This window comes from Triturus cristatus, chromosome 4_1, assembly GCF_964204655.1.
Source record: "Triturus cristatus chromosome 4_1, aTriCri1.1, whole genome shotgun sequence".
NCBI lineage: Eukaryota > Metazoa > Chordata > Amphibia > Caudata > Salamandridae > Triturus > Triturus cristatus.
This window is the reverse complement of record NC_140585.1, coordinates 458,323,347-459,476,779: the sequence shown is the minus strand read 5'-3', so window position 1 is coordinate 459,476,779 and position 1,153,433 is coordinate 458,323,347. Positions and strand designations below refer to the sequence as shown.

Here is a 1,153,433-nt window from a genome sequence, read left to right as displayed (position 1 = left end):
GTACATTGCTCCTATGTGCTTATCTCAGATTCCAACATGGGCCTGCACTGCAACCCTTAGTCGACACTTCAGACCATCCACATGCAATCAAACAAACTCAAACATTTCCCAAAAATTCAGAAAATGTTGGTGCAGATCCTACCCTAAACATCATACATTTCCCAAAAGCATTGCTCTCAACTTCCTTAGTTTTCCTCTCCCCACAATGTTCTTTGTGGTTACTAGAACAGTTCCAAAGGGTAACAATTAATCACAAACTGAATTGTAATTGACTATTTGGTCTCTATGTTAAAAAAGAACAGCTTCTCACATTTGATGAAGCCTTCTAGCTTTGCTCCTGTGTACCAATCATATGATTTTCACCTGCAGAAAATATTCTGTATGCAGTGTGGTGTAATATTTTTTCAGTTTCTTTGTTATATTGCAATAGGGGAAGAGTGCTTCTCATGTCAATGAGGATGTTATTTCAAATTTTCTGTACATAGATAAAGAAGACCTATCTTCTGTGGGTTTTTTCTTGCATCTATTAATCTCTGTTTTGCTGATGTTGTGGCGTTTGCTCTTCTTCTGTCGTTAGTTTCTTGGCCACGTAAGTAGGATGCAACTTCTAAATATCTTGAAGTTGATGCACTGATCTTGAAGATGCTATTGACATGGAGGCGAAACCAGTATTGCAGTTGCCTGGGACAGTAAACATTCTGCCTCCAATGGATTAAGATGTCAGTAGATTTTTGACATTTAATTCTTGTTTAGCGTGATGTAGGCTTTGAAATGCTGAATGCCATTACCCTGTGAGATTTTGAGCAAGAGTTGAGATTGTTTGCATATTGATAGATTTATCCAAGGAGGCTCTATCTAGATTTCAAAGATGAGACTGGAGCCCTGGAGCACTCCACAGAAGGTGGGACATTTCTAGGATCTTTTCTTTCTGTGGTATGTTAGCACATGTGAAGGTTAGGGGTGTTCCTTTGAAGGATTTTGTTCAAGACGTCTATGCCTGTTTCAATGGTTCTTTGCTTTGTGGTCAAATATATTGGATGCTGCTGAGATGTTGAGTAGCATCAGGAAGCAGGGGTTGTTTCTGTTTTTTATGAGCATGACCTTATTGAACTTGCAGAGTAGCTGACTGCGCTGCTATTTGGATTGATTGATGTTCTTGTATGTGGTTGTTTTAGCTGACCTGCTTCTGCTTAGTATTAGGTTTGTCATGTTTTTGTCTATTAAGGTTAGGAGGGGGAGCTTTTATAGATCCATGTTCAGTTTCTTCAGCAGAAGGAGGACCTGTCTTATCTTAAAGGCATTGGGTAAAGTTCCTCCAGATATTGAGGAGTGGTGTGAGGGCATTCTCTCAAAGAGATTTATCAGTTATTGAATGTAAAGCTTCATCATTGTAGGAGTGAATTTAGGATGTTTGTATTGTCAGCATATGAGAGGAGGTTGCAATCAGTCAATTTTGGGTTGACTTGGTAGATAGTAGATGGTAGTGTGGATGGTAGTGTGGATGACTGTGGCTTATGTTCTTCCTCATAATATTGTTTCCTGTTTATTGCAGTTCCATAACGCCTCAAACGAAACACTTCTGCAATTATTGCTTTGCTAAATTTAGTAAAGATTTAATTGAATTGCATCACATTATTTTACAAATTCCGATGATTTTCATATATTTATTCATTAAAAATGTTCTTTAAATTTCACAGCTAATATTGTTCACTGCTTGTATTTCAAATATATTTCAGCATTATCATCTGGGAATTTCTCTTCCATACATAGGCATTTTCGTTTGAGAATCATGAAAATATATATTTAAGTTCTTTCACAACCATTATGTTTTAACTTTTTAATTTTCTACACATGCCTAATTAAAGCAGATTGAGACACATATATCTTCTTCATTTCATAGAAGACCTTCATCCTGGGGTATTAGATAATAAACATGTAATTCCTACTGAACACTAAGACCCTGTTTACAAGTTTGGTTGTACCAAGACCTCCATAATCGCGGTCCAACCGCCGCCTCCTTGTCGGTCTAGTCATCTGATTACGACAATGCCGATTACGACAATGGCGGTTGGACTGACAAAAGAGCGCTGTCACCGTCAGGATTCGGCGGTGGTGGGAAAAGCAACAGGGAAATGAGGGGGTGCCGATACCAGCACCGCCGTGCCTATTCCAACCTGCCTTTCTGCTGACCTTTTCATGGTAGGAACCTCATCATGGAAAAGCTGGTGGAAAGGCAGAGAAGGGGCCCCAAAAAGGGTCCGTTGGCATTTTAGCCTATTGAGCATTGTGGCTGGCGTCACATGTTGTGCCCCCTATGCCTGCTCTGTCGTTCATGCACGACAAGGCGCATGGCAAATGTGTGCGCACGACAGTGCAGGTGCTGCAGTGCAGCTGCATTATCTTCAGCCTTGCATTGTGAGCTGAAACATGCTGCAGTGGCAAGTCGGCCACGGCCCACTGCTGGCCCGACGGCAAAACCAAAATGAGGCAGTCAGGATGTCGCTGGCTTTTGTGGCTTTCCTCCGACCACCAAGATCGGAATCAGGGACTAAATATTTTCTGTCCACATTAGTCTCATCCACAATTTGTAATGGATCAGAGCAGTTTTAACTCAACAAAACATCTTACTTTTCAAGTCCAGCCCAAGCTCATGGCCTCAAAACAGAGGTGTTAATCGTGGAAAGGCCCCATCCATCTAGACATCGGCTTGGTAGCCTGAGACATTAGGCCAACTACCAACGTTGAATGAAGAAATAAAAAACCTTGGAGTGTGGTTCGACTCCAAACTGACATTTGAAAGCCAAATCCGGAGTGATGGGGAAATTGTAGTGTCTTGCCTTTCTGCTTAGCCAGTCTAGTCATCCTGCGGAATGTTGACGTTCATGTGATGTGTAGGAACCTGGGTTCACCAGGCCCTAAGGGCGGTAACGTGGCGCGAGCCGGTCAGGCAATCAGAGGGCTATGTGTTAAGCAACCATACACCACACGCTTCTCATGGACTAGAGTCACACACAATAAGGGACGCCACACCGTTTAAATTATGCAAATACTTCAAGTTTATCCAAGTATAGCTGGTCCGTTGCAGTTCAGGAAATAACAAGGTAATACATGAATCATAATACCATCGTTCAGTACATGCGACACTCTTGGTGATATCTATGCAGTGCCTAACCTCGTTCATGTACCCACGCCCGCGGGTTAAATGCGGGAGATTCTAGCGCTGTGCGCGCTTATGTAAAGTCTTTCCCTGAACAGGCCGTCTAACACAGCGCACTACTTGGAAGGGGGAACATTGGGTTCATCAACATGGCGCCCGTCGAACTGAGCGCTCCTCGTGACCACTGGCCCCTAGTACTGTGAAGCAAGGCATATAAAACACAGCGCTATGCGCAATCAGTTGCATATGGAAACGTTTGCGTAGAACAGTTATCACAACGCGTTACTCGTAATCAGTTGCATATCATTACCTTCGAGCAGAGCATATGACACAGTGCGCTACTCGCGTTCCTGGGCAGGTAATTACTTTCGAGCAGAGCATATAACACAGTGCGCTACTCGCATTCCTTGGCATGTAATCTACTTTCGAGCAGAGCATATAACACAGTGCGCTACTCGCATTCCTGGGCAGGTAATTACTTTTGAGCAGAGCATATAACAGTGCGCTACTCGCATTCCTTGGCATGTAATCTACTTTCGAGCAGAGCATATAACACAGTGCGCTACTCGCATTCCTTGGCATGTAATTTACTTTCGAGCAGAGCACATAACACAGTGGGTTACTCGCAGTCCCGGTCTCTCCGGCTGGGAAAGCAGGGTCGGTGGCGTGAAGCGCCACACGAGGGTAATGTCAGTCAGTTCTTTGGGCGGCTTCCAGCGGGGAGGGTGACCGGACTTGAGGAGCGGGTCCCTATGCTCCGGTGCAGTTCACAGAGCACCGCGCTCAGTATTACAAAAGGGGGGACACGGACAGGATCCCTCGGCGGGGTCTCTCCGTCGCGCAGGCAGGGGAGGGGACTCCCACGGAGGGGACAACCCGGGCCAAGTGCGGTGTGGTTTCCAGACCAGCAGGGGCGCACCAGGGGAGATCTCGGCCTCCGGGCTTACCTCCGTCTCGGCGTCAGCAGGCGTCCGTCCTCACGACGTTGGGGGAACTCGGCCCCGACCTTGCGCACCTCCTCACACGGCTGCGACGGCAGCGACGGGGCCCCGGGCTTCGCCTGGGCCTCGCGACACAGCAGGGCACTCCTCCAGGCCTCCAGGCCGCGGCGGTGAGCGCGCTGGCTTCGTCGCCGCAGGGGGGGGGGCTCAAATTAAGGATGGGGTAAAGTGCTCAGCGGAGCACGCTGCCGGGGGTCCCAGACCAGGGCAGGGAGCGCGGGGGTCACAGCGCTAGTACCTGGTCGATCCCCGGTGGCTTGGCAATCGGTTTAGCAATTAGTTCAATAGGTTAGCTTGGACACGCAGTCTCAGCTCTGGCATTCAAGGCTTACAGCTCGCTCTTGTCATGCAGTCTCAGTTCTTAGAGTTAGGTTTCAGTTCTCAGTTGACAGATGAAGTCTTTTGGCGCAGATGTATCTGGCGCCCTTAAGGGGTTCTGTTACAGGGGGTAGGAATGGAGAGGGCGACTAGGTCCTTCCTAGTCAGGCTGGCAGAGAGTCTCTGGGTCCTCCTACTACTGGGCAAGATCAGTGGGATTCACAGGGCACCTCACTCACTTAAGAGGCAGTACCTAAATCCTGTCACTCTCAGAGGCATAAGTCCCTGGCTAGGCCCTACCGCCTACACTCCTGGTGGATTCTTCCAGCTCTGCTTCACCCCATTGGCCAACTCACCACAAAAGTTTCCCTCCCACTCTTAAGTAGCCCTAGGTCAGGTGACCTCTAGCCAAGGCGGCAAAAGTAAAACCCCACCTCCCTTCTAGAAGGTTCCAGCTTCTTCCAGGAGCTTCCCCACTCTAACTATGGGACAAAAAGGCGGGCTGGTATCGCAACATTGTTGTGGGTCCCAGCCAGCTCCTGGCAGCTAGGGTGCTACTATGAAAAACGACCACCCTGCAGTAGCAGGGGTCTGTGGCAGCCATCTTGGGAGAAGTAAGCACCTGCACCTTAACACTACAAAAACGAAAAAAATGAGGGAAAAAGGGCCAAGTCCAACATAACCCCCTTCCAGCCGAAAGCCAGGGTAGACCGATCAATGCCTTGATGGTCTTCCCTGCTTGGGGCGAGAAAAGGTGGACGCAGGCCCGCAACGGCAGGAGCACCCGCAGGTTCTCCTCCGCTCTGGAACCCGATGGTTCCCTAACAAACCTCCCTGGACCAACGAAACCACCCCACTGGGGCTCCCTAGCTAGTTGTGGCCAGGACCGGCCCCTGGGCCGTCCAGATGTCTCTGGCCCGGGTGATCTCGCGGAGTGGGGGGCAGTAGCCCCAGGCCTGTAGTGCCTGTTGACCACTCCGGTCCTTCTCCTTGCAGTCCTAAACTGCCTCTGGTCCTTCCTCCTGGGGTTCACACCCTTAGGCTGACCAGCCTTCAGGGGCGAGGCTCTCCTCCCCCTAACTCTCCTTCTGGGGTTCCTCACCCTACCCTGCGAGGCACCCTCAGACCACCACTTCCTCCTCAGTCTAGGGCCTTGACCCTTCAACTGATTCCTCAACCTAGGGTCTAAACCCTTAGGCTGAGTCGGTGCCCGAGGCGAGACCTTCCTCCCTCTGCACCCCCTCCCAGAGTTCCGCACCCTCCCACCGGGAAAGGTACCCCTGGAAGTCAATCCTGGGGGGACACTGCTGATAGATGTCCCACCCGCCAGGTCAGGCAACCCCTGAGCCTGGCACCCCAGCACAGGATCTAAACCCTGAAACTGGGCCAACCCCAGAACCTCAGGCGCGCTGGTTACAGTCGCCCTGGGTCCTCCTGACACTAGGGGCTCCCCTGCACTGGATGGCACATCGGGACAGCCTAGGCTCCCAACCTGGGGCTCCCTTGCGGAACTCTCCAGGCCCTGAGACTTCGGTTGGGGCACCTCGGGACACCTCCCCGTCTCACGCCTTCCTACAGATAGGTCGTGAGGCCCTACAACCCTCTCTCCCTGGGACCTAGCTGGGCTATCTGCCACTTCTCCCACCTCGCTGGGTTGGGAGATCCCTGCACCACCCCCTTCAGGTTCACACCCCAATGCCTCCTCAGACACCCTGGTGATGTCATCCTGGGGTAAATAAACTTCTAGCTCCTGTGGAGCTTCCGGTATGCTGCCACCAGTGTCCTCACTGGACACACTCATCTGGAGGGCACGCAGCTCCAACTCCTTCATCCGAAGCTCGTGCGCCATCCTCCTCTCCTCCATTGCCCATTTCTTATTCTCTCTTTCCCTTTCTTTTTCATGCTCCAACTTGGCTAGTTCCCATCTTAATTGCCTCTCTTCCCTTCTGTCCTCATACTCCTTGGGAGACGCGCTCCTACTAGACCCTGTCCTACTACTGGCCCCAGAACGTCTCCCTGGGGGCACATTTTCAGACTCTTCTATGTTTACAATGTCTAGGACTTCTTGGGCGCTCTCCTCCTGAGGTGCATCTGGCGCCCCCTGTCCCTCATCCCCTCTCCCTTCTGGGTGGGCTTCTACCCATGCCCTAATGGCGGTACGGAGTTCCGGCGCTTTAGCCTTCCGCATCCCGGGCACCCCCAACTCCTGCGCGAACTCCCTTAGTTGCTTCACTGTGTACCCCTCGAGGTCAGCTAACCGGGATTCCATTCTGGCAGGTGGGGACCTAGACACTAAGGAGAAAATTCCTAGGGTATAGGCAACAGTTACCGGCTCACCAGGCTTCTTGCACTCTCAACCTGGACAGTGGAACTAACAATGCAGCAATCAAAGTTTTTAGAGCTTTGGAACACAACAGGCGTTTAATTGTGGCGCCCTTCGCCTCACGGAAGGGTGCTGTATGGTCACAAGTCCCAAGGATCCCACCGCTCGCCAACAATGTAGGAACCTGGGTTCACCAGGCCCTAAGGGTGGTAACGTGGCGCGAGCCGGTCAGGCAATCAGAGGGCTATGTGTTAAGCAACCATACACCACACGCTTCTCATGGACTAGAGTCACACACAATAAGGGACGCCACACCGTTTAAATTATGCAAATACTTCAAGTTTATCCAAGTATAGCTGGTCAGTTGCAGTTCAGGAAATAACAAGGTAATACATGAATCATAATACCATCGTTCAGTACATGCGACACTCTTGGTGATATCTATGCAGTGCCTAACCTCGTTCATGTACCCACGCCCGCGGGTTAAATGCGGGAGATTCTAGCGCTGTGCGCGCTTATGTAAAGTCTTTCCCTGAACAGGCCGTCTAACACAGCGCACTACTTGGAAGGGGGAACATTGGGTTCATCAACATGGCGCCCGTCGAACTGAGCGCTCCTCGTGACCACTGGCCCCTAGTACTGTGAAGCAAGGCATATAAAACACAGCGCTACGCGCAATCAGTTGCATATGGAAACGTTTGCGTAGAACAGTTATCACAACGCGTTACTCGTAATCAGTTGCATATCATTACCTTCGAGCAGAGCATATAACACAGTGCGCTACTCGCGTTCCTGGGCAGGTAATTACTTTCGAGCAGAGCATATAACACAGTGCGCTACTCGCATTCCTTGGCATGTAATCTACTTTCGAGCAGAGCATATAACACAGTGCGCTACTCGCATTCCTGGGCAGGTAATTACTTTCGAGCAGAGCATATAACACAGTGCGCTACTCGCATTCCTTGGCATGTAATCTACTTTCGAGCAGAGCATATAACACAGTGCGCTACTCGCATTCCTTGGCATGTAATTTACTTTCCAGCAGAGCACATAACACAGTGGGTTACTCGCAGTCCCGGTCTCTCCGGCTGGGGAAGCAGGGTCTGTGGCGTGAAGCGCCACACGAGGGTAATGTCAGTCAGTTCTTTGGGCGGCTTCCAGCGGGGAGGGTGACCGGACTTGAGGAGCGGGTCCCTATGCTCCGGTGCAGTTCACAGAGCACCGCGCTCAGTATTACAAAAGGGGGGACACGGACAGGATCCCTCGGCGGGGTCTCTCCGTCGCGCAGGCAGGGGAGGGGACTCCCACGGAGGGGACAACCCGGGCCAAGTGCGGTGTGGTTTCCAGACCAGCAGGGGCGCACCAGGGGAGATCTCGGCCTCCGGGGTTACCTCCGTCTCGGCGTCAGCAGGCGTCCGTCCTCACGACGTTGGGGGAACTCGGCCCCGACCTTGCGCACCTCCTCACACGGCTGCGACGGCAGCGACGGGGCCCCGGGCTTCGCCAGGGCCTCACGACACAGCAGGGCACTCTTCCAGGCCGCGGCGGTGAGCGCGCTGGCTTCGTCGTCGCAGGGGGGGGGGCTCAAATTAAGGATGGGGTAAAGTGCTCAGCGGAGCACGCTGCCGGGGGTCCCAGACCAGGGCAGGGAGCGCGGGGGTCACAGCACTAGTACCTGGTCGATCCCCGGTGGCTTGGCAATCGGTTTAGCAATTAGTTCAATAGGTTAGCTTGGACACGCAGTCTCAGCTCTGGCATTCAAGGCTTACAGCTCGCTCTTGTCATGCAGTCTCAGTTCTTAGAGTTAGGTTTCAGTTCTCAGTTGACAGATGAAGTCTTTTGGCGCAGATGTATCTGGCGCCCTTAAGGGGTCCTGTTACAGGGGGTAGGAATGGAGAGGGCGACTAGGTCCTTCCTAGTCAGGCTGGCAGAGAGTCTCTGGGTCCTCCTACTACTGGGCAAGATCAGTGGGATTCACAGGGCACCTCACTCACTTAAGAGGCAGTACCTAAATCCTGTCAGTCTCAGAGGCATAAGTCCCTGGCTAGGCCCTACCGCCTACACTCCTGGTGGATTCTTCCAGCTCTGCTTCACCCCAATGGCCAACTCACCACAAAAGTTTCCCTCCCACTCTTAAGTAGCCCTAGGTCAGGTGACCTCTAGCCAAGGCGGCAAAAGTAAAACCCCACCTCCCTTCTAGAAGGTTCCAGCTTCTTCCAGGAGCTTCCCCACTCTAACTATGGGACAAAAAGGCGGGCTGGTATCGCAACATTGTTGCGGGTCCCAGCCAGCTCCTGGCAGCTAGGGTGCTACTATGAAAAACGACCACCCTGCAGTAGCAGGGGTCTGTGGCAGCCATCTTGGGAGAAGTAAGCACCTGCACCTTAACACTACAAAAACGAAAAAAATGAGGGAAAAAGGGCCAAGTCCAACATGATGTATTTGAATGTTGGTATGCGGGGCTCTTGGAGTCAGTTGGGATTTGGGCTGAGCAAGAAAGAGGCTGCTCCTGGTGGATTCTCAACTTATGCTTCCATCTTCATACTTGGAATAAACATATAAACCTACTACTCGGACTGATTCTTGATTCATTCATATTCACTACAATTTTGGTGACGATTTGGGTAAACTTCCGCCTGCTACTTCAATGGACCTTCAACATTAATGTAACTACAAGGTGAATGAACCTCCTCTTTATCTAACTACTAATTCATAAGCATACTGGCCCCCTACAAGCCCCACCAGTGACCACTCCACCAGTTGCCCTGATCCCTTAAGTGCTAGTCCCTGCTGTAATTTGCCGGCATGCTTCTCATAATATCCGTGGAGGATTCCCCTGCCTTTCTGCCTGTTCTGTTACCTCTCTACTCTACTACTTTTTTAGGACCGTTTACTTCCCTGCTGCGTTGGAGGACTTCTCTCCAACCGAACCCAATTGTGCCTATAAGTCGTTGCTGTACCTGCCTACTGCAGTGCCCTTCTTCATGCCTCTACACACATTTACTGTGTCGCTCTGCAGCCTGTCATGTTTATTTTTGGATTTGATGCCTGAAAACTTTGACCACTGTGTTCTGAGATTTTGCGGTACCAACTGTGAGTTTTTTTTCAATCTTAAACCCTCCTTAAGCACGCTGTGTACAACGCAAAAAACGTTCATGTCTGCTGTATGTTTGATTCTGAGTTCGTGGATTTGGGGCTTCCCCAGAGGAACTTGTCGAGCGACTTAGGAGCACATTTGAGGGGGCAGAGACTGAGTGATGTCCGGTGAATTGGCATACTTTATTTTGCTGTTTTAGTTGCCTAAACTCAACTCTGCGCCATGGCAGTTGAACCGCTCCTTAATTATCTAAAAATAAACAGTAGTGCGTGTCACTACCAGCACGCACTTACCAGCACAGTGACATGGGCATCTCCATTGGATCTCCTGTGATGCCTCCATTTCCAGCTTTCCGCGATCCTCTTTTTGATGCCTGTTTCTGCTTCTGACGTTTTGGTCCATGTACGCACCATGAACCACCCTGCACCAGCGCTACACTACGTGCCTCCATCTTCGGTTTGGCACCACCGGAGCACATTAAACTCCATTTGTTTCGAGATTTCCTACTCTGCTACGCGTTGTGTCAACCACGAAGAAAATTATGTTTTCTTTAGCAAGTCATACATGTGTTCTCCGTCATTCCTCCATCAGCTTCAGCGCTTTTCTCTCTACCCATACATCGGATTGGTCCAGTGGACCGCTACAGGTATTGTTTTCATTTCAGTAAACTCCCCCTGCACCGGACTGTGAGTCTTCTACTTCACATTGCCTTCATTATAAAGGGCCCGAAGTTTGTGAGTACTTTATTTACACCTTTATTGTCTACAACTTGCAGTTTATGTAGTTTTCTTGAATCCCTGCCGTGAGTCCTTCTGCGTTGATTCGCACAACTTTTTCTTTGCATTTACATTATTCTGTTGTGTTCCTGCTGCGAGTCCTCTGCACTGATTCGCACAGCCTTTTACGTTCTCTTTCTACATATTTACGCTGATGGGCAAAGGTGACTACCTTATTTATTTTATTTTATTTTTTTTGGGACATTTGCCTTGTGATACTTGGTTAAAGTAATCTCCACTCACGTTACCACTGTGCCTTAACTCTTTTATTTATGTTCATGCATGATTTCCTTCCACAGTGCCACGTTCTTTTACAATTGTTTTCTTATGTTCTGCATAGTTCTAGAATGTGCTTAGTTTGCGCTGTTTTCTTGTACTTTTGATTACTCTTGATCCAAGATGCTATGTAAGCAGCGATCATTTTCTAATGGTTGCCTATTGGTTCTACTATTATGTTTCAATCTTAGTTCAACAAGTTTCATACTTTATGTTTACTTGTAAATGTTGTTTTTTATTTGCAGATTTCAGCTTTGTAACTTTTCATTTCTATGCAATATTTGGTGATACCTTGGATTGTTCGTTATCTGCATATTCGTGCTTCATATTTTATTCTTCTGTCTTCAGTTCACATGTTCTATACATTTTCTTGTGCATAGATGTTCGTCACCTACAATTGCATTCTTCATTCATTATTGAACACTCATGAGTTTTCACGGTTCTGCTCACGGAACCCCTTGATATGATTCTTTCACTATAGTTCTGCCAGATTCTGTACCACCTTTGCAAAAGTTTCATTTGTCATTTCTTTTCCCTGGCTACTGAGGTTTTCCCTCACATTTGTTCATACTCCTGTTGGGTGTTTTTCTCACCTTTCTTCTTGCTGCTTCTAGGAGATTCCTGCTGTTTTCTCCTGTTGGGAGTACTTTTCTGTATTTTCTTTTTGTGTGTGTTTCTTTCCACTTTCATATTAGTCTGGCCAACTGGTGTGCTTTGCTGTAACCTTGAACGTTTTGTTTGGTGTTCGTATTCCCCACATTTTGTTCTGTGTCCGTATTTCTGTTTTCTATTTTTATCTTTCGCTTTTGTAAATTTTCTTTGTTTCCTTTCTTGTTACTCTATTCTCTTTTGTCCTTGAAAGAGAAGATGTCTTCGTTCCTTCTTCCTTGCTTTGCTTCCTTTACCTTTTCTATCTTTTTGAATTGTGCTTCACATCTTTTTAACATAGTGTAACTTTTCACATTATGTAATTATTGTTCTCTTCCCTTCTTGTTCTTGCTGTTCTCATTTGTTGCTCTTCCTATAAGTGTTTTCTCATTGTTCACATTGTTGTTATTTTGTTATTGCTATGTTTATACCTTCCACTTTTTGATGCCATTATCAAGGGGAATATGTGTAGTGTCTTGCCTTTCTGCTTAGCCAGTCTAGTCATCCTGTGGAATGTTGACGTTCATGTGATGTATTGGAATGTTGGTATGCGGGACTCTTGGAGTCAGTTGGGATTTGGGCTGAGCAAGAAAGAGGCTGCTCCTGGTGGGGTCTCGACTTATGCTTCCATCTTCATACTTGGAATAAAAATCTAAACCTATCACTCGGACTGATTCTTGATTCATTCATATTCACTACAGAAAGGCTTTGGGACCCTTAAGTGCTACCCATCAACACAAGGAAAACGATAGTTCATGCCTTGGTCACCTCCCAGATGGATTATGGCAACATTTTGTATCTGGGGCAATGTTTTATATCTGGATGCATCCAAAAAGGGCTGACTAAATTCCAATCAATACAAAACCCGGCAGCCCGCCTAGTGTTGAAACTCCCAAAAAGAGCATCCACAACAAAAGCTCCGGCAAACCTGCACTGGCTACCAGTAGAGAAGAGAATCGTGTTTAAAGCAATGTGTTACTGTCACCGAATCCTGTTAAAGAAAGGGCCACGGTATCTCCAACAACTGATTACATCATATACACCAAGCTGAAACCTTAGATCCAAAAACGCAGGGCAATGGTGACGGTGCCAAGAATACAGAAAGCTAGAATGGGTGCTCGGTCCTTCAGAAATATGGCAGCAAAAACCTGGAATACTCTGCCTGCAGACATAAGAGCAGAAGCCTGCGAAGCCACCTTTTGCAAAAGTCTAAAAACATGACTGCTCCCACTACCAATCCAGAGCAGTTCCATAAGAACCACGACCACATGCCCCTAGATTCATGCAGAGTCTCCACGCCGCCTCATTAGGTGTCTGCTAGCTAGCGCGGGGATACACCGGTGGTGTAACCAAGCACTTTATAAATGGATAAACATAAACATTAATGTATCAATGTTTGTTCTAGTATAGTTCTTATTTCTCTAACCCAAAATTAAATCTTGTTGAAATTCCTCTTCGTGATGATAGTGGAAGTGAAGTGATTGATTTGAGTCATCACGGAACCCCAAAATAATGTGCCAATGATATAAGCATTTTGAGGGGAAACCATTAGACCACTCTTCTTAAAAGATGAGCCTGAGCACTAAAGATAATTCCTTCTTGAGCCCATTCATCTGCAATAGACGCATAGTAGAATCAAGCCTATAGTTCTTATATTAAATTACGTATGCCATTAATAAATGCATGTATGACCAGCTCAGCACGTTTAAGAGATTTATTTGTCATCTTATTGTCCTGAGTTCACCGTTACTTCCTGAGCTCATCCAAGTGCACCCCCTGCGATCAGGAAAGACCATGCGGGCAGAAGAGGGGTAGGACACGGCAGAGAGGTGCACTAACATTTTAGAGAGCGGTCCCAAGAGCGGCTCCTTAATGTGGGAAGCTTTCCTCAAGATCATATTCACCTACCTTCTCATATCTGAAAATTTGCATCTGGCGCCTTTGTCTCAGAATAAATGAAGGCATGCCTCAAGACAGATTATTGAATCTCTTGTGTCCAGATCTTTATAGAAATGGGTAAGTATACATAACTACCACAGACATACACTAAACACATCTGATTTAATAAAACATTCTACAACATTCTGGGTCTTTCAAGATTGTTCTCATATTTTAAGTGTATTTTATTTCTTTATGTTATGTGAATTTCTGACCAAAAATCCAACACTGGGCTCGGATTAGGAGGCAATACCCATTGCAATCAAAGTATATTAATGGCTTCGTAGACTTCTCTTCCCCTCTAATCAAAACAATGATGACTCTCCAAGCCTGCCAAACTCAGCTCTTTTTCATCAGCAACTTACAAATGCAGCCCTCTCTGCCTTTCGGTCTACCCACTGAGTTAAATTGTTTCAGTCAATTCATAACACTATTCGAAAAATAAAGTTAACATTATGTCCTAAAGACATAAAAAACGAACGAACATTTCTTTGAAACAAATGCAAATTATCGCTAATCATCTGCCGAGGTTTGTGCTGCACTCTAAAGTTATGTAATCAGCATGGACGCCCTTTCTAGTTTGGGATTTTTTATTCTGGTGCATAGCAGTCGAAATTTAAATAATGGTTTGAAGAATGACTCTGATATTAACTAATTAATTCACTGTCTCGGAAAAGTATTAACTGCCAGAAGTGAATTATGGAATACGAGGAGGATGGCAGGTTAATTAGGTGCAAGTTCAGGTTTTCTGTATGACCAGTCTGTGAAAAATCACCAGATATAAGTGAGCCACTTAACATTCAATTTAAATGAAACCGTGTAATTTATGGTAGGCTATCATTAAATTTGGAAAATGAAATATCTGTGCAAACCTAATTGTCCTTCTCCGTTTTTTTAAGAAAATGTAATATTTGGTGAAGGAGGTGAAACCCCTTCTCAAGCAACAACCACAATCCTTGTCAGGGTGAACCTCAAGGGTCACTAAATTAATGTGTGCTTAATGCGCTGGTAGCTTGGCACAAAAGCTTAATTTAGAGGCATTATGTAAAGTAATGAAGTGACAACACCACATAAGAAAAATACTAATCCAATTTAGAAATACTGAGACAATTTTAATAAATGAAGTGACACAAAATGAATTAAATCTAATCAGTAAAACCAAAGTAATGAATTTTTTAAGTGTACTGTAAAAATAGCGGCTAAAAGTTCAAAGCCCCAATCATGGGTATCTGGTTGCACAAGACTGGGGCACAATTAAAAGTTAAGGCTGACTGTGATAGAGCACAGTTTGAATACACTAAGTGGGTTGACCCAGTCTTGGCTTACCTTCAAACTTAGAAGACATTTTTGGAAAAAGTCCAGAGGAAGGTAAAGTTCAGAGGGGCAGTGGAGCAGGCTGTGTCCAAGGAGGAGTTGCGGTTGCCGGGGACCAGGTATCAGTGAAGCCGTTGATGATGGCAGAAAAAAGCTCCAAGCTGAAGAGGCCAAGTCTGCCATTGGCGTTGTCAATGGGGAGCATCTTGTTTATGATCACTTTGAAGATTTTTACCTTTGGACTTGAAGATTTTTACCTTTGGACTTAGGCAACAGTTTGAAATTCAAAAACTCCACCAGGACTAAGCTCCAAGCTTTAGAGGTCCAGCTGAACAGGATTTGCTGCTGCTCAGAAGAACTTAGAGGGAGCTACCGTAAAGCTAGGCCAACAAGCTATGCAACATGGGTGGATCTGCTGGCACGTAGATCCTTGTCTTCTATTGGGTCTTATGGCACTTTTTGGTGAAAAAGTCCCAACGTTTAGGCTTAGGCAGGAGCAGCACCTCTAACTTCACTTCCAAGGGTCCAAGAGCTGTGTGGGCATCACTATGTGTAGGTTAGGATCAGCAGAGGCTGAATGCAGGGTTCGAATCCCGGGAGCTTGTTATGCCCCAGTAGCTCACACAGGAGACCAGCAGATGGCCCTCTCTACTTCAAGCAGCAAGCCAAGCCTCAACCTGCAGGGCAGTGTTTGTAAGAACAAGGAAGGCCTCAAGCAGCAGGGCAGTACTCTGGAAGCAGCAGGGCTGGCTTCAAACAGCAGGGCAGGCATCCAGGGTACAAGGAAAACTTCTGAAGCCTTCCACAGGTCCAAGAGTATATTGAAAAGGTGGGTCAGGGGGTCCAGTATTTATACCTGAAGCCAGCATTTCAAGCGGGGCTGACATCCTGTCTACCCTCACATCTTGTTGTGGAAAGCTCTTTCCTTCCCCTGCCAAAGCTCCAAGTAGCCTGCGGTGACAAAAGAGTGGTGTCTGGTTCCTTTGTGTGAATACTAGAGGTAGCCCATTGAAATGTGGGGCAAGGAGCAGCTCCAGCCTAATCATCCTAGCAGGACTGCCCATCATACCAACACCTAGTCTCCCTTTGTCTCACTGTGTGGGAGGAATATACAAAGGTCAACAGTTCAGGTATGGACAGTCATGTGACACAGGCAGCAGGCAGCAAATGGTTAGGACAATAGAATGTCAGTATTCTAAAAGCAATAATAGATAACAAACGCACTCAAGTTTGTGAACAATATATACTGTTGGTCGTGGTTGGTGGTGCTTAAGGGTTAATCCTTCTGAAAGCAAGGATAAATGAAACAATAAAAGCGCTATCCTCCATGGAGGGGCGTCCCAGCATAAAAATAATTGTGTATAAATTAATGAAACGAGCAAACAAAATGCCAGAGTATTCTAAAAGCGGCATATTCAGAATTGTGACTTAAAATCTGACTTTACCATTTAAGAGGACTTTAATTTACAATTCATTTAAAACCAAACTTCACATCACTATCTGTTCCCAATTGAAAGTTACTGCTTATTAAATGTAAAAAGGTAACCCTATGTTATGCAATTGGATAGGCCTTCCCACTTCATAGGCACACTATCACGACACCTTGAACATTCAGTATAACGGATAAAGTTCCCAGTGCAAATGTCATTGTAGTTATTGTCTGATAGTCTACAAAGCTATCAAACTAGAATAAACTATTGAGGCCTGACTGGGGTTTTGACTTGGCCACTTGGGTGCTGTTTATTATATATACAGAACCACTTCCTTATTTAAGGGAGAGGAGCATTCAGCTGGCACTGCAAGGTCACTGCATGCTGAAATTCCAGCTCAGCTGATTTCTTTTTACTAACTTGAGGGATGTCCAGCTCTACAACAAGACAAACAGATTGATGACACTTACCCACAGGTAATGGGGAGTTAGACCACCAAGCAGAGATCAGCCAGATTACCCACCCCAGGCAAGACTAGGTTAGGGAGCGCTAGGTAGAAGTACACTATATGCCGGGCCTCATTTTTGAGGTTTTACTGTAGGGCAGCGCTGCAGGCCTTCCTGCTGTGCTGCCCTACGGAATCAGAAAAGGGCAGGAATGTGCAGTATTTATCAGATACTGTGAAATCCTGTCCTTTACCCCTGCGCCAACGCACAATGGGCTGCCGTGTGCCAACACAGGCACCTTTGCACCATGGTGCCAGGGTGTCTGAGTTGAAGGGATGACTATTTCTGTGTAGGAAGAGAAACCTTTCTGCACAGACACAATCAGAAGATGCTTTTTCCTCTTTCTATGTGTACTGCATTCTGCAGCGCACATAGAAAAAGGAAAAACAAGGAGAAATATAGATATTTATCCTCGTTGTGCCTCCCTTACGCCTCCCCTGGGGAGGCATACGTTTTTGGTGCTGCCTCAGATTTACGATTTCTCGTAAATCTGGGGCAGTGTCAAAATGCCATGGATGTTCCCAGGGACGCCCCGACAACACCCATTGCATGCCCTTTAACGCAGAAAACTGCGTTAAAGGGGACAATATTTATGAGGCAGCATTAAGCCAAAACAAGTGGCTTAGTGCTGCCTCGTAAATATGGAGCAGGCTCCTGCGCCACGACACGTCACAAAAAGGGACCCGCAGTATTTATATGCCAGCATAAATTCACTGTTTTAGCACAATGATTCACTATTCTCGTAATGCTAACCATGTTATTCTGGTTCATTCTACAGATTATCGCAGCGCATGTACTTTACTCAAGAATCACAATGCTTCAATAAATATCGAAACTGTAGGTTGTGTATTTCTTTGGTTATGCCTGAGCCTGGACAAACCGCTGACATCTCTAACAGGCAGAAACAGTAAACAGGCCAGATGAAATGATGCTTCTTATTTTGAGTAGAGCAGGTTAACCAGCAAAAAAGATTCTGCAACATAAAAGAAAAGAGAGTCTGCGATGAACCCCAAACAAATGGTAGCATAAATAAATTACAGTGACAGAGTGATTTTTACTAAATTAAGCATTCTATATTTTTCAGATACAAAAGTAGTCTATTACATATAACAAAGTTATAAAAGTTATAGGCAATTTATGGATTATTTTATTTTACATCTGTGTGCAAGTCAGGACTCAAGAACAGATTTATTCAGCAACAAGCCTCTCTGTGAGGAGTCAATTTTAAAGAAAAGTACAACTGTCTTGCCTTAACACCCCATTGTGTATTACATTCAGTATTAGGACGTCCTATGGGCAGGTTAGGGTTAGTACTTTACAACTTTACAACTTTTTTTGCTTTCCTCCTATAAAAGTTTGCATTGCTTACACCACATCTACTTCACCTAGTGTGAGATATTTTTATGGTGGGAATAGAAACCGCACAATATTTCTTACAACTGGGGAAAAAGTGTTAGGACACCAATCAATGGATGGGCAGGTGAAATTTGGGAAAAGGTGAGAGAGACAAACACAGCATTCAGCCACTCCAATAAGCATGAAGCAGCTGGCATGGACGGAAGATAACAAGTTAACCTATTCAGACAGTGTTTTCGCAGCCCATGGAGTCCCACGTTATCTACCTAGTATGCAAAATAGGAAGGGAACAAACAAATCAAGAATATGTGTAATAATTTCAATGAAAGCTTCATACAATGGTGCAATTGCATTCTGGTATTGTCTATCTTGGTAGAAGGGCGGAACTGCAGAGCTCCATAGAGGTTCCATGCAGATGGGAAGACCTGTTGAATGAGAACTAGAAAAGACAATATTTAAAAGTTGCGGTAAATGTGGTGCGCGAGGACTCATTATGAGGAGCTAAGCTGGCTACCACTAACTAAAGCCAATCAATAGCTAATCCCAGACAACTATTTGCATGCATCCTAGATGAGTGATGACCCAAATAATCAAATGTTAATTTTTGCTATGACCATCATCTCCACAACATTATTCTCTTATGATTTGCCTGACTAGGCATTAATATTATTCTAATTTAATCACCTATTTTTAGTCCATGGGGATATGACTCTTTGAGTCTTTTCCCATAGACATAGATAGAGACGGGACAGCTGAATACTCTTGATGGGACATACAGATTATACTTTCTTTCAAAAAGAGACAGATGTGTTGAACAAGAACTTGAAAAAATTGATTGAGTCAAAGTAAGCTAAAATGTCTCAAAATAACCAAGAAATGCTAGTTTGCCCTTTAGCTCTGGTGTCTTTGTCTTGCCTCCTCTGGTAGGGAAGTGACCCAGAGGAAGGTCATAGACAGTCTCCAGATGACCACAAACTGCATTCTTGGAAATTAATTACCCACAGTGTTAAAAGACCTGGGCAGGACGGCCTCCCAGGATGCCCTGAAACCTCTTATTTCTGGGAGTACTACTCCTAACAGAAAAATACAGAGGCCCAGATGGAGGAGCAAGAGATGGAAACAATCTACAGTGAGAGGACTAGTGGATCAGAAGATGCCAACTCTGAGAACTGAGCACCTAAGAATTGACCCAGTGAGGCCACTTGTGACCTGGGGGCATGGGGGTTCCTCACACTGTCACAGAGACAAAGTGCCAGAGACCCACACCAGGCATAATCCTACATGACACAGACAAAGTGTGTCACCCTTGAGGGGGTGTTGGTTCCCTTCTGGAGTCCTGGCTTGGCAGGCACCTGTTCGGCTACAGTGTATAGACCCTGGGCTGAGTGGTCTGTAGCAGGATGCCATGCCTGAACTGGTGAGAAGGATGGTGGCAGTAGGCTGCTGAGAAACCTCAGAGGTCTGGGAAACCTCAGGAACAAGTAGTGAGCCCCCTGCCAACCCCAAGATGGGAGGTGAGGCTGGCATGCTCCATCTAGCAGTAGATGTCCTACGGCCTAGCTCCTGACACTGACAGCTGTCAGTGGCCTCTGCAGGTTATTGTCTTAATGGGTAGAGTCTTCCTTGGGTCGGGGTAAGAAGTCTGATCCAAGGGGCCACATCACCTTGTTGGCCATGGTAGTACTGTTTGCCTACTGAGATGCATATGTGAGCAACTTAACATCAGAAGCTTCATAATAGTGTCCACAAATGAGGAGAAGGATTCCCCATGGGCTATTGTAGTGGCCCCCGTGGATAAATCCAGGGGGATACTGTTAGGGTTTAAAGGGCATACAACTGACAAGTGCCACTGCAAAAGAGGGTCATTGTCCACATTGTATCACCTCAGCAGGGAAGACCAGCAAAGTATTGATTAGTGTGCCCTAGCTTCTGGCTGAAGTGGAGTCACGCTGGACCTGGCTATTTTTGCAGGGTCTCCCTCTGATGTTTGACTTCTTTTGCTCAACCCATTTTTGTTAAAGGAACAAATGATGGATGGAATGCTGAACAATGCAAACATTAACCCCCAGCCATAAAGTTCTGGGTTTAATCCATTATTCTTTTGCTCACCACGCCACCCCAGTTTGGACCCAGCCATATGCAAATCAGTCTTGACCCTGATCCTCATGAAATAGTCTAGCACGAACTGCCATGCCATGTCCTCCTTGGACCGGAAACAAGGATCCTGGAACCAGATTTTGCACATCAGCCCTCATTTGCCAGGCTAGCTTGAATCCAGTGGCGCAGCGAGCACAGGACCCACGTCTGGGCATGTCCATCCCACTTCGAGCGACAAAACCAAAAGGAACAAATGATGGATAGAATGCTGAAAAATGCAAATCATCACCTGTGTCATAAAGATCTGGGTTTCAATTCATCTTTCTTTTGCTAACCACACTACCCCAGTTTGGACCCAGTCAAATACAAATGAGTCTTGACCCTGCTCATTATGGGAACAGTCCAGCCCGAACTGCAAAGTCAGGTCCTCCCTGGACCGGAAACAAGCATCCCAGGATCGGTTTTGGGGCATCACCCCTCATCAGCCAGGATAGCTTGAATCCAGTGGTGCAGTGAGCACACAACCCACATCTAGGCATACCCGTCCCACCTTGGGCAAAAAAAGCAAAAGGAACAAATGAAGAACACATTTTTGTTGACATTAGGACTCTGTATTTTACTACTGCTAAACAATGCTAACAAGTGTGTGTCTCTCCCTAAAACATGGTAAAAGTGGCCTGCAACTAATTGGCACATTTAATTTACTTGTAACTCATGGTCCATGAATTAATTGTTACTAGTGTATATACAGCTCTCTTTGTACTATAATAGCCTTTCAAAACATGTCTCAGGCCTGTCACTTAAGCCTAAGTTTTAAGTTGGCATTCCTACCTAGTGATATGAGTCTTTTGGTAGGCATAAACCTTCAGTTTTAATACTTTTAAGCCATCCCTAAAGTATGCTCTAAAAGCCCATATGGCGGGGTGCATGGTATTTAAAAAGTAGGACATGTGGGTTTAAGTTTTACATGTCCTGGTAGTTTAATACTCCCAAAGACGTTTTCACTGGTGTAAAGACTATCTCTCCCATGTCTAACACTGGGTTACCATATTACATTTAATACGTTATATATTTCGATTAGGGGCAGATAGATATATGATGTTTATACTCAAATGAATTATAATTTGAAGTCATCTTTATAGCCTTCAAGTCACAATTCTGAAAATGCCCCTTTTAGAAAGTTGGAATTTTCTTGTCTTAACCATTTGTGCCTTCTGCCAGTGTCCTAGTTCACATGACTGTGAATGGCCCTGCTATTGGGGTTTGTGTTTTCCTTACAGACAGTGACACAAAAAAGGAGTAGGTTGGGGCAGGATTGCCATTTTGCCAGGATGGCTGGGGCAGAGCTGTGCCCTGCCCCTCTTACACTTCAAAGGGCTTTGCTCCTGCACATACAAAAGAATCTGTCACTAGCCTTTTGTCACCCCAGACCTCTGAGACCGTTGACAGGGGAATGGGATAGCTTTACAGAACCAGATATGTGGGTAGCAATAAGAACCCCCCCCCCAAATCAAAGGCTGTCATCAGGTATAAAGATTGGACCTATAGCCACTCTTTAGAACACTCTTGGACCTGAGGAAATTACAGAAGAATCCTTGCCCGTCTGCCAGAGGACGGTCCTGCTCCTTGAGGACTGCCTTGCTCTCTATTAAGGAAAAGTGGACCTGCTCCCTTCATCCCAGACTATCCTGAGTGACGCCAAGGGTCAGTAGACTGACTTTCTGTATGAGTTTTAAGGACTCAATAATCTATATAAGTCTCCTTGCAACTGGATCTGTCTGCACCTGCAACTGGAAATGCATGAACCCTGATGGCTTCTGCTGGAAGGAGTTCCTGATTCCCAAGAGTTTCCTCCCCAGGTCCTAGATTATTGATGAATATCTGTGGAGCAACTACTGTGAAGAAAGGTGAAATCCTGAAGTTTTGGAAATTTTGTGACCTTGAGCAGGCCCATTTATGACTAGAGCCTGCTGCCTGCGCTGTCTGCCAACGCAAATCTCTGGTGAACCCAACTCTTTGAGCTACAGCACCAGCAGCGATGATGGGCAACACAAGATCTGCACTTTGTGCTACAGCAACTACAGCCCACGGTGTCTGCCAATGCAAAGCTCCATCAACAACCATCTGTAACCAACAGATTTTTGGGCTAAAGTGACAACCATCCACAATGCTCTCCCTGCTCCTCGCAGCCTCCTCCTCCTCCACAAACTGAACTATTGGCAAAGGACTTTTGGAAAGTAACTTTTTCAACTGGACTGACCTGGTCCCTGTATCTGGCCTGTGTTCCATCATATTCAATCTGAACTTGTGACTTTCCCCAGCCTAGCACCCCCAGATGACCGCGAGTGTCACTTTGTGCTTTTAGGCGTTATACCCCCTAATATTGGATATATCCAGTTCTGCTGGTTGGATTTTTGTCATTGTCATTCTGGTATCATTTTATTTATTACCATTTTCTCTAATTGTCTAAACTGTATGGTTGCTGCATAAATACTTTACACTTTGCTTCTAAGTTAAGCCTAACTTCTTTGTGCCGAGCTACCAGATTGTTAAGCGCAGGTTAATTTAGCGACTTTCTATGGTTCACCCTGAAAAGGATTGTGGTTGCTGCCCGAGTGGGATTTCCACCTCCTTCAACCAATAACCTGATTTCTTTCACTCGTCTACAGCATTGGCTTTGGAAAATGCAGCTCAGTCCGTGTATGAATAAGCATGCTTAAAAAGGTATGTATTTATATAAATTATGGAAGTAAAAATACTATTTACTATTCACAGACTTACTGAGGCAGATTTGCAGCACAGTACTACCATGTAGTCTGCTGTTGTAATTTGGGTATGGGAGACACTGCAATTTCAACACCGTAAAATTTACCTCAACAGTTCGGCCACAATTGGATAAATTAGAGACAGTGTTAAACCTCAATTTCATTTGGAAATGCATCCCCGAGGTAAGGCACCACAAAATTATCATAAATAGGTAAAGCTCCCACTCAATGACTGAGTTTTAGATCAGTGGAATAGTTTAAAAGATTTATTACAAATAAATTACAGTACAGGATAATTGCCATACAGGCTCATTAAAATAGAATATTACAGGGAAGTGCAAAATCAAAAATGTTCTAGGTCTCAAGAGAAACGGACAGCATCTCTATCAACACAGGAAAGATCTGAGGATCACCCCAAAATCAAGGGGTTTTGTACATTATTTTTGTATATGAAATTACTAAAACTCCAGATTCATTGTGGTCTGATCAAATATATGACATTCACAGCAAATCAGAGCACAGTGTCTGTAAGCGTCATATGTAACCCTGGGCGGTAAAATCCACTCCGCTCGCGGAGTTTGCAGATTTTTGGCAAAAACGCATTCCATGTAGAACGCAGAGTTACCGAAAACTCCACGATCCGCTGTGTAGCAGAGTTTTTGCCGCTTTCAAAATGCGTTTTCGCGAACGTGGTAGCGACTTACCTGGATCCCTGCGTTCGCCGATGAGTTTTCCTATCCGTTCGAGAGATTTTGGTAGCCGGCTGTGCGATCCTGCGAGAGTGTGCGATCGCCACAACATCATTTGGACGCACCATCGGACATCCGGCGGAAATTTGGTGAAGCTCATGATGCCGAATACGCAATATATGCAACCTGGAGAAGAATGTCTCTCGAGCAGCATAAAACCTTCTCGAAAATGATGACTTGGATGAAAAAACTCCTCAGATTGACATTTGGCTGTATTTTTTTGTGCAAGGGATCCTTTTTTAGGTCTCGCCTAGCTATTGCATAGCAATCGCTATGCGAGACTCTAGTAAGGGGCTCCCAAAAGTGGATTGCATGGCGAGCACGCGCACAATCACGTGCATCATGCCGCCATGCAATCCGTTTGGCATCGTACTCCCCCGCCTGGAATGCGCTCCCCCGCCCCCGCCAAGCGCGCGCGCCACGCTCCGCCGGGCTTGTCTTGTTTCTCTTGAAACATTCTTTCCGTCTCCTCTTGCTCTCACCCCCCACCTAGCTCGTTTTGTTTCTGTTTATTCGCTTAATCCATCGTCTCTACCCTGTGCTTTCCTCATTCCGTTTTCATTCTTCTGTCCCCTTCCAGAGCTGCCTTGGATTGCACGCCTCCGCTGGTCTCCTCTGACCTCCTCTCCTCCACCCCCCCGGCTCGTCAGTGATTTCCCCCGCCCGACTCCCTCACTTCCCTCTTGTTGTGCCTGACAAGTTGTACAGATATTCCAAACACATCAAATATGTAAAACAATGCAGTAATTACCGTCTCTACTGTACTCGGGCTCCCTCCCCCGCCCTTCCTCTCCATCTCTATTTCTCACCTTCCATTTCTGCTTTGTTGGTCTACAACTGCTGTCAGCATTTTGGAAATACCGGCCTATTTTGAGCCACGTACCTTTATTTGCAGATCCCAGGTTCCGTGCACCAGGGCAACTGTTCTGCTGCAGCGTCGGCTATGTATGTAGCACGTACGCCAATTAATTTAACGTTGTGTACATTTGTAAACAATTACACAATCAAAACTGGTACGCATATCAACCTTGGGAGCATGAAAGGCTGATTTGAGCTTACCGACTTCGAACTCCTAACCTTATGATCATGGACACAGAAGTGAAGGCTACAACTTCGTAAGGTATTTTAGCAGCATGAAAACAGGAAATTTCACTAGGGGTCACATTTACTTATAATTCATGCAACACAGTGCATCAAGGCAAGTTGCTGCGCTGCATTGCATGAATGGGAGTGAGTTATTGCTCCTCTGTACGCCTCACTTGGGAAGGCATAGCATTTTGAAACATTTCCAGTCTAATTAGCTGTAGTAAATACAGGAATGCGCCAAGATCCATGGGTGGGTGCATGGGAACGCCCATGCTCCACCCATAGACCGCCTTCCCACTGCAAGACAGCACTATGCGCTGCGTTGCATTACTCTGTATTTACTAAACCATGCAAAGCGGCTTTGCATGGCTTAGTAAATACTAAAAATGAATTTGCATTGGGGCAGCGCCACAAAAGTGACACAACCCCAACGCAAAATTATAGTAAATCTGCCCCTAGATGTTTCTATGATGCATCGCCAAAAGAAAGCGAATAAATGTCCAGGTGGGTCTGGGAGAGAGTAATGCTCCACCAAGGACAGTACCCAGGGCTTTAAGTGGAATTAAATAACTGGGGGGGTCTCTCAAAGGGGCGTGGCCATTGTAATTGAGGGTGTGGCTTAACCACACTTACGCTACAAAACTGTGCCGCCCAACTTGTATTTTGCTGTTTCTGTCATTGCATATAGACATATGATACAAGTAACATCATACCTACAACAAGTCAGGACTATTGGCTTTGTCAATCGTTGTTAGTTGCATAAGATAAATAAACAGCAACTATGCTTGTTATATATAATGTTGAAAAAGCTTCCACTCACAGCCCTGGTGACACCACAACAATGTTGCTGCTCCTGAGTTCCAAAAAGAGAAGGGAAATCCAGAGAGAAAACGACTCTCTTTAAAGGATTTCCCTTCCCCTACACCGCTCACCTGGCATTACGTAATGCCGTAACTTCTCCAACTAGTGAGAAGTGTGCAGTGTGAGCACGTGCACATCGATGTGCCTGCTGTCACTGCAGTCAGGAAAAAAACGGACCGCCTGTGCCAGGGCACAAACAGTCCAATAGAGATCCGTTTCGAGGCCCCCTTTAAACAAGCATTGGCATAGCCAATAGGTCTCGCTTTTGGGACCTTATAAGTATTTAGTTATGCAGCACAATATCCATGGTGCAACAACATCAACTGTTGCATGGGTAAACACTTATAAGGTCCCAAAAGCGAGACCTATTGGCTATGCCAATGCTTGTCTTTTTTTTACTTTTCTTTTGGGAGAGGAAGGTAGTGCCCCAGAGTCTCCAACTTCTTGTTCCTGTTCAGCAGGCTCCTCCCAGTGCTTTGTCCATATCCTGTTCACTTCTTATCTGTCTGCTGCATCGTATATCATTGGATTTGAGCACTTTTGGATTTGAGATTTTACAAGTAAGTTGGTGCTGTTTGTTTGATTGGGGCATTGCAGTTGCTGCAACTACAATTTTTGTATTTTTCATCATTTCTTTTTATTTATTGTGGGTAGCCAGTAGGCCCAGAGCTAGTCATGGTTGCATGTGGTGTGTGTTGAATTTAAACATCATTTAGGGCATGGATGGCATTGGATTGAATAGCAAAATGTGTATTTTTTTGTCAGGAATCGGTCGTAGCGGTGCCTACAATACCGATCCCCGAACTACAACTCCCATGATGCCTGGTACTCGGAGGGGGTATTTAGGCAACGTAGCGCAACGGATGATGTGCGTAATTATTGAACTTGACGTTTCTCTCTCTTGGCTGAGAGAGTTCAGAGCGGAAGGAAGCCGCTCTGAATTTCCTAGGATCTTGCTCCGTGGTCCTGCACTGGGATATATGTGGGAAGTCTGTGGAATTGTGAGTAATTGCTTGGGGTATCACTGAGAGGCTTCGTGAATACACCTTTACTCTGACGATATTGATCGGTAGCTCAGCTGCATTTGGAACTTCCAGTGAATCAGTGCGGAATGCGGTGGTGATGTTAACCACGCATTTCCGTGTCTGAAGTGTTTTCAGTATTGGCAATAGCAGCTCGAAGGAGTACAGAGCTTTCTCTTATCTGAGACCATAGCGGAATGCGGTGGTGAAGAAACCACGCATTACCGTGTATAGGTTGTACTTTGGAAATCAGGAATCTTGCTACTAATTACCAAAGCGGAACGTGGTGGTGTTCAACCATGCTTTACTGTGTCTGGGGAATATTAAGGAGACATATCATTTCTATTGACTTTGGATTTGTTTGTACACTGGGAATGGGCAGAGACATGCCAATGGAACTTCATAGCTATTAAGAACAGCGTTGTGTGGGGTTATTATTTTATACACTGGGACATATACATTACTTCTCTGTGCTGCCTATGAAGACAATGGTATGTATGGGGTATGCCTGGTGGAGAAATGCTCTGATGACATGCAAATGTACCAAGGTGTACTAATGTTTGAGAGCTCTCTGTTTTAGGTACCGTGCATAGCCAGAGTGATGTCCCAGTAATTGTAAGGATCAGAGGAACGGCTGTCTACTAGCAAGGTATAGAAAGGGCCTAGTGAGACTTTATGAGTGTAGCTTTTACTCGCACTGTTTATATCTTTGCTTTTGTTGTTACAGGTTCCTTTTCCTCCACTGTACCTTCCCTTTTCCATTCCCTCCCCTGATCGCTCAAACACTCTGTGGTTATATTAGGGTGTTGGTGATATCAGGAGGTGAACCCTTTCTTGCTGCAACTGGATTCCGCGGAGCGTAACCTCATATTTTGGGGGTATATCACTTTTTTGGTGCGTGTTAAATAAATGCCTTTGTTGTGTGTGTGTGTGGTGTGGTTGTTGTGTAACTTGCACACCTTGTTTAGCCCTGTGGATTTTCATTTGTGCATTTTATTGCATTAAAGCTGTGTTGTTTAGCATGCCTCCTTTCCCTGGCCATTATAGGCCTGTTTCATTGTATTGTTTTCCAGGCCTCCTGCTTGTGACTGTGAGTGACCATGTGGCTGGTGGCCATTTTGTGGTGGTAGTTTAAAAGTTTGCTGCTTGTGCCATATAGGCCTGCATGTGTTTCCTTTGATCCTTTTGGCCTAGGTTTCCATCCCCTTTGCCAGCTGCAGCTCCCTGAATGACTTGATGCACAAATTAATGCCAAATAGGTTCCGCTTCCATTACATTTGTATTTTTGTTTTTGTTCTTCTTATTTCCTATCCTTCCTGAGTGTACACAGTATACCATGAAAGCCCTTGTAGTCAAAATCTCACAAATGGTTACACTGTTATTTTTTTTTATAACTCACAATGAGTTAATAAAATGTAATAACATAACACTAACAAGTGTGACCACCACACACTAAGTTATATATTACATCTGTTTGTTTGTACTAGTAGTAATTGAACCACAACAACAAATGTAACATTTCACTGATGTTCTTCTGGCTTATTTGCTTTTAGGTGCACAAAAAGACTGAGGAGGAGGTGTCATCATTATCACCCGTTGTGCTACCAGACAGAAATCTTGCTGTGCGCGATGTCACGTGACGTTTGACCACAGAACTTTCTGCAACTTGTGCACCTGCGTCCTGCTGACATCGGAAAAAGATGGCCTCAAAGAAAGGTAAAAGGTCCTCCAGTATCAATAAACTTGCCAGTGAGAATAAGGAACAGAAGAAGGAAGTGGCACTGCCACTTACTAAGTATGGTGTGCTGCCCAATGTTTTTTGGGAAACAAAAAATTATGCCTGCATAAACGGTGTCCGGGGAACAAGCATGGAGCAGCACCTCCGCATCAGCGGGCCCACCCCACCAACCTAGGCCCAAGCCCATGAGTGTCGCAGAGGTAGTCGGTCTACTTGCGCAAACGCCGAGCAGTGATGTTGAAATTTCATTATTGCAAAGTAGTACCCAATCAACGCAGGCGGAAACTCAGCAGATAAGTGGGCAACAACAGCCAGAACAACAGCCGCAACAACAGCCGCAACAACAGCCCACAATAGTAGTTGTTTCTCCCGAAGTAGGGGCAGTTCAGGAAATCGAGCTTCCTGCAGACGAAGAAGAGCAAGCCACTCTTTCAGAAGATACATTGTCTTTCAGATCCCCAGCTACGAAAAGGAGGGTTAGTCCATCAACTTCCTCTTCAAGCCCCCCTTCTGATGATCTAGATACCACTTGGAACCCACCAGCTCAGCCTGAGAGTGAGGCACACCACTCGACAAGGCTAAGGAAAAGGAATGTTCCAGAAAGCCTTAGAGTTATGGAGGAAGATGTAGAAGAGGAGGATGATGATGAGCCAGTCATCATGAACGCCCTAGTGGAGATAGAGACCAACATTATTATTACCCCATCCCAAATTGCTGTGAGGGATGCGGCACGGATATCACCAACACAGGCAACATCAACACGACCTCCAACTTCGATATTTGCATTTGCAAAGGCCTGGCAGGGACCTACATCCAGCTCAACCGCCACCTCAGTAGGTAGTGGTACTGTAACTGCACAGAGTCAAATTCCAGGACACCCTCCAGTTCATCCGGCATTGCAAGTGGCACCTCCAGCAACACAAGAAAGTTCACCTCCCCAGTTTGGGACTTCTTTTAGGTCAGTAGTATTGTATTGTATTGTATTGTATTAAACACTTGTAAAGCGCGCTGTCACCCAAAAGGTATCTCGGCGCTGTCAAACATGTGCTCAAATCAGCCATGGATGGATAAACGGCCGTGAGCAGATTGATCGAGGCAGGCTGATTATGGGATGGTTCATTCCCTGGGAAAGAGCCAGGTTTTGACTCCTTTCCTAAACTGCATCAGATCTTCTGACTCTCTGATATTGGTAGGGAGTGTATTCCAAAGTTTGCTGCCACAATGCTTAAGGCTCTCCCACCTGATTTTATCTTTCTGAATTTGGGCACCTTAACCAAATTGTCCGAGGATGAGCGTAAGCTCCGGGTGGGGACATACCATGCGAATTTGTGCTGCATGGGTTTAGGTCCAATACCGTGCAGAGCTTTGAACACCAGGTATAGGGATTTAAACGTAATCCTTTCTGACACTGGGAGCCAGTGTAGCTCTGCCAGCGTTTGCGAGGCAGATGAGTATCTTGGTCTTGATAAAGCCAACTTGGACGCCATTATCTGAACCCTCTGCAGTGTCTCAATTAGGTACTTTGGGGACTCTAACAGCAGTGCGTTACAGTAGTCTAGTCTACTCAAGATAACGCTTCTAACTACCAGTGCTCTGGCCCGTGAGGGTAGCATCGGTAGGATCTTTCGGAGCACCCTGATGAGAGCAAAGCAGCATCCAGCAGTTTTGTTAATCTGGGTTTCCAGGCCAAGTTTGTCGTCGAACACCACTCCCAAGTTAGTAAGGAGGACAACGTTGCTATATGCTCAATTTGTCGACATGGTGTTAGTCGGAGTAAGCTTGGTACAAACTATGGTACCAGAGGCCAAACAACCCATCTGAAAATACACCACATGATCCAGTGGAGGCGCACCTACTTAGCGTACAAAAAAGTAAAACTGCACCCTTTGCTGTTGGTGGGGATGAAGAAGTAGAAGAAGATATGATCACGGTGTAAGGTGAACATGAGGGAGACATTTTCTCTGCTACACAAAGTAGCCCTGTCCCCAGCAGTGTAGTGGTACTGCCCACATCCTCAGCAACATCTCAGTGGCACCGTAGTAAGAGTCTGGCTGAGACACCAAAGCAACAGAGTACTGCAATGAAAAAAAGTGCGTTGTTGAACCTAACTGGGTTCAAGAAGTCACCTGCGTCAGCTGCACCAGAAAGGAAAAAAATCCAGTGTACCATTGTCAGCATGCTTAGGACGGAGGGGCGGTACGAATACAACCACCCAACGGCACGTTTGTACAATGTGAAGCTGGCTAAAATTTTAGCGCTGGACTGTCTCCCTTTTTCTTTTGTGGATGGGATGGATTTCCTTAAATTTATGACAGCCATCTGCCCAAAATGGAAGGTTCCCAGCCAGTCCTATTTCACCAGAGTTGCTGTTCCAGCACTACATCACGATGTGCTGGAATTGCTTGGACAAGCTTTACAGCAGAGTGCTGTTCACAATATCCACCTGTCAACATACATGTGGACCAGTTTCCAAGCCACTGACTACATGTGCATCACTGCACACTGGATCTCTTTTGTGGGGGTTAGAGAAAAGATATCTGAAGTAGGTGTTGTTGACACTGCTGAGATTTTTAATGCTACTCGGAAACATGCAACTCTAGCCATGTTCGCCATGGAGAAATCCCAGACTGCTGCAAACATTTTGGAAGAGTTTAACAGCAAGGTCTTTGAATGGCTGCGCCCAAGAGGGCTTAACATTGGTTTTGTTGCCACGGATAAGGGCAGTAATATAGTTAAGGCCATGCAGGATGGTGGCTATTTCAGGGTCCTGTTTTTGGCACACTGCATTAACATTATTGTTCAAGACTTTCTGAAAAAAGAAGCTTGAGTCAGCAACTTACTGACCACTTGCAGAGAATATGCACATATTTTAGCCATTCTTTTAAAGCCCGGAAGCAGCTGAGGATCATTCAACGTGAGCATAGAATGCCATTCAAAACACTCATCCAGAAGGTGCCAACACGTTGGAACTCAACCTATTACATGCTTGATTGTCTGTTTGATCAGTACAGACCATTCAATGACTATGCAAAGAATAAGGGATTCGACTGTGAAAGGCATGACCCTACAGATGGGGCCTAGTTAAATGCCTGACAGAGATGCTACTACCTTTCGAGCTCTTCACACGTGAAGTCAGCAAGGAGGACTGCACTATGGGCCAAGCTATCCCATTGTTGCACATGCTAGAGCAACAGCTGAAGGAGGTGTCTGAAACATACATAGGTGTGGAGGGAAAACATTAAGCATATGAGTTGGTGGAGAGCTTATCCCGTTGCTTAGCAGAAAATACAAGGGTAAAAACTCACATTGTTTCAGAAAAACATTAAATTTGTGCCACAATTCTGGATCCACTGTACAAATCAACACTGAACACTAAGACATTAATTCCTTTTTCAGAAGTGGATGTTGCCCAGTACAAAACTTAGATAGCTGAGGCAGCCAGTGACTTGGAAAATGAACGGCTGGTAATGAAAGCCCTGCTACTCAAACCTACAACAAGTACTGCAGCAGGGCATCCGGCATCAAGTTCAACTTCAGAGCCTGAGGGCAGTGCGTTTGGCTCAGAGCTGTCACTAACACTATCAACAACAGCAAGAATCGGATCATCAGCTCCAGTAAAATTGGCACGGGATTGATATTTACAGCAAGGGCTTGCTAAGTCCAGTGCTGATGCAAATACAAAAGAGGCCCAGCAAAGTGGAGCACCCCTGAACATTGAGCGGATGGTCCTGGCCTATCTGGATGGCCTGACAAGGTCTACATTGATCAAAACCCATTGCTGTATTGGTATGGGAAAAGAGGCCAATGGCCAGTGCTCAGCAGGCTGGCGATAAACTTATCTGGCTTGCCCTGTCGCAAGTGTCTCTTCTGAGAATGTTTTCAGTGCTGCTGGTGCCATTGTAACAGTGAAAAGGACCAGTCTCTCGCCCAAAAACGTGGAGAGGTTAACAATGATCAAAATGAATCACCACTTTATACCACCGAATTACGAAATATGTGAATCAACACAGGAAGATGAGGACAGCGACTTAGGTGATGGAAGTAGTATCTTAGATAATTACCTTCTTCTGGTTGAACCACCAGAGTTTGAGGACGAGCTACACTTCCCTGACAATTAGGCTTTGAACTTCTTACTTTCTTTCTTCCTTATATTACTTTTCTTTGTGTGTGTCTCTGTCTGTCTGTTTTGAAACTTCAAATCACAACAAATCCATCCCCACCATCTTCTAGTCTTTTTATTGCCATATTAGAGTTGCAGCTCTGTGCATTTAACTTAAGTCCACTCTTTTCAAGTCCTGCTCCAGCCTCCTGACTCACCCTAAATCAATTTCCCTCAAGCCAGATGATGATTGGATGGAGATTAGTACAAGAAAATGTTGCCTTGTCGAGTCCCTCCAAAATAAGTGGAACATGATGACTACTATAGCTATCTTCCTTTCCGAGCCCAGAGAGACTGCCCCTTAACTTAAGATGAGAACAAGGAACAGGTAATGATGGCATGCATTTGACGCTGACTCTAAGTGATTGGTGTTTGTGTTGTTGTTGTTTGTTGTGCATGAAGTAAATTCATTGTGTACTATTATTTAATCTACACACTAAAAGTGACTCAAGTCAATGTTTTCCTTCTTGTTGTTTAATAACAAAATTGTACTTCTACTGTAGGCCGATCCATTGCATTTTTGAATATGGAATCTGGACTCACTCGGTACACTGCAGACTGAGTTGGACAACACCATGATGATGACCACAGTGACATAATATCTTCGCAGTCAGTCAGTAGGATCGGAGATGATTGATGGAATAACTCAGGGCGTTTCATGAGTGGCATAAAAGGTAGAGAATTCAACAACAACCACAGCAGACCTACATGTCTGTGTAGTGGTGGAGTCGAGTCACGAGTGTAATAGTGGTGGTATGACTGACAGCTGTGCATGCCATTAATTTAGTTACTTACTTTGGAAAATGCTATGTTGCTGTCTATGTGACATGTGTGCTCTGTCTGGCTCAGTAAAAATCTAAGCTAAGTGGAGGTTGGGTGGGAGCTGTGGGCCTACTCTGTCCTGTTGCTGTTGTAGGTTAATGCTGGAAACAGACAACAGAGTGAACATGATTTAGCCATGCCGCTCTGAAAGTGTTTGCACTCCTCTGTAATTTATGCTTTTTTTTTCTACTTGATTTTTAAATATCCCTTTTATTTTACCATCCACACTTACAGGCCGGCCTTTACCCTGTGCTAAACAGAGAAAAGCAACTCACACTCACCTACCAATCCGCATCCGCCAGGCATTGCTAGCTTTAAAAAGTAAGCCGGTACAACAGAAGTGAAAATTTACATAATTTGGGTCTCTCTGAGGGCAGACAGGCATGGCAAATTACATAATAATGAATAATATACTGCTGACCTGTACACTAGTCTAGTTAGTAAGTACTACTTATCATTAACCATTAAATCATCATCATCATGCATGCATTTCCTTTTTCTCCCTTAACAGATTGTGATTTGTTGCTTGTCCATGCGTAATGTTTTTTTTTGTCAAACCTTTCCCCAAACCCCCTTTCCCAACCATTCATCAAACCCTAACCCTCTTCTCTCGGGCTGTGTGATTTTTATTGAGGTGTGACTAAATTAAATGTACACCAATAATTGATCACATCCTTGCTGGGACGGATATGGTAAAAGCAGCACTGATTCAATGTCAAGACAGGGCGAGGATCTTCTTCTGCTTGCCCACCCATGCTTAGTATATTTGCAAGTCAATTTTTTGTCCAAAGTAAGCTAATCCATCATAATAAATTGCCGGCATCGATTGCATTCATCATACTCCTACACAGCACTAAAGGTTACGCTTTATAACTCATTGTACTAGGCTAACCTCGCCACCATTATGTTTTATTTTACTTTGCTAATCAGCATTATTATTATTGTTTAGCAGTCTTCTAGGGTACTGTACTGTACTTTGTTCTACTACTCCTCCCAGAGTCTCTCTTAGGCGACTGACTGTCTCATTTTCCTTTCTTTGCAAATGCTACTGCCAGTGTCTACTACTACCAACACAGCCATGGCATCTTGGGAAATACAAACCATCATCACTATAACCAGCCATCGCTGTGCCTAAGCTTAAACCTCAATCACAGGTAAGAGAAGAAGTTTGGGGGAGGCATAATTAATAATGGAAATTATTTGGTTAATTAATTCACATACCCACACCCTTAAGTCCAGTGGCAGACTGCATAGACTAGGAGGAGAGACTGACAGTATTAGTAGGAGAAGTCACTCAGTGAAGGTACCGCATCTATCTGTTCGTGTGTTACAAAATTGGCAGATTAATTTGCAGCAGCAAAGGAAGGAAACCCTCTGACGTAAAAGAGTAACCCCCCACAAAACATTTACATTGTATGTAAAGTTTAAGTATAAATATAATTTAATCCCCTAACAAAATAAACTATTGTAAAAAATCCCACAACACCTGACCCACCCCTCTCCTTAACCCCAACCAATGTCCAAAACATCAAAAGATAGAGTCCAAACAAGGTCCGTGACATTGAATTAAAAAATTGTCCATAATAAATATAAACCCGAACGTTTCCCCAATGTAGCCCAATGCCCACCCACCCAAAAAATAATTAAAAAGGGGCAATCTAATAGGATCTCAGTCTATCGCTGGGCTCGCTGTCTCTTAAGGACCTCCTTTACCTGCTCCTCTGGGCTCGCCATTCGGAGGAGCACGCAGTGCTTAAAGGCTCGGCAATTGCATCCACAGGGGGGCAACAGTGCTGGATATAGTGTGGCGGGAGGCTGACAGACAGCGGCGCCGTACCACTCGAGGGCCAGGTGCCTGGCTGGGGCCTGGGGCATTGGAGGAGGCTGCAGCTGCTGCTGCCTCCTCCTCCTTCTCGGCCAGAGCCACCAGCCGTCGATGCTCATTCCGAATGGCCTCAAGCTTCCGGCGGCAGGCCATGGCTGCCAACTCCTTCCTATCAGGTCTTTTTGGTTGGGAAGGAGTACCTATATCAAAAAAGAAAAAAAGACTATTGTAATACTGTTAGCAAAACAGTAACACAAAATTAATTCCACACATAGTGGCACAGTAGTACTAGCAAGCACATGACATAACATTTGTGGTGGTATGGACTCGAGTACACCAGTTTTCTTCTTCTCTCTTGTTTAGCTAAATTAAGTAACGTTGTTGCAGCCGGCATGCCAGCTCAGTCAGTTGGTCATACTCTCTGATACATCAAGGCCAGGGCAACTGCTCAATTTCACTTTCACCCTGCCTACTATAACAAGGCAGATGATATCTTATCCAAAGGATCACTGCTTATATATATATATGTATGGGACAACACGAGGTATTTTGATTTGATTGATTGTGTAACCGTTTAGTAACCAATCCATGCAGCTGATAGGCCAGTGAAGGCCACCATGCCAGGCTGAAACAGTCAAAAATTAATTCACATAGGTAGTGAGTGGGCATCGGAGTCGGAGGGAGGCGCTTGATAACATACATACACAAACTACATACAACTTCTATTTTCCTTGGCTTTGCTTGCTACTCTGGAGTGGTTCCGTTTACATTCTCTTCAAAGACTCTTCATTCAGTGACAGTCTCCACCTATGCTATGAATATGATGTGATGAATACCATCCAGCCATCATCCCTTGAAAGTAAACATGTCTATCATTCTTCTTAACCTCTCAACAAACCTTAGTTTGTTTTAACAACAACAAACATTTTTTTAAATACCACCACCCATGCATCCTTCCTTCCTTCCTTGCTTGCCTTTGAGTTTGACCCATCAAACACCCCAAAGGATTCTTGCTATCACTCATACAGTTTCATCCACCCAGGCAGGTATCTTTTCTTCTTTCACCTTCTACCCATCCTTCAACCACCCATGCATCTGATTCCCTCCTATCAGCCACCTATGCATGCATCCCACGTGGCACATATCATTCTGTGCCACTTATATATATTTACATCTACCCGTCCTTCCATCCTTCTTTCCCTTTTCTATCAACCCATTCCATCAAGGTCGTCTGACTCTTAGTCTTCCCCATAAAACATTCCCAGCTGAGTTGAAGTTAGATTGAAAAGGCCATTAGTTACTCATCTACTCCTATTGCTAATGCTATTGCTCACCTCTAATGCTAGGTAAATTGTGTCTTCTTCTTCAACCGTTGTTCACAACAACTTAGGGGCATATTTACAACAACCGGCGATAATTATCACAAAGCACACTTAGCGCTAGGATAATTATCGCCGGCTAGCGCAGATTTTTATCGCTGAGATAGCGTGCTATTAGCAACGCTTATCTCAATAGCGATAAAAATTCTCACGCTAACTGGCTAACGTGAGATTATCGCTGGATACCCAGCGATAATCTCACGTTACCTTGTTGATATGGACTCACAAACTTAGCCATGACATCCTCCTTCCATAGGATATCATGGCTAAGTCAGTCCGGAAGCAGGTGTTAGGAAAGTAGCGATAACAGGTGTTATCTCTACTTTTCCTGACGCTATGCTTCATAGCGTGGGGCTTGATGATAGGAGAAATGTCGCTTAGCGACATTTCTCCTATCATGTCAGGTCAGGAACGCCCACTTTGCATCTCATTAGAGATGCAAAGCTGGGCGTTAGAAATCCCCACGCTAAAGCAAGGTTTCACACATTACCGTGACCTTGCTAATATAGCGATAAAATTATCGCCGCTTTTCGGCCGAAAACGGCCGCTAAAGCGGCGATAATTTATTATTGCCTCGTTGCAAATATGTCCCTAAGTCTCTCTCAGCATACAGTGTACACCCTTGCAGTGAGTGTGTAACTATTGTCAATAAGTAAAGAATATAAGTATAACTTACCACCTCCCGCAACTGCTGCTGCCTCACCCACGCCTGTAGCAGCTGCCGCATCTGCTGCTCCCTCCTGGCTGGCGTCGCCTACCCCGCCACTGGCCCCAGCACTGGTGGTCGGTACACCTAGAAAAAACATTACACATTTTTTAGATACCATATACGCCTCCCCCTATTTATTATTTTTCACTAGCAAGATTGAAAAAAATACTTAAAATACATATATATCCCACTTACATCACTAGTACAAACCGGGTACTAGAGTAGAGAGTAGACACTAGTAGGAGTATGTCCTATCCTAACAAAAATAGTAAAATATCTGGTTGGGTATTTTGTTGGTGGGAATTGTCAAAGCCTCTCAAGATTAAGAAGACTAGAATAGGACAACCCAAAGGACTGGGCTCAGAGGCTAGAGCTATTGGTGAATCTGAGTTTTAAAACCTTTTAAATGTGGCCAACTGGGCAAGCTTAACTACAGACAGACTAATAATATAGTAGTAGTACGGAGAGTCAGAGCAGAGGCAGTTAGAGGCAGGAACAACAAGAATTTAGAAAAAGATAGTCTAGATCGAAGAAGATTTGGTAAAATAGAATTAGGAAATGGAAATAAAAGTTCGGAAAAAATAAGGTGCAGTAAAAGTTAGGGAAATATAATGATTAATATTAAGAGGAGGAAGATTTACTGGGGACAGCAGCAGAGCCCTCAGTAGAGGAGCTGTCCTGGCTCTAGTGTTCTTCTCCAGCTGCTCTTGCCAACTCCGACCCCGTCTTCTTGCCCCTGGGTGCTGATCATGTAAGATATAATAAAGAAAGAGACAAACATTGATGATTGGTGAGAAACAAATAAAATATTTTTTAAAACGCTGAAAAAACATTTTTTGAAACAACAATTGCAATAAAATTAACCCATCTAATCTGATCGACTGGTAGTATTGCGGTATTCGCGGACCGTCTAGTTATTATTTATGAACACTAATCCAGTGTTCCATTCTGATTCCAGAATACTACGCCTAAGTACCACCTGACCTTGCCCACCTATTCAGACAGGCCAATTGTTCACTAACTCTGCATTTCCATTTATTTAAGTTCTCAAAAATGCATAGATGGAGGACACATGCCTACATTTTTGCATACACCAAATTGTTGGTTGGTTGCTGCTGATGTTCTGCTAAGCCTATTATTCACTCACTTAACAAAATACAAAAGGTTCTACTAAGGACTGGAGTAAGCAGCACTCAGCACCATGTGACGTGAGTCACATGACAGAAGATGTGTCACCATCAAGCAGACCGCTTAAAAATGACCAACTAATACTAAGTAACTAAACTACCTATCCACCACTATCTTACTGACAGGAGGACAAAGTAAAGACTAGAATCTCTCTAGCATTACCTAACTTAAGTTCTCTAAAGTAAACTCTTACATAATCAGCCCAAGCGAGCGCAATGTTGCAAACATGTAAGATTAGTAGCGCCAAGCACCTGTGTCTAGAAGAATAACAATCACTAAAGATTTTTAAACTTAAGTTTACCTGCAAATATTCGGAAAAAAAATATTAGCAATAACAGTAACACAGTCTAGAGAACACACAATAGTAATAACTACTCACCAAGCCCCACAACCTCGACACCTAGCAGGTCCAGCAGGTCCTGCTCCCGGTCCAAGATGTCTGACCACCGGTGGGCCAGCTGGTTATGGGTGCGCCGGACCTTAGATCAGCTAAACACTTCCCGGCGCACCATCACCCACCGGCGGTGATGCTCCTGGGTAGCATACCCAGAGCCAGGCATGCTGCCTGCTGCCAAGGTCAAGGGGGGGTAGCACTGCACACAAAAAAACAACGGCAGCCACCTCTGCCTCGCTGAATAGGGACCGGGCCTGATCCCCTGGCAGGCGCAGTCTGCTGGAAGGCAGGTGGCTCTTGGGCGCAAGCGCCTTGCCCTTGGAGCCGGTTCCTTTTACCTTGGCCATGGTTCTGGGGTGGGCGGGGGGCAGAAAAGAAAATTTAGCAGGAAAAATTAAAGTTAAGGGAAGAAGTAGAAGAGTAAAGAAGGAAGTAATATAAAACTGTAGAAAAGTGTTTAAAAAAATGGTAAAACTGGAAATAAAACACAAAATATAGACTTAGGGACAGAGAGGGATAGATGATAAATAAAAAAGATCAGAAAAACAGGGCAAAATACAAAGGATTGAAAAGATTGGAGCGGGATAGAAAAACAGGCCCTAGAACCATGCAAAAGATAGAAAAACAAGATGGCCGCACCCATTGGCAACCACGTGGTGAAGTTCGCGTGATATTTCCCCCGAACACGTCATCCGCGTTGCCGAACGTCAAAAATATCTTGCGAGCATATGCCAGAACAACACAAGCATACGAGAGACAACGCAAGCATGCGGAAACAAGCAATTCCGCATGCTCGAGTAGCTACATGTAGCGTCGCGGAGTTTTCATACATCTTCGCCAAGCCTCGCGTAGCACGGCTACGTGAACTTCGCCCAGGTTTACTTTATGCACCACTTGCGCTTCTTCCTGTACCCCTCTTCCCTCTTTCTGCACCCCTCTTGCCTCTTTCTGCCCCCCTGTTCATGCTTTCTGTTCTTCTTTTGTTTCTTTCTGCACCCCTCTTGCCACTTTCTCCATCCCTGTTTCCCCTTTTTGCATCTCTGTTGCTTCTTTCTGCACTTCTCTTGCCTCTTTTTCCATCCCTCATCCCTCTTTCTTCACCTCTGTTGCTTCTTTCTGCACTTCTCTTACTTCTGGACCTCTGGACCTCTGTTCTTCTTTCTGCAACCCTTGTGCCTCCTTCTGCACCCCTCTTCCCTCTTTCTGCTCCCATCTTGCCTCTTTCTGTACGTGTGTTTCTTCTTTCGACATTTCTTTTGTTTCTTTCTGCATCTCTCTTGCTTCTTTCTGTATCCCTCTTGCCTGTTTCGCCTCCCCACTTCTCCCTTTCTGCATCTCTGTTGCTTCTTTATGCAGCGCTTGTGCCTCTTTATACACCCCTCCTCTCTCTTTCTGCATCTCTGTTGCTTCTTTCTTCACTTCTCTTGCTCTTTCTGCACCTCTGTCCCTTCTTTCTGCAACCCTTGTGCCTCTTTCTGCACACCTGTTCCCTCTTTCTGCACTCCTTTTGCTTGTTTCTGTAACACTCTTGCATCTTTCTGTACCTCACTAGCCTCTTTCTGCACTTCTCTTGCTCTTTCTGCATCCTTCACACCTCTTTCAGCACTGCTGTTGCTTCTTTCTGCACTTGTCTTCCTTCATCCTGCACCCTTCCTGCCTCTTTCTGTACCTCTGTTGGGTCTTTCTGCACTGCTTTTGCTTCTTTCTGCACCTCACTTGACTCTTTCTGCACTTCTCTTGCTTCTTTCTGCACCCCTCCTGCCTCTTTCTGCACCTCTCTTGACACTTTATGTACCTCTCCTACCTCTTTCTGCACCCCTTTTTGCACCTTTGTTGGTTCATAAAGCACTTGTCTTCCTTCTTCCTGCACCCTTCCTACCTCTTTCTGTACCTCTGTTGGTTCATTATGCACTGCTCTTGCTTCTTTCTGCACCTCACTTGCCTCTTTCTGCACTTCTCTTGCTTCTTTCTGAACACCTGTTGCCTCTTTCTGCACTTCACTTGCTCCTTTCTGCACCTCTCTTGCCTCTTTCGGCACCTCTGCTGCTTCTTTCTGCACTTCTCTTGCATGTTTCTGCACCTCTGACTTAGCTGTAGTTTTAATCCCCCTGCCCTATTATGTACTAGGGCCTTATAGGGGAGGTCATGCCAATCACAGGGGTACCCCAACCCACAGTGTACTCTAGTGTATGTAGGTTTTTTTACTGTATTCAAAAGTGTCTTTCAGCATAGCACTGGCTCCGGGCCTGATTAGTCCGAGGCAGTTACCACCAGTACTAGTCAGCAAAATGTTGGGGGCACAGGATGACTGTAACGTGTTCACGTGAACAAGGCGAAAGCTGAAACGCGTTGTGTTTGCAGTTCAATAAACCAACTCTAAAACTGCAAATCTCCTTGGCGTCCGTGAATAATTTTGGATTCAAAAGTGTGGTGTTTCGTATTTGGGGCTATCGATTACCCCGGAACGGACCGTCCTGGCAGACAGCTTTCACCTTATCGGAACTGTGCTGCAATATATATATATATATATATTATCTACTGGCGGTCGCCAGTAGATAGTTATAGTTAGGACCGTGTTTCCATAGGAAATCCGCAACATTCTATTTGGAATAACTTTGGCGCCGGTTGACGAATCCTCTGGAAATTTTCAAAATAGGTGGGGCGCTCCGCTCCTTCCCTGAAAGTCTCGGGGGGATTCAACAAGCGGGGGCTGAGAAAAAGGGAGGGTCCCAAAACGCGTTTTCCCCATCCAATTTTCCATAGGGACCTTTAGTCCAAGGTACAGCCCGAACGGCTGAACAGAATTACTTGAAATTTGGCAGAGAGGTAGGCCTCAGGGAAGTGCCTTTTGCAGGTCTGGTGTCAATCTGTTCAGTAGTTCCTGAGAAAATCAAAAGTAAAATCATATATCTATGTGGGCGGAGTCTAACCACACATCTCATCCTGAGATCTAATTGGCTGTCAGCACTTCATCCAAGAAGTGTTGGCAGCCATCTTGGGACCAATATACATGATAGCACCTCATTAAAAAGCATTGCAGTTAATAGAACGTTTTAAGACTTTAGTTACATTATAAATCATTTGTCGATGGTATACTCATTTTAGGAATTGTGGTATGTTCTAAGGTGATTTCACCATGTGAAAAAGCCTTCTGCTGGGATATCATGATTGAGAGAAAAATATTTTCTCATGCTTTTCCCACAGAGGTTTGGAAGGTGATCTATAAGCTAAACTGAGAGCTTATTTTCTGTAAATTCACATTATCTTTCTCAGTCATGTGAGAATGAAGTCTGACATTCTCAGTAAAACATGTACATCCAACAAGGGCAGAGACTGTCAGTTGATTCCTTTGTGTTCTACTGCAGCTTCCCAGAGTGTTCCAAAGAACAACTAGAGCGCTAACAGTCCTAATTATGATAAACGTATGGCACACCTGAAGCCATCTTGCTTGGATTAAAGTGGTAACTCTTAAAACATTTAATTTAAAAAGGAACAAAATGAGGGGGTTCATTTTTCCATAAAAAGTATGATTAGTGCTGCAGAAAGAAAAATTAGGGCACATTTTGAGTGACTTCTCAAATCCTCTTCTATTTCATTAAAAAATTCTGACATGCTGACTGAAACATGCACTTTCAATACCAGCAGCAGTTTTCCCTGGTGAGCAGTAGCTTTACTACAGTGATCTAATGAGCAAAAAGAGTGCTAACATTCTGAATTTATGGCAAATGTGTGACACATCTGTATGCCTTCTTGATGGAATCAAAGTAAAAAACTGAAAGTATTTCCAACTGAGGAGACTGCAGTAAATGAGGAAATTAGGAAACTTCATAACAAATAAGTCTCCCAAGATGGCCACCAGAGACAAAAGAGCCCAAATGTAGCCCAAATATCACCCATATGTAGCCCAAGTATAGCCCAATGACAGAATGTCCCAGAGTGTTCTTAAAAATAACTAGAGCGCTTACTGTCTTCATTATGACAAAAGTATGGCACACCTGAAGCCATCTTGATTGGAATAAACTGGTAACACTTAAAGCATTTAATTTAAAAAGGAACACAATGAGGGGGTTCATTTTGCCATAGAAATTATGATTAATGCTGAAGAAAGAAAATGAGGGCACATTTTGAGTGACTTCTCAAATCCTCTTCTATTTCATTAAAACATTTTGACATACAGACTGAAACATGCACTTTTAATACCAGGAGCAGACTTCCATGGTGAACAGTAGTTTTACTACAGTGATCTAATGAGCAACTAGAGTGCTAACATTCAGAATTTATGGCAAATGTGTGACATATCTGAATACCTTCATGATGGAATCAGAGTAAAAAACTGAAAGCATTTCCTACTGAGGAGACTGCAGTACATGAGGAAATTAGGAAACTTCATAACAAATAAATCTCCCAAGATGGCCACCGGAGACAAAAGAGCCCAAATGTAGCCCAAAATCACCCAGATGTAGCCCAAATATAGCCCAATGACAAAAGTGTGCAAAACACTTATTATTTTGTGTTTTTGCAGTGTTATATAGTGCAGACTTGTCAGGTATTGGAGTGCTTTACATGAGCATTGGTTACATCACACAAGAACAAATTCATTTTGGTTGTAGACATGGGGAGACTAAGTGATTTGACCAGAATCACAGAATGTCGAGCTGAAGCAGAAACTCCAACCTGGTTCCCCAGTTGCAAAGTCTGCAGTTCTGGAAGTAACACCACATCCTCTCCCCTAAGTGCAACATTTAATCAAGTGGTCAACTGGATAAAAAAACATAAAGATAACAAATAATTTAAAAGTGCTTTGTCGCTATTTGAAAACTCAGAAAATATGTCCTTATTTTAGTCTTTTAGAGCACTAACCATAATTTTGATGCCAATAAGCCCCTCTCATATATGTAATTTCTAAAGGAAATGCTCTAGGTATTACAGTTTTGATTACATCAAGATGACGTCAGGCGTTCCACACTTTTGTAATAAATATAGAATGTTAGCAATCTAGTTGTTCATTAGGATACTGTTGAGAGGCAGAGGCCAGGGGCACGGACTCTGAAAATTGAAGGCAGGTAGGAGGGTGCAAAGGCAACAATTTAACCACACATGGCAGGCAGGAAGGGCCGTGGCAGCACAACAGACTATGGAGGGCAGTGGAAAGGGGGGCAGGGGCAACAAACCAACAATACAGGACTTGCAAGAGAGGCTGTGGCAATGTAATAGACCATTGTGGGCAGAAGGAAGAGGCAATGGTAGTACAACCATACATGCCAACAGACCCGATTCAGCCAGGAAACGTCCAATGTTTTTAAGCTCAAATGGGCTTTATTTGATATGTCTCCTGTCTACAATCTCCTCTTTTTCAATGTAACTCAAAGGGGAAAATCAATACCCGTTTTTTTTCAAAATCTCCCTCTTACCAAGTTCAAAATGTTCGCAAGTATGGTACATTGGATCATGGAAGGAAATGGGATAGGGACATGGACTTGGATAACAGAGGACAGGAGGGACATGGAGAGGTGCACCAAACTGACCCTGCAGGGCAGGCATCAGGGTTTGCAGCAGCACAATACACCACACAGGGCATGCAGGACGGGAGTGCAGCACAACAATCCATAGAAAGCAAGAGGGAGGGGACAGGACCATGCACATGGACAACAGAGAACAGAGGGGCAATTGGCAATGGTAGCTAGCTGACCATAATGGACAGACAGGAGAGAAAGCTGCAGCATAACAGACCATAAAGGGCAGGAGGGACGGATCAGGGGCATTACAATGGAACAGACAAGCCAGGAGGGAGGGAGTAGGGGTCTGCACATGTAAACAGAGGGCTGGGGGCAAGGGGGCAGGGCAGGAGCAGCAAGATAGCCATGGAGGTCAGGCAGGATGGGCACTCGAAGCAAGACAGACACACCATGAAGAGCAACAGTGAGACTGTGATGGCATACACACAGACCATGGAGGGAAGGTGGGAAGGGGTCAGGGGCAGCTAACTGACCACACAGGGAAGGTGGGAGGGGCCATGGCAGCACAGAAGACCATGCATGGCAAGTGGGAGGGTTAGTGGCAGCACAATGGCTATGATGGGCAAGAAGGAGGGTGCAGGGGCATGCACAAAGGACGATGGAGGATAGAAGGGAGGGTCAGGACCTGTGCACAGACAAGAAAGTTCAGGGGAAGGGGCCTCACAACAAACCGCACGGGGCAGGCAGGAGGAGCAGTTGCAGCACAACAGACCAGGGAGGGCAGAAGGGTGTGACAGTACAATGGACCATGTAGGACAGGAGGAAGAGGATAGGGGCATGGCATGTGGAGAGGCAGGGTGGAGGTGGCAGGGACAGGTTACAGTCATCTGTCAATGCTAGGCAGGTGGGAGGGGAGTGGCAGCTCAACAGAACACTCAGAGTAGATAGAATTGGCAGGTCCATGGAACATGGTGGGCAAAAAGGATGGAGCAGGGGCATGCACAAAGACATCGGAGGGCAGGGGGAAGGAGAATAGGGGCAGCAAGCTAAGCACAGAGTTTAAGCAGGAGGTCAATGATGGGGCATAGAATTGGGCAATGGAGGGCAGGAGGAGTGGACTGGTACATCATACTAAATTGAGGGCAGTGGCAGCACATCAGACCATGCATGGCAGGAGGGAGGAGGCTAGTCTATGGATTCACACAACAGAGGATAGGGAGGAGGGGTATGGGGCAGCAAGCTAACTGTTCAGAGAAGGCGGGTATTAGGAACTTTATTGTTTTTAAAACATGTGTCTGTGCGAACTACTTAAAATATGAACAAGTATGCAGCATAATCTCACTTTTATTCAGGAATAAGAGGACGTTTATGACTGTGACTCCGGGCTCACTTGGCAGAAACACCCCCTGACCCTCCACCCCCTATCGCAAAATGTAATGCCCGTGAAAAGGGTAGGTGAACACAGTGTTATATAGAACATAGTCCTGAGAGCACGATTGAAAGTGAAAACTAGATATAGTGTATGGTATAAACTATGCACCAAAAAGTGTGATATAAGATGAAGCGGGCGTGAAATATAATATGCAATACATTGTGCACAATGACAGATTCATTGGAGAGCGCGAGATAGCACAGGCACTAGCGCGTGCTATGCGATATGCGCCTTGGAGTGTAATATGCACAGGGCAGTGTTGTGTAACCTAGCTAGTCTCTAAAGTTGTAATATAAAATATGTGCTGGGGAGTGTAACGTTGCATATGCACTGTGACAAAGATATGGATCCCAGATTGTAATATGTATGGCATAGCACTGTGCGTTATAACATAGGCATCGAGGAAGGCACGTTAGATGGGGCAATATAACCCGTGCGAAGACAAGTGTGGCATGACATATTCACGGGGTGGTGTTACAGTGCACATGGGCTAGAGAGTGTCATATCATATGCACTAGCTAGTGGAATACAACACAGAGGTGTGTGGCACTCAGCAGGCAATGGTGGGTGTAACACAGCATTGGGCTCTGCCAGGAGCGCGCTGTGACTCAAGTGATGTTCGTCCCCTTTCCAGAGAGTAAAATAAAAAGTATTACACATTCGGCAGTGGATGTGTGTTTTATTAACCGTGGGGGGGGTTTCTTGCATAGTTTTGGTCGAATTTTTGTCGAATCCCCTTTGAATGGCTTGGTGTGCATGTGTATTAAATGTGCCCGTCAATAGCTACCCATGTTTGTATAAATAAACAACAAGGGTGTCTACCGGGATTAGGCACGGTAGGGCATCAGACATGTCAGAGCTTCACTAGTGGTGTAAATACATTCCACGTGGATTCATTGTATGCATAGTCACCTTTTAATGAATATCACGCAAATCGTCATGGTGATAGGTACGTACGGTTTGTCCAGCATGTCCTAGGTGTGTCTATAAATATATATTTTTTAAAAATAATAAAAAACAGTGGCCGGCCCTGGGGATTGGGGTCAAAAAAATATAATTAGGAGACAGGCCCTGGGGGATGGGGTCATCAGGGCCAATAAATTAGAATAAGAAGGGGAACCACACAGCCCCCCTTCTTAAAAAATTAAAATAAATGAAAGACTGGCATTGTGCCGGAGGCCACGCCCCCTCCTTGCAGCACTCTGCAAACGCGCCCCCTGGCGAGTTGTAAGTTGGGGAATTAATTCCTCTTCAATACTGAGGGTCCCTGAGGGCCAACTAGCCCAACAGGCATCTCCAGTATGTGCCAGGGAGCTGCGCTGCAGACAGGTGTTCTGAGGCCAAGCCCCTTTTTACACATGTCTGCAACACAGCTCTGTGGCGCTTACTGGAGGTACCTAGTGGTCTAGTTTGACCCTAGGGACCCTTAGGATTCAAGGGGACTTAATCTCTCAACTTAGAACAGCCACAGGGAGCGTTTACACAGTGGTGAAGGAAGGGGACGGGGCCTGAGGTGACTTGTGCAAACACGCACTATGGCACGTTTTAAATTGGGGATATAATTTCCCTTCAATACTGAGGGCCCTTGGGGGCTAACTAGCCCACCAAGTGCTTCCAGTAAGCGCCACTGAGCAGCATTGCAGAGAGGTGGTCCAGGTCGTGCCACTTTTTACACCTCTCTGCAACGCAGCTCTGTGGCACTTACTGGAAGTACCTAGTGGGCTAGTTGGACCCTAGGGACCCTCAGGATTCAAATGAACTTAATCTCCCAACTAAAAACGGACACAGGGCGTGTTTACACAGTGGTGAAGGGAGGGGACGGGGCCTGAGTTAACGTGTGCAAAAACGCCCTGTGGCCTGTTTTAAGAGGTAGTTTTAATCCCCCTGCCCTATTATATACTAGGGGCTTACAGAGGAGGTCATGCTAATCACAGGGGGATCCCAACGCATAATGTTCCCTAGTGTATGTAGGTGTTTTCACTGTATTCTAAGTGTCTTTTAACATGGCACTGGCTCTAGGACTGGTTAGTCAGACTCAGTTACCACCAGTATCCGTCTGAAAAAGTTGAGGGTACAGGATGATTTTGCAACAAGGCTTCTTTCTGCTCTTCTTTTTGTTCTTTCTGCACGTTATCCTTCTTCCTGCACTTTCCTTCATCTTTGAGGACTTCTGTTGCTTCTTTCTGCACTTCTTTTTTTTCTTTCTGTGCATTTTTTCTTCTTTCTTCACACGTCCTATCTCTGTAGGCATAGTTAGAAATTAGCATTTAAAAAACCTTTGAAATTCACAGAAAAAACCATAGGTTTCAGGCACGTTATAGTTAGGAATTAGCATTTAAAAAACCTCAGAAATTCACTGAAAAAAAACATAGGTTTCAGGGGTGTTATAGTTAGCTGGACTTTTCACTTGTACAAAACCATTGAAATTCCCCTGTTATAGTTAGTTCAGCTAACTATAACTCGCGCGCCCGCAATGCACTGCTGATGACGTCACATATTACATCACTCATGACATGGTCAGTGACATCACTCATGACATCACTGATGACATCTCAAATGACATCACTGATGACATCACTGATAACATCATCCTTGTGATAGTGGCAGACCTCCTCTCACCCTAATATAACCTTTGATACACACATTCAAAAATAGAGACTAAAATTTTCAAAACAATGGACATACCAATACCAGTTACAACAACCTCTTCAGTAATTCTAAGATCCACATACACATCCACTCATTCACCAACAGTCCTATACAGTCACTCATACATGTACTCACTCATCATATGTACTCATACACCTATACATCCTGTTACACAATGCCACTCATCCATAGAGTTACTCACCCACATAGTCACTCATGCTAATAAAGAATCAAACATACATTTACTTGCATATACAGTTATACACACACCACCACACTTACTTCTACGGAAACTTACACATACTTAGTCTTTTAAACAATCACTTATAGAAACACATACTTATTCATACAGGAACTCTTTCAATCTCTCACTCTAACATATACTCACTTATATACACCAATAGTCACATATACTAGTTTAAAACATATGTAGTTACTCATAAAGACACTATTGAGACAGTCATTCACTCACTAACACACCCATACACACACTCACCCACCCATACAGTCCTGCACACATGCTGTCTTCAACACATACAAACAGTGAGTCACTCATTCATGCACCTATGCACTACGTAATACCCCCCACCGAACCATGCAGACACTCAGACTGATACTCAAAAAAACAACTAATAACCTATATAGACACCCATGTAGCTACTCACCAACCCATGCAGCCACTTATACACAAAGTGAGAGACTGATACAGATATTTACATATTTAAACGTTACTCACTAAGCCATGTATTCACTATGATACACTTAATCAGTCAGTTACACAATCAATTTTTCAAAAACAAATCATCCATTTAGACACTTATATACCCATTTATTCTTCCATCGACCTTGAGATATACATATATAAAACATATTTAATTTTCAGAAAAACACACATTCACTGGATGATGTCATCAGTGATGTCATGAGTATTTAATAAGGCGCAGGTGCGCCTGGAACTGTTGATGCTAATCACTCAAGCCGACGCCAGTGATCCAGGGCGAATCTATGCCCGAAACATGTTTGGAAACAACTGAGGCTTGCTGAAGAAATGCTTTTAAAAGGACACTGTCTGCGAACCTTTTTGTCTGTCAATAAATGGATTAAACTTACAAGACGTGTGTGGCCCTCAACGCGGAGCAGGTTTCTTATGGATATATATATATATATATATATATATATATAGCAGTCAACCTTTCCTCGAACAATCCTCTTTGTCCTGGACGGACTCCAGTAAGTTGTACCCAATTCAATTTATTTTTTGTTTGTGCGCTCTGCCGCCATGACGCGTTTCGGGCTCAACAGCCCTTGATCACATATATATATATATCGCAGCAAACCATTCTTACACGCGATCGTCTTTAACATCGATCAAGAAGGGGACGGACTCCACTTGATTGTTCCCAATTCGTTTTATTTTGTTCGTGTGCTATGCCGCCATGACGCGTTTCGGGCTCAACAGCCCTTGATCACATGACGTGCCTCTTACTTTTCTCCCATTTTTAAAGTGACAGTGCATTGTTAATTGCCATAGACATAGAAAACATATAACCATGGTTTCAAGCGCTTTTTTTTGTGCGCAAATTCGTCTAATATCAATAAAATGGTTTGTTATAGCTGTAAAATACATAACATGATAATTGGCTACATAGCTACTGATTCTATATAAGTCGAGCTGATGGCTCACATATTGTCAAGTGCAAATGCTTTTGTATAAATACATAAATAAATAACTTGCACATTTAAAATCAGGTAAATGTATAAAATCATGTTAAAAACCATTTTATAGGAAAGTTTTACAGAGATCTCTAGCAGCATGGTTAAATCCAACTGTGCAAATACGGCAAATGAGTGCAAATTTGTGCAAACCTGTGCAATTTATAATTTGTGCAAAATCTGAATAATAATTCAGTAAAAACCTTGGTTTAACCATCTGAAACTTTTTGTTTATGCAGATGGAAAGTGAATCAAGGGAATAAAAAAGCAAAGGGGAGGGAAGGAAAGAAAGAAAGAAAGAAGGGGAGAAAGGGGGAGGGGAAGGGCATCATAGCAAAAATAATCACTGTACATTGCTGAAACGAATCTCATCATTTTTAAAAATTGATATTGGAGAAAAACTGGGACAGGGAAGTCTATTTTTGCTATAGCTAATTTGACTATTGTTGCAATGCTGAATTATTGTGTAAATAGACTTCCTAGAGCCACGTGTATAAATCTGTTATGTTGCCCTGGGGTCCTCTCCTCGGGATGACGATGATGCTAGTTATGGGTCCACCTCCCATCCGTCCCCAGTCCGGTGTATGTATAGCACCCTCGGACTTGGGAGACAGGTGGGCGAGGGAAGGAAGGGTAGGAACCGCAGGGAAGGAGACCTGAAAAGAGAGAAGAAGACCGGTTACTCCAAGGCGGTCTTTTCGGGTACAGTTCCCCCCACCCTGGGCCTGGGGCCACTGCTCACCTGAGCTCCTGTTCTCCCTGCGTGGGAGTACACCAGAACTGTTCAGTCCCGTGTGTGGACAGGGGAACGCCTCCAGGCATTCAGTGGACCGCGGAACTGGGTCCGATGTCTACCTCGTTACTTCACGGGTAGCCGGGTAGTGGGTCAAGGGTCTCGAAGAGGTGATTGTATTTGCTAGGTAGGCGCTGCCACTCTACGCCTCTTGGAGTATAAAGGGCGGAGGAGCGCTTGGAGTGCTCTGGGTTTCTACCGTTCCGTCACGGAGAAGCCCAGAGGTGCACTATGTCTGATCCTAGCGCTACGACGTCACGCCCTCAATCCTTGGGCGGAGGAGCGCTAGGAGCCGGATCGGGATTCTCCCGAGCCGGGAACGATGGAATCCGCAGGGAATGCGGTGAGGAAGCCCGGCGCTACTACGTCACGCCCAGAATCCAGGGGCGGAGGAGCGCTGTTTGGGCTTCTCACCCGAAAGCTGAAGGAAGCCGTGTTCACTTCTCGGTAACTGCACTGGAAGCCTCGCGGAGACAAGTTTTCGGTAGGGCAGACGGCGTCTATGGCGAAGGAGGGCCACAAGGCGCAGCACTCTCCGAAATCTGAGAACGTTACCTGTTTCACTCGCCAGCGGGGAGTCACTCTGGAAACGGAGGAAAGCGGGTAACCAAGAAAGCGTCCGTGTTCAAACGCTCAGCCTCGATGAATGGAATCATTGGCCCCGCCTCCTGGGAGGAGCCGCGTTATGTGCCTTTCTGGAGACCACGTGTTGTCGGCGGGCTCCGGGGACTCCGGATGTTGGTGTCCTAGCGCCGCTTGGGTGCGGGGCGCGATTCGAATCATGACAAAATCTTCAGTGGCGTTTAACCCATTCGGGTTTTTACTGTCCAAATCTAGTATATACTGTGTCTCCAATTTTCTCAATAATGCCTCACGATCCCCGCCTCTTCTAAGGGGCGGGATACAGTCAATTGCAAAATATGTAAGGAATTTCGTATTGCTTTTGTGACAATCCCTAAAATGTCGAGCTACCGGGTAGGATGTGTCAACATTCGAGATTGCACGTAGGTGTTGGAGAATTCTCTTGTGGACTGGCAACTTGGTGGAGCCCACGTATTGCAGCCCACAAGGGCACTCCAACACGTAAATAGCAAATTCTGTTTTGCAATTGATGTTTTTCATGATCGTGTGTGCTTTGTCGTCAAATGGTGTTTTATAGGAGAATTTGTTGATTGCGTGCTTACAAGCTTTACAGGTGGAGCACTTCAAGAAGCCTTTGCATTTAGATAGCCAGTTAGTACCTGATTTTATTTCTGGACTGCTGTTTACAAGAAAATCACTAGTGGAAGGAGCCCTTCTAAAAGTGATAGTTGGATTTGGAGGAAAAATTTCACTAAGTTGTGAGTCCAGATGTAAAAGGTGCCAATTGTCCTTTATGATTTTAACAAGGGTGTCTTTCTGTCTGTTATATGTTAAAATTAATCTTATTTCCTCTGTCTTGTTAGTGTTTTCATTTTGTGGATTAGATATAACTTTTTTTCTCTCTTTTTTTCTGGTTTTGGATGGCTTGAATAGTAATTCCTCACGGTTCATGGAACTGGTCTTTTGTATGGCCTCATCAATGCTTTTACTGTTGTAGCCTCTTTCCAGAAATCTGTTTTTACTTTCCTGTTGGGATATTGTTAAATCCTCATTGTTGCTACAGATTCGACGAATCCGTAACATCTCCCCGTAAGGAATACTATGAATGGTATGTTTGGGATGAAAACTGGAGGAATGCAGAGTTGTATTTCCTGCTGTGGGTTTACGGTACAGTTTTGTGTGTAACTGATTGTTGGTAACATATATCTGCACATCTAGAAAGCACACCTTTTTTTATCAATGGTACTGGTAAAATGCAAGTTTAAATCATTATCATTAATGGCCTCTATGAAATTCAGAGCCTCCCTTTCACTACCCCGCCAAATTATATATATATATATAATAATGCATTCTGTCAGTGGCAACTGCTAGTGTGAACAAGGCAGGTGTGCCAAAATGCTTCATAGCAAAGGTTTCGAATAAACACCAAGACTGAATGGCAATGCTACCCCTGTGTCGGTGTCCGATTTTTAAGGAAACTTTGGAAATGGTATATATATATAAGAGGGATTACCATGGGGGCTGGTTTTTCTCCCACGTATGCCTGCTTTTTGGTGGGCTGGTGGGAGGAACACATCCTCAGGGTAACCCACAAACAGGCTTGGGACACCCACATCAAGTATTATGGTAGATACATTGATGATATGTTCATCGTATGGGAAGGCTCTGAACTTGAGGCTTCCCAATTTGTTGATTCCATTAATGATAACAACATGAATCTACAATTTACTGCCGCCTTGAGTACTGAAAGGGTAGAATATCCAAATGTGGAAGTTTACGTGCGGGAGGACAGGATAGAGACCATACTCCATAGGAAGTCCACCGCTGGGAATTCAACGTTACACGCCACTAGTGCCCACCCTCCCCATCTTATTCACAGTATACCTTATGGTGAATTTTTGTGGTTACGACGCATATGTAGTCATGAATCTGACTTAGTGCATTGTCAAAATGAGGCGTTGAACCGTTTTTTGTCTCGAGGATATACACTGTTGAATTTGCAGGAGGCCTTGGACAATGCCAATTCTCGCACTCGTGAGTTGTGCTTAGTAACCAGAAAAGAACAGGATATAAAACTTATGAATGAGACTTCTTTGATTGAAAAACAACCCATTAGACTTATCACTACATTTTGTAAACAGGATAAGATTATTCGCAAAATAGTGTACAAGCACTGGCCTATTGTCCTTATTGATCTAACTTTACATTTTCTGTTACCTGATCTCCCTGCCATTACATTTAGAAGGGCCCCCTCTATGAGGGATGTGCTGGTGAAATCCAGTCCTGAACTAACTACTCACACCACTTGGTTATCCAAATCTGGCTTTTTTAAATGTGCTTCTTGTCGGGCATGTAAGTTTGGAATTAATGTATCCGAGTATTATACAGCATTTTGTGACATTCCGGTTCCAATTAAAGTGCACTACACATGCCGGACGGAATTTGCGGTGTACGTGTTTGAATGCACATGCCATCTGAAGTACATAGGCAGCACAAAATTGCCTGTTTTTACTCGAATATTGCAACACTTACGTGCAATTGTTAGCTCGGATTCGAACTACCCAGCTGCCTGACATATTAAAGCAATTCATGCGAACAGAGTCAGTGATTTGAAGTACTTTGTAATCAGGGCAGTCCCTCCGTCCATTCGTGGGGGCAATAGGGAAAGACAGTTGCATCAGTTAGAATCTACATTTACTTTAACTATGGACACTAGAATGCCTAACGGCTTGAATGCCAGTGAGGATCTTCACAATTATTTGTGAATATTGGATCATGAAGGCTTTTTTGGGAATCATGTGACAGTGTTCTGTTGTATCTAGCATTTGCACAATCAATAGCACTTTATTGCTCTTCCAGAACAGGTTTCTGTGGTTTCGTACAACATATCTATGTTTTTTTTTTGTTTGTGTTTTTTTAGAATAAATTTCCCCATTCTCTGTTTTTCATTAGTTACTTGCACTGATAAATCATTGTACTGTATTTTTGAGGTAAACTGGAATTTAAATTTTTGAACTTTAGTGGCAAATTATGACAATATCAGCCATCTCCTGCATTTGCCTTACCTCCATTTTTATCTGTGTGTTTTTATTAATTATTATTGTGGGTTTTTCAAGCACTTAATTGCACAAAATCTTTTGCACATGTTTTTATAGGGAGCGTCCATTTTTTTGTCTCATTTAGCGCCCGGAGGGCCCCCCTTTTTTTACGATTGTACATTTATATTACATCCATATCTATGATGCCTATTTATTAGTACTATTTTAACAATTTGATGTTCAGCACTGTATTTCATTTTGAATATGGTTATTCAAGTTTTGATAACCTTCTGGTTTAGGCACTTGCCATCATTTTTTTGCCCACTAGTGGTACACTCCACATAATTATAGATATAGATGTGATTGCTGGATTTAGTACCTGTCATATATGTTTAAATATAGAATTAATTAGGCACTGTTATACTATGTATTTAATCGTTTTGGCCCATATATTTCATTTGGGTTTTACTACTATCAAGTTTATTACAAACATTATGAACTTCGAACCAAGTTAAAGTATATCCTCTATAGGACTCTTTCTCTAGTTTACGCTCACCTTTATAGTATTTCTTCTATGTTTACCCTTTACTAAGACCAATCACTACGTTGATTGGGCACACTGTATTCAAAAGTGGTGGTCCGGCACCAGCACGTCAAGTGAGCAAGATCGCCGAGGCAATCGAAACGCGTCTGGGGCGGACACTTGTCTGCACTATTTATGGAATAATAAAATCTGCTATACATCCGTGAGCCCGCTTATCTGGATTTTGTTGAAGTGTGTGCCTGTTAGTGGTCCGGACCTGTGGTTTATCCCCTCCTAATACTTGGAGGATCAGGACTTTGGTCACATATATATACATATTCACTGAGTAACTGCATGTATAAGTGAGTGGACGCGAGTGTAGACCTAGGAAATAGCGGGTGGTATGCAGTATCTGGCATTGTTGTGTGTGTGGTTTCCTAAATAGTAGTCTGTATTTTAGAGTGCGTGTATCAAAGTTTATATTAGGCCATCAGTATGTGCATCAGATTATCAGGTGGATGATGTAATCAGTGATGTCATCTGTGATCTCATTTGAGATGTCATCACTGATGTCATCAGTGATGTCACTGACCATGTCATGAGTGATGTAATATGTGACATCATCACCAGTGCATTGCGGGCGCTCGAGTTATAGTTAGCTCGAATAACTAAAATGGGAACATTTCTCTGGTTTTATATGAGTCAAATGTCCAACTAACTATAACGTCCCTGAAACCTATGGTTTTTTCAGTGAATTTCTAAGGTTTTTTAAATGCTAATTCCTAACTATAACATCTGTAAAACCTATGGTTTTTTCAGTGAATTTCAAAGGTTTTTTAAATGTTAATTTCATATTTTAATATTTATAAAACCTATATTTATTCTATTTTTTTGTAAGATTTTGGAACTCTATTATCCTTTTTTTTATTTAAAAAATGTCATGTTTTATATCTTAAAAAAAAAGTATGTATATCGTTTTGTTTTATTTGTAGAAAACGGAAGTCCTGTACCAGTAGTTTACCAAGCTCCATCAGCACGCGAATCCTATCCGCCATATTGCTAAACTCTTAAAGGATGCGCATTTAACTATATCTAAATAAGTTTAAAGTGCATATGAGAACCAGCGATAATCTAAAATATTTTAAACATTTCTATATTTCTAACTGTAATAAACGTATATTATGGTAAATATATTTTCTTAAAATCGCGTCGGATGCGGCCTCCTTGCGCGCTCGGTGCGCGATTGCCATGTGACCTTAAAGAAAAGCATTTCATTGGTTCATAACATTTGCCATTGTAACAGTTGGAGGACCCCACCCATTTTAGTCATTCTCTCTACAGCGTTTGATGAGAGACTCCTCTTCTGCCTACAGAGCTTTTTTGAAAACTTTTTGCTATATACACATATCTGACACTACACACAACATGCAACCATCATCTTCATCAATGTTCATGCTCTGTAAAGTAGCCTTCCACCTGTGATAGCCATGCATGTAAAAGCTACATAACAGAACTTTTCCCCACTGCCAGAGTTAACATGGTTGCATACGCTGTCCACAGCACAATGTACTGTGGTATGGCCCAGGGGCAGTATCATGCATAGATAATGAAAACACGGACACAGATAGATAGTGGAAGTGGGTACGGGCACGTGCGCTCAACTCCTTTTTATTACCAGGGTCATATATCCAGTGACGTCTGTGCTGAATGCGTGTGGGGTGAGTGTAAACCAGCCCTCAGGGAATGGTTGCTGCTAGCATCAACTACAACAGTAATCATTGGATCACACACAGAGATTCAATAATAAAAGGGTCAATAGTTTGTGCTGCAGTAAGGTAGTGACACTAGATGTGAAATAATACAGAAAAGATTCTATCGTAAAAGAACCATAACTTGTGGTATACTGAGATACAGGCAGTAGATCTGAAATAATACACAAAAAGATTGTATCATAAAGGGTTCATCAGGTCTCGTGCACTCAGATAGCCACATCAAAAGCATTCAGCATGTGCACAGCCAGCGATAATGCGTGCTGCGGGCGGGCCGTACTAGGAGCAATGTCTGTTGCCTACAACACTACATCATCTGCAATAGCGACTCGATCTGAATTGTAAACACTGCTGTCTGCAGTGTAGGCCAGAGAGTGTTCAGCAAGGGCCCACAGCCACGTGGCATTGACTCGAGCTGTCCTGTTTGCAGTACGCGAAGCAAGAAAAACTGTGTGCGAACCCTGCGATGATGCGTATGCGTGGTGTGGACAGAGTGCACTGGAGCAATGTCTTTTGCCTACAGGACTGCGTCATCTACAATAGCGACTCGATCTGAATTGTGAACACTGCTGTCTGCAGTGTAAATTGAAGGCAGTAGTGAGCACAGTCTTCCATGAATACTTTTACTCACTTCCTCTTCACAAAATACAACAACATAAATTACACAAAACTCTGCAATAAATAAATCAAAACAATTCGAATTGCGATCTCTGCTGTCCACTGTGTACACTGTTATTCAGTGTTCTTTACCACTACCAAGAAGAATTTGGTCATTGTACTAAACCTATAAGTCATCTTAAAAAACTTCTTCAACCAAGTATACTAAAAGGCTATTGTGTATATTTCAATAGACGTTGTAGTTAGTTGCCTCTGGATTCTGTAATTAAAGAATCACCACTCGATCTGAATTGTGAGCCCTGCTGACCGCAGTGTAGGCCAGAGGCAGTGGTCATTAACGCCTCCCAACAACGTGCCATTGAATTCAGAAGCACGGAGTTGGTTGCACCTGATCGGAGGGGGTACACACAAATCCTCACAAACTTTAACTTCTGACACCCTCAATCACGAATCAAGACCCCGTTTCACTGTTCCGCAGTTAGCTACAGAAGCACAGAGTCCGATGCACCTCAACGGAGGGAGTTCTGTAAAAAGCAACAAGCAGCAGGTAATATCGTAGATCGTCCATTTTGAGATCAAGACACCATTCCACTGTTGGGACATAGAGTTGGACATAGAGTTGGTTGCACCTGGTCGAAGGGAGTACCTTCATCTCCACTCTCACATACAGTTCTAACATCGTCCATTGTGGAATCAAGACCCCGTTTCACTGTTCGGACCTGCTGTACCGCGGTGTACTCCACCGACTGCAGTCAGCCAACCCCAATAATCATGTGCAGCACTTAACTACGGAAGCACAGAGTCTGATGCACCTCAACGGAGGGAGTTCTGTGAAAACCAAGCAGCACGTAGTGTCGTACATCGTCCATTTTGGGATCAAGACACCGTTCCACTGTTGGGACCTAGAGTTGGTTACACCTGGTCGAAGGGAGTACCTTCATCTGCACTCTCAGATGCAGTTCTAACATCGTCCATTCTGGGATCAAGACCCAGTTCCACTGTTCCGACCTTCTGTACCACGGTGTACTCCACCCACTGCAGTCAGCCAAGCCCAATGATCATGTGCAGCACTTAGCTATGGAAGCACAGAGTCTGATGCACCTCAATTGAGGGAATTCTCTGGAAACCCAGCAGCAGGTAATATTGGACATCGTCCATTCTGGGATCAAGACACCGTTCCACTGTTGGGACCCAGAGTTGCTTGCACCTGGTCGAAGGGAATACCTTCATCTCCACTCTCAGATGTAGTTCTAACATCATCCATTGTGGGATCAAGACACCGTTCCACTGTTTGGACCTACAGTTGATTACAGCTGGTCGAAAAGTGTACCTTCATCTGCACTCTCAGATGCAGTTCTAACATCGTCCATTGTGGGCTCAAGACACCGTTCCACTGTTGGTACCTGTTGGACTACTGTGTTAGTAGTATACAGAGCACTCCACGGTGCTGGGCCTCAGCTGGGCGTTGTCTGCCTGTGTCGCGGTGGCCAGCGTTGATCTCAGGAGCCTTCCCAGCTCGCAGACCTCGGCCCAGGAGCTTCCGCCGGCACGTGGTCAGCCCTCTTTCACATGCGGCAGTGTGGGAAAGGTAAACTGTGGGGCATATGTGCGTTGCAGCGGCCATGACGGTTTCTGGGTACCAGCAGGCTGACAGCATTATTCCCGCAGCCACCTTCGCTCACAGCATCAGCCTCGTGGCGGTGTAAGCTGCGAAAACCTGACAGACATGTTCGCCATTCCAGAAGAGAACCACACCCATAGAATCGTGCCTTTTATTCATAACCCTACGCTAGCCTTGCATATGTCGAGCCAGCCCACTACGCTAAAGATTTGGGGGAAGGGGGCACGTATGTGCTATGTTTTCATAATCTTCCCCACTGACTCTACTATCATGGTTGCGTCCACTGTCCACTTCACTCAATAGACCATCAGTGTATCTTCACATGTACATGTCTGTGCTCTGCATACTCAAGTCTCTCCGACACATCCCCTCAACACTTTGCATTGTATACTTTTATAATCGAGAATCACTTGCCACCTTCACACATACTTTGCTCCCACCTCTCCCCGCATTATGCATTGTGTGGTGTACATGGATAGCCACGGTTCCCACAGTATGTAGTGTTGTTGTGTCTGCTAGGTGTACATGTTGTTTGTCATGTTGTATGTGATTAAATAAGGTAGCGCGTTTATTTACGAGCAGTGGTTTCTTCCATTTACATATCACTGTCTTAAAGAAGGTACCGAAGTTTTTCTCACAGGTGAAAAGTGGGACCACAATGGCAGTCATTCATTACAATGCAAGAATGTCCAACTGCACAACGCTTCTAATGTTACAACCCCCAATCTTGTTTGCTTTCTTAAAAGAAGCACGCCAACTCCCACAATCAGACCAGCATTCACACAGCATTCTAATGGCAGTTATCTGCTTCTTAATAACATGGACTGCTATGCATTGTGAGCTGGCATACCGTACGTCATTACTGTTTCAAACCTGATAACTTCCTCTGGCAATCTCTCTTCCCACCCACACAAAGTAACTCCCACAGTTCAACTTGGTCTTCAATACCTACTTTGAAAACCGATTTTATTAAACGGGGCAAACTGAAAGCTCTTTTGTTTCAAGCAGAAGTGTCCCTCACTTCTCCAAAAGTAATTTATCGACTGCAGATACTTCAAGTGAAATACACTCCCTTTTAAATACGAACCCCCCATTACACTTTGTGAATCGTTACACAATTTTCAACCCATCTGACATTTAAGGTCTGGCACACTTTTTTAACACTGTCTCCTCTGGCCTTCTGACAGGCTTTCAAACTGTTTTTAGTCTAATACCAGACTTCATTCATTCCATCATCTCTGGAATAACAGGAACAGTGCCCATAATTCTCGCTCTGTTTGCGGCCATCCTACTACTATTTTAGCTTGTTAAAAATGGCTGCGCTCCCTGTGGTACCAAGCATGTCCGCCAGAATACGCCTCTACGCGAAGCTACATCAATATCGTAAAAAAATGGAACAACTTTTTGTCTGCCTGCCTCTATCTATTATCGGAGCCAGCTAAAACATGACATTTATTTACGCATATACAATCTGCGTGCAACCATCTTTTTATTGCAAAACTTGCCCAATCGACTAGCGAATGGATCTATGCCTTGCCAACATCCCAGCAAACGCTCCAGATATCCAGCATGTAATGGAGTATCTTGAAAACCATGAACTTGATTGTTCGGGCAGTGGAGCAATGGCGGATGCAACGCAAAAAGGTATCCTGGCGGAGTGGGAAAGATCTCCTGCAACGTGCGACCTTTGACAACATCGCAGCTTGCCTGCCAATTCAAATTGCCGCTCCAACATTCGAGGAACATTACTGTCCCTTCGAGGATATGAATTGGATCGCTTCGCTTTTCTCACACGATGGCAACAATCGCCTCGCGGAACATTACGCATCTCAAGCCGCTGAAGAACTTCCGGACTGCAATCTCCAAGACTTGTAAGCAATTCACTTTATTCTTGGATTGATTTTTTCCAACTTTTTTGACTTTTTCCTATACAATTTTTTAATACACTTCAATTGAACTATTTTCATATAATAACTTTCTAAGTATGCTTAGGCATTTGAACTGTTTTTTCATTATTGGCCCTTACGTCTCCACACTAACCAGAGATGAATGATGTATGGCCTATGCAAATACGCTATTTACTTGCTAAATTAGCCTAAACCCGACATCCATTTTGAAACCATATCTATTCTTTGTACACACGTCTCTCTGCCTGCCTGTTATCCACAAAGCCCTTTCACACAAATTAGCTCATCCTCAGCCTCTGCTCATGAGCTGGCGATCAAGATAAAAAAACACGGCATTGTTTAGAAACTAGTTGGCACAGTGTGGTAACCCTATCCTACCTTTATTTTCATTCTACAATTTACAGTCATTCATGTCTAATAGGTATTGTTTATGTCACATGGAACTGTAACATGTAATGTGGAATTGACTGATGCAGGACCTTAGGTTTGAATACAGCAGAAGCGGTTGGAGTTTGCCTCAGCTGGATGCCCTAGCTCTTGCACCAGTGGTTCCATTTATGGCACTTAAATAAAGACACTTTTTATATAACTTGCAGACTCCATCAGTTTATCCCACACAGCCACTTTCTTAAACACATCGGATTTCACCATTTGTCTTCTGTGGCATTGCAACCTTCTGCATTATATTCTTCACGAATATTTCTTTATTCCTGCTTGTTAAAACACTCCATTTGAGTCTTCAGACCAGTAGGGGTGAGTAGTTTGCTTCCCACTCCCGCTATAGTCTAAACGCATACTAACACCACTTGCAGAGCTATGCTAAAGCGGCCAGTATGCTACAGTGCCCAGAGCACATCAGTTTACAGCAATCAGCTCACGGTTTCATTCCCGAGTGTACCTGCACCTCACCTCAGCACCATCTCACTCTGGGAAAAACAGGACTTTCACACTGGTAAGGATGAATACATCGCTTCACACTCCCTGTGTAGCACTCCCTAACCACCCCACAGACCTTACAGTGCTCCTACCCTCCTCTTTCCTACTCTTTTCACCCTTTTTCCCCTTACTCACTTCAATGGAATCACAAAATGGCTGTCAACACTTCCTAGTTGCAACCGCACACAGCCAATAAGCAGCAAGCTCGTGCTCATAACCCCTCAGCCAATCAGAAGGCAGAATTCCCAAATATTGATATCTGTAAATTTCAATATTTCTCCAAAACTACTGAACGGATATACATGAAAGACCCTTCTCCCTGCCAAATTTGGGGTAATTCCGTTCACCCGTTCAACCTGTAGCCTTGTCTAAAGTTTCCTATGGAAATTAACATGGAGAAAACATGTTTTGGTACCCCCCTTTTTTCTCAGCCCCCCGTTGACGAATCACCCCCAATCTTTCAACATAGGAGCTGATATGAACATGGAACTAGTTTGGGAATTTTCATGAAGATTCATCAAACGAGGCCAAACTTATAAGCAAAACAAAAAATGCTCTTCCTATGGAAACTTGGTCCTAACTATAACTACCTACTGCCAGTAGGTAATATTTATATATATAACTATATATCTATATATATATATATATATATATATATATATATATATATATTATCTACTGGCGGTCGCCAGTAGATAGTTATAGTTACAACCTAGTTTCCATAGGAAATCTCAAAATTCGATTTTCAATAACTTTGGCGCTGGTTGACGAATCCTCGCGAAATTTTCAAATCTAATGGGGCGCTCCGTTCAGCTCCTACCCTGAAAGTCTCGGGGTGATTCGTCTAGCAGGGGCTGAGAAAAAAGGGGGTCCCAAAACACGTTTTCCCCATGCATTTTTCCATAGGACCTTTAGACACAGCTACAGCCCGAAAGGCTGAACAGAATTACTTGAAATTTGGCAGAGAGGTAGCCATAAGGTCAAGGAAGTGCCTTTTGCAGGTCTGGTGTAAATCTGTTCAGTATTTCCTGAGAAAATAGCATTTAAAAGCATATATATATGTGGGTTGAGCCTAACTACACATCTCATCCTGAGATCTGATTGGCTGTCAGCACTTCATCCAATAAGTATTGGCAGCCATCTTGGGACCAATATACATGATAGCACCTCATTAAAAAGCATTGCAGTTAATAGAAGGTTTTAAGACTTTAGTTACATTATAAATCATTTGTTGATGGTACCATACTCATTTTAGGAATTGTGGTATGTTCTAATCTAAGGTGATTTCACCATGTGAAAAAGCCTTCTGCTGGGATATCATGATTGAGAGAAAAATATTTTCTCATGCTTTTACCACCAAGGTTTGGAAGGTGATCTATAAGCTAAACGAGAGCTTATTTTCTGTAAATTCACATTATCTTTCTCAGTCATGTGAGAATGAAGTCTGACATTCTCAGTAAAACATGTACATCCAACAAGGGCAGAGACTGTCAGTTGATTCCTTTGTGTTCTACTGCAGCTTCCCAGAGTGTTCCAAAGAACTACTAGAGCGCTAACAGTCCTACTTATAATAAACGTATGGCACACCTGAAATCATCTTGCTTGGATTAAAGTGGTAACTCTTAAAACATTTAATTTAAAAAGGAACAAAATGAGGGGGTTCATTTTTCCATAAAAAGTATGATTAGTGCTGCAGAAAGAAAAATTAGGGCACATTTTCAGTGACTTCTCAAATCCTCTTCTATTTCATTAAAAAATTCTGACATGCAGACTGAAACATGCACTTTCAATACCAGCAGCAGTTTTCCCTGGTGAGCAGTAGCTTTACTACAGTGATCTAATGAGCAAAAAGAGTGCTAACATTCTGAATTTATGGCAAATGTGTGACACATCTGAATGCCTTCTTGATGGAATCAAAGTAAAAAACTGAAAGTATTTCCTACTGAGGAGACTGCAGTAAATGAGGAAACTAGGAAACTTCATAACAAATAAGTCTCCCAAGATGGCCACCAGAGACAAAAGAGCCCAAATGTAGCCCAAATATCCCCCAGATGTAGCCCAAGTATAGCCCAATGACAGAATGTCCCAGAATGTTCTTAAAAACAACTAGAGCGCTTACTGTCTTCATTATGACAAAAGTATGGCACACCTGAAGCCATCTTGATTGGAATAAACTGGTAACACTTAAAACATTTAATTTAAAAAGGAACACAATGAGGGGGTTCAATTTGCCATAGAAATTATGATTACTGCTGAAGAAAGAAAATGAGGGCACATTTTGAGTGACTTCTCAAATCCTCTTCTATTTCATTAAAATATTCTGACATGCAGACTGAAACATGCACTTTTAATACCAGGAGCAGACTTCCATGGTGAACAGTAGTTTTACTACAGTGATCTAATGAGCAACTAGAGTGTTAACATTCAGAATTTATGGCAAATGTGTGACATATCTGAATACCTTCATGATGGAATCAAAGTAAAAAACTGAAAGCATTTCCTACTGAGGAGACTGCAGTACATGAGGAAATTAGGAAACTTCATAACAAATAAATCTCCCAAGATGGCCACCGGAGACAAAAGAGCCCAAATGTAGCCCAAAATGACCCAGATGTAGCCCAAATATAGCCCAATGACAGAAGTGTGCAAAACACTTATTATTTTGTGTTTTTGCAGTGTTATATAGTGCAGATTTGTCAGGTATTGGAGTGCTTTACATGAGCATTGGTTACATCACACAAGAACAAATTCATTTTGGTTGTAGACATGGGGAGACTAAGTGATTTGACCAGAATCACAGAATGTCGAGCTGAAGCAGAAACTTCAACCTGGTTCCCCAGTTGCAAAGTCTGCAGTTCTGGAAGTAACACCACATCCTCTCCCCTAAGTGCAACATTTAATCAAGTGGTCAACTGGATAAAAAAACATAAAGATAACAAATAATTTAAAAGTGCTTTGTCGCTATTTGAAAACTCAGAAAATATGTCCTTATTTTAGTCTTTTAGAGCACTAACCATAATTTTGATGCCAATAAGACCCTCTCATATATGTAATTTCTAAAGGAAATGCTCTAGGTATTACAGTTTTGATTACATCAAGATGATGTCAGGCGTTCCACACTTTTGTAATAAATATAGAATGTTAGCAATCTAGTTGTTCATTAGGATACTGTTGAGAGGCAGAGGCCAGGGGCACGGACTCTGAAAATTGAAGGCAGGTAGGAGGGTGCAAAGGCAACAATTTAACCACACTGAGCAGGCAGGAAGGGCCGTGGAAGCACAACAGACTATGGAGGGCAGTGGAAAGGGGGGCAGGGGCAACAAACCAACAATACAGGACTTGCAAGAGAGGCTGTGGCAATGTAATAGACCATTGTGGGCAGAAGGAAGAGGCAATGGTAGTACAACCATACATGCCAACAGACCCGATTCAGCCAGGAAACGTCCAATGTTTTTAAGCTCAAATGGGCTTTATTTGATCTGTCTCCTGTCTACAATCTCCTCTTTTTCAATGTAACTCAAAGGGGAAAATCAATACCCGTTTTTTTTTCAAAATCTCCCTCTTACCAAGTTCAAAATGTTCGCAAGTATGGTACATTGGATCATGGAAGGAAATGGGATAGGGACATGGACTTGGATAACAGAGGACAGGAGGGACATGGAGAGGTGCACCAAACTGACCCTGCAGGGCAGGCATCAGGGTTTGCAGCAGCACAATACACCACACAGGGCATGCAGGACGGGAGTGCAGCACAACAATCCATAGAAAGCAAGAGGGAGGGGACAGGACCATGCACATGGACAACAGAGAACAGAGGGGCAATTGGCAATGGTAGCTAGCTGACCATAATGGACAGACAGGAGAGAAAGCTGCAGCATAACAGACCATAAAGGGCAGGAGGGACGGATCAGGGGCATTACAATGGAACAGACAAGCCAGGAGGGAGGGAGTAGGGGTCTGCACATGTAAACAGAGGGCTGGGGGCAAGGGGGCAGGGCAGGAGCAGCAAGATAGCCATGGAGTTCAGGCAGGATGGGCACTAGAAGCAAGACACACCATGAAGAGCAACAGTGAGACTGTGATGGCATACACACAGACCATGGAGGGAAGGTGGGAGGGGGTCAGGGGCAGCTAACTGACCACACAGGGAAGGTGGGAGGGGCCATGGCAGCACAGAAGACCATGCATGGCAAGTGGGAGGGTTAGTGGCAGCACAATGGCTATGATGGGCAAGAAGGAGGGTGCAGGGGCATGCACAAAGGACGATGGAGGATAGAAGGGAGGGTCAGGACCTGTGCACAGACAAGAAAGTTCAGGGGAAGGGGCCTCACAACAGACCGCGCGGGGCAGGCAGGAGGAGCAGTTGCAGCACAACAGATCAGGGAGGGCAGAAGGGTGTGGCAGTAAAATGGACCATGGAGGACAGGAGGAAGGGGATAGGGGCATGGCATGTGAACAGGCAGGGTGGAGGTGGCAGGGACAGGTTACAGTCATCTGACAATGCTAGGCAGGTGGGAGGGGAGTGGCAGCTCAACAGAACACTCAGAGTAAATAGGAGTGGCAGGTCCATGGAACATAGTGGGCAAAAAGGATGGAGCAGGGGCATGCACAAAGACATCGGAGGCCAGGGGGAAGGAGAATAGGGGCTGCAAGCTAAGCACAGAGGCTAAGCAGGAGGTCAATGATGGGCCATAGAATTGGGCAATGGAGGGCAGGAGGAGTGGACTGCTACATCATGCTAAATGGAGGGCAGTGGCAGCACATCAGACCATGCATGGCAGGAGGGAGGAGGCTAGTCCATGGATTCAGACAACAGAGGATAGGGAGGAGGTGGATGGGGCAGCAAGCTAACTGTTCAGAGAAGGTGGGTATTAGGAACTTTATTGTTTTTAAAATGTGTGTCTGTGCGAACTACTTAAAATATAATCTCACTTTTATTCAGGAAGAAGAGGACGTTTGTGACTGTGACTCTGGGCTCACTTGGCAGAAACACCCCCTGACCCTCCACCCCCATCGCAAAATGTAATGCCCGTGAAAAGGGTAGGTGGACGCAGTGTTATATAGAACATAGTCCTGAGAGCACGATTGAAAATGAAAATTAGATGTAGTATTTGGTATAAACTATGCACCAAAAAGTGTGATATAAGATGAACCGGGGCGTGAAATATAATATGCAATACATTGTGCGCAATGACAGATTCATTGGAGAGCACGAGATAGCGCAGGCACTAGCGCGTGCAATGCGATATGCGCCTTGGAGTGTAATATGCACAGGGCAGTGTTGTGTAACATAACTAGTCTCTTAAGTTGTAATATAAAATATGTGCTGGGGAGTGTAACGTTGCATATGCACTGTGACAAAGATATGGATCCTAGATTGTAATATGTATGACATAGCGCTGTTTGTTATAACATACACATCAAGGAAGGCACGTTAGATGGGTCAATATAACCCGTGCGAAGGCAAGTGTGGCATGACATATTCACGGGGTGGTGTTACAGTGCACATGGGCTAGCATACGCACTAGCTGGTGGAATACAACACAGAGGTGTGAGGCAATCGGCGGGCACTAGTGGGTGTAACACAGCATTGGGCTCAGCCAGGAGCACGCTGTGACTCTCAAGTGATGTTCGTCTCCTTTCCAGAGAGTAAAATAAAAAGTATTACACATCCGGCGGTGGATGTGTTTTGTATTAACCGTGAGGGGGGTTTCTTGCATAGTTTGGTCGAATTTTTGTAAAATCCCCTTTGAATGGCTTGGTGTGCGTGTATCTTAAATGTGCCCGTCAATAGCTACCCATGTTTGTATAAATAAACGACAAGGGTGTCTACTTGGAGAGTACCCACGGGCTGGGGCGCCGGGATTAGGCACGGTAGGGCGTCAGACACGTCAGAGCTTCACCAGCGGGGTAAATACATTCCATGTGGATTCATTCTATGCATAGTCGCCTTTTAATGAATATCACGCAAATCGTCATGGTGATAGGTACATACGGTTTGTCCAGCATGTCCTAGGTGTTTCTATAAATATATATATTTTTAAAATAATAAAAAACAAAGGCCGGCCCCGGGGGGTGGGGTCCCCGGAGCCATAAGTGGCCTGAGGAGGGGGGCAACGCAGCCCCCTCCTAAAGAATTTAAATTAAAAAAAGTCCATGACCTGGGGGTTGGGGTCCCTTGGGCCAATTAAGGCCTTGGGAGGTCCAAATGTATTTTTTTCAACAAAAAAAATTAGGGTGCAGGCCCTGGGGGATGGGGTCCCCAGGGCCAGTAAATTAAAAAAAGAAGGGGGGCCCCACAGCCCTCCTTCTTAAAAAAATAAAATAAATAAAAGACCGGCATCGCGCTGGAGGCCACGCCCCCTCCTTTCAGCACTCTGTAAACGCGCCCCCTGGCCATTTGTAAGTTGGGGAATTAATTCTCCTTCAATACTGAGGGTCCCTGAGGGCCAACTAGCCCAACAGGTATCTCCAGTGTGCACCAGGGAGCTGCGTTGCTGACAGGTGTTCTGAGGCCACACCCCTTTTTACACCTCTATGCAACGCAGCTCTGTGGCGCTTACTGGAGGTACCTAGTGGGCAAGTTTGACCCTAGGGACCCTTAGGATTCAAGGGGACTTAATCTCTCAACTTAGAACGGCCACAGGGTGCGTTTAAACAGTGGTGAAGGGAGGGGACGGGGCCTGAGGTGACGTGTGCAAACACGCCCTGTGGCGCATTTTAAGTTGGGGAAATAATTCTCTTTCAATCCTGAGGGACCCTGGGGGCCAACTAGCCCACCAAGTGCTTCCAGTAAGTGCCACTGCTCTGCGTTGCAGAGAGGTGGTGCAGGCCGTGCCCCTTTTTACACCTCTCTGCAATGGCGCTTACTGGACGTACCTAGTGGGCTATTTTGCCCCTAGGGATCCTCAGGATTCAAGGGGACTTAATCTCCCAACTTAAAAAACGGCCACAGGGCATGTTTACACAGTGGGGAAGGAAGGGGATGGGGCCTGAGGTGACGTGTGCAAACACGCCCTATGGCGCGTTTTAAGTTGGGGAAATAATTCCCCTTCAATCCTGAGGGCCCCTGGGGGCTAACTAGCCCACCAGGTGCTTCCAGTAAGCGCCACTGAGCTGCGTTGCAGAGAGGTGGTCCAGGCCGTGCCAGTTTTTACACCTCTCTGCAACACAGCTCTGTGGCACATACTGGAGGTACCTAGTGGGCTAGTTGGACCCTAGGGACCCTCAGGATTCAAATGAACTTAATCCCCCAACTAAAAACGGCCACAGGGTGTGTTTACACAGTGGTGAACGAAGGGGACGGGGCCTGAGTTAACGTGTGCAAACACGCCCTGTGGCGCGTTTTAAGTTGGGGAAATAATTCCCCTTCAATCCTGAGGGACCCTGGGGGCCAACTCGCCCACCAGGTGCTTCCAGTAAGCACCACTCCGCTGCGTTGCAGAGAGGTGGTCTAGGCAGTGCCCCTTTTTACATCTCTCTGCAACGCAGCTCTGTGGCGCTTACTGGAGGTACCTAGTGGTCTAGTTGGACCCTAGGGACCCTCAGGATTCAAGGGGACTTAAACTCCCAACTTAAAACGGCCACAGGGCGTGTTTACACAGTGGGGAAGTGAGGGGACAGGGCCTGAGGTGACGTGTGCAAACACTCCCTGTGGCGCGTTTTAATAGGTAGTTTTAATCCCCTGCCCTATTATATACTAGGGGCTTACAGAGGAGGTCATGCTGATCACAGGGGGACCCCAACGCATAGTGTTCCCTAGTGTATGTAGGTATTTTCACTGTATTCTGAGTGTCTTTTAACATAGCACTGGCTCTAGGACTGGTTAGTCAGACTCAGTTACCACCAGTATCCGTCTGAAAAAGTTGAGGGTACAGGATGATTTTGCAACAAGGCTTCTTTCTGCTCTTCTGTTTGTTCTTTCTGCACGTTATCCTTCTTCCTGCACTTTTTCTCATCTTTGAGGACTTCTGTTGCTTCTGTCTGCATTTCTTTTTTTCTTTCTGTGCGTTTCTTCTTCTTTCTTCACATGTCCTATCTCTGTAGGCATAGTTAGAAATTAACATTTAAAAAACCTTTGAAATTCACTGAAAAAACCATAGGTTTCTAGCATTTAAAAAACCTTAGAAATTCACTGAAAAAACCATAGGTTTCAGGGGCGTTATAGTTAGCTGGACTTTTCACTCGTACAAAACCATTGAAATTCCCCCGTTATAGTTAGTTCAGCTAACTATAACTCGCGCGCCCGCAGTGCACTGCTGATGACATCACATATTACATCACTCATGACATGGTCAGTGACATCACTCATGACATCACTGATGACATCTCAAATGACATCATTAATGACATCACTGATGACATCATCCATGTGATAGAGTGGCAGACCTCCTCTTCCCCTAATATAACCTTTGATACACACATTCAAAAATAGAAACTACAATGTTCAAAACAATGGACATACCAATACCAGTTACAACAACCTATTCAGTAATTCTAAAATCCACATACACATCCACTCATTCACCAACAGTCCTATACAGTTACTCATACATGTACTCACTCATCATATGTACTCACACACAACGCCACTCATCCATAGAGTTACTCACACACATAGTCACTCATGCTAATATAGAATCAAACATCCATTTACTTACAGTTATACACACACCACCACACTTACTTCTACAGAAACGTACACATACTTAGTCTTTTAAACAATCACTTATAGAAACACATACTTATTCATACAGGAACTCTTTCAATCTCTCACTCTCACATATACTCACATATATACACCAATAGTCACATATACTAGTTTAAAACATATGTAGTTACTCATAAAGACACTATTGAGACAGTCTATCACTCACTAACACACCCATGCACACACTTATCCACCCATACAGTCCTGCACACATGCTGTCTTCAACACATACAAACAGTGAGTCACTCATTCATGCACCTATGCACTACGTAATACCCCCCACCGAACCATACAGACACTCAGACACTCATACTGATACTCAAAAAACCAACTAATAACCTATATAGACACTCATGTAGCTACTCACCAACCCATGCAGCCACTTATACACAAAGTGAGAGACTGATACAGATATTTACATATTTAAACATTACTCACTAAGCCATGTATTCACTATGATACACTTAATCAGTCAGTTATACAATCAATTTTTCAAAAACAAATCAGCCATTTAGACACTTATACCCATTTATTCTTCCATCAACCTTGAGATATACATATATAAAACATATGTAATTTTCAGAAAAACACACATTCACTGGATGATGTCATCAGTGATGTCATTTGAGATGTCATCAGTGATGTCATGAGTGATGTCACTGACCATGTCACTGACCATGTCATGAGTGATGTAATATGTGACGTCATCAGCAGTGCATTGCGGGCGCGCGAGTTATAGTTAGCTGAACTAACTATAACGGGGGAATTTCAATGATTTTGTACGAGTGAAAAGTCCAGCTAACTATAACGCCCCTGAAACCTATGTTTTTTTCAGTGAATTTCTAAGGGTTTTTAAATGTTAATTCCTAACTATAACGTGCCTGAAACCTATGTTTTTTTCCGTGAATGTATACATATATATATATAACATATTTAAACATTACAGAAACACAGCACAGTCATTGGATGATGTCATCAGTGATGTGATTTGAGATGTCATCAGTGTCACTGACCATGTCATGAATGATGTAATATGTGACGTCATCAGCAGTTTATTGCAGGGGCCCGAGTTACTGTTAGCTCAATTAACTATAACGTCCAAATTTCTCTGGTTTTGTACAAGGGAAATGTCCAACTAACTATAACATTCCTGAAACCTGTGAGGTTTTTCAGTGACAAAAACCCCAATATATATATATATATACCAAAAGAACGGAGTTCCAATCAAGCTCTCAGGTCCAATAATAATCACCAGACTCCGACATTATACCAACATTAGGAGGTTTATTAATCTCATAAACTTGTCGTGGCGCGTTTCGGCCCCAGAAGGGCTTGTTCACACAACATAGTGAGGAGTGATCGCCCATTATATCTTACTGTCAAGGTGGAAAATAGACATAGGACTGTGAAACAAGTACAAAATACAATTATTGAGTGCCATCATGCAAAGGGTTTAACTGTGGCTATAAGACTGTCACATTAATACAACGATCTGAAAAATTGTAGCCAAGAATGTACTTAAACCGAGCATGTGTATACAGTATGTACCCAGAATCGGAAAGTGTCTTTTCTATCCTGTTTTGTACAAGCAAATGTAAAATACAAAAACTAGTGTACCTTTGATTCATGCGGTACGCGTGGGAGGTATGTCTGTCTCCAAGTGCTGTATTGTCTCTCTATATAGATAGGAATGTCAGCATGGGTATCTCGGATGTTATTGCGGGCTCAGCAACCGTTGCCCTGCTGTAGTGCCGATGCAGTGTATGCTGGGAAATGTAGTCCAAATAGTGGACTACCTCACGGAAATCATTGTCAACATGAAAGTGGTGTAAAAGTTCCATGTACGTCTTGTTACAGTGAACTGCATGAGGTCGAATCGCTGCCATCGAGGAACTAAAGGCTCACGTCAATATATATGGAGACCGTGTTACTGTGCATAACCATGTGACACAATATTGCAGGCATTGGCAGACACATGTGTCCCCGATTGGTGGATGTACGTAGTAGGGCTGGTCATGAACAGGGAAAGTCTCTATGAGTCCGTCTCTATATTAACTGAAAAAACCATAGGTTTCAGGAACGTTATAGTTAGAAATTAGCATTTAAAAATCTTAGAAATTTACTGAAAAAACCATAGGTTTCAGGGATGTTATAGTTAGTTGGACATTTCAGTAAAACAAAAAACCTGAGAAATTCGGCCGTTATAGTTAGTAGAGCTAACTATAACTCGCGCCCCCGCAATGCACTGCTGATGACGTCACATATTACATCACTCATTACATGGTCAATGACATCACTGATGACATCACTGGTGACACCTCAATTGACATCACTGATGACATCATCCAGTGACTGTGTGTTTCTTTAAAGATTAAATATGGTTTATATATATGTCAAGGTGTATTGAAGAATGAGTGGGTGCATAAGTGTCTTGACTGAGGAATTTGTAGGTGGTGACTGACTGTATAAGTATGTGAATAAATGTGTCTTACTGAATGCATGGGTTAGTGCCTAAACTGTGTGAATATCTGTATCAGTTTGTCTGTTGTTGTGTAAGCTGCTGCCTGGGTTAGTCAGTAGCTACATGAATGTCTATATGGGTTATGGATTTGTTGCCTGAGTATTTGTATGGGTGCGTGAGTGTGTGTGTGGGGGGGGTGGGAGGTGTGTGACTGTGCATAGATGTGTGAGTGGTTGATTCACTGGGTGTATGGCTTCAAGACTGCATCTGTGATGGACTGTATGGGTGGGTGAGTGTGTGTATGGTTGTGTTGGTGAGTGAAAGGATGTCTCAGTGGTACATGTGTGAGTAACTACATATGTGAAATGCAGTATATGTGAGTGTTAGAGTATATAAAGGAATATATGTGAGAGTGAGTGATTGTGAGACTAGCTTTATGGATAAGTGTATGCTTGTGTTACTGATTGTAGAAGAGAGTAAGTATGTGTTTATTTCTGTATGAATAAGTGAAGTGGTGTGTGGATAACTGTATAAGTGAGTAAAATGGGTATGTGATTGAATATTTGCATGACTGACTAGGTGTGTGGGTAACTCTGGGTGAGTGGTGGTGTGTGAGTGTCTGTATAGGTGTATAAGTGCATATGATAGTGCTGTATTAATGAGTGACTGCATGTATGAGTAACTGTATGGTGAATGAGTGGACGTGTGTATAGAGCTAGGAATCAGTGAGTAGGTATGTTTTAACTGGTATTGGTGTGTCTATGGTTTCGAAAATAGTAGTCTGCATTTCAGAGTGGGTGTATCAAATGTTATATTAGGGTGTGAGGAGGTGTATCAGATTATCACGTGGATGATGTCATCAGTGCAGTCATCAGTGATGTCCTTTGGGATGTCATCAGTGATGTCATCAGGGATGTCACTGACCATGTCATGAGTGATGTAATATGTGATGTCATCAGCAATGCATTGCGGGGGCACGAGTTATAGTTAGCTCTACTAACTATAACGGCCAAATTTATCTGGTTTTGTACGAGTGAAATGTCCAACTAACTATAATGTCCCTGAAAACAATGGTTTTTTCAGTGAATTTCTAAGGTTTTTTAAAATGCTAATTTCTAACTATAAAATTCCTAAAACCTATGGTTCTTTCAGTTAATTTCAAAGGTTTTTTTAAATGAAAATTTCTAACTATAACGCCCCTGAAATCTATGTTTTTTTCAGTGAATTTCAAAGGTTTTTTAAATGGTAATTTTAGTTTATAATATTTATAAAACCTATCTTTTTTTCTGTAATTTGAATTTTTTTTTAACTTTAATGACCTTCAATTATTATTAATTTATTTATTTAAAGTATGTAATGTCATGTGTGTTCTAAAATATATATATTTTTTTTGAGGAAAAAGTGGAGTCAGGTACCCATCTTGTACCCATCTCGATGGGTGCGCGGATTCATGCTGCCATATTGCTAAAGTCGTGAAGGATGCGCGTTTGGTGTGTGACGGGTGAGCATTGCCCGGCCCCGCTTAACGTCATATACATATGGTATCGTGTCGTGTGTGCATTTGGTGTGCGACAGATGCGCAGTGCCCGGCCCCGCATAACATCATATACGTATGGGATCGTGTTGTGTGTGCATTTGGTATGCAACAGGTGTTCGGTGCCAGGCCCCGCGTAACATCATATACATATGTGGTCGCACCGGGTGCACGACTCCCGCAACTTTTTTTATGTTTTAGAACTATATGTATATAACTTTAATGTGTATTTGAGGGCAAGAGATTATCTAATCTATTTATAAAAATCTTATATTTCTACTTGTAATAAACTTATATTATTGTTAAATATATTTTCGCGAAGTCGTGTCAGGTGCGTGCTGGTTGTGCGCTGGGTGCGCGAATCCAATGTGACTTTAAAAGAAAGCATTTCATTGGTTCATAATGTTTCCCATTCTAGCAGTTCAAGGACCCCACCCATTTGTGTCATTCTCTCTGCAGCGTTACTGGAGAGACACCTATTGTCTTTTTGCAGGTAGTCTGTAAATCTTTTGGGTGTTTATTGGAAATTTTTGGAAATGGCTTCTTCCAATCCTGAGCAACAACATACTTCTGATGAAGAAGAGATATAAGAACCACCTCCCAAAAAGAGACCAGAATCCATCGTCTGGAAGTTGTTCACCATCCCAGATGGTGAAAAGAAAGTGAATGCAAGGAAGGTCAGCTCTACTCCCTGTCCACGGATTTTGTCTAGAGAGAGTGACAAAAAATACTCTTGTGGTACGTCCAGTATGTACAAGCACCTCCAGACAATACATCCAAGACATTTTGCACGAGAGCAGATGTGACGTGCACAACAAAATATGCAGCAAGGTGACCAGGGAACAGGTCCCAGCACTTCAGGAGCATCAACTACATCATCTCGAGGGCCGGACATATGTTCAGAATTTGCAAACTTAAAACAGCAATGCATAAAATGCAATGCCATACAATGTTGTGGTGAACAATCTGTGGATGCTATTTGTTCTGCAGCAAGGTACCATCGCTGCTAATTTTCTTTTATTTTTTTAAATGACCTTACAATTCAAAAAGCTTAGACTTTAGCCTGTTGCTTTTTTTGGTTTTCCCAAAACACCCAAAAAAATTACAAAATAGTTAATTTTAAAAACAAAAAAGAAGAGAAAAAAGAGTTCCTTTCAGAACTACCTTATCTGGTTTAAAAAGAGAATTAACTGCATGCTAATGTCTTGATGATTGCTGGAGTATATGTGTAGAGCATGATTTATTCAAAGAGTGCATGGGTAGTGCATGGTGATTGTATGAGTGCATGAGTACTGCCTGCATGATTGCACAAGTGTATTTGTAATCCCTGAGTTATTGCATGAGTGGATTGATAATGCCTAGGTGATTGCATTAGTATATAAGTGGTGGTTGAGTGATTGGAAGAGTGTGAATTAGCACTGTCTAGGTGGTTAGAGAACTGCATGGGTATTGCACATGTGATTGTAGCACTGCATGTGTTAGTGTCTGGGTCATTGCATGAGTACATGGGTAGTAACTGGATGATTACAGTAGTGCGAGGAGAGTGCTTGGTGAATTTATAAGTGCTTGGGTATTGGTGGAGTGTTTGCATTGGTACATGGTAGTGGCTGGATGACTGAAGGAGTGTACAGGGAGTGACACGGTGATTGCTTGACTGCATGGGTACTACCTGGGGAATTTAAGGTGTGAATGAGCAGTGTCTAGGTGGTTAAAGGACTTTATGGATAGAGCAGAGGTGAATGTAGTACTGCATGGACAGCGTTTGGGTTACTTAATCTTACCTTTTCGATAGTAGATATGAAAGTCTTTGAATCAATTTTTGCAGTTCTTTTTTATAATCTAAATTTTAAATACTTTCAAACTTTATAAATTTGGTATGTAAAAGAGAAGAAAAAAATACAGTTATGACATAATATTATAGTTTAAAGTACACAACATAATTTTACCATTACATAACATATTCAGTTTGCCTTTATTGCTGTTCTCAGAATCTATTGAATTTCACCATAGACAGTGATTTCAATGTTGCTCATCATGTAACAGCGGGCAAAGAAATAAAATCTATAAGATTTTTTTAAAAACAGATCTGTGTTCAAAATATTTACTACAAACTCAACTATGTTTTCAGATTTCCTAAAATAAACATCCTCAATAATGCATATAATACAAAGATCAAATATATGAAATGCTTCTTTCTAACACAATCGTATAAATAAAATATCAAAGAACAGAAAAGATAATTGAATCAGCAATTCTTGATATTTTCCCTATAGTCTAAATTATGTTTTTGAAACCATTTTCAGTGAGAATACCAAAAATAAACTTCTTAATTCATATTAACATCTTTCCAATAGGCCAAATGATGTTTCTGAAATCCTTTGTATTGAAAATCTCCAAATTAATCTTATTACTTCATAATGACATCTTCCCAATAGGCCAAATGATGTTCTCAGAACTTTGGCATCAAAAATATTAGGTATGAATTTGGTAATTCATTAGGTAACCGATATTTGAAAAGCAAATGGGCATCATTACAATATGTCCATCCTTTATGGCACTTTACATAGACAGTGTAGTGTCCAGATGTTATAGAAGGTCCATTGTGGAAAATATTTGCTACTGCTTTGAAAGTTCTTCCTGATATTGATAGATGACTTGCTACAACATTTTTTATTAAAGTTTCCAATTTTCTTCCATCTGCTGTACATTGTTGTATCATTAAAATTTCTGACTTGGAGTGACTACACTCCATATTTTGATTAGCTGATTTAACTAATTTGTTCAAAGACACTGTTTTACAATCTGGTATTGTCAAATATATGAATCTTACATGTGTCTATGTTAGTGGTAGAAGTAAATCTACAATTTTCACATTCCTGTTCCCATCTGTAACAAACTCCAAACAAATTTAATTTTGTATTCCTTCATCTTCCAATACTGCAAGCTTAAACATAAGAAATTCTTGGGCATCTTGCTGTACATTCTGTGTAAATTGTGAAGAACCAGAACATATATGCCAGAAACACGTTGAATTTTAGTTTCATCAGCACTCAATTTTTCAAAAATAGAATGCAACAAGGAACAAAAGGTTTTTTTTTCCGCTTCTCCATAATTTGTTGTTGGAGATTTTCTAGAAAAAATATGACATTCACAACTACATTAGCATAGCAGATGATACCTGAACTATTTTCTAACTGATATCCTACAATCTCTTCAACAGTGCCCTTTTTCTTTTTGTTTGGAATCTCAACATTCTCTTGATTTTTTTCCTTCTTTCCAACCTCACTACAGAGTTTCTCATATGTTCATTTTCGACCTACTACACGCTTTTCATATATAGGATATTCCCCTAAGTTCGGAGCATACAATCTTCTTAACCAATTATACTCTCTTAAACAATTTGCATCTGCACTAATCTTTCTCTCATCAAAATTAATCAAATACAATCCAGATAAACTTCTGACTCAGGACAATGCAATATACGCCATTCCCTCTTTAAACACGGTACTTCCAATGTTTACCAAAGCACTGTCTACACTTAAACCTTGAGATTTATGAATAGTCACCACATATGCTGAAGAAAGAGGAAACTGTTTTCTACTAACGTACAAATCTTTAACAAGCAAAAAACTAACAGAACAACGTGCAATATGTTTTACTTCTTCAATCTGATCAAATTTGATATTCAAAAATTCAATTGCATCTCTATTTTGATAATTAAAATAATCAACAACTTTTCCCATTACTCCATTCACTAAACCTTTTTCACATCCAAATTACGTCGTAAAATTACCTGACAGTTTTCACATACATATAAATTCTTTTCTAAATCAGCAGTCTTAGATAAAGTTTTTTCCACTGAATCCAATTTTGTTTTTATTTTTTCTGTCAAAATAATAGTAATTCCTTTGTGCTCTATTTTATCAATGTTTTAGTACTGATATACATCAACTTCACAGTAACGAGTCTCCAGCCAACTTGAGCGGAAGACGTTCACCGAGCATGGATCGCTTTTAAGCCTAACAGCATTCATTGCCTTGGCTCTATAAACACTGGGACTTACGGAAGGAGTTGCCCTACGAAATGATCCACATATGAATTTTCCTTTTACACGAGGTTGAATAACGGTCTACCTTTGCCAGCATAGTGCATCCCTTGCTATGCCATGAACTTCACTCATGGGAGGACGTACCCATTTGTGATTTATTCCATATGATGACTGCGCATCTCGTAGATACACTGTTGGTGTAGGACTCATCCATCACACCTCTCTAGGTTGTCCATCTAGACCTGAAGAAGACTCGCAAGGCTGAAGCCACGAACCCCCCCCCCTTTTAGCCCCAAGGTGGGTCGAATCATCGACACCCCCACTAGTGGCCTAGATCACTAGCTCTACTCTAAAATGTGCCACTCGAATAATACATTTCTGTGTCTACAAACTGTATTGTAAAAAGTGTTGATTACTTTTTGATGTGACCAGGTTTTTAGTAGACTGGAATGTATGACCAGTCCAATAGTAAATGTTTTTAAGGTCTTTCTCTCATCCTTCTGTGATTCCATTTTCACTTCCTGAGCATCCCTCACTTACTCTCTTTGCACGTTCCTATTGGAGCAACCAATCCTCCCCCAATTTGCTTCAAACAAGATACAGTGAATATTTAACTGTGTACCCTGTGATATATATATAATAAATACCGGGTGTGAGACATAAACAATGTGGTTGTTGCACTTTCTTCTCCCTCAAAACTAAATTCTGTATAATATTGATTACTGTGAGCTTACGCATTGAGGCTCTTGAATTTGTGTTTGTACTCGTTACTGTGAAGTTGATATATATCAGTACTAAAAACAGAGGTCCAGGACCATTGTATTCTGTATCATATTGAACCCAGGTCCATGACCATGATTGGGTAACCCCATTATTGTAATGGCTATTTTATCAATGGCTTCCATTTTTATTATTTGTTGTTTTTCCAGCTTCAAATGTTTTTCATTGAATGTAGAACACTCTCGCAGTGTTGGCATTAGGCAGATTATAGATATTGTTTCTACAATTTTTTTGCATATTATTTCTGGAGCAACATTTTCATTTGGAAACAAGTTTGTAAGTAGTCGACTTTGCAAAGCTTCTTTGCCACGTGTTGTCAATACACCAATTCATATATCTTGAAGAATACTTCCATAATCTTTATCACTTGCCTGTTACATATTTTAATAAGTTCTTTGTATTCAAAATAGGACCAAATGTTCACATTTCCAATACTTCCCAAAGAGTTTCTGATGTCTTCATGCACAAGTGTTTTAAAAACTGGTTGCCCTATTACAGGAGTAAGTTGCAGTAGATCGCCGAAAACTATCACATGTTTTCCTCCAAATACATTGTATTCTGTTTTTAAAATTTGCTGCATTCTTAAACGCACAAAGGCAAGCATTAACTTTGAGACCATGCTCACCTCATCAATAATCAGTAGTTTAAATTTCTTTAGTAATCTTGAAACTTCTAAACAAGCTTCTCCAGAAAGTTTGTGATATTCCAACTTGTTTTCATGTTCAATAGGTAGCATTAGTAAGCGATGTAATGTAATTCCTTTAATGTGCGCTGCTAACCCAGTTAGAGCGGTTACAACACAAGATAAATGAGATTCAGTGGTTTTCTGTAAATAACTGGTTAATGAAGAAACTTTTTCCTGTACCAGCTTGACCACTGATATACATTCTGATAGGTTTAAATGATGTACATCATTTATTTTCATGAAGTAAACCATGGTCGATCTGTTGTGTAATTTGCTGATATATTTCTTTCTGTTTAATATTTAGTTGCTCTTCTAAGTTTCCCAGCTCCATAATATCCTTTAGAGCTTGATGTATTGCCGTTTCTACTTCACTCATAGCAATTGCTGTTTCATTTTCAAGAATTGACTGAGTTGAGCAGAACTTTTACTATCTTGAGAACTGTCTCTAGCAATCTCAACTGCAATAATAGCTTCCTGTTCAATTTCTTCATTTAAAATTTGGAGATAATTTTGAAAAACTGTGCATTCAATGCTATCTTTACATGCATTAAAAGAATCTTCATAGCACTAAAAATCTCCAAGTAATTCCATTTCAGTACGTCAAGGCTTGAAGAGTTGCAGAAGTGCTAAATAGTAAAATTTCCTTTTATCAGGCGTATCACAACTCAGTTTCCTGTGATTAATCAGATTTCCTTTACTATGTTTCACAAAACATCCTTCTGAACCAATCGCTGCATATTTTTCTTCATTTATGTTCTCTGTAATATTTCTCATAAAACTGTAATATTGCAGCATTTCATAGAGACATATGTTTTCTAGGTGGGACTTCTATTTAGATAGTACTTATCCAATATGTTTGTTTTAACAATATCTGAGCTTTCTGGTTCATTTAATGCTAAATATTCTATTTCTTGTATAGATTTAAGTACTCTATTTCGTGTTGCAGCAAGACCTAGACTAACCCAAATCATTCCTCTTGATTTTTAATATAAACTTGAAGAGGACAACCGATTTGAACATTCATAGGATCCAATCTCTCGATGGGACAGCATCTTCCAACTAAGGCTGTACAATTTCTTACTAAGAGTCTTCTCATGGGAAATTTCTTCCCACATATCTTTGAACTCCGTCTTTTCAGATTTTGTTATGTATGATGTTGCATACCGAGCAACAGCAATGGAATTATCCGCAACATACTGAATATCCATATTAGCATTCCACATCGACAAAATAGCTGGATTATAGTCATTAATATACTTTGATTGTTCACTTCTTTTTAAATTGTAAGTGTTTTTGAGATTTTCTAGTGCTAGTATGCCTCACTGCTGACATGAAACTGTTGATTCTTCCTTTCGATATTTCTGGACGTGGAAATCCAAAATGACATTAGGTATAAAACATTTCCTTCGACTTGTATTTCCGTCGACAGTATTTGCCACATCGATGAGTTTGAAATCGTAAAGCTTGTTGTCTTAAGCTGTTTTCTTCTCTAGTTTTTGGTATAGCACATGTAACATAGTCTTCAATAAAAAATAAAACAGTCTCATCCGAATCAGTTCCAAATTTGGGTGCATCCTTGATCCATAAAAGCATATGTATATGAGGAGCACCTCTAGCTTGATACTCCTTTCTCTAAAAGAAATCAATAACTTCTCCAAGAGGAGGCTTGTTTTTATTGCAGATGAAAGACATCATAGCTTGAAACCTATGATTAAAATATCTGCACACATTTACAGGATCCAAGGAAGAAAGGGGCATATTAGCAAGACCGGTGATAAGATTATCGCCGTTTTAGCGGCAGGAAACTGCCTCTAAAACGGCGATAATGGGCTTGCTAATATGCGTTATAGAATTCCAATAGAAGCCCAGGTTAGATGTCCTGCACATAATTTTATCGCCGGTCTTGCTAATATGCCACACAGTTCTCCAGGTGTCTTGAACTCAATGTTTTTAATATTTGAATTTGCTTCTCGAAGAAATTCAAGTAAATCGTCCCATGCGTATTCAGCACAGCTTAGCATAACAAACCATGTAGGAGTTCCTATGTTCCTTAACATGCATTAAAGTTCTCCATGACGACAATACCAATACTCATTAGTAACACGGTGACACGCCATCAAATTAATTAATTGAGATTCTTAATGATCATCTCTTTGATGTACTTTTTCCATGATTTCCTTTGCAGAAACATTTTGAAGATGAACTCCTGTTTTTAATATATGGGTGATTGCATATGAAAGTCCCGACAAGTCACTTTCAAACAAAAGATGAAATATATTTGGGATACATTGTCAAAATCTTGGATCTTCTGAGTACAATCTTGTTGTACGATATTCTGATGCGGGAATCTGTACTGGTCATTTGTCATATCGTCCACCTTTTCCAGTGGGGAAGAGCTGTGGAAAACAACGAGCTTCCAAACTTTTTTCCCAAACACTCATGGGAGTCTCCTTCGCTTTCTTCACTTGGAATAATTCAATAGTATTTCCCATCACTTCTTTGGAATGTAAAGGATGTACACTATAATGTTCATAAGTTTCTTCACTTTTAGACACGTCCACTTTTTCAATTTGGCCACTTGAAATTTCGCTATCATCTCCTAAAACTATTTGTTCTTCTTCCACATACACATTTTTGTAGTAATCATTGTTTTTTATTAGATATAATGTAGCCTTTTGCACTTTGCTCACATCTACAAATTCTTGCCATATTTTCCGACTCTTCGTAGGAACACCATCCACTAGAATAACTACAGGTTCAGTTTCCTCTTTCTCTACACCAATAGTTTCAATATGTTTCTTTAAATCTAAAGGTGAGTACACAACTCTTCCTTTTAATCCTCTCTGTAAATCTGTGGGAGGCAACTTACCTGTTTTGGGCTCCATACGAACAATAGCCTGAAACGGGTGCACAGAGTAAATCAGAATGGACTCATAAGTACTTAAATCTACCAGCTCTGGAGGAATAGCTACCAACTCTAGGTTATTATGTACAGCTCTAGCTGGCATTTTGTTTTACTCTAATTTGGTATAACAATATTTACAAATACGTTGATCACTTCCCAAATCAAAGCAATCTTCTACCAACAAATAAGTTGCAAATTCCTCCCACTTATCATTGTTTTCTTTTTTCACTTTTTAAATACAGATCAATATTTCTAGTTTGATGTTTATAGTGAGTTCGTCGCCAACAAATTCAAACATAATTTGGTCTTTCACAACAAATTACCTTCAACTTTGTAATTTCTTCTTCAAACATTTCAGTACTACTATCTTGCACGTCTTCTTCTACACCTACTTCTATCAATGTCTCACTGTCCCTACACTCTTGTTCAGGACCAAGTACTGACCCATGCAAAAGAGCACTATTTAAATCACTTAAAATTATTTCTGGACTTTTTGCGTAGTACAATCTTCTGACTAACTTCAGCATTTGAGAGTGATGTGCTGCTAACATTCTGAAATTATGAAAAACACTTTGACACACTTTTCTACAAAGACAAGCCAGAGAATGACCTTGCAAACCAGTATTTTTTCTCACTTTGCAAGGATCTAGACTTTGCAGCATCTTTGGGGCATATTATCAAGGACGGCGTTAAAAGTTATCGCCGGTTTAGCAGCAGAAAAGCGCCGCTAAAGCGGCAATAATGGGCTTGATAATATGCCCTGGAGAATTCCAATAGAAGTCCATGTTCTGGTGTGAACATGGGCTTCTATTGGAATTCTCCAGGGCATATTATCAAGCCCATTATTACCGCTTTAGTGGCAGTTTTCTGCCACTAAACCGGCGATAATTTTAACGCCGTCCTTGATAATATGCCCCTCAATCTTTTGTTTAACAATTTTGTTACTGTATGCTCGTAAGAAATTTTGTAAAATATCAATAGACTCCTGTCGTATACTACAAATACTACTACAATCCCAAGTATACACTGGGGCTTTAGTACGTCTCCCTAGAACTACATCAGCTATCACTTCTAGGAACCATCTTTTCTTTCTCAATTGTACAGGATTTTCTTTTACACACAGTCAATATAAATCTAACCCTGGGCATAGTTTGCGTAGTAGCGCTACGCGTAGCTAAGCAAAGTACACTTCGCACTATGCGAGATACGCGTAGCGCTACGCGAACTGCGTAGTGCGCTGTTCCCGATGATTGCACAGTGCCGAATGCTTGTCAACACTGTGCAATCATTGAAAACGGCATCTTGCACAGTGCAAGCTGTCGTTTTCTGCCGCTCAAGTAGATTTTTACTTGACCAACAGTTTTCTCAAAGCGGACTGGTAGTTTCTCATTGCGAGCAGTCGCAAGCATACGCGACCACTCGCAATGAGAAACTTGACCTCCCCGCATTGAGATTCTCACCAGGGAGGTTTATTTTCCACGCTTGCGATCGGCAAATTGATGTTGCTGATCGCGAATGAGGAAAAAGTCTTGCCGAGATGTCATTTTGCTCGCTCGCGGTCACCAACTTTACGCTGAGGACCGCGAGTGAGCAAAAAATGCCAACTACGCTACGCTACACGTTTTTGCACTGTGCTACGTGCAATTCACGTAGCGCGAAGTAGCACAAACTACGCGAGCGTAGCGTAGTTGGCTGCCCAGGGTTATATAAATCACCAGACTCTGCAAGGCGAAACCAGAAATGGCAAGGTTTCCCTCTCTTTTTCCATACAAATACACACAAGCAACAAATGACTTTGCTTCCCAGAGATTTTCAAATTGTAAAACACATTTCCATTGGTCACAGATAATAACCCTTATCAACTGACTTCTTCACCCCTTCTGCTTAATGTCAGTTTCCATAGCAACAGGTCATGCAACATTCAACTTAACTGTCAGGTCCCAAGTTCACCACACAATGTTGCAAATGAGAACAGCATATGTGGTTGATGTGGTTGCCTTTGCAAAACATGACCTTATCCTTTCTGCTGTACCTTTAGAACATTTTCTACTAACCAATAAGAAACTTGCTTTTTAATCAAAGTAAAATGCACCCTATTTTTGAATGTACAATGTTCTTAAACAGCCTTTCAAATCTCTACTTTCTTAAAAACAGAGGGGCATATTATCAAGAAACGGCGTTAACATTATCGCCGCTTTAGCGGCAGAAAACTGCAGCTAAAGCGACGATAATGGGCTTCATAATATGCCCTTGAGAATTCCCATAGAAGCCCATGTTCTGGTGTCAACATGGGCTTCTATTGGAATTCTCTGCGGCATATTATCAAGCACATTATCGCCGCTTTAGCGGCAGTTTTCTGCCGCTAAAGCGGCAATAATTTTAACGCCGTGCTTGATAATATGCCCCAGAATCTTCTCCACCATTTTAGATATATCTCATTATACCAACTGACTACCTCAGCTACAGACATCTTTTCATTACATACAGTAATCCCTTCAAGATGCTTTCAGTGTGGATTGTTGGACACAGCTATATTTTCTGGTGCAAAAGGTATGCTGAACGCAGAGGTATTGACATAGACCTAGCTTTGCAAAATGTAGACATTAAATGGATTGGACAGAGAGGATTAAAGTGGCACCAATTGATGCCTTTGGTTAAAACCTTTTTGCATCTCCATGCCCCTGACCTCATGATAGTGCACTGTGGGGGCAATGATCTAGGCACATTGACTGGAGTAGGTCAGGAAATGCTAATGAAGGACACCTTTGCAGAATTGATGTTGCTTTTCCCCCAAACTGTCTTTGTATACTTTAACATATGCCAAAGACAGAAATGGAAGTGGTCCAATCAATGTTGTCCTCAGATTGAGAACACTAGGATAGATGTCAATAAAGCTGTTTCTGCTTACCTCAGAGACCATAGGATAGGCTCTATAACAACAATCTTCGTTTCAATATGGATGGCATCTACAGAAGTGATGGAGTACACTTCACAGATGAAGGCAACAGAGTGTTTCTCAACAACCTGAAGCTCTGCATCAATCAATCAATCAGTGAACTTGTAAAGCGTGCTACTTACCCATGAGGGTCTCAAGGCACTGGGGGGGGGGAGGGTGCTGCTACTGCTCGAAGAGCCAAGTCTTGAGGAGCCTTCTGAAGGTGAGCAGGTCTTGGGTCTGTCGTAGATGGGTGGGGAGGGTGTTCCAGGTCTTGGCGGCGAGGAAAGAAAAAGATCTGCCGCCAGAGGTTGTTCGTTGGATGCGCAGTACGGTGGCAAGGACGAGGGTATCCACACTTACACGTAGCTACAACAATCTCCCAATGAAAACAAGGGCTCTTTTTAGAGCCACTCAGCAACCCAACATATAACCTAGGTTTATATGAACAAAATTATTATTTTTTGCTTGGAATCATGCACCAAGCGCACCCCTCATGTTCACACTAGGGGGCTGCGCTGGGAGCCGCACACCCCTCGTGTTCACACTAGGGGGCTGCGCTGGGAGCCACACAACCCTCGCATTCACACTAGTGGGTCGCACTGGGAGCCGCGCACCCCTCACGTTTACACCAGGGAGCCGCGCTGAGCGACTCCAAGCTTTAGCGAAAAAAAAACCCATCTACTATTATTAATTTATATTCGCCCCGGAGACCCCAACACCCGGTAAATGTCCATTTTTTTTATAAAAAGGAAGGGGGACCACATGACCCCCCGCCCAGGCCATTTTTGGCCCTAGGGACCCCATCCCCCGGGGCATAGAATCACAGTTGGTGACCGTGGGGGGAGCCCCAATGCCCCACAGTCCCGCCGGCTCCCCGCTTCCTGCGGGAGCCGGCATTGCTTTTCCACAAGAGGAGCTGCTGCTGGCTCCCCTTGTGGAAAAGCAATCCTGATTTGCTTCGTAGAAGCAAGAGCAGGATTCCCTGCTCTCGAATCCATGAAGCAATGTAGGAGTTTGCAATGACAGGGCGGGAGCCCCACAGCTCCCGTCCTGTCATTGCGAACAGCAGTGTCCTGGGGGTGAGCACCCCTCGGACACTGCAAGAGCTGGCCCTGGGGGGTGGTGGTCCCCAGGGCCATCGAGGGCTCCTGGAGGGGGGCTGTACAGCCCCAGTCCCTCCTTTTCATTGCCCCGGGGAGGTGGCGGTCCCCGGGGCTGCGGGGGCTCCCATGGGCCACCACACATTAATTCATGAGTGTCCCCGGGACCTGGCCCACCAGGGGCCTTTTTGAAAACGTCAGTCACGTTTCTTTTTTTTATTTTCTCGGCAGGAGTCGCGACCCCAATGCGACTGCCGTTTTAAAATATATATATATATTTTTGTCCCTGTGGGTCCTTGTGTAACCCCCAAAGCAGCCCTAGGGGGTCAGGGTGTTTCTACCCTCGCCCCTTTTCTTCATTTTACATTGTTTTACTGTTTACTTGTGACTCGGTTCTACCGAGTCTCAAAATGGCTGCCAACACTTCCTGGTTTGGAGTGTTGGCAGCCAATCAGAGTGTAGCTATTGCTCGGGAGAGTTCGCGAATCCACCGCGTCCCTTGATATCGAAACTTTCTCTTTTTCAAATTTTTCTGGAACTACTGAATGGATTTACACCATTTAGCAAAAAGGACTCTTTATGAACCAAGGGCTACCTTTTTGCCAATTTAGTGTAATTCCGTTCAGCAGTTCGGGCTGTAGCTTCGTCTAAAGTTTCCTGTGGAAAAATACATGGGGAAAACACGTTTTGGGACCCCTCCTTTTTTCTCAGCCCCAGCTTTGCGAATCACCCCGAACCATCCAAGACAGAAGCTGACCGGAGCTGATCACTAGTTTTGAAAATTTCGCAAAGATTCGTCAACCGGCGCCAAAGATATTGGGAAAAAAAATGCTTTTCCTATGGAAACTAGGTCCTAACTATAATTACCTACTGGCGACCGCGAGTAGGTAATATATATACATACATAGCCCTTCTCCCCTTCAATATTATTATTCTTGAGCTATATTATTAATATCTATTATTTATCTTCACTGCTATTTACTGGCACTTCCACTTGTGTTTTCTCCGGAGATTCATTTAACAGTTTTATAAGAGTGGGTAGGCAAATATTCTCCTTTTGTAATTCAACAGATTATATTTTACAGCAAGGAAGCATGAGAATGATGATTTTTTTTCAGCACAACCAAAGCTTCCAAAATGTTTTTTCAAAGTCCCTTCCTTAAACAGAATTACCCCCAGTAGAGTGCATGACATTTTCGGGTTTGTATTTTCTCCTACAGTCAGTAAAAATGGAGAAGTAACTTTGGGGCTTTACCCTGCCACAAGATCAGATATTCCCAGTGCTCAGAAATGATCCTCCTTCGTGCTACAGGATACGCCACTGCAGACGTACTCAGGTCAACACAGCAATAATGTCAGCCTATAGGCAACCTTTAGCCTATAACCTTGAGAATAATCAGATATCACACCCATGCTGCTGTGTATTCACCAATAACCTTCCTTCTTCCAATCAACACTGCATTAGTGCACTCTTGCTATAGACGATGCCATGCATTGTCCCTTCTGCCCACGTGGCGAATGACTATTAGCTCAACTACATGATGATCAGCAGAATATTTTTTCGCATCCATATGCCACGTGTTTTGCTAGTGTTCTGAGGTGGCATTGATGTGGCAGGAAGTGATCTGCTTAGTTCCCAAAATGATTTACTAAACCCCAAAACCAAAAAAACAATAAAACAAATTAAAGAGTACTTAATTTTATCTCAGTTTTTATAACATTATATCAGATAATTTCTCTTTGCGTTTCCTGTGCACACTTTGAAAAGTATATTACTTTCAGAAGGCCTGGTACATTTTTCAAATAATCTTCATCATTTGACTTTGTCTGGGACATTTTAACAATTCGTCTTTGCATGTTTGCTATTTAGTAACCTTGATCATAAATGAAACAGTCAGACATTTTCTTATCAGAGATGTTGTCATTTTGTCAATGAGCATTTACTGTTCTGATCCCATAATCTAATGTCTGCTTCATAAACTGTTTCCTTTATAATCATTGTGATTAATTCGTATGCTGCCTGAAAGTAAAGCAGCGGGTAATCTAGAAGAAAGAACATTTCAATCTAGGGAACATTGTGTAACAGGATGGAAAACCAAGGTCAAACAAATATAAACAAAGTATTTAGACAATTTGCACAATATTCTATGTATTATTACACTATACTTTCAACTTTGACTAAATAGTAATACAATGAATTGCATTTATTTTCTGTACAGTACACATCAGTAATGTATTAGATTTCAAGCACTTCAAATGACTTCAACCCTTAGTTTGTAAATCAGCCCCACTGGTCCTGCAAAACAGTATACTGTCAATGTTGAACAAACAGTAGTGCATTAAATGGCATTTGTCTGCAATACATTACTCATATGTAGTGCATGGGATCAAAGGTGCTTCCATTCCACCTAGGGTCTGAACTACTAAAGGAGGTCTCTAAGGGCTGCAGCACAAATGGTGACACCCTAAGGGAACCCTCACCAAGCATATGCAAGTCTTTCATTGCAGGCCGCATGTCTTGGTGCAATCAAAAATGAAAACACAACAGGTCATACAGCCCTGTGTGCCAGGCCCTAACACTGCATGTTATATTTGTAGGTCACCCCTACTGCAGACCAGACAGCTCTAAGGCAGGGTGTTTAATATGAGGGCATTCCTTCATGAGCAGAATGATGAGCCCCAGTGCTGGTGAGTCCTATTACTTCCAGTACAAATGACCAGGGAAGCCATTTTAAAACATGTCCTGGATACTGGTGAAATCAAGTTCCTCAGATACATGATGGCTTCACTGAAAATGTGGATGTTTGGTATCAAACATCTCATATTGGTAAACCCACACTGATGCCAGTGTTGGATTTATCAATACATGCACCTAAAGGGCATCTTAAAGGTGCCCCCTGAAAACCTACCAGCCTCTGCTGTGCTTACTGACTGACTTCTGCCAGCCTGCCACCCGAGACACTGTTTTGACCTCCTAGCGTGAGAGCGTTGGCTCCCAGGAGGTCCAGAACAAAGGCCTATCCGGTAAGAGTGTGTAACACACCCTCCCACGGGATGACCTGCCAATTAGCCTGCTTCGGCTCGCAAGCTTCAAAGAACCCGACAACTTTGGAATGCAAATCTGGTTCCTTTTAAATGAGAGAAAGCCACCCCCAATTATGGGGCCTATGGGGCCCTGGTCTCTACGCACATTTGCTCGCAGGTGAAAACCTTGGGGAAATTCAAAATCGCTTACTGGTATTGTAAACAAAACTTTTCTTTGTTTGAAAAAACTCAATTCAACTTTCGGTGAAAAAATAAAATGAAACTTCAATCTGTCATTGAATGTCGCAATTTATTCATTGCAATTAAGTTCATTAAATGTCCATCATTTTCTTCATACAAATCCAAATCTTAAGAACTTTGCTTTATAAATGCCCAATGCATTTCGAGCCGAGGGGCTCTTCTTCAGGGGCTTGGTATCTAGTAAATAAACAGTGAATTTGTCAATGAATATAACAATGATGTTAAAGCGTCAATTAGCAAATGTACAGTCAAAATACAAATATAAACACGTTATAAAACAAACTGAGTCAGTGGGTTTAGTGATGCCACCCCCCACAGCCCAGAGCCCCCTTGGCACCAGGACAGGTAGGTAAATTAGCTAGTCAGGTAGGCGTGCCACCTCCAGGCTAGTACTACCCCTAAGGTGGGCAACAGTGAGCTGAACACGATTTTTCAGAAGTAGCCTTCTTTGTGATGGCATACCTATAATTTTGGAATACGATTATACCCACTTCCCTTAGGAAGTTGTCATATAGGGGGCATAGTGAACCAAAGGGTCAGTAGCCCATTGACTATTACCCTAAACTCACCTAACACCCCTAAATTCAGTATTTAGGGGAGCCTCTGGTACCAGGGAAGCAGATCCTGATGAACTAAGAAGAGAGAGGACACAGAAGAGATACAAAAGCTGAGAAGACTGTAGAGAGTACCTGACTTGGCCCCAGCACCCCCAGCCTGAATGCATCCCTCATCGAAAACTGTGCCAAAGTCTACTTTTCCTGCAGCTGTTGACTTCAGAAATCTGGGAAGGCTGCCTGCCTTTGAAAAGTGACTGATGACCTCCCGTGAACAGTGGATTCTGAACAAATTTCAAAAGAAAACTCGGAGACCTTCGAAACTCGCACAACCCGACACCTGAAGCAGCCACTGCACCCTTGCCTCCGGCCCGAGTTGAAGTGATCTACCGGTGTCATAAAGGTCCCCTAGCCCTACAGAGCTCGAGTCCATAATGGTTTTATCCCCTCCTGGACTCCCTGACATCGCCTGCAGCCTCTGTACGCAGGTCTCATGTGCCGCAATTGCTCGGGTAAGGAAAAACCGGGCGCCTAAAGACACCTCTGCATCCGTCTCCCTTGGGCCTTGGAGAAGAGGACCAAATGTGTACTCCCTGACCTTGCTCACCACTCACTTTAACTCCTGGACAGAGGTCCTGTAAGTTGATGTACTGTACCTCTTTGCAGAACTTGTTCTTCCTTCCGAAGAATAACATCGCAGAACTTAGAAATTGCACGGTGTTCAATTTTTTCAAGTGAAAATAAATTATATTTGAAAACAAACTTACCTGAACAATTTTTCTCTGATGCTTAAACATATATAAAGATTGCTGCTATTTTTATAAATTGGTGTGGATCTCCTTCTTGATTTGATTTAATTTTTTTAAAGCTCAACAATTACCTGAAGGCATGTAAGCGATGTAGCCGAACGTCCAAAACTGAGCTGTGTCAAGACCCACCATATTGAATAATAGGGGAAAACACTGCCTACATAGTGAAGAGACAGGTTTTAAGTGTCGTTCTAAAAGACAACAGCTCTGTGGTCACCGTAAGGCACTGTGGAAGGGAGTTCCAGAGTCTATCTGCTGTGACCGAGAAAGACTTTACCTCCCCAGTTTTTTCTTAGGTGTCCTAGGCAAAGAGACTAAATTACCATGTGCCGAGCAAAGGTTTCTTGCTGGTGTGTACCAATGAAATAACTCTTAAATACCAGCAGGAATAGGGAGATAAATGGCCTTGTGCACAGCACAGATAGCTTGAATGATAACGCGTTTTCTGATAGGGAGCCAATGGAGATCACACAGCCTAGCAGCAGCTGATTCACGCCTCGGAATATCAAGGCTCGCTCTGGCAAACGCGTTCTGTGCCACCTGCAGATTATGCTGAATGCTGATGTTGGAGTCAACATAAAGGGAATTACAATAGTCCAATCTGGACATGACCAGGGCTAATGAGAACTGCATCCCCTCGGGCAATGGGATTAAAGGGAAAGTTTTCCTAAGCATTCTTATAATCCAAAAGCAGGCCACCACAGTGTGATTAGCCTGATTATTAAGTGTGTGTTCAATGTCTAAAATGACTCCAAGATTATTTGACTTCTCAACTGGAATGGGACAGGTGCCTAAGGTACCCAGCCACCAGTTACTTTTCCGGTACTTTCTTGATTTGTGTTGTCATTTATTGATCATTGTGTGTATTTTTCATATGTCTTGCACTCCTCTGTGTTAAGCCTAAGTCTTCTCGACAACACTACCCCCCAACGGAGCACTTTGGTATTCCATAGCAAGCCCTGTCCACTAGTAAGGAAACCCCTGTATTCTTTAAACAATATATCATATTATTGAAATATCACATAAAGAACCAGCTTCCTACACCCATGTTATCTGGTAATAAGGTTGGGGCAGAAGTGAATATATTGCATGATGCTCATAGAGTGAGCAGCTGCAAAAATGGCCAAGAGCAATTTTGCATCTAACTAACACTGAAAGCAGATGGTGGGCGTAGGAAAAATGCCAAGAAATAAATGATATATACCAAAGAAGGAAAAGAATGGATAACGAGAGCAGTGTGAGGATGTATGGTGAAGAATGAAATGTAGGGGGCTTTAGGAAGAGAAGTAGAGGTGTTGCGGGAAAGACACAGAGAAGAGAATAACAGAAGGATATAAGGAAGGAAGGGAGTAAGCAGAAGGTAAAATGGAGGAAGGACAGATAATCTTATAGATAATACAAAGTTGAGGATATTGGAAAAAGGAGAGAGCATGGGTGAAACATGAGGAGTGGGATGGAGAGGAGGTATTGCAGAGAGAAAGAATAGGGAGAGAGGGGTACAACATTTGGTACAAAAGAAAGGGGAAGGTGAAAAGTATATGAAAAGTGAAAGAGGTGGAGGATATGGAAGGAGGAAAATGGGAAAATAGTTATGTGGAAGAGAAAAGCAAATGACTGAGGGCTTTGGAGTGAGGGAAGGGAAAGTGCATTTGGTAGACATAAGGAGAGATGAGAGAAAAGAAGTTAATAAAGAATGAGAGTTGAAAGTGAGTAGAAAATAAAGGAGAGTACCAATAGGAAAAGAGAATAAAATGTGAATGAAGGCAAGGCAAGACTAAATAAGGAGCTGTAAGAAAATATGCAAAAGAGAGCAGTGAGAAAAATGATGAACTGGTTAAGGAAGAATAGGTGTGAGAACAAAGTTTTGAAGTTAGATAAAAGAACAGGCAAGGCTAATATATAGCCACATCATAAAAACTTTAGTTATTGTTTTAGATGTATACATACACTAGACCTCTCTTGTTCAGTGTCCCTTATACTTATAGAATTCCATTATACAATATTTCAAAATCGATTCGGAGGGACATTTCAGAAAATGTGCAAATGTTCAGGGTGATGCAAAACAACCTTTTTCTAGGGTCAGGAATTGTGTAAACAGATTTAAAACATAGGATGATGTTTACTAAAACTGACTCAATGCAGTAAAACAACCAAAGTTGCTGCTCTGTGCTCCATCAAAGGGTGATAGGAAACAGTCCCATTCCTACTAAGATATGGCTCTGTTTTTCTCTCCCCCAGAGTTGGTGCACTTTAGGCTGTCATGCGCCAATGCACACACTCTTACACAACAGTAGAAGAGTGTGTTAGTTCTGTAAAACAGGTTTTTTTAGTGAAAGTGTGACCTTCCAGTATAAAAACGAAGCTTTATTACCTATTCTACTTTCTATGTAGGCTGTAAAGTGAAACACACTTGGAAAGATTTGGAGAGTTTTGTAAGATGTTGTGCTGTTATGCCTGCTTTCAGGAGGCATACTTGTTTTGCACAAATCCCTGTCAGCAATTGTTAGTAAATAGGGATTTGACTCAAAATGACTGGGAGATTGCATTAGAACACCCATGTACCACCTATGCTATGCCTTCTCAATGCAAAGTAGTGCAAAGTAGCAAATGGAGCTACTTTGCATTATTTTAGGCACGTTTCCACCACAAATCATGATTTGCTTTGGAATGTAAATCCTACAAAAATACTGTGTACTGGAGATTGCATCACCCAGTGTGGTCAGACCTATCTACAAAAAGTCAAATCTAGATCCAACAGATTTAGCTGACTATTGTCCCATCCATTATAGCAAAAATTAAGTTAATAAGCTACTAGATGATGCCCAGGTGGGCTTCTGTCCTTCCTGCAGTGCCGAAATTGCCTTGATGTCAGTGGTGGATGACAGCTGAAAAGAATGTATTGGTTGGCAACATGCTCAACTTGTGGGCATCACTCAAAAGTACTGATCATATCACTATGTATATAAACTTAGGTATAAATGGCCGCACACTGCTGGTCATACCAGCAAGTTGCCCCATGGAAATATGGGCGATGTAGTAGCGACGGCGAGTACGCCTATGCTACGAAGTTTAAGAATAAGTATGTGTCGCATTAGCCATCCCTGGACACGTGTTTCGAGGTAGTTGCCTCTCGTCAGCAGGGAGTAGGTAAGTGTAGAGGGGTGCCGTGTAGACTGCCTGCAATTAAAAATAGGTAAAGTACCTTTCAAGGCGCGCAGGTGCCGGTCAAAGACTCGTCAGTCCGGTAGCTCAGGAAAGCCGTAATGAATTAGGTATAAATGGCCGCACACTGCTCGTCATACCAGCAAGTTGCCCCATGGAACTATGGGCGATGTAGTAGCGACGGCGAGTACGCCTATGCTACGAAGTGTAAGAATAAGTATGTGTCGCATTAGCCATCCCTGGACACGTGTTTCGAGGTAGTTGCCTCTCGTCAGCAGGGAGTAGGTAAGTGTAGAGGGGTGCCGTGTAGACTGCCTGCAATTAAAAATAGGTAAAGTACCTTTCAAGGCGCGCAGGTGCCGGTCAAAGACTCGTCAGTCCGGTAGCTCAGGAGAGCCGTAATGAATTAGGTATAAATGGCCGCACACTGCTCGTCATACCAGCAAGTTGCCCCATGGAACTATGGGCGATGTAGTAGCGACGGCGAGTACGCCTATGCTACGAAGTGTAAGAATAAGTATGTGTCGCATTAGCCATCCCTGGACACGTGGTTCGAGGTAGTTGCCTCTCGTCAGCAGGGAGTAGGTAAGTGTAGAGGGGTGCCGTGTAGACTGCCTGCAATTAAAAATAGGTAAAGTACCTTTCAAGGCGCGCAGGTGCCGGTCAAAGACTCGTCAGTCCGGTAGCTCAGGAGAGCCGTAATGAATTAGGTATAAATGGCCGCACACTGCTCGTCATACCAGCAAGTTGCCCCATGGAACTATGGGCGATGTAGTAGCGACGGCGAGTACGCCTATGCTACGAAGTGTAAGAATAAGTATGTGTCGCATTAGCCATCCCTGGACACGTGTTTCGAGGTAGTTGCCTCTCGTCAGCAGGGAGTAGGTAAGTGTAGAGGGGTGCCGTGTAGACTGCCTGCAATTAAAAATAGGTAAAGTACCTTTCAAGGCGCGCAGGTGCCGGTCAAAGACTCGTCAGTCCGGTAGCTCAGGAGAGCCGTAATGAATTAGGTATAAATGGCCGCACACTGCTCGTCATACCAGCAAGTTGCCCCATGGAACTATGGGCGATGTAGTAGCGACGGCGAGTACGCCTATGCTACGAAGTGTAAGAATAAGTATGTGTCGCATTAGCCATCCCTGGACACGTGTTTCGAGGTAGTTGCCTCTCGTCAGCAGGGAGTAGGTAAGTGTAGAGGGGTGCCGTGTAGACTGCCTGCAATTAAAAATAGATAAAGTACCTTTCAAGGCGCGCAGGTGCCGGTCAAAGACTCGTCAGTCCGGTAGCTCAGGAGAGCCGTAATGAATTAGGTATAAATGGCGGCACACTGCTCGTCATACCAGCAAGTTGCCCCATGGAACTATGGGCGATGTAGTAGCGACGGCAAATACGCCTATGCTACGAAGTGTAAGAATAAGTATGTGTCGCATTAGCCATCCCTGGACACGTGGGTCGAGGTAGTTGCCTCTCGTCAGCAGGGAGTAGGTAAGTGTAGAGGGGTGCCGTGTAGACTGCCTGCAATTAAAAATAGGTAAAGTACCTTTCAAGGCGCGCAGGTGCCGGTCAAAGACTCGTCAGTCCGGTAGCTCAGGAGAGCCGTAATTAATTAGGTATAAATGGCCGCACACTGCTCGTCATACCAGCAAGTTGCCCCATGGAACTATGGGCGATGTAGTAGCGACGGCGAGTACGCCTATGCTACGAAGTGTAAGAATAAGTATGTGTCGCATTAGCCATCCCTGGACACGTGTTTCGAGGTAGTTGCCTCTCGTCAGCAGGGAGTAGGTAAGTGTAGAGGGGTGCCGTGTAGACTGCCTGCAATTAAAAATAGGTAAAGTACCTTTCAAGGCGCGCAGGTGCCGGTCAAAGACTCGTCAGTTCGGTAGCTCAGGAGAGCCGTAATGAATTAGGTATAAATGGCCGCACACTGCTCGTCATACCAGCAAGTTGCCCCATGGAACTATGGGCGATGTAGTAGCGACGGCGAGTACGCCTATGCTACGAAGTGTAAGAATAAGTATGTGTCGCATTAGCCATCCCTGGACACGTGTTTCGAGGTAGTTGCCTCTCGTCAGCAGGGAGTAGGTAAGTGTGGAGGGGTGCCGTGTAGACTGCCTGCAATTAAAAATAGGTAAAGTACCTTTCAAGGCGCGCAGGTGCCGGTCAAAGACTCGTCAGTCCGGTAGCTCAGGAGAGCCGTAATGAATTAGGTATAAATGGCCGCACACTGCTCGTCATACCAGCAAGTTGCCCCATGGAACTATGGGCGATGTAGTAGCGACGGCGAGTACGCCTATGCTACGAAGTGTAAGAATAAGTATGTGTCGCATTAGCCATCCCTGGACACGTGTTTCGAGGTAGTTGCCTCTCGTCAGCAGGGAGTAGGTAAGTGTAGAGGGGTGCCGTGTAGACTGCCTGCAATTAAAAATAGGTAAAGTACCTTTCAAGGCGCGCAGGTGCCGGTCAATGACTCGTCAGTCCGGTAGCTCAGGAGAGCCGTAATGAATTAGGTATAAATGGCCGCACACTGCTCGTCATACCAGCAAGTTGCCCCATGGAACTATGGGCGATGTAGTAGCGACGGCGAGTACGCCTATGCTACGAAGTGTAAGAATAAGTATGTGTCGCATTAGCCATCCCTGGACACGTGTTTCGAGGTAGTTGCCTCTCGTCAGCAGGAATAGGTAAGTGTAGAGGGGTGCCGTGTAGACTGCCTGCAATTAAAAATAGGTAAATTACCTTTCAAGGCGCGCAGGTGCCGGTCAAAGACTCATCAGTCCGGTAGCTCAGGAGAGCCGTAATGAATTAGGTATAAATGGCCGCACACTGCTCGTCATACCAGCAAGTTGCCCCATGGAACTATGTGCGATGTAGTAGCGACGGCGAGTACGCCTATGCTACGAAGTGTAAGAATAAGTATGTATCGCATTAGCCATCCCTGGACACGTGTTTCGAGGTAGTTGCCTCTCGTCAGCAGGGAGTAGGTAAGTGTAGAGGGGTGCCGTGTAGACTGCCTGCAATTAAAAATAGGTAAAATACCTTTCAAGGCGCGCAGGTGCCGGTCAAAGACTCGTCAGTCCGGTAGCTCAGGAGAGCCGTAATGAATTAGGTATAAATGGCCGCACACTGCTCGTCATACCAGCAAGTTGCCCCATGGAACTATGGGCGATGTAGTAGCGACGGCGAGTACGCCTATGCTACGAAGTGTAAGAATAAGTATGTGTCGCATTAGCCATCCCTGGACACGTGTTTCGAGGTAGTTGCCTCTCGTCAGCAGGGAGTAGGTAAGTGTAGAGGGGTGCCGTGTAGACTGCCTGCAATTAAAAATAGGTAAAGTACCTTTCAAGGCGCGCAGGTGCCGGTCAAAGACTCGTCAGTCCGGTAGCTCAGGAGAGCCGTAATGAATTAGGTATAAATGGCCGCACACTGCTCGTCATACCAGCAAGTTGCCCCATGGAACTATGGGCGATGTAGTAGCGACGGCGAGTACGCCTATGCTACGAAGTGTAAGAATAAGTATGTGTCGCATTAGCCATCCCTGGACACGTGTTTCGAGGTAGTTGCCTCTCGTCAGCAGGGAGTAGGTAAGTGTAGAGGGGTGCCGTGTAGACTGCCTGCAATTAAAAATAGGTAAAGTACCTTTCAAGGCGCGCAGGTGCCGGTCAAAGACTCGTCAGTCCGGTAGCTCAGGAGAGCCGTAATGAATTAGGTATAAATGGCCGCACACTGCTCGTCATACCAGCAAGTTGCCCCATGGAACTATGGGCGATGTAGTAGCGACGGCGAGTACGCCTATGCTACGAAGTGTAAGAATAAGTATGTATCGCATTAGCCATCCCTGGACACGTGTTTCGAGGTAGTTGCCTCTCGTCAGCAGGGAGTAGGTAAGTGTAGAGGGGTGCCGTGTAGACTGCCTGCAATTAAAAATAGGTAAAGTACCTTTCAAGGCGCGCAGGTGCCGGTCAAAGACTCGTCAGTCCGGTAGCTCAGGAGAGCCGTAATGAATTAGGTATAAATGGCCGCACACTGCTCGTCATACCAGCAAGTTGCCCCATGGAACTATGGGCGATGTAGTAGCGACGGCGAGTACGCCTATGCTACGAAGTGTAAGAATAAGTATGTGTCGCATTAGCCATCCCTGGACACGTGTTTCGAGGTAGTTGCCTCTCGTCAGCAGGGAGTAGGTAAGTGTAGAGGGGTGCCGTGTAGACTGCCTGCAATTAAAAATAGGTAAAGTACCTTTCAATGCGCGCAGGTGCCGGTCAAAGACTCGTCAGTCCGGTAGCTCAGGAGAGCCGTAATGAATTAGGTATAAATGGCCGCACACTGCTCGTCATACCAGCAAGTTGCCCCATGGAACTATGGGCGATGTAGTAGCGACGGCGAGTACGCCTATGCTACGAAGTGTAAGAATAAGTATGTGTCGCATTAGCCATCCCTGGACACGTGTTTCGAGGTAGTTGCCTCTCGTCAGCAGGGAGTAGGTAAGTGTAGAGGGTACCGTGTAGACTGCCTGCAATTAAAAATAGGTAAAGTACCTTTCAAGGCGCGCAGGTGCCGGTCAAAGACTCGTCAGTCCGGTAGCTCAGGAGAGCCGTAATGAATTAGGTATAAATGGCCGCACACTGCTCGTCATACCAGCAAGTTGCCCCATGGAACTATGGGCGATGTAGTAGCGACGGCGAGTACGCCTATGCTACGAAGTGTAAGAATAAGTATGTGTCGCATTAGCCATCCCTGGACACGTGTTTCGAGGTAGTTGCATCTCGTCAGCAGGGAGGAGGTAAGTGTAGAGGGGTGCCGTGTAGACTGCCTGCAATTAAAAATAGGTAAAGTACCTTTCAAGGCGCGCAGGTGCCGGTCAAAGACTCGTCAGTCCGGTAGCTCAGGAGAGCCGTAATGAATTAGGTATAAATGGCCGCACACTGCTCGTCATACCAGCAAGTTGCCCCATGGAACTATGGGCGATGTAGTAGCGACGGCGAGTACGCCTATGCTACGAAGTGTAAGAATAAGTATGTGTCGCATTAGCCATCCCTGTACACGTGTTTCGAGGTAGTTGCCTCTCGTCAGCAGGGAGTAGGTAAGTGTAGAGGGGTGCCGTGTAGACTGCCTGCAATTAAAAATAGGTAAAGTACCTTTCAAGGCGCGCAGGTGCCGGTCAAAGACTCGTCAGTCCGGTAGCTCAGGAGAGCCGTAATGAATTAGGTATAAATGGCCGCACACTGCTCGTCATACCAGCAAGTTGCCCCATGGAACTATGGGCGATGTAGTAGCGACGGCGAGTACGCCTATGCTACGAAGAGTAAGAATAAGTATGTGTCGCATTAGCCATCCCTGGACACGTGTTTCGAGGTAGTTGCCTCTCGTCAGCAGGGAGTAGGTAAGTGTAGAGGGGTGCCGTGTAGACTGCCTGCAATTAAAAATAGGTAAAGTACCTTTCAAGGCGCGCAGGTGCCGGTCAAAGACTCGTCAGTCCGGTAGCTCAGGAGAGCCGTAATGAATTGGGTATAAATGGCCGCACACTGCTCGTCATACCAGCAAGTTGCCCCATGGAACTATGGGCGATGTAGTAGCGACGGCGAGTACGCCTATGCTACGAAGTGTAAGAATAAGTATGTGTTGCATTAGCCATCCCTGGACACGTGTTTCGAGGTAGTTGCCTCTCGTCAGCAGGGAGTAGGTAAGTGTAGAGGGGTGCCGTGTAGACTGCCTGCAATTAAAAATAGGTAAAGTACCTTTCAAGGCGCGCAGGTGCCGGTCAAAGACTCGTCAGTCCGGTAGCTCAGGAGAGCCGTAATGAATTAGGTATAAATGGCCGCACACTGCTCGTCATACCAGCAAGTTGCCCCATGGAACTATGGGCGATGTAGTAGCGACGGCGAGTACGCCTATGCTACGAAGTGTAAGAATAAGTATGTGTCGCATTAGCCATCCCTGGACACGTGTTTCGAGGTAGTTGGCTCTCGTCAGCAGGGAGTAGGGTTCCGCGCCGCGAGAGGTACTATACCTTTAATATTTTTGGCAGTCTACTTGGCACCCCTCATACTTACCTGCTCCCTGCTGACGAGAGGCAATTACCTCGAAACACGTGTCCAGGGATAGCATTATTTTTTATACTCGTGGCATAGGCGTACTCACCGCTGCCACTACATTATCCAGAGTTCTATGGGGCTATTTGCTAGTATGACGAGCAGTGTGTGACCCACTCCGTTTTTGTATTTAAAGCTCTTTCGAGCGACTTTGGGCTGACGAGCCTGGGTTCCGCACCTGCGCGCCGCGAGAGGTACTATACCTTTAATATTTTTGGCAGTCTACTTGGCACCCCTCATACTTACCTGCTCCCTGCTGACGATAGGCAATTACCTCGAAACACGTGTCCAGGGATGGCATTATTTTTTATACTCGTGGCATAGGCGTACTCACCGCTGCCACTACATTATCCAGAGTTCTATGGGGCTATTTGCTAGTATGACGAGCAGTGTGCGACCCACTCCGTTTTTGTATTTAAAGCTCTTTCGAGCGACTTTGGGCTGACGAGCCTGGGTTCCGCTCCTGCGCGCCGCGAGAGGTACTATACCTTTAATATTTTTGGCAGTCTACTTGGCACCCCTCATACTTACCTGCTCCCTGTTGACGAGAGGCAATTACCTCGAAACACGTGTCCAGGGATGGCATTATTTTTTATACTCGTGGCATAGGCGTACTCACCGCTGCCACTACATTATCCAGAGTTCTATGAGGCTATTTGCTAGTATGACGAGCAGTGTGCGACCCACTCCGTTTTTATGTATATAAACTTATATCATGAGAAATTGATGGCACACCTCTTTTATGTTTTTCATCAGTTGTGAAAAACAGGTGACAAAGATCGTTATTGGTTAATTTTGTTCCTGACGCTCACTTAATAAACACCACAGTCCCACAGATATCCATTCTTTCTCAATTTCCCTTTAAAATGTGCAAGCTCCAGGGGGCATGGTTTGCCGCGCAGCAGAATGGCCCCTCTGTGAGTGAGCTCCGCCGGCCGGGGATTAATCCTACCAAGATCCTTACACATGGAGAGCTGCTGAGCTGTTCTACGCTACCTTCAAGCAGCGGAGTGTCTGCGGACACGGGCACTGCTGTTCCCGTAGCTGTTCCCGTAGCTGTCCCGTGCTCTGGGGCTGATCTATGTGGCGGCATAGAAAGAGGTCGGGCGCACGCGAATCTCTGGAGGTGCTGTGGGTGGGCGGCCCTGAAAATTGAGACCACGGCTGGTGGAGAGGCGCAGGCCGAGGACCTGTGGAGGCATTGCTGAACACCTACCTGCAGTGGGCTGGCAGATCACGGTACGGACATCGCTTGTGTTAGACCCGGCCCTCGTAACATAGCCAGACCTGACCCCTGCACCTGACACCAGACTTTGGGCTGACGAGCCTGGGTTCCGCACCTGCGCGCCGCGAGAGGTACTATACCTTTAATATTTTTGGCAGTCTACTTGGCACCCCTCATACTTACCTGCTCCCTGCTGACGATAGGCAATTACCTCGAAACACGTGTCCAGGGATGGCATTATTTTGTATACTCGTGGCATAGGCGTACTCACCGCTGCCACTACATTATCCAGAGTTCTATGGGGCTATTTGCTAGTATGACGAGCAGTGTGCGACCCACTCCGTTTTTGTATTTAAAGCTCTTTCGAGCGACTTTGGGCTGACGAGCCTGGGTTCCGCTCCTGCGCGCCGCGAGAGGTACTATACCTTTAATATTTTTGGCAGTCTACTTGGCACCCCTCATACTTACCTGCTCCCTGTTGACGAGAGGCAATTACCTCGAAACACGTGTCCAGGGATGGCATTATTTTTTATACTCGTGGCATAGGCGTACTCACCGCTGCCACTACATTATCCAGAGTTCTATGAGGCTATTTGCTAGTATGACGAGCAGTGTGCGACCCACTCCGTTTTTATGTATATAAACTTATATCATGAGAAATTGATGGCACACCTCTTGTATGTTTTTCATCAGTTGTGAAAAACAGGTGACAAAGATCGTTATTGGTTAATTTTGTTCCTGACGCTCACTTAATAAACACCACAGTCCCACAGATATCCATTCTTTCTCAATTTCCCTTTAAAATGTGCCTGCTCCAGGGGGCATGGTTTGCCGCGCAGCAGAATGGCCCCTCTGTGAGTGAGCTCCGCCGGCCGGGGATTAATCCTACCAAGATCCTTACACATGGAGAGCTGCTGAGCTGTTCTACGCTACCTTCAAGCAGCGGAGTGTCTGCGGACACGGGCACTGCTGTTCCCGTAGCTGTTCCCGTAGCTGTCCCGTGCTCTGGGGCTGATCTATGTGGCGGCATAGAAAGAGGTCGGGCGCACGCGAATCTCTGGAGGTGCTGTGGGTGGGCGGCCCTGAAAATTGAGACCACGGCTGGTGGAGAGGCGCAGGCCGAGGACCTGTGGAGGCATTGCTGAACACCTACCTGCAGTGGGCTGGCAGATCACGGTACGGACATCGCTTGTGTTAGACCCGGCCCTCGTAACATAGCCAGACCTGACCCCTGCAGCTGACACCAGCCCCCGAGCCCACGGCCTTGCTGATCCTTCCCACCAGAACACACACACACCCGACCCGGACTTCCCCCGTCCGTGGCATTCCTCCTTTCGGCCACCCCGGGCCCGCGTGCCCACTTCATGCACCAAGATGGCCGCCCGGCCCCAGCGCGACCCTGGCCTAGAGGCGCCACTCCGGCTGGAGGACATCGCGCTCCCCTTGGGATGAGAAAGGGAGGAGCAGTTTCCATCACACCTCTGCGCTTCCCTGGGAAGGTGGGTTTCGATCGACCCGCCGGCCTCCCCGAGGGCTGGCTCGCCTCCACGCCTGCTGGGTGTCTGGGACTCCTCCCGACCCGACCCTGTAAGGATCAAAGGACAATGGCAGGAAACCCCAACAAGCGACCCCCAGGTGACAAGACCCCTGCCTGCACAGACTCCGGACATCAAAGAGGAGTCGCCCTATAACAAGGGGGGCTCTGGGACTGTCCGACAGATTCGCTTTGGAAATACCTGAGCCCTGCTGAGTGACTCGCGGCTCCCTGAAGATCGTAAGACCCCCGAACTTGTGCTTGAGCCCTGCTGAGTGACTCGCGGCTCCCTGAAGATCGTAAGACCTCCGAACTTGTGCTTGAGCCCTGCTGAGTGACTCGCGGCTCCCTGAAGATCGTAAGACCTCCGAACTTGTACCTGAGCCCTGCTGAGCGACTCGCGGCTCCCACAGACTCTCTTGGTCCCGCCAGACCCCACGACGACCAGCGTATCCCCCAGCTCGAGGATTGTGAGCTGTGCGCCGGGTACGCTCCTGCCTCTGATCCTTATCCCCAAAGACTGTCCCGCTACCTCCTAACCCCCCTCCAAGACTTTGTGAGCCCGCGCTCCACTTGTATATATTGGCCTTGCTGATCATAAAGATCCTACAACTCCGATCTGATAAAGATCTATTCTTAAGAACTCTCGGTGTGGTGTCTCTTTGTCGTGTGGTGCCGAGTGTACGATCCTACATACGAGATTTCTCCCCTGAGGAGTCTCTCGCCAGCGCCCGGCTACGATACCTCGAGGGTGGGTCTCAGGACCGTCAGGGCCCCCTCTGGGCCCTTGTGAGGTCACCTTCTAACATTGGTGGCAAGCGACGGGATTCGGGCCCATAATCTAGAGATCGTACCGTGAACGGCTGACGCACTATCGACAAAGATGGCAGAAGGAAACGCCGTGGTTCTCACAGAAAACGACACCAGTACCGTGTTCCAGGTGGAACAGCTGGAAGAGTACACACACAAAGAACTGAAGCAATTCTGTAAGGAACTCAGAATCGCTACCACTGGTCTCAACACCAAAGAAGATTTGCAAAAGGCACTGAAAGCCCGGGTGGATTCTGGAGCCTCCCGCACAGAAGGAACAGGGGAGCCCCACGACGAAGCTGGACCCTCCCAAGGAGAACGCAGCAGCAACCAGGTGCGAGGCTTCGTACCAGACGGGGGCCCATCCCCGGAGGAACTCGCAGACAGAGAAAGAAGTCGCCATCACGAACTCGAATTAGCCAAACTCAAAATTGAGGGCGAGTTGGAATTAGCCGAGAAAAAGCTAGTGGTGGAACAGCTGCGAGTGCAGGGAGAACTAGAAGAGAAGAAACTCCAACGGGAACACGAAGGAAGGAGACTTCAACTGGAACATGAACGCAGCTTGAAGGAAATGGAGCTGAAAGCAAAAAGCGAAGAAGCGCGGCCCCCGGGGAACCGAGAGGCGGCCTCCCCGGCGGAGCAGAAGGTCCACATCCCCAAGGATGTGGTCAAAGAATATTACAAAAACGATGACATTCAACAGTGGTTCCGAGCCTACGAGGTCGCCATGACCTCCCATCGGGTCCCGCAGAAGGATTGGGGGGCCGGGTTGTGGGGACGATTCCTGAGCGAAGGGAGAGACACCCTGCTCGACCTACCAACCTCCATGCAGACCTCCTATGACCACATGAAAGCGGCCCTTCTCACAAGGTACGGCCTCACCCCGGAGATGTACCGCCAGCGGTTCCGGGACTGCAGGAAGATCCCGGGTACCACCTGGGTGGAGTATGTGAATTTCTTCAGCCGCGCCTTCGATGGGTGGATCAAGGGCAGCAAGGTAACCATCCTAGAAGAACTAACAGACCTTATGTTGTGGGAACACCTGGCTGCGAACTGCTTTGTGGAACTGCGCCAGCATCTGCTCGACAGCAAGCTCACGGATCCGAGAAAGCTGGCCGTCGAGGCGGATCGCTGGACCAACACCCGGGTCTCCCGGGGCCCTGTAGGAGAGTACCCCCGAGCCAGTCAGGGACCACCCCGCCAGAGAGGGGGGGAAAACCAGGGAGGGCAGAGGGAGTCCCAGTCTAGTCCCCCGAAGTCCCAACCTCTGCCTTTCCAGGCACCCCCACCAGCTGTACCCGGTGCCCCCCCCTGAGACGGGGGCACCGGGTGACCATCACTTGTTTCCGTTGCCAGAAGCCCGGGCATTACGCCAACGACCCTGAATGCCCCATGGCCCCACACACCACCCAGGCAGCACCCCCCGGTAGACAGATAGCCAATGTAGCACTGGGGGAGGAGGTTGAGGAGACCGAAGAGTGGGAACCCGCAGCCATGGCCCTAGTATCCTTAGGAGATAGAGAAATGGTCCCTGGAAGCCTCCTGCCCTCCAACACGAAGAAATATGGGCAGCTCGTAACGATCAATGACCACCAAGTAGAAGCCCTCCGTGACACCGGGGCCAGCATCACCGGTGTCCTCAGTCATTTAGTCCACGAAGACCAGATCCTTCCCAACGTCTTTTGCCCAGTCATTTCCGCCGACAACACGGAAAGCCTAAGTAAGGTAGCCCTGGTGCCTTTTGAGTGGGGAGGGGTGGTCGGTAAACTGAAAGTCGCAGTAAGAACCTCCCAGCCAGTCGACTGTCTCCGGGGGAACGACCTGGAAAGTTCCCCCTGGAAACAAGTCGAGTGCAAGACCCACCTAGGGATGATGGGCCTCCCTGAGTGGGTGTGCGCCACCACTCGATCCATGGCGGCCCGACTGACCCCCCTGAGGGAAGTCGACGACGCCCGACCACTGAAGATAGGATGGTCCCCGCCGAGGGTTCCCACCTCCCCCCACCAGAAGGGTCGGTCGCCAGTGACGAACCCCCGCCTTACGACTCCGCCCAGGTCACCGAGTTAGGCGATCTGCCCGAATTGGCCCAGTGGCACCACGAGGGGGGCCCCTCCCGAGAGGAGTTCTGCCGAGAGCAGGCTACCTGTCCTTCCCTGGTCGGACCCCGGCAGCAGGCAGAGGCCCAGGCCGCAGGCGACCAGACTGGGACGCACCGGGTGTATTGGGAGAATGACCTTTTGTACAGCGAGCAGAAGTCGGTGGAGCTAGGGTCCGGCCGGGTGCTGGTGGTACCCCTACGCTTCCGAAACCTCCTCCTGGGCTTGGCCCACGACGTGCCACTTGGGCCAGGACAAAACCTACAGTCGCCTCGTGACTCACTTCTACTGGCCCAGAATGAAAGCAGATGTAGAAGCCCACTGCAAGTCCTGTCCCACGTGCCAGGCCAGTGGGAAGAGCGGGGGAAAGCGCAAGGCTCCCCTCCAACCCTTCCCTGTCGTCAGCACCCCTTTTGAGCGGGTCGGGATCGACATCCTGGGGCCGCTGGACCCCCCAACCTCCCAAGGGCACCGTTTTATCCTCGTCCTGGTGGATCATGCCACCCGATACCCTGAAGCCATCCCCCTGCGCACCGTCACAGCCCCCGTGGTGGGCCGGGCGTTGATGGGAATCTTCTCCCGCATGGGTTTTCCCCGCGAGGTCGTGAGCGATCGCTGTATCAACTTTATCTCCTGATACATGAAGTCCTTATGGCAACAATGCGGGGTGTCCTATAAATTCACCACCCCGTACCACCCCCAAGGAAACGGCCTGGTAGTGCGGTTTAACCGGACTCTGAAGGGGATGATCGCGGGCTTGGAAGAGCCCCTCTGGCGTAAGTGGGACGTCCTGCTCCCCTGCCTCCTATTCGCCTACCGAGAAGTTCCCCAGAAATCCTTGGGGTTCAGCCCCTTTGAGTTACTCTACGGACACCCCGTCAGGGGGCCCCTCAGCCTGGTCAAGGAAGGGTGGGAGGCGGCGCCCCAAGGCCCCCCCCCCGAGATGTGTTCCGTTACGTCCTGACCCTCCGAAACCAGACTAGGAAGTTCCGAGAGATGGCCGAGGCCAACCTGGAGGCAAGCCAGGAGGAGATGAAGCGCTGGTATGACCAGAACGCCACTCTGGTCGAGTTTCAGCCGGGCCAGCAGGTATGGGTCATGGCCCCTGTGAAACCCTGCGCCCTCCAGGATAAATGGACCGGGCCCTTCAAAGTGGTTGAGCGGAAGAGCCAGGTCACGTACTTGGTGGACGTCCAGTCACCCCTGGACCCCCTCCGGGTCATCCACGTGAACCGCCTCAAGCCCCACTTTGTGCGGACGGAGCTGAGCCTCCTACTGGCCACGGATGACGGGTCCGAGGAGGAGTCGGATCCTCTCCCTGATCTCCTGTGCACCAAAGAGAAGGACGGCTCCGTAGAGGGAGTGAACCTCTCCCCATCCCTCACTCCCCAGCAACGGGAGGATTGCCGCCAGCTCCTAGGGCAGTTTTCTGACCTCTTCTCCCTGGTCCCCAAGGTCACCGACTGGTGTGTCCATGACGTGGATACCGGGGACAGCCCACCGGTGAGACACCGAGCCTACCGAGTCCCTGATCGGGTCCGGTCCTGTATTCAAGCCGAGGTCTCGAAAATGTTGACCCTAGGAGTGATCGAACCCTCAGACAGCCCCTGGGCCAGCCCCGTGGTCCTGGTCCCAAAAGCAGCTGCCCCCGGTGTCGCCCCAGAACTCCGCTTCTGCGTGGACTACCGGGGACTCAATGAAGTCACCCGAGCCGATGCCCACCCCATTCCCCGAGCCGACGAGCTCATTGACCGGCTCGGGGCTGCTCGGTTCCTCAGCACCTTCGATCTCACCTGCGGCTACTGGCAAATTGCGCTCACAGAAGGAGCCAAGGAGTGGTCCGCCTTCTCCACCCCGGATGGGCACTATCGCTTTCGCGTGATGCCCTTCGGGATGAAAAATGCCCCGGCCACCTTCCAGCGACTGGTAAATAGAGTCCTGGCCGGGCTTGATAAATTCAGTGCTGCATATCTCGACGATATCGCAGTTTTTAGCTCTGAATGGAGTGAGCACCTCCAGCACCTCCGGAGGGTGCTGACCGCCCTGCACCAGGCAGGCCTCACCGTGAAGGCCAGCAAGTGCCAGATTGGGCAAGGTTCAGTAACCTACCTGGGGCACCAGGTCAGAAGCGGGCAGGTCGCCCCTCTACAGCCCAAAATCGACGCCATCCTAGCCTGGGAACCCCCCACTACCCAAACGGAAGTCCGAGCCTTTCTGGGCCTCACGGGCTACTACCGGAGATTCATCCGGAATTACGGCAGCCTGGTCGGTCCCCTCACGGGACTCACGTCCAAGAAACAGCCCAAGAAAGTGCAGTGGTCCCCTGCCTGCCAAGAGGCATTCGATGCCCTGAAAGCGGCCATATGCACTGCCCCCGTCCTCCAGGCCCCCGACTACTCCAAGGAGTTTGTGGTACAAACTGATGCCTCCGAGCATGGCATCGGGGCAGTCCTCTCCCAGGTGAATGACCAAGGCCTAGACCAGCCCGTAGCCTTCCTCAGCCGAAGGCTGTTGCCCAGGGAACAGAGATGGAGCACCATCGAGCGCGAGGCGTTCGCCGTAGTCTGGACCCTCAAGAAGTTACGCCCCTACCTGTTCGGCACCCATTTCAAGGTCCAAACCGACCATCGCCCCTTGCGATGGCTCATGCAGATGCGAGGAGAAAACCCCAAGCTACTGCGGTGGTCAATCTCCCTCCAGGGGATTGATTTCACCGTGGAACATCGCCCTGGTACGGACCACGCCAACGCCGATGGCCTCTCCCGGTTCTTCCGCCTCAGCGAAGAGAACCCCCAAGAGGATGGGTAGTTCTCTCCGGCTTTCAGCTGGGGGGGACGCGTGTTAGACCCGGCCCTCGTAACATAGCCTGGCCTGACCCCTGCACCTCACACCAGCCCCCGAGCCCACGGCCTCGCCGATCCTTCCCACCAGAACACACACACCCGAACCGGACTTCCCCCGTCCGTGGCTTTCCTCCTTTCGGCCACCCCGGGCCCGCGTGCCCACTTCATGCACCAAGATGGCCGCCCGGCCCCAGCGCGACCCTGGCCTAGAGGCGCCACTCTGGCTGGAGGACATCGCGCTCCCCTTGGGATGAGAAAGGGAGGAGCAGTTTCCATCACACCTCTGCGCTTCCCTGGGAAGGTGGGTTTCGATCGACCCGCCGGCCTCCCCGAGGGCTGGCTCCAAGCCTGCTGGGTGTCTGGGACTCCTCCCGACCCGACCCTGTAAGGATCAAAGGACAATGGCAGGAAACCCCAACAAGCGACCCCCAGGTGACAAGACCCCTGCCTGCACAGACTCCGGACATCAAAGAGGAGTCGCCCTATAACAAGGGGGGCTCTGGGACTGTCCGACAGATTCGCCTTGGAAATACCTGAGCCCTGCTGAGTGACTCGCGGCTCCCTGAAGATCGTAAGACCTCCGAACTTGTGCTTGAGCCCTGCTGAGTGACTCGCGGCTCCCTGAAGATCGTAAGACCTCCGAACTTGTGCTTGAGCCCTGCTGAGTGACTCGCAGCTCCCTGAAGATCGTAAGACCTCCGAACTTGTACCTGAGCCCTGCTGAGCGACTCGCGGCTCCCACAGACTCTCTTGGTCCCGCCGGACCCCACGACGACCAGCGTATCCCCCAGCTCGAGGATTGTGAGCTGTGCGCCGGGTACGCTCCTGCCTCTGATCCTTATCCCCAAAGACTGTCCCGCTACCTCCTAACCCCCCTCCAAGACTTTGTGAGCCCGCGCTCCACTTGTATATATTGGCCTTGCTGATCATAAAGATCCTACAACTCCGATCTGATAAAGATCTATTCTTAAGAACTCTCGGTGTGGTGTCTCTTTGTCGTGTGGTGCCGAGTGTACGATCCTAGATACGAGATTTCTCCCCTGAGGAGTCTCTCGCCAGCGCCCGGCTACGATACCTCGAGGGTGGGTCTCAGGACCGTCAGGGCCCCCTCCGGGCCCTTCTGAGGTCGCCTTCTAACAGCTTGCAAGGTTGGGTGAAGCCGCTGCACATTCTGCTACACGCGCCCTGCTCAGAGCTGTGACACACGAGGGCGGAGGAGGAGGACAAAGGGCTCTGCGGGTTGCGGCCGCAATTTTGTGACCGCGCTGCATTGGGACTGGGCCCGGGCGCGGCTGTCCCCATTGGCGCTCTACCATTCAGCTGCGGCCGCTGCATATCTCGTCATGGACGCCTGGCTTGGTGTGGTGCGGCTTGGGGGCGAAGTGGAGAAACACGCTGCCCTGCATGTTGCTGCCGCCATTTTGAGGCCGTATTTCATCTGCACCGGACCCGGGCGCAATTGGGGAGGCCAGCTGGCCTTGCAGAGGACTGTCCCCTTCGCCGCTCTACCCCTCAGCTGTGGCCACTGTATATATCGCCACAGACAGCCTGCCCAGTGCGGTGTGGCCCGGAGATGACAAAAGGTGGTGCCCTGCATACTGCGACCACCATTTTGTGGCTGAATTGTGTATTAGCTTGGTTCGGACGCAGCTTGGAGAATTGCTGCCTTTGCGGAGGATTGTACTTGCCGACGCGTGGCCCCTTGGCTGTGGCACCTGAGGTGCCTTGTACGCGCTGTGCTCATCGCACTGCATTACAGTGACTGCCGCATCGCCCTTGTGGCCCCGAACATTGTGGCTTGACCATCCTGGCACAGTAGTCTTCAGAGGTGAGGCCTTGGAGGGAGACATTGGAGAGAGACATTGGAGATGTGCAGACGGTATAAGAGGTTACTAGGAGGTTTATGTGTATTGCTGAACCAGCTGGCCGTGGAGGAGCGTACTGACTGGTGGTGGGGAGGACGTGCTTGGCCGCGGTTGGGATAGATGGCGTTTTGGAAGAGAACTATAAGCGCATGCCACGCTGACTGCCGGGAGCTGTGCAGAGCTGTGCTGAGCTGGATCCTGCCAGGCCTTCCTTGAACTTTACACTTCTACATTGCCTTTGCACATATGGGAAAACAGGATGCTAAGCAACCGAAACTTACCTTTGAGAACAAACAAGCCACGCGACATACAGAATCAGATCCGGATGCACATTCGGAGAATCCAGAGGACATGAAAACGGAAGACCATGGCGAAGACCTACGGACCCTTATGTTGGAGATGCGCTCCAGGCTGCGGAATATTGACACAAAACTGGATACCCTTACTACACAGCTCTATTTGGTCAAGACCCAGGTGGTGGTGCATGAGACCCGCCTCGAAGTCCTGGAAAACCGACACACCGATTTCCACGAATTTCAAGTAGAAACAAAGGAACAGCTGCTGCATATGGACACGTTGGGAATTATCCGAGCCAAGAATGAAGATTTAGAGGCAAGGTTAAGCAGAAACAACCTACGCATTACTGGGATCCCGGAAATGACTGCCATATCTAAGATGGAGACCTTCATAACAGACTTACTTCATGAACTCTTTGATCTCCACCTGTCCTCCGTTTTCGTGGTGGAGAGAGTGCACAGATCTCTGGAGCCAAAGCCTCCAATTGGCAACACCCAGACCTATATTGCGAAGCTCCTGAATTATCAATACAGGGATCTTATACTTCGACTGGCTAGGGAGTAGGGCCAAATTTCAAACAAAGGCAATACCATATCATTGTATCCCGACTTTACTCCTGCTGTGCAGGCGGCACGGCGTGAATTCCTACCTGCCAAACGTATTCTCTTGCAAGCACAGATTCCATACTCCTTGCTGTACCCAGCCAAGTTAAAGGTCTTACACGACGGCACAACCCATTTTTTTACAGATGCGAAGTCCGCCTTGAAGTTTGCCAAACATTCATGGGAAAGAGAAACAAAGAAAACCGAGGAGCTGAACTGTCTGCAGCCAACCATCTTAGCGATAATGACTGATTATGGGTATCGTATTGCTACATAGTTTGGATCTTTAGAGATGATATGATGCAGGCTTGGGGGGTTCTGTATGATATGCTGCTGCTGGACTTGGGTTGCATAGTCCAATTTTGTTCTTGTTGGCTTTTGAACTGTTGACATGGACTTGCAGTACACTCCACAGTACTCCCGGCCACCCTGTACGAACGGGGTTGTTTGCCGGTGTTACTACGCCCCCATGGGAAGATTCCCTGTATTGCTATGTGCTTATTGTTTCTTTGTTTATTTTGGGGTGGGTATTCTACAACCTGATTGGGCGTTGGAGTGGGTGGTGGGTGGAGGACAGGGGTTGTTTTTTTGTTTACTGCCAGTATGATTGCATCTTTTTGGTTGGATTGCACAGTTTGTAATTGGATGATAACGCGTTGCCCTTGCTTACGTCCCTCTTTCCAGCGTATGACTCATGCCTTCACGCCACTGCACTAAAGTTTCTTACATGGAACATTAGAGGCCTAAATGATAGCAGGAAGTCTAGACTCGTTCATGCTTATTTATCCAGACACAATATTGACATGTGTCTTTTGCAGGAAACACATCTCAATGTAACACCATCTCAGAAGCTCCGATATACTCGGTGGGGGAACGTGTACTCCTCCATATACTTCAATTACGCCCGGGGTGTGGCTGTGTTGGTCAGGCGTGGTGTGGACTGGTGGGAGGGTGGGGTTCACAGGGATCCCGAAGGCAGGTACATCCTCCTACAAGGTGTCTTGGGCGGTGTTTCCCTAGTCATAGTAGCGATATATGGCCCCAATGTAGATTCCCCCAGCTTCTTTCAGGATATTTGGACCAGGGTTAGAGCAACTGGTTGCTGTACAATTTTGTGGGGGGCGATTTTAATGCTATTTTAGATGATGACCTGGACAGGCGGGGAGCGGCTCATTCCTTACATCCGGCTGCTAGTGCCGCCTTGAATGCTATAATCTCTGATGGGGACCTAATCGACATATGGCGTAGGAGACATACCTTGGTTAGGGAAGGCACATACATTTCCGATCATCACAGCACTTGGTCCCGGCTGGACTTCTGGTTGGTCTCACGGGATGTAGCCACTTGGGCCTCTGATGCCTTGCACCTACCGCGTTCCCTATCGGACCATGCACCGTGTCTGTTAAAATAGACGTTCCCAGGCTCACCTCCCCGAGCATTCTCCTGGCGTCTCCCGCCATATGCCTTGCTAGATGAGGCTTTTAAGGAGGAAATATGCACGAATATATCACCGACTATTTCTATCTCAATATGGACTCAGTGGATACTGAGGCCTCTCTCAGGGAGGCGTTTAAGGTGGTTATCAGGGGACTATGCATTGACAGTCAGGCGGGAGTATTGAAGGCCATTAGGGGTACGATTGCCTCACTGGAAGCGCAAATAAAAAGGCTTGAAGAGCAATTCTACTCCACAAACGACCCTGCCACTATGGCCCTCCTGAAATCCAAATTGTTAGACTATGCTGAGGAGGCACAGCGTGAAGTTAAGTTCCTGGAGAAATATGTGGAGGCGCCATGGTATGGGGAGGGTGATCGACTGGGACGCACGCTGGCTGGTATGATCAGACCCCCTAGATCAGCTGCTTATATCCATGAGCTGCTCACCGCACAGGGCACTGTTGTCAGGGGCCAGACAGAAATATTAGATGCATTCTCCACGTTTTATTCTCACCTTTATACTGCAACCCAAGAAGCATGCCCCGAGGGACTGCAACCCTTTCTTGATTCGATCGCACTCGTTTGGTTCAATCAAAATCATAGAGACAATATGGATTTCCCGTTCACTGTGGAATACGTCGCCCAGGTCATAAAAAGTTTACCACTAGATAAGGCACCTGGGCATGATGGTCTGACCACCTCCTTCTATTAAACATACGTGGAGGAGTTAGTGCCTCGACTGTTGGCACTGTATGAGGAGGCTCAAGTGGATGGCGTATTAACTCCGACCCTGAGGGAAGCGATAATTATCACCCTATTGAAACCCGGAGAGCCAGAAACTGAAATGGATTCCTGTCGGCCATTATCAATGATAAATGTGGATGTTAAAATTCTTGCCAAGTTGATAGCCAACAGGCTGCAGCCTTTACTCCCCATCATTGCTCTCCATTACCAGTCGGGATTTATTCCCGGGAGGTCGACTTCTCATAATTTGCGGACTGTCTTTACGGTACTGCACTATTTACACCCTGATGTGCGTGCCACGGTAGTTTTTTTAGACGCCACTAAGGCATTCGATACGCTTGAGTGGCCATATTTGTTTGCTATATTAGGCCGTATGGGGTTTAGCCGGCTCTTCATAAATCTTATTCGGCTGCTATACACTGTACCCACCACTCGGATCAGGGTAAACGGCTTACTCTTGGACTCCTTCACCATTACGCGCGGCACCAGGCAGGGGTGTCCCCTCTCTCCTTTGCTTTTCGCAATTGCGATGGAGCCCCTGGCTGCACGCATCAGGCAACATCACACAGCTCGGGGTATAGGGTTCAGTACGAGGAACCTCCTCATTTTGCTTTATGCGGATGATGTGGCTCTCTACATTATCGACCCCGAGGTGAATCTGGACTCCATTTTAAGGGAATTTATATGTTTCAGAGACCTGGCTGGTATCTTTATTAACTGGGCTAAGTTGGTGATATTTCCACTGAAGGATGACACATCGCAGATGACCTCTGAGTTCCCAAGTGGCAAGACACTGGTACAGAAGATTAAACTTTATATGTTCACGGACCTGTACCCGGGAGACACGGACAGACCCCCCCCCCAGACACAACTGAGGGACAGGCGGTACCAGTTGCTGAGCTATTCTTGTATCATAAGTTGAGCACAGCATGTTGTGCTCTATGTGAGGGCTTCCCGATGGCCCCACCGTCTCTGCCCGTATTGGAAAACCTGCTGCGATCCCCACTCCCCCGTAAACTTATTACACGCCTCTACACACACATGCAAAACACTGCCCGCTGATGAAATCTAGAGCCCCCCAGTGGTGGAATAACGAGCTTCCTACTCCGTTGACTGCGGCTCAATGGGACTTTTGCTGTGGGCAGCTTACTGAACTTTCCCCTAACTACAGGCTTCGCTTGATTCATTTCAAATATTTACACAGGTTTTATAGAACGCCTGTTGGTCTGTATCGTATGGGGCTCAGGGAAGATGATAGTTGCTGGCGCTGCTGGTTCGCCCCAGCCTCCTTTCTCCATATGGCGTGGGATTGTCCGGTGCTTGTTGCATTCTGGTCCACAATTTTTACATCAGTGAACCAAATTATCAGAACTTCACTTGACCCATCCCCCACATTGGGCTTATTTGGATATGTCAAAGACACCCCAGCTAAGTTGCGCAAATTACATGCACTTTTCCTTCTGTTTGCTAAACGTCAGGTTGTAGTACATTGGGGAAGGAGGAGGGTGCCCTCAGTTAAAGGGTGGATTAGAGATGTTACCTATGGCCATACACAATTAAATACTTTCAGGGAACTCATGCCCCCTACTTCAAGACCACGAGACATTTGGGAACCTTTTGTAGTTTGGGCTAGGGAGCAGCTCGAACCTACTGAGGAAGCACAGACAAGCGACACTCTGACTGGTAATTAGATGTGATTCGATAATGGTTTCAATCTGTTTTTGTCCCACTGCCTCTTTTTAAACCCAAGGATTGACATGCTTGGTCAGATATGCTTATTGGGTTTTAGACCCTCCATGTGCTACTTGGCAATGTTTATTTTTATTAGATAATGGACAAACAGTCGTGAAAAGATATGCTTCTATTGGATGTGGGCGTATGGAACGCGGGTTAACAGGGAAATGTTGTGTAATGTAAGAACTGTGACCATTTTCAATCCTGACGTACATTGCTAACATGCTGGCCTGTTGTGTTGTATGGTTGACTTTTTTTCAAAATGTCAATAAACAAAATTTAAAAAAATATTTGGCTGCTCCATCTGATGAGTCTGATCCGATCTTTCAGGAGTAAATTTTACACAAACAATATGATAACCAGATAATTTTCAGACTTGGTATCTCTACATCTGATACATTACTCAATTAGTTTCTAAGTAAGGTCAAAATTTGGATGGATCAAAGCTGCCTTAAAATTATCACCAACAAAATTGAGATATTCCCTGTGGATAAAAATCATGCAGAATGTACTGCTTCTTTTTGGCCTACATGCTGTGGCAGGACACCACTTCTGTCAAAAACGTGGGGGTTTAGTTGAATCATTATTGTTGACAGAAAAATACCTGCAGTAGTTTCCTGCTGTACCTACAACAATGAGGCATATTCTTCCACCTATTTTCACAGACAACCAGAAAACTGTGATTGCCGTTATGATTATTAAATGATCATTACGATTATTGTAATTTTTTTCAACTGGAAATTTTAAAAGCTCCATTGCCTAGTTAGACATAATTCAGACTCAAGTAGCAAGAATCGTTACAATGTCTCTTAATTTTTCATATCCGAAACCTCTTTTGGTTAACCTTTCATTGGTTACCTGAAGAACGCTGTCTCTCCTTTAAGGTATTATGCCTGATTCACAAATACATGTATGTCTACGCTACTTAGCTCTAAAAACATAATTCTGTTTTCCTACTCGCTGTCACCTGCTGCGATCTTCCTCCATGCAATTTCTGCATCAGCTGAAGTATAGAAAGTCTACCTTCAGACAAAAAGCTTTTTCTTTCTTGCTTCCTCATCTCTGTAGCAATCTCTCATTGGATGTTATATTGACTATCTCCCATCTTAAGTTCAGGTAAGAGTTAAAAACTATTCTCTTCAACTAATCTTGTCAAACAATAGCTTCATTTGAGGTCTTTTAAGAGCCATAAGACCCAGGCTAAAAGCTGCATGAATTAAATGTATTTAACATTAACATTAATAAAGTGGGATCCCAAAATTTACCCGACAGGGGTTGGATCATAAACACATCTATTTCAAAGTACTTTCTTACAATGCAATTATTTAAAATGTTTTAGCCACCAAACTAGTTTGTAGCAAGTATTAATTATTATTCAATTTTCACAATACAATATAGCTAAATAATCAAGACATTCATCGACCAAAATGATAAAGGGGTACCAACATCTGCATCATTTCGGTAATTATGAAATATATATTTATTATCATGTCTTCATAGTCAATGAAGAAATAAGGTTTTACCAAACAGAATCAAAACATAAATATTTCACATTATCTATAATGACTAAAAAAGGTTTCTCGATTGTCAAGAGCATGTAAAGATAGAAATGATGTTCCATACAATTCATATGTGGTTGTGCAATTGATGATTAACTTTTGAAGTTTTGGTCTCCTCCATTAATTTTCTTGGACCATCATCAAGACTATGGTGCTATCCCATAAAATTCAATCTCATTGCCACCCAGATAAGATTATCTTCCTGGTGATTAATTTTGCGATGCAGGAAGCCCATCAATTATGGCAGTGGAAACATGTTTCAAATTGTCCTAGCCTGAGCTCTAGCAGTTTTGTAAGATAAACAAGTGTAGTAAAGCATGCATTCCATCCTGGAGACACGGATTTTGCGTCAAAACACTCTTCAATGGCCAGTTACCATTTGGAAAACTCCTTTGATACTCTGATGCCTTGCATATTAGAACTTCACATCAATGAACGTTTGTTACAGCTGCTGGTATGTAGCAATCAGCTGCCCCTACTAGGTAGGGTTGTATTGACATGGACATCTGCACTAAAGCAGAAAATCATCATGGGTTTATGTTTTGAAACACCATGTCTGACTATTATTCGGCAAATCTTTTGGTTTCCATGAAATGGTCTCATGAATTTGATTGGGGGGAAGAAGGCGTTTGGTGGCAAAAACAGACAAGACATGTTGAAAGTCTATTTTTCCTATTTTTAAGATGGCTTCAACATTGTGTGATGCAATATGGCATGAGACAACATGGCAGCAATCTTGCAAGTAAAGAAAATATTTTTATATTTTCAAGATGGTCACCATGTAGCGTGAAACAATGCAATGCAACAAAAGCTTGGTGACCATCTTGAAAAAATGTAAGCATTTGTTTCTATACTTTCAAGATGGCCGCTGTGTTGCATCGTGTCACCTTGTATGACACAATCCATCTTGAAAGCATGGAAAAAAGTATTTCTACACTTTCAAGATAAGTGGCACATTGTTTAATGTTTCATTTCATCCTAAAGTGTGATGGCCCCATCGAAATTAAAATCACAACTTTTTGAATGGCTAGTCAGCCCAAATGCTTTGTCAATTCTTGCACATTTCGAAAGCATCCAGCAGTGGCAAAGCCAATAGCAGTGTCCAGCATGGAGTGAAAGGGAGTGGAATGGAAAGGGTGGCGGGAGAAGGGTGGGGAACATAGGTAAAGATATAGGAACGCGGAGGGGAGGGAGAGCCACAAGGAAGGCACCAGAGGTACATGTGGGTAGAGAACGAGTGCAACACCAGGTTGGCGCAGTGCTCAGTGCTGAACATTGAGATGGTGGTTGGGAGGCGACAGGCTGTGCAGGGGTGTGATATAAAGAGTATGAACAAACTTATAGCACACAGGACGCCACAGGAAAGAGATGGAGTTTTGTGGGGGGCTTACAGAAAGAGACTCCTCATGGGGAAAATATTTTCCTACTGGAGACTAGTAACAACAACAAAAATGCCTGTTTGCACCGAGAATTCTATTTACCCTGTCCAGAGTTCCCGGTTATGGGGAGCTCCGCACAAAAGGAATAGGTTCTCGATGTGAATGTCACATCGAGAACCCTTGCCCTTCGCACCTTTCCATGCTTATTATTGGGAATGTTTGTAAACTGTAGAAAGTCATAACTCTGCATGCCCGACAGACTGGTTCCAACTGGTCTGTAATGTCAATTCTTTCAAAGAAGAAAAGTTTCATGGATCTCGTCGACAGGGACATTTGGTAACAGAAAAGAACAGGACAGGAATGTCTTCACCTTTCCTGTGTGAGTTGGTCTGCTCTGCTGGAACTAGACTCCGTTTGAATGAAACAAGCAACTTTAGTAGAATGTATAATATATATTTCCTGTCAGTAATATTTGTTAATTAGTTACAAGTCACAAAATTTCATATCTACTTATCTACTAACTGGAGTTAATAAGAGAAGGATTTTTTTTTTTTTTAAATCAAAATCGAACATTTTTGTAAGAGTGCATCTGCTCAGATGTAGCAGAGCATTTTAACTCCTGTTGAATATTTAAATATAAGTTTACGCAAAAAAGATTTAAGCACTATCGAACTGTGATTAACCACCCTGGATAGGCTGTTTCTAAGTCACTTTTGAGAATTATGTTCTGTATGAGACTGGAGGAAACCATTCTTTATGCACACATTTGAGATCTGACATTAAAGCAGCTTGCTCCATTTGTTCACAATTTGTAACTGACATAAAAATGCTGGGGCAGATTTACAAGCCCCTTGCGCCACTTTTGTGTCACTTTTCCCATGTTAACCCCTTCAGCGCGGCGCGGATTACCGCGCCGTGCTGAAAGTTCGTTGCTCAGGCGGGGCCGTGACGGAGCGGTTCCGTCATATGCACAGCGCGACCGATGCGCATGACGGAACCGCTCCGTCATGCGCATCGAAAGGGTTAAAAGTGACGCAAGAGACTTGTAAATCTGCCCCGCAGTGTAGAAGCTGCTTTGAGTCAAAATAACAGCTTTTCAGCATATAAAAGTCAAAGAATTCAGGAGAAATGTGGCAAATTAATGGATTAATTTTCAAACAGTTATAAAAGATAGAATGCATTTAAAAGCAGAATAAGGCAACACTGCTAACCAGAGGCGTCGCTTACTGCAAACCATTCCGAAATCATCTGTGACTTTGACATCCTAACGGACAAACTAACTGCCTATGAACTGGTCCTTCAAAACAGTGGGACCTCCTCCTTATCAGTACATTGCACAATAGAATTAAGGTGTATATGTGATATCCGGCATAGATTTTGTTCTGAAAGACTATCCTTCCAGCACAAAATGTTATCCTTGTACTAACTTTAATATTTTTCTCACATTGTTGTAGAGTGCAGTACACATGGAGAAATTAAAAGATTTTCCTATTTTCACACCTGCCTCAGGGAAGCAGTATATATTGGTGCAGAGCCCTGTCAACAATTACTAGTAAGCAGATATTTGCATCAAAATACATGGGTGATTAAGAGGGAATGCCCAAGCACCACCCATGGGAATGTTCCCTGAATGCAAAGAAATGCAAAGCTCTATTTGCATCACTTCAAGACAACTTACCAGAACAAATACTATTGTGCGATGGAAGTAAATACTATATTCACACTTTACGGTGAGTTTTCTGGCAACATTTGTGATTTTGCACCTGTGCAAAGTGTTGATAAATCTGCCCCAAAGTGTGGATACATTCCACTACATGTTTAAAGGTTAAGGCACAATGATATACGTTTGTGCTCTTAGAGAAGCACTCACTCTCACATTGCCCTAAATTCAACTGGATGTCTAATGCTAATGATACTTAGAACATGGTAATTCTACCACCCAGTTATTTACTCATGTATAAGTCTGTAAACTCGGTGAGTAGCTCCTTGCATAGCTGATATGCATTCAGTTTATCTAGACATAAATGACAGTCTTTTCTGAATTGGTCCTCCTTTTAGCACACACAGACAGTCCCAAATTGATGTTCGTTTTACCTTCTTGGGATCATTCCCTCTCTTGAAATATGGGTGATATTACAAAATCCATAGATTATCCTAATGGTGGTTTTCTCCCATCATCTATGAAAGGAATGAAAGGTTGACTTATTGTTGGATAACCTTGTTTAAGCAATATTATCCAAGGAAAGACAGCACCAACAAGTAGTTATTAATCAGAGAGCCCCAGGCAAAGCTCTCCCCTTTGTATAGTATTGCTATTGTGCATCGACCCTTAAAATGTGATTTGAAGTTAGCAAAAGTGTTTGTCAGTTGTTTTTATTTTATGTTACTACTTAGGTGGAAGATTACAAGAAGCATGCCTTTTTTAATGATAAGGCTCCACCGTGTTTGTCTGATTGAAATGCATTGTAGTGATTACCTGGTTTTGATGGTCACAAAGAAAGAGCATATGGAGAGGTTGATAACAGGTTTTTGTCACAATATTAATCATTTGTTAGTGATAACATACCAACTTCAGGAATAGTGGTAATCCTAGGTGATTTACCCTTTTGGGAAATGCTGATCCTCTGGTGAGATGTGACCACACAGTGTGAGTACTTATTTCTTTATTATGGATTATCTGCAGCTAGCATGCTGTGCGTCCTGTCTGGTTCCTCGCTTCCTGTACTCTGCCCCTTGGCCTCCCCCTGACCGGAACTGGTGTCCGGTGACCTGTCCTGCCCCTCGCCCTCTCCCAGGTCCTAGTGTCCACTCCTCAGGACACTACATCTCCCCCCTTTGTCACAAAGACGTGACAACAGTAGCATTAGTTAGTAATCAGAAGTGGGACAGTTTGTTAGGTAGAGTCTGTTGCAAGATGTGAAGGTATTGATAGATGTGACCCATGAGATGCTGCCTAGAGCGGCATCTCACATTTCTTCTATCAGTCTCTTTGGTCTCACAATGTCTCTTCTCGGCCTCGTCACGAGTCCTTGGCCCTCCTTTGGCCTGGTGGCTTCTGCTGCACCTGCTCCGTTGCACTCCCTTTTTGTTGTCTCTTCGATGCCGGTCACTTGCTCTTCGTCCTTTTCTTCTTTTAGGCCTTTGAAATGTGAGCTGTTTCTTGTTATTCGTCGGCAGTCTTATTCTGCTGTTAACATTGTTCCTTTTACTTGCGTTATCGTCAACGGGTCTTGGGCGAATGGACTGTCCGACTTTCGTTGTTGTCTCTGTGGGACTACTACAGTGTCTCCTTCATGGAGGTGTGATTTGATGGCATGTCATCTGCTGTCAGCATATTCTTTCATTTTTCTCTTAGCCGCCTCATATTTTGCTGCCACGCTCTCGTGCCCTGGCGCGGTCAGTCCTTCTACCTGCGGCAGCCTCGTTCGACTTGTCCTCCCTAGTACCAGCTCCGCCGGGCATTTCCCTGTAGACCCATGGGGCGTGTTTCTGTAGTCTCTCAGTATTTGGCATAGTGCTTGGCCCAGGGAAATCTGTGACAGCTTCGCCCTCTGAACTGCCTCCTTGATGTTTCCCATGAATCTTTCGACCCTGCCATTTGCTTGCGGCCATAGTGGTGTTATCTTCCTGTGCTGTATTCCGAGGTAGGCCATGAACCTTCGGAATTCCTCTCCTGAGAACGGAGGACCATTATCAGTTTTCAATGTTTCTGCCGAGCCCCATGCTGCGAATATGTCATCCAGAACAGGTAATGTTGCGGCTGCTGATATTGAGGAGACTGATCTCACAATGGGGAATCTGGAGTATTCATCTATTATGACCAGTAGGTAAGTTCCCGCGTCTAGAGGTCCAAAGAAATCGGCAGCCATTGTTGTCCATACAGCCCTTGGCAGTTCCAACATGTGCAACGGTTCTTGTCTTGCTGGCGGACCTGTTGTTTGACAGAGGTGACAGGCCGCAATCGTATCTTCGACTAGACGGTCTAACCCAGGGAACCACACTTTTTCTCTCAGCAACTTCTTTGTCGCCACAATGCCCCTGTGTGACTCGTGTGCAATGCTGACCACTTGGCGCCGTAGTGAGCTTGGAATGACTATCCTGGTGCCCCGCATTACTATTCCACTATTTGTCTCTGATAGCTCCCCGCCTATTTTCTGTAGAGCCAGCATCTCCTCCTTGTTTACTCCTCCCTTCCATGTGCAGTTGTTGTTGACATGTCTCCACCTTTGTTGCCTCATCGTTTCTCTGGCCGCTCGGAGAGTGTCATCATTTTCCGTTTCTCTCTCTCTTTCTGTTAGAGTTACTGGTGCAGGCGTGCTTTGCTTTAACACAAAGTTTAAGTATTCTTCTGCCATTGAGGCCTTTTTTTCTGCATGTGGTAGTGGATGCCGTGACATGTAGTCTGCTGGATTATGTTCTTTCCCTGGTTTGTGGACAATTTTGAAATCTTAGTCCATTAGTCTGATGCCCCAGCGCTCAATGTGGGGCGGCATCTTTGCCGCTGGGTTGCCGTAAATTGTTACTAGTGATTGGTGGTCTGTGATGATGGTGAATGGCTTCCCGTACACAAACATGTGGTAATGCTCACATGCCAATACCACCGCTAAGCTTTCTTTCTCCGGCTGGGAGTATGCCTCCTCAATGGCTGTCAAGCTTTTGCTGGCGTATGAAACAATCTTCCTTGGTGACTCCTTTCCTGGCAAGTGTTGTGCTAGTATTGCTCCTAGCCCCACTGGGCTGGCATTGACCATCAGATCGGTGCAGAGCAGAGGGTCGAAGTATGCGAGGTGCTCCACAGTCATCACGGCCTTCCGTATTTCCTCAAACGATTCATTGCATTGTTGAGACCAGACAAATTTCTGGCCTTGTTTCGTTAGTTCTCTCAGCGGCGTGCTCACCGTAGCAAAGTCTTGTATTTATCTGGCACAGTAGCTTGCCAGGCCTAGGAATGATCTTATTTCTGCCACATCTGACAGTGGCTTTGTGTTCTTCAGCGTCTCCACTTTGCTGGGATCAGGCCTCATCCCTTCTTTCGAGAATATGTGCCCGAAGAATATCAGTTCTGTTCTCCCTAGCTCGCACTTTTCGCCATTCAGTGTTAGCCCGGCCTGCTTTAGTTGTTTGCACACTTGCCTTAGGGCGCCATCGTGTTCTTCGTCCGATTTTCCAAACACTAGGATGTCGTCACTGTAGTTGAAGCTGTTGTGCACTGGTCGTATCACCTGTCTTATTGTCTCCTGAAATATTTCAGCGGCCGACGAGATACCAAAACTGAGCCTTTTGTATCTGAATAGTCCTAGGTGTGTGGAGAGCGTCGTTATGTATCTTGACTGCGGGTCCAGTTCTAGTTGGTGATACCCTTTGCACAGATCTAGCTTTGAGAATCGGCACGCCCCTGTCAGCCGGCTGATCATGTCGTTCAGATGAGGTTCCGGATGACGTTCCCTCGATATTGCGGTGTTTGGTATACTCATGTCTACACAGATCCGTATTTTGGACGTGTTCTTCTTCGGGACTGCCACACTCGGTGACACCCATGGTGTCGGGCCGTCTGTAGGCTCAATTATGTCTTGCTGCAGTAGGTTGTTTATTTCTTCTTCCACTTGCGGTTGTAGATGAATCGGCACTCTCCTGTGATGCTGTGCCACTGGTCTCACAGCTTGATTTACGTGTAGGGTGATCTGTTGGTCTTTTAGCTTCCCCAGCCCTTGCAGTATTTCTTGATATTCTTGCAGTATGTTCTCTTTTTCTGTCATGTGATATGTCATAGCCAACAACCCCATGATTTGTGCCGTGACGTTGCTCAGCAGGCAGGGTGCTGTGATGTCCCCTTTCAGCACGTGTATCTCTTCTTGGCATGTCATGTCCTGATATGTCAGAGTTTCGGTGAATTTGCCCATGTTTTTACGGGTATCTTTGATCCCCACGTGAACACGTCTACTTTTGATGGCGATAACGTTGGCTTTATTCTCATCTTCATGTACTCTGACATGCACATTATGTTGCATGTTGCGCCACTGTCTAGCACAAATTTTGTTCTGTGGCGCCCGACGTCGATGTCTACTGTGGCCGTCTTTTTTATTTGCTGCTTCTCCACCAGCTGGACATGTTCCTGCTGTCTTCCTTCTTTTGGTGTGTCGGACACGAGGTATAGCCGTGCTTCCCTCCCGGCCGCCGTCGGTTCATCCGACTCTTCAGACGAGCCTCTGTCCGCTGTCTCCATGTGTTGAAGTACTGGGTTTTTAGAACCCAGCGGTGCAGGGGAACACACCCGAAGACTTCGAGTTCTTCCTGTTTCAGACCCACAGAAACACAGAGTCTTCTAGGTGAAGTCAAAGATCGATTTATTGGCTGCAGACCAATTACAGGTATCCGAGAAGTACAACACAATGTATGTTCTCAGGAGACTGCTTAAACTTACAGAAACGGGCTTCTCCTTAAATACAAAATATCATGCTTCAGGCACACATTCGTTTTACGATATGGTCATTCACATGTATTCATTACAAACGAAAAGGCAGAGTCATGATGACCATCCCACATTCCAGTTAAGCCAGCCCACAATTATTTACCCAGCGAGGCTCAGATCCCACATCAGATATCAACAGACCCCAATAAACACGGGCATCTCCTGTTTGTAAAACCAGCCATAAAGCAGGAAGAGTCAGGTGTGAAAGAGATTAGCCGGAGGCTTGTGTGGGATGAAAAGGCTTTATGGTGTGTCAAACCCTGATGCTAATCACAGGTGGCCGTAGGACGGGGAGTTCGTGAGACCGGACTGACCTGGGGCAGTGGAGCCAAGTCGCACAGGTCACAGAGAAGTCAAAGGAAGGCACATGTGTTCTAAAGGCCCGTACTTGTTCGTAATGTGTAGCCTATGTGAGGGCAACCATAAGATGGCCACCGCTCCAAGATGGAACCCACGAAGTCAATGTGTAACATCGTATCCATAGTGCATTTATCGATGAAATGTTATGCAAAGCACTTGTACATACTGCATTGACCATTCGCGGTTCGCTAATACCGGAATAGACAGGGTTAGGCCCTGCCTCCTACGCGGTCCCAAATTTTAAAGTACCACAGTGTCAGGCGTGTCTTGTGCCCGTCATCCTTGGTCTGGCTGTTCGTCCCCTCTCATTCCTGAATTGCCGGCTCATGCAGGTGCTTGCGAAATGGTTGTCCCTGTTGCATTTTCTGCATTTCTGGCCCATTGCTAGGCAGGTGCCAATGTGTGGGAATTCAAGGCCGCATCTGTAGCATGTGACCGCTTGTTTCCTGGGATGTTGTTGCTCCCTGTTGTCGTTCCTTTTAAAATTTTCCGTCATCCGATGTGCCATAGCTGTTCCTTTTTCTTTGCCTATTTGTATTTGTTTGGCCATCGTCAATATTTTCTCAAGTGTTGTGGGTTCTTTTAGAATGCGTGCCCTGAACTCTACTGACAGACACCCTACGATGAGACGCGTTCGTATTGCTTCTTCATTGTTAAATTTTTCGAATTCGCAATAGGTCACCAACTTCCGCAATCTTGTCGCAAAGTCATCCATGCTCTCTTCTGATTGTTGGCATGCCGTATGGAACGTGTACCTTTCAAAATCGATGTTGCGTTGTGAGGCACGCTTTCGCGCCGTTGTAATCCGCTGTTTTTTCACTCTGGAGTGTCATCATTAGGTCTTCTATCTCGTCCCCCGCAAGGTTAACCAGCAGATCCAGTTGTTTGCTCTCTGCGACGTCCGTTGCGCACATGTAGCGTTCGAATTGTCGTAGCCATCTCTCCCATCTGATGCCTGTTTGCGGTTTCAATATGTTAAATGGCAGTGGCCTGCGGAACACAGCTTGTATGCTCCTTGTGTCTTCGTCACCCATATCTTTTCCTTTATTTTATTTTATTTTATTCATTTATTTTCCTTTACTCTTCTTCCTTCTTCCTCTAGTGCTATTTTCTTTCTTTAGCACCCTTTCTTTTATTTCTCCTTTAATTTTGACCTTTTTCAGTCTGTATTTCCTTTTTGCCTGACTTTAAAATGGCCTCCCAGCCTTCCTGTGCTGTGATTGGCCCAATTTGCCTGACTCCAAGATGGCTGCCGCAATCTCGAGCGATTTCGCGCTGTCTGGGACTTTGCCTGACCGTTCAAAATGGCCGCCGTCTATCTTGGATGCTGATTGGCCCAATTTGCCTGACTCCAAAATGGCAGCCTCCTCTCGCGAGAGTTCGTTGAAACTCACGCGCGGGAGAGTCTTAATCTCCTTTCTCGGCTGCCTCGTCAATTTCAGTTTTGCGCTGCTCTTACTTGTGTTGGCAGCGCCGGGGTGGGCTCCCGCAACGATGTTCTTTTCTGCTGGGCACTTCGGACCAGGGTGGGCTCCTGGCTACGAGTTGATTTTCGCGACCAGGTGGGCTCTGACAGTCGCCGCGACACGTGGATTTCGATCCCGCCTCGTCGCCAGTTGTCGCGTCGCTTCCCTGCAAGGATCCCCACCACACAGTGTGAGTACTTATTTCTTTATTATGGATTATCTGCAGCTAGCATGCTGCGCGTCCTATCTGGTTCCTCGCTTCCTGTACTCTGCCCCTTGGCCTCCCCCTGACCGGAACTGGTGTCCGGCGACCTGTCCTGCCCCTCGCCCCTCCCAGGTCCTAGTGTCCACTCCTCAGGACACTACAGGTAACCCTGCAGAAAAGACAGGGATTTCTCTGATAATTCTCTTATTCAAATTACGGTAAGCAGTCCATAAGGTACAATAAGGAAATATTTTCTATAAATTCTCAAATATCCTTATCAGCTATGTGAGAAAAATGTTGACAGAATGAATGAAATGTGTGCTTCCAACAGCAGTGGCCTGCCAGTTAATTCCCATCTTCTACTGTATATACACTGGAGAGTACTATTAGAACAACAGAACACTAACACTCTACGTACCAGACAAAAGTGGTACATTCCTGAATTGCGTTTTGCTGGACTAGGAGGTATTGAATTTAAAGTCTTTCTTATGGAACATTCTGAAGTAAACAAGCACTGAGGTGGCAATACAGATATGAGAATAGCTGGTTAAAAAAATAAATGTGAGGGCAAGTATGGATTTCTAGTCATTTATGGTATAATATATTTTATAGACCGATAAATAATGAATTAGTGGGATCCTTACCTACGTTCAGCATCTCCACAACTGTCATGCATTCGCTCAGCTTTTTAATAACTTATTTTAAATTGTTCATTTAAATAGATGGGATTATTTCTTATTACAGGCACAGATCTTATTTGCAGACTGATCTAATATTTAAATGCGTGAATGTGTGATCCTCTGGGCAGTGAGGCCCTTCAAATGATTTGCTTTTAAACATTTACATTTTATTTTTATTTTTGCACACTTGCTTTTGCATCTCCCTTCATTGATATGAAGTGACTTTCAAATTATTTTGTATTATCAGGCAATTTTAAGAAAATTATAAACACATTTCAAACACTCAAAGCAGTCATGGCCTTCACCATTTTCACAGACTTGGAACACTTTAAATATTCAAAACAAAGAAATGAAAAAGACTATTTGTGGGACTCTCTCATTTCAGGAACTTGCAGCAGGATAGATAAGAACCATCTTCATGTACACATTCAACCTTCTGCACAGACAAATGAATGAGTCTACAACGGTTTCTTCATCCGCATATCTCCTACTGCAGATGTATTCTATAAGCTAGGTGAAGGCCTTTTTTAAAAAAAAAAATACTCTACAAATTTGATATAATAATACCATATTCGAACTCTATGATGTTCAAATACATATCAAATGGGAAGAAGGTGTACTGATGTGTGGTTTACTTCTATATCAAGGATTGCTCAGCCATTAGAAAAAGGGAACCAAGATGGCTGACAGGTGAGGAGCTCCGTCCGGGAGCTCCCTGGCTAGGGATTGCCTTTTTGGCTCTAATCCCCTGGAATCTACCCCCTCCTTGGACCCTTCCACACCCCTGGGGATCTATGGACTGCGGTCCTTTGATTCTCACAATTCCCGCGATCGACTTCTAAGCCTGCTTCAGCAACTTCTGAATAACCTTTAAATTCTACCGTCAGCAGAGCCCTAGCAACATGGCCGATGTCCGGTGGAGCTGCCTAGGTAGCTGTAGAGGAGATCTGATGTGGATCAACCCCTCGGGCGTGACCTACCCACCGGATATGGACACAGTTTCTCATCCCTCAGCTACGTCTCCTACCTCCCTCGCCTTCCGATGAATCTCCGAAAATCTGCCGAATAGTGGAGCCTATTCAACTCGGCCGATGCCCGGTAGAGATGCCTAGGTAGCTGTAGAAGATATGTGGTGGGGATCACCACTACGGCCGTCACCTGCCTTCCGAGCTTGACAACGGTTGATTGACCTCCTACTTCACCTTCCGGAATCAGCGGCTGGGACACATGAGTCTTGTTTCCCCCCGACAATGCAGAAACAAGAATACAGCGACACTGCTGTCCTGTGCCCTCGAGCTTGTTTTCACTTTTCGAGTCTGAGGAAGCGTTCCCTCCTGACCCCTGCTGCTACCTCCCTCTTCCGGGTCTGCTACCTGGGCGCCCGCACCGACTAACCCTGACATTACAACATGCTGAATGAAGACACTGCTGCCCCTGTAGCCCCGAGTGCTTGTACGTGACGACCCGATTGAGATCGGCAATCTCCAGCCGTCCTCCCTCATTGATCCAGTGGCTGCCTCCCCCATCCAGTCCTGCTCTGTGGAGTCAGTTTCCTTGTGGCTTTTGGATTGGATTTTTTGTTTATTTGCAATCCCGCCATCTTGTGATGATGTGACCGGTATCCGTGACCTGGGTCCTCCATCTTGGTGGCTTCGACCGATTCTCGAACTGATGCATGCCGCTGGTCTGCTCCCTGTGTCACCTGACTGACCCTTGCCTCAAGTCGACCCCCCCCCGGGACACCTCCACCCCTCTCATCTTGTTTAGTCACCGCGAGGCACCCTTTTGCCCCCACCCTGGGACCCGCTCCATATCCTATGTGATCCGATGCAATGAGGGAGTCCGGCACTGGATGCTTGTGTTTACTTGACCCCAACCGGTTTGTTGACTCTTTAACTCTGTCTTTTTTTGGTATTTCCCCTGAAGTACTATCTTCCATTGCCGGTCTGCCAGACCTGATCGACTTTCCAACCCCGTGATTGTCACCCACTACCTTCTATTATCCATGGTCTTGTTTATGAGTTATGCTATGCTCTCGTAATTGATGCAATTTATGTAACTCTGTTTCTATTTGTATTTTTGTAACGTTAACCTCATGTAAAGCACTCTGATACCTCCGGGTCTAATGTGCGCAATATATAAAACTCTTCAAATAAAATGAACCTCGTAAGTAGATATTAACCAGCTGCCATGCCCAGATCACTCCTTTGGTTTCTGGTGAAGGAGAGAGTACAATTTAAAACTCTTTGCACATCATCCAAATCCAAATCTACCCATATTATCTTATCATACATTTCCATGTGTAGGAGTTTCCAAGGTTCATGTGATCAGCCTCGCAGAACCTACTCTTCGTATGTCATTACAGGTCAAATGTTCTCCTGGAAACACCCCACCCCCTCTCTGACCCTACACTCTATTTACAAAGCGTAAGCCTAGAGAACTCCTCACCTCACTCATTGAGGACTGAGGTTCAAGAAGGAAAAATTTTAATTCCCTCCTTTTACACTGAACTTCTGGCCTGAACACTTCGGAATAGTAATCTAAGCACGCATGCTGCATGCATTCACCACACGTCTTGCCTTAGATGATCGGATTCCTTACACCTATTCTTGCCAACTGGAGTCCAATTGAAGTCCATTTCAATGTTTTTCCAACCTCTCTACATCTGCCAGACTGCACTCCTGCTATAGACTTAATAGCGCATGATCCCTCATGATTATCTGGTCCAATGCCATCACTTTGGTTCAGCAGAGCCTTTCATCTCACACATAATCCGTTTTTCTTGCTTCCCTCTTTTCCACCTGGGGTTGCGAGGTAACATTTATGCAGGATGTAGCGCCTAAAAACCCTAAAAATAATGAGAAATACAATATATTCAAGTCAATCCATTCAAGGGTAGATTATAATTTTTATGGCAAAAATATTTGGATCAGCCAGGTCATTTGCCATGCCTGTTCCTTACCAATGGAACATTTTGTTTCTTGCCTTTATAATGGATATTTAATGTTCATCTTTTTAAGAATTCTTCTTTCAGTGGTTGCATTTCTATAACTTTAAAGGCTTCCTCTTCATAAATGACTGATTCAGACCTTATCAAAAATGTTGTCATTGTGTCTTCCTAAAGAGCATTCACTGTACTCATCCCATGTTCGCTTCCTACGCTGTTGACTTTATAATAACTGTGATTTAATATTAGGCTGCCAATCTATAGATCAGCAGGAACTGCAGCAGATGGAATATTAAATCTGGGGGACATTGTGTTGCAGAAGAGAAACACAAAGTCTTATCGAAAAAGAAGTAAACTTTATTTTAAACCTAAATTCTGCATTTAATAGTTTATCCAAATGTTTAAATATTATCCATACAGTATAGTGTGCATTTCGTCTAAGCTGTCATTACGTGTGGTGGAATTTCACGTGGAGAGCTATAACTCTGTGTGAAATTCCACCACCTGCAATACTAAGCCTGGAATTATCGGGTTTTGCAAACTCCATGCCACATAATTCCGGGACAGGAGGTCTTTCTTCACTGCTTCCCGGGGCATGAGATGTGGGAGGCGCCACAGCCAAGTCCTTGCCTGATCTCTGTAGCAGTACAAGAGAGCAGAAAATGCCCCCCTTGTACAGACACAATCCCACCTTGCCCCCTCCCCCCCGTCTCTTACCCCAGTTCCCAACACCAGTAGCCTTTTCGCAAACATTTTCTGCCTGCACAAAACAGGTCATAAAAGAACCTGGTATTTCTATGTGTGTGTGGTTATATCCCATTGGCGGTGCGAAAAACTGTGATTGCTAGAAATTTGTACAGGAAAATCAGCCAAAATCAGAGACTCTGGCTCCAGTTACCCTGCAAAATGTTTCGGCAATCTCGCATAATTTCACAACTAGCCAAGGGTTCCTGCACCCGGAATCCAAAGAGCAGTAACAACTAAACAGATTCTATCTAGCCGGTAATAATGCCCGCTGGTAATATCCCATGCGATTTGGCTGTACCAGCAGCCAAGCCGCTGTCTCTGGGCATTTTTTGGCAAGGCAGGAGCATGTAATGTTTTACCACACCAGGGCACCTTTTCCCCCTTCCCTCCCTAACTTCCCCAGGGGCATATTAACAAGGAACAGGGAAAATTAACGCTAAGGGCGCTTAGCGGTAATTTTTTATAACGCCCGCTATCGCTGGATAATATCGCATGGTTATCGCGTTATTAACAACGCTAACCGCCTAGGCGATAAAAAATCCAGCGATAGCGGCATTTTGGGAGGTTATCGCTGGTAATGCAGCGATGAAACTGCCAGGATAGGGATTATCCTTGTTGATAGCCCATGGTGGATTTAGCCATGTTATCCACCTCCCATTGGATTACATGGCTAAGTCTGAAAATTAGCAGACGTAAAAAAAGCAGCGTTAACCGTGGTTAGCGCTGCTTTTTTGTCTCTAACAGGGTTAGCGTGAAGCTTGATAATAGGAGAAATGTCGCTTAGTGACATTACTCCTATTATTTTGCTCTGGAACGCCCACTTTGCATCTCATTAGAGATGCAAAGGGAAGCGTAGTGAAAAAGGGTGCTACCATGCGATTTTACATGCACCCTGTTGTTGATAGGGCAATATTTTTATCCCCGCTTCTTTGGCTATTAAAGCCAAAAAAGCAGCGATAAAGCCCTTGTTAATATGCCCCCCAGAACTTTCTTCTGGTAAATGAGAGTGTTAGTCCCCCTAGAACAGGTGAAACCATGTGAAATTCCACCTGGTAAAACTGGGGCTGCACTTGCCCATTCTAAGGTTATCTCATAATTGCACGGTAGTGCTGTGTTGTGCCTGATAGCAATTGTACAATGTTTGCATGCTGTGAGTACCGTGCACTCATAATGAGGGCCTGTATCAGTCTCTTCTACTTCATCTCACTCTTGCGATCGCCAACCCACCATTTTCCTCACTAGGTACCTCTCTCTTTCTTTCTCCCCTTCTCTTACAATCTTTTTTCTCTCTCAATCTTTCTTTCCTTTTGCCCTTTCTCTCTGCCTCTCCCTCTATTTGTATCCTCTCTTCCTTTATCTAATTTGTCTCTTGTTTTGAAATGTTCATCTCTCTCCTCTCTCTTTTTAGTTCTTTCTCTCTTCCCTAGTTCCCTCTAGCTTTCTTCCTCTCTGATCTTCTTTCTTTCTCTCATTCCTTTGTCGTTGACCTTCATGCCCGTGACTCTGTCCCTCATCGTTCTTTCCCTATATTTCATCTTTGCTCTCTCTTGCTCTCTCTCCCTCTCTCTCTCTCTCGCTCTCTCGCCATACAATTTTGGATAGGCGGTACTACGTCTCTGCTTTGTAGATATCGCTGAGGGGAGCATCCAATCTATAGAGCTAGGCTAATAATGTGTGTTCAGGTTCAGGCTGTGCACTTCTCCTAAAAAGTTGTTCGGGTGACTGGTACAGGAAGTTGTTGGTGGGATATGTGCTTGCTTGTGTGTGTTGCTTAGTTATTCAAGTGGACTCTGAGAAGCGGTGGGCTTTAAGGAAGAACAACAAATGCATTCTCTGTACATCCGTTGTGTGTTATTCCTCTTTTACCCGCTCTCCAAACTACTCTGTGCTTGTAGTAAAGCCTTTTTTAAATGTCCAGCTTAAAAAAGTTTAAAAATCTATGAATCAAAGCAAATAATGTTTTTTGAGTTAAAGCTTTAAACTTCTGGTGGGATGTTCTGCTTAGAGGTTTACGTGAGTAGGAGGTAGAAACCGTGTGACTTTGTGATCGGTGTGGACTTTGTGAGTAGCACTGGGGCTTAAGGGACAGTCATAAATGCATCCACCTTTTCAAACTTGCCTTCTTCTCGGATCTAGTTTCTCTTCTGCTCCTCTCTCCATAATCCTTTTTGCATGTAGTTCTGCCTCTCGTCTATGAGGGTCCAGCTGTACAGAGCTTTTGTTATGTAAAGCCAGAGCAAGTCTGCTACAGCAGAACACAATGAAAACCTTTGGAAAGGACATTCAAAATACAACCATCAATCATGTTGCGTTCCTGGAACTTCTGGTGCAGGAGGATGGGAGGTACATGTTTGTGTGCTTGTTGGTTATGTAGCGGATGTTAGTCTTCAGGGGTATTAACCCTGCCACCTGTGAGGCGCTACATGATACCTTGAGCCTTTGCACCTACTGCTAATTCTTTAATTTAGTGTTTATGAAAATATGACTTTAGGGTTTTCATGAACACTGCCAGTGTATAGATCAGCCCTTTAGGCCTCTGCTACAAGCTCCGGATGACAGGAGGAGGGGCTGAAGGGGTTGAGCAGCGATCTTCTACAGAGTGATGTTTAAAAAACACAGCGCTCTGTAGATGAATACCTGAATTGTGCATGTGAGGGCCGTAGTTTAACTACAATACCCTCATACAGGCATAATCCATATTATTTAGCAGACATACTGCGCATGCCTCAGGCAGCACTCTATATACCATGGATCTGTCAGGGCATACATCAGAACATCCCTGATCCAATGAGGAGCCACACAGAGAACCAGGAGCAGGATCTTCCGCCCGGTCCCAGCGTCTTCTAGGGCTGTGCTTCCTGTCTCATCACGAAGCTTGGAGAGAACTTGAAGTTGGCCTCTGCATAATCCTGGTCCTGCTGCTCTGTACGGCTCCTCGTTGTGAATCATGGCTTGCTGGGTCCAATGTCCAGCGCCAGATTCCTGCTCTGCTGCTTTCATGGAGCCTTTGAGGTGCCAGCAAAGGAAGGTAAGTAAAAAATACACTTTTTCTTTGAAAGTGTGTTTGTGAGTGACTGAGAGAGAGCAGGTTAGATTAAGAATGCATGTGTTAATTTAGTGTGTATGAGAGTGTCAATGACAGTGAAAGAGTGAGAATTAATGAATGGGTGTGAGCATGAGTATGAGTGAGGGAAAGCGAGGGTAAGGGATTGAGTAAAGCAGTGTAAGTAAGTTGGAATCAGTGAGTGAGGGGGAGTAGGAGTGAGTCAGGAGATTACAAATACTGGTGCAGCAGCTGCAGTTGTGCCAGGGCTAGGGGCATGTGGAGTCGACTGAAATCCATTTATTAAAGCAGATGCACCTGTACCCTTGGAATTCAAAGCAGATCTCCTGTCCCCTAGTAGTTGTCAAGGTCAGAGATTGAGAAAGAGTGAATGTGTGTAAGTACATTTATGAGTGAGAGTAAGAATGAGAAGCAGTGGGTGTGAGTAATCCTGGGCGTAGTTCGCGTAGTCGCGCTACACGTAGTTACACGAAGTGCACTTTGCACTACACACGCTACTCGTAGCTACGCGAACTGCATAGTGAGGTAGAGAAATGCTGTTCGCAATGATTGCACAGTGCCGGATGCTTGTCCGCACTGTGCAATCATTGCGAACGGCATCATGCACAGTGCAAGCGGTCGTTTTCTGCCACTCGACACGGACTGGTAGTTTCTCATCGCGTGCGGTCGCGAGCATACACGACCACTCGCAATGAGAAACCTGACCTCCCCGCGTTGAGAATCTCGACGGGAGGTTTATTTTCCATGTTCGCGATCGGCAACTTGAGGTTGCCGATCGCGAACGAGGAAAAAGTCTCGCCGGGATGTTGATTTTGCTCGCTCATGGTCACCAACTTGACGTTGAGGAATGCGAGCGAGCAAAAAATGCCCACTACGCTATGCGTTTTTGCACTGTGCTACGTACAATTTGTGTGACGCGTAGTTGCGCAAACTACACACACTCCGCGAGCGTAGCGTAGTTTTCATCCCAGGCCTAGGTGTGAGTGTACATGAGTGACAATGAGTGGGAGTGAGTATGAAACAGAATAAGTAAGTGAGAGAGAGTGAGTTAGAGTGAGGGAGGGAGAGAGAAAGTGAAAGAGACCAAGAGTGAGTAAGAGTGTGTTACAATGCTTCCTGCGTGTGAGCCTGCTGATTGTCATGGCGTACTCACAATAATTATTGGCTTATGGGGACACCCATGCTATTTCTAGGATATTGAATGTAATTCTTGGCATAAGGGAGGGCACCCATCAAAAAATGTAGGCCCTGACATACTGGTTATAATTCTTGCCATAAGGGAGACACCTATGGAAAAATTATGCTGCTAGCTTACTGGAGATAATGATTTGTAACCATGACACATTGCGGTGGGAGGTGTAGTTAGCAAAGCAAACCACGAGAAAATGCTGGCTCTGACATACTGAGGTAATATTTGACATATGTCTCACCCATGGTATATGGGCGGTATCAACGTCAAAATTCTGGCACTAACATATTGTCTGCAATTCTTGGCATAAAGGGGGTACTCATGTTGGATTTTCTGGCATTAGCGCACTGGGGGTAATTCTTATCATAAATAGGTCATGCAAGGCAAATTTTGAAAAGAATGAGGTGAACCTATGGCAAGTTGTGCCGCACCGTTTTCAGGGCTTAGCAGCTGCGGCTGTGGTTATGGGAGGAGACTCAGTGGTCTTTAAGGAAGAACCAAAAATGCATCCTTCTACATACTTAAAAACTTGAGGAACAACACTTCCACACTTCAAGTTAAAGCCACCTGGCACAACATAATGTCTTGCTAGAAGGGGCAGAAGCAACTACGTAGCTTCTCATTGCGCAGGAAAGGTGCTCAGTACAGAAACAGCTAACATGGAAGGGACAGGCCCTGTGCTTCCTCCTCTAATGATAAAAGCTATGATGCTCCGCTTAATATAAGAGCAAGCTCCCCAGCTCTGCTTTGCCCAGAATAAAGCTTCAATACAGAAATCAATCTAACAAGATAACCCCTCCCCCCCCCCCATATTTCTAAAGACATACTCAGTTTTGGGACATGTGTAACCATGTAACAGCTATATATTCGCAGTTTGTTCTATGTACTAACAAGATACCCATCGTTAGCACAGGTGCTCATGAACAAGGTGTATGGGTGTCATCCTGAGGTGTCTGTAGATTAATATTAAGATTATGGAATCCCTTACTTTGCAGTGGTAATACATCCCATTATCTGCACAGGCCTCGTCCCTGAGAAATACTTGTAATAATCGTTAAAATACTGCGCCCTTGTTTTGTACAGTCGGTACCCTACTTTTGGAAGCATGCCACTCTGATTACAGTTAATGTAAAGTTCCTTGGACGGTATGGCAGACTCGCGTCATCTCTTCTTCCATTCTGCAGCGGTCCTGTTGAGCTGTGCTCACAGTGTCCAATCAAACGCACAGAAGCTCTGCTGCCGAAGGTACTGCATTGTAAAATGGATGATTTTCATACTCTGAGCTGTCTGTACAGTTTGACTATACATATAGCAATCGAGCTGAGAAGTGTTTTTATTGTCCATTAAATTTACAACAGCAATATAGGGCCAGAGTTTCGTAACTAAATGTCATCTGACAGGAATACCGTGTCCTAAATATCGTTTACAAAAATATTGCCTATGAGTTATTAATTGAAAACCACACTGAATAGGAGAATATTTTTATGAAGTACATAACAGAAACAATATTTCGATCATCTTGTATTGTTATTGCGATATTCTGACATAAATACCATTGTAGCTCCACTGAGGGGTCGCTGTGGTGGTTCAGTTTAAGTATGGCCACGCTGCTGGCTACTGAGAAGTGTGGGACTCTGCCATTAAACGTCTGTCAGTCACGATAAGAAGCGCCAATGTGCTCTGACTGGAAGAGCCACGCCCCCTTTGAGGGAGCAAAGCCTGCCTCAGGTCAGCTTTCAGTGGCACTTGGAATGCGTTGGTTACTTTCAGATCTCTTCAACAGCCACATTGTTATACACGCTACCCCGCCAGGATTGGAACCAAGTTTCAACCAATGAAATTCCGATCTCTTGAGAAGGTGTATTAACCGACATGACTATTTTCTCCAACAGACCAGTGGATCCAAACAGGGCTCAAGGAAGAAACAGTTTCAAAGTGAGGCGGCCTGACTTGTTATTGACTGCCCAGAGCTACCAGATGCTGGAAAAACTATACTGAAAGGGGCTAGGAGTTAGGAGTGACATAATAGTAAAACAGAAGAAATAAAATATGCTGGATTATACCTTTTCGTGAGAGGCAGGCTGAAAGGAGAGCTTGGACTATGTTCATTTGATCCTTGGACTCTCAGGTGTGACTTCAATGAACTGTTGGTCTCTGTCATTTAAAGTTTATCAATGCTCATGGTAAATGCCATAGCATCCGATTCACTATAGCAGCCCTTGTCCTGGCGTTGTGTCATTAAACATAGAGCAGCACTACTGGCTGGTCTGGTACTGTCCCACTGAAGAGGAACAGCATTCCTCAGGAAATGCTGGTGATGTACTGCTGGCACAGGGCCATTAAACATGCAACAACCCTTATTGTACTGAGCTTCCTCAGGACCACCACGACCCAATAGCGTGTTTAGCATCTCATCAAGAGTGTGGAGGGTGTTGAGGGACAATGGGCATGTTTCATTGCCCGCAGGATTGGCCGGCACAGGTAAGAGCGTCAGGTGGTGGGGCGGGGGTGGGAGGGAAGTTGACAGATGATGGCATTGGTAAAATAAAATAAAAAATGTAATAAAATCACTTATCTTGCTTCTGCCACATCGCCGACTCGGCTATGCGGCGAGTGCAGGGTAACTGATTTTATTCATTTTTTATTTAATTTTACCTATCTAGTCTGTCGACTTTGCCCCACCCCACCGCGCCTCCACCCCGTGCCACCGCCTCACAGTTCTTACCTGTGCCGGCCACGTCTGGTCTATATATGTGGTGCTTCATACCAGTCTGGTACCAATTGAATTAGATACAAGAATTGACGTACACAGCGATAAAGTGATCTGTCCCGGACTTCCGTTTTACCAAATGGAAAAACCATGGATATATCCGGGGAACAAAGTAATCCTTGCACCTGCTAGTATCATCTTTAAGCACCGCGGAATTGGAACTTAAAGGGCTTAACCTTTGTGCTGGTCCCCATGTGATGAGAGAGACTAAAGATGCTATCTTGTGGTGATCGGAGTGCATCATCTGATGATAGGTTCTCCCTATGCTATCATCACATGGTTGGTGCAGACCAGCTGCACCAAAAGATATTTGCTGCACTTCCGGCTTTTTTCCTGCTAAGATTTCCTGTGAACGGTGCACACATTAGGCAGTCATTATTCTGTTTAGCGGTTTTGTAGCGTGCCCTGTTACCCTCACGGGCGTCCTGGCCATAGGAAGAAACTACACACAGATAAACAATGACCTTGGGTTAGTTAATAAACAGTAATGGCCTCAGTTCTTTCCCAAATGAAAAATGATCTTCGCTGCGGAAGAGAGAGTGGGAAAGTGCATTCCCGAGCCTAGCTACAACAAAGGGACATTCATGACCACCACATCTGGATCTGACAATTTTAGGAACCAACAGAATTGTTTTCGAGTCAGAGCGTAAATTACAGAGAGAATTGAAAGGATACTTTTCCCATGCATGCCCTTATGACAGACGCATAGTCTTTTGAATTGTGCTGTCTTCTTGAAGGGCAGCCAGTGAGACACTCTCAAGTGATCAGAGACAGCAGTCCTACTAGGGTGTACCAAGACTGCTTTGACCGAAAGACGTTCAATTATCTGGAGTTTCTCCAATTTTCATATAGTTAGGGCTAATTACAGTGTATTGCAATAATCAATTTATGAGTCAATATAGCACATATTAGTGGGAATTAATACGCAAGTGGCAAAAGGGGAGAGTCTTTCTTAAAACATTCATGTGTTGGAAGCATAGGGCTGAATGTTTGGTTATTTGAGCAGAGCTATATACCTTATTATCAAAAATAAAAACTAGACCACTGGTATGGGGCAGTTGCCTTACTCAGATGAACACCAGTCGATGGACCAGTTGACCTTCATCAAATAGAGGCTTCGAAGAGTCAGACCTCTGTCTTATCTTAGTTGAGTGTATGAAGGTTTCCCTGCTTACAGCCTCGACCAAGGAAATGTATACTTTAAAGTTGGCTTGATTCCAGTGTCCTGCTCCCTCTAGTCTAAAGATGACAACATAGCCTCCATATTCAAAGATCCCAATAGCTTAATGAGAGGAGCAACACAAATATTAAACAAGACACGGCTCAGTGACGAGCCCTGTAGAACTCTTCTGGCTATGTCCATAAACTGAGAGACTAAAGGTGGAGTGGTGAAATCTTGACTTTGTTTCTGTAAAAAGGAAATAAGCTAATTGTGTGTTGTGTCCTTTATGCTCGCCTCTGGAAGATGTGAGAAGAGGATGGCATCAGATACCGTGTTGAATGCAGCACACATAAGAAACAATGGTATGATTATGATGTTTTTTCTCTTCTATGTATCCCCCTACTTAGATTACAGGTATTGGTCATTATGTGAGTGTTTAATTTAGATTGCATGTTTACGTTATGTAATTTTTCTTTGCAATGTGATAATCAAGTCTGCTCAAGTATATTAACACTATTTATTCTGAGTTGAATGCTCTCTTCTAAATAATTGTTATTGAGTTATGAACAAAGTTTCCTTCAAAGCTGATAAATATGTTTCTCCTTTATTGTTATTGTTCAAAGAACATTGTCCCACAGAATGAACTAAGTAAAGGTGCATTAGGATGTTTTCTGCTAATTGTTTTTCTGAAATAATCGATGACTAAATATTATTATAAGCCAAGTCAGTGTGTGATGGGTAAGGGGGCCGTTGTGCTAAGTGACAGACAAGACAGGATATACTGAATAGTATCTACTTTTGTTGAAGGATAACAGAAGGCATCCTGCCTTCACTTTCAATGTTTATCAGCCATACTGCAAGTAAGGACGAGAATAGCAGACCTTGCTAATATATTTAACACATGCTCTTATTGTTCAAACAGGTATGCAGGTGTGAACCAAATCTGAAACTAAATTTTTATTTCCCTTTTGGTGCTAAGATTAGTTTAGTAAGTAAAGAAATTAGGGTAGAGATATTATAAAGTTATGCAGTCAATAATTTAGAGTATTTTGCTAAATGTTGCAGCTAACATTCTGTTTGTTTTTATTGTATTTACAATTAATATTGTGTGCAGTAGGATAGTGTTGGATCTGACAGTCTTTGCTGTGGTCTTCTCCCAACCTTTTTGCCTTCTCCTCTCCTGTTTGCTGAAACTCGTTTTGATTGGCCGTAGGACCATGTGCACTTTACTGCTGCTACTGTGCTTGTGCTTACTCCATCAAACATCGGAAAACTAACTTACACCCACCTGGCATCTTACATTTACATATAGGTCTCAAGTAAAGCGGTACAACATGTACCCAGGGGCTGTAAATTAATTGCTACTGGGGGAGTGCAGCACTTACTGTGGCACCTACTTAAGTAGCCCTTTAAAGCTTGTCTCAGGCCTTCCTTTGCAGGCTGTGTGTAATTTTAAACTATAATATATTCTCACTGTAGGGGTTCTTAATGGAGGAATTATTACCATCCATGGTACCATTCCATATAAGAAGAACTCACAAAAGGTAACCGGAAGGTGTTTCTAGCTACTCACCAACGTATCACAGCGAGTAGGACTGGGATTGAAGCACACATGTGTTAAGACGAGAACCCTCACTCACCCTAAGGTCACATGCTTCATCATTGGGCACCCTCGTACACACTGGGACCGCAAGGTACCCAGTATGGGCTACAACTCTCCTGTAGGAGAGGAGCACGAGGTGTTTTATATCATCCAAAGTAGGGCAGAGAGAGGGGCAGAGTGCAAAAAAACAAAATGTGAATTAAAACTATCTCCTGGTTGACAGGGTTAATCCTTTATTCGTGTCCCCAGTGGATACATTAAAATAAACTCAGTGAAAAATAGTGGTATGGAAGTTCCCTATTATGATAAGATCAACATGTTTCTGCCTCAATAGACCACATAGGTTCTTGGCATTTTTCAGGACCGTTAGCTATGTCACTCCTCTTGCTAAGTGTGAAAATAATATTAGAAAATTACCATACTTTTACTGGTATGGATAAAGTCAGTGGTACCAGCTAGTGGTCAGGTCCACATTCAATTGGAGACTACTAATCGACCTCCACCTTTCTGAGTCCTTAATGAAGCAGATCTCAGGACTCTCAGTCTCCTGGCCACTAGGACACACCTGAAAGGCTTGAATATTGTATTTTTAAACTGCCAGTTTGACCTGGCAAAATAACCCCAATAAAATATTTAAGTCACCCCTAAGGTAGGCCCTAAACAACTCATAGGACACCGTGCAGTGTGTTTAAAAAGTTGGACATGTACTTTTAGGTTTTACATGTCCTGGTAGTGTAAAACTTCCAAAATTGTTTCACACTACTGTGAGGCCTACCTTTCCCAATGAGTTAACATTGGGTTACCTATTGCATTTACAAAGTGCTAAAATGTGATTGGGAGCAGGTAGAACAGTCATGCTTGGTCTAAAAAGAATTGAAAGTTTAAATTCTCTTTAATTGTAAAGCCAAATTTTACGTCACATTCTGTAAAGGCCACTTTTAGAAAGGCAGCAGTTTTTTTTCTTAACCATTTGTTGCTTGCTGTCTGTGCCTGGGTAACATGGCTGTGAATAGTTGTCAGTTGGCCTTTGTATATTACTCCCAGACAGTGAGACAAAGAAGGATGTGGTGTTGGCAGGATGGGCCATCCTGACATAATGGGAGGGGCAGAGCTGTTATCTACCCCACCTGCATTTCAAAGGAGCACACTCACAAAGAACTTGACCCCAGTCCTTTGTCACCCTGGACCCTTGAAACCTGAGCAGGGAAGGAAAGGAAATTCCAGAACCTGATCAGGGGGAAAATGTAGACGTTTATCCCACTTCAAAGGCTGGTGCCAGGTAGAAGTATCGGGCCCTTAGACCAGCTCTTAATTTCACTCCTGGACCTGCGGTGGAACCCCAGGACCTTGTACTGCAGAGGACTGCCTTGCTGCTTAAGGCATTGCTGTACCTTAGAGGACTTCCCTTTTGCTTCCAGAGGACTGCCCGTCTGCTTGAAGCTTGCCTTGCATCCTCAGTGGACTACCCTGCTACTACCTGAGGACTGCCCTGTGCTTGAAGCCTGCCTATTACCCTCAGCAGACATCACTGCTGCTTGAAGCTGGCCTTCAAGCTTGATGCCAGGGTCATCAGAGTGAATCCAAGGGCTAGTTGGTTGGCTTCATGTTCTTACCTACAGGGATACAAAAAGCTCCAACCAACTTGAACCAGCACCTGGACCCTGCTTGAAGTGAGTCCTAACCTACAAGTTGTTCCCCATCAGTCCTGGACCCTTGGAAGTGGTGCTAAAGATTTCCAAACGGGCAACAACAGAAATGTAGGACTTTTCCACCAAAAAGTGGCCTGAGAACCAACAGGAGACAGGTACCTACCTGCTCATCCACTTAACTAACACAGAAATGTTGGCATGGCTTCGCAGTAGCTCCCATTACATTCTTCTCAGCAGCAAATCCTGTTCAGCAGCTCCTCTTTGGAATGGTATACGACCTTCATGTATGTACATATATTTTATATTGTGCACTGCATAATGGTGCTGTCACTCAATTGGGGGGTTAAATCAGGAATGGTCCACAGATTGCATACTATTGATATCATAACAATATGAGTGGACCTAGTACTGCAAGTAATATTCCCAACTGTTCTTTATGCCCAAAAAGTATTTAATGTTCATGTTATGATGATTGAATATGTGTGTTGAATATAAAAAAAAATACATACATCCTGTGTGAAGTCTCTTTTGTGACGCTCAGTGTATGTATCATGAATGGCTGCTGTGCATGTGCTTTACACATTGTCTCTGATATAAGCCTGACTCCTCAGAGTCAAGCTACCCAAGAGTGAGCACGGGTTGTGCAGTGAGTGTAATCACATGCCCTTGATGGGAGCGGTACGTTCTCCCTGACTGGGGGCATCCCTTCAGCCAACCACACAGAGCCGGATCCAACAACCATACACCCAGATAGTTGTAAGAGTCAGCATTTTCAATTTGTAGCAACCCCAGGCTCCACCTGAGAGTTGATTTTTTGGGCGGGTGACCAAAGACGAGATTTTTTGTCTTAGAACCATTTGCTGCCATTTTGTTAGACATGTTGTAGTTCACTGCATTCAGAGCTCCCTGTAAGCCAATTCTCGATATCGATATCGTAGCATATTATATTGTAGGAATCTGGGTTCTCCCGATCTTCAGAGAGATTGACATTTATTTAACCATCTTTTTCTCCTTATTCCATTAATTAAATGAATAACTGTCATGAATAGTATATTAAGTTGGGAGTAGTGGACTCAATAAACCCTATCTGCTTAGGCAGACACAGTTCTGATAGAATCTTTTCTCATCCCCTGATTGCTAATACCGTAATTTCGAGAGAGTGTATCAAAATACTAAAGAGAGAGAGAGGAAGTGTGTGTGTGTGTTTGCGCGCGCATGTGCCCACGTGTCCTTCAACACCCATGCCCCCGCCCAAGGGGACCTGATGCTACCAGATATCTGATCCTCCTCTCTTTTTGCTGCCTGTTTGCTCTGCCCTTGCTCTGAATTGATCAGCAGCCTCCTTAAAGAAATATTGACCTCATAGTAATGCTTAAAATAATAGAAGAAGGTACCATCAAATATTTCCAGTGTTAAGACATAAGAACTAGTTTACATTCCCAAGGGCAACCCTTCAATAAACACAATAATATTTTTTTGATATTTGTATAATTCCTGGCTTTAGCATGTTTCCAGATCCAGAGGTTTTATTTAAGCAGCAATATGTCACACCTGCGGCCCGGCGTCCTCGTGCTTTGATCTCTGGGTTTAAGACACGAATGCAAACCAGACACGGTAGTGCCTGCAAAAAATCCAACCCGTTGCATCACCGCCATGAGCTATAATTATATGTGGATGTGTTTACAGATGTTTGTTCTCTGTAATGTTGAACACAGCAGGCCATAATAAGGCGCACGAAGGGTTTATTTCTGGCCTTTCTAAATTGGAATTCCCTTTTCCACTTGATGTGATGCTGCTTCTCCTGTGCCGAACAGATCTCTGGCTCCACCTACTGGGTCATTTCAATAGCATAATTGGAGAATTGCAATACAATCCCAAGCCTAAAACCATTAGGGAGAGACATACTTGTATATGTGTTAAAAAAAAGCTTGCAATGTTGACGCAACAAATGACATGGGAAACCAAACAAAAACCATATGTGTTGACGTTGCAGTGAAGAAGCTGAGTAGATGCTCAGTCTAATATTTCCTTAACGTGTTGACGATGCTCTTAAACGATTATTTTAAGTTAATTATAAGTTATTACATTTAGCCGAAATGCTCTGTATATAATATATTCTATGCAAGTTGAGTTGTGAGCTGTGTACTATTTTATCGATTTGCATAATAGATCTAGCTGGCTGTCTAAACACACACAATATGAGATTAATTTCATAATATATCATTTAGGCCTATTTCATTTAATGAATTGTATTTGTATCTAAAATGTACATGTAATTTGTAGATTCTTGGTTCGTTAGTTTTATATATCAATAAAATGCGTGGAACCCAAAAATATATTTCAGCACAATTGATGATGGTCCTGTGGTGGTCGCCACTAGCTGTTGGTGAAAATGCTTGGTGATGCCCGGTTCTAGCTGGTCAGCTAGAGTAGAGCCAGATTATCGGAATGTTTGAACCCATCACAACTGCTGTATCCATGAAGAACTGACCGGACATTCAAGTGGGAGATAACTATGGAAAAGAAACCACGCCCCCTGCCATACCCCACACAATTTCAATGTTAACAATCTTTATTCGATCTTGTCGAGTAGATCATAAAAGATACGCACATTACAGATAAAAAAAAAAAACAATAAGTATAAAAGATAGTTTAAAAGGCATATTGAAAACATACCACAGTGTGGTACCTTTCTTAAAGTGCTACACCGACAAGAAATGAAACGTTGTATTAATCACTTGGGGCACTTATATTAAAACCAGGCGCATAATACAGCAGTGAGCTGCATACAATCGGTTAAAATAACATTCTCTTCCTCTGGGCTAAGATACAACTAAAACAATAACCACCTGCGTGCCAGGTATCATAGCCATTGAGTTGTTTTAGAAAGAGCAGAGCAGCTTTACATTTTGTAAACTTGCGCCTACGCAGCCAGGACAATAACAATCCCTTAGTATAGGGTAGATAATAATTATTAAAAAAGACAAAGTGCAATAAAGACTGAGCTGATTGCTCATCACATGGGCAAATACAAAGTATTGCCCTAGTGGAAAACATAACAGCCACCGGATGGTGCCTGATCTAAGTCGGGACAGTAGTGTTCGCTCATAAACATTCTGCACAAAGAGTAGGTGAGGCCGATCCTGGCTGACATCTGGATTACACAATAATCTCTCACATCTGGTTTCTCCACCTCCCCGGCCTGCCTAGTGACCTGCCTGTGCTTAGAAAAGCATTCCTGAAACCAGGTTTTACCTTTTTTTGCGATACTATCTGGATTCCCAAACATATATATTCACAACCCAAGGCCAAAGTAGTGTCTCATATACTTTAGCCATGGAATACTAATTCCCTGTTTACAAGAACGAGAGTCTCTAATAACAGCCTGGTTGAGCTCAGCTTCCTTGTTCGCCCATATTGAGCACCAAAGAACCAGAGGGGCTACATTGATAAGATCTTGGACGCACTCAAGCCAAAATCCTGGTGCAGAAAAACATGTGGTGTCAGGGGAACCCCCAGCAGGTGTCAAAAGAATCTATTCTCCCCCACTTGCATCACCCCAACATCTCTGCAGCCCCAAATACCCGGGAAGTATAAGCTACATCCTGTAGCATACATAACATTGGGTTCACTTTCCATTGCAATAGGATCAAAAATTGCTGGTGATAAAGTAGGCGAAGTACCCATCTTAGCACGAAAGTCGCCAGCCAAGATGAGATTGAAGGGTCTACCATCCTGTTCCTCCTTCTCAGCTAGGGGATCAATCAGTGAAAAAAATCCCTGAAAGTTTGAATTACCCTAGGTTGAAAAATCATGATTATAGATATTCACAATTAGACCCTGAATTGTTTTCCCCAGAAAAGGTTAAAAGCCTGAACCACATCCAATTCTGACACAATGGGTGAAATTGTGCAACCAATATTGACTTTGAACCAAGAGGCCATATTCCCCTTTTTGCACAACCCACAGGGGAAGGCAGAGCAAATGCGACCTAGTTCCCATACCAGGTTTCCTGCATAAATACAATATCATCATCTTTAGCAATGGATTGCCATCCCAAGATTTACATTTTTGAGGCCAAGACAGCAACATTCCAACTAAGGAGGTTTATGTTGGAGTTGCTCTCAACCTCCACCTTTAGGTCTTCATGAGTTGGCAAAACAAGTTCTGGGTCAGGGTCTGCATACATCAAGCCAGGTGTTACCGACAGTGGTCATGTGAGTGACACAAGCACTCTCCCTACAAGGATGTTAGTCATTATCTTCGATGCCTGTGAGGGCCGCAAACCTGTTTTAAGTGGTAGTGACAGGGGCAGACTGATAAAAGGTTGATTACAGGCTTGATTACCGCTAGACCTGGCTGTATCTGGGGCCAAATGCCTATAAAAACAAAACCAGTAGCAAATTCCTAATCGGGCTTGATTTGACAAAAGCAGCTCTAGCTAGCACGGAGACTTTGCCCAGAACCAAAGCGTTGCGTAAGTTGTTAACTATAATATCTCCCAGAAATTCGTTCCCCAGACTTCAAATGCCCCCATCTGCTGTGCAAACAGAATTTCATTATAGAAGTCACATTGTTCACTCACATCAATGTTCAAACAATGGATTACTTTGTTCATGAGGGTCCTTGTAGAATCTGTCAGCTGGCAGACTGGGTGTGTTGGCTAGCACAATAACATAGGGACATGATGCTGGTGTGAGGTCAATCACAGGAAGAGAGTCTGCACTAGGGCGTTCACTTTCATTTTGCTTAGCAGAAGGAACTAAAAGAGTCCAGTCACCATCCCTCTGTGGCAATAAAGATTGGCCAGTTCCTGTGGCTAGATCCAAGGATTGATTGTGTTGCTGTCCGCTCTGCCCCCAGTATTATGGGCCGGATGTTGCATTACTGGTGATGCAAGGTTAGACAAAGGATTAGCTCCAACACCTGGGTATGGCTGTGGCTTCTGAGGTCAAACAGGGCATCTCTCCCCTCCTTTGGTTAGCTGACACAAATTGGCCTCAATGGTAACAAGCCGGTTGTAGAGCGGGCGTAATTTGGTATCCAGCATCTCACTTAGATGTTTGCTCATGCTATCCCAAGGTTCGATGAACGAATGAGACACATTCCCTGGTACATCAATCCTACGAGTCGCTGGGTTAACACTAGTCTTCTGCAACTTGAAATCTTGAGCCTTCTTCCTACATTTAGCCATTGTCCCTGGGTCAGAATCAGGGTCTGGACGGCAGTCGTTGGTCATGGTTTCATCATTTGTCTCATCCCCATCCACCAGGCTAACACGAGCAGATTCTGGCCACAAATACTTGCACTAGATCTTTTCTTCGCAGATGGGTTTGGCGTTGTAGCCAGAGGTACTGGTCAGAAAGCTATAAATTGTGGTGTGGGACTGCAGTTGAGGGGCTATAGAGAATCCAGGGGAAAACTTCCACTTGCCCATGTTGGCCACAGAGAGGCCTTGAACAGTGAGCAAGTCAACAAAATGTTTAAAAACTCACAGTACCTTGGCAGATAACAAGCCTCCAGGCATCGCAATGTGGGAGATCAGGGAGCCAAGAGAATGAGATATTTGTGCAGCCAGCCAATCCTTCCACCACAGGGTGTTCCGGGGACATAGTCCCACCCCAGCAGGGTTACAGCAAATGTCACAGGTGATGTGGGCGTAGCAGGCAGACAACCCGGCTAGCTGACCGTTCGGTCTGTGGGAAGTATCCAGTGCTTTTCAACGCGTCTGTGCGGCCAGCCCCATCTTCAATCACAGGGTGTGCTGGGGGATATAGCCACAACCCAGCAGTGCCACAGCAAATGTCACAGGCGATGCGGGCATACCAGGAAAACAACCCGGCTAGTTGAGCATCTGTACCCTACACAACAGGTCACACAAGTCATGACATCCATTTGTTTGAGACTGCACGTCCTACTACAAGTATGACCAAGTGACAGACACTGCTCATTGGATTTCAAGAGAAAGCATACTTAGGATTCCAGGTAAGTGTTGAAATGGATGGCATAGGGATCGTTCCAATGCTGAAGCACCACAATACCAGAGGTAGAGGATGAGTTATCACACATTCTTTGCCCCTAAATGACATTACAGTTTTGATCCCCTTGACTCATCCACCATCATTATCCTGTGTACTTTGGTAATGGCAGGGTTTAAAATCTACAGAAAGTAAACCGTTCTCTTGAAGCCCCCTTCAACAGCAGCGGTCAGCGGCTATGGCTAATGAACAATGTGCAAGTGGACCTCAGGGCCCTGTCACATGTAGAAGAGCATCAGCTCTGATTGCCCTTTTCTCTGCTGACATGTGCCCTGTTCAGCAGCAGGCTGCATCAAATAGAAGCAAACTAGCAGGCACGGAGGCCCCAGTCTAAATGTTACCTTCACATATAGAAAGGTTTCTGGAGCTTTTTATTCCGATGTCTCTCAATCCTCCACAGCAGGCCAGATTCGGAGAGGGCTTGCTAGCATGAATCTCCACGATGCCCAGGTCAAATCCTGGAAGTCTAGAGCTCCGGAGCTTTTACGCGGGACGATCCTCAAATCCAGGAAGGGTCGCGGTTGAAGGTGTAGGCTTGCCTCTCGATGTCGGGTCGCTCACCTCATTGAGCTTTTTCACCAAATTTCTCAAAAGTTCTCCAAACTTCAGGAGGTGCATCCTGAAGGTCTCCTTGTAGGTTAAAAGTGCCCAAATCACCAATCCAAAGGTCTGGAATCTCCTTCAGGGTCTCTGGGATGTCTGAACCACAATTCCCACAATGCACCTGGTCAAATCCTTAAAAGTCCACTGGACACACTCCAGGATGGGGACTTTTGGTGGAGATTATGCAGGTGGGCACTTTTAACCTGTAGCCATCAGGGAGTCCACTCCATAATCCTTCAGGGAAAATCTTCTGCCGATTTATTCTAGCAACAAGGAACCCATGACCAGCTGGAGTTCTTCCTCATGGATGTCCAGAGTCAACTTCTCTAGGAATCAACAAGGATTCCATGAAGAGAATTCTGCTGGAGTGTGGAATATAGATCAAAACATAATGAGCAATAACAAAGGCGAAAGAAATCAACAATTGCATATTGGTAGATCAACTTTCCCCTTATAACAAAATAGACAATAGCAAACAGACATGGGTAAAGCACAATAAATTTACTTACATAGAAATCCTGGGCACATTATGTGAACTCCTTGCAGAACATAATTGTGCTGTGGTGTGAGTGTTATTGATGGGGGGCGGTAGTTGGACATCAGAGTGAGCACTCAATTTTAAGCGATTACGCGATGCATTGTTGGCAAAAATCAGGAGTGGATTTGGCAGGGAACAGGAAGAAGTAGCATTAGATGGTGATCTGAGCCTATGCAGTATAATACTATAACATAATGAAAAGGAATCCTGTGATTGAAGCCACCAAGGGCCATCAAGAGCATTGCCATGACATTGCTCTTTCTGGCATTCACATTTTTTTTCGCTTGCACAGTGACACATTTAACCAAACATCTCCTGCTCCACCAACCCTTTCCAGAATTTAGTGCATAACCTTTAGACAATTTCACCACTTTTACTGTGCCCGTGAATTTGGTTTCCCTCTTCCTGACTATGGTGGTTTTTTTATGAGGACCCAATCTCCCACACTAAGGTAGACCTCTTTGAAATGATGTTTTTATCAACTTTTTTCTTCATGTGAGACTGTAGCACAATCACTCTGTTAGTTGTGGCATCTATAGAATTTGCTGACACAGAGTGGGCGTGGTGGACACCCTTTCTAACTCTAAGATCCAATCCAGACACACACAGGTCCTTAGGTCTCTGTTGTGCAGCAGCTTAACTGGAGACACACTGTTGTTACTGTCTCAACAACTATTCAAAATCTTGTCCATTTGAAAGAGTAGTCTCAAATCCGTTCATCCTCTCAACTTGGCCATCCATGTGGGCGAGTTTAGAGCAACTTGTAAGTGTTTGATGTGATGTGAGTTAAGGAATCATTTTATTTGCACAGAGGTGAAATGGGTATCATTATCAATGGCAAGTTCTCTGGGTGCACCATCAATAGTAAAAATCCACTGTAGAAATGCAAAAACAGCATTATTGTTGGGTATTGGTATGAAAACACAGTACACTCATTTGGATAAGTAATCGACTAACACCAGCATATACCTCTTGTGTGTGGGAAGAAATGCAAAGAGACCAGCAAAGTCTATTGCAAGTTTCGGCCAAACATTGGAAGGCGAAGGGGCATGTGAATAAGTGTTTCCTTAGTTTTCCAATACCTGTCCAAAAGTAAACATGTGGTACAAATGTTATTATATTTGGAACGTGGGCATCCCAATGGCCAGAGCGATCCACCTCAAAGTTTTGGAACCAGATTCAAGTCTCCGCATGGATGTTCAACATCCTGTGATTCTGGGCAAATCACTTGATCTCCCCGTGCCTAACAAGATAAATATGTCTGTCTGTAACGCAACTAGTGCTCATGTAAAGCGCTCTGATACCTTTAGGTCGAGTTTGCGCTATATAAAACTCCCTAAAAGAAAATAGCCGCTCACAAATAAAAATGTTTTAGTACTTTGCACTTTGCAAGTAGAACTAATGCCCAAATGCCCTGAATGAGCTTCTATGATAAGTGCATCTCTGATGGAGACAAGGAGAACACGTATATCATGGTGTGATAAACCATCCTTTTGGACCGACCATTCGTTGGCTACCTGAATGAAAGGCCCTAATGCAGGTTCCAAATTTCTCTCTTTGGGCCAACCTTTCTTCATATATTTATAAACTGACTGGATGATGATATCATTTTCAGTTTCTTCAAGCCATTGGTGATAACTAATAACTTTGTCTTCAACAATATCACTCACAGAAGCCACAGCACATTCGAACTTCATCAGCAGTGATATCAGAACACTCATCAACAGGCATCCTAGATAGGCAGTCAGCCCTGAAATGCTCACAAAAAGTATGTCATTGACTGTGAAGCAAAACTCTGGCAACCATGAAAGCAGTCTTACAAGTCTAGCAGAAGCTTCACCAAGCCATTTCCATTAAGTAGATGTAACAGTGGTTTGTGATCGGTGTAGAGGTCATAGTGTATACTCCACAGGAAAGTTTTACATTTCTCTACTGCCAAACAACATGCAAGTGCTTCACACTAGTGCTGAACGTAGATTTGGGTTGTTTGAGGGAGCATGAAGGAAAAGCAGTGGTACACTCTGCTCTTTGAAAATTAGGACAGAACAGCTCATAGCCCAATTTGACTGGCATCAACAGTCAACAAATATTTGTTATCAGCCATGAAAGGTGTTAGGGCAGGCACAGTGATAACAAGCTGCTTAATTTTCTTACAAGCCTCATAAGCATGGTATGACTACACATACTTTCCCCCCTTTTTAGGTCTCGCCTAAGCTGCGCGCATGCGCTTCATAGGGGGGACCTCTATAATAGATCCGCTTTTGTCCCCAAAAACGTGCACGCGTTGCATTGCTTTCAATGGCAACGCGTGCATGTTTGGCCATTCCCTTGCGGGAGAGAGCTTTGGCGCCATGTGTTAGCAATTATCACTCCTGGCGCTGCTCGCTCCCGCAAGGGAAACGCTTTCACTTTTGCCGCCACTTGTTTTTTTAACTTCAAGGCGCGCACCCTTGTTGTTTCTTTGGAGGAGAATAACTTCGACAAATAGTGTGGATGACGTCACACCGCCTTTAAGTTACACAAAGCTTGGAAGGTAAGGTAAGTCGGTACTCAATGATAAATATGGACGTCTATTGTATTCCTTTGGTAAGAGTAGCGCTGGTGTTAACTGTTTTGAGCCCAAAGATGGAACAAAAGAACCAGAGATTTTTTATTTACTTCTGCTGCAGGCTATTTGGACTTTGAATAATGGGCAATGTCGAAAAAGTATAATTCTCCTGTAACACAAAGTTAATTTGCTAAGGGTTGTTGCCCATGCGCAGTGTAATTGTGCGTTGCGCCCGCAGGCATTAATAACGTGAAGTAAAACAACTCAGAGCTTTGCGCCCCTTTGCGCCACACCTGCACAACTCTCAATATATCTGGGTATTAATGGCATGCATTTGTTAGGCATATTCCAATAAGATGTGTAAATTCTATACAATGAGAACTTTTAAGCCTTCTCCTGCCGCGTTGCTGTCAATGTTGGCGCCAAAGAAACTCCCTACGCCAGAGGTATCTAGTAGCATCTCCACCAAACAAAGATACAGCAGTGGTGCATAGGTTGGGTTATTCAGTGCTCCAGCAACCCTTGGGGAACAAAGTTACAAATAAAAAAAGAATGCCAGAATTATGTGTGTGCTAAAGTACCAAGAAGCGGTGGATGTGGCAATCGCTGCTGACAGTGACACAAAGGAGGGACATTCATTCGCCTTAGTGACAGTACAGCTCAACAAACCTTTTCAAGCTCAGGACGGCGATTGTAACCTCGGGACTGGCTGTAAAGGCATTCCCGCTCTAAGGAAAGCACCCAGATCGCATTTAAAAGGGCCACTATGCGCTATACTAACCACAAATATTAATTATATTATAACGCAACTTAAGCGAATCCAATTGTACTCAACACGATAAAGTTTTCATCCTTAGTAGCTGCTCTGTACCAGCTGTCCTTACCTCTCGGATATCTGTATACACTGTTCTTCCTGGAGGGGGTTCTAGTGACTCTGCAGAGCATCAGACCAGCATCTTCTTGTTAGCATGCTTTCCATCAGAAGAACCAGAGCTTGTTGTGCGACCTTATCAGCAGCACGCAAACTAATCGTCTGCATCTGGCAAGTGTCTCTAGAAGGGACGGCCTTAAGCAAATGTCTATGGAAACCAGGTATATGCTTTGAATACAAGCGTCTAGAGTGGGTGTTTGAGCCCGGGTATAGAGCAAAGATTAGGGAAAGTCAGAAGTAAATAGTGGATTCATTAAATGACTGATTGAAAACGTATATACTGTATTCCAAATGATATTACTGTAAATAATATGTCATGAACAAAAAGTTCAGTAGCCCCTACTCAGGGGCCCATCCATTTTACAAATAAAGTTCTGAGTCACTTAAAGTGAGCACTCCAACAGCTGCTTTAAATCACTTCTCTGCCACAATTTCCCGCTGGCAGGAGTCATAAATAGTTGAAGTACTGGAGCTTCCATATTTTATCACCTTAGTGGAAAATGTTTGCTTATCAAGGGATTTCTTTTTTCTTTTTTAGCAGCTTTATAAAGCGCAAACTTGACCGAAGGTATAGGAGGAGGTATTGGAGCGCTTAATATGAGCACCTGCTCCTTTACACAAGAGCACATTCATGTTTGTTTAGTGTTTTAAGCAGGTAGAGATTAAGGGGCATATCATCAAGACAGGCAATAAAATTATTATGTGAAGGACATCTAACATGGGTTTCATTTGGAATTCCATAGAGCATATTATCAAGCCCATTATCGCAGTTTTAGCGGCAGTTTTCTGCCGCTAAAACGGCGATAATTTTATCGCCTGTCTTGATAATATGCCCCTAAGTGATTTGCCCAGAATCAAAGGGTGTTCAAATTTAAAGGCATGTGTTTCTTTTGCTGCAAATGTAACCTTGCTGATATAACTAAAGTAAACAACAGAATATAACACAATAACAGACACAAAGTAGCACAACAAGGGCACAACACTCAAATCAGTCAAAGACCAATGCAACACGATCATAGTACAACACAATCTCATCAAATTTCAATAATGCACCGCAAAATTACAACGGCACGAAAACAACATCAGCACCACAACAAATATGCTGAAACATTACCACCTTCAGAAAACCTCTTTCATAAGGCAGTGATGAAAGGTGTTCGCACCAAGTACTGCCTTAGCTCACCACCAAGGATATGAAATAGCACCAGTCAAAAGTACTTTGTGATCTGGCCCAAATGCTACAATCTACTAAACATACAACGGCCCCTGAAAAAAGTATTTAGAGTAGGCAATACCAGGGGAAAGAACACAGAAGAACAGACTGCCAACTCCACACATTTCACATAGATATCACTCCAGTTATTTCATTCAATAATATATATTCATGAATCAGACATTGTCAAAATTCATTTATTGTTAAAGAAAGTTTTCTTTTTATATAACATTTCATTTTTATATTCTTTAAAGCAAAAACAAATCAGAATTCATATCACAATAGTATGAATCACAGATTCAATTTGTCAAATACATACTTACAAGTATTTCAAAAGAAGATAGATTTAAAGCATGACACCCAACACTCCACACATGCTACAATTTCACATCCATACTGTGATCTTTCATACTTCCTTCACTCTACCTCATTCACGCCAAAGCACATTAAAACAATGACATTTTTACCAACCAAATCATGTCCTAAAGTACAGAATGAATTGTCTAGTATTTTGCTGAGTACAATCTAATTGCACAACTGACCATGAAAAGAAGATGCAATCTATAGTACACACACTTGAAACCTTTTTGATAATTGTAACACACTAGTTATCCTTTATATAATCTGTAGTCATTTGCTCTGGGTTGTGTCTAGGTTGCAGCTGCGTCGACTTGCGGTTCGTGAAACACCAAAATACGGACCACCTTCTTCAGAGTGCAGTGAGAAGGGAAAACCAAGGGAAAATGCCAGGCAAACCAAAGAAGGAGATGGGACCTGTCCGACGTATCTCTGGAATGTTTATATCTATGTACTTGGGGGGTCAAGATAGTCAACCGGGGATGGTAGTAAAAAACAGTGCACACTCCCCAAGTACACACATGAGTTGTCATGAATGGTGCTGAACCCTCTAGATTATAACTAAAATAACCATTTACAATGCAATAGGTCTCGCAATGACATTATTTTGAGCTATTAACATTGTAAATGGCAATGTCTTTAAAAAAATTCAAAGACATTGTTATTTACAATACTAAAAGTAACACCTATTGCATTGCAGAGCGCGGTGTCCGTGAAGACGGCGCCGCGCTTATTAAAGTAAAAAAAAAAAAGGAGTGTGTTGTGGGGCAGAGCCCTGTGGTGACTCACTGGTGAGCACCTTGAGTGCTGCACCTAGCTCGGCAGTGCCAATGCCACTCTGCCAGGGGCTCCCCGCACTTCATCCGGGGCTAATCTTATCATTTCTATAAGGCATTTGCAATTGCTTGTGTTTGCAAAATAAATCAAGCATTGGCATAGCCAATAGGTCTCGACCTTTGGGACATTATAAGTGTTTAGCCATGCAACACTTGATGTTGTTGCACCAAGTATATTGTGCTGGATAACTAAACACTTATAAGGTCCCAAAGGCGAGACCTATTGGCTATGCCAATGCTTGTTGAGTAGGTTGCATAGGTGCTGTAAAATAAAAGCATAGTCTTGCGCAAATCGCAAATACATTTCATTGAGACCCACAAAGGAGTGAAGAGTGTCCTGAATAGCTTTTATTAAAGAATTTTTAGGTCATATAACATTTACAATAATAGCGTACCCTAGGCAGTCAACTTCTTGCTCTAAAAATCAACATTTTCCACATTGTAAAGCGATACCGTACTGCGTGAAAACAGTAAGTACTTTGTCAAGAGTTGTTTTATGTTTGTGCATGCTGATTGCAAAAATCAGTACATCATCCTGAAAGGTGTGTGTTCTAGTTATGTTCATTGAAATAGTTCCATCAGTTTCTGAAAAAAAACTGGCAGCTGATGCTAAGCCAAAATGGTAATTTGCAGTACATGTAGGCACTGAATGGCACGATGAATGTGGTAAGTTCTTGAAATACTGGAGCAAAAGGAATTTATTGGTAGGCAGACCTCAGGTTGAGAAAGGTGAAGAATTTGGTGTGTTCTAAATTAGCTAGGACCTCATCTATTTTGGGTAGTGGGTTATAATCGATAAGAATGTTTTTGTTAAGGGTGCGTAGATCAGCAAAGGCAAATCTTTCCTGATTTTTTGCGCACAATGATAATTGGGATGACCCTTTCCGTTGAGCTGGTGGGCTGGATGATACCATCAGCAACCTGATGATCAAGCAATTGCTTGAGTTCTTCCCTAACACTCAAAAGAACCAGTCTAACCTTATATACCACTGGAATGGCATATTTCTTTAATCTGATTTCATTCATGCATTTATTGACAACCCCAATTTTCTCACTGAAGATGTCAGGAAATTTGTCAAGCATGTATGTAGCAGAATCAGAAGTGATGTGATCAACAAGTAAAATAGAAGCATACACAAACCTAACTTGTGGGGCAATGACAGTTGTAAGCAGGAGATGTATTTGTTGAGATCCTGCCAGCCAACACTGAGTCTACTCTTTCTGCCTACATATATTATAGTGATGATGATGCAACCAAGACATGTTAGGATGGCTTTAAAAAAGCCAAGCATATCAATGTCCTGTCCCCATACGCCATGGAATGAACATCAGGAGCTGTAAGGGGGAGTGGTCTGCTCCCCACTGTTGAAAGAATAAAGAATCAGAAATTATGGTAATGGAAGCAGCTGAATCAGCAAGCTGGTTAGACTGAGTGTGAAGCCATAGGTGATTTCACATACAGGAATTTTTTCTTTGCCGACATAAATGACAACTTCTAAGGTGTGACAAATCAACAGAACAATCCTCTAAAGTAGTATCTACACTATTGACCATAACTCATCTTCGGACCATCTGCAGACACTGCGAAAGTGACTGATGTTTTTGCACTAATCACAGCTTTTGCCTTGAGCTAGACAGTTGAGACTATTTCCAGTGTGATTTCTAAAACCACACCTAAAACATATAGGGCAAGATTTATCAAGAATTGCTGCAGTGCAAAGCAGCAAGACAACTTACTGCATTGTGCTGCATCAAATGTAGAGGGCAGGAATATGCCATAATAATATATGGCGTATTCCTGCTCATTCACTGTGCTGGTGCACTATGTACTGGCTAGTGCCGAGGCAGGCACCCTTGTGCCATGGTGCAAGGATGCCTGCATTGCAGGTAGAGTTGCTTTGTGCACAATACCAATCCTTAGAGGCTTTTTACTCGTTCTAAGTGTGCTGCAGAAACATCGAGGAGAAATAAAGATATTCTCCTCATTGCACCTCTAACAGGAAATCGTACAATTTTGATGCATTCCCACGTTTCCTTGTCTTGGTAAATCTGGGAATGCGCCAAAATACATGGGTGGATGTATGGGAACACCCACTCTCCACCCATGTAACACCGTCCCAGTGCAGAGTAACATGTGCTGCCTTGCATTACTCCAGATTTACCAAACAAAGCAGGGTCATGCTCGGTGGCCTTGAGTGGCCAGGATGACGTTGCCCTTGCATCACAGAAGGTGACACAAGGGCAACACAAGCATTTGAGGAATCTGGGCCGTAGTATTTGATGCTCGGGAAGCATTTTTACCACCTTTTCACAGACATGGCATCAAGACTATTGAGAGCATTTACCAGTGTTACAAAAGACATTGCATTCTTGAGTGATGAACCTGCAGCAAACAATGAAGTGTTCAATGTTCTTTGCAATGTCTATAACTTCTGTAAGAGTGGGAATTTCATAAGGCAGGAGTCTCACTTAATTTATTTTGTGAAAAAACAACTATAGAAAAATGAGTCTCTAATGTACACATCAAAAGCAATTCTAAAATTGCAAGTAAAGGCTAATGCCAAAGTGTGGTAATGTACCCCTCCACAGTTTTCTCTGGGCTTTGTTTCCTTTTGACGAAATTGTATTTTGAAATGTCCCAAATTAATCCTGGGTTGTTCAGGAAATCTCCTGTGAATTCTGGCAATGGTTTCAAACACTTGTCCCAGTCGCTAGATAATAAAGGTGTCCCTTTTGACCAAAGTGGCTGAAAAGTAATGGTGCTTTGTGTTTAGGTTCAAAACCTTCACTTACTATGGCAAGTAGAAATTTTTTAAAGGTATGTATCCATGCCTTCCACTTCATTATTGGTTTCCTAGGATGCTGTAGGAATGGTGTGATTTGGACTAAGTGATACGCAGAAGCCATCTTTAAAGGTGATTAATAACAGAAATAAAGGATGAGGTAATAAACAAAGCAGGGGGAGCAAAAGCTGTATATGTAGACAGGTACTTATAGATATCCAAAATAATGATACTTGTAGTAAGCAGCCCAATCCAAAATGCCTGTCGATAATTATAGTCTGTGTATTGAAAGTTTGCCCAATCCAAGACGGCGGACATGGCCACAGCGTGATGATGTCCACTGTCTAAAACTCAGTCCAATCCAAGATGGGTGACAGTAAACTCGCATGTGGGTGTCCCAAATAGTAGTGTGGGTGTAGCCCAAATAGCCCAAATCCACCTAAATAGGGATTGGTTAATCCAAATGTAGCCTGGGCATAGCCCAAATCGCCCAGGTCTGCTCAAACAGTAATCAGTTCATCCAGGTACCACAGCTATACGCAATGTGAATGACCAGGCATGAAGGTGTCTGTCTGGAAACGTGCAATGGAGGCCGTGTACACCCAGTGCGAGGGTGGATCTTCAGCTTCAAGCAGCGCTTTGCTAATTGCATGGATTAACAGAGTCAGCAGCTGCATGGTGGCGAAAGTAAAAGGCATTGGTGGCCTCCTGAATATCCATTAATCTCTAAATGTGAAGAGAGGAGGCGGAGACAGCAGGTAAAATTCTCTGAAGATTTATTCTAGAAAGAAGAACCAGCGATCGGCTGGGGTTCTTCTTCATGAATGCCTACGGTATATTGCTGTAGCAGTCTATAAGGATTCCATGAAGAGAACTCTGCACAATGTGTGGAATATAGATCAGAACATAACAAGCAAACACAAAGGAGAAATAAATAAACCATTCCACGTTGGTACAACTATACTTTAGTTCATTTTGTTCTGGCCATGGGACGTAGTGTATACAGTAGATAATGACCAGGAAAATGTCACAGTCTGATCAAGCACATAGCTCATAATCTGGCAATTCAGGTACTGTGTGGTGCTGAAAACCAGACCTAGAATGCTACCTTGGTTTCTGTTTTCTCCTCATTGTATTAGAATTAAAACGAACCTAATCATATAAATAAATTCCTGGAATAACAGATTAACAATATAATCAATCATTAGTACATTATACATACAGCAGTTTAGGGAAACGTCCTCATGTCTGCAAATGCAGATTGAGGCCTGCTCTGTGTCTACTGTGCTCATGGTGAGTAATTAAATCTTTCCAAGTAACAGTCCGGCTTTTGTTATAATTCCATCATCATTTCCTTTTACTAATGCGTGCAAAAAGTAGCACAAGAAATGTAGAGGTCTGATACATTATTAAACATTCTTACATTATTTATTGTTTTGCAGCAAAATGCAAGAGAACAAATCCAGAGATTTCTATAAAAAGAAAACCCTGCAAATTACAGTTCAAGAAGTATAAAATAATCTCCGGTATGAGATACAAGAAGAATTCTGATGGCACTGAAATGTTTTTCCAACAGTTTCCACAGTTGTTGCCAGAACATCAATTTGTATAATATCTGACAGTTTAATTAATCCCTCTGAGCAAAGGGTAAGGCACATTATTGGTTATACTGCATGCAAATTGATGCTCACCACACATACCTATGGTTGAGAAGGACATAGGTTCACAAAGATAGCCTGCTGAGCTTCCTGATTGTCACACAAGCGAACACTTCTTTCTTTCTCTAAGTATAGTAGTATACTACAATAAACAAACATTGACAAAGTCATTAGGTTTGACTCTGTACAGTATATCAATGCAGAGCCACACAAAAGATTTGCACTTATTAACACAATGCATTCATTTCTGTACACAGTTTAACACACCTGAAATATCTTTCTACACTAGCCAACAAAAGGCACTCAAGTGCACAAACCAAAAAAGCACGGGACTGATATACAGCAGGGAACCATACGATCAAGAGGGGAACAATTGTCTGCAAGGATTCACACCATATGCCAATTGCAGTTCCCTTAGTCGAGGACTAGCATTGTGGCACTGCGGGCTTTAAGCTAGGGATTGACACAGCACTTCTCAGAATACCCATAGAATACCAAAAGTGGGCCTTCTATACCAGTGTCACTGCTATACGATGAATATTTCTAGATTCTGACACTGGCTGAGGAGTACAGAAATATGGGCCTTAGTTAGGGTTTGACAGATGGGTTACTCCATCACAAACGTAACTGAAATCCTATCTGCCGTATTGCAAGTGTATTATATCCCATGGCACTTGTAATAAGGTATAGACAGATAGATAGATAGATAGATAGATTAGATAGATAGATAGATAGATAGATAGATAGATAGATAGATAGATAGATAGATAGATAGACAGATAGATAGATGATAGATGGATAGATGGATAGATGGATAGATAGATAGATAGATAGATAGATAGATAGATAGATAGATGATAGATAGATAGATAGATAGATAGATAGATAGATAGATAGATAGATAGATAGATAGATAGATATTGGTCTTAAAGGGCATTAGATCAATTGGCTTAAACACATTTTAGCAATTTCATTTTAGGGCCAGAGCATGCACACTGTGGCACTAGATAGCGGTGTTACTCTGCACATTGCCTTACTGCTATTAAGAATCAGGTCCAGAAAATGGCAGAAATTCTATGGTGGCTATGGATAAAATGCAAATTTGCTATAAAATTGATATATCTAGATGTATTGAGGCTAATCTCCCGACAATAAGCAAGCATACACCTAACTTCCACTGTAACTTCACTTCAACTGTAGTTTTTACAGTGACATATATATATATATATATATATATATATATATATATATATATATATATATATTATCTACTGGCGGTCGCCAGTAGATAGTTATAGTTAGGACCATGTTTCCATAGGAAATCTGAAAATTCTATTTTGAATAACTTTGGCGCCGGTTGACGAATCCTCGCGAAATTTCCAAAACTAATGGGGCGCTCCGCTCCGCTCCTACCCTGAAAGTCTTGGGGTGATTCGTCAAGCGGGGGCTGAGAAAAAAGGGGGGTCCCAAAACGCGTTTTCCCCATGCATTTTTCCATAGGACCTTTAGACACAGCTACAGCCCGAACGGCTGAACAGAATTACTTGAAATTTGGCAGAGAGGTAGCCATGAGGTCAAGGAAGTGCCTTTTGTAGGTCTGGTGTAAATCTGTTCAGTAGTTTCTGAGAAAATAGCATTTAAATCAATATATATATCTGTAAGTGCGCTCCGTGCGCTTACGGTAAGCTTACCGTACGCGTACGTTGACGTGCGCGAGCGTGATTCTGATTGGTTGTTAGATCAAAGTAAACATTCGAATCGGTCGAAACCAGGAAGTATCGGCCGCCATTTTCTGTCTCTCGCAAAGAAAAACAAAGGTTGATAACATGAAAAGGGGGCAACGAAGAGAGTTGCAGACCCCCTAGCATTCGTCAGGGGGTTCACGAAGGACCAAAAAGTATGAAAAATAAATTTAATAACTTTTAAAAAAAATCGCGGAGTGCGTGTAGGGTAAGCTTACCGTACGCGTACGGTAAAAAAAAAAAAAAAAAAAAATTAACAATCACATTTAATATATAAATCTAAGGACCCCCAAGGGAGAAAAAAACAATTGTAATTTTGTAAAAAATGGCGTGGCGTGCATGGTACGAAATGCGCAAGGTGGGCGCTCGGTGCGCGAAGCGTACCGAGTGCCCACAGCGCGCGCACGGTGCGTGAAGCGCACCGTGCGCCAAAAAATTAACAATAAATAGATAACTTAGCATTTAAAAAACCGTACAAATTCACTGAAAAAACCATAGGTTTCACACACGTTATAGTTAGGAATTAGCATTAAAAAAACCTTGGAAATTCACTTAAAAAACCATAGGTTTCACACAAGTTATAGTTAGCTGTACATTTCACTCGTAAAAAACCAATGAAATTCCACGTTATAGTTAGATCAGGTAACAATAACTTGCGCGACCGCAATCCACAATGTGTCATTTGAGATGTCATCATTGATGTGATGGGTGATGTCACTGACCATGTCATCAGTGATGTAATATGTGACGTCATCAGCAGTGGATTGCAGTCGCGCAAGTTATAGTTACCTGATCTAACTATAACGTGGAATTTCATTGTTTTTTTACGAGTGAAATGTACAGCTAACTATAACTTGTGTGAAACCTATGGTTTTTTAAGTGAATATTACCTACTGGCGGTCGCCAGTAGGTAGTTATAGTTAGGACCACGTTTCCATAGGAAATCCGCAACATTCTATTTTGAATAACTTTGGCGCCGGTTGACGAATCCTCGCGAATTTTTCAAAATAGGTGGGGCGCTACGCTCCGCTCCTACCCTGAAAGTCTCGGGGGGATTCGTCAAGCGGGGGCTGAGATAAAAGGGGGGTCCCAAAACGCGTTTTTCCCATGCATTTTTCCATAGGACCTTTAGACACAGCTATAGCCCGAACCGCTGAACAGAATTACTTGAAATTTGGCAGAGAGGTAGTCCTCAGGTCAAGGAAGTGCCTTTTGTAGGTTTGGTGTAAATCTGTTCAGTAGATTCTGAGAAAATAGCCTTTAAATCAATATATATATCTGAGCCAGCTTACGGTGCGCTTACGGTGCGCTTACCGTAGGCGTACGGTGGCGTGCGCAAGCGCGATTCTGATTGGCCCTTAGATCTTAGTAAACATTTGAATCGGTCGAAACCAGGAAGCGGCGGCCGCCATTTTCTCTCTCGCACTCTGACAGGGGGTTGAAAAACAAAGTGCAAATCATGTAAAGGGGCTGTTTACACAGCTCCCAAGCACCTAGCCATGTCGAGGGAGTCCCCAACGATCCCCCAAGTGAAAAAAGGCAATTTTAATTTTTTCGAAAATTTCGCCGATTACGCTTACCGTACGCGTACGGTAAGAAATAATAATAAAAAAAAAATATATCCAAATTCTCCCCACCCCGTGTGCAATAGGTGCCCGAAGGGCACCTTTTGTGCATGGCTCATCAGAGATAAACAAAACATATATTTTACCTGTCACAACGATGCTCATCATATGACCTCCATGTGCGCACGGTGCGCGAAGCGCATCGTGCGTTCATGGCCCATCTAGCGTAACGTGGGCACGCGGTGCGCGAAGCGCACCGCGTGCTCACTGTGCGCGCACGGTGCGCGAAGCGCACCGTGCGCGCACGGAACGAACTGCGTTAAGTGGGCGCGCACGCCACAAATGGCGTAAAGTAACTTAGCATTTAAAAAACCGTACAAATTCACTGAAAAAACCATAGGTTTCACACACGTTATAGTTAGGAATTAGCATTTAAAAAACCTTGCAAATTCACTGAAAAAAACATAGGTTTCACACATGTTATAGTTAGCTGGACATTTTACTGATAAAAAACCAATGAAATTCCCCCGTTATAGTTACTGTAGGCAACTATAACTCACGCGACCGTAATCCTCTGCTGATGACATATGTGTCTTTATGAAAAAAAAATATTTGTAATATATGTATAGCTAAAATTTAATGGAAGAAGACATGGGCAAATAAGTGTCTAAATACAGTATTAGCAGCAGCAGAGGATTGCGGTCGCGTGAGTTATAGTTGCCTACAGTAACTATAACGGGGGAATTTCATTGGTTTTTTATCAGTAAAATGTCCAGCTAACTATAACATGTGTGAAACCTATGGTTTTTTCAGTGAATATATATATATATAAGACCAAACGCCTCAAGCTTTCCAGGACGCACTCCCAGTCGACTTGAGCCTCCGGTCTATTTCATACGGCAACCAGCAGCATCATTCCAGCACAACAAGTAAGTGCTGACGCGTTTCGAGGCATCTCGCCTCTTCTTCTCGGGCAGTCTCAGGTGAATGCACAGAGGGGTCAGCATGCCGATTTTATCCCCGCCCAATGGGCGTCGCTCAGTGTTTCATTAATGTTCAAAGGCATGCTGGGAAGGGTAGTCCTTTCCATTGAGCAAATTACACCCACAGTGGGTTATGTGACATTCAGTGTGCAACTTTATTAATATCATATAGTAGGAGTCCGGAAATGGCGCTGGTTCAGATGTGCCAAATCGGCTGCACTGCATAGTCGGGTTAGATCAGTTCTTCACCACAGCCTCACCAAAATTGTGGGATGTTGCTGTCCTGCGATTAAATTAGCGATTAAAAACAAGCATAAATAAATAAATATGAATATATAATATATAAATATAAGCATATATATCAATCAATAAATAAATTCTAACTGCTATATATATATTGCAAAAGAACACAATAAATCGTACGTGATTCTTCTTCATTAGAACACTGCTACTCTACCAACGTGTTTTGAGCTCACAGGGTCTTACCTACAGTAGGTGAGTCTTTCTTCACAAATGTTTTTATACCTCTTCCATCATCTGCCCATTAAGAGGCATGACAGTAGTTGTAGTTACCTTATAACTTTCATAAATATTGTTATTTTGTTCACAATTTGTGCCATCTTGTTTATAAAACATATTCTTTTCAGTGTCTAATATACCAAACCAGCTTAGTATTATTAACAAATAGTTGTTGTGGTTCATCAATACATAATTTTCGCTTGTGTTCCATTACTAAAATTCACTGAACGTGCAATAAGTATTGCCAATAATTAATCACTTGTTGGCAAAGTACCTATGTCAAGCTTGGTGCTAAATTTAATACATTAATCTTGATGAACACTATCATGATAATATATAAGGTATATATTATCTCCAAGCATGCCACAATGTCCTTTTTGAGCAGATGTCTCATACATTTACATACAGCTCTACATCAGTGTCCAGGACTGTAGGTGTCTGTGTCCTGAGTCTTATGATGTACTGTGATTCAAGTTGTCTTACTTTTATAGTTCTATCTCCCCCACGTTCATTCTGTGGGATCATGTCAAGTCCGTAGAATCTCATTGCTCTCCAATCCCTGTTCTGACATTGAATCACTTCAATTGTACAGACACAAGAATTGATTTATACAAATGCATAGGCAAACTAAAATTGGCCAAATTCATCGTAAATAAACCTTCAAAATCAATCATTCGGATATCGGCCATAGACAAAGATAATGCATTAACAATAGAACAAATTCCGAATCTCAAAATCGTGTGTGATCTCATGTACGATCTCAATGAAGAAGATATGACAGAAAGCGAGATTTTGCATGAAATATCAATAGAAACTGATCAACATTCTTTCAGCAAACTTTAAAAGAAGTCAAAGTATTGTCCGTCACTATCGCCAGGAAACAAAATAAACCTCTTCTCAAATGCAATAATAATCAAACTGAAAAAATTGACTAAAATAAGGCAATCAAAAAGTGAAAATCTAACTTTGAAAAAACGTATAGCTCTCAAGTACTTAAATGAAAAGGTCAACTAATAATCAAACCAGATGACAAGGGAGGTAACATAGTCTTATTGAATATAAGTGATTATATGAAAGAAGCCTATGGAGAACTCAATGATATGACTAAATATGCAAAGTTACACTTTAATCCAATCAATCGGATTACAACGGTGGCATTATGTCAAATTAATCAATGATGATGAATATAATTTTTTAATAAAAGATCAACCAACTATCCCAACAAAATACTTTCTACCTAAAATTCATAAGGCTCTTTGTGATCCTCCGGGGAGACCATACATAAGAGACACTGGATATTACTTACGAGTACTAGCTGAGACTAAGTGGAATGAAAACTACATGATGGCAACCATTGATGTAGTGTTGGTTTATACTTCGATAGAACGCAAAACAGGATTGCAGGCTTGCACCTACCTTCTGAAACAAAGTAAAATCACAGAATTACAACACTCCAAAATGCCCATAACAATGATCGAAATATGTCTGACGAATAATGTTTTCCTGTTCAACCACGAGTTTTTTAATCAACAATGCAGTGCCTTGCATGTGCGTTTCCTTTTCAACCAAACTATGTAAATAGTAATGTGCTGGTGGGAAAAGGAAATAGTGTGGGGAACAGAACAAGAGGAACTGGAAAACATAATACTATGAGTCAGTTATATAGACGATTTATTTATGATATGGAATGGTAATAACAATGACTTCATTAGCTCTTGGACAACTAAATCATAACACCTTAGGGTTATTATTTACATGTACAACCAGTAAAGCGAATATTAATGTTTTAGCTACACAAATCTACATACATCAAGGTGAAATTCATTGAACCTTATTTAGAAAAGAGACAGCTACTAACAGCATACTTCATAGAACCAGTTTCCATCCAAAACTATTGATTAAGCGCATCCCATATGGAGAATTCATTAGAATGCTACTGAACTGTTCTAAAGATAAGGATGTGGAAATGAAATTTGCAGAAACAGCATCAAGATTAAAGAACAGAGGATACAAACAACTATATAACTATGACGTCCTTGTAACCTTTGTGTTTTTTAGTGAATTTCTTGGGTTTTTCAAATGCTAATTCCTAACTATAACATCCCTATAACCTTTGGTTTTTTTCAGTGAATTTCAATGTGTTTTTTTTTAACTAGTAGTCGCATTTGCAGAGTGGTGGAAAAAGGGAGCTGGGCATCTGACCAGCTCTCAGGAATCACACTGTGTAGGATTTACAGGAGGTACTAGGAGGGCTTCTTGGCCCCCAAGGTCCCTCAGGAGTAAAATGGACTTCATCCCCAGCTAGTGGTGCACCACGAGTCACGTTTGCAAAGTGGTGGAGACAGGGGGCATGGCCCTCAAAGACCTCTTAGCAATCCCACTGTGTGGAATTTACAGATAAGAGAAGTAGTTGGCCCCCAGGGACGTCCTTAACAGGAAGGAAGACTAGAAAACCCATCACAAGCTGCTCAATTGTAATACCAATTATGTAATTTATTGCCTGGTGTGTCCATGCAATCTGTTATATGTGGGCAGCACAGTACACCAATCAAACAAGCATTTGCAATGCAATCGGTCTCGCCTTTTGGACCTTATATGTATTTAGCTATGCAGCACATTAGCCTGAGTGCTGAAACATCTACTGTTCTGGAGTGAGGGAAAGTAAGCACCAAACTGCTTGACATGCCAGGTATGGGAACACATTGAGAGAAATATCGCTTTTCAGCGGGGAAATGGTATAGTCCAAAGCTCTGTTTTTAATATAAAATCAGGGCCTTCGGTGGTCATTTCACTGAAAACACAAGATTTGAAAAAAATATTATTGTCTACGGGTGCTCGTGGAAGACAATTTCTATGGACTGGAATCTAGATAATGCTAAAGTGATTCTGGTAGTTTACTGACCTCTGATGGTCGTTTTCTATCAAGAAAGTTAAATAGAGGCAGTTGCCAGAAAAATAAAAAAAAGAAAGTCCCTCACCAGAAAGCAATTCTGGTATTGTACTAACCTCTACATGTAGTTTTCTATCAAGACAGTAAATAGAGCCAGTTGAACAAGCAGAACGCAATTCTGGTAGTTAACTGACCTCTGCTGATCGTATTCTATCAAGACAGTTAAATAGAGGCAGTTGCACAGAAAAAAAAGTCCCTACCATTGAGCAGACAAGTCATAAGGCTGATCTCCAGAGCCCACAAAGTACATGCACATATAAGTATATACTAAAGTATACACAAGAGGTCTTGAATACTCCACCTAAAATGAAACCTGAAACATTCTTGGGCAATAGCCAACAATCATAACAGCTATCCAGTGGTGAGACACTTCGCCTCCTTCCACCAGAACAATAGGAACCTTTTACATTTTTATTGTATCGATCATGTGCCCATCTGCGAGAGAGGTGGAGTTAGAGTGAGAACTTTGCGTAAATTGGAGTCTAAATATATTATAGAGTCTAGGACCCGTACTCTATATGGTTTACACAGTGAAGAGGAAATGTGGATTCACATAGACTTAACATTATTTTAGCTCCACTGAACAGTATGAAGGAATATGTAGTCTTATCTGCTGCAAAACAAATCTCTCTCTTCGTTATAGGTTTTTTCCCCCCTTTCTTGCCCCCCTTTTTCCTCCCCCTACCTTACCTTTTTATAGTTTTAGGGGTTCTATTCACAGACTGTATAGGATAAGTAAAGCACACCGTCATTATCAAGGTAGGGGCACATAATCACTTTAAATGGCGACATTTGTTAGGCATACAATCATCTTTTCAGGAAAAAACTGTACTCACAGGCACTTTATTAGAGTTCACTGCCAGATCTGCACCATATAATAATAGAGTAAAAACAATTGTGAGTTAAATATTCATCAGAACTTATCTATTTGGATGTGTAATTAAAGTAATATGAAATTGTCTTCAATGAATACAATGGTTATATGCAATCTCTAACATTGCCCATACAGGGCTGAATTTTGCAGAACATTCTATTGAGAAAAATATGTTGGGGTAAATTCATTTTGATGCATTGATTGGGAGAATTACTATGATCATTATTTATAGAGAATGGCATTATGTTTGGGTTAGCATGTGGCACTGTGTAACATTACTAGGTTATTTGAATCTATGACCATTCCAAGATGGCTGAACTGGTATGCCTTTATTGTTTTCACTTCATAGAGGTAGTCCATCATTTATGACATTGACGACAGTAGGTGAGGTTTTTTCAATAAATAGCAAATTAGCTGTAAGTAATTCTTGGCACCTCCACCAGACTTAGGGGAAACTATTCCTCAAGTGGCAGGAGCTCTCCCCAACACAGCTGGAGAGTCGGGAGAGCCGATACTATAATATTCACTGCACTCTAGAATCTCGCCCCATAATGCTTTGAGGGGCCTTTGGTTGGCATCGTATGTTTGCCCATAACTTTGCTTGGGATGGTCCTAGGAGGGCGGGACCACCACCAAATCGTTCAGCATGATATGCTCTTTGTGTTCAAGGCATCTGCTTGGTCCCCCCCTAGGTTGGGGGGACCCCAAAATCATCACTTCTCTCACTGCCTAAAATGTTTCAAAGTTCACTTTTGGGAATTGGCTATATGCTTTTTAGCATGTAAAGGTAAAGTTGTTTTTCCAAAGGGATGTGGGTGGAGGAGCTAATTTATCTACACAGCAGAATCAGAGTTTTTGCCTGAACTTCATGTTCTCAACAGAACGCAGAGTTGGTAAAAATCTGCGAGCGGAGTTCACCACCCACTGCTACTTGTAAGTCCCTTGTAAATGTACCCCTGGTACCTAGGCATGGGTACTGAAGAGGGTCCACTGGGGCTCCAGCATGAATTGTGCCACCCCTGACACCCCTCACCAAGGCACAGCAAACTGCTACTGCAGGCTGCATGTCTTGGTGCAGAGAATACAAAAGAGTCAACATGGCACACAGCCCTGTGTGCCATGCCCTCACACACTGCATGAGATATAGGTAAGTCACCCCTACTGCAGGCCCTACAGCCCTAAGGCAAGGTGCATTATATCCCATGTGTGGCCATATCTGCATGAGAAAATATGCCCCTACAATATCTGAGTCATTCTTGTATATTGTAAGTGCACAGGGAAGCCATAAACAGTTCATGGACTGGACACTTGTCATTAAAAGTATCCTAGCTCTATGATAGCTTCACTTTACCCTAAGAGGTTTGGTACCAAACATCGTGTCTTAATAAATCCTCACTGATGCCAGTGTGGGGTTTATTAATAAATGCACATAGACAACCCTTTAGAGGGTTCCCTGAAAACCTACCAATCACTGGTGTGGTCTCTGACTAGTCATAGCCAGTCTGCCACCACCAGACATGTTTCTGACCTCATGGGGTGAGAGCCTGTGCTCTCTGAGGCCAGAAACAAAGACTGCTCTGAGTAGAGGTGCTTCACACCTCCTCCAGTATGGATTGGCCTGCCAGAGCGGTAAGCTTCAAAGGCGTTGCTGCCTTTTAAGTTCAGCCCAGGCTTCCCCAGATAGTAGGGAATGCCAACACTCCTGTCCTGCTCCACCTTTGGTGGGAGGACAGATGGGAAAAATTAGTTAGATGAGGAGGAGTGGCCATGTTCAGCCAGCCCCACCTCTAAGGTGAGGCAGGTGATGTGAACCTCTCTCCTGAAGATCCACCATCTTGAGGTGGTGGAGAAGCAATCTATCTGGGCCAGGGTAGATAGCCCATTGGCTACTACTTGTCTCCATCTGTAATCCCTCTAAATGTAGTAATTCAGTTTGATTTAGATGTCAGGGACAATAAGAAGAAAAAGGCAAAAAAGACTCGGTGCTTGAGAACTGAAGCCCTGATGTAGAATAAATTGGCACCAAACCCTCTGCTGCCTCTAGGAATCGACTCGACAGTTGTGGTATGCCGTGTTGTCCTGAACCTATGAAGACTCCAACTTACCTCTAAGTCCTCCTGAGCTGTGTCTTTCCAGGTAGCTCACTTCTTCATAGTGCACCTGCTACCAACACCTTCAGAACTCTGCTCCTGGCCAAACTGGGATACTCCCGATCGTCAGGCTGGAACTTTGGACCTGGTTGTGCTATCGACCTGAAATGAGAAGGTGAAGTTTGTGAAAGCATTACCTGATTTTTCTGCTTTTCTCCATTGACTTCAATGGGGGTAATTGCGAACAAAAATTATGTATTTTTCAAACTCCTAAAAATTGTAACTCCTAAAGTACTTACTATAGATCAAAGTTCTTGATCTTAAAAAATACATAAAAATTGATATTATTTTAATTGGTCTCAGGTTTATTCTTGAGCGTGTGTTTCATTTATTACCTCTGTGAGTACAACAAAAACTCAGCACTACCCTCTGATAAGCCTAACATCTCACCCACACTCGCACAAAAAGAGCACTAGTATTATCTGCTTTAACCTCTATATACCAGTAAGGGATCCACTGGACTCTTTGCACATTGTACTTCATTTTAGTACACTATATAGAGAGTAAGTTTCTTAAAATGAGTGACTGTCTGGGTGAATGAGTGTATGAGTTAGTACCTGTATGTGAGTGAATGGGTGTATGAGTATCTGCAGGGGCAAGTGAGTGCATGTGAGAGTATATGTGTTAGTAAGTAATTTGGTGTGAGTGAGTAGGCATATGAATGGCTCTATCAGTGTGTGTCTAGATGTGTCAGTGGCTCTATGACACTGTACCTTGGTGTATACTTTCACAATGTTAGTTTGTGGAGCTACACAGAAAGAAGTAATAAGGACATTACATTACTCCAATGGATGGTGTCATTCATCTGTTTAAAAAACATAACGAACATAAATATAAGGTAAGATTACTGTTTGCAAAATTCCATGCTAAACCTTTAGTTTCTGCAATGCATAAAATCATCATATAAACAAAACAGTAGACATTTTTTATGCTTTAATAGTGTTAATATGGATATTAATGCATTTATCGATAAAAATGAACTATCGTCCTTAATAATAGAATTGCCCCTGAACTTCACATCTACCTTGACACACATGTATGAAGTCAGGCACGCCTTGCAACGTAGGCCCAGGATTACTGATTTATTGTTGGCTCCCCAGCTCACTTAGGAATGTGTTTCACGCTAGTCTTCTCTTGCTAGAAGATAATATGTGATGAACGTACTAATTGTTTTGACAAAGACATTTTTTGGGCGATCATTATAGAACTGTATTATTGTATGGAATGATAGTGCATGTATTGTCATTGAAAGCTGTATTGTGTAAAAATGTGAATATTTGCCGGTTTTATTCTAACATATTGCATATTCGCCCTGTGTTCCAATCAGCAGCGGTCCGTGGAGGGAGTTCCGTGGGGCGGTGAGGCGGGGCGGGGGAGGGGCAGGGTGGGGGAATGTAAACACCGGATTATGGATGAACAGAGGTAAGTACACATTTAAATAAATAAAGCGAATTTCGTTGCGCGCGCTGCATCGCATTTTGCGATGCCGTGCGCGCAAAGGAATTTGTTTTAATGTGGTCAATGAAAGGACAAGCAATGATATTACAGTAGGAAATGAACAAATATAGATGAGTTGAAACAAATACAATATCAATAAGCGATCACCTGCCCCTCCCTTTGTAAGACGGGTGAATTACTGGGTTCGAAGAATTCACCAGATTCTCCAAGCTAAAAACCATATTATGGGAGTCTTAGAGCTCATTTAACTCCCTACACTCTTGGGAGTGAAAGAAGTGAAGACCTTTGTTCAGCCAACAAATGCCAGAAGGGGAACTGCCATCAAGGGGAGTAATACATAAGTGACAATTAAAATCACCAGCCAACACAAATTGGGCTTGGCCGTACCCCTTAGCAGAGCAGGAACTCAAGAGATAGTCCAAATCGGAAAGTCCAAAGGGCTCTAAACTCCTCCACTTGCTAAAGTAAAAATGAACTACCACCAACTAACAGATCCCAGGGATTGACAACCGTAGTCCCTGCGTTGTAGCACCATGCCAGTTAGGGTTCGCAATGTAACCACTCAGCTAAAAGTTGACAAACACCAATAAACCTCCCTTAGCCCTTCTTGCCATTGAGGGAACAGCTGGTACAGAATAAGTCACGTAACCCTCAAGGAAAAAGATTTTAGTGATTGCCCATGTTTCTTGAAGACTGATTATGTGAAAGGATTTTACATAACGCACCCACCTAGGGTCACTAAACTTTGATGAAAGACTATGGGCCACATTATCAAGAACGGCGCAAACAGTATCGCCGCTTTAGCAGCAGGAAACTGCTGCTAAAGCATTGATAAGGGGCTTGATAATATGCCCTAAAGAATTCCAATAGAAGCCGAGGTTCTGGTGTCAAGGACATCAAACCTGGGCTTCTATTGGAATTCTCTAGGGTATATTATCAAGCCCCTTATCGCCGCTTAGCAGCAGTTTCCTGACGCTAAAGCAGCGATAATGTTTGCGCCGTTCTTGATACTATGGCCCCTGGAATGTTCCAGGACAGCATCGTGTGACACTTGACTGCGGAGAAGGAACTACCGGGGACACACAGTGGGCCCTACTCCCCTGGGGAAAATCACATGGGTCCAGTAAGTTGCAGGTCTCCAGACCGCTCAAAGGAAGAAATCTATTGGAAGTGGACACTAAGTTGGTCGGCCTAAAAACCGAGTAATCAATAGCAGGGCAAGGCCCCCCAAGAGATGAGAGTCAGCTGAATTGGCTAAGCTACACGGTCTGTAGAAGAAACCCAAGGGCAAGGCAACTATCCCTGGTGAGCCTGTTGTTGACCGGTGGGTGGCAGCAATTACATTCCCAGCTAACTAGGGATTACCACACAATCACCTGCCCAGGGTTTCCAATCCAGCCTACCCTCCATGCCATGATAATGGAATCTGCAAACTCCCACCTAAAAGAGAGATGAGAGCTAAACCAATGCATCACCTTATTCTTAAGCTCCTGAAATGATTCCCCAGTGGAGCCAGAGCAGGATGGCATATTTCCCAAAACAATGATATAAAGTGTTGCTTCTGGGGGCAAATTTAATACCGTTCCACTTTTGCTGTGAGACATTGAGTGCCAACTCCCCCACCCCTCTCGCCCTGATGGTGGGGAGGGACATTAACATTAGCAGAACAATGAATGACTCCTGGAAGCCCTGGCTTTAATACAGCATGAATAGGACCTGCGCTCCTTTTGCCGTGGGTTAACGTAGAGTCCTTCTGGAGCCCTTTTGATTAACTGGACATCACGGCTCTTCTAGTAAACCCAGCTCCTGATCACCCCCGCACCCTGCTCTCTCCTTTTTCACCAGGGAAAGTAATTTGAAAACCCTATCCTCAATGCTAGAAATTCTCAACAGGATTGGGTCCAACTTGTTGTTTACTTTTTCCAAATCTCTAATCAAAGCAATACTGAAGGGAGAACGCGTTCGTCTCCTGCTGAAATTGAAGTAGGGCAGAACCCTGGCAGATTCTCTGTGAGGAGCTGGGTTGATATGCAAGACTTCTGTTTCCGCTAACACTTTGGGCTGATAACTGTGGTAGTGGGAGTTACGGGTCTGTCCAATCTCGGTGTTGTTCCTCCAAGGTCCTCACAATACCTCAATGGTCTCCTATCACTGTCAAGCCCCTCCCTACTATGTGAGCGAGCGTCCCGTGAGGCAGGGGATGGAAAATGTCTCTATTCAAGTTCAATTTCCTTAGATACAGTTCCCAGTGCCCGATGGAGAAAGCCTTCAATAGATTATACAGATGTGGCAGCAGAGTGAGGTTGTCGATTTAGGAGGGGGACCTTTCTTTTTACCCATTTTTGAGGTAGTCTTTAATACCCATTAGTCCCTAGTCAGACTGGATGCCAACAGACTAATTCCAAGCCGGGGGTACAAAAGAGAGGCCAACAGGGCTGACAGACAGATTTCTAATTAATAAATCCAAGGGACACAATACCTTACACCTTGGTCGTGTTCAAGGTGGTAGACTCCCTCATTTGCAGGTAGCAAATGGCCTTCACTCTGCTCACCAAAGCTCAAACCAAAGGGGGTGGCCCACCTCTTCCTGGTGCTGACGGGTACAGATGGGCCCTCTCTTGGCCAAGTAATCACCCGGGCCCGTGTCCCGCGCAGTGGGAGCCCCAAGCAGCTGATGTAGGCGCCTTCGGGCATGGGCTGTGATGAGTGGGCATCTTTGGGGCCTGCAGTCTCGCCTGCCCACACCCACCTCCTTCAACAATGCGGACCACCTGGTTGCACTTTTAGCTGTTGGGACCTCTATGTGTTGTGCTTCCTTCTGTCTTTGTTTCTGTGAATTATCACAGCATGAGTTTCCTCATTCAATGACCTCCTTGCCCATTATCAAAAGGCTTTACCAAGAAAGCAAGGGCGGTTGCCCTGCCCTGCCTCTTCCTGGCAATGGCAGGCAAGGACGGGCCTTCCGTTGGCCATTACTTTGCTAGGGCGTGTCCCACACAGTGTGACCCTTTCTTTTGTTATATGCACCTCTGGGCAAGACAAGATTGTGTCATCAAGGAGTGTAGTAGCCTGGGGGTTGGAGTCCTCTCCCCCTTTCTCAAATGGGTTCTGAGCAGTGGGACCCCTGCTGTGGTTATATGTGCCTCCGGGTGCGAGAAAATTGCAGCGGCAAGGAGTGGAGGAGCCTGGGGGTTGGAGTCCTTTCTCCTCTTCTTCAAACGGGTTGCACGCAGCGAGACCCCTGCTGTGGTTTTATGCACCTCAGGGAGCTAGACATTTGCGACAGCAAGGTGTGGAAGAGCCTGGGGGTTGGAGTACTCTCCCCCCTTCTTCAAACGGGTTCCATGCAGAGGAACCCCTGCTGTGGTTATATGCGCCTCTGGGCACGAGAAGATTGCGGCAGCAAGAAGTGGAGGAGCCTGGGGGTTGGAGTCCTTTCCCCCCTTCTTCAAATGTGTTCCATGCAGAGGGACCCCTGCTGGGGTTATAAGCGCCTCCGGGCGCAAGAAGATTGCGGTGGCAAGGAGTGGAGGAGCCTGGGGTTTGGAGTCCTCTCCCCCCTTCTTCAAACTTTGAAGTCAATTAGGTTACCCCAGTATGCAGTACTTGTCAGAATATGATTCATCCTTGACTTAATGGCACCCTTTTCAAAAGTATGTGCACATGGGCTGTCAGAAGGAAACCTGCCATTGCATGATCGCAGCCCATGTTCTACCACAAAGTGGACTAGTTGCATAACAGAAACCATGCAAGAAACAAGTGTCTATGTCCAAGTATGCAATGCCTCTAGCTGAATCTTCTTCCTCTAATACTGATTCCATTTCCACTACAGGCTTGAATCTACAGTTAAAATCTCCAAATATAACGGTGACAGCCTCAGGACTTACAGAATTGAGAACACCATCTAACAGAGTCATCGCTGGAGACTCCACAGTGGCCAACATTAGTCTAATATTAGACGTTGAACAGATATGCATCCATTTGGTTGCATGTTCTTATCTTTAGTCGTAGGATATCTGGTGAAGGGATGTTCATAATATCTACAGTTATGTTTAGAGTGATTTTGACTCAAACAAGTAGTCCCATAGTGGGCATCTCTTTTGTTGACTGTACTGCACCAACATTAAACGTCCTATACGCTAGTTTTTGTGGAAGCTCAATCAACCAAGTTTCCTGGAACAGCCAAAGATTAAATTGTTCTATATATTCCTGACAGTTCGGGTCAAACAGTTTTTGTTTTAACCCTGCGGTGTTCCAGGAAATTATCAAAATGTTTACCATTCATATCCAATAAAGTTCATCAAGGGTGCACTCAGCTTGTGTATTTCCTTCACTAGTTCAATCAGTGGTTGGTGTATCTACGTTGTGGAACGTGTAATTCTCAATAGAGCTACTCACTGAGAGATTGGGAGCTGTTTTGTAAGGGCTCAGCATCAGATCACTTCTAAGTCTGTTGATTGCCAGCTTGGGAAATCAATTGACAGATTCCAGGTTATCGGCAGTCTGGGTAGGGGAGGAGGATTAGATAGTTTCTGCTGTGTCCTCTGCATACGGTTCATTTCCTTATCGGGTCTATTTAGCTTAAATCTCATCACAGAATCTGAGAGTGGACTAGTCCTTATGTCTAATGGTATCAGGCAGTCAACAGTGGCCTTTGCCCCAAATACCAGCATTATATTGTTGGTGTCCCCACACACAGTCAACAAATGTTCAGCCTTGATTATGTCAGGTCGTATTATGGACAGACATTGGCGACGGTGTCTAATCCAGTGTATTGCCTTGTTCTTTAGGGAGCCTTCATCCTTCCTTCCTCCCAACTTTAACTTTGGCACATTAGTCATAATTACCATATACTCTCCGCATCTTTGTGTGTGCCTGTCAGAATGATCGATGATGTGTTGTGTTGGGTACGAATATCTGCTGTCTGGAAGTATTTGAGTTATTAGCAATTCACCGGCCTTTATTATTAAGTTCTGGTTCCTTCCTATGCCTATCAAGTGCTGGGAGTCACCTGGGAGTGGAGTAATCACACTTGCCCCATAAATATCAGAATCCCGCACCACTTTCCACCCTCCTCTGTGCTGTGTTTAGACAGTATTCTGATTTTAATAAATTGCATCACCACAGTTACAGAGTAGCAGGAGGGCAAGATAAAACAACATAAGCATAGCAATAAAACGTGTCTCAAGCCCGAGTTCACACAGTCTAAAAAGAGTACAGTGAATCGTTGGAGAGGGAACAACCAGTGGTCCTTAAGGCAGCTAGATTCTAACAAATATCCACATAACTCGCTCCAGCTCGGACACCCCTCATCCAACTGTACAAGCCCACCAATTCCCAAGATTCATCAAGGCTAGTCACCGTCTCAGCACTAGGGGTGTATCATTAGCAGTACAAGGAAACAATTCACCTACTTGCGAGTTCCTCCACCGGGCAAGTGCAGAACCAAGGGTGGTGGTCCTGACCTGCCTCTTCCTAGTGATGATGGGTGCAGGACGGGCCAGCCCTTGGCGTGGGAGATAATGAGGTGCAATAGCACAGTGGCAACTGCAGGAGGTGGCTAGTGATAGGCCCCTCCTCCTCTTGGGCTGTCTGGTCAATGTAGTTCCTCTAACAGGTGCACACAAGGGCTCCCCAACACACGGCATCCTGTGCTTAGGGAGATAATAAGGCACTTTAATAGCACGGTGGAAACTGTGGAGGAAGCTGGCAGCAGGACCCTCCTGCACTTGAGCCTGCGGTGTCTGGTCATTGTAGTTCCTGCAACAGGTGCATGCAAGGTCCTCCCAGCACATGGCATTTACTCAGAAAACCAAAGATTACAGGGACATTAAAGTTAGTAAACAACATTTGAAAAACCTTAGAAATAATGGGCTCAGACAATTATAACTGTTGAATATCTATGCTTTTATACTAGTGAAATCTGAGCCTAACTATAATATCCTGTAACCTTCTGATTTTTCAGTGAATGTATATATATATATATATATATATATATATATACAAAAAAGAAGCAGAGAACTCTGGGTTCCACCTAAACTTGAGAACTACCCAGAGTTCTCTGCTTCTTTTTTGCATAATTTATTCGTCAATCTATGCCTGAAAGGGTATTTCTTTGATATATATATATATATATATATATATATATATATATATATATATTCACTGAAAAAACCATAGGTTTCACACATGTTATAGTTAGCGGAAATTTTACTGATAAAAAACCAATGAAATTCCCCCGTTATAGTTAGTGCAGGCAACTATAACTCACGCGACCGCAATCCTCTGCTGATGCTAATACTGTATTTAGACACTTATTTGCCCATGTCTTCTTCCATAAATTTTTAGCTATACATATATTACAAATATTTTTTTTTCATAAAGACACATATGTCATCAGCAGAAGATTGCGGTCGCGTGAGTTATAGTTGCCTGCACTAACTATAACGGGGGAATTTCATTGGTTTTTTATCAGTAAAATTTCCGCTAACTATAACATGTGTGAAACCTATGGTTTTTTCAGTGAATTTGCAAGGTTTTTTAAATGCTAATTCCTAACTATAACGTGTGTGAAACCTATGGTTTTTTCAGTGAATTAGTACGGTTTTTTTCCCTTATAATAAGCCCTGTACATTTGGTGGCCTACGGCCACCAAAAGCACAGGGGGTGGGGTAAGTGTGGATAGTGTTTTTTTCCATTGTAATAAGCCCAGCACATTTGGTGGCCTTCGGCCACCAAAAGCACAGGGGGTGGGGTAAGTGTGGATAGTGTTTTTTTTATTTTTATTTTTTTACCGTACGCTTACCGTAAGCGTACGGTAAGCGTACCCCGCGAAATTGCCGAAAAAAAAATAAAACCGTTTTTGCACTTGGGGGATGTTTGGGGACTCCCTCCACATGACTATGTGGGAGGGAGTTGTCAAAACAGCCCCTTTACATGTTTTTGGGCTTCCGATTTTAAAAATCTCTCTCAGTGCGAGAGACAAAATGGCGGCCGCCGCTTCCTGGTTTCGGCCGATTCGAATGTTTACTAAGATCTAAGAGCCAATCAGAATCGCGCTCGCGCACGCCACCGTACGCTTACCGTAAGCGTACGGTAAGCGTACCGTAAGCGGGCTCAGATATATATATTGATTTAAAGGCTATTTTCTCAGAATCTACTGAACAGATTTACACCAAACCTACAAAAGGCACTTCCTTGACCTGAGGACTACCTCTCTGCCAAATTTTGAGTAATTCTGTTCAGCCGTTCGGGCTGTAGGTCGTTCTAAAGGTCCTATGGAAAAATGCATGGGAAAAACGCGTTTTGGGACCCCCCTTTTATCTCAGCCCCCGCTTGACGGATCCCCCCGAGACTTTCAGGGTAGGAGCGGAGCGTAGCGCCCCACCTATTTTGAGAAATTCGCGAGGATTCGTCGACCGGCGCCAAAGTTATTCAAAATAGAATGTTGAGGTTTTCCTATGGAAACGTGGTCCTAACTATAACTACCTACTGGCGACCGCCAGTAGGTAATATATACCTTACTATCGAACTATATCTATATTATCTACTGGCGGTCGCCAGTAGATAGTTATAGTTAGGACCTATTTTCCATAGGAAATCCGCAACATTCTATTGGAAATATCTTTGGCGCCGATTGACGAATCTTCGCGACATTCTCCAAACTTTTGGCCAGCTCCGCTCTGCTCCGCTCCTACCCTGAAAGTTTTGCGGTGATCCGTGAAGCGGGGGCCGAGAAAAAAGGGGGGTCCCAAAACGCGTTTTCCCCATGCTATTTCCCATAGGATCTGTTGTCGCAGCTACAACCCGAACCGCTGAACGGAATGACACCAAATTTGGCATAGAGGTAGTCCTCAGTTCGGACTCATGCCTTTTGCATATTTGGTGTGAATCTGTTCAGTAGTTCCTGAGAAAATTAGGGTAAAAAAGTTAGTGATATCTATGCTGCGGACCGTACCCGCACCGTAAGCGCACCCTCCCAGAACGGAGCGCGCACCCTCCCGATCGCGCGCTGAATGCTAATTGGCTGTCAAGCGTCTCTCTACATTCGAAACCAGGAACTGTTGGCGGCCATTTTCTGCCTCGGTAGAAGCGAGGCTGTAGATGGAAGGGGAATAAGTGTGTAAAAGATATAAAGGGGGCAGAGTGGAAATACTCTGACCCTCTAGATCTGCTTAGGGGGTCCCAGAAGGACCCCCTGTTGCCCCCCTTTTTTAAAAATAAAAAGTGGCAAAATGCGTGCACGGTGCACGCATCTTATCGCGTTGGATGCACGGATTCTCTTGCGGTGGGTGCGCAGATCCACAGCAACGTTTTTTGAAAAACGACAAGAAATCATTGGTTATATAACAACTTTCTACACTGAAAGGTAGGGTGTATATTTTTGTTTCTTAAAGGTATGATTGTTATTGGTTAACAAAAACAGATTGTAAGGAACATTATTTATGATAAGCTGATATGTTGAAAAGTCAAGCACACTTCCTGTCTTGTGTAGGAACATTGTGTGCTGAACTTGTGAGCTGTGAGCTCAGTGCAGTGTTCCATGACCTGTTTCTATGGTAACAGGCAGAAGGCAGATTGGGGGAAGGGTTGAAATGTATTTCAGTTGGAAAGGGTTGAAATGTTTAACCAATAGAAATGTGTGTTTGCTTTTGAGTTTATGTGCGAAGGATTGTGATTTGATGTTTACATGTATATGTGTGGAAAATGAAAGGGAAACTTTTCCATTCTTTGCTTTCGCTGAGAGGTGCACAGTGCAGAGATTCTGTAAAAGAAAATATGATGAGTGATTGATATACTCCTTAATCTACAAAAGAACTTGAAAGATGAGTATTTTAATTGTGCGGGGATGTATGTAGACTATTTTGATTTTAATCAGACTAATGTATTTTTCCTGCTAAAGTGTAGGGAGTACTTTTTATCTCTACAATGTGTGTGCATGTAGCAACCATTCTGTGATAGACATTTGTGTTTTTCATGTGTTTGTAGATAGATAACTGTGCAGTTTTTATATTTTGGTAGAATTAGAAACCAGTCATTGTTTATGAATTTGTGAAATGAGTTATGTTATGTTTCTATACTAAAATGTAGTACTACTTCTAGATGAAGAAATCTGTTTTGGTATAGTGCAAGGGATAGTGTTGTTTGTCTAGAATCAGTGAGTCTGTGTGCATTTGGGAACCACTATGAGAGAAGCATTTGGTAATATCGTGTATTTGCTGACAGATAACTGTTTTAAAACCAGTCAGGTTGTCAAGTTTTAGTAGCATTAGAAGACAGTTATGGCTTATGCTTTCATTAAATGAGTGAGGCATTAACAGTAAATTGCAGTCGTGAAATATGTAGATTGTGTGCAGTTCCCTTACCACTTGCACTGTAGTGAATGAGTTTTGGTTAGCCTTATAGGGATAGTGGTGCTTGTCTAGAATCACACTGTGAGTTAGTGTGTATTTGGGATCAGTGTGAGAGAATCATTTGGTAACATCGTGTATTTGCTGACAGATAACTGTTTTAAAATCTGTCATGTTGTGAAGTTTTAGTAGCATTAGAATCCAGTCTTTGCTTATATGTTGATTAAATGAGTCATGCTTTGACACTGATGTGCTGTACTTAAATATGTAGATTGTGTGCAGTACCATTAACTCTTCCAGACTAGTGAATGAGTTTTGGTAAACTCATAGAATACAGTTGCTTGTCTAAAATCACACTGTGAGTCTGTGTGCATTTGGGTAAGGATTGTGAGAGAAGCATTTGGTAACATCGTGTATTTGCTGACATATAACTGTTTTAAAACTTGTCATGTTGTCAAGTTTTAGTAGCATTAGAAGCCAGTCTTTGCTTATGTGTTGATTAAATGAGTCAGGCAGTGACACTAAAGAGCAGTCGTGAAATATGTTGATTGTGTGCAGTTCCCTTATCACTTCCAGTGTAGTGAATGAGTTTTGGTAAACTCCTAGGAATACTGGTGCTTGTCTAGAATCACACTGTGAGTCTGTGTGCATTTGGGAACCACTGTGAGAGAAGAGTTTGGTAACATCGTGTATTTGCTGAGAGAAAACTGTTTTAAAACCTGTCATGTTGTCAAGTTTTAGTAGCATTAGAAACCAGTCTTTGCTTATGCGTTGATTAAATTAGTCAGGCATTGACACTAAAGTGCAGTCGTGAAATATGTAGATTGTGTGCAGTTCCCTTACCACTTCCACTGTAGTGAATGAGTTTTGGTAAGCTGCTAGGGATAGTGTTGTTTGTCTAGAATCACACGGTGAGTCTGTGTGTATTTGGGAACCACTGTGAGAGAAGGGTTTGGTAACATCGTGTATTTGCTGACAGATAAGTGTTGTAAAACATGTCATGTTGTCAAGTTTTAGTAGCATTAGAAGACAGTTATGGCTTATGCTTTCATTATATGAGTCAGGCATTGACAGTAAATTGCAGTTGTGAAATATGTAGATTGTGTGCAGTTCCCTTACCACTTGCACTGTAGTGGATGAGTTTTGGTAAACTCATAGGGATAGTGGTGCTTGTCTAGAATCACACTGTGAGTTAGTGTGTATTTGGGATCACTGTGAGAGAAGCATTTGGTAACATCATGTATTTGCTGACAGATAACTGGTTTAAAACCTGTCATGTTGTGAAGTATTAGTAGGATTAGAATCCAGTCTTTGCTTATGCGTTGATTAAATGAGTCATGCTTTGACACTGATGTGGTGAACTTAAATATGTAGATTGTGTGCAGTACCATTAACTCTTCCAGAGTAGTGAATGAGATTTGGTAAACTCCTAGAATAGTGTTGCTTGTCTAAAATCAAACTGTGAGTCTGTGTGCATTTGGGTAAGGATTGTGAGAGAAGCATTTGATAACATCGTGTATTTGCTGACATATACCTGTTTTAAAACCGGTCATGTTGTGAAGTTTTAGTAGCATTAGAAGCCAGTCTTTGCTTATGCTTTGATTATATGAGTCAGGCTTTGACATAAAAGTGCAGTCCTGAAATATGGAGATTGCGTGCAGTTCGCTTACCACTTCCACAGTAGTGAATGATTTTTGGTAAACTCCTAGGTATAGTGGTTGTTGTCTAGAATCACACTGTGAGTCTGTGTGCATTTGAGAACCACTGTGCGAGAAGCATTTGGTAACATCGTGTATTTGCTGACAGATAACTAATTTAAAACCTCTCATGTTGTCAAGTTTTAGTAGCATTAGAAGCTAGTCTTTGCTTCTGCATTGATAAAATGAGTCAGGGTTTGTCACTAAGGTGCAGTACCATGTACTATTCTGTTCACTGTGGCAGAACTGAACATTTAAATGTTTTACCTAAGCACTGTCCTAGAAGTAGTCTGATTATTTAGTCAGTTTCTAAGTACCAAATAGATTGCTTCAAATAAAAGTGTTCTGACATACTATACACTTGTCTTTTAAACCTTCAATTCCCTAGTCAGTATCCATACACTTCCAGGAAACATCCTGTCACTTCCTTTGCAGTCCTCTAGAGACCCATTCAACAGCATGTACTATTCCATTGACTGTGCCAAAACTCAAACACTTATAAATTCACCTAGACACTCTCTTCCCAGTACTCTAATGAGTCAGTCACTGCCTAAGTATTCATGCACTGAGCCAGGTCTTAGCACATGGACTACGTCAAACCCATATCCACTATGCATGCAGTCCTCTAACCACCTACACACTTGTCTTTCACACCTTCAATTCCCCAGTCAGTATCCGTTCACTTCCAGCAAACACCCTGTCACTGCCGTTGCACTCCTCTAGTGACCCATTCAGCATCATGTACTAATCCATTCACAGCGCCAAACCCTAATAAATTCACCCAGGCACTCTCCTTGCAGTACTGTAATCATTCAGTCAGTACCCAAGTACTCATCCAGTGACCCAGACCTTAGTATATGGACTGCTTCAAACCCTTATCCACTATGCATGCAGTCCTCTAACCACCTACACAATTGTCTTTCTCACATTCAATTCCCTAATCAGTATCCATACACTTCCAGGAAATACCCTGTCACTCCCTTTGCAGTCCTCTAGTGACCCATTCAGCACCATGTACCAATCCATTCACTGTGCTAAAACCCAAACACTTACAAATTCACAGAGATGCTATCTTTGCAGTACTCTAATCATTCAGTCAGTGCCTAAGTATTCATACACTGAGCCAGGCCTTAGCACATGGACTGCTTCAAACCCCTATGCACTATGCATGCAGTCTTCTAACCACCTAGACACTTGTCTTTCACACTTTCAATTTCCTAGTCAGTATCCATACAGTCCAGCACTTGACACTGCCTTTGCACTCCTCTAGTGACCCATTCAGTACCAAGTACTAATCCATTCCCTGTGCGAAAAGCCTAGCACTTATAAATTCACCTAGGCACTCTCCTTGCTGTACTCTAATCATTCAGTCAGTACCCAAGTAGTCATGCAGTGAGCCAGGCCTTAGCACATGGACTGCTTTAAATGCATATGCAGTATGGATGCAGTCCTCTAATCACCTACACAGTTGTGTTTCACACCTTCCATTCCCTAGTTAGTATTCATACTCTTCTAGCAAACACCCTGTCACTCACCCAGTGTGTCTCCTTATAGTACTGTAATCATTTAGTCAGTTAGCATGTAGTCTTTTAGTGAGGTAGGCTTTAGGACATGAACTGCTTCAAAGTAGTATGCACTATGCATGTAGTGTTTTAACGATCGTCACACTTGTGGTTCAGGGCTATAGTTTCTTAGTCAGTTTTTATATAAAATGTGTTTGTACAGTAATGGAATAGTATAAATTTGAAAGTTATTAATATACATTTATTTGTGATTCTTTTTTACAGATACAGAACAGGAGTGTTTCTCATCTGTTTGCACTCTTCTCGTGCAAGATTGTTTGGATGAAGGGTCCTTAGGTGTTTCATCATACTTGCTGTGCCGCACAAGTCTTTTTTGTTAGGATCCCCTCGTAACAGAACTCTTTGGCAAATCTTGCGAGTGAAGAAGGTGGCATTGGTCTTTGTTTGCTCCTTGGAAAAAGTAAAAGATTTCCTCACCACTGAAGAAAAACGTTGTTGGTGTGGTGCCTTCTGCAAAACATTTTCTTCAGATTCGGTAAATATTTTAAAGCGGCAACATTCACAGTTTGTGTAAGTTAAACTTATAAAATGTTGTTAGCTGTATGCATTTTATATATCTGTGATTTGTTTCTTCTGGTATTTTGTTGAGAATACCATGTTGTTGTTTTTAACAATCTTTCTTATTTTCCAGGTCTGTCGTCGACATCCATTGTCCCCACAGTAGTGTTCTGCCTTGTTGTTTTTTGTTATTGTTGTTACATTTTGTTTATTAGTTTATTGTTCATATATATGTTAATAAAAAAATAAAGTTTGAAAATAGTTTTTCGTTTATATAGTTATTATTATAAAAAATTAAGTTTGAAAAAAAAATTAATAAAGTTTTTGGTTGTTCTCTAAACTGCTGTGTGACTCTTTCTTGTTCTTATTACTGTTATTTGATGGAGTCCACCATGGTGTTAAATTTTGGGGCACTTATCGCTGGAATACTGGTGATATCTGCAGTTTTCACCAACTTCTGAATAGTGTGTTAGATTTATCTCAACTTTACTTCCGTTAAAGTGCTGATAATGAAATGGAGAGTAGCCGTTCCCGTGCAAAAAGACACGAGGTGCACCTTTGCGATTTATTCTAAATACTAAAATCCTGTATTGTATTGCACTGAGGTATTGGCTGCACTTACAGTGTACACACAAAATCTATTAAGAAATCTCATTGTATTTATATTGATTGGGAATAGTGCGTCAGGTGCTGGATCTTGACGAGATACACTGCTCAGTTCGTATATTGTTGTGCACACGAGAAAAATCACATCACAACTTTCACACCAATTGCAATGCGAAACAAATTCCGGCGATAAGACACGTTAGCACCAGGGATTTTACACCTGCTTTCTGCTGGTGTTAAGCAGGACAACTACCTGCACCATGAAAGGGAACACAGCCAAGAGCCACACCAGAACACCCACAGGTGCCATAGAGTCAATGAGCATGATACAGGGATACCCATGAGGGCCAGAAGGCTCATCTCAACAACTCCAGGACCGCCAATGCCCCCCAAACCCACATCTTAGTAAGTGTGTCCCTGTGGTCATTGTCTTAGCATGATAGGCACGAGCCCTGCAACTTCACAGTGTGCTGTCACCTCAGCGTTGGCAGTGAGCCTGGATGTGTAGCTACGTACGCATCCTCCTGCATGCACAACTGGCATGTGCTGGTCTGTTGTTCACAGGTCAGTGCAGGGGTGTGCCTATCTGGCAAGGGGAACAGGGTGTCTCGGACATGTCCGTGTACAGGAAGTGCGGTAAGTGTGTCTCTGTGTTCTAGTGTGGCCTGTTACAAGAGCCGCAGCAATCGATGTTGTAAAGTGGCATGCACCACCTCCAAACGGCACTGTGATGTTGTAGTTGGAATGTAGCAGGACATGCGCAAATAAGCATTACAATGGCGTGCCGTACGAGTGCACGAGATACAACAGCTCACTGTACAAAAGTGTTGGGGCTCGTGGGAGGGAGGAGCAGCCGTTTGGCAACATAACACACAGTGAACTCGACCATCTGCCACATGCTGGGCATCTCATCCATGATGACCACGGTCGCAGACATCCCACAACACCAACGACTGGCCTGTATGAATGCAGTGTGGTTTTCACTTCTATGCTCGTTCAGTGGTGTGATGTTGGCAGGTTGTGTGACTTGTGCTCCTTGTTGGTGTGTTTCATTTTGGCCATTGTTAGTCTATATGTGTGTTGTACTTAATTGTGCATGTGTGCCATTCTGCCCATTTCCCCCCCCTCCCCCCACTCCCTGCTTCTTCCTCTTCCTAGTGCTGTTATGTCTATAATTTTGTTGCTGCACACATAAATACATGTAAAGAATAAATTAGAATAGTTCCTTGATTCTTTTAGGTTTCAAAACTTCTCTATTGGTTTCTTTTTAATTTTCCATAAGAACCGTTTTTTTAAATATTCAACAACACATAGAAGTCAGAAGTGCAACATATTCTATCAACACACTTTCTAGAACATTCTACAATACGTGCAGGTTAAAAGTTCATCAATTTTTTAAAACTTTACGATATTTTTTTGTAACATTTTCTTGAACATTTATGGACACGTGCAGGCTAAAAGTTGACGATTGTTTTAAGTTCGAACAGTGCCTTCCAAATGCAAGTAGCAGGTGTGGTTGAGCTGAGCAAATTTTATCCTATGATATATACTCCACGTTGAAACTGCTTTTTCTTAACCAATCACAAAGATGCTTTTCCACAAAACTAATGTGCACCCTACTTTTAAAAAAGAATGCTTTTCATGATATCTTCAGAGATAAGTTATAGATAGGAATTAGCATTTAAAAAACCTTTGAAATTCACTGAAAAAACCATAGGTTTCATGCACGTTATAGTTAGGAATTGGCATTTAAAAAACCTTTGAAATTCACTGAAAAAACCAAAGGTTTCAGGGGCGTTATAGTTAGGAATTGGCATTTAATAAACCTTAGAAATTCACTGAAAAAACCATAGGTTTCAGGGGCGTTATAGTTAACTGGACATTTCCCTCGTACAAAACCCTATAAATTCCCCTGTTATAGTTAGTTCAGCTAACTATAACTCGCGCCCCCGCAATGCACTGCTGATGACGTCACATATTACATCACTCATGACATGGTCAGTGACATCACTGATGACATCTCAAATGATATCACTGATGACATCACTGATGACATCATCCATTGAGTATGTGTTTCTGAACAGTTTTATTATGTTTAATATATATAGGGAAAGGCCTGTTGAAGAATAAGTGGGTGTACAAGTGTGTGAATAGATGATTTTCTAGGTGCGTAACTGACTCTATAAGTGAGTCATTAAATGTATCTTACTGCAGACTAGTGACTAAACTGTGTGAATGTCTGTATGTGTCTGTGTGTTGGTGTATAAGTGGCTGCATGGTTTTGTAAATAGCTATATGAGTGTCTATATGGGTTATTGATTAGTTGTCTAAGTATCTGTATGGGTGCCTGAGTGTTTGTGTGGGTAGGGTGTGTGTGACTAGATGTGGGAGTGGGTGATTCACTGGGTGCATGGTTTTAAGAGTGCATCTGTGATGGACTGTATGGTTGGGTGAGTGTATGTATGGGTGTGTTAGTGATTGAATGTATATCTCAGGTGTACATGTGTCAGTAACTACATATGTGAAACGCAGTGTATATGTGTGTAAGATTATATAACTATCTATATCTGAGTGTGTGAGATTTTGGGAGTGGCTGTATACGCCATAGTGCAAGGATATCTGTGTCATGTGCTGTTTGTTTTTTCTGCAGGAAGACACAGAATTTGTTAGTATTTTTATGTGTAAGTGAACTTGAGTGTGTTTAACTGTATAGGTGAGTAAATTGGACTGTGATTAATTATTTGCATGACTGACTAGATGTGTCAGTACCTCAATGGATGATTGGCGGTATGTGAGTGTCTATATAGGTGTATAAATGCACAGAGTGACTGTAAGTATGAGTGACGACTGTAGAGGTGAGTGAGTGGACATGTATGTAGACCTAAAAGTCAATGAGTGGGTGAGTAGTTATTGGTATTGGAGTATCTATGGTTGTCAAAATGGCCGTCTGAAATTTTGAGTCGGTGTATCAAAGGTTATATTAGGGTGTGAGAAGATGCACTAATTTATCACATGGATGACGTCGTCAGTGATGCCATCAGTGATGTCACTGACCATGTCATGAGTGTTGTAATATGTGACATCATCAGCAGTGCATTGCGGGGGCGCGAGTTATAGTTAGCTGAACTAACTATAACAGGGGAATTTCTAGGGTTTTGTACGAGGGAAATGTCCAGTTAACTATAACGCCCCTGAAACCTATGGTTTTTTCAGTGAATATATATATATATATACATATATATATATATATATTATCTACTGGCGGTCGCCAGTAGATAGTTATAGTTAGGACCGTGTTTCCATAGGAAATCCGCAACATTCTATTTGGAATAACTTTGGCGCCGGTTGACGAATCCTCGCGAATTTTTCAAAACTAATGGGGCACTACGCTCCGCTCCTACCCTGAAAGTCTCGGGGGGATTCGTCAAGCGGGGGCTGAGAAAAAAGGGGGGTCCCAAAACGCGTTTTCCCCATGCATTTTCCCATAGGACCTTTAGTCCGAGCTACAGCCCGAACGGCTGAACAGAATTACTTGAAATTGGGGAGAGAGGTAGTCCTCAGGTCAGGGATGTGCCTTTTGCAGGTCTGGTGTAAATCTGTTCAGTAGGTCCTGAGAAAATAGCATTTAAATCAATATATATATCTGTAAGCACGCTCCGTGCGCTTACGGTAAGCTTACCGTACGCGTACGGTGCCGTGCGCGAGCTCAATTCTGATTGGTGGTTACATGACTGTAAACATTCGAATCGGTCGAAATCAGAAAGTATCGGCCGCCATTTTCTGTCTCTCGCACTGAAAAACAAAGGTTGATAACATGAAAAGGGGGCAACGAAGAGAGTTGCAGACCCCCTAGCGTTCGTCAGGGGGTTCACGAAGGACCAAAAAGTATGAAAAATAAATTTAATAATTTTTACAAAAAATCGCGGAGTGCGCGTACGGTAAGCTTACCGTACGCGTACGGTAAAAAAAAAAAAATAAAAAAAAAGAATTAGCAATCACATTTAATATATAAATCTAAGGACCCCCAAGGGAGAAAAAAACAATTGACATTTTGTAAAAAATGGCAAGGCGTGCACGGTACGTAATGCGCAACGTGGGCGCTCGGTGCGCGAAGCGCACCGAGTGCCCACAGCGCGCGCACGGTGCGTGAAGTGCACCGTGCGCGCAAAAATTAAAAATAAAAACATAACTTGGCATTTAAAAAAACGTACAAATTCACTGAAAAAACCATAGGTTTCACACACGTTATAGTTAGGAATTAGCATTTAAAAAACCTTGCAAATTCACTTAAAAAACCATAGGTTTCACACAAGTTATAGTTAGCTGTATATTTCACTCGTAAAAAACCAATGAAATTCCACATTATAGTTAGATCAGGTAACTATAACTTGCGCGACCGCAATGCACAATGTGTCATTTCAGATGTCATCATTGATGTCATGAGTGATGTCACTGACCATGTCATAAGTGATGTAATATGTGACGTCATCAGCAGTTTATTGTGGGCGCGCAAGTTATAGTTACCTGATCTAACTATAACGTGGAATTTCATTGGTTTTTTACGAGTGAAATGTACAGCTAACTATAACTTGTGTGAAACCTATGGTTTTTTAAGTGAATATATATATATATATATATATATATATTCACTGAAAAAGCAAAGGTTACAGTGATGTTATAGTTACATTCAAATTTCAGTCAGTGACATCACTGATGACATCTCAAATGACATCACTGATGACATCCTTCCGCGATTGTGTTTTCTAAACGTTTATGAGTGTTAAATATATATACTAAGGTACTACAAAATAAAAAATGTGAATACTTTGTGTACTACCAATGAGTGGTACTATTTCTACCATGTATCATGTGACTGGCTGTGTGACTGTGTGTATCATGTTTGAGTGGGTGTGTGAGTGTCTGGGTGTGCAAATGGGTATGTGAGTGGTTATATGGGTGAGTGAGTGGCCGTGTAAATGTTTATATGGTTGTGTAAGTAAGTGCGTGTGGCTGTATGGGAGTCCTAGTGGCTGTGTGTATGCCTGAGTGAATAGATGTGTAAGAGGCTGTATGGATGAGTGAGGTACTGTTTGAGTGAGTATTTGGTAAACTGAGTGGGTGTGGGAGTGGCTGTATTGGAGAATGACTGTGAATGGATGTATGGGTGAATGTATGGATATGTGATTGGCTCTGTTGAGAGGCTGTATGGGTGAGTGGCTGGGTGTTCGAATGGGTCTGTGAGTGAATAAGTGGGAGTAGGTGTATAGGTGAGTGAGTGGCTGTGGGAGTGAGTGTATGGATGAGTGAGTGGCTATGTGAGTAGGTGTAAGTGTAACTGTAAGTGAGTGGGTGGGTGTGTGTGTGAGTGGGTGTGTGAGTGACTCTGTGGATGAGTGAGTAGTTCTATGGGTAGGTCAGTGGGTGTAGGAGAGGTTGCGTGGGGGTGTGAGTTGGTTTGTGAGTGGTTCTGTGGCGGATGTCATGAGTGATGTCATTTGAGATGTCATGAGTGATGTCATGAGTGATGTCACTGACCATGTCATGAGTGATGTACAATTTGAGGTCATTAGCAATGCATTGCAGGGGCATAAGCTATAGTTATCTATAAATGGTGAATCTCTATGGTTTTGTACAAGTGAAATCTGAGCCCAACTATAACGTCCCTGAAACCTTTGGTTTTTTCAGTGAATATACATTTATATAATTGTGTTGCAAATGTGCCTTACTACTGGCATTTAGCTCTATTTTCATAGCAGAAAATACTCTCTTGCATCCATAACGGACATGAGGATGCATTTTGCACTAACAAAAATAGCTATATACAAGACAACATGAACAGCAGTGGGATCAGCTGCTCGAGTTCACTAAATGTGGTGTTCATGTGCTGACTTTGTCCCCAAATTACTTTTATTTAAGTGAATGGTCATAACCGCGAACTTATTGGTGCTTGCACATCAAAGAATAAAGTCGAATTAACAACATGACACAAATTACTCTGGCGTAATTGCCATCACACCTAGGCCTAACCAAAATGCCAAAAGTCCAAAATGGGTACCGGAAGATATGAATTTTTAAAAATGTAAAAGGAAATAGTGTCAAAAGCACCAAGAGCTAATAGTAGTCAATGTTCACCGTAGGCCATGATGTAGCCACAATTTTAGGCTGCCCATGATGGAGCCTGGGCCAGATACACCAAGTGGATTAATCCTTGTGAACGTCTGAAAAACAAACATTTTGAAAAAGTACCACTTTAGAAAAAGACTGCGCCACTTTCTTTTAAGAAAAACATTGAAATTCTATCTAAATCCCAATGCAGAAGGAGAATATATGACATTTTGGAAAGAAATATCCATGCCTTGTGGGTGTCCTATAAGATTGTAGATGCAGCCATGGAACTAAAGGAAAGATACCCAAAGCAGTTGGTCCTGCTGATGCTCTGGAGCCCTGGGGATTTATTGCAAAAAAGTTTCTAAGTCCCAATGCAGAATGGAACCCAGATGTTTTTTTCAGAGGTGTGGGAATCTTTGAGAAGGACAAAGCTTTGTTTGGGTGGGGAAACGCCTCCAAGTATCCCCTCACACCCCCCTTACCAGAGGTCTGGACCCTGCAGGGTGCCTGGTGTCCAGAAGCCCGTAGGACTGACCAGGAGATTGCAACAAAGTGCTAAGGCTGTCCTAGGGAGGTCGCACCCAAGGCAGACAGGAAACCAAGGTAATCCTGGTCTAAGCTTCTTACCTACCTGAAAACTGGTTCCACAGAACCTTGTGGTGAAGCCCCTCCTCATGAAGAAATGTGTTTTCTAACTTTGCCTGCTCTGGAAAATGTTTTATTTCCATAAAAGCAGTTCCAGTCCCTGGGCGCTATCAGAAGGCATGAGTCCTTTAGTGGCTCATCTTCTTTCAGCAGGAGTCTTCTTTCTACTCACAAAACCTTCTTCTTCAGACAGACTCTTCGCAAGTTCATCAATGATCTTGGGCAGTTTTTGTGAGGTGCAAGGCTTATGCACTAGTCAGTGACTTGAGAGTTTTCCTTACACAATGTGTCCTGCATCCTCACCTTATGTCCTCTTCAGGTTACAGCACTTCATTTTCACCTTACTGTAAATTTACCATTTGGCCCATTTGAAAATGGCAATTGCCATCTGCCACTAGACATGTTTCCTGTCCACTCCCCTACTTCAATGAGCTTTCCTCACAACTTAAAGGGTTCAGGTTGGTTCACTTTCCACTATTGACAAGAGCCAGGCTGGTTATGGGGGCACTGGAGTTGTATAGGGGAAGCCATATTTGACATGTACAACTGACTTGAAGAAATGTTAACACTGTCTAACTCTGAAGGTGTAATGAATGGCAGAACTTATTTTAGCTCACTTCCATCTCAAACAGACTAAGATGCATTTATAAAAAGTTACTTTTCTACTTAAGTCAAAAATCAGAGTTAAATCAGATTTTTGAAACTTAAGTGAAACATAACTTTAATTATTTTTTTGAGCATTTTCCTTGGCAGAGATATAAAATAATTATTTAAATCACACCTAGACCTATTCATGGAAAGGTCTAGCACAGCCTAAACAATTAAAATAGCTTTGTGATTTATTTCTCTGTCAGGGCATATTAAACCTAATTTGTGGTGTGCCTTATTTTTATACATAAGCACCTAGCCCTGTGTGCTTACATGGCACATTTTAGGGATAATTTATAAAAATATGACAATAGACCATTCCACAAAGAATTTTCCTGCATTGTGGTACTGCAGTGCATTTAAACTGCAGCCTAGCTAGACTATAGTGGTGCTCCTGGCAGCCATGTAATTTTGTGTTACATTTGTGGGTGGTGTAAGATCACCTTGCATGACATTCAACTTTGCAAACAATAGTTGCATTTTATGCACCATTTACAATTAAAACAAATTAAATTACTAAATTAGGAATTCCAATGTCCAGCACCCATTTTACATAGGCCTCAGACGTCTTACTACTGTTTAGCTGTGAAAAGCACACAGTGTTCTACAGCCAGCAAAATAAGACCAGAAAAATGGGGACACCATGACAAAAATGATGTTATTCTCTACACAACAAACTTCAATAAGTCCAGATTGACAATGTCAGACAAGTTCATAGCCAGGACTGGCATGATCTCATTATCCCTGCCCTAAAGGCCCTGCCATGGCTATCAGATGCAAGAAGAATATCCTTGAAGTGTTCTACTTTGCCCACAATGCAAACCACAGCATTTGACCATTGTTTCTACCAACCAGCTTCATATTCTAGCAAAATCTCAGATCAAGGACTGCACTATTACTAACTTTCAGAAGAATAAAGAGAGGTGGTAACTTGTTCTCATTAGAAACATGCAAGCTATGAAACACCGTCCCAAAGAAACAAATGACAATCAAAAATCAACACTGACTGAGAAATACAATGAAAACACAGCTTTTACCAACATAAGACCTATCTCTCAAATGATTGAGATAACTTAAAACAAGCTAATGACAGTTTGTATTAACCCGCAGCAAATTTAAGGAAAAATGGTAATAATTTCATAGGGAGTTTTTGCCAAGTACTTCATAGAATGTGCCAAAACTCTTGGAATATTTGCCACTTTCTGCTCACTAAGGCAACCTTCAATGGAAATGAAAACATCATAAACAGCACAATTCATACTATAATCACAAAAAAGTGGATTATACCACTCTGCAACACTTATTATCACATGCTATTAACATCACTGTATATATCTACCTCCCTTCAAACAATATACACTAAACCTATTTTTCCCACATATTTGTAAATACATCCGGCACCTGTCCAACTATACGCCCAAAGGGTCCTCAGGAGCTTGATGAAAGTAAGAGTGCTCCAGTGACCTACTAGGAAATGAAGTACTACACGATGCTCATATAGTAGATAGGTACTCAACAGTCTGAAAGCTCGTCAGGCCTCGCAAAAGGTATGGATAGTTCTAAATACAAAATCATGCAATAAAATACTCTGTCCCTCCTCCTTTCTTCTGAATGTAAACTATTTCCACAGCAAGTTTGATCATTAGCCCTCCAGAGGCTATTTCCAGGCTAAGGCCATGAATCCGATTTTGTCAGAATCCAGGTGCTTTTTATCACAGCAGATAAATAGTGATTCCCCGGGCTATGTTATTTATCTGATGCAATGAATAACACATACTTAGGGGCAGATTTACAAGCCCCTTGCGCCTCATTTGCGCTGCTGTTGCGTCACTTCTGTGACGCAGCAGCGGCGTAAACCTTGCGCCACGTTGCACCCTATTTACAACGTGACGCATCTAAGGAGATGTGTCACGTTGTAAAGCCCTGCACCACATGAAACCTGCATCAGGTTTCATGTGGGCATTACGGCGCAGGGTGGGTGTTCCCTCGCAGGTACGCCTCGTAAATGTGACGCAGTGAAATCTACAAGATTTCACTGAGTCACTTTTATGGCCATGCTGCGTCAAAACCCTGCCCCTGCTTGAAGCAGGCGCAAGGAGTGAAGCAGCATGATAGGCATAGGGTGCCCCCGAGCCTTGCTGGAGCCGCGTCACTCTTGCGACGTGACTCCAGCAATGCGCCACCTTTACGACAGGGGATGCGACATGCATCTGCCCATCCGTGCGCCACGGCTCGCCGCATTGTAAATGCGGCGTTTCAGTGGAGGCGCATGGGTGGTTTGAACTGTCGCAAGTGTTCTGGCGCATCCCTGCTGATTTGCAGAGATGCCATGGCAAAATTGAAAAAATGGCCAGGAGGAAAAAATATGTAGGAAAAATGAATTCTCAATAGAAGGCTAAATATTCCTCCATTGGTAGTGCATAGTCCTATTCTTCGTAAACATGCATTTCAACAAAAGAAACAATCACATACCAAAGATTACATAATTTAATTAACGTAATCCAGGAGTTACTTCATCCGAATTTAAAGGTTTTTTTCATAATGTACAAAAGACATATTTTTACACACATACATATAACACTTGTATACAAAATGGCAAAAAAATATTATAATAATCGTTAATAATAACAATAATATCCAGTTCCTTACACCCAAATCGTTGGAAAAAGAGTGTTCACCTATAATCTATAGGTAATACACTAGGAGGAAGTCTTATTTGCACAATTGGCTCTATAAACTCTACAGAACCTTAATCAAAAAGTTGTGCATGAATTCTTCTTAGAACAAATCATATAATTTTCTCATTAGACTCCTCTAAACAAAATCTGTCGATGCGGGCACGTTTCAGCCAAATGAAACATCTCGGCCTCCTCAGGACAGGGGTGAGGAAAGCGACCTAAACAACAAATTTCAAAGAAATAAACAAACATATATGTCCATTTACAACAGAAACTATCTCTATCTCTGTGCCTAACACCGAAAAGCCCAACGTGACACCAATGAGTGGTATTAAAATAAAAAAAAAAGAATGAATCAAGAAAAAAGAAGGAAGATGGGAGAAACACCAATAGAAAGGAAAAAATCCACCATCTCCAGGGTAACAAGTGTCACACTCAAAGGTATATTGATACCAAATCAAGAAAGGGAGTGTATAATGATAGAGATAACAACCACTCACAAATCTATAGGTGGACCCAAACTAACCACTGAAAGTAAATCCCAAAAGTGTATTCCAAGTTAAGCCCGAGTAGGTACTCACATACCAGAACTTCATATGCCTGCAACAATCCAGACGGAATAAATCCAAATACGACAGAGGGATGGTGCAGCTTTGTTTCATAATCTGATGCGCACCTCCAAGCCCTCAAAATAGCAGTGTAGTGCCAACTTCATTAGAGGATCCAAATCTAAAAAAGCAATAACACAAAGGGAATACTCAACAATCAAGAAAACCATCCCTCAGAGGTACCTGTTATTGAAAAATCCATTCTCTACGGGTCTATCGCACAAATGCAGACTAAAAATCGTCATACCGCTCCCAAAGGTGGAGAAACAAAGACCCACTCTAATTCTTACCTTGACACAAACGGGGACCTGCACGGTCTTGCAAACCTTCATTCTTCGTATGGGCACAGGGCAAAGAACCCTCCTCGCGGTCTCAGTAATTACTGCAACTCGGCGTCCCACGTGATCGGGACCCGAAAAAACAACTAAAGGAGAAAGCGGACTAATCGCGCTACTACCGGCTTAGAAACAACATAAAAAAGGGACAAAGTAATCCCACTCATGGTATAGTGGATATATACTTAAAAATAATTTCAAGGCAGAATCTCCAGAGGTTTGCCTATCAGAACGCAACCAGTAAAGCGCTCAGAAAAAATAATATAAATAAATAAACGGACATCTCATGTGTAAAAAATACACCAAAAGAAAAGGGGGAAACCAGACCCATCACGTCACTGCTCGTGTTCAATCGCCATAAACAAAAGACTAAAGGGTTACTAAAACACCAGTGGTCCCATAATAAACACGAAGTACAATTAAACCCAAGAAAGAATATAATTAAATAGAAAAGGAAAAAACCATTGTGACAAGCAGGACAGTCGGGGTAGGCACAGAGAGGAGCTCACAATCTAAGATTCACATCAGTACCAAAAGAGAGGGAAAGATATGTACAAATATGTCTACCAAAAACATATTATGGATCTACTCTTAATCACCAAAATCAAAAAAATTAAAAATAATAATAATAGTAACTATACACAGTTTTATCAGAAAAAGAATTAAATATAAACATAAAAATATAAAAAGACTCATACAAAATATATACAAAAACTCAGACAGGTTGTGTCATGGGACTGTACAGTATATACATGTATACTAATCATTTTATACAAAAGTTTGGTTGAACAGGAAGGTACAGGGCATCCAAAGGACCAAATGTATAGAAAAAACTAAATCAATGCCCAAATTTCATCACGATCGTTAAGACCAATATTTGCAGTGTGGTATTTTTCGATCATACGCGCCTCAAGTTTGTTCAAAGAAGCCTGAAGGGTCAATTTATTGGGAGCTTTAACCACCAAAAGCACAGACCACCTAATGTCATTTTCATTATGATTACACTCCACAAAATGTTGAACAAGTGGAGCTCCCTGAATCTTGCAGTGTATTCTGGACTGATTCTGTATCACTCTAATTTTAACAGTTTGTGTGGTCTGCCCTATATATACCTTGTCAAACGGGCCCATGAGAAAATACACGACATTTTTTGTGTTACAGTTTGAAAAGTTATTTTCGATATTTTTTTTTCCATTCAACATCACGGATTTAGAATTTATCGTGTATGGACATACTGCACAGCCATTACATTAAAAATGACCCACAACTGGCGGCAAACCTAGCATGTTTCTTAGGCCTCCTTTAGGTGACTTAATACGAACAGCTGTCACCAAATGTTGACGTATGTTTTTACACTTACAAAATGCAAACAAAGGTTTGGGAATATTTAGATGTTCAATTAATTTCCAATTACGTAAAATGATTTGTTTGATTTTATTGGCCTTGGGGTTATAAGTAAGAACACACGTCATACGATTAGACTCCTGTTTTTCCTTAGGGGTTAGTAAACTTTCACGTGGTGTAAACCATGCTCGTTTCAGAGCAGTTCTTACCAATTTTTTCGGATCGCCTCTATCGCATAGTTTTTTTTGCAATCTCTCAGCATTCTCAAAGTAATCATTTTTATTCGTACAATTGCATCGAATTCTTAGAAACTGACCATAAGGTAACTTTTCCTTCAAATTTCTCGGGTAGCCACTTGAAAAATGTAATAAAGTGTTCCGATCGGTTGGCTTGGTGTAAAGACTTACTTCAAGCTTTACAATGTTGTTATGTACCTGTACGTCCAAAAAATTGATACTGGAGTCACTGTATGTAATAGAGAAGTTGAGGTCTATTGAACGAGCATTTAACCATCTGTGAAATTCTAACAGTTGTATGTCATTCCCGGTCCATATCATGAAAATATCATCTATAAATCGGGTCCACCGGGTGATGTTTGATCTAAATGGAGTGATTTCATAAAAAATATGCTGTGTCTCAAACGCGTCCATAACTAGATTTGCAATTTCTGTGGCGAAACAACACCCCATCGCCACGCCTTTAACTTGTACATATAAGTCATCTTTGAATGCAAAGAAATTCGTTTTTAGACAGATTTTAGCTAGGGCAGTAATACACTCAGTCGGTACAATGTGTGGTCTAGGTCTCCCTTCTAAGACCATCTCCAGGACCAGCATTGCTTCTTCCTGTGGAAAGTTGGTGTAGAGACTTTCAACATCGAAAGTGACCAACAACTGTTGGTCACTATCGAATGTCGAATTCTCTATCTTAGAGATAAAGTCCATAGTATCTCTAATTTAGGCCTGCGTGGCGGCTACAAACGGTTTCAAAAACAAATCAATGTATTTAGCCAAGGGTTCTAATATAGACCCACATGCTGCAATAATTGGTCGTCCCGGGGGTTGGTCAATGTTTTTGTGAACTTTAGGTAATACATCAATATTAGGGATTTTCTGTGTGGTAATGTTCAAGTAGTCAAATTCTTTCTTACAGATATATCCATCGTTTAAAGCTTGTGTAGTTAAATGTAAAATTTGTGCTTTTAAATGTGCAGTAGGATTATCATTAATCGGGCGATAGTGGTCCAAATTGTTAAGTTGGTTAACTATCACATTGTCATAGTCATTACTGTCCCATAACACGATACCACCTCCCTTATCAGCCAGTTTAATGACTGTAAGGGGATTATGGGTAAGTTCTTTCAATGCCATCCACTCTTCCTGAGTGAAATTGGGTTTAAAGTAACACCTTTTCTTGTTGAGTTCATCAACCTCTTTCAAAATTAAATCTTCAAAGAGGAGAATCTCATTAGGCATGGAACTACTTTCTGGGCAAAATGTGGATTTATTTCGTAATCCACTGATATGGTTCTCGTAAATTTCATCCTGATCTGTAAAAAAGGATTTTAGTCTGATTTTCCGCAGGAATCTAAGAACCTCTGTTTTAATATTGACTGGATCTAGTGGAGTGAGTGGGACAAATGAAAGACCCTTATGTAATACTTGCCGTTCCATATCTGTTAAGGGGTGCTTAGAGAGGTTGTAGATAGGAATAAGTTCCTTACTACTATTTTCTACTTCTCCAAGTTCCTGTCCTATCGGTTGTATGTTCTCCGTCGGGTCCTGAAGACCCCTTGTTCTGGTACTGGCATCGGAGCTCTCCATTCTCCCCTGTATCCCCTCCCTCTGCGTCCTCTGTCTAAAAAAGGAAGGGCTCTAGGGTATTGATAGTAAGTGGGAAAAGGTTGATAAGGAGGAAAATAAGTTCCTGATCCCTGGTCTGAGGAAGAGGAAGAGTCTGAAAAAGTGAGAAATTTTCTACGGGATCTACCTCTATATTGTAAATTCAAGGTACTGGGGTTGTTATTTTTAAAGAAATCCTCCTTTAAGTATGGATATACCAAATCGGTTTTGAAATTTTGTATAACTCTCGTAATTTTAGAGGTTTTGGGGTTCACTGTGTGTGTTCTAAAATCAATTATAGTTTTTTCAATGGATTCTAACCAAGCTTTAGCATCAATAATTGAAGTGTCTGCCCCAATTTCTTCCTCCAAGTTTTTTTATCTCCTTAAGTTCTTCCTCTCTTACTCTCAATGCAGTCTGGATTGAAAGCACTATCCAATCCCGGGAGTATTTAGTCCCTACTCCACTAAAGTCCAACGAGTAAGGTTTATCATTAACAAATATCACTGGAATATTCTTAACCTGCAGGCCTGCAGGGATCGTATTACTCTTAAGATGTTCCAATAATACTTGTGCGTGTAATTGTGTTCTGGTATTCTTTTTTCTTAATTGAATCAAACGTTTGCCCTTGTCTGAAGTGTAGGTGCCTGACGTTACTTGATCTCTACCCAGAAGGGAGGGAATTTGTAATAGTCTATTGATCTCTTCCTCCGAATATTGTACCATATGTGGTTCAGACATTTCAGTCCAGATGGACTAAGACACAACCTTGTCCAAGTATGTAATTGAAAAAACACAAATTCTATATGTCAAAAAACAATACACAAAATGTCTTCACGATATGTAAATGTAACTATCACTCATATAACAAAATCATAAAGTCAATACTATAATACAATTACAAAAAAGCAAAAGCCCTCACACTTAAAAAAGTGTAACAGATTATATTCAAATATATAAAGGGGTATACCCAAATGACCCTCCTGTGCCTGGGTAAAGTACACAATGGCAAAATTGAAAAAATGGCCAGGAGGAAAAAATATGTAGGAAAAATGAATTCTCAATAGAAGGCTAAATATTCCTCCATTGGTAGTGCATATTCCTATTCTTCATAAACATGCATTTCAACAAAAGAAACAATCACATACCAAAGATTACATAATTTAATTAACGTAATCCGGGAGTTACTTCATCCGAATTTAAGTTTTTTTATCATAATGTACAAAAGACATATTTTTACACACATACATAACACTTATATACAAAATGGCAAAAAAATATAATAATAATCGTTAATAATAACAATAATATCCAGTTCCTTACACCCAAATCGTTGGAAAAAGAGTGTTCACCTATAACCTATAGGTAATACACTAGGAGGAAGTCTTATTTGCACAATTGGCTCTATAAACTCTACAGAACCTTAATCAAAAAGTTGTGCATGAATTCTTCTTAGAACAAATCATATAATTTTCTCATCAGACTCCTCTAAACAAAATCTGTCGACGCGGGCGCGTTTCGGCCAAATGAAACATCTCGGCCTCCTCAGGACAGGGGTGAGGAAAGCGACCTAACTAACACATTCCAAAGAAACAAACAAACATATAATGTCCATTTACAACAGAAACTATCTCTATCTCTGTGCCTAACACCGAAAAGCCCAACGTGACACCAATGAGTAGTATTAAAATAAAAACAAAAGAATGAATCAAGATAAAAGAAGGAAGATGGAAGAAACACCAATAGAAAGGAAAAAATCCTTATTGATACCAAATCAAGAAAGGGAGTGTATAATGATAGAGATAACAACCACTCACCAATCTATAGGTGGACCCAAACTAACCACTGAAAGTAAATCCCAAAAGTGTATTCCAAGTTAAGCCCGAGTAGGTACTCACATACCAGAACTCCATATGCCTGCAACAATCCAGACGGAATAAATCCAAATACGACAGAGGGATGGTGCAGCTTTATTTCATAATCTGATGCGGATCTCCAAGCCCTCAAAATAGCAGTGTAGTGCACCAAAATGTGCATGTTACAGAAAATGCTATACGCTGCAGTCCTGCTAAATTCCAGTCGGTTTGACCTGCCGACTTTTAATTAAGCGTGAGATATTTAACATACCTGATACTTACTGAATGCAACAAATGCCACCCAACTCATAATTCAGACCCCTGCACAAACAGGGGTGTAAGCAGGGGTCAGAAAACACCACCCACTGAAGGCCTGTCTCTTGAGGTTTTTTTAAGCATGTTTTCAACTTAAGAAAAACATGTTATTGTTTAAATACATCTTCCACACACAGAAATACAGGTCTGGAAACACTTTATTAGTAAAGCATCAGGAAATGAAGAGCGACTCTACCTTGACATCCAGCTGTCAACTTTCTTTTCCCAGAACCTTCCTCTCTCACCATTCTATATTCTATGTTAGTGTATGCCAACACCCAATACATATTTCATGGTGGTACATGGCACACATTCTCCCCCTTTTATTAGCAACACAACAATACAAAAACCTTACAACATACTCTATTAGATTTTGACACAACCCCAACATACTATCATACCTTATACGTCAAGTCAAGAATAACTTTATTCAGTTTAAATAAACCATTAAAGTTTAACATACATACAAAATGCACACAAACTACATGTCGAATTAGTACAAAAAAGAATGTCACTTGACTCAATTACTCCACAGTTTATAAAAGAAATTTAAAAATTCAAGTTTCTAAAAGGGAAACACCAATTTCATTTACATTTCATACCGTTTCCTTACTAAAAGTGCGATCCTAATAAAATGTAATGCTGCAGTGCAGATAGCTTCAGTGGACAAGGAGCATAGGAGATTAAAACCCTCTTGGTTATTGCGTGGGCGAGTTTCTCTTAAGAGTGGAATAAGGAACCGTGCCCTTGGTTCCTTGTAAAGTGTACAGAATAGAGTAAAGTGCAAGGTGCTTTGTTGTGATGAGTTATTGCAAGGGCAAGAGTAAGGTTATTGCACCATCCAACCTGTTTGGGAAAGGCCATTAAAAAGTGCCATGTGCAAAGCCGAAGCCTAGTCAGAAGAAATCTGAACTGCGTGTTCGTGGTAAAAGACAAGTAAAATTGTTGATGTGAAAGGGGCCGATCAACATGAGGTTGCAGCCCTGCTTGCTGCCGGCGATTGTCAAGCTCACCACAATATGCATCTTTTATGATCGGTTTCATATTTGTATCTATGCTGGCAGGATTATCATAATAATGCCCTAGGCCTATTTCGTTAAGTTTTCCTTTCACATAGCGGAGTCATGGGATAGCCTCGGCATTATCCAGGGTCATACAATCCTTGATAATTTCCCTTGTGAGCTTTAAATCTTCCGACAGCCAGACTTTGGCTCAGAGGATCAGTGGGGCAATATTAATCCAGTCAGCAATAAAATCCACCCCTACTTCAGAGTGACAGAATGCTGTGGGGGCGCTTTTTGGGATCATCAACAATCTTTTTTTAAACTTATTTTCGAGCGTTTGTAGTTGTGTGCTTTTATAGTATCCCCATACTCCCGCCCCGTATGTAGCAATAGACAAACATTTTGATGCATATAAGGTAATCAATTCTGCTACTGGCTTGTGGCCCAACTTACATGCGAAGTGAAAGAGACCTTCCACAGCACGGCTAGTGTTCAGCACCCTAGATGTAATAAGATGTTCCCAGTGCAATTTATTATTAAAAACATTCCCCAGGTAAGTAAAATTGGAGACCTTGTTGAATGGTTTTCCCTTTACAGTAAATTTTCTAGATTTAGTGTGACTAGGACCACAGACCATGATGTAGGATTTGGTAAAATTAGCTTTTAGGTCCAAAGCTAACATAAAATCAGTAAAAGAATTCAGGGATTTCTGTGAGCTATTAGCAGTTAAAGCCATCAAAACCGTGTCGTCCGCATATGACAACAACGGAGTCGGTTTGCCCCCAATTCTGGGAAAGTCTAACTCCTGATCTATTAGGGCTGATTCTAGGCCGTTTGTGTACAAGAGGAAGAGAAAGTGGGCCAATATGCACCCCTGATCAACTCCCTCTGTAGAAACAATGGGCCCAGTCCTCTCTCCCCCAGTGCTGAATTGTATGGCTGCTGTAGTGGACGTGTGCCACCTACGCAAAAGGGTGATGAGAGGTTCCTCAAAACCCATTTCCCCCATCATGGACCACAGTTTGCCCCTGTTTACCGTGTCAAAAGCACTGGACAAGTCCATGAAGGCAAGGTGGATTGACCCCTTCCTTGCCTTCATGTACTTGCCCATGATCAGGGCCAAGTTGAGGCACTGTTCATTTGTCCCCGTACCTCTTCTAAAACCATATTAAGTTTGGGACATTAACCCTTTGGAATCTGCCCAGGTCTCAAGGCATGCTAAGATCACCCTTCCCAGCACATTCACCGTAGCGTAAATTAAGGAAATGGGCCTATAACAGGCCGGGTCTTTCTTCTTTCCCTTTTTGTACACAGGTACCACTATGGCCTCTTTCCATGATGTTGGGATAGGGCCAATTATTGCTGCTCTAAAGACATTTGTCAGGAGGGGTGCCCAGAGTTGGATATTGCTTTTAAATAAATCAAGGGGTACGCCATCCGGCCCTGGGGCTTTTAGGTGTATCCCTTTCTTGAGGGCATCCTCGACCTCGCTCACTGAAAGGGAGGACCTCCAATGGTGTGCAGTCATTGGATTTAATGAGGCGTCTTGACTTATTTCCTGGCTAGTGATACCATTCGGGTTGAATATACTTGTGTAGTGCGATTCCCACACTTTCCCTGGAATTAATGAGTCCATTCCCCTTGAGTCCTTTGAAAATAATAGGTGGTTTATTACCTCCCAAAAGCTCCTAGAATCTTTGAGTGTGCTTGCTCTCTCTAGATCCTCCCAGGCCAGCTTTCTCAGGTCTTGCTTCCTTTAAGCAACTATGCTCTTTTAAGCCTGCCTTGCACTGTTGATTAAGGCTTTATCTCGAGGGCTTGTATGTAGTGCCTTCTTTAGGTCCTTTTGGGCCCTTGTACACTCAGCGTTGAACCATTTAGTCCCCTTAGTTTCCCTTATTACTGATGGGTTTGTCAGGTTACTTGATGCGTCCCTACAAATTCCCTGAAATCCCTTTATAACCATTTCCGGGGGGAGGGGAGGAATCATGATCAAGGCATTTCAAGATGGAGCTTAAGTTTGCTTTAACAGTGCTCTCCTCAAATTGGGAGGGGGGGGTTTATCTTGTGCCATTTCATTCTCACCCCTTGGTTTGAATTATACTGGAGGAGGCGACCATCACCTTCCTTCTCCTGGGCAGTTAAATGTAGGGAGGCAGTGAGGGGGTTGTGGTCGCTGGCATTGTTTGGCTCCACCTCAAAACGGAAGTCAATAACACGTTCCCTGTCTCTGGCCATATAGGTAGGATATTGGATTTATGTGTTACTGACCAAAGTGTCAACAAAAAAGCAAATCATTCACAATAATAATATCATCCCTGTGGAGTATACCTTATAGACACTAGCACTAATACATAATAATAAATGCTAACAGTTAATACAAAATACAATATTGAACACTTTCACAAGATTTGGCCTACTACAATAGTGAAATAAGATCTCTACAAGCCAATGAAAGGCATATATAAATTTGTGCAAGTTGATGAGAGCATATATCCTTAAAATGTGCAATTAACCAATCACATAACCCCCCCAAATAAGGTGGTACCCTCTTCCCCCTTTCACTACGCCGTATCAAATTGCTCGGGCCACTTTACTCTTGCTTCTTGTACTCGTCTGAATACTAAGGGCGCCCAGCCCCATCTCCCTACATTCAATGTGGTCCATTTGGGTTCCTTCCCACTCCTCACTCCCAACACTTCCCATCATATAACCACCACATCCATTCTCATACTCTGCATCATCCATGGCAGATTCACATCTTCTCTCCTTGCACATAGCTTCACCACATATATTCCATACCTGGCCATCTTCTAGTTGAACTGCACTTCCTATAACCTTGACAATTTTCAATGGTTCTGAACAATAAGGTTTTCCTTTGTCCATAAATCCTGGGGAATTAACACTGTAAACACTGTAACCTTAGGAAACTCTACGGCTTCACTTTCTCTCTGATATTACTATCCTGTACAATACCACATGTGTCCCCATTGTTCTCCAATAGCCACCATGATACCAAGCTTGTAGAAGGTTTCCTTCCTCTTAAGAGTTCAAATGGCATCTTACCTGTTACAGGCTGCAAAGTTATTCTGTAGGACAAAAGCATGCTCTGTAAAGATTTCCTGCAAGGAAGCCCTAACTTCAACGCAGGTTGAATCACTTTGTTTATAACTCTATTAAACCTCTCCAATTGACAATTTTCTGAAGAATTGTACAAAGCTACTCTTGAATGTTTAATGCCATGTTTCTTCAAAAAGGATCTTGTTTTATCAGATGTAAGTTGTATCCCATTGTCCCATAACAACATTTCAGAAACACCTTCCCTAGAGAACACTTCCTCCAAAAATTCACAACATCAATAGTAACCTAGCCACCCATACAAACCTCTGGCCATTTGGAAAAATAGTCAATTTATGCAATGGCATAACATTAATTTAGTTGGCAATGTATAAAATGACCTCATAAGATTTAAAGCCAATTTCTGCCATGGCCTATCTTGTAACTCCACTGTGACCAACGGTACCTGACATAGTTTAGCACTCTCTGTGCAAACATTATAATTTCTCACCCATCGATCAATCATTACATCAATACCAGGCCACCAAACGTGTTCCTTGATTTTTCTCTTGGTACTGGACATTTCCCCATGACCTTCATGGCTTTTTTACCAACCTTTCTTGCACCCCTTTGGGAGGAATACTTTTATCACCTCTTAGCACAACCCCATTGAGTTTCCAAAATACAGATCCATCGCCTCTCAGTGTATGCTCACTGGGCCAACTATCAGAAATATATGTTTTCACCATTTGCATCTAAATATCTTTAGCCATTTCGTGGCACCACTCCTTGTTTGACATCGCTTCTTGCTCTGGATTCTCACTCGTGCCCCATAACACATCCTCATATGTAAAGGCAACGTCGCATTCTAGATTTTTACCTTCTTCATTAGCATTATTACCTACAGGCAATTGTTTTTTTTTTTTATATTTATATTTTTATTGAGAGTTCATAGGCACAAAAAAGACATTACAGGGCTCATCAGACGTAAAAATTAACATCAAGAATTAGGAATTCGAGAGATATAACTACATGTAATTATAATCAATTCATTATAGCATAGCAGCAATATAAATACATAAGCAATATATTAAACATCAGCAGCCATTTTAGTGAATAAAGTGCATAGTGGGGTAAATAAATAGAGAGAAAAAAGAAAAAAAAAAAAGGAAAAGTATTCTGCTGTGGGTTTCACATCTTATAAAACCTGTCAGAACATATGGAATGGAAAATGCCATTTACATAGCAGAGAGTGTCAATCCATTTAGCTATCGATACCTACAGGCAATTGTGACAATTCATCAGGGATCACATGACTTTTTCCAGGTACAAGCTCAATTTTGAAATTGTACATCTGAAGTTTAGAGGCCAACCTTGCAAACCTAGGGGACACATTTTTCCCACCCCCTGGATTTAATATGTTCACTAAAGGTTTATTGTCAGTACACATTTTAAACTTCCCTCCTCAGATGTTCAACCTAAATCGTTGCACAGTCCAAGATGCTGCCAACAAATCTTTCTCAATAACAGAATAACTTATTTCTGCCTTGTTTAATGTAGTGAGGCATATGCTATGATACATTTATCATTCCCCTTCTTCTGAGATAATACCGCACCAATACTACTCGCCTCCACCGAAATCACACAATCAACAATCATCTCAAAAGATTTCAGGCAGGGAGCTTGAAAAATCTCCTTTTTGATAGAAACAAAACAATCAAAATACTCTAGAACCCACTCAAATGTATGCTTTTTCTTGAGTAATTTCCTTACGTTCTCTACTTTCATTGAGAAATTCTCTAATAAATCTTGAATAAAAACCTTTCCTTCCATCCATTTCTCACACATTTCCTTCTCTACATAGATTGGTGGATTCCTTCTAGGATTTAATTTGATCCCCAATTTTTTAATATGAGGCCATCCCAATATCAATTCACCCTTATCTGCAACATATAACTTGTCCTCACATTTCCTACAATCACATTCGATTTGCACTTGTGCATAGCCTATCATAGGTATTTTGTGACCCAATCAACAATCATCTCAAAAGATTTCAGGCAGGGAGCTTGAAAAATCTCCTTTTTGATAGAAACAAAACAATCAAAATACTCTAGAACCCACTCAAATGTATGCTTTTTCTTGAGTAATTTCCTTACGTTCTCTACTTTCATTGAGAAATTCTCTAATAAATCTTGAATAAAATTCTGGGACACGCAAAAACAACAATTTTCGCTCCCTACACGTTGACTCAAGAGCATTCTCTATTCCTGCCACTTGACTGACCTTGGGACGAATTGCATCCTTAGAAATTACTTAGCCCAAATATTCCAGCTGGTCTTTGACAAAATTGTGTTTCTCACTTTTCACAGTTAATCGCTTATCACGGAGGATCGATAGTACTCATTCCAAAATAACATCAAGAGTACTCCTATCCCTGTCAAAAATCTAAATGTCATCCTGAAAGGTCTTAGCCCCTTCCAGTCCTTCCAAACTTTTTGTCATTTCTCTGTGAAATACTGCTGAAGCACTAGTGGGTCCGAAACACATTCTCTTGTATTGACAAGCTCCTTCGGTTGTTATAAAAGCAGCAAAATGCATGGAATGATCATTTAATTTAATTTGATGATAAGCACTGGATGAGTCGTTGGTATAGAAAGATGTTGCACAACTCACGGATAATAGTAATTCCTGTAAATTTGGCAATCGGACTGTATCAGTACAAAGAGTCTCATTCAAACAATACAAATCAACACACATTCTTAAGTCGCCATTCGCCTTGAGAGCTATCACTACTGGCAACATCCAGTCTGAGCACACAATTGGTTCAATAATGTTCCTTTTCGACAATTTGTCCAACATTTCCTTGATTGTAGAGCTATAATTCTCAGGTATATTATGTAACCTTTGTCTTACAGGATTCATATTTTCTCTTAGCATGATTTGGTGTTTAAATTCCTTCAGCTTGTCTAAGGGCTTCCTAAACACTCCAGGAAACCTTTCCTTCCATCCATTTCTCACACATTTCCTTCTCTACATAGATTGGTGGATTCCTTCTAGGATTTAATTTGATCCCCAATTTTTTAATATGAGGCCATCCCAATATCAATTCACCCTTATCTGCAACATATAACTTGTCCTCACATTTCCTACAATCACATTCGATTTGCACTTGTGCATAGCCTATCATAGGTATTTTGTGACCCGTATTACTTACAGTGTTAACCTCTGTTTGCTATAGTATCTTACCTAGCCAAAATTTGTCAAAAAAAACTTTTGTTGGTGATTTTGTACCAGACACAAGTGTCTAGCATGGCATTTATGCCCATCATCTTTAGAATGCAATAGGTAGCCTCACAGGTATTTCCTTACTATGTTCAATACCATCCTGTACAAGCAACACCACTCCTTGCATACTTCTCTCTTCCCCATCCTCATGTACCAACACAAAGTTCACATTTTTCTTTATGCCTTTACAAACTCTACTGAAGTGGCTGATTTTCTTACATGTACTGCAAATTTTCCCCACAGCAGTGCATACTTTGGAATTGTCTATATTATCACTTGAGTCACATCTATAACATTACTTAGCATCAGTTCTTTGTATTTCATACTTATTTCCCTTCTCCTTCGATGTTGTAATAGCATTAACAGTTTCCTCACTATTGCTAGGGGCCTTCCGGACTGTTTTAATGCATTTCTCAGATATTGCTATGCTTCTAGCAACATCCAGAGCAGCTTTTATGCTCACATCACTACACAACCACAATTTCTGTTGTATCTTCCTCAATTTAGTTTTCATCAATAATTAGTATCTCAACAATTGGCCGCATGACATATGCTCGAACTTACAAGTAACAGCTAATCCGCTGAGTGCCACCACACATTGGTCAATAGATTTGTCTTCCTGTTGACAACTAGAGTGAAATTTGAATCTCTCTAATACCACATTTATCTTCCTACCATACCGTTCTGGTAATTGTTTCTTTGCAATTTGTTACTCATCCCCATAACCAGGTTTATCTACTGGTGGTAGATTCTTTAATTCTCTGAGGCCAATCGCTCCAGTCTATGTTTTAATAAAGATAAATATCTCTCTAGAGAACATTTTTGTTCCTCAAAATCATCCACATATGCCTCAAACAAGTCCACCCGCAACTGCAAATGTATTGGAGGCTCTCCTGGCTCAGCCCAAAAGAATGGTGGAGGTTGGATTTGGGCCATGGTCTCTAGAAGAACGTACTCAACTAGCCAAGACTTTACAACTGACGTGTGAAAGTTACAGGCGATCCGCCAGTTCAATTGCTATTTTACTAAGGGTGTGCATATCACCGTAGATAACATATATAATTCAATCACATGTGCATAAACTATGTTACGAGGTGTGTAAAGATCACCTTAGTGACAACTACCCACTTATAACAAGTGGAACAATGCAGATTAAAGAGAGATGAATGTTGATGAAATGTACATTAGTAATAATAAGCATATTACCAATATAACAATGGTGTGCAAATCACTGTTGATCTGTATATCATCATTGATCCACCGATGTAGCTCACCACACGATGATCACCAGCTGAATTAGTCAAGGTGTATACCAGATAACAATTGAAAATGTACTGTTTTCAATGAACGGTTTGCGAATCACTCTTGATCTGCTATAATGGCTAATTACTCACTGACTCCTGGTGTTGCGACACAGTACACGGCATGGCGCTTTAATTGTTATAAAGTGCAGGTGTGCAAATCACTGTTGATCCGCTTCTTTTGGCCCACCCAATAATAATCAAGAATTGTGGCACAGATGTAATGTTTGGAGGACACAATGTCTCTTTGCACCATTGTATTAGCAGACAAACAAAGGATTAGGCTCTCCACCAAGTCACACACATCTTTTTTCCTCCACACGTGTGTACATTGCAGACACCTTTTTTACCTGTTCCTGTAGCATGTGCAATAATGGTATAGCTTGGCCCATGGTACTGTCCTCTTTGCTGACTTCCAGTGTGTACACCTCAACAGGATGCAGCATCTCTGTCAGGCATTTGACTAGGCCCCATTGGTCCATCTCAATGATCATGCCTTTCACAGTTGCATGACATATTCATTGATAGGTCTATACTGCTCAAACAGGCGTTCATGTGTGTAACTGGTGCTATGCAAAGCGCTCTGATACCTGATTGGATTCGGGTCAAGTTTGCGCTATATAAAACTCAAAAAATAAATAAATAAGTCGGGTTCCAGCGTGTTGGCACCTCCTGTATGAGTGCTTTAACTGTCATTCTATCATCATGCTGAATGACTCTCAGCTGTTTCCAGGCTTTAAATGAAATGAGTGCAGATTATACTGCAGGTGGACAGTGAGTTGCTTACTTGGTCTTCTGTTTTGGGAAAGTCCTGTAAAATTATGTTGATGCAGTGCACCAAACACAGGACTCTGAAATAACCACCATCACCCATGGCCTTAAGTGTATTACTGCCATTGTCTGTGGCAACAAACACAATCTTAAGCACTCTTGGTCACAGCCATTCAAAGACATTGTTGTTAAAGTCTTACAAAATGTTTGCAGCTGTATGGGAGTTCTCCAAGGCAAACATGGCTACTGTTGATGCTCTCGAGCAGCATTAAAAATCTCAGCAGTGTCAACACCCGCAGATAATTTTTCACTAGCCCCCGCAAAAGAGATCCAGTGTGCAGTGATGCAAGTGTAATCATTCGCTTGGCAACTGGTCCGTTGTCAGGTGACTGTGAACAGCACTCTGCTGCAAAGCTTGTTCAAGAAATTCCAGCAGATAGTGATGCGGCGATGGAACAGCAACTCTGGCAAAATAGGACTGGCTGGGAACTTTCCATTTTGGGCAAATGGCTGCCACAAATTCAAGAAAACCCACCCCTTCGAAAAAACGAAACCAGGAGTAGATCCAGCGCTAACACTTTAGCCATCTTCGCATAGTACAAATGTGCCATTGGGTGGTTGCGTTCATACTGCCCCTCCAGCCTAAACATAGCAGGAATAATTGCCTGAATATTTTTCTTTCCTGATGCAACTGATGCAGGTGGCTTCTTGAGAGCAGGTGATGGTAGGCTCAATGTGCTTTTCAGCTGGACAGTCACTGTCCTCTGTTGCCTTGTGGTCTCGACATGAGTCTTGTGCCATTGCGATGTTGCTGATGTGGGTGATACTACTGCACTGCTGGGGAGAGGACTGCTTTGCGTAACAAAGTTGTCTTCCTCTTCTTCTCCTTCCAACGTGATCAGATTTTTATTCCCTGCTCAGCCGGCTTTCACCCCCTTCACCAACAACACTTGCAGTTTTTTGTTTGTTAATGTGTGCCTCCCAACGGATCATATGGTGCTTTCTAAAATTGGTTGTCTGGCCCCCGGTACCATAGTTTGTACTAAACTTACCCCGACTAACACTTGCTCCGCAAAGGAAGCATATGGCAATATTCGCCTCCTTCTGGCTAACTGAAAAGAAGTCCCAAACTTGGGAGCTCAACTTTCTGATGCAGGTGCCACTGCTAATGTTGAATGAACTGGCGGTAGGTGGGCATTTTGACATTTGACTCTCTGCAGTACCTACTTCTACTATATGGCAGCTGGAGGTGGTTGGATCTGTGGTCCCACTGTCACATCCCCCCAGGGAGTTGGAATGGATAACATCCGTCTCCACTGTTGCTGGGCTAACTTCCATGATGACTGGCTCCTCCTCTTGTACATCTGCCTCCATAACTGTAAGGCTTTCTGGAACCTTCCTTTCCCTAGCCTCATCTGAGTCATCTGGTGGCGTATCTGACTCTCAGACTGAGGCGGATGTCTAGATCATCAGAATAGGGGCTTGAAGAAGAAGATGATGCACCACTAACCCTACTTTTTCTTGCTGGTGATCTGGCAGACAATGGATCTTTTGGAGCAGATTGCTCTACTTCCTCAGCACGAAGCTCAATCTCTTAAACTGCTCACACTTCGGGAAGAACTACTATTGTTGGTTGTGGCTGTTGTTCTTGTTGATGTCCACTTCTCTGAGGTTCCTGCAATGATTGGGTACTACTTTAATATAGATATAACTCAATTTCAACATCACTGCTCATCGGCATTGCCGTAATTAGACTGGCTGCCTCTGTGACAGACATGGGCTTGGGCCTAGATTAGGGTGGGTCCACTTATTTGGGGGTGCTGCTCCCAGCATTCTCCCCAGAGGCCAGTGGGGCAGGCACAGTTTTTTTGTTCAAAAAACATATGGGGTGACATACGAGTGGTGGTGGTAATAGTATGATCCTTCAAAATTCACGGGCCATTTTCTTGGTAGCTGTTTTAGCACCTCTCTTTGGACCCATCTTGAAGCTGTCAGTTAGCAGTGACACTTAACAAGTTGAAGAGATGTCTGTGATGTGTGGGTCACTCACGCATCACACCGTGCACAGGCTTTCTTTCTGGCAGTACTGTGGGTGATGTTGTCTCTTGTTTTCTACACCTAAAAGAAAAGAATCAGGAAGGACATCAGTGAAACGTGGAATTGTTGCTGTTCAATTAGTAGTTCAAACAAACACAATATCATTTAGTGTAGTACCTGGTTACTACCTGCTTTATGTGCATCAGCTGGTGTCACTCACATGTGATGTCTCACTCAGGGAGGTGCAGCTGACAAATGACAATACAAGGAATAATCCCTAGACAATGAATGCTGTTGTGCACCTATTACAGACATGGGGTTGTATTGGAAAATGGTGTGAACAAAACAAAAAGAATTATACAAAACATTTTAAAAATGAATGCAAAATATAATTTACCAATTAATAAAAAAATGGAAAAATTTAAAAAAACATGTTTCACATAAGTAAAGTTATCCTCATGCATAAATTAAGTTATTAAACTGATATCTCATTGCTCAACCATCCATGCAGCCTATGGCAAAGAGCTGAATTTGGTTGGACGCACAAAATGGCTGCCAGTCAGTGCCACATTGTCATCAATAACAACACTGAGCAGGAAGGTATTGGGAACAAAGAGAAGACATGCAGGACTATGGGGAAAGCACACTGGCTGGATACACAAAAAGGCCGCCAGCCACATGGTCACAACAACAACAACCAGCAAGAAGGTTTGGCCACAACAAAGAAGACATCCCCGCCTATGGCAAAAGCACACTGACTGGATACATAAAATGGCTGCCAGCCACATGGTCACAGACTAACAACAAGAAGCAGGAAGCCTAGAAAACAATGAACACATGCAGGCCTATGGCAAAAGCACAATGGCTGCCTACACAAAATGGCCTCCAGTCACATGGTCACAACAACCAGTAAGAAGGCATGGCCACAACAAAGCAGACATGCAGGCCAATGGCAAAAGCACACTGGCTGGATACACAAAATGGCCGCCAGTCACTTGGTCACAGACTCACAACAAGAAGCAGGAGGCCTATGAAAACAAAGAACGCATGCTGGCCTATAGCAAAAGCACACTGGCTGTATATAAAAAGTGGCCTCCAGCCACATGGTCACAACAACCAGCAAGATGGCATGGGCACAACAAAGAAGATATGCAGGTCTATGGCAAAAGCAAACTGGCTGGATACACAGAATGGCCGCCAGCCACATGGTCACTCACAAAAGGAGGCAGGAAGCTTGTAAATCAAAGAGCACATGCAGGCCTATGGACAGTCTACTGACTATACAAAAAGGCCCCTGACCAGTGGCCACAACGCATCTGGAACAAAGGCAAATGGTGGCTCATGGCAAATACACAAACACACACTGGCCAGACAAAGAAGGCATGGTAAAACAGAGAACACAGCATTAATTCAGCAATGCCAAAACCGAAAATAAACAGGGCTAAAAAAAATGTTTACAACAACACACATCTTTCAAAGGTATTACCCCTATGGCCTTTTGTTATCGATGACCAAATTACAAATCATCAAAAAGACGATATGCCTCCAAATATGAAAAACTTAAAGATATCTGTCCTACACATTATCTATCTTTGATTATATATTATGATTGCCGGAAATGAATAGTGTGCAACAAGAGTGAATGATGACATGGTTGTGGTGTGTCTGTGTATTGTTTTACATTTGATTTGTATATATATTTATTGTCTATTGTCCAATAAAAATACATTTGTATTTTGCAAAAGACACAGCTTGTTTTTGTCCCTCCTTATGCCAGAGAGTGATTATAGTTATGTTGTTATGTTTGAGTTGCCCTAGGAATTTGCATTGTGTATTATTTCCCTGGCTAGAGGAACTCCCTATTAGTAGCAGGGGCCCTTTCTTATTTACGCTCAACGACCCTGAATCAGCCATCATACTAATGGTAACTCCGGCCACATCGACCATGCATTGAGGCTTCTTGAAGACCTGGCGGGACACTAATGATACCTCTCCATTCTCACATGTGGCCTGGCCATCTTTCAGTTGCTCTTCACCCACCATGAGTACCACATTACCTTTATCAGAATCTGATTGGCCGGACAAGTCTTGACCATTTTCAAATGAGTTTACACTTTTCAAAGGCTTAGACTCCTGAAGCAGGACAACTGGAAGAATTTCCTAAATTAGTTTTAGTGCCACATCGATAATACTCTCATAGTTTTTTTTCCTTTCCTCATCTTTGGGCCAGTTTTTCTTTGCTTTATCTTCACATTGCAACACATGCACTTGCGTACTTATGGACATTTGTTCCATGAACTAAGCTGTCGATTCAATCCCATTCGCTATTTCAATAGCCTAATCCAAGGTAAGACTTTCCACTGTCACCGACTCTTCCTGCGCTTTCTTACTATTAGAATTCTCCACGACTTGATCACGCGTGACCTCTTCTTCAAATGCCTTGAAGTCACATGTGGAGGCCAATACACTAAGATCACTCACAGAATGTTCTGCTGACTCACCCGGCATCTCTCCTATAATATTTATGCCGTTCCATAATGACACTTCTTATCTTTATAAAATGCAAATCTAACACTTTAGCGGCTAATGCTTACACATCAATCACATCACCGTCGCCCAACACTGTTGACACTGGTAGATGTTTAATACCTTCGTGGCCTCAGTGCTCAAAGAGTGACGCAATATTGCACATCTTTTCATTTGCGTTAACACATCACCACGAATGCCTTCCAAATGTGCTTCAAACACTTATTTCTATTGCTCCCAGTCTCCAGGAAGTAAACCCGGAGATGAAAGACAAGCAGATGGGGTGATCATACTTTGTTGCATGGTACCCACCCAAAATGCCAGATAGGGGATGATAAATGTTTGCAAAAACACTATATACCTGTAATTAGACTGCTTCACACCTACAAGGTGTGCGAATCACTGAATGCTTGTAATGTCCCCAAAAAAGGGTTGCAGGCTGTGAACAGTGAGAAATTACTGTGATCCACTCTCTCCCAGGTGTGCGAATCACCCACAGCTTTTATTGCACCTAAAAGCGCTTACAGGTTCACAAAAAGTTTTTATTGTCATCTCAATGACATCCTCAGGGTATATGTGGGCTGCAGATCACCGTGGGCCACACTTTTCAAGGTCAAGGTGTGCGAACACCAAAAGCTTCTGATGAATGCAGGTGTTTACATATTCTCCCAAGGGAGCCAAAGTCATGAGGGTGCCAGGGTCCCTTTCATGCCACCGCAGATAACAGCACACGCACTCACCGTAGGTTTCAGTTAACATGTCAATACAATACAGGCTGCCGAACTATTTGCTGCAGAGACCTACGCAATGCAGACAGAGTGTAGTTTGACTGAGTGGCTTCAATACGGTTCAGTAAATGCTAAATCGGACAGGGGCTTATCAACTGCAGCCAGACCCTTAACTGTGCGCATCACCTGCCCAAGCCACACAACACCATACACAGTACCTTTGAGACGATCAATGCCGTGCCACAGTCATGCGTTTCACTACATGCCCAGCCACATCTGTGTACATTTACAAGTGCACTCAATATGGCGGCACATTGCTCATGTTGCCAGGGAAGTTTTTTATGTTGCTGGGGCGCAGTACACACAAGTACCAGTTCCCTCAAGATGAAAGCACGTATCCGCCTTGCTGACATTGCCAAGGCATGTATAGACCGTCGCTGTGCATGAAACGCACAGGTTGTGTGCATCACTGACGTCAGCCTCGACCCATCCTCACTGATACTTCTTCATTGCCAGGCATGTATAGACCGTTGCTGTGCCAGAAACGCACAGGCTGTGTGCATCACTGACGTCAGCCTCGACCCTTCCTCACTGATACTTCTCTATTAATGGACAGAATGCAGAACAATGTCATCCATTCACCCCAGTACAGAGATCGGGGCCTAAATCCATCCTTCAGCCAGGATAGTTTGATTCAGTGGCATGCAGAGCACGGAACTTACATCTGAGCATACCCGTCCCACTCTGCGTGACAATTGCAAAAAGAACTATTGATGGACAGAATGCAGAACAATGTCATACATTCACCCCAGTACAGAGATCTGGGCCTAAATCCATCGGTTTTTTTCTCACCATGCCATTCCAATTTGGACCCAGCCATATGCAAATCAGTCTTGACCCTGTGCCCAACGGGAACAATCCAGCCCGAAATGGCAGGCCAGGTCCTCCCTGGACTGAAAACAAGCATCCTATGACCGGTTTCGGGGTTTCACCCCTCTTCAGCCAGGATAGCTTGATTCCAGTGGCATGGAGAGCACGGGACTCACGTCTGAGCATACCCGTCCCACTCGGGGTGACAATTGCAAAAAGAACTATTGATGGACAGAATGCAGAACAATGTCATCCATTCACCCCAATACAGAGATCTGGGCCTAAATCCATCGTTTTTTGCTCACCATGCCAGTTTGGACCCAGCCATATGCAAATCAGTCTTGACCCTGTGCCCAAAGGGAACAGTCCAGGCCAGGTCCTCCCTGGACTGGAAACAAGCGTCCTAGGACCGGTTTCGGGGTTTCACCCCTCTTCAGCCAGGATAGCTTGATTCTGATGACGGCTGATTAGCCAGAAACCGGTCCCAGGTTGGCTGATGGCGGCTGATTAGCCAGAAACTGGTCCCAGGATGTTTGTTTCCGGTCCAGGGAAGACATGGCTTGGCAGTTCAGGCTGGACTGTTCTCATGAGGCACAGGGTCAGACTGATTTGCATATGGCCATGTCTGAACTGGGGTGGCGGAGTGAGCTAAAGAAGGATGATGGATTAAACCCAGATCAGTTGACTGGGGGTGAGTGCTTGCATTGTTCAACACTCCGTCCATCATCCCCTTTGGTTTTGCCTGTACTTATGACAGCAGCCACATGCTGGCGCTGTTTTTGCAATTTAAAGATGAGCAGAAAATACAATATACAGTAACTTGTTGTAAATGGAAGTCCATTACCCAGATGTATAATAGAAGGTAGATTTATTCAAGCTTAGTTCCAGGTTAAGTTTCTTATAATTAGGTAGAAGAAGGTAAGTTTGAGAAAGCCCCACCAGGAGCAGCCTCCCTGCTGCTCAGCCTGCACACTCCAACAGACACTCAGATCCACAACAGGCACCCATGCATTCCACGACATCATCAAACATCCAGCATTCCAAACATCATCAAGCACACCAGCACTCATCCTGGCTGACGTAGCTAAAGAAAAGGAATGGTAACAAGTAAGTTATAACACATCCCCCTTCCTCATGGACACTAAAAGCATAAGTAATGCAAATAAATGGAAACATACTAAATACATTACAATCACAAAACTAAGAATATGCATGCATGATCACAAAACTAAGAATATGCATGCACAAAATAAATGATTAACCCCCTTAGGGAAAAATAAAATAAGCATTGCGAGAACAAGGCTTATAATAGCACCAAGCCAATGCCTCTGAGCTAATACCAATCACTAGACAACCCGGTAATAGGGTAAACACTAACAAAATAAAATAGTATTGGGGCACTCACCACCCACCAGACCGTACTGGGGCACTCACCACCCGACAACCTGTAGTTAATAGGGTACTCACCACCCTTGAAAACAGAACTGGGGCACTCACCGCCCCACAACCTCACTGTAATAGGGTACTCACCATCCATGAAAACCAGAACCGGGGCACTCACCGCCCCACAACCTCAAGGTAATAGGGTACTTACTACCCATGAAAACCAGAACTGGGGCACTCACCGCCCCACAACCTCAACGTAATATTGTACTCACCACCCTTGACAACAGTACTGGGGCACTTACCACCCCACAACCTCAACGTAATAGGGTACTCACCACCCTTGAAAACCAGAACTGGGGCCCTCACCACCCCACAACCTCAACATAATAGGGTACTCACCACCCTTGAAAACCAGAACTGGGGCACTCACCACCCCACTACTTCAATGTAATAGGGTACCCACCACCCTTGAAAACCAGAACTGGGACACTCACCGCCCCACAACCTCAACGTAATATTGTACTCACCACCCTTGAAACAGAACTGGGGTACCCCACAACCTCAAAGTAAAAGGGTACTCACCACCATTGAAAACAGAACATCTTACGCCCCAGAAAAAAAAACACACACACACATTACATGACATGTTAAGCATTACAATCAATATAGAAAGTCTTATACTCCAGTGAGCAATCTCTCACCAAAATACGTCAACCAACGTGAACCCTTGTCTACAAGCTCCATTTAGCTGCTTCGTCATCACACTGTGGCGTAGAGAATTCCTCACAAAGGGTGTGACAAGTAATTGAAGATGTACTGTGTCCTGCAGTCTAGATCAATAGGTTGACATTCCTTTTATCCATAACGAACCCAGTGGCTGCCCCACAATTTTGCCGAAAGTTCAACCATGGACATGGTGTGTAATCAAAAGGAGAACCTGTAGCTGTACCTGTAAGTCAACGGATGCAGAGAATCTGGACCTTCATGTCCCACGACGACACATACTATAGCCAACCGGAACCTTGTGACGTTCACGAAACTTTATTGACAACGTGGTTGGAAAAGGGTGTACAGGACATAGAAAATACACATAGGAAACAACATTGTGAACTTGTAGTGAAGGTCCAAACACAAGATGGCTGCACACACCGGTGACGCTACGCCGGATGACTCCCGGCATCACCGTCCTCCAAAACATCCACAACAGCCATGAGCCACACGTCACAGAGGATCCCATGGAGGAATGGCAGAACAGCTGGACACAGGTAAGACAGCGCGCGCTCAGTGTATGCGCACAGAGGACCGCTCGTGCCGTATTTTAAATGTAGCACATCAGTTGAACTGGCAAACGTTAAGGGGCAGGAGCAAAAAGTGTAAACGGGAAAATGGCTCACCCGAAATGTCCTCCACAACATCATTTAAGCACTGTACAGGTACAGAGGCATTACTTGCTGACATGAGTGAATTACCATTTCTACCCAAATTGCCCTGAATCCACCGGCACCACTAAAACGTAGCCACTGAATGTGCACTGCCCCGTTCAAACGGCCGACACAACAGAGTGTGTGCTCTCTATGCACTTCAAAGGCACTGGCCGGTAATAGAAGTAGATGGTCAAACGCCCAGGTTGCAGGCAATCCTGTTGATAAGGGACTCTGGTGGGGCTGACCATGGCATTTCCGTTGTATTTCCTTTTCGTTCAGGTTTCACTACCACTGTATTACCTTTTCCTTCAGGTTTTAGTTCATAAGTTCCAATCTCTTTAGCAGGCTCTTTAGTTCCAGTATATTTAATAGAGTAGACACAGTCTTCCTTCCTCAACGCATAGGTTCTTGTAGAAAATCGTCGCCAAAAATGTTGTAAATGGAAGTCGATTAGCCCGATGTATAAAAGAAGGTAGATTTATTCAAGCTTAGTTCCAGGTTAAGTTTCTTATACTTAGGTAGAAGAAGGTAAGTATGAGAAAGCCCCTCCAGGAGCAGCCTCCCTTCTGCTCAGCCTGCACACTCTAACTGATACTCAGATCCACCACAGGCACCCATGCATTCCATGACATCATCAAACATCCAGCATTCCAAACATCATCAAGCACACCAGCACTCATCCTGGCTGAGCAGTAGGGAAGACATAGCTAATGAAGAGGAATGGTAACAAGTAAGTTATAACATAACTACCACTAATACCTGCTACCCAAGCCATTGTAAAAGCGTTGGCGGCCTCGCACAGTCTCAATTGCCACACTTCAGTGTGTTGGTTAGCAGCTGTGGAAGTACAGTGGCAATGTGTGGCACAAACTGCAGTGGCCTCCTGACGAGGGGTCCTGCCCTAATTCTTTTTACAAATAAAGCAATGGCTGCCAACCACCTCGGCTCTGACGGTCGCAAGGTCAGTGACCTTTAAGGTTCCTCCACTTTGGCTGAACAAGGTTCCACTCCAAAACATTTCTCTTAGACAAGCCAAAACATCACCTTTCTCTCCTCATCGATCTCGAAGAACAGGAAGCACAGCCAGGCTCCCCTGACCAATCACATTGCTGCAATCCAGCGTTGTGCTTAGTAAGCACCCAGGCTCCCCTGACCAATCAGAACTCTGAAATGCAGCATTGTGATTGGTCTGGGCCAGGGAATGGCAGCCTGGGCATGTTCTCCACACAGGCTGTAATGCAGTCTGCATGGAAACAAGGACAGTGCGCATGACTGTTTTGGACGGCTGTCATGTTTCCCTCCTTTTAGAATTGTTTACTTCCAAGTCTTCTGACTTCCACGAGCTCCCTTTCCAAAGTTCTAGATTCTTTGCAAGGGCTCAGGGAAGGCAGTTGCTGAGGAAGAGGACTTGTGCAGGCTGCGTCCTGCGTTGCTCCTGTGTTCCAAATAATAAACAACTTGTTTACTTAATTTCCGTCCGAAGTCGTACTTTACAATTTGGCGACGATCTTTGTTGGAACACTTTAAATTTTCTAAAAACTTAGTATTCCATACTTATTTACTAACAATAGTGTAGGGAGACCCATAATCTGCATACATTTGAACAGAAACCCCCTATTAACATGTTACAAATAGGTTTCTTTCTCACTTCACTGATATTAGTTTATTTTATGTTCAGAATAAACTGTTCTTCCTTTTGTATATCACTAGAAACATCATTAACAGAGCAATGCATCATTTTAATGATTGTTTCATCATCACTTGGAGCAATCTCATAAACAGCTTTTACTTTTTGACTTTTTGTTCTTCTGCATGCTTTAGAGTAATGTCCAGTCAATCCACAGTTAGAACACTTTCCCTTGCTAGCAGAGCATAACTTATTATTAGCCAAAAAGGTACTACTGCCACAACGATAACATTTGAAATCCTCTCTCTTTTTAAATTCAACAGATTTAGGTTGAGAATGAGGTTTTTCTTTGACATTAAATTTGTTTTAAATCTGGGAGACATGCTCATGTATTTCTTTACTTTCATTCTTAAGAGCTTTAGCACTTCTGCTTGATAACTCAGCTTTCCTAACTATAGCTAAAACCTCTTTAAGATCAGCATCACCATTAATCCACAGTCTATCTTGGATTGCTGGATCGCGAGTGTGCATGACAAGCTGATCCCTAATAAATTGCTCTTAAAGATGATCAAATTTGCAATCTTCTGCAATCTTTTTAAGAGCAGCAACATATATGTCTACAGTCTTAACTGGTTCTTGTTTCCTTTGAAAGAAATGATACCTCGTTATACCTATACACACTTTGGGAGCAAAGTGATTGTCAAAGTCTCTCAAAATATCTAAAAGTACATTGGATTCACCCCCACCAGGTGTTTTAGTCATTTCATCATATACTTTCAATCCACCAGGACCAATGGAGTGTAAACATAGTTTTTTCTCCCTTTCTGGCTTCATTTTGCCTCTTCATGTATAGTTTCAATGAAGTTCAAAAAGTACGCTTTCCATTGTAACCACTTCATGCAAGGTTCACTTCCTGCTGGCCAAAAGGCTTGTGGGGGTTAAATAGAAAAATGTTGTGCAGCCATTTGAAATACACAATATTAAAAGAAAAGGAAATACAAATTTGGTCTGAGAGTACTCACAACGTGTAGATAATTCTAAGTAGTTGCCTAGAAGACAAAGAAGTGGATTCCAGAACAGCGGTAGTGCTCGTTATAAAATTAACGCTGTAATAAGATTTGCAGATATACAAGAACATGACAAAAAAAACTTATTACGGCAAAAGTGTACATTAAATATGGCTGTAAAGTGCTTGTAAATGTTGCACGTATGCGGGGTACGCGTTAATAATCTTGAAGCAAGGGCGCGATGTCACACTTGAAGAGAATTGGAATGCCAAGATGGCGGTAAACGTTGCACGTATGCGGAATACGAGTTAATAATCTTGAAACAAGGACGCAATGACAAACTTCAGGAGAATTGGATTACCAAAATGGCAGCACGTACGCAGAGCATTGCACGTATATGTGATATGTGTAATTGACGCTCGGCGGCATGATGTCACTCACAGGAATTCCGAGCGTGGAGAAGAATTAAGGCACTAAAGGTTCGGCGGACAGCGTTCCTCTGCGCGCTTCAGGGGATGCGTCTTTCAAATCTGCAACGGTAACTCTCCCTTTTTTTTTTATAATAGCCAAAGGTCAAAAACAGGCTCAGTAAATGGTATGAAAGTCAGTAAAGAGTGGAACAAGAAAGAATAAAGCAGTGAAAAATATCCTTGCTACTCGATTAGAGCCATAGTCGTACTTTACAGCGGCCCAAGTGGGCCAACCAAACTGTCATGTGCACTTAGGAGTGGGCATACTACTCCTTCCCTGCCCTGCTCCGAGAGCAGAGCCCGCCCGCCCACCCGCAAAGCAGCACTGAAACATAAAATAATAATAACTCAAAGTTATTAACATGTTTTCTTTCCTTTGCACTGCTTGAAAGCAGTGGGGCGACGTTCCTCTGCCATAGCTGAGGAGCCGCCCCGGCCTGACAGTGGGTCAAAGCAAAGCATTCCACATCACAATATGATCATCCCACGTTCCAAGCGTTCCACATTACAACCCTTACTACATCTTCCACCCAGCTCAACCCAAAACTAACCCACGCAGTGTTGCCAGTAAGTGGGATGTGGGAGAATGACGTGGCAGGTTAAAATCAGGCGTTATGCAGGGAACAACACATGTCTTCTCACGTTTTCTGGGCAGTACTAACATATCTCCTAAAAACTGGACTGAGACAGGAGAAAGTTAAGCTCATAAGAACCCTAGAGAACAAACTTACCTGTGTCTCAATTTAATTTGATTCACTTTAGAATTTTACATAAAGCACAAGCTCAGGTATTTTCCAAAATAAGATGAATAATGGTAAATATATATATTATATTAAGTTGGACAAAACGTTTATTTTTGCTGGCATATCTCTTACAATGCAGATCCTAAAAAAACAGACACTATACATTAATTTATCTCACAGGCAGAAGAATGCAGCTACGTGGAGGAGGCAGGGTGGTGTCTCCCAGGCTCTATGCTCTTTGAAAGGCGTACATGATGTATTGCATCATAAATCCATAGCAGCAAAGGGCTGCAACCTAGGTTACAGCTGATGTGGACTACAACTGTCAGCTTTATGAAGGCGAGGCTTGGATACAGCAGGGATGCACACTTTATAGTTTAAAATGAAGCATTCGCACCGCAGACTTGACAATTTCAAGACGTCGAAAGGCAGCTATGGATCAACTCATAAATAAAGAGGATTTCTTTCTTTTCTCAAAGATCAGACCTGGCAGACAGCAACCTCTGTTATTGTGTTGCTAGAGACTAGTTTCGCGCAGCAAGAAGCCACTGGATACCCGGAGAGATGTCTTCATTTTTTAAATGGTTGTGTATAGTACATATTGTACCATAGGAAGATGAAAATCAAGCTTGTTGTAAAACATAATGCTTATATTTGCTGTGCAATGAGCTGATGGGCGCTGTAAGAGAGTGGGGTCGTGGATGTATGAGAGGTGCAGTCCTGAATTGTGTCATTTTGCTGATCTAAAATAAACGTTTTGACTGATATCCATCCAGTCAAATAGTGCCCTTTGTGTGACTGAACACGAAAGAATAGGATTAACAAGATAAACATGCATTGTGAGGTGTACCATTGAATCTATGTTTCAACTTTGAATAGTTTAGCAAAAAAAAAAAAACATGGACATTCTTGTTCATTAGGGAACGCTATCCTATTTCACTCACGAGACGCTAATTGGGATTTTTCCTACCATCTTGAAATATGAAGATGATAAATAAGACGTCTAGGATTATACTTATTTATGTGCCTTAGCCATTGTAATATTCCTTTCGTAACTGGCTCATAGTAGGTGATGAAAAACGTTCATGAATTATGGTGTCTGTCTTGAAATCAGGCTACAATAATGACAGTATTACTTTTACGAATCACTGGAACACATATAACCAAACAAATGAAACAAGTCTTGACAAAGCCATTAGAACTGACTCTTTTATAGTGACATCACACAAAGATATAACGTACACTCCCTCCCAACAAAGACACACACTTGCTTACAAGTAATACAGAAAGGGAAAAATAGACATAGACAACTCATATAAACGCACTAATACAGTCACGGATTACATGCATACTGTTAGAAATGGGGACTCTGGTTAGCAGTGATTTGCATCCTGTCCAAGTAGGTACCCACACTCTAGTCAGGGTAAGTGTAGTACATAGTAAGTTTACCTGTGCTCACCCTCTGGTAGCTTCGCTCAGAGCAGTCAGGCTAAACTAAGGAGGCAGTGTAAAGTATTTTTGCACACACACATACACACAGTAACTCAGTGAAAACACCATAAAGTACTTCACACCACTTTAGAAAAACAGCCAAACGTTATCTGAGTAAAACAAGACCAAAATGAGAAAACTCCAACATACACAAGTCAAGATATGAATTTTTCAAGATGAAATGCAGTCATGGTTCTTAGAAACACAATAGCTCTGGTTGGGGCTTTCCCGGTGTGCGTGACGGGGATGAAGTCACAGATTCAGGCCAACCACAATGGAACATGGGCCAGCTATGGAGTTCGGCAGACCTCAGTACCTTACCTTGCAGATGATGAGAATCAAAGACAATGCAAGGCGCTGGGGAGTTGAGGCATTGCTGATGCGGTTGTGGCTTTGATTCCTCACTGCTATTCAGGTCATTGGCACGTCGTCGCTTTGTGATGGTGCATTGTACATTGGAGGTGAGGTATAAATGAAGCAAGTGAGGAGTCGGGGGTTCCTGGAGGCGTTGCAGAGTCATTGAGCCCCTGACAACCAGGGACGATGTGAGGCACAGGGGATATGATGCGGCGGTTGTGGTGACACATCGGTTCTGATGGCGGTGTCAATGAAAGTCAAGCTGCTAGGTGTCGATTTCACATCATTAATGTCACACCAAGGGGCCTCAGGACTTGGGTGACGTGATACTTGAAACTCACACAGTGGCAGTTTTTCAGAGGTGCTGCAGCAGCATCAGAGCTTGCATTGTAAGTCACAGTCCTTGCGCTGAGCAGGAACCAGGGTTTTAGGGCAAGCAGAGGCGCTGGTTCCAAAGTGACACTCGAAGTTGATGTGCAGATTTTCTTATCTTTAGCACAGAAACTCACTTCCAAGGTCCCAGGATTAGGATCTAGCACCACTTTGCAGAGCAGGGCCATCAGCAGAGGAGCCCAGGTGCTGCAGGTGAAGTTTTTGATTGCCCTGAGGTTTCCAACAGGAGGCAAGCTCAACTTAAGCCATTGCAGAAACTTTAAAAAGCAGCATGCAGAAAGCAAAGTCCAGTCCTCTCACTCCCAGGACAGAAGCAGCAGGCCAACACAGTAAAGCAAGCAGCAAAATGGTATTCCCTCCTGGCAGCACAACAGCTCTTCTTCCTGGCAGAATGTCCTCAGTCCACAAGTATTCTGAGTATATGGTGTCAAAAGTCCAGTACTTATACCCATTTTAGCCTTTGAAGTAGGGAGGTTTCAAAGAAAAGTCTTTGCAGTACACAAGACTCTGCCCTCCCTGGCCCTGGCTCTAGACACACTACCGAGGGGTATGCAGCTCTTTGTGTGGGGACAGGCACAGCCCTATTCAAGTGCAAGTGTCAGCTCCTCCAACCACTCTAGCTCAGAAAGGCTCGTCGGCCTGGTGATGGGCCTCACCACCCCCTTTTTGTACCGCTTTGTTCGCCATAAGTTGGCAGGGTATGCTCAGACGTGAGTCCCTTGCTCACTTTGCCACTGGATTCAAGCAAGCCTGGCTGAAGACGGCTGAAATGCCAGAAACCGGTCCTAGGAAGCTTGTTTCCGGTCCAGGGAAGGCATGGCTTGGCAGTTCGGGCTGGACTGTTCCCATGAGGCACAGGGTCAGACTGATTTGCATATGGCCATGTCTGAACTGGGGTGGCAGAGTGTGCTAAAGAACGGTGATGGATCAAACCCAGATCTGTTGACTGGGTGTGAGTGTTTGAGTGGTTCTGATGCTCTGTCCATCACCACCCCCTTTTTGTACCGCTTTGTTCGCCATAAGTTGGCAGGGTATGCTCAGACGTGAGTCCCTTCCACACTTTGCCACTGGATTCAAGCAAGCCTGGCTGAAGACGGCTGAAATGCCAGAAACCGGTCCTAGGAAGCTTGTTTCCGGTCCAGGGAAGGCATGGCTTGGCAGTTCGGGCTGGACTGTTCCCATGAGGCACAGGGTCAGACTGATTTGCATATGGCCATGTCTGAACTGGGGTGGCAGAGTGTGCTAAAGAACGGTGATGGATCAAACCCAGATCTGTTGACTGGGTGTGAGTGTTTGATTGGCTCTGATGCTCCGTCCATCACCACCCCCTTTTTGTACCGCTTTGTTCGCCATAAGTTGGCAGGGTATGCTCAGACGTGAGTCCCTTGCTCACTTTGCCACTGGATTCAAGCAAGCCTGGCTGAACACGGCTGAAATGCCAGAAACCGGTCCTAGGAAGCTTGTTTCCGGTCCAGGGAAGGCATGGCTTGGCAGTTCGGGCTGGACTGTTCCCATGAGGCACAGGGTCAGACTGATTTGCATATGGCCATGTCTGAACTGGGGTGGCAGAGTGTGCTAAAGAAAGGTGATGGATCAAACCCAGATCTGTTGACTGGGTGTGAGTGTTTGATTGGTTCTGATGCTCCGTCCATCACCACCCCCTTTTTGTACCATCATAATATGCAGGGCACAACTCAGCTCCTTTTGTGTGTGATTGCCTAGAGTGATAATACAATCTTTATTCGGCATATGAAAATACCATAAAAGATACACTGTATAAAAAAACAAGGTTACAGGTACAAGCATTATAAAAAGTCCAACCCTATGAATTCTGCATGGTGCAACTTAAACAGAAAAATAAGGAGTTTACACATCACATATTACATGTCCCTCATCCATCTAGTTCATATTTAGACTTAATTTAGGCCTATAGCACGCCATAATTAAAAATGACAAAGAATTTTATTAAAACAGTATGAAAGAGTGGCAAGCAGGAAGTCTATAGGCTTCCGCCGCCCCTTGTGGCCCTTAGTATAAATGCAGCCCTTAAAAAGTTAGTAATACAAAAAGTGTAAAAACATCTGGGGCCAATTTTAAAAATAACAGAGCCACATGCGCTTGTATGAATCTAACTTTTTTTAGGAGATTCTTCAAGAAAAGACTTCTGGGATATGAATAAAATGGGCATAATAAAACGAAATGAAGGGTGTCCTGTGGAGACCTGTGGTCGCAGCCACAGGGCCCCTTCATTTCTATTGACGACGTAAACCCTGCTGGATCCGCTAGAACATGATGTAAAGGTTTCACCTAAACCGAGTCATTAAAAATCTATCATGGGCACTGCTTAGACATGACAAGTATAGTTCAAGGCCATCAGTGGACTTAACTACTAGATGTTTTCTCACCGATGGCTTGACAAGCTCTCTATCCTCGCGGAGTGTCAAGGAATACTTAAAGAACTGATCCTTGACCAAGGCCTTCTCCCGCATACTCATTTTAGAAGGATTTGTGAATAAATCTGCGCATCCCATTTTCTCAAAGGACTCCTTCACTTATCTTAGCCAAGGGATTTTGAGACCATGATCTAGGGAAAGACAGTCTTATATGACCAGCCTGCTTAATGCCACCTCTTCATTTGCCCAGATCTTAGGGTTTAGCTGCCATCATGTCTGTAATGTGCCTGACACCTAGTTCTTTGTGAATAATATGAGCTGGCGTGCCCTGGGGGACTTTTAACAGGCGCCTGAGATACATGTTCTCTTCGATTAGCAGTTTGTTTGTTAGCCTCAATAAATCCCCATACCTCGCTTCCGTTTAGCACTTTGGCACAGCACATGGAGCTATATAATTTTAAGTTCTGCTCTGGGGTCCAACGTCCTAACCTGTGTGCAAAATTCATTATTGATCCAGTACACCTGGTCATAGCTCGGCACTTCTCTTCTAATAAATATTTAAAATGTCATCGGCCTTCGAATAAAATCCCCAGATATAAAAAAGACTGTACCTTTCCTAAACAATGAGAACCAATTTTGTAGTTATCGGATCTGCCTGGCTTCTTCCCCGCTTCCATAACATAGGATTCTGCAAGACTGGGTGACAAGTCCAGGTTCTCCATAAATGACAAAAAAACGTCTATTAGGAGCTGCAGGCCTTTGGGGGTACGAGCGAGAAGTACAGCGTCATCTGCGTAAAGCCGAACGGGAATCCTGCGGGTACCTATCCTGGGGGTATCTGCCTGTAAAGTGCTCAGTGCATGATCAAGGCCATTTATATATAGGGTGAACAGAAAGGGTGCTAATATGCAACCCTGTCTGACCCCACTAGAACATTTAAAGGATTTTGTTATCTTTCCATTCTGATTGTATCTGACTGATGCCGTGGTGTTCAGGTGTAGGGACTTTAAGATGTTAATGAGCCCCGGATCTACCCCGAGCCTGCCCATAATTGCCAATATTTTCCCACGATTTACTCTGTCAAATGCCGCAGTTAGATCCATAAATGCCAAGTACATCGCCCCTGGGTTGACCACAGTGTGTTTGGCTGTTATAAGATATAAGTTAAGGCATTGATCAGTGTTTGATTTCCCTGATCTAAAACCATATTGGACATCAGTTATAACTTGGTGCTCCTCTGCCCAATCTGTCAACCGTCTTAAAACCACCCGCCCTAAAACCTTCGCCGACACGTCGATGAGAGAAATCGGACGATAACATTGAGGGCTGTCCTTGTTACTTTTCTTCAAAATGGGTACGATCGTAGCCGTTGATCATGCTGCTGGCATTACTGTGTCCACTGCTGCGTTTATGACCCTAGTTAAGAGGGGCACCCATAAATCCACATTACTTATAAAAAGGTCCGGTGGGATCCCATCTGGGCCTGGGGCCTTATTCCTAGTTAAGCCCTCAATTCCTGTTTTAACCTCGCCCAGAGAAAATATTGGTGGGGGTATGTTCTGCTCTAGGTTCTGCTCCTGCATCTGGTCCGAGCTTGGGTGATGATGATAAAGCCCTTGGAAGTGATAATGCCACTGCGTCGGCAAAATATTATTGCTTAGCCCAGGTTTACTAGCTTCATGAAAACAGGGCTTATTTATGACTCTCCAAAAGGCAATAGAGTCCTTTAGTACCATTGCCTCTGTCAAGTCTTCTCAGGCTTGCTGTTGTAATTGGCCCTTACGTCCCTTTATAGCTAGCTTATATTTTTTACGACAAGAAGTCACCCGGTCCCTTTCACTTGGTGAAATCATTAAGGCGGCTTTCAAGTCTCTTAACGCATGTGAACATTGTGAGTCAAACCATCTTGGGGTGTCCATTTTGATCGCATGTACTGGAGCTCTCAGCAAACTATCAACTATTTGCTCGATACTCCTGTAATCCTCAACTAATTCCACCCCTTTCACTTTGGTATCCAAACATTTTAGAATAACCTGCTCGCCTTCTTTAAAAAGAGAGCTATAAAAGGCCTCGCCATTGGCCTGTGTCCATCGCAGCCTCCTGCCTTGATCCGTGGCCCCGACCACCCCTTCCTGCTCTATGAGGTACTGGGTGGCTGCATGCGTCAACAAGGAATAATGCCAGGGGATTGTGATCACTGAAGGCGCTGTACCCGATATTAAACCTAGATACACAGTTTTTAAGTGATACGGAAACAAAGATGTAGTCAATATATGAGGCACATCCTCTTCCCTTAAAGGTGGGATGAACCATTTTACCCTGTTTGGCAACAATTAAGTCCATCGTGTGTGTTAGCGCATGCATATCTAATAAGTCACTGAGTTTCCTTCCCTCCTTTGTGTGTTCCGTGTGTGGGCCGTCACGGAGCACACAAGACGAACAGTCCCAATGTGATACCCTCAAATTTGGGCACAAATGGCAATTGAAATCACCCGTTAAAATCCAACTGCAATGCCATCTGCCCTTGCTACTGTGTCTGGGTCAGTCTGGTATTCAATTCATTTAGGCTGGCGTAACCCTGTCCATGTGACATTGCATTATAAAAGTTTGTAAGAAGTAACCTATAACCTTTATTATAAAATGTGAGCCCCTGCGCAACTTCTGAGTCCCAAGCCAGATCTGACCATCTTCCCTGTAATGTAAGGTCTATGAATATCATCAGCCCAACCCTCACTCTCCCTAAAGCTGCTTTATGTGCCGGGCAAAAGAAGGTTTTATATCCCTCTAGGAACAAATTATTGTTTGCTGGTTCCCATGTTTCCTGCAAACATATTTTCTGAAATTCCCTTATATATAAAAGCCATTGCTCATTCTTAAATTTAGTAGATAAGCCTGCTATATTCCAGGAAACTATTTTTATTTCTCTCCCAATGAGCCTTTCTATGCTGGCCATTACCTGGGAGCTACAAGTCCTGGTGATTGTCTTACTTATACAACCGTCCATGTGGCAAATTAAATCCTTGTGCTCACGAGTGGTTTGAGCTACAGCTGTCCCTGGGTTGATCTCGTCTCCCCTTCCCCTAATATCTATTTTGGTCTAAGGGGGTCTCACCAGTTCTATCTACTTCCTCCGTCAGTTGTGGTTAATATTTGTCGGCACTGAGTTAGCCCACCAAATTACACCCTCCTGTTGACCTACATGACGATATCGTTGGTTGGAGTTGGCCAATGGTCTATAAAAGAAACCCAGCGGGAGCGGTTTAATCCCTGATTCCATTTCAACTGGATAGAACCCGCTGCTCTTGGAGAGAATCTTGCGCACAAGATTGGGGTGTCTGAGCGTAACAATCACGCAGTCCCCTGAAAAGACTTTCCTGGTTCTACCAATCCGGGACACCCTCCTTGCCTTCAAAATATGTTGGTGTTCGCTGATGTTAAACCCTGCGTGCCTACACATAGAATGCACCACCTTATTGATCAGTTGTGTCGTGGATTTCTCTTTATGATTTATAGAAGCTGGAACACTGGTCAAAACAACTGTATATGGGCCGCTGGCTGGGGACAAATCTAAAACTGGGAGGCCTGGGGTACTCTGCGCAATAAGCGGGGACATCTCTTTTAATTGCTGTTTCAGGTTGTCTCCCCTTTCTATGCTTTCAGCATCCACCTGCTGTGTTATGGAATTACCTGCAGTCCCTGTCCTAGAATCCCTCAGCCCCCTGTTAATATAGTTCACATTGGGTTTAGTTACTTCAGGATGTACATGATGGGCCCTATTGCCCCTAGCATCTTTCCCTATTGTGTGATCCCCTTCCCCATTTTTCCTCCCCACGTTCTCGTTCATTGCAGATGGGGCTGGAACCTTGGGAACTTCAGTTGCCCCATGGACTACACATGTACACCTACATGCCCCTAGGTTAGCTGATATACTACTAAGATTCAGGATTTGCAACAGTTTTCCTTCAAGTGACCCTAATTTGTATAGAAGAGGCCCCAAAAAAACAGTCATGAGAGTCTCCAGTCTTTTCCATTGATCAGGGCCATCCCCAAGGTCCACCGGGATTTGATCACCTCTATTAGGAGTTTGACTCGGGCCGGTCCTCTGTCGGATTCTGAAACCAGTTTCTCAGGATGCCTATTTGCTTGCTGCTTAGATCTGGATTTGTGTTTCTGCCTTTGTAAGACACCTCCCCTCGTGCACTTTGCAGGCGGCTCTCCACTACCTGTTGCCAAAGTTTTTGATGGGCTTATCGCACTTTCCCTGGTGACCCTTTTAGATATTGAGATAACCTCATCACGGCACATGCTGGGCGTGATTGTATTGTGAACCATGATGAGAGCCGATGTCTCCATAGTCAATATAGATGAGGTGTCTCAGGAATCAAGATCCCGTCCCCCCACAGGATCTTGGGCAATGCTGGTGGTATTTGTCTGTACAATTGTAGTCATCTCAGTTATCTCTGATGCCGCTAACGATATGGCTGGGAGATCAGCTATTTCCACATTATTACTTGGGCCTAGGCTGGCAGCACATGAATGGACCACAAGTTGCTGCACTCCCCTGGGGGATTTGGCCATGACTATGCCTCCCATCGATGACCTTTTTTTGGCTGCAAAGGTATCCAGAGAAAGTCTTTTTTCAGTAAGCTGGATTTGATGAGTCAAAACCGACTCTGCTCTGGTCAGAAATGCATCCAAGGTCCCCAAGACTGCCTAGAGTGAATTCATAAAGTCCAACTGTCATCCAACCCAGATGTGTATTATAAGGGCAGGCAGAGGAACAGAATTGTTAAAGTAAGAAAATGGCAACTTTCTAAAAGTGGCATTTTGAGACTTGCAACTTTTAAAATCCAACTTCACTAAAACATGTGTTTTTAAATTGTGAGTCCAGAGACACCAAACTCTAATAGTCTAGCTGCTCTCAATTGGAAGATACACTTGTAAAGTGTTACAAGGCAGCTTCAATGATAACTTATGAGAGCGATAGGCCTTGCTTTCGTGAAAAACAAATTTTGCAGTTTTTCACTACCAGGACTAGTAAAACTCACAAGTGTATGTCCTACTTTTTAAATACCCTGCCCATGGGGCTACCCAGGGTCTACCGTAGGGATGTATTACTAGAAGTAAAGGTTTGGACCTGGCAAGTAGGTGAACTTTCCAGGTCGACTATGAATTTTAAAACTGCACGCACAGGCTCTGCTGTGGCAGGCCTAAGACAGCTTTGAAGGGTTACTCATGTGGGTGGCACAATCAGTGCTGCAGGCCCACTAGTAGCATTTGAGTTACAGGCCCTGGGCACATGTAGTGCACTGCACTAGGGACTTATTAGTAAATCTAATATGTCAATCATGGGAAACCAAATGCCATAACATTTTAGACACAGAGCACATGCACTCTAGGAATGGATAGCAGTGGTAGAGTGCTTAGAGTGCAAAAAACAGTAAAAACAAAGTTCGGCACACAGTCAAAAACAGGATGTCAGAAAGAAAAAGAATGGGGAAATCCATGCGAAAACGTGCCAGGTCTAACACATACATTTGCATGCAGTGGATTGGTAATGCATATATGTGTGGGTAGATAATTAATAGATACAAGGATAAGTGAAGAATTGAAGAATGCATTAATGCATGTGTATGGACTGATGAATGCCAGGAGCAGCATGTTTCTTTAGCAGACGCTGAAACCATAAACTGTTCTGGTCATCAAAGGCATCCATAAACGGATTCTGATTTCATAAAAATAACTCACAAAAAACAGTTGATTGTGGTCTCAATGGCAAGACCCGGGCTTGAATGCAAATTAATGGCCTCAGCTAAGAACAAGCATCGATGGCACCCCCAAAGTTGTAACAAGCTTTAATGGCGTCCTGGTGGTGAGAATAGTAAGGAATAGTGATCGCACAAGTAATGCACTCTAGTGGCCCTAGAGTGGACCAAGGCTGAGTATGGTTAACAGACTAGCTCTACCCCATACTTCTGAAGTCAACCACTACTCGGAACCAATAGAGCAGTGACAGAAGTAGCTCTTTTTGGCTCAATTTTCATCATCAGCACTGTGCCATCTGTGCCTCACTTAAACCCTTGTCACCATACTTATGCTTATTGTAAGAAATTCTGTTGTTGGTGGACAGGTGTGTAAGCCCTGGTCAAGCAGTAACCACAAGCTTTGTCAGGGTGAGGCATAAGACAACCCTAAATTAACCTGTGCTCAACCCTCTGGTAGTTTGGCACAGAACAGTCAGGCTTAATTCAGAGGCAATGTGCAAATTATTTGTGCAACACTTCAAACAGTAATGAAGTGACAACACCTCATGAAAAGGATCCACCACCAGTTTGGATAAATAGAGTAATTTTTAATAAATAAAACAAATGACAAAAATCTAATTAGTAGAACAGGAGATATGCAAGTTTAAAGATTACAGTGAAAATAGCTCCAAATTGCACCAACTGTGGCTATGTGGTCATGCCGGACCGGGACAAAGTCACAAGTTCAGGCCGACCGAAATGGAGTGCGAGATGGCTACAGTGACCCAGTTAGGCCAGCTGAACAAAGTACATTAAATTCTGCTCTGCTGAGCATTGAGAGGGTTCGCGTTGGTTCTGAGATGCAAGAAGGCTGTCATCATTGACAATCCCATCGAAGAGGCTTACGATATGAAGTTCGGCGTCGAAAATAAGTTGCCCAGTCGGGGCGATGTGTCAGTTCGGAGGAGCTACAATGCTGTGATGCAGAGTCCGGCGTCATTCTCTAGGCTGCTGTTGATTAGGGATGTGAGTGAGTGCCTGCGCCGAGGATGCATTGTGCAGCAGCAGTTCCGAGGAGGTGGTGGCCTGAGATGCCATTCACGTCTTTGCAACGGGGAAAATCCAAGGAGTGTGATGTTGCACTGGTTCTACTCAAGGTTGAACCGCACAGGGGAGAGGTTGTTTTGCTTCCACAGGATCCACAGAGACTGGCAGACCACCCTAGGCTGACTTCCAATGGTCCAGGAATGGGTTGACACCACTTGGCATGTTAGACTCACAGATGGTGGAGTCCAGTTGCTGGGGTTGAGGTTGTTCGAGCTCTCTGTTCCTGAGGGTCAAGTCAGGAGGCCAGCCAACTAGCTCTTGGAGTCACTCTGGGGTCCTCGGCTCAACAGAGATAGGTCCTGCTCCCCCAGGCATGAGGGCAGCAGGCAGCAGGTCAGCACAGCAAGGCAGCAGTCCTTCAGAGCTGCAGTTCAGCAGAGTGGCTGCCTTTTCAGGAGCACAGCAGTCCTTATTCCTGGCAGAGAATCTATAAATCCAGAAGTGTACTAAAGAGTTGATGTCTGGGGTCCAATATTTATACCCAGTTGTGAACATTTGAAGTGGGGAGAAGATTCTAGAGGGATACCTTTGAAGTAGAGAGGCCCTGTCTTTTTTACCCTGACTCCAGGCTAACAACAGAGGTATGCAGTCTTTTGGGTGGAGGCCGGACACAACCTATTCAAGAGTAAGTGGGGCTGTGCCCAGCTCTTGCTTCACATCCTTCCAGTAATAGCCCATTGTTAGAACCGGCGGTCTCTAGTTGGCAGAGGTATGCACTTCTGACAAATAGGGACCAACCAACTCTAGTCAGGGCAAGGGGATTACACACTCAGATAACCCCTGCTACCCCCTTGGTAGCTTGGCAGAGCAGACAGGCTTATCTCAGAGGCAGTGTGTTAAGCATTTATGACCACATACAGTAATAAAGTGAATACACTACAGATGGACACGACACAGAAGTTATTATAAAAATAGTATTTTTATATAAGGCTTAGCACAAGACCAAATAACGACAAAAATATATCACAGTCTTAATAAATACTCTTTGGAAGGAAAAATAATAGTTCAAATAAGGTTTCTTCTTGGCAAATAGTTCTTTAGCAAAGTATTCTTCTGAGCACAGTTCTTTGGCAACAATGTAACCCCCACAGGAGTCACACGACGTCGAGTCTACAAGATTCCCAAGGTTCGGCGTTGACCGCGAGGAGCGCTACGTCGAGCCTGGAGTCGCAACCGACCCCACAAGTACAGTACCTTGAGAAACGAAGAAAACGATGATCCACGGCGTCGAGATGTCGGCGTCGAGGTCGGCGTCGATCGTGCCTCGGAGTCGGGTCAATCCGCAGCGGCGTCGAGGGATGTCGGGCCGGAGCAGCGCTCACGGCGTCGAGACGGGCGTCGAGTCGATGCGATCAGCAGCGGCGTCGGGACGGGGTCGCTTGGAGGCAGAGCCGATACTCACTCCTCACTGGCGTCGATACCGGCGTCGAGACGGGGTCACTTGGAGCCGGGGCCGCTACCCACTGCTCACTGGCGTTGCTGCTGGCGTCGAGACTGCAGATTTTCCCTTGTGTACTGGAAACAACACTTTCCAGCAATTCAGCAATTCAGTAGATGGTGAAGTCCTTTGGCCCTGTGACTTCACAGGAGACTGGCACTCTTCCAGTCCTTGGAGATTTCCTAGCAAGTGTTCAGAGAGTACACACCAAGTTCCTCTCTCCTTGTTCCTTGGCAAAAATAAAGAAGCAGCTTCCAGGTTCCTCCACAGCAAAACAGCACTCTGGCAGAAAGGGGAGGCAAGTCCTTAGATCAGCAGGCTTCTTGTCCTTGGTACAGGTTTCCTTGTCAGAAGTGATCTGAGTTCTTGGTTCAGGGGTCCTTCTCTTATACCCCTTTTTCCCTTTGTTCCCTTTGTCCAAGCAGGGAGATTCCCACCATCTCAGGTTTGTTGTGGGTGTTGCCAGGCAGAGGCACCTGGCCTATTCACTGAGCAGGGCAGAGTCCTCAGCCGCCCAGCAGGAGGCGGAGCCAGTATTGTCACTGGCAGGAGCAGGGCTATCAGCCGCCCAGCAGGAGGCGGAGCCAGTATTGTGTCAGGCAGGGCAGGCTACTCTTCCCTCACTCTACGTGTAAACGCCCCATTCACCCCACACTGACTCACCCAGACCTCTGGAGCCACCCAGCCCCTGACACACACACCAAACCAGCAGAGACCGGTAGATAGTTGGACAAGAAAATAGCCACTTTCTAAAAGTGCTATTTTCAAACATAGAATTTAAAAACCATCCATCCTAAAGGGTGTGTTATTAAATTCTGAGTTCAGGGATACTAAACTCGACTTGCTACCATGCTCCCTGAGTCAGATAGATTATAATGGAGTTAATAATCAGTCTGCCCAGTCTGGCCTATTGGAGGCAGGTAGCCCTTCAATAGTGAAAAACGAAAATGGCTGTAATTCACTATTAGGTCATGCCACACACGTCAGGGCATGACCTACCTTTTACCAACAATGCACCCTGCCCTAGGGCCTACCATAGAGGTGTCTGAAATGTGGCAAAGTGAAGGTTTAGAGACTGGTAAGTAGGTTTCCTTACCAAGTCGACATGGCAGTCAGGGACTGCACGCAGGCGCCGCGGTGGCAGGCCTGAGACACATTTTGCACGCTGCTTCTGTGGGTGGCACAACCAGTGCTGCGAGCCCACCAGCAGCAGTTAACTTACACGCCCTTGGCACACGCAGTGCACTAGACTAGGGTCTGAACAGTAAGTCAACCAAGCCAATCATGGTAACACCAATCAATGTACAATTTAACATAGGGAGCACTTGCACTGTGGCACTGATCAGCAGTGGCACAGTGCCCAAAGCAATAATCCAGCAAAAACATCGTAAACAGAGGAGGCAACCAGAAAAAAATGGAGGAGAGACTCATGCCAATGATGCCAGGTCTAACACGTGTCCCCTCCAGCTGAAATGTGGGGAGAACTACCCTTCACCCAGGGAGTCCTCATCACTAAGGCGGAAAAATCTGGACAGACCATCAGCATTGGCGTGATCTGTACCAGGGCGGTGTTCCACCGTAAAGTCCATCCCCTGTAGGGAAATGGACCACCTCAACAGCTTTGGGTTCTCACCCCTCATCTGCATTAACCATCTGAGGGGCCTGTGGTCTGTCTGAACCCGGAAGTGAGTCCCAAACAGGTAGGGTCTTAGCTTCTTCAGCGCCCAGACCACAGCAAATGCCTCACGCTCTATCGCACTCCACCTTTGTTCCCTGGGAAGTAACCTCCGGCTGATGAAGGCTACAGGTAAGTCTCGGCCCTCCTCATTCATCTGTGCTAGAACAGCCCCCACACCATGCTCTGAAGCGTCTGTCTGGACAATGAATTCTTTTGAAAAGTCGGGTGCCTGGAGGACCGGTGCTGTACACATTGCAGTTTTCAGGGTGTCAAAGGCGTTCTGACAGGCGTTAGTCCAGATCACAAGTCTCGGCTGCTTCCTGGAAGTCAGCGAGGTCAAGGGGTGCACAATGTTGCCATACCCCTTGACAAACCTCCTGTAGTAACCCGTGAGACCCAAGAAGGCTCTCACCTGAGTCTGGGTTTTGGGCGGTTCCCAAGCCAGGATGGTATCTATCTTGGGTTGCAGGGGGGCCACCTTGCCACTCCCTACTTGGTGCCCCAAGTACACCACTGAACCCTGCCCAATCTGGCACTTACTAGCCTTGATTGTGAGGCCTGCTCTGCGCAGGGCCAACAACACTTCCTGGAGGTGGCGCAAGTGTTCCTCCCAGCTGGCGCTGAACACTGCTATATCGTCCAGGTAGGCGGCGCTGAAATCTTCCAGCCCGGCCAATACCTGGTTAACCAACCTCTGGAATGTGGCAGGGGCATTCTTCATCCCAAAGGGCATCACACGGACCTGGTAGTGCCCATCTGGTGTGGAGAATGCAGACCTCTCTTTTGCCCCATCAGTCAAGGCGATCTGCCAGTACCCAGACGTTAGATCAAACGTACTAAGGTACCGGGCAGCCCCCAACCGATCGATGAGCTCATCAGCTCTGGGGATGGGGTGCGCGTCGGTCTTGGTGACCGAATTGAGTCCTCGGTAATCCACACAGAACCGAAGTTCTGGTGAAGCACCAGGCGCTGCAGCCTTTGGGACCAAGACCACTGGGCTGGCCCAAGGACTGCTAGAGGACTCAACCACCCCTAAGGCAAACATCTTGGAGACCTCCTCCTTGATGTATGCTCTGACCTTGTCAGTCACCCTGTAGGCCTTGTGCCTCACAGGAGTGCTGTCCCCGGTGTCCACATCATGGACACACCACTGAGTGACACCAGGGATCAAGGAGAACAGATCAGGGAATTGTACCAACAGATGGCGACAATCTTGCTGCTGCTCAGGGGTCAGTGTGTCAGAGAGGACAACACCATCCACTGACCCATCTTTTTCTTTTGCACACAGGAGGTCAGGAAGAGGCTCACTCTCCTCCTCCATCCCAGCATCTGTGGCAAGGAGCATGCCCACTTCGGACCTGTCTAAGTGGGGCTTTAACCGGTTGACATGCAGGACCCTTAAGGGGTTCCTGGGAGACTTCAAGTCCACCAAGTAGGTGACATCGCTCTTTTTCTCCACAACCTCAAATGGTCCGGTCCACCTGTCCTTGAGCGCACAAGGTTCCACAGGGGCCATGACCCAAACTTTCTGACCAGGTTGAAGCTCAACCAGAGTGGCATTCTGATCGTACCACCGCTTCATCTCTTCCTGGCTGGCCTCCAGATTTGCCTGAGCAAGATCTCTGAAGCGCCGAGTCTGGTTCCTAAAGGCCAGCATGTAACTATATACATCCTGGGGAGGTTTCCTGGGAGATTGCTCCCAGCCTTCTTTAACCAGACTCAAAGGTCCTCTTACCGGGTGACCATACAAAAGCTCAAAGGGGCTGAACCCTAGAGACTTCTGTGGCACCTCACGGTAAGCAAACAGCAGGCATGGCAAGAGGACGTCCCATTTACGCCTCATTGGTTCTTCAAGACCCATGATCATGCCTTTTAGGGTCCGGTTGAATCTCTCAACCAGCCCATTACCTTGAGGGTGGTAAGGAGTGGTAAACTTGTAGGTTACCCCACACTCCTTCCACAGAGACTTCATATAATTCGAAATGAAGTTGGTGCCCCGGTCTGACACCACCTCTCTGGGGAACCCCATGCGGGAGAAAACACCCATCAGTGCCCGTCCCACCACGGGGGCCGTCACTGTTCGGAGAGGGATGGCTTCCGGGTACCGGGTGGCATGGTCCACCAAGACCAGGATAAACCTGTTGCCCATGGCTGTCTTGGGGTCCAGTGGCCCCACAATGTCAATTCCCACTCGCTCAAAGGGGGTACTGACGACGGGAAAAGGTTGGAGGGGAGCCTTCTGCTTCCGCCCACTTTTCCCACTTGCCTGGCAAGTTTGACAGGTCCTACAATGGATATCTGAATCCCTTCTCATCTGAGGCCAATAAAAATGGGTGACAAGCCTGTCATAGGTCTTGTCCTGCCCCAGATGTCCAGCTAACGGAACGTCATGAGCCAACCCCAGTAGGAAGGCTCTGAAGCGCTGGGGTACCACCAGCACACGGGCTGACCCAGGTTCAGCAGCCTTAGGCTCGCTATACAGGAGGTCGTTCTCCCAGTAGACCCAATGTGATCCTGACTGATCACCTGTCGTTTGGGCTGAGGCCTGCTGCCTCATACCCACAAGAGAAGGGCACACTTTCTGCTCAGCACAAAATTCCTCCCTGGAGGGACCACCATCCTGCTGCCAATGGGTCAGCTCGGGCAGGTCTCCCAGTTCGGCCACTTGTTCTCCTGTCGGTTCCAGGGCATCCCCCTCAGGGTCTGCTCCCTCCTGGACCGCGGGAACGATGGGGGACGGTTTCCCGCGCCCCCTGCCCCTTCTCTTCACGGTTGGGACCTGGGCCATACTTTCAGGCTCCAGGGCCCCATCAACACCCTTACTGACTGACATGGACCGGGTGGTCGCACACACCCACTCAGGCAGACCCAACATTTCCAGATGCGATTTTCTCTCCACCTTAGCCCAAGGGGAGTCCTCCAAATCATTGCCCAGGAGACAATCAACAGGCATGGCGGGCCTCACAGCAACCTGAAGAGTACCTGAGACCCCCCCCCACTCAAAGGGAACTTGAGCTACCTCACACTGACTCTGTGAGTTGTCGGCAGCTACAACGGGGTAGAATGCATGCGGGACCACCTGCTCTCTGGACACCAAGTGACACTTGACAGCTGTCACACTCGCTCCGGTGTCTCTGAGAGCTTCCACCCTATGGCCATTAATGGTCACCCACTGCCTATATTTCTTAGTGTTACTAGGCAGAGGGGTTGGAGGGACCATTTCCACGTCTCCTAAAGAGACCAGGGACATTTCTGCGGGACCCCACCCACCGGGGGCACCCATCTCCTCCCCTCCCAGGGCTACACTCGCTACCTGCCGAGGGGGTGCACGCGGCGGTGCATTCGAATCCTTCATGGGACACTGGGGATCATAATAACGGTGTCCCACCTGCTTACAGGCATAGCAGGTCATGGGGCCCCTGTGAACAGGTTTACCTGTCGGGGCCTCTGGCTTCTTTACAGGGGGAGGCTGGGAACCCTTCCCTTGGTTCCCTTGGGGACTACTTTGGGGCCCTTTCTGAAACTCCCTCTGTTTACCCCTGTCCCCCCCACTCTTCTGCTGGGGACCCTGCCCACCTTTGGCTGAGTCTCCCACTGGACCCTTGTGGACCCTGGTACTGACCCAGCGGTCCGCCTCCTCAGCAAGTTTTCTAGGGTTAGATAGCTTGCTATCAACAAGGTGCTGGCGTAGCTCTGGAAAACAGTTATTAGACAAGTGCTCCCAAGCAAACAAATCATAAAGAGCATCATAACTATCAACCTTGCTACCCTTTATCCAACCATCCATGGTTCTGCAGAAAAAAGACACATATTCAACCCACGTAGTACCAGGCAACTTCTTACATTCTCTAAAGGTTTGTCTGTACTTTTCTGGAGTTAAGCCATATCTCAGCATTAAAGCATCTTTCATATGAGTATAAGACATCCTATCCTCAGCAGGAAGGCTCAACAAGGTATCTCTCCCCTCGTTTGTAAAGCGGCTCCACAACCCCGTTCCCCAATCCTTCTCAGGGACCCGGTGGGCCAACAATGCTAACTCATATGCTTTAAACCATTGGCTAATATCTTCATTCTTACTGTAATCCTTGATCACATCTTTAGGAAAATAAAACCTACTTTCTGCAGGCATGGATGGAGTGCTGCCACCAGAGGGATTCAACTCTAAACTCTTAGTTTTAAGCTCCATCTCCCTCACCATCTTCTCACGTTCAAACGCTAATTTCTCTCTCTCAAAATCTAATCTTTTGCTCTCCATTTCAGCTTCTCTCTTGCTTCTTGCATTCTCTAATTCCAACTGCCCTCCTAATTTGAGTTTTGCCATTTCCAACTTGTACCCCCTCTCCTTCTCCCTGTCTTCTAATTCTTCGGGGGAAAGGCTCCTAGAGGACGCACTACTGCCTGGAGATGACACTGGCCCACCTGTGGGCTCTTCCTCTTCCTCTTCTTCTTCCTCTTCCGGTACCACCACCGGATCAGAGGGATTTCTGGCCTCTAACCAGGCCTTCAGCGCTTTGAGGAAGCCCTCTTTCTTTGAGACACCTGTGGTAGGAACTTTAAACTGCTTGCAAAATCCTTTTAGATCTTTTAGCGTGTAGGAATCTATCTTCTCCTTATCAAATTCCCCCACAACATTCTCCACAGGTGTAGCAGCTCCGGCATTCTCCATGGTCAAAACTGGCAGTGTTTAAGAAAATAAGCTCCAGGAAAGCGGAGAACAAAAATAGGATATCCTACCAAACGGACTGTGGCTGCGTTATGGTCTGCTTTCACTATGTAGCGTACACTAATCACTGCACATGAGTCATAAATGCAAAGTTCAAATCCTCACCGCTGACCACCAATGTTAGAACCGGCGGTCTCTAGTTGGCAGAGGTATGCACTTCTGACAAATAGGGACCAACCAACTCTAGTCAGGGCAAGGGGATTACACACTCAGATAACCCCTGCTACCCCCTTGGTAGCTTGGCAGAGCAGACAGGCTTATCTCAGAGGCAGTGTGTTAAGCATTTATGACCACATACAGTAATAAAGTGAATACACTACAGATGGACACGACACAGAAGTTATTATAAAAATAGTATTTTTATATAAGGCTTAGCACAAGACCAAATAACGACAAAAATATATCACAGTCTTAATAAATACTCTTTGGAAGGAAAAATAATAGTTCAAATAAGGTTTCTTCTTGGCAAATAGTTCTTTAGCAAAGTATTCTTCTGAGCACAGTTCTTTGGCAACAATGTAACCCCCACAGGAGTCACACGACGTCGAGTCTACAAGATTCCCAAGGTTCGGCGTTGACCGCGAGGAGCGCTACGTCGAGCCTGGAGTCGCAACCGACCCCACAAGTACAGTACCTTGAGAAACGAAGAAAACGATGATCCACGGCGTCGAGATGTCGGCGTCGAGGTCGGCGTCGATCGTGCCTCGGAGTCGGGTCAATCCGCAGCGGCGTCGAGGGATGTCGGGCCGGAGCAGCGCTCACGGCGTCGAGACGGGCGTCGAGTCGATGCGATCAGCAGCGGCGTCGGGACGGGGTCGCTTGGAGGCAGAGCCGATACTCACTCCTCACTGGCGTCGATACCGGCGTCGAGACGGGGTCACTTGGAGCCGGGGCCGCTACCCACTGCTCACTGGCGTTGCTGCTGGCGTCGAGACTGCAGATTTTCCCTTGTGTACTGGAAACAACACTTTCCAGCAATTCAGCAATTCAGTAGATGGTGAAGTCCTTTGGCCCTGTGACTTCACAGGAGACTGGCACTCTTCCAGTCCTTGGAGATTTCCTAGCAAGTGTTCAGAGAGTACACACCAAGTTCCTCTCTCCTTGTTCCTTGGCAAAAATAAAGAAGCAGCTTCCAGGTTCCTCCACAGCAAAACAGCACTCTGGCAGAAAGGGGAGGCAAGTCCTTAGATCAGCAGGCTTCTTGTCCTTGGTACAGGTTTCCTTGTCAGAAGTGATCTGAGTTCTTGGTTCAGGGGTCCTTCTCTTATACCCCTTTTTCCCTTTGTTCCCTTTGTCCAAGCAGGGAGATTCCCACCATCTCAGGTTTGTTGTGGGTGTTGCCAGGCAGAGGCACCTGGCCTATTCACTGAGCAGGGCAGAGTCCTCAGCCGCCCAGCAGGAGGCGGAGCCAGTATTGTCACTGGCAGGAGCAGGGCTATCAGCCGCCCAGCAGGAGGCGGAGCCAGTATTGTGTCAGGCAGGGCAGGCTACTCTTCCCTCACTCTACGTGTAAACGCCCCATTCACCCCACACTGACTCACCCAGACCTCTGGAGCCACCCAGCCCCTGACACACACACCAAACCAGCAGAGACCGGTAGATAGTTGGACAAGAAAATAGCCACTTTCTAAAAGTGCTATTTTCAAACATAGAATTTAAAAACCATCCATCCTAAAGGGTGTGTTATTAAATTCTGAGTTCAGGGATACTAAACTCGACTTGCTACCATGCTCCCTGAGTCAGATAGATTATAATGGAGTTAATAATCAGTCTGCCCAGTCTGGCCTATTGGAGGCAGGTAGCCCTTCAATAGTGAAAAACGAAAATGGCTGTAATTCACTATTAGGTCATGCCACACACGTCAGGGCATGACCTACCTTTTACCAACAATGCACCCTGCCCTAGGGCCTACCATAGAGGTGTCTGAAATGTGGCAAAGTGAAGGTTTAGAGACTGGTAAGTAGGTTTCCTTACCAAGTCGACATGGCAGTCAGGGACTGCACGCAGGCGCCGCGGTGGCAGGCCTGAGACACATTTTGCACGCTGCTTCTGTGGGTGGCACAACCAGTGCTGCGAGCCCACCAGCAGCAGTTAACTTACACGCCCTTGGCACACGCAGTGCACTAGACTAGGGTCTGAACAGTAAGTCAACCAAGCCAATCATGGTAACACCAATCAATGTACAATTTAACATAGGGAGCACTTGCACTGTGGCACTGATCAGCAGTGGCACAGTGCCCAAAGCAATAATCCAGCAAAAACATCGTAAACAGAGGAGGCAACCAGAAAAAAATGGAGGAGAGACTCATGCCAATGATGCCAGGTCTAACACCCATCCAGATATACCTAAGCTCCCCAATGTGGGTGTTATTTATGAGGAATACACAAAGCCCAACTGTTGTTACAACCAGTCACGGGACCCAGAGACAGGCTGCAGGCACCAAATGGCTAAGACAGGAAAATGCCAACTTTCTAAAAGTGGTATTTTCAAAACTGTAGTTTAAAATCCAACTTCACTGTCAGATAGGGTTTTTTATTACAATTCCAAAGGCACCAAACATGAACTGGCTGCCTGCTCTCATTTGGAAATCACACATTATAAATGTAATAAGGTAACTCCAGTGTTATCCTATGGGAGATGTAAGCCTTGCAGTAGTGAAAAAATAATGTAAGAGTTTTTCACTACGAAGACATTAAAATTAAAAGGTACATGTCCCAGATTTTAAATAAAATGCAACTTGCCCTCTGGGTTGTCCAGGGCTTACCCTAGGGGTGACATATGCATTGAAAAGGAAGGTTTGGGCCTGGAAAAAGGTATATTTTGCCAGGTCAAACTGGCAGTTTAAAAAACTTCACACACAGGCTGCAATGGCAGACCTAAGACATGTTGAAAGTTCTACTTAAGTGTGTGACACAATCAGTGCTGTAGTAGCACTTAATTTATCTGCCCTGGGCACAGTTAGCCCCACTTGACTAGGGACTTACAAGATCTTTATTGGGTAGAAGCCAATTCTGCTATGTTTTAAGGAAAAAACACAAGCACTTTAGCACTGGTTAGCAGTGGTAAAGAGTGCAGGTTCCTGAAGCTAGCACAAACGGAGCCAGAAGGGTTAGGGGAAATACCACACAAAGGATGTCAGGTTTAACAGTCTCTATGACCCAGGCTCACCCCGTATTACTTTGACTGGTGATTTTGATATAAAGTTGGAGTGTGCCAATGCACACTGGGTCACTGATTTGACCGGAATAGTCCAGTCAAATATGCTATGTTATGTCATTTAAACTTGCTTTTGTGCCTGACTCACTCCCAGAGGAGCATCTCGACGCTGGGCATCGAAGGCTGGCATGAATGATCACCGGACAATTAGGACGAAACATTAAAGAGCCAATATGATAGTATTATTAGCTTTCATAAAACCTCTCAGTGTGAAACTTTGATATTTTAGATGATTATAATTTGATAAATATTTGGTTCACACTGTCTCCAGTAAAGATGTCTCTGACGCCATTAATTATGTTTTTGTTACCTTAGTCCTGTTTAATAGGAATGTTGATTTCAAAACAATTGCTTGTACTTGGTCCTAAAATTCTAGCATGTTTTTCAAACTTGACTCATACAGTTTCAACGATAGTTACAGACATTAATTTAAACAAGGGCTATTCTTATTTCTCCTACATTGTCTGACTGAAACTAGATTAGCTGGAAACAAATCTTTGTAAAGTTTTGAAGCATTCACCCAGAGTACAGAAAGAGGTTTCTAATCCTAGCAAAAATAATAATGGCATTGATATTAGGAATAGAGGGCTACACAAGGAATCCTTGGAGGATTTTAATTGCAGCAACCAGGCTTAAAGAAATGTTGGCATTCTAGAAATAATGAACAATTAACCTTTCTTTCCCAAGCATAATGCACCTCCTAGTTTTTATATTGAGGTCAACCTATTGGATGGATCCTTTGTAGCCTTTATATTCTTTCTAGCCACTGAAAGATGAATGCAAATTTTTCAACCTGATCCCCTGATTTTTCTTCTAGTTAAAGTAGTTTAAGCTATTAAGGCCAGCTCTAATAACAAAACTCCAGGTCTGGTCGGTATCCCTCTGTACCCATTAATGCAGAACATTGAGACTTGGGGTCCTTTGTTAACTTTGGTCTTAAACTGAGTCTCTCAATATATTTTTGCGAGTTACCTGGTCTCAGTTGAGAATTATTCCCAAAAACTGGGCGACAGGAGTAACCCAAAGAAATATAATTCTATCTCCCTTATTAACTCAACTGTTAAGGCTATTGGTAGAATTATGCCTGATAGATGTCTTAGCTACCTACAATATGACTTTCACCATGGTCTGAGAGCTGTTGAGCAGTGCATCAATTTGAACTTGTTTCAAAGTATGTTAAACTTCAGTAGTGTTCAGTTCACATAGCTATCAAGGACCTGAATTCCGCTTTTGACTTTAAGAGTACAGACCTGCCCATTTTTACACTCCTGCAAAGTATGCACATAAGTCTCTTTGTAAAAGTCCATGACTGACACAATGGGAAGTGTGCAGATGCCTTCTCGTCAAGCACAGTTGTTCGACAAAGTTACACCTTAGCGCCTTTTGTTTTTATTTTGTTGTGAAGTTGTAACATAGTCACGGGGGAATGAGTTTATGGAAATGACTCAGGAAGGGCCCCTCAGGGACTAGACACCTACCAGTTAACTTTTTTCAAGACAATGGGGCAATAGGCTGGATGTTTGGGTGACCTATTATGATTGGACAGGAGGTCACTGCACGAGAGCCAAAAGCCTGAAATACTGATAGAAAGAGACATTCTCCCCCCATTCTCCAAATAGACCACACTTATTCGGAACTCAAGTTGAGGCCATCTCCGGGACAGCAACAATTGTAGAGGGAGCAGCATTCGAGTTTTACCCAGCTCGGGAGTGTACGGCAGGGCACCATTAGTGAACGTTCCACCCTGGGCATCTATAATGGTCCCAGCACAAGAGAGAGAAAGGTGGGTCAGGGGTTTTAAGGCGGAGCAGGGCTTTTATAGTAAAGTCCAAATCAGGGAATGGGAAAGAAGAGTCAAACCAAACAGCAGCCAATCATTTTACTTTCTTGGGGGGAAAAGAGGAGACTAGGAGGGGCAATGGGGTATATAAACACTGCACCAAAAGACCTTAGCAGATGTGCAGGAGTCAAGGCCATGCCGGGATACCTCCTTCTTGGTTTTAAAAGCAAGTGGGGCCAGGCAGGGTGAAATGGAAGGCGGTGGTCTTGGGGGGCATACATTGTGAACCAGGACTGTGCTCTGATACCTCGATCTTTTCACAGAGCATAACAGGGGCCTAGTGTGCTAGATCCCTACTGATGAGAAAAAATGCTTGTACCTTTAGGATATTTTTATGATGAACTCAACATGTCTGTTGGGAGACAGACTAAGTACTATCTGCAATGTTAAAGGACTTAGAAGAGGAGTCCACTGAACTGTGAGAGATCCTCCTATCTCACCATCATAAAGGACTGTGAAAAAAGACCATGAAAGGTTGAAACTGGGCACTGGAAAATCTCAGTCTCAAATGCTTTTATAGGGAAATTAAATACTAAGCGCAGCCTGGTCTATTTGCTTTTATTCCTCAACATTTATATTTAATGCATGTTGACAGCTTTTTAAGGGCTAGTGGTTGTGACTCACTCAGACTTCGTTAAAGTGTATTCCAGTGGTCCTTAATGCTCACACTGACCACCTATATCTAGGACAGCAAATGGCCTCACTCCTTGATGAAAAGCTACGTAGTTTGCATGGAGGCATATGATCTAAATACTTAGGGCAAGATTGATTGAGGGTATGTGTTGCCCTTGCATCACACAGGTTGTCACAATCCCCAAGTCAGATTTACCAGGCAGAGCAAGGCCACCTTTGTAGCTCTGCATTGCTTGGTAAATCTAGAGTAACACAAGGCGGTGCAAGTCAATGTCTTGTGTTTCTCCGCCCCAGGGATGTGCTACATGGATGATGGGTGGGTGTTTCGGCACATCCACCCATGGATTTCGGCCCATTCTCAGATTTATCATCAGTGAAATATGTTTATTTTTCCTTGTTCATCCTCTTCCGACAGCACAAGTAATAGAGGAAAAAGCCTCCGAGAATTCTTTTTGTTTAGGAAGGTGTCCCTTCCTACACAAACGCAATCCTACCTACAATGCTGACACCCTCCACCATGGCGTAAGAATGCCTGCATTGGCACAAGGCAGCACATTATGCGCCAGGGCAAGGAATGCTCCATATAATGCTAAATATAGCGCATTCCTGCCCTCTTCCTTTCATGCAGCACACGACCGCTAGGTGACTTGCTGCATTACATTACATGAAAGTGTGATAAACATGGGCTCTAATTTGACAATTGTTATGCAATGGACTTTGGCCCAAAGAAAACCAAAATGAAGCCATATTAAAATGACTACAACCCTTGCGTTTCAATATATGGGCATCAGGTTCAATAGCAAGGTGGAATGACATTAAACTAGTTGTAACTTTGAATTGGGAAATTGTTTAAATTGCTTGTCTTAAGATTTTTTGATTTATCATGGGTTAAAGTATTTAGCTGATTCTAGTGAGGCTGTGGCATGCCCTATGCTCTTTGATACTACTTGCACTCCGATAGAAAAGGTAAAAATGCAAACATATTTCTTCTTTTATTCAGAGAAGATGTTTGAAGAGGAATGAAGCCGCGCTTAACAGTAAGTTTGATTTTATTTATCTTTGAACACAGTTCAGAAACTGGGGCCCTGTCTTTCATTGGTTAAAATAGTGATGGGGAGCTTTACACGCCAAAATAGAACTAGGCCATAGCTCTCGTTCTGTTGTAGACATGATTTTTACAAGGTGCTCAAATATATTCTGTCGGTGTGACAATCTCTATAAACTGCTGTGCATTTTATGTTTTTTGTACATTGAATACAAAAATCTGAAGACAATTTCTTCTTCTGATGCTTCCCTGCCATCACATCTAGTCTGTTTTGTTGGCAATGGTTAATTTGAGGATTGAACTTGTAGGGGTGCATTATAATCGAATGTGTAGATTGCACCCACATACAATCCTTTGTTTTATTAACATAATTGTTAGGACCTTGTAATGTAATAACATAAAACGTGCTGTATTTATGCCGTTAATTAGAAAAACGTGAAGGGCTGATGTGGAAATCAAATGTAACTAGCAGAAAACACTAACACAAAGAATCCGTGTTGTGCAACTGACAAGCATTCATTATTAATTGTGTTTATTGATCGTGTCATTTTATATGTAGGTAGGAATATTAACCGAATGTGCCTTATTTTCTATACAATTTTGTCAAGCTCATGCTCCATTTCTCTTATGTTAGCTGAATCTTGTAGGCCTGAAATGCATTTCCTTGGAAGCTCTCGCTTTAGATGTAACAGTTTGAATTTCATGTGTGCTGTGGATTTCGTTCTTTCTCACGTTTGTGTTGCAGGTGGAAGAAGCACCCTTGTTAGGTAGAATAATGTCTTTGTTTTAGGAGTTTGGCAAGGAGAGAAGAGAATACATTTAGAGTTAAGGCTGATAAGGAGAGCTGTTGTACTTTCACACGGGGAAAAGCCTGGGAATAAAGACTATCTTGTTGCTGTTCAGGAACATCTCCATCCTGTGGAAAAATACCAATGAGCATGTGGTCAGAGTGGATGGCGTGACCCGAAAGGAATCTTGCGAAGATACTTGTAATATTGGAACGTTGCAATTAGGGAAAGCAGCCCACTACTTCTCTGCCTTTGGAGGGAGAGCATCTCAGAACGAGCTCTGTCTCAATAGCTTCATGCTATCTGATCAATCGATGATGGAGAGACTTCTTAGGAAGACTCCACATGCTGACAATTTTCTATCTTTTTCCCTGAAGGATGCTTAAGTAGGGATGTCACTTTAGCTCTAGTATAGGGATAGATTGATGCTTTATATCTATCAACCCTCGATGCATAAAAATTTGGAATCATGCTTTTTGATCCTCTGCATCCTATTCCTTGAGTTCATTGTCTTCTGCATGTTGCACCGACTCAACTTTATTTGCAGATTTGGTTTTATGTTGATTCCAATGTATTTCTACACTCTCATCTCAAGGCTATTTTTGACTTTGTAATAAATTAACTAACCTTATGTATGTTACTATGTGTCTGTGGTTACAATGTGTCAGAGAAATTCCTTATTGAACTGATTAATTTGTTAATGATTTTCTCCACTCTACGCTCACATGCTGTGAAAAAGAACCATTGAATCGTGATTCTAGAACAGATCTAGTGCTTTTAGGCCCGGCCCTTTCAGTTGGTAGCAGTGTAGGATGGTTTGCACGTGAAGTAAGGGGAGAATCCAGAATTATTCTAGAAAAGGAGACCTAAAATCCCAGAGTCCCAAATAGAGCCCAATGATCGAGAACGGAGAGCGACGGAACTCGGTGGAGACTGACAGAGTTTGATGGTGCAGCGTTATAAGCGGCAAACGGAGGAGTGAATATCAATAGGGCATGTGTTGCATGTTATATTGTGGAAATGAATTGATTGTGTGATGTCTGGCGGAGTTAGCGTGAGATCCGAGTGAATATGGTTTTGAGCTGAACGCGGTCCAAAGACTGAGATTTATATTTCAGGTCCCAAAGTAGCCTAAGATCCCGGAATATTTTAAATGGTGAAGAAGACACAAAGTTATTGTGAATGTCTGACCGAAGAATTGAGGAGTTGTCGTGAGAGGTCATCGACAGTTCCACCTAAGACAAGGAACTTTGTGTGGGTGGGACGTATGGGAATTGTTTAGTAAACCTTGTGTATAGAGGTGAACTACACTGATTAGGGTGACCACCACAGATCAAGGGTTGTGTGTGTGAATGTTCTTAGATGACTCAATTCTATAGATCATTTAGATGGCAGACAATTACAGAGTATGCCGATTATATGAGTGAATGTGTTAAAGCCGCACTGGGATTGGTTGCCAGTCATCAGAAAGTTGTGGTTGGAAAGATAGTGTTCATTGTAAATTTTAAATAAATTGTAATTGAATCATGCGATGTTTTAGGGTGTGGCGGAATCTGTTCAGGGGTGATCAGGCAAGTGTTAATCGAGTGGGTAAAGAAGTGCCACCTGAGGATACTCTGGCACATTATGTGGTGACAAAAGTAGAACTTCATACTATAATTTGGCATCAAAATTGACACAAAATCATTGAGAAAAAGTGGGAATCAGCATTTCCAAGTTTTGGTTCATTTCGATTGGACTTGTTGCACCAGTTGAGAGGAGGGATGTATGCGCTACATCCTTTGTCTAGACCAACACAGTTTGAAGCGTAAGATGCATGGATATGTGTAGCACACGCACACAACAGGGAAAGATACCAAGAGAAAATGAGGAAAGTTTTGAGAGCTTGTCAGGAAGCACAATGGGACACACAGCTCAAGAGATGGGGAGTGGATACCATTGAAGGAGAAAGATTGGACCCAATGTTGGTAAGAGACGGAAATTCTCAGAATAGGAATGTAAGGGAAAATGGAAACGATGGAAGTGATGCGGATGACAGCTTGTTGGATAAGTTCTTATCGGAGCCTCCTCCAACTTATAATTCACATTCTTTGGAGGTAAGGCGAGAGTTGGCAAATACAGGGAACACAGAGAGTCTGTCAGTATCTCAGACAGGTCCTAGTATGGGAGTTGTGGGAAGGATAACTGCAGGAGTAGGGGGGATGGGAGTGTCGCCTTAGGAGGTGCGGAAGAAAGTGGAGTCAAAGCTGCTTCTCGGTTACCAGAAGCTCTTACAGTACCAGTCACCATTGGACCTGGTGTCCCCGTCTATGACCCAAGCTCAGTGGGTAACCTTAGTGAGCAACAGCCCATTCAGGCAGAGGGAATTGGATTGGGAAGATCAGGGAGCATGAATGGAAATGGTCCATCTCTAGTGCCTATACACTCAAGTACTTCTTTACCAGTTACTCCTGATCCTTCGGGAATACGCAATGGTTCCAGTACTATATGATCCATACCCATGGTGAGCACAAGCTCAGAATTGAGGATGTGGTAAACTCCAGTGAGGGGGCTAGTGGGTGTGATGTCAGAAACAAGTGCAAGTAAGGGAGCTACCAGAAACCAACATGTCTTACATGCCACTTATTTAGAGACTTGGCTGAGAGATCATAATAACAGTAAGAAAGGTCAGAGCAGTACATCGAGACAGGGAATAATCAAGGCTGCGGAAAAGGCAAAATGATTGGATGGGATGAGGTTGAAGGCTGAGGTAGATGAGATTATTAGTGGGAATTTGCCTTTGGAAAGAATAGAGACCTATGAGCTAGATGACCTGTTGTTTATAGCAAAGGATGTCACCCACAAAGCAAGTCAGCGCATGAGAAGTTTTCAGAACTAGCTCAGAGATATGATGTAGATTTGTCCTTGATGAAAATGCTACAGGGAAATCATAGGCTCAACTATAGTGACTAGGAGCTGGAGAAAAAGAGAGTGACAGGATTGAAAACACACATCCCAGAGTTGGTTATAGGAATTAGGGCTAAGGGGATGCTTGATAAGGGGGAGGAAATGTGGTCCAACAAGAAGAGTGCAGGAATAGTTACAGGGAAAACGCCACCTCCAGGAGGGGGAACACCGGGTGTTGAGGTGTATCTACTGCAAAAAGTGCCTAGTGGAGCGTATGTGCATGTTCCTAGGAGTAGAGGTGATTTAGCTGCATTCACAAATGATTTTCTTAGGTTGAGGGAGAAACCTGCTGAATGGTACAAGCAAGTCGATCGCTTTGTTAAAATCTCAAAAGTGTTGTGGATTGACTCAAATAATCTTGGGCAGATTTAAAAGCCACCTGCGCCACCAGTACGTCACTTTTCGTGACGTACTGGTGGCGGAGGGGGCTCTTCCATATTTACAAGGACAGGAAAAGCCACCCTACGTGACTTTTCCTCTCCTTGTAAATACGGCCCCTTCACACGTAGCACTTTGCGTTGAAGGGGTGTTCCATGGGTGTTGCTGTGGGTGTTACCACGCAACACCCATGGAACAAGACACACCTTCATATTTATGAGAAATCGTAAATCTGGAGATGCGTCTGAATGCTACGCCACGCTAGAAGTGGCGTAGCAAGGCACAACGAGGAGAAATGTTTTCATTTCTCCTCGTTTTTTCCTCTTTCAATGCGTGCTGCATTCTACAGCACGCATTGAAAGAGGAAAATGCCTGTAGTGATGGTTTTTATGCAGGAAGGCGCCCCTTCCAGCACAAAAACAATCTCCCCACGATGCAGGCATCCTTGCACCATGGTGCAAGGGTGCCTGTGCCAGCGCAAGGCTGCAGTTTGTGTGCCAGCGCAGGAGGAAGCACAGAGATGCAACATATTCTTGTAAATAGGTCGCATCCCTGTGCTTCGGAAGTGTCGCAGAGTGGTGCAGCCAAAGGGCTTGCGGTGCCACGCTGCAGTACTTCCTTGTAGATCTGCCATTCTGTTTGATATTGTGGCCCCTTGTAACCGATGTCGGACAAGATAACTCTCAGGATTTCCAATTCTTTGTCTTCCTCAACCACTTCTGGTACAGTCACCACTGGATCCCCTTGGCTATCTGCCGCTTCTTTTACTTCAGGCAATGCCACATATAACCATTCTGGCAGCTTATACTTCTGGTTAGGTTTTCTCGTTCTCTTACTTTCTTCTGCTGGTGTTTGTTCCAAGTCTTTTGATTTCTCTTGGCTAGACACTTCATTCACCTGTTCAGCTCTAGATAAATTTACTCGTGTCAATCTGTATCTTAATCTCTTTATCTTGTTTGGCCGAATTTCATCCCTTGCTGGCCTTTTCAACTTACTTCCTTTTTCATTTCTCTCAGTTCTCCATGCTCTTTTTCTCAGGACTCGACCTTCTGGTACTTCTTCATCACTGCCCTCTGATTCAGTTCCAACTTGACCTTTACTTTCAGTAGTCTTTCTTTCCACCACTTCCTTTTTCTTACCTACTTCTGTCCCTTCTCGTGGTTCTTCCACACAATCTTCCTGCTGACTAACTGTCCCTTCTTCTACCAGGATGTGTCGTTTCCCTACAACTCCTCGGGGGTCTTCCGCAAAAATCTTTCCCTCACTCTCTGTATCTGGTACCTTACCATCTAATTTTTCTATTTTAGGTGGAATTTCTCTTGAATTTTTGTTCGGGACTTCTTTATCAAGAATTTCTTTGACAGTCTCTTCACTGTTTTTATTTTCACTCTTGTGTGCTTGTACTGGTTTAGTGTCTGATTCTGAGCTGGTGTCAGAAATCTGCAATTTTCTTCTTAAAGGAAGATTCTCTGGTGCAATAACTGGACTCGGTTCTAACTCACCCCTTTCAGGAGTTTGTCTTGTTCTTATTTCTTCAGTATCTGATTCAGAACTTGTATCTGATTCTTCAAAGTATTCTCCTTCCTTGTTATCCACTGGATTTGGAATTCGCAAGATGTGACTAGCATGAATCCAGTTCTTTACTCCTGCACATTTTACAGTCGTTGTCGTGGTCAGAATCACCTGATGTGGTTTTCCCCAACGTGGGACCAAACAGTTTCGTCTTCTGTGTACTTTTATTCTCACCCAGTCACCTGGGCTCAGATCATGAGCTGACTTCTTTTCAAGAGTGGTGGCATCCGATCCAACCTGATGGAACACAGAATGAACGGAATCAGCCAACCCCTTGCAATAATCCAACACCAAGTCATCAGATATAGGCAATAGCTTGTTGACTGGTATGAAAACATGTCGCATTGCTCTTCCCTTGACGATTTCATGGGGACTCAAACCTGTATTCCTATATGGAATAGATCTAATAGTCATGAGTACCAGAGGCAAGAAATCAGGCCATTTCAAACCTGTGGCTAAACACATTTTTCCCAGTCTGTTTTTAATGGTGCCATTTACTTGTTCCACCACACCAGAAGCTTCTGGGCGATAGGCACAATGTAGTTTCTGTTGTACATTCAATGCTTCACAAATTAATTTCATGATTTCATTATGGAAATGTTTTCCTCTATCTGACTCAATCATAACTAGAAAACCAAACCTAGGAATGAACTCTCTCAATAATAGCTTGGCTACTGTAATTCCATCACTTCTTCTTGTTGGATATATTCCATCCATCGGGAGAACAGACAAACCATCACTAGAACATACCTCAACCTGTTACAGGGAGGCATTTCAATAAAGTCAATCTGCATTCTGGTGAAAGTCCCTCCTTCTCGACCTATCGTTCCCAGACTTACCACTGTTTTTCTTCCAGGATTGAATTGCTGACATATAAGACATCTTTGACAAAGGCTTTCAGCTACATGCCTAAATTTCGCATTATACCATGTCTGTTTGAAAAGTCTGATCATAGCATCTCTTCCTACATGTGCTTGTCCATGATACATCCGTGCCATGGCAGAAACTATGCTATCAGGCATAACTGGTCTTCCATCCCGATAAACCCACACATGATCTGTTTCCCGTGGTCCACATCCTACTTTTACCCACTGTCTCATTTCCTCATCTCCTGCTTCTTCCTGCAACTGCCTCTCTTCTTCCCATGTACTCACAGTGTTAGTAAACAACAAGGGACATGAATTCATTTCTCTTTCTCTTCCCCGATTCACAGAGTTCTGATTACGTGCGCAATATTGAGCCATATCGTTGGCAAACTGGTTGCCAGCTGAAATGTAGTCATTTGACCTCGAGTAGGCCACACATTTCACAACAGCTAACTGCTTAGGCAGCTGTATCGCCTCAAGCGATTTTCCAACCACTTCAGCATTCCTTATAGGAGTTCCACTCGATGTCAAAAACCCTCTTTGGGGCCATATTTGCCCAAAGTCATGCACTCCACCGAAGCCATATTGACTATCGGTTATCACAGTCACTCTCACATTCTTTCCCAACTTACATGCTCTTGTTAATGCAAAAAGTTCAGCAACTTGGGCTGATTTTACTCCTTTTAGGCAAGATGCTTCCAATACAGCTGCTACCGTTCATACTGCATACGCTGTAATCAGAATTCCCTCATCCGTTCTCAAGCATGATCCATCCACAAACATCACATAGTCACTTTCTGTCAAAGGTACATCTTTTATGTTAGGATGTGGTTTGGTACAAAAATCAAGTACTTCCAAACAGTCATGATCCACATCGTCTCTGACTTCCACATTCTCAGCATCAGGCAATAACGTTGAAGGATTCACATTCAGACATCTCACAAGGCTCACATTCGTTACACCTAGGATGACTTTCTCATATTTAGTCAGACGACTATGCGTCATGAGTGCGGCTGCTTGTTAAAAGGATTGCCACATCATGGGGTACAAACACTCTCACAGGATATCCCATCACAATTCCTTCACTCTGTTCCAGACTCTTACAAGTGGCTGCTACAGCTATAAAAAAAACAGGCAACCCAAAGCTACAGGGTCTAATATAGCTGAAAAATATGCAATTGGTCTCCTCAGTTTTCCATGTTTTTGTATTAACACAGAAAGTGCACACCCATTTCTTTTGCTGCAATAGAGTTCAAATTCTTTCTCATACTCAGGCATGCCCAGTGTTGGTGCTTCACTCAATTGTTTAAAAGCCATCAACTCTTCTTTATTTAATTCAATGGGATCTTTTACATCAATCCTTGTCAAACTTACCAAAGGTTTTACAATCAGGGCAAAGTTACTTATCCACTGATGACAATATCCAACCATTCCAAGAAACATTCTCACTTCTCTTTGCGTCATTGGGGCTCTCATTCCTTTTATTATCTTGATTCTATCTGCAGTTACTTTTCTCAGTCCTTTTTCAATTTTGTGGCCTAAATATTGTACTTTTTTCTGACAGAATTGCAATATCGATGGGGATACTTTAAGTCATCCATCTGCCAAATGATTCAGCAATGCAATGGTATCCACTACACAAGCTTCTCGAGTTCTTGATGCCACAAGCAGGTCGTCTATATATTGGACCAGAACCGAACTTTCAGGCGTTTTTAAATCTTCTAGAGACTTTTTCAATATCTGATTGAATATTGAGGGACTCTCTGTGTACCCCTGTGGGATTCGGCACCATGCCAAAATACGTTCGCCAAACCGGAACGCAAAAATCTGTTGGCTGTCAGGGTGCAATGGAATGGAAAAGAAAGCATGACACAAATCAATAACTGTATACCATTCCGCATCGTGAGGAATCTGATACAAAAGCACATAATGATTTGGTACAATGGGACAACATGATACAACGATTTTATTTATTTTTCTCAAGTCTTGCACTATTCTAAAAGTTCCATTAGGCTTTTTCAGACCCATAATTGGTGTATTACATGGACTGCTCATTATTTCCTTCAAAATACCTTGTTCAATCATTCTGTCTATTATAGGAGTGACTCCTGCAATTATTTCGGGTGTCAATTTGTACTGCGGAATATTTGGGTAACTTACTCCTTCCTTTACAGCAACTTTTACGGGATCTATGTTTTTCATCAATCCCACATCTTCTCCTGTGAAATCCCATACTTCTGTTTTTACTGTCTTTTTCAATTCTTGAGGCAACTCCTCGGGGTCAAATACAGCAAATGCCTCGGTAATCTCAGGTTCCATATTAGCCATAGTCATTTTATACAGTGCATCCTCATCCGGAGTCTCAAATGCTATACCATCTGGAGTACAAAATATGGTGCAATTCATCTTGCACAGCAAATCTCTCCCTAACAAATTTACAGGGCTTGTATCACACATGACAAAACGGTGCATTTCAGACAATTTCCCTATGTTAACTTTAACTGGTTCAGTGAGATATGTGTTTATCTGTCTGTTGGATACTCCAACTACTTGGATTGTTTCGTCTGAGAGAGGAAGATTTTTAACATCAGCTGACCTAACAGTTGAACGAGTAGCACCAGTATCTACTAGGAAAGTAATGTTTTCGTCATTTACCTTTCCATCCACAAATGGGCCTGTCGGGTCTATTTCTAGAGTTGTGCCAAGTGCGCACTCCTCTTCCTCCCCTCGGCACCGTCAATAACTTTCTTCTGACTCACTCTCATCGCGTTGTAGCCAATACTGCGAAACAGCACTAGCACGCGGCAGCTTAGTTACCTGTTCTCCGTTGTCTCATTACTGTATTTCTGAGGATTTACTCTCTGTGGAAAAGGCGGTTTTGGCGCCTGATTCTGTTGGGGAACAACCTGCTGCTGTCGCAGCGGTTGACAACTCACCTCATTCTGCACCTGTGAATTCAATGATGCATATCACCATTAGCACTTGGGGGAAATTTACACTTGGTTTTCCAATGCCCTATTCTTTCGCAATTATGACATGGCTATTTCTTTTTGGCTTCATCTATATTAAATTGTCCTTTCCCTTTTCCAAAATTAAGTTTTTGTCTCATGCCTGTACCATTTACCTGTTCAATCAATTGAGCTTCCTGTCTCTCTGCCAATTTTACTTGAGCCCACATGACTTTTTCTTTTAATTTCCGCTGCTTTGCTTCAATTTCATCACTAAAATCAATGCATGTCTTAGTACTTCATCTATCTTTTTATTTTGCCAATCTACTGTATGCTGTTTAATCATTTCACTTACTTCAGGTCACAACCCATACACAAATTGATATACAAAATGACTCAAATCTTTCTCACTCAAATTTTCATCACCACTATACTGTTTAACGGCAAGAATCAATCTTTCGTAATATGCGTGTACAGATTCTTTCGCTTCTTGATGAGCTCTATCAATCTTTACCCAGTCAGTTTCTTTAGGAGGTACTTTATTTTTCAGAAAAGTAATTACTTGTTCATATTTTCTCATTACTTCTGGATCAGGGGCACCTGTTTTTGGACCTCTGGGGTATTCTTGTGTAGGCCAACTTATCATTACTTTACATTTTGTCCATAAATCTGCTGGTACAATTATGTCAAATAGGCTATTCAAATCAATCCATAGAACTTTTGATAATTTCACAAACCTGTCTACCTGCCTATACCACTCGACTGGCTTCTCGCGTAGTCGTGGAAAATCATTAGTAAATGACAAAATATCTTGTCTAGTCCAGAGGACATGTACATAGCCTCCACCTGGAATCTCTCTCATGGGACACTCAGTTATTACCTTTTACTTTTCTTTTACCGGGTAAGCTGTAAACGTTTTATCTGTTGCCTCATATCGTTTTCGAAACCATCTACTTTTCCCCTTTGTCTACATCGCCCCATTTTTTCAGTAAAATAATAAATCTTTAATCTGAGTTGTTCGTCCTGTAGTCTTCAAATTTTCAATGTCCTTTTCAGAAAAATCTACTCTGTATGGTTTTTGTAATGACTTTACCTTTTCGAAGTCAATACCCATTTCATTTGCTACGCTCTCCACATTATACTTTTGCATAGAAAAATTAATTCTTCATCCTGATAGTTTTTTTAATTTTTCCGTAGGAATAGTCCCTACTATTTATTCTTCTAACACTATTTTTAATTTGGATACATCAAAAGGTCTAGGCTCAGCATCTTTTTGCTGTAAACTTCTTAGCCATTCACTTAATTCATCAGAAGTAGGACCTACAGGAATCATTTCATTTCGTGTCTGTTTTAAACTTTTTGGTGATCCTGGTACTGACTCTTTTGTCATTATTGCTCTATTTGTTAGACTCTGATTTACTGTCAAATTCTTAGGAGTACTCTGTTCGGAAATTTCTATTGTTTGTCCCCATGAATTTTCTCTTGTATCTCTTCTTTGTATTTCATTTTCTCTGTTACTGTTATAAGGAATCATCAGACAATGCTCACTATCCTTTTGTTTATCAAAAATCGGCATTACAGGTCCTATTGTTACAGGAACAGTCACAGCTTCCATATTTTTAGTTAATTCCCTAATCTTCTCAGTTAACTCTAAAGTAGTTCTAGCTAATTCAGCTGAATTTTCATTTGCCATTTTGCTAGGTTGAGTATTTTCTGTTTCTCTGAAAGGATTATTTCTTCCTACCTCATGTGGTACTGTTTCAAATTTTACATTCTGTGGTGATTCTTTACTGGGGCACTTGGTGTCAATAAAGTGGAATTTGGTTGATACGGGGGTGGATTTTTATAAAACATGTCCTCAAGAACATCATCCTCGAACTCATGCACACCATACTTATAACCTTCTGCTCCTGTATTATTTCTCTTTTCTGTACATTTTCTACTAGTAGTCTCTTCAACATTTCTCATAGGAAACAACCCATCAGACATATTTGCACTTCGCCATCTCTTCATTCTATCATCATGATTCTCTTGTCCATATGATCTACCAAACATATATCGGTACCTTCCGCCACTCCGTTGCCGTTCTCTGTCATAAATCTCATCTTCCCATTCTGTCAATGCTTCAAACTGTGTAGGTCTAGGTCTCGGTTCTAATTTTATCATTCTTTCTCTCAAATTTCTCAAAACCGATAAATTAAATGAACCATGTTCCGGAAATACTAAAACTCCATCATCTTTTGTATACTTTGCCCAATGGTCTAACCAAATACATGTATGATATCCATATTTCGCAACCATAAAGGATGCAGGTGATTTCGCTGGAGGAAGCAACTGTCCCTCTCTAGTCACAATCGGTTTGTCCTTTTTAAATAAGTTCTTGATTTTTCCGAACCAGGACTTTTTCTCTTTTTCTGGTGGATCGTAATACATCATTTTCTCTTTTCTGTATCACTAGATTTCTTTTATGACTATTTTGTTTGTTTTATCCAATCGTAGCGCGACTCACACTAACGCACCAATCCGGAGCGTCTACGTCACCCTGTAATTCTCCACTCCTAGCGCGGCGGACACTAACGCACCAATCAGAAGCGTCTATGTCCCTTACTGACTAACCAATCCCAGCGCGCTCTTTCTGACGTCAGCTTTTCTCGGTACTCCTGCTTCTGCTGACCCCTCCTTTAAAAAATGTATCGGCAAACTTTTTACATTCACTTTTTTGCCAAAATTCTGTTAGTAGTGACATAAAAACGCCACCATTATCTGTTTCGCTAACAAAAGAGATGGTCTTGACCTTTTTCACAAGAATTCCGTCTTTCCCGAGAGCAGCAAACAATCTGCCCTACTACGGAATCATTACATCCGTCGATAAGTAGCACTTCCCTCCACTTTACCCTTCTAGCAAGCATTAGCTAACCGTTTCTCTAGAAATAAAACACCTGTTTGAGACCCAATGATCCTGAGAATTAAAACCAGAGTTTCACAATTAACCTGAATGCTATTTCATTTACACACATTCATACGGAAAATGTAGTTCATTCACACAGAATCCTGTCTTTCCCGAGAGCAGCGGACAATCTGCCCTACTACAGAATTATTATACTTGTTAATAAAGTAGCACTTCCCTCTACTTTATCCTTCTAACAAGCTTAGGGAACACCTATTACCTTTCCAGTGATAAGCGTAATCAGAGTGCCTTTTGGACTCCTGGTACTTAAGACCAAAATTTCACAGGTGGCCTTCGCTGCCCATACACTTCTTTCATACAGAAAATATCCCTAATGGCAACACACAACGATGTTATCAAATCGAACACAGACAATGCGTCGTGCAACTTCAATCGTTACACATTTTTTACCCATATACCTACAGGGCACAATAATTCTGTCTTTCCTGAGAGCAGCGAACATTCTGCCCTACTACGGAATCATTAAAAACTTCTGACTTCCTACATCCCAGAAGTCGTCAAACAACATAAAACGCAACGCGACTCAACATAGAGTGTTAATACATAAACCAATACTTATCCAACATCCACAATCAATAATCAATATTCTAAATAGGAAAAATCAATAAGCAATAATCAATCTATAAGCAATAATCACCAAACCAATGCAATAAAACCATAACTCTGCTACCAGAAAACTGATCCAGCGCGAGACCGGAGAGAAAAGGGGAATTTTTTATACACAACTATCCTCTCTGCGTCGCAGGCCCAACTTCACACCAACTCATTCATACATGCAGTCATTGGTGGGGCCCATAACACCAACACTCTCACGTCTCTGACACACGAGTCTTCACACAGGAGGGATGATGATATCGCACTGGACATGTGGGGGGGGGGTACCTTATAGCCTAGAGGGAAGACAAAGTTATTTTACAGAATATACATTAACGCTTGTCACCTATAGATTCCTATTCCCAAACATCAAGGCACTCTACCCACTTGGTCGATGGACCAATTAGTTGGATTGGTTGATGGTGATTTAGAACCAGCTAAAACACATTTTAAGACTCAGAATCCTATTTTCTCTTAATCGAAAAACCACAAACTCATAATTTCTGTTAATCAATTAAGTGTTTATCTAAAATTTCATTGCAATTAATATTAGCATTTGTTTCATCGAAAGTTTTAGAATTTTCTAGATCAATTAATTCAAATCACAGGACATTATATTTACCTAGTCTGGCTATCTGGATTTTCTTTATTTCTTTTGGCTCTACATAATCGAATTAGCCGTTAAATTGTCCAAATAAAGCAGGCCAAAGCTCAAAGTCCGAAAGTTCTTTGCTCAGCACGTTACAGTCCCAGAGATCGCCAAAGGACCAGAAATCGTGCAAGCATCAGTCATCGCCTGTGGGGTCAAAGAGGGTGTGCAGTCATAGTAACCGCCGAAAAGCCAATCCCTCCCTATTCTAATACTCTTTTTATAATTATTTTCGGGATATGATGAAACATTTTTAGGTGGAGAAAGTCTGTGATTGGCTGATCGAAAACATCCGATTTTTGTTCATTATGGTTTCTCATGGATTTTGCTGTTTCACTCCCGAAGATGACATAGTCCTTATGTCATAATGTCTTTTGGTTTGCTTGTATGATCCAATTGTTCATTTTAAACCAGTTTTTACTGTCCGGGGGTTTGGCAGTCCACCAAGATCCTATCCTTGACCGAGGACATTGGGTGCTCGGGTCTTTAGGAAGTTCACGGAGCCATCCGAGTCTGCGCAGTAGATGTCACGCTCACGAGAGGGTGGCCACTTCTGAACTCGATTTTCACTCCATTTTGTGGTAGGACTAAATGCTAACGTAAGCGAAACAAACACAAAAGAATAATTAATACAAAGAAATGATGATTCTAATTTATACCCTCACTAATCTCTTTATGTATTAGTATTTTCCTAGCTTATAGCGACATTTAAAGCGATAATATTTACCTTTTGGATCCAACCTAGAATGCAAACATCACGTAAGCTACTTAAATCATGCGATATCTAATTATCACATATACTACTATTAATATGTGTATATATTTTAATCATTCAAGTTATTTTGCCATACAAATAGCAATTTCGGATGTGTAATTTGTGTATGCAAAGGTTGAGTTAGAATAACACAGAACACTGTTAGTTAAATTATAATCAGTAAGTTATATGGTTAGTCTTTTCATGCAAAAAATAGAGGAGGTATACAAAATTTCGCTCCATCAGTAGCACTAGATGGATTTGATACGGACCCATCCCAATGACGGTGCCTAATGGGGGGTGGAATACTGTACTCTTAGAGCAGTCTTAGAGGTAGACCAGAGTGGACTATATGTAGAGGCAGACGTAGATGATCACCCCATTGTATTCTTGTTTGATACTTGTGCTACCCATTCTACTGTGAGATCTGCAGCAGTCCCAAACCAACCCCTCTTGGAAAAATCAATCCATGTTGTAGGAGTTGCCAACAAAAGAATGACAAAGGCATTGACAGAAGAGGTGCCAGTGAAGATCGGAACCTTCCAGGATCATCACCAGTTTGTGGTATGTGATTTGAGTCCAGTCTGTTTATTACAGCGTGATCTCTTGTGCAAATTGAATTGTACCATCTATTGTAACCCAGAGTAATGATGGTGATATTGCTTTCAAGAAAGCAAATCAAAACCATTGTGCAGGCATGTTTCCTTTACTGACAGTGGAGGACATGCCGCTGGACTTGAGAGACTCTGTCTCTCCATTGGTATGGGACTTCACGGGGGAGGAGATTTGACTGATTCGAGGAGTCGAATCAGTTCACGTACAGATTAAGCCTAATGCAGAGTTTCTGAGAACACCCCAGTACAATCTGGCCCTGGAAATGGTGGCAGGGATTACACCTGTAATTGAGTCCATTATGGCTTAGGGCATACTGAAGGAGATCATTGGAAGTCCATGCAATTCTCCGATCATGGGATTGCAGAAACCAAGCGGAAAGTACTTCATAGTCCAGGCTTAGAGAAAGGTGAAAAGTATTGTGATTCCATGTTGTCCTGTGGTACCGAATCCTTGTGAAGCTGTCTGGTTTACTGTGATTGACCTTTGTTAGGCATTTTTCTCCATCCCATTGCATGAGGAAAAACATTTTTTATTTGTCTTAACATCGTGTCATATCCCTCCAGGGCACACTGAGAGTCCATTCATATTTAATCTGGTCTTGAAGAAGAACATTGAGAGCTTGATTTTGGCCCAAAACTCAGTGCTAGTACAGTATATTGATGACATTCATATTGTATCCAAAATACGAGAGGCTTGTAGGGAGGATACAATTGCCTTGCTGAATCACTTGGCTGACAATGGCCATAAGGTGCCTCCAAACAAACTTCAATACTTGGGTCATCGAATTGAGAAAGGCAAGAGGAAGATGTCACTGGAGCGAGTGGATGCGATCATGAAAATCAATCTGCCCACTACTCAGAAAGAAATCAGGATGTTTTTGGGAATGGTTGGCTACTGCCAACAAGGGATCCCAAATTTCTCCTTGATGGTGAAGCCTTTGCAGATTTAGACCCACAAAGACGTGAGTGATATGGTACCCTGGGATAACAACTGCTTACTTGCTTTCTTGGAGCTGCGAGAGTACCTTTGTCGCACTCCATCTTTAGGAATGCCAAATAAAAACAACACGTTTTTGCTGTTCTGTTATGAAAAGGAGGGCTGTGCTTTCTCTGTGCTCCCCCAGACACATGGAGGTGCCCGTAGACCAGCGGCCTATTTCTCAGCTACATTAGATCCTGTAGCTTCAGCATTGCCCAGATGTCTCAAATCCATTGCTGCAACAGGTGTCAGTATTGAAAGGTGTGAAAGCAATGTGATGTGTCATCCACTTACTATATACATACCACACTCATTCGAACTTGTGATGACGAGGACCAAAACACAACTTTTGACTAATAACAGGTTGACAAGATATGAACAAATTCTGCTTGCAGCAGAAAATGTGACCTTAAAGTGATGGTTTGTATTAAACCCAGCTACCTTGTTACCTATTCCAAATGTTGATGGGAAAGATTGTGAAGACTATGACTGTCTGGATATTACTCAGCTTTGTACCAAACCGAGACCTGACATTGTCGATGAACCATTGTCTGATCCTGATCAAGTCCTTTTTGTTGATGGTTCATGCCTAAGGGGGAATGAAGGTAATCTGAGAGCAGTTGGGGAAGCTGCTTCTTTACAGGGAGTACACTCCGCACAAGGGGCCGAGATCATTGCCTTGACTCGTGCATTCCTTGTCTCTGAGCAGATCCGAGTCACCATCTATACCGATAGCCAGTACAGTTTAAGTGTAGTTCATGACTTCGGACAGATATGGTTGCAGAGAGGGTTCCTAACGTCATCAGGCTCTCCCATTAGGAACAGGAAATATGTGAAACAATTGTTGGAAGCCTTGCAGTTGCTAAGGGAAGTGGCAGTCGTGAAGATCGCTGCTCATGGGAAGGGAGATGATTTTGTCACTGTGGGAAACCGATACAATGATAAACGTGCTCGGTTTTGTGCCACACGCGTACACCTTTAACGGGGAATATATTGATGAAAGTATAGAGAAGATCGAACTCAACACAATGCTAGCTATTGCAGACACATGGGATGAAGTTAAGCGGTTACAATTGGAAGCAACAGACCAGGGGCAAGCAGGTTGGTTCCGAGCCGGTTGTGAGAAGAGAGAAGACGACATTTTGGTTTCACCTGATGGTAAAGCAGTATTACCAGATTGTTAGCTGATTCCAATGGCAAGACCGATTCATGGAGAAGCCCATATAGTAAGCAAGTAAATCTTTATTGTATGACTACCTAAAATCATTTACAAAGAACGATCTATATTGCGACGTAAAAGCAGGAATCAGATATAAAACTAGGTAGTTAAAACTTATACAAAAGTAATTTATAAAATCTTATTAAGACTATAATAAAACCATGATTGTTAGAAATGGGGGTCTCTATTTGGCAGGGGTAGGTACCTTTGTCCAAATAGGGACCCTTGCTTCTAGTTAGGTTAAGGGGGATACACTTCTAAAATAACCCCTGCTCACTCCCTTGGTAGCTTGGCACGAGCAGGCTAATCTCAGAGGCAGTGTGTGAAGCATTTGTGAACACATGCAGTAATAAAGTGAAAACACTACAAATGGACACCACACCATCTTAGTAAATTAAGTAATCTTTATCTAAACCAAAACAACAAAAATCCACAATATAATTATCAAGATATCATAAAAAATAGGTTATTCGCTTAAATAAAAGTTTGTAGCAACAAATAACTCCACCTGGAGTTATTACGACGTAGTGACAGATGCAAATCCCAAAGTACGGCGCCGGCTGGGAGGTGGTGCCGTCAGGCGTGGAGTCAAGCAGAGCCCCAAAGAAAGGTACCTTGGAATCAATGAAAGGAAAGAGGGTGCATGGCGTCGGGGAGGCAATGCTTCTTTGACGCCGGGCGGCGCCGGTTCCTTACAACCCCAGGGGAGGTGAAGCCTTGGTTCCTTACTGTGATGCAGAGGAGGTGAGACGTTGGTTCCTTACTGTGTTGAAGAGGTGACTTCTTGGTGGCGGCGAGGCATCAGTTCATTACAACGGTGCGGTATCGATGGATTCGGAAGTCACTGATGTCGAGTATCGGCTCCTCGTTGATGAAGCACCTGTTTTGGTGAAGTCAGGGCTGTGGTGCGAGTCGGGACTGTGTCTCATGGACGTCACGAGCGGTGTCCTCAGCTTCGTTGCAGGCAGCGGCCTCGGTGACGGCTTCGGAGTCGATGCAGCACAGCATCAGCAGGCGTCAGCCCTACGGTGCAAGTCAGGCGGTGCGTTGTGCTCTTCATGAGTGGTGCCAACAGCTTCGGTGCAGGTTACAGCATCGCTCGCCGGCGTCGGTGTTGCAATTTCCTTCTGTGGCAGCTGAAACAGCAGTTCCAGATACAGAAATACAGAAGAAATTAAGTCTTTGTGTCCCTGAGACTTCAGAACAGGAGGCAATCTCTATTTCAAGCCCTTGGAGATCTTCCTAAAGCAGGGGACACAGCAAACATCAAAGTCCTTCTCCATTCCTTGGCAACAAGTAGCCACTGCAGGCCAACCCAGACAGCAAACATCACAAGGGCAGTATTCCTCCTCAGCTTCTCCGGCTCTTCTCCTTGGCAAATGTTCCTCTTGATGCCCAGAAGTGATCTAAAGTTCAGGGGTCTGGGCCCTATCTTTTATACAGCAAAATCCTTTGTTTTCTGGTGACAGAGTAGCCCTGTGCACAGCCAGAACCAGTTCTGTTCCCTCAGTGTAGCTGCCGGGCAGGAGGCGGAGACAGCATTGTTTTTGGCAGACCAGGCCCATTCAGGTGCGAAAGGAATCTCCTTCCCCTACTCTAAATGCAGCCCAGGTCTATTCAGCCCAGCGCTGACTCATCCCCAGCCCCTGCCACTCCAAAACCAGACAGTCAATGCACATCTTAGCAGAGGCAACCTGGATGGCTAAGCAAGAAAATACCTAATTTCTAAAAGTGGTATTTTCAAACACAGAAGTTAAAAATCACCTTTACTAAAAGATGCATCTTTAAATCCTGAGTTCAGGCATACTAAATGTTATCTGTCTATGGGAACTCCCATTCTTCCCTATGGAACAGATAGCCTCGCAATAGTGAAAAACAAAATTGGCAGTATTTCACTATCAGGACATGCCAAACACATCAGGGCATGTCCTACTTTTCACATACAATGCACCCTGCCCACAGGGGTACCTCGGGCCTATCTTAGGGGTGACTTACATGTAAAGGAGGGGATGTTAGGGCCTGGCAAGTAGGTGCACATGTCAAGTCGACATGGCAGTACTGGACTGCCTGCAGACCCTGCAGTGGCAGGCCTGAGTTACCTTTGAAGGGCTGCTTGTGTGGGTGGCACAATCAGTGCTGCAAGCCCACTAGCAGCATTTGATTTACAGGCCCTGGGCAACACAGTGCACTTTACTAGGCACTGGCTAGTAAATCAAATATGTCAATCTGGGAATTCCAAACACTAGCAATAATATACCATAGGAACACTTGCACTTTGGCACTGAACAGCAGTGGCAAAGTGCCCAAAGCATCTAGACCATCAAAACAAAGTCCATCACACAGCAAAATAACAGGAGGCAAAATACAAAAAATCTAGGGGAAACACACGCCAATGATGCCAGGTCTAACAATTATTATTTACTATGATTATTTAAGGCCCAAACGAAACTAGCAGCCTATGTATATGCAACATAAAACAAAGATTAAGATTATAAAATGAATTGTAGATAAATATAAAAAGCACAACATTTGAGGCCCAAACAAGATAGATTAGCCAAGTATTATGGAAGCAACAGATAGCTCAAAAAATTGTGTTATGTGGCCAAGTGTTTTAAATCATGAGCAGGCATGCATAAAGCTGTGAGGTGCATACGCGTGCAATTTTAAGCCATGGACAGGCATGCATAGGGCTATAAAGTGCGTGGGTGTGCATCGACTAACTGCAGTATATTACACCAGTATTACGTTGTGGCACTCGATGTTTTGCATCATAGCCAGGCGTACATGAGGCTCTAAGGTACACAAACATGTGTAGACAAAGAAGTGAGTAGTGCTGGAACATCCAAGGTGCCGTAAAGTGCAGACTGTATATGTGTAACCCTACGCTTCCACGATCCTAAAGTGCCGGATTAGTGCAAAAATATATGTAGTGCCAAGTGAAACGCTGGGCCCCTCCCAAAATGATTTACAATAAGGTGCTGAATCCTAAGATGCAGGAAAAATGCGTAAATCTGTGTATAGCCTGTTCTTGAAAGAGACCACACCAGAGGGGTTATGCAAGAGGTGAACGAGGCACAGAAAGTATAAAGTCAGACCCACGCACAGGTTTCTTGAGGTGCAAGCTTCATGCAAACAAATGTACGCCGCCAGGTCCTAGAGTGCGAGGTACATGTGTGAAGCCATTCAGTGCCAATTCATATAATTCACAGTAGTGGAACGTGGCTCCACCCCCATCCCCTCATTTCCGCTACCGGGGGCACTATTAAAACAACGCGGGTGCCCGGCCGCACAGCGGAAGATGATAGCGCGTAGAATCGCCAGCTTGCCATTGCTTTCTATGGTATTTTATTACAATTGTACTGTTTGCTTTTAAAAATTGTTCTTTACGTATCCCCTGCATTCTGTGTCTGATTTAAAAACGAGGCTTACTTGAACACATTGCCTTCTCCTCTTCTGCCCTGCTGCACTCGGTCCATTAGCCGCATTTTGCCGCTCACAGAAGTGGAACATGGCTCCACCCCCTTCCCCTCATTTCCGCGACCGGGGGCAATATTAAAACAACATGGGTGCCCAGCCGTGCATCGGACGTGTGCAGCGGTCGCGCCGGCGGCGCGCCAAAGGCAAGCCCGTCTACACCCGTCCGTGCCAGGCTGGGACCCGGGGCCATGACCCCTGTTTCACGAAACAGGAATATTTTAATTTACTCATCCAAACAAACGTTGGACTACCGCACTAATCCGCATTCAGATTGTATGCTTCTCAATCCTGAGAAAGCTATTGATTCCTGTTTGGGATGTAATTTAACATTGCACATAGGATTATGCGGGTCATCTAATGTTTTAACATCTTCTACTCCCATCAAACATCTAATTAATTCGCGACAGGAAAATAACTCACCCCCTACTAAGGAATTCTTCTTCCTCAACATTAACTGTCACTCACTCCCTAAACATTCAGCTGATATTCTTGATCTGCTAATGGACAAACAACCGGACGCTAGTTTCCTTACAGAGACATGGCTGAACAACAGCTCTGGTCCGGATATAGCTGCCGCTCTGCCCCCTAATTATGTTATAGTCAGGAAGGATAGGGAGGATAAAAGAGGTGGAGGGATTGCCATAATTTCCAAAAATGTATATAGCTGCAAGTTTGTTGGCTTACAGGTCACCCGCTGAGAAGCTGCAGTGTTTACATTGACTCTAACTCCACACTTTTTCAGGGATATTGGTTTATAGACCCCCTGGGCCTGCCGGTCCCTGGGTCACAAACTTCCCTGATCTGGTCACTCCCTTCCTGCTCAAATCGGAACATTTTTCAATTCTAGGGGATCTTAATCTCCCTCTGGAGGATCCTGCCTGTACCATTAGTAATACTCTTATTTCAGACTTCGCAGCTATCAATATTCTGCTCCATAACTCTGGACCTACGCACAAAGCCGGCCACCTATTGGATCCTATATTTTCTAATTTATCCAATATTTAATGTTTTACAGCAATTCCTTTGTGCTGGTCCGACCACTTTTTGGCTGGTTTTAAACTAATGATTTCGAAGAATTTGCATGTGGCGTATTGTGGTACTCTAAAATTAACAAGGAATTGAAAAAGCTGGACATGGATAATTTTAACAAACTTCTCTGTAACAATGCCCCTACCTTTAAAAACACTCTTGATATTGACTTAGTAACGTTTCAAAATTGGATCCGTAAAGCTACAGACACTTGCCTCCCTGCTTCCCGTAAGAGGGTTAGCAATCACCACCCTCCAGCCCCTTGATTCTCAGACAAGTTAAAAGCTGAAAAACCCAAATGTAAAAATATGGAAAGACGGTGGAGAAGGGCCTATGCGGCTGACACTAAATCTGCTTATCTGCACGCCAAAAGGGAGTATCACTCTCTCTGTATGGCTGCGCATTCCAACATATGTTTCCGATGTTAAGAACTGTTCCAAAACATTATTCAAAATGGTAAAAGCATTATCAGGTGCTGCAACTCAGCCCACTCCCCCCAATTTGAATGAAACGCAATGTGAAGATCTTGCTCAATTCTTCACTAACAAAGTGGAAGTAATATATTCCACTTTGACTGGGAATATGTCATCATCCTTCGCGTCATTACCGACCATCCTCATCCAATCAATTTGGTCATCTGTTGATTAATCTCTGCTTGATATAAATACCATTAATAAAATAGATAACTGGTCACTACTTGGCATGACGTCCCTTAAACAGCATCTGGGACGTATTAAATCTGGTTCCCCTTGTGATCTCCTCCCTATTTCTGTACTGCAGCAACGTGACCTGTCAATACTTGCAATTATTATGGAACTCCTAAATGCATCTTTAAAGGAATCTCTTGTCCCCCTGCAATGGAAGCATGCAATTGTCATCTCATTATTGAAAAAGGCCAATGCTGACCCTACGGTGTCGTCGAACTATCGGCCAATCTCTTAGCTTCCTGTATTTTCAAAACATTTTGGTGAGGCATATCAATGGTCAACTGTCAACTGTCTCAATTCATTGAAAATAACAGGATTTTGCATCCTTCACAATCTGGTTTTCGAAACCGGGCATTCTACGGAGACTGCTCTTCTTGGCGTAACCGAAATGTTGCACCAAAATCTGGATGCAGGCAACACGGTCGCACTTGTCTTATTGGATTTAAGTGAGGCCTTTGACACGGTGTCTCATGCCATGCAGATAAAGGCCTTACAAGCCATAGGGGTTACTGGTTCTGCACTTAGCTGGTTAACCTCTTTTCTTACTGGCTGTACATTTCAGGTCTTCTCTTCTGCAGCAAACTCCAAGATTCATTCATCCCCATACGGAGTCCCCCAGGGGTCCATCCTTAGTCCTTTTTTGTTTAACATTTATGTTAGACCCCTGGCAACAATCGTTGAAGAAGCTGGGTTGTCGTTATTTTCATACACTGACGACACTCAGATTATTTTTTCACTTTCTGCAGGAAAAAATTCAGAGCCTTCTGCTCTTCGGGCTGGGCTGAGCAAAGTGGCATCTTGGATGCATGTCAATTTTCTTAAGCTGAATGGTGAAAAAACGGAGGTCCTGGTACTGGGGAAAGATAAAGAGCTCTGGGGTCCACAACATTGGCCCACAGAAATGGGTGCAGTACCGCAAAAGCAACCTTGGCTTTATTATTGACGACTCACTATCTATGCGTCAACAAGCCACGAAGGTTGCTGCAACATGCTTCACCATTCTGAAATGGCTGAGAAAAATCGTGTGGATGCTTCCTAGCGTTACTTAGAGAACGTAGTCCAGGCTCTTGCTACATCTAGACTGGAATACGGTAACATCCTCTATCTTGGAGCTAATAAAGATGTGATACGAAAGCTACAGAGAGTACACAACTCTGCGGACAGACTGCTTTGCCGAACTCCTAGAACAGCTTCTATTTCTGCTTCTTTGAGGGACCTTCATTGGTTAAGAGTTGAACATCGGATTAAGTTTCAAGCCCTGAACTATATGTTCAGAATTAAGCATGGCATGGCTCCCATGTATGTGCAAACTCTAGTCCATCTCTATTTGTCTTCAGGTACTCTCAGATCTACTACTCAGGCTAAATTTCAGGTGCCAAAGATCAGACTATCCCGTATGGGTGGCAGTTCTTTCTCCTATTTGGGCCCTGTTCTGTGTAATGCTCTTCCGTTGTCCCTTGGTACACAGATAATTGTTACACTCTTTCGTAAGTCACTTAAAACTTGGCTTTTTAATCAGTAAGTTTTACTCCCCTATCTTTTGTTGTTTCCGCCAGGCGCCGGGAAACCCTGTAGGGTAGCTGTTGCGCCTAGATATAAATTTACATAACATAAATGGCTCCCCAGGAAAGTGTTTCTACAACAATGGACAGTTGGCAATGTGTGCTTTGCTGTCTTTTGTCTTCAATTCATGAGATGTTCATAGAATCCTTCCTGCTTCTGTGTAAAACTTGCCAATTCATGCGAGGTCCATTGGCACCGCAGTTCTGTAGATAAAAAATGTTAGGGCCCCTTTGCAAGTTCTTGTGCAATTTTGCAAAACCGTTGCTCTGAGGTATAATCGTGACAAGGCTGGACAACAGCAGATAATGTGCTTGGCTGATTCTTTGTGGTATTGGCACAAGCAACATTCCTTTTTTACTGGTAATGTATTTTTCCGGTGGTCCACATAATTCCATATTGGCAGTGTTAGGATCCTGGTTCTCAGAATGTTCTGTAAGGCTTGCCTTCCAAGACCTGCCTTCAAATATGCTTGGCATGCTGTAACTAGGTAGGTAAGGCCCTCTGCACCGTTTGAGGTCCTGCTCCCTTGAAATGCACTTGCCCTGTGTTAGCAGTCTTTTTAGGCTGGCCATTGTTAAAGGTGTGTTAGTTATAATTTCTAAGGGCAGACCAAGTGTCTCATTGGCCCTTGTTACGTACCTGGCCCAACAACTTTTATTGTCCTGGAATATTGCTTTTAATGCTTCCCTGATTGTGCCAGGACCTGCATTGGTCACACGATGGTAGAATTTGACTATGTCTTTTTCACATTCAATGTCCATTGTTAAGTTATTGAATTCCAAATGGATCAGTGTGCACTGTGTTGTATTTGGAAGATAGAATAACCTTTCGAAAGCCGTCATATACAGGTGCTCCAATTTTTCACTTAACAGTCCCTGAAAAGGAAGATACCGTTAGCTTAATGTTAGTATTAATTGTGCCCGCAGGACTCGTTGAATGCCATCTGCAGAATGGCTTTAGAGCTTGTGGTTTAGTTTGCGTACTGCATGTGTGACCTTATCCGCCTTGACTTGCAGTTTCTTGGACTGCAGGGTTGGTCTGCCGGTGTCTGTGAGTTGTATACCCAGATAGTTATATATTTGTCAGCTGTGGCTATGCTTAGCTGGCCAAGATGCCATTCCAGAACATGCTTTTTTGGTTTATGGACAAATACCAGAACCTTCGTTTTTGTGGCATCAGCTTGGAGGTTGTTCTCTGCGTTATATAGATGTAATATTTCTAGTGCCCTTTGCATACCAATTCTGGTTTGGTCCAAGAATACCAGATCATCCGCGTACTGCATGATGGGGAGTCTGAGGTCACCTAGTTTGGGCAGGAAGATGTTAGCCTTCAATAGTGCCTCTCCTAAGTCCGTTGTAAACTAATTAAACAGAGTGGCAGCAATCACACAGCCCTGTTTTAACCCTTTGTTTGTGTAGATCTTAGCTGTTGCATGTGTCTGTGTGAGCTGGGTATGGACCCATGTACCGATATGAAGCGTCATAATGGCCGTCAGGAGTTTCATCAGGCTGCCCCACTTTGCGTGTTTTGCCCAAAGTATGTTACGGTCAATGCCATCAAAGGCAGCACTATAATCAACAAAACAAGCATAAAGTAGTGGTGAAGCGGCCTCTGTGGCCCTGGTTTATAAATATGACAAGGCACTAGCGTTATCCATGGTGGATGAGTTGGGCCGGAATCCCGTCTGATATTGGGGTATGATGTGATTTTCATCTATCCAGGCCTCTAGCTCTTTCAAAAGCACTATCGCGAATGCCTTGCCATCAATGTCCAGCAGGGCACTCAGCCTGTAGTTATGCAGGCTGGAGGCGTCTCCCTTTTTATAAATAGGGTGCAAGATGGAGACTTTCCATGAGTTGGTACAGCTGATGTGTTGAAACATTGGTTGAACAAACTGTGCATGTGGGAGCCCAGAATTCCTGATCTTCATTGAAGATACTACAAGGTAGACCATTGGGGCCAGGCGCCCCATCCTTCCTAATACCCTTCAGGATGATTTTCTTCGCGTGGGTGCCAACCCGTTAGGGCAAAAACATTAATATCACATTTTATCACCTTGTTTAACCCCACTATTCTTCTTGTGGCGGGAACTATCAATTGAGGGAACTGAGTAGACAATAAGAGGCCATAGAAAGAATGGGGGACATAAATTGAAAGTTATTAAACATTTGTAGAAACATGGGAAAAAGAATTGTGTTAATTTAATTGGATTGACAATAAGGATTGTTAAGGCATATATGTAGCTGTGTGCTTTTGAGATTTTAAATATATGTTCTATCATTCATTTACAGTCACCCCTGACGAAGGGCCCTGAGGGGCCCGAAATGCATTGGGTTACAATAAACTGCTTTCAACGAACGTTGCTTTATTACGTATTCTTTGAAGAGGTTCGGATGGCCCACTGGGATATGAGAAAAGTTGGAAATTGCATTTCCTCGCATGGAATGATGAATGTCTAAATTTAACAGAAGTAGAAACATGGTATAAAAGGTGAATAAATTAATCAAAGATGATGACGGATTAAAAGTATCTGCAACTGCAGTAAAGGCTGTCGCCGCTGGTCTTGGGGTTAAAAGAAGCCTCGATATGATGATGTTCAGTTCTACAGGTGCTGTTTGGGCTTGGCACGTCACCAGTGAGCACGCCACAAGAAGAATTGTGTGGTTAAACAAGGTGATAAACATTCAGAAGAATCGGAGTGCAACCCTCTCAAGTTTGATGCTGCCCTTGACAGACATTTCAACCACCAATTAAATCTGTACTACAAACGGATCAAGCTTTTCCAGGTGAAGCAAGGAGGGGATTCTCTGGATGCCTTCTTTGAGCTCCTGTGCAGACTTGCTAGTACATTCTCAGCACTGACAAACCTGATGTAATAGGAGCTCAGCTTATTCAAGGGTGCAAATCATCCTATCTGCGTTAGCTGATTCTGCTACAAACCGGGATTTCGCTTGATGCCATCCTCATCCTTACTTGCTACCATGAACTTGCCCACAGTAGAGCGGGAGTTATGGAGTCTGCCTGAGCATGTCAAATACCGGGCCCGGTGGCCACAACAGGGGTGAGAATAAAGGAGGAGCATGTGGAAGCCATTCAGAGACCAAGAGCGGCATTCACGTCAAAGGCCTGTGAATGAAATAGCAGAAGCTGTGGCTCCACACACAATCCATCAAGGAGTTGCCCGGCACAAAGCAAGCCATGTTTAAAATGTGCCCGTCTCAATCACATTGCGAGAGTATGTCCCATTGCGGCCGCTGGTGTGGTTGCCAGAGGTCAGAGGAGCACAAACATTTGACATCCATTGCTGAAAGAGGCCACAGCTTCGGCCTAAAAAGGGAGCAAAGATGCCACCCCAGTGGTTGAAGGGACAAGGACGAAGTATTCAACATATCGTTCACCGGAAAAGATAATCACAGGAAAAGACCTCCCCCCACGTGCCACATGGATATCAATGGGGCCCAGATCAAAGCCCTCATTGACACAGGAGTGCCGGTGAACGTCATTGATACTGAGGAACTCAAGAAACTCCAGCCGCAGCACCGCCTGGTTCCCACCAAAGCAAAAATTCATACCAATGGGGGTACGAAGCCCATCCCCTTCCTGGGGGTCATTGAGGTGGAGGTAGCCCCTGTGGGCAACCAAGTGAGCACCAAATTCCATGCCACCACTGGAGAGACTGACAAGCTGCTAAGTTGTCACACCGCAGAGGACCTAGGCCTTGTATTTTTTGATAGACAGATTCACCAGTCTCATGCGGACAGCATGTTGGTGGACTTTCCGATGTTTTTCCAAGGGCTAGGCTGCCTCAAAGGAATGGAGGTCAAACTGCACATAGATATACCTATATGCCCTGTGGTGTTGAGACATCGAAGGTTGCAGTTCCACCTCAGACCTAGGTTGGAAAAAGAACTTGAAATGCTGGAACAGGCAGGGGTTATTGAAAAAGGGAGTGGTCCAACGCGTGAGTATCTCTGATTGTCGTAGCCCCCAAACAGCCTGGGGCTATCCACCTGTGTGTAGATATATGGCTACCCAACCACGCCATCAAAAGGGAGAGACATATCACGCCCACTATAGACAACATCATGGTGGATCTTAATGAAGCAAGGTGGTTCTACAAACTTATTTTGAACCCAGGGTCCCACCAGCTGGTGCTGGAAGAGTCCTCCAGGTAAATAACAACTTTCTCAACTTACATAGGGCTCTGCCACTTCAAAAGGCTAAGCTTTGGAGTCTCCTCAGCTGCTGCAGTGTTTCCAGTGGCGATACAAGACGCTCCATCCTGGCAAATGGGATTCATAAATGTGAGTGATGATATTTAAATATTTTCCACCACCCTGGAGGAACACCACAGCCGGTTGCGAGTTGCCCTGAGTCGACTGGCAGAGAGAGGTCTCACCTTGCACTGCATTCTGAACCAATGAGTTTGAATTCTATGGGTACCAATTTTTTTCCAGCAGGTCTCAAAGTCGACATTCAAAAAGTGGATGCAATTAGGCCGACAGCCATACCCAGCTACCAGTCAGAAGTCCACAGTTTCTTGGGCATGTCCAATTACTTTGGAAGATTTATCCCCCAGCTGGCCACACTGTCTGATCCCCTCCGAGCGCTGACTCGTAAGGACATCCCCTGGGAGTGGAACAACAAAGCAGCCTGTGCATTCCAAGAGATCAAGAAAGAGCTCTTCCATGACACAACTATGGTGTACTTCAGTCCCACCAGAGTCACCAAGGTGATCATTGATGCCAGCCCAATGGGGCTAGGAGCAGTGCTCCAGCAGAAGCCAGAGAACGACTGGGTGCCCATTGCATATGCCAGCCGGGCCCTCACAGACGTTGAAGACAAGGATGCGCACATCAAGAGGGAGGCGTTGGCAATTCACTGGGCCAGCAAACACGTTCACATCTATCTCTGCAGGCAGATGATCATGGTTGTGACCGACCACACGCTGCTAGTGACATTGTTCACAGGGACAGCTCAGTAATGGACCGCCACGAATTGAGAAGTGGGCTGTCTAACTCCAGCAGTATGGGTTTGATATGGCCTATCGACCAGGAGTGAACAACCCGGCTCATTTTCTTTCCCGGCATCCTATCAATGGCAGCACAGGCAGCAAGGAAGATGATGATCTGGGAGTGGAGGAATTTGTACGTTTAGTCACTGCAGTGGCGTGTCCGAGGGGGTTGTCGACAGACGACATCGTAGAAGCCACCCATGGCGTTGTCAGTCTGATGAGAGTGAAAGAAGCACTGAAGGAACAGCATTGGAAACACTTCCTCAATGGATGTCGGGGTCTCACGGATGAGAACTTATCTCTGGCGATGTCAAGATGAATTGAGTGAGAGCGAAGAGGGCCTCATCCTTAGAGGGCACAAATAGCGACCTAGAGGTGTTTGTGGACGAACACTGTGGAGCTGGCTCACCAGGACCATCAAGGTCTGACCAAGACAAAGGCACGGCTGAGAAGCAAAGTCTGGTTTCCTGGAATGGAACAGAATGTCACAGAGTGGGTGAAGAACTGTCGGTCCTGCATCCTGACCAGTGGGGAACCACTGGTCGCACCGATAATATCATTACCAGTGAGAGTCACACCATGGAAGGCCGTCAGCATGAACTTTGGAAGCTTTCCAGACCATCAATTCGCACTGGTAATGATGGACAGTCATTCCAAATTCTCTGTAGTGGAACTGGTTCAATCTACTTCTTTTAAAATTGTGAAGCCAGTGATGGACCGAGTGTTTGTTCTGTTGTGGCTGCCTGACGTGATCAAAACCAACAACAGGCCTCAGTTCCAGGGACAAGAGTTCAAGGACTATTTCCATGGGTTCAACATACACCACCATAAGATCACACCACAATGGCCTCAAGCCAACGGTGAAGTGGAGAGGTTCATGAGAACAATGAATAAAGCTTTGTGAATTGGAGTGGAAAAGGGAGAAGATCTGGAAGGGGTGTTTGCAGCATTTCTTAATAGGGTACTACCAGACTCCACACTACACTACCGGGTGTGCTCCCAGTGATCTCCTAATGAAAAGGTCCGAAAGAGATTTGGTGCCTGCAGGGCCATCCTGGAAACAGGGGTCGCAGATATCAGGGTAGCCAAGGCCAAAAGACAAGCCAACAATGAACGAGCCATCACGAGAAGAAGGGCAGCCGTGCCCCAGCTATGAGTAGGGGACTGGGTGGTTGTAAAGGATCACCATCCCGGTTGGAAGTATCACACTCCATTTGAGAGAGAGAACTGGATGGTGGTTCGGATATGGAGGACTATGACCACTGTATCGAGAGGCGACACCGAGGTGTGCTGCAATGTGTCCTGGTTCTGAAAACTTCCACCATATATGGACGTGAGAGAAGAGGACACAGGTCCAGGAGATCCAGAGAAAGATGTTCCCCACCGGACGGTGACCAACCCGGAGAAAAAAGATGACCGGCCAGGGGCAGACATCTGGCCTGACGGAACAGGGGTGGAGCATGAGTTGGATGAAGAACAACAACCAAAGAGGGTGTCAGTACAGATTGCGAGTCAATCCCCAACCCAGTCAGAGACTAAGACACTTTGTTCGCTAAAGCAACACTGTGGTATTTCAGCAATTTCCCATGTCCAGTGTTGACACTGTTCTTCCATTATGTCTGTGTATCCTTCGAGTCTGTTCTTTTATTTCACTTCTTCATGTCTCCATACTGTCCGTCTTCTTTCCTTCTTATGTTCTTTTCCCTTTTCTTCAATTTAATAAAGGTTATAAGGGATGTAGTGAACCACCCGGCTGCTACCATAGATTGTAGCGGACTTGCACCCTGAGGGACAGGCTCAGGCCGAAGTGATTAATAAAGGTGCTCCGTTCGCTCGTGGGGAGAGACTAACGTGAGTCAGCCTTTGATGGCTGGTGTGCACAGCAGCGCTACAATCGGTTAGGCCTTACTGCTTACTGGAGCCATTACACTCCCGTTCACCTGCTTTTTACCTCACTTCCCTTCACCTTCTGCACACAAATGTTCTCATATGACTCCTTCTAAGTAAAGAATGGATACCTCATGGTGCAACAAACATATAAATAAATAAATAAATAAATAAGAAAATAAATAAATATATAAGTTGGCTAACCTCTTTTATTTTCCGCTAGTTTAGCTACAAATAACACAGGGTACTTTCTAAAGTGTGTCTACGTGCATTCAGAGACAGACATTAAAATACGCGCTCAACTGATCAGTATAATAATACAAGAAGATAGGTTTGGGATGCTTTCTTGTGCTTTGCAGTTCTGGATTTTCATGTATCCATTTTAATGAATTATACTGAAACTGTCCACGCCTTTCATCCCAAAAAACACAATTCGTATAATACAGATTCATCACATTTTACATATTTATGGTATTCTAAATCATATGTGTGCCCATCTGGGTCAAAACCAATTCCAAGGGAATACGACAAAAATCGACATCTTTGGAGTCTACACACTAACTCCAGAAACCCCTAAAAGCTGAGAACTTGAAGGGAACGTGGAAGAGCCCTGATTAATTTTGACCCCTCTCAGAGGTCTGAGGCACATGGGCCCTCCCCGGTAGACAGCAGCACGTACGTTGCCATAGATGGCCGCAGGAGAGAGGAGAATGTCCCTCCCGCCTTCTGCCGCGGGGCTGGTGATTCGTTCATTAGTTGCCTTGGGCACTTCTCGCGCGCAAACCCCAGCTGCAGCCATTGCCGCCCACGTGTAACCGTATGTCATGGCGCTGGTTCTGAAAGGCAACAAAGGGAACTGTCGAATGGAAAATATTCCACTCCGCATTGCTGAAGGAACACGCTGTGTCAAGTGCAACAGCCCAGCCTTGGTGAATGTGTCTTAATTAAGCCATTTATTACAAAGCCGCGTAGTGAGTCACGCAGCACCTTCCTGGAAGGTAATTCATTAAAAATAATATTATAGAAGATAAGCCAATCTCAGTGCATCTGAAGGGAAATCAATTGCAGAATGTAAATACTTTTAGCAAACGTCTTCCTGTGTTTTAAACGATTTTTCTTGTCTGTACACTTTGCAAGCGTCTGCACGCTTAACGCAGCTTTCAGAATTATTATTAAACACTTTAGTCCACGTAATTTACATAATGAATAAAGTTGCTTTGCTACTGAAGTGAGGAATTCGGAAGGCAACAGTTCACTACTTAAACAATTGCTATTCTTTACACAATTATAGTGGTCTACTGAAAATATCTAGGCCTCAATTGGGGTGATTAATACTCGGGGACATATCTTCAAAGAGTTCGCATAAAGCAGCACAGCAAGCGGGATCGAGCTACCATATCGGGCAATCAGGCAATGCCAGACGGGTTCGCGTGTTGGTCGTTTTTTGGCGGTTCGTGGGCCGGCTTGTTAGTCTGCTGGGCTGTTTTTTACTGTTAATTTCCATGATAATAAAACATGCATAGTCTGCAGCAACCAGAAATCCATGAATACCTTGCAAAACACAAAGCGTGTCAAAACTGCCTCAATTTGCAAACATAGAACACTTTTTTAGGTATCAAATTCACTAATGGGGGACACTTTCATGTTGGTGCCCAGGCCTATTTTCTGTCCCTGCCAGTAAGTGGAGTTGCTGTGCTGCATTGTGTGAACAGGAGAAAGCAGAACTGTGCCATATCTTCAAATCAATGGCCTCAGTTCAGCTCTGTCCAAGCGATAGCAAACTTGTGGCTACCCAGCGCTAATGCAGGCACCCTTGTGGCATAAAGCGAGGGTGTCTGTGTTAAGGTCAGGGAAGTTTTTGTGCAGGATGGAGTATCTTCCTACACAAAAAGTATGCTTTGAGGCTATTTCCTCTTTAGAATGCAGCACATATGCAAAGAGGAAATGACAAGGAGGTGCACTATAGGGCTGGGGCATTAAAACTACCTTTAAGTCCATAGAATATACTAGGGCATGGCAGTTTAGAGGTCAACAGCATTTCTGCACTGGCATGTGTGCACTGCTGATACCTGAGGTCAGTTTAAAAGCAGCCCTGTGTTGCAGGACTACATTTAAAATTTAAATTGTGCCCAAACTCGACTTTGGTGTTTGGGGGCACTTAAAAGTTAATAAACTATAATGTTTTGGCATATTAGGTACCCCCAGGGTCTCCCCTAGGTGTCCCAGTGGTGGAGGGTCCGTTATTTAAAAGGAGGGACCTCATAACATTGTTTTTATATGCCCTGGGGTTAGTGAAATTGCACATTTCACTCCCCACATTGCAGTAAAGTGCTTTCCAAAATCGACTTTTGAGCTGGGAGCACTGTGGAGTGAGGATGTGCAATATCTGTACATGTTCAGAACCCCTAAAGTCTCCCTTATGTGTCCCAGGGGTGTGAGGTCATGTATTTTTAGCCAGGGTCTGTAGAAAATATGTTTTATAAGCCCTGGTGTTGGAAAAATTGCCCAAGTCATTTTTGTCCATTGCAAATCCCCAGTCACATAGGTTAACATGGCAAGAATTTATTAGATAATGACTCACGTTAAGGAGGTCATAAAAATATAATTCAAGAACTGCCTAGAATAGTATTTATAAATCAAACAATATGCTATTGTTGAATTTCTCATAAAATGCACAGCCAAGAACTTATAAGAGTTTCTTGTCTGTAAGCCACAATTCAGCCTTCCAGTGGTCTTTCCTGATTGGTCAGAGTTAAGAGGATTAGCAGGCTCATTTGATGAGGTGATAAGTAGGCCCTGGGGTTAGAAAGCCATTCAGGGAGGGCAGGGTTCTGCTACATTGGAATACCAGAGCAGGGCAGGGGTCATAAACAATATTCTTCAATAGAAGGAGAAGACAGGCAGGAGAGGCCAGTTTCATTTACACCTACTCTTTGAACCCCGTCAGATAGCAGGATTAAGGAAGGAATGCAAAGATGTAAAGGGGAGGGACAGTGGGGAAATGAACCATCCTGATGGTTTGTTTAGACAGCTCCTGTCTCTCTGCTGGAAAACCAGCCATGTTGAATTTTGGAGACAATGTGCTCTCTGGGAGACCATAGTGTCACACTTTGGAGGATATGGTCATACTCTGGGTGTTGCCCTGCACCTCAATGGATAGGAGTGCCCTCCTGCTTGACCCAGAGAACTTGGAATGAGTATCTGAGAAGCGCAGAGCCTCTCCGATCTGCTGCTTGAAACAAGAAGAAGAAGTGTCCATTCTGGGAAGTTTGATTTCCACCAAACAGGCCATGCACTCTGACTGACTGTGCCTGCTGCACAATCTGGAAATACAGACCTGTGGACCTACCTTGCTTCAAAAGGTCTAAAGAGTGGACTCCCTGCAAGCTACAAGTTAACAGAACTCACCTGGACAATCTACACAAAGAATCCCCACCCTGGAGTATTACCAGTGGATTTGTAAGGGTGTTGTCGAAGTGAATTGTGGGAATTGAAGTCCCAAATTTTCAAGGACCATCTTGAAGCTTTCAGACCCTTGGAGTAAGCTGTGGACAGTTTGGGACCCTCAAAGGAACTTCAGGAATAAGTTCCAGAAGTTTGGGGAAGTTTGGAGCAACTTTAGAAAAATCTCCAAAGGCTGACCAATTTGACCTGGCCAGCAAATACTGTGACCCTCAACCAAGAGCTGGTCTGCCATCCAGGATCGTCCCGCTGAAAACCTTCAGAGGTCAGACTTCCAGAGTTTGACCGGCAGTTGGCTGAAACTCAAGCCCGAGAACCCTAACCGTAGCCAGTCTGGTGAAGAGCAGCGAGGCACCCCTGAAGAAAAAGCTCCATAAACGTTTCTAATTCGGAACATAGGAAAGGTGACCAGGACCAACAGCGAGAGTCAAGCTGCCCATCTTCAACTGTGAGCTGACCTGTATCCCTGCTCCGTCCCACTTGAAAGCTTCGGAAATCGAAATTCCACAAGTTTGACCAGGAGCTCGTCATAAGGCAAGCTGGCGAACTGAATCCGGACTGGCTGAAAAGCTTTGAGGGACCCTAGGAAGAAAAGCTCCAGAAAAGTTTCTAAGTCCAAAGCTTAAAACTGTGACTGAGACCTACCGCGAGAGGCAGCCGCGCAGGGCTCCATTGCTGTCAGCCTCAAACTTCAACTTTGTCCTGCTCTATCGTGACCAGATATCCCAATAGAGGCAATAGGTTTCTAGGTGCCATATAGTACTAAATCTTTAAAAAATCATATCTTGGGTTCCCTACATTAGATTCTTTTCGTTTTGGTGTCATTTTAAAGATAAAACTATGTCCTATCTTTATACATTGGTGTTGAATTTCTATTGTGTGTTGTGTCTTAATTATTTACTGAATTAATGTTTGTAAATGCTTTACATACCTGTCTTTGAAGTTAACCCTGCCTGCCCGCAGCCAAGTTACCAAGAGTTGAGCATGGGAATAATGTTCTAAGACCTATTCTGAGCCCTATATTGTGTTAGTGGCCTTATTGCCAGTGGTTTATGCATATACACCACTACTAATAACCCACTTTTCAACACAGGTGAAAAGAGGATGGCAGGGAGGGGGCCTATAACAAATGCATTTAGAGTAAAAGAGATAGTGATAGAAAGGTAGCCAGAGACAAAGTATGAACAAATATATATGAGTTCTGATGAAACAGCAAAAGTATGCTGGAAAAATTATCATGGGTGAAGGCGAGTAACAGGGAAGAATGGAGAATAACAAATAGACAATAGCTGAAAAAATTGTCAATCACACAAAAGGTGATGGGAGTAATGCTTGAAATAAGTCTAAACATGGTAAACATCCTTTACGATGAATGCATTGCAACACATGCCATTACCCCTCATTTTTTTCTCTGCAAAATCGTTTACAATGCAGGGCTTTACACCGCAAACCATTACAACTCATTCCCCAAAGCAACGCACCGTGGAGATAGAATAGTAAATTGAGTTTTAATGGGGAATGCGTTATAATGGATTGCGTTGTAAAGACCTGCATTGTAAAATATTTTGAGGAGAAAAAATGCGGGGTAATGGCACGCGTTGTAAACGTGTGCGGAGTAAAGTGTCCTATTCCTAAACATTGGCAATCACTCTGGGTAGCATGCCAACCGATCATTCCTTTACCCACCATACCACCTGAGTTTGGACCCAGCCATATGCAAATCAGTCTTGACCTTGCTTGAAAAGGAACAGTCTAGTCAAACTGCCAGGCCCCATCCTCCATGAACTGGAACACAAGCAACTCAAGACTGGTTTCATCCTGATTGGAGCTCATCAGTTTTGTGTAGATTGGTTCCAGTAGCACAGTGAGCACGGGACCCAATTCTGGGCCTAACCTTGCCACTTAGCACAGTATATCAAAAACACAAAAGGTAATAGGAGGAATGTGGGCAATAAGTTTAACCATGGGTAATTGCTTAGGGTAGCAATCTAACCCATCATGATTTTGCCCACCATGCCACCTCAGTTTGTACCAAACCATATGGTAATCAGTCTTGACCCTGCTCCAATAAGAACAGTCCAGATCAAATGGCCAGGCCAGGTCCTCCTTGAACCGAAACACAAGCAACCCAAGACCAGTTTCACCCTGTTTGGGGCTCATCAGGCAGCTGTAGCTGGGCTCTATAGCACAGTGAGCAGAGGACTCACATCTGGGCATACCCTGGCCACTTAAGGTAGACCTCTACCTCAACTGTGGAGTCTCCCTATGATAAAGTATAGGGAAAAATAAAAAAAGCTGTGGGCTCCCCCTGACCTGGAGGAGTCCGATTGGGGCCCGTGTGGTCAATAAAGGGACCCCTCTTCCCAACCATGCACAATGTGGCAGGCAGCATGGGGTGCCCGCTACAGGGTGCAAGGTTTTACCCAAACACTCCGTTTTTCAATGGGAGCCTGTGTTCTTATTCGGAACACAGGCTCCTATTGAAGTCAATGCGAGTCCGACCGAACGATGCTGGGACGCATCGTAATCAGTCGTTTGGACTAGCAGGACCTGATTCGTTTGGAAACGATTCCGAGATCGATTTGTTCGGAACAGTTTCCGAACGACATAGTAATGGGCCACCAAATTAATAGTAAAGTTACATGTGTGAGTATCTCCCTATAGAAAAGATAAGAAAGTTAGAGTTGGGGATTTACACACTTAGATGTGTGAATATCATTTTGCAGTACTTTAGTAGTGACATTGTAATACTAATAACTGCACTACAAATACAGTTTCTAACCTACATTTAATAAGTCACTTCTATCTGTGCCTTATAAGCCCACAGGACTGGGTGCATACAAAAATATATCAACAAAGTGAAAGGTTGCCATAAGCTACTTTTCACAGTTGCCCAAGTTACATTTCCCATGAATGGGTCCAATTGTGAATACAAATCAATTGTTACAATTTAGCCTAGAAAAATGATGTAAACTTGCCTAAAATAATTTGCTTTTTGACTAACATTTAATGTAACAGTGACATAGAGTTGTGGGAATTATATTAGAATTGTAATGATTTACATGTGAACTTTGTGCTGCATGAAAGCAAACTTAATTTACAACTTTTTTTGCTGCCTGCTGCTCCTCCAGTGACTGTATTTAAAATCTGAATTTGTGATGAACTGCTGGGGTGATATAGAACAGAGGACAATTGTGAGAAAGAAGAGCCACATTATTAAGGAACGGCAATAACATTATCACCGCTTTAGCATCTGGAAAATGCCGATAATGGGCTTGATAATATGCCCTTGTGAATTCCCATAGAAGCCCAGGTTCAATGACTAATTTATTGCATGATTTAAAATCCTTTACAAAAGCAGAGGAAAATGCAATTTAGAGAAAGTTAAACATAAGATGTATACAATCTAAATAAAACAACAAGAGGTTAAAATGCAATAATGCTATGAAGTAACTGTACATTAGTAACTTTGAACCAAAAAAAAAAAAAATTCTGTTTAGAAACAGCTCATGTGGAGATTTGACATGCGGGGGATGCGCAAGTTGCGGAGGGCATACTATTCCTAGTAAAAGTTACTATAGACATAAATAGAATTAAAAAGTGCTATGCTAAGTGATTGCAAGCGCCAGTAGTCCTTTGAACATGATTTATTCAACTGTCTGGCCGAACGTAAGAACATTCCAGCAGCCGTGTAAAACTTCCCAATTAGTGCCAGCTCCATCGGGACTATGGTGGTGTATGGCCTCCTTGCATGTTCTTACGCCGTGATATATGAACATGAATCTTAAATACATACGCCTTGGAAACAGCAAAGCTGGGCAACAGCAAATAACTTGTTCCGCAGATTCTGTGTGATGTTGGCACAGACAGCAACCGGACCCACTTAATGACCAGTTTTTCCAGTGGGCTCTATAGTCTTGTATTGGCAAAGTTAAGAGCCTCACCCTCATGACATTTTGTAGGGCTAGCCTTCCAAGACCTGCTTTTAAATAGGGCTGGCATTAAGTAGTTTCATGTGAATTGATAAGGCGTTCTGCACCCAGAACTGGTCTGATCCGTTCAAGGTCTTGTTGCCTCGAGATGTTCTTACCACACTTTTTGAACAAGTTCTTTAGACTGCACTTTGTTAATGATATGTCTGTTGAAAATTCAGTAGATAGACCCAGTGTTTTTTTGGCCATCAATAAATAACTCACCCAGCGACTATTGTTATCTGTAAAAAACACCTGTAGCGCTGCCCTGAATGAGCCCGGACATGCATTGGTCACATTATGTTGGAATTTGACTATGTCTTTTTGCATTCAATGTCCATTGCTGTGATGTTGAACTCTAGTCGGATCAGTGAACGCCTGGTCGTGTGAGGGAGATTGAAGACTTTTCTATATGCCATTGTGTATAGGCCCTCCAATTTTTCGGTCAACAAACCAGGGAAGGCGAGGTGGCCATAGCTGAGTGTAGACTTTAGCTTGGCTTGCAGTACTCGTCGGATCCCCTCTGTTGAGTGACTTACAAGTTTGTGATGTAATTTACACAAGCCGTATGTTAGTTTAGCTGCTTTTGCCTCTAGTGCTTTAACCTGCAGTGCTGGTCTGCAGGTATCTTTAAACTGTACTCCCAGGTAGGTGTATTTATTGGTCGTGGTTATCCTAAGAGGACCCAGCTGCCATGCCAATGTTAGTATTTTTAACTTGTGGCCAAAAATCAGCACTTTTGTCTTCGATGCATTAGCTATGAGCTTGTTTTCCATGTTGTAATTATGTAGCGTCTCTAATGCCCTTTTCATGCCAATTCTTGTGTGATCCAATAAGACGAGATCGCCCGCGTACTGCAGAATTGGCAGTCTGAGGTGGCCCAATTTTGGAGGAAAGATGTTAGGGGCATATCAGCAACAACTGGCGATAATTATCGCTAAGCGCACTTAGCGCTCGGATAATTATCGATGGCTAGCGTGGATTTTTATCGCTGAGATAGCGTGCTATTAGCAACGCTTATCTCAAAAGCAATAAAAATCCTAGCGCTAACTGCCTAACGTGAGATTATCGCTGGAAACCCAGCGATAATCTCACGAAATGTGGCGCTAGCTTGTTGATAGGGCCCACAAACTTAGCCATGATATCCACCTTCCATAGGATATCATGGCTAAGTCAGTCCTGAAGCAGGTGTAAGGAAAGTAGCGATAACAGGGGTTATCGCTACTTTTCCTGCCGCTATGCTTCATAGCGTGGGGCTTGATGATAGGAGAAATGTCGCTTATCGACATTTCTCCTGTAATGTTAGGTCAGGAACGCCCACTTTGCATCTCATTAGAGATGCAAAGCTGGGCGTTAAGATTTAGTGCGCTAAAGCAAGGTTTCACGCGTTAGCGTGGCCTTGCTAATTAGGCGATAAAATTATCACCGCTTTTCGGCCGAAAACGGCCGCAAAAGCGGCGATCATTTTTTATCACCTATTTTTTAGCGCCTTAGTTTTTAACAGTGCTTCTCCCAGGTCTGCGGTGTATAAGTTAAACAGGGTGGGGGCGAACACGCAGCCCTGTTTTAGCCCCCTGTTCGTAAAGATCTTGGCAGTTGCACATGAGCTAGTGAGCTTAACTCGCACCCACGTGCCAGTGTAAAGTGATAAGATGGCCGCAAGGAGTTTCCTTGGTATACCCCACTTAGCCAATTTTGCCCACAGAATGTTTCGATCGACCCCATCAAAGGCAGTCCACAAAATAAGCGTATAATAGGGGGAGGTGGCCCCAGTAGGCTTCGTTGCCAGATATGAAAGTGTGATGGTGTTGTCCATGGTCGACGAGTTTGGCCGAAAGCCAGTCTGGTATTGCTGGATGACATTTCAAGAGCATTTTGGCGAATGCCTTGCCTTCCACGTCCAGTAGTGCAATCAGTCTATAGTTCCCCGGGTCTGAGGTGTCCCCCTTTTTATGAATGGGTTGTAGGATGGAGCCTTTCCATGAATCCGGAACTGCAGAGCTGTTGTAGCAATGATTGAATAAGCCCTGAATGTGGGGTGCCCAGTATTCACGATCTTCCCTAAAAATATACCCAGGCAGCCCATTGGGCCTGGTGCCCCATCCTTCCTGATGCCCTGCAGGATAGTTTGTATTTCCCTTTCTGTTTGGTAAGGACCCGCCACATTGCTCTCTTTGTATTGGCAGTCTTCTACCTTGACAATGCTTGCCATGGATGTTTTTTGGTCAACATACAGGTTGGTCGCATAATCTGCCTATTTGTTAGCAGGTACAGCATTCAGGGTAGGATGGCCGCCATTTAGACCATTGACATGTCTCCAGAATTCCTTGCTTTTGTTGGGTGCTAGTAATGCGTAGATATTTCTCAATTTTTCCTCTATGCAAGTTTGTTTCAGTTGCCAGGCAATTTTTTTATGCGATTTTCTTGCTGTCTTCAAAAGTCTTTCTGTTCGAATGGACTTTTTCCTCCTGTGGTTCGCTTCTGCCAAGCGGCATCTCTTTTTACTTTCAGTGAAGATTTTGTTGTTTTCCTGAAGCCAAGGCACTGGATAATGAAGTCATAATTTCAGCCCAGCTGCTCTGTGGACCAGTTATGCATATGTTCTGCTTTCATTTAGTATACTTTGCACGGCTTATGGGGCCCCATTTAATCCGTTTTATTGAAGCTGTTTCCTTATGTAGAGTGAGCATATTGCCCACAGTAAGATGTTCCTCATCATGCTGCTAGTGTTGACAAGAGCAGAGATTGGTTGGTGATCACTTCCGGGAGTGTGCAGTACCTTATACTCTTCACATCTCCTCAACAAATTCTTGCTCAGGAAGATGTAATCAAGTGTGGAGATGTTTTTAAATGTATGTCGTGGAATCGTTGTCAACTGCCCTACGTTATTCGCAGACCCCAGATTGAATTCATTAATATAGGCGTCCATAAGATTACGACTGCGGTCTTCATGATTTTGTTCAGGTCCACATAGGTCTCTTATGTTAAAGTCCCCCAGTGATGATACATTCATGTCCTGGGTTCTCGTGCAGATATTTTCTAATAAGCCTAATGATCCTTCTAATGTTTGTATTTTTATCCTTTTTATGTGGATTGGCATAGAGGTTAATTACTCCAAGTTTAAACGGGGTACCCTCTACTTCTTTACCCATTTATAGTTATAATCTGGGCATCTGGAGCATGCGCGGGACATTCCTCGATTTGTAGTTTCAAATTTAATTTTGCAAATATCGAGATCCTACCACTTGGTCTTCCGAAGATGTTTTTTTTGCTAGCAATTGTGTGGAACGCCTGATAGCCTTTGATGTTACTGGCTGTTTCCATCCAAGCTTCCTGCAAACATAATATGTCTCCTGTCCTCAGTGTCTCCATAGCTTCTTCATTGGTCAGGATCAATTTAAACCCTGCCACATTCCAGCTTATTAGCCTGAACTTAGTATTTATTATCTCCTTTTTAGTACCTCTATGTTTGTTAATTTTAACCCTCTCTAATAGACCACGTTGTTGCAGACTATGAGAGTTTGGTGTTTTCCTTATACTAGGAATTTCCCCAATCTTTGGAGTGCAATGCAGAAGTGAGCCATGCCCAATCTTCTTGCTTGTTGACCTGGGGAATGCTCACCTCCTTGCAGAGTCTAATAGTGGTGCCCTTATAGAGCTCAATCTTGATGTCATTATTAAATAATTGGCTTGAGTTTGACTTGGTGCACCTTAATGTACTACGCTGTGAGGGAGGCACCTCTTGGTTTTGTAGCCTTTGAAGTAGCACTTGTGGGTACTTTTCAATTGGACAATAGTCAATCCGGATACCCCAATTCTGCCATAATGTTTTGGATGTTTGACTTATTAAGCCACTTTGTTAGGGTCGACTCCTTGTTCCCTATCCAAGTGTATTTTTTTAAAGTGCACCACTACGAGTTGGGCAGATGTTAAATAGGCCAATGAGGGTATAGTTGTCAGAAGAAACAGAATGTTTGAACAATTTAGAGTGTCACCTGGGCCCCTTGTCTCGAATTCAGGGGTGAAAATCAACATGTGCTCCACGTCTGCCAGAGGAACGGGAGCTACAACATTTTCCGTACCCTCTTGGATCGGTCCATGGGTTGTTTGTAGTGAGGGCCTTGTTTGGCCATAATTCCTGCCAGACACATCATTTGTATCCTTTACTGTGTTGATATTAGGATAACTAGGCTGCTCGCGCATCTGACTCCTTTGACCAAGCAATGGAGTCTTCCTTGCTTGTATTGTCCTCCTTGTTTGTGTGGGGAAAGCACTTGCTGTGTTTTGGGCTTTGCATTGGCATTCCATATGAAGTTGATGGATTTTCACTACGCCGGGGTCCTTCTCTGTTGCTGATGTCAATAGCTCGATTTTGTCTCCTGGTTGCTTTTCGATGAGCGTCTGACCTATTGAGTTGGAAGCCATACAGTTGCTGATGTCTGGCCTAGGCCTTGCTTCCTGGTGTTCTTTCCCTCTCAATGGCTCTACTATAAGGTCACGGCTTTCTGGCCCAATGGCTGTGTTGCCAAAGTTAATGTTCACCGCCTCAGTGTATGTTTTTGCTTGTATATTTAATTGGGTTTGATTGTTGCAAGGTAGTGAATTTTCCTTGTGTAGGCCTTCTGTATGCTGCAAGGTCCCAGGGATATCCTGGCAGTTTTTCTCATAGGATACTTTGGGAGCGGCACTATTTCTTATTTGGAAAATGGGATAAATCATAGGTCCCTTTTCTGTACAGGCATTGCCAATATCAGCCTGATTACCAGGTTGGATGAAAGAGTGTGTTATTTCGTGCTTTTTTTGCATAGATATCATCCCACCTTTCCGTTTGTTTGTTTTTAAAGCTTTCCGAAGTTTTTTCTTTTGCCGTCTGGATAACTGCCCGTCAGTTGCCTTTTGACCTGTGTTCTTGGTTTGTTTAATGTCCTCGATGCTGAGTACAGAGCTAACCCTTTTGACCGGGGTCCTGCAGATATTTGTAGCTATTTTATCATTTATAGCCTCTGAGTCCGTGGCTGTAGGGATGTTCGTGACTCCGGGGCCACAGCCATAATCCCGTTTTTCAGAATGTTTCCTGTTTAGTGTGCAATTTGTCCATGCCTCACTGCATTGTTGTATTAACATTGTCAACAGCTCTGGGAGTGTGGGTAATTTCTCCACTATTGCTTCACTAAAGTTTGTTGCTGGATTTGTGATGCTCCCTTTGCCCTTTTCACTAACAGCCAGCTGATCAACTGTGTGGCTGATCGTGTCCACTTTTTCGTGCCAAGACAGTTTGTGCCAGCATGTGTATTAGATCCACCTGAATCTCTAGTTTGTGTGATTGCCCAGAGAGTGCCTTTACAGCTTCCAACAAGGACGAATTTATTGTGTTCAAGATATATTCAGGACCATTCTTATTCGTTTATATCTTGTTCTTCACTCTGGGTTCCACTGTGTCTGCCAGTAGTGGCTTCTACAAAGCCCTCTCCCAGTGGTTGCAGTTTAGGATCTGCTGTAGGTGTTATTTTTGTTAATTCAGGGGATGCCGAATCTGAAGTGCTAGTGGTACCAAATTGTTGTTGTATTTGTATCCTGCCTTGGTTTCTGGGCGTGGAGCAGCTCTGAGTGCTCCCCTGACCGCCAGGGTTGATGGAAGCATCCAAATTGTCCTGGAGCTGTTCATTTAAGTGGTGGTGGACTAGAGCCTCTATGTCTAAAGCTTTCTTGTTGCAGATAAGCCCACTGGATTGTTGATCCCGTGGTGGGCCCTGAGATATATGTGATGCTTCAACATCATTTAAAGTCGATGATATCTCAATGATTTGCTCTGGCCCTTGTTCCTCCAAATCTTGGTTTTTATGTTTAGCAGTGGTATTTTTGATGGCATTGATATCCGTGTCTGCCAGCTCTACTGATTCTGCAAGTCTCGCCATCTCAGTGATTAATGTCTCCTCCAGACTGTCCTGAACTGTGTTTTTTAGGTTGAGGGGGTTATCCTCGCCCGACGTTACTAGCTCCTGGCTGTTTGAAATGAAATTGGGGCTGTTATCTAATGTACCCCTATCTTTCATCTTGTGGGCCTTGTGAGTGCTATGGACTTCTATTTTTTGCCTTGTAAAATAATGGCGAATCTGGGGACCCCCTGTTGTTGGTTTACGGGCCTCTCGGTTTTTGTTGGTACTACTCATTTCCCTGGCAGCTATACTGTACCATCGGGCCACAAATACTTTATGCAAATACTTCCAATTGGAGTGAAATGCAGAGGACTGTAGCCTTACCCCGCGTTCCCACGTTCTTATCCTCTCTCTAGCCTTCTGCTGCCTGAAAAGGCAGTGATGGGGCACTATTTGAGCCTGCGCTTGCTGAGCCTGTGCTGGGTGGTGCATGAACTCAGTGACGCAGATTGGATCCAGTAAGACAGCCAAGTGGTACCACCTGAGATCTGGTTGCGATCTAATTGTGTGTAATTGACTCCAAAGGCTGTGGTTTTGAGAGAGTTGAAGTAAATGTAATCTCCGGAGCCTTTCAGAACATTCCACGCTGTGGTTTTCAGAGAGTTAAATGAAGTTTTAATCTCCAGAACTTTCCAGTGTATTCCATGCCAGACCGATAATCCGTGGTTCGTGGTTTAAGCCAGACTTTGAGAAGGTACTAATTCCTGGTTATGAATGTTGGAACATGATTGTAGTCAACCCAAGGATGGTACCTTTTTTCCGCTCACTACAAGTCTCGTGGGCAAGCCTGTAGCACTCACGATTTCCCCCCCCCCCAGGCGATGTATTTAACAGCTTATGACTGTGTGCTAAAAAAGCAGTGTGTTACAAAAAAAGAGCAAAACTGAAGGGAATCAAAGCTAGTTTGACCCGTTCCAGGCAATATGGGTCTAGCTCCTTGTGTGGCAAGAGGCTATTCGAACAACTGACTGAGCCCCTCACCACGTTTCACACTTCTGTAGTTTGTCTGGGCCAGCCAGCTTCTCTCCTCAGTTGCTCCATTTGGACTGCTGCGGTGCGAGGACTGTGGCACTTCACTACACTTCACTGGCCCCCTCGCTGCGGTGGTAATAGTAGTGACAGTGGGGGCAGTGGGGGCGGCTTGGCAGCTGTGGAGGTGGCCGCCGCTGCACGTAGGTGGGCCCCTCACTGCGGTAATATCAGTGGAAGCGGTGGAGGCAATGAAGGCAGCTTGGCAGCAAGCGGCTTGGCAGCGGAGGCTGTGCTATGATCATCAAGCACGCCTCAGTCAGCTCACGGCTCTTTCGCCCTACCTCCGTGACCTCGCCCTACCACGCCTCACCTCACCTCACCCGCCTCACCTCGCCAGCTCTCTCCACCTGCCTCGCCTTCGCCGCTCACTCCAAAGGCACAGGCGGCGGCACAGGCGGCGGCACAGGCGGCGGCACAGGCGGCTTCTCAGTATGGCTCTCAGTGCAGGGAGTTCAGGAGTTCAGGAGCTCAGGTGCTCCAGGGGTTCACCGGCCACAGCAGAGCGCAGCAGCAAAAGCACGGAGTCTGGAGACCGGACACAGCAGAGAGCAGCAGCAAAAGCCCAGGTTCACACCAGAACTATTATCGCCACTTTAGCTGCAGTTTCCTGCCGCTAAAGCGGCGATAATGTTATCGCCGTTCCTTGATAATATGGCCCTAGGTTTTTAGTTGACTTGGGTGAGAGTCATGGTCAAGCAGCAAACCACTATCCTAGTCAGGGTGAGGCAAAAGTTAACCCTAAATTAACCTGTGCTCAACTCTCTGGTAGCTTGGCACAGAGCAGTTAGGTTTAACTTGGAGGCCCAATGTAAAGTATTAGTGCAACACTTCAGTTAGTAATAAAGTAAAAACACCACACACAAAGGTTCCAACACCAAATTAGAAAAATAAAACTTCTTTTAATAACTAAAACAATATGAAAATGACAAAAATCCAATTATGGAAATGGAGGTATTCAAGTAATTTTGTTTTAGTAAAAATAGCTCCAAATAGGACAAAGTGCCAATTTTAGATATCTGGTCGCGCCGGACTGGTACAAAGGAACTTCTTTAGTTCTTGGCGGGTTGATTTTTTGACTGTCTTCCTGCCTGCCGAATTGTCAGTCCAGCCACTGTATTTAGATGGTCGTAGTTCGACGGAAGAATGCCTGTCAAAGTGTTGCCAACTCCGCGAGGTATGTTCACCCGCGTTGACAGTGAAATAAGCAGTACATCATCAACAATAGTGAAGTAGCATCACACCTGAAACAATAAAGACTAGTGGAATGTTTGGTACAGCTGTATCTTATGTCAGCAAACAACCTGATATAATTTTGTAGATTAGTAGTGAACAGAAATCAGGTGGTATCCTTTTCCACAAATGTATTTATAAAACACAACATTATATGCCTTGTACAAAACTTGCACCTTCAAGAACTCTTCTTCTGCATTGGACATGTGCCGACCTTAATGTTGATGCTAAATTAGTTGCTGTAACAAAAGATTAGCTATTTAATATGTTGAACTCTCAGTAGAACTTACCCCCTTGATGTTGCTTTTGGACTTCAAACTGCCCATCAAGGTTCGCATACCAGATAGGGCACCACAAGTATGCAGGCCATTAGGGGAGGTGAGGGTGTGCTCCATGCACTTCTCACTTTGAGAGGCCTTGCCTAACTGAACTTCTGATTACTTTTTACCTCTTGTGGCAATGGATGCTGCACTTGTAGACCCAGCGTCTGCACCTTCATGGCGATAGCCTTGTGTATCTCCTTTTTCTGTTGGGCATTGACCTATATGGATACAAGAAAGGAAATTAAAAAAAAAATTGTGGCTTGTTGTTGGTCCATATTGATGTAACACAATTTTACTACATTAATCACAAGCATTACTTAAAAGTTACTACACATTATATTTTATCCTTAAATCTGCCAAAGAAAAAACATATTTAAGACTTTAGTTGTAATTTGTTGACTACCCTTAGCCCTTTTCATTTCCTCAATTGAATATTCCATGCCAGTGACATCAACTGGGCCAGGAAGCGCCAACATTTTATGTAATGAGAGGTACATCTCATCAGTGATTCTCATTGTGATATAATAAAGACTATACAACATGTGCATATAACCAAACATCCTCACACCTAGCCACTTTCACTTGAATTCTAATGTCCATAGAGCCAGATACTATGGTTTGAACTACATACTATGACTAAGGGCACTATGAATGGGCTGCCATGTGTGTCAGTGAGAGCCTGGTCTTTGGGGATGTACGAACATGTGTGCATATGTAGGCGATATATGTGTAGGGGTGGCTGAGAGCCTGTGAAATTTGAACTGTTGTGTAATTAAAAACCCTCCATTTCATTTGTCCTCCATTAAAAAGCATTCAGAAGCATTATTTTGTTAACAACTCCAATTTTGAGTTGACTAGGAATTTGTTTCTAAGAGTTTAATACCCCAGTGCTACAGTTGTTCACCTCTGTGACACAACCCCAGCCTGGCCCACAAATCTGACTGAGCACTGCTCATTGTCAGGCCTTGCTATCTGCAGCCTGATGATCATGATGCCACTCGAACACAGCCTTCCCTTAACTTTGAAATAAAAACATGCCCTTGTGTTCATTAGAAACATATCTCAAGGCTGAAAGCTACTCTGAAGGTGTCTGGGACGTAGCTCCCAAACAACTGGTTGGAGACACTTGATCTAGACTCAGTGATATGTGGGTAATACACATAGCAAACATGATTTTAATTTGGTACATAAAAAGAATATTTCTATGTACAATAGTAAATAATATAAAATTTCTTCAATTTGACATGATGTGAAATGTCTACATTTTACATGAAAATCATACATACACATATATGTATATATTTATATCTCAAAATACACACCAAATAAAATGTAGGGCTCCAAACACACACCACATACTAATGTTGTAGTGTTTTCTAATCATAATGTACTTACAAACCTACACCATCATTGTTTTATGCAATGTAAAGCATAAATGACACTCCACTTCACTTCACTCATGAATTCAAAGGACATTCTAGCCTATATATAAACAAAACATTTATACAGATTTACAAATACATTTTAATGATGTACCTGTTCCTCGGATGGGTCATAGAGTTGGCTTTACAGGGATAAAACTTCCAGTAGCTCCAGCTCCTCTGGCGAGAATGCTGGGGCCCGGTCTCCTGCTCTTCCTGGCATCGTGGCTCTCAGAGGTCGGTAACAGCAGCAAAAGTTGAGAAGGCCTTGGTGGCTGCAGTGTTAGACGGCAAGTGAGTTTTCTTTGAAATGCTGCATACATATATGCGACGTATGCAATTGTCGGTGGCGACAGACACATCCATTGGCTGTCCTATGTCACTTGAGACATGTACACAAAGAATTGGTAGCAGTGGTATACACTATTCTGCACTTCCCAACACACAGGGTAAGTAGGGATAATTCTACATTATGTGTGCTCTAAAGGTTAAACACTATTCCACCATGATAGTGTATAATATACATGAAAAATAAACCTCCTTCGCATAACACAAAATATATGAATACACCCAGAGCACTACAGAAATCTTTTGATGGTCTGCTACTGGAGCAGGTTCAATTTTATTGGTGAAGGTTCAAAGATCCATCTTTGCTTGTACTTGGATTTTTGTACATTGGAAGACAGTCGACATGTGTTTAATCTTAGACAACTTTTTCAAAGCTGGATAGAGTAACAAATAACTAGGACACGTGATTTATCTTACATGACATTTTCAAGGCAGTATGTTCAATAGGTGCATACATCAGTATATTGCTCAATAGTAGGGGGAGAACATGGTGATATCCACATGCTTTCATGCCAAGATAGGTATACTGTAGGAGACATTGTATCACCATTCAGGACCAAGGAAGTGCCCAAAAGGACCATGGCTACATCTGACAGACCACAGTAAGACCAAAGTATATACTGTAGTGATCACCATAGTATTTATTTGTGCAAATGTGAAAGACTCCATTAAAGTACCAGACCAGTGATAACACATACTTAGGAGTGAAAAAAGAATAAGGTGGAAAGAAAAAGGACTGCAAAGATGTTATCAAAATGATGAAAAAAGTAAGCATATCAATTTTGACTAAGTCTATGTAGGCATACGGCTTGCAGTCAGTGTCTCATGCAAGGCATGAACCATCAATGTCAGTATAGTACCTGAATAGAGTAAGAACTAACTGGACAGTCAAAGGGGACCACGAGGGACCAGCACAGTAAACCGCAACCTTGAAAGAGAACGCAAACAAGCATTAATATACAGGATACACTATATAGTATGTATGTGGCCACATATTGTTAATGCACATTAGGGATCATTTGTAAAAGGCCACATACCCGAACAATTGACAGATGTTGCCAGAACCTCAAATTAATACTGATTGGATCACGGTAAGTGATAATTTTAACATGGAGTGTTAAAGTAGGTAAGGGAACAACAAAAGTAATCACATAATACAAAGAATGTATTTTAAGGTATTCACATGGAAAAGAATGTGAGGTAATCAAACAAGTACATAGTCAAGTTGTAAGATTGCTAGAATAGCAATCTAGCGTGTGTGACCCGATGTGTGTAGGACCATCAGGGCACAGGGTATTGCTAAGACTGTGCTAACATTTCTTATGTTTAGGTTTGTTAAGTTTAGATTTAAGAGAGATTGTTAAGAGTCACATGCCTACATTTCTCAAATGTGCTACCATAACACAAGTTAGTAAGAAAGGGCCTTGACAAACCCCTAATCTCCAACACTTACAACTAAAAGAGGAAAGGTGTTGGATTCGGCCCTTTTACAGGGTCATCCCTAAACTTGTTGCCTTCCTCCTAGCCTTTTTTATGACATGGTGTTGGTGGTTCTAGGACTCTGGGCCCTTTAGCACTGCTGTCCAGTGTAAAGTGCGTGTGCTCTCTGTGGTAAAAATGGTAAAGATTGGTCTACACCTGTTTGGCATATTTAATTTACCTGTCAGTCCCTTGAAGAGTGGTATCTCAGATACCCGGGGCTGGTAAATTAAATGCTACTGGAGGGCTTACAGTGCTGATTGCGCCACCCACCAAAGTAGCCTTTCAAACCTATCTCAGGCATCTGCCATTGCAGGGCCTGTGCGTACAGTGTTACTGCCGCTGTGATGTGGCACCTCAAGTGTGTGCATGTCTGTGACCCTGCTTTTACTGCATGCCAGTCACCCCTAAGGTAGGCCCCAGCTAGCCCTATGAGCAGGGTGCATTATAGGTAAAAGGTAGGGCATGTACCATAATTGTGTGACATGTCCTGGTAGTGACAAACAGCCATTTTGGTTTCTCACTGCTGTGAGGCTGCCCTCCCATAGGAATGCATTGGGGATTTCCTGATAAGTGTTTCAGTGGCAATTCCTGATATGAGAGGAGCAGCGTGGTGAAGTCTGGTATGTTTTGAATGGTAATAATAAATGCTGCGCAATGGTGTGCACAGATTTATTATCACTATTTTAGAAATGTCACTTTTAGAAGTTGGCATTTCTGTGTGCTATGTGTCTGCCTGCCTGATGTGTATTGCATGTCTGGCTCTGGAGTGACAGGGGCTGGTGAGGAGCCCTGGGGCTGTTCTTCTTTGTTTTGCCAATTTTTGTTGTTGTCGGCAGGGTGGCCAGAGGAAGTCGTCCCGCCAGAGTGGACAGTGCGTGTCCTGCGTGCCCTGAGGAGTATTGGTACCAGGGAGCTGGCTGGAGAGCACTAGTGAGTGGAACCTCGGGACGGAAGGGCTCCCAGGCACTTTAAGTGGCACCCCAGGGTTGTGTGCCTGATTCCTGCACTGCAAGGAGTCCCGGTGAGAGCGACTCGTAAGAGGCATGGGTGGTGCCTAAAGGGGTGCAGTTTTCTTCTCCAGGGGCTCAGTGGTGCCAAGTCCCATTTCCACAGCTGCCCCGCAGGAGAGCAGGCAGCTGCGACGTAGGGGCATTTACCTTCTTGATGAGCAGGGAGGGGGTGAGACACCTCTCGTGCCACATTGCATGACGCACAGTGGTTTTGCTTGCAATAACGCTTTACACATTGCCTGTGGGATAAGCCTGACTGCTCATGCCAAGCTACCAAGGGTGTGTGCAGGGGTTATCTTCAGCGTGTAACTCCCTTGCCCTGACTAGAGTGGTGGTTTCTGCCTGGCATAGGCGCATGCCCTAGCCAACCAGAAATCCCACTTCCAACAGAAGGGGAAAGGAAAACATGCTACATCAAGATATTTCCTCGTAAAGAGTTATGTAAAGACTAGCAAAGTAGTTGGACAAGTAGGTAAGACTTATTGAAGTACCAGCCAAGTGCATGTGTCGCGATGCGTGTGAGTCTGTCTGGACATCGCCTTTCGTTTAAGTTAAGGAGCCATAAGAATTGAAAAAGGACCCAAAGGCCGTCATAAGTCATGCCCAGAGTGAGCCCATTATGGCAAATTTGGACTCCAGAGTCCTTCAGTCAAAAAATAATTAATGACCAGGCTGCTCACCTCACATATTCAGTATGTCACTCCTAATTTTGTTCTTCATATACCGGCAAGGCATTTAATAAAATAAACGTGACCAGATGTCAGTTAATCCAGTGTGACTGGGTGTAGTCTTAGATGGTCTTGAATTACCAGGGAAGCACATCTGAAAGCACAACAGAGTCTATCCAGTGTGACTGGGTGCCATCTTAGATAGTCTCGAGTTATCAAAGAAGCATGTCTGAAAGCACAATAGATGTCCTTAAAATGATTAAGCTGTAAATATTCGTCAGTCAAAAAGTATCCCATCCTCAATTAAAATACGGTAGTTTGTCACTTGCCACAAGTTTGTTCTACTGTACCTCCTGTCTTGTATTATAATCAGTGTAATGATAAACACAAGTGCAGTAGAAAGTGAATGATAAGGTAAAGAGAAAGCCATCTTAAAAGGACATAGACAGGCCATTAAGAGAAGTGGCTGGGAGCTTGAAAAGTGTGATAAAACATAAATCAGAGATACGAAGAGCAAGAGGGACCCAAGTGAAAAGGAAGGAGTATGAAAGTAAGCACATTAAACCTTCATTACATTTCAATAAACAATCACTCCACATAGTATACTCATATTGGTGCATAATATATACGAAAAGCGTATATTTGGATTTCTCACCAGCGAATGAAACGTATTTGGGCAGGAACTACTCCAAAATGTGGTATTGGCCTACAATTCCCTATATGTGTGTAAAGGCACTCTCAAGTCGTGCAACTCTTCTGTGGTGGCTCATGGCTCTTCATACGGCTCCTTCTGAGAGAGGTTATCCTGGTAGTAGTCGTCCCGGCACACTGACATGTGGGTGGGGGGGGGCTGTATTATTTCAGGGGAGGGTTTGGGGACGGCGCATTGGTAGGTGGAAGTGGCCCAGATTGTATTTGGATGTGATTTTATAAGCGGATGGCGGCCACTGGCCAGATGAACATTGTGGATGTCAATTGTGTTTGAGTAATGCAATAAAAAATGTTTTTGCAAAAAAAAAAAAAAAAGTCGTGCAACTCTTTTTATTCTATGTGTACAGAACATTAAAATATGAGGTAAACATCTTGATTGCTTATACAGATTTTTTCTTTGCAAGTTACAAGTACAATCGTTGATTTCCAATGCAGTTCAGTGTTCATGGAGAATCAGACATTATATTCAGAGAGACAGAACTTCAATTATCTAAAAATACATATTAATAGGAATGTGAATGTGTAATATGTGAAGAATGTATCATTGACACATTTTAAAAATTGATCATTTACACATCTAAAAAATGGGATTTGAAAAAACATTAATACTAAACACAATAAAGTTCTGTCTGATTGTGTATGAAAAATGTATGTGCATTGAAAACTAGAATGTGAATTGTGATTTAAATTGAAACTATGTTAGCAAACATTTACAGCAATTTGTTTTTTTCCAATGAAGACATAGGAACCCAGGGAGAGTGAAGAGATGAAAGCCTGAAGTGTTTTAAACATTTCAAGACCTTGCCTCCAATAAAGAATGGGATATTATCAAAAAAGTCAGATTGAATAGGCAAACAATCCTTGATTTATGTCATCACCTGCAGCCAGATCTTCTGCCTCATAATATGAATCCCACATGAAGGTCACCAATCGTAAAAATAATAGCAGTACTTTATTTGGTGCCACAGGATCATTCCAATACACTCTGGCAGTATTTGGTGGAATATCCCAACCAGCTATAATTGGTGTGCTACAAGAAGTTCTTTCTTCAATGATGAGACATATCAACAGCTTCATTCATTTTCCTACAAACCAGGATTTTGACAATGTCAAGGGTGATTTTTACACCTTGGGCTGCCTATCACAAATAGTTGGAGCAATTGATGGTACACATATTGCCATAGTGCCACCAAACACAAGAGAACAAGTGTACCACAATCGATCAATGTGCAAGTTGTCTGCTTACCAAATTTCAAAATCACAAGCATATGTGCTCATTTTCCTGGATCAACCCATGATTCCTTTGTACTACAGAACAGTAGCATATCTCTGCAAATATCACAACTCGGACCTGATAGGGCCTGGCTTGTTGGTAAGTACTATCTGCCATCATATTGGTTGGTTATTTAAAGTGTAATAATCTAAAATCGTGTTACAATTTTTTGCGAATGTATTTTTCATTCCATATAGGAGACTCAACGTAACATAACTGACCATTATTGTTAGCACTGCTGAGGAATCCAACAATGCCTGGGAAAGTCCTCTTAAATGAGGTCCATAGAAGAACACAGAGGCGGGTGGAGCACGCTTTTGGGCTTCTCAAAACCAGATTTTGATATCTGGACAAGACTGCTGGAACCCTAATCTACTCACCTGATAAGATGTTCAAATTCACCATGGCATGGTACATGTTACACAACATTGCCCTGCGACGGAACATCCCATACATTGTAGATGAAGAAGACCATGAAGAGCCACCAGGGAAAGATGTTGAAATGCTAAATGAAGATAACAGTGGTGAAGAGGAAGGAATTGACGTACATCAAGAACTCATTGACCACTTCTTCACATGAGTGTATGTATATAATTGCATTTTATTTTATGAAATTTTAAACCAACATTTAAGGTAGTAAGGATAAGACTCTGTGCTGGATATTTGTTTAAAAGGCCAAGTAAAGTGACATCCAGGACAAAGATGTTTGTTGATCAAAGTTTTGACACATTGACTACTGTGTTTATTTGCCTTGTTCATCCTTGATTATACTTAGAAAATGTGTTCTCAAATACATTCATTTGTAAGGTATCTATATTGTATTTTAATTTAATTAGCTTTCTTGTTTTTCTCTGTTTAAGGACCGTCCATTATGTTATCTCCATTTGGACATTGTTGTGACATTCGCAGTTATATCTGCTGCAGCAAAGCATAAAAGGAACATGGGTGGGTCCTGTGGTAGACACACACAGAACGTGGGTGTATATTTTCTTGCACTGAGACAACATGCACAGTGATTAAATGGAAGATTGTAAAATTGCATTAGACTTGTTTTCTTTTGAATGTTGGCACCAAGCCAATATGTGCTGCTCGATTTGCTCCAACCACAGGTGGTTCTCGACACAAAGGATACTTTTCTACCTTCACATTGGCAAAATGCTCATTTTGAGTTAAGTGTATGAAGCTGTTGATGTGTCTCATCATTGTAGAACTAACTTTTTGTAGCACACCTTTTAAAGTAGATTGCGACATTCACCCAGATACTGCAATAGTGTATTTGAATGATCCGGTGGCCACCAGATTGAGTACTGGCAGGATTTACAACTATTGGTGTTGTTTTGCAATTCCTATTTTGAGGCAGATATCTGTCTCCAGCTGATGACATAATTCAATAATATTTTGCCTATTGAATCTGATTGTTTTGATTATATCCCCCTCACCGTTGTGGCAAGCGGTGTAACTGGAAATTAAAAAATGGCACTGATTATTCATGTTATGTATGGTTTGTCATGTTTAAGAAAAAATAGACAGACCAATCTTTTTCAAATTTTGTAAACAACTAGTCGATTAGTTTTTGGTCTTTGTATTTTTTTGTCATGGTATAAATGTGTGCAAAACATTACCTACTTTCAATTCATTCATAACATAAACACATGTTTGATTGTTTACATTGTATGGTGTATCATAGAAGGAAAAATGTCTAAATACAGAAAATGCCTACAACACCAGTCTTTGACTTTGTAAGTCTTACTTTTATTGAGCAAAATAAAATAAACCAAATCCAGATGTAAACCAAAAAGCAAACAAAAAACAGAAAAGTCAGTCATGGTGAATGAAACCATTATTGAAGAGCCAAACTTATTTGAAGTCCAGTGTCCAAAATACAGCTGGCATCATAAAGGCAAATGTGTCCAGAAAATAGTCCACAGAGTGAATGGTAGTCACACACTGGAGGAAATCTGGTTCAGCATCTCATAGTTGTGGTGGTCTTGCCATCCTCTCCTTGTGGTCCAGATGAACATGTGCTCCTGTGGGTGGTTGATGAATCAACAGTTGCAGGGACTGGGGTAGGTGCAGGTGCTTCCTGCTGTGGCAGGGCCTCCCTGTCTGTGGCTAAGGTAGATTTAGTTGGCACAGAGGTTTTTAGATCACAGAAAGGGGAGGATGATGTTCAGATTCTTCATCTGTACATTGTGCTCCCTCTGCAACTGCTTCATGTCCTGGAGCTCTGTGTTGAGCTGGCCCATCATGTCTTGGGGCTGATGGAGGGATCCAAGACTTGGTTGAGAGTGGCCTGGGTGACTAGTCAACCCAGTGGCCTCACTATGCTGGCCCACAGTTTACCTCCCACGACCCCTACCTCCACTACCCTGTGGCCTTGACCCAGTGTGCCCCATCCCACTGGTTCCTGGCTAAAAAGCAGATGGTGGTTTCTCAACCAGGATTGGAAGGCAAACTGGACTGGGGGACACAAGATTGGTGTGTTGTTAGTTTGGACGCAGGAAGTGGAGGTATCCGTGAGCTGAGGTGTTGTAACCAGGCCCCGATGGAGCTGGCGTAGTTGCTCTACGCGGAGCTCCATGGATTTGGGCAAAAACTCTGCTCTGCTACGCTCTGCTCCGCGCCTCCACCCCCCTCAATAAATATTTTTTAAATAAAAATTAAGGTAAATATTAAACACACTGCTCGCCGTGGTTTCTTCTGCAAACTGAAACCCCTACATCAGACGTAAGTTGTGGGTAGGACATGCGCAGTCCTACCATGACATACATCTGATGTAGGACATTCTGCAGGAGAGACCTCGGCAAGGAGGAGGGGGGCAGCCCGGAAACTCTGCGATAAAGGTACGTGGGTTTTTTAACCTTCATTTTTATTTTTATTTTAAAAATATTTTTTGAGGGGGGTGGAGGCGGGGAGGGTCCAGGGCCAAACTCCGCTCCGCTGCGGTGTCAGAGTTTTCCATAAACTTAGAGTTCTCAGCAGAACGTGTCTATGCAAAAATCCACCGCTCAACCAGCAGAGCGGAGTTCTCTGCCCACGATTAGTTGTAACAGCTAGGGTGGGAGAGGCAGTTGTGGGCCGAGTGAAACTCACTGGAACTGTCTACCAGGCAGACCAGATAGACCCGGTTGCTACTCTTCACCTAGACTTTCAGGAGTGTAGTCATCTGTAGAGGCTTGATCCTGAGCTGAAGTCGAGGTTTCTTCAGTGGCAGATGGTAGGCTACATGTTCTGGCTGTTGGACCTAATATGAACGTAAAAATATGGATACATTGTAAAAGTGTAGTAAAAAATTTAGCAACCTAAAAGGGAAAATTAAATCAATAATATGATTAGACATTTCTGTATTATTGTCATTTGTTGCACAAAAAGTTTCAATTTAATTTAAAAAACTTCACATAAACAGGTACCAAGAAGATGTCCTGAAATGTAAAAATAAAAATTAAATAACTAAAATCGATATGTACTAACTATTCAGCACAGCACATTAAGAGAGGAGAAATGTGAAACTAACCAATCCAAGGCCTAGCAGGCTAACAAACAGACATTTACTCAACTTAGAAGGATGCTTAGCATTAGCCATCGTATTAACAGTGCAGATTAGACTTTTCAAATATACCACTTAAATTCAGCATACAAATTTACATACCTTAAAAATATTTGCTTCACAAACTTTGATATGTGCTATTAATGACATCAATTCAATTACATAACAAGAAAAGCACAACATACAAAACTTCAAGCCATACAATTTTCAAAAGAGAACATTAAATAGAGATTTAGCTATAAATGGCACTTTCTCATGTGAAAAAAAGTTTGAAAAGGAAGAATGCACAAAATTAGATTGCAATATGATTTTCACAAAACAAAAACAAGGCATCATGGTTGTTGTAGGTATTTCAATGATACATTCACACCACTTGCAAAATTGTAACTTAAACAAACCTAGTGAAAATCTGCAGTACAATGAGTGCAGACATTTACTATTTGAAACACATATTTGTTATTTGTTATTTACATCATGGTAAATGTAATGGAGATTGAAACCTGTTATCTTACATACAACACAATACATTCAAACAAACAAGTCAAACAAGATGTTACAGGGGGGGCGTGGCCAACTGCCGATCATGGCGGTCGCCTGTTGAGGGAACTCCGGACCTGGGCAGTAATCATTCTGCAGACTTGCCATATCCTGAGGTCTCTGTCGCCTGCCGAACTCGGGTGCAGCAGCAGCTAGCTGGTGCCGACCCTCGTGGCACTTTTTGGCTCTCCGAGAGGTCAGTTTCGTGGAGCGAGCGAATCATCGCTGTTGGGGCCTGCGGGGCGCCGTGCGGCCTGGGACGGCCTGATTGCTGCATGGTGAGATCTGGCGGAGGACAGCCTTCATCAAGAGGTCCAATGAGGCTCACTGACTGGAGGCCCTGGGCGGCGTTGCGGTGAGCAGGCAGCATCCTGAACTGTCGCCAGAGGGGCACAAATGATGGTACGCACCCGGCGTGGCTCAGGTGGGCTGGCCTGGAGCGCGAGTCCCGGGGCACGATTACACTAGCGCCGGGGATTTAGAGCGGCCCACACGGGACCGTGCAACTGAGGGGGCGAGCCCAAGAAACACTGGGAGGACGTAGGTGAGTGCCACCACCAGAACACCCGGAGGGGGAGAATCCTATGGAGAGCTGCAGGCTCCCCCCAGACAGTGCTGCAGCTGTCTGCTCGCACGACCGCCTATGTCAGTGCTTTAAAGCGAGCCTGTGGACGGCAGAGTGACTGGCTACTTGGCGCTGTGCACGACTGGTGGAGTGGCCATAACGACCATTGGTGCAGGTCCTGGAGTGCTGCTACAGTGTGTGACACCTGGAGTGTCCCCACTCACCTGACCCCCTGCTCTAGAATCAGAACTGCATGTCTGAACGGCGCATCGTGGCTGTGGCAGAAGGCTGTCATTTGGGGCACTATATACGGTGGTGCAGACCGGTGGCCTACAGACCGGTGCTTGGTGGAGTGCGCAACGGACTGTGCTGCATGCAGACAGTTGGGATCACGGTGCAGCGGGGGCTGCCAAAAAGTACAGGAGCTTCCCCCACGGAGTTGGGGAGTGCCACGCTGTCGCTCCGCATCGACCACAGGGGGCAGGGCGTCTTCACACGCTGAGATGGGGCGAGTGAAGGGCAAACAATTTGAAGGTGAGGCTGGAACCGACCATGTCCCGGAGACCGCGTTATCGTCGGACGGCTCCCAGCAAGCCAGCTGCGTACCACCTACCAACACAGCGGAGCCGGCGGACAAGCTGGATTTGATTTTACAGGAAGTACGAGACTCTAGGAAGGCCAGAGAGGTGCAAATCGGCACTCTAACATCTGGCCTGTCGTTGCTCCGGGCGTATCACGCCAAGCTTGCAGACAAGGTAAAAGATCACGCAGTGGAACTAAAGGCCTTGTCCCCCCAGCAAATCCAAAACACCGTTGATATCAAACAACTCCAGTCCCAGGTAGCCACCCTTATGGACCGCATGGAGGATGCGGAAGGAAGAGCGCGGAGGAACAACATTTGTGTCATAGGTCTGCCGGAGAGAAGCGAGGGGGCTGACGTGGCCTGCTATATGGAGTGGTGGCTCAAGGAGCATGTAACTTCGGAGAGCCTTTATGACCAATTCTACATTGAACGGGCTCACAGGATCCCCATGGGCCGTCCGAAACCGGGGGCCCCACCAAGGCCACTCATAATTAAACTGTTAAACTACAGAGACCGGGACACGCTGCTGCAGAAGTCAAGAGAGATACCCCAAATTAATTTTGAGAATACCATGGTCTCGTTGTACCCAGATTACACGCTTCTTGTGCAGAAACAGCGCTCCTCCTTTTTGTCGGTCAAGAGGAAGCTACGAGAACTGAACCTGACATACGCCCTTCTCTTCCCGGCGCGATTGAGGATCATTCATGAACGGAAAACTTATTTTTTTGAGAGTCCAGGTGACGTGGATTAATGGTTGGAAGTGATGGAGCTGGGGAGGCAATCGATGGCTAACTCTCAGACCTTGACATCCACTATGCAAAGTGGCCGCGCGGCGGGACGCCGCGTTTCAAAACGATTACGCAAACGGAACACACTTCTCCGGCCCATGACTCAACAGATACAGTGTGACAAGGCGACGGCGATACTTGCGGTTTCCTCCTTCGGACTACGGCGCAGATCGGCGACCCGAATACGTCTGAAGTAGACACCCAGAAATCAGACTCGGATGGGAGTGTGGCCCTGTTCCCCTCAGTAACCCCACAGACTGCGGATGGACTGATTCCCGGAACTGGACAGTAACGTATATGACTGCGTTATACAGGCATTGTATTACTTGTAATTATGGCCCGGGGGCCGTTTGAATTCCAGGGCAAATTGGAGCAGGAGTAAGCGCTGCATAGGTAGGTTTGGCCACGTACCCCAATATGCGTACGCTTTGCATAGATGTTACACGAGTTTCTCTGTTTCCTGTTTAGTTGGGTGATCCGGTATAGTTTTACGACCGGACCGAGTATTGGGAATGGTTGAGGAGGGTAATGGTCCTGCGAGGTGCACTCTAGTGTGTTGGCACGGCACTACACCAGATCCGCTGCCTATACGGTGGCCGCATCCAGACACGTGATGCAGATACAGAATAAGTTTACCATAATAACGTGGAATGTTAGGGGTCTGGGGTAAGTTCAGAAGTGGCATAGAGTGCATGCACAGTTATTAAGGCGCAAGGCGCAGATAGTGTACCTGCAATTGATTTGATTGAGTTGAAAGTAGGGAAGCTGCGTAAGAAATGGAGAGGGCAGGTGTTCTCAACCACATGTTCGGGGTATGCACGGGGCGATACGATCTGGGTCAGGCATGGAGTGCCATTCGTACTAGCAGAGCAGAGAACAGATCAGCAAGGACGGGACGTCCTGGCCAGGGGCACCTTGGATGGCCAACCGGTAGTACTGGGCTCCATACATGCGGCAAACTCGGATCAGGACAAGTTCCTATGTAGGTTGTCAACTGCCCTAGTGGGGTGGGAAAGCTATCCATGGATCATCATGTGATGCTGTGATGAATGTATTGCTGGATAGGTCGCACCCTCCTCTGCATGGGACGGGGGTCTGTAAACAAGAAAATGCATTGTGTGAATGGGTGGAGGGCTGGGGGTTATGCGATGTGTGGAGGATGAGGCACCCATCACACGGAATATTCCTTCTACTCCCCAGTACACATGTTACACACGTAAATTGATAGGATGTACTGCTCCTCTACTATTGCAATGCAGGTTCTGAATACTACATACCTAGCGAAGACCTTCTCTGACCACAGTCTGTTAGAGGTGGTGCTTGAATGGGGCAGAATGGGGCAGGGTGCCCGCCCCAGTGCCAACATGGCGGTTGTGGTCTCAAATGCTAGAGGATTCAATGTTCCACGCTACCATGTCAGACACCATCCGGCAGTATTTTGCTGACAACAGTAACACAGCGTCCACCAGACTGATCGAGTGGGATGCCTTTAAAACAGTGGTTCGTGGAAAGGCCATAGGGGCAACAGTAGGGGCAAGACAAGAAATAAATAAGTCTTTGATAGACATTGATTAGAAGCTCAGTCGATTAGAGCAGAAGGCTGTGCAGGACGAGGACAAACGTGCCCCCTTACAGGAAGATAGAATCAGACATGCCGAAGTCTTGGAGTCCCTCCGAGTCATTGACCATCAAAGATACACTCAATTGACCCACACAGAAGCAGACAAGGCGGGGACGTTGTTGGCGAAACTACTGCGGGATGACCCCCTCAATGTTGTGATTAATGAGGTTACTAACATCACGGGAGGTATAGCGGCTACCCAAGGAGAAATTAATTAAGCCTTCAGGCAATATTACGCTAGACTTTACAGAGCGCCGGAAGAGGAAGTAGGTACGGGCATAGACGAGTTTTTATCCGCAATTCAATGCCCCCAACTGTCGGCGGAGGCTCGGAAAGAATTGCTGGGCCCAATAACTCAGTCCAAAATCAGGGCTGCCATTAAGGGCCTCCCCCGCAACAAAACCCCTGGGTTGGACGGCCTATTTTTATACCTCTTATGCGGATCTCCTTGTACCCCAATTGGAAATCCTATATAAAGAAGCATTGATGGAGGGAGCTTTGCCCCTCACTACAGCGCAGGCGCTAGTGATATCACTCCCAAAACCGGGCAGGGACCCCACAGATATGGCTAGTTACCGGCCCCTGTCATTATTGTCGACGGAGTACAAAATACTTAGTAAAATCCTGGCTAACAGAATCCTGCCAACACTACACAAACTGATTCATATAGACCAGACGGGCTTTTTACCAGCGCGCAGTACATCCCTGAACACTAGAAAACTGCACCACCTTCTTGCAGAGGCCCCGAGCCGAGCAGACTATGCGGGCTGTATCTCGTTAGATATGCATCAGGCGTTCGACGCGATCCAATGGGAATACATATTTAGGGCACTGGCAAGATTTGGGATGCCGGAAGAGTACATTGCTTGGATCCGACTCCTATACAATGCTTCCACAGCCAGGGCACGGATAGGAGGGCATATCTTGGCACAATATAAAATATATAGGGGTACGAGACAGGGGTGCCCGCTCTCACCGCTTATTTTTATACTGGCACTTGAACCCTTGGCATTAAGGATCAGGGCAGAATTGACTGACTTGGAGATCACTGTAGGCGACACCAGGCACCTGCTATCGGTATATGCCGACGTTATCATACTATACCTGCGTGACCTCCGCTTCCCTATGGATGCTATGGTTGCGCTATTCACCTCCTTTGAGAGACTGTCAGGTCTAGCTATTGATCCGGCAAAATCAACGTTTTTCTTCTTTAAAGAGCAGGCGCCTCTACCGGACTTTCGATTTGGCTTGCTGAGGTTTAAGGTTGCTCCCCACACGTTTAAGTACTTAGGCATACATGTATATAGGACCCAAACGGATATGCTAGAAGGCAACCTGAACAGAGCTCTGAGGGCCATACGATCTAGCATTAACTTCTGGATATCCCTTCCGTTGTCAGTGGCAGGCAGGGCAGCGATTGCCAAAATGTTGGTCCTTCCGCGACTACTCTATTATTTTACGAACATACCACTTATGCTCCTGAACAGCACTTTTAAATTGATGAACACCATGCTGGTTGACCTTATTTGGGGGTCGGGCAGGCGGAGGCTTAGCCTAAAGAAGTTGCAGCGCAGCACGGCTGGAGGGGGTCTAGGGGTACATGATTTTAGGGCGTATTTTTATGCCTGTCAACTACAGTGGTTATCCTTTTGGATAGCAGGGCGTAACTTGCAGGAGATAGGGATGAATGAGCGCGATATAGGTAAGGGGACGCTACACAAACTTTTATTGCCGCATAGCAAGATGCCTCGGGGCCTCCCCCACTTCTGCACACGGCGTTGCGATGTTGGAGGGCGGCGCTGCAGTATACAGGGGTCTCCCTGGCCTATGCAGGTAACATTCCTTTGCTTGGTATTCCCTTACAGGGCGGAGGACTGTCCATGCGCAGGCTTACACCCTGGGTGGACGTAGCGGTCACTACAGTTGCAGACTTTTTCGGTGAGGGGATGTTACTAGACCACGATACTTTTGTTCGGGAATCGGGAGCACCTGATCATTTATACCTCTTACATGCCGCACTGCTACAATATGTCCTAAAGTACTGGGCCCCGCAGAGACAAGAGCCCCCCACTAATGACCTAGTCAAAACATTATACTACATGGGTAGGGGGCGTCATCTCACTAGGTGGTTATACGTAGGTCTACGCTCCCATGCACAAGTAGATCTGACACCGCTTCGCACCGCCTGGGAGGGGGACATGGACAGGGCGTTTGAGGCTAAGGAATGGGAGAAAGTGTTGGAACACCCTAAAAGTGTATCACAGATCGCGCGCTTTTAATATATTCAAACTATGATACAGCACAGGGCGTACCTTACACCACGTAGGCTCGACAGGATGTACCGGACGGCACGTCACCACTGCCCTAGATGCCAGTCAGAGGGAGCAGATCTAGCACACATGATATGCTCCTGCGCGCGGATCGGTATATATTGGGCCTTGATTCGGGGACACACAGCGGAAATCAAAAAGAGGGAAATAGGTGCTACGGTGGGGAGCTGTATCCTTGGATTACGGAAAGGAACTTCTAAGTATAAAGTGCAATATAGATTTGAAAACCTGGCGCTCCTCTTGGCGGTGGGAGCGATCACCATGCGGTGGAAGTCGAAGACGCCACCTTCTATTCATGCATGGCACAGCGAACTGACGCGGTGGGGTGTTGCAGAGAGCACTGCATTGAGGCGGGAAGAGGCCAGGGGATTGCGCAAGACCCCGTTTGTGATGGACTGGGACATCATGTTGGAGGCATGTAGATCTTTGGACATACCCTTAGACACTAATCTCAGTAATACCTAAGGTGGCGACTACACCTTTGGATTAGAATGGCCTGACCCTGGGTATCTCTATCAGTGAGATGAAAATGCGGAAAATGTTTGAGCCAGTGCTGGAGAGAATTTTTTGTTGTTGTTTTTTATGTACATATGCAGGATCAGAGGGTGGGGGGGTGGGTGAACTACAGTTGTGGGGTTTTTAAGTATACTATGTCCAGGTAAGACAGCAATATAAGAGTGTGCAACGTCCTGTACTGTTATAGGTAAGTTGGTATGCTACCACACTATCCTCAGATTGGCTTAGTAAAGTTTAAATCATGGAGCAAGTAGAAGTTAATAATGTTGCCTGTAACGAAAGACGTTGGACTTTTGTAAGGTGTAGCATGAGCACTGTTAGAATATGTTGTCTCTACTGTCATATAATGTACAATACACAGATTTGCTATTTTATGTGCATATATGCTGCGAAGAAAAATAAAAATCAATAAAACTACTTTGTTTAAAAAAAAAACACAAAAAAAACAAGATGCTACAGATATATTTAGGTTTGTATGTTAAAGAAAATGTGCAAAAACACATCAGCAACTTCTAACTTCAAACCAAACAGGACATTTAGATTTAGTGACATGCAGAAAAGTCTAACTTACCAGTCTCCACTCCACCAGGGAATCCTGTCAAGCCTTCAGAATGTAGGATCTGCAAGACCTTCTCCTCTCCGGGAAACAGTTTTAAGGGAGGCCTGGGAGAACCGCCACTAGTCCTCTGGGCATCCAGGTGACGCTTGGAGGCCAGGGAACGCACTTTTATCCACAGGTCATTTCACTTCTTCCTAAACTCCTCCTGTGTGCGCAGGTTGTTTTCTACAGCATTCACTCTGTCAAGTATTCTGGCCCACATTTGCCTTTTCTGTGCTATAGTTGTCATTTGTGCTTGGACTCCAAACAATTGTGGCTCTACTCTAATGAATTCATCTACCATGACTGCCAATTCACCCTCAGTACAACAGGGATTTCTCCTCCCTGCCATTCTGAGATTATAAGCTTAAATCAATAAAATAACCCACAAGATGATAAAGAAAAAGGGGTAAATATACAAGAAACAGATAGCAAAAAACTGGAGAAAAAAAAACTAAATTCAGGGGTAAAGTGCTCTGGTACAAAGTTCTGCTGTGCTGGAATAGCAAAGGATCATGGTATGAAATGGAATGGTTTATGGTGTGGTATGCAGGTTTAAACAAATAAGCAAATCACATCAAGTGTGCGGTTCTATCATCCTTCCTCCAGCCACAGGACTAGTCTAATGTTGACCGTGTCCCACGATGGAATCACTCCATTAGCAAACCGCCACTATAATACCACCAGCACAATTGTGAAATTTAAATAGGCTTGGTGCAACCCCACTGCCCTGATGGCGACGGAATACTATTTTCCAGCAGAGGAGTCCACTGCGTCGGCAGCGTTAAACCACGTGCACAGTGGCAAACACTTTGTCGATATGGATGGAGAATTAGCCAGCATACATCAAAATAGGGCAGGGGGATTCCATCAGATTGACAGAGTACCTGGAATGACCACTGTTGTGGGACAACAATAGTCTGGTTAAGATTTAAATCATGCCCAAAGTCACAAGCCTAAGGTGATGGAGCTAGTTAAGCCCGCTGAACATAGCACCTTAAATCCTGGTTTGCGGAGCATTGCAAGTATCTGCCTCGAAGATGCATCATGCAACTGAAGTGATGAGTTGGTTCTGAGAAGCAGCGAGGCTGCAATGCAAGGGCCTGTGTTGTTGTCGAGTATCCCATCGATGAAGCTTGCGATGTGAAGTCCAGCATTGAGGATATGGTGCACAATCAGGGCAGTTCTTTGGTTCCAAAGAGATACGAGGCGGCGATGTGGAGTTCGGCATAGTTGGCGAGGCTGCCATCAACGAGGTATACATGGGCCTGTGCTGAGGATGTGCCAGCGATGAGGATCTTTGCGACAGGTCCAATCCATGCAGCAGCAGAGATGCATCAGTTCTGCTCATGTTTGTGTTGCGTAGCAGAGGAGATTCGTCGGTTCCGCTGGATCCACAGAAGTTGGAAGAGCACCTTAATCCCACTTCCAAAACTCCAGGACTGGGGTGGCACCACTTGACAGTGTAGACAGATGGCAGAGTCCAGGTGCAAGGGTTTTTGGAAGCCTGTTGTGTCCCTGAGGCTTCAGATGGGGAGACCAGCTAATTAGCCCTTGTAGTTACTCTGGGTTCTGGGTTTAAGAGATGCAGGTCCAGTCTTAATCACACAGTCAAGAGGGCGCAGGGCAGCAGTTCCTTCAGAGAGCAGTCTGACTGACTGACTGAGACATTTATAAAGCGCACTAATGCCGAGGCGTCTTGGCGCTAAGATAAGGTACCTGCGAGTGCACCTAGATCGATTAGCATTGAGAGTAAAGCCAGGTTTTAACTTGCTTCCTAAAAAGTATTCTACTTGGTTGAAGTCGGAGTGGTGTCGGAAGTGAGTTCCACAATTTTGCGGCTAAATATGAAAATCGTTTTCCTCCCCACCTCACTCTATTTATCTTAGGACATAACATCAATCCTGCATTAGAGGATCTAAGATGGCGCGATGGGTTATAGCGAGGGAACAGAGCTTGTAGATCAGATGCCCCTCCTCCGTAAAAGGCTTTGTGGACTATACACAGAGCCTTAAAATCCACCCGTCATTTGACTGGAAGCCAGTGTAGTTGCTTTACCCCGGCAGATGTGGAGTGATGCTTTGGAAGATTAAGTAATACTCTTACGGCTGCGTTTTGTAACGATTGGAGTTTGGAAAGCTGGGCTGCCCCTACTCCCAGATATAGAGCATTAGAATAATCCAGCTTTGACAGCACCAAAGCTCCAACCACTGTTTTCCTCAATGAGAATGGGATGAAGGGAAGGATCTTCCGGAGGACCTTCAAGGTGTAAAAACAGGCTGAGGACACCTGGTTAATATGTGGGGCAAGAGTGAGGTCTTTGTCTATCAGGACACCCAAATTTCTTGCTTTGGGTGCCGGCACCGGACACGTTCCAGCTTCAGGGGGCCACCATTGTTGACTCCAAACAGATGCTTTTGTGCCAAATTCCACAACTTCGGTTTTACCTACATTTATCTTTAAAAAGTTGTGGTTCATCCAGATCATCAGGTCTGTGATGCAGTTTCGAAAACATTCCGCCGTAGCTTCTACGCTGTGTGTTATGGACACCACTGACTGTGTGTCATCAGCGTAGGACACAAGCGAGAAACCATGATTCTTTATTAAGCTGGCTAAAGGAGTCACATAAATGTTAAACAAGGTGGGAGATAGAGTAGAGTCCTGAGGGACTCCACCAGGTAGAGTGAACCGGTGTGACTTAAGCCCATTCCAATGTATTAGTTGTTCTCTATCTGACAGAAAGGATGATAGTAGGGTTAGTGTTTTTCCACTAACGCCAACCTTCTGGAGCCTATGTATCAGCACCTCGTGATTTACCGTATAGAAGGCAGCTGTAAGGTCAAGCAGGATAAGGGCCGCCCACCAATCCCCATCCATTGCTTTAAGCCAGAATCACGGCAGACTCAGTGGAATGTCAGGCTCTAAAGCCATGTTGAGTGGAATCTAGTAAGTTGTTATGATCTAGATATGATGCTAGTTCAACATTCATGGCTTTCTCCAGAACCTTAGAGGGCAGAGGAAGACACGAGATGGGGCGATAGTTTTTGGCTTCCAGGGGATCAAGCGAGGGCTTCTTCAATATAGGTCTTATACAAGCCCTTTTCCAGTCAGATGGGAAAATTCCAGTACTAGTAATGTGATTTAACAGCGGCGTCAGGGAGAGAGCAATCAACTCTGCAGCAAGATGTAGAATAAATGGGGGGCAAGGTTCAAGAGGAGACCCGGATTTTGTTTGAAGCGAAAGCTCATGGACCTTTTCTTTCTCCAACAGAGAAAATTGTGTGAAGCTTCCTTGTGGCAGTCCAGCAGAGAGCCGGTGTTTTCTGCAGCACAGCAGTCCTTCTTCCTAGCAGAGTATCCACATGTCCAGAAGTGTACTGAAGTGGTGGTGTCTGAGGTCCAGTATTTATACACAGTTGTACCTTTTTTTTTTAAATTCAAATCGTTTTTATTGAATTTCCAAGAAAAGAACAAATGAACAAATGAAGATAAACACAAAGTTAAAATGATGATAAAGGACACAAGAATACTGACAAATAATAAGCCATAAGAAATATAAAAGAAGTAGAAAGCAGTAAGTAACTCAAGTGCGTTACCGTGGAGGTCACAATGAAGCTGGGAGAGATACATGTGGTGTATTGAACACAGTTTTCGCATGTGTCATAATAAAAATACAAGACAATACAGGTGTACCAAGAGGACATAGCATCCTATAAGTAATACAATATAGGAGTTTAAAGTATTTTCGAGGTGGGTCGTATGTGAAGGAAAAGGCATCAAGAGATCTCCATATTTTCCTGTTTGTTTTATGCCAGGGAGAGACGTGGAGTGAGATGTTGTCAGCCCCTCTGAGGAAGGACAGCCATTCTTGCCACATCCTAAAGGAGACTTCTTTGGAGTTTTTCCACTTAGTGAGTACAATTTTGCAGGCCAAAGTGAGCATAAGATCCAACAAATAACGATAATTCTTATCTGTGATCTTTGGGTCAAGAAAACCTAACGAGATATCGGAAAATTACCTTGGGGTGTCTATATTGAATGTTTTGCTTATACAATTGTAAATTGTATCCAAGTATGTTTGAAGGATAGGGCAGTGAAAGAGCATGTGGGCAAGGTTGCAAACATGAGTATTACAATTCCAGCATGTAGACCTCTGGCTGAGGTTAAGTTTAAAGATCCTCTTGGGGGTCCAGTATGTCCTGTTTATTAGCACACATTTTGTTTGGGATTGAATTGGTGACATTTTGTTAGAGAAGGGAGTCTACCCAGTTGTACCTTTGATGTGGGAGAAGCTTCTGGAGGAATGCCTTTGAAGTTAACAGGTTGCCTGCCTTCCTGGTCCTGGCTCTAGACTAACTACAGGTGGTATGAACTGGAGTGCATATGTATGTATGTATGGAGACAGGACACATTAATCAAGTGTAAGCGGCTCAGCTCCTCCCTCACATCCTGCCAGTGATGGCCCATCCAGTCACATCTAAGCTCCCCATTGTGTAGTGCTGTTTAGGAGGAATACACAAAGCCAACTGTCACCCTAACCTAGTTATGTGACCAAGAGATAGTTTGCAGGCACCAAATGGCTAAGGCAAGGAAATGACAACTGTCTAGAAGTGGCCATTTCAGAATTGTATTTAAAATCTGACTTCACCATTAGTTAGGGTTTTAAACTGAGATTCTAGAAACAATATATGGGTTGCCTTTTCCCATTTGGAAATTACACATATAAAATGTAATAATGTAATTCCAATATTATCCTAGGGGTGGGGAAGGCCTTGCAATAGCGAACAATGAATTTGAGAGTTTTTCATTACCAGGATGTGTAAAACTTAAAAGAACATTTCCTAATTTTTAAATAAATGGCACTCTGTCCTCTGAGCTGTCCAGGGTGTACCATAGGTGTGACATATATGCGTTAAAAGGGAAGGTTTGGGCCTGGCAAAATAACATTAGAGCCATCCTTGACTGTGGTGAGTCCACAGCTCTCATCCTTCTTGACCTCTCAGCAGCCTTCAACACCATATCCCACCACAACCTCATCACCAGACTCCACCACATCGGCATCAGAGGAAATGCTCTCAGGTGGATCTCCTCCTTCCTCACAAGATGCACGCAAAGAATCCACCTTCCTCTATTCACCTCCGAACCTAAGTTCACATCTGTGGAGTACCCCATGGATCGTCCCTCAGCCCCACCCTCTTCAAAACCTACATGACCCCATTAACTGACATCGTCTGCACCCACAGAATCAACATAATCTCATGCTCAAACGACACCCAGCTCGTCCTCTCCCTCATGGAGGACACCACCATCACCATGCACAACTTCCAGAATGCCATGTCCAACATCATCAACTGGAGGAGATCCAACTGCCTGAAGCTGAACACAGACAAGACTGAGGTTCTCATCTTTGGAAATAGCACCTCCCCATGGGACAACACATGGTGGCCCTCAGCACTAGGACCCTCACCTACTCCTACCAACCACACCTCATACCTCAGTGTCATCCTAGACAGTGACCTCTCCATGAAGCGCCACGTCAACCCAGTTAACACTCTACACAAGCTTGGCAAGATTTTTAGGTGGATCCCCATCAACACCAGGAAAATAGTAACCCAAGCCCTCGTCACTAGCCCACTAGACTAAGAAAATGCACTCTACACTGGATCAGCTATGCACCTCCTCAAACGCTTACAGACCATCCAGAACACAGCAGCCAGACTCATCCTCGAACTCCCCAAGTGGAACAGTATCAACCCCCACCTAAGAAACCATCACTGGCTCCCTGTCCTGAAGACATGCCAGCTTAAGTTGTTGACCCTCAACTACAATGCCCTCCACAATGCCGGCCTCTCCAACATCAATCACCGTCTGACCGTTCACCAACCAGACAACTCCAATCCGCCTCTCTCTCTCTCGCACACATCCCCCACATCTGATGGAGCTGCAGGTCGAGACCGCTCTCTTCCCTAACTCGCAGCCAAGACCTGGAATGACCCCCTCTCCACCTCTGAACCTCCCCTCCACTCACCGACTTCAGGAGGGGACTCAAGACCTGGCTCTTCAACTGAGGCTTACCGTAGCCCAGTGCCCAGATACCCCCGGGCGATTAGCCATGCTTAATAAATGCTGATTGATTCTGGTCGCAAAGCCTCCTTGACAGCTACATAATTAACTTTGTCTCACTAAGGGCTTTTTGCAGCACACTGAAGACATCATTGGGAGTTTGAAAATTACATATCCAGCTTCAAGGGAACTTCACAAGCTTAAGCATACTGCGTTGCTTGGCTTAAGGATTTTTAGAACCAGACATGCAACGAAGCCCCACAGTAAAAACTTTGACAAGTGCCATCCGCTAGACTTATGCAACTTTTGTTTCATCGTGGTCAGCACGAAAACGTATGGAGGTCCCCATTTACTGCAAATATTGACTTTCGTTAAGGCTTTGCTGCTTCTTGATGCTTTTTGACAAACAATAAAAAAAATCAAATCTCTAGTTGAGCTATTCGATTTTTAACCTTTTCTGTGTCATTGTTCTTATTGAATTTTACATGATTATTCTAAATTGGTTTAGGACATATTTTTCTGAGGTACTGTCCACTGCTTGTGCCAGTGCAACCACAGATTAAGCAAAGATTCACTTTGAACTATGTTGTGACCTTAGTCAGTGGCATAGCTAGACCTTTTGCCGCCTGTGGCGGTCCCTGAGTTTGCCACCCAGGGCGGCCGAATTTAACAACGGGGGTTGGTGCTGGCGATTTTCTTGTGGCAGCCGCAGGTAAAAGTATGGGGGAGGCTGCCGCCCCCAAAACTCGTGCCACCCGGGGCGGACCGCCCCTCCTACACTCCCCTAGCTACTCCACTTACCATAGCGGATTATGTTCATAAACATGGTTGGCCTATATTAGTAAGCCAATTTCTGACACTTCTGTAACAAATTGAGCCCATCTTGCATGTTTCACGTTGGACATATTTCTTGATCCGTATGTCATCATACCTTCAGGAGACAACATTGAACGTGTCAAAAACATTTTCTTCTTAGAAATGATGCTTGGGCTACAGTGCTGTGTATCTGCCTTCTAATCCTGCTGCTACGTTTGCGAAATCTTACATGTGGGTGGAATGAACCCAAATCCCAGTTGGGCATTTGACATTTATGCCAATTGCTTGAGTTGTGAATTCTTTGGACATGAGTTTAACTGAAAGTCAAACAAGCCAAATGTACCCCATGTTTCAACTGCACTGTCTGTGCAGCGAAAGGCTGTTTAAAATTCTCACACTACCCACAATAAAAATATACCAAATATTCAATCACAAAATCAGAGAGCCAGCAAAAAAGATACACATTCATGCAGTGTTCCACTCAGAAATGCACATAATCCAGCCCCACCCCTATACTAGTGAATTCGCCTTTTATTGAAAAATTGTTGGATTGGTAAAGAGACGTTCAAAAAGCAAAATTGCACGTAAACTGGTTCTGATTCGTTTGCAGACCTGAGATATTTTTTGGGGCCCTGTATGCAATGTGAATTGAGCCCAATGTGGTGAGTGTGTGGCTATCATGTTTGAAAAGTACACAGGCTTAATTATCCACCTACTTTTTGTCATCAAATTGATTATTCTATTTTTAGTACATATGACAGTAACAGTAGAAATTATTGGTTTCCTAGTAGGGTTGAGATACCGCAGAAGATAGATCTTAAACAAATTTGCCCAAAACGGTTTGTTTGAAAGAAAATGTAATGAGAGAAAAACCTGGATTTTAACAATACCTGCAGTAAACACTTAACTCAAATAAATCCGAAGAGGAGTTCATTCTAGCTAATCAAAAAATGTCTCTTTAAAATGTACTTGCTGTTCATGTTAAAAATAGAATTGACATTTAACTTTGCATTCAGCACTGGTGCCTTGCATGAAAATGTCTATGCAATCCTTTGGCATTTTTAAGAAAAGGAGCATCATGCTTACCATAACAGAAGCAGCGTGGAGTGGGTGGAGGAATGCAAAACCCCCACAGTATTATTAGTGTCTTTCATATTCAAACAGGCTTTATTCTGTGAACTAAAAATAATGTTGGATATTGCGTGAAAAGCATATAATAAAAAAGGGGGGTTTGATGGGTGTTCTTCTCAAACATAATCCACAATCCGTGTCAGGGTGAAATCACAAGCAAATCCCAAATTAACCTATGCTCAAACCTCTGGTAGCTTGGCAGTCAGGCTTAATTTAGAGGCAATGTGTAAATTATTTATGCAGCACTTTCATCAGCAATGGAGGGAAAGCCCAGCACAAGAAAATACCAATTTAGAAGAAGAGTAAATTTCGATACATAAATTAAGATCAAAACAACAAAAATCCAATGAGTAGAACTAGAGATATGCAGTTTTAAAGATTTAAGTTAGAATAGCACCAAAAAGCACAAAGCACCAACTGTGGATATCTGGTCATGCTAGACTGGGACAAGTTCAGGACAACGGCGATAGAGCGTGTGCTGGTTACAGGGACCCAGTTAGACTTGCTGAACAAGAGCACCTTAAGTCCTGGCTGAGGAGAGTTGCAGAGTACCGTGTTGAGAATGTGTTGCACAGCCAAGGCAATACAAGGTTGTGGCTACAGATGCTTCATGCAGCGTCCGTTCCAAGGTGCTGCGAGGCTGCAATGCGAGGTCATGCATCATCATCAAGGATGCCATTAATGAGGTGCTTATAAAGGAAAGTCCTGTGTCAAGGATAGATCGCGCACCAGTGGTTTGCAAGTAGCCTGTGAGGCTTGCAATGAGTATTCCTGTGTCGTCGTTGAGACTGCCCTCCATGAGATGCTTGCGATGCAAGGGCCTGTGTCCGGGATGCGTCATGTAGTGCCGATTCCGATGAGGCTGCGGGCTGAGAGGGCGATTTGAAGTGCACGCAGCAGGTGTGATGCATTGGTACTGCTCAGGATTGCACCGCACAGCTGGGTGATGTGTCAGATCTGCTTGGTCCACAAATGGGATGGCAGAGCACGTTCAAGCCCATTTCCAAGGATCCTGGACTGGGGTGGAACCACTAGGCAGGATAGGACTCATAGATGGCAGAGTCCAGGTTCTGGGTTCAAGGTTGTTGGAAGCCTGCTATGTCTCTGAGGCTTCTAATCAGGAGGCCAGTCAACTAGCCCTTGGAGTCACTTTGGGGTCCTGGGTCTAGAGATGCAGGTCTGGTCCTTCTCACCCAAGCTAGAGGGCAGCAGGGCAGCAAGGCAGCAGTCCTACAGAGCAGTAGTTCCACAGAGTGGCAGTCCTTTCTGCAGCAAGTTACTTGAAATAACTCTAACTATAACAGCTGGATTTCTATGGTTTTATGCATAACTATAACGTCCCTGTAACCTTTGTTTTTTTTAATGAATTTCTAAGGTTTTTTAATTCTATTTCCTAACTATAACATCCCTGTAGCCTTCATTTTTTTCTGTGAACTTGTAGTTTATTTAAAGATTAAGTAAAATGCCCATCGTAATGCACGTGGAGGGGTTGGATGCAGAGTATGGCCTGGCATTGTGCTGGCCCCACCCAGGCTTGCTGCTCCTGCCCCCTCCTCCTTGCCATCCAGTGTCCAAGTCCATGCCCCTGCTCCCTCATTATAGCCCTGCGTGGCCGTTGTTCTGCACCAGTCCCATCCCTCCTGCCCTACATGGTCCAATGTTCTGCCACTCCCCTCGAAATTAGCTTGATGTCCCTATCCACTCCTCCTGCCCCTGTTGCCCAATTCTATTCCCCACCATTGCCCTCCTGCTTAGCCTGTGTGCTTAGCTTGCTGCTCCTACCCTACTTCCCCTGCCTCTGATGTCTCTGTGTGTGCCCCTGCTCCCCCTTTATGCCCAGTATGTTCCATGGGCCTGCCACTGCCCTTCCTATCTGCTCAGAGTGTCCTGTTGAGCTGCAACTGCCCCTTGTATCTGCCTGGTCAGATGCCTGCTGCCTGTCCCTGTCACCTCCACCCTGCCTGTCCGAGTTCCATGCCCATATCCCCCCTCCTTGGTCCATTTTGCTGCTACTCCCTTCTGCCCTCCATGCTCTGTTGTGCTGCAACTGCTCCTCCTGCCTGCCATGCGTGATCTGTTGTGAAGCCCCTTCCCTTCTGTGTCTGTGTCCTGCCCCCACCCCTCCCTTCTTTCCTTCAATGTTCATTTGTTCATGCCCCTGCCCCCCTGCCTCTTGCCCACCATGGCCTAGTTCTGCCAATAACCCTCCCATTTCCCATGCATGGTCATCTGTGCTGCCACAGCCTCTCCCACCTGTCCTGTGTGGTCAGCTTGCTGCTCCTGACCACCTTCACCTCCTGTCCGTTGTCTGCGTGTATGCCATTATAGTCTCACTGTTGCCCTCCATGGTGTGTTGTGCTTCCAGTCCCGCCTGCCCTCCGTATTCAGCTTGTCACTCCTGCCCTGTCCCTTTGCCCCCTGCCCTCAATTTTTCATGTGTAGGACTCTATCCCCTCCCTCCTGCCTTGTCTGGTCCGTTCTCATGCCGCTTCCCCCTCCTTCCTGCCTTTCAGGGTCCGTTATGCTGCAACTGTCCCTCCTGCCTGTACTTTATGGTCAGCTTGCCTCATTCCCCTCTGCTCTCTGTTGTCCATGTGCATGGCTCTATCCCCTCCCCATTGCTTTCCATGGTCTGATGTGCTGCACTGCCGTCCTGCTTGCCCTGTGTCGCGTATTGTGCTGCTGCTGCCCTTGATGCCTACCCTGTAAGGTCAGTTTAGCGCCCCTGCCCATTTTCCTCCTGCCCTCTGTTATCCTAGGCCATATATCTACCCCATTCCTCCTGCCCTCTGGAATCCGATGTACCATACTTGCCAACTTTTTGAACTTGGTAAGAGGGAAATTGGGGGGGGGGAATGGGGAATTGATTTTCCCCATTGACTTACACTGAAAAGAGGGAAATTTTAGGCAGAAGATAGATCAAATAAAGCCTTTGTGGGCTTAAAAGCATTGGTAGACTCCTGTCTGAATCAGGTCTGTTGGCATGTATGGTTGTACTGCTACTGCCTCTTCCTTCTGACCTCAATTGTCTGTTATATTGCCTTAGCCTCTCTTGCCTGTCCTTCATGGTTGGTTTGTTGCCCCTGCCCCCCTTTCCTCTGCCCTCCATGCTCCATTGTGCTGCCACTGCCCCTCCCACCTGCCCAGTTTAGTCAACTTTTAGCCTCTGCACCCTCCGCCCCGCCCTCAGTTATCCAAGTCCGTGCCTATGACCTCTGCCTCCTCACAGTATTCTAATGAACAACTAGATTGCTAACATTCTATATTTATTACAAAAATGTGATACATCTGACATCGTCTTGATGTAATAAAAACTGTAATACATACAGCATTTCCATTAGAAATTATAAAAATGAGATGGTCTTATTCCCATGACCATAGAAATTATGGTTAGTGCTCTAAAAAAATGAAAACTAGGACATATTTTCAGAGTCTCATGTAGCGTCAATCACTTGTAAATTATTTGTTACCTTCATCCTTTTTTATTTAGTTGATCACTTGATTACAGGTTACACATATGGGGAGAGGATGTGGCGTTACGGCCAGAGCTGCTGACTATGCAACTGGGTTCGAGTTTTGGTGTCAGCTCGACATCCTGTGATTCTAAGCAGATCACAAACCTTTTTTGTTGGCTCTAGGACTCTGGGCACTTTACCACTGCAAATCAGTGCTAAAGTGCATGTGCTCTCACCCTTAAAACATGGTATGATTGGTTTACACCTGCTTGGCATATTTAATTTACTTGTGAGTCCCTTGTAAAGTAGCATCACATATACCCAGGACCTGTAAATTAAATGCTACTAGTGGACCTGCAGGGCTGCTTGCGCCACCCACCGAATTAGCCTTTCACACCTGTCTCAGGTCTGCCACATTGACTTGCTACTTAAAACTACTTGCCAAGCCTTAAAACTCCCCTTTTACTTCATGTAGGTCACCCCTAATTTAGGCCTCAGGTAGCCCTATGGGCAGGGTGCTGTGTAAGTAGAAGGTAGGACATGTACCTTTATTACGTGGCATGTCCTGGAAGTGACACACATCCTATTTTGTCTCTCACTACTGTGATGCCTACTCCTCTCATAGGCAGGGCAGTCTTAACACCATTATAGGCCCCCGTCAAAGTAGTGCACTGGGCCATGCCTACAGAACCACTCACACAAAGGGCTTGTTTACCCCTCCCTTACTGTACATCTGGAGCCTGGGATGGGATTCCTTTAAAATCACCTCTACATCAAAGACATTTTGAGTATAAGCACAGGACCCTGGCCCCATGCTTGTAAAGCACTTTTGGAACAGGGACTGAACATCCATCAGAAGGATTGCTGCGCCGCACAAAGGACTCATCTATCTGCCTCCTGTCTGCTAGGTGGCCTAAAGGGCTCACTGGATTGCTTTCCTCTTTGTCACCCTGCTGCCAGCTGCTCCGCGGCTGTGGTTCCACCAGGCACTGCTCGACTGCCAGGAGGAACCACCATCAGTTATCTTTATGTGCTGGTCTGCCTGGCCCTCGGTGCCCCAAGGGTTCTCCTGGGTCTGATGGCTGCCCCAGACTCTGAGCCCAGCTCTAGAAGTCCTTTCTCCACCAGCGCATGGTGTGTTTGAGTGCTTGCACCTCTCTGATACTGTCAGAGCAAAGTGAGCTTTTGATTTCAGGAGCCCTTCCTCCGGTCGGCTTTGTTCCCTTGAGGGTTGACGAGTGGGGCGGTACCCTCATCCTGTCTCCTTCCTTGGTCAACAGCTGCCCTGCAAGGATCCCCCTCATGCGGCCCCCAGCAGCTGAGCAGGCGTGGAGGATCAATAGCCACACCACGAGAATCCCTAAGGGTGGGCCTTCTCCACCCAGAATCTGGACTAAACTTCAGCAGGAGGTGCCGCTTCTGAGCCCCAGCTCAAGAGGCCTGAGTACAACCCCAGAGGCTGTCATTGACACCGACGGCTCCTGTGAGTACTTTGAGACCCTAAGTCGATCAGAACAAAATCAGTCTGAGTTATTGTGATGCTCTTGCCACCCCGCATTTTGACTTCACAGCACAGTGTTACCAGACCTGAGTGGTCCTGGTGGTGATTGATTTCAGCTCGTGCATTATTTCCCAGAGAAGTTACGGAGCCATCCCGCATTTCCTTCGAGGGTGGCTCTGTTTCCTAATTCATTTATCCACGAAAACCAGGATATTCTGGGCGGGTCCATCTCACAATGGGTCTTTAAGTGTTCTCAGCATGACGGGGTGGGTTCTCGCCAGAGGGCCGCGCTCTTTAATAGGAACTTGGACCACATGGGATTACTGTATGAAACCTAATAGGGGCACAAGAGTTCCGGTGCCTAATGTTTACTTATTGTGATTCCAATGCCTTGTAAGCGGAATTGCATTACATGCCCTAAATGTCCTAATGTATGTTGTTTTGATTCTGGCAGTGTCAGGATAATGAGTATTCTTTCAGGATTGCATAATATGCACAGTATCATTGATGTATGCACCTCTTCATAACCTGCTGCATTTCTTGCCTTGATGTTAGGATGTATGTCATTTTAATTTTTGCATTGTCAGGATAATGCGTACTGATTCAGGATTTCCATACTATGCACAGTAATTATGATTCATGTAATCTTATCTATGTTATGTGTAATATACTATATTTTTTTATAACCTGGTGTGGATTCTCTATTGTGGTGTATTCATTGTGGTGTGAGTGTGCTGCACAAACACTTTACACATTGCCTCTGAGGATAAGCCTGACTGCTCTGTGCCAAGCTACCAAGGGGTTGAGCACAGTTTATCTTTGGTGTTCAACTTACTTGCCCTGGCTAGAATGGTGGGTTATGCCTGGCTTAGGTGCATACATTAGCCAACAAGAAACCCCATTTCTAACACTCAAAATGCCTACAACCAAAATGAATGTGTCCTTGTGTAATGTAACTGATGCTCATATAAAGAACTTGAATACTGCGCTATATAAAACTGCATAAAACAAAATGTGTGTGATATTTGTGCTACATTTGGCCTCTTATTTCTCTGGTGGCCATCTTAGTAGACTTATTTGTTAGGAAGCTCCCTAATTTCCTCATTTACTGAAGTATCCTCAGTACAGAATGCTTTTTGATTCCATCAGGATGGCATTCAGATGTGCCACACGTTTTGGTATAAATTCAGAATGGTAGCAGTCTAGTTGCTCATTAGAATACTCTAGTAACGCTGCTGATCACCAGGGAGTTAACTGGCTTTCTGCTGCTGGTGTTGAAAGTGCATGTTTCAGTCTGCACTTCAGAAGATTTTAATGAAATAGAAGAGACAAATATTTGAGGATTCACTTTCAACGTGTCCTAATTTTTCTTTCTATAGCACTAACCATATCTCTATGGCAAGATGAACCCTCTCATTTTGTTCCTCTCTAAATTAAATGTTTTAAGTTTTACCAGTTTCGGCAATCAAAATGGCTTCAAGTGTGCCATACTTCTGTCGTAAGTAAGACTGTTAGTGCTCTAGTTGTTTGTTAGAACAGTCTGGGCGGCTGCAGTAGAACACAAGTGAAACAACTGGCAGGCTGCTCCTATTGGAAGTACATGTTTTACTGAGATTTTCAGACTTCATTTTCATATGGCTGAGAAAGATAGTGTGAGTTTACAGAAAATATGCTCTTATTTAAGCTTTTGGAGCACCTTCCATAATGACTATGGGAAAGTCATGAGAAAACAGTTTTCTCTCAGGGTAAAATCACCTTAGAACACACCACAATTCCTAAAATTACTATGGTACCATCAAGAAATGATTTATAGTGTAATTAAAATCTATTACCGCTCTTTATACGTTCAGCTTTTTGTGACCCTCAAAATCTGCCTTCCACTGCAATGCATTTCAATGGGGTGATACCTTGTACATTGGTCCCAAGATGGTGCCAACACTTCCCGGTTGAAGTGGTGACAGCCAATCAGCCCTCACCATGAGATCTGTGTTTAGACTCTGCCCAGATATACACATTTATTTTGCCTTGAATATCTCAATAAGTCTTGAATGGATTTACAACAAATCACAAAATGGGCTCTTTCTGGACCAAGAGCTACCTTTCTGACACAGTTGGTTCAATTCTGACCAGCTGTTCAGGCTGTATTCATGTCTAAAATCTCAATGGGAATTACAACGGGAAACACACTTTTCTTTCTCCCCCCCTTTTCTTGGACCCTGCTTGATGAATCACTTAGAAACTTTCCATGCACAATAAGACACAACAGCGTACTGTTTTGGGAAAATTTTGTGAAGATTTGTTAAATGTCGCCAAAGTTAAAGGCTAGTCAAAAAGCACTTTTCCTATGGAAATTAAGTCCTAACTTTAACTACCTACTGACGACCGCCAGTAGATAATATATATATGATAGAAACTTACAGTGATGTAATTCCTCCTGAAAATGTAAAAATATAAATTGAAAAAAATAAATAAAAAAAAATCACTTACCTAGCCACGCCACTTCCACACCGAGCAGGGCCTGCTCCTGGTCAGTGACATCGGCCACACAGTGCGTCAGTGCTGCTGGGTGCGGGAGAGTCCAATGTGGCATGCATGTTGTGTGCACTTTCTTCTACCACAACTTGCACTCCATCAGGCTGCAGTGCGTCCCAGGCCTGCTGTCTGCTGCCAGTATGATGGGAGAGGTGGCGCTGCATAATCTAAATTAGCATTGCTGAAAATGTGACATACATGTGCTGCTGTTGCCCACAAAGGGTGTGAGACTCAGAGACAGCGTAGTTTCCTGCCACTATCATAAGCTGGAAACAGTGGAATAGGGATACCTACAAACTAACAAAAAGTTTAAATAAAGTAGAAAAAAGGGGAGTGTTGGGCCAGAATGGGGTGGATGGAGGTGGGTGGGGCCTAGGGAGCAGGAAACATATGGGATAGTTAGGCATGGAAAGGAACAGGCTGAAGTAAAACAAAATACATCACTTAACAGTAAATAAATATAAAAATGTATAAAACGGGACTGCTGCATGTATTAAAATTTAACTCGCAATGTAAGGATATTGTGTCTGGGCAGTGCATATAGTGAGCTATACAGTGCACATCTGTGAAGTTCAGGTGCAATAGTTTATACCGATACCACCCTGATGAAGGTTGTCACAGAATTCACTGTCAATCTTCTGAATATTGCCATGCAAAAAAACATCTTCACATTTCTAGGGGAATACTAGTTGCAGGTTATAGGAGTTGCGATGGGAGCTGCATTTGCTCCAAATATGACCATTCTGTACATCGACCATTTTGAAAATAAGTTCCTCCTCAATAGTGACAGTCCATTATCATAAAAATTAGACACTATGCAAAAGCTGTATTGGCAATGTTTGTATGACATGGACGGGCCCTAACCAAGAATTACTGCAATTTCACCAATTGCTTAACTAAGGTATCCCCAATATTCAGTACTCAGTTCACCATGACCTGAAACAGTAAAGAGGTCAGTTGCCAAGATCTTTTGTTAAAATAAATGTCAGGGTGGCTCCTCTATACAAAGGTGTATAGAAAACTAACAGTAAGAGCTCCACACTATTGTATTCTAGCTTCCATCCTCACAGGTTGAGTATCATTTGCCATCTGGGCAATGTTTGCGTATATACAGGAATTGTACCAAGAAGCTAGACTGCTTTAGACAATCTGACATCTTGATCTCCTGCCTCTCTGAGGGTATCTATCCCAAAAGTCTCTTGGCATAAGTCAGAAAGAGAGCCAGGTTTTGCAGTAGGGGAAATCTTCTTATCTCAGGTAAAAAAATACCTTTGCACACACAATCATCTTTGTCACTCAATTTACCCCTACAAGCAATAATCTTTAAAAACGTTTTCTTTCCAACTGGCAAGTATTGAAATTCATAAATATGGTGCCATTGCCTCCACTTTTATTCTCTAAACGAGGATGAAATATCAGACACCACCTGGTCAGAGCAGAAAATGAACCCAGGATGAATAATACCCAATTTATCCAAATCACCCAGACATGGGGATTGGCCCACCAGATTGAACACTTCAGATGCGTTACATGTAGCATTTAACACCAATCAATCAATCAGGAAATTGTAAGCGCACTACTCACCCTAGATGGTCTCAAGGCGCTGGGGGGCGGGGGTTGCCGGTCCGTTCAGTCAAAGAGCCAGGTCTTGAGAGCCTTCTTGAAGGTGTTCAGGGTGGGTGCGCATCTGATGTAGTACACTTCCTTGTCAACAAACGCAAGCCACCCAAACCCGCCCGCACCCTCCACGAAGGAACTGGAGCAGAGTCACAGAGGAGCAGCTCAACTCCACTCTCAAATGCGACACCCCCACCGCTGCAACCAACACCAACCTCGCAGCCAGGAAATTCCACACATGGATCTCCAACTACACAGACAAGCTCACCCCGCTATGCAACTCCGACAGACAGTGCCCCAGGAAAGCCACCTGGTTCACCACCGACCTCGAGGAAGCCAGACACACCTGCAGATGCCTCGAGAAGAACTGGAGAAACAGCAAGACGCCTGAAAACCACACCACCTACAAGGATGTCTTGACAAAATACCACCAACACATCACAACCGCCAAAAGAACCTTCACCACAACAAAATCCTCGCCAACTCCAGAAACTCCAAGGAACTCCTCAGCATCATGCAGGAATTCACCAAGCCCCCCAGCAAAGCCACGGAGATCACCCCCTCCCGGGACCTCTGCGACAAGCTTATTTCCTACTCCCACCTGAAGATCAAAAACCTCTACGACAACTTCAATGACCAAAAACCTGACTCCACAACCATCCGTCCCCCTGGCAACACCAGCCAACCCACTATCTCCTCCTGGAAACCGGTCACGACCAAAGAGACCACCTCCAACATGAAAGGCACCCACTCAGGGGCCCCCACAGACCCCTGCCCACCCCACATCTACCATCGCCATCGCACCAGAGTTATGATGCACCATCAACGCCACCTTCCAGACCAGCACCTTTCCCGGCGACTGGAAATGCACAGAAGTCAGAGCCCTGCTCAAGAAGCCCTCAGCAGACCCCATGAACCTAAAAAACTACCGGCCCATCTTGCTCCTCCCCTTCGCAGCAAAGGTTGCTGAGAAGACCGTCAACACACAACTAACAAGGTTCATCAAAGACAACTCCATCCTCAACCACTCCCAATCCGGTTTCTGCAGCAACCACAGCACCGAGACCACCCTACTTGCCGCCACAGATGACACCCGCACTCTCCTCGATCAAGGCCACACTGCAGCCCTGATCCTACTTGAACTGTCAGCAACATTCAACACCATCTCCCACTGCACACTCACCACCAGGCTACACGATGCTGGCATAGAAGGAACTGCCCTCGACTGGATCCGCTTGTTCCTCACTGGCAGAAGCCGAAAGACCGGACTGCCCCCCTTCCTCTCTGAACCCATGGAAATCAACTGCAGAGTACCTCAGGGGTCACCACTCTTTAACATCTTCATGGCCCCCCTCGCCGCCATCGTCAGACAACATGGCCTCAGCATAGTATCCTACATCGATGACACCCAACTCATCCTCTCCCTCACAAAGGACCCCATCACCACCAGACTCAACTTCCAGGAAGGAATGCAGGACGTCGCACCCTGGATGAGCAACAGCTGCCTGAAGCTCAACTCAGAGAAGACAGAAGTCCTCATCCTGCGAAACACGCCGTCAGCATGGAACAACATCTGGTGGCCCCTCAGCAGCCCTCCGACCCCCACAGACCACGTCAGAAATCTCGGCATCATACTCGACTCCTCCCGCTCCATGAACGGACAGGTCAACGATGTCGTGTCCAGATGCTTCAACACCCTCTGCATCCTCCGTCAGACTTTCGAATGGATCCCCCCGAGTCAAGGAAGACAGTGACCCACATGCTTATAACCAGCAGACTCAACTACGGAAATGCCCTCTACGCTGGCATCAACAAGCCTCTACTCCGCAAGCTCCAGACGATACAGAGCACTGCAGCCAGACTCATCCTCAACATCACTCGACACAAGAACATCAGCCAACACCTATGGAATCTCCACTGGCTCCCCATCGAGAAGAGAGTCGTCTTCCAGATGTTCACCCACACCTACAAATGCCTCCACAACACTGGACCCCAATATCTCAATGAGAGAATCACCTTCCACGCACCCAAAAGAAATCTCCGATCCACAATCCTCGCCCTCACCGAAAATCCCACACCTCCACAAAGGCAGAACAGGGTGAAGAACTTCCTCCTACCTTGCGCCCCCCCCCCCCCCAACACCAAGGTTTTCAAACACTCCAGTGCATTTTAGGATAGCTTGCTTGCCAAACCAGTTGTACCTTTTAAATTGTAGTATATGCTATGTGGTGTCCATGCGTCAAAAGCATCCAAAGGAGAATTTTACAACATAAGAGTAGAATACAATGTGGCATTACCCCAGTCCCACTGGCCAAACATTGGCAGCAATCACAACACACTGACCAAGAGGTAAAATGGCAAGTCATTGAAGAAGTAATAGAAAATGAATGTGTCATCCCCTATTAAGATTTCTATGATAAACAGGACATGTTGCTTTGAAACAGAAAACAGGTTTTCAGAAGTCCATATTTACAGAGGAGTTAGCTCAGCTGAAGTGTGCTAGAACGGTGAGTGATAGGTGGTTAATGGGGAGGGATAGATGGAATAGTGTAGTAGGAGGGTAAGAGAAAATGGAATTTGAGGCACGGTTGAAGATACATTGTTTCTCTCTAAGAGGTAGATTAGGGTTTTGACAGGGAACAGCAAAGCAAATAGGGCAGGACTAGTTATTAAGTTAAAGCAGACAAGAAGTATTAGAAGGTTTGGATGTAGTAGTGTTCCAATGGTGGGAAAACGAGGAGGTGTGAGGAAGAGAAAGGGAGGATACCATGGGGATTTCTAAGTAAAGGAGGGATCAGGCTGTAAGGGAGAGAGGTAGGGACCTTTGATCGACAGATCATTTAAGGAGGGGCTCCGGTATATTTTACAGCAACAGGGGGGTTGATTATATGCTGTGTGCAGTAAAGTAGGTTATAGGTGTTATGTATGAGTAGTGAGTAGGGACTGAAGGAGACAAGGGGTAGTTGACAGAAAGTAGGAAAGCTGGAAAAGTGATAACAGATGTGATGCATGAGGAGTACAGTTGGGGTCTGTTGGGCAGAGTAGGTACAAAGGGTGATAGGGAAGGAGCATAGGAAGGTAAAGATTGGGAAGGTAAAGGGTAGGTAGGAGGAACACAGAGACATATGGGAAGAAGTGGCCTGTAGGTGGACTCAAGGATGCAGGATATCCATGTCATGTAGAGGATTTGGATTTGGGAGAGGACAGATATTATAGATGGAGATGTAGTGGGGAGGCATAGCCAAATGGGATGGGAGGGGAAGAGGATAGCAGGTAGAGGGGGCCGTGGAATGGGGTGATTTTACATCTAAACATGATTTCTGCTTCTACAAATGGTTTCATACTTCACCTTATTTTGCACTTAGCGTGATTTCACATCTAAGTGTGTTTTGATTCTATATGTGGTGGTGTTCCTAATTGTATTTCCTACATTCCTCTTGATGTAGCCCATACATGTAATGTCACCTAAAAATTAAGTAGCACCTAAAGACTTTTTCTTCCAAATGTGATTTGTGCTCCTGGACTCCACAATCCGGGTGGATGATTTTGCACCTTAATGAGATTTTGCTAATAAAAGTTACATTATAATGCTGAATAAGTAGCACCCTGGGTAATTTTGTATACCTAAAGAAGATTCAGCACAAATTCTACAATGCATGTTTCTACAATGTAGGATCATGCACCAAGCATAATTTTGTATCTCCATGTGCTGTCAACTAAATATGGTATGATAAAGATGTCCAACATCTACATATAATGTGATATCTTACTACCATATTTTCTCTGTTTCATGAATAGTTTTGCACCTAAACATGATAGCTCAATCCTGAAAACTTTGCACCGAGGTAGATTATTGCATCTAAATTGGACCTATGTTTCTAAGATATTCCTCACACTTCAGTTGATGCCCCAATAATGTGATATTGGACTAAATATAAACACTTAAATGCAACATTTCACCTAAAGGTTACACAGCATGTAAATATTTTTTTCACCTCGTGATATTTGCTCCTACAAATGTTTGTGACACTGTACCTAAATATATGATGTGTGCTCTTAAAACTTTCTGCACTCCTGATGATGTTGTACCAACTGTGGTGATTTAGGTCCTGATTACAAGTTTTTGGCACTGCCCGCCCGGCAGATTATGACTTTTACGTAGTCTAGCAAGCGGGCGGCGTGACAGTCCCATGGCAGTGCCTCTTTTAAAGGCAGCAGTGCCATTAAAAAAGGCACAGCAGTGGGACCACACTACAAGGTTCCTGCATGGCATGGACTCGAACGTCCATGCCGTGCCGAAACATATGTGCATGCACACAGGGGTGCCCTCCTGTGTGCATCCACATATGTTTGAGATGGTGGAACTGCCATGATAAGCCTGGCAGAGAGGAAACTCATAACGCTCTCACACTAGGGAACAGCGGTTCTATCACAGAGCCGGCATTCCGACTGCCTGAGTTGTTATCAGGCAGGCTGACCATGAGTTTGCCGGACCTCGGACCGTCAGACTCGTAATAGGGCCCTAAGTGTCTAAACAGAATTGTGCTCTTAAATGTGCAGTACCACGATCCATCCTGTTTCCTATTTATCTAAAAGTGATTTTGCACCTAAAGGGTTTTTGCACCTAAATGTTTTCCACACTCATGCTGATGTTGCCCAAAGGGTGATTTTGAACCTCAGTGCACTGGCAAGAGAATATGGGGTTATATTGATGCTCACCTTATACACATAATGCAAAACCTTACCACCACGTTTTCTCTCTGGATTGACTGATTCCCTGATTCTCCATATTTTAGATATTGCATGCAGAATCTGCTTCTCAAGATCATTTGTCTAAACATTTTTGGGTAATTATTCTCAAGTATTCAGGTAAAAAAACCTGATAAGATACTGATTCTCCCTTACCTATTCAAATATGGCAAGCCCTGACAGACCACTGGAACCATTGATCACTGACAAACACCATAGCCTTAAACTGGGCTCCAATGAAATCGACCTACCCTTTCTTTTCCGAAATATGCTATTTCTGCTTCCTGGGGCTTGATTGCAAGGTGCTGGCAAGGCGATACATTTGCAGATGAAAATAATGATGGCAAATGTGAATTATGAGTTAAACACCATAGGATGGAAAATTACACTGCAAGATCAGACTTACTAGTGAAAACCAAACTGAATTCCCAATTCTATGGAGTTTAACACATAAACTAATTGCCTGCTGTGAGTGTCTTGGCTGGATGTTCTGGAGTGGAGTAGAGTGTTGTAGAGTGGATTAGAGAGAGTAGAATGTCCTAGAGATGAGTACAGGGGAGTAGAGTTCAGTGGTTCAGTGGTAGAGAGTGTCGTAGAGTGCAGTGTCATAGAGTGGAGTGGTGAAGAGCGGAGTGGCGAAGAGTGGAGTGGAATTGGTGAAGTGGGTTGCAATGGATTGAGGTAGTGGGGTGGATTGGAGTGGAGTTGGTGGAATGGATGGGGCAGATTGGTTTGGAATGGGATGGATTGAAATGGGGTAACATGGATTGGATCGGGGTGAATTGGAGTGGGGTGGATTAGATTAGTTTGGTGTGGGGTGGATTGGATTGAGGTTGTGGATTGGATTTGAGAGGGTGGTTTGGAGTGGGATGCATTAGAGTGGAGTGGTGGGGGTGAATTTGATTGGACTGAAGGGGGTGGATTGGAGTGGGGTGGGTGGGGTAGATTGGAGTGTGGTGGGCTGGATGGATTGGATAGAGTGGGGTGGACTGAACTGGGGTGGGGTGGATTGGATTGGGGTATAGTGGGTTGGATTGGACTGCAGAGGAGTGGGGTGGATTGGAGTGGGGTGGACTGCATGGAATGGATTTGATTGGGGTGGTGTGGATTGAAATGGGGTGGTGGGATTGGACTGGAGTGAGGTGGACTGGATTGGGATGGACAGAAGTGGGGTAGATTGGAGTGTGGTGGATTGGAGTGGGGTGGACTGGAGTAGAGTGTAATGGAGTTGGGTGAATTGGAGCAGGGTGGATTGGACTGGTGTGGGGAGAAGTGGAGTGGAGTAGATTTAATTGCAGTGGGGTGGATTGGATTGAGTTTGATTGGGGCTGGGTGAACCGGATTGGGGTGGGGTGGATTGAGGTGGATTGGAGTGGAGTGGGGTAGGCTGAAGTGAGGTAGATTGGATTTGGCTGGATTGAGGTGGACTGGATTGTGGTGGGTTGGATTGGATTGGAGTGGGTGGAGGAGATTAGATTGAGGTGAGTTGATGTGAATTGGATTGGAGTGGGGTGGACTGTTTTGGGTTGCTGTGGGGCAGATTGGAGAGTGGCAGATTGAAGTGGGGCAGATTGTTTTGGATTGGAATGGGGCAGATTATTTTGGATTTTAGTGGGGCAGATTGTTTTGAATTGGGGCAGATTATTTTTGATTGTATTGGGGCAGATTGAAGTGGGCAGATTGTCTTAGATTGGAGCAGAATGATTTGGATTAGAGTGGGATGGATTGGGAGGGAGTTGGGTGGATTGGAATATGGTGAGGTGAGGTGGATTGGAATGGGGTAAATTAAATTGTGCTTGATTGGGGGGCTAGGATTGGTATGGGGTGTGCAGCAATCTCCCCAGCCTGGGTACTCTCAAACAACTATACTACACATGGAGCTTAGTATAAAACGTCTTAATTATTTGGCGTGTAACCGCGAACTCAACATTCTAAACCAGCATTCAATGTACTACGCTCTAATGCTTATGTTACAGTTCTAGGGAGTCCATAAGGCGCCACAAGGGTTCAGTCTTTACAAACCCACATGACACTTCAGGATGGATTGGATTGGACTGGGGTGAATTGTGATGGATTGGAGAAGGGTGAATTAGGATGGGGAGGGTGATTTTGGGTGGTGTGGATTGGACTGGAGTGGAGTGGGGCGAATTGAAGTGGGGCAGATGAAGTGGAGCAGATTGGAGTGGGGTGGATTGGAGTGGGGCAGATTGTTTTGGATTGGAGTGGGAAAGATTGGAGTGGTGCAGATTGGAGTGGTGCAGATTGGAGTGAGGCAGACTGTTTTGGATTGGAGTGGGGCAGAGTGGAGTGGGGCAGCTTTTTTTGGATTGGAGTGGGCAGATTGTTTTGGATTGGAGTAGGGAAGATTGGAGTGGTGCAGATTAGAGTGAGGCTGACTGTTTTGGATTAAGCGAGGTAGATTGTAGTAGGGTGGATTGGAGTGGGGCAGACTGGAGTGGGGCAGGCTGGAGTGGAGCAGATTGGGGTGGGACACATTGTTTTGGATTGGAGTGGGCCAATTCAGATTGAGATGGATTGGAGTGGGGAAGATTGTTTGGGATTGGAGCGGGGCGGATTGGAGAAAGTCAGATTGGAGTGGGCAGATTGTGTTGGATTGGCGTGGGACAGATTGGACTGGGGCAGACTGTAGTGGGGAAGATTGTTTTGGATTGGAGTGGGGTAGATTGGAATGAGGAAGATTTGGGTGGGGCAGATTATTTTGGATTGAGTTACCAGATTATTTTGGTTTGGAGCGGGCAGATTGTTTCGGATTGAAGTGAGCAGACTGGAGTGGGGCAGACTCTTTTGGATTGGAGTGGGGCAGATTGAAGTAGTGCAGATTGAAGTGGGGCAGACTGTTTTAGATTGGAGTGGGGTAGATTGTTTTGGATTGGAGAGGCAGATTGTTGGAGTGGGGCAGATTGCAGTTGGGGCTGGTTGGAGTGGGCAGATTGTTTTGGATTGGAGTGAGGAAGATTGAAGTGGGTCAGAGTGTTTTGGATTGGAGTGGTGCAGATAGGTTTGGATTGGAATGGGTCAGGTTGGAGTGGGGCAGTGTGTTGTGGTTTGGAGTAGGGCAGAGTGGAGTATGGCAGATTGACGTGGGGCAGACTGTTTTAGATTGGAGTGGGCAGATTGTTTCAGATTGAAGTGGGCAGATTGTTTTGGATTGTAGAGGGGCAGATTGTTTTGGAATGGGGCAGATTGTTTTGGACTGGAGAGGGGCAGATTGGAGTGCAGAAGATTGGAGGGGAGCAGATTGTTTTGAAATAGAGTGGGGCAGATTGTTTTGGGTTGGGCTGGAGTGAATTGGAGTGGGGCAGATTGGAGTGGGGCGATTTGGGAGGATTGGAGTTTGGTGGATTAAAGTGGATTGAATGGGGTGAGTTGTTTAGATTAGAGTGGGGTGGATTGAATTGAGTGGGGTGGATTGGTGTGGGATGAGATGGGTTGGTGTGTATTGCATGATTATGTGTTAAAGCATCATTTGGGAAATTACAAATAAGAAAGAAACAATGTTGCTTTGCAATACAATAATCCTCATCTTTTGAGAACAGTGCCCATGAGCAAAAATAAAAGAAAACATGAGTGCAAAGTGAGAAAAGAAGACTTGACAAAATAAAAGAAAGTTAACTGTAGTTAATACATCCTTGCAATTTTGTTTGTCCTCCTGGGCATGTTTTGCCATTCACACGCCTTCTGTTTGTAGGGCACTAAAAGTTCAACAAAACAAAATAGCACCTTAAGCAGTGGACGGGCACTGATTAAGTTGAATCAATCAATGCTTGGTCCCTGCTCCACAGAGAGGAATGGAAATTATGGTAGGCCTGCCTTGGCGATTTACAAGATTGTAAAGTAGATTACCACACAAGCAAACAAACTGTAAGCAATGAGCGGACTCTCAACCCTTTTTGTTAACAGCAGTGTCTCAGAAGCGAGTCTTAGGCTCTAGCACATGCACTTGCAGGTATGACCCTAAAAATGAACGACTGCTGATCCAGCTGCATTTAAAGCGTCAAATACAAGTTTGATTGGTGCTAGAATACCATAGAGTTCAAGCAGGAAGATAAAATCTGACTTTTTTTCTAGATAGGATCCTTTGTTGAATAGTGCACCATGAACTTGGCAAAGTGCTTTAACAAGTATAGATCCTTGAGATGAAAGATTCAGATACTTGAAAGAGGATCAGGGTCAAAATTAGACGAACAACTGCATTCTGAACCACCTGGAGAGTTTGTACAGGTATTTGGGAATGCCCAGTTGTTATCATATTTTGGGAGATTTTAACCTGACCTGGAAGAACAACAAAGACATCCACACATCTCTTTGAAATCCTTCCTAAGTAACAGAAACCTACTATGACATTGCAACTTCCCTACCCACAATAAGGGTCCTACAAAGGACCTGATTTCAATGAAAATACAAATCAATGGCTCTCTCACATTGAATTGGACAGGCCACTTCTTCGTTTCTTTGAAACACCGACCCTACTGCATCCTTATGCTAAACCCGAGACATGTATGATAAAATCTAAAGACCTCAAAAGGCATTGTAAAAGCCAGCATTTTTGGCTTTAATGTGACAATACATGCACACACAAGCTTACACAAGTGTGCATCTCTTGCTATTCCACTTATGCCTGAGTCCTGTGATTTTATTTTTCAAGGCTGTGGTGCTGCTTTTTTTAATTCAACCAAATAGTCTGTCCCCATTTATGAATGCTTGTGCTTGTATTAGCACATTAAAGATGGAGCTATTGGTTTTGCCAGTGATTATCCCATGTTCTTCTACAAATTACAATGTTAACTTCTCCATGAAGCCCACTTATTGCTCTGAGCTGAGGTCCACATGTCCTGATCTTATAAAAAAAAAAGGCAGGTTTGCTGCTAAAATACTGATCTCCAGGCAAGCTGTTACTCATGGATACAGTTATTAAGGTATGATTTGTTAAATATTCATTACAGGCCAGGATCCCAATGCTGAAGCAAGCCAGCTCTGGGTGCACCCATGTATATCTGTTAATGAAACAGCCATTATTTCACCATTCACACTGCCTTTCAAATATCAATAGAAAGAAAGTAAAACAATCCCACTATGGCGCACATTCACAAGAAGCTATCGCCGAATTAACGGCACTTTATCGCAGCCAAAGTCGTGATAAATTTACCTCCCCATTCACAAGCTGGTGCTAACAGCCCACAGCACCAGTTTACCAGTGATAGCACCCGCAAAAACCATCACCACAGAGGCCCCCGCAACTATCGCTAAAGAGATGCAGAGTGGGCCTTCCCGTGCCAAAAGCCGCAACAACATCACACCTCAACATTCTCAACAACCAGCCAGATCTGCGACAAAAACACAAAACAGGCGATAAGGCGCACTAGCACCAGGAAATCTACACCTGCTCTGACCTGGTGTAAAGTCGGACGGCAGCCTGCACCACAGCCCAGGGCCACATCGGAAGGGCAACAGATACCATGGAGCCACCCATCATGCGGCCCGGACACCCAAGAGAGCCACAACACCCACCGAGACCACCCCAGGACCACAACCCACACTCGGACCCCCCCCCAGACCACCACAGATGCAGCGCAGACAAAGACAACGGACCCCCAGGAAGCATACCAGCCCTACAGATCCAACCGCTGGCAATGTCACCGTCCACCACAGGCTGAAAGGGACAACCATCCCACGCATCCCGACCATCATCGCCTAACAGGTCTACGGCACCAACACAGTGGACAACCAACATCCCACCCCACAGCAAGCTGCTGGCTTGGCTGCACCTGTTGGCCCCTGGCACCCGCCAACCAACACCCGCCAGAGTCGGAGGAGTCTCACAACCAGCCACATCCAAGCCCCTCACACCTGTCCTGGACATCACCATCACCCTGGTACCCCAGTCCCCATACGTCTAACACAATGTGCAGGTCACGCTGGAGACCAAGCAAGAACCATATGCCATAGCAGGATGCACACACGTGTTGGGGGCAACTTACAGCACACATGTCCTACCTGTGCCCCCTGGTGACACAGCACACAATCACCGCAACAGAAAGCACACATCCCACAACAATGTGCAGACAACAACAGAACACCGTGGAACCTCCAACAACGTCGCCATCAAATACACAGCCATTGTGCAAGATTCCTTCATCCTCCGACCGTCCATCATCAACCAGCGTTCCCAGGATGGCAACAAGGGAAATGCACAGCCCCTTGGCAAGTTCTGAATGAACACCCCACTCACCTTAAATTCACAACCATGCAAATCACAACTCTGGAAATGCACACGTCACAAAATCACAACCAACATGCACAACAACATGCCCACCCACCAGACATGACAGAACAACTCACAATGGTTACCTGGCCAAGCCGTGAACATGAGCCATCAACTGCATGGCACCTAAGCCACAAAACAGCCGAATGTGGGGAGAGGTGGCAAACAGGCATGTGTAAAGGATGCAGTAGTACCATGATTGGGAAAGTACACAATGCCAAGAGTGGCAGAGATGTGCTGGACAGACCGCAGTATGCAGCACACACCCATATCCATGGCAACATACACCTCTGGTGTATGGAGTGTAGTGGACAGTGGACGCAACCATGTCACGACAGCCAGTGGGGGACCTCGCAGAAATCTTGCCTTTTACACCCCCCTCAGCGTGACCGGAGTGGGATGGCCCGGCGTACGCCACGCCAGCGTGGGGCTGTGAATAAGTAGCACGTAGCCCTGGGCGTGGTCCTCTTCCAGAAAGCCCAAAATCTCTGCCAGGGTGGCGCCTCTCACCCCACCACGGGGCCAATGCCGTCCTCTTGAGCAGAGTTGCTTGCGACGCTGTGCGCCTGCCAGACCCCGGCACGCTGGACCACGAACCCGTCAGGCCCACCTCTGCGCAGCCAGGCCTCACTGATCACCTGCCGACACCGGCGTGTGTCAAGGAGGGCCCACCACGTTATGGCGCAAGCTCCAGGCCCAAGTCCCGCGACCTTGGCAGCCTCCTCAGACCATCACGGCCTCCACGACACAGGCTCGCTTTCCTCCTTTTTCGTTGATGTACTCTATTGCCGCCTCAGGTCTTCCCCCTCGGACCAGTAGGTCCCATATTATGTGAAACTGTGTCGTGAGTCATGAATGGCAGTGACCCCAAATCCGGGCCAGCGGCAACAGCACCCGGCCCTACTGGATCAGTGAGACATAGTTCCATATAGACTTCTTGCGACACGTGGTGCCACTAACCCTGTTCAACGCCAACCGACCTCATGTGGTACCACTAACCCTGTTCAATGGCAGCCGGCAATACGTGGTGCCACTAACCCTGTTCAACGCCAGCCAGCGTTACGTGGATGAGGAACCAGGACTAACCTGCGGCCCAGTAGGTCCCACATCTAGCACCTGGGCGCAAATCATGAAGGGCAGAGTCCACACCAGTGGTCCCATGGAGAGGAGTAAGAGGAAGATGCGGCTCAGTCCGGACGAAACCCGGGTCACATACACGGAGGTGTCCGAACATGTGGTGCCTCTGAACCTGAACTATACAGGCCGGTGGGGACATCCAACCTATGCCGGTGACACTCGGTGAATGGGCCGTGCTGACCGCTGCCTCAGGCCTACACCATGGTCAGGTAGGTCACACATTTGGAACTGAGTCTTGATTACACCATGGCAGTGAACACCATTTAAGCCATAGGACAAGTCACTACACCCCCTTCGATGTGGTGCCAACAAGTCTGTGAATGGCATGACACCCACACATGTCTGTGGGCCTACACGGACTATTGCCCTCAGCCTACGCTGCGCACAAGTGGGTCACATATTTGGAACTGAACATCGGTTATTCAAAAGGCAGACTACATGTCAACGCACGCACGGAGATGTGTAAGAGGATGACGCTTTGCAGTCTGGAGGGAACAGGATCATCGTTACAGAGGTGATCGAACACTAGCGACAACTGCTCTTGTGTCACTAACTCTGTGCCTTACAACAAACAAATGATGGATGGAATGCTGACAATGCAGACATTCTCCCCCAGTCAAAAGATCTGGGTTAAATCCATCGTTCTTTTGCCCACTACACCACCCCAGTTTAGACATGGCCATATGCAAATCAGTCTTGACCCTGTGCCTCAAGGGAACAGTCCAGCCCGAACCGCCAAGCCATGTCTTCCCTGGACCGGAATCAAGCATCCTAGGACCGGTTTCTGGCTATCAGCCGTCATCAGCCAGGATAGCTTGACTCCAGTGGCGTAGTGAGCACGGGTCCCACGTCTGGGAATACCCATCCCACTTAGGGCGAAAAGCGTTACAACAAACAAATGATGGACGGAATGCTGACAATGCAGACATTCTCCCCCAGTCAAAAGATCTGGGTTAAATCCATCGTTCTTTTGCCCACTACACCACCCCAGTTTAGACATGGCCATATGCAAATCAGTCTTGACCCTGTGCCTCATGGGAACAGTCCAGCCCGAACTGCCAAGCCATGTCTTCCCTGGACCGGAATCAAGCATCCTAGGACCGGTTTCTGGCTATCAGCCGTCATCAGCCAGGATAGCTTGACTCCAGTGGCGTAGTGAGCACAGGTCCCACGTCTGGGAATACCCATCCCACTTAGGGCGAAAAGCGTTACAACAAACAAATGATGGACGGAATGCTGACAATGCAGACATTCTCCCCCAGTCAAAAGATCTGGGTTAAATCCATCGTTCTTTTGCCCACTACACCACCCCAGTTTAGACATGGCCATATGCAAATCAGTCTTGACCCTCTGCCTCATGGGAACAGTCCAGCCCGAACTGCCAAGCCATGTCTTCCCTGGACCGGAATCAAGCATCCTAGGACCGGTTTCTGGCTATCAGCCGTCATCAGCCAGGATAGCTTGACTCCAGTGGCGTAGTGAGCACGGGTCCCACGTCTGGGAATACCCATCCCACTTAGGGCGAAAAGCGTTACAACAAACAAATGATGGACGGAATGCTGACAATGCAGACATTCTCCCCCAGTCAAAAGATCTGGATTAAATCCATCGTTCTTTTGCCCACTACACCACCCCAGTTTAGACATGGCCATATGCAAATCAGTCTTGACCCTGTGCCTCATGGGAACAGTCCAGCCCGAACTGCCAAGCCATGTCTTCCCTGGACCGGAATCAAGCATCCTAGGACCGGTTTCTGGCTATCAGCCGTCATCAGCCAGGATAGCTTGACTCCAGTGGCGTAGTGAGCACGGGTCCCACGTCTGGGAATACCCATCCCACTTAGGGCGAAAAGCGTTACAACAAACAAATGATGGACGGAATGCTGACAATGCAGACATTCTCCCCAGTCAAAAGATCTGGGTTGTTTGTTGTAATGCTTTTCGCCCTAAGTGGGATGGGTATTCCCAGACGTGGGACCCGTGCTCACTACGCCACTGGAGTCAAGCTATCCTGGCTGATGACGGCTGATAGCCAGAAACCGGTCCTAGGATGCTTGATTCCGGTCCAGGGAAGACATGGCTTGGCAGTTCGGGCTGGACTGTTCCCATGAGGCACAGGGTCAAGACTGATTTGCATATGGCCATGTCTGAACTGGGGTGGCGTAGTGGGCAAAAGAACGATGGATTTAACTCAGATCTCTTGACTGGGGGAGAATGTCTGCATTGTCAGCATTCCGGTCATCATTTGTTTGTTGTAATGCTTTTCGCCCTAAGTGGGATGGGTATTCCCAGACGTGGGACCCGTGCTCACTACGCCACTGGAGTCAAGCTATCCTGGCTGATGACGGCTGATAGCCAGAAACCGGTCCTAGGATGCTTGATTCCGGTCCAGGGAAGACATGGCTTGGCAGTTCGGGCTGGACTGTTCCCATGAGGCACAGGGTCAAGACTGATTTGCATATCGCCATGTCTGAACTGGGGTGGCGTAGTGGGCAAAAGAACGATGGATTTAACCCAGATCTCTTGACTGGGGGAGAATGTCTGCATTGTCAGCATTCCGTCCATCATTTGTTTGTTGTAATGCTTTTCGCCCTAAGTGGGATGGGTATTCCCAGACGTGGGACCCGTGCTCACTACACCACTGGAGTCAAGCTATCCTGGCTGATGACGGCTGATAGCCAGAAACCGGTCCTAGGATGCTTGATTCCGGTCCAGGGAAGACATCGCTTGGCAGTTCGGGCTGGACTGTTCCCATGAGGCACAGGGTCAAGACTGATTTGCATATGGCCATGTCTGAACTGGGGTGGCGTAGTGGGCAAAAGAACGATGGATTTAACCCATATCTCTTGACTGGGGGAGAATGTCTGCATTGTCAGCATTCCGTCCATCATTTGTTTGTTGTAATGCTTTTCGCCCTAAGTGGGATGGGTATTCCCAGACGTGGGACCCGTGCTCACTACGCCACTGGCGTCAAGCTATCCTGGCTGATGACGGCTGATAGCCAGAAACCGGTCCTAGGATGCTTGATTCCGGTCCAGGGAAGACATGGCTTGGCAGTTCGGGCTGGACTGTTCCCATGAGGCACAGGGTCAAGACTGATTTGCATATGGCCATGTCTGAACTGGGGTGGCGTAGTGGGCAAAAGAACGATGGATTTAACCCAGATCTCTTGACTGGGGGAGAATGTCTGCATTGTCAGCATTCCGTCCATCATTTGTTTGTTGTAATGCTTTTCGCCCTAAGTGGGATGGGTATTCCCAGACGTGGGACCCGTGCTCACTACGCCACTGGAGTCAAGCTATCCTGGCTGATGACGGCTGATAGCCAGAAACCGGTCCTAGGATGCTTGATTCCGGTCCAGGGAAGACATGGCTTGGCAGTTCGGGCTGGACTGTTCCCATGAGGCACAGGGTCAAGACTGATTTGCATATGGCCATGTCTGAACTGGGGTGGCGTAGTGGGCGAAAGAACGATGGATTTAACCCAGATCTCTTGACTGGGGGAGAATGTCTGCATTGTCAGCATTCCGTCCATCATTTGTTTGTTGTAATGCTTTTCGCCCTAAGTGGGATGGGTATTCCCAGACGTGGGACCCGTGCTCACTACGCCACTGGAGTCAAGCTATCCTGGCTGATGACGGCTGATAGCCAGAAACCGGTCCTAGGATGCTTGATTCCGGTCCAGGGAAGACATGGCTTGGCAGTTCGGGCTGGACTGTTCCCATGAGGCACATGGTCAAGACTGATTTGCATATGGCCATGTCTGAACTGGGGTGGCGTAGAGGGCAAAAGAACGATGGATTTAACCCAGATCTCTTGACTGGGGGAGAATGTCTGCATTGTCAGCATTCCGTCCATCATTTGTTTGTTGTAATACTAACTCTGTGCCTGGCCAGCCAACGACATGTGGCTGTGGGCCACTGCTGACCGCTGCCTCCGGCCTACACTGCGGTTCAGTAGGTCACAGTCTTGATTTGGCAATGGTGGAGTTCATGTCAGTGTACCGGCATCATTGCAGACTCCATCCCCGCTCAGCACCTGTGCCACTAAGTCTGTTCCCCGACATTCACGGACACTCCCTGGTCATACATTTGTGGCGTTTGAGTCTATGGACTAAGGGCTAGTTTTCATCCTCATGTAGCTGATACCGAATTGTTGGTGAAAACGAGGGTTGCACTTGCAACTCCCCCATTTGCTGCTTCCGGAGAACATCAAACCTCTGCATCATGCCCTGGAGGACACCTTCCACTCTCCCCTGCAACCCTCCGCAACACACACCTCGGACATTGATGGGGACCCGCCCAGGTCGCATGGCCCATCTGACTGCACTGCAAGTCACCGTCCAGTGGCTGGGCGCCTGTGCCGGCCGCAGTGCATCCGGGGCCACTAACTCTGTGCTGCTCAGGTCTGGGACCCCTGCTTTTGATAAATTGGATGACCTCTGTGACGGTGGTCTTGTTGTCATCAACGCCATGTGTCTGTGGCCCTGCACTGTCCGCAGCCTCCGGCCTCAACTGCGGGCCACCAGGGCCCACACATAGATTCGGGTCCTGACCGGCCCGGACGTCGCATCACCGCAGGAGGCACACTTCACCACCGCAAAGACCACCTCCAACCTCTATCTGCCAGAGTTGATACGGTGGTCCTGACAGACCGACGGACTTGCTCAGACCTGTTGTGGATGCCATCATCGGCCTGATACCCTGGTGAGCACTCCAGGTGCCAGTGCACCGCAAGCCATTGTCCATTAGTGATTGAGTTTTGTGCTGTGGAGATATTGTGCAGCTATGACACCTCATGCAGTGGGGAAGACCTGGGACTATGATGGGGAAGATGTGTCAAGTGTGCGTATGGGAGATGGCACAGACAATGGGAGGGCAGGAGGCAATATCCCCAAGCCAGGAATGTATACTGGAGGTGGTAATCAAGCTACACACTCAGAACCATATGTGGGTATTGCGCTGTGGACTGCGGACGCAACTGTCACCTCAGGCAGTGTGTTGGAGACCTGAGACGTTGATGAGGAAGTTGATGCAGGTGTAACACACCCCACTGCATCTGCATCAGGACTAACCCGAAGGGACACAATCCTAGCAATTCCTTCACAAGAGCGTGCTCTTCTCTAGTGCCCCTACCTCAGTGCACTGCAATTCACGGAACTTCCTGACTGAATATTGGGTGACCTCTGTCCTTGCTCCGACTCCATCCATGTTGCTGTACAGTTGACTCTGTTATGCATGTGTTTTCTGTTTCCGTTGCACTGTTGTCCAATGTTCAAGTTGTTGCCAGCACCAAGCATTCCATGCGGACTGGCTTACACTCACCCCACAAACATCCAGCACAGGCGTCACTGCACATGTGGCCCTGCCAATGAAGGGGCCGGGCGCATGTGCCTGCAGCCCATTCAACATGATATCTACATGTGTCCCTGTGGTCTTGTTGTATGCATGAGTGCCCTGGTCCCTAGGACATTACAGGCAGCGGGTTGGAGCTTAGACATGTAGCTTTGTCGTCACCCACTCAGTTCGTAAGGGGAGTGGCAAGGGCCATCGTACGCCATGCCAACGTGGTGTGTGACTGCTATTTGCGCGCCCATGGGCGTGGTTCTGTACTGTGAATGTACATCTGCATGTGTCTCTATGGCAGTGTGCATCTCCTTTGTGGGGTGTGGGTGGTCCCTGAGGGTGATAGACACCAACGTATATGTCTTAGCTCGCCTTCCATGGGTTTGACACCCACCCCCACCTGTTGGGCCACCTCCTTTTGGCCTGATGACACATGGGATTGGGGTGCCATGTGTGGGTGGGTGAAATGTTGTGTGCTAGCTGTGCTTGCGTGTGCTTCCTGCTGTGTAGTCTGTTGCAGGGGCTGTGTTCTCCTCTGAGTAGCTTGTCTGCCCTGGTCCTGGTGGTGGTTTGCATGTGATATCCATGGGCTGTTGTAGGGTGTCGGTGTCAATGGTGTGGTGGTCCTCTTCGGCATCACAGATGTGTTGTCTTCTGTGCTCTGCTGGAGGAGTTGGGTGCTCCTCTGCAATGTGAAGGGTAGATGCAAGTTGACATTGTGTTGACATGTATGTTGGCGCATTGTTCTGGTTTACATGCAGACTGTTTGGCAATGTACATTGGGACTGTTTGTGTGGTGCTGGATTCTTCTGTGGGACAGTGTAGATTTGGACTACATGGCTGATGTGAGGTCATACACGTGCATTTACATTTCACAGTTTCCTGCTCTGTCAGATGTGGTAGACATGTTTCTGTGCATGTGCGGAGCCAGTTGTACCCTTTGTTCTGCAGTGTCTGCTATGCGCATTGTACCACGTTGTCGTCGATGTGGGTGTGCTGTTCTTGCTCTGTGTGTGTGCTGCAGTGTGCCAAGGGGATGTGTGACATGATCCTGGGTAATTTTGGGTGTGCAGTGTGCTACGCCTCATTATGCATGTGTGTCATTGTGCCCATCTCGCCCCGTCCACCCAGTCCCTGTCTGTTACTTTCCCTGTTGATGTTGTCAGGTCCTCTCGAGCTGTGTCCCTACTCCCTACTCCTTGCACCATCTCCACACTGATGACTGTGGCCTGGGTTTCCTCCAGCTCCTCCTGTGGCGCTGGACTGCCACCTCCTGTCGCCGTTACTGCCTTCCTGTTGGCAGCGGGTTTGTACCTGGTTTAGGTTGTCACGTCCTCTTGGCCTCCTCTGTTGGCCTCCTCGGCACTGCTGCTTCATTCACGGTAGTCTGCTTGTGGGTCAGTTGCTGGTAGTGTTCTGTCACCTCTGTGACACTGGTTTTGTTTTCCTGCGGTCTGCAACCCGCCTTCCTCTCCCTTTTCTCTTTGGCCTTCCACGCGCCCGTTGGTCCTTGCTGGTGGTCTGTGGGGGTTGTGGGGTTCGCGTTGTCCTCTGCGCTGGGTCAGGGTGCATCCATGATGCTCCGTGCTTAGGCTTGTTTCTGGTGTGTTGTTTCTGTGGTTTTTATGGTGCATTTTCCCGCGAGACGCGTGGGATTTGCAGGCCTGTGGCTGGTTTTCGCTACTTTTTGTACCGCGATTGGCCTCGTCACATACATTTTCGCGTTCAGGTTTTGCATTTTTGCGGCATGGCACTGATTTTGATGATGACATCTGACGCCTTATCTGGTGTCTATCGCATGCTACCGCCTTGTTGTGAATTCCACGTTGACACAGGGTTATTTTCCCGCGATGGGCTGCGATATTGAAAGTTGTGTTACGCTACTCTTGCGGTAGTTATCACACGTTCTTGTGAATATACCCTTAAGTTTTGGAATGGGTTAGGGATCCATGAAAATCTTTATATAGAAAGGAAAAAGTATGCAGTTCCTCAGACAGAAGGGGGGGTGTAAAGGAAAAGAAGAGACCGTAAGGAAGAGGAATTCCTCTATTCGGAACTAGGGTCCTCACACACCCAGCAAGCTAGGTGTCATGCTTCATCATATGGACCTGCTCCTCGTCGGGCCGGCGCTGCAATGCCCGACGGGCACCCTAAAAGGGGCTCTTTAGCGGAGATCTTCAGTTCCTGGCCGTATGATGCAGTGTGTGTGAGAGGGACCTAGTGGTGTAGATGTGAGTGCAGGTAAGTGAATTAAAACAAGTTAGAGAGTCCAAAAATAATTTTATTGGGGATGGCTCTCTACCTGAATAAAAAGCGGAAGCAGAATGGCAGCTAGCTGATGTTATGATTCAGCTTGGCTAAGCTCATCTGTGCTGGTCGACATGTTTCTTGCCTAATGGTCCTAGTGATCCGTGGCAATTCCTCAGGACCTATATAAGCTGTCAATAATCTACACAAAGCGGATGATGATGTGATGATGCGCATCACAGCAGCTCATGTGACAGGATCACACATGGGCTTTATAGTTTATGTTTGCTGACAATACTTGTCGGACTTGTTGGTGTCATCCCATGTATTACTTTGTTTCTCACTAGGACACCAGAATCTTGGTGTCCAGGTGGCGCCACGGCCACGGATAGGAGCATGGCACTAAACCATATTAGGTGAGTGTCCCATGAGTTTAACCTTTAAATACCTGTAGTCACCTTATCCAAGTTTGCATTAGGATACCATGACACTTCCAGTCTTCTGTTTTAATTGTTTTTAGATTGGTTTTAAATTCACTAGCCGTAGGAGTATCACTACTCACTGTATAGAGTCATTGACACATGGTGAATAAGGACGTTAAGTTAGACCATTTAGTCAATAGGGGGTTACCACCACTATGTGATTTAGACCTGTACAGTACTCACTTTTTATATTGCCTTTGCTTGGGATGCCTTACTTACGATTTCCTTTCCTTTTAGGTTCCCCTAGGCATATGGCGAAACCGTTCCCATATAACAGGTAGTAGGTAACAGCTGTACTTACCGCTTTGTGTAGATTATTGACAGCTTATATAGGTCCTGAGGAATTGCCACGGATCACTAGGACCATTAGGCAAGAAACATGTCGACCAGCACAGATGAGCTTAGCCAAGCTGAATCATAACATCAGCTAGCTGCCATTCTGCTTCCGCTTTTTATTCAGGTAGAGAGCCATCCCCAATAAAATTATTTTTGGACTCTCTAACTTGTTTTAATTCACTTACCTGCACTCACATCTACACCACTAGGTCCCTCTCACACACACTGCATCATACGGCCAGGAACTGAAGATCTCCGCTAAAGAGCCCCTTTTAGGGTGCCCGTCGGGCATTGCAGCGCCGGCCCGACGAGGAGCAGGTCCATATGATGAAGCATGACACCTAGCTTGCTGGGTGTGTGAGGACCCTAGTTCCGAATAGAGGAATTCCTCTTCCTTACGGTCTCTTCTTTTCCTTTACACCCCCCCTTCTGTCTGAGGAACTGCATACTTTTTCCTTTCTATATAACTAACTAGGCATGTATGCTGGACCTCCCTAAATAAAAGCCCATCAGTCCCTCCTTTGTCTACATACCATGAAAATCTTTACCATTTTATATCTGCCTTCCATCCATATAGAGCAGATGCAATCGTGATTTGGAACTGTGTAAGAATAAGGGTGGAACCAAACTAGCAATGTTCTTGGGAATCAACAAAAAAACGCTTCCAATAAGATGTCTCATTCACAAAAGATGCATTGCTTCCAGCGTAGCCAGAAAGAATCGAAAAGCTGCAACCGAGTTAAAGTTGGAAAAATCAATGGGCATATTATCAAGGACGGCGTTAAAATTATCACTGGTTTAGCGACAGAAAACTGCCGCTAAAGCAGCGATAATGGGCTTGATAATATGCCCTGGAGAATTCCAAAAGAAGCCCATGTTGACACCAAAACATGGACTTCTATTGGAATTCTCAAGGGCATATTATCAAGCCCATTATCGCCGATAAGCGGCAGTTTTCTTCCACTAAACCGGCGATAATTTTTAACGCAGTCCTTGATAATACGCCCCTTACTCTTTTAAAAATAGCCACACAACCAGATGATGTGGAGGAGAGATGGTCGTGGAAAACGAAATTAATTTAAAACTAAACTAGATTTATTTTGTAACTCTTGTTCTCAGAGTTGTTTCATCTAGTTCATTTAAGCTTATACAACAGACATGCATATATTTATCTATAGTTCAACACATCCAAAAGTCTATATATAATGCCTAAACGGCACAAAATGCACCATGTTAATTTTGGAAAACTTTGAGATACATAAATAAATTATATTTTGCACTGTAAATCCATCCATTATTAATCACAACTAGGGCTTGAAGTACAAGACTATAGAAAATTCTTTCGTTTTCCTGATTTTGAAAAATACTACTTTCGCGCAAGATAAAGTAGCTATGTACATCCAAATAGAATTACATTTATCACACAGAAGATTAGACCACAGCTTTGTTGCTAAGAACGCAATGCAGTGAGAAGCCAATAGAGAGCCGTGTCACATGAAGTGCACAAGTGAAGCTTTCAGACCATAGGCTGGATTACAAAACATTTTTTCCTGGCGCTATATCATGTATTTGGGGGTAAATTAAAGGAGTGCCTGTGTGCAAACACCTTTTACCGCTGTATTATGAAAACAGAATTCTGGAGGTGGAAATATGTAACAAGAGAGTTTGTGCACGTTTGTTGTTTGATGGCGTATTGTAGTGGTGGTGGTGATGTGTTCTGTTGTTTTTTGAGTTGTCTATCTGTTGTATATAATTGCTATCTGATTTTGTTGTGTTGTACTGTGGTTGTTGTGTTGCGTTCTGTTTTGACTGTTGTGGTAGAGATCAAGGACCTCATTGCGATGTAGGTTGGAAACATGGGTTCCGATTCGGGTTGGGAAAATCCGAATTACGTTCTTAGCCTTTGCGACCGACATCGTAATGATGCCCCATGTCTTTACACACTCAGGGGCATATGTACAAAGAAGTGGCGGAGTGAGGCGTTAGTCGTCATCGCTCAACGCCTCACTCAGCCACTTCAGAAACACAAGGCTGCACCATATTTACTAGAATATGATGCAGCTTTTGTTTCCCCCTGCGCTGGCACTACAATTAGCAGCCTAACGCCAACGCAGGCACCCTTGCACCATAGTGCAAGGGTGCCTGTGTGCAGGGGAAGATTGTTTATGTGCAGGAAGGTGTTTCTTCCTGCACATAAACAATCTTTAAATGTAATTTTATCACTTCTATGTGTGCATTTAAATTGTTTATGTGCAGGAAGGGTCACCTTCCTGAACATAAACAATGCAAGGTGTTTTGCTTTTTCCATGTGTGCTTCACAAGGCAGCACACATGGAAAAAGCGAAAAAGAGGAGAAATAAAGCATTTCTCCTGATTTCGCCAAGTTAAAACCAGGTTTTCCCTGGTCTTAATTATGGCGCTGCCTCCTATCTATGCCACCCTTGTAAATAGAGGGCAGCGTCAAAATCTATAGGTGTTACAGTGAAATGCTCACCGCAACACCCACTGCCCACCCCTTTCATGCTAAGCATAGCGTGAAATGGGGCCCTATTTACAAGGCAGCGATAAGTGGCTTAACGCTGCCTTGTAAAAAAGGCAAAGCCCCTATCGCCATAGGAACATCGGAAAAAGTGATGTTCCTGTGGCGACAGGGGCTTGTACATATGCCCCTCAGTGCTCACAGAGCAGTGTTATTTTACCACCTTAAACAGAGGTAACTGGTTGCTTGTCACAGGAACATACATATCATGTGTTCCTTTTAGCTAGAAATGTAGTAGCATTTGTTGATATAGCTAAAGTAAACAACTTAAAACAGCGTACACAAAACAATAGCACAACACAATAAAAACACAAGAGGGCAAATCACAGCTAATGTAGACAAATACACTGCGCTAAACACATCACCACCACAACGAAATTCCCCACAACACATATGCTCAAACATTCTTGTCACACATTACCACCAGCAAAATACTGTTTTCATATTAAGGTGGTGAATGGTGTTTTGAGCTGTCAATGCCCTTAACTTACCACCAGGGAGATCAAATAGCATGTTGGCAGCATCCAGCCTTCAATCTTTTATTCATCAATATGCAGTAAAGACATTTGCGAGAAAATACTAAAAAACATAAACACTAAAACTAAAATAATAAATGTTGTAATAAATACTCCACATCAAAATGGTCAGGAGATGAAGGTTTATTCATGCGGATCCTTCAGCCTCTCGCTGTGAGATGCCAACATTCTAACAGGAGCTTCAGCCCCAACATTCTAAGGCTGGGCAGACCCAATAGGCGAAGGAAAGGAGGGGGGGAAAGGGATAGGGGAACAAGACCAGATTATAACACATCTCCCTGCGGAGCAGAGAAAAATATACAAAACAAATTAAGCTCCTCAGATAAACATTACCCAAGTTCTAAGGGCAGATGGAGAATTATCAACATACATTTTTTTTCAGCAGACATGAACCCATGGAATAAACGTTTCCCCAAAACTAAAGTTGAATTGAGAAGTACAAAAATGCAATCCCCCAACAATTCCCTACGCTAGAAAGACTCTCTAACACAAGAGAAAAGGGAGAATGAGACAAGATGGAAAGATTAAGATCCCATTTTGTAGTCGGATTGCCAACTTGGGGGTTTACGTACTCTAGCCACCTTGAGTTCACCACTGCTGGGCGTTTCAAGACTTAGATCTTTCTCATAAGTGGGTTTGGAACCAGTAGTGCTTGGACAACTAGCTATGTTGTCCATACTCCACGTGCCACCGTCTTCCAGCACAATTGAATTGTTGTTAACTCGAGTTATCCTCAGTGGTTTGGAAAATGAGGAGATCTTGGATTTGGACAGGGACGGCCTCTTAACAACCACCCACTGGCCTTCTCTCCACCTTTTTTTTGATGCCCCCCAACGACTGTCGTACCTGAGCTTGCACTCTTGTTGATGTTTCTGAGTTTTCTCCAACACAACGTCTCTGTCCACCCACACCGGAGTTCCTCCATTTAGCCAGTTAGGAGTAAGTTTGGAACCCGGGTTCCTGCCTTTGAGAGAAACAAATGGTGACACTCCAGAGACAGCATTGGGCGATGTATGATATGACCACAGCATTTTCCTTATGGCTTCCTCCACCGGAACCTGGGAGCTCAATGCAAGCTGGATGGTGTCCTTTAACATCCTGTTCGCCCTTCCCACCAGACCATTGGCTTTGGGACAGTAAAGTGGGGATTTGAGATGTGTGATGGACAGCGTGGACATAAACTGCTTCATTTCCTCTGAAGCGAATTGAACTCCGTTGTCAGTTATTATGACACCTGGAATACCCTCCTTAGAAAAGGTGTCTCTCAAAAAATTCAATAGCGACGCGGTAGTGATGGAAGATACCATTCTCGTTACAATCCAATGAGAGTGGTAGTCTATAAGAACAAACATGAACCTATGAGATTGGTTTAGTAGGTTTAGGGGACCAATTATGTCCAATCCCAACTTCTCCCAGGGTACGGTGGGGACCTCCACCGGGAATAGCGGTGACTTACGGACAACTTTGGTTTTGTCGCAGGAGCCGCAGGCTGCGCAATTCTTTACTTGATCCTCCACTCGCGAATCCATCCCGGGGAACCAATAGTGTTGCCTGATTTTGCTTTTCGTCATGCTCCTCCCCGGGTGGCCCTCATGGGCAATCTGTATTATTCTTTCGTACATGTTTTTCGGAGGAATGATCTTACTTCCTCTACAAATTTGGTTCTCAACGATGGGTAATTCATCTTGCACCGGCCAAAAATGCCGAATAGAATCCGGCACCTCCTGCTTGTTAACAGGCCAACCACTGCGAATCATATTCCTTAATGTAGCTAAATCACTATCATCACTTATGGATTTCTCCCACTCCTCACGATTGATGGCCGGAATTTCAACCAAAAGAATCGTCTCCTCCGGTGGGTTTTGCATCGGGTTCTCATTGGTCATTGGTAGTCTGGAGAGACAGTCCGCTACCCTATTCTCACTTCCTGGGACGTATATCATGGTGTAGTTGAACCCTTGCAGACTCAGCACCCATTTAGATATTCGTGGAGTGGTATTTTCCAGGCGTTTAGTGGAGAATAACGGTAGTAAGGGTTTGTGGTCCGTTCTCAGCACAAACGGGATGCCCCACAAGAAATACTTAAAGTGGTTTATGGCCCAGTAGCACGCCAAAGCTTCTTTTTCTATCGTCGAGTAGTTCAGCTCGGCATCTCTCAAAGTTCTAGAAGCGAAGGCAATCACTGTTTCTTGACCTTTCGTCCTCTGCGTAAGTGAAGCTCCCAACCCCTTTGCGCTAGCGTCTGTGGTGAGGGTGGTTTTAGCATTGGGATCGAAAGCACTCAGGATAGGTGCATCAATGATGGCCTCCTTGATGAGTTGGAAAGCTGATTGGTGATCTTGCTTCCAAGCAAATTCAGACCCCTTCTTCAGCAACTCTCTGAGGGGACACACCTGATCCGCAAAGTTTTTGACGAACTTGGACATGTATTCCGCCAGCCCCAGGAACGATTTGAGTTCATCCTTGTTGGTGGGTGCAGGGGCTAGTTTAACGGAGTCCACCAGACTGGATTTGGGTTTGATTCCCTCACTTGAGATGGTGCGACCGAGATAGACTACAGATTCCACCCCGATTTTGCATTTGTCTTTCTGAGTGGTGAAACCTGCCTTACTAAGTCTGGTCAACACTGCTTCCAGAGTCTTATTGTGTTCTTCAGCTGATGAACCGTGAATCAGGATGTCGTCCTGGAAACAGAGAACTTTTCCCAGACCTTGCAGTATATGTTGCATGACGCGTTGAAACACTGCCGCAGCAGATGCCAGGCCGAAAGGCAATCTGGAAAACTGATAAGCCCCATGCGGGGTTATAAAAGAAGTGAGGGGCTTGGAATCCGGGTGGAGAGCGACTTGGTGGTAAGCCGAGGATAGGTCTAGAACAGTAAAGACTTTAGCTCCATGGATGGCAGACAGCATTTCATTAATGTTGGGGAGGGGGTGTCGGTCCACCCAAATGTTAGAGTTCAAATCCCTAAGGTCAACACATAGACGGATCCCCTTGTTTCCACCTTTGGCTGCTACGACGATGGGCGCCAACCATTCAGAGCTCTCAATCCTCTCTATGATCTTGCACTCTTCCAATCTGTCCAGCTCCTTCTTAAGCTGTTCCCTCGTCAACAGTGGGATAGACCTTGGTTTGTGGATGATAGGTCTGGCATTGGCTTTAAGTTTGATTTTGTGGAGGAAGCCTTTTAGGAGTCTGAGTTTGTCTGTAAACACCTCTGGGAAACGATTGCCCAATATTGGCCCTGTCGATCAGGTACACAGGTTCCGGCGCGTTGGGGTCTAGTTTGATTCCTAAATCCTTTTGGTGTTTCCACCCTAGTAGGTTGGAACCATTCCTTGTGATGTAGACTTTTCCCACGGTCGATCTATCCTTAAAGTTAATGTTCATGAGTAGCATTCCTACCAGTGGTATGGGATCTTGATTATAACCCCCTGGTTTGACGTCTGGAGGTAAGAGACTATACACCCTTGTCCCCGAATTAGCCAGAAACGTAGCTTCATTCACGAGTGTATATGGGGAACAGGAATCTGCGTAGACCTCATACTTAACATTGTCCAAAAATATTTCACACTTGGGGTAAGTAGTGCTGTTGCATTCCGAAAAGTTGGATACTTGGAAAACTATATCCTCGCTAGGGAGTTGTGGATCCAGATCCCCGCCTATCATGTGGGTGACACTGTTTTTTGCATAGTGGCATACTTTAGAGAAATGGCCCCTTTTCTTACACTTGCTGCATACAACGCCCCTTGCAGGACAGCTTACACTGTTGGCCAGATGATTAGGATTTCCGCACCTGTAACATTTTGGTTTGTTCCCTGATGCAGTAACTACTTCAGGACTGGAAGGTGAAGGTTTGTGTTTGTAGTCTTTACTGGAGATCTTGTGTACACTGTTCTCCGCAACTTGTTTTACCTCCACGGCTTCCTTCATTTCATTCATACAATAAGCTGTATGCTCTATGCTCTTAGCAATATCAATAGCACGTTTTAAATCAGGGGCTTCTGCAAGAAGTATTTCTTGGATCTTCTTGTTACAGGTACATCTTACTAGCTGATCTCTAATTAGTGACTCAGTTAACATACCAAACTCACACGTAGAGGCTAAACCTCTCAGAACAGCAATGTAATTTATCACTTTTTCATTTTTCCCTTGAATGCGCAAAAAACATTTGTGGCGTTCTAACACAATATTAATTTTGTCACCAAATTGAGCTTCCAGTTTCAATAACGTTAACTGATACACATCATATTGGACATCCCCCTCGCCCCCAGCTCCCTCATTTGCATTTTCAACAATAGAATCAGGCAGGTCATCAAAAATATCCCTCCCTTGCTTTCCCAGATTATGCAGTAGGACATGTTGTTTACGCACCGCAGAAAATCTGTCACCCCCAATGGCAATAAGGTAAGATTCAAACAGGTTTACCCATTTTTTCCATGGGATCACCGGATCCCCACTCTCATCCAGGAATGGAGGGGGTTGAGACATTGCGAATGCGGACATGGTGGAGAATAGTCGAAGAAGAAAAATGCAGAAACAGGGAAGGAAAGTGGCAAAAGAAAGAAGATAGGGTAAGATAAGGTGAGGAATAGAAAGAAACGAGTGGCAAGGCTAGCAATGGAAAACAACAGAAGAATTAAGTAGAAATAAATAGTAAAACACCAGTAATCCAACCCACAGTGTAATGGAAACAGAACAAAAGGGAAAGTACTGAATATAGACACTAAACTTGCGTGAGCTGAGCCTGTCAGCGATAATTTCGAAGCAGGCTGGATGAGGAAAGTTAGAGTGCAATGTTGTTATTTCCCCAGCAGAGAAAACAGAGAGCAGTGTCTTACTACGGAGCGTCCTCTGTGGAGTTCAGTCAGAAAAGAGGCGGAAACACCAGGAATCAGAATGTCTATGAAGAGGAAACGACGTCGCCTCAGCGCTGACAGGATGCGAAGCTCTCACACTCAAAAGCCAACACACGCGAAGAGCAGCACAAGCGTCCCCGACCCTCTGGTACACAGCTTCACGAAGCAGCACACAATCTTGGGAGATAGATATTCAGCGGCCAGCATGCGACCTCACGGGAGCAAAAGCAGGCGTCTCCGTGACAGCCAGGACAGACAGTAAGTTCGGGGAACAGCGCCGGGCAGCAAAACAGCAGGGACTCACCAGCACGGAATAGATAGCGAATCGCCAGAGTACAACCTCATCAGAGGGAGCATAAAGCAGGCGTTCCCGCAACCAGCAACGGCAGGCAGCGAACTCAGGGAACAGCGCCGAGGAGCCAAACAGCCGGGGACTCTCAAACACGGAGTCAGCAGCGTTGCGAAGAGATGAAAGAACGATCCCCTTCACAAACGACCACGAACTGAATGACGGCAAGATGGGAGACAGCACTGCCAGAAAGGTCCAACGAAAGGCGGAAAGGCACTGGGGGAAGGATCCAGACCGTCCCCAGCACGGTAAGATAACTCGTCGCCAAATTAATGTTGTAATAAATACTCCACATCAAAATGGTCAGGAGATGAAGGTTTATTCATGCGGATCCTTCGGCCTCTCGCTGTGAGATGCCAACATTCTAACAGGTGCTTCAGCCCCAACATTCTAAGGCTGGGCAGACCCAATAGGCGAAGGAAAAGAGGGGGGAAAGGGATAGGGGAACAAGACCAGATAATAACAATAAATATTTACCATAAGCTTTTTCTGGAAAATGAAATATAATGGTCTGCACTCAAAACAGACAAGCATTGGCAAAGCCAATCGTCTCAAAGGCATAAACAAAAGGAGGTTTGGTCTCTGTTATCTTATGCCTACAAATAGACCAAAAGTGACAATAGGCTTTATGACATTTAAAACAAAGAAAATAATAACAATTTTCAAGGAGAAAAATGTTCTGTGTAAAATCCAGTTTAAAGAAGAAAACTGAATGCAAAAAATCTGAGTATTAAGAGACATTTTACACAAACATATTTTGATGGCAAGGTACAGAGTTTTTGGTGTTGAGAAACACAAGACAAGGGAAGATAAATTATGCAATGCTGGACTGGCCTTTCTAGTATTTGGGCTATCTGGTACTGCCAGATAAGTTCCAGGACTTTTATTAATGGAGCATACATGCGTGGATACACAATATTTACACGAAATAGTGGGCTACGGGGCCCGATATATAGGCGGAAGTCAATAAAGAAAGTGAACAAGAAAATAAAATGGGATTCACAGACTGGGAAAGATGGGGTAAAAATATCAATACAGCAGAGGAGAGTATAAAGAGAGAAGAACATATGAAAGTTAGGCACGTAGCTCAACAGCAAATACAACTTGCCCAATGTATATCGGATGACCTGTTAGATAATCCGCTTCTCACAATGGATTAGGTAGCCTCTTTAAATAAAGCTAAAATACAAAAACAAAAGGATTAAGTACAAATGCATCCTAGTGAGTGGACAAATATATTTTGTAAAACAAGAGAAGTGAAAATGTGGTGAAATACGCTCATGAGAAGGATACGAGCCTAGAGACTCAAGTTCTCATCCTGCTTTCGTCAACAAATTGTTCCCATGTGTCAACTACATTTCAAACAAATGCCCTGTGGCCTAAATATAGTCCTAAATATAGTTTGAGAATGCTTGAAATAAATTGAATCATTAATGATAACATTAAAAGCAGTGTTCTTAGCCACTTTCAAATGCAGTGATAGTGGATAAAGGAAGCAGCATGTAGGAGTAAAGGTATGAGGAGGATGAAATCAAAGGGCAGATGGAAAGACAAGACAGGAAGAAAGACTGCAGAGCGATGGGGGAGGTGAGAGAGAAAGAGAGGAGCAATAATGACAAGAAGAAAGGAGGACGAGCGACAAATGGAATAATAGGAAGAAATAGAGGAGCAACAGAGGAATGAAGGAATGACCACCTAGAAAAGCAATAAAGGGATGAAGCTTGAGACTAATCAGTACTAGGGAGACAAAGGGTGAGTGCAGAGGTGAGGCAAGATTGAGCTAGATCAGGAAAGGAAAGGAGGGGTCTTAATAAGGCCTGTAGGGGAGAAAGAATGAGTCTAGACAAGGGAAGCAGGGAAGAGAGAAGGTAGAAACACAGGTCGAGTGGCAAGAGTCAAATAGTACTGAAACATGGAAGACGTAAGAAAAGATAACTGACACCAGTAGTGGAAGAAATGTACTTACACAGTCAACAAAACATAGGGAGAAGACAGTGGCAGCGCGTGCAGGTAAGCGCTGTGAGGCAGGATGGGCTGGAGCCCCGCCCCCTACCGATCACCCCATCGCGTTTACCTGCACGGGCCACCACTGGTGGAAGAGCTATACAGCAGGACTTCGACACATGCAGGAAGATAGAGAAAGACATCAATTTGGGAGCAAGGAGATGAGATAGACATGAATGCCATCCAATTATGAGTAGAGCTCAACCCCAAATCCTAATTTAACTTTAAAGGATTGTTGGACATTTGTCCTTCCTGCAGAGTTATCTGTTTTTTTCTTGCCTTTTTATTGAACCCTATTTGTGTTGGTTGTAGAACTCTGTTCACTTTAGCCCTGCAAACCAGAGAAAACGTGCTTGTGCTCATCCTTTTAAGCATATTAAAACTGTATACCTTTGATTGACACATGTACTTGTAAATCCCTAGTATATGGTACTACCTGTACCCAGAGGCTGCAGCCCTTAGGGCCCAATTCTGATGCAGTTAGGAAGGCCTCCTAATGGCATTTTCTCTGTCCAAATCGGAACAGGGAGAACAAAGTCCTGTGCACACGTTTCAGGGTTTCGTGGTTCCAGTGGATTTTTACTCTTCTACTATGTAATCACAGTTCTATACGCTTTACACCATAGGGTATCCACGAGATCAGGGGTGTTCATACTTTATATATCAATTTTGTTTTCTTGTTTTGTTTCCATTTCCCGAACATTTTAGTTTTGTTTTTTGCTTTAACTCTGCCTTTATTTTATGTTATGTTTTATTATACCTTATGCTTTGTTGTCCTTCCCAGCCCTGAAGAGTCACAATTGTATCACGTTGTGAACAAACACGTGTCAGCTGGTTTTCATTTCTGTATTTGATTTGGTTTGATACATAAATATCTTCAAAAAGATTCCCTTGATGTCAACTCTCACAATTTTTGTTACACAAAGAACACGCAAGTAACGGTTCCTACACTGGAACGACGAAACCCTGAAACGTGTGCACAGGACTTTGTTCTTATCGCTACAGTGTGGGTCCTCATCTACACACTTGCAAGGGTTGTTTTGGGTTTGTTTTCCCCTGACCTGTCAGCACCGTATGCATTTGTCACATGTGTAATATCAATTGCGCACCTGCTTGAGCGCCATTTCCTTCCTGTCTTTAATCTAAACCCAAATTGGAACGGGAACCTGTCTTTTCAACTGAATCAGAAAGGTTTCCGACCGAGTACTATGCGAGTTAGGCATTAGGACTATCCCAATCCGAACCTGACGGCATTTGGAATGACATAGCAGTACGGAGCAGAATTGCACGTCTCTACAGGCCGCATTTCCAAACGACTGATTACGATGCTGGATTCAGACAGCCTTTCCGAATCGTGCCGTCCGACTCAAATCAGCAGTTAGGAATCAGATTTTGGGGGCCCATAGCAGGCCCTCCTGCACCCGGAGCCTTACCAATCAGGCTCGTGGGGGTACACATGGGTCCCCCTTTACCAGCCATGCACAGTGGGGCAGGCAGCAGGGGGTGCTCGCCACAGAGTGCCTGATTTTCCCCAGCCACCCCTTAATTCAAGGGGAGCCTATGCATTCGGTCGGAACATAGGCTCCCATCAACCAAATCGTATCTGGAAGCATCCGGATGCATCGTACTTGGTTGGTTGTACTCTCCCAATCCGAGTCGGTCAGAAACCATTCCCAAACCGATTCGGTCGGAATGATTTCCTAACCGCATCGGAACCAGGCTCTTATTGTGCTACCCACAGAAGTAGAACTTCAAGGCATGTCTCTAGGCCTCTCACTGTAGTATGACTGGGCAGTTTTAAAATGGGCATTTCAATCTTGAAAAATAAGGCATATTCCTTGCTTTTTAATACTTATAAATCACCCCAAAGGTAGGTGTTGAAAGCCCATAGAACAGGGTACATGGTATTGAAAGGTATGATATGTAGATGTAATGTTTTATATGTCCTAACAGTAAAAAACATCCAAAGACATTTTTCACTGTGGCAAGGCGGGCTCTGCCATAGATTAACACTGGTTAACATATTTACATTTAATATGTGCTACATTTATTTTGGGAATAGCTAGAAAATATTTTAAGTGTTCATTTTAATAGTAATCTAAAATCGAACTTAATGGTCAATTTGTAGTTTATTTTCTATTGACTTAGACTTTTAGTTGTTGCTACAAGGACACAAGAAGGTACAAGAGGCCTTTTCCTGCATCTGCCCAGCAGACCAATTCCCACTGGACCCACTCTGAACTCATCTAAATAAAGATGACAAAAAACAAACTAATCCTTTAAGATAAATAGAGGTTTTGAAAACTCTATCAACCTCTCATCACTGACTGAACATAAAAAATCTAACAGCTGATGAACTATGCATGACTTGCATTGTCGTTCCAGCTCCATTCCAAAATGGTGGAAAAGGTCAATTGACCTGAAAGGAAGCCATCAGGAATTCTAAAGGAGGCAAGATGGCGGCTGACGCTATGGCCGAGTGAGCTGGATCTGAACGCTCCCTGCGGTCGATTCCCCCTTTTCGTATGCCACGATTTTGATTGAGCTCTGAGGTTGCGGTATTCAATAAAAACCTTTAAACAACTGCACTGAAAGCGGAGGTTGTTGACGGAAGCCCCCGGCGATGATACTACTCACTGCAGCGACCTACCTGACTTTGACGCGCAGAGGCACCTGGCGTCTTGGAGCTCTCTGTTGTGGAACTCGGCGTTTTTTTTCCTCCACGTTTTTGACTCCCGGCAAATCCCTTCTGCCTGCCGGTAGAATGCCACCCAAGCCAGCCGTGAAGAGCTCAGCAAGGAGCTCCAAGCTCCGTAGCGGTCAGCTCACAACAGGCACAGAGTCTGCACCTGGGGGATTGGTGAAAACAATGCCCAAGGATACCGGGCCTGATACTGCCGTGGGTTCTGCATCTGACACAAAGATTTTTGCGGGTAAGACCCCTTCTGCTTCTGCAGGTACGACCGCGATAAGGCACACGGCATCGCTATTTGTGAAACGCTCAGTTAAAAATATGCCACAGACTGTATCTAAATCTAAACCTGCTGATACTGGAATGTTGCAACCTTCGGATTCTCTTTTGAACTCTCCATTGGAAGGGCATAAGCTGGTTGATCTATCTGTAATGATCCCTCACGGCCAAGATCGTGGGGGTGAAAATACTATGAGTTAGTTGGTAGTTACCGATTTGGCTGTTGGTTCTCAAGCGGACCTGGCTGGTCCCTCGGGGTGCATTCTGGGATCTGAAGCTCTCTCTATCAGATCGGTAGAGGCCTTGGGCAATACTCTGGAGATTGGGCTTCTCCAGGGGGACACTGCTTGTGGTTGAGCTGGGTCTAACCCGGATAATGACCCGCTAGATAATTTATTTTCCCTGTCAGATGCATCCACGACTTCAGATGATGATAATACAACTAGCCGGGACTGGGCTGAGCACGAGGCCAGGTCAGCCAGTCAGGGAGAGATTGATGACTGTGTATCGGGTGGATATATGAATCTGGCTCCCCCGGGTGGTACAGTTCGCAAAAGTAAGATTCTGAGCAGACAGGCGATTTCTTTGGGTTCTATTCTACCTGATAACAACTCTGACTCTCAGGTGGAGAATCTGACTTGGGATTATTCATTTTCCACTGTGCAGCCATCTGTCTCCGGTAATGATGGGGAACAAGGGGTCTCTGCCACAGCCAGCTCTTCCGATCCTCCGAAACCAATTACGTTGGAGATGATTTATGATACAATGTTATCACACAGGGCCGAGATTAGACTTGAGAATGCCAGAACAAAGGGTGCTTGTCGCAAATTACAAAATGCTATTAGACGTATAAATAAGACAAGCGCTGAGATTGGCACCCGAGTGTGCGAGACAGAAACTCGTATATCCATTTTGGAGGATGATTTAACGACACAGAAAGGAGTGGTTGATGAATTAAAGATGCAGAAAGATGATGTCACCTGGAAACTGTCTGAACTTGAAAACCGGATGAGGCGTAACAACTTACGAGTCTTGGGCGTTCCAGAGGGGGCAGAGGGGGCTGATACGAGGCAATTTATCATCCAGTTATTTGTAGAGGCCTTCACGGAACTCTCTCAATGGGACTGGGAGATTGAACTACAGAGAGCTCATCGATTTCCTTTTCATAGCAAGCAGCAACCTGCCCGTCCCGGGCATGAAATGGCCCATTCTCGTGGCATCCTGATTTCAATTAGCAACTTTCTTGCGCGAGAAGCTGTTTATGATTTGGCAAGACCGAATCAGAAGAGATTTGCTAAAGGTGTCCATTTTTTTATTAGGCCCGACTTTTGTCATGAGACAGTTATGCGAAGATGGCAGTTTCGCCAGTTGATACCTCTCTTTCAAGCCAAGGGGGGGCAGGCGTTTTTACTCACTCCTGCAAAGTTAAAGGTTGTACACCAGGGCCAGAATAAGTTTTTTTTCTCTGAAATCCAGGCTAAAGAATATTTACATTCAATGGACCCGGTCCCTGAAGGTGGAGTGGCATATGTTGATTAATTGAATAGTTTATGATTTTTTCTGTTTTTTCTAAGGGGGGGGGTCACCAGCTTCCCATCCCTAGGGACCTAAGCCCCATTGCCTCAATTAAGGGAGGGTGTGGGGGGTGGGAGGGCGAAGGGAGGTTGGGCAGGGTGAGGAGGTGGGAAGAGGAAGGGGTGGGACCCGGGGGGGGGTATTAAAAGAAATCATGTTCCACAAAATGATTCTAGATTTATATTTTCAATTTCTTTTTTCTTGCTTAATATCTGTTGTACCTGTGACTGAGTTTTCTTATGTTGGTATTTCAACACATGAAGGTAATGGCTAATTTGAGGATAAAAATTGGTACGTATAATGTCTGTGGTCTTAATAACTATGACAAACGGAAGAAGATGCAGGCTGAATTAAAAATTATTAACTCTGATATTATGTGCATTCAGGAAATGCATCTTTCTAGGTCCCACAGGCAAAAGCTAGCTGACTTAGGATATGTTACACTGGCTGCCTCTAAACAATTGGATACGACGCGAGGGGTTGCTATATTAGCACGACCCTCTTTAGTTAAGACAGTGCTCGCTCTCGTAGACATACATGGTCGCTGGTCAATTCTCGAATGCTTAGTGGGAGAGATACGGTTTACTTTGTGTACCGTGTATGGGTCTAACTTGGATGAGGCAAACGTTTTTGATTACCTGAATGGGGAACTCGCTCTATGGCCCTCACCGTTAATATTTTGTGGAGATCTTAATATTCATTTGGATGGTGACTGGGCGAGCTCCTCTTCTCAGGTATATAGAGGTCGTAAGCCTAAGGTTTTCCAGGCATTAAGGAATTTGATGAGTGATCATGGGTTGGCAGATGTGTGGAATTCCGTATATCCACAAGATCCTGGATATACTTTTTTTCTTCTCCTCACAACAAAATATTTCGATTGGACTATTTTCTTATTCCTGTAGCCTGGGCCTCCTGTAGTCAAATCCAAATTTTCCCCAGACTATTATCGGATCACGCTCCTTTAGTTATCTCTCTTTCGAATGTTGTGATTCCCAGATATATTAAGGCTTTTTCTTTTGATAGGAAGCTTTTGTTTGATACTCTTTTTTTGAGTCACATGAAAAAATGGATCCCAAACTTTTTTCAACTTAACCGAGGCACAGCCGACCCTGCGGTAGTGTGGGATTCTTTTAAGGCATGTTTTAGGGGTGAGGTTTTCAGCTATGGTTTTCATGCACAAAAATTACGCAAACAGAATATGCTACAACTGCTTACCCAATTGAGGACTGCTGAACTAGATCTTTCAGTTCAACTCCGGGCAATGGCTGATCCTAAGGATAGTCTTGATAAATCGGCTTATTGTAAGGCAAATATTAATCGTGTATGGGCCCAGGAGATCGCGCTTAAACATCATCCTTATAGGAGGCAACTCTATGAGTTCGGGGAATCATCCGGGAGATATTTAGCCCAAAGAATTCGCGCGAAAAATCAAGCATTAAAAATTAATTCTATCTATAACGAGCAAAATATACTAATCTATGAGCCCCAGGCTATTATGAAAGTATTTCAGCACTTTTATTCTGATTTATATAGCCAGCCGGATATTGGAGATCTTCCTCTTGATCTTGGGCTACCTGTATTAGAATGGGAAAAGCTCGATCCTGTAGATGCGGAGAGATTAGATATGCCATTTTCTAGTGAAGAAATTGAACAAGCACTTCTCAAATTGTCTTCTGGCAAGGCGGCTGGACCAGATTCTCTCCCAACGGAGATTTATAAGGTCTTTTTTTCGGAATTGCGTGAGGATCTGTTGAATACTTTCCAGGCGGCTAGGATGGGATTCTCCCCCGTTCATGGGATGAAGCACATGTAGTTATATTTCCTAAGAAGGGGAAACCTCCCGATCAACCAGGATCTTATCGTCCGATCTCCTTGGTTAATTGTGATGGCAAACTGTATGCCAAACTCTTGGCAAATTGAATGGCCCCGCTCGTTGCTGGACTGGTATCGCCGCAACAGCATGGCATTGTACCAGGCCGGGGCACAGTTGACCATATTAACAGGGTCATTGCTCTTCTCGACGTCGCGCAGGTCGAGTCCAGGTTCCTGGGTCTCGTCCTGCTCGACGCCGAGAAGGCATTTGACCGGGTTTCATGGCGCTTTTTATGGGAGATAATGGCACTGTCGGGGTTTGGCTCCGGATTTATTCGCACCCTTCAGGTTTTCTATCAGGCCCCTGCGGCTAAGATATGCGCAATGGGCATTACATCGGAGGGGGTTCAGATTAGCAGGGGGACCCGTCAAGGCTGTCCCTGCTCCCCACTTCTTTTTGCATTTTATATTAATCCATTTATTAAAATGTTAGATCTCAATTCACAAATTCCCCCTTTTATTGTTCAGGAAACGCAGTATAGCGTTCTTGCCTACGCGGACGATATAGCCGTGGTTACATCAGATTTAAACATCGCTCTGCCTGTCATAGAACATCTAGCGGAGTGTTTTGGCAGATATTCTGGGTATAGGCTCAACACTGCCAAGACACAATGCTTATGTACGGACCGAGCTATAGTGTCGGATCCTAGGATAGTGGAGGAAGTGGTTTATTTAGGCATCAAGATCAGATCCAACTTGGATGATGTGATTACGGTTAATTGGAAGGATATCTTGGATAAAACCAAATCTGCCTTAGACTCTTGGCAGAGCCTTTATCTTACTCTTGTTGGTAGATCTAATTTGTTAAAAATTATGATTTTACCTAGAGTACTTAATTTTTTTCGAGCTGTTCCTCTTTTGGTTCCTCAACTTCAGATTCGCCAACTTCAGTCAATATGCGAAAAATATCTTTGGGCTCCAGGGAAGATTCGCAGAGCTTCACGTTTGATGACATTACCATCTGCCCGAGGAGGGTGGGGAATCCCGGACTTTGCATTATATCAGATCTCGTGCTTACTACTCAATATGCGTATTCTTCTTACGGGTGAGGAAGTTGGTAATCTGGCGGAAGCTCCATCGATCTATCAAATCGCGCTTGGCTCGGTTGCTAAAAATTGCCTGATATCCGAGGTCGATGGTAGTTATTATAAACGTACTCGATTTAAAATTATTGTTTCTGCTTTTACTGTTTGGAAAACTGTTAAAAAAATGTGTCATATTCCAAAATATACAGTATATACTCCTCTTACTGCATCACACCTTCTACCCTCCATTTTTGGAGATTCAGTTATGCGATACTGGTATTCTAAAGGGATCACACGTCTAGGGGATTTTGTTTCAGAGGAGGGTGTCTGTCTTTCTTTTGATGCACATAGACAGAAATTTGATTTATCTAATAATCAATTTTTTTAATTTCTTCAGATTCGTGATTTTCTTTATAAGCATACTACTCAACTTACCTCTATTCGCATCATTGATGTTGTCAGATCTCAATTACGAATAGGATCAATTTATTTTGTGCTGTTAGAATTTAGACCAGATGATCTTGATAAAATAAATGAGAAGTGGAGATGTCGGCTTTCATCTTCATCTATTAGTATCAAAGATTCTATTAAGATTGCGCATATGGTTTTCCATTCTGCTTCATTAAAGGCTAAGCATTATAAAACCATGTTTAATTTATACCGCACTCCTGCAGTGATGATGAAATGGGGCAGCTCTTCTCAATTTTCTAATTCTGGGGAATGTTTTCGTTGTAGAGCATGTAATGCTGATATTGTTCATATTTTTTTTCCTGTCCCTCTTTGTTACCCCTTTTTAATCAAATTAGAAGCTTTTTAGTTTATGTTCTTTGTAAACCTATCTCACTGTCCGCGAGCATGATCTTATTAGGGATAGGTGGGGATCTTACTCATGGGCAACCTCTCTTTGAATTTCGTTATTTTCTTTTCATTATAGCTGCAGTAACACGATTAACAATAGCTACAGCCTGGCTGCAACCCCAGGCTCCGAGCTTTGATTGGTGGCGCGCCAAATTATTTAATTTGTATAATTTGGAAACTAGTATGTATTCGCTTAAAAAACCGCGTAAAAGGAAATTTGGTCTTGTTATTTGGCGTCCGCTAAAGGATTATCTCACTGATTAATTAACTCTTTGTTGTTTTGCTTGCTGTAATGAGTTTTTTTATATAGATTTCTTTTTTATATTGGTTTTTATTATCAGTATTTATTGATTTTTATGCACTTATTATATACATGATGTTGAAAGGGGAAAAAAAAAAGAAATCTGTATTTGTATGTTTTGCTCTTATTTCAATTGTATGTTATTTGTCTTTTTTGTGGAACATTAATAAAAAATAAAAAATAAATTAAAAAAAGGAATTCTAAAGGATAAAATCTGGAATTTTGGGTGTTAGGTCTTAATGACCGTTTGGAAACCTTCCTAGGATTTTCCACACTTAGAATCGCAACAGTGCCATGAAAATTATGTTTAGTGATACTGCGTGCCAAGAAGTGGCTGCCACCATCTTTTGCACCGCATCACAAGGCGCAACGAGTGACTCCAGTGACCTCAGTAATATACGGACACCCACTTGCACACTAGGAGGACTATTTATGCAATTAGAGTGAAAACATGAGAAGTAAATAAGGAAATGGTGGGAGACTACATCCCTTAAAAATCATTTGGATGGACAAAGGATGCCAAGGGGGTCTAGGATTTATAAAATCGATTTTTATGAAAACCATGATCCACTTCCATTCCAGACATGAGCTGGATTTACAGCAGCATAGGCATGGTTGAGATACGAGTGAAATACGCTTGGAGTGATAGGAGAACAAACTGCACAAGACAAAGAAGTGCAAACTAGTGCAATCTGTTCCAACAAATGAAGACAAGGCTAATAGCTTATGAGGAAACTATTAAGCAACAAAAGTGAAATAAGTTTGCCGGGGAAAAACACAATTACGTTTGCCAAAAAATTTAACATTCCGAGGAGACAATTTAGTCAAACTGAGAATGCAAGTGCACATGTGAACAAGGTTGCATCAGAATCAGAACTTTATACTGAACTTTCTGAAGGAAAACCGTCAGGTACCAATGTTGGGTCAATCGCTAATGGAAGGGATTTTTTTTAAGAATATCAATTAAATATGACAGAGGTGGCAGAGGACCAACCAGCGAACAAGTCCGCTAGAAAATAAATGACAGAGGAAGTCAAGGCGGTGCAAGAAAAGAGTGAATAGACCCAAATCCTCAGAGAATAACCAGGAGCGAATGCAGAGGTAAATGCAAATAATGAACCAAGACATAACAATCCTTAACTTAACAGATCCAGTTTTAACCACCACTGAAATTCAAGTACTTCAGTTAGGCCTAACTTGCCCACAATTTGATTAAATCCAATCAGGGTCAATTAATATAAATTTGTAAGAAAGCTCAAATTTGTAAAAGTCCACACACTAAAACACAGAGAAAGAGGAATCCAGGGTCATTCAACCATTGATGTTAACTGCAGTTTTGACGGGAGAGGATCATACAGCATTGATCATGCTACAGGATTTAGAGAAACTTGCACCAGTTGGTGTTAGCACACAAGCCTAGGATCTGACTGAGACATGTAAATGGCAGGAATCCCCCAAAGAAGTGGGAAAAGTAATTTCAAATTAAAATCATGCGTCATTCCTCCGACACCACATAATGCAGTGGATTGCTTCCATGATACAGTAATCAAAGAATTAGAAAAACTGAGACAAAAGGGCAAAAGTAGGAACAACATGTATATAACTCAGAAACAATGGCAAGTTATATTGGCCCTCACACATGACAGTATGTTGGTCATTAAGCCATTGGAGAAAGGTAGTAATGTTGTGCTATTCACTAAACAATACAGTTAGAAGATAAGGAATGTGATCTACTTATTCAAAAGGCTCAATATATATTGGGCATTTATCAGTTTTATGAGTTTCTGGATAGCTGGAAGGACAAGGTAATATTGGACTATGAAGAATATCGATTTCTCAAACGTGAAAATCTGCTGATTCCAACATTTCATCATATCCACAAAATGCCAGTTTACCACCTGGACATCCAATTGTTTCATTCAAATGTCGTTTTTGGGAGAATGTCTCAGTTTAGGTTGATTTGTATTTGTTCCCGATTGTCAAGAACCTAAGCTCATACATAGGTGTCATAAAAGATTTTCTGTGACTCATTGATGGGATCCAGTGGGAAGAACATTTCTTGATAATCACCTTAGACGTGACAAATTGAAATACTTGTATACCACACACAGCAGTTCTTCGAGCAATCACATTGTTTCTGAGGGGAAAAGCCCTCAAGTACTATGAGAACAACACTATAGTCCTACAGAGTTCTGATTGAATTATAACATCTATACTTTTGCAGGTCAACTGCAGCAAAAGCGACAGGGGACTGCGATGAGCACGTGGTTCGCCCCAGCTACTCATATTTTTTGTGGGCTGGTAGGAGAAGCATGTGGTCTGGGCAGAGGAGAATGAAAGATGGGTAGACAATCTCCCATTATGGGCGCACAGTATAAATGACCTCTTCATTGTGTGGAAGGGCATGCGCAAGGCAGCAGAGGATTATTTAGCTGTGTTTTATCATTACTCTCTGAATCTGCAATTTACTATCAACATTAGTAATTCTAGTGTGCCATTTCTACACCTTAGATTGTTTATTGAGGGTAATAAGTTGCAGACCAAGTGCAGGAAACTCTCTCCTACATGCTAAAAGTTACCATTCTCATAATTTGAAGAACAGCATTCCATATAGGTGCCTATTGTATCTTAAACACAATTGTTTAACGGCCTCAGGCTATTAAGCAGCAGAGGCACTAGTCAGGTTTAGAAAACAAGCTTATTCATCAGCAGTCCTCAATGCAACAAAGGTTAAAGCAGAACAAATCACACACCAATAATTGTTGGTGGATAAGGCCAAGACAGAACTCAATGGTGATAGTCCAGTGAGCGTGATTACAACGATTTCCACAAGCTCACCAAAGGTGTATAATATTCGGAAATGAAACTAGCAAATTTTGAGGGAGGCCCATGCAATAGGGCCTAAATTGGCAACATCTCCACAGGTCACATACAAGAAGTGTGCCTCACTGAAAGACTATTTGGTGCACAGTCACTTTGTTTACACATCCAATCAGAAAAATTAAATAACAGGGTTCTACCCATGCACCCAAGGGAAGCAGCAAAGTGAGAGAATATGAGATCCAAGCAAATAAGAGAAAAAATCCCGTTACAAAACTGATGAATTGGAAGTTTGTAGTGTATTGTAGTTTTTAGTACATTGTTTGATTTATCCCTGTGAAAGGAAGTATATTGGAAGCCTCCGCATCCTACCAAAGAACAGATGTGAAGCACATGAGTGCAATTACAAACAATGATAGAACATACCTTGTTGCAATACCTTTTTAAACCATGCATAACAGAAATCGGAACCTATTGAGGTTCATTTGTCTTGAAAAGGTACCAAGAGCAGAAAGAGTAGGAGACAGGATTTGTAAGCTGAAACCGCTGGAATCTAGATATATTATCAAATTGCTGATCAAGATGCCATTGGATCTCAACATGGATGAGGAGCTTTGGGTTCACTTAGGAGAGTAAAAGTCATTTAGGAATGAAACAACCAGAGGTGGTGATGGGGATCTGTGAAATGGGTAACATGTAGGTCTCTCTGGATGGTCAGGATTTGGTGTTTTCCTTTTTCCTTGGGGCTCCCTGGGAAGTGTGACATAGATGAATGGGTGAAAGATGGAGGTGGTATTTTCCTCTTATCAGCACTTTAGTCCAGGGCGACTGTGTCTATGACCCCCGTTGGGGGAGACCGTTTTTGGTTTTCATGCTACTGTTGTGATTCTGTGTATAAGTTAAAAAAGAAAGGCGCCCAGCTCACTGACATCAGTAAAGGCAGAAGCCGGTACATGTCTGTTTGTCTGTGCGGCAATAAATTGAATAATTTCTTGACCCCGTGAGGGCCCATTCTTTATTCTGTGGTTGGACATTTGTACTAATTGTAAATTTAGTTCAATCCTCCCGACGAACTGCACCCACTGTAAGTGGAGTGGAAGTGCAGTGGTGGAACTAGAAAAGAAAATATATATATATATAGCCAAACGGATGAAAGTGAATACACACGTTTGGCACAAATAAATATATCTTACAATTCAAAAATACATCTGAGGATGCACTGTGGGAAAGGAAAGCTGCAGCTGATGTGCTCTTTGAGAATTTACCAGATATTACTGACAACACACGACCAATTGGGTCTTCCAATATTTCTTCTGGCAATAATGTGAAATAACTGTTAAAGGCGTTGAAACATGAAAAATGAATTGAGAAATTGATGGGAAAATAAATTGCTCCAGAAATATCAGGAAGTTGGTTGAGTACTGTATGGATTACGTATTATGCTAGCTCTGAGTTTTGGAAAATCAAATTCTGGGCAGAAAATAATTTAGGCGCTTCAATGAGATTGATCCACATTATCATAAAATATGCTGAAATAGACCGGGAATTAATTTTAAAAGAAATTGAACCTATTAATATGTAAGTGGATAAATCGGAACAAAAGGAATTGATTTCTAAAATGCAGGGTGAAATAATGGAAAGACTTAAAAATTATGAAGACGTGATACAAACAAGAAAAGCATATAAATTTACGAGAGACAAAACAGATTATGAAACAGGCAAGGTATTCACTTTTCTCGGAAATTTGATTCCATCAAAAGGCAATGTCTCACCAATTCCAACATAGCAGGACAAAATTATAAAATTAGCATTCAAACAGCTATTGCAACGTCTGCGTCAGATCTTAGTTCAGCGCTAAGTAAAACAGATTCTTAAGATGGAAGAGTGTCCTCAAACTTTGGAGGGGGAGACCTAGGAAATTTAATGCTTGCAGAGGAATTAGATTTTTTACGGCAGGACTGCCGACAAACACTTCGTCCGCGCAATCAAAAGTATACACAAAGAAAAGAAGAAATCAAAGATGACAGGAAAGGAGGAAGCTCAACAAATACAGAGAACAAGTAACAACAAGTCAACAAATGGAGATGAAAGTAAGAAAGACTGACAATACGGTCAGCAATTTCTCCGACATTGTGTTAAATCAAGCAGAGATTCAATTATTATCTCTTGGCCTAATGTTTTGTCCTGAGAGCAACTTTAATTATAGTCAAACAAAGATTGATGTTTTCAAATTTATTAGGAAACTTAAGCTTGTCAAATATTATAAAACCAAACAAGCATCCAGTCATACCATTCAGTTTGACTAAAACAGTTGGCTTTGAGAATCTGCAAGTTTCGGACTTTCACACACTATGGTGCCGATCACGATCCGGCAAAAACCGGGTACGAACCGTCGGACGGAGCACAATCTCCGCCCGACGCGTACCCGGTCGTCAATTTTTACAAACAAGGAATTACGATTCGCACGGGTACACCATTACCGTACGAATCGTAAAAAAGCCCGACCGAACAAAAAACACCTACCAATGCGATCCGGGAAAGCGCCGACCTGACGTCGGGACGCTCGCAGCCAGCCATTCACGACCCAGGAATCACGATTCGCACCGACGTCACCCCGCACGGTGAATATTTTGCGGCAGCCAAAAACTGCCGGGAAATCAGGACGACGCGAACAAGGACCACCAGTACGCGACGGACAGACGACGACGCGAACAAGGAGGACCAGTACGTGACGGACACACAGGACGACGCCACCAAGGAGGACCCATACGCGACAGGACGACGCGATCAAGGAGGACCCGTACGCGACAGGACGACGCGAGCAAGGAGTACCAGTACGCGACGGACAGACATGGACCCGAACCTACGAGTCATCCCTGCCCTCATAGCAGTCCACCTCCTCTACAGGTTACGACGCAGACGCCGCAGAAGGTCAGAATAACTAAGGGAGGGGGGAAAGTGGGGTGGGGTGGGGGTGGCAGGACCAGGGCAGGCCACAAAACAACCACATAAGTCACACACCACACATGGCCTGGACATACCTGACTCCCATGCCCTGGTCACCACGAGGGGGTGGGGGCGTGTCCTGATAAGCCAGCGACCGCCACAACGGAAGTCCGTCACCACGCGAACCGGCAACACAACCAGACAGGTACGTCCCGTACCCACGCCTGAAGAGCGTGGGTACGAGTCGGACCACGCCCACACACGTCACCCCAACAATGGCGGGACGGATCGCACCCACGTGGCAAAGGCCTGGGTACGGGCCGCACAAACATCACATAGCGTGGGGACGGATATGTACGGACCCTACCCCCACCCCGTATGCAAGGAGCGTACCCCCCAGCCCAACAGTGAAAGTACGACCCGTACCCCCACCCGCGTATGCATGGAGCGTACCCCCCAGCCCAACAGTGTAAGTACGACCCGTACCCCCACCCGCGTATGCATGGAGCGTACCCCCATGCCAACAGTGTAAGTACGACTCGAACCCTCACCCGCGTTTGCAAGGAGCGTACCCCCCAGCACAACAGTGTAAGTACGACCCGTACCCCCACCCGCGTATGCATGGAGCGTACCCCCCACCCCAACAGTGTAAGTACGACCCGTACCCCCACCCGCGTATGCATGGAGCGTACCCCCCATGCCAACAGTGTAAGTACGACCCGTACCCCCACCCGCGTATGCATGGAGCGTAGCCCCCAGCCCAACAGTGTAAGTACGACCCGTACCCCCACCCGCGGACGTACGGAGCGTACCCCCACCCCCACCAGTGTAAGTACGACTCCTACCCCCACCCGCGGACTCACGGACCGTACCCCCACCCCAACAGTGTAAGTACGACCCGTACCCCCACCCGCGTATGCAAGGAGCGTACCCCCCAGCCCAACAGTGTAAGTACGACCCGTACCCCCACCCGCGTATGCAAGGAGCGTACCCCCCAGCCCAACAGTGTAAGTACGACCCGTACCCCCACCCGCGTATGCATGGAGCGTACCCCCATGCCAACAGTGTAAGTACGACTCGAACCCTCACCCGCGTTTGCAAGGAGCGTACCCCCCAGCACAACAGTGTAAGTACGACCCGTACCCCCACCCGCGTATGCATGGAGCGTACCCCCCACCCCAACAGTGTAAGTACGACCCGTACCCCCACCCGCGTATGCATGGAGCGTACCCCCCATGCCAACAGTGTAAGTACGACCCGTACCCCCACCCGCGTATGCATGGAGCGTAGCCCCCAGCCCAACAGTGTAAGTACGACCCGTACCCCCACCCGCGGACGTACGGAGCGTACCCCCACCCCAACAGTGTAAGTACGACCCGTACCCCCACCCGCGTATGCAAGGAGCGTACCCCCCGGCCCAACAGTGTAAGTTCGACCCGTACCCTCACCCGCGTATGCATGGAGCGTACCCCCACCACACCAGTGTAAGTAGACTCGTACCCTCACCTCGAATGCATTGAGCGTACCCCCACCGTGTATGTTCCAAGCGTACATATCCTGAAATCGGAGGTGTGTGTGCAGAGTCCACCCAGCAGTGCCCTGAGACAGGAGGGGTGGGTGCCTATCACTCCCAGCAGTGCCCTGAGACAGGAGGGGTGTGTGCAGAGTCCTCCCAGCAGTGCCCTGAGACAGGAGGGGTGGGTGCCTATCACTCCCAGCAGTGCCCTGAGACAGGAGGGGTGGGTGTGGTGTCCTCCCAGCAGTGCCCTGAGACAGGAGGGGTGGGTGTGGAGTCCTCCCAGCAGTGCCCTGAGACAGGAGGGGTGGGTGTGGAGTCCTCCCAGCAGTGCCCTGAGACAGGAGGGGTGGGTGTGGAGTCCTCCCAGCAGTGCCCTGAGACAGGAGGGGTGGGTGCCTATCACTCCCAGCAGTGCCCTGAGACAGGAGGGGTGTAACACATGTGTGTGAGGCCAGAATTATCCACATGCATACTGGCTACAAGGGAACATGTCCCCATGAACTCATGTCAACAGACTCCACACACAAGTACAGTGATCACCAAGGATGCCACGATTGTTGCAGGTGGAGACATGGCCCTGCATGCATGGCCAAAGTAGAAGGGCTCGTCACACACACAGCTCATGTAGACACAGCTCTGCGCTAAACATTGGGAACACCCTGCAGGGAAGAAAGCTGGGTACACAGAGGAAGGAATACACCCTGGGACAAGTGCACCATGCAGTAACTGCTTACATGAACAAAGAAAGTTAGCCAACACCTTGTGATGGCACACAGATCACAGGGTCCCACCAATGAGCAGTACACTACTACATATCCCACACACCCAAACCCTTACACACCTCCCAAAAACATGTAGCAGCCCCACCAACACCAATACCAGCATAGCAGTAGTGTGATAATGAAAACAAAATTAAGCTTTATTCAGCATGAGCACAATGTCCGTGGATCGCAGGCAGTTCAATCTTCACAAAGCCCATAGGGCAGTCAATGATTCTCAGCTGGATGGGGGACACAGTGGGATGCGTGTCCCCTACCTTGCCTGCACAGTCAAATGGCATTGTCTTCCTCACTGGTGAGGGCATCAGGGGGGGGGAAGCAACAGGCACCGCAGGGACATCAGGGCAAAGGGGCGGCGTTGTGGGTGCAGGGATGGAGGACTCCACCACAGGGGGTGGGTCAGTGCCAAAGGCGGAGGCCAGGATGGCACTACACACCTTTGCAAGGTCCGCCAGGGAGTCCCCTGCACCCGAAGGGACCTCAGGACTGACATAGCACCCAGGCCCTGGGGACAATCCAGCACTGCATCTGCACCACACAGCGTTGGCGAAAATACCGATGACCAGGGACCATATCCATGAACTTGAGACACATGCTGCATAGGTAATGCTGAAAACATGCACAACATGACTCGGTCACTGCACATTGCGTGTGTGTCCAGACACATCACACACTGCCCAGACCCAGCAAGTGGAAATCAGGATTTAACACATAGGCATTGCCCGCCCCAACAAGACCCTACACGAGGCAAATTGTTGAGACACAGGTGGCACCAACATCTCATAGTCTGGGTGATACACACAGGGGCAGGCAAAAAGCAAGATTGGACGCCAAACAGCCAAGGTGCGCCTGTACAAATAATGAGGTACCAGTGCCCATCCTCAGATGAGTATAACAAGACACACAGGCACTGGCAACTGTGAGTATGAAGAAGGACAATCAGGTCAGGCTGCACAGTGGACACCTGTACAAAATAGCACGTCTATATACATGGTGACAGGGGACAATGGCACAGAGCACAACCTACGCTGTAGACACTGAGATTGGCCACGTTTATGATGACACATACACCACTGAGGAAAAGGTGCCCCAGGGGACAGTAGTGGGCACGCAACTACATGCTACTGAATGGTAATGACTGCAACTCACGTCACCATCCCTGCACTATGTGTATCGCACACTCATGCACATCATGTCACAGGCCACTACATAGGACATGCGCGCTGTAAGGCATGACACATGAGAGACCAACTCCCATGTCTGGAGTCAGCATCAGTGCCAACTGACATGGAACCCACATGCAGTGAACTTGACAGTGCACAGGCAAGGTCCCACAAACTGTTACACACCACCCCCACACATGATGCTACAGTCATTGTTCTCGTGGACAAAGCGCCAGCCTACATTACCTTGTGAAGGAGTGACTACACACAGACCAGGGAACACATTGCAAGGAGGGGAAGGGTGGCAGGGGCACAGCGCTATACTGGGGCAAACAGGATCTGCACAGCACCTTTAAACCCTGCCAGTGAATTCATGCTATTGTGCCCTTACAAATGCCGGTGACACACAACAAACACACATGTACCTACCCCCTTCCGGCTGCTGCATCGCCTGTAAGCGCCTCTCCAGGTCTGGAAAGACCACCGGCAGCACACGCCTGTGGAGGTGGCTCAGACGGCGGCGGCCGCGGTTCTTGTGGCTCTCAGGTGAGTCCCCCAGCAGGAGCCGTGCAATCCTCCGCGTCCAGCACCGGATATCCTGCCAGCGTTTCCTCACCTGGGGCAGGCTCCGCCTCCGACCATCCACACCCCTCACGGCACTGACGGCGGTCAGCCAGATCTGCTCCTTGGCAGTGGCGCCTACCTGTGAGGAGGAACAAGTGACACCACATCAATACACCAGCCACATGTCACAGAGAGACATATGGGTACAAATTAGCTGGTTACAACAAGGCATGTCATGCAGCCAACGCATTGCACCTTTGTCATAGGGACATCATCCCCTGGTGAGGGAAAAAGCAGTACGTGCCACAGTGGGTACACAGGTGGAATGATGGCAATGTCACAATCAATGATCAAGGCTCACACTGTGCATCACACCCACCCCTCCTGTCTCAGGGCACTGCTGTGAGTGATAGGCCCCCACCCCTCCTGTCTCAGGGCACTGCTGTGAGTGATAGTCCCCCACCCCTCCTGTCTCAGGGCACTGCTGTGAGTGATAGTCCCCCACCCCTCCTGTCTCAGGGCACTGCTGGGAGGACTCTGCACACACCCCTCCTGTCTCAGGGCACTGCTGTGAGTGATAGGCCCCCACCCCTCCTGTCTCAGGGCACTGCTGTGAGTGATAGTCCCCCACCCCTCCTGTCTCAGGGCACTGCTGGGAGAACTCTGCACACACCCCTCCTGTCTCAGGGCACTGCTGTGAGTGATAGGCCCCCACCCCTCCTGTCTCAGGGCACTGCTGTGAGTGATAGGCCCCCACCCCTCCTGTCTCAGGGCACTGCTGTGAGTGATAGGCCCCACCCCTCCTGTCTCAGGGCACTGCTGTGAGTGATAGGCCCCCACCCCTCCTGTCTCAGGGCACTGCTGTGAGTGATAGTCCCCCACCCCTCCTGTCTCAGGGCACTGCTGGGAGACATCAGGCACCCCCCCCCTGGGACCCCCCCGACAGTACATGGCATGTGTGTTACACCTGGACGCAATGGCAGAAGTCACAGTCACAACATAGGGACAGTCTGTGGCAGTGGACTATGCACTCACCTGATACCCTGGTCGCCCATACAGCATGGAGTACTGTGGGAGGATCACATCCAGCAGAGCCATGTTCTCCTCCAGGGTGAATGGCTGTGTCCTCTCCACAGCCCTTGACATGGTTCCAGGGAATCAGTAGCAGCAGCTGGGTCGACGAATGCAAAGATGTGCAGGCAAGTGCTCCCTCATGGGACCTGGCTGCCTTATATGTGCCCTTCTGCCCAGTCTCATGCACAGGAGTACAGAGTGATTGGTCACTCACATTTGCATCCTATGTTTCCACCAATCCCTTCAAACCTAGCAGTCTGTGGGTTCTCTATCGGTTTCATTCTCCTGCATGATGTCAGCCCCACAAACACATTGCAACAAAGTAGAAGAATTCCAACTGACTTCTGCTGTGCACCTTCCAGAACAATTTCGAAATTTGAACTTGGTCTCCATGACAACCAGCATGCATGTAGGCCTTAATACTTGTCCCCTATGTAATTTGGAGCATCACACACAGGTACGGTGCGTTTCGGGGCCCTAGGGCACCCCAAATGCATGGCAACGGCCCGTACATGCATGCCTACGTTCACTATCACTATGGGTCTGCACGCGTATGCGTACTCGTAGTGGTACGGGCCGTACACTCGCATGTACGCTCACTATCACTACGAGTACGCATACGCGTGCAGACCCATAGTGATAGTGAGCGTAGATGCGTGTGTACGGTCCGTACCACTACGAGTACGCATACGCGTGCAGACCCATAGTGATAGTGAGCGTACATGCGAGTGTACGGTCCGTACCACTACGGGTACGCATACGCGTGCAGACCCATAGTGATAGTGAGCGTACATGCGTGTGTACGGCCCTATCACTATGGGTCTGCACGCGTATGCGTACTCGTAGTGGTACGGGCCGTACACTCGCATGTACGCTCAATATCACTACGAGTACGCATACGCGTGCAGACCCATAGTGATAGTGAGCGTAGATGCGTGTGTACGGTCCGTACCACTACGAGTACGCATACGCGTGCAGACCCATAGTGATAGTGAGCGTAGATGCGTGTGTACGGTCCGTACCACTACGAGTACGCATACGCGTGCAGACCCATAGTGATAGGGCCGTACACACGCATGTACGCTCACTATCACTATGGGTCTGCACGCGTATGCGTACCCGTAGTGGTACGGACCGTACACTCGCATGTACGCTCACTATCACTATGGGTCTGCACGCGTATGCGTACTCGTAGTGCTACAGACCGTACAAATGCCTGTACGCTCGCCATCACGATGGGTACACATACGGCAGCACTCCCACAGTGATTTGGGAACATGCACAGGCCCTCTCAGCAGCAGTACGGCGGTTTTTACACATCACTGTGGTGATAGGCGACACACAGGTAGGAATAGGGCGGACATACTTGTCCATGGATGGACATACTTGTCCAGGAATGGACATCAAGGCATCGTCTGTGCATTACTACATGTGTGGGGCACAGGTGTCACAGGCTGTGATGTGGAACATGCCTCCTGAGTGGAGAAGGCACCAGATGTATGATGAGATGTGTACAGGTGTACTGTGTGAGGGTGCAATGTGTGCCAGGCATGCCCTTGACTCCTTTGACATGTGTGCATGTGGGACTGCGCACTTGGGGTGAGCGTCACTGGCATGGCACGGACACCAACACACGGAAGTGTCCCATGATGCCCGGTACAGGGGTCATGACACATGACTTGTCACTACCCACAGTGCACAATGTGACTATGTCATATATGTGTCCGGGATTTACATCAGGTTGATGTTGTAGCACCCTCAAAAGCTGCAGCCGTTGCAGCAACCAACATGTGGCTGTGTTTAGATTGTCATTGCACACTGTTCCGCACAACATGCCACATGTGTTATCGGATGTGAGGTGCACATGTATGCATGGGACACGGAGTAGCGTGACAAGGCCATGTCAGCATCCTCACAAGGAATGTGTGGTGAGTCATGACATGTGCACCTTCATGGCAAGGTGTGTGGGCTGGACTAGTGTAATGTCATGTGACCTGTGGCTCCAGTGTTCCGCTACCAGTCTCTGCAATCGGCATCCCACTTCTGCTGATGTGTGGGTGTATGTCACTCCTGTCTTGCGTCGGGCTGTGCACTTGCACTGGGACACAGCTATTTCCATGGCGTGGCATGGGGAGGTTCTCAATCACCGTGTGTAGCTGGGTCTTGGAAGGAGTGTCACCTTGCATCCATACGTGTCCTGGGCATGTAGCACATACCTGACTCCCTATGTAGCATGTGTGTATTGCCAGATTTACATGTGCTCAGTAGACATGAGTTGTTCTCGTAGTGCACTCACTCTTCCTTGTCACTTCCAAATTACTGCAGAGCGCCGCCTCTTGCCCGAAGAATTCCAGACTTGGCTACCATGCAGGAGAATGACAGGATCCGGCTCTACCGCTTCACCCAACCGTTGATTCTGGAGCTGACGGCGAGACTGGCACCACACCTGCAACCGCAGCACAGGTATCCTACGGCACTGACACCCCAGCTGAAGGTAATGGCTGCCCTACATTTTCTTGCCACGGGTACCTTCCAAAATACCATAGCTCATGTTGGTGGCATGTCCCAGAGCATGTTCAGCGGTGTGCTGCATGATTTCTTGGAGGCCATGTTGATTCACCTGGATGACTTCATCAAGTTCCCAACCCCTGAACAGATGACTGAGGTCAAGCGTGGATTCTATGCCCTGGGAGGGATGCCCCATGTCATTGGGTCCATGGATGGGACACATGTAGGTTTGGTACCACCACACGCACGGGAGGTGGCGTAACGCAATCGGAAGAACTACCACTCCATCAATGCCCTTGTGGTGTGTCTGTCCAATATGGTGATTTCACATGTCTGTGCTCGTTTCCCAGGGTCAGCACACGATGCCTACATCATGAGGCGTAGCGGGATGCCTGATATGATGATGCAGCTGCGCAACGAACGGGCATGTGTTGTTGGTGGGTACAGTCTGTCTGTCCTGTATTCTGTATAGCCGACCAGCACGACCGCTTCACCAGTTCTAACGATGTCCATGTGCTTCCCATGTAGGGGACGCAGGCTATCCCAACATGCCTTGGCTGCTGACACCTCTCCGCAACCCCATCACGCCGGCCCAGCTCCGCTATAACACCGCCCATGGCCGGACAAGGCGAGTGATAGAGAGGACGTTTGGCATGCTGAAGAGCCGATTCCGGTGCCTCCACAAGACCGGCGGTGCACTCCCTTATGCCCCGGCGAAGGTCTGCAAGATCTTCATGGTCTGCTGCATGCTGCACAACATGGCAGTTGAAAGAGCTGTGCCACTCATCCTGAATCAACATGACGAGGACCATCCACCCGTGGAGGACGAAGGGCTTGGCAATGGGGCTAGTGATGTGGAGGATGTGGAGCCGCAAGAGGACATCCGGACTCAGCTCATACGCGACTTCTTTGCTTAGTGGTGAGTACCAGGGTCTGAGTGTGCACGCATTGGTCCCCGTGTGGCATGCGTTGTGATGTGTGTCTCCACCTGCATGTATGGCACGTGGGTCAGAGGTGTGTGTGGGTGTGTCACTGGAGTGATGGTGGCAGTGATGGTAGTATTTCCCCAGTCATAATTGTGACCTAGCATGTTGTCATCCATACATGTGTCGAGTAAATGCACATGCAAGTGGCTGTGCTTTTTGTGGCTGACTTCTTGTGTGTCTCTCTTCCCCAGGTACCTGCGCATGCCGTTTGCTGGTTGCATTGTTGTGGCACTGCTATTCCTCATGGACATGACATCGTGGGCTGACTCAGCGTTACAGGCACGGACACGTTTGGAAGTCTCCATGGGGTAAGGGATGCATCTGGGGTGTATTGGGTGTGGCAGTTGTTCACGATGTGTGCACACTGCCCCGGTCGGGGTTTGGTTCCTCTGCAGACATGTGGCATCCCCATGGGACACGACATGCAGCTGGGTACACCTGAATAGATGGGCTGCCTGGTTGTCAGTCATCAGTGATGGGATAGTGGATTGTGATGATGGCATCAATGTGTGTGACACTGCCCTCGGACACATACGGTTAACATTGTCTTGACATGGCGTGGGACTTCCACATCAGCGGATCTATGGTGTATGTCAGGCTCTCCGTGTGCAGCTGTGGGTTTTAGCTGTTAGCCGACACTTGTGTGCCAGTTCCATGGCTATCACGCATTTGTGCTGCAGAAGGGGGGTGCCAGTGTTGGACCCACATGTTACTCCACATGATGTGTTCATGTGTACTTCAAGTTGCCTCTGCAATCCCAAAAGCATGACTAATAAAGGTGTCCCTATGCCTCCAAGGTGCCTCTTCTCAGTCAATGCTTGTGTGTTGGCACGGTGCATCCTGCATGTCTGGCATGGTATTCCCTGATTGTGGCTATGTGTCAATGTGTCGAGTGGCAAGATGCAAGCTGTGTGTGTGTGCTGAGACTGTGTATTGGGCATGATGTCCATGACTGTGTGGGTATTGTGACATGTGCCATCCCCATGCATCCAACGTTGTCCATGACCCCATTCTCTGCATCCACCGGACTCAAGCTTGCAGGACATGGTTCTGCCACCTGTCTACACATACCTGGGTGCCCCCCAGGACACTGGCCAGGATCCCTGACCTCTGCGCATGACTGTTGCTGTACTCAATGTGTCTGTCAGCACGGTTGTTCGGCCACCCCCTCAGCTGGTTCTGCCCATCACGGGTGTGTATGGTGCTCCATGTCTGTCTTGCCTAATAAACTGTGACCCATGTGTCCTGTGCCAGACTCAGGCCCCAGGGTGTGGATGGTTGAAGTGAACAGATGACTCAGGCATGTTTAGACTGTACAAGACACATGTTAGGTAATAATGCTACCAGCAGGCATCTACTCTTAATAGTGTGATTTATTATTGGGGGGGGGGGGGACAAAGTGAGGGGCTTTCCGGGATTAGGGAATCCAAAGTTCAGTAGGGGAGTTGGTGTCCTTGCCATTGGGAATCCTCAGAGTCCATGCCACAGTCTTTGTCAACATTGGTCAGCCAGTGACCAGCAGGGCCATGTGGCAGAGAATGTCTCTTGATGCTGTGATGCTGTTGCTCCAGTGGGCCAGGTGCCAGGCCAGGTGTCCTGGGAGATGGTGATGTAGCAGCCACCCTCACGGTCCTTTCCGTGGACGGCCCGGCTTCCTGCGGGGAACCTCAGCAGCAGGCCGTGACGACGTCTGGGATGCTCCATCGGATGTTTCCTCCTCCTCCTCCTGATCCCTCCCTGTGGGTGGTGATGTTCTCCGCCTTCTGGCACAGGGAGGGTCGGCCATGGTGTTGGCCATCCGACGGAGTGTAGCGTGAATCCCCTGGAACGCCGTCACTTGCTCAGCCTGTCTGTCCTCCATCCTCCGTTGGTGTACCTGTAGACAGGCTATTAGCTCCGCATGTTGCTGGGCCTGCTGGACCTTGATCCCCTCGAGGACGGACACAACCTGGGCCATGCCCGTGGTGTCCTGCCGGTATGAGTCCAGGATGTTACGGACATGGGAAAATACCGGATCCCCAGCCAACTGGTCAGGCTCGCGCCTCCGCCGTCCTCCCCTCCCACCACCCCTGCCCACTTGCGTCTGGCCTGCACTTGTGGGCACATCGGGTCTCCGGGACCCCTGAGGGGTGGCATTGGCGTTGTCGCCTGCCTCCTCCTGGGTGCCCGGGACACCGTGTCCCTCCTGGCGAGCCTGGCTGCATTGTGGTGTTGGGGCAGGGATACTGGGTGTCTCCTGGGATGTGGCAGGAGTGGGGGTGGTGGTTGGCACGGTTGTACCTGACGCAGGTGCTGCAGGTGGTTGGACACCAGAGGGGCCAGGTCGGTCGGGGTCGTTCGCAGAGTGGTGAGAGTGGTCGCTGCCGGTGGGATCGGTCTCCTGCAGATCCGGGTCCTGTGAGTGTTCCCCCCCAGTGTTGGGGGGTGCAGCACGACGTTGACCTGTGTGTGAGAGAGAAAATGTAAATTTTGGTCCATGCAACATCCATGTTTCATCCGTTTCAAAGTTGGCACATTTCCTCTTGGAATTAGGATCTGTCTTGCATTCCACTCACAGTGCACTTGTGCATGGGTGTGTCCCTTGGGCACCAATTTGGCCCCTTTAACTATGTGTGGCACAGTCTTACTTGCTGCGTCAAGTGTGACTGCAGTCAGCAGTGGAGTGTGCAGGTGTGGCGAGCCATGCATTTGCGCCTTCCTTGTAGCACTGTACATGTGCACTTGGAGTGGATCCACACACTTATATGATGCAGGTGGCTGTCCTTGTGCTCGTGTACAGGTTGTGACATGGCCCTGCGTTTTGCCATGATGAAGAGGGGGGGTTCTGGCACTGGCCACCCTTGTCTACATGCACGCAGTCCACCTGCTGACGAGCAGACATTCCCACACACCAAAGGACTGATTTGCTCTCCCTGTGTCTCCCTCCTTCTCTGTCCCCCTCTCCCTCCCTCTCTGTCCCCCTCTCCCTCCCTCTCTGTCCCCCTCTCCCTCCCTCTGTGTGTCAGCCTCCTCCCTCCCTCCGTGTGTCAGCCTCCTCCCTCTGTCCGTCTCCCTCCCTCTCAGTCCCCCTCTCCCTCCCTCTGTGTCCCCCTCTCCCTCCCTCCGTGTGTCACCCTCTGTCACCTTGGCCCAGCTTCCTGGGCACACACTGTTAGCAGATCTTTGAGTGGCCCTTGGCCTGTTGATGTGAGTTTGTTTCTGATCTCCAGGCACCCATTTTGTCTGCTGTGTGTCTGTGCGCTGCTGCTGTGGTGGTGTGTGCTGCCACTCTTTCACAATGTTGGCTGTTCATTAGCTGCTGTCATGTGCAAAACAGTGCCTTCACCCCCATGTGTTGATGCAAGGCATCCGCCATTTGCTGGCAAGTCATTCCTGTGTTGGGACACAGTGTTTGTCTGGCTGTGACCTAGGCCATATGGGCAGAGGGCATTGTTGTCTGCTTTGGAGTCGCACTATGTGATTTTTGGTGCCCAGCCTCCCGCCATCCGGGTTACCGTGTCATGTGTTGTTGTCTTCTGTGGCCTGTGACTTGACATTGTCCAGCTGGGTGCATGGGGCATGGTGGCAGCAGTGGCATGTGCCTGCTCATGGAGTGTGGTTGAGTCATGCGATGGCTTGTGGTGGTTGCGTGCCTGTTAGTAATTTTGGTTGTGGTTGCAGTTCCCCCCATGTGAGGTGCGTTGTTTGTGTACTCACCCGGGTCTCGGAGTCCTTCTACTCCTTCAACTGCCTCCACCGGCAGTATGGCCATCACCCTCTCCTCCCAGGGATGGTACTGTACGGCTCTGCGGGAGGGCCCTCCTCCGGTGGCGTTGGCCTGGTCGTGTTCCTCCTGCCTCTTGGCTCTGACCCTCCTCCGCAGATCGTACCACCTGTTCTGGCAATCCTGCTTGGTCCTCCTGGTGTCCGCAACGGCATTCACAGCATCGACGATGGTCTGCCACATGGCTGTTTTGGCTGCCTGGCTGGTGCTTCTGACCAATGTTCCAAAGATCTGTGGCTCGACTATGAGGATTTGATCAACAAGGACCTCCAACTCTCGGTGACTGAACTTTGGATTCTTGGTAGTGGGCATGGTGAGGGGTGTGGGTGGGGATGGTGTGGGTGTGGGGGGTGTGTGGATGTTGGGGGGGGGGTGGATGGTTGTGTGTGTGTGTGAATGTGATGAGAGGGTGTTTGTGAAGGTGGTCGTGTGAAGGTGTGCAAGTGTAAGGTGTGGTGTAGCTTGTAGTCTGGTTCTGTGGTGTCTGGCAGCAGTGAGTCTGTTGCAAAGGCTCATGGTTTGTGTGTGTGGGCCCTTTTTATTGGTCCATGTGTGGGTGTGGCAGTGTTTGAATTTTGGGTGGGTGTGTTATAAGGAGTGGTGGTGTATTGGGCCTCTGTTTGTTTTTGGCAGTTGCAGGTCAGTGATTGTGTTATTTTAGTGGTTGTTGGCCATGTTTAGTGGCTGTGTGCCTTTCGAATGGTGTATTCTTGTGTTGTTTTGTTTTGTCCTGGTTGTGTACGTGCGTTTTGAGCGTGTGTACGGTGTGTACATGGGCCATTTGGTTGTACGATTATGTCCTTGTGTGTGGCTTTGTACGACTCGTACATGCGGTTGTGATGTTGGGGCATGGGGTGCGCTCCGTACTTAGGAGGTTGTGTTGGGGGTGCGCCAGGAACTACTGGGGTGTACATGGACGGTGGTACGACACGTACAGGGGTGGGGGGGGTGTACATTGACGGTGGTACGACACGTACAGGGGTGGGGGGGTGTACATTGACGGTGGTACGACACGTACTGGGGTGGCGGTGGGGCTCGAACGTACTGGGGTGTAGGTACACGGGGGGTACGACACGTACTGGGGTGGGGGTGCGACTGGAACGTACTGGGGTGTACATTGACGTTGGTACGACACGTACTGGGGTGGGGGTACGACTGGAACGTACTGGGGTGTAGGTTCACGGTGGTACGACACGTACTGGGGTGGGGGTACGACTGGAACGTACTGGGGTGTAGGTACACGGGGGGTATGACACGTACTGGGGTGGGGGTGGGGCTCGAACGTACTGGGGTGTACATAGACGGTGGTACGACACGTACAGGGGTGGGGGGGTGTACATTGACGGTGGTACGACACGTACAGTGGTGGGGGGGTGTACATTGACGGTGGTACGACACGTACTGGGGTGGGGGTACGACTGGAACGTACTGGGGTGTAGGTACACGGGGGGTATGACACGTACTGGGGTGGGGGTGGGGCTCGAACGTACTGGGGTGTAGGTACACGGGGGGTACGACACGTACTGGGGTGGGGGTGCGACTGGAACATACTGGGGTGTACATTGACGTTGGTACGACACGTACTGGGGTGGGGGTACGACTGGAACGTACTGGGGTGTAGGTTCACGGTGGTACGACACGTACTGGGGTGGGGGTACGACTGGAACGTACTGGGGTGTAGGTACACGGGGGGTATGACACGTACTGGGGTGGGGGTGGGGCTCGAACGTACTGGGGTGTACATAGACGGTGGTACGACACGTACAGGGGTGGGGGGGTGTACATTGACGGTGGTACGACACATACAGGGGTGGGGGGGTGTACATTGATGGTGGTACGACACGTACTGGGGTGGGGGGGTGTACATTGACGGTGGTACGACACGTACTGGGGTGGGGGTACGACTGGAACGTACTGGGGTGTAGGTACACGGGGGGTATGACACGTACTGGGGTGGGGGTGGGGCTCGAACGTACTGGGGTGTAGGTACACGGGGGGTACGACACGTACTGGGGTGGGGGTGCGACTGGAACGTACTGGGGTGTACATTGACGTTGGTACGACACGTACTGGGGTGGGGGTACGACTGGAACGTACTGGGGTGTAGGTTCACGGTGGTACGACACGTACTGGGGTGGGGGTACGACTGGAACGTACTGGGGTGTAGGTACACGGGGGGTATGACACGTACTGGGGTGGGGGTGGGGCTCGAACGTACTGGGGTGTACATAGACGGTGGTACGACACGTACAGGGGTGGGGGGGTGTACATTGACGGTGGTACGACACGTACAGGGGTGGGGGGGTGTACATTGACGGTGGTACGACACGTACTGGGGTGGGGGTACGACTGGAACGTACTGGGGTGTAGGTACACGGGGGGTATGACACGTACTGGGGTGGGGGTAGGACTCGAACGTACTGGGGTGTAGGTTCACGGTGGTATGACACGTCCAGGGGTGGGGGTACGACTGGAACGTACTGGGGTGTAGGTACACGGGGGGTATGACACGTACTGGGGTGGGGGTGGGGCTCGAACGTACTGGGGTGTAGGATCACGGTGGTACGACACGTACTGGGGTGGGGGTACGACTGGAATGTACTGGGGTGTACATAGACGGTGGTACGACACGTACAGGGGTGGGGGGGTGTACATTGACGGTGGTACGACACGTACTGGGGTGGGGGTACGACTGGAACGTACTGGGGTGTACCTAGACGGGTGGGGGTATACATATACGGGGGGTACGTGTCGGACGTACGGGGGCTGGGGGGAGTGTTGGGCGCGTATGCGGGCACATGTCTCCATGGTTGCTATAGGTGTTCGGTGCGGACGGTGTTTTTTCCATACGGTTGTACGCTCGGACGCACGGGATGGATCGTGATTCCTCGGTCGGACTTGGCTTTTCACGTTTGTAAGGTAAATCGTCCGAGGACGTGTCGGACACATTTTCCGACCCGAGGACGTGTGGGGAATGATTCCCAGTGCGGTTCGTATGGACTTTTTACCATGCGAATCGTGATTGCCAGTTCGTACGGCACTTGTACGATTCGTACGGTAAAAAGACCCGATACGAGTCGTACGGGGACATTTTTTACCGGATCGTGATCGGCACCTATGTGTACTACAAGAATTCCAAAATGAGGAGAGTAGAAATGACGACAGTTTCAACTCAGCGTGCCATGCATGAAAAAGGTATACATTTATCAGGAACTATTGTGAGTCCATTTAAGTCTGTTTCTACATTTATGCCTATAATGCCGCGAGATGCGGTGGACATTTTCAATGATCGAGTAGTAGATGTTCAACAGCAAAACCAAGAAAATATTCAGGTAGTAATCAATAAATCGGATAAAGGCGTAAATGTTGTACTCTGGCCAGAAACAGAGTATCTCAAGGAGGCGTAAAAGCACCTTAATGACTTCACATGCTATAAAAGATCCAGTATGAAACAAGTGAGGAAAATCAAAGGTGAGCTTAAAGAAGACCTAACTAGGTAGAAGCGTGAAGGCCTGATTTTTAAAGATGAATATCAGTTTTTAAATAATGATTTCCTGGTATGCCAGTGCTCTACTTCATTCCAAAAATTCATAAAAGTACATCTCCAGTACCTGGTGGATCAATTATTTCAACAAGGAATAGTTTGCTTGAAAAGATCCCACAATATGTGGATTATTTCCTCCAAGATTATGTTGTCAGTTCACCATCATATGTCAAGGACACCAGCAATTTTCCTAAAAGGTTGTCTGATATACCCTGGTCAGATGAATACATGCTGATGACTATGAACATAACATCCCTATACACTAGCATTGAACACAGGGAAGGAGTAAGAGTGGTGGATCATTATCTCAAGAAAAGACCCATTCAGTTGTTTAACCATAACAAAATGTTGTTGAATATGATTGTCTGGCACTTAAATAATAATTTCTTCCTGTTCGGCAATGAGGTGTTCCAGTAGTTGAGGGGGGTTGCCATGGGTGCCTGTTTCTTTCCCTACTATCATGCTTTCATGTGGGCTGGTGGGAGGAGCAGGTACTCATGGTAGGCCACCATAAAGACTGGGATGAACATGTGGCAAGTTGGATGCGATTTATTGATGATGTATTTGTTATTTGGAAAGGCAATAGGAGAGCGCTGGCAAATTTGTGGTACGTGTCAAAGCAAATACAATCAATCTGGAATTTGTTGCCCACATAGATGTAGCTCCTGCATGGCATGCTGGTTTGGTGTTAACATCTCGAACTACATGTCAGCATTCAATTCTAAACCAATGGAGTTAAATGGTTTTTACAACTGCAAAACTGATTTTACTGTGTATGTCCTTGAGTGCACTTGCGGACTTTGATATGTGGGAAGTACCAAGCTGCAGGTGTATGTGAGGATTTTACAGCATCTAAGGGCAATTGTAAATTCGGACCCCACATATCAGGTGGCATGCCGCTATCAACAAATGCATGATAATAACTTGAATTGTTTAAAGTATTATGTAATACGCGCAGTTCCGATTTTGAGGAGATGAGGCAATCGAGAAAATTTGTTACGCCAATTTGAGACCCGGTTCATTCTAGAACTAGATTCTAAATCACCTAAAGGTTCACTACCAGTGAAGATTTGCACACTTTTTTATAAATCCAAATAAAATTTACCTGAGCCACATAGTAGAGTTGATAATTTCTATAACTTTGCGGTAAATGCATAAATATTAGAATGCAAATGTTAACATTTTATACACATTTTGAGCTGCTATACTTTTTCCCTTAATTAGCACCTTTTGCCCCATGCACTTTAAATATTTAGCACTTTAGTGAGCACTTTTTATATATGGCAACAATGAACAAGGATATAAATAGGAATGCTTTTGAACTGATGCATTATATAGATTTTTAAATGTCTGAGGGTTGAGGCCCATAGACATAAATACGACACTGATAGCTAGCGAAATCACTTGCCAATAGGTTAAGGCACAGTATGAGACAGAATTTATATGATGAGTTAGTATTTTGAAAAAATGAACTCAGTTACATGGTGGAATGGGTCTCAATCGTAGTATTAAATCTTGGAAAAGCTTGGAAGTAGCTATATGAAGATTTTCCTATAAACTAAGGTTGATGAGGCTTTTATCCATTATGAGTTGTCATTTAATAATTCATTTTACTGATTCTTCAAAGTACAATCATTTATTAGATTGCAGTTGTCAATTATGTTGGGGGGAATATGAAATATGTCCCTATCTTTCAATGGAAATTAAAAATAATATGCAGACATTTGTGATACCTGTGAGCTCTGGAAAGTGACCTGCTGATGTAAAAGAATACAAGGCCAATAACAAAGGCATAAAAGCAATCAACTACAAACTACACATTTTAAATATTATCTATGTGATGTATTTAAAATGATTGTTTAAATGCGTAAATGTGTATAGCTAAATTGAATTATTTATATACTGGTTCGAACATCAATCTTTCTTTCCATTTCCTTTATTTTGACAAGCAGCAGCTTTCAGCTTGTAGTTTGTAGTCTTGAGTCTTATTTCAGTTGCACTGTTCTTTTGTTTGTTGAGCACATGGTTGGAACTATAAAATGTTTGGAAAAATGCTGCAGTGCATATCTGATCAACGCCACTCTGGGGGCCGAAAAGCGTCATGGACATATGTGAAATGCAATAAATTACTTTGCACTTCATTACCCTGGAGTCCGTGCCCGTTTCATTTGTATAGTTCAAGTTCGGAATTGGCTGGTAACTATATCTCATGCCCTAAGGTAACAATGAATAATGCGACACCATGCACAATTTTCTCATCAATAATTTCATTGCCAATGTTGCAGTGATATTATCAATGGTGCCATAGAAGATATTATGAGTGATGTAATGTGTAGAGTGATTAGCAGTGCATTGCCACAATAAAAGAGGAGGGATCTCAAAACATTGATTTCTCATGTCAATTGCAGTAGGAAATTTATGTAGCAGATACAGAAGAACTGGCCAACCGGATTGACACTAAATTTGGCAAAAACATAGTATGTTACTCAGGAAACATGCTTTTTGGGATTTAGGGAAAATCTAGTCAATCCTGATTGGATGGCCACAACATGAACAATATGCTGTAGCAGCCATTACAGGACTCGGGAACATGCTCCCTTGCATTCTGCAGTTAAAAAGCAGTGCATGGAGAAGGTTGGCCACAGGTGCAGGGTTCTGTGTAGGGCTTGATCCTATGTCCATCTCCGTCCTACGCATAGTCAAAAGCTGTGTTCATTGAGGGAATTGGGTAAATATGATGAAAGATTCCTGGACATTCACTGAGAAATACAAATGTTAAAGTTAAGTTATACTTAGGTAAGGCACTATGACACATTATAAACCCTAGATAATCACTGAAAAAAACAAAGGTTAAAGTGTCATTATAGCTAGGCTTTGTAATAATATAAGAACAACTGTTTTAAAACCAAAAAACTCTGACATTCACCAGTAATAGTTTACTGTGCAAACCACAACTTTCAACCCCCACCATGCACTGCTTATGCATGGTGGGGATGAAATTACTCTCTGTTAAACAGGATAAAGACTGAGAGCACCTACTGTGGGCCTCATTTATGAAAAGTGACGCATCGCTGCGTGAAAACAGCAATGCGTCACTTTTCATTGTGCCCTCCATGCGACACCAATGATGCATTATATTTACAGTATGATGCTCAGGTCTCAAGGAGTTACAGATACGTCCGAATTTCTGACGTATCTGTAGGCGCAAAAATGACGCATTGCTGGAGTATGGCATAAAAGTGACGCAACTCCAACAATGGGCCATTTCACGTGGGCAAGTCCCATTTCCAATGTGCCTGCGTCAGTCTTCCGCCTGCTGTGAAGCAGGCATACGATATTGACGCATTTGCATCCTAGAAGTGGCGCAGTGAAATCTCATATATTACTTGCGTTGGAACTTCCACCCTACATACATTATACCTGGCGCAGGTATATTGTGGCGCAGGGGTTTACAAAGTGATGCATCTACCTAGATGCGTCACTTTGTAAATATGACGCAACATGGCACATTTTTTACGTAGCTGGTGCGACGCAAAAGTGACGCAAGGGCTCATAAATAAGCCCCTGTGTGTTGTAGAGGAATATTTGAAATATTGGATCTTAAAGCCATAGCTTGTTCCAAACAAATCTGTGAGGAAGGCCAAATCATCTGTACATAATTGTTAATCCACCAGTGGACATGTGGGCATGTGAACAGCAGATTTAATCATATTGAGCACTCTGGGACCTTAACATTTGGCATCTTGATAGGAAAGAAATCTCTGGTGTGAGGATGGCTTTCGATGGTGGTCTGCCTTCATTTAAGCTGTCTCTACTCACAACAAATAGTATTCATTTTCCAGGGGAGTTTCCTCATTTTAATAAGAACCTCCTGGGTCTGGACTAAGAGACATATTAGGGCCATGCTCCTGCAATTTTTTAAAGATGCAAGAGCTACTATTTCTTGGAGCATTTGTAGTTAAGCAACACAAACTACTGCTGTAAAATAAATCCATGGGATTGGATTAGGATTTATCACCACTTACTAGCTAGTAATCCTTATAAGGAAGGTTTCCCACCACTTTAATGACATAATATTGAGGTTACAATTATCACAGTACAAAAGTACGAAAATATCGACTTCCCATACTTACAATGATAATAACCGCAATAATATTGTGGACAAAAGTATTGAAAACGTTTAGGTAAATGTATATATATATTTAAAAGTATTTAGCATTACAATAACTTTACAAATGTGTGATACAAAAAATTTCAATATTCATGGAATAACCTTATAAACAATAAAAGATAGATCTAACTTTAAATAAAATGTGAAAAAAATCTACAAATAAATAGATGATTGAATAGCGTCATTAAAAGTGTAAATAATAAAGGAATACTGATATAAAAGTTTTGAAAATTGTAAATAATAAATAAATAAAAATAATAAATAAAATGAACAAAAATGAAATGTTTGAATATAATTGTTAAATCATAAATAATAAGTATAAACATGAAAATAACAATAAGTATAAATGTAAAATGCATGTAAATATAAAATACAAAAATAAAAATAGAAAAAAACTAAATTGATACATTAAAATTAAATAATAAAAATACATCTAAAAGTACTGCAATAAAAGCAACAAAATGCTAATCATTTAATTAGCAAAAATCTAGTATACATGAAATCCAAAAATTCTTTTAATAAACAATATAGGCAAATTGTTTGTACAGTTAAAATTTTAAAAAAACATACCATTAAAAATATGTAGGAAATTACCATCTTTTGCATTGATTAACCCCAGATTTTTCCCCTATCGTTTTTTTGCTGGCTGTAGAAATCTGCACTTTACCCCTGCTATCCAGCAGTAAAGTGCCAGTGCTCCTCCCCTTGAACATACTCAAATTATTATACTCCTGATTGGCATATTTAACTTTCATGTAAGTCCCTATTACATGGTGCAGGGAGGACTGCAGTGGCAATGCAAAAAAGGTCTTGACGTCTAATATTATTGCTTAATTGGAACAGTTCAAAAACTGCAATTCGACCTGTCAAAATAAACCCTTTTAAGAGGTAAAAACTTTCCTGTTAAATATTAATAAGCCAACCCTAAGAAGGCCTTATAACCCATAAAGCAAAATGCATGTTGTTAATTATAAGTAGGACATGTAGAAATTCATTGTTAAGCATGCCCTTACTGTGACTAGCACCTAAATGCTATTTTCACTGCAGCCAGGCTGGGTTTTCCATTGGAGAAACAATAGAAGGCATTATTACATTTATTAAAACTATCTTAAGCTAGGAACCTTTCAAAGTGTCCTAGTTTTCTAGTGGAAAGGTGAGAGTTGTAATAAATATTAAGGAAAAAGGTACTTTTGCAAAAGTATATTTTCCTTGCCTAACACCTATGCAGACTACTTTGCATTAGCCTCCAGCTGCAGCCCTCTTACTGCTTAAGTCCTGAATGAGATGTATAAACTGCTCTCCGACCAGAGGCAAAGGCCTAGTTGTGGGGAGGTGCTTTCTGTTCCTCCGGGAGTATGACCATGTAGCCTATGCACAAGGGCCTAATTTACTTCAAAGAGGCCTGTCACAGGCAGATTTGAGATGATACCTGGGCAAGCCCTATCCTTTCTTACCCCATTGAGGCAGACACCAATCCCAGTGGGGAAGGCTCTGCCCCCGTAACTGATTTGATGTGGCCACAGAAGTGGATTTGCTCATTTCTGAAGCTACACTTCTGGGGTGGACACATAGACTCTGCAAAAGGGGGTGAAGGTTTACACCATCTTGGATTTAGGCAGAGAGAAGCACTGTGGGATTGTTTGCAGGTGTTGTAATGTAATCCATTTATATATTTTCTTCCACTTAGAGTTGAATTAGAATGTTCACATCTGGCTTGTCAGAATCCTGTCAGGTGAGACTGAAGACACAGTACTACTACTACAAAAAGTCCTTGAAGTCTTACCATGTGTGGTCCTCTACGTTGGTTTGCTGCCCATATTACCTACTTCACTGGCAATGCTGATAGGATGCTGTGCTCTGGCAGCCGTGTACCTTCACTTCTGCATGGTTGATCTCTCACCTCATCATTGTCTAAAGGCTTTAGTTGATGTGTCTATTCCTGTGGAAGTGCTGCCCCTTTGTTCTCCTGAGAGTTCAGACATCTCTCTGTTGCCTTTAGCTCTTCTTTTTGTGGGGAGCAGTGTCATCTTTGTGGCCCATTTCTTCAGCTGAGTCAGCAACATTGTCTGAATTGCTTGTTCATTGCATATCCAATCTGCCTCATCTGGAGTTGTTTGTGCCTGCTAAAGGAGTTTGGTGTTTTCCTCTCCCTGTTTACTGGCTTCCACGTAGTGCTGCTCCCAATCTTTTGCCGGAACTTACCCTCAACTGCCACTGTCAATTACAGCACTGGGGACATGTGTTTTGTGCATTTTAGGTCATGAAGAGCCACACATGATCTGCTTTGTGTTGTTTTACCCATCAGTTAATTGTTAATTCTTTGGTGCAACAAGTGTTTGCTGAGGTGGTCGGGCCACCTGGGATGTCTTTTAACAGGCTTCCTTTCTATGTGTGGCCCCTGAGCTCCAGCTGTCTTCGTGGTGCTTTCCACTACAGTCCTTATCAGAGTCCATGACAGTTCAACTGGAGATCTCCTGTTAGTGTGTGGGTATGGTAATTCAGTCCTCTCTGTGGGGGGTTCTTCTGGCACTCCTTGCTGGTGGATTCAGCAGTTTTGAAGACTTTGCTGAGCTACAGTTATTTTGCCACACTGTTCCTGTGGTCTTCCTCTGTAGTGTTGTCCTTGCAAACTCTATAGGAGTTGTTAGGAACATCCCCTTCAGGATCTCCTTTTCCTCATTGCAACTTGCCATGTTTTATGGTCATAGACACAGGACTACACTTCATGTTGATGAACGACTACTTTTTGTTCCTCATTGATGGTATGCTGTTGCTTCCAGGCAACATTCATTGTACTGATAGTATTGACCTGCCTGTTTTGCCAGCATTTCCTTGCATTGCTTTTATCCATACAGCCTTCATATAACCCTTTATCTACAGTATTTTACTATGGTGGATGCTGCTTTAAATGCACATTTCAACCTTTTCATCTTCAGCCAACATTTAACAATATTTTAGAATCATTATAAGGAAAAAAAAGAATGTAGTACTGGAATTCATAACCTCTTTAGTAGAGTACAAAGTAAAAGTGAGAAAATAGCAACCTACATAGCTTTACTCAGAAGGGTAACAGCTACATGGGATTTTGGACTTCTGACAGGATCACTTATGAGAGATCGATTGGTCAGATGTACCAGTACCAATAAAATTCAAGAAAAATGACTAGCCTGTAACCCTAATCCTGATGAAGTAATTGATATTGCAAAAACCAAAGGAAATGATGGACGGAGTGTTGAACATTGCAAGCACTCACCCCCAGTCAACCTATCTGGGTTTAATCCATCACCGTTCTTTAGCCCACTCTGCCACCCCAGTTCAGACATGGCCATATGCAAATCAGTCTGACCCTGTGCCTCATGGGAACAGTCCAGCCTGAACTGCCACGCCATATCTTCCCTGGACCGGAAGAGATAGAGATTTGGAGTTTAGTTTCACTGAACTCAGAATTTAAAAATACATGTTTTTGTGAAGCTGGTTTTTAAATTGTGTGTTTGAAAATGCCACTTTGTAGAAAGTGGGCCTTTTCTTGTTTTGCCATCCTGTGCCTCTGCCTGCCTGCGGAATCAATGTCCGGTTTAGACTGACAGCTGGGTTGTTTGTGCATTCACTCTAGACAATCACACAAAGGGAGCTGAGGCATGCCCTGCATATCCTTTTTGCCCATCAGCTTGCTGATGGGCCTTCCTGGGCTACAGTGGTGGGAGGAGTTGTCACTGACACCTGAATAAGGCTGTGCCTGACCTCTCACAATGCTGTCTCCACCTCCTGTAGTGTGTCTGGAGACAAGACAGGACAAGACAGGGTCTACGTTCTACAAAGATTATCCTTGGAAGTATGCCTACTTCATAGGCGAAACAGGGTATACTTATTAAACATGTAACCCCACATTTTTAGAACACTTCTGGATCAAGAGGACACTCTGCCAAGAGGAAGAGCTGGAGAGCTGTCAGGAGGAGTACTGCAGTTGCTGCTTCTGTCTTGGAGAGACTAAGGGCTGGACGTTTGCATTGGTATTCTGCTTGAGGAGATTCTCCAAAGGCTAGTGTGTGCTTTCCTCCTGTTGAGAAGTCTCAGGGCTATCAAAGTCTTCACGTGCAGCCCCTAAACTCCTCTGCTCTGAGTTCGGACCTGCCAAGTGATGCCAATTCCAGTTCTGTACCCTTGGAGGTGGCTTCTGCTGCAAGAAGAGAAGAAAATCCATGCATCACCATTCAGCGCCATTTTTGCCGCTACAAACTTGCCATGCCATTGAAAAATCAATGCATCACTGCGGTGCAGCAGAAAAGTTTGATGCAGCACCTGTTCACGGCCAGAAGAACCCCCACAGCACAAGTTCAGACCACTGTTTCTCTGACATCTGAGATCCCAGCTCCTACTCCAACGCAGGCCCTGCTGTGTGGCTGAAGGAATTGACGCATCACCTGCTCGCAGTTTGAAGAATTGACATAGCGCCTATTTTGCCCCGCCACATCACCTGCAATGCATCTGGATTTTTCATGCACCGCACCTGTGTGGCAAGTCTACATCGAGGCTGGGCTTTAGTAAGGAAACGAGGCTGCGGGTCCAGGGAATCGATGCATCACCTTCCCTTGCAGAAGGAAACCAATGTATCACCTCCTCTCTCAGTAAGAAACTGATGCATCACCTCCTCTCTCAGTAAGGAACCGATGCATCACCTCCCCTGCGTAGCAGTGAGGAACCAAAGCATCACGTCCCTTGGAGCATGGAACCGATGCATCACCTTCCCTGCAAGTAAGGAACCAATTAATCGTTTTGGTTCCCTGTGCCTCACCTCCTCTGAATCTGTTTTCGTCTTTGATTTTGATGCATCCCAGGTACTTTGAGCCAAAAGAGATGCATCAATAGCTTTCTATGACAGAACCTTTGAAAAGTGATATCTTTGCTTATGTATGTTGGATTTTTGTCTGTTTGGTCTTGTTTTATTTAGATAAAGATTGGTTATTTCTCTAAACTGCTGTGGTGTCCATGTGTATTGTTTTCACTGTGTTACTGTGTGTTTATGCTCAAACGCTTTACACATTGCCTCTGAGATAAACCTGACTGCTTGTGCCAAGCTACCAAGGGAGTAAGCAGGAGTTATGTTCCGTGTGTAACTCCCTTCCCTGACTAGAAGGAAGGGTCCCTACTTGGACAGGGTACAAGCTACTGCCAACTAGTGAACCCAATTTCTAACATCAGGGAAGACCAAAGACACATTACTAATACTACAATAAATACTTAAATACTTACTTCATCCTGTGTGGACCTTTATTTCATACTCCCAGGGAACGTTTACCCCATTGGTTGGGAAGGACCCACTAGTAGCACCCACCTACTCACTGGTGACAGGCAAAAATCTATACCCCTAGTACCCTCCTCAGAAGAACACTAGATCTACGGAAGGTCAGGAGAGGACTCAACATGCTGTCTGTGGCCTGGGAATACCCCTAAAAGGCTGGGCCTGCTATCTCCTGTACCCAGGACTAAGAGGTGGACTCCAAGGGTCATAAGGCTGACCTCCTAATGAATATACAAAGACACAACAAGCCAACAAACTCCAGGAGGTCTTTTCCGAGGATTTCTGGGTGGCTTGGACCTTGCATTTGGCATCTGCTGGAATGAGCCCTGTGCCCCAATTGCCATTCCTGAAGTCTGGGAAGCCTTGGCTGTGTCTGAGTGAACTTCACCTGCCACCCTTCAAAACCTGGGACGTAGGAATATTTTGGCTCTAAAGACCACCCAGGGACCTGGACAAACCCGGCAAGCTGATATGCCTAAGTTGCGTTACCTCTGGGCTAAAGATTCAGCTTTTCTGTAATGGTAACTCCTCATTAGTGGGACCGCTCAAAGATGGTATACAGCCTGAATTTATTATTCATTGCTTCAGGCAAGGAGCGCCCGATAATGCCCTTCAGGGTTAATTCACACTTTTTTCTTGCTTTGTGGTGCCCTAGTCTGCCAGGGGAATCAATGTCTTGTTAAATAAATGTTGTGGGGGGGGGGGGGGACAGGGGAGGGCTACAGGGAGTGCAGCTGCTCCCTCCAGAAATTATTTTAAATATATTAATAGTATGATTCATGGAGTGTATACATTGTGAACCCAGAAAACGTTTATGGCGCTTTTATGTATTTACAAAGGTGAAGCTCTTGCACTTCAGAATTGCAGGGACCCTTTGCATTTGATCTTATGGCTGAATTATGTGCCTTGAGGAGTGTAAATATAAGACTATAACGTGTTAATACTGTTGACAAAACTCATAAGCTTGAATCCTTTTCTCAATGTGGTGACCCCTCGACAAAGTCAATAGGCTTGTTTTGAAAAATGATGTGGTGATCCCTTCACAAAGCCAACGTTTTTTTCCTGCCTATAATTATATGGTGACCCCTTGACAAAGCCAATAGGCTTGGCTTGTATAATATTGCGGTCACCCCTTAACAAAGCCAATAGGCTTACCTTGCATATTGATGTAGCCACTCTTGACATGCCTAATAGACTTGCTTTAATATAATTATGTGGTGACTCCTTGGCCTGCCATGTGTATTTTTTTGCTCACCCCTTGACACAGTCAATATGTGTGCCTGTTATATATTGATGTAGAGACCCTTCGAGAAAACCAGTATACTTGTCCTATTTAAAAAAAAAAGTTGTGATGACTTCTCTTATTGACTGGCCATGCATAGGGATTGGCTGCCCTTGGTGGAGATGGGTGCAAGCCCTGTCTGCCATAGGCTGGTGACATTATAGTTAGGTATGGCAGTAAGATCACACTTTGAGTGAAAAATAACCCTAGAAATAAATCGAAAAAGTTAAGGTGATGTTATAGTTAGATTTAATAATAAGATATTCCTTTATGTTAAAAAAACACAGCAAGTTCACTAAAAAAACAAATTTTAAAATGATGTTACATTTAAGTCTGGCAATAGTATCTTTTTTATGTTGAACATAACTGAACAAATACACTTTAAAAACATAGGTTTAAGTGGCATTATAGTTAGATGAAAATGTCAGTTAAAAAATAATATTTTATGCTAAAATAACACTGAAATACACCAATTATAGTTTACTTAGGTAACTATAACTCATGCACCCACCAAGCACTACTTATGACCTCACCTATTACTCGTGACATGTTCAAAGACATCATTGATAACATCACTGATGACTTCCTTCACCATACTGCTGTTCAATATCTTTACAAATCAGTACATACTTTGAAATATGTAAATAAGTCCTAAATGACACAGAATCATTAATACATAAATGATATATGTTCTTATATCAAATAATTAGAATATAGCCCATTGCCTTTAGACACACAAGGCCGATTAGGTGGCCAAGTCCCTAATACACATATCCTTTGCAATGTCCCGAATTTTCTTGGAGAGTCCACTACCTCCAGGCACCCAATGCCCATTAAGTGTCAAACCCCTACTACACACAGCCTTCACCCTATGCAAAATCATTTGTAGAGAGACCACACTCTTCAGAAATCCAAGCACCTACCATGCCTCTTGTCTGTGCAAAGCTCTTCATAGAGAGCTCACTCCCTCGAGTCACCCTAGTGCCATTAGGTAGGTAAGCCCCTACAACACACAGTTGCCACCAATTGCATCCCTTAAGCCACCTAAGCCATATTAGGCTGGTATGATCCTACTACACTCAGCCATCACCCTGTGCACAACTTTTCATTGAGAGGTGACTACCTATCTCTCTCAAAATCTCTTAGGTGGTGAAGCGCCTACTAGGCACACTCTTTATCCTGTGTACAACTCTTCATGGACAGCTCACACCCTCCACACACACAAGCCCTATTAAGAAGCCATGTAATCTGTAAAAGCTCACAATCATTAGCAGTACAGAATCTTTAACACATTTGCTATCGATGTGGACAAAGTGCAAAATAATTTTTTTTCCTCCTGCCGCTGACTTGCAGTACTCTCAAGTGGGTACCGCGGTACTGCAGATGGGGCACTAAGGTAGTAAATAAACAGCAAATAAAGCCTTGTGATTGGGTGGTCCCATAGAACTGGGACCATTTGACGGAGGCTCAGCAGTTATGATTTTACTGGACTTATCTGCTGCGTTCGATACTGTTGATCATCCCACTCTTATTGGCTGTCTAAACAAAATAGGAGTTAAGGGGGTCATACTCGAGCTTCTCTCCTCCTTTCTCAGAGACAGAGATCAAACAGTAATGTTAGGGAACTTCAACTCCCCACTCTACTCACTGCCATGTGGAGTCCCCCAAGGGTCTTTCCTCAGTCACACACTTTTTAATGTTTATGTAGCTAAACTCGCCCCGCTCAATAAGCTTCAATCTGGAGGTAACCTCGTATGCTGATGACACCTAGCTTATAATTACAGCAGCTCATAATGACACATCAGGCCCCCTAAGATGCTGTAACTGCATTAATGCTATCAGTGACTGGATCAGCAGGCACAGCCTTAAGCTTAATGCAGGGAAGATGGAGATTATGGTGTTTGGCACTCCCTCCCCAGCTTGGTCCACCATTTGGTGCTCTCATAACTTGCCTCAACCACCTCGATCTGGGATTCATCATTGATGACAACCTTAACATGAGTGCGCAAATATCATCAGTTACATCTGCAACTTATTATATCATTAAAATGATAAGAAAAAATAGTTTGTGTATTCCAGACAGTCAAAGAAAAACTCTAATAACCCTGCTTGTACTTCCCAGACTGGATTATTGTAATAGTTTTTATCTAACCATTCTAGAAAAACATATGAGGCAACTACAATTAGTCCAAAATGCTGTAGCAAAACTGATTTTTAATTTTCCTAAATTCCATTCTATCAAGCAGGGACTTTGTGAGCTTCACTGGCTTCCCATGCACAGCCGGGCCAAATCTGAAGTCCTCTGCTTTGCCTACAAAGGATTGCATAACTTAGGCCCAGAATTTTTCAGAACGGGCTTCAAAAGATACAAGCAGTGGCGGCTGGTGCATAGGGGCGAAAGGGGCGTTGCCCCACTAAACTCGACGAGGATCGGGTACTGGAGACAAGAGAGAGACACCACACACAACAATGCAGCAGCCAGCAGCCTCAAATGAAGTGCTCACTGGCTGCCCCGTGTAGAACACAAATCAAATTCTGTTTTGTGTGACTGTTTTCCTAGGAAGGGAGTGGGACGAGGTCACAGCCAGGTCAGAGACACCTCCTGCACATCTGCCAGCCGGGGCGAGGACTATTGCTCGCCCTTGAAGCACATGCGAGAGGAGTGATGTCATCCTGAAGGGAGTGGCTAAAGAAAGGGGAAAATGGCTGTTTTCAAATGGGGCGCCTATGGCGACTTCAGCAGCGTGCCACTGAAATGAATGGCAAGGGGCCGGGCCGAGCCCCCTCAAGACAGAGCAGTGGGTGGCAACATCCGGAGCAGAGCACTCCCTTACCTTCGCTTCGCGCTAGTCCCAGAGCTCCTGATTGGACAGTGGGAGGGAGCTGAGGGAGTGGGATGCGGAAGAGCCCGCCGCGCAGCTCTGAAACAGTACTGATCCGGTGATCCCCATTGCGGTGTCCGAACAATCCTGGGGCTGAAGAACCATGGGAACACACGTCCTTCGTAAACGCCGTGGTCCAGTGTCTGAGGCTGAGCAACACCGACCTGCTGGCCAAGTACCAGGGGCTGGGGAGACTACCAGTCCCAGCTGGACCGTGCTGGAGACAAGCAGGGAACAACCCCGCCGGGAAAAGGCAGGTGACCCAGCAGCTGGCCTCTGTCAGGGCCCTGTGGACTCTGGACTACATCCCGCAACTTTCAGTCAGTGGAGTTCAAGGTGAGAGGGGGGCGCGGCTGCATTCGAGAGCCATCAGCTGTTTGGAGAGGAAACGAAAAGAGCAGCGCGGGAGCCTGCCCTGCGCACTCTGACTCATGCATTAAGAGCCTGTGGCACTTGTTTTTACTGCACTAATTTTGTGGGGTTAAGTTAACATGTGCCCGCGCCCGTCTGTGGACAGAGATGCAGGTGAAGCACTCAGTGACCCACGTCAGAGTCGGAAATGGAATGCACTGGGATTCCATAAACCGAAGGTCAAGCTTGAGCCTATCTGCTTTGTGTTTCACTCCTTCCTCCTTCAAAACATTTTCAGGGGGAGAACCCTCCTGAGCCCCACCCCCTCCCACCACCGGGCACTCAACCCGGACCTCCACGCCTCACCTCCTTCAAATGTCACCAGCCGCCCCTGGATACAAGCCCAATAGAGAACTCAGATCGGCCAATGCCAACCTATTACCTGTTCCGACATTCAAAAAGATGCAATGGGGTGTTAGAGGTATAATCCTCAACACTATCAATCTACTTCTTCATTAACAATGTTTAGGAAGGAGATAAAAAACCTGGCTATTTAACATCTAATGCTGCCACTCACCGGCCTCTTCTGACAGCACAAAGACACCTTTGGTCTTGAGTCAGGCACCCTGGCCGCTGCCCCACACCTCTTCTACACTTTGCATTGAAGGGGCGTTGTTTGGGTGTTGCTGTGGGTGTTCCATGCAACACCCATGGAACAAGAAACATCTCCAGATTTACGATTTCTCGTAAATCTGGAGAAGTTTCTTGTTCCATGGGTGTCTGAATGCTACGCCACCTTAGAGGTGGCGTAGCAAGGCGCAATGAAGAGAAATGTTTTCATTTCTCCTCGTTTTTTTCCTCTTTCAATGCGTGCTGCATTCTACAGCACGCATTGAAAGAGGAAAATGCCTGTAGTGATTGTTTTGTGCAGGAAGGTGCTCCTTCCTGCACAAAAACAATCTCCCCACGACGCAGGCATCCTTGCACCATGGTGCAAGGGTGCCTGCGCCAGCACATGGCTGCAGTTTGTGCGCCAGCGCAGGGGGAATCACAGAGATGCAACGTATTCTTGTAATTATGTTGCATCCCCGTGCTTCGGAAGTGCCGCAGCGTGCCGCAGCCAAAGGGCTTGCGGTGCCACGTTGCGGCACTTCCTGGTAGATCTGCCCCTCTGTTCTGATGATTTTTCAAGCAACTGCAATATCAGTGTTTGTTATTAGTAATTTTCAAATATATGCCAGGCCAGGGTAAACAAAAAATGTAAATTAAGAGTTTTTCATGACAAGAAATAAAAGCGCACATCCCTTTTGGTTAGGTGACCTGTCTGTAGGCTATTAATATCGAGGAAACCTGTGGACTAACCGCTGCATGCACTGAGCAGAAAGCTGTACCTGTTTGCTTATATCGTCGTCCATTTCTTAATTTACTGGTAGCAGAAAGGTTATTCACTTGCAAAATTCCCTTTAAATAGAATGGTAGTAACATAATAAGGTTTCACAGCCCTAGAAAAAAAACGAGCCTACTTGAAATATGGTGTTATTTTTTATGTTGCTATTTTTATCAGGAGAATATGATTTCCTGTTCTGGATGTGTTACCCGCAAACCTTTGATTTGTACCGTATTGCTTCACAGTTGTCAGTTTTAACCGTTCTGGAAACAATAGAGAAACAGCATGAACCGGTGTAGATTTCAGTTCGGTACAATATGTAAGACTAGTTTGAAACTTAAAACTGTCTTTGTTTTTCACAATGTCGTTTCGAGACAGGGGTAGGAAATCTGAAGACATCATTGTGAATTATTGACACTTTTAAGCAAGAAGTGTGCACAAAACAGAAAACAATGATATTTGATCCTTAAAAATCCGATCTATTTTTGCCTGCCACACATGCTATTGTTTAGCTAAGCTCGCCAGATTTATGGTGTTATGACCTCTGGTATTAAACTCTGTATTTGGAAAGGAGCCTCCTGTTTGATACGTTCCCTTAATAATCCAACAGCCCAAAAGAAAAATGACATCATTCAACCGTCACCGGTCATAGTTTTGTATTTCCTCCATTATTTTGTAGGGCGATGAGTAGGGGGGACAGGGGACAACCTTTTCTGGTCTCTCGAGCGATTGGAAAGGGTGCCTTGTATAGAATCCCATTAACCCGTGCTCAGCCCTGGGGGAGGTATAGCAGCGCTGACCCTATTGACAGAGCCGCGGACCCACGCGTACAAGGACGTGCGACGCAATGCCAGAGGACACGATCAAAAGCTTTCTCTGCATCAATAGATAGGAGTAGAGCCAAGGTGCGAGAGCGCGGCGCTGTATCCAATAGATGGCAGACCCGCTTCCTGTTATCACTACAGTTTCTCTCTTGGACAAAGCCGGTTTGATAAGGATTTATCAGTTCTTGTCTACACACCAAGATACCTATGAAGATTTTCGCGTTGACATTTAAGAGCAAAATTGGACGGTATGAGTGCATTGTTGGGGTCTTTACTGGCCTAGGGAATCACAGCAATAGTGTCAAACTGCATCGAATCCGACAGTGTACCACTGGCGCTAAAGGCATTAAAAAGGCGCCTTTGTATGGGAGCCAGCAATGCACCATATACTTATATAATCCAGTGCTATAACTGCCCAGCCCCGGGGCCTTGCCAGGTTTCAAAGGTAAGGCCATAGGAACCTCGGTAGTCATGATGTCCTTGTCAAGGGAGGGGGCAGCGGCCTGTGGGTGGTAGATATGTGGACTGTCGACAGGTAGGCATCAGTATCAGCCGTCAGAAGACCCTTGGCTGAGTAAAGGGTGGCATAGAACCTCTAAATTTCATGAGCAATTACTTTGTCCTGAAATTGCAGAGATCCATCAAGTCCCACAAGTTCATTTACTCTGTGGTATACTGTCTGAGTTTGAAGGCGGTGGGCCAGCATACAGCCAGCCTTATTACCCCCCCATGTAATATTGCTGCTTTACCCGAAGGATTGCATATTCCGCTCTGCCCATGTTCAGTGCTTCGAACAGCTTCCGGCTGCTGTTAGTTGAGGAAAAACACCAGAAAGCCAGATTGCTTGTGGGAAGTTTCCAACTCTTTGGCCTTATTTTCTAATTGGAAGCATATATCACATATTTCTCTGTTGAACCACGTGGCTGTAGCAATAAATTGGCCCCGTATAACCACTTTCATGGTCTCCCACAGAGTTAAGACATGGATACCTGGTGTATTGTTAATCTCTATGAAGGAGGTAATGGCCGCTGAGTTGTCAGTGAGTAGGTTCTCATAAGTGATAAGTTTCACATTAAGAGGCCAAATCTGTGGGGCGGTATAGTGCTATGGGGAACATACCGGAGGACAGCAGGGGTGTTATCTGAAAAAGCTGCCACGCCTATGTCAACAGCTGTTGTTGCTTTAGTGATACGTGGAGAAATAAGGAAAAAGTCAATGCGGGCATATGTTTGGTGTGCAGCTGAAAAGAAGGTACATTCTGTTGCTGTGGAATGCGTATGTATCCATATGACCGTCAGACCTGGGTCTACCAGCCACTGTCTAGTAGTAGGGGTAAGGCCACCAGCCTGTCTCAATCAGGAAATAGCTTCCATCACTATGTTATGCAACCAGAATAATATCCAAATTTGGTGCGGATAATGCCCAGTCTAGAGCATTCCTTATAAAATGTTCTTGTTGAGCATTGGGAGTATATATGTTTGTCAAAGTAAGCCCATGGCCCCTCAAGTCTATACGCAAGGTCAAGAGCCTACCAGGTAATACAGTATGGAGATGGGTCACCCGCCTCAGGAAGTGTGTTGCCCATAGAATCGCAACTTCTGCCTTCTTAACATCCCAGAAGAGAAGTATTGGCAGTCAAACCAACGGAAGCGTAGGCACTTCCAGTCGTCCTGAGCAGGTGGGTCTCCTGTAAAAGATGGAGGTCACACTTTACATCTCTGAGAAAGGATAGAAGTGCCAGGTGCTTCACCGGCACGTTGAGGCCCCTGACATTGATCTGAGTATAGTTATCATTTACCTATGCGTATACAGTAGGGTAGTGTGGGCCATGTTCAGACACAGAAATAAGCCAGACTTGAATAACAATCGTTAATACCGGGTAACCAGGGAATGAAAGGACGGATATAGGGTGACAGGAACAGGTAAAATGAGGAAAATAAGGAACTGTGTAACAAGAAAGTTCTCCGCCTGGGAGCAATATTAACTGGCCTGGGAGGGGCCATGTCGTTGGCGATAACACTGTACGGTCGATAGTTCCATGTGAATATGGAGCTCCACCGGGAAGGTTCAGTTGCAATAGGGGGAGGCAGATCATTGTGAGACTAGAATCAATAACCCAGAGGTTAAGTAATAGGGCCCTCCGACTAATAGGTATGGATAAACTTGGACCATCTTAAAGAGGTCAATGGTCACTGTCAGCTTCTGTTGCGCTGTTGCGTTGTTGTAGCTGCCCGAGCAGCGTTGCCTGCTCCTTGCGGTTTTTAGACTCAGAGGGCTTCCTTAATGTTTTTTTACTCCGGCGGGTAGAGTGGTGTGTATCAGATATGGCAGTAGCGGAGTCCCCGGGGGGAGGAGGCCTGTGAATAAGCCAGCAGTGTGGGCATGTCCAAGAGTGAAAATCGAAAGTACAAACACTTCGTACCTCATTCTGCCAAACAAATTGGAGGCAGAAAAGGTGTTCCCATTTATATCTACTCCCGTAGAAAGTCTGTTAAAAGCTAGAAAGCTTTTCGACGTTGTAAAGTTATCGGTAAGAGGTCTTTGTAGAGCCACATCTGCAGACCCTTATATTCTATTGCAGCCTTGTCTCGTACTGCAATCATGATGATCTCTTTCTGTCGGTAATAGTGAAGGCATGTGAGGATGTCATGGGCCTGACCAGGAGTACTGGTCGGGCGTCCGGCTCGGTGTGTGCGGACAAGAATGATCTCTTGATCTGCATGCGCTGGCATCACGTGTCAAAAAAGGCGGATGACAAAGTCCTCGAGCTTACCAGGTACTGCTTGTAGAGGAACTCCTTTTTATGCATATATTCAAATGGCAGGATCTATTTTTGAGGTCCTCAAGTTGATAGCAAAGCTCTTTGATTCTTGTCTCACAGCTCCAAAAGTTCATGGCGGTGGCCATCCAGTGCCTCCTCTCAAGAATCCTGGGTCTGCTCCAAGGAATTCACTTGCTGAACCAGGCCAAATACATCACGAATAATGAACTTAATCTCTGTGGCTATGTCCAGTTTAAGACCCGTAAAGCCATCTCAAAGAACTCCAGACAAGTGTGCCAAGAAAGACTTCATAACAGGGGCTTTGCCGGTATGTGCATATTCTTCGGTAGATGGTACAGTCAATGGTGCCTCTTGCATCTGATCTGTCTTCCTCACTGGAGTCTTGGTAAAGAGTTCTTTCAATGAGGCATCTTTCTTAACATTTCATTGAGAAGACGAATTGAAACAGGTATCATGTCATGGTGAAGGGAGAGCCTTTTGCCCCAGCCCACTCTTGAGAGTTTTGGAATTTGAAAGGGAGACGGTCTCTTCGTGTTCAATGGTTCGCCACCGTGTTATTAGCTTGGAAAGATGGCCCCTGTTAAGTGCAAGCAAGGAGCAAAATTCGGGGGAGGGGGATGTCTCAACCAGCTAACTACACCCGACTGGTGTCTGACTTGGGCACTTGGAATGATTATGAGATTGAAAAAAACGTTCCACTGTGTTGACATGGGGCAACCCTTTAGACTGGGTGGTTCTTAGGGCTGATAATGCACAGCTGAGTCCAAAAGGGGCTTAATGATAGTAGGGTCACAGCAGTGCAGAAATCAAGAAGGGTGTAGAATGCCTTGTGCAAGTGCAAGTGATAAAAGAGCGGGATACCGTAGTACAGTACTTCCGCTGATCTCCTAGGTGAAAATCTCTGATTCGGTCTCTCTTCCCCATGCCACAAAGTGGTATCTGATGGCAGGTAGCCTGTGATAGTTCAGGAATTCTATGTATGGGGGGGCTGCGTCTTCTACTTTCCAAAGCCCCTGTAATTGCACCGGCCCTCTCTCCACTCAATATTCCATGACTGCCCAGGAGATGGGAGGATGAGGGGGGTCCAGGTGCTGGAATGGGCCAGCCTGCGATCAAGTGGGCTGCAGAAGGTCTGTAACTGGAAGAACCTCATCTAACACCACCCCGCGTGCGTCCACAGCTCTAGGTGGAGGCCAGCAGGGTAGCTCAAGGCAGGAGCAGGCCTCTATGTGCAGAGTGCTGTAGGCGGGCTGGCAGAGGGCACAGATGAGACAAAAATGACAGGCCGATAAGCGGCTGTCAATACCTCCAGGTGTAGGCCAGTGGGCAAGATAGCTGGTTTGTTGATGCGGGGGTGGGCAGGACACATCGGCTCCAGCAGAGGGGAAACCATAGAAGGTTTCAAAGTCAGCAGGCCCTCGTCTCACCCTGCGCCCCCAATTATGATGTCTGCCTCAAGGATAGGGTGCACCTGCGAGCTGAAGCTGATATATACCCCCCGCGAGAGGGGGGAACCCCATAGTTGTAACAGGCGGCTGCGGGAGGGAAGCGTCTACGGGGGGATAGAATTATTGCACTGAAGCCCAATAATATGAATGGGTCTACCGTGCAACGTCTCCCCGTAGCACGATGATCCATTGTGCATGCCATCTTGCCTCGTCCGGCACAGTCACCGCAGAATATAGTGTTGCGTCGAGCCATCCTGCATCATCCAAGGCAAAATTGTGATAGCTGCATGCAGAGAGCAGGTCCCAGTAATGAGGAACCCCGCAGATGGCAGAGTCCGCCCGTGCAAATTCTCGAACAGCTGAGCTTCAAGAAGTACGCCATTTTGGACACATCCCGAGTGTTTCCATTTAGAGGGCCCCCAAGCCATAATGTTGATTAAAACCCAACACTACAGATAGTAGGCCTGTATGAGGAGGGTGCATCTGAAATAGGTTTAGAGACTGTGAAGTATCCACACCATAGATTGTGAAGAAGAGGTGGGTCCTGCTTCTTGGGTTGTAGGAGATGATTGAGGGGCTCTAGGAAATTTTAGCACTTGTCATGGGAAAGGGAAATTTCCTATGAGGGGGCCTACATAGATTCTTTTTGCTTAGATTTTGTCACCATGTTTGCAGGCCAAAGTCACAGGCAAGGTGGACCACGGGAGTGCCAGCAATTAGTGGCACCCCTAGAGGTTCCTACCAACAGCATCGGGCAGTTCCTGAGAAATGTGTCCAAAGAATTCATAGTTCCCGAGGTCCCCATAGGGTATCTGTTGGGGAGTGGGCAGTGGACCATGGTGCATGGCCCATTAAAGGGATAGTGGCCAAGGTAGGAGGTGTAGCGGTAACCCCTGAGGAGATAGAGGATGGGTAGCTAGTGCCCTAATTTAACTAAGTGAGCTATTGAATGACCCTGAGGAGATCAGAGAGGGAGTGATGGACTCCCTATATTCCTGTAATTGGTTAGTTATGGAACCAGAGATTCAGTGTAGTGTAGGCGACTGCCTGAGTACAGAAAGGGCTGTCATCCTAGAGACTGTTTTCCCCAATACTGTGGCCGTGGCTGTGGCGTTGCCCGGCCTGGTGTCCAATCATATAGATACTGTGGGGTATGGCCCTATGGACAAGGATGAGGTTTTGTAGATGAAGGGTGTGCAGAAGGGAGGTGAGCGTACCGGTACATATCCAGGAGGTCGAGTTGTTCCTGTTCCAAATGGAGGGGACCCTGACCATCAGTCAGCGGATAGAAAACCACATCTGTTTGGGATTGCCACTCGGAGCTATTGGTAGGACAGGCTGCAGCATGCTCTCTCTTAGCAGACTCCTGCCTAGTGCACTTTAGGTGTACTAGTCTTGGGAAACGTTCCGTACGCTCCTTATAGTTACTGGCTCGCCAGACATTGGTTTGGCTGTCCAGGGTGACCCTTCAGCTTGGGGAAGGCAGGAGAGCTACTCTAAATGAGAACACCCTGTGCATCAGTCTGGGTTAGTGCTAGGCACCTCAGTCTGGAATGGCTGGTTTGAGCTGTCAGAAGGACAGGCGACACAAGACTTTACCTTGGCAGACTTCTGTCGAGTTCTCTTTAGAAGTACCTGTTTTGGGCCGGATGCCCATGAGAAGGAGGTGGCGTAGGAGGGGGTTGCGGGCAACAGCCAGCCAGGAAGACTGGTGGTAGCTACTCCAGAGGGAGGAGACCCTGAACATCAGTATAAAACACACCAACTTAAATGCAATTCGGCACATATGTTATTTGAACAGGCCCTAAGCAGCCCCATCAAGTGAGCAGATCAAATTGTTTTGGTTAAATGTTTGCAAAAAGTAAACCTGAACTTTTGAAAATCATTCATAAAGACCATTGACCGATGCAACAAAATCATCATAATCATTTCAAAGAGCAGCAAACTACTAAAATCCATCTGATGTTAGCAAACATTGGAGTCATATATGTTCCATGTACCATGGAACATATATGACTCACCAAACACACAAAAAGTGATCTGTAGGATGCTTGCATTATGTCTAACTACTCGAAGACCCGGAAGACAAGGAACCCAAGACCAGTTTTGTCCTCATTGGGTCTCTTCAGTTGGGTGCAGCTTGGTTCAAGTGGTACAGTGAGCATGGGATCCATGTCTGAGCATACATACCCTGTGCCACTGAAGGCTCTACATCGAACACATAACAGTTGATATGAGAAATGCTTGCTATTTGTCTAACCACTGGCAATCACTGAAGGTAGCAATCTAACTCATTCTTCTTTTGTCTACCATACCACCTCAGATTAGACCCAGCTTTATGCAAATAAAACCTGGTCCTGCTCCAATAGGAATAGTCTAGCCTGAACTGTCAAGTCTTCTCCATAACACAAAACAAGCAACCCAAGAACAGCTTTGGCCTGATTATATATATACAACTCATGTCACCTTTTCATGTACCAAGAGTTTTGTGTCTGTGTTCCAAAGCCACAGGCTTGTCTTATTTTGTACAGCATTTAGGTTAAAAAATAAGTTAATCTAATTGAATGTATAGAATTTCTGGGTCATGTCATGTGCTAAAGTCAGACAGCCATGACAGTCTGATTTAATTTGCACAACATTTGAATCACACACATTGGGGAAAACCCATTCACCATGATAAATTCTATTCTATGAATTTTCAGGAGGTCTTTTCAGAGATAGGCTTTTTTTATCATCCGTGCAGGGTGCCTCATCCAGCAGAGTTGGTTTATAAATTAGAGAAAATTATAATATTGGTCATGTAATATAAACCCACATTAGTACGGAGAAGCACATTGCTTTTGAAAATTTAGTAACATTAAAATGGAGGGACAAAGGACCTCATTAGAAGCCCCTGTGTGCCACCAGAGCGTCATGTCACAGCGCAGTGCCATATCTACAAGGCCACGCAAAGCTACTTGCTGCGTTGCTTCACACCGCGATGGGGAGAAGTTATGGGGGGTGTTACCACATAACACGTATGGCATTTGACACATTCCCAGATTTACGTTCTGTTAACCTGGGAATGCTTCAAAAGCGTGCGCCTCCCCAGGGGAGGAGTAGAGGAGGTGTGCAATGAGGAGAAATAACTTTATTTCTCTTTGTTTTTTCCTCTTTCTATGTATGTTAAATTCTACAGCATACATAGAGGGAAGGAATTGCCTTCATTGATTGTTTTTGTGCAGAAGGTGTTCCTTCCTGCACAAAAACAATCAAACCCACAACGCAGACACCTTTGCAACATGGTGCAACTAGGCTGCCTGCGTTGGTGCATGGCAGCCAATTCATACATGGCAACATTTTAGAAGAGGAAAGTGGGAGATTTTATTTTAATAATCGGGAGAATGTAATTCTCCCATTTACTTCTATTGATGCCTGAATCTGGTTTATTGTCATATACTGGGACTAAATGAAAATACCAGTTTTTCTTTTCCTTACCTGTGAGAAGCACGGAGAAAGGCTATGACAGACAGAGAAAACGTGACAAAAAAGCTGTGCACTGGCCTGCAGGAGCAGGTTACTGCCAGTAAATACTACAGGTCTCACTCGACTAGTCACGGTCGGCTGAAGCCCACCAAGGAATCGGGTTTTTAGGTCGAGCAATACTTGTTGCAGACAGGAATCGGGAAGCTGGAGACTAGCCTTGCAATTGATTGTCTCCCGTCTGAATCGGAAAGATTGGTATGTGTGCAATTGTTTGCCAGCGTAGCGGAAGAGGACAGGAATACGCCGTATCGCATAGACAAGGCGCGTTTCTGCCCTTTTCTTTTGACATAGGGCAGCTCAGCAAGCAGGCTTGTTGCGCTTCCCTACGCCAAAACGTTTATAAATGAGGCCCAAAATATTTATCTTTTAAAAGTTTGGGAAAGAAGAGGTTGAGTAGCAGTTTCTCTTTGCTTAGTATTATGCGCCACCTGCTGGCCAAAAGAGAGAAGATTCCATGAGGTGTTCTCTGCTCAGTTCTTTTCATTATGTTTGCTGTGAAAGATTGACCCTACTTGCAGCGGAGAGCATATAGCCCATATTTTGGGACAATTAGCAACATATTTAGTTCGTTTTCCTTTAGAGGAAATGGAACACTCTTTTTAGTTTAACACACATATTGGGCTACTGATGTTTTCCAGTAATCTACTGTCATAGACGCCAATGCACACATTGTTAAACAAAGAATAATAATAGCAAATGCAAACCCTTCCTTCTGCTACGGCCTGTAAAGTAGTGGGCTCTAGGCCCACATACTTTTTGAATAAGTACAACACCGAAACATGGCATATGGTACTCGGAACTGCCCATGAGCACGTGCACTCAGGCTCCTTTATTGGCAGGGTCACCTGACCTGTGACGCTTGTGTTGGATAGGTGTGGAGTGAGTGTATGAGCCAGCCCTCGTAGGAGGACACAACATTACTCCCAAATTTGATTAAAACCAAAAACCAAAGTTCAACCTGTGGGAAGGAATGATAAACAGCTAAATCAAATTCAGTCTCACAGCTTCGAGAGGCCATTGTGAATTCTTGACGATGGTGTTGCTTGATCAACTTAAAACAGTTCTGGGGGCATATCAGCAACAACCGGCGATAATTATCGCTCAGCGCTCTTAGCGTGAGGATAATTATCGCCGGGTAACGTCGATTTTTATCGCTAAGATAGAGTGCTATTAGCAACGCTTATCTCCTCAGCGATAAAAATCCTCACACTAACTGCCTAACGTGAGATTATCGCTGAAAACCAAGTGATAATCTCACGCAATGTGGCGTTAGCTTGCTGATAGGGCCTCACAAACTTAGCCATGATATCCACCTTCCATAGGATATCATGGCTAAGTCAGTCCTGAAGCAGGCATAAGGAAAGTAGCGATAACAGGCGTTATCGCTACTTTTCCTGACGCTATGCTTCATAGCGTGGGGCTTGATGATAGGAGAAATGTCACTTAGCGACATTTCTGCTGTCATGTTAGGTCAGGAACGCCCACTTTGCATCTCATTAGAGATGCAAAGCTGGGCGTTAAGAATAGGTGCGCTAATGCAAGGTTTCACGTGTTAGCGTGGCCTTGCTAATTAGGCGATAAAATTATCGCTGCTTTTTGGCCGAAAACGGCCGCAAAAGCGGCGATAATTTTTTATCGCCAGCTTGTAAATATGCCCCCAGATGTGCTGTGGCCTGTTGGAGTTTGTTACATGGCCTGGCTACCTCCTGGAATCCATTGGTGTGGCAAAGTCAAATCCATCGCTCACTCTTGGGGGGAGGCTCCTTGGTTGAGTTGCCACGGGACTGCCTGTGGGCTGCCCGGGGGTTTTCTATGTGTCTGCATCTGGGCAGCCGCAAGACCACCTCGGAGCCACTGCCTAATCACTCGTGCAATGTCAGGGATGGATGTATCCTGGTCAGAAAATGCTCTCGCTATCGGGATCACGATCAAAGCCAGTTGAGCAGGTGGTCACTAGTTCTTCAGATTGTCACTGATGCTTCTTGTGATGTTGTATGGCATTGTTGCAGCACTCCAGTATTGTTACTTGATGGTCCAGGGGTGGTGGTGATGCACATGGCAAATTATGGAGTCGTTACCATTGGACAACTTAAACGACAAGTGGCAATGACTTGTATGGAGGAAGGGTGACTGAAGGGACTTTGTAGCACTATAGCTTGTTGTATAATTGGTGCAGCTATTCTTCTTTGGCATGTGCATTTGCAAACAAGGATGCCATTTCCTTCAAGCAGCCAGTGACAGGTGACTAGATGGTCACACTGTGAAGCATGATACATGGTTCAAGCATGCAGACGGCTTACTTTTCTATCTCCTGCTGAGCTATCTCCCGTGATGTCACCGCGGTGACTGCCTTGTGTTAGTAGGTGCACTCAGGTCCTCGTTCTTGTCCCCTTTTTATTTTCTCCAGCCCACCTGTGGTCATCCGTTCTTTAGTGTGGCAGGACTGTCACAATCCTTTCACTCCTCTTTATTTATTCTTTGCAATGTGGCAATGTGTCATGCTCTCCTCTTCTTACTTGGTGTGAGATGTGGTGAAAGGCCACATATTGCATGCTTCTCTGCACGTTGTCAAATGGCAACAGACCACATGTTGTCTTTCTTGTATGCACATGCTGCAAAGTGACGACAGGCCACATGTTGTCAGTTCTTCTAACAGGGACCTCCTGCCAGCTCCGTCATGTCAGTTGTAATGTGCATCTTCTCCTGTCATGGACCACTCACAAGACCGCTCCTGTCTGTAGGACTGGGTGTCTTTTCAGGTGCGTCAGCCATTTCATAGACCACAGTGGAGGTAGGTGTGTTTTGATGGATCCAGTCTTCCATACCTTTCTTTTCCTCAACAAGGTATTCCAGGAGCAACTCAGGATCGCTGTGGAAGGTAAGGGTCTTCTTTCTTTTGCAGTGGTGGCAGCTTCCCACTAGGGGACATGTGACTGTCCTCATGCCTGTAATGGGCTACAGTGTGACACAGTCTTAAGGCAGTGTTGATGGCACTCCCTGAATAGCCTCTGGCTAGTGCAGTTAGGGTGAACACGATCTCCGTCCTGTGTTCAGGCCACACGGGGCCCCTCCTCTGGGATCTCCTTCTGTATGATCTCCTTGGTGCTACGCTTCATTGATGGCAGGTAACCTCCCTTCTGCTTCTTCTTCTCTCAGGGTGCTGTGTCTGTGCCTCAAGGCTACACTGTTGCGGCACTGTATCCAGCCGAGGACTGTGTGTACCTGGCAGGTTGGTCACTTCATGTGACATTCTCATTGACAGGCCAACGGTGGCCATGCAGTGCTGGTCAGCCAGCTGGTGCTGCTCCTTTCATGCAGCCATGCATTGTCTAGATGCCCTCTTGCCATTGTCTCTGCTCAGGCAGTGGTAGGGTTTTTTGTGTTTTTTGTAACTTTATTTACCAGTTTCAGAAGTTAGTATAATAAGTTTTCCAGCTCCAAATCCTTGATGTATATAACATTACAGTACGCGAGGCAGTAGTTCAGGCGTTGCATTACATTTATCTCCACAGTAGTTTAGTCGGTTTGGACCATCGGTGTTTTAATTGCTTAATCTGCATTCTTGCCGATCACAACAGCAAGTACTTATCGCTACAGTGCAAAACAAACCACAATATGAATAGAAATACATACAGTAAATTTGAATATCTAAATTCTGCATCTATTGTACAGTGTTTAGTGGATCAGCCAACACCCGCAGGCTCAAGTCCGTGGTCTGACTGAGTGGCAGGTTGTGATTGTGTCGCCGCCGTGTACTGTTTAAAAGGGCCCCATATGTCTCGCGAGCACGATGTACAAGGCAAGGTGGAGGCATACAAATCGTAGTTGGTGCTGCAATATGACAGACTGCTTAGCCATTCCTTCGCACGTCGGGGTGGCCTTCCACCCCCATTTGAGTGCTATTTATCTTTTGGCCAACAACAACCCTACGGCAGTGAACTTCTAGATCGGCTTTGGCATATTAATTATGTATCCCAGTAATGCTACTTCTGGAGTGGGGATTAGGTCTAGGCCAACCATGTCCTCGAGAGTGCTGTATATTTCGGCCCAATACTTACTTATTTTGCTTCAGGTCCAGGTAAGGTGTGCAAAGTCTGCGTGCAGTGATTTACATTTTAAACAACAGTGGGGTCTGCCTGGGTCTATTTTGTGTGTCATCTCAGGGGTAATGTTTATTCTGCGCAAGTATTTGAAATGGATACGTTTATGGCAGCTATTTATTGAAACCTCCTTGGTGTGCAGGCAGCATGCAGCCCCTTGGTCATCAGTAATAGGGTGTCCCAGATCAGCCTCCCAATCGGTCCTTATTTTAGTGTCACATGTTGGGATTATCTCAACACAGGCTCGGTATGTGGGGTGAATGGATCAGGTTCTATGGAAAAGCTGAGGATCCTAGCTCTCAGGGCTGCGCCAAGGCGAGTGAGCACAAATTTATCCATGAAGGATACCTCTGTAAATTTATCTCCATCTGAGACGGAAAAAGCTTGGCCATCAAGGTATAGATCGCCAATAGTGGTCATGTTGAACCTAGAGAGAGTGTGCTGCACTATTATTTCCCCTGTGATGGGAATCCATCGTTTACTCAGAATCGGCAAGCTTGGGGAAAACAGTACCGGCGATCCCAGTTTTTGCCAGGTCCAGCTGGTGGTGGAGACTGTCTGAATGTCTATAGGGTCACATGGGTAGCCCAGGGGTAGCACTGTATTCAATGTGTCCGGCAGGACCGAATCTGCTTCAGGTCGTAAATAAGGGATTTTAGCATCAGGGTGGAACCAGGAGTGCGCGTAGCTGCACTGAACGACCAAATAGTGTAGCTGAAAATTGGGGACTCCAAAGCCATCTCTATGATATGGGAGTGTCATAACCTCCCAGCGAACCCTGGGTCTTTTACCACCCCAAGTTAAACGAATAAGATGAGAGTATTTTGATTTGAAGAATCGATTCAGTAACGGGATAGGAATATTGTTAAATAGATACAGGAATTTAGGCAGGACAATCATTTTAATCAGCGCAGCTCGCCCAGCGAGCGAAAGTGGAAGTCTGAGCCACCTGTCTACTTGCTTTTCCAACGTGTGGACCGCCGTGACATAGTTTGACAGTATGATTTTGGTGGTATTTAATTGTATGTTTATCCCCAGATATTCGCATTCCCATCTGATCATGCCCATGGTGAGGGGGAATATCACAGACTTTTGCCAATTTACACCAAGGCCGGAGAAGCTGCCAAACCGAATGATCTTTCTGATTAGTGGTTCTCAATTGTTTTGGGGGTCCCTGGCATACAATATAACGTCATCCGCATATAGGGATACTAGTAGAGGCCCAGTGTTAAATTGGAGCCCCCCTCTGCAGATACCGCTCCTGGAAGTGTCGAACTAGTGGGTCCATTGCCAATATGAAAAGGAGCGGTGACAGGGGGCATCCCTGTCTAGTGCCGCAGGATAAAGTAAAGGAGCGGGAGAGCATGCCATTCAAACGCAGTCTGGCTGTGTGAGCCGAGTACAGCAGTGCAGTAAGGGTGACAAACCCAAAGGGAATTCCCAGCCTGCGCATTACTGTCCATATAAATGGCCACTCCAAGGAGTCAAATGCTTTCTCCGTGTCCAGCATAACTGCCGCGGCTGGTGTCTCTGGGTTGATTCGGTGCAGTACTGCGAAGAGTGTGCGCAGGTTCCGGGAAGTAGATCTGTGGGGTACAAACCCCGACTGGACGGAGGATATGATTTTGTCCAGTTGCAGGGTGAGGCGCATAGCAATAGTTTTTGCCAGCATTTTATAATCGAAATTTAATAGTGACAGTGGTATATACGAACCGCACTGCAAGGGATCTTTGCCAGGTTTTGGCAATAAGACGATCACTGCTTCTCTCAGGGTGGGGGGTAACTGATTTCGTTCTAAAGATTTGTGATAAACTTCTAGGAGCTGCAGAGCCAGTATGTCTTTGTATCGTTTATAAAAGTCCCCTGTGAAGCCATAAAGGTCGGGAGCGGTGGAGCCGTTCAAAGCCTCAATCGCGCTTGTTATTTAGTCTGTGAAAAACAACTCAGCAAGGAAGTCCTGCATATATTTTTCCGTATATACCAGAGCAATCTCAGCATAATAATCGACTCGTTCTGCAGCAGTGTGCACACGTTTGGAGGAGTATAGTGATTCATAATATGCCAAGAATGTGTCACGAATACCCAACATCTCGGTTAAGGTTAGCCCAGTATCAGTCCGGAGTTCTGTGATGTACGATTTAGAGTATGGGGGTCTCAGTAGTTGTGCTAATGTGCGCCCCAGCCTCTCGCCCTCGCCGTACCTACACGCTACCGCATATTTGCTGAGGAAATGAGTTTCTCCCTTGCAGCTTCCCAAAAGTCTGCCAGTAATGCCAGCCAGTTCCGTCCACCCTCTACCGTGTCTGGGTAGAGAAGCGTAGAGTCATCTAAGTCCGTCAGCTGCTGCTCAATGTTGGCCAGCATTTTTCTCAGATCTTTCAGTACCCCAGCGAGTTTTGAAATGGCCACACCCCTCATATAGGCCTTAAAGGCCTCCCAAAGCGTTGCCCATGTGTCCACAGACCCCGTATTTAATTCAAAATACTCCTCCATTGCTTCTCTAATTTCAGAATCAAACAGGTCCTCATTTAACGCCCTGCCCGGAAATCGCCACTGATGCTCATGTCCTTCTGGTCTGGGAATACACAGCCGAAGGAGGACTGGGGCATGACCGGAGTAGGTCCTAGGGAGTATCGCAATGGATTTGTGTCTTGTGAATGGGTTCGGGTTGAGTAGCCAGTAATCTAGTCTGGTCCATGTGTTGTGTTGGGCTGAGCAGTGTGTAAATCCCGGATTCGCCGGGTTGCGGACCCTCCAAACATCAGAGAGGTGGAGTGCCTCACATGTATCCAGTGGTACAAAAGGGGGTGGTGATGGACGGAGCATCAGAACCAATCAAACACTCACACCCAGTCAACAGATCCGGGTTTGATCCATCACCGTTCTTCAGCCCACTCTGCCACCCCAGGTCTGACATGGCCATATGCAAATCAGTCTGACCCTGTGCATCATGGGAACAGTCCAGCACGAACTGCCAAGCCATGCCTTCCCTGGACCGGAAACAAGCTTCCTAGGACCGGTTTCTGGCGTTTCAGCCGTCTTCAGCCAGGCTTGCTTGAATCCAGTGGCAAAGTGAGCAAGGGACTCACGTCTGAGCATACCCTGCCAACTTATGGCGAACAAACCGGTACAAAAGGGGGTGGTGATGGACGGAGCATCAGAACCAATCAAACACTCACACCCAGTCAACAGATCCGGGTTTGATCCATCACCGTTCTTTAGCCCACTCTGCCACCCCAGGTCTGACATGGCCATATGCAAATCAGTCTGACCCTGTGCATCATGGGAACAGTCCAGCCCGAACTGCCAAGCCATGCCTTCCCTGGACCGGAAACAAGCTTCCTAGGACCGGTTTCTGGCATTTCAGCCGTCTTCAGCCAGGCTTGCTTGAATCCAGTGGCAAAGTGAACAAGGGACTCACGTCTGAGCATACCCTGCCAACTTATGGCGAACAAACCGGTACAAAAGGGGGTGGTGATGGACGGAGCATCAGAACCAATCAAACACTCACACCCAGTCAACAGATCCGGGTTTGAGCCATCACCGTTCTTTAGCCCACTCTGCCACCCCAGGTCTGACATGGCCATATGCAAATCAGTCTGACCCTGTGCATCATGGGAACAGTCCAGCCCAAACTGCCAAGCCATGCCTTCCCTGGACCGGAAACAAGCTTCCTAGGACCGGTTTCTGGCATTTCAGCCGTCTTCAGCCAGGCTTGCTTGAATCCAGTGGCAAAGTGAGCAAGGGACTCACGTCTGAGCATACCCTGCCAACTTATGGCGAACAAGCCGGTACAAAAGGGGGTGGTGATGGACGGAGCATCAGAACCAATCAAACACTCACACCCAGTCAACAGATCCGGGTTTGATCCATCACCGTTCTTTAGCCCACTCTGCCACCCCAGGTCTGACATGGCCACATGCAAATCAGTCTGACCCTGTGCGTCATGGGAACAGTCCAGCCCGAACTGCCAAGCCATGCCTTCCCTGGACCGGAAACAAGCTTCCTAGGACCGGTTTCTGGCATTTCAGCCGTCTTAGGCCAGGCTTGCTTGAATCCTAGGAAGCTTGTTTCCGGTCCAGGGAAGGCATGGCTTGGCAGTTCGGGCTGGACTGTTCCCATGAGGCACAGGGTCAGATTGATTTGCATATGGCCATGTCTGAACTGGGGTGGCAGAGTGGGCTAAAGAACGGTGATGGATTAAACCCTGATCTGTTGACTGGGTGTGAGTGTTTGATTGGTTCTGATGCTCCATCCATCACCACCCCCTTTTGTATCACATGTATCCAGTAGCACCTGGCACGCACGGGGATTGGAGTCCGCGGCACCGGAGGAGCTGTCGAGTGTACGGTTTAGAAGCAAGTTCAAATCACCCCCTATTAGCAAACTGCCTGTGCCCATGCTTAGAAGTGTGGCATCCAACTCTTGAAAAAATTCAGGACTGTCTGTGTTGGGGGCATAGGTGCTGTCATTGGGAAAAAAACGGTGAGCACCCCAGCTAACCGCAAAATTTGTGGTGTCTGACCTGAGCAAGTGAGTTTCCAGCAAAAAGGCTATATCGACGCTATGCCGTTGTAGATAAAGTAGCACGTGTTTACCTTTTTTGGGGTTGTTGAGTCCCCTAACGTTGCAGGTGATGAGTGTCAGATTTGCGTGGTCAACTAAATTAGGGGCAGTAGTCATTTGTGTTATGGAGCAATGTGATGAAAGTGTGGTGAGTGGCGTGAAGCCACCGAGTGTCGAGCATGGACCTGGTAAAGAAATAACATTTAATGATTCGGAGAACTTCCCCTCCCTCCACCCCACACTCAACCTCGCAACCCAGTTTGCAAGACAAGAACCCAACCAACCAATAACCTAATGCATCCTGTACACATCCCATTTGGAAATAACAAATATCAGAACGATGCATTGTAATCTTTGAGCTCAACAGTGTGATATGCACTTAGGGGGGAGGCAACACTCCAGTGGTGCACAGCAGTACCAGAATAGAGTGTAAAAATATTACTTATACTGTCTCAACAATTATATTAGTGAAATGATGAGGATATACGCAGCTTAGGATTTTCCATTTAAGTTTATTCAGTAGTGAAGAGAGCCGTCCCAAAAGCAGACCAGGGCAAAGGAAAATCAACTGTCACAGTGAACACAGTCAGAACATGGCAATTGCTGACATTCCAGATGACATAGTGCAATTCTACTAAATCCACTGACCGTGTGACATTACCACACACCTCCCTCCTTTTAATAAAGTAATACTTGAAATAACAGGAAAAAAGAAGAAAGTACAAGCAGGAAAAAACTGTGGAAGAAACCCAAGAGTAGAATAAAATATAGAAAGAAAAAGATTAAAAGAATATGGAATCAACAGTTGATATAAACAATAAACAGTCTTACTTATACGTAATCTCTTAACCAACTTGGTTTAACATGATCTCTGGTACTTTACCTGACACCACCACCCCCTCCTGAAACATTTTTGTAATTTTTTACCTTTCTTTGAGAAAAGGAAGGGTCTTTAGCCACACGAGATGTATTCCACCAATTACCATTGCACAACTTAGCAGCATTCTTTCTGACCTCAACGACTTGCTGAGAATCCAAAAACTTTGAGAAACCTTTCCTGACAGACACAGGATTTTTTTATTCTTACCCAGTCCCCAACTCTAATTTTGTGATTTTCTTTCCTAATGATAGATTCACTCTTTTTAGTACTGATTTGAGAAGATTTTTTGTTCGCAGAATCCCACATACTTCTCATGTCACAACCCTGGTGGAAAGATTTCACCATCCAAAAAGGATAGACCTGTGAAGTAGCCTTTCTGCCTCTCATGAGTTCAAACGGACTGAAATTGGTGGTTACATGAGGGGAAGTGCGGTATGACCAAACAAGATCTTTAACTGCTTGAAAAATACATGTCTTTGATCTAAAAGCAGCTTGGACACATTCCACAACAACTCTATTAAATCTTTCAGTTTTACCATTGCTCTGTGGATGGTAAAGGGGAGTCCTGGTGTGTTTGATACCACAAGAATGTAAGAAAGAATTCATCTATTGTGAAATAAATTGGACACCATTGTCCGTGAGAATTTCCTCTGGATAACCCTCTCTGAGAAAGATCTTATTAAGACAATTGATGACACTTTTTGAATTTGGTACACCGATCGGTTCAACTTCAACCCATCTGGATAAATGGTCCACAAGAACTAAAAAATACTTTGAGTTTGCAGGGAGAACATGAAATGGCCCAAGAAAGTCCATGCCTAATTTCTGCCAAGCCCTCACAGGAGGAGATACAGGATGTTCAACAGAACCCTCCAGTACAAGAACTTTATCACTGGCACTACATCGTACACATTGCCTGACTAAATCGTCAACTTGGATGTCCATTCTGGGCCACCAAAAATCAGATCTAACTTTTCTTTTAGTAATGGTAGAGCCCAGATGAACAGAATGAGCAGCCAAGATGATTTTTTCTCGATAACAAGTGGGGGGTACAAGCTTGTCACCCCTGACAACCTTTCCACTCTCAAGAGAAAGTTCAGTGTTAACCTTCCAGAACATTTGAAGGTCTGGAGAAAGGCATTTCTCTTTTGGCCAACCTCTTTTGATCAATGAAACTACTTCACTAAGAATAGTATCCTTTTCAATTTCAGCGACCCAGTCATCTTCCGCAAAAGACAGAATTTCATGATTGCCACATGCTACAAAACATTCTTCTACATCATTTTCCCATTCCTGTTCATCTATGTCATGAATAGGCAATCTAGATAGACAGTCCGATCTGCGATTGTTTCCACCTGCAATGTACACCACAATGAATGAAAATTCTAATAATTTCGTTGATAACCTGGCCAACCGAGCAGTGGTGCGTTTAGCATTTTCCCCTGACAAAATATCAACTAAAGGTCGGTGATCAGCTCTTAGAATAAAAGATCTTCCCCACAAATAGGATTTAAATTTCTCAACACTCCAAGTACACGCTAGCAGCTCTTTTTCGATTACGGAGTACTTCCGTTCAACTGGACGAAGAGTCCTGGATGCAAATCCTACCGTGTACTCTCTACATTCAGCAAATTGCGATAGCACAGCAGCCAAGCCGTACTCGCAAGCATCAACTGTAACAACAGTCTCTCTACCTTCTACAAAAGGTTGCAGAGCTGGTACTTGGACAATGTGATTTTTGATACACTGAAATCCTTTTTCACATTCTTACGACCAGATAAAAGCTGCCCCTTTTTTAAGTAGTGCTCTGAAACATCTGCAAAATCCTTCATGAATTTCGCATAAAGCTCACAAAGGCCCAGGAAAGACATAAATTGTTCTTTATTCCGTGGAGCAGGTGCTTCTATAATGCTTTTAACCAAACCAGGTCTAGGCCTGATGCCTTGTTCAGAGATTATGTGACCTAAATATTCGATCTGCTTTACTTTGAAAGAACATTTGCTTTTTTGTAGAGTCACTCCTCTACTCTCTAGTACTTTGAAAACTTGATCGAGAACTGACTCATGTTCGGGCTCTTTCTTATTAAAAATAAGGATGTCATCTTGGAACACTACAACATTAGGATTGTCTCTAAACATTTCAGTCATAAGTCTCTGGAAGACCGCAGCCGCAGAGGCTAGGCCAAAAGGTAGTCTGCAGAACTGAAAAATACCATCAGGGGTGACAAAGGCTGTGAGGTGTCGGGACTGAGGATGAAGTTCGACTTGATGATACGCCGCTTTGAGATCGAATTTAGTGAAGAATGAAGAAGACCCAACCTTGGCAATGAGATCCTCAATACGCGGAAGAGGAAAACCATCAACCCAGATGGCCTTGTTGAGACTTCTCAAGTCAACACACATCCTCAGGTCCCCAGACCTCTTTTTTGCTAAAACGATGGGTAAAAGCCAGAGAGTGGACTCAACTTTCTCAATTATGCCTTGTTCGCACAACGTTTGAAGATGTTTAGAAAGGTCACCTCTAATACTCAATGAAACATTGCGCAGCTTGTGTTTGACAGGAATTACATTTTCTTTGAGTTTTATGAAATGTTGAAAATTAGTAATCCTGCCCAATCGGTTTAGAAAACTTTACTAAACTTGACCTCCAAATCATCGATCGATAGAGATACTAGAGAGAGAAAAAATGTCCCTAGTGGGGTGAATATGATTACGATCAAGCTGTTTTTCAACAAAAACAGGATTCTCCAACCCAGGTTTAATTGTTAAGCCAATCTCAGCTTGATGAACAAGAGCAAGGACATTGATCCCTCTCTTAGCCACATAAACTTTGCCTTTGATGGTTTCACCTAAAACACTAATGGTAGCCCAAAAATATCCTAATAATTCAATGTGGCTGCCTTCAAAGGCTATTGTGAGAATATCAGGAGGTAATAAGCTTTTTTTTAAACATAACTTTTGATACTTTTCTTGCAACACAATCGTTATATGAGCCTCTGTATCAACTAAAAGTTGAATTTTGTTCATTTCTATTGTGACATCAACTTCAGGATCAGGAATGTGTTGTAGCTCTTTTTCATGACAGTTTTTGACCACCACAACATATTCCTGATTGGTAACATCTTCATCATGAATGTTGTCAAATTCGTTAATTACACATCTAACATTTCTTCTTCTACCACTCAAACAAACTTTCGCAAAATGCCCCATTTTGCCATATTGTCCACATTGTTGGTTAATCGCTGGACAATTTTTAAAAGATGAGACATGTAAAGATGAACCACATCTAAGACAATACATTCTAGGATTTGATTGTCTATTCTGCATAAATGCTCTTTCACCTCTAGAAGTACCCGGTCTTCTGGTGTGGTAAAGAAAAGCGTTGCCCCTGAAAGCAGTTTCTTGAATGGGAATATGAGATTTCACGGTGATTCAGGATGTTTTGTTGAAACAGCACCTGAAATCGAAGAATTTGATGAAGCAGATTCAAGCTGTTTTGCGTCATCAATAGAGTTTTCTATACTTTTTGCAATGTCAACTGCTTTATCTAGAGTGGGATCTTTACATGTAAGTAGTCTTTCTTGGACTTTTTTACAGTAGCAACGTGCAACCAGTTGATCTCTTATTAGTTGAGAAGTAAAGTTCTCGAACTTGCATTTGGAAGCTAAAACTTTTAAGGCTGTAATAAAAGTGTTGATGCATTCATCTGACTTTTGCACCCTCGTAAAGAATTTATATCTATGCACTACAATGTTTTTTGTTTTAGTAAAATGCTTGTCCAATTGTGCTACTGCTATTTCAAACTCGTCAGGGTCTTCACCTTCAGGTGGAATATACGGGGGTAAATAATCAAACACGTTTTGTCCTTCAACCCCTAGATGGTAATGCATTAAGTTCTTTTTCCTTTCCGGTCTGTATCTCTGACCATCAATTGCACCTAAGTATGCTTTGAAGGATCTAAACCATAATTTCCACTCTAGGACTGGATCTCCTGGATCTTGTAGGAAAGGCGCTGGTGCAGTAACGCTTTGCATGTTGATGCTAAATTCCTGATAAAAATAATTAAGAAGAAGAAAGAAGAAAGAAGAAGAAGCAATAAAAAAAAATATATATATATATCTGAAAATTCACTGCTTCTGCAGAAGACCAGAAATTGAGAAAGTTGGGCTTTGTAATACAAAGAAGAATAACAAAACCAAAATTTCTCTGAATAGGCAATGAAAACAGATACAAATTATAATTTTGTTGGAGAAAAAATAAAAATAAAATAAAGATATATAACAGTTGTAATGCACGGTGCGAATATTACACTTGAGACTGTGGAGTAATCTTTAATTGTGAGTTTTTACTTAAGCCACAAGGTGGCAGAGTTGCCTTGGTTTGTTGATGCGATGTACCTTCCACAACTGAAAGAAACAAATGAAATGTAAATCTAAATGCTGTGCGTGTCAACGAGATTATTGATGAAAATAAAATGAATTGACACACAAATGCTGAGCGTGTCAGCGTGAGATTTTCAAATAATTGCAATGTTTCAGCGAGCAGATATTGCTGCGCAGAACGTAATGGAAAAATGCGTTCCAGCAGTGCGTTCCACGAACTAAGCAGGAAGAGTGCTGCGTGTGAAGATGTGCGTGGAACGTAATAGAAGAATGCGTTCCAGTCGCGCAGGACGTCACTAAAGTTGAGCGAATCGTAGAGGATCTTTTTGTAGAAGTATTGTCTAACGTGAGACAATAACGAGCACCAAGATCGTGAGAAGCGCAGCGCACATGGGACACCAAGCTCGTGAGGTGAGATGAAGCGCGAGCAAAGTTAACAGTTAGTCTCAGTGACGCAATTTAGCGTAATGATTATTAGCAAGTTAAAAGTTACAAATCTTGTTTCCGTTCCTTTTCGTTTCTGAGCCACAGAGTGAAAAGAGTAATACAGTTTCCTTCATGTAGCCTGTCATGCATTAGACAAATAAACGATGCGTAGCGATCATCAAGGCAAATGAAAGGGTACGGCTCTCTTATTTTTTTTTGTAGATGGGTGCCTTGACAAGATGCTCGAGTAATTCAATAATAAAAATTGTACTCACAGTGATATTGTAGAGGTACGAGTTAAAGTAGGTGCGAGTAGAAAATACCTTCAGTCCAGTGGTAGAGAAAAAAAAATAACAGACACAAAGCGTCACTGGATTGAACAGAATCCCATCCTCTGTCGCCAATGAAATGATGAGGATATACGCAGCTTGGGATTTTCCAGTGAAGTATATTCAGTAGTGTGCAATTCTACTAAATCCACTGACCGTGTGACAACACCACAATTAGTTCAGCTATGACACAATGGCGCTTAGTCGAAAAAAAGAGAAGCCAGACACAAACGCAGAGCAATCATGATGATCAGTCATGAGAAAAAAGTTTGATGCTGGCAAAAGAGCCGCTATGTGGGTGGGGGGGAGATACAGTCCCAACATCTCTCTGCTGGCTGTCCGACTTTTCATAGGTCCTGCAGAAAGCTTGGACACCAGTGGGGTTGACGAAGATCCGGGATCGACCATTGATGTCAACCCGTAAGCGGGCAGGGTACAACATGCCACACCGGAGGCCCAGGCTCCGCAGCGTTGCCTTTACACCAGTAAACTTTCGACGAGCTTCTTTGACCATGATTGTGAAGTCCGGGAATAGTGACACAGTGGAGCCCTGCCATGTCAGTGCACCACGCTCTCTGGCCAGCCGTAATGCAGTGTCCCTGTCTCGGAAGTTCATGATGCGGGCTATGATCGGCCGGGGTGGACAGCCAGGATTGGGACGGGGACCTAAGGAGTGGTGTGCACGTTCCACAACAAATCCAGGGTTGAAGACCTCTTTACCAAAAATGTCGACTAGCAGCGTTTCCACAAATTTACCCATTCTTCCCGTGTTCATTGACTCTGGGACCACAATAATGCGGAGGTTGTTGCGGCGGCTGCGCGATTCTAAGTCTTTGTTTTTGATGGCAATGTCTTTTAGAATTTTTTCCATGCGATCCAGTCTTTTTGTGGACCGTCTTTGAGATCGGGGATCCGTCCCTCTGCGGTGTCCAACCGTTGGTTGTAGATGTTGATTTTGGCCCCTAGTGAGTCCAGGCGTTTATCCAGTGTGTTGAATCTGTTATCTATCGATTCAAATCCGGCTCTGAGTTCTGCCAGCAAATCAGAGTGTGAAGAAGCGGTATCCGGCACAGCAGCCGAGTCCTGGACATCCTCCGCCATGTTGGTGCTATGGCTTTGTGTTCTTTCTGTGGTGACAGGAAACGATAACACTCGCTGTTTGGGATCCTCACTGCCCACACCTGAACAGCCTTGGCAAAGGGAATCGCAGGCCACCAGTGACACCAGCCTGCCAAAAGCTGGGATATGGCTCGGTGCAGAAATACCAAGATGGAGACACAGGAGTGCAGTGGCCTGCAACGCACTGGGTAAGGGCCACTGTTGTGCACCTAATCAGGGGTCCACTCTGTCGCCAGGTCACGGCAGGTCGCTCCAGAAGGGTATCCAATGTATGTGTGGCCGGGAGTCAGAGAGAGAACCACTCTGCAGAAAAAGAGCCTCAGGGAGAGGGCACACAGCAATATGGGGCCCAGGCCCCATGGCAAGTTAGGCCAGACACAGTTGCCTGATGCGGCATGGTGTGGGATACAGGTGTCACAACAATGCCTATGGCTTCACCTGATGCACCAGAACTTGACCTTTCCCACTAGTGCGGTGTGTGAACTCCTGGATCCCCACTGTCACTGCGGTGTGCCGATGGAGCGGGTCCGCACTCTAAATGCACTGCATGTCCCATGGTGGGGTCTCCAGGTAGCTGCTATTCTGCCGGCGAGCCGCAGAATAACGATGGCAGGCCTGCGGCGTCCCCAGTTGCTCACCCCCCCACCATCTCCGTGCACAGCCGGGTGGCTGCCTCCCTGGCGTGCCGAAGGACCCTGCTTCTTCGGGGGCCTACGGGAGTGTCGGCGATGGTGTGCGTGGCCCCTGCATGAGCTGGGAGAGGGGGCTCGCTGTGACGGCAGGAGCGAGTGGAAGGGGGGGTGGGGCCGCCAATGTCGCACTCACCACCTCCAAGGCCAGGGTCCAGAGTTCCAAAGTGGGCTCCACTAGGAGTCTCAAGCGTGATCTGGCTATCGGCAGCACTGGATCCTCAGCAGGCTACATCATAGGCAGGCTCCTCACCTCCAGCGCCCGGAGCAGATTTCAGCCGGTTGCGGGCGGGCTCCAGGGTTAGAAACGGCACCACTGCAGCACCGTCTGGAGTTGGATAAGCGCCTCGTGTCACAGCGCTGTGGCAATGAGTTTTGACGGAGACAGACGGATTTTGCTGGAGCAGCCGATCGGCGTTTCAACGCAGCGCGGCAATCTTGGTCCGCGGCTCGGTCACACCCAGGCAGTGGTAGGGTTAGTAGCTAGTCCTCATGGGTGCCAATTACTGGTCTCCTGTCTAATTGCTCTTTCTTGCAGTGGTGGCACCCTGCCACTAGGGGACATAGATGCTCTTCTCCCTCTTTCAGGAGAGTCAGTGATTTTTCTCTTCACTGCTTAGGCAGCTTTCTTGGCTGGGGCAGCTTTGGGCTCAGTTCTTAGTGGGGTTTAGCAGTCTCTCCCCTATAAATGACCAGCAGCCACAGGGGGAATGCAGCACTTTAAGTCAAGCTCAGGTTTGCTTCTCTGGGGGCTTGCCTCACTAGGTCTCGTGCTAGTTTGTCAGTCACTTTCTCCGGTGTGCGCAGTTGGGCCTGTGCAGGCAGCCTTTCTCCTGGGGGTGCACAACAGTCTCAGCACCTTTGTGAGCTGATATGGTGGAGTCTGATCGCTATTGATGCTGGCCTGTAACAGCATTGGGTGTCGCCATATGAGTCAGGTTACATGCTAAACTGGTTAAGGATTGAATGTAGGCAGGGGTTGGTCTTCTTGCTATAAGCATGGATCCTGTGTCTATTTGTGCTTGTTTGTAAGCAGAGTTGTATTTTTCGTGTATTTCATTGTTAATGCAATGGCGCCATCTAGTGGCGCTTTGACAGCACTGCAGCTTGTCAGTCATTCCTGTAGGAGCACTGATCAAAGGCTATTTGGGAAGACTTTAAGAGGAGCAAAATGGTGAGGACTATTTCTCTCTCCACTGTAGGATGAAGTTGGATTGCTTCACAGGGATGGCCTTGCATTTCGTCACAATGTAATTTGGTATACACACACCCTTGAGTTTGTTTTCACAGATTGTGATGTCAAACCACATCTTTTGTGTTAGCCACACATCACAGAGGCATGAGTTGGAAAAAACCTCCCGGGCAGACCTTTCTTTTCTGTCACCCTTGCTGACGTGGTAGTTCATTATGGACGCTGAGCAGCAGGGTGGTATGCCTTTTCTAAATATGCTATGCCCCGTCGGGCACTTTGCAGAAGACACTTACTGGGATGCGGTCCAATCAAGGGACCGCTAGGTAGCGTTGCAGAGGCCATCGCAGCCTTCCCTGGTTCTGTGGGTCTCAATGGCATCGCCGATGCTGGAAGTCTGAACTGTGCTGGTCCTGCCTCAGTCTTCTCTCCTGCGGCAGAGCAGCACATTCAGCTGAGGAGTGCTGGTGGAGGCACACCACGCCACACGGGTCTAAACACGAACGCTGCTTGTAATGGCAGGCTGTTACTGAGGCCTCAGCTCTCTCGGTGCGGCATTCAGCAGGTGGGTGGTAAGGTGTCGCAGGGCACTGTAGACACCGGTGTGGGGAAAACACAGCCCATGTTTTACTTGGTAAACTGGGCTTCAGCTTGGTGGCTGCAGCTGCTTCTCAAAGGCCGCTGCAGCTTATCCTAACTGCTGGACGTACACCTCTAACCTGCTGAGGGGGGGGGGGCTAACTTCAGAACTGAGGGCTACGCTGGGCTGGCGATGCCGGTGCTAGGGATAGGGTTGGTGGGGCCTCAGTCTTTTCCCCCACCAGCAGGGTGCTGCTCACCATGTCGCTGCACCTCAGCTTAGGTATCGGCTTCGTTGGAGGGGGGGTGCATGCATGTCTATTACTGTGTTAGCAGCACACCGCTCTTACTTCTCTTTTCAATGGGATTAGAGTCAGCTGGCATAGGCAGCGAGCCTTCTCTGCCCTTTCACTCTTTGGCCGCCTCATGCTATGGCGCCATATCACAGAACAGTCCTTCTTCATGGAACTGTTGCTGCGCATCGACCCTACTGTAAGTGGCTGCTTCTTTTTACCCACCGGTGCTTTCTTACTCGATGCCATGAAGCGCTCGAGAGTCTCTTGGGGTGACCCCCTTCCAATGCTGTAAGGTCGCATAGGTCTGCAGTCTACAAACTCCTCCTGTTGCCGTCCCAACACGGCAAGCTCACTCCTCATGGGCAGGCCTATGATCTGCAGGGTGGGCATATTCCTTAATAGCATCAGGGCTTTAATTGGGCCGGGTCTCATCGGTGCTGAGCACCGGCAGTTTTTTAAAGGCGGTCTCGAAACGGGTCTCTATCAGGATCTGTTTTGTGCCCTGGCACAGGCGGTCAATTTTTTTCCGGACTGCAGTGACAGCAGGCACATCGATGTGTAGGTGCCCACACTGCCCACTTTTCACTAGTGGAGAAGTTACGGCATGACGTCATGCCAGGTGAGCGTTGTAGGGGAAGGAAAATCCTTTAAAGAGAGTAATTTTCTCTCTGAATTTCCCTTCTCTATTTAAAACTCCGGAGTAGAAACATTGTCGAGGTGTCACCAGGGCTTTAATTGGAAGCTTTTTCAATATTATATACAAGCCATTGTTGCAGGGATTCTGCTCATGCACAGAACTATGTGCAGTAAACCAGGACCTCAGTGAATTGCGGAGTACCAAAAACTCACCTCAGTACCCAGAACCCCTATCCGACTAGCATCAGTGTCTCATTCGTTCTCCGTATCATCTCGAAGCTACCAATGATTAGACAACCCAGAACAAGCAATTTAGAGTACTCTCAGGAATGGTGGGAATCAGAAAAACCTTTTCGTTATTATTCTCATATCAGTCCACAACAAGAGTAATCAGAGACACAGTAAAGTTTAAAATGTTTATTTTTAACTACGTGCTCTAAGGTGCAGTACTTTGGCTAACATAAGCAGACAATTGATTAAAAACAAAACCATCAGCATTGTTACAATGCCATAGAAAATGAAGGGAGAAATCATATTACAAATGATAGTGGAAAACAACCACCCTCCCTTCGCTAGTAAACTAGTTTTATGAAACTAATAGAAGGTCTCTAGGCTTGAATGGGCAACCCCATACCGTAAATATCAGCTTAGGTGAATCACATCACAGGATCAGCTCTGCTCTCTGTGTCTGGAAAGGTTTTCTCCAAGTGTCTGAATCATGCATGCAAATGCAATATTAAAGGCACCCGAGTTTCATATATTTGCAGCTGTGTGCCTGTTAAGGCTAGAGCGTGGGCCGATCAACCTGAATTCAAAAGCATACATTGTTATTTGACCTTGACGGCTTCTGCACACAGTGTTCAGACTAAGGTCGCGGTGCACGTCTAGGGATGTGAACAACAGACCGTTCTCATGTGAAGAAAAAGCAAGAAGCAGTTTTTCTTGTAATAACAGCTACCTGCAGTGTCATGCACAAAAGCAGCAAAGTGGCAAGATGGTGTTTTACATCTAAAGCACTCATGCTAACATAGCAATGTGTGCACATAGAACCCCGTCTCCACTACACCCTCCCTTGATCGGACCATGAACAAAATAGGGAAGCAAAGTAGGAACGCAGAGCTCAAGGTCGATTGAGACAGAACCAAGTTCATGTATTGCCAATCCATATAATTGGTAGTGACTGTTCGAAAAACTTGGAAAAAAGTAAAAAATTAAAACATCTCGCAGGGGCGTGATACAGCCAAATGTGGAGTAAAGAAGAAAACATTTAAAAATCTGTGTTTGGACGTGCGGAAGATGGACAACTTCCAAGTTAATCCATCAACGTGTAGCAACTGCCTCCAAGAGGAAGTCATTATAATGTTCTGTAAAAGATTCAGCCATCCAGTCAAGTAAAGTAAATGAACATACATGTTCTTCGATAACCGGAGCCTCTAGCACAATCAGAGGACAACTTGCCTGTTCTTCAAGATAACTTCTCGCCAAGAAGTCATATGCTGCCGTATATATATCCCAATTCCCTAGGACTCCATGTGCCGCTCCACAGGCCATAATCCCGATGCCAGTCCAACTCGTGAGCCACCAAGGGCCTCATTAGTCGATCATAATGCGGGACAGGAGACACCGTGTTCGAGAGGCACAAATCCAGAGCCCATTCGAATGGACAATCTAGGCAATGGAAAACAGGTTGCACGCAAGTAAAGTAAGAGAACCGGAAGGATAATCCATAGGCTATGCTTAAAATGGCCAGTGGTAATGTTCCATAGTATTCAAGCATCCTGTTGCGCAGCTGAAGCAGCCACGGCGGGTTGTTGTGTGATACAGATCGTGCAGGAATTGCGGAGCAAACAAACCAACAGGAACACACCAGCAGTCAGGGCGAGAATCAATTGTAGCCCGCCAAAGATGCCGGAAAAAATAGAATGAAAAAATGCCGGTATCACACCAAATATTGTTTGGAAGGAGGTCACGAGGCCGGAGCCCACAACTTTGAAAAAATGCACCAAGCCAGTTCTTGACGAGGCATTGAATATAGTATGAATCAAAGCACCAAAATGAAGGGGGAGATCAGTATTTAAAAGCGCATGCACCTCGGTGTGGGTGTTTGCCACGTGAAGGACGAATGTTTCACGGGAGGAAGTCAGAGCGACTTCTTTTTGAGACAATAGAGCCCTTATTCTTCTTATCTTGTTGAACTCTGCTTTCAAGGTTGGGATGGAAGGCCAGATGGATACATCCAGTCTCCCATGCGGAAGCGGGAAAAGGAAATTTTTACAACACACTACGCGTTGTGAGACAGTTACAATGTACGGAATCCCCACTAGCATCCTGCAGCATGCCTCATTATTTAAAAGCAAATAACTACCGTTAGCTAAAAATGTAAAAGTGGGTGTAATTGCTGGCACAGGATTTCCCTTCAGAATGCAAGCCAAATTTGGTGCCTGAACATTGCAGGGGCCATGCATTTGGATGTCCCTACAGACTACCGAGTGATCAGGTGTGGAAGTGCATTTCTCTCCTTTCAAATAAACTTCTTTACCCTCTCTCAGGCACCTGTATGTAAATGGTAGTGATCAAACTTCGTGCAGGAAAGCAGTACCCAAAGGTTTGTATCTGCCTAGGGCATAATGTTTCATACACAAACTAAACTTAAACAATGGAAACGGTAAGGTTATTAAACCGTTGATAAGCCACACAGCTGAGTTCGATTCGGCCACAGAGAAAGGTAAAGGATCCAACTTTTCAATATGCAGTAATGAGTATGTTGCATCCTTCATGGACATGAACTGTTGTTTATCAGTCAGATTAAACGGCAGGAATATAGATGATGTGTTCATGTAGTCCCAGGGTACTTTCCCAGCCTTTAATGTTTGTAAAGTCCATCTAAACTGCATTATAGAACGCAATTGATTTTGACCATGGTATAAATCAGACATATCATCCTGTACAATATCCACAACAGATGAAACAATATTATCTAATGTGTAAACTCTGGAAGAAAGGGTGTTAATGCTATTATCGATGACAGCTAGCACTTTTTCTAAATTGGCCTGATCAATAGCCCTTAATCTGGAAGCAGCTTCAATTTGAGATAATTTCCAAACTTCGTTGTAAACAGCATACACCCATCTTTTGGACCTGCCACCCACAGGACCCTTAACAAAATCATTCAAATCCACTTTGTCATTCAATTTTGATAAATGAAGTTTAACAGATGCCAAGGTGAAATGTTGCAGCCAATTCTGACATAACTTCCCTACAGAATAGGTAGTAACAGAATTGGAAGATTCAAATCTGGGGTCCACTCTAACCTGTGTATAGCCAGGGTGTAGACCCAGAAAACGATGTTGACAGGAATCTGAGCTCTTCTGCTATATTAACCACCCTTCAGGGTCCAAGTTGGAAAAGTTGAAAGATGTATTAGTAATAAATGACTGCAATGCATCAAGGGACAGATCTGTGTGATTATCCCATCTTGGATAAGCACCCAGATCAGGAATAGTAGGAGAATTCATCTTTTTGAAAGGAGCCAATCCAAAGCAGGTGGTTTGAAAAATGGTAGAATTCAAAAACAACATGTGGTTTGGGATAAGGCAAGCACGATGCAGAGCCTCTGTACCTTGTACCTGCCATGCTTTAGAACCCCAAACCGATTTAAGATCAACGGTATCTTTCCACAACTCATAGCCCCCTATAGCTAACTAATCCATAGAGGATTTCGAATACAATAATTTAGTATGGGTCAGTCTGACTTTGGAAGCGGACTCAGTAGCCAATTTAAAATAAAAGGCTTCAGGTTTAGATACGCTAAAGTCAGTAAAATATGTACATTTGCTCAATAGAGTTTTGGAGCTGCCTTCAATTGGTGTTCCTATTGTGTATAATTGACAACATTTCTAAATGTATTTACTTTATGCAGGAAATGCTTGCCACAGTGTTGGTAGCAAAATAACTCTCCGTAGTTTGCTGGGTCTAAAGATAAATCTTCAGCATCAAAAGCAGCATAATATTTCAAATCAGAAAAAAGAGCCTCCATGGCTTGGACATCCCAATCATCAGAGCGAATGTTTTGCTTCACAACATCCCCCATAGACACACGAAGTACATTGGGGACATTAATCACCTCTGTGGGACCATGAATTTGAAATTTAACAGCATCCCATACCATCCCATCCAACACAGGCCAGGCAGTAATATTCACGAAAGTCTGGTCTCTTTTCATAATGTGTGATGAGGAGTGGAGTGCCAAAGTTTCATCAATTAATCTAATTGTAGATCTTTCGGTGAGATAGTGTCCATTTACTAGACGAAAAAACACAGCCACAAATCCAATGGACATAAACAAAAAAATAGTTATGAGCACCTGCCAAATGTAAGTCCAAGGGGGAATTAAAAAATATCTTTTAAACCAAACAGCAAAAATAGAAATTTTCGATGGAGCATGGGAAGTCATAGAGTTAGTGTCAAATGAAAAACGAGACTGGTCAACTGCACTTGAATGTTAATCAGGCAACGACACATATGTGGGATAAGTATACTCAGTATCTTCACTTGTACCACCAGCCCGTGGAGGCAATAAAGGATTAGTAACTGTATGCATCTCAATGGCAATGTCAGGCCTGTTGGTAGTTGCCGAAGCCAAAACAGAATTTCTCAGCATTGCTGGAGATTATTAAGTGCACATTGAACACTATACAGATGGGCCAACCAGATCCTGCCAGTACCTAAAACCAAAGCTGTCAGGGTTTGCTTTAAGTCACGGTTCATTCGCTCCACAACACTATTGCCCACAGGCCGGTATGGAGACGAAAATTTGACTTGGACCCCCAAAGATCTCATGGCTTCTTTGCACGCCTAAGAGGCGCACGCAGAACCTTGGTCAGAATGAAGGGTACCACGTGCAAAAATTCCCACAAGGTCATGCAAATCCCTGATGACAGTTCGAGCATCAGCACTCCATTGTGGCCTGACCCAAAGAAAAAGTGTGCACGAATCCACTGCAACTAAGATATACTTATACGCAGTATCAGAGGAGAAAGGACTGCAGTGATCTAAATAAGCGCACCCAAGTGGTTTATTCAATCAATCAAAATAATCTTTATTTCGGTCGTAGACCATAAAAGCAAAGCAATCCACAAAGACATACAAATATACAAAAAGAAGAAAAGGGAATTGCAGTTCATAAAAAGTAAGTACAATAAAGATTAGGTTAATTGGCAGTTAATTCATTAAAACAGTAGATAAAAGATTAAAAGATTAAAATATTATAAAAACAATGAGAAATAACATCAATGAGTGTTGAATTATTCCGGGGGATTTGACAATAAAAGGGAACTTCTCCTTCGCCACACAGCATACCAGAAACGTGATACCGAAAAAACTATGGGTAATGCAGTGTCTGTCTTCAGAATTCTGTAGGCAACTTTACAATGTGTAGTCCCCAAATTCCTACAGAGTTGAAGGAGCCAACGTTTTCTGATAGGTTTATATGTGGGGCAAAAAAAGAGGACGTGTAAGTCACTTTCACTAGATGCTCCACAGGTTGGGCAGTCAGAAGGATTATTTATCGACCATTTTCCTGTGAATGCTCTCTGGGGCAATGTTCCATACCTGAATTGCATATATAATTTCCTAGAAGCGTTAGGCTCCATCAGGTCTAAAACTGGCTCTATTTTGAAGTCTTCTTTAGTATTGAAGAAGTCCATGGTCAGTGAGCCTAATTTATTATTGGTTAGCATCATGTTTTTGTTATTTAACCAAAAAGCGTTTGCCAATTCAGCTCTAGAGAGTGTAGGGGCGTTTAATTCAGGATGGTGCCATAGTGCAGGAAACCCTAATCTAATGAGCTCCCTTTTAATATAAAGTAACCACGGTATATTATCTATACCACGGGGGGTCAATAGCGATTTTAAGTCGTTTTGATAGTCCACTAACTCTGGTGTTGCCCACAGCCTGCGCCAATACAATAGTGGCCTTAAAGCAATTTTGTCTTGGATAGACCTTACTCCCAGGTCCATTCTGAGTGGTATGAGGGGAGTGCTGGGTGGTAGGGACATTAACGACCTTAGGAACAAGTTCTCAGATCTGCCAATGTCTCCGGTTAGACAGTGCCCCCATAATTCAACCCCATAGAGAGATGCAGCCCGTGCTTGTACTTTATATATCTCAATGATGGGTGCTATCGGTTTTGAGATGGAAGCTCTGTATAATTTAAGGATCCCACCGCAAGTCTGCGTGAGTCGTAATTTAGCTTTTGCTAGCTGGGGACCCCATTCCATCCTATCCGAAAGAGTGACACCGAGATATTCAAAGACTGAAACCCTATCCAGAGTAACACCATTGAGAGAAGGGTTAGGACCATTTTTTTTGGGCGGGTTGCATATCATGAATTTTGTTTTTGAGGAATTGACCTCAAGGCCTCTCTGGGAACAAAATTCAGAGAAACTATCGAGGGCACGTTGAATCCCCATAGGGGATTTAGACACCAGAAGGGTATCGTCAGCAAACATTAGTGCGACCACCTGCTCGTTGTTAAATTTGGGGGCATCGATGTCCTTGACTCCCCTCAGGTGGGACACTAATGCATTAGTATAGAGAGAAAATAGGGTTGGGGCCAGGACGCATCCCTGTCTAACTCCACGGTTAACAGGGAACTTTGGGGTCAGATTGCCCCACTTACCGCACCTAACTTGGGCGAAATTGTCATTATGGAGCCGTTTTATAATCCCCAAAAGGCAGGCAGGCATCCCCATCTCAGCCAGGACCGCCCACAAAGTTTGCCGAGGGACTAAGTCAAAAGCTGCTTTGAGATCGACGAAGATAAGGTAGAGGCTGCCACCCTCTACCCTCACGGTTTTCCAATAAAGAAGTTGTAGTCGGAAAAGTTGGTCCACCGTGGATGTCTTCTCTCTAAAGCCAGCCTGGTAGGGAGTTAGTATTCGTTTTTCATCCATCCAGGCTTGCACTCGATCTAGAATAATACGTGCAAAGAGCTTCTGGCTGACGTCGATTAGGCTAATCGGGCGGTAGTTACTAGGCAAGAGAGGGGAGCCCTTCTTGAAAACCGGGACTATCTCGGCACCTGCCCAGGTATTTGGAATGGGGAAACCATGGAGAATGGCATTGTAAAGTAAACAGAGATATGGTATCCACACCTCGGGTTTATGCCTGTATAGGTCCCCTGGAATCTTGTCAAGGCCTGGTGCCTTTCCTGGTTTATTAGCTGTGTACAACTGTGTTTGAGGTGGGCGCTCAGCAGTTGAAGGTTTTATCTGCTGGCAGATGTCACAGTTAAGAACATAAGCACGAGTCTGTTTATACAATCCGCACCACCAGTAATGTTGTTGTAAGAGAGAAACAGTCGCCGAAACGCCGGCATGGGCCAAAGCCATACCTTCGTGAGCTGCTGTTCTCAAGGAAAGTCTGCAGTCCGCGTTGGGAATCAATCTGTCACCAAAGTCGTTAATTCTCACATAGGGAACTTTATCAGGACTTAAATGATAAGAGTATTTAGAAGGGAAACCCCGAGGGTAAATATCACCCTTCTCTGTAGCAGCAATGGCTGCCAAGATGTCATCATCAATCTTACTTTTGGATCTTGTAACTGCTGCTACTAGACATGTTGCCACTGCTGTTTTCGCTGCTTCGTCAGCGAAGCTGTTTCCGACATGCATGAATCACATTCACGAGCGGCAGACGTTGTTTGAGGTCTGCGACTCGAACCCAAAGCATTTTATGCTTGATTGTGCTACCTTTGGAATTAACGATACTCATTTTGAGATCAAAAGAATAAATTGTCTTTGAAAGACTGAACACAGGAAAAAAAGTCACTCACTATAAGAGTAGTAACTCGAGGATCAGCAAACTCCAGTCCAAGCACCAGAGCAAGTAGCTCTGCCAACTGGGCGGTACAATCACCCAATGTCTGCGTGTGCACGACATCAGATTTGAATTCACCATTCACGAAAGAACCAGCCACTATTGCGCAGGCCGCTGAATAAGCATGCTTAGATTCCGTCACCGGTTGAGCCGAACCGTCAGTGTAAATGACACAATGGTAATCCTCAAGCGGGCGCAAGGACAGAGGAGCTGGATGAACAAATTAATACTTCAAATACTCCTGAGTCTGCAATGAAGCATCAAAGATGTAAGTAACATCCGGCGATGTCAAAGGAGTGGCCCATTGTATCCAACGCGGGTGCAGAGCTTTAGCGGCCACAGCTCTCTCTTAGCTGCGCGACCCACAGAACAAATCCCAAGGATGCAAAGTTGTCAATGGTGCGGGCGCTCAGCGGCCACAGCTCTCTCTTAGCTGTGGCGGCCCGCGGGGCAAATTACGAGGATGAAAAATAGCACCAGGGGTGGGCACCCAGCGGCTACAGCTCTATCTTGGCTGTGGCGGCCCACTGGACAAATCACAATGGTGCACAGTAGCAAAGGGTGTGGGCACTCAGCGGCAGCAGCTCTCTCTCAGCTGCCGCGGCCCACGGGACAAATCATGATGGTGCACAGTAGCAAAGGGTGCGGGCACTCAGCGGCAGCAGCTCTCTCTTGGCTGAGGCGGCCCACGGGACGAATCACAATGATGCACAGTAGCAAAGGGTGCGGGCACTCAGCAGCAGCAGCTCCCTCTTGACTGCAGCGGCCCATGGGACAGATCACGATGGTGCACCGTAGCAAAGTGTGTGGGCACTCAGCGGCAGCAGCTCTCTCTTAGCTGCGGCAGCCCACGGGACAATTTAGGGTCTCAACCAAGCAGGCACCATGGTGGACACTCAGCGGCCACAGCGCTCTCGCGACTGCAGCGGTCCACGCAGATTCAACGAAAGGTCCAAAGGTGCCGATTTAGGCAGGCTCTCAGCGGCGGCGGCTCTCTTGTCGGCAGCGGCCCACACGAATCCAGCGAAAGGTTTGAAGATACAGATTTATGCGGGCTCTCAGTGGCGGCAGCTCTCTCTTAGTTGCAGCGGCCCACACAGGTTTAGCAAGGAGGTTCAAAGGTTCAGAGTCAGGCAGGCCCTCAGCGGCGGCAGCTCTCCCTTAGCTGCAGCGGCCTGCACAGGTTCAGCGAAAGTTTAGAAAGTCTCAATGCCGATTCAGGTGGGCTCTCAGTGGCGGCAGCTCTCTCTTAGCTGCAGCGGCCCGCACAGGTTTAGCAAAAGTTCAGAAGCGCCCAGTCCGGGGTCCTCACAGTAGAACTAGAGGCTCTGGATTACTCGACAGAGGCCTCACCTGCAAGCAGAACTCCTCGCACAGGAATTCTGACGGTGGACGGGGTGAAGTCTAATGTCCCTGAGACTTCTTGCAGGAGGCGCTCTCGATTTAGGCCCGTGGGTAGTTTCTTCGGCAAGCTTGATGAAAGTTGCAAAGTCCTTTCCTCTGTTCACTCGGAAAGAGTTTTGGTTTGACATCCAGAAGGAACACACCTGGCCAAAGTTCCAGCGCAGGATTTTATACCTAAAAAGTCTTTGTTCTCTAAGGTTGCAAATCACTGACTCCGGTGAGAACCAGCTCGGTGGGGTTGGGGAGCACTTGGTTTACGAGGTGACATCCTGCTCATTCAGAATGAGGGGGTCTGCTATCAGACACCCAGTGGGAGGTGGAGCCATCATTCACCTTGCCAGGCATGGACCTGCTCGGATCAAAGAGTCACCCCTCCCCATGCTCCGAATAACGATCTCTCTCCAGCCAGGTCTGACCCAGCTGGCCCTGATGCTCCAAAACCAGACAGCCAATACACATACGCGCACTAGCCCACAGTAAAGCTTAGGCGAGAAACTACCACGTTTTCAGGAAAGGTATTTCAACACATGCAATATATAAACAGTCCTTACTAAAAGGTTCCCCTCAATGCCCTGAGCATATACATATCAAACTCGAGGGTCCTATCAGGTTCCTAGGGCCCAATAGGATGATAGAAAGCAATCTTTAACCGGCCCAGCCTGGCCTATGAGAATGGATCGCTTCGCAGTAGCGACAGTGAAATGGAAGGTAACTCACTATTGAAACAGGCTACACCGATGTAGGTATTATAGTTATCCTTATTCATACAGTCATTTATATACAGGGAGCATTTGCCCTGTGGCACTGAGAAGCAGTGACATGGCACCCAGAACATCTAAATCCAGCCAATATAAAAGATAGGAAGAGTAGAGAGGAAGGGAGACCCACGACAATGATGCCAGGTCTAACAATATGGCTCTCCCCTTTCCCTTGAGCCGGCGTTGATTACAGCTGCCGTGCACCACACACACACCTCAGCCCCATAGTGCTAGGGTGTGTGCATTAGTCTAGCATATGTTTTGTACAGGAAGGGTACCCTTCCTTTACAAAATACGAAACCCAGACAGATGCAAAGTTTTCCCCACTTTGTATGCGTGCTGCACAGTGCAGCTCGCAAAGTCCGAAAAGGAAGGAGAAATGATATAATTATTCCTTTACCCTGCGCCTACTTGAAAAAGGCGCATTTTTCTCACGCTAAACCCAATCTACTTTATTAAGTTAAATGGGTTTGCCTAAGAAACGTTGGGTGGTTGCATGGGAACACCCATGCTCCACCCTTGGTTCGCCACAATGGCTCAAAGTAATGGAAAGCAGCGCTATGCGCTGCTTCGATTACTTTTCCATTATTTCCAGCACTAAACAAGTTTAGCGCTGGATAGTAAATAGAAAAAAAAAAGATTTTACACCAATTTGCGTCACTTTTGTGACGTAAACACGACACAAAATATTAGTAAATCTCCCCCTTAGTGTCACACTATACAAAGCTGCACCAATGCAGTTTTATCCGTATACATAAACTAGCAGGCTTTTGATTGAATGTATTACTGTCTTTCATGCAAGGCACAGGCAGTAGTAGTCAAGGGCACAGAGGCTCCCTGCAGAACCTAAAAAGAGAGCTCATATGGGACAGAATTACGTGTTTGGTTTTATTTACCGCATCTGATAATTATCGGATGTGCTAAATAACGTTAGTTATGATGAATAAGGCCTCAACTGTAATCAAGCCCAAGACCTGCTGCGGATGCCCTGGGGAAGTTTCACAATTTCACAAAGTTTCACACCCTGTAATAGATTGGGACTGTGCAGGGGGGTTTCCAGCTCATCTTTTGTGCAACCGTGTGGTTTCATCTCCTCAGCTCTTCACCAAAGGGGGGGAGGGGTTTGTGTGTAAGCCTATGGCACCGTGCGAGTTCGGATCCGCCAAAGATGCGAGTCTCACTATTGCACAAAGAGCGACCATTTTCCTCTGATTGCTTGACATCATTAACAAGCATTGGCATAGCCAATAGGTCTCGCCTTTGGGACCTTATAAGTGTTTAGCCATGCAACAGTTGCATAACTAAAACTTATAAGGTCCCAAAAGCGAGACCTATTGGCTATGCAAAGCGGCCATGCGGCCGCGAAACCGAAAGTAATCGCGGTAAAGCGCGGCGCGCACACCTGCGCACATGCACTGTGGCTCTAGGCTGGCCTGGTAGCACTTTTTGGAGCCCTCTCAATAAGTCTCGCCAGACCAGCGCATGCGCTGGGTCAGGCGAGACCTAAAGAGGAAGGTTTAGGCCTGGCAAAAGGTTTATTTTGCCATGTCGTAATGGCAGTTTAAACTGCACACACAGGATGCAATGGCAGGCCTGAGACATCTTTAAAGTGACATTTACAAGGTGACCTTTGCAAAGCCAAGCTAATTAATAAATATTTTAAAAAAATTAGCATGGCTTTGCAAAGGTCACCTTGCAAATGGGTGGCCTTGGGACACTTTTCACACACAAAGTACACACAATACAGCACCTCGCTCTTCCTTGTGTAACCCTGTATTGGGGAGGTGTTACCTAGGTGGAACATGGGTGTTCCCGCTGCATCCACCTTTGTATTTTGACGCAAGTCTAGATTTACTAATGTCTGTAAACCTGAGTTTGCACTAAAATGGTGCGCCTACCCGGGACTGGCATAATGAGGAGAAATATTTTTATTTATCCTCATTACTTCCTCTTTAAATGAAGAGGAATACACCTTTAAGGAATGTTATTTGTGTAGGAATGTAGTCCTTCCTGCACAAAAACTATCCTGATCAAAATGCAGGCACCTTTGCGATACGACGCAACGGTGCCTGCATTGGCACAAGGCAACCACAAGTGTGCCACGGCTAGGAAAGAGAAAAAGTGTGTCACATCTTGGCAAAAATGGCGCATTTCTGCTCTCTCCCTTTGACACAGCGCAGATCAATGAGGCAAGTTTTGCAAAAGGGAAGGAATTAGGTAAAACATAAATTAATCGCACACCAAATAGGGTGAGAAAGAGACATAAGGAAAGCATATTGGTGTAAAAAAGAGGAATGAGAATGGGGCAGAATGGCTAATAACAGGAGAAAGATGGAAGATGAAGACACAGTAGGAGCAGGGGCGACTCCTCCGCTAAGGCGGAGGGGCGTTGCCCCACTTCCTTTCAGCACGGCAAACAAGGAAAAATAAAATGATAATAACGAGATGTTATTATCATTTTATTTTTCTGTGCTGGGGCAGTTTTGAGGGGTAGGGCTAGGCTGCGCAGGTGGGAGGAGTGTGGGTCCCCTCCTAAGTGTGCATGAATGTTTGGCCGTCAACTGGGAGTGGCCAAACATTCAAGCACACTTTGCATGTTCTCCACCCAGGATGCATTACAGCCTGGATGGAGAACATGCCCTGGCTTCCATTCCCCCATTCCCCACAGCACTCAGCCCAATCACCATGCTCCATTGCAGCGTTATGATTGGCTTAGGGGAGCCTATACTGCTTCCTGTTCCAACAGAAGCCAGAAAGAGGATGGAAGAGAGGCGGAAGTCGGCCAGTCGGCAGCTAAGTGATTTATTTTTATTTTCTTCCCACTTGCCCCCACCCTGCCCCACGACTGAGTAGGTGGTATAAGTGGTCATAAGATCAGAAGATGATGGAGGCAGAAAGGTAAAGAAAGAGTAGGTTGGGAAGAGAAAAGCATAGTAGGAAAGATACAGAGTAATAATCACAGATCAACATAGCGGCTAACCATATAGGGTTTCTTTGCACAAATGCAGGGCCAGCTGAAGGGCGGTGTGACCGGTGCCACCGCACTGCGTGCCGACTTCAGAGGGCACAGAGTTTGCAGGTTTATTTTTGTGTTAAAAGATCCTACATTCCTTGCCTCCAGCAATTTTCAGGCAACAATAAAAATGTCAAGATAACACCTGTAATTAACATTCTTCCTGAAGTGAGATCAGAGTTTTGTCTAGTTGAGGTTTCGAATGACAAATATGCCTGCTGCAATGAACATGTACCATGGAGATCACTAAGTGCATAGAATGTAAATAGGTCAGTGGGTTACTGCTTTTACTGCTTTTCTAAGAGACATCCTTTTGTTACTTGCAGTTTATAACTTAAAATCCTAATATAGAACAGTGAAGTGCATGTACACTGCCAAGTATAGATTAGAGCATAGATTATTGTTGCAAAAAGGGTTCATTTGGGTAGAAATCGAGTCATATTATTAAAGAGAACCCCCAACTATGGTGTTCTATTTTCAATTCCGAGTCTGTGCTTCTCCAGACCAAGCACATGCCACATTTCCCCACTGATTTACACATGTATGATTGATTGTCTCTGTGTAATGTGTGTAATGCAAAGTGCTTTGGCACCCTACACTGGTAGGAGTGACGATATATAACTAATTAAATGTATCTGAAACTGAGAGCGAGCGTGGTTATGGAGACTGTAGGGGCACTGTTAAAACGTGGTGGTGAGGGAATCCGTGGTGGAGGAGGTCACCTCCTCCACCACAGAGGGGGCGCCAACAAACATTGTTGCACCAGGCACCGCCTGTGCTAAAGCCGGCCCTGCACAAATGTATATTTACTGTCTCAGTGCTCCCAAGGCTTTTTAAAAGCTCGTTTTACATTATTCTGTTTTTTCATTGTTTTTCTTTTTTGTACTGGAGATACTCAGTGACAGACGTGGACAGTATTTCAATTTTGTGTGCATTTTTTCTCATTGTATAGAAGAACTTGTGCATGTGAAGTCACGTGTCTATGTCGGAGGATCGGCTGCGTGGCTGCACACTGCTGCTCTGTGCGCTCCCTACTGCTGGCCCTGTGCACCAGGAGCCCTGAGAGCATGCAGCTCTCCTTAAGCAGTTACCCCGCTAAAGGAGCCGGATACAAGCACGCAGTGTCAAGGAGAGTCACCAGGGGACTGTGTGAGCCGAGCATCCACATGGAGGCTGCGGGGGCGGGTTGAAGCAGGTATAATGGAGTCTGATCAAAGGTCTGAAACAGAGTGCCCTGGGCAAGATGATGGAAGCAGTGAAAAAGAGCAGAACAAGGAAAAAGAAGAAGAGAGATCACAACTAAAGGCAGGAGGGATACACAGAGGAGAGGAGAGGAGGGCGTGGGCAGACAATGGAGAGGGAAAGAACAGTAGGAGGAACGAGAGAAAGAAACGGGTGAGGGCGACAAAGGATAAAGGCAGACATTAGCAGCACATGATCACTAGGTCAGAATCCAGCCTTGGAGTCAGGCAGGTCCACTCTGTGCATTTTCTGTAATGGGCAGTACAGCTCCATTGAATGCCTGCTGATGCTTTGAGTGACCCTGGCTGCATCTGAGGTGGTGATGCCACTGCGAAGCAATGTGGGACCTGAAGTATAAAAACATTTTACAGTCGTGGTCTGAAGATCACAGAAGTTTGCGAACTAAACCCATCTTGTGATTTGTTCAAGCTTTTCCAAATAGAACAAGCGTTGGCCACGCGCGAGCGGCTGCAGACGCAATATGTGGTGGGGGAGGGGGAAAAGCGGGAGTTGTGTGTGCGCGTGCGTCATCGTGATCGCTCTGAAAGCAAAAGTGATCGCGATTGCGATGACGCACGAGTTTTCAAAGTGCTGCTGGCGGCCGGCTGCGCGCGTGCATGATCACGTGAACGCAAGCGTTAGGCCAGCCAGCAGCACTTTGAAATGCCCACATACAAAATGTCTCTTCGAGCCAGCGCATGCGCTGGGCTCAGCGAGACCTAAAAAGTGACCTTGAAAAATTGAAAAGGACTCTCATTGCGTAGGATCTATTTAGTCAGGGCAAAGCAGACTGTTTCGAATAAACTGAAACTCCTTTGGGAATCAGTTTTCCCACTTATACTCATTAGAAGCGTCTTCACCAGCATGCCGTTGATTAATGATTGTAAACATGCTCCTACTTTCAGCCATTATTTTCAGACGAAACACAAGGTTGAGACACAAAAAAGCCTTATGCAAGGGGCACCAAGTTGTGGTTATTAGATACTGCAGCTGACTACCCTTGAGGAGTATCAAATGTCATCCACCCTGATGCATGAACACTAAAGTGCTCCACAGGCTTTTAGGAGCCACTTACACACTTCCATTTCAGCACGTCTGCAATTGCACTCGAGCAGCGTCAGACTAATAATAACAAGCACCACGGACACAAAGCACCAACAAAAAAATTAAAGAGTTCTCCAAAAAAACACATAAGGAATACAAAAGGGGATGGAGACTGTAATCAGCAGGTGCTCCTCTCGCTTGAACGGAAGCGAGCTATCGGCTGCCAGAACAAGTCAGGATGCTGCAATTATGAGAGGCACTGCAGGGGGCCTACGACAAGCAGCAGGCAGGTATAAACATGGTGTAAGTAATTAAAAAAGGTCTTTCAGGCAGCGCATGCGCTGTAGGCTCGGCCTAAAAAATGATGGGGGAGCAATTGTTGAGCATTCACTGGGAATTTGAGGGGCAAAGCAGCACATGGGGAAAGAAAGAGAAACCAAAAACATACCATACCATGAAGTTTCTAGAGATAACTAAGCAATCTACCAGTCAATCAGAATAATGTGAGATCGAAATGCTCCTAGGCAGCACAAACACATAACTAAGGAAGAAAGCCATCCAATTAGAAGCATAGGGTTGTCCGAAAGCCTACTCTATGCATTTTAGAAGCAATAGGTCTGGTAAGCTAAAGCTGTATGTAGCCAAGACCTAAAACGGATGATTACGTGTAGCCCTTTAATTTTAAACTGATTTCATATATGGGTGTCATATCTAAAACCTATGTCAAATTTGTTTAGAAGCTCCTTTTTGAATGGTCGTAGAATACTTCTTTGGTACCACTGAAATAGATACTTGAGAGTAATTCAAAGACTGATCATTGTTTTATCCTTTAGGGAACAGTCGGAAAGTTCTCAGAACCACTTAAAAGATTGATAAATTCTAACTTGTATTTGATTCAGGCAGCAGGGGTATTAAGTGGCTTGAAATCCAAACTGAATGACCCTCTCTCATTTACATTTGGTATTACACACTAATAATTGGTCCAACGTTGATGACATATATGATAGAATGACTCAATATATCCCCACCACAGCTGTTTTTAGTAATTTTCCTCTTTAGTGAGGATACTGGTCTAGGCACACAATGAAGTGTTAAGTTGTAAGTGCTTGCTGAGATCCTAACTGAGCAGAGGTTCTGTCCCTTAGCGCATCCGAAACCAAACAGAAGTGCATTTTCTGTTTCTACCTAACCCAAGATACACTTGTCTGTGGCTGCATTTAGTTGGTGGAACACCTTGAGCCAGCTGATTTAAGGAGGAGAGTAGGAAAGAAGATTCAGGATGGAAACCATGGATGTCACTTACCATTGAGATGTACAATAGGAAATATGGTTATGTTATATCAATTTCTGTACGAATATATTCTAGGAAATGCAATAATGTTATTTCCTGCAGTAATGGATGCTGGAAAATGGGGTCCAAATGTCTTATTTTTTAAACCTTTTTTACACTATTTTGCGACAGTAGGGTTTCTCCAGAGAAACACATGCTATTTATTTAAAGAGAATCAAAACAATATTAAAGGCTGAAAACTGAACAAAACAATTTCCAAAGAAAAATGTAATGAACAATATGATGGGAAAATGGTCAGAATTTGATGGAAGAGTTCAGACATATAATTTTTTTGTGTTTTGAGTCAAAAGCACCAAGAAAACAATTTGATGTGGCTGAATGGGACTTAGGAGCAATTTGAGTCCGACTGTAGTCGAGGAGGGTCGGGTAAGTTGTCATAAGTGTCTCCACACAAAGCGTAAAAGGAAAGGCATAGTTTTTTCAGCAGAGGCATAACACATCTATGTCAAAGGGGGCACAGGAGTAACTGAACCTTCTTGAATACAGCTGGGTGACATCGCCGCATTCCATGATGTCAACACTCTGCCCTTATACATCATCACACATCTCTTTTGTTTAAAAAAAAAAAGCAAATAGAACTCTTCCTTTTCTTTTATCACTTCTCTACCTCCCGATTTTAGAACATTTTATATATGAAACAGAAAATGAGAATTAATGCAAAATCAAAACAAAACATATAAAACAAGAACAGTGCACACAAAACCACAGAATTTCCTGTAACAAAATCTTGCCATCCCCTTGGTACAGCTCTCATGTGAGTACTCCTTGCAGGGTTATTCAATCCAAAAACCCTTGACCTACATTTTGCTTTCTCTTTGACAACATTGTTGACTCTGTCATGATTGCCAGGAATCAAAGCTACACGAGTTGTGCTCCACCAATTTCCATCAGACAACTTCACTGGATTCTTCCTCAGCTCACATACCTTAGCAGGTTCTTTAAACTTCGACAATCCTTTCCCAACTATAACTGGATTTTTCACACGCACCCAATCTCCAAATTTCAATTTGCACTCTTTTGTTTTTCTTCTAGCTCTTACTTTTTCAATTTTTGCCAAACTGGTCAGGTTGAACTTTTCCTCTGCATGGTATTAATTGAACCATCCAAAGGGGACACAATTCAGTTGCAGCCTTCCTCTCTCTCATTAAATCAAACGAAGATCTCCCAGTCACAGTTTGAGGTGTAGTGCAATATGACCAGACAAACTCCTTTATTGCTTCTGTCACATTCACCTTACTTCTGATTGTAGACTGTATACACTCCACTAATATTCTGTTAAAGCGTTCCACTTTTCCATTGCTTTGAGCGTGGTTCAAAGGTGTTCTCAAGTGTTTTATTGCACATCTGTCTAAAAAATAAGTAATTTCTACAAAAGTAAATTGTACTACATTATCTGTTCAGTTTCTCCTGGAATACCTTCTCTAGCAAAAATTCTTTGAAAATAGTCAAAAACTTTTTAACTGGTAGGTTCACAAACCGCCTCTACTTCAACCCACCTAGACAAGTGGACAATCATTACTACAAAGTACCTCATGTAATTGGGTAAACTTTGATATGGTCCTAAAAAATACACATATGATAAACAGAGAGGTGCCCCTTGTGAAGGCCAAGGGAAATAGGGTTATTCAACCTAGGTAAGAGAAAGGGTTCCCTTAAGGCACAAATAAAAACAGGTATAAAATAATGTACCTTATAACTTAACAAATACATACAACAAAATATGGAAAGGTTAAAAGTTCATTTATTTGAATATATTAAAAAACAGTCATTAGGGATAACTAGACTAAATCCCTGAACTAAAACAAGATAAAATTGAGACAATATATATAATTGCGACCTGCACAATTACAAGCAGACAGAACAGTTACAACACACATTTGTTGGATACAGGTTTGTATATTCTTTCTCCGCTCTAATGACACCAGAGTAGTATCACTACCAAATCAGCGTATCTATTATGGTGTTGGAAACTTGAATTATACGCTTTAGGTTGCGTCGACGCGTTTCGGTGATAACTTCTTCTTATAATCACCTTTATCAAGACATAAAATTTGTCTGCCAGAACCAGAGGGTATGTAAAATCGCCCTAGGATTAAATGTCATGCAGAGAATTAGCATCATTTTTAACTCAGTGGACTTATAGCATTACTGTAGTTAATACATGGAAAAAAATCACAACATGTTCACTATTCATGGTCTTCTGTTATCTCTTTTACTTATGTTGGTTACAATGAGCTCCATTTTTTTCTCTCTAGGTTAACATGTGCATTTTTTCAAAATATTAGACAAACCTTAAGAAAAACATAGAAACAATTTACTGGAAGTGGCTCATGGCTATTAACTTTATCGCTCAAAATTTGGCCACATGCTTTATCGACAATAAAAATTACTGTAAACAATTCTGTATTTTCCCGATTTATCTTGAGCTAACAAAGCAGTAAGTAAGGCTATTAATTCGGAAAACGTATTAATAACCTTTCCTAGGTAACCCAATTATACTACCTTGGTTCCACATAAAAAAAAAAAATGTTGTTCTAGAAACACAGGTAAGGGGCACTTGGGGCCTCAGATTTCACTAATCTTGAAACAGAAGGGGGGTACGGGTCCACTAAACCAGAAGAATTGTAACAAAGAACACCCAAGTTTCAGAGATAGACGTATGGGGTAGTCATATTAATATCAGCTTACCCTGGGATAATATTGACGATCCTTTATAGGGATCACTTCACGTTTCCTAATTGGAGCGTGGGCTTCTGTAGTCGCCTTATACAATGCTGCTGGCAGAAGTATATTTCTGTTTCTGTGGTAACATGGAGTTTTGCATTAATGCATATCTTATATAATGCTACATTGTTAGGGAAAGAAGAGATAGTTTAAATTCATGCGTACCTGTTCTGAATAAATGCGATCTTTTGTTCGCTTGCTTCGGCCTGTTAAAAATGCTGCGGAGGTTCTTGCCTCTCTTGTCCGAGGAGCACAGGAGGCTGACGGTGCAGGCTCTGATAGGCTCCAGGTTGGATTATGCCAACATTCTTTACCTGGGCCTGCCAGAGTATCTGCTACAAAGGCTTCAAGTTGCACAGAACGCGGCGGCCAGGGCCATCTTTGGCCTAGGTAGACGGGCCAGCGCCTCTGGGTTGTTGGTGACGTTACACTGGCTACCCATCCGCAAACGGATTGCCTTTAAGGCTCTGACCTTGGCCTACAAAGCGCTCCATGCTGTGGGAGCTAAACATCTCCAAAAGAGATTGACCTTTTACCATCCGACTCGCTCGTTGAGGTCAGAATCTCTACTTTTGGCGGCTGTTCCGCGTGTGAAGAGGGCTCGCCTTGGGGGCCGCTCTTTCAGTCTGTTGGCCCCACAGATGTGGAATGCACTACCGCTCCCTTTGCGGGGGGCGTCTACTCTCCTTGATTTTAGAAGAGGTCTCAAAACCTGGCTGTTTTCCCAATAGGTCTGCCCGTAGTTTTGCTTTCTTTTTGTTTATCTTTTAACCTCTTTTAGCTGTGTTGTGTTATTCTGAAATCTGTTCCCCTTACCTAAAAGCGCCGGGACACTCGTTTTGAGTAACCGTTGCGCTATACAAAAGAATAAATAACATAACATAACATAACATTGTTGTCCCCCTGAACATGGAAAACCAAGGGAAATTGGTTGTGTTGTAGACCATAAGTGTTATATGCAATCAGGCCAAAATTGCCTGTGCCATAGGACAAGAAAGAAAAACCAAGGAATATTGGTTAGCTAGCGAGTTCTAACATAAAGCTCGAACAATCAATAGCATCTGTTAAAAGGAAGTTACCATGTATAAATATAAATATCACGAATTCTCCACTTCTGGCGGGTTATGTTACAGGAGGTTGTGGTTATAATTCTCTTTTAGGCTTCACAAAGATAACCTAAAATCAATTTAAGATGTAATTTAGCTGTTTTATTAGTTTTAAGTTACTCTCCAGATATACTAATCCAATTAAGTAAGAAAATTAAGTTAGCTTACCTATGATATATGGCCAAATATAATGAGAGTCTACCTGTGAATGAATTATAGACAGGCAGTCAAAAATTGGAGCCATACTGGATTTAAATAAGACCTACAGTGTCTACTAATTTTCTTCAGAAATCGAAGTAAGGTCAGGATGTTCACTCACCTAGTTAGTAGATAAGGGTTCTGCTCTCTATAAGGGTCCGAGTCGTGTGTCAGGACTAGCAGAGTTGCTTGCGGTTATATCTATGGGACTGTTGCCTGATTGGATATTGAATCGACCAATCCGGGACAGGATACTGGATACTGAGTATGCTAATGAGTTTCTTAAAAGGATACTGAGTCTATTGGATCTAACTATCCAATCAGGGGACCTGAAACCTAGCTTCCTTTCTGGTCCGTAGTTTGAGCCTCTAATCGTGAAACTGTTGCCTGATTGGATATTGAATCGACCAATCCGGGACAGAATACTGGATACAGAGTATGCTAATGAGTTCCTTAAAGGGATACTGAGTCTCTTGGATCTAACTATCCAATCAGGGGACCCTAAACATGGTTTCCTATTTGGTTCGAATTTTAAGCCTTTGCTCATGAGAGTATGCTCAGGAGGTCACGCCTAAACTAAACCCGAATGATATAATTTATAGCAATAGGTGGAATTGTTCAGAGTTTTAAGGGCCAAAGCAATCTTCGTGCATGAAGAAATAAATAAAGAAATTGTGCTCGTAGATAGACTGTGACGTCTACTGGCACATGATATGTTGATGCGTCAGGTGACTGTCTTAAAAGTGTCAGCCGCAGAAATAGCTGAAATCAGCAATATCGCTAAGCTGCAAAAATAAAATTTATGGTTAGAAGAGATGGAAACAATGTGCAGAACTTAAAAGAGCGAGACACGTGGTAGGATTAACCGCTAAAATACGCGTACTCCGTCAATCTAAGACAGAATTCTTGTTGGGAGCATATATTATTAAGTGAGAGAACTCACACTAGATAATCCGGTCATGTTTGAATCTCCCTAGATGTCGTCCAAGGCAGATAACTGACATACCGATATCACAGTTGTTGTGCTAAAAAAAGCCCCCTCTAGGGGTGAAATAGTTCAAGTTGGTTATGGCGGTCATGTGAGTTACGTAACTTGCTGAGAAGAATCAGGAACAGACAAGGGGATATTACCTAAAACCTTCTGTTATCAAGGGAGAACACCTGTATTATGAAACACGGGATGGGATGGAAAAATAGGGAGAAAAAAGGGGATTTAAGAATATTTTGAAGAACAAGGAAACCCTGTTTTTAAGGACCAAGTTCGCACAAAAAAACTACTGCAAATTTATATCTATTGCTACGCTGGTAAAACCACTCAATTCAAGTAATCTAAATATCTATAAGCATTTAGTCCAATCTTCCCGACTATTTAAGCCTTGATAGATTGTATTTAAGTGGCAAAAATACCACTGTTCCCTTATCTTTCTGGTCTTGTTGATATCACCACCTCTCCTATTGATTCTGATTTTTTCCAAAATAAACCACTTGAGGTCATCACACGTATGTTTCAAAGCTTGGAAATGTTCAGTAAGTGGGGCATCGGGTTTATTTGTCCGTATTGCAGATTTGTGTTCCAGGACACGGATACGCAACTCCCTGCTGGTTTCTCCAACGTATCCCAAATTGCAAGGGCATAAGATTAAATATACCACGTTTTGGCTACGACAGTTGTTAAAGGTGGTAGGGGTTAGGCGTTTGCCATTGTATTCCAAACTTTTGCCTGTGATACAATTGGGGCATAACGAACAAGTTCCACATTTATGGTTGCCGGATGCTAGCCCCCCGGTGAGGGTCGTTTGAGTTTCCTTGATGGGTTTATAAGTGTGAACTAGACTGTTCCGGATGGTTTTATTTCTGCGGAAAGAAAAAAGGGGCCTATTTAGTTGTTTATCCATATTAAAATTAAGAATTTTCCAGTTTCTATTGATGATATTTTTGATTTGATTGCTGACATGCGTATACTGTGTAACAAACACTAGTCTATCTAGAGTAGCGTCTTGTCTCTTATTGGGTTTGTTCTGGTCCAATAAACTGTCTCGATCATAAAAACGTGCACGTTTAAGTGCATTTTTAACAAGTTTCTTTGGGTAACCCCTAGCTAGTAATTTGTTTTTGGTATTGTCAGCGTGTTTATAAAAGTCATCAAGATTGGAACAATTTCGTCTCAATCTGAGAAATTCGCCAAAAGGCACATTGTCTTTCTGGGCTCGAGGATGGTTACTGGAGTAATGGAGAAGTGAATTTTTATCGGTGGGTTTGGTGTAAAGTTCCACCTTAAGTATACCATCCTCCTCTTTTATATTAATATCCAAAAAGGCTACCTTATCATTACTGTAGTGACCTGTAAACTTCAAATTGGGATCGCCCAGGTTCAACCATGTTAAAAATTCCTCTAGATCACTGCTTGCACCGCTCCAGATGAAAAGGATATCATCTATGTAGCGGTGCCAGCAGGATATATTCTCATAAAAGGGAGCAATCTCATTAAATATGTGTATTTCCTCAAAGTTGCCAACATAGAGGCATGCCAGACTAGGGGCACAAGTAGCCCCCATACTGGTGCCCTTAGTTTGAAGATACAGCTCATCCTTGAATAGGAAAAAAGTTTTCTTGAGGATAAAGAAAAGGCAAGACATGATAAAATCACTATTGCCCCCTCTTAGATCTTCTGACTCTAAAATAGATTGTATAACCTCCAGAGTGGTATTTTGCGGAATATTCGTATAAAGGGCTTCGATATCCAAGGCGACCAGAAACTGGGTCGCCCTGTTGAATTCTCTACCCTCAAACGTAGCAATCACATGGGAGGTGTCTTTAAGGTATGACCTTTGTTTCTTCACAAGAGGTTGTAGAAAATGGTCTGCGTAGCGGCTAAGTGGTTCCAAAATGGAACCAATCCCACTAATAATGGGTCTCATCGGGGGATCTGCAGCATTTTTGTGTATTTTTGCAGACCATAAATTGCCGGGATAGTGGGGTGCGTGTTAAGGAGGAATTTAAATTCTTGATCATTAATGAAGCCTTCTTCCCTACCTTTTCGAAGGAGATTTGCTACATCAGTTTTCAACTGGCTGAGTTCCATGTATTTTGCTCTCTTATAGTGTTCTTGTACATTGAGAAGGTCTTGTGCCCCTAGTCTGGCATGCCTCTATGTTGGCAACTTTGAGGAACTACACATATTTAATGAGATTGCTCCCTTTTATGAGAATATATCCTGCTGGCACCGCTACATAGATGATATCATTTTCATCTGGAGCGGTGCAAGCAGTGATCTAGAGGAATTTTTAACATGGTTGAACCTGGGCGATCCCAATTTGAAGTTTACAGGTCACTACAGTAATGATAAGGTAGCCTTTTTGGATATTAATATAAAAGAGGAGGATGGTATACTTAAGGTGGAACTTTACACTAAACCCACCAATAAAAATTCACTTCTCCATTACTCCAGTAACCATCCTCAAGCCCAGAAAGACAATGTGCCTTTTGGCGAATTTCTCAGATTGAGACGAAATTGTTCCTATCTTGATGACTTTTATAAACACGCTGACAATACCAAAAACAAATTACTAGCTAGGGGTTACCCAAAGAAACTTGTTAAAAATGCACTTAAACGTGCACGTTTTTATGATCGAGACAGTTTATTGGACCAGAACAAACCCAATAAGAGACAAGACGCTACTCTAGATAGACTAGTGTTTGTTACACAGTATACGCATGTCAGCAATCAAATCAAAAATATCATCAATAGAAACTGGAAAATTCTTAATTTTAATATGGATAAACAACTAAATAGGCCCCTTTTTTCTTTCCGCAGAAATAAAACCATCCGGAACAGTCTAGTTCACACTTATAAACCCATCAAGGAAACTCAAACGACCCTCACCGGGGGGCTAGCATCTGGCAACCATAAATGTGGAACTTGTTCGGTATGCCCCGATTGTATCACAGGCAAAAGTTTGGAATACAATGGCAAACGCCTAACCCCTACCACCTTTAACAACTGTCGTAGCCAAAATGTGGTATATTTAATCTTATGCCCTTGCAATTTGGGATACGTTGGAGAAACCAGCAGGGAGTTGCGTATCCGTGTCCTGGAACACAAATCTGCAATACGGACAAATAAACCCGATGCCCCACTTACTGAACATTTCCAAGCTTTGAAACATACGTGTGATGACCTCAAGTGGTTTATTTTGGAAAAAATCAGAATCAATAGGAGAGGTGGTGATATCAACAAGACCAGAAAGATAAGGGAACAGTGGTATTTTTGCCACTTAAATACAATCTATCAAGGCTTAAATAGTCGGGAAGATTGGACTAAATGCTTATAGATATTTAGATTACTTGAATTGAGTGTTTTTACCAGCGTAGCAATAGATATAAATTTGCAGTAGTTTTTTTGTGCAAACTTGGTCCTTAAAAACAGGGTTTCCTTGTTCTTCAAAATATTCTTAAATCCCCTTTTTTCTCCCTATTTTTCCATCCCATCCCGTGTTTCATAATACAGGCGTTCTCCCTTGACAACAGACGGTTTTAGGTAATATCCCCTTGTCTGTTCCTGATTCTTCTCAGCAAGTTACGTAACTCACACGACCGCCATAACCAACTTGAACTATTTCACCCCTAGAGGGGGCTTTTTTTAGCACAACAACTGTGATATCGGTATGTCAGTTATCTGCCTTGGACGACATCTAGGGAGATTCAAACATGACCGGATTATCTAGTGTGAGTTCTCTCACTTAATAATATATGCTCCCAACAAGAATTCTGTCTTAGATTGACGGAGTACACGTATTTTAGCGGTTAATCCTACCACGTGTCTCGCTCTTTTAAGTTCTGCACATTGTTTCCATCTCTTCTAACCTTAAACTTTATTTTTGCAGCTTAGCGATATTGCTGATTTCAGCTATTTCTGCGGCTGACACTTTTAAGACAGTCAACTGACGCATCAACATATCATGTGCCAGTAGACGTCACAGTCTATCTACGAGCACAATTTCTTTATTTATTTCTTCATGCACGAAGATTGCTTTGGCCCTTAAAACTCTGAACAATTCCACCTATTGCCACGAATTATACCATTCGGGTTTAGTTTAGGCGTGACCTCCTGAGCATACTCTCATGAGCAAAGGCTTAAAATTCGAACCAAATAGGAAACCATGTTTAGGGTCCCCTGATTGGATAGTTAGATCCAAGAGACTCAGTATCCCTTTAAGGAACTCATTAGCATACTCTGTATCCAGTATTCTGTCCCGGATTGGTCGATTCAATATCCAATCAGGCAACAGTTTCACGATTAGAGGCTCAAACTACGGACCAGAAAGGAAACTAGGTTTCAGGTCCCCTGATTGGATAGTTAGATCCAATAGACTCAGTATCCTTTTAAGAAACTCATTAGCATACTCAGTATCCAGTATCCTGTCCCGGATTGGTCGATTCAATATCCAATCAGGCAACAGTCCCATAGATATAACCGCAAGCAACTCTGCTAGTCCTGACACACGACTCGGACCCTTATAGAGAGCAGAACCCTTATCTACTAACTAGGTGAGTGAACATCCTGACCTTACTTCGATTTCTGAAGAAAATTAGTAGAGACTGTAGGTCTTATTTAAATCCAGTATGGCTCCAATTTTTGACTGCCTGTCTATAATTCATTCACAGGTAGACTCTCATTATATTTGACCATATATCATAGGTAAGCTAACTTAATTTTCTTACTTAATTGGATTAGTATATCTGGAGAGTAACTTAAAACTAATAAAACAGCTAAATTACATCTTAAATTGATTTTAGGTTATCTTTGTGAAGCCTAAAAGAGAATTATAACCACAACCTCCTGTAACATAACCCGCCAGAAGTGGAGAATTCGTGATATTTATATTTATACATGGTAACTTCCTTTTAACAGATGCTATTGATTGTTCGAGCTTTATGTTAGAACTCGCTAGCTAACCAATATTCCTTGGTTTTTCTTTCTTGTCCTATGGCACAGGCAATTTTGGCCTGATTGTATATAACACTTATGGTCTACAACACAACCAATTTCCCTTGGTCTTCCATGTTCAGGGGGACAACAAAAGATCGCATTTATTCAGAACAGGTACGCATGAATTTAAACTATCTCTTCTTTCCCTAACAATGTAGCATTATATAAGATATGCATTAATGCAAAACTCCATGTTACCACAGAAATATACTTCTGCCAGCAGCATTGTATAAGGCGACTACAGAAGCCCACGCTCCAATTAGGAAACGTGAAGTGATCCCTATAAAGGATCGTCAATATTATCCCAGGGTAAGCTGATATTAATATGACTACCCCATACGTCTATCTCTGAAACTTGGGTGTTCTTTGTTACAATTTTTCTGGTTTAGTGGACCCGTACCCCCCTTCTGTTTCAAGATTAGTGAAATCTGAGGCCCCAAGTGCCCCTTACCTGTGTTTCTAGAACAAACATTTTTTTTTATGTGGAACCAAGGTAGTATAATTGGGTTACCTAGGAAAGGTTATTAATACGTTTTCGAATTAATAGCCTTACTTACTGCTTTGTTAGCTCAAGATAAATCGGGAAAATACAGAATTGTTTACAGTAATTTTTATTGTCGATAAAGCATGTGGCCAAATTTTGAGCGATAAAGTTAATAGCCATGAGCCACTTCCAGTAAATTGTTTCTATGTTTTTCTTAAGGTTTGTCTAATATTTTGAAAAAATGCACATGTTAACCTAGAGAGAGAAAAATGGAGCTCATTGTAACCAACATAAGTAAAAGAGATAACAGAAGACCATGAATAGTGAACATGTTGTGATTTTTTTCCATGTATTAACTACAGTAATGCTATAAGTCCACTGAGTTAAAAATGATGCTAATTCTCTGCATGACATTTAATCCTAGGGCGATTTTACATACCCTCTGGTTCTGGCAGACAAATTTTATGTCTTGATAAAGGTGATTATAAGAAGAAGTTATCACCGAAACGCGTCGACGCAACCTAAAGCGTATAATTCAAGTCTCCAACACCATAATAGATACGCTGATTTGGTAGTGATACTACTCTGGTGTCATTAGAGCGGAGAAAGAATATACAAACCTGTATCCAACAAATGTGTGTTGTAACTGTTCTGTCTGCTTGTAATTGTGCAGGTCGCAATTATATATATTGTCTCAATTTTATCTTGTTTTAGTTCAGGGATTTAGTCTAGTTATCCCTAATGACTGTTTTTTAATATATTCAAATAAATGAACTTTTAACCTTTCCATATTTTGTTGTATGTATTTGTTAAGTTATAAGGTACATGTTTTTATTTGTGCCTTAAGGGAACCCTTTCTCTTACCTAAGAAATACACACCAACACGTTGGCATTTTTTTCCTGGATATAAAGTCACTGACTTAACAGATCCATCTGTTACCAAGACTTTATCGCTCACTTTGCATTTCTCACAGTTTTTCACAAAACCATAAAATTTCGCCATCCATTATTAGCCACCAAAAATTTTCCCTGACCTTCATTTTTGTTACTGTAGAGCAGGGGTCTTCAAACTGTGGGGCGCGACCCCCAGGGGGGCCGTGGAGTGATGCAAAGGGGGTCGCGCCTTCCCAGTCACACTTCTGCCCAGGCCCAAGGGCTTCAGCCCCCCCCCCCCCACCTCTTCCCCCGTCCTGTGTCTCAGCCCGGGCTGCTGCAGTGAAACTTGAGCTGCTGGGGGCTCAGCTGGGCAGTGTCTGGAGTCTTATCTCTGGCACCCCCGTGTTTTTTACAGGTCTTTAAAGACCATTTGCATTTTACATGCCTTTGCAAACTGGTTACAGAGGCTTAGGTTTTTTTCCTGGTTCCAGTACCCCCTGGGTCCCCACTCAGCCTTTTCCTTTCATTTGTATTTTACATTTACTGCTGTAGTGTGAGAATGCATTTCAAGGAAAGGAATACAAAGTAGGCTTGCCAAAAGAAAAATGCCTGCCGTGTTTTGTTTAAAGATCCTGCAAAGATCTCCTCTTGGTACTAAATAGACTTAGAAATAAAAAAGTACGTATGCATTCGTTATGTGACTTTTCTGTCTTTGTTCTCTTTAATTATCAGTCATGGATCATTGAGACAGCCCTAGAACACAATTAAAAGTGCTTTCGATTTATATTTGCTGTTGGAAGTATGCACAGATAAGTGCTGAAAATACCGCTTTAGGTGACTGCTTTGTTTTTTGTACCGACGGGGCCATCAAAATCTGCTGGCAACCCTACCCATAGGACTGCAAGTTTGTTACAGGATCAGCACATTATTTATTTCCTTCACCCTCGATCCCCGATTAATGCCGCAATAGTTTAACTTAGATCTTAAACTCTACACCGCTGTCAATAACATGCTGAGTTACTTCATGGGTCTGGGAATGCATTCAGACCACTCATTCCTCATTCTCGCCCTTCATTTTCACGCTCACCCTGCACCCACAGCGATCACAATGCACTCACACTGATCACCATGCACTCGCACCATTCACCCGCTCACCTTGCATTCACAGTGATCACTCTGCACTCACAATGCACTTGTTCTGCTCACCCTATACCTCCACTTGCAGTCACATGAGTACACTACTCATCCTGCACTCATGTGACACTTCAATCACCTGTCCCCTCACTACTCAATATGCAACTCACTCAAACAAGCCCATCAATAATCATACATTCATTCATCCCATTCTGAACTTGCATCCGCACCCAAATTCATACGCCACCTCACTCACCCTGCAGTCACTCCTCTTGTCCTACTCTCACTGTTGTATCGCTCGCCGTGCACTCACATGGGCACTCTTGTCACCCACACAGTGCAGAGGGTTAATGTGCCTGCTACAAAGAATATGTACCATGCAGATCCCAGAAATGAGTGTGTAAACTATGAGTAGTGCTATAAAAAATGAAATGTTTGTCAGAAAGGTGCTATAGAGACATGCGGTGCATTGTTGGTGAGTGACAGTGAAGGAATTCATGGAGAAGGAGGAAACGGGGGTGGGGCATCAAAAAAGACTGATGCACCGGGTGCGACCAGCGTTAGGACCAGCCCTGACTGGGAGTGTTAGCCCACCCCCCGAAGTTCTGGTCTAGTGGCTCCCCTGTTTCTGCCTATTATTATTTACATTTGTAGTGCACTACTGTTACGAAAAGATGTCCTGGGGCTAATAACCATCTACTGCCTGAAGGCAAATGAGAAACACACAGAAGGAGAAGGAGAACCAGCCAAATGGGGTAACCTACAGAGCATAGAGAGAGGTTTTTATATCTTCCTAAAGGATAATAGATTCTTGGTGGAGCGAAGCAAAGGAGGGTGCACGTTCCATAACTGCGCGGCCTGCACCAAAACAGTGAGACAGACAATTCATGCCTTCTTGAATTAGGGAACAATAAGCAGAGTGGCACCTGCTGAGAGGAGCATATGGGTCCGAACCGTATGCTTGGTGATGAGAGGATGACAGAGGACAGCAAGGGAGTGGGAGAATTTGATTGAAGAGGTCAGGGATGAGTAGAAATGTGAATTGCCGAAGAGAAGTGTGGACACGCAAGAAGTGAGTGTGAGCCAAAGGTGAGTGCTTCTGTTAGAACAAAGGGGAGATGTGAAAGAGGAATGGGGGGACTGCAGAGGTGTAAGATACAAATAGACAAAAATTTGAATGGAGAGACGAGGTGAATGGGAAGTGCTGAGGGGCACGGGAGGTGACAGGGCCAGAGAGGCCATGAGATAAATGTGAGAGACTGTTAGAGATGAGGGCAGTGAAAAGACAAAATGGCAAGAGGTGAATAAAGGTGAAGTGAGAGGTTGAATGGGGAGAATTCAGAAGTTGTAAAAAGGGGTGAAAGAAAATGGCCTGCAAAGTGAGAGAGGGATCCGGGGTTAGGAAAGGAGAGAGGGATGGAAGGGAGGGGGTGAGAGGAAAGCTGCATTGGTAAACTGCTTAACTCTGCACAAGACCCCCAGGGTTTTAAGGGACCCCTGCTACTCCCGTCCAGGGTCAGGTGAGCTTCTAATGTGGCAGCACGTATTCCTGCAGAGTGGAAGGGCCTTCACAAAGGTTGACTTGAAATCTTTCTGATGATAATTGCTGTATTTTGGTTATAAATGGGTACTGATTGGGTGAAATCTTTCCTCAGTGTTACTGTGTGTAACAAATGTCAAAATAATGATGCAATGCTATCCAAAAATACGCGGCATCACATAACCTCATTTACATTTTCATCCCAAGCGATTTAGTCAACTGGTTTAGACACTTGTCAGGAGGGCGTCCTTACGCCTCAAAATGTTGACAGGGGGTCTCAGCATCCAAAAGTTTGAAGACCTATGCTGTAGAGCCTAGATGGACCAAATAGGCCAATCCAATTATTTGTTGGCGATAGCAAGAAGGTGGAACCAATTTGTACCCACGCACCAGTAGTCTCCCTTCCAAGGATAATTCTTCCAAAATTTTCAAAAACATTTTCAATTCATAAGAATTTTTTTTCTTTTGGCCACCCTGACTTCACTAATGGAACAATCTCTTTCAACACATGATCCTTCTGGATTGCATCAACCCATTCTTCACTTTTACCACACACACTGACAACCCCTACATGAGCAACAAATCACTTCACAACTTCAGATTACCATTCCAGATATTCAAAGTCTTTAATGGGAAGTCAGGACAAACAGTCTGCCCTGGAATTCCTGCTTTCTGACCTCCAGTTTTTGATGCTATGCTAGACTTCGTTTTTACTGGTTTAGTGTCTCTGATCACTTTTCACTGCTATTCAGTGCTAAAGTGCAAGGATTCTTACTGTAAATGGTGTTATGATTTGATTTTCTCTGATTGGCATATTTGATTTACTAGTAAGTCCCTAGCACAGTGCACTGTGTGTGCACATGGCCTGTAAATCAAATGCTACTCGTGGGCCTGCAGCAGCACTGATTATGCCGCCCACACAATTAGCCTTTCAAAAGTGTCCCAGACTTGCCACTGCAGTGTCTGCATCCAGTTGTAACTGTCATGCCAGCCTAGCAAGTGCGCCCACTTGCCAGGCCCTAACCTTCCCTCTTCTTACATGTAAGTCACCCCTAAGGTAGGCCCAAGGTAGCCTGTGCAGTGTATGTGAAAGGTAGTACATGTGCTGGTGTATTTTACATGTCCTGATAGTGAGATACTATGCATTTTGTTTTTCACTATTGAAAGGCTGTCTTTCCTATAGGTGATCACTGGGACTGCCTTGTAACTTCTAATTGGGAAAAGATAGAGGAATGAGGATTAGGCTCCCTGAGCTCAGAATTTAATAACACATCTTTTAGTAAAGGTGGTTTTTAAATTGTGTTTAAAAATGCCTTTTAGATTGTGGGCATTTACTTGCTTAACCATCCTGTGTGCCACCGCTGCTTGTGGATTCCCCGTCTGGTTTTAGACCGATAGAGGTTGTTTGTGCATTCACTCCAGACAATCACCCAAAGGGAGGTGAGGTGTGCCCTGCATATTCTGGGACATCCTGGGGTAGAGTGGTGAGAGGAGGTGTCAGTAGCACCTGAATAGGCTGTGGCTGCCCTGCACAATGCTGCCCCCCACCCCCGTAGTGTGGCAGGACCAAGGAGGACAGAATTGATTTGGCTGAGCAAGAGGGACTTTCCAAACACAGACTTCAAAGAGAAAAAGGCGTACAAGTAGAAGACCTAAAATTCCAGAATTTTAGAACACTTTTGGACTAAGAAGCCTGCCAAGACGAAGAGCTGGAAGAGCTGCCAGGAGGAGTACTATCCCTTTGCTGTTTTTCTGGGTTGGTCTGCTGTTGTTGCTTCTGTCTGGGTCAGTGAAAGGACCGGACTGAACTTTCTTAAATCCTGCTGTTAAAGTTTCTCCAAGGGCTTGAAACAGAGTTTACCTCCCATTGGAAATCTCAGGCACACCAAAGACTTCACAATCCTCTGGGCACCTGCACCTGGAACTTGCCAGAGGGAAAAACCACCCCGACGCCGTCAATGACGCCACTGCCGGCTCCATGACCTGAAGGCACTGCAACGAGCACCAACGCACTTTGCACCACAACCCTGGTTTCACCGACGCCATCCGATGCCATCACTGAGCCACTGCTTGCACCGTGACCTGTCGGCTCAGCACGGCCTTGCTTCACATCGCCATCCTGGTCTCACCAACAACACCGTTCCAAGCTGAACCCAATGCTGTTGCCTGCACCGTGGCCTCGGGGCACCGCTTATCAGTTACATGATGCAACGCCCCATCCCAACTTGCAGCCTTGGTCCACCCACACCAGCGCCGTAGACTCCAGAACGTCTACTGATGACAGCACTTCAGCAACGATGACGCCACGGCTTGCACCGTGACCTGTCAGCACCGCAAGGAGCACCGTCCCACTTTGTGTCATAGCCCTGGTCTCACCAATGCAGCTAGATGCTGTCACCAAGCAGCTGCCTGCACCGCGACCTGAAGGCACTGTACGCCACACCGCTTCTCTTTGCCCTGCGGCCACTACGCCTGCCGATGCCAGCGCTCGTCTTTAACCTTTGTTCTGAAACGCGTGACTTAAAGGGCCCGACTACTCCTGCACCGACCTCCGTAACCGATGCCTGCATGATGCTAATGCCGCCACCTTTTCGCAGCTCCTTGCAGGGTCCACAATACCCTGCATTTCCAAGGTACTGTTTGCGGGCCTTCCTGACACCGTAGCTGGCTCATGACCTCACAGTCTGCCTGAACTGTTAGATCTGTTTGTTTATGACACAGTGAAAGCCCCGGACGGAGCTACTGACTTCAAGAAACTGTATTTTAAGTAGATTTTTGCAATATTAATTTTGGATTTTTATCATTTTGATATTGTTTTGCACAGATAAATATTGGCTATTTTCTAAAACTGGTGTGAAATCCCTTTTGTAGTGTTTTCACTAAATTATTGAGTGATATGTGCAAATGCTTTACACATTGCCTCTGAGCAAAGCCTGACTGCTCATGCCAAGCTACCAAGGCGGTGAGCAGGGATTATTTTAGAAGTGTAAATCCCATTACATTGACTAGGAGGGAGGGTCCCTACTTGGACAGGGTACAAACCTGCCAACGAGAGACCCCCCCCCTTTCTAACATTGGTTGCTAGTGGTGAGGATAGGACTTGCATTTGTACTTGACCTATAGTGATTGGTGTACACTACTACCCTATCGCAGACCACTACATACCACATACTGTTTTCTTTTACGTCTATTTTGGATCTTTCAAGTGTTTGAACTTAAACTTCCTATTGCATAATTTCTTAGTCAACAGCATTGTCAGTTGCATCTCTGGAATTGGATTTTGAGGAGGATAGGTTGGAAACCTACACCGTGAAGGAGCTGAAGGCAGTTTGCAAAAACCTCAAAGTACAAGTTAGAGGCCTCAACAAAAATGAGGAGCTACAAAATATGCTGAGGGCCTGGGTAGGAGCCAGAGATGCCAGTGGACAGTCTGGAGTTTTTTTAGTGTGGCGACCGAGGAACCAATTCAAAGGATTGATGTGCTTTTGGGAGTAGGGGGACTCTCCAGGCCAGGCAGCAGTGGTCTGTCCCCAGAGGAGCTGGAGGTCAGGAGAGAACCTAGAAGAAATCAAATAGAGCTTGAGTGGCCCAAGATGGAGTCACAAAAGATGATCTTAGACCATTAGTGTGGTAACAAGGAGCTGGAGTTAAACAGTAAATCCAGCACAGATGGCGGCAGCAATTCCTCAGAGCACTCAGGTAGAGTACTACACATTCCCAAGAATGTTGACACACATACCACAAGGGAGATGACATACAGAGGCGGTTTCAAGGCAATGAGGCATCTATACACATGAATGGGGTCCCTGACAGAAACTGGGGAGCAGGATTGTGGAAGCACTTCACGGAGGAGGGAAAGAACACATTGTTAGCGTTAGGTAAGGGGTTCAACCTTACCTATCCTGAAATAAAGGAGGCCCTTCTCACCCGGTATGGTCTCACTCTTGACAAGTACAGGGATCATTTTCGTCAGAGTAGGAAAACAATTCCCACACCTGGTTAGAATGTGTCGATTCTTTTTGCAGATCACTAGATGGTTGGTTGAGGGGCAATAATGTTATAGATTATATGGGGCTGTACAATTTGATTGTGAGGGAACACTTCACAAGTCTTTGTTTTGCAGAGCTGCACCAGCACATGACATATAGTAAGCAGACTGATTCATGGCAGCTTGCTATGGAGGCAGACCTCTGGGTGAGTACCAGGGTCCACAAAAAGGTATATGGGGAGATTCCACCAAAGCTGGGCAGGGTCCCCAGCAGAAGAGTGAGGGTGCAAGGGTAAAGCAAAGGAGTTCTCAAAAGGGCCTCAATCTAGTACCCAGGGTAAAGATTCCCGTCTTCCAGGAGATAAGAAACCAAAGGTCTCTTCAGGAAAGCCAGCAGAGACAGGATCCTGTAAGTGCTTTGCATGTGACCAGGTGAGCCACATGAAGGGGGATCCCAAGTGGGCACAGCCACCCGCTGGTGGACAGTCCAAGGTGTTGGTTAGTGTAGCGCTTGGTGAGGAGTTGGTCCCGGTAAAGGGTCGGGACGCTGCAGAAATTACCCTTCTCTCACTAGGGGACTGGGAGATGGTCTATTGAAGCCTAGTGGCTGCAAACACTAAGAAATACAGGCAGTGGGTGACCATTGATGGGTGAAGGATAGAGGCTCTCAGAGATACTGGAGCCAGGGTGACCTCAGTACGGTGCCACCTTGTATCCGAGGAGCAAGTGGTCCCCAGTGCATTCCACCAAGTAGTTGATGTGGACAACTCAGATGACCAATGTAAGTTGGTGCAGGCTCCCTTTGAGTGGGAGGGGTCTCAGATCTCTTCAGGGTGGTTGTGAGTTCCCAAACCTGTTGATTGTCTGCTAGTTAACAACCTGAGGCAGTCCTTGTGGAAGGATGTGGTGCTCAGGTCCCACTTGGAGATGTTGGTGTTGCCAGATTGGGCATACTTGACCACTCAGTCCATGGCAGCCAGACAGGGTGATCAGAGGGCCTGGAGCCTGAAACAGTGGCCCAGGTGCCTGCCAAGAGAAAGGCCAAGGGATGTGGGAAACCTGCTCCTGAAGTGCCCACAGTCTGGGAGGAGGCTGTTCTCGAGGGGGATGCCCTGGAACCTACAGAGGAACAAGTGGCTGAACTTGGGAACTTATCTGAGCTGACCCATTGGCAGCAAGAAGGGGTCCCACCAGGAAGAAGCTCTGCAGGGAGCAGAGAGAATGCCCTTCTCTGGTTGATTTGTGGCAGCAGGCTACAGAGCAGGCAGCTGGTGATCAGTTTGGGTCAAACTGGATCTACTGGGAGAATGGTCACCTATACAGTGAGCCTAAGGTCGCTAATCCTGATTAAGCTCGAGGACTGGTGGTAACCCGGCACTTCAGGACCTTCATACGGGATCTGGCTCACGATGTGCCTTTGGCAGGACATTTAGGGCAGGACAAAACTTTTGATATTATTGTCACTCACTTCTTTTGGTCCCAAAGGCGAGGGCAGTCTGATGCACATTGTAGGTCTTGCCAAACTTGCCAGGCAAGTGGTAAGAGTGGGAGGAAGTGTAAGGCTCCTCTAGAACCTTTTCCGGTTGTATGGCTCCTTTTCTAGAGGGTGGGGATGAACATTATGGGGCCTCTAGACCCCAAGACAGCCATGGGCAACAGGTACATCCTGGTCTTGGTGGACCATGCCACCCGGTACCCAGAGGCTATCCCACTGGTTATGGGCCAGGCATTAAAGGGGATCTTTTCCCACATGGGGTTCCCCAGAGAGGTAGTATCTGACCGGGGTACCAATTACATATCCAAGTATATGACATCCCTGTGGGAGGAATGTGGTATAACCTTCAAGTTCACTGCTCCTTACCACTCCCAAGGTAATGGTTTGGTGGAGGGATTCAACCAAACTCAGAAGGGGATGATCAAGGGTCTTACCGACTCCATGAGGTGCAAGTGGGACATTCTCTTGCCATGCCTTCTCTTTGCTTTCCAGGAGGTACCGCAGAAGTCCTTAGGGTTCAGTCCCTTTGAGTTACTGTATAGGCACCCGGTTAGAGGACTTCTCAGTCTGATGAAAGAAGACTGGGAGACAGCTCCCAGGAAACCTCCCAGGATGTATTTAGTTACATCCTAGCTTCAGAAACCAGACTTCGCGCATCAGAAAATTCGCTCAGGCGAACTCAGACAGGAAGAGAAGAAATGTTGATATGACCAGAATGCCACTCTGAGTTTCAACATGGCTAGAAAGTGTGGGTCACAGCCCCTGTGGGATGTCTTTGTCACCCTTTTTAAAAACAGGGACTAAAACTGAGGTGGACCAGGAAGATGGGGAACCTTCCTTAACCACTGCATTTAAAATCAAGGTCAATGCAGGCCCTGGACTGCAACGTCACTGATATGTAGACCAGGGGGGACTCTGTATAGACCAGGGGCCTTTTTCCTAGTGAGACCTAAAGTTCCCTGATTAACTTCCTCTAATGTAAATTAAAAATGTAACCTCCCTATAATGGGTGTACCTGTCCCATAATACTCTGAAGGAAACAAACAATTATAATACCTTCAAAGTGGGTGACCCACTATGTGATCACATAAGCAGATGTGTTTTCTTGAAAAACACAGGGTTGGTTGATGATACACCAAAAGGTAGAGCTACTTTTCCAAGTCCTAGCTTGCACTTGATCATTACAAACTTTGTCCCATAAGGCACCTGTTGAGTTCGGACTTATAGGTCACTCAACAGGTTACTATATGCTCCCCATCTTTAGGTGTAGCTTCTAGGGCTTACTTTAAATTCGATAGGGTATTGGAGCAACTCGAAGTATTTTGGTACAGGTGGAGTAGACTTGGTTACTGGAAGATGAATAAGTGCTGCTACTTTTTCGGAGACACTCCTAAAAGCAGCTAGTAGCATTGGGGTCTAAATAGGTGGAAAAATCCTCTGCGCAACTGTGGGACAGTGCTTGTTTTTAGACTACATCACAATTATAAATATTTGACCATGGCTACCTGCCATATATATCTGCCTTCTGTTCCATCACTGCAATATTCGGGTCTAGGTCCTGGTCAAGCACAAACTGCAACTTTACAGAGGCACTTTAAGTTTTCCAGGAGTTTTTGCTCTACAAATGTAAAAAATCATCTTATCCAAATAAACTTTTTTCTAATTTGGATTGGGTATTTGACTGTGTTCTTTTTATTAACTTTAACATTATTTGTATTGCTTGAACTTAATACGCAAGTTCTCTGGGGTACTGCCTTTAGCTTGTGCTATAGCTACCAGGGATTGCACAGAGTATCATTGAGAATTTTAAAAGGTACCTAGGGATATTTATGAAGTGGGTAATAGTTTCTTCAAGCCAAATTATTAACCCACGTTCTGGCATGCTGCTTAAAAGTTTAGGCTGCACCCTGTTAAATACTAAAGTAGGCCTGAATCCATGTTTTAAAGTCAGCCATGTGGGTGGTGTAAATGTACAGTGCAGCCAATACGGTACATTTTAATTTTAACCCGCAGAGGACTTTCCCACACCAAGTTACTGTGACTTTACTTAAAAATTAAATACAATGGCTAGATATAGGCAACTTTCGCCAAGTTCTAAAAGGCCAGTGCACACTCAATCGGATCTTGGATATCAGTCTCTGTGCTGATAATACAAGATGCAAGTATAGCTAGTTTACATAAATGTGAAGATACCCAAAGACACCAGACAATGAATAATGACTCAAGCCTGTGTGTGGAAATTCATTCGTCTTTCTGGAAAGGAATTTACATGCCTGTGAGAAAGACCAGATAAAGTGAATCATCTGCCCCACAAAGCAACCTAAGAATATTCAGAAAACAGGGTATTAAGAGCGCCAGAGACATCTACCTAAACTAAGTTTACCTTCACCAAGTTAATTATTTACATATCTTTCTTTGTGTGTATGGAAGCAAGCACACAGCACAGAAATCTGAACATGAACTCTCATAATTAGAGAGCAAGGGAGCTTGAAAAGTTTATTTTAGCCCAACATTACACACTATAGAGATGTTTGGAGACTAGGTGCCGCCTTCTGAGCAAAATCTACCTTTGCTCTCATCTTAACAGGACTACGAAAATGTTCAGAATAGACCTGGCTTATCTCCTGACCAAGTGTGTTTGACTTGCAGGAGTATGTTGGTACTTCGGACAGTGTTTAATTTGTAAACAATTAAGTTCCAGGGCCCAAGGCAGTTCATGGGAGTTCACTCCAGCTGGCACTGCCAACAGCACTGCCACTAATGCTGAATGGCAGTACCAGCATGAATGGTCACACAGAGCCACCATGTGGTGCAATCCCATAACAGGTGCTGGTGCCGACCACTGAAAAACACAGGCATAAATTAAGCACTGACGGCGAATCAAGTCCATCTGTTGGGAGATACTGTTGTAGCCTGAGGAAACAGTGCTGCGCACCAGTATGAAAGAAATATCTGCACGTTGAAATTTGTTCAAGGCGCCAACCTTGAAGCCACAAGTGGCACATGTTGGGGATAACATCAAAGCACTTGCTCACTTTACCACTGAATTCAAGCTAGCCTGCCTGATGAGGTCTGTTAGCCCGAAACCGGTCCCAGGATGCTTGTTTCCGGTCCAGGGAAGACATGGCTCGGCAGTTTGGGCTGGACTGTTCCCATGAAGCACAGGGTCAAGACTGATTTGCATATAGCTGTGTGTGAACTGGGGTGGTGAAGTGAGCTAAAGAACGATGATGGATTCAACCCAGATCTGTGACTGGGGGTGAGTGTCTGAAAAGTTTCAGCACTCCGCCCATCATCTCCTTGTGTTTGCTTTGTTTGCCCTAAGTTGGCAGGGTATCCCCAGACCTGGGTAACTTGCTCACTTTACCATTGGATTCAAGCTTGCCTGGCTGATGAGGGCTGTTGGCCTGAAACCGGTCCCATGATATTTGTTTCCGGTCTAGGCAAGACATGGATTGGCAGTTCGGGCTGGACTGTTCCCATGAGGCACAGAGTCAACACTGATTTGCATATAGCTGTGTCTGAACTGGGGTGGCGAAGTGAGCTAAAGAACAATGATGGATTCAACCCAGATTAGTGAGTGGGGGCGAGTGACTGAAAAGTTTCAGCGTTCCGTCCATCATCTCCTTGTGTTTGCTTTGTTTGCCCTAAGTTGGCAGGGTATCCCCAGACCTGGGTAACTTGCTCACTTTACCATTGGATTCAAGCTTGCCTGGCTGATGAGGGCTGTTGGCCTGAAACCGGTCCCATGATATTTGTTTCCGGTCTAGGCAAGACATGGATTGGCAGTTCGGGCTGGACTGTTCCCATGAGGCACAGAGTCAACACTGATTTGCATATAGCGGTGTCTGAACTGGGGTGGCGAAGTGAGCTAAAGAACAATGATGGATTCAACCCAGATTAGTGAGTGGGGGCGAGTGTCTGAAAAGTTTCAGCGTTCCGTCCATCATCTCCTTGTGTTTGCTTTGGGGATAACATCAAAGCATGAATGAAACGTTACCAAGCAAGACCACCACCAACCCACCCCTTTCCCAATCTTCACCTCAAGTCTACATCAGCAATAAAACTTGACCTGCTAAAGACTTGATATACATTTAAGAAATTGCATAACCGTTAGGTAGACTTTTATAGCCCCTTAGGTTAAAACTGTAATCTAAGAGACTATTTCTAAAACCTGTTGGTTGGTTAGATCTAGTCTTAGCCAAATTACGGTATTAATAGATTTGTTCACTTACTGTTAAGTGAACACATTATTCCCTTTTTCGGAACCCACATTTCTCTGAAGATGCTGTTAGTTTCATTTTAATCCACAGTAAAATGCCTAAGCTGAATTTTAGAACCACTTCATCTCATGCTGGTATAAATAATAGCTTGACTGAGGTAGCGAAACGGGGCTCAGCGTAAGCATAACCAACACAAGTAAATAATGCATGGGCAGCAAAAATGCATATTCTAAATTTTGACAGTGCATATTTTAAAGAATATATCATTGCCAATCCATGCTTGTGCAAAGGTAACATTCTGTATGCAATTACTTCTTAATGACCACACTTATTTTGCAGACAAATAAAGGAAACGGCTGGAAATATTCCATTTATTGTGGTTGCAGTTTCATAATACATTGTTAAAAGAATTTATTTTTTTGGTTGCAGCTATCAATCATAACTGAAATATTCAACGTTTACAAAAATGACTGATTTGCAAATAATGCAAGTCAATTATTTTTCATGTAAACCAGACATATATTTATAATGAATACAATATTTCAGCTAAGCAGTGGAACACAGTTGTTCATAAAGCATATTAATTCATAACTGTATTTCTCAATTTTAGGGCACATGCTACAGAGATACAAATTGGTGAATAGCTCTTTGCTCAATTTCAGCATACAATAATGCTAGCAATGTTGCAGTGGAGAAGTAATTATTTAGTGCTCTATAAAAACAAATTGCAACACCAGACTTAAAAAAAAGTCTCTGAACTAGCTGACCTGCATATCCAATGTTTAATATATACAAATAAAATGAAACTTGCCTGTCGATAACATCCCGGGATACTGACGGTAACAAATATTATAAGATAGATGCTTGCTTTCATGTTTATATATATGTGGACAATGTAAGTAGCCCAGTGGTACATGTTAGTGTATTTTCAAATTTCTTATCATAGAATGCAGAGATTGCTCAAGTATGGTAACTGGTCTGTATAAATTAACTACAATGTTTTCTACAAATGTTTACTCACTGACTCCCCTTTTGTCCACTTCTTTTAGACTGTTTTCCAATTTTTAGTTCAGCTGTAGCTGGGTGCTTGACATTTTACGACATGAATGCTCATCTTGCCGGAATTCCAATGGCAATACTGAAGTTGAATTAAAGGTGTGAATGACTCACAAAAGCTGTGATATTGACCAATATGTATTTTTACACTAAATATAATAATCTAGCACATGGTAAAGCATTCTACATTTAGTAGTGTCTTGAAGCTACATTTTGTAAAGCTATGTGTGTGTGTATATACTGTATGCCTAGCTGCAGTTATTGTACTTAAGCTCTAGAGGAGCAACATATATCAGTACCGCGGTCAGCTAATATAGTCCATTGTAGACATTTACCTGGCCAAGCTAATATCTGTAGTAGTAAACTATAAGCCTGAACAGGCTAAATATGCAACATCTCTCTGTTTGGCATGGGAAACATTTACATTGTGAACTACATTTTTTTTCCATGCTTACTCTAAAGTGCGGAAAGACCATGACTTCTTCGGTTATCTAGATCTTGAATACCTGGCTACGACACAACCTCCTTCATCAAACACCCATGTGACTGCATTGTTTTGGCATTATGAGCTGTCGGTAGTGTCACAGAAACATCAAAAGAAAATATCTATGTCACAACATGGGTATATAGACATTAGGATATTGTGTGAAAAGCAGTACTTGTCTCATAAATGTCAAGAGAGGTGATTCTTAAATACAGTGCTAATATACATGTTTGTTTAATGGGATAATGCAAAACACATTTTTGGTAATTAAACATAAATATAAAATGACAATTTAGCACTTTAACATTGAGTTGGTCCGGGATCCTCTCTCGACTCTTCTTATGGTTCTTTCTCAAACTGTCTCAAACCTGCTGAAAAGAAGAGAATCAGTTCAGAGGGTTAAAAGTAATAGCTCACATGAACATTTTCAACATGAGTAGTTAATTGATATTAAAATATATTCAAGAAACAACAGGAATCAATGATATCTCTAGTCTTCCCATATGAGACATGGAGATTAGGTTGTGTTAAAGAACATGTCTGTAGACAGGACCGATAATTTGAGCACCACCACCTTTGCTTAGCACTGCCTTATTTAAGCAACATCACTGACATTAGGCAGCCCTAGCATATTTAAGAACCATCATTGGATTCTCAAAAATGGCCTTTATACTTCATTCCTGGCCACCTTGCATATCGTGCAGATTACTGGCATGGTTAAGGAGAACACATTTTAAAATGGCCCACTCATGAATTTTCCTTGATGGTTGAGGGCAGGGCATCACACTCAAACACATTTTTGCAAGAAAAGCATGTTAAAACAGGAAATGTTTATCCAATGAGTCACTCTTTTGTTGGTGAGATGTGCATCAGTTCCACTCACTGTTGCACAAGTGCCACAAACCGGAGAGGCTTCCTATTGTGTTTCCAATAAGCTGCACTTCAATGAGGTTTAAAGTACGAAGTGGTTTTATCAGGTACCTCTCAGACATACTAAATAATTAGCGGATGAGGGAACAGACAACAGTAACATTCCCGCCTCCTCTGCATATTGATGGCAGAGCTCAAAAAGCAATTGCACATAACACAAGATAATGTTGACATGTTTACCGCAATGAACGAGCTAAATACAACATGTTCAATGTACTAACAGGTGGTGCACAGTCAGTATACTAACATATACAGTACTGTCTGTGCAGATGTAATGAACAATTGATCATTTAAACACATTGCTCATTATAGAGACAATTATGTAAATTTGCTGCATTCTTCATAGCACGGTGTGAAAAATGAAATGGAATATTTTTAGTTAAGATGATAGTTGTGTAAAAACAAACAGTAACAGACTGGGTTGTGTGATAGGAGATGAGCGCATTGTTACTCATTTTAAAGGTTTTGAGGAAGAAGATCATTTTGGGAATTTCAAAAAGAGCTGATTGTATGCTTTTGTGACAAAGAATGGGATCAAAAGAGAATAAAATAACACAATAAAACTTCAAAGCCTCTTTAAATAGCCAAGAAATGTTACCTATTAATAATGTGATCTGATCTGCTTTACAAAATTTATTCGTTTTGTGGTCATGTGGTGCAATAAAAAACAAAAGAATTGAAAACAACCCCAATGAAGTGCCTATTTATTTTAATCTGTGTTTATAGCCGTTAAACGTCATGGGTGACTTTTTAGACCGCTCCACAATACTTTGTAGCTTATTCATTACCATTAAAATCCAAAATGCTCTTCATGACATGTTTATTGCAGCACTGGCATTTTCAATGACTACAGCCACAGAAAAAGTGATTGCTGTACTTTTGTTTTCTAGTTGATATATTTTACCAGAGAAATTAGGTTTGCAATTCATAATGAATTTATTTTTTAAATGAGGTTGGCTGGCTGGAAAAGAAGGCCTGAGTCGTTTATTACTAACAAAGGTTTATTTTTTGCCATAACATATCAGGTGTAGTGTACAAACGGAGTAAGGACGATAATACAGTTCAATAAAATGAGGTATATAGTAAGTTACCAGCACTCCTTAATTTTATGCGGAGTATAATTTTATACATGTGTATAAATATACAAATATACATACATATACATACAGATATATATATATATATGTATATATATACACACACACACACACACATAGTAGGTAGTTATAGTTAGGACCCAGTTTCCATAGGAAAATAATTTTTTGATTTCCCAATATATTTGGCGGCGTTTGACAAATCTTCGCAAAATTTGCGAAACTACTGGGGCCCTTCGGTCAGCTCCTCTCTTGAAAGTTTTGGGGTGATTCGTCAAGCAGGGGCTGAGAAAAAAGGAGCGAACCAAAATGCTTGTTCTCCATGTTAATTTCAATAGGAAACTTTTGTCACGGCTACTGGCCGAAATGCTGAACGGAATTACACCAAATTTGGCAGAGAGGTAGCTCCTGGTCCAGAAAGCACTCTTTGCTTTAAATGGTGTAAATACGTTGAGTAGTTCCAGAGACGTTCATAAAATAACAAATATCGATATTTGGTGACTGCGGTGAATCCGCGAACCCTCCCGAACACGAGCTTGATTCTGATTGGCTGCCAATACTTCAAACTAGGAAGTGTTGGCAGCCATCTTGTGACTCAGTTGAACAGAGTCACAAGAAAAAAGGTTAAGAAAAGATAAAAGGGGGCAGGGTAAAAACTCCCTGACCCGCTAGGCCTGCTGAGGGGCCAACAAAAGCATTGGGAAAAAAAAAAAAAAGACGGTGGGATTCGCGAATCCCGCTGGAAAACAGAATAAAGCGCAGCCTCCCGTGCTTTGTTTTAATGAGCCCCTGGGTGGGCCAGGTCCTGGGGACAATGCGCATAATATATGCGGGGGCCACACGGGCCCCCACTGCCTCGGGGACCACCACCTCCCCCGGGCTTTATTACTAATGTGTGGGGGCAGGTGGCCCCCCGCAGCCCCGGGAACCGCCACCTCCCCGGGGCTTGTTTTAAAATTATAGTGTAGGTGGGCTCAAGCCCCCCACACTGCCCCTGGGACCACCACCTCTTCAGAGCACTAATTATTTAAATGCGGTGGTCCGTTGAGGACCCCCAGTCCTGGGAACCGCCACCTCCCGGGGGATTTAAATATGATGGAGGGGGGCCACACAGCCCCCCTCCTGGAGCTCTAGATGGCCCTGGGGACCGCCACCCCCCAGGGCCGGCTCCAGCGATGTCCCGGAGTTCCTACCCATGGGAGATTGCAGTTTGCAAACATTTGAGATGTCATCAGTGATGTCACTGACCATGTCATGAGTGATGTAATATGTGATGTCATCAGAAGTGCATTGCGGGGGCGCGAGTTATAGTTAGCTCAACTAACTATAACGGCCGAATTTCTCTGGTTTTGTACAAGTGAAATGTCCAACTAAATTTTTTCAGTGAATATCAAATGTTTTTTAAATGCTCATTTCTAACTATAACATCCCAAAAACCTGTGCTTTTTTTCAATGGCAATATCTCTCTCTATATATAATATGCTATAATATTAGAAATGCTGAGCATTGGAAGAGGCCATGACTCAAGTGAGCAATGTTGCGCACCCCCCTTTAACAATGGTAACAAGTACCATTTTATATTCAGCCCATCTGTCTACTTCGTTTATGCCATGACATTTTTTCATTTTTATTTGTTTAAAAAACCTTATTTTATCATAACCAGGGTGCAAGTGGTAACATCAGTGCAGTACTATAAAACCATATTGAAGATGTCTTGTGACCATTAGGAGAATTGTTTTCATGTGTAAAGTAATTGTAATAAGCAAAGTGCCAGGCAGTAAACACTGTTTTACTTATGTCAAGTTCATTGTACTACAATTTGATGTTTGTGTGATAAATGTGTGAACGTGGGTTTATTGATAGTTTCTTCTTTTTTTTTTTAAGTGTTATTGGGGTACATTTATTTTCATAATTATATGTGAGACTAACATACTAATAAATGCACCCAGCCTCAAAATCTCAACCCATTGTGTATCATTTTTATTTGTTTAAAAAACCTTATTTTATCATAACCAGGGTGCAAGTGGTAAAATCAGGGCAGTACTATAAAACCATATTGAAGAGGTCTTGTGACCATTAGGAGAATTGTTTTCATGTGTAAAGTAATTGTAATAAGCAAAGTGCCAGGCAGTAAACACTGTTTTACTTATGTCAAGTTCATTGTACTACAATTTGATGTTTGTGTGATAAATGTGTGAACGTGGGTTTATTGATAGTTTCTTTTTTTTTTTTTTAAGTGTTATTGGGGTACATTTGTTTTCATAATTATATGTGAGACTAACAAATGCACCTAGCCTCAAAATTTCAACCCATTGTGTATCATTTTAAATGCAACCGATACCACTTACCATTGGTATCTGATTTGGTTTTTCCTCCAACTGTCATCTAAATGAAAAAAACAAAGTAAGGCTGTAAATTAACTCCCTTTAATTTTAACAGACACATGATATGTGAATCCAGTACTGTAAACTTTGGTCAATTATTATGAACTGTGTGCATGTGAATACATTCATAAGGAATCCACTAAACATGTAATTGGGAAAATGCAGGGTATAAGGGATGGCACAAAGGGCCTAATTACGAGTTTGGCGCACCAACAAACCTGTGGTTGCACTGCCCGCCAGATTACGAGTTAGCACGCCAAAAAGAGTTCCTGCATAGCATGGGCTGCAAAGTACAGGCCGTGCAGGAACTGGGTTGCATGCACACAGGGGGGCACAGGCTGTGCCCGCCTATATACATCCCATTGCACATGCCTCCCTTGGTTTCAGGAACACCAGCTTTTTCATGGAGGAAAGACCTTCATGACACTTCTGGCAGTCCGGAAACTCCTAATATGCATGGCGGTGCTGCAGAGGCAACACCAGTAAATTACTGCCTTCACCAGGGAACGGCGGTTCCCCGGCGGCTACGGCATTGCAATGGCGATCTGACTGCAAAAAACTCGTAATGGGGGAGTCGGACCACTGGTGTGGTGGTGACTGGATCACCATTTCTGATGCCCCTGCGAGTCCGGCGATCCCCAGATCACCAGATTCGAAATTAGGCCCATAGTTAATTTATACCTTTGTGAGGTGATTCCAATGTTGTGTTTGTAAACTCAATGGATAACTCATGAAATCTAATAAAAGAGGGGAAACTTGTTTAGCATGGTACTGAAATTTGTGAAGGATCCTGTCAAACCTGTAGGAAAATGAGCTGGGAGGGAATGCTACCTGCCTGCATGAGGATGAAAAAGATGCAGGGGTAGTCAGTCAGCCATGTTTCACAGCTAGCAGTACCTACAACAGAGGAAGATTTTTGCCAACCACGGGGAACTGATCTCCTGTCTTTATTTGGGTAAAACTAACTAACTTTACTGGTAGACCATAACTGGTCCCAAATCACATTAAAAAAAAAGAAAAGTAGTTGTTTTTAAATTAGACTTCATTTAATTACATGTTCTCAATTAATTGGAAATGGCTAATAATTCTATTCTTAGGTTGTTATATCCTAAACATGTCATGCAGCAGCTCCTTTGCAATGTGTTCTTCTCTCTATAAACAATTATTTTTCCTCAGGTGAAAACAGCAACCCATAGACACCTGCTAAATGGACATCCCCACTTTAAAATGTGTTTCTCTCCTGCCCTTGGAATGCGTCAATTTCTGATCATTTTCATGTTACCAGAAAACACATATACTGCGGTCTAATACCAAACTTCCCATCTAAAAAGGAGGGACAACTGTACACGTTAAAAACAAAAAAATATATATAAAACAAGAAGATACAGAATTAACAAAATATTCTAGCTTTTACACCCCACAATAATATTGTGGAAATTTAGCCCAATCAAGCCTATAATCACTTTTCCATCGTCTTTAGATTAACTAATTATACGTTTGCATATGCAGCCCTGAGACAATAGAACAGTATTACCTTATCATTCAGTTTGTTAATTAATCATTCATGAACAGCTATAATCGTCAGTTTCACACCATTCTTCAAAAGATGGGGACAGTTGCGAATTCTATTGTTGTTAGGTCTCACCTGAGCCAGCGCATGTGCTGCTCTGGCGAGACTTTTAGGAAGGGCTTCAGAAAATGCTACCACTGTGGCCTAGAGCTTGCTGTTACGCGCGCGGGCGTGCGCTTACGAGCAGGGGCGCCATATGGCTTTCCTCATCATGCTCATTACGCGCATCACTTGCCGCGCTTGATCGCTATCACTTTCACTTTCGCGGCTGTGTCACTTTCACGGCCACGCGGACAATGCTTGTTATTTATCTCTTTCAGTCTTTTCCTTTCTACCCATTTCTTCTCTTTGCCTATCTCCTCCCCTCCTTTCTTTCATACCTATCCCAAATCTCTTTCAGTCACTTCCTCCCATTAGTTTCCGGTCTTCTCCTCCGTTCTACACCCTATCACTCTCACAACCATCTCCCTCCCTTACTCTCTCTCCCGCTACTTTCCCCTCCCCCCACGCCTCTCTCCGTACTTACTCCCCTGCAAGCACCTTGGCTGTGACTGAGTTTACTGCATGGAGCTTCCCACTTCCCACGCTGTATGTGATGCTCCCAGTCCGCCGTTATCATGAATTATTCATGACCTCTGCCATACTAGCGTGGACACTAACACTGTGCTTATATCGTCTATTCAACTTTTCTAGAAAAAATATTTTACCTTTCTTGTTCATTTCACGGGAAGGTTTTGCCACACGTGCATGTGAATTAATTGCATCCGGTCGTGTGAGGAGGCCGATGGAGAGAGAAAAGCCCATTCTGAATTCCATGATGTCACACGCTGCTCAGCAATTCTAGAAGTTCGACTACGCTTCTCCAACAATGTACCACAAGCCTGAACTGCAATGTCTATTTTCCGGTTTCAGGGCAGGACCACAGATCTGCCAATACTCTTCAATGCTAAATTCTGACGCCTCTGCTGTTCTCCAATTGGTTCCGAGTAATACCTGTTAATGCTTGCAACCCTGGCTTTCCACTACCTGCGCCGACACTCAATTCCACTATTCATATTCAACCTCATTCCGGCACACTTTGGCCTTTGTACTCTTGTTCAGTTCAGGACTGTCAGTGAATTAAGATGAGACCATTGAATGTTAAAAATAAATCTGACAATAACAACAAAGTTTCCCTAAGGCTGTATGTGACAGCACCCTCTACTAGCTGAACAAGCATTGGCATAGCCAATAGGTCTCGCTTTTGGGACCTTCTATGTATTTAGTTAGGCAGCACAATATTCTTGGTGCAACAACAACTGTTGCATGGCTAAACACTTAAAAGGTCCCAAAGGCGAGACCTATTGGCTATGCCAATGCTTGTTTGACAGGTATCTCATGTTTGCCATGCAGAATGACAAATTCCAAAGATGGAGTGATCTGTAGTTCACTTGTAGTTTTAACTGTCTTTAGACAGTTGCCCCAGTAGTGCAGCTGCGCTGGACAAGTCAAAAGGATCTACACCTTATCCCCAACAGCATGATCACACCTCCAACAGTTCTAAGTAGTCACAAGTTTGGCCCTATATAAGATATTGGTTAACCAAAGCCACACTTGTGGCTTGTTTCTGAACTCGTGGTTGCATATTTCTCAAATCAGGCTTTCATAGAGGCCAGTGAGTAGTTTTATGTGGCTATCCCACTTTTCTATATAGGTATGTAGGGTAAAGATTCTTAAATGTTTGGTCTCACAGTTTTCTAGATATACAAGTTTTAAATGGTAGTAGGCACCAGCACTGACTAAAGTCAAGTTGAAACTCAGAGGATAGGTCTGCAAAGGATTTCAAATAATCTCTTGACATTAAGCGCTTAATGGTCATTTGCTTTTATTTGCCCCACAGGCCACCAATGAGTAGTTTAGCATTATGCCAAATAGATGCTTGCACAATCATAAAGCCACTTTGTTCCATATATCTACACTCTTGGGACCACTCATTAATAGAACTTCAAATTATCATAATATCCGCCATTAGTCAATCCACGTTTATAAATTACTTGTAGCCCTGTAGAAAATTCTTAGATAGGATTCTCCAATGTGACCCAGTCAGGAAGAATATATGATGGTACAAAGCAAACCATTACAAAGCATGTTTTTACAATGCGGTTTTTACATCGCATCTACCATTACATCGCATGATTTTACTACGCATACCATTACAATGCAGTATTTAAAACTACCATTACAAAGCATTCCATTACAATACATTACATCACAACGCATACCATTACAACACAAAATACTTTTAGTGCAACAGTAGGGTAAGTGTTGGATAGCGTAGGGGTAAAAATGACTATTCCCACTCCAGTGAGTGCAACAGTAGGGAAAGTGTTGGGTATTGTAGGGGTAAAAATTACTATTCCCAACTACTCCTAAACCCATATCCACCCTAAAACTTAAAATTCTCCATTAATTACCTTATAATATATTGTGATGGCATGTGTTGTAATGAAATGCGAATTAAAGGCACTTGCATTGTAAAAGTTGCGTTGTAAAGATATTGCGATGTAATGACTGCGTTGTAATGCATGTTTCCCGTCAGGAATGACCAGATCGGAACTGAAATAACCAGCCAGGTGCAACAGGTGTTGTGCTACATGGAATAATTCTATGTTTTAGTAAGCGTAGACCTTTTGATGAAATGTAACATGATATTTTTACTCGTTTACTCTTGGGCCAGGCATAATCTTTGACGAAATGTAACATCAAGTTTTTATATGGTTACTCTTGGTGCCTTGCCATGGCAGGCATAATATTTGATATGACAATTAATACGTCATAGTATAGAAAAAGGTGCTGCAATTGGGAGCATAACAACACAAAAAGATGGTGGACAGACTGCTGAACATTGTCAAACATTCACCCCCAGTCACAGATCTGGGTAAAATCCATTATTTTTTTGGTCACTATGTCACCCCAGTTTGGACCAGTCACATGCAATTCAGTCTAGACCCTGCTCCCCATGGGAACAGTGCAGCCATAACTACCAGGCCAGATTCTCCCTGGACTAGAAAACAAGCATCATGGGGCCGGTTTCAGGGTGTCACCCCTCATCAGCCAGGAAAGCTTGGATCCACTGGCATAGTGAGCACGGGAACCATGTCTGGGCTTGGACTGAAAAACAGGAATCCTGGGACCGGTTTTGGGGTATTTAGTTCCAGATCTGTGTCTGGGGGTGAATGTTTGACAATGTTCAGTGTTCCGTCCATCACTTTTTGTTGTGCAATTTTCACCCTAAGTGGGATGGGAGTACCCAGACATAGGTCCCGTGCTCGCTACACCACCCGATTCAAGCTAGCTTGGCTTATGAGGGGTGATACTCCGAAAGTGGTCCCATGATACTTGTTATCCGGTCAAGGAAGGACCTGGCCTGGCAGTTCGGGCTGGACTGTTCTCATGGGGCGCAGGGTCAAGACTGATTTGCATATGGCTGGGTCCAAACTGGAATGGCATGGCAAGCAAAAAAATGATGGATTTAGGCCCAGATCTGTGACTGGGGGTGAATGTATGACATGTTCAGCTTTCCATCCATAATTATTTTGTGTTGCAATTGGAAGCATACCAAGTAAATAATGAAAGTAAAGAGTCATCACTATTTTTTACTGTCTTTCCTGTACACCAAGGGAAAAAATGCAATTCATCCTATTTTAGGAAGTCTCCTTGCAGTTGGTCAGTAAGACACTTCAGGTTGTCTTTCACCATTGCGTGAATATTACCATTCACTAACATTCCCAAATATTTCACTTTTGATTGCACCATACTAATGGCTGACTTACGAGGGAAGGAAGTGTAGTATATCTTGTCATAGAGAGACCTCACTCTTGTTCCAGTTAGTTTTATACCATGAAAACACGGAGAAATCAAACATATTCTCCTTCAAAACTGGGATTTATTTTATGGATGAGAATAAAATGTCATCCTTTTAGAGAATAGCTCAGCTTGAGATTGCAAACAGGAGTGACTATGCCAATGATTTCATCCTAGGTATGGAAGCAATTGCTAGTGGTTGTAGAGTAATCAATAAAGGTAAGGGTGATAAGGGACAGCTTTTATGGGTGTATCTGCTTATTTCGACCTTATCAAACCAAAAGCTGTTTGCAATCACTTCAGTTGTGAGTCAGTGATAAAGTAATTTTGTTATTTAAATTCATTTTGGTCCTATTCCTTGCCATGATGAATAATTGATAATCCCAATCCATTATATTAAACGTCTTCTTTGTGTTGATGGAGTTGTTCCCTCTTTCATCATAATCATTCCTGTATTGCCATAACAGCTAAAGAAGGGTGTGTATACAATTGTGTGAGAAGTGTCCAGCTTGATCTTTAGGTATGATACTACCTGTTTCAACGTATGTGTAAGGTCTTTGGCCAGAATTTGTACATATTCATTAATTAAGGATATAGGTCTGTAAATCACACACTATAATGAGTCTTTATCTGGCTATGGATGAGGAAATGTGTGCTCCATTACAATCAGAGTGTAGGGTTCCCTTGTCCATTGCCTCTCTAAAAACTTCGCTTGTAGTGAGCAGCTGTTATTTTATAAAAGTCTGAGGGAAAACCATATTTGCCCAGTGCCTTGCCCACTGGCATGGTTTATTTATTTTTTGGGGAGTTTTATATAGCGCAAACTTGACCAGAATGTATCAGGTATCAGAGCACTTTACACGAGCACCAGTTGCATTACACAAGGACACATACATTTTTTTTGTTAGGCACAGGGAGATTAAGTGATTTGCCCAGAATCACAGGATGTTGAGCGTCGTTGCCGTGACTCGAACCTTGTGTCCCAGAATTTAGATCGACAAACCTAGCGACAGACCTCACCCTCTCACCCTCTTCGATTTCCTTATGCAATTTCCTCATCCTTAATTTCTTGCTCTAGGTAGTTGCATAATTCCATTGACAGACAACATGGGATAGGGAGTCAATCTATGAATCCCTTTTCCTGTATGTTATCAGGTGTTGCGCCTGCAGTATACAATGATGAGTGGAAGGAGGCAATTTCTCTTGTTATGACAAATGGGCAGGTAAGTAATTCTGAGCATTCTAAACTGCTGATATGACTATTTGTGAAGCTGCTGGTATGGCCAATTGTGCCCGTTTTTGCTTTATTGTAGTGCAGTTGTCCTGCTTTCTCCTTGTGTTCATATTGCGTCCTTTTAATATAAAGTAAACCTTTTTTGGAGTGCCTTGAAAAGATGATATTCAAGTCCGACTTTTGAGCAACAAGCGTTCAAGGTATTATTGGTTGGTGACCTGCAATAAGATTTTTAGAGTTGCTGTATGTCTAAATCTAGGGCAGATTTCCTTTCCGCTGCAACTTTACACATTGTTGCAAAATCTCTTGTCATCAGTTTCCTCAGGCATTATTTTTCTGCAGCCCGTGAGATCTGTGGGTGGTGATGACAAATAGTACTTCTTCAGGTCTAGGTATTCCTTGAATAGATTCAACAGCTTCTTTTTAAGTAGCTCATATCACAATGTGTCCATCCTTTAGGTTTTGGCCTCAAACCCAAATAAAGTGCTATGTGGACATGTCAGAGACACTGCTTAAACCAATATTGCAACTAAATGATCAGGAGCATAGTTTTATGTTTAAGAAAGTAGTCTATCCACATTTTCATTCCATGGGGCAGAATAAAAAGGTGTACATTCTATTCATTGGATGTAGGAGTCCCCAAGGTTCAGTTAGAGAGCCAACAGCCAAGAGGTCTTAAAGCAATCGGTCCAATATATGTGCTACGTTCCAATTACCCCTATCTCTAATTTTTGTTGTCCAGATTCAGTGTGAGTTTTTCTAAGTGTGAAAAAATGGTCGAATTGATGTTAATGGCTGCATAAATCAAGCCAAAATTAAAGGAGTGACCCTGTAGTAACTTCTTGGCTAACACATACTTCCAACCATGTCAAATGTGACCTGGCAGATAAACTCCTGTGGATGAGAATGCCACTTCACTTTTTCTGTATGGCTGAGTTGGAGATAGGGCGGTCCCATTCTGGATTTGGATCCTAAAGTGAAGAGCAGTTTATCTACCTAATCTCCCTTGAGATGCTGGATTTTGGTACACGATATATGTATTTCTCTTGTTAAGGGCAAAGTTTGGTTTCTTTATTGCCAAAATGGTGAAGATTATTTTCCTCCTAATATAGCTGGTCAAACAATTAACCATATTGGAAAGGCTATATCTCCATTCATTATCTCATGCATTCATTAGGTTGGTGAGTTCATGTTCAGTGATTCGTAGTCATGAGAGAAATCCTGAATATAGCACATAAAATTCTAGTACTAGGGCATTTATTGTCAAAAGAGAAAATTGCCACTAAGATTAGAATTTGTTATGGGCTGCTGTGTAGCTAAACGTTATACATGCTGGCCTTACTTTATAAATCTATTGTGGCCACTCCAAAATTACTGTAGATGCAATATTGGTCGTGTGCCCTCTCAGTCCAGCACATATTGCACCAATCTAATAGTTACATTTAACCCCTTGCGTGCTCATGACGGAACCACGCCGTCATGAGCCACGGGCGGCGTGTGCTCATGACGGCGCAGTTCTGTCATGCTGCGGCTGCTCCTCCCACGCGGCACTGATTCCCCGCCTGTGCGGGCGAAATAGAAAGTGGGCGGAGTCGTGACGGAACCACGCCGTCATGAGCACAGCTCGCCCGTGACTCATGACGGCGTGGTTCCGTCATGAGCATGGCGGCGCCGCACTCACCCCGCACCCCCCCAGCACCGTGGCAGAATTCGCGCCGCAGCGAAGGGGTTAAGGGGTAATCTAGATGTATCCTTCCTCATAAAAAAAGGTTCTTCTGTCTTGCGTTCCTGAGTAGAGTGTCTTGGTTTTGAAAGTGGTTGCAGGTGGTCCACAGTCCAGTACAGTGGAGACAGGTAGTACAACAGCCCATTGGTTAGTATGATAAGGCGGATAATAGTGTAAGTGTCCACTGGAGAATGCTACAAGTTCACAAGAAAGCTTTCAAGCTCCTGTCGACCTTAAAATGCCCTTAACCCGCCATCTATTGTCACCAGCATCACCACAGAATCTAACAAGCTGTATCAAAGTTCCTTCTGTTTTAAAAGGGGCATAAAGCTAGAAATCTATGCATATGGCTAGTGTCTTAGGGGAAATCTGCAGCAAAAGAGACTATTGACCTTTATAAGATTATGGGCCATGTTGTATTGCCATTTGTATGATCAGCTTTGCTTGCTAATGATGGAGGAGTCACTTGACTATTCATCTGGGGGAATCCTTCCTCTTAGGCGTAGTCTGTGGGCCTTCTGAAACTCATTTGAAGGACAAAATTCTAAATGGAGAAGCTCTGGTATAAAACTGGACAAGAATTCAAACATATCATCATGTTCTTCAACCTCATGGATACTATACAATCTAGCTTCTGTTTAGTAAGTTTACCCCCCCCCCCCCACACCGCCAACGCTAATTAGAGATTTTCAGCACTTTCTCCTTCAGTGCCTCAAGACACTTCTCGGAGTTGCTAAGTTGAGTTTTAATGCGGACAATTCAACATGTTGAGATTTCAATTATTTAGATGTCTCAGTAGTCAAGTGTTTCACTGCATTAAATGTAGACTTAATATCTTATGATTTCTTCATAAGCATGTCCAATATGATTTTCGAAATGCTGTGATCTGGAGTGTCTTTCTTTATGCCTACTAGAGGTCTTGCTCCCAGACATCTATTCATCTTTGCTGGGGAGGAAGGAAGTATAATGTCTCTACACTTGGTCTCCTTTTATATCCTAAACTATGATAATGCATGATAACCCGTGTAAATTGAAGATATCTGAACAAGATTACAGAATTAGACCCTACGCTATACATTTTGGCACTCTGAATTATCAATTCAAAAGAAAGGTGCAATTCAATTAGGTAGCCATTAAATGTAAGCAAACCACGATATTTTCCCCAAAAATATCTTTTAGCAATGAGTGAACCTGTCAGTCCATCCCTGCGATTTATGACACTGGCTTTCTCATCGCTCCCCCACCTTATCTCCCCCTTGCAGGTGGGCGGGTTGGTCAGGGACAGGCAGCTTACTGCAACAAGCATCAGCACCAGCAGCTCTTTTAAAAAAAGCAATCACACTCCACCACAACCACTGTGATGATTACTCCTGCATGTGTTCTCTTGGCCCGCATATCTTGTGATTAGCCTGTGGCAGTGTTGGGTGGCAGAGTGGTCCAGGTGCTGCATACCTGTAGATAGGTCCAGTGATATATTCCTTAACACCTTCATTCATCATCCCACAGTATAAGGATTGTTCACTGCAGATCATTTGCATGCTGAAGACGATGAAAAACGTATTTTATGTAGATATATGAGGCAGCCTGCACGGAGCGTTTCAGAAGGTGGCCATCTTTCACGTAGTGAAGCCCCATTTCACACCGGCCAACTTTAAGGCTTGATAAATTTGCACGGTAGTCCAAACTCAAAGGGCAACAACCACACCAGTTTAAGTATGGCAGTTGCAATTGGCACCCTGTGGCCTTGGCAGGCCAAAATAGCAGGTGCCTAAGACAACTACGCTCCAACCCACAGTTGAAAACAAGAAACTACTAAAGAGCTGACCTATAAACAGTTAGAGAAGAGTTCCACTATGACTTATTAGTGAAGGATTCTGGAAATAGTGATATTCGGAAGAACTAAAAGTGAAATGAGTCATGCAGAATTAAAGGGTGATATATAAATTTGCCTTAATCATTTTGTAATAAATTACAGTAATCTTGATTAAAAGATTGCATGTATGATAATTTCACAGTGCTTGCACTAAAAACCCTTCTGCTTGACAAGCTTGCCATTTTAACGCATATCTTGTGTCTTCATTTTGTTCTTTCAGAACTAACCAAGGGATGTCACCACTATTCTTTAATTTTTAAGTGTTAAATACTTATGCACATCAACTAAGTATACTTCAAGTATTTTTAAAGATACTTTGACATTACTTGTAATATTTTAGTAACCTAGAAAGCGTTTACCTGAAAAATAAAGTTTTATACAGTTTAATAAAGGAACAAGAAACCTTTCCAAAATATGAACATATTCATAAAAGAAAAAAGCAATACATGGATCCAGAATATGTTCAAAATCAGTCCATTGTGTTACCTTGGTTGGGGTTCCAGGCTTGTCATTTGATGATTGTTTCTCCCAGAGATTACGCTTGTTGGATACATCTACAGGTTTCAAATCCTGCATGGAATAATAAAAGGTTACATTAAAATGTAAAAAATTCAGAAGGTATTTGTTAAATATCTCGGATCTGGTATTCATTCATACAGTAAAATCGGAAAACAAACTTTTTTTTTAAATTACATTTTTCACCTGCGATCGCTGAGGTCAAGGAATACAAGCCAGCCTAACTGCAATTACATATGGTCCAGAAAGTGGTGCACCTTAGAACTATTTAGCCCCACAACTAACCTCAATAAATGACCACACACCAAAGCAGAGAAGCCAGTCTTGCATTCTCCTGCACGTTCATTAAGGTACACATGATATCATATATCATCTTCAACAATATCTATTAAATTGCAGTTTTTATGTTGACCACATTCTGAAGTGGTCATGAGTTGATATGCTTAATGTTAAACACCCATTAGCTAAACTAGCCACAAATAGACCCAATTGATCCTAAATTATACTATAAGAAAAAGGTTACAAAGATTATCTACTACTTTTTGTTTTTGTGTTTACACAGTGAAGTAGTTGTAGGCATTAGTAGACAAGAGAATACCAGTCGCTCCTTTCTGCCTCTTTGGGTACCACAGTCTCGTCTTTTATTACAGACTTGGAGCCCCGGACATTCCATCATGCAGAGCTAAAACGTTCAGCAAGGGGTTTCCATTTTTTGGACTCAATATGTAGAGAAGTCCAAAGGTTAGCTACAAATGAAGAAGCGAAAGCTACATTTCTGCATTAACCATTATGATGGTAAGAATTCCAACAAACATCTGCTTAGTAAGTCTAAGGAAACATCAAGGAAAGATTACCTGCTGTTCTTGTCATATGATAGACCAAAAGTGCCAAGAAGGACAGAGCAAGGAAGTGAGGAATAAGCAGCTTCGGCAGTGGGTTTCCATTCAAGCAGAGATGATAGAGCATAGAGTCAGAGAAACCAGCTGATCGAGAAAGAGATTTATAAAGGATGTTATCATATTCCCAAAGATTTTAAACCTATAGCTTGAGGAAAGGAGGAAAATAGAGGAGATATTCAATCCACTAAATAAAATTGTAAGGTATTACCTTCAACAGCATGGATTTTCTGTCAGGGTTTCATTCATTCTAAATAGCTGATACAGTGTTTTAACTGACTTAACTGAGTAGTTTAGCTGTTACTGGCTTTTACTAAACAATGAAAAAGTAGAATAAACTACAAATACACAATACACTACTTGAGAGAGGGGGTACTGTGGCTATTCCCGTTATCTTTTGCTTGCTTGTTATACAGAAGTAACTTCATGAAACACTTCACTTATAATGAAAATAATAGTGTTGACGTATGGTTAAAAATGCAGACAAAGCCTGTCAACCTTATTAAAGTTAACATGAATACATGTCTCTAGGCACCCGGCATTGGTGATTACTTACATGTTACTAACTTTTTACAGTTCAGCAGCTGCATCATTTTGTTATTACATGTGACTAATGATGTTGCAACTTGACCATAAAAAGCAAACTAGTAATAGGTCTTAATATAGGAATTGCAGGTTTCCATGGATTGCAAATATATACCTTGCCTGCTCAGTCAGGCAGTGACTGCTAGGGCATCCAATAATGAGAACAGCCCTGAACTGAATCCTACTTTAGCTTCAGTTTTTCTAATAAACTGTTTCTGTTTCAATCGCCATGAGGCTGAAACAACTTCTAGTCTGTTGGGACAAAAAATTAACACACATTAGTTTTAATTATTCATTAACAATTCAACTGTTGCTTTGGTGCTCCAAGCCATTCTATGAAAGACATATGTCAGAGGCTGTGGTAGATGGTGCAGCTGAGAGGAAATAATCATTGGCTGCCAATCAAGTTAATGACAACTGCAAAAAATATACTGATGGTACTTACTGTTGGTTTGGGAGGAGGTGACTTGCTGACTTCAGGAGTTTTAGTTTGCCAGCTACTAATACGACTAGAGACACCAACTTTCAGGCCAGCAGTTTCCTGGAACAAACAGGAATATAAAGTATTCTCATAGATCGATATTAGTGGTCAAGAATCAAAACAAAGTTGAGGAGAAAATGATTTACACAAATATCAAAGCCATTGCTTGTTATTTAGTATATGTTAAATAACTAAAGTAAGATTTAGCGTAAGAGATAGCTCAATTCGCCTACATGTGTTTCACTTCAAATTTAATGTGTGCATATAAGGAGCAAGGACGTTTTTGATTCTAGCATAATAGGATATGGAACCAAGTATTTTCACAAAAGTACAGCTTTGCAGCAGGGAAACAAATGGATTAAACAGGTTTTGACCAGTGTACGTAATAAATGGACAAAGGTATTTTCTTCATTTTTATATGCTATGTTTAGGGCTAAGTGTGAGGCAAACGCAGTTTGTTGCATTTCGAATTATACAAGTAAAATAATTAAACCAAAACTAACTATAACTTTGTTTTAACCTTTGTTTCTTTCACTGAAATGTTATGTTTTTCTGCTTTTATAGCACAAAACCAGTGCTGCAAAAAAATATTTCAGGATGTATTGTGAAATATGGGAAATATTTCACGTTACCAGTAAAATCTGAATTTCATCATCCTTATGACCCCCAAACTACTCTGCAGAGCTTTACCATTGTCTGGACTACTAGAATTATGTAGCATTGATGATTTAAGTATGCAGCAAAGTTTTCTAAATTGTTATGAAAGAAATGCAAATAATGCAGCGCATTCTCTGGCAGTATTATGTTCATCAATGTTAGCTGTAAAGAGCATTTTTCATGACACCTGCACAGTTTGCAAATTATGCAGTAAATTGGGTGGCAAAAAGAGTAAATCCATGACTTACCTGTGCAGACACATAGTTGCACAAATTCTCTGGCCCTCACCGTTGCCCACTTTTTTATCCACAATTTATTCATAAAAGGTAAACCTAAAGATTCTCACTTCAATCAGTGCTCATTGTTAGCTGCACTTGCTTTTTAAAGTTAATTATCCCAAAATAAAACATTTATAAAAGAAAAATACATAACTGGCAACATAAGTCCTATATTGCCATCTTGATGTTCTGGTGACATTTATAAAAGGACTTGGCCTTCCTCCTCATGATTTATGATGGCACCAGAACCTCTTGATGACAATAAAGGACCATATAACACACACTCACATGCAAATGTATACATATCATATATTTTTAAGACCTAGATAGATAGATAGATAGACAGACAGACAGACAGACATATAGATAGATAGATAGATAGATAGATAGATAGATAGATAGATAGATAGATAGATAGATAGTCTAATTCAAATAAATCTAAAGGTTAAATCTGGTAAACACATCAGAGACAGAATAATTTCAACTGTGACAGTTATCGTGAGATGGAGTCTTGCTCAGGGTGTGGTGAAATACAAGAACAGAGACTTACTGAGAGTTTTGTTCTAAAACATTAACACTCTAGTTCTGGCTTGGTTGCAAACAATAAATGCTCTAATTCAAGTTTCTCTGTTTCAATCTTGTATTATATCCAATAGGGTCACCTATATCAAGTAGGAACTAACAGTGGTGTTCAGGTCCTTTCAAAGTGTACATGTGAGCACACGAATGTGCATGCTCACAGGTAATCACAGGTAACGTGGACATGTTTCGTACATATAGTTGCCTCTTTAATGTAATTGCTGCCATAAACCAAAATGATTACCATAATACTTCAAAAGTAAATAAAGTGTGGGTGGAATCATGTACAAAATAGCAGTCAAAAGAGCAAAGTGGAAAGGGCGTTGCTCCTGCAATGTGTACTTAGCCGAGTTGCAAGATGAGTGTAGATCTTGTACTATATCCTCATGCAATCATTTCTTTTATTTGATGACTGAGTTTTATAGCAAAGCCAAGGTACTGCAGAAAATCAGGGGGTCTGATTCCCCCAGGGCCTCTGCACTCGTGACGGAGGTTCCGCAATCATGGGTGAGTCTCCGCACTCGTGACGAATCTTCTTAAAGATAGTTCTAATTGCGGAGATTCTGGCCCAAGTGCGGAAACTCCCCCACAACTGTGGGGCCTCCGCAACAACTGCAGAGGCCCTTAGTGAATCAGGTCCACTGTATTTTAAACAATGGGAATATAGCAATGTCCTCACAGGGACATAAAATAAATTGTTAGTAATCTGGAATTCTCACATGGACTAATATGAAAAAAGAAAATATGAAATTGCATATTTCAGACATTATATTACAGAAATCACAACAGTATCAGAGAGGTGTGCATCATAGGAGATGCAAACTTTAGAGTGGAGGATAGGAGAAATCATGTATGGCTATGTTGAGAGGAAGACAAGAATTGGCTCAGTAAAGTGGGTGGGTGTTTGAGCAATGAGATATTGAGTGGGTATGTTCTACGGTCAGTGGGACAAGCTTGAGGAAGATACCTTCAATTTCAAGATCAAAATGTGATAGGGTAAGTCATAGTTGTTGTTTTAAATTAAAGTAACGCAATGTAATCTGCAGGTGTTTGAGCAGTAAGCTCTTTTTCTGGCCATATCTGTGAATAGCTGGTGGTCGAAGTTAGTTTCATTTCATTTGTGATGAAATTAAAAACATGTCCACTTGTCTAGATAATGATTGAATCAATATGGAATTTATTTTTTTATTTTTAGATTTTTTAGACATTTACTAAGAAGAGAGTCTATAATTCACATAGAATTAGTTTTTGTTTGTTGCATATTTAGATGAGTTCAGTCTCAGGGGCTGTAGAACTATGTGGGCAAAGAACATTAAGTGGTAACAATGTATGTGCTCTAAGTACACATATTTCTTAAGTGTGAAGTGCAAGGCTCTCTGTGGATGAACCTCAATTTTGCAGCCACATAAACTACCATCTTTAGTAGAGGTAGTCGAATGACTGGGATATGAGCAAATACAGATTTCCCATAAACAAGGTGGAAAATGCCAATTGCACATGCAACTTGTTTGAAATCTTGCTATGAAATTGATGAAGTGGTGGACTGGAGTAGTCTCAATGACTAATGTTCATTTTTCATCATAGATTTAATGCATGCATCTATGTTCAACGTACTGTTTTATTGGATGCCAGCCGACAGCTATTGACAAAAGAATAATTGTCTGGTGTAAATGGTTTTATGTCCTGAGTGGGTTGAATTATGCAGTAGTAAACCCTATGCAAGTGTGTGGGTTAGGAGGATCAAGGAGTGGTTGGCCTTGTCAGCTTGTGAATGCCCACATACATGTTTGGATTTAAATAGTCCTATCTCTCTCTTTCCCACCATGGATACAATCTGTGGTTTATTCCAGCTACAGCAACTCCGCTTCTAGGGTGAGAGGATGAGTGAATCTCTCACAAACTTGGTGGGGTGTTAATTTCTCCACGGAGAAACATTATTCCCTAGCAGAGAAAAAGATAATAAAATGTATATTTGGACATTGGGGTGTTAGCCTTTCAACAGTGCATAATTATACTCTATATACACTAATGCTTTGAGAAAATAGTAGCCGTTAACAACAGAATGACTGTGAAAGCACCTGGAGCAGCTTTCCAGATACACTGCTGCTTGGTGTTCTGAAAAAGGCAAAATCATGATTTTATAGGGAGAGATATTCAAAAGGCAGCAGTAGAGTTGAATATAGATGATGCTGATCCACAAGAAAATTAAAAGTTCATGTCTCAGGTTTGTGTGGGGTTTGTTGCCAGTTGAACTTTCCAAAAAAAAGCCTTTTGCCAAATCTATTAGTAGACAATGAGATAGAGTAGTGAATAAAACATCAATGTATTCTGTCTTCCATATTCTGTTGATGAATTTGTGAATGAGTGTTAAATGGATAGGACACAAATTGGTGTCCTTTATACACAGGCACCTTGATATCGACTTTACAAGGACTAGAAATAAAAGAGTTAAGACAAGGTTTTGTACTTAATCAACAATTTGGGGCACCTAATAGCCCAAATCTTGTTAAACCTTGCAGTTTGAATACGATACTCACCTTATTGGGCGTAGCAGGACCACCAGGTGAAGAATACACACTCCCTTTCTCCCACATACTCTTTATATTGCGCACACCTTCAGCTGGTAGTGGAAGATCCGAAGCTGCTGGCTTGCCAGCTTTGGCAGCCTTGGTACCCTGAGCAAGAAATCATATGATAAGTGACTTAGACAAATAGTAACCAAGTATGCAAATCATGTGAGCAAACAATTAATAACCACATATACAAACATTATGCAAACCTAGGCTAAACTATATGTAAAAAAATGGTAAATTTACAAGCCAATCCTTTGAAGGTGTACTGCAGTCTGTTTTTTCATAATCATAAATCACCTGCAAGCATGTGGGCTTTGTAAGCCGCAGATTTATTGTCACAGTGCAGCAAGTTAGAATAGTGATGATGAATGAGGTACCTGTGAGGAAGTTTACATTTTTTAGGAAAATTGACCACATTACAATGTAGAAAAGTGTCTTGACATTAACATAGGAAATGCATGTCTAAATAGAGATTTAAGAAAATGTACTTTTATTAAAAGTGTAAAAAGAGAAAATGCTGCCTATTTCTGTAGAATTGTTACAGCAAACAAATGATGGACGGAATGCTGACAAGGCAAACATTCTCCCCCAGTCAAAAGATCTGGGTTAAATCCATAGCTCTTTTGCCCACTACGCCACCCCAGTTTGGACCCAGCCATATGCAAATCAGTCTTGACCCTGTGACTCGTGGGAACAGTCCAAACCGAACTGCCAGGCCAGGTCCTCCCTGGACCGGAAACAAGCATCCTGGGACCGGTTTCAGGGTATGTCACCCTTCTTCAGCCAGGCTAGCTTGAATCCAGTAGCACAGTGAGCAAGGGACCCACATCTGGGCATACCCATCCCACTTAGGGTGAAAAGTGTTACAGAAAACAAATGATGGACAAAATGCTGACAATGCAAACATTCTCCCCCAGTCAAAAGATCTGGGTTAAATCCATCGTTCTTTTGCCCACTACGCCACCCCAGTTTGGACCCAGCCATATGCAAATCAGTCTTGACCCTGTGCCATGCTCTCCATGCCACTGGAATCAAGCTATCCTGGCTGAAGAGGGGTGAAACCCCGAAACCGGTCCTAGGATGCTTGTTTCCAGTCCAGGGAGGACCTGGCTTGGCAGTTTGGGCTGGACTGTTCCCATGAGGCACAGGGTCAAGACTGATTTGCATATGGCTGGGTTCAAACTGGAACGGCATGATGAGCAAAAAAGCGATGGATTTAGGCCCAGAATTCTGTACTGGGGTGAATGTATGACATTGTTCTGCATTCTGTCCATCAACTGTTGTTTTTGTATTTCTGTAGAAAGCTCCCATTTCTGTCATTCTTTCACTGCTAGGCCTCAATATTGTCTGTTATTCCTTCCTTTCCCGTAAATAAAATAAATGCCTTTTTGTAAATGCCGTTTTAACGTTATAATTGAACTGTAGAACATCTTTATGAAATGTGCTGTTTTCAGCAAAATGTGTTTCTTTTCTTTCTCACACGATATGACTTCATTGTATTTTAGATAGTTACCTATGCCACATGTTTGTAATGAACAAGTATATTTCTATAGATTCGAGTCTCGTGATCTAACCAGGACATGCTAGATATTAATGCTTCATTTCATAGAGTAGCCCATTGTTACACAATGAGACACTGAACAGCTAACAGAGTAGGCTTGCAAAGGTTCTCATGAGAACCTTCCTAGATGTATCTTTTTGTAATACGCTGTAGCAACGTTCAAATAACATGTTGACATGTACGTTTACCATGGGATTCGAGAGAGAAGATGGACCATCGGAATATCCTTTCCTATTGGCTAGAGATGATTCAACATGTTTTGTGCTTTTCTATACAGTGCATGCTCCTAGTTAGAGATGCAATGCATTCTGAGCACATCTTACCCCTGCCATGCCCTCTAGCACTTGAATGTGCTACTCCTGCCTGACGTTACAGTGAGCTACTGCTAACAGTGACTTTTCTGTTATTCTGATGCCATTTTGAAGACTTTCTCCATGCTGATTATAGCTACTGCTGTGATTATTTTCTTACACCTCTTAACGGTAACTACTGTAGCTGTTGGGGAAATCAGCTGAGTTTCGAGAACTACTCTTTATGGGGAGTTTGACCTCTTATAGCTATTAGCCTGATGCTCCATGTTTTCATTGCTCTATTCTAAAGGAATCCTTTATGGGTTCTGGCTGGGATAGATTAGGTCCTTTAGATTAAGATAGTTATTAATTCACTAAGGAACACACTGTTATTTTGTATGCTAATTCTAACCAATTTTGTCTTGATATTTCTGTAAACAGACATCATTGACTGAACAGTAAACACTATAAGTTGATGATTAATTTAGAAATGTATTTCGTTTGTGCTCCATTCTAACATTGTGGTAAAGACTCATCGACCTGAAGAAGAAATTGGCGTGGAAATTAGTTTCAAGGTGGAGCTGTTTATAACATTTTTATGAGATTTCCACGCTCACACTACCACTGAATGTATCAACATAAACCTTGCAATCCATCATTGAAAAACTACATTTGAGAATTTTAATCCATCCTTTTAATAGGGGACTGACCCCCACATAGCAAACACAACACAGGGGGAAACCATCCTGATGAAACATTTGAAGAACTTTTGAACCACTGTGAGTGACATTGATGAAAATATGTCCTCTTTTCAAAACCTCCTGAAGAATTGCCTTCTCATTTAGATGAGACAGAAAAATGGAATTGGCAATATTAGAAAGAGAATGGAGTAACTGGATGTCCATACCCAAACACATGGAGGAATGAACATCAACAGGGAGTATTTAAGGAATGTGCAGATAAAGATTGCTTTGAAAGAGCTATAGAACCCTATACAATGCAGCTATATCATCATGCATCAGAGCTTTAGGCGCTCCTGCCAAAGCAGAGGGAGGATACATTGAGACTCTAATCAGTACTTCCTGCAAACTGAGATGTTGGTAGTACTGCTAGTGGCACATTTCAAGATCCAGAAGGTGCTTTCCATATCCCCAAAAAGCTCTGGCACAAAGATGCATGGATTCAAGGGGAAAGGGGGAAACACTCTGCCTCTAGAAAGAAGTACTTGTCCATTAAAGGTGACAGGATTTAATATTTTTGCAGAACTGTGTCTTACTACACCGTGAAGAAGGCATAACATTCATACATGAGGTCCTCCCATTTTTTCATGACTGGATTTGCTGGCTTTAGGACTCTGAGTGCCGTACCACTGATATATAGTAGTATAGCACCTGTGCTTTCCCACTAAAACATGTACTGGGATTTACCTAACTAGCCTGGTTGGCATATTTAACTTTCTATTACCGCTCCAATAAGGCTACAGTAGATGATGCAAGAAATCCACCAATGGCATAGAATTTAAATGCCATACATGGGGTGCATTATTGCTTTCCACCACTCACATATGACAATGCAGTGGCATATGGTAGAGAAAAGCGCAAGTGACTTGTTGAAAAATCGATTTTTAGATTTGAAATAAGTCACTCTTAAGTGTGCCTTGAGAGGCTATATGGTTGGGTACTTAATTTGTAATAATGTGGAACACTGCACATTGGAAATAGTATGGCCTCACAGTGGCCAAATGTTCATAAGCAGTTTTCACTGTACAGGTAAATTGAGTTTTTTAGAAACAGGCCTTCATTGGATTTACATTTTAATTTCAAATCTTTGAGTGTGAAAGTGCTACAAAAGTTATTTTTCACTTAGTTTAAAATTCTAATTTAGTATTTAAGGTAGAACTTTGATAATGTTAGCAGAAAGGTAACGTTGAGAAACTGCACTTTAGGTTGTTTCAAAGAAAACTGGTTTAGAACTAGGTTGTCCCAGAGCCCTTTGTGGAGGCTGAATGCACATTCCTGGCTGGAAGTTAATGAGCCCGCTCCAAAATACAATCGCTTGGCCTCTGTCCCCAGGATGGCAGTCTATTGTCACAACTGACCACTTACCCAAAAGTAATCATCATGGAAGGGAATGGAAAGAGCTGGCAGAATAAAGGACAGCCTTAGCACTTCTCTTTTTTTTGGACTTAGTGTTGGCAAATGGGACTGCTTCCATTCATGCCCAGAAACCTCCTAGACTCCCTTCCTGCAACATCAGCATGAGGGAAAACCAGTTTGAAGGGTTCCTCATCTGAATAGAGGAGTGGCTAATGAAGGACCAGGGTCCGTCCAGATGGGGGAAGGGATTGCCATCTTGGATTGAGGGCTTCTAGGAATGTTTTGCAGTAAAACAAAGAGGAGGTGTTAAAAGAAAAAGGAGGTGTGGATAGTGCAAGAGAGTAGCCAGCACTGAGTATTAGAATTTCTGCAATCAATGGCTAGTGAACAGGAAAACGCTGGTACCTTAGCATAAACTGACCTGAACCTGAGAATAAAACAGCTGTATAGAAAAAGTCTCTGACTGAAGGCTAGAATACAAAAGATCTAAGGACTTCTGACTCCTTCTGGCATCCACAGGCCATAACTGCGCTGTAAGTGTTAAATGGCTGCTTGCACCAGGGACAAAAAAAGAGGAAGGTCCCCTGACCACAAGAGGGCCTAGCTAGCCACTGTAGACTGCACCCACCAGGGATCGTGGCTGGGAGAGACCTCCTGCCTAGTGACATGATCTGAGGATCATAGGGCTACAGTAGCAACCAAGATGAACTTTCCCAGCAGTTGGAGAAACCTGGGATCAGTCATTTTGTTCCACATTTGGAGTGCTTGTTAGGCACCTGGACATCCAGCTTGCCACTTGTCTGTGACCTCCAATTCCTGCTTGTTTCAGGCTGATCCAGTGACACCGCAGCTGCCCAGGTTTTCCCATTGGGGTTTTCCCTACCAGGTTTTCCCACTCACCGTTATTTCCAACAACAGAAGCCCAGTCTACCCCAGGACCTACTTAATACAGACCGCAGGGCGACCGCGCAGTGGATGCGCCAAAGGCGCACCAAGGACAAGTCTGTCTGCACCAGGCCATGCCTGGACAGTGCCCAGCGATATAACCCATAGCCTTCCGGCCCCGAAGATACACCATCGCCGAGCATTACTCCCTTGACCACGGACTTTGCAAAAAACACTGCCACCGTGCCGGCCCACGGTAGGACCGTTCACCTGCACCCACTGCCAATTCACCTGCCACTGCACACACACCAGCCCACCGACCAGTACCACCCCGAAAACGACACAGACACCACCTGAACAAAACACCAACTCGCATGCGCCCTGCTCAACACATGCTCACGATGCAAGTATTCCATTGAATTATGGGACCTCATCGCCACCATCGCACCCAACATAGTCTTCCTCACTGAGACCAGGCTCAACACCACATCCGACCCAGACATTGCCACAGCGATTCCCAGCAGATATAAAATCACTCAACAGGACTGAGCCAACAAGCTGGGAGGATGAACAGCCATCATCCACAAAGAAACCATACAGTGTACCACCCCCACCGACATCACCACCACCCCCATGGAACATCTCAACTTCAAGCTCCACACAGAGGACAAGACAACCATCATAGGCACCCTAGCATACTTACCCCCAGGCCAGCACTCCAGCTTCTGCAACACCATCGCAGACTTCATTGCACCCCTAACCTTAAAATTTAAGCACTACATCTTCCTCGATGACCTAAATTTCCACATCTATGACCCCAATGAAAAAAACACCACATAACTCCTCCACAGTATGAGATTGATCAGGGTTGTCCACGACTCTACACACACCCCAGGACACATATTGGACCCAATTTTCACCTCCAACAACTGCATCAAATACAACCATGCCACAGAACTCACATTGACCGATCACTCCATCATCCACTTCAGCATCTCCAGTCCTCTCACCCCCACCCCCAAGATGACCAACGCCCCCTACCAGAGATGGACAAGATCTCAGAGATGAGCTGGGCGAACTCCCTCATCACTACCAACCCTGCTACTGCCACCAACATCGAACTGGGAGTAAAAAACGGCAATGCTTGGATCACCAACTGCGCAGAAAGCATCATCCCCATCAAAAGCAACATCCAGGGAAAACCCTCTAAATGGCCAGCTGGTACACCCAAGAACTCAGATCAGGGGAACAAGACAGCAAACAGTTGGAGAGCAGATGGCGCACAAACAAGGACACCTACAACAGTATAGCCTTCATGACCTTCCTCAACCTCTACCCCTGACTGCTAAGAGCAACAAAGAAGACAGCCATTGCTGCACGCATCAAAACCAGCACCAACAACACCATGGAACTTTTCAACATTTTTAAGGAAATCTCCGACACGGCTGCCAGCTAAAACAACATCCCACCCACACAGGAGCTGTGCGACAACCTCGCTCACATCTTCCACAAGATCGCAACCATATACAGAAACTTCTAACACCAACCCACATCTATGGACTTCCTCGAAAGATATGCCACCACCGTAACTGACACGTACCACACAGTGACCACCTGGAACATCCTCTCCACCCAGGACACCACCACCACATGATCTCCATCCATCCAAGAGCTCCCATAGACCCATGCCCGCACCACATCTTCAACCTTGGAAACCAAAAGATCGGCCAGGAACTCACCACCTACTTCACACCTCTATCACCACCGCAACATTTCCCAACGCCTGGAAGCATGCCGAAGTCAGACCACTACTCAAAAAACTCTACGCTGACTCGAGTGAACTCAAAAACTACCGGCCAATCTCCCTCCTTCAATTTTCAGTGAAGGTCATCAACAATCAACTCATGACACACCTGGAGCAGGACCAGCTACATGACACCTCCCAATCTGGCTTACACAGCAATCAGAGCACCAAAACCGCCCTGATCACAGCCACTGACGACATCTAAACCCTCCACAACTAAGGAGAACAGCAGCTTTGATCCTCCTCAAACTCTCTTCAGCCATCCAATCAAACGCACTCAGATGGGTCACCTCCTTCCTCACCAGAAGAACCCAGAGGATACTCTAAACCCAAGGAGATCGCCTGCGGTGTCCCGCCAGCTCATCCCTCAGCCCTATGCTCTTCAACACATATATGCCCCCGCTGGCCAACATTGTCAGATCCCATAGTCTCAGCATAATTTCCTAAGCTCACTCACCGACGGCCCCACCACCATCAGAACCAACTTCCACAGATGCATGACAAATGTTGCCGACTTGATGAAGAACTGCCTGCAGCTGAATACCGACAAGACGGAAGTACTGATATTTGGCAAGAGCAGCAACACATGGAAAGACTTGCGGGGGCCATCAGTCCTAGGATTCGCACCCATTCCCTCCAACCAAGTCAGAAACCTCAGAATCATCATTGACCACAAACTCACCATGAAATCACAGATCAACGCCATCTCCTCCGGCTGCTTCCTCACTCTGAGAATGCTATGTACGATCTTCAAGCGGCACCCCTACACACTTGACGCACAGTGAGACACAAGCCCTCATCACCAGCCAACTGATCTACTGCAATGCCCTCTATGTAGGAATACCTACACACCTTCTACAGAGACTTCACACCATACAAAATGCCATAGCCAGACTCATCATTGGCCTTCCTTGATGAACCCACATCACACCCTACCTCACGACACTCCACTGGCTCACTGTACAGAAGAGATGCCAATTCAAGCTGTAGACCTATGCACACTAGGCTCTACACAACCAAGGACACGCCTACATTAACCACCGGCCTGAACATCCATCAACCATTGAGAAGACTACACTCTGCCTCCCTTTCACTTACCCATACTGCCTGCATCTACCAAAGCAAAAGTGGAAGACTCTCCTTCTCCCACATCACAGCAAAGATCTGGAACAGCCTTCCCACACACCTCTGGTCCATCACCTCACTTTGGTAATTCTGAATGGCCCTCAAGACGAATAAGCCTGGATACCCTATTGGGTGATAACCGCGCTTTACAAATCCTGATTGATTGAGATTTCCGCATGGAGAATGCTCTTTAGGCAGTTGAGAATGCCAGCTTTCTCCTGCTCAATTTTTTTTGCTATGCTGAAACTGAGTTAAGTGGGATCTGGTGGCAAAGGTATCTGGCCTCATTGAGACAGGTTAGGAATTTTAGCCATACCATGCTGGTGGAATTGGAGAACAAAAAAAAATTACTACGTCTGAAAGTAAAACCTTGGACCATAATGAGATGGCTAAGCTATCCCAATGGTGAAGAGAGCTTGGTGGCTGTAAAATCCAGCTTTGTCACTCTCTAAGCTTCTGGTGGAAAAACCAACAGCTACAGCAGGAGCACAAACATAATGTATCCAAATTCGAGAGACTTTTGGCTGCTTCATATTTGGACCTTGTCTTATAGGAACAAAACAAGAATCAACATAAGACTTCATCCTAAGGTAAAATCTGGCCTACTTACCTTAGCCGACCTCTGCTCCATTATGGTTGGCCTGAAATCAATATTAGGTGCGGTAAAATGCAAACTGAACATTTTCGTTCGTGCTGTAAACTTGTTTTACCTTAAAACTTCATAACTCCTTTATGCAATTTTAATCTTTTGGTGTTTTAGTGTTTATTATTATTTCTCTATTGTTCTAAACGTTTAGTGTGTTTTTTTTTACTTTAAAATTGTTTGGGTTGCTGAGACTTAAAACACATTTCTATGGTTAGTTACCTCCTGCTTATGCCACTGCTACAAGAGGTTGAGAAAGGTTTTCCTGAGATTTGTGTTATGATCTACCTAGGGTGTGCTTATTGAGTTGAGAAGGGTCCTCCTTTCCCAAAATAATAGTACACTATGCAAACCATTAAAAGACAACTACTGAACATGAAAGTAATCATACCCTTATTGTACAACAATTATTACAGCAATAACTCAGTTGTGAAGAAAGTGCATGTGTTAAATTTAATCAATGGGACCCAATCTACACATAGACACCAACAATCTCAGTGCCTAAAGGAATATAGATTTATTTTCCTCTACTGATCAGAACAAACTAGTGGTACCAATAGCTCTTAACAGTGCCATTTTACTTTGCTATCGAAACCAAATTTGTTTGTTTTTACATTGTTATTCCCACTTTATCAATCAATCAATCAGTTAAGGGGCTAGTACAGCACGACTAATCACCCATGAGAGTCTCAGGGTGTTGGGAGTGGCTAGCTGCTTCATGGTGATCTGTTCATTCAAACAGCCAGGTCTTAAGTCCTTTCCTGAATTGCTGGAGCAAAGAGGCAGTCCTGAGGTGTAGGTGAAGTTCATTCCAAGCTTTGGCCGCCTGGTGCGAGTAGGAGCACCCTCCTCAGTTGTTTTGGTGGATCCAGGTGGTATCTGCGAGGAAGAGGGAGGCAGAAGATAGGCGTCTGGTCGGTTGGCGGAAGGTCTTGCATTTGTTGATGAATACTGGTCCATCGTTGTACAGGGCTTTGTATGTGTGAGTCAACACCTTGAACTGGCATCTTTTCTGGATCAGAAGGCTGTGTAGCTTCTTGAGGTGCGGTGTGATGTGGGTTCGTCTGGGAGGTAGAGGATGAAACTAGCCCCTGAGTTCTGTATAGGGCAGGTCATTACACCGAGAAAAGTCCTCTCCCTTTCTGCATTGACATATTTATTATAGTTTTGTATTTACTTCATGTTCTTACTACTTACTTATGTCTACTGAACATCAGAGCCCTATTTGCTACCCTCTATGACATTGTTGGCAAGGACAACAGAGTTTAGGGTAGAACAATGCCTATTGTGTTTTTCAGCCTTACAAGATGGAAATCCCAATAAAGATTTTTGGGGAGCCATCAAATAATTTCAATCAACTTTTCTTTTTATCCCTCACACCTGTTTCCAATCAGGGGTCCATTACAGTGATCGTTTTCCTTATTTATGACAAACACATCATCTGTACCAAAGGAGTTCCCTCAGCTTTGAGGTGGATCTCACTTGACAAGAGTAAGGAGCAGCCCCTATGACCAAGCATGCCACCATTGGGTGGGTGAAGTGTCCTATTAATTAAGGAGCCAATACTAGTTTATCTTGAACAGCTGGGGAAAATACATCCATCTCCCCTTTGGAACGGAGCTTGTTGAGTGTTGGAGGGAGGACCACCGGGGAGTCGGGGGGACTGCTCCAGCCACCTCCCTTCCGCAAAGTTACAGCCGAGCGCCACTGAGAAGCCTCCTAGGAGAGGTCCTTCTCCTGAGATCGTACTAGGCCCAGTAACACCACCACACCGGACTCTGTAGCAGTTGCTTATCTTGGTTCTTTATCAAAGGTAGCACATTCAATATTTACAGTGGGATCGAGTGATCCAAAAAGAGTCTCAATGTCTTTAGGGGGATAGGGCAGCGGGTCAGTCTCAGTACCAGCCAGGTACGGGGAGGCTCTGCGCCAGGCCTTGCGTGCTGGTCTCGAAGTAGCTCGGACGGGGAGAGCCGCGACGGCGTCAGCAGGGCTCCGGTGGTAGGTCCGCTTTGGTCGAGCCGCGACGAGGTCAGCTGGGCTCTGATGGCTAGTCCAACAAGGTCGGGCCGCGACAGCGTCAGCAGGGCCCCAAAGGTTCGTGAAGGTCTTCAAGCACGGTGGAGCCGCGACGTCGTCAGCAGGGCTCAGGGTGTAGGTTCAGGATAAGTCTTTCTCCGTAGTGAGGAAATATGAATTTTTATGATCAATTGTGTCCCCTATCTTAGACCCCAACGGCTCCATGTACATGCTACAAGTACATGTATGTTCCCTCCACTTCCAGCTATGAAGACGCAAATACATATGCCTCCAACGTTAACATGTCCTCTTTCAGATCCACCATGAATGGGTCGAATATTCCGTTCCTAAGTATGCCTTGCCACCGTCTTTATATGGTGTACCTTTCAGGTTTTTCAGCTCTGGCGAGTTAGGCCCTGAATTCTGCCATCGAGCTTTTCCTGCTTTCTGCCTCTGAATGCTCCAGCCTGGACCTGCATCTGTATCCATGACCTTTGTCTTACTTCCTGCGCGGCTAACGGTGCCTGGCCCGGCCTGTTGCCTGCCAAGACTGTATTCAGCCTTCAAGTTATCTGCTCCGCTCCTCGAGAAATGCATTCTTGTCTAGTAGTTTAGGTAAACATCATCCGAGCTACAGAGCAAAGGGCCCGGCCTTACTGTCTCCGTGCAAGTAATTCATAGCTCCTGTTACCATGGTAGGCCCATGCCCCCTCGCATCTCATGTAGACACGTAGACACTTATACACGTACTAGAAGTCAGTATAGGATAGCCTCTGCCTGAGAGACCTTTCCTTCCAGATAATACCGTTCCTTAAACACAAGATATTAGATACGATTTGGGATTAGGTTGTTCTGACATCCCAGACTTCTGTCTCCTCATGTAGGGCCAAATGTCAAGTCCCCTTCACCCTCCAGTTACACGTCAATCACACGTCATGCTGCCGTGCGCGCACCTCTGCCATGTATTTCTGCTGACTTTGCAGGATTCTCTTATGGATCCACCCACCTGTGACATCCTCAGAATGACGTTTCTAGTACACGCCCTTATGCACGCCTATTGTAACGCCTTTTTCATTACGTATGTGTATTCTTATCTCTCTTCTCAGCTGTTACGCCTTCTGCATCTGCCTTTACTGTAATGCATTGACTATATATATGACAACCTGTCAATAAAGTATTGCTCTATCCCTTCCCGAACCTTCGTGGTGACGGAATCCGATTGCCTGGTTCGAACCAATTCCTTTGTAAGGAATAAATCCCCTTTTAAAACCTCAAATACCACGGATTCTGCCTCTTATTTTTACTGAGTTATTCTTATTGAACTTTACCGCATAAATTAAGTCTAGGTAATTTAAATTTACCACCTCCTTCAGGCCAACGGAGGTGACTGAGGCTGCGATCAACACCCAGACGAGGCGGTGAGGAGTGCGGAGGATCCCGACCAGAGCCTAGCTGAGAGAGCAAGATCCGAGGTATACAGAGGCCCACCAGGTTCTGAAGTTCCGAAGTATCCACGTCACGAGTCGAGTCGAGTCCAGTCTGGTCTAGTCCAGACCAGAGTTTCCGAGGCCTTCTGTTCCGTTCCGTGCTTCCCGGTGAGTACCGTTGCTGGGGACGCATCTAGACGTGCGCATTGGTTTGTGCCGGTCAAGACGGGTTTGGGTACACAGATCCGGTCTGCACTGTTTTAGCAGTGTATCTGTACTGTTTAGCAGTACATCTAGTATTATGCAGTTAGCTAGTTTTATTCTAATTATTATTGTTCGTTTTTAAAATGTTTTAATATGTTTTAAATGTCGTGGTATGAGTGATTGTTCGATCTTCATTACTGTGTTTATTGTATTAATTGTGTTCAAGTCCGAGAAAGAGTCAAGTAGCAAGGTTTAAGATGCCGTTATTCTCAAAATTAAGACAGATTAGAACTAGAAAAGGGATACTCGAGGAAGCCGTTCCCATTCCACCTAGGGACACTCCAGGGTACTTTATGTACCATAAACATGGCCTAGATGCCGTATTATATCTCGATTTGTGGGTGGACTACACCAAGGATTTAGCAGAGAATCAGAGATGGCCCGCCGCTGGGACATGGGATGCAGATTGCATCATGAGAGTAGAAGAAGCATTATGGAAAAAGAAAGCCAGACAGTCACAGAAAGATGCCATTGAATTATGGCGTAAAGAATCGCATAGACGCACAGAGAAAGCACTCAGAAAAGAAGAGAAAAGTAGGGAGGATTCAGACAAAGCCCGAGAAAACGTATTAATTGAGGAAGGTATCCGAGCAAAAGCAGAACAAGTAGACAGACAACGAAACACTCTTATGAATGGTATGTATCCTCTTCTGGCCGAGGGTTTACCTAAGGCCACCCTGGAAGTACCGAAAGATCTGCTACCTCCATTGCTTCCGACTAAATTGCTCCCCAAGACCGCAAAGGACATTTTCCTTTCTTCCTATTTAGACGATGTAGCCCCCGAATATGTTAATGCTCCGCCGCCACGCACACCACCTGCTAACGGCGCTCGACCCCGAGATAATCTGCCCCCACTTCCGCAGCAACATACTCCTCCTTCCGTTCCAAACCTTCCGCCCGTTCCTTCACTCCTTCCTGCATCTATTCTTCCTACCTTACACCCAACGAATCCTTTTGGACCTAGCACCTCAGGAGGTGCGACAGGAAGTTTTCATACGCCGCCATCAGCGCGTCGATTGACTTATAGGGATTTAGCACACCAACGTACACCTCAAACAGCGAATTATGACATATTTAAAGAGCCTCTTACAGATTGTAGATATGATCCAGTACCCGGTAAAGACGACAGAATGATGCTATCATCAGTACGTCTAAGACGAGTTGCGAATTATTTAATGATACTACCAGGAATGATTGATCATCTAGACAAAATATATCACTTTGTCCAAACAGGGCAAGGTCCTGAAAGTATTGGCGAGGCCATGGCATACCAGAAAGTGGACACGCAAAAACTGTTGTTACGCTTCTTCATAAACTGCCTGATAAGACACAGAGATAGGCCAGGTGTAGACCCGGAAGAAATGAAAGCACTTAACAAATGGGGTCAGAATATAGCAGACGGAAAACATGATAAACAGAATAGTATAGAAAGTATGTACCGAAGGATCCGAAAAACAGTAGAACAAATATGTGAAAGAGAACAACCTGAAAGAGAAACAGATGCAGATAAGACTGAGTCCTCGGGGGAGGAGGAACAACTAGAAATGACAACAGGACAATTACAATTACCAGCTAGAGAAATGATAGCTTATGTAGGTAAGGGAAGATCCTTTAATAATTCAATACGTCCGATACGTCCAGAAAGTAAGAGAATTTTTCAAGCAGCCATGTCAAATCCAAAGACCCCTGAGCACTTATTTCAGGCTACTGATAAAATACTTCAAGAACGAATGGGGTACCATGTACTCGATTCTATGGATGAATAAGAATTAGCCAGGTCAGCAGTACAATGGGCTGACAGTTCTGATAAATATAGTGATGACGCGCTAGTACATACGTTTTTGAATCTTTCACCAGACGAACAGCGTTTAGCTGGTATGTACATGATACAACACCTCCTTATATTGTATAAAGGTCAACATTCCGATCCTGGTCCCCTACCTGATATACTGATAGAACTACTCATGAATAAATGGAGAGGTCTAGGTACCGATCTAATTAAAGTACTTCTAGAATATCGGCACAGATATAGTGCCTTTTTGTGTCCAGAGCTTGATCCAGCTCCCCCCATGGAAAGAAAAATGTATTACATAGACAGGCAGAATCCCTTACGCGAAGTGCACCCAGTTAGAAATGATGATAATACTTTTAGACGCGTGTTTGTGTACACGCCTATAACTAAAATAGAACTTTTGGAAATGAAAAAATTAGTGCCCAGCCATGACAGAGATCCAGCAGGTTTTCACCGTGAAATAAAAGACATGTTACTCATGGGTGATTATACCTATCCTGACATTATGAAAATATTAAAAGTATTATTGCCTGCCGGTATTTACGAGAAACTCAAAGAAAAAGAATGGGAGGTGGGAGAACAAAAGATTGATTGGGCAGCATTAGAAAACGAAGAAAATGCCCGAACTGCAGGCCTAGGGCTTGGGGACAAAACTAAAGCATTACCAGGATTATTAGTACAAGTATTGCCACGTTTATTAACTACGAAAAAGGAAGACTGGGGAGCAATCTCAGCTTGCAAACAGAAACCCGATGAAGACACTAGTGATTTTTATTCCCGATTTGAAAAATGTTTTGGTATTAATAGCGGCCTGAAAGCAAGTAGCGATTCATATCCACATCTTTTTGTAACAAAATTAGTCGAGAATTCCTTGCCCCAGGTTAAGAACAGAGTATTGAAAGTAGAGAGCTCTTGGCAAGCTAACACCCCGTCACAAATGTTACAAATGTTACAGTACCATCAGAATAGAATTAGAGAAGAACAAGAACACGAACAAAGACGTATGAAAGACACGAAAATGAAAATGCTCGTCGCCCAGTCAGTTCCAGCTGACAGTCATAAAAAGGGTGCAACACAGTCCAGTAATTCAGCGGTTCCTGTTAAAGGGACATGTAACTATTGTAAACAGCCAGGTCATTATATAAACGATTGTGCAGTTCTGAAACATAATATCTCTACGGGTAAAACCAAGGAGAGACCGCGTCCACCTAGACAGGATCAGATCCAACCACAAGTACCTCAGAATGTACAGCCTATGCCAGCTTCACAACAGACCGTAGCGGTACCACAACCACAGCCTAGTGTCGCAACACAAAACACGACACAACAGATGTACCAGTATGCACAAAATGACTATCCCGATTATCAGCGATACACATGAAACAGCCTAGAGAGGGAGGTTGGCTTACCCCTTATTGAGGTTCCTGTAGATCAAGAGGGTCCTTATGTACATAGTCAAGTATTAGGGAAAGACAGAAAGTTTTTAATTGATACAGGGGCAAGCAGAACAACTATAAGTCACGACGAGGTTCCAGGGGCACCCCTCTCAGGCTCACAGAATGTTTCCCTTGGATTTTCAGGAAAACCTATTGTTAATGAAGTATCGCAACCTCTTCCTCTTGCAGTTGGTCCATTGACACGGACTGCAGATTTATTGCTAACAAAATCGTGCCCAGAAAACTTGTTAGGTATAAAGACATTGAAAGCTCTAGGAGCTGTAATATGTTGTTCCCCGGAAGGGGTACGACTATTTTTGCGTGACTTTAAAGGTCACTATGTATTTAGAGACATGGATCACCGGTTACAGAATGTCCCTGCACATTTATGGGCACAAGGCCCCACTGATGTAGGTTGTATGCATATTACACCATATCGAGTTACACTCAAAGCAGGAGTGGTATTACCACGAATTCGACAATACAAGTTACCTCCAGATGCTGTAGTGGCTTTGCTGCAAATCATTGACGAGCTCATTGCACAAGGAGTGGTTGTGGAAACCGACTCCAATGTATGTAATTCTCCTATTATTCCAATTCTTAAACGAACTGATCCAAATGCACCCCCCGTTTATCGTTTAATTATTGATCTGCGCGAATTGAATAAATGCATTGTACCACAGTATCCCGCGGTTCCAGATATCTCTTCATTATTAACAGCTATTGATTCAGAAGCAACGTTCTTTACTGTGATTGACCTCAAGAACGCCTTCTTTAGCGTCCCAATCGATCCGGAAAGCCAATATTTGTTCGGATTCTGTTTAAATGGACGAAGCTTCAAATTTGCACGCGCACCTCAAGGATTCACAGAAAGCCCCAGCATCTACAGCCAAGCACTGAAAAGACAACTTGACAGTATCCACATGCCTGTTAACACTACCCTGCTTCAGTATGTCGATGATCTGCTGATCACCGCCCGAAGCGAGCCCGAATGTGAAAAAGCATCACTGACGGTTTTACATTTCCAGGCCGACAAGGGGCACAAGGTGTCCCCTTCGAAGCTGCAATTCTGTGTTCAGCAAGTTGTGTACCTTGGGCACTTGCTGTCCAAAGGGGGGAGACAGCTCACACCTGACCGCATCCAGTTAATTGTAAACATGCCACCACCCAAGACACAAAAGGAGGTGCGGGCCTTCATAGGTCTCACTTCATACTGTAGGCAATGGATTCCCCAATATGCATTTCTAGTAAAGCCACTCATTCAGTTGACAACCCAGGAGGCAGCGACTTCGACTGTCCTCCCTTGGACTCAGGAACATGCACAAGCTTTTGAAGGCTTAAAGAAAGCCTTATGTCAAGCACCTGTTTTAGCGACACCATGTTACAGTAAGCCTTTTACACTTTTTGTTACAGAACGCGAAGGTACTGCCTTGTCAGTACTCACTCAGGAACAAGCAGGTTCACACAAACCGTGTGCTTACTTTTCTAGCACATTAGATCCAGTAGCCCAGGCTCTGCCTACGTGCCTGAAATCAGTCGCAGCGACAGCTTTAGCGATCAGACAAAGCGATTCCATAGTATTAGGACATCAATTGATAGTGCAAGTTCCACACTCCGTGGAAGTTCTTTTAAACCGAACTCAGACTCAGCACTTGACTATAGCACGACTGACAGGTTATGAATTAACATTGTTCCAGCCACACATAGAAATCAGACGCTGTAGTACATTAAATCCTGCCACACTTTTGCCATTAAGTGGAACAGACCCATTGGCACATGATTGTATTGAAGTCATTACTATTACGACGAAACCCAGACAAGACTTGACAGACATTCCATTACCAGATCCAGACCTGACACTTTATGTGGATGGTTCATGCATGAGAACAAGTACAGGAGAGTTAGTGGCCGCTTACGCAGTCACGACAGACACCGAAGTTATTGAAACGAATTGTATTGACACATTGTCAGCTCAAGCAGCAGAGCTCATCGCTCTGACACAAGCCTGTATTCAAGCCAAAAATAAAAGAGTCAACATATACACAGATTCACGTTATGCATTCGGAGTTGTACACGACTTCGGAGTCCTTTGGCGAGAGAGAGGTTATTTAACTTCTCACGGTGCCAACATTCAACACGGTCCCCTCATTCAAGCTCTGTTAGATGCAATACATCTGCCTACTTCAATATCCATCATGAAGTGCAAGGCCCATACAAAAATTACCGATATCATTTCCCAGGGTAACGACCTAGCAGACCGAACAGCTAAGCAAACAGCACAGAATCGGACTCATGCAACTGACTTGACAAAGACAATAGTTCCAACATCGACACACTGCATGACAGTTAGGGATCCCGCCCTTGATGTAATTGACATACAGACACATGCTACACCAGAGGAAATCAAGAAATGGACTGAACTAGGAGGGATCCAAACAGATCAGGGATGGATGACGAAGGGAAAATCTACATGGTTTCTCCCCGACTCCATGGTTCAAGTTATCATTAACACAATACATAGTCCAGCGCATCTAGGAGAGAAAGCTATGTTAGACAGTATTCAAAACATTTGGTTTAATAAACACTTACGAGCTGCAGCCAAACAGAAAGTGCGTACTTGCATGATTTGTTGTCAGTTCAACCCAGGTAAAGGCGTTCCTGTAGAGCAAGGTGGATTTCAACCTCCCGATCACCCTTTTGAAGTCCTCCAGATGGATTATATCCAGATGGAACGTTGTCGAGGATTCAAATATGTCCTCGTAGTTGTATGTGCACTTTCTCGTTGGACAGAAGCATATCCAGTCTCAGATTACACTGCCCCGACCACTGCCAAGCAGCTGGTTCGTGAATTCTTCCCACGGTATGGTTTGCCCCGTATCGTGTACTCAGATAATGGTCAACCATTCTCATCCGAGCTAATGAAACACATTTCACTCCTGTCAGGCTATCAATGGAAATTCCACTGTGTCCGGCATCCCGAGGCAGCAGGTCTCGTGGAGCGTCATAATCAGACTCTGAAAATACGACTTTCTAAAATCTGCAGAGAGAAAGGCGTCGACTGGATAGTAGCTTTACCAGTTGCGCTCTTTTACATGAGAATGATAGCACATTCTCGAACAGGGCTATCCCCGTACGAGGTGGTCTTCGGTAGGCCACCAAATATGTGGGGGACGCCTATACCTCGTAAAATCACTGATGTTGATTGTAATATGCTGACAGATTACCTTGCTTCCTTGATGTCTGCACTACAATCTTGCCGTTCACAGGTAGCTGCAACCTTTCCCGACAACACCGAGGTGAAGCCCCATGAAGTGGTTCCCGGAGACTACGTATTTATAAGAAATTTCGACAGGAGGAGCCCGCTGGAGCCTCGCTGGCAAACGCCGAAATTAGTACTCCTGACCACGAGGACAGCAGTGAAGATTGAGGGTCGCAAGGGTTGGCTACATTCGAGCCATATCAAGAAATTTCATGGACTGCCTTCTGATTTGAACTCTCAGCCCTACCCTCCTCCACAGACTGACTCAAAACTCCCCCTGGTCGAGAAAACTGCTTCCCAGGAATAAAAACTGAAACTAAGGTCTAGCAAGTCAGACAATTTGATTGTTTAAGTCCTCTCCTAGGTGAATCGGTTAAATTAGTCTCTGACATGTATCCTCTAGACCGAAACAGAGAGAAAGATAGACAGAAACAGCTCAAGAAACGTGCATATTGTAAATTACTTCGTAGTCACTGTATAGTGACATTATTGATTATGTTTTTCCTAAATCTTCTGATTATTGCTGCAAGTATACTGTTGCACATATACTACCCTATTTTCAAGCGTGCACACTCTGCTTTCAATGTTACTGCCGAACACTCTTTTAGCGAATTACCTCCACATGAGTTGCCCTACAGACTTGCGCTGCGCAACAACACATTCATTAGTATGTTACATCACTCCCATCAGGCCAACAACGCTACAAATTGTTGGATATGTGGCCGACTCCCTCCCTACCAGAAATACAAGGGAGTTCTGCCCCTCTTTCCATATCCATTCACACACAATGGTTCCTGTGGTGCATGGTTTAGTTTGATTAATTCCTTAGATTCAAATACCGTAGTTTACCAGAGCAACTGGGTATGGGGAAACCTGAACTTAGTTTTGCTTAAAGCCTGCTACCCTAACAAGGAGGGACTTCCCAAAAGGACAGGAACTGATCTAGAAAATGAAGTATATGGATTAGGTAATTTTACACTTAACCTCATGATTCTGAATGTTGAATCCGAAGCCGCACCAGTCTTGCCTGCTATGTCAGTATTACCAGTCAAAGGTGAATTATGTGTAAGAAAGAATGGTTCAGTACACTTGGGTCATAGTAAATGTACTACTGTGATCGAATTCAGTGATCAAGGCAAGTCTACATTTAGAGCTTCCCGTCATTCCTACTTCATTTGTGGTCATACCGCATATATACGTTTACCTCTAGATTGGGATGGTACCTGTTACATTGCATTCCTTCTGCCACTTGTTTTCCTAGCCCCTCCTGATTATCATAGAAACACCCCTCTAGTACACAATAGACCCCAGAGAGATCTCCCGATTGTCGACTACACTGAAACGGCATGGGACAATATACAGACTTCAATAAAGGTCTCTTCCCCTACATAGGTGTTGTCTCTAATAGTAAACTGATACGCAGATTAACCAGAACCCTTGAAGCAGTAGTGAATGAAACTACCTCTGCCCTAGGCAACTTAACAGAGGAGCAGTCTGCGATGCGGACTGTTGTTCTCCAAAATCGTCTTGTCCTTGACGTCATCCTGGCCGATAGGGGCGGAGCCTGTAGAGTCATCGGATCAAGTTGCTGTGTTTTCATTCCAGAAAACGCGCCATCAGTATATAAAGCCATAACACGTCTTCATAAGATTGCAAGTCAGATACACCAGAATCCAGGCACCTGGACGTGGTCCGGTTGGTTCTGGAGCGTGTTGTCAGCCTGGGGATGGAAAGTCCTATCCTTCCTAGGTATTGCCCTTCTCATAGTATTCAGTTGCTGCCTGTGTCTACAATGTGGACCAGCGATTTGCGGCCTGTGTGCCACATCATGTATTCCACACTCAAGTTCTCATTCAAAATCCCGGAAGAAGAAAGAAGAACAAATGATGTTACATGAACAGATTGATGGATTCCTGAGGATCGATATCTCATGAAGGGTCCGTAGGGGACAAGGAGGGAATGAGGAAATATGAATTTTTATGATCAATTGTGTCCCCTATCTTAGACCCCAACGGCTCCATGTACATGCTACAAGTACATGTATGTTCCCTCCACTTCCAGCTATGAAGACGCAAATACATATGCGTCCAACGTTAACATGTCCTCTTTCAGATCCACCATGAATGGGTCGAATATTCCGTTCCTAAGTATGCCTTGCCACCGTCTTTATATGGCGTACCTTTCACGTTTTTCAGCTCTGGCGAGTTAGGCCCTGAATTCTGCCATCGAGCTTTTCCTGCTTTCTGCCTCTGAATGCTCCAGCCTGGACCTGCATCTGTATCCATGACCTTTGTCTTACTTCCTGCGCGGCTAACGGTGCCTGGCCCGGCCTGTTGCCTGCCAAGACTGTATTCAGCCTTCAAGTTATCTGCTCCGCTCCTCGAGAAATGCATTCCTGTCTAGTAGTTTAGGTAAACATCATCCCAGCTACAGAGCAAAGGGCCCGGCCTTACTGTCTCCGTGCAAGTAATTCATAGCTCCTGTTACCATGGTAGGCCCATGCCCCCTCGCATCTCATGTAGACACGTAGACACTTATACACGTACTAGAAGTCAGTATAGGATAGCCTCTGCCTGAGAGACCTTTCCTTCCAGATAATACCGTTCCTTAAACACAAGATATTAGATACGATTTGGGATTAGGTTGTTCTGACATCCCAGACTTCTGTCTCCTCATGTAGGGCCAAATGTCAAGTCCCCTTCACCCTCCAGTTACACGTCAATCACACGTCATGCTGCCGTGCGCGCACCTCTGCCATGTATTTCTGCTGACTTTGCAGGATTCTCTTATGGATCCACCCACCTGTGACATCCTCAGAATGACGTTTCTAGTACACGCCCTTATGCACGCCTATTGTAACGCCTTTTTCATTACGTATGTGTATTCTTATCTCTCTTCTCAGCTGTTACGCCTTCTGCATCTGCCTTTACTGTAATGCATTGACTATATATATGACAACCTGTCAATAAAGTATTGCTCTATCCCTTCCCGAACCTTCGTGGTGACGGAATCCGATTGCCTGGTTCGAACCAATTCCTTTGTAAGGAATAAATCCCCTTTTAAAACCTCAAATACCACGGATTCTGCCTCTTATTTTTACTGAGTTATTCTTATTGAACTTTACCGCATAAATTAAGTCTAGGTAATTTAAATTTACCACAGTAGGGTCAGCCGCGATCCGATCAGCAGGGCTCTTGACTCCGGGATACAACTGTTGTCTTGTTGCCGGGTCGCCCCAGATATAGGACTGGAGCCCTTTGATGTCCGGACCCTTGCGCCCGGGGGGGCGGAGAGGCCGGGTAGGGAGCGGCCAGACGCCCAGCAGGAGAGGCGCCAGGCCCCAGAGGGCTGTGGGGCGCTCGCACCTAGGTGTGGAAGGACGGTTGGGGGTCCCATCGATACTGCCCTCCGCCGGGAGTGGGAAGGGTTCACGTGGTATCCCCCGGGCCAGGGGTTGGCGCCTCGATGTCGGGCTTCGCTGGGACCGAGGCCGGGTGGAGCGGGGTCACGTGGAGTGACGTATAATCCAAAATGGAGGAGCCCCGAGGTGCATGGGACCTCGTGCGGCTTAGCGAGGGGGAACAGGACCACGCCACGAGGCCGGCTCCAACACGCGTCCCCCCCCCAGCTGAAGGCAGGGAGAGTCACCCATCTCCTTGGGGGTTCTCTTCGCCGAGGCGTAAGAATCTGGACAGGCCGTCCGCATTGGCGTGGTCGTTGCCGGGCCGGTGCTCCACGGTGAAGTCCATCCCTTGCAGCGAGATGGACCATCGCAACAGCTTGGGGTTCTCGCCCCGCATTTGCATTAGCCACCGCAAGGGCCGGTGGTCAGTTTGGACTCTGAAGTGGGTGCCGAAAAGGTAGGGCCGGAGCTTCTTGAGAGCCCATACCACAGCGAAGGCTTCCGCTCGATGGTGCTCCACCTCTGTTCTCGTGGCAGCAGTCGGCGGCTGATAAAGGCCACAGGACGGTCGAGGCCCCCGGCGTCCATCTGGGAGAGGACCGCCCCGACCCCGTACTCTGATGCATCGGTCTGAACCACAAATTCCTTGCTATAGTCAGGGGCCTGTAGCACATGGGCAGCACACATGGCCGCTTTGAGGGCTTCAAAAGCGGTCTGACAGCGGGGCGTCCAGTGCACCGCCTTAGGCTGTTTCTTGGAAGTGAGCTCCGTAAGGGGCCCCACAATGCTGCCATAATCTTTAATGAATCGCCGGTAGTAGCCTGTGAGGCCCAGGAAGGCCCGGACAGAGGTTTGGGTTGCGGGGGGCTCCCACGCCTGGATGGCATCGACCTTTAACTGGAGGGGCGCCACCTGGCCACTCCCCACCTGGTGGCCCAGATAGGTCACAGATCCTTGACCGATCTGGCATTTGCTGGCCTTAATTGTGAGCCCGGCCCTTTGGAGAGCGGCAAGGACTTCTCGGAGGTGTCCTAGGTGCGCGGCCCAGTGGTTGCTGAAGACGGCAATGTCGTCGAGGTAGGCCGCGCTGAAAGCTTCTAGCCCGGCCAGGACCTTGTTCACCAGCCTCTGGAAGGTCGCTGGGGCATTCTTCATCCCGAAGGGCATCACCCGAAAGTGGTAGTGCCCATCGGGGGTGGAAAAGGCGGATCGTTCCTGGGCGCCGGGAGTGAGCTTGATCTGCCAGTACCCAGTGGTGAGATCAAAGGTGCTTAGGTAGCGAGCGGCTCCTAAGCGATCGATCAGCTCGTCTGCCCGTGGCAGGGGGTGGGCATCGGTCTTGGTGACTGCGTTCAGGCCCCGGTAGTCTACACAAAATCTGAGTTCCGGGGAGGTGCCGGGGGCAGCGGCCTTCGGCACCAGGACCACTGGGCTGGCCCACAGGCTGTCTGAGGGCTCGATGACTCCGAGGGCGAGCATCTTGGAGACCTCGGTCTGTATGCAGGCTCGGACTCGGTCGGGTACTCTGTAGGCGCGGTGCCGCACCGGGGGGCTGTCCCCGGTGTCCACGTCGTGGACGCACCAGGGGGTCACCCCGGGCGTGAGAGAGAAGAGGGCAGCGAAGGGTTGCAGCAGCTTCCGGCAGTCATGGCGCTGTTCTGGGGTCAGGGTAGCGGAGAGGTGGACGCCCTCCATGGAGCCGTCTTGGCCCGAGGACCCCAGGAGGTCTGGTAGGGGATCAGAGTCGTTTTCGCCCCCATCGTCGGTAGCCAGCAGCAGGCTTAGTTTAGTTCGGGCAAAGTGGGGCTTGAGCCGGTTGGCGTGTAGGACCCGGAGGGGGTTCCTCGGGGCCTCCATGTCGACCAGGTAGGTGACGGGGCTCTTCCTCTCAACCACCTTGAAGGGCCCGGTCCACTTGTCCTGCAGGCCGCAGGGGTCCACGGGCGACATGACCCAGACTTGCTGGCCCGGCTCGAACTCGATGGTCGAGGCACTCTCGTCATACCAGCGTTTCATGTCTTCTTGGCTGGCTTCGAGGTTGGCTTCTGCCAGGGCCCGGAACCTCCGAGTCTGGTTCCGCAGGGTCAGGAGGTACCGGTAGACGTCGGGGGGGGGGCATCTTGGACGTTCGCCTCCCAGCCCTCCTTGACCAGGCTGAGGGGCCCTCGGACGGGGTGCCCATACAATAGTTCGAAGGGGCTGAAGCCCAGGGATTTCTGTGGTACCTCTCGATAGGCGAACAGGAGGCAGGGCAGCAGGACGTCCCATCTCCTCCTCAGGGGCTCTTCCAGACCTTTGATCATTCCCTTCAGGGTTCTGTTGAACCGCTCGACCAGTCCGTTCCCCTGGGGGTGGTAAGGAGTGGTGAATTTGTAGGTGACCCCACATTGTTGCCAGAGGGATTTCATGTATTTTGAAATAAAGTTCGTACCCCTGTCACTCACCACTTCTCGGGGGAACCCCACTCTGGAGAAGCTGCCCATCAGGGCCCGGCCCACCACTGGAGCTGTCACAGTGCGGAGTGGGATGGCCTTGGGGTATCGGGTGGTGTGGTCGACCAGTACCAGGATGAAGCGGTGTCCCAGGGCGGTCCGGGGGTCGAGGGGCCCCACGATGTCGATCCCTACTCGTTCGAACGGGGTGTGGACGGCTGGAAATGGTTGGAGGGGGGCCTTAACTCGACCCCCGGTCTTTCCGCTAGCCTGGCAGGTCTGGCAGGACCAGCAGTGATGGTCCACGTCTCCCCGCATTCGGGGCCAATAGAAATGGGTCACTAGGCGGCTGTAACTTTTGTCTCGCCCGAGGTGTCCGGCGAGGGGTACGTCGTGCGCCAAGTTCAGGAGGAACTCTCGGAATCGGAGGGGAACCACCAACACCCGGCCGGCTCCCAGTTCGGCGACTTTCTGCTCGCTGTACAATAAGTCATTGTCCCAATAGATCCAGTGGGTTCCTGTGGGGTCCCCCGAGGCCTGGGCGACCGCTTGCTGTTGGGCCCCCTCGATGGACGGGCAGGCCTTTTGTTCTTGCTGGAATTGTTCGCGGGTGGGGCCCCCGTCATGGCGCCACTGGGCCAGCTCGGGGATCTCGCTGAGGGAGGCGGCCTCGTCGGGAGGAAGTTCGGATGGCCCGGCCTCATCGTCAGGTTCCTCCGTGCCGGAGGAGGGTGATAGTTCTGGGCCCGCAGGCTCGTCGGGGGCCACGGCGGCGGCAGGTTGGGCGGTCATGGACCGGGTGGTGGCGCAGGCCCACTCGGGTAGCCCTAGCATCCCCACATGCTCTCGGCGCTCCACCTGGGCCCAGGGGGAGCTCTCCAGGTCATTCCCCAGGAGGCAGTCCACCGGGGCGTCGTCGCGGACAGTTACTTTGACGGTGCCTGACACTCCTCCCCACTCGAAGGGGATCCTGGCCATCCGGCACATGCTTTCGGTGTTGTCCGCGGTCCGGACAGGGCATAGGACATGCGGCAGGATTTGTTCGGGGGTCACCAGGTGGCAGCGGACAGCGGTCACACTGGCCCCAGTGTCCCGGAGAGCTTCGGCCCGTTGTCCATTGATGGTGACCCACTGCTGGTACTTCTGGGTGTTGCTTGGGATGGCAGCCCGGGGCACCATTTCGTGGGGGCCCAGGCATACGAGTGAAATGGCAGCTGGTTCCCACTCGGGGGATTCATCCTCGTGGTTTTCCTCCTCTTCCTCCCCTTCCCCCAGGGCTGCGGCGGCTATTTGTCGGGAAGGGGGCCCAGCGGTCCCGCTCCGCCAGTTCACAGGGCAGGCCGGGTCGCTCGCATAGTGGCCCGTCTGTTGGCAGCCGAAGCAGGTCACTGTTGGTCGGGGTCCAGGCCTGGCGATGGGGGTCCCCCTTCGGACCAGGGTCGGGGACGTGTGGTTGGCGGCTTGGCCTCGTGGCGGGCTTCTGGGCGGCCCGGTCGGGAAGTCTCGACTGCGGTGGGACCCCCCTCCTCTGCCCCGCTGGCGAGGAGGTCCCGTGGTACTCCGTTGGTAGTCCCCCACGGGGTTCCGGGGGACCCGGGTGTTGACCCATCGGTCGGCTTCGGCGGTGAGCTTCCGGGGCTCGGTCAGCTTACTGTCCAGGAGGTGTTGCCTTAGTTCCACAAAGCAGTTGTTGGCGAGGTGTTCCCAGACAATGAGGTCAAACAGTTCGTTGTACGAGGTGACATTGCTCCCTTTTATCCACCCTTCAAAGGCCCGGCTGAAGAAGTCCACGTATTCGACCCATGTGGTGCCGGGGAGCTTCTTACAGTCCCGGAAGCGCTGCCGGTACATCTCGGCTGATAGTCCGTAGCGTGTGAGTAGGGCTTCTTTCATGTGGTCGTATGAGGTCATCACCACGTCGGGGAGTTGCAGCAGGGTATCCCGGCCCTCGCTGAGGAACCTCCCCCATAGGCCGGCACCCCAATCCTTCCGGGGTACCCGATGGGAGGTCATGGCTACCTCGTAGGCTCGGAACCACTGCTGGATGTCGTCGTTTTTGTAGTATTCCTTGACGACATCCTTGGGGATATGAACCTTCGGCTCGGTTAGTGGCAGAGCGTCCCGGGGGTGCCGGTCTCCCCCGTTTTGGATTTCAGTTCGAGTGCCTTGAGGCCCCTCTCGTGTTCGAGGGTTAGCCGTTTCTCTTCTAGTTCTCGCTGCCGTTTCTTTTCTTCAATTTCCTCCTGCAGCCGGAGTTGCTCCAAGGCTAGTTTCTTTTCTGCCAGCAGGAGTTCACCGTCCAGCCGGAGTCGGGCGAGGTCCATTTCGTGTGTCCGGACCCTCTCCCGTTCTTGCATCTCCTCGTGGGACAGGCCGGCTTCCAGGATGCTTCGTCCCCCATCTGTCGGGGTTATGGTCGGTGGCAGGTTTCCGCCCCGGGCCGCGGTTCCCTCGGCTCGGGGGGGAGTGGTCTCGGATTCTGCCCAGGTTTTCAGGGCTTTCTGCATTTCTTCCTTGGTGCCCAATCCTGTGGTTGGGATCCCTTTGTCCTTGCAGAATTGTTTCAGTTCTTTGTGGGTGTACTCTTCCAGCTTTTCCAGTTGGAAGGTTGCGGCGATGGTTGCTTCTTGGTCGTTCATGGTTCCCTTCTTTCCGTCTGGTTAGGTAGTGGTTGCGTTACTTGCTTGTACGATTGCGTCTGGCTCGGATCCCGTCGCTGGCCACCAAATGTTGGAGGGAGGACCACCGGGGAGTCGGGGGGACTGCTCCAGCCACCTCCCTTCCGCAAAGTTATAGCCGAGCGCCGCTGAGAAGCCTCCTAGGAGAGGTCCTTCTCCTGAGATCGTACTAGGCCCAGTAACACCACCACACCGGACTCTGTAGCAGTTGCTTATCTTGGTTCTTTATCAAAGGTAGCACATTCAATATTTACAGTGGGATCGAGTGATCCAAAAAGAGTCTCAATGTCTTTAGGGGGATAGGGCAGCGGGTCAGTCTCAGTACCAGCCAGGTACGGGGAGGCTCTGCGCCAGGCCTTGCGTGCTGGTCTCGAAGTAGCTCGGACGGGGAGAGCCGCGACGGCGTCTGCAGGGCTCGGGTGGTAGTTCCGCTTGGGTCGAGCCGCGACACAGTCAGCAGGGCTCCGGTGGTAGGTCCGCTTTGGTCGAGCCGCGACGAGGTCAGCTGGGCTCTGATGGCTAGTCCAACAAGGTCGGGCCGCGACAGCGTCAGCAGGGCCCCAAAGGTTCGTGAAGGTCTTCAAGCACGGTGGAGCCGCGACGTCGTCAGCAGGGCTCAGGGTGTAGGTTCAGGATAAGTCTTTCTCCGTTGGGTCAGCCGCGATCCGATCAGCAGGGCTCTTGACTCCGGGATACAACTGTTGTCTTGTTGCCGGGTCGCCCCAGATATAGGACTGGAGCGCTTTGATGTCCGGACCCTTGCGCCCAGGGGGGCGGAGAGGCCGGGTAGGGAGCGGCCAGACGCCCAGCAGGAGAGGCGCCAGGCCCCAGAGGGCTGTGGGGAGCTCGCACCTAGGTGTGGAAGGACGGTTGGGGGTCCCATCGATACTGCCCTCTGCCGGGAGTGGGAAGGGTTCACGTGGTATCCCCCGGGCCAGGGGTTGGCGCCTCGATGTCGGGCTTCGCTGGGACCGAGGCCGGGTGGAGCGGGGTCACGTGGAGTGACGTATAATCCAAAATGGAGGAGCCCCGAGGTGCATGGGACCTCGTGCGGCTTAGCGAGGGGGAACAGGACCACGCCACGAGGCCGGCTCCAACACGCGTCCCCCCAGCTGAAGGCAGGGAGAGTCACCCATCTCCTTGGGGGTTCTCTTCGCCGAGGCGGAAGAATCTGGACAGGCCGTCCGCATTGGCGTGGTCGTTGCCGGGCCGGTGCTCCACGGTGAAGTCCATCCCTTGCAGCGAGATGGACCATCGCAACAGCTTGGGGTTCTCGCCCCGCATTTGCATTAGCCACCGCAAGGGCCGGTGGTCAGTTTGGACTCTGAAGTGGGTGCCGAAAAGGTAGGGCCGGAGCTTCTTGAGAGCCCATACCACAGCGAAGGCTTCCCGCTCGATGGTGCTCCACCTCTGTTCTCGTGGCAGCAGTCGGCGGCTGATAAAGGCCACAGGTCGGTCAAGGCCCCCGGCGTCCATCTGGGAGAGGACCGCCCCGACCCCGTACTCTGATGCATCGGTCTGAACCACAAATTCCTTGCTGTAGTCAGGGGCCTGTAGCACAGGGGCAGCACACATGGCCGCTTTGAGGGCTTCAAAAGCGGTCTGACAGCGGGGCGTCCAGTGCACCGCCTTGGGCTGTTTCTTGAAAGTGAGCTCCGTAAGGGGCCCCACAATGCTGCCATAATCTTTAATGAATCGCCGGTAGTAGCCTGTGAGGCCCAAGAAGGCCCGGACAGCGGTTTGGGTTGCGGGGGGCTCCCACGCCTGGATGGCATCGACCTTTAACTGGAGGGCCGCCACCTGGCCACTCCCCACCTGGTGGCCCAGATAGGTCACAGATCCTTGACCGATCTGGCATTTGCTGGCCTTAATTGTGAGCCCGTCCCTTTGGAGAGCGGCCAGGACTTCTCGGAGGTGTCCTAGGTGCGCGGCCCAGTGGTTGCTGAAGACGGCAATGTCGTCGAGGTAGGCCGCGCTGAAAGCTTCTAGCCCGGCCAGGACCTTGTTCACCAGCCTCTGGAAGGTCGCTGGGGCATTCTTCATCCCGAAGGGCATCACCCGAAAGTGGTAGTGCCCATCGGGGGTGGAAAAGGTGGATCGTTCCTGGGCGCCGGGAGTGAGCTTGATCTGCCAGTACCCAGCGGTGAGATCAAAGGTGCTTAGGTAGCGAAAGGCCCCTAAGCGATCGATCAGCTCGTCTGCCCGTGGCAGGGGGTGGGCATCGGTCTTGGTGACTGCGTTCAGGCCCCGGTAGTCTACACAAAATCTGAGTTCCGGGGAGGTGCCAGGGGCAGCGGCCTTCGGCACCAGGACCACTGGGCTGGCCCACGGGCTGTCTGAGGGCTCGATGACTCCGAGGGCGAGCATCTTGGAGACCTCGGTCTGTATGCAGGCTCGGACTCGGTCGGGTACTCTGTAGGCGCGGTGCCGCACCGGGGGGCTGTCCCCGGTGTCCACGTCGTGGACGCACCAGGGGGTCACCCCGGGCGTGAGAGAGAAGAGGGCAGCGAAGGGTTGCAGCAGCTTCCGGCAGTCATGGCGCTGTTCTGGGGTCAGGGTAGCGGAGAGGTGGACGCCCTCCATGGAGCCGTCTTGGCCCGAGGGCCCCAGGAGGTCTGGTAGGGGCTCGGAGTCGTTTTCGCCCCCATCGTCGGTAGCCAGCAGCAGGCTTAGTTCAGTTCGGGCAAAGTGGGGCTTGAGCCGGTTGGCGTGTAGGACCCGGAGGGGGTTCCTCGGGGCCTCCATGTCGACCAGGTAGGTGACGGGGCTCTTCCTCTCAACCACCTTGAAGGGCCCGGTCCACTTGTCCTGCAGGGCGCAGGGGTCCACGGGCGACATGACCCAGACTTGCTGGCCCGGCTCGAACTCGATGGTCGAGGCATTCTCGTCATACCAGCGTTTCATGTCTTCTTGGCTGGCTTCGAGGTTGGCTTCTGCCAGGGCCCGGAACCTCCGAGTCTGGTTCCGCAGGGTCAGGAGGTACCGGTAGACTTCGGGGGGGGCATCTTGGACGTTTGCCTCCCAGCCCTCCTTGACCAGGATGAGGGGCCCTCGGACGGGGTGCCCATACAATAGTTCGAAGGGGCTGAAGCCCAGGGATTTCTGTGGTACCTCTCGATAGGCGAACAGGAGGCAGGGCAGCAGGACGTCCCATCTCCTCCTCAGGGGCTCTTCCAGACCCTTGATCATTCCCTTCAGGGTTCTGTTGAACCGCTCCACCAGTCCGTTCCCCTGGGGGTGGTAAGGAGTGGTGAATTTGTAGGTGACCCCACATTGTTGCCAGAGGGATTTCATGTATTTTGAAATAAAGTTCGTACCCCTGTCACTCACCACTTCTCGGGGGAACCCCACTCTGGAGAAGATGCCCATCAGGGCCCGGCCCACCACTGGAGCTGTCACAGTGCGGAGTGGGATGGCCTTGGGGTATCGGGTGGCGTGGTCGACCAGTACCAGGATGAAGCGGTGTCCCAGGGCGGTCCGGGGGTCGAGGGGCCCCACGATGTCGATCCCTACTCGTTCGAACGGGGTGTGGACGGCTGGAAATGGTTGGAGGGGGGCCTTAACTCGACCCCCGGTCTTTCCGCTAGCCTGGCAGGTCTGGCAGGACCGGCAGTGATGGTCCACGTCTCCCCGCATTCGGGGCCAATAGAAATGGGTCACTAGGCGGCTGTAAGTTTTGTCTCGCCCGAGGTGTCCGGCGAGGGGTACGTCGTGCGCCAAGTTCAGGAGGAACTCTCGGAATCGGAGGGGAACCACCAACACCCGGCCGGCTCCCAGTTCGGCGACTTTCTGCTCGCTGTACAATAAGTCATTGTCCCAATAGATCCAGTGGGTTCCTGTGGGGTCCCCCGAGGCCTGGGCGGCCGCTTGCTGTCGGGCCCCCTCGAGGGACGGGCAGGCCTTTTGCTCTTGCTGGAATTGTTCGCGGGTGGGGCCCCCGTCGTGGCGCCACTGGGCCAGCTCGGGGATCTCGCTGAGGGAGGCGGCCTCGTCGGGAGGAAGTTCGGATGGCCCGGCCTCATCGTCAGGTTCCTCCGTGCCGGAGGAGGGTGATAGTTCTGGGCCCGTAGGCTCGTCGGGGGCCACGGCGGCGGCAGGTTGGACGGTCATGGACCGGGTGGTGGCGCAGGCCCACTCGGGCAGCCCTAGCATCCCCAGATGCTCTCGGCGCTCCACCTGGGCCCAGGGGAAGCTCTCCAGGTCATTCCCCAGGAGGCAGTCCACCGGGGCGTCGTCGCGGTGTGGAAATATGGATTTTTATGATCAGTTATGTCCCCTATCTTGGACCCCAACGGTTTCATGTATAGATCATAAGTACATGTATGTTTCCTCCAGTTCCAGTTATGAAGACGCAAACACATGTGCGTCCACCGTCAACATGTCCTCTTTCAGACCCGCCATGAATGGGCCGGATACTCTATTCCTAAGTATGAAAGGCCACCGGCTTTATATGGTTCACTTCCCACATTTCTTACAGTCCAGGCGAGTAGGCCCTGATTCTGCCATCAAGCCTTTTCTGCCTTCTGCCTCTGAAAGCTCCAGTCTGAGCTCGCATCTGTATCCATGAACTTTGTCCTACTCCCTGTGTGGCTAACGGTGCCTGACTCGACCTGTATGCTTGCCAAAAACTGCGTTTCACCTTCAAGATTATCTGCTCTGCTCCGCTCTTCACCCAATGCATTCCTGTCTAGTAGTTTAAGTAAACATTCTTTCAACTACCGAGCAAAAGGCCCGGCTTCTCTGTCTTTATGCAAGTAATTCATAGCCCTGTTACTATGGAAGATTTTCTGCCCTCGCATCTAGTGTAGACACTTAGACGCTTGTACACGCACTAACAGTCAGTATAGTCAGTATAGAATAAGATTCTATCCTAAGAGACCTTTCTTTTTGGATAACACAGTTCTTTAAACATAGGATGTTAGATATGATTTGGGATTAGGTTGACATAACCCCAGACTTCTGTCTCCACATGTAGAGCTAAATGTCAAGTCCCCTTCACCCCCTAGTTGCACGTCAATCACACGTCATGCTGCTGCGCGCGCATCTCTGCCAAGTATTTCTGCTGACATTACGAAATTCTTCCGTGGAACCACCCATTTATGACATCATATCCAATGACGTTCTTTAAGTTACGCCCAGTTACACCTATTTTAGTTACGCATGTATGTTCTTATCTTTATTATCAACTGTTACGCCTCCTGCATCTGTTTCACTGTAATGCCTATTGTATAAAAATGATTACTTGTCAATAAAGTTGGTTCTTCACTTCCTGAACCTTCGTGGTGATGGAATCTGGAGTCCATCGATTCGAATCGATTTTGGAATAAAGCCCGTTCCGAACCTCTAATACCACGGATTCTGCCTCTTATTTTACTGAGCTATTATTATAGATTTTCCGCATCAAATTAAGTCCCGGTAATTAAATTATTTACCACATAAATGGCGCCCGAATAGGGACACTTTCTCATCTCACGCGCCGGAGGTGCGTTGCAGGCCCGGTCTCCTGTCACAGCTGGACGGACAACAACGCGTACCCACAGGATTTCCTGTATCTCCCTCCTGCCGAGCGGGGGTAACTGAGGCTGCGATCAACACCCAGACGAGGCGGTGAGAAGTGCGAAGTATCCCGACCAGAGCCTAGCTGAGAGCAAGATCCGAGGTATACAGAGGCCCACCAGGTTCCGAAGTTCCGAAGTTCCGAAGTTCCGAAGTTTCGAGTCGAGTCCAGTCCGGTCCGAGTCCAGTTCAGTTCAGTTCCGAGGCCTTCCGTTCCGAGCTACCCGGTGAGTACCATTGTCGGGGAGGCGTTCTGACGTGCACATAGGTTGTGCCGGTCAAGACGGGTTTGGGTACACAAATCCGGTCTGCACTGTTTCAGCAGTGTATCTGTACTGTTTAGCAGTATACCAAGTATGTCTAGTATATAATCCAGAATTACCTAGTTAGTGCCGAGTATCATGTTTAGTGACTAGTTCCTCAAATGACCATCATTGCTATTCATTAAATGTTAAATGTTAAAATGTTTTAAATACGTTCTGCATATTGTGGTGTGAATGACTGTTCATTATTGTGTTTTGTTGTATTAAACGTGTTCAGAATTAGGTATCAGATCAGATCAGTTCTCAAAAATGCCGCTCTTTTCGAAATTAAGACAGATAAAAACTAGAAAAGGGGTACTCGAAGAAGCTGTTCCCATTCCTCCTAGGGACACTCCAGGGTACTTCATGTATCATAAACATGGCCTAGACGCCATATTATTTCTTGATTTATGGGTAGACTACACCAAGGAATTACCAGAAAGTCAGAGGTGGCCCGCAGCTGGGACCTGGGATGCAGATTGCATCGTGAAAGTAGAGGAAGAATTATGGAAAAAGAAAGCTAGACAATCACAGAAAGATGCCATTGAATTATGGCATAAAGAATCGTATAGACGTACAGAAAAAGCACGTAGACAGGAAGAGAAGAGTAAGGAGAATTCAAATAAAGTTCGAGAAAATCTATTAATTGAAGAAGGTACTCGAGTAAAATCAGAACAAGTAGACAGACAACGGAATGCCCTTATGAATGGTATGTATCCTCTTTTGGCCGAAGGGTTACCTAAGGCTACTCCGGAGATACCAAAAGACTTGCCACCCCCGTTGTTCCCGATAAAAGTACATCCCAAAGGGCATCCCAGAACCGCAGAAGATGTTTTTCTTTCCTCTTATTTAGACGACGCAGCTCCCGAGTATGCTAGTGCTGCGCCACATAGACCGCCTGCCGAGGGGGTTCAACGCCAAGACCCTCCTCCGTCTGTACCTCCGCAACAACAAACTCCGACACAAGTTCCGGCAAGCACATCTGTTTCTACAGCTGTACCCACATCTATGGTTGCCATATCACGTTCAACGAATCCTTTCACATCCAGCACCCCAGGTGGTGCTACAGGAGGTACAACAAACATTTTTTCCACGCCACCCAGAGTAAATAAACTTTCCTTTCAAGAATTAGCCCACCAACGTACGCCCAAACTAGTAACTCCCGACGCGCTTAAGGAACTTCTAATAGATTGTAGATATGACCCGGTGCCCGGAAAAGGGGACGAAATGCTGCTGGCATCATTACGTATCCGACGAGCTGCAATATATTTAGGGAGGCTACCAGGAATGACTACACATTTAGAAAATATATATCACTTTGTCCAGTCGGGACGAGATTCCGAAAGTATTAATAGAGCCTTGGAGTACCAGAAAGTGGAGATACAGGGGGAACTGTTACGTTTCCTCATAAATTGTGTGATCAGAAATCAAGACCGACCAGGGGTAAATCCGGAAGAAATGCAAATTCTTACCACCTGGAGTCGGAATATATCAGAGGGGAGACATGATAAACGATCATGTATAGTAGCTATGTGCCGCAAGATCCGCAAAGAAGTAGAACGAATACACGAAGAAAGATTAGCAGTAGACGAGCCTGAACAAACCGAGGAGGAGGAAGAATTAGAACTGCCCACAGGACAGTTAGAAACTATGGCCTATGTAGGTAGAGGGAAATATTGTAATAATACTAGATGCTTTACTGATCCGATACGTCCGATACGTCCAGATAATAACAGAAACTTCCAAAACCCAATAATAAATATAAGGTCCCCCGAACATTCGTTCCAAGCCGCTGACAAATTGCTCCGAGAACGAAGGGGTTATCATATACTTGATTCTATGGACGAACAAGAATTAGCCAGGTCAGCCGTTCATTGGGTTGACAGTCCCGGAAAATATAGTGATGATACACTAGCACACACGTTTTTGAACCTCACCCCAGATGAACAACGTTTAGCTGGTATCTATATGGTTCAACAACTCCTTATATTATATAAAAGCCAACACTCCGATCCTGGTCCATTACCTAATATATTGACTGAATTACTCACAAATAAATGGAGAGGTTCAGGTACTGAGTTAATTAGAGAAATACTAGAATCCAGAAAGCAGTATATTCTTTTTGTATGCCCCGAACATGTCTCACTGCCCATCAAGGAAAGAACGACGTACTATATGGATAGACAGAATCCCTTACGCGAAGTGCACCCGATAAAAGGTGATGACAATCAGTTTAAACGTGTGTTTGTATACACACCCATATCTAAAATAGAACTATTAGAAATGAAGAAAGTGGTACCCAGTCATGACAAAGACCCAGCGGGTTTCCACCGTGAAATTAAAGACATGTTGCTCATGGGAGAGTATACCTATCCAGACATTATGACGATATTGAAGGTATTAATGCCTGCGGGCATTTACGAAAAACTCAAGGAAAAGGACTGGGAGGTGGGAGACCAGAAGATAGATTGGACAGCATTAGAAAACGAAGAAAAAGCTCGAGGTCCAGGTTCAGGGCTTGGGGAAAAGACCAAAATACTACCAGGTTTACTAGTACAGGTATTGCCACGTTTATTAACTACGAAAAAGGAAGACTGGGGTGCAATTTCAGCCTGTAAACAAAAGCAAGATGAAGACACTAGTGATTTCTATGCCCGATTCGAAAAATGTTTTGGTATAAATAGTGGAATAAAAGCAAGTAGCGAATCTTATCCACATCTGTTTGTGACAAAATTAGTTGAAAATGCCCTGCCCCAAGTTAAGAATAGAGTATTGAAATTCGAGAGTACCTGGCAAGGTAACTCTCCGTCACAAATGTTACAAATGCTACAGTACCATCACAATAGAATTAGAGAGGAACAAGAACATGAACAAAGACGCATGAAAGACACGAAAATGAAAATGCTAGTTTCCCAGACAGTTCCAGCTGACGGTCATAAAAAGGGTATGACACAGTCCAGTGTTTCAACAGGTCCTGTAAAAGGGACATGCAACTATTGTAAACAGCCAGGCCATTATGTACACGATTGTCCAGTTTTAAAACATAATATCGCCATAGGTAATACTAAAGAAAGACCACGGCCACTTAGACAGGATCAGAACCAACAAGGAGCTCCGCAGCATGCACAGGCCATGCCAGCTCCGCAACAGTCTATGCCAGCTCCACCACCGCAGCCTATTGCTGCTACACCAACAACGACACGACAGATGTACCAGACTGCACAGTATGATTATCCTGATTATCAACGATACTCATGAAACAGCCTAGAGAGGGAAGATGGCTTACCCCTTATCGAGGTCCCTGTAGATCAAGAAGGACCTTATGTACACAGTGAACTATTAGGCCAAGATAGAAAATTTTTACTTGATACAGGGGCAAGCCGAACAACAATAAAACGTAGTGAAGTTCCAGGGGCACCCCTCTCAGGCTCACAGAATATTTCCCTTGGGTTTTCAGGAAAACCTATCATTAACGAAGTATCACAGCCTCTTCCCCTTACGATTGGTCCTTTGACACGAACTACAGATTTATTGCTTACTAAATCATGTCCAGAAAACCTGTTAGGTATCAAAACATTGAAAGCTCTAGGAGCTATAATATGTTGTTCTCCGGAAGGAGTAAGATTGTTTTTACGTGATTTCAAAGGGCACTATGTGTCCCGAGACATGGATCCCCGACTGCAGACTTTACCCACACATTTATGGGCACAAGGCCCTACAGATGTTGGTTGCATGAACATTACACCATATTGAGTCACACTAAAGGCAGGAGTGGTACTACCACGAATGCGACAATACAAGTTACCCCCAGATGCTGTAGTGGCTTTACTGCAAATCATTGACGAGCTTATTGGCCAAGGAGTGGTTGTGGAAACCGACTCCAATGTATGTAATTCCCCGATAATCCCGATTCTTAAACGAACTGATCCAAAAGCCCCGTCAGTATATCGATTGGTTATTGATCTGCGCGAATTAAATAAATGTATTGTACCACAATACCCCGTAGTTCCAGACATTTCTTCATTACTGACAGCCATTGATTCCGAAGCAACATTCTTTACTGTAATTGATCTCAAGAATGCCTTTTTCAGCGTCCCAATAGATCCGGAAAGCCAATACTTGTTCGGATTTAGTTGAAATGGACGAAGCTTTAAATTCACACGCGCACCTCAAGGATTCACAGAAAGCCCCAGCATCTATAGCCAAGCACTGAAACGAGAACTTGACAGTATCCACATGCCAGTCAACACTGCCCTGCTTCAATATGTCGATGATCTGCTGATCACCGCCCGAAGCGAACCTGAATGTGAAAAGCCTCACTGACGGTTTTACATTTTTTGGCCGAAAAGGGGCACAAGGTGTCCCCTTCTAAGCTGCAATTCTGTGTCCAGCGAGTTGTTTACCTTGGTCACTCGCTGTCCAAGGAGGGAAGGCAGCTTACACCCGACCGCATACAGTTAATTGATAACATGTCAGTACCCAAGACACAAAAGGAGGTGCGGGCTTTTATAGGCCTCACTTCATATTGTAGGCAGTGGATCCCTCAGTATGCATTTCTAGCAAAACCACTCATTCAGTTGACAACACAGGAGGCAGCCACATCGACTGTCCTCCCTTGGACTCAGGAACATACACACGCCTTTGAAAGTTTAAAGAAAGCTTTATGTCAAGCACCTGTCCTAGCAACACCATGTTACAGCAAACAGTTTACGCTCTTTGTTACAGAACGCGAAGGTACTGCTTTGTCAGTACTCACACAGGAACAAGCAGGATCACACAAACCATGTGCTTATTTTTCTAGTACATTAGATCCCGTAGCTCAGGCTCTGCCTGCGTGCCTGAAGTCAGTGGCAGCGACAGCTTTAGCAATCAGACAAAGCGATGCCATAGTGTTAGGACATCCATTGACAGTACAAGTACCACACGCAGTAGAGGTTCTCTTGAACCGCACACAAACACAACACTTGACTATAGCGAGACTCACCGGTTACGAATTAACATTGTTTCAGCCACACATAGAAATCAGACGTTGTAGTACATTGAATCCTGCCACTCTTTTGCCAGTAAACGGAACAGACCCATTAGCACATGATTGTATTGAAGTTATTACTATCACGACGAAACCCAGACAAGACTTGACAGACGTCCCATTGACAGATTCAGACCTGACGTTGTATGTAGATGGTTCATGTATGAGAACAAGTACAGGAGAGCTAGTGGCCGCGTATGCAGTCACAACAGACACTGAAGTCATTGAAACAAATCGTATTAATGCCTTGTCAGCTCAAGCAGCAGAGCTCATCGCTCTGACACAAGCCTGTATTCAAGCCACCAATAAGAAAGTCAACATATACACAGATTCACGTTATGCATTCGGAGTCGTCCATGACTTCGGCGTGCTGTGGCGAGAGAGAGGTTATTTAACTTCTCACGGTGCCCACATTCAGCACGGACCCCTCATTCATGCCCTATTAGATGCAATACATCTACCCGCTGCAATATCAATTATGAAATGTAAAGCTCATACGAAAGTTACTGATATCATTTCCCAAGGCAATGATCTAGCTGACAAAACAGCTAAACAGACTGCTCAAACTCACACATCTGACATGACAAAGACAATAGTTCCGACACCAACACATTGCATGATGGTTACGGATCCCGCTCTTGACGTAATTGACATACAGACACATGCTACACCAGAAGAAATAAAGAAATGGACTGAATTAGGAGGGATCCAAACTGATCAGGGATGGATGACGAAGGAAAAATCTATATGGTTTCTTCCCGACTCAATGGTCCAAGTTATCATAAATACAATACATAGTCCTGCCCACTTAGGAGAAAAAGCTATGCTAGACAGCATTCAACACATTTGGTTCAACAAACATTTACGAGCAGCAGCTAAACAAAAAGTCCGTACCTGTATGATCTGTTGTCAGTTTAACCCAGGTAAAAGCATTCCCGTAGAACAGGGTGGATTTCAGCCTCCTGATCACCCTTTTGAAGTCCTCCAGATGGATTATATCCAGATGGAACGATGTCGAGGATTCAAATACGTTCTTGTAGTTGTTTGTGCTCTTTCCCGTTGGACAGAGGCATACCCGGTTTCAGATTACACTGCCCCGACTACTGCCAAACAGTTAGTTCGAGAATTCTTCCCACGGTACGGTTTACCACGTGCTGTCTACTCAGATAACGGCCAGCCGTTCTCATCCGAACTAATGAAATACGTTTCACTTTTGTTAGGTTATCAATGGAGATTTCACTGTGTCCGACACCCCGAGGCAGCAGGTCTCGTGGAACGACATAATCAAACTCTGAAAATTAGATTGTCCAAAATATGTAGAGAGAAAGGTGTCGACTGGGTAGTAGCCTTACCAGTTGCACTCTTTTACATGAGAATGGTAGCGCACTCTCGAACAGGGCAATCCCCTTATGAGGTGATCTTCGGTAGACCACCAAATATGTGGGGGACGCCTATACCTTGTAAAATAACTGACGTTGACTGTAATATGCTGACAGATTACCTGGCTTCCTTGATGTCTGCACTACAATCTTGTCGTTCACAGGTAGCTGCAGCCTTTCCCGACAACACCGAGGTGAAACCCCATGACGTGGTTCCTGGTGACCTGGTGTTAGTGCGGAATTTTGATCGGAAGTCTCAGCTGGATCCTAGGTGGAAATCGCCTCAACTCGTACTGTTAACCACGAGGACAGCCGTGAAGATCGAAGGTCGAAAAGGCTGGATACATTCAAGTCATATCAAGAAATTTCATGGACTACCATCCGATATAGAGACTAAACCCTGTATTTCCTCAAAGACAGACTCAAAGCTTCCTTTGGTTGAACAAACAAACTCAGAACAATATAGACTAAAACTACGGTCCAATAAGTCAGACAATTTGATTGTTTAAGTCCTCTCCAAGGTGAATCGGTTGAATTTGTCTCTGACATGTATCCTCTGGACCGGAATAGAGAAGGAGATAATCAAATCCAGTTGAAAAAACATGCGTACTGTAAATCACTGCGTAGTCATTGTACAGTGACGTTATTAATTTTGTTTTTCTTATGTCTTTTAATAATAGCTGCAAGTATATTGTTGCACATATATTATCCTATTTCTAAACATGTTTATAATGTTACTGCTGAACATTCTTTTAGTGAATTTCCCCCGCATGAGTTGTCATATAGATTTGCGCTGCGCAATAACACTTTTATTAGTATGTTACATCATTCCCATCAGGCTAGCAATGCTACAAATTGTTGGATATGTGGCCGACTCCCTCCCTATCAGAACTATAATGGAATTTTGCCTCTCTTTCCATATCCGTTCACACACAATGGCTCCTGTGGAGCATGGTTTAGTTTAATTAATTCCCTAGATTCGAATTCCGCAGTTTATCAAGACAACTGGGTTTGGGGAAACCTGAACTTAGTCTTGCTTAAAGCCTGTTACCCTAACAAGGAGGGACTTCCCAAAAGAACAGGAACTGATCTAGAAAATGAAGTATATGGATTAGGTAATTTCACGCTTAATCTCATGATCCTGAATGTCGAATCCGAAGCTGCACCAATTTTGCCCGCTATGTCAGTATTTCCAGTTAAAGGTGAACTGTGTATAAGAAAGAATGGCTCCATACACATGGGCCATAGTAAATGCATCACTGTAATAGAATTCAGTGATCAAGGCAAGTCTACATTTAGAGCTTCTCGCCATTCCTACTTTGTATATGGTCAGACTGCATATATACGTCTGCCTCTAGATTGGGATGGTACCTGTTACATCGGATTTCTTTTGCCACCTGTTTTCCTAGCTCCTCCTGATTATCATAGAAATACTCATTTAGTACACAATAGAGAACAGAGAGATCTCCCAATAGTCGATTATACTGAAACAGCATGGGAGAAATACACAGATTTCAATAAAGGTTTCTTTCCTTATATAGGTACAGTCACTAATAGTAAGCTGATACGTAGATTAACCAGAACCCTTGAAGCAGTAGTAAACGAAACTATTTCCGCCTTAGGCAATTTAACAGAAGAACAGTCTGCTATGCGGATTGTTGTGCTTCAAAATCGTCTTGTCCTTGACGTCATTCTGGCCGATAGGGGCGGAGCTTGTAGGGTCATCGGATCAAATTGTTGCATTTTCATACCAGAAAATTCGCCATCTGTATATAAAGCCATAACTCGCCTTCATAAGATTGTAAGCCAGATACACCAGAATCCAGGCACCTGGACTTGGTCCGGTTGGTTTTGGAGTGTATTATCTACCTTTGGATGGAGGGTCCTATCCTTCCTAGGTATTGGCCTTCTCATACTATTCAGTTGCTGCTTATGCCTACAATGTGGACCAGCGATTTGTGGTCTATGTGCCACCTCGTGTATCCCACATCCAAGTTTTCATTCAAGATTCCGGAAGAAGAAAGAAGAACAAATGATGTTATATGAACAAATCAACGGATTGATGAAGATTGATATCTCTTAAGGGCAAGTAGGGGACAAGGAGGGAATGTGGAAATATGGATTTTTATGATCAGTTATGTCCCCTATCTTGGACCCCAACGGTTTCATGTATAGATCATAAGTACATGTATGTTTCCTCCAGTTCCAGTTATGAAGACGCAAACACATGTGCGTCCACCGTCAACATGTCCTCTTTCAGACCCGCCATGAATGGGCCGGATACTCTATTCCTAAGTATGAAAGGCCACCGGCTTTATATGGTTCACTTCCCACATTTCTTACAGTCCAGGCGAGTAGGCCCTGATTCTGCCATCAAGCCTTTTCTGCCTTCTGCCTCTGAAAGCTCCAGTCTGAGCTCGCATCTGTATCCATGAACTTTGTCCTACTCCCTGTGCGGCTAACGGTGCCTGACTCGACCTGTCTGCTTGCCAAAAACTGCGTTTCACCTTCAAGATTATCTGCTCTGCTCCGCTCTTCACCCAATGCATTCCTGTCTAGTAGTTTAAGTAAACATTCTTTCAGCTACCGAGCAAAAGGCCCGGCTTCTCTGTCTTTATGCAAGTAATTCATAGCCCTGTTACTATGGAAGATTTTCTGCCCTCGCATCTAGTGTAGACACTTAGACGCTTGTACACGCACTAACAGTCAGTATAGTCAGTATAGAATAAGATTCTATCCTAAGAGACCTTTCTTTTTGGATAACACAGTTCTTTAAACATAGGATGTTAGATATGATTTGGGATTAGGTTGACATAACCCCAGACTTCTGTCTCCACATGTAGAGCTAAATGTCAAGTCCCCTTCACCCCCTAGTTGCACGTCAATCACACGTCATGCTGCTGCGCGCGCATCTCATTTCTGCTGACATTACGAAATTCTTCCGTGGAACCACCCATTTATGACATCATATCCAATGACGTTCTTTAAGTTACGCCCAGTTACACCTATTTTAGTTACGCATGTATGTTCTTATCTTTATTATCAACTGTTACGCCTCCTGCATCTGTTTCACTGTAATGCCTATTGTATAAAAATGATTACTTGTCAATAAAGTTGGTTCTTCACTTCCTGAACCTTCGTGGTGATGGAATCTGGAGTCCATCGATTCGAATCGATTTTGGAATAAAGCCCGTTCCGAACCTCTAATACCACGGATTCTGCCTCTTATTTTACTGAGCTATTATTATAGATTTTCCGCATCAAATTAAGTCCCGGTAATTAAATTATTTACCACAGCGGACAGTTACTTTGACGGTGCCTGACACTCCTCCCCACTCGAAGGGGATCCTGGCCATCCGGCACATGCTTTCGGTGTTGTCCGCGGTCTGGACAGGGCATAGGACATGCGGCAGGATTTGTTCGGGGGTCACCAGGTGGCAGCGGACAGCGGTCACGCTGGCCCCAGTGTCCCGGAGAGCTTCGGCCCGTTGTCCATTGATGGTGACCCACTGCTGGTACTTCTGGGTGTTGCTTGGGATGGCAGCCCGGGGCACCATTTCGCGGGGGCCCAGGCATATGAGTGACATGGCAGCTGGTTCCCACTCGGGGGATTCGTCCTCGCGGTTTTCCTCCTCTTCCTCCCCTTCCCCCAGGGCTGCGGCGGCTATTTGTCGGGAAGGGGGCCCAGCGGTCCCGCTCCGCCGGTTCACAGGGCAGGCCGGGTCGCTCGCATAGTGGCCGGTCTGTTGGCAGCCGAAGCAGGTCACTGTTGGTCGGGGTCCAGGCCTGGCGATGGGGGTCCCCCTTCGGACCATGGTCGGGGACGTGTGGTTGGCGGCTTGGCCTCGTGGCGGGCTTCTGGGCGGCCCGGTCGGGAAGTCTCGACTGCGGTGGGACCCCCCTCCTCCGCCCCGCTGGCGAGGAGGTCCCGTGGTACTCCATTGGTAGTCCCCCACGGGGTTCCGGGGGACCCGGGTGTTGACCCATCGGTCGGCTTCGGCGGCGAGCTTCCGGGGCTTGGTCAGCTTACTGTCCAGGAGGTGTTGCCTTAGTTCCACAAAGCAGTTGTTGGCGAGGTGTTCCCAGACAATGAGGTCGAACAGTTCGTTGTACGAGGTGACCTTGCTCCCTTTTATCCACCCTTCAAAGGCCCGGCTGAAGAAGTCCACGTATTCGACCCATGTGGTGCCGGGGAGCTTCTTACAGTCCCGGAAGCGCTGCCGGTACATCTCGGCTGATAGTCCGTAGCGTGTGAGTAGGGCTTCTTTCATGTGGTCGTATGAGGTCATCACCACGTCGGGGAGTTGCAGCAGGGTATCCCGGCCCTCGCTGAGGAACCGCCCCCATAGGCCGGCACCCCAATCCTTCCGGGGTACCCGATGGGAGGTCATGGCTACCTCGTAGGCTCGGAACCACTGCTGGATGTCGTCGTTTTTGTAGTATTCCTTGACGACATCCTTGGGGATATGAACCTTCGGCTCGGTTAGTGGCAGAGCTTCCCGGGGGTGCCGGTCTCCCCCGTTTTGGATTTCAGTTCGAGTGCCTTGAGGCCCCTCTCGTGTTCGAGGGTTAGCCGTTTCTCTTCTAGTTCTCGCTGCCGTTTCTTTTCTTCGATTTCCTCCTGCAGCCGGAGTTGCTCCAAGGCTAGTTTCTTCTCTGCCAGCAGGAGTTCACCGTCCAGCCGGAGTCAGGCGAGGTCCATTTCGTGTGTCCGGACCCTCTCCCGTTCTTGCATCTCCTCGTGGGACAGGCCGGCTTTCAGGATGCTTCGTCCCCCATCTGTCGGGGTTATGGTCGGTGGCAGGTTTCCGCCCCGGGCCGCGGTTCCCTCGGCTCGGGGGGGAGTGGTCTCGGATTCTGCCCAGGTTTTCAGGGCTTTCTGCATTTCTTCCTTGGTGCCCAATCCTGTGGTTGGGATCCCTTTGTCCTTTCAGAATTGTTTCAGTTCTTTGTGGGTGTACTCTTCCAGCTTTTCCAGTTGGAAGGTTGCGGCGATGGTTGCTTCTTGGTCGTTCATGGTTCCCTTCTTTCCGTCTGGTTAGGTAGTGGTTGCGTTACTTGCTTGTACGATTGCGTCTGGCTCGGATCCCGTCGCTGGCCACCAAATGTTGGAGGGAGGACCACCGGGGAGTCGGGGGGACTGCTCCAGCCACCTCCCTTCCGCAAAGTTATAGCCGAGCGCCGCTGAGAAGCCTCCTAGGAGAGGTCCTTCTCCTGAGATCGTACTAGGCCCAGTAACACCACCACACCGGACTCTGTAGCAGTTGCTTATCTTGGTTCTTTATCAAAGGTAGCACATTCAATATTTACAGTGGGATCGAGTGATCCAAAAAGAGTCTCAATGTCTTTAGGGGGATAGGGCAGCGGGTCAGTCTCAGTACCAGCCAGGTACGGGGAGGCTCTGCGCCAGGCCTTGCGTGCTGGTGTCGAAGTAGCTCGGACGGGGAGAGCCGCGACGGCGTCTGCAGGGCTCGGGTGGTAGTTCCGCTTGGGTCGAGCCGCGACACAGTCAGCAGGGCTCCGGTGGTAGGTCCGCTTTGGTCGAGCCGCGACGAGGTCAGCTGGGCTCTGATGGCTAGTCCAACAAGGTCGGGCCGCGACAGCGTCAGCAGGGCCCCAAAGGTTCGTGAAGGTCTTCAAGCACGGTGGAGCCGCGACGTCGTCAGCAGGGCTCAGGGTGTAGGTTCAGGATAAGTCTTTCTCCGTAGGGTCAGCCGCGATCCGATCAGCAGGGCTCTTGACTCCGGGATACAACTGTTGTCTTGTTGCCGGGTCGCCCCAGATATAGGACTGGAGCCCTTTGATGTCCGGACCCTTGCACCCGGGGGGCGGAGAGGCCGGGTAGGGAGCGGCCAGACGCCCAGCAGGAGAGGCGCCAGGCCCCAGAGGGCTGTGGGGCGCTCGCACCTAGGTGTGGAAGGACGGTTGGGGGTCCCGTCGATACTGCCCTCCGCCGGGAGTGGGAAGGGTTCACGTGGTATCCCCCGGGCCAGGGGTTGGCGCCTCGATGTCGGGCTTCGCTGGGACCGAGGCCGGGTGGAGCGGGGTCACGTCGGTGGTCACGTGGAGTGACGTATAATCCAAAATGGAGGAGCCCCGAGGTGCATGGGACCTCGTGCGGCTTAGCGAGGGGGAACAGGACCACGCCACGAGGCCGGCTCCAACATTGAGCTGCATGAAGGAATTGTTTCTCGGAGCTTTTCACCCTATAGTATCTTTGGTGTGTATATATATAATCTTAAGGGAGGATGTACTCTGGGATACCACCACATCTCTCCTTGTACGTCTTTTCAAATGATAGTTAGAATCAGCCAATTTTGGCTCACATATTCTATCGACATTGAAGTTTCCAATTTGGATTTCATAAAAACGGAATTACAGCTATACACAGTTTCCTTTTTTACTGAAAAGTGATATTTTTAAATTAAACATTTTTTGCAACAATATTTCTAAAGAAAGTAACACTTTGGTTTGAAAATAAATAAAAATACTAATGGATGGATGCTTTAATTAATCCATACTAAACAGTGAGATAAAAAGCAAGTTGATAGGGAACAAACTATGCTAGCTAATAGATCTGTCAAATTTTGCCTATGGTATGCGAGGTGGCATAATAAATGGGTTATCACAGCAATTATCATTCTGCAAAGATTTTCACACAGCCTGCAATTGGCATGTAGTTGGTCCTAGATTTAGCACTTCTACATGAGACACACTTATTTCAAAAGTAGGATGAAACACTTTAAAGAGTAAGGATAAAAAGATGCTAAGTAGTTGGAGATCTGGGATGACAATGGACTCACAAAAGGAGCAAGGTGAAAGTGAAGGGGAAAAATGTGATCTGACAATACTAATACATAAAGCAACGATTTCAAGAGTAGATTATACGTTTGCAGCCAATAAAAAGAAAGACAGTTTTTAGCAATCAATACCAATATATAAGGTAATCTTATGAGACAGATAAGTTATGACTGGCCAGTAATCAAGATTATTCACAATTTAGGACACAATGGTGACAGATCCCACCTAGTAGTTTTGGGATGGGTAGACATATTATAGGGAGCAACCAAGATCCTTCAATATCTTATATCAGAAACTCTGTATTGTGTGCCTGGAGCAATGCTAGCAAACATGTCATGGTTGCAGTTATAGTTTAAATTGTGTTTTGCGTGTTTTATCTGAAAAGTGAAAAACAACCTACCTCAATTGCACTGGTGTACTGTGAAAGCCGGCTGTCGATCTTTGAGACAACTGCTGCTGGTTGCGTTGGTTTAACACCACTATTGAAAGAAAGATTTGTTTTCATTATCATTTTTATTATCATGTCTGATATACCAATTTTAAGAGAACATTTAAAGTTATATGAAATTGATGTGCTAATCACTTACCTCTTCTGAGCAGACTTGCTTAAAAACTCTGCCCGCTCTTCAATCTACAGGATGAACAGAGGGTATATTGTTAGTAACTATCTTATAGACAGAGAAATACAGCTAGGGCAGCCACAATTATGCATACATATGTACCACCACATTCCACAGACAACTCTTAAAATACATTACATATGAACTGTGGCCATAGTTTACTTGATCTACAAAAACACAAGGAGAAAATCTACAGATTTTGATTATTTTTTGTGTCTGTCACTCGAATTGTACATTTTAAATATTACACCTGGGTAATGATGTTAAACATTTACATTGTGCCCATTTTGTTGGCCCTCCATTTCCGTTCTTTTCTCCGAATTCCGGAAACAGAATGCTATAATTCTGGTTTCTCAGGTCATGTAGTGGTTTTAACGCAGATTATAAAAGCTTCATAATTTGCAAGTGCACAGGAAATTACAAAATATTAAGCTTTATATTGATCAGTATTGCATTGATAAACAGCGACAAAAACATGGTTGATATATTCAAATTTTTATTAAAATGTTGTAAAGTATTTAACAGAACGTGATCTTAATAAATGTTCTTATATTAAAAGGACGTATAGGCTACTGTTTATTACAATTCATTTTATTGCTGCCCCTCTGCAAATATGTTGTGGTCATGAGTTTCCATTTTTCTAATAAGGAAAAATCAGCAATCTAAAGATGGTAGTGAGACACAGGGAAGAAGTTAATTCTCTCTGCTTCAGTTAAATTTCCACACAGTTGAAACTCTTCATGCACACGTACAATGCCCTACACTACATTGGCGTCACATGTCTATAAACACACTATGTATAAACGTCCATGAACCTACCAGACACCTCTGTTCAACCAGACTACTACTCGCACAACCTCTTCCACGCCCCATCCCCACTGCATACGCAGAAACAGATCTGGCAGTCATGCCTTCTCCTACCTCACACTTACAGCCTGGAACGACCTGCCCATGTACATTAGAGCTGCCTCATCAGTTCTTGAATCCCCCAAGAAACTGAAGACATGGCTCTCTTCCAACCCTGGCTAAGCTCATACAGCTCCTGCTTCAGTGCCTGAATACTCTAATGCAGTGGTTCTTAACCTTTTGACTTCTATGGACCACCACTTACTCATTACTGAAGCACAGGGACCCCCAATGAATCCTTATTGGAATCCAGGGATCCCCACTGAGTCATTATTGAAAGACGGGGAACCAGGCCTAAGGATTATCAATGATTTCAACTGCAAAACAATACAAAAAAATATAGAAACAAGCATTTATCAAATAATTACACAAATGATGACATATTTTAAATATTTAAAAATATCTAAGTTTTAATTTTAATGGGATGGTAGGAGCTTTTCTAAAATCAGTTGAGGCCACTCTTCGTCCATACTGTATTCTGTTTGATGTACTTGCAGGGCTGCCAAAAAAACAATCTGAGGATACCCCGGTAATTTTTAGGCTTCAATTTCAAATCCCTTCACATTTACAGAATGTTTAACATTTTTGAATTTTACATTTTGTTTCTTTATTTATATATACTTTATTTAATCTCATGAATAGGCCACGCACATCATTAGGGGTCCCCAGACCACAAGTTAAGAACCACTGCCCTAATAGGGGAGTTGTGCGCTATACAAATGCACATGATATAGCATAACAAAACATAACACATCAAGATTTATGTATTCCATTATCTGAAGGATAGGTGTTATTTACATATTTTAATATTTCACTAATTGTGAATTTGTATGTGGCTATATGAGGAAGTGTGCGATTAGTGGAGTCATATCTGCAAAGTTGCCTTTTGACACCAATATGATTGATTCCCATGAGTGATAGCAGTCTTACTAAAATGGGTCAATCTATAAGACATAGGGCCTCATTTAGATGCCAGCGGCCAGGTTACTACGTCACAACCGGGATGGATTTTCCATCCGCCAAAATCTAAATCCCATTGGATATTATGGGATTTAGATTTCGGCGGATAAGATATCCGTCCCGACAGAGTGAACAACCTGCTGAGATCTAAATCAGGCCTATATTCTATGTTGATTATATTTAAATCTCAATGCCATTTCTGTTTCATCTGAGGAATTATGGATGTAATTTTACATCACACATCTCCCTAAATTGACATGAAGGAGCAAATTACAGAGAAATGGCTAGCACGTTTAATGTTCAATAATATATTCATGTTCCTCATCACTCAGCAATTCCACCCCAACCATCGCGGAAAATGACGACCCCAACACTGCAGCCCGAACCCTGCACAGATGGATCTCCGACAGCGCCAACACCATAGCCCCCCCAAGAAAAACAACAACACACACACCAAGAAAGCTAGATGGTTTACCACCGAACTTCGAGAGTCCAGACGCACTTGCCACTGCCTCGAAAAGGCCTGGAGGAACACCAAATCCACAGAAGCCCACAACAACTTCAGAGCCACCACCAATGCCCACTAACCAACTCATCAGAAAAACAAGGGAAAAAGTGGTTGAAGACAGAATCTCCACTCATGCACACAACAGTAAAGAACTCTTCAACATCATCAAGGAGTTCGCCCAACCCACTAGCAAGTCCACCGACATCCCTCCCTCACAAGACCTCTGCGACAAACTCAGGACCCTTATCCACCAAAAAATCAAGAGCATCTATGACAACTTCGACGAAGATAACCAACACACTGAACCCTCACCAACTGCCCCCGACACCCTGAAACCAGAGATCGACAACTGGATAGCCCTCACCACCGAAGACACACTGAAGACAATGAAGTCAATCCACTCCGGGGCCACCACTGACTCCTGTCCCCACCACATTTTCAACAAGGCCGCCGACATCATCGCACCCATGCTCTGCCACACCATCAACCGCTCCCTGGCGACGGCCTCTTTCCCCAATGGCTGGAAGCACGCCGAGATCAACCCCCTCCTGAAGAAACCCTCAGTGGACTCCACCGACCTCAAAAACTACAGACCCATCTCCCTGCTCCCGTTCCCAGTGAATGTCAACGAGAAAGCCATCAACAGCCAATTGGCCACATTCATCGAAGCGCACAACATCCTTGACTCCTCCGGCTTCAGAAAAAACCACAGCATGGTAACCGCCCTCTTCGACCTCTCAGCGACGTTCGACACAGTCTCTCACCGCACCCTAATATGCAGACTCCACGACGCAGGGATCCAAGACAAAGCCCTCGACTGAATCCGATCCTTCCTCTCCGGCAGAACGCAGCAGGTCAGACTCCCCCTTTCCTCTGGGACCCTACACCAACCACCTGCAGAGTCCCCCAGGGTTTCTCCGGCAGCCCTATGCTCTTCAAGGTTTATATGGCTCCGGTCGCCCCCATCGTCAGAACCCACAGACTCAACATTGTGTCACCCAACTCATCCTTTCCTTATCCAATGAACCCAACACCGCCAGACAAAACTTTTGAGAAGGTATGAAAGCCGTCGCCAAATGGATGAAAAACAGCTGCCTACAATTAAACACCAACAAAACGGAATTACTTATCGTGGGCCCACACCCCGATGCCTAGGACACCACCTGGTGGCCCCCCGCCCTCAGATGCCCGCCCACCCCCACGGACCACGCACGCAATCTGGGAATCATCCTGGACTCAGATCTCAAAATGGACCTCCAGATCAACTCTGTATCGTCCTCCTGCTTCCACACCCTCCGCCTCCTACGTAAGACCTTCAAATGGATCCCCCTCGGACACAGAAAGACCATCACTCATGCCCTGTTCACCAGCAGACTCGACTACGGCAACGCACTCTATGCCGGAATAAACAAAAACCTCACCCGCAAGCTACTGAACGTCCAAAACCCTAGACTGGTCCTCAACCTGCCAAGACACTGCCACATCTCCCAGCACCTACGCACACTCCACTGGCTCCCCATCGAAGCTAGAGTCACCTTCAAGATGCTCACCCATGCTCACAAGGCACTCCACGACACCGGACCAACATACCTGAACAGCCGACTCAAATTCCACGCACCCCAAAGGACCCTACGATAAGCCCAGCTCTCCTACGCTGTGGTCCCCCGCACTAGAAAGATCAGATCGGGACGCCGCTCCTTCTCCTTCCTCGCGGCCAGAGCCTGGAACGACCTTCCGCTCCACCTCAGACAGACAATATCGCTCCCCATCTTTGCAAGAAACTTCAAAACCCGGCTCATGGACAGACCCCCTCCTTGATGGACTGGAACCTGCGAATCCCCCCCCCCCCCCCCAGTGCCTTGAGACCCTTACGGGTGAGTAGTCGCGCTTAAACAAACTCCTGATTGATTGATTGATTGATTCATGTAAATAATTGAGCCTTTTTGATGCTTAATGACTACTATCCCTTTCTTCAGATGTTTTGCATCAGCACTTCAAACTCATTGATACAGCAGCAATGGTTTAGGCTAGAGGTCACTGCCGCTCATTGTCAGAGGGCAAGAGAGACTCACACTTGTACCTGTGTGGGATAGGACAGCCTGCCCTCAATCTATGAGGTCTGCAGCCTCTAATGCTAATGTAGGCACTGGCCACATTTGACAGTGATCAGCACAGGAAGTACGATAGAAAGCTGGGCCCAAGTAAATCTAGAGACTCAAGTGAGAGCTTGCTCATTAAGACTATTGAGCTGAAATGTACCGAGGTTCCTTGTCAAAGTGTGCAGAAGAGAAATGGTCAATTATGAGGGCAAGTCAGACAGATCTGCTTAGAATTCTCTTCTGCGATAGTACAGACTAGGTTTAGATGTAATCATAGTGCTTCAAAACTGTTCATTCAAGCATCTCAGTTACAATTTGTGACCACATTGTTCAGCCTTCCTAACTGGAGTGGAAATGTTCTGAAATGGAGTTATTGGTCTCCTTGTCAAACAAGTAACCCTAACTAACAAGACACAATGAGAACCAAGTATATCAGAGGACACTTACTTTCTCATGCAGAGAGAACGGGGAACAACCTTTACAACGCAACTTTTACAACGCACTACCTTTACAACGCATTTTTTACAACGCATAATCCATTACAACGCATGACATTACAACGCATGACACTACAACGCATTTTTAAAAACTACCTTTACAACGCATTCCATTACAACGCATACTACCATTACAACGCATACCATTACAACGCATAATATTACACTACACTATCCAACACTTACCCTACTGTTGCACCCCCTGGAGTTAGAATAGTAATTTTTACCCCTATACTATCCAACACTTACCCTACTGTTGCACCCCCTGGAGTTAGAATAGTAATTTTTACCCCTATTCTATCCAACACTTACCCTACTGTTGCACCCCCTGGAGTTAGAATAGTAATTTTTACCCCTATTCTATCCAACACTTACCCTACTGTTGCACCCCCTGGAGTTAGAATAGTAATTTTTACCCCTATACTATCCAACACTTACCCTACTGTTGCACCCCCTGGAGTTAGAATAGTAATTTTTACCCCTATACTATCCAACACTTACCCTACTGTTGCACCCCCTGGAGTTAGAATAGTAATTTTTACCCCTATACTATCCAACTCTTACCCTACTGTTGCACCCCCTGGAGTTAGAATAGTAATTTTTACCCCTATACTATCCAACACTTACCCTACTGTTGCACCCCCTGGAGTTAGAATAGTAATTTTTACCCCTATACTATCCAACACTTACCCTACTGTTGCACTCCCTGGAGTTAGAATAGTAATTTGTACCCCTATACTATCCAACACTTACCCTACTGTTGCACCCCCTGGAGTTAGAATAGTAATGTTTACCCCTATACTATCCAACACTTACCCTACTGTTGCACCCCCTGGAGTTAGAATAGTAATTTTTACCCCTATACTATCCAACACTTACCCTACTGATGCACCCCCTGGAGTTAGAATAGTAATTTTTACCCCTATACTATCCAACACTTACCCCACTGTTGCATCCCCTGGAGTTAGAATAGTAATTTTTACCCCTATACTATCCAACACTTACCCTACTGTTGCACCCCCTGGAGTTAGAATAGTAATTTTTACCCCTATACTATCCAACACTTACCCTACTGTTGCACCCCCTGGAGTTAGAAAAGTAACTTTTACCCCTATACTATCTAATACTTACCTTAAATGCAATTTAATATTATGCGTTGTAATGGTGTGCGTTGTAAAGGTAGTATGCGTTGTAATGGAAATGCGTTGTAAAGGTAGTTTTTAAAAATGCGTTGTAGTGTCATGCGTTGTAATGTCATGCGTTGTAATGGATTATGCGTTGTAAAAAATGCGTTGTAAGTGCATGCGTTGTAAAAGTGTACGTCATACATCCAGAGAGAACATGACTCCATTTGTGAAATGAGATGGAGTGATTTGAAAAGAGTCCTTAAAGACAGAGAGAAAAATCATGAAAAAAATCACAATACCGGGAGCTGTAAGAGAGGTAGTCAGGATGTTTTGATTGGTTCCAACGGTCGATATCCTGATGGCTCATTTCTCACCTCCTCACACATCCTTTTCCTACAGAGTGTTTGCCAGTGACCCACGTAGTTTTAATTATTTTGTTTACAATAAACCTTGCTTACGGCACTGGAGGCTTTGAAATACAAACATCCACACTTTCAAGTAATATATGTATTTACTTTTTGTAAGTTAGTTACCATAATAATGTTATCACAGTTTTTCTGTATATACAAGAATTGGTAAAACATTACTAGATTCTTCATTTGTTCATGAATTAGACCACATAAATTACAAGAATATCTTAAAAGTGGGAAGATTGTCAAACTGTTACTGTATATGATCTATTAATACCCTATGACACTGCTTGACTTCTTATTGTAACACATAAATGAATTAACACATACTTTATATCCTCTGATCCTTTCACCGCTACATGTCTCAGCATCCTAACTTTGATTCTATTCTGCATTTACTCCTGACCTATACTCCTGGAGCATTTCTGCTTGAGGTTTCCCTTTTTCATAACTTCCTAATCCCCTTGTTCTCACTTTCTTATTACATCCTACACACTCTGCTTCTTTCCCTTCTTCTTCTCTGTTAACTTTCCTCACTACACTTAACCTGAAGTGCTCCTCATTTATCCACTATTTTGCTCACCATGTTGACACCCATTATCTTTTTTTCATTCCTTGACTTTTTACCCTCTTGGAATTTTTCGGGTCTATATAGGGAGTTAACCCAAACCCGCTAGTTATTCTGCTGTACTGCATACTGACACCAGTTGTGAGTTGTTCTTTATATATATATAAAAAACAATGACTATATTTCTGACCACCATCATAGGTTTAGAAAGGGGTAAAAACATTTTAGTATTTTCCTTAAGACTAAAAAGTTAAGAGGTTTCGGCGTGGCTTACCAGGATTCATGATGCACGTGATTGTCTGGTTTCCACAACTCAACTTTCTGTTTTCCTTATCTGGAGGATACTATATTTAGATATTGCTATTCAATTGACTTTTGATGGCATATTCTTTGGAAATGAAAGTTGTTGTACAATGAAAATAATGTTTCTACTTCATAAAAATGACTTTTCCCATTTTTTTTGTTTCTATAAAAATCAGTGACATAAGGATCGTAAAAAGCATGTCAGATTAGTTTTTGCTAAAACAACGGAATACATCAGATGACTACTGTTTCTCATCCTGTGGCTCAATGGAATATAGCTGAAATGTTTATGCACTCAAAATACTGGGCTAAAAACAAAAATATATACTCAAGAATGATTTAAATTATTTCTACTACTCTCTTTATTATCGGAAATACAATTATCTGCCTGTTTCAAAATATAATTACAGCATGCATTAGGTTTTTGCAAATGCTGCTAAATAAGAAGTGGGCGTGTTTCCAAAGTAATAGACTAAATGGGATCTTCATGAAAAAAATACATGGGGGAACAAGTTTTATTCAGCACATTTGAAAGCCATTCATGGGATGCTCCATTAAAGATAACGTGACTTAACAGCCAGAGCTACCAACTTTGGAACTGGGGAAGCAGGTTTAAGTCAGCGTTGGCTCAACAATTAAGGCAAAACCGATTCTGGGTTGCTTGTGTTCTGGTTCAGGGAGGACCTTGCTTAGCAGTTCGGGCTGGACTGTTCTCATGAGGAGCAGAGTCAAGACTGATCTGCATATGACTAGGACCAAACTAAGGTGAGCAATAAAACTATGGGTTGGAGTGCTACCCTTAGCTATTGCCAGTGGTCAGACCTTTTGAAAGAAGCCTCCCATCACCTTCTGTGTGTCTCATGTACCACCCTAAGTGGAATGGTTATGCCCAGATGTGGGTCCCGTGCTTACTGTGTCAGTGCAACCAAGCTGTACCCAGCTGATGAGCCCATAACTAGGGCAATAACGGTCCTGGGTTGCTTGTGTTCCGGCTCAGGGAGGACCTGGCTTGGCATTTTGGGCTGGACTGTTCCCATGAGGAGCAGAGTAAAGACTAATTCCCATATGTCTGGGTCCAAACTGAGGTGGCATGGTGAGCAGCGGAACGATGGGTTAGAGTGCTGCCCGAGCTATTACCAGCGGTTACACTTTTTGCAAGCAGCATCCCATTGCCTTTTGCGTGTTTCATGAGCCAGTTGCATCAGATGTTGCAATGCAATCTGCTCAGATGAAAGAACACCTCTTGTCCCTAGAAGGCTTCTGTCAAAGCACATTCCCAGGGCACATTTTAATTATCTCAAAATAACCCTAGGTCACCTCAGCAGAGCTGTGTTGCACTGATGTTTGCAAAACAACTGCAGATGTGCAGCACACCTCCTGTTTGCATTTTAAGTTTTGAACATCTGGGCGAGGGTATTTTCATTTTACTTGGCTTCAGTTGTAAATCATGATTGGCTAACCACTGATTGACTGTGCAGGTTAATGTAGAATTGCAGGAGACTATACAACGGCTTTGATTCCCATACAAGTAAATCAATAGAATACATTGTTTACAACGAGTGATATCTCCAGGGTCTCATCAAAGGAAGACAATCAGTAGAGAATGCCTCTGCTTGACTGTGGAAACTTCTGCTTACACATACTTCTGTCTGTGGCTGCCTTAGTGAGAACGTTAGCTTTCATACCAATTTGCTGAATGTAACTCGCAATTGGAGGCTTGCCAGTTGGATAAACTTGGGCCGAGACATGCCTCATTGAGTTATCATCATTGGCAAGTACAGGCCTCTTTTGGCTTAGAGTAACTCAAAAATTCACACTCTTAACGCGGTTCAACTGTCTGGAACTTAATCTAAACAGGAAAATATGGTTGCATTTTTCATTTACTATGATAGTTGCTGATCTTGAAATATGTAGTCTAAAGAGCCATGCCCATTTACCGAAAGCCATACTTCTCAACTCACTCAACTAATCTTTGGTGGGTGAAGTCCAGCCTGGGGATCTTGCACCCAGGACCGGACTTTGCTCAGATAGCGCCCTGGGCACATTCTAATATGGTGCCCTTCCTCGTTTTACCAAAAACTCTCGCATGCTTTGGGACACTTTCAGACCCTATTGTGCATCACAGAGTGTCAGTGTCCCGGGTGCTGGCCCAGCGCACCCATGCTAAAGGACAGACCTGCTAGTACCCACTCACTCGCCAGCCTCTTCTCTTTGTCCACATTGATTCAAGAGACTTCAGCCAAAGCTCAGATGCTGAAGTGGCTCTGAAATATGCAAATAGTAACTAGCACGCTATGCAGCCCTTCACTGCACTGTAAATCCGATTTATGGTGCTCAACTTATCCAGCATGCAGGGACTCGAAGCCATGATTGACACGAAGGTTCACAAAGAGACGCAGGACAGTGCCCGCACATACAGGATGCTATGGCGTTACATTTTCCATCTTACTAGAAGCAATGTTCATGAAAAACGTGTGTTTTAAATGCATACAGCTGGGAGGAAATAAAATACAAAGATTTAAAAAAAAAAATCTAGAGTCGACCACAGAAATAGGATGTGTTACTGGCCAAGCAGCGTCAAAATCCATAAAGATTTGATACCCCCCGGGAATGACAAACATACTTTCTCATAATTATCCTACAAAATTGACAGCTATAGTCAGTGATCCCTTTAGCAAATGCAGCAAAGATTGCCAACATCCCACTGGCAGGCCTGACTCCCTAAAAGTGTAAAAGTATCCACAATGTGATTCTTGTTCAGAAATGAGGGCGGGCGTGTGTGGATTTGGAAGGTTATTTGGAGCCTTCCATCCCCTTAACACTTTAACACCTACTTCCAGCCAGGACAGGAGTGAAGACAAATATTGCAGATAGCCCTTGACAGAGCGGCGCGCTGCGCATTTTCTTTCTGTAAAAAGCATGACGTTTAAAGCATGACGTGTGGCTCATTTATAATAACAGCTGCATAATATAGCTCCTCTTGGCCAAAGCGTGGACCCTCCCCATTCCCCCTGACAACAATGGCGCCCCTCAGTTTGAAGACATCTACCCTATGCAAACTCATCTCTAACCAGAACATGAACACATTGTGTTCTTGATGAGCTCCAAAGTGTGTATATAAATAGATTATTTAAAATCAAGAACCTTTTGTGCCCAAAACGATTCTTTGATGGTAAGCAGCAATATGTGTTGACCCACAAGGTGGTGTCTATGGTTTTGGGTAGGAGCCCATACTGTGCAGCACCGGAGCTTGATGGGCTTGAAGACTGCTGAAGTTGGGTGAGACGGAAGCGCAAACCTCCGGTGAAAGCAGCGAGCATGAAGTTAGTTCAAGGAGGTCTACCTACGGCAATCTGGGCACCTTGTGTACGCCGGGAAGCCACATACATCAGTGACTTGATATTTGACATTGGCACTGGTGACCAGTTCCATAGGAGGGGAATACAGATGCCTTTGCAGAACAATAGGTTTCCCTGGTAACAGTAAGCAATGGCTTACAGCACTAGACATCAGTTGCCTGAATGATCATCCCTTTCTGTGTGGGCCATGGTCTGCATTTGTAAATAACTCCACACAATAGCGTCAGTTTAGATTATGCTTATTAGAAAAACAATTCAAATCTGTATTTTTGATAAAGGATACACACAACACCTAGGTTCTGATTGTTGGTGTTAAAATTAGTTACAAACAGCAATTATTTTGCTAGCTCCTGCACATGCTCATCACATTCTCTCGTTTGCATATTAAAAAGATCTTGGTAGGGCTGCAAACCCTTACGACTTAAAAGTGTGTGCAGCTTCATAAATAGTCTTGCATCATCGATCATGTAATCGAGACACATCCATTTGTTTAATTGAAAATGAGACAAAACACCAGGTGCCCTGGGGGCTACTTGTTTTGGCCAAGCTATGCCCCTTCTCTGTCCCATGATCCTGACATTACGAAGAGTCTTGTTGATAACTGGGACTCCTGGGCGAGAGTAAACCTGACTGGGGACTTCTGAAATCCACCCCAGATTTGATAATGGTATATTTATGCAGCCTGAGGTCCTGTCTGAGTTGGTAATGAAATCAGGTTAGAGGTGCTTACCAAAGTGAGGCAATCCCAAAACTCGCCAACCTACATGGGCGTTTTTAAAATTTTACCCAGTCCAAATTTAAATATGGACATGCTTTTAAGTGGCAGGCATATACTATATAAAACCGTGTCAACATGAACACTCTGGCTGCCTACTACGAGGAAAAGCCAGGAAGAACAGGGACAAGCAGGTTAGGAAGAACAGGGATCAGGCTGCTATGAGAGATTAGGGATTTGAGAGACAATTAAGGTCAAGAAAAGCAGCAGTGGATGCAGATAATTGTTCTAATATTAAATTAAAATGCAGGAACATCTTAGCCAGTTTATCATACTTGGACGTTGTTGGTGTGTACTATAGGGCTATGAAATCAAACATAAAATCATTGATTGCCAATGTAAATGTTCTTCTTTACATGATAACATATGTTTTGTGGACCACGGAAAGCACGCAGTGATCCAAGATGTGTTTTCTAAAATTGGCTATCCGTCGTAAATGACATGACCTCAGCGAAATGACATTACAGTAAAACGGACTGTGTAATTTACTTCGTTCACTTAACCTTTTTGGGTCTTATAAGTGATCTCCACTATGCCCAATTTCTAATCATTATTTAGTGATTGCTTTTTTTAAATGTGTTACTGCTCTTTTCCACTGTCAACCCCTATTTTTGCAAAGAACTAAATTGCAAACAGACCTACAATCAACACAAAGAGACATCCTGGGACAGAAAGGGGGTGATTCATAAAAGCAATTATGAGGATGGGAAGTAATACCACAAGAGGACTCTTTTTGTACTCTTGCTTGACTTTGTGAATCAGCTCCAAAACGTCTCACTCCCTATAGGTGAAAGTGCAAAGGGTCCTTTCTATTTGCAATAATTGTATAGGAACATCTCCTATATTGCCGTTTAATTCCCATTTTACACGTTTAGCGGTCAATTCACAAATTTAAAGGCTAATCGCAGGAAATCACTTCTGATGATAATGTTTTGGCATTGCTAGTGAAAGCTTTTAATACAAATTTGGAGTACGAAAATCAACAGCAAAATGCGATGGCATTGTCTATATAACTTAAAAAAGAAACCTTAATTAAAGGTTATGTATATGCAAGGATCACATTAAAACTTGCTTAATTAGCACAATCGTCAGACATGTATAGATTATCTTAGATACAACAGGGAGCATGTTCTCACCATTACCATCTCCTCAATGTTCACTCTTCTTTTAGTCAGTTGAGCTTGACTTTTTGATAAGGTAATATTTCTGCTTTACTTGTAGTTTCATTCTATTCCCATGATTACTCATCCCAGACAGACATACCCCTATGTTCCCCAAAATAATGCATGTGTACTAAAGACTTCTCCAGATATGTTACTCATTCATGCCTATAATACTATGAATAGGTTTCACCTGTCTGCATGAGTGTCTTTACTCAGCACTCACTCAGCCCATTTCAATTTCTTCCAATGATGGCTCCATCAAAGGCATTCTTGAAAAACAACATGTCTTGTTTGATATTGAAACAAATCTGGTCTCTAAAGTTTGGCCAGGATGTGACATGTCAACCTCGCTTTATCTTCTAAAGCAGAGGGCTGAGCAAGATCCTTCGCCTGACAAATATCACATTTGATGACATCCTGGATGTTTCCATGAGATAGCCGTACCTGAGTTAGTGGCTCCGGATCCCATTTGTGTTTAGTGTTTGAAGCAAACTATGAAGCAGCACTGCTAAAATACCGCGCATCAGTGATGGGTGTCTCATCTAAAGCCGGGTTGGTGTTTGCTTGTACACAGATAGCAAGTTTTCCCTTATGGCACCTTCTAGGACTCCACCAGGAACATTTTGTTATTGAGCATGTATGCTTTTCCTTCAATCTCTTGGTACCATGGGTACATGTACCGCCTGTATGCGAACAACCAATGGGCTGGTGGTAGCCCAAGTTTCCACAGTCGGAGCAATGGTAAGTTCCTAAACTTCTTCAAATGGTTGTTGACTAATTACATAAATATACATAGTGCCTTTTGTTAGAGGCAATCTAAGGGGTGGCCTAATCATTATGACCACTACATATCAGGACACTGGTGTGAGGGAAGGAGAAATGTAATGATTAAATATCAGAGTTATAACCTGTCATTTGAAGTACTTAAATGAGGAGTCCCCACTCAAGTCTCATTGGTGGGTGTTCCAAGCTTTAGCTTCAGCTTGAACATGTGGGCTTGCGCGCAACATTTATTGTCTGTGGCAGAGTAGAGAGAATCTACGGTCAGACTATGTACACATTGAGAAGGCTACACAGAAGAATTATTTTTACTATTCAACATCTGGGATGAGAAATAGGGATTTCTTTTTGAAATTCATTTTTATAACTCAAAAATGGCTTTGTTTGTGATGTTGTTCAACTCCATCAGCTTCAGTTTTTATATCCGGCCACAGACTGCTTCAGCTGGGAACAGACCATTTACAAATGCTGTAAAATATATACAGAGAGTACTTCTGTTTTACCTCATGCTGTCTGTCTGCTATGGATTGCTTGCACTGCAATAAACATTGGACTACTTTATATCTAAAAAATGCACTTACTCATCACACATTTTGTCACATTCAATTCTTTATCTCATATGCGCCTTTCCACCACCCATGCCACCGCCTTTGATGTAGCAAAGAGGGGAATCCTTTTTCAAGAGCAACTTGAGACTCAAAATGGTTCCCTACATGATCTAACCATAAGAAGGGAACCAAATGTGGGCTAGACATCAGGTTGTCAGAACCCACAGCCAAATATACGGTTTGTCCTGCTCTCTGTGTAGAATTTACATCTAGGTATCAAAAGTTCACTGGCAAATTACTGTTACTATTCTTGACAGAAATTCTTAAGACATTCATCTTCAAGTATGTTCTGTTAAGATGGGAAAGAGGGCCACCTGGGAGATACTGGATGTGACTTTGACAACTTTGTCATAAGCACAATGACTCTCTTACTTGAAATTCCCTCGTTTTAAGGGTGAGCAAAATTCACACTGGGCAGAAGTGGAGCAAAGCAATTTTTGCTACTTCCACAATAAACATTGGAACAAACAGGAATTGCTGTTGGCAATACGAAATTACTATAGAATCATTCCTATACTAGTAAATCAGTGAACAAAAAAATTATAGGAGAAAAAACACTGTTTATTCCATAACAATCAACCCAATATAAAAACAGGTATTCGTAACATTGTATTTGTCACAATACAAAGTCAGATACTAATATCTGGGAGTTTATTATGGTATCCCCGTACTTTAAATCTCTGGTTTAAAATCCTGACCCTATGAGCATTAGACAATGCCCAGTTCTTTACATAACATTGGCAAGAAATGCATTCAAAGACCCCTCTAAAATCTTAGCCTCAGCTGCTTCAACCAAATCTAGTGCAGCAATCAGAGGGCACTAATGAAGAACTATGGTTATTCCCCACTGCACAAGAACAGTAGTACCTGTTACAAATTCAGAACTTCTTTTCAATAGCTTATTTTATTTTAAAAATGAACTAGGGTTTGTTCCTCATAGTGATTACAGATTTAGGACTCGAATGGATATTTACTTTCTTCCTGTGCTTGAGGCACCCTTTGAGGGGCATGATTTCCAGGGTAAACCTGGCATGCAGACAGCTTACATGAGGATTTTTGCAAGGGCAAGTACTCCTTCCTGGATGAAATTATAAGATCAATGGGTCAATAACCTCCACTTAATTTTAATGTTCAAAATGTTGGATTGGCTGCAGGATTACTGGTGGGGAATTTAATTCCCCACCTCTAACCAAAGTTGCAATGCTGCATTGTGTGAGAGGGAGAGAGGATGACAGCGACATATCTACTAACATATGGTGCTGCTATACTCCTTTCTCTTAGTACTGGTGCATAATCGGGCTGCTTAGCACCACCATAGTGCATAGGTGTCTGTGTCATGTCTGGCATAAGTCTGGTACGGCAAGGGTACTGGTCCAGTACAAAATACCATGCCTATATAAACAATTAAACTTCCCCACTTTGGAGGAGTGCTGTAAAGTGCATGTAAGTCAAAAATGTTTGGAGAGAAATAAAAACATTTCTCCTTGTAATGCCTACCCCAAAGAGGAATTATTTTATGGAACAATACCTCGTCCACTATTGTAAGAAGATAGGGCTTCAAGTCAAAAACCATAAGTGGTTGCATGGGAACCCTCGTTGCACCACTCATCCACTCATGGAACACCCCCTTCATGCAAAGTGATTGTAAAGAACCACAAAGAGTTGCTTTGCATTATTTTAAGAAAACTTTTCAGTGCAAAACAAGTTTTGCTCTGGAACGTAAATTCCGCTTATGTGACGCAGCATGGAACAAAAGTTTACTAAGTGTAAATTCCGCTTATGTGATGCAGCATGGAACAAACATTGAGCAAATCTGCCCCAGAGTATCTTCAATGCAGCACACAGAACTGCCTTTGAGTCAACTTCTTGCTTAGGATTGGATGGCTTTTTTGTCTATCTTAGTCCCCTGCTATTTGCTTGCTGGCTTTTCTCCCTTTTTTGTGTGTGTACCCTCCCTGGAGGTTTCATTCTTACACTGTTTTTGAATGGATGAGTTGTATTCTTCTACTGCTGATGTGAGGGGACTATTTCTTTTAGTGTTCTTTCAGTACTCCATGGGAGTGCGTCTCTTTACTTGCTGTATTTCCTGTCCCTACTTCATTTTATTTTAGAGGCCCTGGCAGCTACACACTGCTACACGGCCCCTCACTTTTTTACAATCTTTTCAGGCAACAACCAATCCCCTATGCCCTCCAAACAACCATTCATCACTTTCTTTTTTTGTGAGGGCCCAGGAGTGGCATGCTGCTACAGGGCCACTCACTTGTCTCAATTTGTAGAACACCCCCTGCATACTTTATCTATTTATCTTTTTTTATAAATCTGTTTATTAGGTTTTTAGTTTCCGTCAAATAATTTGTATATAACAGAAGGCATGGGAACTTACATTGAAGAAGGAGCATACGGTACAATGAGACTCAAGGCCCATACAGAATGCAAGAGAAGAAGAAAAAGTGAGCAAGGAATAGGGCATTATACTTTATCTAGGGCAGTCTCGGAAAGCCACGGTCCCCAGACCTTTCGGTGTTTGGCAGCACAGCCTCTAGGTTTGGAGATCTCTCTCTCCGCCCTGAAGCAATAGTCCATCCCGGCACCCCAAGCCACCTTCCCTGGTGTGTGCCAGGTTTTCCATTATCCACAAGAGTGCAACTTTAGGGTCTAAACTTTCTGAGATCTGGAGAACATCTGTTATCCTGGTGTGTACTGCCTCCCAATATTTGATTATGCTCGGGTGGGACCATGTGAGGTGGAAAAAGGACCCCTCTGAGTTCCCACAGTGCTAGCAGTATGGCGTCTTGGCCTTCCCCATCCTCTATTGTTGATCAGGGCTGTAGTACCTGTGGTGAAATGTTTAAACTGAATCCGTCGAAGGGTGGCCGAGATGGTCAGTATCCTAGAGGCATTTTGGCCTCAGGTCAATCATCGTTGTCAAGTTCCACTATGTCCCCTCCCCACTTCTCTGCATACTATATTTTTAAAGTTACCTTTACGAAATGGTAGTCCACCCCTTTTTTCTTCCATTGTCTAACTGGCCTACTTTGGCAAAGACTGGTGATATGGAACAGAAAAGAATAACCTGGACCAGGGAAAAATGGGACAAAACGATTCTGCTGTTTCTGCAATAAAGAAAGTGGTGATTTCCACTTAGTCCCATGTTTTGCATTTCTAAAGTAGGCAAAATATGTAATATTTCTGTATCCATTTCATCTGGTAAAGAGGTGAAAGTTCATATTTGTTGCCCTGAAGCACTCCTATAAGATATATATATTATTTTTTTTTGCAAAACCTATTTGACCCACTTGATAATAAACAAGCAGCAAACTTTACCCATAGCAATTACCCCTTGTTGTTCTTAACTATTGGTAACAGTTCTCGTTGTATTGCAGTTTCCCTATCTACCACAAGATGGCAGCATAGCATCAGGTTTAATGAAACAAGATTTTAAATCTATCAGTTCCAACATCCACCACATCTGCAGAAATCAGTTGGCATCTAACAGAAAATAATATTAATACGACAATACTACAGAGACAGTTAGGTTTAGAATGTCTGACTGGAGGGATTGCGCAACGCCAAGTGACTACTGTTAATCTTCATGTGCCTTTCTGTGTCAGTCCTAAAAGCTGGCTTGCAAGCTAATGACTGGCCTTTGGTTATGGGAAACAGCTGAAAATGTTTAGCATAATTAAACGTCAAATACTTTCGTGTTCCCTTGTAGACAAATATGGTCAAAAAAGCGCTATAGATCTGCCTTGAGCCTGGAAAAATTCAACCTCTTATTATCAGCTGTAACTCACATACAGACAGACTCCTCCTGTCCTGCAAAAATCCGCAGCCAGTTGGACGGCAGCAACATTGCATTCTTGCCCTCGCATTTTCTCATTGCCATTTCAATGTGGGAGGACGGGGGGGGGGGAGGGGGGGGGGGGAATTCATACAGGAGGAGGGAGGGAAATTAGTTTAAAGAGCCTAAACATCTTTTTTTTATTTAGGTCTCGCCTGGCGAAAGCAGCGCATGCGTTGCGCTAGCCAGGAGAGCAACTTTTGGAATCGATTCTGCTTGAGGGATCTAATGCACGCGTCTGCAATGGACAAAGATGGCTGCTCTCACCATTTGTCCATTGCAAACAGCATGTGCGTGTCCCACGACATTTTGTTGCCATAGCAACAAAATGCCCTTTGCGTGTTTTTTTTTTATGTCAGTCCCCCCGGGGCACAAGCAGGCATCCACTTCTGTCTTTTTGCTGATATCAGCTGTCCTCACAGAGGTGGATGCCTGCTTGTGCCCCGGGGCAACTGGGCAACTGCAGGACAGCCATTAGCATTTGCAATGCAATAGGTCTCGCATTTATGCGAATTTGAGCTATTGACATTTGCAATGTCAATAGCTCAAACTCACGTAAATGCGAGACCTATTGCATTGCAATTGCTTGTCTTAAAGTGCGACTGCCTATGTATGTATGGCACGCGTGCAAACATGAGATCCTTCTTGTGCGTGTATTCTGTCTCGACATTTCACATTAACCCCTTAACTGCTGAGGCTTTTCAACCCCCAGAGCTAAGCCCTTTCTTTCTTGTCTGGGGCTCTTTGCGCTAAAGCCTTCATTACTTTTTTTTCCAAAAAAGGTATCAAGGCCAACTTTGTGCCTCTTTCCACATGTTGCCGATCCTAGGCACCCAGGGTTTGTGGATTCTCCTGGAGGGAACAAAGAAAATTACAGAAATATAGAAAAATTGTTTTTCTTTCATTTGAAAAACGGAAATAATTATGTGTAAGAAAGTGTACTTTTTTTGTAAAAATAACAGCAAAACGTTTGTTGTGCTAAGATCACAGTCTCTACACAGCTTTCACAACCGGGTAGAGTTGTTACTAAAATCATATTTTTTTTGTTTTAATAGAGTTTGTTGGCTTTTCATATTTGTGGTTTTTACTTGCAGTAGGGGGATCCCATAAAGCTATACATTTCTGAAAATAAGACAATATACGGAATTCAGCAAGGGGGTCATCTGTGTAGCTCACAAATGGTTTTTCCCATATAAACCAAACAATTAAATCACAAGCATCGTAAAAAAATAATCTAAAGAATGGAAATAGGTGACAACTTAAACTTTTTCATCTTTAATTTTTTGCCCCTCTGGCTGATTAACAAAAATAATATACTGTTATGTCCGTCAGACCCTTCTTGTTGCAGGGATATAACATTTTCATTGGTGTTAAAAAACATGCGATACATAAGGCCCACAACTGAACTGCAGCTTATCATGACATTTTATTGTGTTTAGTGGTTATTTGTATGACTTGGAATTTGGGCTTACCCGTCTTATCTTGATTCTGATAGCATTTTGCTGCATGTTTTTCTTTCTTAAATGCAGGTTTGCATTTAGCAAGAATAGAGAAAAATGTATTTGATGATAACAAATAATCTACTACTCTGTGTTTCCAAAATCCTTCCAACAAAAACAGTACCACTCTTGTGAGGCTGGCCCTATTGCCTGTGACCAAAATGGTCCCAAAACACACCCAAGAGGCATGAAAGTTTCACCTTAAAAATTGGCCCTTTCTGGTGATGGAGATGTCTGTGGTATTTGGGTCTGAGCTTTACCTGTCACAAAGGGCAACCTAACAAATATAGGTAACTAGACACCCGGGGGGGGTCCAGGGTGGTGGGACTAACATGGACCTCACTACCATCTCTTACCCAGAATGAACTGCAAATGTCAAAGGTTGTCTAAAACACACATTTCCCACTTATTGTTGTGAGGCAAAGTTCGGGAATGTGTTGGGATCCAAGAAATGACCACCATACAGGGTTTCCACACTTGCAGCTTCCGTACCAGGATGAGGTGACAGAGCGTGCAGTCCTATTGCACGTAAGCAGGTGTGCACCAGCCAAGAAGGTAACCGGATTTTGACCACACCTCCCTGCTAGTGTGATGTGGTTTTTTGTTCTTTGCCGAAGCACTAGCCTCTAGAAGCATCTTTAGATAACAATCTGTGGAAGTGAGCATGTCTGGAACCTCCTGCCCATGGACATCAGGTTAGAGGTGAATGAGACCTCTTTTAGGAAGAAATTGAAAACTTGCCTCTTTAATCCGTGATAGGTTCTCTTTTTCCACATAACTCACTCTGTCCACAGCGCGGGGACACGCCGGGAGGCGTCACCAGGCGCTTTTACAAGCTCCTTTAAACTAAACTAAACTAAACTAAACTCTGTCATAATCTCATAACTATTGATCCCCTAAATAGATTGTCGTCACACTGATGACCTTTTTCTACTTTCTGAATGTGTTTGGGAATGGTATGTGTTTTGTACATCAACTTTAATGACAGTTTGGCTTTATACACCATGATTCCCCACTTAAGATTGAAATAGCTGTTAAGAGGGTTACCAGCTTTGTAGAAGTTCACATCCAGCTCCCCAGCCCTACTTCATAACTCAGTTTCTTACATATGTAGGGGCATATTAACAAGGGGCATATCTACGCTTCTTTGGCTTTAAAAGCCAAAAAAGCGGAGATAATTATATCGCCCTATTACCAATGCGGCGCTAACATGCATTAGCGCATGTTAGCAGCCGTATTCCACACACCTCGCATTGCATCTCTAATGAGATGCAAAGTAGGCATTCCCTGCTAAAACTAACTGGAAAATATCGCTAACTGTCCTTCGCCGTATATACAAGACGGCCCAGGACACATGTAGCGTTACAAAATGCCGCGCTAACCGCGGTTATCGCCAGGAATTAATGTCTAAGAAAATCCTGACTTGCCGTAATGTTGCATGGGAGGTGGATTGTATGGCTCAATCCACATCTCCCTATTAACAAGGATTCCCCTTACGCTGCCGGTGTATCGCTGGATTCCCAGCAATAAACCCGTATTTCGCCGCTATCACCAGATTTTTGATCGCCATGGAGATATGCGTTGATAATAACGCGATATACCGGTGATTGAATCCAGCGATAGCCGGCGGTGTGCAAAGTCGCGTTAAGCAGGAAATGCGATGATTATCGCATTTCCTTGATAATATGCCCCGTAGTTTCTATCCGGACTAAGACCGTTTAGCATCGTTAAACATGACTCAAATGCTCATAAATATCTACAGTAGAAGAACTCTCAAACGAATATTGCAACAAAAATGATCGCCAAAGCTTAGACTTTGAAGTGGAGGGAGTCACCTGGTAACCAGTTGTTACAAAATTACTTCCATTGATATATCTTTTCCCTTCAAACATTTGTAGCAACCAAGATATCTGACTGAAGCCATAAGTGAAGGGTTTTTACAACAGGATAATTATGTTAAACTTTATAGTGACAAAGACAACGAGTGTGCAGAGTTGTACTCACTAATGAACATGACTTGCATTGTAAGAGTTCCTAATTAAAGTGTGTGCTTCAATGCTGATACCAGCATTTATACCACTATGGAACACCTCCTGGAAAAGCTGTCCATCAACCCGCACTTTTTAAAGGCATCTTACACCGTTTATATACTTAGTAAATAACTATGAGCCCTGAAAAGACTATTACTGTTACTTGACAGACTTCACGCGTTTTGAAGGCCCTGTTACCACTCCACAAGAAGTCAGCCATTTTTGCCCTTGTGCAGACCTCGAGCTACAGCCAGAATATCTGCCCTATAAACATTCCACACTGAATCTACAGCCTCTGCATAAGGTTCAGTAGGCCCTTCTATAAGCAACGGTGCTGCCTTTCCATATGTGGTAGATTAAAAGAATGTGTGACCCCTTAAACATCTCGAAATCAAAATATACAAGCATTTGAGCCCCTTATATTTCCATAAAATTATAATAAACGAATATTGATGTTACTTGAGGCGGCTAGTGAGGCCACCTCCTAATTCCAGCTTTTAAATCAGAGATAAAATACCACATTTTCATTTAACAGTTTCTTATATGTAGCTTGTAAATGGCAAGATATGCAGACTGCAATTAGTACGACAAAATGCAGAGGACACTATGGACAACTCACATCACTGTTATTTTTCACTGAGGAGCCATTTGCTTTGGTGGAAGGAACACAAGAGAGCCGGGTTAATGTGTTTTCATCTCTTTTGAGGAAGTGGACCCAGGTGGGCACCCAACCATGCGCTTTTTAATGGAAGTATCAGATTTTATCCATCACATTGAGTGCAAGTCATCTACGGTGCCAGTGGGCGGGAACATTGTTTGGGGTATATCTGACTCCGCCACCAAGGAATGTGGGCCTTTCTAGGGAAAGACTTTCAATCATTGTGGCAGCAGCCACACAAGTCCCTCGATGGTCCTTTATCTTCTTGTCTAGAATTGGAAGGCAAGCATACATTGGGTCGGTGTTGACTTACCGGTTCATATCAATGAGCTGGATTATAGCTCTGGAATGCACCTCCATGGACACATAGCTCTGGAGGCAGAAACACTTGGGAGGAGGATTCCGTCTCGGACAGAGAAAGCACAGGCGCTGAAGACCTTGCATGGGAGAACAATAGCCTTATTTAGTGGGAGGCCTTAAGGATATGACCAAGGACTGAGGGAAAATGTCCAGCAAGCACCCAGGTGTGCTGGCATGCAGCCCACAGCAATAGGCAGCAGATTTGTACAGAACAGTCATTTACTTTCCTGCTGTGTGGATTCTGCCATTTTTATTCGGACTTGCAGTACACCCAGACCTCATGTAATCCACATAAAACAAGCATTAAGAAGAAGCTCTGAAAGAGGGGATTTGGCAGTACCATGATGTGTGCTTCCACCAAAAGAGTGCTTGTTTCACTTTCATATTGGCTCCAGAGGGGTTTCCCCTCACCGAGTATGTCTTCCTGATTAAAACTAAACAAGGCAGATGGCAAAGGGAAATCCTCCATCATGTTGTACTACTTTTTGTTAAGATGCTCTATAGTTACCATTCGGCCGGCAGCAGTATGGCTGGCTGAACCACAGCATTATTTCTCACAAGAGAAGCAGTTCACAAAAAGTGACTGTCAAAGCATGATGGCGTATTTTTAGCGTGCATTGTCTAACATATGCATTAGGTATTGCTTATCATCAGTGCAATGTATCACTGCAATTGTGCAGTCTCCGCTACCCCAATCCTCGCTCCTTTCTCACACCCACAGCAAAGCATACCCTTTCTGTGGTGAAGGGTGGAATGTAAGCATGAAAGGTATCTGCATTCCCTCTGCCAATCTGTGTTCAAAACCTAGTTGTACAGCAGTGGAGAGAGTTGAGTGTAGGAAACCTCCTGCACAAAAAGGAACACTTTCAAAGGCAGGTATGGATGCCTCTCATAGAAGAGTAGCCCAGACCAGGCTGTAATGACTACAATATAAGGCAGAGATAGGGAGTTCCATACAAAGGGCAATAGGCCAAATGTATCATGCATTTTACCAGTCGCAAATGGCCTGATTCACAGAATCGGGCCGTTTGTGATCGGTAAAATGCATTTTAGTATGTATGAATTCCAATTTGCGATTCAATTAACTTGTTACCGAATCGCAATTTGGAATTGCAAACACATACCGATTTGGTATTAGGAAGGGGCACGTTCAGGGCGTCCCTTCCTAATGGCAAATCGCAGCGGTATATAGGAATGTTTTGTGACTGAACTGCAGTCGCAAATGATTCGTAAATGGGAAAGGGTCCCCAAAGAATGCCTTCTCCTTTGTGAATGGTAGCGAAAGGGTTTTTGGAGAGCAGGCAGTGGTCTCACAGACTACTGGCTACTCACTGAACGCATCCCGTGTTTCTTTAGAGAAAACAGGCTGCGTTAAAAAAAAAAAGGATTGCTTTATTTTAAAACAATCACTGAAAAAGTGGTCTGCTGACCCCAGCAGGCCACCATCCCTGTGACTTTTAGCGTTTCCTAATGGGTCACAAATTGCAACGTGCCTCATTAATATTATAGAGGTAGGTCAATTTGTGACCCATTAGGAAACGCTAAATGAAATTCATGGAGTTTCATACATTCAAATATAGATTATCTAATTGCGTTTCACAGAGAATCGCAATTAGGTAATCGCTATTTGAAATAATGATACATCTGCCGTCCTCTGTACACACTAGAGAACTTTGCATACCGGAATACTGAGTCAGGAGTGCGATGGATGATCTTGACCCCTTGGCACAGCTGGAAATTGGAATAAAAGAACTGTGTGCACTGCATAACCACAATCTGACACCTAAGCCCAACAGGCGAGGATGCAACCTTTTGGAGCAGTGTATATTGTGAGTGCCGGGTGAGTATTTTGTCTATTGTCAATACAGGATAAGCAGTGTTTATTGAGAGTGCCGGGAGAGCGCTCTGCATTGTGAGTGCAAGGAGAGTGGAGTGTGTTATGAATGCAAAGTGAACAGTGTGTACCTTGAGTGTATGGTGAGCAACGGGCATTGCCAGTGCACAATGATCAGTATGCAATGCGAGTGCAACAAGTGGTGTGCATTGTGAGGGCATGTATGGTGAGTGCACTGACAGCAGTGTGCACTGACAGTTCAGAGAGAAAAAGTGCTGTCTCTGGTGTTCTGGATACGCCATACTGTGGACCCCCAAATTAAAAAACAAGTATGCCTACTAGAACTTGACCCTTGGGTTCTTCACAGAACAACTCAACAATGTTGTAAAACTTTAAATCAAAAATGTATAAATAAAATAGTTGAAGACATGGGATAGTATTAGTTTGTCTCTGCAGGACTGGAGTCCTCTGAAGTAGTAGGAAAATGGAACACTATGCATGACATTATTTTAGCAAAAGGTTAGGTCGCATGTTTTTGTACTGGTGTAAGCTTTGTACTGGATAGTAGCAGTGGCTCCCTAAGAGATTTATGATTTTAAATTCCATCTGGCCCAAAACAAAGGCTGAAGTTAAGGGGCCATTAGGTGTCTTTTTGTTGGAGTATCCTGGGTGGGAGCTATCTGGAGCCCCACACCTCAATGCAATGGAGGGGAAAAATGCACACAACTTATCACTTGACATGTACTCAAGAGAGGCATGCCTTTGGCTTTGTTCAGTCCCTGTATATGAGGTATGCATGTACTATAAGAATGTCAGATGTGTTGGTCTGTCCCAGTATTACACAAATTACAAATTAAATACTAATATTTTGTTTAAATTCTTCTATAGCGCTGCTCATCTCAATTTAGGGTGTCAGAGCACTTTACATCTGCATAAACATGATATATTTGCAGTAAATCATATGAGTGATGAGTGTAAACAATGTACATGATGTGTTACATAGGACAGTAAGGGTTTTAAGGTGTAGGAGTCACATGTCCTTCATAGCTCACAGTGCTATATTAGAAGGATTACAATTTTTGATATGCAAGTAACAAAAGTATCTTTATGTTGAAAGCAGTAACCTACTTTCCTTGCTGCATAAAATAAAAACCTGTTATCTGCATGGTATATTAAGTGTTTTGCAGGAGACATATTAACCCTCTATGCTACTTTGATTCAAAACTGGGACAAGACAAAACACAGATCTCTCCAACAAATGCGTTAATCTCCAGAGTTATCTTACCATCATTATTATTTCCTGAGATTTACTGGGCACACGTTCATCTCTGCAGCATGTGCCTTAACCCCATAAGATATTTAAAAATTAAGACTTTTCAACCAATTAAGCAGAACAGATTTACTGCCACATTTCTCCTTGCTGTAGTTTAAAAAAAATTAATGTATAAAGTTGAGGACCAGATTTTGTGTTGGAGTTGTGTCACCTTTTTGGTACAACTCTGATGCAAAATCTCACTTGTTCAATCTCGTAATGCACCCAAATATACTTATGATAGAACTACTAAACTTATGTCTGAGGTGGTAAGCTATGATGTCACTTCCTGTGATGTCACGTTCTGTGATGCTACTTGTGCCATCATTCTCTGTGATGCCATGCGCCATTATGTCACTTGCATGCTGCCTAACTTGGTTAGTCATCCAGCTTCTTTTTCAGGACTTGTGTCCTGTGCTTGAGGCAGCTCTTTGACGCCTTTACAGATTTTTGTGTTTTGAACTGGACATTACTGATAATTCTGTTAAGAACTATTATAATTTTCAATATAAAGAATACTATAGGACGCTTGTGGTAGTGCTTCTGTTGTACTTTTTCTGTGTGCAGAGGATGCTTTTGATGTTGCATGTGCTCTTTTCTGTGTGTTAAGAGATACTATACGGGGCGTGGTTTCGGCGCCTTAGAAGATGGCCGCCGCTACGATGAGCTCCGCAGCGATGTGAGGCGGCGCAGCTGTTCCAGGACACTTTCTCCCGCTGTCGGAGCGCGGAAATTGCTTCCGACTTCATTGGAAGTACTGCTCCAGTCGTCAGGCTCAAATTCCTTGCATATGGTGAGCGAGAAGACACTTTTTCGACTTCATGACGGTTGCGATTCACCCGCGGCCGCCATTTTGTTTTTCCATGAAGTAATCTCCTCACTTTTGCCGCCCTTTCTCCGCAAATAATGCAGACCCCCAACGAAAAATCTCTATAATGAAGAGTCTGGGGCAATTTATTGGAGCATTTATTGGAGCGCATCTTCTGCCTTTCTACTGCCTTGACTGACTTTTTGTTCTCTCATGCTTGTTGCTGGAGAAGGACTGCGCTCGTCAGGAAAACAGTATGAATTGGTCAGTCATATGAATCCCCCACTCTCTGCTGTTGTCCGCTCCTTTTGAATACTACTCCTTTCTGAACAATAACTTGAAATTATTTTTGGCGCTTCTTTATACCTAAAACCGTATACGTGCATTGGGTGTTACTCTGCTTTCAGAGACTCTCTATTACTGTACCTCTCTCACAAAATTTTTGTTGTGGGGTACTTTTACTCAACTCAGCCATGGCAACATCCCGAACTGCTCGTAAGGATACTCTGCATACCAGTGATACATCTCTGGAGGACTTTAACCCTTTTAACATCCTGCAAGAGGGAGCGGACGATAATCCTGGTGACCCTGTTACTACGAAAGGTTCTTCTTCCTCTATGACTCGGTTAGGTGCCAAACAAGGATCCAAAATACCGTCATCGGCTTCCTTCACGCATAGGAAAAGAGGAAAAGCGAATCCACCCTCCCCCACCAATTCTTCTTCACCTCTCTCGTTGGAGCTTATCCTTGAGGAGATTTGTGCCCTCAAACCATATATGGAAGAAACTAACACCCGTCTGTTGAGTTTGGAAGATAACTGGTCACATACTGTGCAAAGGGTCGACGTTCTGGAGAAGCGTGTTGATTCTGTTCAAGATTTCGCTGCTCAAGTTCCTCATATTCACAAAGAAGTCGATCACCTCAAACAACAGGTCGAGCAGTTAGAAAATCGCAATAGGCGCAATAATTTGCGCATTTATGGCCTGGCTGAGGGACTTGAAGGTTCTGACCCAATATCTCATTTCAAGTCTTTCCTTCCAACTCTTCTTGGTTTTTCAGCATCTCCGCCATTAAATATTCAACGTGCACACCGTTTGGGTCAGAGTCCTCATTCTTCATCTTCCTCAGCAAAACCCAGAGGAGTTATTCTGTACTTCTTAGAATATACTGACCTACTTAAGGTTTTGCACGCCGCCAAACAGAAAGGCAAGATCACTTGGAATGGTTCTAACCTCTTTTTTGCCCAAGATTATGCCAAGGTTACGGCTGATCGACGCAAGAAATTTTTGGATATGAGACCAGCACTTCGCAGCATGAATGCTCGTTATGGCTTATTCCATCCCTGTCTGTTCAAAGTAACTTACAATAACAAAACAACCAACTATGAGGACCCTGAGGTGCTTCAAAATCTTCTGAACTCGTGTAGTGGAGTCTCTATGGACGTTTCTAAGCCATGATCTGACTTGAATACTTTAGCTCCAAATGCTCATTGTTTGTTTCTTATTTGCCCTAAATTCTGATTCTTCTTTATGTTTCTCATATGTGTATATGTTGGAGTTATGTTATTTCCCATGTTAATTATTGTTCTTATATTCCCCTTTAACAGGTTGCGGTTTCTGTGTTCCCTTTCCTTCTTCGTTTTTTCGTTCTTCCTGGATGATGTCTTGCGTGTGCCCCTCATCCTGCGATTTCTCATCCGGCGTCTGGCCTCCTTCGCGTGGCTCCACCTACCCCAACATGATTGTTCTTTTGTGGTATGTTTTTTCTATTAGCTGTATGTCATCTCTATTGTTCTTATTCTCGTTTTGTTTCTTTCCTTCCCACTATCTTCGCTCTCTCCCTCTTTTTCTCTTTTTTTCTTCTGCTCCGTTTATATTTTTGGCTTATCTTTTATGCTTCTTATGTAATTCATTTCTTTCTTTACTATCTTATGATCGTCTATATGTCTTATTGCTATCTCGCTACAATAATGCTTTTTTTCTGTATTTTACTGCATTCTTCACATGTTTTTTGCTTACATGCATGGCAACTTCTTTTACGAATTGTTTTTGCTAAGTTTATAAACATTTAAATGTCGTTAAATGTTATATCTTGGAATGTTAAAGGTTTGGGTTCTCCTATCAAACGTCAGCGAGTTTTGTCACATGTTGCAAATTTAAAAGGAGATATTGCTCTTCTGCAGGAAGTCCATATACAGGATACTGAGATAACTAAATTACGGCGAAATTGGGTGGGCCACGTTTTTGCATCACCGGGCTCAGGAAAACGCAATGGTGTTGCCATTCTCTGCCATAAACGCTTGGATGTTCATCTCATAAAGCAGGACAATGATTTGGATGGTAGATGGGTTATGACCTCTTTGCTGATTAATAAGGTTCCTCTCACTATTTTTAACGTTTATGCTCCCACTACACACGATAAATTGTTCTGGCCCCAAATTCTTTCTCTTTTAATGCAATGTACTGACGAATATTTGATTTTTGGTGGGGATTGTAATATGGTTGTAGACCCCTTTATTGAAAGCATTCTAAATCCAGATTTGTCCCCTCCGCTGCACATTCCCAATTCACTTCCACTATTTCTCAAAGAGCTCTTGTAGACTCTTGGAGACTCTGCCACCCCACACTTCAAGAGTATACTTATTACTCACCCGCTCATTCCTCACAATCCCGAATAGACTACCTTTTTATTTCCAAGGCTCTACTTCAACATATTTCCCGGGCAGACATAGGCTCTATATTAATTTCTGATCATGCCCCCGTTTCCTTGAGTTTGGACCTACTCCCTCCCACTAAAGGGACCAGACGCTGGAGGTTTAATAATTCCCTTTTACTGGATCCTAAATTCACACCAGCCTTTCTCGAGTTTGCCTCCTTATTTTTCGAGGAGAATGAATCTCCTCAACTATCTCCTCAACTTATATGGGACTCCTTTAAGGCTGCCTCTAGGGATTTCATCATATCCTTTGTTGCACAAAAACGTCGTGCAGCCTTTCTCTCATCTCAAACACTCAACTTACAAATTAAAAAGTTAGAGCATGAGGGAGGAGCCTAGCGCTTGACCAAGATGGCCGCGTGAGCTTAGAGCTCCCGAGACCCTCGCGCCCTCCGTCGACTATCCTGTCTCTAATCCTGTTGGTATGCATGGCACCGTGTTGCTGAGTTGTCAGGGAGGCGATTGATGCTACCCACGGTCGGATCGCCCATCGGGAACCGGACTTACGACTGGCGGAAGATTGCGGCCTAACTCCCGGGGATGCCAGGGGCTAGAGTTGGCAGGATGCCCGACTCCTAGTTGATCAACAACGGCCTGGCGAGGTGTGAACTGTCGGACGGAGGTCCTCGCTCTTTCACTTTCGGTTTCGTTCCCTTTGTCTGCCCGGACACTGTAGAGCTCTGGGTGGCTTTATTACCCCAAGGACGCTCGGCGGGCTACTCTGGCAGCACAAGGCAGACCTGCTCACTTCTTATTCCTCTCTCTGAGAGGGAACAGTCTTAACTGCATTGGACTGCCTGGAGTCCATTATGTCGGGCAAAGCAGAAGGGGATCGGCTGAAGACTAAGTCCACCAGGCGGGGAACGTATTCCCAAGTCAACAGTATGGACCGCTACGCCCTCCTGAAAGCATCGCCGAGTGGATCGAGCCAGGCGCCGGATGCCCAGAAGGAGGACTCGCCTGGGACACCGGAGCTCTCCCTACAGGATGTCATGGGCGCGCTCGACGGGATGCAGTCCTCGATGGGGAGACAGTTCGAGGCCCTGGCGCATAAGGTGGATGCCATCCTGGTAGATGTCAATCTGATCCGCTCGGACCTGGGCAAGACGAACGAACGCGTTAAGAACCTGGACCACAAGACCACGGGCCTCACTGATGATGTAGCGGATCTGCAGACCGAGGTTCGGAAGTTGAGGGCCGAGAGTGACCTAGCCGCCCGCCGGCTGGAGGACTTCGAGAGCCGGGCCAGGCGCAACAACGTGCGCGTCATCGGGGTCCCGGAGTCCTCGGATGAGGCTTCGGCGGACCTGCTGGTGGAGGATTTGGTCCTCAATCATCTGAAGCCTAAGGGCCTTGGAAAGTTTTTTGCGGTGGAAAGGGCCCATAGGGTGCCGGGCGGGCGGCCCAAGGCGGGTGCCCCGCCGTGGCCGATTGTCGCCCGGCTCTTTCATTTTCGAGATCGGGACGCTATCCTGCAAGCTTCGAGGGTGACGGGCCCAGTCCCCTTCCAGAATGCGTCGGTGAATTTTTATCCGGATTTCACCCAGCAGGTGCAGAGACAGAGACAGAGCTTCCTGGGGGTGAAGCGGAGACTTCGGGAACTGGATCTGAAGTATGCCATGCTTTTCCCTGCCAGACTACGGGGGGTGCATGAAGATCGGACATTCTTTTTTGACTCTCCTGTTATGGCCGACGAATGGCTCGACACTTTGCCCCGGCGACGGACGGGGGACGACACAGCCGAGCATGGAGACAGTGGCCGGGATGGACAGGGCTGATATCCCAGAGCCGGCCTGACTTGATTTGACCATCCTTGAAGATTTGAACAGAGTGCAGTAACTGTGGAGGGTTGCGGGAGGGCGAGGGGTGCTCTTTTCCTCCCTTAGGGTACTTTTTGTAGATTTTTTGTTTTTGTAGGGCGACAGGCACACTGCAAGTTGGGGGGGCTTTGTAAGCTGCAGCAGGGGTGCAGGGTGGGGGGAGTTTTTGGGATTTTGAGTTTGTTGTTGTGGGGTTTATTTTTGCAAGGCATGATGATTATCCTCAGGGCTGTTCCATGGTGGCTCCTCGGGTGTGGGGTGGGCCTCTTTCCGTTTGAGGATGGGGGGTAGAGGCTTAAGTGTTATAAGCTGGAATGTTAATGGTTTGGGGGATCGCATCAAGAGGGGGATTGTTTTGCAATTTTTGAAACGCTCAATGCCAGATGTTGTCCTGCTGCAGGAAACGCATCTCATAGGTAATACGTGCTATGCCCTGAATAGGAAGGGGTATAAATTCATTGCACACTCGGGATTCTCTTCTGGGTCCAGGGGTGTGGGCATCCTCATTAGAGCATCGTTGCCTTTTGAGGTGGACTCCACCATTGTTGACGATAGGGGGAGGTTCGTGGCGGTGGCGGGGCGGTGGGAAGGAAGGACTTTGGTTTTGGTTTCGGTTTATGTCCCGCCGGCCCTGCAGGCCTCCACATTTGCTGAACTGGGCAGGGCTTTGCTGACTCTCCCGGGGGGAATGCTGGTAGTGGGAGGGGATTTCAACGCTGTGGGCTCCGGACTGTTGGATAGATACCCGCCCAGGGACACAGGGGGGGCTCAGAAATGGCTTCCAGACTTCCTGGATACGTTTGGTCTGATAGACTGCTGGAGGCTCCGGCACCCCACACAGAGTCAATACACGTTTCACTCCGGGGCGCATGGTAGCCTCTCCAGGATTGATTACCTGCTCACTCTGGCCGCACATGCCTCATTGATATCCGAGGCGAGGCACATGGCACGCGGTATCTCTGACCATTCGCCAGTGTGGATCCGGCTGGATCTAGGTCGGGAGGGAGGAGGGAGGGTGGCCCCCATCAACCCATGGTATTTCCGAGACCCCAAGATGCGCAGCGCCCTGGTAAAGAAGGTAGATAATTACTTTAAGGACAATCTGGGAACCGTGGACTCGGCGGTGTCGCTGTGGGAAGCTTTTAAGACCGTCCTTCGGGGGGAAGCCCTCTCCCTGGTGGTGGCTGCCAAGAATCGGAGGGATGGCGAGGTGCGGCAAGTGGAGGAGGAGATCGCGGCCCTTGAGGGGGCTATGGAGGAGGAGGTTACAGAGTCCTCACTGCATGAGCTTTGCTTGAAGCAGGCGGAGTATAGGGATCTGGTGATGAACGCCGCTAAGACCCTCAGTAAGGAACAACAGGGCCGCCTGTATGACGTTGATGATAAGGCAGGGAAACTCCTGGCGTGGTTGGACAGGAAAGAACGGGTCAATAGAGTGGTGCCAGAGTTGACGGGAGAGTGGGGAGAGGCGATTGTGGAACCTGAGGGTATTGTGAAGTGTTTCGCGGAGTATTTTCGTAGGGTTTACTCCTCGGTGTCGGACAGGCCGCCCGAGGACTCGTCTGATCTCCTCCGTGATATCGAGTTGCCCTGCCTCTCTGACATAGATAGGGACGATTTGGATGGTGACATAACGGTTGACGAGGTGGCGGGGGCGATTCGCGCTTTAAACTCGGGTAAGGCCTCTGGACCGAATGGACTGCCGATCGACCTGTACAAACTGTTCCCGGATAGGGTTGCCCCTAACCTGCGCGCCATGTTTTTGGAGGCGCGGGGGGATGGGATCCTTCCGTTGGATCAGCGGCTGGCGTCGATCGTGGTCATACATAAAGAGGGTAAACCCCGAGATAGGTGCGCCTCCTATCGGCCCATTTCACTCCTCAACGCTGAGCCGAAAATTCTGGCCAAACTCCTGGCTACCCGTTTGATTAGGGTACTTGGCGATTTGGTCCACCCGGATCAATCTGGCTTCATCCCGCACCGAAACACAGCATTAAACCTTAGGCGTCTTCATGGCGTCATCGCCAGGGCGGGCACGTTGCGTGAACCGGCTATTGTGGCATCTCTTGATGCCACGATGGCCTTTGACACGGTGGAGTGGGCATACTTATGGGCCGTGCTGGCCAAGTTTGGTTTCGGTCGCGGTTTTGTGAGTTGGGTTCGGTTGCTGTACGAGGGGCCACTAGCGAATGTTGTGGTGAATGGTCGGGCATCTACTCCGTTTCAGCTTGGTAGGGGTACTCGGCAGGGTTGCCCCCTGTCGCCTCTGTTGTTCGCCCTCGCCCTTGAACCGTTGGCTGCGTGGATACGTTGGCACCCGGATATACGGGGCCTTCGGTGGTCGCCTGATCACGAGGACCGTATTTCGCTTTATGCCGATGATATCCTGCTGTATCTTGCCTCACCTAAGAAGTCACTTATAGTGGTCTGTGACGTACTCGCATCGTTCGGTAGGAACTCGGGGCTTGTGATTAATTGGGGCAAATCGTACTTGTACGTTCTTAGTGGCGAGGTCCCACCGATCCCTAGAACATGTTCGATACAGGTTGCCCAGCAGGGCTTCGTGTATTTGGGGATTTTTATATCCATGGATCCTGCTGTGCGCTATGAGAGGAATCTGCTCCCCCCCTTGGCACGCTTGAGGCGAGATGTTGAAGGTTGGCGGAGGCTGCCGCTCTCCCTTGTTGGGCGTGCGGCCCTGTTCAAAATGATGTCTCTTCCCCGCTTCCTCTACGCCCTCCAGAACACCTTGGACTGGGTACCGGCCAAATACTTTCGGGAGGTCGAAGGCCTCCAACGGACGTTGCTGTGGGATGGGCGGCCGCGAACAGCTATTTCAAAGTTGACGCTCCCATGGTACGATGGGGGCATTGCGCTCCCAGACATCCGACGGTACTATTGGGCCACGCAGCTGAGCACGATCAACCATGGGTTTTATGGCCCTGCCCTCAGCCCTGGGTATCCCATGGATATGTGGCTGCTGCGTGGCGGCAACTACTACAGGGCGTTGTATTCGCGGTCCTTAGACTCGTCCCTCACGGGGCCCACAGGTGTGGCGGTGCGTGTATGGAAGATGGCGACTGACTCGTTGGGCTGGAAGGATAGGCTCACCCTCGCTACCCCATTGTTTGAATCGGAAAGATTGGGAAGACTCTGGCATACGAAGGGCTTTGATAAGTGGGACCTGATAGGTATATCCAAGGTGGGAGATGTGCTGCATAAGGGGAGGGTGAAGTCCTTCGAGGAGTTGCAGACTGAGTATGAGCTAGGGCCCTCAGAGTACTTCAGGTATATCCAGCTGCGTCACGCCCTCCGATCAGTCCTCGTGGAGGGTGAGAAGGTGCCGGAGTCCTCTCCCCTTGAGGACCGAGTCCTTGATGGTCATATGCCCGAGAGCACGATCTCGCTCATATATAAGAAGTTGATTAATGTCCGGGCAGACATGCTTTTGGGGCTGAGAGAACAGTGGACTAGGGATGGCCTTGAATTGGATAATGAGGACTGGCAGTCAGCGGTTTCTTCTCCTAAGGAGGTTGCGATCCCGTCGCGTCTGAGGCTGGTGCAGCTTAAAATACTGCACCGGGTGTATGTGACGGGGCCACGGCTGGTCCACATGGGATTCTCGGAGGACGGCCTGTGCAGAAGGGGATGTGGTATGGTGGATACTTTCCTGCACATCATTTGGGAATGTTGTGTCATTGTGGAGTTCTGGAGGAGAGTCCATGCAGTTATGGGGGAGGTGACGGGCACTGCGGTACAGCCGGAGGCGCGGTGTTGCCTCCTGAATGTCTGGGGGCCCACTGACCTCGATGAGGCGCAGACCCAATGGGTGACTCTGGGTAACATGGTTGCTAAAAGGGACATCGCGCGATTGTGGGGCTCCTCGGGACCCCCTACCCTGACCGCGTGGAAGGAGAACATGGACTGGAGCATGTTTAGGGAGAAGACGGTCTACTGCTCTAGAGGTCGCCACCGGAAGTGGCATGCCATCTGGGGGCGGTGGAACCAATACAGGGGGGGAATATGTCTTGCCCCGGATCTGGAACCTCCCGAGGAACAGCTTTCCCCCTGACCTACTTTCCAGCACAGTTGGGTTCTAGGAACTGTTTTGGGCCTCTGCTGTCCCCCTTCTTCCTCCGTACACAGTCTTGTAACTAGTAGATGAGTGGGGTCCGGCCTCCCCTGGGGGCTTTCGCCATGGGCTTTCAATGTCCTTGCCTTGCTGGGGTTTGTTGTGAGTTTTTTCTGTATTTACTTAAAATTGGACCTTTGCATTACTCTTTGAACTGTATTGGGGACACATCACTGTATCCAACTCTCAATGCTGCCGAACCTCCGGGCTGTCGGCTGAATAGCTATGTCCTGAATTTTGAAATAAAGGTTTTCAAAAAAAAAAAAAAAAAAAAAAAAAAGTTATAGCATCTTTATTACATGTCAAATAGCCAATCTATTCTAAAAGAACTCATTAGCGCTAAGCTTTCTTTTAATAAAGTGTCTACTGACTCTGCAAATTTGTATTTGCTTAAATCTAGCGCTAAATACTACACTGCACAAAACAAATCTGGTAATCTTCTTGCTAAGTATCTCAAGGTTAAAAAAGAACGTACCAAAATTGAATCTATCACATCTTCATCTAATACTGTGCTTCATAGAGACGAAGACATTCTCTTGGAATTTTCCAACTTCTACAAATCATTATACACCCCTGAGTCTTCACCTCTTCTATCTGATATTGATCAGTATTTAGCCTCCATTTCTCCTCCTCCTTCCTCTTTGAACGTAGATTTCTCTTCTCTAGAATCTGATATACACGCTAAAGATATTCTCAAGGCTATCCAGTCACTCAAAAAGGGGAAAGCTCTGGGTCCGGACGGCTTTACGATAGAATTCTACACACACTTTTCTAATTTACTTATTCCCAAATTACTTAATTTATTCCTATTTTTTATTGCTTCCCGGAGTTCTGAAGGTTCATTTCAAGAGGCTCTAATTTGTCTCCTCCCTAAAGAAGGTAAAGATCATTCCTTATGTAAAAATTATAGGCCTATTTCTTTAATTAATTTGGACTATAAAATTTTCGCGAAGATTCTTGCGCTTCGTCTGGATAATATTTTACCTCACTTAATAGGCAAAGAACAATGTGGTTTCATTAAAGGTCGCCACCTCTCGGATAATACCCGTCTCTTTTTCAATGTACTTAGTAAGTCTCATTCCCATCACTCCTCACTAGCAGCCGTGGCTTTGGATGCTGAGAAAGCTTTTGATAGGGTTAACTGGCAGTTTATCTTTTCGACCCTTACCTGGTTTGGTTTCGGCCCTAAGTTTCTATCCTATGTTTCATTGCTTTACTCTTTTCCAAAATCATTTATTCTGGCTAATGGATTGGTTTCTTCTGCTTTCCCACTACTCAGAGGTGTCAGACAGGGTTGTCCTCTCTCTCCGCTTTTATTTATCCTGACCCTAGAACCCTTCTTATCTAAAATCCGGATGAACAAGAACATTACTGGTTTTCCTTATGGTGATCAGCAATTAAAAATCTCGGCTTATGCCGATGATATTCTTTTATTTATATCTAATCCCCAATCTTCTTTACCGGCCTTTCTTTCAGAAGTCTCTACTTTCTCCTCGGTTTCAGGGTACAAGCTCAATGTAGATAAATGCGAAATTCTTCCATTAAATAAGTATTGTTTCCATGCTGACTTTGTATCTTCTTCCTTTCATTGGAGTCCTACGAAGATTAAATATTTAGGCCTATGGTTCACTCCCTCTATTAAAGATACTGTAGCGCTCAATCTTAAAAATCTTCTGTCAACATTATCCGACTCTACAGCGCGGTGGCACCCCTTGTTTTTATCATGGTGGGGTAGACTGGATTCTGTAAAAATGATGTTGGTCCCTATAATTTTATTCTTCTTGTCCAATCTTCCTGTTAACATTCCTAAATCCTGGTACAAAAAAATATATACTATTCTCTCGTAATTTCTGTGGCAAAAGAAAAAGTCTAGGATGTCTTTTTCCAAACTCAAACAACCTAAACACTTGGGTGGTGTTAATTTTCCTGACTTTGCATCTTATCATACTTCCTTCTTCCTGAAGAATTCCTCGGTATTACTATCTCAGAATGCAACAGATTTACTATCTTTGCCTTTGTGGGTAGAAATTGAATCTCATTTCATTTCCCCTTTCTCATTTGATGAATTTCTGTCTTTATCTAACACCCCCCAAAAATTTTCTCTCCCCATTCTTATGCATACTCGTAAACTATTTCATCCTATTATGTTAGATGGTTTAGATGACCGAAATAGGTTCTTGCGTTCTCCGATTTGGTATAACAATCATATTAAGATTAAAAATCGGACTATTTTTTGGAAGGATTGGTTCAAGCTTGGTCTTAAGTGGACACATCAGCTTTTACCTGTATATCCTTCTCTACATTACAATCGTGTTATTCCCTCCCCCTTTCGTATCACCCTAAATATATATTACTGACCCTAGCTGCTCAAAGTTCTTACGATAAGCTTATGACTTCTTCCGTGCAGACCACTCCCTCTCCAGTTCCAATCTCATTCTTAACAGGGAACATTTCAGCTTCTCAAATTTATAACAAATTAAGATTCATTGGTCAGCCCCGTAATAAATCTGCAGTTGAATCTAGCTGAGAATCTGATTTATCTACTTCCTTTTCCACTTCAACCTGGGATAAAATTTGGATTAAACTTCGGAAATCTTCTAGGGCAGCAAATACCACACAAACACTGTTCTTTATATATAACAGACTTTTACTCACTCCTGATAAACTACATCAAATTAATCATCTATGTCCCTCTACCTGTTGGTCATGTCCAGCCCCGGTTGCAGACCTTATGCACATGCTATTTACTTGCCCAGTTATTCATCAATTTTGGTCTAGGGTTTGGCAACAAATTAACAAACTATTTCATACGCAAATCCCATTTTCTTTTGCCCATATTTTTCTGGGTAGTGTTGCAGAGGTTTGGTCCTCCTCTACCTCCCTTAATATCCTCATTATTGATTTACTTATTGCTGTTGCTTTCCAACAAATTACTAAATCATGGAAAAATGCCTCAAATGTTTCTTTTCAGGCCTGGTGGTATGGAGTTTGTTATAACCATCGATTGGATAGAGCCTATGTTCACCTGATTACATTAGCCATTAAACGTGACTTACTATGGCTACCTGTGACTAACTTCCTAAATGTGTCTGCTCAATCGTTGCCATCGCATACTCCAGTCATAGAAGAAGTTTCCAAACCTCCTTAGATTATAATTAGTTAAATATGGTTGTATTTTGTGCTTTATTCTCAATATATAATTAAGTTTGTAGTAGTGAGATCAACATGATATATGTGTTATATATTAGACCAACATTTTCAGTGATATAAGTATATGATATTTCTATCTGTTTACTTTTCCTCCTCCCCCCCCTTCTTTCTCATTCCTATCTCCTTTTTCTTCTCTCCTCTTCTTACTTTTTCTTTCCTTATTGTACGCAATATTTTTTCTACTTTGTACTATTGACACATACTGTATTGTATTATTGCTCTATCTTATGTTTATTTCCAATAAACTTTTCTTTAAACTTAAAAAAAAAGAGATACTATATGTGTTCTGTGTGCAAGGAAACATTGCACTGCTACTGTCAGTTTTCACCTGTGGGGTGTGAGAGGAACGCTTGTGCTACTGCTTTTGTACATTTTTCTGTGTAGGAAGGAAACTTGCACTGCTACTTCCCTAGCTGTACCTTTATGATATCAATGATTGAAGCTTGCACTCCTGAGCTGCATACCCATTTTGTGTAGGAGAGTGACGTTTTTAGTGTTATAGCATCTGTTGTGCTCATTATGTGTATGAATGTGACACTGCAAGAACTTGCACTGCTCTTTCTATTACAGCTGTGCTTATTTTTTATATGAGGTATTTTGATGTACCTATTTAATCAGGTTCATCAGAAGGGGGAAAGGATCATTATATGCCATGCTTGCCCGTCCTTCCCAGGGATCTGCACTGATTCAGTCAAATGTATTTACAGATTTTCAACTAAAAACAAGCTTGTCATCTTCATTTTGTGATATAATGTAAATAGAATATTGTGCAATCTCCTAACAAAGAACATTAGGTGACATTATGTTGTGATTTTAGGCCAAGGCCCTTTCTCATCCACAAAAACTAACAAACAAATACAGCAAAAAATGACGTTTTAAGAAGGTACACTTTAACAACTTCTTTGTGGCAGGGAAGGACGCAAAGTATTCTTCCGTCGTCCGCAGCTTGTATAAATCTCAAGCAATAGCTTGGACCCACAAGTACACTAACAACTAGTAAACCTACAAGACACATGCACATTACCCCTGCTATGTCCAAATATACAACCGGTGTGACTTGCTCTGGGGAGCCACTTTAGCAAAGACCAATCGGTGGGACCCAATATCTGAGCTTTTGTCTCATCTTGCGCTGCGGTCTAATTTAACATTTACTGGACCTCAAAGGAGTTTGCTATGGTTTGGGAAGTACTACACTCTAGTTATAATCATGTAATGTAAATTAAATTTTGTAACATTCCACCCATCTCGGTGTAAGAAGAACCTAGACTACTCGGGCACTCTGCAGGTTCTTGCGTGGCTGAACCTCGTTAAGGTAGAACTCTCATCAGTCAGTAATGGCCACACGCCAAGTTGCAAGGTAACTTGATTTTCTTCTATATCTGATTGTCATTTCAGAAGAATTTAATTATTTACTTTTGAGTTTTTACCCACTTAAGCAAACCTGCCCAGATTTTTGACAGCTGTCTCATGGCAGCAGATGTGCACATTGCTATCAAAGAAAAGAAACACAGACCGCAATATGAAAGCTCCAGCTAAGGGCCAGAGAATGGGCTGTTTGATCAGTACATCTCGTAAAATCACCAGAAGGAAGCCACTGCTGTATAAGGCCATTAGACATGATCCTACAATCACAATAAATTCACAATAGAACATCGCAATAATTTCATCTGAACACATGAATATAGCCTTATAGCCACTGCCAAGGACTATACCAGCAGTTAAAGGCCCTGAACCTGAGTTATAGGCCCGAGCTGAGGGTCTTTAATAACAGGTTTACTCCGAGGGAGAAGAGCTATAAGGATATTAGAATATTCTAGCCACTAAGGCTAGAATTTTCTAAATTAAAAAGGGAGAAACAAAGACAAGCATTGTAATGTTGGAACAGAAGGTGTGTACCAGCCATTATAAGCCCAAAGCTACTCTGTCGTTTTCAATAGGGCTCTCAACATTCCAATGTGAATAACTGTTTTTGCACTCACATTTTCTACTGAAAAAGCAATTATATATTTTCTGTGAGCTGACTGGAGCTACAGTGCTTGTCAAAAGTCATCACGAGCTTAAAAACAACACACACCACTTCATAATATGTATTGGCAAGTCATGCTCTAATTCGGGGTCACACAGACATGCGGCGAGTAAAACAAAGATGGCACACATTTAAGTAGAACATGCAAACACCCAACAAATGAAGTACCTACAGTAAACAAAATTACGAAGTAGATCTGTGGAATAATCATGAAAGCCAGACAGTTAGCACACATTACACCTCTGTCTCCTGGAGCTGTCACTTTGACTTCTTAACAAACCAACTAGAACATAAGTGTCGTATTTAATCAAAGTTTATGTATACTAAGTTAGGGACTGATTCACAAAAGTCCCAGCTGCAAAGTAGAATTTGCTAGTTGGAGGATTACACCTACAATTTTACTTATTTCCACTTTTTCTGGAATTTACAAGCAATTCAAAGACTAAGGTTGCTGGGAATGTCACAGATTCGAATATTACTTAAACATAAACATTCACACGTAAAGAAATGCTGCAAGCCTACAATTTCAGCATTGCAGTTGGGAAAAATAATGCCAAAGTACACATTTTAGGATACCTTCTTCCAATTCCCAACAAGATACAGACTTTTTCCTGCTTTTGACACGAGTAAATCCCTGATTATAATGTGCATGCTGAAAGCTCACGAATAGTTAAAAAACTTGAAGCTTTTGGCTGCTCATTCCCTCAACTAAATTGATGACGTGAGACTGTGAGAAGATTTATTCACATGGAAAGTTCTGCACGCAATGTGGAAATTTAAACATGGGTAAATCCATTAATGGGAGCAAATCCATGTTTTTCTAATCATTCATGTGAATTTGGAGTCAAAAACAATGTGGTTTATGCATTTAATCTCATACAGAGTGTTTAAAGTGAACAGCCAAATTCACACCGAGGATCTGCACTCATGGTGGAATTTCTGCAATGAGAATTTTAATAGTGGAGACTCCGCCACGACTGTGGCGGCTCTTTGTGAACTGGGCCCTAAATGCGGTAGCAAACGTGTATGCTGAGTTAGTGATACAATTGTTGTTGTGTCAAAGTGAGTAAAGAATCACCTAAAAGCTAAAATATATAATTTCGGGACACATTTCAACTCCGAAGTGGTTGTACATTAGCAAACTTTAGATGTATTTAGGGTACAAAATGCAATGTGTTCCATGTGCAAAATATTTAAGAATGGAAAGCTCAGGTATATCATTTCCTGTGTGGTGGCAACTTTATTGGTATGAAAGATTTGAAGGGTAATGAAAGGTAATGAAGGGTTTCAGGGCCAGTGCCCTGGAAGGATTTTGCCAAGTTGGGAGGGTACAATTTATTCTTGTGCATGTGACAGATCTACTAAATGAAATAGATGTTCGAATACATTTTCGGTCCTTGGTTCAGTATGAAATATAAATGTTTCCACATCTATGTCTAGTTTCAGCCAAGATGTGAAAATATTCTACCGTCTCTCTTTCAGTTTTTCAATTTTCAGCTTATGAAATCATTCAAGCAAAAAAGAAGGTCAAACCCGGAGTGTGCTTGGTCTCCTTACTAAACCATTCAGACCATGTTAGCACCCACTTATGTCTTACCTACACTTCATGAGGGATGCTTTAGCATGATGGATATATCAGTAGAACATCATGGGCATGATACTTTTCTGAATTTCTGTCCTGCCACCGGTTTCATTATTTTATTATTAGATGAGTTATGCCCTTCTAATGCGGTTTCAGGGATCTATCTTTCCCTTTGTATGCTTTCAGCATTTGTTTTTCAGCACTCCTTGAGAGTGCATGGTACTCTCCCCCATCTCCCATATGTTTTCCCTGTTTAGTCTGTCCATTTCACTAAACCACTCCTTCTTCACCAGGGCCGTAGTAGTCTCCCTCTCATCCACAGTGATGCATGCTGCTTTCCATATTGAAGGAACCAGCAAAAAACATGTTCCTCGACATTATTTTTTTACTGTTTTGCATTTACAAGAGCCAGTGAAAAAGAGCAAACATCTGAAATGAAAAGGCACATCTCTATGATCTGTTTCCCCCAAATAAAATCAGTCAAGTCTTTTTGGCATTCTTCCTTTCCACTGTCAACAAAAGGAGACATTCAATGGTATCTGATAAGTCTATAATTCTCTAGTACCATGAGTTAGAGGAAAGAATGATGGAAGCATACAAGAAATGTCTGTCTGACTCACAGAACATCTCTTAAGCACTTGAGGTACTGCAGCCGGGTACAGCAAACATTTGTGTCTAACTCAAGGAACTTCTGGTAACGACTTCAGGCTTTGCAGCCTACTATAGCAAAGATTTGTGTTTGACTCAAGAGCACTGTAGTAAAGAACTAAGGTACTGCAACCTCTCACTCTCATCCCCACCAGTTGCAGTCAGTGGTCACCCTCCCCTCCTCACTTTCTACTCCTCCCTTGTTGCTAGTCCTATGCATCTCTCCATTCCAGTTTTCCATTGCTCTGTTACAATACTGGTCGCTGCTGCCTTACACATTCAAGAACACAGTTAGCGACTGGTATTACCTATCAATAGTACAGTCATTAAAAATACAAAAACATGCAGGAGATGCACCCACTAATGATTTTCGCTATTATAACCCAACACTGGGGTATTTATTTAAGACAGAGAAACATGCAAAAGATATTTGGCTTGCTAAAGTGAATCTGTAAATCATACGCTGTATCCACGCCCTCTCTAAAAGTTGTCTGCTCATGAGGATAGCGGCAGAAGCGTATACGAGACTCGTATCTAACCCAAGGGACATCTAGTAACTTAAGGTACTGTAGCTTGGTACAGCAAATGTTTTGTGTCTGAGTTGAGAGACCTCTAGTAATGTCTTATGGTATGCAGCCTGCTACATCAAAGATTTGTGTCTAACTGAAGGGATCTCTGTTAGCAGCAGTTGGACCTGTCGGCCTTAGGGTGGTCTTATACCAATTTTTTTGACTTCTTACCTCTTGTTTTTCTGAATTCATTTTTGTTGGCCTTAGTACTCTGTGTTAACGTGCCTGCACTCACTCTTTAAAATTTGGTAAACTTAGCTTACACCTGATTGCCATAATTAATTGACTTACAAGTCCCCAACTATTGCATACACTGAGGGGTAGTAACTTAAATACCACTAGTGGGCCTGTAGCACTTATTGCGCCACCCTATTAAGTAGCCCTTTAAAACATATCTGGGGCCCGCCATTGCAACTTATATGCAGTTTAAAACTGCCATTTGACATTCCAAAATAACCTGTTGTGAAGCCTAAAACTCCCTTTTTAATACGTATACGTCACCCCCCCTAGGGTAGGTCCTAAACAGCCCATAGGGCAAGGTGCATTGTATTGTATTGTTGTTGGATATATACTTTAAAGTTTTTAATGTCCTGGTAGTGAAAAACTCATAAATATGTTTTTCACTACTGAGGCCTACCTGTGCCATTGGCTAAAATTGAGTTACCTAATTGCATTGCACTTAATAAGTGATAACTTTTTTGTGAACAGGTAGACATGTCATGTTTGGTGTCAAAAGAATTGTAATATAAAATCCACTTTGATGGTAAATTAAGATTTTAAGTCTCAATTCTGAATATGCCACTTTTAGAAAGTTGGCATTTTCATGTCCTAACCATTTGATGACTGCAGCCTGTATCCTGTGTCACATGCCTAGGAATACTTGATAGTTGGCCTTTGTGTATTCCCCCCAGACTGTAACCCAAAGTGGGACTAGTTGTCTGCAGGATGGGAGGGGTGGAGCTGTGCACAACCCCACTTACTTTTCAAAAGAGCTGCTTCAGCACACACACAAGGAACTTCACACTAGTCTTGCAAACTCCATACGTTTCTTCCACTCCAAAACTGGCACAAGCTATAGAAATAGGACACTCAGACCTACTCTTCAGTTCACTTCTGGACCTGTGGAGAACTCTCTGAGGACTGCCCCAATGCATGAGGCTTGCTATGTACTTCAGAGTACTGAGGTACTACTCCAAGGAGCCTCCCCTGCTCCCTGAACCCTGCCCTGTTCCCTGCTGCTCGAGACCTGCTTTTCTGCCGGAATCTGGGATCACCAGAGTGACTGCAAGGGTCAGTTTGCTGACCTCCTGTTCAACTTTACAGGGACACAAAGATCCAACAACTTTCAAACTGCACCCTGACCCAGCCTGAAGTTAGTCGTAATCCTCCAAGTGGGTCTGTGGGGCACTTCATCCCTTGGTCAAAAAAGACTTGGAAACAAAACAAAGTGGTTTGTTTTGGGTCCCAACTTTTATGGTCATTTTCCACACACAGGATGTGGATCCACTCTTGAAGGCTTCAAAACCGATTTGTGTCCATTCTATTTCAAATGTGATTTTCTGGCTGTTCCTCCGACACAGCCTTTATGCAAGGTGAAGGTCTCTAGTACGACTTCGAACAGATGTCTTTGAAAATATCAATACTATGATTTGGTCTGTTGCACTGATATCCACATTACAGTTCATTATTTTTCCCTATAAACAAGGGATTTCATATCTAGCATAAGAAGGCAGATACTGTACATGAAAAGCTGTTTTCACAACCTTTATATATTTGTCAAGCAGAAAGTAATTTTTTTACCCAAGTACTTTTTAGTATTTTTTATAATTGCAACACATTGCATTAACTGAACACTGGAAAATTCACAATTAACATAACTGATTCAAATGAATGGCTTTGTGATAAATGACTGCTGCATAGTGAGCGTACCTTAAGAGACCCTTTAGGCGTAACACATTTAAATGGTTTCTTTTCCTCTTGCAACCCATCCTCTGGAAGTTTTTGGCGTTTTTCTGCAGCCTCAGCTCTCCTCTTCTCAATTTCTTCTTTCAATCGCTTCTTTTCCTCCTAAAAGAAAATAACGCATTATCTGATTATTTTACAAAATCAAGATTGGCTATACCGATAGAAAATAACATTTAAACATAATACATACCAAAAAAGAACAAAACTTTCATGAAATGTTTCTTTTATTTGTATTATTGTGGAAGGGCAACTATTTCTTTCTGTGGGAAACAGACCAATAATTATCTATATGTTGTCAATCAGGCAGGACTGTTATATTAAAATGAACTATCTCCCATGCCTGAGTTTGTTTACTACACAACTACCCATACCTGATGTATCACCTATCACAGCCCTACCAGGATTGCCTGATAATTTCAGACTGCTACTAATAGAATGGACCAACTTTAATAAACCTTTAAGAATATACATTCCATCTAGGTAGGGAGGCACTTCGTTTTGCTGGAAAATGGTTGAAAATTATAAAAGCAGGAATGGTGGTAGGTGTTGCTACTTTTTTAACACTGCCTGAAAACAAATTACACAGCAACTATTGAAATAGGATTCAGGGATAAGAGAAAGGTATAACAGAATACAGTGCTAAACAATGCATAACTTTCCATCAGCCGGAACTCGATTATTTGAAATTGATCACTGAGTGAATACTTAGGGGCTGATTAGGATGGCAGGCGGACTCTTGTCCACCCGCCACCCTAATGGAGATGGGACGCCCACCATATGTGTGGAGGCACCGTGGGAAAGGTTAGGATGCGCCCTCCACACTGTCCGGCGCATCCCACATTTCTGACATTGCGGCGGGCGGTGCTTTCAGCAGCACCCGCCGCAATGGCAAAAAGGCATGTTGTGCATTTGCATGCACAACGTGGCAGGCACCGCGTGGTGCTTGCCATGTTGTGTATGCAAATGCAGGGGGTACCATAGGTACCCCCCATGTGCACCCCCAGCCCACCAATACCCTGGGGGCCCGTAATGGGCCCCCGCATGCATGGAAATGCATTTCACCGCATGTATTGTAATATGGATGGCGGTGTCTTGCAGACACCGCCACCATATCCAGCCCCTTTTCCACCTGGTCGACTGGTGGAAAATCAGCGGACGGTCTTCCCGTACGCCGGGGTCGCCCCAGCCATACTAATATGGCAGTGGGGAAATGGGTGGTGGGCGGAGGGAAATGTAGGGCGGATCGCCACCGCCATGCGGGCGGTGGCGATCCGCCCTACATCCTAATCGGCCCCCTGGTGTTGTAATTAATAGGTTTTGGATTAATAGGACCGCAATTGTTTATACTCAATATTTTGGCAATTCATAATGAGGTATTTAGATATCCGGATAAAACGTCAACATGATCTGTGATGACGAACTGCACACTTCCTATATATTTATATATATATATGAAGAAACGTATTCTGAGTGAAAAACACAGCACGCCCAACAGCATCACATTTGACATTATCACTCACTAGTGAGCTTTTCAGAACAGCGTGACTATGAAAGAGCACAAAATCCAGGAATCCAAGATGGCCCCTGCTACTTTAAGTAAGCCAAATTTGTTTATAAAGTTGATTCTGACAAGCAGCGGAGACAGGTTGCGGCTGGTGAGACCCTTTTCTAGGTCTCGCCTTGGCAGCGCATCTCAGCAAGACAAAGTAATCTGTATGTTGGGTGAAACTTCGTGTAATTTGTCATACTGCTTCGTATAACTGTGGCATTGCTGTTCTTATCTTGCTTTCTGTTGGCTGTTGATCTGATGGTAACTTCCGTGTAGTCCGGAAGCAGCGGACCCTAACTACAGTTTTCGTCCGCTCGCACTTGTTTTAATCGCCACGGCGCCCGCTTCATGGTGTGCGTTGTCATAGGTGACGAGCGCAGGCAGGATTGTTAAAGCCCGTGTTCAGATGTCTTCACACTGTAACTTAACCTCCTGTGTCTCCGGCACCACTCACAGGCTTCGTGCTACAGCGCTTCCCGCACTCTTCCTTTTTTAGCTGCTGTCTTCAAGTGTCGAAAGTTGATATTTGAAGGCATAGCAAGAAGAGGCTTTGACTAAAAGCGAAGCACAATCAATGTGACTTCCCCTCTAACTGCCCAGTTTCAGGATGCGACTTAAAGAAGGGATGTAGGCCTACATGGCTTCTCGCCCGTATACTGGCCCAGCCATGCTCTCAGCACTGGTGGAACAGTGCCACGCAGTGGTCTCTCCAGGAATTAGCCACTAACTAGTTCAGTTGACTACCGGGATTTGGGGGGAGCAGCTTTTAAGTGAAACTTTAGATAGCTGGTTACCCATTGAGTACAAAATACACTTAGAGTAGCGCTTGTCTATCCTTCTACTTATTTCAAATATTTATCTTGCTTTTCGATGCATACGTTTTAGACAGAGGTTGTCAAATGCATTTTCAAAATGTGTTCTACAGAATCATGTACGTTCAAGTTTTGTTTGAGCCTCTCTTCTTTTCTCCTTTTTCCATGACTTCTGTTAAATGTTTTCGATCTCTGTATACTATGTTTACGTTTCTCGTACTCTACGTTTCACATTAATTTCACATTTGCAATAACTGATTTGCTCAGAATGTCAGGCACATTTTTAGGTCTCGCCTTTGCAGCGCATGAGAGTTTAAGCTATTGGCATTGTAAATGACAATGCCTTTTATTTATTTGTTTAAAAAACCAACACATTAATAAAAGGCATTGTAATCTACAATGCCAATAGCTCAAACTCCAGTAAATGCGAGACCTATTGCATTGCAAATGCTTGTTATGCGAGGATCCAAGCTCCAACGAGGAGCCTGGATACAAAGGTAAAATAATTTGTTTTCTGAAGTCAGAAGTGGAAAGGTACAGATAACTAGCCAATTAGATCATGGTGTGAACAAAGTTCCCATTTGCGTGAGACCAACAGAAAAATAACGAGATAAACCATCCAATTAAATGCAGGGAAGTGAGATAGACAACAAATCCAGACAGTCATGTGCAAGGGACAGACCCCAAGCCCACAGAAGCGAGCCAGCAAAACTGCTATGACTCAGCAGTATTCAAATGTAAATTTAAGTTTAATTGTCAAATATGTACCTCTTGCTATTGTACTGTATAAGCTGCTTATGTAAGAAGAAACTCAAGTTCACTGTTTTATTGAGCTATAAATTGTAAGATTACATCTGCATTGAAGCATAAATATAAAAAAGACCCAGTGAATGTCGTTTTACTGCACCTACTGCCACAGAAGAAGTCAAATACATGTCTTACATAATCACATTTAAAATCAATGGCAAAGAGCTAGTATTAACGGATGGGACAAGAGTTACATATCATTAGCTATTTATTTAAATAAAAATATAGGTGTTGTTGAGGAGCAGTTTAATATAATCAATATGCACAGCAATACATTTCACAAACTGAAAGTATTGCTCTTACATTTCGGAGTTCTAACAAATGAGAAAAAAACAATGCATTTTGTAAATTCTGCTAAAATCTGTTTGAGTCTTTTGGAAAAATCTATGTTGTCTATTTTCAATTAATCTACAAAACAAACAGATTTTTAATTTGTCTAATCTCTTTTGATGTACAACTCTGCCTCTATACAAGAGTAGACTTCAGATGAGCAGACTGCGTATGTCAAAATACCCTGTTTTGATGTGCATACTGGTAACAACTTATTTTCAGATTTCTGAATGTTGCTTGGATAAATATCAAAATAAGAAAGGTAAAACTGCCTACAAGGGATTTGTTTGGAAAAAAAGTAATTGGAAATAATTATTTTCTTGTTTCTATAGAGTGATATTTAATAACACTTTAAACGAGTAGATTGGGTTGCCCAGGTACCTAATATACGAATAAATATCAAGGCACTTCCATCATGTGACTCTCAAGCTAACGCAAGTCAAAGAAACGTTTTCTGTTCTCATGCACTTGGTTGAGTCGTGACTTCATTCATGTTATTTCCCTGCTCCAGAATTAAGCTACTGGAGGTTCATGTTTAGACTTCCCACTTTTGTGGTGGTATAATATGTGCTGCAGGCCAACAAACAATGGATTTAGGCCCAGATGTCTGTACCGTGGTGAATATTTGACATTGTTCTGCATTCTGTCCATCAATTGTTCTTTTTGCATTTGCCACCCCGAGTGGGGCAGGTATGCCAGGATGCGGGTCCCGTGCTCTACATGCCACTGGAGTCAAGCAAACCTTGCTGATGAGGGGTGAAACCCAGACTCGGTCCTAGGATGCTTGTTTCCAGTCCACGGAGGACCTGGTCTGGCAGTTTGGGTTGGACTGTTCCCATGAGGTACAGGGTCAAGACTGATTTGCATATGGCTGGGTTCAAACTGGAATGGCATGGTGAGCAAAAAAACAATGCATTTAGGCCCAGATCGCTGTACTGGGGTGAAAGTTTGACATTGTTCAACATACTGTCCATCAATTGTTCTTTTTGCAGTCCAATAGTGTCATTTAACTTACAAGCCCTGGATACACTTTTGTACCATATACTAGGGACTTATAGGTAAGTTAAATTTGCCAATCAGAAGTATAGTCAATATTGATATTTTGGAGTGGTCAGAGTACCTTCACTAGGGCTTGGTTAGAAGAGTTCAAGTGCACAGCAGCATTGGTCCAGAAAAAGGGGGTGACCTTATAAAAAGAGGCATTTTCTGGCAGCAAGTAAGAAAGAACCAGATATTGTGTCAGTGGAGGACTGGGGTTTCTCAAATCTAGAGGATGCCTCTTTGACATCCAACATGTGATGTGGGTTTTAGTGGCAAATAATTAGAGAGGCTGAAAAGGCTTTTAGGTAATACAGATATCAAAACAAACAAAAAATGGCCAGTCCAGATGAATGTAGTTGTGTCAGCTTTGGCCGTTTCAAGCTTCATGATAGGAAAATATACACCTTTTGAGAGCCCAAAGGTGGTAAAATTCTACAGCAGGAAGACCTGACCAGCCACTGGAAAACAGAATGGAAGAGAGTAAAAAACGTTTTCAGCACTAGAATTTGTTTGAAATACTGTGCTTTTCTAATTTGAAATCAAGCCATATGTTATTTTTTCCCACGAGGGGAATGGAAACAGAGACTGTAGATGGGAAATAAAGTGCTTAGAAAGAATAGTTCATTAATTACTGTACCGAATGCCTAGCGTTTAGTTTACCTAAAGCTGTACTACTGATAAACACGACTGTGTATCCACAGATGTGTTAGAAAGGTCACACTGACATCTGTTCAAAATAACATTTCCAAGAGAAATCCTGACACAAACAAGAAGTAGAATAGTGGTCATTGTGTACAAATCTTAAGAAATATTGACAGAAGTATAATAAATAAAAGCTTCAGCTTGACCAATGCTTAGTTTCTTTATTTCTCGAAGGTCGGTTTCCCAGGTTGATCAGAGGACTACATCTGTCATGCTGCACTAATGAATTATTTGAAGTACTTGAGTATTATTGTTTAGCTCTGCATGTGCAACGGTACTTCCTTTTTGTGACTCAATTTCATATTCTATTGATGCACGTTTAACACCAATAATAGGCAGGGGGCGCCGTGAAATCTGACATGTTTATTAAATGTGTTTGCAGCTCTCATTTTTTGTTGTATAATTTACTCTCTCGTCTCTCCCCTTCTTAGGTTACAGAACATTAGTATGATTTAAGCAAGCGGTCGCAATGCAGTAAGAACAAGAATAGAGACGCAAAAATGAATATTTGCATTTGTGCAATACCCAGCCAGGATTAACGTTTTAAGGTGAAATAACAATGCATTATTATTGCATATACTAGCATGATATGGTTTATTTGCAGGGAAAAAAATAACATGTCTATGCTCCGCAGCAGGCGCACATCAAAATACATTGTCTGAAATATAGAAGCCTGTGATATTTATTAAGACTTGGTAATTTGGAAGCACATATAAGCAAGAACACTGGTGTGTATAGATACATTACAATGAATATAAATCAAGTGTAGGATTGCTGTTAAAATCAAGCAGAGAGCCAGTGTTGCAGCAGGGATGACGGGGGACTCAAAGCAAGCAAGCAAGGTAACTCCCTCTCTCGATCTGGAAGAAAAATACAGGCCAAATTGAGGTACAGAGTTACTCGGTGCCACTGCACCTGCTGCACTATTAAAAGCTACACTGCAACATAGAGCTGTCGAAGGAAACATGCATGATTTGGATGGAGTTTCCATGCTGAATGGAATTAATGGTATTATCAAAAGGTGAACCTTTGGAGAAAGAATGGCATTTTTTCTTTATTTTGGTACATTTGGAGCCATGAGTAGCAAAGGGAATAGATGGTACTTTGGCAACCAAGATGCTGAACAATAAATGCTGATATACCTCAGTAATATGTTTGATGCTGTCACAATCTTATGTACATATGGATGTACAAAAACAGTTTGCATTGCAGGAGTGTTTCTATACCATATGACTGCCTTTCAGCAATCATTAACGAGCCTCTCATAAAGTGACATGAATAGAAACGTTTGGAGTTATTCTGTGAGTGTTTTTTAGCACGGATAGGCTGGAGTTTTTGGGATACATACAAAGAAGGTTGCCCTGCAATTTGGCATCATTTCCTTAACAAAAAACAAAAAAAGAGGATAACGATTTTTCAATTTATTTGGTCTTGTGCTGGTAAAAAACTAAAGTCTTCGACCTTCTGTGACCAGTCTTGTTGTTCCCATGGCGATGTTATAATTAACATGTAAACAATGAAAACGTTCTCATATTTCCAAAGTAAATGCATTGTTAATGTTAATATTATAAATTGTATGCCAAATCTCACTTTTGATTTCTTAAAACTTTGAACTCTCATACAATTCCACGTCAATCTACAAGAAAAAAAAAATCTCTGAACACTACTGGCCTAGCCAAATAGTAAAGAGATCTGTGCAGGGACTGAGAATACACTGGAGAGGAGACTTAACTACCCGCTGAAATTATAAAGTTCATTTTCATGAAATGCTGATAATGCATTCATCCTATAGGATACATTTTTAAGCCTGTTTTTAACTCTATAAATCTCAGAACATGTGAAAATTATTTCAAAATTAAACTCAACAAGGCTCACTTTAGGGACTGATGGCGTTTCAAGTGAGAAAGGTGTGTTGTATAGAGATGACTCATGTTGCTTTGTATTAATTATTTGTGCTTGAATTAGGATGTCAAATGACAGATTTTGAAAGATAAAAGTAAATTTCCTTAATATAAGAAGGCAGGTTCTCTTCTGCCAATAATCAATCAAATTGTGTTAATTTAGCTTTCTATTGGAGCATTTTCCTATTAGTTGAGTCAAGTAGTTATCTTGGTTTTTGTAATTTGCCTTCCCATTCCTCCTTTTCTGCTTCTCCTACGTAAGGCATAAAATAGTTTCGAACAGAGGCATGGTGTGTATCTATTATGCTTGTATCTGGGGGGCATTGCGTGGCGCCGGACGCAAATGGCAGCGTCTGTGTGAGGCTCCGCGGAACGGTTCGGAAAAACCACATTCTGCGGCTCTCTTCCAGACAAGGGTGAGCTGTTTTGCACATCGGAACATGCACTAATGAATGTGTGCTGAGGAGCATTGTTCTTTACATCCTCTTCGTGTATCTGAGCCTGGAAGATACCCTGGTTTTGGTGACTGATTACATAAGATTCCAAGCCGTCTTAGACTTTTCACCAGCAAGGAGAAAGATACATTAAAGGCATATTCTTTTTTAAACTGGGAACTATCAGAGGTAGTGTACATGCCTAAACCATTTGTGTGTAATAACAGACGTGAAAACCGGTTCGCATGACCTTCCTCATCGTCCAACCCTTCTCTATTGCTCATGCTACTCGGACTGCATTCTATTTGCGGCTCTCTCAACAATACCTCTTCATAAGGTGTGGTTGTGGGTTCACCAAAACGAAGTAATATTAAAGCTTACCGCATTATCTTTCTGACTCTCATATGGGAAGCCTTAAAAAGCTGGGCTATTCTGCACCACACATTACGCATACGTTTATCAAAAAATATTTTTTTCTGAGTTTTCTAAGATGGAGGAGTCATTGGCACCTGCTTCTAAAGCTATATCTCCTTTGAACCTGAGTACCTCTACGGCTGGCAAAGTTACTACTAAAAGATTGAAAAAAAGACCCGCCTTCTCCACCGAAAGTCTCTTTGGATATTTTATTGGAAGAGATACGAGCACTCTGCCCCTTTATGAAGGATACTCCCACGGAGCTACAATTCCTAACGGAGAACTGGTCCCAGATGAATGAGCGTCTCACCACAGTGGAGCAAAGTATCTCCTCATTTCATCACACTCATGAGAAGGTTGATTCGCTTCAATCTCAGATATCATCGTTACAGCAACAGGTCGAAGATTTGGAGAACCGAAATAGAAGAAACAATCTTCGCATTTATGGTTAGCCGGAGGGCTCAGAGGGACCAGATCCCTTATCTTTCTTCAAATCTTTTCTTCCCCAAATATTTGCACTTACCTGAAGGAACTGCGCTCAATATTCAGCGAGCTCATAGACTTGGTCACCAACGTGCAGACTCCTCCTCTTCCCGGAGACCAAGAGGGGTCATCATGTATTTCCTTGAGTACACAGATCTTCTCAAGGTGTTTTCAGCAGCCAAGTCTATTCAACATATTTCATGGTCCGGTTCTACATTATTTTTTGCTCAGGATCATCCACAGCAAATAGGCGTAAGGAATTTTTGAACATGAGACCTGCTTTACGCGCTATGAGTGCAAGATACGGTCTTTCCCATCCCTGTCTCTTCAAGGTTACTTACAACAACAAAACGACAAGCTATATGGATCCCGTTAAATTGCAAAGTTTCATCAATTTTATCAAAACTGACTCTATGGACTTTTCAGGAGCTTCATCTTCATCATCTAAAGCTCTTTGAATGATTTTTTTTCCATTTATTATAATGCTCTCTCTTCTTGACTTCATTGTTTTTAGGTTTAATTCCCAAACTGTTCAATTGGTTCTCATGTCTATTCTGCTGAATTTTCTTCTTGGTTTTATTGGTTCTAGATATTAGCGGTTACTACTTCTATTCAGATTATTTGTTTGTACTTAGCCGTGTGTTCCGTTGGCTCCTTTTGTGGTAGTGTGTTTATATTATGCGTGTTCTATTTTCCTGTTATGATAAATATTGTTGTCCCTTTTTCCTTTTATTCCCTGCAGGTCCCTGTATGTATCCACCCACTATTTACCCTCACCTTATTTGATTTGCTGTGGTTTGTTCTCGTCCTCGTTTCGTTGAGTCTAGACGCGCCATTCGTTCTTTGTGGCTTCACCTACCCCCAACTCCTTTGTGATGTCTTTTGAATTAGGGATGGGTTTTTTTTACAGTCATTTTTCTTTTCCCTTTTTTTTCTTTTCTTCATGTTTCCTTTTTTGTATTACATCCCCTTCTTCTACTTTTTTCTTTCTTCTCCCCCTTCTTCTGGTTCATTATTCGGTCCTTACATGAACGTCTACTTTCCTTAACCAAGACCTACTGTCTTTCCTATTTTCATGATCTTCTTTCTTCTTCTTCTATCTCTTCTACTCCTTTTTTCTTTTTGTCGTATATCTCTTTTCTACCTAAATCTTTCATTTCCTATTCTTCTTGGTTCCCTTTTTCTCGTTCACTTATATGTTTATCGTTCTCAATTTTTCTTTACCACTATATTTTATCCTCTTCTGGTTGGAATGTTATATATCTCACCTTTTGTTCTTTGAAGGTCTTTGAGGGCCTTCCTCTCTGTTACTTTATTGGTATTTTAATGTCTTTGAAAATTATATCTTGGAATGTCAGAGGTCTCCGATCAAACGACAACGTGTATAATCGCATTTATCCAAATTAGGAGCAGATATCGTTTGTTTTCCGGAATCCCATTTAAATGCTATAGAATCTTTAAAGTTGAAGAAGGGTTGGGCTGGGAATGTCTTTTATTCACCAGGTGATGGTAAGCGCAATGGGGTTGTTACTCTTTGTCACAAATCGTTAAAGGTTAATTTGCTTTCTCAACAATCTGATGAAGATGGTAGATGGATACATACTAAATTACAAGTGGGGGATGTTCCATTATCTTTGTTTAATGTTTATGCACCCACCAATGGAGATCCTCAGTTTTGGTCTTCCTTGTCTCAGCTAATTTCCTCGTACATTGAGGATAACTTTATCGTCACTGGTGATTGTAACCAAGTGATGGATCCTTTCATAGACCGAAGTTCATTGGTTTCTTTTAAATCTCAGAAAACACAAACTATTCACTCAAACCATTCAGAAATGTAAACTTATTGATGCTTGGAGAATTTGTAACCCCACCACTAGAGAATTCAAGTTTTTCTCCCCAGTTCACCAAACTCAATCCAGATTGGATAATTTTTTTGTTTCACACAATATATCCCAAACCTTAAGAAGCGCTGAAATTGGATCTATTTTGATCACAGATCATGCCCCTATTTCCAAGAATTGTCTCTCACAGCTTATTAAAGCAACATTTCAATTTAATAAGGAATCAACTGACAGTGCCTCATTATATCTGTTGAAGTCGAGTGCTAAATTCTATGGCGGTCAGAATAAAGCTGGTAAACTCCTGGCAAATTACTTAAAAATTAAACATAATAAGTTTGATACTGATGCTATCTTTGGTGAACAAAACACACTACGAAGTAAAGATCCAGAAATATTAAATGAATTCCTTCTTTTCTATAAATCATTATACTCTCCTGAGACTACACCTTTAGATTCCGACATTACACAATTTCTCTCTGGTATCCATTAATCTTTCAATATTCAAATAGATTTTACCCCCTTAGATGCTAATTTATCACAACAAGAACTTCTTTGTGCTGTACAATCACCTAAGAAAGACAAAGGCACGGGTCCTGATGGATTTACAGTCACATTCTTTACTCATTTTGCTCTTATCCTTCTTCCCAAATTACTCAATCTTTTAAATATTTTTACACAGTACGGGAAACCCTCAGGTTCCTTTTTAGAAGTACTGGTATGTCTAATACCCAAAGAAGGGAAAGATCTGCAATACTGTAAGAACTATAGACCCATTTCTCTTGTAAATATGGATAATAAAATCTTTTCCAAAACCCTTGCTATCCGTCTTGAATCATTCCGTCCCCAACTATTAGGCGCAGAACAGTCGGGTTTTGTTAAAGGTAGTCTCCTTTCTGATAATATCCGTCTGTTCTTCGATATTTTATCAAAAGCCCCGCACTTACCCCATTCATTAATGGCAATAGCATTGGGTGCTGAGAAGGCATTCAACCGAGTCAATTGGTCATATCTCTTCCACACATTAAAATGGTTCAGTTTTGACCCCAAAATTATTTCCTTGATCTCTATCCTATACTCTAATCTACGTGCAGCCGTTTTTGTGAATGGTACTTCCCCCTATTTTGAGTTAGAAAGAGGGGTGCGTAAAGTTTGCCCACTATTTCCGTTCCTTTTTAATCTAGCCTTGGAGACTTTTCTGTCCAGGATTCGGAAAAATGTTGACATAAAGGAATTTGACACTAAGTACATCCAAATTCAGTTAGCAGCCTATGCTGATGACATCTTATTATTTCTCTCTGAACCTCAATCTTCTGTACCTGCCTTCTGACAAGAAGTGGAACTTTTTGCTTCTGTTTCTGGTTATAAGCTTAACCATGATAAATGTAAAAAATTACCCTTGACTAAGTATACATTCAAGGACGATTTTAGTTCTTCTAACTGTGCTTGGAATTCACATCACATAAAATATTTGCGTCTTTATTTTACTCCTTCAATTTCGACAACGATATCTCTTTGTATGGAGAAGTATTTTTCATAAAATCTCCTCTCTAACCACTAAATGGCACCCACTATATATCACTTGGTGGGGTCGTTTAGATACCATCAAGAGGATGTGGACTCCACTAGTTTTATTTAGCACTTCTAATATCCCTGTCCCCATTCCTTTAAAATTCTGTCCCCATTCCTTTAAAATTCTTTACAAAAATTAACTTTATACTATCATCTTTTTTTGTGGAATAAAAAAACCCTGTAGCGTCTGACGAAAACTAAAGCAGAAGGCGTTGTTAACTACCTGGATTTCGCCACTTATCATAGATCTTTCCTACTTCGCCAAGCCTCGAGATGGCTTTCTAACTCCTCATTGGATTGTCCTTTGTGGGTATTTCTCGAACGTTCCTTTGTTTCCCCTTTCTCTTTTAAAGAATTTCTTTCCTTTACCCGTAGACCACCATCTTTATCTACTCCTGTTCTCAAATATACTTTCAAACTTTTGAGTTTTTCTTCGTCCCCGTCTCCTACCGACTTAGATTCCTTTCTTAATTCTCCTTTATGGCATAACACTTCTATTTTAATTCGCGGGAAACCCTTTTATTGGAAATCTTGGAGAAATAGAGGTTTAATTTGGACGTATCAACTGTTTTCTCATAATAAGATTTTATCTTTTTCTGAAGCTTGTCAACTTTTTCTTTTACCCCCCTTCCTTTCAATCCAAATATAACTTAATCTCATAGGCCCTTTCTACTGCACATACTCGCATTCAACTACACCCGATATCTCCTGCGGTTAGCAATTTATTAGCCTTTCTTCTTTCATCTCCTAGAGCATCCAACAATTATACTTATATACGATCCTCGCAAACCGTTAGAACAAAGACCAAAGTTGAACTTCTTGGGAGGAGGATCTTGGAGTTGACTGGCCCTCTTCTCTATGGAACAAAATATGGTCCAAGATTAGGAAAACTTCTAGGGCAGCCAATGTTATGCAAACGTTATTTTTTATTTATAACAGGCTTTTACTACATCCAGTCATATTACATAAAAGGCACGTCATGGTACCAGATACTTGTTGGTCCTGTTCCCCTCCCCTAGCTGGGGTCAAATTAACTCTCTTCAAATCCAACTACACTTTTTCTATCGCACATCTATTTTTGGGTAGCTTATCCCCTATCTGGGAGGATCATACTTCCAACATCAAGATTGTAGACGTACTGTTGGCAATTGCCTTTCAGCAGATCACTAAAAATTGGAAGGATTTTATAAATGTATCTTTCCTGTCTTGGTGGTAAGCAGTGTGTTATCACAGACTGGACACAGCATGTGTTCACCCCATTCATCTAGCTATGAAGCGCTCTCTTATAGGGTCACCGGTTACATGGTTCATTGATTGTAGTGCTACACGCTCTTTTTCTTTAATTCCTGCTCAACAAGAGGTTGCTCGGCCTCCATGATATTCCATATTTTAGATATTAATATATTTCACTATGCTGTTGTATTTTGACTATGCTATGTTGCTACATGGTTGTTACTTGCAATGTTTTTTTGTATAGATTTACTGATGTTTCTACTACCTTTTCATTCCGACCTTGATATGTTCACATGATACTTTTTACTTTTATGTTTCCCTTTTCTGTTCTTTTACCCCCTCATATTGTAATGTACTGTATTATTTTTTTTTACTATTATGCTTGTATCTATTTTGGGTTTGTGTAGATGAAAACTTAACTCAAGGTCTCTCACAGACGCAAATTTTTGCATCTAGAATCCTCTAATTTCATCAACCGTATTCCTGGGGAATACTTCCAATAGACATAGAATCTTATTGGCCTAAGATCTACAAGCTATGCGTGGCCCGACTGTCCATTTTCTAAAACCCCTAGAAAACACTTCACCAGTACTCACTCACTCTCATTGAGAGGAAACCCTTATTGAGAGTTCACTCATTTTCTGTGATCTGCAGTACCCACTAACCAACTGACCTAGGCACATTTGAAATAATCGGTAGCAGATATAACACTTCTCCTAATAATAATGTTAATATGGGGAACTCTAACCTACAATAGGTAAAATGACATAACAACCTACCTCTACAGATGCTCTCATCCTAACTGCTCAGCTCTCAAAGCCACCATTAGTAGAGAGTCAGGGCAATGTATTGCACTTTTTGATTTTCCACTGGGAAAGATCAAGTTTAGGTACAATTTAGGATATGAATAATAAATGCATAGATCCATCCCCACAATGGCTCTAAAACTCAGGAAAATAACATACTCATCACATTATAGAGCTTCAGAATAATATGCTTCAGATACAGACTACACTTTGAAGATTGTGCTGTAAATTAGGCATTAGCACATGCTCTTTTATGACAAGACAGTTTGTACGTGCACCTCTTCTGCTCTATTCCGGGGATAATACATGTTCTCTACTTAAAGTGCATGTTTTGCAAAAATGGTCCCACAGACTCATTGGGAAGAAGCACCACACTCCCGATGAAGTAGCCTTTGGCTGATTCTTCCACGCTTTTAAAATTGTTCCGGGTTCAATGCACTTTCATTAATATTGTTCACATCTCCACCGCTAATATTTAAGAACCCCACTGGCAAAGTGACCATCTGTCAACCACCAAACCTGACTTTTGATCCCCTATAAAATGTGTTAGTGCTTGTAAATACCCCTCTTCTGTGTACAATCCAAACACCTCCTGATAGAAAATTCTCTAAAAACTCCTTCATTGAAAGACATTTGCATACTGTTTTCTAAATACTCATTCCCACACACAGCTCCTCTCCGGAAAAAGCACCAACCTCTTCCTCTGCAAATTAACGTGTGTATTTCCACACAAAATCTGCCTCACCTCACTGATACTCCTCCAGAGCTATCCGGTGCCATCCCAGTCCTTCTCTATCCAAATAGCTGAAGAATCTTGCTCTTGGATTCATTGTGAATGGAATGGACTGTTCTTTTTATCTATTCTCTTATCAGCCACAGTCAGCTCGGCTTGTACCTTGCTGTGCGCTACTCATTTACCTCAATTTCCTTCTCTCTATCTGTCATGTACCCACCATTACTAACAGAACGTACCCAATTATAATTTTCTGGGGATTGCAAAAAATGATGTTTGTTTCCTGTCCACGTGGATCCAATTGAATGAAGGACTTTTTTTTATAAAGCACACAATTACACAGGGGCAAGGTATCCTGTCAGTGAGACTTCCTGAAGAGAAAATCATGGGTGAAAAAAGAGGGGAGTTTTTAGCATTTTTTTTCAGAAACACAGACTACGATGAATGAAGCAGGAGGGAGGAAATGTCATGCTTTCATCATAAGCATGCTGAAAGCACAGCTCCCAGTGCTGAAGCGCTGAATTCTGGGAGCTACCAGGAGAACACATTCTTTAAGTGTAGACACCCGACAGGATTACAGGGTGAACGAGAGCAGGCCTCTGTGACAGTTGCATTGATCCTTGAACAGACTTCTTTTGAATATGGGCAATCTGTGACGAGAAATTAATGGTGTGGAGAAACAAGAGTACTTAGAAAGGCTGAGCACTGGATGAGCAGTGCCATTACAAATATGCTGTAGTCTTGATACAAAGTATGCCACCCGACAAATAGGGAAGAAACACGAAGAGCCTGGACTACAGTTTTGCAGAACTCAGCAGGAAATATAGGAATAACTTGTCTGAGTACCTTTAGCAGAAAGAAGCAAGTGGAGGTAATGAACGTAATTTATTCTGTAGTAAGTGATCAACAATATTTTCCAAATTCTGGGCCAAAGTAGCCACTGTGGGGGAGGGGGTGCCATAGGGACGGCCACCTGTAGTGACCCCAGATGGATGCCTTGCTGTAAACGTGCACTTCTCTGTGGCAGAATTAAGACGCACAGAGTTGGAGTCCATCCTTGTGGCAAAAACAAACATACAGTCCTGAAACCGGCATCCGGTCTCTCAAACTAAAAGTAATTCATTAAAACAAATTAACTTAAGCTTTACATACTAATACTTTTGCAAGAATCAAATAAACTTGCTGGTGCCAATATGTCTCCTTAGGTTAATAAAGACTACGGTAACACCCATGCAATGACACAAGCTCTATTAAGCGAGCTCACATTTCTCAATTAAAAATTAATCACACACAGGCATGGTTGAGAAGGTCTAGTGTATGCATCTACACTTGCTGCTTGATACAGAGCTGTATAAGTGTACATTACGAAACATCCAAGAATGTGTATATATTTAAATCTTCCACAATCACTCATGCTATGTTAATCTAACCTGGAATAATTTAAGAGAGTGGAATGTACACTGGATTTACACCACAAAAAGCTATTCTTATAGCTTAAGTCCTTATATCAGCATTCATTTTATGACTTGCCACACATACAGCAATATGTTTAAGTGTGCTGAACTGTTTGCTTGTATATGTAAACAATTCCACTGCAATAGAATAGGCCCTCTTCATGATATTACCAGCATTACTGATTATCATGTGTTACCACTTTCAGGTTTGAAAGTCGACCTATCTCTGAATGTTGCTCTCATATTATAAGCAGGGCACCTTTTTCCTGTATTTATTATTTTGACATTTCCATCAGTATTTACCCATAATTATTTTTGATCATCTTATAGATATATATCCATATCATTTAACATTAGTTAACTAATAAATATGGGGTTAAAGTTGGATTCTTGTTGGGTTTAGAATGATAAGCAGCCACACATAAAACAATAAAGTCATATGAAACTATCAGTGTTATATTCCAAATACGTGCACAGTTATTTAAGGAAATTCCTTCTCCTGTTAAGTTCCTTTGACAGATATTAGTCTTGTAGTCATGGTTAACAGTGTGGAGAGCCATTTGAAAGAAGAACTACTTTCTGTATTTTTTTTATTTGCAAAAACAAAGGAACAGTAAAACACATTTTTTTCATCTTTATTGATGTACGAAACAAGAAATTTGGAAAACTGTGAGATTTAAATAAGCCACCGATATTTTTGAATGATTACTAGGTTGAATGTTGCCCAGATTTTGGCTGACAACCAGGCAATTTGTGTAAGGTATGGGGAAACAGAAGAGTGTTTTGTGGACGTGAAAGAGAGTCCTGTGGCAAAGTTAAGAACCTTGTCCTCTGTTAATAAAGTGTGTACAAGGATTAAGTATTAGAAAGCTGTTGTGGGAGTCTAATTTAACAAGGGCACGTGCAGCTAGTGATGTTTAGGCAATGTGGAATGGGATGCAGATGCAACATTTGAAATCTGTCAACTGTGGTCAGAATAAAAAATTCAAAGGACATGGTAGGGTTAAAGTATATGCCACAATTTCTGCTTGATGATGTAGTGACGGGAGTGTCAGGAAGATATTTTATGAGGATATGAGGATTTGCGGGTACCAACTTTACATGAAAGTAGATTTTAGTCTTCAATTTATTTTTATTTTTTTTATTTATTTCAGAGCGCTTTACAGATTATGCATCGCGAATGTTATAAGCAAAACAAAACAGAATAAACAAGGCAACAAAATCAAAGTCTAATTGACAAACATTATCCTGAGGGAAAAACAGACACAAAAGAATCGACAGCGTGACAAGGTCACAATCTAGAATTGTCCAAGAAACTCGTGAACCAGGTGAATAGACCAGAGTCATCGGGTATGGACCCAGAACCAAATGAAGAAGACATGCTAAGGAAGAAATTTCTTCATCAAGAGTCCTTTGACTTCTTTCTTGAAGAAGACCGTGGAGGGTTTCACCCGGACTTCGGGAGGAAGGGAGTTCCAGATCCTAGGAGCCATCCCTGAGAAGGTTCGGTTATAGGTCTTTTTTTTCTTGACTTTTTGTGGTTTTAGCAAAAGGGTGCTGGCACTTCTGGAGGCTCTAGAACCGCAGGAGAGCTCCAGTTTCCGAGCAAGGTACAGTGGGGTCTTGAAATAAATGGCCTTGTGAGGAATAAATGCAATTTTTAACTGTATCCGACCTTCATATGTCAGGTCCCTCAAGTCCGGAGAGATGTGGTGGAATTTTTTGTGTGCCAGTTAAGAGCCCAGCAGCGGAGTTTAGGGAAGCCCTAAGAGGAGTCGTCCTCACTCTAGGCAGGCCGCAAAGTGTTGCGCTGCCATAGTCCAGCTTTGAAATCACTAATGCTTGTACTGCAACCTTTAGGTCATGAGCAGGGAGAAAGGGTTTGAGTTTTCTGAGTAGGCTGAGTTGGAAGTTCGCTCCTTTGGTGAGAGAACTGATCTGCTTCTGCATGTTCAGGCTTTTGCCCAGAATGAAACCCAGAAAAGATGCTGAGTCCACGAGGTGCGGTCTACAGTTAAGAGCAGTCAGCTGACTCAGCCATTGCTCCATGACAGGGGATTGGTTATGAGGTGAGATCAGTAAGAATTCCGTTTTAAGAGCATTCAACTTCAGGTGATTACTTGTCATTCAACTTTGTGTTTCCAGCAGGACTGAGTTGAGGGACTGAATGTCTTCGGGGGAGACGATCTTCAGGTATAGTTAGGTATCATCTGCGTACATATTCAATGACTTGAACATGAGGCAACTATTGTGCATTTAGAGGCAGGTGGCTGTGAAGCAGTCAGAAAATTTAGAGTGATGAGAGCACGCAAAGGTCACGAAGAGTGTGCCCAAGGTAGCAAATGAGAAATTGTATGGTCGGCAGAGTAATAATAAGAGGAAACAATTGATTAAATTAATTCATCTAGAGACCTGATGCAATTGAAGAAAAGGAAAATGCCTATCAACTGCCTTGTGGGACTAAAGTGTGAACGCATCTTGACATTGTTTTTAATTGAACTATTTAAATCTTAATTTGTTTGTCAAAATTATTTCCTACCCTATGCAAAGCAAAAAAGTGACAAATGTAAAAAACGTTATCTGATACAATCAGTCAAAGACACTTAAATAGCACACATGGTCACTTTAGTTTTGCAGAGTACCTTTTCTCTATGTAATTGTTTCGCAAAATTATCAAATTAGGAAAGCTAATGCTATTGAAACGTTTTCCTTAGGATCTGCAGGCAGATTTAAGTGACTATTCTTTTTACATAAACCTTTTTTGCCTAAACGTGTAAAAGATATAAACATAGTTTGTAAATTTGTGTACATACTTTCTTCAAGGATCTTTTTTTTTGGGACAACCTGCATAATATCGGGGGTGTATCTAACAGCTTCCATAGAAAACCCATACCTCTTCCTTTGCTTTACGCTCAGCCTCGTCTTGCTTCTTTTTTCGCTCCTCCTCCTCCAGTATCTTCTTGCGCTCCTCACGCTTTTTCTTCAGTTCCTCCAGTTCCACGGTTGCTTCTTGCTGCTTCTGCTTAAGTTTTTCGAACTCCTCACTTTCAGTTTCCCCTCTGCGTCGACGCAGCTCATCGAGCCGCTTGCCCGCTTCCACCTTGGGTACACCATCGACTTCTTCTGGTTCTGTATGCCCTTTCTTCAAGCTGGTGCGACTAGGAGCAAATAACACAAGTTAACATGGTGATATTTCCTCACAGTGGGTTTACTTACTCATTTATCATTAAACCCTCATTAATAAGGCAACAGGAGATCAGTTACACAGAGGCACATATCGAAGGCTTTCTTGAGCTGCAGTGCTTTTCGCCTTGGACAAGGTGTGAAAGGCAGACTGAGCTGAATATAAACCCAGATGGTCGACTCACACGTTCTACAAAAATATATGTTCCCTCTCAGATTAAATATATCTAAGACATTGCACCCATTGACACTTATCATTTTACTGATGTTATAGAATGCTGTAAACCTGTGAATATCATAATTCAAGAAAATAAACAAGACAGTAAAAAAAGCCCCTGCTAGATAAAAAAAGTTTATAATTGTACAAATCAGATCTAGTGCAGTCAAAGTAAAGTCAGTTATAGGTTATCTCACAGTGAAGGGCAAAGCAAAATGGACAGAAAGGACGATGAAGGCCAGTGTAAACTGTCCTGTACACACACTGTCATGTACACCTATTTCGAAGCACATTGTGGTTAGGAGATAGCTTACTATCAAAAGGAACTTTAGATAACTTGCCCCCCATTTAATTTATCCGGGAATGAGGGTTGCATCAAATGGCATCTGGATGGTACACGCAGCAAAATTACAGTGGTTGCTACACGAGAATTTGGGGATCTCGCAACTACTGTGATAGTGGTTTACAATGATAAAATAAATTCAGGATTAGCCATCTATAGGCAGAGGCAAAGACTGGTGCTGATAGAGAACACATTTAAATGAGCCTTTTGAACCCCTAAGTGATGGTGGAGAGTGGGTCAAGGGAGTTCCATAACTGTAAGTCTCTACTAGCTTCAGGAAGCCTGGAAACTAAGACTAAGTAATGGCACGATTCTATTTGCTTTTATAAAAACGTTTATTTTTGTACCATTTTGCAATACTGTATATACGTTTATGTAATCTGATTTCACATTAAACACTATCATTTATTTCCACTCCGCATTAAGAGTTTGAAATTCAATCAATTACATTTAGCCAGATTAGCCCTTTAAACCTTTCCAGGAAGTTATGTTCCTCCACTCCTGAACTGGAAGCAGACTATCAGCAGACCCCTGGATTATAAACCATGCGAACACTTGCTCACATACATGTGTATTTGTACTTATTGGGTATTTACTTTTTCAAGGATCTCTATAAAACCAAAGTAATCAAAGAATAAGTACAAGCAGCAGCAAGAATGAGCAACTTTTATTCTGAGACAGAAGCAGAGAAGAGGACAGCAAATGTGACCTAAAACAACAGCCGTTTATGGCAATAGGCCAGAACATTTTGAACAAGCATTGCAAAAGCAAATAGGTCTTGCATTTGAAAGGCGCTGGTCAACCTTTTGGTCAAAGTTTAGTTTGAAGGGTTTGATTTAGGACTTGATTAAGAGTTTGACAGTATGGGAGTGGGCTGCCACACCCCGCTCCCACAACACCAAACCAGACTGCTGCACACCCGCCAGATTACAAGTCATTTTGTTGTGGTGGGCGGGCGGTGAGGGGATCCTACTGCGGTGCAGTTTAAAGGCTCATATCGAGCCTTATAACTGCACCACCGCCAACTGCCAATGGATGCTACTGCATGGCATGGACTCAGCAGTCCATGCCGTGCAGGAACAGGGGTGCATGCACACAGGGGGGTGCAAAAAGTGCCCCTTACATGCACCCCCATGCACAGTGGCAACAAGGGCCCCTATAGGGCCCACTTTGTTTCCTCACCACCAGTCTTTTGATGACAGGCGCACCTCCATGAGAAGGATGGCGGTGGTGAAACTCATAATATGCATGGCAGTGCCACATCAGCAATACCATGCATATTGCTTCCCCTAGACGGCAGTGCCATGAAGAGGGTTCGCGGATCCCTGGCATTTACAGCTGTCTCAAAGTGCTACGACCACCTTACCTATAATACGCCAGTCGGATCGATGGTGCAGCAGTCCCCGATCTCCACCTCAATTTCACTGCGATTTCGGTGATTCGATGGGCATTCAAACTCATAATCAGGCACTCAGTTCTTTGCAAGTTCAGTGTTGTGTAAATACCCTCATGTCCCATTTCTCACAAAGGACATCAATCCCATTATTCAAATGCATTAGTGTCTTGTTGAACTTTATAATGAAGTCTCAACATTATTGCTCTCTGAATGTCCTTCAGTGCTTTGAAAGAAGTCTCTTGCTAAAGGCACAGTTACTGGTACATGTTCCTGTGTCTACTATAGTATGCCTTTATCAATTTCTTCCGGGCAACACCTATTTGAGAAATAACACCAATCCAATATCCCTCAAATATATGCGTTCATAGAAGTAAACACGTTCCAATTAAATTATACATCAAATTATCATGCCTTGAAAAGATTCAGACGTGAAAATGACGAGAAAATAATACATGGAAGCTTGAAATATCTGTATCAAAGCTGCCTCTACTTTTCTTATTACATCAATAGTCAATTAAAAGAGAAAATGAAGTAGCTGCTCAACTAACTCTCAATTGGATTTTTGCAACAAATGACCATCTATATATTGGTCTGTTTAAATTTGCACTACAGCTACTACACTTATTCCAAATAAATTCCTGTGTGGAAACCTGCTGCGGCTGATCATGAAGGGCCTGGCGTTTTCATGTCTGTTTTTCCTGGGTGCTGGGACATTGATCCCGATTTTATTGCGGGAAAAACTGGACAGTAAAATTGCTTTAGGCTTGGCCTGCAACAGCAGCCAGGCCTCGTCCTCCACTCCCACCCGTGCATGCAATGCTCTCCCCTACCAGGACACTTCTTCACCTCCCCTCCTCTATCATCCCCACTCCCTTCCTCTAACCTCCTAATTTCAATCCCACTTCCGAGTGAAGCTCCAGTTCCCATGTGACGCCCCTACTAAAGGGTAAATGGGAGTGTTAACCCCTATATTACTGAGACAATTCCATGCTGGTTAGCGCCAGGTAAAACAAGATCGGCACAGTTATTCCCCATTCTGTAGTGTTTAAACCAGTAATTAAGGGTGCAGAGTTTGTACCTCACTAGTACCATGATGATAGTAATTGGGGCCTTAGTCTTTGAGATCTTTAAGACTGCAGTCAAAACTAATCTTTTAGAACTTTTATCAATAAAAGAAAGCAAAACAATTTGCTTAAAAGGGACTGACTTATATGGCACTCATGTACACAGGATTGCCACGATAGATCAGTATTTAAAACATCTCCACATAACACGAGCAAGTGATTCACATGTACCAATCTTAAACCATCATTGGGGCCCAATCTGCTTGAGAGTGTTTGTTTTGAAACAATTTGATTGAGTCTTAATTTCGCAAATGCTGCACTGACAAGGTTCAAATAATCAGCATATTCCAGGGTGTTATTTGTCTCAGTAAAAAAACAGAATGATTACTGTATCTTGAAGTTCCTCAGATCCCTTTGTTGGAAGTAAATGTGGCACATGTAAGAAATCCTCTGATTTGTAGGCAATCATATTCTGGTAGGAGAACAAAGTCTACGAGCTTACAAAAAACGGTCACTTAGGTTTGCTGCTACCTGTTCATACCAGAAGGCCTTTTTGTTCGATCTTTTCTTATGCACAAGGAATCTGGGATTAAATTCCATACAGCTAATGAGCTGTTAATATCGAGGCCATACTGTGGTTTCAACATCTGAGCAGTGACAACAACTACTTTATAAGCTTTCGTCTTTAAATTAATCTCATAATTTCCTCTGAATAGGGATGTTCGATACGTCAGCCTATGGTGGTCTTCCCCCCAAACATTTTGCCTTTCTGCTCCATTTTTACTGACCTTGTTTCTGACTTAAGACTCTGTGCACTTTACCACTGCTAACTAGTGCTAAAGTGCTTCTGCTCTCTCCTCTAAACACGGTTGTGTTGGCTTATCCCTAATTGGCAATTTTAATGTACTTTTAAGTCCCTAGTAAAGTGGAACTACATGTGCCCAGGGCCTGTAAATTAGATGCTACCAGTGGGACGCCAGCACCAATGATGCCACCCACTTAAGAAGGTCTTTAAACGTCCCAGCCTGCCATTGCAGAGCCCGTGTGTACAGTTTTAAACTGCCATTTTGAAAATATTTTGCCAGGCCAAATCTTCCTTTTTAATACATACAAGTCACCCCTAGGACAGGCTATGGACAGCCCAGAGGGCAGGGGACAATGTATTTCAAAAGTAGGATGTGTACTTTTAAGTTTTACGTGGTAATGAAAAATTCTCAAATTTGTTTTTCACTACTTCTAGGCCTATCTCTCCCATAGGATAACATTGGGGTTGCCTTATTACATTTTATAAAAGTAATTTCCAAATGGGAAGGCATAAGCAGGGCATGTTTAGTGTCTCTGGAATCACAATTTAAAATCCTAACTTATGGTGAAGTCGGATTTTAGATTTTAATTCTGAAAATGCCACTTTTAGAAAGTTGCCATTTTCTTGCCTTATCCATTTAGTGCCTGTAGTCTGTCTCTGGTCACATGACTGGGTGTAGCTGACAGTTGGGCTTTGTGTATTCGTCCTAGACAGCCACACACAATAGGGAGCTTAGGTGTGCCTAGATGGGCCATCACTGGCAGGATGGGAGGGAGGAGCTGGACACAGCCCCACTTACACCTGAATTGGCTGTATTCTGCCTCCACACAAAAGGCTGCATACCCCCTGTAGTTAGTCTGTAGCCAGGACAGGAAAGGCAGAATGCAGGGGCGGCTCCTCCACTTGGGAGTCGGAACACTGCCCCATTGCTTTCTCGCAGTGCGAAAAGCAGAAACGTAAAATGGTATAAATACCATTTTACATTTCTGCTTCTCGCACTGCGAGAAAGCAGAAGAAGGGTATGCCTTGTTGGGGGCTGGCAGGTTAGGGAGGAGTGGCTAGCCCAATGTTATGTGCGCCGACTGTTTGGTCGACCCCGGGGCCGACCAAACCAGTCATAGCACTCTAGGTTTTCTTCATGTAGGCTGCTGTGCAGCCTGCATGAAGAAAACGGCTTCCCCATAGACGTCTGCAAGGACGGCGTCCTAGCCAATCACAACGCTGCCATTGCAGCATTGTGATTGGCTATGGGGAAGAGAAGGAGGCTGCCTGCTTCTGCTTCCTGTGAGCAGAGAGCAGGTGGCGCGATGAGGGAGTCCGGCACCGGAGACGAAGGTAAGTTTGTTTTTTTAATTACATTTTATTAAGTTAACCCCCCACCTCCTCCCCGCGCGACCCTCCCCCCCCCCCATACCGCGATTCATGCTGGCCACAACTGGCAGGATGCCTTGGGACTTCAAAGGGAAAACTCTAGAAGCTTTTCGCCAACTTTAAAGGCACAACTGAGTATAAATACTGGACCTCAGACACCACCACTTCTGTACACTTCTGGACATGTGGATACCCTGTCAGGAAAAAGGACTGATGTGCTGCTGACTTATGACTGATGTGCTTCTGACTGATTACTGCCACTCGGCTGGACTGCACCCTGCTGGGATCCTGCTTTCATGTGCTGACCTGCTGCCCTCCTGCCTGGGTGAGAAGTACTGGACCTGCATCTCTTAAACCCAGAACCCCAAGTGACTTCAAGTGTTATTTGGCTGGCCTCCTGACCTAAAGCTTCAGGGACATAACAGGCTTCTAACAACCATGCATCTGCACATGGATTCTGCCATCTGTCAGTCTACCTTTCCAAGTGGTGCCACTCCAGTCCTAGACTCTTGGAAGAGTTTAAGGGGCTTTGCTAGCCTCTGTGGATCTAGTGGACCTGTTGCATCTCCTCTGCTGCACGGCGCTACCCCGAGCAGAACTGACATATCTCCATTACTACAAGGACTGGAACTGTCGGAAAGCTTGCATAACCGCTGCAGCCCGCATCGCCCTTGGAACCGCTGCAGCAGGGCATGTCCTCCTTGCTTACAGGATCCTCAATTTAGACGCAACAGGACCTCGCACCGCAGCCTCACCGCAGTTCAGAGCTTATACACAGCTATGGCTGCGGAACGCATCTTTGACGCAAATCCAGTGCCCTGCAAACCAGGTTTGAAGGTACTCTGCTCAGCAGACCTGACTGGGTTCTTATAACCGGCCCATGCTCTACCGCGATCAGCCTGAACTTATGGCTTTATCCTGGTCCAGTGCAGCCAGATATCCACAGAAATTCTACTAATTGCATTTTTGCCGTTTAGGCATAGTTTTATTTATTAAAAATCACTATTTTTCTAATACTGTTGTCGGATCCTGTTGTGGTATGAGTTTTCAGCGTGTTACTGTTTGAAGTATTGCACAAATACTTTACACCTTACCTCTGAATTAAGCCTGGCTGCTCTGTGTAAAGATACCGGAGAGTTGAGCACAGGTTAATTTAGGGTGCACTTGTGACTTCACCCTGAGAAGAACTGGTTGCTGCTTGAGAAAGCTTTGTCCCCCTCAACCAGTAACCCAATTTCTTATTAGGGAGCACAACTTAAAAGACAAGTACATAGTGACAAAGTTCCTTTTAATATTTCCTAGCATCCATGTATCTTAAAATATACTGGGCTTTGGTTTTGAACATAATACCCTGCTTTTTAGGTCTGGTGTTGGCCAAAACCTTTTTATTTTTTTCAAAAATATATGTATAATATAGGTATTTTATGGGGCTTTCAGCAACCTCTCTTCATCCACTACCCTGTTATTATGTCATTCACATTTGCCTTCCAACCACTAGCATACAGCACGGGGGCCACTTGAGCCACTGGGCAACTTCACTTAGAGTGACTGCATTTTCTCTTTCACTAGGCGCACATTCGCACACAAGGTAGTTCTCTTCAATTCCAGTTTCTGTATAGACTTTTTTGCTCTGGTGTTGCCTTTGTGTTTAGAGTCTGATGTGATAGCGGAACGTTTTCAACCAGCTCTGTCTGTCTCTCTGTGCAAGCCTGTCTGTCCGCTATGCCTCTCCTGTCTGTCTATCTGTACAAGCCTCTCTACCTGTCAATGCAAACCTCTCTTTCTGTCTGTCTAAGCTTGTCTCTCTCTCTGTCCTTCTGTGCAAGCCTCTATGTCAGTCTGTGAAAGCCTCTCTGTTTGTCAGTCTGTACAAGTCTCCTTGTCTGTCAGTATGTACAAACCTCTGTATTTCTGTCAGTGCAAGGCTCCCGGTCTATCTATTTGTAAGAAAGTTTTCACAAAATATTCCAATAAAGCATTAGCAAAGGCAAGAATGCGGTAGGCAACGGCAACCCAGTTGGCTTTTTTCAAGTCCGGTGTTCGCCATAATCTTTTGATTTTTCTGCAGGTTTGTGTATAACATAGTTATAGGGATTTTCGGACAGACTTCCTCCATTAGTCTGTTGCGTCATTCACATTTTTTTCCAGCCACTGCAGCATGTATCATGGGGCAAAGGGGTTAGCACACTTCAGCCACTAGGTCAGTGCTTCATTTGAGCTGGTGGTTTCTGGTGCTCGGCACCGGCACTTAATTGTCAGCACCAGGGCCTGTGACAGTCTGCCACAAGGTGGCACTGTCTGGCTAACTTGGAGATGACCACAACAACAGTTAATTATTAACTCAATATGCATTATAAATGAATATTGCCTGCTGCCAAAGTCATTCATATAGCTTTGGGGGCGTGAGATATCCGAATTGTCACACTTGTAGGAGTGTGAATGTTAGTACTTGTGTTGTTACTATCATCGGCAGCATGCCAGCACGAATATGTGGTACAAGATGCAGTGGCCTACTGACGAATGCCCCGGCACTTATTATTTTGCAAATTAAGCACTGCACTGGCTGAACTTCACTTTGAGTCACAGCATACTACCCTTTCACAAGGAAGCATACAAAAAAGTGATGGCCGGAATGCTTGAATTAATCTCAGACACTGCTAATTAATCAAGACTGCATATCAGTACATTGTTGTTGGGCAAATAATGCCACTTCAAGTTGGACCCAGACATATGCATATCAGTCTTGACCCTGCTCAAGTAGAACAGTCCACCTGAACTGACAGACCAGGTCCTCTCTGAAATGGAACACAAGCAACCGATGAGCCGGTTTCACCCTGATTAAAAATCATCAGCTTTCACAAGGAGCACATCCACACAGCTTCAGCTTCAGCGACTCCTATGGTAATCTGGGGTTTTTTTTTAAACCCAAAAATATTTTTGTCTTTAGTCAATTGTTTTTTAGATTGATGGCTTGGATGCTTCCCCAACAATAAGGCTTTGCACAAACTATGACAGAACAAAATACTAATTGCCAGAGCCAAATTGCTGGTGGTCAACACCAGACATATTAGCTTTACCAATGCTTGTTGTTAAAATGAGATTTATTATAGTATGACATGTGTACATGTAAACCATGTGAAAAGGTGTAAAGTCAAAGAGAAATGAATTTTCAGCCGGAGTCCTTAGCTAATCATCCATAAACAGGTCAAAGAAAAGGGGGGGGAAATACACCCCTCTCCAAACCTCTCACTAAAAGGGCGTAGCGAATTAGTTTATTATGAGTCCTTTACTTAGGAGGAGGTGCTAGAAATGCTAATAATTATTTAGTTCAAAGCCTCATCATGCAGCTTCACTTAGAGTTGTCTATTTTACTTTAGTAAAGGTACAGAAGAACCACATTTTTTCTCTGCTTTTCTATGGCCATCTATGGTAACTAAACAGGCGAGCCACATTGATATATATAGTAGTGTCCTTAGGCCATACCATAAGAGAGCATTACAAGTGCCTATTTAAGACAAATACTCTGTATTGGACCTAGCCCTTTTTGTGGTGTCTCCACCAGATTTTTGCCTTCTGTTGAAAGAATGAATAGCATGACTTAAAGAGCGCACAGCTACTCAGGGAGCGTCTCGGCACCAAGACATGTAGCTAGGAGGGAGAGAATAGAGATTAGTGGCTGAAAAAGTGAGCTTTTAGTAACTTGTGAAAAGCAGTCTCATTTGACAGGTTTCTAAGATGAATGAGGAGGAGGTTCCAGGTTTTGGTCACACAGACCAAGAAGGATACGTTGCCACACCTCAATTGTATAAACCAAGGAACCATTATCAGACGAGCATTTCCAGAGTGCAAATCTCTGCCTGACTGGTATAGATGGATTCTCATGTTCAGGTAATGATTTCCTATGTCATGAAGGAGACGGTGAGCAAACTCTAAGGCTTTAAAAGTAATCCTCTTTTTGTCTGGTAGCCAGTAAACCTGTTTAGGATAAGAAGATGTTGGGGTACACGTATGAAGATTAAAGAGAAGGCGGGCTGCCATAGCCTGTTTTCATACTACGATGATAGAAGTTAGGACTGAACACTGCCTTTCCTTACCACCAAGCAAACAAATCCGAACCAGTTAAAATGTTTTTTGATCTGGCCCCTAGTGTCTAGCTACCTTCACCCTGAGGGTAAACCTTCCCCTTAACACGTCAAGTTAGTTCCTCAAGGAGTATTAGGCAATGGCATTTCCTCAATAAGAAAGAAATCTGATCATATGAAAAATGTCTACTGCAGGATTTTGTTCTGACCCAGACATGCTAACAATAAAGGAGAGTAAAACGGAGTAAACATTCCATATGAATTTGTAAGCGTGTAGTTTGATAGACTATGTTGACTAGACGCTCATTTAGTTTTAACTCACTCAAGAGCCTAATCATATGTTTTATCTATGCTACCCTAAAACTTCAATGAAGAGAGACTCCTCGCTTTCATAGCAAAGTGACCTTCGAGAAAGGCACACTACTTTGTAACAAGCACATGAATACTCTTGATTCCTTATATTTCATTGCCTGTAAAACAATAGTTAATTATAATAACGACTGGTCTATTTCAATAAATCTAGTGAATTTCTTATATGCACTGACTAATTTGTATAATTATTTAATAACGTGAGACTTACTTTACAGTGTCTGCACATATCCATTTCAATGCAATATACATTACTAACTCTGCTCAGAATTTAGGTGTGAATGATCTTAATATCTATGTAAATATACTCCAAATATTAAGTCTTGTGCATAGTAACTAGGGGGCTTATTATGATGTTGGTGGATTAGGATGCGGTCGGTCTGACCGCATTGGCCGAGGGACCGAACAACAGCTTCTGATGGGCTCAAGGAGACCGTTGGGCAGTTGGTCCGTTTGTATTCCCCTCAATGGAGGAGGTGCCTTCTCAGGAACCACAGTGGGGATAACTATCCACTTTTCTGCCTGCCACTTCACTTTGGTTATTCGAACATGAAAAGGCTGGTAGAAAGGCTTTTTGGGGCCCCTAGAAGGGCCCCTGTCCCCCGTGGTCCTCCACAATGGACCCTGGGTGGCACCTGTGGTGGCCCCCAAACATCTCTGCATCGTGTGGCAGGCACCGCATGCTGCCTGCCACGGGGTGCAGAGATGTTTGAAAACATGCCTCTTTGCAATGGGGCGTTTGCTACAGCACTTTCCCAGGCCGCAGCACAAGCTTCAATACAAATGGGCATGTTTCCAACCACTGTGGAGGCGGTCAGATACTAATTTGGCAGGCAGGCCCACCAACTACCCGTCGGTCAGTCCCGATCCCGCAACACTGGCGGTCGGACGCCCACCCATCCGCCAATATCATCAGCCCCCAAGTTTAAGTCACTCCTTACATCAGTAATGGGAACGTTATATATACTGGCAGGAAAATCAAGATCTGGAAAATTTTACATGGGAAAGATGTTTATGGCACGTGATGTAAATAGTTTGCACAATTTAACTATTACCACTGTCTAACACATACTATGGTTTTGGAATATACCATTCTAAATCTGAAGCTTTGGGGGCTCCAAGCCAGCCATTTGTTAATGCTGCAAATAAGGCAGATGCTAATATATTGTCGGCTGGTTCATGTTTTGTGATGGAAATGTGTATAATACTCAGATTTCAAATAAGGCAGAATACTCAGCAGCAACTGTACTGTGGTGCTCATTCCTATAACTCAGCCTACGGCAAATCTGCACACTACAGCTGAAATCAGTCATTCAATTTCTCTTTGCTAGATCGTCATAGTGTAACGTCGTACAGGTCCAGGCTTCAGTCTACTCAGATTTAATACAGATTTCATCATGAAAATGGGAAGTAAACCACCTCTGGACACAGGGCAGAGGACAGCTAAAAGCAGAAAATGAGGTAACAAATTGAGATCTGTTCACTCAAGGACATGTTCTATTGTGGCCCTTTCTCAGTGTATGAAGCCCAGTCCGAGCTCTGCAGAAAAGGTCAGTTACACCATCCTGCCTCTCTGCCTGACTGCCTGCACAACACTGCTCTGCTGCCACAGTGCTTGAGAATACTATAGCCTTATAGCCCGCTACTGAGGGATATACTGGGTGTTAAAGGCCTGAAACCGAGTTATAGCCCTGAGTCGCTGGCGACGGCCTTCAACAAAGGAAAGGGCCTTTAAAATACAGTATAGCTTGAGGCAGAAGGGCTACAAGGCTAGTAGAACATTCCACCCACTGTTCTAAATTAAAAAGTGAGAAACATGGAGACAAACATTGGAATGTTGGAGATCCAGTCATATACCAGTCATTATAAGCCCGGAGTTAGTCCTTTGTCTTCAAAGGAGCTCCCCACATTCCAATGTTCTAATACAGACTTGTAGCCTGCCGTAGCAGGCTATACCGGCCATTAAAGGCCCGCTCCAGCGTTAAAGGCCCGAGCCGAAGGTGAGGGCCTTTAACAAGGTAGTGGGACTTCAATGGCCGGTATAGCCCAGCTACGGAGGGCTATAAGACTCTTAGAACATTCTGCCACTAGAGGGCAGAATGTTCTAACAAATAAAACAAAGGCCTCGCGGAGCACGAGGGGGTTTAAATCCCCTCGGGCTCTGACAGGCCTTTGTAAAACAACATTGGATGGTTGCTTTGCGGGCTTTTACCGGTGCGTAGAGGCTCGGAGCACTCCATTGTATTCAATGGAGTGCTCCACATTCCAATGTTCTAATCAGGTTTAGAACATTGGAATGTTGGGAGCTCCATTGTAGACAATGGAGTGCTCCAGGCTTCTATGGGCCGGTAAAGGCCCGCAGAGCAACATTACAATGTTTTACAAAGGCCTCTCGGAGCTCGAGGGGATTTAAATCCCCTCGAGCTTCGAGAGGCCTTTGTTTTATTTGTTACAACATTCTGCCCTCTAGTGGCAGAATGTTCTAATAGCCTTATAGCCCTTCATTGCAGGGCTATACTGGCTATTAAAGGCCCAATCGCTTGTTAAAGTCCCTCGCCTTCGTCTCGGGCCTTTAACGCGAGAGTGGGCCTTTAATAGCCGGTATAGCCCGCTACGGCAGGCTATAAGGCTATAATAAAACTGCCAGAAAGAAGTGATTCTGGTCATGCTCTCTACAGGAACTGATTACTTGTGAAATGGCTCAATAACATCCATCTATTTCTTCTTTCTCCTTTCAATGTAAGTGTCATTGTCTTGACTGTTAATCAACATTCATGCTGGGCTTAAAACTTTAGGGCTTTGTCACAATACAGCATTTCTGAATTGTTTTTTTTAATAACCTTTCTAATTTGCCGTTACCTTTAACTACACCGGCTTGATTTCTATATTTACGGTTTATATCATTATTCTCATCAGTGGAATAGAATTATGTGATGAAGTGCATGGTGGCTCAGTGGACTATTGCGTCCACTGCAGGGAGCCTGTGTTCGACCTCATGGTCACAGGTTCAAATCCTGGCGGATCCAGTCAGCCTTTCATCCATCTGAGGCCGATAAAATGAGTAGCACTGACTGGGTAACAATAAATATCTGTTATTCAGCACCAAGATACCATGGTGTTAAACCTTTCCCAGCTCAAATACAGTTGTGACTCCCTATTCCTGGCGCTCTACATAGTAATAGTTTGGGTATGCATTCATTTAAACTCTCTTTACCATTACCACAGCTCTGCTGTTTTGATGGCTTGATCTACACTGAGAAGTCTATGCTCCCAATCATCTGTTACCTAGCTGGTATTTGGGGACATTTGCTTGTGGTCTGTGCTTTAGTTCATGGTCAGAAACCCTGAAAGCTTCAAGTCTCAGGTACTAGGTTCTAGGGCATTTTTTGTTTTGTTTTTCTTGTCTCAGATTTCTCCTCTGCCCTGGTTTGCCTATTTTATGCTCCCAAGAGACATCTTTTTCTCTGTGTGGCTTCCCTCAGTCTCTATGCTGATAGGTGGCTCTAGAAACTGGTGGTTGCCAGCAACAACATCGGATTGTAATTAATGTTTGGAAGGGTTGCTTAAATGGTCATGTGATACCTGTTAATTTGGGCATTTTCATCACTCTACTTATTGTGACACTGGAACTTAAGATGTATTCTAGATATTGACAACTGAAGGATGTTTCCCAGTTGTGATCTGTACCCATGGTTAGAGCATTGTATGTGTTCACGTTATACTTATTTAAATAACGTTGGGGAAAAGTTAATTGTGCATTCTTTCTTTCATCTATACTAAAATATTCTCAAGTTACAGTTTACTCCAAAAGGGCAATTTGAAGATCCCCAAACATTAAACTAATATCGAATGGCTGATGTATTGAATGATGAAGTGCTTCTTACACAATAAACATGTAATGTAAGCACTTTTATATTGCCTTATAGCCCACTGTAGCCGGCTACACCGGCCATTAAAGGCCCGCTCCAGTGTTAAAAGGCCCGAGCTGAAGGCGAGGATCTATAACAAAGAAGCAGGTTTTTATGGCTGGTATAGCCCAGGTACGGCGGGCTATAAGGCTATTCGAACATTCTGCCACTAGAGAGCAGAATGTTCTAACAAAACAAAGTGCTCAATGAGCCAGAGGGAGTTTAAATCCCCTCAGACTCCATGAGGCCTTTCTTCACAGCAACAGCTATGAACGACAAACATTGGAATGTTGGTGCTCCGGGCTTTTACCAGCCATTAGAAGCCCGGAGCACTCCATTGTCTTCAATGGAGCTCCCAACATTCCAATGTTCTAATAAAGAATGGTTTTGTGTTGGAAAGGTGTGCTTCCAGAAACCCAACTGCGCTCATATTGAACAAACCTGAATCAACTGTAAAGCACACATGACAAACTGAAAGAGGTGCCGCATGTAGACGGAGGCGTGACTACAGTAGCAGCCCGTGGTGGGACTGCTGCCGGGCGCTGACGTTTGGCGTGGGTAGTAAACTACGGATTACGGCTGATTAGAGGTAAGTAAACATATAAATAAATAAAACGAATTTCGTTGCCCGTGCTGCATTGCATTTGGCGATGCAGCACGCGCTACGAAATTAGTTTCATGTATTTATAGGTTTACTTAACTCTAATCGGCCGTAATCCGTAGTTTACTAACCCCCGCCCCACGTCAGCGCCCGGCAGCACTCCCACCACGGGCCACTACTGCGTGACTATCATAATTGCAGGAGGTGCAGTGGCACCAGGATGTAGGGGTGTGTGGAGCCCACTGCACTCTAATTATGGTTGTATTGTATTGTATTAATATTTATAAAGCGCAGCTGCGACCCTACGGGTATCCAGGCGCTCTGACAGAACAGGATCAATTATGCTGAGGGGGAAGGTCAGGGGACATCAGGCTGCTGGAAAGAGCCAGGTCTTAAGCCTCTTTTTGAATTCCATTAGCGACTTCGTCTGTCTAAGCCCCTGTGGGAGCTCGTTCCACATCCGAGCTCCCGCCACACTGAAAGCCCTCCCACCCAACCTTGAGCGTTTAAACCTGGGCTGTGCCAACAAACTGGCATTAGAAGATCGCAGACGCCTTGCGGGAGAATAACGTATAAATCTTTCCTGGAGAGGGACCGGTCCCCTCCCATGAATTGCTTTATGAACTAAGCAGAGGGACTTAAAAAGAACCCTTTCTCTAACTGGCAGCCAATGAAGTTCACGTAGCGCCTGAATAGAGGAAGAGTCGTACTTGCGATTTAGCGCCACATTCGCTGCAGCTGACTGAACTCTCTGTAGCCCCTGCAGAATGTATTGGGGGGCTCCTTGATACAGGGAGTTGCAATAATCCATTCTGCTTAGCACCGTACTCCTAACGACCGTGCTATGAGAGTCTTCGGGCAGCAGTGGAAGAATACGGCGTAAAAGCCGTAGTAACCCAAAGCATATGCTGGCTGTCTTATTAGCCTGCGAGTCCAACTGGAGATTGCTGTCAAATAAGACACCGAGATTCCGTACTGTGCTGACTGGGACCAGTGGAGCCTCATCCGGAACAAGCCTGAGGACCACTGGTAGGTGTTGAATCTGCCTTATCGGCGCATAGCACAATAGCTTGTTTTTATCTCCATTAAACTGCAGGCAATTTCTCTGTAGCCAGTCGATAGTCAGCCTCATGCCGCTTTGGAATTGCTCCAGGGGAACTGCCTGTTTCCCTTCCAGTGAGAAGGGCAGTTGCGTATCATCTGCATAATTGATTAGCTCCACCCCGAACGCCTTAATGATTGGGAATAGCGGCTGCAGATATATATTAAATAGGATGGGGCTGATGCTGGAACCCTGTGGTACTCCAAAATCTACGGGGGTTTTATCTGAAGAGAAAGGTCCCAGAGTCACCATTTGATGTCTTCCCGCTAAATAGGAGCGGAGCCACTGTAGTGCCTGGCCCCTCACCCCAAACTCCTCCAGACGCTTCAGCAAGATTGTATGACTCACTGTATCGAATGCGGCTGACAGATCCAGGAGCACCAAAACAGCGGTGCTCCCGTTGTCAGCCCGCATTCGCATAATGTCCAGCATGGTGACCAGAGCTGACTCCGTTCCGTGACTGGGGCGGAAGCCAAACTGGTCCTTATCCAGCAGATGGTTTTCCTCTAAGTAGTCCGAAAGGGACCTACTCAAGACCTTTTCTAAGATTTTTATAGGAAAAGGAAGGAGAGAGATAGGCTGGAAGCTAGCTGGAACAGTTGGATCCAAAGTTGGTTTTTTGATAAGGGGGGAGACTACTGCCTGTTTCCAACTCTCTAGAACCAGACCCGCTTCCAGAGACTGGTTGCAAATCTGGGACAGCCAGGGGAAGGTCAGGTGACCATAGAGCTTCCATGCCCTCTGGGGCAGGGGGTCAAGAGGTGAACCAGAGGAGATACTGTGAGCCGTTGTAGCAAATGACACTTCCGTAAAAGAGGGGAAAGTGGTCAGGGGGCAGTGACGGCCCGGTCTCTCATTGCCCATCTCCTTATCTGAGCCCTGACCAGCTGCATCATTGCCCTTAAAGAGATCAGTTATCTTTGCCACCTTGTCCTTAAAATGGGTAGCGATCTCATCACACAGGCTTTGTGATGGTACTACTTTGTTCTCTAGGCAGCGCGGGGCCGAGATGGATCTAACAATTTTGAACAGTTCCTTAGCCCCATTTGGAGCTTGCACTATGGAGTCAGCATAAAAATTGGCTTTACGCTCCATAATGAGCTGCTTATACCTGCTCTGTGCTGATTTTAACGTCAGCTTGTCCATGTCCAGGTATCCCTTCCTCCATTTTCTTTCGGCCCGTCTGCAGTGTTGTCTTAGCATTCTCAGGTCTTCATCGTACCAAGGAGCAGACAGTTTATTCCTAATTCTTATCTTTTTTAGCGGAATTAGATGGTCTAGATCGGTAGTGACGAATTCGTGGTAGGCGTTATAATTCGCCTCCACCGTACTGGAGGCCTGAAAAAGGCTAACTGTGGGAGGAGTTAGAAGAACGCCCATTTTTGCCAGTTTAGTCCAGTTTCTGCCTTCCCGGTACGATACTGCGGTTTTAAATTGGGCTGGGGTATCAGCTAACAGTAGATTAAAATGAATAAAGTAATGGTCTGTCCAGATTTGAGGCAGGATGTTTAAAAGTTCAGCCTCAGACTCATTTGCAAAGAGAAGATAAAGTATGTGACCTCCCCGATGAGTGGGGGAGGTGACTAATTGATGCAGGCCAAGACTATTACAAGTATACGTCAAGTCCCTCAGCTGGTTCTTCATGCTGACATTCTCCCACCAGTTAAAATCACCCAGAATAACCATTTTGGAGTGTGTTAGTGACAAGTTAGTAATAATGTTCAGAATGGGCTGCAGTGGGGTATTGCTCCCTGGGGGGCGATAGCAGAGCAGACCTGTTAGTAGATTGCCTCTGTCGCCATGAAGCGAGAAGCCCATTACTTCAATTCCCTCCAGCTCGTCCACCTGTAGCAGGATGGGCCGAAGTTCCTCCCTATGGATTAATCCCACCCCTCCTCCTTTGCCCCCCTTTCTGGGTTTATGTAAAATTTAAAAACTACTGAATCTGCCCTTATCCAAGTTTCCGTGAGGAATAGCACGTCAAGCTTCAGATCTTCAATCAGTAGTGCGATTTCATTGTGGTGCTTGACTAAAGATCTACTGTTTAGCAGCCCGCAGTTGAGATTATTCAGCACCTTCGTGCACCTTTTGCCTGCACTCACTCCGAGGCATGAGGCCTTTTTAGCAAACTTAGTCTGGGTGATTACAGCATTATTCATCCTGCTACCTATCTCTAGTAGCTGTATTCTAGAATACGAACGGCGTACCTTAGTGCCATTATGGGAGCCGTCGGCCGTCCTGTACTCGTCCGGGACGCGGACGGGCGCAGACGGGCTTGCCTCTGGCGCCCCCGCTGCGCGCTTGCATTTGGCCTGTTTTATAGCCGATCCCCTTGTGGTCCTGGCGCCCCTACCAATATGGCGCCTGACTACAGCCTCCAAGACTGTCACAAGATGGTGCTGGCACAGCGTGAAGGCAAAGGGGATCCCGCTCGAATAGCAGGTGAGAGAGAATAGATTTTATGGTGCAGGTATGCGGAGGTATAAAACCAGTGAGAATTAAACATAAGCACACAATAAAAGATCGGAAACGGTCTAGCGGCAGAAACACACAATAAAGACCAGAGTCGATCATCAATATTTAACAGCAGTATAATAATTTTAAAAAATCGTCTTTAATTACTTAACAGGGGTGCGAGAGGGCTTATTTTCCTTGATATCATTAGGGCCCACTGTCCAATTGCTATGCCACTGTATGTAGTAAAAGCAGTACGTACGTGTAGGTTTGTGATGTGGTCAGTGCAACATTGTCAATGTTTCACACTAACTGATTTAATGTGAAAGGCAAAGAGGACTTCTAGGGACCTAATAAATAAAAGTGGTATTTCTGTGTTCCCTTATAAGGCAATTCATTAACCATTGGTGAATAACATTGCACATACAAACTGCTTAAGATGCATAGGGCCATATGTAGGAAGTTTAATACCGGTCGGTATCGGCCGATATTCTGTAAATATCCCGTTACCGACCGGTATTTAGGCTTTTGCTATGTAGGGGGCACATTTCAGGATTCGGTAATTTACCGAATCGGTAAAATTACCGAATCGGTAATTTTATCGATTCGGTAAATACCGAATCCTAAAATGATATGTAGGTGACACTCAATTGAGTGATGTGTAGGGAAAATAATTCGGTATTTAGCACCAAATATATGTTGGTGCTAAATACCGAATACATTGCAAAAAGCAATATTTTGCTGGACTAACAGTGCCATGTGGCAGACATACATGCCCTTAGGGCATGTATGTGTGCCACATGTGCACACATGCAGGAATCAGGGGTGCAACAGGGTGTCACTGTGACACCCTGCCACCCTTGATTGTGCTCCCCCCATTACCGAATCGGTATTTACCGATTCGGTAATGGTAACTGGCTTCCCATTGATTCCTATGGGCCTCCTGGCCCATAGGAATCAATGGGAAGGTATGCATCATTACCGAATCGGTAAATACCGATTCTAAATTACCGACCCATTCCGAATCGGTACATATTACCGATGGATTAACTACATATCATTTACCACTTCATAAATACCGAATCGGTAAAATTCGGTATTTATGAAGTGGTAAATGTTAGGCTACCTACATATGGCCCATAGTATTTAAATTACCATGGAAACCATTTTGCCTCGGTAGCTTTGTGTTAAATAATCACAAAGGTATAATTTGTCATTACGCACTGATCATAATTTAACTAATTAATTCCTCAGAATTCACTCAATCATGCCACTTAACTTAAGTCTTCCGTACCACATAATTCCAGAGGTTCTTGCCAGGGGTTACTTGACACTACCGAAGAGCAGAGGCACCATCTAAATAGTGGTGAAATTATCTAACCTTGACTTGTTGGACAGTCTTTATTTTTAATCTGTAATACTCCAGATGTTCCAAAATGAATGACGTTTAAATGTAGCAGAGGCGGTTTGGTCCAGTCAAAGTGAAATATAAAGCATTGGGAGGGTTGACTTTTTTTTTTTAGGGAAGGCTATAAAAAACTGGGGTGAGCTTTCAAGTAAAAGGATTTTGAAATGTCATGGTAAAATGTACTGGCGCTGATATAACACAAATATCGGCCAGGGTGAGCACGGCCATTACCTTTGTGAGCCTATGAGGCTGAGTCTCATGTATGCCCGATGAGCTTTCTTTCAAATTCTCCGGATTTATCCGGCCTCTTCCATTGCTCTGGGATTAGGATCATGATTTTTTTCTGGCAGAAGAACAGAAAAAGTCATTCTAAAACTTGAAGACATGATTCTTCCCTCGTGAGTAAATAAACGGAGGACTTGCCAACTCCATCGGCTTTTCCCAAGACTTGTTAGAAGCGAGAAAGCCCAGAATATTCGCTTCAATCCCTGACGCCTGCGCACATTCACAGACAATCAACAAAAACAGAGCCATTCCCTAGGTCATCAATTATAATGACATTGCGCAAACCAGATCACCTGCACTGACGAGTTATCAGCCTTGCTTCAAAACATGTCAAGTGGCTACTAGACATCCCCACTAAACTTCACAAACGAGACATATCACTTTGGTAGGAGGGTGAACATGTCAAAAGATTGCATGTTATTTATGTGTCTATGGCGTATATTTATTTAATGGGCAACTCTGATATCAAACACTACATAAACAATGGAACATGAAAACCTGTAAAGCTCTTGAATCTTCTATTTTTATCGAAGCGCTGAAATAGTTAACATTTCTAAAGCTTTGGGAGACTCCTATGACATCTAAGCCCCGCACAGTTTTATGGCTTGACTATTTCTGAACACGGATCTTTGACACATCAAATACTATTATTCACCTCTCAAAATGTGGGAGGACGACATGAACACAGCAGCCATTTTGATGGACGGTGTTCAATGCGGGCATTTGTAATCTGTGCAAATGTACTATTTTTAACACTCACGCCAACCACCATGCAAACGCTGGCATAGGCAGAGTAACTGGATCATTCTGGAAATGGTGCGCTGCGGTTACCGAGTAGAATTGGAAGGGAAACTGTGGGTCCATACACATATATTATATTGTCCTTAAGTGATAAATATAGATTTGCCTTCATTCAAAGGAAAATATGAAGGTTTAAACGTTAATGTCAAAAGGCTATTCAAATATCCAGCTCCACTGCAATAAGTCCCTCTTTATACACCACTTAAGGATAATGTCCAACATTATAAAAACAAATAAACCTTCTTTGGAAGTGTGTAAAATGTTATGTCATGAGGCACAGTGTATGTCGATGCTAGTTATGATTTGTTTTGGGACCATTGGGGCCCACAAGAGAAGAATAAACATTTGATTGGGTGGAGACAAAGCAACAGCCTTTTTAATACTCAACCTGATGCTGACTCTGAGACAGTGGACTACAAGATGGTGCTGTGTAGGATGATAATGTGGTTGAAGGATTGAAAGCAAAAAGTTCGAGGAAACCCACGGCAAGGATGTCAGGTTCAACAATAGAGTTATGCTGTTTTCACTCAAACGAATTGTAATTTAAAATCCTCTTTATTGGTTACGCCCGATTTTAGAAAGCTGTAATTTTCTTGTACCAACCATTTCTGCCAGTATACTAGATCACATGTGAATGGCTCTGCTGCTGGGGTGTGCGTATTGCTTCTAGACAGTAACACAAAGGGGCTCAGATGTGGACAGGTCAATCCTGGAAGGATAACTGGGAAGGGGCTACACTACAAAGAGCTTTGCCTCTTGCAAACACAAGGGAGCCTGACACCAGGCTTGCCCTGTCTTTTGTGACCCCAGGCAGTTTGTAGCCTTGACAGGTGAAGAGAAAGAACTTTCCAGAACCAGATGTAGGGGTAGGACAGGGAGTTGCCCCCATACAAAGGCTGGCACCAGGTATACATTTTGAATCTCCAGAGCCGCTCTACAGAAATATCATCAAACTGTGGACTTTACAGAAGAAGGACTACCCTGCTGCTGAAGGACTGCCTTGCAATATGAGAAATTTGGACCTTCTTGCTTACATCCCATGCAACCCAGAGTGACTCTAAGTGCCAATTGACTGACCTTGTGTGTGAGCTACAGGGACACAAAAAGCTTCAGAGGCCTTCCTGGAGAGAGTCATCCCACAGAGGTGCCCCCCTAGGTCCTTGACCCTCCGCTGGCATCAGAGTGCACTCCTCTCTGCCTAACAGTGGGTTCCATCATGTCCCACAGAGTGAACACTACTCAACGTAGAACCTTGCATTGCAGCCGCTCACACCTCCCGATTGCCAGCCTCATCAGAACTGGCACAGCACAATCCAACTCGACACAGGACCTCGCATTGTAACCCTTGCAGCTCCTGATCAGAAATTGTGCAGCGGACGCAACCTAACGCAGGACTTCACATTGAAGCCTTCACAGCTCTTGCTCAGAACCAACGCAACTTTGCGCAGAACTTCGCAGCACTGCAAGACTGCAGATTAGAACCGACAACGAGTACGTGAAGTCTTGTATCAAGGACATAAGGTACAACTCTTAACAGGCCAAACCTGGTTCCTGTATCCATCCCTCGCTACATCATTCCAGTCGAACTTGTGACTGTGTTCCAGTCCAGTGTGAACAGATAACCATAATTTGTGTTTTGTGCTTTTGGCTTAATTTTTACTAAAACATTTCATTGTAGGGTCCTTACATGTGTCATTGATCTTTGAGGTCAGGAATTGCAAACTTCATAAACAGATTTACCAGAATTCATTGCTTTGCAGATAGCCTTGCCTTCCCAAAACAGCATCAGATCTCAAATCTCGAAGGTGAGGCAATCATTCACACATTAGCCTCATGATCCATCGAAACATGATAAGCTGACCTATATCAAACAGATCTCACTAGGTAATTTCCCATGGTGATTATCACTACATCCAAGGATAGTGATTTTCCTTTGTAAAACAAAGCTATGGGTGGAGAATGCTATTAGTGGCATAGAGCCTTTATTCTATCTGAATAGTGTTTGCCAATTATCTGTCAGAACATCCAAACTGCTGGCTATGCAAAACTCTACAACATGTACTATATTGGGGTGGCACAGAAGAAACATTAGTTGCACATCTTTTGCCTCTTCAATAGATGACCAATAACCTCCTGAAACATAACGATGATCATGACAAAAAAGTACTATAATGATATTATAGTGGTAGCCGGATTGATGTACAGAGTATGCCACTTTAGCAAAAGGAATACCAAAAACATCTATTATATCAAAAAGAAGCAATTATCTTTAGTCTTGAAAAGAGCCTAGAAGGGTAACAAAGCCTCACTCACAATCCCTGAGCCAATTCCAAACTATCAACAGACTGCACAAACTGTAGCATTGTTATCTTTCTCATGCATATTTGTTTTGTAAGAGCTTAATCATGGACAATAAACACTCAACATGCTCTACTATCCAACAGTGCAGAATCACTCATAGTCATTCCCCCTAAATTTTCAAATTATTTGACAAAAGGGAACAACTGACAGTCAGCATCACTCATGGAAAATCCAATACAAGGAGGTCAATGCACTCTTTTGGCAGATGCCCTAACGTATAGACACATTTCAGCAGTGCATCGATTTTCTCTTTTATCCTCCTGTATTTGCATGGGTTCCTCTTGGGACAAAGAATCCACATGAGTTTCTAGATGATTAAATACTGGGACCCTGGTAAAACCAGAAAATGAGAAAATCCCTCTCAAGACCTTTTTCCTTACTTATATTTTTCCTATGACGTTTAATCAATCAATTAGTTTAAGTCAATAAATTCAGATGTAGGGCAGTGGGTACGAACCAACTTGCCCATAATCTTCTCTTTTAATCTACAATAAAAAAATGCTGTTCTGTTGGGTTCTCTCAACCCAAGTAGTTTTAAATGCCAATTGAAGAAAATGAGTAATCCAACTCAATACATTTATTTATCCTTTCTTGATGGCACACAGCACTTCCTCAGCAGAATACACCAAATCAGGGGGTTCCAATATCCTTCCAAGGTCAAGCAAGAAAATAACATAACTATCCAGACAATGAACTTAGGTAGTGACTAAAGGAGTACCCAGGCTAAAGCAGATCCAGTGACACAGCCATTTACCTATTCTATCTTTGCTCTCTCTTGAGAAAACTCTGCAGGGCAGAAAGCATCATGCACTGTTAGAGACTCAAAATATTCTCTTATCTTCAATGGATCAAGAGATGCGCAAAGGGACTATTGGGGTATCAGCAAACCTAAAAGCTAAAGGCGGTTTTAAGGCCACATTCTCAAGGCAAGGTTGTTGGGGTACTCAAGCAAGGAACTTAGAGGGATCAATGGAACAGAAATAACCATGGAGCTGTTTGTTTTGTAATCTCTCTGATTGTTTAAGGGAATTATACACAGCGCCACCCTGCACTTAACATCCTGCTGTAAGGTGTCAAATGTCATCTTAAGAGGTTCCCAGTTAGGAGGAAAAAAGACAGAAAGAGCAAAAAACCTTATTGGCAATCTTAGTAATTGCGGATGATGGCTGATAAAAGGGTTGATAAGCCAGGCACCAAAACCACAATGAAGTAAAGATAGGAATGAGCTCAGCATAAAGGCTACAGAACTTCGAATATTATAAGGTATCCAGATGCAAAAAAATAGAGCAACAATCAGCACAAAAAGTCTTCTAAGTGGGTAATGATTGTGCCGATAAATTGATGAAAGAATGCAATGCAGCCATCTCAATGCAAAGTCTGCTGATATATTATCCAGGCAGGAAAGAATATGACAGGAAAAGAATTAGCACCATCATAGATCTTGAGTGAGTCAGTATGCCCCTGGTGCTCACAAACATCTTTTCAAGGCTTCTAGTTCTTTAGGAATGGTAAAAGTATGCTTGCACATCAGCATTTTATAATAATTTACACATTCACCCATTACTTTATGGAGTCTCACTGACAAACTAGTAAGATTTCAATATTCTAATAAACTAATTATGACATGCCATCCTTCTGACGCATATAAAATCCCTCATTTTATAAGAAAATTGCTATTGTGTTCAGGCATTTGTTCACTTCCCTGCTCTGATATTTTGAAATGAATCCTCAAAAGATCTTTTGAATGGTCTATGTACACTAGATACAGTGCAGCTACCTGCAGGGTATAATAACCTTGCAGGAATGGTGGGACAACATGTCATACATCATTATGAGGAAACCACTTTATGATCTGAAATAGTTCACAGTCTTCTCTAATGCCAAACATATCTTGGTATTTAGGTTTGCCCACAGTTATGTTTGTTCTATACCTTTCCTGATTCTTCTATGGAACACTTCTCTAAATGAGGAAAGAAGATGCTATGTTTCATCATGAATGTTTCTTTTTTTCTTTACTCTGTTGGCCTTCTTTTACAACTTGGTTTGAGAAAAATGTAACTTAATTTTTAGATAGATTATACAGACACCTTTCCCTATGCTCTTTATGCCAAACGTTGTACAATATGATTTCTATTCCTTCTGTGGACAATGCCCATACATTGCCCTGGATGCATTAATGGGTAGTCCTCCCAGCTCAAAATTAAAGGCTTAATGTCTGGATGTGATAACACAAGCGCAAGACCATCTCAAAGACTCAGATCATTGTATTTGGTCCAAGCAGCACAGACTGGGGGAAACTGACCAGTCCAATGGAAGCTGCCCACATGCTTACTCATTTAATACTTTTAATAATAAAATTAGTGTGCACTGTGCATGCACAGAAGAAAAGGTTTTTCGTTTGGTGATGCAGTGCATCAAAGACACTTGCAGTCAACACTGCCACTCATACCCACCATGCATCATGTTGTATTATGCAGCCGATGTATTATTAGACACCAGACGATTAAAGAACTGAACCTTCGATTCTGCAGATGAAATGTAATGGGTTTAATTTTAGTTGAAGTCACTGACCGAACTATCACCCATGGTTTAGTAATTGTTCAACACTTCAAGATAACCTACAAACCAGTCAGCTCTTTCCTTGTGCACAAGGCCACAAACCAATACTGTCCTGCAACATCTGAGAGATATTTCAACTTACCTCTCTCTTCACAAACTATTTTAAATGGAATACCACTGCAACGTCCCCTTCATGCTTGCACAACCCGCCCCCGCCCGTCGATTCACAGAAACACCAAACATAAGTAATTGCACATATTATTAACATAATTAGTTGCATTATGTGAACACATTTTAAGACAGTCAGGCTACTTACTATATTAGAACACCATTTTTCACAAATTTCTTAAAACAGGACGAGAATACTACATGTTAAAAATGCAGACGTAACTTTGTTTTTGGATAGCATTTTCCTGTTCTATGCACTCTCACTTTAAGGCGAGGTGAACCAATAAAAGGAGGCGCTTGGGTTTCAGATCACTTCCAAAAATATCCCACAGCCCAGTCCCAGGGTGTGCTGAGCACTGCAGTAGCATGCTCGCAGGCCAATATCCGCGGGGCAATGTTGAACACAAACCAGCCAGAATGACTACATCATTCTTGCCTCCTTCCAAAAACCCTAGCCATAATTATTCTGAGGCATTTCAAGGTCAGTGTTAAGGGGGTTAAGTGTGTGGTTTGTGGGTATCTGCATACCAACAGCCTGACATCAAAACTGCAGGGTCTGTCCAAATTCTTAATTGATCTTTAGTTATGTGCTTTGCTTCAAAAATTTAAATACAATAACATCTTTGTTGGCCGTCTATCAAAGAATTACACTAAGTCAAGTTAAAATAGCTGAGGATAAATGAATATTTACCTTTTGGATTCAAACATCCAAATGCATCATTGTATCCTTTTGAACTCGTTGCTTTAATACTTTCTGCCAGCATTGGAAACTGTATAATTATTCATAAACATCTTCATAATGTTCATCGTCAATTAGAAAGTATTTCACGGTTAGAGGTTATGCCATTCCATGATGGAGCTCCTCACTGGCCTAAGTTCAACATTGTCATTCTAACCAGATGGTTTCCTTTCATTATATTATGGTTGGGGGAATCCTGATAAGACATCCATATCAGAATCCATGCTCTCAGCGATTAGGTACTAGACTTCAACAGAATCCTAATTATTAGAGAAACAATGAGCACAGTGAGATGGAGCAATTCTCTGTCCCGCTATTAAGCTATCTGGGCATAAGGTTCACCTAATCCATTGCTTGTTTTTATGCAAACACTTGAGGCAATTTAAAATAAATGTAATTCTCTCAATGGCATTCCAAAAACAGATGGAGAAAGCAGACCCTTTACATATTCATTAGACTGATTTTTCAATGTATATATATATATATATATATATATATATATATATATATATATATATATATATATATTCAATTTGGATGCACGTTCCATGAACTGTTTCCAATATTTACAGAATGTTTCACTGAATAGCACAGGTGTTTACATGCTGTTGCTGTGTAAGGCATGATGTCTCCACAGGGCAGAAGATGTTGGATGTCATCTGAAACATACATGAAACTGCCTACGGACTTTATTTAGCCCTTGGCAAGCAGCCCGCCGTCCCACCAGTTTAGCAAACTGCAAAATCTCTTTGCAGAGAAGGGACCCCCTCTCTGCAACGGTTTCTCTCACAAAGTCAGAGGAACACATTGATGGTCTTGCATGGTTGATACACTATATTGTAGGACACACTTGCAAAGTAGATCAGAACTTACACTACACCCTTTTTAAAATTACCAGTTGCTCAAATCTGGACGACCCCACTACTGGCTGACTTCTCTGAAGAAACTGCTTATACCACAACCTCCCAGATGTAGACTGTTTCCAGCGGTGTTACATTTAGAGACTTGCATAAGTGTAGGAGCATATGGTGTCACATGTCAGTTGTTTAAGCAGCCCTCTGAAAGAGATCAGTCAATCTTCTTACTATTCCACAACATCAATTTTCCAGTAACAAATAGTAGAGATGCATACATAATATCTTGATGGACTTGACTTGTTTGCTATTAACTCTATTGTAATCTGTCTAGCAATTAATTGGTGTAAGTTTGTTATGTATCATGGAAACAATGTGCAGTGACTTGAAATAGTTTTTATTTGTCAATTGGTCATCCACAATAGCAACACTGAATTGTCCACTTAATCCACATTATATGTTCATGTTACAGACTTGTGAAGTGACAGAAAAAATCTTTCCAGGAGCTATTAATAAAACAATATCAATCAATACACTTCAAAGAAGGTGAAGACCCAAAAGGCTGTACTGTATCACGAATAAGGCTCCCCGTTTTCCGTTTTTACTGATTTTTACAGATGAATACAGACCGAAAACCACTTATTTTCTTGTCTGTATGCATTTTTAAATGTGGATAAAAACTGAAATTGTGTGCTTTTTGAGTGATTCTAAATACACTTTGCCATGGCTGCCAGGACAATAACTGTGTGGATTGATAGGTAAGGGAGTTAAAAAATAAAGGAATTTTAGTGAAGAGGCTTAAACAGCAGTAGACATGCACAAGGCTGATGATGAAATGTGCATATTTTCATATAAGTGCATTGATTTATCTTCTGCGATTATTCATATCACTGAAACCTGGCAGACATTCAAGCATGAGTGCATATTTATTGGTTAAATAAATGTGCAAATATACCAGTTTCAGCTTTATTTTTTCACAAAACCCATAATAAATGTGGATAAATGCAGATAAAGTTGACAAAAAATAAATATGGATAAATACAGACAGAAATGTCAACAACAAAAAATACCATAAAACCGTGAGCCCTAATCATGAATCACAGGCGGAGGGAAAGACCCACACTTAAAATAAAACAGTTTTAACATGTAGCAAATTCGATATCCCTATTCATGCAACTGGTTTTGTGCCCAATATAATCTCAAAAAAACTGTTTATAAATCAGACTGCACAAGTTACCTGGGAATTTCTGTGTGTTTAAGCTTGTGTGGAGCTGCGTCATGAAAGCTCTCCCCATTTTGTGCCTTAGTGTCAAGAAATCCCTTTTTGCGATCCCAGCTTGGCTTCCCTTCATCCTTAGGTGTCTTATCTTTACTGGACTTGTCATCTTTGATCTGTGACAGATACATTACAAATGGGATGGCAAAACATAATCAGTACATGAGCACAAATAGGTATACATTTTGAATTGTTTCAATTAAAACACCTTTTCTGAGGCCCTGACAGCTTAGAATTGCTTTCAATCGGTTAACACATACCTGCCACCTCACACAGTGCTGTGGTGTGACACATGAAATCGGCTCCCATCACATGGTCTCCCAGTGAGGAGCCAATATCACACGGTGGAAGGGAAAATGAGCTGGAAACCACTGTAAATAGTGGTTTTCCAGCTCATTTTCTGAGGCTTTGAACTGCCGACGTCCATTAAGGGGTGTAAAAACGGCCCAGGACATTGGCACCCACCAAAGCAAGGTCTTTGTTTTGAGAGGAGGGGGTTTGATGGCAGGATGCAGTCAGGGCCGGACTGGCCGTAGCGGGCACCGGGCAATCCCCCGGTGCGCCGCATGGGTGGGGGCCGGTTTTGGGCCCCTGGGGGCCGATTTTGTTACAGGACCGTTTGCAAAATCGTCCCTGTAACAAAATCGGCCGAAAACCGGCCCGGGCAAAGAGCTCGGCGGCACCCCCAAACCAACGCGGGGGGGGGGGGTAGGTGGGTGGCCGAGCACTTTGCCAGGGCCGGTTTTGGTTCCCAGTCCGGCCCTGGATGCAGTTCAAAAATATCTCATAGGTACGTCTTGGCACGAGGCCCCGCACCCTCCTCACACAGTGAGATTGTTCTTCAAGTTTTGGCAGGTACGTGAACAACATCCCCTTAGTGTATTTACCCTGGGCACAAGAAGCTTCACAGTGAGTACCTGCATACCTCTCCTTTGTTCTTGGCCCTTAAATGTCAACAAGAGGTCCCTGAAATTCGCCTGATTTGTTTTGTGTCCTAACGCAAAAAGTCGGGAAAATTATGCACAATGACAAAAAATTCAAATCCATCATTTATCACTATTTTGTAGGCCGAAATGCATCCTTGCATCATATTTTGACGCAAGGACGCATTTCGTGATAAAATAAAGAGTGAAAACACAATCAAGTCAAACATCAGCTGCACACCTTCTGGTTGTTGGCATTGCTCCTGTGCTATATCATCACTACAAAAGGAGGCAAAATTATGGAACAGGGATAATTTGGGGAATTTCTCAAAAGAAGAGTAACACATAATTCTCAAAATGATGCAAAACTAGTTAAGATTTCTTCAGGGCCTAACAGACACCCGCCTAAACCAAATGGCCATCACAATTGCTAAATACATGTGGCTCATCTTGATAGGCACAGCACCAGTGCTTGAAGGAGGAAGAACCACTTGTTTACCAACAAAAATTATTTGCCGATGTCATACTGGCCACAAGAACTGGTATCTACAGACTGTGCAGTGATGCTGAGTGCTAATACATACAGTTAAAGTGTGACTGCATTTGGTAATACAGAAGTAGGTTGTTCCTGTGACACTTTTACTGGCTCTTGTCGTATGCGTTTTGATCCACATATGCAGATAAAAGGGATAATTGTTCCTTAGTTTTACATTTCATTTGTATATGCAATTCTCAAAATGATGGCGTTCCTGTAGAGGTGTGATTTATGTATATCACTGCTCCATGCATACGAAATGGAGATCAACATGACAACTGTGCCATGCTGTAGTTGATGGCTCTCCAGGATCAAAGCCACCAGATCTGGAGCACTGTGGCTGCATTAATGCGGTTATGTGACTTCCTGTGCTTGTGTTGTGGTCTTCAGGTATGTGTCCAGGATCCAGAGGGGGCCTAAATGGGCTATGAGATAATGCTGAATCATAGCCTCAGAAAAAACTTCTGAATTGATGGCACCCTCAGAAATGTCCTTTTCAAGCGGTTTGGAAGTATGCCCGATTCCTCTTCGTCACCCCCTTTTTTAGAAGCTGTCTAGCCACTTCTTTCAGGCTGTCTGGCGTTGCACTAGACTGTGTTCCTATTGAACGTTAGTAAATGTTGCATCTACTATTGCTTTTGGAACCGAGTCATCACTTGATTTTGAAAGTGTACAGCATTATAACACAGTTGGCTTATTAGAGCTACCACTGATGGCAGTTTCTGTAAAGCTGCATATATTGGTGATGTTTCTTTTTGCACTCAATTTGTCAAAGAGGGTTGCATTCAATTCCATTTTTTTATAATGAAGGTGCATTATTCTGCATTACTTTGAGTCATTATTGATCAACATTGGATGTCCATTGCTCTTTATGTTTTGTTTTGCCATATATTCAGAAAGGGATGATTTGAATATTTTTTCAAATTATATTCGTCCTTAAACATCTTTCTCAATTGACTTGAGTTTCATAAGTGTTTTTGAAAAGGATATTCTAGCTTTCTAACTATAAGGACTCAAGTTCTGGGATCTAACGGCATTCGGCTCATTATTGTGGTGCATGATCATTTTTGTTTGGGATTTTACTAGTGCTACACTACTTGACTGTTCATTTAGCAGTCTGTGACATCAGTCAGCGATCCCAAATTTTACATTGGTAAGCACTTTGTGATTCATTATGATGAATGTTTTCTGCTCCTGGCAGGTAGAATCTACAGAGACTCTATGGTGTTATCTATTTTACACGCCAAATCAGTAATAGGGGTATAACAAACGCTAGAATTATATTATTTATTAGAAGGCTGATGTACATCCCCTGAATTTCTTAATGCTTTTTTATTTTACCCGATTGTCCATTGCAGCAATGTAGATCCTCTGTGCTTGGTCATGTTGCAAAATAATCTCTGGAAAATCATGGAAGTGGTTCAGTCTACAGAGTGGTTGCAATCACTCATTCACCCTTACAGAAAAGCTGTGTCAGTAAATCCATTACTGTTATACCCAGCCTACTCTACCTGCATAATTATTATTGGAGAGTGCAAAGTTGTCACATCATCCAGATCATTCCAGCGCACATCATATAGTAAATCTGGCAACAGAGCCAGTGTGTGATTAAACAACTGATCTAACTAAAAGGCCCATAATACTAGATTTGGTTGTTTCAAGACAGAGAGAGATTCTGAATACATTTCAGGTGCCTTCTCAAAAAAGACATCACAACACATCAAGGGAGATGTAACCTATGACGAACCAGTACCAACAAAGTCAAATAGGGTATGGTTGTCTTTAGAGGTAATGGTTACCTTAGTTATGGAAATTAATATTGGGTATCTCTGCAATATTCAGGTTTCTGAGGACTCAGGCACTAACTATTAAGGCAGTTTTTATCTTAGGCAAACTGGTAAAAACTCGCATCCTTTTAATCAGGTCTAAGTTAGCTGGTCGCTGTATTTTCATACCATGATGGGCTAGCCATAAAAATAAGGGATGGTCCAGAGACCAATAACTTGATTGACAAGTCAAATTATTATTAAATCACAGTTCAAATTGCTGACAAGATTGCTAGAGATGTCAGAGGAAGGCTTGTACAGTTCATATTTCACAACTCATAAGGGACTGCGGAAAACGGTATTTTGCTGACTTTCATTCAATTACATGGATCTCTTGTGTGCAGTAATGTATTTCCCGAATTTCTTATGTACAACTCTTTACTTTTAATGAAATTATCAATCTTTTCTGAAAATGTAAAGTGTTATTTTTTATTTGGCCCTTGATGGGGGCAAAGCATTGCCTTTTGTTTCCGCTTCATTTTAAGTTCTTGAGCACCAACAACCATCAATCAACATTTACACATATTTCTTTTACTCTACACCTGATAAACATTCCTTGGATGCACAGTGATGGGCTTTTTGAGTATTGTCCTCTAAGTAGAAGGTCAACAGTTCCAACCATGAAGCTTGGAGACTCACCTTAAATGTAGACATACAGTTGAAATAGTAATAAACAGTGGAGCACCCGGTCAATTATATTTTACCTTACCACTTGCACGGCGTCAACCAGAGAACCAGATCCTGTGTTTACAATAGAAATGCAATGCAGACACTTTGTAGACTGTCTCTAAGAAGAATCTCCATTCAGAAAGTTTATACAATTAGGGTAAATAGTTTAGGAAAAGTCAGAAAATTAGATCAATCAGGTCAACAGAGGTGGATTGATTATTAAAACTGAGAAGATGAACAGAAAGACTGACTACAGGTAGGTTGCAAGACTGGAGTAATACGAGTTGAAGTTAAATGCTTTTGAAATTCAACTTTTCTCTATTTCAACCTTCAAACTACCCACATGAATTCAGTTCACTGAGAAACAATTACCTCGTCTTTCTTGAAGCCAGGCCGTAGTTTTTCTTCCTGTAATTTTTCTTTTTTAGCCTCCACTTTCACTTCTTTTTCTTCAGCCTTTCCAGTTTTTAAATGAAAATATGATTTTTGAAGAAGCCCTCACATCTTGAGAAGTTTGAACTGCATGAAAGAGTCTTACCGCTGTATAGCAGGCACTTTGGTTGATTTCCACAGTCACCCACAACTCTCTTCAGTACAGACAAATGTGCCGCTTGCTAAATAAATTTAGTAAATAAAACACTAGAGGGCTCATTAGGAGTCCAGATTAAAACCCATTCGGAAATACTGCACCAGGAATTACTGATTTCACACGGTATGACAATTTACTGGTTATGGTATTGCCGCACCGATGCGAGTTGGGACTCTCGCAGGAATTGGTATTTTGACACTGAATTCTGAAGTTTTTCCCCCTCATTCAAAGCAATTTCCACCAGTTAACCTGGTGTAATGAGTCAGTGTAAAATCCCAGAGTTGCGGGTTATCCACCACAACCTAGATATTCTGGAAAATCATAATAAGGGCCTATCAAATCGTACCAACAGACCATATCTAGTTGATATTTTTACAATATTATCATTTGTCTTTTTGTCTTGAACAAATTGTGGGTCATACGTCAAGAGATGATCACTGCTGTTCTACAAGGGCAGGACACTTTGATGCAGTCCAAACTTAACTTCCCATATAGCTGTGTTACATTAATCATAAAAAAGATCTAGATACCATATTGCTCTTTAAATTAAAAGCCTTTCCCAAACGTGATTTTGACTGTGTTCCATTGTCTTCACTCCATCCACTGTGTGAAGCTGTGCCTCTTACTTTTGGCATGCTTTACTTTGGTCTGCACTGCTTAAGTGCAGCAGCACTGTGATTCAAATGCCTACCATGCAGCTGTGGGCGCTACTCCCACTGTGTACCACTGGGGTTTTTATACCCTCCCCCTCCCTTCTTCCCACATGTTACATGCTTATCACACCATGCACAGCTAGCCAGCCTCAGGTAGAAACATGCTTGCTGTTGCATTTTGCTTTCAGTAATTTGGGGTTTTCGTAACTGTGTGCTGACGATCACGGTAATGGAGTTATTTACTGAGAGTGTTGCAGGTGGCTGTGTTACACTGCACAGTTTTGCATTGCATCCTTTTATAATGGTAAATACATTGAAACAGTGCTTTGCCTCACTTTGGGCCCCTCTGAGTCATACACAAAACCTCAGTAAATAGCCCCCATTGTTCCTTTTATGTTGCTGGAGACTGCAGTACTGTCCAGCCAGATTCGAATTATTGCTTGGGTAACATAGGTGAGTTAAATAATTACTGTGGTTTTCATTTCCACATTAACTGTCTGCCCTAGAAAGCCTTTTAGTGCTGTTCAGAATCATGCACCCTCTATCAGAATCAGTTGTCTTGATGTTTACTTCTACAAACCAATGTGGTGGCTCCTATCACAATTCTCAGGTGAGACACTGCTCATTTATTTGAGTTTTCACTTCACTGAGCATGTCTCTCTGAGCTTCTCCCCGGTCCTTGAGAGAAAGTCTCCCCATCGGACAATACCTTCAGATACGGAGAAACTGCTCAAATTTGCAGGATTACAATGAAGAGGCCAGAATCCTCGCAACTAAACTGAAAGAGGAGGGCTACCCCAGAAAGGTGATTAAACAAGCTAAAAAAAGATCACGAAATACACCACGTGAAGCATTGCTGGAAACAAATGCAAAGAAGGAAAACACATGGAATCAACCACCTGTTCAGGGCCATTTCCCCTGTGGGAACTGTGCGGTGTGCCCCTTCACTAAACACACTAAGAGCATTGACTTGGGCATGCGATCAGAGTGGGAACAACGAGACCACACCAACTGTAATACTCCCAATGTGGTGCACCTGATCATCTGCCCTTGCGGATTGAAATATATCGGAGTGACATCGCGAAAAGTGAAGCTCTGCATAGGTGAACACAGAAGTACAATCAGGAGAGCAGTCACCGCCACTAGACTGACGGCACATTACTTGGAAAGTACACACAGCGATAAAGATCTAGAATGGACCGTGATTGAAAAAGTAAGAGAAGGCCCCAACATTTCTATAAGACTCCTTGAGCGAGAACAACATTGGTTATACAGGTTGGGCACTGACAACCAGGGATTAAATGACTATTCCATGAAATGCACTGAACAAAAATTGAAATGTTAGAGACATTACCATTTAAGGAGTAGAAACATAACTGACTAAATAGTTAAGAGGCAACGCAGCATAGTATGTCCTCTTACAGTCCCTTTACAAACATCAGAACTCGATAATCTGTGAGAAAATTAATAAAAATAACTTCATACAGCCCAAATGTATATGACCCCGAGAGGCATTGACGGAGGTACATATATTTACACTTTCTACACCTTTAGCGTAAGGAATACACCATTTGTTGAAATAGGAGAATCTCAAGGCAGATGGAGAGCACAACTTCAACATTTTTTCTAATCCAAACAGTTGTTTCGGTCATAATAATCCTTAAATTGCCATGGAGACACGAACCCCGAACAGGGTTCACGGAGTTGAACTACAGCAGTCCGATTGGAAACTACAGTTCCCATCGGGCTATGCTCGATTTCTGCAAGCGCACCGGAGTGGCGCGCAACGGAAACATCCTGCTCTCACGCCCCGCCCACCGACCGACGGCAATGCAGAGTGAGTTACACACATATAGAGGGACCCTTCTAACAGCACGGCGCGTGAGCCGGGGATCACGAATACCAAATAGGTTGACCATTCGGCAGGACCTTTGGAGTACTAAGTTGAACACGCTACGACAACGATAGAGGTAATCTGGAATGTGTGTATATTATGAGTCCTAATGCAGGAGTTCTCTACATCTATTTTTTTTACTTCCCGTAATAGCACTTGATTACAAGGCTACCCAATCGTGATCCTGTTAACATTTGCACTCCCCTCTAATTGGGGAAGGATGTAGGAGTGTGTATTGGCAGATAATATGACAAGAATGGTGTATAAGAGAATACAGCCACTATGTATGATATCTCTACGCAGAAGTGAGTCCACTTAAGCAAGACATGTGCATTGTGACACGGATGTTTTTAAGCGAGTGATGTATCTGTACTAGGCAATTTTCACTTAAAGCACAATTCGTATGCTACTATATAATGCACACTACCTAAAAGGTAACTTTGGAACAATGGATCCATTAAGGCTCCGCCAGATTGATCAAGCAGGCATGGATCATGGTATGAAAAGGACGTATGCACCTATGCATGATGGGTGCAATTACATATCGGGACAGTATTTGTAATGCGATTTTTTGTTCCACCTTCTTCTCTCCTTACAGGCGGAATTTTTCGATACCAGAGGAAGAAAGATAAGTATTCTCCCCACAGTTATTGATTTTATTGTTACTTTTGTCACGAAGATTGCAGCTTTCTGCACCTCCAACATTTGTATATAGGTCAAGAAAGGTTTTTTGATCAACACCAGGGAGGGAATATTCACGGTGCCCTGACAAAAGCCCAGGACCATTTTTGGCCACTGAAATTATGGGCTGAAACATGTTGGAAGTCTATTAGGGTCTTAGGACCATAACCTCCAAAGAAGACCCGTTGTTTACCATTTTTAATATCCACTACATCCCCACCAATAAAGGGATACCTTGGGGGAGTAGTAGGATTTTTAGCTTTGAGTCCCCCTAGCCTACATTTCCTAAGAGCTCCCTGAAATACGGTTGAGCCCACCCTGACCTTTAGGAGTCAGGGTGAACCCGAAGATGAAGCATGACACCAATAGGGTGTGTGAGGGTTAAACAACAAAAGGAATTTCTTCCTTTTCGCTTTTTGCGGTATACACCACCAAAAGGAGTTTAGAAGGCTTTTAGGAGCCACACTAGGGTTTGGATACATTTTTGTGAGTACACATTGGTGAATGAGTCAGAAAATTGTTGGCAGCAGAGCATCTTCCTTCAGCACTCCGCCTTCAGCTCTCCATGCTTTTCGAGGGACATTATCACTGAAAGTGCTCCCACCTACGTGGGCGGAAGATCTTGGGTGAGAATTCCCTGCCGGGCCACCGTCACATGGCAGCTGACTCAGCATTGCTTTTGTCTGCAGAAACAACTATCCCAATGGGGGTTTCGTTTCTCAAAATCACAAATAAAATGTCCCGGATGTGCAAAGACTTTCGTACCTGCAAGACAGGAATTCTTTTTTCATGCCAAGGGCCACCATGAGTCACCGGTCCCAGCTAGGAAATTATGTGAAGAAAGGTCCACCCTAGATTGGGGAGGGCTTCAAAAGCTGACAGCAGGGATCCTTAAGGCAGATCGGATGCCAGAGTAGGGTTTCCCACAGCTGACCTGGCTGAACCTCTGCCTTTAGAAACCCAGTGGTACCCACTTCTCTCGCTGAGGCAAGGGAACCAGGAGTGTACCGATGTCCCGCATCGGCCACGCTCTTAAATTACCATCTCCGTCTATAGAGAATATAGAGCACTTGTCTAGAGAACTTCTGAGCTTAAGGCAAACCTTAGATTATTTTTAATGTCCCATCTTCAATCCTGTCTTCCCAGCAACCTCAGAATTTGCATACAACCACACACTTACAATATGTTGACTTTTGACCACTTCAGATATACATACACCTTCTCTGCTCAGTCTATTTTCTGGGCTCTGTTGCCACAACTCACTTTTGAAAACAAAGGACATGCATGGTCGAAGGATCAAAGAAGGCATGAGTGGCCTTGAGGCTATAATTTGAAAGTTCAGTGTTTGGTCATGGTCAGTAAGAAATGAAATGTGTTACTGTACAGGACAAGCAAAAAGAAATATATTAGAAAGAAACATGCACAAACTGGATTAGGGAATTGCATGCATCATCAGAAGTGAGTGATGTACGTCCAAAATGTGTCTTGCATTACATTTCTCAAAAAACACTGTTTCCTAGTGATGGTGCTGCACAACATTCACAATACCTGTTTTTTTAAGAAGGATGGCTGTAGTTTTCCTTCTTGGGCCTTCTTCCCGTTTACCTGCTTGTCTTCAATTTTCTTTTCCTTTTTCTCTTCTGCCTTCAATTTGTCAGCTTTGAGTTTTGCTTCTAATTTAGACTTTTCCTCTACTGCTCTTTTCTCTTCTGCCTTTTTCTCCTCAGCTTTCTTTCTTTCTTTTTCCTGTGCCACCCTCTTTTCTTCTGCCTCTCGCCTCTCTCTTTCTTTGGCTGCCTTCTTCTCTTCTGCTTCTCGCTTTTCCTTTTCTTCTCTTGCTTTCCTCTCTTCTGCTGCTTTCCTTTCTCTTTCTTCTGCCACCCTCCTCTCTTCTTCCTTTTGTTTTTCTCTTTCCTCTGCTACCCTCCTTTCCTCTTCCTCTTGCCTTTGCTGTTCCTCTGCAATCCTCCTCTCTTCATCCTCCCTTCTTTTCCTTTCCTCTGCCTCCCTTCTCTCTTCTTCCGCTTTTATTTCCCTTTCTTTAGCTATTCTCCTCTCTTCTTCCCTCCTTTCCTCAGCTGCCCTTCTCTCTTCCTCCTCTCGCCTTTCCTCAGCTGCTCTCCTCTCTTCTTCTTCCCGCCTTTCCTCAGCTGCTCTCCTCTCTGCTTCTTCCCGCCTTTCTTCAGCTGCCCTCCTCTCCATTTCCTCCTGCCTTGCCCTGTCTTCTGCTGCCTGATTTTCTTCTGCTTCAACCCTCTCCCCTTTCTCATTTTCCCCTTTTTCTTCCGCATCATTGTTTACCTCTATTGCCACTCTGTCTTGCTTAATATCGGTATCTTTAAAATTGATTGTCACTTCTACCTGATTTTCTTCTATGATTTCTTTTTCTGTTTTTTCCTCTTGGTTCTCTTCTTGGTTTTCATGTTTTTCTTCTTTTTCTTCTTGGTCTTGCCTCCAGTCATTTGTCTGGTATGATTTGGTCACAGTTTCATTTTCTTCAATCTCATATTGATCTCTTCGGGTTGTGGTAGTTTCATCTTTGCAAACAGACTCATTTTCCTCAATTTCATTTTCCTCTCTCTGGTTGCTAGTAACTGGAGGTGCAATGTAATCTGTTATTGTTGGGTCAAGCTCTTTTTGGCGATCTAATGCTTCCTGTAGGCGTTTCAGACGTCTTTCTTCCCTTTTTGCCAATCGCTCCAACAGAGCAGCTTCCTCATCTTGATCATTGTTCGTTATGGTTGTAGTTTTGATTTCATCTGTAGACACACTGTATGGAAAAAGAGATGAATGTGTGAGTCACTAAAGTGCCCTAGCGTTTCAACCAAGTTTCAATGTTTCCACCCTCAACAACAAACTAATTTGTGAAAAAGCAAAATCCATTCATTGAGACCATGCTGAAAGAACTTAATTTAATATATGGTTTCCAGTTTAATCCAAAAATATCTGATAATTAGCCGATGAAAAGGCAATTGGAATTTACAGTTCAAACAGGAAAACTCAGAGCTCTGCCCATTCCAAGAAACCCCCCACAAGCTAACTGTGACAGGGGCCATCGGAGTCAGGGTCATTGGAGGGTCTGTTCAGGAGGACCGTCGGGCTGGCGGAACTCCACTCCCTGTTGCACACAAGCTGGTGGCCAAATGAGGTAGAGAAGAGGCATGGCTAATTCCATGCATGCTGTGCTTTGTGCCCTAGCAGCACTTCCTAGTACTATGGGGGCAGAGACATGTTGGTGATTTTATTTCACACACGCTTCCCCCGTGGGTCATGGATTTCAGGCCGAGCGTCCCAGCAGAACCTCCAGATATGAGGGGCGTGGGAGCAAACTAGTGTTTTTCTCCTCATGCACTTTGGAGTCATGAGTGCCATGCTTTGCTTCCCATCACTCCTTTTGTTTTGTCTGGGCGTGGGGAGTCCATGCCCCCTGCGCTTGGCACCCCAGTAGTCCTTTCTTTTTTTGCTGGAAGTGGGGGCCAGCTGGTGCTTTGCGCCCCACCCTCATGGGGGGAATTCATGCTAAGTGTACTGCCATGGCATGCCTTCTTGTTATGATGGAGGTGGACGCAAACTACCTGCCCAGCTTGGCGTCCGACCAACTATCTGTTTTGTGTGGGGTGGCTCTGCCTGCCAGGTGAAGAGCAGGCAGGTCTTCCTGTTACAGTGCGGGCAGGTTCTTTACTCCCCTCCCCATGGGTGATATGCTAAATGGCCTGGCACCCCGGCAAGCCTTCCTGTCTCAATGTAGTAGAGGCAAGCTTATGCTTTCCTCCACATCCCAATGGTTTACCTGCCTGCTATGTTTGAAACCCCAGCAGACCTTCCTGCTGCTTAGAGTGTGAGGGCGGGAGAGGCTGGCTGGAGCTTTGCACTACATCATGGGGTCAAGCATGCCAGGTTTGTTATCTTGTATGGCGTTCTACTGTATGTGCTACGCAGGCCACGAAGCAGTACAAAAAACATATTAAGTTGCTGAAGTATCTTTTTAAGAAATACTCTAGCAAAGATACACCTCATCAAAATCACTGAAAACAGGAAACCCTAGATATAGCATTAAATCACCAGCCATTTGGTAAATACATTGGAAATATTTTGCACAGACCTAAGCCAAAGAGTTCAACAATGGTCTGAGGGTCACACAGGTTTCAGTGCCTTCATTTTCTCCGTATGGAAGCAAACCAAAGATTGTTTTATATTTTCAAATGTGTGTGCTATTGTGGATCGAAGTACCAACTCTTCTAGTACAAATTCAGTAAATCAGTAACACTGTTTCACACACCTAAAAATTCACAATGAAATCCTGGTCACAAGTTTCAATGTTTGAAGCCAGTAAATGTCGGACAGTATCTACTGGGTCCAGATCTCTTTTTACCGTGTAGCACCCATTGCCAAACACACACATATGGGAAAATTAACACCTAATATATGAACACGTTCTGGAAACATAAAGAGGCAAACACAATCCTTTCTCACTCCTACTGGCTATTCACACACAGTCCCTGATCCCCTTGCTGCCCTTCACCACCCTGATCCTATGGCACCTCATCAGATTCCCTCTCATTCCTCCCTCACCATGTCTAAACGTCTTTTCGGTCTTCTACTTCTCTTTAGCTAGGCCAGGCTATACAAATTCACAGACCCACTCATATGTAAATGCAGACAACATTCTTGGATAGATTTGTTCACCAAGATAAAAAATACAGTTCCCGCATCAGACCCCGGATTCAACCTCATTTAATTGATATAAGATGTTTAAACTAATCTGGATGAGAATTGTCCATTCCAAAAATGCCAGATTTTTATATATGCCCGGCTTTATATTTTGGGAAGTGAAGAGTGAATTAAAAAAATAATCAATTAATCAAGCCTAAATATTGATGTGTTCACACAAACTGCAAAAGAAGTGCAGACTGAGTCGAAATGTGAGTTTATTAGTTTCTAATATGTTCATGCTAACGATCATTCAATAAGATACATTTGGGTGTGTAATGTAGGTGTGGAGCAAAATAAACCTAGAAACCATTTGTTGGAAATTGGGTTACTGGTTGACTGGGCTGGGAGCCCTGGTCAAACAGCAACCACAATCCTAGTCAGGGTAAGGCAAAAGCAAACCCCAAACTAACCCATGTGCCACCGCCTGGTAGCTTGGCACAGAGCAGTCAGTCTTCACTTAGAGGCAATAGGTAAAGCTTTTGTGTAACAATTCAAACAGTAAAACTGTGAAAAACACCACTTAAAAAGGATCTCACACCAATTTAGAAATATAGAGCTTTGTTTAATAAATAAATTAGGACCAAAGCAACAATTATTAAATTAGTAGAACCAGAGATAATCAATTTGAAAGTTTAGTTCAGATTAGCGCCAAAAAGCCAAACGTGCCAACGGTGATATTCTGTTAGTGACGGACTGGGTCAAAGTCATAAATTCAGGCCGACCACAATAAAGCTTGGGTCGGCTACAGGGATCCAATTAGGCGCCCTGAACAAAGTACCTTATAAACCGAGTGGTGGAGCATTGCATGGATCATGCCGAATATGCATCACATATTCGAGATGATGCATCGGTTCCGAGGTGCGTCGATGCTGGGGTGCGAGGTCCTGTTTCATCGACATTTAGGATTCCATCAACAGGGCTTGTGATATTCAGTCCTGTGTCGAGGATGCAGCAGGAAGTGGGGGGATGCGTCTGTATGCCTACTTCCAAGGGTACAGGACTGGTGTGACACCACTAGGCAGGGTAGACTCACAGATGGCAGAGTCCAGGTGCAGATGCAAGGTTGTTGGAAGTCTGCTATGTCCCTAAGGCTTCAAATCAGGAAGCCAGCCAACTAGACCTTGTAGTCACTATAGGATCTGGGTTCAGGGATGTGCAGGTCCAGACCTTCTCAACTGGCAAGAGGGCAGCAGGTCAGCAGTTCCTTCAGAATAGCAGCCAAATAGAGTGGCAGTCCTTTCAAAAGCACAGCAGTCCTTCTTGGCAGATTATTCACTGGTCCAAAAGTGTACTAAAATTATGATGTCAGCAGTCCTTCTTTTAGACACAGTTGTGCCTCTGAAGTGTGAAGAAACTTCCAGAGGCATGTCTTTTGAAGTGCACAGGTGCACCAGCCTTCTCTGCTCTAGATCCAGAGTAACTACAGGGGGTATGCAGCCCCTTTGAGTGGAGACAGGACACAGCATATTCAGGTGTAAGTGAGGTTGGCTTCCCTCCCATCCTCCCAGTGATGTTCCAGCTAGTCACATTTATGCTCAAAATTGTGTGTAGCTGTCTTGAAGGAATACACAAAGCCCAACTAACAACTAAACCAGCCATGTGACCAGAGGCAGGCTGGAGGCACCAAATGGCTAAGGCAAGAAAATGCAAACTTTCCTAAAGTGGCATTTTCAGATTTATAATTTAAAATCTGACTTTATTGTAAGTTAGGATTTTAAGTCAGGATTGCAGAGACACCAAACATGAACCAGTTACCTCTTACCATTTGGAATTTACACTAATAAAATGTAATAATGCAACTCCAATGTTATTCTATGGGCGGGATAGGTCTTGCAGTAGTAAAAAACAAATGTAAGAGTTTTTTACTACCAGGACATGTAAAACCTGTCTATCGTTTTAGATACAATGCACCCTGCCCTTTGGGCTGTCAAGGGTTCACCTTAGGGGTAACTTATATTTATTCAAAAGAAAGGATTGGGTCTGGCAAAAAGTTTAATTTGCCAAGTCGACATGGCAGGTTAAAATTGCACACACAGGCACTGCAATGGCAGGCCTGAGACATGTTTAATGAGCTACCTAAGTGCATGGCACAATCAGTGCTGCAGGCCCACTAGTAGCACTGATTTTACAGTTCCTTGGAATTTACAGTTCCTTGGCACATGAAGTGCACGTTACTAGGGGCTTAAAGGGAAATCAAATATGGCAATTGGGTATAAGTCAATGTTATCATGTTTTAGGGAAAGAGAACAAGAACGTTGGCACTGGCTAGCAGTGGTAAAGCGTGCAGAGTCCTAAGGCTAGCAAAAATGAACTCAGCAAAAAGTTTGAAGGAAGGAAACCACACATAGGCTGCCAGGTCTAACACCATTACATTGATTATATTACTGTCCAGGAAGGTCATGTGTGACATCTACTTATGTGAAATGTAGATAAGGATAAATCAAATTGAATTGCATACTGGTAGTTGTACAGATTAATTTGAAATAGCATTCAACTGATCCGAACTAAATGCAAATACATTTAAAATGCATTTTTAGTACTCATTTGAACTAAATATGATTTGAGTTATCAAATCAGCTAAATCACTGCAAATGAAGGAACAGCTATTTAAGCATGTTTCTTACATAATATTTTGATTGTATCTGGTTTTAATAGTACATAAAGCCCACATATAGAAATCTTATGAAAAAGCTTTTATGTTAAGCCAAAGAGCGTATTTACCTGCTTTGAAGGCTGGGGAAGTGTTTGCCAGTTTTAAGTGAAAAGCAGAATGTTGATTTTGTGAAAGGACTATTGCAGTTCTAGGTATTTGTGTAAGCCAATTCAAAGTTTAATTCTGTATGACCATTTGTTACAATAGATTTCTGATGGATTTAATTGTGAAACCATATACTTTATCACCCTCCATCCCTACTCTCATTTCTCCTATTTTAACATGCAAATCTCCACCAGACTTGTTTCTTAACTACATAAAGCATAAGATGTACGAATGAACGCTACACTCAGACATCACTTGCTTTGACCTACTCTAAAGCACTCTCTGGTCATCCCTGAGCTCTCACTTTCATATTCAGCTGCAGGTGTCCTTCATCCACAGACGTTCCTACCCAAATGCACATCCATCCAAGCTGATGGTAGACATCCTGTAGTAAGGATTTTTACATCTATACGACAACCCTCAGTATAATGAGAACGGTCCTTGATTCTGAAAACCCAGAGAGTTACTTTAACTTTATCTCCTCACACAAACTTCAACCTAGAAAAGAATTCATTTTATATACTCGCTTCTCTAAACTTCTCATACGAAGTCTAACCTCAGAGCTAATGACTCTTTCTCACTTATAATTTAAATGTATGTCCAAGATAAGAACTTTTGCTGAACACGGTAGGCTACTCTGCCACACCGATAATCTCCACAACGTTCTACTGCCCATGCTGTTAATACTGTCTTTTTAGTCCAACCTCTCCTTTCTAGCCTTATTATCAACTGTCCATCTTCCAATCACCTCTTTTTTGAACTCCTAATGTTGTTTCCTTCATCTACCCAGAATGCCAAGAAATGCTAGAATGTGCCCTGAACAGCCCAGAGCACGTAATGCTGTTTCTCCTTAGAGTGACATATCATCTTTGCACATTATGCACTGAGAACTCATCTTCTTAAACTTTGCATGTCCATTCCACAGCCATAAGTCCTTCTATCCCCAGTCCTGAGAGCTAAAGCACTACTTCTGTGTTGGAGAACACTTCTTCCATCTCTCACTTGAACTGTGCCCTCTTAGGTAACCGTTCCCTTAATGACCACTGCACTGAAGTTCATGGTTTTCTATCTGATGAGGTTGTTGAAATCATTTGTATCTGAATTACGGCTTTCAGAATCTTCCACCCCTGCAATTCCATGCGTTATCCATGATAATGAAAAAAGTCTGCAACTGGACTTCACTACTGGTGCTGATGCAGTCTTGCCATTATTACCAAAGACCATATAGGAAACTATATCCTTTCTAATTTTGCCTTTAAATCCACTGAGCTCCTAAACCACAATGCCAAACCATGCTACATACTCTTCCTGTCAGCAAATTTGCCCTCCGACCAGATTCCAGATTTGGGGCTTCACTTATCGATAGTGTTTCACCTTTTGTTCTTGGTAAGTTTAACATATGGACTGATAATATTAAGTGCTTGGAAAAGATAGACTTTCTTGATCCTTGTCATACTCTTTGCGTTGGGAAGTTAGTTACTAGCACAACTCATCAAGCAGGCCACACTCTTGGCCTTATGCTCAGCTCATTTCAATCTCTGTGTTTCTCACCAGCAGTCTTTCATCCCTAGGCTTATCATGCTCTTCTTCATTTTATATCAGAATGCCAGCACCTCTGTTAACCATCTATCAGCTAAGGCTTTTTGCTCCGTAAACTATTTGAAAATATAAAAAGCCTTTACAGAAGCAACAATGAGTCCTCCTGCTTTGTTTCAACAGGATTCGACTCCAGCAAGTACTTACTGTTCTGATTAGCTTCTCTAAGCCTCTGGCTAGGTCGCCCACGTAGATACTTGACTGCTTGCACTTCACGCCCAAAACTGATTGCACATGGAGGACTTAGTGATTGCTGGATTGCCTCTTTCTTTACTTTCATTTATTCACCTTCCCTCTGTTTTGGTCTAATTTTTCAGATCTTCCATGCAGAATATCTCTGGGCCATGTCCTGAGCCCAGTACTTTAATTGTTATCCCGCTTATCTAGCACCTCTCACTCAAACTTTCAGATTCCAATTTTACTACTATGTTGACGACCCTTAGCTGATTATAAAAGTGTATTATGCACTCCTCTCCAACTCAGAACTGTTTTCATGGCTGTCTTTGGCAATTACCAAATTGCTGAAGAAAAGACACTTTAAACTAAATTACACAAACATCAAAATTCAGATCTTTCGAGGTTCACATTTGTGGGGCATGGATTCCCGGTGGCCTAGCTCTTTGGAAAAACCATCTTATCTTATTAACCAATGTAGAACTTGAAATAATGTTGATGCCAATTTACTTTTACCCCAGATTTCCAAGGGAGCATTGTCTTGCAATTGGTCGCTCTGGAACTTAGAAAAATGTCTGCCTGATTTCTCTCAATTCATGAAGGCCGGGATGACGGCATTAGTTTCCTCAAGGATTTAATATGAAAGTGCACATATCTCTCAATATATGTCCTTCAAAAGCCTAAATTTGTTCAGAACAATGCAAATTGTCATGTTCTTGGAGTATTGCATAAAGAGCATATTTCTCAGCATCTGCCCAATCTGCAGAGGCTATTTATTTAAAATCAATTCAACAAGTACAGAGTAAAGTCTTTCCTGTGTACTTCTTAGATGGAACTTAATAGACACTGAGAAATTAATCAGAATGAACTAACAGAATTATTCAAAGTCATTCTAATTTCTGAATACTATTTTACATACACCTTCTGGAATCATGGTTTTAAAAGCTGAACAGCCATATGAACTTCATTGCTGAGCTGTATCGCTCCACAGATATGGACTTTCAACGTGATCCTTTGTCTATACTCAATCGACAACAGCACAAAGATAGACACAAAGACATTGTTTTGCTCTCCTACATTATACCATAAGAAAGGAATGTTAATTGTCAGAAATTGGGTTATCAGTTGAGAGGGATAAGTAGCCACCTCAAGTAATAATCATAATCCAGGTCAGTGTGAATGACTAAAGTCACTTGATAATCCTGAGTTCAACCCCCTGGTAACTATGGCAGAGCAGACAGTGTTAACTGAGAGGTATGGAGTAAAATAGTTGTGCAGCACTAAAGCAGTAATAAAGTTGAAATGCAAAATAATAAAAACTGCAAAATGAATTAAAATAAATATAGTAAGATGTCCTAAAGAAAATGACACAGAAATGTCAAACATCCAATAAGAAGAACCGGAGATAAAAAAATTTAACATTTTAAGTAGAAAAATCACAAACTGCCATGCGGCCTGAGCCTTTATTAGCCACGGGGACCCCATCCCCAGAGATACTTATTTAAATAAAGGGGAGGACGGTAATGTGGCCCCCCTCCCTGAGTCTCTTCAGAACTTTTGGACCCCATTCTCCCAGGGCTGTGTATTTTTTTAAGGAGAGGGGGGCCCCCATAGCAATTATCTTCCCTGGAGACCCCATCCCCGGGGCCCAGCATAATTTTAAGGGGGGGCGGGGCATGCACCCCCCCCCTCGAGACTCTTGGGTACTGGGAAGCCCATCCCCCAGAGTAGTGTATTTTTTTAATGAGAGGGGGGCTGCACAGCCCCACCCTAGAGCAGTTATCAGCCCCGGGGACCCCATCTCCTAGGACCTGGCATAATTTTCAGGGGGAGGTTTCACGTAGGGTTGCACCCCAGGTCGATATCGACCTCAGGTACCCCATCCCTAGGGGCGGGTTTGGGGGACATGCAACCCCCACTCGCGGGTTGATTTTGGCCCCAGGGACCAAATCACCCAGGGCTTTCAAACTTGAAGGTGGGGGCCCTGGTGCCCATCCAGGGCCCCACCATACTCTTGCTGGGGTACCCGGGGAAAGCCCAAGAACCCTGCAGCCCCAGATGGCTCAGCGCATACAGGGTGTAGTTCCTAATGCTGCTCCCGCCAGGCAGGAGCAATATCTTATGAGGCTCAGGTCGAGGGCCTGGGTTGGACTCCCCAGAGCCTCTGGAGGTTCAGGGAGGGGGCTGTGTAGCCCCTCTCCCTGTATAATCTATTATCAGCCCCGTGGGTGGGCTCCCTGGGGTCTCAGAATACTTGGGGAGGAGGCCAACCAGCCCCCTCTCCCTTTTATGAACATAGCCCCAGGGGTGGGTTTCCCGTGGCATAAGGTTATTAGATGCAGCACAGCCATTTTGGTGGCTAGAGGGTCAGAGTATCCCTACCCTGCCAGGGGATTAAGTACCCGGGTCCTGTAATGGCTGCCAGCAAAATTTTTCTCATGTTGCTGGCAGCCAATCAGAGAGTATGACTCCCACGTGAACGAGAAGGCCCAAGGGAAATAAAGCTCCCAGGGCCAATCAGAACACTCTAGTTTTAAACTGGTACTTCTCTCGAGACTCTTGCGGCCCCTATCCTCCAACTATACAACTGTCCCTTAATTTCTCAAAAACTACTGCAAGGATTTACAAGGATCTAGCTTCCTGCCAAATTCGGTATAATTCCGTTTAGTAGTTTTTGTCGTAGTCTTGTCTAAAGAAGTGTATGGAAAATGCATGAGAATGTTATGTTTTGTGATCCTCTTTGCTTCTATACCCCTGCTTGGTGCATCACCCCGGAGATAAGGTGGAAAACTTTTTTTTATGTAAAGTTTTGTGAAGATTTGTCAAACTGGGCCAAAGTTATAAGCACACCAAAAATGCTCTTTCTATGGAAAAGCAGACCTAAATTTAACTACCTAGTGGTGACTGCCACTAGGTAATATACATTTTCTTTTGATATTTAAGTATAGACAGTTTTAGCTGTCTACCAAAGTTAATTCAACCTCAGTTTGGATATTGAGAACTGTTTGGCCAAACACAAATTGGTATACACCTCTCCCAGTCTGAATCCACATCATTCAGCCTGTTAATTCACTTCAGCTGGTTGCCAGGGAACACAAGATCAGAAAGATTGGCATTGTTCATAGACAGTCCTCTACTACGAGTGTTATACGGGTTAAGGACCACAGTCCAGGACCCACTCACAGTGCATTTAGTCTAGATAACAAAACATTCAGGCCATGCAACATTAAATCCAGTAGCAACAGCAGTTCGTAGCAAACTATTCGTACATACCCTGCAAATTATGAACTCTAGGTCAAGACAAATGGCATAAGCTTGATATAAAAATGGCAAAAATAGCAAGAAAAATTAATGATCCAAAATCCTGCTGAATTCATACATACATTCACCCTAAAACAAAATGTACTTTCTACTAAGCTTCTATTCATTTACAGGTCTGGCCTTGAGACAGCTTAAGCTGGATCACCTGTCACACGTAGTAGTGAAGGAATCACACATACAAAAGGTATCCCTATACTTACATAGAAGGGCTATGTGTATAAAAACCTCTTCATTCACTGATCTGTTCAACTACCATTCACATCTTGCTTCTGCCTACCACAGCATACAGAATGTGGCAATGGTTCAGCCCACATCAATCAACGGTCCTTCATGGTAAGTGATGGCATTTTGCCTGTACACTTGCTCACACCTGCCTAAAATGAAGTGTACTTCAGTGCCTGTGTTGGTGGACCACTAATATACTTTGCCAATGCAGTTTTCCATTAATATCTACCATGTCTGTATAAACTATATGTTCAGGTTCCAGTAACTAAAAGAAAATAGTACCTTTTCACGCTGCCAATCATGTTTCCAGTGATAGGGATTAATGCTAGAAAAGAGTAGCATACCTATTGTAAATACAGCTGCTTCCAAGAACCATCTTACTTTTCTTTTTCAATTACATGTGGTGGTTATTTTTTAATTTAAAAGTTTTATTGCAAATACATGGCCATCATATTAAGGAAGCAGCATGTTTTTTTCTTCTGTTAGACACTGGTAATAAAAAAACGAAAAATAATTTAACCATAACCCAGATTGTCAATGCCATACCTACTGGCTTTTCAATTTTTGGGGCATTTTATAAACTCTGATAGATAACTTGTGCAAACATCCATCTCTCATCTTTGCTTTAAACTTTCTCACAACTTATAGAAACGAAAAACGGTGGCTGGGGTGTAGATAAAGGACTCCTCGAGCTGGAGTGACAAACACTTGGAAAAGTAATTATAGAAAGAAAAGACAGCGGATAAGAAAATATGAAGCTGTGTTGGGGAATTTAGGGTAGAAATAATACAAAGGGCATGCTTATAAGTGTGTCCGATCTCCTCCCAACTCTTCACATTTTGAAGGCATCTCACCCACCCTAAACAAATGGATCTTCAATACAATCGAAATAAAGCTAACTTTTAATTTCCATCGCTCTGTGGCAAAATGAACAACGCATCAATCAAGAAAAGTATGACATCACATGCTTCTTTCAGGAACGGCTACAAGTCTGCAGCATTTTGTGCTGGATAAAATCAAACAATTCACAAAACGTACAACAAAAACAAATCTGAAAAACAATGAGCTCACATGAATACAAAATATCAGAACTTCTACAAAAAATCCATGTTGAAGAAATATATTTTATAGATTTCCGGAACGGGTTTTGGGTGAAAGGAATGTACAATGCTTAAATCAAAATCTTATTTGAATATCCTTGAATATGCAGATATCCATAATTATTTTCATCAGAGTTGGGTTGCCTCATAATTGGCTATGTCGTGGCACGTACACATTGAGCGAAGTTACATCCTTTTCGAAAAGAGGAGATTCTAACATTTCCAATGATATTCTCCCTTCAATGACAGACCATGATTCGAATGTTCTCTTAAACAAAATACTAAATGAGTAAAGGAGTGAACCCTTTATGTTCATCAAGATAACAATTCAAACAGGCTCGTGCGCTCCCAGTTCGTAAGGGCAGATGGAGTCTTCTGATGGACACGATAAAACAAGAGCCAACGCACGTTTCGGTGTTTGCCCATACAAGGCTACACCTTCATCAGGGCAACGATGATGAAAGGCGTGTGGGACAACATAGGAGAAACCTTTCGATCAAGTGTGCTTAATACAAACAGACTCTTCTAGGTAATGTTGGGCGAGCAATGCATAAGCATCAAGTAGAAAAGCACATCAGTTCCAGGACTGGGTCCGATAGGTTGCGGTCTTGAAAAACGGCAAGTATGAGGCTACTTGACGAGGGTTTTAAAATGGCACACACCTTTCATCATCGTTGCCCTGATGAAGGTGTAGCCTTGTATGGGCAAACACCGAAACGTGCGTTGGCTCTTGTTTTCTCGTGTCCATCAGAAGACTCCATCTGCCCTTACGAACTGGGAGCGCACGAGCCTGTTTGAATTGTTATCTTGCTAAACTCATCTAGTGTTGATGTTATTTTTAAACTCTATTGGAAATTAATATGTATAATTTTTGTACATTTGTTTGTTTTGTCTATTACATGAGTATGATGTCTGAATGAGTGTTTGTATGTTTGTTTTATGTGTGGGACCTCCATTTTGTGTTAAATGGATTGTATGTTATATTGTTTATCCTTTATGCAAAGATCATCATTTTGACTATTATCATTGAAATAAATTGCATTTTGTTATATCCTTCTTGTCCTCTCTTCCTACCTGAGCTTGTTTTGGCCCTTGGCTCTTTCCTATAAATCTGACCCATATTTGGGCATAGTGAAATCTATTTAGTGTAGACAGTGGGTTTTGTTTTTCTCCCTTGGAGAGGGGTGATACCCTGAAACCTGGCCCAGAATGCTTGTTTCTGGTCCAGGGAGGACCTGGCTTGGCAATTCAGGCTGGATGCCATCATTTGTGTGTCTTTTGCTTTCTCATTAGTGATGTCATCAGTGATGTCACTGACCATGTCATGAGTGATGTAATATGTGAGGTCACAAGCAGAGCATTGAGGGGCGTAAGCTATAATTAGCTACAGTAAATATAAATAAAGAATTTCACTGGTTTTGTAAAAGTAAAATCTGAGCCTTATGATAACGTCCCTGTAAGAGAGGTCACCTCTGAGATAGGGAGCCGGCCCAAGGGGGATGATGGTCCCCAGGTCCATTAATTGCTCCAGGAGGGGGGCCCCCTCCTTTCGATTGCACAGGGCCAGCTCAAGGGAGATGGTGGTCCATGGGGAAAAAACTGCCCAGGAGGGAGGGTTGGGCAGCCCTCTCCCTCTTAAATGTAAACCATGACTCGGGGAGGTGGTTGTCCTGGGGCCAAATATAGCCCGGGGGAGAGGCTGCGTCCCCCCCCCCCAGTTCATGTCTTGTACCCTGGAGAGGTGGCGAACCCCAGGGCATTTTTAAACATCAGAGGGGGGTCTGTGCAGCCCACCATCTTTTATATTTACATTCCCTGGGGAAATGGTGGCCCTGGGGCCTTTGAAGGCCAAAAGAGAGGGGATGTGCGACCCCTCTCCCATAATGCTTTTGAATAAGCCCCAGAGAGGTGGTGGGATCGGGGGATTAAACTGCTCCTGAGAAGGGGGGGCAAATGCACCCCCCCTCTCCTTTTCTTTCATTTGCGCTTGTCCCCGGGACCTGAGCCCACCGAGGGCTAGTCTTTAAACAAGCAAATTTTGTTATTCTATTTTCACGGACATTTGTAAAACGTCGTGATTTTTCCCCCAAAATATTTTTGAAAATGCTTTTTTGCCCTGGTCAGATCCCTGTTGGATCCTACCACCAGGCCTAGGGGTTCAGGGTATTCCTTCTCCGCCCCCTTCTCTAGTTTTTGTGTTTTCTTTGGGACTTGGCTGAGTCCAAGCCCAAGATGGCTGCAAACACTTCCTGGTTGAAGTGTTGTCAGCCAATCAGATCATTGCAAGAGATCATTAGGACTTGGGAAGGTTCCGCGTCCCTTGCTATACAAATGTCTTTCCTTTAAACCTCAAGAACTACTAAAAGGATTTGGACCAAATAACAAAAAGGCTAGCTTTCTGGACCAAAAGCGAACTTTCAGCCAAATTTGGTGCAATTCCGTCAAACAGATCGGGCTGTGGTCATGTTCAAAATCCCTATGGGAAATTGCATGGGGGAAACACGTTTTGGGACCCCCCCCTTTTTCTCAGCTCCCACTTGATGACTACCCAGAAACGTTTAGCACAGCAGTTGGAGTGCGTAGTATTTTTTTTAATTTTGTGATGATTTGTCAAACAGCACCAAAGTTATTGCCAACACAAAAAATACTCTTTCGAATGGAAACTAGGTCCTAACTGTAACTACCTACCGGCAACCACGAGTAGGTAATATATAATTTTTGATATAATTTGTTTTTGAAATTTAAAACACTGAAATTCACCAGTTATAGTTATAAAGCCAAGCCCAATTTTGTATGCATGATATAATTTCAAATGTAGCAGTGATGTCATAGAACATGCCATCAATGATGTAATATGTGGGGTAATTAGCAGTGCACGGCGAGGGCGCAAGTTAAAGGTACTTTAGGGCCTGAGTTGTAGTTACTTGAGATAACTATAACTAATGAATTTCAGTGTGTTTAGAAAGTTATATTGTCACTGAAATTTTCACCAAACAATAATGTTACTTTACCTGTTTTTAATGCTAAGTGAGCTATATTTTACAATTCCTAACTATAATGTCACTTTGTTTTGATTATTTCCAGTTTTTTTTTTTTTAACAAAGTAATATTTTATTACCATTCATAAAACCAACCTCATGCCGCACACATGGCTGGCATTAGATTGACGCCAAGCCCTGCATCCATCCTACACCACGCATGGCCTTCTGTTGGTCTTGTAGGTCCTGGCCGCACTCAGGCAGACCTATTGATTTTGTCAAAGAGTCACAACAGCAAAATATAAAAAGAGGCCCTATTGGTTTTATCAAGGGTAAAGCATTTCGATATACATAGATCTATCATCTTTCTCCCAAAAAATAATTATTTTTAATCAAATGTATATTTCAGTAACTCACACAATGCGATGTTTGACAATAGTGATTCTTTTTTTAATAAATAACATCAACATGTCTGTGAGTCTTCCTTTTAACATATATATATATACATACATATACATATATATTTATATTACCTAGTTTCCATAGAAAAAGCATTTTTTGACTTGCCTATAACTTTAGCGTCGTTGGACCAATCTTCATGAAAGTTTTTGAAAAAAGCATCAGAGTAGGTTCTGTGTGTCATGGAAAGTTTGGGGGTGATGCGTGCAGTGGGGACTGAGAAATAGGGCCACAAATAAAGGGTGCGTTTGTTATATTAATTCCCATTGGAATGCGTTGTCGAACCTACAGCCCGAACGACTAGATGGAATTACACCAAATTTGGCAGAAAGATAGATGTTGTTATGCGGACTATGCTTTTTGCTATTTGGTGCAAATCTGTCCAGTAGTTTTTGAGAAATGTAATCCGAAAATTGTAGATATATCTCTGGCCACAGATATTTCGCAGTGGTTTCACGATAAATCGCAAATTCAGGCACCAACGGGAATGCTCAGATTGGCTGGATGCAACCTTAAGAGAAAGTTGAGGCTGCCATTTTATCATCCGAGAATGGATGGATGGATAGATAGACAGATAGCTTTGAGCACACTCGCTGGTCACTGTCACACACTCATGTACGCACTCACAAACTCACTCAGACACTTATGCACCCATTCACATAGCCACTCACACACTTATACATCCAGTCACATACCCTCTCAGATACTCATGTACTCACTCATATACCCATTCAGGTACTTAAGCACCCACTTACAGACTTACTCAGAGAGTGACACACCTATGTACAGACCCACTCAAAGACTCATGCACCTACTTACAGACCCACTCACGTATGTTCTCACAGGCCCACTGAGACACTCATTCGCTCACTCACAGATCTACTGAGACACTCCTACACCCACTCACACACCCATACAGTCACTGTCACATTCAGTCGCAGACCATCTCAGAGACTTATGGACTCAGTCTGTCACTCATGCATTCAAACTCACACACACACACTGAATTTCACTCAGATATGCATGCACCCACTCACTCACCCTATTAAGGCTCATGCATCCACTCACAGACCAATCCAGACACTCCCCCTCCCAGTCAAAGACCCACTCAGGCACTCATGCATTCATCCGTTCACTCACCCACTCAGAGACGTATGCTCTCACTCACAGACCCATAGAGGCACTCATACACCCACTCACAGATCCACTCAGACACTTGTATATCCACTCATGGACCCACTCAGATACTCACACACCCATACAGTCACTCACACAGCCACTCATAGACCCACTCAAAGACTTATGCACCCAGTTACTTATACAGTCAGAGACCCATGTACCCACACATAGTCACACTCACAGACCCAGGGACCAACTGACAGACACATTTAGACACTCACGCTGCCAGTCATAGACCCACTGAGAGACTCATGCACCCACTCACTCACCCGTTCAGACCCCCACTTAGGCACTCACTTATCCACTCACAGATCCAGTCAGTTATAAACTTACTTACAAATGCACAAAGGCACTCATGCACCTACTAACAAATTGAGTAAGATTTATGCAACCAATCACAGATCCATTGTGACACTGATGCACCCACTCATAGATGTACTAAGGCAGTCACGCATTTCGTTACAGAAGTACTTATAGACTGATGCATTGTCTCACAGATGCCCTCAAATACTTATGCAGTGAATGGGAGACTTAGTGTTACATTGATGCTTGCAGTCAGAGATTACACTGAAACATTATGCACTGTGATATAGAGATATTAAAGGAGTTGTACATGCTATTATACAGTAGTTTAGAAAGGAATGTGTGTAGTTTGTTGGTTATAATTCATTTAGCAGTTAAAGGTTTTAAATGGGGTTGTGGCTATTGAATGTCTGCATTGTCTTTGTCATTCCGCGACGTATTCATAGTGATCGCGGCTACCGATATCATCACTGTGGAAACGTGTAATATTTTCAGCATGTTGGCTGTGGTGTCCATTTAGTTTCCTTCGGAATTCTTTCATCCTCTGCTGTTCACCTTTTCACTCTGCTTGTGCCATCTATTTTAGTTGACCTCCTGACATGGCTAAGCAATGTACGTGCTGGGGGTTTGTAGCTGCCAGTGCACCTGGTCTTAGCTATTATCTGTTGACTGTTTACTGCTGTCATAAGCATTCCTGCTCACCCTCCCAATTTGCTGACCATGTAGTCATCTATCTGCCCTTGTTTGCTGATAGCCATTTCTAAACTTGTTCTTTCCATTTCTGTTCCCATGCTTACATTGCAATAAAAGCTGTATTTAAGGACAATGGTTTCTGAGTTCAGTATACTTCCTCCTACACTACTTGAGAGTGTTGTGTGGACGTGGTCCCACTCATGAGTGATTAATAAACTTGTTATTTTATTTCAACTCCAGTGTCGATCTCTTTTTGTTAGTCTTTGGACGAGAGGGTGACCCTGCACCAGTGTGCACACTTTTGGGTACATTTCCACATCACAATGCCCGACGTCACCGCGAAAACAGAAATTCGTTTAAATGGTTGTTTTTATGCAAACTCCCTACAAAAATATGACTTTAAACAGTGCAGTAATGAACCCCCAGTGTCTAAAATACTGTAAAATGTGTGCTTATGTGTATTTTGAACCCTGTTAGAAATGGGGTCTCTAGTTGGCAGAGGTAGGTTTCTAGTCATGGTAAGGGGGATACACACTCTAGCTTACCTCTGCTCACCCCCTTGGAAGCTTAGCATGAGCAGACAGGGTTATCCCAAAGCAATGTGTAAAGTATTTGTACTCAAAACACATATGGAAAATAGGGATAACACCACATTAATTTAGAAAAATAAACTATCTTTAGCTAAACTGAACAAGACCAAAACAACAAAAATCCAACATACATGTAATAAGAATATGACTTTTAAAAGGTTTCAAGCAACTTGGTCCACAGGAAACTATGGATGTGTGACTTTACACATAGTACTTGTAGATATGTCAAAATTCACCAGGCCAAACAGCCGCAGAGCAGGGAAGTGTTGAAAAACAAAGTTCTGCTGCACACAGGAAAAATGATGCGTCAAATCCGGACTGTAGGGGGAAGTGATGCGTCGATTCCAAGACAGTTCTGGTCTGCAAGTGATGCATCAGGAAAACTTGCCGCACAGGTGCGATGCGTGGAAATCCGGGATGCGTTGGTGATCGATACAGAGGTGGCAAGCGGCGCTGCATCGGTTTCTTCAGCCATGATCCCACGATGTGTTGGTTCTTTCAGTTGCAGGTGCTGTGTCGTTGCTGCAGTGGCACAGCAGTGGTGCGTGGAGCTTCGTCCCACATGGCGGTGCTGCATCGCAAAAACAGCCGCAAGAAGGGTGCTGTGCCGATCTTCTTAGATTCTTCACTTTCTTCCAGCTTCCAACAACCTCCAGAGGCCCAAAACTGGAACAGGCACCTCCTGGCAGGTCAGAACTCTCAGCAGTAGAGTTCAGGAGAGCTGGGACTAACGTATTTGTGTCCCTGAGACTTCAGAACAGCAGGCCAGCACACACAAGCCCTTGGAGATTCTTCTTCAAGCAGGCTTCTCAGCATAGTTCCAGTTTTTGTCCTTTCCTTGGCAGAAACAGCCACTGCAGGCCAACCTCACACTGCACACATCAAAGGGCCAGTACTTCTCCTCACAGCTCTCCAGCTCGTCTCCTTTTAATACCCAATTTTGTCTTTGTTCTTCTTTGTGCAAGGGTCTCTGAGCCCAGTCCAAACCAGTTCTGTCCTCACTGGTGCAGTATGACCACAGGGGGTGGAGGCAGCAGTGTGCAAGTGAGACAGACCCTTTTCAGGTGCAAGGAAAACAACTACCACTACTTTAAATGCAACCAAGGTCAATTCAGCTCAGCTCTAAGTCATCCAGGAAGGGCCAGTCACACCTCAAATCCCTCCCCGTGGCTGTCTACAGTGAATACACATCCCCAGCACCTGTCACTCCAAAACCAGACAGTCAATCCACAAACAGGCAAAGGCACACAGAATGGTCAAACAAGAAAATGCCTACTTTCTAAAAGTAGGAAAAAGAGAGGAGTTAGGCCCAAGGGGACAAGGCACAAGCACGGCCGTATTATAACTTGTTACAAAAGAATGTGCTTGTGACTCGCATTATTTTGAAAGCTAAATGTCTTTGCTAAATAGCCAAACCCATTGATTTTAGTTTGAACCGGTGTATTTATTTTCACCTTTTTATTATCACGATTTTTTATTCTTAGTTATTTCTTTCAATCTGAAAAAAGACGTGTCGTGTCATATCAATACATCCTTGTTCTCAAAACAATTTACAAACACAATTAAATAAAACATAAATGTGCTGTTCTCGAAACTATTTAGCAAACACACTTAAATAAGACAAAAATGTGCAATACAACATATATCACAAACACTTTTTACATGAAAAAACATTTTAACAAAAAAGACATCCAATACATATATCGCTATTGGTGGTATGCTTTCGGTTATGATTCTTAAGACTCTTTAATGTCTATATTCGATATCCAATCTTATACAGGGCACGTTGGGTTTTTGTGAAAAACTGGAGATTTTTCTCTGTGATCACAAGTTTAAATTATTCAGTGACCCTCAGTTTAGGAATTAGAATTTTTTTTAAACTTAGAAATTCACTGAAAAAACCAAAGGTTACAGGGACATTATAGTTAGGCTGACATTTCACTTGTACAAAACCAGAAAAAAATCAGCAGTTATAGTTATCTGAGCTAACTATAACTTGCGCCCCCTCAATGCACTGCTTATGACCTCACATATTACATCACTCATGACATGGTCAGTGACATCACTGATGACATCACTGATGACATCTCAAATGACATCACTGATTACAGCACTAATTACATCATCCAGTGAGTGTGAGTGTTGTTTAAACGTTTATGAGTGTTAAATATATATACCAAGGTGTATTTTTTGAATTAGTGGGTGTATGCGTGCCTGTAAGGATGATTCAGTGGGTGTGTGACTAACTGTATAACTCAGTGATTAGTTGTCTCAATGAATTTATGGGTGAGGGACTAGGTTGTGTGAATGTCTATATCAGTCGGACAGTTGGTGTCTAAGTGGTAGTATGGGTTGTTGAGTAGGTACATAAGGGGCTGTATGGATGAGTGATTGGTTGAATGAGTATCTGTATGGGTGTATGAGTGTCTGTGTGGGTGGGTGAGAGGGTGTGTGAGGGCCTGCATGGGTGGGTGAGTGAGTGAGTAAGTCAGCAGTGTACGAGTTAGTGAGTGTGTAAGAGAAGGACTGTATAAGTGACTTAGTGTGTGTATGGTTGTGTTGGTGAGTGAATGGATGAGTCAGTGGTATATGAGTGAGTAACTGCATATGTGAAAGACAGTATAGGTGAGTGGTGGAGTATGAATGACTATGTGTGAGTGACTGATTGTGAGAGGGCTGTATGGGTGAGTGTGTGCTTGTGTCAGTGACTCTACAGGTGAGTGAGTGTGTGTTATCTGTATGAATGAGTGTGTGGGTGTGTGTATAACTGTATGGGTGAGTAAATGACTGATTGACTATAGGTGAGTGAGTTGGTGTATGAGTGGTTGCATGGGTAACTGAGTGGATAAGTGTGTAGTCCTATGAATCAGTGAGTGGGTGTGTCAGTAAGTGTATGGGTGTGTCAATGGTTTTGCGAATGGTAGTGTAGAAGTTGGAGTGGGTGTCTGAACGATTACTTTGTGGTGTGAATGGATGTGTCAGAGATTCTGTGGATGATGTCATCAGTGATGTCATTTGAGATGTCACTGACCATGTCATGAGTGATGTAATATGTGAGGTAATAAGCAGTGCATTGAGGGGGCACAAGTTATAGTTAGCTTAGATAACTATAACTGCTGAATTTCTCTGGTTTTGTACGAGTGAAATGTCAGCCTAACTCTAAAGTCCCTGTAACCTTTGCTTTTTCAGTGATTTTCTAAGGTTTTTTTATTCTATTTCATAACTATAGTATCCCTGTAACCTTACATATATATTACCCAGTGACTGTGTTCCTGCTCATGTGAGGCGGAATCAGGGACGCCTTTAGGGCATTGCGACTGGTGCGGCCGCACTGGGAGCTGACCTGTGGTGGGGGCGCTGACCTCAGGGAGGGTGCTGTGTTTAGCAATAACTTATGATTGGTGAGATGAGGGGCACTTTTACCCAGTGGTAGTGAGAGAATCTGAGGAGGCGGACATGGGGTGTGGGAGCGCCAAATATTATTGTCGCACCGGGTGCCACCAACACTAAAGCAGGCCCTGGGCGGAATCTACCTTGTCCCTTGTGCATAGGTTTATCTGGTTAGTGGCCACTCAAGAGTCGAGTGTGTAGCAGGAAATTACAGAGAGACTGACTTCTTATTTCAAACCTTTCTCTGAACAAATAATACAGAATTATATAAGCTAAGTGAAAGTTCACCGTATAAAATTACAAGGTTAGATGTCATCACACATTTACATTGGGTATTGGATAACTTTATGCAACTCAATATGCTATCTACACATCTGTAATAAAATTCAGCAATTTATATCTCATGAAGAATCAATCAGTAGAATTTAGACTTAACTAGGGCTCTTAATGATGAGGAAGCTTTAAATAATATTAGCAGGCAAACAAATTATGACTTCACAACTGTTAAATTAAGCTCAACTGCATGCACAGTCTGTTGACTAGCAAGGGGATGAACGGGGGTCTGTGTAACAATGCAGAATCCCCTTACAGTGATGACGCTAGACGCCGCGAAAGCTTTCGACAAGGTTAGCTGGGCGTTTTTGTATAAAATGATAGAACGCTTTAACCTTGGAGAACATTTTTTAACAGCAATTAAAGAAGTATAAAAATCCATTGGCAAAGGTGTTAGTAAACGGGAATCTCTCTAAATTAATAAAAATCGATAGGAGTAGACTGGGTTGTCCCCTCTCCCCCTTCCTTTTCAATATTTACATCGAGCCCTTGGCTTGTAAATTACGGGCAAACCAAAATATCCAACCTTTTATTTGTTATGGATGATCAAAAAAAATTGGTCTATACGCCGATGATCTAATGATCTTTACAGGTTATCTCACTAACACTCTCTCGGCTACTTGGGAAACATTCAAACATTTTGCAAGCGTATCTGGATATTCCGTAAATCAACAAAAAACAGAATTGATGCAATGAAATACACAATACTGTAGTAACTTGATAAGGCAAGAAATAAAATACCTGGGAGTACAAATCAATCATAATCTGGAAAAACTAGCTCAGATAAATTTTGGAAAATTAGTTGTATCAGTTAGAAAACAACTGGGCTTGGGGAGCGCTGCCATTGTCTTTTCTTGGCAGATCAAATCTTTTAAAGATGTCGGTGCTCCCAAAGTTTTCCTTTCTTTTCAACACCATCCCGCTAGAATTTAACAAAGCATGGTTTCAAAAAATACAAGGAGAGTTCACCAGTTTCATCTGGGGAAATAAATGTCCCAGAATTGCCCTAAAGAAATTACACAAGAAGAAAGAGCAAGGTGATATAGCCACCCCAGATTTATACCAATACTACTGAGCCTTCAACCTAAAGAACTTTTGTCAGCTTTTAAAGGATAGCTCCAGCTTAGCCCCTTATTTAAAGGCTCTTGTAAAGGACCCTCAAGTTCAATCAGAATTATCTCTCTTCAAATTTGGTCACCCTACATTTTTTAAAAAAGTCAAACTAAAAATCCTTCAGAATGCAGCAAAGATTTGGTACTACATAAGACTTACTTTGCAAATACCATACTACTGTGATTCCGCTCCTATTTGGGACTCTCCGGGCACCCCGGCCTGTCTTTTGGACTCAATGGCAACCCCGCTACGAGAGAGTGGGATTAACTACTGGGGACAACTCCTGGAAAACTCTAAATTAATTTCATGGCAGAGATTGTCCGAGGTTTCCAGTAACTCTGTCTCCAAATTTAAATACTATGAATTAGCCAGCTGGACAAAAAGGGCGAGGGGAACTCTGAGGCTGAATCTAGGCTAAATCTACGCCCTAAGCTACAGAAAGAAATCGCAGAGTGGTATTGGCTGTTTATTCAAGCAGAAGAAGGGGCTCAGAATTCGTTGATGGAAAGCTGGAAGAGGGAACTGCCGGATAAGGATCATGAATTATTATGGCAAGTATCTATAGCTTATTTATGGCGCTATGTGAGATCTGCCCCACTAACAAAAAAACATCTCTTCACTGTCCATAAGGCATACTGGACACCCACCTCGGAGGTTATCAAAGATGGGAAGCCAGACAGTAAGAAAATGCTCCAAATGTGGTGAAGAAAATGCCAACGAAGCACATATGTTCTGGCAGTGTCCCTCGATCCAGTCCTTCCGGGAGAAAATGGGTAAGTTTGTATCAGAAGTTTTAGGTCAAGAACTAAAGGGGAGCTTGGATATTGTCCTTTTTTGGGTTTTATAGGGAGTGGCAGATAATGGCAATTTTACAAAAATTCTAAAAAACATTTTTGTCCTAATTCTGTTGGCAAGAAGGGAATTGTGTATCAAATGGATACTTCCATGTTCCCCCACAGAGGCTGAATGGATCCACTCAGTACAAAGGGTGGCAACTCTCGATCGAGCCATTAAGCTAAGTAAGAAAACAAAATTTTGGGAATTATGGGACATATGGTTAGAAGCTTATAGAAATAGGATAAATCTCAGCCTTTCAACTTGATATACACTTATTATCTAGAATTTAATTCTGAAACACATTTTTTTGTTTTTTGTTGCTTTTCCGTTTTCTCCTTTTTCTAATTATCTGGTCCTATGATTAGTAATATGCTTTACCGGTTTCGGCTTGTCTGTGTCAGAGCCATTATTTTATTTGCCTGTTTCAGTGAAGTTAGTCCTTTTGACCAGACGGGGAGGATATCACTCTTAAAAACCCAGGATGTTTATAACATCTCCTCCTTATGGAGAGACCGGGTACCCCTGTCCCAGTAAAAATGGACCCCTTTTCTGATATGTTCTTGCATATTAACAAATGAAGACTAAAAAAAAAAAAAACTATGCAGAGGAACTTGGTTTTGGGTCTTTCTTCAAGTGCGTTGGATGCTTTGTTTACGAATTCAGGGGGAACTTCTAGTAATTGCATGATTCTTTTCTAAATCACATACTGGTCTCGTATTCTAGAGGTTTGAATTTGATTATTATAAATGCATTCGTCCATTAGCTTTCTCCACAGAACACCTAGCATCCTGAAGGCATGCCTAACTTGTTTAGATGCTTACTTGTTCTGAACATTGCTTTCCGATTTCTCTGTGCTATGCCCATCTGTGTCGTCATCTTTTTGTAAACGTTGTCTTTCCTGACGAGCACGGCGACGCCGCTCTCGTGCCGCCTCCTCGTCATCATCATCAGTCCTTTGATAGGTTAATCTGAAATGGAACAAACGCAAGTTTAGACACAAATCTATATCAAAGTATCCACGCTGCAGATACAGCAGCTGGCACAGAATCAAAACTGCTCTAAAGCATTTAAAGAAAAGGTATCCCGTGTGCAAGTTGACATGGTGGTTTGCTGAAGTCATCATTCGACTTTCATGGTTTGCAGAACATTCTTTTCCAATGTGCTCATGTACATTTTTTTCATGCAAGTCATTTGCAGGAAAGGTACTTCTGCATCGGTGAGCCATGGTGTTAAGGTCTTTATTTCCGCTCTTGGTGGAATAAAACCACAATGTAAACTGTGAGATGCCTATTCTGGCCTTTAAGAAACACACAAAACAAGCACTCACAAGGACTCGCAAGTGTTGCAGCGAAAAGTACTTACTTGTGTGTGCACACAAAAGTATGCCCTGTGTTGTCTTTGTGTATAATTCTGTAAATCGATTTCTGCAAAGATATATTTTGCTTATGAACTGACAGTATCATTTCTTTGTAATTTTATTAATGTATGGTTATGTTGTTTATCACTCTAAAGATGAATATGTTTAAGGACAATTTCAATGTTATCATAGGATCAGAGACAGACCTCAAGACTATGTAGACAGTGTTGTAGTAGGGTCCACCAAATATCGCCTGCCGGTTATTTTCTGCAACCAATGTTTATTGTCTATATGTATGACTCACACTGTAATGGAAGTGGTGACGTATAATACTGCCGAAAAGACAGAAACCCACCAAAATACTCATTCCTAGCAGTTCAGGAAGTACTGTCCCAACACTGTACCAATAGCTTCCCTCATTACCCCTCACAGTACCATGTTGCTAGTACTGCCTGTCCGAACAGGAAGCGCCATTGCACCATACTGATCACTGTCCCGCTCAAATAATGTACCCAGAGCTGAGCTTCACTGGTATACTTGTGGCATCACATTGATTTTAACTTACTATACCTTGTAGTACATTGAACGTACATTCACATTAATATCATGGTACAATGACTGTACCTTTCCAGATTGGGCTACATCAATATGCTGCTGCCTAAATCCCCAAAGCTGATATACATTTCCCTCCCCCACTTGCGTTACATTTTTTGTAACTTGCCTCCATTTGTGGTATCTTAGTATCTGCTATTCCAATATTAACATAACATAATATATGTATTTGTACACCGCAAGTTCAAACCTATGGGTATTCTTGGCACCGAATGACCGGTGTTTATTGATACCCAACTCAATGGTTATATAAATGTCACCGTCACAGGTTTTTGCTCGATATTCTCCCCGTAAAATTCCTCATATGTACCCTATTTTGATTTGTGGATATTTCGTGCAAATGTTTGTCCTGCAGTCTTTTTGCTGCCCCTGTGCAACTTTTTCTTTAGGAGGGTAACCCCCACATGACCACGTTTCTTTTTTTTGTGTGGGGCTTGCCCCCCACTGTACCCTTAATCCCTCTTGCCATGGTATTTCACCACCAGGATCTGACATGTTGTTTAATTATGCAGCAAAGTACAAGCGTCAGCACCAAGGACATGACCGGAAGGCCTCATACCCCTAGGTCTGTGCACCCCTATGTCTGTGCACAAAATTGCAGTGACTGAATAAATGCATAAGACCAGTCTAGGGTCTTTGTTTGTAGTATGTGCTTTTACTCCCTAATTTGTTTTCTTAAAATATTAACTATCAGTCTATTTCCTTCCAACATTATCTGTGAATAAAATCCAGCAGATTGAAGATCTTAATTTCCACATGTGGATCAAAAGTATACTTTTTTTATTGCTTTAAATAGATGCTACAGAAGTGCACCATAATCATACTGGAAAATGATCACATTATTATGATGAGAATCAGTATGTGATGCAACATTTTGTATAATAATAGAGAAAGTGCAAAACGGTGGGTGCAGTTATAGGGAACAAACCTTGCCCTCAAGGAATACATTACCAAACTAAGCATGGTTTTTTTTGGTACCAGCTCTGTTTTAAAGAAAGTTTAACCATTTCTTACCGAAAGAGACTTCAGAACTCCTTTTCAAACCCTCCTACTCTAGCATCTGGATGGTGGTAATGCTCTACTCTATGGTCTCCCAGATACTACATTGGCATCCCTTAGGGGCATCCTACATGATGTAGCACGTCCCATCCAGGGCCTGAAGATCACATCACCTCCCTCATCCTGATGGAACGCCATTGGTTTCCCATGCCGGCCCACACCATCTTCAAAATCAGCTGCATTTACAAATAATCATAACCAGCACCCCTGCTTATCTTGCAAACAAGCTCCCCATATTTGGTGGATCTTGGCATACCTTCAGCTAGAACACTATCAGACTGCAGACAAACAAGTGTAAAAAATAAAAAATAAGACAGCAGGCCTTTTTCATCTCTGCATCCAGAATCTGGTACCGCATCCCTGTATCTATTAAGAACGCCCCAACGCTGCTCCAATTAAGGAGGGAGTTGAAGACTCACCTCTCCAAAGAAGACTACATCCCAATAATTAACCATCCACAACCAACCAAGTCTTTATGCTTGTTGTTGGCCATGTATAGTGCTCTGCTGACTTTTGGCTAAGTTCATATTATAGAAAAACCATATACATACACACATTGAGCACTAATCAGACAGCAGTTTTCGTATGAAACAGACCTGGTCTGTGACAGAATCCTAGAAAGCAAGGCTTGAAGGTTCCCAGATCTGGCAGCGCTACAAGGCTATACTAATGGCAACAGAGCACCAAAGGAATTTATATTATTAACATACCATGTATCTATCAGTCGAAGCCATAGCATAACATCTAATATGCATAAATGAATATGAATCATGCATTTGGTCACATCACAGAAGAAAATTATAAAGAATGTTCCATGATGACAGGATAAACAGAATCCTTCAGGCCATATAATCACTGTGATAGATATGTCCACGCAATGCCTTCTGCAGCTCTTTTTTCCCCCCATGATGGGAATATGGCATGGTACATATGATCACCCCCCCCCCCCCGCAATAGCTTTACAAGTCTCCATTAGTGTGTGTAGTTAACTGTATGCTACAATGAAGGAAGTATATAAAAAAAGCATCAAAAGGTTTCAAAGAAGAAAAACTGTCATTTACCACTGCATGAAACTACTACATGCATTTGAAAGAGTAAAGTTGTCTACAATTGTGTCTAAAAATTGGTTAACTTGCAAATATTTCGAGTAATCATACTCTCAAATACTTTCCAACAAAATAAGGGACATTCCACAGAATTGCGTTATTAATGACAAAGAAGCCGCTTCATCATTGCACAATTCGTGCAGCTATTTCAAGAACTCAAAAATATGGCAACACAGACAATAGTTTATGTTATCAATAAATAATTATGTTTTTTAATTATTGTATATCCAGAAAGAACAACTGCATTAAAGAGAAAGACGAGTAACTATGAAGCTCATTAACAAACAGTTGTATTTTAGAATGATCCTCCACGGAGTTAAAACATGCATTCCAGATTTAACATTTAATGTAAGCTTTTAATAGAACCTGATAGTCAGTACGATATTGTACAGATGCTTACAAATATATTTTTCATAACGCCATAGCAGATAAAGGTGTTTTTTTCGCGGGAATTTACTCAGAAACCTACTTAATCGAATCTCAACCTACCTATCCATTTGCCAACTTCTACATAATTGCTGATGTTTCTTCGTCTCAGTTGTAAACTCTCTGTTCGTTTTTCCTCCACCATAGAGCGTGAATTGTAAGACGCCTCTCAATGCAGGCCGTGCCACGCGCTGACAGGTGATACTGCGCATTAAATATTCAAATGAAAGCCGAGTTGAACACTGTCTCCCTCATGAATGCGCAAATTTACGGAGATGGATTAACGGGTTTGACGTCATATCATGGCTGGACTGGCCTGCCGAGTAAGAGACACAGGGTAGTTCCTTTCTGACCCAGTCTAGCCCCTGCCATTCCCGGCGCCTCGTGGGGGGTTATCAAGCAGCAACTTACTATTAAAAGTGCAATATGTACCTAAGCACTTCCTGCACACTTTTGTTATGCTAGTTATTGTCGTGCTGCTGCTGTATCATGCAAGATGGCGCCGCTTGTTTGTGTTCACAGGAGTCAGCTTAGCTTGCCGGGCTGCTGCGCATGGGACCAGAGAGGCCGGGTCACAGAGAACCGTCCTGAGGTTTGCTTCACACGGACAGTCCGCGGCTGCCTGAGACCCACTTATCTACTGTAGCAGAATAGGAAACAGGAAAACATTTTATTAGTGCCCTTTAAATCTGCCTTTAAAGCATATGTTTTGAACCCATATCTTTGAGGTGCTGTGCTATAAAATATGCAGCTTAGCTTCACTTTTTTTAAAAAGATTTTTTTGCTAGAGAATGGGCAAGTCTACTAAAAGAGGGTCGGGCTTGCTTGCTTTGTTAGCTTGCAACCATGTGGAGTTTTTTTTTTTTTTAAAACAAAAATCCGAATACTTTGCACTGACCAGTCCCCTTGAAAACATAAAATAATACACAAATCACAAATGGTCTGGCTGTGTCGGTAGAAATACCTGTTTAAAAGATGACTGGACCCCCACCATAAGAAAAGCAGTACATTACTATGACCGCTTTCTATCACAGCCCAATACATTGACCATAAGTCCATACCCGTCAACAGTTCTATCGTATAAGCAACCTATTTATTTATTTAGTTAGTTTAAAGTGCTACAAGCTGGTGCCAGCTAACTTAGGGTGTCCTGAAAGGATTTCAATGGTCTATGGCTGGCAAAGAAGCAATGCTAGACATTGTTCTGGACCCGCAATTGTGATTATGAAATTGGTTCTCTGGTTCTAGATGGGCTTGTGATGCGCTAGGCGTGTCTACTTCTCACGTATGGTTATTAAATGTCTAAGACGGCAGTTGGCTAGGGTGCTGTGCAGTATAACCCCAATATTAAATATTTTCAGTAATAGAAACAATGACTCCACATTTCATCCTTCACATCCTTCCTACACTGAACAGAGAATACCATTTTCAGTTTGGGAACACAGTATGTTTATATAACTGTATATTAATATGTGCGTGTACAAATTGTCAAAAAATGAATTGAAAGCATGTTTCATTGTTTTCTCACTTCTGTGGTGAACACAAGCTCAACCAAGTCGTCGGATAAACAAAGTCACGCCAGTGACAGAATACTCAACATCTTAACCCCCGGGAAGGCCTCAGTAAAGCGGTAACTATCTCTGAATCCGCTGCAGGCTGTCGCCCTCCATTGCTTCCTTCAGCCAGGCATGTCTTTAGCAGCCCTTACCACAGACGCATCCTGTGAGGGTCATGGTGGGTGGCACTGCGCAGCATCTATGCCAATGTCATGCATGGTAAGGTCATCGACAAGGCGTGGGCTGCTGGCAGTGCACCTAGGACGGCTAAGGTTGTCTTCCCCTTCCTCGTGTCCTTACCAATTAAAAGAGCCCCTTCTCTCCGTAGTTTATGGTAAACAACTGGGCATTAATTAGCAACAGGATTATTTACAATTCCAAGGTCAATTTTTGTTCATAAACTCTAGTCAAATCTTCAATCAGTTGCAAGGAAATAGCTTTCAGTTCCAATCAACCACATACCCTTTGTGCAAGCGCCTAACCCAGAAGGCCGGGTCTGCATTCTATACACGCTGCGTCCCTTTACCCTCAGCGCAAACTCGAAGCCTTCCTCTTGAAAGAACCTCCTGAGCGCCCGATCAGGCGAGCCTGCCTCCGCTGCCCTGCCGGACTGTACCGGCCGAGGCCCAGCACAGGACTGTCTGCTGTGGCCCCTAATGCTGTACACCGCGCTAAAACAGGAAGACGCCATCCCTTTCTAATGTGGTACAAAAACGAAAACATCTATTCCTAATTTCTTCACATGGTCATTATGCGCAGACCCGATGATGTGCCAGAAAGCGCCTTTCTGCACCATGTATTGTGAAATCATGTTGCAGAGGGTCTGGTCTTCATAATACACTGATGGATAAGAAGTGACATCTGCTCCGAGCAGAGAGTTGGGCCCCGTTCGAAGTAAGCCAGAATAGAGAAGGGCTCTGACCCCTGGCACTGAATAGTGATACCGCGGGGTTTAACGTACACGGGATGAGCTAAATACTTCATATTCCAAGTATTCCGCAATTGTTTGAGGCATAACAGGCATAGCCGGTATGTAGCTACCGAAATCCTCATGCGTCACTTTTTATCAGGCCTTTTCCCCGGACTTACCTAGAGAAATCGTTAGTGGAAAACCGTGTGGGTGCAGAAGTGTCCGCGCATGCGCCAACTGCCAACTGTGCAAGGGTCCAAGTGCTCGGAATGGCAGCTTAAGACCTCTACACGCATCAACTCTCTGGCTCTGATGCTAATTCAATGTAGCCTGGAGAAGCCTGTGGCCAGGGCCGGAGTGGCCATTCTTTCCCCAGTAGGCTGCTGTGACCCGGCGCTGCCCCGCTGACCCCATTCTAGGCACGGCCTCTGCAGGGTGGGCTGATTTTCACTTTTTTGCCAGGGCTGATTTTGGTTTCCAGTCCAGCCCCGCTTGTGGCTGCACGTATTGTAAGTACATAAAATAACTGCAGGTAACTGTGGCAAGGATACAGAGTATACTTTAAGATTGAAACACGGCTTTTCCACCATTGGCCACCTATCTCTACTCCATACTGAAGGCAGGGACTGGAAAACGAGCAAAGGTCACGCTGGAATACTGGGGTTCAATAAGGAATGCCAGGAGGCAGCCAAAGGAAACTCGCCCACCAAGAATGACGTTTGTCACAGTTGGATTTATTCACCTTCCAACCTAAGTGTGGACTTTAGATTTTTTCAGCAGTGGACTGTACTGCAAACGCAGAACAAACCCTCGCTGCAAAAAACGTCTGAAATACCAGGAGAAAGGGCACAGGAGAGTGAGCCCAGCTTACACGATGTTATCCGCAAGCTGATGTCTTTGTTTACGAGTACTGGAACATGTTCAACAATAAGGGCACATTCACAACCAGCAGTTCCTTGGCCTTACATAACAAACGCGCCTTTTTCCTCGGCATAGAGGTACTCATCACTGAGCCACCAGCCCATCGCCCCTCAAAGAAAGTCAAAGACCCCCAACCCACGAAGAAAGTCAAAGTAGGCATCAGATATGGCATGCACTAAATTCTATTTCATAACTAAAATCCTGTGTGTAATCGCATACGTGAAACTTTGGGGTGAGCATGTAGTGGTCATGAGCACGCTAAGCTTCTTTAACTTTCTGGACTGGCAGGCTGAGCAACACTTCACCCTCACTCTGGACTGGTTGGTTGCTATACTTTCACCGGGGTATCACCTGGCATCTACAGTAAGCTTCCATTTTGGGAGCAGTCTTGCCTTGAAGTCTGAGGGTCACTGAGACAATTCCATTGAGGGAGGTAGGAGATGGTGGGTGTGGGCCGATGGATATGAAGGGCACAATGGATCTTAATTTTGGTTGTTATTAAGACCAATCATTTTGGGACCCATACCCCTTGCTTGCAGTAGGGCCCAAGGAACCCTTCTTTTGCGAATAGTGTACTCTATGTTAAGTGGTGTCTATGACTCCATTCCTGAGTCTTTTAAGTTCTGACATCATCCAATACCTTTTAATTCTACTAAAATAATATGCATAATATATTCACGTAAAGGGGCTTTCAGCCACCTCTTCTCACCCACCAGTCTGTTGTTGTGTCATTCCCATTTTACATACGCCCTCTACAGAATACAGCATGGGGCAATGGTTCAGCCGACGTAAGCCTCTGGTTAACATAATTTGAGTGACTGCATTTTTCTCTTTCAGGAGGTGCACATCCGCACACAAGGAGCTCCTTTAGAAGCAGTGTTGCCTGATGTGATAGTAGGTCACATTTGTAGTGAGCACAGGGCACATTCCAGCTTTATCAGTTCCTGTCCCTTTCCAATGCTGCTGTAAATTCATTTTGTGGTGGCCTGCTGCTTTTTCACAGGCTAACATATTGTGTTCCTGGACTCAGATTCACCCATGGTGCTTTGATGAACATTGCCCAGGAAGAAAACCAAACTTCAGAGCGTTTAATTTTCAGCACGCTTGTAACTGTTTTATTAAAACATAGATGGGGCATAATTTGGGTTTAATAATAAATATTTTATACTGTGAACCCTCTCTTATTCCTTCTTTCCCTCTTTTTTCTTTACATTGTTGTTTCCTTCTTTTCTTATTTCTTTCGTTCTTTTTTTGTCTATTTTCCTTATTCTTTCTTTCCGTCCTTTTTGCCTTTCCTTATTTTCTTTCCTTCTTTTTCATTTTTTCCTTCTTCCATTTTTCTTTTTCCTTCTTTCAGTCTTTCCTTCCTTCTGTTTTGCCTTTCCTTTTTTCTTTCCTTCTTTTTGTCTTCTTTCCTTTATTCGTTCCATTCTTTATTTTCTTTGCTTTCTTCTTTCTCACTTTCTTTTTTCATTATTTCTTTCCTTTTTCCTATCCTTTTTATTCTCTTTTCATCCCTTTTTCTCTTTTGCCTTCTTTTATTCTTTCTTTCTTTTTCTTTTTTGCCTTCTTTCCTTTTTCTTACCTTCTTAATTTTGTTTTTCTTTTTTTGTCTTTTTGCTTTCTTTATTTCATTATTTGTCTTTTTTGCCTGTCTTCCTTTTTTATTCTTCTACCCTTTCCTTTTTGCATCTCTATTTCTTGCCTTCTTTATTATTTTCCTTTTCTTCCTTTCTTTTTTCTTGTTTTTCCTTCTTATTTCTTTCTTCTTGCCTTCTTTTCCCTACTTTCTTTCCTTGTTTTTTTCTCTTTCCTTCTTTCTTTTATCCTTCCTTGCTTTTCCTTTCTTTTTGCCGTCTTTCCTTTCCTGCTTTCCCTCTTTCTGTTTTGACTTTCTTTTATTCTTTCCTTCATATAAATGTTTCCTTCTTTCTTTCATTTTGCCTTCTTTGTTTTTCCTTTCCTTCATTCTTTTTTATCTTTTCATCGTATTTCTTCTTTTTCCTCTCTTTTGTCCTTCTCTCTATTTTTCACATTTGACTTTTTTCCTTTCCTTCTTTCCTTCTTCCCTCTTTTCTCGCCTTCCTACCTTACATTTTTGCCTCCCACTCTTCCTTCCTTTTTTAGGTCTCGCCTGGCGTAAGACTGCGCAGACATGCGCAGTCTCGCTGGCGAGATTTAACGTTTTAGGGTAGATTTCTCTAGTGGACTTTAAGCCACGCCCCTCGTTTCCATTGGCTGGCATCACCGTTTATGCTAAACGGTGGCCAGCCATTGGAAAAGAGCATCTAGTGACGTACACTTTTCTCTTTTAGAGCCGTCCCAGTTGGACTGGGTGCCCAGACTTACTGCTGGCGTAAAAGTTTTTTTTTATCTTTATGGGGCCAAACACATGGCCCCATAAAGATAAGAAACCAGTCATGCGAGACAGTCCAACTGGGACGGCTCGCGAGCCAGTCCAACTGGGACAGCTCTAAAAGACTGAAGGCGTCCTCCCCGACTCACGTGCCGACAATCCAGCTGCCATATTTAATTAAAATAGTCCAACCTCAGGGTCGCAATTCGACACCCTAAATTGCAACAACTGTCTGTTTCTCCACTCCAGGCCGCGTCTTCAGGGCCCGTAAGACTAGGCTGTACTCTGTCTTTCTTGGTCGGCGGCCATGTTAGGTGAACTCACCCTATCCGCATTTCAGGCTGCATGATGGCGGTAGCTCGTCGGGCCCCGCCCCACGGCGCGTGACGTCACGCGCAGCCGCTACCGGTTTCGGGCGCCATCGAGGACGACTCTTCAGGCCCCGTCCGGGGTTCGCGCTGGTGAACTGGAGGCTGAGGCCGCGCGCCCAGTCACCGGTGCTGACACAGGGACTCCGTGAGGCGGCTACAGGAGGCCTTGGTGACCGATGCCCGGTGAGACTGCGGGACTAGATGTGCCTCGGGGGCTGGGCACCGGTGGCGAGGACTCGCCCCGGAGTGGGGAGAGCAGAGAGTCGGGGCCAGTGGCAGCATCGGGAGGAGGTCCAGGACTAGGGCGGAGAGGCTGAGGGGGTGTGCGGGCAAGGAGATAAAGGGCTGGGGCGAGGAGGGCCGAGGAGATCAGGAGGGGAGCAGGGCAGAGACCTATAGAGCAGGGGCGGTAGGGGAGGGAGGGCTGATGAGATCGGGCGGTAGGGTCTTGGGGAGGGCTTCCAACCATGCTAGGCTCTGCAGGTCACCAATTCGACGTTGATGGCTCCGACAGAGGTGTTTGGAGATCCCGAGTTGTCGAGAAGGGGGGTGGGGGCTGAGATACTGAGAGGGCTCTACAGGACGGCAAAGGTAAAGAGGATGGCAGAGATACTGAGCGGGCACTCCAGAAGACCAGAGATGAAGAGGCCGAGGTGGCACAGAGGAGGGCTGAGATAACGAGAGGGTGGAGGAGAAGAGACTGAGCGGGCACTCCAGGAGAGCAGAGGTGAAGAGGCTGAGTGGGCACAGAGGAGTGCAGAGATACCGAGGGCTTTGCAGTGGGGCAGAGCTGAAGAAGAGGCTGAGGGTGCTCCAGTGAGAGGTGGGCAGAGATGCAGAGAGGAGGGCAGAGGTGAGGAGACAGAGGGGTCACAAGTGAGAGGAGTACGAAGAAACTGAGGGGGGGCACCAGTGAGAGGAGGGCAAGAAACTGAGGGCACTGCAGGGGCAGAGGTGAAGAGACTGCAGGTGAACAGAGGAGGGTAGATTTACTGAGAGGGCACTGCAGGAGAGCAGAGGTGAGGAAGAGACTGAGGGCACCCGTGAGAGGAAGACAGTGATACTGAGAGGGCAGATTTGAAGAGGAGACTGATGGGGCACCAGTGAGAGGAGGCAGATATACCGAGGGCACTGCAGTGGGCTGAGGTGAAGCCAAGGCTGAGGGGCCACCAGTAAGAGGGCAGAGATACCAAGAGGGCCCAACAGGAGGGCAGAGGTGAGGAAGACACTGAGGGCATGAGGGCACTAGTGAGAGGAGGACATATACTGAGAGGGCACTGCAGAGGCGAAGAGACTGAGGGTGCCACAGTGAGAGGAGGGCAGAGACAACTATCTGGCACTGCAGGGGCATAGGTGAACAGTCTGCAGGGGCACAGAGGAGGGCAGAGACACTGATCTGGCACTGCAGGAGAGCAGAGTTGAAGAGACAGGTGGCACCAAGGTGGGCAGAGGTACTAAGAGGGCTCTGCAGGAGGGCAGAGGTGAAGAGACTGAGGTGGCACTCTGGAACTCAATCTGGAACAAGCATTGAAAATGCAATAGGCCTCGCCTTTTATTAAGTTAAAGCCATTTGCTTTGCTATATAATACCATTAGCAAAGCAAATGGCTTTAACTTAATAAAAGGCGAGGCCTATTGCATTTTCAGTGCTTGTGCTTTCCTTCCTTTTATGCCCTCCTTCCTTCCTTTTTTGTCTTCCTTCCTTCGAAAGACACAAGCTTTGGGGTCTAGAAATGTCACTGCCCTATAGCAACTTTCATCAGAGGCAGAAGCTGCCTTGTAGGAAAAAAACAATGATCAGGCTGCAAGCTGTATATCTGTAGGGTCAGCTGTATTTGGGATGATAGAGGCAGTGCCTCATACACCTCGTGTAAGGCCAATCATACTTTAAGTTATCCCATTTAGTGTCTAGTCTGAGTTCAGGATGATGTAAAACTGCTAATAATCTTCGACCATAACCAAATATTGAAATGCAACCAAGCCAAAAACTCACTAACAAACAATTATTGGCAGATACCATAGTTAAGTCAGAGTTATCTGCAGGCAGGAGGGGCATTTGTTAGTGAGTGAAGCTGGGCCTACATTAACTGATGTTCACAGGGAGGAAATGTCTGGTCCGTGCTGATTCACACTGGTGTTTCCTCTGCAGGGCACTCACGGGAAGGTGCCCAAATGAACGTGAATTTGTTCACGAACGGATCATATTTTGTGCAACAGTCCGCACAGAGGAGCTGGGGAGACAGCACAAAGACTCTCCGCCAACCAGTGTTTATCTTTGTGAAGAGTTAATTTTCATATCCTTGAGTCTTTTCAAGCAAGTGTTTGATCCTACGACTGAGACAATATAGTATTATTCCATCAAGTATGTTGTTATTTGTCAGTGTCCTATAACATTTATTAAGAACAAAGCCAAGTCAGAAACCTAATTTGTGTACAAGTAAACACTTCATACACGCAAGGGCACTAAGAATACGCCATGACACATTATGTGCATCACAGCTTAAAAGAAAATATTTCACAACCTGAGCGGTTTTGTTTAAGACATCACTGTTCACCGAGAAACAATGCATCCGTGTGTTCGGTTCTTTTTTTTTTAAACTGCTGCTTTTTAATACATTTATAATCTTACACCAGAGGCAGGAAAATGAATACAGCAAAGCCTTTCAGAAGTAAACGCGCATGAAAATGGACTCATTATTGGGTTAAGAGAGTTTATTTTGCAGAAAATATAATATATGTATGAAGCAGTCTCGCGAAGCCACTAGCAGGGGAACACATGATGACATACTTTCAACCAAAAGAGCCTGTTTGCCTGGCCTGCATAGAAGGATGTGGGGACAAAGGGACATTTATGCCAGGTGTGTTGCAAAAGAGTGTGGGAGGGTTCAGTCTGGGTCAAGCAGATGGCCTTTTGCCAGGGCTTGTGCGTTTCTTGTCCCAGATTGGTGCCTTTGGGAAAGGGCCCGATGGGCCTTCTTGGTGCTTCCTTGTGAGTACTAGTTTTGAAACCAATGATGGCAGAACAAGGACGACTCAGGATAAATACTTCTGGTTTGAGGACCAGCAGGGCAGGGTTCTAAAGAATTAGAATTTTTTAAACTAGGGACCGATCTGATGACTTGGGTACTTCAGTTTCAGCTCCTTTAGGGGTTTACTCAGAAAATGTGGCCTCGTTAATATCGGAATGAAACAAGGCTCCATCTTGAAGAAGGAGTAGAAGGGCCTGTATTGGTTAATGGGTGTAGCCAATCTGGTGCCCCATTTCTACACGCTTCGAGCAAACTTCAATCTAGCTACTATGCCACACCTTTCTTCCTTCGAGTGAAATATGTTACATGATTGTTGAATGCACAGGACTCCCAGGTTTCAATGTAGCATTTCAACGAAAATCAATGGTGTGTCCATGCTGATGGTAAAATAAAGCATGCCCAGTTTGTTACCAAGGGAACACAAAGATGAAAACGTGGTCTAACGGTTAGGGCGATCGACCACGGAGCTGGGGAACCCAGTGGCGTAGGAAGGGGGACGCGCTGGGAGCAAGCCACTCTGGGTGTCATCACTGAGGGGATGACAAAATGGAAAAAATGTGTTTTAAACACATATTTTTGCCATTTTATCAAGCAGGGGGTGACAAGTCATTTTCGGCACGGGGTACCACCTGACCTTGCTACGCCACTGGGGGAACCAGGTTCGAGTCTTGGCAGGGATGCTCAACATTCTGTGATTCTGGGCAAATCACTTAATCTCCCAGTACCTAACAAAAATGAATGTGCCCATCTGTAACAAAACTGGTGCTCATGTAAAGAGCTCCGATACCTTCAGGTCTAGTTTGCGCTATATAAAACTCCACACACAAAAAAAATGGTATAAGTATATAAGTGCACATGTGATAAAACGTGTTCACATCAACATCTGGAGTCCGTAGAAAAGAAAGCATTCATATTAACCTCTCCTGGATAAGGTTTTAATCTATTAGATTTTATATGAATGTACTCTATGCTATCAATCCATAAGTCGCACACAATACAAGGTCCTCGTGCCGGCTCCTTCTGCAACAGTTCTCCTGTCCAGCTGCCCGCACACAGTCTGCCACTCTCTGCTGCCTGTCTACCTGCTGCCCTCTGTGCTTCTCGGCTTGTTTCCTGCTCTGTTTTGCTTTTTCAGCTTTTTTTTCTGCCCTCAGTTTTAACTTTTCTACTCTATTTCTGCCCTCCATTTTGCCTTTTTCTGCTCGTTTTTTGGCCCTTTATTTGGCCTTTTCTGCCCTCTATTTTGCCTTTTCTGTTCGTTTCCTCCCTCTTCCTGACGATTCCTCAAGACTTGGCTTTTCGATGGAGACCTTGCACCACAGCGCCCAGATGCCGCCAAGGGTGACAGCGCTACACTCTGCAAATGCAGATTGATTGATTGATACAAGATAATTTTATCAATGTAAATTTTAACGATGAATGCGTTTTAAATTGGCTATGTTTACAATGAAAAATTAATATTATGGTATCCCTTTTAAATTTATGATGTTATTTTAAGTCCTACCCTTGCAGGGACATATGTAGAATTTTTTACAAGCTTTGGACACAGGAGCATATTGTTCTGGCACTCATAAAAAGTCGGCAATGCAGAAAACAAAGGACAGGCTCACCAATTTCCTAAGGATTAGAGATCTTCTCCCATATCTTTAATTCCCAAAAATCCTTTCAATGTGGCTTGGTTGATTTTGTAATATGAGAATGTGGTCACAGGTCAGACCTGTTGGTCGGGAACCAAATAAACAACCAGCTTGAAAATATGCCTGCAAACGTATGATGTTTCTGAGCAGAAGATGGGTTCAACATCAAGTTGCATATAAAGTCACAATTCCACTTAAAACTGTTATTACATTATGTTGTGCACTAGGAGTTATAAATATGAGTGAATCTTTAAAAGTGATCACACTCAAAGAGATACATGCAAAAGACTCTGGGCCTGATTTAGATCTCGGCGGATGGGTAACTCCATCACAACAGTGACGGATATCCTGTCTGCTGAAATAAAAATCCCATAGGATATAATGCAATTTATATTTCAGCTTATGGGATATCCGTCACCATTGTGACAGAGTAAACTGTCCGCCAATATCTAAATCAGGCCCTCTGTTATTATTTAACTTGTTTTCTACATATTAGGTCCATCCCCTGAAGATCTGAGTGGTCTCAACTAAGCAGTAAACCGGAGTACTAAAATATACAAATGCAAACAGAATAATATACAAATGAAAGTGAAAATTCCTCTTATTGGTGTTGTGTCTTCTGATGGAAGTTAAGAAATCGGGTCCATAATGTTACTTCATATGTGACCAAACTTCGCTCAGATATCAATCTACAAAATAATGCCAACGGGCAAAATAAGCAAAGCATACGTGATGTATAAAATCGAGAATATAATATTGTATTTTAGGTATTCATATTAAGCTACCTAATATCCCTGGCATACAGAGCATTACATGTACAAAACAATGCCATCGTTATTTGATGTGAGCCACAGCGTGCTGCCACGTATTCAGTGGATATGTTGTAAGTAGAGATAGGGTGCCATTCAACCAATGACACAAGCTAAATATATGTATAATATATGAGCTCTGTCACCCTTCCTAAGCTAATTCACTTCATCACATTCGTGTCTCCAACAATAGGTATCAGTAATTACCTTCTACAGGATCATGTCTTGGATTGAAAACATTTTGACGACTCAAAATGTGAAGTATCATCCCAATTAGCATTTCCCCATTTACACAACTATGTTTTGAGTCTCCAAGAATGCTCACTTATATTCCGTTGTAAAACAGAGCAAACAATTGAACATTTCAGTTCCTTCCATTTATTAGTAGCTTCATAGGTATGTCTCATTTCTAAAACAAATAGGTAGAAAGAACACGGTATCTGCCTGGGGCTGTTGTTCGTGACTACCGCATGTCGGCAGCCAACAACTCATCCTTTATGCAGCTCCCAAAAATGCGTTGTGCAAGACCCCTTTAGGCTGCAACCTACCTCCAAGTATCATAAAACTGATCTATCAGATTGGCATGAGTTATATGTCACCACCTTTAGGGGTTTAAACATTGTGTAAAACTCTCAGTAGTGCTTACCCCACCTAATATGGTAATACATCGGCATTTATAGCCAAACGCCTGCAGAGATACCACCCAAAAGAACTTGGATCTTCTAATCTAATGGTTCTACGAATCCCCGAGTACAGTACGGCCCATATAGGTGGCAGCTCTGTCTCGGTTTGTGCCCCTACCCTCTGGAATAAACTGTCCAAAGAGCTTTGCTCAAGCCATCATGTCTTCGGGAAGACCATTAAAAAGTGGCTTGTCAGCTACTGCTGGCTGCATCTTTCGGCTTTGCCTCTACAGTTAGCACCAGGAAATTTTTGAGTGACTGTCCGCAATAACAGTCTAAATATTACCCTAGCATCCAATTAAATATTCAGCATTAGGAGACTAGTATCATGTTGCTGAAAAATTATGACCACAACAAAGAGCCACATTACATAAAACAATGTCCATAGGAGTGGACAGTATTGTTACTCATCCGAGTTGCATTGTCCAGGTAGAGAGGGATTAGAAAATGGCAGGTTTCAAAAACGGCGCCGCAGATTGTTGTCCCAGTCACTATATGGAAATGTCTCTGCCAAGCAGATGTCGGCTAGGAGTGCCACGCAAGGGAGGGGGATCCACAGTGGTCACCAATACAGGGGCAAAGGACTTCTGAGTGAACTCTGCTGTAGCCCCCCGCTACCTGCCCGCCCACCACCCCCTTCAACCCACACATGCTGTGTGGTCTAATGGAAATCTCCTGCTCATCTCCGCAAACAGCGCTCAAGATTAGGCAAGCAAAGAAGGATCTCCTCTTCCTCCATTAGCACTGTAATGCTGAACTGGCCTTTGAATCTGATGGGATAAAGAGGGACTGTCACCATGATAATCTGGACTCATCCGATTGACTACTGGTGATGACATCAGTTGGATTTTGCTGACGGGAGATCCATTACTGAGGGTTTTTTGTATAATTAGGATGAAAGTGATTACCACCCTTTATGGAATGCACCCCATTGGATTTAAGCAAAGATTTTACATTTTACAATACTTGACATATTTTTGAGTTTCCATTGCCTTTCTTTCATGTTTACATATTTCTTTCATTTTGCTCAGTCTCCAGGGACATATTTCTCACTGCTTCTACTCCGACAATGGAGTGAGCATCTTAGTGCTGTGTCCTAAGCCATTTAATATTCATTTTGTTCTTCAAGTGTTCTTTGGTGTCCAGAATCCATCATTTCTATCTGTGTTTTTTTAAAGATGCTGAATTATACATGCAATGTATGTAGCAGAAAAGTTATTCAGCCATTTCACCTTAATATTCCTTTCTCTCCCATGTTCCTACATTTCCCTCAATTTCCTACTTCTAAACATCCTCATATTCTTCCCTACTCCAAATTGAAAACATTAACAGGCACATGCAGGAAGAAAAGCTTTTGCGAGTCCTTAATTGCGATTATTAAGGAATCGCAATTAAGGACTCTCAAAAGACTATGAATGTAGAAATCGCTATTAAAATAGCGATTCCTAAACATTCCTTAATTGCGACTTGCAAATTGCGAGTCGCAATTAAGGAATGGCTTCCCATTCATTCCTATGGGCCTATAGGCCCATAGGAATAAATGAATGGGAAATTGCATGCACAATTTGCGAGTACCAATAGGTACTCGCAAATTGTGCATGCAATTTCAAGGGTGCAAAGGTGTCAAAATGACACCCTGTTGCACCCCTGAAATTCTGATGTGCACCCATGTTGCGCGCACACACATGTCCCAAGGGCATGTGTGTATGTAACCTGAAACCTTGAAAAATGCACTTTAGTAAATTTTTCTAAGTTTTTGCAAAATACAGACCAGAGTAATCTCTCTGTATTTTGCGGCCCCAAATAGCGAATTCGCTATTTCTATATGCTTCTAGCATTGCACTTAAGGAATCACAAATTACGATTCCCTAAATGCAATCGCAATCTAATAATAAATGGTGATCTCTTAAATTGCGAGAGCCTAACACTTTAATGCATCACAAAAGGCCATTTTGTGGGGCAAATAGCCAATTTTTGCGAACTGCACCGTTTGCGCCCGCAAAAACCTTTGCTGCATGTGTCCCTAAGAACGTAATATACAAGGTTATTCCTATGAGTAGTTGTGACTAACTCTTATAGTACACCTCTGGAGGAAAGTGCTGTGAATCTACTATAGCCTTAGAGCCCGATGTAGCAGCTCTACCATCCATTAAAGCCTCGCCCCAGCATTAAAGGCCTGAGCCAAAGGCAAGGGCCTTTAACAAGGTAGAGCACACCTTGGAGGACTCTAAGGCTATTAGAACATTCTGGGCCAGATGTACGACCAGCAATTTTGCTACTCGCAAATTGTGTCACAATTGCGACTCGCAATTTGCAAGTCTCAAAACTGGATGTACAACAGTGTGTTTAACACTGTTTGCGATTCCCAATGGGGTTGCAAATTGCGAGGCTCATAAATATTAATGAGCCTCTCGCAATTTGCGAGCCCATAGGGAATGGCAGGCCCTCCCAGCTATGGTGGCCTGCTGGGCTCAGCAGACCACCATGTCTGACACTGCTTAAATAAAGCAGGTTTTTTTTTATTTTTTAAATGCAGCCTAAAATGAAATGTTTTTGTTTCATTTTTTAAGGGCAAGCAGTGGTCCCTGGGACCACTGCCTGCCCTTGAAAAATATTTTCAGAGCCTGTCTCAAAGGGGAAGGGGTCCCCTGGGACCCTTTCCCATTTGTGACTCCATTACCACCCTCTTGAAGAGGGTGGTAATTTGCGAGTGTTTTGCGCCCGCAATTGCATTCGTATATGGGTTATTGTCACTATTTGGATGGGAACGCCCCTTCCAAATGGCGAGTCTCTAAACACTTTTTTGTCAGTCGCTATTCATTTGCGACTTGCAAAATTGTGTGGGTACATGGCCATACCAATTTTAGCATGCATAAACGGGTCGCTAACCCGTTTGCGCATGCTAACATTGGTCGTACATCTGGCCCTCTGTCACAAGAAGGGCAGAATTTTCTAATTTGGAAAACAAAGGACTGAAATCCCCTCAAGCTCCTTGAGGCATTTGTTCACAGCAACAGCTCTGAACAAACATTGGAATGATGCAGCTCCGGCCTTCTACCAGCCATTAAGACCAGAGTACTCAGTTGTCTTCAATGAATCACTCAACATTCCAATGTTCTAATAGTTGTTCAATGCCACTGGACACGTGTCTTACTAACCCACTGGCTCAAAACTCCCCTTGTCTATTTTCATGTTTATGTCCTAACTTCCTCGGGAAAGCCTGACACCTCTAAATTCAATGAGGCCTATAACCTTCCGTTCCATTACCACTTTCTCACTAGATTTTCTCAGACATCAGCAGGCCCCTCCCCTCCTTGACTTGGCGCTGTCTATAATCTCATGGAGAGGGGACATGGAATAACAGTTCACCCTAGACGACTTTTCTGGGACAGTATTGGCCTGATTTACATCTGGGAGTAACTTTTCTGTAAAAACACAGGACTGCTAAAAAAAATGGCTTTAAGGGCATATACACAAAAGCCCCAATTATTCAGACCATGTGAAAAGTGCATTTCCCTTACACCTTAGTAATGTCGATACCAAACTTTGTCAAGACACTTCTAAACATACCTATTTACCTCCTATAGTTGATTGAATATACAAACTAATATATAAAGAAATGTGCACACCTTCATGTAACAGTGCAGTGTACTGGCATGATATCACATTGCATTTCATGAATGTGTGCTGTGTTTCTAAGTTGAAGCGTTGTCTGGTTTGCTAATTGGGGACATTCAGAAAGCTTCCCTTGGGAATGCACTCCGCCCGCTCCTTACCATTGGCTTCATAGTTTGTGACTCCCATTTTATGCCTTTCTATTTTCTGGCTTTAGGCTGTCCAGGGTGAGTTCGGCCCTCTCAAGGAGCAAAGCCTTTTCACACCAACTCTCTTTTATTCTCCCTTTCTGTAAACGGACCTGTAAATCTTGTTCTTATCTTGTCACATTGACTGTGGATTGAAAGACCAAGGTAGTCAAATGTCGGGCTCTGTTTACTATTCTTTTCTCTGACTTCAAAGTGAGAAGATTTATGGGCCAATCTTATTGGAAACTGGGGAGAGAAAAAAAAAATGTCTAGCACAAAAGAACATATAAATGATCTGTGCACCTCAGATAAACGTTGACACCAAGCAACTCTAATTTGTAACCAGTATTCGTGCATGGTGATCTATGCCCCAGATTAAGTCAGTGACATTTTTAATGAAAACAGAGTATTTATTTTTCGCTGTTTCTCGATATAACATTTTATGGAGGAAATCAGGGTGAGATATTTCACAAAGAAAATTACTTCGCCGAGTTATGATGGAGGAGCAGTTTTCCTGGCCATTCTCTGATGCAGACACTTGCACTGCCTGAAGCAGTCGCTAAATCAATTACATTCTTATTATGTGAGAGTCGACTATTCAATGTGCCAAGAAAACCATTAATGGGAAAAAAATCATTTCCTTTTATATTTTCAATGAAAACAGAAAAAAGGCTGCAGTCAGTCGGATTGTGCAATGCAATAAACGGAAATAGCTTTAGGCGCTTCCTGTTGAAGAGAATGGTGCATTTTTAATACATGGCTTAATACTGGTATTCGGTACATTTCGAAGTGCCACCGTTATCACAAATAAGGTAACGGAGACCAGATAAAGTCAATAGCTCATCTACATACAATTGTGATGAGTTAGAAATGTGCCTAGACTATTTCTTATATATCATAGACCGTTTTTTTTGGTTTGTATAAAAGGTACCGTTATTCTATTATTAATATCGTTACTGCTCCTGTATAAGTGTCTAATTTGGTGCTATTTTTTGTGTTTTCGTTCTCTCATAAAATTCAATAAAATATTTTTGAACAGGATCATGTAGTTGGGTAAAACAATGATTATACTGCTATTGCATGATGAATTACTTCTTTGTCACCGTCATTTTACTTTAAAATGCCAATAAAAAATTATGTGAAAAAGATGTACAAAAAATAAAAAATTTAAATAAAATAAAATATTTAAAATTGAAAAACAATTACTTACATCACAGCAGATTTTCCTGGCTGCATAGCTACTAACCTATACATTAATCCACCTTACCCAAAAATCACCCCTGCACAAGCAGCACAAACAGTTGTGTGGAAAAGTTATCAGCATGGACAACAGTATACCAAAACGTGTGCTTGCTTGCAGTGTACAGACCGTTGTATTGGTTTCACATATTACATTTATTCGGAGCGATGTGGGTTATGCCCTGCCATGGAATGCATCATAATGTTAGAAAACCAACAAGGTTGTGGACTAGTCCCTATTGAATTACCTCCCTTTCTTGGTTGCTGTCTCACCCTCCCTCGTCTTGTCCTACCTCCAGTCCTGTTTAGGATTCATCTTTGTGAACACTTAGCACCCTTACTCACATAACTTCAGCAAAATCACGTGATTCATTGAAGTGCCCAAAATTTATGGCAAGCACTTCTGAGCACAACTGAGTTTTACAGAACTGTTATTACAATTCTTGTGGATTTATCCTTCTTCTGATGTTCATTGGCTTTAAAGTTACATCACGGAGCAGAACAATGGGTGCAAAATGTAGAGGGAGAAATCACTTGATATGGCTTTCACAATGTTATTTTATAAGGCACACGTGATTATAAACGATGAAGTTGATTTGCAACATTTAGCGGCAGATAATGTCCAACATTTGTTACCTTTTCTTTACACACGTGGCGTTAAGTGCAACTCTCAATAGATGCAATACCCTACGACGAGGAGACTACTGGACAGTGACACATTAATAATGGCCTCCGTCACACCCTGAAAAGTTCCACAGGATCCTACTGATGACGTCATTATCCCACTGTGCAAGAAGGTCAAAGCTAATGGAGTCACCTTAATAAACTATTGGTGATCTCAAGCCTCGAGATTTTAAAATGTCGATTGTCTGAACAACTGTCAAAATATCTCTAACCGCAGTGACTCGCAATCGTGTATTTCTCCTCTTTGTGGCACTGAAATCACCTGTGATGTACTTGAGGATGCTCTTGTTCTAAAACAGTGCTGCATGTTCAAATTCTGCACGCGCTTTGGAGCTCTGTAGCATTCCGCTGAATGCAGCTGCTGGCCAGAGAGCCTTCCAACGGAGACGCTTACGGTCACCAATGGTTACTATGGCGGTCACAGCCTACTCTATACTGAAGACGAATTTAATTCATGGCGAGTTCTTCAGCACAGGTACATCATGAGGCTGCAGATCAAAAGACCATTGTAGAGATCTCCATGGTGAGATTGCTTATTTCATGTCCTTGGAGTGAGCAGGCACAGGGCAGCGGTGCTGCCGTCTCACCTTAGAAGCTGCGTAAAGGAGGATCACCATGAATTGCAACAGCAAGTAGGTGGGGCTTGTCTAACGAAGTGAAATGGAGCTGTACTGCATTGTGTTTTATTATGGAGGTGGTTGGAGTAGAGATCAGGCCATAGATGTGCTTATGGCCACCCTACGTAGCATGCTCATCTTTCTGGCAATACCTTATGGTCTACAGATATCACATTACGAGAGACATCATGCTAGCAGCCACCCTGAAAGATTGGCTCTGCATATCAGGCCTCCATTTGAACTTTATGGGATACTGTTTGTTGATACCATGATATTACAGACTTGTGAGAAGCTGAGTAGTGGACGGGGATATTGATCATTAGCAGGCAGTGGCAGTGGACACCTGTATGAGTTCCGGTGAATACACTTCAAAAGCATTGATTTGACCAACTGTGGCAAACCTGTTTACCCGGTAACTAAACCCTTCAGAAGAGCTGCCCAGAACAGACTTTTCCCAATAGCTTTGATACAAATATGGTGGTTGGAGGTCTTCTCACTCCCAGAATAACCTCATGTAAACTCTCACCCAATATGACAGGGTATTAAGGCCAACTTTGGAATGCATCAGAATGATTTTAAAATCCATCTCCTGCGTTCAGCTTACGAGCTAGATCCCTCCTAATTAACTGCTATTTCTTGCTGTAAGACTTTGATCCTCACCTTGTCTAACTGCTATGCTCAGTGCTACGAGGCCCCTGAAAGATACTGGCAATACTATAAAAATGTGCAAATAAAAAAATACCAGACACCCAATTGAAAGTGAAAGCAGCTATGAGAAAGCTAGTAGTGATTAGTGAATTAGCTCAGATTTACTGCTCCAATAATTGTTAAATATCCACCATCAAGGCTTCCGATAGGAGAGATGTATTGCACAAGCAGTTCGAATCTCAGTGGAATTTAGTACAGCATCATCAAAACCACTACACTAATAGGGAAGGGTAGTCAGAATGTCATGATCTATTGATCAAATACTGAAGATTTATGAGCTAATGAGAAATTGTGTGTTTCCCTTTAGTGCAGAGTTGGAGTGAGTAATCAAATATTCTGAGGAGGCAAGTTTATTTACTATGAGCTAATCTAAAGCCAAACTGAAGGGGAACGAAGGGCCTGATTATGAGTTTGAAGGTCTTGTGAGCGCCATCACGTTGGCGTCGGAATCATCACTGCACAGTTGGTGGTCCATCCGCCGTATTACGATGCTGGCAGTTTGCTGAACGAAAAGCTGCCAGAGGACTGCTGCCACCGACAGCCTTTCGCAGACCGCCTCCACAGCGGTAGGGTAAAGGCCAGCTGCTAGAGGGCGGTACAGAGTAGTTCACCGCCATCCGAATCACAAGTTGGCTTTCTGACGAGCCAATCATGGCGGGAAGACCACTTGCTTCGAGTCCATGGAATCAAAGGATGTGGTGTGTATACTCACCCATTTCCTTTTCTTCCCTTCAGTCTCCCACTTGGATCCCTTCCTCCAGGTCCCCTTTCACAGTAGCATCTTAACTTGAAGAAAATGACCCTGTTGGCACCGAAATCCAGGTAAGTCAGTTTTGTACTATTTACCTATTGACTGAACTGAGCACATATGGTGGAGACTCCAGCAATGAGAAAGTACTTGTAGTATGTATTTTTTCACATGTGATGCATATGTGTACACTGCAGTCGAAATATACACACCTGCATCGACACATGAAAAAATATTCCCCGCCATCAGATACATCGCCGCTGGGCCAGTGGTGACATTGTAATATGGGGGCGGGAGACCGCTGGCGCAGTCATCTTTGGACCGCTGACACGGCGGTAAGACCGCCAAACTCATAATCGGGCCCGAAGATTTTCTGTTTACTTTTGTTAAGGAGCTGGAGGGAGTAATCAACTGTACTAAGGAGGTCAGTTTCTTTACAATAAGCTGATTTAAGTCAGGTTGAAGAGATGGTGTTTGCTGATATGTTCATTGTAAACCTAGTGAAGTATAGTATACCAAGAATGATGCACACAGCCCACCTACATACTTCAATGTATTTTGTTTACTTTGGGGGACCCTTTTAGATGAATATTTTCTCTTTGTCTTCTCGAGAGCAGATGCTGAATTTTGGTAAAACAAAGTGTTTAGCTTTCAGATGATCAAAGAATAAGCTGTCTTCAGAACAAAAACAAATCAGGAATATGCCACGGATACCTCTTCAACACAGAAACTGCAATAACTCTGTGCAATATGCTGCACAGTCGTTTCCTGCTGTAGGTCATGCGTTGCCAATTGAAGAGCACATAAAGGGTTCTATGAAAGTGGATTTCATGTGAGTCACCTTTCTTTTTAAGCCAAGTAAAGAAAAGCCACTGCTGCAAATTATTTACAGGTATGCAGTGCTCAAGATGCAAAGTCAACATAAAAAGATACAAGAGGCAACAGAAACATGAAGGAAAATGTATGTGTCTGAAATGAAATCACAAGTCAGGTAATAAACAAACATGAAGCATAAGCTTGCAGAAATCGCTGATCGTAGAAGGGTTACATACACCGAACTATGTTTGTCCCACATAACAAGTGCCAATATCTCTGGTGGATGCAGGTGCCTGGCCTGTGCCCCACCCCCACACACACACACCGCCAGGAGCACTGTGCTCCATGACTGCCTGCTCAGGGGTCATAGGGGTTCCCTTGGACCCTCTCCATGGCTCTCAGATTTAACCTGTGCTCCCTCACTCTGTACAGAGGTACACCATGATGCTGCTATCAAACACTACCCTCATTTGCATTCCACAGTCATGTAAGATCGCATGCAGATGTCAATAAATATTTTTCATCCCCACAGCAAAAGTAGATGTTAAACTGCGCTGTGGCAGCTCGCCATTCTTGCAGTTTTTAATCATGACAGAGTGGAGTTACCGACAAAAAGGATTAGCCAATGAGCTGCTGGGATGCCTTTTTGGACTTCAAAAGTCTTATCAGGTGAACTTTGGGCAGAGGCACAATCAATACTATGTCATCAGAGAAGGCAAACCTTTCCACGAACGTGTGTCCAAACGTCACTGGGTAAATGTTGCTACTTTCACTTAAGAGATATTGACACCTGTGCATGAAAAGAGACCCTGAATTTTCCTGAAGGATTGTGCTCCTCTTTCCTCTTGAACCCTCTGAGGGGCATCAAACACAGAGATATTGCATGAGCCCACAGAAAGGAACAACATTTATTTTAAGAGTTCTAACAGAATAACAGAACGGGGGAATCAATGCTCCAGGGATATTTTCCTATTAGGTAATTATTTTTAATGCAATCTTGGACAACTGGGAACCATATCCGCAATTTATCCTAAAGCATAGTTCGCACTGCTGGCCGAATTATTGTAAAATGCAAAAAATACTCAACTACAGGTTTCAGATTCTCTGATTTGTGACATGAGCATTACACAGTGTATATCTCATTTTTTCTATTGAGTTTTCATGCAAGTAGACAAGTATACAATAATTATGGATGGTTTTGTGGTGCTGGTCAAATCATCAACTGAGAAGATTGAGGGCGATGAAGTTGCAATGGTGTGGCTGATCACTCAATCTATCAGGGGTTTGTAAAGCGCTGCTGCACTCCCGTGAGGGCCTCAAGGCGCTGTTTACCATTAATTATATGTATTACTCTAAGTTCTGGCCAGTCTTGTCACTGTCATTACATCCTTCCCTCCATCCCAGAAGCAGAGATGGTGCTCTATTTAATGACTGAGTAGACACAAAATAATTTTCTTTATATGGGGACTGTTTAAAAACAATATATGCCTTTGTTGAAAGCGCCATTCGGGAGATGGGGGTGAATGTTCGAGCTTGGCGCATATCTTCTAGGTATGGAGACCCCTCATTAGTTAAGATAGTGAATAAATAGAAGAGAACCCAGAGTCATTGCATTACCCCTAAATACTCAGGATATATTGGTGAAGTACAGGGAAAATGAAAGTGGCGTTTAAAGAACTGACCACTCGAAATGTTTAGGGTGATCTTTCGCACAGATCAAGGTCCAACTGAATAGCAAACATCTTTTAATGCACATTTTGTTATTTAGTGATTGCTCTTTGTGTATAATATTAAATGTCAATCAGGCAAGGATGACACAGCTTGCAATGGGGACAACACCACTGTTGGTCCTGTGTAGGAAGCGAGCACTTGAAGATAGCTGACCATTAGTGTTATGGAGAATCTGTGTAACTGATATTCATCACGCACCTCGCTTTCGTGGAATATCCTTGTTCGGCCTTGTATATGTATGTTAGTTAATTACGCTACAGGTAATTTATGAGGGGCTGAATCCCGATCGACACAAATAATAGCAGACGTGTTATAGGACAGAAAATCGTGGCTCAACAATAATATCGCTTTAAACTTAATGGTCAGCTATAAGGACCCCAAAAGGGTAACTAGGAGGTGGACGGTGTTAAAGGCTAGCACAAGAACTGTCTTTATGCACAGAAGTGAGCTTCGAATCCAACCTGGCCAGGCTGTGTTTGAGAACAAATGGCCAGCCAACCTAAGGCAACAGAGGAGCTTTCTATTAATTGATCAAATACTTTGTCAAAGCCAAAGAAGAAGGCAAGGGAAACTCTATATCAAGTCTTTATGAATTGCCAAGCGTAAACTAATGTGAGAATATTAATGCGATGTGCAATGTTTAGTCTTTGGTAAGCTAACATTTCTGAAAAAAAAGTACATCATTTTTTAAATATATTGACCATTAGAAGATAGGATCACTGTACATACTCTTTCAAGATACAGGTTACCATATGTCCGCCCTGCCTGGGCAACGCATTCACAACTATTACAATTATAATTTGGCAAGGATAGGCATATCATGTACATAGAACAATGTTGTACCCCAGTACAACTTTAAATGCCATGACCAATGCCCGGTTTCAGTAGTTATCGAGGGATATGTACGAGCAACAGAAATATGGTGAATTAGCGTTTTGCAATTTGTTGTTCAGCATGCCAAATTTGTTATACACTTATAAAATTTCAATTAAAGTAATTCGGTTTTTAATGCTTTCTAAACAATGTTTGGAGGTTTAGTTTAGTATTTATTAACTCACAATTGGGAAAGCTTTCAACGTAGAGTTTAACAATAAAAAGTGGCATTGTGATCAATTTACCACATTTTTTAACAAGTGACAAATTGAGCACTGTTCTGTAGCTCATTATGAATGTCTGCTTTTTGACCAATGAAAAACGTTTACAGTGCAAAAGGGTGATAAGCATATATTCACAGCAGGGTGTGCTTATGCATGGTCTGCCTCCACTGGGGCTCACAGTTGTGCCAGGGGCACAAACGCACCAAGAGAGAGAGGTTCACCTCGCGACCGGCATAATAGCTAGTTTTTCTCTAGGTGTGAATAGTGGAGCCGCGGCCCAGTGGAAGCGTCAATAGCTGGAGGGGGAGCGGATTAGAGGCACCACACCAGGGGGCCTGTGACGAGGGGTGAAAGATCCTCTTATCAATGCTAATTCCTTCGTAACTTCTTTTGGGTGAAGGCTGCTCAGGGGGCTTTGACTGTAGAAGTAGAAACCTCTTATTAATGCCTCTTGCTCTACAACTTCTCTGGGGTGGGGTTTGCACAGAGGGACATGAGACTACAGGATCAAGAGGTTCTTCCTGCTCTGCATCTTGTTGGTAATTTCCGGTCCAGGGAAGGCATGGCTTGGCAGTTTGGGCTGGACTGTTCCCATGAGGCACAGGGTCAGACTGATTTGCATATGGCTATGCCTGAACTGGGGTGGCAGAGTGGGCTAAAGAACGGTGATGGATCAAACCCAGATCTGTTGACTGGGTGTGAGTGTTTGATTGGTTCTGATGCTCCGTCCATCACCACCCCCTTTTGTACCGTCTTGTTGGTAATTTAGCCAGTGTGATTGTTGGAGGGTGTTGACTAGAGTCTCAGGTGGCTCATACCAATGGGCCTGAATGTGTGTAGGGGTGAGGACACAGTGAGGTTGGAAGAGTTTTGACTACTAAGCTCTCTTGATCAATGAGCAACCCCGGCTTGCCATCACAGTGTGAGCAAAAAGTTAGAGGATTGTTTAATTTTCCAGCCACCAATTAGCATACTGTTGACATTACTGGAAATGGCATCAAATTAGCGCCAATGTTGCATATTACATCACTGCCACTGGACCAAGATGAGTTGTCTCTGGTCCCAGAAAACATCATGAACGTACGAGATGACATCATGAAAGTTAGTGAGTACCTCCTCACTAATATCACAAAGGCATAGCTTTACCTCAAACATTAAGGTGATGAAGTGCTGTTAGCTATTCCAGTAGTCAGCGGTGAGGCATGCAAGGTACTATGTGGGTTTAAATGGGCCATAGATAATTCTCATTATGAGCAAAGGGCTTCCTTTCACCTTTTTATAGATTCAAGCTGTAACATCTACAAAAGACATAGGATGACTTCAATAAACCTGCCACGTGCAATTGTAATGAGAAAGCAGCAATGTATCTCGTAAACTAGTAGTTTTGGTTAACATTCATAGCATAAAACAGTTTTCAGAAATCAGGTGGGATACAGTCCTTTTTTCTGTAGATGAGCATGGTAAGAAGGGACCATGGATTAAATGGGGTACCTGCTCCGTCATCCTGCTTAGTCCTCTATGTAATACTTCCAGAAGGGCCAATGGCTAAATGTTCAAAGGATCTTATCTCCCCTCTTGCTCCCACAGACAAGACATGTATGGAAAAGTCAATCAGTGAGCTGTGTGCTCATTCAGTTTAAGAAACTGAAGGATTGGGTCTCCCTTCCTCATTCCCAAGAAACAACCCCAGCTGGAAATCTTTAATTTGAATTGATATAGGGATTAAGAGAGTCTGAGGTCTGGGGCGTGGCTAGGATGGCAAAGATGGCTAGCAAAGAGTAGCACGGCTCCAGCCTCAAGTCCCCACAATCACAAATCACTCATCATTTAAATACCTCATTCACGGCCACAGAGACAGCTGGGGTTTGGCAAATGAGCCCCCCATGCTAAAAAGGCTGCTTCTGCTTGACCGGAGGCCGGCGGAAAGCTGGATTCACTGGAAGCCCATAACATGTAAACCACATGACCCGCAGAAGGTGATGGAGGACTGATGGTTGTGGCAGGACCTGCTGGGAGACGTGAGACACATGAACTGGGCCGGAGTCGCCCTCTCTTTTCCCTTCAGGGTGCGGGTGCTGGGCCACCCTGGGGGCTTACCGCAGCGGCTGGCCTGCAATATGGAAAACTAAGGAAGGGGTCAGGCTGAAGATCTGCTTGGCCCCACACGGTTAGGAGCCGAATTCCCCACACCAGCCGGGAATTTATGACGTATGACTGCTATGTACTCGCATGTTCTGCTCCTGTTTGAAGATGGCATATGTTCAGTCACAGGCTCTAGTGATGCAAGACAGGGAAACGTTGGATATGAGTCCTCACAATGAAGGTCCTTGCTGGAGTTGGCTGATTTGTCCAGTATTGACGTAAATGCCTTGTGCAACCCCCCCTGGTTTGCTAAACAATTCAGCAGGAAGGGGTACACAGCGATACTGGCACCATACACAATCAACATTACACTGGAACACTGATCTGCACAACAACAGTATGCGCGATATGGCCACTGGATGTGGGAAAGGCGCACATCAGTGTGAGGCACAAGTCCATATTACATATCTTTCTCTTTAAAAATGCACACACATAAGGGTAATGCAGGTAGGTACCCACTAATCTCATAGAATGTCAGAGGCTTTAAGATTGACACGAAGAAACATCTGGTCCATCTATTCCTGAAAAGAGCGGGGTGCACATTTTGCAGTCTTCAACAGACACACCTCACCAAGTTAGAAGGGAACAGGCTGACATGCATGTGGAAGGTTCAGCTATTTACCTCCTCCTACTCGGCATATGACAGAAGAGTTCTACTGTGGGTGCACCCAAGGGTACCTTCACAGTTGAGGTGGAGATAGCTGACCCGGATTGCAGGTATGTGTATGTCGGGGGTTGGGGAGGTAGATTACATTGGAAGGTGGTCCAGCTACTGGAAGTGTATCCTCCTAACAGGGGTGAAGCAATGTTCCTTTGTAACCTTAATATTGCATTGGCCAAGATTTCATTTGAGCCTCTAGTAGTGACAGGAGCCTCAAGCATGGACAAGAATAGGTCTCATCCCCTGGTGCACGGAGCACCCGAATGCAACTATTCAGAGCAGCTGGTGGATTGGGTATGGACTTGGGGCATTAAGGAGATGTGGAGAGCCATGACCCCAGACGGGAGAAAGTAGACTCACAACTCTTCATTTCTTAGACATCAGGATAAACATTATTTCCTCCACTGCACATCTTTTGGAGATGGCACATGGGACTCAGCACTAGAAGCCTTTTAGACCACAACCACCCATATTTATCGATACAGTGGGGAGCTATAGCCACTCGACTTCCCACTTGTTGGTTGCAACCAGCAGTTTTGGAAGACACTGCATACGGGGCATGATAGCACAGGAAGTGGAGCATTATTGTGAGATTAAGGCCATCACCACTGAAGATTGTTGGAGGGTTCATGTGGTGTTGCACATGCATCTCAATAGGACAGAGGGTGAAATGCGTACCCTCGAGACTCAGGATCCAGGGTCAGAGACTGATAACGCAGATCTGATACACAAGAGCAATTTCATGCTGAACGGTATCAAAGACTGGTTTCATTAGAGTACAAGTCATATGTGGCTTGGAAACATTCAGAAGAGACAGGCAGGGCCATTTACTGGCAAGGCTGACTCAGGCAGAGACCTCGAACAATATGAATAAAGTCACCAGACACCCAGCAGGGCAACTCCTCAAATCACATTCAGCCATGAAGTATATGCCGCTTACTACACACACCTCTATGATGTAGGTACAGACTCAGGCCCACCCATGCGGAGCGCATACATTTGAATGTCTGGAATACCATGCCACACAACTGATCAGGCCAAAAGTTTAGAAGCCCCACTCCTGCTGGCTCAACTTCATTAGGCTGTAAGTCAGCAGACAACAGGGAAGGTCCTAGGCAGCGAAAGTCTGGGGACAGCGTCTATAAAAATTAAAACAATCAGTGGCTCATCTGTGTTAGGACATGTACAAAGCATTCAGAGACAGAGAAAACTTGCCAACCACAACTCAGGAGCCAATACCATGTTGTCAAAACTTGGAGGGACATATTAGATTGTTTACCCTGACGAGGTATCAATCATTAACTTAGTTAGCAAGATACTAGGCAAGGTGTTGTCAAACAGTACCTGGGCAGTTATTTCCTATTGGGTACATTCAGACCAGAGTGGCTTTAAACAGGGTAGGAGCACAGCGGTCAACACTTGTATATTGTTTCGTTAGACAGACTCCCCTCAGACCACTTGAATGAGGCAGTGGTTTCCATCAACATAGAAAAGGCATTTTATATGCAAAGGAGGAGCTACCTTTTCCATGTACTGGAGAAAATGGGCTTTGATGAGGAGATACTAATGTGGATTTATTTGCTTCATACTGACCCCATAGAATGGGTTATGATTGGGAAAGTCATGTCTGCTCATTTCCCGATCATTAGAGGCACACAATAGGGGTGCCCCTCTCCCTGTTGCTATCCACATAAGCAAGGGAGCCTTTTGCCAGAAATGTGTACAGACTGGAACGGAAGCATACTTTTTTTGCAAGACAACATGCATACAGTGTTAGTTTATGCAGATGAAACGCTGCTATATACCCCTAAAATCCTTACCTATGGTTTTGTCTCATTGTGAATAGTATGACACGCTCTCTAGGCTCAAGCTCAATAGATCCAAATTTGGATTGAATGCAGCACCCCACTCTTTTAAGTATTCAGGAGCGAATGTTTATAGGTGACAAGAAGTTGCTGTGGTTGGGAATTTAACAAGAATCCTAATGGCTGCAAAGGGATCGCTGAGCTTCTATAGGAAACTACCTCTCACTCCGATAGGTTGGGTAGCTTCAGCAAAGACGAATCTTCCCCCACTACTGTAATATTTATTTTCTACCACCCTGGTCACTCTCATTAGCCACATCTTCAGGAAACTGAATACGGTTCTAATAGATTTGATCGGGGGTCAGTCATGCATAAAGTGGCCTGGTAGCACAGCTCCAATGGATGGGCTCTGGGTTGGACCCAGGGAGCACCACGGATGCAAATTAGTTCAAAGAACACTGTGAGATATCCCTGTTGCCAATGTATTTCTCTCTTAGCACACATTGATGTGCCAGCATCCCACAGCTGATCTGCTTTCAAGACACTACATAATATTGCTGGCACAGATACCTGCAAAGAACTCACTGCATACACCACACCACAGATCCCCTTAATGTCCGTGGTACTACTTAGGAATGTGAAATAAGTTGTGAATCATGTGCAATGGAGCAGGTAGGTAATATCGCAGGTAGGAAACTTAGACTACTGAGCCCTCTTAAAATATTTGAGGAATTTTCTTGGTGTCCGATAGAAATGTGCAGCTATACCTCTTTTGCCTTCTGATTTATGGTCCCCGTATGTGGCGGCTGAGATGGCTGTCAAGTAAGCTGAAATATGTTTGATGCAATGTGTACCACTCCTGCCAACTGTTTAAGTTCTAGCTTCATTAAAGAAAACCAATAGAAAGATATTAACAAGCATTGGCATAGCCAATAGGTCTCGCTTTTGGGACCTTATAAGTATTTAGTTATGGAGCACAATATCCTTGGTGCAACAACATCAACTGTTGCATGGCTAAACACTTATAAGGTCCCAAAGGCGAGACCTATTGGCTATGCCAATGCTTGTTTACTATGTAAATATGTAACTGTAATGTCTGATCCAATATACTTCGCTCTGTCGCAAAGCACTCTGACACCTCTGGGTAAAGTACTTGTGCTATATAAAAACAAGTAAATAAATTATGTATGCAGGGGACATAAGGAACAGGGACATAGACATGGTGTGCATCTCCTGTTTCCATCCCTAACACAAGCCCTATGGATGCCAACAGTTGTTAATAAAAGGAAGCAGGTCACAGATGGATGGACACGCCTCAATAAGGACAAGGGTGGGGGAGGTGAAGGACAAAGGAAGATGATGGGGTAGATGGAGGTAACAGGCACGGGGGTTTAAACAGAGGGAAGCAAGAGCCATAGATTGTTAAAAAGGGAAGAGTTTGAGGAAAAGGTAGAGAAAATAGAAGCGAAGGTAGATAAATGAGGGAGGAAGGAGAAATGCACAAAGACAGACGTCTGGAGAGTACTAATAGAGCTATTTGAGCCAGGACAGAGGCGCGGTTCATGAACAAGAATCACAGTCTGACAGAGCCTGTAATCCTCATGTGTCCAGGCCTCATGGCGAGGGGTCGGTGACAGAGGGGAAAAGCTTCAATGGTTTTCATCAGTTTGAAAACAAATTCCTCGCATCGGCCGAGCCCACGCCGCGCCGAACGCTGGAGTGAAGTCACCGCTCAAAGCTGGTCTGGAGTTTGTACTAAGGAATGCAAATAACTGCTAATCCCGCCTAATCCGTCGAATAGCGCTCAGTAGGAAAGTGAGGCATTACCACACTGTTAACGGGGGTTATCTCTTCACATTAAAGAGAATCTTTCAACGAAGCAGGCGACAACCATGACTCGGCCCTAAGCAGCTGAGGCAGGGGTCGGCGCAGCCACTGCAGCCAGTGGCGTAACACAGAATGATGCCCCCTGCAGGATGTGACAGAGACCCCCGAGACAGCCATATCTCACGCGCTGTATTGAAACAAGCATTGGCCGCGCAGCCGTGAAGGTAAAGCAGCCGAGCGGCTGTGAAAGCGAAAGTTATCGCAGGGACGCGCTCTGTGGTGGGGGAGGGGCAGAGCGAGACATGATGGAGGAAAGACAGATGGCGACTGCGCGAGTGCACGCACTCGTAATCGCAAGCTTAAGGCCAGGAAAGCCTCTGTTAGCACTTTGAAAACGCACTAACTAAATGTCTCGCAGATCAACGCATGTGCTGGCTCAGGCGAGACCTAAAAAGGAGGGTGAGGTCCCACCTGATCTTCTATCAACTAGGGGTGATTTCTCCATCATGAGGCCAAAGACTAACTGCGTCTGAGGACTGAACACCTCACTCAAACCATGGAAGTGGCACGTTATGATTTATCATATTTTCTGTTACATTAAATTACACATAGCGTCCATATGGTCCTGCGAGTGATACATTTGCGCTTCAAGGGCTCAACCTCTATGGCTGGGTGATATTTGTCCCAGGGTCAAGGGGGCCCCTTCTGAGGTTTCTAATGGTGTCACTGGAGTTTTGGTGAGTTCTGGTGTATGGAGCGATATTAATTTATTTCTATGAATTTCTTGAAGCTGACCCCCCCCCCCCCCCCCCCCCCCCCCAGATGCTTTGTGCACAAATGGCTTCCGTATTTTTTCCCTGTTTTTTTTTCTCTGCTGGCCACAGAGCTCAACTTCAGATCAACAGAAGTAAAAGAAGAATAAGGATTTGCGACCCCTAGCCGCTAGGTTCGTTCCAGACCCCACCCAAATCCTTGTGAATGGAGTGAACGTAGACTGATAAAAAGCCCTTTTTTATGGACAATACGAGTGACCCAAATAGGATGAAATGGCTGACTGCTGCTAAAAAAGCTTGCCTACATGAAGGTACTTGAAATAAGGGTCTTGTGCTGAAAGAGAAGGGGATAATTGACATGAGAGAAGGACATATGGTATAAAAATCTCAGTGTTGTAATTTCTGTATGTGTAAATCCAGTATTTGTAAAGCGCGAACAGTTACCCGAAGGCATCCCGGCGCTGGGGGTCGTCGGGAAGATTAAGCAAGCTATCTGTTGGGTGAAGTTGCTACGAAAGTAAGCAATCCATGTTGTCATGGCGGTTCTGGCTCCAAAATCTATTTTGTGCCTCAAAACTGACTATTATATGTATTTATAATGAGTCAAACGTAAATTTTTTGAGTTAATTTTTAATTAAGTCTCTGGTGTAACAAACATCACTCATTTATTTCGTACATGTTGCGATTGATTACATATGGAGATGTTGCACATCGTCAGTGCACGTAGTCATTGCTGCAATGCATAGGCCCTTCATTGCAGCACACCTAGGAAAATAATGTATGGAACTTTGCTATTAAGTCACTGGAAGGTCATCAGATGGTTATAGCTGGAAAAGCATTCCAAAAATACCAGTATGAATGTGTGAACTGCCAAATATTATTACAGTACAATCTACTAAGCTGCAGTTCCTCTGCAATGTGTGGATCGAGTCCATTATCAACTGAACTGGATCCATGAACTTTGCAGTGGGCTCAACAAGCTGCACTCAGTCTTGCTCGGCACGCAATTTTCATTCCTGAGCTTACTGGTTTATCCAAAAGCACATGTGCCTTCACTCTTTGGAGCTTTCCTAAATCAACAGGTAATCTAGAAATGTGAGCCAACTGATGGAAGGCCAATAGACTTTTTAATATAACTTACTATCTTTCTCTTTTGTGGACTGATTCAACTACTGCCCGCTTATTGTCCAATTTCAATTACTTACTTGAAAAGATAGGGCTTGAAGGCAGGTAGATTTAATTGAGAAAACTAAAATGCTACAATCTCAAGGCACAAAGTGGTGCTTGCAGAAAGCCATGACTGGCTGAAGATGTCATGCATACTATGGGGCAAACTGGAAGATATGCTAGCTCATAAATATAGGTTGAGGTTTAATACAGTCACTGTAACCCAAAAGTTATGGGTTTGAAAGCTGATCACCCCATGTCATTTCTCCTTTATCTAAAAAGAGCACCATCAAGTTAGGAAACTGAAAGCTTCTTCTTTAAGTACCTAGAATGAACACTTGGGTTTGAAAACTGAATTGTGTGTAAAACATAGCTGCCAAGAGGTCTCATTACTTTTTTTGGCACCTTCACAACGTTACCAGACGACTCTGTGCCACCACGGACACACTTTTCCAGGCCTCGGATTTCCTATACCAACCCATAGCGTTCTAGAAGTTGTATTCCCAGTTCACATAAACTAAGTCAACAAAAATGTTCTAAAGAAAAGTAAGACTGATGACTAGAACATGGTGTTTCTGGCGAAACTCAATCAATTATCGGGTTGCTATCGTGTTTTGACCTTTTGAGCCAGAAGTGAATGGAAGAAGGATCCCAAAAATTCCAGCATGCAAAGTACCCTAGGTTAAAAAGGCACAATTCACATAATGTGTCAAATTGGAGTGAACCGGCCATTAACTATTCCTTGATAAAGCTGGATCAGTCAGTCGCCCTAAGACTTTTGGGATAGTCCCCTACAGTTTAAGAGTTGCTTTACTGCAGGCGATCACATCCCTCCCTAGTAGCATTGTTATACATAAATGTGTTTCTGATACTTTTTTGTGAATCTCACTTTCTGTAAAGGTTACCTTGAAAAAAAAATGCTGGTTGCTCTACTCACTTCTACACAACTCATGTTTAGAGTGTGGAGGGTAGTGTGAGGGGCATCCTGTCAGGCCACTCGAGGCATCCTAGCAGGGCGGGACTGGGCAGTCTCCCACTCTGGCATTTTCATGGTAGGTCACAAGATTGAGGGCTGCTTCCCCAGGAGGATAGGCTGCCATAACCCAACTATGTTACATGATCCCATTTTCATCATGGCCTCCTACAGTGGGGGCTGGTTTGAATATTTTTCTAGGGCAGATTTTGGTTTGCAGAGCATCCCAGCATCCTGGTCTGCTCATTGTGTCACACCACATAGGGCCAATTAGCAAGTACGATAATACTCATTAGCAGAGCACTCAAGTAGGGGTGCTGTCCACATAAGGCAAGGGAAGCAAGCATCTTCAGAATTATACCAGGTAGTGGTGCCAAACAACGATGAAAGTTCTAAAAATCTAGTTATTATCCAGAGGTTTTAAGTTTCCACATTACCGCATGAGTAACTAAAACATGCAGCCCATTTTACTTTCCATTATGGCACTTGTGTGTTCGTATTCCGAAAAACACAACCATAGGTACCAGAATACAAAATAAAGAAAACCTGAAATGGATGGGCTATTCTGGCATGCCACCAAAAAACTTGATGGGACTGTATTACATCATTAAAATGCTTAATTTAATACCCCTACAAATAACTGTATTACAATATAGTCTCCACGTTAAAAAAAAAGCCGTGCTACATTGAAATATATGACACAACTAACAACTTTGAATTTGAGACCTTGGCGAAACTTTTTTTGTTTACCACAAGAATGTAACTTTTCCCAAAAGGAGCAGATGGTTTCTAAAACACGTTACCATGACAACAACTCTATTTATTGGTTTCATTTTTTGTTGCTTTTAAATCAGTAACACTGTCCAACAAAGAAATGTTACAGAGCGCAGGAAATAGGACCCGAAAGAGATACATTGTTATCAGAATCTTTAAATGAGTCGATTAAGTAGGATTCATTTCATTGTACAGACAAACATACTGTGAAATCACGGTTTGGGAGACTCTGGCGCCCTGGAAAAAAGAGGGTGGGTGTAAACGGGTGTGAACATCACCAAGAAATAAATCACGGCCGCTGCCCTGGGATCCCTGCAGCGCACCTGACAAAGTGCTTAACCCGGTTTCCTGAGCGCTGGCAAGTACGGCGGCTCCTACACATGGCCCCTTCCCCCGCCGTTTCCGACACAAAAACTCTTCCCTCGAACGGAGGGGGTGAGTTCGGATCCAGAAAGAGACAAGAAAGGACTCACTTGGCGAGGGATGACCGGCTCCGCGTCCTGCTAATCATGTCGCAAGGAGAGCTGCTGGTCACCTCCGCGAGCAAGAGGCTGGAGAGGCAGGCGGGAAGGAGGCAGTGGAAAGCCCACTGCCCTGCGTAACTCTTAGTGAGTGCCCTTTACATCAGCACATAACTGTTTGCCCAGCCAGAGCTCTGTGAATTCAGCCAATCGGCCCTCCCCCTCCCGTTGATCATATGATCTCAGGTTCTTTACTGTATTCTCTCTAAGAGGCGTCCTTTGTTGTACGCCTCGCACGTCGAAGGTAGAAAGCCAAACGCGGGTTGCAACATCGTGTTATGATATTAAATGCCAATGACTACAGCTTCCTTCATTAGTCGGTGTGTATTTATTCTTCTCTCTGTCAGATTTCTATGGTTTTGGTGTAGTGCAGGTAGGTGCAAGCTTGTGAACACAATATTCGACGTTTGCAACCCCCGATCCAACCAGGCATGAGGTAGACGGGTGGCTGCGTGAAATACCACAAAATGTCAGGGCTCCGTTTAATATATGCTGACGGCCGCTGCAGTTTCTTCCACCTGAGGAGTAACTGTCCAGCTGCTAGTATGCAGAACTCAGCAAGGACATCTAACTGGGCCCCGGAAGTGGACCATTTCCTAAAAGGATGGTAGGGGACGAACAAGGCTATCCAGAGGCAGGAGCATGGTTTCCACTGGTGCAGCAGGTGCAGTGGCACCGGGGCCCAGAGGCCTAAGGGAACCACTGAACCCTAATTATTGTGTTTTTTATAATTCAGACAGCAGCAAGGGGCCCCAAGACTCTGCACTAGGGCACATGGCACACTGACTACACTAATGTAGACGGGTAGTCAGTCTGCCTGCGGGTTGCCTGTGGACTAGAGGGGTGCTTTTACAGCATGATGGGTGGTCCACACAAAGGGTGCACCGGTCTGCAGCGCATTTGGCAAAGCAATATTTTGCTTACTGGAACACTCTCAAGCGACTACTAAAGAGGCTATTTATGGGTCATTTTCAGCAACTTTAAACAGTTAGTAGGTGCAAATCTAAGTCATCGGTTTTAGCTTGCCTTATGAAAGTGCCAGGCTTAACATAATACATTTATGTGTAAAAGTACATGTCCACTCTGGGGGGTATCTTGGCACTGAATGACAGATGCGTATAATTACCCAATTCAATGGATCTCATTTTATCAACCTCGGAAGGATCAAAGGCTGAGTGGACACACTGGGGTTTGAACCTGTGCCATGAGACCAAACACAGCTTTCTGGAGTGGATGCATTAGGCTACTGTGCCACCAGATCCTTTCTTGGATGCCCCTTTAGCCATGTAAGAGTCCCTACAGGTGGAGTAGTCCCAGTTGCCAGCCACTAGAAAAAAACAACACATAACTGTTTTGTGCTACAGTGCATATGCCCACGCATGCACAATCTCCATTTTCATCCAAAATGGTGTGACTGGAGAGGTTGTGAGCTGGTGACGTACCCGCAAGACAGGATGTAGGAGACCGCATGTGGAGCAGTGGGCTTGTAATCTACCAGCACAGCGTCAGGGCACCAGCATGTGACAGTCTAGACCCTGCAACACTCTCACAGCCTGATGATGACTTCTAGATCAGGCCCTCTCTCGATAGTATGAACAAGGAAGGAAGGTGAGACCCTGTTGGTTTGTTCCACTGACAATGTAGTGTTTTGGGCAGAGAAAATGAAAGTTATTTTACAAAAATAAATTATATTGAAGTTTAGCAGCTATTTCGGCCGGATGGCAATAGGTTTCCTACCTGAGCTTGATATCTGTTTGGTCTGATGGTCACCGGTTCGCATCCCAGCAAAGAACTTGGATTTAGGAAGGAAATAAACAGCTGCACTAATATATAGCATGAAATAAAGGGACTGATTCCGATGTCGGACGGACTCAGGTCCGTCTGACATCGGTCAGGAGCCGTAACTGACTGACCTGCTGTCGCCGGTTACGGCCCTGCAAGTATGATGCGACTGAACAGGGCTTGGTCGCACTTGTATACTTCACAATGCAAGCATGCATTCCGAGTGGAATGCATGCTTGCATTGTGAAAAGTAGGGGTGCAGATCATCACCCCTGCACCCTGTGGCTGGCACCCTAAGGTGCCTGCCTCCGGGTGCAGGGATCCACAGAGGGGCACCATATGTGCCACCAGGCCGCCATTCGGCAGCCTCGCACCCATGGGGGCCCTACTGGGGGCCCCCAAAGACAGTTTCCGACTGCCTTTTTGTGCCGGAAAGACCGGCACAAAAATGCAGTGAAAAACTGCCATCGTACTCCCTCGGTCGTAAAGAGGCAGCCAGGGGAGTACTGAGGGATTTCCGGATGGCGGACGGGCTCTCCAAGCCTGTCGTCAGCCATCTGGAAATCCGAGTCAGATTCCTTTCTGACCGAGCCCATCGGAATGGCTCGGTCGGAAAGGAATCCGGCCGACATGTTCCGATTCGGTCGGAATGGCTCCGGCCATCGTTCGTAGCCCTTCAGGCCGATATCGGAATCGGTCCCAAAGTGTTTAAGCAAACTCAATTAAGCAGCATTGATACACACAAAACACATTAAAAGACACAGTTACTTTTATACTGAGCGCTACCAATATAGATGTAGACAATCCGATGACGTGAAGTACTAAAGAAGCAACACCGACCATGTCATGCTCGTCGCTAAATTATACTTACCCACAGTATAATTCATAAAGCAGTCACAGTTAATTGAAAAGATGCCTTTTATTCTTCCGAGGTCAATAAATTACATATTGTTACATTAAATAACAGCAGGAGCAGTCATCTGCTGTACTCAGAAATGTCACAAATAGCAGAATGAAGCAGACTATAAGAAGCAAACCAAGGCAATTCTTATGATTTTAAGAAATGGTAAAATCCTGGCCATCTCAGTAACAAGTCTCAAGTTGTGTATTCCTCAAGAAGGCTTCACATTCTGACATTGGTCCCTAGAGAATTCAAGCGGGAAAAATAAATGACTGTTTAGTCTCCCAGTGGTCACTGTTGTCCACAGTAAGGGACATCTTAAGGATTTTGGGGTCCTGGGCCAAACATAATTTTGGGGCCCCGATTCGGAACAGCTTTACATTTATGATCAAATGTAAGCTTTTTCACACCCTCTTTTGCCAGGTGACTGACACTGCACAGGCACACTGGTCCAAATTCTAAATGTGATTTTCTATCTAATATTCAGGAATAATGATGTCAGTTTTCAATATTGTAATATAGCAGCAGCTCACTAGTATAATTGCAAATAATCTCTGTGACCCAGGTCCTCTTTTCATGTTAACAGCAACATTTTTATGGATGTTGGATGGTGTTGAAAAACAAACAACATTTCTTTTTTTTTGTATTTTTATTTTATTAGAAACCGTTAGCACACAATAAAAGACATACAAGGGCCTACAACCACCAGGGCCGGCCGCTATAGAGCCCGAGGGCCCGCAGTGTAACGCCATACATTCAAATGAACCAGCGGCAAAGTACCCGGCAGTCCGTAAGCACCTATAACAGACCATGGCCGTAGGCCAGGAGCGGTTTAAGACAACGGTTTCATTTTTTATTAAACATAACACACACTCAAGGCAATGAGAGTCCGAGATAGCAGCGTGCTCTTCCCAGGACGGGGAACAACATACAGTGTCCAAAACAATTCTGGTCCAGAAGCGGTGAAGGGGGGCAATGGGAAAACAAAGCATGGAAAACACATTACACACTCCCGCAGAATGCGCAGCTAGGGGGTCAAAGCAATATCGACCTCTAATGGCAAAGGCGGGGCGCAGATACGGCCTCGATATAAATTCCACGGACCCCATACCCTACTCCATTTCCCTGGCTTACCTCTCGCCACATGCACCGTCTTTTCCCTAAACATACACCAGTCCATATTCTCCTTCCATACATCAACCGTGGGCGGCTTCGGGGAGCCCCATAGCTGTGCAATGTTACGCTTAGCCACCATATACCCCAAGGTCACCCACTGCGTCTGTGCCGCATTGCAATCATTCGGTTCCCAGACATTCAACAAACACCTCCTAGCCTCTGGCAACAGGGCCACGTGCGTGACCCCCTCCAGTACAGTATGGAGACCGTTCCAGAATCGCACAATCTCCGGACATTCCCACAATATATGAAGGAACGTGCCCGGCAGGCCACATCCACGCTTACACAATCCATCCATCGAATAACCCATACGCAGCAAACCGGGCCCTGTGACATACACTCTATGGAGGATCTTCAGCTGTACAAACCGGAGGCGGGTCGGGATCGCCACCTCCTTCGGGGAGGCCACCGCCGACACCCAGTCCTCATCATCCAGCTCCAAGCCATCGCCTGTCCATGCCTCTCTCAGACGGAGCAGCAAGTCCGCGCGATCGTTGATGAGTTTCTTGTAAATCAAAGAAATAGTGCTGTCGGGCTCATAGCCATCCAACACTCTATCCTCCAGTGGAGAATACTCGGGGATGGCAGCAGCGTCCGGAAAAACCGAACACAGCGCATGGTGGACTTGAGCATATCGGAAATACTCTTTATCGTTCAATTTATATTCCTTTTTAAGCATTTCAAACGTTTTGAAAGCTCCCTTCACCCAAAGATCACCCACCTTACATATACCAATCATGTCCCATTTCTCAAAGCCTTTCGATCTCCACAAACAGCCCAACCGCCCAGAGGCATACAGCGGCGTCGCCCGAGTCAAGCGATCCCTCCACCCCATCGCAGCATTCGCCGCGTGCCATACACGCACCGCCACCCGCGTGGGTCCCGTCAGCCGCGTGTCCGGGGTCACCGAGTACAGCGCCCTATTATAATCCCCACCTGGAAGCAGGAATTTATCCATCTCGAACGCCGGGTTTAAGGCAGGACCATATATCCCGTGGTTCACAGCCGCCAACTGAGACGCCCAATAGTATCGTTTGATATCAGGGAGTGCAACCCCCCCATCGTACCAAGGAAGCATTAACTTGGCGAGAGCAATACGCGGCCGCCCGTCCCAAAACAGTTGACGCTGAAGACCCTCAACCTCCCGGAAATAGCGGGCCGGTACGACATCCAGAGTATTTTGCAAGGCGTACAAAAAGCGAGGCAGCGACATCATTTTGAACAATGCCGCCCGTCCAAGCGGTGAAAGCGGAAGTCGTCGCCATCTTGCGACGTCGGCCTTCAGCCGCTTGAGGGGAGGGAGAAGGTTTCGCTCATAGCGGACCGCGGGATCCAGTGATATAAAGATTCCCAAATATTTGAACCCCAGGGTAGCAACCTGAACAGGGCAGTCTTGCGGCAGGAGGGGGGCTTCCCCGGAGAGGACGTAGACGCACGATTTGGCCCAGTTGATAACCAGGCCGGAGTTGCGGCCAAAGGAAGTCAACACGTCCACCAATACCATTAGTGACTGTCGGGGGGAAGTGAGATATAAAAGGATGTCGTCCGCGTAAAGGGAGACACGGTCTTCGAATTCCGGCGTCCATCTAATGCCTCGCAACGACGGCTCCCAACGCAGCCAGGCGGCGAGAGGCTCCAAAGAAAGCGCAAAGAGAAGGAGTGATAGCGAACATCCCTGTCGCGTACCCCTCCCCAGTGCGAAGGGAGCCGACACCCTACCATTCACCACCACCTGAGCCAGTGGGTCAGCGTATAACAATTTTACCCAACCAATAAACTCAGGGCCGAATCCAAATTTCGCCAAAACGGCCCAAATATATGGCCACTCCAAAGTGTCGAACGCCATAGTAGCATCTAGAGATGCCAAGATGGCCGGCTCCCGTATAAACTCGGCTCTAGCCAGCACACCGTGTAACCGCCTCAAATTTAGGGCGGTATTCCGATGGGGTATAAAACCGGACTGATCCTGATGAATCAAGTCGCCCGCGACCCGAACCAGTCGGTTAGCCAACACCTTAGCCAGAATTTTGGGTTCTGCGTTCAACAGCGAAATGGGCCTATAGGAGGCGCAGCGGTCTCGCGGCTTCCCATCTTTGTGTATCACCACTATGGTGGCGAGGCGTTGGTCAGGGGGAAGGAAGCCCGCCGCACGAGCCGCCGAAAACATGTCACGAAGATACGGCGCTATCTTATCAGGACGTAACTTATATAGTTCAATGGGAAGACCATTAGGACCACCCGCCTTACCAGACGCGATCGAGCGAATGGCCAAAGCAATCTCATCCGACGACAACTTCGCCTCCATCAATGTTGCATCCGCCTCCGATAAGGTTGGCAGTGCGATGTCTCGAAGCAACAGATGAGAATCCTCCTCCGAACGCACGGAAACCGGAGAGTATACCCCGCGTAAGTGATCCGCGAAGCAGTCAACAATCTCAACAGGGTCAGTCACACGAACTCCATCCATTCTCTCCACAACGGGCACCACCCTGCTCGCTCTCTCCTTCTTATCCAACCAAGCAATCAACTTCCCGGCCTTATCCCCCACGTCATACAGACGCCCTTGCTGTTCTCTATACATCCCTTTAGCAGCTTCCGTGACTAGCGCTCTATAATCTGACTGTTTGAGGCCGAGAACATGCAATTTCTCATCAGTAACTCCATGCTCCAAGTCCTCCTCCATTTCAGCTATTTCAGTCTCCAGGCGAACCACCTCAGCTCTCTCGCACCTCTTAGTATGGGAGATAAGAGACAAGGCCTGCCCCCTGACCACCACCTTATAAGCCTCCCATAGGGAGACGACCGACGACACCGACCCCACATTATCAGTGAAGTAGTGATCAGTGGACTTGACCAACTCCGCGCGGATCTTAGGGTTACGAAGATACCAGGGGCCAATAGGTGCCACTCTTCCCTCTGTGCCAGGGTCAACCCTCAGTTGCAACCATATAGGGGAATGGTCAGAAATACCTCTGGCTACGTGACGCACCTCCCCAATCATCCCCGCTTGGGTCGCCGGCATGAGCATATAGTCGAGTCTCGAGAGACTCCCATGGGCCCCCGAGTGAAAGGTATACTGCGCTTGTCCCGGGTGCATCATTCTCCAGCAATCTATCAGTCCCAAAGTGTCCAAAAAACTCCCCAACCAGGCCTGAGCCCTAGGGAGATCCCTGGGGGGGTGACGTTCCTCCAATCCAGAGACCACAGCATTAAAGTCTCCACCCAGCACCAAAACCCCCCCAGGAAGCCCCAGAACCAAACGCCCCAAGTCAGCAAATGTAGTCGTCTGCAACCCCGGGGGCACATACAGAGCCACCAGTGAGATGGTTCTACCCTCAAATCTTCCCACCAGTGCCACATATCGCCCCCTATCATCGTGAAGCACCTCGTCCACTGCCAGTGGGAGGGAGGTCCTAACTAAGATGCCCACTCCCCTAGAGCCAGAAGTGAAGCCAGAGTGAGCGGCCAGGCGATAGCCCCTCCTATTTAGGGCCTGGAAGGAGTTCCCAACCAAATGTGTCTCCTGCAGGAAAACGATGTCGGGCGAGAGCCGCTTCAAGAACTGTAACACCACCCCGCGCTTGATCCTGTCCCCCAGACCATTCACATTCCACGAAAGGATTCGCAATCCCCTATCCCCCATCCCACTCCTGCACATGAATCCCACATCCCGGAGAGCACAACCCGGAGAAATCAGCAAACAACTTCACATTGCCCTGCGAAACGAAAAAACAACAACCATCCCCAACAACCCCCCTCCCCCACAAACCCAAAACCACAACTCCCCCCTCCCTGCACCCCTGCTTGAGCCCGAACATCCCCCCCAACTTGCAGTGTGCCTGTCGCCCTAACATTTACCACAAAAGAACCCCAGAAGGAGGAAAGGACCCCAAAAAGCTCCCCGCAACCCCCAGACATTTGAAGGGCATGATGTGCCGGATTAGAGTGTAATTGAGCCAAGGTGCAATGAATAGTCAATCTAGTCCATCGCCAGGAACCAAGTTCTAGTCCTGCTCCACCACATCCCGTCCGCTCTCCTCCGCCCGATCGTCTCGATCCTGTCCCCGCGGTAGGGCATCCAACCAGTCACCAACCGCCTCCGGTCGGTCAAAAAAGTGGGAACGACCCTGGAACTCAACCCGCAACCTCGCAGGGAATAACATCGCGTATTTCAGCTCCATGTCCCTCAGGCGCCGCTTGACACCCAAAAATCCCAGCCGCTGTTTCTGGACCGCTTGCGTGAAGTCCGGATAAAAGCTGACATTGGAGTTCTCAAACTTCAGCGGCCCAGCCACCTGCGACGCCTGAAGGATAGCATCTCTATCCCGAAAGTTAAAAAGTCGAGCGATTATAGGCCGCGGGGGAGCACCCACTTTGGGCGCACCACCCGGAATCCTGTGGGCCCGCTCCACCGCAAAGAACTTGCTCAATCCCTTGGGCGCGAGATGGTTGATCACCAGATCCTCCACAAAAAGATCAGCAGCAGATTCCTCCGATCTTTCCGGCACTCCGATGATACGGACATTGTTCCGTCTAGCCCTGCTTTCCGAATCCTCAAGTCGACGATCAGTCTGGTCACTGGCTAGCCGCAACCGACGGACCTCCGTCTGCAGGGCGGCCACGTCCACAGTTAGGCTCGACGCCGCATGTGACAAGGAGTCGACCCGCTCGTTGGTTTTGGACAGATCTGCCCTGACCAAATTCACATCGATCAGTACCACGTCCAACTTATGTGCCAGGGTATCAAATCGCTGACCCACAGCAGCCTTCATCTCCTCAATGGCGCCCATAACGTCCTGCAGGGTAAACTCCGACACCGGGCCCGCCAGCTCTTTAGACCGCTCAGGCGATTTATGCAGGCCAGCGGGGGATCCCTTTAGCTGCGCGTAATGGTCCATGTTGTTGGCCTGAGCATAGGATCCCCTCCGGGTTGACTTAGATTTCGACTTGTCCCCTTCGAGTCTCGCCGCCATCGTCCGGAGGCCACCAAGGTTGGCACCCGCCAGCGCCAGGGACAGGGACCCGTTGGCTAAGTTAAGCGGACACTGCGATCGCAGGCAGGACGTCCGTGGATAGTCCGAAGATCGGGCCAGACACTCCGTTGTCCGCGCTCCTCTGAAACACCAGGGTCCCTCAGCCGATCTCAAACAGCAGACTTGAAAACGAAAGTGAAAGTGCGGGGGACGGGGCAGGTCAAGCCCTGCATGCCGCTGTTGTTCACTTCGTACCCGGGCACCTCACCAACTCGAGACCGGGACCTAGGCACCAGCAGGCCGCAACCATTCGGGTTCCCGGCGTCCGATCAGAATTCGGAAAACGGGTGGCACCTCAGCGTGAATGCATCAGCAAAAGCCCGTCAAATTTACCAGGATTTAGTCAGGATAGACGTGGGAGGTTGCGGAGGCCCTCGAGAGCCTTAAGCCTATGCGGCCATCTTGGTTGCGCGCTAGGCTCCTCCTCTCCCAACAAACAACATTTCTGTATGAAATAGATTTTTAATGTCCCGTTTTAGGCTCAATCTTTTACCATATTTACTGGCTGATCCACCAGGTTTTATATTTCCGATTGAGCAGAAGGGTGCCTGTGGCTGCGACAATAGGTCTCCGCAGGACACCCTTCATTTTGTACTCCTGTGCCCTTTTTATTCAATGCCTAGGCGTAGATTTCTGGTAGAAATTTTAAAGCGCACCAAATTAGCACATGCCAAAGATGCACTAATTTTTTTGCAAAAAGCTGCTGATCCCCTGACACTATGTAGTATTATGAACTTTATTAGAGTTGCGGTGCGATTAAGGGCAACTACAGAGATATTCTGATTGAAATTATCTCATTGAAATGTTTTAATCATGGAGTAACAGTCAGGATTCTGATAGTGATTTAATTGTATTTTTAACTGTTTGTATATATGTGCATTTATGATGTTTTTTAACCATCGAATAAAGTTTGACTGAATGTGTCTCAAGATTTCACATAGGCAAGGACCCAATAAAATGGCACATTTGGAAATGAGCTCAAATAATGGGTGAAGGAGCCCAACGTGGGGAACTGACACCGATATTTACCTGTTACGAACATTATTTGATTATTATGCATTAAGCATCTTAAAAATAGCCTTTAAAATCAGACAGGGTTTCATCAATGATATTTGTCAAACCTGCTTTACCATGTAGTTCACACAGGATTCCCTTTAAAGCCCATCCACCAAATCCTACCGCCCCTTTAAATATTTGTAGAATGATTTACAGCTAGAGCCCATAGTATCTTACAGCCATATAAATGCTGCTCATCCAGACTGGTTTAAAATTAACTTGTTTACAGTGAAAAACATATCACTAGGAGATGCCTCCTGGTGATGATGATGGAGTTATAGATTTATAGAGTGCACTGCTGCTAAAGAGCTATCCAGGGGCTGAAGACAAGCAACTGAAGTGAACACTCACAGAACAAAAGAAGAGACAAAAGAAAAGGTTGAGTTGGTTTTGGGCTGTTTGCAAATGTGGAGGTGATTAGATTCAAGACGGAGAGAAAAGTGCCGGCAGTCTACTACTGGGAGAGAGTCTTAGGCTCCACTCACATGTTGTTTAACCTGAGTACAGGATTTGACTGTGCCAAAATTGTGTGATTCCACTCAAAAGAGTGTGTGTATTGCACTTGTTGCTTGAGGTAAAGCTTATACTTAGTATAGCAGCACAGTTATGGTGGCAAGCCAATGATCTTAACTATAGACCTGATCTGATCAATAGAGGCAGTAGGCCTGACATTTATTATGAAAAGCAAATGTTAATGTAAATAGGCATTTATGGATGAATTGTTATCACTCTATATTAATGCCTACAGATAGGTATTTAGTTACATGGGTTATCAAATTTGACACTAATGGCCAAGGAGTTTTGTGCTGGTTACCCCCTGTAAAAACCCATGGATATAGAAGTTATGTTTGTGAGAATATGAATTTGCTTAGCCAACTGTAACTTTGTATCCCGTTCTAATTTTATGATTGTGTGCCTGATGGTTATCTTGTGGAAAGTGTATGCTCCAAACAATTGGCAGGAGTTGGTTATGGTGACTAACTACAGGCCTGATTGGTCCACTGGGAAATGTAATGTCCAGTGCCATATGTCTGAAATGCTTTTTATGAAATGTTATGACAAAGGCAATTGGTCTGGTTTGTTTACTCTGAAAAGCTTTTAAGCCAGTCAGCGAGTAACAGTTGGTTGGGTTGTATGATGGAACAACTACCACATGAACAACTACAGTCTAAACAACGACTCCTCAATCACTACTTAGTCTAAACCACTAAAGTTTTAACAACTACTATTTTTTACAACTACTATGCCTTTACCAAGATTCCTTATTTCTTTATTATAATTCCTGTCTGTGTGGGTTTTCCACACAAAGCACAACATACAAATATTTCACTGTTTGTAGCCTATGTGTCTGACCACACTAAGTGTATCAAACCAAATTGTGCTAATAAGACATAATCTATGTAATCAATTATGTCCTCATGCATGGCGTTACTAGTTGTGTATCAATGCACACAGAATGCAGTGCCTGCAGAGGGGCTCTCTACGACACACTGAAGACACCCCTCTGTGTTTGACTGGTAATCTCGTTTCGTGCATGCATGTGTTGCCACCAGCTGAATGTTGTTAGGTTTAGTTTTAGTCAAGACCTTTTGATTTTCCTAAAATTACTTACTTATAGGGACTTTTAGCCAGCTGCCTTCCTCCACTGTTCTTTTGTTGTGTTAGTCACATTTTTCATTCACTCACTACAGCATACAGAGTGGAGCTGTGTGCCAGCAGACATTACAAAAGTATTACCCTCTTTCACAAGGAGCAAATCTGCAAACCAAGTAGTTCCCTATTGTGCCAGGGAATACTAAGGCAATGTGTGCTGTTTGAGACCAAAAAACAACTTTCCTGTAAAGCCAGTTTTGTTTTTCATATTGGCGTGGGCCCGGCAGCTCCTACCACAATGAAGTTTTATAAAAACATTGACAAAACAAAACCAGCATTGAAAAAGCTAAAAGGCTGCCAGCCAACGGCAGTTCTGTTCTCGTTGCCAATACTCATGGCTTGTGCAAGCAGCTATACCCAACACAGCCCAGAGTGCAGCGGATCTCGTGATCTACACGTTTAAGAAGCCACGCTAGTTTCAGTTTTCCTCTCTCTAGGCACACAAAAAATGGGTGAATGTATTGGTCAAAAGTTGTAATGGATACTATCATTGGTGAAATCATTAGCACGGTCCACATCACTGCACCTGGGAGATTAGGTTCTGCAAGCATATTCCATTATGTGTGGGTGCACATGGTACACTGCCTGCAGCAGGCTCCTGGATGCACCTCTCTTACATAAAACAAAGGCATCTCTCTGCCTTTGGTTGCCGATCATGTTTAGCACATGTTTGATGTCTGCAGCCTCACGCTGTTTATGCAAATCAGCTGTATGAAATGCAGCCTCCAAACCAATGTGTCACTCATAGTGTGGAAAAGGGTAAACAGCCATTAGTGCGCGGCTGTTTGTGCGCATGCCATTACTTCGCAAGCGTTACTACGCATGCGATGTAGCAACGCACTGCCTTTAGTACGCGTGCTGTTACATCGCATGTGTACTAACGCTGCATGCGTAGGGGGCAGGCGCCACTCTTGGAGCTCGTCACGGCGGCCATTTGCTCAAACAGGTTTATATCCTGAGTGGCAACGACGGAGGAAGCCGGAAGGGAGAGAAGAAGGGAACCACGCATGGAAAGAGGTATGTGGGGCTGTGTAGGGTCGAGTTGTGTGTTGTGTACTTGTGTTAGTGTAGGGATAGAGGAAGGGTCGTGCTGGGGTAGTGTTTTAGGGTTAAGGGTAGTGTTGTGGGGTAGTGTATGGTTTTAGGGTTCAGGGAAGTAGGGGGTTGTGTGGGGTAGTGTTTGGGAGTAGTGAGAGGACTGGGGCTAGGGGCAGGGTCGTGCAGAGGGTAGAGTATTAGGGGTTTAGGGTAGTGTTTTAGTGTTAGTGTAGGGTAGTTTACTATTTAAGTGCTTTGTGAAGTGTCGGGGGTTGTGATGGGTAGTGAAGGAGTGTATGTAGCGGAGTAGTGGAAGTGTATGTTAGTAAAGGGTGTAGTGATTTAGGGTTTAGGGTAGTGTAGTGGTGTTTCATTAGTGTAGGGTAGTGTAGTTTATTAGTGTTTTAGCTTACTTCCCCACCCAAAACCCCTTATTTGCTTGCATCCCGCTCCAGGGGAATGGTACACTTTAGAGAAAAAATTAATAATAAAAAAAAATATTTATCGTTTTGGAGTAATGGGAACATAATCGTTAATAAAAAATGTATTCTTATTGAGAAGTAGAAGCAGACGCGAAGTAAAAGCATGCGAAGGAAAAAAATGCGTAGTAACGACATATGCAAAGTAAAAATTGCGTACTAACAGTATGCGCACTAATGCTTTGCGAAGTAAGAACACATATTCGTGGAAAAGTGGTTCCAAGCTACATTATGAACAAAGCACTGCTAATTTACATATTGCCTTTTTTGTAGGCTGAATTTACTGGTGATGTCATAAGTAGTCATGAATCCTCTAATTTATGATGTCTATATTCCCATAGGCAGTGCAGTGGGAGAATTATGGCTGTATTGTTATTCTAAATGACAATTCAAACTATTTCAATAAATCAATCAATCAGTGCATTTCTAAAGCGTGGCTAATGACTTTGGGTGGGGGGGCTGCATCCAGGCGCTGGGGATGGAGGGCTCAGTTGAATAGTCACATCTTCAGTGCCCTTTGGAATTTCAGTAGGGAGGAGGATGTACGTAGCTGAAGGGGGAGGTTGTTCCATGTTTTGGCTGCCAGGTAGGAGAGGGAGCGTTCTCCACTTCTGCTGCGGTGGATGTGGGGTGTGTAGGTGAGAGAGTGATGCGGAGCGTAGCTGTCTTGAGGGGGGGGTGGAAGCTGAGGCATTGGTTGATTTTGGCGGGTCCCTGGTTTGTAGAGCCTTGTATGCGTGAATAAGCAGTTTTAATTGGCATCTTCTCTATATGGGGAGCCAGTGTAGCCTTCTAAGGTGAGGGATGATGGGTGTTTGACAGGGTAGGCCCAAGATGAGTCTGGTGGCTTTGTCCTGTATGGTTGGAGGTCTCTGTGGGAGGTTGGTGGAGATCCTTGCGTAGAGTGCATTGCTGCAGTCAAGTTGGCTAGTGATGAGGGTCTGTGCAACGGTACATCTTGTGTTCCTGGAGAACCACTAGAAGATTCTTCATTGCATGGGTAGTGTAAAGAAGCAGGCATAGGAGACTGTGTTGATCTGGAATCTCATGGTCAACTTACTGCCCGAGGTGATGCTGAGGTTTCTGGTGTGTTATGTGGGAGAGGGTGATGGTCGTAGCTCCATGGACCACCAGGAGTTGTTCCAGGCTGAGACATTGATGCTAAAGAGGAGTGCTTCCATTTTGTTCTGCTTCAGACAGATGTCTTTCATCCATGTCATGATGCTCGTCATGCACCTGAGGAAGTTGGTTCTGGTCGTGGATGGTCTTCGGAGAGGGAGAGTATGAGTTGGGTGTCATCTGCATCGGATATGATGTTGAGTCTACAGGATCTGACGATGTCGGCCAGGGGGGTCATGTAGATGTTGAAGAGGGTGGGGTTGAGGGATGATCCTTGGCGACACCGCAGATGATGTCTTTGCATTAGGAGATGAATGGATGCTGGCAGACATTTTGAGTTCTTCCGGTAAGGTAAGAGGTGATAATTTTGAGTGCACCGCCTTGTATTTCAATGTGGTGTAGTCTAGTGATCAGTGTGTGGTGAGATACGATATTGAAGGCTGCAGAGAGGTAGAGGAGGATGAGGATGAGTGTGGCTGTTTCTCCTCGGTCGAGGAGGGCTTGGATGTAATTGGATGCAGCTATCAGAGCAGTCTCAGTGCTGTGGTTGCCGTGGAATCCAGACTGAGAGGTGTCGAGGAGGGGGTTATGTTCCAGATGTCTTGTGAGCTGCCTGTTGGTGGCTTTCTCCAGGACGTTTGCCGGGAAGGGGAGAAGGGTTGGTAGATTTTTTCAGTTCACTGCGGTTGGCTGATGGCTTCTTGAGTAGTGCTTTGACCTCTGCTTGTTTCCAGCCTTTGGGGAAAGTGGCTGTGGTAAGAGAGGTTTTGAACAGAGTGGTGAGTCAGTGGCTGATCCTGTGGTTTCTGAAATTGAAGATGTAGTGTGGGCAGAGATCCGTGAGAGCTCCTGAGTGACAGTGCTCATGGTGGTGGTAGTATCCAGCTGGTTCCATGTGATCAACAGGTGGTCTGAGCAGGATGTAGTGTGGGGAATCTGTCTGTGTGGGCTGAGGTTCAAAGTTTCTGTAGATGGTGCTGATCTTGTTGTGGAAAAAGTTGTTGCGGTTGTTGCACAGTTCTTGAGAGGGAATAATATTGTTTTCTGTGGTTGTGGGGTTGGAGAATTCCCTGATGAAAAGTGCATGCTGTAGTTGGAGCTGGCGTTGATCCGAACGGCTAGTTCACTCTTCTTCTCCTCTCATCATTCTGTGGTAGTGGCTAAGGGAGGATTTGAAGGAGGTCCTGTTGAGGGTGTTCTTGCTACCGCACCATCTTCTCTCCCGTCATTTGTAGTGGGTTTTGCTGTTCTCAGCTTCTTGGTGTACCATCTTGCCTGCTTGGTGGATCTGATGTGTATGTTGGTCTTGATGGGGGTGTTGCAGCGGAAATTGAGCCGTCTTTTCTTTAATCAAATTTCTTTGTCTTCCCTTATAACCAACACTCACTTGATCCTCCGATGGATCTTATATTGTCCCACAGAGGAGTTGGATATAGGATATCTTAGCATCCGAATATTCAGTGATGATCAGGAATTGGGTAACCGATTTACAAACTAATAATTAAGTTCATGTATATGACTTCCAAAACCAGACTATAGAAATAAAGGATTATCACTGCTAGTCCGAACCGTTTGAAGAGAATTAGCTAGACAAAAATCATACAGACCAATAATTCTGCTAAGGCTATACAAAATAATAACATTAGTACCTGATGCTTGGTGATTTCTCTAAGCTGGTGTGTCTCTGGCATTAATATATATATTTTTTTAGAATGCACAATCAACTCAAGGAGACTGGACATGATAAAGCATAGACTCAGGGGTTTAGTAAAAATGTAGTTAATCAAAAATGTCAAATAAAATCTTCACATTATTAGTAAACATTTCTTGCCTAAAAAGTACAGGATAGTCTAGCTAGTTTGGGCTTGCCATAAGGAGATAAAGCGTTCGGGAAAGTTCAGCAAGGACATGAGCCATGACAGCTCAACGGCAGTGTCCCATCAGAAAAAAGGAGTCTAAGAATGTCGCGCACAGTGTATGCATCAGTCCAAAAGAGAGGGAGCGAGAAGAGTCCGTAAAGAAATGAGCATGAATGTAGTCAGCAAAGAGTTCCCAATGGAAAAGATGCAGGAATCAAAGCAGTCTCTCCGCAACGGAAGGAAAAGTTGCAGCCACCCTCCTTCACCAAATCAATGTATAATATAGTCCTCTAGTCCGGGGTGACACCTCCTTGGCCGCCTCACCGTCTCAGACCACTCAGTCCATTGGTCAGTTCATATAGGATGATTGCCATGAGGTATAAAGGAAGAAACATATTATAGGAAAAGGTGGCACTGATCCTGTAGTTTGCAGGACATAGCACATGTAAACCATAAAGCAAGGATCCTTTAGCATCAGGCACATGAGTGAGTTCAAGAAGACAGTTTCTAATAGCAACTTTTCCCAAAGTGTCAACTTCGTTGCAGGCAGTCCTTCTAAGCGAGTGAGAACTGCTTCTAGGAAGCAACAGTTTTGCTTCATAGTGCAAGTTTGAAAATGTTTCTCACAAGTATAAGACAATGCAGAATAGTAAAATGCAGACCTAGAATAAAGATAATTAAGAATATGTAAAATAGAAGCAGTGAAATATGCATTTCATAACGTTAAATCGATATTCAAATAGACCATTTCAGCATATAAGCATTCAGAGATGTTAATATCTTTTTGCAAAGAATGCATTTAAGTAGGTCGTTTTGCTTCAATTTCAAAGTACTAACGTATACAAATCTTTCAAATCATAAAATATCAATTGCGTTACAGGTGTTCTATATTAGCACATATATGTAGTTTATTATGTGAATTGTTCCTGATAATAACACCCAGTATGAATGTGCAGCACTACTTTTCTCATTTGGTGCACAATTTCACATAAGCAAAAGAATGGAAATTCTGAATGAAACCTTCAACAGCACATGTTAAGGTAATTAAGATACTATAACTTTCATACATTCTTCCCAAAATGTACTATTTCTATAAGGATAGTTAGAAGTTTTATAGCACATAAGTACATCGCTTTATCATTCTATTGCACATGGAATAATGTATTCAAAGCTTGATTAATAAAATATAAACCTGTATTAATGAATAAATATGATTTCATCTATCCTACAATTATTTGCATGCTTTTACTAAGTTCTCACATTTAAATTTCATAACTCTTTAACATTTTAGTAGTGCGCCTTTATTCATGTGTTACTTGAAATGTCTCAAAAACAGTTTATTATGTCACATAAAGATTCATTCAGCTTTTCAGTTGGCTGCTGTTGGTTTTCCATTTGTTGATATTCTTCACACTCTGGTCCAGGTTTGTGGTGGTGTCTGGGTTGGATGCATTGAGGGTGTTGGTCCGTTGGATCTGTGTGACTATCACTTCATAACGTTCATGTTGCTTCTACTAATGTTTTTTCGTAGTACTTGCATTTTATTTTAACCAATATTGACAGTGCCTTCCACTCAGATTCCACCTCAGTGACTGCTAGAAAAACATGGAGCTCAGCCTGAATGTTCACAGACATCCTACTTAGGAAACCCCCGTTCTAACGAGAGCTGTGACGCCGGAAACTGAGTGCATCTCCGTCATCCAAAAGGAATGGACGACCTTTCCTTTGTTTACTGTCTCATGCGGAACAATGTTTGTCAGCCGCAGAGAGGGGGTTCTGGCTCTTTGAATAATTGCCCCCTGGTGGCAGAGGCCACAAGACAATGTTCCATTCTAAGAACCTGTGTTGTGTGTACGCTTTGTCACCAAGCAGGGAGGCAGTGTTCTGAAGAGAAAGGGGTTGACAACACTTGTTTTTTTAGTATATAAAAAAACATAAGTCCTCATTAGCCCACCCTAGCGCTGTAGCATGTGCATTCTGGAACTTGTAGTTTCGCGTTGTTTCTTCATAAACCTGGGCCTTGAAACCCTGTCAGCGCACAGAGCGTTGTTGGCTACAAAGCAGGAGTGCCCGAAATTAGCCCAAGTGCTTTGGGGTCAGCTGAATGATATGCTAGTGTTCTAATACATTTGTTAATTGTAAACATTTGCATCTCTGTAAGCATTGCCTGCAGAAACAAAGTTTAAAATGGGTTTATTAATTATTTATTAATTAATTATTGACATTGAGTGTTGTGTAGAGTAGACAATACATGTATCGCCTTTCATACTTAGAGACATTTTTTTAGTAAGCTAATAACTAAAGAATGATTTCCTAGAAATACTGCGAGAAGTGGGAAACTGAAGGAACAGAGACTGCAGCCTCATAGTGGAGTGCATGGATTCGACACAAAGAAATTTCGAAAATGTTTTGGTTGATTCTGGTTTTGACTTTGACAATTAATTTGTGTTTAAATCTATTGGAACAGAATGAAGATGCACGTGATCCGCAGGGATTGGTCCAAGTTGTACAACATGAATGGTTAAGGCAGTGCTTAATTTGTAAAATAATAAGTGCCGGGGCTCTCGTCAGGAGGCCACTGCAGCTTGCAACACACGTAGCCCCTGCAATGCTGCCAACGATAGAAACATCCCAAGTACTAGCCAGCAAACTCCCACAAGTGTGACTATTCTGACTATTTCAGGCCCCCAAACCTATAAGAATGGCTTGGGAGGCAGGTAATAGTCATTTTAATGTTTATTGAATGAATAAACCTGTTGTGTGGTCATCTCCAAATTAGCCAGACAGCGCCACCTTGTGGCAGCTGTCACCAGCGCTGGTTTTGAGAATTAAGTGCCGATCGAGCACTGGAAACCACAGCTCAAATTAAACCCTGGTTGCAAATCACACCTCCCGCTGATGAGGGAGGGATAGCTTGCAGCTTATGTCACCAATTGAAGTTAATGACCTCAACCAAATCAGGAGTTTTCTGTACAAGTAATTCACTGGCTCAAGCAACGAAAGAAAATCAACAATTAAAATGTCAGCACCTGCAACACTCCTCTGGAGCATACCCATGGCTCTCAATTATATAGACCCGGCCCTGTGAAATAAGTGCCAGTGCTTAGCACCGGAAAGCACCGGCACAAATTAAGCACTGGGTTAAGGATGATGATTACAGTAACGTAAATAAGCTGAACCTTAAGACTCATGATTGTTGGAGTTCGGTGGACCTGGCCCTTTCTAAAAGGTCATCCCCACACTTTTTGCCTTTATCCTCCTATTTTTTTGTTGAATTTGTTTTTGTTGGCGTTAGGACTCTATCCACCTTACCATAGCTAACCAGTGCGAAAATGCTTGCACTCTCTTATTAAAACATGGTAGAATTGGCTTATAGCCAATTGGTATATTTAATTTTCTTGTAAGTTCCTAGTATAGTGGCACTACATGTTCCCCAGGCATGTAAATTAAATGCTACTACAGGGACTACAGCACGGACTGTGAGACCCACTTAAGTAGCTCTTTAAACATGTCTCAGTCCTGCCATTGCAGAGTCTGTGTGCGCAGGTTTTAACTGCCATTTCGATCTGGTAAATTAAACCTTTTGCCAAACCCAAACCTTCCTTTTTCATGCATATGAGTCACCCCTAAGGTAGGCCCTGGACAGCTCAGAGGGCACGGTGCAATGTAGTTAAAAAGTTGCACATGTAATTTTATGTTTTGCATTCCCTGGTAATGAAAAACTCTTAAATTAGTTTTCACTACTGCGAGGCAGTAGCGGCCGGTGGTGGGAGTGCTGTGGGGCGGGGATGGAGCAGGGTCGGGGGTAGCGAACTATGCAATACAGCCCAATGGAGGTAAGTAAACAAATAAATAAATAAAACGAATGTCGTCGCTCGCTGCATCGCATTTGGCAATGCAGCATGCGCAATGAAATTCCTTTTATTTATTTGCTTGTTTACTTACCCCCAGTTGGGCCGTATTCCATAGTTTACTACCCCAAACCCTGCTCCACCCCCGCCCTTCCTCACAGCCCCGCAGCACTCCCAGCACCGGCTGCTACTGCTGCAAGGCCTTTCTCTCCGATTGCATAATTTTGGAGTTACCTTATTACATTTTATAAGTGTAATTTCTAAATCAGAAGAGATGACCAGTTCATGTTTGGGGTCTCGGACATCACAACTTAAAATCCTAAATTATGGTCAAGTCTGATTTTAAATAGCAATTCTGAAAATGCAGACTTTTAGAAGTTCGCATTTTCTTGCGATAGCCATTTGGTGCCTACAGCCTGTCTCTGGGTCACGTGACTGGGTGTGGGTGACAGTTGGAATTTGTGTATTCCTCCTAGATAGCCACACATAATGGGGAGCTTAGGTTTGACTGAATGCACACTCACTGGCAGGATGGGAGGAAGGATCTGGGCCCAGCCTTACTTACACCTTAATAGGCTGCATCTGACCTCCACATAAAGGGCAGAATACCGCCTGTAGTTAGTCTGGTGCCAGGGGCGGGAAGGCAGGCATCTGTGCACTTCAAAGGCATGCCTCTAGAAGCCTCTCCCCACTTTAAAGGCACAACTGTATATAAAAGAAGGACTTCAGAAGCCACCAATTCAGTACACTTTTGGACCTGTGGATACTCTGCCAGGAAGAAGGACTGTTGTGCTGCTACAAGGACTGCCACTTTGTTGGACTGCTGCTCTGAAGGAACTGCTGCCCTGCTGTGCTGACCTGCTGCCCTCTTGCCTGGGGAAGAAGAACTGAACCTGCAATTTCAACTTGAGTCCAGTACCCCAGAGTGACCCAAAGGGCTAGTCTGCTGGCATCCTGATCTGAGCATCAGTGATGTAGAAGGCTCCTCAACAGCATCTGGACCGTCTTCAGTGAATTCCTGACCCCCAAGTGGTCCCCTTAGGTCCGGGACTATTTGTGTGCCTCTCATAGTTTTAAAATCAAGCCTTTTGGCTCTTTACAAATTCAAACAGACTCTTCCTCACTGTGACCGCGGCACCTACACCGGAAATCAGCACATGCCGCTGCCAGCACAGCAGCATCGGCAGCTTGCGGTGGACCGCCAATGTGAAGCTCCAGCCCAGCATCTGCAATGCCCGGCCTGCTCTTGGAACCACGCTGACTGGTGCACTCGACGCTCTCCATTGCAACCCTCTCCAACGCGAATGGGACTCTAGGCACAAAACTTGAGAAGGTTAAACTTCAGCGGGACTAATCTGGGATTGTGTCCGACACATGCTCCATTGCAGCCAGCCTAAAGTTTTGACTTTGACCCGGTCCAGTGCAACCAGATAGCCGCAGTTGGCACTTTATGCTTTGAGGCGCTATATTGCAGTTTAGTCTTAAAAAATCCATAGCGCTGGTTCTTCTGATTCGATTTTTGTAGTGTTTGATCATTTTTTCAAATGTTTTACTGTTTAAAATGTTGCACAAATGCTTTACACATTGCCTCTATGTTAAGCCTGACTTCTCTGTGCCAAGCTACCAGTGGGTGAGCATAGGTTAACTTGGCATTTACTTGTGGCTTACCCTGACTAGGATTGTGGTTGCTGCTTGACCAGGGCTCACACCCCATTCAACTAGTAATCCAGTTTCTAACAGAGTGATAGAAATAAAGTGACCCTGGAGCACAGGCGACTTACTTTTCATTATCTTGAGCCAAAAGCGCACAAAGCAGTTCCAATTAGAGTTCAAAATGGAGGCATTCTTTGTAGAAATAACTCGAATATGCTCCCTTCTCAGTCCCTGGCTATCAGACCACCCCGACAATCTGCAAAGCTGGAAGACGTTTGTGAACAGGAAAGCACTGCACGGCCAGTTGTTTGTATAGCTGTCGTGATCACCTGCTTTTTATTGCATGGATCAGTGAACCAAAAGTGAGGAAAGAGGCTTGCAGAAATATTGCAAGCTCAGAAAACACATATTCTTTTGTTGTCCCATTTAAGGCTTTAGGGGACGAAAGAGTAGGCGTACCAGACGACTCCTCAAGGGACGCAGCTTTGTCAGTGCTGGACGTTCCTTCACAAATCACTGTTTTCTGGTGTGTTAGTAAAAGTGGTTCAGTTGAACTGAACAAAGACTTCAATTCCAGTTCAAAGACTACATACAAATTGCTAAGTGAAAGCAGAGAGCTAGAAGGGAAAACGCGTATCCATCTGGTAACCTTAGCAAGAAGTCTGAATGGAGTTCAACTTGCACCATACATACAAAAATGGATGAGAAATGCCTTGACTGCGTTAACTGCTACATTCATTCAATTCATATTTCTGGTACCAAAATCTAACAAGCATTGGCAATGCCAATAGGGCTAGCTTATGAATTAAAGTGCCTTTTGTGTCATTGATGGTTTTTTGCTCTGAATAAGTCATCATACATGCAGGTCATCTTGAAATGGCTAAGTAATAATACAATATAGACAACAGCATTACATAATGACATTATGGTTTAGAGAAAGAGGCCATGTGGGATGCGGCAAACTGCAGATGAAATGAATGAAGAGCAAGCGACATGTTAGTTCTACCTGGAGAGCTGGAAAGCTGTAGGTGAGAAAAAATGTCAATATAAAGGTGAGAAGTAAAAAGGAAAAAGAGGGGAACTATGAAAGGAGAAAACTGAAAGCCAAAGGGCAGGCAAACTAGCTCTGACTCTGAAGCACACTCTTTTTCAGGTGGATGTGTACAAGTGATCAGAAAATGGCAAACCTTTACAGGGCAAGAGAGTCAGTGACTGATATGGACTCGAACCATTAGTCCATGCAGTACATGGATGAGAGCAGGGTATAAAGTACACTCAGACAGATCAATGTCAAAATAGAGCTGACCCATAGGCCTTCTACACATCTGTACACATTTATTTTTATACTTATGGATGGATGTATTATTTACCTATTTTTTTCCGAGAAGATCCGGGCAGACAGGTAAGTCTGACAGGCATTGCAAAGGTTTTCTAGTAGGAATTATTACAGTACAAATCTACTACCACTAAGGTTTGTCAGAGGGGGAAACCAGCACCAAAACTCTTGCCTACTAAGGTAATCTGCGAGAATCTATGTAACAAAAAAACTATCTGTTTTCTTTAATTCAGCATATTAACAACCTACACTTAAATATCTACTGACTTTGACACATGGTTTGACATTCTACATGTAAGGTCAACTGCATTTATTGTAACTTTTGTTAATAAATAGCTAGGCCTATAACCCATACCATTTGCTTTTCCTCATAACCAACTCAAATCTACTACCTCTTGCTCCGGGCATCAGCTTTCCCACAAGGCAGCCATCAGGTACACAGTAGTAACATTACAAATATGTACACAATTACAGTTGTCATAACAAAACAAAATAAAATATTTGCTAATAGAGCCTACTAAGGATTACTCATCTTGTAAATCGTCTGTCCCCACAGTTTGTTCGGATAGGTCATTAACACCAAAACCCTTGCCAACTACTGTAATCGGCGAGATTCCGTGTATCAAAATACCTCCATACAGGCTTTATCACAGTGTAATAACAATCCACCTTCAATAGCCTATTGCCTTTAAAACTTTTTCATAATAAGTCAGGCTTACTTGTTTTCTTGTAACTTTTCATTATAAACAAATTACACTTAAGTAAATGATAAAGCCTGGTTTGCAACTATATCCATTCAGGCCTATTGAAGCAAACATAAACTTGCAAACATCATGCATACAGTTTTAAAACTACAAATATGTACAGAATTACAGTTGGCACAACAATATGCGACCCTTATTAATAGAGCCTATTAAGAGTCATCATAGGAAAAATCTTCTACTCCTGGGGTATGCCAGAATGGGTGACAAACACTGAAACACTTGTCTACAATTGTAATCTGTCAGATTTAATGTAACAAAATACCTGTGTATAGTTGGTTGCATAGTAGGATAACAATTCATTGTTAGAGGCCTATTGGCTTTAACAAATGCTCATCACAATAAAAGTAGGGCCTATTGCCTTTGTCGTAATGTTTCATAATAAACAGGCTAGACCTTTGGCTTCTGGCAATATTTTTCCTTGTGCACAAATCAGGCATATAGATGTTATCATTGGCTTATCACCATAACCAATTCAGGCCAACTGTACGGAGCACAAGCTTTCCCAGAAGGCAACCACCAAACACAGAGTCATGTATTGACACATGTATACAAAATTACAGTTGGCAAAGCAAAATATTATCTCTCCTAAGAGTGTCTAATAAGGATTATAGTTGTGCATATCTTCTATCCCCAAGGTGTGTTCAGGGGTGAGAGGCCACTACTGTATCTATGAAATTCCATATAACAAAATACCTCCCTACTGGCTTAAGGCCAGTGTATAACAAGTCATCCTTAATAGCTATTGCCTTTAACTGATGTTTTTCACAATAGGTACAGAACACACCTATTGAACCTGGCATGACTTTTCCCAATGAACTGGTAAAGTCTATACATTTTACCATTGGTTTTTACACCTTAACCAACCATCATATATATATTTATCAAATTTAAAATATGTAGAAAAATACAGCTTGCAAAACAATATACAAACTCTTTCAATAGGGACTAACAAGAATCATCACAGTAAAAACTCAGGGTTTGTCAGAGTTGGTGATTAAAGCCAAAAACGATTGCCTTCTATTGTAATCTGTTAGATTACATATAACCAAATACCTGTATATAGTCTGTAACACTATGTGATCACAACCAACTGGTTGTATGATGGAACAACTACCACATGAACAACTACAGTCTAAACAACGACTCCTCAATCACTACTTAGTCTAAACTAACTACTTGCCAATGTTCTTAGGAGGGACCAGTGTGGCACAGTGAGCCTCGGACAGGAAGCTGCCATCCCAGTATCAACCAAGACATCCCACTGTGCTCATTCTCCACAGAGAAGAATTAGTATCTATATAGAACATGGACATATATACAACAAGGACAGCGGAAGATTGGGGAATGCCTTTTGGTCAGTCAGAGTGCATAATTTCATGGAGTAAGAAATCTGGTTATTAGTTTTTTGGGCGAGGTGTAAGTCTCACTCAGGCAGCAACCACAATCCTTGTTATTGTAAACTACAAAATTCACCAAATTAGCCTGTGCTTACCATTCTGAAATGTTGGAACAATGCAGTCAGGTTTAATTTCGAGGCAACGTGTAAAGTATTTATACACCAATTTAGAAACATGGAGTACATTTTAATAAGTAAAATGATTTCAGAATGACAAAAATCCAATCAGTAGGACCGGAGATCATCAGTTTAAAAGATTCAAGTAGATATAGCGCCTAAAAACACAAAGCACCACTTGCTATCATCTGCTCATGCTAGAAGAGGGGGAAATCACAATATCAGGCTAACTGTGATTGAGTACAGGCCCGATACAGGGACCAAGTTAGTCCTCCTGGAAGAGTTACTTTCTCAAAGTCTGAGGCAAAGAGTTTCATTCGCGGAGCGGATGGTAGTCACTGAAGCGTCAAGATTTGGTCGGGTGTCGCAGAAGCTTCATGTTGGTGCTTATCGCGGGCTGTCACTGCTATACCATGAACTGCAGATCTTGCGTTGCTGCACGTCACTGGTGATCGTTTTAGCACGAAGAGTCATGCTCACTGGAGGTTTGTGTTGGCGGTCACCGCTGACAGTTTCTGTAGCATGAAGAGTCAGGTACACTGGAGCTTCATGCTGCCAGTCTTCACACACTTCAGATTCTCGGCATAAACAGGCCTGTTCTCGGTCACGAAGTACCCAAAACATCAGGATTTCACCTTTCTTCACAGGAGGAGCTCAACCGATGCCAGACAAGGGTCCAGTGGGGGGATTCCCTATAAAACCCCGCACATCTGGTTCTAGAAAGTTATTTCCTTCCCCTGTCAAGGCTCCAAGAAGTATATGGTGACAAAAGACTAGTATCAAGTTTCTTTGTTGGTGCTGAAGGCAAGATCTTTGAAGTGTAAGTGTGGCAAGGCACAGGTCTGCCTCCAGCCACCCTAGCAGGATGGCCCATCTTGTACACACCTATGTCCCCGTTGTGTCACAGTCTGGCAGGAATACACAAACCCCAACAGCAGAGCCATTCACAGTCATGTGACCTAGGACACTGGTAGAAGGCACAAATGGTTAGGACAACAAAATGCCAACTTTCTGAAAGTGGCGTTTTTCGGTATTGTGACTCGGAATCTGACTTTACCATTAAAGATGATTTTAAATTACAATTCATTTGAGTGTGAACACCATATCTCTATCTGCCCCCAATCAAAAGCTATCACTTAATAAATCTAAGAATGTAATCTAGTATTAGTCAATGGGAGAAATAGGCCTTACAACAGTGAAAAAAAGACTTTAGGAGTTTTTCACTCTTAGGACATGTACAATGTAACCCCACATGTCCTACTATTTAAATACAATGCACCCTCCCCTATGACCCTTTTTGGTCTACTTTAGGGGTGATGTATATGTATTAAAAAGGAAGGTTTAGGCATAGTAAAAGGTTTATTTTGCCCGGTCGAAATGGCAGTTTAAAACTGCACTACTGGCTGCAGCAGCAGGCCTAAGACATGTTTTAAAAGGCTACGTGGGTGGGTGGCACAATGAGTGCTGCAGACCCACTTGTAGCATTTCCTTTACAAGCTCTGGGTATATGTAGTACCAGGTACTCGGCACAAACACTTTATCACTGGTTAACAGTAGTAAAATACACAGAGTACTAAAGTCAACAAAACCAAATCCAGCAAAATATGAGGGGTGAAGGCAAAACGTTTAAAGTCAGGTCTAACAGATGGAAATTGTTTTCCAGAGTTGTTAGCCCATTACTCTAAAGGACCTGCCTATGCAATGAGGCATCCTATAATGAAGAATCTTTACAAGAAAGTGACATGCAGATCTTAGCTCAGTGTCCTGCACCATGGCACAATCAGATCAGGGATAAATTTGAGACCAATTTGTTAGCCTGTTACAAGGGAAATAACACCTTATGTTGGATTATTTTTTTTGATGGGGAGCCAAAGTAATGATCGGGAGGTTTCTGAAATGTGTTTATGCTTTCATAGACCCATAACCAAGCAGACCACTATATTGGAATGTGCTGAAGTTGTTTAGGTTTTTTTTCACTAGTCCAAGGTAGGGCATATTTCAATATCATAGTTAAAAAGGAAATAGCTGTCACGAAATAGAGACCTTCTTCTTTTTAGGAATAAAGGGAAGAATTGTCTTCAAGTACTCAGTAGCAGGAAACAGGAGGCACAGACCTTTTGAATTTGGTCTTTGAAATGTATACTATTATCAACCATATGCCATGATTTTTTAATGTTAGCTTTTTCAGGGACAAGTCACAAAGCGAGGCTGGCTACAACCTTTTACAGACAAAATTGAGAGATCTTTGTTTAACAGTAAAGGTTTGGCCTTACTAGCATTCAAGTTAAAAAAAGTTGTTCCAAGTATTCCCTGATGAAAGACAATTCTACAATCTTGACTCCAGATCGTGAACTGCTGGATCAAAGTTTATCAGCACTTGCTTGACATAGAACTGAGCCTTGAACCCGAAACTGCCAATCAACTCACCTCCAACGCTTGCACATAGATTTTAAACAAGATGGCGGAGAGTCCAGATTCCTGGGAGACCCTTCTAGTCACGTAGTATTGCACAGACCAGAAATAGGCAAGTAATACATTTTGCATGCATTCCAGAAACGATTTAAACCTACTGCACACAGTTCCGGCCAGCCCTACTCCCCTTAGCCACTCAAGCAAGATGGAAGAGTCAACCATATCAAAGGCATCCGATGGATCAAGTAACATCCTTCCAGATGGGTGACTCTGGTCTAGCAAAGAGATCAGTTCATCAAGCGTATATAATAACAGGCTCATTATTATGTCTGTGACAGAAACCCACCTGAGACCAGTCAAGTGCTTTGAGAAGGTTAAGTGGAGAAGATAACCAATTACCTAAGGGCTTTTCTGTGATTTTAGATATGGCTTGGAGTTGTGTAATGGGTCTGTAATGCTGTGTGTCACTAGGATCTCAATCAGATATATCTTTTAGAGTGGTGTGGGAATCTCCGTTTGTGTGTTATTAGGTACCCTAACTTCATTGAAAGAGAGATCTGAGAGCTCTGACTAAGGAATGGCTAACATACAAATAAGTCGTAAGCCCACCAAGAAAGAAGCGAGCAGACTGCTGGTCACCTTTCCCTTTACATAGGCAACCTATCAAGTACGTGGGTACCCTCATGATGTATACTGGTCACAATGCTAAATACCAGATGTAATATTCAAGAATAAAGGCAAATTGAGAAATTATTCTCCTTCCTGATTGCACAGTGTAGCAGCAAGTAAAATGAAACTTTCACAAAATATTGTTTAGTTTCCAGGTCTTACCAGACTGGGACCCTTGTCAAACCTTCAAGCGATAGCAGAGTTGTGTATTTTGAAATACACATAGCGCCAAGAAGATGCATATTGCACATAAATAACTTAAACCTCACTAGCAGGTGTCTCATGTCCTCACTCCTCACTTGCTTGCCTATTAAAGTTGAATAATTTGGTTGAATTGAGCTAAACCTCGACCCACTCATAGAGGTGCTTTATGGAGAAAAAAATGTGACTGTGTGTGCGGAGTGGAATCTCGCCTGGAAACCAAAATCAGACAGTGCAGCAGCACCATGAAGCTCATGACGGATACACTGGATCGGATCAGCACAATTCTAGCATATATCGCATCACTATCACATATGATATGATATCATTATATGAGGTTTAAAGTTTGCAAAACAGGTGGGTGACTGAAGGTGAAGAATATGTTTGATAAAGGCAATATTAAAACCTTGCAATGCATGAGTAATGGTGGCCTCAAGGAGCATGAAGGATGCTGCTAATCACAAGTACAGCCCTAAGTGATGTCACAAACTGAATTCAAGACCAGTACTGAGGTAGCAGCAGAAGACGTTCACGCAATCGCGCCCTTTCCAGGTTGCGGTGTGCTGCAGAAAATGTAAGGCATGGAAAATCCAGGAAGCATGGGCCCTACACACTGCAGACATACATGGAGTGGAATGGGGACAAACTGGGTTAGAGCGCAATCCGAGACCAGAAATATTCCTAAAGTGCAAACTCTACTGAAACTAGTATACTAATGTTCACTCATGGAGAGGGAGCAAACAAGCTTGTATACAATTAGCTAAACTGCTAACAAAGGCAAGCTGGAGTACCACATAAAAACAGTCATATATGATTCATCCAGGACGTTGTGGGACCTGCTGGTGATGGACAAGCGCTCGCATTTCATTACCTATACAAGAGGACTGTTGCTAGCAGCTTGGCCCCCTAGTGGCATGTTTGAACTTGGAGTTTGATGACACTGCTGCCCTGAATGCCTAAATCTTCTTCAACCAATGGAAAGCATGGCGTAGTTGAGCATATTGTTCGGAAGCCTTTACGGTAGCATGTAATCCTCTCAGTAAGCAGAAATCTAAAATGGTGGAACAGATCCGCGAAAGATTCAGGGGGGCTCGGTGGACGACTTGGCTATCTGCTATAAATTAACCACCAAAAGAATGCTGTTACAAACCACGGCTCAGCTCATTCTGGAGCAGGTTATGGTTTGTACATAACTTGTTTGCCAACAAATGCAAAAAAGAAAATTAAAAATGCCGCGTGCCATCGATGAGTCTGCCCAGTGTATCTTAAATTAAGAGTGTGCTAAACTATGAAACCTGCCTTAAAAGAAGCCGATTTGTATGTGTTAAGCTATGCTCGGCCATGTACTTTTTAATTAATAACTGCAAACCAATTAATCCCTTGGATGGGTCTCCTGATTCTGAGGCACGTTCAGTGTTTGTTTCATTTTATCAAATCTTTTACTGTTCTCTCACCTCTAATTAACTCATTTGAAAAGGAATAACCTCAATTTCCCTCCAGGGAAATTCGCATTTTTACATTGCATCCCACATATCCATTAACACCTGAGTCAACAGAGTTGTATGCTTTTCAAACACCCACGACAAAGCACACGCTTTCATGCTGTTAAAACTTGTCAGCATTCCTGTGTTCCTGTCTCCCTTGTAAGACACTCATTTCTCCCTTTTCAAACCCAGGTGCTTATGAGATTTCAGCAGCATAGGTGTTAGGTAAGTGTTGGAAACAGTCTGTTGCCATGCTATCAGTGCACGTACCTGGCACGCGCTCCCCTCATGATAATCAGACACCACGATAATGCTTTTAAGATTTCTGCCAGAAGAGCTTTTCGCTGAAAGCACCTCGGGCCTTATTACAAACAGGGCACAGCGTCCCCAGAAACTTCCAAAAAGTGCAAGTTTACCTTTGTGAATGATGTGCAGAGCAAACTCGCGTCTGCTCTGTGACTAGTGCATTAGTGAAAGGCACACGAGGGAGGTCTTGAAGACGCAAGTCTGCCTTTCCCATAGACAGAGACCCAGGCAGCCTCAGTTTCAGGGGAGTAGAGAGGGGTCGCCCCACAGGCCTTCACAGTCATCACTGCACCACCTGGGGGATAATGTCTAGGGGGTCTTTTGTGTGAGTCAGTTCTATGTAGCACACAATCGGTGTGCCTCTCATGAGCAACTTTGCCCCTGCACCCGTTTCTGTAATACTACATGGATACAAAGACAAAGTGTCCACACCTTTCCATTGGACCACGCCACCATACAAATGAGGGCACACCCCCCTTGGGATCGCACACTTAGTGCAGTCTGAGCATATTACAGAAGGGGCTGTGAAAGCATCTGCAGCCCCTTCTGTATAATTAAAGTGCTCTGGTGCCGCTAACCAGGGGCGCAAACATCCACTGTAACACTGGGGCACTATGTATGATACAGGCCAGGTCCTTGCCAGACCTCATAGAGTAAAAAGTCTACAGTCGTGTCTGCAGCACCCCCATCTTGCTGGCCAAGTGTACTGCCCAAAATCTGTTTCAAAGACATCTCTATCTGTACTCCTACCCTCTGACTGCATATAATTAATTTTGAAAATGGATCATATTACTGACCGAAACCATATATTTCTAAAAAATATGTGTATTAATGGTAATTTTATATACCTCTAATTCACAATTCTCAGAAATGGTCTAAATGCTGTGGGTCGCTGCATGCCTACTGTCTAGCTTGGGTCAGCGGCATTTTTTGTAGAGCTTCGGCATTTTAAACAAAACTCCCAGTTTATTCTAGCTGACCCTCTTCTGCTAATCTGCACTATTTCCTTCAGTAATTATTCTTCTATGTCTATGGAAGAATGTGCTTCACAAGAAGTAGGCCGCCATGACTTGGGTGAGCTGTCTCCTTCACTGAACCTTGACGAGAGATGATGTATAATGAATAAACTGGACGGCACACTGACATTCTGGCAGCAATCGACGAGATAGTGCCCATTTGGTGACTACAAGCGGCCATATACTGTATGCATGGTGCTTGGGCAGACAGGCTCCTTCTGAAAGTCATAATCTCAATGTTCTACTGTTTGAATGTAAATTTGTGCTAAATGAAATCCTGAAGGAACACTGAAATACTCCACATTTGTGTTTATGGTCCACTCATTATGCCTCTATTATCTCTTCTTGAGAGATCAGATTAGGCCGTTTGTTGCCGATGCTCATGATTTCCTGCATCCTACCGTAGACTCTGAGTATTCTGAAGAGGCAGGCTTTTAAAAACTCTTACTCAAGCACTTAAGAACTAGTGTAGAATTTGAAGAAATGGGATTACTCCACTACCGGCTGCAGGAATTTTACCCATTGCCTGTCAAAGGAACACTGGAAGGCATATTACTCACTAGCCGTGGATCCAAGAATTGCTGCAAGGAAATTTCCTGTAGAGGCTTGCAAGGCCATGCAAGCTTACTTTTGTTGGAGACAAAAACGACCTGCTTAGTATCTTAATTCTTGAAGGACCTGGAGAAGTTAAGGGTTTGGGACTTTCCAGAGCTCAAGAACTAGAGGGAGCAGGTGAAAAGTCCACAGCATACCTGATTAGTCTAGTCTTTGAGATCACTTAAGAATATGAAGAACACACAAACAAAAGACTTTGCTTGGTTACCAGCCTACTTATTGGAATGCCTCACTCAGGTAACTGAATTGTTCACAGCCCTAAATGCTTCTATGAATACCATGATTTCCCCTCTCCATTACCCTTGGTTCAGGGCTGCCCTCTAGTGGATACTTTCGATTTAAGATCCTTTATGGTTTAATATTAGTGTGACAGACTGTGTTTTGGGTCTTGCATTAGTTGAGACCTTTTGATTTTACTAAAATGATATGTATAATATACATCTTATACAGACTTTCAGCCAGCTCTTTTCATCTATTACTGTGCCATTCACTTTTTTGTTCTACCCACTACAGCGTACAGCATTTGGCAGTGAGTGAGCCCACTTCAGCCATTTACTAACTTTACTGTACTGTGAGTTACAGCATTCTGCCCTTTCACAAGGCACACACATGCACACAAAGTAGTTCCCTTTAGTGTCAAGGGTTGTTATGGCAATGTGTGCTTTTTGAAACAGAAAAACATTAGTTGTTTTAGTGTTATATTGACGAGGGTCGGACAACTTCCCCAACAATAAAGAATAGCAAAAACCATGACATACTAAACAAGCATTGACATGGTCAAAAGTCTAAAGGCCAAAGCCAAATCTACTGGCTATGCCAGTGCTTGTTTGTCCATGTTTAGCATTTGAGGATTACTTTTTAATTGTATCTATTTCTTGCCTCTGGAGAGCAATTCTTTGGCAGTGATGGAGCAGGTAGAACACAATTTTGTATACCTCCTCTATTTTGCATGAAAAGACTAACTATATCACCTACTGATTATAATTTACTAACTGGTTATTGTGTGATATTAATTCAACCTTTTGCATACACCAATTACACGTGGGAAAATGCTATTTGCATGGCAGAATAACTCAAATAACTAAAATACGTACGCATATTAATAGTAGTATCTGTGGTAATTAGATATCGCATGATTTATATTGCTTACGTGATGTTTGCATTCCTGATTGGATCCTAAAGGTAAATATTATCGCTTTAAATGTCGCTATATGCTAGGAAAATACTAATACATAAAGGGATTAGTGAGGGTATAACATTAGAATCATCATTTCTTTGTATTAATCATTCTTTGTGTTTGTCTTGCTTAAGTTGACATTTGCGCCTACCCTAAAATGGTGTCGAAAATCGAGTTCAGAAGTGGCCACCGTCTCGTGAGCGTGATGCCTACTGCGCAGACTCGGATGGCTCCGTGAACATCTTAACGGCCTGAGCACCCAATGTTCTCGGTCAAGGATAGGATCTTGGTGGACTGCCAAACTTCAGTCAGTAAAAACTGGCTTAAATGAACAATTGGATCATACAAGCTAATCTAAAACATTGTAGCATAAGGACAAAACATACGCTACGGAAGTGAACCAGCAAAATCCATGAGAACTCAATTAAATAAAAATCGGATGGTTTCGATCAGCCAATCACAGACTTTCTCCGCCTAAAAATGTTTCATGTTATTCCGAAATTTATTATAAAAGAGTAGTAGAATAGGGAGGGGTCTGGCATTCGGCGGTTACTATGACTGCACACCCTCTTTGACCCCACAGGCGACGACTGATGCTTGCACGATTTCTGGTCCTTTGGAGATCTCTGGGACTGTAACGTGCTGAGCAAAGAACTTTCGGACCTTAAGCCTTGGCCTGCTTTATTTGGACAATTTAACGGCTAATTCGATTATGCAGAGCCAAATGAATGAGAGAAAATCCAGATAGCAAGAATAGGTAAATGTAATGACCTGTGATCTGAATTAATTGATCTAGAAATTCTAAAACTTTTGATGAAACAAATGCTAATATTAATTTCAAACACAATTCAGATAAACAAATATTTGATTAACAGAAATTACGAGTTTGTGGTTTTTCGATGAAGAGAATAAAGGATTCTGAGTCTTAAAATGTGTTTTGGTTGGTTCTAAATCACCATCAACCAATCCAACTAATTGGTCCGTTGACCAAGTGGGTGGAGTGCCTTGATGTTTGGGATTAGGAATCTATAGGTGGCGAATGTTAATGTATATTCTGTAAAATAACTTTTTCTTCCCTGTAGGTTATAAGGTACCCCCCCACATGTCCAGCGGATTCAAAATCCTCCTGTGTGCAGATACGAATGCGTTAGTGTGAATGTTGGTGTTATGGGCCCCACCAATGAATGTGTGTGTGAATGAATAAGTGTGGTAATGGATCTGTGACGCAGGGAGGATCTGTAAACTTGTTCCCCCCCTTTCCGCTGGATCAGCAGCATTGCATCTCCGCCACAGCTCTCATCAAGCCTACGGCCTTTTTCCAATACAGCCAGTCACTTCACCTTCTGCTTAGACTGACTGAAATTGTCAGGCTTTTAGTAGCACGGTTTACAATAACAGTGAGAAGGATCTCTCATGGATCCCAAGCCTATGCATGCAAATGAACGCAGTGTTGAGCGAGCAACAAACAAGCGAAAAGAACAAGTATGAGCATTGTTTAGAGTTTCACCACTGTACCCATAAGCGTAGTAATAAAGAAGAGAAGGGGCGGTCATTTACTTCTACACCAATAGTTTTCTACTCAGAAAGTAAACACGCGGAGAAATTGTAACTTGCTAAAAATAATTCACATAATCATGTTGCCATTAGGTGGGATTCGTGGATTGGTGAAACTCTACTGGTAATGCAAAACACCTATTTAACACTTTATTTTCACTGAGCAAAAGCAGCTCTCTGGTCCTATCATTATTTTGCAAAATGAACCCTCTGAGACTGGCTCAGCAGCAGTGCAGTGATTGCTGTTACAGCAGGGGATGGAAATTAAAATGTCGTCGAAGATGTTCTGGAGTAAATCCCAGAAGGATGCAAACCCATAGCTGACCTATATACATACTAAATGCAGATGTGGCATCATGCAACAGCCTGTTTATCAAAACAAAATATGAATCCCAAACAACCCGGGTTGGATCTCTGAGGGCGAGGTCCCAGGCTGTGGAAGGTTCTTGCTGCACTGCTGCCAGCACCACTCAACTGCCCTTGAGAGTCAACCCACCCAAGCTGATAATGCAGCACTACTCACACTGACGCGGGGAAGAAACTGAGGCATGCCGGGGCTAGCAGACCAGACATCTACTGTGATGCAAAATGGTTTCCGACCGCCTTCTGCAGTCATATTATGCTCAATGAAACTAATCTGCCGCCTGCACAATTGATTACCAATTGTATAATCATCCCTGTCTTCCACTGTGTCTGGAGCTACCTCAGTAATTCTGCTGGAGGGCACATTTTGGAATAAGCAATTTTAGGTGTCTCAAATACATAATAGTTTGTTTTTTTCCCCCTTGCTTGGTTACCAGCATGGATAATGTTAGCAGGCTTAAAAGGGAAGTTGTGCGGTATGTCATCGAAATGTTCGTCCGCACATGCATTCTTCTGTTTCGAGGCAGAACGGGTTACAAATATATTCAAGAAGTGTGTCTGGTAGAACATAACTGAATTATCCTTTCCCCGGGGGCCTCCATTGCAGTCGGGGCGGTGAGCCTTTGTCATCCGGTGACTTAACACTATTTATTCCTGCTCTTCTCGTGAACACGGCCCTCCCCCAGCCAGATTCTTCAGGGCTGCATTATTTTCCAGCAGACTTTTTAATTCGGTGCACACATTAGGATAATAAATCAGCTGCACACAGGGAGCCTCTGGGGCTTTCTTCCCTCTTTGCCGATGTGACTCACTCCTTTTCCAGCAAGCGCAGTAACTAATTCAAACCAGGGGAACAAGGAATTTTTACAAAGCTATTAAATGTGCCTTTCCTGTGTTCTCTCCCAGATCGTAAAAGTGTGGTAATTCCCGTCGGGGGCAGGTGGGGCTGCATCTCCTTATTTAGAAACAAGAGAGCAATGTCCCCGGGGAAGCGGCGATGCCTCAGCCCCAGAGGGGTTTGAAAGCGCTTGTTCGTGTTCAAAGATGGCGAGCAACCGTGGTCGAGCTCCTGCAATCACCTGGGACTGAGGTATTCGGTGCCTCCCAGCAGCATCTTTGCCCCTGCACCCGCGTCTGTAATGCAGAGTTCCATGCAAATGAACAGAGCGTTCACACATTTGCATGAAACAACACAGCCAGGCAAACGATAGGCCCCGACCATGAATATCTGTAAAGGGAATAGAACGCTTATCAAAAAGGCTCCAAGCACCATGCGAATAATGGACGGTGCCTTAGAAAACTGCATGCAACTTCTGCTGCAGGACTCTTCCCGCGTTCCTCTTTCCATTCAAGACAAGTACAAATGCTTGGTATTGCCAATGTATTTATGCATCAGTTTCTGATCTTGAAGAGCTTTCTATTGCACAGTAGGCATGATATTGCATAGATGATGAATTAATACAGCAGATGTTCTTATTTTTATTTGTCATTTTAAGTAAAAGAAAAAAGGGAAAATCAAATGTGCAGCGGAATAAATAATTTCCCCGAAATCCATACAAGAGCCTAGCGCAGGAACTACAGCAGCGTGGGATTTGCACCTTAAACCTGCTGATTTTATGCAAAGGGAAATATGTAGCTAAAAACATCCATTTGTTCTCTCACTCAAAATTATTTCATTGTTTATTCATGTTTAATTTCAATATATTTTTCCTTGGTTTAAACAAACAGGCACCCTAAATGGAAATCTCTTTCTCACACTGCTACAAAAAGATTCCAGTCATTAGTGCACTTAAATTGGCCCTGATTCCAAGTTTTTTAGAATCCAACAAAATATTATCACACCAGATAAATAACAATACCCTGGGGTACGTTCTTTATCAGGCATGATAAATAGCACCTATTATGACTTTCTGGCGAATAATATGTGGAGTTCGTTGCTAACTGCACCAAAATCTGCATGGTACTGTGAATATTGTACACTTTTCCCCTGTTAAATTCTGGCAGACTTGACGTGCGGATTTGTAATAATGGCTGAGAAATGTAATGCACCGGGTAATACCCAGGTGTAGTAAATACCACCTGACTCAAAATTCGGACCCTGCACAAAGATTTGCACAGGAGCTGAAAAGCATCAACTCACTCATTATCATGCCAAAAAGATCACGTTGCTAATAGAAATTAAATAGTTTGCTGTTAAATATTATTAAAACGTACCTATTCCTAATGCTGTCGTTATTTATCAGGTGCAATAAATGTTACTGCAAACACCAGGTCACTTGCATTGAAGCTCATCATAACATGTTGCAAATAATAATTAAAATAAAAAAATTGAATGCTAAAATATGCAAATATGTCTTGGCCTCACACGTGAGCGCCCAGTGATGAGTTAAAGCTCATAGTTTATACTTACATTAACTTATAATGCACCACGTCAATAAATTCCATAATAATATTTGTCATTCCCTCAGAGGTAAGGAGAATTATGATGTGCCATTTTGTGAGCGCCAGGGAGAGGGTGTCTAGCTGCACCTCAGTACAAGACATATTTTGTCCTGCTTTTTCCAGTGATAGGTATTGTGACCAATTGTGTGGGATGCACTGCTTTTTGGGGAGTTGGAGTAAAGGAATATTATTAATGATGGTTCTCTCTTAAAGCAAAAACTACTTATAAAGACAGCGTAGGTAAGAAGTTTACGTGGAATTTGCCTAGATTATAAAATGTAGGCACAAGCCTTGCACACCCACATTTCTTATTGGAATTTTTTAAAATTAGAATTGTAACTAAAGAAAACTTGGAGTAGAAAGACTAATTAAATGTGTTAGGTCCACTTTAGTTAATCATACACAACAAGGAGCATAAGAGGGAATTAACAGTCAGGTGACCCTCCACTCATTAAATCACAATGTATCAAAAACCTGATTGTATTTGAACACCAACCCTTTTCAAGGATACCAGGGGCAACTTAGTAATAGCTCTGCCCAGAGGCTGGCTTCAAAAAGTATGCCAGTCACATCCAGATCCAGGTGTTCAATTTTCACTGTTTGTCAATCCACCAAACTGCAAATCCTCTTGTAAATGCGATCAAGAAGAAAAAAAGAAGAAACAATGTGAGAAAGGTCAGAAAGTACCTCACGTAAGCATCACCAAGGGAGCTTCTGGTTGGTACTCACCACGTAAGCCTGGGCGTAGTTCGTGGAGTTTTGCTACGCGGAACTCTGCAAAGTTAAAAAAATCTCCGTGAAGTTCCGCAAGTGGCGGAGTGTAGTACGAACTGCTGTTCGCGATGGTTTTCCTGCCGCTCGGGTAGAAATTCTACCTGAGCAGCAGCTCGCGCTCGCGAAATTGCAGATTGCGAGCGCGAAAAAGGAAAAAACTCCGCTGCACTACGCGAAGCGGAGTTTTCTGCACTCTGCGAGCTCAACTCAAACTCACTGAGATTACCAGTAGCATACAACACGATAGAGTACTCATCCAAATACCTAATGTATCTGAATGGACTAAACCTTCGTAATCAAGGAAAATTAATTGCACATCAGGGAGCATCCACAAAATGTATTCACAAATGAAGCAGGTATATGCCATAAGTGGCTGATTTAGTTTGGGAAACAGCATAAAGGTCATGTCCATTACTCAGGGTACACAAAAAAGGGAAGTCATTAAATGGAAAAAAAGGTTTTCCATTTGAAAAACAAAATCCAACACATGTTTTTAAATTTTATTAATTTCTTAATGAAGATTGTTCTCACGGCAGAAAACCTGTACTGTTTAATCCATGGAAAACAGTAGTAAACCATGAAATATTAAAAAATCACTCTTTTTCTTGAAATGTGCCCACAGCTTCCGTGAATCAATGGTAAGTTATACATCTCAGTAATGCAAAGGGGGATGCACATGGCTCTGGAGATTTAAGTGATTTTGTGAAATGTAACTCAAAAAAGCACAAGGAGGACTGAAAGGTATTCAGGAGTTGATAAACCACAACTAGGAAACACCACTTTCAAGAACACATTGCTAAATGCAGCACAAAGAAGAAAAAGTCAGAAATAAGAGAAAACAAAAAACAAATCTCACAGTTTACCACCATTACGATAAATGCCTATGAGAGGTCTATAAAACATCATTCTTCGAATATGTTAAACCAAAAAAACTTTGTTAAAGTACTATGTAAACCGTAAGAATTGCTTTATCAGTGCAAGAGGTTGGATGTTGTGATTCATGGTTTCCGTTCTGTTGGCTATGATCCTATGATTCTAAAAATCTAGGTGTTTTTCCAAATGTTTTCTTTCTTTCTTTCTTTCTTTCTTTCTTTCTTTCTTTCTTTCTTTCTTTCTTTCTTTCTTTCTTTCTTTCTCTTTAGTTGGTATTGCTTACCAAAATGCCTCCATTTAGTGAGAACATGTATGAAAGAGATCTAACCCATCACCTACTTAGGCCTTCTGAAGTTCTAATTTATCAGTAAAAGAAAAACACTGGTTCCTCCCTCTTTCCAGGAAGGTTCCTGCTATGTTAGCACATGCTGTGCCAATAATGGTGTTGTTATAGCAATTAAAGACATTTAGGTGCATGATATATGCAATTAAATGTCATTAAAGCAATGATCAACATTTAAAATGGCTTTCAAGGAAACGTTCAGAATGCCAAACAGCTTTACCACCAAGGATGAAGTTGGATGAATTTACAAACAAGAATTAGAATACTGTATCTTGCTGGTGGGATGTGAAAATATCGCTATTAAAAAATATGATTAAACCTTTAGAAACAGCGTTGTTGAGTGCTTGGAATTAGGTTGGTTATAGGATACATTTTCATTGCCCAAAAAACTCAAAATGTGTCCTATAATCATGAATGAATCCCCAGCCTTAGCATGACTGTGTTAAAAAGTTTGTACGAGTTTTCATTTAGTGTAATTAAACCAAATAAAGTTTAACATGGTGTTTGGCCATATCTTTTTGGAAAGCGAGACAAAGATTAGTACTATTTGTGCTTAGTGTACAGTGAACCGTTGTAAGGTCCTTATGCATGTGGCAATTAACTAAGAAAAATACTGGTTTATAAAGTCTGTTCTTATTGTCTTTAGGTGCCTACTGAAGTGTGAAATGAATACAAGTTAAAGTATTTAGTATTTGTCACGAAGTGATGTTAAACAAAATACCCAAACTAAGTATTGCAAGTAAAATGTTAGCAGCATAGAAAAACAGCTTTCACTATGGTAAAACTCCCCAAAGATGTGTCTAGACAATTTACTATGTATACCGAAAAATGTTTCTGATATTCGGAATCCAACATTGTATGGTGTACACAAAATAAATCAGTATCTCAGAGAAAGATATAAACATTTTTTTACTCAAAGTTCTTTTTCTTAAGTTTTAAAGAAGGGTTATCACAGCATTTAGCAAGACATATATTTGTTCAACCTGTATACAGCAGACATAATGCTATTTCTGAGTACAGAGTATTGCGGTTGTTGCAGGTCACATTGGCCTCCAAGATGCCTATAAGCATAATCAACGCAATGCAAGTATCAAATTCTTCTAAGAATAACCCCACCCTTGGAACTCTAACCCTCCTCCCCCACTCCCATAAACCAAGTTCCCTTGTCAACGAATCACTTGTACAGTCGCATAACATGGACGTATAAGGATATCTGGGGTTGAACACCCAACTGTTTGTGAACAGATCACGAGAACAAAAAAAAAGAAGAAAATTGAACAAAAAAAGAAGAAAAATGGGGTTGTGTAACCAAAACTAAGGAAGATCCTGGGTGACTAGAAAGGGTGGAGCGAGCTCCATAAGGCGCTCTGATATGTGACTGGACGTTAATCAGAGTTGAAACAGATGGAGTGCTTGAACCCTCGGGGAGCATGTAGTCATTGGTAGACCTGTGGAAAAGTACTTCACTAAGGGTCTCCAAGTGAATTCAAAATTTATAAATGCGTCTCTATATATATATATCACTCATTCTTTCAATGGTTAGTGCTCTCCATAGGCGAGCCTGCCATTGTGTCATGGCCAGGGCCTCCTTCTTGTAAGCTGCGGCTAAGGCCGTTTTGGCCACCCCTAGACAAAGCCACATGATGGCTTGGTCTGCTGTGGTTTGATATTTCAACCCTGGGTCTCTAAGTCCCAGAAGGGCAAATTCAGGGGTTACCGGAACGGGGCATCCTAGTATGTCTTTGATATGGGCTAAAACCTCATTCTAGAAAGGCCGGATGATTGGGCAGTCCCACCATATGTGCCAAAAATCATTGAGTAGGCTGCATCCCCTCCAGCATAGCTCTGAAGTGTAAGGGAAGATCTTCTTAAGTTTGGTGGGGTATAGGTACCAGTCAGAGAGTACTTTATAATGGGCCTCTCGTTGTGTGAGTGAGTGATTGTGGCGCCGTATTTCCTTCCATAATGCCTTCCATTGAGGGTCTGTGATATCTTGGCCAAGTGCTCTTTGCCAAAAGTTCAGATATCGGGGACGAGGGGATGGCAGGGTGTGTAATAATAATGTGTAAAGGAAATAGATGGCCCCTTTCCTTGTGCCCGCACCCTTCAAGTATCGTTCTAGTGGTGTGAGTTCCCTCGTTGCCCCTTCTCGGATCTCAGGTTGCAAGGCCAAGTGGCGTAATTGGAGATAGTGAAAGTAATCTGAATGTTAGGATATCGCAGTTATGGAATAGGTGTTTAAGCACCAGGCATCCCCCCTCCCTCCATGCACCAAAAGGTCCCGGCTCTAGTGCGGGTGGGAACGCTGGGTTGTAGTGTATAAGGGTGTATGGGGATGGGAACGTCGTCCACTCACATTGTCGTAGCACGCCATCCCATGTGTGCAGTGTCATTTTGGTAGGGGTGCTAATGTACGCGTTGGCTGGGCTATCTGATTTCGGTTTCTGGAGAAGGTCCCAGATCACCCGGCCAGCTATCGCTCGGTCCATATGGAGCCAGTGTTTTTCCGATTCTCGGTGGGACCACTCAACTATGACATGGAGTTGTGCTGCTTTGTAATAGAGTGTCAGATCAGGCATCGCTAGGCCCCCTTCATTTGTGGTTTTTTAAGCAGTACGTGAGCTCTGTGCAAGAAGTGTTTCTCAAGGCTGATGGGGAGGCTCTGAAACAAATGCAAATATTTCGGCAGAACTACCATCTTAGTGGCATGTAGTCTGTCGATCCATGATAAGTAAAGAATTGACCAGCGTTTGAGATCAGCCTGCAGTTGGGTGAGGAGTGGGGGGTAATTGGCAGCGAACAGGTCCGATATTTTGGGGGTTAATTTAATCCCTAGATAGCTCAAATCTTTCTTGGCACGCTGAAATGGTGTGGCTGCTTCCAGGTTTCTCATTTCAACTTCTGGCAGTGTTAAATTTAGGATGCAGGATTTGGGGAGGTTGAATTTAAGGCCTGCTACTTGTTCGAATCGGATCATCTCCTCTTGTATTACAGTCAGTGAGCGCGGGGGGTTTGACAACGTCAACAAGATGTCGTCGGCAAACATGGATATCTTGTGTTCCTCAGATCCAAAGGTCACCCCTCTAATCTCTGGGGATTCCCTAATAGTTGCTGCTAGTGGTTTAATGCTGAGCGCAAAGAGGAGCAGGGACAGGGGACAACCCTGCCTCATCCCTCTCCTCAGCAAAAAAAAATCTGATGCTACCCCATTAACCAAGACCTTGGCGCTTGGGGCTGTGAAGTTAGCACGTATCCTGTTAATGAAGGCTCCACAGAATCCAAAACGATGAAAGGTCTTGAAGAGAAAGGACCAGTCCACCCCGTCAAAAGCCTTCTCGGCATCCAGACCCAGTAGAACTGCAGGAATCTGGTTTTCATGCTTTTTCTCTATTAAGTCGATCACTCTGCGTACGTTATCGTGTGTTTGTGTGCGGGCATCAACTTGTCTAACCGGGAGGCCAGTATCTTTGAGTATAGTTTGGCATCCAAATTAAGAAGCGCTATGGGGTGATACGAACCATGGATCTGGGAGTTTGAGTAGAGGTCGCAAGATGATTAAAGAGCTTAGTTAACTGGGGAACGAGCTCCGCACTGAAGCTTTTATAGATTTGTGCATTCTAACCGTCCGATTCTGGAGCCTTATGCAGCTTGAGGGTTTTAAGTACCAGCTGGACCTCTTCCTCTGAAATAGGGTCCCCAAATTGCTCGTTCTGGAGACTCGTGACTCAGGGCAGCGTCACTGAGTTCAGGTAAACTGCTTGAGCGTGTACATTGGCTTGGTCGGGAGTGTAGAGTGCATTATAGAAGTCTTTAAATAGTTGCGCTTTCCCGGTTTCTTCCCTAATCAGGGCAACTGTGGGATCTTTGATGCTTGCGATGTACTCCCTTTCCCTTTTTACTCTAAGTTGTCGCACCAAGTGCAAACCTATTTTGTTTCCCTGTGCATATGATGTCTGCTGAAGGTAGAGCAATGTCAGTTCTGCCCTATTCGAGTAAATTGCGTGCAATTTCCCTTTCAGGGCCGTGACCTTTCTCTGAAGTCTGGGAGTGGGGTGAGCTTTATGATCGCGCTCTGCTGTCTTTAATTCCCCCACTAGAAGTAACCTCTCGGCCGCACCCTCTCTTTATTAAGAGCCGACATAAGGGACAGGCATGGTACCCGTATGACGGCTTTGAATGTGTCCCAATTATTTGCCACTGAGGTATCCTGAGGGTCGTTTATTTGGAAGAAGTCTCTAATGGAGGCTCTTAGGGCATCCCGTGATATTTTATCTCAGATTAAGGCATTAGGGAAGTACCATCTCTTGAATTTAGGGGTGTTGCTTCTCCACTCCATAGAGACCGCGATTGGTGCATGGTCAGAAATGATGATAGGGTGTATTATGGCCTCGCAAACTTGATTACTGAGGGTTTGACTGAGAAACGTGTAATCCAGGCAGGAATAATTGCGGTGGACATGGGAGAAGAAGGTATAGTCTGTGTCGTCTGGATGGGCTTCTCTCCATGCGTCCTTGAGGCCCATCTCCTGTAGCTCCTGTTTCAGAGCCTTTGGGAAGCTGCCCATGGGCATCTTATGAGGGTTGGAGCTGTCTGTTCTTGAGTGCCAGGTGAGGTTAAATTCCCCCATGAGTATTATGTCACCCAAAGCTAAGCCCCAAAACAAAGATAGCATGGAATGAAGGAATTGCGCCTGATTAGTATTGGGTGCATATAGCGACGCTATGGTGCATTGTCACCCCCTTAGGCACCCCTTCACCATTAGGACCCTTCCCTCCTTGTCTGTTTTAAAATCTTCAGGTTGGAATTGAAGTGAAGAGTAAAAGAGCCGGGCCACCCCATTGTGTTTTGTGATGGAGGAGGATTTGTAGATCAGTGGGTGGGCTTTGTGTTTCAACCTATGATCTTCGGATCGTTTGAGGTGGGTTTCTTGGAGAATCCTCCTAATCTCCAATGCTGAGGATAACCCCCAAATCTCAGAATGGCTAAAAGCGATTGATGCGCTCAACTACAGCCCCACCTTAGCCGACTCTGCAAAATCATTGGGAATCACCCTGGACCCCAAATTAGACATGAGCAAACACATCAAGAACACTGCAAAGAACGCCTTCCTCAACCTAAAACTACTAAACAAAATAAAACCCTTCATCCCTCAGAACGACCTCAAACAAGCTACTCAATCCCTAGTGTTGTCCAGGCTGGATTACGGGATTGCAACCCTCACAGGATCAGCTAAATCTCACCTAGCTCCCCTCAGATCAACTCTGAACCCTGCAGCCAGAATGGTCACAGGAGTTAAGAAATATGATCACATCTCCCCTGCACTCAAGGAGCTAAAATGGCTCCTGATTGAAAAGCGGGCCAACTTCAGAACTACCTACCTCACGCACAAAGCCCTGCACACGGGGAAACCCACATACCTGGCCGCAAAACTCCAGAAGGCCGGCCAGATGAGAAGCCTGAGGAGCACCAACACCCTACTCCTTATCCCTCCGAGAACTCACAAACAAAGAACCGCATCCCGATCCTTCACAGGTAACGCACCCAAAATCTGGAATTCCATAGCAGTCCATATCAGGACGAACCCCTCCTACTTACAATTCAAAAAGCAGCTCAAAGACCTCCTCCTAACAGCTCTCTCCCACATGGATAGCTGCAACATAACATTCAAAGCATGCCCACAGCAGCACACAATCACTTTGGTGCTAAGAACTCTACCTCATGACATTAAGAACTCTACCTCAATTGCCCCAGGACTATCTCCTGTACCCCCCCGGCCAAATCGCGTCACGTGTCGTTATGCTCTCTTTGACAATAAGGCCTTGTACATACTATTGTGATAATTTACCCTACGATTGACATTGTGTGCTCCACGCGTTTTTTCTGTGATACGTCCTGAGACACTGTACATACTTATATGTTTGTATATTTTAAAAGTGTTCATGCTGTAAAACGCTCCGATACCTTCGGGTCTGGCTAGCGCTATATAAAACTCTTAAATAAATAAACCACCACGTCATAGTGTTGGGCCGTGAGGTATTTCCATACCTTTTGACGTTTGGAGGGGGCATTCATACCTCGTACATTCCACGATAGTGTGGTGATCACCATATTAATGGCTGTGGGTGGGTCATTCTCATGAGATTAAGTCTTACTTCGTATCCTTTCTCACATCTCACCCTTCCCCTTCCCTTCCCTCCACCCATCCCGTCAGGTCGCTGTAGTTTGTTTTGCCTCCCCTCTCCCTCCACTCAAAACCCTCTGTATCATCACCATCACCCAGGGTCAAAAAGAAAAACATGACAAAAAAGAAAAAAAACAGATAAACTTGAACAGTGTCAACTTTCGGACTGTCTGTCCCCAGTCACACATACCAACGTAGTGTCTGTCCGATACTGTGAGGCGAATAGGACCATAGTCCGCTGCCAAAAGTGCTGCATTGCTGCTAATTGTAAAGACAATCACCATCCCGCTGTGACTGGAGTAGGACTCTCCCAGCCTCTGAGCGTATTTGGCGAAGTGGGGTAAACAGCGCACAAGTAGGAGTTTTTTTTAGTGTCCCAGGTTTCTGGAGCTGTAGAGTGGGTGTGGCATGCTCGTCTCTGCCCCGTTTGTAAAGTATATTAGTTTCCGCTTTCTGGAGACCTCTTGAGTCAGCTCTTTCAATCTAGTCTGTTGTCCCTCGTGTCTAAGTTTCACTGCAACATTGTTCAGTTTGGATCAGTGGTAGTTTGGGGCTTCTTAGGTCTGGGCAGTCGACATGTGTGCCACGAGTTCACCTTGCCTCCCCCGGTTATGTCACTGCTTGGGGCAGTGAATGGCTTCTCTCCGGGATCCTGAGCTGGCATTTGGAACCCCAGGACTCTGCATGCCTCTTGAACCTCGGCGACATGACGTTCCCTATTTTTATATTCGAAACTGAGACCGAAGGGGTAGGTCCAATGGTATCGGATATTGTCCTGCCTTAACTTATCTGTGATGGGTCGGAATTATTGACGTCATGCCAAGGTTGCCGGGGTGATATCCTGGAACAGCTCACATGTGTACCCCTCGCCACTTCTCTTTTCCTGGCTGCCTGGAGTATTGCTTCCTTAGATTTGAACGAGTGCATTTTGGCAAGGACATCTCTTGGCACTCTATGGACTCTCTCGATTTTCACCTTCACCGTCGTTGCTCCCAAGATTTCGGAAAACAGCCCCATTACTAAGGCCTCAAAGTCTGGAACTTCCTCTCCTTCTTCCAGGTTGCGGATTTGTAGGTTGTCTCACCAAGAGTGATTCTCCCGGTCCTACTGTTTTAATTGGGTTGCTAGTAGTTGGGTCTGGAGTTCCCTCGTCATGGTTGAGATGCGTTCCGCTCCCTGTTCGATTTCCGCGGTTTTGGTCTCCAGGTCCAGCACTCTTGTGCCCGCCGAGTAAATATCATGTTGCAGGGATGTGAGCCTGCCATACAGATCTGCCCTCAGAGCATCTAGCGAGTATGTCCAGTCCGCCTTTAGTTCGTCCCTCAACTCCTGCTTAAATGCTCTCAAGGAGGTGAGTAGATTGTCTTTAGATAGCACCATTCCAGTCTCTTCGCTTGCGCTCTGCTGTGGTTCTGTGTTGGGAGTAGGTGCAAAGTAGGTAGACACCCTGTTGCTCTGGGGTTGCTTGTTGGGCGGCATAGAGTTGTAGTTGGTGTGGACCGTAGGATGCCTGGGGCCCGGTCCTGCCAAAGCGCAGAGTCTGGAAAAACCCGACCCTTTCTCTAGCACAACTCTCACCCGCGGCTGGGCCTTGGAATTCTGCTTACTTTTTGCCGACGGCCACCAGGGAGTCTGCAACGGGAGCGGCGGCCTCTGCCTCAAGCTACCATCCCTCGCCATCCACTGTATGCCGCTCGGTTCTAGACGGAGCCAAAGGAGCCAGGTACATATCTGCACTTTCCTTTTTGCATTACTGTGCTTTTGGGGATGTTGGTGTGGTGTTGTCTCGGGTTAGGTCCGTTTTGGCAGCGGAGCCGGCATGGATTATCCATACGGCCATCTTGGCTGGCCACGCCCTCCCCGATATAAACATTTTTAAACTACATACCACTGATTTGTTGCATTAACTGCTGCACTTGCGAATCCAGTGACGTTTACATATATACCATACACATTCATTGGAGTAAATGTTTGAAAGAGTAACATACTTTATTTATAAAGCATATTCTTAACAAATTTACATACTTGTTTGATTGCATAGTTATCACCCACCCGTAGGCACCCCTAATAAGTAAGACTGTACAAAATTCAAGTCATTTTCTTTTGCATAGCTCTGCAAAAGTTCAGGAAATTTATCTGAAAATAGGCGTAGATGCATAAAATGTAAAACCATAATTTAGAGCAGAGGTCTTCAAACTGGGGGCCAAAAGAAGCACTATGCTGATAATTGTGCTTTGTTGAAGAAAATGAGCGGAAGTGAGCCGCACTGTAATGGGCCATCACTAACATCTTTTGTCATTTATATCCTGGATGGAAGAATGTGTCAAAAGGGAAGGGAATTATTCTTCATAACTCTCACCCTTATTTCTAATAATCACACTATGGATACTTAACACGCTAGTAAGGTCTGTCTGGCCAGAATAGTATGCGTGGCAATCATGTATTTGATTGCACTTTCAAAACGATAACAGAGCTTAACTGCAATGTTTGAATACCTCTATACATATTTAAACATTGCCAGTTCAAGGGAATAATTGTGAAAAGTTTGAGGGGAGCCCTGGTGATTTATTTTTCCACTCGGGGGGGGTGGGGGGGGGGATTAAAAAGTTTGAAGACCACTGATTTAGAGCTATATTTTATCAGGAAATGCAATTTTGCACACAAGGATGCATTTTGCACAAAAAAACAACATGAAAAACTCAAGTGCTGCATTCTGGTTGTTGTTCACGTTGTTCCCGTCCTATACTTTTGTGGCATAGTTATGAGTCATGGCGTACTGACGTGATTTCAGAAATTTTCCATAACAAGTGCAATGTGAAATTCCCAAAATTATATGAATTATAATTTAATTTTCATCCAGACCAACTAATAAACTAGCAACTACATGTGAGCTTTTCAATGCAGGAGAGGCAGCATCAGAATATGTCATTCCATACACCTGCAGTGCAGCTGCAATGTTTTGTCTGCCCCCACCCACGTCAGATAGCACAAGTGGCAGCTTGAAATCTGGGTCATGGAGTGCAACTTAAGGGGCTGTGCTGAAATGAGGGTCTATGATAGATATTACCAAGAATAAGAAACAGTGACACTCAGGGCCGGCTTTAGGGCGGTGCACCTACACTGCGTGGTAACCTGGGGAGTGGGGCGTTGACCTCAGGGGGGGCACTGTGTTAAGCACTAAGCTACAATTTAAAAATATCTGCTGCAGACTTCATTGTGCATCCTGCTCTCAGACAGCAATAAAAATGTCAAGACAGCTCTTGTAATTAATGTTCCCGCTAGAGAGAGATATAAGAGTTTTGTCTAGATGCAGTTTTGACTCACCATAAAGTAGCTCAGAGGGCTAATATACCTGCTGCAAAGAATGCGTACCTTACCGATCACAAATTTGTATTTTATGTGGATAGCTGAGTGGATTATTACTTTTGCTACAAAGATCCCTTTATTACCGCAGTTTATAAGATAAAAATCTAGTTTAGAACAGCGACTGCTGCGAACTGTTATCAAAGAGCTGCATGCAAACTGTTTTAAATAGGTTAGGGCATTATGTTTTTTTCCCAGTCTTTCATTATCTATTTGTTGCTAAAAAGGGTTCGTTTGGGTCAGCCTTTACCAGTGCTTTAAAACAAATGAAATGCATGTGAGAGGTGGTCTATGGGGAAATGAGGAGCACTTTTGCCCGGTGGTAGTGAGGAAATCCAATGAGCAGGTCATGGGGGAGCCACAGTTGATTGTTGCACCGGGTGCCGCCAGCCCTAGAGCTTTCCCTGGTGACACTTGGGGGAAATTATATATGCCTGACAGGCCAGAAGGATGCTGCTGTGCTTGAGCTAAATGAGGAGACTGCGAGGGGAAAAACAAAAAAATATTGACGTCCAGGCAGCACAATGGCTTCCTAACGAGAGACAGATGGTAAGAAGAAAGTTTTTTCCCGAAATAATAAAAAAATTATTTGATGTGAAATTCTTTAAATTTACTAAATGTATTTATTTATTTCTTTACTTATTTACTTGGCCAGTCAGAAGCAAACATTGATTGTAATGACTGCATACAGTTCATCCAGGTTGTTTCAGCAATCTGTTTATCCTTCTTAACTCGGCCGGTGATGGTGCGGGCCAGCGTTCCTATGGCCCATAACACTCTCATCAGCGCGTTGCAGGGGACTGACTGCAAGCAAGCTGCCCAAAATGAAAACCAGCTGCGCATTGTCCTGAATCATTTCCACAAGAATAAGTTGACATACTAGTATTTATACGTCCCCAGACACAACATTGAAAGAAACATTTCTTGATGGGGATATACCACTGGAAATGCTTTTTTTCTGGAACTGGAGCCACGTCAACCATTAATGGTGTCTGAAGCAGGGCGAGCACTCTTTCAGCGATACAAAATTAAAATGGAAGCTTGCAATGCAAAAAGATAGAAATGGAAACATGGACGTTTAGCAACTAAAGTCCTTGTGATAGCTGAAATTAAATAAATCACCCTATGACATCACAGGAGTACCACCCTCAAAAGAACTTCCTATGTCCTACTGAGGGAAGATTAGACTGTCATACTTACCAATGTACCTAATTTTTTAAGCCAAAAACAGCTTAATTTTGGCTAGACTGTGAACTCTAATACACCACCTTAGGTGGTGAGTAAACTTAGGATCCTGTGTAATACCACCATCAGTGGCGTTACTATTCTTAATACAAAGTAAGGAGCAGTCTAGAGAGAAGGCCTCATCCGACAATGCTCCCAGCATCTAAAATACCAACCCAGTGCTGATCTAACAATTTCATCCCCTCCTCCACTTCCAAAAGGAACCGAATAGTGTGTCATATTTTAACTGACAACCACCTCAATGTGTTCTGCTGAAGATAAATCGTGGTGAGTTGGATAAATACCTCAAAAGATTTTATTTGTTGTAGATGCATTCATCATCTACTGATTGTCCCTCAAAGATTTAGGGTCTTCTTTAGAGCTAGGCAGACACAATATGTGACAGATATCCCATCCACCTTATTACCACTGCCAGAGGCTATAATGCACTTGTAAAATGTGAGACGGGACATCTGCCACGTTTGTGACATAGTATTGTGTCCACCAAACTCTAAATAAGGCCCTTAGTAATTAAATTTAAAGTGCTATTTAGTAAAGCTGCAGGACCCCATGCAATGTTAGATGTTAAATGGATAAATTAATATCCTCATATATATAGCGACATCTGTCTAAAGTTTAACAATAATACCTGAATGACATGACTGAGTGATTAGGTTCAGCAGAGCATGTTTATTTTATGTCTTTGGTGTCATGGGCTGTAGTTGAACTGTATTGTTTTAGTAATGCTATGTGATCTCACCAAATTGTCTATTGATGTTGGCAGAAAATCAAGCTGCAATATTATCGGCAGGCAGTGAAAAAAAAAAGGGTCCCGGCTTCTATGTTCTTTTGATACTAAGAGTAAAGGGCTTCAGAATATTAGCATTTTTACTTTGAAAATCAGAATTGTGCTATAGCTCCACCTTTTCAAGCCAATAGTGGCGATTTCATTCAGAGGAGGTTGGCTTGGTTGTTTCATGGGTCATTTATCTGTAAGGCACTGTTTTTTTCTTGTTGAATTGACAGGGTCTTTAAAGTGCATGTACAGAGAAGCAATAACAATGAAAGAAACAAAGGTTTTACCAAAGACGTTAGATGAAACCTGATTAGTGAGAACAAAAGCTGTTACAGAATGCATGTATTGTTGGAAAAGCTCTCTCTGGTTGCTTACAAAAAAGAAAACCTAATAATACTAGGGGTATTTCTATGGCAACATAACTTTTTTTGTCTTGGCAAATGTTAGGTTTAGGTATTGTGCTAAAAAAATAAGGCCCTCACTCATCCTCTGTTCTGTGCTGACAGCCCAGTTACATTTCTAGCTTACGTTCCAATGGTCCCATGACATTTTGAAAGTTCTCACAGGCCTGTGAGAGGCCAAGGTTAACATTTTTGGAATACTTTAGTCTGTACTGGAGAAGATTGTCTGGGGCCTCGTATCAGAAAAGAACAGAAGAAAAATCGAAGGCAGCCAGCATGGAAAATGGAGCATAACAGGAATGTCCTTCTCTAAATAGTGTGCATAGCTAAATATATCTCCTGTTGGCATTAGTCCCCAGTTCTAATTATGCCCCCATTCTATTTAAAGAAGATTTACAGTCGGCTGCAAGGCCTATAACTCAATTTTTCCAACAAAGGCATCGCCGAAAGTAAAATGGAATACATTTAAAAAAAGGAAAATAAGTCACTGACATAAACCTACCTGTTTCGAAAAGGTTCAATTATTTTCGAACCACAAAGCTAATGATTAACTGAAAATCTACAGTTCCCAATTCCTATTTAGCTAAAGTGACAGATCAGAAACATTCCCCGAAGAGGTCATGGTTCGTAGTAGAAAATATATCTTCAAACTGCTTGCTATAACTTTAATTGTTTTTAATGAATTGTGTGGAAGTTATTTGGAAGATAGATATTATGTTTTATTTTATTTTAAACAGATGCAGAGTACAGAGAGTTGCTTCAGTGAAACAACCACTCTACTTAATACATTTATAATCTTATCTAATAACTGGCACTGTTTCCCGAATTTTCAAAAATGTCTTAAAAAAGAAAAAGCCCATCCACCTCAGCTCTTTCTTGGTACGTTTTGGGGTGATTCGTCAAGCAGGGGCTGAGAAAAAAGGGGGGAGTCCCAAAATACTTTTTTCCCCATACACTTTCCAAAGGAATTTTCGAACAGCGAGAGTGGGAAAATGGCTGAACAGATTTACCCAAAATTTGGCAGAAAGCTATATCATTACAGAGAAAGCATGCTTTTTGTCACTTTCGTGATTTGGTGTAAATCTGTTGAGCTATTCAAGAAAAATGTAAGTTTCAAAATAGCAATATCCAGTGCTGTGGGTGTCCTGCGGCACTCCAGCAGGAAAAACTGCAAAATAAAAGATTCTCATTGGTGGGGCCCACTGCACCACTTGTAGTCCCACAGGATGAGGACTCTGATTGGCTGGCCGCAACTTGAGGGGAAATGTTACGGCGGGAATAACTGGACACCCTAGCCCTTATTGGGGTATGGAGTCCCAGAGGGACTCACCGAGGGTCCAAAATGTAAAATAAATTATTTGGGTCGTTGCTGTCACATTGGACTCCCACAGGAGCACATGAGGCTCCGTTTGGTCCCAAGCAAAGCCCGTGGCAGCCAGCATGGACCCAGTGTTATATATTCCCTGAAAAAGCCAAAGGTTACAGGGACCTTATAGTTAGGCTCAGATTTTACTCGTACAAAACCAGTGAAATTCAGCAGTTATAGTTTCCTGTACTAACTATAACTTACATCCTCACAATGCACTGCTAATGACCTCACATATTACATCACTCATGACATGCTCAGTGACATCACAGATGACTTCACGGATGACATCTCAAATTAAATCACTGATGACATCATCCAGTGATTGTGTCTTTTCAAAACATTTCTGAGTGTTAAAAATATATAGTAAGATACTACAGATGTTAAATTAGTAAACTTTGTGTATTACTAATGAGAGATAATATTTGAACATATTATGTGAGTGACTGTGTGTATCAGTGTGTGAGTAGGTGTCTGAGTGGCTCAATGGGTGTATGAGTGGTTGTATGGGCGAGTAAGTGGCTGTATTGGAGTGTGAGTGCATATGTGAGTGGCTGTATGGGTGAGTGAGTGACTGTGTGTGTGTGGCTGTGTAGGTGAGTGAATGGTCATGGCAGTGGTGTATGGGTGAGTGAGTAGGTATTCAAGAGGCTGTATAGGTGAGTGATGGGGTGTGTGAGTGGCTGTATGATTGAGTGAGTGGGTACATAAGTGTTGTATGGGTGAGTGAGTGGGTGCGTGAGTGACTGTATGGTGAGTGAGTAAATGTGAGAGTGGCTGTATGGGTGAGTGTGTGCTTGTGTTAGTGACTGTATAGGTGAGTGAGGACATGTGTTAGTATATGTATGAGTAAGTGAGTGGGTGTGTGAGTAACTGTATGAGTGAGTGGTTTTGTGAGTGACTGTAAGGTTGATTGAGTAGGTATATGAATAACTATATGGGTGACTGGCTCAGTGTGTGGTTGGCTGTATGGGTGAGTAAGTGTGTGCATGAGTGGCTGCATGTAAGTTAGTGGTTGTGTGAGTGGTTGTATGAGTTAGTTGATGTGTAAGTGGCTCTATGGATCAGTGAGTGGGTCTGTGAGGGCTTGTATGGGTCTGTGAATTGGTATGTGAGTGGCTGTGTGGGAATGAGTATATCAGACATTCGTTGGGGTTGTGAGTAGGTCTATGAGTGGTGCTTTGGATGATGTCATCAGTGATGTCATTTGAGATGTCATCAGTGATGTTGCTGACCATGTCATGAGTGATGTACTATGAGAGGTCATTAGCAGTGCATTGCAGGGGCGTAAGTTATAGTTAGCTCAGGTAACTATAACTGCTGAATTTCACTGGTTTTGTATGAGCCTAACTATAACGTCCATATAACCTTTGTTTTTTCAGTGACTTTCTATGTTTTTTTAAAATTCTATTTCCTAAATAGCAGCCCCCCTCCCTGGAATAATTTTGGCACCAGGGTTCCCAGGGCCCGGCCTTAATTCAATTGGAGAGGGGGACCACGCAGGCCCCCCTGCCCCAGCCAAATATCAGCCCAGAGGACCCCATCCCCGACCATGCCTCACTGGGTTCCCTGGTCCCATTCAGGGCACCCAGTGTGCATGTTGAAGACAGCAGGGGAGCCTCAAGGCCCCCACGGTCCGAGCCAGCTCCCCACCACCTGTGGGAGCCAGCATTGCTCTTGCACAAAGGAGCAACTGGAAATGCAGTTCCCTGCGTGCAAGAGCAATACTTTCATTTCTTTGGACAAGGAAAGATTAAAACTCCGATTCAAGCAAGTGGGAGCACTTTGACAGCTCCCGCTTGCTGGGAGTGGAGTGTTTGCTTTTGCTTGGCGGGAGCTATCACAGCTCCAACCAAGCAAAAGCAAACAGCTATCTCCCAACAGTGGGTACCTTGGGACATAGCATGAGCCAGCCATGGGGCTGGCAGTCCCTAGGGCCATATATAGCTACTGGAGGGGGGTCAGGCAGTCCCCTCCTTTGTTCTGCAAGGCCAACCCTGGGGAGGTGATGGTCCCCGGGGCCTTATATGGCCTTGGAGGTGGCCGTGTGGTCCCCTCCCTCTTCTAATAAAAGCAATTGCCCTGAGGAGGTGGAGGTCTCCGGAGCTGGGTGTCCACACAGACCCCCTCTTAAATGTTTATTTTAGCCCTAGGAAGGTGGTGGATCCTGGGGTGGTAGGTGCGGCCCCCTTATCATCTTTTATTTATAGCCCCCGGGAAGGTGGTAGTCCCTGGGGTTTGGGGGGGTCCACTTGGCCCCCCTTTTAATATTGTCATTGGCCCTAGGGGAGGTGGTGGTACCAGGGCATTATTAAGCCCTTGGAGGGTGGCCCGTGTGCACCCCTCCATTTTGATAATTAAATTTTGCATGTCCCCGTGACCTGGCCCACCGGGGACTACAATTATAGCAAGCAAGGGAAACAGTGCTTGTTTTTTTAATTCACTGCAATATTCACGAATTTTCACTGTGAATTTAAAAACTAAATGCTTTTTTGCCCTGCCGTGGTCCCTGCGGAACCCCAGGACCAAGGCTAGGAAATTAGGGTATTCATACCCTGCCTCCTTTTCTTTTTTTTGTGCATTTTTTTGGGACTCCTCTGAAACTGAGTCCCAAGAATGCTGCCAACACTTCGTGGTTGAAGTGTTGGCAGTGAATCAGAGCTCTGCAGATTTCTGCATGGGCTCATCATTATTCGTGAAAGATCCATGCCTCTAGATATCCTAAATTGGTTTTCTGTTAAGAACTCTAAAACTACTGAACGGATTTACATCAAATAACAAAAAGTGTGCTTTCTGGACCAAAAGCTACCTTTCTGCCAAATGTGATGTAATTCCATCCAGTCATGTTCAAAATCCCTTTGGGAATTAACATGGAAAACACCTTTTTTTACCCCCCCCCCCCTTTCTCAGCCCCTGCTACATGGATCACCGCGAAAAAACTTACGTTCCATGCACAACTAGAATCACTAGCACACTGTTTGTGAATATTCGTCAAACGGCACCAAAGATATAGGCAAGTCGAAAAATGCTTTTCTTATAGAAACATGGACCTACCTACTGGCGACCGCCGGTTGGTAATACATTTATACAATATCCAACTCTTCTGACCCAAAAATCCCAAAGGAAGGAACGGCACTCCTTGGAGCTTGAATATATATCAGAGGTTTATTCCAACATAGTTCAAAAAATCAATAGAAAGCGTCTTTTTCACGACGCTGTTACACCGTTAGTAAACATTACCTACTGGCGGTCGCCAGTAGGTAGTTATAGTTAGGATCCCTTTTCCATAGGAAATCCGCAACATTCTATTTTGAATAACTTTGGCGCCGGTTGACGAATCCTCGCGAATTTCTCAAAATAGGTGGGGCGCTACGCTCCGCTCCTACCCTGAAAGTCTCGGGGGGATTCGTCAAGCGGGGGCTGAGATAAAAGGGGGGTCCCAAAACGCGTTTTCCCCATGCATTTTTCCATAGGACCTTTAGAACGAGCTACAGCCCGAACGGCTGAACAGAATTACTCGAAATTTGGCAGAGAGGTAGTCCCTAGGTCAAGGAAGTGCCTTTTGTAGGTTTGGTGTAAATCTGTTCAGTAGATTCTGAGAAAATAGCCTTTAAATCAATATATATATCTGAGCCCGCTTACGGTACGCTTACCGTACGCTTACCGTAAGCGTACGGTGGCGTGCGCGAGCACGATTCTGATTGGCTCTTAGATCTTAGTAAACATTCGAATCGGCCGAAACCAGGAAGCGGCGGCCGCCATTTTGTGTATTTCACTCTGAAAAAAAGAGTGAAAACAAGAAAAGGGGGCAAAGAGGAGAGTAACAGACCCCCTTACATTTGTGAGGGGGTCAAAGAAGGACTGTAAAGTACAAAAAAAACATTTATTGTTTTTTAAAAAAATCACGGGGTACGCGTACGGTAAGCTTACGGTAAGCGTACGGAAGAAAAATGGCGTGCGCGAGCGAGATTCTGATTGGCCCTTAGATCTTAGTAAACATTCGAATCGGCCGAAACCAGGAAGCGGCGGCCGCCATTTTGTGTATTTCACTCTGAAAAAAAAGAGTGAAAACAAGAAAAGGGGGCAATGAGGAGAGTTACAGACCCCCTAACATTTGTAAGGGGGTCAAAGAAGGACAGAAAAGTACAAAAAAAACATTTATTGATTTTTTAAAAAATCACGGGGTACGCGTACGGTAAGCGTACGGTAAAAAAAAATAAAAATAAATAAATGAAATGCAGAATTAAGAGTTTAGATATTAGGGAGCTCTAAAAAGAGCTGTTGTGTTTATGAAGTCATTTTTTTAAGTGGTACTTACAAGTAAGTATGCTGTTCTGCCATCGTATCCCAAAGACAAACCAGCTCCTTCTCCTAAGGGATCACAAGCAGAAATGAGGGGAATGGGTGTGGTGTAGGAGAGTTCTAGAACTGAAAGTAGTTTCAACTAATCAAAAGTTGTGTTTCATGATCACATGACCTACCGTACGCTTACGGTACGCTTACGGTGCGCTTACGGCAAAAGTGCGCATGCGCGTAAAAAAGACACGCGCTTGCGCGCATGCGCATAACAGTCACTCCCCGGCACTTCCGCGTAACGTGCGCGTGTAGCGTACACGCGTACGCGTCCCACGCGGAGTACGCGCGGCTACGCAAATTGCGTAACTATACGCAAGCAGCGTGGATAAATTACGGACGTAGCGTAAACCGTACGCTTACCGTGAGCTTACGGTACGCGTACTAAAAAAATAATAAAAAAAATAGAAAAAAAGTACTGCAAATAAATTTTACATGTTTATTTTAAAAAATATATTAAAAAAAACATATTAAAGAATTTTAAAAATGTAATCATAGTCTTTATAAAAGGTAAGAAAATTAAAATAAAAATATGTTAGAAAAAATAGAAGAAAAAAAAAAATTAGCATTTAAAAAACCTTGCAAATTCACTGAAAAAACCATGGGTTTCACACACGTTATAGTTAGGAATTAGCATTTAAAAAACCTTAGAAATTCAGTGAAAAAACCATAGGTTTCACACACGTTATAGTTAGGAATTAGCATTTAAAAAACCTTAGAAATTCAGTGAAAAAAACCATAGGTTTCACACATGTTATAGTTAGCTGGACATTTTACTCGTAAAAAACCATTGAAATTGCCACGTTATAGTTAGTTCAGCTAACTATAACTCGCGCGCCCGCAATGCACTGCTGATGACGTCACATATTACATCACTCATGACATGGTCAGTGACATCACTCATGACATCACTGATGACATCTCAAATGACATCACTGATGACATCATCCTTGTGATAGAGTGGTAGACCTCCTCTCACCCTAATATAACCTTTGATACACACATACAAAAATAGAGACTAAAATTTACAAAAGAATGGACATACCAATAACAGTTACAACAACCTCTTCAGTAATTCTAAGATCCACATACACATCCATTCATTCACCAACAGTTCAATACAGTCACTCATACATGTACTCACTTATCATATGTACTCATACACCTATACATCCTGTTACACAATGCCACTTATCCATAGAGCTACTCACACACATAGTCACCCATGCTAATAAAGAATAAAACATACATTTACTTGCATATACAGTTATTCACACACCACCACACTTACTTCTACGGAAACTTACACATACTTAGTCTTTTAAACAATCACTTATAGAAACACATACTTATTCATACAGGAACTCTTCCAATGTCTCACTCTCACATATACTCACTTATTTACACCAATAGTCACATATACTAGTTTAAAACATATGTAGTTACTCATAAAGACACTATTGAGACAGTCATTCACTCACTAACACACCCATACACACACTCATCCACCCATACAGTCCTGCACACATGCTGTCTTCAACATATACAAAGAGTGAGCCACTCATTCATGCACCTATGCACTACGTAATACCCGCCACCGAACCATGAAGACACTCAGACTGATACTCAAAAAACCAACTAATAACCCATATAGACACCCATGTAGCTACTCACCAACCCATGCAGCCACATATACACAAAGTGAGAGACTGATACAGATATTTCCATATTTAAACATTACTCACTAAGCCATGTATTCACTATGATACACTTAATCAGTCAGCTACACAATCAATTTTTCAAAAACAAATCATCCATTTAGACACTTATATACCCATTTATTCTTCCATCGACCTTGAGATATACATAAATAAAACATATTTAATTTTCAGGAAAACACACATTCACTGGATGATGTCATCAGTGATGTCATTTGAGATGTCATCAGTGATGTCATGAGTGATGTCACTGACCATGTCATGAGTGATGTAATATGTGACGTCATCAGCAGTGCATTGCGGGCGCGCGAGTTATAGTTAGCTGAACTAACTATAACGTGGCAATTTCAATGTTTTTTTACGAGTAAAATGTCCAGCTAACTATAACATGTGTGAAACCTATGGTTTTTTTCACTGAATTTCTAAGGTTTTTTAAATGCTAATTCCTAACTATAACGTGTGTGAAACCTATGGTTTTTTCACTGAATTTCTAAGGTTTTTTAAATGCTAATTCCTAACTATAACGTGTGTGAAACCCATGGTTTTTTCAGTGAATATATATATATATATATTTGCGTGTGTATCTAGCAGTGGAAGGATCTTCATACAGAATGCAGCATCAAAAAAATATAAATAAACTGTAGCAGTAAAAGATTGACTTAAGGTAGAGCTTGAATCAGATTCCAGAAAGGATCTCCAATTGATCTCATCGACTGTTAGTCGCCCTCTGGGGTTCACTTGCTTGCCATGGTATGTATTCTGTTCTCCTCAAAATACAGACCAGACAGACAACCATCTGTGTGTAACACCTTGGTGTTAAACGCACAAAACAGGGAGATAACACTGCCAGAGAACTTGCCCCATAATGCTGCATAATTTGCATTTTTTATGCATAATTTCTTTAACCATGCCATGTAGCTTGGCATTTGATTGCCACCTAACTCCAGTGGCCCTGACTGTCATGCCTGCTCCATCTAATCTTCTTTCTTTCTTTATTCTGTTCTGTGAATTGAGGCTCCGATTCACAAAGGTTTTTGCCAGGAGTTGGCATGACTTCATCATGGAAATTCAGTAGTAACCACGCCTAATCGCTGAGACATCTCAGGGAATCTGTCTCTTGCTGCGGGTTAGATGTGCTCTGAGAGCACTCTCCCAGATGTGCTCTATTAAGTCCATCGGCCCTGCAACAAGTCCACACACACACACAAAGCAGTCAAACGCTGCAGCTAAACAGACTGATGTTTTCCTGGCTCCGGCTTCCCCTCAATGGAATACCAAGTTTGCAAACATTACCATATAAGGGAACCTGTATACTGAGTGTTTAAAGAGCGCAATCTGCTTCTTCAAAGCCATAGAGCCTTATTAAGACATTGGAGTCATAGTTCATAATCTTGTCTTGGGAATGTTCTGAATCACAGGCCCGGCGAAGCTGTCACAAACGTTGCACCATAGATGAGGCTGAAAAGCAGCTCGCAGTTTAACGGCCCACTCGTCTCTGTGGATCTTGTAAAGGACTTTGTATTCAAAGATTACTTGCTCATTAATGTCATATGGAGTTTAGCACATTTGTGACATTTCAAGGGTTATTTCCCAGCAGTGCTGTCTGATATCAGTGGGTCTGAGGTTGGTGGCTCTCAGAGCTTAATTTGAGCCGGTGGCTACCGGTGCTCGGCAACGGCACTTAATTGTTAGCACCGGCTCTAGTGACTCCACCACATGGTGGCGCTGTCTGAGATGTGCACAACAACAGTGTTTATTAAGTCAGAGGGCATTGAAAATGAATAATACCAGCCTCCTTTGCCATTATTATAGCTTTGTGTGGCCTGAAATAGTCTGAATTGTCACACTTGTAGGGGTGCGATGGTTAGGTATTATGTTGGTACAGTCATTTGCAGCGCTGGCAGGAACAATGCATGGTGCAGGCTGCAGTGGCTTTCCGAGAAGGCCCATAGCACTTAGGTTTTTACAAATTAAGCATTGGCGGCTGTCCTGTAAAGTAATTGCAGCTGCACACTGTTGCTGTACAGACTGCACCCATTTAAATCTAAAAAAAATAGGAGACGCCCTGGAAAAATGCACACATTTTGCACGTGCAATGTCTGTACGAAGCAAAGTGGCGGGCATCATATGACTCTGAATTTTGCACAAGATGCTGCAAACCTCAATATTCATATTACAGGTGACAGTTGTAAGCAAGAGAGACGGCTTGAAAGGGACATTAGCAGAGCATTGAATTAGATCCAGCCAGTACTTTGTTTGTTAAAGGAAGAGTCCCGGTGCCCGAATCTCTGCTCACAAGCCTGAGACCACAGCAATTAAATGTTGCTGCAACGCAATACCAAGGCTGCATTGTCTGGAATCTGCTTGATGCCCCTTCAATCCACTACGACTACCAGCCTTTTATCTCACTCCTGCAGGTCTGTGCTTTCTCCCTTTGTGACGGTTTTTCCATCTTTCTCTTCCTCCATCTGTCACCCTTTGTCTGTTTTTCTCTCTCTTGCTCACAGGAAATGTCTGTTGCGGAAAAACAAGTGTAGATCCACAACAATGAGTGATATTGGACCCCACCAGCAATCACCAGCTCAAATTAAGCACTGGAACCAATTACATTTCGCTGTGGGTAAAAAAGTACAAAATGGAAGCTAACCATGAACATCAAGGGAGTAAGGACCACAATATGCTTCTCTTGCAGTTCCTTTCACAATATGCTATTTAATTTGAGTGATGTGAACCCTGAAGATCAGGTGCAATATGATAATGAATGGAAATACATTGGGGCATATTTACAGAAAGATTTTGGAGCACACTGTTGTGCCAAATTTGGCAATGCTACGCTCCGACATTTTTTACATGCAGGGATGCGAGGTATTCACAAGAATAGGGCGTACCCCTGTGTTTCCCATAGAGCTGGCCCCAAAAAAGCTGCCTAGCGGCAGTGCAGGCATTCTGCTGCCATGTTGCAAGGGTGCCTGCGCTGCAGGGGTGATTTTTATGTGCAGGAAGGAACACCTTCCTGCACATAAACAATCAATAATGGCGATTCGCGCTCTTTCCATGTGTGTGCTGCAGCACACATAGGAAGAGTAAAAAACGAGGAGAAATAAATAATTTCTCCTCGTATCGCCATTCTAAGAACAGGTTTTCCCTGGTCTTAGTTTTTGGCACTTGTAAATCTTGGGCAGCGTCAAAAAGCAATGGGCGTTGCGGTGGAATGCCCACTGAAACACCCATTGCACGCCCCTTTGACACAGAGGACTTTGGCGGAAAGGAGCATATTTAGAAGGTGGAGTTAAGCCATGTTAAGTGGCATAGCGCCACCTTGTAAATAGAGGAAATAATGCTATGCCACCGGAGCGTCACATAAAGTGACGCTCCGGTGGCGATAGCGGCTTGTAAATATGCCCCATAGTTTGTTCCTTGCAGGCTACCATCCCTGAATTTTCGGGCATTTTGCCTCTTGTTAGAACATTGGGATTACTGAGCTTCATTGAAAATAACCCCTTTGCCTCATACTTGGTTAGTACTTCCAACACAGAGCAAAGATCTGACTGGGTAGCAGAGCACACTTTGTGGAACCATGGAGTTCCACTGTGTCCAGGCAGGACACACCTGGCCTCATGTTTTGCAAGAAAGTCCAGTCGCTTCTATACTGGGACTCTCTCATTGCCACAAATGCCACAAATCGTGTTCACTCCAGAAAATTAAAATGAACAATAAGAGAGCTGTCATTCCTTCCACATACATGTTCATGGAGGCGAGAGGGACCTTGGAAGATTGTATTTTTACTCTGTTAGCAGCTACAGCCCATCTCTATGTTGCAACTAATCCTAAGGGCTGATTGAGTACATGTCTTTTAAAGCTCCAGATCAGACACTTTCAGACCAGTGGTTAATTTGTAAACAAATAAGTGCCGGGTCTCCCATCAGGAGGCAGCTTGCACCAGCCCATTTCTCCCCTTAGCACTGCATAAAACAGAACCAACTAGCACCGCCTAAAACAGAACCAACTACTAACCATGAAAGTGGGGAGAGGATGTAGCATAATGGGCAGAGCTGCCGATTTTGGAGCTGGAGAACCAGGTTCAAGGCTCGGCGTTGGCTCAACATTCTGTGATTCTGGGCAAATCCCTTAATCTCCCCGTGCCTACCATAAATGAATGTGTCCTTAACTGGTGCTAAAAGCGCCAGGGTTGATGATTAAGTGCCGGTGCTGAGCACCGGAAACCACTGGCTCAAATTAACCACTGTTTCAAACATTCACAAACTCAGTCTGATCCATCTCACTTTACTATTTAAACAACAGGTACATTCTAACACTCTTCGGTGAAGCACAAATGTTGGAAGGGCATCGAAAAACAGTTACAAAACAGGAGCTTGTTTAAGTCAATTAGAAGTAAAGACCTGCTGTGAAGCTCAAATCTCTGAATACGAAGTACATTTGTCAGCTTATATCTATAGCTAATCTGTGTAACATATATGTTCCTTGGTTTAGAATCATCTGCTTTGTGATTTTGAATGGCCTGTTCATCACGTGTTCAGCTGATTGTTAAGAAAGGTTGTATGATTCAAGCATCTTAAAAAAACACATGTTCCAAGCTCGTATTCTGTTACCTGGTCCTTCATTTGTATTTTTCAATGGGTGCAACACTGAGCTTGGGGACTTACCTGCTTTATCAAGAGAGGCCGTACTGTAACCCTTGGTGGTTCCTGCCGATTGGGACTGCAGCTTCCTCTCACTGGAGAAGATGACAGTTGCTTAATCGTCACAGAGTGGTATGGGGTCAGTGAGGCTGCTGACCCCACCTCACTCTTTGATAAGAGTCACTGATGGACACTCGGCCCTGGGCACCTCAGGGCTTAAAACTGAGTCAGTGACCCTCCCCCTCGTCATGAGGTGGGCTGAGGAGGTCATACCTATAGGGCTGTGACTTCTTCAGCTGGGCAAAGTTCAGCTCAAGAAGCGAGGTGTCTGAGCCCGTAGCGCAAGTACAGAACCCGGATGCCTCACTAGAACATAAAGAGTGTCTGTCAGGCAGGGGTGGCTCCTCCATGTGGGCAGAGTAGCATCGCCCCACTGCTTTCTCGCAGTGTGAGAAGCAGAAACATAAAGTGGTATAAATACCATTTTATGTTTCTGCTTCTCGCACTGCGAGAAAGCAGAAAGGTTTGGTTGGGGGGGTGGGCGCGCGGGCGGGTCGGGGAGGAGTGGCTAGCCCAATGTTGTGGGCGCTGACTGTTTGCTCAGCCCCAGGGCCGACCAAAGCAGTCATGCACACTCTCCCTTTTCTCCATGTAGGCTGCATGCAGCCTGCATGGAGAAAACGGCCTGCCCATAGACGCCTGTGCGGTCAGCGTCCCAGCCAATCACAACGCTGCCATTGCAGCTTTGAGATTGGTTTAGGAGAGGGGAGGGAGGCCACTTCCTGCAAGAGAAATGCAAGGCGGGACCGGACCACCGAAGGTACATTTTTTATCTTTATTTAAAATTATCTCCCCATCAGCATGACCAACCCCCCCCCCCCCACCAGCGAGTCATGCCAGCCGCGACTGCTGTCAGGGTGACCTTTGCTCAGCCTGACAGATACTCTTCACGTTTAGAAAATGATGGGAGGGAGGGGCCCCTCTGCCTATAAGGACGGGCCGCTGCTGCATTTTATATCTAGAACCAGGTTCCAGGATTTTCTGTTCTTTCATTAGTTCCCTTCCCTTCCCTTGTTCTTGGTATTAGTATAATCACCCTCACACAACACCAATCTGTTTAAGCCTATGTGCTCTAGCTAGGGTGACTAACCGTCCGTAAATTTCATGGACGGGCGGTAATTTGGGTCTCTTGTCCGTTGCCCTTGAAGAATTCTGTCACGGACGCCTTTTGTCCGTAATTTCGGACTTTAGTGCGAACTTCCCCCTGCAAGCAGCATGAGAGTCCCGTAACTCTCACTGCAGGGGCCAGCTCGCGCTCCAGCTGTGATCAGTGGCCTGCAGCAGCCCCGCCCCGGCCTGGCACAGGCTGCTATTGGCCCATTATCGTTCTGTATGTCGGCCTAATTATCACATACAGAACGATAATGGGCCTGTGACAGCATTTGCTGGGCCTCCTCCTGCCAGAACCCAGGGCATGGCAAACTGCCTTTGTTTATGGGCTCCTGTCACCTCACCAGGGCCAAGCTCTGGGGAGGTGGAGGTTTCATTTTGGCGCATATTACCCAGGTGCATCCAATATGCGAGTATTAAGTTTCACTCGGGCACACAACAGATGCAGTGCAAGGTTCTCTCAACCTAATATAAACTTATTTTGACTTGTGCGTGTTGCCTGTTTACTTGTGTAATATTGCGCGACCTCCTCTGATGTGTCTGTAACATGTACCTTTTGTCCCGAATATTTGTCCTGAATTCTGACCTTCTGTCCTGATTTTTTGTCATGAATTCTGACCTTTTGTCCTGAATTATTACACTCACTGTCATGAATTTGCACCCATGCCAGTTGGTCACTCTGGCTTTTGCCTCAAGAGCTAACATTTGGTCTCAAAACTTGAAATTTCTTTTATCTCTATGCTTTTGATCACCGGGAGGCCTCGGTGGAGGCAGCCGCGCGCGCCATATACAATTGCCAATGATTGATTGATATGAACATTTTAATATATCACTTTAGTATGGCGGTAAAAGAAAAGCATCAGGTTACCTCGAATCTTTAGCGGACAATTTATCTGTAAATAAAACACAGCAAAATACAGTTCACCTTTTACCTACATTACAATCTGTCATAAGAAACGTGGCGGCGTGCCGTGTCTATTCAGCGTGCCTCGCTCTGTGTTATTTCAACAAAGCTCTGTTTGTTCCACAATCTCAGGTCACTTAATGGGCTGCCATAAACATGGTACCTGGGGCCTCAGCCCCCGCAAATATCCAACCGGCTGTCGACGCCCCCCTCTTTTATGCGCGTCTTCTAAGGGATAGACAGCGCGCGCACGGCAGATTGGTTGTTAGAGATGGAAGTCTCGTTTCCACCCCGCCATGAACGGTTAATACTACAAAAACAGGGAGCTGGCCGCGAGTTCGAAACTAGAAACTCTGCCTTCATTATACACAACCCCGGGCCAGAAGGCAAAACTGCTCTTCCAAGCTGTATTTAAGACAGAACCACAACATTCCTCCTGCGCCACTCTTGACATTGTAGAAGCAGTTCGCAATGGCCGCCGGCCCCAGCTCAAGAAACGCTGTAAGGTATCTCGGAGCATAACAGGCACCAGACGTGTTTATTTTAAAATCACTCAGGCGCTCAAGTTCCCCTGCTCCAAGAGTGCATTCGAAGCCGCGCCATTAAAACACCTTTTACGAGCTTTTTAGGCCGCAGAGCCTTTTACAACGGGGCTGCTCAGAACGATTTATTGTACATTTTCACTGTTTACCACTATATAATCAGAATAAATTCCCAGAAGATCTTACAATTTTTAGCAACTTTAAAAGTGGGACCCTTATGAACAGATGCAGTGAAATGGGCTATTAATACGGTTAGAAACGTGAATAACGTGTAATGTTGGCTGTCTGTGTTCATGAAGGTACACGGGCACAAATTATGTAGTCCAAGCCGATTTCAGCCTAACTCAGAGCATCACAAAATGAACCCTTTGACTGGAAAGAAATCAACAAATATGGTACAACATGCGTCACAGACATTCAAAATTTAATATACTCCCACGTGAAGTTTGAACATGTGTAGCCTTTTGATGTTGTCTACCTCACTGACAGTACAAATGTGCATTATGTGGGCACAATTATTCCTATCCTATCCTATTTTTTACTTTATACAGTACAAATTGCGCTCCTTTTAGAGATGTTGGCTCAACCCGAAGAGCGCGTCCTGCTTGGACACTGACATGGTGATTACATGCTATTAGGTGCATCATTCGTCATTCCATGTTGCCACATTACTAGCAGCTAATTTGCAAATCCAGCATAAACACAAAATAGCAGGTGTACAATTTACACTCAGTTATTGTGGGTCCATCATATTTGGGCCATGTTTGAATAGCAGTATTCCCAAATCATAGAAATACTGTAAACTGGTTCCACCAATAAAAGTTTGGCATTATTTGTGGTAAAATTGTTAGTACTGATTATTACCCATGCTTTTGTACAATTATGATAAGTTGGACGTAATACACAGTAGCAATGTTATTAACACAGTGTTGTATTACCTCCAGATATTACTCTACACTAGGGATCTCAAACCTTTTCTGTAGTAAAAGCTACTTATGTTCAATGAAAATCATTCCAATGAACGAATACAAACTATCAATCTTACAAGGGACAACTTCAGACAACATTCCACTACCATTTAGCTATTAACCTTAAATGTATTCTTCCTTCAAACATTAGTTTATGAGTTCTGAAAAAACACACAATTTACTCTTAAAACATCATTTTCAACTTTGGAAACCATCTAATTCAGCCAAGCAAAAACTTTTATTTAATTTACTAGGTTGGTCTGCACATAGGGGAGCTACTCACAAATAGCCAGAGAGCTACCAGTATCTCCAGAGCTACTTGTTGGAGAACCCTGCTCTTCATGCTACATGAGAGGATGGACGTCAGTCCTGGAAGGCATCTAATTCACTTCCCTGTACCTGCTGTACTGTAGTAGTGGCAAACCTCTGACACAGCTATCCTTAAATGTGAGTGTTCTCTGTAGTTTCAGTGTCATCACTATACTTGTGAATGGACATGCTCCGTTCTCCGAGCTGCTATACGTGCATACTGAACCACGTGGGTAAAGAGACGGGCATTTCCAGAACACTGAATGTCACATGACGCAGTTTGAGGCACGGATTTGCCCATCGAAAACAGCTATGAAAGTACGCAGGGAAACCAGTCAACTTCTCTTTTACCTCCATCCCTGAGGGTTTGTGTGAGAGGATGAGACAAATCATGCTTTCAGTGATATCATATGCCTGAGTTATAGTTATGTAGGATTTGATTTAGAGGATGTCAGCAACAGGGACTTCACCATGAAACTCACAAGTTTACCACCTGTGCATTCATTTTCATATCTTGCTATGAAGAGTATATCCTGCCTACATAGAGTGATTGTACAGTTTTTTTTAATCCAGCCCTCGGTAACCCATAGCCCTACAAAAGTGTGTGGCGTAATCTCTCTACAGAAAATACAAATAAGATCTGGGATGCATAAGGTGTAGGGTGTGATGCCTAGTGATAAATTCACAGGACCATCTTATTGGCTGTCACAACTTTTCACAGAAGGAGGGGCATTTTTGAAGGAGGGGCATTTTTGTATCGCAAGTTCTATATGTGAACTGCAGTCTAATGTACTATGGCCAATAATATGAGAAAAACAAATGTGTCTGACTTTTGTTGTCTTGCACAGTACTTTGAAAAATGTGTGAAGAAGTCATTCTCCCATATATTTGTTTGTTTGATAATATCATACACCAAGGCGTGGTTTAGTGACCCTGCATGAGGCTGTGCATTGGACAAATATCATATGGGACCCAAGCTGCAATCACCCGATTGACCAGATACCCCAGTGACTGGTTACATATAGACGCCCTCGGTAAATCAGCAATAGTGCTTGTCACCATTAAGTATAGGCATGTGTCTGTTGACATGATTTATTTATTTTCTTTATAGAGTTTTATATGCTTGTACGAAGAGAAATGTATAGGCCCCTCAAGGATTAGGCTCTTAGATAGTAGCCAATCATGCACTAGGATTCTGGAGACCTTTAATATTCCCCGTCTACTTAGTATATAATGTCGCCTCATAACAGTCAGTGAACAAAGTCTATGTCCTAGAACAAAGATACTCAAAGTACGGCCTGGGGCCGCTTGCGGCCCTCTTGACCTTTACATGCGGCCCCCTGGTGAACAGCAGCACTAGCTGCTGAGCATTAAAATTCACAATTTTTTTTTAAATAAATGGACAAGCATTCATTAAACTGCAAATAGATGATTGCCCGTTTATGAAACATATTTTTTGACCTCCTTACACAATCTCTGACTCACCCAGACCCCTACTGCCACCCCACTGGCATCAGTGCCGCCCTCGGTCACACCACAGACTATACTTTGTGGCCCTTGGGCAAATGTTTATGAGTGCCCATGTCCTAGAAACAACACTTCAACGTAAAAAGAAAAGTCATAACATTTTCTTCGCGGTTCTTGGGGACATCATACAATAGATGTTTTTAAGGGGATTAGAGCTGTATAAAGGGTGCACCTGTAGCGGGTGGAAGCGCATTCCAATGTGCGCTTTCAGATTTCAGCCCTGGCCAGGGGTGTGTCATTGACGTAGGATTAAAATAGCGAAGGTTTACGTCTAACATTCCGAGTCCCACCACCTTCTGGTCAGGACGCCAGACAGATGCAATAAGTTCATGGAGATCAGAACCTATTTAGCAATGCTTAAAGAGCGGCTAGCAGCTGTAAATTACTAATCACAGACACTACAGGAGCCACAAAGCCGTCAAGCTCCATTAATGTGGAATTTGAGAAAGGGACCTATAATGGTTTCCTCTCAGTGGATGGAGTCCAGCATGCGTAACAGAGTAGGAAGGCATTTCGTATCTTCAGAAATGGTTTCTTTTTCAATGAATTTTGCATATTGCTCAACATTAGAGTTTAGTTTCATTGTCAACATCTTTAGATAAACAATATGATCAACAAAGGAAAAATGTTGCAAATTGCTACTGTGATAGTAAATCTTAAATATTTGAAAACTAAAATGTGAAATTATTTAAAATCAACATCCACTTATATTTAGGGAAACACCTTCAACAAGAACTGGGGAGAGGATGTGATCTAACAGCTAGAGCGGTCTAGCTCGAAGGTGGGGAGCCAGGTTCGAGTCTTAGAAGTGGCGCTCAACATCCTATGATTCTGGGCAAATCACTTAATCTCCCCGTGCCTAACAAAAAATGAATATGTCTATCTGTAACGCAACTGATGCTCATGTATAGCGTTCTGATACCTTCGAGTCGAGTATGTGCTATATAAAACAAACAAAAAAAAATAATGACATAGGTGCAGTGCTTTAAATGAGCTGGCACTGAGTACCGGCACTTTTTTATTTTTAGAGGGAGAGTACCGGCACTGCTGCAGAAAAATTGGAAACTTTTAATTGGAGAGTACCGGCACTTCTCAGAAACAAGCAGGTACTCTGGTTCAGAGTACCTGCACTTCTATTTTTCCATTTCAAGCACTGCATAGGTGGTGAGATCAAACATCATATTAGGAGTGATTTCTTCAATATCAGTATGAAAACAAGTGTAAGAGACTTCACTGTGATATCTGGATGAACGGTCTCCTCAGGAATCATTCACTATTCACCAACTGAAATTTCGTAGTGCATATTTTTAGTTGCATGCACTTAGGGAACATTTTCTCAAGTCATCTATGGTGTCTCTGAATTAAACCATAGGTTTAGTGAAATTATTGACAGAGCTGTGGTAATACCAAGGTCGTGATTCACAAAGATAGTGGCAGGAAATTCAAAATTTACTCTTATCACCCTCCACATCTCGAAACTAACCTTGACTAATCTTTCCTGCGACCACTCCCCAGCTGTTCATAACACAAATTTTCAAATCCCTCTTCACCCTTGTTTAGGATTGGTTCTCCAAAGAGGCTGCTGCAGAGTCAATGTCCCACCACATTAAGCCACAGAATAGTGCCTGGTTGCAAGAAATGTCCTAAAAAATGCTCTTATTCTTACAGCCAATTCCTTTTCAACCACACTTTGCCCTCTCTGTTGGGGAGGGTTGCATTCCTCATTGCAGTACTTGGAAAATGTTTCAGCCAGCCTTTATATCATTATCAGCTGAAGCACTGTATCTTTCTTAACCTCTTCGACTCTTAAATCCTGACGAGACTAGTCTTCAGTAGAAGTACGGTATTCTCTAACTTTTGATCAGCAATTTCTGCAATCTAACGCAATCAGGTTTGTGTGCTTACCGAATTCTCAACCATATTTACCACAACCCATTCGAAATGTCTTCCCTACACACTCATCCTTCTTGACCTAGCATCTTTCTTGGATATTTTCAATCAAGGTGCCACATGGATAATAATTTGCACCCTGGGTATCAATGGCATGCACCTCTCCGAATGTGTTCCTGAGCCAGAGTGTGTTCCTACACATTTCATTGAGCATGGTTAACTCCACACCCACCTTCTGTCTTATGTCCCTCCCCTTCCTCCTGTACACCTCAGCCCCATCCGCATCATCTCTTTTTGTATCTCCTATTATCTAAATGCTAATGTCAGCTAAACTGTCTTGATGTTCTTTCCACCCCTTATCCATCATCTTCAACAGCAGGTGCCTCTTGACCTGCTTCTACTCATTACTGGGTGACACTGCTTTCTCTTCTGATGAACACAGCTGAAAGACAAACTATGGAACTCCCATCAACTCTGGCACCTACAGACATTCTATGTCACCATATTATTCTTTTCTGACAACATCCTTATCATCAGTGAACGGCCTTGAAGTTCATACTGAAAATGGATTGCACCTTTAAATCTTCATCATTTCAACTTCCACCTCTGCCTTGTACCACCTTCTCAACACCTGCATGACCTGTCTCCCTGTTTCAACCCTGATCAACTTAATTAATCCATACCTTAGTCCTTCTTGAACACGACTATTGTCCCTTTCTCATCACTTCTACACTAACATTTCCTGTTCGTCGAGAATGTCAATTAAATGTTCTTTGAAGTTCGCTACTAGGAGAGTCGCCGTTTTTCTTTGAACTTAATATAGTCCTCTTGTTTAAAGTGCAAAATAGGAGCTATGTGATGCTTTGCATTGAATGTACTTTAAGGTGTCCAGATAAGGGAAGATGCCTGCCTAAAAATCTCCTATCATTTGAAGACACGTGTTATGGAGTTTGGTGGTTATCTATAAAAACATTGCAGGTGGTGCAACTGGACCTGAATGTGACATATTGAAATTGGATAATAGGGCATTTCTGCTCTGTAGTATATGAATGACTAAGTCCTACCTCGTTGGAATAGCCTTTGTGTCACTTAGAGTATCATAAGAGTCATTTGGATAAAATTATACTTTTCATGAAGAATTACGTAATTCCATTCTTTATGCAGAGATTCCAATAGCACTTCTTAGTGCCTCTGATCCAACATTAAAGACCTAGCAACAGTAAATCTCAGCGGGGTTGCTGTCATTTTAATAGCTTGGTACTACCATTTCTAAATAGGCTGCCATATCGTTTGTAAAAGGGCACTACCTCTATGTGACAGAAAAGCTGCTATGTAATTCATTGCAGAGTCTCTCTGTTCCCAGAAGAGCGGTCATGCTTTTATAAATGGCACAGCCTCCCACAACTTTGCCACAGCCATACCTGAGCAGAGGACCCACTGCGGCCCGGAGATCATCCCACTAGTGCTGAGGGGGAAGAGGAGGCCGAGAAGTGGTGCCGTCAAAATTGGAGCACTCCCGGAGGAGGGAGACTACAGCTCCCATCACCCCCTGCACGCAGGTCGCGCAGAAAAACGAAGCACTGACCCGCCGAGTGGGACGCACGCGGGCAAAGCCCGGGCCAAGGGCGGGCCCATCCATGTCCGTCGGAGCCCGGAGGAGGCTGTGCTGGGCCCCTCCTCTGAGATCTAAGAATCCCTAAGGTACAGTGTCCTGTGCTTATTTGCTACTGTCATTACCAGTTTTACGTCATTGGTATTATCTTTTGCACCATAGACAGTACTAAGGTTCATTACTAGGTTGAGCAAACGAGAGGGACAGAGTGCCCAACAGGGCGGAAGCATCGTGGGGACACTCGACTCATTTTTAACTAGGGCGACCTCAGTTCTGGCACATGAGATCGAAAGGAAGGCACGCCGCCTATCACTGGAGCCTTTTCTCCAAAAAAGATCCTCTTTGGGGGGGACATCTTCTCACAGCACCCCAGACCAACCTCTGCTAATTGATAGGGTAATCGAATCAGAAACATTTACGGGAACTATACCCCACAAACCGGTATTGACTGGCACCTCACAAAGAGCATCCACCAGGGCTGCGGCTACGAAAAAACTTTCGGTCAACATTCCTGATACTGCTGTAAAGCAAAAGAGGGGTGGGGGACCACAGGGACCAAAACCAGCGAAAGCCCCAAGATCCATCAAAAACGAGGGGGATGTAACAACAGAACCAGTACAGTGTGGCCTAAGTTGTACGGAAACACTAAACTCTGACCCATGCCCTTTGATGAATGAGGTTATGTGGCAGAGATTAGAAATTTAGGTTTCTACTATGCTTAATCCCATCTCATTAAAACTAAGCCAGATTGAGGAGAAACTAACTGGCCTAAAATCCCAGACTAAAAATAACTTTCGTGCACTGGAGGCATTACTAGTAAAGACTGGATCAACGGGTGGCCCAGAGCCCCAAACGCATCAGGAGACACGCAGAACAGATTCAAACACAATGGCCTCAAAGTCGACGTCTGCCCCCCCCGAAACTGGCATACCACCTACGTAACAACCCTGCTATTCGTGACGGCGCAACCCCCAGTACAACAGCAGGCACATCTAGTAAAACTGCCCATAGCCATCTAAGGCAAGCCAACTCCAATGATTCCAACAAAGTGGGGGACAAATAAACCGACAAATGATTAATTCTATTATAGCACCTACAGGCCAAGATAGAATCCCGACAGGAAGGGGTAGCAAAGGAGATTACCAGAGGGAAGCAAGAGCGGTTACTGGGCCACCGACGACTGGAACTCAGACTTTACATCTTCCCCCAGTGGCCGCTCTCCTGGTTCTGGTGCTGGGTAACGTACCACCACTGCGGGAGGGACAGGCAGAATAGACAGCCCAATTAATGTCTAAGCTCTTGCATTGGTTAACCCAAAACCTGAATGAGGTGGGGACTGTAGGCAGAAAACCTTCAAGTCAAATGATCATGGCCAGAAGAGTACTTTGGGTAGGCCCAGCAAGGAAAGAAATGCCGGGAGACTGTGTGGTCCTAAATTTTAAAAATGAATTTTGTTGTCAGATTTCTCCTAGCACATTTAGGCAATAGTTCTTTTAGAAGCTTGCACATCACTGTGCTTCCATTGGTCCTTTTTTACAGACCCCCCCGTCCCACTGACAACAGAGGGTTATCTACAGCACAGGGAGGGACAGATACGGGGACCTTCATGGGCAAACTCCGGGTTAACAGACTGGAGGCTTGAGAATAGATTTGCACCTTTATCCGATCTTGAAGCCTGCGACTGACTACAGTCAGCGCAATCAAACTCTCAAACGAATTATGAAAGGCAGTCCATCTAGGCCCCTGTTATTGGTGAGAGTCCACAGTCACCTATAATAATTCAGGGGCACAAAAAACGGTTCTAAAAATAGCCTCATGGAATGTGGCCGGTATCGTCCCCAAACTGAGCGATAATAACCGGCTAAATGTATGGCAAGAGCATGAAATAGTATACTTTCAGGAAACATGGGCTACGGGGCCAGTGTTCATAAATGGTTACCGCTCCTTTTAGACCCAAGTGAAACCGTCCACCTCGGGGGAGCCAAGGGGGGCATTTTGACCCTAATTCAGAATGAGTTACCGGCAAAAGTAAGAGAGAACGCCCAATCAAATCTAAACTTCCACATCCTTATGTTGGAGGTACAACAGGAAGAGATATGGCTATTAATAAACTTCTACAACAACAGATTTGGCCCAAATATGCACCCAATTGTGGGTGAGGTTGATAAAGCAATAGATAACATAGTACGCAATATTAAGAACGTGAATGTAAATGTTATTTGGATGGGCAATTTTAATATACATCCTTGCAACCACAACACATTACCCGTCTAGAGGATATGTGGGGAACCCCATATATCCCTTTACACACAGTGAGTACGACAACTGCCTAAATAAGTCATTAGCCTCCCTAAACATGGAAATAATTTGCGATCTAGATTCCGCGACAGATACTCCAGTGGGAACTTTTCACCGAAATGGGGTGGAGTCAACGATTGACTATATACTCTTAACATTTCCCCCTTAGCACAAGGGCCGTCAAGGCAGAAAACTCCTTTTCGGTCTTCAGTGACCATGCTATCCTATCCATAGAGCTGAAGGTATCTATATGGGACACACAAAACCGCAACTACGTTGAAAACCCAATTGTGGCAAGGAAAAACAGGGTCCAGCTGGAATGGGCTCACATCGATAAAATTAAGATGATCCCAGAAATTATACTAAATACACAGGACAATAATCTATTGTGTTTAGACCCAGAAGCTGAGGCAGGGGAAGTTGTGTTAGCTTTTTGTGACATCTTAGAAAAAATTAAATCGTTCCTCACACGAACAAAAGCACCAAATAAAGCAAAAGGTAGGGGCTGGTTTGATTCACCGTGCACAAAAGCGAGGAAGGCTCTGATGCATGCTCTAAAAATTAGGCCCAGAATCCCGGAACAAATAAAAGTATTGCGGGCCTCATACAAACTGGCACGGAAAAACAGAGAAAAAGTAATCAAGGAGGACTTATGGGTGTCCCTTGACAAGGCAGCCAGAACGGGAAACAGCCGTGATTTTTGGAAGCTAGTAAATGCACCATATTTTAAAAACTCTAGCGATCCCACAACAGATACAAATGTTGATGAGGAGGCATGGGTTTCCCATTTTGAGAACATGGGTACCGCTCTTAACAAACGCCCTGAATAGCATAGCTTTGGTAGGCCCCCCTCCCTCATGGTCAACGGGGGTCATTGTCCCAATCTATAACAAGCATCTGCCATGCAATAGGTCTCACATTTACGGAGTCTGAGCTATTGGCATTGTAAATGACAATGCCTTTTATTTATGTTTTGCTTTTTAAAACACAAACAAAAGGCATTGTCATTTACAATGGCAATAGCTCAGACTCCGTAAATGCGAGACCTATTGCATTCCAAATGCTTGAAGGCATCGCTGGCTTGCCCTCTTCTGTCTCCCGTGGCCCCTGAAGAGCTTCCCATTTGCTAACAGTTAAATAAACAAGCTGCCCAGACTCAACCTAATAATGAAACCCCTTCACCTCAATACAATCCCCAGACGATTAGAAGTGCCAAGCAGCAGCAAGCTTAAAAGCAGCTTTACGACAGCAAAGGGCTTTACAAACAGAGTAGCATGTGTGATTTAAAAGAAAAAAAAGTTGTGCAGCGTGAGGAGCGCTTTTACCTGCTTTGCTTGTTGTTTAAGTATGCAGCTTGGGAGGAAGCGCTATTGCGCTGACTTCCAAAATAGATGTTCAACCAGAAAGTAGGGCAGAATAAAGCAAAACTTCTCCCTTTCCGCTCAAACAGCTCCACTAGAGCTACGGAAGACCAAACGGTAGGTAAGGAGCAGTAAATATAAAACATGTGTGTGGCACTCCGTGTTCTCACATAACAATGGAGCATGGAAAATTATAACTCGGGCACATTAATCAGTGATACACGTACACTGAAATAAAAAAATGAACGCCGAGAATGCTTCTTGAAAAGCGCGAGCACGGAAAAGCGCGTACAAGTACAGAACGCCGAGATTGCTTCCTGAAAAGCGCAAGCAAGTCTGAGCAGGGTGGGCGGGGCCTAATGCCGACAGAGCAGACACCAACCCCGCTTTCACAGGCCCCGGACACAGAAGCAACGAGCACAGAGACTCCAGAAGTTGTTGCCAGGTCTGCCATGCACGCCCTATGAAGAAGCCAGCATGCACCAAGAGGTGAGGACAAGAGCGGTGCTTGCACACCTCAAGTACATAATGATGCCCTACTTTAGGGACAGGCATTGAAAACTTATTTTCAAAACACAAACTAACAACCAAAAATGTGTTGCAGCTACTTGCCAAGGGACCACAGTACATGCAAACCTCCACCTGCAATGCATTCTTCAAGATGTTTAAGCATACTGAACCCAAGATATTAAAGAAGCTTGGTCACAGAAACTGTTTAACGTTTTGATACTTAATGCAAAGATGGTGAGGAAAAAATTGTTGCCATCGCACCAGATTAACCCAGGGGAGTTGAGGATTTTTATCCTAAGGGTCCCTCGGAAGAGGAGAAATCATTGGTCATGCTGCGGACATTATGTTAAGATGAATCGTATGCTAGTACCAGGATACAAAACAATGCTTTTCAATTAAATATAAGGTGCAGGTTCACAACGACAGCCACACCTGACACGGGCTCCACCAGCAATCCCTCTGGAACCTTTAAGAGAATGACCTAAGGTAACACTTGTAACACAAAGGTACTAGAAAAGAACGACAGGCCGCTAACGTATTAGGTGCACATACGCAGAAGGCCATGAGCACACAAAACACGCCCATTGTGGAACAACAGGGAGAAGATATGCAGTAACCCTTCCAGCCCACATAACAACTAACAACATGAACCTCAGTTTGCTGTAAGTAGATCCCCATCCACTGTTTTGGGAGGAATGTCATGCTTTTCTACATACATTATATCAACAACTTTGAAAATGCATAAAGTGTACGTACACGTGGGCATTTGGGACGTACTGTTGTGCCCAAGTTAACAGTGTGCTTCCTTGCAGCACACTGCTCAATGTCAGTCTTTTATTTATGCGTCTACATGCGACTGTCATGATACCCCGAATGAAGGAACATCAAACAAAAGTGTCAAAAACATGTCCATTTATTCTTCACATAATTATTCAGCATTTAATAATATATTAATTTCACAACATTCGATTACCAATTCAATATTAACATACTACACTAGTCAGCCACGTCATATTTAGTGAGATGTATAACCAACAATAGAAATGACCCATGTCTTGTGAAAAACATTTTCTGGATAGCTCAACAAAAATCTACCAGTGGATCCCTTTGACCACTCTGAGGAAGGGCTATTGCACATGTGCCAAGGTGCAAACACATCATACATAAGAAGGTAGTAAATCAGCTAAATGTTGAGGCCAAAGAACGTAGCTGACACATTGTGGCTATAGTTGAAAACTGTTTATCAGAGCATTTGCTAACTAAACATTTGAGCAACCCTAAAAGGATCTACCAAGCTTACTTCATTTTACATTTCAGAATTCGGGTATAATTGGTACAATTTTTTCCGTGATTTACTTGCATTTTTTTTTAAAGTAACACCAAATGAGATGATTACAAACCTTGAGCAGTCTGGGCTGAAAAGTACACTCACGACGCACATGACGTTTGAACGAATCAGTAAAAAAGTATTCAGGAACACGCTCTTGCGCTTCTAGATAGAAACGAGGTCATAATTCATCTTATGCGTACAGATAAACACCATCATCCAATTAAAAGATAACTGCACAGTGATTAAGCAACCATGGGATATGTTAACTGCTGCGAGTTTTCAGCTCCAATATGATAATTGACTACAAGCAGGGCAACAAGTAAAACAAATATGCTGCGGGGCAGTAGCACAAACATATGTATGTACACATGTGCCAATAACTTTAGCCATATGACAATGAAGCATAGCAACCCATATACAGATACATATACGGACTGCAATATGGTGATACCAAGTAAAGAGAATGAGTGCTTCTGGTGTACTGCGTTAATATTGTGTACTACAGGTTCAGAGAAATTATTATGATTATAATATTTTTTTTTAATAGTTTTTATTGATTTTCAAACAACCAATGACAAAGAGCAGCATTGTAATATCAAATATATAAATGAAAGCATTATATATCTCAAGCCGCTTCCCTCTGTACCCCCCACCCTCAACCCTCCCCTGCCACCGGTGTGCCTTAGAGTATGCACTATAACCAATGAGGTGCATCTGAATCTATGACAGTAACACTAATGCAGTACAGGGGAGAGATTTCCAGTAGAGATCACCTCTCGTTCCACTGAGCATGCCCTGGTTCATTCTTCTTGTGCCAGGGTGTCAGAGAGGTCCCCCCGATACTCCAAGACCGATCCCTCCTCCGAACCTGGTTCTGGAGCCTGCAATATTGCAACTAAGGCTTCCCACGCCCTTGCCGCCTCCTGTGCCTTTTCATTATTAGTACGTAGGGCCTGCTGCAGCCTAATTGTACTTTCACTTCACGCCCACCTGAGTAATTCCGCCCGCCATCTCCCCACACTGGGCCCCCTCGCTGATTTCCAATGCATTGTGAGTTCCCTCTTGGCTAAAACGAGGCTCAGGTCTAGAAATGTACTTGTCACTTTCATTTTAGCGGTATGCGGGAACCAGTGCAGTAAACAATTACCCAGTTCTAGGTCTAATGTACGATCAGTTATGCTACACAGCAGTTCCAGCACTTCCTACCAAGATTCAGCGAAATTATGTATGAAAGTTTTACACCTACAACTTACCTTTTCTGGTGAGGGTTCTTAAAAATCCGGTTGCTTGTCTGCCTTGTTTTTAACTCGTTTACTACTTCAACAAGCATTAAAAAAGAAACTGCGTGTCTACCGCTTGTTTAGATATGCATCGCGCTTTCACCTTAAGTGAAAGCGCGATGCATATATAAACACGCATGTCTGGAAGAGACGCTGTGCACGAGCGTGCACGAGCGAAATCTCCAGTCCGGTTGGGCGGAGCCTAATGCCGACAGGGCGGACACCAACCCAGCTTCCAGAGAAGCGCGGCAACAATACATCTCGCCAAGGCAGAGCAATGCTTGCGCGCTGCAACGCAGGTGAGACCTAAAAAAGGAGACAGGGCCAACCCAAAGAATTACAGACTGATTTCCCTGCTGGAACAACATCAAAGCTCATGGGCTGCCTCCTCCTCTCTAGGCTAAAGGGGTGGGCTAAGGATAATAACATCTTAATCTAGGCCCAGTATGGATTCCAGCAGGGAAGGGGTACTGTGGAACTGATCCACAGTGCTTGAATTTAGCACTGACCATGGAAAGTATACCAGAATGAAGGACGAAAAGATCTACATGGTATTCATGAACCTGAGCGCTGCATTCCTCTGCGTGGTCCATGCTAAGCTATGGATTATAATGGTGACGATGAGGGTTGACCAAACCATATTAAACTTCATTAGACAACTGTATCTAAATGCTGTAGCATCAGTCCACTATACTAAAAATGGAGATTGTACGCGCCCTTTTAAAATTTGCAGGGGAATAAGGCAGAGCTGTGTCCTGGCCCCCTTTATCTTCTCCATATATAGAAATGGATTTGAGAAAGCACTTACAGTGGCCACCCGGGATGTCCCTGTGTTTAACTCCCAACCGCTACCAATATTGGCTTACGCGGACGACGCTGTGTTAATTGCCAGAACAGGGCTTGGCTTACAACGTCCGATAACCGCGTATGTCTCTTTCATGGACTCATTACATTTGAAAGTAAATCAAACTAAGTCCTTTGTAATAGTAGCTGGGGCAACAAAAAGAGATAAAATGCCGTACCTGCATGCGGATGCTGAAAGAATAGAGGTGGTGGACTCCTCCCCCTATTTGGGGGTTCTTTTTGATAAAGACCTATCATGGTCCAAGTTGATGGAAGGAAGGAAGATGGTAATGGAAAGAGGCATCACTGCTGTTAAATCCTTTGCTAGAAAACTGGGCGCAAAACTCTTACTACCGATAAAAAATATCTATCAGGCTAAAGTAAAGTCAGCAGCGACTTATGGGGCTTGGGTGTGGGGTGTGGTAGCGCCAAAATCTTTGCAAACCACTGAGAATAATTTCTTTAAATCTATAGTGGGTCTCCCTCTTTCCTTTTCAAAATATATTTTACATATGGAATTGGGCTTGCCCTACATTTCAGACTCAATACACTTAGCCCCACTCCTTCTCTGGCATTCAATCTGGCGGAGAGACACAGTGACACTCACACAAACAATGAAGAGTTGCTTAAGCATGGACAAGTGGAAGAGGTCTAGGTGGCTTAGCTATGTGGATTCAGCATTAAAGGAGATCGGTCTGCCTGAACATTTTAAGAACCCACTGGCTTGTAAAAAGGTCTCTAAACAAAAGGTCACCAACATGTTCTTACTGATGTCTGAGCATAAGCGAAAGGAATATCATAAAGAGAAATACGCGGTTTTTATATACCGCCAAACCCTTCATTAATAGAAGGGGGGTACCTATATTTAGCGACTGTCACTAGGCCGCAACACAGATTTATATTATTGAGGTTCCGCACGAACATGATCCCTCTTATGTTAGGTTATCCGGAAAAAACATATAACCATTCGGATTTAAGTGTTTGCCCATGCGATAATTTCTCACCTCACACTGAATTTCACTTAGTCCTATTCTGCAGGCTCTATGACAGAGAAAGGAACGACTACCGTAAACCAATTTTAAAGCAAGGGAATTTAAACCAGTGGCGGGTGGCACTATATTTTTTTAAATCATTATCTGATCTCCTGGTTTGCTATTCGGTAGCGTCATTCTTATGGGCCTGCATGAGAAAGAGGAAGGGGAGGCGCTAAGAGCAGTGAGCTTGTTAGACGATAATACAGCTACATAGTTTTAGCACATTTTTAGTGTACTAATGTCTTTATTCTAGAATCAATGATGAATTATTTGCTGTTTTAAAAATGTTATGATGATGTATTTATCTGTGCTTTTATGATCATTTCAACTTGATCGAATAAAGATTGAAATTGAATCAAAAATGGGACAGCGCCTTACACTTATCATATACTATTAATGGCATCTTACCAACATTACTCAGAAGGACTGCCTTATTTGTTTAATGCCGTTTGTCATATTTGTTTGCTGAGATAACATTAGCAATTCTTCCTTGGATATATATATATATATATATATATATATTTAATGGGCAAATGTCTGTACTTTTCAGCAAGCTGGTACACTTTTAAGGAATATGTATGTCATTTCTCAACACCACTCAGAGTGGCACTTGGTGGGCTAGCAGCTAAGACCATAAGAATGGAATAGCCAGAGTGCTAATTTGTGTCTAGCCATTTAGATCACATAAGAGACACACATACACACTGGTAGAGTGTAAGAAGCTTGCACTGCAGTGCGGGACCGGGATTAAAGTGCTCTTCACCTGGTCCGTTCATAGTTTTGAAAGAATGTGCCTGACTCTTCCAAAGCATCTCTGGCTTTTTACAGGCTTTGATTTTTTGGGACATCCCCTGGTTTCCATATATGACAATTGTTACAGTATCCAGGTTGGTTTGGGTTAGAGTCAGTGACAAACTAGGCACACTTCATACTTATCAGGGCCACCAAACCTCCAAGTAACATAGTTCAGTGGGATAGGGCACCGGGAGCAGACCTTTGCATTTGAACTGTAGGATCTGTGAGTAATCATTACTTTGCCTGATGCAGAGACCTCAGAGTAGCCACACATATTTTAGTAGGGCTAACGCCAGCTAGCCCTATTTGTCTTCTACTTCTTAACAGGACAACAATACTTTCAATAGGACGGTGTTAGCACTTGAAGTTCAAGCCGTTAAACTTTCTTCACCTCCAGTCCTTACACCGTCTTTGGAAACCAGACTACAACCACTGTGACGGTCACAGTGTTTGAAGTCTGGTTTCCAAAAACAGCATATGTATTTGAAATAAAATTGTATCTGTATTGCAGATGGCCGTTCCCCCACTCCCCTTTGTGTTTTAGGGCAAAGCTGTGTAGACACATGCAGAAACAATTTTTTTTTTTTTTTTTAAGACACACACAAGCGCAAACACAGAAGCAGGGAAAAGCAAACCAACATGCACCATATCCAAAATCAAACACAAAGACAGGAAGGCATCTATATATATATATTCACATTCCCATACAGAAAACAACAAGTGATCGGCACAGCACAAGCACTAGTACCTCCTGACGTGTTATCCTTCTACGCAGGTGGAATGGACCGATCACTTTGTAATTAATTTTTCCCTCCCCGCCCTCTTCACAGAACGCTCCCAACCTGCTCCCCTCCCGTTATGGCGCAGGCAGTGGTATAAGGTGTCCGCTGACACTTTTAAATCTACTTTCGTACCTCCCGTTTTTCTCCCCTCTGACTCCACCAGTTCGGCTCTGTCTAAATACAATGATGCCTTGATCACGGCGGTCAACCTAATTGCCCCTTTAAGACGCTGTAATCGGCGCTCTGACCGCAGGCAGGAACCATGGTACTCGGACCTACTGCGTGCGGAGAAAAAGGCCTGCAGGAAGTTGGAGAAGGCCTGGAGAATCTCACGCAGTATGACCGATAAAGATCGCTATGGCTCAGCCATGAGACTCTATCATAAAAACATCAGAGCTGCCCGTAAATCCCACATTGTCTTCCAACTGTCTGAGGCTGGCAACGACCCTAAACTACTGTACCAGGTTCTTTGCACATTTACCAAGCCCGTCGCCTGTGACAGTCCTGAAACGCTGACCCAAAAACTGTGTGAGGATACCGCTGGGTTTTTTGCCAATAAAATCGATTCCATTTATCGTAACATCTCCCAAATAAGCCCACCTATTGAGGAGATGGTCCCCTCTTTTAGCCCCCAGCCCGGAACAGTCGGTGCTGTTTCCGCTGCGCTGTCCTCTATTCCCGAGATTAGCTTGGACCAAGTCAACTCCCTGATCGGGACTATTAAATCAGGCAGCCCAGTGGACCCTGTACCTGCCCGTGTCATGCACCTCATTGGGAGTGTCCTCAGTCCTTCTATTCAGACGGTGATCAATCGCTCCCTCTCTGAGGGACTGGTCCCCCGGGAGTGGAAGGAGGCCATGGTCAAGCCTATCAGGAAAAACACCTCCATCCCCTGGTCTGATATGACTAATCTGAGGCCTATCTCCCTCTTGCCGTTCATCAGCAAATTGATGGAGAAGCATGTGAATCACCATCTTTCCAGCTTCATTGAGCAGTCCGGCTGTCTGGACCACTCTCAGTCGGGGTTCAGGCCCAGGTATAGCACCGAGACGGCTCTTCTTTCCGTCACGGATGCTATACGCTTGTCCCTGGACAGAGGGATGTCAGTGGTGTTGGTGCTGCTGGACTTGTCCGCAGCATTCGACACCATATCCCACGCAATTCTCCTTACCAGATTAAAGGAGATTGGTATTGATAGATCCGCCTTGGCGTGGTTCACCAGCTTTCTCTCTGAACGTACCCAGAAGGTGAATATGGGTTCCTTCAGCTCCCCCTCGGCCAGCATCACCAGAGGAGTCCCGCAGGGCTCCTGTCTCAGCCCTACGTTGTTTAACGTATATGTCTCCTCTTTGGCCAACATTGTGAGGTCTTTCGGGTTTATGCCTATCTCCTACGCTGACGATACGCAGCTACTGTTCACTTTTAAAAACTTTACCCCGGAGATAAGACAAGCTTTCTCCAACGGCATGACTGCGATCGCCAGCTGGATGGCCCAGAACTTTCTCCAGTGTAATGTGGGGAAGTCTGAGGTCATGCTATTCGGAGGGGCAAAAACCCTGTGGACCCCTGACTGGTGGCCCTCCAGTCTGGGTCAGGCCCCATCCCCTAAACAGGTGGTGAAAAATCTGGGGGTCCGTCTAGATCATGATCTTACCCTTGCTCATCATGCCAGCACCACGGCGGGTTCCTGCTTTCACATTATTAGCCTCCTTCGGAAGGTGTTCCCCCTTCTACCAGACCATACAAGAAAGACCTTGGTCCAGGCCCTCGTTTTGAGCCGCCTGGACTATTGCAATGGCCTATTCTTAGCAGCCAATGAAGGAGTGCTTAATAAACTTCAGGTGGTTCAAAACACTGCGGCCCGCCTGGTGACCAATGCCCCCCCTAGAACCCCATCCTTGCCCCTCCTCAAGGCCCTCCATTGGCTTCCCATCCGGAAACGGGTGGAATTTAAGATTTGCTGTGTGGTGCACAAGAGTCTTCACAACCTCGGTCCTCACTACCTGGCCGAGAAATTTGTATACCACCGCCCTTCCCGCATTCTTAGGTCCAGCAATCAGCTATTACTTCAGGTTCCTAGACATAACAAGACCAGACAGGGAGGTCGCGCCCTCTCCATCATGGGCCCACGTCTGTGGAACAGTCTTCCTCTTTCCCTCAGAGATTGTCCTAGCCATCTAGCCTTCAGGAAACACTTAAAGACTACCCTGTTCTAGTTGGAGCGCTGCCCTACCTGTTCTTCACAGCACCGCGCGGAGATACACCTTCGGGTGTGATGCCGGCGCGTTACAAGCCCATAAATAAATAAATAAATAAATAGTATGTGCATTTACAGGCACCATGAACAACAGGCATAATCACATGCAGGGACAGAAATGCACCTGAAGTCAGAAGCAGAGATAGGCCCAACCCCATACAGAAACACTCGCAGGCAAGGGCAGATACAGGGCCGGGCAGAATCACAGGCAAAAGCAATCAATCCAGTATGGAAAAAGGCACACCCATGGATCAGTGGACTATTGCAGGACAGTCATTTGCAGAGAATGTCAGCTACATGCAAAAGTAGATGGGTGTAGCCAAAGCTAATTGTCAAATACGTGTGTGCGTGTTTGTGTGTGTGTCTGTGCCTGCGTGTGTTTGCCTGTGTGTTTCTGTGCCTGTGTGTGTCTGCCTGTACGTGTGTGCATGTGTGTGCCTGTGCATCTGTGCCAGTGCCTGTGTCTGTCTGTAGATGTGTGCATCTGTGCCTTTGTGTATGTGTGTGCGTCTGTGCCTGTGTGTGTGTCTGTCTGTGCCTGTGTCTGTCTGCATTTGTGTGTGGCTGTGCGTGTGCCTGTGTGTGTCTGTGCTTGTGTTTATGTGTCTGTGTCTGTGTGTGTGTCTGTGCCTGTCTGTATGTGTGTGTGTGTGTGTGTCTGTGCATGTGTGTGTGTCTGTGCATGTGTCTGTCTGTATGTGTGTGCGTGCCTGTGTGTGTCTGTGCCTGTGTGTGTGTGTGTGTGTGTGTGTGCCTATGCCTGTGTGTGTGCCTGTGTGTGTCTCTGTGCATGTGTCTGTCTGTGTGTGCGTGCCTGTGTGTGTGCCCGTGCGTGTGTCTGCCCGTACGTGTGCTGCCCCTGTTGACATTATTCCGAGCCACCTTTCATTTCACGTGAGAGCTGATCCGTCATGGAAGTCTCTGGGCATGTTTTCTTTGTAATTACTCCCATCCTGTGCTTATGCCACAAAATCCAAAACAATGTGGCCGTGGGTGTGGTTGTATTACAAGCAAATACCTCAATTAAGGGCCTTGGCATTAAAACAACCACAATACTGTTCCTATGGATTCGAGGCTGGCAGTCGCAGCTTGAGGTAGACACACACATGTTTTCAAATTCTAAGGAAGAGGCTGTTTTTAAAGCGACACGAAGAAGGTGTCGCATACGGTTATACATTTCCCCACTGAGAGCAGTGAGTCCTGATATTCCTCTTAGTTCCTATTAGTTACATTTTGAAACTTTTTCTACTATGGCTGGACGGTAGTGTTCGCAATGTTTTCCAACTTGCAATCGGGTGGTATAGCTGTGCAGCTGCTGAAAACCTCAATTATTTTCAATGGTTAGTGAAATTTTGAAGACACCTAAAATTGAAATCAAATTAAGATAATAAGGCTACATACAATTCACTTTTCTTAGGCCTGGGTGAAATTTTAATTAGGCTGGCAAAAAATTGTAAATTTTTCATATTTCAATATATGAGACATGCTGAAATATTTTGAAATTTCACAAAATGCGATTTCACATAACTTTTTAAAGCGAGCAGGGAATAAACTCCCATGAGGTACCAGTGAGAGAGGGTTTGTACAGAAAATGTCTTGCGGGGACAATTTCTGCTTGCGTCAGCCTGCTATCAGTATCTTTGGAGTCTTTTAAACACTAGATGCGCGCTCGCTTAAAAAACACGCCAGACACGGGCAATCAACATTTTGATTTGAAAGCATAATTTTTTGCAATTCTGTGACATTTCAGCATTACAGGCTTGTACAATCCCTATTTGGAGTAGATATCCAAATGTAGGGACTTTTTGTACTTAAAAATGGCGTCTCATGTTCATTCATCTACAACACAATATTATGAAGTATAAATAAATAAGTAACAGTATTCTCGGTTAATTATGTTAGTGGCCATATCTCATGAGCATTATGATAGTGCATATATAATAAAATTCAGTTGGCACTCACAGGCAACTTAGGGCCCCAATCAATCTTGAGAGGCAATAATATTGGGTGTACCCTACATATGAAAACTTGTGATGCCGTGGGATTTTAAAATTGGCAGGAACACAATTTACAGCCATTTGTATGGATGTAGGGAGTAACCAGCTAATATACAATGTTTTCCCCCATTCCTGTATATACGAAACTAGCACATTTGCACCATTTACTACCGCGATTTGCACAAGGCTTCTCAAGGTGCAAGGGGAGGGAGCGCACAGCCAAGTTTGGTAAACATACCCCAATCCTCCTTTGGACATAAACAAGCTTGTCCCTAAAAAAGAGAAGAAACGACCAGCTTGTCCCCAAGAAAGAGAAGAAACGACCTATCGTGATCAGAGTGTCTGATGTGGTAAAGAGCGCAGTAGCTTAACTAACATGGCGCAATGGCAAAGAACTTTCCTTATCAAGGAAATTGGTTTGTGGCTGGTTAGTTGCTGTTTGACCAAAGCAAGGAATGCTGTGATTTTGTCCACATAATGTTGGACACACATCCACATACACACCCACAGACACAAAGCAGCACAGCGGTTCAACCGTAAAATATACATCCATGAATCTTATTTCAAAACTTAGTCCACATGATAATAGCTAAGAAATGGCAGTTGTTGGTTGATGGTCATGTTTAGATAATACCATAATTGTAAGCCTATTCTTGAAGCCATTTAAGGCAAAACCTTAGTTTTACATAGTTAGTATCTGCCACACTTCATATGTGTGCTTTGATGAAAAGCCTGAGTGTACGTGACATATGGAAATGTTGACAAAAAAAAATCAGAATCTGTTTACATTTGGAAACTGTATTGTGCTTTTTCGACTAGTTGGCAAAAAATATAAATACTGAAAACATGTTCAAACACTCTATTTGTTTTGTCAGCAATGCATTTAAACATGTCAACAAAATACCACGCATATTAAAACATATTAAATAAATATTTCTGGTATAGAAAGTTGCTAGTCCTAACAAACATTAAAGACAAAAAACGATTAGCTTTGGTACATTTAACTAAATGCTGTGACCCTACGCAGCACCTGGGCCTATATTTAGGCCAGATTTAGATTAAAGGCCCAATTTAATTCTTGGCAGTAAGGATACTCCGTCGCAATGGTGACAGAGTTTTCTCAACGCCAAGCATGCGGTCTTCCCACACGTTTAGATCTGGGTGGACCTTCAGGAAAATCATGGCGGAGACTACTCTGTGTCCGCCGTGACTAATCCCCTCCAATAGCCCTGGGGAATAAGGGCTGTCGGAGAAATGACTACATCTCCGCCCACCTAATTTGGATGGGTGGATATGTAATCATTTTTTACTGTACCTTACCCCCAGGTAAACCTGGCGGTAAGGAACACCAAAACATTTTAATGCTCCGCCCCCCATAGGAGAAGCTTCCCATGGTGAGGGAGGCATTACTTTTTGTCTTTACAAAAAGAGAAAGACATTACTGTTTGTTACAAGGCTGTGTGCTTCTGATGCAGCCCTGTAACAAACAGTAACATGCATTGACCGGAACTGTTTTGATGGCGGTTCCTGCCATTGCCTTTATAAATCACCACCTACTAGGCGATCAGTTAAAAATTAGGTGGATGGAGCAGTCACGACCTAATGGGCATAAAGTGACCGCCAAGCCAATGGTGACTACTCTGTCTGCCCCCAAAAAATAGGGCCCTAAATCTTGAAAACTAAAGTATTGTCCAGAAGCCCAAAGCCAGAGCTATGAACATTGGGGTGCCAAATACCAAAGACGAATGGTCTTGATTCCACCTCATGTCTCCTTTGTCCACCACCAGACACTCCCTACCTCCTTATGTTGCTGTTTTTTTTTCATTCCTGCTTTCTTTCTATGTTATGGTGTTTTTATCTTTCTCTTCCTCCTTCGTTTCCCTTGTGTGCTTTTCTTTCTCTTGCTTCTAGTCAAAGTCTGATGAGTTAAAATAAATGCCAGTCATCAAAAAGGAGTGCCAGTGGGCCCCTCATGAAACCATCAGATCAAATTAAGCACTGATTTACACGTTGGCAGGATGCCAGTGGTCTCCCTCCACCAACATTCTGCCATCTGCCAGGGCCACCCCTAAATTTACAAGACTAGGTCATCAAAGGTGAGAATGCAGAATGGTATGATGGACTCCCCACCGCTGTCTCCAACAGAAACACCATGAAGGAGCCAGACCTCTGTCTGGTCCCATGCAGTCTCGTTATAATAATGCTACAACAAATATGACTGGCCACGTGGCCATCTGCTCAGAACTGCTGTAGGCCTCTCATACCCTACCTACAGGACAGAGGGTGTTCTGGGCATTACAACTACTTGATGTTCATGCCTCAGGCCAGGTGGAACCAAAGGCACTCCCTGAAACCTTGGGATGAGGACATGGTACCTGTCACCCCTACTTCCTGTCACCCCTGCATCCTCTGAATCCTCTGTTATCCCCATAATGAACTTCCACTAAGTCTCCAGTCCCTATCAGGCAAAAGGTGAAAACTAAGGGCTGGGGAATCAAACCAGCAGTGTGTGTAGTAGGGGGATCTGAGTTTTTGCACATGCCCGAGAGGGGTACAGGTTTTGCTAGAATCTTTGATACCATTCATGTGTTCAGCCAGTATGAGGTGCAAGGCTGCTAACTGGAGTTGGGGCACCAGCATGGTGGTGCTGATGTCTACCACGCTGGCACCTTTCTCCCACCGCCACCCTATAATTCAAGGGCAATCTGACAGTGGCCATGGGCCAAGGGAAAGTGGTAGGGTCTAGATGCCAGAGCCACTACCAGGTTGTAATAGGGGGGCAGGAGCACATAATAGCCAGAGCTTAACCTGCAACCCAATAACTACTGGGGCCCAAAGCTTTGACCAGTGCTACGAATATCCCAGAGCCAAGGACGCATACCTTTGATTCATTCCTTTTCGAGCCTCTTTCATCGACCCTCAGACACACTCTGCCCCTTTATCTCAGTTTTTCAGATTCTTTAGCATTCCTGCTTTCTCCATTTGTCATTGCTTTTCAGATTTTATCTTTATCTTTTTTTGCCTTATGTGTGTTTTTCTCTCTCTTGCTCTTACTGAAAGTCTGATGAGAAAAAATAAGTGCCGTTCCCCAAGAAACACAGCCAGTGTGCCACACCTGCTGCCACCGGTTGAAATTAAGCTCTAATTGCAGGTCAACGAGTAAAGTGTTTTTTTATTCAAGTCAGTAGCGTTTTATTTTTTAAATCATGTGCCATTTGGAGTCTAGATATATGGACCTTTATGATTTTAGCAACTCAATCTACACCTTGTCTATTATTATTATTATTATTAATATTGAAGCTTATAGAGCGCATGGCTACTTCCAACGGAAGTGTCCCGGCGCTAGCGTCACATCTTTCCTGAGGGGAGAAGAGACCGGGTTAGACCATAGCCTTTAGGGCAGGCCGAAAAGCCAAGTCTTTAATGCTTTCCTGAACATGGTTTCCGCATTGATTTTTCTCAGATGATTAGGCATGGAATTCCATAAGGTAGCAGTTTTCACTGAGAAAGCACGGCCACCGATCCTTGCCTTCGCAATACGAGGAATGACCAAAAGATTCTGACCATTAGATCTGAGTGCCCTGGCTTGGCTATATTTCTGAAGTCTCCGCTTCAGATATTGAGGACCGGTCCCTCTAATTGCTCTATGTGCAAGGACCAGAGCTTTAAATTCCACTCTTCTCTTAACTGGGAGCCAGTGTAGGCTGCGCAGGTGGGGGGTAATATGATGTCGTAGTGGCACATTCCTGATCAACCTGGCTGCCGCGTTTTGGATAAGCTGTAGTCTCTTAATCAAGTACTCCGGAAGACCAAGGTAAAGGCTATCGGCATAGTCAAGCTGAAAAGTGACTAATGCATGCACTATTGACTTCCTGCAATTCATGGGCAGGAAGTGGAGAAATCTACGCAGAGCCTTCAGTTTCTAGAAGCACCAAGAAGAGACATGAGCAATTTGTGCCTTGCCAGTAAGTTGGGAATCAAACTTGAAACCTAGGTTCCTGGCAGAGGGAACTGGTAGCGGAGGCGGATTTAACTCAGTTGGCCACCATAATGAGGAGCGGGGTGGAGTAGGTTGATTAAAAAATAAGACCTCCATCTTATCAGTATTTAATTTTAGGCAGCTGTCCGTCATCCATGATGAAATGTTTAAGAGACTGTCTAAAATTGGTGAAAGCTGTCTGTCTATGAAGATCCAATAGGCAGAAACCATCTGTCGATGTACGGAGGATATGGTGCTTTACTAGTATCTGGTCTTCGGCTTTCAAGAACGCAATGGAACTGGTTGATCTTCTCAAAAGCATTACCATCACAGGCTTTGGATTTTATTCAGATGACCAACAGTATAGACAGATGGAAAAGTGCTGAAGGGATCAGTCTCTACTATAGGCAAAAGCGTTAAGCTACTCGTAAGAATGACTTGCACTCTCCTGCAGTGTCCCATCAGAATAACGTGTGGTTCCAGGGCGATTGGCTGTGATTCTGAGTATGGAGCCAAACAATCCATCTTCTCCACTTTGTGAGGTGAAACCCCTGCATAGTCTTCTTTACCTTTCCATGCTGCAGTTACTTTGCTTGAGCCATTTTGAGATCCTATCTTAAACACTAGATCAAAAATTGAACCTTCTGAATCAGCAATGGCTAATCCAGCTGCCTCTGAACACCCGCTTCAGTATGGCACGGCCACTCCCTCAGCTGTGTGCGCTTCTGGAACTCTGTCCCTGCAGACATTAAGCCCTCTCGCTCCCTAGCAGTTTTCTAAAAGATTGGCTTTTCAGTAGTGGCTTTCATTTAGGTTTTGCTAGCATAATTTGCCCTTTTTACTTATGCCCACTTGAATGTTTTATTTTTTTGCAAAGTAGTGTGATGTTTCTTTAACTTGAAACGCTGTTCTACTTTACGATAACTGCTTGCTATTTTTGTAAATGAAAAAAAAATGTCGATTTTTTCATATTAACTGTGTGATCCAAGAGGTCTGCAGTCACAAATGTAAAGATATGACAAATTATTACCCTGCTTTTCAAAATACAGATATCTGGTGCATGGAAACGATCAGCCATGAGCACATTTGTTCTAAATTTACTCCAAACTTGTGGCTGGGCGCCACACTAAACACTGTTGCCTTGTTGGTGTGCGCTGCAGGTCGAGTTGTGAGAAAATACATCATGTTCTCACGATGTTGCGGCCAAAGATGCACACTGCTATTGCAACATGAATTGTATTCCCGCCGGGCACAACTGCAGCCATCAACTGGTGTACATTTTTCCATCATGACTGTACGTCCAAATATTCAGTGAAATACGACGATAAGAGGACTTTAAAAATAAATAGGGCGGACGCTCGAAAATGGCAACACCTGGCGAGCAGCACACGCACGTATTATCTGTAATATAACGCAGAATTCTTCTAAAGTTACAATAATATGGTGGCGGGTGCCCTATAAAACAAGTTCTCTTGCTTGTTGGTTTGCACAGAATTGAAAAAACACTTTCTTCTTTCCTGTTAAAACACTCTGCAAAGTAGACTGGTCCAGAAACATGGAATGTTCCACTTCTAGTCAGAAATCTAACCAGGGCATTTATTTATTTTCATTGATAGCTGTGACCTCCTTAGCATTACAGTTTTGAGTTGAGGAAGTCTGAAAGAGTGTAAATGTTTTGATCATTGTACACCTCAGTTCTGCTAGGTCCCAGCTCAGCTAAGTACTGGTCAATCCTAGATTCAGAAATAAAAGCAATAAAAAACACGTCACTATTGTGGTGTGTACAATACCCTGACTCAGAAGCAATGGCCACAGGGGATGGTCTGATTCAGGCATCAGGATTTAAGAGAGAACGATGGAGGAGGCAGGGTCTGGACACTGCCTCCATCACAGCCGACATGTGTGGTCCGCAGAATGTCCATTTCCCACCAGCAGTTTTAGTTTACTTAAATGTAACTTGGAAACATTTAATAATAGTTTTACAATGGTGCTTTTTCTTGGCAGATTCATGCTATGCAGCTGTCATGAAGCCTCCAGCAAAGAAATCAGCTCCAGAACTTCGACACAAACCTGGTTTTCAGCACACATTCCAAGTGGAGAAAGTACAAAAGATGCTGTGATCACAATCAAACCAAAGCAGTTTGTATAAATAAATAAATAAGAATATGTACTTATTTGAGGTGGTTTCTAAAACACCACTTGTGTTGCCTTGCTGCTGATTTAGAGCTCTTTGATGTATAGACAATGTACTATACTTCATACCTCTGGGTTGTATAAGGTTTTCATGAAGGTTTAGTGTAGACATGGAGCACTGTCACAACATTAGATCTTATTTCTGGTACTAAGAAGGGGCTGTGCAAACATATGAACATGTGCTGGTAGTGAGGGGAGTAGCGTGGTAGGCATAACCTTGAGCAAGTGTACTATGGACTGCAAAAGGTTAATATCTTGATATGCGCACCAGACCAAGGGCCATAGGAAGCAGGCAATGGAACCTATAAGCTAACCACATGTAGACCACACTAACATTGTTCCACCATACAATGAGGATTGTCCTAATGAATTGCACTCTGTTGTTTCTGTACTGATGTGGTAGTGCAGTTGATGCAGACTTCAACGTGCAGCTATATCCCTTTATGTAAATGGATACAAGTGTTTTATGTCTATAAAGTTCACAACCACACACATACATACCTACTGTTAGATCTTACTGAATGCATGAGGATCCAATTATGATGTTGATAAACACAGCATTTATTGTTTTATATAAATGTTATACCATTAACGTAATTTGCAAGAACAAGTCATCACAATTTCTTCTTTTGCTTCATACAGAGACTACATTTCTGTTACTTCCATAGAATATTATGAGTGATTACTAAAGATGGAAATCCTTTCATCTCTCATACACATTTATCTATGATTCAAATTCATATCAAAAGAGAATTGTATCCACAAATATGTTGTTGGCCATATTGCATATATCCACATCAATCCAACATATCAAAGCTGACAATCAAGTTTAGCATCCTGATGAGTTTAGTATATGTTGCTCAGCTGATATATGTTTTGCATAAAAGGAAGGTTTTCTCAAAAGTCGTGTAGATAATGCACGAGACAAGAAAAATAGCAAAATTGAACATAGGTAAAGAGGATGCAGACCATAAAGTTCTACCGGGCATTTAAGGCACTTCATCTTGAAGAAATGCTTCCCTGAAATGGGACATCTTGGGACACAGAGAAAGCTACATCCTTTCACAAGTAACAATACCAAATATAGATGTGGAAAGAACCAAGCTTGAAAAGGCATGCACCACTTTTGAACATCTTCATGAGTTGTTCGGAAACCTATCTCTCCTTTATGACAGAATGCTCTTTCATATCATCTTACTTTGATGATATGTTTCCATCACCATTCAATCTGATTCACACTAGAGCTGCTTACAGGGTTATCCGGCCTACTTAAAATGGGGCTAGATCCAATTAAGGCGAAGGATGAATGATGTATCTATTACTGTTATGGAAGCATTGAAAACAAACTTGAGTTCAAAATATATAAATAAAAAAATTAATGTATGTAAATTAATTTAATATAGATATGATGAAAAATGTCTGCATGTTTGATTTTGAATTTTATTGGTATAAAGGATGGTGAAAGAAGGTACTGTTTTCATTCTATATTGATGACCTCTACCCCCATTCGCCTTAGTTGGGTATTGCCCCATTTTGTGTAGGCAGTTTTAGAGTGTGCAGTAGCACACAAGGGTGAATTTCGTTTGGTTCAAATAAACACTGGCAACACTGATTGTTTTTTCATAACATTTTTGAAGAAGCCACTTTGTTGATGGGGGCGGTATGGCATGAGTGAACACGCTTCCGGGTGCAGCGTGTTTGATGAGCAAAAGCGAATGTCAATTTAGCACTGACTCCTACTTTTAAATGTGGCTGGAGTCTAACTTCACTCACCCCATGGCAGTTATGACTAATTAACACCACAATGTGAGATTGGATTCTTAATTTGTCCTCCATCTTGAGATGTCTTTGGGTGTCTTCCACCTACATTTGAAAATCTAGTTGATGCCTTTCCATAATCAGGCCCAATCACCTCATATGACCTTTGGAGAGCAGTGGCAAAAGGGTTCAACCTTGTGATACTCTAAATTGGACTCCTTGTTGTCGGATCTGCTACACCCTTTTCTCACCCGTTGGTTTGGTTGTTGGGAATAGTTTGATCTACTCTGCGTGTTTGTTATTCATTATTTAAACTATGTTTAGGTGTTAATGTTAGTATTGTTGAGTTCCCTCATCTATCTATAACAGATCCATACACACACATACACAATATATACAATAAACCCTGTTATGTTAGTAACAGCCTTCATTCGCTCGATGGAAATAACATCGTCATAAGGTGACACTTACAAAAAATCAACTATTCTAGGTGTTTTGCCTATTCTTGTGGAAGAATCCTGACACCTCATTTTGAACAAGAAAAGTAAGTGTAAACCACATCGCAATTATTTTTTTAATTCACTTGAAGGCATAGTTTCACCATGGTAAGCTTGTTGTCAACCAATTAGGATTCCTGGGTCTAAAGCTGAAACATGCCAGTGACTAATGTTTAAAATTATTTTACTGTCCTACACGGATAATTAATATAATTTTCCTGAATATTTGTGTCTTTTACAAATTCAGAGACGCATTTTACCAGTCGTTGTTATTATAATAAATTCGGGAACAATAATATTTTGTCAGATATTATTTTTTTTGGGTGGTTGATATGCAAAGTAAAAGTGTAGTAGTTACGCAGTCTGCTTTTCACTCGTTATTAATCTGGATTATATGAATTCAGCCGGTATCAATATTAAACAGAAATGGTTCATCTATGATTCAGTTACTCTGAGTGTGTGGCCTTTTTGCATCCACTTATGTGATTAAATGTACTGTGTTTATTTGGTTGCCAAGTAGCATTTGCTATTTTATATTGCTAAGTCTGTCATTTGCCATGAAAATACGAATGAGCATTTCTTATGTTAAGCTACAGCAGGAATGGACTGTAGGGACAGAGATAGGTATGTCTAGTAATGCCCACTAATCCAGCCAAAAACAACAGCTAGGAAAAAGAGGGGGTGGCAAAATAGAGGCAGGCAGTAAGAACTCGCTCTGGTTACCACAAATCAGAGCAGGAGGAGCAGAATATTCACCCTCTCCTAAAAAATTAAAATAAACGCTAAGATTATATGCCTTGTTCACTGCTGGCATTATGTTGTGGAAATATGGATTTTCCTGGTCAGTTATGTCCCCTATCTTGGACCCCAACGGTTCCATGTGTATATCACAAGTACATATATGTCCCCCCCAGTTCCAGTTATGAAGACGCAAATACATGTATGCCCACCGTCAACATGTCCTCTGCCAGATCCGCCATGAATAGGCCGGATATTCCATTCTTAAATATGAAAGGCCACCGGCTTTATATGGTTCACTTATGCCATTTTTCAGTCCAGGCAAGTAGGCCCTGATTCTGTCATCAAACTCTTCTTGCCTTCTGCCTCTAAAAGCTCCAGCCCGAGCCTGCATCTGTGACCATGAACTTTGTCTCATTCTCTGCGCGGCTCACGAAGCCTGACATCAGCTTACTCTCTGCCAAGAACTGTATTTCACCTTCGAATTATCTGCTTCCCCCTCAGCCGATGCATTCCTGCCTAGTAGTTTAAGTAAACATTCCTCCAGTTACCAAGCAAAAAGGCCCATCTTCTCTGTCCTCATGCAAGTAATTCATAGCCCTGTTACCATGGAATATTCCTACCCCCTCGCATTCAGTGTAGACACTTAGACGCTTGTACACGCACAGTCAGTATAGAATAGATTCTGTCCGAGAGTCCTTCTTTTATGGATAACATAGTTCTTTAAACATAGGATGTTAGATATGATTTGGGATTAGGTTGACTTGACCTCCCAGACTTCTTGTCTCCACATATAGAGCTAAATGTCAAGTCCCCGTCACCCCCTAGTTACACGTCAATTACACGTCATACTGCTGCGCGCGCATCCATGCCAAGTATTATCTTATAGATCCACCTATACATGACATCACAACCAATCATGTTCCTTTTTACTCATTATTACACCCATTTTCGGTTACGCAAACCAAACGTCAATGTCCTTATCAATTGTTACGCCTACTATATTCACTTCATTATAATGTATGGACTATAAAAGTTACTTCTTGTCAATAAAGTATGTACTTCACTTCCTGAACCCCCGTGGTGATGGAACTTGAAGCATCCGATTATAATCGACCACCGGAATAAAGTCCATTCCGAAACTCTAATATCACGGATTCTGCCTCTCATTTTACTGAGCTATTTTATAATGTTTCTGTATCAAATTCAGTCCCGGTAAAGGAGAAATATTTACCACATGATGGCGCCCGAATAGGGACACTTTCTCATCTCACGCGCCGGCGGTGCGTTGCAGGCCCGGTCTCCTGCCACAGCTGGACGGACAATAACGCGTACCAGCAGGATTTCCTGTATCTCCCTCCGGTCAAGCGGGGGCGACTGAGACTGCGATCAACACCCAGACGAGGCGGTGAGAAGTGCGAAGTATCCCGACCAGAGCCTAGCTGAGAGAGCAAGATCCGAGGTATATAGAGACCCACCAGTCCGAAGTCAAGCCCAGTGTCCGACGAGTCGAGTCGAGTCGAGTCCGGTCCGGTTCAAGTTCAAGTTACTGAGGCCTTCCGTTTCCGAAGCTACCCGGTGAGTACCATTGCTGGGGAGGCATTTCTGACGTGCACATAGGTTGTGCCGGTCAAGACGGGTTTGGGTACACAAATCCGGTCTGCACTGTTTTAGCAGTGTATCTGTACTGTTTAGCAGTATATCAAGTATTCCGAAGTATTCCGAAGTGTCTAGTTATTGTCTAGTTATTGTCGAGAATTAAGCTTGGTGATTAGTTATGCAGACGATCATCATTGTTGTTTCAGTTAATGGTTTAATGTTAAATGTTTAAAGTGTTTAAGTATGTTCTGAATATCGTGGTATGAATGACTGTTCATTATCGTGTTTATTGTATTAAGTCTGTTCAAATTCAAGTATCAGGTCAAAATCAAGTATAAGGTCAGTTCTCAATATGCCGCTCTTTTCGAAATTAAGACAGATCACTACCAGAAAAGGGGTTCTCGAAGAAGCAGTCCCTATTCCTCCTAGGGACACTCCAGGGCACTTTATGTATCACAAACATGGCTTAGACGCTATATTATTTCTTGATTTATGGGTAGACTATACCAAGGGATTACCAGAAAGTCAGAGGTGGCCCACAGCGGGGACCTGGGATGCAGAGTGCATCATGAAAGTCGAGGAAGAGTTATGGAAAAGAAAAGTCAGACAGTCACAGAAAGACGCCGTTGAATTATGGCGTAAAGAATCACATAGACGAACAGAAAAAGCACGTAGACAGGAGGAGAAGAGTAAAGAGAATTCCAATAAAGTTCGAGAGAATCTATTAATTGAGGAAGGTATCCGAGTAAAATCAGAACAAGTAGACAGACAAAGAAATGCCCTTATGAATGGTATGTATCCCCTTCTGGCCGAAGGATTACCTAAGGCTACTCCAGAGACACCAAAAGACTTGCCAACCCCATTGTTCCCAATAAAGGTACATCCTAAGGGGCATCCTAGAACCGCAGAAGATGTTTTTCTTTCCTCATATTTAGATGACGCAGCTCCCGAGTATGCTAATTCCGCCCCACATAGACCGCCTACCAGGGAGGTTCAACGCCAAGATCCAGTACCCGTATCCCTGCAGCAACAAATCGAGTCACAAGTTCCGGCAAGCACATCTGTTTCTGTATCCGCTCCTACAGCTACTTCTATGGCTGTGTCCACACCTGCAGTTGCTGTGTCACGTTCGACGAATCCTTTTACACCCGACGCCCCAGATGGGGCCGCGGGAGGAGCTGCCAATGTCTTTTCTACGCCACCCAGAATAAATAAACTTACTTTTCAAGAGTCAGCGCATTCACGTACACCCAAACTCCTTAGTGCTCGTGCGCTTAAGGAACTTCTTATAGATTGTAGATATGACCCGGTGCCTGGAAAGGAGGACGAAATGACCCTAGCATCATTGCGTATCAGACGAGCCGCAGTGTATTTAGCGAAGTTACCAGGAATGACTGCGCATCTAGATAATATATATCATTTTGTCCAAACGGGGCGAGATCCAGAATGTATTTACAGAGCTATGGAATACCAGAAAGTAGAGATACAGGGGGAACTGTTACGTTTCCTCATAAACTGTGTGATCAGAAATCAAGACCGACCGGGGGTAGACCCGGAAGCAATGAAAATTCTTACAAGATGGAGCCAGAATATATCGGAAGGGAGACATGATAAACAAAACTGTATAATAGCCATGTGCCGAAAGATCCGTAAAGAAATAGAACGCCTACACGAAGAGCGATTAGAGGTAGACGAGTTCGAACAAAACGAGGAAGAAGGGTCAGGACTGCCCACAGGACAGTCAGACACCATAGCCTATGTAGGTAGAGGAAGATCTTGTAATAGGAATCAGACTAGATGTCATACTGACCCAATACGTCCAATATGTCTAGATAATAACAGGAATTTTCAAATACCTATAATTAATATAAGGTCTAACGAGCATTCGTTCCAAACCGCCGACAAACTACTCCGAGAACGAAGGGGTTATCATTTCCTCGATTCTATGGATGAACAAGATTTAGCCAGGGCAGCTGTCCATTGGGTGGACAGTCCCGGAAAATATAGTGATGATACAGTAGTACGCACATTTTTGAATCTTACCCCAGATGAACAAAGGTTAGCTGGGATTTATATGATTCAACAACTCATTATACTATATCGGAGTCAGCATTCGGACCCTGGTCCCTTGCCTGACATACTGACTGAATTACTTATGAATAAATGGAGAGGTCCAGGTACTGAATTAATTAAAGAAATTCTAGAATCAAGAAAGCAGTATATTCTTTTTGTATGTTCAGAACATGTTCCATTGTCCGTCAAGGAAAGAACTACGTATCACATAGATAGACAGAATCCCTTACGAGAAGTGCACCCAATAAAGGGTGAGGACAATCAGTTTAAACGCGTATTTGTATATACGCCCATATCGAAAATAGAATTGTTAGAAATGAAGAAAGTGGTACCCAGTCATGACAAAGACCCAGCGGGTTTTCACCGAGAAATTAAAGACATGTTACTCATGGGAGAGTATACCTACCCCGACATTATGACAATATTAAAGGTGTTGATGCCTGCTGGCATTTATGAGAAACTCAAGGAAAAAGAGTGGGAGATAGGTGATCAAAAGATAGAATGGTCAGCATTAGAAGCAGAAGAAAGGGCCCGAGGTCCAGGTTCGGGGCTTGGGGACAAAACTAAAGCACTACCAGGTCTACTAGTACAGGTACTGCCACGTTTATTAACTACGAAAAAGGAAGATTGGGGTACAATTTCAGCCTGTAAGCAGAAGCAAGATGAAGACACTAGTGATTACTATGCCCGATTTGAAAAATGTTTTGGTATAAATAGTGGCATAAAAGCAAGTAGCGAATCATACCCACATCTGTTTGTAACAAAATTAGTAGAAAATGCTCTGCCCCCAGTAAAGAATAGAGTATTAAAATTCGAGAGTACCTGGCAAGGTAACACTCCAACACAAATGTTACAAATGTTACAGTACCACCACAATAGAATTAAAGAGGAACAAGAACATGAACACAGACGCATGAAAGACACGAAAATGAAAATGCTAGTTTCCCAGACAGTTCCAGCTGAAGGACATAAAAAGGGTATGACACATTCCGATTCAGCAGGACCTGTAAAGGGGACATGCAATTATTGTAAAAAGCCAGGCCATTACGTACACGATTGTCCAGTTTTAAAACATAATATCGCCATAGGTAAAACACAAGAAAGATCACGGCCACTAAGACAAGATCAGAATGAACAAGGAGCTATGCAGCATGCCCAGGCCATGCCAGCCGCACAACAGCCAATACAGTTTGTGCCAGCTGCACCACCGTTGCCTGCTGCTGCCACACAGACAACAACACGACAAATGTATCAGACCGCACAGTATGAATATCCCGAGTATCAGCGTTACGCATGAACAAGCCTAGAGAGGGAAGTTGACTTACCCCTTATCGAGATTCCTGTAGATCAAGAAGGACCTTATGTACATAGTAAATTATTAGGTCAAGATAGAAAATTTTTACTCGATACAGGGGCAAGTCGAACAACTATAAAACGTAGTGAAGTTCCAGGGGCACCCCTCTCAGGCTCACAGAATATTTCCCTTGGTTTTTCAGGAAAACCTATTGTTAATGAAGTGTCACAACCTCTGCCACTTACGATAGGACCTTTGACCCGAACTACAGATTTATTGCTTACTAAATCATGTCCAGAAAATCTATTAGGAATAAAAACGTTAAAAGCTCTAGGAGCTATAATATGTTGTTCTCCGGAAGGAGTAAGATTGTTTTTACGTGATTTTAAAGGTCACTATGTATCTAGAGACATGGATCCCCGACTGCAGACCTTACCTACACGTCTATGGGCACAAGGCCCTACTGATGTTGGTTGCATGAATATTACACCATATCGAGTCACACTAAAGGCAGGAGTGGTGCTACCACGAATGCGACAATACAAGTTACCACCAGATGCTGTAGTGGCTTTACTACAAATCATTGACGAACTCATTGCCCAAGGAGTAGTTGTGGAAACAGACTCCAATATATGTAATTCACCGATAATACCGATTCTTAAACGAACAGATCCTACAGCGCCGCCAGTATATCGATTGGTTATTGATCTGCGCGAGTTAAACAAATGCATTGTGCCACAATTTCCTGTGGTCCCAGATATCTCGTCATTATTGACAGCTATTGATTCCGAAGCAACATTCTTTACTGTAATTGATCTCAAAAACGCCTTTTTCAGCGTCCCAATAGATCCGGAAAGCCAATATTTGTTCGGATTTCGTTTAAATGGACGTAGCTTTAAATTCACACGCGCACCTCAAGGATTTACAGAAAGCCCCAGCATCTATAGCCAAGCACTGAAACGAGAACTTGACAGTATCCACATGCCAGTTAACACTGCCTTGCTTCAATATGTCGATGATCTGTTGATCACCGCAAGAAGCGAACCTGAATGTGAGAAAGCATCACTGACAGTTTTACAATTTCTAGCCGAAAAAGGGCACAAGGTGTCCCCTTCTAAGCTGCAATTCTGTGTCCAGCAAGTTGTTTATCTTGGACACTCGCTGGACAAGGAGGGAAGGCAGCTTACACCCGACCGCATTCAGTTAATAACTAACATGCCAATACCCAAGACACAAAAGGAGGTGCGGGCTTTCATAGGCCTCACTTCATACTGTAGACAGTGGATCCCGCAGTATGCATTTCTAGCAAAACCACTCATTCAATTGACAACACAGGAGGCAGCCACATCGACTGTTCTCCCTTGGACTCAGGAACACACACAAGCTTTTGAAAGCCTAAAGAAAGCTTTATGTCAAGCACCCGTTTTAGCAACGCCATGTTACAAAAAACAGTTTACACTCTTTGTTACAGAACGCGAAGGTACTGCTTTGTCAGTACTCACACAGGATCAAGCAGGAGCACACAAACCATGTGCCTATTTCTCTAGTACATTAGATCCCGTAGCTCAGGCTTTGCCTGCGTGCCTGAAATCAGTAGCAGCGACAGCTTTAGCAATCAGACAAAGCGATGCCATAGTGTTAGGACATCCATTGACAGTTCAAGTACCCCACGCAGTAGAGGTTCTTGTAAATAGAACGCAAACACAACACTTGACTATAGCGCGACTTACAGGATATGAACTTACATTGTTTCAGCCACATATAGAAATAAGACGCTGTAACACATTGAATCCTGCCACACTTTTGCCAGTAACCGGAACAGACCCACTAGCCCATGACTGTATTGAAGTTATTACTGTAACGACAAAACCCAGACAAGACTTGACCGATGTTCCATTGTCAGATCCAGACTTGACATTTTATGTCGATGGTTCATGCATGAGAACAAGTACAGGAGAGTTAGTAGCCGCTTATGCAGTCACAACAGATACTGAAGTCATTGAAACTAATCGTATAAATACTTTGTCAGCTCAAGCCGCAGAGCTCATCGCTCTGACACAAGCCTGTATTCAAGCCACGAATAAAAAAGTCAACATATACACTGATTCACGTTATGCATTCGGAGTTGTACATGACTTCGGCGTGCTGTGGCGAGAGAGAGGTTATTTAACTTCCCACGGTGCCCACATTCAGCACGGACCCCTCATTCACGCATTATTAGATGCAATACATCTACCCACTGAAATATCAATTATGAAATGTAAGGCCCATACGAAGGTTACTGATATCATTTCCCAAGGCAATGATCTAGCCGACAGAACAGCTAAACTGACTGCTCAAACTCAGACCCCCGACATGACAAAGACAATAGTCCCGACACCGACACATTGTATGACCGTTAAAGATCCTACTCTTGACGTAATTGACATACAGACACATGCTACACCAGACGAAATAAAGAAATGGACCGAGTTAGGAGGGATCCAAACGGACCAAGGATGGATGATGAAGGAAAGGTCTGTATGGTTCCTTCCTGATTCAATGGTCCAAGTCGTAATTAACACTATACATAGTCCGGCACATCTAGGAGAAAAAGCTATGCTAGACAGCATTCAACACATTTGGTTCAATAAACATTTACGAGCAGCAGCAAAACAAAAGGTCCGTACCTGTATGATCTGTTGCCAGTTCAACCCAGGAAAAAGTGTTCCCGTAGAACAGGGTGGATTTCATCCTCCTGATCACCCTTTTGAAGTCCTACAGATGGATTATATCCAGATGGAACGATGTCGAGGATTCAAATATGTTCTCGTAGTTGTCTGCGCTCTGTCCCGTTGGACAGAGGCGTACCCGGTTTCAGATTACACTGCCCCGACTACTGCCAAACAGTTGGTTCGAGAATTCTTCCCACGATACGGTTTACCACGTGTTGTCTACTCAGATAACGGCCAGCCGTTCTCATCCGAATTAATGAAACACGTTTCACTTCTGCTAGGATATCAGTGGAAATTCCACTGTGTCCGACATCCCGAGGCAGCAGGTCTCGTAGAAAGACATAATCAGACACTGAAAATCAGACTGTCCAAAATATGCAGAGAGAAAGGGGTCGACTGGATAGTAGCATTACCAGTTGCACTTTTTTACATGAGAATGGTAGCACACTCTAGAACAGGGCTATCCCCATATGAGGTGATCTTCGGTAGACCACCGAATATGTGGGGGACGCCTATACCACGCAAAATAACTGATATTGACTGTAATATGCTGACAGATTACTTGGCTTCCTTGATGTCTGCACTACAATCTTCTCGTTCACAGGTAGCTGCAGCCTTTCCCGACAACACTGAGGTGAAACCCCATGACGTTGTTCCGGGTAATCTTGTCTTTGTGAGGAATTTCGACCGAAAGACTCAGCTGGAGCCCAGGTGGAAAGCACCCAAGTTGGTCCTGTTGACCACAAGAACAGCCGTGAAGATCGAGGGCCGCAAGGGCTGGATTCATTCAAGCCACATCAAGAAATTTCATGGACTATCTTCGGATATAGACACTGTGCCCTGCACTCCCTCACAGACTGATACAAAACTCCCTTTTGTTGAACCTAACAAATCTGAAAATTATAAACTAAAGCTTAGGCCCAACCAGTCGAGCAATTTGATTGTTTAAGTCCTCTCCAAGGTGAAGCGGTTGAATTGTCTCTGACATGTATCCCTTGGACCTGAGTAGAGAAAATACCCGAAAAATGTTGAAACGACAGGCGTATTGTAAATCACTGCGTAGCCACTGCATAGTGACATTATTAATTTTGTTTTTATTGAGTCTTTTAATAATTATTACAAGTATGTTGTTGCACATATATTACCCTATTTCTAGACATGTTTATAATGTTGCTGCTGAACATTCTTTTAGTGACTTACCTCCGCATGAATTGTCTTATAGACTTGCGCTGCGCAATAACACTTTCATTAGTATGTTACATCATTCCCATCAGACTAGTAATGCCACCAATTGTTGGGTGTGTGGCCGACTCCCTCCCTATCAGAATTATGAAGGAGTCCTGCCTTTCTTTCCACATTCATTCACACATAATGGCTCCTGTGGAGCATGGTTTAGTTTAATTAATTCCATAGACTCAGACACAGCAGTTTACCAAGACCATTGGATATGGGGAAACCTGAACCTAGTTTTACTCAAAGTCTGCTACCCTGACAAGGAGGGTCGCCCCAAAAGAACAGGAACTGATCTAGAAAATGAAGTGTATGGATTAGGTAATTTTACACCTAATCTCATGATTCTAAATGTCGTATCCGAAGTTGAGCTAGTCTTACCCACCATGTCAGTATTCCCAGCAAAAGGTGAATTGTGTGTAAGAAAGGTTGGTTCCATACATATGGGCCATAGTAAATGCACTACTATGGTAGAATTCAGTGATCAAGGAAAATCTTCATTCAGAGCTTCTCGCCACTCCTACTTTATATGTGGTCAGACTGCATATATGCGTCTACCCCTAGATTGGGATGGTACCTGCTACATTGCATTCCTTTTGCCACCTGTTTTCCTAGCTCCTCCTGATTATTACAGAAATATTCATTTAGTACACAACAGAGAACGGAGAGATCTCCCCATTGTCGATTACACTGAGACGGCATGGGACAAGTATGTAGATTTTAATAAAGGCATCTTTCCCTATATAGGTACTGTTACTAATAGTAAGCTGATACGTAGATTAACTAGAACCCTTGAAGCAGTAGTGAATGAGACTATTTCCGCCTTAGGCAATTTAACGGAAGAGCAGTCTGCTATGCGGATTGTTGTGCTTCAAAATCGTCTTGTCCTTGACGTCATCCTGGCTGATAGGGGCGGAGCTTGTAGGGTCATCGGATCAAGCTGTTGCGTATTCATACCAGAAAATTCGCCATCTGTATATAAAGCCATCACTCGCCTTCATAAGATTGTAAGCCAGATACACCAGAACCCAGGCACTTGGACTTGGTCCAGTTGGTTTTGGAATGCGGTATCAGCCTGGGGATGGAGAGTTCTATCCTTCCTAGGTATTGGCCTTCTCATACTATTCAGTTGCTGTCTATGTCTACAATGTGGACCAGCGATTTGTGGTCTGTGTGCCACATCGTGTATCCCACATCAAGATTTTCATTCAAGATCCCGGAAGAAGAAAGAAGAACAAATGATGCTATATGAACAGATCAATGGATTGATGAAGACTGATATCTCTTGAAGGGCAAGTAGAGGACAAGGAGGGAATGTGGAAATATGGATTTTCCTGGTCAGTTATGTCCCCTATCTTGGACCCCAACGGTTCCATGTGTATATCACAAGTACATATATGTCCCCCCCAGTTCCAGTTATGAAGACGCAAATACATGTATGCCCACCGTCAACATGTCCTCTGCCAGATCCGCCATGAATAGGCCAGATATTCCATTCTTAAATATGAAAGGCCACCGGCTTTATATGGTTCACTTATGCCATTTTTCAGTCCAGGCAAGTAGGCCCTGATTCTGTCATCAAACTCTTCTTGCCTTCTGCCTCTAAAAGCTCCAGCCCGAGCCTGCATCTGTGACCATGAACTTTGTCTCATTCTCTGCGCGGCTCACGAAGCCTGACATCAGCTTACTCTCTGCCAAGAACTGTATTTCACCTTCGAATTATCTGCTTCCCCCTCAGCCGATGCATTCCTGCCTAGTAGTTTAAGTAAACATTCCTCCAGTTACCAAGCAAAAAGGCCCATCTTCTCTGTCCTCATGCAAGTAATTCATAGCCCTGTTACCATGGAATATTCCTACCCCCTCGCATTCAGTGTAGACACTTAGACGCTTGTACACGCACAGTCAGTATAGAATAGATTCTGTCCGAGAGTCCTTCTTTTATGGATAACATAGTTCTTTAAACATAGGATGTTAGATATGATTTGGGATTAGGTTGACTTGACCTCCCAGACTTCTTGTCTCCACATATAGAGCTAAATGTCAAGTCCCCGTCACCCCCTAGTTACACGTCAATTACACGTCATACTGCTGCGCGCGCATCCATGCCAAGTATTATCTTATAGATCCACCTATACATGACATCACAACCAATCATGTTCCTTTTTACTCATTATTACACCCATTTTCGGTTACGCAAACCAAACGTCAATGTCCTTATCAATTGTTACGCCTACTATATTCACTTCATTATAATGTATGGACTATAAAAGTTACTTCTTGTCAATAAAGTATGTACTTCACTTCCTGAACCCCCGTGGTGATGGAACTTGAAGCATCCGATTATAATCGACCACCGGAATAAAGTCCATTCCGAAACTCTAATATCACGGATTCTGCCTCTCATTTTACTGAGCTATTTTATAATGTTTCTGTATCAAATTCAGTCCCGGTAAAGGAGAAATATTTACCACAATGTAACATGTGGAGTTTGCCATAGTTTTCCTGAAATGAAAACTTACTTTGGCATGATACTTATCACTTTCCCCCAAAAAACCTAAAAAATTACATTTGTGTTCCCTCTTATTCATGTTATTTTAGATTAAGTTTGCCAAAGGCGAAAGATCTCCTTACCATTTCTGGAAATGTGATCCAGAATTAATCAATACAAAAAAGCATAATAAAAGACATGGACATTCAAAAATAGTCCAAAAACTAGAACCACAAGTTATAGGCATGCTCGGTCATATGTGCTGGAAGACCATTGTCTTACCGTTCAGTTTCAAGGCGCATCTCCTCGCGCTTTTGCCTCCTAAGCTCTCTGCGGCGCTCCAAATCATCCATGATGACTGTTTACGATTGAGAAGATCCAAAATATATGAATCTAAAACGGAAGCTGTAAGAGATGAAAAGAAAGACCATTCACAATCCAGAAGTAGCCTTTGTAAACTTACACACACTTTAGTGAATAATATATGAGGTCCATCCCGGACCTTAATTTGTGTGACTTCTCTATTGGTTTTTGTGAGGGATGTAGTGTCCCGAGAAGACATCACGACCATCCGTCGCCCAGAGGGCTGTCTCCAGCATCAACACACCCATCAACTCACAGGCATCACCATTTAGGTGACCCTGCTAATAAGGAGTTAGGTGCACTTGCCAGCTACCACCCTGCCTCGGTATCGTTCTTTACACCCATGTGGGCCTGGGGCCCAGCACCACACTCTCTTCCACATGCAGGACCACGATTTCATCTCTGGTGTCTTTGCATTTTCATCCCCCACTGTACTATATCTTACCCTTCACTGCTCAGATTTTGGACCAATTGATAAAATGTATTGTGCTTCTACTGGATCAGATTTTAAAAAACAGTGATACGTTGGCAAGCCACAAATAAAGCCTCCCCTGTGCTGCCTGAATACCGCAATGCTATCAGTTTTAGACTGGTACAGGCCATAAACTGCATCTCCAAAAATAATGGCATGCGCATTAGATATACCTCACTGTTTGGTCCATCAGTCATTGGTGTATAATGGTCCCTATTGCTGGCTGGCTTCTGTAGTTTCGCTTCCTTCTGTAGTTTCAGTGTTCCAACTAATTTGTCATCAACAGTGTCCATTCAAACAGCACATGCGTTTCCCATCCAACCAAAGCAATTATCAATCAAGGAACTATATGGTTTTAGGCGCCATGTGACTAATACTTTGGTGAGCCCCATGAGTTGCAGACATTTCTGACAGTTAAGGTTAGACTTTTTATGCCACCCAGCGTATTATTTGGGTGGTGATATTTTTTTTGTGTTGTCCCACTTAGCTAAAAACTTAGCCATGACTCATTTCTCTACAACTGTGGTACACTTGAAGACAAACTGAGTGCAACTTTGATCAAAGAGTAGTTGCCCATTGAGTGAGGGTGAGTTAATTTAAACTCCCATAAGGTAATCCAGATCTCCTTGAAAACCTCTTTCACTTCACCTACTTAGTAATGGAGGCAGAATGACTGTTACAAAGCAGCAGCCCTCAAAGGCTTAAATCATGGTTTTCAGGATGAATTGGCCATAAGACAGCCTACTCCTGCAGCAGTACAGACCTATATTTGTGGTTTGCCATTGCCAATCATAAGAAAATGAGCAAGAGGTTTTATCTGCCTTGAAACAGTGTTAATGTCAGGCATATTGTTAGATTCGTGATCTGAAACAACATCCCTATACCCATTAGGTCTACCCCAACCCTGCTCCAGTTTAGGAAAGCTCGAAAAGTCACCTTTCTGAAGAACACTCCAACAGATGCAAAAACAATCCACTTTCACTCTTAGAATCCTGTTCTCCCTGCATTTACACCTTGTAGCTTTGCCTTCGACTCTGTACAGTGCTCCACTTACTTTCTGCTGGGTTTACCCTATAGAAATACCATAAACATGCACACATACAGATATACAATGTCTGATGAAGCAAAGAGGAGTACATCTGGAAAATGCCCTTTCTCAAAAACAGAAAGGGCCATCTTATTGAGTTATTCCTCTACCATGGCCAGACAAATCTGGCATTGTTTAATTTGTTATTTTATATTATGCTACATTATGTTCTGTTATGCTATGCAGATTTGCAGAGCACACTATCACCCACGTGGGTATACTGGTGCTTAGCTGGTGTGGGTCTAGCCACACCTAGGGCCTAGTGGGAGTTCTCGAGAAGCCATGTCTTCAGCTTCTTGTAGATTTCAAGAAGTGAGGAGGAGGCTCTTATGTGTAGTGGCAGGTCATTCCACGCTTTAGGAGCGATGCAGGATAAGGTTTGAATGCTTAATCTGGTTTTCCATATGTGTGGGATTTGCCCAAGTAGGTGTCTGGACAAGTGGAGGTCTGTGGAAGATTTGTGAAAGCAGATGCATTTGTTGAGCTATGCTGGACCAGTCTTATGTAGTGCGTTGAAAGTGTCGGTGAGGAGTTTGAATTGTGCTAGTTTGTGAATGGGGAGTCAGTGGAGCTCCTTCAGGTGTGGTGTGATGTGATGTGAGTGTGGTGTGGTATGGTGTGGGAGGGTGAGAGTGATTCTGGCCACTGAGTTCTGAAAAGTCTACAGCCATCTTTTGAATTTTTGTTGATCCCTTCATAGACGGTTTTCCCATAGTCAGACTTGATTGTGACCAGGGAGTGCATGATGGTTTTCCAGGTGCTGATTGGGAGCCATTTGAAAATCTTCCTCGGCATCTTCAGGTTATGGAAGAGTAAGGCGGTGACGGCATTGACTTGGACGGTCATGTTGCATTTGCTGTTGATGAGGATCCCAAGGTTCTTGGCGTTGTCAGTCCTAGCTCTATTGACCACCAGGTGGAGTCCCACAGTGATGTGCTCTTCTCAAAGATCACATTTTCAGTTTTATCGGTGTTCAGACAGTTGGGCTTCATCTAGTGGGTGATTTCAGTCATGCAGGCAACGAGCTTGGTATGGGTATTGGGCATCTTTTCTGCTGTGGAGAGAATGAGTTGCGTGTCAATGGCAAAGGAGAGGATGTTGATGTCATGACAATGGATGATGCTGACTAGAGGGATCATGCAGGCGTGAAAGAGGGTTGGGTTCAGGGAGGATCGTAGCATAACTACGCAGATAAGGTCACTGTCTTCCGAGGTGCATGGTGCCAGCCTCACTGACTGGATCCTTCCAGTCAGGAAGAAGCAGTCCCATCAGAATGCATGACCATGGATTCCGATGTCCTCTAGGTTGGATGAGGATGGGGTAGGAGATTGTGTCAATTGCTGCAGTGAGGACCAGGAGAATGAGGACTGCCGGTGTGGATGCAGGCTGTAAATGACGGTGATTTTTTTTGCTGAAGAATTGAGAGAGATTGTTGCAGAGTTCCTTCAAAGGGGTGACTGAAATGGAGGCAGCCAATGGTGAAGCCAAATCTTTCACAATTTCAAAGATTTCTTAGCTTCTGTTGGTGCTGGCATCGATGCAGTCTGCCAGAGCAGTGCGTTTGGTGGTCCGGATCATTTGGTGGTAGCATCTGGTTATAGAGTCTTAGGGCAGAGTTGAACATGCTCCTGTCTGCATTGTGCTAGCTCATTCTCCATTTGCAGTGCAGTTATATGCAGTTGATTTTCATCAGTCTGAGTTCCTCTGTGAACCAGCTGGCCTGTGGTCTGGGTCTTGCTGTAATGCTGTGTTTGGGGAAGGCCAGGGAGCCACATCATGCATTACTATAACATCTGTGGTATCCTACTATCCTATTCAGAGAGTGGCGGGAGTGGGTGTCAGTCCTAGCTCTGACCTAGCAATTACCACTATGTTGTGAGTTTTGAAATCGAGCCAAGGCTGATTTATTTTATGGTTAAACTCTATCTTAAATAACAGCATTACAATTGAAATTAATGGAATTGTTTGCAACCAGATAATTTTCCGGTGTTTCAAAATTATACAAGTATTTCCATTCATCAGGTGACAGTAAGTGGCACTGGTCTGCCTTGCCATACGTTCTATGTTTGCTATGCCATAGAAACTCCAACTACACCTTATTGATGAGTCCAAGTAGTGGCAAAACTCATCCAGGGCTGCTTGTGATCAGGTTCAGCAGGGACGGGGCCTAGTAGTTTGGGATGGATGGTGCCTTTGATATGATCACACAACTGGCAAAGATATGGTTGTTTTTTAATGTGATGGCACCGATGGGCAAAAAAATGCACACATTGATCCAGATTGATACAAGTCTATACGACCATCAATTCTATGCAGTGACATATGAAAATAAAAATCCCATTAAAGTTCAATAATGAGCAAGTCTGGATCTCAACTTCCTTCTAGATTCAGAAGTAACAAGGATTGTTATCTTACTTTTTCCAAATAACTTGAGATAGCACAACGGGTAGATAGGTTGGTTGTGACATACAATCATATCACCACTTACATTGCTGCTGTTACAGTAATTTATGGGAAACTAGAAGAACAAATTGAATTTAGCCTGATACACACCTCACAATTCAGTGTTGTAATTGGTATGTCCTGGTTGACTGATCTCAAACTTCTCACACACGGAGTATGATGTTCAATACCGTCTACATCTCCCTATCTTGTGAGATTCAGTCACTCTGGCTCCACAAATTCTACTTTTGCCTTTGGTGAAGGAATATAACATAGGCACACTTAATATTTCAGAGATTATGGGATCTATTCATAAAGGCTTTTAGTTGAGAACGTCATTTAGTACTTCTGTTCAACTCTTTTTCATGCTCTTAAACTCCTTTGTGAGTTGGTTCCAAAATAGGGAAAATTCATATACAGTTAGTACACATAGAAAAAAATGGATAATGTAGGGTCAATTAACAAAGATTTGTAATAGTGCATAAGAGAGTACTCCTGTGGAACCTCTTCCCGTACTCCTAAATGCTTTTGTGAATATGCCCCAATGTTGCTTAAAAATATCTGGGCCTACTGAAGGTCGTCAATTTTCAAAATGCACATTACACACTTAATTGCAGTATCGTTTTGCTGACTTGTTACATCACAAGAATAAGTATTTAAAGCAATACATTTAACAAAACAATGCCTGTGGTTTCACAGGATATTCCTTACAATCAGCAATGTTCCTTTCCTTTTATCATACTTCATAGTTTATAGGGTACAGGACAAAGTCAAAATATTTCCCTTGCCCTTTATATGATTATTATTCAATCGAAAGAATGCTCTACAATTAATACAACTCAAGAAATATGAGAAATGTCCCGGATGGACTGGCTAAGATAAGAGAATGACCATAAGTCTGCTTTAAGGATTAGACTGCACCGTGTAGGAGAGTTCCATCAAAGGTAAAACCTAGTGGAAGAAGACTGATTATTGTTTTTTGGTAGCGCTTAGAGCAAACTAAAATACAACACTGATAGTTTTACATTAAGTATGTGTCATAGTCAGTACATAAATAATGTTGTGTTTGGTACATTCCTAATGTCTTATTTTCCCTTCAAACACAAAGGGTATTGATTACTAGGTAACACTAGTGTGCAAGGAGCAATAGGCTGTGTGTGTGTGTTCTGTGGAAGCTGAAGCAATGCCACCTACTCTGCTGGTCCTACAAAGAAATCCGACCTCAATATATGTTCCAAGAGTTGCCCTAGTTTGAGCCCTGAGTTGCATCCATGGAAGTCCTGACCCTAATATGCTATCAAGAGCAACAAATAGAAGTCTTAGGGATTCGTCACAACTCTGGGATGGTTTCATTTGGTGTTCATTTAGTTTCCTGTACCTTCCCTATTTCTGGACATCGAAACTCATTGTGGGAACTTTAGAGGTGCACTGCCTTTCCCAAGACCCTCCCAACGCTTGAAAACTCAAGCGCAATGTGCCCTGAATAAAAAGCTTTCTATAGTTGTTAAAAGAATATGCAGGAAAGCAAACCTTCTTCATGTTACCCAAATTATTTTGCTTTTAGAAATCACTGGAATTTGGTGAATGCTCGGGAACTGTGCCATCGAGGCAAATCCTATTAACTGTACAAACATCTGCGAAAGCTTAATTCACTTTTCTTGTGGTAGAAGGGCTGATATTTTCAAAGGAAATTAGAACAGGAAGAGCCATTGATGCTGGAAATTTGTTCGCAGCCAAAATTGCTTTTGAACTTAAAAGCATAGTTGATAAATAAAAATGTTGGCCGACGACCAAATTTAGAATAATAAACTGTAAATACATGATGCTTCCTTGTTCAACTACTGATGCATGAGAAAGCAGTTTGTAGAGCTCAGACATACGAAATGACGCCAGCTCCTTATAGTTGCAGCAAATCTTTGACACACTTGGGCGATCATTGCGAGGGCCATGTACCTGAAGGGGTTTGTCTACATCAATTGTGCCAAAGAGTTATGCAGGCAAACGTCACATGCTTCAAATGTGCACGCCTCAGAACTAAAGAATGCACATGCAATTTGTTGTAATGAGCTTATTCTCAGTGCACTCTCCCTACACTGTTCTCTGTCTGCCTGCTCTGCCTTTGATGAGGTCAGATGGAATGTTGAGGGTGGTTTAGATTGGAAGGAGGAATCAGTTGATGAGAGGTGGCTGAGCAGCGAGGACGCTGCTCCTGGTGGGGTATTAACAAGGACCTGAACATCTTCCTGTAACATGTAACTAATGATTTGGACTGAAGAATAAATCATCAATCATTAATACAAGACCATGCCTGCGCGCTTTCATTCATTTTAACACTGGCGACGATTTAAAGAACCTGCGTGTACCTTCAAAGGAGTTTGGATTTGTGGAACTTAAAAGCCAACCTTGGTTGGACTTGGAACTGATGAAGCGCATTAAAAAAAAAAAGAAGTAATCTTGCACTCCACAAGCCCCACCAGTGACCAAAAGACCGGTCAGCCCTATCGTGGACGTGCCAGATGATGGACTTGGGTGAGTGATTCCCCAAAAGACTAGATTGACTGTGGTTTTGGACATTTCAGACTATCTGGGAACGGTCAGCCCTAGCCTGGGCCTGCCGATTTCTGTTGTTTTTACCGTGAAGTCAGCTCTTGCTACATTATCCCTGCATTGGACTGATTAACTTAATACAATCTGCATTGGGAGATCATCATCTGTTTAGCGAACAGACTACTACTTTAATTGGAAACTGCTGCCATCAGACTTTTTGGCTTAACCTGTGTTTGTATTTGTAATTCGCTATTTGACAGTGCAACTGAAGGGAGTTTGTTTGTGCCTCCTGAGACTGAGTTTTACGTGTGGTGCTGTGGAGGACCAGCACTGTCCATTTGATTTTGTCCGGCAGCTGGTGTGTCTCTGGCGGAAACAGAGAGCGTTATTGGCGTTTATTTGGCAAGAAAACAGAAGAGCATAACTCACGTCAGGGGGGACATTATCTAGCCTTTTATGGAGGAACTACACTGAAAACCGGACTGTTTTAGTCATTTGCACTTCACCGCTACGTACACAGTGTGGTATTAAAAGAGCTGTTGGAGACATCGATTTTTTTTTGTTGTTGTTTTTTTTTGTTTTAGCCGAAATCTGAACAAACTTAAGCTATTGGCAGTTTAACTGATGTTCTGTGACATCGCGTGATTCTCTACCTGCTGTCCCTCGAGCTCTGCTGCGATGCCTTCGCGGGATTCTGAGGTAATGGCATCGTAATCCAATCAGCCTGTGACTGCATGGGGACACTTTCAGAGCTTTCATGCGCTGGGAGCCATCCAGGGCCTACGTCAATCAGCGTGCCTCCATTTTAGGATCTAGTTGCAAGCATGCATTTCACTCGCGCTTCCAACCACGTCTTTCACGTTTTGCCAACCACGTTTTTTTGTGTGTTTGCCGGAATAAAGAGTGAACAAAACTAGATGGAGTTGGGGGACAACGCTGTACAATTGTGCCGCAATAAGGAAAAGACATTGGAGGAACTGGTTTCAAGGTTTTGTCGAGCAAACACAGACACATTAAAGTTTTCTTTTCGTCTTTGCTTGTCAAGAGGTGGACTTTTAATTGTAGCAAGCATCTGTTTTTCTGAGGCATCGTGGGACTCGGGTGAGAAGTCGCTCACTGGTCACTCTTGTAATAATTTACTATTGCATGTCGTTATTTTTTTTATTGCTGTGATTGCTTCCCATGCCTATGAAGCTGTGTTTTGTGGTGATATTTGCGTGGAGGGTTTTGTTTCCCTAGGACGTGGGGGTTGGTCATGGGTTATAAATACCCATAGTATATTGCGAGTGTGTTTTAGGGTTAAGGGATACCCTAAATTTGTCATGGGTTATGGTTACTCATAGTTTACTGCGAGAGTGTTTTAGGGTTGAGGGATACCCTGATTTGCTAGTTATAGTTACCCATAAGAGATTTTGGGTGTGTTTTGGGGTTTAAGGTTACCCTGTGTTTGTTAGGGTTAAAGGATACCCTAAATGGTTTTGGGTTATGGATTACCCATAGTTTGTGCGAGAGGGTCTTGAGGTTTAGACTGCTTGCATTTTGTCTTGGGTTATGAGTACCCGTTTTGAAGTAAGCCTGGATTTACTTAGTTTCAGTCTTAGATCTGTCTTAGTGATAGATCTGTCTTGCTTTAGTTTGTGCAGCTTAGGGTTGTAGATCCCTGTTCTGCCGCAGTTTTGTGCCTTAATATGAGGCACAGTGGGTACATTGTGGGGTGTAGTGTTTTGTACCCATAGTAGTAGCATGGGTTTTCATGCTAGCTTTGCAATTTGTTATGATCATTATTAAGGGGAAAGATGGTGTTTAATGTTTTGGTTATGCATCCTTTTTTTCTACCAAATGTGTGTTAATTGTCTTCATGCATTTTATTGTATATGATCATTATAGCAGGGGGGGTGATGTTATTTAGTTGCTATTAATGCATCCTCCTATGCTGTGTGTGTGTTGTTTCACCATTACACATTTTGATTGTTTTCAATAATTATAAGGGGGGAGATGTGTTGTAATGAGCTTATTCTCAGTGCACTCTCCCTACACTGTTCTCTGCCTGCCTGCTCTGCCTTTGATGAGGTCAGATGGAATGTTGAGGGTGGTTTAGATTGGAAGGAGGAATCAGTTGATGAGAGGTGGCTGAGTAGCGAGGACGCTGCTCCTGGTGGGGTATTAACAAGGACCTGAACATCTTCCTGTAACATGTAACTAATGATTTGGACTGAAGAATAAATCATCAATCATTAATACAAGACCATGCCTGCGCGCTTTCATTCATTTTAACACAATTCTCACAGTATCCCTCATTCCAAGCTTTGAATTCAGAATGGTTCCTCAACGCCCTGTAAAATTGGGTTTTACAAAGTGTGCAATTTGTGCCCAAATGGGAATGGGTTACGCGACCCCCAGCGACATCATTGATTAAAACGAACCACTTATACAGCACTTAATATTGCTTAAAGTTGCAGAAAATTTGCTAATATTTCAGAAATGGTCATTGTCGCTTAAATAACTCCCTGAAACCTTGTATATATTGTTACACCTTTGTCACTCAACTGTCTGGTTCATGTAACACTGGGGACACTTTGCACCATTACGTTTATTTTTGTGTATAAAATCTGTATATGATGTGAGCAATACACTTATATGCATCTAATGAAACATTTGGTGTTCTTGGCTCCTTTTTCTCTGACATCACTTTGACCCTTATATCGCCATTGTGCAACAGCATGTCCAGTGGTACACACACATGATTCCACAGGACCCGTTGTTTCCTTGATATAACAAATGGGGATGGGAGCATGCACTGTGAAGGCAAGAACAAGCTAGCGGAAACCTTTAATTTCTAGAAAACCCAAAGTTGAAATGGACAAAGGGGGTTGAATATTTTGAAAACCTGTGCTTGCCTACCCTATTTTTACCAGATAGTTTTATTCACTTAATTTTTCTTTATAGGATAAAACTTTCCACCCAGCCTGATGTTCTATTTCCATTCATGGTTATAAACTAAGGAGATCGTTTGGACTCAGGTGGTTGCCTGAAATACTGACGCGGTGTCACCACTTTTTGCTTTGCTTCACAATTATGCTAATACCCATATCTGAAGTGTGATTTCCATGTTATAGCTGGTTAAAGTATGTTCACATTAAGTTTGCCATAGTAAATGTAGGCCTCAGTTAAACAATTGCTGCTAACATCAAAACGGTGCTTTTTGCTGCTGTATGGTATCTCACTCTTTATTCTCACTTCAGGAGCCAATATAACTGCGAATGCTTTCAGTTGTTTTAATCTGCATAAGAAAATAGTTTATTACTAGTTTCACTGTAACTGAATAATTGTTTTCATGCATCTAGGCCCAAGACTGACCATGATGTTTCAGCCAGTACGAGATATCTTCTAAAGGCCATGCAGCTGTGAGCATCTTTTGTGTGATGCCTGGGAAGGAGTACTCAGGCATTCTATTGACAAATGCTAGATTTTGATTGGTTCCTAACTCTTGAGAACCATAAGGGGATGTACTTTATTTTAGAGGTTGGATGTTTAAACTATGTTTAACTATGCTTTGATGAGTTAATCTAATTCAGATTGCTCCTGTCCATTTCTGAATGAGGTGCTCCTCTCTACTCTTTCGCAAGCAGATGCCCCTTCCCCTCTTGAGACTCCATGCTTAATTTTCCTCACTCAGAGTTTGGCTCTCTAGCAAATTTATTATTCTACCTGATTAAACCATCATTTGGTTCTGCCTTCAGAAGTTTCACTTGCTGGCATCTGCTGCTTAATTTTCCATAGCCTCTGTTGAAACTCTAGTATTCAATTTGTATATGACTATTTTTGAATCAGTTGTTTTTGCATTTGCTATTTTGACCTACTTTGGATTATAACGAATCATGCTGTAACAAGAAGATTCGATTTTCATGGTTTGAAAATCTACCACTCTGTCATCCTAGTAGGGAAAAATATGCTTCACTGTCATTGATATATTGTGACTCTGTTGATGTTAAGCCTCAATTCGAGATAAAGGTCCTTCCACTCGTCTGCAGCTTGCACTTGAATTTGCATCAAGGTCTTACACAGTGCAAACCCAATCCTCCGTCGCTTCATCCCAATGTGGCAGCTGAAGCAAGGTGTGACTACTAAGCCAGATGGGCTAGTAAACTGGAACTATCTCTTCTGTCTATGCATCTGCATAATGCTCATAAATTACACTTCAGGGAATACAATGAAACAGGCGAGGGTGGTGGCTGCTAAATGAGCCAAGTGCAATGAGGGGGAAATAGAAAATTATAAAAATGGATAGATGGAAATAAGGAGTTAGAATGTTAAGAAAGAAAAAGTAAGGAAGAGAAGAAAAAAGTGTGATGGATAGAAGAAAAGCGCAAAAAAAGAACAGAAGGAAGAAGGAAAGAGGGGTGTAAGGAAGGGAACACGAAACCAAGGAAGTATGATAAGGTGAAGGATAGAAAGGAAGGGTGGAGGAAAGTAAGGATGAATGGAAAGGGGAAAGAATGGATGGGTTAATGGATGAAAAGATGGACAGAAGGGTGAAAGAATGAACATGAATTGGAGAAAGGATGGATGATGCAAGAGTTAAAGAAAGGGTGAATTCATAGATGGTAGGGTGAAAAAATTGATGGGTGATTGAAAGAATGGAGGAATACATGGATATACTGATCAATGGATTGATGAGAGCATGGATGGAAGGAAACCTGAAAGGATGTCTGGAAGGAAGGAAGAAAGTCTAGATGGATAAATGAATGATGGATGGAAGGATGTATGCATGGATGGGTGAATATAGGGGCTTGTTTGATGGATAGAAAGTGAAAGGAAGGACAGATTAATAGAAAGGGAGAAGGATGAAAGGATGGCTGCATATATGAGTAGGAGGATGATGAAAGCATGAAGGGAACTCTTGAAAGGAGGGTTGGGTTTGCTTGCTTTGCTACTGCTATGTTTTTATTTTTAATTTTCTAGCTACTGCCTTGAATGAAGCACTGCCTCTGCTGGCCCATCAACAGAAGCATTGCTGGTACAGCTCCAGCCACGTGGTAGCTGTGCTATCCCATCTAAGGTTTTCAATTGGGTCAGCGTGTACACATTTATTACTTTGTACTCTGTCCTTTGAAAAATAAATATGCCCCTGATGCGCTGAGAGGTTTCCTTCAGCAAATGGTGGATATTTTTGTACTTTTGCTATACAAAAACACTATGGTGCCCTCAGCTAGTCTTCTTGACAGCATGGACAACCAATCCACAGACATTGCACTTAAAGATCCACCCTAAACAGGGCCTGCCTTCCAACACAGTCTCTACCAACATTTAGATGGTCCCAGATGTTTTCCTGGTGGCAAAGATGGTGGCTGTTCTATTCTCAGTGAAAACAGATATCTCCAACTCTAAATGAGGCAGAATGTGCGACAGAAGGGCAGGGGGGATAGACATTAGTTTTTGGTGGCTGTCCATTTACAAGTCACTACAAATCAGGTTACTAGCCACATTGACAATTATATATTACACACTACAATATGAGTTCTTCCATAGCCTTTATTATGACAAAGAAGATGCAAGGACAGGACTAGCTCAACACCAGGCAGATTTGACTACTGCAAGTCAAGAACTGCATTCCTGCAATTCTGTATCTAGCCTCTTTGCCTGCTATGTCAGGGACCACTACTTACAGAGAAATACATTAGGATACAGTTTTCAAGCACTGTGCTAGAAGAAAGAATGTACTAAATGGACACTGAGTCATCTGCAGCTCCTGTACTCCCTGATACTAGTGATGACATGCTCTATGCAGACGTCAGCGACGATCAGCTGCTGTTTTACACATGCTGGTTTACTAGAAAGTGCAGTCTGGACACTATCCGACCACCAGTGGCATGATGACTGCTGATAGTACCCACAAGAGTCCTTAGAAAGGCCATGGCACCTATTTAGACTTGGTGGGTGTGGGATATCTGCCAAAATATCATCAGATGCCCTGCCCACCAAACTCTTGGCTCTCGTGCTCCATTTAGAAGTGGGTGAAGTCTCAGGTTTCTTCTAGCAGAACCTCGGCTGTCTCAACAAGTGGAAACCTTTGACCAATGCCCATCCTCCAAAAGGCCATGGCTCAATGTAAAACAAAAGGTCTGCCTATTTAGGGTGGCAATTCCAACATATATTTTTCATATTTCGGACCATCAGGGAAAGCCTAGTAGCCATGAAAAAGTAGCAAAAAATATGACCCCCATTGATTTCTTTGCGCTTCAGTAAGAAACTCCCTCTGTGGGAGTGGGAACATCAGAAATGGCACCCACTCAGCAGAGCTTCACTGCCTTCAATGGTGCCACCAAAGCAAAGGTTCCATTGTAGGCAGAAATTCTCTTTTGCCATGCATGGATCTCCGAATATGAAAAGCGTTCTTCTATCAGATGAGTGGATGCCATGGTCTCGCCGGCCATAAAGGTTAGTGGGCCACCTGCTGTATTCTAAATAAGTACAATAAGTTGACTCTCTTGATTGGGGGTATCTGCTAGAAATCTTGAGGGCGGCAGGCTTCAACCCTCGGTATTGCCGCTGGGTCAAATTATTATGCAGAGCGCTAGGCTCCTGGGTCCGTGCAGGTCAGAGTCGGTCTGAGGAGTCGCTACTGGAGAGGGACACGCATCAGGGCCGATTCCTCTTGCCACTATTGTTTGCGCTGGCAATCGAGCAGCTGGCGATTTGGGCACAAAGGGACCTGGAGAGGTGGGGCATCTGCATGGGTGGGACCCCACATGTGATATCACTGTATGCAGATAATGCCCTCTTTTATGTTGCCTTCGCCCCGTGAGGCAGTGCCGCAACTACTGCAGATATTGGGGGATTTTGGTGCATACTCGGGGATGCGACTTAACAAGCATAAATCATTGCTCTTCCCACTGGCCAGGTTGGCAGGACTCCCTCAGGAGCGACTTTCCTGTCTGGGGCTGTAATGGGAGATGGGACATTTTATATACCTGAGTATATAAGTGGCAATCGAGGACACGCAATTATTGTACCACAATGTACATAGAACGGTGGATGCTCTGAGACGATCAGTGTCCTTCTGGAATACATTATCGCTCTTTTTAATGAGTAGGCTGGCGGAGGCTAAGATGATAGTGCTGCCCCGTTATCTATATGTGCTTCAAAACTCGCTGTGCCCTATCCCCAGGCGAGTGTTCAGGCAGCTGATCTCTATACTAGTGGACCTCTATTGGGCTGGCTGCCTTAGTAGAGTGGCATTGGACACTCTGAACCGGTTGTACGAGGAGGGGCATTGGAGGCCCCTAGGTTGAACCTCTATTATTTCACAGCACACTCCCCGGTGGCTAGATGAAGGGGACAACTGGGTAAAGAGCTATTGAGAGGAAGAGTCTTGCCGGATAGGCTCCCAATGGCTTTGATGGAAGGGGCAGGTATCCCTGACGACGTGCTTATATAGTTAAACAGACCGCAAGCATTTGCCAATGTTTCCTGGAACGGATCTTAAATCATGCTCCATTCTATCGGGAACTATCAGTGTGGGTACTTGCTCTGGTGCAGACAATGATGGACAATATGTCATTTCAGGCATGGCAGGAGGGAGGATGTAGCGTATTTGCAGACTGTTTAAGGCAACCTGGCCCAAGTAAACAGTCATTCCAAAGACAACACAAACACTGGATTTATAATGCTCACCTGTGGTGCTGGGCGACGTCTAGTCTCTCTCCTTTACAATGCAATGAGGGTTCACTCTACTTGCGACATGGAATGCGGTTATGGAGGAGCCCATTGATGAAAGGGTGTGGAAGGCAGTGGGTGCACTCACACATACGCTGTCATGCAATGCTCGTTTCAAACTCATACACTACAAATACTTACACTACACCTACATGACCCCTGAGAAGTTGCAGTGCATTGCATCGAATCGTTTGGATGCCTGCCCCCTGTGTAGAGAAGAGGGGGCACAATTCCTACACTTAGCCTGGAGGTTTCCTGAGGTTAGATATTTTTGGGCCAAAGTGGCGGAGAGGGTGCAGAGTGGCACTAGTCTCATGAAGCTGACACCGCTAGGCTGCCTGTTGGCACACATCCGGAAACTTAAAAAATGTAAGACAGCCAATAAACTCTTGCAGTTGATCATAGTGCTATCACGGCGCAGAAAAGCAATAACATGGAATGGGACACATGCCCCTGAGGTTGAGGCATGTTCCCGAATGGACACTAGCAGAGGAGGCCCGTATGAAAGCTAGTTGTAGAGATGACAACCTAGATGAGTATTTAAGGCAATGAAGGGAGCTGTGCAATGCTTTCCTGAATACTGTAATGAATCCAAGTGATCAGAATGAATATGGGGAGGGTGAAAACACAAAGAAGGAAGATTCAAACTCGCTGTATTGACAGGCTATTCGATTTCAGTTGCATGGTCGCTCTTATTCTATGTATCGGGAGGTTGATCCTGATGTTTAACCCACCAATATTTGCTATTTATTGCTGTACATCTGATGAGTCTTTATTAATATCAATAAATAAAGTTGATAATAAAAAAAAATAAGCCCAATAAGAGTGAAGAAATTATAATTAGATAAGGGCCACCTAACATGCTATGTGAGAAGAAAATCCATTCTTATGTCCATGCCCAAATGTAACTGTGATCAGGAGTAACTAGGCATTGAAAACAAGGATGTTCAGTGTTGTCTTAACATGCCCAGTTCCAGGACCTGCTTGGAAGAACTTAGCAACTTTTAGCCAATGAGACTGGGGACACCCACCGGGGCACACTAGGGATGCTGCAACTAATTCTTCAGAAATTATTTAAATGGTCCCATACAATAACTTTAAATGCGAAGTATTTAAATATTAATTACAATTTAGTGGTTGTTTATTATGTTATGTTTTGTTTACTGGGATTTGTAGAGCGCGCGGCTACTCCAAAGAGTGTTCCGGCGCTACGTAAAGACCACCAACAACTGACAAACAAACGCCCCCAGCCACAGTGCAAGAAAAACCTAAAGCTGGAAAAGCCACGTCTTCAGATTCCACCTAAAAGTCAGAAGGTCCTGGATCTGTTGCAGCAAGGGAGGGAGGTTATTCCAGAGTCGGGACACTATTACCTGAAAAGATCTTCCTCCTACCCGTGAGAGCCTGACCCTTGGGGTCAGGGTCAGGCACAGAGTAGAAGATCTTAAAGAGCGCTGAGGCAAGTAAGGCTGAAATCTTTCCCTTAAATACGGGGCCCCGATCCCATGGAAAGCCTTAAAAACCAGGACAAGAGCTTTGAAATAAATTATTTTTTGCACTGGAAGCCAGTGAAGTGAGGACAAGAGATGAGAGTTATGTGTTCTAGGCTTCGTTAGGAAAATAGCCCTGGCTGCCATAATCTGGGTGATCTGCAGACGACCCAGTAAATACTCAGGGAGTCCCAGATACAACGAGTTGACATAATCCTGTCTCGATATCACCAAGGCCTGGACCACTGTTTTATTACAGTGCGATACTGGCAGAAGTGGGAGGACATTTGTCAGCATTTTCAATGTCCCAAAACATGTACCTACCACAGATTGGACTTGCATCTTCATAGAGAGTGCAGAATCCAATTTGACCCCCAGATTTTTCACAAAGTGACCTCCGACAGTGGGGGAGACGTCCTGTGGCCACCAAGAGTGCCAGGCTTCATGTGAGTGAGAGCCCCAAAAAATTATCTCTGATTTATCAGAGTTACATTTTAATTGATTACAGTTAAACCATGAAAAAATCTCCAAGAGGCAGTTCTTCATACAGGTCCCATCAAACTCCGAGCCCTTCTCGCACGTGAACAACAATTGAGTGTCGTCCGCGTATGACACAATTATAGCGCCATGCTTCTCGGCGAGAAGGGCGAGAGTGGACATGTACAAATTAAACAGCGTGGGACTGAGAATCGATCCTTGCGGGACCCCCACATTCAAGGATGGGATTTCTGCCGAAAAGGGAGGTGCCCAGACTGTTTGAGAGCGGTTACTGAGAAAAGATCTCATCCATTTCAATACCGAGCCTCCAAGCCCGCCCTCCTCAAGTCTTTGCTAGAGTCGCTTGTGAGGGACGGTATTGAAGGCCACGGAGAGGTCGAGTAGCACCAGAACTGTGCTCCCACCCCTATCTAGCGTGGCTTTAACCGACTCAGCAACCTCCAGCAGAGCAGTTTCAGTGCTGAAGTTGGCTCTGAAGCCTGACTGACTGGGGTGAAGAAGATTATTGGCCTCTACAAAGTTTGTGATAACTTCATTCACAAACTTCTCCAATACTTTGGAGAAAAAGGGCAGGAGGGAGATAGGCCTATAATTACTGATCTCGTCAGGGTCAGCCATAGGTATTTTTAAAAGAGGGAGGATTTTAGCGCTTTTCCAAATTTGAGGCATAAGAACCTCCAGCAATAGGGTATTTAAAATAGTATTGACAGCTGGATTAATCACTTCCGCTATGGACGACAAAACTTTAGCCAGACAAGGGTCTGAGGGTGAGCCAGACATGAGGTTTTTCATAAGAGAAAGAGACTGATTAAGACTGTTATTAGGAAATTGCAGGAGACGTGCGTCCCTGCTGTGGCCAACTACCTCCCCCTCAAAGGGTTTAAAGCTTTAAAAGAGTTCTGAATACCTAGAATTTTTTCGCGAAAGAAGCTAGCCACCCGCTTGGTCCAGTCGCTTGTGGGGATGAATGGGCGACTGATAGAAGGAGACGAGAAACTTTTTACAATAGTGAAAAGTTCTCGACTTTTATTGGCTGCCTGTTTGATTTTGGTAGCAAGGAACGATTTTTTTCTCCTCTCGAACTTTCTTGTAATGTTCTTTTAGAGCTTGACTATAAATGGCTTTATCTGAGGGACTGTAATGCCTACGCCATACTCGTTCCAGATGTTTACACGCACTTTTGCTGGTTTTTAAAGTAGTCGTAAACCAGGGGGCTGAGACTCTAGTAAGTTTAGCTTCTTTTATAGTAGAGGGGGCAAGTTTCTGCACCTGCTGATTTAGCCAATTCTCTAGGGAAAGTACATTCTGTTCGGGCTGGCCGCTAAGATGGATAGGGTATTGGCACAGCGCGCTCTGTATTGCCTCCGGTGAAATCAGAGGGAAAGGTCTAAAACTACTACGGGGAAGAGATTTACCCGTAGGGCACGATTTTTCGAGTTCCTTCCTGATACTGAAATTTATTAAATAATGGTCCGACCACGTATTAGAATTTCATTAGGATAATATTGCTAGTTGTATACTGAATCCTGCATCTCCATTGCCAGGTCAGGTTCAAACATTACTGTCAACCAAGCCACAAAATCATTAAATGAGAACTATTGTGGAGATACTTTCTTTACTGCTGTATTCAAAATAGTTGTGTTGAAGTGCAGTTGAGTCTTTGAGATAATGCATTAAGGGCCATATTTACTGTTTTATGGAAAGAGTACTCTACCACAATTATGAACTCAGGATGAAGCTTATACTCATCTGCTAGTGTCCTACTCTCTGTTTGGCAACCTAACTATGGTACCTAAGAATTTGCAGCAGGTTTGAGTTTGCCATTGGGGCTTCTGTGTCCTCCATGAAGAGAATACCATCTGCCAACACGTACCCGTTAACCTTATCTGCATGGACCCAGTATCTTAATGACCACGGAATCAACCACAATGGTATATCAAGGCACTAAACAAAACATCTAAATAAACAAGCAAACAACTATTGTTCTCCTCCCTATCTATACCAAACTATTAGTAAACTGCTTTCCCTTTCAATGCAACACAACAAAAGGGCCAACCACCATCAACCTCAGCAAGAGGGACAGCAGAAAGATGCTGTCAGGCCCGAGTCCCTGCCTATTTTAGCACATGTGTGCTCCTTGAGTCTGTGGCTGTCCTCCAACCCTTAATGCTTTTAGTTGCCCCCACTGTCTCCTTCTAATTATTTACTGCTGGTCGCTTTTATATATGCCACTAGGAAAAAAATCCGATTTAAATTACATTTTTAGGTAAACAGAAAGAACTAAAATTATAAAAATTTGTCAACAGTGAATAACTGAAAATTTCAGCGTGGAATCAAAATACGAAAGAGCACCAAAGAAGGCCTAAGAGCCCTGCATCTCAATGTTTATTGCAGTACAAATGAGCTGGCCTCTGTGCAGATGTCAAAGTTGAATAAATGATGTGGAGGTTAGTACCGAATGAGAAAAAGTAAACATAGATGTATAATAGCTGATGGCGCTATTTGACTGGACCCAGTAAGGCCCCATCATACATGAGAGGAGGATTCTGCACAGTCAGAAAAATATGGGACCAGGATAGATCCCGGTTGTACTCTTTGGTGGCATAAGGTAAAATGATGCCCCCCTGCAGAATGTGACATGGAGCCCCTAAGTCTCCCATATCTCACAGATATTGACTGGCCTTGAGGTGGAATGGGCACACCCCTCAAGAGTTTGTGGCCCCTGAAGAGTTGAGGGTGCCCCTGAACCTACCTTTAAAGAGGCGGTAATTAGTTCTGGAAGCATGTGCTTGTTCCCTTTAAGTTACACAATTTGCAGAAAGTAACATTTCAAAAAAGAATTTGAAAGAAAACATTTAAATCTGTCTCAAATAAAAAATTGTTAATACATACTTATCAATATCTGACACATAGCGACACAAAAGTGCTAAATATTGAGAAGTTAAGTAAGTCCATTTAGGAAGAAGGAACACTTGCCACTACTTCTGCAAGTCTTCAAGGGTATATGTGCTTGTGATGTGGTCTCACAGGGAACCACAATTAGTTTGATCAGAATACATAACCAAAACGAGTGGAAGTATGATTTTTGCAGTTGACTACTTTTGCAGGTGGTATGGCCTATTACTGTATGCAGAATGTTTGTCTGACAAATGTTGTGTCTCCACATTGTTTACATAAATATTGGCATATTAGGTGTAGGTTTTACATTAGTCAGTCCACTAAGGCAATGTTTTTACGACAAAAATGAGGGCATGTTAGATGATATTCTGAAAATGCTATTCTGGTACTCTACTTCACTTCCTTACCAACAGCAGAGTTATTGCATCTTGCAGCGATGAAACTAACGAGCAGGATATATAAATGTCTGATTTAATTTCTGTCCTTCTAACTATACTTCTCCTTTTAGTATTTCTGTATCTATGTTTAACAATTCAGAAAGAACTGCGAACAAAGTTGTTTTACAGTAATCTTTAGGCAACAAAAACAGGACGAGTGTGATGTCAGTAACCCAAACAATCAGTTTCCTAAATTCCTGGAGGTTTCTGCTAAAAGGAGGCCAGCATGCATTAGGTTAATTGTGTGGAAAACATACTGAGATTCAGGAATATGGTTTTTTTTCGTTTTTTTTTTAAATTTACATTAGTTCAGGGTTTTAAAGCAAGGGACAGGATATGAGCATGTTCATTTGATGTAAATACATTATGTTTAAGCTTTGATGATTCCTAAAACGTTGCTGAGAAAAGAAGAAACCAGACAGAAACAAGCAGCCGCATCAAGGAACAGTGAGAATAACTAGCAAAACAGAAAGTTAATTGAAGGGAGTAAAAGAAAAAAAAGGAAGTGAGGAGAGAGAAGAGTAGCTAAGAAGAGAAAAAAAACTGTTGTTAAAGATGAAGTTTAAACAAGGGAATGCGCCAGCAAGTAAAGTAAGACATAAAAACATACTTGAAAAATACTTCGATAAATGGAAAAGGAAAAAGAAAGAAAAAAAGAAAAAAAAAAGACCGGAAGAACTAAACAAAGAGAATATGAATTGAAGATGTCGATTAAATACAACCTAGTTTTAAGCCCACCCAGAAACAAATGTCAAATAACTAGTATAAAGAACGCCATCATGAATGCATTCCCAAAAAAACAGCTGCCCGTTACCAACCTTTCGATGCTTTAATCCATCTAGCACGCCCGTCCGTTTCTGTGGCTGTAGGTTTGAAGAACCCTTTCAGACTCGGGTGCTGTCGCTCGCAGCGAACATTACACTAGGACGATCCTGCAGCCCCCAGACCAAGAGGAAACACTACCAGAAAAGGGAAAGCTGCTCTCGTTTTGTGCTGCTTTGTTTACAGAGCTGTCAGTGGTTAGTTAAACGCTGCCTGGAGTCTGGCATGGAGGAGCCGCTCGCAGATTGCTTCCTGTGCAGAGCGGGAGGCCTCCACTTCCTCTGCTTGAATTCGACTTCAAGCAGCAAGCTTTAGAGAACTTTTATCAGCCTTCCCATGCCGCGTCACAGAGCCAACAGCAGCAGTCCAGGATGTTGCACATGTATTTGTGCTTTGTTCAGATAAAGTCTTAACGGGAAGATAATTTATGCTCGACAAAGTCACTCTGGCATCAGTGCTGGCTGCATGAAATGGAGCTGAGATGTGGCCCTGCCAATATACACAGTGTCGTGTTTCACTCACTATTGTCTCCCTTCACACACTCACCTAGTGAAGAGCTGATATTACAGCCTTAGAGCCCACTGTAGAGGGCTTTACCAGCCATTAAAGGCCTGATACATTCTTTAACAAGGGAGTGGGTCTTTAACCCCTTGAGTGCTCCGCCCTTTCCCCCTCCAGTGCCGGGCCTTTCATTAGTGGGCGGGGTCCATGACGAGATAGTCTTGTCATGGGCACAGCGCAACCGCGCTCCATGACGAGACTATCTCGTCATGGGCATAGAAGGGGTTAATGGTCGGTAGAGCCCGCTACAGAAGGCTGTAAGTCTATTAGAACATTTTGCCCCTAGAGAGTGGAATGTTCTAAATTGTAAAAGAAAGGCCTCACAGAGCCCGAGGGTATTGAGATCCCCTCAGGCTCCGTGAGGGCGTTTGTTCACAGCAGGAGCTGTGAACAAACATTGGATTGTTGGAGATCAGGGCTTCTACCATCCATTAGAAGCCAGGAGCACTCCACTGTTTTCAATGGTGCACCCAACAATCCAATGGTCTAATATAGCCTTATAGCCTGCCGTAGCGGGCTATACCGGCTAATAAAGGCCCGCTCCTACGTTAAAGGCCCGAGCCGAAGGCGAGGGACATTAACAAGAGAGCGGGACTTTAATACCCGGTATAGCCCAGATACGAAGGGCTATAAGGCTATTGGAACATTCTGCCACTAGAGGGCAGAATGTTCCAACAAATAAAACAAAGGCCTCTCGGAGTTTGAGGGGTTCAAATTCCCTCGGGGTCCAGAGAGGCCTTTGAAAACAACATTGGAATGTTGCTTTGCAGGCCTTTACTGGCCGCAGAAGCCCGGAGCACTCCATTGTTTTCAAAGGGGCTCCCAACAGTCCAATGTTCTAATACATGGTGAAACACAAGGTGAGATGGAAACCCCCGTGCAGAGAAGGTTTCCAGTTTCTGTTTGTAGACCCTGCACAGACACACACAATGTCCCATTCCCTCCAAGGCCCTGCCCCTTGGTCTCACATGGAGAGTAGTTTTAAGAAGTGTACAGGTCTGGAAATGGAGTTGATTGTATAATAAAGTGATATATTTCCTTACTACAGATGTAAAGGGGAAAGCATTTGAAACAGAGAACACGACTTTGAAATGCAAATGGTGTACTGCCACCTCACCTTTTTTATTCATAGATGTACAAATTTGCGGTTCCTGCAGTCGTTATTTACCCTCACTTCGCCCATTTCCAACTCTAGATGGGGCAGAGTTGTGTCACATGCTTTGACAATCATTGGCAAAGCTAACAAGTCTGCCATTGACTGCCAACCTTTTGGCTATGTAAATGCATGTCAGGGTTTTTGCAAAACTCCATTGCCAGGGAAGCTGCAGTCGCTTGCTAATTCCCCAAAAATTGGCTTAAAGCTAAATGGTTATTTGGTGTCATAAAGCAAACAAAGTGATAATAGTCCATAGCAGTGAATGTAACTACTAATTGTGTGGCTGTGTGCTTTCTAAAAGGACAGAATGTGTTCACTCGCATTGAATTTAGCCAACAGCTGAAGTGGGCTGACACGCTACCCCATAGTGTATGCTGTAGTGGGCAGAAAACATATGTGAATAACTCAATAGTAGACCAAAGGAGAAAGACGGATGGCTGAAAGCATCATAAGTACATAATTCATATAGTTTCAATAAAATCAAAATGTCTTGGCTAATGCCAGAACTAAAAGGGCTTGTCTACTATTTGGACACACACAATTCATTACCTTGCTTCTAAAATCAAAGAAAAGTATGTTCAAAACAAAAAGCAATACAGGAAAGCTGCCCTGGTTGTCAAAAAATCATCCTAGGACATTTAGTGCCAGTACTTACATTGGAGCCTTCCACTCCTTTCTGTATCACTGATCCGCTCTAAAAAACACATGGGCTGGGGAAGCTTTACATGGGGTGGAGCATTTGTGTTCCTAAGCACCCACCCACGTATTTTGAATGGACTGAGCGGGGTTTGAGGCACTGGGGACTTGATGAGGAGGAACTTCATTATGTGAAGATTGCACTTGAGGCGATGTAGGGCCATCCAGGACTGAATGTGCCTTAGAGTCTGGTCAAGGCGTATAATGTGACCCAGGGGGGTGATTTTCGTATAAAACTGTATGTCTTCAACATAGAATTGATGTAAGATTGTGGACTGCTTGCAAAGGAGGTGATAGGTTCCGGATAGAGATTAAAAAGCAAAAGTGAGAGGATGGAGCGTTGGCGGACCCACAGTTGGATCCCAGTGGAATTGGTCTGTTTTAATACACTGATAGCAGATTTCAATGTAAGAAGTGACCCAGATAAGGCCTATGCCGTTCACTTTATTCTGAAGGCTTTTCAAGAAAGGGTCATACGTTTCTGTGTCAGAAGCTGCCAAAATCTCCAGGATAGAAGAGAGGTATGTCCTTGCCAAAAATGCAGAGTGCATTATCTACGGTTTCAAGTATTGCAGGCTGTTTCCTGATCTGATATGATGCTGATTGTTTTCATCAGTAAAGTGTTTGTGGTAACTTTCTATGGTTTTTGCAAGATGTATGACAGTGGGATAAGTGCTTGGCTCCTGAGGATGCACTCCAGATGTTTGCAGTTTTGGAATAGATGAAATGCCTCGTTTTAGGCAGTGCGAGACTGTTAACTGGAATAGGAAGGAATGAATGAGGTTAGCCAAGCTGTATTTGAGGTTCACTGTATTCACCACTATAGGAGGGTTGCCTTTTAAGTAACAAAAACATTTTAAGGCCTATTTTTTTCTAGATTATTATCTGTTGTTTAAAAAGTAGCTTCCATAATTAAATTTCTAAAACAACAGTTTTTTTTAATTAATTGGTCTCATTGAACAATTTTTCTAAGTTCCTTGTTGATGGATAATGGTATCTCTTGTGCTCGACAATTCTTGATGTTTTTTCACTTCTCATTACAGTATTTTGAGAACCACTGCACTTAACACTTCTTTTTAAGTCTTTTCTGGTTTTGAGGGGCGACTGCTTTATTGATTATCATAATGCATTTCACGTACTGAACTGATGGTTCAGAAACCTCTTGATTTGAAAAGATTAATGTAAGAATGGAGGAGACTGGATGCGAGAGTTCTTGGATTTTGTTGTGTAATGTTTTTGATGTCTCTGGCAAATTGACTGGGGCTGCTAGGTAGGCTTGCTGGTACAACCTTTACGCTAAAGGTATTTAGCATTACCAAAACAAGTATTTAGCACAATCCTTCACAGTTTGAGATGCTTACCCATCAATTCAAGATGAAATTAAGAGGTTTGTAGGCCTGAATGCGGGCCCAGAGCTCCAGTATTAGCAGAATTTCACAAATCCCAAATGCAACAGCAGTTTTCTTATATTTTTGATAAGTATAAAAATCATCTGCCTCACTGACATGCAGATATGTCTCTGCAGAAGCAAATGTATAACCTTAATTGGGAAAATAATAATAAGCCACCTATTTACCGCTGAATTTTTTCTGTGTCTATTGCTAATAAGTTCACATCAGGGAATATGATACTTTATTGTGTAGCAGCAGAGTTTTTTTAATATATCAACATATCTACAGTGACTGACATGCTCGCATGGATTCCTCCAAACCTTTTGCCTCCACTCCTCCTGTTTTGCTGAATTCATTTTTGCTGCATTAGTACTCAATGCACTTTATCACTGCTAACCAGTGCTAAAGTGCTTGTGCTCTCTCCTTCAAAAAAGGGAAAAATTGGATTCCACCTTAGCGGCACCTGTAAGTCTCTAGTAAATGGTACTACATGTATCAAGGGCCAGTAAATTAGATGCTACTAGTGGGCCTGTAGCACTCATTGTGCCACCCACTTCAGCCTGTGTGCAGTTTTAAAACATGGCAAAATAAACCTTTTGACAGGATTAATCCTTCCTTTTTAATACATATGTCACCCCTAAGGTAGGCCCTAAGGTCTCATTGGGCAGGGTGAATTCTATTTAAAAAGTGAACATGTGAGTACCTCAGTATATATATTACACCAAATCCGACTTTATTCTATGAGTCAAACTTGCTAGCACGCTTGACTCGACTTCGATCTGATGCTAAGCATTGGCGATCCCTCCCCCTTACCCTCCTGGGACGGGCGGCACTGTTCAAGATGTTGGCGCTGCCGCGTTTCCTATATGCACTGCAGAACACCCACAATGTGATTCCTGACACTTACTTCGCTAGTATTGACAGCGTGGTGCGGGGGCTGCTGTGGGATGGTCGGGCTCCACGCATAGACATGAGTAAACTGACTATGGGATGGTATGATGGGGGTATCGCACTACCAGACATGCAGCTTTTTTATCAAGCATCCCAGTTGGTTGCAATCAACAAGGGGGTACATGGGGAGTACGACGACAGACCTACAGACCCATGGCTTTTGGGACGAGGGGGATATAATTGGGCACTTTACACAAACCCTCGCAAGCTTAACCTCACGGGACCCACTGCTCGCACGGTGGAGATCTGGCATGGAGTGAATAGGAAATGGGGCTGGCATAATAACCTTACAAAAGCCACACCGCTCTGGGAACCAGACATACTGGGTCAGCTCAGCAAATGCCCTGGTTCGACAGATGGGACATGATAGGCATCTCGACAGTGGGAGACATGTGGGTGAAGGGAAAACTGGACACTTTTGCAGACCTGCAGTCCAAATATCAATTAGCACAAACTGAGACATTCAGGTATTTACAGATTAGCCATGCAGTCACAGCTGCCTTACCCAAGGATATCCCTCTGCCCAAGTCCTCCCCGCTGGAGGACAGGTTGATACTGGACCCCGTGCCTAAAAAAGCCATATCCCTCACATATAAAAAGCTGTTAAATAACCGCCCAGACCCCATGCTGCACTTGCGGCGACACTGGGAGGCAGACCTGGGGAATTAGATGTGGAGGATTGGTGCGATGCTTTGCTTCTCCTAAAGAAGTGGCTATCCCCATGAGACTGAGCCTGGTCCAATTGAAGATCCTCCACCGGGTATACCTAGATGCAAGGATGTTGGCCAAACTGGGTAGAAGAGCTGACCCCCTGTGCCTACGGCAGTGCCAACAACCGGGAACCTTCTTCCATATCATATGGGACTGCTCAATAGTGCGACAATACTGGATCAGGGTTACAAAGCAGATGGAGAGGGTGGGAGGTAAGCCTCTGAAGACCCCCCCCAGTTGTGTCTCCTAAAAGTGTGGGATGCCACGGATTTAACACAAACAGATAAAACGTGGGTTTCAATGGGGTGGGCCATCGCCAAACGTAATATCGCACAAAAGTGGAGGGTGGAGGTGGCCCGACCATTGGGCAGTTGACATGGACAGCACAACGATTGCTGAGAAGGATGTATTCAAAAATAGGGGGTGCTCTAGGAAATGGGACCACAAATGGGGGAAGTGGAATAGATATAGAGGCAATATATGTTTATCTCCCACTGCTGAATTACACCGTGACCAGCATCCATTGCTGGACATCCCTGACATCGCTCATGTGCCCTCACCCGGAACTGACTAATGTGGTTGCTTGTTTACTGAATGCTGACTGGCGTGCATTTCTGGTTTACACATTTGACTATCTATGTATTGGATGCATGGTAGATGTACTGGACATTCTTGTTATGATAAACCGAAAGGGAGTGTACTGGGCTTCTTAGACGCCAACTGCTCTGAAGTGTGTAAATGTATACTGTGGACCCAACTATTGTCTTGTCATTGCCTTATGTTTTTCTTTTCTTTTCCTTAATAAAAATTGTTGAAACAAAAAAACATGTGAACTTCATTTTTACATATTCTAGAAGTGAAATACTCCTAAAGTCGTTTTTCACTGTTATAAGGCCTATCACTCCCATTGATTAACTCTGGGTTACCTTATTAAATGTAATAAGTAATAAAGTTTGGATTGGGAGCTGTTAGAAATGGGATTTCTGGTTGGCTAGAGCTTGCACCAAAGCCAGGCAGAAACCACCACTCTAGTCAGGGTTGGGGAGTTACACGCCAAAGATAACCCCTGCTCACCCCCTTGGTAGCTTGGCACGAGCAGTCAGGCTTATCCCGGAGGCAATGTGTAAAGCGTTTGCGCGCGCACCCAGCAACAACACCCAAGGCCCACCACAAAAGAAACTCCACACAAGGTTATATATAAAAATAGCCTTTGTATTATACCAAAACACATTAGATAATATTCACACAATTTACACTGTGCCAACTGGCACTGGGCAGAATTTTACAAGGGACTATTTACACGGGACAGGGCCACATGGACCACTGTCAGAATCAGCACAAATCACCAATAGTAAATGTAGAACATATACCAATGGAAACACAAAGTAACTGTAGAGCACAACCAGTAACTACTGGCGCAATAATGACCTCAGCGTTATCACACTAGCATCAGGTATAAAACCTATCCTGCATCCATCACAGGGGCATAAACACATTATGCAATTTCTCGCAAGTCTGACGCATTAGACCTTACCTCCTAAGTATAACTACTCTAGGGGCGTACATCGCTAAGGGAAGTACAATCTCCCTAACATCACCCTAAACAGGTAAAACAACCTCCTAGGCAGAAATGACCACATTTAGAGGTATAAAACACAGGGTGCGCAAAACATGCTATACACAGTACATTTCCTAGCACCACATCACATTAATATGTGCATCACAACAACACCTCAATCGCATTAGGGTCCAGGTCGCGCCAGAACCTAAACGTAGCAGCTACCCACTAAGTGCTGGGCAGCTGGGAAAATGCTGGGGCACCACTGTGCCTTTTGAAACATATGCCCTGCGTTGGAGCCTCTCTGGGCTCTGAACAAATGAGGGGGGCCAACGTTGGAGTCCCTTGCTAGGACTCAGCAAGATAAAATGCCCCTGTATGTTGGAGCCTCACTCGGGGCTCTAAACAAAGGATGCCCCCTTTGTTGGAGCCTTCTAGGCTCTTAAACAAATATGCCCTGGTGTTGGAGCCTTCAAGGCTCTTAAAACAATGTTGGCCCCGTCGTTGGAGCCTGTCAGGGCTCTTGAATCATAATGCCCCCTCGGTGCAGCTGCCCTCTGCAAGTGGGGCAGCTGAATGAACAAAATGGAAGGGCAGGGAGGCGGGATACGGAGGAGCTCAACGGGAGTTCCTAACTCAGCCCCCCCACTCACCGGACTGAAGCAGAGGCTGCTCACCGGCGTTGCTCCTCGTGCGGGCACTGCTGGCTGGAGCCTTCCTCCCCAGGGCTCTGTTATCTTCAGTCAGCGGTGCGCGGTCCTTTCTCGGCCTCGCTGCTTCACCCGGGCCCCCTCCTGGGACCCGGGACTTTCTCCTCGAGTGCGTGGAGGCAGGGTAGGGTCCCGTCCTCCTCCGGACGTCCTGGAAGGCGGGGTAGGCTCCCGTCCTTCCCGGCATCACTTCGCAGGCAACTTCCTGGGTCTGCCTTCGTTGCGAGGCCCCGCCTGCAACCAGGGTTTACTAGTCTACTTCCGGGTCACCGCAGGCAGCGGCCCGGCAACGTCGCTGCAACTCCTGGGCCGCGGCGGTGATTTTCCTTTTGGCGGTTTCTCAGTGCGGGGTGGGCACCCGCAGTATTGGAGAAACGCGGGGTGGGCACTCGCAGTAAATATACACATAAGCGGGGTGGGCACCCGCGAGGCCGACATCATGGGGGAATCTCTCTCACCCTCAGCAGCGCGACGCTGCACAGCCCCAGCTCCTCTCTCTGGGGGAAATTAGAATAAAGCGCTCTCCAGGCGCTAGGTTCAGGACCAAAATCCAAGGCAAAGCGCTCCCAGGCGCTAGAAGGATGCAGCAAAAGTTCCCAGAAGTCTTTAAGGGATCCAGGGGCTGGGCAGGGCCCAGGGAGGCAAGCCTTCCCCTGGGCCCCAGCAGCAGCACGTCCCTGGCAGATTCAAGTCAGAACGAGAACATTTTCATGGGGTCACAGCCCCTCTTTTATACACCAAATCCTTTGTCTCAAGGTGCAGGGAAGGGGCGAACCAGATACAACTGGTTCCTGAGTACTTTGTTTTGCTCAGCCCCTCTCCCTATTCACAGAATAGGCCAGGGTCATCAGTCGCACCACAGGGGGCGGAGCCAGCATTGTGTGGGGAAAGCCCAGCCCTATTCAGGTCCTAGGTGTACTCCTCCCACTCATCAACCTGCAGAGCTCTCCACCCACCACTGGGGCAGACCCACCCTGACTCCTGGAGCCAGGCACACCAGCCAATCACACGCCAGGCAGTAACTGCACATTTATGCCAGTGTCTAGAAGTGGCACTTCTATACTAGCTACAGTAACGCCGCACACATCATTGCGCAGCATTCACTCTCACGAGTTTGCACATATCAAACTCGACCCTGCACTCCCCACGCATCAGGAACTAGCACGGTCACTCAGATCCCCCATGCATTCCTATGGGAGGGCAGGTCAGTCTCATTCAACCACACAGAGCGCACGCGCTTTCCACTGGGACACAGTGTGAAAGCGCCTAGAGGCCTAAAACCACTAGTACAACACAGGAAAAAGGCTAGGATACTGCAAAAAGTTCTAGGGGTGAACTTGCCAGAAGGGCCAAGTCCAACAGGAGCAGATAGAAATAAATGTTTACACTCATATGAATTTGAAATTAAAAATCCTATTTATTGGTTATGTTAGATTTTAAGTCACAAATTCTAAAAATTGAGCTTTTTGAGATGAAATTTTCTTGTTCTTACATTTGTGCTTTCTGCCAGTTTCCTCGGGGCAGCTGACTGTGAATGGCTCTGCTGTTGGGGTTTGTGCATTCTTCTCAGATAGTGGCACAAAGGAACTAGATGTGGGCAGGATGGGTCATACTGACAAAATGGCTGAGGGCAGAGCTGTTCCCTCTCCCACTTACACTTCAAAGGGTTTGCCACCATCATACACAAAGGAGCTTGACGCCAGCCTATTTTCACCCCAGACAGTTTGGAGCCTTAACAGGGGGAGAGAAGACCTTTGCAGAACCAGATATAGGGGTAGGACATGCTATCACCAGGTTAAAAATATTTGACCTCCAGAGCTACCCCTTTAAACACCCGTGGATCTGTCAATGTTACAGAAGAAGGACTGCCCTGCTGCCAGAGGATTGCCCTGCTGCCTGAAGGATTGCGTTGCTGTCTGAGAAGACTTGACCAGATTGCCTTCATCCCAGGCTAACCAGAGTGACTTCAAGGGTAATTTGGCTGACCTCCTGTGTGAGGGAAACAAAAAGCTCCAGAAGCCTCTCCGCAACTGCCCAGCTCATCTGCTGCATCTAGACCTGCCTGGACCTGCAAATAGACCTGCCATAGCCCTACTTTCCTATGATGGAGTGAGTCCTGAGTAGCTTCCCCAGGTTCTGGACCCCTGACTGTCATCAGAGTTTACTTCTCCGGGGCCTAACGGGTGGATCCATCAAATCTGATGCAGTGCGATACAGCGTGATGCAGGGAATGGCTTTGCAGCCCCTGGCAGTTCCTCATCAGTGGCCTCATTAGGCCAATGCACTGTGACACAATTTAATGCAAAACATAGCATTGCAGCCCTTGCAGCTCCTCATCAGAACCAACGTAGTGAGATGAAACTCAATGCAGGATGTTGCATCACAGCCATCTCACATCCTGATCGGAACCGACGCAACATTATGCAACTCGGTGCAGGACTTCGCATTGCAGCACCGCGCAGCTCATGATCAGAACCAACACTGAATGGTGCAGGAACTCACATCAAGGACATACAGTACAATTCTCACTGTGACTATCCTGGCCCCTGAATCTGGTCTGTATTCTACCACGGTCTAAATGAACTTGTGACTGTGTCCCAGTCCAGCAAAGCCATATAACCACAGTTTAACTTTTGTTTTTTAGCACAGCTTTTACAAAAAAAATTAAAAGTCATTATTTCCAGTTCTACTGCATTCATTTTTGTCATTCTGGTATCATTTTCTTTATTAAAATGTAAGCTTTTTTGCCGCATTGGTTTGGTATTTTTCTTACATTGTGTTTTCACTTAATTACTGCTTGTGTGCTTCATAAATACTTTACACATTGCCTCTAAGGTAAGCCTGACTGCTTTTGTGCCAAGATACCAGAGGGCTATGCACAGGTTAACTTATTGACTTTTGTGGTTCACCTTGACAAGGATTTTAGTTGTTGCCTGAGTTGAGCTCCCCCAACCAATAACCTAATTTCTTACATAAATCAATTTCTCACTGTTGTTACTACAGAGATCAGCAATCAAAATAATATAGAGATGTGCACCAAAACACCTTCTCTAGTATTTATTTTGTTGTCCCAGTTGTCGAATTTTGCTCCATCACATCTGCTATCGTTTACAGTACAGTATGCGCTCCGAGACGAAGAAAGAGCAAGGCCTGCGGGAGGTTTGCAACCACAAAATCTCATGGTAAAAAGCTTTTTTGGGCTAACATATTTTGCAGCATGTTTCAACCAGTGTGATGAAACAGTAAAACTGTGACTCTACAAGTATAGTCTAAAAGGGCCAGCGGTAGTCAGTAGAGTTTAAAATAAAATATGTCCTATGCTAGGCAGAGCCATCTCAAACTCATTTGTTGTACTAAGCAGAGTATTTTGTCTCCATGCCATCAAATTCCTGTTTAAGGGGCTCATGAGTGACAGGATCTTGAGCACTAGGCATCTGCCTTTCTGGCTTGTAGGTAGAATTGGCTTGGGTACAGAGTGAAATCATTTTTATTTAGAATAACAATGATAAATAACACATTTTGAGTGGAGATGCCATCTTACTAACAGTGTATAAACCATGGGCAATGCATATTTACTCGAAAAACGGAAATAAAGTAGCAGATTCACAAATATTATTAATTAAGGATCTAAACGTTCTTATTCATTACAGGTGTAAAGTAGGCCTTCCGCAGTTTACGCCTACACAGGTGTGGCTTTTTTAGATGTTCACGTATCTTCCCCTGCTGCTCTAGCAAAAATTAAGCAAGCCCTAATACACAGGTTCAAGTTTGGTATCCCAATAGATTTGTGCCCGAAGTTTCTTTTCCTAACCTATGTGAGCATCCTCTATGAGCCGTGTTCTGGGCACACTAACAGGGTGATGACAATGGTGTTCTTTTAAGAAATTCAAACCATACTTTTTTCATTCACTGTTAAATACCCTAATGGATGAGTGGATGGTGCCTCTTTTACACGTACTTAAAAACCTGTTTAACTTCCCACAGCTTTTCCAACACTTACGCCTCAACAAATTTGGGGAATTGTATCAAAATATACTATTGTGTGGGCTATTGCTACATTTCTGTCACATGTTCTTGGGAAATCAGTACATGTGAAAATTACATTATTCCATCCAAAACAGAAAAATATAAGTGAATAAGTCAGGAGTGATAAAAAACGAAATCAGGGCAGATTCACAAATTTGCTCCAGTTGCACTACTCCTATGTTTGAAACAGATTTCTGACTTTTTCAGAAGTCATAAAGGATTCTGGGAGTGGATCATAGAGGTAGTTTCCTTGCTGCTCCATGCAGGATCCACTCACTTGCTCAACATCAAAACAGTTGTACTTCGACTAAATTCAGGGTTGGAAACTACTTGCACAAGTTTTTTAACTGCACAAACTTGCAAACTGGCAAATGCTCACCTCCTTTGCAAGTGTTCACAAACTGAAATGCTCAAAACCCACTTTTGTAAGCGGATGTACTCACAATTAAACGTGTACCATACATGGAGACTTCAGTGTGAGTAAATCAATTTCTGAGAGAAATATACAAGAATTCAGATTCTGAGAATTTGGAAGGTGAAAATGTATAAATTCCAAATATATAATATTTGCATAGCTGGTGAATACCAGGAAGTTTAGGTTAGAGAAATTCTTGAGCGTAATAAGGCCAGACTGTCAAAGAAAAACTTAAGTTGTAAAATTTAAATTTTCCACCAAAATATTAAGAAAGAAATATCACTTAGCCAAAATATTGAGGCCTAGATTTTGAGAACAAAATCATTGTCAGTAAGTTTATATACATAAGTATAGGTTTACTACTTAACTTCACATATATGTACCTTGAAGAGCTACATGTATTCAAGATATGTCAATGTGGAATTAAGAATTTTAAATCTATATTTACCTAAATGTACTTATCTGCATGAAACTTCAGTTCTTGATATTAAAGGATTCGATATTTTGGCACCCCAATATTTTAAAAATATTTTGACAAATATCTACTTTGCCTAAATGTACACTTAAACATTTCAGGTATTTACAACTAGTTACCAGATTCATACAACTTGTAGGTGTTCATTAGCAAATTGTACAGTTTTTGTTACATATGAAAGAGTACAACTATGCATGCAAAGTCACCATATTGTATAGATTGCTCAGGCGGGGGATACAAAATGAGAAGCCCTGATCCCCGTGGCACACTGAAGCACACATACAAACACCAAGTAGGCCCTCGTACCCTACGTCCCCAAAGGGGTCCCACACCACACATCACCAAACTCATCACCAACACATGCACACATGCGAAACCCAGCAAAGATCCGTATTTGTGAGCCACACTGACAATTCAAGTGACACTACATGATGATTAGCATGGCTGCAGTCCAATGATCATGACATTGTGCACGCCTCGACACTGAGGTGGCTGAGTGTGGACCACATCCAGAAAGGAGCAGGTCACACGCTGACACATCCACATGCACAAACAACCCCTGACGTCAACAACACATTTGCAGACAAACCATGCCAAAAAGTCACAACTCAACCAAGAGCCCAATTCACCCAAGTCCGCTACATCTCAGCACTGTAGAAGCACAGAAGTCAAAGGCACACTGCCTGGAAGGGATAAGGGGCTTCCAAATCAGAGCTGCAGGGGTGACATACCCACAATGCAGCATACACACATAAGAATAAGAGCACCTCAACATTGACATCAATGTGGTACATCAGAACACAGGACACAACTGGTGCCGCATGTGTGCCCAAAATGGCCAATCACATATGGCATAGAAGGAAACTATGAGATGACAAGGTATGAGTACAACCTCACATCCCTAATGTAGTACAAATGTCCACTGTCCTGCATCAAATAGACATATCCCCACAGTCACAATGTACATTGTCATGCAGTCTGTATGTAAACTTCACCAATGCGTCAACATACATGGAACACACTGTGAAACTGCATCTTCCCTTTACATTGCAGAAGAACAATCAACACCTCATGCAGAGCAGACCCTACATCACATCAGTGATGATGGAGATGACCCCCAGGACATCGACCTAGACGAACTCCAATAGTTCATGGACACCCTCCACACCCCCCACCTCCAGTTCAGCACCATCGAGGTGAGCCCACCCCCTGCACAGACCACACAGCAGGAAGCACCCACCACCACGTCTGGCTCCCAGCACCTCACCGAAGAACACATGGCATTCCAACACCGTGTATTAGACTGCTAGAAGGAGCTGGCTGAACAGGTGCGGGTGCGGGTGCGGTTTGAACTCATGGCAGCCAACCTAGATGCCATACGTGGGTGTCTTAGTCCCATCAGCGACCACTTACACTCCCAAACGGACACCCACAGTCCGCCCCATGCCCTCCAACAAACCATGACTGGCGTCGCAGAAGTCATGACTCAGAGACAACAACAACTGACCAGTCAGAGTCGCTACAGCGATGTCATCCATGATTTGGGAAACATAAAGAGGGTCATGGAGAACATGGAGCGGATGCAGGCGCAAAGAATGGCTACCACGGCTACACACGAGAAAGCTGTAAATGGGATCTTCCATGTCCTATATATCCTCATCATGGGAGTGATGCCACAAGACATTGCGCAGCTGAATGCTGTTGCTACTTCTACACCCACATCTCCGGCCCCTGATGTGTCAGTGTCACACATTGCTGCAGACCAAACACCACCACCCACATGTGAGGAACATTAAACTTCAGAGACCAAAGATGAGGATGAATCTTCCTTAGTGGTAAGTAGGAAGCAGTAGCATTCATCTCGGCCATATGACTTCTTTCTGCTTGGTTCTGCCCTCTGCATCATGCCCTGGAATAACACCTTCCGCTGTCCCCCGATACACTAACCTTGCACCTCGACATGGACTGCCATATATTGTTTGCAAAACAATTACACAGCAATCAGCCTGTGGACTGGACTCTTTCCCTTCCGAGTAATTTGTCAATCCCTAAAGGACTCTGGCTGGCCCTCCACAGGACAACATTGTAAAGTGGTGTCTGCATGGCCCAGTACTAAGACAGCTTCAACACTCCACTGAACGTGAATAATACATTCCAATTCACACAGATGTGTCATGTCCATGATTAATCAAGTATGAAACAATGGATGAATGTAGGGGCAGTGATTCCCCCTTACGTCCATGTTGCTCATGTTGTGGGACTTGAGTCACAGGGTGCATCCCTGAATTATGGTGGTACATATCTGACCCCAAAAGAAGCCCTGTTGTCAATTGTAGGTCACAAATGGCAGCCTATATGTAATGAATTGGGACACAATGAGACGCTGATGAGTGGGATTCCGTACTATCTTTGACACACAGAAATGGCATTTCGAATACGTGACCCCCCAAACAACCTCTCTGTACAGAGGTGACACACCCACCATCTATTTCCAATTTTTGAAATTGTTAGCACTACATGTTGCACTTACACTTGTCAGAGTGACTTGCTTGTACAGAGGAGTGACATGCACTCAGGGAATGTGCGTTTGAATACATTTATTTGCACATGCTGTGCCTGTGGTCATTTTGTACTGTTCCATGATTGCTAAGGACTGTGACAATGTGACGTGCTCATGTGAAGAAATTGTCAATGATGGTGTTTCTACGGGCTATTCCTGCTGCAGCTGCAGTGGGGTGTGGTCCACCTGCCTCATCTTCCTCATCATCGTCCGGTGCATCTGGCACTTTTAGCCAAGGGGCATTGTTGTGCAACACACAACATGCAACGATCATATTGCACACGATGTCTGGGCTGTACAGGAGCCTTCCACCTGTGATGTCCAGGCACCCAAAACGTGACTTCAACACGCCAAATGTGCATTCCGCGGTGCCCCTAGTGCGTTTCTGGGCCGCATTGTACTGTCTCTGGGCCTGTGTGTTCGGGGCTCAGAGGGGGTCATCATCCAAGGGAAGAGTGCATATCCTTGGTCACCTGTGACAGTGCAGAGAGACATGAGTCAATATTCGGTTCTGCATGATGTGTTGGCTGGCTCACTGGTTCATTGGTGTGTGATATGTGTGACTTAGTCATTCCTGTTTGACATGTACTGCTTGTAGCAAATGAGCGGCATCAATGTCTATTACGTAGCCTCACTGCTGCTTCTCCCTCCCGAGCCTATATACTAGTGTGCGTAGCGCGGGTGCATCACTTGCACTCCTACAGCACTCCATTGTCATGCCTGTCTGCGCATGTCCACTAGCATGACAACGACACTGTGATGTTGTGCGTTGAAGGTGGGTGGCTACGTGTGTGTAGGTCTATGGTAAGGATAGGGCGGACACAGATGTAGAGTTCATGGCTGACTGAACTCGCGATGTAGTTGGGGGTAGACCTTTGGCTTATGCTGCGGTAATAGCGACACACACAACAGTTGGCATTTATGATCCCGGACCCTGAGCGGGCTTGCACTCCCTCATTTACCCCTTCTGCCGAGTCTGCACTCTGGGGGCATGCTACATTGCAACATTGTCCATTGCGGGACGGGTGGCGCTGACACTACAACAGAGACACATGCATTAGTTACTTCCTTGGCAAGGCCAAAACGTAACCACGCCCAGAACCCCGGGTAGATTAACCACACCCCTACGCTGGACTGTTGTACGTCAGTCCACTCCGCTTACGCTTACAGGGGGGTACAACACAGCTAAATGTCCCAGGTCTACCCCACTGCCTGAGGTGACATGATTGCGTCTGCTTTACACAGCACAATGTTATGTGGTAGGGCCCGGGGCCCTCATGCATACATAATGACCACACGGACACACTTAGATAGTTTGTGGAACTGGCTACAGGCACATGCACCTGGACACTTTTATTGCCAGGGTCACATGTCCAGTGACGCCTGTGCTGGATGGGTGTGGGGTGAGTGTAAGCCAGCCCTCAGGGAGTGGTTGGTGCTGGCAACAACTACAACAGTGATCAGACAATCAGAAGTTCAAAGTTCAAACATCAAGGGTCCATGACTTGAGCTGCACAGAGTTAGTGGCCCCAGATGCACTGTGGCCGGCACAGGCACACTGCCACGGGACGGTGACTTGCGGTGCACTGAGGTAGGGCCACGAGAGCTGAGCGGGTCCTCATCGATGGCGAGGGTGAATGTTGCGGAGTGTTTCGGGGAAAGTGGAAGGTGTTCTTCTAGGGCATGATGCACAGGGCAGAACCAAGCAGAAACAGGCAATATGGAGGAGATGAATGCTACAGACTCGTTCTTAACACCAAGTCAGTATCAGCAACATACACAGACGCCACCAAAGTTCAACCAGAGAGTGTCCATGAATTTTGGGGGACAGAGTTAGTGGCACCAGAGCTGAAAGGGGATGCAGTCTGCGATGAGGCCTGTGCAATGATATAAACTCTGCCATAAATAAATCAAGGCTCAGTTACAAATGTGTGACCTACTTGACCGTAGTGTAGGCCGAAGGCAGTAGTCAACAAGGGACCACAGACACGTGTCATTGGAATGCTAGGCACAGAGTTGGTGGCACCAGATCGAAGGGAGTACAGTGATATAAATGCTGCCATTAACATATGAACTCGGACATCATGAAATCAAGATTCAGATCCAAATGTGTGACCTACTGGACCGCAGTGTAGGCCGGAGGCAGCGGTGGAGTACGTCGACGAGAAAGGAGAGCTGCGGGCCTGTCTCGCAGAGGCCAGCGATGGTCTGAGGAGGCTGCTAAGGTCGTGGGCCTCGGACTTGGAGTTTGCACCGGCACGTGGTGGGCCCTCTTTGACACACGCCGGTGTCGGCAGGTGAGCAGTGAGGCCTGGGTGTGCAGGGGCGGCCAAGACGGGTCTGGGGACCTGCGGCCTGGGGTGTAGCAGGCTCAGAGGATCGCCGGCACCACTGCTCACGGTGTCGGCCTCGTGGTGGGGTGAGAGGCGCCGCCCTGGCAGACATGTTGACCAGTCCGGAAGAGAACCATGCCCAGAGCAACGTGCTTTTTATTCACACCCCTACGCTAGCCTGGCATAAGTCGGGCCAGCCCACTTCGCTCACGCTTGCAGGCGGGGACATAACAAGCTACATTTCCTCGATCTTCCCCACTGGCTAAGGTAACATGGTTGCGTCCACTGTCCACTACACTCCAAACACCAGCAGTGTATGTCGACATGGACATGTCTGTGGTCTGCATACTGCACTCTGGACAGCACATCCACGCCACACTTGGCATTGTGTACATTCTCAATCATGGGTCACTTGCCTCCTTCGCACATGCCTGAGTCCCACCTCTCCCCACATTCTGCTATTGTGTGGCTGAGGTGCCATGCCGTTGATGGCTTGTGTACATGGCCAGCCCGGGTTACCCGGGGAACCACAGTAAGTTGTGCTGTCGTGTCTGGTAGGTGGGCATGTTGTTTGGCATCTTATATGTGAGTTTGTAATGTGTGCATTCCCAGAGTTGTGAGTTGCATGATTGTTGAGTTGAGGTATGTGGTGTGTTCATTTGGTACTTACCAATGAGCAATGCATTCCCATAGGTGCCAGCCTCAAAGAGCTGGTTGATGGTGGAATGTCAGAAGATGAAGGAATCATGCACACTGCCTGAGTAGTTGGGGACGACATTGGTGAAGAGTCCCAGGAGGTCCACTATTGCCTGCACATTGATGGAATGCGCGTGCTTCCTGTTGGGGTAATTGTGTGCAGTGGCGGCAGGTGGCTCGAGGAATACATGTGTGCAGTCGATTGCCCCAGCACGTGCGGAAACGTTGCTTGGTCTCCAGCTGTTCCTGCACAGTGTGTGGGAAGTGAAGGTGCTGGGGTACCAAGCTGATGATGACATCCAAGACAGGTGTGATGAACTTTGATAGGGCTGGCTGTGAGACTCCTCCGATTCTGGCAGTTGTTGGTTGGAAAGTACCAGAGGCCAACAGGTGCAGCACAGCCAGCAGCTTTGTCTGTAGAGGGATGTTGGTTGCCCGTAGTGTTGGTACCGTTAGCCTGTGGGCAATGATGGTCAGGATGCGGAGGATGGTTGTCCTTTTGAGCCTGTAGTGGGCAATGACATCCTCTGGTGTTAAGTCTGTGAGGCTGGTGCGTTTTCTGAAGGTCCGCTGTCTTTGTCTGTGCTGCCTCTGTGGTAGTCCGGGGGGTGGCGGGCCTGGGGGTGGAGGCGGTGCGTGTTGTGGCCCTCTTGGGGCCCTCGTTACATGATCAGTAGCTCCATGGCATCTGTTGTTCTTCAGGTGTGGCTCTGGCCTGGGCTCCCTTTTATGGTGCAGGTTGTCGTCCAACTTAACACCAGGTAAGAGCAGGTGTTAAATCCCTGCTGCTAACGCGCCTTATTGCATGTTTTGTGATCTTATCGCCGATCTGGCTGGTCGTTGAGAATGTTGCGAAGTGGCGCTGTCGCGGCTTTTTGCACGGTAACGCCTACTTTGCATATCATTAGCGTTAGTTGAAGGTGTCATCTGTGGCGATGTTTGTTGCGGCTGCTATTGCATGAAAACTGGTGATATCGGCTGTTAGCACCAGCTTGTGAATAGGGCGATATATTTATCGCCACTTTGGCTGCAATAAAGTGCCGCTAACTCAGCGATAAGTCCTTAAGAATATCCCCCTTAATTGCAACTGTGTTTCAATGATGTATATGTGATATTGAATTCCATATTCATCATCTTCATAAACCTTTTTTTCAATTAAAAAGTACAGGCAATAAATACATCCAATAAAATATAAAACAAAACTTTATATTCAATTTCTCAGAGATTCATAATTCCAAATTTTCCAGATGCATTAAACATTTCCTTTTACATAAAGTATGTAATTTAAAGGAGACTACTGTGTCACAGACTAATGAATCATTCAGTTTGCACAAATATAAAAAAACTGGCTTATAATTAATTAAATACATATTCACAAATATTGTTTTTTAAAAAAGTTTCTTTTCATAGAGAATGGGAAAAATAAGTCCAAGTGGAGTATTGATTGTAAGGATTTCCTGTCACAAGCGCATGGACACCTTTCCTTATTCCAACACCCCCATTTTAGGGATTTCCAACATATGGCGGACTATACCTAACTGAAAACATATTAAGATGTGTCTGTGATATTTTTCTGTTACATTAAAATATAGGATTGTAGTCTCTCTATCTGCTGCATATCTAAATAATCTCTGACTGATGACTTGTGTGTCTCTGCTGTTGCTCTCTCATGTTCTCTAAAATTGCAGAGCAAAGATTTTAGCTCATTTGTTGAAAAATGAGCTACCAACTCCATTGTTTGTATAATTCAGGTAAACTCAACATACGGAAAACATCTTTAATATTACATAGTCAAGGGATTTGACAAAAATGATCAAGAGAAAGACAATCTTTTAGAATACATCTAGCAAGCGAAGACTCTGGCTTGGTCGAAACCCCATGCCAAAGAAAAACAGGTTTTATTTCCAGAATATCCTCAATATGAGGTAAGCCCAATTCCTTATGGATAGTTGAGTGGGGATTGACTGAGAAAGGGCAAGGAGTCACTGAGGAATTTATTTTCCTGTTTTGGGATTTTATTATTCTTGCCAAAAAAAACATAAGCCTATCCCGAATGTGGCCCAAGCAAGGCATTTGTGAATATAGATGACTGGCATATCTTTTATGGGTTTGGTACCTAACTTAGTATCAAATTTAAATACTCCTTCTGTTAGTCATATCAGATTGGTTTGGCTTTTTTGTTTTTGCTTATCCCAACTGTCAGAAGATGTAAAATTAATTACCAGATACGAAAATGATGAGATGTTCAATATTTGAGCACCTTTGATATGATGGCGAGTCTTTGATTTCGCTTTCCACACATCATAGTCAAATTTTTCTTCAAGTTGATCTTTAAATCAATTTTTTCCATTAAGGCTGTAAATGTATTAATAAAGGTATGCAACCTCTTTGCGTTTAGTGACAGTAATAACGCGTCACCTGCATACAAAAGTACTTGGACAGTCATGGAGCCTACTCTAGGAGAATCTGTATTAGGCTCCAGTGCTGTACCAATACTCACTAATTCAATTAAATTGTGACCTCAGAACTTCAAAAGATATTGAAGACTAAGGGTGACAACATTGACCCCTGAGGTACTGCCCACAATGAGAGAGTGTCCAACTCTAACATATTGATACCTATTGGCAAGACAATATTCAAACCATTTTAGAATGCAGACATTTGACTCAATAGTCTAAGTGTGTGTAGAAGACATTTATGGCAGTAGACAAGTTTAGACGAATTTGAAGCTCTTATTGTCTTCAAAACGTTTTAGGTGATTATCAGCCATATCTACCACTGGTGTTTCAGAGGTGTGTCCCAAGAAAAAACTGACTGCATGTCACCAATAAGGTTGTTTTCTTTCACGTGGTTCCTGAATTGAGAAGAGACACAGTTTTCCATAATTTTCATAAGTAATGGAAGTCCTGTGTTATGGGACGAAAATTCTCAAGGCAACTTTGGTCAAATGTTGTTTTCCAATAAACGTCCCATTCTCAGTTGATCAGGAACAGAGCATGCTGTTGGGATTAAATAATACTTTTAGCCTACATTGGTGTTAGTGTTTAAAAAATTTTTGGGCCAGATTTGCTGCAGTTGGGTCAGCAGCATCAGAGGATGGTTTTATTGCATTCATAATACATTTTAGAGACTCCTCCTTACTATGTTACTAATTGAAACTTTGACCATGACATTTTAGTTTTCTTAGTGATGGTTTTGTTAATGATGCCCCTGCTTTAATCTCCATGGTTACCGGATGCCAGGCAGTCTGACTCCTGTGAAGACCTGCCAAAGCTTGGTTGCAAGGGGACAAAGAATCCTATGCCTCAGACCTTCCCCAGGCAGCTACACCAAATGCTCTTCTTCTTCTTTTCCTCCTCCAAGTCCAGGTGTGTGTGCTCTGAGGTACTGGTGGGAGGAAGTCTTTCATACATGGCACACTAGCCAATGACTGGGGGTACTTAATCAAACCTCAAGACAATGCTGTCAGCTAAACCAGCTGTCTTTTACAGCAGATCTGGCTGTTTTACTATAATTAATCACAGGTAACCCTGCTCTGTCAATCCGTTTGCTATTCCTGTCCACTCTTCTACGCTACATTCCAAGGTAACTAGCCATAGGTGGCCTGTAAATAACTCTTCATGGCCTGCGAATAGCTCCTCCCTGCCTTCTTGCCAGCAGGCCATTCCCATTGTTCTCTCACGGGAAAGGTATTTCACACTTCATCAAAAACACTAATCACTGATCCTGGAGAAGCGAAAGCCTGATCAAAACTGAATTACTTATGATTAATGCTCTCAGCGGAGAAAAGTTTGTTTGTTTTAATGAAATTACATTTGAAGCATATTTAACATAAATCTTAATTAACTTAAGATGTTTGATAAGGTTACAACGGTGCGCGGATGACTCCTGTAACTATTTTGTAGCCTGACTTATGGAAAATTATGACTTTTATTCAAAAGAGGGATTTTGGGTTAGCAAAAAGTTGCTATCCTAAGAGGGCTTTTGGCTCATACGAGTGCAGACACACACCAATCTGCGTATTAGGTATATGTCATTTTTGCATGCTGTGCACCCAGATCCTGCAGGTTTTAAGGCACTACTTATAGGAGACCTAGCTTATAAGGCTAATAAATGAAGGTAATGGAAAACATTTCTTTAATGTGTTGAAATTGGTTTCCTGTGACATGTGCCTGCCATCGCTTCTCTAACAGTTGCTCAGTGTTTCAATAGCAGGCCTCAAGTAAAGACCCTCATTTGAGATGGGGAAAAGAGTGAAGAATGGAACAAAGGCAGAGGTAGGTGAATGCAAGCGTAAGGGTTAGTTAAGTATGTCCCAAAGGCATTACATTTATTTTTCTGATAGACAGTAAGTATGAGCTGGAGAGAAATGGAGTGTTGTGATTCTTGGGAAATTGAGGTGATTCAAGATTGAGGAAGGGAAGGTGGATTTCTTCTAAGCCCAGGTGGCCTGGGAGCATCAGTGTAGATTAGAATGATGGCCTCCTCACATTTTGATTGTATTGAATCCTCATTTCAAGTCTGGTGGTTCTTGTGGCTCCTTGTGTTTCATTGCGACCCGAGAGGTTTAGCTTTAATGCTACGGTGTAGGAGAAGGGGAAAGTTTTTGTCGCTGCATTCTTGATGATGGAGAAAGTTTTGACGATGATGCAGGCTTGGGTGAGCCATCATTATTGGTACATTGGAGAGGGATATATGTAAAAAAGAATAGAATCATGTAATTCGGTTGTTACATAACTCCAGTTGAGTTTATCATGTAGCCAGTGTTATGATCAATTTTTACTTTTTGCCTTAACCAAGATCTGCAGAGCACACTGGCAGACACAAAAGACTGTCCCAGTGTGGAGGAGACCTATCATTTCATGATGACTTGCAAGTTAGTTTAGAGCAATGAGATTGGCTTTGTTTGGTTCTATGCGATGAAGCTTGTGATGCCAGTTAAGATGGGCAATTTTATGGTTCAAGACGGACTTTATTTGGAGCAAGGTGCCTCTACACATGAAGTAGTTAAATCCGAATGAAGAGGTTGCTTTTTCTAAATCAGCCTAGGTGATACTGGGCAGATCGAAATTAGGTGTTAAGGTGTAATATAAAGGAAAGATTATGTTCATGCATAAAGCCTATGGATTATACATGAGGGTCCAGAGTGTAATTGAAGCATTTCATGGATGGGACAGAGCACAAGACTAAATGGACGACGTTGCAGTTCTTTGCGGTGGACTCTAGGAGGTCATCCATACAGAAATATACGGTAAAAATCTTAATTGCCATTCACTGCTTGATTTTGATTAGGAAGCATGTATTTCGTTTGTTGTTGTTAATTATCCATTGTTGTTAATTAGCCATTGCAGAGTACGCAACCTGCTGTACCAATGAAAGTGATGCATAAAGGATTATTTTTTGTGTTTCTTTTTGGTTTAGATTTTTAGCAATAGGATTGTCAGTATTTCAGCGTCTTTGTAAGCCCTATTTGCTTATTAGAACGAGAAAACATTTTTAAAGTAGCTTTAATGGATGTTAATTAATTTCGTTCAAGCGAAAACAAATTTCAAATGGGTTTTTATCTTCACTGAAATTGGATATTTAGATTCGCCCACTTATTCAAAAACTCTCTGGAAAATTTAGAATTCGGCTTGAGAAATCCCTAGCCTCATACTGACAAACTCTCTACACCCATCTCCTTGCCACTCACTTTACAACTGGGGTGGAGACATCATATTCCCAAGTGGATGGTGTAATTTACATCTTCGCGCCTGCATCATCTTTCTGTTGCCTGCAGAACTCCTTGGAATTCGTGGAGCCTAGCAAGAATTGGGCAGATGAAGATTTATGTTACCGATGTACCAAACTACCTTGCCGTGAGGGCATCATCAGCCATAGGGGATCACTAACAATTTTCCCAGTCCCAAATCAACTCCCATTGTTTTCCATAGTCTGAGAGTTACATACACACCAAGCAGATGACATTTCCTCAATTTACCAATGTTGATGGCATTTTAAGATTCCCTGATTTACCCTTCACATTGCAGCACATGCATGGCAGCATGGGTGAGGAATAATGGTGTTCCCACGTCTATTGGTATGTTTGACCATGGTGTGGCAAGACACCATCCCTGGTTCTACCTCACAGTTCTACAGGACAGATGATGGAACAGGGCAGCAACAAGATGGTTGCCTGCCACTGCCTCCACTGGCTCCACATTACTAGGCTACCACTTATGTCAACAGAGAAGGCAGCAGATGAGCATCAATGTCTAGATAAAGGGAACTGCTAACAAGTTGCTTGAGATGAAATAGAGCGTCTCATACCTAAAAGGCACTGTGTATACTTTGCTTCACATCGCACATTGTTTGCTGCCAGGGAATAAGCTGTTAGAGCAGTATGTCACCATCTAGTAGGAAAGCTCTCTAAAGACTGCCATATATGTACATCCACGATCTGACCGTGAGATCAATAAAAGGAAGCTCCTAGTTTGACTGATCTGTCTTTTCGTCTTCCATTACGTTAGTAAAGTTGTTTTTGTACTTGAGTAATATCATATGAACTGCATGTCATGTTTTATATTGACCTTCAAATGCAATGCATCTACAGTTTATCCTGCTTCCAGGTGACTCTTATATATAATATAAACTCCCTCATCATATCATCTGGAGAAGTAGTCTATTGTCTTTGCGTATGATGATGATACATATTTTTAGGGACCAGTGTTAGATTGATGGCTTCACTGAAACTCACTAGACATTGATGTGAAGTGTGAATGAGGACTTGGGTTGTATCTAATCATGTCACTCCATGGTAATCAAAATAGCATTTTGTTTGCTTGTATTTAGTGCATGTGGGACTGTATGGCTGTAGCTTCAGCATGTGGCTATTGGACAAACGTTGCAATGGTAGCAAATCTCTGAAAGAATGGTATGGGGGACTTTATAAACATGATGGGTATTACTATGCTTAGGGGGTGCTCTAAAGGAACTGTCTTTATGAAATGCTAAAGTTATCAGCTAGGATTCCTACCTGCGGTCATCAGGTTCCAGGTGTATTTCTGCAGTGTGTACCTGGGTCCATTGAGCAGTCTCTCCAGATAAAGTACAGTCAAGCACTTGGATACATTTGAATGTAAAAAAATGGGTTTTTCCTTGATGTGTAAAAGTCATATGAAGCAGACTGATTTATGAAAACTGTCATACGGTATCCCTTTAAAACTAAGGTTGCAATGATGTGCCTATACTTCGGCAATATGGCAAAGCTCGCGGTGAGGGAATGCAGATCAGACTTCTTTCCTCCACACTGTTCATTTACTTGAAGAAAGTTGTCTTTTCTTAGTGTTACTGATCTCAGTTTCCCACAGTGAGCTCTACTGTTCCCTAAAATACAGGAAATCTTGGCACATGCAGTGGAAATATAATCATATTTAATTCTCTCATGTTTAATTTATCGCACAGTCATGATAAAATTGCAGTAGAAGAAAATTGCCATAATTTCCCACAATTAAAATGAGCCAAGACTACAAATCAGCATATCCAATAATTTCAATCTTTTATCCACTGTAAATGGCAAAACAAAAGGTGTGGCTAGGTGTCCCTGTCATAGAATAAAACAGTATTTTGAGAAGTAAACGTGTTTATGCTACCATTAGCGATTGGTGCGTGCATCATTTCCTACTAAAATGTGTCCTGTTCTCAAAATTGTGCACATTCATATCGCTATGGCCATGTACGAGTGAACAAGCGGCTAATTAGCCATCCATTGTCCATAACTGGACCTGATATCAAAGGGATCAGCAAATGAAGAGGATGTGCCCTTTATTTCCTGTCTATGATAAACATCCAAAGCAGTTTCTACTCCCTCCCAAAAGTAAGACAGGAGGCTCAGTTGATCATATTAGGCAAAGTGTTGGCTATAAAGAGTTATTGTAGGATGTGCGTCAACTGGCGGGGTGTGAAACAAGGAAGGTATCAGTGTTTCCTGTCAGTGCTATTGGATACGCCAGCCAACTCAAGAAATAGTGCAGTATTTAACATCTTCAATTGTGAGTCAGCTCAGTGTCAACTGGCTTGGCTCACTTCTAATAAAGGCCAAATAAATGTATTTGGTAACATTTTAGTTGTTAATGTCACACATGGAATTAATTGTGTAACGTCAAAAAAATATGTTTATATTCTACCTTTTCTCCTATCTTTTGAGGTTCTCATTCAGTTCCTTGTTTTTTTTAAATTAATTTTGTTAATTCAAGTTTTGTTTCTTGGAGCTCCAGTAACAGTTACATATTTTGACCACAGCGTGCTCTAGCTACAAGGTCTCCAGTGAAGGTGAAAGAAACATATCAGCGCGAAATGCAGACTTTATCATTGTTAGGCTTGCTATGACTTCCCTGTGCAAGACCCCTATGACAAGCACTCTGCTTCTCACTACTTGTCAGCATCTGATCACTTGAACAGCCCAAGATCATATCAAACCTGATGTTTCATGTAGCACGTTGTGCAACCATTTTTTATATAGAAAATACATTTCTGTACACAATACAAAGTGTGTTTTCCTGACGTTCTATTTAAGAACGTATCACTTGATGTGTTAACAAAACAACGAAATATAATCTGGTGTTCATGGTTGCGGATGTCGTCCTGTTCTAATACTGTCTACCCTGCTTTGACTGCTGAACTAATTTCCCTTTTCCCTCATGATTTCTTTCACTTGTTCAAAGATTCCGCTTTCTAGATTTGTCAATAAGTATATTTTGTAAGTGCACTACAATTATTTGCAATAGGGTCCTCTCCTTGTATCATTTATTTCAATCGTAGTGATGGACGAGACTGGCAGACTAATGGAACACTTCAATTCACATTTGGTGAGTTCATAAAATTACAGATTTCAAGTTGAGAAAGAAGCTGCTAGTGACAATGTGACAAATATATTTGTTGACTATTGTGTAACTAACAAGAAGTTGCCACTAGTCTGGCACAAGGTTTAGTGGTTACACCAGACATGTGCACCACTTACATAAATATTGATTTCCACCTTGAGTTTACACGTAGATCTAGTCACGTGTTTCCCAACTTTTTTTGCAGCAAGCTAGTGACAGTATGGGTCTTTGTGGATTTCCCTTAGAAAGACATTCATTTCTGGCAGGGTAGAAGCCAATGATATGATGACCTTGAACACCTCTGATACACAAGTTATTTGGTCATGGCACTGACATATGGTGAAAAAAATCAAAGGTGGCTGACTTGTCAATAAAAAAGGACATTAATATGAACCCATAATTTACAAGGGACTCAATCAATCAATCAGGGAATTGTAAACACGCTACTCACCTGTAAGGGTTTCAAGGTCCTGGGGGTGGGGAGGATCCGCAGATCTGTTTAGCCGAAGAGCCAGGTCTTGAGGGTCTTCCTAAAGGTGTTCAGGGAGGGGGCACATCTGATATCTGCCGGTAGGTCGTTTTAGGTCTTGGTTGCAATGTGAGAGAAGGATTTTCCGCCTGCTCTGGCTCTATGTATGCACGGGGTTACGGCCAGTGCGAGCCTGGAAGATCGTAGGTTTCTTTTGGGTACGAGGAAGTTGATTCTGTCGTTGAGGTATTTGGGTCCGTTGTTGTGTAGGCATTTGTAGGCGTGAGTGAGGATTTTGAAAGTGACTCTTTTCTCCACGGGGAGCCAGTGGAGACTTCGTAGGTGTTGGCTGATGTGTTTGTGTCGGGGGATGCCGAGGTCGAGTCTGGCGGCGGTGTTCTGTATTGTCTGGAGTTTGCGGAGTAGGGACTTATTGTAACCGGCGTAGAGAACGTTTCCATAGTCTAGTCTGCTGGTAATGAGTGTGTGGATGACTGTCTTTCTTGACACAGGGAGATCCACTTGAAGGTTTTGTGTAGGATGCAGAGGGTGTTGAAGCAGTTGGAGGTGATGGCATTGACCTGTGGGTTCATGGTGAGTGATGAACCGAGTACGATGCCGAGGTTCTTGGCGTGGTCTGAGGGGTTAAGTAGGCTTCCGAGGGCAGCCAGCCACCAGGTACTGTCGTATGCAGGAGTGGTACCGAGGATGAGGACTTCTGTCTTCTCGGCATTGAGCTTCAGACTGCTGTTGGTCATCCAGACTGCAACGTCTTGCTTTCCTTTCTGGAAGTTGAGTTTGGCAGTGGTGGGGTCTTTGGTGAGGGAGAGGATGAGCTGGGTGTCGTCGGCGTAGGATACGATGTTGAGGCAGTGTTGTCGGACGATGGCTGCGAGGGGGCCATGTAGAGTTGAAGAGGGTGGGGCTCAGGGATGAACCTTGTGGTAATCCGCAGGTGATTTTCGTGGGGTCAGAGAGGAAGGGTGGGAGTCTGATTCTTTGGCTTGTTCCGGTGAGGAAGGATCGGATCCAGTCCAGGGCTGTTCCTTGTATGCCTGCATCATGTAGTGTGGCGTCTAGTGTGCGGTGGGAGACGGTGTCGAAGGCCACTAATAGGTCGAGTAGGATGAGGCCTGCGGAGTGGCCTTGGTCCAGGAGGGTGCGGATGTCGTCTGTGGTGGCGAGTAGGGCAGTCTCTGTGCTGTGGTTGCTTCGGAATCCAGATTGGGATGGGTCGAGGATGTTGTTCTCATCAATGAATTGTGTCAGTTTCCTGTTGACAGTTTTCTCCGCAACTTTGGCTGCAAAGGGGAGGAGCAAGATGGGCCAATAGTTCTTGAGGTCGATGGGGTCAGCTGTGGGCTTCTTGAGCAGGGGTCTGACTTCTGCGTGCTTCCATTTGTCTGGGAAGGTGCCTGTTTTGAAGGTGGTGTTGATGGTGCATTGTAGTTCAGGTGCGATGGCGGCCGCAGCTCTGTGGTAGATTTGAGGGGGCGGGTGGCAGTGGGGGCCCCCGAGTGGATGCTTTTCATGGTTGAGGCGGTGTGTTTGGCCGTGATCGGTGTCCAGTTGGAGATGGTGGGCTGGCTGGTGTTTTTGGGGGGCTGTCTGGGGCGCCTGGTAGATGGTCGATGAAGTTGTTGTAGAGGTTTTTGATCTTGAGGTGGAAATAGCTTCCAAGCTTGTCGCAGAGGTCTTGGGATGGGGTGAAGTCTGTGGCTTCATTGCGTGGGTTGTTAAATTCTTGAATGACATTGAAAAGTTCCTTGGAGTTGGTGGAGTTGGCCAGGATTTTGTTTTGGATGAAGTTCATCTTGGTGGCTCTGGTCTGGTTGTAGTAGTCCATCCCGACGTCCTTGTAGGTGGTGTGGTTTTCGGTTGTCTTGGTGTTTCTCCAGTTCTTCTCCAGGCGTCTGCAGGTGCGTCTGGCTTCTTGGAGAGCGGTGGTGAACCAGGCGGCTTTTCTGGGGCGTTGTCTGTCGGGGTTGCGTAGCGAGCCCGTCTGCACAGTTGGAGATCCAGGTGTGGAGTTCTCTGGCTGCGTCATTTGCGTCTGGTGCCCAGGTGTGGTGTCTCGAGTAAGGGTGGAGTTAAATTGATCATCGGTAACCTTGCTCCAGTTCCTTTGTGGTGGGCGTGGTGCTGGTTTGGGTGCCTTGGGTTTGTTGATGGCGAAGTGTACGCAGTGGTGGTCGGTCCATGGCGGCTGCATTGTGTGGCTGAATTGGAGGCTGTTTCCAACCGCGAAGATGGGGTCGAGGGTGTGTCCTGCTCTGTGGGTCGGTGTGTTAATGAGTTGTTTAAGTCTGATGCTGGCGAGGTTGTCACAATGGATAGTGGCGTTTGGGTCGCTGGGGTTGTCGAGGTGGAAGTTCAGGTCGCCAATGAGTATGTAGTTTGTTGAGGCGATGGTGTGGGGTGCGATGAAGTCCGTGATGGTGGTGGCGAAGGGTGTTCGGGGGCCGGGGAGTCTGTAGACGAGGGTTCCTTGGAGTGTGGCTTTGGGGGTGGTCTGGATCTGGAAGTGCAAGTGTTGGCGGAGGGGAAGGTTTTGCTGGAAGTGGTGAGGCGGAGGGTGCTCTTGTGCCCGATGGCGAGGCCCCCTCCTGGGTGGTTGGGGCGGTCTTTCCTCTGGATCTTGTATCTGTCTGGGATGGCGGTGCTGATGTCGGAGGTGGAGGATGCCTTGGTCCAGGTCTCTGGAAAGAAGAAGATGATGTTGGGCGAGAGAGAGTCATGTAGGTTCCAGATTTCCATGGCGTGTTTGTGTGCGGAGCGTACAATGAGGAGGATGCATTTTAGGGTGTCGCCGGTGCTGGCGTCGGCGGTATTGGAGGCTGGTTTGGCGGTGAGGGTCTGGCGGCAGTGGAGGCAGGAGAACTGGCCGTGGGTCGTGTTCGACGAGGTCTGTTGTCATTCTTTAAGTCTTCCAGGGTTGAGTGCAAGGAGAGTGGTGTTGTCGTAGCGATGGGTAGTCGGAGGTCCAAGGTTCCTGGCGCTGGCCGTGGTCGGGTCACGGACGGGTGCAGACGGGCTTGCCTTTGGCACGCTGGCGGCGCACCCGCTGCACGTGTCCGCTGCTGCCTTTTCCACACAGCAGCCGCCATTAAGTGCGGGAGGGAGGAGAGGGTGGGAGGCTGGAGCGGGTGAATTCTGGGGGGAGGGGCCGCAGGGGCAGCAGCAGCGAAAGGCAAAAGGAACAGGCAGGCACGAGAAAATAAAAACAGTGGTGGAATTAGAGCAAGACACAGATGGGCACAATAACAGGGGCACAACAGGGAAAAATTAAGAAAGAAAAAAAAACGGCTGGGAAAGGTTACGGTGGTTGCAGGCAGTCTGGTCCCAGTTGGAGCGGGCAGCAGGCGCAGGAGCGGGCAGCATCCTCAAACCTCCCAAGGAGGAGGTTGGGGTCAGGAGGCAAGAGACGGCACAGCGGAGCTGCGGGGAGAGAGTGGACCTAGACCGAGGGTCTGAGGGGCTCATGCCATTATTATTATTTAGAAGGATCTTGTTTTCCAAATTTCATCCTCGGCTGAGGATCCTTTTATTTAATGGGCTTTTAGCACCTCGATTTTTGAGGGTATTTCTGCTACAAGTTGGGCACTTGAGCAGAATTAGAATATTAATGGGGATCTTAAAATGAAAATCCCTGAAACTGAATAGTTGATATGTCTTTTTAGTGGCACAGTCTTAGATTCCCAATAACGACTTACTATCCTTCACATAATGCTTTCTTCCGTATATTTGTACAGAAGGGTCTTATTTTCATGTAACACTGCCAGTGTTCACATTGTGCGATACTTTACTCATAGAGGTTCAGTTATCAAACCCTAATAAACAACGTTCCTCATTTTATCATTGTCAAACGGTAAGTCTTCTTAGAGTCGCATTAAAATATGAACAAAGTTTATTTTAAATATTTGAGAAAATGTTCATTTTGAGACATAGGTTTCATTTTTTTTATTTGATATATTAATTAGATGGTTATGAGATGTACTGAGGTTTCATTAGAGCTTTAACAACTAGTGTAAGTGATGTTCTACATTAGAGGGGAAGTGAACTCCAGTACACTATCGTAAACTTTAATTCTGTTATTCCTCATTTGGAAAGAAATCACAATGTGTAGTTGTTAATCTTTGTATCTGCACAATACATGCTTTGATATTGGGAACAATGGATCTGTGAGAGTTTTAAAGTGCATTTTTGAACATACATCATTCAGCAATATGTCACTAGTTCCAGATGTATGATATTGCTTTTTATAGAGAAAGATGAATTTTCAAACCAACCCCTTGAAGTTTTGTATATAATGTAGACATATAAAAGCTATAATTGTGCAGGGAAATCAGCTTTAGCCCAAACACATTGTATACTTTGATCAGTATAGGTCTGTTTGGACCTTGTCAGTAGGGTGCGGTTTGAGTCCTATGGCGGGGTGAGCATCGAACCCACAATCTGGTGTGGTAGTTCGAACTGGACTGTTCCTATCATAGAAGGCCCAGGACTCATTTGCATATGCCTGACCTCTGTCTACGGTTGCATTGTGGGTGAAAAACGATGGTCTGGAATATTGCCCCAAGAGATCACCATTGGCTGAAATACTTCCAAACATTTCTGGTCCGAAACCTAGTCCATAGTGCAAACAACTTCTGTAAGAAGTCAAAAACAGAACAACTGCCTTTTTGTGCCTAAGTCTGTGTGTGCATGCGTGGAGGCAGCCAGACAAACCTGAGGCACAGCTTTGTGAGTAGTTCAGCTACATCAACAGGGCAGAAATTCTGGAGGATTCATAGCTTCTCAAAACACTTTAGAAAAAACTCTTTCCATGTGAAAGATATAGGGACATTTTGGGAACTTACAGCACTCCGCTTCCTTTAGAATTTCTGCATGACTTCACTGCCCATACTCAGACTATCCACCTGGGACCAGGAGCCACAGGGAATGGGCGCGTGACTATGGCTCCCTCAATACATGTTGCCCTCTTAACTTTCTGCAACTGAGCTTGAAAGTTACTTAATATAAAGACATCTGCTAGTCCTAGTGAAAACTTGGCAGCATTTCCTTCTTGACTGCAGATAGGGAACTTTGGTGTCATATTATTTTGCTTTAGAGCCACTTTGCCTTTTTCCCAAACTAAAAAGGGAGTTGAGGATTCAGGGTAGAATAAACATTTTTGGTCATGTGAACATGCAGTTACATTTCATAGTGGCCCACCGCGATCTGGGTGTTTCACTGACTGTACTCTGGGAAGAGACCGTTTTGCTCCATTATTCATACTGTAAACAACGTAAGACCCCACCGTTTATCTTGACCTAAACTCATAGAGCTCAAACATGTCACTCCTGCTGTGGATGGCTCCTCAGATGTTCTTACTTCAATGGACTCAACAAGTCGCTTTACTGATGATGAAAGAAATGTGCAGTTTGTCTGCAGTATTCCAGACACTAGCACTATGTAAGCTCGAGTTGAGCGTTTGCAGCTGGAACATGAGCTTTTAATAAACATTTAGAATGGAAACTTGCAAGTGACAAGCAGGCAAAGGGTCTGTAAAGAGTGAGATAGGAAGGGGGAATGGTATCGAAATACAGCTAAGCACAGATTTTAGGACTATTCACCGACCCCGCACGCGGAAGGTCATGGCTGCAAGCAATATGGCGGTGACCTTCCCACAGCGTGCTCCCGCCTGCATGACTCTTGTCATCCACGCCTTTCCCGGCCTCTTCCCAGTGTGTGACGTGTTTCTACGCATGTCCCCGGTGGCTTCTGTCAGGCGTCAGACTCCAACAGCGGAAGTGGAGGGGCTACACACCCAAGGAGGAGGATCATGACCGGTAAAGGAAAAGGGGATTGGCTCTGCAGCCCATCTCCATGGTACTTGCTGCTTCATCGTTGACTGGTCCTCCTTGACCAGCCTACCTCTGACCTTAATTATTTTTTGGGAGTGTTCCTACTCAACCTCGTTTCTTTTTTGTAAGGGTTTTGTTTTAATTAGTGGGATAAACTCTTTTCTCCTGCCTTACTCAATGCTTTTTATGAAGGTTTTGTTTTTTCCTTGACTGCAGCCTCTCTGGTCTATACTTCCCCAGTGTTGTAGCACGAGTAGTTTTGTACACGAAGACGGGACTGCAGCGTTGGATGAGTAAGGAATTTTGCAAATTGCTGTATACCATAAACTGAGAAACAAATTACCATATGTTGAAGTGATGTCCTGTTGTGACAAAGCAAGACCTGATTTGCAATCTATTTTAGAAGAGGAACTTCCGCTAATATAAATAAAATATAACTTGCTATACACAGGGCCTTTCAGTCGTCGTTCTCTCTCTCCCCTCTCTTATGTCCCAGTTAATGTAATTGTTGTTAGCAGAAAGAGCCCACCCAGAACCTGATACAATAGATAATACGAACCTATTCCTTCTCTGAACCCACAGCAAGGTTGGACGTCACTGCCCACGACCATGCCATGAGTCTGTGCAGTTTTGGGCTGTGCCTTTATCTCCATTGATTAGCTTGGGCAAAGGTTGCAGTGCGCCAAATCATATATCCCCCAATAAGGAGGGTGGTAGAGTTGCTTCTTCTTTACAATGTATAAGGTTGTTTTTTATTGACCCAACATTTTAGACATTGAGAAACCTGAAAAAGCAGAGGGCTACACTGTGACCTTTGAGGTGGACCCAGGAGCATGCCATCTCCTCTTATGTTTCCCTCAATGGTACAGTGGTAGGTACACAATTCCAAGGTCTGTGCTCCCCAAGAGGGAGCTGTACCCAGAAAGATAGAAAAGAGCTTTCCATTCGTATGACCTCGCACTGAGAATAACCATTAGGACTCAAACCTGTGACTAGCTGGTTACAGCAGGCACAGTGAGCAGGCACAGGCACAGTGAGCAGGCGCAGGCACGGTGAGCATTGAGCTTAGTGAATAGAGCTCTGCCTTAGTGCTCACCCTGCAGTCCCAAAGAACCGTAGCCAATCACAAGGATATATACATGTATTTTATCACACCAATTCGGATTTTAGCCAAGATGATTTAATAGTGTTTTCATCCTAGTATTTAATGAACACAGATACTATATCTGCAAAAAATACATTTAAGCATGTATTGTTGAAAACAATGATTTATGTTTTCTATGTCTATTGCTGCTATGTTTGGACAGTCACTTTAAAAGGGGAATCTCCACCCACATGTGATCAAGGCCGTTGATCGGCCGAAACACGGCATGAAGCATGTGAGACCTGTAAATGTGAGACCTGTAATTGTTTGCATCTGCTGGCTGCACGCTGCCCGTGAGCAAAGAGCACTGAAGCTCCGAAACGCGTTGGACTTAACTGAAATTTCTGGGCACATACCAGTTCCTGCAATAAAGAATTCTCCCGTGAGGAGGGAATTGCCTGCTTCTGAGTGCGGCTCCGTTTTCTGGACAACCTTGGATGATATATATATATATATATATAAATATCTATATATCTATATATATATAAAAAAAAATATATATATATATATATATATATATATATATTTATATATATATATATATATATATATAAAAGTTAGGACCGTGTTTCCATAGGAAATCTCAAAATTCTATTTTGAATAACTTTGGCGCCGGTTGACGAATCTTCGCGAAATTTTCAAAACTAATGGGGCGCTCCGCTCAGCTCCTACCCTGAAAGTCTCGGGGTGATTCGTCAAGTGGGGGCCGAGAAAAAAGGGGGGTCCCAAAACACGTTTCCCCCATGCATTTTTCCATAGGACCTTTAGTCGAAGGTACAGCCCGAACGGCTGAACAGAATTACTTGAAATTTGGCAGAGAGGTAGTCCTCAGGTCAGGGAAGTGCCTTTTGCAGGTCTGGTGTCAATCTGTTCAGTATTTCCTGAGAAATGCATATAAATATCTATACGCGCGCACGGTGCCATGCGCGAGTGAAATTCTGATTGGTTGTTAGATGTCAGTCAACATTCGAATCGGTCGAAATCAGGAAGTGTCAGCCGCCATTTTGTCTCTCGCACTGAAAAGGAAAGTAGGAAAAAAGGTGGAAAACGTGAAAAGGGGCAGGGAAGAGAGTTCCTGACCCCCTAGCCTTTGTCAGGGGATCACAGAAGGACCCACATGGGTGAAATAAACATTTTTTTTTTTTTTATAAAAATAGCGGGGTGCGCGCACGGTGAAAAACCTTTAAAAAAATATATATATTAATAAATACATAACTTAGCATTTAAAAAACCGTACAAATTCACTTAAAAAACCATAGGTTTCACACACGTTATAGTTAGGCATTAGCATTTAAAAAACCTTGCAAATTCACTTAAAAAACCATAAGTTTCACACAGGTTATAGTTAAGTGGACATTTCACTCGTAAAAAACCAATGAAATTCCCCCGTTATAGTTAGTTCAGATAACTATAACTCGCGCGACCGCCACTCTATCACAAGGATGATGTCATCAGTGATGCCATGAGTGATGCCACTGACCATGTCATGAGAGATGTAATATGTGACGTCATGAGCAGTGGATTGCGGGCGCGCGAGTTATAGTTATCTGAACTAACTATAACGGGGGAATTTCATTGGTTTTTTACGAGTGAAATGTCCACCTAACTATAACCTGTGTGAAACCTATGGTTTTTTAAGTGAATATATATATATATATATCTATATATCTATATATATAGCTGTATGACCTGTTTTGAAAATGAAAAAAACAATTGTTTAAAAAAAAAGAACCATAGTGCTGCTGAAGTCTGCAGAATCATCTTCAGCCCTGGCCTATTGAGGCTCTAAATCAGTCACAGTACTGTCATCATTTGTGACTCGTAAAACACATGATTTAGGAAAATCAAAGCGTTGCAATAATGAGAACTCTGGATGTTTTGGACCTGCATGAAGACATAATGTGACGAGGAGTAGCTGCCGCCAGACCCTTATTCACTATTTACCTGAGAGACTTCCAAGCCCACACCATTCTATAACCAAACCTGATCAGCAAAGGTAATGGTGTAAAGTACTATGGGCCAAAGGTAATGGTGTAAAGTACTATGGGCTCTAAATTTGTAAAGGCTTGACATAGGGCCCCATGCATAAAACTAAAAACCGGTCGCAAATTGTGATTGCATTTAAGGAAACGCAAATAGCGATTCCTTAAATGCAATGCTAGAAGCAATTTAAAATAGCAATTTCGCTATGAGGGGTCGCAAATTACTGAAAAATCAAACAGGTTGGTAATTTGCAAAAACTTTGAAAAATGCATTAAGTGCATTTTTGAAAGTGACATGTTAAACACACACATGCCCATGGGGCATGTGTGTGCGCAACATGGTTGCACATTACAGTTTCAGGGATGCAACAGGGTGTCCTTTTGACACCCATGCACCCTTGTAATTGTATGCGCAATTTGCGAGTACCTAATGGGTACTCGCAATTTGCGCATGCAATTCCCATTTATTCCTATGGGCCTGTAGGCCCATAGGTATGAATGGGAAGACATTCCTTAATTGCGACTCGCAATGTGCGAGTCGCAATTAAGGAATTTGTAGGAATCTCTATTTTTTTTTGCGATTCCTACATGCATAGGCTTTTGTGATTCCTTAATTGCGATTATTAAGGAATCGCAATTAAGGAATCGCAATAGCGATCCTTGATGCATGTGCCAGATAGTGTTTAGGGAGAGGGCTTCGGATTGAGTGAATGCAAGGATAAGAAAAGGACATTTGTACAAAGCCGTTAGGGGAGAAGCCCCAACCTAATCCCATCCCATCCCCCTCTTTACCCTGCATGATTCCTTTTGTTGTCAGCTCATTTTATCTTGAAAAGTAGCAGTGTTATGTCCTGCAGATTACATTTCGACTAGATAGGCCCCTCACTCACCAATCTGAATGGTTAAAGGGCCAGAAGACCAGAAGACCCTCAAGTGATCATAAGGCAGAATTGTATGAGCCCAATCTGGCAGTCAGAGTATCTGCATTAACAGCTATATATATAATAAAAAAAGACGCCTGAATATTAGCTGCTAATCATATCCAGCCTGTACGAGTCTAGAGGCAATCCGGTTTGTGGTATTGTGCCATTCGCGTCTCCTGACGCAGTCACCAGCAGAAAGTAAAAACAGACGTGGTTTGCCTGATCCACACACTGGCCGCCCTGCACATTTTCCAAACAGGTGCTTCACTTTACACAGCAGAAGGGGGAATCAAAATGTATTCATCAATTCCACAAAACATCTGTATGGTCCTGTTCATGATGGGCCCTTGGCATGAACACAAAGCTACGGGCGGTGGGAGGAGGTTGATGAAGCAGACCATGCGGAACAACTCCTGTTTCCCATATACAAATTACAAGCTCCAATCCATAGGATGTTTCAGAATTTCACATTACAAGACTCTGTTGGCCACTGCAGGAAACCGCAGTAAAAGAATACACACCGCACCAGATTGCTTTTATTCTTCGCCCTCAGTGGTTTATAGGTGTGACAGAAACCATAATTATATGATCAATGCATAAACACTATTGTAAATGTAATCAGGAAGCAGTGATTAATTTGAGCTGGGGGTTTCCATTGCTCGGCACCGGCACTTTACTGTCCACACCGGGACTTATGACAGCTAGCCACATGGTGGCAATGTTTGTCCAGTTTTGTGATGGACACAACAACAGTTGTTTAATAACTCCATATACATTAAAATGACTAATACCTGACTCTCAAAGCCATAAAAATAGCTTGTGTGGCAGGTATTAGTCATTTTTAATGTATAAATAGTCTGAATTGTCATTAGTAGTGCAGTTGGTGGTGGAAGCCGCTGTGGTATCCTGACAAGGGCCCTGACACTTCTTTCTTTACAAATTAAGTACTGTCAGGAAGTCATAGTGTGATAAGAAAATCTCCGAGAGTAAAGACCACAGGAGTTACAAACTGTTGAAGTACCCTCAACTGGGACAGAAACAGATTCCTGCACAACACTTGGCCCCTCATTCGAGAGAGTGTGGGAAATCCTGATCCATGCGCAAAGGGGAGTATGCATGTATATCAGTGGTCCATGCTGTACATCAAACCTTGCACATGCAATATTTGTCACTGGACTCATCTCCCGAGCAATCACCATGTGAAATTTGTGCAGGAGGGAAGAATTCTCAGAAAGAGGCAAACGTGGAAATTGGTGCAAAACAGACAACACCAATGTCATGCCTCGATTCTCAGAAACAAACTTAGAAATGGATCAGAATACTACACCCGATAATTAGTGCACCCTGAGATATTGTAATTAGTGTGGTAATTATCTCACCTTTTGGACCCAGGTCTCACATTTTATATGGTACAATATACACAAACTCCAAAGTGAAACAGTGGCACAGTTGTAAAAATGTGTAATATTAGTATTGTGTATCAGTATTTGGCATGGTATTATATTTCAGGTGCAACCTTTAAAATCTTGTGATTCCTGAATTGCAATTCCTTAATAATCGCAATTAAGGAATCACAAAAGCCTATGCATGCAGGAATCGCAAAAAAAAATAGAGAATCCTACCACTTCCTTAATTGCGACTCGCACATTGCGAGTCGCAATTAAGGAATGTCTTCCCATTCATACCTATGGGCCTACAGGCCCATAGGAATAAATGAGAATTGCATGCGCAATTTGCGAGTACCCATTAGGTACTCGCAAATTGCGCATGCAATTACAAGGGTGCATGGGTGTCAAAAGGACACCCTGTTGCACCCCTGAAACTGTAATGTGCAACCATGTTGCGCACACACATGCCCATGGGCATGTGTGTGTTTAACATGTAACTCTTAAAAATGCACTTAATGCATTTTTCAAAGTTTTTGCAAATTACCAACCTGTTTGATTTTTCAGTAATTTGCGACCCCTCATAGCGAAATTGCTATTTTAAATTGCTTCTAGCATTGCATTTAAGGAATCGCTATTTGCATTTCCTTAAATGCAATCACAATTTGTGATTTTTGCATTTGGGATGATGCATCCCAAATGAAAAAATACCGGTTGCAAAGAGGCAGATTCTGAGAATCTGCCCGTTTGCGACCGGTTTTTAGTTTTATGCATGGGGCCCTATGTCAAGCCTTTACAAATTTAGAGCCCATAGTACTTTACACCATTACCTTTGGCCCATAGTACTTTACACCATTACCTTTGCTGATCAGGTTTGGTTATAGAATGGTGTGGGCTTGGAAGTCTCTCAGGTAAATAGTGAATAAGGGTCTGGCGGCAGCTACTCCTCGTCACATTATGTCTTCATGCAGGTCCAAAACATCCAGAGTTCTGATTATTGCAACGCTTTGATTTTCCTAAATCATGTGTTTTACGAGTCACAAATGATGACAGTACTGTGACTGATTTAGAGCCTCAATAGGCCAGGGCTGAAGATGATTCTGCAGACTTCAGCAGCACTATGGTTCTTTTTTTTAAAACAATTGTTTTTTTCATTTTCAAAACAGGTCATATAGCTATATCCAAGCATACTGACTTCATTCCACCCCATTTCTTTGCCTCCCAATTTAGGTCGTCCAAATTGCTGTCTTTACTATTATGGAGTGCCCTCGTTAGCTCACTCCGTGCCGCATGCCCTCCTGGTATTCACGTGGACCTCCTCGACAGACACTACATGCTTGGACAGCTGCGGCTCGCCATCGAACACCCTTGAAACTACCTAACAAAATGGCCGCCTGCTCATGCATGCGTGTTGTACAGTGGTGCGCAACGCTGTAAATAGATATACACCATAATTTAACTGAATGTGTTGTGTTGGCTCTTTAAGTGTTCTACTAGCAACCAGACATAAGCACCTGTTGCTTACACGTAGCCACCTCCTTTATGATGCTCTTATATAGCGCCATGATTGCACTGTGTAGACGTTAAGATTTACTATTTAGGTAAACACAAATATAATTCCCCCCTCACCGTAGGTTCAGAGCAACAGCTTCAGTGCATTCATAACTGAGTTGCTGTGGCTGGTAAGAAGCACTGTCCCTGAGCCTGCTACTTATATTTCATGGTATGCGCAACTGTTCCATCACCTCTGTTTCCCCCACAACCTTTTACTTTGCCACTTTTAACAGTATAACACACATATATATATGCTCACTTCAGAACAATAGCTCGATTTCACATGGCAACACACACAAAGAGACAGCGGCACAATGTCCTCGATAAGCATGTTTAATTGCACACCGCCTGACTCTCTTGGCATGATTAGTAGGTTCGGCATGATTACAGTGTGTTAGGTTAGGAAGTCGGAGCAGATCAGGAAACTGACATGCTGCTGCTCGTGTGCAGTATAAAAACATCCTCCTTTAAAAGTTAGTTCCTAAGCCATAGTTTCAGTAATGGAGAATGATGGAGACAACTTTACATGTATATTTATGTCAGAAAAGAGTAAAATTGAAGGTACATTGTAATAATGTTCTTTATCATGCAATACCTGAATGTAATCATTATATGTCATTATCCGAGATGAGGGGCTGGGCCAAGATTAAATCACCATTATGTGCAAACCCATTTGAGATGAACAGATCTCTTCTTCCCTGCTGGCCCAGATCTTGCGATACGAAAGGGGATGATGTACGGAGCGTTTGAGCAAATCAAACACTCACCCCCAGTCAACTGATCTGAGTTTAATCCATCATCATTCTTTAGCTCACTCCACCACCCCAGTTCAGACATGGCCATATGCAAATCAGTCTCACCCTGTGCCTCATGGGAACAGTCCAGCCCGAACTGCCAAGCCATGTCTTCCCTGGACCGGAAACAAGCATCCTGGGACCGTTTTGGGTTCATAACCCTCATCAGCCAGGCTATCTTGAATCCAGTAGTAAAGTGAGCAAGGGACCCACGTCTGGGCATACCCTGCCAACTTAGGGCAAACAAAGCGATACCAGAGGGGATGATGGACAGAGCGTTTGAGCAAATCAAACACTCACCCCCAGTCAACTGATCTGGGTTTAATCCATCATCAGTCTTTAGCTCACTCCACCACCCCGGTTCAGACATGGCCATATGCAAATCAGTCTGACCCTGTGCCTCATGGGAACAGTCCAGCCCGAACTACCAAGCCATGTCTTCCCTGGACCGGAAACAAGCATCCTGGTACCGGTTCGGGTTCATAACCCTCATCAGCCAGGCTGTCTTGAATCCAATGGCAAAGTGAGCAAGGGACCTACGTCTGAGCATACCCTGCCAACTTAGGGTGAACAAAGCGATACCAAAGGGGATGATGGGCGGAGCGTTTGAGCAAATCAAACACTCACCCCCAGTCAACTGATCTGGGTTTAATCCATCATCATTCTTTAGTGTTCTTGATCATGAAAGGTGAGCTGCCACCTTACTCTAGGTGCCCTGATATTATTTTACGAATCAGGGGATTTCATTTAGCAACCCCAATGCGTTATGGGACTTGTAGTCAAACCAAATAATCTTATGTACCTGGTGGCAATGATTTAAATTATAAATGCCAAGATTACAAACATGATGTCCAAACAACATGTACCGTGTTCTTTGTCATAAATACAATGTACATAGACAATCTTGATGAGACCCGTCCCACAATCTAAATAGGGTTAGATCCTATTCTTTTACTTTAGAGGGATCACTGTCGAATGAAACTTTTCAGTAGAAACACCGATGTGTTGATGTTCAAGCTGGAACGATTAAGTCAACACAGTCTTGGTCCTGTAATGATGCTTTTTTATCCTTAAAAAATAACAATCACAAGATCATTCATGAGACTAAACCTTTTCATCCGTTTTATAAATGTTGATATTGTAAACAACATGAGCACGAACTTGCAAGCCAAGTACGCATTTTACTTCCACTTTACTTTAAACTTAGTGATTATTTCAGACTTCCTAAGCAGAATTGCCATGATATATCTGTATTTATGTTTGAGTAGTAAGCTGCTGTTTATTGTCCCTTTTCTGATAAATTTGTATTGCAGCAAGTTCTACAGTTCGAAAGTGTATACTGTATGCAAAACACAACTATACAATATATGAAATTATGGTCCTTTTAAAAGGAAATATGAATTTGGTTGTCCAATAATTAAAAACAAATCTGACATTCAATACAAAAATGATAAGCATATTTTGCAAGATTTTGTAACTTAAAAAAAAGAAAAACTATAAAACTTGGAATTTATGACTTTTTGTGGAGTTAAAAAGTGTAAATTCATATTACTACCACGTTACCACGTTACATCTGACTGTATAACAAGTGTTTAATTTGTAAGAGAATGAGTGCTGGTGCCCAAAGCTGTGATTAGAAACCCGCGGCCGGCGCTATTAAAATGTTAGCACGCTGAATACCAAGACTTCGTAATCTTCAATCCACCTCAGACATCTTTAATCCACTAGCAGACATCCTCTTATATTACTTTTGCAAGTTCCTCCTTCCTCATGTTTTCCTTCTTTCTCGTCCTTCTTCTTTCCACTGTGTGGGTTTTTCCTCTCTTGTTGTCAGGAAATGTCTTATCACGAAAAATAAATGCCATCTCAAATGAAGTACTGTTTAACAACACTGTAAAAGCACACTTTGGGCCAGATGTACAAAGGTTTTTCACAGAATCATGCCGTTTGAGAACGCAAAATGGCATTTTTAATTGTACAAAGGTCCAATTGCCATTCGGTAACCTGTTATCAAATTGTATTTGGGTTTGCGATTCGGAAATAGAAAGGGGCGTGTTTAGGGCGTCCCTTCCTAATAATGAATCACAGAGGCATGCATGAATGTTTGCGACCATAATGCGGTCACAAAACATTCACAATTTACCCCCAACTTCAAGTTGGTGGTAACCCTTCGTAAATGGGAAGGGGCCTCCAAGGGACCTCTTCCCCTTTGTGAATGTTTGTAAAAACATTTTTTGAGAGCAGGCACTGGTCCATCAGGCCACTGCCTACTCTTATAAAATAAAAAGAAATCTTTTCATTTCTCATTTTGAAATGCATATGGGGCTACATTTAAAAAAAGAATGCAATCACAGATATGGTGGTCAGTTGACCGCTGCAGACCACCATCCATGTGACTTTTGCGATTTCCAATGGGTCGCAAATCAACATCTACCTCATTAATATTCATGAGGTAGGTCTATTTGCAAGCCACTAGGAATTAAACAAGGAACAAAATTTAGGCCCACAATTCATTACATCCAGATGAGAAGGCCATCTAATTAAATCTAATACTGTACAGGCCAGTTTTGCTAGGTGTGTGATGTGGTAGAGGGGCAACAGGCAAAAGCTGGCACTGAAATATATGCAAATATCATAAAGTGAACATTCAATGAGCTCAACTGTTGCATATCACAAGAATAGGGTCACTCTCTCAATACTTCTATGAATGAATGTCAGCCACAGGGACTTGTGGAATCTGTATTAGGCCTGGGCTAAAATTTCGTTCCGTTCGCGGAAATTGCGATAATTTGACATTTTCGCGTTCCGCGGAAAGCGCGAAAATGTCAAAATTTCCGCATTCCGCAGCTTGGCGATAATTTGTTTCTTGCTCGCGCTGTAAAATAATAGATTCTCGCGCGCGCGCGATCGCCTTAACTGAATCCCTGCGTTCGCCGACAAGTTTTCTTGATCCGGTCGCGTTCTTCATGAGATGTTGTATTGTTTTTAGCCATTTGCGCTGTCTCGCGACAGTTCGCGCCCGCAGTGACGTCATGCGTCGCGCGATCACGTCTTTCTTCTCGCGATCATGCACCGCGAGACAACTGAAAACAAGATGGCCGCGCCCGCGAGCAACCACATGGGTAAGTTGGCGAGCCGCAACCATGCAGAAAATCTCGCGAACATGCGGGAAAAAAACTTCCGCATCTTCGCGATATTTTCGCGTGTTTGTGATAATTTTTAACATTTTCGCGATAATTTGCGAAAGTGGATTTCGCAAATTCCCCCCACCCCTAATCTGTATGCACTTACATGTTTTAAGCAGCTGTTCTAGATGGGATTTTTTTCAGAGGTATATACCTGGTCTGAACTGCAGAATCCTACCTTTGGGCCGAGGGTAAGCGGTGTGAGTTGAACAACCTTATTGGTAACACTGCATAAGCAAACAATCACTGGCAGAGCAAATAGGTCTCATCTATGCTAGAGCTATTGACTTTGATAATGTATTTTAGTCATGTTAGCCGTGTTGTGAACTATATGGCTAAAAGCTAGAACAAAAGAGCTATTTGTAGCCATACGACACACAACATGATTAATTACATAGTCAAACCCAAAAGATCCTGCATAGATGAGACCTATTTGTTTGCCAATGCTTGTTGCTTTTGATGCAACCCAATGCATGATATGCTGGTATCCCGTCCTCCTCCTACTTTCGGTTGTGTTACTATTTTATTTCTGTTTGCTATCTTATTCATATGCATATGCATTTTAAGAAACACTGTGACTTGGGGTGGTGTTAAAATATTGTTCCAACTTTGGCGCATTTCGAAGAACCAACCACTATATTTTCTAAAAAAATAAGTTGACCGTGTTGGGTGAGTGCAGCTGTGCTCAATCTTTAATGACAACAGTGGATGCGGAACGGACTACATTGACCAGCAGGCCGAGAGGCTGTGAGGCAGCCCGTTGATATCCTCACCTGTGTCAGCTTATGTAAAATATTTATAGAGCGCACTGCAACCCCACGGGCATCCTGGCGCTAAAGACATAATGAAGGGAGGGAAAGGAGATGGAGAAGGGCAAGGTAAAAATTATGGTCTAGGGAACAGCCAGGTCTTAAGCAGTCCACGGAAACGTGTCAGATCATGAACCTGTCGTAGTTCCGGGGGGAGACCATTCCATAGTCGAGCAGCCGCATAGCTAAAAGCTCTGCCTCCCAAAGTAGCTCTCTTTGTCTTGGGAATCAGGGCCAGCCTAGCTGAGGAAGAGCGCAGAATGCGCGAGGGAGCATACCATCTAAAGCGACTTTGCAATGGTATAGGGCCAAGGCCATGAAGAGCTTTAAAGGCTATACACAGGGATTTATCAAGTGCTTTATAGCGCGTCTGGGTGTCCCACCTTGTATGGAGCGGCAACAATGGATGAGGAGCGGACTACATTGATCAGCGGGCTGAGAGGTGGCCCTTTGTGATCCCCACCTGTTTCAACTTGTCAAGTGCGATATAGGCGTCTGGGTGTCCCATCATGCGGTCCGTGTCCGGGCCATCAGAGCCCTGAGGAGGCTAAGCTGGGCCAATTCTCTTGGCCATGCCATTGGGGTCATCCTAACTATCTGCGTTTAATCATGGGGAAGAGGAATCTTTCACCAGTCTCTGCAAAGGGAAGGTCTCCTGGTAAGACTCATTTCTCATTTTTAAATTACATTACTGGTGCTATAGGGGCACTAAATAAGGAGATTTCGACTGTGGATGAAAAAATTATTTCTTGTCACATAAACCTGACTTTAGTGCATGGTGCTCTTTTGCAGGATACCCCTGCTGACTGCACAACTGGGGCCCATGCTTGTAGCACTGGACAGGCCGAAAATAATCAGTCTTTAAATGATTTACCCAACAGGGACGCAAGAGACCTGGGTGTCTCTGGTGTTGTTTCTTCCTTTGATTTGGCTCCTTATCCCCCCTCAAGTGTATGAAGACCCTGGGCTACGTGCTGACGTATCTGAAACAGTATTAGGGGATACTATCTTCCAAACTAAAGTCCGATTCCACGGGGGCTAAGTGGAGATTAAAGTCTATGGGGGCCACGCGGGAAGACATTAAGATGTTACTTGACGCCGTTTGTGCCTTAGAAGCCAGAGTGAAGTCTGCCCTAGCTTTACTGTGGGAAAGGCTGACACATGTGGAAACAGGAGCTAGCACCTGTCTACACTTGCTCAAATCTTATGCTAACACTAATTTTAATACGGATGTTAACTCAAATGTTAATTTTGTTTTGTCTTCAGATACATTTTTGCTTTCCTCATCTAATATTCGGACACATCTAAGTGCATCTTAGACTCTGACTGAGGCACCGGTCAGATGACTGCTTCATGTAGCATTCCTTCTGTTCCATGACCCATTCCACATAGTAACTCAGAGACGGAAGCGCTTAGACCTTTTGAGACCCCTGGCTTTCTTGATCTTCCCTTCGAAGCTATACCATATGTTGTGATATTAGCCAATTTACTCCCTCTTACTCCAACATCTGTAAAGACCTGGAAGTCCTTAAGAAACAAAGCCCTGAATTGGCTGAGTACCAGAACAGGGCTAAGCAGGCAGCTTTTTGATGATATCAAGATGGTGAGAAGAGTGGGCTGGGTTGGTAGGAGCACAAAGAAACTCCCAGGAGACTGTGTGGTACTAAGCTTTAGGACACCAAGCTTATTGGAGAAAATTTTACGATGAATATGTGAACCTAGAGTGTCACCTCACCACATTACCGTATTGCATCTTGGGTTCTTTTATCTCCCTGTGCCCTTTCTTACTGGCCATAATGCCCTACCAAATTTTTCTGCAGTGCTTCCCTATAGCAGTCCAGAACCGTTTTGCCCCATTCAAGAATCTTGAGGGGTGGATTGACTTATTTCAAATCCTGACCATGCTCCTCTGGTGGAAGGTGTAGTATGTGGACTGATGGCCCAGCCTGACTGCATTTCAACTCCCAGCACCAGGCCTAACTTCTCCTCATCCACTCAGGAGGGTCTGGACTTTGTTGATCACTCCTGTACTGACAAACTTTTCTGGAACGTAACAGGTCTACGTAGTAAAATTGCTAATCCAGATTGGTTGATTTTTGTATATAATTTACATATTTTATGCGGTCAAGAGTCTTGGGCAGTTAAACCACTTCATCTTAATGGTTAAAGAACTTTTTACCAAGCCGCAGTGCCATCTAGTGTCGGCATAGGGAAAGGGAGCCTGTGTATTTATATTTCTTATATCAAAAAAAGGGGGGAAAGAGAGGTTTTTAACGGTTAGGTTCACCCTCCCAATGTATGTATAATTAAATAAATAATCTGAGTCGTCAGATTATGAGAACCTAACCAAAAGGGTATAGGGAAAGCACTTGTTTCCCGAGAAACCCAAGAAAAAGAAAGAAAGGGCAATTCCTTTCTTTAGTCCCCTCACTCACCAGGGTTTCCCCACGGTGACATGCTTCATCATTGGGGTCCTCTCAGTCCTCTACGGACTGAGGCGTGCTGCGACTTGCGGATTTACGTAGGAGCACTGAACAAGACTATGTGTTGTGCAAGTGTTGTGGTGTGGAGTGGTTTAAAGTGAGTTAAAATAATTAACTAGTGGGCCAATCTAAATTTATTTTTGCTCCTAGCTAATTAATTAAAAAAGTGGGTAATATGCTAGAGATAACTACTATAATGGGGACTGAGAGGACCCCAATGATGAAGCATGTCACCGTGGGGAAACCCTGGTGAGTGAGGGGACTAAAGAAAGGAATTGCCCTTTCTTTCTTTTTCTTGGGTTTCTCGGGAAACAAGTGCTTTCCCTATACCCTTTTGGTTAGGTTCTCATAATCTGACGACTCAGATTATTTATTTAATTATTTATATTTCTTACCATTTGCTGTGTTCTAGTATTAGTACTTGGTCCACCACTCATTTTTATCAAATAACAGATTTCAACCAGCTACACAAAATGATTTTGGTCCTGATTAATTTTCGTAATAACACATTTCCTAGGGAAATTTTGCCTGTTCTAGACCAGTTGGATCAAGACCTTAAGTCTTTGTGCTCCAGTAGGAAGAAGGAACTCTTAGTGATTTGGGGAGGCGACTTCAATATGTGTTTGTGCTCCTTGCCTCCTAGTAAGGTATGTGGTGTGATTGATATACGAGGTAATGGCCAATCGCATGTTAGCCACATCGATTATGGGATAATTAAATGAGTTGGCCTCCAACCATGGGGGCCGGCGCTAGAGCAAGGAGTTGTAGAGCTTATACAAACGTACACAGCTTTAAGGCCAACACCTCGGAGGTTGGCAGCGTTAGTAAAACATACCTATGAAGTAAAACACCAATAGAAAAGCCCCTCCCACTCATCCACCCCGAAAAGAAAGGGAGAGAGGAGCAGCGAGGAACTGTGGGGCATATTATCAAGCACGGCGTTAAAATTATCGCCGCTTTAGCGGCAGAAAACTGCCGCTAAAGCAGCGATAATGGGCTTGATAATATGCCGCAGAGAATTCCAATAGAAGCCCATGTTGACACCAGAACATGGGCTTCTATGGGAATTCTCAAGGGCATATTATCAAGCCCATTATCGCCGCTTTAGCTGCAGTTTTTTGCCGCTAAAGCGGCGATAACTTTAACGCCGTTTCTTGATTATATGCCCCTGTGTTCTTTTAGAGCACAGTGCTTTCTCACAATTTTCACCACACACTCGATTTCCCTTAGCGATCATTATACTTAGAGCGTTTGTTTAAATCTTAATGCAATGTTAATAGACACAACTAGGGAAAATGTGCGCGTTGTAAATGTTGGTTATCCCAAATAATGGCCTCTCTTAACGATCGTCGGAGGTTAATCCGACAGCTCTCTTGAATACATTTGTAGCTAATCATGGGGAAGACTTCGATACCTGCTTGGTTGAAGTAAACATTGCCAAAGCTGCTTTGAATGCCTTTGGTGACATCTCCAAGGGGGATCAAAGCTCCCCGGTGTGCTAGTGAAGTGCGGATGTGCAGCTAAGAATACCAATTGGCATTAAACGGCAGAGAGGAAGCCTTAAAGGCTGAAACTTGGGAGGGACTAATTGAAGACAGAACAGTGGGAGAATGTACCGATTTCTGGTGCATCAGAAATTCCCCCGTTTTGAGAGACGAGGGGGGGGGGGCACATATGAAGATAGCCATAACTGAAGCAGATCAGGTGATACATTTTGCTAAAATTTATTCCAACCCCGGTTCGCTGCCTTTTCGGCAGGTGGATAACTTGTTACCCCACCCGGGGGGATTCCCAATCAATTTGAGGTTCACTCTAGATGAGGTAAACAGGGCTCTTATGCTTAGTAAGAGTGGTAAGGCCCCAGGCCCAGATGGCATTCCGGTCGATCTTTATACAGAGAATATTCCATTTTGGGGCCCTATTTTAACTGCTTGTCCTATAATGTATTTAAGCATTTTATGCTAGCCTGATTGTCGGAAAACCTGAAGCTTATCCCCAATCTTGACCACCAAGCTACTGCCCTGAGAGGACACTAATCACAGTAAATCAATCAGTAATTTGGTCCAAGCTCCAAACTAAAGAACAGGAAGTGACAGTGGAACGTGCTGGCTAATTAGGAGCAGCAAATACAAGTGACAATGAAGTCAACGAAGAGTAAGCAATGGGCAGGATCCAAGTCCTTATATTAAACAATACCCTTCGCAGTGACATCGCATGCACTGTCAGCAGGTGAGACCTAAAAAAGGGGACTCCGCTGACAAATATAATTAATGTCACCAGGCAGGGGAAAAACGAAATAAAGAAAAAAAAAACTAACCTGACCTACATTTCTTTCTAAAACTAGCAGTGACTTAATTCTCAATTTACCACAAAGCTGGGTGCCAAATGTGAGGAACTAATTAACATAGATTACATACAAACATTTTGGACTTTTTGCAATTTTTGGAGCTTGAGATTGACATAATAATGAATTAATGAAAGTGTCAATGCAAAAATCAACAACAACTCTCTTTTATACCAGCATCTGTACCTCATCAAAATTATATATTCAAATAGAATGAAGACCTACCCCCCAACTCCTCTCCCTCATACACACACAGGTATTAAAAATGTTTAAAATACTCAAGCGGCTGTACAATATTTCAAATATTACTAGTTTTGGAAATAAATGTAGGTCAGGCCTGTTATTTTTTTTCTTTATGTAATATTTTATCATCAGAAATCACTACTACTTCCAGGATTTCTTAGTATAAGATGTAAGATTTGCAAAGATGCAGTTACCTCTCACTTAAACATGCCATCATGATTCATTTCTACAGGGCGAATTGCCCTTATTGCAAAAAGAAGTGAGGATCATTACGTGAGTGAGTGGTAAAGCGAAAACACTTCTGCAAGAGTAGAGCTGCATTTTCAATCTGGATTATGAGTGAAAAAGGAATTAAGAACCATACGAACAAAGCAGAGGGGTAAGCACAACTTCAAAACAGCAAATAGAGTTATGAAATGAAGAGGGAAAAAGCTACAGTTCAAGAATGAAGTACAGGCAGAGCCTTCATTTAGTGTGTAGCTGGAAATGAACGCTGCCCGTTTGATGGTAGTCACACACCCATTATGTACTGGACAGTAGAGCAAGGCTCGGTCATGACCGCTACTTACAGTTTCCACTCGTCTGCGAATGGTACCAGCTCGGTTTCACAGGATGAGTGGGAACAAATTTACATGTGGTTGTGCTCCAGGCAAATGTGTTCTCTCACCCTTCCACCATTGGCACTGAATATTTATTTGGTTTTCAAATTATGCTCAATGCTCATAATTGCACTGGAATTAGGATGATCATTTTTTAGGTTGTGAGTGCCAAGACCACCAACACAACTCATCAAGACCAGCAAAGAGGTTTGGTGAATACACCCTCATTGAATGGCATTTTTTCCCTCTCTTGAGGTAGCACCATACAGAGGCCCTCTTAGCTGTTTGGTGGCATTTTCATGCAGAGATCATTTGCATCACAGAGAAAAATGGATGTAAAGGGGACAGACCAGATCGCTTTCTTGAGATATCCACTGTCAGTAGAGACAGGTTCTGCCATTCCAACGTGAGTTACTGGCAGTGCACTCTGACACCTACCAGCATTTACATAAGCAAGTCCTAGGAGTATAAAAAACATTTAAACCAGACACAGATCAACATGTTTCCAATGGGCCCTTCAGGCCGATCAGTACTGTGTGCGTTCTTCAAAAGCCGCCATGTCAGAAGGTGGCATCTGGTTTGTGAGTTCAGCAGAGCAAAGCTCTCGCCAGGAAAGAACATGCATGACTGCGTTTGGGCGCCGCGTGTTCTACAAAGGATGGGCTTGAACGAGTCTACGTTGCAGTAGCTCTCATCAGTGCAGAGGCGCAGTGGGACTGTAGGGCGCATTGCAACCCAGCTCTATTACAAGGCTCGATTAGGATTGATTCTTCTTTCCTGTATTTCTCTAGCCTCCGTGTCTTCAATAGAATCCACACCTCCTGTCACTTTAGAAGGGGAGATTTCCATTATTACTATTTCTTACAACCCATCTAAGAGGCAGGGGCTTATTTTCCTTGCTTGTTTTAGGGTCTGTGGCAATGCCACTGCTCAGATTTATACTTCATAACAATTGCTATGGTCTGAGCTTGGGTTCGCAAGGTAAGAACCAAATTGAGGAGAATAAAAAGGTATATTGTGGGTTAAAAGGAAACACCACTAAACCCAATTAGATATGGTTGAATAAGAACCACGTGTGCCTCCAGAGTCTGAGATACTCTGCTAACTTTAGTATTGTATGTCCCGCTACAAATGTTAATGATTCTCTAAGAGCACTGTGGGGAGTAGTGCAGTACAGGCTTTAGGAAGAATGTGAGCCAAGCAGGCTGGGAAGGAGGCAGCTGGCAACCACAAACAGTCCAAAGGCAATGGTTTAAAGCATACTCACATGAAAGCGATCAGATGCACGACTCTGGCCGTCAGGATCAAAGGTATCAGCTGCTCTCTCCGAGATAGCAATATAAAAAACACAATTCCAAGCAATTAAAGAGATTGTTCTGCAAAAGAAGAGAGGGACGAGACAAATGATTACTTGGCATATCTGTGCTACTGGCTGCAACATGAAAGAATAGTTTTCATTTATTTGAAAATAGTTAAATAAATGTAACAAGGTAGAACACCCTCAAACATGTGAGGGGATTTACTGAAGACACGAACTCAGCAAAACAGGCTTTGTAGAACAATGTGAAAATTCCATAAGGGATGCAGTGCCCACCAACATCAACACCACTGTCATTGGGCGTGTTCTTCACTCAAGATTGCCCCACATCCGACAAATGACCCAACACAAGGGTTCTCAAAATCTGGTGTCTTGGCAGGAAAGCCACATGCTACACTATGGATTTCTTATTTGTTTTAATGTATAACTCAACTGAATAAACTATATGAAATCCTATACACGTATTCTAAAACATAGCTATGTAAGATGCAGTTCTTCATTACTTCGATGATATATGTTTTCAAGAGCTGCAATACAATTATTACATATATCATTGTCAATTCTAAGCAAATCAGAGTACCACATAAATTTAAAAAAAAAGAAAGAATATTGCCTTTTTTGCCAAAAACGCATAAGCAATGAGTAATCACTCAAAGTTCAACACTACGAAGTCAAAGACATGACCTGTGGTCAATGGCAAAAACACAATCCTACCAACATATGGCCCAAGGAACTCAAAGCCCTCCTAACTGCATTAAGGAATAACCATGGTTTCAGACCAAAACCACATATCAACAAGGTCACTAAGAGCAGCTCCAACACAGTGAAAACATTGCTTTGAATCTTCCCAACCCTTGGATAGCAACAAAAGCTACAAGCTATCCTTACACTCATAATTTCCAAGCGCGACTACACCAAAAGCCTATACCTTGGCACTCCTCCCACTTTCATACGCAAAACACAACTCATCCAAAATGCTGCAGCAAGTCTCCATTTCCAACTAAGTGAAAACATACCTTCAGTACTGCAAGCTCTGCCCTGGCTATGAGTAGATAGGTGAGCATTGTTCAAGGACTATTGTACACAGACATTTCCAAGGAAAAGGACCACTATACCTACAAGTTAAATTCAAGCAATACAAACAAAATAGGACACAGCGCCCCAGAATATTATTCTATAATACTAACGGTTTTCTAGAAATTAAATTTTCTAACTTATTTCGAAGTGTGATATGAAAGGGAACCACATTGGATCTCAATAGTAAAGGACTGGTGTGGCTTTTAAATGAATAGTATTGAATGAATGGTCTAAATAAGTAGCCCACATACTTAGAATTGAAGCTATTTCAGTAGTGACCTTTAAGAATATTCTAGCAAGAAGAATTACATTAATAGGAGCCTATAGTCAGATGGATTAGTAGGATCCTTCTCTTTAAATACAGCGACTAAGTGTGTCCCCTTGAGCATCTAGGTAATGAGTATCCAAATAGTATGCACTTAAATACAGGTGTAAGTATTGCAGCCTACCATATTAGAGGATATTTTAAGAGTTTATTCCAGGCTCTTTGTTGTACTGTTTTTCCACTTAGTTTTTATGGAAGTAATCTTAATTTCTAGCACATCGAAATGTACATATTAGTTTCCTGTATTTATTTGGTCACAAGGCATATTAACGTGCGCTGTGCTATGTAATTTCCTAGCTGGCCTTAGGCACACATTTCCTAACAAAGTTAAATGCGAATATTGTTAATACCATTAATTTTAATTGCTAGACTTGTATATAAAACTATAGGAACTGAATCTTCTAAAGCCACTACTACTAACAGGTTTTATTTTTACCCAACTAAATGTTACTCATTTTATGGACCTCGGAGGCAATAGTCCGCCGGGCTGTCTTACTGGCTTTGCTTTCCATAAAAACTGTGTACATGATCATTGCTGATCTGGGTACTCCTTTGGCCACGGTGACCTTCAACTCTCAATATTCTGGTGCACTGACATGTGTTCTGTAGGAACTGCTTGACCCAGAGCCTTGATCTTTCATAATAGGTGATAAACTCCCCTTTCTGAGATATTGGGAACGGCTGCTTTTATTCTCCGAAGGAAGAGTTCATGGAAGGGTGCTCTGCAAAATGCATCCTTTTTTGGAAAGACCAAATGCATTTGCTTCACAGTCCCAGCTGTGATGGATGTCGCTGCTCTCGTTAAAGACTGAGACTGACGCTTTGCTTAAAAAAGAGAACGTTTAAAAGTTGGGAAACGCCTTTGCTTTGTCGCGCCAAGAAACCAGAGGACGATTAGTAACAGTAATTATTTCTGTAAGGCATTCGCTATATCATGGGTTACCGTAATTTAGGTCAAAGTTCTCCACATATGATGTGAACCCACTGCAGAATCTGCACCCTCCGCAACCCTTTGTCTCCAAATATTTTGAAGGACCCAATTTGCCTCTACTGTCATGTGTGGCCGTAGCCCTAGGATGCAAGAATAAAGTCACAATTAATTTAAGTAGGGTCAGCATTTTCACTGCTGGTCAAATTCAATGTCCATCCTGGCAGGAAATCCCATTACCATCTGCAACCTATGAATTCCAAAGGCCAATAACTTTATCTATGCCTGCCTCCATCCGCTGATGCTGGCGTCACCATTGTTGCTTTCACTCTAGGAATGAATTGCGCAAAGCTGGTGAATACTTTTCAACAAGCATTGACAAAGCCAATAAATTCCACTTTTACATGTAATGGCTTTGCCAATGCTTGACAGTGCCTGCGCAAATACATGGTGGCCATCTTGGAATGATTTTTCTTAAAGCTAAAGATACCTCATAGAATGGTCACCGAACATGCACACCGTGATCACAAATATCCCCTTCTGCAAGTACACCCATGAGTTATGCAAGCTGCATATGATTCATTTGCTAAGCCTACCGTCTATCATTTTTATTAACAATGCTGTTTGTATAAGACCACAGTTGCAGTACGTGGAAAACCTGTGTCTCTGTCCAGGACAGCAAGCTACCCCTCTTGGAAGCCTGTATCTGAATAGTAGATCACATCGTTCTTACGATTAGACAGAGGTTTCCACATGATTCTTTTATACAATATAAAACAGATTGAGATTTTCACAAATACTGAAAAATCAAGGAGAAATGGTTTACAGACCTTTCTCCCAATCTATTTATAAGAAACCAGTAAGCTCAAATTGGATTTTGTCTTGGACAATCATACATAATGTAAACGTCAGTGAATCCTGGCAAGACCAGGAACACGAGGCCACTTACTGCAGAGTTACCTCTTGTCTTTCCGGTCATGTTCCAGATTAAAGTTGGTAAAGCTATACTAAAAACCTCACTTGGTGTTTAGTACTTGGTTGGCAATGAGTCCTTAGTTATTTGGGTTCATAACTTTCCATATCAGTTTGCACCCATAATGAGTTCCTCACGTTTATTGTTTTCCTCCCTCTCTGTTCCATCGGTTCCCCAGTTAGTCCTTCCTTGCATTGACCTGTTCTTTGAATTCCACCCTGTTGTAGTTGCTATTTGGTGACGTGGGGCTTGTGCTGTGTTCTTGGTCAAATCATGGTTCATCAAACCAGCTGCCAAAACAAGAAAGCTCTGTAGGATTCCTTGTATATTACTAGTTAAACCTGATGACATTATAGACCAACCTTCTGTTCTCTGCCTTCCAGCCGATTCGGAACTACTTACTCAAGACAACATCAAGAGTGGTGCCATCCCTTGAGGTTAACATCTTATTTCAGCGCAAAGGGCATTAATATTCACTGACCCTTCTCTGGTGATGCACCATGTGAGTTATGCATGGCAATCTGAAATTCCTCCTTTGAGATCCATTGAATGTTAATGCATCTCATGAGTTAATAATAGAATGAAATCTGAAAAACCCAACACCGATAGGCCATTAAATATCATTGTAGGAAGCTGGCTCTTTTTATGATCTACCAAAGTGAAGTATATTGTGCACAGAATCCAGGGGTTCCGTCATGAGTGGGCAGGGGCTTGCTCTAGCAATACCAAGGGGCTCTTCCAGGAGGTAGTGTGATTGAGTGCGTTAGGCTTATTAGAGAGGAGTGTTAGGCATCTACAAATACACACAATAGTCAATAAATTATGCACATGACTCAATAAAGAGATCCACACCAATTTATAAAATTAACACGTATCTTTATATATGTTTAGGGACCAGAATCAATACGATCAGGTAAGTACGTTTTGCAACCAAAATACTTTGCATTTTAGAAAGTCGACAGTGCATTTTTCAGAAGCTGCAATGTTATCCTATGGGTGGAAAAACAAGTAGGACATTCAGGTAGAGTACATCGACTTATGAGACCAATCTCTAGGACTTAAGGTGAGTATTTAGCAAGGTCGGATTTTGACAGTACCGGAGACCTCACAGTTCTTTTTGGGGTGCCTTTAGGATGCAGGGGAGCAGCTCCACTACTCCACGGAGTTCTTGAGTCTTTATTGAAGGCAGGCCATCCTCCCAGGCTTTGGAGGCATGACAGCTGCAGAATGTGACATCTTTGGCGCAGTCACGACAGGGAACAACAGACAGGCCGGCAGAGCTGTTGCCAAAGTAAGTTGCTGTTGTTCAGTTTTCTGCTTTCGCTGCTTCTCAGTGTCCTTCTTCTTCGTATGTTATCAGGATACAATTTTCTGGTGCAAGTGGCTCCTCTAAATACTGAACTTAGGAGTGCTAGGGGAGTGTAGGGGTTAGTCAATGGGCTACTTACCCCTGGTGTCACTATGCCCCCATATGACCACTTCCTGATGGTAGTGGGCATAACCGTGCCCCAGAGTTTCTAAGGTTTCTGTCACCAAAATAGCTAACTCTGAAACGTCACCTCCACTTCAGGCATCCTACCTTTGGAGAGATACTGGCATGAGGGTGGACACGCCTATGTGACTAGCTAATTTTCCTTCCTGTCCAGGTGCCAAAATGCTCTGAAGACAGAGGGTCGTCTTCTTCTCCTTTGAGAGAAGCCAGATTCGCACACCAAAGGCAATGGGCTCTTTGAAGCTCCACTGCTTTCGAATGCTAATCTGCAGGTCATCCTGTGGGCAGGAATGTAAGCACCCTATGCCCTAGCAGGCTTGCTTTCAGGGCTCCTGAGAGCAAAGGACATCTCACTTGGCAGACTGTAAGTTGTCTCTGGTGGCAGGCTTGCAAAAAACAGTCAGACAGCACACCAGTAGCTGGTAGATTTTCAGAGGGCAGCACTAAGACGCCCTCCAACTCAGGCATCAGTATATTTGATAACAAACATCCTTATTTTCAGTGAAGCCATCTTGTCCCGCACATGTACTCAAAATGGCTTCCCTGTTCACTTGTACTGGCAGCAATAGAGCTGACCAGCACAGTGGTATATCTGCTCGTGCAGATAGGCCCTCACATGTAGTATAATGCACCCTGCATTGGGGCTGTAAGGCCTACCATAGGGGTGACTTACCTATACTGCATGCAGTGTCTGTGGGCATGGCCCACAGGGATGTGTGCCATGTTGTGCTTTCACTTTTGTCTGCCAAGAAACACAGCCTTCAGTGCATTACTTTCCATATCAGGCATTCAGAGAGGGGTCCTTTACGGTGGCACAATTTGTGCTGCAGCCCTTAAGGTCCCTCTTTAGCCTCCTTGTCCTAGGTACCAGGTACCAGGACCACTTACTAGGGACTTACTGGGAGTCCTAAAGGTATTGCCAATTGGGATACAATTCCACAGTTTTTGGGAAAGAGATCTGACACTGGAGGCTTAGTCAGCAGGAACCCAGTGCACTTCCAGTCGGGGTCACATTGAATACAATGCAAAAAGAGGGGGTGACCATGTGAAAAAGTGTACTTTCCTACAATCACCATCAAGTATCCATTGAATAGATATATTTCAGTTTGATGAATGTATGGACTAAATCTAAATGTAAACATTTTAGCTGGTATTATCTGATATTCTGTGCAATCAGCACTGTTTGTGCCAGTCTACCACAGAGTTTAATTTTAGCGTTTAGCTGGTGGTGGTGGGTACTGGCATTTATCTTCAGAGTGTAGGGTATTTGCAGATAATTCCTCCACCACAGAAAAGCTGAGCAAAGAAGTTTCGGGAAATTAAGCACATGTCCTAATGGTGGCATGCATCTTGCAGCATCCGTAAGGTACGAGAATAGACAGCCTCATCTACAACACTGACCTACATACACCAGACCTGGAACTTCCAACTGACTGCACGTGACTCAACGCAAGCCATACATCTCGGGACTTGTACACTTAAAATATCTCACTGACTGCCTGGGCTGCATGCCTTTGGTGCTTGTCGCCCACCCAGCCTGCCTGAGCCTCCTTCCCTTGCAGCCTATGCCTTACAAAGTCTGTGCATCCAGCATGCTAGCACATATTCTTCCACATCCCTTCTCACCATTCCCCTTGTATCAAGAGTAGTGAAATCAATTACCTTGATATATAAAAAAAAACTAGTATGACTGCAGTGGGCCTGTAAAACATACTTGAATAGCAGCAGGAAGCACTGATGTGCCAGCTGACTCTAGCGTGGCACCTTTCTAAAAAGAGCAGGACCAGGGCTCAAAGCAGGTCACACGTCTTCCATCTTTCAGAGGTGGGAAAATAGCATTTAAAACTCATGGGAATATCCGGTGAGTGGCACCACTAGTGGAAGTGGGCACACCCAGTGGTGAAAGTGTGCAGCCCCTGCAGTAGACTCCGATCTTAAAGACAACGTTTGGGCACCAGCAGGTTTGTTTTACATATTATGTAAGCACTAATCTCCAGGTGGGGAACTCCAAAGAATCTGAAAATGGGCGGATGATGTTTCTGAACCTGTTTTCTTCAAAAACAGTCAAGGAGTACTGTGGTTTGAAGAAATGGACGTAATGAACTCCTGAGCAATGCTGTATTGCATGTGTTTATTAGCCAGTGTACTTTAAACTTTGTGATTGTTTGGCAAAAAGGCTTAGCAATGACTGAAAACTTTGTTTATGCATTTTATCATGCAAATATTTGTGATTCAGTCAATACAAAACACACAAAGGATGAAGGCCCTCTGATCAAATGGTCTGAGCTTTTATTCTCCTTATAGTTGTATTGAGTTTTTGTGCACAATTCTCATTCAGACGCAATCTGAACAGCACAGCCGATTGAATTAAGGCTTTGAATGCTTTTCCAAAAGGGACCATGGATATCGGACTCAGATCTCTAAAGGAAGTAAGGTCGAAAGTTTGGCAGTCCATGCAGTGAAACTATGCCAGGCCGTTTGATTTCTATTTAATTGAGGAAACAGCCACCACCCTTCAAAGAACCACCAAACCTTCAGAGAACCCCCATTCAGCCCGATGCCAATGTATATGTATGTGTGAGATATGGGAGACTCACGAGCACCTCAACGCATTCTGCAGGGCGGCCCCATCATTTTGCGTTATGCCACTGCCCGTACGAAGGAAAGAACGTCTTTCCTTCTCTGAGGTACAGGGACCCTCCATTGTGTGGGCCTTGCACAGACAGGGTGGTTGATCACAGAATAAAATGAGCTATTCCCGGTGCATGTGAACATTGTGACAGCTCATGTCTGCACCAGGGGCAGAGACATCAGTGAAAAAGAGAGTTGTGATTATGAGTTTTCATTGCCAGTGGACAAGGCCATATTCTGAAGAGGTGATAGGGATACCCCTGCAGGAAGGTGCAGGGTGTAAATGCCCCCAGCTGCATGGGTCTATGTGGAGGGTTTCTAGGATCATCAGACCTCCCTTTTAAGGCGGCACCAAAGAGAGCAAACATGCTCCAAACATGTCTGTGATGAGGTGTTGGCTAAAGGCAAAGATGTTAGCTGTTTTGCATGAGCCCACAGCCCCTTGGCACTGAGGAATGATGGCCTTTAGATCGTGCTGGTACACTCCGTATCACACAATGGGTTCACAAGTGTCTTTGGCCACCTTTCGTAAAACCAACTGTGTGAACTAAGTCAATGTATAGACCAACAGAATATAACAGGATATTTTCCTCTACATGTTAAGAACATGCAGAGTAGTGTCCAAAAAGCTCTATGTTCAACAAGTTACCAACTTTCCTAGGGTTCCCCTCTCACCCGAGCACCATAGGACTTTCAATCCTTCAGCCTGATGATCATGTACCTGAGTTTGGCCACTGGTTGCTTCCCTTCCAGACTTCATGTTTTCTAGTGGACCTCCCACTGCCAGGGTTTCACTGTATCCTATTACTGCAACGCATGACACCCCAAATTTATTTAGCCATTATTCCCTGAGAAATTTTGGAAAACTTTGTTCCCACACTTTCTTGTGAAAACTAAGCCTTTGGCTTCGTTATACAAGGTTTGGCCTTCCCAACCCTGGATGCCTGAACTTGGCTCAGTGCACTGACACTTGAGCATGAAGGTCCAGGTTGTTGTAGCCACACACAACCTCCCTCAAAATACTTGCTGATGTAGTGATGGTGCTTTATGGGTTACTAACAGTAGGTTAAAAAGGGATCAAGCGCAGTGGCAATTCAAACCCAATTTTGTTCTTTAGAATAGCACACACACGTACTGTACTAAGAGAAGGCACTTTATGTGTAAAAGTGTTTATTTCAACAGTCTCGTCAAAACAGCACTGATGCATGTCACTAACTACAAAAATAGTATGAACATTTCTAACATTATTAGGATGTCATTGGGCAACCTAACACCCTAAAGACTACTTCTATGGGCTATACTATTAGTGCATGGAGTAGATTAACGTGCATCTAGAGTTTCTTGTGAATCAGCGCACTGCATGCCTGTTCACAGGAAGAAGCTGTAATTATCAGAAGGCCAGGAGAGAGTGTTCCCTTGAAAGGAATGCACACATCCGCGGGGCTCAGCTCATCTCCTCTCATAATTGGCTTGCTATCAGCTCTTAGCATAGGAATGGATGCTACAGCAGCACAGCAGTCTCTCTCAGGATCTCTCTCTGGCAGACCTTGTGTGATAATCTAGGATGAAGGGCCTCTTTGCCTCAGTGGCCACTTCCTTGAGGTTTTATAAAATTGACCATAGACCTTTACCTTACAAATTGTGGGGAATTTCCATTAAATTCCAGACATAACCTGTATGCATCAGTATGATAGCCTTAAGACGAACCAATATAAACCAGTATGACAAAAGTACATAATTTGAGACTACATTGTTTATGTTGTTTGCTGTCTGACCTTAAAATATAGATAACAGTGAACTTGTCCCTCAATGATGTTGCATTAGTTGTTTTGTCAAGGTCGTTCTCTGGGTGATTTGACACTTTCACAGGTTCTTAGAAAGATTGGGGAAGACAGGTGATATTTAGGTTAAAAGTAGGCAGGCCAATAATCGAGTAAAAAATGGAGTCTAGGCCTATAGAAAATAGAATCTGACCTTTAGGCCCTTATGTCAACCCTTGAACTCTACAATTAGCCATGTGGTGAGCATTATAAACATCCAATATAAATCAATCAAAAATAAAAATCTAAGTTAAAAATGAAAGAATTGAGTCTGAGTATAGTTTCCCCTCACCAAATACAAGGTGAATTATAGCTTTTACTTGGGTTGTAGCCATTGAAATAGGTACAGTGATGCAAGCCACCCTAAGATACTGGCATCAGATTTGATTTTGACATCTAACCAATTCTCCTCCATCTAGTAAAGGGTGAGTAGCCTCCCCTCGCTCATGTGACCCATTCCATTTTTCTTCCTTCACTAGGAGAGATGGTGAGAGGTCTGTGAGTCTGCAGATCTGCAAGGAATATGTATAAATCATCTTTCTGCAATAGAGCTGACAAACAAAACACCACAGAATAACCTTAGTTACACTACATATTGCCATTAAGACCCTCATTCTAACCTAACGTATGGTGATTTAATTTAGTAGCCATTACAATATGTCCCAATGGAATGGAGAACTACTGGACCAATTTCTACAGATAATCCCCCACTTCTGGACGTTTTCCAGAGGTAAATTCCATAATGCATGACCTGGAGAATGTGTCCACAGAAACACAACATTATACAAGTTATAATATCAGATACAGATTTACAGCATAACTGAGAATTTAGGATATGGCCATTGATAAGAGTTCTGGGATTCCAAGGCACTCCTAATGAATGTATAAATGCCCAGAGACTATCCTGACCTCCAGTCCTCGCTGTCTAAGGAACTGTCCGAGACACGCTTCATTCTGGCTATTCAGAAAGAACATGGCCTTATAGCACATTGGGGAGTCTGTGACATAAGTTCCACTCTTAGTTTCAATTGGTAAGACAGCTCTGTTGCTGAGTGCTGGCTGCAGAGCAATGAATAAGACACAAAGGTTAACTGTCCTGAGTGCAGGCAGGATTGCCTCAGTCTTTCATTATTCCTACGTTCACCAAATGGGTTCCAATGAGGCTGGAACTTATCTCCTATCCTTGCTCTTCCATTCTTTCATTTTTTCTTTCCTGCCTCTTCTGATCCTCACAGGTATTCAAGTTGCCTAATGGTACGTCAGGGTAACCCCCCCCCCCCAACCCAACTTCCATGTCCCCAAATTCCATCTATGGTCACTCCCTTGTTGTCCTCTTCATAGCTGCTTTGAAGGACCTTGGCAGCAGCATTAGGCGCTATCTGGCAATGTACAGGACATGTCTTGAATGCTAAATTTGCATTTAAATAGCCAGTCCTTAAGTTATAGTTTGAAGGTGGCACAGACTCAAATAATGAAAGAAAGAAGGCAGATTGGCAGTGCAATGTAGAGATATTCCTTGGAAGAGTGAAATTTGTTTCCGCCAGGCCTGACTGGCATCCAGCCTGAGTTTTTCTTAACAATGAAATCAACTGAGAAACGTTTCATATTATATAGCAATGAGAAAAGGTAAACGCAAGGGATTTGTTTTTCAAGAAGGATATGTTGCATTTATAATCAAATCAAGCGAGTTTAATTCAATGCAGTGCTGGCATTCATTGATGTCATCAGATGTGTATGTTCTGAGTTAAGGTGATCTTGGCTTCAGAGGTTCTAGTGTATAAAGTCTGAGAACAAAAGTGAATTCTATACTGCTTGCCGTAGGTCAACTGAAATATAGTTCAACAAAACCTCATGAGATAGTATTAAAAAGGAGAGGCTAATCTGAATGTAAATATAGTTTAGATTGAGTAGCACTAAAAAGAAGATAGAAAATCAACACCGAAGGTATGACCAAACAGCTGGGAAAATCATTTCAATTCAAACCGAACAGAATAAATATATTTTGAAAATAGTGATTAACCATTTTCTATCATACTGTTACAACATCGGGCACATGGTATTACTTTCCTTTCTGTGTACAGTGACTAAATAACCATAATTTATACATGTGTTTCTCTGTTTCATTTATGGCAATTACATGGATGCAGCTCAGGGTCCTGCATAAATGCACCTAAAAGGGGGTGTATAGACATGTAACTATGGTGTGGGCAACAATGTTCTGGTGGTAAGAGTGGGAAATGGGGGGTCGCCGAGGACAACTCAAGCCAATGGAAAGAGACTGAGGTGCCAATTACGATCCGGTAAAAAAAATTCCCGTACGACTCGTATCCGGTCTTTTTACCGTACGAATCGTACAAGTGCCGTACAAACTGGCAATCACGATTCGCATGGTAAAAAGCCCATACGAGTCGCATTGGGAATAATTCCCCACACGTCCTCAGGTCGGAAAAAGTGTCCGACACGTCCTCGGACGATTTACCGTACAAACGTGAAAAGCGAAGTCCGACCGGGGAATCACGATCCATCCCGGGCGTCCGAATGTACAACCGTATGGTTAAAAGACCGTCCGCACCGAACTCCTATAGCAACCATGGAGACGTCCAAACAGGTGCCCGGTATGCACCGTACCCCCCCCCAGCCCCCGCATGTACGCGCCGTACCCCCCCAGCCCCCGCATGTACGCGCCGTACCCCCCCCAGCCCCCGCATGTACGCGCCGTACCCCCGTGTATGTACATACACGGGTGGGGGTACAACTCAAACGTACACGGGTGTACATACACGGGGGGTTCGACACGTACTTGGGTGTACATACACGGGGGGGTTCGACACGTACTCGGGTGTACATACACGGGGGGTTCGACACGTACTCGGGTGTACATACACGGGGGGTTTGACACGTACTCGGGTGTACATACACGGGGGGGTTCGACACGTACTCGGGTGTACATACACGGGGGGTTCGACACGTACTCGGGTGTACATACACGGGGGGTTCGACACGTACTCGGGTGTACATACACGGGGGGTTCGACACGTACAGTTCGACACGTACTCGGGTGTACATACACGGGGGGTTCGACACGTACTCGGGTGTACATTCACGGGGGGTTCGACACGTACTCGGGTGTACATCCACGGGGGGGTTCGACACATACTCGGGTGTACATACACGGGGGGTTCGACACGTACTTGGGTGTACATACACGGGGGGTTCGACACGTACAGTTCGACACGTACTCGGGTGTACATACACGGGGGGTTCGACACGTACTCGGGTGTACATACACGGGGGGTTCGACACGTACTCCGGTGTACATACACGGGGGGGTTCGACACGTACAGTTCGACACGTACTCGGGTGTACATACACGGGGGGGTTCGACACGTACTCGGGTGTACATACACGGGGGGTTCGACACGTACTCGGGTGTACATACACGGGGGGGTTCGACACGTACAGTTCGACACGTACTCGGGTGTACATACACGGGGGTACGGCGCATACATGCGGGGGCTGGGGGGGGTACGGCGCGTACATGCGGGGGCTGGGGGGGGGTACGGCGCTTACCGGGCCACCTACTCTGGTCGTTTCGCGCCGTACTTGGCATTTCCGGCACTTTTTGGGTGCCGTAAAAATATTGCCGTCCGGACTGCTGTCGGTTCGAATCGTAATTCCTGGGTCGTGAAACGCTGCCTGGAAGCGTCCCGACGTCACGTCGCAGCATTCCCGGATCACATTCGTATGCATTTTTTCGTCGGTCGGTGTTTTTTACGATTCGTACGGAAATGGTGTTTCCGTGCGAATCGTAATTCCATGTTTGTAATGTTTTACAACCGGGTACGAGTCGGACGGAGAATACGCTCCGACCGACGGTTCGTACCCGGTTTTTACCGGATCGTGATCGGCACCTGAGTGTCTTAATTAGAGTTTGGCAGGTGGAATACTCCATCACGTATAAGTTGTGTTGGCTATAGTGCACTTATAATATGGAGGGTGGGACAGCCGCATGTTTGTGGTGGAGTATGCCATCTGTCAAACTCTCAATATCCCACGTGTGTGCTCTGGAATGTTCACAAGGTGTACTCTGAGAGACAGAAAGTGGCAGAGGTTCCCTTAGTGTGGTATTACTATATTCAAAGTGCTACCTCAATTTATGGCTTTTTGACCATAAATGTTGCAATTACTCTTAATGCAGAGAAAGGCGTTGTCTAGTTGGCTGTTGAGTATTGACTTTCTTTTGCCGATAGATTAAATATAGCACTCAGTATGTTGAGTTTTATTCTCTTCTACACTTGTACACTGCAAACCTGGTAAAAATACCAGCTTTTAGATATGTCTCAAAGGGAGGACAATCGCTTGCAATGATAGGCTCCAAAGCATAGAATCAACTCCCTAACAAGCTCTGTCAGTTTCAGTCTCAAACACTGTTCAGGAAAGCCCTAAAAACTTGGATCTTCTCAGGCCCTGACACCCTAACCAAAACACTTATCTAACTCTTCCCACTCCCGCAGCCCCTCAGCCTTGTTCCACTCTCTGGGATCCGCATAGTGCCATGATGCTCCTTGGAGTGACAGTTGCTCTCTACAAGTGTCCAATTACACTACATTACATTACATTACAACAAGGGTCATGCACATGGTCGCGCTCCTGCTCCAGGAACACTATCATGTAGTTTTGGGAAGTTCTGCCAAAGGATATTTCCATAGTTCCGAGCAGGAGCATAAGCTCAGACATTGTCTTGAGTCACTGGTAAAAGATGTTGAGATCTAGATTGCTAATTTTGGCGGATTTTGTGGAAATATCACTGCTGAACCCGCGTGATCATATGTGGCTTTGAAGTTATTTTGAGTAAAGGTCATCTTTGTCCCACAGCTGTGCTGGGCTCTGAAACAGGCTCTGAATGAGGCAGAAGAGCTCGCCTCTTTCTTTCTATGAGAAGAGATCCTCAAGGATTAACTGTAGGTGACTTTGACAATCAATGAATGCTAGAGATGGGCGTGCAACTATTTGGTGAAACACTCATTAGGCGAGGGTAGCGAGCCTTCCTTTGGTACAGGAGGATACAATAGTGTGGCACAGAGCCAGATGATACAGAGGCCATGACAGTCAATGCTGTCCAAGGCAGCTGCTATCTCATCCAGAGTGACCTGTGTATGCAAGGGTACCCCGTAAGAAATAATGGGGCCAGAGGTGCACAACGTCCCTATTGTAGGGTGGCTGGTCTGTCCAGCAGATAAGGAACCCTATCAGAGGGTGAGATGTTAGTGGTGAAATCCATGCTGTGATTCCACAGGCAAAATAAAGTGTGTGGAAATACCATGGAACTGCACTATCATGTTACATCTTTTCAATTAGACAATGCTTCAAGGAACTCTGTTGTGCATTTGTTCCCTTGAGTTACTTTAAGGAAAATAGCATCTTCTGATAGCCTACAGAAGGGGATTGGAGCAGTGGCACAAACAGAGCTGAGCTTTTTGATACTTTGCAAAAAACAGTGAAAGAAGGGAAGGCACTACAGAGTCTTAACACAATGTCTCTGTGGTAAAATAAAATACATGCATGCATTGACTGATTCCTTAAGCACTTATAATAGTATGATATGTTTAAGCTAAAGTGTTTTTATATTTCAGGGTTGCATTTCTAGCAATGCCCGACGATTTCCTAATTTAGAGCAGAGAAAGTTATTTTTGTGTGTGCTCGCTTCCCCTCAGCTAAAAGGAGAGCTGGCTGCTAACATTCTGAGTCCATCAGCCAGCAGGTCTAGCTGACTTTTAACTCCCGATTACTTTCCTTTTCAATAAACACAGTTCTTATACTCTGTCAGCAAAGTCAGCTCGATTAGCCTTTCTCTCTAAATACCCCAGAGAGAGTATGGAGCCACTGCAGCATAATTACCTGCATCTCGGATGTCTTGCCATAAAGCCATATAAACTCTGGATCAACAATGAGCGATCAGTCAGCGGGCCTTCCACATTTTCCTGAAAAAGTTCGCGTGGTTGTATTTTGCAAAGTCATTTGAATGGGCAGCTCAGAATTGTGGCCAATTAAGCACACTCACTGCAACAACTGAAACTTGCTTCTAAATCTTAGTTTAAGGAATAATCCGCTTCTATATTGTGTTAAGACTGTTTTTTATAAATGTCTTAGGCATGGGTTTTAATCACCTGATTTTAAAATACTTGCATTTTGCTTTTATGCTGTATTATAGATGATCCTTTTTGTAAATGATTTTAAGTAATTATACAATAAAGACGATACAATACGAATAATAATAGCTGATAAAGAAATGTAGTTGGGTAAAATGTAATGTAACTTGAGGTATAGGAATCCATAGCCTAGCGCCACAGACTTCCCACACCAAGCCCCTATAGTGTGTGGTGTATTCCAGTCTTCCTCAAAGGGAGGGAATCCTAAATAATATTCCAATAAATTGGTTCAAAATCAAAAGATGGGTCATGTCTTAACGAGGTGCTGGGGTGGGTGCTCCCACTAGACCCCAACTGTTTTTATTACACTCCACAGACGACATTGGGGGGAACCGCTATAAACAACACCTGCTATTCCTTGCGAAAAGGGTTATTGCACAGGGGTGGAAGGCATCATCTCCCCGACAGTAGGCAAATAGAAGAATGAATTGGATAAATGTATGGGGGCCGAGATTGCTGTCTTTGAGGCCCGGGGTTGCCCCAGAAAACATTGCAAGATCTGGACACGGTGGGCGTCATATCGTGGAATCAACCTGCCCCCCATGCCCAAGTGTGGCACCCTCTGATCCCTGACGTGTATCACCCTATGGTATATTATTTGGTCATATTATTACTCTGCCATGATGTATATTTCGAATCTGATGAATCATGTACTGTATTACGGAGATTGACAACTGTCTGCATACTGTTTGTATTATTGTTTTACCTGTATGTTCGGCAGGTACTGTTTATTATCATAACTATGGTTACCGATGCAATTATTATTCCTCTGCTCACACAGGTCATTGTGGGGCTTTCGCCCATTATATTGCAAAATAACCAAATAAAATTTGTATAAAAGAAAAAAAAAATGCTGTGCTCCAGTTTCTATCCTCGATCCAGTGTATTTCGCTACACTTAGATCCTTCACAAACTACAAACAGCCAAAATGTGTTTCGAGGTGAAAACATCTTTTTCAAGGCATCATAATACATAGGTGTTATATGAGTAAGATTTAGCCAATCTGCTATGTCCTCAATAGAAATAATCAAAACATGTTGGGTATCAGGAGGAGTTCCAGCAGCAGCGCCCAGTAAGGGCTCGGTAAACCGTGTTGAGAAGACTGACATGTAATTGTGTGACTCATTATTTAGAACCAACATGATTTAAATATTTAATAGGGATTTGGAGATATTCATGAAGCCCAATGATTGATTCACCCAAAATAAGCCAATATTTGCTGATATTCTACTTCACGTTCTAAAGCATTCCCCATCATGAGTTGTCATTTCCTTTGCTTGGAAACACTTTTCTAGGAAGTGATGCAACTGTTTACATCTTATCGAATGAAGCCATCCTAATTTATAGATTACGTCCCAGACGCTTGAACTGGAGAATGGACATTTATACAGTAATAATAAGGCACACTTATTATACTCAGGAACAATAATCTTCAAGGACTAGAGCGATCTCCCTATAATATCACTATAATCAGAGCATGCCACGCTCATTTAACTGAAATATAAATGTGAAAACGATGAGTGCACTGTACACGTTTTTCTTTAAAAGACAGACACATTCAGAAATAAAGAGAACTAGTGGCATTGAAGGTGTAAAAAAATCTGGAAATAAAAATGATCTTTCAGCTCAAAAGCCAAACTCCAGTCAGGTATCTGGGGTGACAGCTGCACCCCAGTCGCAGAAAAAACAAATAGCCTTACTTAATGAAACTGCTGAAGGGTCAAGGCAATTCATTGTGTTTTGAATGTTGTAATCAACTCTGTAATATCAATCTGCTAAGTAGGTCTTTGAAATCACATGAAATGTTCAAATAAACTGAAAGTGCTCCTTTCACACACATCCAAAAAGCCACATAAAAAGTTGTTTTCCCAAATAAAGAGAGTTTTTCCCTAGGAAACTTTGTAATACATATTTAGTATCCGCGACTTTCCCTGGAACAATATCTATGATCAATGTAATAGAATTGCAGATATTTGTGTAGTTTTTTTAATGTTAATTTTATTGGGTTTTCAAACATATGACAAACAAAATAAATATTACAGGCATAGCTACTCAACTAAGACACGACCCATAGCCACATGTCTTTATTAGGATCATCAGAACGATCCTTGGACTCCACAATAGTCCTACCAAATACTCCATATCTTGCAGTGTTTATAGGGGTAGCCCCGTGCTGCATACACCTGCTCTTCCATATTTGCAAACCTATCCATAGCACTGTGCCATGAATGCAAGTCCGAGGTGGCGACTGAGGTCCAATTCCAGGCTATGTACTGTTTAGCAAGCAGAGTTTCCAGACCTACAAGATATCTTTCGGATTGCTTCCCACCTAAATCCTTCAACAATCCCTGGAGTGCTATGCGGGGTGAACAGTCCACTGGTCTACCCGACACCTCCGACAAAACTCCCATTATCTTGGACCAGTAACGATACACAACAGGGCACAAACAGACCACATGGCGAAAATCTGCACTCTCAGCCCCGCCGTGATAACAAGCGGACAAGGGAAGTTGACCTGCCTCCCAAAGCTTTGATGGGGTCAGGTACGGTACGTAGTGTGTAGAAAATTCACCTGGATCAGACAAAGCCGATATGATATGTTCAGTTCCCACTGGGCCGTGAGTGCCTCACTTCCATCCTCATCTTCTACAGTACCCACCCAGGATTCCCATTGGGCACATAGGGATGGGAGCAGACTCAGGGACTTGGTAACTAAGGACCAATATATCTGGGAGACCCCTCCTTGGCCCAGGGGACCCCTGAGTACCTTGACTCCATGGGACTAAATTAGGGCACCTATCCATGAGAAGACTGATTGGGACAGACGTGGTTGTTGGGGATGTAGGAATTTGAAAAACTGAGAGCAATGTAGCTGGGACTCTTCCTGCAACTATAGAAAGGACTGAATATGTGTTTCCTGCCATAAGTCACCCAAAGGGGAAATACGGATTCCACCTCCCAAACGCCACCAAGCTAGCCACCAATCACCATGGGCAAGCATTTGTGGATCAAGATGGTTTCTCCCCACGAGCCTCTAGTGTAACCGGCATGTTAGACCTTTTCATATATATGGGGCCAGGAATGGGCATTGGGTGCCAAGAAGGAGCGTCTTTTGCAAAAAGAGCACGTCAGGAGTGTTACATTTCGGAAACCCCAGCAGCGAGCACTGCTTAATGCGTTTGTTCAGACCGTTGACTTTCCATGTCATTATTTTAAGTGCTATTGGATCATGAGCGGGTTATATGGGTAATGGCGACCCTCTCGCGATCAGATCACGGGAGAGTGGACTGTCAGGACCACAGCCTGCCTGAAATACAAACAAACACATGGTCAAATGGGCCAAACCACCCCAACCAACCACCCAGCACCCCTCACTGGAAGGCGGGTGGTGCTGGGTGCTACAATGGAAGCGCACAGGACAAGAACATTTATTGTTTATTGGAATCACACAGCGTAGAGAATCCAGTCCTCCAATCAGAAATTGGGATCCACTAGACCAATGCAACGAATAATACAGAACCATGGAAAGCTTATTATGGCCCACTGAGCACAAGGATATATTTTAAGATATTTGTAGATGTTCAATTACTGTGCGAGGTGAGAATGGAATACTGCAACCAATTTAAAGAACATTGGCTTTCAATGTGAATCAGTCTTTTTGTATGCTAATAAGCAATGACTGCATGGAGGTAGAAAGGGGTAGAACATGCGTCAGTGGCATAATGTTGAGAAGCCACTTTGGAAAACAGACTAGGTTTTATAGAGAAATGGGGCAGAACGAATAAGTCTACCTTTTCCAACTTTTTAATTATAACATTTAATATACGCTCCCTAACAAGTGATCATAAGCTTTATGTGATTTTGCTGAACTAACTCCTGACACTGCTGCATTCTCCCTCATAAATAGCACCTAGGACCATATTGCACAAAGAGCTCTGACGGTGCAACAGCTGTGTGTGCTCTTTCTGTTCTCCCAGTTTGCACTTTTGTGTTGAAAAAGGTGCTGCAAACACTTGTACAGTCCTTTCTGCAATACAGATCACACACGCATGACGTGTGCCAGCACATACTCTGGGGGCGTACTACTATTTCCATGGGGGTGTGGTGCCATGCAAATGACGGAATCCTTTGCCACCACTTCTGTGCTGCATTACAGATGTGTGCACAGAGGCAAATGAGTTGTCAGGGGATGCACTGACTGAGCCTCACAAAGAGGTGAAGCACAGTTAGTGTGGCTCCCAAGGAAGATCCCTTAAAGGGCCCACCAGGAGCCCCCTGCATGCAGGTTCAGTTCATCACTGTACCTGCCTCCTTTTAATTGAAGGCCGGTTAGTTGCTGCATAGTGAAAGATGGACCGGGTGCTTCACACAGCAAGGCTGCCTTTCTTTAATGCACTGCCCCCAGGTCACTCTCTAATTTGCGAGTGGATGGTGGCAAATTATTAACTGTAATAGGATGCACCCAGAGCATCCAATTAAAAATGCACCTGTCCCATAATGCAAAGTAGGGCAGTGCGCCCTTTAAATAATGTGGCTTCCGATGGTCAATGATGTTAAAGATTGCCCAATGCCAAGGCTTCTGGAAAAATCAGATATATATATTTTTTTGCTGAGTTTTATATAGCGCATACTTGATCCAAAAAGGGTATCAGAGCGCTTTACATAGCACCAGTTACGTTACATTGGGACAGACATAAATTTTTGTTAGGCACGGGGAGATTAAGTGATTTGCCCAGAATCACAGGATGTTCAGCGTCATTGCTGAGACTCGAACCCAGCTACCAAGATTCGAGGTCGACCGCCCTAGCTAGTAGGCCAACTCCTCTCCCCTATTTGATTGATTTCAATGCTCAACCTTCTCATAATCCTTAATGGTTACTATAAGTAAGGGGAACTGTGTGACAAAACGTGAATTAAATAATCTAGAAAGGTTTTAATCATAATCTTAAAATTAATTTATCAGACAGCCTAAACCAGTCTATTAAGGAGTCCACAAAGGCTTATTCTTGTTCTCTTTTCATTTTATCTTCATTTTCTCCTTTTTTCAGCTATTACAAATCCTTAATACACATTTTAATCTACATTGTGATGTGGCACCGGCTGAATATCAAGGATTTGAAGCATTTGGTTCATTCTCATGTCCCATAAACTCTTGAGGCCTTGAGATAGTGGATAAATGAAAATTCGGCGATCGTGCTGATAGGAGACAATTGGCCCCTTTGGAATCCCCATCTCGAGACAAATTTGATAGGGGGAGACATTGCTCCACCCACTTACAGATCATGAGGAATCTGGTAGCTCTGCTAGATTCAGAACTTCCACTCCAGTATCTAGTTGCTTTTATACTCTCAGGGCCAGATGTATGTAGCTAGCATTTTGCGTTTCCGTAATTGAAGAAATCGCAATATGCAATGTATGAGGGTGTATAGTACACCTTTTGCCATTCCTAAGGGGTCGCAAATGGCCTACCTCATGAATATTAATGAGGTAGGTCGCAATTTGCGACCCCCTAGAAATCGCAAAAATCACGGGGGATGGTGGCCTGATGAGATCAGCAGACCACCATGTCCGTGATTGCTTTTCAATAAAGCAATCTTTTTTGTTTGTAAAGCAGCCCGTTTTCCTTAAAGGAAAATGAGATGCTTTACAAAACGAAAAATGAAAAGTTTTCTTTTCATTTTTTAAGAGCAGGCAGTGGGCCGTGGGACCACTGCCTGCTCTTAAAAATAGTTTTACAAACATTCACAAAGGCGAAGGGGTCCCCTGGGAACCTCTTCCCATTTGCAAATGAGTTACAACCTACTTGAAGTAGGTGGTAAAATGGGAATGTTTTGCGACCGCAATTGGGGTCACAAAACATTTATACATACGATGCGATTCGGTATTAGGAAGGGACGCCCTAAAGACGCCCCTTCCTAATCCTGAATCGCAAACCCATTTTGCGGTTCAGTAACAGGTTACCGAATCGCAAACTTAGGTTTGCTGCATCGGAAAAGCAATTTTTGCGTTCGCGAAAGGGCAACTCAAAACTGCTTGAAACATCTGCCCCAAAATACTAATTTTCCTTTCTACGATTTTACAGAGAGTTTTTCCTTTTTTCATTCTCTCACAGAAACATGGTTACAACTGAGTTTGTCGCGTCACAAATCTATTGTGGTATATCGGTATAACTAGCCTAACAAAAAAACACCGAGCAAACATTAACCTATTCAAGATGAAATGACCAGGACAATTCAGATCTTAAAGCTGCAAACTATGTCAGTGTGTCTGCTGCCCAGTCATTAAAAGGGAACAGTTCGAATCTGCTTGTATTTTATTTTTTTAATTACGATGCAGGACTTTCTGAGGAAATAAACATGAAAAAATAGAAACCTAAGAGGACTAGTCATTCTTGTTTAACGGGTCTTTAAAACATCCCATAATTTACATTTTAGAAATAGGGCTTTCAGAGCATAAAGTCCCTTTTGTTCACTGTCCTGCTACAACCTCTGAGAGAAGGGAGGAAACATTTCCTTCAGTAAACAACTTAAGTCATGGTAGTTGACTAATTGTGCTCGTCTGTTTTATTGCTGGGTTCTATGCGAGGTTTATGTGGATCCAAAGATTCTTTACATTTAAAATGCAAGGAGATATCGAGGCCCGTGCCATGCTATAGAATTGACCATAAATAGACAGAATCTTGTGATAACCTAGTCAAGTAGATCTAAAATAGATGACTCCTAAAGAAATATACTTTTTATAGAACTGAAACTTATAAACCTCCCGCAGATCGCATTATTCCAAGAGTTGAAATGCTTTAACCGAAGTGTAAGGCAGGGAACCTCCTGTACTGTGAAATCAAGGGAGGGGCAGACAGCTAAACAAACCTTCTTGCCAGGATGCCTAATTGTTAATGGTGCTCGGAAGCTGGTATTGGCTGTAATGGATGGAATCACTTGAAGCTTCCTGATGAAAGAGATTTATTCTTTTTGAGTGGTATTGTAACTGCCTTGCTGCAAGGGATTTACCAGCTGAGATGTGAAGTGTGTGCTTTTAATGGTAAGTTATAAAAATAAATGCACTACATACTGCCCGTGTATCACTCAAATCTATATTTTTAAAGCACTTTTTTTATCTTAAGCCATTTGCACATTTTGTAGCAGCCTATCTTATATTATGTGTAATGCAAGTTGAAAATAATGATTCAATGATTTACATTTTCACAGTGCTTTCTGTCACAGACTGGGACCTTGTAGTTTTAAGCATACACAAGTCACTATTCTTAACTGCAACAACTCGGATTCAATTCTGTGACTTTCTGATTACAAACACAGACCTCTGCAGTGCATGAACCATGTTTCATAATATACAATAGTGCATTTCCTATGGGTTAACTTAACATGCAATTATTTTTATGTAAGCTGTGCGTTATTTTACACGTAAGTTACCTGAAGGTGAAAGACTGAAAAAACTACAGTATAGTTTATTTTTTAGGCACTCCTTTGACCCCGCCCCATGCCCACTTACTCCGCCCCCATTGCACGCAAAATCACAGTTCTCATACTTTTTTAATTCACTTCAAATGCTGGCTCAAACACATGATGTAAGCCATGGTTTGTGCCCAGTTCCACATGGATATTGACGAAGGAGTCAGAGCATAGGCTGCACAGGGCAGACATCATATGCACGCACAGAGGCTTATGGCAATGATCTTTAGTTTTCTGCTACCCATTTGCAGAACAGTGCAGGTGACCCTAGACATGATGTCAAACTGGCAAACATTTGTTTGACAGAGTGCTAGGCTTGATGGCTCTTGAGTTTCCCAGGATAGAGGGGGTGCACACCCATTTCTGTAGTTACCTGCACCTCAATCTAAGGCAAGCATATGAAATGCTATAGGCTACAACGTGGGTTCAGACACAGTGAATCACAGTGTGGTCGACACACACGTACGCTGAAACACGCAACAACGAATGTGAACCAGTAGTGTGTGGCTCATATTTTGTAATGCGGCTCCAGGAATGGTTGACATCCAGTGCAAATGCATTAGTATTAAAATTAAGCACAGGAGAAATAATGCAACAGACTTTACGATATCCTCCATAGTCTTCAAATTTATTTTGATAAGTAATATTGCTTATTATGTTTGTTATGTTATGTTACGTTATGTTACGTTTGTTCAGTCTGTTAAAAAAAAATTATTTATATAAACTTTTTTAGTCACCCACCTCCGCCACAAACATTTGCAGATCGTGTGAACATGAGGGAACGTAGCATACTAAGTGCTCACTGAGTCTTTGCATCCAATTTTTTCTTGTGCAGACCCTTCAACACTGCGGATGACACTGGCACAAAATATGCGCTGACACAGTGATAAAGGATTATTCCCTTATTTGCATGGATTTGAAGAAACCTTTTGCTTCTGCGCTTGCACTGTATCGCAGTTGCAGTCATAGAGACAAAAGAGAGGGCCACTGAGTGTGCTCTACATATGAGGTAGTTTTCAGCCACTGCATACCCAGAGAGAGACTATCTGACATGCACCTGGGGGTCTCAAGAACCTTTTAGGCATCATCCTTGAGACATGTACAGTCACTCAGTGCACCCGTCTGCTAGGGATACCCAGCCCACTTTTGATAGGAAATTGAGATCTGTCTCATACAGTAAATGGCCTGACAGATGGCTTGAGACAGCTGATCCACCTTCTACTAATGTACTGTTCCCAGTACAAATAAAGGTGCATGCCTGCACTGCAACAGTACATTCACTGCAATAGGGACACCGGTCCGCCCTGTTAAAGGTGCGGAGTGGCACCAAGACCGTCCTTTATTTGTAACGCAGTCCCAGGTAGTGGAGTATTCCTATATTTCAAAAAACAAAGTACTATTCGATACTTTCGCTTGCACCTTTCACTTAATGTACTTACAACTTCAACTCACCACAATATAAAAAGGTACACCCAATGATGACTGGAATACTATTTCTAATAATACTATATTCACAGAAGGTGCTCTCATTGCATTACACATAAAAATAACATCCATATTTCTTTAGCAGGGTCTTGTGACTCAGTGGGCCTTTGCATCCACTGCAGGAATCTGTATTTACCTAAACACATGTACAATGATCGGACACCCTAAACAAATATAACATGCCGATATCACTGAATAAAAAGTATCTCTCTCGCACCACTGTTAAATAACCCAGTGCTCAGATAAAACGACACAAACTGCGCTCTTTAAACTCACTATGGAGAAATACCACGTTTGTATGCTGTAATAACTTCTTTATATTGCGCTTGTAACAAAAATGTTACAATTTCCTATTTTTTAAATACAGATATTACGATTATACAGCTAAGTGCTCATTTTCAGAGATTGCAGAAAGCCTGATTTGCTCTGCCTGGATTTTCTCTGCCTACCTGTGACTTGCAGGCTCTGTACAGGTCCCAGTTGCCATCCTGTAACTCAGTAAGCTAATTTAATAATTGTATGTAGACAAAATATGTATCCACACCCACTACACACCAATGTACAGTGCAGAGAACATTTGCAGCTGCCTCAATGCACAGGTGTAAAATCTGTAGTTGGACAAAATACTAAGTTTTTAATATCGGGTATCAAAAATGCCAGAAAAAAAGATATCATGATACAAAAATGCCCTGGTGCAGAAAAAGCCTTGTCAAGAATATTGTGCTTTAGGTAAGTAATATTGTTGTTAAGGATGTTGTTGTTTTTAATATTGTTTTCAATAATATATTTGTTAAAAATATTGTTTTTTGATTATTTTAACGTGTTTTAGTGCATATATTAATTGTGTTACTGTTTGTATAATTGTTCATTTTTTAAATATAGTTCGTAATTTTAAGTACTTTAGATTTTGTTATTTAATTACTAATAGTAAAATTAGTGTTGTAGTAGGTTGCTGGGTTTGTAGCGGGATAGAGTGGGAAGTTAATTAAATAATAAGTAATTCATTAAACATTTTAAAGTAAGTAGGTGATTGATATTATATTTGTACATTATGTCATTTTGACTTATTTTAGATAATTTTAGGTGCAGCTCCTGGGTTTTTAGGCGTACAAGGTAGTTTATTGTCATCATTAATTGACTATTGTTAATTGTCAATAAATTATTTAATTGATTATTAACTATATAAATTGTGTTAAACGTATTTGTTTTAGTTATATTTTAGGCGTGGGCTGCTACATTTGTAGGGGTTTAGGGTGCGAAGTTAATTGGGTAATGATTAAATAATACTTATTAAATTGTTTATTAGTTATGTAAAATGTCTCATTTTTTTTTACTTTTAATATATTTGTTTATATAATTATATATAGTAATATTTAAATTAATATAGTTTATATTAGGAGTTTTATATATAGTTTGTTTTTAAAATTATTAGGGTTATTCAAATATGTAAGGTGCTTGAAGCGAAGTACTTTCCCTACTGTTGCACAGACTGGAGTGGGAATAGGAAATCTAACCCTTCCGAAGTCCAAAACTTTCCCTAGTGTAGCACAAACTGGAGTGGGAATAGGAAATATTACCCTGCCAAAATCCAACACTTTCCATACTGTAACAGACTGGAGTAGATAAATAAATCTACGGAGGGGTAATAAATCTTACTACTCCGAAGTCCAACATTCTTTCTACTGTTATATAGACTGAAGTGGAAATAGTAAACTAAACCCCTCCGAAATCTAACACTTTTCCTAATGTGTTTTGGGGGTTTTAAAATTTGGAATATTTAATTTAATGTCTACTTTAATTATTATATTTTTGTTATTGAATTGTTTTCAGTTTTATTTTGTGTGTCTAAGTGTATATAAATATATGTGTTTATATACATATATATATATATATACACATATATTTATATACATATAGGTAAACACAAACACACATGTATATGTGTGTTTGTGTGTTTATATATTTATATATAGTATTAGATATTAGTGGAATTTATATAAATTAAATTTAATTTATATATGACATTTAGCATTTACTACTTTAAACTATTTATATAAAAAAAACGAACTTTTTATATATTTTTGATATTAGTGTAAACAATATTTTTTTTGTCCATTATAAGTATAGGGACACAATATTTTGGTAAACAATATTTTTGACATGCTATTTGTGCCAAACAATATTGATTACCTCGATATTGTGCCAGTGATCTGTAAACTCAACCTAACCATATGTACTATACACAGTCCATCTATCACTATAAACTCAGCATCTAGCTAGTGCAATAAAAGTCTTTCTTCTCCCTGTGAATCTTCATTCACTCCTCCAGGTCAAGCATATGCTACTAACTGCAAAACATATGTTCATTGTTCACTGCCACATGTGGAAGAGTTGCTTGGTTTCTGGCGTTACATCTTGGAATTTCTCCCACTAGCTATCGGAAGCCAAGCTTACCATCTAAGGTTTACGATGTGACACAAAATGTGCTTCTTTGAAAAAGATGTCTTAACCTCCCCTTTTGTCTTTGAACACTGCCATCCCTACATTACACCTTTTTCGTCAGTGAGTGCAGAGTTCCTTTTCTTGAGCATTATGATTTGAAACTTTCACTTCCAACTAGGCGCAGTGTTGGATTGGCATGTCGGGCAGCCTGGCCCTGTCAGATGGTCCAGCTTAAAAGGGCTAGTGTGAGGTCTGTTTTTTTAATTATTTTTTTTAGGTTCTGTAGGCCGGTACAATACCGAAAAGACCAGCCTCCACACAGGTCTTTCCATACTATCCTATTTGGCAGTGCCAGACTTCCAGCCTGTCCGACAGGCCAGCCCGACACTGACTATTGAACTTAACAGAAGCCACCCACGCCATGGTGAATACGGGTTGTTGGTGCAGAATCTGCCACTTTCTGCTCCTGCAATTCATCCTTTGAAGATCATGGAACTTGACTTTATGTTCCACACAGGGTGCAGGGCATACCATTTTGTCCGCCAACTTTATTGGCCCATGCACCCACCAATTTTGGTGGCTGAAATAATTAAATCACAAACCATTGGGGTTCTCCTGGCTTGTTCATAAAGACTTGCTAAGTGTGGAGCACACTGTTCTTAGCGCGTGTTCTAGTGTCCATTGCCTCCTTTTTCTGCAGCTGTGGTTCAAAGTACCATGAGGTTTTGAATCCATCCAGCCATCACCAACAAAAATGGCAGCATACTACTTCTTACAAGCTGTCGTTAACAGTCTCAGTGTTAACGACTCTGTAATTAATAATGAGATTACTCCTCCCTCGGAAAATCATCTTCGTTACTAATACGTTTGAACCCAGTTGACAGATCTACAGAAAACATTTTAAGAAGAAGTTATGATTCATGTAGGTGTGGTCCTGTAAAGGGTCATACTGGTTGGTGACAACGGAGAGTGTTAGTGGGGATGCCAGAGTGGCATTTCCCTTTCCTGTAGGAATGTGTTCCATGACACTGTATTTACTCTAAACATGGACTAGAGGATGGCATTTTGTCCAACATAGGGTTGCGGGATAGGTTTGGTATTAACCTACCCCACTGGGAACTGGGAAACCTGGTGCAGGGGCTAACCATTTCCTGTGTCAACTGACTTCAGGCAACATATGGAAGTAATTCCCAGGAAACTCTGGGGACATGGGTAAGAGCAACATAATGGCACATGTTAGGATATATCATTTCAAATTCCAAATAAATTCACTAAAAAATGTCTGTTAGGGGAGACATTGATGAGAAAGATGGTCTACTAGTAGTTATAATACAAGTATTAACAATTTCCAGGAGGGATGATATTAGAACCTAAAATCACTGAAATTCCCCAGTTATGTTTAGATACAAAACCATAGCACTAATTAATTCACTGCTCTTTACCTATATCATTCTGGAAATACATAATTGCATCTACATACAGTCTCCATCCAGATGTCCGTATCCAGATTGATGTAAATATCTAGGTAGATAGGTGCATTAGATAGGTTCATTAGATAATTAGCCAGCCAACCAGCCAGATAGACAGATAGACAGATAGACAGATAGACAGATAGATAGACAGATAGATAGATAGATAGATAGATAGATAGATAGATAGATAGATAGATAGATAGATAGATAGATAGATAGATAGATAGATAGATAGATAGATAGATAGATAGATAGATAGATAGATAGATAGATAGATAGATAGATTTTACAGCCAGAACATGGGCTTCTCTCTTGTCTTCTAAACACCAGGAACGCCTGCTGATGGACTTTCCTACTGGGGCAGCTTTGTTTTCAGTGCACACAGAGCCAGTAACCAGTCTCTTGCATTTCATCACCTTTTGACTTTTTCCCATGGACATCTTTATTAACACTTCTGGAATGCTTTCTGTGGCGAGAGCGATGACCTCTCAACGTGACACTGGCGCATAGCTGCACAGCAGTGGGAATACATCATTTGCGATTATTTTTGTATAGACTTCCGTCTCTATGTTTACAGTCTTATATAGAAAAACACGATCTCAATCAGAACTCTTCTTTCATGGCAGCAGTTTTGTTGAAGAATTTGTTTCCTACAATCATCAGAGTGATGCAAACTTCAAACGACTTTATGAATGTAAAGAGGTTCGGCCGTGCCCTGCAGAGGCTTTCGTGCCAGTTGTTGGATATTTATAGTGGCTAATGTGAAACGGAAGTGCTCACCGGCTGCCTCGCGTTCTCACAGTCAGCTGTGCGTTCCCATACCATGTCTAGAGAGTGGTCACTTGCAGTGAGTCGTTTGCTAAAAATGTTTTGTCTGCACTGGTCAGAGCACTCAAATAACTGAAATATTTGCTATTGGGCTGGTACCGGTCACTGGAGAATTAGACAAGGATGTTGACCTCGCGGCTAATAGCATTCTGATCGCAAATACAATATGCGGCAACAAGGGAGTAGCCAGAAAATAAATTAAAGTAGCCCCCACTTGAGCCATAGAACAAGAGACACAATTGATGGACGGACTGCAGAACAAATCAAAACATTCACCCCCAGTCAAGTTCTGCACTCTGTCCATCAATTGTTGTTTTTGCATTTGTCACCCCGAGTGGGACGGGTATGCGCAGACGTGAGTCCCGTGCTCTCCATGCCACTGGAATCAAGCTATCCTGGCTGAAGAGGGGTGAAACCCCGAAACCGGTTCTAGGATGCTTGTTTCCAGTCCAGGGAGGACCAGGCTTGGCAGTTCGGGCTGGACTGTTCCTGTGAGGCACAGGGTCAAGACTGATTTGCATATGGCTGGGTTCAAACTGGAATGGCATGGTGAGCAAAAAAACGATGGATTTTGGCCCATATCTCTGTACTGGGGTGAATGTATGACATTGTTCTGCATTCTGTCCATCAATTGTTGTTTTTGCATTTGTCACCTCACTTTAGCCATAGCAGTAATCATACCAAGCAAATCTGACCCTCAGGATAGTTCCCTTTATTCATTCCTTCCATCTATCTATTCTTTCACCATTCTATCTAATAATCCCTTTGTCCATCCTTCACCCTTCTTTGTATACATCCTTCCTTTCATGCAACTATCCATGAATACCTTCATGTTTCCATCTATCCATCCTTTCACTCTCCAATCCTTTCACTCTTCCCTAGGTGTCCATTCTTCATCCTTTGATGCATTCACCCTTTCACCTATGTATCCTTTCACTATTCTATCTATCCGTTCACCCCATCCCTCCTCATGCTTCCTTTCACCCTACCATGCAACCTTACATCGTTTCTTTCTTATTCTAGTAATTTCTCCATCCATTCTTTCTTTCCACCCATCTTTTGTCTTTCACCTCTTTTTTGCTTTGCTTTTCCTCTTATCCTCATTTATTTGTTCTTTTTCTGTTTTTCCCCTATTGTCATCACTTCATACTGTCTTATTCTGTTTTCTTTATTGTGCATATAAATCTACCTTCCACACCCTTCTTTCATGGTACTCTCTTGCAATATTGTTTAGGAACACTTTGTCTACATGTTTGCCGACAGAAAGTGCCCATAGACATCTAATTATCGTTTGTGGGACGCAGTTCACCAGCCTATGAGAACCAGTGGCAGCCCCTGCTTAAGCGGCTAAAGTGGGGACTTCACTACGCCACTGTGGGGCAGCATGGGGTAGGTGGGGGCATTAGAAGCATACCATTTCTTCCCAAATGAAAGAGGAAAGTAAAAGAGCTAAAATACGAAAAGATTATAGCTGGTGACAGAATGTTAAGGACATGCAACACCACGAAGTCTTTCCGTTTTTAGGGCAGTGCTGGATTCAATCCCAGCAACTATTGGGAAATAATAGACATTTCTAGACTGATTAACTCTTTATGTGGAAGGGAGGGACAGGCACACATTGGTTTCGCTGGTGACCTGTAAGCATCACATGTGCATCCCGAGGTGACCGAACGACTCCCTAGATCACGAGACAACTCGGAGGTGTCCAGTAGTGGCCCCTGGTAAGACATTAGTCTTCGAAAATCCAAACGAATGAGCCATTTTGGGGCAGAAAGTGTGATTCTTTTATGAATTTATCCACCCACAGCGCCAGAACTAATATGTTATTCGTTTATTTCAATTCGGAGATTGTAGCCTTAGATTAGACCTTGATCTACAACCTGCAGGTTAGGTGTGCAAAAATGTAACGTCAAATATACCTCTTGGAGGAGCGTTTGGTCAGGTGGCTTCATCCATTGGTCTGTTAAGCTGTCAATCACATTTAGTTTAAGGACACCAGAGCACAAACGTGGGCAAACAGGTCAAGCCCACTTTACCCGTTGGCTCGCTTCACATTCAGTTACTGCACAAAACCCGAGCACATCCTTCACTTCCACCTAAAAATGCATTATTTTCTCTTCAGTGATAAAGTTGGTGTAAAATGTGCTTTGTATTTTATTTATTTTGTATATTAACTTTAAATTTCAACTATTTATTAGGTCTGCACTTTGAGTGCCCAGATAGATGGTGATTTATTTTCTTTCTCCTTTTCAAAGATATAGAGGGGCATATCTACAAGGCGGCGATAAAAAATTGTCGCTGCTTTTGCGGCCGTTTTTGGCCAAAAAGCGGCGATAATTTTATCGCTATATCAGCAAGGTCACGCTATTGCCTGAAGCCTTGCCTTAGCACCTGAATTCCGAATGCCCATCTTTGCATCTATAATGAGATGCAAAGTGGGCGTCGCTCCCCAGGATAACGGGAGAAATGTCGCTAAGCGACATTTCTCCTATTATCAAGCCTCACGCAAAGCAGCATAGCGACAAGAAAAGTAGCGATAACCTCTGTTATCGCTACTTTCCTTACGCCTGCTTTGAAACTGACACAGCCATGATATCCTATGGAAGGTGGAGATCATGGCTAAGTATGTGAGGCCCTATCAGCAAGCTATCGCCAAACTTCGTGAGATTATCGCTGGTTTTCCAGCGATAATCTCACGTTAGGCAGTTAGCGCTAGGATTTTTATCGCTTTTGAGATAAGCGTTGCTAATAGCACGCTATCTCAGTGATAAAAATCCACGCTAGCCGGCGATAATTATCCTAGCGCTAAGTGCTCTTAGCGATAAGTATCGCCGGTTGTTGCCTAAAAGTGTTTAAGTAACATTGTAGCTGCCTGCAAATTGAGTGTGTGGTTATGTACTTATTTGTTCTTGTCTCATTCGTGAATACTTATAATAATAGCATGCAGTGCATGACTGAAAGGCTCGTTATTTAAAAACATCACAAATAAAAATGGCAACATCAATGAATTTTTTTTAATGAAAATAAAATGAATGCAAGCATGTGGCAGTAACGTTTAGTTTTTATAACTTTTCTTTTTGGAGCATATGCTTGCAATAAAAAATGTAGAAATAACTATAAACACAGTTTGCCAATGGCAAACCTATTATTATTACTATTATTATTATGTTATTATTATTATTATTATTATTATTTGAGTAAGTTTATATAGCACCAAGCTACCCCCTTGGGGTTTCCCAGCGCTTCGACGGAGGTAGGATACATGCAGGTCCTACTAGCTCAGAACAGTCAGGCCTTCAGCTGTCGGCAGAAGGAAGACAGCGAGGTCCAACTTCCTACATATTATCGCCCCGGTATGCAAAGGAGCGACCTCCTGTACGTGTCCTTTCGATTCTGGGGACAAGCACAAGGACAGTTTGCTAGAGCACAGGGGGCAGGCCAGTTCATATAATTTCACCAGCTCTGGAAGGAAAAGTGGACATGCCCATGATCTGGCTCTGTGCACATAGCACAAGGCTTTAAATTTAATTTTGCTTCACCACGGGAGCCAATGAAGTTCTCTTAAAAGGGCTAAAGCCAAAGTGGCTCGAGGGAGTCTGTATACCATCCTAGGAACCAGGTTCTGAACCACCTGCAACCGTCTGATGGATGCCTCATCTGCCCCTAGAAAAAGAATGTTACCGAAGTCCAGTTATCGACATTATACATGCCTAAATAACCATCTTTTGAGCTGGAAGGGGGGAGTAACCAGATGTTTTCTGCAACCATTTCAATATGCCAAAGCAGGTGGCAGCCACCTTGACCACTAGGGGCTTAAAGGACAACTTGCTGTCCAGTAAGAAGCCCAAGTTATTAACCTTGGGAGCGGCATCTGGTGGAGCACCCAGAGTAAATGGACAGTTCTGTGGGCCCCACAATGCTGGGTCCTTTCCCAGCACCAGTATCTCCAATTTATCTCCGTTAAGTTTAAGCAAGTTGTTTTTCATCCATCTAATGACTCAGTCCAAATAGGAGTTCAAGGCTTCAGAATTGTGAATTTTGCCCAGATGACAAGGAGAAGATGATTTGTGTGTCATCGGTGTAAGAAAACAGAGTGAGGCCGCATCTTTCCACCACGTTAGCAAGTGGACGCACATAGATGTTAAACAGTGCTGGGCTTAGAGTTGAACCTTAGGGAACTCCTGAGGTAAGGGTGTGCTGTTTGGAAGAGATGCTGGGGGAGGTAACCTTGAACGAGCGATCTTTAATGAAGGATGACATCCAGGCAAGGGCTGACCCTTGGAGATCTAGAACAGCCAGCCGCTCTAGAAGAGTGGCAGGAGACACAGGGTAAAAGGCCACGCTGAGGTCTAGTAAAATCAGCGCTGCAGTCTTGCCTTCATCTAGGAGCCATCTAAGATGGGCCATGACTCCCAGGAGGACAGATTCAGTACTGTGTCTTGACCTAAACCCAAATTGATATGGGTGAAGGTGGCTTTGGAATGCCACAAAAGTGGCGAGTTAGTTGCTGACATGCTTCTCCATGATTTTGGACATGATAGAAAGCATAGAAATTGGTCTATAGTTAGACCAAATAGATGGGTCTATGTTGAATTTCCTCAGGAGGGGGAGAACCAAAGCGTGTTTCCGTACCAGAGGGATGTGCCCCTCCTGAAAGGAAGAGTTGAGAGGTCCCACCAGCAGCGGGACGATATCCGTAGTGCGGAGCTTTGTCAGGGGCAAAGGGTCTCTAGGAGAGCCAGACTTTATTGTTTGCAACAGTGACATGAACATAGGCAGTTCGAGATTGGACCAGCAGTCCAGTATCTGACGAGCTTGTAGGGAGGCTGAGGTGTTCGAGTCATCGCTGGCAGAGTAGGGTGGATTGGGGCATGCCTAAGCAGTGTTCAGCCCATCCGCCTTCAGTGACTGTAGGTTATCCAACACCTTATTTACAAAGACCAGCACCAGTTCCTCGTAGTAAAGCTGGGACCAGGGCTGCACAGATGAAACCTTGTTGGGATCGGAAAGGTCCTTGACCAGTCTAAAAAGGGCTTTAGGGTAATTTTGGGCGGACTTAATTTATCAGAGTAGAAGTTATATCTGGCCCTCCTGCAAAGGCATACAAGCTTTGCCAATGCTTGTTTCTTTAAGCATTCAGGTATCTCCACCAACCTGGCAGCAGAGATCTCCAAGAAAGGTGGGATTGGATGGAGCCAGCTATTACTTTCACCTTATTCTTTAATGTTTGGGTGCAGCTGGTCGGCATGTGTGGAGAGTTTTGGTATTTTCCAAGGAAATTATCCATGTGTCATTCCAGTTTCACCACTTGGACCTGCAATTCAAATTAATTTACTCAAAGTATGCGTGAGACATCAGGCTTCACCATTGTCTTGCGATCTTATTGGCATTATCCTAAACTCTGATTTATATGGATGGAAGGTACTGCATAATTTTACAGCCATGAATCGAGGACCTGTTATCCATTTGCAGCTTGAGTACGCCTTCTCTAATTTCTGAATTATTTCTTCCATTGCAGTAGATTGGGTGGATTTGACTTTGTGTAATTTGTATAGCCCTGAATTATTATCAGCTTTGCATAAATCAGACCTGGCTCAGGCCCATGATGTTGTCAGAATTTCTTCTGTCGCAGTAGGAGCAGATTAGTTGCCACACCCAGATTTATATCAAGCAGAGCAGTTTTTCAATAGATTATCCACTCTGGCATCAAATTACACTAACTCAGTGCAGGTAATGTTCTGCACTGGGTGCTCTTTCATCAGGTGCAAAAAAAAGTAAAAAATGACCATGCTCCAAATTCCAGAATAATGTGTTCTCCTCAGTGCAGATGTAAATTCACAAGTTGGAAGCTGCACTTTGGAGAGCACAGCAGTGACAGACAGAGCTGTAGTTGAAAACCACAGCCCTGCCTTTGAATGATAACAGACCTAACTTGAATTCAACAGGGTACTGGGATCAGCATACAGGAAAATGGTGTTGTATCAATATTGTGTCCTAACATCATTTACAAAACTCTTGCCTCTTTGGGTTTTGTAGACAGTATTTAGGAAATACAATTTACGGATGATATTCTGACGATATTGTGGTACAATACCCCTGAGAATCAGTGCCCCTCTCCACAAAGGTGCCCTCAGGGTCAAGCTGACTGTATGTCACCTTCTATGTGTCACACAATCAGTGCATCCCCCCTTAGTTTATTTGCCCCTACATCCATATTTATAATACGGAGCAAATTCAAAGGCAAAGGCATTTCCTCATTTGCATGGGGCCCAAGCAGACATGGGAATGCACCCTAGGATCACATCAGCACAGAATGTGCACCCAAGAGATATATTACAGAAGGGGATGCAGAGGCATCTCCAAATGTTTTTTTTTAATATCAAAGAGCCAATGGGCACAGAAATGGGCACAAACTGAAGTTGCACACATAGGATACTTTGGGGCTCATTACGATGTCGAGCAGAAAGCCTTCGCCCGACACCATCTCGGTTTCGGCACTGACCGACCTGCGGTCGGAACCGCCGACTGCCGGATTACAATGCGACTTAGCACTGTTCGGTCGGATTCCCATTGTTTCCTATGGGGGCTCGTGTTGCGCCCGAGAACCGGCCATAACACAGGCTCCTATGGGGGAATGGGATGTGTGTGGAAAACTCTGCACCCTGTCACAGGCACCCCATGGTGCCTGCCACACAGTGCAGTGTTAGCCAGCAACTGTAGGGTGCGGGGACCAGGGGGCCCTGCCAGGGGCCTCCAAAGTCACATTCCAACAGCCTTTCTGTGTCGGACAGGCCGTCGCGGAAAGGCTGTTGGAAAGCGACATCGTAATCCCAACAGCGGAAAACGCCATCCATAGGGGGTACATAGTGGTTCCGAATGACAGAAATCATCCATGAATAGCTCTGAACCAAGTCGAAAAGACCGGCCGGTTTACGTTCCGAACATCGTAATCAGGCAGTTGGACTGTAAATCGACCGAGTCAGTCGGAAAAGCTCCAACGAGGTTGCGAAGATTCTGACTGTCGGGCGGAGGCTTTCCTTCCGACAGCGTGATGAGCCCTTTTGTGTAATACAGCTCTTGGGTTTCAGCTTTATCTTTCCGCCTTCCTGGTATCTGAGACAAGGCCTAACAAAGGCACTCCATAGGTACCAAAAGGCAATTGAGGTGAAGCAGCTGCCACCTTTGGGAACCCTAAATGGTGTAGAGGATACCTGCTGTCATAAAAAGATGAAAACCACGAGGGTAGGTACAGAAACACCTTTATTTTGTAGCACTGCTGGATTGCGGAATGTTATCTAGCAGAACTCTAAATAGTGGTAAACTATATTATCTAGCCAATGATTTTAATGTGCTCTTCCTAATTGTCATTGCAATTTTCCACCACTCATGTTTTCTCCATCATAATAACATTGCTAAGCAACATTTGGTGCTGCTTTCAGTGGTAGGGGACCTGGGAGGTATATGGGAAGGCGGTTGTGTGAAAAGTTATTCATCTTCAGTGGCATTAGAGGGCACACATATTCTAAAAAGGTAAGGCCATCATTTTGAGGGTCAGATGTTAGGCATTTGGTTTGTCCACAAGTCACAGGTGTAATCCTCTTTGCAATTTTTAAGTGATGATTACGGCGTGCAAATTAGCCCTGACCATATTGTAGCATCAGTTAATTGTGTAAAACGTCCAGTAGCATCCATTTCGTTCTCAATCCTATTTTACCACCACTCATAGGCAATGTTTGCTGTAGTTCAATTTATCCAACGGGCCCACAGATATCGAATATCACAGCCCAGTTAATACATTCCTCATCTAAGACTTCTCTGGATGGTTGTAGGACCCCTACAACCTCCTCCCCATCGAACCACGTTACACTGTGACTAACGACAACGCTCAAACTGAAAGAACACACTTATCCGAGACAGACAAAATGTACAGCAATGATGCTAGGTGTGTCTGGATTGCCTACTAGCAGCTCAGTTTTGTGTTCTACAGCGTGGGAAAAAACACGAGCTGGTAAGGCAGCATGGAACTACACACATGTACACACTAAGGGGCGTATTATCAAGACAGGCGATAAAATCATCGCCACTTTAGCGGCAGAAAACTGCCGCTAAAACAGCGATAATTGGCTTGATAATATGCTCTATGGAATTCCAATTGAAGCTCAGGTTAGACGTCATTCACATCTAACGTTGGCTTCAATTGGAATTCCATAGAGCATATTATCAAGCCCATTATCGCTGTTTCAGCTGCAGTTTTCTGCCGCTAAAGCGGCGATAATTTTATCGCCTGTCTTGATAATATGCCCCTATGTACGGCAGATTGAAAAACACACGGAATGACGCATGGAAACTTCTCCCGCTGGTAATTACTCGAGGATTGTTGAGGCATTTTTCATGTTTTTTTTTATGTCCACGAGAGTTTTACAGGGAGTCCTGAAATACAATTTGCTAAAAGGTACTGGGAGGCGGTTTGATGGAAGATGAAGGCAGATGAAATAAGTAGGCCGGTGCCTATGTGTATTTAAGTATGTCCTTCCCAAGACATTAAATAGAATGCAAGTTTAGGAAGTCCTTTTGATTTTTCACGGCATCTCCCAATTACACCAAGAAAGCTCGTTATAATGAATTAAATGACTACCTGTGTCAGAGTTCCTCTTCGTAGAAGGATTTATTTTGTTACATGCCCTGAAAATGTATTTGCATTTTATCATATTTTAAAAAAAATGTTGCAAAGAAGTCAAAAGCAACAACACGACTTCACTTCAAATGTAAGAGGCGTGGGGGACCAGATGTTGGAAGCAGGGCCTCTTACTTTAGAACACCATGTGACGTCACTACTGAGAGTTCACCGAAACGACCTTCACTTCAGGAAGCAACTGAAGACTGACACACATAATCTGACCTTCCAACCAACACACACGGTTCTCATATCCATCAAGGGCCTAATGTAATTATCCCAAAACGTCTGAGTTGTCTTATGCTCTTTTACTCTATGGCTACTGGCCTAAAGTGGCATATGTTCGCTATATTGTGCTACACAAAGCCATACATTAAATCCCTTTGCCTGGATTGTTTTCCATTTTAAACATGTGGCATTGCTGTTCTAAAATATACTCCCAGTTCTGTATCTGTAAATGCTCTTCTGGCAAAACATGCCAGAGTCTGATATTCCTGCTTCGATAGCAATAGGGGCGTCCAAGTTATTTTCCATTAAGACATGTTCTCGCAGACCCAAGTAATAACCAGACCAGTGATTGTGGTTGCGGTTGAGACGCTTTTGGAAAATTGTATGTACGTCTTCTCAGAAATCCAATGGTATTTTGCGAAGGCGGGGTGTTTATAAATATGTTTGTGTCGTTGCTCTGTCAACTTGGCTATTTTTTATATAGTCATTAGCAGGTCTGCTGCCTGGATGTGTCTAACAGCATGTAGCACTCTTTATCAGCAACAGATGTTATATCATTACAGTATTGTGTAACATACAAATAAGTCGGTTTTGAAGATCTGGATGCACCAGAACACACACCGAAGCTGAGTGAAGAGGGGATGTTAGTGAACCTAGCCCCACCGGGGAGCGGAACACTGGGTGTGTCAAGAGGATGCGTAACCATGTGTGGGTACATGAGACAGTTTGGCATACTGTGATTTGAGGATGGTAAGTTTATACAAAGTCAAAAGGGTTCAGAAACAGCATCACATTAGGGTGAGGCAGGAGACGGAAGTGATACATTCGAGGATGGTCGAGAGTATGGGAAAAAAGAAACATTTGATAACTTTCTTGAATTGCACCAATGAAGAAGCAAGCCTGATGGGCAACGTGAGCCTTGTTCGATATGCAAAAAATGCCTGTTGGGAATTGTGTGGTTTGTCGGTCATTCCGAATTACAGTCTGAGGATGTGCTCACCACCAGACGATCTGAATTTAGAAGCGAAGTAGCCAGGATTACTCAAATAGACTCCTTTACTGATCACATAACAGACTTTTACTTGAGTTCCAACAGGGGAAGTATGAGAGTTATGTTGGTGATTTCTGGAAATGCTGTTTGAGGAACGTGTGGTGCTACATAAGTTGTTGGGGTTCAACCTGCATTGTGGAGAGAAGAACCTAGCAAGATCATCGTAAGCTGCGTTTCCCAGAATGCTCAAGGGTAAACATCCTTTGCATATCTTTGGTAGTGATCATGTTTGTGGTGGCATCGGATCCATAGCAAGAGTATGTTTACAAAGAATAGTTACTTTTGGTCAAAGAAATCTAGAAAAGAGTTAAGACTTTGTTCAATTAATACATTGCTCAATGTATGCTGGAATTCCCAGTTGTTTAATTTCCAAAAATGTAGGGTGATACTTAAATGAAAAACAGCACACACTGACCTCGATGAAATGAAAAACTTAATTCAATGCCCAGCTTCCCAATACCCTGTGGCCTACATCAGCTAGGAATATATACCATAATGTTTATAAGGAACAGTATGGGATGTATTCTTTGATTGATCTGTGGTTCAGATTAGTAATTGGAAGGCATACCTTGTAGTACCAGTGTGAGTACCCCACTGTGTCCCGTTATTATTGTAGTTGTAGGTCACTACAATGCTGCCCAAAACTATTCAATATATTTACAACTCCAACACAACAAATGAACTTAATACGTATTGGCATTTGCCACTACAGCACATACCACAACGCCTTAAAACACATGTACAATACATTTATTCAAACACGCTAGCACACACACATGCATATAAATACACCTAACTAGAATGAAGAGAAAGCCCCCCATCCACATACTCCCATTTAAAATATTTTTCAGGTATGAAGCTCCATTATTTCCCATTTTATATATGTATATTTTTTTTAATTTGTAGTTTTCATATTGTAGTTTATTCCCTCATACCCATTAATAAACCCTTAAAACCCATAACTACTCTTTCCCACTACCCATATCTGAACCCTAAATTTCTTTACTACCCCTTATCACTACTCAGCTTTGAACCCCAAAAGCCTTTACTACCCTTAACCACTACCCATCCCTGAACCCTAAAAGCCCCTAAATACCACTTACCACTACCCATCCCCGAATCCTAAAATCCCCTATTACCCTTTACCACAACTTATACCTGAACCCTAAATAATCCTTTCCACCAAACCCTTAAACTCTTGATTGTGTTTTTAATATAATACGTTGTTACTTAGCTTGATGGATGTACCTTACTGCATTGTAGTGGTAAATGCTTTGTAGTGCTTTAGTTACAGCTGTCCCTTGTGGTTTGGGATGCTATAAAGGGAGGTCCTGCAATACTCTCTCACATCAAAGTGCCTTTTTGCGTGCGTAGAGTAAAGTATGTTAGGAATAGGTGCACTGCTAATTAATGGTAGAACCCAATAACCCAAGTAATGTATGTTAGGCTGTAGTCGAGCGTGCTAAAGGTGGGCCACCATTAATGTATCTGTAGCCTACTTTATAAAGCTATGTGGCTGTGCTAAGTCTGTCTAGGAGCAAAGCTCTACACAATACTGCTGGCCTTTCCATATCCAGTCACATAGGTTCATCCCTAAATGCGAAATACCGATTTCACTAGAAGGAGTTTAGGACCACAATCATGCTAGATAGAGCAGGGCCCATTTCAGCATTCCTACAGATTCTCTTGTAAAATACTCTATTACCACAGATATAACTCTCTGCCAGGTAATGGCCGCCGAGCAATTAAAATTCGAAGGAATGACAACGTTTTAGGACGATTCTTGATGTTTCCATCTCTCCAACTGAGGTAGTCACTTTATTTCAAAGCAGGTGCATGAATGGAAGGCTGCTTAAGTGCTGTGCAGCCGCTACTTCGGCTTGAAGGGTATGAAAAGGCTTCTAGATAAATGCAATTCGCCCAACCACAGATTTTTGTTTTTTAAGGTACGTATGAATGTATTAATCTTCTCTGAGTGCTTAGTGGGAAACTGCAAGCATGTAATTTCTGAAATGCAGACCAGACATTTTTTCCAAAGCCTGCCTGGTGTAGCTGCAGTCTCAGAATCCTCAGGTGGACAATACTATCTGTGCATCATTTTTTCACGGCTGTGTGGAAAGTGAAGTATGACAGACACATGTAAGCACCGTGTCCCCTAGACATGGGTAAAGCATGTGGCTATTTGCAAGGTAATTTAGCTTGGCCACCTTATACATCTTTTTTTGGACCAATGGAGCCACACGCGGATCCCCAATATTTAAACTGCTCACAACGGTTCTCTGCGTGCATAGTTAAGGAACTCATAGTAAACCAATTTAAGATGTTTAATGTGCATATTAGTGCAACATATCAGGTTTTCAGGACCTACGAATTTAGACCAGACATTCAAAACAAGCCTCTTAGGGCCCGATTCACAGAACTAACTTAAGACAAAATCCTAAACTTACTACCATTTTGGTATTTACAGAAAGCACTTACTCATTTTGGTATTCACAGAAGGCACTTACTCATTTTGGTATTCACAGAAGTTAGGAGTCCTAACTTTAGGACTCCTAAATGCCTTCTGTGAATACCGAAAGTCTGAAAATTAGGATTTTTCTCAGTTTAGGAGTCCTAAATTAGGACTCCTAACTTTACTACTACTAAACTGAGAAAAATCCAAATTTTAAGGCTTTCGGTATTCACAGACGGCATTTAGGAGTCCTAAAGTTAGGAGTCCTAACTTTACTACTACTAAATTGAGAAAAATCCTAATTTTAAGACTTTCGGTATTCACAGAAGGCATTTAGGAGTCCTAAAATTAGGAGTCCTAACTATAAACTGAGAAAAATCCTAATTTTAAGGCTTTCGGTATTCACAGAAGGCATTTAGGAGTCCTAAAGTTAGGAGTCCTAACTTTACTACTACTAAATTGAGAAAAATCCTAATTTTAAGACTTTCGGTATTCACAGAAGGCATTTAGGAGTCCTAAAGTTAGGAGTCCTAACTATACTACTACTAAACTGGGAAAAATCCTAACTTTAAGACTTTCGGAATTCGCAGAAGGCATTTAGGAGTCCTAAAGTTAGGACTCCTAACTTCTGTGAATACCGAAATGAGTAAGTGCCTTCTGTGAATACCAAAATGAGAAAGTGCCTTCTGTGAATACCAAAATGATAGTAAGTTTAGGATTTTGTGTTAAGTTAGTTCTGTGAATCGGGCCCTTAGTGTCTTCAAAAGCACAAACCACTTTGATGCAATATTGGAAAAACGTTTGCATACAAAAAAAACGATTTGTTATTCCCTTCCCCGTAATAACACGAGCACTGTATATCTGAACGGTAAGTCAGGACTCCCCGGACTCACATTTGTGTGTCACCTTTAGACAAGGGCGAGATGTACTTTCCTGATGCAGACATTCATTAGGTGGAGCCTGAGCTGCGCATGCGCTGCTCTGCGAGGCATGCTTTATTGAGGTATGGAATAGAAGCTCTGCCCCTTTCCCACCCGTCTTTTCAATTGGCTTTTGTTACTGTTGTTTCTAAATGGTGCTTTTGAATAGGCTTAGGAGTCCCTCCTTTGTACTGCCTTGCCTGCATTTGTGACCTCCCATAAGAACTGTCTCTTATACTTGTGTTGGTACACAGTCTGTTTTATCTACAGTCTGTGTGCACTATTATCTTTAATGAATTTCCCCTGCTCTTTATATAAGGGTGCCCGCTTTGCCTCTGGGCGTCATGCTACGGTTTCAGCATGGCGCCTAACTTACACCTTTTCATCTGTTATTTTATTTTTTATGGCAGAGCAGCAGCTTGCTCCTCATTGCTGTTGTGCCCCCTGGCACCTCGCTAAACTTTCACTATTAAGAACAACAGGAGCGCCACGCTTTAGGTTGCAGCGCGGCACCCGCATTTCCACTCTGCTGACTGCTCCTCATTGCTTGCCCTTCCCCCACCCCGGCGCCAAAATAAACTGTCTACACTCACTGACTCCACCCCCACAGCAGTAAGGGTCAGCGTGGCAATACTTTTTTTTTAATGTACGTCTACTGCTGATTAGGAATTACCGTTGTACAATCTTTATCAGCACTAGACATACATTAAAAAACAAGTATTGGCACTCTGACCCTTACTGCTGTGGGGGCGGACACACGTCCTCTCTCTATGTCCACACAACAGTGACTTGTAGGAAGTAGACCACAGGTTGGAGCTGTTATCTGAGAGGCGTTAGGCATCTCGGAAGTCACTGTTGGTTTTGCTGGAGATTCAGGAAGGTAGTACTGACAGCCACTGTTGCCATGGAACTCGTACAGGTACAGTTTAAAGATATTTCTCATTTCATTCTAACAGTCCGCTTCTGTACTGTCAGACGACAACACCAATAACAAGCATTAGCAATGCAATAGGTCTCACATTTTCGAGAGTTTGAGCTATTGGCATTGCAATTGACAATGCCTTTTCCTTCTCTGTTGGTTTTTAAAATATAAATAAAACGCATTGTCATTTACAATGCCAATACCTTAACCTCTCGCAAATGTGAGACCTATTGCATTGCAAATGCTTGTTTTTTAATTATGTTCTGGTTTGGCACGAAGGAAACAGATCAGGTAATGAAAACAAATATAACAGAGCATGAGACCTGTCCAGTAATATCCATCAGCCAAACTATATACGTGGCAGTCTTCAAGACGAGAAGCGTCTGGATAAAATACTAGTTTCACAAAGTAAGATGGAATACATTTATTTGATCAGTTAAATGATAGTGTTTTTTTAGTACTGTTGTAGTGAATTATTAGTAAGGAAATGTTGTTATAAATATACAAGTGCTTCTTCATCAAATGAGTTTGAGTTTTTCGTTAAGAAATTTATGACTTTCTGCTTTACCGGTTTTTTAGGCTACCCGTTTTACATCCTAGGCTCTTTCATGTACACATTGAGAAATGATTTGCACAACGATATGTGTGTGGGAAATTATGTGTTCAACCCTTTTTGTTATGAAAAGCTAATAAGTCTCTGAAGTTAGGGCCTGATTACGAGTTTGGTGGATGAGTGACTCTTTCACAACTATGCTAGATATTCCGACCGGTCTATTACAAAGCTACAGGGTGTAAAGCATTTGTGATAAGGCGGATAGGGTATCTGTCATCTTTGGGGTGGAGTATCCCACCCACCAAACTTTAAATAAGGCCCTTAGAAATTAAGGGTCTGATTTAGAGTTTGGTGGACGGGGTCAGAGGACCCATCTGCCAGACGCCAAACCAGACCCTAAGATTTTTTGTTTACAATAACACTTTCTAACATTGGTTGTCACTAGCTTGAAACCATAATATCTGATACTATATTATGATAGCTTGTGAAAACCACAAGTCCCAGACACTATCATGATTATAATTCTACACTAAAAAAGTGTAAGCTGTTATTAGGTTTGAATGTCTGCCAGTTCATAAATCAAATTGAGATTCTGCATGGACACCGGAGGGGTGGTTGGGCCTTTGGGAGATCAGGCATGAGAGGTAAGAGACACTTTTCAGTTAAACTGTTAATGTGAATTTGCCAATTAACATTTTGAAAATAAAAACATGCTAGCTAGACTTATGTTCCCAAGAGTTGATCAGATTACAAGCTGTATTATGGTCACAATTCATTAAAGGTTTACATTTTAAGCACATTTTACCGACTCAGGTTCGTTTTTTTGGAATCATTTTCAAGTTGTCATATTGTATTCTTAGGTGAGGTGTGAAGATAATACTGCTTTAAATGAGCTGGATGAGGAATCCGTTCAGAAAAGGTATCATGGAAGCATAGTGTGACCCCATATCTACAAGATATACTTTTTGGACTATCAATTATACTGGAACACTAGCCCATAAATGCCTGTAAGTTATGGAAACATTGATTAAGAGCTAGGATTTGCCTTATCTCTATTTTGTGTTTTAAATGGCAGTTCTCTATTTCCCATGCAATTACATAAATGTGTGTCACATTTCATTGTGACTTTGAGTAAGGGAGTAAAGTAGATTTTGAAAAGGTGGGCATCTCTTGAAGAATGCTCATGGGAAGTGTAACACTGAACATATGAGGCAGGCATCTCTCACTGGTTTACGGAGACAGATGGGAACTGATACTGCCCCTACAGTGCCACAAGTGGGCTGCAATAAGATACAGTGGTGAATGTGATTCAGTTGTAGAACTCTTTGCTCACCTTTTTCTTTTTTTCATATAGATTTGTCCCAGGAATTCATTAGTTCATGTATAACTGGATCTCATATCATATTGTACTAGGTCTAATACATTCTTGTTCAGATGGTACTGAAAATAGTGCTGCGGAACGTTAATCCAGGTGGTTAAGTTTTGAGTTAAGCATTAAATGTTTGGTTGTATATCAGAATATCATCGACAAAAATATTGTCTGGGTTCAGATTTTCTATTATTTGCTCAAAGGGCTGTATTTTTATAAATACTTTTTAGGACAAAGAGTTTTTGACAGGCAATGTTTAGTCTATGATATTCTGGTATTCTGTCTAGAGAGCAGTGTTGGATGATGAAATGGAAGAATATGGGGTACGGTATGATGTAATAGTTGTGTGTTCAGCCTGAACTGTGCTTTATTCAAGTGAGACTATAAAAACCAACTGATAGGAAATTTAAATTGTGGATGACCCTTTATTAATAAGATGCAGGATTTCTCCACATTCATTGACTGACATGACAATAGGTATTTTATATGTTTCTTCTGTAAGGTTTGACATGCTTAGTGGATCTTTGCCTGTGCATTCCTCAGGATCATTGATTTTGTATTTTCCGAAATGTTATACTTTTGGTATGAATAAAATTGGCTACCTTTTTTACATCAGTTTTTGTGTGGACAATCTTTGCAGTTAGATAAGATGTCTTGAGGACATTGATACTATAAGGCATAGGTATTTTGGCCTGTTTAAAGTCTTGACATTTTTTTTAGGTAAATAGTTTTTGTGCTTTGAAATCTGAACAACAGAATTATTCAATACTCTCTTTAAATCTCATTTATCCAGTTGTGGCTGGTGACATTTGAAAGTGGTGAGGCATAAAGGTTCAGGATGACCTGTGGCAAGCGAGTGTCAAAAGCGGGTTTGGGGGGAGTTCTCTCATTAGAGAGAAGTTTGTAAAAAGGGAGGGCAAATGGTGTATTTTCAAGCAAATTTGAAAAAGCAAGAAGGTTAATAAGGCAATTGGGAAAGTGTAGTTATGACATCAATAAAGAGATTTCATGTGCTAATGAAGTAGGTAACGGTTTATTCAGTATAACCACAGAACTTCATAACAATCTTTGAGATAACAATGCTGAGTACATCACAGATTTCGTTATTTATTGATATACCTTTACAAATGAAATCTATTGAGGAAATACAAGTTATTGTGATTTGTCGGACTGGACACAATGAGACAGCAAGGAATAAACATTAAAAGACCGCAGGGAATGCTACAAGGCACTGTGCATCTCATTCAGTTGTGACAGTAGCCAGGGAGGGCAAATCACCGAGGACGTTTGATCATTCACATGCGTCATAAGCATTACTTGCTTTAACTCGCTTACAACTCGGTATACAATCTAAGCAAGTGAGTCACTTCAATCATACTAAATTCATTTTACTACTAGGTATTCGTATTGACATAAATATATAGGGAAATATATGTTACACTAACTGACTGTTTACTTCTATGTGCATGAATCCAACAGCCCATGTGTTTTGTATTCTGAGGAATGTTTATTAAATTGTATTTTGAAATATGGCTACCTCTTCTAGACCCTGGCTAGAGGTAGATTCTCTTTTGGGGCCATATGAAATTCAAAAACAGTGGAGCACGCTTTGTTTCTACTGTAAGTGTTGGGCTGTGAGGTGTTGTTACTTTCTGTCTGCAACAGAGTGTGTCCTGCTCGAAATAGCAACACTGTCCCATGAAAAGCTTGATAGTGTTGCAAAGTGGCAGCAAGAAGTATATGAAATTGAAATTCTCTTTTTTTCACAGCTTTGTTTCTGCTGTAAAGTGGCTGTACAGTTTACGAAACAGCTACAGAAGGCCCTGAAAGCAGAGTAAAAATACTTGTTCGTGTTTTAATTCTAATATCTTATATTTAATTTATTGTATATGTGAAACCAATGTCTTTGCAGGGAAAATTTACAGCGAAACAACAAAATGACTTTCCTTCTTTCCTACAAAATGTCTCCTCTCTCTTTATAAAATGAAATTAATTCAATTCAGAATGTTGTTCTCCTGAAACACACTGGCATACACACCGTGTGCATGCACATGTATGCACATATGCATATGCACAAGCACACACACTTTCCTTTGCATGAAAATGGACTTCATAAAACCTGCCCTTGCTCCTGTCAAGTATTCCCTGTACCCCTGACTGTAAGGGTCTTTTATTTCCATCAATTGTACTTCTGTGTCATTATACCGGGGCAATCACCTCTACAGCATACTCCTTTTCCCCAGGGGTAGTCACCCGTCCCCCAACATTGTCCTCACTTCCACTAACCTATTATTGAGCACTTGAGCAACATGTACACAATGAGTGTGAAGGACTTGTGTGAAAGAAGTAGGAGGGCACATCATGTTGGGAAGAAAAAGGCAGAACTTTGTGAGGAAAAGGGAGTACAATTTTTGGATGTCATTTTTTCATGGGGAACGCATTTCGATGCAGAGAAGGAAATTTCTGGGGAGAAAGAAAATATTTTGGCGAGAAGTTACTGCATTCCAAGGAAAAGGAGTAATATGATGATAGTGAATACCATTTGGGAGACGGCATATATGCCTCAAACATGCAGGGAAATAGATTCATAATATGGATGGAGAGAAAATGATTTTGAGCATAAAGGATGCCATTCTTCGGGGGATTTGTCTGGGAAGACTAAATAGCCTTTGCGCAGAAATAGGCATTTTGCAATAAGAATTGTATTGCTGGGGTTAAGTCTCTCTCTCCCCTCTGCTCACCCACCCTCGCATGACACTCGCCTTGTACATGCACACTGTACACAGTCTCTTACTTGTGCAGGAGCTGGAGGTGAGGGTACAGGGTGCTTGTCCCTACTGCTGGTGCCAGTGCCTCCGGAGCAGGCAGGGTGCTGCTGCCCCCTCTGCTGGTGGGCACGGTCCCAGGCCCCCTGTCCTGTATCTCAGTTGCTCGCTCTCGCTGGGTTCCTGGGACAGCTTCATGTCAGCGGCCAGGACCATGGGGGGCACCAGCACAGTCTGTCCCTCCCACATATGGTCCACAAAACGCTGAGGTGCCCTGACAGCCAGGGTTGCTCTCATGAAAGCATTATATGTCAGCATAGGGTCCTCTTTGTTAGGTCCATGTGAGAGTTGGCCACATTTTTGACTGCTGGAGGGTACCATGTGCACGTCAGACCTGGACCTTCTTTATTTAATGCACATGTGCTGCAGGTTTGTGCCCCTGATATTATCTGACTCTGAAGTGAAGCTGGTGGCTAAAATAGAATACCTCTCATACCCCAGCCAATTGCATGTGAAGAGTGAGGCAGCTAGTACCCTGATGACTGTAAAAGTAAAGGGCTGCCTCACAGCTCTTCTCTTTCTCTTCCCGAGTCCCAACTTACAGCAATTTATGGGAGTGCATTGCACACAGGCTCCCAGACTCCCCATGGCCAATCCAGGAGCTGCTCTCATGCTGGTAATACTATTACCCAGTTCGAAAGAAGTGCTGGGATTGGTCTGAGTGGGTTGGTTTTACGCTCACAGAGGGACTGGGAGCCTGTGCCTGTTCTCCACCCGGCTGTGCAACACAGCTCGGGTTGGAGGCTGCTAAGTGCGCATGTCAGTTTGGACGTCCTAAGACAGCCAGCCAAACCGACATACGCATTTGCAGTGCCCACCACTGCGCGTCCTCCAGCTGCAGCTGCTGTCCATCGGGATGACCCTGTCATACTGGCTCAGATGTTCAGTAGCCTGAAAAATAAAATGATAATAATGTTGTTTATTATCATTGTATTTCTTTATTCTTCATGCTTGAATTTGCAGTAGGGCGACACTCCTCCTCCCTAATGGAGGAGCCGCTGCTACATTAAACATGTGTTATATGACAGTAAGTTATCTAACCAAGTTAGGAGTTTGCTGCTATTTATGTGACTGCACACCAGAGGTTTGAAGGAGGCAGGTATATTTAAGCCTTTCATCCATCTGAGGATTAAACCTTGACTGTCACTGAATATGTTAAAATTACAGTTTTTATTTATTTTTCTACCGAAAGATAAACTCTGCGTGAACAAGAATTTAGTGAAAACAACATATTTAAAAACATATTATTACTAGTGCATATACGATTTTTGCGCCTCATGATTCTATTTTGAAGTAGGTTGGTCTGATAAGACGATTATCAGTGCATCACCCTGCCTTTGCAGTGTTTATTCTTTTGATGCTAGTATTGATGACTGCTGCTTGATCTAGATCCCATGAAATGTTGTCTGAAAGAGGTTTTACATGAATCTGATTTATGGTAGGTGGTCAGCAGCTGCAATTAATCTTTTAATAAGGCTTCTGTGGTTAATTATCTTATAGCCTTGCATTTTTAGCTATTGAATAGTAGGTACTGGTGTGAATACTGGGAAGAACAATAGTTTGTTGTTGGACCACATTATGGATCCGAGAGTTGTTGGATTATGATAAGCTTCTGTGTAGGTTGGGTTCATGCCTCAATTGGTGGGTATGTTTGGTGAGTAGTTGTTTTAAGTCCATTAAGAGTAATATGTTCAATAATGGGGTATATGCCTGATTTGTCTTGAAGTATCAGTTTATGGCAGATAAATTCTTGCGAGATGGCCTTATTTAGAAAAGTCAGATTTACCCTTAGTCTGGTTGTGGTGTCATAGGTTTGTTGCTACTCACCCACCTCTGTCAGATCAACCAGGCCCCATAAAACACTTGTTAAATTCTGTATCTTAACGTACAGCGTTGTTGTTAGGCTTTGATTGCTGCATCTGGTGTTAGGTTTTATTGAGCTGAACATGTTTTAACATCTGCATGACTGATGTTTTGTGTGTTAGACTTGTGGATTCATTGGTTTTCATTGAGGAGTAGTGCACTGTCTCCTGCAGAGAAAAATGCTTGCTTTGAATATACGTCAATCATTTCCCACCTTACATTGGCAATACGTATTAGCATTGGGAGGTGTCTCTTCTCAGTAAAAATTGGTATTTATGCTCATGCAGAGAGAGCGACTGGGAATTCCAGCCATTTTGAAGCATGTTTCAAAATGGCTGCTTTGTCATCTTTTTAAAAATTCAGAGCACATAGCAGGGATTGTCTGCAGTATGAAATGTGTGGACATGTAGGCATGACTCGGAAGACTATATCTAAGGCCCAGCCCAGTGTCCCCTAGCTGCTCTCCATTTAGCCTAATATGGTTAGAATATGTGTGGCTGGATCCAGACAAATGATGCCAAATTTAATAACTTTTCAGAAAGCATTGTGGCACAGAGCAAACAGTTTAGGTTTAGAATCACCCCAGTCCCGGTGCAGCCTAGAGGGTTTACATTAGGAAACCTTTACTTGTACTTCAGCACTGTAACAAAAACCAGACCCTGGGCTCTTCTTCTTCGACCCCTCCCTGGTGTAAATCCTGCACCCAACTTTCTTCGCCGACAGTCATGTCTACTCAGCCTGCTTTCCTTATTCGGCTCTGAAGTAAGGAGGTTAATTTACAGTGCAAGAAGCCATTTCTGGAAGCTGCTGCTGGTTGTCAGTTGCAGTCATTCCACATCAAAGGTTTTTAATTTTAGCTGTTGGTCCCAGACACTTTTGTGGCCCGGGATCACAAAGAAGATCCGTGTGGAGCGCGTCTTGAAAAGTTGGAAGTAAAAAGCCGCTACTATCAGAAAAGGTTTTGGGAATCGAGAAATGTATTTGTGATACATATTGATGCCCTTTATTGGACTTACATAAATATTTTATAGATAGGCCTGTACATGGACATAGTTGGTACTGTACTGGAGCTCTCTGGACAAGCCATGTTCAGGTAACAGATATTCAAAGAACTGTGAGCTGTTGAAGGTCCCTACATATCTGCATCTCTTGCTCTGCGAAACATCCAAACGTGCACTTGTGAATTGTTCGGGCTCGCAATGAGTATTGCATGGCCATATAGAATCAAGATGGTGATCACATACAATGTAGTTTACCTTCTTGCGTCTACTGGTCAGCATACTCCCAACATTAAATGGTAACCCCTACACAATTCTTCAAACTGATCTCCCCGGGATAGCCAACATCATGTCCACCACCTCACCCCCACTTTTGTGGGTTGAAGCACTTCTCATACATCACACAAATATCATATAATGGGAACATCAAATATTTGATAATATACAGCAAAGAGGGCACGCAGAGGTGAAGGCAGTGTGGCACTTCCTCTTTAAAACAGATTTCTGTTTGTATGAGACATGACGATCTTGGAAAATATTTCAAAATTGAATCTTTAATGTTTTGCATTTTTTGACACAAAACTGGACACCAAAGTATTCTACTGCAGAGGTACCATAGGGACAGCTTTGATTTCAGTGATGCTGTTGTCTCACCTTCACAGAGTCCATGGTAGAGTATTGCGTGATCACAATGAACAGGAAATATGATGCAACACTGTTTGCGGCACTCTTGAAGTTATCGACAATGGGTCAGCTCATAGAAACTGATAAAGACAATGTACCAGGTAGGGGTATTGCATCTTTAAAGATAAAGGGATTCAAATGAATATTGAGCATGGTGTCCCACTACTAAATAGTGTTCATAGGAATGATAAATGTCAGAGAATTATATGCTGATGTGGTAGATAGAGCAGAGAATGGATTAGAGTGTATTTTTCGCCATTGCCTAAATGGATATCCTGCGAATCCAAATGTAAAACAAAGATGTATGAGTCAACTCACACTTCATTTGATTTTCCATATTTTACTAAGCTCATATCATTGAACAACATCCACTTTCCGGCATCAGTTGTGGAAAGCAGTCCTGTTAAAAAGCGTTACTGTGCGGTACATCTATTGTTTTTTAAAGTAAAAACACTTGCAAGGTACTTTTTACTTACTGCCAGCGCCTTAAGCACTGACTTCGCTAACATGGCCATGTTAAGTATCGTGTCCACCACTGTGTGCACGTTTTAAGCGAAAAACTGCTTGTTTGGTGTACTTTAAAAATAAATACCTTGTGAGTTGTGAGAGTGTGTGCATTCAAGTCTTACAAGACATACAGCGAGGATCAGGGTTGGATCGGTATTAAAAATCGGCCCGGGCAGGCTGAAAAAAAGTGGCCCCCATTTGCATATTGCCTTACCGCAAAACACTGCTTCGCCAAAATGGTATGAAAAGCACAAATTAGTTTACACTAGTGAAACACCTGAAAACAAGTGAGGCCACTTTTGCTCAGGCTCCCTGCCCCCGCTCAATATGCACATATTAATGGGCCGGCCCAGCGAGAGAAGGGGAATGACACATCTGCCGTTGATAAGAGGGAGGTAATGGACGCCCATTTCATTTACCTTCAGAAAGGCCTCTGGCGGCATCAAACAATACAGAAACTGCCCAAATCGGCCACCCAGGCTGCTCAAAAAAGCAGCCCACAGCTGGAATTCGAATACCGGCTCCTCAGGCATCGCCCGAGTGCCCCCATTACCAATACGACGCTGACCAGGATTCGCCATTGTGATCACGCATACATTGTATGCAAGACAGTTTGTACCAAAACATGATGTAGGGGAATTTGGGCCAGATGTATCAAAGGGTTTTGCCCATTCTGTCTCTATGGGAAAATGTGTTCATACATATGGCCCTTAATCCTTTTAACTGTCTTTGTGGGGTTGTTAGAATTCAGTGGCTATCCACACTCCTGCTTTCCCCCTGAACATCTTTAAATTAGGAAAGATAATGAGCAGTTGCTTTTCACAAAACTGAGCAGCACCTCCCTTTTTTCTAGATTAATGCCGCAGGCATGGTTAGTCCTCCCATATACATTTAATAGAATGCATTTAATAGAACTCAGCGAAACGCAGCAGCTTCGTCCAAGAAACAGTTTCTACTTATTATCAAAGCATTTAAAGAAGACATAGCTCTCTTATGTAAGGAACAAGATGCCCCTCGTGTCTTAAGAGTCAGTCTGTTCTCTCATTGCACCTTTTCTCCTCTTGTTACAGAGCATGCTTTGTATGGCTATGCTGCTCTGGGTATTTGGAAGACATAACATCTATCTTTGGTAACCCATTCCAAGTTCCATCTTTGGACTTTCATTGTCTATAATACCACACAACGCGAAGTTGTCAGTCCCATAAAACATCTACATTCTCATAAACATTGGAGGGATGCCAGAGGTTTTTCATCTCGCAACATCCAAGGCTCCCAGTCTCACTCTACTGTCTCTGCGGCAGCTGAATGAAGCAGGCTGATGCAGAGGACAGGAATGGAAACGAAATAACCTATTTTAGTGTCGTAGGGTGATAGTGGACATCCGCCTCACTGCGCTGCATTTGGGCAGATAGACGCAAGCCTCTACGGAATGTTTATAGTCTGGTGCTGGAATTATTTTCTATGGACCCAGAAGACCAAAGCTGTAACCTAGAGGTGGGCGGAAGTCATGGAGTTTTTACTCTGGGGAGTTCCTTGGAGCTACCCAAAAACTTAGCAAGTCTCAGTGGAGTCCCGCTAGCGGTAGACTTGTGGCACGTTGCGATGCTCGTGCTGATTTTTAATGCTGAGAGCTTGTCCTGCACTATAAAATCAGTGCAAACAGCACCACACAGTGTGCCAGACGGTGCTGCTACTTTCTGCCACTAGAGTACATTTTCTACTCAAGCTGCAGCTTTCTCACCACAAGCAACAGCTTTCTCACCGCACGCGGCAGCTTTTTCCACGAACCTGCTGCGACTGCCCGCGTTGAGAAATCTCACAAGGAGGCGGCCTAGTGCTTGATTTTCTTGCTTGCACTCGGCCACTTACCATTCGCAAAGTATCTGTGAGAAATAAGTCTGCTATGTGGCAGTTGGCAGAGCTTTTCTGAAACTCCGTGCTCTACACCATGAACTCTGCCAGAGGAGAGGAGTTTACTACCCACCGTTACAGCAATCCCAACTTCCCCACATCACCAAATTGTGTTGGCCTGGGCAAATCACTTGATTTCTCTGGACCCCTGTTGCGTCAAATGAAACACAGGTATTTGTGGGAGATGGCTATCCTCAACTCAAATGTACTCAATAGAACCTTTACTTTTGGGAGCTTTCTAATATTACTTATCAACCGTCAAGTAAAATGAATTTGACTAGATGGTAGGAAATGGAAATGGCTGCAGTAAAGGAGAGTACGTTTGTGACTGCTCTCACCCACCCCTAGAATTTAGCAGCTCGAAATAATCTACCAAGGGCTCCCCAGATCCTCAAACAGCATTCTCTTTCTGATTGGAAGTTGTGGGATGATCAGCTATGAGTGTGCTATGGTTTTTAAGGATGGGGGAGTGGCAGTTTACTTTAAAAGTGGTACAATATAGTTTTTGATGGAAAGAAGTGACTGTCTCATCCCTCCAGCATTTCCCAGACATATAAGTCCAAAAACATTTTTTACTGCCCTGATTGTAGGTCAAAGAGAGTAACAAGCAGTCTCAATGACTGCACAAAAGACTTCTTGAACTATTTTCAAAAGGGACTCACGAATGGGAACTTGCATATTATGTGAACTTGCTAGAGTGTACATTTTCAGCTCTTGATGGACCCAACAGACCTACAAGTATCTTAGGATCATGAACACCAACAGCCATCATGAGAGGAAACCATGAACTTGTTTTTAAAAGCTGCAAAGCATAAATCTGGCAGGCAGTTTAACCTCACCAGATTACGCTGGGACTCTGGTGCACCGTGTTGGTGCGTCCTTTGTGCTTTTGCAGCATTTCCCTACATAAACGTCTGTTTCCTTCCAAGAGTTTATGCAGAAATATCTACTTTACTCTGGATTAGTAACTTTTATGGCGGTCCTAGTGGAGTGGGAATAGGGAAATCACTCTTACTAGCATTCGATGGCAGGGCCCCTCTGTGATGTGTGCATATGGCAGTGGGTTTTCTGGGTGTATGTCCTGTGTGTGTGTCTCTAGAAATAATGCACAACACACGGTGTCATCTTCTAGAATCCTATTTCTTAATGGTTATGAGTAATTGATATATCCTGGGCTCACTTTATCGATACGACCATTTGTAAATTGATGGTGTGAAAAAGCAACATTTCAGTATGTGCATTTTCAGTTCTGTAAGGTTCTCAAAAAAGATTCCTTGATCATGACACCATATTGGGATGGCAGCAATGTGAATAGTGTATTTTGTTGTATGACTGACTTCAAAAGGAGGATTTCGTTTGTAGTTCCTTTTGTAGACATGCCCCTCTGTCAACTAACAGGAGAGAAAGAAGGGAAAAGATTAATAGAAACTGGTGCTAAAGGCTTCTTTATGCATGTTGTAGTGCTTAGTGGAGTTGAGAATGTTTCCTTCTTTGGTGTGTGGCTTCCCCTCTTTCACTGCAAGCTCCCTTCACCAATACAGATGACCCAGAGAACACAGCATGGTCGGTCATCATATGTGGAAAGTCCTCACTAGCATTTCTACTTGTTATATCTGCCTTGGTACCACAGTTGTTGCCTGACTTATGTGATCAGTGGAAAGAGCACTTCAGGAAGCACTTCTTTATTGGCCAGAAGCTGTGCTCTTCTTACGAACGAGTTTTTGCAATGCACTTCTATTGGCTCTCCCAATATGGCCATTGCGTTCGAACGCAGTGATGTGTTCGGTGCAAACCCTTGATAATGCAGCAATATCATTTGCTGAGAGGAGTTTTGTCCTCAGTTAGGATGGCTGCTGCATTCATACTCACTGATAGAGCTAATGCAGTCTTTTCCAATAGTTTGATTCCCTCTATGCCACATGCGCTCTCAGTCAACGGGTCTAGTGGTAATAGCAGGAGCAAGTGAGGCAAGGGAAAAGTAAGCGAAGGCATTCCCTGTGTTCTGTTAGCAAGAATACACAAGAGCGGGGTGGGCACCCCTGTCATTGGCAGGAAGACCATAGCAAAGCAGCAAAAGTTGATGAGGCAGCAAGAAAGTCAATCAAGAACTGGGGGGTGGGCAAAAGAAACTGGATAGCCTATATCTCCCCCCTGCCCTCCCTGCTTCACAGAGTGTTTGGCGGCTACTTGCCAGCACAGAGGCAGTGCAGCCACACAATGTGGTCCATGCATTCACATCCACATGATTGGGAGTGGCTTGTTACGAATTTCCCAAAAATGGCCACACTGCACTTATCCGACGTGGCCTACATTGACAGCCAGTTCAGCAGGCAAATTTGTCTAAAGGCAGAAAATACCATGTATACAGCTGTCAAATGAATTGCCGCCTTCCCTTTCATGCTTGTTGTTTATACCTATGTTCTAAACCAAATAAGTCTCCACTGGTGGTTGCCATGCTACCCAGAGTTATACAAGCCAGTAGCACCTTTGGCCGTAGGTGCTCCAGCAGTCAAAACATGCCTTCAAGTATACACTAACACTTTGTTCTCACAAACATGTACTGACTACCTTCTAGAATGTCTCCTAATTTCACCCCTGCCATGGCTCCAAAATCTAGAACCCTACTCTATTCGCCAGATTATCCAGCTATATATATATATATATAGATATTACCTACTGGCGGTCGCCAGTAGGTAGTTATAGTTAGGACCACGTTTCCATAGGAAATCCGCAACATTCTATTTTGAATAACTTTGGCGCCGGTTGACGAATCCTCACGAATTTTTCAAAATAGGTGGGGCGCTATGCTCCGCTCCTACCCTGAAAGTCTCGGGGGGATTCGTCAAGCGGGGGCTGAGATAAAAGGGGGGTCCCAAAACGCGTTTTTCCCATGCATTTTTCCATAGGACCTTTAGACACAGCTACAGCCCGAACGGCTGAACAGAATTACTTGAAATTTGGCAGAGAGGTAGTCCTCAGGTCAAGGAAGTGCCTTTTGTAGGTTTGGTGTAAATCTGTTCAGTAGATTCTGAGAAAATAGCCTTTAAATCAATATATATATCGGAGCCAGCTTACGGTGCGCTTACGGTGCGCTTACCGTACGCGTACGGTGGCGTGCGCGAGCGCGATTCTGATTGGCCCTTAGATCTTAGTAAACATTCGAATCGGTCGAAACCAGGAAGCGGCGGCCGCCATTTTCTCTCTCGCACTCTGACAGGGGTTTGAAAAACCAAGTGGAAAAACATGTAAAGGGGCTGTTTACACAGCTCCCAAGCACCTAGCCATGTCGAGGGAGTCCTCAACGATCCTCCAAGTGAAAAAAGGCAATTTTAATTTTTTCAAAAATTTTGCCGATTACGCTTACCCTACGTGTACGGTAAGAAATAATAATAAAAAAAAAAAATATCCACATTCTCCCCACCCCGTGTGCAAAAGGTGCCCGAAGCGCACCTTTTGTGCATGGCTTATTAGAGCTAAACAAAACATATATTTTACCTGTCACAACGATGCTCATCATATGTCCTCCATGTGCGCACGGTGCGCGAAGCGCATCGTGCGTTCATGGCCCATCTAGCGTAACGTGGGCACGTGGTGCGCGAAGCGCACCGCGTGCTCACTGTGCCCACACGGTGCGCGAAGCGCACCGTGCGCGCACGGAACGAACTGCGTTAAGTGGGCGCGCACGCCACAAATGGCGTAAAGTAACTTAGCATTTAAAAAAACGTACAAATTCACTGAAAAAACCATAGGTTTCACACACGTTATAGTTAGGAATTAGCATTTAAAAAACCTTGCAAATTCACTGAAAAAACCATAGGTTTTACACATGGTATAGTTAGCTGGACATTTTACTGATAAAAAACCAATGAAATTCCCCCGTTATAGTTACTGTAGGCAACTATAACTCACGCGACCGTAATCCTCTGCTGATGACATATGTGTCTTTATGAAAAAAAAATATTTGTAATATATGTATAGCTAAAATTTAATGGAAGAAGACATGGGCAAATAAGTGTCTAAATACAGTATTAGCATCAGCAGAGGATTACGGTCGCGTGAGTTATAGTTGCCTACAGTAACTATAACGGGGGAATTTCATTGGTTTTTTATCAGTAAAATGTCCAGCTAACTATAACATGTGTGAAACCTATGGTTTTTTCAGTGAATATATATATATCTATATATATATATATATCTATATTTCCTACTGGCGGTTGCCTGTAGGTAGTTATAGTTAGGACCTATTATACATAGGAAATTCGTAACATTCTTTTCCCAATAACTTTGGCGCCGGATGACGAATCTTTGCGACCTTTTCAAAACTGGTGGGGCACTCCGGTCATCCCCTATCCTGGAAGTTTGGGGGTGATTCGTCAAGCGGGGGCCGAGAAAAAAGGGGGGTCCCAAAACGTGTTTTCTCCATGTTATTTCCCATAGGAAATTTTGGAACAGGCTACAGCCCGAACTGCTGAACGGAAATACACCAAATGTTGCAAAAAGGTAGCCCTTGGCTCAGAAAAAGACCTTTTTTTTAAATGGTGTAAATCCGTTCAGTAGTTCCTGAGAAAATCAAAAAATAGAGGTAAAAAAATCAATTTCCCATAGGAAAGTTTAGACACGGTTATAGCAAAAACTGCTAAACGGAATTACTCCAAATTTGGCAAAAAGGTACTGCTTGGCTCAGAAAGTGACCTTTGTAAAAATGGTTTAAATCCGTTCAGTAGTTTTTGAGAAATTAAGAAATAAAGATAGTGATATATATGGCCGCGGTGGATCTGGGAACCCTCCCGATCACGAGCTTCATGCTAATTGGCTGTCAACACTCCAAACCAGGTAGTGTTGGTAGCCATCTTGTGCCTCGGTAGAACCGAGGCAAAAGAAAACAGAAAAACAAATGTGCAAAACAGGAAAAGGGGGCAGGATAGAAACACTCTGACCCCCTAGGCCTGTTCAGGGCCCAAAAATGTTTGTTTTTTTTAAATCGCGGGATGCGCAGAGTTTCCGCGGATCCGGCCGAAAAAATTTAAAAAACGAAGCGCGGGCTCCCGCACTTTGTTATTAATTAGCCCCTGGGTGGGCCAAGTCCCGGGGCACTTCAAAAATAAGAAATGCAGGCGCCCGGGGGACCCCCGCAGTACCGTGGACGGCCACTCCCTGGGGCTTTCTATAAATATTTGTGGGGGGGCACAGCCCCCCCGCAGCCCCGGGGACCGCCACCCCCGGGAACTCTTTTTTTAATGTATGGGGGGCCTCAAAGGCCCCCCCAAGCCCCAGTGACAGCCAACCCCCGGGGCTTTGATTAATTATTTGCGGGGGGTACACTACTCCCCTGCAACCCCGGGGACCGCCACCCCCGGGGCTTATTTAAAAATAAATAAAATACCTGTGTGGGGAAGCTCAAGCCCCCCACATGCCCCGGGGACCGCCACCTCCCCGGGGCACTAATATGTAAATTAGGAGGTCCGTTAAGGACCCCCGAGCTCCGGGGACCACCACCCTCCTGTGGCTGTGTACAGATTGGGACCTGGAGCCTGTGTTGACCCTGGGGACCGCCACCCCCCAGGGCCGGCTCCCCGGGACACTGCTGTTTGCTATGACAGGGCGCCACGGGGCGCGTTTGCACAGTGGTTAAGGGAGGGGGCGGGGCCTCAGTTGACATGTGTGCAAACATGCCCTGTGGTGCATTTTAAGTTGGGGAATTAATTCCCCTTAAATCCTGAGGGCCCCTGGGGGCCAACTAGGCCACCAGGTACCTCCAGGAAGCGCCACAGGCCTGCGTTGCAGAGAGGTGGTCCAGGCCACGCCCCTTTTTAAACCTCTGTGCAACGCAGCTCTGTGGCGCTTACTGGAGGTACCTAGTGGGCTAGTTGGACCCCAGGGACCCTCAGGATTCAAGGAGACTTAATCTCCCAACTTAAAACGGCCACAAGGCGTTTTTACACAGTGGTGAAGGGAGGGGATGGAGCCTTTGGTGGCATGTACAAACACGCCCTGTGGCGCGTTTTAAGTTGGGGAATTAATTCCTCTTCAATCCTGAGGGCCCCTGGGGGACAACTAGTCCACCAGGAGCTTCCAGTAAGCGCCACTGCACTGTGTTGCAGAGAGGTGATCCAGGTCATGCCCCTTTTTACACCGCTCTGCAACACAGCTCTGTGGCATTACTGGAGGTACCTGGTGGGCTAGTTGGACCTCAGGGACCCTCAGGATTCAAGGAGACTTTATCCCCCAACTTAAAACGGCCACAGGGCATGTTTGCACACGTCACCTCTGGCCCCCCCTCCCTTCACCAGTGTGCAAATGCACCCCGTGGCATGTTTTAATAGGTAGTTTTAATCCCCCTGCCCTATTATGTACTAGGGTCTTACAAAGGAGGTTATGCTAATCACAGGGGTAGCCCAACACATAGTGTTCCCTAGTGTATGTAGGTGTTTTCACTGTAGTCTAAGTATCTTTTAGCATAGCACTGGCTCTAGGCCTGGTTAGTCAGAGTCAGTTACCACCAGTACCCATCTGAAAAAGTTGTGGGCACAGGATGATTTTGCAACAAGGCCTCTTTCTGCTCCTCTGTTGGTTCTTTCTGCACGTCTTGCTTCATCCTGTTGCTTCTTTCTGCATTTCTTTTTTTTCTTTCTGTGCGTTGTTTCTTCTTTCATCACATGTCCTACTTCTGTAGGCATAGTTAGAAACTAACATTTAAAAAACCTTTTAAATTCAGTGAAAAAACCATAGGTTTCAGGCACGTTACAGTTAGAATTAGCATTTAAAAAACCTTAAAAATTCACTGAAAAAAACATAGGTTTTAGGGAAAGTTATAGTTAGTTGGACATTTCACTCGTACAAAACCATAGAAATTCCCCCGATATAGTTAGTTCAGCTAATTATAACTCGCACCCCCGCAATGCACTGCTGATGATGTCACATATTACATCACTCATGACATGGTCAGTGACATCACTGATGACATCACTGATGACATCTCAAATGACATCACTGATGACATTACTGATGACATCATCCATGTGATAAATTGATGCATCTTCTCACACCCTAATATAACCTTTGATACGATACACCCACTCTAAATTACAGATGGCCATTCTCAAAACCAATGACACTCCAACACCAATATCTACATAACCACTCACTGATTCTTAGGTCTACACACATATCCACTCACTCACCCGTACAATCACTTATACTTATGGTCACTCAGTACAGGACTATCATATGCACTCATACATCTATATAGACACTCACACACCGCCACTCATCCATAGAGGTACTCACACACCTAGTCAGTCATGCAAATAATTAATCAGACTCCCATTTACTCACCTATACAGTTATACACACACCAGATCACTTACTCATACAAATACTAGCACATTCTTATGCTCTTATACAATCACTGATACAAGCACACACTCATCCATACAGCTACTCTCATAATAACACACTCTCACTTATAGCCATTTATATACTCTAACACACATATATACTGCCTTTCACATATGTAGTTACTCACATATGTACTACTGAGATATACATTCACTCACTAACACACCCATACACACACTCACCCACCCATACAGTCCATCACTGATGCACTCTTGAAACCATGCACCCAGTGAATCACCCACTCACACATCTATGCACAGAGTCACACACACCCCACCCACACAAACACTCAGGCACTGACACAGATAGTCAGACAACCAATCAATAACTCATATAGACACTCATGTAGCTATTCACAAACCCATGCAGCCACTTACACACCAACAGACAGACAGATACAGACATTCACACAGTTTAGTCACAACCCATGCATTCAGTAAGATATGTTTAATCACTCACTTATAGAGTCAGTCACACACCTACTAAATCAAACATTCAGACACTTATACACCCAATCATTCCTCAATATGCCTTTCCCTACATATATTAAACATATTTAAACTTTACAGAAACACACAGTCTCTGGATGATGTCATCAGTGATGTCATTTGAGATGTCACTGACCATGTCATGAGTGATGTAATATGTGACGTTATCAGCAGTGCATTGCGGGGCGCGAGTTATAGTTAGCTGAACTAACTATAACGGGGGAATTTCTATGGTTTTGTATGAGTGAAATGTCCATCTAACTATAACTTCCCCTAAAACCTATGGTTTTTTTCAGTGAATATATATATATATGTATACGTTCAGTGATGTCTAGTGATTGCTGTTCTTGCAGTGCAATTGTCTGTCTGACTGTCCTTCTGGGCACTTTGATGCTTTTCAAAGGCGCACTGGGTGGGATCAGAAGGTGCATTGCACCACAAGACCATATGGGTTCATACATTTTCAGTTAGTCAACGAGATTCCGGATTATTCCCTAAAGTACCAGCCCATTCGGTGCTGGGCATACTTTTCTTCTGGGAAATAAAAAAATAAAAAAATCTAGCCCTGTGGCACTGATGAGAGGTTGCTAGAGGGGAAGGAAAGGGTGGCGGGAATGGGATTTGTGTCGAGTCAGGAGAATGAAAAATGCACTGGCAAAGAGAGAGGGTCAGGAGTGAGGAACAAAAGTGGGTGGTGTGCAGATTGCACGAGGAGCACTCAAGGGAAAGAGGGAGGGACAGCAGGGTTGAATGAGTGAGGCGACAAGGGAGCAAGGAGCTCATAGTGTGTAGAGACACAGGAAGGAGAAAGGAAAAAGAGGGGATGGTGGACAGGAGAATACAGAGTAAGACACACAGGAGAGGAGGTTGGGCAAGAGTGAGACAGTGGCAGAGAACAGAGGGGCGTGTTTTTTCCGTCAGAAGGATCTCAGACACCAGGAGGCCACTGCAAAGCAAATACGTGTCTTTTCTAATATTTAGTATGCAAATCAGTATGCTTATACCATTCTCATTGATATATATTACACGGTATCCAAACAAGTAAATATATATTAATAGGAGATAAAATAAAACTTCATGCATTTCTTATGATTTACAGTTCTCTTCATTTCCAAAGTACACAGGGGGAAAATGTAATCCAAAAAATCAAATATTTACTGATTGGAGGAGAATCACCATGGACAACTTGTTGTTGTGATAAGACCACTTTATTAGGGAGGAAGCTGGGCGCACAAAATAACATCCTCCAGCTTCCTGCTGCACAGACTAATATCTCCTCACAGTAGTCTAATAAATATTAACTACCCCATTCCCTGTCTCTAATCCAAACCTCCATTTAACAAATACCTTCTGAACTTCAATTTGACAACTTCCGCTATGTGTCTTGCTCGGGCCATTATTCCCTTTCTACTGCTGCCAATGTTTCTTACCACCTAACCAGCTTGCCCGCCCCCGGCCCAAGCATACCTTTCTTTCATTCCCTCATTCTCTCTTTACTTTTCATTGGACTAGTTCCTGGTATCCCTAATCTGGTTCTTAGCACCCTTCGAGGCATCACCAGTAGAACCTGTCCTCCAGGTTTTACATCTGTCCCCCACCACCTACTAGGTTCTTGTGCTGTATTTCCACAAACTTCCTAGCACTCCTGTTACTGTCCATTCCCTAAGAATGATAAATAAATGCACACCATCTGCCTAAACAACTGCAGCTATTCATATACAGTGTCAGTGAGCCTCACACCTTCTGTGCTCTTTGCCTTAGAAAATCTTCTCAGTACATTTCCTTCTTAGGCCTGTTGGTGGCGGTTGGATTCTTTGCCCTTCTCTACATTCTCACGGGCAGCAACTGCAACCATGACTCCCTCACAGGCCCCAATCCTTCTTCACCATTTTTAGGTCGAGCCTGGGCCGCGCATGCGCTGCTCTGTGAGGCATGCTGTGTTGAGGAATGGAATGAAAACTCCGCCCATTTCCTGCCCATCTTTTCAATTGGCTTCTTTCATGATTAGGCTTAATAGTCCCTCCTTGGCACCTCCTTATCGGCATTTGTAACCTCCCATGAGGACTGGACTTTTTACTAGTGGTCTTACACTGTCTGCTTTATAAGTTGGTGAGCACTATTTTCTTTAATAGTCTTCCTCTATTCCACCCACGACAATGATGCCCGCTTTTACATTGTTATAATGTATTTGTTTTTAATTTGAAGCGTGGTCCGCTTTCACTTTAGCGGCCCGTTACATTATTTAATTAATTTGCAGCGCAAGTCACTTTCCCTTTAGCAGCTGCGATTCTTTATTTAATTGATTTGCAGCCCAGTCCACTTTCACTTTAGCGGCCGTGCTAGAGAAACAAGTGATTCTGGGGGAAGCGCTGTGCTTTCATCCTGCCCCTCCATCGATACAAGGTCCTTCATGCACGCTGTTTCACTCTTTTCTTGCAATGTGCTGTTCCTCTACTCTTACTGCAATAACACCACATTACATTTTAACCTCAGCAGTTGCAGTAGCCTCTTTGTACAGCTGTTCTTCGGCAGCCTCACAGAACTGTACACTGGGCGGTGCAGCCAGATTACTCGCAAGTTTCAAATGGCAAAATCGAACACCTTCTGCTTTGATGGGTTTAAACTGAAAGCCCGTAAAAACAAATTCACGCTTTTATGCATGTACATTGAGCAGTCCTTAATCAGCATCCGGAGTTCTAACTGAACCTCTTGCCTGAGCATACCACAGGGTGACTCAAAGGGCTTTTCGGCTTGCTCCCGGTTTCCTTCAAGGTCCCCATGATTATCCAGGACCTCACTACTACGCCAAGTAAGCTCAGCACCCTCCAGATGAGCTGCTCCTTGTGCTGCGGGTACTTTCTACAGTGGTCGCTAGCACCTGAGGGTGGTGATAGCTTTGCCACCTTTTGCTTCCTTCGTCTCTGTGCTCCCTTCCACAACCACGCCAAGAGTTCAGCGTTGTTCCCCCCTGTGAGGAGTGGCTAGAGAGAAATGCATTTGGGGACTACAAGGCAGTATCTGTTGTGACTCTCAAGTTCAGACAGAGCCGCGCTCCCAATTGAGGCACCGTACCACAAGAGGCTCCAACAGAGTGAGTGCTCCGGGCCAGCCTCTTCGACTTTCTGTGTGAGCTGCAGTCCTCGCACAAAGGCTACAGTGGAACCAGGATGATTTGTTCCTCTGTCTCAAATCCCAATCCGAGCAGCTTTGGAAAGTTGCGCTGCGCCTCCCACATGTAAGGGTTTCCTCCCCTGACCTAATCAGTCTTGGAGGCTGCACGTTGCCTCCCACTAAGTATTTTGCCCTCTCAGCCACGCTCAAGCTGCAGAATGATGTTGCGTTATCATGGGATTGGGCTGCTATAGCCGGTGAGCGGCTTAATCCCGTCCCGTAGTGGCACCCTGTAGGGCTACGGGATTGTGGATTCTCAGGCCCAAGCAGTGACGAAGGGACAGCGCTCCTCGGAGAATGGGTGAACTTGTGTATTACTTTGGCCCATAATTCAAGCAGCCCTGGCACTATTCCGTTGCACTCCACAAAGCGGGCGCACAGACTTACCTATACCTGTTGGAACCTGCCTCAAGCAGTCCCGACGTGACAGCACGCCTCAAAGTCAGAAGACACACATTCTCCAAGATTCCCAACAAAGCCCAGCAGTATCATAGAATATTACAGTAAAGGCTCTAAATCCAGTCTATCTGATCTTTCTAAAGGCACTGCTTGATTTATATAAAGGTAAATATCACTTGCTCTATTAATTAAATTTTTATCGTTTTGGTTCTGCAACTGTGTGTAGTCTTTTTGTAGTGTTTTCAGTGATTTGCTGTATGCGTGTGTTGCACAAATACTTTACAGATTGCCTCTGATGATAAGACTGCCTGCTCTGAGCCAAACTACCAGAGGATGAGCACAGGTTATCCTTAATATGTAACTTACTTACCCTGACTAGAGTTGTGGGTTCAGTCTGGCTGAGGTACCTACCCTAGCAAACCAGAAGCCCCACTTTAAGCATCTGAACAAACATTTTTCCTGTGCGCACGTGGGGCCCACTGGCACTTATTTTTGGGGACCGGCTGTTAATATCTTTGAGAGCAACATTGAGAAAAACACAAAATAGGGAAAGAAGGAGGATGAGAAAGACAGAGAAACAGTGACACATTTAGAAATCAGGGTTAAAAAACCTGAAAGAATGAGAAGAATGAGAGTGGTGGATTAAAGAGGCATGAGGTGGAATCAAGATTATGCAGCCTCGATATTCGGCTCTCTGACCTTCAAAAACTCCGGCTGAGGGAGCCTAGCAAAATTAAGGACCCGGGTACTTATTCTTTTACAAATTAAGCACTGAGCACACTAAAACCACACTGCAGATTCATATTGTACTTCCTGATAGAGATGTACTGACCGCTTTACACCTTTACATTGTAAACACCCATTACAGTGTGGTGAAGTTACTGAAGCCTTGCTTTTGAAGACCACAGTGTTTGTAGGAGTCTGCTCTCAATACCTAGCGATTGAGGGAACGTTTCTCATGGCTACAGTGGGGAAAACTCTATACCTTTGTATTCAGAAGGCCAGTGGCCTTTTTTGGTCGAGACTGGGCAGTGCATATCCTGCTCTGCAACACATGCTGTATTCAGGTAGCGACGTGAAGATCTGCCCACTCTCCGCCCACATTTTCTATTGGCTTGTGTCATTGTCCTCTATAAACTGCAGCTACTCATTGGTCAATAGGCATAGTAGTCGCTCCTTAGGACCGGCTTGTCTCATTTTGTAACCTTCCATGGAGACACCCCCTGTTAAGTGTGTTGTTACTTGGTAGGCTTTAATTAGAGCCTCCAAGCACTATTTTTTCAAATAGCTTTGTCTGCAGGCAGGACACACTCTCTCATTACGCTTTTTAATTTTTATAGCGCAGGCACCAAACGCATTTGTAATGCAATAGGTCTTGCATTTGCACGAGTTTAAGCTATTGGCATTGGAAATGACAATGCATTTTATTTATCTGTTTTAAAAACAACACTGAAATAAAAAGCATTGTCATTTATAATTCCAATAGCTCAAACTCTAGTAAATGTGAGACCTATTGCATTGCAAATGATTGTTCTAGAAAGTCATCAAGTGAATAAATGACGTTCTAAAGTCATTGGATTAATCATTACCCTCTGTACCGGATGCACATCCTACCTAAGACGTTTGTTCAACTTTTCTAAAAAAGGAAATACAGTGTTCTACTGTGAGTTCAGATTGTCTTCATGCCCAAATAAAATCATGCAACTTCAATCGCTCAGTGCCATTAGAGTAATTTTGTCAGGGCACAAATTGAAAGCCAAACCAGTAACAACATTCTGAAATGAACTTTTAATCATGGATTGAAAAATTCTAGTATTGCCGTTAGTGCTTTGCGTAAATATTTAATAGCTGCTTCATTTGAAATTCCCACCATTTCACATTTAGGCAGGAACGACCTAGACTATTTTGAGTTTATTCAGCCCCAACTGAGCTATTTATGGATTTGTAAACTATGTCTAAATTATCCTTGAGTAAGTCCCACATACTTGTGGAAACATCATTGTGTGATTGGCCTCTCAATTTATAGGTAGCATTTTTAGGCCTGGCGTTAGCTAAGAACTTTTCATTATAATACAATTATATATAAAATATGCTTCTCTATAGGGGTTTTTGAGAACTCTCTTCATCAATTGGTCTGTCAGTATGCCATTCACATTTTTCTTCCACCCAATACACAATACATCAAGGGGCACAGGCTACTTCCACCTACACACAAAATATAGTCTCCTGGTGCAATCGCAATCTTACAAAGCCAGTTCACAAACACTGGGAATCTGAACATTGGCAGCTGACAAGAAACCAATTGGCTTTACCAATCCTTGTTTATACTTTGTTACTTAGTAGCAGTAATTAAAAAAACATAATCCGGAGCTAGTCATGCTACTGACTTTTTTATGACCACATCTGTGGGAGCTTGCAAACTTGTCATCATATTATGTGCATGACTGTCAACAAATGGCAAAAGACATACAACTGATGGACAGAATGCAGAACAAATCAAAACATTCACCCCAGTCAAGCGATCTGGGTTAAATCCATCATTCTTTTGCTCACCATGCCACCCCAGTTTAGACCTGGCCATATGCAAATCAGTCTTGACCCTGTGCCTCATGGGAACAGTCCAGCCCGAACAGCCAAGCCAGGTCCTCCCTAGGCCGGAAAGAAGCATCCTAGGACCGGTTTCAGGGTTTCACTCCTCTTCAGCCAGGATAGCTTGATTTCAGTGGCACAGTGAGCCCAGGACCCACGTCTGGGCATACCTGGCGCACTTAGGGCGAGAAAGCAAAAGACACACAATTGATGGATGGAATGCAGAACAAATCAAAACATTCACCCCCAGTCAAGAGATCTGGGTTAAATCCATCATTCTTTTGCTCACCATGCCACCCCAGTTTAGACCTGGCCATATGCAAATCAGTCTTGACCCTGTGCCTCATGAGAACAGTCCAGCCCGAACTGCCAAGCCAGGTCCTCCCTGGACCGGAAAGAAGCTTCCCAGGACCAGTTTCGGGGTTTCATCCCTCTTCAGCCAGGATGCTTGTTTCCAGTCCAGGGAGAACCTGGCTTGGCAGTTCGGACTGGACTGTTCCCATGAAGCACAGGGTCAAGACTGAATTGCATATGGCTGGGTTCAAACTGAAATGGCATGGTGAGCAAAAAAATATGGATTTAGGCCCAGATCTCTGTACTGGGGTGAATGTATGACATTGTTCTGCATTCTGTCCATCAACTGTTGTTTTTGCATTTGTCACCCCGAGTGGGACGGGTATGCCCAGACGTGGGTCTTGTGCTCTCCATGCCACTGGAATCAAGCTATCCTGTCCTAGCATGCTTGTTTCCAGTCCAGGGAAGAACTGGCTTGGCAGTTCGGGCTGGACTGTTCCCATGAGGCACAGGGTCAAGAATGAATTGCATATGGCTGGGTTCAAACTGGAATGGCATTATGAGCAAAGAAACGATGGATTTAGGCCCAGATCTCTGTACTGAGGTGAATGTATGACATTGTTCTGCATTCTGTCCATCAACTGTTGTTTTTGCATTTGTCACCCCGGGTGGGACGGATATGCCCAGACACGGGTCCCGTGCTCTCCATGCCACTAGAATCAAGCTATACTAGCTGAAGAGGGGTGAAACCCTGAAACCGGTCCTAGGATGCTTGTTTCCACTCCAGGGAGGACCTGGCTTGGCAGTTCGGGCTGGACTGTTCCCATGAGGTACAGGGTCAAGACTGATTTGCATATGGCTGGGTTCAAACGTGAATGGCATGGTGAGCAAAAAAACGATGGACTTAGGCCCAGATCTCTGTACTGGGGTGAATGTATGACATTGTTCTGCATTCTGCCATCAACTGTTGTTTTTGCATTTGTCAGCAAATGGCAGCATGCTGTGAGAGTTCTTTCATTTCCTTAGCTCAGAAAACGTTTTAGCTTTCAGGGCTACTTGTGTTGATATGAACATATACATGCATGCATATATGTTTATATGTATGTATGTGGTCTAGGCTCTCCCCCGAGCACACAGCAGGAGCTTGATAGGCGGGTGGGAAGGGACACTGAGGACAGTCAGAGGATGACTATGCACACCAACAACATCCCGACCCACAACTCAGGGGCGGCTCCTCCACTAGGGCTTCTTGCAGTGTGAGAAGCAAAAACATCATATGGTAATAACTTATGTTATTACCATTTTATGTTTGGTTGCGGGCGGGCCAGTGGGCGGAGCTGCTCTGAGAGCAGGTGAGGGGAGGAGTTGTGTGCCTGCCAACTCCAGAGTGCACAGAGACTGTTTGGTCGGCCCCCTGGGGCTGCCCAAACCAGTCATGCAGCCTACATGGAGAAAATGGCCTCCCCATCAGCCCCTGACTGGTCGGCGTCCCGACCAATCACAACGCTGCCTGAGCAGCGTTGTGATTGACTTAGGGGAGGCAGGGAGGGAACCTGGCTGCCTGCTTCTGCTTCCTGTTCATGGACAGCAGAAGAGCAGAGAAGATGTGGGACCCGGCCAGGTAAATTTAATGGGCTTTTTTCAATTAAATTAAGCTCCCTCCCCGCACGTCCCGCCACTACCCCGCGCGACCCAGCGTCCACACCGCAAGTCGTGCTGGCCGCAACTGCCACAAGGGATGGAGTGAATCCAACATGCACTTTAATAGACTTGCAGTATGCTGTAAAAATACCCTTATGAAACTATGGAATTACTACTAATCGGAAGCAAGCAAGTTGGGGTGGGAGGGAGGGGATGTTAAAAGTTCAGTTAACTTTACTTGGTGCATACAAAACAAAAAAGGAAGGATTGTAGAGATGTATGTTATGGCTAATGTGAAACAGCCAAGGTGACATAAATTGTTATTGTTTATTTTTCTCTGCAAGGGATTATTGTATGCAAATAAACCCAAGAAAGATATATTAAAAAGAAAATGTATGTTTGTGGTATTCTAGTTCAGTGTGTGAAGCTCTCTTTGGATGTTTACTTCTCCTGTCACTTGCTATTTCTATAGATGTCGCTCACGAAAAGTTGGAACACTAGTCCTTTCTTATTTGGATGCCTCAAGCGTAGGAAGGTGTTCTGTTTTTTAGGCAAAGGTTGTGGTAGTATGTCACATCGTTCTTTTTTCCCAGGCAAGAAAAATGTTACAGACCGCTATTCGTAAATAAATTAGGTTTCTGGCACAAAAGAAGGTTCTCACGAGTGATTATTCCTTTCAACAAACCACTAGTTTTTGTTTCACTTATCATCACTGAAATCGCTGTCCTGTCTCTTTATTTCTTTATATTTCATTTTCTTTGTTTCCAAAATGTTCTTCACATACAAAAATAGTACACACAAAAAGGTAAACAGAATTTAAAAAAAAATTATACCACACAAACAATGGCAAATAATACAAAGCCTGAATCAGTAATATGGAGTAGATAAAAATATTACAAATGATGAATGATGTACGTTCCATACAGTGGCCTTTTCTTAATCAGTACAAAGATTATGTATTTATGTATATGGTATTTCTATAGCGCCAACCTAGCTAAAAGGAAGTCGAGATATACATATGTAGGCCATTGCATTCCTTCATAATCCTTTTGCATTTTAGGACAATGGCATGCTTCCAGTATCTTGCTATTTTAATTCTAGCTAAGAAAGTTATCATCGAACCTTGATTTAAGCTTCTCTCTACACACTCGCATTCTTACAGTTAATATTTTGCGGGGTGGTATGGCCTTCATTTAGAGAAAGTGATTTAAAGATTGTGATTTAATTTCTGGTTCCCTGCAGACTTGATTATTAGAAATCAGTTTTGAGTGTGGTTTAGCAAAATCTATCTTCACTGAAAACTGCAGCTTGTCTGGTATATATCAGTAACTGCTTCAACCATATGGCTTGTATTCTCATTTCCTGCCACTGCTTCCTAATCAAAGCAAGAATCATCTTTAGATTTGCTTAGCTGGTACATAACATTCTCCATCATGTTTCTCCTCACTATCTCTCTTGTTCACTTAAGACTGTGGTGGTCTTTGCTCTTTGAAGAAATCACTGGATTGCTGGTACATCTTACTCCCATGCAAGTCCATGCTCGGATAGAATATTAGGCGAATTCTATAAAATGCTGAGGGCAAAATTGTCAACTGTTTTCTAAGTAGGAGTAAATGCTCTTAGCAAAACCATATTCCTAATAAGAAGTACAAAAGTCCCAGAGAGCAGCTTTTCATATTATCTAATATCCCTTTAACATATCAACACCAACATATTAACCAAATTACCAGATAACAGGTAATGTGGAGGTACTAGATTTTTAGTTCAGTGGCAAATAGACAAGACATTACATACTAATGCAGGAGTAGGTGTATTAAATTGGAAAAGTTATGAGTGAGCCACAACTTCCAAGAATCTATTTTCTTACAGGTTAAATATAGTCTCTGTTTAAAAATACTCATGAGGTAGAGAAACATAAATTAATCAATAAAACAAGACCCCCTCATACAATTGTCTAATCCTTTGATATTTGCCAGCTTTCCTAATTGCTGCATCACTATCCCTGAAGAGGTCAGGAAGAAAGGGATTATCCTACAGTAGTTTCATTTACATCAGAAATGTTGTAAAGCTTGTCTATGTTCTTCTACATCCTATGAAGAACTGGGAAAATATTAATGCATCATTGTTTCAAGAAGTGTGGATCACTAAATTTGGGGCAGAACGTATGTCTAGCTTCAATAAATGGAATGAAGATTAAAAAATAATTTAACACACTTTGGTTTCTCTTCAAAACTAAATCTTACACACACACGGACAATTTAAAGCATATCATGGTGGCCAGAGTGAAGTCATTTGTTTTAAAGTAGCTCTTGAAATGTGTTACTTTGTCATAACATTTGACACTTACAACTAATGTGTTACTGTTATCAGATTTGATCAAAGTCAATTTATCGAATTTGAGACAATGAAAGGTGAGTTAGGTGTCTCAGGATTTGAACTTGTGACCTACATGAATGGATTATTTTTCTGTCTTGATGTTTTCATTCTCCCTGAAACCTTAACTGTCCCCCTATAATTACAGCTGGTCTCTACCTACACAATCCGGAGTCTTCCAGATTGTAGAATGCTTGCCCACTCACCATGCTATATCATATGCTTCTTCCTCCAGGAAGTGCTGTCCATCATCCATTTAATTAAAGGGGCAGAGCATCGGTGTGAATGTAGTTGTGTGTGTTCATTATGTATTTCACTACATTACAGGTTGTTGAAGCAGGTCTGCACTTAAACCTGTAGTTGGTAATTTCTTGTCCTCCCCCTACTCGGATCCTTTGTTTTTATTGTGTTGCAGACCTGGAAAAGTTATAAATTTATGAGTTGATCGCGTCTTCTAAGATCATGTTTTCTTCCAGGTTAAAAACAGTCTCTCTTTAAAAATACTCATGAGGTATAGAAACATAAACCTAACAAAGGATGTTAACACTAAAAAACTGCATCATCATGTAAAAAGTATTTCTTTCCAACCTGGAAAGAACTATTATCTTATCCTTCTTGATTCTGCTCCTCGTTAACCCTGGGCCTAGTTTGCGTAGTAGCGCTAAGCGTCGTGCACTTCACACTAAGCGTAGCTACGCGAACTGCATAGTGTGGTAGGGAAATACAGTTCGCACTGATTGCACAGTGCCGGATGCTTGTCCGCACTGTGCAATCATTGCAAACGGCATCTTGGACAGTGCAAGCGGTCATTTTCTTCCGCTCAAGTAGATTTGTACTACAGCGGCAGCTTTCTCAACGCGGACTGGTAGTTTCTCATCGCGAGCGGTCGCGATCATACACGACCACTCACAATGAGAAACCTGACCTCCCCGCGTTGAGAATCTCGCCGGGAGGTTTATTTTCCACGCTCGCAATTGGCAACTTGATGTTGCTGTTCGCGAACAAGGAAAAAGTCTCACCAGGATGTTGATTTTGCTTGCTCGCGGTCGCCAACTTGATGTTGAAGACCGCGAGCAAGCAAAAAATGCCCACTACGCTACGCATTTTTGCACTGTGCTACGTGCAATTCGCGTAGTGCGTAGTAGCGCAAGCTACGTACGCTCCGCGAGCGTAGTGTAGCGTAGTACTACGCCCAGGGTTACTCCTCATCCAGCTAGATAATCAAACAACATGAAAGTGTAAAATTCACATTTATTTTAGATAAAAGTAAGAGACTTAAGCATGCAATCCTAGGAGTGGAACTTAGCATGGGCTGCTGGGGTCAGGTCCTGAGCTGGTTTTTTATCTTTATTCAAGGGCAGATACCACGTGGTGAGAATTGAGAACTAAAACTCTGAAAAACCACCAAGTGGTGAGAATTGAGAACTAAAACTCTGAAAAATCACCAAGTGGTGAGGATTAAGAACTACAATGCTGATAAATCAGAAATGACATGATTTCCGGCAGAGTTTGGTTTTGGCTCTTTCACTGCTCTGTCTGTCTATAGAACCCTTTAGTCTGCTGGTATCACTCTCGACCTCTCTCTCACTGTTAACCTCTGCATCAGCAAGGTGTTAAAATCCACCCTCTCCAACCTGCACTGCTTCAAAAAAACACTTACTCTGCCAAGACTAGCTAAAAACAACTTCATGAGCCGTCATTATCTCTAGATTGGTCTTCTGGAATACAATTCTTGCGTGCACTCCTCACTCACAGAGTAGTTCGCTTTTCTGCAGCCAGTCTGGTTAACCCTTCCTATCATCCCTATATTGCACAATCACTGCTGGTAAAAAATCATGGTTAGGACTAAATTAAAATGTTGCTGCCTATCATACTAAACCAGTCAACAACTCAAAGCCTCAAAAGAAGCACACATACTGTGAGGTATTCAAATGCAGAAGTACATTTATTCAAAATTAATTTCTCACCGACGCCCCTTCTACTGCCTGCAATTGCTCACCTCTCACCATAAAGTAGAAACGCACACTCTTCGACTGAGTTTACTTTCCGAATATTTGCCCTTCCTTTTGTTTTATGCCATGCTCCCCATTACATTGGTTGCTCTACTATTTACTCTCGCTCTTTATTGACACCATGTATTTTTTTCTACTTCCTTATCACTGTAGTCTTTTATTTTCTACCTCTTCAGGAAGGCTCTGGATTTCTCCCTTGTATCAGTATTTACTTATGCTATTGTTCTGTATAGTTTGCTTTTTATTATAAAATCAATAAAGACATATTTAAAAAAAGAAGAAACGCACCCTTTATTAGTTCAGAAAATATTTAAACACCCATCTCTACTGAGTGCTATTAAATTAAGGTCCCTCAAACATTAAATTGTTGTAAAAAACACAACTCCGCTTGTGCTGTTGGATATTGCCATGTTATTCCCCCATAAGGTACGATATAATGTCAAGTTTGAATTACTTGTAAAGCCCCTTTATACACTGCGTTATACAGTACACTCCAAGAGCACAGTTTAGGAATGTTTTATACAAACACAGAGATGTTCGAGATTTCCTTTACAATTTGGGTAGATGTCTAACTTTTCTAATGCAGAAATGTATTTTCAACCATTGCTACCGAGTATGGAAAGATCCCTTCTTTTTCCCACCCTGGCTAGCCACACACTTGGCTTTTTTAGAAGTAGTTTTTCATGCATTTCCGCAGGGGCGACTTTGAAAATGTATGAGTGTTAGAATATATTTGTGGTGAGAGAGAGGTTTAAGAGGAACACTGCAGGAACACTGGGGCAGCGTCCCGTTTCAGATATAAAGATAGGACTTCAAATGACATGTCTTCGGACGATGCTTTTTTATCACACATTTTCGGAGAAATCTATCCTTGCTCCATGTGTGAGAGTTCTGCAGTTGCCGCATTCAGTCTTGGAGGGCGGTGGGGGCGTAGAAGAGGTCAGGGAATGGAAATTGTATCTTCAGATTCCTCATTCTCCAAATGTCAAACTCTTCTCCTGGGAAGTTGTTCCATAGTACGTGAATTCCTTTTTCATTTGGTTTTGTTGGGTTCTATTTGAACTGAAGTGCATTCAAACTAGCCTATCTGCAGATCGAGGATTGATGAACACATGTCTTGGAATTCATTTAGCATATTTTATTATATTTTAAGTTTGCTCTTCCAGAAAGGTGCTTGAGTAAGAAAAAGAGTTCCAAGTTTTGGCCTTCATAAATTTTGATATCTCTGGGCTTTGCACATTACCCTTCGTATGTAAGTATCGTGCTACACAGTAACTAACTCCCCAATGTTTATGTATTTTAAATTTCAACAGAGGAATATTGCTGTGGGAAGACCAGCAGACACTAAGGTATCTTGGCTTTACCGTTAAAAAAAACTGACTATGTAGTTCACCATGACGCTTTCCGCTACTCAGCCGGCTCAGCAACACATGGTGCGAGCTGGGTTGTGGGAGCCCAACACATGGTGCGAGCTGGGTTGTGGGAGCCCAACACATGGTGTGAGCTGGGTTGTGGGAGCTCAGACTACGTGCAGGTTTCATGTCTCCTTGCAGGGGACTTGAGTGCAGGGATTCTGTACATTTCTGTGGGAGGATCGTACTGGGCGGAGTGCCAGACACAGAGCCAACATCAGCAGTAAATTCATAGCTTGAAGAAAGAGGCTATTAAAAAAAAAGAAATGTTGAAAAAGATCTGCTAGACAGCTCTTGTGGTATCTGAAAAGAATATTTTAAGATGCCGAACAGCCTTTAAACGAAGTACCCATACACCCAGGATTTAATATATTCATGTTTTCTTACTTTTAGCCATTTTTAATCAGTCTCAAAAAACCAGCCCCCTGGTGCATGGCTGATGACGTACAGTTGTATTACACATGCATAAGCAACATAAGTGCAGTCATTTTCCATGCATTGCAATCGTCAATCTAGTTTAAGACTAATGTTAGTTTTGTATGGGACTTCTTTTTTTAAATAATAACCTGGACAGTGACAGCATTCATTAACTTTCAAACAACCAGTAGAGGAGTGTGTCTGCCACAAAATCAACGACCCATTAGAAAAAAAATGGTCTTGCTGCATATAGTACTACCCTAAGATAGCATACATCTCTCCGATCTTAAGAGACTGTGCTGGATGCAAACATCTAACAGCGCCTTGTTTAAGGCAACGGTCATTGTCCACAGAGCTGTCTATCTCGGTTCCCCTTTTTTTCTGGTCTCCAAATTTACTTGGCATAAAGCTTAGAGAACCTTAAGATCTGCTCAACTGTGTCTCCAGAACCAGCACGGTGACATCTGGAGACCGATACTTTTTCATCACAGCAGCAAATACATGGAATTTCTTTCTACCGTCTTCACTTAATGAATTCTCTTCATCTCATTTCAGGAAATTATTGAAAACAATATAAAATCTAAGCTGCTAGTTGTGGTTGTCTTGTTACTGAACGTCAAGAAACTCCAGTGAATGTGCGATCTACAAGTGTCATAAAATAGAAACAGAAAGAAATGGACTGAAGCACAACCTTTACAAACCACATCGCCCTCATTCTCTCTATCTCTCTATTTTTGGCTGCCCCTCTCCTTCTCCCGCTGCCTCTCTCACTCCCTCCCTCTCTCTTTTCTAACTCCCTTCTCTGTCCTTATGTCTCTCTTCCCTGTCTCTCTCACTTACTCAGTCTCTCTCTTTCTGCTGCGCACTCCCTCTGACCTTGTCTCTATCTTTCTGTCAGGGCTGAGGGCCTCCATTTATCACATAGTTGGCGGCACTCTCACTACAAAATGTGCCTGTCACCGCAAATGTGCAGCGTCTGAGCCCATCCTCAGCCGCATTGTGGCCAGCGCCAGCCACGCTGCTATTTTTAAACCAGGTACGCCATTAACAAGAGATGTTTTATTAAGGTTTACTAAAGCCCCACCGAACTGCAACAATTACTTGCACACGGAAAACTGGAAAGGACCCATCACATGTTTGAAATGCAAACGTGCACTTAACCCCTATACAGAACAACCCAAGAAATCAGCAAGGAAAATCACTCCTAGGAAGACTACTTAACGCTCAATCTCTCCCCCAGTACTCCCAGAACATTCATGATCTGAACCTGGATCAGAACCTTGATATTCTGTTTGTTACAGAAACATGGCTCCAGGAGTGGTTTGGCCCAGACATTGCGCAGGCCCTTCCTCAAGGGTACTCCATAAATAGACAAGATAGATTGGATTCACGCGGAGGGGGGCTTGGAATACTCTACCGCAATACGTTCCAATGCCCCTCCTTTGAGATCACTGATCTTAAAGGGGCAGACATTTTAGGTTTCTGTCTTCAGATTGATGGGGCTACTTCTTTCCCTGGAGCCCTAGTCTACCGTCTGCCAGCCTCAGGCACCCAATTCCTAGATTCGCTGGGTGATGCCCTTTGCCCTCTAATCCTCAAGTACTCCAATTTTACCCTCCTTGGGGACCTCAATCTACACCTAGAATGTAAAAATGAACATGGAGTTACAAACCTTTTAGACTCACTGAACACCTTAAGTCTTGAACAGCTGGTATGCTCCCCCACGCATAGCGCTGGTAATTCCTTGGATGGAATATGTTCCAATCACCACTCCCTCGAAATCAACTCCCCACAACCAATGGCCTGGATGGACTATTGGTTTATCCCATTTGAGATAAATCACAAGTCTACCAACATCCTACAGAACCGTGCTAGCGGCCCCCCACCATGGTCCGGAAATGGAAAAAAATGCTAGTCAACCCTGATCTCACCACTATAGCTCGAGACCTCAGACCCAATTTAACAGGTGACCCAGCTAGGGAGTCACAACATTTTACCTCTTGGACGTCCCTATTCTGTAACACTCTAGCTCCCCCAGTCAACTTAAAAAGGAAAAACCCCATCATCAAAACCTCCTCTCCTTGGTTCAAACAAAAATTGATAGATCAACATTTCTTATGTAGACAGCTTGAGCGCCGAAGGCGAAGAAATTATATATCATAAGATATTTCCCAATTTAGACTAGCCTTAAAAAAACTATCATCGCCTAATCAGACTAGAAAAGAAAGTATACTATTCCAAAGTACTCGCCTCAGCTGACTCTGACCCAAAAACTATTTTTAAGATAGTGAAATCTTTCGCGAATCCCAAAGCACTCGAACGAGAAATCCCTCACAGTCTCTCTGTAATCAAATAGTGGATTTATTTGAACAGAAAATTCAAAACATTTATGCCGATTTTAAGGCTATACCACCCCCACCACTAATCCAACATCTAAAACCCAGAATAAAGCACACCACCTATATTCATTTCAAAGGATTGATTCAGAACATTCCCGCCAACCTATCCTCTCCTGTAAATCAGGATCCCCTTTTGACCCCTGCCCCCGAAAATCCTTCACACCATTGTGGACACTGTGAACCCATTCATAAATAGTATAATCAATGCATCACTTCCACTAGCAGAGGTACCCTCAGACTGGAAAATCGCAGCAGTAAGCCACTCCAGAAAAAAACAGTTGGCTGATCCTACCACCCTTTCCAATCCATGAGTTATTTCCTTACTACCCTGTCTCAGTAAAATTATCGAAAGGACAGTCAACAGTCAACTCACGACCTTTTTGGAAACCACAAACACCCTATCTCCAACTCAATCAGGCTTTAGGCCATTACACTCCACAGAATCAGCACTTCTACATACTGCAGAGAGCCTTAAATTCACCTCGAAGGAAGATAAAAAAATGCAGAATTGATTTTGTTAGACCTATCAGCTGCATTCAATACCATCTCCCATGAGATCTTTCTACATCGCCTCAATGCATGTGGCATCTCCCATCTGCCTCTGGCCTGGCTCAAATCATTTTTGACAGGTCGTCAGCAAGTAACCGCACTCGGGTCCTACCAGTCAGCCATGAAACCTCTGCATATAGGTGTCCCGCAGGGATCTATATTGAGTCCAGTACTGGACCCACTTATAGAATTGATATCATCATTCAACATCAATAGTACATCTTATGCATACGACTCTCAGCTGATTCTAACATTAGATCAACAATCTATCAATGCTGAAGCAAACTTCCAACATTGTCTCACAGAGGTCTTTTATTGGATGAAGCAGAATCACTTGAAGTGCAACTCGGAAAAGACTGAAATCATGCTCCTAGGCAAAGCCAACACCTTCATCCCCAGTCGCTGGTGGCCACTAAATACCTCCCGCCACCTAATACGGTGGAGGTAGTAAACAGTCTTGGGATAAAATTTGATTCTACCGTATCCTTCCGTCCGCAAGAACTATCAGTGGCAGGGAAGTGTTTTAAACTGATCAAATCCCAGAATATTTACAGTAGCCCTAATAACTTTTTGGCTTGACTACTGCAGTAGCCTCAATGCAGGTACCAAGAAATCTATCCTAAAAGAACTGCAGACTGTTCAACATTCAGCAGCCCGTCTGGTAATCAAGCTGACACGTCGATCCTCATCAGCCGCAGCTTTAAAAGTGCTGCATTGGTTACTCGTACATAAAAAAGTGCTATTTAAGATACTCATCATCACTTTTAGAGCTTACAGGACCCGTGTAAGATCTAGATTCTCGCCCTATATCACCGCACATACTCTTAGATCTACCTCAGCTAATCTCTTAAAACCTGCCTGTTTCAAACTTAGAACTAGAGTAGGTAAATCAGTAACCGTCCTAGGGGCAAAAGCATGGAATTCACTCCCCAGCCAAATTTGTCTCATCCAATCTGAAGCCTGTTTCAGGAAATCCCTAAAAACTTGGATTTTCTGAGCCTTGACGCTCTATGGTTTTCTCTCATTTAATACTCTCAGTCTCCCCAAGGCAACTCGGACTACCCTGTACCTTCTCCATCTATTTCTGCACAGCACCAAGATACTCCATCCGAGTGATAGTCGCACTTTAGAAATTCCAGTTACGATACAATACATAGCTATCCTTGTAGAAATCTACTGATTGCTGATTGAATATGAATATGCTTGATCAGTAATGATTTATGTGTCAAACTATCTTTCATTTGGCTAAGAACTGTGGCTGAGATTCCTATTGTGGATGATCCAGGTGCCTAGCTATTGGTAATGAGCTACATATGAACAAGGAGTGGTTTTCGATTGGGGTTTGAGAAATGTGCTTATGGTGAGAACACATTTCATCCCCAGAACCCCTTTCTGACCTAAAGTACCTTACCCATCAAATTACCTTAGACTAATTCTGATGGATGACACATTTTGCCAATGAGGATACCACGATCCACCATAGTATTGGCAGAAATACCCTGAATGGGTCAGCACAGGTACATCGCCACATTCAGGACCCACTTCCACGAACAGACACATCAGCTTTGAGACCACCACCAGACAACTCCGCTCAGTCAGCCTCCTGATCGCCGCTGTCCTTTGCATCTGAAGAGCCAGAGCTGCTGGCCGTACCTTCTCATATCTGGCTCCTAAAGCCTTGAACAAACACCCCTTTCATTTGAGGGTCATTAGCTCAGTCCATGAATTCAGGAAGAAACTGAAAATGTGGCTCTTCACATAGACCGTAGCCAGGGCAGCATCCCCCTCTTATTGCAACATCAACATCAAGACCATTTTGCACACCTACCTATCCAAGCTGGTGCACAGACTGCTGCTTTCATCATGAGGGAGTGTGTGTGAGGAGTGTTGTCTCCCGGGCAACAGACCTCAGCAGTTGAAACCAGGAATGCTTCACTAGATGGATCTTTAGCATTAATCAATCACCCTGGTAGTTGGGTGGTCAAAGGCTGACACTCATACCTCATTCTGACATGCAAATACATTTGTCAAACTCATCATGGAAAGAAAATATGAAATCTACCATGATTGTTGACTTGACATGCTGAAAGTAATTACTGTTGAATGGGGTTAGAGTGCATATATACGTGAATATATTTATTTATTTATCATTCTTAACAGATATTATTAATTTGAGACTACATTAAAGTTGTAGTAAAAATATTTTCGTTTGCACTCTACTTTATGCAGAAACCTCAGGTCTAATTTTTGCTAGTAAAGCATCTGTAAGGCTTTTCCTATTTATTTATTTACTTTTCTTTGCCATTGTGATGATTCTGCATTGTCACAATTGCATGAAACAGATAACCGATACACCGGCTGTCAGTTCTGGTGATGTTCTATGCGCTGTGCTTAGCTCTTTGACTCCAACACTGTCTCTTACAAAGGATTGCCCCATAAAGGTGGATAGTTGTGGGAATGGGTCCTCAGTGGCCATATTTGACTACAAGGATTTCCTACAATATAGCTTGGAAATAAAAGAGGTGCTGAGTCTGCCTATTGGTATGGTTGGTATGGCACACGTTGTCATGGCAAAGCAGAGAAAAGCAATTCCTACTAATTTCTATGGGCAACACAGATGCTCTTATGGAATATAGGTGGGTCTGTGCCTGACCTGCATGGTGGGGAAAGGAAGACTGAAACTCCTATCTGTCGGAAAAAATGGCAGAGAGCGAAGACATATGAGGGAATGTTGTTAATGTAACCGAAAGCCAACAGGTCTGGTGATGTTCACCAGGCTTCTACCTTTGTTAATGTTTCTTTTGTATTGATATGGTTTTTTCAAAGTTTTATTGTTCAGGAAGCGGCTGGGCTTTCCTCAATCTTAAAAAATGCAAAAAATATTGTTTTAGATCTCAAAAAGCACACGTTGCCACAGTACTCCGTGGCACTTAAAGGTGCTACTTTGTGTGTAGATGTGTCCCTTGTGAAAGGATAGATACTGTCACTCACTGTAAAGATAGCCATGGGCTGAAGAGGGCTGACCCAATGCTGTGTGCTGCAGTGGGTGATGAGACAATAACAGACCAATGGATGAAGAGGGCTGCCTGAAAGTACCTATACGTATTTTACATAAATAGCTGTAGTAAAATCAAAACAACCACAGAACTAAAAAGTCACAACAAGATGAACATTCATTCAGCCTTTCCACAACAGATGAAAGTTGGTCACTGAGTAACAAAGAGACATCCAACCATTTATAGAGTCCACCCTTCAATAAACAGATTGAGCCACTGGTGCTATTTGAAGCTTTTCAGAAAAGAACCGCAAAACATCTCACTGTGCAGAATGTGCTTATTCTTAATCTAAAGAAGTCCATATAAGTTCAACGCGCTTGCATTAATTACTTGAAGAGGGCATGAATAGAAACAATGTGTGCAAGAACATGGAGGGATAGACAAGTCTGAAGCTTAGGCACATAAATGGTCAATACATAAAAGAGCATGGGCTCACAGTGTTCCTAAGAGTATAGCTGATGTATTTGGAGAGAGTTATGAGACTTTTGTCAAAGGAATCATTGACTGTGGCTTTGTTTTCTATCATAATTAACGCAGGGTTAAAATACCACCCGTAAAGGCACGAAAAAAAGAAAAAGAGCATCTTCATTTTATGTGCCAAATTGGTTTTGTTCCTCATTCCATTTAAGCACGCCTTTGCATTAACCCACCATCCAATGTATAATCTTATTAACTGGACCACATTAACTATTCCATGATTGCATTTAAGCAATAATATGAAAAATAATCTTGCACTGGGTTTTCTGATCTTATAAGGCCATCCCTTCAGCAATTCAAGATTCATAGTAGCGAGAAGAGTCTGTGGTTAATTCTCTGCCTGTGATTCATTTGGATTGTTTTACAGGTGAAAGAGTGTGTTTTAGACTACTACAGGTTTAATGGCTTCTCTAAATTTCTGTCATGTCTGTCACATGATCTGATGGCATCCTACTTTTGGGATTAGTGAGGCTGTAATGAAGGGGTGGATGTCTTCCTTGCTTCAACTGGAATGTCTTAAACACATATTTTTGTCTCAGCTTCTGTAGTGCCAACCAGAATTGTGTCAACTGTGCCTCTGGAAAAGGGAGTAATGGAGCTGATAGTTTCACCTCCAGTAAGTGTGTTGGGTAAAGTTAGTGTTGGTTCCCAAAAGTAGTGGAGCCATGTGGGCCCCAATAAATCCTGTTTGCCACATCTCTGCTTTAATGACTCTATGAATGAATTTCTACATCTGCAAGATACTGCCCTAGAAGCTTTTGATTCTCTATTTTTCGATATGGATTTGTTTTGATGGATCTGATTTTCTTTTTTACTTCCTGAATTAGACATATCAAACTGTGCATAAATTAAGGTAGAATTGGTGCTCTACTGTGACTGATATTCTATATTGTCAGGACTGTAGAATTCAGAGCAGATATAATCAGGCTCCGCTGGGTCATTTACTGCCGATCAAGTCTACCAAGCGCAGATACTCTTGTTAGAGGTAAGAATCCAAAAGTCCTACAGCATCTGTGCAGGCATCACATGCACTTCAAGGGTAGGTCTACCAGACCACCACATTTAGGACCAACAAATGACTGGCCTTAAATGCTGTTGTGCTCATCTACCTCATCTTGTTCTGTGCACTTTGGGAAAGGCTCTAAATTTTATTTGCATATGGGCACAGAGTAAATGCATGGCTCATTGCCCAGCATGCTGTAGCGGCACCATGCAGGTTGAAAGGACCCAGTTCTTGGGCTTTCGTGCATCTATGCTCCTTTGTCTTTTTCTTGGACCAAAATTCAACATCATCAGAACAGCAAACATTCTGCTCACAGGCTCTCAAGAAGTTAGGGAGTGCATTTTATAGTCACTCTCTTGATGTCTAGATAATCCAGCGTCCTACACTTCCAGGCACTTCCCCATCTACAAAACCAGAAAAATGTATACCAGAAACAAGGCAGGGCATTTGTATCAGCACATGCTTGAAGCGTAAATTCATTGTACATCTAATTATGTAGCAGGCACCAACATGTATGTGTGTGTGTGGGTATCAAGATGTCATAAGTGTTGAGTTCAAACAAGCACAACTCCATTATCTATAACACACCTTCCTTACACCATCTATTTTTCCAGATGTTGTGTCTGGTACATGTCCATGATGACATTAAGGAGGGGCAGTTAAAAGTACACGATTGTCCGAACATGTTTACAAATGGGAGATTATTCTCATGGTTTCAGGCATTGAATATTCACGCCATTGCTTTCTGCAAATTCAATTATATGCATTGATGAAAGTTAATAAAAAGTTAGCGAAAAAACTTCCATTCACTATCACATACATCTGAACCCTCCTTATTAAAATGGACAAATATAAGCAAAGACAACTCAGTGGAAAAGTTTGAGTACTTAAGTATGTAATAAGGCTTCCTGAACACCCCAGTCAAAATAAAATATGTTACCTCCTCCTTGCTGTATTAAAGTGTCTGTAGATCTAAGCATTATTTTTATAAGGTTTACAGCTCAATTTGGCCACGTGTCAGTAATGCCTCTATGGTTAATATATGGCTCAAATGAAAATGAATGAGCCTTCGGGATTTCGCATGTCTTTTTGCCCAAACATTATACATCCACGAGCAGAGGCCTTTGCTGGTAAGTGACGTGAGCATGATTATATGATTTTTCCTCTCTGGCAAGTGATGCTCACTGGTTTTAATGAGGAATGCAGAAGTGTGTGTAACCTTGGGAATCTAGGTTTAAGTCTGGCAAAACTAACCCAGCAATTGATGTTTTAAAGTAAATCATAAAATACTGCTGCTAAACGATGTAATCGAATAATTTTTGGAATTCAGATAAACTACTCAAAATAATTGGAAACCCATCCCTGCCACCCCGACTGTAAAAACAAGCATTTGCAATGCAATAGGTCTCGCATTTACGCTATTGGCATTATAAATAACAATGCCTTTTATTTATGTTTTAAAAAACAAAAACAAAAAAAACAAAAAAAAGGCATTTTCATTTACAATGTCAATAGCTCAATGCGGAAATGCGAGACTTATTGCATTGCAAATGCTTGTTTAGTACTTGTGCCCGGCCTGGGCTAGTTGGGAAATGATGCCACTCTACAGCTCCTGCCCCAGGAGGCAGTGAATGGATGACCTGTGTGGTAGAGACTGTCACCAGCACCCCAGGCGACTGACTGGCTCAGCTGAACAAAAACAAGAACTGCTAATTTGCGAACACTGCCCTCATTATCAATGCGGTGTCACTCACCATGGACGGATGTAATTTAAAACGTCTTGTAGTGTAAAATGACCGTCCACCGAGCACCACCTGGAAGGGTACACGAACTCCCCGTTTCATCAGCCATATTTGAAAACTCTTTGTAATTATTTGAGAATAATTTACAATGCACAACTCACATGTAAATAACCACTTCAAAGCACCCGGCTTTGGCTATGACCATAAGTTAGTATAATTTAAAATTTCTGTTATGCAGTGAAACTCCACACTATCCCACCTATGGGCACAGCAGCAGCGTAGACATATTTCACTATAAACAGAGTCGCCTGTTGTGGTGGGCGTTGACGTTGACAATGCCCTGCTTCCTGCCAGCAGACGTTTACAATTAGCCCCCTTTATAGACTCACACTATCAAGTTCACACATCTTACCCTCTTGGAGGGCGATCGACGCGCATTCACCTCAGCGCACACACTTTGACCATTCATTGTCCGGTGGTGGCTGGCCGGAGTCTGGCTATCAGCTTCTCTCACTCGGTCCCACAACTAATCACAGGCAGGCCTCCTGCTTCAGAGGCCCGGCACCACTTTGAAGACGTGCGTGCGTGCGGTAGTGTTTACCTGTGCAGAGGACAACCCAGTAGAGCTGAAGGGACATCTGTGATGATAGCTGGGCCCTGTCTCGTGCTCTGGTGCGACTGCCTGTCAGCCGCCTGTCTGCATGGTTTGTTCTGCTTTTTGTATCCATTTGTAGTAGAGGAAGTGCTGCTGTTACCAGGAAGGAAGTTTTAACCACGTTGATCAAACAATCAATTGCTCATTTTAGCATCTCAGAATCTACAGGCACAGCGCGTATTTACCGTTTTAAAATACAGAATTGTTTTCAATGCAAATATAGTTTTTTACATAAAGTGACAAAAAATATTGTCAAATAGGAATTACAATAGAATGATGACAACATGCAACCTCATTTAGACTAGCGTCTCTTCTTATTTTCTTGGATTTTATAATATATGTGCACTGTTTACATACAGCCTGGCATAAAATGCAATGCTATCCAGATGTCCAGACCCAACAGGCAGTGAGTGTTTAAGAGCCCCAACAATATTCGAAAAAGACATAGAAAATGTAAATTGCATTATCTATGCAATGACCTGAATTATATTTTCTGTATCACTAATTATAGTGTTGCTTTGAATTAAAAACAAGCGTGCGCGCCTCAAGTAAAAAAAAAAAAAACTGTCGGCAAAAGTGAAAGTGTTTCCCTTGCGGGATCGAGCGGCGCAAGGAGCGATAATTGAGAACACATGGCGAAAAAGCTCGCTCCCGCAAAGGAATCGCCAGACGTGCACGCGTTGCCATTGGAAGCAATTCAATGCGTGCAAGTTTTTGCCCGCAAAGCTGTGCCGATTCCTAATGGTCTCTTTCCTAAGCAACGCGTGCGCGCTGCGTAGGCGAGACCTAGAAGCACACTCCAAATAATTGCATTCCGTTAACGAAGGGAGGGGAGAAAAGGGCAAAGTTGACTGTACTAGGGACAAAAAAGGTTAAGCTGTATTTTCTCCCTCTAAATTACGGGTACTGCTCAATAAACAACTCAAGTAACTTTAGAAACAAGGCCAAATGTAGCCGAATGTACTAAATGATAGTGCCAAGATACCGATGTAAAAGTACTACAAACGCCTTAATCTGCAAAAAGTTATCATGACAACAGCATCAACTACTTCATTAGTTCACAGTTCAAACTAAGCAAGAAATGTTACACATTAGTTCAAATGACAACAAATTTGTTTTAAAGCACACCTTTGTTTTTTGATAAATCCTGTCCAGTTACACTCTGTAAAAAAAGTGAAAATCCCAATAGTGTAAAGGAATACACTTCTGACTTTGAACACTATGTGAACATTCTTTCAGTTGTAGGAGATATAAAGTTGTGTGTGGTTCCAAGTGCACTCCACTATAACATAAATGCCAACATGTTAGAATTTAAATGTTTGATTTATTCAGCATTCTGTCCATCATTTGATGCCACAGCACTTTTTACCCTAAGTGGGATGGGTATACCCAGATGTGAGTCCCTTGCCCTCTGTGTCACTGGATTCAAGCTAGCCTAGCTGATGAGGGGTGATACCTGGTAATCGGTCTGAGGATGCTTGTTTGCGGTCCAGGGAGGACCCGGCTTGGCAGTTATGGCTAGACTGTTCCCATGAGGAGCAGGATCAAGACTGATTTGCATATGGCTGGCTCCAAACGGGTGGCGTAGTGAGCAAAAGAATGATGGATTTAACCCAGATCTCTTGACTGAACGTTTGATTTATTCAACATTCTGTCCATCATGTGTTGCCGTAGCACTTGGTAAGAAAAAAACAGTTGTTACAAGTTTGAAATTGAGCACTTGTATGCTATCCATGAACCAAAACGTTTGACAGCAGTAACTGTTCTCAAACAGGACCAGCTTGGTAATTTAATCAACTTCAGTGCCCAAGTCATCACGCACAGGGGTATCTGTGTCTGCAGAGTCCATGTGGATTGTATTTTCAATGATGAAGGTACAACAGAGCACAACAATCTTAAAGCAATTATCTTCATTAAAACATTGCAAATTGAATTGGATGCTGTGTCTGCGTCCATTCTCTTATAAAGAGCAGCAAGGGATTGCCACAGCTATCAGAAACAAATACATGTTTACATGTTCTTCAAAGAGTTGCCTTAATTTCAAGGCACAGCAGGAAATGCACTCAAGAAATGTGGGGCAAGATTTAACTGTTGACAGTGCTGGAAAATGTGCTGGAGAATGTCCACCACGGGACAGCGGTGCAACATGTGTCCAAAATAGCATGTTAGCTGCATTATATATGTAAAAACGAGACAGTTTATTTTTCAAGTTCAGTCATTTTCATAATGTACACCATTTTAATTCAGTTATATTGAGGCTTCGTTTGCAATGTATTACATTTCTTAAACCCAGTATCCATTACTGATTGTAATTTTGATTTATAATTATTTTCAGAAAGACTAAAGGGATTTCAGGAGAGGAATTTGATATTTCTCACAGAATAGGCCACGCGTGGAGGTTTTTTATGCTGATAGAAAATTGCATTGTGCTTCACGTGCAATAGAAATCGCATTTAGATGTTCCTGTCAGCCTTTCTGCTCTTGAGCACCCGATTAAACATTTTTCTCTTCCGATGCAGTGATTTACGCTTCGGCAGCTCTATGCTGCTTGGATAGAACAAACAAAAACCCTTTCCAAAATAGGAATCTTTCAATCTCATCTGGTAATCACTCCTCCTTGCCGGTGATCATACACCGTAAAGACAGGACTTTGCTCATGACGTACTTGGCCGGATCGAATCCTCGTGGGCCTATCTCAAAGTTTCCTCTCACTCGTCATATTATCGCTTCTTTTGTAGTTGGATTCTCATAGGAGAGTTTCACATAACTCGAAGGCTGGCATGCATAACAAACCGTCTCTTCCGCAACGATAGCAAGCATTGGCAAAGCCAATATATTTTGGTTGCATTTGTAAATCCCACTCATGACTAAATTTTTTTTTTTAAACGATTCCTTGCTATTCATTTAATGGGAGACGATTCAATGTACTTTTGTGATGTAAAATAGACCCCCAGGCCCTGTAAGGCAGGCACAACAGATGCAATGCAATGCAATGAAGACAATTGATTTAAGAGATGATCTTTGTGGCACAGTGAGAGGAGCCTTCCTCTCCCAATACAGCCTCTAACAGCTCTAATTATTGACTATCGCTCAGTGATATATGGATCTCCCAAACTGTGAAGGTCACACAGCTGGTACTTGTTAAAGTTGAAATATATACCTGTCTAACTCCAACTACAGCTTTGATTCACAATAATATGAATGCACCACACTGCACAGGAAAATCCCACCTCTACAGATCCTCACACCATGCACACAGATTGTAACTGCTGGAGATAGTCTTTGAGTCAATCGACTCTATCTATAACGCCTTATGAGCATCAGAGAGCAAGTTAAGCACACAGAGGCATATCAACAAGGGCTTTATCTCTGCTTTTTTGGCTTTAAAAGCCAAAAAAGCAGAGATAAAACTAGCGCCCTATCAACAACAGGGTGCTAACACGCAAATTTGCATGTTAGCACCCTTTTACTCTACGCTTCCCCTTGCATCTCTAATGAGATGCAAAGGGGGCGTTCCAGAGTAAAATAATAGGAGAAATGTCGCTAAGCGACATTTCTCCTATTATCAAGAATGTCGCTAACCCTGTTAGAGACAAAAAAAGCAGCGCTAACCGCAGTTAACGCTGCTTTTTTACGTCTGCTAATTTTGAGACTTAGCCATGATATCCTATGGAAGGAGGATATCATGGCTAAGTTTGCCTGTCCCTATCAACAAGGTAACGTGTGATTATCGCTGGGTTTCCAGCGATAATCTCACGTTAGCCTGTTAGCGTGTAGATTTTTATCGCTATTGAGATAAGCGTTGCTAATAGCACGCTATCTCAGCGATTAAAATTCACGCTAGCCGGCGATAATTATCCTCACGCTAAGAGCGCTGAGCGATAATTATCGCCGGTTGTTGTTGATATGCCCCACAGTGACTTAAGTATGGGGTGGCTAGCAGCTGGGAGGCAAATAAAATAAAAGTGTTAGGCTTAGAAGAACTAACATTAAAATGATTTGCAAACATGCATACAGAGGAATGATACACGTTAAGGCCACTCGTTTTTGTGATCACTTTGCCGACTGATTATCTTTTCTGCTAATTAGAATGCTGATATGATATGCCAGGGACACATTGCACATTTTCTTTTTAACTGAACAATATTGTGCGAGTTGAGATTGAGAGGTGAAATTGAGAGGTGAGAGTTGGGTGTGAGGGTTTGCTTTCTATTCATTTAATGGGAGACGATTCAATGTACTTTTGTGATGTAAAAAAGACCCCCAGGCCCTGTAAGGCAGGCACTCCAGATGAGGTACATGAAACAGCACACGGCATGAGTGGAGGAGGGTAGATAGAGCCAAAGACCACTTTAAGGGCATTTAAACAATGTGTGGCAATAGCTATGTGCGCAGCAGTGTTGTCAAGCCAGACCTAAAAATCAATGCAATGAAGACAATTGATTTAAGAGATGATCTTTGTGGCACAGTGAGAGGAGCCTTCCTCTCCTAATACAGCCTCTATTAAACAGCTCTAATTATTGACTATCGCTCAGTGCACTTCCATAAAAGAATATCAGACAAGCACCATCTCCTATAACGAATGGTGTAGTTTAAATGTTTCCTTTGAAAAAACATGCTCCTTTGAAACCATTCCACAATTCCTTTATGTGGACACATTCATGTTTCTTCTCGATGCATAGGTCCATGTATTTCCTCCAGCAATGTGTTCAGTCAGACAAGACTGTATTTATGCGGTCAATGAGAAAAATCTATAGATGTGTGGTGAAGGAGCCAAGCCTATATTCGTCTAGTCAATCAAACACACCTACAGTTGGGGGCACTGCTTAAATTGAGCCGGTGGTTTCCAGTGCTGGGCACCAGCACTTAATTGTCAACACCGGCACTTATGACAGTTTGCCACAGGACGGCTCTGTTTGTGTGATTTAGGGATGAACAGAACAACATTTGTTTCTTAATGCAATATACATTAAAAACTACTGCTACCTGCCGTCCAAGCCATTCTTATAGCTTTGGAGGCCTGAAATAGTCTGGATTGTCACACTTGTAGGAGTGTGATGGTTAGTCATTATGTTGGTACTGTCATTGGAAGCGTTGATAGGGGCTATGGGTGGTGCAAGCTGCAGTGGCGGCCTGAAAAAGTCCTGGGTACTTATTAGTTTACAAATTAAGCACCGGTTGTGGGATAAAACAGACACGCCTATAATTTAGTAATTAATGATACATACCTATCAATGTCTGGTCAATGAGACAAGCCTATGCTTATGTAATCAATGAAACACACCTAGAGTTGTGTGGGCATTCAGACCAACCAATAGGTGTGTGGCCGATCAGACAAAACTTCAGTTTGTTTGTCAATCTGGCATGCCTACAGATGGGTAATGAACCAAACAAACTTACAATTGTTTAGTCATTCAGACAAGTCAATAGCTGTGTGGTCATGCAGATAAAACTACTGCTGCCAGCCTCTTTCCTGCTCCACCCTCTTTAGGGGACGTTCACTGCATCTTCCTTTTTCCACTCCATCACACCATCATAGCCATTCTTCCCTCGAGGGCGAAATAAAGCCCAAACATCAGCACAGTATGCCAACACAGATTTTTGCTCTCTTTGCCTATTCATATTCCAGTGACTTGCTTTCTGGCAAAGAGGCTGGCGCTGACCATTAGCACTCCTGCTAAGTTACATAAGAAAGATATTTGCCATTACGCACTTCCGTTGCAAAAGTATTCCTTAAATATCTAGGTTCGCTGTTCACATGTAGGAGTAGCACTGATTTTTCCATGTGCTAGTTGGCAAAGTATCTCAAAGGCTTGTAGGAAACGCCTCGAGACTGACTGAAAACAAATGGCGGAAGCAGAAACACATGATCATGTCCAACAGGAGCAAAGGGAGGCCTTCTGAATGATATATGGATCTCCCAAACTGTGAAGGTCACACAGCTGGTACTTGTTAAAGTTGAAATATATACCTGTCTAACTCCAACTACAGCTTTGATTCATAATAATATGAATGCACCACACTGTACAAGAAAATCCCACCTCTACAGATTCTCTCACACCATGCACACAGATTGTAACTGCTGGAAATAGTGTTTGAGTCAATCGACTCTATCCATAACGCCTTATGAGCATCAGAGAGCAAGTTAAGCACACAATGACTTAAGTATTGGGTGGCTAACAGCTGGGAGGAAAATAAAATAAAATAAAAGTGTTAGGCTTAGAAGAACTAACATTAAAATTATTTGCAAACATGCATACAGAGGAATGATACACGTTAAAGCCACCCGTTTATGTGATCACTTTGCCGACTGATAATCTTTTCTGCTAATTAGAATGCTGATATGATGTGCCATGGACACATTGCACATTTTCTTTTTAACTGGACAATATTGTGCAAGTTGAGATTGAGAGGTGAAATTGAGAGGTGAGAGTGGGACTCAGGGTCCATTACTTAAACCTGTTGCCAACTTTGAAGTAGGAGAAGATTCTGGAGGTTTTTACCCTCAGAGGAGCTTGTAACTTCCTGCCTCCTTGACCTGGCCCCAACTTGCCTGGGGTCACAGAAAACTAGTGTTAAACCCTTTGTGAGAGTGCTAACGCAGAGATTTTGTGAGGTGCATGTGTCTTAGGTGAGAACTCCTCCTCATAAATGTAGAAATGACACATCCTGCCAACATCTATTCCTCTTTATCCCACTGTCTGGGAGCAATACACAAAGACCAACTGCCAGCTACACCCAGTAATGTGACCCAGGATATAGGCTGCAGGCACCAAATGTTTCAGATAAGAACATGCCAACTTTCTCAAAGTGGTATTTTCAGAATTATGACTTAAAATTCAACATAACCATGACAGAGGGTTTTGAATTCGATTCTTTAGACACCAAACACAACATTCCCACCTGCTCCCAATTGAATGTTAGCACTTAATAAATGTTATAAGATAGCTTAATATTATCCTATTATGGGAGAGGTAGGCCTTGCAGTAATGAAAAACACATTTTAGCGTTTTTCAGGACCAGGGCATGTGAAAGTTAAAGGAACATGTCCATCTTTTTAAATGCACTGCACCCTCCCCTATGGGCTATTTAGGGCCTGACCTAGGGTTGACTAATATGTATTAAAAAAGGAAGGTTTTCCACCTTGCAAAAGGTTTATTTTGCCAAGTCAAAATGTCAGTGTAAAACTTCACACACAGGCTGCAATGGCAGGCCTGAGATATATTTTGAAGGCTACTTAAGGCTTAATATGTGCTACAGGCTCACTACTAGTATTTATTTTACAGGTCCTGGGTACAAGTGGTAACACTTTACTAGGGACTTACAAGTACATTAAATGTACCAATTGGGTGCAAGCCAATTGTACCATGTTTAAAGGAGAGAGCACAACTACTTTAGCAGTGGTTAGCAGTGGTAAAGCACTAAGAGTCCTAAGTCCAGCAAACAGGAAGTCTGCAAAATTGCAAGAGGATGGAAGGCACAAACTTGGGGGCAAATGATGCCAAGAATGTCAGGTCTAACACAACCTCTGAGGCCAAGTCTTGCAAAGGAAGTGCCAGGGGCAGCAGAGAGCAATGGCCATGTTAACTGAAAGCCTTTTGGCTTGGTCAATGCCTGTTTTGTTTTATAATGGTTTTGTAAAATGTTATTGTTGGGGCAGCTGTTGGGCTCACGCCAGCATAAAAAAGACAGCATTGTCTAAAAGCAGAAATGTATTTTTAATCTTAAAAACACGCATTGCCATGGTATGGCATAGACCAGAAGAGAGCTGCTTTCTATGTGGATCGGATCCTTGTGGAAGAGCAGAATGTGGTCACTGACCATGAAGTTAGTCAATGCAGAAGTGGGTGGAGCTAAAAAGGGAACATTTACTCTATCTGTACACTTTCTGATTGCCTACTCCTCTGCACCTTGCCATCTCTTCGGGACTGATGGGGATACACATTTTTTTCACACAATGTTTACATGGACTAGGCAATGCGATAAATTCAGCTTAATTTCTTTAGTTCGAACAGCATGGCCACCCAAGAGCTATCCCAAATCGATTTCACTGTTGGAAAGGTTTCTGACAGCACAATGTACAACATCAACTACATCTGAACTCCTGCATGTCTCTCAAGGTAACAGGCTGTTCGAATACAGTGTGACTCCATAAAGGGGAATGATCTGTGATTAATACAACAAAAAAGGTACCTGGAGGTTTCTCCTAGAGGTGTGTATCTAATTCCGGAGGGCGGTGTTGTGAAGTGAGGAACTTAGAATGCCAATATGTTAGTGCTATAAATGAGTTAGTTTCATGTGGGTTGTGCTAGTCACTCGCAAGCATCCAGCTGTCCATGTCTGGATTTTCCCTGTGCCACACACACAACCTCGATCCATTCTCTCATATAGTCCAGATAATGTCTCCTGGGCGAGCACATGGACTAGAGGCATTACATATCCCAGAATGGTCTCGACTCTGCCTTCAGTAATAACATTGCCCTTTTGGGCACTCTTCTGGTGGCTTTATTAGGACCCAGTGGGGCCCGTACGGCCCAGTGGGAAGTCTCAGACCTGCACTGCCTGTTGCTTGTCCTTTCCAAGTAAAATTGGAACCTACATTCTGGATTGGTTGTCTAATGTTTATTAAAATACGAAATTGCTTTTAGAAAAAATGTTTTTTTCACACATGCAAACACATTAAACTACATGGACTCTCACATCTCTTTTGATACCTACTAGATCCCATGTCCCAATAGCACACCTTATAGGGGTAATACAAGTACACCGCCAAAAACTAGACATGCTTTCAAGCATGTAACATGCTTCACACAAACATGCCCCAGCATCGCATTACATACCACAGTTACAGCATATCTGATACAGTGGGAGACTCACACCTTCCATCCTACCCACACAGGCACTATTAAGAGAGGCAAAAAGTTGCTTCATCCTCAGACGCAGGCTATAACGTCAGGCCAAAATATGACTCCTCTCATTGAGACATCACAGATATAGTTATCTGTAAATAACTCTCCATACTTGTTTCTGGATAACCTGTTGGTGTTAAATAATCTTGTTTCCTGTGTTTATCACCATACAGGCAGCACTAGTTCCTCTGCTTTTTCTCTATGGTCTCTAAACAATACTTAGAGTTTCGTCTATGAGATATATGTTTTCTATAAAGCTTAGTGAGTGAAGCACTCACTGCAATAAAAGTGGCATCATATTTCTGCTAGATAAAACAAATTAGTATTAAACAAATGAGCCAATGTAATTGTGTTTATGTACATCTGCCAATGTCATAAGCATATGCAGGATGTAAACATATTTGCTGTCTGCATTGGTTTACCATTGTCTTATGAATTCCATGCATTTAATGACCACTGAGGTTTCTTCTATTAAGTTCATTTGATCACAAAAACACATGTACCACTAGAAACAAGCCATAAATTAAGACAATCCAAATCAGGGGGGTTATATCTCAAATGCATAGCCACACTTCACATCAATCACTCTATGGAAATCAACAACAGGAGTTGTAAAAAGTAATAACTGTTTTTGCTTGTGATGGAAAATATTATTAAATGTGAGCGATGGGGTCACTTAACGATATGTTCCCTCTTTCTCAGCATTTGTTTCTGATAAAGACCTTATTCTGTACTGCAGAAAAGTGTGGGATTCTAGAGAACCCAGGGAAGGACCTAGAGCTCATTTTGACATTTGTCAGAGGATTCAGATATTTGTCCAAAGGAAGAAGAAATAATAATCTAAAATTGTGCATGAACTGTTATGTTATGTAAAAACGTTTGGAGCACATACAGCAGGTGTATGCCTTTATGTTATAATAATAATAAATACATATTATTATTATGACTACTATCATAAGTACTATTGTTATTTTTATTAGTTTAGGAAATCAGTTCTCCGTTCCTCCAAACTCACCCAATAGACATAAATTCCTCTCTTAAAAAACAATTCACAATCACCAGTCAACATGACCTGCATCAAAGACATGACAATCAAAAGTGATTTGATCTTGCCCTGGAAAGCCAGCAGTCTCAAGACACGGCAATGTTACTTCTTGAATCCCAAAAAATATTGCCCATAAAGAAAATCAAAACCTGGAGGTGAATATCATGGCAATTAAGGCTTTTCATAACTTTCATGGCATACACCTTGTTTCCCAAACCTGTAGTAGAAAACTTATGCTGGGGAAAACAACACTCTTTTCTCATTCATAAAGGATGACTTTTCCACATGAAATCTGCCTCGCCCCACATGCTCTCCTTATTGAGGCCATTTCCATGCATGTTCCCTTTCTTCTTTCATCGCCTAATCTTGGTTCATTAAGGTGTACGTTTAGCAGGACACAAAAGTGTGGTGCAGGCGATGCATGTGTTTTGTATATTCACAATTTTATGATAAGGTGGCTGTTTGCTATATTTCTTTTTAGATAACTCATTTGGAACTCTCCTCGGAACTTCAAATATGCGTCAAAGTAGCAAGCCTGAACTATAATTAACTCCACATATATGTACCATGATGATATATATATATTTTCAGGGTAGGTAGATGTGGGGTTAAGAATAATAGATCTACACTTACCTCATTGCACTTACCTTCTCGATATTTTGGTCCTTGATATTTTGGACACAATATTCTGTCCACACAATATGTGTTTCCCCGATATTCTGTCAGACAACCCCAACACTGCCATCACTAGGATTGGTGCTCCTTCCTTTTGCATCACATAGCAAGTGATCTAAAGAATGTTGTGATGCTAATGCCGCACTACAATCAATATGACCATAAAAACTGACTTGCTGCCCAATATCATAATCCAGGCATTCTTAAAAATATATGCCCATTGAATAATGATTCACCAAAATGACATAGGTAGATGTTTAAATTAACAGGTCAAGTCTGTTTCAAGATCAAATGTATTCATCTTAACAAAGCAGAAGTTATTCTAGAAGCAGAATGACTGTAATATTCACATCAATAATGAAAACTCACTAATACCTTCCCACAATGTTCAGATCTGGCCATGCCACTGCTGTGCTTTAGGAAAACCATCACAAGGCCACAACATTATCCAAACTCCTATCCTGGTACCAACGTCAGGCGGTAACGTCACGGAAATGCAGTATCATTCCAACTTCAAACCCGCTACTTGGAAAAACGTCCAAGTGAACACAGTTCACTATCTTGGTCACGCTAAAGAACAAGGATCCTACACAAGAAGCTGCTCATGACCCAGGCATTCCCTGGGTGATGGCAATGCCACGTTGCTAGTCCTGCTTGATGCTATAGCTATCAAAATGCAAATCTCTGATCGGGTACTACCATGCCTCTGCAGAGCATGTCAATGTACTTATGAACCAATGCTATAGGGACAAACTGATTCCAAGTGTATTTAGACACAACGCTACGTACAGAAAATTGGAATCACATCAAGGTTGCGCAGTTTGCTGCAAGATAGAACGCAGACCCTCAAATCTACTGTTTTTAACCATGGCAAACTAACCGCAAATGCAAGTGTCTCAAGACCATACCTCACCCAGAAAATGTACAACAGATAAAGAAAATAATGCTCCAAATTATTCAACTGATGGGACAACCACAAAAATGAACTCTCATCTTAACTGCCTGCTGCAAACTTAGTAAGAAAGGCATTTCTGAAGGGGTCACTAATGAGGGCTCTTCACTGAAGCGCTCTGACTACTAAGGACCCGAGTCCGTCCGGCATCATTCTGGAACTGGATCCGAATGACCTCCAGGCATTGGTTCCAGCCCAGGATTTAGGATGCAACCAAACTCTGTTCGATCGCAATCCTATACTTTGCTATGGGAGCATGCATTCCAAATGTAATGCATCCTTTCATAGCAAAGAGCTGTGGTGCAATTCATCTCTGCATCCCAAGGCAGGCACCTCAAGGCACCAGCCACCGGGTGCAAGGATCAACCGGGAGCACCATAGATGCCTCCTAGGCCACCATTCGGCGGTCTTGCAACCGTGGGGGCCTAGCTGGGGGCCCCCAAAGCTGTTTCCCACTGTCTTTTTGGGCCGGAAAGGACGGCACAAAAAGGCAGTGGGGAAGAAGCGGCTGGGGGATTGCTGTGGGCCTTCAGAATGGTGGACGGGCTCTCTGAGCCCGCCGTAAGCCATTCAGAAGACTTGTTTGGATTCCCTTCCGACCGAGCCCATCGAAATGGCTGGTCGGAAGGGAATCCGAACCAGTGATTACGATGCAGGCAGGAGGGACCCTAAATATTACATATATTGCAGCATGTGGTTCATAAAATGCGTGCCGGAATAGTGGAAAGAGAAAGATGCGCAGACAACTTTTGCGTAGGGCATTCCATTTCACAGCAACATTTGTTGACGTATTTGTAGCAGCAGATGATGAATTTTTGTGGGAAATGCAGTGAATCCATAATAATGCTGAAAAGGCCACAGCCGCAAAATTGCATTATTCCAGTGGCCATGCTTATAGTCTTTGAAATGTATGGTGCTGTACTGGACACTACTACATTCTCATCAGTTACAGTTGGTAAAGACTTGGGTAGCACCCTCTAAAAATGGAAGAGCCCACATTCTGGAACCATAGTTATCTACATTTCCAACTACCCATACCTACTGGCACTAGCTTGCAGAACAATTCTCTCCCACATGAATAATGAGATAAAGGAAGTAGTGACAGCAGAAACTGAAACTGAGGGTAGAAAAACTGACTTGGTTGGAGCACACTAAAGCAAGTGGGGGAGTTCAGACCATGGGAACTGAATAGAGAAAGATAGACTGGATGCTATCCCCCCCTGTGGGCAGGCCCGGACTGGCAATGCCGGGCACCGGGCAATCCCCCGGTAGGCTGCCAGGGGTGGGGGCCGGTTTTTTGGCCGGGGGCCGGTTTTGTTGTTGGGGCAGATTTTTTTGTACACAGTCACTAGTACAGTAGTCACTGATTTGTCACTACAGTACTCTGCTGCGCAGCGGCGTGCGTCTTCGTGACTCTCACTCTTTCCTCGCTCCGCGCAAAAACTTAATCAATCTCTGCTGCTAATCAAATAATGCATTGGAGTGCGAGTGCCATTTTAGGGGGTGGGTCGTGCGCGCACGTTCAGCACGCAGATGTCTCCGCACGGCGCCCGCCGCAGCGTCTATGTGGTCACTCAGTCTTCTTCAGTTCACCCACCTTAGGGGGGTGGGGGTGGGGCGGGCGCGGCTGTTGGTGACATGCGCATTAGGGCTCGCTCAATAAAAAGTGCGCGTGAGTGACCCGCATTCCAGAGAACTAAGCCAGACGACGAGAGAGGCCCTCTCTTGGCACCGTCCCCATAATTTAATTATTTCTAGCCCTGGCCCCTGCCTGTCCCAGTATCCCTGCTGCCGACTGTCGGCCGCCCGCAGGTGAGTGTCATTTGCATTTTTGCACATTGTTTGCATTTGCAATCAGATAATATATTACACAATACCACAGCAGAAGCCAGAAGGTGCAGTAGGAGCGCGGGGTCAACGCGGGTAAATAACCGTAGGATCGAAGTACATGTAGGCAACTGCGGGAGGGGCAGAGCTGAAGTCTTAAGACCAGAGGGCCACAGTGGGGCAGGAACGAAACGTGCATTGTTTGTATTAGCTCCATTGTCATTTATGGGGGGCAGCTTATTGGAGACATCATTTCACATCGTGTGCGTGTCTGCTCGTTTTTATTGTTTGCCTTTGTAACATTAAGTTGACATTTCATCAAGAATGCTGTTCAGGTTATGTGTGGAGTTATGAAACATAGCGCTAAAATGACGAGGCCGGCGGCTTTTTCTGCACAGCCGCATCGCCCCATTTCTGTTTTCTCTTTTCTATGCGCTTTGCTGAGAGTGCCTCTGCGCCCTGGTCTCTGGGGCTGCCCTGCCACTGGCAGGTAACCAGCTCACATGAGCATTACCTTTACCTGTCACCAGCAGGCAGATGACAACACATGGACTATAAGGGGTCGGCATCTGGAGGGTGTAGAAAAGAGGGGGGGGTGGATAGATTCATCATGGCACTGTGGGCCGGGCCGGGATTAAACAAAAGGTTTTTCCAAGTTTTGCTTTCTGCACCTCGTGAGCGAACTGACAAATCTTGCCTTTCTTGGAAATGTTGTACATTAGCTCATGTGCTGCAGAAAGTGTGATTACATTCAGACACAAGTGCACAGCTCTGATCTGGGCCTGCGCAGGCGTTCAAGCGAAGGCCCGCCGGGCTTCATCATGAACAAGGTGCCGTGCACAAGAGGAGAAGAGAACTGTATTATGCCTGTTTTCAGTTAAACTGGAAGAGTTGTATAAATTAGAACATGAGCTGAACGACAGCATAGCTCGGAAGTACGTAGGTATGATTGCTATGGCGGTATTTTTATTTTATTTTTTATTGCAGTTTTATATAGCGCGTACTCGACTCGAAGGTATGAAAGCACTTTACATGGTGAGATTAAATGATTTGCCACTTGCCAGGCCCTCTAAAATGTATCATAACATCAAATTTGTTGGCACGTGTTGTTGACACTATCAGCTTTTAAATGGTATCTTATATCTTTCTGCTTCAGAGGAATTCTTCGAATGAGCAGGAAGTCGGTTACTTGTTATTTTTTTGCAACCCAAATGTATTGGAGCCCTTTACTTGAGCACCAGTCACATTACAAAGAAACACATTCATTTTTGGTAGGCACGGGGAGATGAAGTGATTTGCCCAGAATCACAGGATGTTGAGCTGACGCCGAGGCTCGAACCCGGTTCCCCAGCTCCAAAGTCGGCAACTCTGGTTGTTACGCCACATCCTCTCCTTTGACACAACAATGATAGACATCCACTGGGAAACAGCAGATTTAAAGGCGCTGTCCAGGAAATGATGTCAAGATAGGTCTCAGATCCCCATCAGACGTCAACAAACAAAATAGCATTCTAAAATGGCTACGTACGGTTGGTGCGGGTTAGTGATGCGGACTGGGTCAATAAAACCGTATTTTTTTCTCTTCTTTGGGTGGCCCGTTAAAATAGGCAAAAAAGCAGAATGGGAGTTGACAAAATGAAATGAAAGCAGATGGTGATCTGTTAACAGAGATTCTAGGCGGGAAATGCATGTTAACATTCAATTAAGGACCAGTCTGGCCTGGGCCTTGGCCTATAACTTTTTGTTTATTCCCCGGCCACAAGCCCAAACTTGGGGCTTGTGCTGAAAAATATATTTTAAGCAGACAACAGGGCTTTCTAGTGTTTTTTTTCTTTCTTTTTTACACAAGTGAGTCGTTTTGTTTTGATTTCCACTGGCTACTGGTGTTGCCGCTGGCACTTGCCGCTTAGGCTAACGTGTACATTTCTAGGAGCCCTCGGTGCGTTCCCTTGATGCTGGCTCAGTTGGTTCGTGACTTACATTTTTTTTTAAGTGTTCAGATTTCAGTCCGAATTTCACAAGAAAGGAGTTTGCACTGTTAAAATGCGCACTTGTGTGTTCAGTGTTCAGTGTTCACTGTTCAGCGGATGGTTCACTTCTACAAGATGCAATCGGGCCACAGTGACGGTAGCTGCAGTTCCCAGTGTGCAATCTGACAGAAGTTTTCGAAAGAGACTTGCTGTTTCATAATACCCAATCAATGGGTGTTCTATGATTCTATTTCAATGTCTAAGGAACACAATATCCAGCTGAATAGTATTCGTGTTTTTTGGCCTCAGAAAGCTGAAAAGGCAGGGTCTGCCTTTCATCGATTCCAATCTGTAACAAATTTGCTGCACAGAGTTCTCTACAGAAGGCGCAGTGTTAGGCAAATGACATCACCAATCCTCTGATGACATCACAGAGTTGATCTCTGATCCCAGCCCAAGCCCTTCAACAGCCTCCTACTTGCTCCTAAGGGCCCAGGGGCATCAAGGGCAAGATCAGATGAGGAAGCTAGAACTGCTACCTCACACGGTGTGAGCGCGTGTCACACTATTAGCTCCCTTCACATGGTCGGCAAGAGCTGTTATCATAGTGCTAGACAAGGTGAGCTGGAAACCCTTCCACAAAGCAGCCTTCCAGCTTGTGTGTGGAGGCTCTGCATTGCTGACGTCCATAAAGGGGGTTGCAACCTCCCTAGGAAATTAGTGGTAGCCTCTGAAGCTTTTGCTAGAGTTTTAGGGGAGAGGCTCCTTGTTTATGCCCCCTGCTCCTCCTCTCTCTTATAGTGAAAAGTTTTTAAAGTCGTCAGGTGTGGGGCACTTCACACACTAATAGGTCCTTTAACACCCTCCTTAGTTTATTTTCTGCTCCTGCCTTCTCCATTAGCCCTGATGCAGGGGTAGAAACCAACAAGGGCAGTGCCACCACGAGTATCCAAGGGCACTTTACCACCACTAACCAGTGCTAAAGTGCTTGCGCTCTTTCCTTTCAAACATGGTCAAATTGGCTTACACCGAATTGGCAATTTTAATTTACTTGTAAGTCCCTAGAAATGTGGTTATACATGTACCCAGAGACTGTACATTAAATGCTGCTAGTGGACCTGCAACACTTATTGTGTCACCCACTTAAGTAGGCTATTTAAAGATGTGTCATGTCAAGGCCAGGGCCTTTGTGTTAATTTTTCATGCTTTCTGGCCAGGGTGCCATGCCATTTGAGACATTTCCATGCTTTCTGGCCTGGGTGCTTAATTATGTGGACTATTTCCTTAGTTTCTGGCCTCAGTGACCTGGAGCTGGAGGCTCATGTGAGACATTTCCATGCTTACTGGCCTGAGTGCTTGCTCGCTACACACCATGTGGGGGGCTGGTCTCACTTTTACTTTTTTTTCTCAGATTCACTTCTTGGGTCTATTTTTGGTGCTCTCTGAAAGAATGTCTATGGGTACATAAGACTGGGTGGGTAACCTGGTGCTCTTTAAGGTCATCACCTACTATTTACTGTGCTTTGAAAGTTGATACAATTGAATATGTAATGATAAATGTGCTGTAAAATTCACCATTTTGATCTGTTGTTTTCCAAAATTTCCTTGGAGGGAGATAGCGGTCGGGCTCGCGTGCTGCTCGCGCTCGCTACGCGCCGGACGGGGGCTGGTCTGCCAAAATTTGCCAGGGCTGCTTTCAGTTCCCAGTCCGGCCCTGCCTGTGGGTGACGTGGGGTATTTTCATCCATGTACTAAGGCACATGACACTGGCTCCGCCACTGCATGGATGTACATTGTTAACAAGATGACGAAGACATCTCTGAATTGGGCTGCAATTGCCCATAAACGAAAAACTTTATTCGTAGAAATGCAAAAAGCACACAAGGCAATAACGCATTACCCGGTTGTTGCTAATTAAGGTGTAGAAATCATAATAACAAATAATCCTCTGTACCAAAATAAAATAAATGACCACCCACATATTTCTTTATGCTCAAAAACGGCATAGACAAAGTAACATTTATTTACTTTCATAAATTCACCGAAAAATAATGGCCAACCACAAAACACTCATGGGACATTCGACAAAAGACCACAAATGGATACGCTTTTGATCAGAGAAATAATGTAGCTTGATTTCCTTTTTTGATGCACGTAGTTGTGCAAACGTTCCAGAACTAAAAAGAACATTTTTAACCTTCCAGCTATAAAATATTTTCTCATGCATGACAAATGGACTTTTATATATGCTTCCTGTTCCCGTGCTGTTTCTTCCTTGCTGGAAGGGAATCAAAAATGTGCTAGCCCCGGAGTGATGGCAGTCGTGCTTTTAGTTAATTTCTGAACAAATAACTTCTGTATAATTGCATATGTATCAGTTGACCTCAGAGACTAGAGCCCCTCAATTTTGTTTTTCCGAGCTATGTTATAGATTGTTTTTTATATAGTCTTACAGCTTTTTGGTGCAGTAATTTTGTCAGAACAGAAGCACTAAATAATGGTTCCCACTGAATTAGTCTCAGAGCTATTCCTGCTAGGATTGAAATGAATGACCTACAGGCTCCCCAAGTACTTTCGACGTAGGTGCGTTAACACACAGAGCTATCTTTCCTACTAATATTGAAGGTAATTGATCATTGTTTTACAATTGTAAATCAGACTTGAGTCTGGAAATGTTCTAGTTTACACAGCTCTAATTTAGGTATGATTCACAGATAAATGATGACTGCGAGGGGGGTTTATGTGTGTTTTTGTGTGAGTGTAATGTATGCGCTCCTATGTATGCCAGTTTTTAATTTATACACGTGTCTGTTTCCGGGGGCGTGTATAAAGAGTAGCTATGTACATGTGATGCAAATATGGAAATGAGGTGAACATCAACATATTCATAACTTTGTAACAAGTCTTACGCGTTTTACAGAACAATTACCGCATATGTTAGCACATCTCCCTAAGCAACTCATATGTTTATTATCTGCAAACTAACAAAAGGATGAGAAAGCTCTGGAATGGAAAGGTGCCCACTCATACTATGTCACTCATGCTGCAAGAGGAAGATTTTGCATCTTCTGCGCCTTCTGCGTGTGTGTTTGTGTGTGTTCAATACACCTCTAGGGAGACAGTCTGCTCACACTAGCCACAATGCAGTCCCAGGTTGCCCTCATCCATGCTTGGACAGCAAAGCCAGAGGTAAGAAACAATAAAGCTAAAAATGGTCCATATGAGATGTCCTCTGAAATTGTCAAAATAGTGAATACATTCAATAGATTTTGCCCCACTGCAGAATAGCAGGTGGTCCAGAGTGGGTAACAGAGCTCTGAAAGCCCACTGCCAAGGAACATATGAGGCCCAACAACTACCCTACAGTAGCAGGTCCAGGTAAAAGGCCATCAGTCTTGATTGCGGCAGTGCTGCACTGCATCCCCGATTCTATTATCAGGGAGCGGAATACAAGTGACTACGCGTCAGCCAGTTATGCAAAAGATGCACGTTCAGAAGAACTGAACAATTCAGTTATGCCCACGTGTTCCAAATAAAAAATAGCGAACTTTGTTCGAACACAGTTATGAGTAAAAATGTTCGAGAAAGTCCACATGCAAAATCTGAAGGAGACCCACCAGGTAAGCTGTTATCTTGAGAGATTGTGGGAAATGTGAGGTCGTCCATGAAAGTGATCCAAAATGTGAAACAGCTTCTCTGAGAATCCACTCCACATTATTTTAACCAATCTCCAAAGCGATCCCCTACCCCGTCCTGTAAACCAGTCAATCCCATGCAGCGCTCATAAATTGTAGCTGAATATTGATGAGCGGTCACGTGTTTTACCATTCCTAATGTTGTATCACCTTGCATGTGCTTTTGTTCCCACAAGGACCGCTTGCACGCCATGTCTACACCGTGGCATATTGGACAAAGGACACTATGTCTTCGAAATACGAGGGTCTGGCCCTCATGTAACAAACATTTCAGTGACATTTTTTAGAAATATCTTAACAAATTTCTGTTGTTATCTTTCAAACTATCTTTCTAGTCCAATGAAATCACATGAAAGTGTATTTTGGAGCAGCATGTTCAAGCTTTCAGGATGGTAGAAGCATAATTAGTCTTGTCTTCTGAAATAAATATATTTCATGGGTTTTCATAGTAAATAAAGTAGTCTAAATGGGGCTTTCCCAAGCTGTCTAAGAATGCACTAATGCAGTTATACAGCTGTGCATCTTATGCAGTTCATTTCAAGCAGTTGCACAAATCAAATGGTCAGTTCCACAGTTCACCTAATTCATTAGTGGAATTTGCCAATTCGGGGAGGGCGATCAACACACTGCATTACCGCAACATACTCAGGAGCCTATTATGTATCCTGCTCTAGGATCTTAGGCCCAGATGTACAAAGGTTTTCGCAGCTGCTTGCATTTAGAAACACAAAGCGGCACAAACAGCAGTGATGACCAGCTTTACTGACAAAACCGCTTGTGACAACCCATTGTTATGTTATGCGAAGGGGATGTGTCTGGGTCAGGATACAACACTTTTGGCACAAAGCCAGACATATTAAGGTAGCATGATCTGCTTTTGCGCCACATCCTCGCACCATTTGAAATTGGGTGAAAAGAAGTGGCCAAGCAATATATTACTTGATATGCCTATCTGTAAAATGTGTGCTGTGCCCTATAGCACACATCTTACATGCCTAAACCCTGTGCTGTTGTCTATATACAGTTATTTCTAAGGCAGGGTATACCTCAGATACATATCCTACACAAGATAAAACGTGCTGCCTTTGTGCCATAGTGCAAAGCTGAGCATCACAGATGCAAGCCATTTTTAGAGCAAGCCCCACTCACGAATTCATTAGGCTACACTTGCTAAATCTAGTACTGTGTTATTTGTGGACTTTGTACAGTACACTGCTGCACGCAGAGCTTCATTGCATGAAGGGATAGTCATTCTGGGGCGAAATTGGTAATCCATAATGGGCCAATCCTACAAAAATATGCGGATTTTATTTTGTCCCTTTAAAAGTTGCATAAAGTCTTGCATTTAAACAATTCTCATGTTCAAAATAAACTTAGCCTCACGGATAACGGTTAAGGATTGGCCCGAGTTGGGTTTATGCGTCAATTTATTCATATGTTTAGTACACATAGGCACAACTGTTCTGAGATGATGGATTACTGTGGCCATATAAACTTTCCGGATAACGACTGTCGCTCAACACTGGGTCACTGTGCCTACGTTCTTCTAGCAATTGATGAATGAAGAGCAATTTCAGATGTTTCTCATGAAGTCCATCATTTTATCTGGATACAACTCCCAATTTTCATGAGGAACGTTTTCAAAATGAGAGCTCCATGCTTGATCTTCTGCACCACCATTTTGAGAAGCTGAGACATCTCTCATGACCATGGGACTGATATGAGATGTAGCTGAATCCAACCGCTCACCAGAAATGTAATGTAAATGTTCGGCCGTTGAAACAGACATACATTTCAATCCTCAAATAATCCCATTCCCTTACAAAATTCGATTTGATATGCCGGTGTCGGTTCACACAGACCCTTCCGTGTCATCAGCAGCATCATTTACGGTGCTTAATTAAGGTTTCAAAATTACAATCACATTGAATTCCAGAGGAACCTTTATCCCAGCCCTCAGGTCCTTAACTTGTTGATGAATTGTACTCCAAATCCCTGTCCCAAAGTAGACGTGCATTTGTGCACCCCCCTGCATTCCATTGCACAATACCCGCAGACATCATTTTCTGCTGTTTTGGAGAGAAGTATTCCTAACATGGCTCACACTATTTTTTGCCTATGTTGAATATAGAAACGTGACTGGGTTACCCAATTGGCAATGCTTTTTCTACTTATTTTGTTCTGTAAATACTCACTACACTCACAACATTTCTGATTGTGCATAGTGCAGGCACAACTATTTACAATACACTCAACCGACTTACTTAACCGCAATGAGCCTCTGCATCTCTGGCCATAGCACTCAGCTACCGCTGCAACTGCAACTGCACTGCAAATCTATAGCTTGGACATTCGTTACTCGCATACCTTTACTGAATGCTTGCATTGCTGGTCTAGACACTTGGTTTGCCCATATAATTGCACTGAACATTTGCAAGGTGTGTCGGGGTCTTACTTGGCATTGCTGCTTCCCAGTCTGCTCCTCATGGTTTTCTCACCTAAATTCCAGACATAAAGGCCTGCACATGTTTCTTCAAGATACCATATGTCTTTGGGAAAAGATTCTTCCCCTTAGTATTTGTTGCCCTTTCAACACTCCTTTATGGTAGCTAGTGCACTTCCCTCCTAGTTGTAGTGATTAATACATCATGGTTGCCTTTCCTAAGTCTCTTCTGTTATGCTATAAGCAGTGCTCCAATTGTCGCTCACTGTGCTACAACTCCTCCGAGCATCCACACTCAGCTCCAGTATCTTTCAACAAGCTCTCACCCTTGTTTGACTGTCTTCCTTCTAGCTGTGGTCCTAGATTTTCGGTGTGTCAATTTTTCAAGCTTCTCTCATGCCATGATAAATTTGGTACTACAATTTTAATCAGGAATTTGCACGCCTCATGACTATACCTTTACCATGAACCTTCAGACTAACACTTAGAAGTCAACCTCAAGACCTGGTGCTGCATAAGGGATCTGAACCCACAATATTTTGTATTTATGCCTTTGTGGCTTTTTTGCTCTTGGTGGTGCCTGTGCTTCTGTGTAGAGTATCCTTCCGAGCCAAAACAGTGGAACTCCTCAAATGGGTTTCCCACACAAATCCAAGTTTAATGATTGACCCACACATCCATCCCTTCACAGTGCTCAGTCATGAGTAGTGAGCTCACTGTGCCTAGTAACTCTAGGGGTACTTAAGTTAAGGCCACAATAATGGTCTAACCCATTTATGGATGTTTGTGTTATTTGCAGAAAGATCATGGCTTAGCAACTCCTGCTGCAGTGCCTCCTTGAAACAGAGTTTGCGAATTGTCTGCATATTGTGTGTCCACTTCTGTGGTGGCACATGGAAGCCACACATGATGGGACGGAATACTGCACAAGAAAGGTTCACAGTGAATTTGGAGTGTTGTGTCAAGTAATTTCATATATCATTTTTGTTGACACTTTTTTGGATTTAGTGCAGGAATTGCTTGCATCTGAAAAAGGTAGTACCCACGCACAGGAGGGAAACATTTTACAGTTTGTTTTTATTCTTCGGGACTCTACAAGAAGTGCACCGGAGGACAATTTAATAGGAATTAGCAAATGTATAAAAAAGATCACTTGATATAATTCAACACAATTTAAGATAGATACATTCACTGCACATCTCACAAGACCTTATCTGTACCAATGAAAATCTGGAAAAAACATCCAATTCCATGCTTTATTGGTCTCACTGGGTCTGGACTTTCGCCAAGATGCCTCTCTTTTTTGTGCAACTTTATTTCCTAAATCCTATCTGGGGTCATGTATGGGAATGTTGAATCCAGCACTGAACTCAGAATTACATTTATGTGATAAATTGTGCCTCTCTCAGGCGGAAATAATTTTTTTAAATTATAAATGTTGCCTTTAGTTGTACCAGTTTTAAAGTAATATTCTATAATGTAAAATTACATTTCTGTAAACAAAATGCTCTGGCAGGGTGCTATTACAAATAATATGCGAATTCTAAAAATGACTGTGACTAAAGAACTATGTCCAAGGATTTCCCAATGATATAAACAGTAATATAGGATACAAATCGGAGCTTTGAAGACTACTTGTATACTCTGGGTATACACAATAAGGGCGGGGGTTCCGAGGAGTAATTTAAAGACCTGCAAGGGTTAACTCCCCTACTTTATTGATAATCACAGAAAAGAATCCTTGGGTCTTGGAGATGAAACGAGAGCAACTCTTGAAACACAGTACCCTGGGATATCCTTTTTAATAAGAAGAAATCCCTCACCCACCGTAGGTGGCATGCTTCATCATTGGGATTCTCCTCGTACTGGGATGCTTAGTTCTGGTCCAGGCTACAACCCCTCCACTGCGAGGGAGGAGCTCAGGGATGTTTTAGTTGTTGGTAAGAGGTATGCTAAATACCACAATGATGAGCTGCTAATCAGGTCAGGTGAGAGGTGCAGAGCAAGAAAAAGATAATAGTGAAGAGACTAAAACTAGCTACCAGGTACTTAATGTAACTTTATTAACACGTCCTGGGGCTAGGAATAAACACAGAGCACTGGCAGGGGGAAAATTATACTTGCTGTTAGTGACGATAGTGGTCTACATGTTTCAGCCTAGTGACCCTTATAAAAAGGTGTCTGTGGCTTTCGTCAAGACCAACTTGTGCAGCTGTGAGTCGTGGTGATTATCAAACATCTAAACGTGTTTAGGTGTAGTGAAGGAAAAAACTATTGATAATCAGAAGAAGGTTCTGAGCCACTCAAAGAAAAAGAAAATATGCAACACCACTATCGTCACTAACAGCAGGTATAATTGCAAGTGGGAGTTATCTTGGTTGTCTTGTCCCTCCTTAGTGGGCATCACCGAAATGCAAAAAGGATGTAGCCTTAGGGCTAGAGCGGTTGACATCGAAGCTGGGGAACCCGGGTTTGAGTCTCAGCAACGACGCTCAACATCCTGTGATTCTGGGCAAATCACTTAATCTCCTCATGCCTAACAAAAATAAATGTGTCCTCATGTAACAAAACTGGTGCTATGTAGAGCGCTCTGATACCCGATATCTTCGGGTCTAGTTCACGCTAGATAAAATGGAAAAAAAAGGACTTCCCTTGCCTGCTGTTAAGAACAGTTGTATGATGATAAACGTTCTGTTTGCCAATCAGTGAGAGGGGTACTACGCAATATAGTGTGTGAATTTGGTGATCTCGGGAGAATGCCCTATGAATGTGAATCAATTCGGCAAAATGTAAAATAGGGTCAGCACAGAATGCTGGTGTGCTATACTTTAATCGACTGCTGAGTAGCCTTTTGCAAAGATGCATTGGAAGAAAGTAAGCATGCACTATCTATTTAACTTCTGTTAAATAAGGAATAAAATATGGTCCTCTAGAAATAGATCCTATTTTACCACTAGCAAAGTCGCATTAGAGCTGACCGTGGGCTAATGTATGAGTCTATGACGTATTATTTGATCGTTTAGAAAAGCATAGTAGGATGCGGCTCAGTAGGTTCATGTGTCCTCCTAGTACCACCCTGACTCACAAAGCACACAACCACTGCTCTTGACTACTTCCAGAAGTGCACATACCTAAATTCTATAACAATCCTACTGAAGCCACTTGATCTAATGCAGATGTAATCCAGAGTCCCTTAAAGAGTCATAAATACAATGCAAAATAAGGTGCATGAATCCCCCATGCGAACAGATGCTAACAGCTCCATGCCCTACCATTTTACCAATCTAAAAGAATCCATCTTGAACCGATGCTGTACGTTCACCAGTCTGTAAATTACCGATAAACCAAAGTGAAGCCCATTAAGTGCATAGCTGTTCAAATTTTTTCCCACAAAGCATATTTTCCAATGAACTGTGCCTGCTTGAAATGTGTTAAACTTTCATCACTCACCATAAAACTTTTATTTCTGTATGAGGGAAAATCGCCGCTAATAACGCATTGAATGTGATCACACTTGGAGCAGCTTCCAGGCACATACTATGAAATATTATGGTCATTACTTGCGTAGCCCACTGGGGTGCTGGAGCCTTCTGGATAATGGCATGCAGGCAGCGTCATAGCCCGCCTCCGCTTTTCCTACGTTTCTTCACAAGCCCATATATGTTTTTAATGAGGTGGTTGTCCCTGTGCTACAGTGCACTATTTATGGCTGTGATCTTGTGCAGGCTCCCAGACACCTGGTGCGAGATGCTTGTATATGCAATGGAAACCTTCATTGACGAACACTCTACATGGCCGACTCTTTCCTGTATTACCATCTAAGGCAAGGCCCACCGATTACAGCACAGCTTGTTCAACCCAAGAATTTTACGGGAATCCAAGTTTAGTGTCTGATCGGTGCCACCACATTTTTGTAGTTTTCTGCTTGGCTGGCAGAATCCAGCTGAGCAATGGTTGGGAAACCACATTCCGACACCGTTGGTTTACTCACCACTAATTGCTTTTCTTTAATTAGTCAAAAATGCAGCAAGGTAAACTTCTCGTTTCAATATTCAGTGATTTCATTGACGAGGAATGCGGCAGTGGTCTTGTTTTGATCACCAGGGCACCTATGTAGTGATTGCAGTCCTACTGAATAGGCCCATTCTCTGCATTTTGCTCTGGTATCAGTAGGAATTGTTGATACATATTCACTCATTGTCAACACTAAACGCAACAGAGAGAGCTAAAAAGCACTATCATTCTGGAGACAATGTAAACTGTGTCCTAAAACCACCCATTATCTAGTAATTCCCACTTAATTTGCCTCGTGCATTTGACAAAATATGCAATTGTACCACAATTCTACATTTGTCAATGAGCACCATTCTTATAGTTCGAATCGTAGTTTTGGCTCAATATCCTTTTATTCTGGGCAAATCACTTAATTTCCTGTGCCTAAAAATGTGTAATTAGTCCAGTTCTCTTGTAAAGCATTTTAATGGCTTTGGGCCAGGTTCATTGCATATAATTCTGCAAGAGAAAGAATTCCATTAATTTGTCATGGATTCATCTACCCTTTCGCTTATCGGCTACTAGTGAAGGTAACCCAAAAAAGAGTTTTAGAGCCTTTATACTCTGATGTATAGATCCTTTTTGAGCAGGTTTACAGGGAATGCATATTAGTGTCATATTGAAGTTGTACTCAATGAGGTTCAATATGTTATTTACTCTGTAGAGGTCGTAGTAACTTTAAACAATACGATAAGAGAAAAAGGAGCAACGAAACCATACAACCGGCTTTCCTTCCACAACTTACATCCAATTAAAGTTGATAGTTTCACATTGTTTCACAATGAATTCTCAATAAGAATTTTCCTTCCCAGCAATGTATTCAGTCATTTAGTCAAAAATCAGTTTCTTTAAGGCCTGGTAAGTAGGCGTGGTCAGCTCAGGTCAGAGCTGTGGGGAGGGGCAGGTGCGGGGTGGGGTGGGGTGGAGTCAAAAGACAACGGGATAGGTAAAATGAAATCAAAATAAATAAAACCACTTACCTTGCTCATGCCGCATTGCAGAGTCAGCGATACTGCAAGCGCAAGGTAGGTGGTTTTATTTGTTTTTTAATTTAATTTTACCTATCCTTGTCCTCTTTCGACTTTCCCCAGGCCCCTGCCCCAACACCCCACTCCTCTTACCTGTGCCAGCTGCACCTGCTGGAAAGTGCCTTATGCATGTTGTAAATACTGATTCATTACTAACAGACCATATCCTTACTCTATATTTAACGCTTTCACTTACAAAGGGTTTTTTCCATTTTCTGATGAGGATTTTAGTAGGGGTGGGTATATCTTGCATAATTTCGAGTAAAGTAATTCCGCCAGATTACTCGAAAATGATGCAATATTATGAATAATTACGCAAACTGCATCTCGTACTGAAAAAATTACCCGAACAGTCAGGGTAAAAATTTGTCTCAGAACTGTAATTTTGAGATAATTTACGGCTGCTCCTATTCAAAACACTGCCACTCGCATTTTAGCTTGCAGTTTCACACTCATAAATTACCAGAGCGGCCCACAAAGGTGAAAAAATCGACCTGAAATGCCGCTCTTGTTCAAAAATTACCCGAATGGTACATTTCGAGTGAAATTTATCTCCCTGAAATTACACAATGTGGAGTAATGGTGTAATCTTGGTAATTTTGCAAACATTTTGTTACGCAAAATTAGCAAAATTCTGTCCGGCCTAATTTTTATTTCTCCCAGGCCTAGATTTTAGTTCAAAAGATCATCTTCTGCACTGTGTGACTGATCATGTCTTCCTAAACAAATATTCATGGAGTTATCCAAATCTGTTCTGTCTGAAAAACACATTTCTAATTTCGCTTCCATACAGGGGATTAGCCAGAAAAAAATACCAGCCCCTCTTTCAACCAGGTCTTAAATAACAATGACCGTGTGAGTGGAGCGTGCAAGCCTGGCATTTATTCAGAGGGTTACTCCCGACATGGAAATTCGAACAGCAGTGTGGCTAGATGGCACATTTTGCATCTAAATTCATCCATCCATAGGTCTGTATGCCTGTGTCTCTCCTTCCTTCCTTCTCTCATACCACCACATTTCTTTCCTTCCTTCTCTCCACATCATCATCCATCCATCTCCATATTACTTCAATCCCTTGCTTTTATGCTCACTTATTCTTTTTCCCTTCCCACAGCTCAATCAAACTATTGCCATTAAGTGATATTTATGACCTTCTGATTGGAGACCATCATCTTATCTGGTCAGAGCCAACGGAGCCTTAAACAATTTAAATATTTTACTTTACATAGAACTGCATAGCAGTACATAACACTCACTCTAGCTGCTAAAGTGGGGCATTAATTACGCCCCTGTATCCATATTAAATGTAATATCACTGGAGTAATTTCACAAAAGTCATAGGCTGCAAACAGCTGCTGAGTCATTGCAGTAGTGAAGGATGAATAATCTCTTCCATGTGAAAAGTTTTGGAAAATTCTTGCCTGCATATATATTAGAAAAACGGAACCACTGTTTTTTAAAAAAATAATATGTTTCCAAACATATTGGCAAGCACGATACAGGTTTTATTGGCATGTCTGAAAAACATTATATGGGAAAATCCATTCCTTTGCCTTTCAAGTTACATTAAAACACATTTCTTCTGCACACAGCAAGTACATTTACTCTGCATCGGAAAGTTGTGTAGTCCATAGTAAATGCAGGGCATTACTACGTATTTCAACACTCCATTCAAAATGTCCAGGTAGTGCCCAGTATACCTCAGTTTGTGCTGAAGATTCACTACTGAAAAAGGCCAATCTAGATCCAAGTAATCTCAATAACTACTGGCCTATTGCTCTTATTCACTCACTAGATAAGATATTGGAAAACATAATTGTCAAACAACTGTCAAATGATCTTGTTGAGTTAAATTATCCTTTTTTTTTAAAGTTCTTCACTTAAATACATGTGAGGTGTGATTAAACACAAGTACTATCCTCACCACCGACCACCAAATGTTGGAATGTGGTTTATTAGTATGGGTAAGTAGGTACCTAGCACTAGTAAAAAGGCCACAATCACAATATAAGGTCCAATCAAGGTCTCAATAAATTATTCCCTTGCTCAACCATTGGTCCCTGGCTGTGATCAGGAAGCTTAACTAATGAGACACGTGTGAAGCATTTAAAAACACCAATACATAAAATAAATAAAACATAACCCACAATAAAAATTCAGCACCAATTTATAAGAATAGGAAATATTTTCATGATTAAAATGACACCAAAATGTCAAACCTCCAATCTAGAGAACTGGAGATATGCATTTTAAGGAATAAACACTTTTCAGTGTCTAAAAGCCAAAGACGACACTTTGGGACATCTGGTTGTGCTTGCCTGGGACAAAGTCAAAGTTTCAGGCCAACCGCAATGAAGCGCAGGTCGGATGCACTTAGCGGTATGGCCTGGTCAAGTTTTTACCTTCAGACTTAGTCACTTTTTTTTTTAGCTTTTTCTCTCAATTTGAGCGAGGCTCCTCGTCAGAGTGGCTTTGGGTTCAACGACGGCTGCTTGGCTCAGGGTGATGCCTTGGTTAACTCTTGGTGGTCTTGTCGATGAGGAAAAACCCAAGAGCTTCAGCGAGGCAGACCTGAATCTTAGGTCGAGTCGTGGTTTGACGTTCAGCGGATTGATCACCTTATAGAGCTGTTTACCAAAAATTCACCAAACTTCACCATAAGATCCATTTGGGGTTCCAATGCGTCCACAACACCAATCAAAGGTTCCAGAAGCTCTAAGTTACTCCTTGGGATGTTGGGACTTCATCTCCCACAATGCACCTGGCCAAATCCTTTAACGTTTAGCTGAAGGTGGGCAGCTGGATTCTTCTTGCTGGAGAGGAGGCAGGTGGAGCTCTTTTAACTTACTGCTTTCAGGGAGTTCACTCCTTCACTTTATAAAGCAAAGCAACGTAGTTAGGGCTGTGGTTCCTTAGTATGCAGCAGGTGCAGTCATTCAGAGTGCAATCTTCTTGGTGCAGGTCAGGGTTCCAGCAGGGCAGGCATTTTTCTTCTTGTAGTTTTAGGCAGGGTTCTAAGTTTCTGGGCAGCTCTCCCACTTTTATCCAGTGTTCTTGGGTGGCAAGCAGGGGGGTACCCCTGACCAACGGGATGCATGGTGTCACCCTCACATATGACAACTTCCTCCAAAGTGGGACATATTCTTGTCCCAGAAAGCACTATTCCATTAAAATCCAAAATGGAGAAACTCTCTTCTGGAGTTTAAGACCTGACTAAGTCAACCCACTGGTGTGGCTAAGGTTCCTTAACATGCCCCTTCCAGCCCCTCTGCTCATTCAATTACAGGGGCTCCTGTCTGGCGGGAGTGCAAGATGTCGGGGTGAGCGCTTTTGTCCTCTCCTAGCTGTCATTCTGTCTCTGAAGACCAGTTTGGCTATGCCACCCCCATCCTGCCTTTTGCTCTGCAAGTGCAGATCTCCTTCCACCAGATGTCCTTTGTCTCTATGCAGGCCACTTCACATCTCATCAGAGCAGTTTGACTCAGAGGCTGGACAATCAGAAGAGGCTGCTGAAGGCTTGGATTTTAGTTAACCAGAAAAGAAAGTTCTATAATTTATTTTTTGTGATAGTTATGATAAATGTAACATTGCCATGTCGCTGGAATCATTCTAAATATCATTTTAATACTTTGCAGTATAGTTTTAGCTCACTCCTATGAATAGTTATACTTTATTAAAGCATTCTCATGTTAGCCTATGGAGCCATGTGCTGCAATGGTGAAACACTAATTTGGCAGTTTTACCCTCACCAGGGCATATAAAACATATTTAAATATGTCCTTGCTTATAGTTGCAGGACCCCATACCCCTGGATCACTTAGGGGAGACATTAGAGGTGACTTACATGAAACATAAGGTAGTTTAAGTCTTTGCAAGTACCTTTAATTCCAAAGTCCAATTTGCATATAATTTACTTTTTAAAAGCAGCCGGCAAAGCAGGGCTGCCTTTAAAAAGACAACCGGCAACACAGCAGTGCACAGGTAAGTGCATTACATCTACTGGGCCTCTAGACCTACATGCCCTACCATATACTAGGGACTTACAGGGAATATATGATGTTACTTAGCAGACCATTACTTGGCAAGTTATTACTATGATGCTTTTACATCGCAAATACCATTACTATGCAAGATTTAACTGTGCATGCTTTAAGTTCGCAAATATATTTAAAAGTACTAAGTATGCATTTACTTAGCAGTATATTACTAAGTATACAACGTTTTCGCATTTTTGACTCTTTTACCCTGACCCTCATACACTACATTACCCTACATTACCCAAACACCACTACAATACCCTAAAGCACTGCCTTTCACTACAAAAACACCACAGCACTACCCTAAACCCAAATACACTACGGTACACTACATAAACACAACCCTGCAGCCTAAAAGACATCCCCCTGCACGACCACTACCCTAAATCCTAATTCACTACTCTACACTACATAAACACAACCCTAAAACCTAAAAGACAACCTTGTGCACCACAACACTACCCTAAACCCAAATACACTACTCTACACTACATAAACACAACCCTACAACCTAAAAGACAACCCCCTGCATGACCACTACCCTAAACCCAAATACACTACTCTACAATACATAAACATAACCCTAAAATCTAAAAGACAACCCCCTGGATCACAACACTACCCTAAACCCAAATACACTACATAAACACAACCCTACAACCTAAAAGACAACCCCCTGCACAACCACTGCCCTAAACCCAAATACACTACTCTACACTACATAAACACAACCCTAAAACGTAAAAGACAACACCCTGCACGACCACTACCCTAAACCCAAATACACTACTCTACAATACATAAACACAACCCTAAAACCTAAAAAACAACCCCCTGGACCACAACACTACCCTAAACCTGAATACACTACTCTACACTACTCTGCACTACATAAACACAACCCTACAACCTAAAATACAACACCCTGCACAACCACTACCCTAAATTCAAATTCCCTACTCCACACTACATAAACACAACCCTAAAACTTAATAGACAACCCCCTGCATGACTACAAAAAACTATACTGCCCCACTTACCTCTCTCTCCTCGTGGTCCCTCGCTTCAGTGTGCTTCCTCTCTTCTCCTGCTTCAGGCGTTGTCGGAGCTGCACGTCGTTGTTTGGAAATGGAAGCGCCTCCTTTTCCAAACAACGATGTGAATAGTCAGCAAAGTAATAGACTTTGCTAAGTAACGGTATATGCGAAGTAGAAGAGATGCTAACTTAAAGCATGCGAAGTAAAAAATGCGTTGTAATGGTAAGTCGTAGTAGTGGCTGCGAGGTAATGGTAGATTACCATTACAGGTAGGTTATCAGTCCCAACTGTAATCACCCCTAATTACTATGTACCCTTAATCAGAGCACATGCCCTTGGTCTGGTTAGCGGAGCCCAGGGCACCATCAGAATCAGAAAACAAGCATCTCGTAGTCAAAATGGAAATTTAAAATTTGGGGGACACGACAAACAGCCCTGGCTTCTCACACTAACCAAAGCAGATCTGCCTAAGGGTGAATGCTCTGGTGTTTAATGCTCCAAATGTACATTTTTGTTTACATTAGGAGCCCATTTTGTAACTTCTGGGAAATGTAAAATGTCATGTGTGGTTTCACATTAGATAACTGAATAGCAACATACTTTGCAACCTATCTGAAGTCTTAATCTGAAAATAAATATTGTGGGAAGAGAGTTGCTTTTGGTGACTATGTTTGTGCCAGTATCTAGGAGAAGAAATGACAGCAAATGAAATGTTTTCTAGTTTGAAATAATTATTGTTATACCTCATTGCAAAACCAGTATGTGCAGATAGTGTGGAAGGGGTCTAGAAAGATATGTACAACCATGTTGAAAAATATCATCTTTAAAAGTCATCTATCCTTTAAAGAAATTGTTTAGCAAAACTTCCAAAAATAAATGTTAATTGGCTTCTTCAAGGCCAATTCATACGGACAAAACAAAGTGTTCCTCATTAGACTACCCAGGAAATCTAAATCTTATTGACTGGCTCTCTGAGTTCTAAATCACCGGTTTCCCCCATCCTCGGTGAAGAAGTCAATGGGTCTGTGGATCCATACCCATCTATAGAGAAACTCAGGGGCAAATTTACAAGCCCCTTACGCCAGATTTGCGCCACCATTGCGTCACTTTTGTGACGCAGCGGCGGCGCAAAGCCAGCGCCATGCTGTGGGCTATTTACAACGTGATGCATCTAGGTAGTTGTGTCACGTTGTAAAGCCCTGCGCCACATGTGGGCGTTTCTGCACAGGGTGAGGCGTTCCAGTGCAGGACTATAAGATTTCACTCAGTCACTTTTACGGCCATGCTGCGTCAAAACCATGCGCCTGCCTGAAGCAGGCTTAAGGATTGACGCAGCATGCCAGGGATAGGGGCACCCCGAGCCTTGCTGGAGCTGCGTCGCGCTTGCGACGCAACTCCAGCAATGCGCCGCCTTTCCGCCGGGGGATGCGACACGCATCTGCCCATCCATGCGCCACGGTGCGCCGCATTGTAAATGTGGCGCATCAGTGGTGGCGCATGGGTGGGCAGATGCATCGCAACTCTTCTGGCGCATCCCTGCTGATTAGCAGAGATGCGCCATAAGTAGTAAATCTGCCCCTCATACGTAGCACGCACATTGCTAAATTTGCAAGGGTTTCTCTTCGCTCTCTAAAAGAAAACTCTCCTGCTTCTTAAAGACTTCCCCAATATGGTGCTGGCTAATTCAACTTGACTATGGAATACTTCATCCTCTCAGAAATATTTATTTCTCAATGCAAACGGTGGCGACCTGCTGCAACCGTCCGCATTGAGAAATCTCGCTGGGAGGAGTTCTAGCATCCAAAAACTGTGTAAGGAGGCACAAATTCTTGCTCGCGCTTGCCAACATAACGTTGGCTGCCTGCCTGTGATAAAATAACTCCGCCACATGTTAATCGGTGGAGTTTTGCCGGAACTCCGTGATCCAAGCGGAATGGGGAAAACTCTGCGAACCCTGGCAGCAGAGCAGAATTATTCGCCTGCCGCAACTGTTCTCCATGGCCTATCCAAACTATACAGAAATACTACAAACACGAAGATTTGATGGACAATCCAGAAACTTGAATCAGTACCAAAATCCAGTCTCATACAGAGCTCTATTGAAGCTGACACCTTTTTTACTGAGGACATACCGTCTAAGAGCGATACACATAATTGTGAAGAACACAGCACTCTGAACGAAAATGATTAGGCCACGATTCAATCCTTGTATATCCTCTATATCTTCTCTGATTTTTTGAGACGTGGAAGCCCTAAAAGCATCTACCATGGTTATGATCATTAACACTCATACCATGACTTCCATCCCTGCTGACCATTAACACTGAAGCCATGCTTACATCTCTACTCAATAAAACACCTCTAGCTGATAGTCTTCACTATTTCATCCCATTATCAACCACAGAACACTTGAGGAACGAAACAAGACAGCATAAGGGCAACATAAATCAGGTTAGTCAAACCATAACCTGGAACAAAACTACTCCCACACTGGCACAGACTTAAATACTGCAAAGGACAAAACCTCCACCTCTCCACCACCACCACCACTTGGTAGAAATGTCCTGGTGAAGAAGTGAATGTTTTCGGCCCAAATAGCAAATTCATTTCCAACATTTTAATCTGTTGTTCTGCATTTTCATGTAGTTTAAACCACCTCAGGGCGATATGAGATTTAATAATATAATTATCTAGACAAGTATGAACCAATTTATCTTCAGTGCAATTGTAAACCACACGGCAAAATTCTTGATACTCAGAGAAAACGTGTTTCTCTCAGTATGGAATATCTGAAAGTAACACAGGTGAAGGCCGCAAGAATGCACTAGATAATGTTAGTGTTAAATAAGTTTTATTTCTTTTCCCAGGTACTCTTCTATGAAAGCGTTAAATAAAAGAATCAAAAATATAATAAGGTAGACAGAAATGTGAAAAACTATTACAGCCTTGAATTTACTGTAACAAGTGTAATATAAGTGAAGAGTCTCTCACTGGGAAGATTCTGTTTGAAGCTAAACAAATGCATCTCAAAACCATCCCTACCTGCATTGTACAGTCTGTTGAATGCACCATTGCACCTATTTTGAGTGAGGAGATTCCTTTGGGCAGATCCTGTCAGGTGTTTGACATTTTCACAGAGCTGATGAACCAGTGTCTAACTCCATCCTCTTTCCTCCTAACACAGTGAAACATTCTGAAGTGGAAGAGGAGCTACTGAGCTTCTCCTGCTTATTGTGATGTCAGTGCAATGCTGGGCAGCATCTCAGAAGAACTGTTTTATTCCCTTTAAATATTCAGAAAATTTTTTTTTGTGTACCCTAATGAACTTGCAACCTTCTTTTTGAGCATTAATGGGCAGATTTACGTTTCCTGGTGCATCCCAGCAAATCAGCAGGGATGCTCCAGGAAACTTGTGACACGCATCTCAATCCCTGCGCCACCACGGATGCACCGCATTTACAATGCAGTGCATCATGGCACAAGGAAATGCAGATGCGTGTCGCATCTGCTGCCGTAAGGTTGGCGCAGTGCTGGAGTAGTGTCGCGGGCGCGATTAAACCCAGATCAGTTGACTGGGGGTGAGTGCTTGCAATGTTCAACACTCCGTCCATCATTTCCTTTGGTTTTTGCTTTGTTCGCCATAAGTTGGCAGGGTATGCTCAGACCGGTGTCTGGCTGAAATGCCAGAAACCGGTCCTAGGAAGCTTGTTTACGGTCCAGGGAAGACATGGCTTGGCAGTTCGGGCTGGACTGTTCCCATGAGGCACAGGGTCAGACTGATTTGCATATGGCCATGTCTGAACTGGGGTGGCAGGGTGGCCTAAAGAACGATGATGGATTAAACCCAGATCAGTTGACTGGGGGTGAGTGCTTGCAATGTTCAACACTCCGTCCATCATTTCCTTTGGTTTTTGCGGGCGTGACACAACTCCAGCACTGTGCCAACCCTGCCTATGTCTAACATGGTGCGTCAAGCCTTATGCCTGCTTCAAGCAGGCGCAAGGTTTTGACGCAGGGGGGTCGGAAAAGTGAATGAGTGAAATCTTGTAGATTTTCCGAGGCGTTCCTGCGCCGGAACGCCCCCCTGCGCCAAAACGCTCACCTGAAACCTGATGCAGGTTTCATGTGGCGCAGGGCTTTACAACGTGATGCATCTCCCTAAATGCGTCACGTTGTAAATACCCCACAGCATGGCGCTAGCTTTACGCCGCCTCTGCGTCACAGAAGTGACGCAACGGCGGCGTAAAAGTGGCGTACGGGGCTTGTAAATCTGCCCCAAAGTGTACTGCACTCGTTTAGGGAATGAAATGCACGAAACCTCCACTGCACATCACAGAACAGATGTTGTCCTAAATCAGAAAAAAAAATGAATGAGCGTTTTTTTACTACCAGTCATGGTCTTTGCAAACAACAGCCTGCTTCCTGCTCTGCTCCATTAGCTCTGACTCGCAGAGCTGCAGGTCTCTGCAATCAGACCGAAAGCGATCCTGTCAATATCACGCAGGCTTTTCTGCAGAAAAGCCCCAGGTTAAGAAATGTGAGAGTTTGATAAATGCGAGGCAAAGTCAAAAACACGTATAAAAGCGTATTTTGTGTCGGTACATACAATGACATACAGACTCCACGTGCATATATATCATCTGCTTTTATAATTATGCAGACACGGTTCGACGATTTCCTTGCACCATTTCCTTTACTGCCAACGTGTTGTGAGTTATAAAATGATTTGAGACGTGAACTTGCCCGATCACGTTTGAAGCAAGCAAGCTCTTTCAGCAGAAACAACATTTCCACACATTATTTGCAGTAGCTTTAACCACAGGAGTGTGAGCTTAGGCGACTCTGAAAAAGTTCAGCCAAACCGCACATTGGTCACCTGTCAAGCATGTGTCACCCGCCTTAAATAAGTAATTCGGTACCTCAAACATAAGAAATCCGGGAATATATAAAAGCTGGGATAATAAAATAAACAAGCACATGCAAAGACGTTAAGTCATATATTCGCAGTGATTGGGAAAGGTTAAGTAAAGAAGTTTATGAAAAAATATGTTTTAAAGTAATAAATAAACCTGTCTGGTGTCATCAAAGTGTGACCTGGAATCAACACTAAAGACTCGTAATTCAAAATGGACCCAACTCGATTCTCCCAGGAGTTTTTATGAAGTACAACCCTTACCTGAAAACACTATATAGTATTATAGAAGAGCAAAATGAATGATTCATAATTATACATTTAGAACTGACAGCATCGAGGGATAATTGATGCCTAGAAAGAGAGTCTATAATGAAACAGGGGTGCACACTGACTTAAAGTTGCTGAAACTCTAGTTTTTTTCCCTAGGTGTACGCATATTGGGCCAAGCCTGATGTGTGGAGTATACTATTGTGTGGTGCTTAGCTGGAGTACACTTGAGTACACTTGTCTGTTTTTGTTGCACTTCTACATTTCTAGTCTGACTATGCTATAAAATGTTGCGCTGTGCTAAACTTCTCAGGCGGTCAGCTTTCACAGGGTCCTCTGACTCCAGGGCCTTACTTTTTTAGTTCCGCCAAGAATGTCTTGCGTGTTTCCGCTATACCTATATAGTGTCTTGCTGGACTGTGTTGATGTTACGACTGAATTCTTGCTGATTCCTTGCTGGAGTAAATATGAAGTAAATATATTTTGCTCACTTTTATGAGCAAAACACACACAAATGAAAGCCACTGAATGGAACCCAGCTAGCATTTGAGAATCACAAAGTAGGGATATCGGTCTGTTAATATTTTTAGAATAGTGCTCATGTTTATGTATAATTTAGATGTATATTGAAATAGCATACTTTGGCCATAGAAATGTCCTTTAACCTCCCCTCCCCCTTCTGCCTCCATTCTTATAACCTTCTAAGCAAAGACTGTCAGTAAGCAGTGTATTTACATTGAAAGTATATTTATGACGTATCACATCGACTAATGTTTAAGTTTATTGAGCACGCTAAACCACTTTAATTGCATTTGGATACTGTCCCAAGAAAGACCCATTTTGTAACTGGATTAAAACGTCCGAAACAAGCCTTGACAAAGCCAGCATGTTTAGCATCGGATGCCAACCTTTTGTTTTTTTTTAATGCTTTTTAGCTGTGAAATGGTGTTAGACCATTTTAGCCTTAGGATTCTGAGCACTTAATCACTGCTGACCAGTGCTAAAGTGGAAGTGCTTCTCCTCTAAACATGGTAACAGTGGTGTACACCCGATTGACATATTTAATAATTACCGGTAAGCCCCTTGTAAAGTGGTACAGCATACTCCCAGGACCTGTAATCTAAATGCTACTACTGGGCCTGCAGCACTGGTTGTGCCACCCACAGAAGTAGACTTTCAAGCCTGTCTCAGGCCTGCCATTGCAGTTTATTGCCACTTTGACTTGGCATTACCAAGCCTTAACATCCCCTTTTATAACACATAAGGCACCCCTAAGGTAGACCCTAAGTGACCCTAATGGCAGGGTGTTGTGTAACTAAAAGGCAGGACATATACTTTTAAGTTATACATGTCCTGGCAGTGACAAACCGCTAAATTAGTTTTCACTGCTTTGAGGCCTACTCCTCTCATAGGTTAGCATTGGGGATTCCTTAAAACACTTTTTAAGCAGTAATTCTTGATCAGAAAGGAGAATCTACATCATGTTTCATATCTTTGGAATGGTGGTGATATATCCTTTTTAGTCTTAAAGTTGGATTTGTAATGACCATTTTAGAGATGCCACTTTTAGAAAGTGGACATTTCTCTGCTCTTAACTTTGCTCTGTGTACCAGCAGACTGTCTCCAATACACGTCAGGGCTAGGTGACAGCTACACGTTGTGCCTTCCCTCTAGACAGCCACAAATACATGAAGAGCTAGGTGTGACAGAGGACTTATCTGCTTTCTAATGGCCTTCCAGGACAGGATGGGAGAGAGGTGGCACACAATTACATCTGATTAGGCTGTGTCCTGTCCTCGCACAAATGGCTGATTACCTCCCACAGACAGTCTGGCAGACAGGACTGGGTTGCAAGGATCCTTGTGCACTTCAGAGAACTCCTTTGAAGTCACCCCCTACATAAAATGCACGTTTGGGTATAAGTACTGGGGCATTTACCCCACCAAATGAGTACCCTACTGGACTTGGGAGGAACTCTGCTGGAGTAAAGACTGCTGTATTGTAAGGATTGCCACTTTGTTTTGAGTGACTGTTCTGAGGAACTGCTTCTCTGCTTTGCTGAGCTGCCCTGCTGCCTGCTGATCTCTGCCCTGCTAAGGACAAGGACTGAACCCACCTCACCTGAACCCAGAGTGACTTCAATGGATTGCTGGCTTGTCTCCTTTTTTCTGAAGTCTTAGGGACACAAAAGAATTCCTGTAATCCTGCTGATGCTGCTGGACTCCGCCATCTGTGAGTTCTACCCTTGCCCCCTCCAGTCCGGAGCCCCAAAAGTGGGTTCTGCAGCTGATTTCTGGAAAACACAACGCATTCCTTCGACTGCTTGAGAATTTCCGCCACACCGCCCTTCAATGCCACCATAGGCTGCTCGAGGACATCGGATCCATAGCCTGCATGGCTCAAAGGCTGCACTTTGCGGCTCCGCGACGACACATTTCATTCACTGCAGTGGAGCTCGACAATGAGGCAGGACTCCCTTTGGATGGCTCGATAATGACTCGCGACGTCCACAAAATCTCCATCCAAGATATTTCTTTAGTGGGACATGTCTGGATCCTGTAGCCGGCCTGCCATCCCTTGCGGTCGGCCTGAACTTTGAATTTGCATTGGTCATTCATGACCTCAAGTAACCTTTTGAACGTTAGTGACTTCTAAGGACTGGGTTTGCAATTATTATTTAACAAATCAGATCTGGACTTCTACTTATTGGATTTTTGCCATTTTGGTCTTGTTTTACTAAGATAAATAATCTCTATTTTTCTAAACCTGTGGAATCTTCTTGTGATGTTTGCATTGAGTTACTGTAATTTAAGTGTTGCACAAATACTTTACACATTGTCTCTTAAGTTAACCGTGACTACTCTGTGCCAAGCTACCAGACGGTGAGTATGGGAGACATAGTTTACAACGAATGCGATACAACACATTCCTTACAACGCGGTCATTACAACGACTGCGTTGTTACATCGCAAACCATTACAACACAAGTCTTTACAACGACTTGCTGTACGGGGCAGAGGGTGTTGGATTTAAAATCCAACGCCTTCCCTACTGTAGCACAGTCTGGAGTTGGAATAGTAAATTATATTATTCCAACATCCAGCGCCCCCTACAGCAAGTCATTGTAACGACTGGCATTGTAATGGTATGCGATGTAACAACACGGTCATTGTAACAACCGCGTTGTAATGGCATGCGATATATCGCATGCGTTGTAACATTGCATATTCAGTGAGTACAGGTAAATTTAGGGTGTGTATCTGACTTACGGTGACTAGCGTTGTGGTTCCTACTTGGACTGGGTGTAAACCTCTGCCAACTAGAGACCCCACTTCTAATAAACGTTTATTGTAAAACTTTATAACAAAAACATTTTTGTTTCATCAAAAAGCACAGAATGGGTTAGTGAATCGTGGCATTAAAGGGGACTACCTTTTATGTAAGTGCACATAGTGCAGAGCTGAATGGCATCACTCACAGTGAAGTCAGCTAATGGCTGAAGTGGACTGACCCTTTGCCCAATGCAGTATAGTGTAGTAGGTGGAAGATGCATGTGAATGACACACCAGCAGACCTGTGGATGAGAGGGTCTAGTTGAAAGCCCGTCAGTATATTGTACATATAATTTCACAAAAATCAAAAGGTAAAATCTGAAGTACTGAAAAAACATTACCAAACAGTTTCTAACACATAAGCAAGTAATACATTTGCATTTTTGAATAACATGACTAAATGATTTGGGTTTCATAATGAACAGTTTTCCATGTGCAAGATGTGGTTGTATAACTCTGCTTGGACAGTTGCAGCCAGATTACTTTGATTTAAGAGTCTAATCAAAGGGTGTGCGTACTTCACTTGTGATCAATGCAGATTCCCATGTCACATTTCCATCAGCTGAGCACACATATTATCAAGTTGTTCTTCACAGAAAATAAGATAAAACAAACTTCCTTTACTTATTCTCAGTTAAAACATCTTAATGAAATGTACACTATCTGTCCAAAAATGCAATCTGTGCATTTCTGCTAATCACAAAAGAGGGCTTGTGTTTACTTCTTTATTTTTATATTTACTTATTTATTTGATTTGCAGTCGGCCAACCTGTCACAAAGCCTTTTCATCCTATGTCTTTTCCTCAGTAGTTATTTTTTTTCTAAATTTTGGCCTGTAGATCAGATTAGTGCTGTTTGATCTAAGCAGGGAACTCAGTATATAGTGCAGTCAGCTTCTGGAGATTGAAGGTGCTAACTAAGTATGTCTATTTAAATATGAAACACAATACTTTGAAGGTGAATCTTTGTTCAACAGGTAGCCAATATAATTGTGTTAGTGCTGGGGTAGTATGATTTTACTTTTTCAAATTCAAACACATTCGTGTCCCTTAGTTCTGAATTCCCTGGAGTTTTTTCGTATGGGGCGGTGAGGCCCCAAGGAAATTGTAATGCAGTAGTCTAAGAGAGGCAGAATTTGGGTACTATTCTATGAGTCGGTTGGAGTGAAGGAGAATCTTTCAAAGGATCTTCATCTGGAATGGGAACCCCCAGGGTTCTTTACATACTAGTGATGGGGCACTGCCAAAGATCACTATTGTAGTTTTAGATAAGTTGAGGCTCAAACATTGTTCGCCATCCAGTAGCAGATGTACCTCAGGTCACTGGCAAACTAAGTCCAGAATATCAGCATCTTCTTCAGATGAATGTGGGTCATACATTTTAAATTGTAAACCATATTGGGAGATCACTTCAGCGAGCAGGCACATATGAGTAGAAGCGGTGACAGTGATGAACCCTGGGGAACATAGCATCTCTTTTGACAGATTCAGCACAGGAAATTGAGTTACTAACTTAAACTATGTTGCTTAGGCTCCGTTGGGAAACTTTAATTCAAAGAAGGGCTGACGTGATGACCGAAGCCCATATCTCCAATCTTTGTAGTCGTGGTTAATTTTGTCATAAGCAAATTTAAGAGAATGAGCACCTCAGATTGACTGGCCTCTAGTGAGCATAGGAAATCCTCCCTGATGTCTCGCAGTGTCATTTTGGGACAGCTGCTACGTATGAAACAAATTGCAGGCAATGGACGAAATAAACAGTTTCCACAAACTGGAAAACGGTGTTGTGTAATTTCATTATCCAGTATTTTGCTGAAAAGAGGTGAATTGGATAAAACAGGTTAGCTAACTGAGAAATTTGGGCCAGTAGGTTTTTTTGTCGGAGTTATTTATTGGTAGCATGTTTGAATGCTGCTTAAATTGTGTCTGTTTCAACAGATCGGTGATCACGAGCGACAGAATATCCATCCCTTCTTTAATGAAGACTCCTAGATATGATACAGCTGGAAAATAGAAAACCTTTAATATTGAGGTGATTTGGAGGGCTCTTTGTTGATTCCTATGCATGATGGATTTGAGTTAGGACCTAACAGTTGGCGGCTTGAATGGGAATTTGTTCTGAAAATTGCAAAAATTCTCTTGAATAGTTTGGATCTTAGTTTTGAGAAATTTCCGTAGTTTATCACAGAGTTCAGAGGACTAGATGCATAAATCACAGAAACGTTGCTGCACCTATTTAAATGGTAGTGTAAAGACCAATTTTTGGGTACTGGCACTCTTTAGAATACCACATATTTTAGCATCCCTCTTAAACCTGGTACGTGCTTACTCTTTCAAACTAATTATTGCTATAAACCCATGTGAAATCATACATGGAGTATAATGCATTGGGTGAAAGAATTTCAAACTAAGAGCTAACGGGACACACTTACCTTATTTCGGCAAAGCCAAGCAAACAATTTTGATTTCACTCAACTTAAACATGGTGAACATTCCCTCTTGATAAAGATGGATTATTAGATAAAACCATCGAAACGCGTCGACGCTGCACCTAACACAATCCGTGGGAACAGCTTCTCCTATAGATATAAAACGAATAGATTGTATCTAGGACGAGCTATTGGAATTTTAAAAAACGGATGTGTTACTCAATGACAAAATGTACTGTCTGTTTTTGTCTCTCTGTTCATTGTGTGTTGGAGTATAGAATCTAGGCATAGGTTATATTGTTGTTGTCTTTTTAATAAGTGTAACCCAGCATTACTATTCTGCACAAGCTCTGTCCTCAAATGAAACAGGTCTTTATTAAGTGTATATAACATATATATGTATTTGGTATATGAATTTGTGTTATGATTATAGACGGTCTATGTCTATTTTTTATTGTGTTTTTTGATAAAATATAACTTTTTAATATTAATTTTACAACTGATATGGTTCTATTCAATATTGGATATGTTCTAATACATGGGCTTTAGTTTGTGTATGGAATATAAAAATGTAGTTCTTAAATTTAACTTTCCACCAAGGGAACTTCATTTCTACCATTATGAGGTCCACCATACATGCCCCTTATATATATGATACAAGAAGGTATGCAGTTCCTGAGGGAAAGAAAGGAGGGGACAGGGGACTAGTCGGTTGTCAGTCCAAGGTTATAGGGGAGGCAGGGGATTTCTCCTATAGGAATTAGGGCCCTCACACACCCGGCTGGGTGTCATACTTCATCATAGGGGGTGCTCCATGTCAGGTCGGTGCTACAGTCCTATGATCAAGTGGCAATTCATCAGGACCAAATTGTGAAAACTATATACACAATGGTTGGTTGTCTGGTGAGTGACCTGGATTCCGGCAGAGAGAGGGTAGGTCGTTCGGTGCACTTGCCGCTCCACAAGCGACAGTAGGTACTTTTTAGTGTCCTCCCTGCCGAGAGTTGATGTTGATGGCAACCAACCCCAACGGGGTCAGTCCACCACAATCAGGTACTTCGCTGTAGGTTTTTAGTTTGGTTCATCCAGGACACTAACCAAACAACCAACCATTGTGTAGATAGTTTTCACAATTTGGTCCTGATGAATTGCCACTTGATCTTAGGACTACACAGGCAAGAAACATGTTGACCGTATGACTTGCACCACTTCTGAACATCATTTCAGCAGTGTACCATCAGTATTTTTAGTTGGGTGTTATAGGACTCACTGATTAAAGTATATTCTGGAGCATTTCCATATCCCATTTTATTCCACCACACTGAGCACCTACACTTTTCACATCCATCTACACGACAAGGCCCTATACCCACATGGCACCCAACGTTTGGGAATAAAAGATCTCCGGCAAAGAGCCTCTCATAGGGAGCCCATCAGGTATTGCAGCGCTGACCAGACGGTGAACACGCCCTATGATGAAGCATGACACACAGCTGGGTGTGTGAGGGCCCTAATTCTATAGGGGAAATCCCCTGCCCTCCCCCCCATGACCTTGGACTGACGACCTACTAGTCCCCTGTCCCCTCCTTGCTTTCCCTCAGGAACTGCGTACCTTCTTGTATCGTATCATAACTAAAATCAGGTAATAAGGCAAAACAAAACTGCCAATATGGCATGAAGTTAAAAAAAGTTCTTTGTGTCTTTGCTCTGTCCAAGAAAGCTATCATTGTTGGACAGGCAAGCTGGTGCACACATTGGTGTATGAATGACATGGGGATTCTCATTTATTCAATCTGAAACTAATGCCTAGCTATGCAGGAAAGAGACCCACTTGGTCTCTGTAACAGGAGCTGAAGGGATTCTCCCAGGTAGGTGCTTTTCTTTTCCTTTGTCTGTCATGGATATGCCATCATTGTGGCAAAGTGTAACTCTAGGCAGCCCGCGGTAGTGCAGCTATCAGTGCTATGGAACAATTAACCTTGTGGCCATCTACTGACAGCTTCCCCATCATCTCCCCACGAACACTATGCTCATCTCACAGCAGCTCCACAACAAATTTTATCTCATAATCAGTGACTGGAAGTGAGCAGCAGAGTTACACATAAATCAATTGACTGTGTCCTCTCCTCACACAACCATTATCCCCTCTCTTGAATGATTTGTGGTGTGTGTGATGTGCCTCCCAATGTATTGTGCTCTAATGGCTGGCTCACCTACAACCAACAGATCACAAACAATACTTGTGTTATTTCGTACCAAATGGCAAAGCTACTGAATTCATGCTGATCACATATCCATTGTCTGCTTCTTTGACCGCTTTTTGGATATGAGAACCTCTCTTGATGTTAGCCCCGTGTCCACAGTATAATTTGAGACCACAGTGATACACAGTGCTCACCACCGCCCAGTTATTCATGTCTAGAATTGCTGAAAGATTACTTCCCTAGTGGGCATTGCATTCCCTACATGAAGGAAATGCTTTCATCATACCTTTGAAAGCCAGAGCTGTACTACCACGATATGACAAGAGCCGTCTGAATACACAACAATGACACATAGAAAGGCACATGCCCCTATATAGTCTTAGAGGATGATGTAAATACCAATGAAAAGAGATAGTCAAGTATGGGAAAAATTACATTCATGCTTCAAAAACAGCTATTTCAGATACAAACTTTTAGAAACTCCCTGGTTATACTAGAATCAGAGTTCATCACTATAACAGCCAGGTAAGCAACCTTGCCACGTTAATGCTGGTTGCCCATGTCTCAATCCTTCTAGCTCCCTCTGCAATCACAGCAGGACTCTCTGTGCCCTGCATAGCTCACTCTGTATGCCTACCAGCCACTGTTTCCTTAAAGCCTGCATGTTTCCCAGTTGTTCCCCACTCAGGCCTCTACAAAGTCCCTGCAGAGCTGTATACAGTGGGTGAGGTACAGACACAAGTAATGGTTAGACTTACTGAGACATCTGGTCTCTGTAGCCAGTCACACATGCACACTACAGACCAGTGAGGAGGTGGTGCATTTGATGGCCCACTGGGGATCATGTCCGTATAGGGAGATAGAAGTCTCACCAGGTCCGCAGCTGAAAAAGCCCTGAAGTAGCTTCCAGTCAGGTGAGATAAGTTGATCCACTCTGGATAGTATTCTTTAGATTCTGGTACTGGTAGTTTTGATTTTTTTAATTGCAAATTAAGGACTACAATTTACAGAATGAGAAGGAAAAAGGAATGACTCAATTAGAGGCTAACAACTGAGCGTGGACGACTTGAGATCGCTTTAGTCTTTGAACTCCTGTGACTTGGACCCAGCTGGTTGAGGGCAGCTCCTAGACATGTAAATTTAAATGGGTGTGGGTAAGTTCACATCCCTTCATACGTCCGCCACTCATTTTCTTTCTTTTGCACTCTCCCTGCCTCCTCTGTTAGAGGTCTGCCTTTAACATACTGTACTCATGCCCACTTCACTCAGAGCTACCTACTTTCAATTGCTACCTTCCTTTCTCTCACAAATTGTGGCCCGCAGATCACACTAAATGCTTCTTATTCCATGACCTCCCTCAACAGCTTTATGCTTCCCAGATCCATTCTATGCATGAATGTCACTTAGGGGGTTCCAGAGGTCACAGCTGCGACCCCTGCCATTGTTCTTAGGACCCCAGGTCTCAAAGGATGTCAAACTGCTGTGGAAAATAATAGCTGTTTTGTTTTCCAGACAGTATCCCAAACAGTGTCTGTCTGAGGCTGAGCTTGCTGCAGACTGTGTGCCCAGTTTTCAACTTGCAACTGTTGCCATTATTGCCTGAAGAGTCAGTGTGCAGCAAAGAGCTTGCAAGAGCCTTCCCTGACACCTGACATGCTCTGCAGGTTTATGGATTAGGTCTCACACAGTACCAAAAATTCTTGAATATTGTGCTCGCATTGTTCATTCGTTATGAATGTAGAGAGGCTGGACGGATTGATTGGAAGAAGAGTATTGTAAATGTCACTTACACTGAGGTGAGTAAAGGTGTACCAGGATGCATTGTGTTTTAGGCTTAATCTAGGGGGGCTGAGTGGCTCTTGGTGGGTAGGTGGGGCCGTGGTTTCATATACTGGGCGAAGAGCACTCTTTGATTCGATGCCCATATTGATGCACCAGGTCCAATGCCCTCTAGTTGTTCATTTGTAAAATAAGTACTGGTGCCAAAAAATTGTACGGAGGCCGCCATACGCTCCCATGACTGGCATTGCCCAATTTCATTACTAGCACTCAATGCTTACTTAAAAAAAAAATGCCATTGCTTTTGCTGCACACTTCCAACATCAATGCCATTCATGCATCCAGCATCAATGTGTGAAGAGCACATCTACAAGTAGTCTAGCTAGGAAGTATTTTTTTATTGTATATATATATTTTTGCATATATTTTTGCATTCCGGTACTTTTTGTTCTACAATGTGGATCATCACAAAATATCAGAAGATGAGGGGAAAAAATTGCTGGATGAGATATTTACCCCTGACAAGACGTAAATAAGATTAGCTAGCTCTTGTAGACAACTGACTGCCCAGTGGGCAAGCTGCTTTATTTCTGGATGCAGCACCATTCCTCACTACTGAAGTCTCTGCACTGTTCATGTGCAAGACTGGCAACAAATGAGGGCTCTCCCTGAGCACCTCTTAAAAGCACAGTATGAGGTCCAAATCCTTTCCAGTGCAAGCCGCTATGAGATTTTCTTTGGAAAATACATGTGTGCATCAAGGGTATTCACAGTAGTATCCATAGTTCAACTAGTAGCGGCCAAAGTTATGGGAAAAGTGGTGCTATGTAGTGGTTATATTGTGCCAGACTTTTATTCCCTCCAAATGCATAGATTTTAGAAGATATAAGATTTAGCAAGCCTAACAAAGGGGGACAGAGAAATACATTAATTCACCACAAATTAATTTACATTGATAAGCCAGTGCATTTACTTCACAAGCTCATCTTCATCGCTGCACATGATCCAACTTAACGTCGGAGTTGCAGAGCACAAACTGCTGTTTACTAACGTAATTACCAATATTTGTAAATGGCGAAATGCCCCGATGTCACTAACAACTACCATATACCACACCCAAGCTCTGAGGAGGGGCCTGCAAATTTACTGCTAGACTGTACAGTGGGATTAAGCATGAGGAGAAAATTGAGGGGCAGACGAGGATGATTGATGACTGTCTACCTCTGTTAAGTCCATGGGTATCATCCTGGACAAAAACATGTCTATGAAGGAGCACATCAACAACACAGCTAAAGGAGCCCTTTACACACTGAAATATCTCAAGAAAATCAAAACGTTAATTCCTCCTGATGATCTTAAGACAGTAGTACAATCACTAGTCCTCTCGACACTTGACTACCGCAACACCATCCTCACAGGAACCCCTAATAGCCACCTGTCACCCTTAAGAACAATTCTCAATGCGGCTGCCTGGCTCATCACAGGAATCAAATGGTTGGACCACATCTCACCTGCCCTCAAGAATCTCAGTTAGCTTCCCATTGAAGGAAGATGCATCAACAAGACAGCATGGATCCCCCACAAAGCCCTGCATCCAAAGAAGCCCATTCACCTAGAAGCCAAACTATTGAAAGCAGGATGAGGCCGGGCACTAAGACGCTCCAACTCACTCCTTCTCATACCTCCAAAGGTGAAGAAGGATTCATCCCAGGCACGCTCCTTCTCAAGTAATGCTCCTAAGATTTGGAACTCACTCCCTAAAGACCTCAGCCACAACCCCTTCCTCTCTTGCTTCAAACAGGACCTCAAATCTCTACTACTCAGCAACTACTTCAACACTAACAAAAGATGATTCACGTTTCCCAAAGATACAGCCCTCTTGGACAAGATCCGTGGGCTGGTCACCTGAATACGGCAATCTCTAGTCTGTCTCCAGCCTCATTACCTAATTACTACATTGTTATTTTCTATTGCGACCACCTTGACTACCTTGCTGCTTTTATTGTTCTATATTTCTCTCTATGGCGGTTTGACGAGCACGATTCTCCACTTCTCAAATGTATTCATAAAATATGTAAAGCGCTCTGATACCCTCGGGTCTAGCTGGTGCTAAATAAAGCTCAAAAATAAATTTAAAAAATATAAGACTGAGAGCAGCAACATTCACACTTTAAAAGAGGCACCGTGATGGCATGCTTGCTTTACATGTCATTATTTCCTTGTTGAATGGGCATGTGAGCTAGAAGTGAGAGTGTGGAAGGTTTACCTCAGCTCTGCCTCATAGGACAAAAAGGAACCATATACTAGAAAAAAAAGAAATATTGGCCCTTGTTACCTTATCACAGGTCTCCAATGTATGTTCTCTGAAAATCCAACGATACAGTGTGCCACATAGAGGAACTGGACCACATACACCAGTCACATGTGTACAGGTAGTGACTAAAATAGATATTTTGTTACAGCTGTGTCTTTTTAGCAACCTTGTACTGTTTAAATGGTACTTAACTTCCTGTGATGTCATCAGGGTTTAAGGCAGATGGCACCAATTCCTAGGATAACATCATGTTAAGTGAGTGTCACCCGATGTCACTTCCTGTGGTGTAATTAGGGTCAAAGGATTAGCCCTTGTTACCTTATCACAGGTCTCCAATGTATGTTCTCTGAAAAAGCCCACGATACAGTGGGCCACGTAGAGGAACTGGACCACATACACCGGTCGCAGGTAGGTAGTGACTAAAATAGAAATCTGTTACAGCTGTGTCTTTTTAGCACCCTTGTACTGTTTAAATGGTACTTAACTTCCTGTGATGTCATCAGGGTATAAGACAGATGGCACCAATTCCTGGGATAACATCATGTTAAGTGAGTGTCATCAGATGTCACTTCCTGTGGTGTAATTAGGGTCAAAGGACTTGTGTGATGTAATGTACTTTTGCCACCCCTGCCATTGTGTGCTTCCGCTCACTCACATTGTGCCTCTTCTCACCTACTACAAACACTGCCCTCAGGTAGTACCTCCAAATCTTTCCCTCTTCACTTTGTGCCTTCTCCTCACTCACTCCCTCCATGCACAACTCACTTACAATGCCAGGCTGTCACTGTCTGCATACATCACTTCTCTCACGATACGCCTACTTACTTTCACTCTGTGCCTTCCTCCCTTTTCTTCACTTTTAGTTATAAATGTCAGATATCTCCAAGTGGCTTTAGTTGAGTTGGGGGGGGGGAGGGGGAGGGAGGGTAGGGGGTCCTCCTTGCACATCTAGGACAGCTGTTAGTTTAAGACTAACCAGGGATTTGACAGTATTGTATCTGTACTAGAGAAACATGTAGTGCAGTGTCCTATACCATACATATTTTAGTCTGTGCATTGCTGCTGCCCGCGCTGTGTGTCATGTGTGTGCACGTGTGTGCATACGTGTGTCTTTTTTGTGTAGCAAATCTTGTGCTTTCTCTGTGTCTAAGGGTAGCCTGCAAGGCAGAGACCATAATATCCCAGCTGAGTGCGAATAGACTTTGAGAATTCCTTTTCGTTATAGAAGAGGCTACCCTATGAACCGTGCCCATGCTTGTTTTGCTTGCTCTCATCTTGTGGGAGCTGGTTCTGACTATGGCAGTGTATAGGACTGGTAGCTCGCTTGGCAGCACCCCCCGCCCCCCCTCCGCCCCTCACAGGCTGGCACTCGCACTTAAGTCATCATCAACCCACCATGACTCAGCTACGTAGCAGCTCATATTTTTCAGAACCGAAGGAGGGGAACTTAACTTTGTTGCATTTTGTTGCCGAAGGCGACTACAGTGCTCGCCACTTTGGAAGATTGCCTGGGCACTGAACTATTGAAAGGAGCTGTCATTATCATCTCGAACCTCTTGCCAACAAATGAAACGATGGTACAGCGCTTAGAGCTCAAATGCACACCACATGAAAGATATAGGGCCAGCCCGACTGGCTCATTTGCCCCTATTATCAGAAAAGAGGCACATGCCCCTCTAATGGACAGTCCTCAGAACAAGGTCGACGGTCATTGGCAGAGCAAAGTGGAGGGGTGACTGGCACCACGTCACTGGAGTTGTGTGAAATAGGAAAATGGCGTCTGAGAAAATGTGCCCGTGCATACAAACTGTTAAAAACGGATGGGAAATGTCACGCTTATTAGAATTTGGAAAAACACTCAAGCAAAAAACATGAAGGCATTTGACTCCCCATTGCAAATCTGCCACACCCACGACTCAGTGTGAATGCGCTTACCCAGGGGACTGCAGCGCTTCTACATGAATGTCCTACAATGCGTTCAGGCCTCACGGCACTTTCCTGGCGGCCAGGTGAACAGTTACTGCTTCTGAAGGTTTGGGGTTGGGTTCGGAAGACATTGTCTCCAGACAAGTCTAAGTGGAATAATTCCATGTACGTACCCAAAAATACAAACACATTTGCCTTGGTTCGCCTCTTTCCATGTTTCTGGCTTTGGTGCCTGAAAACCTCGTGTGTTTAAAGGGATGGTGTTATTACTATGTAAGGGCACTGGCCTGATTAACGCTGCGCAGGAAGTGCAACCATCCCGGGTTGCAATATTTTACTCCTGCCTTGTAAAGCGTTCATCACTCAGTATCCCTGCACATATGACTGGAAGCTTCAAAGGGTCGCGCCTGCAGGAAACGCGGAGGCCTCGCGGGGCCTACTTACACCAAAGTCTGTCCGCTGGAGGGGATGTTTGACTCGCGCGGGCCGAGCCCCGTCATCTATCACCAGCCCCAATCTGTTCCTTATAAGGGCTGCACATTTATTGCATTCCCGTCATTTTTTCCTAAGACGAATCCCTTATCAGATCTGCTGCCACCGAACACGTGAAAACGATGCAGCCCCTCCCCAAGCCCTCCCCTGTAACCAGCCTGGCACGAAGCCGACGCATGTTAGCTTGTTAAAACACACAATGTATGTCTCTGCTTGCAACTTACAACCTTGTTGTACGATGTACCTCGGTGTTTAACGAAAGACGAAACCAAGCCCCCTCTGCCGCCTTCCTTTTACTCACAGGGACATGTGTACAGCATTAAAAGGGCACGCTGCATCTGTGACTCGGGAGGGACTCAACACCACAGGAAAGACACAGACAAGGCGTGGCGAATTTACAAAGGCACCCGAACATGTACCAATGGGATCGCTTAGGTCCCAATTCGTTTTCACTAATAACTCACAAATAGTGATTCCTACATGACACTTAGGGGCCCATTAGAATGGCGGGTGGATCGCCACTGCCCGACCGGCGGTGGCGATCCGCCCGCCAAAACACCCCGCTGGATGGCCTTATACCCCCATTAGCATGGTGGGGGGTACCGCGGCGGACGGCACGGCTGCCTGCCGGGCGGAAAAGTCCTATTATATGGTGGCGGTGCCTGCAGCACCGCCATCCATATTATGATGTGGGCAGTGTTATGCCTTTCCATGGCGGAGACTCCGCCATGAAAACGCATGCGGGAATCGCTTCGGGGGCCTGCTGTGGGCCCCTGGGGAGGTGGGGGGGGGTGTGGGGCTGCACTTGGGGGGGGGAACCATGGTACCCCCCTACATTGGCATACACAAGGTGGCAGGCACTGTGCGGTGCCTGTCACGCTGTGCATGCCAATGCAGGACATGCATTTCCTACATTGTGGAGGGTGCTGCTCACAGCACCGCCCGCCATAATGTTGATGGGCGGGATGCGACCGCCTGGGTGGCGGTCGCATCCTAATTGGTGTTGCGGGACTGCTGCACCACTGGCGGCCGGTCCCAGCTCCGCTATGTGAGCCATCCTAATGGACCTCTTAAACACTACACTTAAGTAGCTCACTCTATGGTGTGAATAAGGCAATTCTTGTGTGTGGTGGAGGAGGGAAACCTATTTCTATAAAGAAAATATAGTGGGTCCAAAGCGCAATTAACCCTATGGTACCAGGGTGGGTGTTAGAGTCTGGTGTATGCAGGTCATCTGCCAAAAATTGGTGTATGTCCTGTCCACCCAGTTTTGAGTGCATGGCGATGTGTACACGAATGACAGCGGAGGGCACATCTGTCAGCTTAAAATCACCACCCACGTCTTTGGTTCCTTTCATGATCAAATATGGCTTCGTAGGTTGTGAAATGAATTGGGGACAGCAACAGAGACCATTGAAATTTACACTTTGGTTCAAGGTGTGACGCGTCGTGCTGTATCTCCTGATATAAAGGTGTGGTAGTGGCAAACTCATTACGTAGCCGGGCAGTGTGATCTCTATGTATCTGATGTTACTCTTATCTGCTTATACACACATAAGAGAATAGGGGGTCTAATGGCAGACAGCACAAAGATTAAGAAAGGAGTAGGGTGTGTAGAATCAATCAAGCTCATGCATTATCAGAGCAGAGCATGGATTACCATCAACCTTCCTCAACCAATGAGACAAATAGTGAGAGCAAAGACACCTCTCATGATCGTTTATATCACATGGTATCCAACTAGAACAGAGGTATGTCTCTCGATCGTAGAGACTGCCTCACTAGTTAAAGGCTCTATTGCTCCCTTGAGTTGATGGAAATGCGTCAAGAAGACACGTGAAAAACTGTGACCACCAAACAAAGTAGAAGTGCAGTGCAAAAAGAGGACTGTGGATTCTAAAAAAGGTTGTGTGAAGAGTACGATATAATTCAACTCCCTCCACACACCTTAATTAAAAAAGTGTGACAAAGTAACCAGCAGTGCTGACTAGTCGCTGCTAGATGAGGGTCAACATGTTTCAGCCTTCAAGGGATTGTGGCCCGCGGCTTTCTTCAGGACCTTTGTACTTCAAAATGATGCTACTGCATTCAATTGATACATTTCCAAATGGTGCGATGTGCCCCCACTTATAGAAAAATGTGAAACTAAACAAAACCAGAAAAGTAGTAATAAATACGACCTCAAATAGTCCTAATCCTCTATATCACAGGGTGCAAGCATCACCCAGCGTGATCAGGGATTTCACCTCACCTACCCTGGAACCTGGCTCAGGTTAAGGAGGCCCCGCTCTGTCCGTCGTTGCCCCAGGATTTCCCGCTCGGACTATTTGAGGTCCTATATAACACACACCTTGATAAATAATGAAATGCACAAAAGGAAAAGGCTGTAAATTGCGTAATGTGCACCACTTAGACACTTGTCTTGTGGGTCTGTCATGCATAGACTTCCATTACCCGGACTCTAAAGAAATGACAACTGTTCACTGTTGAATCAATACAAACTGTCAAGACAATCAAACCAGCATTGGCAATGCAAATGGGTCTGGCCATGGTAAGCTTGCAGTGATTTATTTTTGGCAAACATATGTAATATGTCAAAGATAAAGGAGTGGCCCAGCTGTTCAAACACACCAGGCCTGGATCTGAAGCGCACTCCTTTCCAAGCAGCTGTGGCCGTGTGACCAGGCGGAATGCCATCACTGACCGGGCCAGTGGATGCCGTGGGATGGCCAACTGCCCCATGATGGTTGCTGTGGTGAGTGGAAGAAAATAGGAATGACCATAGAATAGAACAATGGATGACTAGGACTGGCTAGAGCTAAACCCGTCTCTAGACCAGACCCAACATGTATATTGGGCTCAAAGAAAGTGACTGTGCATTCAATAAGGCCAGTAAGTGTTTGTTACACAATTAAATCGATACTGAGTGCCCCGCACATAGGATTTCATAGACGAGATCACAGAGTAACGAAAGTGTGATGGCTTTTGTAAGATATCAAATAAAGACCTGCCTTTATGTCATGGACGTGGCATTTGTTTGTTCTGGTGACAGGAAGTAACTTTTAGAGTGACTGCTTATTGAAAGAGAAAACACACATCTTTCTATTTAGAGAGACAGTGTCAATACCTAATAAAAAGATGAAAGAGCGCAGCCGTACATATGATTAGCATATTTGGTCAGTAAGTATTGATAATACAGCACAGATTACCAATCCGGGTCTCAAATGCACAGCAGACAGACTCGTAATGATGGCAAATGTTCATTCAATTATTATCAACTTGATCATGAAGTCATCAATGCAGGACTACGTTTCGTATATTTATAATCCAAGCCTTTTATTATATATAACCATTCAATGTGCAAACTGGTTGTAGTCAGTTGTGAGGTGTTACACAATGCCCCAGTGAATTTCAGGGTGGAATCCTTCATTGGGCGTTTACATAAATCATTGAAGGCGCCACATCTAATGATGCAGCGCACTAAACACCAGTGTGCAGTGATGGGAGCAGCTGTACATCAAGTGGTGCATTTTTACTTTATCATGGGTAGCTACGTGTGTTAATCGTGATACCAAGGATGAACACGGATGTTGTGTTCTATTCGCCATGTTAAAACTGGAAACAATATATTCTTCACTCCACAATCTCTACATACCTTACATAATAAAATCTCTACTGTATCTCCACCCTTTCTGAGCGTGCATCCGGGCTGCGCCTGGTTCACAAAGATTGTGTTGTGATTTACTCTTGTACCTGTTAAAGACACACTTCCAGCTCGCCCTGTGCAGTGAGTCTGCACATCCCCGTCAGTAGCCTGTTGGCATTAGCCCAATCTTCATTGGGTAATTCAAGAGAGATCGCAGCGGTGTTGCAAATCCATTCCTAAACCCTGTTAGTGCACTTCTTGGAAATATCCCCTAATAAAGCATTGTTTTTTGGGTAGTTTCCTAAAGTAATACATGAACATTTAAATGGTGACCTTTTCCTTAATAGATTTGATCAATAAGTAGTTTTTTTCCCCACTCCTTACAATCCACCCATCCCCTCAGTCCCACAGCTTCCCATATCTAAAGCAGGTGTTATCCTTGTTTGACTGTCTGCCCTATTTTTAGTCCATTCTTTCTTTCGTGAATCAGTTCTTACTATATTCAAGAAACGCTCCGCCTTTCAAACACCATGTCATAAGCTTCTCCTTCTGACATCTCTTAAATCCCCAAAGCCAATTCTTTTGCTATTGCAGCTTCTGCCACGGCAGTTTGTGTACGATAGTGATCAGTTATATCCTCTGTGTCTTTCCTTGGCAAACTTTGACGGTCTGGTTCACTAAAAACAATTCCAATTGTATGTTCATTGCTTCTGTTTTTCAGCATTTTTTCACAGTCAGCACTTTATCTCCTCATCATTGTTCGCAAGGGTTTCAAGTAAGAAAATGATGTAGAGAGATGAAGTGAGACATTTTCATTTATGATATGAAATTTACATGATGACACTGTCTCCTTAAGTCACATCACACCTGCATCTGATTAGCGTATAGTATGAGGATATCCCATTGCCCGAGTGGCCAAATATTAGGAACTGAGGATTTTACTTTTACTTGGACCACTCCAAAAGTTAAGAAAAGCATTAACAAGACCAGCCTGTTCTAGGCATTTCTTGCTATATATAATGTATTTCTGTAATTCAATTTTATTTAATTATTTGTACTTTTTTGACTTTCCGAACGTGTCTAATTTTTAATTTCTTTTGTTCACCAAAATAAATTATGCTACCATTTCAGATATGTCCGTTTTACTGTCCTCCACCTGAAACTGCATCTGCAACAACGCTAAATCTATCCAACTACGTCAGTGTTGATACATACAACACCATTTCCTGTTTGCACAGTACACCATGTAAAGTCACACTGGAGTTGTAAGAGGGGGGCAAATTAGAATTCAAACTTAAAAATAATGATACTAGCATCTATACTCTGCAAACATAAGGTGATGCAGGTACAAAGCGCAGGAACTTTTCAGACACGCACCCCCAGTCAGAGACCTAGGTTGAATCCATCATCATTCTTTAGCTCACTTCGCCACCCCATTTCAGACCCAGCCATATGCAAATCACTCTTGACCCTGTTCCTCATGGGAACACTCCAGCCCGATCTGCCCAGCCAGTTCTTCCCTGGACTGGAAACAAGCTTTCTGGTACCGGTTTCGGGGTAACACCCCTCCTCAGCCACGCTAGCTTGAATCCATTGGCAAACTTAGGGCAAACAAAGCAAACACAAGGAGATGATGAACATAGAGGTGAAACTTTTCAGACACTCACTCCCATTCACAGATCTGGGTTGAATGCATCATAGTTCTTTAGCTCACTTCACCACCCCAGTTCAGACCCAGCCATTTGAAATCAGTCTTGACCCTGTTCCTCATGGGAACTGTCCAGCCTGAACTGCCAAGCCAGGTCAGGGAGGCCCTGGCCTGGCAGTTCGGGATGAACTGTTCCCATTGGGAGCAGGGTCAAGACTTATTTGCAAATGGCTGGTTCAAACTGGAAAGGCATGGGGAGCAAAAAAACGATGGAGTTAGGCCCAGATCTCTCTATTCGGCTGAATGTTTGACATTGATCAACATTCTGTCCATCAGCTGTTCTTTTTGCATTTGTCACCCCGAGTGGGGTGGGTATGCCCAGATGTTGGGCCAGTGCTCTCCATGTCACTGGAGACAAGCTAGATTGGCTGATGAGGGGTGAAACCCCCAAACCAGTGCTAGGATGCTTGTTTCAAGTCCAAAAGTGATGACTTCGCCTGGCATTTCTGGCTGGACTGACTGTTCCCATTGGGAGCAGGGTCAAGACTGATTTTCATATGGCTGGGTTCAAACTGGAATGGCATGGGGAACAAAAAAACCAAATGGATTTAAACCCAGATCTCTGTACTGGGGGGAATTTTTGATATTGTGCAACATACTGTCCATCAATTGTTCTTTTTGCACTTGTCATCCCGTGTGGAGCGGGTAAGCCCAGACGTGGGTCCCATGCTCTCCATACCATTGGAGTCAAGCTAGCCTGGCTGATGTGGGTTGAAACCCCGAAACTGGTCTTAGGATACTTGTTTCCAGTCCAGGGAGGACCGGGCCTGGCAGTTTGGGAGCAGGGTAAAGACTGATTTGCATATGGCTTGGTTCAAACTGGAATGACCTAGGGAGCAAAAAAACTATGGATTTAGGTCCAGATATCTGTACTGGGGGGAATTTTTAACATTGTTCAACATTCTGTCCATCACTTGTTTGAAAGCATCTATACTATGTCAAATGATATTCGACATGGAGCATTTTTTTCTGTGTCATGATTCTGCTGTCCTGGATGAAGGCAGAGCACACCCAAATACAAGAAAGTGAATGAAATGGAATATCGAATTTCATCACCAAGCCTTGATCAAGTATACTCATGAATGTCCTAGACTAGTGGACAGTAAAGTGCTATATGACAGAAATTCAAATGCATTAATCAATTTTCTTAAAAGTTACTTTTAGATTTTGCACCTTGCAGTCAAGTCATTTTTAAGAAAATGTAACCTCTGCCAATGTATCCGCCTCTTGGTGCTAAAGAGTACCTCTCCAATTAAAATGTAGATTCATACAATTTTAAGTGATCATTTCTATCTACCAGGTATATCTAGTTAATAGACCTACAAGAGTGTTCCTATTATAAATTGCAGCAACATCATTAGTAATTTCCAGGCTATTAACAACTGCATCATGTACAGGTTTTTTGCACATATCGTAAAAGTTTATCTTTAGTAAAAGTAATGATCTAATGTTTTTAATGCTACTATGGCTGAATTCCACTTTATATGTACTTAGTGACTCCTCAAGAGGATATTCAGAAAAATGGGACACTCAGCAAAAATTGTTAGGAAGCCCGTCCACACTCTTCACAGTTCCCAACCTCAGTTAATATGCAGAGGACTGTGGTTTGCCCACCGTCAAAACAGCTGTGATGTGTTCCATCAGAGGAAAATGACATCATTGGGGCAAGCCTGCTGGAGTTCACTCTTGTGGCAGACCCGACGCCGGCTGGAATGGTGACAGAGAGGCTCCCAGCTCATGCCTAGCATGCCAAATAAGGCTTTCACAGACAGAGAAAAATTCCACTGTGATGGAAACATTAGTCATGGTATTTCCAAAGAAGGACCCATGCATTGAAGGTCAGTCATCTTATATCGCAAGTGACAGCAGGTCTGCCACACTAGAAGCCCTACATAGATTGATGGAGATCTGGGGTTGCTTCTGTTCCCGTCTGGAGGGGACCTGCCCCGGTATTTCAGGTTGGGCTAGTCTTAGTGGAACAGGCCTAAAACTGATTTGTATGTGGTAGGTCTCTGTCTATAGTGGCTTTGTGGATGAAAAAAGATGGTCGGGATGGATCTCAGAGCGATCGCCTGTGGCTGAGATTAATTAAAGCATTCCTTCCATCACGTTGTTATTTGTTGCAGTAGTAGCTTTAACTGTGACCGGTATGCCCATTGGAGACTGGTGGTGGTCCAAAATCATCAGGCCTTCAGGGAGGGGACCAGAATGAGACGTTACCAAATAGTAATGGCTGCTTTTGTCTTTATTAAGACAGAGGGAATTCATCGTTTTTTCATATAAGTGGCGCAGCATGATGAAGAACTGTATATTCAGGTGGCTGGTTGTGACCAGCATAGGGGAGGAAGAGCCTCCAGCTTACCAGCCATACGGAACCTGGCACAACAACATCTGAGACATTTATAAATTACCAGAACCGCATTAAGCAATTGAAGCTGTTTGCCACACCAACTCTGAGCTTCCATATATGTTAAATTATTTTTTGGTAGAGCAATATAATGTAGCAGTAATGAAGGGGTCTTTTGGGGGGTTAAACTTAGGACGGGGCATAAAACATCTTCAAGACTTTGTTAAAGATTTGAAAATGTATTCTGGAGAATGAACTTGCACATATAAAATCATGGCTATATGAGCCTGCCCTGAAATCTCTCCAATGGTTTCTGATTAAATTCTTCATTACATTCAAAACACTCTGCTTTATTTGACAAGCATACCGGCCACATGCCCTGACAACATTCAGTGTGCCACCATGTTCCAGTTAGGAACCTGTGATCCTCCTTGCCTCATCTGATCACACTGGGATTCTTTAATAAAGTTATGTATGTCAAGAAATCCTTTAAGAGACAGGATCCAAACCTTAGAACAGTCACTACCTTGACTCCTAATGTGAGCCGGTTAAGTAGAATTTAGAACACTCTGAAAATCACAATTCTCAAACGAACTTCAACTAAATTCCTGCTTTAGCATGTAAATGGCCAACTGTTGGTTCATCCTATTCATCAGGCAATGTGCATTCTTTATTCAGAACTTCTCAAATTTCATGTTATTTGCTTTCTATTCTGGTGCTCTTAAGTGGCCTAGGTGGCATGCTGCATTAGACAACATTTCAAATAAAGAAATAAATACACATATATATATACATACATAAATATATAATACCAGCCGTCTAGGGGATGGACAAGAACAAAATGCTGGACCAAAAAACATGCATTGAGACATAATTTACAAATATAAATATCAGTTAAAACTCTTTGAAGAGGTTGGGAGCACCTTTTCATAGTATACATAAGTAACTACTCCTTGCAATTGACATCCTTAACAAACATACATTATGTTATTTTATGTGATGTTATGTTATGTCTATTTGTAAAGCACAGTGTCGGGGTATCCTGGCCCTGGGCTGGTGTGTGTGCCTCGCCCTGCCTATTGTAGACTGGTTAATTGAAAGACAGGGCTTTAGCTTCTTGAGGAATTCAAGAGGAGAGGGCAGGCTCTGATGTGGAGTGAGAGGTTGATGCAACATCATCTTCCTGTAACTGCAGTGGTTCCCAAAGTCGGTGATACCGCCCCCGGGTGGGAGGGGGGGGGGCGGGAGTAGCCTCCAGTTAAAATGTGAGATTGGTTTGTCATTCCTGATCCAAGACTACATCAGTTCTCACGATACAACTATGGATAAGACAATGTGGAAAAAACAAACAACATTGAAACATGGTTTCAAACACATGCCACTTTAAATGACCTGCACACTTGTGCTAATATTAGGTACTATTCCTTTATCATTGTGCCCATTAGTAAAGTTGCCTCACTAGAGTGGAGGGTTGTTGTGAGCAAGATTATTTTGGTTTCTTAAAACGTTAACAATATTGGCTCGCATCAGTAATAAAATCAAATGTGGAAATATCAAGCCAGACCCAAGGCCCTTTCCTGAATTGGCTACAGTCTAGACACCCACAAAAAAGTGCAGGGTACCCTGGATAACACCACTCCTCGGACAGGATGACCACAGTGCACTAGTCAATCCTCTTCAACCAATCCGCATACACAAGGCTTTATAACAAAGGTTCACCTTCTTCCTGACTGGAGATTGCCAGCAGATTTCGACCCAACCCTTTATCAACTAAGTTCTGACACCTGCCCTGTGGTGCCCGCAGGGCTGGTCACTATCCCCCAGTTGGTTAGGTGTTTATGTGGGCCCACAGGTGTGCCTCATCCAATCCTCGGGCTTCTACTTCCATATCTATGCGGATGATACCCAGAACTTACGCTGGATGAACAAATGGGTGTGACAGCTAGGCATTTTCAAACACGCATGATGGAGGACTGGAATTAGATGGAGGCCACTGGCTTAAGCTAAGCTCCGAAACATGGAGGTGATAGCGTTCGAAAGAGAGGAGAACCTACGGAACATGGCAATCTAACAGAAGGAAACCAGTAGAAGGTACCAGGCATATTGGTTTCAAGCTCGATGTCCACCAGCCTCTGCCCCCTCACTTTTCATCTCTCACAGCATCTTGCTTTCAACTGATGAAAATCTTGCACAAAAATATACCTTGTCACACCTGCACCAGCTTCTAGTTTTCTTACAGGAATTCTCAAATTGGCCCACTTGATCCCTTTACTGGAAGAAATGACACCGCTTCAATTTACTCCAAGGTCCACGTGCCTTGCAACGTGATACAAGATTCGAGTAGCCCTTTTATTCTTGAAGATGAAAATATGAAAAGTAATATTCTCCTAGATAGCTGCATTCAGCAGTTCCCTTCCTGCTCTGCATTCTCAGGAAACAGCATAAGCTTGGCCCAACCATATTGAACACTCTGTCCACCTAAGCTCCAGCCACTATCTCACGGTCAGGAAATACTGAAAAAATTGCAATTCCAAACAAAGTTATCCTTAATTGTTCCTCGCCAGGCTCCTTGTGCAGCTAGCACAAAGAAACCATATGAAGTATGTGCTAAGCTATACGAAATAAAATAAACAACAACAGAAAATGCAATTAACTGCAATGCATGCTAAGCAGTATTTGAAACATCCATGAAGCGTAAAAATATTTTAAAAGGTCAAAATTTATCTATTCCTAAGGGCAGTAAAACTATTGAAAAAGGGTACCCTCATTCATGCTGAAAAATAGTAGAGTTTCACATTTAATAATAATTTGCAGACAGAAATACCATTAACTGATTTAACATTGATGGCATCTTGGAAAGACTATTCATTAATCTTCACAAGGTACATTCTGATTCCAGTCTGTGGAATAGCTGCCGAGAAGCGACCAGTCTAGCGCTTACAGCAGAAGCTGGGACATTTGATATCCAACCTTGGGGTCGACTTCCCTGGCCTGTCACTGCAGGGTGCTTACAGGACAGTATTCAACATATGTATCCTATTCCATCCCTCATTAAGGACTCCGGTGAGAAATTAGCTCTGGTCCCTAGTGTTACACCAGTGGTACTGTATTTTGACATTCAAGATGGACTCCAATGCACCCAAAGACAGTCTCAATTCACAACTAAAAACAGATATTATATATTGACGGAGTCCTTAATAATTCTGGATGCTGAAAAACTATTCTTTTAGAAGTTACTTGATCTCACACAATCATTTCTTCGTTAGAAACAACAGGGAGCTACAAACACAAGATTATAACCAATAATCGGGGATGGTTCTATAAAGATGGTTGTGTCACGGAAAAAGGCATCAAAAACAGGGATGAAGTTGAAGACCAGTGTACGCATTTAATGCAGTCATCACCAGTCACTTCTCACCCTTCGTCACTCTGCTTCCAACTGCTGGTCATAATCATTTAGAAGAATCGATCATTGCCTTTACCGCTACTTTTCAATCTAGTTTAAAAAAGCAATGTCTTGTTAAATATTATTTTACAATGCATGCATGGCACATGGCCTCTAAACACCTGTAATAGCTGAACACATCATGAACAAAGAAAGACTTCTATAGCACAAACACATATTGATCAGGGAGGCATCTACCATGTCAGTAATGTCCACCAACCCAGGAAGCATGACTATAGTGCAATCTAAACCTTCAAAGTGGATGATTTGTGGATGGGCATGGCTGCACAGCGTCTTTTTATAAGCCTATGCTCCATATCATATACAGAAAACTGGGCCCTCCATGCTTATATCTGATTTAAAGGAAAATATTCTGTGACTGATGTGGTTAATCACAAAGTCGATTGACAGAGTGCACACCAAATTCTACCATGTTTCATCAAACGTTCATGTTGTGCTCTGTTTCGCGTGCAAGCCCGGCTTGTCGTGGTCTGCCCATCCACGTAAATTGTAACGACACTGGAGAATGTGGGGCTAACTGACACCCCACTCTGAACGCACGGCATTATGATGCAAAAAAATGCCAAAAAGTTGATCAAGTTCAGAATGTTTATTTCATCTAGCCATTCCATATATTACGTTGTTCAAAGTTTGTTCAGTCACATGTCGGACATACTATGTTCACTTTAAAATCCTTAATGCTGTAGATATGCCATTACAAGCCTTTTTCTATAGCATAGAACGTTACATAGATGCTCCTTAATTCAATCGATTCCGTTACCCAATGCATTTCGTGCCTTTCCTGGCACTTCACCAGGGGTTATTCTACAAATTTAAAACATAACTATTAGATGACTGACTTGTGTTTTTCAAATTTCACAACCAATACACACCATATCAAATAAAACATGCTTGAGTTCACCCTGTCGTCAACATTTTTGCCCGCAGAATTCATGCTGTAATATATGGAATGGTTAAATTAAATAAACATTCTGAACTTGATCAACTTTTTGGCATTTTTATGCATCATAATGCTGAGCGTCTGGAGTGGGGTGTCAGTGAGCCCCCCATTTCCCACTGATGTGGTTAATTCATAGTTCGGTTCCATTAGCTAGTTAATTTATAGGGTTAGCACTTCTTCCCACCATAATTTGAGCACATAACTACAAGAGAGTTTAACTAGCCCCAGAAAATTATACATCCCATCTCGGGACATGTCCCACTTGCTCCTAAGGTGTAGTTCAGTGCTTGCATATTTGCCACCAGAACCTTTTCACACAACAGAGGTGTAAGAGAAAGTCTCTTTCAACTGTATAGGTAATATGATCAAATTAGTCAAAAAATCACATGAAGGTAACCCATGTGGGAGCTGTCAGTATCTGTATATGCAAGGTACAGATCACTGTTTGTTGATGTCAGAAAACCTATACATTGCAGGTTTATCTTAATGTGTAATGTTTTGTGGAGTGTAATCTTAGGTGGGAACATTTCCGATTGAACCGTGAAGCTGCATGTGTGTGTGCGTGAGTGTGCACGTATGTATGTGTGTGGGTGTGCACATATGCATGTGAGTGTATGTGTGTGTGTGTTTGTGCATGTATGTGAGTGAGTGTGCAAACCATTAAAAAACAAGGTTGGTCCCACTGGCAAAAAGACTACATTCAATGGACAACATTAGAAACCAACCACCAGCCGCAAAATGCAAATGCAATTGCTGTCATTGCAGTTCATTACATATCCATATTTGTATATGCCATCAACTGGATCCAGCAGCGACCACAGCTAGTCAACTGGAATGTCAGTGAGAATCATATTTCACTACATACATCCAAGAGAAAGATTTATGTTCAAGAACACACTCCAAAACACCACGAATTGGAAAATGCATTCACTTTCCACTTTTGACTGTCAGCTGGTTCTGAACAGTGGCATGGGGGTCTGGGTCCTAGCACTGACATGCGACTCTAGCGCGTGCTGGTCATTGCTCCCGCGGTTCCATCCTCATGTTCAGAATGACCAGCATGCTTCAGTTTCTGTCTTCTGCTTATTTGATCTTCACCGCCCATCACATTCAAGCACACGCAGACTCCTCAGCCACCTTAATACAAGGGGGTGTGTTTAGCTGTGTCTGGGGTTGCTTTTTAAGAGTAACTGATTTGGAAAACTACTTTTTCCAAGTGAGGGACCACTAGGTTAAAAACAAATACCACTTTTCATAAATACATAAGTGGGTCAGCTTTAAGCAATGTTTTTAGATGCATTAGCATGTATGTGTTTTGCCTCTGTAGTTTCCTGCCCGCCCTTCAATGAAAAATGCGCGTGGCAGGTTTACTACGTCAGTGCTGGCCTACCCGACCGTTACTTACAAGGGCTGCCGTCACGTCACTTAAGCTTCAAATCCATCATGGCTGTCAGCCACAAAGGTGGTTCCTGTTATGACACGTCCCACATCTTTGCCCATTTTCAGATGCCAAAGGGCACACATTGCTCTGGAAATGCGAATGACCTCCGTCACCTTTGCCCCCAGGCTGCCTGCCCAGTCTTCCCCCTAAGGGCGACGGGATAATGGCGCATTCCAGGCCTCCTGTGTGTGTGTGTGTGTGTGTCCGCGCTTCCAGCGGTGGGGAGGAATGTGGGCCTGGCTGGTCCTGTCTTACATTAATTAGTACATGTACAAAAAAAAAAACACGAGCGCGCGCACACATTTAAACAAACTCATCTATAAGAAACCAAAAGGATCGCCATATATCTGCATTCATGTAACACGATGCAATATAGGAAGAAAATAAAACGAAACGTCCTGACACAGAGAAGGTCGAAATAAACCGGCACATCTATGTCTTTTAGCAAACAAATGCTCGAAAGTCATTTAAGAGTAAATCAATTCTACTTTGATGCCCCCCTCCCTTCAAGCTGCTGCTCGTCTCTGGTGTGCCTCTCATCCATCCTCCTCGCTCCTGGCTGGAATTCCAGGCTGCAGAAGGCGTTCCTATCGGCTATCAGACTCGCACAAAGAGCCGAGCTGCCTCTGCTTGTCCAAGGAGCTCGCACCGAGAAGTCTGCTTCCTCTCTTCCTGGAAAACCAGTCTGGCTGACACAGAGACGCTAATCGTCTGGAGCTGCTGTCCCACCCATGCATTCTTTTTTTTAACAGGAAAACCCGCTCGCGGGTGCATTCAGGCGACTTCGGCGCAGGAACTGCTGCAGGACGCTATCGCCGCAGCCCACATATTCGGGAAGAACCGTTAAAGCAAGATATTACTTCAGCGAACTGCCTGGACTTCTGTGTTTCGCTGCCCACGCCCACACAAACTTTTGTGTAAAACGGTACAAGCTGCGTGTGCGCCTGTCATGCATAACCTCTGCTTTAGAGCGTCGTATATATAAACGTCCAAATGTGCGATGGAAAAGCGAGGAAGAGGGCAAGCTTATTAACTACTTCGAGGCACTGCATGTCACTCCTACGCGTACTTATGTGGAACGTACGTATGTTTCTCATACCCATAGGAATTAAAAGTGCATGGTCGAAACACGAACGTTATCACTAGGATTGTTTATTTTTTAAATGCACATAACTGTGCATGCATGCATCTTTAAAAGTCACTTTATCTGCAAACCCCAGTTGAAATTGCTGGAAAAACCCGAACACAGCAGACATCTTATATTTTTTGTCATGGTTCATTCATTACACGTAAGCATCGTGGTTCGAGTCTTTCCAACACCCTCAAGTCGTCAAGGTAGCAACAAAGGTTGCTCCTTATTAAAAAAAATAATATTAAGATTTCAATGCCTTACCTCTGCAGCAGCAACTTTTTCAGCGAGGAGGGGGAATGAGATGGGTCTGGCTGGTTTGAGAGAGACGCGCAGCACAAAAAGCACACAGGCACTCTCCGGCACACGGCTCTATTGAATAAAACTATTGAGCGTCCTGTGGCCCCGCCCAAAAGTCAGTCCTAAGTGAATACATATCCCTTCTGTTTACAGTTGGCAGCCAGTGGTATGCATTGTCTCCGTATTTCGAGCGGCAGCCAATGGGCGCGCATCGCCAAGGTGGGTTCAGCCTGCCTGCAGAGATGCCTGTCATTCCCCAGGCATGCTCGGGAAGCCGCGCATCACAGGGCCAAGACCTAAAAAGCTCCGAAAATTCATGCGGGCTGCCAAAATTGTCTTGCTATATGCCCTTTTTTGGTTATCCTTAGCAGAGCCTCTGAAAGTAAATCCTCTGTCAGGGACAATCACGAGAAACGTTAATCTTGAAGAGAGAGGCTGTGTTGCCGAACACTAATGGAGCTAGCTTTACGGAAAGGGAACAAACCTGGAACAAAGGGAATCCGTAAAAACGTTGGCTGCAGCAGCGGTTCGAACACAAAAAGAGAGTCTCCGCAGCGAGACCGTTACAGTTTATATTTTAATTAAATCCGCATGTGTAAAGAGCGGTGGAAAACTTTTTTTGCCACTCTGGTAGGAAAACATTGGCAGGGAGCAGGAAAGGAGCAGGAAAGCGCAGGTCTCACATGACTTGCCACAGTTTAAAGCAGCAAGCTGTTCACTGTGTACATTGCATGAGCTGAATCCACGCGTCCCGTTTTTAAGCAAACAGGGACATCAAAGAGCGAGCACTCTTTGCCTTTACGCCAAGCTAAAAAGATGTTTCCTGTCTTGATTCTCTATATAAGGAATACGCGCATTCTGGGAGTTGTAGTCTTGCGCGAGTTTACTTATGCCGGTGGGACCGACACACAACTGATGACGAGGATCTTTTTGAAAAAATGGTACCTTGGAGACACGGCGCCTACACAGGGAAGCCGTAGATTCTCTTGTGCCTTAACTCTAAGGGATACAAATACGTTTGTGTCAGATTGCAATTTTGGATAAGCTGTGGCCACCTTTATTGACAATTATTTCAACAGAGAGCAAACCGTGTGGGTGTGCTAGAAAACTGGCTGTGATCGTCTTGCTTGGCCATCGTGAATACATTCTCTGGCCATCAAAGTGTACTTCTCAGTCCTACTCTGGCTACCTTGGCATAGGTGACTCATAGGGATGCCCATGGACCATGCTCCTTTTGGGTCCAATACGTCTACAGCAGAACCATTCTATTCTGAATGCATACCCTCAGGGGAAGTGGCGGGGAAAGGGGCCAGCCAGCCAACGGAATTCTTTTTCTATACACATAGTTTAGAAAAAAACAGCTTATATAGTTTTTGCGACCCTGTAAGCTAACAGCAATTGCAAATACAGGGCTAGATAGACTTCTCATAGCCTTTGCCGGTGGACATGCTGTGACATCTGTTGAGTGATTTCAAAGGAAACGTTAAGAAGAAGCAGAAGATTGGAAGCAGAATAGTGAACGATTACCCTGTAAATGCCAGGAAAAGGTTAATCGCCCATGGATTCGACTTGCTTTCAGAATAGCCGTAGGTCCATCCCTTTGCCTCCAGTTCTATCTGGGGTCCTCTCTCTGTTGCCCTAGCAGGGAGTGACAAATCCTTTTGAAGAAAATTAGGCCGAGGTGAGTTAGTTAGCAATGGTGGATGGCATGCAGCAGAGGAGAGCTCTTCATTACTTAAAGAACAAGCATTGGCATAGCCAATAGGTCTCACCTTTGGGACCCTATAAGTGTTTAACCATGCAGCACAAAACCTAAAATAATAAAATGAAAATGGTCTGATGACCATTAACCACCTTCTGCTGAAAGCCTGGAGCATGTAAAGAGCTTGTGGTGCACTTGAAAATAACCAAAAGCATGTGTTGCAAGTTATGCCCCTGCAATGTGAAAGCAACATGGTGGTCTCAGTTAAGATCAGTCCCTAACATCAGCAGCGGTCCGTGGAGGGAGTTCCGTGGGGCGGAAAGGCGGGGAGGGGGAGGGGCAGGGTGGGGGGTACTAAACACCGGAATATGGATAATTGGAGGTAAGTAAACAATTAAATAAATAAAACAAATTTCGTAGCGCGCGCTGCACCGCATTTTGTGATGCAGGGCGCGCTACGAAATTCGTTTTATTTATTTAATTGTTTACTTACCTCCAATTATCCATGTTCCGGTGTTTAGTACCCCCCACCCTGCCCCTCCCCCTCCCCGCCTTTCCACCCCACGGAACTCCCTCCACGGACCGCTGCTGCCTAACATCAATAATCTCTGCCTTATCTTTGGAACTGCAATAGCTACATGACTTTTCCTACTGTTTTATAATCAACCCCGGCATTATTGTGAGAAGGAAAAGCTTCTCCAGCTACCACAAAACCAGTGGTAACAGAGAGAAGGTGAAAGACTGCTCTCTTGTAAGGAGCTCTGATTAACTTTTGGATAATTCCTGACTGTGAAGGGAAACAAGAAAAATATAGAATTGTTTGGGGGGAATTTTTAGATACCTGCTGCTAATTCAGTTTTTAGGAGAAGTTTTTAATTGTAATTTTTGGAGAAATCTTTTTATAAAAAACACATTTTTTACTTCATGGAGCGATTACTTTGCTGCTAATTCTTAGCGTGTACTGTATTTAGGGGTGGGCGAACTCACTTGCACTTTACTTTTTGTTCGGGACGCGATTCGTCCGTGGCGGCCATTTTGGATTTGCCACGCGCTGATGGAGGTCAGCGCTCCACTTGCTGCACGCCGCCCGTTCACTGCCTGCACTTAAGGGGCTTGGGCTGGTCGCGCGGCGCTTGTAAGGAGCTCTGATTAACTTTTGGATAATTCCTGACTGTGAAGGGAAACGGGAAAAATATAGAATTGTTTGGGGGGAATTGTTAGATACCTGCTGCTAATTCAGTTTTTAGGAGAAGTTTTCAATTGTAATTTTTGGAGCAATCTTTTTATAAAAAACACATTTTTTACTTCATGGAGCGATTACTTTGCTGCTAATTCTTAGTGTGTACTGTATTTTGGGGTGGGCGAACTCGCTTGCACTTTACTGTTTGTTCGGGATGCGATTCGTCCCTGGCGGCCATTTTGAATTTGCCACGTGCTGACGGAGGTCAACGCTCCACTTGCTGCACGCCGCCCGTTCACTGCCTACACTTAAAAGCCATGGCACGGTCGCGCAGCGGACACGCGCAGCGGGCGCGCCAATGCGGTGACGAAGGCGAGACCGTCTGCGACCGTCTGAGACCGACCGGGACCAGGGGCCACGAGCTATGCCCAAATTGCTTCTCCCCATGCGTATCTGATACAATATTCCTCCAAACAACTGCTTGGATTACGTGGTAAGATTGGTACTGATTGTAACATACTCTGTCCTTCAGAGGTGAACACCTCATGTGTGTGTTGCAAGTATTGTTTTAGTACTCTGGAGTCGAGTATTCACAGTAGTCCTACCATCGATTGCCCCAACTCACAGCGAAATTTTGGTCATGCCTTAAGTAACAATAAAAGTTATAATTTTTGGAATATTAATTGTCGTTCCCTCCCTAAACATAAGGAGGATACTTTTGATTTGTTGAACAGTGAAAAGCCGGATGCATTCTTCTTAACAGAAACTTGGCTAAATGCAAGTTCAGGGCCAGATGTGGCTATTGCCCTACCCGATAATTATGCTATAGTTAGAAAAGACAGAATTCCTAGGAAAGGAGGAGGAATAGCAATCATTTTTAAAAGAGGTTATTCTTGTAAATTTGAGGACTTTCCTCTGGCTGACTGTGAAGCTGCGCTTTTTAAACTTACTCTTACAGCCCAGTTCACTCTATCTGGGGTACTAATCTACCGACCCCCGGGACCAGCTGGTCCTTGGGTGTCTTTACTCCCTGACTTGATAGCTCCTTTTCTACTCAAAATGGCTAATTTCTCAGTCCTGGGTGACTTAAATCTTCATCTGGAAAATGATGAATGTATTGCGAGTAGGACACTGAGTGCAGACTTGTCTGCAATGAATTTACATCTTTGCAATAATGGCCCTACACATATAGCCGGACATTTATTGTACCCTATTTTCTCGAATCTGTCTCATATTAACTGCCCACCCGCTCTCCCCTTATGTTGGTCAGATCATTTCTCTGTTAAATTTCAACTTACAACTTTAGTAAACACGATCCTACCGCCATTTGGCATACATGTTCAATCTAGGAATTGGGGAAAACTGGACATTGAAAAATTCAACCTAATATTGTCTAATAACGCCCCTTATTTTGATTCTATATCACTCTCATCCGTGGAAAGTATCTACAATTGGATTACAGAGGCAGCTAACGTTTGTCTTCCATTCTCTATAAAAGAATTGAATAACCACCGGTCTCCTGCTCCCTGGTTTACAGAGCCACTGAAAATTGAAAAAGTAAGTGCAAGGTCATGGAAAGGCAGTGGAGGAAGAACTATTCCCCTGAATCCAAATGAACTTATAAAACTGCATTAAAAAGATACCAATCTCTATGCAAAACAGCTCGAGCAGAGTATGTTGCCTCTACTATTCCGAGGGCGCAGAACTGCCCTCGCACCCTGTTCTCTATGGTCAAGAAGCTAGCAGGCTCGGGTACGCAGCCTTGCTGTCCTGTTTTGGATGAACTGCAATGTAACACTCTTGCTAACTTCTTTATAAATAAAGTGGAACAAATTTATCTGTACTAGAGGGAACTAGGTTAGCATCCCCTATTCAGGCCATTCCTGTCTCAGATCTCACTGTTGTGGCTGTACCTCCTACAAATCTAGAAAAATGGGTGCCTCTTAACATAAGCTCTTTTAAAAAAATCCTAGCCAGTATTAAATCGGGTTCTCCTTCTGATCCTGTTCCGGCTTCTGTGCTTCTGCAATTTGAACAGCCATCTTTGAATCTTGTCATGGAATTACTTAATGCCTCGGTTGGCGAGGTCTTGATGCCGCCGATTTGTAAACATGCAATGGTCCTTCCCCTGATGAAAAAGGCTAATGCGGATCCCTCCCAGCCTGCTAATTTTAGGCCTATTTCTTCTTCCGGTATTTTCTAAAGTTTTGGAAAAATACGTAAATTCCCAATTGTCTGATTGTTGAATCCTCTAATTTTTTACACCCCTCACAGTCTTGGCGTAACCGAAATGCTACATCAATGCTTGGATGCAGGTAATACAGTGGCACTGATATTGCTTGAACTAAGTGCCGCATTTGATACGGTTTCTCACACCGTATTAATTAAGTCTTTACGATCACTAGGCATCTCGGGATCGGCACTTGATTGGTTGTCCTCTTTTTTAGCTAATCGTACATTTCAAGTGTTTTCTTCTAGGGCTTCCTCTAAGGTTTATCCCTCGCCGTATGGGGTACCACAAGGCTCAATTCTAAGCTCGCTTCTCTTCAATATCTATGTACAACCTCTGGCAGTGATTGCAGAAGAAGCGGGGCTGTCGCTCTTTTCTTATGCCGATGATACTCAGATCATCTTTTCCCTATCGGCAGAAAAGAGTTCTGGACCTTCTACCCTGCAAGTGGGCCTGCGCAATATTGCATCTTGGATGCAATCTAATTTGCTCAAGCTCAACGGGGAAAAAACTGAGGTCCTTATTCTTGGAAAAAATACAGATCTCTGGGGCCCTCAACATTGGCCTGTTGAAATGGGGTCTCTACCCTTGCCCTCTACTCAGGTCCGTAATCTTGGCTTCATCATAGACAATACATTGTCAATGAGACAACATGCAGTAAAAACTGCAGCCACCTGTTTTACCATCCTTAAATGGTTAAGAAAAATCATTTGGATGCTCCCTGCTGTTACCCAAAAGACTGTAGTCCAGGCTCTTGTAACTTCACAACTGGATTATGGAAACATCCTCTTTTTGGGTACCAACAGGGATGTGATGCACAAGCTTCAGACGGTACAGAACTCTGCAGTGAGATTACTTTGCAGAATTCTTAGAATGTCTTCTGTATCTAATGCCTTGAGAGATCTGCATTGGCTCAGGGTGGAAAATCGAACAAAGTTCAAGGCCCTGAGCTATATGTTTAAAATCAAGAATGGTACTGCACCTAAATACCTGCAAAATCTGGTACACCTCTATCAACCCGCTCGTTCATTGCGCTCTTCTACTCAGGAAATCTTTGAGATTTCCAGGATCAAGCTTGCAAGAATGGGTGGTCGCTCCTTCTCTTATCTCGGTCCACGTCTGTGGAACTCTCTTCCTCTTTTAATGCGTAAAGAATCTTTGTATTCAAATTTTCGTAAACAGCTAAAAACTTGGCTGTTTAATCAATAACCTATTTCATTCCGTTATTTTTTAGCTTCTTAGAGTCTCCTTCTAGCTCTGAGCTGTGAAACCCTTTTTGGGTAGCTGTGCGCATTATAAAAATAAGTTAACATAACATAACATAACAAAGACAATACAAGCTCACAACATCGCATCCTGGAATGCTCTCGACATGGCCGGAGACCATTGATACCTCACAAGTCTGGAGTTACATATGGCTAAATGGGTTACATGTTTCGTGTGAGGCACAGTTTTTTACGATGACCTACAGACAAGGTTTCAGTTATCTGGGCCTAGCTTTACACCCACAAACCCATGTGGCTGCTCCACTCCAAGCAGATTTGCTTTTTTGGTCGTTTTTACTGGGTAGGTTCCTAGAGCAACATTTGCTTCAGAGGCTTGGTCATATTCTGCATGGGAAAAGGTGCAAGTAGAATATGGGTGATCTCTGGCTGGCTCTTTGGCCAGCAGGGCTTAATGTTATGCCGAAAAGGAAACAAATGTGTACCTCTAGTGAACTTTCAGCCTGTCAAACCAAACTCCATTTAGGGTTGGAAGCAGTGCATATGAGCCGGTGGTTCGTTAACTTTACTTAATTGTCGGCACCAGCCCTTATGACAGTCTGCCACAAGGTGGAGCAGTCTGCATAATTTAGGTTTGAGCATAACAGATTTATTTATCAATTCAATATATATTAACAATAACTAATATTCTTCTTCCCAGGGCATTCTTATTGCTTTTGGGGCCTGGAGTACCATGAATTGTCACACTTGTAAGAGTGTGATGGTTAGTAAAGTTGGTACTGTTATTGGCGGCGCTGGCGGGGCAATAAATGGTGCATGCTGCAATGTTCTCCTGACGAGGGCTCTGGCACTTATCTTTATTTTTCTTTTTAATTAAGCACTGGCAACTGCATGGCAATGGTGGAACAAAATGATGTTATGCAGACCGTGCCATAGGGTTTTAGTTCTTACAAAAGCACCGCAGTCTGACCTCACATCAGCAGCAAGCCCCAGATTATCCCCAAATAATTACTGCATTTTGAAAATGAGTTCTGGATTTACTCTGCACTGGGAGGAAACTGGATGAGCTCTTCAAGTTGTGTGCATTGATTTAAGATGAGTAACAGTGGGGGTGAAGGTCTCCGTAAAGGATAACGTCTTCCCGCAGGGTCTGGATTTCGGCAGCACACGTCCAACATCTACAATTCTTCGGAGCCGTAGAATCATAGATAAGGCGATGCTGAAATAAAGCTTTCAAACGCCATAGCAGATACACGCTGAAGGCGTCAATTATAAACCTTCTGACAGAAGTGGAGGAGGGGGACAGCATGAGCGCTCTCATAACGGATCTGTCCCTGGGCTAAGGACAATGGTGTGCAAAGCAATGCAATGCAATGCGAGCAGGGAAGCTCTCTTTAATTGCTTGGATCTAAAGAAAGCACTTACACTCTAAACCCAGAGAAAGGAACACTGCATTGTCTTGTGCCCCAAAGAGTTAGAGGCGTAATAACGGCGAGCGATTATGGAGGAGAAAACTCTGCCCGGGAAGGCAAGAGGAAAAGCTCGAGATCACATGGTGGGCGCACCAGATCAGGCACTACAAGGGAGGACCTTCGAGAGAGGAGAAGGAACGGGAGCGAGTTGCCTGGCAGACTGTAGCAAATAAAAGTGATAAAAACACAACAGAGAGTGGGAGGAGGGCGGGAAAGCAGATGGCGAACTCGCTCATAAATAAAACAAGTTGTACGGTTCCAGCTGTGCGTGACCGCGCTGTGGTTAATGATCCACACAGCAATGCAGCTGGCACCCTGCTTGCGGCTGCTCGCTCCCGCAAGCTTTAGGCCGTGGGAGTAAACATTCACTGAAAAAGGTGGGGCATGCACCCGCCTTTGGCCAATTGCGGGCTTTCATTTTTGAAAGCCACACGCAAAGGCCAATACAATGTGTGGAAAATCTAAAGCCACACAAAGCCACAGGCACAAGTTTACTGAAAAGTCTGGAGGGATTCCAAGAGGCCCTCTCCTAGAGCAGTGCATGCGCGCTACTCTAGCCTTGACCTAAAAATCGACCAGGTTGGCAATGTGCTGCAAGGATCTCTGTGAGATTCTTAGCGCCAGATTTCACTCATCTGGATTAGGGAACGCTTCACATTGCATGAAAGAACTGAATGAGAGGGTGGACATTTGCAGCAGCAATGTCATACTACAAGTTCACCTAAGGGTCCAAGCCCAGCCTCTGAAAGGGTGAACACAGCTGGAAGAGGAGAAAAAGAGAAGGTGAAAGTCCCCGGCCCCTCTACCAGCTGATAAGATATGTGGGGTAATGTCAAAACTCCCACTCAAAATATTGCTGGAAGGCACTTGCTGCAGGGCTGAAACCAAACATGTGTCCTCCCCAATGAAGTAAAAGGCAGATTGTGTCTGCTTCCTGGAAGCCTGAATCTCTAGAGTTATACCCTCTGCCAATAGAAACGACTTGCCAGATGGAATGGCACCAGTAATGTAATATGCTAGACTACTGGCCTGTTTATAAATTGGTCTAACTGTAAAGTGATTGACCATTGCAGCAACTTGGCGTTCTCTCCCTTCATAGTCTGAATGCTTAGCACTTACTCCACAGTCGTAGAAGCCCAACTATTCAGCTTGGGAAACCGTCAGGAAAATATATCTGCTTTGTATGCTGTCTTCCTGACTTGTGCTCTACAGGAAAGTAAACTCACTGTAAAGTGATTGACCATTGCAGCAACTTGGCGTTCTCTCCCTTCATAGTCTTCAGCCACTTGAGCAGTCTGAGATTCATCTAGACTACATCCTTGTTAACAAACAAGAACAGCCTGAACTTGTGGAAGACCCATATTATGGCAAAGCACTCTTTTTCAATGGTAGCCCGGTTTCACTCTCTAGCCAGAAAACTCAGGCTCATGTAGGCAATCAGACGTTCCCTGCCCCTCATGTTAAGCTGACAAAAATGTCCCCAACTCTTTTGTGCCAACTGTTGGTCTGCACAATGAAGGGATGATGGTAGTCAGGCACCATCGAAAAAAGGTGCATTACACAATATGGCCTTCAAGCCATTAATGGCCTTCTAATTCTTTTCAGTCATGACCACTTTCCTGGACTTCTTCTCGGAGATCAGGGCTGTCGAAAGGGCACTTGTAGTCCAATAGGCGGATCTTTCCATTCCCTATCTGGTATCCTAGATGTAAATTGAGGCTTTTGTGACCTGGTGCTTCCATAGCTTAATGGTCAGTTTAGCCCTGCATCTTCATCAACACCTGCTCCAGGTCCATCTGGTGGTCCTCCTATGAAATGCTAAACATTGGCCATTGTCCAAGTCAGTCACACAGGATTCTTCCAGGTCAACCAACTCGTAGTTGACTAGGAGTTGAAAAGCCATCAGGCATAACTTAAATTTTGTAAAAAATACGTTCCGGGGCCATAGTTAGGAGGCCCGTGCAGCTTGCATCAGCCATTGCCCTAGTCAGCGCAGCCAATGACAGTACTAACACAACTACTAACCATCCTTAATAAATTGGGTTACTGGGTGAGGGGGGCTGAGACCCTTCTCAAGCAGCAACCACAATTCTCCTCAGGGTGAAGTTACAAGCAAACCCTAAATTAACCTGTGGTCAAAGCTCCGGTAGCTTGGCACAGAGCATTCACGCGTAACTCAGCGGCAATGTGTAAAGTATTTGTGCATCACTTCAAACAGTGACACAGTGAAAAACATACTACAAGTGGAGCCCACCACAGAGTTAGTAAAATAGAGTAATTTTTAGTGAATAAAGCAAAAACAAAATGACCAAAATCTAATCTCTAGAGCCAGAGTGTTAGACCGGATACCCTTGAGGTAGTGTTTCCCTAAAATATTTGCTTTTTCCTCATGATTTATGCTGACTCTCCTTTTGTGGCCTTAGGACTCTGGGCACTTTCCCACTGTAATGCAGTCTAAAAGCATGCACATCCTTCCTACACATGTTAGGAAGTGGTGCTTACCTGATTGGTTTTGGTTCTGTCCTCTTCTCTATATCTCTATTATGTGAGTGCTCATTTGTCATATAATATCCAGACGTCACTTCAGTCATGCTTTATGTTGTTATTAATATATGGTGCCATTTTGTTTCCCTTCCCATTTTTGCAGCTTGTCCCCCATGTTCCTGTTCCCTCCTCCCTGTGTCTTCAATATGTTGAATGTTGTCGTGGGGAACGTCTGTGGACTTGGGCATCCAGTGAAAAGGTAAAACTTACTTTCTCATTTCTCTGAGCTTAACTCCCAATTTGCCTTCTGAGAGGAGAATTTGCAATGATGTTGAGTCGCTTAAATTGAGATGACAATGGGTTGGTCAGGTTTTGATTTTTCTCCAGCTATTGATCACAAGGGTGGTATTGCTATTTTCTGTCATAAAGCATTGAGCGTACAAATTGTGTCAACTGAATGTGATATGAATGGTTGATGGGTATTGGTTAGTGACATTATTTATTTTAAACATTTTTCCTTATTTAATATCTGTAGCCCAGTCAAACCTGTTTTTTGGAATAATATTAATGTAAAACATGCTAATATTGGTAACTCCAAATCATTTTTGCAGGTGACTTTAACCAATGGTTGGACCCCTTTAGGGATAGGAAATCTAAATGTAGATTTAACCCTAACAAATCTCATAAGGCATTCAAATCAGCCATCGTCTCTCAACCCCTAGCTGATGATTTGAAATTTGTAATCCTGATTGTGCGTAAATTTGTTTTTTTCTCCAATGTACATCATACAATGTCCAGAATTGATGATGTTTTAGTGACAAAATCCTTACAACCTTTTTTACATTAATCAAAAATAGGTTCTATTTTTATACCTGATCATATACTAGTAATGTCCTACATTAATTTATTTCTTACTTACTCCAAAATTGTCTGATGGAGATTTAATAATTTCCTATTATCTTTAATTTTATAACTGCAGCTTCTGCTTCTATTCGGGATTCTTTTTGTAAATTAACCAACCTACCGATACCACCATTCCCAACAACTGGGATGCTTTAAAAGCCTAATTTCTAGCTTTCACTAGAACTTAATCTGCTAGAATCAAGCAATGGTTACATTCTCAATATCTGATTTACTTCAATAAATTAAAACACTGGAAAATACTTACTTTATTTTCAAGTTGTCTTTGATTTTATGAGAGTTAATCATAGCCAAATCCAACCTCAACAAGCTTGCTACCATTGATGCATGTAACATCTTGCTTAACCCCTTGTGTGCCACGCTCTTTCCCCGCCCTGTGCCGGGCGTTGCATTAGCGGGCGGGGTTCATGACGAGCTGGACTCGTCATGGGCACAGCGCAACCGCGGCCCATGACGAGTCCAGCTCGTCATGGGCACAGAAGGGGTTAAAGTCAAATCTAAATTCCATGGAGAGCAAAATAAGGCTGGTTAAATGCTAGCTAACTATTTAAAAATAAAGACAGAACATGAAATATATGCTTCATTTGCAATGCATCTTCTAATACCACTGCGATTTCTGATATATCCAGTGTCTTCCAATCACATTACAAATCACTATATAATGAGGATACTACCCCATCAGAACAAAATATACAGGGGTCCTCATTTATGGGCTTACTGCCTTACTGCAAAAGAAAAGTGCAGGAATCTATTAGATATGGGGCATTCCTGTCCTTTCGCCCCAGCGCCGGCGCACAAGGCGCTGCCGTGCGCCAACTCAGGCACCTTTGCACCATGATGCACAGGTGCCTGCATTGCAGGGATGAATATTTTTATGCAGGAAGGGAAACCTTCCTGCACAAAAACAATCACAAGGGGCTTTTTCCTCTTTTTATGTGTGCTGCAGATATTTCTCCTTGTTGTGACTCCCTTACGCCACCCCTGGGGAGGCGTAAGTTTTTGGCGCTGCCTCAGACTTAACTTTTCTCATAAATCTGGGGCAGTGTCAAAAAGCCATGGATGTTGCTGGTAACACCCCTAGCAACACCTATGGAACGCCCCTTTCACGCAGTTTTCTGCGTGAAAGTAGCACATATTTATAAGGCCATGAAAAACCACTTAACGTGGATTTACGTGGCCTTATCAATATGCCAGTGGCACATTGCGCCACCGAAACGTCAAAAAAGTGATGTTCTGGTGGCCCACAATTTTTTCAATGGTTTCCCTAAACCACCCTCCCTTTCTAACACATTTGAAGAACTAGAAGCTGACATTTCGCTCCAAGAAGTTTTAGACGCTATCAAATACCTTAAAACAGCTAAGGCACCTGGCCTTGATGGATTTTCTATAAAATGAATGTCCTCCTTCTTAACTTTTTTTGCCCCTCAATTATTAGAGCTTTTTAATGCCTTTTGTTTTCCTTCGAAGGCTAGTGGCTCTTTTTTGGAAGCTTTGAATGTCATTGTTCCTAAGCCAGATAAAACCCTATCTTTTGCAAAAACTACAGACCTATTTCATTGATTAATTTTGATTGCTAAATATTTGACAAAATTCTAGCATCTCACCTCGAAACTGTTGTAATCTGGCTTCATTAAAGGCAGTCTTGCTGCTGACAATGCTAGGATGTTTTCTAACATTCTTGTGTTGGCTAGTAAAAACAGTACTCTTCTTGCAACCCTGTCTCTAGATGCAGAAAAAGCATTCAACTGCATTAATTGGCATTTCATGTTCACCATTCTTCATTGGTTTGGCTTCGGCCCAAAATGTATCTCATTCATAAAATTATTATACTCCGACCCTCATGCTAGTGTTTTTGTTAACTGTAATTTTTCCCCTTATTTTACTTCACATAGAGGTACTCGACAAGGTTTTTCCCTTTCCCTTTTTGTCCTTTGTTTAGAGCCAGTTCTTGAACGTGTTCATTGTAATATACTTATCTCCGGATTTACACAAAATTCCCTCAAGATTTAATTATCTGCCTGTGCTGACTGACTATGATATCATTTATATGTCCAACACCTTGACCTTCCTGGACCCTTTCTTACAAGGGATCACTTTTATTCAACTATTTCCAGATATAAACTTAACTTTTATAATAACTTAAAATGTACAATTGAATTTCCTTTGTTATAATTGCCAATACAAATTTTACATGGTATCCTTCTAAATAAAAGTAAATAATGTGGTGTCTGATTATCTCTTAATATCACCAACACACTCTCCTGTGCCCTCCATTCCTTTTTTCTCACACACAATGAATTCCCTCCTCACCTGATTGCACCTCTACCTTTGACTATTTGGATATCATTTCCCATGACTCTATTCCTAAGGCTGCACGTGTCTTTCTAAAATTAATATCACCAACTTCTGTATGAACTACAAACTACCTTGAATTATTTTGGGAAGCTGATAATTCCTCCCATTCTCCGAATAATTCTGGGACAAGCTCTGGCTTAAAATAGTTAATGCCCCCAAAGCTGCTCGTATTACACAATCTCTAGTTTCTGTTTACAATAGAGTTATTATTACCTCAGAATATATATCTAAATTTGACCCTTCTTCTTCAATATATTGGTCTTGCTCCACAAGTAACAGTTCCTTGACTCACTTATTATTTTGTTGCTCATATGTTCCTAACGTTTGAAAATCTATTTGGTCTAAATGTTCAATGATCTTCAAATGTAAAATACCATTAACCTTCCATAATGTTTTCTTAGGATCTTTATTGCCTAGTTTTGAACATCTTTCTCCCACACATCTGCGGGTTGATCTTTTCATTGCATTTGCTTACAAAGTTATACTTTTTTTAATGTTAGAAGATGATTCCAAACTATCTGTAATACCATGGTGGAATTTTACATATGATTAACATAGAATACACATTCTCTCTTCATTAACGTTGCATCAGAACATCAAATTGGATTTACATTGGTTACCTCTAACTTCATATCTCACCTCACCTTCCTCATTTCCTTAATTAATTATTTCTTTCCTCCTCTCTTTCCCTACCTCTTCTCCTGCTCTGATTCTTTCCTGTTTGCTCCCTCATTCTTTCTCTCTTTTTAATTTTTAAATAGAAATAATAACCATTTTCCCTCTTGCATACGTTTCATTTTAATCACATGCAATAATATTTTTGTCTAGCTTCTATCACAGGTGGTAATAATTTAGTTATTGCTTTTTGAATCTTCAATAAACCCATTTGACAAAAAAGTAATTTTCAAATGGGAGAAGGTGAACAGTTCTTGTTTGGTGTCTTTGGAGTTGTAATGAAAAAGTCTCTTTTAAAGTAAAGTTGGATTTTGTCTTAAAAGTTTGAAAATGCCACTTTAAGAAAGTTGGCTTTTTCCTGTCTTAGCCACTTAGTCCCTATAGCCTGCCTCTGGGTCACATAATTGGGTATAGTTGTCAGTTGGGCTTTGTGTATTCCTCCTAGACACCCGCACACAAAAGAGAGCTTAGTTGTGCCTGAATGGTCCATAACTGGCAGGAGGGAGGTCAGAGTTTGGCACAGCCCTATTTATGCTTGAATAGGCAGTGTCCTGCCTTTACACAAAGGACACTTCCCTATAGAGGAACTCTGGAGCCAGGCAGGGGTGGCAGGAAACCTGTGCATTTCAAATGGTAGCCTCTAGAAGTTTCTCTCACCTCAAAGGAGGCACCAGGTATAAATATTGGAACCCAGACTCCAACTTTTAAGTACACTTCTGGATCTGTGGAAGTCTCTGCCAGGAAGAAAAGCTGATTTGCTGCAGAAAGGACTACTACTTTGCTGGACTGCTGCCCTGAAGGACTGCTGCCTGCTGTGATGACCTGCTACCTGCTGCCCTCTTACCTGACTGAAAAGAACTTGACCTGCAATTTGTACCCAGGGCCTCCAGAGTGACTCCAGAGTCTAGTCTTTTGTAACCAGCACCTGAACTAAGCCACTGTGAGTCCTAACCTGCCAAGTGATGCCACCCCAGTCCTGGACCCTTGGAAGTGGGCCTGAAGGTGCTCTGCAAACCCAACTGTGATTTCAGCAGACCCAACACATCTCTTCTGCTATTCAGCGCAACCACTAGCAGAACTGACGCATTGCCTCTGCTGTGTGACTTTCCTAGTGCCAGAACTTTGTATCGCAGCCGACCAGCTCCTCCGATCCGACTCATTACATTGGCTGCACAGCTCATCCTTAACGCTAGACTTTGCATCGCAAGCCCTTGTTGTAGCGATTCTCAACTGTGACGCCAGACCTCGCATTGAAGACTTGACGCTCCTTGGGACCGACACATCCCCTCGGCCGTGCGACGCACCCTTAAAGTAGGGCCTCGCAATGCTCTGAAACCAAGGTTACCGGTACTCTTGTTCAGCAGGCCTAACTATGTCCCTGTAGCTGGCCCGTGCTCACTTGCAGTCAGCCTGAACTTCTGACTTTGTCCCGGTTCTGCATGACCAGATATCCACAATTCGCACTTTGTGCTTTTTAGCGCTATTTTCACTTAAACCTTCAAAATTGCATATCTCTAGTTCTACTGATTGTATTTTTGTTGTTTTAGTCTTATTTTATTTATTAAAATCTACTCAAATGTTCTAATCTTTTGTGGTATCCTTTTTGTCGTGTTTTTTCACTTTGTTCCTGTTTGAAGTGCTGCAAAAATGTTTTACACATTGCCCGACTGCTCTGTGCCAATCTACCATAGGGCTGAGCACAAGGTTAATTTAGGGTTGGCTTATGACCTCACACTGACAAGGATTGTGGTTCCTGATCGAGTTGGGTATCACTCCCCTCAACCACTAACTCAATTTCCTATAGCTTCCAACTGGAAAGGAGCAGTACAGTAAAATATCAATTTCACATTGCAAAATTCCATTTATTAGGTCCCAGACACATACCAAATAGGTAACACCTCTTTGCATTCTTTATGCAAGACTCCAACCAAACACTGTATCAAGAATATTGTGGGTCAAAAATATATTGTAAAAAGTATTGTGGTGTCGAAAATATCATGGAATAGAGTATAGAAGTTAAGTATATCATGGTTTAATATCCTTTCTTAAAATATAGTTGCATTTAATATTGCTTCATTTAATATAGCTGTATATTTTATTGTTTTTAATTATTTTGATAAATATCATTTTCTTTAGTATTAGATGTTATAAGTATTATACAACTATTTCTGCTTTATTTATTTTAGTATAGTTTAGTATAGTTTGTAAGTTGTTATTTGTATTTTAATACATCTAATTACATATTAATATTTAGTAGAAGGTAATTGTGCTTGTAGAGTATTAGGGTGGCAAGAATTTTAAAATTAAATTATTGTTTTTAATTTTTAATTAATTTGGTTATGTAATTATATTGTAATTGATATGTAACTATGTAAAGTAATTAATTAATTCTTATAATATTTTCTTGTTTTTTAATTAATTTGTTAATTGTTTGATCAGTTTAATAAACTATTAAAGTATGTCAATTAATTCTATAATTATTCTGTTCATTTTAATTATATTTTTATAATATAAAATGTGTTAGGCATGCATTTGATGCCTGTGTATGTGAAGTGGGTGTTCCATATTTTGATATGGATGTGGGCCATGCTAATGAATGCCTTGTACTTGCAACTGCTTCAGAATACTAGTGAAGACATATGGACAATGCTTGTCTTTGGAAGGGGTCATAGAAGGTAACAGAGGTAACCCAGAGGTTCCCAACATAGATAACATTCTGAGACTGCACATAACGTTTTTGGGCTCTTCACCACCTCCAAAAGACAGACCAGAGGTAGAGCAGTAAAGTTAAAAACAGTGTGGCAGGAGCCACATTACTTTTGTTTTTAAGTTTAAGTTGATTAAGAACAATAAACGGCACTCAATAATTAACAGAAGCAGAGATAACAAAATAAAGCAGGAGTAACAAGCATAAAATACAACAAAAAGCAAATATTAAACCTATTGAAATAGATAGAAATGTGAGGAAATATACATACTATGCTGTAATAAACTGTGGATATGTATAGGGTGCATGAGGGGGGAGGGGGAAATAGAAATATAGCTATGCAATAAAGATTAAAAAATAATAACAATAGAAACTGTAGACATTATGAAAAAGAGAGAGTATTGCATATACGTATTTGTAACACTGCATAAAGGAATAAAGAGGCAGATGAGTGAATTCAAGGTGGTGTTCTTACTTCAGTGGACACAGTAATGGTTTTATTTACAAGGGAACTAGAGAGGGATCAGTATGCAGTCATTGGAAGCCATAATAGATCTCTCTTTATGGCTAAGGATATAGGAGAGACATACTTGATGTCTAACCTATGATGAAAGAAGATGGCATTCTATCAAGACCTAAAAGTAATGTTGCTAGCTTCATTCCAAACGTATGTGATTAAATTAAAAGGAACTGCTAACAATACATCTATTAGCTTATAACTTGGAGCTAAGTGAGACCACTGAGGAGTCAAACTGCGCAAGAAAACGTTGGTTAAGGAAAATGGAATAGCAACCTTGAAGATCTTATTGATTTGTTGCCATCCTAGGTTTCCAAAACTGCAGAATAGAAGGACATTTAAACAACAGATGTTTCAAATCAGCACTTGAACATGAACAAGACCAGCATGATGAACTTAAGGTTGGAGAGAAAGATTTTAAGATTATGGGAGTATGTAATAAACAATAGTAAACAAAGTAAAGAGTCTGGATAGTATTTGCAGCCCGTGTAGATTTATGAAGCTTAAGCCATATCTTTTCCCATAGAGTAGTAGGCCAACATTCCATCAAATTATTCTCCCAAATTACCTCAATCTTTGATTTGATTCTGTCAGAGGTAACATGCAGTGACCTATAAACATTAGAGGCCAAGGGGTTTGTGCCTAATAATGGAAGAAGTGTAGCAGATGTGGAGTGAAAAGAAGATGTATGAGGTAATGTGGAAATGTAATGAGTGAGGTAAGTACGAAGAAGTTCATATTGTGTTCTAGAGGTAGATGGCAAAGAGAATTTAGTTTGGAGATCAGAAAAGGATAGGATCTGATTATCATTGAAAAGTTGTGATAACCAATACAATCCTTTAGCTCTCCAAGGAGCATATTATCAAGCACGGCATTGATATTAACGCCGCTTTAGCGGCAGAAAACTGCCTCTAAAGCGGCGATAATGGGCTTGATAATATGCCGCAGAGAATTCCAATAGAAGCCCATGTTGTAGAAGTATGGGCTTCTATTTGAATTCTCGAGGGCGTATTATCAAGCCCATTATCACCACTTTAGCGGCAGTTTTCTGCCGCTAAAGCGGCGATAAGTTTAACGCCGTTTCTTGATACTATTCCCCCAAGTTTTCCAATATGTAGAACGATTGTTAACTTGTATAAATCTAATACACCAAATAGATTGTTGTTGGAATGCAACATCCAAAGGATAGGTAGAGAGGATAAGAGAGGTGCCAACATTTTATGAGTGGGTAATAACTGGAGTATGTAATTGAGAGATGACTGTCGGTGTTGACCACCTTCGGATTTATCTCTTTTTAAAGTTGATAAAGCTATACGGGGTGATTTGCTTTCCCAAAGAGATTTTAATAAAAGGGATTGTGTGAAAATAGTAATCAGGAATGTGACTTGGAATCATAGAGATAATATATATCACAGAAGTGACTTAAATTGTCTGCGAAAAACATAGCCCTGGATATTTTATTTTTGGGGGTTGCCAAGAAAATTCTGCTTGTGCAAAGAGTTGCCTATTACACAAGACATTTAAAGGTAATATTTCTAAATTTATCAGCATTGAGTCAATAAACTGATAATTGGAAGAAAATAGTAACCTGTTCAAGGAAAGGAGGAAGGGAAGTGGTAAGATTGGAGCAATATAAGAGGATGTTATCAACATAAACTGACATTTTAATTTGTTGTGACCCAATGTAAAACCAGAATTTAGTGGGTCCTGTCGTGTTTTGGTTAAAAAGGGTTCGAGCGCGATAATAAATAAAAGAGGGGATAACGGACAACCTTGGCGTACACCTCTTAACAGAGGAAAATAATCAGAGAGCATACCGTTATCAAAAATTGCAGCCTTAGAACCTGTATATAGCAAGGAGATTAAAGTAATCATATTAGGAAACCCAATACATTTTAATGCATTAGAAATAAAATTCCGGACCAGCTGGAAATAAATGAGATGAGCGCCGAGGTAACCAAACATCCTGGATTGAAGTAAATGCACATAAAATGCGCATACCTCCTGATTTCAAACATAAGAGTTGTGTCCATGAGAGATAAAGGTCACCAGAGGTCGGTCACATACTGTACAGAATGGCTCTGTTTGACAAGATACACACTCACCGCCTCACAAAATGGCAGGGGTGATCACATATTACAAGGAGAAATCCCCCTAGGTCGGCCGTGTGAAAAGGCACAGTGTAGAGCTGCATAAATGACTTCTAGTGACTCACCGGGTGCTCAGTTGGAGATGCATCAATGTCTCCTCCACGGGTGAGCACTGTATCAGCCCAGAAATGATAAAAGGCTCCCGCTTTGGTTGTAGCTCAGAAGAACACCCTCTAACTTGGTTGGTGCCCAGATCACTCCCCTGGTGCCACATTACTAACTTCTCTACATGTGCACCAGCACTCTGCATGAAGGGGCATTCAAGATCTCCTCAAGGGTGGGCACTTCTGTGCCCGGATCCATTGATAGAAACTTAAAAGCCCCACTCATATGTTGAGTGACATCCTAAATAGAGACACAGTATAATGGTTTGTTCCACCGCTCTTTTTCTTTGCTGCGCTCTCCCTAGCCCATGCACTAACTCACACAGTTTCTTCATGCACTGCATTTTTTTTATGGCAGAAGCTTGTATCAGATTTGTTCGCCTTATAGCTTCACAGATAAGTATTTTCAGTACCTAAATACTTTCTGAGAGTGTTGCACCTCAGTGGCGGCTTGCAGAGGTAACGCTGTGGGTCAGTGGGACGGGGCGGGGCTGTGTGGAGGGGTAGTGGAGTTCTACATACGACGCCAAAGGTGAACGTAAATAAATTTGCCCTCGCCCACCTCACCGCCCCACAGCGTTACCTCTGGGAGCTGCCACTGTTGCACTTAGCATCTTCAGTAAGTGAATTTATGATATATAAATAAATATGTCAAATTTTTCTGCGATCAAAAACGATTATCTGTTAATTCCAGACCACATGAAACCAGGCTAAATGTTTTCACTTGATATCGCTGCGGAACGATTGTATCATATCATTAGATTAGAAAACTTCAAAGAAATTATTTCCAACCCTTTCGTAAAATGATTAACTTTTATCTAATGCTGTGTTTATGCATGACCTCTCCATTGTTCTATCCATTCTTCCATCGGTCATATTGTGGTAAATATTTCTCCTTTACCGGGACTGAATTTGATACAGAAACATTATAAAATAGCTCAGAAAAATGAGAGGCAGAATCCGTGATATTAGAGTTTCGGAATGGACTTTATTCCGGTGGTCGATTATAATCGGATGCTTCAAGTTCCATCACCACGGGGGTTCAGGAAGTGAAGTACATACTTTATTGACAAGACATAACTTTTATAGTCCATACATTATAATGAAGTGAATATAGTAGGCGTAACAATTGATAAGGACATTGACGTTTGGTTTGCGTAACCGAAAATGGGTGTAATAATGAGTAAAAAGGAACATGATTGGTTGTGATGTCATGTATAGGTGGATCTATAAGATAATACTTGGCATGGATGCGCGCGCAGCAGTATGACGTGTAATTGACGTGTAACTAGGGGGTGACGGGGACTTGACATTTAGCTCTATATGTGGAGACAAGAAGTCTGGGAGGTCAAGTCAACCTAATCCCAAATCATATCTAACATCCTATGTTTAAAGAACTATGTTATCTATAAAAGAAGGACTCTCGGACAGAATCTATTCTATACTGACTGTGCGTGTACAAGCGTCTAAGTGTCTACACTGAATGCGAGGGGGTAGAAATATTCCATGGTAACAGGGCTATGAATTACTTGCATGAGGACAGAGAAGATGGGCCTTTTTGCTTGGTAACTGGAGGAATGTTTACTTAAACTACTAGGCAGGAATGCATCGGCTGAGGGGGAAGCAGATAATTCGAAGGTGAAATACAGTTCTTGGCAGAGAGTAAGCTGATGTCAGGCTTCGTGAGCCGCGCAGAGAATGAGACAAAGTTCATGGTCACAGATGCAGGCTCAGACTGGAGCTTTCAGAGGCAGAAGGCAAGAGGAGTTTCGATGGCAGAATCAGGGCCTACTTGCCTGGACTGTAAAAATGGCATAAGTGAACCATATAAAGCCGGTGGCCTTTCATATTTAGGAATGGAATATCCGGCCTGTTCATGGCGGATCTGACAGAGGACATGTTGACGGTGGACGCACATGTATTTGTGTCTTCATAACTGGAACTGGAGGGAAACATACATGTACTTGTGACATGCACATAGAACCGTTGGGGTCCAAGATAGGGGACATAACTGACCAGGAAAATCCACATTTCCACATTCCCTCCTTGTCCCCTACTTGCCCTTCAAGAGATATCAATCTTCATCAATCCATTGATCTGTTCATATAGCATCATTTGTTCTTCTTTCTTCTTCCGTGATCTTGAATGAAATCTTGGTGGTGGAATACACGATGTGGCACACAGACCACAGATCGCTGGTCCACATTGTAGACATAGACAGCAACTGAATAGTATGAGAAGGCCGATACCTAGGAAGGATAGAACTCTCCATCCCCAGGCTGATACCGCATTCCAAAACCAACTGGACCAAGTCCAAGTACCTGGGTTCTGGTGTATCTGGCTTACAATCTTATGAAGGCGAGTGATGGCTTTATATACAGATGGCGAATTTTCTGGTATGAATACGCAACAGCTTGATCCGATGACCCTACAAGCTCCGCCCCTATCAGCCAGGATGACGTCAAGGACAAGACGATTTTGAAGCACAACAATCCGCATAGCAGACTGCTCTTCCGTTAAATTGCCTAAGGCGGAAATAGTCTCATTCACTACTGCTTCAAGGGTTCTAGTTAATCTACGTATCAGCTTACTATTAGTAACAGTACCTATATAGGGAAAGATGCCTTTATTAAAATCTACATACTTGTCCCATGCCGTCTCAGTGTAATCGACAATGGGGAGATCTCTCCGTTCTCTGTTGTGTACTAAATGAATATTTCTGTAATAATCAGGAGGAGCTAGGAAAACAGGTGGCAAAAGGAATGCAATGTAGCAGGTACCATCCCAATCTAGGGGTAGACGCATATATGCAGTCTGACCACATATAAAGTAGGAGTGGCGAGAAGCTCTGAATGAAGATTTTCCTTGATCACTGAATTCTACCATAGTAGTGCATTTACTATGGCCCATATGTATGGAACCAACCTTTCTTACACACAATTCACCTTTTGCTGGGAATACTGACATGGTGGGTAAGACTAGCTCAACTTCGGATACGACATTTAGAATCATGAGATTAGGTGTAAAATTACCTAATCCATACACTTCATTTTCTAGATCAGTTCCTGTTCTTTTGGGGCGACCCTCCTTGTCAGGGTAGCAGACTTTGAGTAAAACTAGGTTCAGGTTTCCCCATATCCAATGGTCTTGGTAAACTGCTGTGTCTGAGTCTATGGAATTAATTAAACTAAACCATGCTCCACAGGAGCCATTATGTGTGAATGAATGTGGAAAGAAAGGCAGGACTCCTTCATAATTCTGATAGGGAGGGAGTCGGCCACACACCCAACAATTGGTGGCATTACTAGTCTGATGGGAATGATGTAACATACTAATGAAAGTGTTATTGCGCAGCGCAAGTCTATAAGACAATTCATGCGGAGGTAAGTCACTAAAAGAATGTTCAGCAGCAATATTATAAACATGTCTAGAAATAGGGTAATATATGTGCAACAACATACTTGTAATAATTATTAAAAGACTCAATAAAAACAAAATTAATAATGTCACTATGCAGTGGCTACGCAGTGATTTACAATACGCCTGTCGTTTCAACATTTTTCGGGTATTTTCTCTACTCAGGTCCAAGGGATACATGTCAGAGACAATTCAACCGCTTCACCTTGGAGAGGACTTAAACAATCAAATTGCTCGACTGGTTGGGCCTAAGCTTTAGTTTATAATTTTCAGATTTGTTAGGTTCAACAAAAGGGAGTTTTGTATCAGTCTGTGAGGGAGTGCAGGGCACAGTGTCTATATCCGAAGATAGTCCATGAAATTTCTTGATGTGGCTTGAATGAATCCAGCCCTTGCGGCCCTCGATCTTCACGGCTGTTCTTGTGGTCAACAGGACCAACTTGGGTGCTTTCCACCTGGGCTCCAGCTGAGTCTTTCGGTCGAAATTCCTCACAAAGACAAGATTACCCGGAACAACGTCATGGGGTTTCACCTCAGTGTTGTCGGGAAAGGCTGCAGCTACCTGTGAACGAGAAGATTGTAGTGCAGACATCAAGGAAGCCAAGTAATCGGTCAGCATATTACAGTCAATATCAGTTATTTTGCGTGGTATAGGCGTCCCCCACATATTCGGTGGTCTACCGAAGATCACCTCATACGGGGATAGCCCTGTTCTAGAGTGTGCTACCATTCTCATGTAAAAAAGTGCAACTGGTAATGCTACTATCCAGTCGACCCCTTTCTCTCTGCATATTTTGGACAGTCTGATTTTCAGTGTCTGATTATGTCTTTCTACGAGACCTGCTGCCTCGGGATGTTGGACACAGTGGAATTTCCACTGATATCCTAGCAGAAGTGAAACGTGTTTCATTAATTCGGATGAGAACGGCTGGCCGTTATCTGAGTAGACAACACGTGGTAAACCGTATCGTGGGAAGAATTCTCGAACCAACTGTTTGGCAGTAGTCGGGGCAGTGTAATCTGAAACCGGGTACGCCTCTGTCCAACGGGACAGAGCGCAGACAACTACGAGAACATATTTGAATCCTCGACATCGTTCCATCTGGATATAATCCATCTGTAGGACTTCAAAAGGGTGATCAGGAGGATGAAATCCACCCTGTTCTACGGGAACACTTTTTCCTGGGTTGAACTGGCAACAGATCATACAGGTACGGACCTTTTGTTTTGCTGCTGCTCGTAAATGTTTATTGAACCAAATGTGTTGAATGCTGTCTAGCATAGCTTTTTCTCCTAGATGTGCCGGACTATGTATAGTGTTAATTACGATTTGGACCATTGAATCAGGAAGGAACCATACAGACCTTTCCTTCATCATCCATCCTTGGTCCGTTTGGATCCCTCCTAACTCGGTCCATTTCTTTATTTCGTCTGGTGTAGCATGTGTCTGTATGTCAATTACGTCAAGAGTAGGATCTTTAACGGTCATACAATGTGTCGGTGTCGGGACTATTGTCTTTGTCATGTCGGGGGTCTGAGTTTGAGCAGTCAGTTTAGCTGTTCTGTCGGCTAGATCATTGCCTTGGGAAATGATATCAGTAACCTTCGTATGGGCCTTACATTTCATAATTGATATTTCAGTGGGTAGATGTATTGCATCTAATAATGCGTGAATGAGGGGTCCGTGCTGAATGTGGGCACCGTGGGAAGTTAAATAACCTCTCTCTCGCCACAGCACGCCGAAGTCATGTACAACTCCGAATGCATAACGTGAATCAGTGTATATGTTGACTTTTTTATTCGAGGCTTGAATACAGGCTTGTGTCAGAGCGATGAGCTCTGCGGCTTGAGCTGACAAAGTATTTATACGATTAGTTTCAATGACTTCAGTATCTGTTGTGACTGCATAAGCGGCTACTAACTCTCCTGTACTTGTTCTCATGCATGAACCATCGACATAAAATGTCAAGTCTGGATCTGACAATGGAACATCGGTCAAGTCTTGTCTGGGTTTTGTCGTTACAGTAATAACTTCAATACAGTCATGGGCTAGTGGGTCTGTTCCGGTTACTGGCAAAAGTGTGGCAGGATTCAATGTGTTACAGCGTCTTATTTCTATATGTGGCTGAAACAATGTAAGTTCATATCCTGTAAGTCGCGCTATAGTCAAGTGTTGTGTTTGCGTTCTATTTACAAGAACCTCTACTGCGTGGGGTACTTGAACTGTCAATGGATGTCCTAACACTATGGCATCGCTTTGTCTGATTGCTAAAGCTGTCGCTGCTACTGATTTCAGGCACGCAGGCAAAGCCTGAGCTACGGGATCTAATGTACTAGAGAAATAGGCACATGGTTTGTGTGCTCCTGCTTGATCCTGTGTGAGTACTGACAAAGCAGTACCTTCGCGTTCTGTAACAAAGAGTGTAAACTGTTTTTTGTAACATGGCGTTGCTAAAACGGGTGCTTGACATCAAGCTTTCTTTAGGCTTTCAAAAGCTTGTGTGTGTTCCTGAGTCCAAGGGAGAACAGTCGATGTGGCTGCCTCCTGTGTTGTCAATTGAATGAGTGGTTTTGCTAGAAATGCATACTGCGGGATCCACTGTCTACAGTATGAAGTGAGGCCTATGAAAGCCCGCACCTCCTTTTGTGTCTTGGGTATTGGCATGTTAGTTATTAACTGAATGCGGTCGGGTGTAAGCTGCCTTCCCTCCTTGTCCAGCGAGTGTCCAAGATAAACAACTTGCTGGACACAGAATTGCAGCTTAGAAGGGGACACCTTGTGCCCTTTTTCGGCTAGAAATTGTAAAACTGTCAGTGATGCTTTCTCACATTCGGGTTCGCTTCTTGCGGTGATCAACAGATCATCGACATATTGAAGCAAGGCAGTGTTAACTGGCATGTGGATACTGTCGAGTTCTCGTTTCAGTGCTTGGCTATAGATGCTGGGGCTTTCTGTAAATCCTTGAGGTGCGCGTGTGAATTTAAAGCTACGTCCATTTAAACTAAATCCGAACAAATATTGGCTTTCCGGATCTATTGGGACGCTGAAAAAGGCGTTTTTGAGATCAATTACAGTAAAGAATGTTGCTTCGGAATCAATAGCTGTCAATAATGACGAGATATCTGGGACCACAGGGAATTGTGGCACAATGCATTTGTTTAACTCGCGCAGATCAATAACCAATCGATATACTGGCGGCGCTGTAGGATCTGTTCGTTTAAGAATCGGTATTATCGGTGAATTACATATATTGGAGTCTGTTTCCACAACTACTCCTTGGGCAATGAGTTCGTCAATGATTTGTAGTAAAGCCACTACAGCATCTGGTGGTAACTTGTATTGTCGCATTCGTGGTAGCACCACTCCTGCCTTTAGTGTGACTCGATATGGTGTAATATTCATGCAACCAACATCAGTAGGGCCTTGTGCCCATAGACGTGTAGGTAAGGCCTTCAGTCGGGGATCCATGTCTCTAGTTACATAGTGACCTTTAAAATCACGTAAAAACAATCTTACTCCTTCCGGAGAACAACATATTATAGCTCCTAGAGCTTTTAACGTTTTTATTCCTAATAGATTTTCTGGACATGATTTAGTAAGCAATAAATCTGTAGTTCGGGTCAAAGGTCCTATCGTAAGTGGCAGAGGTTGTGACACTTCATTAACAATAGGTTTTCCTGAAAAACCAAGGGAAATATTCTGTGAGCCTGAGAGGGGTGCCCCTGGAACTTCACTACGTTTTATAGTTGTTCGACTTGCCCCTGTATCGAGTAAAAATTTTCTATCTTGACCTAATAATTTACTATGTACATAAGGTCCTTCTTGATCTACAGGAATCTCGATAAGGGGTAAGTCAACTTCCCTCTCTAGGCTTGTTCATGCGTAACGCTGATACTCGGGATATTCATACTGTGCGGTCTGATACATTTGTCGTGTTGTTGTCTGTGTGGCAGCAGCAGGCAACGGTGGTGCAGCTGGCACAAACTGTATTGGCTGTTGTGCGGCTGGCATGGCCTGGGCATGCTGCATAGCTCCTTGTTCATTCTGATCTTGTCTTAGTGGCCGTGATCTTTCTTGTGTTTTACCTATGGCGATATTATGTTTTAAAACTGGACAATCGTGTACGTAATGGCCTGGCTTTTTACAATAATTGCATGTCCCCTTTACAGGTCCTGCTGAATCGGAATGTGTCATACCCTTTTTATGTCCTTCAGCTGGAACTGTCTGGGAAACTAGCATTTTCATTTTCGTGTCTTTCATGCGTCTGTGTTCATGGTCTTGTTCCTCTTTAATTCTATTGTGGTGGGAGGTGCGTCGCTGTGTCCTGAATGTGTGGGAGCCCAATGACTACAGCGCGGCTCAGACTCGGTGGGCGGCCCTAGGGAACATGATTGCCAAGAGGGACATAGCGCAACTTTGGGGCGCTCAACGGCCGCCCACCGTGTCAGTATGGAAGGAGAATATGGACTGGTGTATGTTTAGGGAGAAGACAGTGTATGTGGCCCGTGGCAAGCCGGGGGCATGGGGTAGCATTTGGGGGCAATGGAACGCGTATCGCGGAGGCATCTGTACGCCCCCCCTGGTAGACACTGATATCGCCATGTCCCCCTGACCCCTGATGGCTCCTGGCGCCTTTTTGGAACAACTACATATGGACGTTCATCTCCCTTGACCCCCTCCCCCCCCCCCTCCGTCCCCGGCCTCCCGGTACTCCTCTCTTTAGCGGATTGCTCAATTGTCCTGACGGGAGTTTCCCGGGGGGAGCCTGATCCGCACTGGTTTCCCTCATAACTCGCCTTTTGTTTTTTATTGTTTTTCCTTTTGTTTTTGTGATTGTTGGACTTACGCTTCCTGTTCCTCGAGAACTATCTGGAGCCACTGCGGGGCAGCGCCCTGGGAACTGATTGTAGCCTTGATATGTGTGGATTTCCTTCTGTACCTAGCGGCCGGCCCGGGTGGTTGTAGGCCCGTACTTGTAACCGAATTATTGTTCAATAAAAACTTTTTCAAAAAAAAAAAAAAATTCTATTGTGGTGGTACTGTAACATTTGTAACATTTGTGTTGGAGTGTTACCTTGCCAGGTACTCTCGAATTTTAATACTCTATTCTTTACTGGGGGCAGAGCATTTTCTACTAATTTTGTTACAAACAGATGTGGGTATGATTCGCTACTTGCTTTTATGCCACTATTTATACCAAAACATTTTTCAAATCGGGCATAGTAATCACTAGTGTCTTCATCTTGCTTCTGCTTACAGGCTGAAATTGTACCCCAATCTTCCTTTTTCGTAGTTAATAAACGTGGCAGTACCTGTACTAGTAGACCTGGTAGTGCTTTAGTTTTGTCCCCAAGCCCCGAACCTGGACCTCGGGCCCTTTCCTCTGCTTCTAATGCTGACCATTCTATCTTTTGATCACCTATCTCCCACTCTTTTTCCTTGAGTTTCTCATAAATGCCAGCAGGCATCAACACCTTTAATATTGTCATAATGTCGGGGTAGGTATACTCTCCCATGAGTAACATGTCTTTAATTTCTCGGTGAAAACCCGCTGGGTCTTTGTCATGACTGGGTACCACTTTCTTCATTTCTAACAATTCTATTTTCGATATGGGCGTATATACAAATACGCGTTTAAACTGATTGTCCTCACCCTTTATTGGGTGCACTTCTCGTAAGGGATTCTGTCTATCTATGTGATACGTAGTTCTTTCCTTGACGGACAATGGAACATGTTCTGAACATACAAAAAGAATATACTGCTTTCTTGATTCTAGAATTTCTTTAATTAATTCAGTACCTGGACCTCTCCATTTATTCATAAGTAATTCAGTCAGTATGTCAGGCAAGGGACCAGGGTCCGAATGCTGACTCCGATATAGTATAATGAGTTGTTGAATCATATAAATCCCAGCTAACCTTTGTTCATCTGGGGTAAGATTCAAAAATGTGCGTACTACTGTATCATCACTATATTTTCCGGGACTGTCCACCCAATGGACAGCTGCCCTGGCTAAATCTTGTTCATCCATAGAATCGAGGAAATGATAACCCCTTCGTTCTCGGAGTAGTTTGTCGGCGGTTTGGAACGAATGCTCGTTAGACCTTATGTTAATTATAGGTATTTGAAAATTCCTGTTATTATCTGGACATATCGGACGTATTGGGTCAGTATGACATCTAGTCTGATTCCTATTACAAGATCTTCCTCTACCTACATAGGCTATGGTGTCTGACTGTCCTGTGGGCAGTCCTGACCCTTCTTCCTCGTTTTGTTCGAACTCGTCTACCTCTAATCGCTCTTCGTGTAGGCGTTCTATTTCTTTACGGATCTTTCGGCACATGGCTATTATACAGTTTTGTTTATCATGTCTCCCTTCCGATATATTCTGGCTCCATCTTGTAAGAATTTTCATTGCTTCCGGGTCTACCCCTGGTCGGTCTTGATTTCTGATCACACAGTTTATGAGGAAACGTAACAGTTCCCCCTGTATCTCTACTTTCTGGTATTCCATAGCTCTGTAAATACATTCTGGATCTCGCCCCGTTTGGACAAAATGATATATATTATCTAGATGCGCAGTCATTCCTGGTAACTTCGCTAAATACACTGCGGCTCGTCTGATACGCAATGATGCTAGGGTCATTTCGTCCTCCTTTCCAGGCACCGGGTCATATCTACAATCTATAAGAAGTTCCTTAAGCGCACGAGCACTAAGGAGTTTGGGTGTACGTGAATGCGCTGACTCTTGAAAGGTAAGTTTATTTATTCTGGGTGGCGTAGAAAAGACATTGGCAGCTCCTCCCGCGGCCCCATCTGGGGCGTCGGGTGTAAAAGGATTCGTCGAACGTGACACAGCAACTGCAGGTGTGGACACAGCCATAGAAGTAGCTGTAGGAGCGGATACAGAAACAGATGTGCTTGCCGGAACTTGTGACTCGATTTGTTGCTGCAGGGATACGGGTACTGGATCTTGGCGTTGAACCTCCCTGGTATGCGGTCTATGTGGGGCGGAATTAGCATACTCGGGAGCTGCGTCATCTAAATATGAGGAAAGAAAAACATCTTCTGCGGTTCTAGGATGCCCCTTAGGATGTACCTTTATTGGGAACAATGGGGTTGGCAAGTCTTTTGGTGTCTCTGGAGTAGCCTTAGGTAATCCTTCGGCCAGGAGGGGATACATACCATTCATAAGGGCATTTCTTTGTCTGTCTACTTGTTCTGATTTTACTCGGATACCTTCCTCAATTAATAGATTCTCTCGAACTTTATTGGAATTCTCTTTACTCTTCTCCTCCTGTCTACGTGCTTTTTCTGTTCGTCTATGTGATTCTTTACGCCATAATTCAACGGCGTCTTTCTGTGACTGTCTGACTTTTCTTTTCCATAACTCTTCCTCGACTTTCATGATGCACTCTGCATCCCAGGTCCCCGCTGTGGGCCACCTCTGACTTTCTGGTAATCCCTTGGTATAGTCTACCCATAAATCAAGAAATAATATAGCGTCTAAGCCATGTTTGTGATACATAAAGTGCCCTGGAGTGTCCCTAGGAGGAATAGGGACTGCTTCTTCGAGAACCCCTTTTCTGGTAGTGATCTGTCTTAATTTCGAAAAGAGCGGCATATTGAGAACTGACCTTATACTTGATTTTGACCTGATACTTGATTTTGAACAGACTTAATACAATAAACACGATAATGAACAGTCATTCATACCACGATATTCAGAACATACTTAAACACTTTAAACATTTAACATTAAACCATTAACTGAAACAACAATGATGATCGTCTGCATAACTAATCACCAAGCTTAATTCTCGACAATAACTAGACAATAACTAGACACTTCGGAATACTTCGGAATACTTGATATACTGCTAAACAGTACAGATACACTGCTAAAACAGTGCAGACCGGATTTGTGTACCCAAACCCGTCTTGACCGGCACAACCTATGTGCACGTCAGAAATGCCTCCCCAGCAATGGTACTCACCGGGTAGCTTCGGAAACGGAAGGCCTCAGTAACTTGAACTTGAACCGGACCGGACTCGACTCGACTCGACTCGTCGGACACTGGGCTTGACTTCGGACTGGTGGGTCTCTATATACCTCGGATCTTGCTCTCTCAGCTAGGCTCTGGTCGGGATACTTCGCACTTCTCACCGCCTCGTCTGGGTGTTGATCGCAGTCTCAGTCGCCCCCGCTTGACCGGAGGGAGATACAGGAAATCCTGCTGGTACGCGTTATTGTCCGTCCAGCTGTGGCAGGAGACCGGGCCTGCAACGCACCGCCGGCGCGTGAGATGAGAAAGTGTCCCTGTTCGGGCGCCATCATGTGGTAAATATTTCTCCTTTACCGGGACTGAATTTGATACAGAAACATTATAAAATAGCTCAGAAAAATGAGAGGCAGAATCCGTGATATTAGAGTTTCGGAATGGACTTTATTCCGGTGGTCGATTATAATCGGATGCTTCAAGTTCCATCACCACGGGGGTTCAGGAAGTGAAGTACATACTTTATTGACAAGACATAACTTTTATAGTCCATACATTATAATGAAGTGAATATAGTAGGCGTAACAATTGATAAGGACATTGACGTTTGGTTTGCGTAACCGAAAATGGGTGTAATAATGAGTAAAAAGGAACATGATTGGTTGTGATGTCATGTATAGGTGGATCTATAAGATAATACTTGGCATGGATGCGCGCGCAGCAGTATGACGTGTAATTGACGTGTAACTAGGGGGTGACGGGGACTTGACATTTAGCTCTATATGTGGAGACAAGAAGTCTGGGAGGTCAAGTCAACCTAATCCCAAATCATATCTAACATCCTATGTTTAAAGAACTATGTTATCCATAAAAGAAGGACTCTCGGACAGAATCTATTCTATACTGACTGTGCGTGTACAAGCGTCTAAGTGTCTACACTGAATGCGAGGGGGTAGAAATATTCCATGGTAACAGGGCTATGAATTACTTGCATGAGGACAGAGAAGATGGGCCTTTTTGCTTGGTAACTGGAGGAATGTTTACTTAAACTACTAGGCAGGAATGCATCGGCTGAGGGGGAAGCAGATAATTCGAAGGTGAAATACAGTTCTTGGCAGAGAGTAAGCTGATGTCAGGCTTCGTGAGCCGCGCAGAGAATGAGACAAAGTTCATGGTCACAGATGCAGGCTCAGACTGGAGCTTTCAGAGGCAGAAGGCAAGAGGAGTTTCGATGGCAGAATCAGGGCCTACTTGCCTGGACTGTAAAAATGGCATAAGTGAACCATATAAAGCCGGTGGCCTTTCATATTTAGGAATGGAATATCCGGCCTGTTCATGGCGGATCTGACAGAGGACATGTTGACGGTGGACGCACATGTATTTGTGTCTTCATAATTGGAACTGGAGGGAAACATACATGTACTTGTGACATGCACATAGAACCGTTGGGGTCCAAGATAGGGGACATAACTGACCAGGAAAATCCACATTTCCACAATATGTAGAGTCGCTTTTGATAAGTCTTAAAAGCAGCTTCATCTCGCATTCAAAAACACGAACACAGAAATTTTTTTATTAAACAAATGAAAACCCACTTACTGTTAATCCATTCAAACACCACAAAATATTCCTCAAAGAGAAACCTAGCAGTGACTGATGGCTCCAGCTCCCCATCTAAAAACGTTCATGCTTCCCTGCCATCTACCCTGAATCTTGGGTAGGGCCAGCTGGTCTTCATTTTATCTTTGTTATACAAATTATATTTGCCAGTAGCCACTCTTTAAATACAAGTGGGTGTAACGATAGTTCAATACAAAGAAGTCCACTTGAAAAATGTGATGAGGATCTGCGTGTGAGAGAATATTTCAGGGTGGTGTAAGCCCTTATTTGAGTCCTGTGTTTCTTTTCTGACGTGGTAAAAGATTGATGTGTTCAATTTGTTGATTTATTTTTTGGAATTGTCTGACGTGGCATTCTGCACTTGGTTCAGTACTTCACACGGCATAGGTTTATTTGAAGAAAATGAATTCAAGAAGATTGTTTGTTTCCAATCAATTTCCGTGTGTAAACCTCAAGATGAATTCCTGTAAACATGTAATGGTTCACAAAGAGAACACATACATATTAAAATCAAGTAAGGAGAGAATAAAGCATTACCACGTGTTGCAGAATATCTGTACAGGCTTCCCAAGCGGGGACAGCCTCACTTTCAGAGCAATGAGGAAAAGCAAATCGGAACATTTTGGGTGGACGTTTGGGCGCGAATATAGTAAATATGGATTTGGAGAACTTACTCAAACAGTTTATTGGTTCTGCGTATTATTTTAAGCACTTCTGTGGAACTTTGTGTGTACCAAATATGGATTTTTAGATACAATCAATAGGTAGTGGTTAAAGAGCTGGTCCGGTCAATTTCATTTCAACACTTCTTACGCTGTGCAGTTCAATATCCTCAGTCTACATATTAAGATGTGCATTTTGGGTGATATTGATTATGAGCTTTGATGATCCCCCCACCCCCCTTTATAAAATTATTTTATTGCAGTAAATTAAAATGCTTCATAGTATATGAACATTTTATTATACCCAAACAAAAAAACGAGGTAAAGGAGCAAAATACCTTAAAATACTAAATAAGGATAGTTTCCAACATCTTATAAATGTCTAAATGCATTGTTAAAACTTGTCAGATCTCATCATGCTGTTAGCAATTGACAACTGAAAATAAACCCAATAATTTGTTCCATCATTCCAGAAAAAATGCAAGGCCCTACTTCCTACCACGTCTGCAAATACGGGGAATGACAGCTGCTGTTATATAAAAAAATAAAAAAAATGTCTGGGCTCCAAAACCATCCCCACGAGTTCGAAACCCTGTAGTTTGAATATTTGGATTCAAATTCCTCAATTCGGGAAATTGTGCCGAAAGCCTAACCCGAAACGCCCCTAATATTCCACTCGCCGTGATGTCATGTGGCTTCTTTCCAAATGCCTGGCTGAGTACCAGATATACAAGATGTTAATCTGCATCCCTGATTGGCATAAAATGTAGACTATTTATCAGAAAATAGTGAGTCCTGACCGTGTGCGCTTTCACAAGAACTCAATGCATTTCAATTTGCATATTGTTCTGTGTTGATCTTTCCGACCCGGCCCTGGTTTCATCTGACCAATTAGTATGTTAATTTTAATTTGAAAACCCGTGGTCTTCCAAAAACAAATCCATGAAATAAATATGATTTATCAATTGGATGGAAATCAGTCTCTCGAAGAAAGAATCAGATATCACCCATTAATTAAAACGTATTTTACTGATTAATACACAAGACAATTAAAAGTAAGCATGTAAAAGGAAGAGTAGTACATTCACCTACTATGCTTCTATTAATGCCAGGCATGGTACAACCGTGAGGTCACCAAATGTTTTGGAATAAAAATTCACTCTTTTCGAATCGAACTAACATTCCGCAAATACGAGATTATGTTTTAATGTGAAAAAAACCGATGTGGGAAATTTAAACTTAGAACCGAGTTCTGCCCTGACCTGAGAATACACAAATAGAGGGGATCGTTTAGAGCTCGGTGGGTTGGCTGCAATGCAGCTGGCCACTGTATCAGCAGACATCTTTCCTCCAAAGCAGATTTCTCTGGTCTGCCATGACATTCTGGCTTGATGAACCTGTTGTAACTTACATTTTTCCAAAGAAAGACCATCAAAAAGGGGTTCCATCTTTGTAGCATAAATAATGTTTTGCATGCCCTGGGAGTTTTATCTTTTGTTTTTTGTGTCTACTGCAATGGTTTTCCTGATGAAACATCTGGTAGCAGGTCAGCCATCGAGAAAACTCAATAGGAGGCAGGGCAACTGCGATGAGAGCAACCTTCATACACCATGCAGCAGAGCATTCACCTATCAACCACTGCTGGTCTACCTAATTTAAAACTTTCCGCAGTCATGGCCCTAATTATTTTCCCTAAAGCACCTTCTACCAAAAATCAGGTGCTACGTGAAGAGAAAAACATAGCAGGTCAGTCATGCCATGCTGACATGCCGGACCTTTCATCGCATATTATTTCTAAAAGCACTCCCCCAATTGGGGCTAATCTTCAGACATAAGATATGTTTTGTCTCTCCAGAACCACCACAGTTTACATGGAGGACCTGAGCTAAAAGGGCACCAGTAGGAATGACATCAGATAGCACCCTACTTTCAATTACCCTCTTCAAATGCCATTTCTGACACAATGGTGTTCCTAATGTTGGTGGGACAGACTTGGCCCTCTCTGCAGGGCCACACTTAAACCTTTTGATGACACCTCTCCTGTTTTCTGAACCTGCTTTTGACGGCTTTTAGGACCCTGTGCACTTTACAACTGCTAACCACTGCTAACCAGTGCCAAAGAGCGTGTGCTATCCCCTTTAAACATGGTGAAATTGGCGTACACACAATTGTCACATTTAAATTTCTTGTAAGCCCATAGTAAAGTGGTGCTACAGGTACCCAGGGCCTGTAAATGAAATGCTACTAGTGGATCTGCAGCATTTATTGTGCCACTCATTTAAGTCCATCATTTGTTGCCGCAGTACTTATTGCCCTAAGTGGGATGGGTATGCCCAGACGTGAGTCCCTTGCTCACTGTGCCTCTGGAATCAAGATAGCCTGGCTGGTGAGGGGTGTTACCCTGAAACCAGTCCCAGGATGCTTGTTTCTGGTCCAGGGAGGACCCAGCTTGTCAGTTCGGGCTGGACTGTTCCCATGAGGAATAGGGTCAAGAGTGAGTTGCATATAGCTCGGTCCAAATTGGGGCGACGTAGTGAGAAAAAGAACGATGGATTTAAGCTAGATCTCTTGACTGGGATGAATATTTGATTCATTCAGCATTCCATCCATCATTTTTTGGCACAGCACTTTTTACCCTAGGTAGGATGGGTATGCTTAGATGCGGGTCCCTTGCTCACCGTGCCTCTGGATTCAAGCTAGCCTGGCCGATGAGGGGTGTTACCTCGACACCGGTCCCAGGATGCTTGTTTCCGGTCCATGGAGGACCTGGCTTGGCAGCTCAGGCTGCACTGTTCCCATGAGGATCAGGATCAAGATTAATTTGCATATAGCTCTGTCCAAACTGGGGTGGCTTAGTGAGCAAAAGAATGATGGTTTTAACCCAGATCTCTTGACTGGGAATGAATGTTTGATTCACTCAGCATTCTGTCCATCATTTATTGCTGCAGCAGTTTTTATCCATGTAAGAAACCTTTTTAAACACGTGACATGCAGATCATTGCAGCCTGTGTATTCAGTTTTAAACTGCCATTTTGACCATGTCAAAATAAACCTTTTGCCAGGCCTAAACCATGCTTTTTCATATAAATAAGTCACTATGGAAGGCCCCAAACAGCCTGTACGGCACGGTGCATTGTATTTAAAAAGTTGGACATGTACTTTTACGTTGTTCATTCCTGGTAGAGAAAAACTCCTAAATTAGTATTTCACTACTGCAAGACATGTTTCTCTCATAGAATAACAATGGGTTACCATATTACATTGAATAAGTGATAACTTTTGATTGGGAGTCTGTAGGATAGTCATGTTTGGTGTCTGAGGAATTGAAATCTAAAATCCTCTTTACTGGTATAATCAGATTGTAAGTCACAATCCTGAAAATACCGTTTGTAGAAAGTTGGGATTTTCTTGTCCTAATTATTTGGTGCCTGTAGCATGTTTCTGGCTCATATGACTAGATGTAGCTGGTATTTGGCCTTTATGTATTCCTCCCAGACAGCATCACAATAGAAGGTCTGGGACTGGGTGTTGGCAGGATGAGCCATCTCTGGCAGGATAGGGGACGGATCAGTCACCTATAACAATTCCACTTAAAAGACACTAGCCCAGAACACACAAAAGACTTCACACTAGCCTATTGTGCCCCCATACAGACTGGTACCAGGACAGGGGTGCATGAAATTTCAGCCACCTCACCAGGGGGAAACTCCAGAAGCTTCTTCCACTTCAAATTTGACACCAGGTATCGAAAGAGGATCCAAAGACCCAATCTTCAGTACACTACTGGACCTGTGGATACTACAGAAGAAGGAACCCTGCTGTTGTGATGCTTGAAGCCAGCCCTGCTTGCTGAGAAGGAAGACTGGTCCTGCACCCTTCATCCCAGGCTGAAGTGACTCAAAGCGTCAGCTGACTGACCTCTTGTTCTGAGCTACAGGGACTTAACAAACTCTAGAGGCCTCTCAGCATTTTCCCAGCTAACCTGTTGCCTGGACTGGCAACTGGGACTGCCTGAGCCCTGCTGGAGTGAATTCCTGATCATCAAGAGGGACACCTCAGGTCCTGGGGCTTCAAAGTTTACTCCATCCTGACTTCTAAGAACTGCCCGCCCTGCCACTGACAACTGCAGCTAAACCCAGGACTGCCTCCCTTTTTTTACCCTAGACAGTTTAGAGCCAAACCCAGGAAAGGCTGATGGTTTGACTCACTCACCCACAAGCATAACCCTCTAGGATCTGTGGAAGATTCCAAAAACAAACTGATTTGACTGAGGAAAGAATATTAGACCTGCTTGCATTGAACCCATGCTCTCCATAGGTGACTCCCAGGGTCAGTTGACTGACCTCCTGTTTAAACTGCAGGGACACAACAAGCTTCCAGAAAATTTACTTGCAACTACCCAGCTGACCAGCACCAACTGGACCTGCCTGAGCTCTGCTGCTGGCCTCTAATGGAGTAAGTTTTGATTCCCAAAAGGTGCCCCCACTTCCTGGATGGTGTGCTGGCCTCAAGGTGAAGATACCGAAATATTGGGACCCTTGCGACTGTGAAGTGACCTCTTCACACCAAGAAATGAGCACCTGTGAAAAAAACCAGTGCAAAGACCCAGTGGGACCTGCTCTTCGTACAACAGCAACTATCCAGGATGACCTACAACATAAGGCTCCAGCTAGGCCTGCACTTTGCCGTGACAGCTCACGTCAACCACCAATGTGAAGCTCCAGTGTCAGGTGGCTTTTCGCTATACAACAACAACATACATGATGCCTGACCTGCTCTTGGCACTGCCAACAAGCTCTGTCCGACCCCCACTAGCGCTAACTGCAGCTCCTCACACAGACTTGAGATGGTAACTCTTCAGGAGGTTGAACCTGCCTCCCTGCCCTTGGTACAAGTCTTTCAGGGGAGCTAAGGTTTGGGATTTCTTTTGTGGGTTTTCATTTAATTGAAAAAGACTTCAGCAAATGACAGTTTATCCCCTTATAGGTATATAGATTATGCTGGTCTGTTGTTTGGAGAATGAGTCTTGTATATTGATGACAAAAAAGGTACATAATTATCAGTCTCAGTGAATTATCTATTGATGTTCTTGTATGTTTTTGTCTATGCACCCTACGGAGTTCCACACAGTGTTGGAACTCACTTTGACTGATTCTGGAAAGCCATAAAATCAAATATTGTCCCTCCTGCTTCTGATCTCAAGGTCACAGACTTTTCTGTAGGTTCCAGAGACCATTTCCCCAATCTATCACCTGCATTATTCTTTTTTCCAGAGCTTCAAGACGCTTTCCAGACCCACAAATTTGAGTCTTAAAAGGCAACGTTTCTGTTTGCATAGATTTTATCTCCCTTATAGTCTCCACCGAGGACCATTTCACAATATTTATCAAAGATTTAATCTCTTTCAGTTCATTCATAGGTGTATCAAGTGTGATTGATGCTATGCTTGGTTCTGAAGAAGCCTGCTGTGCTTTCTTTGAACTGCTTGTCATAGCCTATGTGTTTAAGAGTTCTTGCTCTATTTTCAAACATCTATAGCATCGATAAGTAAGAAAGCTGTGATATTGAAGTTGGCACTGACAGTATCTCAGACCTGAAGCAGAAAATGGAAAATTCCTAAAGTGCGCAAGGAGAGCATGATATTCATACAGTAGAAGAAGTCCAGGTGCAGTATCTCCTGAACAGCAATAGATGACGTTCTGTTATATTCCATATAGGTACCCCAATATAAGCTGGGGTAACATCCCAACCTTTCGCCTATATTCGTCCCTACATTACATACATAACGGGCTGCTAGGACTGACCCTTTACCTAGTTGCAGTACTGCATACAGAACGATGGGTTTTACCTGAACAATAGCCTCATACATAATGCATGAGGATCCTTGGATTATTGGAAACTCAGCAGGACTACCATCTCCTGCATAATATCTATGTACAAGGTTAATTCCCGATATCATCCTAAGTACGACAGTGGCCCAACAAGGTAGAACCCCTGGGGATACCTTCAGGTATATAAACATCACGTCTTGCTGAGATAGTCAGAGGAGATCAGGACTTCCAAGCTGACACACTGACGCGAGACGCTGAAGCCCCGGCTTGCAGATACTCCAGCATGCAGTGGTTTGAAATCCCTTGCGGGGTGTCCAACCCGAGACCAGTACGGGGTCCCACAGTTTCTCACTTCAGGTAATCGGAGTTGACTTTATCCTAGAGGGATTCCTGGCTTAACACCTACATACATGCTCGGTACACTTAGGTATAACTAGTTAGGGTAGCATCGTAGGAGTACGCATTTCATTTTAATGTATTTTATATACTTGCCTGTATTGATGATTATAGCAAAATGGTAGAAATCTACCATCCTTTTAGTTACCTAGAGCTTCTAATCATTTATATCTGTTACTGTCTAATGATTGTTTCAGCACACCTATTTTACACTAGAATATCGACTGCTCAATAAATACTTATTGAAAACGTCCCTACCGTTTATTCTGTGTAACTCTCTGAGACTAAGTGAGCACGAGTGACTGAGCAAAAAGTGGTATACTGTTTCCACGGTCTTGAGGGATTAGGGTTGTCATGTTCTATAGTTGCCAAGAACTATTCTCTCCTTGGTAAGAGGAGTTTCTAGTGGCACTGTGAGCTAGCTGGTATACAGGCCAACATATCCGGTGAGGGTGTATGGAATCAGTCTGGACATCAAGCCTGCAATGTATATTGTCTAAACGCGCAGATTCTGTATAGGTTTTATAGGAACTACACGACAGTTCTTGTTAACCAAGTAACAGAGTAAAAGGCATCAATGATGATTGCATCCAGTAGTGAAGGAAACATCATAAGATTGGGCTGAGAACTATCTGAGATGACCACTCCAGAAAAGAGTCACAGCATCTCGGGATTTCCAGAATTTAGCAAGTAGGGAGCGGGCATTGCTTGTGGTCTCACTTGATGAGAGGGTTTTCTAATGGCGACAGATTGCACCTGACAATCATGCTGTTACACGCCACCTCACTCTACATGTAATGCAGGTCACAGGGAGAGCATCAGCAGGGGGCTTACCAGAATGGAACATGGCAATCAATCAATCAATCAATCAATCAATCATTTGTAGAGTGCACTACATACCAGCGAGGGTCTCAAGGCGCTGGGAGGGGTGGGGTGCTACTGGTCAAACAGCCAGGTCTTGAGTAGCCTCCTGAAGGTCAGCTGGTCTTGGGTCTGTTGTAGGCTCAGTGGGAGGGTGTTCCAGGTCTTGGCGGCGAGGTGGGAGAAGGATCTCCCGCCGGTGGTTGTTCTTCAGATGCGAGGGACGGTGGAGAGTGCGAGGTCGGCGGAGAGGAGCTGGTGGTTGGGAATGTAGAAGGAAAGTCATCTGTTGAGGTAGGCTGGGCCGGTCTTGTGGAGTGCCTTGTGTGCATGGATGAGGAGCTTGAAGGATATCCTCTGGTTGACGGGGAGCCAGTGCAGGTTTCTCAGGTGGGGGGTGATGTGGCTGTGGCAAGGTACGTCGAGGATCAGTCGTGAAGATGCGTTTTGGATGCATTGCAGTCGTTTGATGAGCTTGGTCGGGGCTCCCGCGTAGAGGGCGTTTCCGTAGTTGAGTCTGCTGCTGGCGAGGGCCTGGGTGACTGTTCTTGTATCTGTCGGGATCCACCTGCAGATCTTGCGGAGCATGCGGAGGGTGTTGAAGCAGGAGGAGGAGACGGCGTTGACTTGCTTGGTCATGGAGAGCGTTGAGTCGAGGATGATTCCCAGGTTGCGTGCGTGGTCGGTGGGCGTTGGGGCTGCCCCCAGTGCCATCGGCCACCAGGAGTCATCCCAGGCTGAAGGGTTGAAGCCAAGGATGAGGACCTCCGTCTTGTCCGTGTTCAACTTCAGTCGGCTGATCTTCATCCAGTCGGCGGCGGCCTTCATTCCTTCGTGGAGGTTGGATTTGGCGGTGATGGGGTCCTTGGTGAGGGAGAGGATCAGTTGAGTGTCGTCGGCGTAGGAGATTATGTTGAGGTTGTGCTGTCGGGAGACGTGTGCGAGTGGGGCCATGTAGATGTTGAACAGTGTCGGGCTGAGGGAAGATCCCTGGGGTATGCAGCAGATGATCTCGGAGGCTTTGGATCGGAATGGGGGAGGCAGACGCTTTGGGTTCTGCTGGAGAGGAAGGAGGTGGTCCATTCCAGAGCCTTGTCTCGGATCCCTACGGCGTGGATGCGTGCGCGTAGTGTGCGGTGGCAGACGGTGTTGAAGGTGGCGGAGAGGTCCAGGAGGATGAGGGCCGCGGTCTCACCATTGTCCAGCAGGGTCCTGATGTCGTCGGTGGCAGCGATGAGGGTAGTCTCGGTGCTGTGGTTGCTGCGGAATCCTGACTGGGAAGGGTTCAGGATTGTATTCTTCGAGGTATCGGGTTAGCTGTCTGTTGACGATCTTCTCGATGACCTTGACTGGGAACGGAAGCAGAGAGATGGGCCGGAAGTTCTTGAGGTCTCTTGGGTCCGCCTTGTTTTTTTTTAGTAGGGCGTTGATCTCTACGTGTTTCCAGCTCTCTGGGAAGGTTGCCGTCTCAAGGGATAGATTGATGACGTTGCGCAGATGGGGTGTGATGGATCTGCTGGCTTTGTTGAAGATGTGGTGCAGGAATGGGTCTGACGGGGAGCCGGAGTGGACTGTGCTCATGGTCTTAAAGGTGTCATCGATGCTCACGTTGGCCCAGGCTTGCAGGGGGTCATGGTCGATGGTCGTCAGTTGTGTTGATGTCTGTTGGGGCTGTCTGGGTGTTGAAGCTATCGTGGATGTCTGCTATCTTGCAGTGGAAAAAAGTAGCGAGGGAGTCGCACAGGGCTTGTGACGGCGGGATGTCGTTGGCGTTGGAGCTGGCGTTGGAAAGTTCCTTCACGATGTTGAAGAGCTCCTTGCTATTGTGTGCATTGCTGTTGAGGCGGTCTTTGAAGGAGGCCTCTTGGCAGTCCTGATGAGGTGATGGTGGTTGCGGATGGCGTCCTTGTGGGCTGCGTGGCTCTCCAGAGTCTGCTCACTGTGCCATTTCTTCTCTAGTTTCCAGCAGGCTCGCTTGGAGGCTAGGAGTTCTGGGGTGAACCAGCTGGCCCTCCTGCTGGTGTCTCTGTATAGAAGGGTTTCTTCAGCAGGGCGAGGGTGTTGGCGCAGTCATCGATCCAGCGTCTGAGGCTGTGGGCAGTGTCGTCGGTGTCGTCGGGTTCGGTGGGTGGGCTGAGAGCGAGGTTTGCGTATAGTTGGTCTTCAGTGATTTTGCCCCAGCAGCGGCGAGGGATATGTTGCGTGCAGTGGTGAGTGGTGGGTTTCTGGTAGGTGAAGTGGATGCAGCGGTGGTCGGTCCAGAGGAGTTCGGTGGTGTGGCTGAAGGAGACGTGGGAGCTTGAGGAGAAGACAGGGTTGAGCGTGCAGCACCAGCACCTCTTGGCCAAGAAGTGTTCAGTTGCCATGCTCCAGGAAGAGCTGTTGTTCTATAACTCCAAATTACCACACAGCAGCCCGTTCCTGGTGTTGGGAGTGGCCAAGCATTGCGGCAATCAGCGTCCAGATGGCCCAGATTAATGTAGCAGTTCTTACCATTCAGTGTGGACAATGTTTATCTCGAGTTGCACTGCCACCGCCATGTTAATGGTGACATATGGAGCATCAGAGTAAAGTAAAGGACAAGCAGAGTCCTGTTGGCCAAGCTCAACCACTTCCCCCATTTTTTAGGTTCTTAAGATCATAAAGGGCCTTAGTTGTAAAATAAATCTTAGATTGTCTTGTCATGCTAAGATTAAGCACATTCATCTTCCCTAGAACACCCTGATGTCAGATGACTGGATTGTCCACTTGGACCTAAAGGACACCTACTTCTACAGTGCCTTCACAATTCTTCAAATTACGGTGGACCAGTCAAAGGTGGCAGTCCTCTGTCTCCCCTTCAGACTGTTCTCTGCTTCTTGGTGTTCCACTATCATTATTCAGAGTGTAGTAAGGTTTCTAAGAACCCAGGTGCTTTCCTGATAATTTTCTTAGAAAAGATTAAAGCCCCAAAACGCTTCATCTCTTCCTTGCCCATAACATTAACCTCTTGAGCTCTCCTAAATTCATCCCTTGCATGCCATCTTAAATGATGAATTCCTGGAGTTTGTAATGGGCATTCAAACTTGCCTCTTGAAACTTCCAAGGAACAAACTAAATTGCATCAAGAGAGTTCTACCTGGTCCTATTTCAACTATTTCTGCTTCTGTTGGAACTAACAAAAATGCAGGCCTTCTCTCGTCTTGCATTCAGAAAATGCTCCCACCTCCGTAACGATTCATGACCGTTCAAATATAGAAGGCCTCCATCTTCTGAGAGGCCTCTTCCAAGTTGCCAGACCCGTTTGGTTGAGAAATCTCTGGAGGAGTTAAGTTACTGGTTACCCAGGTTTTAGACATGGAATGCAAAGGCCATTTTTGATTAAGCATTAGACCTGATCATCGAGCCCTGGGGGCAGTGTAATAGACCTCATCTGGTCTCTGGTCTCTATATAGCAAACTTCAAAGAATACGTTTTAGGCAGATGATCCTCAACGCAGGGCAAAGAGTGGACTTACTTAATTAATAACTATCACTCCCAGACCATTTTATATAACAGGTTAATGTTCTTTCCTAATCAATGCATGTCTCAGATCAGTACATTTTAAAAATGGCACCCGCGTGTGCTGCAGATCAGAGCTTATAAATTCTCCCTACTTCCACGGACAGAGTAATTTCACAGTCATGCGCACATACACTCATCATACGCTGGTGGGGCCCATTACACCAACATTCATTCTATTACTCTATCCACACTGAATATAAGAAAGAACTCTTTAATCAATCTGCACCTAATTTGAGGTCAATGCAACCTAATTGAATTATCTTGAGTCTTGATAAAAACAATTCAAACACATTTGAGATTTCAATAACATGACAAAGAAATAACCACCCGACACTGTGATTCAAACAAGAATTATTTAGCTAAATTAATTCATATGAAAAGTCATTCAATTGCAAGATCATTATTCTCATATTTACCTATTCTGGCAAAATGTCGTTCTCTAAGTCAGGACAGGTCTCTCAGCAAAGAATTAAAGTCTCTCGAGCTGTAATGTAGAGTCACCGTCCTCTCAGTCAGCATCGGTCTTCTGAGCATAAGTTCAGGAAGAAGTGGCCTCAAACCCTCTCTAGTCTAGTAATATTTATACTAAAATTTACATACTAAAAGTTACAAACAAATTGTAAAACGTCCGTTGAGCAGGAAAGGATGTTAGCTTGCAACATTAGAAAAATCTCCGCTCTCGGATATCTCGAAATTCAAAACAAGGAAATAGGAAGTCCAAAACTAATTTGTAACATCCATGGATGCTCTTCTCCGGAATTGTATCACTCGCAGTGAAGCGACCACAAGTTTATCAAAATGTTAATTTGTGACAAATGTTCTCTACCAAGGATAACTGGCGGTCATCCCAGAGTTGTCATCTTTTTCATAACTTTTAGTTCAGGCAGAGGCCGAGGTCACAATCAGCGAGGCCTCTCTTCATGTTTCATCTACTCAAATGCAGGCTGTAGATGTCGGCCATTTTCTTAGGAGGCCACAATGGACAACTTAATTAAAAAGAAACACAAAACAACGTTACTACATTGTATTGATTATACAGTGTTAATTCCCACTAATACCCTTATGTGTATGTATTTATCTAGCCATTTGTGACATAATGAAGCATTAAAGCATATTATTTTAAAGCGCAATCACATAACAAATATCACATAAGCCACACTTATTTAATTAATTTGCTCAACAACTTAGTTCACTTATTAATTTAGCCATGCAATTGCATTCCCACGTATAGTTCTTTCCATTAGTAAGGTTGGTTAATAAAAAACTCGACAAAACTTAGTACTTAATAATTAATCATTAGTAATTTTAATTGTGACATACAAAAATATAAGCTGATGTTTGGGTTTAAATAGAAAACCCTGCTCCAGCACGTGCACTGGTGTGATGTCCCAAGTACAAGCATTTATCATGGCAAATGCATGCACATACTAAATAACACGGCCTCCAGTAGTGACTTGGCATTGTGCTTTTATTTCTTTCTTTCCTTTTTTCAGTTTTGCTTTGTTGCACAGCATTGGCAAAAATGCTTTTCTTATTGATGCTCTACAGCGTTGCCTAAAGGTATTGGCTAAGCCAATAGGTCCCAAAGCCAAGACCTCTTGGCTTTCCCAATGCTTAATTGCATATAGGACTTCATGACCCTGATCTACTGATCTGACCTGAATACCTCGAGCTGAGTATGAATGCCGTTGCTTCTGGATGACTCTCGTGAATGCCCCTTCAGCTACTCTTGATTCATCCAACAACAATTTACAAGCCCTCACCTTCACATTGGTTTTACAACATCTTTTCCTAAAATATAGATGAAGAGGTGTTGCATTAAACCTGCTCCCACAACCCCATTACCTATCCCCAATTAAATACCCAAAAGACCGTCAATTTCAATAAGATTCAACTCTCTACAGAAACAGCATTATTCAGTCTATAAAATGTTTTATTTATTTTTCATATGACTATACAACTCATAGGCCACTTCAAGCCTCACTCCTTCGTGGCATGTCTGCCTTTACTGCCATTGACAACACCTTGATTGACATGGAAGCTACCTCTCTTCAATGTGCACGGTATATACCAGAACCCATTCCAGCCCTCGCTGCGATTCTGCTCTTTACAAGTATACAATTCCACATCTATGTATTTTAATGTGTGCCTGGAACTGCTGGATACCTTTAGACTTACAGCCCTTCAACACACACAGATTGTCCTCTCCATTTTCTTCCCCTCTCTAAGAATCATTAACAATCGATTTTACCCTTGCCCTCCTCTTTTAAAGTCTTTTTGGTAATGCTTAGGAGACAAAAATGTGTGAGGGTTAAGGCATTTGCGATGTCTTGAAAGGAAAGCTTTGGGTCAGAATGACCCACTGGTTCCTAGTATGTCGGGCAGGAGTAGGAAGAGGGCCGGAGGTGTTGGCCACCATTCTGTGATCCAAAGAGTAGGGCTGCCAAAGATAAAGACCTCTATTTTGTTAGCATTTCGAAGAGAATTTATTATCATTCAGAGAGCAACTTCTTTGAAGCAGACCGTGCATTTTTTAGTAAAATGGAAATTGTCAGACTAAAAGAAAGCTGGATGCCATCTGCATATGAATACAATTTTAGTGTAAAACAATCCATCAGATCTGCAAGAGGTGCAACAAATAGATTGAAAGTGTGGGACTGAGAGCCTGTCCCTGTGGCACCCCGAAGATATAGACTTTGCAGAGGAACAAGGAGACTGCTTGAGAACGTTTTCTGAGAAAGGAAGTGAACCACCTGTAAACAGTATCCTTGACACCAACTGCAGCCATCCCAGCAAGCAGGATGGCATGGAAATGGTGTCCACAGTGTCTGACAAGTCAAGTGGAACCAAGACCCCCACACCACTTTCATCCATAATTAAACAGATATCATTCAAGGCTTCTGCAAGGACCGTTTAGTACTTACATTTTTGCAAAACCATGATGAAATGAAATTTTGTACAGCACACTGCTGCCCCAGCGACAGGGCGTCCTGGCACTTGTACTCATACCACTGTGGAACCCTTCCTGGCTTTCCCTGTGAAAGGTCCACTCCTGGGCACCCCCAAAGTGAAGCCAGGCATCCCCAGCGCTGTTGGGGCCGTTGTGGAGATTAAGTAAGCTATTGCCCAGAGTTGCAGAGTGGGACCCATGATTAGAGTTGGCACTGAGGCGAGAGTAATCAGGTCCGAGGAAATTGAGCCCAAGTCCCACCGAGGCGGGAATTGAACCCTGGTCCCGGGCCAGATCTCTGCATCAGGGTATGCCGCTCTAACCATTGAGCCACACTTCTCCACAATAATGGTGCTTTTCAAATTGCTGATTCACTACTGATTTGGTTAGTTTAGCAAATAGGAGCAAAGAAATGGGCCTATAATTCAAGAGAGCATAAGGGTCAGCCTTCAGTTTATCTATTAATGAAGTAACAAGTGCTGCTTTCCAGGACAAATTTACCATCCCTGAAAGGAGTGAGGAAATACACAGGATGGTCAGAGTGATATTTACTTGCCACTTTCTTCAGATGTTGCATGGGACAGGAATCAAGGGGTGAAGCAGAGGAGACCAGTTTCTTCATTAGTTCAAAAGAGGTCTAGGAAATCAAATACAAACAAAGGGCTTGATTTAGAATTCAGCAGACGAGATTTGCGGCAAGTCAAATTTGGAGCTGTTTAATAGCCCAGTGGGCATCTCTTGCATTGGCAGAAGCTAGCATCATTGGGGCTCCTGTCAATGCATTGAAAGTTTGATGAATGGCTCCTTCAACATGATGAACCATAAAACAATCATTCAATTTTGTTTATTTTCAAAAACAAAACTCCAAGGCGGAATTTCCTTTTTGAAAATAGAAAAAGCAGTGACCCCTTCACCATGGACGATTTCTCTGATGGCCTGGGTATCAATTACACGTTTTCACTGCCCCTCTGGTGACAGATGGTGAAATCTAGCCATTTGACCAACCACTCTAAATCAAGCAGGTGATCAAATGAGCAAACCTCCGACAGCCCTTCCTCTGTTGTACCATTGAAGGTGTATATTTGTCAAAAATCAAAAGAGGGAAGGAAGAGCAAAATGGTTTTATGAGGTCCTGAACCCAAGCTCCTCCCTGGGAAAATCCAATGAATCTCAAGATAGGGTTAGTTCCTCCTTAGCCAGAGGGGGTCCCTAAAAGTGGACAATTGTGGCTAATAGTCCTATCGTAGGAAGACCTGTAAGTCAGATCTTGGAGCCCTCACACACCTGGTAGGGTGTAATGCTTCATCATTGGGCGCTCCTCATCAGGCCGGCGCTTCAAATGCCTGACGGGCCTGGGGGTTCTTTGACGGAGATCTTTTTGATCTGAGGATGCCATATAGGTGAATGCAAGTGAGGGGGCTACCTTACAGTGTAACCAGTGAAGGGTGTGAGCGGTGATTAAATCAGGCTCTGGTATCAAAAGAACAACGTTTTGTAGGGGGTAGATACCATGTCTAGCTAAAAGCAGTGGAAAGGCGGAGGGTCCCGATCATTGTGAGGAGCCCTATTAGGCGGTCGGGACACATTGGTCTCACCTAACATCCTCCACCTTCCCTAAGGAACATTCTCCAACCTCCATTGAGGTGGAACAGTTGGCCTGTATTCCTGAACAGACAAGTCGGTCAACTTCATTAGGTCATCCCCTATTAGAGGGAGACCCGAACCCTCACTTCTGGTCCTGACGATGTGCCGCCCGACTTTGGGTCCTACAGGGCATGAAACATGTTGAAAACACCCCATTAGAAGCTATCCTGGTACTTGATGACCATATGATAGTACCACTGCTTTTAGCTAAGGAGGAACTAACCCTATCTCTAGATTCATGGTGTATATTCATCTCCACCAGTGACATACTTAAATTCTGCCCATGTATAAATAAGGCAGGTGGTACTTAAGTTTGGTGGAGAGAGTACTCTGTCACCTTTGTGACGGACTACCCTTCCTGCCAAACTCTATATTGGGCCCAAAGTGTCCAGGGGAATTGCAAAAGTAGTTTCTACCTGGTCAAAAGTTCCAATCAAACAGGCAATTATGTTTCTGAGAAAATCGGACAGATTGGTACAGAGTTCTTGAGTGGCCTCTATGTTGAATGCATCCATTATTGGTGATGCCACATTTCTAAGAAGGATAAACACTTTTAAAGTGGGATCTTTAGAACTGAGGATGTGATCCTGGAAATGTTTGCTCTTGGTAACTTGCCTTGTGTCTTATAGTGATAGAGTTATTTTTCATAGGACATTAGATGTGAGAAGTCATAGCTTTTTCTCAAATTCCTTTCTACTTTTTGTATACCAATTAGGCTACTTTAAGTGTCTCTGTGTACCAGGGAGTAGATGGTGTTTGGTGCCTATGTATGAAAGTGTTTTTATAGAATGAGAAAATCTAAGCATGTGGCTATACACTTGTTAACAGTTTCAGTGTTTCTTTTAGGGTCTGAAGTGGAGTAAATGGGGCCAGAGGTGTCTGGGCAAGTGGACTAATTCCCAAAAAATAATTTACCAGGGACTGATGGGAGGAAGATTGGACTTCAAACAGAGAACAAAAGAGATCAATTTATGGTCAGTCCACGACAATAATTCAGAATTTCAAATTGAATTATCAAGTGAGAAAAAAATACCAAATCAATGGTGTGTTGTGCTTTGTGTGTCTGGCCCATTAAATAAAGTAATTATAAGTTCATCGCAGCATAAATCTCAATTAGATTTTGAGTGTTAACATAAAACAAATCATCTACATGTAGATTACAATTTTCCAGAATGAGTAACTGATCTGTGGTTAAAAGGGATTTTGCTATGGTTTCAATCAAAGAGAAAATAAGGTCCCTCAGATGCCGGCCCTCACCTCTTCAACAGAGCCGGCACGTCCATCGCACCCGAACTCTGCCGCACCATCAACTGCTCCATCGAGTCATCACCTTCCCAGAAGACTAGAAGCATGCAGAGATCAAGACCCTGCTGAAGAAACCCTCTGCTGACCTGATGAACCTCAAGAACTACAGCTCTGTGCTCTCCTTCCCAGCCACAATCATTGAGAAAGCCATCAACACCCAACTCTCTGAGTTCATCGAAGCGAACCACATCATGGACCTCTTCCAATCGGGCGTCAGAAGCAACCACAGCACTGAGAATGCTCACCTCGCCACTACAGACGACATCTGCACCCTCCTCGACCAGGTGAAACTACTGACCTCATTCTTCTGGACCTCTCAGCTGCCTTCAACACCATCTCCCACCACACCCTCTGTGCCAGAGATTACGACGCCGGATTCAGTGACAAAGCACTAGAACTGATTCACTGCTTCCTCAGCTGCCGAACACAAAGAGTCAGACTTCACCGTTCCACTTGGAACTCACAGAAATCAGCTGCAGAGTGTCTCAGGAATTCTTCCTAAGCCCCACCCTCTTCAACATCTAAATGGCCCCGCTGGCAGCCATTGTCAGAAGCCACGGACTAAGCATCGTCTCCTATGCCGATGACACCCAGCTGATCCTCTCCCACACAGACTAACCTACAGCCGACAAGAGCAACTTCCACAACGGGACCTACAAGAAGACCTGCGAGGCAGGTGTGTAACTTTAGGATTGTGGCAGATCAGCCCTTGGTGGCTGCGACACTGTGAATAGCAGACTAGCTGCACTATTTATGCAGCATGAAGTTTTAAGGAAGCTGAAGTTACCCACATTTGTTGCTATTCTTCTCTGTGGGTCCTTGGCTACCTTACCTATTACATGCTATGTTGACCTTGCTCTTAGGATTACATTTAAAATTTGTCATAAAGTAGTGTTTTCCCTATTCTCTTCCCTTCTCATAAGAGTCCTGACCCAACACTTAATTCTAGGACTTACCAACTTCCCTCTTGTTTGGCTTAGTTTTACTGATGTAAGTGAGTATACTTGTGTGTTATCCTATCATTGTGAATAATAGAATAACCAATCCTAAAACCCTCTGTGTGCTCCCTCCAGTCAGTAAGGTCCTTTGGACCTGATTACGATATCGGGCGGACAGCTAGTACAATGCGACAGCACATGGTGCGGTTGCATATTTCCATTTTTCGGTGTGAGCTTGTGCTGACACCGTAAACCGGCCGTAGCACAAGTTCCCATTAAGAATTGGGAGTTCCTGTTAATCCCTGCACTGGGTGGCAGGCACCTCAGTGTGCCTGCCACACGGTACAGGGATTAACAGGAGGGCACCATAGGTGCCCCCTCGGCTCCTAACCAGAGGCTGTAGGAAGGAGAGACCCTGCTAGGGCCCCCCCAAGTCGCTTCCAGACAGGCTTTCCATGTCGGAAAGCCTGAAATGGAAAGCTTGTCGGAAACCGACATTGTAATCCCGACGGCAGAAACGCTGCCCTTAGGGATAACGGTGAGGCCTCCGACTGGCAGACGGCCTCCTTGAGCCTGTCGGAATGACCGTACTGTTTCACTTTCGATCGCCTGCATTGTAATGCAGCGGTCAGCAGTGAAACCTACGATGTGACTTGGAAAGCCTCCGACCTGCGGTAGGAGGCTTTCAGAGTAATGAGGCCCTTTTTGTCGTCTATCTGAACATGAATATTTGTGACAGCATAAAGTGCACAATATATTTTTGATTACACAACTATTACCATTCTTTTCCACGATATATGTACATTAGTAACGTCACAAAAATGTAACATAAGTACAAATTAAAACAGACTGAAGAAAAAAAGAAATAGCAGTGTTGGCATAATGATACTTTGCAACAGTGCTTGGTAGGAATATTTTCTACATTGCAAAAACAAAGGGGATGATGGACGGAGAGTTGAACATTGCAAGCCCTCACCCCCAGTCAACTGATCTGGCTTTAATCCATCATCATTCTTTAGCTCACTCCGCCACCCCAGTTCAGACATGGCCATATGCAAATCAGTCTGATCCTGTGCCTCATGGGAACAGTCCAGCCCGAACTACCAAACCATGTCTTCCCTGGATCGGAAATAAGCATCCTGGGGCCGGTTTATGGCTAATCAGCCGTCATCAGCCAGGCTAGCTTGAATCCGGCGGCAAAGTGAGCAAGGGACCCACGTCTGGCCATGTCTGAACTGGGGTGACGGAGTGAGCTAAAGAAAGATGATGGATTAAACCAAGATCAGTGGACTGGGGGTGAGTGCTTGCAATGTTCAACACTCCGTTCATCAACCCCTTTGGCTTTGCATTATATTCTACATTCCCTTAATGTGGATTCAAAAATTACCATCTTTTATGGTCCTGTGTATTTCTATGCGGTTGAAGTAGACTCCTATTAAATAAATATATTGGGATTGATTTGTATAAATCTTGTTCCTTTATTCCAACAATTTGAAATTTAAATTAATTAAGGCAAACAAAATGTCATTTTAAGTCTGCTACTCATCTGAGCAAGGGGTCTTGCAGGAGTAAGGTAGCAGGCTCTCTCTTAGTGTTTGTCTATTTTCTTGCCTTAGCCATTTGGTTCCTGCAACCTGTTTCTGATCACATGACTGGGTGTACTTTGCAGTGGACTTTGTGTATTCCTCCTAGACAGCCACCCACAATGGGAGCTTAGGTGGGACTGGATTGGACATCACTGGCATGATGGGAGGGAGGCACTGGCCTCAGCCTGAATACATGAATAGGCTGTGTCCTGTTTCCACACAAAGTGCCTGAAGACCCTGCATTGTCACTTCAGCCAGCTTGGAGCTAGGGGAGGGGAGGTAGGGAATTTCCTGCACTTCAAAGACACTGTCTAGAAGCTTCTCCCACCTTCCAGAACCAGGGCACCAGGGTATAAAAAGGGGGCTCACAAACTATTGCCGCTATGAGAAGAGAAGTTCTCAAGGACCGAAAGGGCAGAGAGGGGCTCCTAGTGGGGATACGTCCTCCTGAATCAAGTACAGTTACACAAGTATCCACACCGTGCAGCAGAGGAGATGCGTCAGTGCCACTGGATCCACAGAGGCTGACAAAACACCTTAGGTCCACTTCTAAAGGTCTAGGACTGGGATGGCACCACTTGGCAGGGTAGACTCACAGATGGCAGAGTTCATGTGCAAGGTTGTTGGAAGCCTGTTATTTCCTTGAGGCTTCAGATCAGAAGGCCAGCCAACTAGCCCTTGGAGTCACTCTGGGTTATAGGTGCAAGAGATGCATGTCCAGTCATTTTCACCCAGACAAGAGGGCAGCAGGAAGCAGGTCAGCACAGCAGGACTGCAGTTCCTTCAGAGTAGCATTCAAAAAGTCCTTTTAGCAGCACAACAGTCCTTCTTTCTTACAGAGTATTCACAGTATTGGTTTCTGAGGCCCCCTGTTTATAGTTTCAACACAAGTATCCCACTTAGATTAGAGACAGTTGGGCATTAATCAAAACCTCCCAGGGGGCCAACCACTCAAGTGTGGGAAAGGAAGCAATGCATTTTTGTTAAATAACCCTTACACACTCTAGTAGTGTCAGGCTTCATCATCGGGTTCACCATGTCACCTAAAGGTCAGAGTGGGCTCAACCATGTTTTAGGGAGCACTTAAGAGAATATGGCCAGGGCGTTTAAAGATTAAAAATTCTCCTGCTGCTCCAGGTAACCCTTTACTCGCGGCACAGTAGGGGATATTAAAAAATGAAAAATGGGGGGGTCGCAAGGAGGTAATGGTCCTATGACACTGGTGCCGACATGTTTCAGTATTCAACAAATGGGCCATAAGGGTCCTGGACTTTCTTCAGGACAAATTTATTTTTCCTCCTTGGTTTTATTTATCTAGGAATCTCCTATTTTTTAGTTGTAGAGGGCAGAAAGCTGCACTGATACGAAAATGAAAGTAGATCACGTATCACTCATCCTGTTCTGTAATGTTTCATATCCATCTGTAAGAGAAACATATATGGGAATTGTTAGGCACATCCTTGTCCCATCCACACTACAACTCTGTCACCCATATTTGCCATTCAGGATGGGTGCTACAGTGCAAGTAAACTCTGAGGTTATCACAAGCATAACTATGCTTTAAGGGTATCACACTCACCTAAAGCGTGAATTTGAATGGGGTTGTGATGCCAGTTTCATCCAACCACCCGACCCATGAAATGAGTGTAATTATATACACCTATGCGTCACATTCAACACGCACCCCACCAGTCACAACAAGAGTGCTGCTTCCATACTGCCCGTGATTCTCTCTATCTTAAAATCATTCATATCATAATGATCATCTTACCCCAATGTGGAGGTATTAAAGTATCTCAAGAGACTGTGGCTTTGAGGGGGTAGCCTTGTAGTCAGACTCTAAAATACGAGTCCAAAGTGAGAGGTGAGACAAAATCCAAAAGTCACTCACTGCGTTAGAAGTTGTCGTAATATTGTTTTTTGCAAACGTACCATGCTTGTAGTTCAATTCACATCCATGCTATTTCACGCCAAATACTCACTTTCTCAAAGGTCCTGCCACGCTGCCTCACCTATTTGGTCTATGTCTCCTGGCATTTGCCAAGCACGGTGCCGGAGACCGTCTTTTACCTGTCATTCTCAGAACGTATCCAGGTGGCAAGCGGCCATGGCACCACCCCGCGCTCGGGGTTGACGTCAGTATAGCAAGTCCCAAGACAGACTACAGATCACGTGCGGCATCATGGGGATTGTAGTTAGTAAACCTCCTGTCATGTCGTATATTGCACTAAATTGAATCCCAACATAGTATGCGCAGGCATGAGCGGCATCCAGGGGATTAGCTAAATATATATCCCCAGTCGTGGTTATTTGATGCCCACTAGAAAGGAATTACCGAGACGATAATTTCCATTATTCATTTCCACCTATATTTTAAATAATAATAATAATGCACAGGCGCCTTGCAGAAAATGGGGATTGTAGAAGGTGAATCCCCTGTCATATTGTGTATTACACTGAATTAAATCACAACATAGTGTGCCAAGACGTGGGCGGTATCAAGGAGGTTAGATATATACCCTTGGTCATAGTTATCTAATTTCCACTACCAAGCAATTATAAAAACGATAATTTTATTGATTCCAGCAAGAATGGCACGTACTGGGCACATCATGTATATGGACACCAACTGAAACCACTAATGAATAAGGAAGAAACACTCTTGGGTCCTGCAAGATGCATAGGGGCACCACGAGATGTCCTCATGAGATGGGTATGCACCCCCATCAGGTATTTCTTCTGCGGCAGGGTTTAACATGGATTCCTCCTGTTCACCCTGATTGCCCCAAATTTTATTCTATGGCACGGGGAACACCACACATATGTTTAATAGGTTACCCAGACATAATGCGACTATACTAATACACGATTGAGGCTTTCCATCTTTATGTTATGATAATATCCCTGTGCATCATTATTAAAAAATATAGGCAAGAATGAACACTATGGCACAATATGCTGGGAACAATAAAATTAATGTTTCTATAATTGCTTGGCAGTGGAAATTAGATAACCACGACTGGGGATATATATCTAACACCCTTGATACCGCCCACGTCTTGGCACACTATGTTGTGGTTTAATGGGGAGAGGAGTTGGCCTAACGGCTAGGGCGGTCGACCTCGAATCTGGGGAACTGGGTTTGAGTCTCAGCAATGACACTGAACATCCTGTGATTCTGGGCTAATCACTTAATCTCCCTGTGCCTAAAAAAATGAATGTGTGTCCTCATGTAACGCAACTGGTGCTATGTAAAGTGCTCTGATACCCGATTCAGGTCAAGTTCACGCTATATAAAACCCTGTAAAAATAAATAAATACATGATATGACAGGGGATTCACCTACTACAATCCCCATTCCCAACGAGACCACTGTGCATTATTATTATTATTTAAAATATAGGCGGAAATGAATAATGGAAATTATCGTCTCTGTTACTCCTTTCTAGTGAAAATCAAATAACCACGTCCGGGGATATATATTTATCTAATCCCCTGGTTGCCGCCCATACCTGGGCACACTATGTTGGGATTCAATTTAGTGCAATACACGACATGACAGGGGGTTTACCAACTACAATCCCCATGATGCCGCCCGTGATCTGTAGTCTGTCTTGGGACTCGCTATACTGACATCATCCCCGAGTGTGGGGGGCGGAGCTATGTCCGCTTGCCACCCGTTTACGCTCTAAGAATGAAAGGTAAAAACCGGTCTCCGGCACAGCGCTTGGCAAATGCCGGGAGACGTGGACCAAATAGGTGAGGCAGTGGGGTAGGACCTTTGAGGAAGTGAGTATTTTACGTGAAATAGCATGGAGGTGAATTGAACTACAAGCATGGTACGTTTGCTAAAAACGATATTACGACAACTTCTAACGCAGCGAGTGTCTTTCTAATTTTGTCTCCGCTCTCACTTCGGAATCGTATTTTAGAGTTTGACTACAAGGCTACCCCCCTCAATGCCACAGTCTCTTGAGATACTTTAATACCTCCACATTGGGGTAAGATGATCATTATGATATGAATGATTTTGAGATACAGAGAATCACGGGCAGTATGGAAGCAGCAATCTTGTTGTGAGTGGTGGTGTGCGTGGTGAATGTGATGCAAAGGTGTATATAATTACACTCATTTCATGGGTCGATTGTTTAATGTAACTGGCATCGCCACCCCATATGAATTAACGCTTTAGGTGAGTGTGATGCCCTTAAAGCATGGTTATGATTGCGATAACCTCAGAGTTTACTCACACTGTAGCACCCAACCCAAATGGCAAGTATGGGTGTCAGAGGTGTAGCGTGGATGGGACAAGGATGCACCTAACAATTCCCATATATGTTTCTCTTACAGATGGATAAGAAACATTACAGAACAGGATGAGATATGTGATCTACTTTCCTTTTCATATGAGTGCAGGTTTCTGCCCTCTACAACAAAACAAGCATTGGCAATGTAATAGGTCTTGCATTTGCAAGACTTTGAGCTACTGGCATTGTAAATGACAAACCTTTATCTATGTGTGGGTTTTGAAAACATATAAATAAAAGGCATTGTCATTTACAATGCCAATAGCTTAAAATTTTGCAAATGCGAGACCTATTGCATTGCAAATGCTTGTTAGTTTTAATGATCTGCGAAGGAGGCCTGCTGCTCAACACAATGATTACTTCTATCGTCGACTGAATAGGGCTGCGGCTGTGCAGTATGCTGGGCGGGCCGTGGGCAAAAACACTGCTCATTGGGCCACTCCGTGTACACACTTGACGATTCGCCTAGCTGGGGCGAATTTGCAACCCTTCACCATTGACTAACTTACACCGAGGCAGGGGCCCAGGCAGTTCTGTCAGTACTGTGTGGCTCACAAATAAGGCGGGCAGCTGGGCCGCGGCAAGCAGTGGCATCCAATTTGAAATATTTTAAACACACGCAGTCACATGAGATATGAGCTCTTCACCGGGGAGACTGGGACCTGTGTCAGAACTTAGTAAGTAAAGTGCAGTGCAACCAATTATCAATATTTCGTGTAGAGTGTAGACCCGGCCCTGAAAAATAAGTGTCGGTGCTAAGCACCGGCACAAATTAAGCACTCAGGGATGGAGAGGTGACAGGCATTGGCCGCGAAGGGGAGCGAGGGGACCGTGTGAGGAAGAAAGGCTGACAGCGGTGATAGGGGGAGAAATGGTGACAGCATGGAAATGAATTAAGGAGGAAGTATGTGCTCTGTTGGAACTAACATAAATGCAGGCCTTCTCTCCTCTTGCATTCAGAAAATGCTCCCACCTCCGTAACGATTCATGACCGTTCAAATATAGAAGGCCTCCATCTTCTGAGAGGCCTCTTCCAAGTTGCCAGACCCGTTTGGTTGAGAAATCTCTGGAGGAGTTAAGTTACTGGTTACCCAGGTTTTAGACATGGAATGCAAAGGCCATTTTTGATTAAGCATTAGACCTGATCATCGAGCCCTGGGGGCAGTGTAATAGACCTCATCTGGTCTCTGGTCTCTATATAGCAAACTTCAAAGAATACGTTTTAGGCAGATGATCCTCAACGCAGGGCAAAGAGTGGACTTACTTAATTAATAACTATCACTCCCAGACCATTTTATATAACAGGTTAATGTTCTTTCCTAATCAATGCATGTCTCAGATCAGTACATTTTAAAAATGGCACCCGCGTGTGCTGCAGATCAGAGCTTATAAATTCTCCCTACTTCCACGGACAGAGTAATTTCACAGTCATGCGCACATACACTCATCATACGCTGGTGGGGCCCATTACACCAACATTCATTCTATTACTCTATCCACACTGAATATAAGAAAGAACTCTTTAATCAATCTGCACCTAATTTGAGGTCAATGCAACCTAATTGAATTATCTTGAGTCTTGATAAAAACAATTCAAACACATTTGAGATTTCAATAACATGACAAAGAAATAACCACCCGACACTGTGATTCAAACAAGAATTATTTAGCTAAATTAATTCATATGAAAAGTCATTCAATTGCAAGATCATTATTCTCATATTTACCTATTCTGGCTAAATGTCGTTCTCTAAGTCAGGACAGGTCTCTCAGCAAAGAATTAAAGTCTCTCGAGCTGTAATGTAGAGTCACCGTCCTCTCAGTCAGCATCGGTCTAAGTTCAGGAAGAAGTGGCCTCAAACCCTCTCTAGTCTAGTAATATTTATACTAAAATTTACATACTAAAAGTTACAAACAAATTCTAAAACGTCCGTTGAGCAGGAAAGGATGTTAGCTTGCAACATTAGAAAAATCTCCGCTCTCGGATATCTCGAAATTCAAAACAAGGAAATAGGAAGTCCAAAACTAATTTGTAACATCCATGGATGCTCTTCTCCGGAATTGTATCACTCGCAGTGAAGCGACCACAAGTTTATCAAAATGTTAATTTGTGACAAATGTTCTCTACCAAGGATAACTGGCGATCATCCCAGAGTTGTCATCTTTTTCATAACTTTTAGTTCAGGCAGAGGCCGAGGTCACAATCAGCGAGGCCTCTCTTCATGTTTCATCTACTCAAATGCAGGCTGTAGATGTCGGCCATTTTCTTAGCAGGCCACAATGGACGACTTAATTAAAAAGAAACACAAAACAACGTTACTACATTGTATTGATTATACAGTGTTAATTCCCACTAATGTGTATGTATTTATCTAGCCATTTGCGACATAATGAAGCATTAAAGCATATTATTTTAAAGCGCAATCACATAACAAATATCACATAAGCCACACTTATTTAATTAATTTGCTCAACAACTTAGTTCACTTATTAATTTAGCCATGCAATTGCATTCCCACGTATAGTTCTTTCCATTAGTAAGGTTGGTTAATAAAAAACTCGACAAAACTTAGTACTTAATAATTAATCATTAGTAATTTTAATTGTGACATACAAAAATATAAGCTGATGTTTGGGTTTAAATAGAAAACCCTGCTCCAGCACGTGCACTGGTGTGATGTCCCAAGTACAAGCATTTATCATGGCAAATGCATGCACATACTAAATAACACGGCCTCCAGTAGTGACTTGGCATTGCGCTTTTATTTCTTTCTTTCCTTTTTTCAGTTTTGCTTTGTTGCACAGCATTGGCAAAAATGCTTTTCTTATTGATGCTCTACAGCGTTGCCTAAAGGTATTGGCTAAGCCAATAGGTCCCAAAGCCAAGACCTCTTGGCTTTCCCAATGCTTAATTGCATATAGGACTTCATGACCCTGATCTACTGATCTGACCTGAATACCTCGAGCTGAGTATGAATGCCGTTGCTTCTGGATGACTCTGGTGAATGCCCCTTCAGCTACTCTTGATTCATCCAACAACAATTTACAAGCCCTCACCTTCACATTGGTTTTACAACATCTTTTCCTAAAATATAGATGAAGAGGTGTTGCATTAAACCTGCTCCCACAACCCCATTACCTATCCCCAAGTAAATACCCAAAAGACCGTCAATTTCAATAAGATTCAACTCTCTACAGAAACAGCATTATTCAGTCTATAACATGTTTTATTTATTTTTCATAAGACTATCCAACTCATAGACCACTTCAAGCCTCACTCCTTCGTGGCATGTCTGCCTTTACTGCCATTAACAAAACCTTGATTGACATGGAAGCTACCTCTCTTCAATTTGCACGGTATATATCAGAACCCATTCCAGCCCTCGCTGCGATTCTGCTCTTTACAAGTATACAATTCCACATCTATGTATTTTAATGTGTGGCTGGAACTGCTGGATACCTTTAGACTTACAGTCCTTCAACACACACAGATTGTCCTCTCCATTTTCTTCCCCTCTCTAAGAATCATTAACAATCGATTTTACCCTTGCCCTCCTCTTTTAAAGTCTTTTTGGTAATGCTTAGGAGACAAAAACGTGTGAGGGTTAAGGCATTTGCGATGTCTTGAAAGGAAAGCTTTGGGTCAGAATGACCCACTGGTTCCTAGTATGTCGGGCAGGAGTAGGAAGAGGGCCGGAGGTGTTGGCCACCATTCTGTGATCCAAAGAGTAGGGCTGCCAAAGATAAAGACCTCTATTTTGTTAGCATTTCGAAGAGAATTTATTTTCATTCAGAAAGCAACTTATTTGAAGCAGACCGTGCATTTTTTTTTAGAAAAATGGAAATTGTCAGACTAAAAGAAATCTGGATGCCATCTGCATATGAATACAATTTCAGTGTAAAACAATCCATCAGATCTGCAAGAGGTGCAACAAATAGATTGAAAGTGTGGGACTGAGAGCCTGTCCCTGTGGCACCCCGAAGATATAGACTTTGCAGAGGAACAAGGAGACTGCTTGAGAACGTTTTCTGAGAAAGGAAGTGAACCACCTGTAAACAGTATCCTTGACTCCAACTGCAGCCATCCCAGCAAGAAGGATGGCATGGAAATGGTGTCCACAGTGTCTGACAAGTCAAGTGGAACCAAGACCCCCACACCACTTTCATCCATAATTAAACAGATATCATTCAAGGCTTCTGCAAGGACCGTTTAGTACTTACATTTTTGCAAAACCATGATAATGGTGCTTTTCAAATTGCTGATTCACTACTGATTTGGTTAGTTTAGCAAATAGGAGCAAATAAATGGGCCTATAATTCGAGAGAGCATAAGGGTCAGCCTTCAGTTTATCTATTAATGAAGTAACAAGTGCTGCTTTCCAGGACACATTTACCATCCCTGAAAGGAGTGAGGAAATACATAGGATGGTCAGAGTGATATTTACTTGCCACTTTCTTCAGATGTTGCATGGGGCAGATATCAAGGGGTGTAGCAGAGGAGACCAGTTTCTTCATTAGTTCAAAAGAGGTCTAGGAAATCAAATACAAACAAAGGGCTTGATTTAGAATTCAGCAGACGGGATTTGCGGCAAGTCAAATTTGGAGCTGTTTAATAGCCCAGTGAGCATCTCTTGCATTGGCAGAAGCTAGCATCATTGGGGCTCCTGTCAATGCATTGAAAGTTTGATGAATGGCTCCTTCAACATGATGAACCATACAACAATCATTCAATTTTGTTTATTTTCAAAAACAAAACTCCAAGGCGGAATTTCCTTTTTGAAAATAGAAAAAGCAGTGACCCCTTCACCATGGAAGATTTCTCTGATGGCCTGGGTATCAAATACACGTTTTCACTGCTCCTCTGGTGACAGATGGTGAAAACTAGCCCTTTGACCAACCACTCTAAATCAGGCAGGTGATCAAATGAGCAAACCTCCGACAGCCCTTCCTCTGTTGTACCATTGAAGAAGTATATTTGTCAAAAATCAAAAGAGGGAAGGAAGAGCAAAATGGTTTTATGAGGTCCTGAACCCAAGCTCCTCCCTGGGAATATCCAATGAATCTCAAGATAGGGCTAGTTCCTCCTTAGCCAGAGGGGGTCCCTAAAAGTGGACAATTGTGGCTAATAGTCCTATCGTAGGAAGACCTGTAAGTTAGATCTTGGACCCCTCACACACCTGTTAGGGTGTCATGCTTCATCATTGGGCACTCCTCGTCAGGCCGGCGCTTCAATGCCTGACGGGCCTCGGGGTTCTTTGACAAAGATCTTTTTGATCTGAGGATGCCATATAGGTGAATGCAAGTGAGGGGGCTACCTAACAGTGTAACCAGTGAAGGGTGTGAGCGGTGATTAAATCAGGCTCTGGCATCAAAAGAACAACGTTTTGTAGGGGGTAGATACCATGTCTAGCTAAAAGCAGTGGAAAGGCGGAGGGTCCCGATCATTGTGAGGAGCCCTAGTCCTGGTACTTGATGACCATATGATAGCACCACTGCTTTTAGCTAAGGAGGAACTAACCCTATCTTGAGATTCATGGTGTATATTCGTCTCCACCAGTGACGTACTTAAATTCTGCCCATGTATAAATAAGGCCGGTGGTACTTAAGTTTGGTGGAGAGAGTACTCCGTCACCTTTGTGATGGACTACCCTTCCTGCCAAACTCTATATTGGGCCCAAAGTGTCCAGGGGAATTGCAAAAGTAGTTTCTACCTGGTCAAAAGTTCCAATCAAACTGGCAATTATGTTTCTGAAAAAATTGGACAGATTGGTACAGAGTTCTTGAGTGGCCTCAATGTTGAATGCATCCATTATTGGTGATGCCACATTTCTAAGAAGAATAGACACTTCTAAAGTGGGATCTTTAGAACTGGGGATGTGATCCTGGAAATGTTTGCTCTTGGTAAGTTATTTTTCATAGGACATTAGATGTGAGAAGTCATAGCTTTTTCTCAAATTCCTTTCTACTTTTTGTATACCAATTAGGCTACTTTAAGTGTCTCTGGGTACCAGGGAGTAGATGGTGTTTGGTGCCTATGTATGAAAGGTTTTTTATGGAATGAGAAAATCTAAGTATGTGGCTATACACTTGTTAACAGTTTCAGTGTTTCTTTTAGGGTCTGAAGTGCAGTAAATGGGGCCAGAGGTGTCTGGGCAAGTGGACTAATTCTCTAAAAATAATTTACCAGGGACTGATGGGAGGAAGATTGGACTTCAAACAGAGAACAAAAGAGATCAATTTATGGTCAGTTCACGACAATAATTCAGAATTTCAAATTGAATTATCAAGTGAGAATAAAATACCAAATCAATGGTGTGTTGTGCTTTGTGTGTCTGGCGCATTAAATAAAGTAATTATAAGTTCATCGCAGGATAAATCTCAATTAGATTTTGAGTGTTAACATAAAACAAATCATCTACATGTAGATTACAATTTTCCAGAATGAGTAACTGATCTGTGGTGATAAGGGATTTTGCTATGGTTTCAATCAAAGAGAAAATAAGGTCCCTCAGATGCCGACCCTCACCTCTTCAACAGAGCCGGCACGTCCATCGCACCCGAACTCTGCTGCACCATCAACTGTTCCATCGAGTCATCACCTTCCCAGAAGACTAGAAGCATGCAGAGATTAAGACCCTGCTGAAGAAACCCTCTGCTGACCTGATGAACCTTAAGAACTACAGACCCAGCTCTCTGCTCCCCTTCCCAGCCACAATCATTGAGAAAGCCATCAACACCCAACTCTCTGAGTTCATCGAAGCGAACCACATCATGGACCTCTTCCAATCAGGCTTTAGAAGCAACCACAGCACTGAGACTGCTCTCCTCGCCACTACAGATGACATCTGCACCCTCCTCGTCCAGGTGAAACTACTGACCTCATTCTTCTGGACCTCTCAGCTGCCTTCAACACCATCTCCCACCACACCCTCTGTGCCAGACATTACGACGCCGGCTTCAGTGACAAAGCACTAGAACTGATTCACTCCTTCCTCAGCTGCTGAACACAAAGAGTCAGACTTTCACCGTTCCACTTGGAACTCACAGATATCAGCTGCAGAGTGTCTCAGGAATCCTCCCTAAGCCCCACCCTCTTGAACATCTAAATGGCCCGCTGGCAGCCATTGTCAGAAGCCACGGACTAAGCATCGTCTCCTATGCCGATGACACCCAGCTGATCCTCTCCCACACAGACTAACCTACAGCCGACAAGAGCAACTTCCACAACGGGACCTACAAGAAGACCTGCGAGGCAGGTGTGTAACTTTAGGATTGTGACAGATCAGCCCTTGGTGGCTGCGACACTGTGAATAGCAGACTAGCTGCACTATTTATGCAGCATGAAGGTTTAAGGAAGCTGAAGTTACCCACATGTGTTGCTATTCTTCTCTGTGGGTCCTTGGCTACCTTACCTATTACATGCTATGTTGACCTTGCTCTTAGGATTACGTTTAAAATTTGTCATAAAGTAGTGTTTTCCCTATTTTCTTCCCTTCTCATAAGAGTCCTGACCCAACACTTAATTCTAGGACTTACCAACTTCCCTCTTGTTTGGCTTAGTTTTACTGATGTAAGTGAGTATACTTGTGTGTTATCCTATCATTGTGAATAATAGAATAACCAATCCTAAAACCCTCTGTGTGCTCCCTCCAGTCAGTAAGGTCCTTTGGACCTGATTATGATATCGGGCGGACAGCTAGTACAATGCGACAGCACATGGTGCGGTTGCATATTTCCATTTTTCCTTGTGAGCTTGTGCTGACACCATAAACCGGCCGTAGCCCAAGTTCCCATTGAGAATTGGGAGTTTCTGTTAATCCCTGCACTGTGTGGCAGGCACCTCAGTGTGCCTGCCACATGGTACAGGGATTAACAGGAGGGCACCATAGGTGCCCCCTCGGCTCCTAACCAGAGGCTGTAGGAAGGAGAGACACTGCTAGGGCCCCCCAAATTCGCTTCCAGACAGGCTTTCCATGTCGGAAAGCCTGAAATGGAAAGCTTGTCGGAAACCGACATTGTAATCCCGACGGCAGAAACGTCGTCCTTAGGGATAACGGTGAGGCCTCCGACTGGCAGACGGCCTCCTTGAGCCTGTTGGAATCCAGTCGGAATGACCGTACTGTTTCACTTTCGATCGCCTGCATTGTAATGCAGCGGTCAGCAGTGAAACCTACGATGTGACTTGGAAAGCCTCCGACCTGCGGTAGGAGGCTTTCAGAGTCACATCGTAATGAGGCCCTTTTTGTCGTCTATCTGAACATGCCCTCTGCGCAATGGTTTCAGTAAATAGGATAGAAGCACATTTCCTTCTGTACCTCATTTTTATTTGTGACAGCATAAAGTGCACAATATATTTTTGATTGCACAACTATTACCATTCTTTTCCACGATATCTGTACATTAGTAACGTCACAAAAATGTAACATAAGTACAAATTAAAACAGACTGCAGAAAAAAAGAAATAGCAGTGTTTGCATAATGATACTTCGCAACAGTGCTTGGTAGGAATATATTCTACATTGCAAAACCAAAGGGGATGATGGACGGAGTGTTGAACATTGCAAGCCCTCACCCCCAGTCAACTGATCTGGGTTTAATCCATCATCATTCTTTAGCTCACTCCGCCACCCCAGTTCAGACATGGCCATATGCAAATCAGTCTGACCCTGTGCCTCATGGGAACAGTCCAGCCTGAACTGCCAAACCATGTCTTCCCTGGATCGGAAACAAGCATCCTGGGGCCGGTTTCTGGCTAATCAGCCGCCATCAGCCAGGCTAGCTTGAATCCGGTGGCAAAGTGAGCAAGGGACCCACGTCTGGCCATGTCTGAACTGGGGTGACGGAGTGAGCTAAAGAAAGATGATGGATTAAACCAAGATCAGTTGACTGGGGGTGAGTGCTTGCAATGTTCAACACTCCGTTCATCAACCCCTTTGGCTTTGCATTTTATTCTACATTCCCTTAATGTGGATTCAAAAATTACCATCTTTTATGGTCCTGTGTATTTCTATGCGATTGAACTAGACTCCTATTAAATAAATATATTGGGATTGATTTGTATAAATCTTGCTCCTTTATTCCAACAATTTGAAATTTAAATTAATTAAGGCAAACAAAATGTCATTTTAAGTCTGTTACTCATCTGAGCAAGGGGTCTTGCAGGATTAAGGTAGCAGGCTCTCTCTTAGTGTTTGTCTATTTTCTTGCCTTAGCCATTTGGTTCCTGCAACCTGTCTCTGGTCACATGACTGAGTGTACTTTGCAGTGGACTTTGTGTATTTCTCCTAGACAGCCACCCACAATGGGAGCTTAGGTGGGACTGGATTGGCCATCACTGGCATGATGGGAGGGAGGCACTGGCCTCAGCCTGAATACATGAATAGGCTGTGTCCTGTTTCCACACAAAGTGCCTAAAGACCCTGCATTGTCACTTCAGCCAGCTTGGAGCCAGGGGAGGGGAGGTAGGGAATTTCCTGCACTTCAAAGACACTGTCTAGAAGCTTCCCCCACCTTCCAGAACCAGGGCACCAGGGTATTAAAAGGGGGCTCACAAACTATTGCCGCTATGAGAAGAGAAGTTCTCCAGGACCGAAAGGGCAGAGATGGGCTCCTAGAGGGGATACGTCCTCCTGAATCAAGTACAGTTACACAAGTATCCGCAACGTGCAGCAGAGGAGATGCGTCAGTGCCACTGGATCCACAGAGGCTGACAAAACACCTTAGGTCCACTTCTAAAGGTCTTGGACTGGGATGGCACCACTTGGCAGGGTAGACTCACAGATGGCAGGGTTCAGGTGCAAGGTTGTTGGAAGCCTGTTATTTCCTTGAGGCTTCAGATCAGAAGGCCAGCCAACTAGCCCTTGGAGTCACTCTGGGTTATAGGTTCAAGAGATGCATGTCCAGTCGTTTTCACCCAGGCAAGAGGGCAGCAGGAAGCAGGTCAGCACAGCAGGACTGCAGTTCCTTCAGAGTAGCATTCAAAAAGTCCTTTTAGCAGCACAGCAGTCCTTCTTTCTTACAGAGTATTCACAGTATTGGTTTCTGAGACCCCCTCTCTATAGTTTCAACACAAGTATCCCACTTAGATTAGAGACAGTTGGGCATTAATCAAAACCTCCCAGGGGGCCAACCACTCAAGCATGGGAAAGGAAGCAATTCATTTTTGTTAAATAACCCTTACACACTCTAGTAGTGTCAGGCTTCATCATCAGGTTCACCATGACACCTAAAGGTCAGGGTGGGCTCAACCATGTTTTAGGGAGCACTTAAGAGAATATGGCCAGGGCGTTTAAAGATTAAAACATTTCCTGCGGCTCCAGGTAACCCTTTACTCTCGGCACAGTAGGGGATATTAAAAATTGAAAAATGGGGCGGTCGCAAGGAGGTAATGGTCCTATGACCCTGGTGCCGACATGTTTCAGTATTCAACAAATGGGCCATAAGGGTCCTGGACTTTCTTCAGGACAAATTTATTTTTCCTCCTTGGTTTTATTTATCTAGGAATCTCCTATTTATTAGTTGTAGAGGGCAGAAAGCTGCACTGATACGAAAATGTAAGTAGATCACGTATCACTCATCCTGTTCTGTAATGTTTCATATCCATCTGTAAGAGAAACATATATGGGAATTGTTAGGCACATCCTTGTCCCATCCACACTACACCTCTGTCACCCATATTTGCCATTCAGGATGAGTGCTACAGTGCAAGTAAACTCTGAGGTTATCACAATCATAACCATGCTTTAAGGGTATCACACTCACCTAAAGCGTGAATTTGAATGGGGTGGTGATGCCAGTTTCATCCAACCACCCGACCCATGAAATTAGTGTAATTATATACACCTATGCGTCACATTCAACACGCACACCATCAGTCACAACAAGAGTGCTGTTTCCAAACTGCCCGTGATTCTCTCTATCTTAAAATCATTCATATCATAATGATCATCTTACCCCAATGTGGAGGTATTAAAGTATCTCAAGAGACTGTGGCTTTGAGGGGGTTAACCTTGTAGTCAGACTCTAAAATACGAGTCCAAAGTGAGAGGTGAGACAAAATCAAAAAGTCACTCACTGCTTAGAAGTTGTCGTAATATCGTTTTTTGCAAACGTACCATGCTCGTAGTTCAATACACATCCATGCTATGTCACGCCAAATACTCACTTTCTCAAAGGTCCTGCCACTCTGCCTCACCTACTTGGTCTGTGTCTCCAGGCATTTGCCAAGCACGGTGCCGGAGACCGTCTTTTACCTGTCATTCTCAGAGCGTATCCAGGTGGCAAGCGGCCATGGCACCACCCCGCACTCGGGGTTGACGTCAGTATAGCAAGTACCAAGACAGACTACAGATCACGGGCGGCATCATGGGGATTGTAGTTAGTAAACCTCCTGTCATGTCGTATATTGCACTAAATTGAATCCCAACATAGTATGCCCAGGCATGAGCGGCATCCAGGAGATTAGCTAAATATATATCCCCAGTCGTGGTTATTTGATGCCCACTAGAAAGGAATTACAGAGACGATCACGCTCTGAGAATGAAAGGTAAAAACCGGTCTCCGGCACAGCGCTTGGCAAATGCCGGGAGACGTGGACCAAATAGGTGAGGCAGTGGGGCAGGACCTTTGAGTAAGTGAGTATTTTATGTGAAATAGCATGGAGGTGAATTGAACTACAAGCATGGTACGTTTGCTAAAAACGATATTACGACAACTTCTAACACAGCGAGTGTCTTTCTAATTTGGTCTCTGCTCTCACTTCGGAATCGTATTTTAGAGTTTGACTACAAGGCTACACCCCTCAATGCCACAGTCTCTTGAGATACTTTAATACCTCCACATTGGGGTAAGATGATCATTATGATATGAATGATTTTGAGATACAGAGAATCACGGGCAGTATGGAATCAGCAATCTTGTTGTGAGTGGTGGTGTGCATGGTGAATGTGATGCAAAGGTGTATATAATTACACTCATTTCATGGGTCGATTGTTGGATGTAACTGGCATCGCCACCCCATATCAATTAACGCTTTAGATGAGTGTGATACCCTTAAGCATGGTTATGATTGCGATAACCTCAGAGTTTACTCACACTGTAGCACCCAACCCAAATGGCAAGTATGGGTGTCAGAGGTGTAGCGTGGATGGGACAAGGATGCACCGAACAATTCCCATATATGTTTCTCTTTTTTTTTTTTTTTGGTCCTGGTCCAATGATTACACCTATCCTCAACAGCGAGGGGAGTCCCAAGGGGGGCAGAGACCTATGCAGTGAGCCGAAGGGCGCCCAGATCCTTAACTCTCGGCTTGTAAAATCTGCCTTGGTTTAAAGGTGAGATGAGGAAAAAAATATATATATGTTTCTCTTACAGATGGATAAGAAACATTACAGAACAGGATGAGAGATGTGATCTACTTTCCTTTTCGTATGAGTGCAGCTTTCTGCCCTCTACAACTAAACAAGCATTTGCAATGTAATAGGTCTTGCATTTGCAAGACTTTGAGCTACTGGCATTGTAAATGACAAACCTTTATCTATGTGTTGGTTTTGAAAACATAAATAAAAGGCATTGTCATTTACAATGCCAATAGCTTAAAATTTTGCAAATGCGAGACCTATTGCATTGCAAATACTTGTTAGTTTTAATGATCTGCGAAGGAGGCCTGCTGCTCGACACAATGATTACTTCTATCGTCGGCTGCATAGGGCTGCGGCTGTGTAGTATGCTGGGCAAAAACACTGCTCATTGGGCCACTCCGAGTACACACTTGACGATTCGCCAAGCTGGGGCGAATTTGCAACCCTTCACCATTGACTAACTTACACCGAGGCAGGGGCCCAGGCAGTTCTGTCAGTACTGTGTGGCTCACAATAAGGCGGGCAGCTGGGCCGCGGCAAGCAGTGGCATCCAATTTGAAATATTTTAAACACACGCAGTCACATGAGATATGAGCTCTTTGCCGGGGAGACTGGGACCCGTGTCAGAACTTAGTAAGTAACGTGCAGTGCAACCAATTATCAATATTTCGTGTAGAGTGTAGACCCTGCCCTGAAAAATAAGTGTCGGTGCTAAGCACCGGCACAAATTAAGCACTCAGGGATGGAGAGGTGAGAGGCATTGGCCACGAAGGGACGCGAGGGGACCATGTGAGGAAGAAAGGCTGAGAGCGGTGATAGGGGGAGAAATGGTGACAGCATGGAAATGAATGAAGGAGGAAGTAAGGTGGAGAGAGGAGTGAGTGGAGATACGGCAAAGGAGAATGAGGGGGAATGAACAGGGAGGGCGTGAAGGAGGGTGGAACATTGTCCTCATAGAAGAAACCCGATGAGGCAGGATCGGGAATGGATGAAGTACAGCGGGTGGGGGCTGGCGGGGGAATCATGATCCTGGTAGGGTATTGGATGGGGGCAGCTGGAGCTTGGCAGGAAGCTGGAGCTGGGTGAAGCATGCACTGAGGTCCGAGGTACAGGGAATGAAGGAGAAGGAGGCGTGAAAAACATTTTATGGAGGGAGGGAGGCAAGAGGCTATTAATGTGGGAGTGCCTGGCAGAAAAGAGGAAGCATAACACGGAAGAAGCATGGTAGGGGGTAGAGCATGTCAATGGGTACGGAGGAGGGTGTCACATACTGTAGAAGGGTGAGGGAGCATGACATGAAAGGGCAGGGAGGGACTGAAGGAGGCATGGTAGAGAGCACATGACGCTCGATTACCGCTTATCGCTTGTGGGTTTACCCCTAGAAATATGCACAGTTGTTTACTTCACAGCACAACATACATTCACGCCGGGTTAGGAGAGCCATTGTGAGGAGAGGGAGGGGGTGGAGAGAGCAGGGCAGGCCGAGCAACTTTATTATCTGCCGGATGCGCTAATTAGAAACAGATGGCCCCTATAAAGATAAGAAATTGCTTCACGACAGCAGTGAAGCAGACGAGCCAGTCCAGATGGGCCGAAGAAAAGGGAGAAAGGGCAGTGGTCAAAAAGCATCCTTTTCAATGGGAAGCCATAAACGCTGACGCGACCCAATAAATATGATAGGCGGGGCTTCAAGTCCCCTTCTGAAAACTGCTCTCTCACAATATCTCTCACCGAGCAAGCAGCTCTTTGCGCTGCAACACCAGGAGAGACCTAAAAATAGGAGTTTTCTAGATAAATAAAATCAGGGAGGTAACCATTTTTTGCCCTGAAGAAAGTCCAGGACCGTTATGGGCCATTATTTGGGAACTGAAACATGTCGGCACTAGGGTCATAGGACCATTACCTCCTTGCGACCCCCCCATTTTTCAATTTTTAATATCCCCTATGGTTCCACAAATAAAGGGATACCTGGAGCCGCAGGAGGATTTTTAATCTTTAAACCCCCTGGCCATATTCTCTTAAGTGCTTCCTGAAACATGGTTGAGCCCACCCTGACCTTTAGGAGTCAGGGTGAACACGATGATGAAGCATGACACTGCAAGAGTGTGTGAGGGTTATTTAACAAGAAGGAATTGCTTCATTTCCTGCGCTTGTGCAGGTGGCATCCTGGGAGGTTTTTGATTAATGCCCAACTGTCTGTAATGTAAGTGGGATACTTGTGTGGGAACTATAAAAAGGGGGCCTCAGACACCAACTCTTGAGTACACTTCTGGACCTGTGAATACTCTGTAAGAAAGAAGGACTGTTGTGCTGCTAACAGGACTGTTTGAATGCTACTCCGAAGGAACTGCAGCCCTGCTGTGCTGACTTGCTGCCCTCTTGCCTGGGTAAGAAAGACCAGACATGCATCTCTTGAACCTAGAACCTAGAGTGACTCCAAGGGCAAGTTGGCTGGCCTCCTGATCTGAAGCCTCAGGGAACTAACAGGCTTCCAACAATCTTGCACCTGAACCCTGCCATCTGTGAGTCTACCCAGCCAAGTGGTGCCATCCCAGTCCTGGACCTTTGGAAGTGGACCTAAGGTGTTTTCCGGCCTCTGTGGATCCAGTGGAACCGACACATCTCCTCTGCTGCACGGTGCAACCCCGTGCAGAACTGTTGCATCTCCAATGCTGCGTGGATGGGACCCATTGCAATGACTTGCATTGTCGCTGCATCCCGCATCACTTTCAGAACCGCCACTGTGCAACCAATCCTTGGAGGGAGGCCCTTGCATCTCTCATTGGCAGCAGCCTTGAGGATGACGGCATACTATGTATCGCAGCATCCCAGCTTTTCAGAACCGAGGCATCGCCCCGACTCTACACCACATCCTAGACGCCGGATGTCGCATCCTAAAGCCCCGTCGACGGGATCCCAGACATTAATGCAACAGACCTCCATCGCATCCTTAAGAAATAGAATATTTCTCTACCTGTATATTTCTTTATGTACAAAGTATCATCTATTGAGGCATTGACACTCTGGTTAGACCAACAAGCAAAATTTTATTTTTCATGTTATATTGCGGTCAGACTTAATCAGTTCCAAAATAATAATAATATGGACACAATTTATAATAATGCATAAAAGTAACAAAACGTTATATGTGCAACAACATGATTCAAAATACAAAGACAGGTCCCATAAGAATCATTCACAACACACTCTCAAACTCACACCAAAGTCATACAACACCATCAATTAATACATCTCACTTATACCGACAATAGCTCAAATGAACATAGAGGTCCCACATACAAAGGTTCAAAGATCAATATATAGATATTCAGTACAGTATGTAGTCGTACATAGATTTTTTATATATATATAGATATATAATTTCAAATACAATTTCAATCTTTATAGAACAAACAAGAGAAATTGTAGGGGGGGAGCCTCATGAGCTGCGCCGACGCGCGTTTCGGTGACCAAGCCCTAATTCGGGTACCACCTTCCTCAGGGCGTACAAAGACCGTAAAGAGCAGGCTCACGATGTAATGGGACCTAACGGATATAAAACATAAGATATAAAACTCACATAAAATACCTCATTTATTTCATTACGCTAAGATTACTAATATCATACGTTGGTCTTCAGTAACGGGTGTCAAAGCCAAACAGTTTTTTTCAAAATTAGAGCCACACTAGAAAAATGCATGATAAAGAAAGCACCAAGGAAAAACGTAGAAATAGAAATCAGAAAGTAAAATGAGAAAAAATAATAAATAGAAAACAGTCTGAAAAGAAGCGTACAATGAAATACATGTGCCAGAAAGACTTAGAAAGATGAGGAGAAGAAAGAATAATCAAAAAGGATTAAAAAAAGGAGGGAAAAGAGGAGAATCAAGAAAGTCTTGCGAATAAGGTCTAAAATCCAAATCAAAGAAAATCTCAAACATAATGAAGAAGCAAGAGAGGGAAAAAAATGTAAGGTGAAAGTGTCAACAACATAGGTAAAGGCTAGTAGTACATTCATTAAAGTTACTCCATCGCATCCTTGCCACATCCTGGAACAGATGGATCGCTTTGACTGCCTAGTGCATCTTCAACGCGGATCCTCGCAACGTTCCTCAACCTGCATTTTTAAGATACTTTTTTCATCTGGATTAACTGGGTCGCTGTAGCTGTCTTGCAGTCCATCGCAGTTTTCCTGAACCTGTGACTTTGTCCCGGTCTGGCGCGACCAGATATCCACAGATTGCGCTTAGTGCTTTTTGGTGCTATTTTCTTTGAAAACACTCAAATTCAATATCTTTGTTTCTACTGTTTGGATTTTTGTGGCTTTGTTCTTGTTTTATTTATTAAAAGAACCTCTATTCTTCTAACTTGGTGCGGGATCCTTTTTGTGTGGTGTGTTCACTGTTTTACTGTTAGAAGTGTTGCACAAATACTATACACCTTACCTATGAGTTAAGCCTGACTGCTCTGTTCCAAGCTACACGAGTGTTGAGCATAGGTTAATTTATGGTTAGGTTCTGACCACCCTGAGAAGAATTGTGGTTGAGAAGTCTTTCACCCAACTCAATCAGGAACCAAACTTCTACTTCAAGGCTCATCAGTTTAAAAAGAAAATGCTTTTAGGGCTCAACTTCTGGGGTGTTTTCCCATGCTTCTTTCTGGGATTCATTGCACATTTTCAGGTAGTTCATAATAAGCAGATTCCTCTGCTGCACTGACCAAGTGAATGATTCTCACCTTCAACGGGATATCTGGTAGTGGTTGCTGGTCTTTAGTGACGTTGTGGATGAGTCCTCTAGATTTGCATCTCTTGACTCACACAAAAAGGCTGCATACATTTTGAAACATGAATTTCTGTCAATTTGCATACCCAGATGTTTTTGATGTAAAGCCTATGTATTATTAGAAAATTCGAATTAGAGGAACTCTGCTGACATTTATAACCGTTTGCCACCTTTATTTTAATGATGTCTCGTGGAGAGTAAACCCTAGCACCCCTTGGGTGAGTCAGGCTTGCTTCCCACACCATGAACGTATTATATGAGTGCCTCTTTAGACCATTTGCTTTTTTGTGTTAAAGCGGCTAGAAAACATACCTCGTGGCTCCATTTTTTTTTCAGAATCGAGATGGAGAAATCCCCCGCCCCTCTTCTCCTTCCGACCTCACCGAAGGACTTTGGATAGGGAACACATATGCCCTCCCCAACTCGGTCCGTGCAGTTTGGGGAGGGTATATACGCCCCACCACCGGCAACGTTCACTGGACAACTTCGAAGTCAGGTATTATGTCCGTATGTGGTAGTAAGGGAGTTTGAGAGAACAAAATGGGTCCGTGTCCTTGTCTGCATGCTTACGTTTTCCTGCACCTCTGATGCACTACCAAATCTTTCACGTGCACAGGCTTTTATTACATTAGATCTTTCTTTACTCTTTGCTTCCAGGTTGTGCCACGTTTTGTGCCACACAATGAGACTTTGACATTCTGTTTTCAAGTGTGTGGGGAGGGGGGGGGGGTCTTTTACTGTTTCCTTTTTGATGTTATATTTATCTAAGTTGCCTTATCCCTCGTTCAAGTCGGACCCACACCGACCAGGACTGCCCTGGGGCGAATCGGTAAGGGATCTGTTAAAAATGCAGCGGAGAAGTCTTGTTTTTAATACACCTGTAAATGGATCATTTATTCCGATTTGAAAGGTCCCTGCATAGTCATGTCAATCAATGGGCTCATTTCGCACTGTGTTCTTGGGGGGCCAGCTATTCCCATTCGCAGGTATATGGAGGATGGAGTTGTATGTTTCCACTACTATCAGTCAGTTGAGCAGAAACTTCACAACATCGTTTATTTGGAGTGCAGTGAGGTAACACATGATGTATGCAATATACTAGACATGAATCATACATACGTCAATCGATCACAGATGCCAAGCATTACTGTCTCACGCAGTTCCACAGTTCTAAACTTTAATTCAAAATAAAGTGACTTCCAAAGCATAATGTTTTGGACAGCAGCTAAGGTGGATTTAATTCCCCAGGTTTAAAGACATCAACAGAATTTTCCTGAAACTGGAAGTGCACACAAATCATTCTCGTCAACATATGGAAGGGGTATTCAGATGGAGAAGCCCAGATAGTTTCTAATGGCCCTCGGGCTCTGTCAGATCCATAAAAGCTCACATTATCCAGATGAAAAGCAACACAACAGCAGCTGTTCGTTATCGTGGCCGCCATCAAAGGCATGTTTATGTGTTTGATGTGACATGCCGTTCTTTATGCTTGCGCGGCCTAGGACAGAATCGACTGGTTAGTATATTTACAAGCTCTGCACGGGGTGGGGCACAAAGGTTCATTTGTATGTTGAGAAGGGATGGGGGGTATGCAAATGACCTGAAGGGTGATCATGAAGAGGGATTTAGGTTCAGAGCTGTGGGCAGTGTTCTGTAAGTAGTTAATCATCTTTCTGTTGGTCGGGTTGGGGGAGCAAAGGGTCATTTTATAATAAATGTTTATGAATTATCAGAGATTGTCGTTGCCATAATTTTATTATGTATCATCTGTTTTGCCTTTCAAGAAAAATGCACTTCAACAAAAATGCTTGTTGTTTGGCTACCTCCAAAATGTAATGCAAGACAGAAGGGGCACTTTACATACCGACCTCTTTATTACTGACAACAGCCAGCAACAAGAAAGGAAAGTACTGTGATAAACTAGTGAAGCCAGGCCTAAAAGGCAACCACATCTCGACACCAGACTCTTTATTGCTGCTTTGTCAGACATAGGATAAGTTTACCCTTCTGGGCTGTGCATTTGTGTTAGGAATCAAGTTCTATTTTTCATCTTCTTTTGCATTATGGTTTACCCCTGAGTGTACTCGTTCCTTTGACCATTCAAGCATATCTTACTAATGTACCCTTCTTGTGAGCTCTTTGAGGCACCATAATTTCTCTTTATTTCAACTTCATCAAGACCTCAGTATCTTGGGGCATTAGGGCCTCTAGGTCTTAGCCTCTTTCAGCATGTTCTTCCTTCTTTGGGAGTGTTCAAACTCGTATTGGACTGCCGTGGTTAAAAACCGTCCATTGTTGCAGTTATTTTGTGTCTATTTAATTGGACTACCGGGATAGTCAACATCTGCTTTCAAGTCGGGACCTCGCAAAGGCCAATGAGGTTCCTGCGATGGTCAGGTGCCCCACCGTTGTAGTGTATACATTTCACAGGAAGACGATGAATCCGATATTTTATTAATCAGGTTCCAGGATACATATATACAGGCCTACAAGAGAGACACCTAACACAGAAGCTAACTCTTCAGATGCTGGAATATATCTCGTCCACCAACAATCTAATCATCCATATAAATATCCCCCAACAACATTCTGCATTTCCCATTATGATCTCATACTTACTAATGTATACCCAATACAACAACTGAGTAAGGGAAAACCAATGAGCAATGTCAATGCAAATTTAGACATCCCATTTCTTTTCCTTTATTGGGGCCACAATGATGGGAGACACCTAGGGAGTGAGGCCCTTGGATAGTTCAATAATGTAGAAGCTGAGAAGGTTCCTGATCTCTTTCTCCACTGCCTCTTGCAGGTGGAACGCAACTCTCCTGTGTCTTTGTGCCACCAGGCAAACACTCTCACAGATGTGAAGTTGGACAATAACAGCTTTTAGTTTTTTGAGGTCACTGAAGAGAGTTGGGAAGGGACAAGCAATTTGAACAGGCGGTTCTAAATGAAATAGGAACTATCGACTGCCAAAACAACAAAGGTTTCCAGAACCTAAAGGGAGGTGAAAGAAGAGCACTCATGAGGGAGAACACCAAACTTTTCATAAAACCAGCAGACAAAGCTGGGCGATTGTTGTCATGGATAAAAGCATGTATCATGAAGAATGCCGCCGACTGTTATCAGATGGGGACAGCTATGAAATTCACCAGACCGACTCTACACCAAGGCTGGTTAACACGATCAAGACCATGGTGGATGAGGTCCTTATTAACAAATGGATCACCAAACATGAGGCAGAGTTCCTGGTGTGTGAAAACCCATGCCCACCTAGATACTATACTCTTCTCAAGATCCATAAAAACAGGATGCCCCCACCAGGAAGACCTATAGTGTCAGGTATAGGCTCAGTTCTTGAGCCTCTATCGCAATTATGCAATTGGTTTCTTAGACCCATCGTACAAACATCCGCGTCTTACCTGAGAGACACAAAGGATGTCCTATGCCTCCTCAGAGATATGGAGATTAATCCAGTTGAAGATCTATTCATCACAATGGACATCGATGCGCTATACACCAGTATACCCCAGAGATGCACCCTCAGCGTGGTGGAACAAATTCTACTGGAAAAGGATTGGGAATATATGACACCAAGACACTTCATTATGGAGTGCACAGATTTGGCACTCACGGAGAACTTATTGGAAGATGAAGATACAGTATCACCAGATCAGAGGTACTTCCATGGGGAGCACTTTTGCTCCCAGTATGGCATGCTTCTACGTACACCAATTCGAACTGGACCACATCTTTCATCAGGATAACCCCTGTGCAGCGCAGATAAAGATCTGGCGACGATACATTGACGATGTCATAATCATCTGGCAAGGCAGCCAGAAGTGGCAGAGGATTTTGCACAATGTGTCAACTAAAGAGATGAACACCTTAGATTCACGCACTCAATCAATAAATAAGAGGCAATCTTTTTGGATCTGGTAATAAGTATGACTACGGACGGGATCAAAACTAAAGTCCATAACAGAAGTACGGACAAGAATAGTCTACTGCTCTTTGAGAGTTTTCATCCTAAATTACTGCAACAAAATCTCCTGGTGGGTCAATTCCTCATAATTCATAGGAACTGCTCAAACATTGAAACTTATGATGAACAGGCTGAGGTATTGGAGAATAAATTGCTAACACACCATTAACCAAGGAAAATGATCAGAAAGGCAAAGAAAAGAGCCAGGAACAATAATCGGGAAGCTCTACTTGAGACTCAGGAAAAGAAGGAATCCTGTCCTCCAGAGAAAGATGAAGGCCCGCTACATCTATCCCACGCGTCTCATCATCAGCCTGGCATCTGGGCCGTCTGTGGTCTCACACGAGCAGGACTTCATCGTAGTGGAGACCAACTACCGCATCTACGCCTACACAGGGATCTACATAGCCCCGGTCATGACGTGCCTGACCTTAATATGGTGGCCTCCGCTGCCTTTGTTTCTCCAGCTGCCACAATGGCAAATCCCAGCTCCCTCTCAGATACCGAGCTGCTCTACACCAACCACCGTCATCTCCGTCTCCACAGGGATCTCAGCAGCAGCGTCATCTGGGGGGGTTGTTTCCCTGACCATTGAGTCCCAGCAGGCTGGCTTCTCCTCCCCATGAGATACCTTTCCTCCACTGTTGGGATTCCAGAACTGATCTCCTTCCCTGGCCCCTGTTTCTACTCCCTTCCCCCATTCCCTTTATCCTCTAGTGGGGACTTGTTCTTCTATGTTTGACTATTCTTGTTCTTCCCGTCCACTGAGACCTGGGCAACATGGCTGATGACCGGTAGAGCTGCTAGACAGCTATAGAGGAGATTGGCCTGGTTCACCCCCTTGACCGTCACCTACTCAGCCGGACATTGGGCATAGTTCTCCGTGTCTCCCCGCTGTGTCTCCTTCCTCCCTCACCGACTGCGTTACCACTGACCGTTGAGACCTTGCTTTTTGACCGATGCCCGGTGGAGCTACCTTGATAGCTATTGAGGAGATGGGCTGTGGACTCCCCCCCCCCCCGCCGGTCGTCTCATACCCAGCCGGACATTGGGCAGACTTTCCTTCGTCTCTCCGCTGTATCTCCCTCCTATCCTTTTACCTCACCCTTCCACGCTCCTTTTATCTTGTCTTCTATGCTCTTCTAATGCTTGCAACAGATGTAATTTGTAACTGATGTATCTTCGTAACAATGTGGAACCTCATGTAAAGCGCTCTGATACCTCCGGGTCTAGCCAGCGCTATATAAAACTCAAATAAATAAATAAAGGAAAACAAGAGAATCGTATGTGTCACCACATACACTCCAATATCCAATAAAGTACAGAACATCGTACGAAAACAGTGGCACATCCCCAATGGGACAAAAAAGCACTGGACACCGCCCGTCTTTGCTTTCAAGCAGAACACAAGTATACGGGATGAACTGGTCCACGCCAGGACACCACCACCTAAGACCCAAGAACAAACCACATTATGGGGCAACCAACGACCGTTAGGACATTACCCACAGCATAATTGAAGAGGTGGATATAAAAACTAACAGACCATGAGTTCTAAAAAACTTTAGCAACTGTAATACTGAGAATGTAATCTATCTGCTCACATGCGACGGCAATCTCATGTACGTAGGTATGACTACGAGAAAGATTAATGTCCGCATTAACAAACACAGGAGCCCTATCAAGTGCAAAAAACCACAAAATTGGCAAGACACTACCTGGAACACAATCACAAAGACATAGAACTGACATAGAACTGAGATGGATAGTACTTGACGTGATTAGGAGAAGAAGCCCAGACATCCAGAAAACTCTACACATCAGGGAACAACGATGGGTTTACCGTCTACATACATGGGACACCGGACTGAACGACGAAATACCATGGTTGCAGATTGAGAAATAAGATTTAGAACCCACTCAGGCTTGTTAAGTAACAGCGCTTGCCTACCATCTTATTTTGGCACCCTTCCAGATTCCCATACTTAAATATGTAGATCCTGTAATCCTAAATCTATTGTACAAACACACAGAAATAAGTTTGGTGATTTGTTTACAAGGAACCTATAATTAGAACTGCTTTATTTGGTTCAGGTCGTTTTCCAGTACATGCAGCAAATTCCATATAATTTCTATCCTGGACGGATGCGGCATGTTTATAACCCAATAAATCCACCACCTTTGCCCAACTCAAATCAGGGTTTACAGATGGAGATGCATGGTTATTCCTTGTTAATTCCAGCACGTCTATTCTTGAAGCGGCAGAAGAACACGGGGCGATTGTGCTCACGCCTGCGCACTCCTATGCAGCACCGCCCACGCTCCAGTCTGACGCTTGATCCAGGTGAAGTCAGGCAGCTTTTACTAAGACACCGGAATTCTGTTCCACTTGCCGGCTGATGCAAAGATCAGGCACTTAACAGATAGGTATCAAGGGCCCGGTTCAGACACCGGATACGTTTTGATGATCAATTACTGGCAAATGTGCATCCAATTTACAGCGGCCCCTGACTTAGTGCACTATTTAAAGTCTGAATTTCACATTGCTCACTGTATCTCGGGTATGAAAAGCACACATCTAGGATCATGGCGAGAGACGCACCTTGATGTAGTAAGAGCATGAATGACAGTATGAGTGATTACAGGTGGAATACCTTTTCTTTTTCCACCAGCAAAGATTTGATGACAGAACCTGACCTGGCTTATGCTTTTATTTGTTATTTTTACTTTCCTTTTCAGAGTTTGACTACAGGGGTCTCTCCCTCACTCTCCTCCCATGGGGCTTGTAGGAAGCTCGACTAGGGTAAGATAGTGAGCTAGTCTCACATCCAGTGCTAAATGATAAATGCACGTGTTCCATGTTTGCAGTGTCACATGTTGCACACAAACAGCCACTATATGTATTAATGATGCATATGGGTCATTCTTTTCCTCGTGACCGAATATTTTTGATGGCAATCTCTTCTCTTTCTTTTTCTTTCTCTGTCACCCATGCAGGTTTCAGGAAATCAACTTAGGTAGAGTGTGAAACATGTCAACCTACGCAGTGGTATCATCCTACCAACTTTTGTGGTAAGATTGGAGCCCTCTTTCACTTCTCTCGTACTGATGAATGCCGTGCACTCTTTGGGCCACATAGGCAGAAACATGTCGACAAAATTAACCATTACGATGATGGGGCAAAAAGTTCCCCTCTTTCACCATCCTTGTATTTTTTAATATCATATAATCCCCTATCTGAATAAATGCATTCTGGCAATAAATAGTGATTTTTAGACTCATTCACCTCACGGGCCCCCACTTAATTTTCGAAGTGCCTCTCTGTCTCCAGGTGCAGGCCCGCTCTCTACCAAACCAAGGGGCATATTTTCAAGGATCTATCGCCGAGTTATCTGCACTTTATCGCAGCCAAAGTTGCGATACATTTATCGCCCCATTCACAAGCTGGTGCAAACAGTCGATATCACCAGTTTACCTGAGATAGCATCCACAAAAAACATCGCCACAGATGACCCCGGCAACTATCGCTAATGAGATGCAGAGTAGACGATCCCGAGCAAAAAGCTGCGACAACACCACTCCGCAACATTCTCAACGACCAACCCGATCAGCGATAAGATCCCAAAACATGTGATAAGGCGTGTTAGCAGCAGGAAATTAACACCTGCTCTGACCTGATGCAAAGTCGGACGACAACTTGCACCAGAAAAGGGAGCCCAACCCACAGCCATACCTGAAGAACAGCAGATGCCATGGAGCTACTCATCATGCAGCGCGGAGCCCCAACAGGGCCACAACACCCACCGCCACCACCCCCAGGCCCACCACCCCCTCTGGACCCTGCCTGCCCCCCCATTCGGACCACCACAGAGGCAGTGCAGACAAAGACAGCGGACCTTCAGGAAATGCTCCAGCCACACAGACTTAACACCAGAGAATGTCATTGCCCACTACAGACTCAAAAGGACAACCATCCTCCGCATCCTGAAAATCATTGCCCACAGGCTGATGGTACCAATACAGCGGACAACCAACATCCCACCTGCACCTGTTGGCCTCTGGGACATTCCAAGCAACCACCGCCAGAGTCGGAGGAGTCTCACAGCCAGCCCTATCCAAGTTCCTCACACCTGTCCTCGATGCCATCATCAGCTTGGTACCCCAGTATCTACACTTCCCCCACACTGCGTAGGAACAGCTGGAGACCAAGCAAGGCTTCTACACCAGAGCTGGATTCCCGCACGTGTTGGGGCAATTGACTGCACACATGTCCTACTTGTGCCCCCTGCTGACACTGCACACAATTACCGCAACAGAAAGCACACACATTCCATCAATGTGCAGGCAATAGTGGACCACCGGGGACTCTTCACCAATGTCGTCGCCAACTACCAAGGCAGTGTGCATGATTCCTACATCTTCCGACAGCCCATCATCAACCAGCACTTCCAGGAATGCACCTAACGGAAATGCAGTGCTCGTTGGTAAGTTCCAAATGAACACACCACACACCTGAACTCCACAATCATGAAACTCACAACTCTGGGAATGCACACATTAGAAACTCACATACAACATGCCAAACAACATGCACACCCACCGTACACAACAGAACAACATACTGTGGTAACCTGGGCTAGCCATGTACATGAGCCATCAACGGCATGGCACCTCAGCCACACAATAGCAGAATGTGGGGAGAGGTTGGAACCAGGCATGTGCGAAGGAGGCAAGTGAGCTATGAATGAGAATGCACACAATGTCAAGTGTCGCGTGGATGTGCTGAACAGACTGCAGTATGCAGACCACAGACATATCCATGTCGACATATACTGCTGGTGGTGGTAGTATTGTGGACAGTGGACGCAACCATTTCACCCCAGCCAGTGGGGAAGATCTCGGAAATGTAGCTCTTTACTTCCCCCTTATAAGCTTGTGCGGAATGGGCTGGCCCAGCATATGCCAGGCTAGCGTAGGGGTGTGAATAAAAAGCACGTAGCCCTGGGCGTGGTTCTCTTCCGGAATGGCCAACGTGTCTGCCAGGGTGTTGCCTCTTACCCCACCATGAGGCCGGCGCCGTGAGAGGTGTTGCCTGCGATCCTGTGCGCCTGCTACACCCCATGGCCGCTGGTCCCCAGACCTCGTCTTGCCTGCCCCTGTGCATCCAGGCCTCACTGCTCACCTTCCGACACCGTCGTGTCTCCAAGAGGGCCCACCACATTCCGGTGCAAGCTTCAAGCCCGAGGCCCGCGACCTTGGCAGCCTCCTCAGACCATCACGGCCTCCACGAGCAAGGCCTGCAGTACTCCTTTCTCTTACTCCACCGGCATACACAGCGGACAAGTAGGTCACACATTTGGAACTGAGTCTGGATTACACAATGGCAGAGTACATATTTTATGGCTGTGTTTATGTCACTATACTCCCTTCGATGTGGTGCCACCAACTCTGTGCATAGCATTCCGACCACACGTGTCTGTGGGCCCTTGCTGACTTCTGCCTCCGGCCTACACTGCGGTCGAGTAGGTCACACATTTGGAACTGAGTCTTGATTATGCAATGGCAGAGTACACATCATTGTATGCAAGGAGAGGAGTAAGAGGAAGACGTGGTTCAGTCCTGAGGAAAAAAGAATCCTCATTACGGAGGTGATCAAACACTACGAACAACTGCTCTGCTGCCACTAACTCTGTGCATCGCAAGCCAATGACACGTAGCTGTGGGCCCATGCTGACAGCTGACTCTGGCCCACACTGCGGTCCTGTAGGTCACACATTGAGAACTGAGCCTTGATTTATTTTTGGCCGAGTTGATATCATTGTACAGGCTGCATCACAGACTGCATCCCCTTCCAGCTTTGGTGCCACTGACTCTGTGCCACGGGATTCAGGGACACTCTCTGGTTGAACTTTGGTGGCATCTGAGTCTATGGCCTGGGGGTTGTCTTCATCATCATGTAGCTGATACTGACATGGTGGGAAAAAGGAGACTGTAGCATTCAACTCCTCCATATTGCCTGTTTCTGCTTGCTTCTGCCCTCTGCATCATCCCCTGGATGGACACATTACACTGTCCCCCGTAACACTCCACGACATTCTCCTTGGACATCAACTAGGACCCGCTCAGCTCTCATGGCCCTATCTCAGTGAACCGCAAGTCACCGTCCCTTGCGGGTGTGCCTGTGCCGGCCGCAGTGCATCCGGGGCCACTAACTCTGTGCAGCTCAAGTCATGGACCCTTGCTGTTTGTACTTTGAACTTTTGATTGCCTGATCACTGTTGTAGTTGTTGCCAGCACCAACCAACCCCTGAGGTGTGGCTTACACTACCCAACACCCATCCAGCACAGGCATCTATGAACGTGTGACCCTGGCAATAAAAGGTGCTGGGCACACATGCCCGTAGCCAGTTCCACAAATTATCTCTGTGTGTTCGTGAGGTCATTATGTATGCATGAGGGCCTGAGCCGTACCACATTACATTGTGCTGTGTACAGCGGGCGCAACCTTGTCACCTCAGGCTGTAGGGTAGACCTGGGACATGTAGCTGTGTCGGACCCCTATGTGAGCGTAAGGGAGTGGACCAGCATACGCCATAGGGGAGTGGTCATTAAACACGTGGCTCTGGGCGTGGTTGAGTTTAGGCCTTGCCAAGGAAGTCACTAATCCAAGGAAGTCACTAATGCGTGTGTCTCTGGTGTAGTGGTGGCGCCACCCGTCACGCAATATACAATGTTGCTATGTAGCATGCCCCCGGAGTGCGGGCTCGGACGAGTGGTACATGAGGGTGCACAAGCCCGCTCGGGGTCAGGGATCAGACATGCCAACTGTTGTGTGTGTGTCGCTATTTCCGCACCATAAGCCAAAGGTCTACCCACAACCGCATAGCGAGTTCAGCCAGGCATGAACTCTACATCTGTCTCCTCCCTGTCCCTACCATAGGCCTACACACACGTGGCCGCCCACCTTCAGCGCACAACATCACTGTGTCATTGTCAGGCTTGTAGACATGCACAGACAGGCATGACAATTGTGTGCCGTAGGGATGCAAGTGATGCAACCATGCAGCGCACACTAGTGAATAGGCTCGGGGGAGGGAGGAGCAGCTGTGAGGCTACGTACTACACATTGATGCCGCTCATTTGATACAAGAAGTACATGTCATACAGAAATCACAAAGTCACACATATCACACACCAATGAACCAGTGAGCCTGCCAACACATCATGCAGAACCAACTATTGACTCACGTCTCCCTGCACTGTCACAGGTGACCAAGGATATGCACTCTGCGCTTGGATGATGACACCCCTCCGAGCCTCGAACACACAGGCCCAGAGGCAATACAATGTGGCCCACAAACGCACCAGGGGCATCGTGGAATGCACATTTTGTGTGTTGAAGTCACGTTTCAGGTGCCTGGACAGCCCAGGCATCGTGTGCAAGATTATCGTTGCATGTTGTTTGTTGCACAACATATGTGTACGCAGCAATGCCCCATGGATACAAGTGCCAGATGCACCGGACAATGATGATGAAGATGAGGCAGGTGGACCACACCCCATTGCAGCCGCAGCAGGAATAGCCCCTAGGAACATCATCATTGACAATTTCTTCACATGAGCATGTCACATTGTGACAGTCCTTAGCAATCATGGGACAGTACAAAATGACCACAGGCACAACATGTGCAAATAAATGCATTCCAAAAACACATTTCCTGAGCGCATGTCACTCATCTGTACAGGGACATCACTCAGACAGGTGTGAGTGTGACATGTGGTGCTAACATTTTTATGATTTGTTCATGGATGGTGGGTGTGTCACCTCTGTGCAGAGAGGCTGTTTATGGTGTCACGTATTCGAACTGCCAGTTCTGTGTGTCACAGTTAGTAGGGAATCCCACTCTTCGACATTTCACATGTGTCCCAAATCATTCCATTTTGGGTGCCATTTGTGACCTACAGGTGACAACAGGGCTCCTTTTGGGGTCAGATATGTACCTCCATGATGAAGGGATGCCCGCTGTGACTCAAGTCCCACAACATGGGCAACATGTACGTAAGTGGGAGCCACTGCCCCTACATTCGTCCACGCTTTCATAATTGATTGATCATGGTCATGACACGTCTGTGTGCAGGTGGAGTGGCTTGTCCCACTGCAATGTTAAGGGGAGATGCGGTTTCACAGTGTGTTCCATGCATGTTTCAGCATTGGCGCACTTTACATACAGACTGCATGTCAATGTACATTGTGACTGTGAGGAGATGCCTATTTGATGCCGGACAATGGTCCTTTGTTCTACGTCATGGATGCTCGTACATTGTCATCTCACCGTTTTTTTACTCTTATGGTGCATTTTCCTGCATGATGCGTGAGTAATTGCAGGCTTGTCACTGGTTATCACTGATTTGTGTATCGTGATTGGCCTCATTGCACTTTTTTTGGCGTTCGTGTTTCGCATTTTTGCGGCGTCCCGTTGATTGTAATGTGGTCATTTGACGCGTTATCGAGGGACTATCAGATGGTGCGGGCGTGTTGAGAATACTACGTTAACACAGTGTAGTTTTCCCACGATAGACTGCGATATGCAAAGTTGCGTTACGCAAATTTTGCGATGTTTATCACACATTCTTGAGAATATGCCCTCAAGTTTCTAGAGAGTGAGGACTGCCAATGATGAAGCATGACACCTGGTTGCGTGTGAGGACAGTCCTTCATTTTTTGCGAGATGCCATCACCCTCTTTAACTTAGTATTCTCTAAGTTCCGGTCAATGTACTTGGAGCAGCTTCTGTTTTTGTTTTCAAGTGATGAGCAATGCCTGGGTCTGTCGCAAGGTGGTAGTTGATGGAGATAAGACCCATTGCCGCTGGCATAACAAAACTGAGAATGGAGGCCCCCGACCCCTTGCCATGCAGCACATGGATAAGGGCCTTAATGGAGCTTGTGACGTGTGTTATGGTTGCATGGAATGAGCCGCAGCTGTGAGGAGGCTAGGATGCAGTTCACATGCCCAAGGTCTCTGAATATCCTTCAGATATGGGAGTGAAAGGGGACCCTTACCACATGCTGCTGGTGGGTGAGCCAAATTATTTGCAATTATGCCACTATTTCTTGCCATGTCCTGGCTCACGCTGAGATGTGCCTCCTTTTTTTCTGCTGTCAGTTGGTAACCGTTGTGTCTGCTTTCCACAGTTCCTCTTATCGCCTTGGAACGTCATGCTATGCAACGTGATTATGACACAGTGATACCAACATCTTTCCATGTTTCATCCCCATTTTATCTTGGTCGTTCCTATCCCCATAGCCAGGTAGTGCCCACTATCTTGCCTTGGATTCTGATTACTACAGTAACAAAAGCACAGTGATGCACAACATTCCTGCACATTGCAGAGCATTGGCTTCTATCTTTCTATCAGACCAAAAAGGACGTTCCTCCCTTGTACCTCAGATTAAATCCTGAAAGTACAGAAGGCAGATGAATATTTAATATAAATTGTGGGTTAATATAAAGAACTGTTTCCAAAACATGTGCTAAAATTTAACGATTTTTCTTACAATACAGTACTCCTTTGTGCATTTCTGTTTGTCTTGTCTGAACGAAAGGAGACATGATACGGTGAATAATGCAAAACATTTATTCAGCATGGTATCTGGCCAGCAACAGGCTCTTACCTCTGCCTTGATAATGCCTTTTCCTTCTCTGCCCGGAACTTCTCCACCCCTATGTCCCACCTCCAGCTGGTTGAGTCACCAGCTATCCCGTCTAATTCCCCTCTCTACCCTCTCCAGTAATGAACCTGCATTCACTGCTCAATCTACGGTCGACTGTCTACGGGGACCGCTTGCCTTCCAACGCCTGAATTCACGTACGATTAAGGTGAAATACAATCCCTTTCCCCTTCGGTTTTTAACACACCTTCATATCCATGGGGATATTTACCTAATCCCCCATTTTAATTTTAGGCTACTGCTTTGACACGCAATTACCGGCGGAATTGCACCTTGGGCCATAGTATTTCCATGGACCTCTATTTATTAGGAACCTGCACCCTGCAAGTCTTTGGCGGGTAAGCTCCATTAAGTGGCTCTTAGAAATCGTTTTTACCCCACAGTGCGACACCCTGATCCTTTCCTTTCCTATTTTCGCCCTTTAGGTATGTGACTAAGCCCTATATCTAACAAGATTGCCCCACCCTGTCCTAAGGAAGACCCGCAAGGCCGAGGCTCGAACTACCCTCGTGGCCACAAGACGGGTCGAAACGTCAACGTCCCTATAATTAGCATGGACCCCACACACATTCCCAAAAACGTGCCACGCAAGAATGTATCATTGTGTAAATAAAAATGGTAATTAAATTGACTTTTACTGTATACGTGGCCAGGCCCGATAGGCCGGTGAATTACAACCGGTCCAGCTGTTCAAAAATACTAATGTTTACTTCCCTTATTTCACTACTTTGAAGTCTTTTTCACACCTCTTTACACTTGAGCACCTTCCCTTTACGCACGTTCCACCTGGAGCAACCGTCTATACTTAATGATAAACGTACATTATCTTGAAAATGTTCTTGAGTTGTACACCATTGGCATAAGAATTGAATGCATGGTGAAGTAAGCTATGGGTTATTGCAATTTTTTGTTTCATTTTTTTGAATAAGGTATTTAATACTATGAGCAGGTGCGTTGCGCCTTAGAATGCTCATGAAAATTGTCACATTGTCACTAAATATACCCAAACAGGGAATTGATTTATGTCTTTTTAAAGAAGGTCTAGGACCACTGTTTTTTGCATTATATTGTACCCAGGTCCACGACCAATTTAGGGTTACCCCATTTTTGTAATGGCTGTGTCATCACAGCTTCAGTCAGAGGCAATCACAGGGTCCTAGAAAGCCCGACCGTTCGTAGAGTCGGGATTCAACCAATGTTCTCATGTAGTGCTATCAAAATTTCTATATAAACTGGAGATTTATCAAGTGCAGATATTTATTTCCATAAGTTCAGTAAAAGTTTTGAAACATTAAAACATTGTTTTAGAAAGAATGTATTATCTTTGAGTGACTCACAGACTTTTCAAGCGTACATTCAAGCGTACATTAGTGTTTCCGAAACTGTGGGTCGTGATAAGCTGGTGGCTCAGCTAATTTTTGGTAGTTCATGAAAATCAGAGCAATAAATAAATAGTCATTTAAATTCTGTGTCTAACTTGTAATATTTGGCAGTGAGTTAAATACAGAGGTCAAATGTTAGGCTGCATTATTCTTTTATTTTCTTTCTCTGACTTTTTAGAGTGAATTATGTGTGCTATACAGTTTTATCAGTAAAACTTTACGTTTGTGCAAATTAGGTGACCATTTCAATGTGAAATGTGTGTCTGTGAATGGCAATGTGCTACTAGGCGATGCTTTAGTTCTATGAGAAAAATCCCCCAATGTTATGTCCATTAAAGGTAGGCAGGACACAAGCGTTTGTTGTTTTAAAAAATGGGTTGTGGTTCTAAAAAGTTTGTGAACCAATGGTGTGCACGATTCTGTTCATTTCAGGAATATGTGTAGGATACTTTTGCATACTGGGACCAGTTGTCCACAGGGTGTTGTTGGATGATATATATTGGATGATATATAAATTAGAAGCCATTCAACTCAAAATTTTCTGTCAGATGAGGTATTTAAAAGGCATACCTCATTAAGGTAAAAAATGACAAAACACTTTTTCTTAAACTGTATTAAAGGTGTAATAAATTCATGATCTCAATAATGTTTACAGAGACATTAAGTTTCTTGCGCACCTCAATACCAGTAAAAAAAGTGCAAACCCTCTACTTAATATGGGTGATATGCTTAAATTGCAGCGTTTTCGATTTGCTATCAAAATATACGCTCATAAGTACAACAGAGGTTATGGAAAATTGAGTCGAAGTGCACCTAACTGAATTCCTTTGCAGTATGAAAAGCATCAAGCAAATTGTAATATCTGTTGGATGATCATTAGTGCAGTCATCAATTATGTCAATTAAGATGTCATCAGTGATGTCATCAATGATATAATCTAACATGTAATACGTGATCTAATATGTGAGGTCATAAGCAGTTTACAGCAGGGGTAGAAGCCATAGTTAGCTGAGTAAACTATAACTGGTGAATTTCAGTGTTTTTTAGGTTTTTAAACATTTGTTTTGGTATCATTTCAGCACCTAGCTATAACACCACTTTAACCCTTGTTTGTTTCAGTGAATTCTGACAGTTTTTTTTAAACATAAGCTAAAATCTTATTACCTTACATAACTAACTATAGCATCTTTTTAACCTTTGTTTTTCTCAGTAACTTTCTGAGGTCTTTGTTAATGTACGACAAGATCTTATTACCATACCTAACTACAAATTCACTTTAACCTTTGTTTTTTAGTACATTTCTAGAGATTTTAATTATTAAGTAGAATCTTATTACCATGCCTAAATATAAAGTTTATTTAATCTTTGATGTTTTCAGTGAATTTCTGTTTAATTTATCATATTCACCCAACAATTTCATTGAGCTCAGCTTTAGTCTGTGAGCAGTGGTGGGTTAGGTGCAGGGCCTGACCTCTTGCAAGGCCCTTGCTCAACCCCCTTTGAGAGCCCAACCCCCTGTGGTGTTCAACCCCCCAAAGGTGCCCAACTCTTGCCAAGCACGACCTTAAGCTGTGCACAGTGGGAGCTGACTGTACGGCTTGGCCTGCAATCAGACCCTGTACCCAACTCTCTTCAGGAAGCCAACCCACGTTCATGGACACCTTTCAGCTGTGTGAGGTGAGGATGAGTCTCAGGGCCTGGCCTGCAGGCAACTAACCCCCGGGCCCTCAACCTCCAGCAGGCACCCAACCTGCCGCCACACAAAGCCTTGCATGGCAGGTGGTTGGCTGCAGTGCCTGTCCGTTGATCAGGCCAAGCACCCAACACCGGGGGTGCTGTCAAGCCCCCCATTGCACACTGCCTTCGACCTTGCACATCATCGGGTTGGCTGCAGGACCTTCCCTGCAGACCCTGCACCCAGCCCCCTGGAAGCAGCCAAGCCCCCACAGGAAGCCAAACCCCACAGCCATCCACCCCATACTTGTCCCATTTATTTAAAATATATATTTTCTGGGGGATGGAACCCCTGTGGTACCACTGCACAAGCTTTAATTGCATGGTACCACAGTAGCTTGCGAGCTTCGCTTATTGAAGCTTGTACAGACCCACATTACCATGGTGGAGCCACATTAGGTCTCATGGGAGTAATGTGGTACTCATAGCACTTTTATGTTTTTTATTTTGGCCCCTGGAGGGGTCCCTCTTGGTCACCCAAAAGTACCAGGTGGTCAGGGTACCCCATCCCACCTGCTTATATGTTTTTCTTATTTCAACTTCAGTACACAGGGACTGAGGCACCATGTCCTGTAGTGGTAGCAAAACATTTCTGTTCAAGTTGCAGCCTGCCAATCAGATCGTGAGACCGAGATAATCGATGGGAAAAAAGTTCCCTTGGTCAATCAAGTCACTATATTTTTTTAATGTAAGGTACCACAGGACCAGCCATCCAGATATGCCAATTTTTCTTCAACCCTATCAAGCCCACATCGAGCACATCTTTAAATGCAAATTTCACAAAATTGGCTGAACGGGTTTACACCAAATCATAAAAAGCCCACTTTTTAAAGTTTTAAGTTTTCGTCAAAGTGCAATTCCATTCGACCATTTTTACTGTTTCCTATGAGAATTATCATAAGTAAATGACATTTGGACCCCCTTTTTTCTCAGCCCGCTCTTGCTGGATCACCCTGAGACTTTCCAGGAAGAAGCTGTGGTGGTTCAATTGTTTTACTGGAAAGGTTTGTGAAGATTTATCATATGGCATTAACGTTATTAGCAAAACAAAAAATACTCTTCCTATGAAAATTTGTAAAATTCCCCCCCAAAAAGGTCTATCCAGGTCAGATCCTATCCTGAAAGTTTGGGGGTGATTCGTCAAGCAGGAGCTGAGAAAAAAGGGGTACCCAGAAAGTGTTTTCTCCATGTTAATTTCCATAGGAAAATTTAGCCAAGGCTACAGCCCGAACTGCTGAACGGAATTACACCAAAATTGGCAAAAAGGTAGTTCTTGGTAAGGGTGGGCGTAGTTCGCGAAGTAGCACTTCGCGAAGCTACGCAAAGTGAAGTTCGCACTACGCGAGCTACGCATAGCACTTCGCGAACTGCGTAGTAACATGTTCGCACTGTGCAAGATGTTGTTTTCAATGATTGCACAGTGCGGACAAGCAACCGGCACTGTGCAATCATTGAAAATGGCATCTTGCACAGTGCGAGCTGTAGTTTTCTGCTGCTCAAGTAGATTTTTACTCGAGCGGCAGCTTTCTCAACGCGAACTGGTAGTTTCACATCGCGAGCGGTCGCGAGCATACGCGACCCCTCGCAATGAGAAACCGGACCTCCTCGCGTTGGAAATCTCGCCAGGAGGTTTATTTTCCATGCTCGCGATCGCCAACTTGATGTTGCTGATCGCGAACAAGGAAAAAGTCTCGCCGGGATGTCATTTTGCTTGCTCGCGGTCGCCAACTTGATGTTGAGGACCGCGAGCAAGCAAAAAATGACCGCAGCACTACGCAACACTACTCTACGCGTGTTCGCACTGTGCTACGTGCAGTTCGCGTAGTGCGAAGTAGCGCGAACTTCGCAAACTACGCGAGCGTAGCGTAGTGCTTCGCCCAGGCCTAGTTCTTGGTTCAGACAGCGACCTTTCTTTTAAATGGTGTAAATGCGTTCAGTAGTTGCTGAGAAAATCAAAAAATAAAAATATCGATATCTATGGCCGCAGTGGGTTCGCGACCCCTCCCGACCACGAGCTTCACTGTGATTGACTGCCATGACCACGAGCTTCACTGTGATTGGCTGCCAACACTCCAAACCAGGAAGTGTTGGCAGCCATCCTGTGACTCGGTAGAACCGAGTCACAAGAAAATAGTAAAACAAAGTTAAAAGTGAAGAAAAGGAGGCAGGGTAGACACACCCTGACCCCCTAGGCCTGCTCAGGGGGTCCCACAAGGACATTAAAAAACGTCAGAATGTGCACTCTTAGGTGCGAGAGGGCACACGGCCCTCCCGCAGACCCCGGGGACCACCACCATGGAGCTTTGAAAATAGAGGGAAGGGGGCCACGCGGCCCCCCTCCTGGAGCGCTTGATGGCCCTGGGGACCGTCACCCCCAGGGCCGGCTCCTACAATGTCCCGGGGTGTGCACCCCCGGGACATTGCCGTTTGCTATGACAAGGCGGGAGTATGGCTTCCACCCTGTGATAGCAAACCCTGGTTTGCTTCGTTGAAGCGAGAGGAGGAAAACCTCCTCTCGCATCAACAAAGGAAAGGAGAATTGCTTTTGGGCAAGGGAAGTTGCATGTTAACAGCTCTCGTTGCCAAAAGCAATGCCAGCTCCTGCAGGAGGCGGGGGGCCGACGGAACCGTGGGGGCATTGGGGCTCCCCCCACGGTCCCCAACAGAGAGGCTTGGCCCCGGAGGATGGGGTCCCCGGGGCCAGAAGTGGCCTGAGAGGGGGGCCACGCAGCCCCCCTCCACTTTAACCCCTTCTGTGCCCATGACGAGCTGGACTCGTCATGGAGCACGGTCGCGCTGTGCCCATGACGAGTCCAGCTCGTCATGAACCCCGCCCGCTAATGCAACGCCCGGCACAGGGCGGGGAAAGGGCGTGGCACACAAGGGGTTAAAAAAAAAAGGTAGATTTTGGCATACCTTGGGGGATGGGGTCCCTGAGGGGAATGTAAAATAAAGTGAACATGTTTTATTTCTCAAAATAGTTTGGAGTCGCAGTCCTAGCACAGCTTTCAGCACGACCCACTAGTGTTAACACAAAGGGTGCGCAGCTCTCAGCGCGGCGCTCGAGTCCTTCTCAGTTCTTTAAAACACCGAGGGGCATATTCTCAAGGACACATCGCCGAGTTAACAGCACTTTATTGCATCTGAAATGGTGATAAATTTAACGCACTATTCACAAGCTGGTGCAAACAGCCCATATCATCAGTTTACCAGCGATAGCAGCCTCAAAAAACATCTTCATGGATGACCCCAGCAAATATCGCTAATGAGATACAGAGTAGGCGTTCCCGTGCAAAAAGCTGCAAACACACCACTTCGCAACATTCTCAAGGACCAGCAATATCGACGAAGAGAACACAAGACAGGCGATAAGGTGCATAGCACCAGGAAGTTTACACCTGCTCTGACCTGGTGTAAAGTCAGACACAACCTGCAACATGAAAGGGAGCCCAACCCACAGCCACACCTGTATGACAACAGATGCCATGGAGCCAACGATCATGCAGTTCGGACACCCAAGAGTGGCCCGCTACCCGCGCCACCACCCCCTTGTCCGCCATCCCCTCCCTGCCCCCCCTCCGACAAACAAATGTTACTGCAACCTTCCGAAATCTGTCGCACAATTATAGCAATCAAGATGCATGTGAGGTTGGACAAATGAGAATCCAAGTCATCTATGGATTTCCATATAAAACATTTATTTTATTTACAGAAAACAAAAAAATAAAAGTAGGTACAGCCATGGCGTGTCATCCCTCAACAATCTGTGAATCATAGCCTGCAAGACAAAAAGCAAGAGAGAGAGAGAGATAAAGAGAGAAAGAGTGAGAGAGAGAGGAAGAGAGAGAGAAAGAGTGAGAGAGAGAGGAAGAGTGAGAGAAAGAGAGAAAGAGTGTGAGAGAGAGAAAGGAAGAGATGGAGAGGGAGAGGGAGTACTGACATTGCGGACAAAGCCCTCACAGCTCACCTTTCCACCACCGGTGTGTCTCCAACCACATGCCGGGACATACTGCAGCCCTCAACCTCACTCATCTGAAACATAGTAAAGAATCAGTAATTTCAGAGTACATACAACTGCAGACGCCTTCTTCACTGTCCCGCCCCTGCGCACCCAGGTTGCTGCACCCCATCCACTCCCGCCACCCAGAGGTGTCTGCCCACCCCTGCGCACCCAGGCTGCTGCACCCCTCCACTCCCGCCGCCCATAGGGGTCTGCCTGCCCCTGCGCACCCAGGCTGCTGCACACCATCCACTCCCACCACCCAGAGGTGTCTGCCCGCCCCTGCGCACCCAGGCTGCTGTACCTCAATTACTCCCATCGCTCTGAGGTGTCTGCCTACCCCTGCGCACCCAGGCTGCTGCCCACCATCCACTCCCACCGCCCAGAGGTGTCTGCCCATCCCTACACAACCAGGCTGCTGCACACCATCCACTCCCACTGCCCCGAGGTGACTGTCCGCCCCTGAGCATCCAGGCCTCACTGCTCACCTTTCCGCCACCGGTGTGTCTCCAACCATGTGCCGGAACATACTGAAGCCCTCAAGCTCACTCATCTGAAACATAGTATAGAATCAGTAATGGCAGAGTACATACAACTGTACACGCCTTCATCGCTGTCCCGCCCCTGCGCACCCAGGCTGCTGCACACCATCCACTCCTACCGCCCAGAGGTGTGTGCCTGCCCCTGCGCACCCATGCTGCTGCACCCCATCCACTCCACCGCCCGGAGGTGTCTGCCCACCCCTGCGCACCCAGGCTGCTGCACCCCCTCCACTCCCGCCGCCCATAGGTTTCTGCCTGCCCCTGCGCACCCAGGCTGCTGCACACCATCCACTCCCACCGCCCAGAGGTGTCTGCCCGCTCCTGCGCACCCAGCCTGCTGCACACTATCCACTCCCACCGCCCAGAGGTGTCTGCCCATCCCTGTGCAACCAGGCTGCTGCACACCATCCACTCCCACTGCCCCGAGGTGAGTGTCCGCCCCTGCGCATCCAGGCCTCACTGCTCACCTTTGCACCACCGGTGTGTCTCCAACCACGTGCCGGAACATACTGAAGCCCTCAAGCTCACTCATCTGAAACATAGTATAGAATCAGTAATGGCAGAGTACATACAACTGTACACGCCTTCATCGCTGTCCCGCCCCTGCGCACCCAGGCTGCTGCACACCATCCACTCCTACCGCCCAGAGGTGTGTGCCTACCCCTGCGCACCCAGGCTGCTGCACCCCATCCACTCCCACCGCCCAGAGGTGTCTGCCCGCCCCTGCGCACCCAGGCTGCTGCACCCCCTCCACTTCCGCCGCCCATAGGTGTCTGCCTGCCCCTGCGCACCCAGGCTGCTGCACACCATCCACTCCCACCGCCCAGAGGTGTCTGCCCGCTCCTGCGCACCCAGGCTGCTGCACACCATCCACTCCCACTGCCCAGAGGTGTCTGCCTGCCCCAGCGCATCCAGGCCTCACTGCTCGCCTTCTGCAACCTGCGTGTAGAAAAGAGGACCCACGACGTGCCCCTGCAAGCCCCAAGCCCGGGGCCCGTGGACAGGGCACCCTCCATATCATGCAGCCCCGCTCCGCAGGCCACCAGGTCTCACATTTGGTGCTGGGTCTTGATTTCGCCATGGCAGAGGACATACCAGTGCACCTGGCTTCATCGCAGGCTGGACACCCGCTCTGTCCTTGTGGTGCCACTAACTCTGTGACCAGCGAGGCCATGCCACATGTCCGATGGCTCAGGCCTACAGTGCGGTCCAGTAGTCCACACAGAACCTGAGCTGTCCGGACCGCCGGGACGGGGCATCATTGCAGGCGGCACACCCGCTCAGCAGTTACGGTGGCCCTACCTCAGTGCACCAAAAGTCACCATCCCATGGCGGTGTGCCTGTGCTGGTTGCAGTGCATCCGGTGCTACCAAGTCTGTGCCCCAAAAGTCATGGACCCTCTATGATTGGGTAAAGTGGTGCGGACGCCATCATGTCACCTTCGGGCCGGTGGAATGTGATATCGCAGGCCGCTTGGCCCCCATGCCCCACATGCACACCACACGGATACACCCCGAGAGAGGTCAGAATTGCCGTGGAGCACGTGTGCCCAGCCCTTTTTATTGGCAGGGTTACTTGTCCTGTGACGCCTGTGCTTGATGGGTGTGGTGTGGGTGTAAACCAGCCATCAGGGAATGGCTGTGCTGTCCTGCATGAGGCTGTGAACAATGACTCTGGAGCTCTGGGCGTGGTTCCATCATGGGCGGTATGAGAAATTAACTGATTCAGGTGTCCCTGTTGTAGTGCTGCAGCCTCCCGGGCCACAAGCACCACTGTGTCACCCTGTGACCTAACTCCCACAACATGCCAACACGGAAGGTAGGGGGACTCACTGACCCTACATCATCCATACTTCTACACATAAAAGATAGTGGACATGACACATCTGTGTGGATATGAATATTTATTGCACATTCAGTGGAGTGTTGCAGCTGTAGCAATACAGGGCCATGCAAAGCCCAAATTTCATTTTTTGTCACACGGAGGGCCGCCAATTAGAGCCAAGCTTGTGCTCGGGGGTTAGGCTCCACCAACATATGTACTTATCCAATCACTCCGCCAATCCCCAAGAACTTATAAATTCACTATACACTCTCCTTGCAGTACTCTAATGATCCAGTCTCTACCCATGTAGTTATACAATGACCCAGACAAAGTTACATAACCAAAGTCTTCCCCACTGCCAGAGGTAACATGGTTACATGCGCTGTCCACAGCACAATGTAATGAGGTAGGGCCCAGGGGCATCATGCATACATAATGAACACACGGACACAGTTAGATAGATAGTGGAACTGGGTACGGTCACGGTCGGCCCCTTTTTATTACCAGGGTCACATGTCCAGTGACGTCTATGCTGGATGCGTGTAGGGTGAGTGTAAGCCAGCCCTCAGGAAATGGTTGGTGCTGGCAACAAGTACAACAGTAATCATCGGATCACACACAGAGATTCAATCATAAAGGGTCCATGTCTTGTGCTGCACTAAGGTAGGGGCACCAGATGTGAAATAACACACAAAAGATTCTATTGTAAAGGGTCCATGACTTGTGGTGCACAGAGGTAGGGGCAGCAGATCTGAAATCATACTGAAAAGATTCTATCATAAAGGGTCCATGAGTTGTGGTGCACTGAGGTAGGGGCATCAGAAGCATTCAGCGTGTGCGCAGCCAGCGATGATGCATGGTGCGGGCGGGCCACACTGGGTGCAATGTTTGTTGCCTACTGGACTGCGTTATGTGCAATCGCGATTCGATTTTAATTGTGAGCCCTGATGTCCGCAGTGTAGATCGAAGGCAGTAGTCAGCACAGACATTGAGGAATGCTTTTTGTCACTTCCTTTTGACAAAATCTGAGGACTTATAGGCACATGCATGAAGCTAAGAAATAGCGAGTCCTTAATTGCGATTTTTAAGGAATCGCAAATAAGGATTCGGTATCTCCTATGCATGACGCAGATACCGAAAAATGTCAGAATCGCAAAAAATCGTTAAACGCGTTAACGGAAAAAAAAAATCGCAAATTGCTGAAAAGTCACAATTTGCGATCTCGCAAATTATTAGCGAGATCGCAATTTGCGAAATCGCTAATTGCGAGTTCGCATTTTTACCGAGTCGCATTGGGAGCAGCCTGATGACCTCACAACCAGGAAGTAACTCTTCCCATGTTGCAGTTTGTGCTCATAGGAAGACAAAGCAGGAAGCAGAGTGCCTGTGGAGAGCTGTGCAAAGGAAGACTTGGCATCCAGACTACTGCAAACACCAGAAATGGCCAACACATCAGCAGAGGAGGGGGCAGGTGCCAGAAAAAGAAAGATAAAATTCAGTGAGAGGGAACTCAAGTACCTCATTGAAGAGTTGTAAAGAGCCATGACAAGCTCTTTGGAAAGCTCTCCCTAAAAGTCCCAGAGGCTGAGAAAAGACGCATCTGGAACAGGATCAAAACAAAAGTCAATGCTGTGGGTGTGACACACCGCAGCATTGAAGAGTTAAAGAAACGCTGGTATGATCTGCGGAGCCGTGCCAAGGAGCGAATTGCACAGAGGCTGAGGGAGGCAAAGAGCACTGGAGGAGGACCCTCGACAGTCCCGGACAACACAGCCCTGGAGGACCTGGTGGAGGGCACAATCCTGCCAGAAGCTGCAGTGGGAGTGACGCAGATGGACACATCCGGCGCAGCTTGCAGTACACAAGGTAAGAGGCACTATAATATACCCATCAATGTTAATAAAAATAGCGCCCATACAGTAATAAGAAGGCAAGCAGCTGTAATCAACCCCAGGCCACAGTTCATATACAGCTACTAATGCATCATGGGATTCGTAGTCCCCTGAACCAATTAGTGAGTCACATAGCACTTTGTGTGGCCATTTTGCCAAATATGCTTTACAGACAGTGATTACAGAGAGTGAGAACGTAAGAGCAGACAAAATCACCATGTTGCAAAACATTAGCCCAAACAAATATTAATCTTGCACTGTTTCACACCACAGGTGCTGAGGAAGGAGACACTGATGAGAGCGAATGCAGGGAGAGCAGACAGACCACTGCAGAGACTGCCGTTGCCAGACCAGTCACACCTCCCAGCACATCCCAGGCACCCACACGACGCAGGGCTACAGTCCCTCCCCTTCGGCCAATGGAGAGCATTCCGGAACCTGAAAGGGCACCTGCACATAGCCAGCCTAGTGTCAGATCCTTCACCACCAACCCACAGACACCGGTCCAGATGACCCGAAGACGCAGGGCAAGGGGCCACATATCAGCACAGGAGTCATCGACTCCAAATGTCTGGGGAGGTGTCGAGTTGCAGATGATGAGGGTGCAGCACCAGCAGGCACGACACATGGGAGCCATCAGCCTGCAAATGTCCAAATTGAACAAGAACTTCTCCACCATGGCAGATCGCATGAGTGAACTCACTCAAGCAGTTGTGGAAGGAAACAGGCACACCAACGCCACATTGCACGAGCTTGTGCGTGTGATGCAGGAGGGACACAACACCGAGAGGAGGAGGCATCGACAATTCATGGCGCGCCTGGTTGGATATACACGATCCAACAATAAGTTGTGCAACGCTACTGCACTGCTGTCATGGAGGTCGGTGGCAATGCAGATTGACATGGGGCATTGTTGTGGGGACGTGGCCAGGGCCCTTGGCCAAGTTACCACTGCTGTTGAACAGCTCCAGGCTGGTGCAGGTGGCCTCAGCAATGCCACTGGAGATAAGGGGAGTGAGGGGGCATCCAGCCTGAGCAGCATGTCTGCGTCAGTCAGCACCGGCAGGAGGTGTAGTACACGCCGTTCTACACCTACAATTGCACCAATGGGTGGGGATGCCGATGCAGGAGAAAGACGCCTGGGTGTGCGTGGGAGGAAGCGCTGAGCACACACATCCCTCCGGACAATTAGCCATGGTGGCGTAACCATAGTCAGGACATACAGAGGGACTGGTAATGAAGTCCCAATCCTTATTTACAATAGTGCCTTGGTACATGCCGTGAATGTAACCTGAGGCTACGTGTATGTTTAGACACACAACAGTCCATGTTCACATGCAAATAAAAACTTTGCATGTAAAGAATTATAGTTTCTGTCTCATGATTACGTACATTTGAAGTGATGTTGGGTGATGTGGGCACGTATCAACTGCCCCTCCGCTGAGCTTGCAGGATGCGGGTGTGGTGGGTGTACAGGGGGCTGGTTGTCCACAGTGCCGTAGGCATCTATGGGTATGCGTCTCGTGGGAGCTACGTTGGGCTACATTGCACATGCTGCCACTATCCTGCAGCAGGTCACCGGCTGGTCCTGCATCGCACCACCAGGTCTCTGCAGGATGTGGAGGCGACTCTTGAGCTATCCAAATGTCCGTTCAATCACATAACCTGTCCAGGTGTGTGCTGCGTTGTACCGCTGCTCCTGTTGGGAGCCTGGGTTCAACTATGGAGTCATGATATAGTTCCTCACGGCATATGCACTGTCACCTACAGGGTAGTGTGGAATCTATATGTGTCAGGTATGCATTGCCATTACAGAATGATTTAGTGTGCATAAGTATATTGTCTGACCTAGCAGGTGTCCCTCGCCATAACCCCCCCTGAGCAGGCGTGTGTGTCAATGTATCGGAAGATGTATGAATCATGGATGCTCCCAGGATATTGCGCTACGATGTCGGTCATGATGTTATTCACATTGCACATTGGTTGGACGTTGATGGAGTGATGACATTTCCGGTTACGGAAGATCTACTCATTGACTGATGGTAGACATATGGCTGGTGGGTGCAATCTATGCATCATATCACATTAGGGAACAGTGCAATTCACTAAGAATGGAGTTTGGGTGGGTTCAATTCCCTTTGGGTTGTGGGGTGGCTGATGTGGTTGTGGATCTGAGTCATCATGGCAGCCAGGAAGGTTCTCAAGAAACGTGAGTGGGAGCCTTGTGATACCCTTCCCGCTACTGCCACTACCCCCTGGACACCTCCTGATGCAAGTAGGTGCAGGCAACATTACACCTGGACATGGGGAGGGATGGCATGGGTCCTAAGTGTCTTGCACTGCATTGGTGTTTCGAATTCAGCTATGAGGTACAGTTTCATGGCAGCGTTGATCCAGTACTAATCATATATGTCCTCATCAGTTTGTCACAACTGAGTGATGCGCAGGCAGAATGTCCTCTCCTGGACTCTCCTTCTGCCCTGGCCTACTGCATGGATCCTCATCCTCCTCACAAACAAGTAGTGTGCCGCCTTTGTGTGCGTCCTCTATGGACTCATTGGTCAGTTGCAATACACCTCACCAGCTCATCAGTTGTACTTAAAAAAAATTAATCAAAACATTTTTTACCACCTGCTTCTGATTCTCCTTAATCTGCACTTGCAAAAATGCGATTTTTTGGAAAATCGCTATTAGCGATTTTTGATGCATCCATTAGCGATTAATTATTGCGATTCTTTATTTGCTCCCGCATTTCAATTTATTGCTATTAAGGATTCGCTATTTCTGGATTCCCGGTATTTGCGAATCGGTATTTCTGCGATTATTGGTTATTTGGTTGATGCATAGGGAATCGGTACAATGCGCTCGCAAATTGCTATTAGCTAATTTTGCGAGCACATTTTGGCTTGATGCATGTGCCTGTTAGAGTACAGTTCACTTTGCAATTAATAATTCAAAACTGCATTTGAATTGTGAGCTCTGCTGTCCGCAGTGTAGACTGCCATTCAGTGTTCCTTTGGACTTGCAAGATGAATTCGGTCATTGTACTAAAGCTATAACTGATATAAAACCAGTTCTTGAAGCAAGGAAACTAAAAGGATATTGTTTGAATACACTTGGAGGTCATTGATTTTGATTTTGGTGAACCTTCCCTTTTGTATGTGGATTATGTTATATTTTAATTGTGAGCCCTGATGACTGCAGTGTAGACCGGAGGCAGCGGTCAGCAAGGGCGCACAGCCATGTGACGTTGCCTTGAGCTGCATAGAGTTAGTGGAACCTGAAGTACTCAGCATGTGCGAAGCCTGCGATGATGCCTGGTCCGGACGGGTCGCACTGGGAGCAATGTCTTTTGCCTAATGAATTCTCCCTACTGGACTGCGTCATCTGCAATCGCGACTCGATCTGAATTGTGAGCCCTGCTGTCCGCAGTGCAGATGGAAGGCAGTACTCAGCGCAGACATTGAGGAATGCTTTTTGTCACTTCCTATTGACAAAATCTGAGGACATAGAGTACATTTCTCGCTGCAATTAATAAATCAAGACTCAATTCAAATTGTGAGCTCTGCTGACCGCAGTGTAGGCGTATGGAACAAAAGATGAAATATGTATGGAATACATTCTCGAAATGTGTAGGTTTCAAGGACGTTATAGTTAGTTGACTACTGGACTCTGAAATTAATGAATCTAGATCGAATTTGAATTGTGAGCCCTGCTGACCGCAGTGTAGGCCAGAGGCAGCGGTCAGCGGTCAGCATGGGCCCACAGCCATGTGGCGTTGACTTGAGCTACACAGAGTTAGTGGTACCTGAAGTACTCAGCATGTGCGCAGCCAGCGATGATTCGTGGTTCGGGCGGGCCGCACTGGGAGCAATGTTTTTTGCCTAATGAATTCTGCATCCATAAGGCCACGTGGCGGTGACTTGCAGTGCACTGAGTTAGTGCCAGTGGCACCTGAAGCACTTATCGTGTGCGCAGCCAGCGATGATGCGTGGTCCGGGCGGGCCGCACTGGTAGCAATGTCTTTTGCCTAATGAATTCTGCCTTAATAAGGCTACGTGGTGATGACTTGTGGTGCAGTGAGATAGTGGTACTTGAAGCACTCAGCATGGGTGCAGCCTACAATGATGCCTGGTCCGGGCGGGCTGCACTGGGAGCAATGTCTCTTGCCTACTGGACTGCGTCATCTGCAATCGCGACTCGTTTTGAATTGTGAGCCCTGCTGTCCGCAGTGTACATCGAAGGCAGTAGTCTGTACAGACATAACTCTGCGGTGCTGTGCTGCTGGGTTCACAGGGGGCCTGTGTCAAGGAGGCCGGCGGTCACGGCAGCAGCCTCATGGCAGGGTGAGTGCCGCCGCTCTGGCAGACGCGTTGGCCTTCCAGAAGTGAACCACGCCCAGAGCTCCGGCCTATTTATTCACACTTCTACGGTAGAGTGGCGTAAGTTGGACCAGCCCACTCCACTTCCGGTTCCACTCACAGGGAGTGACGACACACCTACATGACCGAGATCTTCCCACTGCCTGAGGTAACATTGTTGCGTCCACTGTCCACAACAGTGCAAGCACCAGCAGTATATGTACACAGCATAGTGAGGTCTGTCTAGCACATTACCACTGCACTTGGCATTGTGTGTGGGTGACTTTCCTCCTTCACACATACTTGGTTCCCATGTCTCGCAACATTCAGCTATTGTGTGGCTGAGGGGCCATGCCATTTTGGGAAGGTCCGCTGTTTGTTCTGCGCTGCCTCGGTGGTAGTAAGGGGGGTGGTCTGAGGGGGAGGCCCTGGGGGTGGTGGCAGTGGATGTTGTGGCCTTCTTGGGCTTCAGAGCCTCATGATCAGTAGCTCTATGACATGTGTTGGTCTTCAGATGTGGTTCTGGGCTGGACTCCCTTTCATACTGTAGGTAGTCATCCTACTTGACACCAGTAGAAGGCAGATGTTAAATTCCAACTGCTAACGCGGCTTATCCCATGTTTTTTGATCACATCGCAGATTTCACTGGTCGTTGGAAATATCGGAAAGTGGTGTTTTCATTGGTTTTTTTTGCACTGGCACGCCTATTCTGCATATCATTAGCGTTAGTTGTCGCTCTCATTGGTAGCCATGTTTTTTTTGAGGAAGCTATCGCTGTAAAACATGTCGATATCAGCAGTTTTCACCAGGTTGAGAATAGGATGATAATTCTTTTGCTGCGGTACAGTGCTGATAACTCAGCGATAAGTTTTTGAGAATACACCCCATAGTTTACTTTAATTGTTTTGTCCGTAATTCGTGCACCCAGCCACTTTAAAAAAAAAAAATAGTAATAACTCTTTGGCCATGGGGCTTTTTGTGGGATCCCCTGAGCAGGCCTAGGGGGGTCAGGGTGTTTGTACCCATCCCACTTTTCTTGATTTTTCATCTTTATTATTGTGATTCGTATGTAGCTACAACAAAGTCCTAATAAACACAAGGGCTCGTTTTAGAGTCATCCTATAACCCAACAGTTGGGACTTTACGCCGAGTTATAGGCAGTTTAGCCCTGCAAAATTGGCGAAAGAATTATCGTCCCATTCTCAAGTTGGTGCACACTGCCACATTTCCCACAGGCTGACGGTACCAACACAGTGGACAATCAACATCATTGTGCAGACAAAGCTGCTGGCTGTGCTGCACCTGTTGGCCTCTGGTATCTTCCAACTAACAACTGCGAGAGTCGGAGGAGTCTCACAGCCAGCCCTATTAAACTTTCTCACATGTCTTGGATGCATGTCTACAAAAGTAAGTTAGGGCCCCTGCATCCGCACCACCCGCTCATCCCAATACGTAGTATTCCTGCACAACCAACCCCAGGCGTTGCTTGATGCCACTGTGCTCCAGATCCAAGATTGTAGTCACTGAAATGAGGGGGCACCAGGTCATGAAGTCTAGTAGTGAACAATAGTGTAAAAACAGTACTTTATTAGAAAAACATAAATTAAAAACACAAAAACATCAAACAACGAGTGACATTGCCAACGGGGAACATCAACTTGTGGATTGAAATAACTGTAGATCGTCCAGGAAATCTCAAAACTCCATATTCAGAGACCTGTTGGATAAACGAAGATAATGGTCAAGCGTTAGTATGGTCACAAACGTAATAGTGTATAATGTAGTGCACTTGGACAAACCAAAATGCTTACAGGTATGATCAATACTGCACAAAATGATCGTAACAGAAGCTTGTGTGGTCGTAACCTTTGTAGGAAAGAAAAGGAACGTTACAACCACACGAACTTCTGTTACGGTCTCATTATGCAGGATTTATCAGACCTGTAAGCATCAGGGTTCGTTTCAGCTTGCTACACCTGCATGTTCACTTCACCTACACTGCGCAGAAACAACTGGAGACCAATCAAGGGAACCATGCCATAGCAGCCTTCCTGCACATGTTGGGGGCAACTGACTACACACATGTACTACTTGTGCCCCGTGCAGACACTGCACACAATCACCGTAACAGAAACCACACGCATTCCAACAATGTGCAGGCAAAACTGGACCGCCGGGCCTGTACACTAATGTCGTCGCATACTTCTCAGGCAGTGTGCATGATTCTTACATCTTTCGCAAGCATCCCTGCCCTGGTCACCAGACCAGTCCACTCCCCAGCGATGACTGCCCGACCCTATGCACCCAGACCTCAATGCTCACCTGCTACCACCGGCGTGTGTCCAAGAGGGCCCACCACATGCCAGAGCAACCTCCTCAGCTGTCGCTGGATTCTGCAGCACAGGCCCCCAGCGCATCCTGCTGCACCGCGCTGATGAGTCATGCCTGTACAGCCAGCTGCCTTTGGCTTACACGCGGTCCAGCCGAGCTCACAATTCAAATCAGGTCTTGAATGCCATGATAGCGTATCGAGGCCGCACATCATTGCAGGCTGCACACCCACTCAGCTCTGGTGGCACTAACTCAGTGCAGCTCAAGTCATCGCCACGTGGCGGGAGGCCCGTGTCCGACAAAGTGCTTCGGCTGCCACCATCTCTGTGCACCTCAAATCATTGCGACGTTGTGGGAGGCCCGTGTCGTCAAAGTACCTCGGCTGCCACCAACTTAATAAGCACATGGATACACCCAGATAGAGAGTGGAAATGGAGCCGAACACGTGCTCCTGGACCTTTTTATTGGCAGGATCACATGTCCTGTGATGCCTGTGCTGCATGGGTGTGGTATGGGTGTAAAGCAGCCGTGAGGGAGTGGCTGTGGCAAGCTGAGAATTAGACCTCTGATCAGCAGATCACTACAGGGAAGACCTGGGACATGTAGCGTTGTAGTTCTGTTCCTGTAAGCATAAGCAGGGTGGGCTGGCTGAAACGTGCATCCTTCACGACTTTACCAATATGGTGGTTTGAATCCGCACACCCACCGAGATAGGTACACGATGGCTGCACAACTCCACTTTTTTTCTAAAAATAAATAAATATATATATATTAATATTTAAGAAAACAGAAGACATGATATTATTTTAATAACAAACAAAAAAAAGTACAAAAACAATTTTTGGGATATCAAAGTTACAAAATATCACACAAAAAAATTCAAAATTACTGACAAAACCATAGCTTTAATGAACATTATAATTCAAAATTAGCATTTAAAAAACCTTTGCAATTCACTGAAAAAACCATAGGTTTCAGGGACGTTATAGTTAGAAATTAGCATTTAAAAAACCTTAGAAATTCACAGAAAAAACATAGGTTTCAGGGACATTATATTTAGTTGGACATTTCACTCGTACAAAACCAGAGAAATTCCGCCATTATAGTTAGTTCAGCTAACTATAACTCGCGCCCCCACAATGCACTGCTGATGACGGAACATATTACATCATTGATGACATGGTCAGTGACATCATTGATGACATCACTGATGACATCTCAAATGACATCACTGATGACATCATCCACATGAAAATCTGATCCACCTCGTCACACTTTAATATAACCTTTGATACACCCACTGTAAAATACAGACTATCATTTTCAAAACCATCGACACACCAATACCAGTTACTACATACGCACTCACTGATTCCTAGATCTCCAAACACATCCAATCATTCACCCATACAATCACTCATACATGCAACCACTCATCAATACAACACTATCATATGCACTCATAAACCTATACAGACACTCACACACCACCACTCACCCATAAAGTTACTCTCACACCTAGTCAGTGATGCAAAGAATCAATCACAATTCCATTTACTGACCTATAAAGTTATAAACACACACCACATCACTTATTCAAACAGAAACAAATGCATACTTACTCTCTTCTACAATCACTGATACAAGTACACACTCATTCATACAGCCACTGTCACAATCACTGACTCTCATGTATAGTCATTTATATACTTCAACTTTCAAATACTCTGCCTCTTACATATGTAGTTACTTGGATAGGTACCATTGAGACATCCGTTCACTCAGCAACACACCCATACACATACGTACCCAGCCATACAGCTGTTTCCACATGCACTCTTGAACCCATACACACAGTGAATCAACCACTCAAACATCTATGCACAGACTCACACACCTCCCACCCACACACACACCCAGGCACCCATAC

At 44.0% G+C, this 1,153,433-nt stretch overlaps 1 protein-coding gene and 2 long non-coding RNA genes across 13 annotated transcripts; 1 reads left to right on the top strand and 2 right to left on the bottom strand.

The window, feature by feature from the left end:
- Positions 1-456,327: 456,327 nt before the first annotated feature.
- LOC146855118 (uncharacterized) lies at positions 456,328-457,520 on the bottom strand. Its single transcript, XR_014980789.1, has 3 exons — positions 457,494-457,520; positions 457,293-457,398; positions 456,328-456,690 (listed from the first exon to the last, which is right to left on the bottom strand). It is a non-coding gene; the product is annotated as an uncharacterized LOC146855118 (long non-coding RNA).
- A 6,617-nt stretch (positions 457,521-464,137) lies between these two features.
- Positions 464,138-465,892, top strand: LOC146855117 (uncharacterized). The gene is made up of 6 exons (XR_014980788.1): positions 464,138-464,179; positions 464,297-464,330; positions 464,429-464,525; positions 464,628-464,735; positions 464,825-464,930; positions 465,530-465,892. It is a non-coding gene; the product is annotated as an uncharacterized LOC146855117 (long non-coding RNA).
- A 12,826-nt stretch (positions 465,893-478,718) lies between these two features.
- On the bottom strand, positions 478,719-1,046,370 carry CALD1 (caldesmon 1). 11 transcript variants are annotated; one of them, XM_085652624.1, is made up of 16 exons: positions 1,045,756-1,046,370; positions 893,256-893,364; positions 820,639-820,761; positions 674,805-674,951; positions 649,770-650,991; positions 644,777-644,860; positions 640,413-640,567; positions 611,999-612,263; positions 592,961-593,098; positions 547,889-547,932; positions 547,702-547,780; positions 501,085-501,222; positions 496,998-497,093; positions 495,042-495,125; positions 484,274-484,310; positions 478,719-480,272 (listed from the first exon to the last, which is right to left on the bottom strand). In XM_085652624.1, the coding sequence occupies exons 3-16, from the start codon at positions 820,707-820,709 to the stop codon at positions 480,241-480,243; spliced, it is 2,592 nt and encodes an 863-aa protein (XP_085508750.1). In that variant the 5' UTR covers positions 820,710-820,761; positions 893,256-893,364; positions 1,045,756-1,046,370; the 3' UTR covers positions 478,719-480,240. The 11 variants fall into 11 exon arrangements, with proteins under 11 accessions (XP_085508750.1, XP_085508752.1, XP_085508754.1 ...); XM_085652626.1 differs by having other exon boundaries at positions 478,719-480,269; XM_085652628.1 differs by lacking the exon at positions 484,274-484,310.
- Between the last annotated feature and the right edge of the window lie 107,063 nt (positions 1,046,371-1,153,433).

Bases quoted from the DNA above. Each gene is read 5' to 3' on its own strand.
- CALD1 (XM_085652624.1), bottom strand. From the start codon at position 820,709: ATGGATGATTTGGAGCGCCGCAGAGAGCTTAGGAGGCAAAAGCGCGAG. The intron at 593,099-611,998 runs GTATGGGTTTTC...ATTTTCTTTTAG, and splicing joins AGCGTAAAGCAAAGGAAGAG to GAGGAAAAGAAGCGATTGAA. The intron at 484,311-495,041 runs GTAACACAATGG...TTTTTCATTTAG, and splicing joins AGCCTGGAACCCCAACCAAG to ATGACAGTTGGAGGAAAAAC.